Source organism: Anabrus simplex, chromosome 3, assembly GCF_040414725.1.
Source record: "Anabrus simplex isolate iqAnaSimp1 chromosome 3, ASM4041472v1, whole genome shotgun sequence".
NCBI lineage: Eukaryota > Metazoa > Arthropoda > Insecta > Orthoptera > Tettigoniidae > Anabrus > Anabrus simplex.
In genome coordinates, this window is record NC_090267.1 from 272,789,206 (window position 1) to 273,942,638 (window position 1,153,433).

The following is a 1,153,433-nucleotide window of genomic DNA, read 5'->3' on the forward strand; positions in this document are numbered from 1 at the left end:
TCAACTCATTGCCAATTGTTATATCTTTCAGCCAAGTCACGTCAAATGACGTATGTAAGTACATCGTAATCCCGGTTAAATTCATGCGCAAGTAGTTATTGGCACGTGCAGAAGCAATTGGAACCTCTGAGTCGCTATTAGTACGATAGTGTGGAAGTCGAGTATTTAGCTGACTGGGGAATTAATCGTGGGCCAAGATACCATCCTTGTGGAAAGTCGATCCTATGCCCTTCCATGTCAGACAACCCTATATTTATTGCTGCAGTTAAACTGTCCCTTAAATATCAAGTACATAAAAAAAGAAAGCCGCACCCAGAAGGAGACATAGAAATTAAACTCTGCACAGATAATGGGACCGGTGATGCGAATGACTGATTACAATATTAAATGAAATAAGCCATTTGTTCGGACAAAATTGTACATTTGAAAAGTACAACGTGACATGTTCTATGGGTGACAAGTTTGGGGACGTAGCGGACCAAGGAGGTGTGACAACAGTACGAAGGCAGAGAGTCCTGAGAAGACCGGACGGGACGGTGTGTGGGCGGGCATTACCTCGTTGAAACATCACGTTTTGAAGCCACCCCATGATGTCTCCGAATGTCCTGAAAGTACACTTAAAGACCAGGATCACCAGAGGAGTCCTGGAAGTATAGGAGATTGCCCACCATACTATCATGGGCACAGTTCTGGCGATGTGCCACTCAACAACGGAGACCGGAAGTGAGCCCTAATCATTGCGCCTCCATACTCTGGTACGGTCGCTAAAAAAACGACCTGTCGGCAGTCCTCAGCCATCCATGCCACCCGCTCGCGAGAAAAAAAAGAAAACGGCAACGTCGATATCGGGGTGTCAGTGGCAAATGGCGAATGAGAGTCCTGTTTGGCGAGGTGCCTAGAATTGATGCTGTTGAACACTGAGTTCTCTTAGTGATGCCGCTATATATTAGCTGGTGGACATCTACACCGCTGGTTGAAACTACAAGACCATCCTCTCGTCTGGGTCGCCAAGAACCTTCCCAGCGCGAATGTCCTTCCTCTTGTGCTCACTGTTCCCAGCATCGTGCCACAGCTCGGTCACAACGGCCCAGGTAGCGCTTGCCTTTCGTAGCACGTCCTGACCAAATAGGATAGAATAGAAGTCCTGACTTAAGGTAACCCGGACACCAACTCCACTCATTTACAGTATTTAACAATATCCCTAGTCGTTCATCCTTTTCTCATCATAGCTATAAGACATTTAGTACTTGATCTCAAATCAATTCCTTAAACAACATCACATGGTAATCGTATTAAAATCATATAAACTACAGGAATAAATTTTAATAAATCTCAAACTTCTTAATGACACATAAAATACGACATGACACTGATCTTGACTTAATTTGGACATGACGAAATACGTATCCGAAACCTCCAAAAGTTTTGCCAATACTCAAGTACATTTTATATTATTAATTTGACCCAGAAACTTTGGCACAAAACATGGAATATAACTAATCTTTACCCGATACCTACACGGATTCTATTGAAGACGAGTATCTTAGGATTGGTAATTTTGACATAGGACACTACGCAGGATAATTTCACTATTGACCACACGAAAAACATCCTAGTGCCACAAAGTACTCAATTATTTTACATAAGAACAAATAAACAACAAGCTATCGGCCTGAGACTTTGACCGTCATTTATACAGAACATAACGACTCAGAATACACTCATATAAAGAAGTTCATGTCACCAATCTTATTTTTCTGAATGATGGAATGCCATAACACATAGCTGGCCACCGAGCGCTCTACTAAGTGTTTACCACACCATATTGACGCAACAGATATACATTTCACACAGTATTCTTACTCATTTCTTAACGTAATTTTTCTTTCAACTTATATTCTACATACTGATTTCTTGTACTTACTAACTATGACATAAATCTTTACTTATATGATACACTTTTACTCAGACTCACATTTATATCATATTCAAAAACATTATAAAATGACGACTCTCAAAAGTGTACAGATAAGGGTTGTAATCTGAAGATTATTTTAGTTTACAGTTTCGAAATGAGTACTGAACCTTTTGATGTAAGAGTATTCTCGTTAATTGAAAACTCGGACGATATTCAGATATGTTGAATGCATTGGGGAGTAATGGGTTCGAACCCCACTGCCGACAGCCCTGAAGATGCTTTTTCGCGGCTTCCCATTTTCACACCAGGAAAACGCTGGGCCTGTACTTTAATTAAGGTCACGATCATTTCCTTCGCACAACTAGCCCTTTCCTATCCCATCGTTGCCATCGTCTGTGTCGGTGCGACGTAAAGCAGATTGTAAAAATAAACAAGCATGTAAATCGTCTGCGTAAATATTTGCAGTTTTCAATATTTGATGGAAAATTGTTAATATAGAGCGGTAAGGGAAGAGGAAAAATTATAGAACCCTAAACTGTTTCTGTCTCATTCTGCATCCATGGAGATTTCTCTCCTTGATGTAAATACACTGATTACGATTTGACAGACCATATTATATACACGTTATTACAATGAATGAAAAGCCAATTGTAAACAATATATTATTATTATTATTATTATTATTATTATTATTATTATTATTATTATTATTTTACATCGTTATGCCCTACTCAGGAGCACGGTTGAACTTGCTTAGCTGATGTGTTGGCCTTCTTTTCCGCCCTAAATCTCTTCATCCTCTCGCTGAGCTCCTTCCTTCGTTCTTCTGTCCAGGTTATAGTAGCCCTGGTGTTGGGTTTGTCTTCAAAGTGGTGATTGTCGATTTTGGTTCTGAATTTACATCTGTCCTGTACAATGTATTCTGAGATGTTGATTTCCTGGAGATCTGTTTCAATTTCACGAAGCCAGCTGTTCTATTTTTAATGAAAGGGCCAGGTTGAGAATTCTTTTAGTTAGCCTGTTAGTGTTCATTCTGGTAATGTGTCCATAAAATTTCAATCGTCTTTTCCGAAAAGTGTGAGAATTTTTTTCAGAATGACAATATATCTCGTGGGATGATTTTTTTCTCCATATTCCATCTATACAAACTGGGCCAAACATTTTCGTAAAATTTTCCTTTCTTGTTTCTCAATGTCTTTGGTTAAAGATCCGCCACCAATGATTAAGGTTTCTGAGGCATATAACGCTTCAGGTTTGATCAGTGTATTATAGTGTCCAAGTTTTGCATTCCGAGATATTGATTTCTTATTATACCTGTTCCAAGTGATCCTGTATGCTTTCTGTAATTTGGAAATTCTTTCTTTATTTGCTTCGTGGTTTATACCAGAGGGCTGGATAATTTCTCCCAAATATTTAAATTGGTTAACTTGAATAATTTTGCCGAATTTAGTTATCATAGGTTGTCCATCTAAGTATCGTGAGGCTCCTTCCATGTACTGAGTTTTCTCATACGTAATTTGAAGTCCCGCTTTGATGGCAGTTTCATGTAGTTTTTCAATGGAATGAATTGCTTCATGCCTATTATTGGAAAGGATTGCTATGGCATCAGCAAAGGCCAGACATTGCACGTGAATTCTGTCTGTACGTAGTCTTCCAAGGGTTATTCCTTTAGTTTCTTTTTCCCAGATCCTGATTACTTCCTCAAGTACCAAGTTAAATAGTAACGGCGATAAACCATCCCCTTGACGGACCCCGGTGTTAACAGGAAAAGGCTCAGATATTTCGCCTAGGAATTTAACTTTTGAAGTAGTGCCAGTTAATGTTTGTTTGATTAATTCTCTTGTTTTTTATCCACTTGAAATTCTTCTAGAGTATTGAAAAGTGTTTGACGGTCTATAGAGTCATATGCTTTTCTGAAATCTACAAAAGTAATGACTGTTTGTCTGGTTTTGCGCATTTGGAGGATAGTTTTGAGATTAAGGATTTGTTCTGTACAAGATCTTCCTTTTCGGAAACCTGCCTGGTATTCACCAATTAGATGGTCTGTTTGTTTCTCAAGTCTAGTGAGCAAGGCTTTGGAAATAATTTGTAAGCAACTGGAATCAAACTAATTCCTGTATAATTATTGATGTTCGTTTTATCCCCTTTCTTGTATAGTGGATGGATTAATGCACATTTCCAATATTCCGGGATTTCTTCAGTGATCCAGATGTTCTCAAGAATCGAGTGGATTTTTCGAGCTACGCTGTCACCTCCTATCTTCAGCATTTCGGCAATTATACCATCTTTTCTCGGGGCTTTGTTATTTTTGAGTCCATGGATTATTTCTTTGACTTCTTCCAGTGTTGGGGGTTCTGAATCTTGATTAGATAAGGGTTTTTCAAAGGTGAGTTGTTCTTTAGGGGATTCAAAGTTTAAAAGATCCTGGAAATAAACTGTTAGAAGTTTGCAGTTCTCTTGATTATTCGTTTCCAATGTCCCATCTCGGCGTTTGAAGCAAAGACCAGGTGCCTGATAGTTTGATAATTCGTCTCTGAAAGTTTTGTAGAAGTTTCGTGTATTGTTTTTTTGTGAAATCTTGTTCTTTTTCTGCCAATCTATAGTGATCGTATTTGCGTTTTTCAGACCTGATAATTTTTTATGTTTGTTTCTGTATTTTGGTGAATTCCTGCCAGGTTTGTTCAGTTTTATGAGAATTCCAATTCTGCCAGGCTTTAGTTCTAAAGTTTATGGCCTTGTCGCAGGTTGCATTCCACCACCTATGTTTGCGTTTCCTGGGTGGATATTATTATTATTATTATTATTATTATTATTATTATTATTATTATTATTATTATTATTATTATTATTATTATCATCATTATTATTATGACGCTCACTAATTGTATTCACTCCATTGCAATTAAAAGGTAATGCTTTACCGGGCAAGTTTGCCGTGCGGTTAGGGGCGCAGCTGTGAGCTTGCATCCGGGAGATAGTGGGTTCGAACCCCACTGTCGGCAGCCCTGCAGATAGTTTTCCGTGGTTTCCCATTTTCACACCAGGCAAATGCTGGGGTTGTACTTTAATTAAGGCCACGGCCGCTTCATTCCCATTCCTAGGCCTTTCCTATCCCATCGTCGCCATAAGACCTATCTGTGTCGGTGCGACGTAAAACAAATAACACTGGTTCATCATACTATTCCATTTATTTGATCCTTACTCTGACGCGCTGTTTTGAATGAGCAGTGTGCACACTTAGGGCAGAGGCTCACTTAGTAATAAGCCTATCAGTAGTTTGACCTGATCTAGAATTACAGTTTAGGCCTATTCCAAATTATAGCACCACAATTCACTAAATAGCTCAAAATTCGACCATCAAAAGAGCCGTTTCTTAAGAAAAGCTTCTTCATCTTCACTTTTATTAGATTCTACATTCATTTTATTCGAAATTAGCAGAGAGGAGGGGGTTTCTCTTCTGGCTTGCAGGAAAAAATTGCCTTCAAGTCAGATAGTTTTTGTCCGCCGCCAGTGTAGTGAACTGAGATTTTTTGACTCATCGGGTACTCCTAGGAAACAGATTAGTAAAAGGGCATAGTTTTTGCCCTGGGAGTCTCCACTATTCGACCAACCCCCGCCGAAAAAGACGAAGAGTGTTCACGGATCACGGCTGTCTGCGAATTGGCCATTCCAGCTCTGGAACTTTGGACGGTTAGATCGGGAGCGTAGTACTGTTGTTTAAAAGTGAGAAAATGTGTGGTTTTTCATTTGATCGAGTATTTCATTTAAAAGCATTGCTTTTAATCGCGCCATTCCTGCTGACGTCATTGTAATGACCTATGTTCATTTCACTTGAGAAAACTACTAAGACAGTCTTTCTGAGGATGTAAAAAGGCAGGTGGAGAGTCAGTATCGGCCATTGTAATGAAAACTCCCCTACCTGATTGTGACTGATGGTAGACAAGTGGGCCTACCATTACAATGAAAATTCCCTAACCCAGTCTTCATATGAGTAAATGCACTTGGTGACTTCCCAGTCACATTTCTAGGGTAACGTTAAGAGCTATGCAATTTAATACAACCTTGCTCACAACGTGTACACTACCTAACCTAGAATTCTGTATACAATGTAGAATTCCGTAGCGAAGCACGGGTACATCAGCTAGTCATTTCTATATTGTTCACACCTCAATCACTTTCATATCATCAAAACCAAGGGTGGAGCTGAGGCGGGTCAATTTCCTTGGTATTTTCTCAGTAACAAAGTAACAAATTTATCCTGCTCCGTACCGGAAGACCCCAGAAATGGATCTGGACTTACATATTAACAGAATCTATATAAATAAAGTCCTAAGGGTCGTGTATCTGTATTCTGTCCGGCTCCATGGCTAAATGGTTAGCGTGCTGGCCTTTGGTCACAAGGTCCCGGGTTCGATTCCCGGCAGGGTCGGGAATTTTAACCTTAACTGGTTAAATTCTCTGGCACGGGGGCTGGGTGTATGTGTCGTCTTCATCATCATTTGATCCTCATGCCGACACGCAGGCCGCCTGAGGGCGTCAAATCAGAAGACCTGCATCTGGCGAGCAAAGCCATACGCCATTTCATTTTTTCATCTGTATTCTGTTTTCAGCAACATTTCTTGATATTTATTCGTTTCTTACGTAATACTGAGCATCTAATGGGGTTCTACTTTCGACGTCTATCTGTCTGTCTATTTGTGTTCCTAAAACTGAGAAACAACTGAATACATGTCAACTACACTCCGTATTTGGAATCTACCAATTCAGGGTTGTGTTATCAGATTCATATTATGACTTCAAGTTCGTCGCATGGAGTAGGGGATAATAGGAAGATCAAGATGATTATTCATCATCATCATCATCATCATCATCATCAGCGTCCCACTCCAGTCGCCTGGGTGTAGTTAACACGCCTCCTCCACTCCTTTCTGTCTTCCCACCTTTCCTGCTCCATTACTTCCGCCACATCCAATCCAGCTTCTCTAATGTCCTTCCAAATCTGATCCATCCACCTTCTTCTCGGTCTTGCAACTGGTCTCTTTCCCTTAACTTCTCTTTCCAATTCCCTTCTTGCTACCCGTTCTTTTCCCATTCTTTTTACATGTCCGAATCATCTCAGTCTTGCTTTCTGTATGTTCTGTACTTATTACGATTATGATGATAATTATTCTATCTCCGTTAATATAAGTCTATCGCAACATTTTATGTAAGTTAGCAGAAGTAGTAGGCCTACTCGTAGGAATTTAAATTGTCGATCTTTATGCCATATAGTATTTATCGCACAGTGCATAATAACTGATATATTTACGAAAATTGCATTTTTAGTCAACCTACTGTGGAACATTCAGTGAATATCATTTTAAGGTGGGTTTAAAGGAAGAACAAAATAGTAATTTGTTTTCTCCGATAGAGCTGATAAGGAAGTGGAACATCATCAACGGGTTTCGTGACTCTTCAGTCGCACGTCACGTCGGCGGTCAGATAAACTACAGTGTGTGACTTGGAAGCAGGGAAAATTTCGCTCACTTTGGTAAAGGAACAGTGCGATAACATACATTCGGAAATCATCATCATTCTGTCCCGATCTGGTTAAGCTTTATCGTGCTTCATATTACTGACATATTTTTCCGGAGAAAAATATTAGTTTAACATGTTGTAATTAACGTGTGAATTGAGATACGGAACTTAGCAAATATTCGGGGTGGGGGATATTTCATTACAAATTGCCGATCTGTTTATGTAGAGACACATTTCTATCGTGTGACAAGGGACAGGCAGCTATGCACGTGGTTATGTGTGTCTACATCGCACAGTTGTGGTGCACTCTTAGCTAATTCTCGCTTTGTTTGCCATTCATTTCGCCTCATTACTGACTGCCTTGTGTTGATTTGTAGCCGGTCCTACGCACTTCTGCGTGCTCCACAAGGTCAGTACTAAAGCTTCTTCAACTTCTGACTCTCGAGAACCCGGAGTAGATATATCATCGAACATAATTAAGATGACTCCGTGGCTCAGGCGGCAGTGCGCCGGCATCTCACTGCTGGTAACGTGGTTCAAATCCCGGTCACTCCATGTGATATTTGTGCTGGACAAAGCGGAGGCGGGACAGGTTTTTCTCCGGGGACTCCGGTTTTCCCTGATATTTTTAATTCCGACAACACTATGCAATATCATTTAATTTCGTCTGCCATTCGTTAATCGTTGCCCCAGAGGAGTGGGACAGGCTTCGGTAGCCGGCACAATTCTATCCTCGCCGTTAGCTGTGGGCTTCATTCAATCCTGACCCGGTCGAATTACTGGAAACAGGCTGTGGATTTTCATCGTATTATTTAAATTATATCAACCGAAGGAAACTACCGCTTTTAAAGGAATACTGTATATTGCAGTTAAAAAGAAAACATGGCGCAACAGCTCCGAAGGGTCATGGCCTACCAAGCGACCGTTGCTCAGCCCGAAGACCTGCAGATTATGAAGTGTCGATTACAGATAAAAACGTGTATGAAATAAGTTTTGTGTAATGAGATCTTGCTCCATCATCATACTGCAACCGTCTCGTGTTGTCATTAACGAATGGCGCCTAATTTACAGAATATCCAACATAAGAATGAAACGAACGTCCATTCTATAGTATCCAACATAACAAAATATCCATGGACATAATACGGTTTCCTCCCGCCATTTCGTTTCATTTACTCTAGGAAAATACACAGTTATTAGTGCCGATATTTTGGTCCATTTTACGATCATTGTAACCATGAAAACAACCTATATACTGTACACAGTTGTTAAGATGGTGCGCCCATGACTTGAAAAATTTATCAACATTTATACTCAGATTCAGTGCCGGATTAAGGTGTTTGGGGGCCCTGGGCTATTTAAAAATGTGGGGCCCCTTCTTCGTAACATCACGTAAGACTAGCATACTGAAGTCGTTACAGAACTACTACCACTTAAATTGATGAATAGGGAAGTGTTGAAATAGATTACAATTTTTCTCTTTTTTCGTGTTAATATTTCATAATACCAAAACATATTTTACATTTGTCTCATCATCACTATCAAATCGACATACAAAAGAAGAACTTACGTTTTATGGCACCACTATGATATTTTTCTATCCATTTTACAAGAACATTACAGTTGTAACTTACGAATGGTTCAATAATTAGAGGTGAACTGGAAGTTCTCTTCCTGATGCAACGATATAGTACGTTATAGCATGCGCATTCCACCGTGCTTCCCCTGTCCCCTCCCGCTCACTTCCTAGACCTCTTCCCCCTTTCCCTCTCTGCCCGTACTCGCAAGCTGCCAGATTTAAATTCTCGTCAACAATAACCTTTACAATAACTAAAGTGCATAAGTAGCGAGGATTCATGTCTCCGGACGGTAATTGATTGTAGCAGTGATGAAATACTAACGCGGACAGCTGATAGGAAGGAAGGACGAGTGCGTGTTCGATATTTTGAGAGCGTAAATATTCATATACCTGCACGGAGGTGGAGCAGCAGGCCTTTTAATACAATTTTAGGTTCGGCCAAGGGCCGGGGCCCTTTGGCACGCGGGGCCCGGGGCTGCAGCCCCTTCAGCCCTCCCCCCTTAATCCGGCCCTGCTCAAATTCATTATATGATGTGGGACATGAATGACAAGCCCTGAGAATTATAATTCTCGATAATTATAGTAATTTCTTTTATGCATCGTGTATATCCTTGATCATGTGTAATAGTTACGAAATGACGCATCAAACAAATGCATTCAATAATATTTATATTTGTGGTACTATCTAGCGGAAGTATACTTACACTAAAGCTGCAGCTTTGTGAAGGGAGCAGGTATATCTAGGTGGGAATGAAGTTAAACATGGTAGCAAAAGATCTTAGAGGTCGACGCTAATTAGGTACTAATATCTAGAGGCCTCCATGAAGAAAAAGAAGATTAAGAAGATACACTATAATTCCAAACATGACAAATAATTTCTACGTACTTAAGTAAATACACCAGTGATATATATATACGTATATATATATATATCTAATGAAGTCAGTCACACCGATAGTATGAGTAACTAAAGCCAGTTTCTGATAACCCGTACGAAGAACGGGTACTTCAGCTAGACGGAAGATAATTTTATAGCTTTTACTTCCCACTTACTGCGTCTACGGTTTTCGGATAGTGAAGATGACAATCGGAATGAGAGGGAAAACGGGAAGGAACGATCACAGTTTAAGGGGGGTTGAAAGCCCTAATATCATCGAGTCCTAAGCTCTTACAACTTACCGAAAGTGATGATGATGATGATGATGATGATGATGATGCTTGTTGTTTTAAGACGCCTAACATCGAAGGTCATCGGCCCCGAAAGTAACATTACATTGACTGATTATTGTTGTCAGCTGAGATTGTCTCTGTCTTTTCTGGTGCCTCTCATGTCCGCTAGATGACACTCCTGCTGCTATTACAATAATTTACCCGACGACGAACGATACTACAACTATGTTTCTTTATATGTAAATGAGGATTAATAACGATATTTCAATATATTTTATTTTTAATATATATTTCTTCGTTAGAAAATACTTGCATCCGTATTAATAGGCGATTACGAGCCTAGTGATTAGTAGTCAACTTCGACTTGCGAGCATAAAAGATTGCAGTTGCATTGTATCAAACATTTTGATGTAACAGGGGATCAAGAACGACATTCCAACGGCATATTTTTCATTGTTAGTGCGTGTTTCTTTTATTTTAGTGCATATTTTTATGGATAAGGAGTTGCTCTTGGCTGTTACCAAATAGCTGCCGATAAACGATCGCATTTGCGCGATGGCGATGGAAACATCGTCCTATAAAATTTGTAACTTTTATGCTGAGTTAGAGGGTATCTTAGATACACTACCGCGTCATTCGGTCCGTGTAGTGGTAGGTGATTTTAATGCACGAATGTTGTCCTACCATCGGCCCAGAGGGCATGCATGAAATGGATGAGAATGATGTGAGAATGGTGAACTTCTCCTCTGCCAGAAGTAGCACATACTTCGCACGTAAAGTGATACGTACAATCACATGTATATCACCAGATGAGGGGATGAGGACTCAGACTGACCACGTTTTAGTGGATGGGAAGCATCGTAGTTGTGCTGAGCAAGGGGGCCTGGTTCTGACCACCTTCTGGTGATTCTAAGACTACCTCTGAAACTGTTCACTAAATGACGAAGGAAAAGTGAAAAGGTGACTCGCTATGGCATAAACAGGCTAACAAATGAACAAGTAAAACAGTGTTATGAAGACAAAGTCACTGATCGTCTTTCCAGAGACCATCGTTCAGAGTACAAGTGAGGAGCTGGGGCGACAGACGAAACCAGTCAAAAAGCCGTGGTTTGATGACGAATGTGAAGATACGTTGAAGAATAGAGTAGTATAATATAATAGAATCCCCTAGTTCCTGATCGCCAGTAACTGGGAGACAGTAATCATTTGTGGAAATCTAAATTATTTTGATACCTGCATGATTTTATTACAATTAATTTATCTATTACTACCTTAAATATTCCACTTACGCCTACTCACTATTTACACCCGATCTCTAAATTGTAGTTTCCAAGATGTTTATTTTTTAGTTTCGTCCTAGACGCTAACATTGTTACATAGTCTAGGATATGATTAATTTGTGTTAATGCAAGTATTTATTTGTGTCACGAGTCTTAGCTTACAACAGACATTATGATAGAACTGAATGGCTGTATGAATGAAAGACTGAATGAATGAATTTCCTGATTGCATTGTATTGAGTGTGATTGAATGATTGAACGCACTGAATGCTCTCAGCCCACATCTCCGAAACTCCAACACAACATGTGGTGAGAACATTCTATTTGGACGAATGCATGACTGACTGACTGACTGAATGAATAAATGTATGAATTGATTAATAGTTAATTAATGATGCTTGAGTGATGAATGAATTAACTAATTAATGCATTAATGAATGAACTAAATTCATTCATGTATGAAAAAAGTCTCTCTCCCAGTCATGAATAACAACCAACTGGAGAGAGAGCAAATAGAGTAATAAAGAGATTAGAATGACTAAAACATCCCTCTAAAGATAAAAGGATAGCATGCAGGAGGGAGAAGATCGACAGGCAGAATCATCAGAAGGAAGAAACGAAAACATGTCAAATAGATATTGACGGAAATCGATAAACTAAAGAAATCGTATCATTCCTTCTTCCGGGTTGACAAGTTTTGCGAGAGGCATGTACTGACTTACTGACAGCAGACTTTAATCCTAATGGTCAATTGGGTGGGTGAGTAGGGGGAGTGGTCCCTCCAGTGGAACGGGCAGATGTGTTTGGAAAGTATTTTGAAGAAGTACTCGATGGTGGAGACCCAATAGAAACAGCAAAATATAAGGTAATACAAGTAATGGAAGAGGAGATACCCGAACCAACAGTTAATGAGATAAGAATAGCCCTAGAGAGAGACTCTCAAAAGCAGCAAGGCTTTGAGTGCTAGTGGCATCAATGCGGAACCGTTTCTGTATGGAGGAAAGCAGTGGTAGAACCACTGAGACAATTTGCTCCAGAAATCTGGTCAACTGAGGATAGTGCAGGAGTTTGTCATCCCCATAAAATCTATTAGACTGATTGAAGCTTGCTACTCTGTCAAGTACGATTTGCGAATCAACGGTCGGTACCTTTCACCGTTAGAAACCGGTTGCGACAGGGCGATCTTCTGTCACCAATCCAGTTTAATATCGCGCTAGAGAAAGTGAGACGTGCCAGTATCCGTTGCAGGGAGATGGGGTTGATTTGAACCGAGACAATCCTAGCATTTGCAGATGATGTTGTGATTATACTCGAAGCAAGCAAGGTACAGTGGGACTTCTGATCAACGACGAGACAACAAAATAAGCATATATCTTAGTACTACATCGTCGAACTGATTTGAACGCCATCAATATCGATGACCATACTTCTGAAAGTGTCGAAATGTTCAAACACCTGGGCTCAATATTGTCGAATGAGATCGAGAAGGAAGTTCGACAGTATTGGATGTGAGTCGTGTTTATTATAGTCTAAAGCACCTATATACGTCATGTATAGTGTCCCAGGATAATAAGATACATCTATACATGACACCAGTATTACTATATGGTTGCGAGATATAGGCAAGTCATCAGACGCTTGAAGAGCGAATTTATGCATTTGAAAGGAAGATACAGTATATGGTTCGATCTACAACACAGAGACCGGAAGATGGGAAAAAATACACAAGGAAGAACTGTACCAGCGGTTTAAGAATGATCGCAAGAAAAAGATTGCAGTGGCTAGGACATGTTTTTATCCCAAATGGTACTCGCCCCAACATCAGCCAACTGGAAAATGTCCAAGATGTCGCCAAAAGACGAAATGAAAATATAGGGTACTGGAACATTGGAACAAGTCGAACCAACAGCCAACATTGAGGATGCGAGAGACAGAAGTAAATGAGCTAACAAAGTGTGACAAATACTTGTGATGTGAACTACCATATCTTGTCATGATTGAACTTGGATTTTGCTAGTTTTTGTACGTTTTGTCTTCTACCGTGGGCATAAGCGGCCTGTTTAAGTGCAATAAATTATGATAGTGATGATTGTGATGGCGATGAAGGTAATGATTTTGGAGGTAATCTACAGCCTAGTGATCAATTTTCTCATTGTATTTGAGGTAACACTGACCTATGCAAAACATAAGACGCCATCTTCCTGTCTGTAGGATCATTTAAAACTCAGTAGATCTGTAACTTTAGAATAGCTGGGGTTAACGGAGTGAAAAAAGTGCGTTGTCCTTTTCTAGTCACCGCGAGAATTTCTAAGAAGCAAAAGGGCAAGGGGCAGCATCTCAGATGTCACCAACAGTCTGATCAATCTTATCTAGTCTTGATATTAGAGCCGAATTAATTAGAACGGTATCAGGGGTCAAAAAAGGTTTATCGTCCTTTTTTGTGATAATCGCGAGGGTGGCAATTATTGTGTATTGGGAATATTTTTCATTTATCCTATTCCAAGAGCGTGAATAAACTGGAGAATAAAAATAAAGATTGTGGAGGTTATTGGTTCATTTTGGGGGTATCTTTGGTCAGCAGGCCGTGAACTTATGTGTGCAGAATCCGCCTGATGGACTGAATCATAGCCTACTAGATAACTAAAGGCCTTGACACGCTGCGAGTCAGGAAGGAAAAATTGCAACTCAGCTACTGTCCGCAAGGACCGCAGTCATGTTCTGCTCTCTTCGAATTCTTCTTAATGCGAGTACACGGAAAATACGCACATAAAGGATGTTCACCTATTAAACATGCAATACTTATTTAAGAATAAAGGGAAAACCTAATTTCAACACATTTTATAAGCCATGTATATCATCAGACTTCCGAAAATCCTGATCACTCGAATATAAAGAAAATGATGCGACTTGATGTTATAACGGTGAACTGAACGAATTGCAATACTTTACTCAATATGAGTCTATTTTATCCAGTGAGGTGAATGAGTTGAACACATTTTACTGAAGGCGTGCTTCATGTCATAGAGTACGAAGAAGTTCAGTTCAAGCAGTGAAAAAGAAATGTCAGAAGTGTGTTTACAGAGACGAGTAGAAACGAACCTCCTTTCCACTTCGACACATTTGTGAAATGAACAATGAAAGAAGAGACGTCAAGACTCAGGAAAACGGGTGATGAAGTGTGGGTGGGCGAGTGACAAACAGCAGTAGTTGTCACGTCTCTTTTACTACAAGAGTGGCTCCTTTCACACTACACGGTTTCGACCGTACGGCTCTTTGCCGTGGAGATGTTGCTTTCACACTACAACGGTATTTTTGCCGTACGGTTTTTTTTGTTTTTTTTTTTTTTTTTTTGCCGTGGAAAGCTCAGTGCATGTCTTGATGCTAGTTATACAAGAGAGTCATTTTAATAATAGGACGATTTCTTAATATTAGTAGTTTGTGGCTGAACATTAAACTGTGAAATTGTATCATAAGTATATATTTGTGAATCTGTATTACGTAATAATATACACTATATATATAATATACTGAAAATACACTTAAATTACCAAACACATTTTTTTCTTTGTCTTAAATTAGATCGAAATCTGGTTTCATTTCTAAGTAAACACGCCAGGCATTTCTTGGTCGCATTCCGATCTTTATAAATGCGGTAGCGTCGATTAGGGGGGCGAGGGGGTGCGGTTGCCCCCGTCCCACTTTGTGGAGAAAACATTACATTATTATTCCATTTTAGGTGGCTGAAACTAGGACTTATTTTAATTATTTAAAAAAGCAATTTGTACAAGCCCTGTTGTCTTATCAGATAAATCTTTATTTTATTTTCTTTAATTATTAATACAATAATTAGCGGGAATACGCACAAAATGTAGTTTGTCGCGGCTAACCGATTTGTATAACGCCATACCAAGTAGTGGATACTTTGCATGTCCTGTGAGGAAGAGTAGCAGGGGTATATTTTATTGCCAAGGTCATGGACACCGAGGTATGATTCACTCCCTTGCCACGCGCATTCGTCTATCTGGCAATCTCTTTAGTGTGTTAGTTTCGAAGTGTGTAGTCAAATACTAAACGAATTTGAATTGTATTATCACGCCGTACTTCTGTTTAATTTTAGTGCATATGTAAAATTGTTCCTTTGATGAAAGTTGTACTGTATGGTATTGAATCAATATCTTAAAAAAAAAAAAAAAAAAAAAAAAAAAAAAAAAAAAAAAAAAAACTATTACCGCACTTAAGTTGGTAGTCTGACAATCTTTACCTCTCTGTCGAAATTAGCCTACCACTTCTAGCTTTTTTTAAAAGTTTCGGTGTATATACCTACTCCCACCCCCACGCTATACACCAAAAACCCGGGTACGTTTTGTTGTTTGTACATTTCGCCCCCCTCCCCCAACACACACGTTCAATACCCAATCGCACTACTGTATAAATGTCTAGAGTTATGTCCCAGAAACCGTGTAGTGTGAAAGGAGCCTAAACCTTTCCTCAACAGCCGTACCGAGTAATTTAATTCCCATTCGTGCTGACCGTCTTAATTCGCGGAGGGTACCACCAAAAACACTGTGTGAATAGGCTCTTGGATTTTAGCATGATCTTCATAGAAGAAGGGAAGAATTCTAATAATATTACTGTCAAGTCAGGGAGACAGTAAAAGAACATATAATAGAATAAACACAAAAACAGGGCAGTGTGGGAAAAGAACCAATAGAAAGAAAAGAAACATGAAAAATACAAAAAACAAGAACAATATCCACATCTTCATACACTATTGTCTTCAAACAGATGAGCTCTCTCGACGAGGAGCTTGTTTCTGTTTCCCAGCTTCATCAAGATGGCAGGCATTGGCCTCTCACCGAGGGGCCATCTTGACATATCTTCAGGCTTGATGCGACAAGTGTAGCATAAGAACAACGCCGGGTAAACACAGGGAAAGAGACGAGACGTAAGATTAAAATGAATACAGATGATAAAAGGCTAGGAACAAGGGACATGTTCCTGTCTCTCTCTATAGGGTCGTCGGAAAAATGTGAATTGGGTACATGAGCGTTACAGCGTAGGTCATAGTGATAGGTAATTCGAAAAACAAATACGTCGATACCTCGCGCCCTTGTCATTTTATCACCTGCTGAAGTTAGCCAATCAGATCGCTTCCCGGGCGAATTCAGACGAGGCGGTGTTGCTAAATCTGCACTTGGCTTATGACCGAATTGAGAGAGCCAATAGAAGCAATAAACTGCCCCAGGGGAGGGACTTGAACAAGGACCTCCCTGCAGCACGCTACAGTAGGATTGGCTGAAACCCCCGGTGTGTTAGTGTTTGATGCTCATTTCTCGGCATGGGTCTCAAGCCCGACCAAGTCATCTGCAAATTTAGCAACACCGCCTCGTGAAGCCCCTTTAATTCTCCCGCGAAGCGATCTGATTGGCTAACTTCAGCAAACGGCGCCAGGTATCGACGTAAATTTTTCAAATTACTTACCAGTATGATCAACGCTCACATGCTCGTTTACGTTGTTTCCGACCACCCTCTATATGACTTGATTTTTCGGGTTTTTGTTCGTTTCTGTTACTTTGGATCGGATCCTTTCCTCCTTCTGTGTGTGCCCTGTGTTCCTAGTCTATTATCACCTGCACTTATCTTCATCTTATGTGTCTTCCACTTTCCTGTGTCTTTTCAGACTTTCTTCTTATCCCACACTTTCCACATCAAGACTGAAGAACCGTCAAGGTGGTCCTCAATGAGTACTGATGCCACTGAGCGAGTTAGCCGTGCGGTTAGGTGGTGGTGGTGATTATTGTTTTAAGAGGAAGTACAACTAGGCAACTATCCTCTATATAAAACTAATCAGAGAGAAAAAATGGAAGGGGCCCGACACTAAGAAAAATGAAGGTATCGGTCAAAGGAAGACAAGGGCCACGAAGGGCATGAAAATGAAAGACTCCCTAGCCCTCCATACGTAATACCGTCGGGGTCGGAAAAGAACAAGAGTTGACTAAGGGAGGTCGGATAGGATAGATGAAAGTGAGGAGCCTGGCACAAGTAAGTGGAAGCAATGCCAGGATTCAGCTGCGGGCCTCGTGGTCGCCAACCCACGCTCCAAAGTTCAGAGCCCCTGAGGCGCCTTTTAGTCGCCTCTTACGACAGGTAGGGTTACCGTGGGCGTTAATTCTACCGCCCCCACCCACAGCGGGACGTGCGGTTAGGATCGCGCAGCTGTGACGTGTGCTACTGACATATATGTATGTCATGTATTCCTCTCGTGTCCGTTATCTGGAAGAAGTAAGTATCCGTCCGGTCTCGAGAGGATATTACAGTACGTGCTGCACCAGGCTATATGATCGTCTTTCAAAGAGGAAAATTGTACTTACGAAAATCTCGCAACGTACGCTTCTGATCACAGTTAGTTTTTGAACTTCAGATCCTGTTAACTCGGGTCAAATGTCTCTCTTTGCAGCGAAATCAATCGCCACACCGTTTGAAGTGAAGATTAGCCATGAGCAAGTGGAACGACCCATTTAACTCTCGCCCCCCAAAACGCCAACAAGGAAAGTCCGTGTCAAAAGGATGGTATATTTTCGTGGTACGTGTTTATATGCTGTGCAAGAGAAGAAGCAGAGGTTGATTTATTTCTCTGTTACAGTGCCTTCCTTTGCTCGAGGATATATTTTGGTGTCTACAGCTGCTCGCCAATACTCAAATACTGTAGGTATTCCCGATGTAGACTGAATATTTGAAGTTATTTAAAGCTGTTTTTCTATAATATCTATAATTGAATTTCCTATAGCTATTATTAGCCTGGAGAAGTCTATTTGAGACAGACCCTCCGAAGAGAGTGGAAAGCGTCTGCCATTTATTGGAAACTGCGTGTTAGCCTACTGTGGTGGAAGGAAGTATCGTGTGCAATGTGTGAGTTGTAGGAATGTTGGAGACAGCACAAATACCCAATCCCCGAGCCAAGGGAATTGACCGCATACGATTAAAATCGTTTGACCCGTCCGGGAATCGGCCCCAGGGCTCGAACGCCAAGATGCTATCAGTCAACCACGGAGCCGGATGTTTTTATAATATTATATTAACTTTACAATAGAATTTTAAACAGTACTGCTACCTTAATACCAACTGCAGACCAATATTTTTATCATATGCTATAAGTTTCATTTTTCATCGGTACTGACACCAATTACGTATGATTTGATTTTAAGCGGTCCACTTATATTGAACTAAATGGGTACTGAATAGGTTCACTTATATGGAACTAAATAGGTATTGAATAGCGGTCCACTTATATTGAACTAAATAGGTACTGAATTGGTGGACCACTTAAAACCAAATCATACGCAATATTTTCATACTCGACAAAGACAAAGTCACCCCCGTACAGGCCATGAAGGCCCTTGGAAGAGTGAAAGGCAAAGGCTTCCAGCATTGTTAACCGTGGCACGTGATGGGGTAGAGTGGTTAGCTCTACGCCTGGCCGCCTTTGCCCCCAGGAATTAACCTGGTACTCATTTTTGGTGTAGGCTGAGTGAACCTCAGAGCCATATTCACCTCCTGAAGTGGAAATCTCATTTCTTAAATTTTACGACTTCCTGACGGGAATTCGAACCCACGTCCTTCCGGGCGAACCGAGCACGCCTTTACCGCCTCGGCCAGGCAGCCCCTATTTTCATCATCATCATCATCATCTGTTTACCCTCCAGGTTCGGCTTTTCCCTCGGACTCAGCGAGGGATCCCACCTCTACCGCCTCAAGGGCAGTGTCCTGGAGCTTCAGACTCTTGGTCGGGGGATACAACTGGGGAGTATGACCAGTACCTCGCCCAGGCGGCCTCACCTGCTATGGTGAACAGGGGCCTTGTAGGGGGATGGGAAGATTGGAAGGGATAGGCAAGGATGAGGGAAGGAAGCGGCCGTGGCCTTAAGTTAGGTACCATCCCGGCATTCGCCTGGAGGTGAAGTGGGAAACCACGGAAAACCACTTCGAGGATGGCTGAGGTGGGAATCGAACCCACCTCTACTCAGTTGACCTCCCGAGGCTGAGTGGACCCCGTTCCAGCCCCCGTACCACTTTTCAAATTTCGTGGCAGAGCCGGGAATCGAACCCGGACCTCCGGGGCTGGCAGCTAATCATGCTAACCACTACACCACAGAAGCGGCTCCCTATTTTCATACTCGGTAAAAACAAAATCACAGTTCGATAGTAAAATGTGAAAGAATTTTTCAGTCGATCGAACGCAGTCTATAATATAAGAGAAAAGTTACAATTCTTCTTCTTCTTTTGCTACCGCTTTTCCCCACACCTGTGGGTTCGCGGGTGTGAACTGCGTCGCACATGTGTATTTGGTCCTGTTTTACGGCCGATGCCCTTCCTGACGCCAACCCTATATGGAGTGTAGTGTGATGTAACAGAAAAGTAACAATAAAAGAGCGGTTATAAGCATTTTATTGAACACGAAATGGTACTCTCTGTCTGATTAATTCGAAATTGTGGGGTCAGAAAGGAACACAGCGTAAGTAAGTAGTCATAAGCATTTATTTATTTATTTATTTATTTATTTATTTATTTATTTATTTATTTATTTATTTATTTATTTATTTATTGCTATTATTTGACAAAAACTTGAATACGGCTGTTTTACAGTTTGCTGTATCAGGCCACTCCTTCAGAGCGCATTCTCGTACAGCTGTAATTGTTGTAGATACCATCGTGTTGATGTGCAATACAACCTGCAGTTTTGACGTTTTGTTGCAGTACTAGATCCCTCGGTAAAAGGCCATACGTCCCAAAAATGTGTATATCAGACTACCTTCAATGATTTCAAAACTCAAAATCTAGCGGGCGAGTTGGCCGTGCGGTTAGGAGCGCGGTAGCTGTGAGCTCGCATCTGGGAGATAGTGGGTTCGAACCCCACTGTCGGCAGCCCTGAAGATGGTTTTCCGTGGTTTCCCATTTTCACACCAGGCAAATGCTGGGGCTGTACCTTAATTAAGGCCACGGTCGCTTCCTTCCCATTCCTAGGCCTTTTCTGTCCCATCGTCGCCATAAGACCTATCTGTGTCGGTGCGACGTAATGCAAATAGAAAAGAAAATTAAAATCTATTCAAAATATAATAATTGACTTCAAAAGAACAATGTCCAACTAGTCTACTCAAATAGCTTTTAAGCTTTTTTTTCTTTTCGTTTTAGCGTATGGCTTTTAGTGGTGGGATTGTCCGAGGACAGTTTTGCCAGTTTTGTAGCTGCATCACCCCATGGGGGCGAGCTACATGTACCGCTGTGTCAAAGTGTTGTCTGTCGATGTGGTGTAATTGTAAGGGCTCCGGTGTAGGAGTAGCGTGCCTGCCTCTCGCCCGGAAGGTCCGGGTTCGATTCCCGGCCAAGTCAGCGATTTTTCTCTCGACCTGAGGGCTGGATCGAGGTCCACTCAGCCTATGTGATCAGAATTGAGGACTATCTGACGGTGAGATGGCGGCTCCGGTCTCGAAAGCCCAGAAAAACGGCCGAGAGGATGCATCGTGCAGACCACACGACCCCTCGTAATCTGCAGGCCAAGACCCTTTCAAGGGCGTTAAGTGCCGTGGGGTTTGGTTTGGTTAGGAATGAGAAGGAAGCGGTCGAGGCCTTGAGAAAAGTACCATCCCGGTATTTGCCTGGAATTGAAATGGGAATGAGGATGGCTGACGGGAGATTCGAACCCACCTGTCTCCCGAGCACAGAGCTAGCAGCCGTAACTGAGTTAACGTGTGCACGCATCCGCCACTTTGTGGGGAAATTAAATCTCAGCACGTGCGGTAAAATGAGTATAACTCGGGACCGCGAAGAGACCGCAGGCACGTTTCAGCTACACGAGTTCTATCTACATTCGTAAAAATATTGCGGTACAAGTTGAAAGAATGAGCCAGACAGAATCGAACAAGCCGAAGTCGTCCGAGGCTGGACGTAAGAGACCCTGTGTACAGTCGCTCAAAAAAAAGAATGAGCGCTTGATATTATATAAGTTTCCCCAAGGTATAGTTTTCTCTGAAACAATTGAGCTCTAGATGTAATCTTTCTTGTGGGTATCCACATGTTTTGTACCTACATGGGAGGTGAATTATATTTTAATAATAATTAAAATGGTCTGATTATAATATTAAATGAGCCCATTCTTTCTCTTTTCTTTTGAGTGACTATACAACGTAAGATAGCCGAGGTGGCCGAGTGCAACGAGCCGCAACCGAGTACGTCGAACTTTACTCCCGTCTCCCCTATGGAGACAGATAAACCCGAAAACACACATCAAGACACAATTGAGTCGCTGGAGATTGGAAATAGTGGCGATTTCACAACATTCGTAAGAGAAGAGTCCAGTCGATGGGAATAATAAAGTAAGAATTACACACTTCTCTAAACCTAAACTCCGCGTATTCCCTTGTACCTAACCCACCCAACATTAGCGTGGCCTGTTCTACGTCCAAAATATCTGCGGCTGCGATTACATGTATATGAGTTTTCTTTTCAAATAAACCGACATGAATTGGTTGGGATTTGAATCTATATGACTTGATAAAAAAACTACCGTAGTTGGTAGTTCAAGCACTGTTTAGTAATTTTCTCTCATCTGGTAATCATGTATTCATAATGAATGTCTCACTACATCATGGCAGTGATGTCGCTCTCTCTCTCTGTTTCATCTTGGATTCCAGCCACTAACTTGATCACTATACAATGCCAGACTTCGTTTCGCCCTGACATTTTGAGACAATCACTGTCACGAGCGAATGGCATTTGTAAAGGAAAGAATTAACCTTGCATTTGCTACAGGAAGAAGTGACGTATCCAGCGGCGGCCGGCCCATGAGGTCACAGGGTCACGTGCTCTCCCAACAAACATAAATATGTCAATTTTTACTCTTTAATATAATGTACATATTCACTTGTTTTAAGCTCATAAGGAAGGCGACTAGTACTTCTAAACTCCAAAATTTGGCTTCACGATAGAGCGTAAAGTCATATTACAGGGGTGGCCACTAACTTTAATTTTGAGAGCCGCAAGTTTACGAGAAAATTTAGGAGACAAAATTGGAAGCATGTTTAGAAAATTGTTTATAAAATGAAGATCTGTTTTTCGTTTAATAACAAATGAAGGAACTTATTTTCTATACTACACTATCTATACTATATTGTTCAGGTACACATCAAGGAACGAGATTTTACTTTTGAGAAGTGCTTTATCGAGTGATCATTTTTTCTGTTAGTTTTTTTGAAATCTGGCTGATAATTTGTAAGCCCAGTTTGCACAAGTTCACTTAAGTTCATCAGTTAGTTCAGAACGATATTTAGATTTAATGAATTTAAGCGTTGGGTTCAGTGATTCACACCCATATGTATTCCCAAAGATTGAGATAAGTCTCTTAGCACTTTCTTTTGTTAGTGGGTATTTTTCTTCTGGAGCATTCTTTTAAAGGACAATGGTAGAAGCGCCACTTCGTTTGAGTCCTTTTACTCCTTCGTCCTCTTGCTTCGTCCTCTTGCTCCAACTCTACAGCTGCTGTATCCTTTGTTATTTGTGATGAAACAGGACTGCCACCGCCCACAACATTAACAGCAAAAGGATTTTCCAGGAATGAAAATGAAGTTTTAAATCATCTCAAATAATTAAATAACGTCAAGCCGCACATCACTGCTACTGACTGCCGCCGGCCGCGAGATGTTGTTAGTTTCCATTAATTCTATAAATTAATTTTACTCTAAGCTTGGTGTCAAGAGCCGCACGAGACTGACTCAAGAGCCGCATGCGGCTCGCGAGCCTCGTTGTGGCCTTCCCGGTCATATTATATCAGCTGTGTGACCGAAGAGCAGACGTTTTCAGTACATGGTCTCCAAATGTTGCAGTTTGCTATTTTTCTTGGAGAAGAAGTAGGCTGTAACGAGGAAGCCTCGGTCACAAATATACAGTCACCGAGAATGGCAGCACGGTTCACTCACTTGTATTGTCGAACGTGCCATTGTTGAAAATAATATTTTAACCATACCAACTGAGAAAAAAAGGATATTCCTGAAAAATGTCATGGCAACTGAGGGATTGTAGTGGTGGTGGTGATTATTGATTTATAATAATATAATGTCATTTGTTTTACGTCCCACTAACTACTTTTACGGCTTTCAAAGACGCCGAGGTGCCGGAACTTTGTCCCGCAGGAGTTCTTTTACGTGCCGACACGAGGCTGGCGTATTTTAGCACCTTCGAATACCATCGGACTGAGCCAAAATTGAACCTGCCAAGGTGGGGTCAGAAGGCCAGCGCCTCAAACGTTTGAGCCACTTAGCCCGGCTATTATTGTTCTTAGAGGAAGTACAACTAGGTAACCGTCCTCTATTCACACTCATCAGACAGAAGGGGTCAGACACTTCGAAAAATGAAGGTATCGACCAAAGAAAGGCAAGGGCCACGAAGGGCGTAAAATTGAGACTTCCTAGGCCACGAATGCTCAAATGACGTCAGGGTCGGAAAGGAACAAGAGCTGACCAAGGGAGGTCGGATAGGATAAATGAAAATAAGGAGCCTGGCACAAGTAAGTGGAAGCAATGTCACGACTCAACCAAGGGCTCCGTGGTAGCCAACCTACGATCCCAAGTTAAGAGTCCCTGGGGTTTCTTTTAGTCGCGTCTTACAACACGCAGGGGACACCGTGGGTGTTATTCTACCACCCCCACCCACAGGGCGAGGTAGGAGAGGTGGTCGTATACACTTTCTAATCCCCAGATTGCGTGCCAAAAGCCTGGGCTCAGTTCCAAATCTCTCCGCAGTATTCATATGGAGTGAAGGCATATGCCCGCTGTTGATGGCGAGTCTTCCGTCAGATGGGGACGTTAAGCTTTGAACGGACTCATTGGTGTTACAAGCCTATAGAAGTAGATTGTGTATCGCCACCCGGTTTCACCCTCTCCTTAAGTCATCATCATTATCATCATTATCACCATCATCTCACAGCCAGGCGCTCAGTCGTCAACTAGAAAAGTAGGTCTGCACTAGGCCTTTCCAGAGGCCACACGACATCAGTCAGTCACATGTTGTATAATTCGTCCCATCCAATGGTCTTCCGCAATGTCTTTTTTTTTTTTTTTTTTTAAATCTTAGTCTTGAACATACATTTCTCCAATACACACTTTGCCAATAAACTTGCATAGTCGTGTTACGTTAGGAAAGTCAGGAAAGTGATAAGCACATTATAGGACAATTTATAGATAATGTTATCACTTAAATTCAAACCACACAAGTGCAAAGTGTACATTAACATTCGTATATTAACTAGTTTATACATCTCTGTGTAATGTGCTCTTTTAGTTGTAGTGAAATCCTTTTTGTAATTGTTCCATCTCTCAAGGTCAGTGCATTAGGCATTCTTTTCTTCGGTTTCCTGCCGTATCCTGACCGTAGGTTCTTACTTTTGCAAGGCCAGTGCACTTGACTGAGTGTTCAGTGAGTCGATTAGGACTAGTTTGACCCCATGTAGAACACCAAGCAACATTATAATTCTCGGAATTTTAATCCGTTTGCATAAAACTTTTCGGAGAACGATCGAGTTAGCTGTGTGGTTAGGAACGCGCAGCTGTGAGGTTGCATTCTGGAAATAGTGGGGTCGAACCCCACTGTCGGCAGCCCTGAAGATGGTTTTACGTGGTTTCACATTTTCACACGAGGCAAATGCTTAATCAAGGCCACGACTGCTTCCTTCCCACTCCTAGGCCTTTCCTATCCCATCATCGACATAAGACCCATCTGAATCGGTGCGACGTAAAGCCAATTGTAAAATAGCATTTCTTTTAAGTTTCGGATTCGCTGCTAGCGCCGCTGACATCATTAACTAAGTGACGTGATCTGACTGAAAACAGGAAGTCAAGTCGTACAGCTAGTGTTAAATCAAAATACTTTATCGTCTGCCGAGACTATAGACATTATAATCTCCTTTTGGTGTTTTTATAACGTCGACCTCATACACGTCTTCAGTGAAGATGGAAAAGGGAAAGTGATAGGACTGAACCGGTAGCGACCGTGACGTTCAACCCCGGCCTTTGTCTTATGCGAATATGAGAAACCATAGAAAACATGCTTCAAGACTGCCAGCGGTAGAGTTCGAACTCATCGTCTCCCGAATGTAAACGCACAACTACACAACCCGTACAGGGTAGCCAACTCGCTCATTATTATTATTATTATTATTATTATTATTATTATTATTATTATTATTATTATTATTATTATTATTATTATTATTATCATGTTTCAAATCTTTTTCCCCACAAGGACTATGGTTTAATCCAGGGGAGACCACTTCTCAAGAGTAGGATGTTATTGGTGATGATGATTTTTATGATTAAAAGACCGCCTGTGCTCTATTATGGCAAACTCTACATATGGTGTCGGAGTACGGTCAGTGAACCTCTGATGGCGCTAATGGCGATGGCATGCAAGTGGCCCCGGCTGAGCTTCAAACAATCCAGAAATTCCACAAGGAATTTGGGAATCATACTTCGAGCGCCGACCATGAGTCCATACACAGAAATGTCGTGTTTTTGTAGTACGGGACGGTTAGCTAGTAGACAGCTCCCTTTTCAGTATCAGCTTCATCTGGTTGACTGATGTGGGACTCAAAGCGTATTGTTGGATCTAAAATTAGCCCATGCTTGCTGACAGGTTGAAAGGTTATCATATCGGTTCTACCAAACCAAAATCTTCCCTTCTCTCCGAAGCTGTTGGCGAGCCTATGCCGGATAGAGTGATGGCGGTGGTTCCTTAATACTTCACCGTGGGGACAGGCAAGGTTTCGTGCTCTTTGTGTTAATGCCGCGAGAGGGTGTTGTCCTGGGACCTGCCCGGCGCGGAGCAAACAGAGCAGACGTCTCACAGGATAACCCTCTCTGATTCCTCATCCATTTGTTGGCCGGTGTATGTTCCAGAAAAATCCCGAAGTCTTTTCCTTTCTGCGACAATCCACGATAGGGTCTCTTTTCCCCGCAGAATCTACCGCATCTTGCCTACATTAGGATGGCTGTTATGTTTGGAAGTGTCACCCGTGTCTACAGCAAGGTCTCATAAGCACATGACAAGTTCTTCATCCAAGATTCTGGTGATATTATTTTAATTATTATTTGCAATTGTCAACTTATTGCTTATGTTGATATGCTGAAGTTTGGCTTCCCACGTGACCCGAAACATTTCGAGACTTCTATATTTCTTATAGGTATAAATTATGTGATACGGAACATCAATCAATCAATCAATCAATCAATCAATCAATCAATCAATCAATGATCGTTGATCTGCACTTAGAGCTGCCGCCCAGGTTGCATATTCCCTAACAGTTCCTCACCTAGTATGTTCTTAAATGATTTTAAGGAAGTCTGAAATGTATGAAACATCACCTTCGATAAATTATTCCAATCCATAATTCCTCTTCCTACAAACAAATATTTGCCCCAGTATGTCCTCTTGAATTCCAACGTTATCTCATATTATGATATTTTCTATTCTTTAAAGCTCCACTCGAACTTATTCGTCTACTAACGACACTGATAGCTCGGAACATACCGCTTAGTCGAGCACCTCGACTCCTTGCTCCCAAGTCTTCCCAGCCCACAGTTTGCAACAATTTCGTAACACTCCTCTTTTGTCGGAAATCACCCAGAACAAATCGTGCTTCTTTCCTTTGAATATCTTCCAATCCTGGTATCAAGTAGTCCTAGTGAGGGTCCCATACGCTAGAACCATACTCTAATTTAGGTTCTTACCAGCGACTTACACGCCCTCTCCTTTACATCCTTACTACAACCCCTAAATACCCTCATAACCGTATGAAAACATCTGTAACCCTTATTAACAATCTCATTTATGTGGCTACCCCAATGCAGACCTTTCCTTATATTAACACCTAGGTACATGAGTTACTGTCTTTCCATCAACACAGTAAATAAAACTCAGAGGACGTGTTCTCTGTGTGAAACTAACTTTTCACCCCGTTAACCATCATACCATTGTCCGCTGTCCAGCTCACAACACTGTCGAGATCTTTTTGTAGTCGCTCGCGATCCTGTAACGTATGTGTTACTCCAAACAGTACAACATCATCCGCAACAACAATATCAGTTCAAATCATTTATACGTACACGAAAACACAGAGGTCCAATAACACTGCTTTGCTGGACCCCACTCTTAATCATTACAGGATCAGATAACGCTTCACCTACTTTAATCCTCTGAGTTCTATTTTTGGTAAATGTATCCACCAATTCAGTCACCTTTTTGTCTATACCAATAGCTTTCATGTTTGTCAATAATCTTCCATAATCTACCCTATCAAAGGCCTTGCATAGGTCAATAGCGATACAGTCAGTTTGACCTCCTGAATCTAAAATATCCGTTGGAAGCTATAATATTTCCTTAGTGCTGCTCTTTTAATTTTTTATCAGCATCGGTCAAAAAGGTGTGAGTCATTTTCCTCAGAGGCGTGATTTCGAATGGATAAATAAGTGTAGGTGATACGTAACCTATCGATCTTGATAGCTGCAGTCGCGTAAGTGTGGCCAGTATGCAGTATTCGGTAGATAGTGGGTTAGAACCATACTGTCGGCATTCCTGAAGATGGTTTCCCGTGGTTTCCCATTTTCACAGCAGGGAAATGCTGGGGCTGTACCTTAATTAAGGCCACGGCCGCTTTCTTCCAACTCCTAGCCCTTTCCCATCCCATCGTCGCCATAAAACCTATCTATGTCGGTGCGACGTATATAACTACTCAAGACTGAAAATTGCTGACGAGATTAATGTGAATCTCAACCTTATTTCGTGTCATACTGAGCGCAGTAACGCTTCCGTTCGTTGAGATCGAGACTCCATTGCTGCAGTCCCATCAGAAATTTACTTTTGTGAGTGTAAGTCGTCAAAAGCTCTATCCTTAGACATCTTAACCACCTTCTTGTGTATTTTGGCTTTGGAGTAATTCATCGCCACTAGTTTTAAAGCCACTCCCACCCCCGCGCATTTAACTGAGGACCTCCTAGTATTATATTTTATCTCAAATTCCATATTTCCAATCTAACGGTACCTCAGCCATTCGGACCTGATTTTAGTTCCGGAGTTGTAATCCCGAATGTAAGCACATGATTTCGTTACACTAAGGTTCGAATGTGTATACCCTGATTTTATAGACGTTTTACGTCAAAGCGTGTATTACAGTGGATGGCGTTGGGATTTCTCTGTATATGTATGTATGCCTACCGCTTAGCCCAGTTTCTTTATATGGAAACAGGTTGGGGTGAAATAAATTGATATGGCATTTTCTTACGAGCGGATGACCTTCCTGACGGCCACCTCAGTTGAGGAACTATTGAAGATAAAATGAATGATGGTGAACGAAATTGAGGACCAAAGATGGAAAAGACTGAAACTGCCAGAAACATGTCTTCGAGTAAACACCAATAATTGAGTTCCCGAGCACAATGGCACTTTCACCCTTCTCTACCAAAGAAGATGAGGTATTAATCATTGCCTACGGTCTTTGAAGTACAAGTCTACTACATCTAATACATTTTATATAATTACATAACAATATTTAGCTTCTATAAATGTCATTTCTATAACTGAGTGGCTCAGAAATTAGAAAATACATGAGTGATAGCACGCTGACACAATGAACAGAACAGAAAAATTGCAGCGCGAGACGCTGGCACATTGGACTGTGGCTCTACCTTTTGAACTCCCTACCAACTAAACTAATGACCACCGGGCGAGTTGGCCGTGCGCGTAGAGGCGCGCGGCTGTGAGCTTGCATCCGGGAGATAGTAGGTTCGAATCCCACTATCGGCAGCCCTGAAAATGGTTTTCCGTGGTTTCCCATTTTCACACCAGGCAAATGCTGGGGCTGTACCTTAATTAAGGCCACGGCCGCTTCCTTCCAACTCCTAGGCATTTCCTATCCCATCGTCGCCATAAGACCTATCTGTGTCGGAGCGACGTAAAGCCCATAGCAAAAAAAAAAACTAATGACCTCAGACACATGCACAAGTTACCACCATATGTGGCATGGCTAATACATCCCCATACAACAACAGCAACAAAAAACTTTTCATATTTCGGCACTTTCACCATTTTCCATCTTTGTGGTCTCCAATTTGGTAAGGAGGTGGAAGGAATCGGATGTTGCCTATAAATAGGAACTGCCCCGGTAATTGCGTGGAAGTGAAAATGGGAAACCAGAGAAAAACCATTCTTAGGATAGCTGACGGCGGGATTCGAATCCTCGCGTCTCTCGAAATCAGATTGTAGCTTCAGAGCCGTAACGCGTTAACATGCGCGGCCACTCCGCTCGGTGGGGTTTCGCTCTATATGCATCCAGATAAAATGTAAAGTTACGGCAGTTGAGTGGTTACAGGCACACCAGGTTGTAACGCACGATGCCTTGACGACATACGAAGGCTGTACACTTTCTAACACAGGAAGGGGTAGGCTGAATCTTGCTGAGTCCCCAAGTACACGCACACCGAGCAGGTTGGATACGCGTCACGTATCCTTGAGCTTGCCTTCGGGAGATAGTGGGCTCGAACCCCACTGTCGGCAGCACTGAAGATTGTTTCCTCTTTTCACACCCGGAAAATACTGCACCTCCTACATATACGAAGTGGTAGTCCATGACTGCCTCCCTGACGACTTTGAGAAGTAGGAACGTGCTCGTCTGAGGCTGAGAGAAAATGTAGGCTATGTAGAACTCGGATTTATAAAAAGGGGGCCTATTGATGTGAAAACGTGGAGACTGTCCTTGTCGTTTTGTGTTTTCATGCTTGTCTTTCTCGTTTCTTTTTGTGTTCTCTTCTCGTACAGACCTATGTTGTCCTTATTTAAGTTCCTGTCTTTCTATGTGTGAGTTTATGTATTTGTTGCTTTCCTTTCGAGTTTAATTTACCTTACGTCGCACCGACACAGAGAGGTCTTGGAATAGGGAAGGGATGGGACTGGGAACAAAGCGGCCATGGCTTTAATAAAGATGCCTGGTGTGAAAATAGGAAACCACGGAAAACCATCTTCAGGGCTGCCGACAGCGGGGCTCGAACCCACTGTCTCCCGGATGCAAGCTCACAGCTGCGTTCCGCTAACCGCACGACGAACTCGCCCGGTTTCCTTTCCTTTAATTACGTGCTAGGTGGTTCTCTCAGCCCCAGCCCCCCGTCTCACCGCCGGTAGCCCTGTTTGTTGTTTGGGTCATCAGGCCATACACTGGGTTGATGCAGCTATCCATGCTACCCTGTCCTATTACATCTATTACATCCTACCATGCACTCTAGTCTGTTGGTCATATTCATACCTTGGTCTATCCCTGCCGTTTTACCGCCTACGCTTCTTGCAAAAACTAACTGAACAAGTCCTGTGTGTCCTAAGACGTGTCCTACCATTTTTATCTCCTCCGCTCAAATTTCACCAAATCGTCCTCTCACCAGTTCCATTCAGTATCTCTACATTCGTGATTCTATCTATCCATCACACCTTCAGCATTCTTCTTTAACACCACATTTCAAAAGCTTCTATTCTCTTTGTTAGTTAGTTATCACTCATGTTTCACTATCATATGCCACACAATGCCACGCTCCAGACGAAAGTCTTCAAAAACGTCTTTCTAATTCCTGTATCAATAGTCTAAGTGAGCAAATTTCTTTTCTTAACAAAGACCTTCCTTGATTGTGCTAGTCTGCATTTCATGTCTTCTTTGCTTCTGCCTTCATTAGTTATTCTTCTACGCAAGTAACAATATTCATCTACTTCCTCTAAGACGATTTCCTCATCTAATAATTCCTGCATCACCTGACTTGCACTCCGTTACTTTTACTTCGGATTTATTTATTTTCAGCTCGCATTCGTTCTCCAACACTGTGTCCATACCACTCACTAAATTCTCCAGAACTTCTGAAGACTTAGATAAAAGAACAATATCATGGCAAATCTCAGAGTACTTCTTTCCTCTCTTTGGATTGCGATTCCTTTTCCAAATTTCTCTTTGCGTCCTTTTACCGCCTGTTCCACACCGAACTGAAAAGCACAGGGGACAAACTGCAGCCTTGCCTCGCTCCTTTCTGGATTGCTGCTTCTTTTTCAGAGCCTTCGGTTCTTATCACTGCAGACTGATTTTTGTACAGATTGTAGATAATTCTTCTTTCTCGGTGTCTGATCTCGATCACCTTCAGAATCTCAAATAGCTTGGTCCAATCAGTATTATCGAATGCCTTTTCTAGATTTACGAATGCAGTATACGTGGGCTTGTCTAACTGAATTCGATCCTTTAAGATCAGACGTAAAGTCACGATTGCTTCACGTGTTCCTACATTTATTCTAAAGCCAAACTGATCTCCTCCCAGCTCATCTTCAACTTGTCTTTCCGTTCTTCTATGAATAATACGAAATAAAATTTTGCAAGAGTGAGATATTTAACTAAGGATGTGGTAGTTTTCACACTTGTCAGTACCTGATCTCTTGTGAATAGGTATAACAACATTTTCTCTAAAATCGGATGGCACTTCTCCTGTATCATACATCTTACGCACTAAATGGAATAACCTGCCCATGCTGGTTTCTCCTAAGGCGGTCAGTAATTCTGAGGGTATGTCATCAATTCCAGGTGCCTTGTTCCTGTTTAGGTCTCTCAAAGCTCTGTCCAATTCTGACCTCAAAATTGGGTCTCCCATCTCATCAGCATCAACAGTCTCTTCTTGTTCCAGTAGCCCTTAAGTTAGTTTATCATGGTTTGCCCGTTTTCACACCAAAGAAGTGCCAGAGCTGTATGTTAATTAATGCCACGACCGCTACTTTCCACTCCCATCCCACCACCATTATAAACGTCACCGATAACCTGCAAATATCAGTGCGACCTAAAATTGCTAAGGAAAAATTTCATGGTTCATTTCCTGGTTCTTGCTGATTACCTTTCTCTGCCAGATGTTGACGATGACGGCGAGAAAAGAAGCTCGGTGAATACATCGCATGCAGCTGTCCCTGCTGTAAACTTTAGCTTCCCTAAGGAAGGTTTCGGTGGAGAAAGACCTCTTGACAAGTCTCTAGGACAAGCCTCCACAAAGATAAGGAGTGTCAGGTTACCCTCTGGTGTCGTATAGTGTGCCACAGTGCCACGGCGTGGTCTGGTCACGAGGTCAAATATCGAAAAAAAGACGAGAGATAAGGAGAAAACTTAGATCGCTCCAATTGCTTCATCGCAGTGAAATTGTGTTATGTAAGGGAGAGAGAGTCCCTGTTGATAGAGCTGAGCCTACTCAAAACGTGGCAGATGACTATCATTTATATATTTACTTATGTATTAATTTATTTTATTAGCATAGGTATGGTCAAGGGACTGCCTAACCAAAGCGGTAAAGGCGTGCTGGGTTCACCAGGAAGAATGTGGGTTCGATTACAGATAAGGAAATTGATAAACGATATTTTCGTTTCTGGAGAAGCACATGGTCCTGAGGTTCACTCAGCCTACATAACAAATGAGTACCTAGTTAATACCTGGGAGTATGACTGGACATAGAGCTTTAAAAGTCTACCCTACCTAGTGCTGAGATCATGGAAGTCTTAAGCTGGGCCGAGTGGCTCAGACGGTTGAGGCGCTGGCCTTCTGACCCCAACTTGGCAGGTTTGATCTTGGCTCAGTCCAGTGGTATTTGAAGGTGCTTAAATACATCAGCCTCGTTTCGGTAGATTTACTGGCACGTAAAAGAACTCCTGCGGGACTAAATTCCTGCACCTCAGCGTCTCCGAAAACCGTGAAAGAGTAGTTAGTGGGACGTAAAGCAAATAGCATTATTATTATCATCATGGAAGTCTTTATCTTCCACTCTTGGTCTCTACGGATATGATCTTACTTGCTTGCTTTGCTATAGATATGACGAAGGTTGGGAATACCATTCCTTGCGCAGCCAGTTCAGGGTGTCACTCACAGACACGGCCGGTATAAGCATTTCATTGGGTGGGACTGACTGGTATGTAATTACACCTTCTGGCATGGTGAAGAAACCTAACAATTTCTCATTTCTCTAATATGTCTTTTCGTTGAACTCGGAGCTTTCTATTATAGCTAATCATGGGACAATGGAGTATTCTCACGGCTACAATTTACCAGCCCTGCAACGCGTTATTATTACTGCGTATACGCAAGGTGTCCCATGGCCGCAACAGTGCGGAAGATGCTGTGATAGGGGTGGTGCTGAGAAAAGGCATTTGGAGCACGACAGTTCGTCTGAGTGTTATGGAAGCTGTTTCTCATAGGGTCAATCGTGCTGCAGTAGTACTCTCTGGCCCATTGATGGAAGAAATAAACCAATAGCAAACTACCTCACTCCTCACCTTGCCTATTACGACTCATTTTCGCGCCGCATAACCTCTTGTAGTGATATTTGAGGATCCAACCAATCTCTGGACTTTTGCTATTTGCTTTACGTCGCACCGACACAGATAGGTCTTATAGCGACGATGGGACGGGGAAGGCCTAGGAATGAGAAGGAAGCGGCCGTGGCCTAAATTAAGGTACAGCCCCAGCATTTGCCTAGTATAAAAATGGGAAACCACGCAAAACCATCTTCAGGGCTCCCGGATGCGAGCTCACAACTGCGCGCTCCCAACCGTACGGCCAACTCACCCGGTAATCTCTGGACTGATGACCTAACAAACAGATGCAGGGTGTAGAATAAATGGAGTCCAATAATCACAGATCGTGATAAAGAGGATCATGACAATTGGAATGAAGATAGAAATCAACCCTCTAATATGTCTTCTCACTGAACATCCACGTCCAAAGTCAACCTGGAGAAAATAAGATAATATATAAGAGTTGCCAGAATGAAACAGACATTTGTTGGTTTCTGTAATGATTTCTTGTCCGGAATACAAGAACATACAGGAAGTAAAGAGTGATTTATGGGTGATATATCTGCTTCATATACATACTGTAGTCCCATTGTTGGTCCACTTGACCATGGTTGACAAAAATAGTGTGGCTCCATATACAGAAACTTGTGGGAAAAAAGGTAATTCCAGAAAGTTCAGAAATTGACTAAATACGTTATTCTTTTGTACAGCTAAGTGGATCTCTTATTGCAACATATACTTATTTATCAAAACCATAAATGTGTATGGTTAAAATGTAAACGAAAGTTGGAGCTGCTCACTTGTTACTCGGAAATGGGTTAGAATTTAACAAATTTTAACTGAGGAAACTATTATTCCACTACTACGAGTACAACAAGTTAAGAGTCAGAGAAAGAAATGATAACAGTTATTTATTTACACCCTAACGGGCAAGTTCTTCACTAACATTCATAATTTTCAATCTCTAAAGTGGAGTCACTTTAGTCTTCTAAAGAACTAAGGGCACTGTTAATTTGGTTGTTCTGTTTTGAAACTTGGAACGTTGTTTGCAGAAAAACAAGGTAGCTCCAGGATCAATATTCGTTTCGAACAAAATCAAACGGTGAGTCAGTTCCCACTGCACTGTAACGGAGCGACACCATTCTTGCACCAAAAAATCCACCAATTTTAATACGATATGAAGCCATTAATTCATGAATTTGACCAAAAAGTGTAGCCTCCCCGATTTTGCACCAGACATTTCAATTCTTCATGGACGTCTTAAACTCACCATTGCTTGGAAACCGGCTTCCCTCGATTAAACCTTCTTCTTTCATTTTTCGTCTTCTGACCAGACTGTCCACTGTGCCTGACCTGGTTGCGGCACATCCCTACTTGTTCATGATGGAATTCTCTGAACACTGTACAGCGTCATACACATCCTTCGTACGATACTACTGTACATGTAGTCTCACTAACATTATCTGCCACCATAACCTGAATAACTGGCAGTGAGAATTTCTGAACGAGTTCATGGCAACATTCTTCCTAGTCACGTTGCTTTAGAAACAGCACACCAAATCTTTCCACCGATATCAGATTTCTTCCTAGCATGCGCAATGTTGGCTTTCTTCGAATAGCGACGCTCATACTTTAAGTCCAGTTTAATTTGGGCCTTATAATTTTGCAACCATAATTTGTTAGTCGGGCCTCTCTGCGATCGATTGTTCTATTTGGTTGCAGTTCCATTTTTACTTCAGAATGCAGATGTGAATGAACGTAGCATTGCATCTTTCTTTCTTTCTTTCTTTCTTTCTTTCTTTCTTTCTTTCTTTCTTTCTTTCTTTCTTAGTCCGTTTACAGTCCAGGGTTGGTTTTCCCCCCGGACTCAGCTAGGGATCCAACCTCTACCGTCTGAAGGGCAGTGTCCTGGAGAGTGAGATATGTTGTCGGCGATACATCTGGGAAGAAGGACCAGTACCACGCCCAGTTGGCCTCACCTGCTATACTGAACAAGGGCCTTGTGGGGGGGGGGGGAGAGATTGAAAGGGATAATCAAAGAAGAGGAAATGAAGCAGCCGTGGCCTTACGTTGGGTACCAACCCGGCATTTGCCTGGAGAAGAAGTGGGAAACCACGGGAAACCACTTCGAGGATCGCTGAAGCGCAAATCGAATCCCTCCCCCACCCTCTCACTCATTTGACCTCCTGAGGCCGAGTGGACCCGGCTCTAGCTCTTGTACTACTTTTCAAATTTCATGACCGGGAATCGAACCCACGCTTCCGGGGTTGGCAGCTAATCGCACTAACCACCACACCACAGAGGCGGACAGCGGGAGTATTGCTACCGTGCAAACATCTTTAACAGGTCTTAATGTTTCATGATTACTAGACTCCAAGAACGCGCGTTCCGTAATGCAACCGCAAAGTAAGACGTCGTGTGGTCTGCTTTTGGGGCATCTAGGCCGCGACTTTGTCTGAGGGTTGGGTCTAGAATCTTACAGATTCAATTCGGCTTCAACCAGTCAACGAATATGATACGGTGGTTGTAGTTTGCCGAACAGGCGGACCTTGCCCTGAGAGTACCGTGGCTTGACAAATAACACCGCGCAGCCAACAAAATGCAGTGGTGAAATAACGCGTAACTAACAAGAACAGGTACGTACAGAATTGTGTTTTTCCTTCTACTTAAAGATCACCTTAGCTATTTCGCCGTAAGAGAACGGAAGGCGTGATTAGCTCAGTGGCTTATTTGCTAGGTTCCCACCGGAAGGCTGGAATTCGATCGCGGTCGATCGTGGGTTAAGATCTTCATCTAAAAATCACGTGGCTTCAGGAAGAGCAGTCGATGGATTTACCGGCACGTAAAAGAACTCCCGTAGGACCAACTTCCGGCATCTCGGCGTCTCAGAAACCGTAAAAGAAGTTAGTGGGACGTAAAGACATTATTATTATTATTATTATTATTATTATTATTATTATTATTATTATTATTATTATTATTATTATTATTTATCAGGAAGGGCATCCTGCCTCAAATTCCAGGAAAAAACTAAAATGAGCGATGGTGTCTGCAACGATCCCAGAAATAATTGGGATAAGCTGAAGAAAGTTTTGACTCAAGAGTATTGTATTTATTATTGATGATGATGCTTGTTGTTTAAAGGGGCTTAACATCGAAGGTCATCGGCCCGTATTTATTATTAATTATTAATACAACTTCCCCCATGAGGAGGCTGCCACGAGGACAAAGTATGTCGACTACACAGTATTTTGTCTTCTAGGTTACTGGTGAGTTTTCTAGTGTGCCAGATAGAAATAACCACCACAAGGCTCAGGAATAAATTTGCAATGAATTTGGGATATTGCATGATGTATGGTTCTTCAAATGTTATATAGATGATTGCGGAGTATGGTCACTGAACCTCGTATTGCGACGATAGCGATGTCGTGAAGTCGTGTCCGGTTGAGACCGAGAGAGTCCCATAACTTACATGACTTTTGAACCATTTGAACGGTTTTATGTTTACTTTACCATTTAGTGTAAAATTTGCATCTTGTCCTTAAGTGGTATTGGATCTTAAGCGGTGTGTCCTTAGATACTTACTGTTCTTAACTCATAACTGTATGATTAATGCTACAATCGGGGGATCTATGCTTGTTCTAAATGACAGAAATATTGCATATTTTGTATTCTTGCAATTTTTTTATTTTTTAAATATAATGTAATTTACGTCACAGCGACACTGATAGGCCTTATGGCGGCGATGGGATAGGAAAGGGCTAGGATTGGGACGGAAGGGACCGTGCCCTTAATATTAAGGTACAGCACTAGCATTTAGTTGGTGTGAAAATGGGAAACCACAGAAAACCATCTTCAGGGCTGCCGACAGTGGAGTTCGAACCCATTATGTCCCGAATGCAAGCTGATAGCTACGTGACCCCAAACGCACAGCCACTTACTCAACCAGAGTATTCTTATTGTGTAACATTAATTGATGACAGGTGTATAATAACTGAAAGAAAATTGCTTTCTTACTCATAATGGCAATTAAAGCGGAAAAAAGCACCATGCCTACGACGAAGTTATTGTTGTTGTCTTGTTGTTTGTGGTGGTGATGGTACGAATCTATGGCAAATAAGGGCCACGTTTGACACAGACAGAAAGGATCGACCACATACTCGGCCGGATATCTTTTGTCGTATACAATACTGCTTCACAAAAACATTTGACGGCTTGACGATATAGCCGAGCATCCCACATTTTCACATCTATGGTCTTCATGCTTGGTCATGCAGGACTCTAGCTGGTTCCTACCCACATTTTAATGATTGTCCTGATCTACTTTATCATAACCTGTTCTTTACCTACACCCAGTGTTACGTTGTTTCCGAGTCACAGACCTCTACAACAAACTCCAAATATCTGTGCTGGTGTTCGCCCCAGTACCGCTACACAGTCCCAATAACCCTTCACATCTGCTTCGTCAGAACAATTCAGCTGCACGCAGAGATATCCAGCGTATTGAATTTCCGAAAAACAGCCTCGTTTTACCGCAAAACTTCCTATTTTCGCTATCGCAAAATCGCACATACGCTTACCGCAAAATGTTAGAAATCACTACCGCAAATATAAAATGTACAACAGTGGCAGCACAGCACACTGCTTGCCCCGGTGAAACCCACTTGTCCTAGAGTGGGATGGACCGGATCCGATGTGCAATTCTTTTTACGTACTCCAGTAATGGTAATTCACCACGTTGATATTTTGTCCCAAAATTCAATAGCAACGCGATGATTTTTACGGTCACGTCTATTTAATTAACTTTTATAATCCACTGTGTTAAAGCACTTTGCAATTGCTTTAGAGCTTCCGTAAACTCGTGGATACAGTATCCAGTATTCGGGAGATAGTGGGTTTGAACCCACTGTCGGCAACCGACACGGGTTTGAGAACTTTCAAATACTACTTGATTGAGCCGGGATGGAACCCACTACCTTGGGCTCAGAAAGCCAGCGCTCTACCGTACCTCAGTTAAGGGCTGGCCGCTTCCTTCTCACTCCTAGTCCTTTCCTATCCCATGGTCGCCATAAGACCTATCTGTGTATGTGCGACGTAAAGCCAATTGTAAAAACATGTGGATAGAAGGATGGGGTTTGTAACATTGTTTTAAATGTCAATGAAACGACACCGCACCATTTTTAGTTCATCTGTTGGTATGCTGGCCCATAAATTAGGGAGAAATTTAGCGTCTTCACTTACATAGTTTTGAAGTAGAGAAAAACTTGATTGCGATCGGGACTAACACTTTGCAACTCTACGAACGGATCCCCGATTGTGCTTAGAGGTAGAAATATTTTGCGGTAATGAACTAGCATTTTTTTGCGGTAATGAAAATACTTTTTATGGAATTTCTTTTACGTTTTTGCGCATTTTCTATCCAGCCAAGCTATCGAGAAACCGAACTGGCCATCAGCTTTCCGCAAATACTGCTTCGCAATGCAAATTTGTGAAGGGTCAACATTTTGAAGAAGCCTGTGTTGCGGGTCGGTATTTTAACTAGCTGCAAGCGAAAAGTAATGATGATGTTAGCGGTTTTACGACCAACCAACTACAGCACTAATGTTGTTTTACAAGTTGCGCCGGGGTGACAGAATCTTGTTCCCCGGGATGTTTTTCGTACTAGTCAATCTACCGACACGAGTTGACGGGTTTGAGAACCTTCAAATACCACTGGCTTGAGCCGGGATCGAACCCACAAGCTTGGGCTCAGAAAGCCAGCGCTCTACCGTTCGAATCAGTTCGTCCAGCAAGTTTAAAAGAGTTTAGATTCAATTCTACTCGTGAATTATTAAAAGAACAAAAAAGTGAAAACTCCTTTTGTGTGTCAAAATCGATTTCCATTAAAGCAGCGAGATCCGTAGTACATTCACCTCTCTCCCTCCCGCCAAAGATGATACTCTAGGCTTGTAACCACAAGCTTTTATGGGGGCAATGGTTCCTAAAAGGTCTGATCTGATCTATGAGGAAATTAAAATTATTCTCGTAGCTAAGGAAATGATAATATTTTATATTGCATCAAAAAAATGTTTTATATCTCTACCTGTTATTGTGTCTTATCTCTATTTGTACCAAGAAGCAGAAGTGGTAATTTGAAAGGTACATTCAACTTTTCCGAGGTGAGGATGTCGACTTCTCTGGCGCAGTCCATAAAACATTCTGATCACACCAATATGTAAGTGTATTTATATATGACAGTTCCGTTACCTTGGTTTCCAGTTCATTAAAGAACTCTAACGAAAAAAATCCGACACGCCGTAAATTATTATTATTATTATTATTATTATTATTATTATTATTATTATTATTATTATTATTCGGTTTGCCCATTCAAAAACGCGCTGAAAATTGTTAGTTAGTTTGATAACTAGGTCTCGGAAGTTGATGACTTACTGAAAAATGACCTTAAATTTATGAAAATAGACCTAAAAATACTGAAAAATGGTCTATAAAACTGCCTTAAATTTATAAAAATACGGCATAAAAATGTAAAAATATTGACATAAATAAAAACTCTAGACATATCTTAATTCAGCATTGCAGTAAAGAACCATTGCTATCCAAAAATGTTTTGAACTTGAAGGTTGGCCGGTTGCCCTGAAGAACACTTCTGTACATTGAAAAAAAAGTTATTTTCACTTCAACTTGTCATGGATTCATAGTTGAAATAGGAAATATCTCCTGGCGAGAAGTCTTCCACAAGTACACCAAAGTCGAAATTTTCACTTTACAGATTTTTACGATTTTACACATTGTCTGCTAACCATCATTCCTTTGCAGCACATTTTTCATTTTCTCCCGAATGTCTTGACTAATTTTTCCTGCTCATTATTCCAAATGCTGTTGGACACTTTGTATCTTCTCGCGAACTGCGTGAATCCTCTCGCCTCTTCTTCTAGCCACGTTAGTGCTGTTGTCAGAATAGAAAAGTTACTATTCATGTATGCCAAATTTCTCTTCAAGTCAGAATAAACCAGCAAGTCCTTAAAAATTGCTATTGCTGGAGCACTTTTCCTGTCCAAAATGTAATCACTGATTTCACTACATCAAAAATTTTCAGAATAACAGGTACATGCAATGATCCAAGTCCCCAGCGCGTTTATACTGTATAGGCTCCGGCGGCAATGGTATGTCAGATGCACTTTCATGAAAAGTTATTGTACTAGAAGGAGATTTCAAAACCACTTTTCTTTCATATTTGACACGAGTTTGTCAAGTTTTAGAAATTTTGCACGTACTAGTTCACGCACCCTGTAAAGGGCGTGAGTGAGTCAGGCATAGTTACATGAACCATTTTGAAGTAAAATGATTTAATCGCTGTTCCCGCTTTCACAAATACGCCGCAGCATTAGTTAAAAAAAGTTAAACGCCATGTGGCCATAAACAAACCTGCTTTTATCAAACAGTTTGCACATGGATTGATGGTTCACCTTCTCGAGTCCTTCTGTTGTAAGAAGATGTATTTTAGGAGGTGTATCCACTTCCAGTGTACCTATAACGACATTTTCAATAGAACGTCCCACTTGATCATTCGTCTCATCTATAGAAATGAAGATATTTTTATTCTCCACACAGCTTCGAATTCTCTCAATAGTATTTTAGTATTTTTGTAACAGCCTTCCAAGTAACTCCTTTGAAGAACAGATCCATTTGGAATATTCTGTCCGGTATACTGTTGCAAAAACTTATGTAATGCTGGATTATTGATTTTGCAAGCGGTATATTAGCACTAACTAAAGCTGGACAAAGATCTGCATAAAATTATGACTTTTTGTAAGCCTTTACAGTACTTTGACTAAGAAGTGATTGCGATTTCTCCCTCTCATTGTTCGTATAGCGTGTCTATAGCGCCCGATATCTTGATACAGAGTAGACGCTTTTCTGCACTTACTATATCATCACACAACTTACAAAATTAGATACTTCCATCGGCGGAAAATACTGTATGTTGCCACCGAATTCAGATACCGTTTGACACCGATTATCCTTTACGCCGTTTGACATTAGGTATTTTATAGGTCTTCATTCGTCAGAAACAGAGTACCAACTGCCATTCACTACGCAATGTTACCAGAGTTAGATTGAAGCAATGGGAAATCCCGTAGTAGCTTGTGTAACTGGGTGTAGGTGAGAATGATTCAAGGAGGGGTATTAGGTCAGCTTAGGAATATAAGCTCGTTTTTCTGCAATGTTGGAAAAGTCCATTCTGACAGCTAAATGGGAAGAAATTGTACAAAAGAATTAATATTTCCTCAAAAATGACCGGTAGATAGTAAAATTCCGAAGAATTATTTCATATTCGCCATTCTATGTGATGCTTCAGAAAAAAAGGTGACATTTTATCGACTTCCGGGCCATATTGATAACATAACAGCTTGATGGATTTTGTCTCTTATCTATCTATCTATCTATCTATCTATCTATCTATCTATCTATCTATCTATCTATATAATAACGTGTCCTGACTGACCGACCGACCGACTGATTCATCATCGCCGAGCCAAAACTACTGGACATAAAAAATGAAATTTTGTGGATACATTTATATTACGGTATAGGTGCTCACTAAGGGAGGACTTTTTGATATTCTGTTGATAAGGGGGTGAAAAGGGGGGTAATTGTTTAAATGAGTATATCTCAAAAACATAACAGTTTACAGATACAAAAATTGGTATTTGGAATCACTTTAAAAATAAGGAAACACGTATTTTTTTGTTTTCAGAAAATCCACTTACGTGGTGTGGGGAGGGGGTGAAAGTAAGTGAAGGAGTTGATTTATTTTAATGAGGATACTTATATCTCAAAAACTGCAGATGTTAAAGACGTCGAAGTTGGTATTTGGAATCTCCTTTAAAAATAAAGAAACAAGTACCTTTCTGTTTGCGCAAAATCCACTTAAAGGGTCTGGGGTGAAAAAAAAGTGAAAAAGATTGAATTATTTTTGCGAGGATACCTATATCTCAAACTCTGAAGATGTTACAGAAGTGAAAATTGGTATTTGGAATCTCCATTAAAAATAAAGGAACACGTAGTTTTTTGGTTTTCGTAAAATCCACTTGAGAGGGGAGGGGTAAATAGAATTGAAAAAGGCGTTCAATTATTGTAATGAGGATAAGTATCTCAAAAACTGAAGATTTTACAGGCGTGAAAATTGGTATTATTTCGGAAAGTTCACTTTAGGGTGATACGGGGGGGGGGGGGGTGAAAAGAAGTGAAAAAGGGCAACCCAGGACGCACGGTTCATTTTCCTGCATGGTTTCTTGAAATCCACGCGGGTGAAGCCGCGGGTTACAGCTAATCTAATAAATTCGTTATGTTTTTTTTTCTTGCGTTCTCCTGACCATTTCTTGCAAATTTTCTTTTTAGGTCTCTGTAAATTTGTGCTTAGTTGCTAACGTTCCGAAGGCTTCGCTGTTTTTTACTCTTCTGTATGTTCATTCCTTGCAGGTCTTCCTTTATTTCTTCTAGCCAATTTACCTGTCAGTTTATCATATTAAATAATATTTTGGTGAGTTTGTTGTAGTCTTTTCTGTAGATAAGTCCATAGAATATCAAGTGTCGCTTGCATAGGATATTACTGAACCTATTGTTGTTCATCCTGTGGATATGTCCATAGAATTTCAAGCATCTCTTGCGTAGGCTATTGCTGAACCTGTCTCTTAGACCAGGGGTCTTCAAATGGCGGACTCCGGTCTGGATTCGCACCCTGACGCCCTTTTTCTCGGACCTGGACTCTTTTGTACTATGCCAAGGGAAAGAAAGCAAGGGAAAAAATTACATATAAATAGCAAATGTACGACTTACACGTTCCCTGGCCTAAATCAATATTTGCTCCACATGTGGTTGTGAATGTTTACTTTGTTCTTACATGGTGGATATGTTTTTGGGCTGGGGTATATCTGGAATTAAGTTAAGCGAAGACAATTTTGGGTGGACAGAAAACCGACGCCGTGGTAACCAGGCAACCGTCCAGCCCCGCAGTGTAGGGGGCAACGCGTCCGCCTGTCACTCGGCGGCCCCGGGTTCGATTCCAGGCCGGGTCAGTGGTTTTTAATTGTAAATAATTAATATCCCTGGCCTGGGGACTGGATGTTTGTGTCTTCCTCGTTCCTTTCCTCACATTCAACACTTTACACTTCCGCAATATCCAAATACACGCAGGTTCATAACATATGGTGCAAGTAGGGGCAAAAGATCTTCCTAGGTCGATGCCCCGAACAAATAGCATTAAAAAAGACAGGCAACCCGTGTTCATCATCTTCCTCACGTTATTACTGTATACAGTAGGTACAAATGGCGCAGTGTTTTAAACGAACTTCCACTGTCTTTGATTGGCCTTTCGTCTAGGTCACAGCACACGGAACGTCACCGAAGACAGCAGAATTTTTCTCATAAAACGTATCTTGCGAATATTTATACCGAGCTCGGTAGCTGCAGTTGCTTAAGTGCCGCCAGTATCCAGTATTGGGTAGATAGTGGGTTCGAACCCCACTGTCGGCAGCCCTTAAGATGGTTTCCCGTGGTTTCCCATTTTCACACCAGGCAAATGCTGGGCCTGTACCTTAATTAAGTTCACGGCCGCTTCCTTCACATTCGTAGGCCTTTCCTGTCCCATCGTCGCCATAAGACCTATCTGTGTCGGTGCGACGTACAGCAACTTGCTTACGAATATTTATGGCCATAAAATTGTGCTATCTTTTGACATGACATGGGAAAGTTCTGCGCTGGAGCACCTGCCATATTGTTGAACATAGATCATATTTCCTTCAATTTATCGCTCATTTTCCTGTGGATGGCGGGAAACGATGCATGTCGTAAGAGGCTGCTAAGAGGGGAACACCAAACAATCTGCTCACACTCTCTTGTCTTCTACGCCCAGAAACATCCATGATTCTATGCGTTTCGTGTAGCGGAGAAATGTACATATATCCTTCTTCTCTAGTCTGCGGCCTCTTCCGTGCCTCAGTTAATAGTGAGCTGCTGTTTGTTCCACACACGAATTCAAAAATAACGCGTTGTTTATACTTCGGTGTAACTTGCCAATTATTTCAGTGTACATTTTCGTCATGAGCGACCACAAGAGACGTAAACTGGTCTCTAAAAATCGCATCTCCAAACCTGAATGGAAACTGCAATTCTTCTTTATTTTGTCTGAAGGTACAGACGCAAAACGTGTTTAATGTGCAATCAAACAGTGGCTTTGTTTAAAAGAGGGAATTTAAAGCGGTATTTAACAGTAAACATTACGACCATCAATTTGCACTTGACACGATGCAAGAAACTGGAATGTTAAACAGTTTAAAGCTTACCCTGCGACTGGCTGCACGGTTCGGATCACGTAACTGTCAGCTTGCATTCGGGAGATAGTAGTTTGAACCCCACTGTCGGCAGCCCTGAAAATGGTTTTCCGTGGTTTCCCACTCGCAAATGCTGGGGCTGTACCTCAGTCAAAGCCATGAACGCTTCCTTCTTTTCCCATCGTCACCATAAGACCTATCTGTGTCGGTGCGACGTAAATCAAATTGTAAAAAAGAAGGGGGGGAGGAGGTTTAGTAGAGGTCGATCAGCAATCCATGAGACGAGTTACCACAGAACAAAAGAAGGCAACACATGCGTATGTAAAAGTATACTGGATTTTAGGTGGGGCAAAACATTAATTTGTCAGATCTTAAACGGTGGAGGAGCGTCTTGTTGAAATGGTAAGTTATTTCCAAGTGATGCGAAAGTGATTCGAGACGTGCTACTACATATATGTGTAGAGTAAAATAATTATCAAATTTTACATTGAAAAACTTCTTGACATGTACGCATATCATTCACCTATAAAGTTAAAGACAGTAACCAGAAGCGACAATTCATCAATTTCCTCGACGAACAATAATCATTCTAGCATTGAATGACATTTTATCACTGAAACAATCTTATTACTATTTTGCAGGGACTAGGATATTATGTACGTGAAGTGCATGATATACGACTCATTGGAGATGAGTCAGATCTCTTTACTCGAGACTTGAATAAGTACGAAAGAATGAATTTCCCCAAACTTCATTCGATATCTTGCAAAGAAGGTTTATTGAGAAAATTATCAGATTCTTATACCAACTGAAAGGAGAATTTGATCAACGATTCATGTAGTTCAACAAATAGGAATACATTCTTCATACTGCGAATGATAATCTTTTCCATCGATCATCGAGGAGAATGGTGTACCAAAGCAACTGAATTATGGAACTTTGAAAAGGCAGAACTGCAGATGGGTGCTACAGCTGCAGATGATAGAAGAAATGGCAGCGAACTTTGATGCGCCGTTTTAGTTCTCTCTTGATAGATATCTACACCTTAACTTGCACAAGTTTTCGAAATATGTGCTGACAATGTTTGGGTCGACGTGAAAGTATGATTTCCAGAATGAATTTTGTGCAGAACGGTTTCATGTTTAGAATAATTAACAAATAATTGAGGGACTGCTTAACTATTGTTGTAACATCAGACTTTGAAAATATTTCTAAAAATACGACATGCCACTTTGCTCACTGATGCGGTTGGTTGGGTGAGCTGTACATTTGAAATTTAAACATGAATAGAAGTACAGGGCTAAATGATACTAATATAGCCTACACCATATTTACTTTTTTCTCTAATTATTACACGGAATAATTAGTACCTGTCTTATCCAACCAAATATTTATACCCCAGAGTCCTCCCTTCCTTTTTATGGCAATATTGCCATCAATCCGACCCCAGGGAAAATAATTGAAGACCCCTATCCTAGACTGTAGAGCCAGTTATATTCTTAATCCAGAATCCATTTTCTCGTACCAGGTTGTATATTTTTCTAAGAAAGTATTATTATTATTATTATTATTATTATTATTATTATTATTATTATTATTATTGATGATTAATGAGCCTAGCATCTAGATAATTGGATTATTATTATTATTATTATTATTATTATTATTATTATTATTATTATTATTTCATGTATTCTCAGATGAGGAAGTCAGTCCTATCTGTCTTGATACATCATCTCGTACAGTAACAAGGATATTATAAACAACATCTATGTTCTGTTTAGAACGTTCCGTCTTTTCTCTTGGTGGGGATTCCACTATTTTCATTGATGATTTTCCTCCTCTTCTCGTGCTGTGTGTTGTTATGAGAGTCTCCTTCGGGCTCTTTAGTAATGTTATTAGTTAATCACGTAATTAGTGAACAGAAATTGTGCGTGTTTTTGAACAGCTGGGTACATCACAACTGACCTCCAGGATGACGTGAACTCACGTGTAGCGACCAAGCACATACGTACATAGCCTACATACATACATACATACATACATACATACATACATACATACATACATACATAGCCTACATACATACATACATACATACATACATACATACATACATACATACATACATACATACATACATACATACATCCATCATTATAGACTGTTATGCCGTTCAGCATTCAGTCTGCAAGCCTCTGTGAATTAACAATGCGCCTCCACAATTCTACTTGCTCCTACTTCCGTAGTCTCGCCAAATTCTACACTTCCTATCCTTAAATCATTAAAATCTGAGCCTATTCAAGGTCATTTTGTCTCCCTGTGCTTCTCTTGCCCTCCATATCCGAGTCCATTATTATTATTATTATTATTATTATTATTATTATTATTATTATTGGCAATCTATCTTCTTCAATTCGTGTCACACCTTGACCCCACCACCATACAGTAGTTGGTTTATACGCACAGTTTCATTCTTTGAGCCATTACCTCATCATTCCTAGTACCCTCCTTCCATTTCCTTACCTGTTTCTACCTGCAGTATTGTTGCTACTTTGATATCCGTTACTTCCAGCTTGTGAATAAGATACCCTGAGTCCACCCAGCTTTCACTCCCATACTGCAAGGTCGGTCTGAAAACAAACCGAAGTAAAGATACCTTAATCCGAGAGCCGACTTCTTTCTTAGTTGATCGCAACTGAAAGCTCACTGCATTAGCTTTGCTACAACCTTCATTCAATTTCACTTAATATGAGTTGCTACCAGCCTGGAGAAGAGAATTGGTGCTGCCCATGCAGCATTTGAACGACTATCACACCGGGTGTTCATGATCATGAATAAAGATCTGAGCGTGATGACGAAACTCATGGTGTACCACGCTGTTGTCGTCACAACATTGCTGTATGGTTGTGAAATTTGGACCCTTTTCCGACGCGACTTGAAAAATTTTGAGCGCTTCCATTCCATCCTTAGTATTAAAAGGGAAGACCATGTCACCAACATTGCTGTTCCTGAGAAAGCGCATGCCAAGAGCATAGAATCGTCCATCATTGACCATCAATCCACGTATGCTGTATTTAAATAAATAAATAAATAAATAAATAAATAAATAAATAAATAAATAAATAAATAAATAAATAAATTAATAATAATAATAATAATAATAATAATAATAATAATAATAATAATAATAATAATAATAATAATAATAATACTGAGCGAGCTGGTCATACGGTTGAGGACGCGGAGGTTGCATTCGAGAGATATTTCATATTGTTAATGCCAAGGATAAGTAACAAAATTCCTCTAGCCTATACCAAAAGACATAGTGCACTGTAAACACTAGGTCCTGCCAGCAAAGGCAATTCAATGGGACAATGGATTTAAAACTCCTGGGTTTATTTTTCCATTTCAGAAACGATAACTTTTGAAATACCTTATGAACGATATTTAACATACGTACCGCGCAGTTGTGAGCTGCATTTGGGAGATAGTGGATTCGAATCCCACCGTCGGCAGCCCTGAAGATGGTTTCCCGGGGTCCATTTTCACACGACGCAAATGCTGGGACTGTACCTTAATTTAGGCCACAGTCGCTACCTTCCCAGATCTAGCCCTTTTCCTTCCGTCCGTCGCTGAATACCTTCGATGTGTCAGTGCGGCGTTAAACAAGCAGCAAAAAAATCGCTTGATAAAATGCTTCACTTCTTAATTCGTTATATAATAGCTGAATGCAATACCTTCGACTTTTCTCGTAAAGGATATTGCATGCATTTTTAAATATTTAGGGTTAAATGCTACTTTTCCCAACAATAACTAGTCTTATTTATATTTGACTGTAGCACTTCGCAATCACTCATGTTTTCAACCTTAAGGCCATCACCACAGAGCAGGTAGTTGCTCGGATGTATATGTGATAGCAGACCATTAACAAACAGCAGGAAACACAATGGTCCCAAAAATGAACCCTGTGGAACTCCAGACATAGGATGGCAAGGACGAGAAATGAGAGTGGTGGTGGTGATTATTGTTTTAAGGGTAAGTGCAACAGGGCAACCATCCTCTATTAACACTAACCAGAGAGAAACATGTGAAGGGATCCGGCACTTCAAAAAATAAAGGTATCGGCCAAAGAAAGACAAAGGTCACGAAGGGCGTGAAAAATTAAGGACTCTCTAGGCCTCGACACCTAATACCGCTGGGGTCGAAAAGAACAAGAATTGATCAAGGGAGGTCCGATAGGATAGATGGATGTGAAGAGCCTGTCACAAGCAAGTAGAAGCAATGGCAGGACTCAGTTAAGGGTCCCGTGGTCGCTAATCCAAGCTCTCAAATTAAGAGTCGCTGAGGACCCATTTTTCCGCCTCCTACGATGTTATTCTGCCGTCTCGTATTTTACAGAACACCCCCTGTCACAAAGATAGCACTTAATCCATTCGAGCAAGTTTCCATGAATGCAGTATGGTGACAACTTAGTAGAACACAATACTGCACAGAGTCAAAAACTTTGGAAACGTCCGTGTACATGCATTAGCCTGCTTGGAATTGTCCAGTGCGCTAGATATGGAGTGGGAGTAAACAGCAAGACTGGTGGTTGTTGAGCATTGCAAAACCAAGTTGGTTAACAATAATAAACCAATGACTGCACTGTACAGTGCGTTGTACATGACCCTTTCCGCTGCTTTGAAAATGAGTGAAACAAGAACTACTGATATGTAATTCAGAAATAAAGACCTGCCACAATTCTTGAGCACAGGAATAGCAAATCCGTTCCTCCATTCGGATGGGAAATTGCTTGTACGAAGAGACCAGTTAATTGCCATTGCTACTTGAACTGTCACCTCCTGAGCACACTCACGTAACACAATACCTGAAATGTGGTCTGAACCACTGAGATAGGACCCAATTATCAGAAAGAGCAAGTGAATTTCCATTCAAAGTATGAAAACTCCAAACGAATCTACGTCCTCCATTGTCCGATAAGGATGCTGAACAGTGAAGTAAATTTAAGCCTAGTTTTTTTTTTGTTTTTTTTTTTTTGCCCTGGCCGAGCTGACTGGCTTAGACGGTTGAGGCGCTGGCCCTCTGACCTAAACTTAGTAGGTTCGATCCTGGCTCAGTCCGGCGGTATTTGAAGGTGCTCAGATACGTCAGCCTAGTGTCGGTAGATTTACTGGCACGTAAAATACGCCTACGGGACTAAATTCTGGCACCTCCGCGTCTCCGAAAACAGAAAAGTAGTTAGTGAGACGTAAAGCAAATAACATTTTTATTATTATTTTTCACACTATTTACAACTAACCGGGGCTAGAATTAGAAAGGAACCATCTCTGATGTTGAAGTGTGCTGGAAAATCTTTCGAATCAATTTTGGAATGTACGTAACTCCTTGACTGAATGATCAGCATACTGACTTCTGTTCAAACGCCGCAGGGTTCGATTCCCGGCCGGACTTGAGTCTGTGCATGGTTAATTCTTCCGGCTCGTAGATTGGGTGTTCATTTACATACACCAAACTACCAGCCAGCACATCCCTTTACACAGGGTTGGCGTCAGAAATGTCATCGAGCCATAAAAGTGGACCAAATGTTCAACTGCCGGCCCTAAAACTGTTAATTGCATAAAAGGTCAAGAAGAAGACGACGAATAAGACAAAGCAATGCGCGAGAGCTCGAATAAGAAACAACGTTTTGCCCTGTTGTCAATGCACTCCGTACCGAGAAAACGTCAAATATACTGGAAACAGGAAACTTACCATCTAAGTACAAAGGATTCCCGTTATGGAGTCTTGAGCAAGTTACTGTGAGAAAGCAATCAGTACACGGACCGCTTATAGAATATTTCAATATTGTCTAGCGTCAGAACAACACAGGCGCACCCGAACGCATAGAAATCTCATGTCAGAAGAGATCTGCTAGTATGTAGAGTTTTTTTTTCTAGTTGCTTTACGTCGCACCGACACAGATAGGTCTTATGGCGACGATGGGATAGGAAAGGGCTAGGGGTGGGAAGGAAGCGACCGTGGCCTTATGTAAGGTACAGCCCTAACATTTGCCTGGTGTGAAAATGAGAAACCACGGAAATCCATCTTCAGGGCTGCCGACAGTAGGGTTCGAACCCACTATCTCCCGGATGCAAGCTCACAGCTGCGCGCTCCTAACCGCACGGCAACTCGCCCGGTAGTATGTAGAGTAACTTACTGTCTAGAGGAACACTCGAACTCTTAGACTTCCCGTCCCAGTAGAGGAGGACGCCCCCTCATGGCAGAGAGCCTGCAATTAGGACTCAGTCCTCTGGTAATATGTAAGTAACTTACTGTCTAGAGGGGTACTCGAACTCTTAGACTTCCCGTCCCAGTAGAGGAGGACGCCCCCTCATGGCAGAGAGCCTGCAATTAGGACTCAGTCCTCTGGTAATATGTAAGTAACTTACTGTCTAGAGGGGTACTCGAACTCTTAGACTTCCCGTCCCAGTAGAGGAGGACGCCCCCTCATGGCAGAGAGCCTGCAATTAGGACTCAGTCCTCTGGTAATATGTAAGTAACTTACGGTCTAGAGGGGTACTCGAACTCTTAGACTTCCCGTCCCAGTAGAGGAGGACGCCCCCTCATAGCAGAGAGCCAGCAATTAGGACTCAGTCCTCTGGTAATATGTAAGTAACTTACGGTCTAGAGGGGTACTCGAACTCTTAGACTTCCCGTCCCAGTAGAGGAGGACGCCCCCTCATAGCAGAGAGCCAGCAATTAGGACTCAGTCCTCTGGTAATATGTAAGTAACTTACGGTCTAGAGGGGTACTCGAACTCTTAGACTTCCCGTCCCAGTAGAGGAGGACGCCCCCTCATAGCAGAGAGCCAGCAATTAGGACACAGTCCTCAAGTAAGGGGCACTCGCCGTCCCAGTAGAGGAGGATGGTGGGGCGGTCTAGTAGCGGAGAGTCTGCCGTTAACACTCAGTCCCCTGGTAGAGCCGGGCCGCTCCACACGCTCACATCACGCCGCTCGTTGAGCCGCGACACACACCACGAGTCTCGCTCGACCAACATCATACCTGCAGCAACCAGTGGTGTGTGCCTGCCGACGCAACTTGACGGTAAGTCGTCCGTTCATTGCAGCCCAGTTAACAGTCACGAGATCAGCTGTTGGCAGCAGACAACACACGACCATCAGTGCTTTTAGCTTAGACTTTTATTATTCACTCCGCTAACCCAAAGTTTTGCAATAAAGAAGAATGGTTGCCATTAACATAAATCAGGTGAGTTTCTTACCACTCTGAAATCATTTCTTCTTTTAAATTTTATACACTAGAATATTTTTTTGAAATCTTTAGATGTTGCATCTAGGTGATATCGTGGTTTTGTCAGGAGTGCAATGCTGAGAAAACTTTTTAAATAATTCCTGGATTGCTTACACATGACAATCATATAATATCCAGCACCCACGATAAGGAGCAGAGATACAAACACAGGTTCCTTTTTCCATGCGAACGACGTTGAAAGATCGGATAATGTTTTTCAAAATCAGGCGGCTTGTTGATAGATGTTTCAATGGAACAGATTATGTGAGGAATTTACTTTTGCATTAGTCCCTAACAATAAAGAGGGATTGCTGTTATTAGCTTAATTCAGATAAGTTTCTGGCCAGCAGTACATTTCTTCCTTTAAAGTTTAGATGTTTGAACATAATTTTTGGAACTGGAACTTACTTCTGAGAATGGCGTTATAGTGGTGCAATGCTGTCAAAAAGTTTTAAACAATTTGGGGCTTGCTCGTGCTTGAAAATTATACGATATTCAATGTCCATGCTAAGGATGAGAGAAACAATTACAGGTAGTTTCTTCACGCAGACAACAGTTGAAAGATCACATAGTGTACTACAAAGTTAACCGGCTTTTCGACAAAAATATCACAGAAAATTTCAGGATTTCAGACCTGAAAAAAGAAAGGCTCCCATCACACTGGGTTAACAGATGTCAGCAAAGGATGAATTAAACTGAACTGAATTGAATTTATTGATGATGATGATGATTTACATGCCGCTGGGGCTGAACAGCCCCTTTATGTAGCGTCTCCGTATAAAACAATACAGGATGCGGAGAATGTGTTGGAATTATCGTCCCTTTTTAACTGCAATGTAACCTGCTAAACAGAAAGAAAATGTCTAAAGTGTACGTGTCTTGAAGAAAGGGGATTTTGTCTCTACGCGATCAACATTTTAAGAGGAGCTAAAGAGTAACGGTTAAGGGTCGAGCGGTTTGAAGGGAATTTTTATGACCTAAGAGGTTCATCACATTCCAACAAAATAGCTTCACTGATCTCTAACTGTGAGTGAATAATATTCTTGTAGCTAATATTGAATAATGCTACCGGGTTATCAGGTCGAGTACAGTAGAGCGCCGGCTTTCTGAGCTGACGGGTTCGATTCCGGCTCAGCCCAGTGCCCAAATACGTCAGCCTTTTATCGCGTAAAATAACTTCGGGACAAAATTCGAGACACTTCCGAGTCTTCAGAAACAGTAAGAAAAGTGCTTACTCGGACATACGATCATTACCGTTATATGAATAATGCTAAACTTTAATTAAAAAAGTTTCCTAAAAGCTGACAATGAATTTGAACCTTTCAAGCTATTTTAACATTACATTAATTTCACTCAGCTGTCTTTCTTCTTCCAGTACTGACAATAACTAATCTAGATGGAGGCTAACTTCGATATCGTGTGACCTACCAAAATATTCTTTGTCATCTTCTACGTAAAGCGATTCTTAAACATAGTGTACTTACTAATCATCAGCAACATCGCTAGAATCTTGAGATGAGTGGTTGTACACCATCAGCCAAAACAGTTGTTTATATTTTGCTTGTACTGACTTTGAGACTTCGTAGTCATCAGTTTCCTGTTCTTACGGCGTGTGTGAATGTTGGCATATGATCTGTGTTTATGTGGTATTAGTGGTAAGCGTAAGTGTATCATTTAGAGAGGCGAGGGTGGACTAGAATTGAAGAGAAGTAGACTGTGGTCTTAGAAAGGAAGTTGTCAGCATTTCTTGAAGCTTAACATAAATTTTAAAGCTGGCCATTGCGATATTCGAACTCAATCATCTTAAAAAACCTATCGAAACGCATGTTGTTGGTCTCCAAAAGAAATACTGAACTGCTCCGGTTGACAACCTCATTGTTCTTGAAAGTATAATAAAAACAAAACATATATTTCAGGAAAATAATTAAATTCATTCCTAAACTGTTACTGCAGTTGTGGTCATTCCATACCAATCTCTAACGGTTTCCATATGAAGAAATGTAGAAACTTACTACGACTACTATTCTTGTAAATACACAATCTGTGCATTCCCTTCGGTTTATTCGCTATGCCATCTTCACAGATATTCGTAAACTGTTACTGCTGCTGCGTTCATTTTAAAGCCTTCGGTGAACTCTCCTTTGCATATGCAGGCTACGTATAGTGCTTGTCGGATAACGTGTTTTTATGGTGCAATTATTTGGGTCTAGCCTTAGGTCAAGTACCACACTACCTGATGTTATGTTTCACCTGTCATTTTCCCGTAGAGATTGTTGGAAAATTCCTGAGGAGAAATATACCATGATCAGGTGCTTAAAGTGACAGTGATTTGCTTCCGACCAATACATAGCCTATAATATTTTGAAATGGAAGTTACGCCCATGTAGTTCGGATTCGACAGGTCTAGCGGCTGTGTTCACGTTGTCAATACGTGGCAATGGTAACGATGAGTATTCCTTCACTGGAAAAGAAAAATGGGTTTTCACAAGATAAAATTCTATAGACCGGGCGAGTTGGCCGTGCGGTTAGGGGCGCACATCTGTGAGCTTGCATCGGGGAGATAGTACCTTAATTAAGGCCACGGCCACTTCCTTCCAACGCCTAGCCCTTTCCTATCCCATCGTCGCCATAAGACCTATATGTGTCGGTGCGACGTAAAGCCACTAGCAAACAAATCTATAGTCTTCATCTTCTTCTTCTTCCTGGCCTTATACCAATACTTGGGCGGTACGAGAATTGAATTAAGCCCGTTTTACGGCTGGACGTCTTTCCTGACGCCAAAGTTATGTGTAGGGATATCTTCACTTATGGCGTGTTCCTGTGGTGGTTTGTAGTGTGATATGTAGTACGTGAAAGTTGTGTATTGAGACAAACACAGACACACCCAGCTCCCGACCCAGAGAAATTAACAGAAGCGGCTAAAGTCTCAGCCCGGCTGAAAGTCAAACCTGCAGCCCTCTGAACCGAAGGCTTCAACGCTGAACTTTCACCCAAAGAGGCGGACACGATGATGATGATGATGATGATGATGATGATGCTAATTGGAATAAACTTTCAACTTATCAGGTCGTGTTGAATACATAATATAATACGTGCCGGAGAAATGTTTAGTATAGAATAGAAATAGCCCACCGGATAGCAGTGAGAACCGAGCCCACAACCTTCTACGACCTAATAAGCTGAAAGTTTATCATCATCATCATCATCATCACCTGTTTACCCTCCAGGTTCGGTTTTTCCCTCGGACACAGCGAGGGATCCCACCTCTACCGCCTCAAGGGCAGTGTCCTGGAGCTTCAGACTCTTGGTCGGGGGATACAACTGGGGAGTATGACCAGTACCTCGCCCAGGCGGCCTCACCTGCTATGCTGAACAGGGGCCTTGTGGAGGGATGGGAAGATTGGATGGGATAGACAAGGGAGAGGGAAGGAAGCGGCCGTGGCCTTAAGTTAGGTACCATCCCGACATTTGCCTGGAGGAGAAGTGGGAAACCACGGAAAACCACTTCCAGGATGGCTGAGGTGGGAATCGAACCCACCTCTACTCAGTTGACCTCCCGAGGCTGAGTGGACCCCGTTCCAGCCCTCGTACGACTTTTCAAATTTCGTGGCAGAGCTGGGAATCGAACCCGGGCCTCCGGGGGTGGCAGCTAATCACGCTAACCACTACACCACAGAGGCGGACAGAAAGTTTATTTCAAGTAAAATGCGGTGTCACCGTATTTAGGCGCCATGCCGGCCCCGCGAGCGCTGACGATCGCCCTTCGTCTAATCTGAAGAGTTATGTCGGTCAAGTCTTTGATCTTTTGGAGCCACGACATCGGTAGTGTACCAGCTCCTCGGTTGCCTTCTGTTTTGCATCTGACGCATTAGCCTGTACGTTCTACCCTTTAGAATATAGCTTGTATAAGCTACTCGTTTTGATTATGTTTGCCAGGTCTCATTAACTCTTCCTTATTCACTATAATACTGTTCCAAGAGTTCATCACCGGGCAAGTTAGCCGTGCGCTTAGGGGCGCGCAGCTGTGAACTTTCATCCGGGAGATAGTGGGTTCGAATCCCACTGTCGGCAGCCCTAAAGATGGTTTTCCATCTGGAGCTGTACCTTAATTAAGGACACGGCCGCTTCCTTCCCACTCCTAAGCTTTTCCTATCCCATCGTCGCCATAAAACCTCTCTGTATCGGCGCGACGTAAAGAAAAAATAGAGTTCATCGACTGGGGGCTAAAAGCGCTCAGGGGTTCTCTTTTGATACTCAGACACCACTTATATTCACCAAACTGAGACATAATTTTCGTTAATTGTTTTATTTTTGAATGAAATTGTTTTTGTGTATTCTTTGCCTTAGGCAGTCTCCGAATGGATGAAGATTTTGAAAATAAAAAAATAAAATAATAATAATAATAATAATAATAATAATAATAATGATGATGATAATAATAATAATAATCAAACTACAGCGAAAATTCGTGGTAGAACGAGTTCTTGGATCAAAGTAGTTTAGACAAGACTGTAATCTTCCGCATTTATTATTCATTCTTAACAAAAATCATCTTCTAAAAGTTGAAAAATCAGCTGGGACAAAATGCTGTCAGCAGCTCGACCGATGTCGGCGACTTGCTCCAATTGTATATTGTAGGCTACTTAAAGTCTGTAATCGAACATCTTGGAGCTTGGAAAGTGATGCAGCGAGTCATAGTTAGAATTTCCAAGACTAAAATGATGTCAGAAAGAATAAACATAGGCGGTAGAAAATACAAAATTGGAACAGGTGAGTTATTTCAAGAACTAGGATGTGTATTCTCCCAGGATGGTAGCATACTAGGTGAAATACAGTAGTTTCAAGGTTTAGCAGAACCAATTGAGTTGCGAATAACGGTAATCTGGTAGAAAGAATTGAATTATTGAACGAAATTATATTTATATTGGTCTATTATCAGATCGACTTTGCCATACGGGAGTGAAAGCTTATTCATAAGCTGAAAACAATGGACATGAAAGTAGATAGAAGGATCACTGGTAAAAACAGGTGGGAGGGCACTCGGAATGAGGATATAAAGCCAAAATTAGGAATAATAATAATAATAATAATAATAATAATAATAATAATAATAATAATAATAATAATAATAATGGCGCGTGACCTCCGGAGAGGCCTGGCGCAGGTCTTTCGAGTTGACGTCTGATAGGCGACCTGCACGTCAGTGAGAACTGGGCCCTACCGATGATTAATTCGAATGCTGAAGACGCCACACACATCGTCAAACCATAGCAATTGAGGGTTAAAATCTCCGACCCGGCCGGGAATCGGACTCCTGACCCTTTGGACCAAAGGCCAGCACGCTAACCAATTAGCCACGGAACCGGGCAAGTTGATAATGAATTCGATGGATAAGCAGTGCGTATAAATCGGCTTCGGTGGTGGGGTCAAGTGAGACGGATGGAGGAGAATAGGTTATCTAGGAGAGTAATGTAATCAACCATGGAGGGTAAAAGAAGTAGAAAAAGACTAAGACGATGGTGGTTACTCTGTTTCTATTTAAATATAAAAGGTGTAGAATTGAACGAGGCCACGGAGCTAACAGAGAAGAGAAGATTATTGAGACGTATAGTTAATTCACAGAGGCTTACAGACTGAATGCCAAAAGGCACAACAGTGTATAACGAAGACGTATTTATGATATAATAATAATAATAATAAATAATAATAATAATAATAATAATAATAATAATAATAACAACAACAACGTGTATAAGGTACGTTTTTCTTTCTTTCTTTCTTTCTTTCTTTCTTTCTTTCTTTCTTTCTTCCTTTCTTTCTTAATCCATTTACAGTCCAGGGTTGGTTTTTCCCTGGGACTCAGAGAGGGATCCAACCTCTACCGCCTCAAGGGTACTGTCCTGGAGTGTGAGACTTTGGGTCGGGAATACAACTGGGAAGGAGGACCAGTACCTCGCCGACGGAGAGGGGGGGACCTGCTGTGCTGAACAGGGGGCCTTGTGAGGGGATGGGAAGATTGTAAGTGACAGACAAGGAAGAGGGAAGGAAGCGGCCGTGGCCTTAAGTTAGGTACCATCCCGGTATTTGCCTGGAGGAGAAGTGGGAAACCGCGGAAAACCACTTCGAGTGTGGCTGAGGTGGGAATCGAACCCCCCTCTCCTCTAATCAATTGACCTCCCGAGAATGAGTGGACCCCATTCAAACCCTTGTACCACTTTTCAAATTTCGTGGCAGAGCTGGGAATCAAACCCGGGCCTCCGGGGGTGGCAGCTACTCACACTAATTACTACACCAGAGAGGCGGACGTGTGTAAGGCACACCAAGCGAAATTGGTGTATCCCCCTATTAACATGTTATTTCACGACCCAGTAAATCAATTAACTATTGTCCCTCACATTATAAAGTATGCCAGTATGTAAACTTAACCTTAGGATGAGAACAACCAAAGTAACTCTGTTACACAAGCCGTCAGTTTGCTGCCAGAAACGTCGATAGAATATGATCGGTTTGGCTTCTAATGTACTCACTACGGCTCATTTTGACTTGATGCGCGTCGTGATGAGGATGAAATGGTGATGAAGACGACACATACATCCCGCCCCCGTGCCAGCGGAATTAACCAATCTTGGTTACAATACCCGAGCCTGCTGGGAATCGAACCCAGGACTCCTGTGACCAAAGGCCAACACGCTAACTATTTAGCCATGGAGCCGGACTGAAAAATTAAAACCTACAACCTGGTTTCCAGTCAATGACTGGGTCAGAGATGAGGTGAATGAAGCTTGCGGCGAGGATATGAATTGTGCCGGCTGCCGAGGCCTGACGCACTTCTCTGGGGCAATGATTAATGACTGATAAATGAAATGAAATGATAGTGGAGAGTTTTTCTGGAATGAAAGATGATAGGGAAAACCGGAGTATCCGGAGGAAAACCTGTCCCGCCTCCGCTTTGTCCAGCACAAATCTCATACGGAGTGACCGGGATTTGAACCACGGTATCCAGCGGTGAGAGGCCGGCGCGCTGTCGCCTGAGCCACGGAGGCTCTATGGAGCCGGAATACGCCACGAAATTGTGCTAAGGGCTTTACGTCGCACCGACACAGATAGGTCTTATGGCGACGATGGGATAGGAAAGGCCTAGGAGTTGGAAGGAATCGGCCGTGGCCTTAATTAAGGTACAGCCCCAGCATTTGCCTGGTGTGAAAATGGGAAACCACGGAAAACCATTTTCAGGGCTGCCGATAGTGGGATTCGAACCTACTATCTCCCGGATGAAATGAAATTCAACTAAGGTTACTCGTATATACAAATTCGATACTTTTCGATCAATTGTGTAGGGTAGTTGGTAAGGAAGGAGGTCACTTCCTATGCTCAAAGCTGTGGATTGCAGTTCCAACACTGACATTCAACCGATACGTTAGTGTCACTTATATGTTAAAGAAACACTTTTCAGGGCAAAATACAGATACATAACAGTCTCCTAATCCCATAGTATTAAATTTAATTGGGCGTTTAACAGATTGAAAAAATGAGATGTCCACTTCTGGAGTAGCACATGGCCCTGAGGTTCACTCAGCCTAGACCAAAAATGAGTACCAGGCTAACCTAAAGATTTGTACCTGGTTAAGTGTAGGAAAGGACCAAGAGCCCAAGTTGGCCACTTCATAAAGCCACAAATAAATACATAAAAAATAACTTAAGCGTGATTAGCTGCCACCCCCGGAGGCCCGGGTTCGATTCCCGGCTCTGCCACGAAATTTGAAAAGTGGTATGAGGGCTGGAACGGGGTCCACTCAGCCTCGGGAGGTCAACTGAGTAGAGGTGGGTTCGATTCCCACCTCAGCCATCCTGGAAGTGGTTTACCGTGGTTTCCCACTTCTCCTCCAGGCGAATGCCGGGATGGTACCTAACATAAGGCCACGGCCGCTTCCTTCCCTCTTCCTTGTCTATCTCTTCCAATCTTCCCATCCCTTCACAAGGCCCCTGTTCAGCATAGCAGGTGAGGCCGCCTGGGTGAGGTACTGGTCATTCTCCCCAGTTGTATCCCCGACCAGGAGTCTGAAGCTCCAGGACACTGCCCTTGAGGCGGTAGAGGTGGGATCCCTCGCTGTGTCCGAGGGAAAAGCCGACCCTGGAGGGTAAACAGATGATGATGATGATGATGATGATGATGATGATGATGATGATGATGAAAAAATTACTTAAATAAATAAATAAATAAATTAATAAATAAATAAATAGTCTCCCTATGTGGTGTAGTGGATAGTGTGATTAGCTGTCACACCCGGAGAGCCGGATTCGGTTCCCGGCTCTGCCACTAAATTTGAAAAGTGGTATGAGTGCTAGAACGGGGTCCACTCAGCGTAAGGAGGTCAACTGAGTAGAGGTGGGTTCGATTCCCGCCTCAGCCATCCTCGAAGTGGTTTCCCGATGTTTCCCACTTCTCCTCCAGGCAAATGCCGGGATGATACCTAACTTAAGGCCACGGCCGCCTCCTTCCCTCTTCCTTGCTTGCCCCTTCCAATCTTCACATCCCTTCACAAGGCCCCTGTTCAGCATACCAGGTTAGGCCACCTGGACGAGGTACTTGTCCTCCTCCCCAGTCGTATCCCATGACCTAATCTCTCGCCCTCCAGGACACTGCCCTTGAGGCCGTAGAAGTGGGATCTCTCGCTGAGACCGAAGGAAAAGCCGACCCTGGAAGGTAAACAGATTAAGAAAGAAAGAAAGAAAGAAAGAAAGAAAGAAAGAAAGTTACGAGGGGGACGGGGTCCACTCAGCCTCGTGAGGTCAACTGAGTAGAGGGTGTTCGATTCCCACCTCTGCCATCCTGGAAGTGGTTTCCCGTGATTTCCCACTTCTCCAGCCAAATGCCAGGATGGTAGGTAACTTACGGCCACGGCCACTTTCTTCCCTCTTCCTTGTCTATCCCTTCCAATCTTACCATCCCCTCACAAGGCCCCTGTTCAGCATAGCAGATGAGACCGCCTGGGCGAGATACTGGTCCTCCTTCCCAGTAGTATCCCAGTAGTATCTCACGCTCCAGGACACTGCCCTTGAGGTGGTAGAGGTGGGGTCCCTCGATGAGTCCGAGTGAAAAACCAACCCTGGAGGGTAAGCAGATTAAGAAGAAGGAGAAGAAATAAATAAATAAATACTGTACATGCATACATACATTCAAGGGGGTAAAGGCTGCACTCAGTGCCGAGGTTACGAAGAATGGAAATGTTTTCCCTTCCGCTCCTACAAAGGCCTTCAAAGCTTGTACGGAGATTGCTTTGCTTTTCTTAAACACACTCCAGTAGAATTAGTAAAGCACGTCTTAGAGACTGAGTTTTACCAAATAAAACAATCATTCAATACCGTGTGAGCAGAACGCTAGAGGTTCGCTCAGTCTGGTGGTATTCAAACGTACTCAAACACGCCAGCATCGTGTCGGTACGTAAAAGGACTCGTACGAGACAAACAGTGTCTCCGAAACCGTAAAATACTTAGAGGAAACAGAAAGCCAGCGATCTGCCATGTACCAGGCAGGCACGTGCCATGCAGCTGTAAGCTTCCATTCGGGAGGTGAAGGGATCGATTCCCACTTTCGGCATTCATTCGTGATGATGGTTTTCCGTGGTTTTCAAATTTCACACCAATCAAATGCCGGGGCTGTACCTCAATTCGATATCACTTCTACCTTCCCAATTTTAATTGGTCATATCCCATTGTTACCGAAAACCTACAGTAAATGTGTTAGGGCGAGTTAATCGACTAGCACAAGTGAAGGCTGTTCGTATTACCATGAGTGTCTTCTTGAAAGAGCTGAACGCTTTGAAACGAGTTATTTCATGTCAGGATATTCCTAGAAAGTAAGCTTTATTTTTGAAGTCCTCGGATTAACCAGACAGTTAGGCCAGACAGGCTTGAACTTGCTATTAGGTCGCAAGGTTGCACAAGTGCTGACTAATTTCAAGGTGTACTACGTTTCATATTTCCCTCTACGTGCACTGCGGAAGTCCTCACACGCATACCTTATCACTTTATTTTCCTCTTTGTTCAGAAAACAAAAACAAATCATTTGTGTCGTGATTTGGTTCGCATGTGGCACTAATACCAGATGTTAAGATGAGAATGTTAAAGTCTAGTGTACCGATTTCAAAGTCCGCCTCTGTGGTTTTGTGGTTAGCGTGATAAGCTGCCACCCCCGGAGGCCCGGGTTCGATTCCGGGTCTGTCACGAAATTTTGAAAAGTGGTACGAGTGCTGGAACGGGATCCACTCAGCCTCGGGACGCCAACTGAGTAGAGGGTCTTCGATTCCTACCTCAGCCATCCTGGAAGTGGTTTTCCATGGTTTCTCACTTCTCCTCCAGGCAAATGATGGGATGGTACCTAACATCAGGCTACGGCCACTTCCTTCTCTCTTTCTTGTCTATCCCTTCCAATCTTCGCATCCTCCACACCCCTGTTCGCATAGCAGGTGAGGCCGCCTGGGCGAGGTACGGTCCTCCTCCCCAGTTTTAACCCCCAACCCAAAGTCTCACGCTCCAGGACACTGTACTTGAGGCGGTACAGGTGGGATCCCTCGCTGAGTCCGAAGGAATAACCCTGGAGGATAAACAGATAAAGAAAGATTCATTTCAAAATTAATAAAACTGCTTGATCATGCGCTGTAGCTCTCAACGTATCGACAACATTGCCCTTTCCTGACCTTGAAGTGGGAAGAGTTCCTCGTGAGGTTTATTGCTCCTAATACAGCTACAGTATGCCTATTTCAGGCGTGAAAAAATAATATTAGTTGCCTAAAATAGGCTTCAAAAATACCTAATGCCCAAAAGTTTAAAACAGGCTTGAAGAATTTTATGTTCAAATTACTTTTAGAGCACAAACGTCATTTGCTACAATTCATGCTATTGAAATGGAACACTATGATCTCAAAGTATATAGAAGCAAAGTTGAAATTATCTTCACTAAAAAGTTGTTTATTTGCAAATTTTTTAGTGTAAGTTCATTTAACCATGCGTCTATATTATATTTCGATAAGCATTATATTTGAATTACATATAAGCAGCTCAGAATAACTGCGATATGAGGAATTCCTTGTGAGGAACTGTGGCATAAATAATGTGCACACTGCAATATTTGCTACCTCCAGAATCGCTTGCAGTGGCAAAGAAGCAATCTTACAGTAGGACAGTTCTTGTTACCAGGACTGTGGTGTACTAGACCAGCAAATAGGAGGGGAGTTACAATAACGTAAGTAGGGGGTGTTATTTCAAAGTGGCGTCGCACGTCGCATATATTCCAACACAGGAGATTCGGCATCTGTTATATCTCCTTCGGTCAACATGTGGCATACTAATGTTATTTTCTCCGTTCTTCTTTTTTTTTTTTGGTATGTCTGTCCAGTTTTGTGCTGTTGGATTGCAATTTGCATTTTTGATTATCATATTCTCTACGTAAAAAATAGAGACGTTGGTGACAGAAATGAGATGTCGGATATGGGGAAGAAAATATTACCCTGTGTTATTGTTGTTTTTTCTTACTAGCGAACATGTCCGGCTCTATAGCTAAATGGTTAGCGTGCTGACCTTCGGTCGAAGGAGCCCTACCTTCGATAGGTTTTATGGCGACGATGGGTTAGGAAAGGCCTAGGAGTGGGAAGGAAGCCGCCATGGCCTTTATTAAGGAATAGCCCCAGCATTTGCTTGGTGTGAAAATGGAAAACCACGCAAAAACCATCTTCAGAGCTGCCGGCAGTGGAGTTCGAACCCACTATCTCCCGGATGTAAGCTCAAAGCTGCGCGACCCTAACCGCACACCATCTCGCCCGGTGGCTAGGTGTGTGTGCTATCCTCATCATTAGAATTCATCACAAGCAGGGCCCCATCTTCACAGTTGCACAGATCACCTGTAAGGCGTCAATTCGAAAGACCTGCAACGGGCCTCTCCGGCGGCCGTACGCCATTATTATTATTAATATTATTATTTCTACTAGCGAACAATATATAAATATTGCTGATGCATTACAGATAACATAATCTGACTAATTCCTTTTCTTGCTGCCCGCAAGATCTTACATCCACATTATTCGTCTCAGCTAGGGTAACGATTGGGACATGTCCGCTTTTAAAGGCGCTAAATAAGCACTTACGGCTGCTAAAAACCGAGATCTAGTGATAATATTATAATAGTAGCCACATTGCACCCTACTTTCGTTAGAAAAGGTATCATTCACAAATGCCTGCTATGGAACAAGAAACGAGTCCTGGCATTCAGACCGTACTGGGTGTTGCAGTTGCAACATATATTTGCTTACGAGCCCCAATAAACACTCTTAGAAACCACTACACTTTTGGTGAAGTGCTAGTTTTGGGGTAGAAACCGATGGGAGATTTGTAGGGTAGAGATACGCATATTCTTGACCTCTAGTGCGCGAGATGTGACCTGTGTCCGTGACCCTGCCTTAATCTTCAGAGGTAATCAGTAGGGATGGCGATTTTCAGCTTTTGAAATCAGAAATGTAGATTTTTGATTTGCAATACAGGGTCTCTAATATAAACTAAGACCGTCGAAGCGGCGTTTAAACTCTCCGATCCGTAAGCTGCAGTATGGGAGGAGTGCGAGCAGCCTGCACGTGTTCGATCTGGCAAGCATCCGTCGCCAGTCTGAAACTCAACTGTTAACATGGTGAGACATTTATCACTGCAACACAATAAGATTCTGGTTTCATCTTTATGGTCGTGTGAACAGTCATAACTCTCGCTATTGGTGTGCAGAAAATACTAATGGTGTTTATGATAGGAAGATTGTTTTTTTATTTTTTGTGAAAGTTTAGATTTTATAATTCCACCTTTACAATACTGTAATTGTCTTTATTACAAAGACTACATTAAATTACACTCGTGAGACATGTTTCGTCCTCTTATAGGACATCTTCAGTCACATATACAATACATAACATTAAAAATAAGGCAAGGACACATTAAAATAAGTAAATGCAAAGTCTTTGCATACTGTGACGCGGCGTGATAGCGTCTTGTCAATCTTCAATGTTAAAATGGTGCGGTGTGAACATGATATGAAGCATGAAGTCCAATTAAAATCATATGTAAAAACTGTTGTACAAAACAACTTGTCAATTATAAAACTTTATAATTTATAACTTTGCATTTACTTATTTTAATGTGTCCTTGCCTTATTTTTAATGTTATGTATTGTATATGTGACTGAAGATGTCCTATAAGAGGACGAAACATGTTTCACGAGTGTAATTTAATGTAGTCTTTGTAATAAAGACAATTACAGTATTGTAAAGGTGGAATTATAAAATCTAAACGTTCACAAGTTGATACTTTGACAATACGGGCTCTAATATGAAATTTATAACGTGCAAGGAAGATTGGTGTTTGGTGTGTTGTTAGTGCAAGACGAATAATTGTGCCTATTTTTTGGAGACAACAGTAAATGCAGAGAGGCACCAAGATGACATTTTGACACCGTTCTTCCATCACTTAAGGGAAGAAGATAAATTGAGTGGGTGGTTTTAACAAGATTCAGCCCCTGCTCATACATCAAGATTCCCTTCTTACAATCTCGGAAGTGTTTGCAGACAGAGTGATCAGTGCTGCTCTATTTCTCCCTCGTTATCCGGATCTAACAGTGTGTTATTTTTACTTTTTGGATAAACTGAAAGAAAAAGTGTATCAAACAAATTCCGCACATTGGAGGAACTGAAAGAAAACAATGCGAATGAAATCAGAAACATTACAGTGGCTGAACTCACTCGCGTCAACCAGAATGTGGTTACCAGACACAATGCCTGTATAATCCAGAAAGGACGACGCTACCAGCATCTTTTATAAGGTAAGATTTTATATAAGACTGTATACATGCTTAAAGCAGGGCGGCCGCGCGCAACATAAGCTCGGCTGAGGCAGCTGCCGTAGCCCAGAGTACAAACACCGTACGTTCGGTCTGAGTTTATATGAGAGACCCTGTATTAGTATTTTGTAGCATTTATAATTTATTGTTTTATAGCACTTTCAAGAAAAATGTAAGATTTGAGAATTCGTTTAAATACGAGGGCGAATGTAAAAGTAAGTTACACTTCCAAGTTATGGCCATTAATGAAACAACCTACACATAGCCAACACGGCCATGACAACATACAATGTAAGTTCACTTCACATAGTCCCCAAGAGACTGTAAATATTTATCGGAACGGTCAACCAACTTTTCGATTCCGGATGCGATCATGTGGTTCTGTAAGCTGGAAAAGGATCTCGGTGGACGACGATTCCGAAACAATGAAGATGTGAAAGCAGCTGTCCTGGTGGTTACACAGCACTGGAGGTGATTTCTACGCATCCGGAAACGAAAAGTTGGTTGACCGTTCCGATAAATACCCGTACAGTCTCTTGGGGACTATGTGGAAAAGTGAACTTACATTGTATGTTGTCCTAGCCGTGTTGCCTATGTGTAGGTGGTTTCATAAATGGCCATAACTTGGAAGTGTAATTTACTTTTTGATTCGCTCTCATAGATCGTTTACTTTGATAATATAAACGTGAAATTATAATCATGTTTGCATTGAGATAATATTAAAATAAAAATTCATTAAGTATAATAAAATGGTACATTATTTAAATTGATACAGGCGAAATATGCCATAACACAGGAAAAGAACAAATTTAGGTAGTGTGGGCTCCGGGGAGGCCTGGTGCAGATTAATCAATCAATAATCAGCATTTAGGCCTGCCGCCCAGAAGTTCCTTTCGGTGCCGTTCCCCACATTGGTGATTATCTTATCAAAATATTCCACAACGACAACGCCAGCCTTGCCAGGTCTGTACAACCCAAAAACTTGCCTATTTTCTTCAGGGATAAGAATTTCATGTTTCTCGTCCTTAAGTTTTTCGTACCTTACAAATGTTTCTTTCACAACATACATTGTCGTATGGGAAGTATTGTATTTTAAACGATGAATATGGGGAACGCCTTTTCGTAAAAAATCAGAAAATTAAGCACTAAGTTCAGCTAAATTGTCTACATCTCCTTGTCATTATGGCGTTTTATGGGCCCGACCGGCGTCTGTGATTATTCGGGGGACACGTAAGTATATCGTATGTAAACTTATTTTCCTACTATTAAAACTTTTCTATATTTTCTAAGCCTAGGCGTAGAATAAACTAATTTCGTTACGACTAGAGGGTGAAAGGAAGTAGGTAGTAGGAAGTAGTAGCGCTTGTTGTCATACTGGAACCGCGTGTCGGACAGTGGCAGGGTACAACAATGTCAGTATCATTTAATAGTATTCATAAGTTGTATTTTTTGCGTTGTAGACACAAATATTGAATAATAATAATAATAATAATAATAATAATAATAATAATAATAATAATAATTTATTAATATTATCGTCGTGGTCGAGTGTGTTGGCAACGCGGTTTGTATCGCGTAGCTTTCAGCTTTATTTAGAGAGAGAGCGTGTTCGAACCCTACTGTTGGTAACCTTAAATATAGTAAATATGGCAGCTGTTGGGGAGGTTACGGTCGCTCTCTTCCCAGTCCTAGCACTGCCCTATACCTTCGTCGCCATAAGACCTACCTAAGTCGGTGCAACATAAAATAAATAACAAATAAATAAATAAATAAATAAATAAATAAATAAATAAATAAATAAATAAATAAATAAATAAATAAATAAAATAATATTAATAATAATACTGTTTCAATTTGCTGTACGTTGACCGGCACAGATAGGTTTATGGCGACAATGGTATAAGAAAGGGTTAGGAGTGAAAAAGAATCGACCGTTGCTTTGATAAAGGTACAGCCCCAGCACTTGCCTGGTGTGAAAATGGGAAACCACGGAACACCATCTTCAGGGCTGCTGACAGTGGGGCTCGAACCCACTATCCTTCGAATGCAACCTGACATCTACGTGACCCAAAACCATTCGGACACTCGCTCGGTTGATTAATAATAATAATTTTTTTAATTCTTAATAATAATAATAATAATAATCGTCGTCGAGTGAGTTGACAATGCGGTTTGTATCGCGTAGCTTTCAGCTTTATTTAGAGAGAGAGCGGGTTCGAACCCTGCTGTTTGTAACCTTAAAGATATAGTTATTATTATTATTATTATTATTATTATTATTATTATTATTATTATTATTATTATTATTATTAGTTTTACGACCCACTAAGTTTAATTACGATCAGGGTAAGTGCTCAGGGAATAGAACGCTAGCTTTCTCAGCCCACGTTGGTGGGCTCACATTCCACTGGTACTGTATTACTAATGCACTCGCGTGAGTTATCCCTAAGTTTTTTTTATTGCAGGTGGTAGAGGACAACGAGGCGACCAGTGGGCACGTCAGTGTACCGAGTACAGTTATCGCAAGAGCCTCACATTACATATAAGACACAATTTTAGGGAAGAATTAGTGAGTGCTACAAAAATAGGGCTATGTCAGAATGGAATATCAGTTAATCATTCAGGGGCTAGGGATGTTAGAGCAAAAGAAACCCCTGTATCACCGAGGATTGATTGACTATCAACAGTCATAGAGATTTAGCGCTTTACTGTACCTGGTAACAGAACCGAATGACAAAGCACCGGATGTAAACAAGCAGTAGTTTCTGGCATGGCCGAGTGCAATCGTATTTTGAATATGTAGTACTGTATTTGAATATGTCCGCCTGTGTGCTGTAGTGGTTAGTGTGATTATCTGCCACGCCCCCGGAGCCCCGGGTTCGATTACAGGCTCTGGCACGAAATTTGAAAAGTTGTACGAGGGCTGGAACGGGGTCCAGTCAGCCTCGGGAAGTCAAATGAGTAGTAGAGGGAAAAGGAGGGGCGGGGGCACCGGTTCCTTTCCCATCCATCCTCGCAGTGGTTTTCCGTGGTTTCCCTATTCTCCCTCAGGAAAATGGCGGGATGGTACCTGACTTAAGGCCACGGCCGCTTCCGTCCCTCTTCCTTGTCTACCCCTTCCAATCTTCCCATCCCCCACAAGGCCCCTGTTCAGCTTAGCAGGTGAGGCCACTTGGGCGAGGAACTGGTCCTCCTCTCCAGTTTTATTCCCCCGATCCAAAGTCTCACGCTCGAGGACACTGTCCTTGAGGCGATAGTGGTGGGATCCCTCGCAGTGTCCGAGGGATAAACCAACCCTGGGCGATAAAAGGATTAAGAAAGAATATTTGAATGTGTGAGCCTCGTATCAGTTGATTTACCGGCAAGTAAAATAACTGTGGGCGTCTCCAAACATCGTAAAAGTATTTAGTGGGATGTAAAACTAAGAACATGATGATTATAAAGTCAACGACTATATGACTGGGTCAGTGAGGTCAAGGAAACTAGTATTACAAGTCTGTCTGTACCACTTATACCACACTCTCTGATTAGAGAATGTTTATGTCGAATTCCTCGAGGCTGGTGTTCCTAATTGCTTCGAGGATTACAAAGTGCGTCTTCTGGACCAAGCGGACAGATTGAGCTGTGCGTCAGTTGGGAGTGGAACTCCAAAGCTGGTCCTGACGTGCCTGCACTTTACCAGTCTCGTAGCCTTATTCGAAGTAGCAACAACTTCCTCGTTTACACTCATCAATGGAGCTACTTTTATCTGTGTTCTACAAATGAATTATAGCTGTGCTGTCGACCTCGTCCATTATGAATTTCCTGTTATCTTTTCCTCTCTCAAATGTGTGCCGTATCTGATAGAAATACAATGTTTAAATCTTGTTCCATAATATTATCAGTGTTCCAAGCTAAGGGTCGAGAATCTGCTTTCTCAGAACCGGCCATCGCTAAAAGACAAACTCGTGTACCTATTACATCATCTACCCAAGACCGGTGCTGGATATTATATATTTATTTACATAGATGCAACCAACTGTGGACTACGGTTACATACGCTACCTGTATCTCTTTCTTAGGCTTACACCGTTTGGTTTACATTGTAACCAAAAGTTTTTCAACCTTATCCTTCATTTCAGCTGTTCTTCCGTCGAGATATTCGGCGGGTTAGCAGGTTCTTACTCTGTATCATCCTCCATTCCCGCAACTTTCTTCTTAAAGATGGTCCTCTTCATTATGTTTTCTGCTCTTATATCATTTACCCGCATGTCTTTGTATACATCATTCAGCCAGCGTGGATGATATTTCCACTTTTACTGGAAAGTGCGCCAATCTCTCCGCTCTTATTCTTTTCAGATACATGAACGATGCTAGGTCTATGTGTAGTTTTAAATTACAAGATATTTCGGTTGGCAGCAGCGGTAACCCGCCGTGCTCTTGAGGCAACGAATGTCAAAAGCTTTTATTTTCATTAATCTGTTTAAAATGCTAGAAGACGTTTGGAAGCCAGATTTCTTTAACATCCAAGAGGTTGCTGACCAACTGACAAGCCGAATATCTCTAACGCATGTTTCATTGACTATGATGTTTACAATGTAGGCAGTGAAACGACCTTTATACCCGTGCTATTAATCTATAACTCGCACACACGTGTTGTCTGCCGATAACGTAGATATGAAACCTGCCTGTGTAAAAGTATTCTTATATTATCTTCTTATATTATCTCAGATATTCCTTTTTTTTTTTTTTTTTTTTGCACTTGCGCCTTTAAGATATCCATTTAACGGAGGTGTAGCATGTATGATAATGACAATCAGCATTTTGAAGACTAGACTGGCATCAGTCGGAAAGAAATCTAATGGGATATCAGATAGGGAATACGAACTGGAACTTGGAGTACTGTACTTACCATGACTGTGTGTTCTTCCAGAATGATAGTATACTTAAGTGGGGTCGAATCAAGGTGCAGTAAAGTTAATGCAGTGAGCTCGCAGTTGCGATCAGCGGTACTTCGCGAACAATCAATCACTGCTGATCTGTATTTAGGGCAGTCGCCCAGGTGGCAGATTCCCTATCTGTTGTTTTCCTAGCCTTTTCTTAAATGATCGCAACGAAATTGGAAAATTATTGAATATTTCCCTTGGTAAGTTATTCCAATCCCTAACTTCCCTTCCTATAAACGAATATTTGCCCCAGTTTGTCCGCTTGAATTTCAACTTTATCTTCATATTGTGATCTTTCCTACTTTTAAAGACACCACTCAAATTTATTCGTCTACTGATGTCCTCCCACGCCATCTCTCCACTGAAAGCTCGGAACATACCACTTAATCGAGCAGCTCGTCTCCTTTCTCCCAAGTCTTCCCAGCCCAAACTTTGCAACATTTTTGTAACGCTACTCTTTTGTCGGAAATCACCCAGAACAAATCGAGCTGCTTTTCTTTGGATTTTTTCCAGTTCTTGAATCGAGTAATCCTGGTGAGGGTCCCATACACTGGAACCATACGTTTCTTGTTAGATGCACACGCCATTTCACGATGCTGAAGATGTTAATCTACATTCTCGTTCGATCTCCTAATAAAGTAAAAGAAAGAAAGAAATGCTTGATGTCGCTAAAGGCATGCCACATATCGATCGTTCACGCAGTTAGCTGGTTCAAACCTTGGTGATACATTGCTCGACAGAAGAATGCTGTCCTTCGACCAGCTAGGAAACAATTCCGATGTTAATTAACCTCACTGCACTGCATATAAAGCGTGAAAACTTGAAGTTATTGTATTCTAATCAATGGCGCTTTTCCTGTCATCGGTCCAGCAGAATGCGGGGGGGGGGGGGATAGTGTAAGAAAATGGAAGGGTTTTCTTACACTAAATAGACCTAAGTGACATTAGCATGATTTCAAGAGAGAGTGAGAAAACTTTGGCATATTCCTATAATGTACATATTTACAGTATAAACCCATTGCGCCGGTGGCGCCGTCTAGGTGTAGCGTGCCTGCCTCTCACCATGAGGCCCCATGTTTGATTCCCTGCCAGGTTAGGGAATTTAACCTGGGCTGGTTCGAGGTCCACTCAGCCTACATGATTACAATTGAGGAGTTATCTGATGGTGAGGTAGTGTCTCCGGTCTCAAAAAACAAGAATAACGGCCGAGAGGATTCGTCGCGCTGACCACACGACACCTCGTAAACTGCAGGAATTCGGGCTGAGCAGCAGTCGCTTGGTAGGCTAAGGCCTAGGTTTTTAAATAATCCCTTGCTTGGGTATTGTTGTAGAAGAACTTTTGGAGCAAAACTTGTGAAGTACCTTGCTAATAAATAACTAATAAGAATGACTGACCTTAATTATTTTACGTTTAATGTATTCATGATACTGAACTTCAGAATTTTACACTCATAACTTATTATGTAATACGGAAACGTAAAATGTGTAACACTTGTGAGTACATAATATGCATTAAAATGCCCATATTTAGTATTATTGTAAGAGTTGGCTTACGTATTGATAATTTACTTGACAGGTTCGATCTTGGCTCAGACCGGATGTATTTGAAGGTGTTTAAATGTCAGCGTCGTGTCGGTAGATTTACTGGCACGTAAGAGAACTCCTGCGGGACTAAATTCCGGCACCTCAGCGTCTTCGAAAACCGTAAAAGTAGTTAATGGGACATAAAGCCAACATTATTATTATTATTATTATTATTATTATTATTATTATTATTATTATTATTATTATTATTATTATTATTATTATATTGTAATTCTATCAATGCAAATAATGCAAAAGTTAACCTGCATTAGCGTGGTCATCATCATCTGTCTGTACTGCTCTTCCTTCTATTGGAGTACAAATACCTCATGGTTCTTTCAGGCATTAGAAATAACGTGGTATAGGCCTAAGCCTTCGTTCTGTGTCTTTAACTCTTTTAACTGTCACTTCTTTGAGATTAGCATAAGACCATTCATATTGTGTAGATTGCGGAAAGTCAAGCATTTTATTCAGTGGAATAACTGTTACCGAGTATCGAACCGTATTTACTTTTCCACGATCTGACATCAGGATACATTACTTGATCATTCGTTCCCTTCATACGACTTTAAACGTAAGGGAGGTGAGTCAGAACCCCCCCCCCCCGCCCCCGCCCAAAGTCCTGGGTTCGAGTCCCAGATCGTCTTATGGTTTTAACCCTAGACTGAGAGCTGAAGGGTTGTTCATTCAGCCTTGCGAGGTTAACTGAGCATTTAGCGAAGGCTGTCCGACAGGAGATGCAACGAAAGCGGTCAAGAAAGCCAAACAACACCATCTGACTAGGCAGCAGTCGTCTTGGCACGCCGCCGATCTAAGTCGTTTAGTTGTTAAGACAGTTGAACCTTCTGAGTGTCTGGCTCCATGGCTAAATGGTTAGCGTGCTGGCTTTTGGTCACAGGGGTCCCGGGTTCGATTCCCGGCAGGGTCGGGAATTTTAACCATCATTGGTTAATTTCTCTGGCACGGGGGCTGGGTGTATGTGTAGTTTTCATCAACATTTCATCCTCATCACGACGCGCAGGTGGCCTACGAGAGTCAAATCGTAAGACCTGCACCTGGCGAGCCGAATATGTCCTCGGACACTCCCGACACTAAAAGCCATACGCCACTTAATTTCTGAGTTCAAGTCGGAAGGTTCCATCCCGGCTCAGTCGGATGGTAAATAAAGGTGCTCAAACACGTCAACCTCTTGTCAGTAGATTTACCGACACATGACAGTGGAACAAAATTCCGACACCTCAGCGTTTCTGAAAATAATAAGAGATATAAAAGAACATTCATTTTACAAATATTTATTTTAAAACAAAAATACAATGTTATAAAGTTAGACTTACAAACTGTGTACGCAGATAGATGCATATTTAATTTTCATTTGCTAATTTACGCTATCATGTCAAGTAGTTAGGATGTGTATTCTCCAAGGTGGCAGAATAGTAAGTGACAATGAACCAAGGTGCAGCAAACCTAATGCAGTGAGCTCGCAGTTACGATCAACAGTATTTTGTAAGAAAGCAGTCGGTTCCCGGAAGAAACTATCTTTAGACCGGTGTGTTTTCAAACCAACTTTGTTGTACGCGAGTGAAAGCTGGGTGCACTCAGGATATCGTATTTACAAGTTAGAACAAGGCATCTCAGGGTGCATGCACCGGTGCATTGCGCGGCGCAAGGTGCAAGAGACGACTTCGCTAGGTTGACCAGAGTGCAGACCCCCACTCCTCGATTTTGAGCAATTGCGCTATCTCTCTATTTCCCTACGACTGTCTCGCTATCTCTACCTGTCCTACCCTTCCTCACTTGCTCTGTAGCGTTCCACCACCCGAAGAGATTTGAGTAGAGCTTAGCCGAGTTGCCCCGACACAAAACGCTGGTCCGAACCGAGCCGAGTCGGACCGATTCACGGTTCAAAGGACCTCTGTGGTTCGGTTTGCACGCTTCAGATGTTGGGCGTTTGAGAGGCCCTGGGTTAGAAGTAACAGACATTAAAGTAGCGAGAATGATTTTTGTACAAACAGGTGGGCAAAATGGCAGGAGGGTACTCGGAATGAGGAGACAAAGGCTAACTTAGTAATGAACTCCTTGAATACAGCTCTACGCATAAAGTGGCTTCGGTGGTGTATTGTGTGAGGCGAATGCAGGAGGATAGGTTACCAAGGAGAGTAATGGACTTAGTAAGAGAAGCAGGAGAACAAGACGACGATGGTTGGGCTCAGTTTCTAATGATTTAAAGATAAGAAGTATGGAACTTAACAATACCAAAGAGCTTAGTTACAAGTAAAGGACCGTGGAGGCGTTTAGTAAATTCACAGAAACTTGCAAACTGGGCGTTGAAAGGCGTAACAGTCTATAATGAAGATGTAATTTACTCTAAATATATATTTGAGAAATTAAATTACCAGACTATAATTGCGTGTACCTACTTTCGGTCTGCTTTTTGAGTTCCCGACTGATTCCAATACATATTTGGCATTTACTACCAAGCTCTATTTACGCGGAACTAACCATTGCAGTTACTGACTCCGAATTTCACTCCACTTAGCCTTTATCTCCCAGTTAATTGGGGCGCCCACTTCACTCCAGAGTGCTTCAAAAATTGTTTACATAAGTGTTCGTCTCAAACGCGCTACTTACACTGATTTATGGCTAGTATTATCGGTCAACTGATAACGTTCCATAATGTGATTGTGAGTACATTTTATAAGCAAGCAATTAATTCAAGAATTAATTGGTTGTATAAGGCCTGACCATTTGATCATACCCGGGGCGCTATTTCGTACTCCAACAGTTCAATTAAGGTAGGTAACCAAGTCTACTTATGTTGAAATGTCAAGTTTCATGAAATTTCCCTCATTAATATTGGATGAGCTTTCCCGACGTTTTGTTGAATGACTATGAACTGTTGGGTAATCGAGGAAGGGATAAAACTGAGGAGGAGGCCGCTCGGTGCTGCAGTCTCTAGTCACCAGGAATTGCAGGCACATCTGAGAAGATCATCAGTTAGTTTAGTCACTAGCCGTGAGTATCTCATTCTCAATTCTTTTGAAGGTGGAATTATTAAGACAACTCCGAATGTTTTGTTAGATCAATTTCTCTGTTTTGTGTTTGCTGTATCGAACCACTATCGGAGGTTCCGCGTTGGGGTGGCCACATATCCCCATATTTAGATAATCTGTCGTATAATTTCCCGCTTTCCGGCTAAAGCAAAACTTTACCAGTATTTTGCCTCTTTAGGATGACAAACTTCATAAAAACTAACACTCAACAGTTTTAATTTGGCAGAACATAATTATGGCTACTTCGTTGGAATAATTGATTCCACGTCATAATTTTGTGGTTTCGGCACGAGGAATCGAACGGGTTTTCTCTATGATGATTCGTAAATGGTCAGCAAACAAGAACAGATGCTCTACCACGTCCCCACCGTCGGCTGTCCTGAGAATGGTTTTCCGTGGTGTTCCATTCTCCTGCACTAAGGCGAATGCCGGGACAGTTCGTAGTATAGGCCACGGCCGCCAACCCTCTCACCTTCTCCGCACATCTCCTTCACCGTAACAAATCCCCTGGCCTGAGAGACGTCGTCACCGTCTAGGAGGCCCGCCTCCCCCTTCAGGGGAGTAATGAAAACACTTTAGTTGTAGCAGTCGTTTAATAACACCAGAATTACAAAGGTATGTGCCGGCCTCCTCACCTTTGTCTTTCCTTACTCACACCCCTCCACCCGAAGAACTCTTGTTAGTTTACGATCCCGACGGTATTAGATTTGCAAGGCCTAGTGAGTCTTTCAATTTTAGTGTTAATAGAGGGTGGTTGTCCTGTTGTGCTTCTTCTTAAACAATTACCGCAACCATTCCATCATTGCATTCAAATTTGCTTTCGTCATGCACTTCAACATTTCTTCGGTGACTTTGAAGCTTTCACATCCCCCTCGATCTTTAACACTCTGTGAAGATAGCATCAAATCATTTACAGTCTCAAGTGTTGAGGGGCCCATAGCCGTACACTATTATTGCGCAAAATGGATTGTATAATATATTGTTAGCTGCCCACAGATGTACAGTATTATTGCACGATAATCGCGTTTGTGCAATAAATAGAATCGTGTGGAGATAATACTGATGGTCGTGCAATATATTGTACATGTTGAAAAGATCAGTAAATACTTAGTCAAGAGGTCGAGACCCCCTCCCAACTCCTTCAACTTAGCAAATCTCTATCCTTCTCTACCAATCCCATCAAATCCCCAAACCCCGCCAAATCTCCTGGCCAGAGAAAACGCGTAACCTTCTAGGTGGCCCGCCCCTTCCCTTCCCGGGAAGGGGAATGAAAACTTCCCCCTTGGTCCTTGGTCATAGACGTACAATATACGTGGCAATATATAGTCAGTACTTGCCGGTATTTTGTTTGGTGAACACTCTTTTCTGTATCACGAAGCCGCTTCACTTCCTTCCGGAAGTTTGTACGCAGAGAACTGATTAAAAAAAAAAAAAAAAAACTTCTTGCTTGTCGGCGTTCTGATATTTTTCGCGATATTTAACAATAAACACCTCGTTCTGTTCACCTTTTATAACGCGATCGCTGTACTCATTGCTCTCAACGTCCCATAGAGCCGGAAGGCTATGGTACACTTCTATAAACTCCAAAATAAACTTTTTCACCACCTGTTTGTCTGCCATCACGATACGTTCTCTCCCACTTGTTGATACCAACTGGCGGGAGGACGGGATATTGCACAATATTGCCAACACACGGCACAGTATTTTGCGATTTGCGCAATAATTTCAAACTTTCTTGATTTCCTACAATATATTCCACAACCCTTCAATATTAAATACACACTATCAATTATATTGCACAAATCCCGATATTGCGCAATAATATTGCACCTCTATGGGCCCCTTTGGTGATTACCAATTCCAAATTCGAAGATGCAAGGTCACAAGATATCCTGTTAACGGGAAAAGAAATGATATCCGATATGAAATCCGTAAGTTCTGCTCTTCAATGCCAAAAGGCAAGAAATAAAACTACTACTACTACTACTACTACTACTACTACTACTACTACTAATACTAATACTGGGGCCGATGACCTTCGATGTTAGGCCCCTTTAAACAACAAGCATCATCATCATCAATACTAATACTACTACAACACTGTGGTCCTTATTATTCACTTCGCTTTACTATTCTTACTATACCGTCGTCCGTTTCTGCCTTCGTTGTAACTAGGCCATCACCTATTGTTACATGCGATTCATAGTTACAATACATTGATTCAGAATATCACAGTCTATTTTTCGCACCAAATCAGATACCGACAAATTATCATTACTGTCATCGAAATCATCTTCAAATTCGCTGGCGTTTATTTCCTCAGTTGATAATATTACTGAATTACAGAAATCATAATCAAAATGAGGTTTAAAATGATGTTACATTTTGGGTAGACGCGTATATGTTCACCGTATTAAGCAAAGCTGAAAACACTTTCTTTATGAGGAATATGTTGGTACCACAAATTGCCTGACGCTATGTTCGTCCTATTAAGCAACGCCAGAAACACTTTCTTTATGAGGAATATGTTGATACCATAGATTACCTGACGCTATGCCCGTGCTATTAAGCAATGCTAAAAGCACTTTCTTTATGAGGAATATGTTGGTACCACAGATTACCTGACGCTATGTTCGTCATACTAAGCAAGTATAAAAATACTTTTGTTTATGAGGAATATGTTGGTACCACAGATTACCTGACGCTATGCTCGTCATATTACGCATGTCTAAAAATACTTTTGTTTATGAAGAATATGTTGGTAACATAGATTACCTGACGCTATGTTCGTCCTATTAAGCAACGCTAAAAACACTTCCTTTATGGGGAATATGTTGGTACCACAGATTACCTGACGCTATGTTCGTCCTATTAAGCAACGCTAAAAACACTTCCTTTATGGGGAATATGTTGGTACCACAGATTACCTGACGCTATGTTCGTCCTATTAAGCGACGCTAAAAGCACTTCCTTTATGAGGAAAATGTTGGTACCACAGATTACCTGACGCTAGGTTCGTCCTATTAAGCGACGCTAGAAACACTTCCTTTATGAGGAAAATGTTGGTACCACAGATTACCTGACGCTATGTTCGTCATATTAAGCAAGTATGAAAATTATTTTGTTTATGAGGAATATGTTGGTACCACAGATTACCTGACGCTATGCTCGTCATATTACGCATGTCTAAAAATACTTTTGTTTATGAGGTACATGTTGGTACCACAGATTACCTGACGCTATGTTCGTCATATTAAGCAAGTATAAAAATACTTTTGTTTATGAGGTACATGTTGGTACCACAGATTACCTGACGCTATGTTCGTCCTATTAAGCGACGCTAGAAACACTTCCTTTATGAGGAAAATGTTGGTACCACAGATTACCTGACGCTATGTTCGTCATATTAAGCAAGTATAAAAATTATTTTGTTTATGAGGAATATGTTGGTACCACAGATTACCTGACGCTATGCTCGTCATATTACGCATGTCTAAAAATACTTCTGTTTTTGAAGAATATGTTGATACCATAGATTACCTGACGCTATGTTCGTCCTATTAAGCAACGCTAAAAGCACTTTCTTTATGAGGAATATGTTGGTACCACAGATTACCTGACGCTATGTTCGTCCTATTAAGCAACGTTAAATCACTTTCTTTATGAGGAAAATGTTAGTACCACAGATTACCTGATGATATGTTCGTCCTATTAAGCGACGCTTTAAGCACTTTCTTTATGAGGAATATGTTGGTACCACAGATTACCTGACGCTATGTTCGTCCTACTAAACAAGGCTAAAAGCACTTTATGAGGAATATGTTGGTACCACAGATTACCTGACGCTATGTTCGTCCTATTAAGCAACGCTAGAAGCACTTCCTTTATGAGGAATATGTTGGAACCACAGATTACCTGACGCTATCACTATCACTATCAGCCATATTCAATCGTTTTTACGATGTGGCCTCTTTAAGTCCGAAGCAAGGTAGGTTTTCATGAGGTCTCTCCATCTGGGACGGTCTTGAGCGATGTTCTGCCAATTGATCCCAGTAATCTTCCGGATGTCTTTATCCCATCTGTCCGGTGGTCTTCCTCTTGGTCTGAGATGATCTTTCGGACACCACTCAAACACAAGCTTTGTCCACCTACCATCAGTTCTCCGAGCAACATGGCCTGCCCACTGCCATTTTAGGGTAAATACTCTTTCTAAAGTGTCACTGACCTTTGTGACTGACCTGATGTAATCTGCTCTCTTCCTGTCTTTCTTCGTCAAGCCTAGCATGAACCGTTCCATAGCTCTTTGGGTTGTTCTGAGTTTTTGCTTAACAAACTCGCTCAATGTCCAGGTTTCACAACCGTAAGTCAGTACGGGGAGAACACTCTGGTCAAAGACTATCTTCTTTAGGTGGGGTGGCATGTTGGATTTGAAGACTGAAGAATTTCTTCCGTAGGCTTGCCATCCTAGTTTGATACGTCGGAAGATTTCCGGTCTTAAGTCCCCTTTCATGTTTACAAGTTGCCCAAGATAGACAAATTCATTGACCTGTTGTAATGTGGTGTTTCCCACATGCAGCTTTCCTGCTGGGGCCCATTTGTTAAGCATTACTTTGGTTTTAGAAATGTTCATGGATAGTCCCACTTTTTGACAGGCTGAGACAAGATCTTGTATTAGAGTTTGTAGTTCATCGATGTCGTTGGCCAAAAGTGTAATGTCGTCTGCAAACCTTAAATTGTTCAGCCTTTTCCCATTGATTTTGATTCCTGTGCTTTGCCAGTTGATTTTTGACATGGCCATTTCTAATACGGCTGAGAACAGCTTGGGAGATATGGGGTCGCCTTGCTTAACACCTCTTTGAATGGGAAAATCCGTGGTTGGCACATTGATGTTCACGAAGGCTGAAGAGGTTTCGTAGATATGCTGGAGAACTCTTATGTAGGCAGCATCGACGCCGTGTTCAGCTAAGGCTTGCATAACAGCAGCGTGGCTCACCGAGTCAAAAGCCTTTTCAAAGTACACAAAGGCTAGACAGAGCGGCATTTGATATTCATTACTTCTGCTGATAACTTCACGAAGGGTGAGTATATGGTCGATTGTTCCAAAACCTCGGCGGAAACCTGCTTGTTCAATTGGTTGGGCAAAATCAAGCGTTGAACTGATTCTATTTGTCAGTACCTTGGTGAAAACCTTGTAAAGGACAGAAAGCAAGCTAATAGGACGATAGTTTCTGATGTCATGTATGTTCCCTTTTTTGTGCAGGAGAATTATCATTGCTCTGTTCCAAGATGGAGGGATGAATGCATTGTGTAGGCAAGACGTGAATATTTTTGCCAAGTGGCTTAAAGTTTCATCACCAGCAAGTTTGAGAACGCTAACTGAAAGGTTATCGCTACCTGCGACTGATTCTTTTTTCATACTGTTTATAGCATGTCTGATCTCAGATGGGAGAACTTCCGGGACTTGGGAAATGTTGGATAAGTCAGGCAAGGACAGGTTAACATCAGCCTTCTCGTACAACTTTCTATAAAAGTTCCTGATGAACTCAAGAAGTTCTTCCCTATCAGTAATTCGTCCGTTGTCCCCATCTAATGCAATTAATTGCTTCTTCCCGATCTGTAGCTTCCTTTTAGCAGACTTCAAACTTGTTTTTTCAGATAAGCAAGTTCTCAGAGTATCTTCGTTGAATTACTTTAAGTCGGCTTTAATTCTCTTTCTTATGGTTTTGCACAGCTCAGAGTACTGTATTTTGTCACAGTCAGACTGAATTTTCATTTCTCTCTTCCTCTTTAGCAGGTTCCTGGTATCGTCACTGAGTTTCTTATCACGAGTGTTATTCTTTTTCAACCCTCCAATTACTTCAGCGTATCCATTAGCATTTTTGCCAGATTTTCACCAGTTGTGTCATGTAGGATTTGTTGAAGGGCTTGATGGAATTTCTCTTTATTTTCTTCTAGATGTTTAAGATTTATTTGTTTCTTTTTCTCCCGCACTAGTTTAAGTCGATGTTCCCTAATGTTTAACTCGGCTCTAGCCCTTACTAGTCGGTGGTCACTACCAGTATTGAATCTGTTGAGGACTGATACATCTTTAATAATTTGAGGGATGTTACAGAGAACAAAATCGATCTCATTGGTGAATTCAAAATTGGGACTTCTCCATGTCCATTTACGCCCTGGGTGTTTCTTAAAGAATGTGTTCATTATACGCATGTTGGTGTACTCGGCAAACTGGACCAATCTCTCCCCTCTCTCATTTCTCTCGTCTATCCCATAGTTTCCAATAACAGTTTCACCAGTCTTACAGGTTCCAACCTTCGCATTGAAGTCACCCATTACTATTTGAAAGTGACAGTCACTCCCCTTCTCACAGGTTTCATGTAGACTCTCATAAAAGAATTCTAACTCCTCGTCTGAGTGGCTTGATGTGGGCGCATACGCTTGCACAATGTGCATTTCGTATCTCTTAGAGAGTTTTAGAACTAATCGCGCAATTCTACTTGAAGTACCTTCTAATACAGAGACCTTGTTTACGAGATGTCGATTGATTAGGAATCCTACTCCATTAAGCCCTCCTTCTGGTTCACCACAGTAATAGAATAAATTACCAGAATTCAAAAGGTAACACCCTTCTCCTTTACGGCGTACTTCAGATAGACCGATTACGCTCCAGTTGATCTTTCCAAGTTCATCTTCGAGCTCTTCTAATCTGTCATTGCTTAATAGAGAACGACAGTTGTACGTGCAGAGCTGGTAGGTTTGGATTTTTCCTGTGGTTGTTTCTCTTTCACGGGACATCAAAGTAGCACCCACCCGGAGATCCGATTGTGGGGCTATTTTACCTCCGGAATGTAGGAATTTCACCTTAATATCACTCATTGTCTTTTGACTTAAAGGATGTGAAGCATAATCACCACGCCTGCTTCATTGACGGATTGGTGATCCTCCCGCACTGATCGGCTCGCCGACCCAGCTTCCCGCTGGGATTGGTTACCCGAACCTTCCGCTGGGTTGCTCGGCTTAACGGGGACACCTCTTGTAGGTTACGTGCTTGGAGTTGGAGTGTGAGAGTACCTGACGCTATGTTCGTCCTATTAAGCAACGCTAAAAACACTCTCTTTATGAGGAATATGTTGGTACCACAAATTACCTGACGCTATGTTCATCCTATTAAGCAACGCTAAAAACACTTCCTTTATAGGGAATATGTTGGTACCACAGATTACCTGACGCTATCTTCGTCCTATTAAGCAACGCTAAAAACACTTCCTTTATGAGGAATATTTTGGTACCACAGATTACCTGACGCTATCTTCGTTCTATTAAGCAACGCTAAAAACACTTCCTTTATGAGGAATATGTTGGTACCACAGATTACCTGACGCTATCTTCGTCCTATTAAGCAACGCTAAAAACACTTCGTTTATGAGGAATATATTGGTACCACAGATTATCTGACGCTATGTTCGTCATATTAAGCAGGTCTAAAAATACTTTTGTTTATGAAGAATATATTGGTACCATAGATTACCTGACACTATTTTCGTCCTATTAAGCAACGCTAAAAGCACTTTCTTTACGAGGAATATGTTGGAACCATAGATTACCTGAACCTATGTTCTTCCTATTAAGCAACGCTAAAAACACTTTCTTTATGAGGAATATGTTGGTACCACAGTTTACCTGACGTTATAGACGAGGTGTCATTGAAACCGCTGTCGCTGCAACAAAGTTCTACTGTTCTTCAATTAAGATTCTTGCTTCAGCCACACAGCCTGTTTTTGTAAGAACTAATTACTCTACTACTGTGAATTTAAGTCTTCTAACATATTTGTCAAATACAAGATTTTCTAAGAAATATTTGTTATAACGGATGGTGCAGAGGGAGGGGCGGGGTGGCATGGGATTTTCAAAGATTACGAAGGGGGATGCCAGCAAAAAAAGAAAAGAAAAAAGAAAAAGGAAACCTTTCAGCTACAGGATAATTACTAACAGAACATGTTTAAATGATAAGCGTTTCTCCATTGTCGGCGCGCTATGTGCTCTTGATTACATTATATTATTTGGCCTGCACGTCAGGTTGATACCCCTGTGTTGAATGTTAATTTAGCCCACACGTAGGGTTACTAGACATCCTGCTTTTTGCAGGATACTCCATTATTTTGATCCTTTATCATGTCGCCCACGTAAGGTATCGAATATGTTAAAAATATTCTCTTCTTTTCATATTATCCTGCTAGAAGTCCTGCGGAATATAATTTAAGGTATCTCTTCCCTATTTTATATGCAATATAAAAGGAAGAATCAAAGTCGTGAATTACTTCTTATTTCTTCTATTCTCTTTCGTGAAGATGTAATATGAAATATGTTCTGTTTTGATGTCTACCAATTTGCAAGCCACAACAGAGAAGACAGTAAAAATTAAGCGTTCTGAGAGCTATCATGATTATGACGAAAATTAAAGGCGAAAGAGTTCTGGTTTCAACTTGAGTAATTGGTCCACTGATCATCAAAGAATAAACATGGCTGTATTGTTTCTCTATAGTGTCACTGAGGAATTATGAATATGTGTGAATATAGGCCTATACTTTTTATTTCATGACGAGATTACTTATACTACAAAATAAATCGAAGCGAAGTCATCTTCGTACAGGCCATGAAGGCCCTTGGAGGGGTAGAAAATAAGGGCTTCCACTATCTGTAACCTCGGCACTTAATGGTGGCTCTACCCCCGGCCGCCTTTGCTCCCAGAAATTAACCTGGTACTCATTTTTGGTATAGGCTGAGTGAACCTCAGGACCATATGCAACTTCGGAAGTGGAAACCTCGTTTCTTAAATTTTTCGACTTCCTGGCGGGGAATCGAACCCACGTCTTTCCAGGTGAACCGAGAACGCCTTTACCGCCTCGGCCAGACAGCCCCTTAGACTACATTATTTCTTATTAATATTTAGGTCTACTATTAATTTTATCACATACTGTATTCGTAAATTTCGTTGTGGTTATTACTTCACAAATATAGTTTAGATATTAGGATACATAACGATGACACAAATAACAAAAAACCTAAGTCCACATTTCCTTTGACCGCTTTGACTACTACTACCAGTCACCCTACCATACGGTAGATTGTCACCCCAGCGTTTAAGTGTTAATTTTGAGAAACATTAACTTATGAATATAAGAACATGAGCAGTCCAGTCCCTGCACTGTCTGTAACTGACCAATCTGAGCTGATAACCATTACGTCCTACACACCGTCCACCCAAACATTCAATTCGCCATGCAGTCATGTGTATCAATCATATGTAGGCCACGCCCCTTGTGTAACAACAGCCAACTAAAAATAACCGGAAATTCTGGTTACGAGGCCCAACGCGCACTCCCATGACTATTTCCTTGAGTCAAAGGCTTATTTTGGAATTGCACCGTAACTGTGGTCGCTAAAGAAATCGTAGGTAAGGTAACAGGCCGGCCTTCAACACACCAACTACACAACCAAACTGCCACGAAGACATCAATAATGTGTAGGAAGTCATTTTAAAAGATCATTATCTACATTCGTCTTAAATAACAGATATACACCTATATATAAATGGTCGACTTTTGCACAAATAAATAATTTTGAACAAATTACATGAAGCCTTTTAAGAAGCATTTCTTTGAAAATGGTTATACTTTTAAGTATCCACTCTACAAGCCTCCATGAATGAATACGCATCTCCACAATCATCTGTGTTTGCAATGCATCATTTACACGAAAACATTATAAACCGAGTTTCCTTACTGTGCGTGTGTTAGGTGAGGTTACCTGCGAGAATGAACAGAGTCAGTTATGGAAGGTGACACAAGTAGATGGAGACTAAAGAGACGATACTTCAAGAACCCAATTCCATGGCGCTCCAGGCCTCATGGCCTATCGCTCATCTTGAAGATTTGCAAATTACGAGGAGACTCTTAACTGTAATTGTTAGCTTGCATTTGGGAAATGGTGGGTTTGAACACCACCGCCGGCAGTCTTGAAGATCATTTTCTGCGGTTTCCCATTTTCACACCGGGTAAATGTTGAGGCTTTACCTTAATTAAAGCTAATAATAATATAGAAATAATAATAGTAATTGTTACGTGAATACCGTGGTTTGCAGAGGTGTAAGAAGGTGCCGGCGTGAATGGCTGGAGAGAGAAAAGATCAAAGCATAATTTAAAAACACTAAAATTTGAAATTTTATTTCTTACCTTTTTTTGACTTTTAAACTTTGGTAAATGATCTGAATAAACAACAACAAATAACAGTTAAACAGAATAACAACGATCTCGTCAGCTATGACTACAACAATGACTTAAAGTCAAAAATGGAGAAGATTCTTGATACAATAGTTTACAAAATAAGCTTGTAGATCCAAAGTTACACTATTCCACCCAATTATACTCTAAGAGATTGAGCTCCAAAATTCACAACATTCCAACCTCTCGAAAGCATAAGTTTCTAAGCCAAATTTCACATTAGATCATTTGAAAAACAGTTTTTACTGTATTTTCTGCTCACAGTTTGATCCATAATTATGAATAATTATAAATTAAACAGGGACAATAAGTGCCCATTCTAAATGGCCTTAGTGATCAAAAGAAAAGGTTTAAGAAATCGACCATAAACAAAATGCTACTAGGAGACGAAACACTTGCATTCTCTTTGAAATACACTTTAAAAAAAACCTAAAATCCTGTATGGGCGTACGGCCCGAAGTTACAGAGGCTAAGCCTATACTACAGAGGGTGATTAAAGGTAAGGGTTATTCTGCCCGAAGGCAGGTCCGAACCTCCGCAGAGTTGCTCCTGAGTCGGAGTTTACGTGCGGTAGGGTGGCCAGTTCCTTTTCGCTCCTCCATTCCCTTACTCCCACCAACAGCGCGTGGTAACCCATCCAACTCCTGACCACGCCGAATGTTGCTTAACTTCGGAGATCTCACGGGATCCGGTGTTTCAACACGGCTACGGCCGTTGGCAGAGGGTGATTAGATGGTGACAAATATTATGTTCCAAAACTAGAGTTAAAATTTAAAGTTTTAGGAAATCATAGTCACCCCAATACCAAATTGAATGGGAATTAAAAGGCTGAACACTCTTTGTTCCCTAAGTTACATATTTCCCAGCAGGGATTTGAAAAGAGTTAATTTAAATTAAAAGGTAATGTTAAACTTTGGAAATTTACATTAAGAAATAATTTTTGAAACCTTCCCCTCAAGTTAGCTTTCTGGGTCTATCACATATTTGAAAGATGTCTGCCATTACCTTGAGCTGGTGGGCCTTCCGACGACGTGCAAGGCTTTCCCCTGCCTCCACTAACTGTACGCACTCTAGACTGGAGCGAAGAAGAAGAAGATGACAACATGGCCCAAAAGCTCCCAGTTTTATAGCAGCGGGGAAAGTTCCAGAACTCTCTCGACCGATGGCCTGTACACACCCTCAATTTTGATTGGCTACTAATTTAACAAAGAAGGAAGTGACAGAAGTGCTAGTAACCTTAGCACACAAAAAATACCTACAAACACTGCAGTATTACAAACCTAGAAAATACAGAATTCCTTTGAAAATTAATTGTCCGTCCTTCCAGCAGAAGGGGCACATGAGTGGATAGTAGAGACACTTGAAGATTGAAGTTCCAAACTTCTTCCAATACACAGTTCAGCGCTTACATCACAGATGGCCTTCTAAAAGGCGCTCAGTTCAAATGCTATTGGTCTTACGTCCCACTAAGTATTATGACGGTTTTTGGAGAGGTCAAGGTACCGAAAAGTTTGTTTCGCAGAAGTTATACGTACAGATAAATATATCGACACGAGGCTGGCATATTTGAGCATCTTCAAATATCCCCGGACTGAGCTGGGATTATTATTATTATTATTATTATTATTATTATTATTATTATTATTATTATTCGACTAGAACGTCAGTCGGAGTAATGGTTGATTGGGCAGCGTCGATACCTTCTTTTCAGAGAGATCACAGCTTCGATTCCTGGCTGGGTCGGGAATTTTAATCACGTCTGGTTAATTCTATTGAGTGTTTGTATTTGTCCCAGCATACTCCTCTTCATAGCCTACACTCAGCACATTACACTACTAAGCGCCACAGAAAATCGCAATAATGAATACATCCCTCGACATAGGGTTGGCGTCAGGAAAGGCAATCGGTTATAAAATAAGGTCAAGTCCACTTGTGTGTCGAAGAGGAGCGTTATTAACGCAGTGGCTTAGTTACTGGGCTACCATCCAGGCATCCGAGGTTCGAATGCTGGTGGACAGCAGTGCGAATTTTTTCATAGGGAAAATATGTGGGGTAAGCTGAAGAAAGAAAGGGAGCACGCATGATACTTGAACATCAATCGACCTTCTTCTGCAATATTAAAATATCGTCAAAGAAGCTCAAAATGGTTTAGTCACGTGAGTGAAGAAAGGAGACGCGATGTGGTTCAACAACTTTTAAAGTACCGAGGATGTAAGAACTGGCGGCCCTCAGAGGCCAAGGTCGCTTTACTGCATACGAGCGAGAGTCGAATCTAGAGCAAGTGAGATGAAAGGAAACCGCACATCTCTGCTGCCTCTTAAATTAGTTTCACTTAAGAGCACTGCCATTCCATTCAGTTTGATTGCATAATATCAGGAAGCACAACTAGCTTCACGCCTCGTCAAGCTGAGACTAGACACGCTGAGACCACAACAACATTCTCACATACACTCTTCAGTCCTTCCCCATGGACATGTGCCACACAATAACTACGTCACATTGGCTCAGAATCCATTTGAGCTCGATGGTATTGTTCTGTCATTTCTGGGTGTATGGCTGGTTAACTACTCATCTGCTGGGCTTAAAGTTAAAGGATGAAATTCCAGTATTTAGAAGAGCTTAAATGCAATGCAAGCGTTATTGTGAGTGGGGTTTTTTTTGTCCAAATACTAGGCTATGGGTCCCAAAAATGTATAGGTCCACATCAGACTTCCTTCAATGATTTCAAAACTGTATAATCTAGCAAAAGTAGTCTTTAATAACTGGAAGTCTAAGGAGTCTGCATAGATTAATTTTAAGGTTAGATTGCGCAGTACCTAGCGGAACGCGCATCCGCCATTTTGTGGTGAAACCGGAGCATTGAGCGTGATAGTACGTACCACGAGGTATCGTTCGTCCCTTTTACACGATATCTGCAATAATATTTGAGAGAAAACTTGACCAAGCATGTCAAAAATCGTGAAATCGTTGACAATTTTAAGAACATTTCCAAAACGTGTCAGTATCTTAATCAGGTGCGTAGCTGGAAGGGGTGGGGGGGTACTGGGCGTTAGAACGCCATCCTCATGGAATGTTTACAACAAGAAAATAAACATTGAACATAAATAATAAACTAAATAAACATTCAGAGACATAATTGTAGATCTGCAATTCACTTATAATGACTTGTAATGACAAGTCATGCATGCACCTTCATTGTGTTCTACCATCAATTTGTAACTATAAACCCCCAACGGCCGATCCTGGCTACGCTACTGATCTTCATATAAAGAAGGTTCAGGTTATCGCAAGCGAAAACAAGTACAAACAATGAGTCCAAAACGTTCTAGTCTGGGCGAAAGAGATCCTATATAAAACGCAAGAAAGTCGATGCCGCCGAGCGCCACGGGCCAGAACCGAGTACGTTTACTGCCCCCATCAAACAGGTGCACCCGAAAATACTAAAGATGATGTCTTCGAGTCTACGGAGATGCCTCTTAAAATCGAAAATGGCTGAAATATAATAATAATAATAATAATAATAATAATAATAATAATAATAATAATAATAATAATATAATATTTGCCTGGTGTGAAAATGTGAAAAAGGAGCGAGTTCGCCGTGCGGCTAGGTCACGCAGCTCTGAGCTTGCATTCGGGAGATAGTGCGTTCGAATCCCACCGTCGGCAGCCCCGAAGATGGTTTCCATGGTTTCCAATGTTCACACCGGGCAAATGCTGGGGCTGTACCTTAATGAAGACCACGGCCGCTTCCTTCCCACTCCTAGCCCTTTCCTAACCCATCGTCGCCATAAGAACTATCTGTGCCGGAGCGTCGTAAAAGCAAATTGCAAATAATAATAATAATAATAATAATAATAATAATAATAATAATAATAATAATAATAATAATAATAATAATAATAACCTCGGATGTTGTTTTATTAATATTGCATAACTACGTGCAATGTGTTTATAATCATCACTACTAGTACTATTTTATTCTAATACTAGCAAATGTACCCGTGCTTCGCTACGGTATTCTACACTGTATACGGATATCCAAGTAAATTACTGTACATGCAGTGAATAAGATTTTCTTAAATTGTGTCTCTTAGCGTTATCCAGAAACAGCAGAGGGAGGTTCCCATACGTTGTTTCCATTGTAAAGTGCAAGTTGCGGAGTTGTGATGATAACTGCAGGCTCACTTGCCTAGTGCCATTCACAATCGAGTAGGGAAGTTTTCATTATAATGGCACGCCCCATTACCTACTGCTCTGTCACAATCGATTGGGGGATTTTTCGTTACAATGGCAAGCCCCCTTTCCTACTTCCAGACAGATTACAGTTGAAGAGATTTTATTAGAATGGCAGACACCTTCCCTACTGCCAGTCAAAACTGAGTTGTGCTGTTATCATTATAATGACAGGCGCCTCTTCTTAATGTAAGTCACACCGAGTTGGTGAGTTTCCATTATAATAGCAGGCCAGTATGCCTAATGCCAGTCAATTTGTATATAACGGCAGTCACAATTGCTTACTCCCAGACACAATCGTTTAGGGGAGTTTTGAACAAAATTGCATGCTCCCTTGACTTCTGGAAGTCAAATCGAGAATGGAATTATTCATTAAATGGTAGTCCCTCCTTACTAATGCCAGTTACACAGGAGTTGGAGAAGGATCCCGTTCCTACTGCCAGTCAAAGTCGATGTGGAGAGTAATGATTACAATAGCAGACGCCCTCCGGTTGAGAGTCACTATCGATTTGTAAAATATTAATTATAATGGCAGACACACCCTTTCTACATCGCTATAAATCGACTTCAATTAATATTTATATAGATCGACATACGAAGTATATGCATGTAGACAATATTGCAAAACCATCATTTACAGATTAACTGCTCATTACTTTTGGATACTTACGTGACAGCTACAAACATAGAATTTGGCTCACGTATCGATACTGGGTGTAGAATTAGACGATTCCATCTTTCGTATAAATAATTCAAACTATGAATTATACGTGTACAAAGTGAAAAATGTACGTACAATCGAGAAATAGAGACAAATCGAACATATAAGTAATAGAGATACGATTCATAGGACAAAAGTTGTAGATCATTCCTAATTGAACCCAGATTGTGCCATCCGTTTTGTGATACGACTTGCCGTTTAGCCACGAAACACCTCGAAACGAAGGTCTGCACCGACATTAAAATTTTCACAATATTTCGATATTTTTCTGGAGGTAAAATGTGAAATATTTAAATATCTTTGAAGCTTTCCGTCGGTTACAGGCTAAGACATATACTTTTGCCAAATTTCAATATTCTAACTCTTCTGGCAGATTGTGCCGCAATCTTACTTTGGGGGGAAGGAGGGGGTAAAAATGAGGAGTTTCAGGAAACTAAAGCTAACAAATATGCAGATGGTCATTGTTACACCTGGAACGGATAACTGTACGAAAATTTCGCCAAATTAGTCAGTGTACAGACACATGGTCGTTACGATTTATTTATATAGATAAGGAATCTACTCCACGTACAACACCTTCTGGGCTATGTCCTCTGGACTTAGCCTGCAAAACCGACCGTTCATGATATCTCCCTTATTAATCCTCCTACCGAAAATGTTTTAGAAATCGATTTCCATCTAGGATGGTCGATTTTCAGTCAGGTTGTTCTTCGTTGTATTGTGGGAGAGAAAAATCACTATTTCGGTTCCCTATAAACCCCCAGTCCATTTCGGGAAGCTGACATGGTATAGACCTAAACGTTTGGACAGGTGGATGCTAAATATGAGCTAATTATATCTTCCTTATTAATCCTTCTTCTTTTTCTTTATCAGTTTACCCTCCAGGGTCGGTTTTTCCCTCGGTCTCAGCGAGGGATCCCACCTCTACCGCCTCAAGGGCAGTGTCCTGGAACTTCAGACTCTGGGTCGGGGTACAACTGGGGAGGATGACCAGTACATCGCCCAGGCGGCCTCACCTGCTATGCTGAACAGGGCCTTGCGGGGGGATGGGAGGATTGGAAGGGATAGACAAGGAAGAGGGAAGGAAGCGGCCGTGGCCTTAAGTTATGTACCATCCCGGCATTTGCCTGGAGGAGAAGTGGGAAACCATGGAAAACCACTTCCAGGATGGCTGAGGTGGGAATCAAACCCACCTCTACTCAGTTGACCTCCCGAGGCAGAGTGAACCACGTTCCAGCCCTCGTACCACTTTTCAAATTTCGTGGCAGAGCCCGGAATCGAACCCGGGCCTCCGGGGGTGGCAGCTAATCAGACTGACCACTACACCACAGAGGCCGACCCTTATTAATCCTCGTATCGAAATGATGCACATGTGAATAAAAGGTTTAGAAATGGATTTCCATTAAGTTTGGTTGTATATATTTTGTGGGAGTGCAAAATCACGGTTTCGGTTTCGTATAAACCCCAAGTCAATTGAGGGATTTAGAAACAATATTGGCCCTATAACGTACCCAAGGACAGGTGGATTCTAAATATGAAGTTTAGTAGAAATGTATCCAGTCGTTTTCAAGTTATAACTCAGAAAAACAGACAAGCAAACAAACAAACATGTTACGGGGATTCCCGTGGGCCAGCAGAGGTGAAAATGGTGCCGGGGTGAATGGGTCTAACTACGATGTCAAGAAAGAATTTAAACTGAAATGGAAGGTTATATTTTCAAAAGCAACAAGTTAACAAATTCTCACTTAGTAAGATAACAATGACATAGCAATTTAAAAACAAGACTTAGAAAGGTCCAAGATTTCAGAATTTTCACGCTTTTGGGCTACGAGCCCCTAGTTTTACAATTTTTGAGTTCCTAGCTCAAAATTACAAAAGAGTACAAATTTATATCAGAGCAGAAATCCCTCAATACATGGAGCGCTGGCTCCCAACTCACAATATCAAGCCTTCAAAAGGCATTCAGCAATCTTACTTTGAAAAAGAGCTAACAGGCTCTCAGTTTTCACGCCTATTGAAGGCAACACCAGAAATATCTTACACCTTTTGGCCTTCCATGGCCCAGCTTACAAACTGATACAGGGGTATCTCGTACCCAACCTATAGGGCCTTCGTGTAAGAGAAATAACAGTTAAATAAATGGCCCGAACACAAAATGAACGGAGGCGTGTACTTGCACTCCTAAATATGCATTATTAAAACCTAAAGGGCACTAGGCCGATGAAACATGGGCTATTCCCAAACTATGGATGTGACTCGTATAAGAATAAATTAAGACTTTACGAAAAGGAAGAAAACCAGTTACAAAACGTAGTCACCTCAAACCAGTATGAAGGGGAGCTCGAGAGCGTACATCACTCTCTATCCCCGATTTACAGTTAAAGAATTTATGAAGAAATTACACAAGCTGGCAGAAATTACATTTTCAGAAAAGTAGGTTACATAGTTAAGGTTTCGGACCTCCCCCTCGGGTTAAACCGCAGAGCTAGCAAGAAATAAAGATAAAGAACTGCTGCCTAATGAAAGAGGCGCCTCCCGCCTCCTGCTTAACACACACACACACACACACACTTAGATGTTGATCAAATGGCCAAGAGACGTGAAAATCCGCAGTTTATAAACCCTCGGGGAAAGTTCGAGACCTTTCATGAATAAACTAGCCCCTCCCGCTCAATTTTATTGGAGAATTTAAAAGTTACACTCAAAATCGAAGAAGAAGAAGAAGAAGAAGAAGAAGAAGGTCATTGGTAGAAAATTAATTACAGAAATTCTTGATTGATTGGATTCAAAACTGGCGGAAAGAAAAGATCAATGTTGCCAACCCAAAAATGAATGAACATAATTTAGTAAAAAAAAAAAAAAAACAACTTATGAGTACAAAACTTATTTGAATCAAAGTTCATCCACTTCGCACCAGGGTTCATGATAGTTTTTTAGCACTGACCTCTGTTGAAGAAAGTCCAAACAAAACACGTAGAATTTCATACAGTACATGAAACTTCACAATAAGAAAATTACGTCAAATTACTGTTGTGACATCTTCTGAGTAAAGGTTTAAGTAGGTCTGGTTTCAAGTTCACTGTTTCTCCAGTACGCGAGTTCTATTAGGCGCAACATTTAAATGTGCGGCTTAGAGGTGTACCTCCCGGTACAAAACAAACAGACAGACAGACAAAAAAAAAAAATATACAGATGATCATTATTACACCTGAAACGGATAACTGAATGAATATTTCGCCAAAATAGTAAATGTACAGATACACGGTCGTTACGATTTTATGTATAGATATAATTATTATTAGTCTTAACAGTATTTAAAACACTCAAACAGATAAATGAAACATGTAATATGCAGGTTGATCGAAATGGACCAAACGATAAGAAACCACGTTTCCCTTTGCAAAAATCAAGTCTCTCGGTCATGGCCATCCATCAACGCTGACATAAGACATAGTCTGCGCGGTTGCTAGGTAACATTGTCTTACATGATTACTATACCGTCACACATTCTGCCGCACACGTTACGTGCATTTTCGGATGACCCCCGCCTCCAGCCATAAGACACATTTATGTCAAAATGGCAGGATGTGAAAGAGAATGTCGCAGGAAGTATTGTGCCCTACAATCCGGCTCCATGGCTAAATGGTTAGCGTGCTGGCCTTTGGTCATACGGGTCCTGGGTTCGATTCCAGGCAGGGTCGGGAATTTTAACCTTAATTGGTTAATTTCGCTGGCACGGGGGCTTGGTTTATGTGTAGTCTTCGCCATCATTTCATCCTCATCACGACGCGCAAGTCACCTACGGGAGTCAAATCAAAAGACCCGTATCTGGCGAGTCGAACTCGTCCTTGGACACACCCGGCACTAAAAGCCATACGCCATTTCATTTTTTCATGGGGCACGTATGGTTACGTAGAAAATGTTTATGCAGAAAAGGTGAGTTGTGGGGTTGTTCTGGTGTAAACACATATACATATCTATGTTTCTTATCAGGAGGCGTGGCTTAGCTGCTGGCTTCCCAGCTGGAAGGTGAACTTCGAATCCAGATTTTCATCTCAAAACTCACGTGGCGTCAGGAAGGGCAAGCGGTCTTAGAATCCCTGGCCAAAACTAACATGAGTCAGGGTAGCTCCAGCGACCCCAGAAATAACTGGGATAAGCTGAAGGAAGTAATACACAATAATGTAATTCGCTTTACGTCCCAGTAACTATTTTTACGGTTTACGGAGACGCCGCGGTGCCGTAATTTTGTTCCACAAAAAAGCCATAGCACTACAGCCCTTGAAGGGCCTTGGCCTACCAAGCGACCGCTGCTCAGCCCGAAGGCCTGCAAATTGCGAGGTGTCGTGTGGTCAGCATGACGAATCCTCTCGGCCGATATTCTTGGCTTTCGAGACGGGGGCCGCTATCTCACTCAGATATCTCCTCAGTTCTAATCACGAAGGCTCAGTGGACCTCGAACCAGCCCTCAGGTCCAGATAAAAATCCCTGACCTGGCCAGGAATCCAACCCGGGGCCTCCGGGTAAGAAACAGGCACGCTACCGGCGCTAATTTTGTTCCACAGGAGTTCTTTAATTTGCCGGTATATCTGCCGACACGGGGCGGGCATATTTGAGCACCTTCAAATACCAGCGGACTGAGCCATGATAAACCTGCCAATCTGGGCTGAGAACGCCAGCGCCTCAACCGTCTGAGCCACTCAGCCCGGCTAAGACAGTAGTAGTAGTAGTTATGTATATTGCTCATAACTTAACCTTCACATGCTCAATTTAACCGAGGTGAAAAATGTGGCGATAAAATATCGATTCCTAATTTAATTACGCTAATATCGATGCAATATTTTATACCTTGGGAAGTTCGCTCGGTCAGTTCTGACCACCCCGTGAAAATAGACTTTTTTTTCACACTCTGAAGTTATACTACACTTAAAGTTGGTTTGTGGTGGCTCTGGCCTACGCTCGTGCGCTATTCGGCTGTCCGTGTGTCGCTTTTCACCGAGTAGGTCTTATTCTACATTGAAATGTTTCCTTCTCCTTTGATTATGAATTTTTTCTCGGATATTCTTTCTTGGTATAATTTTCGCGTGTTTCTTGGTGGCTTTTAGAGAGTGTGCACCCCTTTTTTATCCTTCACGTTAGCCCCTCTTTACTTAAATGCTATAAATAACTGTACGTATCCTATTATCGAGATAATGTCTTTTAAACTTGTTCATTTACCGAGCGGATGGGGGGAGGATCCCATTTGGAAAGAAACCCCCTGAATTATATAACCGAACGGAGAAAATATCTTACCATAAATATCTGATTAACCATTTGGTGAAGGGCAGTCTTTTGCGGAAAAGGAAAACGTATTAACTTCTGTGATCTATTCCTAAAGAAGAGTCACAGACAGATAAACGTCTGAAGGGCACAAGACATAAATTTTGTGACTGGCCAGGTATCCTTGACAGCGAGCAACTGTTTTGACTGGAAGGCGGACAGATAAATGCAGAGAACTGACTGCCATTGTTAGTTCCAGAGGACAGGAAGGAATGTCTGCCTTCAGTTGAGAGACAAAGGTGGGAACCGCTGCGTGTTCTTCTTCTCCAATATTATGCACCATTCCTGTTCTGTAGAGACGCCAACCATCTTACGAACGTTCGTAAAGAACACAGTAAGCAGCCATCTTGAGAGACTTCAAACATTCATTGTCTTCCTAACAAGCTGTTGTTCCACTCAAACACAGTGCCGGTTTTGTAATAATAATACCCCCCACACACACACCTCTGCTGGAAAAATGGTGTTGCCAAATCATAGAAATATTCTTTGAAACGTCAGTTTGTGTTGAAATCGAGATGGTAGCGACTCGTGTGTTGCTGCAAGTGGCGTCGTTAAATTTGTCTCGTAGAAATATATCATTATAGCAACGACTGGTCATACTAACTTCGTGACAAGGTCAACTGAAATGTTGAAAATTGTGTTAATTTTGAAAAATGGATCAGAAGTTACCCTGCAGTTGAACGTGCCAGAGAGTAGCGGCAGAGCAAGGAAGTGGAGGTACGTACAGTCCAGTAGTTATACCGCTCCAGTAAAATAAATAATAATGTCGTGGGACCTCCAAAGAGGTCTGGTGTAGGTCTATCAAGTTGACGCGCTGTAGGCAACCTGCGCGTCTGTGAGGATAGGACCCTAAGTAAAATGAATTCTGATGATGAAGACAGCACAAACATCCAGCCTCCCAGCCAAAGGAATTAACCAATGGAAGTTAAAATCCACGACCCAACCGGGAATATAACCTGGGGCCCTTTAGATCAAAGGCTAGCACGCTAACCATTCAGCTATGGAGCCGGACACCACGCAAGTGAAACCTGTGGACTCGGAGTCGGCTGCAGGTGACGAAACACGTAACATCATCTAATTGGATCTACTTCATTTCCCTTAAAAAGACGTAGGCCTAACCTATGCCATAAACCTTGCGATCGTGCCTCTGACACAGCCCGTCAATTTTCTGGAGACGTCGAAATACCGGAATTTTGACCGAAAGGAGTTTTTGTTTTTCATTTTCAAATACCGACCTCAGCTGTACCACTCTGCCAGCGATATGACGGTAAAGGACGGCTTATATTACAACTATGTCTGTTAAGTCTTCAGGTCGGAGCCTGCTTGGATCCTCAAATAGTACCACCGAAGTGTATGCGGTTATAGCAAAAACCGGTGAGAGCGCCATTGTGAGGCGTACAAGGCATAATGAGTAGTGAGGTAGTTTGCTACTGATAAGCCAGAAAGTGCTGTTGCAGCACAGCATGCCCTATAAGTAGCACCTTTCATTAAACTCAGCCGCACTGACCACCTTCCGAATGACATTACTCAGTACCACCCATTCCTTTGCAGCTTTGATACTGTCACAGCCATGAATGAGACTGGGACTTCAGTGGAAGCTCTGACGCCTGCCAAGGCACAGATGCACCCATACTGCATAATATATGTTTAGGAGGAAGTCTTCGTTGACGAATAAAAGTATGCTAGGAATGTGTGTCAATGAATTTACTGAAATTTCAGGTAAATAAGTGTATTCGGTCTTATGAATCAGAAATTATCGTAAACACGTCCAGTCGGATAGAGGAAACTGTGAGGCATGTATTAAACGGTTAATTGGATCTTATGAAGAGTTGTCGAAATATAATGTACTCTATAGGAAATACATTTAGTTTTCCTCAGAAATTAATATAATGTTGAAATATGTCTTGGAAGAGTTCTTGAACATGCCAAGGATCCGACAACACAGAACTGCCCCATATAAGCAGCTTTAAGAGGTGTTGTGAAGTACTTTTTTTTTTTTTGCTAGGGGCTTTACGTCGCACCGACACAGATAGGTCTTATGGCGACGATGGGATAGGAAAGGCCTAGGAGTTGGAAGGAAGCGGCCGTGGCCTTAATTAAGGTACAGCCCCAGCATTTGCCTGGTGTGAAAATGGGAAACCACGGAAAACCATCTTCAGGGCTGCCGATAGTGGGATTTGTGAAGTACTATCTCGTCATCAAATCAAAATGATCCTAGATCGTTCTGGGCGCCTGGTCCATTCTTAATGAGCTTCTAGGAGATTCCTTATCGCGAGCTTCAACAATTCACCGGGATTATTGTTTTGCATGCTGATGGCGCCGTCCACATTGTCGCAACTGCGCCGTCAATTAGCCTTGATTTTCAAAACATTCTATTGAGAATGTGAAACACTAGAAGCTGCTGTCGTACTCAGCTTAAAAAAAAGAAAGTCCTATTCTAATTTCTTATATGTTGATGTAGGGTGTAACGGTCGCATACCTGGAGGCGGCGTATCCCCTAATTGTTCGCTATCGACAGTTCTGGAAAACAATCGTCTGAGTATACCTTTTACCAGGACAATCTGATTTGAGACCATCACTGATGATGCTTTTGCATTGAGAACGTATACTCCTTTTTGATATTTTAGTGTCTAATCCATCTCCAGTATAGTGTTGTTTCATCTTCCTCAGTTTCGATTTTTTTCTTTTCTATTAACTAAATATTCCGCATTAACCTCGACTGATTTAGTCCGTGGTCCCTGTACTCTTTTAGCGAATAACTACGTAAATGCATTTTACCGCGTAAGTAGAGATACAGCAGTCTAGCCACCTTATCGCACAGCTGTGAACACTGCATCGAGGATCAGATAATTTTACCTCTCTTAATAGCTGAGACTTGTTCGCTGTATTCTACGTTGCACACGGCATAAGCGAGCTTGCTGATTAAATAAAATAAGACTCAGCAACACTGATTTGAACTGTATGGAACAAATCTACTTTTTCATGTTGTAATTAAGAGCTGATATTGACATCATTGATATTTCATCATCATCATCATCTGTTTACCCTCCAGGTTCGGTTTTTCCCTCGGACTTAGCGAGAGATCCCACCTCTACCGCCTCAAGGGCAGTGTCCTGGAGCTTCAGACTCTTGGTCGGGGGATACAACTGGGGAGTATGACCAGTATCTCGCCCAGGCGGCCTCACCTGCTATGCTGAACAGGGGCCTTGTGGAGGGATGGGAAGATTGGAAGGGATAGGCAAGGAAGAGGGAAGGAAGCGGCCGTGGCCTTAAGTTAGGTACCATCCCGGCATTCGCCTGGAGGAGAAGTGGGAAACCACGGAAAACCACTTCCAGGATGGCTGAGGTGGGAATCGAACCCACCTCTACTCAGTTGACCTCCCGAGGCTGAGTGGACCCCGTTCCAGCCCTCGTACCACATTTCAAATTTTCGTGGCAGAGCCGGGAATCGAACCCGGGCCTCCGGGGGTGGCAGCTAATCACGCTAACCACTACACCACAGAGGCGGCATTGATATTTTCGATTAGTTATTTATTTATTTAGCGTATGATTTTAACAGATACAATAAGTTACATACGTCATGATTTTGGAAAGCAGGTTCAGGTTGTTTATGTAAATAACTGCCTCTGGAAACGCGTGAGCAAAATCACTGATGTCGCCACTGCACTTCTTTCTTGGACACTCGGTGATAATATGTTAGATGGTCTGCTTAGAGGCAGTTAGTTCGTCGCTGTCACTTGGATTAGAGCATCGTCGTAAAATCTGGTCTACTCTTAACAGGGCAGGGGCTGCTTAGCCAAGGCGGTAAAGGCGTGCTCGGTTCACCCGGAAGGACGTGGGTTCGAATCCCCGTCAGGAAGTCGTAAAGTTTAAGAAACGAGATTTCCACTTCCGGAAGTGCACATGGCCCTGAGGTTCACTCAGCCTACACCAAAAATGAATACCAGGTTAATTTCTGGGAGCAAAGGCAGCCGGGCGTAGAGCTAACCACTCTATCCCATCAAGTGCCTAGGTTATGAATAGGGGAAGTCTTTACTTTCCACCTCTCCAAGGGCCATCATGGCCTGTACGGAGATGACTTTGCTTTTTGCTTACCGTAACAGAATACGATCGGGCCATGGTAAATGCGCAGATTTCCTCTACAAATGGAAAATAATTTTGATTTTTATAATACTAACGTGTTTCGATCCTGCGACCAGGATCGTCTTGAGAGAAATAACAAACTATGTATTGGCAACTGTCACTCCACTGTACCAGACTCAAGATAGAGAGACCCTGTTAGAAATATAGTTTATTCCAGGGCCTTCAGAGTCAAGGAGAAAGATGTTAACGAGTTAACTATGGAGGGTAGCCATGGTCTACTCAGTATATAGCCGTCAAATTTGTTCAAATTATTCGGGTGTTTAGCAATTACTATCGCCTCACGAATGATTCTCGGTATAAAATGTTTCTCTTTATAAATGGCAGAAGTTACATCGAAAATAATTTTATGGACATTATGTACGGAGGTCGGGGATCTCACTAAAACCCACCGCTGTCGCTCTGCGAGGCTCAGGCTCAGGCTCCTGATAGTGGACGATGTGTTACATTGTTCCACTGTTGGGCCAGAGCCGAGGAGGGCGTAGATCTGTCCTGCAATGCTATTCGGATGAGGTGGTGCGACCAGACCCATCTCCTTCTGTGAACCATTCTGTACACACCCATTGCACTGCAGACACAGTTCGCCCCACACGAACAGCAATTTCCCGCATCACGTTCTATCACGCCAATAATGTGCCCTATTTCAAACTCACTCATTTGATGGTACGGTTCTCGCATACGTCTGCGAGGCGTCCTGCACGCCTGCTCAAGTCACACTGATCCATTAGCGACAACGAGAGCCGCAGGCACATTTTACCAGTCGGTGGTGGTGCGCCGAGATATCGATGTGACCTTGAACCTGAGGACCGACATGGTTCAAATGCTAACCATTTCTTCAGAACATACTAATGCACATGTCCTGTGAATATATATAACAATTTCGTGTGGCTATTTCTAGCCGAGTGCAGCCCTTGTAAGGCAGACCCTCCGATGAGGGTGGATGGCATCTGCCGTGTATAGATAACTGCGTGTTATTGTGGTGGAGGATAGCGTTATGTGTGGTGTGTGAGTTGCAGGGATGTTGGGGACAGCACAAACACCCAGCTCCCGGGCCATTGGAAGCAACCAATGAAGGTTAAAATCCCCGACCCGGCCGGGAATCGAACCCGGGACCCTCTGAACCCAAGGCCAGTACGCTGACCATTCAGCCAACGAGTCGGACTTCTGTGAATATGAACTTCCTATCTCTAGTCTTTCGAAGTGTTCTGGTTTTTATGAACATAACTGTATTAGAATAGTAAAGGTTGTGTGATTTCAAGATGTATCATTCTCCTTTCTCTTTCCGATGAATCCTGCTAAGGACCACGTGCCAATCTCAATTCATTCCTCATACTTTGTTGTTTTATTATTATTATTATTATTATTATTATTATTATTATTATTATTACTATTATTATTAATAATAATGTCAGATTTGAGTAATTTTCATTTTCTTGTTCCTAAACATCTCAGATTAGCCTAACTCCTAGTAAACGCCATTGAAATGAGCCGAAAGCAAACGAACCCAATGAGTCGCTGATCCTACAAACTACAGTCTTGTCCGGAGGGCAGGTTAGTTCCATACGTCTGCCTCGTTGTCATAAAATATTATGTGGTCTGAAAATATCCTAGGACAGAAATAAATATTGACGTATCATGTTGAGTAACGGGTAAGAGGATATCTTCCGAGTAACCGCAATATGCCTACCTGGCCTTTGTAAGGAACTTGGCGAGGCAGGGAAAGAGAAGACGGGTAATATTATCTCAGACTGAGGGATCGATGTAATGTGGGAAAACACAAATAGGTGCTGGAGCAGACATGAAGGAAGGGAATCCCTGCAAGTGCTGCACGTGATTAGGCAGTCCCTTTCACCGGTGCGAGTACGCACGTGGGTCTTGCACACTCGATTTGGGTAGTTATTCTGAATTGTCGACAGGGCGTGATTTATTTTTCTTAGCTCCGGAGGGCAGTTTGTTGTGGCAAAGTATACGTCTCACAATACTGGTTTCCTCACAATATAATCTGATATTTGCACGAGCTCTTTTTACTCCATTTTAAATCAGCCGCGTTTTTCTTCTTTCTGTTAGCGAATGATTCCTAATTTGAAGATGGTTTTCTGTGGTTTGCCATTTTCGCAACCAGGACTTAATCAAGGCCGCGGTCGCTTCCTTCGCAATTCTAGCCCTTTCCTCTCTCATAGTCACCATAAGACCTGTGTGTGTACTACGTAAACAACAACAAAATCTTTATTTAATCACATTATCACCAAGCATGATCGCTCGGCGGTAGACAGATCTGAAAATTGAATATTTGCAGATGACTACTTTTGTGGGAAACACGTCTTAATCATATTGAATATTGAATATTTGCAGATGACTACTTTTGTGGGAAACACGTCTTAATCATATAAAGCATTCAGTATATAAATTTTGGGAAAACATCCACTCGTTTTAATATAAAGCTTATCTTCGTCACAGATGAAAGGAAATTGACTGGCGTGTCTATGCAGAAAATTCCATGAATAACTCAAATATACTAATGTTCGTTGCTGCACTGTGGACTTACATTTGCTGATGAGCGGGAAGAGACACGCCATTTTCAACTGCGTTAAAGTTTGGAATTTGGTTTCAGTAAACAATAATTTGTGAAGAAAATTAAAGCTCATATGTTCTATAGGCCTATACTACAAAGATTGACTACTTTACAAATTGCTTATTCATAGAGTATATAAAGAGAAAAATGCACAGTACCCTAACTCAACGTAGTGAGTGCCGCTAATTAAACTACAGGACGATTTATTAGGCACCCTGCTGTAGGGTAGTCTGGATGACTACGCCGGTTGTTGCTGAACTTCGGTTATCTCAGGATATTTCAGCATAGCTACTCCTTCGCCTCAGTAGCACCGAGAGAACAGTGCTTCAAACAACTAGCACGGAATTGTTGTTTCCATTACATTTTTCCTTTTCTAATCATTCCAGAGTATCTAAAGGTACGTTTAGACGTAAACAACAAACAATTTGACACTTTTAGATTTTAATCCTAAAACATAATTTAAAATTTCCGGAATAACTTGTTAACAAACATCGACAGATACGTTTTCCTTAGCTTACGAAGTTTTGGTTGCAATTACCGATACTCCAACCTTATAAACACAAATTCTAATTTTTTCGGTACACTTCCATTTTTAATTCATATATTGTTTTTATCTTTGAATTGATATACAATGTCTAAGGTAGGTTCAATTCACTTGCTGTTCGCTTGTTAGGGCATCACAGGAAAACGACTAAGAAATGTATCGGAGTTCGATATTTAATTTCGGCGATAGCCGATTTGTACACTAGATTGTATGTTATTTCATTAGTATACAGCGGCGTTGTGACATTAAGGGGACCAAAACAGGAAATGTCCAATTTCTCCATTAATATTAGTTGCATCGACAAATTGTGCGTGATTAAATTAGCAGAAGATGACATTTCCGATCTTTTATGTATCATACAACCGTACGAGTTATGGTAACGGAGGTATTTACGACTTTGGGGTTTTATTGTGAAGTAAATCAACGGCCAGCATCGCCGACATCACTTGTCATCGTAATGAATTAAGTGGATGAATAAGGGGGAAAGGGATCATGAAAAGGTTGGGGGAATGAAAGACTCCCTAAGCCCTAATATCTCCAACACAAAATTAAATAGTGTGACGGCCAACAATGTTCGAAGCCTCTGGAACTAATCACCGAGAGTTGGCCACGTGTCGTGTAGCTGTTAGCTTGCATTCGGCTGATGGTGGCTTCGAATCCCACCACCGACAGCCCTGTGGCGTACACCCACAATAAAGTTATTTCTCGGTTACTGCGGAATTAGTTGTACTGCGGATTTAACAGAAACTCAAAAAATACTGTAAAAACAAAACAATTTTATTAATACCATAAAAATCGCATCATTCTAGTTCAGTAAACATACAAGAGATACTAAGGTAAGGTAAGGTAAGGGTGTATTCTGCCCGAAGGCAGGTCCGAACCTCCGCATACAAGAGATACTAAATAAATAAAAATATTCGGAATTTCCCATTGATGTGATAGGACATTCCGACTTCCCTTAATACGAAAATAAAAGTTGTGTGTTCAAGGGGTCCCATACAATAGCGAACGTACATATAAGAAAATTCATCCCTGCAACCATATAAGGGTTTCTTTTCTTTAAATTTAGCCCGTACGTACATTATTATTGAGTGTTTAGAACGGAAAATTAACTGTTTAAAGCGACTGGTTATGAATAGTTTAAAAAATGTTCCAATATTTCTAAAAAACACACTATCCCCCAAATTAAAGAAGAAACAGGCAATATCTTCACTTCTCTTGAAAACAATGATTTTCTCCAAGACAATAAACCCACCATGAGATTTACAGGAATATTTATTTAGAGATTTTAGAAAAATTCAAAATTTAGTTTTTGACGGTGTTGAATTTGTTGGTATTGGCCTATAACTCCTTCGCTTTTAATTAAATGTGACCATTTTGGTTCATCCTTAAGAATAGTGTAGCTACAACTAAAGAATGTTACAAGATTTTAAGTAATAAAATATGAAGTGAGAGAAGGAAAAAAAGGAAGAGGTTCGACAGTTCGAAGAATGAAGATATCGGTAAAAGAAAGACAAAGGACAGGAAGTGCGTGAAAATTAAAGACTCGCTAGGCCTCGCGAACATATTGTACGTTTACATGGAAACTGAAATCGACTTGAGCACACTTGCCGTACTAAATACAATACCCGTTTACAAGTAACGAGTACCGTTAGCAGCGTAAATAAATGATACAGAATCGCGGTAATGTCGATATCGATATTCTTTCATTGATGTAACCTCTCATGATGTGATCAATTGTGATGTCATGCTGCTTGAAACAGTCTAGCGAAATGACGTAGCCTAGTAAGTTGATTGTGGATGCATTCAAAGCATTTCTGTGAATGACAATATTCGTGATTCTCTTGCCTGTAAATATTCAATCGGCTACGGTTATGAATGAAAAAGGATTTTTCCCCCCGACAGAACAAGCATGGAGTGTGCGCACAGTCGTTTTCAATACGATTCGCGTTTACATGGAACTCAATTCGATACGATCCCAGATTTTACCACATCGGCCTTAACACTGAGTCCCATTTTCATGACGTTTTCAATATGGAAATACTCAAACCGATTTGAAGCCTGTATGTACACGCATTAATAATACCGATGAGGTCGGGAAAGTTGACCAGAAGAGGTCAGATGGGAAGAATGAGATGAAACTGAGGAGCATGGTAAGGAATACCAGATTCATTTAGAGAACCGTGGTCGCCAACTCAAATAGAGAAGCCCATGGTCCTCCTGTATGTCACCTCGTACGATGTATTCTACTACCCCTACCCGTATGGGAAAGTGTATCGGAGCCTCTTTATCAGCACCTGGATCATCAGCAGGCCATGAGTTCCACAAAATGTTTCACCACACGGGAAATGCAGTAGATGTTAGCGCTGACAACGCTCAGTCGTCTGAAGTTCGAGGCGCTCCTGATGAGCCTTTTGATGCTCGGCATTGGTGATTTTAGAAATTTGGAATTCTCACAAGCCACTCTACCGTCTGGAATGCGTTTTCCATAATTTTGAAACCATTTGGCGCGACATTTTACGAAGGAAAAACATTTTTCGCAATTCCTCGCACTACATGATTGGCTTTTGCTGTTTTCTTGTACAACTCACTGACACGAATCTAATGACACAACACACGAGTACTACCATGTCGATTCCAGAACTGCGCATGTTGTGTACAAATTATTTCAATCTTAAAGCGTAATTATTTTGTTTTACAATTTTATTTGCTTTACGTCGCACCGATACAAATAGGTCTTACGGCGACAATGGGATAGGAAAGGACTAGGAGTATCGGGCGAGTTGGCCGTGTGGTTAAGGGCGCGCAGCTGTGAGCTTGCATCCGAGAGATAGTGGGTTCGAACAACTGTCGGCAGCCCTGAAAATGGTTTTCCGTCGTTTCCCATTTCACACCAGGCTGTACTTTAATTAAGGGCACGGCCACTTCCTTCCCACTCCTAGACCTTTCATATCCCATCGTCGTCATAAGAACTATCTGTGTCGGTGTGACGTAAAGCAACTAGCAAATAAAAGAGGCGGTGTGAAAATGGGAAACCACGCAAAAACATCTTCAGGGCTGCCGACAGTAGGTTCGAACCCACTATCTCCCGAATGCATGCTAACAGCTACGTGACCCAAACCGCTCAGCCATTCGCTCGGTGTTCATGTTTTTGTAACACTCACTTATCCAACTACATTTCTGTCAAAACTACTGGGTACATTCCTGGCACAGAGATGAAGAAAGATCACATCTATCAGGCGAACCTAAAACTCGAAAAATGATTTGTGTGTGTTTATAAAGCCCCTTAACTCATAATCGCAGAAACATTGTATAGCTCAGTGATTTCATCAGAATCGGGATATCAACCGATGACCCTCACACGTGCCAGCAGTCTTGCGTCATACAGCCGTGTTCTACTACACGTGGATATTACAGCGCCAGTGTAATAGGACGAAGCTGTATTATGCAATGCACTTTGTAAGGATGATGGCTTTTCCCATCATTAACGAACGTTTAAATGTTGACCGTGGGTGGGCGAACACGATATAAAATTGCTCGTGTTCATCTCTCCCATTATCGACGTTAAGCACACGATGGTGATAAACAGGCACACAGCTACTGTAATTGCTGGCAGATAACCACTACTACCGCGAGAGCCTTGTATGGACTGCACTGGCTTCACACACAGATACGTTACTTTGTACAACATGCAGTGTCTCTTAGCCTTGAGAGAACAGCGCTTGAGATGAGAACCAGAGGACCTTATCTCGTAGCCTTGCGACCTGAACATGTTCCATCCTCAGTGACACAGTCGGTTAGGCGTTGTCTTTTTGTTATCAAGAAACCAGGTTCGATTATGGTCGAAGTCGGTGGCATTTGAGGGAGTTTTAATGCGACAACTCCTTGTCGTTGGCTTCCGGTACGTTAAATAATTCCAGCGGAACAAATTCCATTGGAATGAAGTCTCTTAGAATCCATCACAATTCAAGTAGCATTGAATATATTATTATTATTATTATTATTATTATTATTATTATTATTATTATTATTATTATTATTATTATTATTATTATTATTTCCGGGTCCATGGCTAAATGGTTAGCATGCTGGCCTTTCGCCCAAGAGGTCCCGGGTTCGATTCCTGGCCGGCTCGGGGATGTTTTCATTAGTTAATTCCTATGGCTCGGAGGGGCTGGGTGTTTGTATCACCTTCATCGTTAGAATTCATCATAGGCAGGGCTCCTTCCTCAAAGATGCGCAGGTTTCCTATACGGCGTCAACTCGAAAAACCTGCACATGCCTCTTCGGAGACAACAAATTACTAATTATTATTATTATTATTATTATTATTATTATTATTATTATTATTATTATTATTATTATTATTATTATTATTATTAAACTTTACCCAATTTATTGGGTTCGGCACTTGATAAGAATATGGCCCAGTTCTGCGGTCAGATGCCCTTCTTGACGCCAAATCTATGTTGAGGATGTGGTCACTATTCTTTGTTTCTGTGGTGATTGATAGTGTGGTGCGTCGTGTGTAGATGAAGGAAAGTGCATTAAAGCAAACAATAACACCCAGTTCTCAGCTAAGAGGAATTGATCATACGTAGTCAATATCTCCGACCATGACGCAACCCCGACCCGGGGCCCTCGGAACCAAAGAAGACGTAAAGTTATTATTTTTTTAAGACGTTTACGTCCATTGGAGACAACAATAAGCAACATTTACACATTTTAGAAGCTTTCTTTGCAGCCCAGTATCGTTGCATTGTCTCTGGCAGTCTCGCTCCTTTCTACTGTCCGCCCGCTCTTTGCTGTTCTTCTTCACGCAAACCCTTGAAGTTACTGATCTGATGTCGGTACTTGGTTCTGTCAACAATGTCCCTTCTTCTTCTTCTTCTTCTTCTTCTTCTTCTTCTTATTATTATTATTATTATTATTATTATTATTATTATTATTCGTACATACGTACATAGTCATTATAAGTAGACTGTTATGCCTTTCGTCATTCAGGCTGCACGCTTTTGTGAATTCACCATGTGCCTCCACAATCCTTTATTTGCAAGTAGCTCCGTGGCCCAATACCTCATATATTTAAATAATTAAGGACCGAGTCTAACCGTCGTCATATTGGTCTCCCTCTGCTCCTCTTTCCCTCCATGGCCGAGTCTATTATTCTCCTAGGTAACCTATACTCTACCATCCGTCTCACATGAACCTACCACCAGTTTATACATATAGCATCATCCATCGAGTTCATTCTTTACTTATCTGGCTCCATAGCTGAGGGTTCAGCGTCTTGGCCGTCCTCAGGGCCTTGGCTGCGATTGGCTGCCGGATCGAGGGATATGTTCTTAAGTGGTTAAATACTTTGGCTCAGGGATTGGGTATTTGTGCAGCCCAACATCCAACACTATGCAACTCATACACCACACTTAACACTATCCTCAACCATACTAAGAAACACTTTCCGACACACAGCAGACGCTGCCATACAAGAGCTGCACCAGGCAATCAATAGCCATACGAAATAATAATAATAATAATAATAATAATAATAATAATAATAATAATAATAATAATAATACCGAGTGAGTTCGCCGTGAGGTTAGGGGCGCGCAAGTGTGACCTTACATTCGGGAGATAGTGGGTTCGAACCCCACTGTCGGCAGCCTTGAAGATGTTTTTCCGTGGTTCCCCATTTTCACATCAGGCAAATACAGTACTGTTGATGTACCTTAATTAATGCAACGGCCGCTTCCTTCTCACTCCTGGCCCTTTCCTGTCCCATCGTTGCCGTAAGAACTATCTGTGTTGGTGCGACGAAAATCGATTGTAAAATAATAATAATAATAATAATAATAATAATAATAATAATAATAATAATAATAATAATAATAATAATAACCCTCAGCGTTTATCTCTTCATTTCCAACACACGCTAGCCAATGTTTGTACCAGGAATCGTTCTCGGTATTTTCACATTTGTTACTCCCAGGTTATAAATAAGATACCCTGAACCAACCCAACTTTCACTCTTGTACGAACAACTCGGTCTGAAAATAGGCCGACGTAAAGGTAATTTCGTCCGAGAACTCAATTATTTCTTACAGGATGCCGTTGATCGCAACTGCGAGCTTACTGCATTCGCTTTGCTGCACCTTATTCATCGTGGGAGAACACGCATCGGAAACACTTGAAATAATCCAACCGCACTGTATTTTCTACCTGATATTCGATCCTCCAATGTTCTTCTCAGCTGACATCACTTGAGTCGGATTACTAATTTCCATATTGTAATTAAATGGCGTATGGCTTTTAGTGCCGGGAGTGTCCGAGGACATGTCCGGCTCGCCAGGTGGAGGTCTTTTGATTTGACTCCCGTAGGCGACCTGCGCATCGTGATGAGGATAACATGATGATAAAGACGACACATACACCCACCCCCTGTGCCAGCGGAATTAATCGATGATGGTTGAAATTCCCGACTCTGCTGGGAATCGAACCAGGAATTCCTGTGACCAAAGGCCAGCACGCTAACCATTTATCCGTGGAGCGGGACGTTTCCATATTATACTCGCTAAAACCCTCTTTCCAGGCTCCAATATATTAGATTGCGGGTATGCAGGATAATTTGCCAATAACAACCAAGTAGTCGGCATAGGCCACGCTGCCTATTATATATCCACCCAGCTGAATTCCTCCCTGCTATTTTATACCAATCAGCTTGTGATGACGAGGGTAAAAATAATAATATATGTCTGTCCATCACTCCCGTTTATTGATATGGGGTCGAGGATGAGGTGAGATGAATTGATATGGCATGTTGTACGACCGGATGCCCTTCCTAACGCCAACCTCAGTGGTGGCGCTGATCAATATGAAATGCATGATAGTGAATTAAATTAGGAAAGGAGGTGGAAGGAATTGTTTGTGGGCTATGAATATGAACTGTTCCGGCATTTGCCTGGAAGTGAAAAAGGTCAAGAAACACAGAAAAACATTCTCAGGACAGTCGACGGTACGGTTCAAACCCACGCGTCTCCCGAATGCAGACGTTTTCTCCACTGCCATAGTGCGTTAACACGCGCGGCCACTCCACTAGGTGATGATGATGATGATGATAATAATAATAATAATAATAATAATAATAATAATAATAATAATAATAATAATAATAATAATAATAATAATCCATGACTTAATGGGCTTATTTACTTCCGGTCTCAAGAAACGCCGATGTGCCGGAATTTTGCCTTACAAGGGATTGCTATTTGTGTCAGAAAATATTTTGCTCTTTGAAACTACAAACAACTGGCCTCTGATCTTGTCCTGGAAGATGCAAATGGGAGTCGTCTTAGGCACAATTTACCAAATCTTGGGTGGCAAATCCATTTCCCCTACTGGTTGCCAGATTTTAAAAACGGCGTTATATGGCACAGGCTCCTTTATTTTTAATTGAGTATCGGGGTTTTCGGCACCATTCCTTCCAACCCTCGCATGCATAGATTTAGTGAACTTGTTCAGAACTTGGTTGGTCTCAGGTTTAAGTTCCCAGTAAGTATTTCCTCGACGCCCATGAGAAAAATTGAGGAGAATTTTCCGAATACCGCCTCTAATTTTAAATTTACTGTTAATTAGTAGTGGGAATTTAGAATATAAGACTGATCATCTATCCCATGCAGTTCTGACAATGATAACTGTCTAATATCCTCTGTTATTTTAGGGCACTCGGTAAAGTGTTTAACTGGAATTTGCTTTGGTCTTGGTTCCAAATTATTGGAGATACGTCCAATTGTCTCGAGTAAGTTATAAAAAGGGGAAATATTACTCAGCATAGTCCTGGTCAGCACCACGGATAAGCGCACGGCTGTGAGCTTGCATCCGGGAGATAGTGGGTTCGAATCCCACTGTCGGCAGCCTTGAAGATGGTTTTCCGTGGTTTCCCATTTTCACACCAGGCAAATGCTGGGACTGTACCTTAATTAAGGCCACGGCCGCTTCCTTCCAACTCCTAGGCCTTTCCTCTCCATTCGTCGCCGTAAGACCTATCTTGTCGTTGCGACGTAAAGCAACTAGCAAAAAAAAAAAAAAAAAAAAAAAAAAAAAGCACTATGGATACCACGGATACACATTCGGAGCAGTTTTCCAGTTTTACAAGAAATCCGATCCATAGGAACGTGAATTTTAATTTCAAATATCCCACAAGCATTGGCTGGTACGAGCTCTGTGAGAGCCAATGACCTTGTCACTAGGCCAGGCGAGTATGCCTACTTGGTGTGCTCAGGGCCAGCTGGCCTGAGCGGATCTCAGCTGTTCCACAGCCGCAGCTAACGCACGGGAAAACATGGTGAGAAGATCAGTGCTCGTATCTGCTGGGGAACAACGCGCGGAACTTAAAACAAGTAGGTACTTGTCAGTAGCAGTGTGCCACAAGCATCATGGCACAATAGGACAAGTGTGTACCGGCTGGCTTGTGGCAGAGAACAAACTGACCGGCACTCCGACAAGAGGAAGGAAAATGGACGGGGAAAATATGACTAGCACTGGACAAAGATGATGGACCTTTGCGTGCGCCCTGCCCCAAATCCTTGCGTTTGAGCAAGACTGCACTAGGCGAGCGCCGCACAGTGCGTAATTTCATGAATTTAGCCGGCCAAAAACCGTATCTCGCAAATGGACCGATTTACATAAAACTGCTATTATTGGAGATAATTAAGGGCGTGGCCAATCAAGCACAAATAACATATTACCACGTCAAGAAGAGAATTAGTAACTTTAGTCATTTTAATAATTTTTCGTCACAGCTTTAAGAAATGAGTTAATAATGGGATATATGTCGTTTATAATGTTTAAAAACGGATACAGGAATACATGCACTTACCAAATAATTCAGTCATTAAGTGCAGTTCCACTGTCATTATACAGGAGGTTCAGACACTAAATTGAGCACTTCTGGCAATACGAGTATAAGGGTCCGAGGATATAAGCAGCCTATGGAAAAGGTGTCCGACTCGTTGGCTGAATGGTCAGCGTACTGGCCTTTGGTTCAGAGGGTCTCGGGTTCGATTCCCGGCCGGGTCGGGGATTTTAACCTGGGTGTTTGTGCTGTCTCCAACATCCCTGCAACTCACACACCACACATAACACTATCCTCCACCACAATAACACGCAGTTACCTACACATGGCAGATGCCGCCCACCCTCATCGGAGGGTCTGCCGTACAAGGGCTGCATAGAAATAGCCACACGAAAGATACATGGAAAAGGTCAGTAATTGTGTCCTTTCTGGAGATTTTCCTGATGAATACTTCTCTGAAACGCCTATTATCTTTATTCCTGTTCTCCTGGGCTTCCTCGGAGAATTGTCCAATAGGTATAATACAGTGTCCAATGACCTCCTCTCCATAAACCAAAAGTTTGTGCAAACTTACAGGCATCAAATGCAATTTGTATTTTTGTAAGTGCAATTGTATAGTTTCCCTTGCGTAGCCTACATGCCAAATGCCACTTTATCAATGGCATACCCACACGAAAGAGTTTCTATGGTGACACGTAGATGGTTTGTTAAATTTAGATCTATTCCAGTAATATCCGTAGAAGTGGAAGCTTCTCAAAATAATCTTCTAGCGGTGTTTCCATCATTAGTATTGCCAGCACTTTGCTTCGATATATCATCCAACATACTATATAAAATAAATGCCTTCATCTAATATAATCACACTGTGCGCTAAAGAAATATTTAGTTCTGACGTCCTTACTGAGCCTTTACATAAAAAGAACACTGTAGTCTCGCCTCGCCAGAATATTATCCCCTAACGGAGAAGAGCCACTTTAGACCTTCGGTGAAATAAGATAACCAGACAGCCCGACCTTTCAATACTTAATTACTGTATCCAAAAGTATTATAAACACTACTCACAGAAAATGGGCACCAAAGCCAGGGGTGGAAAATATTAATTTTGGTCGGCTGGATGCTAGAAATTACCCACTGTGCGCCGTTGCCCTACTTCATTGCACACCTGTTATGTGTTTCCGACTATACTCCTTACACATGTGGTGTGCGGGGCAGCAATAAGCCAGGGGCCAAAAGACACGTTATGATTTGCCTTCCTTTATGTAGCTTCCTGTACATCTGTATCATACGTGAGACGTAATTTCATAATATATTTTCAGTTCTGCTTATTTCTGGTGGTATTATTTCTATTTACATGCTTAGGACAACTTGTTCAATAATCCAGTGAGAGTGAATACAATGATAAACGTTCATTGCTTTACAAAAGGTCTATGTCCGTTTTGTTCTATTAACTGCCGTCTCGAAGATCAGAGTTTGATTTCCGACCATGTCAGAGATCAGGAACTGACAATAACGAGATGTGGGATGGTACTTGGTTAAACATTACACATAGCTCAGCCCATTTGGAGATATACCTGAAAAGAGCTGCACCACCATCCTCCAGTAATGAAGACACGTAACTAAATTTTCAATAAGAAAACTGGAAGGAATTTGTGTGATTATAATTCCGAAAGTATACAGTAGAGCAGACTGTGAGGTCATTACCTAGGGAGAGAAATGGATCTTAATTCCACCAAATGTCTCCATGCCAAATACGTTCATCATATCAGCACACACAGAGCTAGTCGACGGCTCCATCTCCTTCCAAAACAAACACTGACGCACCCGATGATAACATCATTACAACAATGCATGCAATAATAATAATAATAATAATAATAATAATAATAATAATAATAATAATAATAATAATAATAATATTAATAATAATAATAATAATAATAATGCAGAGTTATTTCAGGTGGCTCTGGGTTCCGTGGTTCAAATCCCGGTCACCCATGTGAGAATTGTGCTGGACAAAGCGGAGGCGGGATAGGTTTTTCTCCGGGTACTCCGGTTTTCCCTGTCATATTTCATTCCAGCAACACTCCCCAATATCATTTCATTTCATGTGTCATTCGTTAATCATTGCCCCAGAGAAGTGCGACTGGCTTCGGCAGAGGGAAAGAAAGACAGACAAAGAATAATAACAAAAATAATGTTGTGCTTTTGTTGTTTCGGTCATCGCTCCATAGACTTACATGATGCAGCTCTCCGTGCCACCCCCTCCCGTGTTAACCTCCTCATTTCTACGTAACTACTACATCCTGCATCGGCTACAATCTCTCGTATTCATGAATTAATCTATTCTTATCGTCTACATTTCCCTAAAAAACCAGCTGAAGATGCCCTCGGTGTCTTAAGATGTGTTCTGCCATTCGCTCTCTTCTTCTGGTCAAATTTCACCAAACAATTCGCCTCTCTCGTCATTCGGCATTCGACCTATCCATTTCACTTTCAGCATTCTTCTGTAACACCACCTTTCAAAAGCTGATAGTCTGTTAATTTCTGAGCTAGATATTGCTACGTTTCACTTCCATGCATTGCCATGCTCCAAACGAAAATCTTCAAAAATATTTTTCTTATTCCTGCATCAACATGCGACCTTCCTTTCTTGTGCTAGTCTGCATTTGATGGCCTCCTTAATTCTTCCATTGTTAGTTACTCTATTACCCAAGTAACAATTTATATGATGCTTGTTGTTTACTAACATCTAAGGTCATCGGCCCAGTAACAATTTACATTCATCTTGTGCTACTTCTCGAAGTCTATGTTCATACCATTCAGAAATTCCTCTAGGTCTTCTGCAGACATTTAAAATAACAATGTCATCGGCAAGGTTATGTAGCGCATACGTATCTATGAAATTTCACTGTAATATTTGTCCCAAATGGAACATAATAATTCCTTTTACACAAATGAAGTGAAAAATCTGCAGTAAATTGAGAAATACCGTCGTTGCTAGAGAAATATGTAGGGAAATATGGATACGTACTTACGGGCTGTAGACAGAACTCCCTTATGTTGTATTCCGCTGCTCGTGCCGTCTTTTGTTTCTTTCTTGAGGTCCAGGGCTAGCACCGACAAATGGGAGGGCTATGTCTGTGAATTCGCATTATCTTTGTCCATATGACTAGCGCGGGCAGTTCAAACAGCAAAATAGCATGATCCCTGGACCAATAAATATATCACTTAATGAATGAGTTACGGCACAAAACGAATGAGCTACATGAAGAAAACGACACCTAATTAATTCAAACAACTTCAGTGAGCGAAAACCACTCGAAAGTGTTAGACAAACAAAACATATACAGAAGCGCTGCGACGTAGTAGAAAAAAAAATAGTTGTAAGGAAGTAAAGTATGTATCCATATCATTCTCTGCAAGTAAAATATTTCGTACTATTTCTTAATTTACCGCAGATTTTCGACTTTATTTGTGTAAAAGGAATTATTATGTTCCATTTGGGACAAATATTACAGTGACATTTCGTAGATACGTATGCGCTACGTAACCCATCGGCAAATATCATAGTTTTAACTTCCTCTAATTGGATTGAGATTCCCTTTCCAAATTCCTCTTTGATTTCCTTTACCACGTGTTCTATGTAAACAATTAAAAGGAGAGGGGACAGACAGTAGCCTTTCGTCACTCCTTTCTGGATTGCTACTTCTTTTTCCATAGCCCTCGATTCTTATCACTGCAGACTAATTTTTGTACAAATTGTAGACAATCCTTCTTTCTCGGTATCTCATCCCGATCACCTTCGGGCTTTCAAATAGACTGGTCCAAAAGCATTATCGGATGACTTTACTAGATCTACGTGAGCTTGTCCTTAATTCGGTCCTCTAAGTCCAGACATAAAGTCAGGATTGCTTCACATATTCCTACATTTTGTTCTGAAGCCAAATTATTGCTCTTCAACCTGTCTTTCCATTCTTCTGCAAGTAATGTGTGTTTTCCAAGCTTCAACTACAAAACTTTTTTTTTGAACTTGCTTTACGTCGCACCGATATAAATAGGTCTTATGGCAACGATAGGAGAGGAAAGGCCTAAGAGTGGGAAGGAAGTGGCCGTAGCCTTAATTAAGGGACACCCCCAGCATTTGCCTGGTGTGGAAATGAAAAACCATCTTCAGGGATGCCGACAGTGGGGTTCAAACCCACTATCTCCCGGATGCAAGCTCTCAGTAGCGCACCCTTAACCGCACGGCCAACTCACCCGGTAGAGCTACTAAACTAATGGTACGGTAGTTTTCATACTTGTCTGCACCCGCTTTCTTGGGTGTGACAATATTCTGTCTAAAATCGGATGCCACTTCTCTTGTGCCATACATCTTACTCAACATGCCGGATTCTCTGAAGACAGTATTCCTGAGGGTATGTCATCAATCCTACGTGCCTTCCTAATTAAGTCTCTCAAAGCTCCGTTGAATTCTAACGTCAAGCTTCGGTCTCCCATTTCATCAGCGTCAACAGCTATTTCATGATCTAGAACCTTGTCATCTACTTGATACAATTGTTGAATATGTTCCTGCCATCTTTCTGCCTTTTCATCTTTCCCTAGAAGTAGTTTCCCTTTCTCCTTTCTTACAACCATACATTCTTCACATCTCTTTCATCCATTCTTCCTATCATTCTTTAATCGCATGTATTCTTTTCGGACCTCCTCAGTTTTTTCATTCTTCTACTTTCACCGTTCGTCAGTCAGGTTTAGTATCGCCTGAAATATACATTGATTCCTACTTGATATTATCTTTCTTCCTAACTTTTCTTCAACAGCCCTATTGATCTCATTCTTTAGTACTGTCCACTCTACATCTATATTGTTTTAATTTAGTCTTTCTGAACCCTGTTCCTTGAAACAATCCCTCACTCTCTTTTCACTTAAGCTGTCTGGATCCCATCCACTGGCATGCCTTTCTTTCGTCACTTTCTTCAACTTCAGACGACATTTCATGACCTCCAAGTTCCGGTCACAATCCTCGTCTATTGTTGGCAAGGTCTGGCAACTCAACACATATTATCTGAATATCTGCCTAAACATAATGAAGTTTATTATTGATACCTTCTAGTGTCTCCAAATCTTGTCCACACATAAAGACGTCACTTGTAGTGTTTGAGAGAATTATTAGTAAGGACTAAATTATGATCGGTGGAAAATTCTTTCTGTTTCATTCCTTTGTCCCAGTACAAATTCTCCTACTGCATTACCTTTTCGTCCTTGGCCTACCACTATATTCCAGTCTACCTTTACAATTGGATTTTCATATCATTTTACTTATTGTACTAGCTCTTTTATCTCTTCATATGCGCTTCCGATTTTCACTGAACTTGTAGGCATATAGCCCTACACTATTGGGGTGGTCATTAGCTTGATGTCTATCTTGACCGCTGCCCTGTCTTCTTATTCATCATTAAATTAAACCGACTGTTGCATTCCCCTATTTGATTTTGTGTTGATAATTCTGTAATCGCCTGACCAAAAATCTTGTTCCTCCTGCCAACTATACCAAGCACATCTAACTTTAGTCTATCCCTTTTTCTTGTCAGATGCTCTAGCTTACCACAACGATTTAAACTTCTAACATTCCATGGTCCGACTGGCAGAATATCAGTTTTCATCTTCCTGATAATTGATTACCCCTACTCGTGTAGTCTCCCACCCGGAGATCCGAACGGGGGACGTTTTATACCTCCGGAATATTTTACCCGGATGGAATTCATCATCAGTAAATCATTCATTCATACAGAGAGAACTGCATCCTCGGGAGTTAGGTAAAGCTGTAGTTTCCCCTTGCCTTCAGCCGTGCTCCGGTATCAACTTAATTAAGCAAGGTTTAAATATTATTACAAGGCCACATCAGTCAATCACCCGGACTGCCGCTCTTGCAACTTCCGAAAGGCTGCTAGTCCTCTATCTATAAACGATGCATTAATCTGGTCGCATCTACAGCGTGGCTACGTGCTTCACTGGGACACACAAGCTTCCCCGCCGCGGCAAGGTCACGAGGCTCACAGGATTGAAATATAATAATAATAATAATAATAATAATAATAATAATAATAATAATAATAATAATAATAATAACGACAAGAAGAAAAAGAACCGTGTAGATAAGGCGCGCTACATTTGCGAGGCGGCGGGCTGGTTGTAACATGATCCTTCTGCTGATCTTAGATTCATAATGTCTAGACTATTCTTAAGAAGAGCTGTTAAGTGCACAGGGTCCTTGACCTCTCTGTTGGCGTACGGAGCCACGTGAGGTACACGTGTACTCGGAGCAGGCTGCGGAACCTCGCCGCTCAGCTGTCTCGTCGCCCCGCCGTCTGGCGGTGCGTGCTTAGTCGATATTTGGCTTTCTTCGTGTTGACGACGGGCGAGGCGGGACATAACGTAAGGGATCTCGTTGAATAAAGAGGGAATTCCCTGTGTTCGAGAACACCTCCAGATTTACAGGATATTAACGTTTGATCAACGAGTTCACATAGAAGCCAAATGTTCGCGTAAATCCTTTCTGAATGATCTCACCGCTTATAAGAAACAGCGTTTCGTCTGCAGAAGGAGAAGAAGAAGAAGAGTCGTTATTTACATTTCAAACTTGCTAGTACAAAGGAAAGGTCCTGACAGGGACGTAGCCCAGGTGCGGTTACTGCCCCCCCCCCTCCCCGCCCCTCTGGAAATTTTACAAAACGAAAAATAACATTCAGAGACATAATTTTAAAACTAACAGTTCTGTTGAATATACTTTCTAAGAAGCCTCAAAAATTGGATTTTATAGTGTAAACTGAACATAGCATTCGCTGTAAAACTGTTGCCCTTGGTTGTGTTGTTCTTGTTCTGTAGTTTACTGCAATCTGAATATCAATATCAGTGTCCTTGTAATGACAAGTCTTGCATGGGCGCACCACGCACGCACACATTGTGTTCTAGCATCATTTGGTACCTAAAATCCCTCCCCCAATCGGCCGATCCTGGCTACGCTACTGGGACCTGACCATCTCAGTTGCATCCAGCTTTACTATGCCTATTTCGAATTGCCTTGATGGTCGGTAGATGCAGAGTGGGTCTCGGCGCTCAAGTGCCCATGGCTGGTCCGTGGTCCAACAGTTCTGCACTCTGACCAGCGGAGGAGGGGTGGACATGGCTCTACCGTGGTTCTACGCCTCTGCATCCGGGAGACGGGACAGGGCTGGACCAACCGTCGGCTTCCTGAGAATGGTTTTCCGTGGTTTTCCATTCTCCTGCACTAAAGTGAATGCCGGGACAGTTCCTAGTATAGGCCACGGCATATCCTTCACCATAACAAATCTCCCGGCGTGAGAGACGGCGTCACCTGTAAGAGGCCCGCCACCCCTTCAGGGAAGGAAGGGAAAATGTTAGTGGTAGTAGTTGCCTTGATACCCTCCCTGAGTGGATCAGTGGCGGTGATCAGTTTCCAGATCGCGATTACGCGGGGTTGAAATACCGCATAGGAGGACGAAATGTTCATAGGCCAAAACAAATCCATTCAGCGTTCCATTTCGTACGACATCGGCATATAGCAAATCTATGATGGCGTATTTGGTATTTATCCCACAAAATTAATGGAAACTCAGCAATAGGTAGCCCATTTGTACAGAAAAAACAAAACGTTAAAACTGGCCCGTGGGCAACCTAATTAGAATAAATACAAATACAATAGCTGAGTCCTATTATTATTATTATTATTATTATTATTATTATTATTATTATTATTATTATTATTATTATTATTATTATTGCTAGTTGCTTTACGTCGCACCGACAAAGATAGGTCTTATGGCGACGACAGGATAGGAAAGGGCTAAGAGTTGGAAGGAAGCGGCCGTGGCATTAAGTAAGGTACAGCCTCAGCATTTGCCTGGTGTGAAAATGGGAAACCGCGGAAAACCATCTTCAGGTCAGCCGACAGTGGGATTCGAACCCACTATCTCCCGGATACAAGCTCACAGCTGGGCGCTCCTAACCGCACGGCCAACTCACCCTGTATTATTATTATTATTATTATTATTATTATTATTATTATTATTATTATTATTATTATTATTATTATTATTATTATTTAGCTTTCCAATAATCCTCTAACCGACGCTGGTGCGTATTGAGAATCTATAGAATACATCCACAGTATTCCCCAGGTCTCTCAATTTTGATGATGATAATGATGTTTATTGCTTAAAGGGGCATAATATTTAGGTCATCGGCCCATAATGGTACGAGGTGAAACAAAATTAAATGATTATTAAAATTTTAAAATTTATCCAGTGACTAGAATTTAAAACGAATGATAGTGAAAAATTGTATGAATTTAAAATAATCAGTGAATCTAATTCGAAATACCTTATTTCCTGATAAAATGATAGAAAAATAAATTACGATAGAATAAGGCATTACATTAATGTGCAATCATATATATAATTCAAATTATAAGTTAAAATAACACATTAAGAGACGCAAAACACAAACTAAAACAGAGTCAAAAGAATAAAACGTAGTTAGCTGTAAAATAATAACTAATAGAAAATAATACTTTTATGCACGATAAAACAGACCAATATGACGAGGCCTGCTGGCTGCTCGTCATCTCATTCTCAACTTTGGAACATGTATTAGCGACCAGGCATTGTTTTTACTTTCTCACTTGCAACTTTCCTATCCGACTTTAATTCTCTTCCGACCTCGACAGTGTTGAGGTTCCGGAGAATCTTTCACTTTCACCCTTTTGCCGATACCTTCGTTCTTATTCTCGTGATTAGAGTTAAGAGCGGATGATTACTTAGTTGGACTTCCCCTTAAAATAAAAATCTCCACTCCCACCAAATTATGACGAACCAAGTAAAAAGGAGACATGTTTTAGGCAACTACAGCTTTTAAGACACTTATTGTATGAGGCTCCTCGCCAAGGTATTCCAAGCACTTTCTGCGATGCAACAAAAACAACTGTGTGTATGCACGTATGCCTGATTTTAAATGTATCTTGCAGTAAATTAGTTATTTCTTGATAATTGTATTTGCTTGGGTATTTACCCATTTAGATTGTTTTTGTTATGTTCTATGTACGTTTGTTTGTGTGTTTTAATACTAGTATTTGGTTAACGTCCCACTAATTAATTTTACGGTTTTCGGAGTGTGTGTGTGTTTTATTTGTTAGCTCGTTCGCTTTCCGATTGTACGTATATGTTTGTTTTTTAGTTGGTTTATTTTTGTTTATGCGTATGTTTTTATTATATATATATTTTATTTTATTCCGACTCTGTACTATTCATTCTGCGTATACTTATGAGTTTTGTTTGCCAAATATTTGTTTTTGACTGTATGTATATTTATTTATTTGTTTATTTGTTTTGATTGTTCATTGTTTATTTTTTGATTGCATGTATATTTATACGTTTTGTTTGTTAGTTGTTTATTTATGTTTGATTGAGCGTGTACTTATTTGTGAGCTTTTAAGTTAATTTGTTTGTTCGTTTGTTTTTGTTAGTTCGTATATTTATGTGCGTTGTTTATTAGTTCGTATATTTTTATTGTACGTATATTCTTGCGTTATATTTGTTAGTTTATTTGGTTGTTGTTGTGCTCATATTTATGCGTGATGTTTGTTAGTTTGTTCATTTGTCAGTTTTTGTAATGTGTACAGTATATTTAAATGTTCTGTTTGTGTTATTTGTGAGACAATTTGTTTGTTTCGATCTTTGGTTGCTTGTTTGTTTATGTGTTTTCTGATTGCGTGTGTTTTGTGTGTTGTGTTTATGTTCTCGATTCTTTGTATTGAATTGCCGAATAGGAAGGGTAGTTTTGATTTAAAAAAACTATTTAAGCTCGGGGACGAGACCTAGCAACTGTTAAAACTCCGTCCCCTCTTCTTCCCTTGTCCTACTTAAACCACATACATTATCTCAGTCTTTAGGAACACTAATATATAATTATAACAACTTTCCATCAAGGTAAAAAAGATAACTTCCCGTCTAGAAAGAGTGTTTTATCACTGAGAAGGCTGTATTCGATAAACACCATTCCAGAGAATTCGTGGAGGAAGCATAGAAATGCCACCCCTCCTCACCCTACCTGCACTCAATCTTGCCGAGATGATGTAGGCACAGGCAAGATGTGCATCTGATTTTCATTGGACAGCTCGCTTGGTACAGTGACATTCTATCGAATATACTAATTAACTTCCGGTTGTAACATCATAAATGTGTGGTTCAAAAGCATCTTGGTATATAAACAATTAACTCACTTAAAGTGTATTGCAGCGGTCAGCCAAACCTAGCTAAAGTTTAGATCACTAAACACTTTCAGGTACGAACAACTTCATTCGTTTAAAGAACTTTTCGGTAAAATATTTTTAAAATAGGCACCGGAAAATAAAAACATGCAGACAAAAATACATTCGGCAATTGATATTGTTTTCCGTAGTACCCCAGTTTACAATGTTCACAATGTTGGGATGTTACCTAATATGAAGTCACGATGACTTTCTTTCCATTCCAGTTAATTACTGCTGTAAATGAGCTGCGCAATTTGGATCACGTAGCTACTTGCTTACACTCGGGAGATATTGAGTTCGAACCCCACTGACGGCACCGCTAAACACGGTTTTCCGTGGACTGAGCGAGTTTATTTGTTTATTTAGCTTATGGTAGAAGTTCAGCCGCGCACAAATTGAGTAACATGTGAAATCAACAAATAATTTACAAAATAAAATAAATATACAAATTCAGGGTAAATCATAATGTAGAAATCGAGAGAGATATGTACAATACAGAAATAAATAAAGAAAAAGTACAAACATACAAAAATGATGTAAAATATAAGTAATACATAAATTAACAAATGAAAAATGAAAACTAAACTAGGATGTCCAGAGGCGCGCAGCTGTGAGCTTGCATTCTGAAGATAGTGGGTTTGAACCCCACTGTCAGCAACCCTGAAGATGGTTTTCTGCGGTTTCCCATTTTCACACCAGGCAAATGCTGGAGCTATACCTTAATTAAGGTCACGGCCGCTTCCTTCCCACTCCTAGCCCATAGTCGCCATAACACCTTTCTGTGTCGGTACGACGTAAAGCCAATTGTACAAAAATGGATTTCCGTCGTTTGCTATTTTCACATCTCGAAAATACTAGAAGTGATATTTCACTAATTTAGCAGAAAAAAAGCTACTTACTTTGCTACTTTTAAGGTAGGTTGATTCGACAATTCCGACCATGGTAAACTATGGTCAGAGTCAATACGATCAGGAGTACGGCGGATGGCATAAGACTGAACCGTTGTATGATCACTTTAAGGCTATGGACGCTTATTTCCCAGTCCTAGCCCTGTCCCATCCCATCGTCGTCATGAAACCTGTCTGAGTCGGTGCGACGTGAAACTGATAGCAATTAGTAGCTACAGTACTCGCGAGTTTTGTTGAGCGCTGGTTTTAAGCAGGCGAGGAAGAAGAGTGCCGCTTCAGCGTTCATTTCAGCAGTACTGCCAATCAAACAGAGTGAAACGTATAGGGAAAATCTCCGTGTGAACAATATTTACGTGCATATTGAAGTTAATTCATAGAAATGAAGTGAAAAATGTATTTCCGACTCGCTAGGCGAATGGTCAGCGCACTGTCCTTCGGTCCCGGGTTCAAATCCTGGACGGCTCGACGATTATAATTGCTTATGATTTTTCTTGTGGCTCAGGTACTGGGTGTTTGTCCCAACATTCTCCTTTTCATATTCAGACTACACATCGCACTACCAACCACCACAGAAACACACCATAGTGATTACACCCCCCATATAGGGTTGGCGTCAGGAAGGGCATCCGGCCGTAGAATTGGACCAAATTCATGTGTGTTACGCAGTTCACACCCGCGACCGCACAGGTGTGGAAAACCCGTTAAGAAGAGAAAAGAAATAGAGAAAAGGCAAATTTAAAGAACAAGTGCTGTTGAGTAGATATTTATTTCTGCCTGTCTTGCATGGATTTTGCTTCCCCTAGAAATGTTTGCCCCGTGGTGTAGGGGTAGCGTGCCTGCCTCTTACCCGGAGGCCCCGGGTTCGATTCCAGGCCAGGTCAGGCATTTTTACCTGGACCTGAGGGCTGGTTCGAGGTCCACTCAGCCTACGTGATTAGAATTAAGGAGCTATATGACGGTGAGATAGCGGTCCCGGTCTAGAAAGCCAAGAATAACGGCCGAGGGGATTCGTCGTGCTGACCACACGACACCTCGTAATCTGCAGGCCTTCGGGCTGAGGAGCGGTCACTTGGTAGGCCAAGGTCCTTCAAGGGCTGTAGTACCATGGGGTTTGGTTTGGTTTTTGAAATATTTGCAGTAACGTCACAAACATGTACATAATACATCATAATACTGTGCTATAAATGTTATTTCTGATGAGAAATATGAATTCTTTAAAAATACTAGCAGATCAAGATATTACATGCCGTCGTTGCGACTAGATAAACCGCTATGCGATAAGAACTCTGACCAGAAGGGTTCTGTCATCTAAGGTTCAGTATTGCATGAACTATATCGACGAATTTTCTGATACGTGTACTGCGGGTTAGTATTTCTCGCCTCAACGTTGTCACACAACGGCGCAACGACCATATACAAAGTGAATTAATTATGGAGAACAATCTGCTACATGACAGCATGTTGAGTCCTACTGTATATAAGAAAATACAGTGTTTGTACGATCATGAATACTTCTCTCGGCATTAAACTTTTTCCCGTACAAGCGGAAACTCGCTGAGCAGGAGCTTCAAGTGGCGGTTCCACTTTTCAAAAGTCACAGCATTGCGTCACTTTGGCTATTACTTTTTGCCTTCGCTGTGCTCTTTACGAAGAGGAGGTGTTGTTTCAGCCGTAGTGATTATCTAATACACTTAATCACTTCCAGTAAACTACAGCAAACAAGCTATTAACACCAGCACACAACACACTAGCATGGAAAGCGTAAGACTGAAAGCATTTTATTTAGTAAAACCGCATGATTTCGGGGCAATCAAAAAGTATTTCACATTTCAATGTTGTTAGCTCTGCATGTGATGTTGACCAATTACTACCGAGTGAGCACTACGGAGCCGAGCGCTTAAGAAACCTTGCGCGGATGGTACACACTTAGGCTGTTAAAGCAATAGTCAAAGATCTTTCGTAAAATGTCCTTTGTAAAATATATGACAATGCAACGGGAGAATATTCGATAAAAGTTGCTTTTATACAGTTTATTTGATAAAAGATGTGTTCATTCTGCTATATTTTGTCAAACATAATCGACTAGTTTCAATAAAAAAAGAACCTGTCGAGTTGGCCGTGCGATTAGGGGCGCGCAGCTCTCAACTTGCATCCGGGGTTCGAACCCCACTGTCGGCAATCATGATTATGGTTTCCGTGGTTTTCCATTTTCACACCAAGCTAATGTTAGAACTGTGCCTTAATTAAGACTACGACCGCTTCCTTCCCAATCCTACGCCTTTCCCATCCCATCGTCGCTATAAGACCTGTCAGTGACACCAGACGGACTCTGGACCACCTCAACAACAAATTGTTTCACCTCCACCTGCAACTTGCCAGCACTTGTCTCTCAATGACTGGACCACGTTAGACAGCATTAGCAACACACAATCCCAGCGTACACTGGAACTAGCCACTGCCAAGCAAAACAAGAAATTCAAACGCCTCCTACAAAAACAGAAACCGAAACCACCTGTTCCACTGCAGAAGAATGTAATAGTTAACCTCGCAGACAAGCCACTCAGTGAACCTACTACCTCGGTCTTGAAAAAAGGACTCAGCTACGCAGTAGCTCCGAATAGTATACCGGTGGAAGAAATAATTAGCAAAGTTGAAATTGCAATCCGAGGTCTTTCTACCGAATCTGCAGAGGAGATCAGACAGGATATATGATGTCTACTGAGAACTGCAAAGCCGCCGCCATCCAATTTGACCAAAGAAGAAATTCATGCCCTAAAAACACTTCGTCAAGATACGAAAACAGTTATCCTACCCGCAGATAAAGGCAACGCTACGGTGATATTGACACGCACTGACTACACTCGGAAAATATAACAATTACTCACCGATTCTACATACGGAAAAAATAAAAAACCCTACCAACCGCATTAAGAACAAACTCCACATACTAGTAAAAAATTCCAGTATCTCAGCCGAAATACAGAAGAAGCTGATATCCTCGGACCCGATACCTCCTAAATTGTATGGCCTTTCTAAAATCCATAAATAAGGCATACCTCTGCGACCTATCATGAGCGCTATAGGATCTCCGACGCACGATATCGCTCGTTACCTAGCTGGATTTCTTAAGCCACATACAGGACACACTGAAACCTACGTGAAGGACTCTCGACATTTCATCCAGCTCCTTAAGGACCAATCAATTGAAAGTACGGACTTATTAGTAAGTTTTGACGTCACGTCACTTTTCACCAAGGTGCCGCTAACAGAAGTATTTCCGCTATTAGAACAGAAACTCCCAGAAGACCTGTCAACACTATCTAAAGAATGCCTTAACGCCACTTATTTCTATTCCAACGGGGAGTTCTACGAACAGACAGAAGGGGCCGCGACGGGGTCGCCACTCTCTCCAGTACTAGCAAACATGGATATGGAACACTTCGAACAAAAGCCTTAGCCACATGTATCCTGAAACCGAAATGTTTTCTCCGTTTTGTGGACGACACATTCGTAATCTGGCCTCACGGGAACAATAACCTATAGCTATTTCTCGACCATCTCAACTCTATACACGTAAATATTCAGTTCACCATGGAAATAGAAGTAGACGGAAAACTACCGTTCCTGGATGTCCTAGTAAAACGCGACTCCAATGGGACTCAGTCACGCAGTATACAGAAAACCCACTCACACAGACAGGTACCTACATGCCTCGTCTGATCATCACCCATCACAAAAACAGGCTGTCCTAACATCACTGGTGAACAGGGCCATAGCGATATCTGACGCAGAGCACACCGAGGAAGAGAAAGAACACCTCACGAGAACCCTCAGAAAAAATGGCTACTCGCTCAATAACATCCGACGAGTCCTTAAAAAATCAGAAGAGAACGAAGAAAAGGCCGCCGTAGGAGAAAACAATGGGAAAGAAGAACTGACCCGCCAGAAAACAGCGATACTGCCATGCATTAAAAATACTACAGACAGTATCGGTAAGATACTGGACAAATACGACATAAAAACTATCTATAAACCTCACCGGAAACTAGCCCGTTATCTACCACCAGTAAAAGACACAATAGAATTACAGGCCCCTGGAGTATATCACATTGAATGTAGCTGCGGAGCTTGTTATGTTGGTGAAACAAAACGTCTGATCTCCACCCGCCTAAAAGAACATATCCGTCACACCAAGAACCAAAACACAGATATTTCAGCGGTAGCCAAGCATTCCTACGAAACAAGGCACGGAATATCATTTGACAAGACCAAGATCCTAGCAGCTATCCCTTGGAATCTGGAAAGGAAAATCCGCGAGGCTATCGAAATCAAGAAACATCCGAACAACATAAATTTAGAAGAAGGATATAAAATCAATAATTCTTGGATGCCTATCATTCATAGTTTAAGACGTACAGACCACAACATAAACACACGCGCCGAAACCCCATTACATAACAGCGCGGGCAAGCCCCCACTACCTGGCTGTGACACATACCTTCCAGAATACGAGACAGCCAGGGCTTACGTCAGCCAGAAAGGCTAGGATATAAAAGGCCAAGGTCAGGGCCACTCTAGTAGTGTAAATTTCTGCCTGGGAGACTGATTACCTCGGGTCGAGTAGGGGTATTTCAGTCGCCTTGACAAAGAATACTGCAATGTATTCGAAACGTCGGCAAACTGTACGTGATATGCGTACAAGTACAACACGGTTCAACCCGGAAATTAAATCAAATAAGACCTGTCAGTGTTGGTGCGACGTAAAGCAGAATTGTAATATAAATTGGCGGTCGTACGTTTCAACAACCAAATGGTTTATTTCAGAGTATGAATTAAATTTAGTTGGAATTTAAGTATATTCAAAGAGAGAAAAACAAAATACTACAATAAATATTGTTACGTGTTCAGAATACTGTATGCTTGCACTCATCCCTGCCTATGATTGCTCAGTTAGTCGGTCAATCCTTGGTAGAACAGCAGCGCCTTTCGCCCTAACTTTCTATGGATTTATATTTATTATACTATTCGTTTTGATGAGTTCGCTCTATTGGTTTTATATTCCTAGCACTCACCTCTAAAATTCTACTTCTACTGGCGGCATGTAATGACTGTACTGAAGTGCTCGCTGCTCGCCCCGCTGTCGTCCACCCACTATCATCGATAAATAAACACCAGCGCATCATCACAATCGTATTTTGAATAAATCTTTATAAAATCATCCTCGGGTACTATTTTACAGACGAATCGGAGACGGTAAATTCTTTCCCCAGCCTGCCTCTTATAGGGACGCCCCGGATATGATTCCTGGCCAGGGAATGAATTTTTACTTCGATCTGGGTGCCTACATGAGAACAACTGACGGTGAGATAGTGGTCCTGGTCTAGAATTCCAAGAATAACGGCCGAGAGGCTTCGTTGCGCTGTTCACGCATCACCTCGTAATCTTCAAGCCTTCGGGATGAACAGCGGTCGCTTGGTAGGCCACGGCGTTTGTTACATGAGCTTCGGTTCCTCCTCACGTGACATTACGAAACGTGCTTCCCACTTACAACTACGCCTCTGTAACCACTTTTTCTACCCATTTGTAGGCTCAAGACTGTCAGAAATTTAGGCTTAGAGTGCGAATGTTTGGTTGAATGGTTAGCGTCGAAACCTCCAGTTCAGAGGGTCCTAGGTTAGATTCGTAGTGGGTCAGGGGTTTTAATCGCGTATGTTTAATTTCTCTGATTCGGGGACTGGGTGTTTGTTTGTTCCAATACTCTCTTCACACACACGCACTCACACAATACATTAGTCTACCAACCACCACAGAAGTATACAATAGTGAATACATCCCTCTACATAGGGTTGGCGTCAGGAAGGGCATCCGGTCGTAAAATAAAGGCACTTCCACATAAGCGACACAGTTCGCACTCGCGATCGCACCATGGTGTGGGAAAAGCGGGCAAGGAAGAATAAGAATTAATATAGGCCTATAAAAACTGTGTCGTAACATTTAAAATTAATAGGCTACGTTCGACCTGCATGCATTTAAAACAAACAGTCGTCATAAACTCAAGTCAGGTAAACTGCTCTTGTCGAAATGCAAGTACTTTGTTTTGTAAAAGCAATGCTGCCCGACTCTGTAGTGTTGTGGTTGGTGTGATTAGCTGCAACCCCCGGAGGACCAGGTTCGATTCCCGGCTCTGCCACGAAATTTGAAAAGTGGTACGAGGGCTGCAACGGGATCCACTCAGCCTCGGGAGTTCAACCTCTCCCATCTCAGCCATCCTCGAAGTGGTTTTCCGTGGTTTCCCACTTCTCCTCCAGGCAAATGCCGGGATGGTACCTAACTTAAGGCCACGGCCGCTTCCTTCCCTCTTCCTCATCCATCCCTTCCATTCTTCCCATCCCCTCACAAGGCCCCTGTTCAGCATAGAAGATGAGGCCACCTGGGCGAGGCATTTGTCCTCCTCTCCAGTTGTATCCTCCCGATCCAAAGTCTCACGCTAGAAAGAAAGAAAGAAAGAAAGAAAGAAAGAAAGAAAGAAGGAAAGAAAGAAAAGTAAATCCTTGCACAAAACAAACGAATCCCTTTTCCCCAAGCTTTTCTCTACGTTATGTCGCTCTGTATTTGTTTAAGAATGGCTGAAACGCTTGCTGTTATGATCTCTATGGAATGATACGTAGTTGTTGTGGTGTGTCTGACTGATGATGATTTTCTACCCAAATCACAGGGGGGAAGCTGGCGGCTTCTGATCTAGTCAGTGAATTATCTTATTCATGACGTCATTTCGGCGCGTGAACAAATAGTAGCGCGTGAGACTTACTCAGCGGCGGATTTGAAAATTCGACGTTCTAGGCAAATGGGAGTCAATTTCAGTACAACATCCCTAGTAAACATGAGGCAATTTACGTACTTAAAAGAAAGTTTCCTTGCAGGCAATTTACAACATCCAACTTGATAACGTTTTAATTGTTACGAGAAAGTGCAGTGTAACTATAAGGGAACTTAAATATTTACGCGATTTCTTTGGTGATTATTATTATTATTATTATTATTATTATTATTATTATTATTATTATTATTATTATTTCACGGGTCTGACATCTAGGTTATCGGCCTGTGAGTATTTCTTATAGCGATAAATGATAATACTTTCGATGCAAGGAACTTAAAATAGTCTTCCTCTTGTTCTTCTTCTTCTACAGCTTTCCCCATGTCTGTGAGGTCGCTGGTGCAAACTGTGTCGCACATGTGGATTTAGACTTATTTTACGGCCGGGTACCCTTGCTGACGCCAAATTTATATGGGGGGATGTAATCACTACTGAGTGTTTCTGTTGTGGTTGGTAGTGTATTGTGTTGTCTGAATTTGAAGAGGAAAGTGTTGGGACAAACACTCAGTCCTCTAGCCAGAAGAATTAATCAGACGCGATTAAAATCCCCGACCCGTCCGGGAATCGAACCTGGGACCCTTAGAACTGAAAGCCTCAACGGTGATCATTCAGCCAATGAGTCGGACAAGGAACTTAACACAGAATCTCAAATAATATATGTTACTTTCAATGTCCTCGTACTGCAGTTATTCAATAGTTTAGATTGACACCTTTCTTGTTACGTCTTCCAATGCATGGTTTAATCCATAGACAGTTACCTTACTGTTCCCCTTTCCTTTTCAGATATACTGTACACATTTAACTAGCAGTTAAACAAGCACAGAACTGTTTTTCTTCCATATTTACTGAACTATGATAAACTATTTTATGTAATCACTAATGTTATCAATATTTATGAAAGTTATAAAATAGGATCTCTGACAAGTCTCTTTGACAGTGTAGTCGAATACGAGCTTAAAGACAGTCTCAAACAACTTATATGAATCAATAACAGTAGTTTTAAAGTTTAAGCTGTACAGTGGGGGAGAAAAGTCGGGCATTATCCTTGAAGGTGACGTCATGAAGCCATACCCGTCACTCTAACGCAAACAAACAGGGGAAAGAGTATTACCTCGATAAATGTGTTTACAATAATAGGATGTAGTTTTCCTTCCTCATAATCTTTTTATGAGTACGAGAGCACTGTTAGCAGACTGTTACTCACAATTTACTGAATAAAAAAAAAAAAAAAAACAAGTCAGGAGTTTAACGTGACGAATTTCATCGTGATCATAGACGCGGATCTTTAGTTTTGCGTGGAATACGACTTCTCGCTTTCAAAATCCTTCATTCACTGCGATTCAAACCGTAGCCATCTTGGTGAAAAGCCAGCGACGATCAGTTGAATGTTTTGTGGTTTTTTTTTTTTTTTTTTTTTGCAAGTTGTTTTACGTCGCACCGACACAGACAGGTCTTACGGCGACGATGGGACAAGAAGGAGCTAGAGTGGTAAGGAAACGGCTTTGGCCTTAATTAAGGTACAGCCCCAGCATTTGCCTGGTGTGAAAATGGGAAACCACGGAAAACTATCTTCAGGTCTGCCGACAGTGGGGTTCGAACCCACTATCTCCCGAATAGTAGATACTGGCCGCAATTAAGCGACTGCTGCTGTCGAGCTTGGAATGCATGTTGCTTAGGTCATGTTAAGTTTTTTACGATGTCCTCATTGGTCCAGGCAAACGTCCAATTTTTGCAGTCTGTTGTCTAATACTAATTGAGAAATAATTCTATGAAGTTAGCTTACGCATGGAACTCACAAGGTAATTGTTTGCTTTGGACCAGACTGGATGCAATGAAACATTATTTTTTGCCTAGTGGTTTAACATTGCACTGACACATCGAAGGTTTTCGGCCACGCAAGGATGGGAAAGGGCTAGGACTGGGAAGGTAGCCGCCATGGGCTTAAATAAGGTCCAGCCCTAGTATTTGCCTGGTACGAAACCACGGAAACCTATCTTCAGGTAACAGCCATTATAGTGAGCGATCTTGTAAAGACAGGTATGTGACCCTTCGGACATTCGTTTAGACGTCTTATGCTCTAAACATCCATATCTGTATAGTTTGTGGATAGCTTTAATGGTTTATGCAGTATAAGCCGATATTGTCACTTGAGTACTTTCCTTCGAGTAGTTTCGCAGAAATCGTTACTCCTCGGTTTCTTTCCATCAAACTTCAATATTGTATACATGAAAACCTTACAATGGAAATCCTCTAGGCAAGAACGAAAACCGTGTAAAATCTCCTCAGCGTTTCTCGAGTTATAGAATGCTATCCCCATATCTAGAAAAGGATTTCTACTGTTAACAAACATAAAAGCTGTAACTGTGGTCGGACTTTTAGAGATAGATGAGAGGTTCCCGGGACATTTTTAGAACAGTTTTAGCTCTAACATTCTTACCCTTGCCGGGTTGAGTACCTCAGACGGTAGAATGCTGGCCTTCTGACCTTAACTTGGCAGGTTCGATCCTGGCTCAGTCCGGTGGTATTTGAAGGTGCTCAAATACGTCAGCCAGCCTCGTGTCGGTAGATTTACTGGCACGTAAAAGAACTCCTCTGGAACAAAATTCCAGCACATCAGCGTCTCCGAAAAACCATAAAAAATGTAATTAGTTGGACGTAAAGCAAATAACATTATTATTATTTCTCACCCACGCATTTTCTTGATCACCTTAACGGTTTAGGCAGCGGAATACGAGATATTGTACGAGTGCCATCACGTTCTTCGAGTCCTTTCTCATAAACTGTTTCTGATCGCCTTCTATGTTTAATTGCGGTACATGAAAACTTTCATCGGGAGTCCCTCTAAACAATAGCGACAACCGCCCAGCGGTTCTCGAGTTGTAATGGTTTAGGCAGCCTTAAGCCAAGCCTCACGAATGCTCTTTCCGTACCTAGAACTGATTTCTCAAAAACTACAAACTGGTATTGTGGGCGGCCTTTCAAGGATAAGTATATGATCCCAACAACTCTTTTGAAGAACTATTTATGCTTTCAATGTGTATGGATATACTTTGTTTAAGCACCGTAAGCCGATAAATTGTATTATGTGGCATCAATGTCTTCCAGTTATTCCTCAGAATCCGTTACTGCTCGATTTACTTTCATTACAGTTACATATTGAATAAATGAAAATCTTCTCTAATAGGCCCTCTAGACAACAGCGAAAAATGCATAAAAGTCTGTTTGGAGGTTCTCGAATTATGAAGTTCTATTGCCACTGTTATGATTGCTAAAAAAAAAAAAAAAAAAAAAAAAAAAAAAAAAAAAAAAGTGTTATTGTGGCCAAGTTTTTAAAGATATGTATGTGGTCACGTGGACATTCAGGCAGTACATTTTACGCTCTACAATTCGTACACATATCGTTTGTGGACATCTTCTACGGTTTAGGCAACGCAAGTCGATAATGTTGTCTCCTGATGTCATTTCCTTCGAGTTATTTCGCAGAAATTGTTACTTCTCGGTTTCTTTTCATCACGTTTCAATATTATACACGAAAATTTTCCTCTGGAAATCCTATGAGTAACAACGAAAACCGCATAAAATCCATCCTGTGGTTCTCCAGTTAGCTATAACCGGACACCAAAATATACATACAGACAAAGGTTGAGATTTATAGACCAAGTCTCCATAATAAGTTAGCTTCTTTTACAAACGATACAGAATTGTTAAAACCCTAATATTTGATGTATTCATATTCTGTATGTGTTAGTCAAAATACGTTTGTAGATCGTTAAATTATGTTCCTGTTGTCAATGTCTCATTTTCGGAACAAAATTTGTTGTGTCATTTTACAATAGAACTATATGTATATTTCCACAGTGCATACGTCATCATCATCAGCTAACTGTTCCGAGTTGCACTGCCGTTTTTCAGCCATTATTAGACGACCGCCTCTGTGACGTAACGGTTAGCATGATTAGCTGCCACAGCCCAGAGCCCGAGTTCGATTTCCAGCTCTACCACGAAATTTGAAAAGTGGTACGGGGACTGGAACGGGGGTCTACTCAGCTTCGGGGGAGGTCAGCTGAGTAGAGGTGGGTTCGATTCCCTTCTCAACCATCCTCGAAGTGGTTTTCCATTTCTCCTCCAGGCAAATGCCGCGCTGGTACCTAACTTAAGGCCACGGCCGCTTCCTTCCCTCTTCCCTGTCTATCACATCCAATCTTCCCATCCCCCACAAGGCCACTGTTCAGCATAGCGGGTGAGACCAGCTGGGCGAGGTACTGGTCCTCCTCCCCAGTTGTATCCTCCTACCCAATGTCTTCCACTCCAGGACACTGCTCTTGAGGTGGTAGAGGTGGGATCCCTCGCTGAGTCCGAGGGAAAAACCAACCCTGGACGGTAAACGGATTAAGAAAGACAGAACAAATAGTTATAACACTGATTATATGATAACATTGGTAACATTATTAATATCACTAAATTTAAGATATGTTAAATGGTCATTCACTCAAGTTTCATTGAAGTCTTTCCGTTCCATCCCAAACAGTTCCTTTGTCAGTGATTGTGTAATGCGGTGAGAAAACGTGATAATTACGAAACCATTAGTACACGGGGTAAAACGAAGTATCTTCTAACCTTGTGTTAATAATAATAATAATAATAATAATAATAATAATAATAATAATAATAATAATAATAATAATAATAATAATAATAATATCGCCTCAGCTACCATGTGCAGGCATGTTGATGTAATGCCATTTAAGCTGCCTACGTCTCAATTTCAGTGTTCTATTTTGCTCTACCAGATGGCAGAAAAGAATGGGGTCCTGTTGGGGAAATAGGCCTATTTATTTTCGGATACAATGTGTTACCAGTATTAGTGATGGCGGTGGGAAGAAACGTAAGAGGAATAGATGTAAGGCAGAAATCACAAAACTGGAATAGGCGGATCATTTCAAGTACTTACAATGTATGTTCTCCCAGGCTGGTAGTATAGTAAGTGAAAACGAATCAAGGTGTAACAAAGCTAATGCAGTGAGCTGCATGTGCGATCAGCGGTATTCCGTAAGAAAGAACTGAGCTCCCGGACCAAATTATATTTACATAGATCTATTTTAGACTGGTATTGCTGTACGGGTGTAAAAATTGGGTCAACTCAGGATATATTATTCATAAGTTGGAAGTAACAGTTATGAAGGTAGTGAGACTCATTTCTGGTACAACCAGGTGTGAAAAACTGCAAGTAGGCATTTGTAGTGAGGTGATAAAGGTGAAGTTAGGAATGAAGTCCATGGATGAACTATACGCATAAATCGGCTTCGGTGGTGGCGTCTTGTCAGGTGAATGGAAGAGGAGAATGATGGACTCGGTCATAGAGGGTAAGAGAAATACAGGGATAACAAGACGAGGAATATTAGACTCAGTTTTTAATGACTAAAACATAATCGTAAAAAGTGTGGAGGTAAACGAGGGCACAGAAGAAGTTAGTTAATTCACAGAGGCTTGAAGACTGTACGCTGAAACGTTTAAATCTACAGGCTGTCCTTGAAAAAGGTTCCACTATTTACAGAGGAAGCAGCACGCAACAAACGAAGGGGAAAAAAGTCCTATAAATATAGGTGGCAAACCCAATATCTTCGTAGTTATAGTTCGCTGCTACTGCTATTAATGATCTCGATGTTCCAATAATTTACAGAGGGTCGTATGCAACAGAAGACGGAAATACTTTCCTACCTAAACATGTCGTAATACTACTAGCGTGTTCATATCTCGCACTCCGAGCACTTTGTCTCGAAACCATTGCACCTAAACAACTGATACAGTATGTGCATTTGTACTGTATTAAGCAAGAACACACTATCAATGTACAGTATTCTGCTGCGTACTACAGACCGTATTGCTCTCGCACTCAGGCAGGTTAGTTACATCAGGTGTACGGCAGTGCTCAAATGGCGCATATTTTATTGTGACATTGCAGTGCTGTAATTCGTTTCCTTGCCTTTCTTTTGTGGCCTTACAGCACGTAATGGAGCCCTGTTATTCAACACGGGAAATGTTCGATATGATCTGTTACGGGCAAGCAAATGGAAGCAACCTTCGGGCACGTAATCTGTATGCTGACAAATATCCAACATGCCGCACACCATCTGTAAAGTTGTTTAGTACCTTGTTCCAGCACTTTTCGGAAATGGGATACCTTGCACCACGAACAAGCGATCGTGGCAGACCTCGAAAAGAAAATTAAATGGCGTATGGCTTTTAGTGCCGGGAGATCCCAGAGCGAGTTCGGCTCGCCAGGTGCACGTCTTTTGATTTGACACCCGTAGACGACTTGCGCGTAGTGATGAGGATGAAATGATGAAGACAACAAATACACCCGTCCCCTGTGCCAGGGAAATTAACCAATGATGGTTAAAATTCCCAACCCTTCCGGTAATGGAAGCAAATGTGAGCAAAGAATGGAAAGCACGCTAACAATTTAGCCATGGACCCGGACGCAGACCTCGAACAATTCGTACACCTGATATTGAGGAACGGGTATTAGAACATGTGTAGGGCAATCCTTGAATGAGTGTCCAAAGAACAGCTGAAGCTGAAGATAATGCTAAAAGTGTTGTCTGGACAGTCCTCCGCCAACACTTCCTCCGTCCGTACCATATGCAGCGCGTCCAAGCCCACCAGATTGCACTTCTGCGAGCGGTTTCTCTAAACAAGTGCCCATGATCTGCATTTCACGATGAAGGTTTTGTTTACAGACGAGATGAGATTCACGAGGGACGATATCGTAAGTTTTCATAATACCCACATATGGGCCGTATGCAGTGGAAGAGAGATAACATCGCACAAATTTAGCATCAACGTATGGGCAGTCAGTCACGGTGACAGACATATAGGTTCCTACGATCTTCACAACAGATTGAATGGTTCTACATATCGTACCTTGCTTCGGGACCAATCACCTGTGTGACAGGAGAATGTGCCGCTACAGGAACGGATGCAAATGTGGAACATACATGATGGGGCACCGGCTCATTATCATCGTAGGGTTCGGCGACACCCATCACGTGTCTTTCATGAGCGAAGGATTGGTAGGAGTCTTTTCGTTTCAGGGGCATGTAAAGAGCATGAGGTATGTGGGCCTATGATGTGGATACACTACGAAAACGCGTCTTCAGTGCCTGTGATGCAATCCGGCAACAGCCGGGGGTATTCCAAGAATGGGTGATTGCATTTGACGGAGGGTGGAAGGCTGCATTTCAATGGATAGCGGTCACATCAAGCGCGTGTTGTGAGAGTAGTTCAAAGACATGGTGATCAGTGATGGTAGTGGTAGTGGACCGTAACTCCCGAAGATAATGGGTTTGCGACCAACTTTTATAGGACCTCTTTTCCTTCGTTTGTTGAGTGCTGCCTCTTCTGTAAATATTGGAACCATTCTCAAGGACTTGTATGTATGCATGTATTTACATGGCGAGTCCTGTAGTAGTTATCGTTCTTCCTGCTTGCCGCATGTCAGTAAACGAGAACGCGTTCTTGTAGGCCCGTAGAAAACCCACCAACTTCCATCAATGGATAATCACACTGAAAAACAGACAGAAAAACAATAAAATTTACCCCATTACAGTGAAAATGAAAAAAAAAATCCACAGCCTGTTTCTAGTCTTTTGACCGGGTCAGGATTGGAATGAAGTCCCTATCTAGCGGCGAGGATAGGAATTCTGCCGGCTGCCGAAACCTGTCGCACTTCTCTGGAGCGATGATTAATGAATGATAAATGAAATGAAATGATATTGGAGAGTGTTGCTGGAATGAAAGATGACAGGAAAAGCCGGAGCACCCGGAGAAAAACCTGTCCCGCCTCCGCTTTGTCCAACACAAATCTCACACGGAGTGACCGGAATTTGAACCACGGAACCCAGCGGTGAGAGACCGGCGCGCTGCCGCCCGAGCTACGGAGGCTCCTGCCCCATTACAGCAAGAGTTGAAAATGATCTCCGTGAGTCTGCAGACAAACGTTGTAGCGTGTGATGATATTCCGCTTCACCCTCATTCGTGAATCTTCTAAAATATCTGTGCAAATTGCATTTAAAAATCTACAGCACACGAAAATAATCTGCTCAACACTTAATTCGAAGGCCATGAAACGAAATAAACCGGTTAATTACTGCTGTATAAGAAGCAATCACACTGCAAGGAAGCTTATCGAAGACTAGCTCAGAGCATGACGTCGCTGAGCGAGCTGTGTGGATCTTGCCGGGCTGAGTGGCTCGGACGGTTGAGGCGCTGGCCTTCTGGCCCCAACTTGGCAGGTTCTAGCCGGGTTCAGTCCGGTGATACTTGAAGGTGCTCAAATACGTCAGGCTCGTAAAAGAACTCTTGCGAGATTAAATTCCGGCACCTCGGCGTCTCAGAAAACCCTAAGAATGTAGTTAGTGGAACGTAAAGCAAATAACATTATCATGTTAAAAGGAGCAGGTGGCTATTGCAGCATCTACTCGTCGAGAGACGACACAGGGAATAACCGGCAACTCGATTGAGCCTCGCAATGTATGTATATATATCCGGCTCACTGGGTGAATGATTAGCGAACTGGCCTTCGGTCCAGAGGGCCCCGGGTTCGATTCCGGGCCGGGCTGGGAATTTTAACCGCATATAGTTAATTCCTACGGTTCGGGGACGGGGTGTTTGTTTGTCCCAACATATTTCCCTTTATATTCACACAATACATCACACTACTAACCACCACAAAAACACGCAATAGTGATGCCCTTCCTGACGCGAAATTCATGTGCAGGTATTTACTGTACTATTACATTTTTCTGAGTGGGTTGGTACTGCGATATCTCTTGTTCTTCTTCTTCTCCTTTCCAACTATTTAGGTCTGGTGTTATGTGTGGATTGAGCCCAATTTTTACGTCCGAATGCCCTTTTTTGACGCCAAGCCTATGCGGTAGGAATTTATTCACTCTTGCGTGTTTCTGTGGTGCTTAGTGGTGTGATATGTTGTGTGTAAATGAATTTCTGTATTAAGACGAACACAAATATCCAGACCCCGAATTAGAGGTAGTAACCAGACACGATTAAAATCCCCACGCATCCGGGATTCGAACCTGGGGATCTGGGAGCCAAATGCCACTACGCTGACCTTTCAGCCAAAGAACCGGACTGTAGGTACTGTGATATATTCTAAATAAATGAAGATGTGTCTTAAGACGATCACAACACCCAGTCTCCAAGCTACAAGAATTAACCAAACACGGATAACTGTCCGACCCAAGCGAGATTCGAAGTCCACTGTCAGCGGCCTTGCGGCTGTACCTTAGTTAATGCTACGGTCGTTTCTCTTCCAGTCCCAACCCTGTCTTATCGTGTCGACGCCGTAAACCTGTCTGAGTTGGTGCGATACTAAACCGATAAATAATAATAAGAAGAAGAAGAAGAAGAGGAAGAAGAAGAAGATGAATACTAAGGAAATCTTGGGCCCAATCCAGACGGAAAAGCGGTTGGAAACTTCCGAACAACAATGAAGTCTACAAAAACGTGGAGAAAATTCCCGAAACCATGAAAAAGAGAAGGTTATCATTTCTCGGACATTTGTACAGAATGGACAAAACCAGACTAACCAAAAGTTATTTGACTACCTGCGGAACAAGAAGAAAACGACGGCATGGATCAAGGAAGTTTGTAAATATCTAGAGAAGTCCAACATCCAGAAAGTTCAGTTGTTAGACAGGAAAACATTTCGGACCATAATTCAAAATTTGGTAGGGTTTTAAGTCGAAAAAACAAAATTAAATGGCGTATGGCTTTTAGTGCCAGGAGTGTCCGAGGACATGTTCGGTTCGCCAGGTGCAGGTATTATGATTTGACGCCCTTAGGCGACGTGATGAGGATGAAATGATGATGAAGACGATACATACAACCAGCGCTTGTGCCAGCGAAATTAACCAATGATGTTACACAATTACCGACCCTGCCGGGGATCGAATCCGGGACGCCTGTGACCAAAGGCCAGCACGTTAACCATTTCGCCATGAAGCCGGACTTCAAGTCGAAAGACTGCAAAGACGGGAAGAGCCTGAACGGATGGACAGAAGAAACAACATAGCGCCGATATGAAGGAGTACCGGAGGAAGAGGAAACTCCAGACAAAGAAAAAATGAAATTGTGGCGTGATCCTAAGGGGTCAATTCGCAAAATAATAATAATAATAATAATAATAATAATAATAATAATAATAATAATAATAATAATAATAATAATAATAATAATAATAATAATAATAATCGGACCATTTCAAGTCAGTGCCATTAAAATTACAGTGTTTTTTGCCGTAGAATACGTTAGCGTTTCGTCCTAGTACTGGGTCTCTTGGTCAAGAAGCGTGTGTCCCAAAAAATGTGTGTACCAGACTTCCTTCAATAATTTTAAAACCATAATAGCTAGCAAAACCACAATAACTGACTTGAAAAGAGGAAGAGCCAAATATTCTATTCAAATAGCTTTCAAGGTTGGATGCCGCAATAGTGACCGGCGCAAAGTCATTTGGTGAATCGGGAGCTACCGAGCTCGACAGCTGCAGTCGCTTAAGTGCGGCCAGTATCCAGTAATCGGGAGATAGTGGGTTCGAGTCCCACTGTCGGCAGCCATGAAGATGGTTTTCCGTGGTTTCCCATTTTCACACCAGGCAAATGCCGGGGCTGTACCATAATTAAGGCCACGGCCGCTTCCTTCCAACTCCTAGGCCTTTCCTATCCCATCGTCGCCATAAGACCTATCTGTGTCAGTGCGACGTAAAGAAAGAAAAAAAAACGGGAGCTGGAGCGTACGCCTGATAGGACGTACTGCAAGGTGTCGCTCGTTTCGTCTACGCGAGATCTATTGATACATTCAACAATATTGAGAGAAAACTTGACTAGGTCCATGCAGAATTGTGAAATAGTTGAGATTTTTGTGAACACTTCCCAAATGTCTCGAGATCTTAATTTAAGGAAGTTCCAAGGCTACCACGAATGAAAAAAAGTACAAACTAATGAGCCAAAGGGAAGTGAACAAGCCCAATATGACCAAAAGACAAGACGGCCGAGCGCCTTGAATCAAAACCGAGTAGGTCTTGACATTCTACTTCCATCTAGTCTATCGGGACATACGCCCGAAGACACCCAGAAGATGTTTTTTTTTTTTTTGCTATTCGCTTTACGTCGCACCGACACAGATATGTCTTATGACGACGATAGGATGGGAAAGGCCTAGGAAGTGGAAGGAAGCGGCCGTGGCCTTAATTGAGGTACAGCCCCGGCATTTGCCTGGTGTGAAAATGGGAAACCACGGAAAACCATCTTCAGGGCTGCCGACAGTGGGGCTCGAACCCACGATCTCCCGATTACTGGATACTGGCCCCCCAGAAGATGTAACGGAGACGACGGAGATTTAAAATAATGTGATTTCACAATATTCGCGAGAAACTAGCCCAGTCAGAAATTATTTTTATCTAGACTTTAACTCTGCGCGCAAACTTAACATCCCCCACACGACGTATTAATCTATGCCCACAGCCCCCCACCCTCCCCCCGCCGCACAAAATACTGTAAATATCAATCAGTCAAGGGGAGTGTTTTATTTTAAGCTGCCATTAAAAAGCTGATGTCGATAAGGGACATACCTGTGAATTAGTCGAGGAGTCACAGAAGTTACCGCCACTCCTCTGTCACTGTGTCAGTACATCACCTGTTCACTATCTCGGCACTGGATCTTGGCTTCGTCCAGACATGCATTTCATCTTTCCTAGGCAATTCGCTTATAACGTGATTGTAGAAGCTATGCACCGCCTTGGCTGAATGGTCAGAGTACTGGCCTTCGGTTCAGAGGACCCCGGGTTCGATTCCCGGTCGGGTCGGGGATTTTAACCTTAATTGGTTAATTCCAATGGCTCGGGGGCTGGGTGTGTGTGTGGCGTATTCAACATTAGAAATCATCCTAGGTAGGGCCCTCGTCTTCACAGACATGCAGGTCGCCTAATAGGCCGTCTGCTTGAAAAAGACCTGCACCAGGCCTCTCCGGAGGCCATACGTCATTATTTGAGGCGGCAGCTTGAAATAAAGAAACTATAACCGAATTCCTTCTCCAATCCCAACGTCCTCCGAATGTCACAAACTTCACTAATACCTGCACATAGTAGCTGAAGCAATAACATTATTATTATTATTATTATTATTATTATTATTATTATTATTATTATTATTATTATTATTATTATTATTAGCAAATTAGAATATCCAGCTATAATTTGGTATCCGTTTTATCAATTATTATTGTTATTATTATTATTATTATTATTATTATTATTATTATTATTAGCAAATTAGAATATCCAGCTATAATTTGGTATCCGTTTTATCAATTATTATTATTATTATTATTATTATTATTATTAGCAAATTAGAATATCCAGCTATAATTTGGTATCCGTTTTATCAAGACCAAATTCATTTCATTGATATCGTACAAAACGTTAATATTGTAAGACACATTCCATCTGTATGGCATTGCTGCTCAGTACTTACGGGATTTTTAAACAATATTTCATTAAAGAATAAAAGATCAATAATATTAATGCAAACCTTGAGAAGAGCTCTTACGGGGAGAGCTTCTCGCTCACTCTCATTCATTTTCATGCTCCACGGGTGGGATCACGCCAGCAAACATTTTCACGTCCCAAGGTCAAGAAATGTGCATCACATGAATTTCCCACTTGTAAAAAAATTGTTCAGTTTACAATTATTCAATCAGTGCTAACGTATTTATTCTTTAGTCTTGACACTTTCAAGACAGATCTAAAGATTTATGTTCGTAAATTGTTTTTAAAAGATATCTCATTTTGCTGGATATTCAGAAGTTCTTATACAGTAGGTCTTCTCTTCATATTTTCGTTTAGTTCCTTTCTTTCTTCGTTTTTAATTTTAGCTAATTTACATAGTTAATTGAACAAATTGTACTGTGTAGAAATTATATTTATGTTACCGTATGTTTATATTCTGTTTCTTTTATATTTACCTTTTGTCATGTATTGTAGCAGAAAAGGTACTTCAATAGTCATTTATGCCTATTTAGTTCCATCAATAAATAAATAAATAAATAAATAAATAAATAAATAAATAAATAAATAAATAAATAAATAAATAAATAAATAAATAAATAAATAGGTCCCCCTCTGTGGTGTAGGGGTTAGTGTGATTAACTGCCACCAACGGAGGCCCGGGTTCGATTCCTGGCTCTGCCACGAAATTTGAAAAGTTGGTACGAGGGCTGGAACGGGGTCATCCTCCCCAGTTGTATCCCTCGACCCAATGTCTGACGCTCCATGACACTGCCCTTGAGGCGACGGAGGTGGGATCCCTTGTTGCGTCCGAGGGAAAAACTAACCCTGGAGGGTAAGCAGATTAAAAAAGAAAGAAGAAATAAATAAATAAATAAACGTAAAAATAACAACAGTATGGCCTCAACTACCGTGTGCAACATTTTAATTTGATACCATTTCGGCTGTTTCCGTGTCACTTTTCAAGCCGTATTTTACTACCTCATATGGCAGAGAAACCAGACCTCTGTTGAACTTTCTACGGCTGAGTTCTAATAAATTTTGTCAGGTAAACACCAAATGTGTCACCAAAAATCCTTTACATGCTGTCGTTTTTATTATTATTATTATTATTATTATTATTATTATTATTATTATTATTATTATTATTATTGTTATTATTATTATTATTATTATTATTATTATTATTATTATTATTATTATTATTATTATTTCTGTTAATTTTATTAAATAATATTATTGTTTTGATTATAACTAGCCTAAATAAGAAATGAAGCTTTACCTGAATTTTGAGTGTATAGTAGATCGTGTTTGGAGAGTCTTCAGGTATTCTAGAGACGGCCTCCCACACAAGGCTAAGGGAGCCATTACTCAATTGTGACCACCCGGATAGCGTGTCCCGTTAATGCCATTGTGGCCGTCTTCATTGGGACACAATAGCTCGAGAGGACCACATGATCCCTGTCACATCTCCCAAAACTGCCTCCCCTGTACCTAGGTTTGTTAGACGCACGATTTCAGCCGGAACAGTATGTAACTGTCTCGATTTGTTCCGCGAACGGTGCAGATCAAAAACCGCACGCCAAATGTTCCCATTTTGAAAATGACTGCGTGATGACTTGTACTTTTTTAATCTAGAGGCAAACTGTTATCTATCGCATTGTTGCCGAAGGAAATTAACAGTTGAAGTCAAAGTTAACTACTTTGACGATAGCACAGAGATGAACTGATAATATAATAATGTAAAAATATAAAATAAAATAAAATGAAATGAAATAAAATAAAATAAAATAAAAATAAAATGAAATAAAATAAAATGAAATAAAATGAAATAAAATAAAAATAAAATGAAATAAAATAAAATAAAATATAAAATTGTGCACTATTTTACTTTTTGATGAATACTTCCATCAAATGCATTAACAGAGAGCTGTTGTCTTGTTTTTCTGTATTATGACTATTAAATGGAGAATTTGCCTTTGCTGGCGGGACCTAGTGTTTACAGTGCACTATGTCTTCTGGTATGGGCTAGAGTAATTTTGTTACTTTCATTGATCTGTCTTAGCTTTATCCTTGGCTTTGACAAAATGAAAGTGACTGAGGTATGAGTGATGCTAGTAATGCCATTCCTTCTGCAGCCAGTCCCTGCTATGAATGGTGTGAAAATATTGCTCATAGGGTCGGTTGGTGCATGCATTTCAGTGGGCTTGGCGGACTGATATGTAATAGCAACTTCTGGCTCGGTGAGGAAAGCAACGGGAAACTACCTCACTCCTCATTTCCCTAGTACGCCTCTTTAGTGATGCCTAGGCCATCTATGACAGCTGATGGCAGAGCTGTTGAGGATCCAACCAGCCTTCGGGCTGAGGACTAAACATACACATACACAAATGGAGAATGAGAAAAACAGATCTGCAGTTAATCTCAGTGGCGCCTTCTGGTCTCTTTAGATATGTAGAAACCGAGCTCAATAAGCTGCAGTCGCTTAAGTGCGGAGAGTATCCAGTATTCGGGAGATAGTAGGTTCGAACCCCACTGTCGGCAGCCCTGAAAATGGTTTCCGGTGGTTTCCCATTTTCACACCAGGCAAATGCCGGGGCTGTACCTTAATTACGGCCGCTTCCTTCCCACTCCTAGCCCTTTCCTGTCCCATCGTCGCCATAAGACCTATCTGTGTCGGTGCGACGTAAAGCAACTAGCAAAAGAAAAAAGAAAAAAAGAGATATGTAGAATGGAACGCTGGAGGGAATGAATACGTAGATCTAGTAGCTAGATCTATAATATATAACCTGAAATGAAATATACAGGGTGTAAATAAACATTTCATACATGCTAACCTGACAACTGAATGGACCGGCAGATCTGACCTTCTCCAGTGCACTTCAGTTTACATTTACACCTGTCTTTTGGACAATGCCTCCCCAAGACGGTGGACCGGGCGTTGAGGTACAGCATATTGGCCTACCCGGACTCCTGACCTTAATCCATTTGACTTATATCTGTGGGGACACATGGAAGGTGGTACGGTTACGTATCTAATGACCCGGAAAAACCTATCAATAACGTCTGTGCAGCTGTTAGACGAGAGTCAGGTATCTTCAAGTTGAGACTTCCCATGGCGGACTCTTGAAATATCTCGTGTGATGAGGCCATATCTAATGTACGTCCTATAACTCCGTAACTCAGTGACAAAGCATTGTAGAACATAATATGTTCGTATGGTCATTTTTGTATTGTTTTGATCCAAGGAATCACCCTCCGACGTTTGTTGCAAATGTTCGGACACACACACACACACACACACACACCTGACTTTCGTATTTTCCTTTCGCGTTCCTTTGTTCATGACGCTTACCCAGAACTGTTCCTAAAGTATTTAAATTCAGCGTCAGCCTCTGTGGTGTAGTGGTTAGTGTGATTAGCTTACACCCCCGGAGGCCCGGGTTCGATTCCCGGCTCTGCCACGAAATTTTTGAAAAGTGGTACGAGGACTGGAACGGGGTCCACTCAGCCTAGGGAGGTCAACTGTGTAGAGGTGGGTTCGATTCCCACCTCAGCCATCCTGGAAGTGGTTTTCCGTGGTTTCCCACTTCTCATCTAGGCAAATGCCAGGATGGTATCTAACTTAAGGCCACGGCCGATTCCTTCCTTGTCTATCCCCTCCAATCTCCCCATCCCCCACCAAGGCCCCTATTCAACATAGCAGGTGAGGCCGCCTGGGAGAGCTACTGGTCATCCTTCCCAGTTTTATCCCTCTACCCAATGTCTCGCGCTCCAGGACACTGCCCTTGAGGTGGTAGAGGTAATATCACTCGCTGAATCTGGAGGAAAAACCAACCCAGGAGGGTAAGCAGATTAAGAAAGAATTTAAATTCAGCACATCTTCATTGTTCCAATTTATATTAGTTATAAATAATAAACATTGCCAACTGTTATATCATACTTTTAGCAAAAGATCTTAGAGGTTGACGCTAATTAGGAACTAATATAGCATACGTACGTAATGCAGCATTAAGCTGACTGATGAATTTCCAGTTCAACACCTTTATTTTTAACAATCCACATAATATACTGCCAACCGAGCGAGTTCGCCATGCGTTCAGGTTCGCGTAGCTGTGATCATGCATTTGGGAGATAGTGAGTTCGAACCCCACTGTCGCCAGCCCTGAATATGGTTTTCTGTGTTTTACCATTTTCAAACCAGGCAAGTGACAAGCGAACACGTGGCTCAGTGGGTAGTGTTCAAGTCTTGTAAGGCGAATATCGCTGGTTCGGGTCCCGCTGCGTACATGGTTTTCCTTCCATTTTCTCGGTTTTCTTTTTGCTATTTGTTTTACGTCGCACCGACACAGATAGGTCTTATGGCGACGATGGGATAGGAAAGGTCTAGGAATGGGAAGGAAGAGGCTGTGACCTTAATTAAGGTACATTTGTCTGGTGTGAAAATGGGAAACCACGGAAAACCATCTTCAGGGCTGCCGACAGTGGAGTTGGAACCCACTATCTTCCGGATGCAAGCTCACAGCTGCGCGCCCCTAACCGCACGGCTTTGCCGATCTAATGATTCATTCTACATACATTCTAAAAGCAAAGTCAACTCCGTACAGGCCATGAAGGCCCTTGGAGGAGTGGAAGGTAAAGGCTTCCACCATTGTTAACCTCGGCACGTGATTGGGTAGAGTGGTTAGCTCTACGCCCGGCCGCCTTTGCCCCCGAGAATTAACCTGGTACTCGTTTTTGGTGAAGGCTGAGTGAACCTCAGGGCCCTACATATATTCTAGGTAAGAATAATACAATGTTAAGAAATTGAAGGTTTATTTTTTTGCTTTCATAAGGAAAATACAAATATGTTAACTTCCTAACTGATATTTTTAATTTTTGAGTCGATCTTTTGAACCGTTACAAATGAAACTAAGAAGGGCAAGTATGGAAAGGAAACCCTTGCACGAAGCTGGACTTGAACCAGTGATCCCTCAATGCCTAGACTCCTGCGCTACGCACTGAAATATGCGCTCGCTTGCCACTTCGTTAATGTTCAGTTGATATATCGCACTTGAAATTTATCAAAGCGATTTTCTTGAGAACGCTTGGATACGTAGCCAATTAGCTTTTGGGATGTTCATATTCTAGGGGACACCTTCATGTACTACAGTGTAAGTATGGAAAATAATCCGTAACCCATCTTCCTGAAGGCGCCATTGTCAGAAAATTTGCGCACATGAACAAGTAAGTCTGAAGTAGGTGGTCGCTGAGGGGCAAAAGATCTTTCTAAGTCGACGCCCCGAACAAATAACATTTTAAAAAAAGGTGGTCGCAACTCCTACATAATTGGGCATCATTAATAGTACCCCATTGAGTGTTAATGAACAAATGTAAGTCACTGAACGGTGTGATGAAGATCTTATTCCTTCCTTCTTTCTTCGCGAATAGGGAGAGCTACACTCAAACACTACGCAGGTACGGTATTCACTATTCTAGCACTCTGTAATCTGCTGAAAAATTAATTGTAAACGTGCATAAAACAACAGAAACCAAAGCTTCACTCAGCACAGTAACTTCTATCTTTACAGTGAATCTGTATTGACGGAAGATGGCGGGGCCGCAAGCTTCCGGCTTCACTAGAACCATTGCTACGAGATAGACCTCTGCCTGTCTATTTACTGTATGTTTGTTGGGATGGGCTCACTTTTAAGTACGCGTGACTTGGTTTCGTAATATGTGATGTGTTTATTTACTGATTTTAGCAGTGAACCCATGCCCATCCCTTCGTAAGGTTTAAATAAAGCGTTGTTTGATAGCAGTATCAGATACTTTCAATAGTGGTTCCCCTAACCTGTTAAAACCACCGTACAATTTTCCATTAATACATAACCTTGGTGTTAGGTCCTGCTCATACATCTCGCCGTGTCCTGCCCTCAAGCTCTCTACATCTCAGAGCTGCCCAAATAGCGCTTCCGGCGTAACTGCGCACCAGACAGTGCACTGGCGTGCAAGAGTTGCACGGGTCAGTCAACTCTCTCCCGCTGTATCTCTCCCCCTTGCTTACCTTACATTTGCTCTGCGCCTGCGATAGGGTACAACTAAGGCGAGTCTTGAAAAGAAACGGAGAGTCTTAGATCTTCAGACAGGAGTGGGAGCAGACTTCATTCACATAGCAGAAACGGTAAATGTCTTATGTAATTTTGACTTTTAAAATTTACAGAAACATTCCCTGAAGGGCCTTTATAATCGTCAGTATTGGGAAGTTATTCGACGTTTAAAAGGGGAGTTTTTTATGTGGTTTATTGACTTTGCAGAGCTCCTGAATTATTTGTTGAACATTTTTATGCATTATATGAGGACGTTTTGCATGCCTTGTAGTTGATGCTCGTAGCACTACAGTGTAATACCAGGCTGAAATATAGGTTGAACAATTCACCGACTTTGCAGGAGTTTTACAGCAAATTCCCTAAGCAAATGTAGCCGAAACTCCATAAGAAGGTGGCGAAAGTGCTCTTCATGTGCTGCTCTACTTACATCTGTGAAGTCTTCTCTTTAAAAAAAATATCCCATCAATCGAAGATCTTTCAGATACAGCAACCTCCACTAATGTGTGCGATTGACTTTTTTTTTTTTTTTTGCTATTTGCTTTACGTCGCACCGACACAGATAGGTCTTATGGCGACGATGGGATAGGAAAGGCCTAGGACTGGGAAGAGAGCGGCCATGGCCTTAATTAAGGTACAGCCCCAGCATTTGCTTGGTGTGAAAATGGGGAACCACGGAAAACAACTTCAGGACTGCCAACAGTGGGGTTCGAACCCACCATTTCCCGGATGTAAGCTCACAGCTGCGCGCCCCTAACCACACGGCCAACTCGCCCAGTGATTGGCGTTTTCGTGGCGTTTCCAGATATAGAAAGAATTGTAAACAGAAAACTTCGGCAACGCAACATCCTAGTGTATGCACCTATACGTAAGTAAACATCAAAAAGATCATTATTTCTAGACATGGTTCATACATAGTTCGATACCAGTTTTGTCGACATTCGATACCAATATATGTTTTTGTCTCGATATTCGATATTCGATACTCGATACTCCGATGATCTCATTCTTGAAATAAAATAGTAAAATACACATTTATAAATACAAGATTATTTATTAGGTATATTTATGTTAGCTTTTCAGTATCTGTATGATTGTAAATTCAATTAAATTATATTGCGGAATGTCATAATTAATAGTTAGTTCCGTATCTTTCCATAAACCAAATGATTAAAAGTATTCGACACTGTTTAAAAATATTAAAAAACGAACGATAAAACAGTAACTTAATAGTGCCATACGCTTTTGTTCAAAAATACAAGCGTTATCACTCTGTCGGGTCGAGCCTACTTCTTTTCCTCGCACATACGAGTCCTGCTGTGCTAAACAGTCTCTTAGAAAATACTGTTCCTGTTGGTACACAAAACTATTTCTCAGCTTTGAAAATTTTGTATTTTTTTTCCAATAATCGTAGACACGTGAAAGTGGGGGATAAGAGATCTTCTATCAGTTGTTTGGTGATTTCATCTCCAGAAGTGTTAACTGGCGGTGAATTTGTTGTACCATTTTCTTGCATAACTCTGCCGTACAAGTGTCACATACCAGGCAATTTTGCTGGTTCCGAAGAATTTGTCATCTGAAACTTAAATAATTAAAATTTGCTATACTATTTTTAGCAAATACCCTATTTAAGTGCAACCTATAATTTCGCCAAATATTTGAATATACAGTATAGTAAAATGGAGTTACAAGTTACGTCATTTGTTGTAGATTCAAGAACCTCCATTTAATAAGCAAGTTAGAGTTTGTATGTTCGCAACACTCACAAGGCTGCATTCCCTACTCGTCAAAACCGATTTCGCTCAAATTTATAGAACATGCAGAGCTTGGCTAGAAATGAAAGTACCCAAAGTGGGAACTCCAGATGGCCAAGCGTATAGAAAATAAAAATAATAATGTTGACGCGGTTCTCACACCGTATAAGCCACTTACGTTAGTGCGCACGCCGAGCAGTAGTTGGCGTAGCGGTAAGAGCTTGGACTAGTAAATCTATGGTCGTGGGTTCGACTCCGTGTGTGTAGAGTGCATCTTTTCAATTTTTATATATTTATTTTAATTTTATTTATCATCATCATCATCTGTTTACCCTCCAGGTTCGGTTTTTCCCTCGGACTTAGCGAGGGATCCCACCTCTACCGCCTCAAGGGCAGTGTCCTGGAGCTGCAGACTCTTGGTCGGGGATACAACTGGGGAGTATGACCAGTACCTCGTCCAGGCGGCCTCACCTGCCATGCTGAACAGGGGCCTTGTGGAGGGATGGGAAGATTGGAAGGGATAGGCAAGGAAGAGGGAAGGAAGCGGCCGTGGCCTTAAGTTAGGTACCATCCCGGCATTCGCCTGGAGGAGAAGTGGGAAACCACGGAAAACCACTTCGAGGATGGCTGAGGAGGGAATCGAACCCACCTCTACTCAGTTGACCTCCCGAGGCTGAGTGGACCCCGTTTCAGCCCTCATACCACTTTTCAAATTTCGTGGCAGAGCCGGGAATTGAACCCGGACCTCCGGGGGTGGCAGCTAATCACGCTAACCACTACACCACAGAGGCGGCTTAATTTTATTTATTTGTATGCAAAAGGCATATAGGACGTCTTTTTTTTAATGAGCGCACAATTGTAGAAAATTTGGAGTTGCGAACTTTCCCGGCGTGTTGAAACAGAAATTCTTCTTTCTTCTCCTTCATTGGCTATCTCCCCTCCTTGGGAAATGTGCCATAAACGTGAATAGTCGCTTCGCTGTAAGATTTGTTTTCACCTGACAAGTGAAGGTTGCTCCTGGCGGCTGTACACAAACAATAGATTATTGGCGCAGTTAGAAAAAAGTCTGACAATTAAATCCCAATTTTTTACCTTTTCTATGCCTTTTGCGTATAAATAAATAAATGAAATGAATTACTCACTTCTTTGGTTAATTGGAAAATTAATAATATAAAAGTTGACAGAAAAAAAAACAGTCTTCACACGAGGAGTTGAACCCACGCCCATCCAATTACTACTCCAAGCTCTTACCGCTACGCCACCAACTGCTCGGCGTGTGCGTTAACGTAAGTGGCTTATACGGTGCGAGAGCCGCGTCAACATTATTATTATTATTTTTATTTTCTATACGCTTAGCCATCTGGAGTTCCTACTTTGGGTACTTTCATTTCTAGCCAAGCCCTGCATGTTCTATAAATTTGAGCGAAATCGGTGGTGACGAGTAGGGAATGCCCCCTTGTCAGAGCACTCAAAATGCGAGAAACTCGTCCTTTAAAGCGGAGATCCAGCATTACTATCACAATCCCTCATCCATTTTGCGATGGCTTCTGAAGATGAGATATGACACTGTTCACAATTGGGATTGACTCAGACATTGTCACTGTAGAAGAACTTAGGGAGAGCGTTGCTTGATACAAAACTTGTCTTTTTTTGCTAGTTGTTTTACGTCGCACCGACACAGGAAGGTCTTATTGCGACGATGGGCCTAGGAATGGGAAGGAAGCGGCCGGGGCCTTAATTAAGGTACAGCCCCAGCATTTGCCTGGTGTGAAAATGGGAAACCATGGAAAACCATCTTCAGGGCTGCCGACAGTGGGGTTCGAACCTACTATCTCCCGAATACTGGATACTGGCCGCACAAAACGTTTAATGTATTGATCAATAAAGCAATATGTTCCCATTACAATAAGTTACTGTAAGATTTACTGGAAGAGTGAGATCTGCAGATGCGAATACAATGGCCCTCTTCTGTTCTTGAAGTATTTTTAGCATAATTCTATCGTGTAGGTTCATCTTGAATCAGGCGGTGTTGTGGTAGGGAGATGTTTTTCTGTGCAGCTTTTGTGGATTTTGAGAAAGGTTTGAAACTTTCTACTAATTTTCTACTTAACGCTAATTCCAATATTCTTTGAACTGAAAAGTCCTTCTTTCAGAACAAGTTGTAGTGTATGAGCTACACATGGCAAATGGGGAAATTTTCCCGAAGTCATTGCAATTAACTACATTACGAAGCCGTTGCCATAAATCACAGCTAGTATATCATCCATTAAACCCAACTTCTAAAGTCTTCTTCAAGAAATCTGCAATATTTCCACCTGTGTGTTTCACTTCTTTAAATGGTATTACTTCATGCTGAAGTTTGTAGTCCTGGTCTATAAAGCGAGCGGGGGATACTTAGGTAGTCGTTAGCTGCTCTTGATATCCACTAATCCGTCGTGAAGGTTATGGTATGCTATCTGCATTTCGGAGATCATCTTTTACTCTTGTTTCTATTTCTTGGTACAATTCTGGGAGGATGTCATTTGATACGTGCTTACGAATAGGCATAGTATATCTAGGCTCAAGGCGATGAATCAACTGTTTAAATCCGTTATCTTCTACAATGCTAAATGGCTGGTTGTCTTTGAACATCATGTAATTTTTTTTCCTGGTAATTACCTTCCATCTACCTTTGGATTTACCGTCTAGGGAAGGTGTGAGAGTAGCCTGGCTAGTATTTGAGTGCTGTGATGATGTTGATGACGATGTTAACGAGGACAGTGACTTCGAAATGGAATGAACGGCCACATTTCTTCACTTGTTTTACACTTTCACTGTTTCAAATCTTTTTTTGAGATGTTCATGTTCAGTAAAAACAATTTTGTTAATTCATTTGAGTCTATTTCTGGTCGTTATAGCATCAGGCTCGTTGTCTGAGTAGTGGAAATGGAAGGGTACAAAGTGACGCAATGAGCTCAGACTCGCTCATTGCACGACTCTTTAGACAACCACAAAGGAAGTTCTGCATCTCGATAGTGGAGAGATGATAAACATTTACCTCGACCTTGTAATTTGTAACGCATTGTTTTACGTTGATGATAGTCAATGAAGCCGAAAATAATTGTGTATAGAAGAAAGAAGTCTAAAGAAAATAAATTTGCTTATAGGAGTTCTAAAAGGGCAGTGTGCTAGCACAGGCGGCACTACCGGTTTAAGGGTCTGCCGCAATAAGCCGCGCTCATAAAGAATGGTACGTACACGCGTGGCATCCTTTCTTCTCCTTATATGGGCTTGACAGTGAGACGAATAATCCCACCATTTCAGGCATTCGAAAGCTATTAATATCCAAGTCTAGCCTGTTCATCTTGTCTTTGTTGTCTGTGAACAAGCTCTTTAAACTGATTTATGATCACCACTTAAAAATTCCTCGATAGTATCACTTGGCCAATCTTGGATGTAAATGAACCCGCAACACAGCGACCAAGGAGGAGCAGCGCCTTGGTAAAGGGGTCTGCCTGCAGAAAGTGCGTTCATTTCGCAGTCAGGCAGAGATCATATCAGCATGGAGTAGAGGTTGTAACAATAGAAAAGAGCGTTGCATTAATAAGAGAGTCTTTGACGTTGATTTTTAGTAAGGCAAAGACGTAGTTTTATTCCGCGTATGTTCAGATGAGGAACCGGTGGGTGGGAATTTAAAACGAAAAGTTAGGATCTCCGATGTTCAGTGAACGGGATAAGGCCTTGATGAACCATCGCTTGGGCCGTCAACTCTCGGAGCGAGGTGGCTCTGGTAATTATTATTTTAAAACTAAGTACAACTAGGCAACCGTCCTCCCCGGGGCGAGGTTCAGCAAGATATATATATATATATATATATTGTATATATCTTCATGATAGGATATAAAGGAACGAATATTTAAATATTGGTATTTTTATGAATAAAACGCTGTCTGTTGTATCGGTCTAATTTAATTCAGGATGACCCATTTACACACACACACACAATTATATTCAACTCTGAATGACCACATTCTACTAATTGCTGTCTATTTACAAAGTCCGTGTCCTCCTCACAGCAGGTGGTTCACCTTTTAGGTATTACCTGGACAGCGAATATCCTGATTGATAGTTCACCTTTCAATTTCACTTCGCTTCGCACGCTCAGACACTTTGCACAACAGCTGCACGCAGACAGGCTCGAACATAGGCCTGTTGACTGTCACAACACACGACTCCTGTTCCCCGGTTCGACTCCAGGTGAGTCCGGTAACTCATACAATCAACACAGCCAACTCAGTTAACTCGCAATTAATGAGGCTGCGCTACACAGTAAACTACTCAACACTGACAGCTGAACAGCGGGCACATAACAGCAACAGCTGAACAGTGCTAACTAACACTGCATACTCTTAACAACAACTGTTCAAACTCTGCTCATATCAGCTGTTACACACACTGACTCCACGTCGGTCTACAGTCCATGACAGTAGGCTACACACACAGTACTCCAACATGACGATACTCTGACACTGGTTCTGGTGGGACATCCACCATACCAATACTGCCGCCTACCTCCATCTTCTCACTACTACAGCTTTGTCCGTGACTGAGAGAGAAGAGTATTACATTCATTCATACTGCGGCTTTGTTCGCAGCTGGCCTCCTTTTATATCATTGGTGATGGAGTACTAGAATCTTTGGGGCCCAGTTAGAGGCGGAACATTCTTGTTTCGACTTCCAGAAGGTCTGCAGAAAAATCGGACGAAAACAATATGTCATCGGCCCGGCTAGGAGGTTACCGGCCTGACTTATCCATCCCTTCCAGGAAATACCGAAGGAGGCTGCGACAGGGCTGACACGTAACGGTATCATGGAACAGTAAATGGAATGAACATGAATCATCAGGGGAGCACAGCTGATACGCCTAAACACTCACAGCGATATACGAATACTCTGCCATGGTAAAAATGTGCAGTTTTTTTTGGATAAAAATAACAACTTTTATACAAACGGTTAAAAGTAAAATATTTTTTTAAAAAAATTGAAATGCATAGTGCTTTATTCTGTACAACTTAATGTTTACGACACAATAAAACATATTACGACCTAGTTATTCAAACAGCTCAAAGTCACGGCACTCGTCACTACTGCTCTGACTATCATGAGCAGTAATATACATTTCCATAAAATTTATTTTTAACTTCTACCTAAAGTCAGATTTGTTCCATGTATAGGCTATATTACTTTTTCCTTATTTTGTGTCATATCTAAAGCCATCTCTTTTCAGTTTCGAATCGGGTAACTTTTAATTGTAAGGTTCTTCAGGCTGCCGGAACTAATTTTGAAAAATAAATGTATAAACTACCTGAAAGAGGAAACATAGGTAACAGTATTACACCTGCAAAAGTTCAATTAAGTTGTTTATTTTTCTAGTAGAATACTGTTACCATATGTGTTTGTTTCTTTTTCAGATGTTTATAAATTTGTTACTCATATTTAGTTTCGGCGGACTGAAGAATCTGACAGTTAAAAAACAAATGTTAACATTGCTGATAACCTCAAATATAAAGTTAACATTTCTACTACTACTACTACTACTACTACTACTACTAATAATAATAATAATAATAATAATAATAATAATAATAATATTTTAGGCTATATTTTCATTACATTGTTGTAACAAGGACATCGTATTTTTAATAGGCCTCCACACCCAAAATTCGATAAGGGGTAACACTTACTGTGTAAGCAATCCATAGAAGAATAGTGTGAAGATGGTTTCCCGTGGTTTCCCATTTCCACACCAGGCCAATGCCTTAACAAAGGCCACGGTCGCTTCCTTCCCATTCCTAGCCCCTTCCTGTCCCACCGTCGCCATAAGACCTATCTATGTCGGTGCGACATAAAACAACTTTGACAACAAAAAATAGTGTGATGCAACAAGGCTAATAACAATAGATAATTATGGTTTTTATGTCCCACTAATTACTTACGTTAAGGCGATTAAAAATACTTTTAAAAAAAAGAAACTTTTCCCTTTGCGAACAGCTAATGATCATGAATAAGTCTTTCGATAAATTAAACTCAAATATTGATTGTAGCCGCAGCATCTTCGGCGTACGGTAACGACTAATGTGAAGCTGTCAGTGGAGAGATGGTTTGCTGGTCGGCCGTTACAAGAGCTCTAAAGTATCTCAGTGATAAAGTAGTTAATAGTTAAATTTGTGTGTGTGTGTTCAATTTAGGCCGGCCCCGTGGTATATGGGTAGCATGCCTACCTCTTGCCCGGAGGTCCCGGGATCGATTCCCGGCCAGGTCAGGCATTTTTACCTGGACCTGAGGGCCGGTTCGAGGTCCACTCAGCCTACGTGATTAGAATTGAGGAGCTATCTGACGGTGCGATAGTGGCCCCGGTCTAGAAAGCCAAGAATAACGGCCGAAAGGATTCGAGTGCTGACCACACGACACCTCGCAATTTGCAGGGCTTAGGGCTGAGCAACGGTCGCTTGGTAGGCCAAGGCCCTTCAAGGGCTGTAGTGCCATGGGGTTTGGTTTTGGTTTTTGTGTTCAATTTAGTTCTATAATGTTTAATGTTCCTGCTAATACGGCTACAAACGATGCAAATAAATCGTTCGTTATCAATATTTGAGTTTCATTTATTGAAAGCCCGACTCGTTGGCTAAATGGTAAGCGTACTGACCTTCGGTTCAGAGGGTCTCGGGTTCGATTCCCGGCCGGGTCGGGGATTTGAATCTTCATTGGTTAATTCCAATGGCCCGGGGGCCACACACCGCACATAACACTATCCTCCACCACAGTAACACGCAGTAACACATGGCAGATGACGCCCACCCTTATCGGAGGGTTTGCCTTGCAAGGGCTGTACTCGGCTAGAAATAGCCACACGAAATTATTATTATTTATTGAAAGACTTATTCATGTCCATTAGCTTTAATGTGTATTTGTAGTAATCGACACTAGTGATGTTTATTTAAATTTTACACTAAGTACTGTAGTTCCGTAGGTGTCCAGTAGATTATGTGTTGTAGGTTAAGTTTGACTCTGTTTCGATTGTGAGTTGGAAAAAGTAGGACATTCCGGTAATATTAGCTTTTTTAAATTTAAATTTTGGTAGACGTGTTGACAGACTACTTAAAAAAGACAGGACATTATAAGGAGTTGTAACTCCCAGAGCGTTTTACATTCGTACAGGCAATATATTAAGTATCTCCAAGAGAATTTCTTCGGTTCCACTTATCATAAAGGTGATAATTTCTTTAAATAATTAGATACCCTTATACATTTTGTAAGAAATTCAGCTGAATATTCTGTTGCATTGTTAGCTACCTACGTTCGAGAACAAAGGGTATAGTGTAGTCAAATCAGCCGATCCCTTTATTCCGATAACTTACCGCGTTTGAGGTAGTTCAAGCCACCGGCGTAATTTATACTTGCACCCTCGATCTTTCAGCATTTAAGAGCAATTTTAATTTCTGTTAGCTTGAAGGTATAAAACGAGAAGACTTCAGTTTTAAGTCCATTTCTGTTGTTTCAAGTGACCAATTGCAATTAGGATACTTCTAAACGCGGTTTAGAATCATTGTAGTGTAGTTATAGTATTAGAAATTATCGTGCTTCCTGTATCATTGCGTGATATTTGTCTAGTAGGGTGAAAATCTCTTTCTTCTCTTAGCGCGTAGGTAGAAAAAGAATAACGACCCGACTAAGCATCGAGCATTTAGTTTTAACGCCAGTTCTATCGTTTCATTTAACCTGTTATAATTAGGATACGCCTAAGTGCAGTTGAAAATGCTAGTGTACCGTAATGATTTTATTAGACAGTATCTTGCCTGCTATATTCGTGGGTTATTTTTGCCTTTAAGATTAAAATCGCTCTCCCGCCCAGGAATCGAATCCTTGGTCCATGGCTAAGACGCTGACCACTCCACTATAGAGTCGAACACTGTCGATTAAAGGTAACTAAAAACGGAGTCACGATGTACCAAACCCCATAAATGAAGGATCAACAATGTTTCCACCTAAACAATGGCAATTGTAATAGGCGTTCAATCATGGCAGAGAAATGATACAATGGATGCAGACTTTTTTATCAAATGTAAATTGGGAAGGTAATGCGAATGACAGGAAGCATGGCCATAAAAATGGCAAATAATTTAATCTGGGAAGGACAGCTGAATCAGAAAGTGATAGAACCAACTAGAGCGAAAAGTGTTCTGGACACGTGCTGGTAAAACCAGATGAGCTCTATAGAGAAACTGAAGTAAAAGATGGTATAAGTGATCATGAAGCTGTTTTAGTCGTAGTTAAATATTTGACAGAAAGAAAGGTTGTGAATGCAGGACTATTAGGCAGCACCGTATGGCTGATAAGACAGGCATAAGGGAGTTTTTAAAAATTAATTATGATCGGTGGAAAACGGTAAATAAAAATGTAAGCAGACTGTGAGATGGGTTAAAAGCAATTGTTGAGGAATGTGAAAAAAAGGTGTGTACCTTTAAAGGTGGTAAGGAAGAAAGACCCACTATATTATTACAGAGAAGTAAAAAGACTAAGAGGGAGGTGGAGGTTGGAAAGAAATAGAGTTAACAATGGTTGTGGAAGTAAGCGGAAATTGAAGGGACTTGCTAGGAAATTGATGTAGCGAAGAAGTCAGCTAAGGATAAGTTGATGGCAAGCATAATGGGCAGTCGCAAAAGTTTTAGTGAAATATACAAGGGTACTTTAAGGCAGAAACAGGTTCCAAGAAGGACCTTCCAAGAATTATTAATGGACAAGGGGAGTGTGTATGTGTGGATGCACAGTACAAAAGGCAGAAGTATTCAGTCAGCAGTAGGTGAATATTGTTTGTTACAAGGATAGTGTCCAGATAGAAGAAGTGACTAATACTATCGAAGTATTGAAATTTACCTACGATATCAAAAACATTTACACTAAGATACAAAGTTTAAAAACTAGAAAGCAGCTGGAATTGGTGATATTTCTGGGGATATTCTAACGACAATGGGTTGGGATATAGTACCATACCTGAAGTAGAAGTACTTATTTTATTACTGTTCGCATGAAGGAGCTATACCAAATGAATGGAGAGCTGCTATAGTAGCCCCTGTACATAAAAGAAAGGGTGCTAAACACAAAGCCGATAATTACAGGCCAGTCAGTTTAACATGTGTTGTTTGTAACCTTTGGGTAATCAGTCTTTCTGATTAATTAGACATAATTGGTTCCGTAGAAAGCAGCTCGGATTTAGGAAAGGTCATTCCACTGAGCTCAACTTGTAGGATTCCAACAAGATATAACAGACACCTTAGATACAGGAGGTTAAATAGACTGTATCGCGATTGACCTATCTAGCGCGCTTGATAGGGTAGATCATGGGGGACTACTGTCAAAAATGAGAGGTTTGAACTAGACAAAAGAGTGACTGGATGGGTGGCTATATTCATAGAAAATAAAAATCAGAGAATTAAAGTAGGCGAAGCATTGTCTGATCCTGTAATCAATAAGAGGGGAATTCCTCAAGGCAGTATTATTAAACCTTTATGTTTTCTTATCCAGTAGAAGTCCGATAGTCCGGCACGTTCGGGACCGGCCCGGTGCCGGATTACCGAAGATGCCGGTCTGTCGGGCGGTACCTCTTACTGCGATATAGGTTAAGGCGTACAGCGAGGAAAGCTGTAACACGGCGTTTTGCAGTAAAATGTTGATCAGCAGAATCTTTAGTTTAATAACACACTCCTCTTTTCAAACGTGTTGTTTCTTATTGCCATTCCATAATAATGCCGGAGTTCATCGATGTTTTTATCTGTAAGTCTTCCTTTAACATTTAGAGTCTTTCCATCTACAACTTCTCTTCTCCTTCTGTCCGCTTCTGTTCCCATCCGGTTTTGAACGTGGCCCATACATTCAATTTTTGAAATCTGTTTTTTTTAATCATATGGCTGGCTTTCCAGTACTCAGTATAGCACACAGCCTTCTAGGTTGAATATTTGCAGAGATACTGTAGAGATATTTAAGTAAGTCAATGCATAACAAATGGATTGTATCAGATACATTTCCACTGTCAACTTTGAAATAATAAAAAATACACTTCGATTGGTTTCGACAAATAATGCAACAAATTGTTCACGAGAGATCATTATTAAGAGATAATAACATTTTAAAAATATTGGAATGGTGCCGGACCATCGGGCATTCCGGACTCTTGGATACCGGACTATTGGAATTCTACTGCACAGGGTTATTCAGTTGCCCATATCAAATAACACGTGAACGGATAAAGATATTAGTATTCTGTTTTCACATTCAGTAATGGTACCAAGGGGCTCATAATCGGACTTTCAGTATTTTCATGGCGTCAATATTTTCTGAGATAGTGGTACGAACTTTGTTTTCTTAAATGGAACTACATTGTTGTCTGCACATAGCCTTAAACCTACGAACATTACAAATTCGGCATCGTGATTATTTTGAAAGTCGGAGAATTTCTTCTCGAGAAAAATTATGTATTCAAACGAGCTTCATTTGCCAGGTGGGTACTGCCCTGTTCGATTTCCCGCTACGTATGAAACATCGCTAGTTATTGACATATAGAGTTGCTCCGCCTTCTTCTAACAGATAGGTCTTCCCTCTACTGTACTCATAATTAACGCACTATGAAAAATGTATAATGATATGCATAATTAAGTTATACGTGGAAATGAAAAGGTTAGCACAGGATAGGTTTGGATGGGAAGCTGCATCGAACCAGTCTATGGACTGATGACTCAAATAAACAACACAACAGGGTATTTGTTTCATGCCTTCATCTCCTTCAACATCATCTCAAGCAACGGAGGATAGGTACATGTATGAATTCTGGCGGTAAGTACAGTATCTCCTGTGACACAGATACCCCCGTTTTAACTCAAATCTGAAGAACTTTGGCCCTCGCTGCTAACAGAAGTCCGCGTGGTAAAAATGTCGTTCAGTGACCCTTACATTACTGCATCTGTTGCCTTCATTCCTACAATAGCATAGTGTAAACCATCACACTGGTCTAGTGGTCTCAGAGATAGCATATTCGATTCTCGGCTCGGCTAAGGTTAAAACTGACTAGTTGAGGTAGTAAAGCCGTGTGCAATGCCGGGACTGAATCTTAATTAAGATCACGACTATCTCTTCCCAGTCACTTACCCTTTCCCATGTCACCGATGATAATAATAATAATAATAATAATAATAATAATAATAATAATAATAATAATAATAATAATAATAATAATAATAATAATAATAATAATAATAATAATAATAATAATAATTTCGTGTAGCTATCGCTAGCCTGGTGCAGCCTTTATAAGACAGGCGAGGGTGGGCGGCTTCTGCCACGTAGCCCACAGGAAACAGCGTATTTACATGCGGTAGAGGGTACTGATATGTGTGAGTTCCAGGAATGTTAGAAACAGTCCCCGAGCCAAGGCAGTTAACCGTTTAAGATTCAAATCGCTCGTACCGCCCAGGAATCGAACCTTTGGTCCTTGGATAAGACGCTGATCACTCATCCATGAAACGGGACACCCCATAAATGAGTGATCAACAATGTTTCCACTGCAATTGTTCGAGCACCTTTTAATATAGGCCTATGTGAAAATTTCGTAGCCGTGTTCCTTTGCTGAGTGGTCAGTGCACTGATATTCGGTTCAGAGGGTCCCGGGTTCGATTTCGAGCCGGGGATTATAACGTCTGATTAATTCCTCTAGCTCGGGGCTGTTCGTATTAATATAATTACATCTTCAAATACACACAACATATGACACTACAAGCCGTCACAGGAGTACATCCCTCCACGCATGGTTGGCATTCGAAAAACAGGGCTAAATCTATAAAAAGTGCCGATCCTGGGTGATTGGGAAAAAGACCAGAAAGAAGAGAAACATTTTCGAAACGTAATGTAACGTTCCTGTGGTGTGTATTCCATGTAAAACCGTAGATCCTGAGGCTTATCTTCACAGCATCAACCCACACGTTAAACTTTAAGCTTGGTCTGGCAAAATTGGAGCCTGGAACTCTACGGATTCGGCTTCCCAGTCCTTTCGTGAGGTATTACTGTACAGGTACGTTCGGCTGCGAAGGTGGATGAGTTAGTTCCCTCAAATTATTAACAATGTAGTTTGAATTTCCACTACTGGAGATAATTAATTCATGAACACTTGTCTTCAGAGGGAAATTATGCAATCTGTTCTGGCAGACAATAAAACGGTAAAAAACGAGCAATGAGCTAATGTGATGTCATAATTTGTCGCCAAGCTCGTAGCTCTCCTAACTGATGACATTTCCAGAGAAATAAATGAAAGGTCTCCAGCCCATGTGACAGTGTATTTAAAGCGTGGAATCTAAACGGCAGTGAGACTCTGGAACCTTTGTTGACACTACGTCTGGTCCACGTGGCTACCTGCCGAACGATCATACACTTCCTGCTTTCCTACAGGAGAGGTTGTGCTGCTCAGATCGTTTTCGTGTACTGTAAGGATCTATCACTGAGGAAAGCATTAGACCAAATGATATCCTACGAAATACGAACAACGAGTGCAAAGCCTAAGTAAATGAGACTTCTGCTTTCTATGCTCAAGTTTCTGGGATCGAATTGCAACGCAGTCGGTTGGAAATTTACTACAAGACATTCATGCCATTTATTTTCCTGGTTTCCAAATGAGAAGCCATGGAAAAAGCAATCTTCAGGGTTATCGATGGTGGGGTTCGAACCAACCATCTACCGAATGCAAGCTTAAAGCTCCCCGTACCGTGAAGCCCAACCGTTCGGTGACCTCGTCGACTCTAAAGTCCGCCTGGGAAGCTCTGAATAATAACGTAGAAAAAGAACCAAAAGGTAACAGTCACTTCTTAACATTAAACTTCAGCATTTTACGCCAATCAAATTTAGTGAAAATGTTATTTCCCAGTCTTGACACATCATTCTTTTATATACAGGGTGATCGGAAACAACGTGAGCATTAGAGCACTGGAGGGTTGGTCATCCTGATAAATAATTTGAAAGAGTGATTTGATATATCCCACACCGTTGTCATTTTATCAGCCAATCAGAGCACAGTGTTGCTGTATCTGCACGTGACTTAACACCGGCTTGAGAGCCATGCCGAGAAAAACACAGTGTACTTGCTATGGGGCGATCCTGTCAGCTCGGAGGTCGGTGTTCAAAGCCCTCCCCTTCGACTAGTGCTCGGACTTATATGCCTCGCATATAGCTAGTGTTTATTGCAGAACCCCCACCCCCACCTTTAATAAAAACACATCAGTTTAGTTTTCGAATGGGAAGTTCAAAATCACTGCTGATTGAAGTTTATATTCCATATAAAACAAATGACATCGTAATAAATAATAATAATAATAATAATAATAATAATAATAATAATAATAATAATAAATGTCCGACTCCTTGGCTGAATGATCAGCGTTGAAGCCTTCGGTTCAGAGGCTCGCGGGTTCGCTTCCCTGCCGGGTCGGGGATTTTAAACGCGTGTGATTAATTCTTCTGGCTCGAGGACTGGGTATTGTATTTGTCACAACACTCTCTTCATATAGTCCGGCTCCATGGCTAAATGGTTAGCGTGCAGGCCTTTGGTCACAGGGGTCCCGGGTTCGATTCCCGGCAGGGTCGAGAATTTTAACCATCACTGGTTAATTTCGCCGGTACGGGGACTGGGTATATGTGTCGTCTTCATCATCATTTCATCTTCATCGCCGCGCGCAGGTAGCCTACGAGAGTCAAATCAAAAGACCTGCACCTGGCGAGCCGAAAATGTCCTTGGACACTCCCGGCACTGAAAGCCATACGCCATTTCATTTTCTCTTCATATGAAGACAGCACACCACACTACCAAACATCACAGAAACACGCAAACTCCACATACGGTTATGCCTCTGTTGGCAGGATGTAGTGTTTACAGTGCACTATGGGCTAGAATAAATTTGTTACTTTCCTTGATCTGTCTCAGTCTCATCCTTGGCTTTGACAATATGAAAGTGACTGAGGTATGAGCGATTCTAGTAATACCGTTCCTTATGCAGCCAGTCCTTGTTATGAATGGTGTGAAAATATCGCTCATAGGCTCGGTTGGTGCATGCATTTCAGTGGGCTTGGCAGACTGATATGTAATAGCAACTTCTGGCTCAGTGAGGAAAGTAACGGGGAACTACCTCACCCCTCATTTCCCTAGCATGCCTCTTCACTGACAACTAGGCTATCTATGACAGCTGTTGGTAGAGCTGTAGAGGATCAGACGAGCCTTCGGGCTTAATACCCAACATACATACATACATACATACATACATACATACATACATGGGGTTGGCGTCAGGAAGGGTATCCGGGCGTAAAACAGGAACAAATCTGTATGTGCTACTCAAATCACACCCGCGACCTCACAGGTATGGGAAAAGCGGTAGAATAATAATAATAATAATAATAATAATAATAATAATAATAATAATAATAATAATAATAATAATAATATAATGTGTATGATCTCCGCAGTGGTCTTGAACAGAGGTCTTTCGAACTGGCGCCTTCAAGCAACCTGTGCATTTGTGAGGATAGGTCCCTAACAACCTATGATGAATTCGAATGTTGAGGGCGACACACATACACACATACAGTCCCTAAGCGAGAGGAATTAACCAATAAAGATTACAATACTCTACCTAGCCGGGAATCGAACTCGGGACCCCTTGTATCAAAGGCGAGGATGTTAACCATTTAGTCATGGAGCCCGACAAATGAAATTTCGTGTCTTCATCCCGAGGTGGTGCAGCTCTTTTCAGCCACGTCCCCAAACGGAAGTGAGCTGTATGTGTCATTGCAACCACATACCAGTTCTACTGTCAATATTACATTTCTGTCAGTACCGTCAATCGAACCCTAGCTCCCGAGAACGACAGCTAACCCTTACATTACGGAGGTGGACACCGCAACCAGTCATAGCTGAACTCTTTTCGTTTCAGTTCAGGATAATTTTAAGTAAGTCGATAAAAAAATATATGCAATGATGTGCACATTCAGGCACAACAGATAACCCGTGTTATCACAACTAACTCGTTAAGGATCACCAAAGTAAGTGGTTCCGTGATGAATAAGGAAGAAGAGGAGTTCCGAGCCCTGAATGTAGATTGGTGTCTTCGTTCCGAGGTTGTGCAGCTCTTTTTCAGACACACCCGTAATGGAAGTGAGCTACATGTGCCATTTTAACTACACACTGCCGATCTTTAATTTCTGACAGTAGCGGATATTTTTTTTTTTGCTAGGGGCTTTACGTCGCACCGACACAGATAGGTCTTATGGCGACGATGCAGTAGCGGATATCGAACCCAGGCCTCCGAAGATGGCACCTAATAGCGGTCACCGACACGCTTATGGAGGTGGACAATAACAACATGAAGGCTGCCTAGCCGAGATGGTAAACGTGTGTTAATGCTAGTTCACCCCAAAATAAACGGATTCGTTTCCTCATAAATTAGAGGTTTATTTTACATTATGGACCGTTTGTCAATAAAATAAGAACCACTGCCTATTATTGGTTAATTCCTCTTTTCTGCCGTTCTCCATACCTGTAGCTATTTTTCCACATAGTGTCATGCTTATTGAAACACCTGTCGTAGCATGGGACATATTTTTGTAGACCCTCGTCAGAGCTGCCTCCTGTGAGGATTCCCATTTCTGAATCGTCGCTTTCACTTCGTCGTCAGTGTGAAAATGCTTGTCACGGAGTAACTTCTTCTTTTTTTTTTTTTTTTTTTTTGCTATTTGCTTTACGTCGCACCGACACAGATAGGTCTTATGGCGACGACGGGATGGGAAATGCCTAGGAAGTGGAAGGATGCGGCCGTGGCCTTAATTAAGGTACAGCCCCGGCATTTGCCTGGTGTGAAAATGGGAAACCACGGAAAACCATCTTCAGGGCTGCCGACAGTGGGGCTCGAACCCACGATCTCCCGATTACTGGATACTGGCCGCACTTAAGCGACTGCAGCTATCGAGGTGATAGTCACTAAGTGTTGTTCGAATGCAAGCACTCACTCATTCAGTCGTTTGGCTGGCAGCAGTTCGACCACCCTTCTTCCAGCTCTGACCTTGCGCCTGTTATTAAAGCATACCCTAATTTATTACAGTTATCAAAATGTATCAATATCATAATAATGTTACTGGCTATATGCCGCAGTAACTATTTTATCGGTTTTCGGGGACGCCAAGGTGCCGGAATTTTATCCCATACGAGATTTTTACGTGTCAATAAATCTATCAGCAGGAGGCTGACATATCTGAGCAACTTCAAATACAGCTGCACTGAGCCGCAGTCAGACCTGCCGACTTGAACTCAAAATACCAGCGCCCTACTACTTGAACTATCATTATTATTATTATTATTATTATTATTATTATTATTATTATTATTATTATTATTATTATTATTATTATTATAACTTGTTTATTTGTGTAAATACATAATTCAGTTCGTAAAATTATTTCGATCAATATGCAAATAATCATGGCAAAATAAGTTCGTGGACCGACAGCCCTCCATGGAACTAACGAGTCCTACCTCACCAGGGCTGTCTTTTGGACAGTATTGTATGGTGGTGGTGGTGGTGGTAGTGCTATTGTTTTAAGAGGAAGTAAAACTGGGCAACCATCCTCCCTTAATAATAAACAGAAGTAAAAAATGGATGAGGCCCAGAAGAATAGGGCTATTGCCAAATGAAAAGGAAAGCCCAAGAGGGCATGAAAATGAAAGACTCCCTGCCGTCGGGGTTGGAAGGGAAGGGAAGAGCTGACCAACCAAGGTCGGAAAGGAAAGATAAAAATGAGGAGCTTGACACAAGTGAAAGCAATGCCACACTCAGCTAAGGACCTCGCGGTTGTCAATACACGCACCCATGTTAAGAGCCCATGGCATCCCCTTTTAATCGGCTCTTACAAAAGGCAGGGGATATTGTGGATTTATACTACCGCCCGCGCCTACATGGGGAACAGTAATGTAAGTCACGCAAAAAAAAAAAAAAGGCAAATGGCGTATGGCTTTTAGTGACGGGAATGTCCGAAGACAAGTTCGGCTCGCCAGGTGCAGGTCTTTTGATTTGACTCCCATAGGCGACCTGCGCGTCGTTATGAGGATGAAATGATGATGAAGACGACACATACACCCAGCCCGCGTGCCAGCGAAATTAACCAGTTATGGTTAAAATTCCCGACCCTGATGGGAATCGAACCCCGGATCCCTGTGACCAAAAGCCAGCACGCTAACTATTAATCATTGTGCCGGACTGTTAAACAGTGAATGGGCGCGATAGCCGAGTGGGGTTGCCACTGTTTTCTCGCCGAGGTGGCCGTATTTCGAATCTTGACCAATGAATATTGGTTTCGTGAAATGAAAAGCACGTCCATGTGGATTGGATTCCACGTAAAACTCTAGCTCCCGTGGTTTTGATCACGATATCAACAGCCACGTAAAACTATTATAAGCTAGACTGCACATTTTTAAGGTGGTGGTGGTGGTGGTGGTGGTGGTTATTGTTTCAGGTGGGCGTACAAATAGGCAACCGTCCCCTCTTTACACTAAACAGAGGAAAAACGGAAGAGATTTGTAAATTGAGGATATCAGCAAAAGAAAAGAGAGGCCCACAAAGGACTGAAAAATGAAAGGCTCCTTAGGTCTCGACAAAGCTAATGCCTTCGGGGTCGGAAGAGAAAGAGTTGATCAAGGGAAGTCAGACAGGAAAGGTGAAACCTAGGAGTCTGGCACAAATAAGTGGAAGCAATTCCTGAGTCAGCCAGAGGCTCCGTGGTCGCTATTCCACACTCCCTTGTTGAAAATCCTTGAAGGTTACCCCTTTTAGTCACCTCTTACGACAGGCAAGAGATCCAGTGGGTGTATTTTACCGCTCCCAATCACAAGTGGTTTCATTTCTTTTTTCCTCTTTTCTGCGTAAGGTCCACTAGAACTTGAAATGAGGTTTACTTTGACAAATTCAGAGGATATACAGTATATTGAAAGTCAAACTGAGCCAAAATAATGGAATTTTAGTTTCCTTATCTTCTTGTGCACGTGGTTATGCAAGACAATTAGTCTCCTTTTCTTTTTGAAATTTCTGGCTAATGACACTGTGTATTAAAACTGCCGTCTAGACTGTCATCAGAGTCGTACACTAATTCAGACCAAACTACGTCACAGTGGCTCGCGTTTTAAATAAGGCTATATTGTGACGGTGGCTCATGAATTGGTCATGCGGAAGAAGCATGAAAGCGTCCAGATGCTCGTCGGGTCAGCGCGGCGTGTCGGCCAGCAGTGTAAAAAAACAGCTGACCCTGAACTTATACATGTTTTCCTCATTTCAGATTAATAAGCTAGGATAAGAGAGCGTTACAACTATCGAATCTGAAGCACCAAGACATTTGAAATATCGAATATAAGGAAGTTCTTTTCGAAGAGGGACGAGTTCATATCCCTGTCGTGTTCTGCATATTTTAAAACAACGAAAATCCTACATGCACTTCACTTGTTTTTCTTCTTCTAACAATTTCCTTTACGTCTTACTGAGACAGATAGGTCTTACGGTGACGATGGGACAGGCAAGGGCTAGGACTGGAAAGGAATCGACCGTGGCCTTGATTAAGGTACAGCCCCAGCATTTGCCTGGTGCGAAAATGGGGAACCACGGAAAACTATCTTCAGGTCTGCCGACAGTGGGATTCGAACCCTCTATCTCACGGATGCGAGCTCACAACTGCACGCTCCTAACCGCATGGCCAACTCGCCCGGTACTGGAGAACACCTGACGCTACAGACGAGCCGGGCTGAGTGGCTCAGACTGTTAAGGCGCTGGCCTTCTGACCCCAACTCGGCAGGTTCGATCCTGACTCAGTCCGGTGTTATTTGAAAGTGCTCAAATACGTCACTCTCGTGTCGGTACATTTACTGGCACGTAAAAGAACTCCCGCGGGACAACATTCCGGCAGCTCGGCGTCTCCGAAAACCGTAAAAGTAGTTAGTGGGACGTAAAGCAAATATTATTATTATTAGGCCTATTATTATTGCTACAGACGAGGTGTCGTGGAAACCGATGACGCTATAACAGAGCTGTATTGCATACCTAAACGTAGAACATTTAAGTACCAAATCTGGATGTTGGTTGGCTGATGGTGGTCGCAAGGAGGAGCCAAACATGTGCCATGTTAACAGTTTGATAGGGATGTGGGTCCTCAATGGTTTGATACGTATTGAATGGGTAGTGTTTGGAAAAATTATAATAATGTCTATCATAAGTGGTATGTTCCGAGCTGTCAGTGGAGAGATGGCGTGGAGTGACATCAGCAGACGAATAAGTTTGAGTCTTTAAAAGTAGGAAAGATCATAATATGAAGATAAAGTTGGAATGCAAGAGGACAAATTGGGGCAAATATTCCTTTATAGGAAGGGGAGTTAGGGATTGGAATAATTTAACAAGGGAGATGTTCAGTAAATTTCCAATTTCTTTGCAATCATTTAAGAAAAGGCTGGGAAAACAACAGATAGGGAATCTGCCACCTGGGCGACTGCCCTAAATGCAGATCAGTAGTGATTGATTGATTGAGTGCACGTGCGTAACGTTGAACTGATCCCCTCTTGCAGTCTGAATTTAGAGAGGAAGTGAAACTCATAACACAATTCACTGCAAATAAGTTACAATCTAGTATTTTTTTTTTTTCCTCTGACAGAGAAGAGGGGAAAGGTGGGGTATCCTCGGCAGCTACCAGTCCGCCAATTAGCACCAGTGAAGAATTGTCAGTCTTATTTATACGTCTCTTCTCTGTAAAACAATTCGGAGACTCGCTGGTCTGTTCCACGTGTTCAAATTATGTAGGTCAGGGCCGCAGAGCAAAGCTTGTTGCCCCATTCACCACGTGTAATAGGCCGACAAGCAGTGTGGGCGAGTTTGCCACTTCTGAAATAATACAGTACTTATTTATTTATACCACCAAGAGCGTGTGTCCCAATTATAGGTGGCTTAAACAAGATAGAATTTAAGAGTACTTCATATCTTTATTTGAGTCCGGCTCCATGGCTAAATGGTTAGCGTGCTGGCCTTTGGTCACAGCGGTCCTGGGTTCGATTCCCGGCAGGGTCGGGAATTTTAACCATAATTGGTTAATTTCTCTGGCACGGGGGTTGGGTGGATGTGTCGTCTTCATCATCATTTCATCCTCATTACGACGTGCAGGTCGCCTACAGAGTCAAATCGAAAGACCTGCACCTGGCGAGCCGAACATATCCTCGGACACTCCCGACACTAAAAGCCATACGCCATTATTATTATTATTATTATTATTATTATTATTATTATTATTATTATTATTATTATTTGAAATACATTGATAAGGAATTGAAAGTATGAGAAGATACAAACTCCTGTCGGGCGAGTTGGCCGTGCGGTTAGGAGCGCGCAGCTGTGAGCTTGCATCCGGGAGATAGTGGGTTCGAACCCCACTGTCGTCAGCCCTGAAGATGGTTTTCCGTGGTTTCCCATTTTCACACCAGGGAAATGCTGGGGCTGTACCTTAATTAATGTCACGGCCGCTTCCTTCCCATTCTTAGGCCTTTCCTATCCCATCGTCGCCATAAGACCTATCTGTGTAGGTGCGACGTCAAGAAAAAGAAAACCTTCCTCTTCCACCGTGGTGCGAACTATACCGCACGTGTGAACTTCACGCTGTTTTACGGCCGAATGTCCTTCTAATGCCAACCCTATATGGAGGGATGGATTCAATGTTGTGTTTATGGGCTGATTCATAGGATGTGTTGTGTGTGTATACAAGGTGTAGAGTATTGGGACAAACACAAACACCCAGTCTCCGACCGAATTAGAAGGATTGCAAAATGCAAATTCTTGTCCTCGTCTCGAGGTGGCGCAGCTCCTTTCAGGCACAACCCCAACGTATGCATGTGTCATTTTAACCAGATACCAGCCCTGCTACTAATCTTAAATTTCTGGCAAAATTGCAAATTGAACTTGAGCCTCTAAGCATGTCAACTAATGGCGCTAACCGTTACACTATGCTGGCGGAGATAGAAGGAATTAACCACATACGATGAAAATCTTCGACTCGGCCGGAAATCGAACCCGGAACCTTCTGAATCGAAGGCCTCGATGCAGACCATTCAGCCAAGGACCCGGGTCATTTCTGGAATAATAATAATAATAATAATAATAATAATAATAATAATAATAATAATAATAATAATATAGTTTAGAAAATATTTTAAACCTGTTTGTAACTTTCTACCCTTTCAGTTTGTTCTTATGTTTTATTTCAATTTATTTTTCAACAAAGTAATTGTAATGAAACACAACCGTGTTAAGCTACTAACTGTGCCAGCTTTTTAATGTATTGTTCCATATGAGCATTAGCTCATGGTATCTTTAAAACAATAAAATAAAATAAATAAATAAATAAATAATGTTGTAAGAGTTTGCATAATGCACAGTTTAATACCAATGTACGTATCCTCTTCAAGCCACCTATAAATGGCGTCATGCTGTTGTTATGAATAAATAAATAATCATCAGTATTAATTAAAATATTGTTTAACATAGGGAACTGCCTAGCCGGGGGTTAAAGACGTGCTTACTTGGAAGGACGTAGGTTTGAATCTGTGTTAGGAAGTCCAAACATTTAGAAACAAGACTTCCAAATCTGGAGAAATGTACAGTATACAAGGTTAATTCCTGAACACAAAAGCGGCTTCACACAGAGCTAATTACTCCATCCCAAACAAGTGATGATTGGGGGGGGGAGAAGATTATTGCGTTAAGAGAAAGAACAAATGGGGTTTTCCTCAAATATGTAAAAACATCTACTGATACTGGAAATATGGGCAAATATGGAAAATAAAAGAGGTTTTAATCAGTCCATATATCCTAATTCGTAAGGACATGACAAAAGTTCAACTGTAGCTGATGAATAAACAAATATGTATTTACACAGAAATCCCAACCCTGCTTATCAATCACCCAGCATGGTGCAGCAACGTAAATGCCGTTATACTTTCATGAAGCGAAAAACCATCAGTGTTCTCCCTCTTACCAGTTCCCGCTGCTAAAGAGAAACTTCCTCCTGAAAACAATCTATCCTATGACCTGTACGTCGACATCAATCACCAATGACCACTGATCTGCTTGTCACCAAGGTGGCAAATTCCGTATCAGTTGTTTACCTAGTCTTTTCTTAAATTACAATTTATAGAAGTTGGAAGCTTATAAAAAAATCTTCCTTGGTAAATTATTTCAATCCATAATTCCTCTTCCGATAAACAAATATTTGTCCTAGTTTGTCCCCTTGAATTCCAGCTTTAACACCTTTAAAAACTCCATTCAAGCTCATTCGTCGTCTAATGGCATTCTACGCCATCTCTCCATTGATAGCACGGAATATACAACACGTCTCTTTATTCCCTAGCCTCCCCAGACCAAAGGTTGCAACATTTTCGTAGCATAACTCCTTTGTCGGAAATTGTGCAGAACAAATCGTGCTACTTTCCTTTGGATCTTTTCCAGTTTTCGAATCAAGTAATCCTGGCGAGGGTCCCATACACTGGAACCATACTCTAACTGGCGCCTTACCAATGACTTATACACCCTCTCCTGTATGTCTTGACTAGAATCCTTAAATATCCTCATAACCATAAGATATGTAGCCCTTATTTACAATCTCGTTAATGCAATTACCCAAATGAAGACCTTTCTTATGTTAACACATAGCTAGTTACCGTTATACTTTCACCCCATCAACACAGTAATTAAAACTGAGAAGACTTTTCCTTTTAGTGAAACTCACAACCTAACCATTCACCCCCTTCACCATTATACCCTTGTTTTCTGTCCGTCTCACAACTTTGTCGAGGTCTTCTTGCAGTCGCTCACAATCCTGTAACTTTCTTATAACATTCGCATCAAGCTTTATCTGTCATTCCATGTTTTTATTCATGTCATATATATGAAAACACAAAAGTCCAATACTACTAATATTACCTCGCGGAGCCCTTCTCCTACTCATGACAGGATAAGGTAATGCCTTACCTACTCTAATTCTTTGAAGTCTGTTTTCTAGAAATGTAGACACCCATTTGCTCTTTCATCTTGTCCAGTAACCCCCATTTTCGTCAGAAGTCTCCCTAAAAGCCTTGGATAGGTCAATAGCGATACAGTCCAACTGGCCTCCTGAATCTAAAATATATTCTATATCTTGCTGGAATTCTGCAAGTTGAACTTCACTGGAATAACATTTCCTAAACCGAAACAGCCTTCTATCAAAACCAGTTAGAAATTTCACAAACGTGTCTAATATAATCAGAACGAATACTTTCCCACAGATTTCATGCAGCACAAGTCAAGCTGATTGATCTGTAATTATCCGCTTTATGTTCGCACCTTCCCTTTTATACATGCGCTACTATAGCAACTCTGCACTCACTTGTTATAACTCCTTCAAGCAAACAGTAATCAGAGAATTACTTCAAATATGGTACTACCCTAGTTGTATATTCCAACCCATTGTCTTCAGAACATCCCCAGAAATCTCATCAATACCAGTTGCTTTTCTAGCTTTTAACATTTGCATCATTTCTGTATCTTTATTATCACAGGTGCATTTCATTACTTCTCTAGTATTGATCACTTCCTGAACCTGGCCGTTATCCTTATATCCGACTCTCTTTACATACTGCTGACTGAAAACTCTCACATCTACACTCTTCTTGTTCATAATGATTCCTGGAACCTGTTTCTGCTTTAAAGCACCTAAACATACCCGTCCATTTTTCACTACTTGCAAAACTCCCGATTATGCTTGCTATAATGTTATCCTTGGTTATTTTTGTTAAATTCAATTTCCTAATAAGTCCCTTCATTGTCTCATTACTCCCACAACCATATACACCTCTAGAGTATCTCTTCCTCACATGTACCTCCTTCTTAATTTTTTTTCTGTTATAATATAGCGGGTCTTCACCATTCCCTACCACCTTTAAAGGTTTTCACACCTGTTTTCTACACACTTCAACAATTGCTTTAAACCCATACATCAGAACAATAACAACACTATATAGCAGTGATAGCCAGTGTACACGTACTCCAGATAGGGCTGTCCAATAAATCACGCGTAAAAAAGTTTTTCAACATAATACGTAAATTACGCATAAAACGTGTAAAATAAGCTAGCTTCGTAAAAACTAGAGGAAAACATGAAAATTAAAACAAAATTTGTCTTTGTAATGGTGTTTTTTATATACAGTATCGTAGAAAACGGGATTTTTTAAACTTCCCCATGTATTGGAATATTACAAACTGCCGTATTCACACCCTAATTAGGCTATGCGCTTATGAAGCAGGGAGTTGCATGGCCACTTCCCTACTTGCCTAGACAGACGGATCCGAAACTTTCTGTCTCCGGGAGCTGTTGGTTTTACGTCACATCGACTCAGACAGGTCTTTCAGCGAATGGAATAGGACGGGGCTAGAGTCGGGAAGAAAGCGATTGTGGCCTTAATTAAGTTTCATTATCTACTCTGGAGTGGAAATGGAAAAACACGTGCTACCGACAGTAGGGGTTCAAAGTCACCCTCTCCCGAATGCAAGTTAACAGCTACAAGGCCGGAACCGCACAGCCAACTCGTACTGTTGTCAGGGTTGACAACGCAATTTACTTGTTAGGCTACGTTGTGTTTCGGATTAGATTATTACATGAAGAAATTATACATTTTCACTCTAGGAGAAAACTGGCAGAAACAGCGACTATATCTGAAACGACATGGGTCACGGTAAGAATGACAGGGAAACACTGATAAGAAGTAGCCTTACAGGTCAGCGACTGTCTCGTCGTTATCACCACTGTATCTAAAACTGTGACGGCCTATTTGCCGCATCCTCTCTGGTGTAGTTGGTGGTGATTATTGTTTACGTACAACTGGGCAACCTTTCTCTATTAACACTAATCAGAAGGAAAATAAAAGAGGTCGGACATTGCGAAGAATAAGGGCATCATCTAAAGAAATGAAAGAGACCGGGCGAGTTGACCGTGCGGTTAGGGGTGCATAGCTGTGAGCTTGCATTCGGGAGATGGTGGGTTCGAACCCCACTGTTGGCAGCCCTGAAGATGGTTTTCCATGGTTTCCCATTTTCACACCAGGCAAATGCTGGCGCAGTTCCTTATTTAAGGCCACGGCCGTTTTTTTCCCACTCCTAGTCCTTTCCTATCCCATCGTCGCCATAAGATCTCTGTGTAGGTGCGACGTAAAGCAAATTCTAAAATAAAAAAGAAAGATTTCCCTAAGCCTCGCAAACTTGGGGTTGGAAAAGAACAAGTGTTGGCGAAGAGAGGTTATATAGGAAAGATGAATGTGAGGAGTCTAGCACAAGTAAGAGGAAGCAATGCCAGACTAAGCTAGGGGTACCGTGCTCATCAGCCCACTCCTCTCACGTTCGCACTCCCACTTTTAGTCGTCTCTTACAACAGGCAGAAGATACCCCATTCCTGAACACAAGTGAGACACAAAGCGATATAAAATGAAAATGCTAACAAAGAATATTATCATTTTATCGAGCAAGTGTCTGGGCGGTTTGGGGTACATAGCTGTCAGCTTGCATTCGGGAGATAGTGGGTTCGAACCCCACTGTCGGCAGCCCTGACGATGGCTTTCCGTGGTTTCCCATGTTCACATCATGCAAATACTAGGGCTGTGCTTTAATTGATGCCACGGTAACTTCCTTCCCACTCCTATCCTTTTCCTATCCCATCGTCGCCACAAGACCTATCTGTGTCGATCCAACGTAAAGAAAATTGTAAAAATACATCCCCGGACGGAAAAAAATATCCAAACACCAGGAACGGGTTGTGCTATATTAAAGACCGTTGATAGGCGTGTTTATACATCTGAAAGATGACGTCGATTCAAATTTCCCACAAATCGCATTAGTGTGGCGCTAGTAGCGGTCCCATGACGTTGCACGTCAGGTTTGCTTTAAATACGGGCTGTACTGTGCGAGAGCGTTAGTTACCTGTGAGATTGGACGGAGTGACTGTGAGTGGGTCAAGAATGCCTTTACGACGACGAAGAGGCCACTATCAACAGCTCACTGCGCTTGAACGAGGCCATATAATAGGGCTACGTGAAGGTGGAGATTCCTTGCGCGCTATTGCAGAACGACTTGGCAGGAATGTCTCCACTGTGCAAACGTGGTGGCAGAAGTGGTCACGAGAAGGTACGCTCGCAAGAAGACCGGGTTCCAGATGTCCCCGTACAACCACTGAGAGGGAGGACCGCCGTATTCAGCGTATGGCTGTGGCGCAGCGGACTGCGTCTGCAGCAGCAATTCGAGCGGCAGTTGGCACCACAGTGACGCAACGAACTTAAAAATCGGTTACTTGAAGGACAGCTCCGAGCCAGACGCCCAGCGGCGTGCATGCCACTTACCCCAAACCACCAACGTTTGTGACTTCAGTGGTTTGGAGGATGGAGTGGAGGTCCGTTGTGTTTTCCGATTAAAGCCGGTTCTGCTTAGGTGCCAGTGATGGCCGTGAGTTGGTTAGAATGAGGCCAGGTGAGCACCTGCATTCCACCTGTCTGAGGCGTCGACACACTGGACCTACACCGGGAGTTCTGGTCTGGGAAGCAATTTCCTATGACAGCAGGAGCACTCTCGTGGTTAACCCATGCATCCTGACTGCAGATGTGTACGTCCGTCTGGTGATTCGACCTGTTGTGCTGCCATTCATGAACAGCATTCCCGGGGGTGTTTTCCAACAGGATAATGCACGCCTCTATGCCAGTGTTGTAACCCAGCGTGCTCTACAGTGTGTCGACAGGTTGCCTTGGCCTGCTCGATCGCCCGATCTGTCCCCAATCGAGCACGTATGGGACATCATTGGACGACAACTCCAGCATCATCGACAACCGACATTAACCGTCCCTGTATTGACCGACCAAGTGCAACAAGCATGGAACTCCATCCCATAAGCTGATATCCGGCACCTTTACGACACAATGCATGCACGTTTGCATGCCTGCATTCAACAGTCAGGCGATTACACCGGTTATTAATGGACTAGCATGGCGCATTTGCGATGGCTTTCCTCGCGTGGATATTAACCTGCAGTCTTGTACCTTTAATAAATTAAATATGTTACCTCGACAAATATACTGCCAAAATTTCCGTATTCTACATTCCTTGTTTCATGGTATTTGGATATTTTTTCCGCCAGTGTATATATAAAATTTTTATCAATCACAAAAAGCAAAACTTAAACAGACGAATCCAGGATGAGTTCTTTGCATACGTGATATGCACAAAGTTTTTCAGTAAAGGCTCTCTAAATTTTATGAGCGATTGGAAGTTATTTTAAAAATCAAACGCGCTGTATCAACTTTTCTCGTGTTCACTGCGCTTTCATACTAATATAATAAATGTGTTTGGATGTTTGTGGAACTATCTCGCCTGAACGAGTTGATACGCCTGGATTAAATATCACACACATTTAGAGTACCTGTGAATTGACATATAAACTGCTTACTATCACACTATCTCTTAAAGAGAGGTTGCGGCAAAGGGCAAAGTGAAGCAACTCATAGGTAGTGAATACGCTTCCTAAACGGTTAGTTCTATTGAAAACGGATCCTATCGACTGTACTTAGAAAATTCCCAGCAAAAAATTCATATGCATTTTCTTCCTAGCCTTAACATCTTTCTAGGAAAGAATGATTTGCTATCTTTTGACACATATCCTATCCAACGATAATCAAATTAACGGCAATATGTTAGTCTTACAAACAAAAGAATTATACGCACAGGATTTAGAATTCGATTTACTATAATTTAAAAAGGCTCACACTGTATATGTTTTCTTCAAAACTCTTAACGATTTGCCAGAAAATTGTGCCTCTTTTACGTGCTAAAATTGGGTTTTGAGCATACGGTTCAGGCCTTCAAGGACGACAGATAGTAGCTCTAACCGTTACGCCACAGATGCGGACAATAATGTACCGTAAAACAGGGGTTCTTCACCTGGGGTCCATGAGAGTCAAATATAAATTTAACGTTTATATCCAATACAATCTTAAATTGAAGAACAGAACGGTGTCTGCGGAAATTTATTTTTAGCAACCTATAATAATAATAAAATAATAATTGCAAAGCAACACAATTAAACGGTTAATAATGATGTCTGGTTTCATTGCAAATAATACATTTATTTGTAACCGTATGACCGCTATTTATAAATACGTGAAATGTAAATCTGCAGAGCCTAAGAGATTCTGATGTGGACTGAAAGATGCCTACCTTCGTATTGTAAAGCAAACTAAGAGTGCTCTGATTGCATTTACCTCACATACCTTTGTGAGATAGTATGTCTAGCACTTGTTTCTACTAAAACAAACAGTTTAAATCGATTGGAAGTCAAAGATGACACAAGTGTTGTCTTGCCCAAGATCATTCCATAGTTCCATCTCAATGTTTTCATTGAAATGAAATTTAAAGCTGAAACTCGTTTGTGTAATTCATTCTTGCATGATAAAGACTGAAGAACAATTTTGGTGAAGACTTTTTTTTTCGTTAGGGGCTTTACGTCGCACCGACACAGATAGGTCTTACGGCGACGATGGGATATGATAGGCCTAGGCGTTGGAAGGAATCGGCCGTGGCCTTAATTAAGGTACAGCCCCAGCATTTGCCTGGTGTGAAAATGGGAAACCACGGAAAACCATCTTCAGGGCTGCCGATAGTGGGGTTCGAACCTACTATCTCCCGAATACTGGATACTGGCCGCACTTAAGCGACTGCAGCTATCGAGCTCGGTGTGAAGACTTTTTATATTTATACTTTGTGTATATCATACACTGCATGAGGCAACCAATTTTCAATAAAACAAAGTTCTGTTTATATAGTTATGCTAACTTTTATAAGGAGAGTCCGTAAGTTTCAGCAGATTTTCAAAAGGGTACGTGACGCAAAAAAACAGTTTAAGAACTCCTTTTGAGGTTTCAGCCGCGAAAGTAGTACTTATGTTGGTTTAACGTGTTCTGAGGAAAAAGTAATAGAAGAAAACGACAATTAAATCAACAGAAAATAAAATTTGAGAATTAGAATGAAATATCTTTGAAAACGTGTACTGATTAATTAGTCCAAGGGTTGGCTGTATATTCAACGAGCCCCATTACGGATACTCAAGGCAATGTTATATCAAGTCAGGGAGAAGAAGTCTTGTTGAAATCGATGTGAATATAACAAAACTCTTTTTTATCTTCCCTTATTGCATTCCTCACTGCGTTCAAATCAATAAATTTCCTACCAATCTTAGCCATGTCTTCCCTCTACGTTACGTGAAGAGAGAAACGGAAAGCTGGTGCTGGATAAAATGACATCCCAGTGTTAATTTAAATTTGCAGCTCAAACTGCAGATGTATTTTCCTGTATAACAAGTGAATCAGCTACCCCTACCAATATCTTGTTCTGCAACCCAACAAACGTGTGAGATCATCGTGAAGTGGATATTTCTCTGTCGACAAACTTGACCATATCAGTCCTTGTTTGGTCCGTACTGACTCGTAATAATAATAATAATGTCCAACGGGTGATTGTTTAGTCCGCCGTCAGTATATTATTAATATTTGAATTATTTATACGTACATGCTTCAGGAGCTAGCATCTGTATGGTACTAATGCACTGTAAGCGATTTTCAACACAATTATCGTTCCCACCATGTGACTATAAACCGTTCGAAAACATGACTCGTTTCAATCATTCATCGTACGTCAGTCTGCCATGTCATGCCGAGTGACCGATATCGAAAAACGCGAAATTAACGTTTAAATTACGATACGGTGACGTGGAGAGCGTACGAAACAGCGAAATGGAGAAGTAAGACACTCTTAACACAAGTTAGTGTCACTCACATCTGTGGCGTAGCGCATCTGCTCAAACGCTAACCTACCAATTAACGGAACGTAATATTGATAGTTCGAATCCTACATTGTACAAAATAATTTATATCGATAAGAAGCTTCAATGTTTAATCACATGCCAGTGCGTGACACACGCAAGCAGTAAAACGCCTATATGATTGTCTTTGTGCGCTGGGCACGCTGCACTGATATACGGTCAGAATGAAGTCGTTTTAGCCATTCGCCATGCATTCCACGGATGAATACGTTGACATACTCCTTATCTACGGGTAAGCAAGAGGGATAAAGCTGCCGTTGATCCTTCGCGAAAGATTGCTTACAGATCCAACATGATACAGCTCGGACGACATCAGAGAGCTAAACAAGTCTGTCAACGATCCGGCTAGTGGCAAGACCATTGGGCTAGTGACAAGACTGGTGCAGCACCTTTACGCAAAAGTACGTTTTATTTACGCCAATGGGCATTAAGGCTTACCTTACACTAGAAGTGTCGCGTCCACAGCATTCTCCAAAGAATTCATCATAGCATTCATTTTCTTCAGAGCTGTTGTGGCTGGTAACGGTGTCCCAAAGTTTTCGTGTGCTGTGATAACGATATTGTACCAAGATGAATAACTTTTCCAGAGATCCATGTTGTATGTGTGTTTCTGGATGATACGTTTCCTAACTTTTCTCTTCTGCAAAGAAGAGATAGAGGTGTATATTTCGCTCTGGAATTCCTTAAGCATTGCAGAAAACACATGGAAAGATACATGTGAATCATGAAATTGTTTTTTAAAATGTCTATGGAAAGACTCAGCCCCATTTGTCGTTCGGGGATCGCTTGAAGGACAACTAGCCCATAACACCGGTGGAACTTTGGCGTCATCACTGACAGAATTTGCGAATACATACTCGACGAAAGTTTTAATTTGAGGATTATCAGGAATTATGCTGTGCAATTAAAAAACCCATCACTTACAGCAGCTGGAGGCAACTGCTGCAAACCAAAATAACATTTTAGATGTCCTAATTCTGAGCTTTTATTCATATATTCACGTTTCAGCCCGATGTTTGCGATTTTCTGGAGCCAGGCCTGTCCCAAATGAAAGCTGCAACATTTAAAACGCACGTTAGGAAACACATTTCTTAAATCAGTTAGAGCTGCTAATTCAAAGTCTAAAATTATACATTCAGAGTTAAAATTGTTTTTACATAACTGGCGAATACCGTTCTACATATTTTCATACGTTTGTTGTTAATATCTGGTCCGAACCTGATGTCATATCCATATACTTTCATTCACTGAAAATGTGAATACAAGAGGATATCTCACGTATGTTAAGAGACGGTAAAACTAAAAAAATCAAAGAACGTAACGAAAGTATCCCATGTAAAACAGGTACACCGCAGCGTTCGGCTTGTCTTACTGCAGCGCGGCACAATGTGTGTAGATTATAGCTCATGTAACAGTTTTAACACGGTCGCAATGTCCACTTCGTGTTTCACAGACGTTGCATTTACATATCAGATCATATAGAGAGCGCACTCGTGGTCATTATTATTATTATTATTATTATTATTATTATTATTATTATTATTATTATTATTATTATTATTATTATTATTATTATTATTTAATATCTTTGTGTGGGCCTTACATACAAATATATCCGTTTTACCGCCTTAACTGTGTTTACTCTGCGTAACGGTATGACAGATGTTTTCAGGACGTATATAAAATTACGGTTTGCATAAAACAATAATGATGGGGACAGTTGACTTTCCTGGCATGATTCTCTCAATAGACAAATCCAGAAATAATGGCCAAATTTAATCGGTCCTTTAAGTGATACAAAATATTAGGAATGTGCTTATAAACGATAAAACAAGTGTACTTATCCTCAAACCTCACTTCTAACACGCACTAAACATGAAATATAGAAGACTTACATGAAGTGTTACACAAAGGAGAAGCCATTTGTAATCGATACAAACAAAAGTGAGTCTGATACTTCATTTACAGACCTTAATGATACTTTCGATCCTTCCTAGATGGTGAATCGAGTAGCTGGGCATGTTGGAAACGTGATTTGTTGTTTTCTTGTTCAGTCGGTGTAATTTAATTAAAGTTGACGATAAATATTAGTTTCTTTGTAGAAGTGTCCGAGTGTATGTATATGAGTCAGTGGACACTTAGGATCTGTAATTATACAGTAGGCAGTAATGTGAGAATGTGATTGTTTTGATCGTGTAGTGAATAGGGTTTAAATCGAACTACGACAATGCCTCTCATATAACAATTCTTAAGTTTTCTAAGGAATAAAACATTATGAGAGAAGTGGATTAGTAATATACACTATGACTATTTCGAAGTCGATGACAAAACAATAGTGTGCATACATCATTTTGAGAATAAGATTAGGTTAGGAAAGACTGTTTTCTAATTCTGAATGGTGAAACTACTCGTATTCCTCGATAATAACTGATATGGCAATGTTCCCTCAGTGCCTATGAGATTCGAAGTGTCGAGTGATTTAGATGCAAGTGGAATCTGTACTTGCCTGCAGAAAAAATTGGCTGGATCTTGGAGTATAACAAAACCTGTAAGTGTGACGGATGGAGCAATCTGTGCACTGTTACACAGAAGAAATAGTGACTTGGAGGGATTAGCTGGGTTTGTTACACAGGGTTTTATAGTACCAGTACCTTCTGATTCATGCTGTGGTTATCTGTTATCAAGCAAATTACCCAAATCGAAGCTCGTCCATGTAGAGGGTGGTGGTGATTATTGCGTTAAGAAGTACAACTAGGCAACCATCCTCTAATTAACACTAATCAGAGAGAACAAATGGAAGGGATCCGACACTTCGAAAAATGAAGGTTTCGGCCAAAAAAGACAAGGGCCAGGAACGGAGTGAAAATGAAAGACTCCCTAGGCCTCGAATGTCGGAAAAGAACAAGAGTTGACGAAGGGAGGTCGGATAGGATAAATGTGAGGAGCCTGGCGCAAGTAAGTAGAAGCAATTCCAGGAATCAGCTAAGGGCCCCGTGGTCTCCAACCCACGCTCCCAAGTTCAGAGCCCATGGGGCCCCTTCTTTTAGTCGTCTCTTACGACAGGCAGGGGATATCGTGGGTGTTATTCTACTACCCCCCCCCACCCACAGGGGGAGAGCTTAAAGACATTAGTGTTTAGAGTCAATAGAGTTTTTGAACTCATGTTCTTCAATGGGTAATTATATCTTTAGTGTCTGAACGTTTCATTATTTAGTTTACCATCATTGTATGAGGTGATGCTATGCCATATGTCAAGATGTATTTTAAAAGTCTCCAGAAAGGAAACCTTAGCACCAGAAGGGAAGTTCATTGGGTTTGCATAATCATCACGGGTGTACTTCGTTTCATTGGGTGCTGAACATTAAAAATTGTCCACAACTTCGAAACTAAAGAAACAAGTTCTGTTTCATAGTTCTCATGAGAGTGAATAAATTGAGGAATTTCTCACCTTATTTTACTTTCAAAATTATGTTATAAATATTATTTTAACAGTTTTGTCGTGTATTTTCATCTATCTAGCGAAGTGAAATATAAGAGAAAACGTTATTTTGACTAAGTGAAGTTTCTGAATAATCAGCCTGGTGTTCTCTTTTGCTTTAAGGCTGTCCATCTGTTCTAGTAGAAGACATGTGATTCTAGTTGATTATATGTGATGGGTAGCTGTTCGCGAAGCGTTTTCATATGTGCAACAGTGATCTTCCCTATTATATTATACTTATCATGTTAAATCACCGCCGTTGGTATAATATGTAGGCCTACTTGATATGTTTGTGTTAGCCAATACCACCAGTCCGGCTACTTTGGACGCCATATTTTTTTAATATTACGATCTGAGTATTGGAGTCGGTCTTGCTATTGAATACAACAAAGGACTCGAAAACATAAAGATGTTCCTCCGCCTGCTATGTCCTTTGATGGGATTATTTTTTCCATGTTCACCATTTTCCGACACCAGCACCCATAATTTTACAACCAGCTACGATCTCTTTCTGGATCATATCACTAAAGCAGTTATTTTTTGATATTTTCCCAACTTTTGAGAGCGTATATACATATACAAATGTAATACAATTGATCATGAAAGTCTGGCATGACAGAACTTCATAAAAGCCACTCGAACCCAGTAAACAATCAGATGAGTAATCTAATGCAATACTGGAGGGATACAGCTGTAATAAATACTGTAAAAAAAGTTTAAAATAATCTGCATGAACATTTACTTGCACAAAAACACAGGGCTATGGCAGACAGTTCCTTTCCCCCCGCTCAATTATACACAGTACTTCGACTTTTCTTTATTTCGTCTTTTTATATCGTCTCTGTCTGCCGAGATAAACAAACTCTGCGCCGCTGTTTGCACGCGTGAGATGTTGGGAGTTTGAGAGGCCCTGGTATAGGTTATGAATTTATGATTTATGAGTAGGTCTACCTATGTTTTGATTTGTTTACATTTAAATTTATGCAATTTTACGATCATTACTTACCGGTACTTAACATTATAGTAATTCACTAAATAGTAAAAATAAATACAGTTCAAGCTGCAAGTACGAGTACCGTATATCGTACAAAGGATTGCGCTTGTGATTTAACAAAAGAGACTCAAACGTTGTTAACTCTAGTGACGGTTGCCATTCTTAATTATCTGGCAGTACCGTGAATCGAAAGCAGGCCTCCGAGGACGGCAGCTTAGTAGTGCTAACTGTTCCCGTACACTATAGTGGTGGGCAAAACAGCGTTTGTAGTGCACTATGTCTTTTGATATGGACTACCTCATGGGCATCGGGAAGTGGCGGGGAAGGCATTAAATGCTGAACGTAAAGCAATATAACTCTTCTGTTGGAAAGAGTGCTTGGTACTCACTATCGTCAGCAATAAGCGTTTCAGTTATGTGCGCCACACACTCCCCACCCCCTTCACTACTACGACCGATACCCATGGGGTGCCTTCACCTTCACCGTTCTATAAGTGACTGAGGTGTGACAGACCTCCGATACAGACAGTCCCGGTGATAAACGGTGTGAAACTATGGCTTGTAGGGCTCGTTGGAGTAAGCGTTTCGGTAGAATTTTGGGACTGAAATATAACGGGACTTCCAGACTCGGTAAGGAAAGCAACCGAAAAACAACTTTTTTCCTCACTTCCCTACTTCGCCTCTTCAGTGACGCCCGACTTTCTATGACAGCCGATGGTAGAACTGTACAGCGTCCAACCAACTTTCGGGCTGAGAATTCAGCGGGTGAGCGAACGAACAAACAAACAAGGAAACTAACATATCCTCTCTGGAGCGAATTGGCTATCCGATGTGCGTCCATGTACAGTAACTTGCGGTCATGAGATGGTGAGTTTGAACGGTATAATCAACAACCCTGAAGATTATGGTTTTCAATAGATTTCCATTTTCACACCAGGCAAATACCGGAGCCGTATCTTGATGTAGGGCAGTCTCTTAGTGCCGCAGACCTACAGGAGTGCGACAGGCATCGGCAGCCGGCACAATTCCTATCCTCGTCGCTAGATGGGGACTTCATTCATTCCATTCCTGACCCGCTCGAATACCAATACCTTCATTCTTCTTAGAGTCATATCTCTGATAAGAGAAGATGGTTGCCCAGTAGTAATTACTCGTAAGACGATCATCACTACCATCAACCAGCGAGGATGGTTGTTTGAATGGATCTAAAATCTAGATCATCGGCCCTAGATGAATGGCCAAGAAAAGCAAGTACGAGCACCGTATATCGTACAAAGGATTGCGCTTGTGATTTAACAAAATAGACTCAAGCGTTGTTAACTCTAGTGACGGTTGCTTTACAGTTTGAAGGATTTGAACATGATGCGGCCATCTTAATAGTAACTAAGGGAGGAAGAGTAAGTTCCAATCCTTGGAAGAAGGAAGGTATTAGCCTAAGAAAAGATAGGGGGATAAAATGTTTCTTAATCCTTCATCCTTACAAACGCACTGCTGTTAGAGCAGGAAGCCAATAAGACCAAAAAATAACAAACTGGAATGATTAATTATAGGAACTTGCCACATGCTAGGAGATGCTTGAACATCGCATTAACTCACATCGGTTTTCGGTGACGATGGAACAAGAAGAGGATAAGAATGTCAGGGACGGCCGTGGCTTTAATTAAAGTACAGCCCTAATATTCGCATAGCGTGAAAATGGGGAAACCACCAAGCGAAGCGGAATCAGTGTCAGACTCAGCTGGGGCTCCATGATTACACCCGTCTCGCAATGTCGGGATAGTTAACACTGCATTACAAGTCTGGATCAATCATAATTTCTTTCTGGTAAGCGTCGCAATTTCAGCTTCCTAAACGGAAACTACTCTACGAATACGAGCTGCTACCGAGAATTTGCTCATAGAAACATGAATACTTATGTTAACACCTAATTTTCACTGTCATCTTCAAAGGACTTATATACAGCAATTCCACCGAATTTCCCATTTTTACAAGCACACACGGCAGTTTTTCGGTTTCAGTTGTTCAGCAGCTGCTGCGATTTTGCTTGAATCTTTTCAATGATGTCAAAACGTCGTCCTTTCCACCGGAGTTCCATTTTAAAGAAGAGGCAGGAATCGCAGGGGGCCAGATGAAGCGATCAGGAGTGTGTTGAGCAGTGGCCATATTGTTGTTTTGTTTTTTTTTTCAGGAAGTCCATCACAATGAACGAGGTATGTGCAGAAGCATTGTCATGATGTAGTAACCCATTCCCGTTGTTTCACGCGTCAGGCCGTTTGCGCCTTGTATCTTCCCTTAGTCGTCTCAAAACGTCTCCTTCTTGACAGTTTGATGCGGTGGAACAAATTCCTTGCGCACAGTTCCTCGAATGTCCAGAAACGACGACAGAACTGCCAGCATGAACTTGATGTTGCTGCAAACCTGGCACGCTTTTTTCGGCCGCGGAGAGGAAGGAGACTGCCACTGAGAAGACTGCTGCTTTGTTTTATTGAGCTTGAAGCAAAATTTAATGCAGATTGTTTGCTCTTTGACATCAGCCACTTCGAAATATATAGAAGAACAAAGCACGGTATAAACAAAAGCACCGAAACTCGGAAACATGTGCACTCACGAGGACGCCAGTTGGCATAGTTGAAACATATACTAAGAGCCACCTAGCGTCAGAACGTGGTACTGATAGTTGTTAACGCAAGATATTCACAATTGAATTGCCCCTCGTATTTATGACAATGTCGGGGGTGATGATAATTGTTTTAAGAGGAAGTACAACGGGGCAACCATCTTCTCTTAATATTAATCACAGGAAAGAGTGGAACGTTGCTGAATGTTGTTGCCTTCTGTATATGTCAGGGCCTCTCAGGGTGCATGCGCCTGGTGCATGCACTGTGCACGGTGCAAAAGACGACTTCGCTTGGTTACCCAGAGTGCAGACCCCCACTCCTCGATTTGGAGCAATAGCGCTGCCTCTCTCTTTCCCCACGCCTGTCTCGTTCGCTCCCCCTGTCTCCCTCTTCCTCACTTGCTCCGTAGCGCTCCAAATCCGAGCCAAGTTGAGCCGAATAGCAGAGCAGCCCAGAGACGAAGCGTTGGTCCGAGCCGAGCCGAGTGAAACCGATGCATTGTGCACAGGAACTCTGCGCCGCTGTTTGCACGCGTGAGATTTTGGGCGTTTGAGAGGCCCTGGTATATGAATTTATGATTTATGAGTAGGTCTACCTATGTTTTGAGTTGTTTACATTTATATTTATGCAATTTTACGGATCATTACTTACCGGCAGTTCGGGCTGCAGATCCTCTCAAGAAACCTCGTTATATTACTACAGATAATGTGCTCCTTCTCCGGGTACTCCGATTTTCCCTGTTATCTTTCATTCCAGCAACACTCTCCAATCTCATTTCATTTGTCAGTCATTTAATCATTGCCCCAGAGGAGTGCGACAAGCTTCGGTAACCGGTACAATTCCTATCCTCGCCGCTAGATGGGGCTTCATTCATTCCATTCCTGACCCGGTCAAATGACTGGAAATAGGTTGTGGATTTTCATTTTCCTTCCAACCGTGCTTTTACCCAGGGGCTTAGAGCAATTTTCAGCCGATCACTTTTTGTGTCAGCAAAAGTGTACACCAAAGTTATTTTTATTTATTTAGCGTCGGGAGTGTCCGATCACATATGCGGCTCGCCTGGTGCAGGCCTTTCTGATTGACACCCAATGGCAACCTGCGCGCCTGGGTGTGAGACGGATGATGATTATAATGAGGCAGGGAGAGGGTGAAACCCGGTATCGGCACATAGCCTCCATCCGACGGACGAAACACCATCACCAGCGCCATATGATCTCATTCCATATGAACACTGTGGAGAGGGGTGGAATTGAGCCCTGGCTTTTGGTACGCAATCTAGTGATTAGAGGCCAACAATCTGAGGGCGAACCAGCTAAACAAGGTGTCTGACCATCTTGACATCTGAACGATCGCGGCAGACTTTTTATTTGGTAGTGAAAGTCATCTATTACAATTTGTTGCTGTACAGATATGAGTTATATGCCTTGTACGATTGTTTTCGTATAAGCCTGGTAAGACACCTCATGGCGCAACAATGTCTTAACTCTCATCACAGCTCCTAAATGATGTAAAATCGAATCGAGCTATACTAATCAACCAGTTCAGTAGCATCAAATTTGCTTAGTATTGCATTAAGCCTGCGAATTCCAACTGGGATCCCGGGACACCATGCTAGAGGTTCCGCGAAAATCCATAACATATTTTAAGAACAATCATAACTCAACCGTCATGTTTCTGTAGCGGACGTTGCACACGAACCTTCATGTTGATTCAGCAGTTGTTTGCCTGTCAAAGTTGCGCCCAAGAATAAAATTATTGTGCTCCAAGAGAAGCCGAAATATCACATTGAACTGTCAGTGTCAACAACATTAGGCATTAAAAGAACTGTTCACGTTTTACCTGAGAGTGAATCTTTAAAAAGTGCTTTGTAAAGACAGTATTAATGCAATTCCTTTGAATGCTTTTGTATAAAGATAGCAATAGGCACTGCTTTTGTAAGTTGTAGGATTAAATCAGATGTCTTTTTGTGATGAGCATTAAATATATATTCGAAAATTTTATTGAACATACACGAATTGCAAGTTGGCTCGACTACTATACCAGACGTCATCACGAAGTTGCTCTAGGGAGCCGGTGTTACTTGCTCCTCTCGGAACGGATGTTGGTCACGTGACAAGAGAGCAGTGCACAGGCGGGTTGCATACCGTGAGTGCTGTACAGTACTTCCCGCTCGGAAATGTTACCATTTGAATAACAGCTTTTATAATAATAATAATAATAATAATAATAATAATAATAATAATAATAATAATAATAATAATAATAATAATAATAATAATAATAATAATAATAATTTGCAGCATGAATCATATGAGACGAAGGTGACACAGATTACGGAGTATAACAGGACAAGAAAATTATTAATTGACAAAGGAAATATACAGCAGTGTGCAATATTTCCTGAACGAATCCATTTTCACGATTAACTGAAGCTTTGGGACACGTACATTTACCGAAACAAAATACAATTTATGTGATTAGTACATATCCTTTGCACTCTCATTAACATACATTTCAACATTTTTACGGCATTAATGACTATGACAACAAATTAAACACACGAACTGAAACATATCAGAGGTATACTCTTCCTTCACGGTACCTTTGGGCTCGTTTAGATAGTAGTGTGTCAATGTTTGGTAATATCGTTTGCGTACTGGCAAGTTGCAAAACACATTTCAAGTTTTCATCGGTGAGCCTACTTCTGTGTCTAGATTTACAAATCTTCATTAATGAGATGAAATGGCGTATGGCTTTTAGTGCCGGGAGTGTTCGAGGGCATATTCGATTAATGAAAACAAATGTTCACATAAATAAGTTGATCCGAATATACTTACAATATGAGCATTAAATGTGTACACTCTATGAAATCTCTCCCGTGGAAAACGAACATAAAATTTAGTCAAACTATTTGTGTTTGCAAACCTATCTTTCATTTGAGTATCGCACTGTAAGTCAATCAGTTCTAGCTGCAGTTATGGTCTAACAGTTTGCACATCCACTGAGAAGGGAATACCGAACACCCGCAGATCCTTTTCTAACGCCTGAATGTCGTGAAACCTACTCTCATTGTGACATTAAAACCTCTTTATATTCTTCTAATGTATTTTTTAAATTGATTCCATATTTTATTACATATTACACATTTTTCTGTGTTATTTTCTTGAATTATTAAATACTCTTCTTCCCAAGAAAGTTTGAAACTTGTTGGCGTCGATGGCCTACGCTGTGCTGAAAGCTCTTCCATAGTAAATGCAACATTAACCGACTAGAGTTGAACGTCGTGTGGTGTGAGGATAAAGACGGAAACATACTAGTTTCACCTATCACGAGTTCACGCGTATCGTGTCGCAATCTAACCTGTCCGGAAAGATGTGCTATACCTTTGCGCCACTGAACTGCAGTACGTACTACGTCATGCACTTCCCCTACTTGCTCGCTAAGCTGCTCTCTTTCCTCGAGAGCGCGGAGCAAACTGGCTCCGAAGGCATTTCGCTCTCGATTGACGATGCCTGTACTATACAACACTATTTTAAATATTTTTTCCTCTAGGTTAAACTGTGTGCCAGATAACCACGGTTTCCCGAAGGTATGGGAAACACTACGGTACGGTGGGTGCTAGTTGTTGAGGAAACGTTGGAGAAAATGCTTCTCCTAATATTCGTGTATTCAGAAACCGAGCTAATCTTGCGTAATGTCGTATTATTTATATTTTTAAACTGTAGTTGTCTACTTTTAACGCATGCGTTGTAGATACAATCGCATGTAGAGAGGAAGTTGGGTATAATACTTGCTTTCGAATAGTTTCTGTTAACATAATAGTTGTTTCATGTACTCTCTTCCTTGTTTATTTACATCCACCGTCCCTGGTTATAACCCTATAAATAGACTCTACCATCCTGAATGTTTCATAAGTAACACAGCGACCTTTCTTCGTATTGGCATTTCCTTCTTGTAGTGCATTACCGAGGATTGTCTGACCTACACCACCTCGCAAAGAGTGCAGTGAACAATAGCAATCAGCGAAATGATACAGGGTCATCTAAAGTAAGAACTGCAGTACAAAACGAGGGCTTGCTAGCTTTTCCGGAATAACGGCAGTTCAGATGTCTTATATGAGCGTTACCCAGGAGGAAAGATTTCTGGTTTTTAGAAGGTTCACAATATGCAATCGCATTTTGAACGAAAAATATATATTGTTTATCTAGCCCGAGTATTTCTTTTAAATAAAATAGTTTCAATGTTAGAGTATGAAGTTCGTGGACTTTATTTCCAAAATGAGGCAAAAAGATACCGATATTTCGGCCCTGGTGGCTATAGCATATTATACTGAAGATACAGGCCTTCGGTTTCACAAGAAGAAAGCGAAGACTGAGGATACCAAACTACATAAGATGTAGGGAATATGAATGACGGAAATGAAAGTGAAAGAGACCCAATTTCTTGGTTTCCTGGTACTGTCGGGCTCGGAAGTGAGCAAGAGTTCAACATATATGCTTAAATCGAAAATAATGTCACTTCACTACTACCAATGGACCTTTCAATGACTAAATGTATATATTTCACTGAGCAAAATGTATGTATTCGTGCAATTTTTCTAACTAGGCGTATTTGTATAAGAAATTCCAATCATAACGTAGTTTTAGTCCTTTAGGACCTTAGTTTGCCAAGAAAACTGCTACCTAGCCAGATAATAGAGTGCCATGTGGTCAGCTTAAAATACTCAGCCGTACTGCTTCACTTTTGTGACCGGGTCCACTGCCCCTCACATTACCAATTCCTCAGTCCAGAATTAAAATACCTGACTGACAGAGAATTGGACCCGAGGCCTCCGGATAAGAGACTGCTCCGACGCTACCCCTATATTACGGAGCTAGCTAGCTTTAATATTTAATAAAACACGATTAACTGAATGACTAGATATTTGCGTTTTAGTCTTCTTCTCCATATTTCAAAAGAAAATATAATAATGATGCAATAGTGAAATTAAAACACCTGTAATGCTTTTCTGTACAAATTCAGGTGGTTTCACTTCCGAGACATCATGGCCAAAGACCTACTAATATGTAGCTTATTTCGTGTTTGTAAATATTTTTTATTGATATTTTGGTTTTTGTATGCAAATTTGTACATGATCGGTACTGCACTGGGATTGAAAAGGAAGCTGCGTCACTTTAATGACATTCTTCTGGTATTAAAGTGGGGGAAACTACATTAAGCCACTTCCAGTATGGCTGAGAGTGACTTGATACCACTCCTGTTCTCACCTGATAAAGTAATAATAATAATGTTATTTGTTTTACGTCCCACTAACTACTCTTTTACGGTTTTCGGAGACGCCGAGGTGCCGGAATTTAGTCCCGCAGGAGTTCTTTTACGTGCCAGTAAATCTACCGACACGAGGCTGACGTATTTGAGCACCTTCAAATACCACCGGACTGAGCCAGGACCTGATAAAGTAACTTGGCTATTCAGTCAGTCACCATCACCATCATCTTGAACCAGCTCCAATTTCCTGGGTACAGTGAATGAGTGCTCTCCAGCAGGGGCGTATGCAGAAATTATTTTCAGACGGAATTTTAAATATTAAATTTTGAAGACTTCTGTAAAATAATGTTGGGTGCATATTATGAAATTGGAAACACTAAATTAAAATTTTCAAAATAACACAATTACTTAATTAAGACACATCACATCGGCAACAACTACTGTCTTTCCACAGAAACTAACATCACTAGTTTACTTCACAAGGCGTAACTGTCTGGTGTCTGACTCTCTCCGTCTGAAGTTCTGAATTAGTCAAATCACAAGTATTTTACCAGTTCGTGTCATCCATTGTTCACAAAGCCCTGTGCTGTTGGTCATTCAGCTTCTGGCTTAACTGTACCGTTTCTCCATAAGTCCACACTTCCTCTCACTCAACTCTGGCAGTAAAGGTAAGGGCAAAACCCCTTCTCTTAAAACCAAAAGACAGCACAGAGGTGTTATAATACCCTTTTCATCTTTTGCTAATGACATATGGGAATTACTTGTGAACTGTGATATATTAACAACTGCAGAATTTAACACAGACTAAACATGAAATGCCAGATCAAGCTCACTGTAATATTTATTAATGGAAGCATCAGCACATTTTTTTAATACGTAGTTCAATTTAAAAGCAAAACAATGAGCCACCTAAAATCTTCATTTACATGGTTGCCACAATTAATCACAAGTTCTAAACTTAAAAATTTGGGGGGGGGTATTTATCCCCCCAATCCCCCCTTCTGTGTATGTTCTTGCTCCCCGGTTATTTCTCTCCATGTAGGTTTCTTCTTCCATAACCTGCTGCAAATCCAGACCTCACACATTTAGATCATATCTAATCTGATTGATCCATCTCTTTCTGGTCTTCTCAAAGAAGCCTTTCTCGTGGACAGTCAAGAATTCTTCTGAGGACGCAGAGCACAGTTTTCTGCGATATGTTAAGAATTTCACCTTATTTTCTTGACACGGCACAAGCCCAAAAGCCTATACAATATCATGTCTATAAGTACGCGCCGTGAAAGCATTAATGGTAACACACTCTAGCTGTTCTTTGTGGGTCTATTCTTTTGATATGACCAAACCATTTCAGTCTGGCTTTGACATAGACATAGAGGTTGTTTCACTTGGACAAGATGACGTGTGTCATCGTATCTTATTTTATCCCTCCTTGTTTTCTGAAATATAGTTCTTAAGAACTTCCTTTCCACTATGTACTTATACACTGCTGATATTTCTGTTGGTTTACTGCAGGTTTCTAGACTGTATGTGGTTGCTGGTACAGAGAAGCTTATGTACAGTATTAATTTTGATCTTGGTGGAACTTGCTTATCCCAAAGAAGTTTTCTCATAAGATGGCAAAACTGTGCTCCTTTCTGTACTCTACTAGTGATTTCTGACGATGTTCGGCTATCTGTTGTTACTGCACTGCCAATATAGCAAAAGTGATGTACTTGTTCCAACTTTGATCTATCCAGATTGCTGTTAGTACAGATGTTCTGTTGACTAACAGGCAACACTACCATTTTGAAATTGCTTATCTTGAATATACTGTAGCAGTCCAGTCATTCAGCTTCTGATGTATTTTGGCCTCATTATCACCCCATATCACATCATCTGCAAAGCCAAGAGCGTTAAACTGAGTTGTTGTAGAGTTTGTTATCTCTTTTCATTATTCAATCCATTACAGTGATGAATAAAAGTAGCAATAATGCACTACGTTATTGTACAACCTGCCTAGTCTCAAACCACTCCAAATATCCATCATCTATTTGGACACAACTCTGGCAATATTCATACTGCATTTCGACTTTTTTAAAGCTCATGGTATAGATCTATTCTCAAGGCATTCACAGATTGTTGTGTCTCTGTACACTGTCATAAGCCTTCTCAATATCTAGGAAAACTAAGATAACATGCTTTTCTTTCTCCCAGTGCTTCTCCATGATCATCCCTACAAAAAATATTAGGTCTGTTGTTGCCTTATTCCTTCTAACACCATACTGCTTCTCTTCAAGCTGCGGTTCATTGATGGTTCTTAATCTCTGTTCTATGATTTGTTCCATTAATTTGAGTCCATGAGAATGAGATAGAAGGGTGATGCCCCTGTAACTGCTGGGTTTCCATTTGTTTCCTTTCTTAAATAGAGGAATGATGAATTCTTTAGTCAAGTCTTTGGGTACTTTTTCTTCTTTTCAAATGGTGTTTAAGGCTCTAAACAACTGTCACAAACCTTGCACTCCTGCAGCCTTGATCATGTCGGCACTTACCTCATCTATGCCTGTTGTCTTGGTTTTACTCATGCTCTTTAGGGCATTTTCCACTTCCATCCATGTTAGAAGGGGCTCCACAATTTGAATAATTTATTTTGCCATGGTCTTCTGTTGTTTGATATTTACATTTTCACCATTACATAATATTTCAAAATACTGTCCCATCTCATCTCATTGTCATTCCAAGTGATGTTTCCATCTTCTTTCACCAGGGCCTTTATTCCTTCATAGTGGTTTTTCTTACTTCTCACCACTTGATATAACAGTTTATTGTTGTTCTTGCTGCCTTCTTCTAGTTTCTGTGTGAATTCAGTCCAGGTTTTCTCTTTCCCATTGGAAATGATTCTTTTCACTGAAACAGAACCCTACCCAGATCATACCAATCAAAAATATCACAGTCAAAATCACAAAGTACATATAAGAATTAGCAGATGCAGTAGAAGGAATCAGATCCCAACCAGGGCAGACATATGAAACAGTCTGAATTTGAACCTGCTTGTCCTATACAAATAAAATCTGTCTAGGTAAAGGCGATCTACAGAAATGAAAGAGGGTACAGCAAAACATGTTTATTAAAAACTAAAACAGTACAATAAAATAAAAACGGGCAGGCCTCAAATAAAACAGATGAAAATGATGCTGGAATACTCACAGACATGCAGTTGCTTTACTTACAAATGGTGGGCTCACATATGTGCATGTAACATGATGTATTTGACACCCACAGAAAACAATATTAATGTCAAATATAGGTCTATAGAAGCCACCAATGATCCAACTCTCTTTAATTTATATTTTGAATCACAAAGCCTGACCAATTCAGACCTTACCGAGGAAATAAAAATATTATACCATGAACTGCCTTCACATCAGCTCATGAAGTGGACCCCAGAAAGAAGACTCAAACAATATAAGCAGTATGGGATCCCTGGAAGAATATTCAAACATGAAGAAAGGGAAACATGACATAAAATTAGGCCCAAATGCGGATAGAAAAATGTGCGCTCTGCGCAGATCAAAAACCAAAAGGGAGGCCATGTGAAAATAAAAGAAAGCTAAACAAAAGAAAATTTCCATGGTGCCTTGCATAAATAACTAACCAGAATTAATGAAATATGGAGCCAAGGAAAACATCAAAGACAAAGATAAGAATATGAATAAAATAATATAAGGAGCAGTATCAAAATACACACTCCTCCATGGAATGTGCAATGCCATATGGTTTAACATTCACACAAACTCTACTCTCCACCAGAGCCATCAATCATAAATGAAAGGAACCTGAAAGCGACCCACAAAGGAGTCAAAACATTTCCACCAGAGCCATCAATCATAAATGAAAGGAACCTGAAAGCGACCCACAAAGGAGTCGAAACATTTTCACAAATCCAAAGGATACAATATTGTGATCGGCCCAAATGTCAGTACTCACAACCAATGTCTTCTCGAGAGACATTGTCATAATAAAACCCACACCACAGATTCCACTATAACATACCACACAACTAATATAATAATCTCCTGGATATAGCCTCAAAGAGATTGCCTGGATGAACTTAATCAAGGCACACAACTGGGAGATATATTAGGTTGGGGCCATAAACCACACTCGTAGACAAATCCCAGGTGTAGAGAACGAAGTAAGGTAACAACCAAGGCTCCTAAATAACAAGAAACATACACCCACACACACAATAAACATAAACCTTATGTCAGCCATAATGTGGAGGGAAAAACGAGCTACACAAAACACATCATAAAGCAACAGGCAAGGAAAAATTAGGTAAATGCACAAAGCATTTCTAGCATGCCATCAAAGTATTAATCTGAATGCAAATGAAAAGAAGCTAAGTTACTTTAAAGAGCTCTGATTAAAACATGCTGGACAACCATGAAACTACACACACAAAGCTCAAAATAATATTTTAAAAATATCAGGAAACTGGTAGGTCTCTACTTACAAAACCAAAGAGATAAGAACAAAGCAAATGGGCCATAGTAAGTGAGATTCTTCCAATACTCAACACTTGAAACAACTAAAGGTTTGATGATATCATAAAAATGTTTCACTACCCATTAAAGCTACCATGTTCCCCTCTCAGCCTAGGACAGAGTTCCCAAAGAATACACAAACAGAGGAGAGAAAGGAATAGAAAATATTAACTGCAAGGTTGGAACCTTGCTGCCCTCTGGTGATGGAAATGTCACATACATAGATGATGATGGTTGTTGTTTAAAGGAAACAAACATCTAGGTCATCTGCATGACATACATAGAAGAAAATACAGAATAGGTTACCTAAGGTGGACTTCAATCATACGCCCGATTAATTCGAGGCCAACAACATTCAAAACACTTACCGAGACAGAGAAGACTGGCTCATCACTTTACCCTTCGGGTCTTTGTACAGTTGACTGAGTTGTTCTATCTTTTCTCCATTCCTTGCCATGCCTTTCTGACATTCCCTATCTCTAAGTTTCCTCATTTCATTCATTTCATTGCTGTTCAGACAGTTTCATTCCATCATGGGATTTCTTTCTCTCTTACTCTGCAACTTGTTTTGCCACAATATTGACTACAGTGTCCACCAGGGTTTTCTTAAATCCAAGCCATTCTTATTCGCTTACTCCTACTTCACATTTGGGCAGTTGGTATATAATTTTCATCTGGTATTCTGACCTATCTGGTTTTTCAAATTCCCAAATTGTTATCCTAGGTTTATGCCTGGTATTAATCTTCTTAACCATGATGCTTCCTAAGGTGGCTACTAGTAACCTGCGGTCACTACCTTGACTTTTCCTGGCAACACTTTCACATCTCTAATAAATGTTTCATCCACTATGTCTGCAATAACATAGTCAATAAGAGATTTCTGCTCTCCATTCCAGCTGTACCTTGCAATCTTGTGGTTCAGCTGATTTTTGAACCAGGCGTTATTGATTACTATGTTGTTTTGCATGCAAGAGTCAAGGAGACATTCACCCTCATGGTTCCCATTCCCATATCCATGAGCACTGATCACTGCCTCATATCCTGTCCTTACAGTTCCCACATGAGAATTTAGGTCTTTCATAACAAGTATTATCTTGTTCGATGTGGTCCTCTAATTCTTGAAGAAAGTCATCTTATTCTTCTTGACTACAACAAGTCTATGGAGCATAAACCTGAACAATGGTCAGGGTGTTTTGCTTAATAATTCATTCATTAACATATTCACTATCAGCCATAGCATCGATGTTATTGTTGATTAAGAATGCCACACCATACCTTGTTTCCTTCTTATTTCCATCCCTGTAGAGTTTGTAACCTTTCCACAGCAATTTATTTCCTTCCCTTTCCACTTTGTTTTGTTTAGTCCAAGGATCTCAGTCTTTCTTCTTTCCATGATATCTACAAGCTCCTCACATTTACCAGTCAGTGTTACAGTATTTAATGTTGCTATTTTGAATTTGGTTTTCCACCTGGGAGTTTTCTTCTCTGAATAATTCCATTTCACTTCAGGCTTATCACCGCCATCCTTAGCCGAATTATACATAGAAAGATGTCTATGTCTTGGTTTTTGTTTACATTCAAGGCTCATTTTACTGTTGAAAGCAATTTGACAATAACCTTTGATGGTTCCCTATCCAATGTTCAAGGCAGCAGCATTGTGATACATATATGTATCATTTCCTACATACAGGTTTCATTAAAACCTGCTTCCAGAAAACTCCTCCGCCCACAGCTGTTGGTTCTCTCTCAGTTTGTCTGGTTTGGTACTGGCCGCCAGACCCTTGGCCAGACAGTCACAGGTAGTGCGGTCTACTGTCACATAGGTAGCAGGATGATCCTGACCATTATGATTAATGATTATTATTCCTCTAAAAAAATATCTTGGCTCCATCAGATAATGAGGAGTTTCTCCAGCATGTCGTCACCAATCTCATCGACAGGAAGTAGAGGGAGGTGAAATTACAGTGACCAAAGAGCAGTTTTCCAAGCCCAGAATTCACAACAAATCCAACATAACATGTTTATGAAATACTAAACAAGAATTCATGAACACACATGCAAGTAACATCTAGCCATGATATAAAATTTGAATGATAATTTAAAGAAAAACTACAGGGATATTAAATAACAAAAATATAATTCACATCATAAAGCGCTGGGCTGAGTGACTCAGACAGATGAGGCATTGGCCTTCTGACCCCAACATGGCAGGTTTGATCCTGGCTCAGTCCGGTGGTATTTAAGGTGCTCAAATAGTCAGCCTCATGTCGGTAGATTTACTGGCACGTAAAAGAACTCCTGTGGGATTAAATTCTGGCACCTCAACACACCCGAAAACTGTAAAAATAATTAGTGGGGCATGAAAACAAATGGCATTATTATTATTTTGAATAAGCTGTTTATGTTGGTCATTAACTGATTTTACCTTCAATGAGCATAGAACTCCTTTGACTACTTGGGATCCAAGTCCAGTTATATTGATCTCATGTTGGCCTTGGTAACAATATTACATCAAAATGGTGAAATTCATCTCAAGGTGTCACATGCTGAGATAGAGGGCCCTGTATCTATGTTCAAAATCTAATCCCAGTGGTTTAAAATATATCATGATATGAAGGTCTATGATGATAAAAGTACAACCAGTTTTCAAAAATGAAATATCTGAGGAAAAATATTATTTCTTATTTAACCAGTTTAAATGAGCTTTTCCTAGCTGTAACTAACTGAAAGTACTGTAGCATGATACAACAGTATCTTAAAAATAGGTTTTACAAGTAATCAAAAATATTCTGGAACAATCAGAAATCAAAAAATTCTTCATTCATTTAAGGCTTTAGCCTATTCTTACAGTTTGAATATCTTTCCTTTACAATGCTGTTACCTATTATCCACATTCATTTCAATAGTAAATTTACTCTGTTATGAAAAATCAAACCTCCCCAAAAACAATCCATCCACATTTTTAGGAAAAAGATTGAATTTATAATGCATAGCAACAATAAATCAAGAAGAAGTAAAAGGTTTTTAAAGTTTGTTATGAGGAAATACCTTACAATTCCTTTTATTGTCTTTTTACAGATGTGGAGCATCTGCTTGCGACTACTGGTTCTCACCGCCGTGTGCCTGTGCACTCTCACACAAGCTCAGTCAGATCTCTTCCAAATCAACAAAAGAAATAGTGGCAAGTACTGTGGAAGGAACTTGTCCAATGCCTTGCAAGCTCTCTGTAATGGAGTCTACAACACCATGTTCAAGAAGTCCGATAAAGGTGAGGAAATATTGTTTCTTTCGGGTTATTAAATCGGGGGGAAAGTGAGAGAATTAAGGAAGTTTTGCACAGTACTATGAGTACTGTATTTGGAAATATAGAAATGCAATGATAAATTGTATAATATAGACTAAACATGTTAAATCAAAACAATAAATTCTCATGTTAAAAAAGATTGTTATATATGGATGATGAAATACAAAATAATGTTTTATAATATTACTTATTACAATGTTCAAAAAAGTTATACATATGATGACTTCACACAGTAGTCTATATGCCACAGAATCTGAAACATGTTTACAGTATGAACTGCAGGCCGATGTCTGAGACACATAGCGCCACTAAACCTAGATCAGGTTCACTATTTGTTTGATAGGAGGCATTTGTCCTGCCATTTGGTTTAACATAATCATTTATAAGGTCGGTGGTATATAGACAACACGTGTATGACTGAACGAAACATGGCAAGAGTACCCATTTCTGCTACTGGCCGCATTTGAATTGCGACGCTGCTGCAAGACGGATGGCAAGAAGTGGATGTTGCCACTCATGTTGGAGTAAGTCACAGTGATAGAGAGTTTGGAAAAAATTCAGGAAGACACAAACAGTTTCTGATCGACAATGGACAGCACACCCATGCAAAACAAGTCAAAGAGAGGATCAGCATTTGTTACTTTCAACATGTTGTAGGCCCACTGCAACTGCCATCGTGTTCTGCTAGGATCTTCTGAGGGCCAACGGAGTGAACGTGTCAGATCAGACAGAGAAAAATTGGTTGTATGTTGGAGAACTGTGACAAAAGCTCCCCTTAAATCATACAACAGGACAGGTCATGTGATGTGGGCAACAACTCATAGCCTATGACATCAGGAACAGTTGAAGCATTTGATCTTTTCTGATGAGGTTACCATAAGCTTGCACTCTGCTTGCGGCAGAGTCTGGAGAAAATCCGATGAGAAATGGACAAACTGTAGTTACAGGATTTGCTGCCACTGTGGGCGAGGGATCTACACTAGTGGATGATAATATTCGTGCCCATCGAATAAGAGTGGATCATCAGTTCCTCGAGACACACGGTTACAGTGAATAGTGTGGCCGGCATGTTCTGCGGACATGAACTTTGTTGAGCATCCATGGCGTGAATGGAAGGCAGCACTTGCCTACCATACTAATCCTGCTGTTAACATTCAGTAACCCACTGATTTTTACAAGTTGCTTTATGTGCACCAACACAGAAAGTCTCATGGCGACGAAGGAATAGGAAAGGGCTAGGAGTGGGAATGAAGTGGCCGTGGTCTTAATTAACGTACAACCCCAACATTCGCATGGTGTGAAAATGGGAAACCACGGAAAACCATCTTCAGGGCTGCCGGCAGAGGGGTTCGAACCCACTATCTCCCGGATGCAAGCTCAACAGCCGCATGTTCCTAACCGTACAGCCGACTCGCCCAGTGTAACTCACTGAAGCTGCTATCTAAGAGTGGGATAATCTGCCCTGAAACAAGTTGGATTCTTTGGTTCTGAGTATGCCTTGTATTGTTCAAACATGTCTCAGGCCCTAAAGTGGCTACACATGGTACAGATAATTTTGTGTTCTGAATCCCACACTACTAACTTTGTGCTTTTATTGTGTTTCCATTGCTTTTACATAGCTGACTACATGTACTTTCTCTTTGTATATACACTTCATAATGTATAATGTATATACATCATGCACATAACAAAATCCAAAGTACACCAAACTAGAATATGCAAAACATTTTTTAGCACTGTATACCAATTTTCCAATTAAACCTATAAAATTTAGGAACATAAGAAGAATTGTTCAGTAATACTTTTTATATTGTTCCCAGATTCTGAAATGGACGATGGATACTGGATACCAGCACCACCAGTGCCTGAAGAACCCCTCTTCCCATTCAGTTCGCGTGTGAACTCGGCACAACTAGTTTCTGGTTCCTTTAGGCGGCAGACAAGAGGAGTTTATGACGAGTGCTGTCGGAAAAGTTGTACCCTTAAAGAACTTAGTAGCTACTGTGGTGCAAATTAAATATGAACAATTCAACATCGTCATCAACACTGTCTTTTCTGCCAAACGGACTGAACAACATTCATCTTTTCATGTTCCTGCTTACCAAACAACCATGTCTGATGCATTTCACAATCATTATTTACAAATAAAAAAAGTGTAAAACATAAGACCATGTTTTGTTACTTGAGTATGTTAATTGTGTTTCTATCCTCAAAGTGGAAGCTGTTAATGACACAGAAGATTACATCCATCTTGATATTATCTCATGATAGTGAGAGTAAGATTGTGGGGAAGCTTATTATGAAGGTCAACTTGTCAAATATAACGTAGGAATTTGATACTGAGCAAAAAATGTCAAAATAATCTTAGAAAAGCGATTGGTACCTAATCTTGATCTGCAGTCGTTTACCTAGTCTTTTCTAATATGATTCTGAAGAAGTTGGGAATTTACTGAACATCTCCTTTGGTAAATTATTTCAATCCATAATTCCTCTCACTATAAAATAATATTTACTCCAAAATGTCCTCTTTAATTCTAACTTTTATCTTCATACCATAATCTTTCTAACTTTTAAAAACTCCCTTCAAACTTATTCATTAACTAATACCATACTGCACAATCTCTCCACTGACAGCTCAGAATATACCACTTAGTTGAGAAACTCATCTCCTTACTCCCAAGTCTCCCCTGCCCAAAGTTTGTGTAACAATGTACTTTTGTTGTACATCACCCAGAACAAATCATGCTGCTTTCCTTTGCATCTTTTCCAGTTCTCGAATGAAGTAATCATGGTAAGGGTTCCATACACTGCACCCATACTCTGATTGTGGTCTTACCAGAGGCTTATATGCCCTCTTCTTTACATCCTTACTACAACCCCTAAATACCATCATGAAGAGATTTGTAACCTTTATTTACAACCATGTTAATGTTATTACCCTGATGAAAATCTTTCCTACCGAGCTCGATAGCTGCAGTCGCTTAAGTGCGGCCATTATCCAGTAATCGGGAGATAGTGGGTTCGAACCCCACTGTCGGCAGCCCTGAAGATGGTTTTCCGTGGTTTCCCATTTTCACACCAGGCAAATGCTGGGGCTGTACCTTAATTAAGGCCACGGCCGCTTCCTTCCCATTCCTAGGCCTTTCCCATCCCATCGTCGCCATAAGACCTATTTGTGTCGGTGCGACGTAAAGCAAAGTAAAAAAGAAGAAGAAGAAAATTTTTCCTTATATTAACACCTAGGTAGGTAGTTCACCCAGAAGGTTGTAGGTTCGATTCCCCATCAGGAAGTTGAAAAATTTAAGAAACAACTTCTAGAGGTGCATATGGCCCTGAGGTTCACTCAGCCTACACCAAAAATGAGTACCAGGTTAATTCCTTTGGGGGAGGGGGGGTGATGACCTTAGATGTTAGGCCCTTTAAACAACAAGCATCATCATCAATTGCTGGGGCAAAGGTGGCCAGGCGCAGAGCTAACCATCCTACCATGCCCAAGTGACGAGGTTACGGATGGTGGAAGCCTTTACTTTTCACCCATCCAAGGGCCTTCGTGGCCTGTACGGAGATGACTTTGCTTTGCATTTTATTAATAGTGACTCCCATCAACCTCATCAAACTAACTTTTCTGATGGTTTACCATTAAACCAATGTCTGCTGTCCATCTCACAACATTGTTGAGGTCCTTTTGCAGTTGCTCATAATCCTGTCATTTATTTATTGCTATATACAGTATAAAATAATCTTTCCAAAATCCTTAACTGTGATTCCAGTTCTTTACACATATCTGTAAGTAATGGGAACAAACAAGTGAAACACAACAGGACTAGGACAATCTCTACATCTTCATACAATGCTGTCTTCAAAAAAATTGGTTCTCCTCATCAAAGTCAGTTCTTCTCCATTCATTTCCTAACTGCAATTGTTGAGGAGAACCCTTATATTTGAAGTTTGAAGTTCTACAACTATTTTTAACTTGTGCAAGAATAGTTATATTGTGTGCAATGTACTCTTGTATGAATAGATTTATCAAAGAAAGTACGGTTTCATTTCACATATCAATCAATCAATCAATCAATCAATCAATCAATCAATCAATCAAAATCAATCAATCAATCAATCAACCAACCAACCAACCAACCAACCAACCAACCAACCAACCAACCAACCAACCAACCAACCAACCAACCAATCAATCAATCAATCAATCAATCAATCAATCAATCAATCAATCAATCAATCAATCAATATGATATTAGTCCAAGAAACTAGGTCACTCTTAATGTTTCGTGCACTGAGAATCATTTGATTCATTTTGCAAAGCGGAAATATTACTGTCAGAAATTAACTGCACCTGTATGCTATTTCCAGCATAAGCAGCATTCAATTCTTCACACTGTCTGGGTGTTTGAGATCACAATGCAAGATTTCTCATCACATGTATATTAATGCCTTTTCTGGTACGAGTCTTCTCACAGAGTTTACTTAAGTGTGAAATAACTGTACTGCAGTGTGTCCCATTTCTTTATAACCATCTGTTTTCTGCCATTATCATGGTGGGCAAGCGAGCCTTCTAGTTCAGAACTCAAATGCTGCCTAATATCTACAGGATGGTATGGGCTTGGTGTTTTGTGTACATGACCATAAGGGAAGCAATTCATGGCTATTCAGAAACCAAACACTTCAAAATGAGTGATAATAAAAATATCCATCAAAGAAGATTCCTTACATTTGCATCATCTGGTTTATTCGAAGAAGTGGGAAGATCTATTTTTGTTGGTTAAGCTTGTTCCAGATGAACATCAGGCATATTCTATTGTATAAAAAGGAATTTTAGCACTTTAGTATTTTTTATGGGGGACAAAATGACCTAAAAGAGGCAAAGTTCATAAGGAGAAAGAAAAATTAAATTCGGGAAATGGAAACAGACTCTCAAATTATTTTGTAAACCTCAAAAACAAAGATGAATCTAATAGAATTGACTCATGTGAGCTAAGCCTGGTGTATCATGCACTGAAATACATCTTAAGCTACTTAAACTACTGTGTTAATAAAATAATGTCAAGTATTTTTGAAGATTCAGTGATCGCTTCTAAACTTGTGTGTGGACGCACTGAAGCTGAAGTGCTAGTGAAGAACGTACTTGCACTAAGAAGCGTAAGTAATTTCTTTAGATGTTCTAAAATGTCCTTAAACAAAATGCTAAATTTTTATTTACCAAAGGATGCATCAAATAGGAATAACCTCAAAATGTTTCTTCTGTGTATTAGTTACTTTGCTCCTCTGAAGGGAGTGCAAAATTAACTTCTGGACTTCATCAAAAATGCCAAAGAAACCACTGTTATCATAAACGACAAGGTGATGCAGAGTTTGTGAAACATTGTTTTATTTGTGTAGAGTTAACTAAGAATTAAGAGCTAGGAGTGGGAAGGAAGTGACCATGGCCTTAATTATGGTACAGTCCCAGCATTTGCCTCACATGAAAACGTTGGTAAACGTAATTCCAACTTTCACCATCCAAATAAAAGTAGGCCTACAAGAAAATATTGTTTCTAACTGATCACAAGATATTCTTGTTACGAGAGACTGGTTCAAGAAAGAAGAAAGTTTAGGACTTGGGTACACAGCATAAAGGATCTTCCAGAAAGAGTGAGAAGATGGCATGGCAAAGAGTGGTCCGAACTGCAAAAAACTGCATTCTCCATCAAGACCAAAGAGACTAAAAATCCAGAAAGGCTGACAAGTGTTAACCATAAGCTTAGTCCTAAGAGACCGAAACAATGTAAAAAAAATACTTTGCTAATGGTAATATACAAAAGTGGCTAAGAAACAGTAAATGTTGCTCATGGGATTTGAGTTCAGCCTGGAATTTAGTTTGTTAAGCACTACTTGTGAAAAAATCTCATAAATACCCCTACATTATAAAAAAAAAGGTAAAAAGAAAAGAAGGAAGCAAAAGAAACATAAAACGAGATAAGAAAAAAGAAAATCCAACAAATTATGATATAAATCAGTACATGAAAAAAAATCACTTATGAAGATTGTATAAATGACTCTTTTATTTAAAAAATAAGCAGTTAAATATCAACTTTGTTCATAACTCTTCCCATTCCTTTAACTAAGCCATGAAATGCACAGTTAGTTCTATGACAATTAGTGGAGAGGATATGATTAATCTTGAGTGGATTTTTTTTCCCTAGGAGTTATGAGCAATTAACGAAAGAGTGGAGGTGTTCAACAAGGGAGTTCTCTTTCCCCATTGCTCTTAATTACACTCATAGACACTATTATAATGGAACTCAAAGTAATAAATGAAGATCTCAAGGCACTTATTTTTGCTGATGATGGCCTTCACTTGAACCTCAGTGTTATAACCTCAGGGTTATAGAGATGTATATTCAGGGAAACGGGGTGAACTAGGGAGCAGTGATAAGAGTACAGGGATCTGGAAGTCAAATAGGGATGACATAAAAATGTTAGTGATGAACTGTAGAAGTACTGCAAAGAAAGGAATATAATTAATTTAATAGCTATATACTTGCCAGATATTGTAATAGGAGTTGAATCATGACTGAGAAATGATTTAATGAATGCAGAAATTTTCTCACAGAACTGGAGTGTTTGTCAGTGAGATAGGATAGCAATGGTAGGAGGAGTAGTATTCATTCTGGTGAAAGAAGAATTTGTACGCTACAAAAAAGTTATAGATGACAAACATGAAATTCTAGGTGTAAGGCTCATCTTGTAAGATAATAGGCAGCTTGATGTTAGACCTGGAAAGGATGGTGCAGACACTGATTCAGAATTATTTGATAAGATAATCAGCTATGTGGGAAACAATATAGAAAGGAACATGATTGTAGCAGGTGATCTCAACTTACAAAATGTCAATTAAAAAGGTAATGCGAACGACAGAAAACATGACCAACAAATGTCAAATAGGTTAATCTGGAAAGGACAGCTGAATCAGAACGTGATGGAACCAACTACAGGGAAGAATATTCTGGACGTGATGTTGGTAAAGCCAGATGAGCTCCATAGAGAAACTGAACTAATAGATGGTATTGGTGATCACAAAGCTATTTTTGTCGTAGTAAAAATAAATGTGATAGAAAGGAAGGCAGTACCATATGGCTGATAAGACAGGTATGAGGGGATTTTTAGAAAGTAATTATAATAGGTGGAAAATGGTAAATATAAATGTAGTAAACAGACTGAGGGATGGGTTTAAACAATTATTAAAGATTGTGAAAACTGGCATGTGGTACCTTTAAAGGTGGTAAGGAATGGTAAAGACCTAATATATTAAAACAGAGAAGTAAAGAGACTAAGAAGGAAGTACAGGCTGGAAAGAGAGTTAGAAATTGTTGTGGAAGTATTGAGAAATTGAAGAAACTTACTAGGAAATTGAATCTAGTGAAAGAATTCAGCTAAGGATAACATGATGGCATGCATAATTGGCAGTCATACAAATTTTAGTGAAAAATATAAGGGTATTTATAGTTACTTTAAGAGAGAAACAGCTTCCAGGAAGGACATTCCAGGAACATTAATGAACAAGGGAAGTGTATGTGAAGATCTAGAGAAGGCAGAAATATTCAGTCAGCAGTATGTAAAGACTGTTGGCTAAAAGGATAACATCCAGATAGAGAAGGTGACTAATACTAATGATGTATTGAAATTTACTCATGATAACTAAAATATATAAAATAAGATACAAAAGTTGAAAACTAGAAAAGCAGCTGGAATTGATAAGATTTCTGGGGATATACTAAAGACAATGGGTTGGGATATAGTACCATATCTGAAGTACTTATTCAATTATTGTTTGCATGTAGGAGCTATATCATATGGATGGAGAGTTGCTATAGTAGCCTATGTGTTCAGTACAAAGGAAAGAGTGATGAACATAAAGCCAAAAATTACAGGCCAGTCAGTTTGAAATGTGTGATGTAAGATTTGGTAAAGCATTATTCCTGATTATATTAGACATGTTTGCAAAATTAATAACTGGTTCAACAGAAGACAGTTCGGGTTTAGCAAAGGTTATTCCACTTAAGCTCAACTTGCAGGATTCCAGCAAGATATAGCAGATAGATTCAGGAGATCAAAGTAAGCAGTGAACTCTTAAACCATTTTATAGTAATTAACACCTACTTCTGATTAAGAAATTGATACACAAGGTACAATAATAACATATTGATTGAACAATCGAAGTCTTTTGACAGAGTAGATCATGGGAGACTACTGGCAAAATTTAGTGCAATAGGACTAGACAGAAGAGCGAGTGAATGGGTACGGTACCTATAATTCTATAAAATAGAACTCAAAGGGTATTAGAGTAGGTGAGGCATTATCTGATCCTCTAATCATTAAGAGGGGAATTCCTTAAAGCAGTATTATTGGACCTTTATATTTTCTTACATATATAAATGATATGAGTAAAGAACTGGATGATGTTATACTGTTACAAACTGTGAAAAGACCTCAAGAATGTTTTGAGATGGACAGCAGGCAATGGTGTATGATATATGGAGTTAAAGGTCAGGTTTCACCAATAGGAAAAGTCTCTCAGCTTTAATTACTGCATCGATGGATGGAAAGTTCCTTATGGGAATCACTGAAAGTTCGTAGGTGTTAATATAAAGAAGGATCTTCACTGGGATAATCATATAAGCAGGACTGTAAACAAACGGTACAGATATCTTCACATGGTTATAAGGGTATTTAGGGGTGTAGTAAGGTTGTAAAGGAGAGAGCTAAATCTCTAATAAGACCCCAACTTGAGAATGGTTCCACTGTATCAGACCCTCACCAGGATTACTTGATTCGAGAAATGGAAAAAATCCAAAGAAAAGCAGTGTGATTTTTTCTGGGTGATTACAACAATGTTGCAAAGTTCGGGCTGGGAAGACTTGGGAGAAAGTAGACGAGGTGCTCAGCTAAGTGATATGTTCTGAGCAGTCAGCGGAGAGATGGCTTGGAATGACATTAGCAGACAAATAAGTTTGAGTGGAGATTTTAAAAGTAGGAAAGTTTATAATAACGTTATTGATTTTTACGTTCCACTAACTACTTTTTGACCATTTTTGGAGACGCCGAGGTGCCGGAATTTTGTCCTGCAGGAGTTCTTTTACGTGCCAATAAATCTACCGTCATAAGGCTAATGTATTTAAGCACCTTCAAATACCATCGGACAAAGCCAAGATTGAACCTGCCAAGTTGGGGTCAGAAGGCTAGCGCTTCAACCATCTGAGCCACTCACCCCGGCAAAGTAGGAAAGATCACAATATGAAGATAAAGTTGGAATTCTAGAGGACAAATTGAAGCAAATATTTGTTTATAGAAAGAGGAGTTAGGGATTGGAATAATTTAAAAAGGAAGATATTCCATAAATTTCCACATTCCTTGAAATTATTGAAACAACAGATAGGGAATCTGCCACCTAGGCGTCTGCCCTAAATGCAGATCATTGGTGATTGACTGATGTTGCCATTTGGGGAGAAAATGAGAGGGATGTTCAGAGGAAACTGGATCTTTGGAACACCAGGTTTACAGAATATAAGTGAACTGTCATGATGATGATGATGATGCTGGTTATTTAAAGGGGTCTAACATCTAGGTCATCATCCCCTAATGGTACGAAATGAGACAAAATGTAATTTACAAAGGATTTTTTTATATAAACAAAATGTAATGACAATTTAAAAGTCCAAAATCATCCACTGACCAGAATTGAAAACGTGATGATGAAGAATGAATGGATGAATATGAATTTAAAACAATCAGCGGATCCGACCCAAAAACTATCATAAAGAATAGTATTACTGACCAAGAGACTGCTTCTAGAGCACAATCCTGAATCGAGGATACTTGTTGTCTAAAGGGGTCCAAAATCGAGGTCAATGGCCCCTCATATTGGTACTCATCGCTAGTAAAGTAGAACCATGGTATTTGTCATGTCGTGGTACTAATCCAAAGTAGCATAGACTCACGGTGTTCCACACATTATGGTACTACCTACAAGTATTGTACTTCGTACAGGTAATGCAGACCTATGGTGTTTCTCACATAATGGCACCACTCATAGGCAACGCGAACCCACGGTGTTTCTCATCTAGGTGTACTAATCACGGACACCGGTATTCCCGTGGTGTTCCTCCTATAGTGCGTACTAATCATAGGCAACGCAGACCCATGGTCTCGCTGATATAGTGGTACTAATCACAAGCAACGCTGAGACCATGGTGTTTCTCACAATGGTACTAATCACAGGTACTGGAAAACCCATACAGACTCACCTTCTGTTGCAACTAATCACAAACCTTGGTAGCCATGGCCATTCGAGGCTGTTGCACCACGAGGTTTGGTATTTATATGTGATAACCCCTGGCCCAACAAACTAACATAACTTATTTCTAGTTAATAGATCAAATTTATCTCACCAATAGCAAATTACCAATAACCTCAAGGAGAACTAGTTCTACTATTGCTTGGGTACACAAGAATCTGTGTACGTGATTAAAAACAAACATTTTAGCATAAGAATCAACATTAACCAGCAAATGTTGTAGATAGTTGGTATGCAGTGATACTGTGAATACAGGCCTAAGATTGAAACCTCTTTGTCTAGATCATAGTGTACTTTCTACCTCTATGGACTCAATCAAAGTTATTGTTTGTGTTATCAGGTGATAATGATATCTATGACTTTGAAAGTTCAATCAAATTTTTGAGAACATTCACATGAAAATTTGCCAAACTTCATATAATAACATATCTTCATCACAGACTGGTAGGCCTTGCAGCATTCAATCTGCGAGTCTCTGTGAATTAACTAAACACCTCCATAATCCCCTATTTATAACTAGCCCTGTGGTCTCGGTTAGTTTCACACCTCTTATCACCTAATCATTAAAAACTATGGTACGTCTAACCATCAACACCTTGGTCTCCCTCTACTCTCTCGCCTTCCTTGATCAAGTCCATGATTCTCCTAGGCAAACTATCCTCCTCCATTTGCCACACACCACCACCTCTAAAGCTGATTTATGAGGGCAGCTTCATTCGTCTACTCAATCTGGATCCTACTACCTGTTTGTATCAATTATTGTTGCTACTTCCATCCAAAATCTACCCTGTTTTCACTCCTATACAGCAAAGTCAGTCAGAAAAATACAGTGTAAAGATAATTTCAACCCAAGAACTTACTTCTTTTTGACAGCAACTGTGATCTCAGTGCATTAGCTTTACTGCACTTGATTAAATTTCACTAAGTATACTACCATCCTAACAGAATACAAATACTTGAAATGAATCACCTGTTCCAGTTTTGTATTCCTGACCTGACATTCAGTCTCATTATGTTTCTTCCCTAGCAACATCACATTAACCTGGTTAGATGGAAGAGAAGGCCTGAAGGCCTTAATCTTGCCAGGTAAAATAAAACATTACTAAACTAAACTAAACCTTGGAAATGCTAATTTCATATGATACTCACTGCCCCTCTTTTCAGCACAGCCTTCCATTAAGAACAAGTCATCAGCATAGGCCATCTGCTTATTACATTTCCCCCAACTGAATCCCTCCCTGCCATTATATCTTTTAGTAAGTGATCCATGTATAATGAACAAAAAAGTGAAAAATATTTGCCTCATCTTCTCCTGTAACTACTTTGAACCAAGAACTCATCCTAGCATTAATTCTTGCTGCAGCCCATTTGTCAACAAAAATGCCTTTGATTAAAATAATAAGTGAGACTAAATAATGATGATACTTTTTGTTTAAAGGGGCCTAACATCTAGGTCATCGGCCCCTAATGGTACAAAATGAGACGAAATGTAATGACAATTTAAAAGCCCAAAATCATCCACTGACCAGAATTGAAAATGTGATGACAAAGAATACATGGATGAATATGAATTTAAAACAATCAGTGGATCTGATCCGCAATGCCTCACATTCCCAGAAACTATTGTAAAACAATAGTATTACTGACCAAGGGACTGCCTCTAAAGCACAATCCTGAAACGATGATGCGTGTTGTCTAAAGGGGTCTAAAATCAAGGTCATCGTCCCCTCATAATGGTACTTGTTGCTAGTTTAGTAGAATCATGGTATTTGTTATGTTGCGATACTAATCAAAAGTAGCGTAAACTCGTGGTATTCCACACATTATGGTACTACTCACAGGTAAAGTAATATGCACATGTAACGCTGACCTATGGTGTTTCTCACATTGCGGTGCCACTTACAGGCAATGCAAACCTATGATATTCCTCACATAGCGGGTACTAATCACAGGCAACGTTGGCGTGGTATTTCTCACTTAATGGTACAAATCACAGGCAATGTAAGCCTGTGATGTTCTGCATATAGTGGTACTAATCACAGGTACTAGAAAGCCACAGTGAACCACTCTCTGCTGCTACTAATCACAAACCTATTGTATACCTAATATAGTGATACTACTCGCAAGCACAGGCAACCCATGGTGTTCCCCACATGATGGTACTAATTTCAAGTAGTCTCATTGTTTTAATTCGATCATCCCTTGGTCGCCCCTTTTAGCTGCCTCTTACGACAGGCAGAGGCTACCATGGGTGCATTCTTCGTCTGGAGCCCCCCCCCACCCACAGAGGGATGTGTGTTTGGTCTACAAGAGCTATTTTATTTTGCTCAAGTCCACCAACAAGCCGGTGGGGACCCCCCTATCCACCACCTGGGACACGCCATGTGGGAGTATCACCTCACCCCCTCAATTATACTGATTTGCGTTGTATATTTCTATATACACGTACTTAACTTCCCGCAACCAAGACAAATACTGGACCTTCAGGATATTCTCCATTCTACTTTGGCGTTCGAGACCGCAGTGCATGACCTTGAATGTGCCGCGATGATCACCGGGAGCTGGCAGTTTGCTTCTACAAATCTATTCGTCTGCGACTTCAAATTATTTATGATCTTCATATATTATTTGATAGTGTTGTGTCTTTGTGCCTGACAGAGTGTGGAAACTGACCCTTTTGACTGTTCTCCAATATTCATAAACATTGTGAATCTTCGCCTATCATTGCGTGTGCCATACTACCATTCTTAATATTACGTACTGTTTCATCTTATACCGATCCAGAGTTTAATTAATCTTTTTCTTTTTCTTTTTCATATGCATTGTTTTACATGTTTTTACGGCTGACGATGACCTGGACTAGGGTCGAAACCGGTCCCATTTATTTTTACTATTAAATAAAATGTAATCACTACATTTCTTTCCTATGTATTGAATAGGTTGAACCTCTTTCAATTATTTAATTTTTAGCGTAGTAGGCTCGTGGAAACTAAATAACGGACAAGAACAAAAATCAGCCTTGGAGTTTATGATACAAACTATCAAAAATTACTGTTAAAAAAGCCATTTCAACTCACATTGTTGTGTATGGCACCTGGAGAAAGAACATACACGAATATATCCTTCTGGTTCTGGTGCATATACAACAACTCTCTGATAAGACTAACAATGCAGTTTATAGAATGAATTTAGGACAGTGATTTACTAATGAAAAGTCTGGTACTACTTCACTTCAGTGCTGAGTGATGACCAGTACATCCTGAATCCCCTAAATTAGTCAGTCACATGCATAAGATTTAGTTTTACATGACTGTTGATATCATGATCATAGCCATGGGACTTTCAGTTTTACATGAAATTTGAACCACAGGAAGGTGTGAGAGTAATGACATCACGTAAGGACTCACCATATCAAGTGATTACTTGAAAAGGAGTTGCATGGGTATATAGGAATCTTTGTTATATAAATGATTAAGACGGGAAATGGTGGACAAGGCTTCGGCAACTATATCCTTGACTGCATACAAGCATACAATCTCATTGTCGCCAACACCTATTACAATATAAGAAACAGCCAACTCATCTAATCACATACAGTATTATCGTGGTGAATGAACATCTCAATCACTATTGCTTCTGTGGTGAAACACTCAAGTTTGTGATTAATGCTACAGCAATTCCATCCAACAGCATTTTTCCTCAACACTGCTAGCTGGTTCTAGACCTCATTCAGAAGAAGAGGCACTGCAGAACTGGCACCGAACAAGTTAAATGGTGGAAGCTGCCTGAACACAAAAGCTGTTAAAGGCCCTTGGGACACTTACCTAACCAAACTAGAGAGATCATCCAGACCAGTATTGTTGACCATGGTCAAGGCACCACAGCTGAAACTGTGGGGTAAACCAAGTTTGTGGGGGCAATTTATTAATGAACAAGTCTGGTGGTGAAATCAGTTTGTGCAGATCGTAATCAAAGCAAGGAAGCTGTCCTTCAAGACCTGACAGACCTCAGACCTAAGTACCGATCACCATCAATATAATAACCTCCAGTCTATAGGAAAATGAGCAGTTGGAGTAACAAAGGCCCATCACTATGAGCAACAGTTTCCTCACCCACCAGTTCAAGGTATGGAATATCTCCTAGAACAAGTTACACTGATCACTAGAGAAGAGGCCCAACAGGCAATCAACAAAATGTAGCCTAGAATGAAAAGGTGACTAATCCTGATGGCATATCAGTGGCAATGTGAGAGATACTTGGCCAGTGTGGCACCAAACTTTCGATATCTTTGTTCTGAGGTAATCTTTGGAAAGGTAAAGGGTATGTAAGCAAGTGTGCTAATTGCAGACCAATCAACCTGCACTGTCATAGCAGAAAAATCTTTGAGCGCATTCTTTTCAGCTGCCTCCAAGACATTAGCTTTGAGCAGACCACTTGGTGTTATTCAATAGGAGTAGGCTATGTGCCGATACCAGGTTTCACCCTCTCCCTGCCTCATTATCATCATCATTCCACGTCCAATCACAAATGTCCAGACGTCCAACAGCAAAAATTAACATTAAAATGTAGTGTCTAATTTTTACCCGATCTAGAAAGCCACAAATAATGGCTGGTCACCCATTTATGTCAAATAGAAAGACCTGCACCAGGCGAGCTGGACATGTCCTCAGACACTCCTGGCACTAAAAGCAATAAGTATTAATTTACATGAAATGAGGTAAAATGGGTCCACCTATTCAATACATAATATTATTGACAAATATAACCATATAGTACGTAGAAATCAGTTATATTCTCATTAAGACATTAATTAATGGTATTAGTTTCAACTATACTTGAGTAATCCTCAGCTATTACATAGTGAAAATTGGCACAATTAAAAACATTAAAACATACAAGACATAAATATAACACTTTAAAAAATGAGTGTGTGATGAAAAATATCTTGAAGATTGACACCAATGTCCATCAGTCGCCGTATGATGTACAGAAGAAAATGTTTGTTAAATTGAAACTGTGTTGTTCATGCTGTAGGTTACTCACTATCTTCTCTAGCTTCATTCGTACGAGCAGTTTCTGAAATCACTGAACCAGTGAGAAAAACTACAATATTTGAAAGAGATGTTTCATCATCATCATTCCTTACATCATCATCATCTCATGTCACATCATTAACAATCACTTTTCCAGCCAAAAGGTTCAATTGCTTTCCTCAGCAAGCGGGTCCACTGCTGTTTGGTTCCCCAGCACAGGCTTGTTTCAAATGTTCCACAAGAGAATCAGTCCAGGTTCTCTCAAGACTGATGGAATCAGGATCTGCCGAATATGGGACTTGTGAAAACCCCTTTTGCCAACAGAAAGGATGAATCCCAGATTTACTAAACCCAAAGATGATATCTGATGCCACATTTAGACCTGGTTTCTCACGTTTTCTTAAGCAGTCCTAGAAATTCAGACTTAAGGAGAACACCTTTGTTTGTTCTCTTCCAGTCATCCAAGACGTCCTTCCATGTCTTTTTCAACAGTCTCAAAAAATGCTACATCAAGCGGCTGACAAATGTGGGTAGAATTTGCCAGTATGAGTACAAACCAAATGTTGTAAGTCTTGCAGAAGCTTATCAGATGTAAGGAAATGTGGCTGGATAAGTTATGTCCGATCATAATTTTAGGACCTACCAATTTCTTTACAAAGAGTATCAACATTCCTGTAAATCAAGCCTCATACATATCCGTATTGAACCACCCATTAGAATTTTGATTATATCCAGTCCCATTAAGTCCTCCCTCCATTATCATATATATGTTTACTTTTGTAAATCATGTAGGATGAAAGTATTATCCACATCAGCTGTTGCAGCTACCATGACACCAATGCTTGATTCTAAGATGGCCCATAAGTTTTTGAACGAAAAATTAGGGAAATAAACTAATCTTATATTGATTTATTTTGTTAGTTGCGTTATGTCGACCGACACAGATAGATCTTATGGCGACGATGGGATAGGAAAGGCCTAGGAGTTGGAAGGAAGCGGCCGTGGCCTTAATTAAGGTACAGCCCCAGCATTTGCCTGCTGTGAAAATGGGAAATCACGGAAAACCATCTTCAGGGCTGCCAACAGTGGGATTCGAACCCACTATCCCCCGGATGCAAGCTCAACAGCCGTGTGCCCCTGACCGCACGGCCAACTTGCCCGGTAATTTTATAATCAGATATTTTAGAATATTATCAGTCATGTTGATAAAGGCCCTATGCTGACTTCTTTTTTTTCTGTCGGTTTTCTCAAACCCTGGTGGGGTAATGGGTGCAAGTTGTCGCACGTGAAGGCTTGGCCCAATTTTACAGCCGAATGCCCTTCATAACCCCAACCCCGTGCAGAGAGATATATTCTATTATTACGCATTTCTGGTATGGTTGTCAATGTAGTAACCAAGCTAGAGAAATTAACCAGATGACTAAAATTGCTGGCCTGGGTTCAAGCATGGGATTCTTTGAATCTCAGGTCTCTATGCTCTGTGCTAATGCTTGACTCCACTGGGTGAGGTGAGATTTGTCCAGACCAGGATGGAAAGTTTATAGTTTTACATGACTTTTATTATTACCATTAGCCATGGCAGGATTTTATTTCAAAAGTCCCTATGTAAATTTAATTATCTATCTATATAAATAAAATCGTAACTACCGTGTGTCTGTACATTGACTATTTTGGCAAAAATTTCTGTACAGTTATCCGTTTCAGGTGTAATAATGACTAACTGAATATTTTTTAGCTTTGGTGTCTGTATATAACTTGAAAACTACTGGATATATTTCTACCAAAATTCATATTTGGAATCCACCTGACCTTGGGTAGGTTTTAGGGCCAATATTGTTTCTAAATCAATGAATTCACTGGGGGTTTATACGAAACTGAAACCGTGATTTTGCACTTCCACAAAATATACAAAACCAAACTTAATGGAAATTTACCTGCCTTAATGGAAATCAATTTCTAAACCTTTTTTCTCATATGCATCATTTCAATACGAGAATAAATAAGGAAGATAAAATTAACGGACCATTTTTCAGTACAAATCCCATCAGACTTAATTCGAGAATGGGTGCGTGTAAAGCCTATTTCTTATAACTTGAAAACTACTGGAGATATGTCAACCAAACTTCATACTTAGCATCCACCTGTCCAAAGGTAGGTTCTGAGGTCCATACCATTTCAAATTCATGGAATGGACTGGGGGTTTATTGAGAAGTGATTTTACTCTCCCGCAACATATACAAGACTAACCTGACTGGAAATTGACCAACCTTGATGTGTTTATGGATATGTGCAGTTTTTCAATAGGAGGATTGATAATGGAGATATCATGAACGGTTGGTTTTGCAGGCTATGTACGGTGGACATAGCCCAAAAGGTGTTGTACGTAGAGCAGATTTCTTATATATATATAAATAAAATTGTAAGGACCGTATGTCTGTACATTGACTATTTTGGCAAAAGTTTCGTACAGTTACCCGTTTCAAGTGTAATAATTACCATCTGCATATTTGTTAGCTTTAGTTTCCTGAAAGTCCTCATTTTTAACCCCTCCCTCAAAGCAGGATTAGGTACAGTCTTCCAGACAAGCTAGAAAATTGAAATTTGGCAAAATTATATGTCAGCCTGTAATCGATGGAAAGCTTCCAAGATCTTTAAATATTTCATTTTTTACCCCCAAAAAATTTTGGAATATTAAGGCAATTTTAATGTCTGTGCAAACCTTCGTTTCGAGGTATTTCGCGGCTAAATTGTAAGTTGTATCACAAAACGGATGGCACAATCTCAGTTCCATTTTGAGTAATGTACAACTTTGGTCCTATGACATTTTGTCGTATCTCTCTCCCTTATATGTTAGATTTGGCTGTATTTCTGGAGTGTTCGTAAATTTGGTGATTTTTACACATATATTTCATTGAGACACTTATGGGAAGGATAGAGTTAACAAGTTTGGTGCAGACATTGACAAAATCAAAGGCCATATGTGGACCAAATTTCATGATTCCAGCTTATACATAAGTAAGCAAAAATAATATAAAGCGTTAAAAATGTACCCAAATTTCACCCTACTTAAATTTTCAAACTCATTTTAACCCATAAATATGGGAGATACGAGAAAATGTTTTAAAATCAAACATGTAGAAGAAAAAACGGTGCGTCTCATGGTGCAAACCGTTTGTTGATGTCATGTACAGTTTAGGAGTAGTGAATCTCAAAGTGGAGGTCTGCATTCTTAAACGTGCTCAAGGTTATCTGTCATCTATATACATAAAAGCAAGTCCGTCTGGAGCGATCTATATAAAAGTTTTAAAAAAATATATAAAAAAAAAATAGGCATGAATTAATGAGGCACTTCCAAAAATCTCAGAAATTTGAAACTTGGTACCAGAAAAGCTGATGATCCCAGGATCCCTAGAAAAATTGAAAATTCTCAAAATTCCCTGAAGGGGGGCATGCTGGGGGCTTCAAATTTTGGGCTCAGCTTAAGAACGCAGTCATATAATTTATCCAAAGTGATAACCTATAAGTTTTGTGGGCTCAAAAATGTTCAGAAATTTCCTCATTTTTATCCCCCTTCCCCCCAAATCAAGATGGCGGCACAATCTGCCAGACGAGCTAGAAAATTGAAATTTGGCAAAATTATACCTTTTATCTTGATTGATAAATTTCATACCTTTTATACCTTTTAGCCTGTAACCGACAGAAAAATTCCAAGATGTTCAAATTTTTCATCTTTTACCCCTGAAAAATATAGAAATACGGACGCAATTTTAATGACTGTGCAGATGTTCTTCTTGAGGCATTTGTTGGCTAAACGGTAAGTCGTATCACGAAACAGATGGCACAATCTCCGTTCAATTTGGAGTGATCTACAACTCTGGTCTTATGACGTTTCGTCATATCTCTATTCCTTATATGTTAGCTTTGTCTCTTTTCCTCGATTATACATACATTTTGCTCTTTGTATACGTATAATTCATAACTCGAATCACTTATACAAAATATAGAATCATCTAATTCTGCACGGACATCGGCCCACCCAGTATCCATATGTGAACCAAATTCTATGTTTATAGCTGTCATATTAGTACCTGAGAGCAATGCACTGTGAGAAAACCCTACTCAAATTTCACCCTATTCAACGTTTGTAACTCAATTTTATCCATAAATAGATGAGACAGGAGAAAATATCTTAAGACCAGCCATTTAGACTGCTAAATGAGACATCTTATGGTACAATCCATTTGTCGATATGATGTATCATTTAGCAGCGGTTAATCTGTAAATGAAGATTTGCAATATTGTAAACGTGCATATACTTCGTATGTCGATCTATATACTGTATATTCATTTAAGTCGATTTGTAGCAATGTGAAAATGGTGTTTGCCATTATAATTAATATTTTACATAGATAGCGACTCTCAGCAGTGACTGCCATTGTAATCCTTACTCTCCACATCGACTTTGACTGGCAGTAGGAATGCGATCCTTCTTCAACTCCTTCGTTACTAGCGTTAGTAAGGAGAGACTACCAATGTAATTAATAATTCCCTTCTCGATTTGACTTGGCAGAAGTCAAGGGAGCATGCAATTTTGTTCAAAACTCCCCTAAATGATTGTGTTTGGGAGTAGGCATGTGTGCCCGCCAATATAAACAAATTTACCCATCTAAAATGTGACTGACATTAGGCATAGTGGCCTTGCTATTATAATGCAAACTCACCAACTCGGTGTGACTGTAATTATCATTAAGAAAAGGGGTTGTCATTATAATAATAACAGCAAAACTAAATTTTGACTGGCAGTAGGGATGGTGCCTGTTATTATAATAACAACTCCTCAACTTTAATCTGTCTGGAAGTAGGAAAGGGCGCCTGCCATTGTAACGAAAACTCCCCAAAATCGACAGTAGCCGCGCATTAGATAATGGGGCCTCCCATTATAATGAAAATTTACCTACTCGATTGTGAATGATAGTAGGCAAGTGAGCCTGCCGTTATCATCACAACTCCGCAACTTGCACTTTACACTGGAAACAACGTATGGGAACCTCCCACTGCTGTTTCTGGATAACGCTAAGAGACATGCAATTTTTAAAATCTTATTAACTGCATGTACAGTAATTTACTTGATATCTGTATACAATTTAGAATACCGTGGCGAAGCACGGGTACATTTGCTAGTTAATGTAAAAAACCAGTGAGATGGAACAGGTATACATAGAAAGGATAAGGTACTTAAGTATTGGAAAGGAACAAATGTCGAATCAAGTAATATCTCTCCATACGTGACTTGATTAGACACTTGTTTGTTCCTTTCCAATACCTGTACCACAGAATACGGAAAGAGGAAGCGAGTGCTCTCGCATACTTAATAGGCAGTGGCAGCAGACTGCACTAGTGTAGCTATGGCTGCACCGCACTGCACACGTTATACAATAAGAGAGTGCGGCAATACATAAAATGTACATGAAAGAAAAACTGTAAGACCTCCTTTGAAGTATTTCCTTTCATGTGCCATATGTGTACATTCCAGGAATATTTGAATCAAGGAAACTGGTTAACACACTAATTTAGCAGCTTTATGTTATCCTCTGAAAAGATTTGAACAACAGTAATTCTAAAATGACTTGCAAAGTATTAAGATATAGTTGAAACTATTATGCATTTCACATTATCTAAGACATATTCAAAATGTTTTAACCTGCCCACAAAAGCATTAGTTATCTGAAACTGAAGAAGAAGCAGCACTTACTGTAATGAAGCACTAATTTTCCCATGGGGTCATATCTGTGATCTGCTAGTCACTTTACATCGCACCGACACAGATAGGTCTTATGCCGATGACAGGATAGGAAAGGTTAGGAGCTGGAAAGAAGCGACCGAGGCCTTAATTAAGGTACAGCCCCAGCATTTGCCTGGTGTGAAAATGGGAAACCACAGAATACCAACTTCAGGGCTGCCGACAGTCAGATTCGAACCCACTATCTCAGGGTTGCAAGCTCACAGCAGCGAGCGCCTAACCGCACAGCCAACTCGCCCGATTATCTGTGATCACTACTGCATTCAACACTAGAGTCTATGCGGTTCAAACGTGCAAAAAAGTATGTTCCCCCATAAATTTTGTCCCGCTCACAATTTTTCTGAGATGACCTCTTCTAAATAGCAACCTAAACACACATGGCGAAGGATATGTCAAATATTGGACGTCTTTCTTCGAGCCATAATCTTTAATGAGGATAAATTATGTCATTTCATGTTATTGTTTTTATGTCCCACTAACTACTTTTTACGGTTTTCAGAGATGCCGAAATTTCGTCCTGCAGGAGTTCTTTTATGTGCCAGTAAATCAATCAGCATGGGGCTGAAGTATTTGAACACCTTCAAATACCACTGGACTGAGCTAGGATCGAACTTGCCAACTTAGGCTCAGACAGTCAGCGCCTTAACCGTCTGAGCAACTCAGCCCAGCTAAATATTGTCAGTGGAGGCTCAGGTGGCTGTTCAGTACAAAGGGTGTGAGCACAATCTAAGCAGGTGACATATTTGTCACTTTTTCCTACCTATGCAGCCCGCTAACAGAACACTAAATACTTTTTGTGTGTGTGTGTGTGTGTGTGTGTGTGTGTGTGTGTGAGAGAGAGAGAGAGGTTTCCCACCTAAGTAAGAGTTATTTCATTTTCCCAGTCTGATTATTACTTTTTCTGTACTTTAGGCCTGTGCGGAATCTTCATATAATAATACATACCTTTAGGATTGGTGTTACAATTCTTGAACATTGTGTTCACAATTATTTTTTGTTTCTTGCTAAGGAACTTAAAACTATCTTCAGCTTCACTTGACACATTGACGTACTTTCAATCTGCTTCAATTAAGCTAATTTACTTTTGGTTCTAATTAAATTCCTACCAAGGTTTTTAACTTGTCTTCTCAAACTTAGAATAATTCTAAAAGCATAAACGTCACCATTAGCCACCTTAGATGTACAGAGCAAAACTGAAATCAGGTTTTATTTTCACATTTTCGTCGCTATTAAGTATTTTACAGTTAAAGGACAAATAGAATTCATCTAAGCTATTGCTGTTAATATTGTCACTGCCAACATGTATTTCGAATAACTCTGTTGCCAATGGAGGTTTCTGAATCTTCAGGGAATTTCTTAAATAAGACGGCAAGATTGAAAAAATGTATCGGCAGCTCCTGGCTTTAAGCTCCCACCTTATTCTTGGAATTTCAACTTTTCTCCATTAACAATAGACGAGTCTACCTTTATAATGAGATCTTCTGAAAAGTGACACTCGCAAATCTTAGATACGCGTAAGCAGCATGTCTTTTCTTGAGATTTTTCCAGTCCACTTACAGAAATGCTTCTCATTTTCAGGTGGTTTACCTTTACTTCATCTGTTACCAGATCGCCATTCCGGCACAAAGCATGACTGCATTTTCACACTCATTATATTCCCAAATATAGTTTTTCTTTTTTGCTTTTTCTGTTTTTTACAATTTGCTTTACGTTGCACTGACACAGATAGATCTTTTGGTGACAATTCGATAGGAAAGGCCTAGGAGTAGGAAGGAAGTGGCATTGGCCTTAATTCAGGTTACAGCCCCAGTATTTGCCTGGTGTGAAATTTGGAAACTACAGAAAACCATCTTCAGGGCCACCGACAGTGGGGTTCAAACTCACTATCTCCCAGATGCAAGCTCACAGCTATGCAGCACTAAACACATGGCCAACTCGCCCGGTCCAAATACAGGGTCCACCAGAAAAATGTATACACTCTTTATGGAACAGAAACTATTTATTGTGTATTTTCTTTACATTTAAATTTTGATTACACATGTAGTACTTCTTCAGTTAAACATATGGTTACATGAGATGTTTAAAATGTTCACCCATGGCTGCCAGACACACAGCAGAATGACGAGCGGTCACTGCAACTACGTCCGTCAGTGTTTGAATATGGATCTCTGCACATGCCGCTGTAATCTCCTGGCGAAGGACCTCCAGCGTGCGTGTTTTACGTCGATAGACTTGATTTTTCACAGTTCCCCAAAAGTAAAAGTCCATAGGGGTAAGATCTGGTGACCGTGGGGGGAACTCAATGGGCCCTCGTCATCCAATCCAATGTCCCAAAAGATTGTTATCCAGGAAAGCTCGTACTGCTACATGGTAGTGTGGTGGCGCCCCATCCTGTTGGTAGAAGACTTCATCATTGGCTCCATAAAGCGCACGTACAGCTGGTAAAATTAATGTGCATAAAATTTCCAAGTATACTGCTCCAGTGACAGTACCATCAAAGAAAAAGGGTCCTAGTAAGCCCCTCGACGACAGTCCACACCAGACATTAACCCCTGGTAAACTGACTGCCTTGTGCACATGAACATGCAGATTTTCCAGAGCCCAACAGACACAGTTATATCGATTCACTGTTCAATTAAGTTTAAACTAGGCTTCATCAGACCACACTAACTTCGTCAGAAATTGTTCATCTTGAGTTACCATTTGTTGATACCATTTGCAAAATTGCGTTCGACGATCGGGATCGTCCTCATTAAGCGCATGCAGTAATTGTAGGATGTAAACTTTCCACTCAGCTGTTTTCAAAATTCGTCGTACACTTGTACTGCTAATCCCCACTTCCCGTGCACATTGCGTAGCAGACTTCTGTGGAGAATTAGCAAAATTTTCCAACACGTGAGCCGGCGAAGCAGGACTGGTAGCTGTGCGCGCTCTTCCCGATCTTCCTTTGTGAATATCACTAATCGTTCCATGCATCTCAAACTTCCCAGTAATGCGTTTAATTATTAGGTGTGTTGGAGGTTCTGTTTCAAACTCCCTCCTCCACTGACGTTGCACTTCAACGGCATTATCAAACCTGATAAACCATTTCAGAATGTACTTTCATTGCTCGAACATCAAGCGTGCTCCAGCCGTTTTGTTTTCCCACTATAGTGATGCAAGTTGAGCGAAAGACCATACTACAACATTTAAAAACAATGAAAATGAAATAGTGTATGGCTTTTAGTGCCGGGATTCATTCGAGGACTTCGGCTCACCAGGTGCAGGTCTTTCGATTTGACTCCCGTAGGCGATCTGCGCGTCGGGATGAGGATGAAACGATGAAGACGACACATACACCCAGTCCCTGTGTCAGGCAAATTAACCAATTATAGTTAAAATTCCCGACTATGCCGGGAATCAAACCTGGGACCCCTGTGGCCAAAGGCCAGCATGCTGACCATTTAGCCATGGAGCCGGACATTTAGAAACAATTATAACAGTTGACAATGTCCATATCCTGATATCATCTAACAAAGAGTGTATACATTTTTCTGGAGGATTCTGTATAGCTAATATACTCAAAAATCACTCCCGTGACACCAAGTAAAAATGTGCACACCCAGTATAAACAATGCTAAAGCGATCATTGCGCTGCAATGGTAACTCTCTGCATTGTAGGCACTAGTTTCTCCAATGCAATGGAAAACGAGTTGAAGTCCTCTCACTTGCTATTTCCTTTCGCTGTGCCTGTACTATCCCACTGAGATCTTTTTCTCCTTTTGTGTTTGTCCTGTGTTCCTAATCATTTACCACTTGTACTCGAGTGTTTTTCCTTTTCCTGCATTTAACCAGCTTTCTTCTTATCCTACGCTACCTGCATCAAGACTAAAGATCTGTCAATATGGTGCCTGAATGAATGTTGATGCTCGCCCTCCTGATGAAGCTAGGGAGCAGAAATGAGCTTGTTGGAGGGCTGAGAAGAGATAGATGTAGAATAATAATACTAATAATGTTATTGGTTTTTACGTCCCATTAACTACTTTTACGATTTATGGAGACTTCAAGGTGCCAGAATGTTATCCCACAGGAGTTCTTTTACATGCCAGTAAATCTACCAACCCAAGGCTGACGTATTTGAGCACCTTCAAATACCTTTCCTTTTTTTTTTTTTTTTTTTTGCTTTACGTCGCACCGACACAGATATGTCCTTCAAATACCACCGGATTCCCCGTGGGTAGGGGCGGTAGAATTAACACCCACGGTACCCCCTGCCTGTCATAAGAGGCAACTAAAAGGGGCCCCAGGGGAACTTAACTTTGGAGCGTGGGTTGGCAACCATAGGGCCCTTAGCCGAGTCCCAGCATTGCTTCCACTTACTTGTACCAGGCTCTTCACTTTTATCTATCCTATCCGACCTCTCTTGGTCTACTCTTGTTCTTTTCCGACACCAACGTTATTAGGTTTGCGAGGGCTAGGGAGTCTTTCATTTTCACGCCTTTTGTGGCCCTTGTCTTCCTTTGGTCGATACCTTCATTTTTTGAAGTCTTGATCCCTTCCATTTTTTCCCTCTGATTAGTGTTATATAGAGGATGGTTGCCTAGCTGTACTTCCTCTTAAAACAATAATCACCACCACCACCACTACCACCGGATTGAGTCGGGATTGAACCTGCCAGGTTGGGCTCAGAAGGCTAGCGCTCTATCGTCTGAGCTACTCAGCCCGGCATGGATGTAAAAGAAATGGGATTGATGAGGGGAGAGCCTTTCTATTCAAAGATGGCAGTGTTTGAAGATGTGGAGATTGTCCACATCTTTTTTTATGTTTTCATGTTTGTCCCTGTTTCATCTTTCTGTTGCTCCCTCTTTACACACTGACCTGCCGTTACGTCCGTCCTATTACGTGTTCCTTTTCTTGTTCCTGTCACTATGTATGACTTGATAGAAAGGATACTGTACAAGAATGTAGACCAAAGTATTGACTGTAGAGATGCTTGTTGTTTGAATGGGTCTAACATCTAGGTCACTGGCCCAGCTGAACACCTCTCTCCCATTTTATACTTTTCTGTAAATGATCCATATAGGCTAAACCATGAACAATAAAAGAGAAAGATCACAGCCTTGTCCAAACCCTGTAATTACAATGAATGACGAACTCACTGTAACCTGATCATCAGCATAAATGCCTTTGATTGCCTGTAATACCATATTTACTCGTGTATTAGACCCCCTGGCTGTTTGAGATGAAGAAAATGAAAAAAATAAATCTTGCATACAAGATCCCCCAACGTAATTCGTCAGAGAAGAATGATTCCGCTTCGAAGCGGGTACTAGTCTTATTACACCTCTGATGACATCGCACAAATTTGTGAATAGTTTCGTTCGCACAACACACATAATGAAACCACATGTCGAAGTCATGCAGTACGTCTGTGTTTCGTAGTTAAGAAATGTCCACCTCCGTAGTGCAGACCTAGTGCAGCTCTGATGACGTCGCACAAATAGGTGAATAGTTTCGTGCCTGACCTGAGCATTGCAAGCATGCATCAGTCATGCTATATGTCTGTGTTTTGTAGTTAATAATGTCCAGCAGTGTAATGGTTAGCACAATTAGCTGCCATTCTTGGGAGTGAGTTCGATTCCCGGTACCGTACTGCCAGAGATTTACGAACTGCAGGAAGGTTGATATGCTGTAAAAATGGGAGACATAACTCCCCTCCACTGGCGGTTTGTCTAAAACGAGCTGCACCACCTTGGGATGAGAAAATGAATTTACTTTAGTTGAGAAATAGTCACGGTTGTTGCTATTAATATAGCAGGCGAGATCATTAACAAAGTGATCGTTTGATAGCCATAAGTTGGGACATTATAGGTTTTTTTGGAGAGAAGTAAGTTTAAAACATGATAAAAACTATCCAATTATAACGATTGTTTTACTCGCCAACGTACCTAACAAATGATAATTATTATTATTTTACGTCTCCACTTATTTTAAACAATTCTCGGAGATGCCAAACAAAACACACTAGGATATGTGTAAATGAAATTAAACATTATGATAATAAAATGCATTACCGCCACACCTGTAGATATCCATAAATGCAGCAAACTTTCCTGTTATTTATTTTTATTCTTTCCATCATGGAACTTCTGGCACTATCCAGGTGATAGCATACCTAACCTAAAAATGAGGTCTCACTTATCTTATTTACAGAAGTAGCCTGAAGAAACATGGTATCCAATCCATTCAGGATGAAAATCGGTACAGGATCCTATGCAGAGAGATACAGCGAGCGTAATTGTAGGAATGATAAATCACAGTTCATCCACAGTGTTTGCGAGGAAATAGAACAAAACCAGAACCAAAATCAAACAAAGGATCTCTTCAACAAAATCAATAGCATTACTCGTCAATTTAAACCACACACATGGGTTATAGAAGACGAGAATGTACGCCTAATTGGAGATAGAAAAGAAGTGCTAGAGAGGTGGAAATAATACTATGAAAAACCGTACTCTGGAAGAAATGATGATGTAGCAGCCCAGCAACCAGGAGGGCCTTCTAAATTGGAACCTTCCATTCTACACAGAGAAATCAAGACTGCCATTAACCATTTGAAAAGAAAGAAATCCCCTGGACTGGATGGTATTTCTGGAGAGATGCTTAAAGAAATGGGTGAAGAAGGCTTGCATGTGATGCACTCATTGTGTAATAGGATATGGATGACGAGAGAATGGCCAAAAGATTGGACAAACTATCTTAATCCCCTTGCACAAAAAAGGGTCAGTCAGGAAGTGTTCCAACTATCGTACAATTGCTCTGATATCTCATGCAAGTAAGATTTTATTGTACATCATAAACCAGCACCTCAAGTCTTACATAATGCCTCACATATCCATTGAGCAAGCAGGATTTGTTGCAGGAAAAGGAACATGGGAACAGATTTTTAATATGAGGCAAATAATTGAAAAATCTTGTGAGTTCTGTGTTCCTGTGCTAATATACTTCCTTGACTACAAGAAAGCATTTGATTGTCTTGTCTGGAATAAACTTTGGCAGGTTTTTGGTGAATTTGGCATTCCACAACATCTAATATCATTACTGAAAAGTCTGTATGGGAACAACATTGCAACTGTAAAGGTAGATGGCGACATCTCAGAATTTTTCAGTATTTCGCAAGGTGTCTGACGGCTGCATATTATCACTTATTCTATATAACATTAATGCTGAATATGTGATGAAGAAAGCCCTCAATGACTGGACTGGAGGCATATCAATTGGTGGACGAAAAATCAGTAAACTGCGCTTCGCTGATGATACCACTCTCCTTGCCAGCAGTAGAGATGAACTTGCAGAATTACTAGCAAGAGTAAAAGATGCAAGTTTAGAATATGGGCTAGAGATCAACCTGAGCAAGTCCAAACTAATGGTAATTGACAGAGCGGCACAGATCCAGCTGACAGGTCGATTAAGGGAACTGGAAATGGTAAATGACTTTATATACCTTGTGTCGACCATCTATGATACTGGAAGTTCTGACAAAGAGATTAGGAGATGTATCACCTTAGGGCGCGTTGCCATAAGCAAACTCACAAAAATATGGCAGACCAGAGCAATAACAAATGGTACAAGGATTAGACTAGTTGATTCTCTTGTGTACTCTGTCTTCCTTTATGGTTCCGAGACCTGGACCCTCAAGGCAAGAGATAAGTACCATATCAACGCCTTTCAGATGTGGTGTTTGAGAAGGATTCTCCGTGTACCTTGGACGGAAAGAAGAACTAATGCATCTATTATTCAAGAACTGAATATCTCCGAACGTCTCTCTTCTCGTGTCATAAGAAGAATCGTCCAATTCTTCGGACATATTGTAAGAAGGGATAGTGAAAATTTGGAGAAGTGTATCATGGAAGGCAAAGTTGTCGGCAGAAGACCACGAGGAAGGATATCGAGCAGGTGGATTGATCAAGTTCTGCGTACCACTGGTCTGACTCTTCAGCAGACTTTAAGAGAAGCTGAACATCATCAAAGTTGGCACCGCTTAATCAAGAATATTGTGTGAAGTCAAATGGGGTCATGACGCTCAGCAATGAGTTACACGACTTATGATGATGTAAATCCTAATTTGATAAATGCAGAGAACAAGCACGAAATATACTTAAAAATAAGGATCTGGCTTTCAAGCAGCCGCAGTTATCAAAAGAATGCTTCCAGTCACTATGTATTACATTCGGAAGCACAACCCGTAACATAAGCAAGTTATCAGCTGGTGGTTTGGTACGCTTTCTACAGCACGGCTTTATTCGGAAGGAGTGGCTTCTGCTACACACATGCCAACTGGAAATATCAGAGACCATCTCCAGAAACAATTTGGGAATAGATTCACACAGTTTACACTCCATAGTCGGACACAAAACTATTTTTAAAAGGTTCAGAACGACAGGACCTCGAATGATCTTGTTTGCAGTGCATGGCTGACGAGATGGATGGCAGAGCAGATGACGTCACTTGGAATGACAACACGCCGGTAGCAGGGAAGTTGGTGGCATGAGACGATAATTCAAATGAAAGCAGTGATCAGGTTTACTGCGCAGTAGGCCTACTGCTCAACTGACAGAGACAAATGGCTGGCCAGTAAGTTCTTTTGTATCAATCTATATATATAAAGTAACTTGTCCTGACTGACTGATTTATCATCGCCGAGCCAAAACTACTGGACATAAAGAAATGAAATTTTGTGGATACATTCATATTACAATGTAGGTGCTCGCTAAGAGAGGATTTTTGGATACTCCGACGCCAAGGGGGTGAATTTTTAAACTAAGCGTATCCCTATCTCGAAAAGTGAACGGTTTAAAGACAAGAACATTGGTATTTGGAATCTCCTTTAAAAATGAAGAAACACGTATTATTTTGTTTTCGCAAAATCGCATTCCGGAGGATGAAAAACGGGGGAAAAGAGGTTGAACACCTATTATGAGGAGACTTTATATCTCAAAAAATGGAAGATGTTGCAGACATGAAAATTTGCATTTAGAAACTCCTTTGAAAATAAAGAAATACTTATTTTTGTGTTTTTGGATAATGCGATGAATAGGGGGTGAACAGGAGTGACAAACGGGGTGAATTTTTAAAAAGACTACGTATGCAAATTATCTCAGACACATAACATATTACAGGTTTAAAAAATGGTATTTGGAATTTCCTGTAAAAGTAGACACAAAATATCTTTTTTCTCGGAAAATCCACTTACGGGGAACTTTTTAAAATTAGCATATCTACAGTATATCTCAAAAACGTAACATGCTGCAGACGTGAAAATTAGTATTTGGAATCTCCCTTAAAAATAAGGAAACACGTATTTTTGGTTTTCGGAAAAGCCCTTAAAGTTGGGGGGGGGGGGGGGGAGGGTTAAAGAACTGAAAAATTAGTTGAATTATTTGTATGATAATGCATGTATATATACCAAAAAATCGAAATATGTTACAAACATGAAAATTGGTATTTGGAATCTCCTTTAAAAATAAAGAAACACACATTTGGGATGGAATCAACTTGGTAGGGGGAAATGAAAACTGAGATGAATTCCTTTTATGAGGATACATACATCTCAAAAACTGAAGATATTACAGTCATGATAATTCGTATTTGGAAGCTCTTTTAAAGAGACGGGTACTGCTTGTTTTTGGAAAATTCACTTAGGTAGGGAGTGTGAACGGAAGTGAAAATAATTAAATTCATTTTCTACTGAAACTTATATCTCAAAACTGCAGACATGGAAATTGGTATTTGGAATCTCCTCTAAAAATAAAGAAACATGCATTTTTTGGGTGGGTGAAACAAACTTAACAGGCGGTGATGGAGTGAAAAAGGAGTTGAATTCTTTTCATGTGGATAATTATATCTCAAAAACTGAAGATGTTACAGACATGAAAATTTGTATTATCAAATTTTCATCCAAAGTAAAGAAACAAGTAATATTTTGTCTTTGGAAAATCCACTTAAGGGTGTGAATTAATTGAGAAATTAGTTGAATTCTTAGTATGAGGATACTTACAGTATACCTCAAAACCTAATGATGTTACAGACGTAAAAATTAGTATTTGGAATCTCCTTTAAAAATAAAGTAACATGCATTTCTTGGAGGGGGAATCAATTGGGAGTGGGGATCGTGAAAAAGGAGTTTAATTCCTTTTTATGAGGATACATATATCTAAAAACTGAAGATGTTACAGTCGTGATAATTGGCATTTGGAAGCTTCTTTATAAATAATGAAATAAGTACTTTTGATTTTCGGAAAATTCAGTTAAGGGTAGAGTGTGAATGAAAGTAAAAATGTAATTCATTTTATGGAGAAACTTATATCTCAAAAACTTAATGTTACACACGTGAAAATTTTTATTTGGAATCTCCTTTAAAAATAAAGACACATTTCTTGGAGGGAGGAATCAAATTAACGGGCTGGGGTGAAAAATTATTTGAATTATTTTTATGAGGATACTTATATATCAAAACTGAAGATATTAGAGGCATGAACATTTGTATTTGGAATCTTCTTTCCAAGTAAAGAAACATGTGTTCTTTTGTCTTTGGAAAATCCACTTAAGGTGGGTGAATGAATTGAAAAATTAGTTGAATTCTTTGTATGAAGGTGCTTATATCTCAAAAACTAAAGATGTTAAAGACGTGAAATTTTGTATTTGGAATCTCCTTTGAAAATAAAGATACACACATTTTTGGAGGGGGTGAGGGGAGGAATGAATTCAACTTAACGGGATGGGGTGAAAATTGAGTTGAATTACTTTGATGAGGATACTTATATCTAAAAAAACGGATGTTACAGACGTGAAAATTAGTATTTTGACTATCCTTTAAAAAGAAAGGAGCATACATTTGGTTTTTTTTTTCGTAAGGGGTGTGGATTTGAAAATACGTAAATAAGGAGCTGAAATATGTTTATGAGGATAGTTTATCTTTTGTATTTTTTGTTTTCGGAAAGTCCATTTAAGGGTGGAAAGAAGTGAAAAAGAAGTTGAATTATTTTTATGAGGATGCTTATATCTCAAAAACTGAAGATGTTACAGACATGAAAACTGGTATTTGGAATCTCCTTTAAAAATAATGAAACACATATGCTTTTGTTTTCCGAAAATCCAATTAAGGGGCTGAAGAGAACTGGAAAAGTGGGTGAATTTTTAAAATGAGTACTAGTATATCTACATTATATGTCTAAAAATTAACATGTTAGAGACAAGAAACTTGGCATTTGGAAAGTCCTTTAAAAATACAGGAACAGATACTGTTTTGCTTTTGGAGAAAAACAGGGGATTAAACGAAGTGAAAAGTAGTTGAATTATTTTTGAGGGCACTTATATATTAAAAACTGAAGATGTTACAGACGTGAAAATTGGTATTTGGAATCTCCTTTAAAGGAACGTGTATTTTTGTTTTTGGAAAATACACTTAGATCGGGGTGGGGATAGGACTGATCTTTTTATGGGGTTACTTATGTATATCTCAAAAACTGAAGATGTAGATGTGGGAATAAGTATTTGGAATCTCCTATAAAAATAAAGAAACATGCATTTACTTTTTCGACTTCAGAGAAGACTGTTCCTCACATGTACAGTTCTCTGTTGCATGGACGTCTTAGCCCCAAAAGGTAATACCACAAACAAGGTTTACAACTGGGGTAAATCAAACTGAATTTTTGGGTGAGTTTTTATACTTTAGGAATTTTCATATAATGTCTTAGTATAAGGCCGAGGAACAATTACTTTGATCAAAATATGAAATCCACACGAGCGAAGCCGAGGGTAATTGCTAGTATTGCATAATATGGTAATAGGATATCCGTATCCCTTTTCTCTATGGGGTCGAGTATGAAGTGAGGTGAATCTTCGTAGCCCTTCCTGGCATCAACCTCATCAGAGGAATTAATGAGATGTAACAAATGAAGTGATATGAGTAAATAAAACAGACTATGTTTACTTTATATCCAGGCCTAAAAGTCTTATTCACCATTTATTGTTTTTTTACATTTAGAAATACTACCTTCCAACGAAAATAGCCAGTATAACTCATATGCATTCATAACTTTGTTAAAGAATAGTGTAGAATGTTTACATGTACAGTACAATTTAGCCTATAGCTCTTTATAGCCTAGAAGTCATGTGTTCACTGCACAAAATTTGAGGTTATCGCATATTGGACTCCCTTTTACTATTTTTTTTACTGTAAAAGTGGGGAAAAAAGGAGTCTAATGCGCGAGTAAATATGGTAATTACTTACCCCTAATCCTTCAGTATGGACAACATATTTTCCATTGGTGCTCTATCATATGACTTCTTCTAGATCTTCAAAACGTAAGTATAACTGTCTATCAAAGAAATACCTTCATGTTTATTGTAATCCTTCCTTTTCCCTTACTTATGGATAGGTGTAATTACTGCCTTTGTCTAACTGGTGGCTTTACGACATACCGACACAGATAGGTCTTATGGCGACGATGGGATAGGAAAGGCCTAGGAGTTGGAAGTAAGTGGCTGTGGCCTTAATTAAGGTACAGCCCCAACATTTGCCTGGTGTGAAAATGAGAAACCACGGAAAACCATCTTCAGGGCTGCCGACAGTGGGATTCCAACCCACTATCTCCTGGATGCAAGCTCACAGCCGCACGCCCCTAACCGTATGGCCAACTCGCCCGGTACTGCCTTTGTTAAATGGGAATGTACCTTACTCAAAGTCTATGTTAATCCTAATATCATGTGAAGCTATTTCATCCTGCCTTGTCAACTGTATTTCACCATAAACTCCAAGCTTCATAAAGTTTAGCCTGATATAATACAACCAAGGATTAATATACTGTATTTTACAATTAGTTTCACTTTTTGTGAGTCTGAAAGAACCACACAGATGTAAATTAAGTCATATATAGAAAGATGGGAACACTTAATAACCACAATATTGGGTCAGTATGGGAAGGGGGAGCATAGAAAGGGGCAGTGTTAACACAATGACGTTATTCGGTTTATCCTATTATGTGTTCCTTTTTTTTTTACCGAGCAGAGTGGCTGCAAGTTTTAACGTGCTACAGCTATGGAGCCAAGTTCTGCATTCGAGAGACGCGTGAATTCGAAGCCCACTGTCGACTGTCCTGAGAATGGTTTTCTGTGTTGTCCTATTTTCACTTCCAGGTAAATGCAGGCAGTTCCTCAACTGAAGTTGGAGTCACGAAGACCATACAGTTGTAAAATCATGCCAAATAAATTCGTATCACTTCATCCTCGACCCCATATCAAGAAACGGGACTGAAGGGTAGACAAAACAAATATGTTCTTATTTTTCTATGTAAAGGGATGATTAAAAAGTTTCTGTTCAACGGCCCTACAGTTCTGAATCGGGATGGCAATCAGTCAAAATCCCCATGAGCACTGAGGCACTCATCCCACTGATGCACTAGACTGAAGATCCCTGTGTGGTAAACAACTGTGTCTTGCTGCATGAAGAAGTCCATAACTGCCTGTTGCGCATCCTTGTCGACCCTTTGCAGCCTTTTTTGAGGGGACCAAAGGTTATGTGTCGGTCCACGCAAAGTGCGTCATCCACCGCCCGCTTGCTGTTGTCTGTAATGGATGAGGCTGGCCTCGCAGATCGACTGGCGTCTAGTGTCGAAAAGCAATTCACATGGAAACTGGTGCACCATTTCACCTTCAGCAGCGTCCTATTCGGACACATTTAGCAATAACGTCACCACAGTTCACGTGGCCGCATTTAACACGCGCACCTCGGCACAACACTACTGCCACACTAATCCCTTTGCCACCACGTCCGTGCTTATATACCCACATCGGAGTCGCACTACATTGCATATCCGCTGCAGCAACGCCCTAAAACGGAAACTTTTTGACCACGCCTTATGTGATTAATCCATTTGTCACTCGTTTGTTCCTTTCAATTATTTATGAAGCTACTAAAACTACATAAAGACTACAAAGAATCACACAGAAAATATTCCAAATAAGTTTGATGAACCAGTTAACACAATATTTTAGATTGGATCATTATTACACAAAGCTAGTCTCCAAATCTAACCACAGCACACACAAATATGGCAATCTTATTATGGTATATATTTACCCAGTTATTCACAAAGACTCAGCTACTTGAAAATCAAACCATTCTAACACTTTGTTTTGCCCCATTTCACATGGATATACCGAACTGTCATATAGGCCTAGTTATGGATCTGAAATATCCAACTAATTTTCTCCCCAAATCTGAACAGTTCTATTACAGCAACTTTGATGTACTTATCCCATATATACTAATAAATATATCACCGGGCGAGTTGGCCGTGCGGTCGGGATGGGCGCGGCTGTGAGCTTGCATCAGGAGATAGTGGGTTCGAGCCCCAGTGTCGGCAGCCCTGAAGATGGTTTTCCATGGTTTCCCATTTTCACACCAGGCAAATGCTGGGGCTGTACTGTAATTAAGGCCACGGCCACTTCCTTCCCATTTCTAGGCCTTTCCTATACCATCATTGCCATAAGACCTATCTCTGTCGGTGCGACGTAAAGCCAATTCTAAAAAAGAAAGAAAATATATATATATCACAAACCCTCCTCACATAGAAAGGAAAGAAATGCTTCAAAAGACACAGAAATACAATTTGTATACCAACATATATTTCTCACACAATTTCAACAAAACCTGTACAAAGTGTACTGAAAGAGACGATATTCATGTCAAGTACAGATCTTTATATGTTATATAAAGGATCGTTTTTCAGAATGCATCTTCTTTTAACTATAACTACTTTCCCAGCATATTCACAGTAAACTACAGTACAGTGTTCACCAAATGTTAAAAGAATGATGATTACAACAATACAAAACAAATTACATTCCACTCTTCTGAAGAAGTTGTGCAAATCTTGTTGTTATAAGGAGGGACACATCAATGAAGCGCTCTACACAATTTGTTAAACAAGTTTCAGTCCGGCTGTCTAACTTGCTTCCAGGCTTATCAACACATTTATCCCAGCAGAAGTCATTGAACTCGTGAATCTGGAAATCAAAAAGAGAAATCACATTAAAACACAAATTAGCTGACAGAGAACTCAAACATGAAATATTAAACTAAAGAACCTTTGATATTTCTTAATTTTTCAAAAAATACAAACATAAATTATACTGTAAAAATAATAACAATGCTCTCTGTTTTACAACCTTCTGACTACTTTTAGTTTTTGAGGATGCTCAGATGCCAGAATTTTGTTCTGCGGGAGTTCTTTTAGATGCCAGTAAATCTACAGACATGAGACTGGTACATCTGAGCACCTTCAAATACCACCAGACTGAGCTCAACTTTGACTCAGAAACACAGTGCTCTACAATCCGAGCCACTCAGCCCGGCACTGCAAAATGCTATTTCTAATATTTTGATTTATTGCTTTTCTTCCATTAATACTAGATTTCTTCTACTTCAATATTTTTAAAACATCTTTTCACACAATTAACTCTACGTTTCTTGTTTCCTTTTACAGATTCCACTATTATATGCCTTTTCAACTAGAATATCAACAAACTCACAATTTTGCAACATTTGAGCATTGCTTCAAATTTGAGATGGTCATAGAGATCCAATTTAAAACTGTTCTTCAACTTCTATTCTACAACTTCATATCCTCAATGTGTTCTACAACTTCACCATATGCCTCTGACTTTCGTCTTTTATCTTCAAGATTATGATTAACTTCGGATCTTTCGACCAACCTTCGACTTTTATTCTCTCTTCTTTATTTTGAATATATACGATTTTTCGCCATCGTCTAATTGTAACCGCCAGACAGTCAACTTTATTTTTATAGCAATCTTACTACTTGTTGAATAACAGTCTGTTGTTTTATCCATTGTACTTACTATAGCAGCCTCCTAATATTAATTTTGTTAATACTTCCACCATTGTAACTCATCACATTGTATATTTTTAAACCAACATTATTATTTTTAATGATATTTTACTTCAAATCTCTTCAAGATTTTTAAACTTCATTTCATTATTACATGTTAATTAGACATTTATTTTCAATCTAAGGTTAAGACAATGGCTGATGATGCCTTCATACAAGGCCAAACATGTACCACTATTAGTTAACAAATCTATGTAAATCATCCAAGACTAGACTTTGTATTGATTAGGTGGTCTATTTAATAAATAACTTACTGTTATTATTCCAATCACATCAATACGGACCAAAAATGATATTTATTACATGTAATGTCAATGCCAACCAGGCAATAGTAAAACCTAACAAGTATTTGAACCTGAGAATTAAAATAGGCAAGATTTCTAGAGATATCAAGTTTCTTAAAGATTGCTTGAAATTAGAGTTGGTACCTAAATTTCTCAAATCTATGCAAAGAAAAAGTCATCCCTATTCAAAATCTAATGCCACTCAGAAGAAAGTAAACAGCATATGATTGAAAAACGAAATTAAACTATTATACAAGAAGAAATCTCTACTAAATTTATAATTATATAGGGCTCATTTACCCATCTCTCAAAAATTACCCCCACTTGAATGGAGTTCATTTTTAAGATACACTGACCTTAGACTATCTTACATATTAGATAAACAGAAAACCCTAAACCATAAATTACTTTCGTAATCTATAATCTTCATTTCCGTATTGACGAATTACACAATTAAAAATAGGAAAGAATTTCCACCGATCAATACTTGTTTTTTTTATTGCTTATACTAAGCTACAGGACCGGTTTCGACCCCATATACAAGGTCATCTTCAGCTGAACCATGATTACATATTTATATGATGAAGCTTTGATTAAATTGCATTGTCAAAGGAATGTCATATGATGATGTGCATTAGTCACATACAAATGGGGCATGTCTTATCGCGAATTGGCATATATGTCAGTATGTACAATATTGCAACTGTATGTCTAAATTATTATGTTGAGGTCCTAAAATTAGTGTATAAAACATATCTTCACTTAAACTAACTTATATATATATGTACAGGATAAAATACAATATATAAAATTAAAAAAAACATTTCGTGCACATGAACATTCGTATCTTGCTTGTTGGTCAATTCATCAACTCTCGTATTTAAGTGACTAATGCACATCATCATATGACATTCCTTTGACAATGCAATTTAATCAAAGCTTCATCATATAAATATGTAATCATGGTTCAGCTGAAGATGACCTTGTATATGGGGTCGAAACCGGTCCTGTAGCTTAATATAAACAATAAAAAAACAAGTATTGATTGGTGGAAATAAATTATTTTGTTTACAAGAAAACAAATGTAAAACACCTGACCAAAATACAAACAACAAAGTGTCCCCTTCCCACCTATCTAATACAGCCTTCTCTAACCAAGAATTAAATCTATTAGATAAAGGCAACAAACATAATTGTCCTAATCACAAAAAAGCAGAAGACATTATCACCACAATCGCTGAAACCGAAACTAATATTGATAAACTAATCCCGATTGATAAACAAAATGACGTACGTTATGAAGTAAAAAAGAAACTCCCAACTTTGATTAATGAGATAACATCTAATAATAACCACAACGTCTCGAAACAAATTCTAAACCTGAAATCCAAAATCCATAATAACAACGTAGTAATTACAAAAGCAGATAAGGGCAACACCATAGTAATAATGAACAAACAAGTTTACATTAATAAAACTGAAACTTTTTTTTTCAGACAATACCTATACCTTAATTAACAAAGATCCAACAAACAAAATACAGCGTAACTTAAAGAACCTTCTTAAAAATTCTGATTTCATTTTAAATGATCACGATTATCAGAAATTAACTGTAATGAACCCAAAATTACCTACAGTCAGATTACTGCCCAAAATTCATAAAAAGGATGTCCCCATTCGGCCTATAATTAATAGTATAAATAGTCCTACATATAAAACTTCTCAATTCCTACACAATTTCCTGAAAAAACATTTCAAATGTCACAACTCCAACCCCATAAAGAACTTGATCGAACTTTGCAATTCCCTAAATAAATTCAATCTGCAACCAAATCACGTTTTATGTTCTTTTGACATCACCAACATGTATACTAATATCCCTATCAAAAACCCTATTAACATCATAAAAAACAATCTGTTGAAACATAGCACATTGAGTAAAATTGAAATTGATGAATGGTTAAAATTACTTAATTTTGTTTCAGACAACAACTACTTTACCTTTAATAAGAAAATTTATAACCAGGAAGGTCTAGCGATGAGAGACCCGTTGTCTGGAATACTAGCCGATATGTACTTAGATACTCTCGAGCATAGTATGATTATTAATAACATTAACGGATTCTGTCTTTGGCATCACTATGTTTACATTATTGATAAACAAATCAACAACAGCGATAACATACTATCATTTCTCAACAACTTAGATAATAATATTAAATTCACTAAAGAAGATGAATTCAATAGCTCTCTGAACTTCTTAGACATCAAAATCACACGAGTATCGAACAAATTTGATTTCCAAATATACAGAAAACCCACCTTTTCTCCAACAACCATAAAAAATGATTCTTTACGTCCCAACTCACAGTTTAATATATAGAGCATTAAAGATCCCTATGTCCTCTATTAATTTAAAGAAGGAATTACTATTCATTAAGGAAATAGCTAAATTCAATGGATTTAACACAGATATGATTGATAAAATCATTAATAAAACCAAACTGAAACTAGCTACAAATTTAACTCCATTGAAACCCGTCAAACCAAAATATGCTAAATTCACGTTCACTAACCATAGTATTTATCCGATAACCAATCCATTAATGAAGCATGGAGTAAAAATAGCCTACACAACAAAAAACACTAATCGTAATTTATTCTTTAATCACAACTCTATTAACATCACAGACAATAGTTGCTCTGGATCAGGAATATACAGATTGAAATGCTCTACATGTAATTTTTCTTCTGTTGGCCAAACTGGCCGCAGCTTCACCAGATACACCGAGCATTACAATGCTCAAAGACACAATAAATTATCCGCAATGGCCAACCACATGAGGGACACAGGGCATAAATTCACCACAATAGAACAAGACCTCCATATCTTCAAAAGTCGATAAAAGTAAACTTATGACAGAATGTGAAAATTTATTCATTTTCCTCGACCAGCATTTTAATAAGGATAAGAACCTAAATGACATTATTGATAAAAAAAAATCCCCTTGTATGACCAGATTCTTATTCTATTACGAGAATCAACACCCCTCACCAATATATTCTTTAAAATCTCAACCTCACATCAATTAGCGTTCCACCTCCTCTACAGCTAATACACTCCCCTCCCTTCCCCTCACCGCTAGTACCTCTAATTCAAATGAAACCAATAAACCCATAGCCACACTCACTGTAACATCGCTCCCTCCAATGGCCTTACACCGATACAACATGCACAGTAATACACTCGCCTCCTTCCCACCCACTAATAGCAGCCCCCCTCCAAGTACTACAAACAAGCCAATAGTTACGTCACTGCAAACAGATCCCCCTCCAACACAAACCTTCAGCTATAACACACGTAGTAAGAAGTCTACTGTTGCAAATACTTCTAACTCATAACGTTACAAGTTATCTTCGTCATCGTCAAATGTAAGTGTACACGATTCTACTTCAATATTTTTAAAACATCTTTTCACACAATTAACTCTACGTTTCTTGTTTCCTTTTACAGATTCCACTATTATGTGCCTTTTCAACTAGAATATCAACAAACTCACAATTTTGCAACATTTGAGCATTGCTTCAAATTTGAGATGGTCCATAGAGATCCAATTTAAAATTGTTCTTCAACTTCTATTCTACAACTTCATATCCTCAATGTGTTCTACAACTTCACCATATGCCTCTGACTTTCGTCTTTTATCTTCAAGATTATGATTAACTTCGGATCTCTCGACCAACCTTCGACTTTTATTCTCTCTTCTTTATTTTGAATATATACGATTTTTCGCTATCGTCTAATTGTAACTGCCAGACAGTCAATTTTATTTTTATAGCAATCTTACTACTAATATACTAATATTAATTTTGTTAATACTTCCACCATTGTAACTCATCACACTGTATATTTTTAAACCAACATTATTATTTTTAATGATATTTTACTTCAAATCTCCAAGATTTTTAAAATTCATTTCATTATTACATGTTAATTAGACGCTTATTTTCAATCTAAGGTAAGACAATGGCTGATGATGCCTTCATACAAGGCGAAACATGTACCACTATTAGTTAACAAATCTGTGTAAATCATCCAAGACTAGACGTTGTATTGATTAGGTGGTCTATTTAATAAATAACTTACTGTTGTTATTCCAATCAAATATCATCAATACAGACCAAAAATAATATTTATTACATGTAACATACCACTTAGTCGAGCAGCTCTTCTTCTTTCTCTCAATTCTCCCCAGCCCAAACTTTGCAACATTTTTGTAACACTACTCTTTTGTCGGAAATCACCCAGAACAAAATCGAGCTGCTTTTCTTTGGATTTTTTCCAGCTCTTGAATCAGGTAACCTGGTGAGGGTCCCATACACTGGAACCATATTCTAGTTGGGGTCTTACCAGAGACTTATATGACCTCTCCTTTACATCCTTACTACAATCACTAAACACCCTCATAACCATGTGCAGAGATCTGTAGCCTACCCTTTATTTACAATCCCATTTATCCAATTACCCAAATGAAGATCTTTCCTTATATTAACACCTAGATACTTACAATGATCCCCAAAAGGAACTTTCACCCCATTAATGCAGTAATTAAAACTGAGAGGACTTTTCCTATTTGTGAAACTCACAACCTGACTTTTAACCTTGTTTATCAACATACCACTGCCTGTTGTCCATCTCACATTTTTGTGGTCACGTTGCAGTTGCTCACAATCTTGTAACTTATTTATTACTCTATAGGGAATAACATCATCCGCATAAAGCCTTATCTCTGATTCCACTCCTTTACTCATATCATTTTAAATATAAGATAACATAAAGGTCCAATAATACTGCCTTGAGGAATTCCCCTCTTAATTATTACAGGGTCAGCAGATAAAGCTTCACCTACTCTAATTCTCTGAGATCTATTTTCTAGAAATATAGCAACCCATTCAGTCACTCTTTTGTGTAGTCCAATTGCACTCATTTTTGCCAGTAGTCTCCCATGATCCACCCTATCAAATGCTTTAGACAGGACATTCGCGATACAGTGCATTTGACCTCTTGAATCCAAGATATCTGCTATATCTTGCTGGAATCCTATAAGTTGAGCTTCAGTGGATTAACCTTTCCTAAAACCAAATTGCCTTCTATCGAACCAGTTATTAATTTCACAAACATATCTAATATAATCAGAAAGAATGCCTTCCCAAAGCTTACATACAATGCATGTCAAACTTACTGGCCTGTAATTTTCAGCTTTATGTCTATCACCCTTTCCTTTATACACAGGGGCTACTATAGCAACTCTTCATTCATCTGGTATAGCTCCTCCGACCAAACAATAATCAAATAAGTACTTCAGATATGGTACTATATCCCAACCCTTTGTCTTTAGTATATCCCCAGAAATCTGATCAATTCCAGCCGCTTTTCTAATTTTCAACTTTTGTATCTTATTGTAAATGTCATTGTTATCATATGTAAATTTTAATACTTCTTTAGCCTTAGTCTCCTCCTCTATCTGGACATTATCCTTGTAACCAACAATCTTTACATACTGCTGACTGAATACTTCCGCCTTTTGAAGATCCTCACATACACACTCCCCTTGTTCATTAATTATTCCTGGAATATCCTTCTTGGAACCTGTTTCTGCCTTAAAATACCTATACATACCCTTCCATTTTTCACTAAAATTTGTACGAGTGCCAATTATGCTTGCCATCATGTTATCCTTAGCTGCCTTCTTTGCTAGATTCAATTTTCTAGTAAGTTCCTTCAATTTCTCCTTACTTCTGTGGGGCATAAAACCAATGACAATTATTTTATCATCATTTTCATTAGCAGTTCGAATCACCTGAGTTAATTTTACGGACACCGGTCATGAAAGAGAAACAAAATCATCTTCCGCTGCTTTCCCCACAACCTGGTTGGGTCATGGGTGCAAACAGTCACAGATGAGTTTTATGGCTGGATGCCGTCTCTAATGCAAACTCTACAAGGAGAGTATTTCTGAGGTGGTTGGTAGTGTGATGTCTTGTACGCATATGAAGAGGAGGGTATTGGGACCAGCACAAAAACTTAAGTCCTGAATCAGAGGGATTAACCAGACACAATCAAAATCACACAGAGCCAGGAATCAAACCTGGGACACTCCAAATCGAAAGCCTCAATTCTGACCAAATACCCTTTATATTTCTGACCATCTATTTAGAGAAATTTTCCCATGTCTATACTTAACAAAAAAATTTTGGTTTTTACTTGAGAACATCTTAAAAGGATATAACAATATTTCTTTGGAAATTGTTTAACATTGCACTAATACAAATTGGTTTAGTTGGGGAAGGAAAGGACTGAGAAGGTGGCAGCTATAGCCTTAACTAAGGTACACTCCAGGCATTAGTGAAAACATGAAACCATGCTAAACCACTTTTATAGTCACCAACGATGGAGTTCAAACCTGTACCATGCACATATTAATAACTACGAGTAAAGCCATACGCATATCCTCTCTAACTGTCATTTGTCGTAACTACCGTATGGAATGTCAAAATTTTGCAAGGAAAGAGGAAACGTGTTAGTAAATCAACTGACATGGGTCCTTCGCAAAGCAAGCAACCCTGAGCAACTAATCAACTGCAATCAGCCACTGGCACCAGTAAACTGAAAGGATCACAATCACAGGAACAACAGCCAGATAGTATTACATCAGGCTGGACCGTTATTATATTTGTTTTGTCAAAAGTCTGGTACTATCTACCATTTAACACACTCCAACAAATGAACTATGAGGATTAGACACATAAAACATTAAAAACTGGAAGCTGAGAACGAAGACAGGATAAAAGATAAAGAAAAAAACATGATGGCAAGCTGGTACAGGCAGGGGAGTAACAGAAAGGAGATTTATTGGTACATACATCTTCATTAGGCCTATAGACTGTGATGCCTCTTGGCATTCAGTCTGCAAGCCTTCCTGAGTAAACTACGAAGGCTGTAAATAAAGTAGTGGCAATATTGATAGAACACAATATTAATGAACTAAGAAATAAAATTCCATTACATTCCTTCCATGCAGTCACCCGCAAAGTCTTTGCCAAATGTCGGGAAGCTGTGAGAGACTGTTGGCAGGGCATTCTCTGTTGATGACAGCGACAAGGCGCCCTACTGTGTGGAGTAGAGATGCCACGACAGGAAATTGGCGGCCTCGGAGGGGTACCTTCAACTTTGAAAACAGGTCGAAGTCACAAGGACTCCTGTCTTGTGAATACGGAGGGTGTTCCAAGACCTCCCAATGCCACCTTTGCAATAAGAGCTTGACGTTGTTTGCGACATGACAATGTGTATAATAATATAAGAGAATTTATTGAACTCCAACCTATTCAATACATTACAGGATGTTAACATTTTTAGTTAAACATCGTTAAAATGGAGACATGTTTCCTGTAATGTATTGAATAGGTTGGAGTTCAATAAATTCTCTTATATTATTATTGAGATTCTTTCAATACGGAAAATAAAAATGATTTTCATTACTTGTAATGGCAATGTGTGTCGTCATGCAACACGATAGAGCGATCATCTCGCAATAAAAGTGGAAGTTTGCGCTGCATAGCCGGACGCAGGTGTCGCTCCAGAAATCCCCAATAGTAGTCATTGCTGACGGTTTGTCCCTCAGGCACAGCATAAGTAAGAATAACACCCTTGCAGTCATATGCCACAATTTCTGTGGATGTGGCGAACCTGGGTGACACCATTCATTAGATTGATGCTTTAATTGAGGCTCATAGGCTCGTGTCAACATCTCATCAATGGCGACAATACGCTGCAGAAACGAGTCTCCCTTGTTGCGGTACTTGTCCAGATGGATGCCAGCCAGTGCATACCGGTGCCATTTCTGTACATCAGTGAATTGATGTAGAACCCAACGAGACGCAATTTTCCTCATATTTAAGACATTCGTCAGTACGTGCCACACCATTTGATGACCGAGACCAACCTCTACTGATAATTCCCGAACAGTCCATCGATGGTCTACAGAAACGAGACCAATCACAATGTCAATCTCATCTTGATGATGATCATTTCTGTTTAAAGAGGCCTAACATCTTGGTCATCGGCCCCTAATGGTACGAGGTGTAACAAAATGCAAATTAAAACTTCAAAACTGACTAGAATCTAAAACGAATGGTAATGAGAAAATGATCGTGAAACAAAAACAATCAGTGGATCTAACTCACAATGTATTAATCATTGGGATGATGCTTATTTTCTAAAGGGGTCCAAAATCCAGGTCATTGGCCCCTCACAATGGTACTAATCACTAGTAAATCAGAACTATGGTGTTCCTCCTCCAGTGGTACTAATCACAGGTAACGTAGACTCATAGTGTTTCTCGCATGGTGGTACTAATTACAGGTAATGTAGACCCATGGTATGTCACACACAATAACACCACTCGCAGTTAACACAAAGCCGAACCAATGGTGTTTCACACATAAGGGCACAACCCACAAGCAACGCAGACCCATGGTGCTCCTCGTACAGTGGGACTAATCATGGGCGCCGGTATTCCCGTGGTGTTCCTCACTTGGTGGAACCAATCACAGGCCACGTATACTCATGGCGTCGCAAGTAACGTCGACCCATGGTGTTTCGCACGTTATGGTACTAATCACAATTATTCCCATGGTTCTAATTTCATCACCCCTTGGTCGCCCCTTTTAGTTGCCTTTTTACAACAGGCAGGGGATACCGTGAGTGTAGAGAGTTAGAAAGTAAAGAAGAAAGAAGTAATCCGATGCTTCAAAAAAGAAGTACCGGACAAAGAAAGACGAGGGCCACGAAAAGCGTGAAATTGAAAGACTTCCTAGGCCTTGAATGCTCTAATACCGTCGGGGTCAGAAAATGAAGAAGAGTTGACCAAGGGAGGTCGGACAGGATAGATGAAAGTGAGGTGGTGGTGATTGTTTTAATAGGAAGTACAACTAGGCAACCATCCTCTATATAACACTAATCAGAAAGAGAAAAAAAATGGAAGGGGTCCGACACTTCGAAAAATGAAGATATCAGCCAAAGGAAGACAAGGGCCACAAAGGGCGTGAAAATGAAAGACTCCCTAGCCCTCGCAAACCTAATAGCGTTGGGGTCGGAAAAGAACAAGAGTTGACCAAGGGTGGTCGGATAGGATAGATGAAAGTGAGGAGCCTGGCACAAGTAAGTGGAAGCACTGCCAGGACTCAGCTAAGGGCCCCATGGTCGCCAACCCATGCTTCAAAGTTCAGAGCCCCTGGGGCCGAAAGTGAGGAGCCTGGCACAAGTAAGTGGAAGCAATGCCAGGACTCAGCTAAGGGGCCTGTGGTCACCAACCTACACTCCCAAACTGGAGAGCCCCTGGGGCCCCTTTTAGTCGCTTCTTACGACAGGCAGGGGATACCATGGGTTTATTCCCCATCTACGTCCCCCACCCACAGGGGATCAATCTGATCTTCAGGAATGGATGGCCGATCTGTGCAGTGCAAATCTGTAGTCTCATTCCGACCTGCACAAAACGCCTTGACCCATAGTGCAACCGTCCTATAAGGTAAGTTAATGCATTCTCGCCACAGGCTTCACTTAATCCTCGATAACATTCCGATGCATTTTTGCCATGGTCAAACTTGATTTTAGTCCACGAACGCTGATCATCTTTTGAAAACGCTTTAGAGCGGTGAAATGTTCTCTTCAACGCCACACTGCTAAAACACTCCCAACTGGATGGCCGTTAAATGCACATTACACATCAACTACAGCGCCAACTGACCGCTTCCATCTCTTATTTGCGCATGCCCTACCTCCTGCGAGTATCCGGACTACGCTGCCAGTACCGGTATAGTCCGCACACTTTATGTTGGTGCATTTGTGTACGGGGGTGAGGAGTAAGGAGGGAGGTGTCCCGGTATCGATACTGCTGCCAACAGAAGGAAAATGAAATCTGAATTGAATCGAGAATATGATCGATCGATACGAAGTTTCTAAACCGTTATCATCTTAAGCCAACAACTATGTCACATACACATTATATAACATTATAAAACATTTCTCGATGCGAATCTTGTTCCTAGCATGAATTCTATACTTTGGATTTGTTGTGTAAACAACAACAGTACTAGTACGTAAAGTGTACGCCAGATGTCGCACAACGATGCTTAAGCGATTCATAGTTTGTGTTTCAAAGGTTGCCAGTACGAATCTCGAAGATCGCCGAGGTCGACCGATTCAGCACTAGGGTGTAAATGCACCAACATAAAGTGTGCGGATAATACTTTATTTACAGCCCTCGTATGTGCCTCCACAATGCACGTTCTTGATGTAGGAGAAGTAGAATAAGGTATAAAACAGATTAGTGCAGGAAAATTGGAGAGGCTTAAAGCTTAATACAAGCGTTGAAAGACATTATTAAGAGCAACAGAACAAACAAGTGTACGAATACGATATATCAAAAATATAAAAGGATGGAAAACATACACATAAGTTAGTACACACGAAGAAAAACACAATGACAGGTTGGTGAGGCAGCGAAAACAACAGAACAGGCATGTAGAAAGGAAAACAGTCGGCTAACAAGGTAAAAGGGGTAGAAGGTTAGGTGAATGAAATGTTTCTCTTCCTATAACATTTGGGCATTCAATGAATATGATAATCTTTTAAAATATAAACCTCTGTAATCATATCTACAAATATAACTGTGTTAAAACAATAGCCTACTGTAATTCCCAGTACACACTTTATCAATGAATGTTCTACTCTAATGACACTACACTTGATTCATTAATTCGACCATTTAGCATCCTACATTAATTCGAATCGCCAGTAGATTGATGCTTGGAAAAATTATACTTAAAAATCAGAGCACTTTTCATCACCTGAGCATTTAACTGGGCTTTCTGCTTTTCTATCAGCAGAAATTCTTGGAGTTCACTGTCTCCATCTTTACCGGATGTTGAGGAGGAGAAAGACGAATCATCTGATGAAAAAGACATTTTCTGCACAGTTCTCGTAAATACCCAACCCTAACCCTCAACAAAAATTCAACTTGCGTTGCAAAGCAGACTAACAGAAGACGGTAACAATTCTAGGAACTTGCATTCAACCACGTGCACAACGCCAATTCTTATTGGTGAGCTCCTTTGCAATCTGCCATTGTAATAATTCAATATCACGGCGATAGATGGCAGGAAACTAGAGTACCATGTGCAAGATGTGCAAGATTCGACCTATCGATATTTCATGTAAAGCGATAGTGATATATCAAGTAGTTCCAATTTCAGTCACTAGGAATTGCTTTGACAGCCAGAAGATACAAGCTGTGCAAGTGTACTTGGGGAACCAAAACAAACCTTTTCAAGGTCGGGAAGAGGCCAGCTGATTCGAAGCCCAGCTGCAGCAACATTGCATTCTGAGCGCTACGGATAGTGGTAGAGTTGCGGATTCTGGTGTTAAAGGACTGGAAATGACATCTCCAACTCAAGTGGTGAGTACATTACTCTCTTCTTTGTTTTAAAAAGACCATTACACTCGGTGTTATCTGTTGTCAGCTACGTTGCCTCCAGTTCGCAAGCACGATGCAAATAAAGCATTTTTTTTTTCGAAACAAAGGTGAATAATGACATTATTATGACGTAATTGTATTTTAGCAAGTGTTGTGAATTTTTTTTAAATAATTAACTGCTGTCACTTAGTTTTAATTTCAGAGACAGTTACCTTTATTAACTTTTATGAAATTTAAGTTATACCCTCTGCTTTATTTCGAATAGCCGGTACAGCAGGTGCATATTTTACGAATATTAATTAAGGCCTTCCTAATTTGAATTTCCAGGAACGCACTGGCAATCCAGTTATTCTGTCGCACAAAATATACAGCATAATCTTTCTAATCTGACCAAAAATTATTTAAAGGAAGTTACCGGATTATCAGAGTGATTTGTTGTGTTACGGTAATTAAACCGATGTTCAAGGTAGGCTTTAATTTTGTACCTAGTGTTCGTCATCGTCTGTCGTTCTTGAGGTCGTTGATTGTTAGTGATAAAGTGCGTTGGTAACGATTCGTAATCTCCTAGTGCATTGCCGGTACCTGATGAGCTGATTAAGAACGTCTGGGAACAACCTCATCCTCGGGTTATTGGCTCTCGCTACCGGTCATAACACAACGACCTGTCACGGAGGAACAACATCGCGTGAAAAGAGATGCTCTAGTGCAACTTGCGGTACGCTCCGCAGTCGTTGCACGGCAGTTTGAGAAGTCGACAATCTAGCGCAAGTTCGAAGGTGACACTGTAGTTTGGAATATTGTCCGCTCCTGGAGCTTCGTTTCTCCTACCATAGCGCTCCAGACGTGATGTGAATCAGCAGATGGCTAAACGCAATTCTGAATTCGATAACTTTAGGTCTACTCAAATTCATCACTTCGAAAAGATATCTTTTGTTGATCCCTTCCCTTTGAGATGTTAGGGACATCATCTGGCATCAAACCTGAGTACTTAACGTGTGTACAACTGCCCCCCCCCCCCCCGTCTCCTAACTTACGTTACCATTATGTTCGAAGAAGTGCATGTTTTTACTTCGATCGAGGTGTGGTGATTGGTGCTGGGGAACCTAAAAAAAGAGGATGGGTGTCCAGTTGTTCTTCCTCTTAAAACAATAATCCCACCTCCCAACTCTAAAAATAGTGCCTATCCCAGCGTTGCCTCGAACCACGTAGTTTTGGTTCTCTGTCATGCCGGGGCGTAGCCAAGGTGGTGTGTGTGTGTTAGAATCCCCCCCCCCCGCCCCTATATAGAAATTTTACAAAAATAAAATAAACATAAAGTGACAATAAACAAACTAAATTAACATCCAGAGACATAATTTTAGAGCAACAGATGTGTTGAATATATATTTTAAGAAGCCTTGAAAGCTGGATTTTAGATTGTAAACTGAACATACCATTCGCTTTAAAACTGTTGACCTTGATTGTATTGTTCTTGCCTGTATCTTAATGTAACATTTGTATACTCTAGTCTGAATATCAGCATATTCACTTACATCAGTGTCCTTATAATGGCAAGTCTTGCATGCGTGCACCATACGCACACAAACACCTTCATTGTGTTCTATCATAATTTTGTAACTATAACCCCGCCCTCCGCAATCGGCCGTTGCTAGCACTTCTTAATAATTATCGAAACGCGCTCTCTAGTTCTCCTTGGTTAGTGGTCCCGAAACGTTTTCGACTCGTGAACCTCTGAATTGAGCGAACCCCTTATTAATATACATAATATTTAACGACCTCAAATTAATCTGAAAGTTACTGTAGTTACGGTAAATAGGAGAAACCATAGGATTTCTCCCCAAAACATTTAACGCTTAAATATATTGAAACTCTGTAGGTTCAAATAATCATATATTTAAAATAAAATTGAAATTACATAGGAAAGTTAGTTTTCCTACTTTCAAAGTCGCATTATTAGATAAATAAGTCTGCTCGTCATGACTGACAGAGGATCTACTCCTTCCGCAGCTTGTGACGCATCTCTGTATGCGCAAGTTAGTCATGCTAACAGCCTGAGAAAGGACCTCCTTGTCATTACATCTAAATGTATCCTTCATTTCAAGAACTGAAAACAGTATGTCCGATGCACATTGTGTCATAGTTGCAACAGTTCGATATTTCAGGCGTAACTTGTAATAATAATAATAATAATAATAATAATAATAATAATACTGTAACAATAAACATTTTAAAAACTCAAAATCTGCTGTTAGGGAAAATTTACGCGCAACTTATGCAAAATTTCGCGAACTAAAGTTTGGAAAACGATGTCCTACGTGATTCATCGCAATGGTCCTTTCCGAAGGCAGGTTCTAACAAGTTGACAAATTGTAAACGAATTGTTTGAGAGAATTGATCATCCTCATTGACTACCGATCTGCATGCCCAGGTGACAAATTCCCTATCAGTTGTTTACCTAGCCTTTTCTTAAATTATTTCAAATAACCTGGAAATGTATCGAACATCTCCGTTGGTAAATTATTCCCATCCCTAATTACTCTGCATACGAATTTGCCGCAGTTTCGATCGAATTCTGACTTTATCTTCATATTACGATCGTTCTTACTTTTAGAAACTCCATTCACGTTTATCCGTCTGCTAATGTCATTCCGCGCCATCTCTCCGCTGACAGCTCGGAACATACCACATAGTCGAGCAGCTCGTCTCCTTACTCCCAAATCATTCCAGCCCAAAGTTTGTAACATTTTAATAACACCAATCTTTTATCAGAAATCACCCAGAGCAAATCGTGCTGCTTTCCTATGGACCTTTCCCAGTTCTCCAATCAAATAATCCTGGTGAGGGTTCAATACACTGGAACCATACTCTAATTGGGGTCTTACAGTGACCATTGACGCCCTCTCCTTTACATCCTTTCTGTCTGTGTGTTGGGTCATCAGCTCAGAGGCTGATTGGATCCTCAAATAGCACCACCAAAGGTTTGTGATTATAGGGAAACAGCAAAAACCAATGGCAGATCCAAAATGAAGCGTACTAGGCAAGATGAGGAGTGAGGTAGTTTGCCATTGCTTTCCTCACTGGTCCAGAAAGTGCTATTGCAGCACGATTGTTCCTATGAGCAACACCTTCCATAACACTCAGATTCACCATTCGTGCTCCGAATGTCATTTACTCAGCACCATCCTCAAACGTGCTTAATATAATGAGTACTTTCCCATGACTTATATGCTTTATATGTTTATCACCCTTTTCTTTGTACACTGGGGCTACTATAGCAGCCCTCCATCCATTTGGTATCTCCTTCAGACATGACACTCTCTTAATCCATTCCGTTTACAATATTCCCAGAAATCTTACCAGTTCCAGCCTGTAACATGATGACATTTTAGCTAACCCTCCTCTGACTTGTTTGACTATCGCTAATTGGTAATGGATTAGGTTAGTTAAGTCCGGTCCTCGTACCCTCCACCTCACGCATAATTTTTCTTTTTTTTAATCCGCAATGTAATTCCCCTATGACTACCACGTGACTACTTTCAGTTTCTTAATCATAACTTATATTGTTTTATTATATATTTAAATATATTTTTATTACGATTATTTGAACTCATCGCTATTAACATAGTTCATATACATAAACTACAGAATAAATAAAAATAAAATTAACAAAACCAGTTCTAAATGATATAAAACACAACTCTAAAATAAAACTTTCTGAAATGACTAATGTATAATACATTTTTTGGCAGTTTTTTTTTTGCTAGGGGCTTTACGTCGCACCGACACAGATAGGTCTTATGGCGACGATGGGATAGGAAAGGCCTAGGAGTAGGAAGGAAGCGGCCGTGGCCTTAATTAAGGTACAGCCCCAGCATTTGCCTGGTGTGAAAATGGGAAACCACGGAAAACCATCTTCAGGGCTGCCGATAGTGGGATTCGAACCTACTATCTCCCGGATGCAAGCTCACAGCCGCGCGCCTCTACGCGCACGGCCAACTCGCCCGGTTTTTGGCAGTTTTATCAGCAGGCGCCAAGTCTCTCGTACCGCCAGTATCGAAAAAAAAAATCTGATCATCGCATCGGTGCGAAATACGTTGGCATGGCCAGTCTACCGGGTGACCTTGCCCATAAAAAGGGACAAGCAGGGCCCGATTTCAAGTAGTTAGCGCCCTGGGCAAACAATATTCAGCAGCCCTCCCCCCCCCCCCCGTCCCTCTCTGCTTGTTTTCCTGTTCCTCTAAAAAAAATAACTGTTTACAAATTAAATATTACAATTTTCAAGATTATAAGTTTTAAAACAGCACATTATGCAAATACAATTAATTCTCATAATTAAACTTATCAAGCCAAATAAAGGTAACAGCCAAATAAGAATCGGGCTGTTTTTATTTTTATTTAAAAAGCCGTTGGTTCAGTTTGATAGTTTGTATGTAAGTAAATCATTTTAGAAATAAGACACATTTCCTTCATAAAATTTAAATAAATAGATTAAATTCAGGTTTCAAAGTTAGAATAGTTTAAAGTGTTTGATATAGGCTAATAAAATATTTGGAATAATTTGTGGAATGTAAAATTAATTTGAGTGTAATGAATTTAAGACGTAATTACGCAGGCCATAATTACTCGATCCGCCGGCCCTCAAAAACTGGCGCCCTGGGCAAATGTCCAGTCCGCCCATTTGTAAATCGGGGCCTGGGGACAAGCGTGTTCATGATGGAGTGGGTAGCGTTGTCAGATTCACGTGTCAGTCGCGATGTTCCTTGTAATTTCTTCACATGTTCACATATCTTCATCGATACAAAACTTCCATTGTCAAGCTTAATTCACCCGTTGTAAACCTTGTATTTGTTGTTCATGTTTTAAGATTTTGCCACCGAGCTCGATAGCTGCAGTCGCTTAAGTGCGGCCAGTATCCAGTATTCGGGAGATAGTGGGTTCGAACCCCACTGTCGGCAGCCCTGAAAATGGTTTTCCGTGATTTCCCATTTTCACACCAGGTAAATGTTGGGGCTGTGCCTTAATTAAGGCCACGGCCGCTTTCTTCCCATTCCTAGCCCTTTCCTGTCCCATCGCCGCCGTAAGACCTATCTGTGTCGGTGCGACGTAAAGCCAATAGCAAAAAAAAAAAAAAAAAAAAAAAAAGATTTTGCCACCTATAAAACCTGCCGCCCAGGGCGATGGCACAGTGAGCCAGCTCTGCGGTATGAAGTTAGTAAGTGCTGAAAATGTCTTAGTTGTTGAACTTTGTTATATTATTAGTACCTACAGCCAATATTCGTCGAATTCTCTACCAGGCATTTAGAAGGCCAAATATACTTAATGTAAAGAAAATATTGTGTAAAATATATAGGCCTACTTCAGAAGTTACTATGGGTCACCTTAATAATCGGACAACACAGATAATGGAATGTTTCCTGACATAATGCGTTCGCAAACAAATGTATATACAACAAACACACGTCCAACAATTAATGAGTATATACCCAACGTATCACAACAAAATTAAATGTTAGGGGAATTGGTGAAGTGTTCTGATAGTGATAGAAAAGGAAATCATGAGATACTACACATCATTTTATTATTCTGACACGTCGTCGTCACTCCATTTGCACGTGCCTACGTTACCCAATTGCGTCAAGGGAGAAACGTAGGATACGTTTCCCTGAACTTCACTGCAGAAACACGTTTGAACAGCGCCAACTGGTTATTTTCCACGATGCAAAGTGGCGTAGTTGCAGAGATATTGCGCAAATGTTGTGTATGAGTAAGAATACTGCCAATGACATTGTACGGCGATTTAAAGAAGAGGACAGGATTGCGTCTATACCGCAAAACGGGTCAACTGAAAAAGCTAACTGATCGTGGAGAGAGACTTCTTAAGAAAAAAAAGGGAACGATCCTAAACTGAATGTGCCACAACTTGCACGGGAATTAGAAGAGGAAGCTGGTAAATCAGTGCACCCTGAAACTGTGCGCATGGCTCTTCGAAAGGCCAGATTTAACGGTAGGATGTCGAGAAAAAAGCCATTTATCAGTGAAGTGAACCGAAGGAAAAGACTGAAGTTTGCCTTGCAATATGTACACAAGGACACAGAATGGTGGAAACTTGTGTTATTTTGTGATGAGAGAAAATCTAATATTAAGGGATCGGATGGGAGGAGAATGGCTTGGTGCAAACCAAATGACGAATTAAAACTGAAACATTTGGAACCAACTGTCAAACATGGATGCGGGAATGCAATGGTATGGGCGTGCTTTTCGTCTGCTAGAGTAGGTGAAATGTCATTTAATGAACATGCAATGGACCATAAACAGCATCTTGCCCTCCTGAAGCAGAATTTACACCAAAGTGAAACAAATGTTGGGATAAGGGGCATTTTTCATTTCTCCCATGATAATGATCCCAAGCATAAAGCGTGGAATGGCCGAATGTGTCTGTTGTTGAACTGCCTAAAGGTGCTTGAATCTCCATCCCAGATCCTGGATCTCAACCCCATTGAAAATTTATGGAATGAACTTGACAAGAGAGTGAAGACTTCCAGAATAACGTCAAAGAAGGAACTGTAACGGAAACTGATACAAGAATGGGCTAATATTAACCCCAAGGACACGGAAAAGTTAGTTTGTTCTACGCCACAACGACTGAAAGCTGTGGCAATGCCACCACGTACTAGATTGATTTGAGTTCCATGTTACGCTACAGTTTCGGTCATTATGATCCTTGTGTCCGAATATTAAAGTGGATTTGTTATGTGATAAATTGACGACTTATTTTTTTATCTACATGTCAGTTTTGTTCTGAGACACTTGCATTATTATGTAATCATACTGGAAACATTGGGGTTTTGTATTGTCGAGCTTTCTTTTCTGTATATATATATAAAAATATAAATATAATGCTCAGATTGTCACATGTCTTACGGTGTCCGAATATTAAGGTGACTCACTGTATATAAAATTCATCTTCAATGTACTGTGCTTATGACAGAATAAACAAGGAACTCTTGCTCACTTCTGACCTGCCGAACATCAGACGTAGAATTGTTCAGATTGTACAGAACAGGAGGGATGAGAGCAGCTAGCTGAGAAGATGTGTGGGTGTTCGTTTCTATTTTGGTGTTGAGGAGGATATTCTTGATGAACTAACGAGTTATCTTGGTATTGTTTACACTTTGAGCGGATCCTTCCATTTTCCTGCCTTCTGTGGTTCTCTTCAGCCAACATATTCATTTTCTCCAGACCGAGACCTCTTCTTGTTTGCGAAGGGCGGTTCACGTTCTTGTTGTTTGGCCACATAAAACAACAGTAGCTACTTTCTAACGCCACTCAGTCGTTGCCTATGGGTCACGAGCTAATAGGCGTTCTGTGTCTGCAGGAAACTTCTCTGGGAAGCATCATGTAGGTATGACATTAAAAGCAGTATGTGAAAGATGTCAATTGCTGCTGTATGAGAAGTGGTAAAAGGATTAGTTATCTGGCGGGAAACACTCTTCTGCTTCTTTCTTATTCCAGGTGCGCAGGATCGTTTCCAGTAAACACGTTGCAGGCACGGTGTCATTGTGACGTCACAATAGCATCGATCGGCCTTGAGTATCGATAGCACTAGGAAATATATTTACTATAATTATGTTGGGATTGTTTACACATTGAGCGGATCCTTTTTAGCCTACTTTCAGAAACAAGTAGCCTTGGTTGGCGACCACGGGGCCCTTAGCCGAGTCCTAGCATTGCATTCCCTTACTTTACCAGGCTCTTCACTTTCTTCTGTTCTATCCGATCTCCCTTTGTCAACTCTTGTTCTTTTCCAACAGCATTAGGTTTCCGAGGCCTGGGATGTCATTTCCACGCCCTTCATGCCCTTGTCTTTCCTTGACCGATACCTTCATTTTTAATATTATCAGACCCCCATCAGATCTCTGATTAGCGGTAATCGAGTAGTTGCCAAGTTGTACTTCCTCTTAAAACAATAATCACCACCACCGCCACTGTATACGTTCTGGTGCCATTTGAGCTTGCCATAACTGGTGTATTATACCAACCCATTGTTGCTCAGTCGTCCTTTGGGTCTCTTACCATCGACTTTGTAGCCCATCTGTGCTAGTGTACTGCTTTTGCTTGTAGAGCATATCCAACCATCGTAGTCGACTTCCATGTATTTCCTCTGAATCACCGCAACGTCAAATCGTTTTCTTCTGTATACCTTGGAAACTTGATCCAATCAAGTGCCGTCAGCTGACCATTTCAGGATCTTTGTTTCTCTGACACTTAGTTGACGTTCTACCCGTTTCGTAGTTGATATAAATATAGCGTCTGTTTTTCTTAAATTGTTGTAACACATGATTCTCGCGAAGCAGAATTTATGAGATGAATGTGAGATCACAGGACCGTAACAGTCTGCCATTACTTCTGTTTACAAGTGTTTTATTCTTCCTCTCGATCTTCTAAAAGCAGAAGCAGGCCCGTAGTTTTACGCGATTGTTGATAACGCCATCATAGCCACGTGGCTTTGTAGTGAACGTGGAATCCGAACCACAGGATCGTTGCATTGTTTTAAAAATCCCACATGCATTGGCTGGAATTCAAGTCTCGGCCGCCTTAGTGAGACATACCGTCGGTGACTGTGCCACTCGGCTGTCGCGTGGACTTACGCGGTCCGTATTAAAAGTGTTCGTTCTCTTACTTTTGTAGTCCATATCAACATTCTTAATTCGTAGACTTGTACGGCCAGTCCACACTGGAAGAAGCATTAGACAATAACGGTACTAAGATTACTTAATGCTCCTTCTGGCGTGGACTCCGTCAACTAACTTACAGTGTCAGACCTTTCACCCATATTATGTGGTATTAGCCCATCAATGACAAGGACTAAATTCATCAAATCAAGGTGACTGCTCACCTAATTTCACTCCCTCCCCAAATCCAACCACCGAAACCGGCACTCAAACCACTCCCTCCAAAAATTCAACAAAAACCAAAAATAAGGAAATCAAACCAAAACAATCAAAATTCGTCACGAGGCCATAGAAGCCATACTTACCACCATAGAATCAGAAATCCAAACTGACCCACCCATACTACTACCTATCCCATCTGAACTATCTTCGAAATCAGCCCCAAATCTGGCCACACAGGACTCAAGCACACAGACTAGGAGCAGGCGTAAAAACCCTGCCCCAAGTCACGAACACGCCCAACACAAAAAGCCAACACAGAGAATCGAACCCGTACCGTACCACGTTTCACCCTTGTCACACAGTGTGTCCATTGCCTCAAACTATATCATTCTGCAGCTAACTGCTGAGAATCTACCCGCTGCAACAGATGCGGTGGTTCTTACCACCACTCTGTTTGTAAGGTACCTCGGGATCAGGCGAAGTGTGCCAACTGCCAAGGCAGCCATGCAGCTTCGTTCCCTGGCTTCCCATGTTTAAAACAGGTAATAAAGAAACACTACAGACAATAACGCTCCTTAACCACACGAATACACCCCCGCCTTCTCTCCTAAACCTTAAAAATCACGGCCCCCTCGAACCCGATCCCCCCCCCCACCCACACCCATCCTCCAATTCAAGATCGATACAATGTGCTACAATTACTATTGCTGAATTTCCTCACGACCCCGCATAGACCAACCCCAACACCAATCACCACCATATACTGATATAAGACCGAAGCAAACCCTTCTCCCCCCCACCCTTTTTTCATAATACAACTACAATTACCCGCCAAGCTTACATAAAAAGTCCTCATTTCCTCTAAAAATCTAAGCCTTCTAAAGCACTGGAACCAACTAAAACCAAGGCAGGCGCATCGCTATAAGCCGAACGAAATGCTGCAAACGTTAAAAACCCAACATCTCCAATAAATTTTATTCACGAATAAATTAGCGCAAAATATACGGCATAAGTCCGCCTCAGTGGTGTAGTGGTTAGTGTGATTAGCTGCCACCCCCGGAGGCGTGGGTTCGATTCCCGGCTCTTCACGAAAATTGAAAAGTGGTACGAGGGCTGGAACGGCGTCTACTCAGCCTCGGGAGGTCAAATGAGTAGAGGTGGATTCGATTCCCACCTCAGCCATCCTGGAAGTGGTTTTCCGTGGTTTACCACTTCTCCTCCAGGCAAATGCCGAGATGGTACCTAACTTAAGGCCATGGCCGCTTCCTTTCCTCTTCCTTGTCTATCCCTTCCAATCTTCCCATCCCTCGCAAGGCCTCTGTTCAGCATAGCAGGTGAGGCCGCCTGGGCGAGGTACTGGTCATTCTCCCCAGTTGTATCCCCCGATCCAAAGTCTGAAACTCCAGGACACTGCCCCTGAGGCGGTAGAGGTGAGATCCCTCGCTGAGTCCGAGGGAAAAACCGACCCGGGGGGGGGGGGGGTAAGCAGATTAAGAAAAATATACGGCATATGTCATTGCATTCTCAAAAACATACCCGGGGTGGTTGTTGCACGGATGGCCAACCACCCGTGTCCAACCATATGCTGTATTTCAGTGTAATTCAACGTGTCGTCCGGCCCCGCGGTGCAGGGGGCAACGCGTCTGCCTGTCACCCGGCGGCCCTGGTTCGATTCCCGGCCGGGTCAGGGTTTTTTAATTGTAATTAATATCCCTTGCCTGGGGACTGGGTGTTTGTGATGTCCTTAATCTTCCTTTCCTCACACACAACATTCTACACTACCGCCATTCCAATTACACGCAGGTTCATACAATATGGCGCCAGCAGGGGCAAAAGATCCACATGGGTCGACGCCCCGAACAAATAGCATTTTCAGAAAGAAAAAGAAAAATCAACGTGTCAGCTATCACAGAGTACCGCTTCCTCCTGGTCAACACACACACATACCACACAACGTCACAGTACAAAAATACACATAATGTTTTAAACAATTTAATGAATAACTTAAACGATTTAAAATTATAACCTGAATACACTCATAACAGACCGACAGAGGAGCGCAGTATCGGTACATCTATCTCCGGAGATAGGTGGCTCATACGGATCACCAGGGCATTAGCGCTGTCTGCACCGCAATACGTTTCTCAAATTGTAATTAGGTAGCAAGTTTAACCTCGAAACAGCCACTCGGCGTTCCTTCTTCCAGAAATCGTTTTGGAGTATTTGAATGTATGTGAAATTAGTTGAGAAACTAACATTGCAAGTTTGAAGCAGTCAAATTGTTCTTGTACATCCAATATACTGACAGTTTCGCGCATAATTAGTGTGACTAACGACTTTTAAAACCAGAACTTTTCTAGCCATTGGGTAAGTTAAATTGTTAGATTCGAATCTCATTAGTTATTCGTTACTTTTGACTGCACTTGGCCCCATTGTGTGAGAGTCGCCCATGGCTTCCCTTTCTGGTTATTCCTTTATCTGAATGCACAGTAGTATCATGAGACACACACTTCCTGTGTTGGTGCTGTGATACGTTCAGTGAGAAAATAATCCCGACGACAAAGGATTTTGAAACTGCATTTGTTTTCTTATCTTAGGATAACGGTCTTCATTGTATGACACTCTCCGAAGATAAGCATCATCTGACCGCATTTGACAGAAAATGATAAAGCAAGAAGGCTCTTCAATCGAAACCGTACGCCAATGACCTGCAAACAGTTCCTAGTTTCCATAATCCTCAATTGAATGCTGGGATGCAATTTAACATATGCTGAGTGGCTCAAATGGTAGAACGCTGGCTTCCTGAGCCCAAGTTAGCTGGTCCAATCCCGGGTCAGTCCGGTGGTATTTGGAGGTGCACTAATGTGGCGGCCTCTGTCGGTAGTTTTACTGGTATGTAAAACAACTCCTGCAGGACATTTCTGGCGCCTTGTTGTCTCCACCGAAAAAGAAAACGAGTGATAAATGGGGCTATGACCGTTTCCTCCCTAATCTTTGCGCCAGTTAATTAGAAATTCACTCACTGGCAAGACTTCTAATGCTGCTTCTGATGCCGTATTCCCACAGAAGGTTGGCAACTATCGTGGATTATTTTGTCCTGTTTTGAGTTCCCCTGCCTACGTATCGCGGATTTTTTATTAATACTAATGGCGTTAGGCGTCGGAAGACCATGCGGGCAGTATTTACAGAGTGAGCATACATATATACAACATACGGTACATTTCGTGGTTGAAAAACAACATATAAATTAATAATAAAGTCTGATACATATTGGCAAATTACAGCCTATAATTTTGGAGTTAGGTTTGATAACAGAATGGCAACTGAAGTTGGCAGTGGGGTATTTAACTTCACCAAAGAAAAGTACAGATGGTTTCTGTTGTTGTGCGTACTTCTTACATGACACTATGATGTGTCGGCTATTTCTCCAGGGTCTTCTGGGTAGTGAGGGTTGTTGAAGACCTTGATCCTGTGTAGACGACACGTTAGTATGCATGCCCCAGACGCATTCTTATTAAAGGTGTCTGCAAGTTAGTTTCAATTTCTTGAACCATATTTGCGTCGGTATGGTAGGCTAAATATTACCATAGTGCTTTCCTCTTGTAAGCTGTGGCATTTTCCAGGTACTCACACCATTCCCTGTAGACCTGTTTGATTATGGGCAGGATATCACAATATGGTAACTGTTTGTAAAGGCGGAGTTCACAAGTTGTGGCTTCTTTCGCTAGCTGGTCTACTATCTCGTTCATCGTTATACCATCGTGGCCCTTAATCCACAGGAGATGCACTTCTTGAGCTGCTTTCTGGGTGGTATAGATTAAGTTCAATATGTCTAATATATACTGATGTGTAGACAGGTCCCAACGATAATTTTGTAGCTTTTGAAGGGCACATTGTGAGTCAGAAAGTATTAGAATTTTGCGTAAGTGACGCATTCCATAGCTAATGGCTGAGTGGATAGCTAAAATTTCTGCAGTAACAATAGACGTCTCTTGAGGTAAAGACCACTTTCCTGACACCTGAGATGCAACACAGAAGAATGCATAACCCACGCCTGTTGTGGACTAGGATCGTTGGATCCGTCAGTATAAATATGAAAAAAAAATTGGGCCATGTGGGATTCATTATCGTGGATGTTGAATCACTGTCGCCCAGGCTAATCTTCTCCGTCTATCACTAAATTTTTACCATAATAATATGATTCGTTAAGATACCTCAAAATCGCCTCAAAATATTTCTTGTCGCGCTTATCGTTCATGCGAAAAAATCATGCCTCTACACATAAGTTACGTGGAGTTACCGGCATAGCTGTTCAAGATCCCCTTCCCCAAAGATCAACAAAACCGCCTTTCTTATAGCCACGGCTATTTCCTTCTTTAACATTTTAGCTCCCTTTCCTAAAGCACATATTTTCTAGTAAATGTGAGACGAACGAGTGATCATCTTCTCCGTTTGAACTCTTGATCTAGAAACTTTCAACTATTTTGCTCGTGAAGACTGTAAAGAAACGATTCCTTACTTCAGATCCATTATACCTTGTTTCTGCCCCTTTTTCGTTTCACACTTGCCGGGTTGGCCGTGCGGTTCAGAGTGCGCAGCTGTGAGCTTGCATCCGGGAGATACTGAGTTCCAACCCCACTGTCGGCAGCCCTGAAGATGGTTTTCCGTGGTTTCCCATTTTCACACCAGGCAAATTCTGGGGCTGTACCTTAATTAAGGCCACAGCCGCTTCCTCCCTACTCCTAGGCCTTTCCTATCCCACTTTCGCCTTAAGACCTATCTATGTCGGTGTGACATAAAACAAATAGCAACATTTTGATTTACAATTTGTTTTACGTCGCACCGACATAGGTCCTAGGGCGAAAGTGGGATAGGAAAGGCCTAGGAGTGGGGAGGAAGCGGCTGTGGCCTTAATTAAGGTACAACCCCAGCATTTGACTGGTGTGAAAATGGGAAAATCATCTTCAGGACTGCCAACACTAGGGTTCGAACCTACTACCTCCCAAATGCAAGCTGATAGTTACGTGACCAAACCTCGCAGCCACTTGATCGGTTTTTCTGTATTTTTCATTGCACATAACATTTAGCTTTTCACCGATACTGGGGTAGGAAAGGGCTCGGACTGGGTAAAAAGCGGCCTGAATTTAACTAAAGCCTAGGATTCGCCTGGTGTGAAAACAGGTGTCAGCGTGAAACCGTCTTTAGGACAATCGGTAGTGTTCATGTCCTGAATGCAAGCTACATAACTTAATTAATTAATTAATTAATTAATTAATTAATTAATTAATGTAGAATTAATGTATTAATTAATGAATTAATGAATTAATGCAGAACTTTACGATGCCGTAGTTATTTAGCGCGGTAAATCCTACTAACATAAAAATATACCACCATATATCTTTATCAATGCATGTATACCTTTGCTGGCGGGACGTAGTGTTTACAGTGCGCTATGTCTTCTCTTATAGGCTAGAGCAATTTGTTACTTTCATTGATCTGTCTCAGTCTTATTCTTGGCTTTGACAATATGAAAGTGACTGAGGTATGAGCGATGCTAGTAATGCCATTCTTTACGCATCCAGTCCCTGCTATGGTAGGTAAGGGTTAGTCTGCCCGAAGGCAGGTCCGAACCACCGCAGAGGTGTTCCTGAGCCGGAGTTTACGTGCGGTAGGGTGGCCAGTTCCTTTCCGCTCCTCCATTCCCTTACCCCCCACCAACAACGCGTGGCAACCCATCCAACTCCTGACCACGCCCAATGTTGCTTAACTTCGGAGATCTCACGGATCCGGTGTTTCGACACGGCTACGGCCGTTGGCTCCCTGGTATGAATGGTGTGAAAATGTTGCTCATAGGGTCAGTTGATGCATGCATTTCAGTGGGCTTGGCAGACTGATATGTAATAGCGACTTCTGTTTCGGTGAGGAAAGCAACGGGAAACTACCGCACTCCTAATTTCCCTAGTGCGCCTCTTCAATGATGCCTACGCCATCTACGACAGCTGATGGCAGACCTGTTGAGGATCCAACCAGCATTCGGGCTGAGGACTGATCATTCAAAACGTTTACTTCGATACTTACCCGCCGTGTCAGTGTATTTATCGACTACTACTTGAATGATACCGAGTATTTCATGGATGGTGTGAGCTGTTTGAATGGTAGGCCACGAACTGAGCTCAGTACGCTGATTTTAATATTATTTAAATAACCAGCAATTCAACATGATAACAGGTTTTTCTCCGGGTACTCCGGTTTTCCTTATCATCTTTCATTCCAGCAAGACTCTCCAAGATCACTTCATTTCACCTGTCAGTCATTAATCATTGCCCTAGAGGGGTACGACTGGCTTCGGCAGCCGGCACAATTCCTATCCTCGCCGCGAGATGGGGGCTTCATTCATTCCATTCCTGGCCTGATCAAATGACTGGAAACAGGCTGTGGATTATCATTATCAGGAGAAAAAATGGTGCACATTACATGAGTGGGAGTGTTTCACATATTCGTTTCGAAACATCTCAACTCATTCTTGTATGCATGTCTATCCCGTAGTCTCGTTTTCCTGATACGGCGTCGGGGATGAGGTGAGATGAATTATATGGCATGTTTATATATTCCTGATAATATCCTCAATCGAGGAGCTAATGAAGATGAATGGTGAACGAAATGGTGTAAGGAGCTGAAAGGAATCGACTGTAGACTATGAATAGGAACTGTCTCCATATTTGCCTGGAAGTGAAAATGGGAAACCACAGAAAACCATTCTTAGGACAACCGACGGTAGAGTTCGAACCCACTCGCCTACCGATTGCAGAGCTCCATAGTCGTAGTGCGTAAACACGCACGGCCAGTCCACTCCGCTCAATTCATTCTTGTATACTACGCGTTATTTAAATGTGTATTAAGATGAACCCATTATGCTCAGTTCAGAGCAACGACGCCATCGATGAAAAATTCGATGTTATTCAAGAACCAGTCGATGGGTGTAGCCAGCATGACGCAGTGTTGCTATCTGGCAAGTATCTAAGCGACTTTTACATGCACTGAAAAGGATTTCTGATGGTACAGTATGTTCTTGGTTGGTAGAAGCTGTGTGCCGTAAATAACTACAGTAGCACCAAGTTCTACTTGTCACATTGTTTTGAAGAACGTAAACATACGAAATTCGACGTGCAGTATTATTAGTAGTAGTATATTAGATCATTCTGGCAATTCCTGACTGTCTTGACGTTGTCATCTCGCCATCGCCCATTTACCTTTGAAGATCCCCAGTTGTTAGTGTTCCAAGTAATTTTACGGCTTGCATACAAAGGAACCTTCCCTCTCTCTTTCTCATTTTAACTGCGTTTATTAGACACACAACTTCTATAATAGTGCCATCAAAATTGACGTTACTTTAGGCTAATAAGGCATGGATAATTACACAGAGATGAAAGAATACGAGGCTTCTAAATGAAATAACCTTTGATTGAACTCTTTGGTACAGAAATAGTGCTGGGTACAGCTTCCAGGAATTATAAATTCAACTCATGTTCCAAAGAGAACTGCTTGAGACTTACTTGGGGGGGCTTTACAGAGTTGGAAAATGAACGCGTAAATGCTGCATTTCATGTTAAGGCAGACAGGTGGGATTAAGGGAGGTCTAAAAATGTAGGACCGGGTGAGTTGACCGTGCGGTTATGGCCACGCATCTGTGAGCTTGCATCCGGGAGATAGTGGGATCGAACCCCACTGTCGGCAGCCCTGAAAATGGTTTTCCGTGGCTTCCCATTTTTACACCAGGCAAATGCTGGTGCTGTACCTTAATTAAGGTTACGGCCGCTTCCTTCCCACTCCTAGGTCTTTCCTATCCCATCGTCGCCATAAGACCTATCTGTGACGGAGCGACGTAAAGCAAATAGTAAATAGAAGAAAAGTAGGAAAGGGATTCACCGTGTATTTAGCGTTAATTTGTTATCCGACAAAGAGAAGGCTGTAGCTGATGAAGGTGCATCTCTTTTTTAGGGTATATTTTACCTGCATCGGCAGATCAGTTGCAAAGTGTCCGACTCATGACTCCAAGTTCGCGGGTTCCTTCCTGGTACAATTAGTCGATTTTTAAAGGATGGCCAAAATCTTGACAATGGCGTCGTTGATATATTTTGTTTTCCACAGGGAACCTGGTAGGTGTGCTAGTTACCAACTGATCAGCTCAAATTGGCACACTGGAGCGAAACGCTGGCAACCAAAAATGAGCTAGCTGGAAAATTTATAATATCCAGTAACGGATCAATTATATTGGAATTATAAATAATGGCGTCGTTGTTGGAATGTTAAAGATCTCTCTCTGGTGGTGCACTTAGAGTGACCCATCTATATATTTAAAAAATTGATGAAAACTAAAGTCAGTCAGTCCGGTCATTCTATCCGGTCGATTTCCTTCATTTTTTTTTTTACTGAAAGGTATTCATGCCCAGATTTGTCATCAGGTACTATAAATCTCTCAACGTCCGCCTTCCTCAAATTATTTGCTTTTTCAATTTTTTATCTCTTTGAATCAATCCTTTATTTTGCTCTAATTGAGGTACGGAGTACGTTTCGACCTAAGAGCAATCAGTAGATCAAGCTCATTCATTTCAGCTCTTAACTATTCAAATTGGTTGATTCTGAGGAAAGTTATGTGTGCACATTCAATTTGACGTCTCATTTCTTCAACATTTTTTCTCATTGAAGCAATATCTTTCGTTCTAATTGAGGTACGCGGTTCGTTTTGGTCTAGAAACACTCAGTGGATCAAGCGCTTTCTTTTGAGGTAATAACTACTTAAATTGGTAGATTGTGAGAAAAGTAATTAAGTACATTTTTCTCCATGACGATTTTAGAAGGACTCTAACAGTTCGGCGCATACGTAGTGTTCGTCCAAGGAACGTTAATTCAATTTCAAGTGTTTTGTTGACATAATATTACATTTTATTACCATAGCAGATCATGTGCTTTATTTCATGAACTCGAAACTTTGCAAATAGGCTACATACTTTGTACATTGCGGGCGGAGCCAGCGGGAAATCGCTAGTAAACTTGAAATTAACTCAGCCATAGAAATCGTCCTCTAAAATTCCGCTTTCGTTGCTAGACAGCGGCAAAATCGGTTTGTCGAAATTGGTAAGCAAGCCGCTTTGACGTCCGTCACTGCTTGAGGTCTGTAATTCGGTAGCTGAGAACATAGATGATGATGATTATTATTATTATTATTATTATTATTATTATTATTATTATTATTATTATTATTATTGGCGTTACGCCCCAGTAACTACTTTTACGGTTTTTGGAGACGCCGAGTGTCGGAATTTAGTCCCGTAGGAGTTCTTTTTCGTGCCAGTAAATCTACCGACACGGGGTTGACGTATTTGAACACCTTCAAATACCACTGGATTGAGCCAGCTTGGGCTCAGAAAGCTCAACCCGGCGCTCCAGTATTTAATAGGACTAACCGTTCAGGCAGCTTTTTCACTTTTAAAGGTCCCAGGCGTACGTTTTTCTCCGACTTGCTTCACATTTCTTTTCGCTAAATCGCTCACTGACGAAATAGTTAATAACCTGTGTGTTAACCAAAGGTATCAAATTCGCAAATTAACGAGTTTAAAATGTTTAAACAGAATCTCTCCTTGGCCTTGCCTTCACTCACGCACGGGAATAGTGTGTTTATGTTTTTGTTTTGTCATTGTTATAATTTATTTATGTTCCTTGCCAATCAAAGGCATATAAATTAAAATACGACTCACACGCGGCGCTAGTGTACGGTCCTCAAACTGAAGCGCAGTCAGTTGTATAATTATGGATTGTACTTGGTTACTGCGAAACATAATGAAAAGAGAACGAGAGCGTGGGTGAGTGCCGTGGATCATATGCACAGTTCAAAAAATTAGCGGAACGTGTTTTCTAACGTCTGGTATGTGAACGTTAATTTAGTAGATACAGCATACCTTGAGACTTTAGCTGCTCAAGGTATGTCAAATCGAAGTTATACTCCATCTGTAGGCGTAGCCATTCATTAAACTGTCAGGTGATCCCTCAAAAGCAAAGTGAATAGCGGTGCGTCCGTGTGTCGTTGTGAGGTACACAGACTACTGCGGTAATTTGAGCACGTTGTACGTAAACCAGCACATCCCATGAGACATATTAACGAGGTTCAATTCACAAGGGTCATCACTTTGATTCAGGAAGGATGGACTTTTTCGTCGTGTTGCTGTGCATCTCAATGTCTGTCCTTCAGTTATTCAACGCTTGTGGAATCGCTACAATGAGACAGGCCAGTTCACAAGGAGGGTTGGACAAGGTCGTGGACGCATAACAATGCGCAGGATGACCGATGTCTGACCTTCTGTGCGTTGCGATGTCGTTCAGCAATTGCCAGAGAACTGCAACAAGACCTCAAGAGGGTCACTATAGTTACGGTGTCTGCCCAGACAGCAAGGAACAGGTTAAGAGAAGTGTCCTTACGACCCAGACGTCATGTTTGAGTGCCCCGATTAATGCACCAACATCGCGCAGCTCGCCTTCTGTTTGACCGTACCCACTTCAACTGGCAACTTCTCTAATGGAAACCTGTGTTGTTTACAGACGAGTCCGGATTTCCTCTTACACAGCGTGATGGACGTCAACGTGTATGGAGACGCCGTGCCATGGTGAGCAGTACATGCCAAATGTTGTCCGGGAAGGCGACCGATTCGGACAAGATTCTGTGGTGGTGTGGGGTGGCATATTGATGGCCGTACGGATCTTGTCGTCGTTCGTGGTAATCTCACCGCTGCGAGGTACATCGAGCACATACTGCTACAGCATGTGTTTGTTGCTGTATACGGTGTTGGCCCTGAGATCGTACTCATGCACGACAATGCCAGGGCTCATGTAGCTATGTTCTTTCATTTGCTATTTGCTTTACGTCACACCGACATAGATAGGTCTTATGGCGACGATGGGATAGGAGGAAAGGGCTAGGTGTGGGAAGGAAGCAGCCGTGGCGCTTATTACCAGAGCTGTCTTGCGAGAACTGGACATTCAAGAGATGGAATGGGCAGCACTGAGTCCCGCCCTTAATCCCATCGAGCATGTGTGAGATAGGCTTGACAGAAGTGTTCGTGGGCGTCCTGTTCCCACCATAGACTCTACAGGACCTCGAACAGGCTCTCATTGAAGAATGGGACCTGATATCACAACGTGACCTCCGTCGACTTATACAGAGCATGCCACTTAGGTGCCAAGCTGTGATAAATGCTCGTGGAGGACATACACCATACTGAAGCTCTCCAACTGTGATAAAAATCCACCCTGGAGGACTTTGCTTTCGCCCCTATTTGGACATTTCCGTTTGTGTTCTGAAAATGAACGCGAAACCATCGATGTTCTTTTGTATGCTTCAACGGTAAAGAATAAAGGTTTAGTTGGTAATATACCAGACGTTCAGTAAGACTAACCGTTTAGACAGCGTCTTCAATTGTACGGGTCCCAAGCGTACGTTTTCCTCTGACTTGTTTCACATTTTATTTCGCTACATTGCCCACCTAAAAAAGAGTGTGACAGTAAGTAGTCGATGCGATGTGTTAACCAAAGGTATCAGCTATAGGCTTGCCAAATTTGAACTCAACAAGTAGTTTTTACGTGAATAAACACAGATTGACAAATATACAAACTTTGAGATATATTGCTGTTGCCAATTTTGCCTTTAATCACGGGTGTGAGGTATTGTTTTGTGGAGCATGGCATACGTTCAAAAACATGTTCCCCTAATTTTTTGAACTGTGTATTAATGTGTGTAACTGTTCTCGAATTAAACGGAATATTCGAATTGAGCAGTTTATGGCTTATTTTATTCGTTCAACGTAAGGACATCACACTCCAACCCTTAAAAGTATATGTCAATGCACAGAAAAACATTATTTTCTTGGAAACTAGTAGTTACGAAGAAAATTCTTATAAACTTTTCCTGGCTCTTTTCCGTGGTTTAATAGGACTAACCGTTCAGACAGCTTATTCACTTTTAAGTCAATCCAATCAATCAATCAATCAATCAATCAATCAATACTGATCTGCATTTAGGGCAGTCGCCCAGGTGGCAGATTCCCTATTTGTTGTTTTCCTAGCCTTTTCCTAAATATTTCAAAGAAATTGGAAATTTATTGAACATTATTGGTAAGTTATTCCAATCCCTAACTCCCCTTCCTATAAATGAATATTTGCCCCAGTTTGTCCTCTTGTCCTTTTAAGGATCCCAGGCGCACGTTTTCCTCTGACTCTCTTCATATTTCCTCTCGTTACATGGGCCGCTCAAGAGATAGTGTGATAGTAAAACACAGAAAAGTATCTTTTTCTGAATTACTGTTACAATTACGAAGGAAATGTTTACAAACTTTTTTCTAGGAAATTGAATTATAAGTACACTGGATGACTCCGTTATTTAATAGGACAAATCGTTTAAGCAGTGTATTCACTTTCAAGGGTCGCAGGCATAATTTTTCTATGACTTGATTCACATTTTATTACCCTTCATGGTCCCATTAAGATACACTGCAATACTAAGTAGCCTATAGTTTAATAAAAGGTTCCAGTTGTATGCTTTCCAAATTTGAGCACGGTCCGACAAGTAGATTTTACGTGAAAGAAACCAAGATAAAGAGATCAAGGATAAAGCATGCGCGGAAACGCAGCAGAGAATTTTTTTCTCAAAATCTAATACGAATAAAATTCATATCAACGTTTTTTCTGGGAAATCGAATTTCAAGTACTTTTGGAGCACTCCATTGTTCAGCAACGCCAATTGTTGATAACCTAATTTATATCATTCATCATCCATACAATATGGAGGATTTATAGAGATCCACTTCATTACTCCGTATGAACCCGTATAAAGTCGGAAACAACAAGGGAACTGTACAGCGAACGTCACACTGAAAATGGTACACTATAATCATCATTTGATTACTACGTGCCTGAGTTGTTTGGAAATTTCGCTCTGTACACGACGGCTAATATTTCTATCCAAGTAACTCCCCGTAGAGCATCATCGAACGTGAACAAGGTCAGACTTTTATAACGCTTAGAAAACTGGTAATCTTCCATCACCAAAAGGGAAAATATGTGTGTGACATCAGCAAAATAGTGAATTGCGGTCAATCTAGGTGTCCAAAATACTGTTAATCACAGAACGGCGTTTAAACGGAATATATCATTCCAGCCAATATCATCACTCATCAGTAACAAGTGTAACATTTTCACTGTGAACTACTGTGTGGATGTCAACAAGCGGGCAGCAACGCAGCTCATATATATATATATATATATATATATATATATATTTTTATGCTATGAGCTTTACGTCGCACCGACACAGATAGGTCTTATGGGATAGGAAAGGCCTAGGAATTGGAAGGAAGCGGCCGTGCCCTTAATTAAGGTACAGCCTGGTGTGAAAATGGAAAACACGGAAAACCATCTTCAGGGCTGCAAGCTCACAGCCGCGCGCCCCTAACCGCACGGCCAATTCGCCCGGTCAGCTCATATTCAACTGAAGTGCGCAAAGACTGCAAACTCCTGTTGGTTGCACTTCATGTAAGATTGCATAAAGTTAAGAAGCGAGTTGCGAAAACTAAAAAAATAAATTCATACAATTACAGGTAGACCCCCAGTGTTCCGTAAACGCAGTCTGTCTCCTGCTTTGAAGAGGAAAGCGTAGTTACTTCCAAAATATCTTTAATGAGGGAAAATTTGGTCAAATTTAATAAATGTGTTTCCTGAAAACCGGTATGTTAATAATTACATTATTAAGATCATTTTGTAGCCTATAGCATTATGTTTACAACTGTAAAGAAATTCGTGTTATACCTATAATGATTTGTTCATAACATTTCTGTGAAATGTTCTCCTGAAATGAGTATCTCCAACCACTTAATTTTTCTAAAATATCGCTTCAAAACTTTAAAATATACTAAGTTTTTTACTTAATGTTAATAATGTTATATCTATAATAATTTGTTCATAATATTTCTGTAAAATGTTCTCTTGAAATGAGTATCTCCAACCACTTTATCTTTCTAAAATATCACTTCAAAACTTTAAAATATACAAAGATTTTTGCTGTTCGATATCACAAGGAATGCCCCGTACACTTCTTTGGCTGAAATCTGATTGTGAGAAATTTCAGTGAACTCCTTGCACACAAGGGTATAAAACCAGTTTGGAAAATGCCGTCTTCGTGTTTCACACCATGTCGTCCCAAAACTCACGAATTCCAGGAAGAGGATTAGTAAGAACAGGTTTCTCTACCTGGGCCAGTCTCAAAACTCACGAGCAGAGCCAGTTCTTCTTTGAATGGATAAATGTCCACCCTATTACTGATGGGATAATGGAATACTTTTAATAATCGAATAACTTCCATCCGATTATTTAAATAATCGAATGAGTTTCAAATATCATTCAGTTATATCGCACAGAATAATCGGATGCGACATGAGTAATTATTTTCGGTTTAAGTGTGTCAGATAGACAATCTATTGAAATAAGCGAATAGATGAACTCTTACGAAAAATAGAAATGCGCCTCTTTTTCAAATTAATCTCCAAGTGTTGAAGCTAAATGAGTGAATTAACTTTCTTGATCTTTAATATCTCTAAATAAAACTCCTTATTCCAGTAAATGGCGCCTTCTGGCTGCAAAATGGAACTAAGCCCCAGTACTACCAATTGACAGTTTCTTTTAACTAGCAGCGGATAATATACCTACTTTAATTTTACGTCGTCCGGCTGCATGCATAAATTGTTAGCATGTTGGCATTTGGTCCAAGAGGTCCCGGGTTCGATTTCCGGTCGGGTCGGAGATTTTACCTTTCATTAGTTAAGTCATATGGCTCGGGGACTGGGTGTTCGTGCCGTCTTCAGCATTAGACTTCATCTTAAGTCGCGTCTCATCCTTACACACGTGCAGGTCACCTATACGGCGTCAGCTCTAAAGATCTGCACCAGACCTCCCCGGAGGCCACACGTCATTATTATAAACTTATATGAAAGGTAAAAAAATGCATTATATTAGCTTTAAGACAACAGCAAAATATTTTAATAATAATAATAATAATAATAATAATAATAATAATAATAATAATAATAATAATAATAATAATAACACACCTCGGTCTCTTTCATTCACTAGCCATTATTTTTCCCCTGTGGGTCGGTGTGGCAGAATGACATCCACAGTATCCCCTGCCTGTCGTAAGGAAAGCGAGAGTCACCGGGCACCTCATCTCTCATGCGGTCATCGCAAGCACCTGCTGTGCGGAGTCGTGAATTTCGAGACTCATTAGAATGTTTACTTTAGCTACCAGTTTGTAGTCGTGAGTTTTGATACTATTTGTAACTAATTTTAGCCTGTGAGTTTTGAAACTCGTGAGTTTTGAGACGTAACCTTTCACACGGTACGGTCAAGTTCCGATTTGGCCATCTTTGCCTGTGAACTAATACTGAGCTCATATCCGTCTGGATATGCGGCCACAGGTTCGGGAAACACATTGATTCAAAATGATATGACCTAGTCGGAGTTAAACCAATCAGTTGAGGAGTAGATGGCTCAATTGAACCTTCCTGGCCCCGTGAATTGCTCGAGCTACGGCGGGACTGCATCAACACTTCATTCTACCAGGCGATCATTGTTTACCTCCCCTTAAAGTGTGGTCGAATAAACAACGTTGCTCTCTTATAAAAGGATGATATTTGGAAACTGGTTTCATTCCTCAAATAATAACCAACTAAGGTCCATTTCTTTTCAAATACTGTAAGTTTGTACTTTCTGTTCTTACGTTCATCTTGGAGCGGAGATTCGTATCTTCTCTCTGTCTCAGAAAGCTTAAATGTATACTTCAGGGTGTCTAAAGAATCAAAAAAGGTGTTGATAGAGAATAGGATCTTGCGACTGAACAAAAACACAACCTATTCACGTCCGTATAATGCTGCTGACTTTCCAAAGAATGGGGAGCTCGGATGGTGGGCGTGAATAATACATACAACCAGCTATCGAATAGACTGTTTACAATACCAGTATGGGTTTGGGGACTCGGTTCTGGAGGTTGCACGCAGTCTTATGTAGACTTACGTAGAGCGTCTCTATAGTAACGCACAACAACCAGGTCAATACAGTAACTACTAAAGACTAACGCTATAGTTGCTAGAGTTCCTGGGTGACTCTGACGTCGACTGCGTAATTTGTAGGTGTTTCATCCTTGTTGGAGAGTTACAGGTGGTTGCGGAAAGTAATATTTTTGCATATGTTGGTTTAGAGCCGTTACTAGATACGAGAAGATTCTCGTCGATAACTCCGCAACTCTCCCTTGCCAGCTCGAAGACGAGCGTATAGTGGAAACCTAAGGGCCTTCGTGGCTTGCTTGGAGACGGCTTTGCCTTATTTTTCGCCTAAATGACAGACATGGTAAATCACGAGATGCTGACAGCTTGAGGGCGTGGATTGGCGACTTTAGGACCTCCACAGAATTTGGCAACGTTTCTACTTACTTTCCTATCTGACTTCCATTGGTCATATACGTTCTTCCATGCACGACGGTGTTAGCTTTTCTAAGCCTGTCTGTCTGTTAAGTCATCAGCCCCGAGGCTGGTTGAGTCCTCAGATAGCGCCACCGAAGGTTACGAAATTATAAGGAAATTGCAAAAGCCGATGGCAGTACCATAATGAGGCGTACATTTCACAACATCTAGATTCGTCTTCACCAGTCGTGCTCTGAATGTCTTTTCCTTAGCACTGCCCATAAATGAGATTGATTCTTTAGTAAAAGCTTTGGCATTTGTCAAAAGGCATAAGCAAACATACTGCACGGATCAAGAAATAGACTCAGGCGGCTTTCTAGGTCTATGGGTACTCATTTCTCTCGCCGATATCCTCATTCTCTGAAAGAGCACCCCTCTTCCACATTTTGCTGTGTTTAGTGTTAGGAAAGCAATATTATTTCGTTTTATTTACCACCTTAAAACACAATAATGAGCTCTACTTCATGACTGGTTAACACTGCACTTCATTAAGGTGAAGTTTCTGCGCATTACACTGACTACGCTATCTCATCAATTGAGTGACGTAAAACTACTTGTTATCGGCGTGTGCCCCTGCCAGCTCATAAAATGACCGTCAATTTCTTTACTGCTGGTATATGTCCGTTTCAAATAACGCGAGCTCACAATAAGAGTCAAATTAGTTGGTAGTTATTCTCTAAGGACCATTGCGACGAGATGATCTGACCTGGCGTGGATGAAATATGCCCCCTAACTTGGACTGTTGTGATATCTGAATTTCATTATACAACCATACGATTTGAAAAAAATGAAATGGCGTATGGCTTTTAGTGCCGGGAATGTCCGAGGACAAGTTCGGCTCGCCAGATGCAGGTCTTTCGATTTGACTCCCGTAGGCGACCTGCGCGTCGTGATGAGGATGAAATGATGATGAAGACGACACATAGGCCTACACCAAGCCCCGTGCCAGCGAAATTATTCAATTGTGGTTAAAATTCCCGACCCTGCCGGGAATCGAACCCGGAACCCCTGTGACCAAAGGCCAGCGCGCTAACCATTTAGCCATGGAGCCGGACATACGATTTGAAATAGATTCTGAACGGTCAAAAGAAGTTGACCGTGAGAAAAAGAAGATATATGAACCAACACGTAGCTATCAGCTTGCATTCGGGTGATAGTGGGTTCGAACCCCATTGTCGGCAGCCTTAAAGATGGTTTTCCGTGGTTTCCCATTTTTTTTGCTAGTTGCTTTACGTCGCACCGACACAGATATGTCATGCGGCGACGATGGGACAGGAAAGGGCTAGGAGTGGGAAGGAAGCGTCCGTGGCCTTAATTAAGGTACAGCCCCAGCATTTGCTTGGTGTGAAAATGGGAAACCACAGAAAACCATCTTCGGGGCTGCCGACAGTGGAGTTCGAACCCACTATCTCCCGAATACTGGACACTGGAAGCGACTGCAGCTATCGAGCTCGGTGGTTTCTGTTTTCACACCAGACAAATACTGGCGCTGTATCTTAATTAAGGGCACGGCTGCTTCCTTCCCACTTCTAGCCCTTTTCTACCCTATTGTCGCCATAAGATCTAAAGCGACGTAAAGCAAATTGTAAATAATAATAATAATAATAATAATAATTGGGACGGCAGGTACGGGCTAGGAAAAGCGGCGGCCCGAAGGGGCTGGATGAAGGTCGCATTAAGCGAAAGATACCAACAGCAATTAACAACGATATCTCGCCAAGCTTCTTTAATTACAAGTTCGGAAACTTTAACTGCTTTAAAAACATCAAGTAACAACAATTTACAATTAAGAGGATAATACCCGTATATACATTCAGAATTATTACAAAACACTAATGAGGGAGCCAGCCCTCTCTACCAGGTACAAGTTCACATGCATACGTGAAGGGTTTCGCTTTGCAACTTTCCGAACATAATATGAAAGACCTTCTAATATTACAATAAGGTTGAGAATAAATTAAGCATGGCCTTCCGAATTCTTAACCAACGCAACGCCCGAAGGCACATAGAGAATCCGTAGTGGATTACAATAACGTAGAAAAGCAACACCTACTTAACCCCACAATGGAATGTTTCGGCCATGAAAATACTTTCTTTAAACTGAATCAAACACATCAACTAGAAATCTTAAATAAAGATCGAATCCAAAGCACAAAGTTCCTATCATTACACAGTGACAAGCCTCATTTTTACCTCAGGCACCTTAAATTTCGACATCTTAAGGGGACAGTACAATAGCAAGATCCCTCTTTCTCTCTTACCTCCGCGCTAGCGTGCCGGGTTCGAGGGGCTAGAAGGCAAGCCCAGGAGATAACAGACTGCTCAGAGTGCCAACAGCCGAATCGCCCGGCCGGCCGAGGAGAACGACCGCGAGCCGAGCAGCGGTCACGTGGACCGAAACTCCCCTCTAGAAGAGAAGGGAGTTGCAGAGGGGCGCGAAGCAAGAGAGATAGAGAGAGAGCTCGGAAGGGAGGGAGGACTCTTCAGGGCGAGAATACTTCTACATTTCCCTGAAGACATGCGGAACGGGCAAAAATACATTTATTCCATAAGAGGGGCAAGGATAGGAAATAAAATACATGTAAATACATCAAATTACACAATACATAGTACAGCTTGCAAGCACATACACTGTAAAAACACTGGAGAAAGATAGTCAGGGAGGGGGATCACAGTTTACACGGTTCAATAATAATAATAATAATAATAATAATAGAGAAGGGATTTGAATGCAGTAATAAGTTGGATTTCAATTTTTGGAAAACTGAAATTGCAGGAACTTTAGTATTTATGCAAATCTTCCTGCTAAACTTAGTTGTAGGCCAAAGTACCTTCAGAAACAAATAAATAATATATACGCAGTTATTGGTTTTACGACCCACTAACGACTTTTAAGGAATGTGAAGACGTTGAGGTGCCGGAATTTCGCCATACAGGATTTCGTTTATGTGCCAGTAAATCTAACGACCCTAGGCTGGCATATTTGAGCACTTTCAAATACCACCGAATTGAGCCGGGATCGAACCCGCCAAGGCCAGTGCTTGTACCATTTGAACCCGGCTATTAGTGGACTACTACTACTACTACTACCACCACCACTACTACTACTACTACTACTACTATATTTTTGAAATTTAATTTTGAGGGGAGAAATCTTTGATAATCCCATCTGACTGATTAGAACTTGTAGAAATCATCCTTTCCAGTGTTAATTTGTTAACAGTGAGTGTGTGAGCAAACTTTGCAGTCAAGGGAACATTATTTATAATGTTAAGAAACTAATGGTTAAAATATTGTAAGAGCCGAATTAAGAACGGTTAAAACATAAGGGGTGAAGTAAGAACGGTTAAGACATAAGAGCTGAAATAAAAACGGTTAAGAAATAAGAACGGTTCAGATGAAGAGCAGGAATGGTTAAGACATTATGAGCTGAATAAGAACGGTTAAGACGGAGCAGAAATAAGAATGGTTAAGCCCTGAGAAGTAAAATAAGGACGGTTAAGAAATATGAACAGTTAAGACAGAACCGAAATAAGAACGGTTAAGTCTTCAGAGGTAAATAAGAACGGTTTAGTCATAAGATGTGAAATAAGAACAATAAAGACAGAGCTGAAATAAGAACGGTTAAGTCTTGAGAGGTAAAATAAGAACGGTTAAGCCATAAGAGTTGAAATAAGAACGGTTAAGACGCGAGAGGTAAAATAAGAACGGTTAAGCCATAAGAGTTGAAATAAGAACGGTTAAGACGCGAGAGGTGATATAAAAGCGTTGTCTGTTTACTTGTATTGTCACTGATGGGTTATTAATATATCACTGTCAGCGCTGATAAACATAGCAAGAAAAGAAATAAGTTCCTTAACAGTCAACATTTTGAGTAAATTTAGAAACCCTATTTCTGGACAGATGGATTTACTGAATATGCGAAGGCAGTCAGCGCAGGAGAGAATCATATTAACGTGTTGAAAGTTGAATTAGCTGTCAATGACTAAACGATACAACAACGCTCTTTTCCAGCTACGTCAAAAACTACAATTTCAGAAGCTGAAGAATAGCTTAAGTGTATGTCTACCTGATACAGGGTCGGAGGTGAGGTATGATGACATTATATGGTATGTTGTTAACACTGATGTTTTCACGGCCCGTACTTGTACACATGATATAGGCTATTGGGCTTATGCCGTGTCAAGAAAACAAGGAGAAACTCTTAACGTTTAGCAGAGAACATTGCTCCACGTCTTCAGAAGAAAATATCCAGTTCCCGAGGAAGGTTGATAGAGAACAGTAAGGTTAGTCCAGAGGTGCTCACGCTGGGCATTCCCTCCCGCGGGCGAGCAGACAGCCGATGAGCGTATGCTATTCAACCACAGTATTGCGGTTACGTCACAGGCCGTGAAGGTTGGGCGAAGTTCTCTTGATCACTGCGGCCATAACCGAGTGTGAAATAGATGCAGAAAATAATGAAAGAAAGACGGTAGAAATCCAAGTTGTAAGGAATAAATTATGTACTGTATGCTCAATGCGTCCGACTCGTTGGCTGAATGGTCAGCGTATTGGCCTTCGGTTCAGAGGACCCCGGGTTCGATTCCTGGACGGGTCGGGGATTTTAATTGCTTCTGATTAATTCTTCTGGCTCGGGGACTGGGTGTATATGTCCGTCCCAACACTCTTCTCATCATATTCAGACAACACACCAGACTACCAACCGCCACAGAAACACGCAATAGTGATTACATCCCTCCATATACGGTTGGCGTCAGGAAGGGCATCCGGCCGTAAAACAGGGCCAAATCTACATGTGCTACGCAGTTCGCACCCGCGACCCCACAGGTGTGGGACAAGCGGCAGGAAAAGAAGACTGTATGCTCAATGCAGTTTACGTGTTTTGACCGGCTGCAAAATGATTTAGGCCTACAAACTCAAATATTGTTGTAATGTACGTAATAAATTAACATTTTTCACTATTACATTTTAAGAGGTGCTTTTAGAAACATTTCTAATGTAGTACGGAGTTAAGGTGGATAAGCTGTTGCTTGTGGTTGCTTCGGTTTAAATTATCTGACAAACTCACCAACAATCCAATCATGCTAGGTTACTTTTTTGAAGGCTTACTGTATATCTAACTGGTAGATGCAGTTACATTGTTGTACTTTAATCCTAGACAGTGAATATCTTTGACCTCACTCGTAATGAAACTCCCTCGGCGCCTCGTAAGTTTTAAATACTATTTTCAGTAATTCATTGAGCAGGGAAATTCACATAACACTACAAAATGTACAAAATTAAGCTGTAAATTTGTTGAATTATGCAAATGTATTACGAACGAATAACAGGAATTTTACTTTTAAAATGTGAAAACTGTCATTCCCATCAAAGGAATTGTAAATAGTAGCTTGTGCGGTTAAACACTGGACCTTTGTAAATTGTAACCCAAAAATTATAATGTGTTAGTGTTCTTTGAATGTATTAATATAAGAAAACTAGCAAATGTACTCGTGGTTCACTACGGTATTCTACATTGTATACGGATATCGAAGTACATTACTGCACAAGAAGAGAATAAGAATTTTTAAATTGCATGTCTCTTGGCGTAAATCCGAGTAAAAGCATAGGGCGGACCGCAGACGTTGTTTCCAATGTAAAGTGCGAGTTTCGGAGTTGTGATGATAACGACAGGTCCACTTGTCTACCGCAATTCACTATGCGTAATGCCAGTCACATTTTGATGGGTAAATGTTTTTATAATCGGGGGCACCCTTGCAAGGGGGCACCTATCTATACCTAATGATAAAGAGAATCAGGTAAAAGAGTCTTGAGAAAAATGCACGCTCCCTTGCCTTCTGCTAGTCAAATCGAGAAGGGAATTATTCATTACAATGGTACACAGGCGTTGGAGGAGGACGCCATTCCTACTGCCAGTTAAAGTCGGTGTGAGGAGTACTGATTATAACAGCAGACGCTCTCCTGCTGACAGTCACTATTGATTTGTAAAGTATTAATTGCAATGTCTGACACACCCCTTCTAGATCGCTACAAATCGACTTAAAAGAATAAAAATGTAGATCGACATACGGAAGTATATGCATGTTCACCTTCATTTACAGAATAACTGCTGCTAAACGGTGCATCATATCCAAAAACGGATTGTACGAAAAGACGCCTCTGGCCTCATTTAGCGATCTAAATGGCTGGACCTATGATATTTCCTCGTATCTCACCTATTTAAAGGTAAAATTGTTTTAGAAACGTTGAATAGGGTGAAATTTGTGTAAGGTTTTCACCCCAGTGAATTACTTTTCAGATACTTATGCGACAGGTTCAAACATAGAATTTGGCTCACATATGGCTACTGGGTGGGCCAATATTCATGTAGAATTTGATGATCCCAAGTGAATCAAACCATCCATTATACGTGTACAAAGTGCAAAATTTACGTAAATCCAGAAATAAAGCCAAATTTAACGTATAAGGAATAGAGATACGACAAAAAGTCATAGGACCAAAGTTGTAGATAACTCCAAATTGAACGGAGATTGTGTCATCCGGTTTTTGATACGACTTACCGTTTAGCCGTGAGATCTCCGAAGTTAAGCAACATTGTACGTGGTCAGGAGTTGGATGCGTTGCCACGCGCTGTTGGTGGGGGGTAAAGGAATGGAGGAGCGGAAAGGAACTGGTCACCCTACCGCACGTAAACTCCGGCTCAGGAACACCTCTGCGGAGGTTCGGACCTGCCTTCGGGCAGAATAACCCTTACCTTACCTTACCGTTTGCCACCAAATACCTCGAAACGAAGGTCTACACCGTCATTAAAATTGCCTCCATATTTCGATTTTTTTTTTGGGGGGGGGGGAATAAAATGTTTAAACATATCGTAAATTTTCCATCGGTTACAGGCAAAAAGCTATAATTTTGCCAAATTTCTATTTTCTAACTCGTATGGGAGATTGTGTTGCCATCTTGATATGGAGGAGGGGGTTAAAAATTAGGACTTTCAGGAAACTTTTAAGCCCATGAAACCTATAGGCTATCGTTTTGGATAAATATCACCGACTGTGTTCTTATGCAGATTTGAATCTCCCAGCAAATCCCTCTCAGTGAATTTTGAGAATTTTAGGTTTTTCTAGGGATCCTGAAGTCATCAGCTTGTCTGGTACCAAGTTTTAAGATTCTAAGATGCCTAGAATGGTCTCATTAACTCACGTCTGCTTTCAGTTTATGCCTAATTTATATATATATATATATATATATAGTACAGTATATCTAGATCGCGCCAAACTGACTACAATTTATTAATATGTGTTATATTTCACCCGCTTCCCTACTGGTTCTAGGGGCGTCTTACTCCCACAGTATGCTTTCCAGGTAGTAGGTCATACTTGAAAGTCATACTGGAACATACACATGTCCATTATCTCGGTCATTTTTGACTATTTATTTTTTCACCCTTCCTCACCCCCTATGCCAAAGGGGGCTGAAGTTGGACTTTAAACATCCGGAATGGTACTATTCATCTCAGCGTCCAGGAAAACTATGGATTCGGCAGTATATTCGATTATTATTATATCTCACTCCCCCCTTCCCGTCCCTAAAGGAGGCTAAACTTTGAGTTTTAAAAAATCGTGAGTGTTACTATTCATCTTAGCGATCCCGAAAACTATGGATTCGACACTATTTTCGATTATTTTTATATCTCAATCCCCCCTCGCCCCCACCACAAAGGGGCGTGAACTTGGGCATTAATAAATTCTGGAGTGTTGCTATTCATTTCAGGGAGCCCAAAAAGTATGGATTCGACACTACGTTCGATCTCACCCCTTCGCCCTACCCCGCCCCTAAGCGTTCTTGGGGTGTCCTACACCCACGTGGTTTGTCTCCTGATACTAAAAATCCGAAGTGTACAATCCACCTCGGCGACCCCGAAAACGATGTATTCGACACTGTTTTCGATTAATTTTATGTATCACTCCCCCCTCGCCCCCCACCCCAAAGTAAGGTTAACTTGGACTTATAAAATATCCGGAGTCTCACTATTCATCTCAGCGACCATGACAACTATGGATTCGACACTATTTTCGATTATTTTTATATATTACTCCCCCATCGACCCCCATCCCAAAGGGGGCTGAACTTGGACATTAAAAAAATCCGGAGTATCACTATTCATTTCAGCGAGCCCGAAAAGTATAGATCCGACACTACTTTCGATGATTTTAATATCCCCCCCCTCGCCCCCCCCCCGCCCTAAGGATTCCTGGACTGTCTTACCCCCACGTGGTTTGTTTCCTGATACTAAAAATCCGGAGTGTACAATTCACCTCGGCGACCCCGAAAACTATGTATTCGATAATTTACGTTTAATTTTATATATCACTCCACCCTTGCCCCCACCCCAAAGGGGGCTGAACTTGGACTTTAACAATATCCGGAGTGTCATTATTCATCTCAGCGACTCGGAAAAGTATGGATTCGACACTATTTTCGTTAATTTGTATATCTGACCCCTCTCGCCCCTAAGGGTTCCTGGGCTGTCTTACCCCCACATGGTTTGTCTCCTGATACTAAAAATCCGGAGTGTACAATTCACCTCGGCGACCCCGAAAACTATGTATTCGACACTGTTTTCGATTAATTTTATGTATCACTTCCCCCTTGCCCCCACCCCAAAGGGGGCTGAACTTGGACTTTAACAATATCCGGAGTGTCACTATTCATCTCAGCGACTCGGAAAAGTATGGATTCGACACTATTTTCGTTAATTTGTATATCTGACCCCCCTCGTCCCCCCGCCCCTAAGGGTTCCTAGGCTGTCTTACCCCCACGTGGTTTGTCTCCTGATACTAAAAATCCGGAGTGTACAATTCACTTCGGTGACCCCGAAAACTATGTATTCGACACTATTTTCGTTTAATTTTATATATCACTCCCCCCTCGCCCCCGCCCCAAAGGGGGCTTAACATGGACTTTAAAAGATCCGGAGTGTCACTATTCATCTCAGCGACCCCGAAAAGTATGGATTCGACACTATTTTCGTTAATTTGTATATCTGACCCCTCTCCCCCCTAAGGGTTCCTGGGCTGTCTTACCCCCACATGGTTTGTCTCCTGATACTAAAAATCCGGAGTGTACAATTCACCTCGGCGACCCCGAAAACTATGTATTCGATAATTTTCGTTTAATTTTATATATCACACCACCCTTTCCCCCACCCCAAAGGGGGCTGAACTTGGAATTTAAAAATATCCGGAGTGTCACTATTCATCTCAGCGACTCGGAAAAGTATGGATTCGACACTATTTTCGTTAATTTGTATATCTGACCCCCCTCGTCTCCTCGCCCCTAAGGGTTCCTAGGCTGTCTTACCCCCACGTGGTTTGTCTCCTGATACTAAAAATCCGGAGTGTACAATTCACCTCGGTGACCCCGAAAACTATGTATTCGACACTATTTTCGTTTAATTTTATATATCACTCCCCCCTCGCCGCCCACCCAAAAGGGAGCTGAACTTTGACTTTTAAAAAATCGGGAGTGTCATTATTCATGTCAGCGATCCTGAAAACTGAATTCGACGCATTTTTTGATTGTTTTTATACATTGTCCCCCTCCCAGACCCTCCACCCCTAAGGGAGCTACAGATGGCTTACCTCCACAGTGCTCGTCTCCAGATAGTAAGTCATAAGTGTACCAAGTTTGGTTGAAATTGCTCCAGTGATTTAGGAGGAGATGTGCCATTTACATACACACATACATCCATTTATATATATAGATAGAACTGACTGTTTATATCGAGCGCAGTATAAATTAAACCAGAATATCTGGAAAAGGTCGTTTTTTCTGCGATTATAGTGCTTTTTTAAAAATACTGTGCCCCTGTCAACATTTTTCTGAGTAGTGGAGGAAAGCTTCATAGTCACAATCGAACGTCACTGCTCCCTTCCTGCAAAGAGTATTCGCTCTCTCGCTTCACTGTGACGTCTGCTTGCTACGTAAGCTGCCCGCAAATACGTCAGGCCTGCCCGGCCGCACTGGTCTAGCCTCAGCGGGCGTCCAGCTAGCATCTCTGGGTTAGTCATTCCGCGTTACGGGGTACCATTGAATATCGCTGTGACGTCACCATGGAACATCGCTGGTAGCCGCTGACGGCAGATTATATTAGCGCGCGTGTAATGTTTCACATTTTAATAACCTACCGAAGTGATATTTTAGAATTTTCGAACGTCATCTGAAGTATTCTATAGAAGCAGATATTCTGTACAAGATAAAATATAACATCGTAGCGCTACAATATAATAGGTGCTTAGAAGTGTGCGATATTTTAGGTTTAAATGAACATATTCGGGACAAATAACACTATATGCTATAGATCACAAACATTGTTAATTTGTTCAACACTTCATAGTGAAAACTTTGAGCATGGCTGAGGAGGGAATCGAACCCCCCTGTACTCAGTTGACCTCCCGAGGCTGAGCGGACCCCATGCCAGCCCTCGTACCACTTTTCAAATTTCTTGGCAGGAATCGAACCCGGTCCTCCGGCGCTGCCAGCTAATCACGCTAACCACTACACAACAGAGGCGCAAAAAATTATAAAATATGGCCTAAAATTAACAAAATATGACCCAAAAATTGACTACATATGGCCCATTGTAAATTAAAAATCACAACTGCCTTTTGTTATACTATCATTATTATTGTGTGCCGTGAAATCCCTTCTTAGAGAGATATTACGCTGTTCGTCGTGTTATGAATAAAAAAATTATGTTTGCGGGAGGGACGTATAAAATAATGTTATAATTATGACGCCTGGTAAACTACTTAGCGACGGGGGTTTTATCTTTTCCTACGCACTGCTGTAAACGCACAGCTTCAGCTGACGCCACACCGCCCAAATATGACCTGATGTCAAAATAAGTCCAAAAGATGCATGTAAATGACAAATACAAATCACGTCTTTGTTACGAAATTCACCAGATCTGCATTAAAAACCAGTTAGACATGCAAATAAAGGCAGGGAACGAAATACGGCTTTTCATAAATATCCAATCCCTAGAGCATGGTTTACTATTTTGATTCATATAGAAATACAAAATCCATACGACAAGGCAACTTCACCGTGCGATGTTACCCGGTTCGAATCCTGGCGTATACTACCACCTATCTTAATCCGTGTTCTAAATACTTCGTAAATGTAGTGACTCCCAGTATCACATACCTCACAATTCTTCATAATATTTAGACGTTCATAACTCCTACAGTAGCTGGCCCCATCTTATGGGATCGCGGGTGAGAACTGTCTCGCACAGGTGTATTTGACCCTTCTTGACGCCAGTCCCATGTGGAGCGATGTAATCACCATTAGGCATTTCTGTGCTGGTTAGTAGTGTACCGTCTCAATATGAAGAGGAGAGTGTTGGAAAAACAAACAACCAGAAGAATTAAATCGCACACGACTAAAATCCGCGACCCGGCCGGCAATCGAACCCGGGACTCTCTGAACCGAAGGGTTCAACGCTGACCATTCAACCAAGGAGTCAGACTATTGGGTACCTCACAATAACCATGTTAATTGACAGATTTCTTTCCACTCAAATACACGGTAAAGATGATCAAAGATGACTCAGGCCCAAAAGAAAACAACATTATACTAAATCGGGGTTGTCGTTGAGAGATAGGAGAACACGCCTTGTTTGGAATTTTAAAGCAGCAGTGCTGTACAAAGAGAATAAGTGGTGCTGTAGACTACGCGGCTAGAATGGTGCATTCTCTCTGCTTCAAGTTCCTTTCAAATAACTCGACGGAGCTAATTAGTGGCTGTAGGCTAACGGTGAAAGGAAGTACAACACAATAATCTTACGGTGGTTTTCATGCGACAGATAGACCGTGCACTCATGAACTCATATACCGTACAGTGTGAGTTCTATTATTGGAAGAAGTACTGCCTTTGTACCCTGTTGCCAACTCTCTGTCTCCATCGCCCATTCAAATAATACATTGAAAAATTTAAGATAACTTTTTCTTCTTCTGCTTCTTCTTCTTAAACTGCTTACCCTCCAGGGTTGGTTTTTCCCTCGGACTCAGCCTCAAGGGCAATGTACCGGAGCGTGAGACATTAGGTCTGAGGATACAACTGGGGAGAATGACCAGTACCTCGTCCAGGTGGCCTGCTATGCCGAACAGAGGCCTTGTGGGGGGATGGGAAGATTGGAAGGGATAGACAAGGAAGAGGGAAGGAAGCGGCCGTCGCCTTAAGTTAGGTACCATCCCGGCATTTGCCTGGAGAAGAAGTGGGAAACCACATCCAGGATGGCAGAGGTGAGAATCGAACCCACCTTTACCCATTTGACCTCCCGAGGCTGAGTGGACCCCGTTCCAGCCCTCATACCACTTTTCAAATTTTCGTGGCAGAGCCGGGAATCGAACCCGGGCCTCCGGGGGTGGTAGCTAATCACTAACCACTGCACCACAGAGGCGGACAAGACCACTTTCGAATACCTTAAAAAGTCCCCTGTAACCGAAACGCCTGCTCTAGAAACTGAGTCCTTGAGCACTGAATCAAATATACAGTCGCCGGATTTTGCCCAGGTACTGTAGCAGTTACGAATGTCTAAATATTTGGAAACTACTCCTAAATATTTCCACTCGTAGAGAATTGTATTTTGTGTTAGTCGTTGCCACGATTTTTTTTGGTCAGATGTGGAATTTCGAAACTCCGCAATAATGCTGTACCGTTATTTCTACGTGCTTTTATATATTTCAGCGCTTATGTGAAATAACAGTGGACGCCACTGAGCGAGCACTCGGAGCCGGCTTTCTCTCCTCTCTCTAAAGATAGCGTAAGAGAAATTCTGTATCATTGAACTTTCCCTCATGGTTAAACAATTGTTAACAGTGCACGAGAACAACCAGAAAGCAGTAAGTTTGTTGTGAGTACTTTAGAGGGAGAAAAGAATGTTTTAAAGTGAGTTCGGCTCCTTAGTTGAGCGTTTAGCGTCTTTGCGCTCATTCCTTGGGGTCTCTAGTTCGATCCTGGCTGATCTACGGACTGTAATCTTAAACGGTTAATTTCTGTTGGTTGGGTGTTCGAGCTGTCCCCAAATTCCTACAACTCACACATTACACAACGGTACCCTCCTCCGCTGTAACTTGCAGCTTCCCAAACACGGTAGATCCCACTCACCATCGTCCGAGGGTCTGCATTACAGGGATTATTATTATTATTATTATTATTATTATTATTATTATTATTATTATTATTATTATTATTATTATTATTATTATTATTATTATTATTATTATTATTATTGGGTGAATGGGTCTAGTATCAAGAAGTGAATTACAATTCTAAAAAGGTTATATTTTTATTTTAGAACTTCAAACTTAACAATCTTTCACTGAGTGAGCACACTAATATATCAGGTACAATGACAAATTAGAAACAAGACAAGAAAGATACAAATTTTAGTGATTTTTACAAATCCTGGGCTGCAAGCCCTTCGCTTCACAATTTCTGAGCTCCCAGCTCAAATTTACAAAGAGCACAGATTTATTCAAGGGCAGAATTCCCCTAATCCATGGAGCACTTGCTCCCGAAATACAATTTTTAGCCTTCTAGAGGCACTCTTTACAACTACAAAATTTGAAAAAGAACTAACAGTCTCTTGGTTCCATACTGCCTACTCAAGGCAACAATCTCGGATCTCTCAAACCACCATTTACAAATGGAACTTATTTTTACAGGGGTATTAAATACCTAACCTACTGGGCCTTCGTGGAATAAGAATAACAGTTTAAATTAATAGCCCGAACACAAAATGAATGGAGGCGTATACTTGCACTCCTAGATATGAACACTAAAAATCCCACGGGGCTCTAGGCCGATGAAACAGGGGCTATTCCCAAACTACTGAGGTGACTCGTATAGAAATTACATTAAGAGATTACAGTAAGAAAATCAGTTAGAGAAAAACGTAGTCACCCCAAACCGAGATCAAGGGGAGCTCGAGAGGGTACTTCACTCTCTATCCCCGGTTTACAGTTAAAGATTTTATGAAGGTTTTTACATTAACCGGAAGAAAGTTACATTTTAGAAAAACTTGTTACATAAATAAAGAGTCGGACCTTTCCCTCGGGGTTAAACTGCGGAGGTAGCAAGAACGAATAAAGTTATGTGGCCATTACCTTGTAGGTGTTCTAGCTGCCAACGAAAGAGACCGCCCACCTCCTGCTTAACACACACACTCAGATAGACGTCGATCACTTGGCCAAGAAACGTGAAAAGCCGCAGTTTATAAACCCTCAGGGAAGGTTCGAGATCATCCAACACTAAACTAGCCACACCCTCTCAATTTTATTGGTAGATTTCAGAAGTAACACTCAGAATCGAAGAAGAATCCTGTGATAGGTGGAAAATTAATTACAGAAATTAGTGATTGGCTAGATTCAAAATTGGCGGAAAGGAAAAGGAAATATTGCCAACCCAAAAATAAATGAACATCAATCAGTTACAGAAACTTAGAAATACAAAACTTCTTTAAATTATAAGTTCCTTCACTTCGCACGAGTGCATGGTCATAGTTTTTTTTTTTTTTTTTTTTTGGTAGTGTCATCTGTGGAGAAATGTCCAAACTTCTTGATGTATAGCAAACAAAACTAGGAGAAATTCAGTCAGTTTAGGAAACTTCACAATAACAAAATTACTCAATCTTTTAGTGGTGACATCTTCTGATTAAAGTTCCAAGTTGGTGTAGTTTCAGTTTCACTGTTTTACCAATAGAGGAGTTCATTTAGGCGCTAGTTTTGAATGCGCGGCGTTGAGGTGTAGTCCTTCCTCCCGGTAAAATAATAATAATAATAATAATAATAATATTTTTTTGAAAAGTCAACTACCAGGACCAAGAAATGCAACAGTCTTATAGAGGGATAACACAGCTGTGAAGAGTGAGTAACTCATGTATTAGGAACGCAGTAAGAAAGTCAAGGCTACAACTACACGTTAAGATTGTACCGTCGGCAGCTGCAGAGTGGGTATCGGCCCATAAGTGGCAACGGATGGTCTGTGGTCCGACAGCTGTGCACTCTGACCGGCCAACCGAGCAGAGTAGGGGTGGCCACGGCTCTACTGTGGCTCCACGCCTCTACATTCGGGAGACGGGCCAGGACTTGACCTCATGGCTGGCCCCAACCATCGGCTGTCCTGAGAATGGTTTTCCGTGGTTTTCTATTGTCCTGCACTTAAGGTGAACGCCGGGACAGTTCCTAGTATAGGCCACGGCCACCAACCCCCTCACCTTCTCCGAGCATCTCCTTCACTATAACTAATCTCCTGGCCTGAGAGACGGCGTCACCGTGTAAGTGGCCCGCCTACCCCTTCAGGGAGGAATGAAAACATTTAGTAGTTGTAGTGGTAATAGTAGATTGTACCATTGTCTTGATTTCTCGGCGAGATCGCCAGATATATTTACTTATTTATTTATTTAATTAATTATTATTCATATATAGGGGGCGTGATTATCGTAGTGGCTTAGCTTGTGGCTTTCCACATCGGCGGATGAAGTTCGAATGCGGGTCGGTCGACCATTAGAATTTTCACTCTCGACCAAAACCAAAATAAGCCTACTTAGCTCCAGCGTCCTCAAAAATAGATATAGGATAAGCTGAAGAAGTTTAAAAAATAAAGTAAATTAAAAAGATGTTGTGAAAGTAATTAAATGAATAATTAATCAGCTGCTATGTATTATATAAGTATAATTGTTGTAATTTTATATGGCATTGTTAAACTTATGACTTGTATTGTAAGTTTGTATTTATTTGGCACCAAGCATCCCTGCTCCATGTCCGTAGCCGAATACTTTAAAACACAATCCGGGACCAAACTGGAAAACCGGACCTCAGTAGCTTGCCCAGGCCCAGGCAGCCTTCAACGGTTATATTGATTCTGGATTCCCTAACTCTAGTCCCAGCAAAATGGTGAAAACTCTACAATCCACGTCAGTTACTGAAAATTGGGTACTACTGCAAAATAGAGTAACAGGCTCCTCACAAGTACAAGGATTCGCGTTGATGACTGACTGTGTTCCCTGTCCCTGAAAATGGATGTACGAAACCAGCAACTTTTTTTATAGAAATGTTACATTAAATTGTGCGATAATTTGACCTTAGTAGTGTCGTCAGCAATTGGATTTCTGTTCCCGAAGTACCAGGTTCGATCCTGCTGAGGACATATGTTTTTAGACACGACAATTTCATGTCACTGGTTTCCGGAAAGCTTAAGAACTCAGAAAACATCCTGCCTGACACTCCAACGTCTGGTTAAGTCTGGTACCAGCTAGAATGTTAAACAAGTAACAAAATTATTTTTATGTTATATGATAGCATACATATTATTGATTTACGAGAAAGTGCAACTGGGCAACCATCCACTCTTAATACTAATCAGGAAGGGAAAAGGAACAGGTCCAGTCCTTCCGGGAATAAGGGCAAAAGAAAGGAAAAGCATGAAGGGCATGGAAATTCAATACTGCCTAGACCTCACAAACCTACTACTTTCAGAGTCTGAAAATATAACATTTTATAGGGTAATCATGCTTCGTAATGCTTATACCCAAACCCCGTGGCACGACAGATGTGATGGGCCATGGCCTACCGAGTAACCGATGTTCACCCCGAAGGCTTCGCGTGGTCAGCGCGACGAATCCTCTCGGCCGTTATTCTTGGCTCTTTAGGAGCGGTGATAAGAGTGCGTAGAGCTGAAATTCAAGTAAAGCTGACATTAAGTTGTTAGTGTTGAACTGTAGAAGTATTGCAACGGACGGGATATAATTACTGTAAGTAACGTTATAGATGTATATATACCAAATATTGTTATTGGATTTGAATCAGGGCTGACGGTGAGAAGTGATACTATGCGTACGGAATTGTTCCCGCGGAACGGGACTGTTTATCGAGGAGACACTATAGGATCGTTAGGTGGGGGGTATTCATACTCGTGAAGGAAGAAGTTGTAAACTACGATAAAATTAAGGTTTAAAAACATGAAATTCTAGGAGAAAGGCTAACCTATATAAATAATAGATAACTTGTTTTTTGGGGTGTACAGATCTGGAAAGGATAACGCTGGCACTGATGCGGAATTATTTGATAAGATAATCGGCTATGTGGGGAACGGCACAGAAAAGAACGCGATTGTAGGGAGTGATCTCAATTTACCGAATGTTAATTAGGAAGGTAATGAAAATGTTCGGAAGTATGTAGAAAAAAAAATAAGTTAACCTGGGAAGGACAACTTAATCGGGAAGTGGTGGTTTAACGTCGGACTAACGCATCGAAGGTTTTTCGGTGATGCAGCGATGGGAAAGAGCTAGGACTGGGAAGGTAACAGCTGTGTTCTTAATTAAGATACTGACCCAGCATACCTGGTGTGAAAATGGGAAACCATGGAAAACCTTTAAGTCTGCCGATGGTAGAATTCGAACCCACCATCTCCCAAATGTTAGCTCACAGCTTCGCGACCTTAAGGAAGAATATTCTGGACGTGGTGCTGGTAATTCCAGATGAGCTCTATAGAGAAGCTGAAGTGATAGGTGCTATAACTGATCACGAAGCTGTTTTCGCCGCAGTTAAAAATAAATGCGATCGAAAAGAAGGTTGTAAAATTAGGCATATTAGGCAGTACCACATGGTTGATAAGCTAGACATGAGGGAGTTTAATATTTGTAAGTATGATCTATGTAAAATGGTAAACAAAAATCTTAACAGCGTATGGGAAAGGTTTAAAGCGGTTGATGAGGAATGTAAAAACAGGTATGTACCTTTCTAGGTGGCAAGGAATATTAAAGATCCGTTATATTATAACAGAGAAATAATAAAGACGGTAAGATAGAGGTACAGGTTGGAAAGAAATAGTTAGGAATGGTTGTGGAAGTAAGAAAAATTGAAGGAATTTACTAGGAAATTGAATCTAGCGAAGAAGCCACTTAAGGATAACATAATGGCAAGCATAATTGGCAGTTATGACTTTTAGAGAAAAAAATGGAAGGGCATGTATAGGTACTTTAAGGCAGATACGTTCCAAGAAGTACATTCCTGAAATCATTAATGAACAAGGGGAGTGCATATGTAAAGTATGTAAAGATTGTTGGAAATAAGGATAATGCCCAGGTGGAGCAGGTGACTAATACTAATACTAAGGAATCGACCCCGGGATTCTCAGAATGAAAGGCCTCGAGGCTGACCATTCAGTCATATATTTAGTGGTAATAATCATTCTGACGTAAAATCAACAGTAGTTTTTAAATGAATTGCTGGGCGACTCAGAGCACTTAGCTGAGTGATGGATGACGTAGAATGACCTTAGGTCACTGTGTAAATGTACCAACAATTCTGTTTTTAAAGCCATATAAACACTTTACACAGAAAATAAGATTTTGACAACACGAACAGAACTTCGCGCTCTACCAATTTATTTTACTATAAATATATGAATAGATCTACATATTAGGGTTCTAATACTTCTATATCGTTTGCGATGGAAGCTAAATTATTAACTGTTATGAAATCTTAATCATCTACTGTACATATAACCGTGCATTCTATCAATATAGTATTTTATTACCGTAGTAGGTCCGAATTCTTGGTTGACTAGTCAGCGGAGTTGCCTTTGGTTCAGAGAGTTCCGGATTCGATTCCTAGCGGGGTCGGAGATTTTAAACTTGAATGGTTAATTCCCTTGTCTCGGGAACTGGGTGTTTATGCTGCCCACAATATCCCTGCAACTCATGCACCACACACACCACTATGCTCCAAACAATAACACGCTGTGTCCCATGCGCAACCAGATGCCGTACTTGGGCTGCACCATGCTAACAATAGCCACACGAAGTAATAGTAATAATAATAATAATAATAATAATAATAATAATAATAATAATAATAATAATCATGTTATTGAGTTTACGCCTCACTTACTACTTTTCCGGTTTCAGAGACGCCGACGTGCCGGAAGTTTGTCTTATTTTACGTGCCAGTAAATCTACCGACACGAAGCTGGCGTAATTGAGCACCTTAAAATACCACCGGACTGAGCCAGGATCGAACCTGCCAATTTGGGGTCAGAGGGTCATCGCCTCAACCGTCTGAGCCCGGTTTAATTGATTATCCTACCAAGTTGAATTTTACTTCGATGTGTTCGACGCACTGCGTTCCGCTTAAAACCCCAGCAACGAATTACTAATTTTTAAGGACGTAACTATTATTTTGCGACAGAATGACTTGTCATTAAGTTTGCGATGTCTTAATTGATCATCTTAACAAATTGCATTGCAGTTCCCTTGCAAGTGAGATAGAGTGGTTAGCTCTATATCTGACTGGTATTTTCCTCCCAGGAATTAAGCTGGTACTCATGTATGGCGTAAGTTCAGCGAACTTCCCTAGAAATGGAAATCTCATCTCTAACTTTTCTGCCTTTCTGAAGAGGTAATTGAACCAACGTTCTTCTGCTGAACGGACCACATGGCCAAAATATATTCTACTCCAATTTCGGTCATACTCTATAAAGACATTCAGTGGTGAAATATTTGAGTAAATCGGAGTTCAAGGTGTTGTCAAGTCGCTGAGATGGTTTTAAATTGAAGCATAGCATCAGGTAGACCGAAGTGTGTGATGGAACAAAGGATATTTATGAATTTGGTTTTAGAATTTAATCGTATACTAATTTGGTGACCAGTTACATTGTGTTACGGGGGGTTGCCCTTCCTAAAACCACAACTATGTGGAGGGACGTGGTGGTTGGTAATATAGTGTCCTGTGTTTATATGAAGGGAAGTGTGTTGGGACAAATGACATTTATACATTATATTATAAGATGTTTTGAGACGTACTCCTGACCCAAAAAGATTTTCGTTATGATAATAGATGGCTGTGATGAAAAGCAGAGAAGGGGAGAAGTGAAGAAAGAAACATAATTATAGGAAGATTAGTGAAATTTTATATATAGGACATTCCACGTCATATCGGTAAAAAATGCAGAAAATGAAGTCTGTTTTTATTATATTTCTAAAATTCTAAAACATACCTGTAGAAAAGCGTCGAAATCAAAATTACCGGTACGTAAAAAGTGTTATTTTAATAGCGATCACAGAAAACGTCGTGAAAGTTATAATTAATATTATTTTCCTTACTTTCCGATGTCATGTTTCAGTTATCCTTAGAGCTAGAAAAAATTGGTTTTATTTTCACACGTATAATATAGGATTTCTGATGTGTTAACCACGTGGGGCTCACATTATTACTGAGATGTTCGTTAAAATTTTATTTTTATTCCAAACTGTTTACTGAAATGTATAAAATGACAGGGAGGGGTTCGTTTAGGAGGAAGTGTGGTAAGGAGTTTGGCCTACGCCGGTGACTTGATCTTAATGGCAGACTGGTTGAAAAACCGGCAAACTGATGTCTTGGAGCGTGAAAGCAGGTGCAGCGAGAAGTAGTATTTTTTTAGACTAAAGTGATGACAGTAGGGAAGAAAACTAAGAGGACTGAATGCTATGTAGGGAATACAAACTGAAACAGGCTGATCATTTCAAGTGTCTGTTCGTCCAGGATGGTAGTATACTAAGTGAAGTTGAATTAAGGTGCAACGAAGCTAATGCGGCGACCTCGCAGTTGTGATCAACAGTTGTAAGAAATAAGTCAGCTCTCTGGCGAAACTATCTTTATATCGGTCTGTTTTCGGACCGACTTTGCTGTACGGCAGTGAAATTTGGGTGGACTCAGAATATCTTATTCATAAGTTGAGAGTAATTTGGAGCACATACATGAAATTATCGAGAATTATTACTGTTAGAAATAGGTGGGAACAGTGGCAGGGCGCTACTCAGAATGAGGCGATAAGGCTAAGTTAGAAATAAACTCGATAGATAAAGTTGTACGTAAAATTCAGCTTCGGTGGTAGTGTCATATGAGGCGAATGGGCAAGTTACCTAGGGGAATACTGTACTAGGCCATCGAGGGTAAGAGAAGTACAGGGAGACCAAGGTGACGATGGTTGACCTCAGTTCCTGACGATTTATTGATACGAGGTGTGGACCTAAAGAGGCTACAGTAGTTGCAAATAGAAGATTGCGGAGATGCCAACTTAATTCACGGAGACTTGCAGACTGAACATTCAAAGGCATAACAGTCTATAATAATAATAATAATAATAATAATAATAATAATAATAATAATAATAATAATAATAATAATAATAATAATAATAATAATAATAATGTTATTGGTTTTGCATCCCACTCACTGGTTTTACGGTTTTCAGAGACACCGAAGTGCCAAACTTGTGTCCCGTGGGAGTTGTTTAACGTGCCGGTTAATCTACTGACATGGTACTGACGTAGTCTATACTGCAGTGTGTGCGTATGTATGTATGTATGTATGTATGTATGTATGTATGTATGTATGTATGTATGTATGTATGTATAGTATGTATGTATGTATGTATGGGGAAAATATCTGTATCAGCAATGCTTTAAGTTTCGACAGTTCAATAAATCTGCGTTATCAAATTTATGGAGCCATGACTAATATACGTCCGCCTCTGTGGTGTAGTGGTTAGTGTGATTACCTGCCACCCCCGGAGGTCCGGGTTCGATTCCCAGCTCTGCCACGAAATTTGAAAAGTGGTACGAGGGCTGGAACGGGGTCAACTCAGCATCGGGAGGTCAGCTGAGTAGAGGTTGGTTCGATTCCCACCTCAGCCATCCTGGAAGTTGTTTTCCGTGGTTTCTCACTTCTCCTCCAGGCAAATGCCGGGGCAATGCCGGCCATTTCCTTCCCTCTTCCTTGTCTACCCCTTCCAATTTTCCCATTCCCCCGCAAGGCCCTGTTCAGCATAGCAGATGAGGCCGCCTGGGCGAGGTACTAGTCATCCTCCCCAGTTGTATCCCCGACCCAGAGCCTGAAGCTCCAGGACACTGTCCTTGAGGCGGTAGCGGTGGGATCCCTCGTTGAGTCCGAGGGAGAAAACGACCCTGGAGGGTAAACAGATGAAGAATAAGACTAATATACGAATAAAAATATAATAAATAATTGCTACTGAGAGAAAGCGCTAGCCGTAGGTCTGATAGCCGCTTACTCATGTTAAAGGGTTTGGATTCTTTCGAAAGCTGCAGCGTTATTATACAACAGTGATTACTATGGTGAAATGAGCTCCACAAGTACGTAGGTACAGTGCTCAATAAGTGGAGAGCATTGCAGCGTGCGTTCAACTGAAGTGCACAGATATTGGTTATAATTCGTGTACGGTTGCATGAAGTTAAGGCACCAGTTTCGAAAATTGAATAAATAGATCCACTTTCATACAATTATATGCAGACCTCCAAATTTCTGTAAACGCAGTCCGTCTCCTTCTTTGAAGAGGAAACATTAGTGACTTCCAAAACATTTCTTAAATGTGGAGAACTACATCACATTTAATAAATAAGTTTCCAGAACACGTTAATAAATAAATACATCCTTAAGACGGTTATTATGGTATTTTATGTATTGTTATATTTATAAATGAGGATTCTATCTTTCATAGTTTGTTAATATTTTTGTGAAACTGACCGTCGGAAAAGTACCCTGTATTCAAGATTTAATATATTGACGACTGTTGGACAGAAGAAGGTGATTTTATGTAAAAATGAATATTTCCAACCACTTTATTTTTCTACGATATTACTTCTTTTTAAAAATCTTGTTTGTTTTTTGTTTTTGTACAATTCCACATGTGGAATGCGATGAGCTTGAGGATGACAAAGTGGGGAGTGGTAGAAGCAAGATAACAACAGCGAGAACTGCAAGCTTGACCTCTTTCCTAAAAAATTAAGACACCAAGTGTTCACAGTTTCCTTGTATTTATTACGAAGTGGGTTGGGAGCCAAGTGGCTGAACCGGTGTATCAGCGATTCGGTATTTTATAACATTTTCTTCTACAATGAACATGAACTTTCATAGCCTCTTTCCAGCCATTCGACCGTCAGGAATGGTATGAATAAGTCCCCATCTAACGGCGAGGATAACAATTGTTTCGGCTGCCGAAGCCTGTCGGCACTCCTGTGGGGCAATGATGGATGACTGACAGATGAAATGAAATGATATTGTAGCTGGAATGAAATATGATAGGGAAATCGGAGTACCCGGGAAAAAGCCTGTCCCGCCTTCGCTTTGTCTAGCACAAATCTTACACGGAGTGACCGGGATTTGAAGCACGGAACCGAGCGTTGAGAGGCCGGCGCGCTGCCACCTGAGCCACGGAAGCTCTCTTTTATTATAATTTAGAAATACTCTATGCAGTATTCATTACAACATTCAGTGCGAATACTGTTCTCTTTGTAACGCAGCTAGTTGAAGTTTCCACAAAGGAGCTTGGGTGCTGTCACTAGCTCCAACACGATAGCCCATGCTGCACGATTCATTAATTTACTTATCTTAGCACGCAATTGATTCTTTTAACTGCCTCCCTCTTTCTCCTTACAGCACGTGATACAGTACACTTCGGTCACTCAGTCAGCTGGAGCAACGCACTTAAACTAAAAGGAAACGAAAAGATCCCTTTAGAGCTATTTCGTATAGAGTAGACCCCTGATTAAATATCCGTTACTAGCGAACTGCACCATGAAAAGAATCCAGTAATACAAGGAGCGAAGGACACTTTCTTGAACTTAAGACGTGTGGAACAGTATGTTCTTGTGGTTAGCTTATGCTGTACGTACAAGCAGCTGACTATAGAGGAAGTGTGGTAACTGGAATATCTCAGTATTTTTGTGAGGGAGGTTAATATCCCTGAGCGTAAAGGGGAGGACCACAGGCTTGCCACCCGCAGTTGAATGAATGTCTCTGACGCGCATAGATCCTTTCACAACGATTGTGGTGTTCCTTGACATTTTGAGATGTTTGCAGGTAAGTTTCAAATTCTTATCACGTATCTCATATTTATTGTTGATGCTTAATTTATGTATTATATTTTAGATCTCCAGAAGCATGACTTTTGGGTTTCTTTCTCAATTTTTACTGTAACCTATATCTAACTATAATGGTAATTTAATAAATTAAATATAGTGATGTCCGCCTCTGTGGTGTAGTGGTTAGCGTGATTAGCTGCCACCCCCGGAGGCCCGGTTTCGATTCCCGGCTCTGCCACGAAATTTGAAAAGTGGTACGAGGGCTGGAACGGGGTCCACTCAGCCTCGGGAGGTCAACTGAGTAGAGGTGGGTTCGATTCCCACCTCAGCCATCCTGGAAGTGGTTTTCCGTGGTTTCCCACTTCTCCTCCAGGCGAATGCCGGGATGGTACCTAACTTAAGGCCACGGCCGCTTCCTTCCCTCTTCCTTCCCTATCCCTTCCAATCTTCCCATCCCTCCACAAGGCCCCTGTTCAGCATAGCAGGTGAGGCCGCCTGGGCGAGGTACTGGTCATACTCCCCAGTTGTATCCCCCGACCAAGAGTCTGAAGCTCCAGGACGCTGCCCTTGAGGTGGTAGAGGTGGGATCCCTCGCTAAGTCCGAGGGAAAACCGAACCTGGAGGGTAAACAGATGATGATGATGATGAAATATAGTGATTCTCCTTAAGAAGTATACCACGGTATTCCACTTTAGGATCACTAAATCATGGTATTCAACCTGCTCAAATTTTGCATTCCTATTCCACCTGTTAGAGAGATATACGTATGGCTTTTAGCGCCGGGAGTGTCCGAGGACAAGTTCGGCTCGCCAGATGCAGGTCTTTTGATTTGACTCCCGTAGGCGACCTGCGCGTCTTGATGGGGATGAAATGATGATGAAGACGACACATACACCCAGTCCCCGTGCCAGCGAAATTAACCAATTATGGTTAAAATTCCCGACCCTGCCCGGAATCGAACCCGGGACCCCTGTGACCAAAGGCCAGCACGCTAACCATTTAGCCATATTCCACCTGTTAACAAACCATATCAAAGTACAGAAATTGCAGAATAACTGAAACACCGTTTCCCTTTAAGTTTCAGTTTTTCTTAATTTTACCTTCAACTCTGAAATTTGGAATTTTGAATTTGATTCACAACAATATTGATATGGATAGAACTTTTCTTAAATTGCCCTAATACTCACTTTCGTTTTCTCTGTCGGTGCAGCGTGGTTTTAATAATAATAATGTTATTTGCTGTACGTCCCACTAACTACTTTTTCGGTCTTCGGAGACGCCGAGGTGCCGGAATTTAGTCCCTCAGGAGTTCTTTTTACGTGCCAGTAAATCTACTGACACGAGGCTGTCGTATTTGAGCACCTTCAAATACCACCGGACAGAGCCAGGATCGAACCTGCCAAGTTGGGGTTAGAAGGCCAGCGCCTTAACCGTCTGAGCCACTCAGCCCGGCCAGCGTGATTTTAAAGACGATACAAGTTACTTTCAAAGTTGGTTGACAAAGACTACTTAAAGGCACAGAGTGTGTATATCACTGTAATAGGTTTGGCAATAACGGGAATTTACGCTCTATATCACAATATATATAGCGAAAGTGAATTCCTGCCACTTGAAGGAATAGTATACCCATGGTTGAAAAAAAAAATGTCCGCCTCTGTGGTGTAGTGGTTAGTGTGATTAGCTGCCCCCCCCCCTGGAGGTCCGGGTTCGATTCCCGGCTCTGCCACGAAATTTGAAAAGTGGTATGAGGGCTGGAACGGGATCCACTCAGCCTCGGGAGGTCAACTGAGTAGAGGTGGGTTCGATTCCCACCTCAGCCATCCTGGAAGTGGTTTTCCGTGGTTTCCCACTTATCCTCCAGGCAAATGCCGGGATGGTACCTAACTTAAGGCCACGGCCGCTTCCTGCCCTCTTCCTTGTCTATCCCTTCCAAACTTCCCATCCCCCGCAAGGCCCCTGTTCAGCATAGCAGGTGAGGCCGCCTGGGCGAGGTACTGGCCATTCTCCCCAGTTGTATCTCCCGACCCGATGTCGGAAGCTCCAGGACACTGCCCTTGAGGCGGTAGAGGTGGGATCCCTCGCTAAGTCCGAGGGAAAAGCCAACCCTGGACGATAAACAGATTAAGATAGATTAAGAAAAAAGAGAATACAGTATCTTGTTAATCAATGAATGAATCAATGAATCAATCAATCAGTCAAACACTGATCTGCATTTAGGACTCAAGTAACTAGCCCCCATGAAATCTCTCCAGATTCCAAAATTGCTAAAAGGAGGACATCTCGGAAAGGACGACAATGAGGTAAAATGACTGTGTTGACTAAATCCCTATTTGAAAGAGAAGTAGAAACAACCAAGGGGAAAATAACGAATGACAGCAAATGAGTATCGTAAGAATATAATTGATGATCTTAAACTATATTATAACTATTTATCACTAAAACGTATCAAAAATCGGTGTTCCACATTAGGAACACTTTTCTGGAAAGAACGATTTTGAATTTTCTCACATTTGCATTTCTTCGAGACTATACATTGTTGTTAGTTGTTGTTACTTCTACAAAGTGAAATATATAACAAATACATTCAAAATATAAAGTTATATTTGGCACACTTCTACAATTTTCTTAAATAGTGTATTACTGCTGGCCGTGCGGTTAGGAGCGCGCGGCTGTGAGCTTGCACCCGGGAGATAGTGGGTTCGAACCCCACTGTTGGCAGAACTGAAGATGGTTTTCCGTGGTTTCCCATTTTTACACCAGGCAAATGTTGGGGCTGTACCTTAATTAAGGCCACGGCCGCTTCCTTTCCAATCCTAGGCCTTTCCTATCCCTTCGTCGCCATAAGACCTATCTGTGTCGGTGCGACGTAAAGCCATTTCCAAAAAAAAAAGTATTACTGCTGTCATAGAATGACTTCCAATCTCATTTCCTTCATTAGGAATCATTTCAAAGAGGGTAAAAATAGGTTTCATTTCCTCTTTTTTTTTTTTTTTTGACAGACCCTTCAAGACACTGAATACTTTTCGGTTTCCGTACAAATGTATCATTTATATCGCTATTACAGCACTAGTTTAAAGATTGGAACTGCACGTTAATGAAGTTTCATTTGCACAAATTCTCACACTGTTAATGTTTTAACAAACTCAAGTACAGGAAGAGAAGACTGACGGACTGCATGCAAGAATTGTCGGTTGCTGACACGGAAACAATGAAACGCCATTGATTCACAGAAAAGAACACCTGCAGTAGTGCAACGTTAAGAGCACTCGCAGACAAGAGTAGGAGCGGAACGGTCAAGCTGAAAGACGCTTTTTTTTTTTTTTTGCTAGTGCCTTTACGTCGCACCGACACAGATAGGTCTCATGGCGACGGAAGGAGAGGAAAGGCCTAGGAGCTGGATAGAAGCGGCCGTGGCCTTAATTAAGGTACAGCTCCAGCATTTACCTGGTGTGAAAATGGGAAACCACGGAAAACCATCTTCAGGGCTGCTGACTGTGGGATTCGAACCCACTATCTCCCGGATGCAAGCTCAAAGCCACGTGCCCCTAATCGCACAGCCAATTCACCCGATAGTTGAAAGACGGATATACAGGGAAAAGCTGCATCGTCCACACATTGGAGGCATCCTCGATATGCTTTTTCACCGTGTGCTATAGATCCTACTTCTCCTCCAGGCAAATGGTACCTTACTTAAGGACACGGTCGCTTCCTTGTCTATCCCTTCCAATCTTCCCGGGGGCGGATGACCTTCGATATTAGGCTTCTTTAAAAAACAAGCAGCAACCAATCTTACCATTAAACCACAAGGCCTCTATTCCTCATAGCAGGTGAGGCCACCTGGGCGAGGTGCTGGTCCTCCTTCTCAGTTGTATCCCGGACCCAAAGGTTTTTTTTTGCGTCGCACCGACACAGATAGGTCTTATGGCGACGATGACCCAAAGTTTCACGCTCCAGGACACTGCCCTTGAGGCGGTAGAGGTATGATCCCTCGCTGAGTCCGAGGGAAAAATCAACCCTGGATGGTAAACAGATTAAGAAAGAAAGAAAGAAAGAAAGAAGCTACAGCGCCTACATACCCCAGCATAATACAGAAGTACATTCCTAATTTCTAGTAATGGGGCGCCTAGATCTCACAAGGGTTTGGGCTGTACCTGACAGATTTCAATGAGACTTCGGTGAATGATCAGATAATATATCCTAAACTTAATGTTGTAAACTTTATATTCTGCAATGGGGTAAAAAAAAAATTGTAAGTTCCATTGATTTATCTTTGTCAGTCTTTTCTTTAAAGTTGCTTTACGTCGCACAGGTCTTATAGCGACGATGGGATAGGAACGGGTGAGGAGTGGGGAGGAAGCAGCCGTGGCCTTACTTAAAGGTACAGCCCCAGCATTTTCCCGTGTGAAAATGGGAAACTACGGAAAACCATTTTCAGGACTGCCGACATCTCTCGAATGCAAACCTTCAGCTGCGCGCCCCTAACCGCACGGCAAACTTGCTCGGTGCCACTGTTTTAAAGATGACCAACTGATGGAGGTGCACGACCAGGGAAGAGCTGACTTCACAACTAAGAAAGGACTCGAGGACTCCAGCACCTTGAGGAAAATAGTCCATCACGTGCTAACTAAGTGCTAACTGTTGCCATGCCTGTAATTCATTCACAGCCGTAATTCCTCAGAACACAAACAAGTATTGTTGTAGGATACTGGAGTGTGTGGTCATGTCGTGTGTACATCGCACGGTAGCTGCGCACAGTTGACAACTTCGAGATAAGCGTTGTCGGTATTACGAAGTAATGACGTAAATGCACAATAATGGCGCATACGTTCAGTGGAAAACCTACTTCTTGTCCTACAGGAAATTACATGATAGTAGCTGCTGTCGCCTTCGTTGATATGTCAGCTTTTCTATAGTAGCAGCAGTAATGTCACCTAGTGGAGATGAATGGCATAATATAAGTCAGAGCGCACCTCAGTTAACAATTATCATTATTGAATGGTGTTGTTGATCACTTTTTGGGGCTTAGGTTGTAGCTGTTCATGACATTTTGTCTTCTTTCGGCTCCGCGATATTAGAGCACCCTTGGTCCAGTGAGTTATTCATCTTCTGAGATAATTGAAAATTTGTTGAAATCATTAACAAGGCAATTATTACCGTAATTATAACTCGTACGGTGAGAACAAGTGAAACACAAAAGATCTGAAATTTCATTTTCACGGCCTTTTTCTGTACACTATTTCGAAACAGTTAATATTAACGGAGAAATGTGGCATTTCCCGTTTTAGTCTTCTTTGTATTGCTACACCTTTGTGTACTAATCCATAATATATAGCTGTAGCCGCGTGTTCTTGTACTTAAGTAACGAGTCTTGACAAATTAATCCATTTTACTATGAAGAAACAAGCAAACAACCAACCAGTAGTTAGTTGGGTCCGCGTCTGTGGTGTAGTGGTTAGTGTGATTACCTGCCACCCCCGGAGGCCCGGGTTCGCTTTCCGGCTCTGTCACGGAATTTGAAAAGTGGTAAGAGGGCTGGAACAGGGTCCATTCAGCCTCGGGAGGGGGTTCGATTCCCACCTCGGCCATCCTGGAAGTGGGTTTTCCGTGGTTTCCAACTTCTCCTCCAGGCAAATGCCGCGATGGTACCTGACTTAAGGTCACGGCCGCTTCCTTCCATCTTCCTTGTCTGTCCCTCCCAATCTCCCATCCCCCCGCAAGGCCCCTATTCAGCATAGCAGGTGAGGCCGTCTGGGCGAGGTACTGGTCATCTTCCCCAGTTGTATCCAACCCAGAGCCTGAAGCTCCAGGACACTGCCCTTGAGGCGGAAGAGGTGGGATCCCTCGCTGAGTCCGGGGGAAAAATCGACCCTGGAGGGTAAACAGGTAAAGAAGAAGTTAGTTGGACGTAAAACCATTATTATTATTATTATTATTATTATTATTATTATTATTATTATTATTATTATTATTATTATTATGGTTCATGTTTGTGGATTACTGTAGTCACGTCCTAGTTCGTGAACCATGGGCAACGGCTGAGTGGCCTAGTAAGTGGTCCTGAGAGTCGGGATACCAGTTGCTATGGAATGGGAGTGGGCATCTCGGACATATTCTGAGCCGTGGCCCTCCTTGTGCTCAGGCGGCTAGGACTATACAATTCACCGGTGGTCCATAACCCGTTAGAGGAGAAATCCTCACTTGGACTATGTGCAAGTAGGGTAGCATCCTGCTTCATGAATTTACCGAGCTCAGAACACTTTAAGCAAGCCTCGGACCTATGGGAGTATCGGAGTCCCACTCCCATTTGACAGGCGAGGGACTCCTTGGAAACAACTTGGCGAACGAAATGGAATTCGATGGGGAGCTATCAATATTAATGGGGCTTATGGAAGAAATACAGTAGAACTGGCTGAGTCAGCAAAGTGGATGCATTTGGATGTGCTAGGAGTAAGTGATATTCGGGTAAGGGGAGATAACGAAGAAGAGATAGGCGATTATAAAGTGTACTTGACGGGTGTTAGAAAGGAAAGGGCAGAGTCTGGGGTAGGGCTCTTTATCAGGAATAGCATTGCACGGAACATAGTTTCTGTTAGGCACGTAAATGAGCGAATGATGTGGGTAGATTTGTCAGTTGCAGGAATTAGGACTAGAATTGTGTCCGTGTATTCACCATGTGAGGGTGCAGATGAGGATGAAGTTGACAAGTTTTATGAAGCATTGAGTGACATCGTGATCAGGGTCAACAGCAAGGATAGAATAGTGCTAATGGGAGATTTCAATGCGAGAGTTGGGAATAGAACTGAAGGATATGAAAGGGTGATTGGTAAATGTGGGGAAGATATGGAAGCTAATGGGGAATGGGAAGCGTTTGCTGGACTTCTGTGCTAGTATGGGTTTAGCTGTTACGAATACATTCTTCAAGCATAAGGCTATTCACCGCTACACATGGGAGGCTAGGGGTACCAGATCCATAATTGACTATATCTTAACAGACTTCGAATTCAGGAAAACTGTTAGGAATGTACGAGTTTTCCGCGGATTTTTCGATGATACAGACCACTATCTGATCTGTAGTGAACTAAGTATCTCTAGGCCTAGGGCAGAGAAAGTGAAATCTGTCTGCAAACGAATAAGGGTAGAAAATCTCCAGGACGAGGAAATTAGACAGAAGTACATGGATATGATTAGTGAGAAGTTTCAAACAGTAGACAGTAAGCAGGTTCAGGATATAGAAAGTGAATGGGTGGCATACAGGGATGCTGTAGTAGAAACAGCAAGGGAATGCCTAGGAACAACTGTGTGTAAAGATGGGAAAAGGCGAACATCTTGGTGGAATTATGAAGTGAGAGCAGCTTGTAAACGTAAAAAGAAGGCTTATCAGAAATGGCTCCCCAACAAGGGCCGAGGCAGATAGGGATTTGTACGTAGATGAAAGAAACAGAGCGAAACAAATAGCTGTTGAATCCAAAAAGAAGTCATGGGAAGATTTTGGTAACAACCTGGAAAGGCTAGGTCAAGCAGCAGGGAAACCTTTCTGGACAGTAATAAAGAATCTTAGGAAGGGAGGGGAAAAGGAAATGAACAGTGTTTTGAGTAATTCAGGTGAACTCATAATAGATCCCAGGGAATCACTGGAGAGGTGGAGGGAATATTTTGAACATCCTCTCAATGTAAAAGGAGATCATCCTTGTGGTGTTGCGAACAGCCAAGCTTATGAGGAGGAGGAAAATGATGTTGGTGAAATTATGCTAGAGGAAGTGGAAAGGATGGTCAATAAACTCCATTGTCATAAAGCAGCAGGAATAGATGAAATTAGACCTGAAATGGTGAAGTATAGTGGGAAGGCAGCGATGAAATGGCTCCATAGAGTAGTAAAATTAGCATGGAGTGTTGGTAAGGTACCTTCAGATTGGACAAAAGCAGTAATTTCACCTATCTATAAGCAAGGGAACAGAAAGGATTGCAACAACTATCGAGGTATCTCATTGATTAGTATACCAGGCAAAGTATTCACTGGCATCTTGGAAGGGAGGGTGCGATCAGTCGTTGAGAGGAAGTTGGATGAAACCCAGTGTGGTTTCAGACCACAGAGAGGTTTTCAGGATCAGATTTTCAGTATGCGCCAGGTAATTGAAAAATGCTACGAGAGGAATAGGCAGTTGTGTTTATGTTTCGTAGATCTAGAGAAAGCATACGACAGGGTACCGAGGGAGAAGATGTTCGCTATACTGGGGGACTATGGAATTAAAGGTAGATTATTAAAATCAATCAAAGGTATTTATGTTGACAATTGGACTTCAGTGAGAATTGATGGTTGAATGAGTTCTTGGTTCAGGGTACTTACAGGGGTTATACAAGGCTGTAATCTTTCACCTTTGCTGTTCGTAGTTTACATGGATCATCTGCTGAAAGGTATAAAATGGCAGGGAGGAATTCAGTTAGGTGGAAATGTAATAAGCAGTCTGGCCTATGCTGACGACTTGGTCTTAATGGCAGATTGTGCCGGAAGCCTGCAGTGTAATATCTTGGAACTTGAAAATAGGTGCAATGAGTATGGTATGAAAATTAGCCTCTCGAAGCCTAAATTGATGTCAGTAGGTAAGAAATTCAACAGAATTGAATGTCAGATTGGTGATACAAAGCTAGAACAGGTCGATAATTTCAAGTATTTAGGTTGTGTGTTCTCCCAGGATGGTAATATAGTAAGTGAGATTGAATCAAGGTGTCGTAAAGCTAATGCAGTGAGCTCGCAGTTGCGATCAACAGTATTCTGTAAGAAGGAAGTCAGCTCCCAGACGAAACTATCGTTACATCGGTCTGTTTTCAGACCAACTTTGCTTTACGGGAGCGAAAGCTGGGTGGACTCGGGATATCTTAATCATAAGTTAGAAGTAACAGACATGAAAGTAGCAAGAATGATTGCTGGTACAAACAGGTGGCAACAATGGCAGGAGGGTACTCGGAATGAGTAGATAAAGGCTAATTTAGGAATGAAAGGAATGAACTCGATGGATGAAGCTGTACGCATAAACAGGCTTCGGTGGTGGGGTCATGTGAGGCGAATGGAGGAGGATATGTTACCTAGGAGAATAATGGACTCTGCTATGGAGGGTAAGAGAAGTAGAGGTAGACCAAGACGACGATGGTTAGACTCAGTTTCTAACGATTTAATGATAAGAGGTATAGAACTAAATGAGGCCACAACACTAGCTGAAAATCGAGGATTGTGGCGGCGTTTAGTAAATTCACAGAGGCTTGCAGACTGAACGCTGAAAGGCATAACAGTCTATAATGATAATGTATTATTATTATTATTATTATTATTATTATTATTATTATTATTATTATTATTATTATTATTATTATTATTAGCAGTTTCCCGCTGGCTCCGCCCGCAATGTACAAAGTATGCTGTTGTTCGTTGCTATCCTCACGGATGTATTTGCAAAGTTTCGAGTTAATGAAATAAAGCACATGATCTTCTGTGGTAATAGAATGTAATATTATGTCAACAAAACACTTGAAAATACTTCACACAAAGAAATTGAATTAAACGTTCCTTGGAACAACACTACGCGCCGAACTGTTAAAAAGTCCTTCAAAGATCTTCGTCATGGAGACAAATGAACTCAACTTTTCTCCGAATCTACCAATTTAAGTAGTTATTATCTCAAAAGAAAGCGCTTGATCCACTGAGTATTTTTGGACCAAAACTAATTGCGTACCTCAGTTAGAACGAAATATATTATTGCTTCAATGAGAAAAAATGTTGAAGAAATGAGACGTCAAATTGAATGTGCATTGATAACTTTCCTCAGAATCAACCAATTTGAATAGTTAAGAGCTGAAATGAAAGAGCTTGATCTACTGAGTGTTCTGAGGTGAAAGCGAACTCCGTACCTCAATTAGAACAAAATATATGATTGCTTCAAAGAGACAAAATATTGAAAAATCAAATAATTAGAGGAAGGCGGAGGTTAAGTGATTTATAGTACCTGATGACAAATCTGTGCATGAATACCTTTAAGTTAAAAAAAATGAAGGACATCGACCGGATAGAATGGCCGGACTGACTGACTTTAGTTTTCATAATTTTTTAAAATATAGGTGAGGTAAGGTAGGTTGTTCTGCCCGAAGGCAGGTCCGAACCTCCGCAGAGGTGCTCCTGAGCCGGAGTTTACGTGCGGTAGGGTGGCCAGTTCCTTTCCGCTCATCCATTCCCTTACCCCCCACCAACAGCGCGTGGCAACCCATCCAACTCCTGACCACGTCCAATGTTGCTTAACTTCGGATATCTCACGGGATCCGGTGTTTCAACACGGCTACGGCCGTTGGCTTTCAAATATAAATTATTATTATTATTATTATTATTATTATCAAATAAAGACAAAAGTAGAACTGAAACTATTTTTGATTTTTGTCCAACTAATCCGAGATTAAAACGCGAAGTATGAGGCAAGAATTTGAAGTGTACAGATCTAAGTATTACTTTGTTTACCTACTACAGATGATGTTACGAAAGTCTGCTTGGCTGAATGGTCGGCGTAGCGAACTTTGGTTCAGAGGGCCCCGGGTTCGAATCCCAGCCTGGTCTGAGATTTTTAGCTTTGTTTGGTTAATTCCTCTAGGTTGGATAATGGGTGTTTGTGTTCGTCCTAATACACATCTTCATATACACACGCACTAGTAAATACATCCCTCCACATAGGGAAAGGCATCCGGCCGTAAAACTGGGTTAAATCCATACAAACTACCAACCCCAGGTAATTGTAAAATGTCCATGGAAAGGAAGAAGACTGCAGATGAGATCAAACTTGAGTAAATTAAACACTTATGTTGCGGTTGCAAACATGCCGCATGATACGAGAACAAGGTGTTAACTAGATACTGTATGTCCTTAGCTTATCCATTTTTAAAGTTATTCTATTAAAATTCAGATCTCTCAACTTACGCACTCTCAAATGTCAGCCGACTGCATCGAGTTTCGATCCCACAAATTTTAGCATATAAGGCAAGTTTGTGATTGAGATTGGATGAAGAAACCAGAACTGAGTTGCTCGAACTGTTGGTCTCAGTAAGCAATGGCAGGTGTTCCTAGTGATTTCTATCCCTACTCTCGCATTTCTTTCTAAGCCATTTCGAAAAAAATGCAATGGTGTAGTTTGTGTCGGGACACGGCCGCAAGTATTTTTTTAACGTGAACACGTTGTGTGAATGGGGAAAGTAACAATAAAGATAGTTTCAATCAACTGTGCATCATTTTAGTATCACAATAGGACTATTGTTCCGCTTGTAATATACGGTTCCTACGAACTTAAATCGATTAACGCACGTCTTCGCTACGCACTCTCAAAATAGACTGGCTGCCCGGAGCCGGCTGGTACATCATAAATCAGAGCGATCTATACATTAACATAGCTAAGGTATTAAATGATCAGAGAGTTGACAAGAAGACTTTTACAGTAATCAGATTCGAGACATCCGAAAAACAACCCAATGAGGTACATGAGGAAATGAAAACAAACTATGAACCAACCATCCCATTCTATTAGGAAGAATACCGGCTAGATGATATCGAAGTCGTAGGACTAATGGTTGGCGCTAGAGGAACCATTCCTCTCTAGTTCTGCAAATCATTTAACCTCAATCACCGGGCGAGTTGGCCGTGCGCGTAGAGGCGCGCGGCTGTGAGCTTGCATCCGGGAGATAGTAGGTTCGAATCCCACTATCGGCAGCCCTGAAAATGGTTTTCCGTGGTTTCCCATTTTCACACCAGGCAAATGCTGGGGCTGTACCTTAATTAAGGCCACGGCCGCTTCCTTCCAACTCCTAGGCCTTTCCCATCCCATCGTCGCCATAAGACCTATCTGTGTCGGTGCGACGTAAAGCCCCTAGCAAAAAAAAAATAACCTCAATCAGGCATTAATAAAAGAAACTGCAGTGACTGCCTTGAAATATTCCGTAAAAATCCTGAAGAACCATATCTCCCAAACTTTTTAATGCAAGAAAATAGAGTATGTTAAATGTACAAACCAACTCACAATATTACTTTTAATATCCATATTGTCTTTTTGTATACTTTTTTCTCAGGGGCAATCCGTAGTTGGGGAAAGTCAAAATAATTAAAAAAGAATGTTATACATGTCTACTTTCATGGTGACATCCATGGCCTACTGATACTGTTAACACAAAACATGGCGTTACCGGTGGATACGCATGTACGGTAGCCGCTCACCAACTGGGCCGAGCTATGGTAACCCACATTGCTTGGACAGGTAAACAAAGCCGTTGATTTCCGACAGGTTCGGTAGTTTACCGCGATTCAACGTCTGCTTGCATGGAACACACAGCTGGACATGTTTCAGCGTACCCAGGTCGTTGGGGAAGAGTGAACACAAAAGTTCGACGTGCTTGTAGATCGCCTTTGTCACAAGCACTCCAGCCCGAACTCGTTATTGTTATATCGCGTGTTACTCGCTTCCCACAACTCGCGCTCTGATGACGACAACAACGATGTCTATATCCAACGGGGAATACCAGCACTCGTACGAGCGGCATCTTCCCTTAACGTTTCTCATTCTCCCAGTGGACTTTGTTCCCTTGGACACTAGTGATACCTTTAAAGAATCGCCACGAGCTGTCCTTTCTTCTGATTGTCATTTTCTGCAATTTCACGTGTATACATTCGCTATATGCTTCAACATTGCCAAATTATTGCTCTAATTATTGTAATTTCGTCTCTTGTTATTACAGCGTAACAGTGCTATAAATCGTGAAACGTGTTTCTTTCTTTCTTTCTTTCTTTCTTTCTTTCTTTCTTTCTTTCTTAATCCGTTTACCGTCCAGGGTTGGTTTTTCCCTCGGCCAAAGCGCCTCAAGGGCAGTGCAACTTGAGTGTGAGACTTTGGGTCAGGGGTGATACAACTGGGAGGAGGACCAGTACCTCGCCCAGGTGGCCTCACCTGCTATGCTGAACAGGGGCCTTGTGTGGGGGATGGGAATATCGGAAGGGATAGACAAGGAAGCGGACATGACTTTCAGTTAGGTACTATCGCGGCATTTGCCTCGAGAAGAAGAGTGAATGGATCCCGTTCAGCCTCGTACCACTTTTCAAATTTCGTGGCAGAGCCGGGAATCCAACCCGGGCCTCCGTGTGTGGCAGCTAATCACACTAACCACTACATCGCAGAAGCGGACAGTTTGCTTTGTACTACGCAAAATGATTTTAATTTTACTTAAATTGGTTACACATGCGTTCGCTACGACATCTCAGCGTAGACTGGCCGTCCGGAACAGAACGCTCAAAAAACGTGCGTAGATTCTCGTCATAAACTTTTCTTAGTGGCAGACGCGTAAACTACGTATGTGCATACGCAAGTCGATTCCACTTCGCGTGGTTAATAATTTATAACGTTTTGAAATCTTCCCCATTTTCATCTCGCTAAACTTTTCATACACGCATCCTGATTTGTAAGACGCATTCGCGGAAAGAATAGAAATAAATAAGTTCTGTTATGGTATTTTGCAATGGTACTGCTGAACGATGATAAAAATATCCCAGAAGCCTAGAATGAAAAGAAAAACAGGTCAAAAAAATTTAAGTGCCAGGCTGAGTGGCTCAGACGGTTGGGGCACTGCCCTTCTGACCCCAGCTTGGCAGGTTCGATCCTGGCTCAATCCGTTGGTGTGTGAAGGCGTTCAAGTACGTCAACCTCGTGTTGGTAGATTTACTGGCTCGTAAAAGAAATCCTGAGGACTAAATTCAGGTACCTCGGCGTCTCCGAAAATCGTAAAATTAGTTAGTAGGACGTAAAGAGGATACCATTATTATTATTATTATTATTATTATTATTATTATTATTATTAAAGTTTAAGCCATCTCTAGAAAAATCACAATTATGGAAAACTGAACATTTTTCGATATACATAAAATTGACTTTATTTACGTCCCCCTCTTCGTTAACACAACATAGCTAAAGTTGATGATCCAAATGATGCCAGCAACTAAGCATGTCTTGTTGAAGTTCCAACTTTCTGCTTGTATGTAATGTTACACAATCTGCAGTTAGAATCAGTACAGACTTTTCGAATCCCATAATTTTTAAACGAAAAAACCACACTCACACAATTAGAAGTTTTTTTTCAATTTGCTTTACGCCGCACCGACACAGATAGGTGTTATGACGACGAGGGGATAGGAAAGCTCTAGGAGTAAGAAGGAAGCGGCCGCGGCCTTAATTACAGAACAGCCCCAGCATTTTCCTGGTGTGAAGATGGGAGACCACGGAAAACCATATTCAGGGCTGCCGATGGTGGAGTTCGAACTCACTATCTCCCGAATGCAAGCTCACAGCTGGGCGGCCGTAATGTCGTATTAATGGTATTAGTCGTAAACTGCGAATTCCACATAATGTTAGAATTAGTCTCTCCCTCTGTTCCCTCTGTGGATCAGTGGTGGAGTCTTGGCCTCTAGATTCCGAGAAAGCAGGTTCAAACCCGACAGAGATGGTCGGATTTTTGAAGGGCAAGAAAAAGTTCACTGGATAGTCCAAATCGTACAATGTCAGCGTGCGAATGATCTCTGGTGACATAGTTGGTATAGTTCTGCTATACATCGTCAACAGAGATCCGTTTTATAGAACGGAACATCGAAATTGACGCTCAGGCACCCTAATTGGCGTCAGATTTAAATGCCTGCATACAATAGCTGAGACCATACGGTTATTATTATTATTATTATTATTATTATTATTATTATTATTATTATTATTATTATAGCTGCCTCTGTGGATCCGTGGTAGAGTGTCGGCCTCCGAATCCCAAGATAGCGGGTTCAAACCCGGCAGAGGTAGTCGGATTTTTGAAGGGCGGAAAAAAGTCCATTCGACACTCCATGTCGTACGATGTCGGCATGTAAAAGATCTCTGGTGATACATTTGGTATTTACCCGACAAAATTAATTAAATCTCAGCCATAGATGCCCAAGAGTGATCCGGTTTACTCTGTCTGCCATCTAGTGGGGGCCTAGAGTAAAACGGAACGTCGAAATTGACGAGCAGACAGCCAGATGGCGTCAAATCGAAATGTCTGTACACGGTAGTTGAGGCCATACAATTATTATTATTATTATTATTATTATTATTATTATTATTATTATTATTATTATTATTATTTTACACCATTGTTTTATTTTAAAATATGATTTTGTTGATTGCTATTCTAATGGGCCTAACTTTGAAGTTGGCATTGACACTGGTTTTAAGAGAGGCCATATTTTGTACTGAAAACGAGGTTCCTTTAACATGCTAGTTATCAACCGACTGCATCGGGATTCAATCCCACGACATTGAACATAGGGGGTGAATTTCTGACCAGCAGCGATCCAACCGGCCGAGCCGATGACGTACACTCAACCGTACAAAAATTCACCGTCGCAGAAGATGACCTCCTTTCAAAATCCTCTTGTTTCAAATGGGATGAACATACTGTTCCAAATATCATCTCTTCGGCTACCGACTATTTGTAGTTTACGAATATCGTTGCGTTTTGAGAATGTATAAAATTAAATCTTTTTTGCCGGCCAATTATTGTGCAGTTGAGTGTAGATACTGTATTATGAATTGTAAGCAATAGTTAGATTTAAACTAGCTAATAAATGGTTTCGATTCCGGCTCAGTTCGATGGTATTTGAAGGTGCTCAAATACACCAGCTTCGTGCTGGTATTTACTGACACGTAAAAGAATCCCTAGGGACAACATTTCTGGCACTTTGGCCTCTCTCAAAACCGTAAAAGTAGTCATGGGACCCTAAATAGTCCCATTATTATTATTATTATTATTATTATTATTATTATTATTATTATTATTATTATTATATTGCTGCATGGTCTTGGGTGGTTCTAGGGGCCCTGTGTTTGATTCTCTGGCGGGTCGAGGGATTTTAATCTTAAATCGCTTTATTCCTTTGCCTTGGGGACTGGGCGTTCGTGCTGTTGGCAACATTTCTGCAAATTCTATAGGCTACCGCACAACATACTACCCTCCACCCCGCCAAGACGCGGTTTCCCCATACACGGCAGGCGGCACCTACCCTTGTCGGAGGCTTTGCCTTACAACGGTTTTTATTATTATTATTATTATTATTATTATTATTATTATTATTATTATTATTATTATTATTATTATTATTATTATTATTATTATTATTATTATTACTGTATTTATTTATTTATTAGTCTTTTACCCTCAGAATTGGTTTTTCCTTCGGGCTTTGCGAGGGATCCCACCTCTACCGCTTCAAGGGCAGTGCGCTGGAGCGTGAGACCTTGCGTCTTGGGATACAACTGGGAAGGAGGACAAGTACCTCGCCCAGGCAGCCTCACCTGCTATGCTGAACAGGGGCCTTGTAGGGGGGTGGGAGGATTAGAAGGGATAGACAAGGAAGAGGGAAGGAAGCGGCCGTCGCCTTAAGTTAGGTACCATCCCGGCATTTGCCTGGGGGAGAAGTGGGAAACCACGGGAAGACACTTCGAGGATGACTGAGGTGGGAATCGAATCCCCCTCTACTCAGTTGACCTCCCGAAGCTGAGTGGAACCCTTTCCAGCCCTCGTACCACTTTTCAAATTTCATGGCAGAGCCGGGAATCGAACCCGGGCCTCCGGGGGGGGGAGGGTGGCAACTAATCCCGCTAACCACTACATCACAGAGGCGGACAAAGATGAAATTTCTTATAATTTACAAATAAACATTTAGATCTATGTTGAAAATGTCAAGGCTAAGGAATAAATCCCGTTCGAATTTGTGGAACTTAATTTGGAAACCAGTGGTCACACTACTGCGCAACGATGTTTTTAACCCCTTATAAACTGCAACAGCAGTAAGAAGAACAGCCATTCTGTTCCTGGAGACACCTCCTTCCATAAATCAATGGGGAATAAATACGATACACAACGTATACATAAAATGACGTGGTTGGCAACCTTGAAATTATTAGCCAACATCCTTACTCTACTCTCCATCAGTACATACAATGCAAGGAGACCTGATTACTCCTGATGGGTGGCTGAAGTGAACTGTGTATTCTGAAGTTTCGAATAATAAAAATAATATTGAGAGAGTGGCTGTGCGGTTTGGTAGCTGTCAGCTTGCATCCGGGAGATAGTGGGTTCGAACTCCACTGTCGGCAGCCCTGAAGATGGTTTCCTATTTTCATGCCCGGCAAGTGCTGGGTCTGTATCTTAATGTTTTCTTTCTTTCTTTCTTTCTTTCTTTCTTTCTTTCTTTCTTTCTTTCTTTCTTAATCTGTTTACCCACCAGGGATGGTTTTTCCCTCGGACTCAGCGAGGGATCCCACCTCTACCGCCTCAAAGGTAGTGTCCTGGAGCGTGAAACTTTGGGTCAGGGGATATAGCTAGGGAGGAGGGCGGCCTCACCTGCTATGCTGACCTTGTGTGGAAATGGGAAGATTGGAAGGGATAGACAAGGAATTGGGAAGGAAGCGGCCGTGACCTTCAGTTAGGCACCATCCCGGAATTTGCCTGGAAGAGAACTGGGAAACCACGGAAAATCACTTCGAGGATGACTGAGGAGGGAATCCATCCCCCTCTATTAAGTTGATATCGTGAGACTGAGTGGATCCCGTTCCAGCACTTTTGCCACTTTTCAAATTTAGTTGCAGAGCCGGGAATCGAACCCGAGACTTCGGGTGTGGCAGCTAATCACAGTAACCACTACACCGCAGAGGCGGACGTAATAATAATAATAATAATAATAATAATAATAATAATAATAATAATAATAATAATAATAATAATAATAATATCGCGAGGTCGCAGCGGCTTGAATGCAAGTTTTAAGGCCAATTGGCGACTTGCGTGCTGGGGCAGTTAAAACTGGAACACCCAGTGTGTCCAGTGGAGTTCTCTAACGCCAAGGTCTGCTGTAGATTTTCCCATCTTTAAAAACCTTCACTTCGATTGCGATCGAACCCGCAGTCTTAAGTAGAATACTAAAACACTCGATCGCTAGTGTTCAATTAGAGTGCATTTATTATTATATTTAGCATTTATCATACATTACGTCCGCTTCGAACGTAGCACAGCCCTGACCTTGGCAGAGATAAGAACAGCTGTGAGGAAGTATGTGTCAGCGAGTGTGAGCGCGTGTATATACAGACAACGAACAACAAATCATCCAGTCATACTCTAGCAACTTCAAGCGAGCGGAGCGTAAGGAGGTTGTTTAGCGGGCTAGTATAAGGAACAGGCACAATACGCCAGAAAAGCGTTACAAAGGATTTTGCTCCTCCTAGTAGATCATGGTCGAATCGGCCACCTCCGTACTGTTACAGTAAACGTTATTAGCTGCTGTCCCTGGAGCACCGAGTCCGATTCCCGGTACTGCCGGAGATTTAAGACTGGCAAGAGGGCTGTATGTCGTTAAAAAGTACGTGTGCTTGCAATGATCTCTATCTCGAGATTGTAAATGGCAGAATCAAGTATCAATTTACTTAGATTCGATGCACAATTCAACACAGTTAGGAAGAATAATTATACTATTTCTTAGTAAAGGAGCCATATTGTACCTTACATACTCAGTCCGTAAAAACATTGCACTTACCGGGCGAGTTGGCCGTGCGGTTAGGAGCGCATGGCTGTGAGCTTGCATCCGGGAGATAGTGGGTTCGAATCCCACTGTCGGCAGCCCTGAAGATGGTTTTCTGTGGTTTACCATTTTCACACCAGGAAAATGCTGAGGATGTATTTTAATTATGGCCACGGCCGCTTCCTTCCAACTCCTAGACCTTTCCTATCCCATCGTCGCCATAATACCTGTCTGTGTCGCTGCGACGTAAAACCACTAGCAAAGAAACATTACATTTAGAGAGAGACGACAAAAGCGCATCATTCTTACCCATGTGGATATTTCGGGGACTGGAATAAGCATATTTGGATCATAACTTATAACCTGGCTATCCGCACTAGTATCGTTCGGAACCGAGCTCGATAGCTGCAGTCGCTTAAATGCGGCCAGTATCCAGTATTCGGGAGATAGTAGGTTCGAACCCCACTGTCGGCAGCCCTGAAAATGGTTTTCCGTGGTTTCCCATTTTCACACCAGGCAAATGCTGGGGCTGTACCTTAATTAAGGCCACGGCCGCTTCCTTCCCACTCCTAGCCCTTTCCTGTCCCATCGTCGCCGTAATACCTATCTGTGTCGGTGCGACGTAAAACAACTAGCAAAAAAAAGTATCGTTCGGGAACAATTTTGAATTTATGATGATGAGCCTTATACAATTTCCTTGCAGACCACATTCGTTGCCTTTTCTCCTGATGGTAAGCTGTACGATTGCCCTTTCGGCTACATCGAATTCCGCACAGCAGTCGCAGGTTTTCTCTCTCTCTCTCTCTCTCTCTCTCTCCGCGTAACGAATGCAAAATCTTCACGTTTCTAGAGAAAAGTTTTGTCGCTTACACGGACTGGTTGCCAAACTCTTCACTACGTACCTGCGTGAAAAGCTGTTATCTAGAATGATGTTGTAGAAAAGACTGATCCGCTCTTCCTTGTCAGATGTCTGAGATTAACCACTGAGCAGAACCTATCTCCAAACACTGGAAAACTCGTCCAACAAAAAAAGACGCCAGACGCCTCAAATACGCTCCGAATAAATGTGACAAATGCGTCATTAGTCACAGCTGGTTAGCTAACCACATTCTACTCCACGTCAGCGATGCTCGAGATGAATGACTCCTACTCCAAGAGTCACCGACCACTTTTTCCTGTTCCCGCGGATAATTTTTAACCCTGAATTTTGTGTTTTACTTAAATGAAAACGCAGCGTTCTCATGTTTATAATTTATTCCGGATCCTGTTCTTTCTTAATCTGTTTTAGTTCCTTTAAGTTACTTCATGTTTCCAAAATTTTCCTGGTCTTTAGGCTTGACACCATGCATATTTTAACTGGTCTTTTTCCCGTGTTTCTCCTTATTTTGAAAGCACTATGAGTGTCACTCACTACAGTCGACTTTCACTTTCCCCCTGATAATGGAAGACTTTTTCTAGCACATTATTACATGTCTCCTTATCCGAATAAATGAATAAATTTCTCCTCCTATCTTACCTCTCTCATGCCAGTTCCCTTAATTCAAGCTGCGTTACCCTTTCTGCTAAATTCACAACTATATTCTTAATTTAATCCAACTCGGGCTTATTTTGAAACAAGCTCTAGTTAATGTCACTTAGTTCTTCTTTTAAGTCAGTCTTCAAATTCTTCAATTCCTTATTCTGGTCCACCAGAACTCTCCTAGTTTTATACACTTGACATACTTCCTTCATGACCTTTTCAGCTTCTCGATATCCTCCCAAGACAGTCCAGGACGCGGGTTTAACACATTACGACCAATCACTAACAGCACCATCACCAGGACTGATGTTACACCACTTGCATTATATTACAGGGACTTCTGGCCTTTACTTTCAACCTGCACTGTTATCACCTCCCTATAACACATCCTTATTGCTCAATTGAAACTATTTTTAAAATTTAAACGCACTAGTACACGTACTCTCGGCACACACTCAGCACATCACATCTTTTCACCTCGCTGTTTGGATTGCAGCTGAATGGCAAATCTCTATTCTATATAATTAATGGATGTATGTGTACATTAATTGAACGTGAGTTGGCAGTTTTGTTCTACATGAGCTACAAGGTAACTCATTAAATGATTTTTTTTTTTTTTTTTTTTTTTTTTTACGGAATCCAGTCAGCCAGTAATTAATTCCTCATCCCTGTTCCAAACAGTTAATATGCTCGACATAGAATTTTGTTCTGTGATCATAATGGCTCGAATGAGAAGTCATCTTGGTACATTGAAGTCTCGCTAATTCATTGGTTAGTGAAGCTTGCAATTGACTCATCTTACTCTGGCACTATGTTAATTATGTAATTAGCATGCTGTTGACTTTCTGATGGCTGCATATCAATGAAGGAGCGATATTACTACGCTAATCTTTACCATAGTTTCCTTACGAACAAAACCCCACAGAAAGACTCCCTCTGTTGATGAATGGTAGAGTGCTGGCTACCAAATCCCAAGATCGTGGGTTTAAAACCCGCAGAGAGAGTGGAATTTTTTTATGGGTGACTTATGATCTTATGATGCGAGCACTTAAATATGTTGAAATGTTTAACACAGCATAATTAATTGCAATATTATGTTAATGTTTTATAATGTTTAAGATTTCATCGCTTCAGTTGATAACACCTCACGGAAAATAACGCACTGCGTTTGTTGTTTAGAGTTTTTCTCGAACACCGTGAATACCAGGTCTAAATGACTGTCAGAGTATTCTTCGAACTTAAGCGTGTTTTTCTCCACTGCATGCTGGATAAGTAAATCTAGATCTTCACCATTCTGTCCCTTTAGCGAACCCAGTTTTAACCATCCATACATATTTAAATTCAAATCATAGGCCAGAGGCCGGTCGGACACTCAGGCAGCACCACCAATGTTTGTGAGGTTTTGAGGAAACCGCAAAAGGCAACGGCGAAGCCATAATGAGGCGTACTAGGCAAGACAAGGAGTGAGGTAGTTTGCCATTGCATTCCTCACTGAACCAGACACGACTGACTCTTAAGTAGCCCCTTTCACAACATCCAGACATGTTCTGAATGTCATTTCTTAGCGATGTCCGTACCTTAGTAGCTTCCATACTGTCACAGTCATAAGACTGAGACACCGGTGAAGGCCACATTTTACTCTGGCCTGTACAGATATAAAAATACTGCATCCATCAAGAATTAACCACAGACAGCCACATTTACGCTAACTTGGAAAATGCTGAACACCGACCTGTACATGAATTTAACTACGGTACGCAACAATACCATGCCTTTGCTGGCAGGACCTAGTGTTTACAGTGCACTCTGTCTTCTGGTATAGGCTAGAGCAATTTTGTTACTTTCATAGATCTATCTTTGTCTTATCGTTGGCTTTGACAATATGAAAGTGACTGGGGTATGAGCGATGCTAGTAATGCCAATCCTTATGCAGCCAGTCCCTGCTATGAATGGTGTGAAAATGTTGCTCATAGGGTCGGTTGGTGTATGCATTTCAGTGGGCTTGGCAGACTGATATGTAATAGCTACTCTGGCTCGGTGAGGAAAGCAACGGGAAACTACCTTACTCATCATTTCCTTAGTACGCCTCTTCAGTGATGCCTAGGCCATCTATGACAGCTGATGGCAGAGCTGTTGAGGATCCCACCAGCGGAATCGCTGACGCACTGAACATACATACATACATTACATACATACATACATTACATACATACATACATACATACATACATACATACATACATACATACGTAACAATACAAATTACCACGAAACAAGGAACATGAAAACTGGCTTCCAAACAATTTTCTTTTATTGCTAAAACAGAAAGTGAGGGTTAGTTGGGGCTTGAAGTAAATACATGTCAGTCCTTCGAAAGGGATTCAGAGCGTTACTGTTCTCAACTAGCGGCTATCTAACGGTACTTGCTCATTCCTGGTATAATCTGAAGTAAAATTTATGAACATGTTTGAAAGACAGGGAATATGATCACTTAAATCATTACAACTTGTGAATTACTGATCTAGGTGATTCATGGGCATTTATAGGTTCACGAATCACAAAAGGTTCTTGCCTTTGCGCAAACTGGAAGGAGTCGATTGTTCATTTTTCTTTACTCTTTCGTTTCGTAAACCTGAATAACAGTTACTGGCGGGCAGCGGCGCAGTTCCATTTGAAAATGGTTGACTTCTTTTGTAAATGCTATGCACACTAGCCTACAAACGTAAGACAGGATTTGCAGCTGTTATGTTACTTGCACATCTCCATCACAGTAAAGTTGGTGTAGATATATTTAAGCATTTTTCAGTTGCTAATCACAAGAAATTAAGATTATTTACAGTTAAAATTTATGCAGTGTTTCCTTATATTTATTTGTGTAACTATTTTTACAGATGCCAAATCAAAATACAGATCCCTTTACGGACGAACATTTGGTGGCCCAGATGAAAAGAACTTTAACTGAAATAAACGCATATTTTAGTGAAATTATACCAAACGTAAAATAGGTGTAATCAGAGGTAAAATTTTGTTACTTATTTTGTAACTTATGGACCGTGAAGGCATCGATCTCAATAAATTATTGTCGGGCTGAGTAGCTCAGACGGTTGAGGCGCTGGCCTTCTGACCACAACTTGGCAGGATTTATCCTGGCTCAGTCCTGTGGTATTTGAAGGTGCTCAAATACGTCATTATTATTATTATTATTATTATTATTATTATTATTATTATTATTATTTGCTATTTGCTTTACGTCGCGCCAACACAGATAGGTCTTATGGCGACGATGGGATAGGAAAGGCCTAGGAATTGGAAGAAAGCGGCCGTGGCCTTAATTAAGGTGCACCCCGGCATTTGCCTGGTGTGAAAATGGGAAACCACGGAAAACTATCTTCAGGGCTGCCAACAGTGGGGATCGAACCCACTATCTCCCGATTACTGGATACTGGCCGCACTTAAGCGACTGCAGCTATCGAGCTCGGTGTTGGTAGATTTACTGGGACGTAAAAGAACTCCTGCGGGAGTAAATTCCGGCACCTAGGTGTCTCCGGAAACCGTCAAATGTAGTTAGTGGCAAGTAAAAACAACATTAATTAATTGATTAATTAAATTATTGTTTTTTACTGTAATATTAAGTATATATAAATTGTAATAAGTATTTGTCTAATATTCAGGAGTCGCCACTGGACTCATCTTCTGTTTGTGTCTCAGTCTATCGGTTCATTCCAAACTACGTGGTGTCACTAGCATATCAAGTGGTTCAGAGTTTGTCCATACGTGATCGAGGTTCTCTACCATTTGGTAGAATACAGCGCAACATCGAAATTGACATACAGGTGACCTTAAGGACGTCAAGTCAAAATGTCTGCTACTTGGCATCATCATCAGCACCCTAAAATCTAACAACAGTGACAGACTTCTCGGAAGAAACGAACATGAAAAAATACATCAGGATATTTCCTTGAAATTCGTGTGAATACTGTTCAAGCAACATCTCATATGACAGTCTGCCATTAAACCAGAGACGTAGCAGACTTTGACGTTATTCCCTCACTGTTTGTTGTTGCAGCTGTCATGGGCCCTGGTCGTAAACTGTGGTGTTCTGGCTGCTGACTAATTTTAATATGAAGTCACCGTGTCCATTAATGACCGATCCAGAAAGGGCGGTCTTCGATGCATCAGAGTAGTGGTGTACGCATTTTAACATTGGTTATTTAAAATGCAATTTACCGGTATTATTATTATTATTATTATTATTATTATTATTATTATTATTATTATTATTATTATTATTATTATTATTATTATTATTATTATTATTATTACCGAGATACCCGTGGAGCAGAAAGAGGTTAAAGAAGGTGCCGGGGTGAATGGGTCTATCTACAGTATCAAGAAGTGAATTAAAATTGTAAAAGGTTATATTTTTCTTTTAGAGCTTCAAACCTAAACAATATTTCTCTGAGTGAACACAATAATATATCAGGTACAATGACAAACTAGAAACAAGACAAGAAAGATACAAATTTTAGTGATTTTTACAAATCCTGGGCTTCAAGCCCCTCGCTTCACAATTTCTGAGCTCCCAGCTCAAATTTACAAAGAGCACAAATGTATTCAAGGGTAGAAATCCCCTAATTCATGGAGCACTTGCTCCCGAAATACAATTTCTAGCCTTCTACAGGCGCTCTTTACAATTCCAAATTTGAAAAAGAGCTAATAGGCTCTCGGTTCCCTACTGCCTACTCAAGGCAACAGTACATCAATCTCGGATCTCTCAAACCACCATTTACAAATGGAACTTATTTTTACAGGGGTATTAAATACCAACCCTACTGGCCCTTCGTGGAATAAGAATAACAGGTTAAATTAATGGCCCGAACACAAAATGAATAGAGGCGTATACTTGCACTCCTAGATATGAACACTAAAAAAACCTAAGGGGTTCTAGGCCAATGAAACAGGGGCTATTCCCAAACTACTGAGGTGACTCGTATCGAAATTACATTAACACATTAAAGTAGGAGTAACAGTTAGAGAAAAATGTAGTCACCCCAAACCAAGATGAACGGGAGCTCGAGAGGGTACATTACTCTCTATCCCCGGTTTACAGTTAAAGATTTTATAAAGGTTTTTACATTAGCCGGAAGAAAGTTACATTTTAGAAAAGCTTGTTACATAACTAAAGAGTCGGACCTTTCCCTCGGGTTAAACTGCGGAGGTAGCAAGAAAGAATAAATTTGTGTGGCCATTACCGTGTAGATGTTCTAGCTGCCGACGAAAGAGGCCGTCCGCCACCTGCTTAATCGAACAAGAAGCCTGTGATAGGTTGAAAATTAATTACAGAAATTTTTCATTGGCTAGATTCAAAACTGGCGGAAAGGAAAAGGAAATATTGCCAACCCAAAAATAAATGAACATCAGTCAGTAAAAGAAAACCTAGAAATACAAAACTTCTTTAAATAAGTTCTGTCTCTTTGCACCAGGGTGCATGATCATACTTCTTTTGGTAGTGTCATCTGTGGAGAAATGTCGAAACCTCTTTGTGTATAGCAAACAAAACTAGGGGAAATTCAGTCAATTTAGGAAACTTCACAATAACAAAATTACTCAATCTTTTAGTGGTGACATCTTCTGATTAAAGGTTCAAGTTGATGTAGTTTCAGTTTCACTGTTTTACCAATAGAGGAGTTCATTTAGGCACTAGTTTTGAATGCGCGGCGTTGAGGTGTACCTTTTGGTACACTTATTATTATTATTATTATTATTATTATTATTATTATTATTATTATTATTATTATCTCCGGTCGCATATGAGAAACTAACATTTCGATTCATATTTTTAAAAATTATATATTTGGACTAGGTGGCTGACACGGTAGAAGCACCGGCTTTCTGAGTCCAAGTTGGCAGGTTCTATCCTTGATCCATCACATACCGCCCTTTCTTAGCTCGCTCATTAATGGGAACAATGACATATTAAAATTAGTCAGTAGCCGGACACCGGGCCCCAACACAACTGCATCAGTAAACGAAATTAAGATACTCCAATATGTGAGCCTCGTGTCAGTAGATTTACCGGCATGTAAAAGAGCTGTGCGGAAGAAAATTCCGGTACTTCTCCGAAAACCGTAAAATTAGTTAGTGCAACTTAAACCAATTTATTATTATTATTATTATTATTATTATTATTATTATTATTATTATTATTATTATTATTATTTTATATTTCAGTTAAAACAAGAGAAGATCAAATATTGCGTACCCCACTGGATCAAAATAGAAAGGTTATCATTTCAAGACCTTCATATCACTCGTACCATTGATATCAGAAACAGAAAACAGGCATTGATCAAGAGGTTTCTTGTTATTGTGATTTCTAATTTGGAAGATACGGGCATATTTTAATAATATCGACGTGGTCGGAAGGGTAGAGTACCAAGGGAGGTAGGATAGGAAAGATGAAATTGAGGTACCTTACACAAATATGTAGAATAAGAATAATTAAATTGGATTCAGGACCTTGCAGGTATGACTTGAAGCGACCATCGCGTAGCGTGCGGAGTACCTGTCTGTATTTCGTTGTGTGTTCTATTGTCAACAACGTACAGGGTCTCCCATATAAACCAAGACCGCCCAAGCGCCGTTTTTACTCCCTGATACGTAACCTGCAGTATTTTTTTTTTTTTTTTTGCTAGTTGCTTTACGTCGCACCGACACAGATAGGTCTTATGGCGACGATGGGACAGGGAAGGGCTAGGAGTGGGAAGGAAGCATTCGTGGCCTTAATTAAGGTACAGCCCCAGCATTTGCCTGGTGTGAAAATGGGAAACCACGGAAAACCATTTTCAGGGCTGCCGACAGTGGGGTTCGAACCTACTATCTCCCGAATACTGGATACTGGCCGCACTTAAGCGACTGCAGCTATCGAGCTCGGTACCTGCAGTATTGGAGGTGCGCGCATAATTCTTGACCTTGTAAGCAGCGTGCACGTCTTCGACCTCGCAAGCATCAGTCGCCAATCTGAATCTTTGCTGTTAACATGGTGAGACAATTATCGTTGCAATACCGTATTTTCGTATGTACAAGTTATTTTAAGTACGAGTCGGTTCGACGGGTACGCGATGCAGTTGTAAATAAATCTGAAACTACTTTCTCAATGTTCAATAAAAACATGCGCGCACAATAACAGAGGAAAAGCTAGGTTACACTGGTGCGAGTGTTGAACGGTCGCCGAATAAATCGCTCCCACAAAATTAGCACAACCCACGTTTCTTCTCTATTATGTGTAACGATTCAAATACCGTTACAAGATAATATGTATATTATTATTAATGGTTCATGTTTGTGGGTTACTGTAGTCACGTCCTAGTTCGTGAACCATGGGCAACGGCTGAGTGGCCTAGTAAGTGGTCCTGAGAGTCGGGATACCAGTTGCTATGGAATGGGAGTGGGCATCTCGGACATATTCTGAGTCGTGGCCCTCCTTGTGCTCAGGCGGCTAGGACTATACAATTCACCGGTGGTCCATAACCCGTTAGAGGAGAGATCCTCACTTGGACTATGTGCAAGTAGGGTAGCATCCTGCTTCATGAATTTACCGAACTCATAACATTTTAAGCAAGCCTCGGACCTATGGGAGTAATGGAGTCCCACTCCCATTTGACAGGCGAGGGACTCCTTGGAAACAACTTGGCGAACGAAATGGAATTCGATGGGGAGCTATCAATATTAATGGGGCTTATGGAAGAAAGAAAGTAGAACTGGCTGAGTCAGCAAAGAGGATGCATCTGGATGTGCTAGGAGTAAGTGATATTCGGGCAAGGGGAGATAACGAGGAAGAGATAGGAGATTATAAAGTGTACTTGACGGGTGTTAGAAAGGGAAGGGCAGAGTCTGGGGTAGGGCTCTTTATCAGGAATACCATTGCACGCAACATAGTTTCTGTTAGGCACGTAAATGAGCGAATGATGTGGGTAGATTTGTCAGTTGGAGGAATTAGGACTAGAATTGTGTCCGTGTATTCACCATGTGAGGGTGCAGATGAGGATGAAGTTGCCAAGTTTTATGAAGCATTGAGTGACATCGTAGTCATGGTCAACAGCAAGGATAGAATAGTGCTAATGGGCGATTTCAATGCGAGAGTTGGGAATAGAACTGAAGGATATGAAAGGGTGATTGGTAAATGTGGGGAAGATATGGAAGCTAATGGGAATGGGAAGCGTTTGCTGGACTTCTGTGCTAGTATGGGTTTAGCTGTTACGAATACATTCTTCAAGCATAAGGCTATTCACCGCTACACATGGGAGGCTAGGGGTACCAGATCCATAATAGGCTATATCTTAACAGACTTCGAATTCAGGAAATCTGTTAGGAATGTACGAGTTTTCCGGGGATTTTTCGATGATACAGACCACTATCTGATCTGTAGTGAACTAAGTATCACTAGGTCTAAGGTAGAGAAAGTGAAATCTGTCTGCAAACGAATAAGGGTAGAAAATCTCCAGGACGAGGAAATTAGACGGAAGTAAATGGATTTGATTAGTGAGAAGTTTCGAACAGTAGACAGTAAGCAGGTTCAGGATATACACTGACTGACAGAGCAAATGCAACACCAAGAAAGAGTGGTTCGAAAGGGATGAAAGTTGGGGAAAAAACAGAGACGGCACGGACGAATAATTGATGTTTATTTCAAACCGATATGCAGGTTACACAATGCGCACGGCATCGACTCAGTAGGATGTAGGACCACCGCGAGCGGCGATGCACGCAGAAACACGTCGAGGTACAGAGTCAATGAGAGTGCGGATGGTGTCCTGAGGGATGGTTCTCCATTCTCTGTCAACCATTTGCCACAGTTGGTCGTCCGTACGAGGCTGGGGCAGAGTTTGCAAACGGCGTCCAATGAGATCCCACACGTGTTCGTTGGTGAGAGATCCGGAGAGTACGCTGGCCACGGAAGCATCTGTACACCTCGTAGAGCCTGTTGGGAGATGCGAGCAGTGTGTGAGCGGGCATTATCCTGCTGAAACAGAGTATTGGACAGCCCCTGAAGGTATGGGAGTGCCACCGGCCGCAGCACATGCTGCACGTAGCGGTGGGCATTTAACGTGCCTTGAATACGCACTAGAGGTGACGTGGAATCATACGCAATAGCGCTCCAAACCATGATGCCGCGATGTCTAGCGGTAGGGCGCTCCACGGTTACTGCCGGATTTGACCTTTCTCCACGCCGACGCCACACTCGTCTGCGGTGACTATCACTGACAGAACAGAAGCGTGACTCATCGGAGAACACGACGTTCCGCCAGTCCCTCATCCAAGTCGCTCTAGCCCGGCACCATGCCAGGCGTGCACGTCTATGCTGTGGAGTCAATGGTAGTCTTCTGAGCGGACGCCGGGAGTGCAGGCCTCCTTCAACCAATCGACGGGAAATTGTTCTGGTCGGTATTGGAACAGCCAGGGTGTCTTGCACATGCTGAAGAATGGCGGTTGACGTGGCGTGCGGGGCTGCCACCGCTTGGCGGCGGATGCGCCGATCCTCGCGTGCTGACGTCACTCGGGCTGCGCCTGGACCCCTCGCACGTGCCACATGTCCCTGCGCCAACCATCTTCGCCACAGGCGCTGCACCGTGGACACATCCCTATGGGTATCGGCTGCGATTTGACGAAGCGACCAACCTGCCCTTCTCAGCCCGATCACCATACCCCTCGTAAAGTCGTCTGTCTGCTGGAAATGCCTCCGTTGACGGCGGCCTGGCATTCTTAGCTATACACGTGTCCTGTGGCACACGACAACACGTTCTACAATGACTGTCGGCTGAGAAAGCACGGTACGAAGTGGGCCATTCGCCAACGCCGTGTCCCATTTATCGTTCGCTACGTGCGCAGCACAGCGGCGCATTTCACATCATGAGCATACCTCAGTGACGTCAGTCTACCCTGCAATTGGCATAAAGTTCTGACCACTCCTTCTTGGTGTTGCATTTGCTCTGTCAGTCAGTGTAGAAAGTGAATGGGTGGCATACAGGGATGCTGTAGTAGAAACAGCCAGGGAATGCCTTGGAACAACTGTGTGTAAAGATGGGAAAAGGCGAACATCTTGGTGGAATGATGAAATGAGAGCAGCTTGTAAACGTAAAAAGAAGGCTTATAAGAAATGGCTCCAAACAAGGGCCGAGGCAGATAGGGAGTTGTATGTAGATGAAAAAAAACAGAGCGAAACAAATAATTGTTGAATCCAAAAAGAAGTCATGGGAAGATTTTGGTAACAACCTGGAAAGGCTAGGTCAAGCAGCAGGGAAACCTTTCAGGACAGTAATAAAGAATCTTAGGAAGGGAGGGAAAAAGGAAATGAACAGTGTTTTGAGTAATTCAGGTGAACTCAGAATAGATCCCAGGGAATCACTGGAGAGGTGGAGGGAATATTTTGAACATCTTCTCAATATAAAAGGAAATCATCCTGGTAGTGTTGTGAACAGTGAAGCTCAAGGGGAGGAGGAAAATGATGTTGGTGAAATTATGCTTGAGGAAGTGGAAAGGATGGTAAATAAACTCCATTGGCATAAGGCAGCAGGAATAGATGAAATTAGACCTGAAATGGTGAAGTATAGTGGGAAGGCAGGGATGGAATTGCTTCATAGAGTAGTAAAATTTGCGTGGAGTGTTGGTAAGGTACCTTCAGATTGGGCAAAAGCAGTAATTGCACCTATCTATAAGCAAGGGAACAGGAAGGATTGCAACAACTATCGAGGTATCTCACTGATTAGTATACCAGGCAAAGTATTCACTGGCATCTTGGATTGGAGGGTGCGATCAGTCGTTGAAAGGAAGTTGGATGAAAACCAGTGTGGTTTCAGACCACAGAGAGGCTGTCAGGATCAGATTTTCAGTATGCGCCAGGTAATTGAAAAATGCTACGAGAGGAATAGGCAGTTGTGTTTATGTTTCGTAGATCTAGAGAAAGCATATGACAGGGTACCGAGGGAGAAGATGTTCGCCATATTGGGGGACTATGGAATTAAAGGCAGATTATTAAAATCAATCAAAGGCATTTATGTTGACAATTGGGCTTCAGTGAGAATTGATGGCAGAATGAGTTCTTGGTTCAGGGTACTTACAGGGGTTAGATAAGGCTGTAATCTTTCACCTTTGCTGTTTGTAGTTTACATGGATCATCTTCTGAAAGGTATAAAATGGCAGGGAGGGATTCAATTAGGTGGAAATGTAGTAAGCAGTCTGGCCTATGCTGACGACTTGGTCTTAATGGCAGATTGTGCCGAAAGCCTACAGTCTAATATCGTGGAACTTGAAAATAGGTGCAATGAGTATGGTATGAAAATTAGCCTCTCGAAGACTAAATTGATGTCAGTAGGTAAGAAATTCAACAGAATTGTATGTCAGATTGGTGATACAAAGCTAGAACAGGTCGATAATTTCAAGTATTTAGGTTGTGTGTTCTCCCAGGATGGTAATATAGTAAGTGAGATTGAATCAAGGTGCCGTAAAGCTAATGCAGTGAGCTCGCAGCTGCGATCGACTGTATTCTGTAAGAAGGAAGTCAGCTCCCAAACGAAACTATCTTTACATCGGTCTGTTTTCAGACTAACTTTGCTTTACGGGAGCGAAAGTTGGGTGGACTCAGGATATCTTATTCATAAGTTAGAAGTAACAGACATGAAAGTAGCAAGAATGATTGCTGGTACAAACAGGTGGGAACAATGGCAGGAGGGTACTCGGAATGAGGAGATAAAGGCTAATTTAGGAATGAACTAGATGTATGAAGCTGTACGCATAAACCGGCTTCGGTGGTGGGGTCATGTGAGGCGAATGGAGGAGGATAGGTTACCTAGGAGAATAATGGACTCTGCTATGGAGGGTAAGAGAAGTAGAGGTAGACCAAGACGACGATGGTTAGACTCGGTTTCTAACGATTTAAAGATAAAAGGTATAGAACTAAATGAGGCCACAACACAAGTTGCAAATCGTCGATTGTGGCGACGTTTAGTAAATTCACAGAGGCTTGCAGACTGAACGCTGAAAGGCATAACAGTCTATAATGATAATGTATGTATGTATGTATGTATGTATGTATGTATGTATGTATGTATGTATGTATGTATGTATGTATGTATGTATGTATGTATGTATGTATGTATGTATGTATGTATGTATTATTATTATTATTATTATTATTATTATGTCCGTATTATTATTTTATTTGTGAGATTACTATTATTTTGTTATAATTCTTATTCAATTCAATGTTACAATGCTTGTCGCTTGCAGGATTGTACTTAGATGTACGCATATATACGTGTGTGTAAAATAACACTCAATGCATGTACAGTGAGGATTGTTATATATCAGATGTTGGATATGACGTTGTTATATTTTGCACTACTGGCGATTCTGCCAAGTCATTGCTACGTCATGGCTACGTCATCGTGAGCTTTTAGAAATTCGCTCAGAGACTCAGCCGCCCCAGGGGATTTCACCATTACATGCAACAGTTTGAGGCGTTGTGGGTGTATGTCATTGTTATTTCTGGAGATTGCGTAGCTGTGTCAACCAACGTCTATAAAAGATGGGTGCATATTGTAGCGTCAGTCATTATTTAAACGGAAGCAGTACAGTGAAGAAGTCTACTAGATGAAGAGGCCTCAGTCGGATGGAGAAGACTCAGTGAGCCATTAATCATTGGCCATCGAGAGAGTGGAGCCAAAGGTTGGTCCGTCACTTAGTTGAAGACACGGACGCAAGGGCTTACCATGGAGTCAGAGAGGGATAACACCTACTATGAGGTAATATCATATTGACTTACAAAGAAGTCAGATGATATGGAGAAGAAGCGGTCACAAGGATGTATCATTAAGTTAAGCGTGTCACATCTACAGTAAACACCAGATCAAAGGATTACGTCGTAATTACACTCAAAGTGTTGAAGGTACAGTCAAGTGAATCAGTGAGGGAAATATTTCGTATACTGTAAATTGTTAAATGTCCGGTCAAGAAGAATTCAAATTCATGCCTAGTTTCTTTCAGTTGCAATGTCATAATTTCATATTCTCATCTGTTTTATCGCAACAAGCCTCACTATTTTTTAATATATTATTTAAAGAATGTATTTTATTCTATCAAACGAATTCATAGTTTTATTTCAATGACAGTAAGATATCTTAACCTCAAAATTAATGAGGAAACCGATCGCCAATCTCCTTTTCCCAGAACTTATATGGTATGTTGTCAAAAGTAAGCTTATTACCCCACACCCTAGAGATAGTCAAGATTATCATTCTATTATTGCTGCACTGAGTAGCAGCTGGCGCCCTTCAAGTAATGTATGTGTAAGTAAGCAGGTCACAAGTAAGTGTGAGTACAAGGTCCCACGAGTGTGTATTTTATTTAATGAATGTTAATTTTCATAATTTCCATTTTAAATGCAGATATTTCATATTTTTCAAGTTAAATGCAGTTTTATAATATTTGCAAAAGTTAGTAAGACAGTTAGGAAAGTCTCATGTGGTACATGAAACTGAGAACACCCTTTTCACTCAAATATTAAATTCGTCGCAGAGTCAGGAATCATCCGTTCATTAACCGATGTCTGAGGAGCATCCTGGTGATTTGGTGGCAAAATATCATCTTCAGCAGTGGGAAGGACAATTCGGAAGTCTGTATAACTGAAAAAAACAATGAGACAATGGCGATGTTTGTGACGTAAGTTGCGGCGACCAGACGAGCATATGGCAAAGGAGGAACTTATTTGAAAGTCATGAAGAAAGAGAAGGAACGGCAGGCCCGGGATGGCGGCGGGCAGTAGAAGCGGAAGGTGATCAACAGGGAAAGAGCCGATATGAAATTAAAGTCCTAGTTCTCCGTAAAGCAGGGGTTCTCAACCGTAGGCACAATGCACATATAATACTAAGTATGCGAGCACCAACACTCACTAGGTCAATAAGGTAAGTTCACCGGACAAAAAATTAACCACCGGGCGAGTTGGCCGTGCGCGTAGAGGCGCGCGGCTGTGAGCTTGCATCCGGGAGATAGTAGGTTCGAATCCCACTATCGGCAGCCCTGAAGATGGTTTTCCGTGGTTTCCCATTTTCACACCAGGCAAATGCTGGGGCTGTACCTTAATTAAGGCCACGGCCAATTCCTTCCAACTCCTAGGCCTTTCCTATCCCATCGTCGCCATAAGACCTATCTGTGTCGGTGCGACGTAAAGCCCCTAGCAAAAAAATAAAAAATAAAAAAAATAGCCACCCTAGTGCGCACGCACAGATGGATCGTTAAGCCTGTACAGATGGCGCAGCGAACGAGTTCCGTGCTGAACCGCATGCGCAGTGTCTCTACGCGAGCATAAGGCAGTAGTGATCAGTGAGACATTGATGTTTCAAACGGACAATGTACGTCAATATGGGTAGATGTAAGGATGTAACAGAGTGTTAAAAGGGGCAATCGTGTTTGGCCGTGGCCATGGCCACACGGTGCGTGGAGTTGCTGGATTTGTTGGTGTTTCGCAGCGGACTGTTCACCGTGTCTACAAGTAGTGGTGTACTACGAAATATGACGTCAGAATTATGGTCGGAAGAAGATCCTGATTGAGAGGGACTAGAGACGAGTTTCACGGCTTGTGAATCAAAATCGCTTCCAAACCCGGCAGGAATTGCTGCCGTCAGTGAATGAAGGTCCATCCCAACCCGCTACCGAGAGAATATTGCGACGGGAACTGCATACAGTGAACATTTTGAGTCGATCACCTCGCAAGAGCCCATTGCTCACACAAGCAAATAAATCTGCGCGTCTTCAATGGGTCAGAAATCATCGACGTGGACAGTAGCTGGCAGGCGAAACGTAGTGTGGTGTGACAAATCACGTTTTTGCCTGTATTCCAATGACATGCGTCGTTGAGTGTACCGAAGGCCATCTGGATGTGTGCAAAGTCAAGTTCAAGCGGGAGGTGGGTCTGTTATGCTTCGGGGGGGGGGGGGTTCCTATCATGTATTGGGCCCGCTCCCTGAGTTGACCACTAGCATGAACCAGCCTGTTTATTGAAACATTCCGGTTGAACAGGTGTTGACTTTCAGTCAACATCTGCATGATGAGTACGGTATGCTATTGATACCCCGATTTTTAAAGATGACAACAGCAAAGTTCATCGGGCTGGACGCATGTATGACTGGTTTTATGAACACTCCCCCACCCTATTAAATCTCGATTGGCCTGCACAATCACTTGACTTGAACCCCATTGAAAATCTGTGGTACATGTTGGAACAGCGGGTAAAATGTCGACATAAGGATCCCCGCAATTTGGTGGGATTGCGCGATCAGATCCTCAGCGAGTGGGTAAACCTGGATGCAGCGCACCTGCACAACCTTATTGACTCACTTTCTAACCGAACCCAGGCTGTTATCAAGTCCAGAGTCGGAGTTATACTGTATTATATGATACTTGTAATTATTTCTCCAGTGTAACTATTTTTTGTCCGGTGAGCTTACCTGTTCCTCAAAATTTATTTATTTATTTATTTATTTATTTATTTATTTATTTATTTATTTATTTATTTATTTATTTATTGCCTCCGTGGCTCAGGCAATAGCGCGTCTGCCTCTCGCCGCTGGGTTCCATAGTTCAAATCCCGGTCACTCCATGTGATATTTGTGCTGGACAAAGCGGAGGCGGGGCAGATTTTTCTCCAGGTATTCCTGTTTTCTCTGTCATCTTTCATTCCAGTAACACTCTCCAATAGCATTTAATTTGTCACTCATTAATCATTGCCCCGCTGGAGTGCGACAGGCTTCGGCAGCCGCCACAGTTTCTATACTCGCCGCTAGATGGGGCTTAATTCGCTCCATTCCTGACCCGGTTGAAACAGGAAACAGTCTGTGGATTTTGATGTATTTATTTATTTACAGTATGCTTTTAGCGCCAGGAATGCCCGAGGACATGGTGGCCTCTCCTTTTACAGGTATTTCTGTTTGACACACATGGGCGACCTGCACGTTTGGGTGTTCTTTGGTGTGGTATTGATGATATAGGGACATATACGAAGGGGTCTGGTCAGTGCTTAACGTCGCCAACCGACGGACGAATCACCAAGAACGTCATATGTCTTTACACCATGTGAACACTGTGGAGAGGTTTGGATTGAATTCCGGATTTTGGTACGCAATCTAGTGATTAAAAATTATATACCACCACATTTCTTACCCTGTAGGCAAACATTTTAATAGAGATTTCTTTTTTTTCCACTGACGACACTTGAACCGGCATATCGAAATTGTAGCTATATGTAAACGGTCCTGCAAATGTTAATCAGTTACACGTGATTGTATTTTGTTCTAGTGTTATTTCATAAGTGAGATTTCTTGCATAGGAAAGTCGTCCTCAACATAGCCAAATATTTGAGAGAAACACTCCGCATTATTTGGAACCTCCTGGTATATTCTGCTTGCCTAAATGGCTATGAGTTTTCCTTTTCGAACAAACATTCCAGTGCTAATGAAAACTGAATGTCTATCAATTCAAGTTTCACACAAACACCCACATTGTTCTCTCGAATAGTCTTGATTCCACACTGAAATGAAATAGCTTTTAGTGCCGGAAAATCCCAGGCCGGGTTCGGCTCGCCAAGTGCAGTTCTTTTGATTTGACGGCCGTAGGCGACCTGCGCATCTTGATGAGGATTAAATGATGAAGACAACACATACACCCAGCCCCCTTACCAGGGAAATTAACCAATGATGGTTAAAATTCCCGACCCTGCCGAGAATCGAACCCGGGGTCCCTGTGACCAAAGACCAGCACGCTAACCATGTAGCCATGGAGCCGGACTGATTCCACACTGAATTGTAAGGAGTCATATACCATGTTAACACTTTACAATTAACGTGTGGTCTGTGTGACCGGGGTAGAAAAATAAACTACAGTAGTCCTATTCCTCTTAGGGTTTGCTAACTTTTAATACCTTCCTATTTCAATAAGGTCTGTCTCCCGTGTTCAACGTATTGCCGTTAGTATCGATATGGCCGTAATAATAAGCAGTTGCATTTTATAGCCGTCTGCGTGACCGCGTGTCCATAGTTCGTAGCAGCAGATAGAGCACGGCAGAGAATGACTGGTTCTGTAGCACCTATATCAGATGATGATAATAATAATAATAATAATAATATATTTTCATTTACGGCCATTAAAGACCACATTAGGTAACAGTTACATGTTTCTGGAAGCATCTTCACAGCCCAAAACTTTAGCATCCTTTCTCTAACAGCTTGTCTTCTTTCTTCCGTCCACCCATGGTTAAGTTTTGGTTCGTCATGGAATTCCTGGAATTTTTCGATCACTGATCTAAACATTGTTCGGTTTGAGATGTCTAATAATAATAATAATAATAATAATAATAATAATAATAATAATAATAATAATAATAATAATAATAATAATAATAATAATAATAATAATAATAATAATGCGAATGTTGATATGTTGATTGAAAAGCCACAATTATATTATTCTGTGGACACAAATGAAACAAACAATGAATGACTTTAATTATTATTCAAGTTAGTATGGTAAAAGACAGCTATTTCTTTCAAAGTCTGCAATTTGGACACGTCTGTTTGCAAGCATAACATTTGTATTAAATGTCAATGAATGAAAAAATGATAATGTGGTTTTTTGATAGTTTAAAGACCGAGCGATACCGACCCCATGGTTTAGATGTACCCTAGCGTGCGTGTCTCTCAATCCGAGACCCCGTGGGCTCGATTCCCAGTCAGTTCAGGGATTTTTGCCCGAATCTGAGCGCTGATTCGGGGTCCACTCAGCCTACGTGATTACATTTGAGGAGCTATTTGATGGTGAGATAACGGTCCCGGTCTAGAAACCTAATAACGGCCGAGAGTATTCGTCGTACTGGCTATGCACTACCTCATAATCTGCAGGTCTTTTGGTTGGCGAACGCCCATGAGGGCTATTGCAGAACGGCGTTTGGTTTGTTTAAAGACAGAACGAATTGGCTTTGACACCTCTTGTTAATATTTTATCCTCCAAAATAACATTAAGTGATCATTGAGACTTCGCGCCCGTGTTACAATTACAGAATACATGACCATTGTTAAGGGTTTATTTTCCCTCAAATTAAGAAAAGGATCTCAGGAGCATTGGAGCTCGTAAGCACTTTTCTACTCGCATGACGAGGGCACGAAATGTCCATTTAAAAGTACCAGGTTGATCCGCACTCCGACCGGCCAACCGAGCAGAGGAGGGATGACTCTACTCCTCTTCATTCGGGAGACGGGCCAGGGCTGAACCTCACGGCTGGCTCCAACCGTCGGCTGTCCTGAGAATAGTTTTCCGTGGTTTTCCATTCTCCTGCACTGCGGCGAATGCCGGGACAGTTCCTAGTATAGACCACAGCCGGCAACCCCCTCACCTTCTTCCAGCATCTCCTTCACCGCAGCATCTCCCGGCCTCAGAGACGGCGTTACCGTCTAAGAGGCCCTCCTCCCCCTTCAGGAGAAAATTAAAACGTTTTATTAGTAGTATTCCTGTCGTCAGGAGGTAGGTTAAAGGAAATAAGCAAGTCAAAAGCTGGGAATAAAAAAACCCTGGCCAGCTTGATGGGAGGCTACCGTTCTTTCTTCTAGATCAGTGTTTCTGTAATGGTGGTACCGTGGTACGAGTATCCTTGAGGAACACAATCAGCCGTGGAGAATAATCAGCAGTGTCAGAAAAGTCAAAAATATACTGATAAAATAGAACTTTTAAACGATTCTTCTTTAAACTCTAATTTTAAAACATTTTTATTTCCTTGTGGATAGATATCAGCGAGGAATACGGATGGCTCAAGTGAGAAGGCATTCAAGTATAAGCCTATTTTGACGTTTACTAATAATGAACTATTGGAGAGAGCTTTTTCCTTCTTACACCTTGATTAAAAACAAGTGCCACAACAGAGTTAATGCAGCTCTGCATTTTAGACTGTACCTCGCATATTTTGATCCTGATTTCAAGAAACGGAGTGGATCAATACAAGCTCAACGATCTCATTAATAATGTGTCCGGTTGCTCATGATCTGTGCAACACTTATTACAGATTTTCAGATAACACAAATAAATATCAGTATTACATTAAAAGTTTGTTGAGTACGTAATAGCCTAATCAACATTTAATTAGAAACCATTCCCATTTCTGTGTTATGAATATTGTAAAATTAAAATTGTAAATTATACTTCAGTATCGAAATTTTCCATTCTAAATTCATTACTTCATTTGTACCATCTTATAGTAAGGAAAATAATGAAATAATTATCAGTATTTAAATAAGAAACAAGCTAGTCCAACTGTTTTAAAAACCAGAGGTAAAATGTACAGAAATCGGTTTAAAAATGAGTGCACAAATGTGAAAACGTTGGGAAATACTGCCGGACGACGGTGGATGTTTAGGATGGGATCATCTGATATGATTTACTGCTCTACAGTGTATGTATGGGGCAAGACGTCAATCGCCGCAGAGGACACTGGCTTGTGCAGTGTGATATTCCCAGCAGCGCGGGATGAGACTGGGAGCCCCGGGGGCTTGCAGCAGGATCGTTAATGAAATATCCGCACGACGCGACGCGTACCGTATGCATGGGACGAGGACGCCTGCAACAGGCAGCCACGACTGTTGGCTAGCTTCCTATCTGCCAGCCGGCTATCGCTGGGTCAGCAGAAAACTTCTCTTCCGCAACCAAGTCACTAACCTATCACCTAACTAGGTCATCTTTTATCATGAAAACTTTGGCTCATTCATGTATTTATGACCAGACTCAGGAATTGAGATATCTTTACATTTAATAAACTTAACTCTAGACGTAGTATGTGGACCTCTTTCGAAGTAAACAACTATATTTATGGGTTTTCTTGGTACAAATTGTTCGGGAAGAAACAGGAATGACATATACGTGACACAGGATCACCTAATCACGAGGTTTACTTTTACTATCCAAGGAACGAATTTTAATTTAATTTTTAAAAAGTCCGTTTGGGCCGCCTGAGCACCGTGTTATTATCGATGTTTGCCGCTTCTGGTGTTCTTGGTCCTTGATCTTTTCTGTTGGCCCAGTAATCGTTAATTATTTTATATTATTTTTATTTCTCACAGAGTCGTGATGAGCCGCTATTGGGATATACATTTTATTCGCTGGCGAGAGCTAGAGTTTACAGTGCATTATGTCCTCTGGTAAGGACTAGATCAAGTTTGTTGCTTTCACGGATCAGTCTCAGAGTCATCCTCGGCTTTGACGATATGAAAGTGACTGAGATGCTAGTAATGTTGTTCGTTATGCAGCCAGTCCCTGTTATGAATGGTGTGAAGGTGTCGGTCATAGGGTCGGTTAGTGTGCATATTTCAGTGGACTCGGTAGACTGATATGCAATAGCAGCTTATGACTTCGTGAAAGAAACTACCTAATTCCTCATTTCTCTAGTATTCCTATTCAGTGATGCCTAGGCCATCTATGACAGCTGATGGTAGAGCTGTTGAGGATCCAACCAGCCTTCGAACTAAATACACAACATACATACATACTGAGCGAGTTGGCCGTGCGGTTAGTGTGGCGGAGCTGTGAACTTGCATTCCGGAGATAGTGGGTTAGAATCCCCCCTCCGGTATCCCTGAAGATGGTTTTCCATGGTTTCCGATTTTCACACCAGGTAAATGCTATGGCTGTACCTTAATTAAGGCCATGGCCGCCACCTTCCCAGTCCTATCCCTTTCCCATCCCTCCGTCACCGTAAACCTTCATTGTGTCAGTGCAACGTTAAAGAGGTAGGGAAAACGTACATACAATGTCGAATTTTATATGTTAACATTCTTCAAAAACATGTGAAAAATAAAACTTTACGATATTGAAGCTACAGTACATACCACATTCAACTTCTACAAACATTGAAACATACTATCAGAAATGTTACCGGCGAGTTGGCCGTGCGGTTAGGGGTGCGCTGCTATGAGCTTTCATCCGGGAGATAGTGGGTTCGAATCCCACTGTCGGCAGTCCTGAAGATGTTTTCCGTGGTTTCCCATTTTCACACCAGGCAAATGCTGGGGGCTGTATCTTAATTAAGGCCACGGCCGCTTCCTTCCAACTCCTAGGTCTTTTATTCCCATCGTCGCCATAAAACCTATCTGTGTCGATGCGACGTAAAGCGACTAGCAAAATGTATGTATCTCGATCGTGGTTTTCAAGAGAAGTAAAGCACGGAATTGCGCTCGGGTATGAGTGGGAGGGTGAAGTGAACTTTCCGGAGGTAATGACTGTTTATTAACCACAACTAGATCATGGCGAGAGCTGCCTTCCGGTACTCGTACTGTGTAATTGAGTCTCCGAGCGCTTCCAACTAATCACATTACTCGCCCATTAACATGAACGTAGCTTTCTGCTGTTTTATGACATACTCAGTTGCCTTCACTGAAACTGAATTGTCCTTCAGGATGTTCTGAGTTCATTTCAAGGATCTTTATACCTCTTGTTATCGATATAAATAAAATTATAATTTTGTTTATACGTTTCAAATTTTTAGCCTCATTCGTTTTTACCTCTTGATGAAAATCGTTCAGATGTTCCACGAATTTATTGAAAATGTGCCCCTAAACATCAATGTTCACTGTTTTGTCAAAGAAAATGCGGTGAACACTTCTGATGATCGATACCGCACCAGCCATTTTACAAGGTAGAGGATTTTTGGAGATAATACCCGGATTTCCTGCAGCTTAATATCTGGCTCTGTGTGTGTTGATGTAAACTGAGAAGTGGAACCACACTCTTTCGAAATTTATTTTACGGCAAAAATGTGTAAGAACAGCCTGCAACCAATGACAATAACGTTCCTTCAATCACTGCACTGTATACACCCTGTATGCTCGTAAGCCTGATTTCTTTGCTGCTCCCTGACATGTGACTGGCTTAATCGGAGCAACGATTTCTTCGGTGAGTTAACTAAATGTCACCGAGCGAGTTGGCCGACTATCGGCAGCCCTGAAGATGGTTTTCCGCTTTTTCACACCAGGCAAATGCTGGGGCTGTACCTTAATTGAGGTCAAGACTGCCTCCTTCCCACTCCTAGTCCTTTCCTATCCCATCGTCGCCATAAGACCTATCTGTGTCGGTGTGACGTAAAGCAAATTGTAACTGACTAAATGTCCTCGAACATCATCAACACAAACTTGATTCGTTGCAGGTTTGCTTCTTCAGCTCTCGCTGAAGAGAGAACCAGTTATCTCCAGCTTTCTTACAATCGATACAATTGCTGGATTGGTTGTAACATCCTGCACTCCACTCCTCTTAATAATACCAATAATAATAATAATAATGCTATTGGCTTTACGTACAACTAACTACTTTTTTACGGTTTTCGGAGACGCCGAAATGCCAGAATTTAGTCCCGCAGGAGTTATTTTACGTGCGAGTAAATCTACCGACACGAGGATGACGTATTTGAGCACCTTCAAATACCATCGGACTGAGACAGGGTCGAACCTGCCAAGTTGGGGTCAGAGGACCAGCGCCTCAACCGTCTGAGCCACTCAGCCCGAACCACTCCTCTTTGAAATGCTCGTTGTGTTTGGATCTGTTGTTTTTTTTCTTCTGATGCATTTTCAGCACAAAAGCACTCTGCTGAAGAGAATACACCATGCTCGTGCAAAAACGGAACTAATCACTATCTAAGTTAACTTATGCAATAGCAGTCAACAGTGGATGACAGAGGTTCCCAGAGTCACTGAAATCACAATATTCAGTCCAAGTTTCTACTAACTTCCAAGGGAAATTGTAACTCCGTTTATATCATAGATGGGCAATGAGAGAGCCCTGCTCCTTGAGCTAACGGCATGAGCGCGGGAAGAACTTATTTACAACAATACAAGTTGCTTTACGTCGCACCGACACATATAGGTCTTATGGCGACGATGGGACAGGAAGGGGCTAGGAGTGGGAAGGAAACGGCCGTGGCCTTAGTTAGGGCACATACCCAGCATTTGCCTGGTGTGAAAATGGGAAACCACGGTAAACCATCTTCATGACTGCCGACAGTGGGGGGTTAGAACCCACTATCTCCGGAATACTGGATACTGGCCGCACTTAAGCGACTGCAGCTATCGAGCTCGGTAGCTAACTTCTAAAGGTGGCCATAAAGCAGCGGGATTTCCTCATGGTTCGGTCTGAACAGTCCAGAGTCCTGCAGTGAGGCCCACCGCGCAGCACTCGCAAACCCGTGGACTCCGGCAGCCTAGCCCGTGCAGTACACATCATCTTTCGTCTGTTGGTAAGTGTCGTAACTACTTTGCTGTAGTCCAGTGAGCATCCTGACGTCGAATACTGTCACGGTGGTTCATTGCCATTTGAAAAAGTGATCAGCCAGGTGGACTGAGCAGTGTCTCATCAGGTTTCACCTCGGGACTTCACCTCTTTTCCTCGGTTCACAGTTAAACTCAATTTTTTCTCGGGCCTAGGTGTAATACCGCACTTCGAGGGATGTTTCCTCATTTACTTTGGCTCGATCCCCTCACTTCGAGGATTCCATATCTTCTTGGTGCCTAGGTTCGAGGGTAGAATTCCCATTTTTTCTTGGGTTGACCCCCTCACTTCGAAGTCCCCAGTTCCACTTTCAAGCACTTCTCCTCATTTGAGAACCGTTCTAGCTCCCCTCCGTCAGTCAGCGTCTTTGTTCAGTATGTACCCATACTGGCCACATTACCCGATCACCTCGATCTCCACCACCACCACCGCCACTACCACCACCACTACTTCTACTACCACTACAATCACCTCACAAGCTGTGGCTGACACAGCATCTGTTGATTATCACACAGCTGTGATATACGAACCCTTCACATTATGCTCCATATCTCACAGAGGTACCAGCTCCCCAATGTGACGACTCTCTGGCGCAGTACAAACGCACCCCGTCACAGCTTCCCCCACGAAGCAGCCCGCTTACATTTTACCTCGCCCTGGATTCTTCGGCGGTATCAGCCCCGGCCATCTCACCAAATGAAGATCACCCTATGGCAGATAAGCATCCTCCCGCCACTCCAGTCTCCTCTGCTGCGTCTGAACTCCCGACATCGGGAACAGGTCGCCCTGTCTCAAACCCCCGTACTCTTCAGCTAACTCCAGAAAGCACTCATCCCTACCTCCTCTTAACCCCCACAGCAGAGTTCCATTCACCGTCCAAGATCCTCGCCACAATACTAGGTTACAATATGAGGAGGGGTGAGGTGGCTAACACCCGTCCAACATCCAGTGGTATGATAATTAACGTCAACGGAGAGGGAGCTGCCCAGAAGTTAACTGAATCGATAGGCTCAGCACAGCTGGGCTCTAGTACACCATCCCAACCCCTCTCACAGCCGAGACTTCGAATCCCACCACCAACACCACCACTACCGAGGCGCAACTTATTCAGCTGTGTGATCCGGGGAGTAGACCCAGCTATTTCAGAAGAAACCGTCCTCAAGGAACTCAGCGAGGAAGGAATTCCCTCGAGGAAGGCTTTCCACATAAAGAACAGCACTGGACTGGCCAGGATACTCCTTCCCACTTGCGAGGACCTCGACTGAGTTCTCGCGAGTGGGGTTGCAACTCATCACCACCACCACAAGTTGGGAGCCTCTCGTGCACCTGCACCACAGCCTATTTGCTGTGAGCGCTGCTCATCTTACAACAGACATACCACATCACACTGCAGTTCTGAACATCTTCTATGCGGTCACTGCACCCAGCGCCACCACACCTCTCAATGCCCTGACGTATCCCTGCATCCCAGGTGCAGTACCTGCGGAAAACAACACGCCACTTACTCGAGGCGTTGCAAAGCCCGCCCTACCCCTCCCAGAGACTGACCAGAGCTCGTAGTGCCTATGCGCGCCATTGACAAACGCACCACCCCAACATGCTCATTGTTTTCTCCACCGACCACCGAGGACATGATTTGATTCATTACAGTTACCATGCATGACATCCATCCATTTCAACGCCCCCTGTTACTCGCTCAATTGCAGGTAGCAGCCAACCAAACCTTGAATCTGCATTTTCGGACATCGCATTCAGGACTGAATACACCTTACTTTCACTTTCACACCGCTTGAAACTCTGGTATAAACATAATTATTCCCTCCTCCTCTCCAGACCCTTGCCCCATCTGTCATCAGTTATGCTCTATACTTCTCCCAGCTCCTGTTCTATATACAACATCTTTCGAGCCATTCATACGTATATCTTTTCTAAATAAAGTGGGTAATCTGGGTGGGTAGGAGGGGTATATTCATCATCTTTTCGGTTATCAGCATAGGGGACTTGGATTGATGGGTGGGAAGAAGAAGAAGAAGAAGAAAAGTGAATAACATTTTCACTCATTTCTACTTCTCACCACCAACCGCCCATCGTGTCTCCTGAATCACCACATAATAAATTATAATAAAAAAAAGAATGCTCGTCAATCTTTGATACTCCCGACTTCCAATCGCTTACCCCATATTCTTACCATACCCCAAACTATTCAGTACCACCACAACATAAATATAAATTAATTAAATAATAAAGAAATAAAATCAATTACGCGTTTGATTAACCTGATAAAGTACAACAATACTTACCAAGAGGCCGAATACCCCTTCCTATCCCCTTATTTTCCAAATCCTTTACCCACCTCCTTAATCCTGTACTTATCCCCAATCTGCCCCAATCTCCGGGTGAGAGAGAGAGGGCGTTACCCTCTAGGTGGCCCGCTCCTCCCCTTCAGGGAGGGGAATGAAAGCATTTAGATACATCCCTTGCAGTGTCGTCCTATTCTGTCGCGGCCGCTTACTAGCCCACAGCACTGGTCCCACTCAGCTCACCGCAGTCCACTGCACTGGGCGTGCTGAGTAGTCTACCTTGACTACTTCCTCGCAAAACCGCATTTGCCGTTTACAACAAGTTCGTTTCACACTTCTATTCGGATAATTCGCTATACGAATTCCCGTACGCTAATGACAAAGTAAGCTAATCGCAGTTTGAAATAAAACGATAAAGATCGCTCCTGCGTTGAAATAATAATGACAACATTTAAAAGAACACAAACAGAAACTTCATAAGAAACTAATATTCGTCTTCAATTGGCATCAAGTTAACGAAAAATGAATCTAAATAACACGAAGCATATTCTAGGTGGTGGTGGTGGTGATTATTGTTTTAACAGGAGGTACAGCTGAGCAACCATTCTCTATGAACGCTAATCAGAGAGAAAGAAATGGAAGATTTCCGACACTTCATGAGAAACTAATATTCGTCACAGCATGTGTGATTTGAAATGCGGACTGCTGGCTAAGGGTGCATGGCGTTATAACCTAACGTGTGTCCATTCGTTGTCCCGTGTCTCTACGGTGTAGGGTTTGTGGTGAAATGAATCTTTAGAGATAGATTTTTAATAACCGGATGACCTTCCTGACGTCTACCTCATCAGGGAAGATAATAAGATGAAATGAATGACATGATACATGACGGAAGGAAGGAAGAGGGTAAAAGCCGGTAGTGGCACATAGCTTTTTCCTTTGGAATAGTATCGAGAGGTCTGCTCAAGGCTTTACGTCTCCATCCGACGGACAAATAACCATCCAGAGCGTTATATGCCCTCACTCCATATGAACACCCTACGGAGAGGATTGGAATTTAATCAAGGCTTTCTTGGGCACACAATCTAGTAATTAGAAATTGTATACCACCACCTACCTTACCCTGCCAGGCTGAATGGCTCAGAGGGTTGAGACGTTGGCCTTCCGTCACAAACTTTGCAGCTTCACGTCACCTCATACACGACACCGTAGTAGAGAAACGGGACAAGGGTTCGACCTGTCAAGATCGATTTTTATAACCCCATGCCCTTCCTGGCGTCAACCACGTCCGGTAAGATAATAAATATGAAATAAATTACAAGATATGCTGCCTCTGTGGATCCGTGGTAGAGTGTCGGCTTCCGGATCCCAAGATAGCTGGTTCAAACCCGGCAGAGGTAGTCGGATTTTTGAAGGGCGGAAAAAAGTCCATTCGACACTCCATGTCGTACGATGTCGGCATGTAAAAGATCTCTGGTGATACATTTGGTATTTACCCGACAAAATTAATTAAATCTCAGCCATAGACGCCCAAGAGAGATCCGGTTTACTCTGTCTGCCATCTAGCGGACCTAGAGTAAAACGGAACGTCGAAATTGACGAGCAGACAGCCAGATGGCGTCAAATCAAAATGTCTGCACACGGTAGCTGAGGCCATAGATTATTATTATTATTTATTAATTACAAGATATATGATAGTAGGAAGGGAGAGGAACATCCATGGGCGCCCGATCGATTCGGCTCCTCCAAAGGGGTCTGTGACCTTTCCGACTCGTCTCCTCCAAGGCGGACCCGTCCAATTCGGGTCCTCCGAAGTAGCCCGTGAGGTTAGCGTTGCCCTCATACGTAAGGGTATGACGTCATAACCTCACCTAGCGGTCAAAACGCTCCAGGTTGGCCAGTGGGGTTAGCATTGCCCTCGTACGTATGCGTATGACGTCATAACCTTACCTAGGGGCGTCAAAAGCACCATTCCCTGACCAATTAGGTCCCTCCAATGGAGTCTGTGAGATTAGGCTTGCTCTCGTACGCAAGTTATTCCGCGTTCAATGGTCTAGAACATACATAGCCTTACTGCTCAACTAGGGGTCAATGACATCGTTCTCGTACCTGCGTGGCCTTACTACTCAACTCGGGGTCAATAACCTCGTGGGGAAAATGATGACTCAGCACCCATTATTTTAGAACATATCTACTGATATCGAATGCATTGTTTGGAAATGGCACGAAATTCAAAGCGATACATTGTAATAAATGAACATTTTTCTTACTGCATTGACTGTGCAAATAGGTGGTCAATATGGATATAGATCCCTACAGAGTAGACAGGAATATGGTATGTGTAAATTTCATTTTTGTCAGTACTGTTAACCTTTCTTATAGCTAACTGATGTTAATGTTGATTAATAATCTCGTTTAGAATTTAATTTTACCACTCATTCATTAATATATTTCTGTCTTTTTTCAGGTGAGTATTTTCTGGGGAGGAGCACATTCTGTTTGGTTAGTGAGTACTTTCAATATCATTGTTTGATTTCACACACTATCTACAGAACTCACTGCTGATTATAAGGATGTTGCGAAATGGTTACGATATGTGGCTTTATATCATACATATTTGTTGCACATGAAATGTCACGTTTCAGAACGAAGTGATTTTCATATTAAACAATACCACTCCGGTGTGTTAGGGGTACAATTAATAATCAATACGTGTGTGCATGGATTAATTTGAGTTCTAGTTTGCGATTTGGTCGAGTAGATACAACGTGAAAATGCTCAAACACGCGTACTTTTTCTTTACAAGTTTAAACTTGGTCTCGAAATGGAGGCAGGCAGTTATATAGAATACAGAGTATTTGGAGCTGAAACAGTAATGAATGATACAGAATAGGGCCGCCCAAACTATGGCCCAGGAGCCACATCCGACATACCAAGGCTTTTTCTGTGGCTCTTCTGAACTGAATTTACTTTACTATCATACATTTTGGAGTTCGTAGTGATTAGAGAAAACAATTTCAATGTCAACTGAAATGATAGAATGCACCGTACTCATCTTTGCTTAGTAATACCAGGTTCAATTAATTCAAATGTTTGTTCATGTCAACTAGAGATGATGGGCAGGACAGTCAGTTGAGGTCACATAACAGTTCACACGCGTGACCTTTCTCATCTATAAATTTGCCGATTTCTTCTCTCAGAGTAAAACATATATCTAATGCTTGATCACGACTTAGCTACGCTAATTCTGTAAGGTAAATTACGTCACCAGACATCAGCAACTTATTAAGTACTAACTACCAGTTCCGCAATTCTCATTAGGCGAATAATTTTACATACGCTTTTGCATAAATGGTTAACACACCAGATCAATTCATATAAAATAGTTAGCTAAAACCTCTTTTTTCATCTTGATATTCGATAAAATATTACTTTTTATGTAATATTATTTTTAAAGAATATAATGTGGCCCGTGACCAGTCGCTCAAGTTGATTACTGGCCTTGCATTTAAATATGTTTGGGTGGCCCTGAATTACATAGTGTTGGTTCCAAACATTCTAACCCATCAATATAACCCTCTGACACTAGATTCCATCCACTGAACTCTTTAGTACATAGCATTGAAACTGGATGTAGATTGTTCTACAGTTACCCTTCACCTGGAAGCTCAGTACTGCTGGCGGAACTAACCAGTTTACCCCACTTAAGTGTCGGGGTTGCAGATAGGAAAATCCTGTAATTTTTTCTCCTCCAGGGTCCTTAATAACCTGTACGGAGATAGCTTTGCTTTGTTGCACCAGATTTGTGGAGTACATTTAGAACATCCCAACTATGTATTGTACCCGGATGAGATGGACCATAGGTATCATGATTTGATAAATTCAGGAATATAAGAACACTGAAATACACACTCTCAGTCTTGTGTGGACGGAAAGATTTCAACATTGTCAGGCGTGATCGTGACAATCTGGCACCAAGATTTAAGCCTCTAATAACGGGTGATGTATTTCCATGTCGAAAGTTAAGAGGATTAAATCGAGCACTCATAACAACAGTGCTGATTGCTACAAGGAAGTGAGGGAGCGTTTATTTCTGAACAAGGCTGCAACCCATGCGTCACCAATACGGAGAAATGTCGCAATAAAGTTTCCCGTGCCTCCAGGCATATTGTTGTCAAGTTGTCAAGGGGAGATGTTTAAACTAACCGCTGCAGTTTCAGCCAGTGATAAAATTTCTAAAGGGCTCACAGATGCACCAACATGACAGAATACAATATGAACTCCAGCTATCTTCCCAGATAATAATAAAAATATTCCAACCACCGAATTGAACAGATGGTATTTTTTAGATACCATCCCCATGTTGATTAATTGTAAGTTTGATGAATTAAAATATTGAATTCTAGTAATAGACCCACGCTGTACCGCTATTGGTCAAAAGATTACACTCGCATGGACGCCGACTAAGCGCGCGAAAAATGGAAGACAGATATCGAGTAATATCTTCGTGATCTCCGAACGATATGAGATCAGAATACGACACGTGAACGTTTACCCCTAGTTTATTAGGTGGGATAAATTAGAAGATACAAATCAACGTGCAAGTGCCGATTTAGGATAACCAACCCCATTCCCTCGGGAGTGACCGCGAATGACCCGCGCGGGAAACCACATCGTCCATAAATACTAGGTAGTGGAACCTCACTAGAACAGTTTGTTTGCAACAGTTGTTTACGACAGTTTGTTTGCAAGAGTTGTTTACGACAGTTTTGCTTGCAACAGTTGTTTGAAATAGCTTGATACTCTGACACGTTGACACTGCAAGTCAGTACCGCGGGACGCATTCTAAGTCAGTTAGAGCTGAAAGTACGTGAGTCGTTATGAAAGCGAAGACGAACAGTGAGATTATTCATAGTACCCACTATTAATAATCAGTATAACTGTATGTTGAAGTTAGTACATTTATAAAGGTTTCGTGTGATTGAAAATAAGTGATCAACGGAAATCAGATAGTACTTTATGAAGGCAGTGTGCGGAGCCTGAATTAATAAGTTTCAAGATAGACGCTGAAACAATTATCCGGAGCAGGGAACTGTAGGAGCGTGGCGAGCACTAGGCGGCCTAGGAATATGTCAGGAAGTGCCGGTTGACCATCGCGATACGCGCCGGGTCGAATAAAAAACGACACATCGTTGTAAAGTGTCATGGATTGTGGTTCGGGTACAAGTGAAGAAAATAATTTTGAAAGTGTAAATGGGTCTTTAGGGACCAATATGTGTTTTGTTGTATAAATAATTGTAAATTCATAATTAAGGTGTTAATAATGGGTAATCGCCCAGGAGTGCTTTTTATGTTATGTTATAAAGTGCGGCAAGATGCACGAGTAAACAAATATGGGGCCATGAGGCTTCTAAACCGCCACGAGACAATGGAATTCTACACAGGAATGAGTACACAAAATTGATATATTTAGGGATGTTATCGCGATAAGACGGGGATAATTGTAAATTAATCGTGGTTACTTAACGTAACGCATGGATCGCTTCCCGAATCCATGATTTTATTTAAGATAGACGGATGAACTAATTTACATTAACGTAATGATGGGTTAGACTAATTAATTGATTATTTGTTTGTTGTATATAATGTAAATATGGGTTATATCTTTCAATTAATGCATGCTGTTTGTGAATACCTTGAATGAAGTTCATTTCAAGTGTCAGGCTTTTCTTTAATGCTAACCCAGTTTATTTTGATTTCTCAATCACTGCGGTGATTATTTGTACCTTAGTTAGGGATATTTGTTACCAGACATCCAGATATATGAAAGTGCCAGGGTGTGTAATTATGTGTTTGCGTACGGAAGGTCATGAAAAAGTAATAATAATGCTTTGTGAGTTTTCAAGTTAAAGTGAAATAATATGCTTTGTGAGTTCGCTGGTGAAAATAATAATCAATGTGGAGATAACATGTGGCGTAGAAAATTTTAATTCGGGCAGTAAATTGGATTTTAATATAAATTGTTGATTTAACGTTTTTGGACTCTATAACAATCATAAATATTTGTTTACAAGCGATAGAGGCACTAGTATATGATGGTCACGCTATGTTAAAGGCCCAGAGTGGTTTGAGCCCATTTTTGATGTTGGAATTCGTGCAGGACAAAAATCTGGCATGAGGTGAAAATTGAGCCGTGCTGATCTTGATGAAGAATTAGATTAATCTTGAGGCCTAAGGCGATTTAATATGCCAATTCCGGTGTTATGAGTGGCAGAATCCACGCACCGAGGATTAATTAGTGAAATAAATGTTTGAAGAGTTGCAGTGGAATAAATGGACTTCAAATAAAAAGGAAGGAATAATTTAGCAATCGCAGGCATTGGATGTATTTTTCCCAAATGAGAGTTGCCATGAGATTTGAGATTTGTCTTGGGAGGACATGGTGTTCCTATGTTTTAACGGCATATCGAATATGAAGGTTGCGGTTCCGAATACCGTGGTGTCCCGACCGATGAAAATCGGATCTTGGTGGTTCATATTGGGATTTAACATATGTAACTAAATTCTAAAGATAATATATAAAATTTTCAATTGAATAATAGTAATAATCCAAGTAAATCTTGTCTTAAGTGATTGCTTAGTGCCAAACTAGACCAAAATTGTAAAAGCTAATGCATTGACCATAAATATAGTTAACGGCAGTGTAACATGTGAAATTAAGTTATCATAGTAACAATAATAATAATAATAATAATAATAATAATAATAATAATAATAATAATAATAATTTGAAGAGGAATAATAGGAAGAATTTATTAGATTATTTCTGCGAATAATAATAATAATGGTGAAATAAAATTAAAATATTAAATCAATTATGAATAAGTGATACGATAATGATAATCTCCACTGATGAAAATAATAATAATAATAATAATAATAATAATAATAATAATAATAATAATAATAATAATAATAATAATAATAATTTATTATAAAACTGATCATTAATTTATGCGGATTAATTACGAGGAAATACGACCCTTCGTTTGAAACGTCGGCGAAGGTTAGGATGATAAATGATAATAATCAAATATATGATGATAATTGAAATAAATGATAATAATAAAGTAATTGATGGTAATCACTATATATGATAATCAGATAAATAATGATAATGATAATTATATAATAATCATAGGAAGATATGATAGGGGCAGTCGTCATGTGTCGGATTGGTCGGAACCAAATTTTGGTACTGCACATGGGAGATAGTTGGCAGTATGTGGGAAATAACTCACGACGGCACATGTCTTCATGGTGCGAGCATAATAATAACCTTTCCGTACGTTGTTGTATGGACAAATGTAAATATTGAGATAACCTTTGAGAGTTGGCGAGCTACCTCTGGTATGTTTGTAAATCTGGTTATATAGGCTAGAGTTTGTCCGTACAATTAGTTCCCGTTTTAGATACGATAACATTTCCACAGTGGGAATCCGGCATACTAGAATGTAAATACCCGGTAGTGACTCATATCCAACGGAACGTGGAGATGACGGTAAATAGTTTACTCTCATGCCCACGTCTCCGAAAGAAGATTTCCAGCGGTGAAATGTCCACTCATACGAATGTGGATTCGATCTTCAGTGACCAATGGGGCGAATTCACCAAATATTATTCACACTACCAGCGTAGTGATGTGAACCCAAATTTATGTATTCTTTTCAGGATGGAATTTTCTAATTGTAATAATTGTCAACACTGGCAGTTTGCGAATTAAGTTAATAAATTGCTCCTTATTGCAAATTCAATAGGAAACAATTTTCATATCTTTTTATTGTAGTTAGTCCAGTAAGCCCATGGAATTTAAGTTGTCACTTCCCAGTCCTATTTTGGAGTCCTATAATTAGTTTCTATGAATGAGTCGTCCCCCTACCTTAATTTGCATGCCCCGTCCATCCCTGTGTTTATTTGTGCGCCTATATTTTTTATTGATTAAATTTTTGACATCTATTACGAACTGATAACCCCTGAGATTAATGCTAGTCTGGGACTCAGAAGGTGAGCGGGAGCAGTATAACTAGAAAAAAAAATTATTAGCATGTTATTATCGCAACTATTACTACTACTTCTGGGCCGATGACCTAATTGTTAGGCCCATTCAAACAACAAGCATCTCTACTACTACCACCACCTCTTGCAATATCCGGTTGTTGATGTTTCGTTGTGGAAGGGTAACTCTGTGTCGTAACCGTCTTACATCTTCGCACTTAACATTTCCCACATAGCCAGCGGCATGAATTAAGTGAAGTTGTTGACCGGAGGTGGCTCTCAACCAGAACATCTCTTCCGTATTTATCAGTGAATGTGGGTACCTTGGCAGAGGACCTTATTGACTGCACAGAGAAGCGATGACTTGCAGTTTGTAACAACTCTCGCGATCGTCCGCTAACTTTTACCTCAGTTAGTCGTTATTCTTCAAGATAGCGGGGGAAAGAGCTAGCTGTCGCATTAAAAAACCCTTAAAAGCCACCAACCTAGACACGTACCGAACTGTGATCTTTGGGAACAGGAACCCAGTAACTAACCAACTGCACCACATACGCCGGCTCAAACGGTTTCGTTCTAAGAGGATATCCTTCGGAATTAGGCGATCAGCGTTCTTATTCCACAGAAAAAGTGTTACAGCTTATTTCATGTAAGAATAAGCTGCACGAATTGCATGCACGGGTCAGATAATGCTTCATTGCTTCCAGAGCTCAAATATATTTACAGGTAATAATAATAATACTGGCGTATGGCCTCCAGAGAGGCCTGGTGTAGGTTCTTTTAGTAGGCGGCCTATTAGGCTATCTGCATGTCTGTGAGGTTGGGGCTCTACCTAAGATGATTTCCAGTATTGAAGAAAGCACAAACACCCATCTCCCGAGCCAGACGAATGAACCAATTAACGGTAAAATCCCCGAGCCGGTGGGAATCGAACCCGGGACCTCCTTGGCCAAAAACCAGCGCGCTAACCATTTATCCATGGAGCCGAACATCCTTACCGGTGAGGAATATTCACAGGAAACAATAATAATAATAATAATAATAATAATAATAATAATAATAATAATAATAATAATCGATGCTACGATCACCTCAAACGAATCGACGGAAGTAGGTTGACCATTTCTGTGATTCAAAACCCAAACCACGATGCTTTAGTTCAGAAACACCAAAGAAGACCTACAGATGCTACAATTCAGACCCGAAAACGCCTTTAACAGATATCTCTTCCGGAAAAAGATAGTGGCAAACGGGCTAAACCAAGATGAACAACCGAAAAGAAGACAAGGTGTCCTTTGGACAGAGGAAAGCAAGCAGGCTCACTCGCAAAGAATGAGAGAATTCTGCGCTCAAAACCAAAGCGTGCCAAATGCAACAAGACTTAACATGGTCCTCGGTGGTATCATCGTATAAATAATAATAATAATAATAATAATAATAATAATAATAATAATAATAATAATAATAATCTAATAACACGTGATGTAATAGAAGCAAGTGCTGGGAATCATGCTAGAATTTACCTGAACGCGGATGATATGGTAAGTATGTCACCACATCGTGATGAATTTCGAAAAGCAATCGTCAATCTGACAAAATGATCCAAAGAAACAATTTAGAAATTAATGAACAGAAGATAGTAGTCATGGTTTTTAGAAGAGTGGGAGGACGACCATCAACAGATACTCAGTTACTAAGGATCACCTTTAAGAATTGTAAATACGTACAAATATCTCGGAATGACTTTCCAGACAACTAGGACTACATTTACAGCTCACATAAAATAAAGGACTCTGGCAGTAACAATGCCAATAAACGGCAAAGAACACCTTATTCAACTGTCGATCAAAACAGCCTTGAAAATTTTCCGTCCCAAAGTTACACCAATCGTACCGAGCTCGATAGCTGCAGTCGCTTAAGTGCGGCCAGTATCCAGTAATCGGGAGATAGTGGGTTCGAGCCCCACTGTCGGCAGTCCTGAAGATGGCTTTCCGTGGTTTCCCATTTTCACATCAGGCAAATGTCGGAGATGTACCTTAATTAAGGCCACGGCCGCTTCCTTCCAATTCCTAGGCCTATCCTATCCCATCGTCGCCATAAGACGTATCTGTGTCGGTGCGACGTAAAGCAAATAGCAAAAAAAAAAAAAAAAAAAAACCCACCAATTGTGACCTACGGCATTGAAATCATATGGACCTTCCTGAAAAAGAAAGATCTAAAAGAAATGAAAAGGTTGAAATCCATTTACCTTAAATGAGCACTATGCGTATCTAAGCACACACCTTCAAGACATGTATTAGAACTGACCCGAGAACTATCCTTCATTGAGGACCTATGACTCTACAATCTACAAAGGAATATCAAGAGCTATTACGTGAATTAGAATAAAACTGAAATTTGGAGTGAGTTTTATATGACGGACGCAATGACAACAGACAATTGGTGCCAAAGTTCTTCGACCTGAGGCAGCGGACCATGGTGTCCACCATAAGGCATGTGTTGTACTTAGGTTCCACGAACCAGACTAAGTTTGTTGGTGTGAAAAGTTTTGTGGTCGTTACCATGCCCTGGAGTGCCCGAAGAGACCGTGTTTACTGACAAAACTTTGTAGCGAATAAGTTTATATTCTTGCTAATTGTGCGCTTTTCTATTTAATAAATAATAATAATAATAATAATAATAATAATAATAAATGAAGAAAACCCATTCACACAACATACACACAATAACACACAACTCAGTTTTATGTTGCCAGGAAAAACTTTCTGCAGGCAGAGTTGAATTTATGAGAGGGAGTAAGGTGCCGAATGTCCATTGGGAGTGTATTCCATAGTCTCGATGCGGTAACTAAAAAGGAATGATTGTAGGAATTCGTTCGACTTAGTGGAATTTCAAGTAGGGAACCAGAACGGGTACTAATTTCATGGAATGAGGAAAGGAAACGTAAATTAGAAGAGAGGTAAGTAGGAGTGTTCGTCGAGAGCACTTGGTAAACAAGTGTCATTAGGTGAAAATTCCTTCGTTCATTTATGCGTAGCCATTCCAATGTTTTGAAATATGGTGTAACATGAGCGTCATGTCGCAGTTGGAAGACATATCGTATGCATGAGTTTTGTGCTCGCTGAAGTCTCAAAGTTTGTTCAGCATTTAGATTGACTAGTACCGTATCACAGTAGTTATGATCGCCATATATATTTTACGAGAATAGCAGGAGAGGTATCAACCATATATGGTTCGAGATTTCTCTCCTAATCCTTTTAGATCCAAGGGTACAAAGTTGATACAAAAAATGACGTTTTGCTACAGGAGCGATATGGTAGCGGCAGAGTATTCGGTATTATTCTGCTTCATAATTTTTCATACGAGAGTTGAGAATGTTAAATCCCTAAATAAAAAAAATAAAAAAAAGTAAATGCCTTTTATTTCTCATGCTGGCAAATTACATAGGAAAGTTGTCAAAAATGTATATTTTAAACACTAATTTGCGACCTACATATTTATATTACGTGAGTCATGAACATAAATTTATCTTCATTTCTTGCATTTATAATAGGTTTATTTTAACTAAAAGGTGTGTACCCAGGTTTACTTTACATCGTGAAATTTTCTTAATCAGTCTACATTGACCGAGCGAGGTGGCCTTGCGGTTAGGGACGTGCGGCCGTGAGCTTGCGTTCGGGAGATAGTGGGTTCGAACCCCATTGTTGCAGTCCTGAATATGGTTTTCCGTGGTTTCCCATTTTTACACCAGGAACATGATAATCCATAATGGACCGAGCTCGATAACTGCAGTCGCTTAATCGCGGCCAGTATCCAGTATTCGGATGATAGTGGTTTCGAACCCCACTTTCGGCAACCCTGAAGATGGCTTTCCGTGGCTTCCCATTACCACACCAGGCAAATGCTAGAGCTATACCTTAATTAAAGCCACGGCCGCTTCCTTCCCATTCCTAGCCCTTCCCTGTCCCATCGTCGCGATAAAACCTATTTGCGTCGGTGCGACGTAAAGCAACTTGTAAAAAAAATCCATGATGGAGGGAAGACGAAAAGATGAAACCCACTCATTTGATTTCAAAAGCTGTATACGAGGTTTCTTCAGACGTACCGAAATGTATTTAAGGATTTGCGCAGCAAGTTACTTAGTATTTCCACACGCACAAAAGAGGTACCTTTCCTATTTAGGATTACACTGCAGGACACCCGAAAATAGCACTTCTCTGGAATTGTTGCAGGTGGTCTAATCACCTGGGAGTAAAGGTGGCAGGAGGCGTGTCAAGTGCAGGTTTGTGCCGTTTACTCATCAGGAGAAGTCCACGCGATAGAGGGTGAAGCACGTGGCAGTTGATGGACGGTAGCCAAATATCTGTTGCCAACAGCTGGTGCATGCTATTTCAACGCCTTTCTTCACGACTGTTTCTTTTTCTTCTTTTACTATGTGCCATATCTAACCCCTGGATGCTGATGACCTGATTACATTCCCTAGCTCTGAACAGACAACGAACCTAACCCAGAGATATTCCTCTCAGATCAAGTTAACGTATCACTGAACAGTCGCCATGAGTGGATATGCATTACTGAGGTTATTTCACCGTTCCGGTACGTGTGAGAAGCTCTGACAGCATTACTTTCAGTAAATGTATTGCAGATGTGATAATAATAATTTGACTGCACTCGCAAACGCTTACTGTATTTCAGCTCATGGAGGCACATTTCAGTAAGGTTCTTCTCTTCCAGATAACAAGGAACGTTCATACCTTCGCACTTTGTAAATTATGGCGCATAACGCATGTGCTACCTGCTACACCAGGGGTGTCAAAGCTTGCCCGCCGTAAGTAGAGTGCCCGTGCTAGAAATACCTGTGCACCCGGGCGACTTGTCGACTTGTACTTCCCCACGTTGTTGGCTTAGGGTTGTGCACGTCTATCAGTGATAGGCTCCAGTTCCCTGCAAGTAATGGTTGAAAGATTCAGGTGCATACTGTAGGTTGTGGCATAAGGATTGACACAGTAACTTGTTACCGAGCTCGATAGCTGTAGTCGCTTAAGTACGGCCAGTATCTAGTATTCGTGAGAGAGTGGGTTCGAACCCCACTGTTGGCAGCCCTGAAGATGGTTTTCCGTGGTTTCCCATTTTAACACCACAGGCTGTACCTTAATTAAGGCCACGGCCGCTTCCTTCCCTCTCCTAGCCCTGTCCTGTCCCATCGTCTCCATAAGACCTATATGTGTCGGTGCGACTTGTAAAAGAAAACTAATTTGTTAGTGTGTGCTAGTATACTTCTGTATCAATATGGTGTCTTAAAGAGATGCTACTTTTGTCATAGCCTATTTTCTTTTTGTTAAGTTTATACAAGAAATGAAGTTTTGCTACAGGAGCGATATGGTAGTGGCATAGTATTCTGTATTATTCTGCTTAATAATTGTTCATAGGAGAATTGAGAATATTAAGTCCCTAAAAAAGTAAATGGCCTTTATTTTGTACTTCAGTGCTTACAGCAACCTTTAATTATTTATTTTATTTTCCTGGTACACGAAGAAAAAATGAAATGGCGTATGGCTTTTAGTGCCGGGAGTGTCCGAGAACATGTTCGGTTCGCCAGGCCCGTAGGCGACCTGCGCGTCGTGATGAGGATGAAATGATGATGACGACGACATATACACCCAGTCCCCGTGCCAGAGAAATTAACCAATGGTGGTTAAAATTCCCGACCCTGCCGGGAATCGAACCCGGGACCACTGTGACCAAAGGCCAGCACGCTAACAATTTAGCCATGGAGCGGACACCTGGCACACGATGATTACAAAACATGTTGTTCGGCACATTTTATAGAAATGCAGTGCTGAACATATTTAATTACGTACGTACTTAAATGAAAGAATATATGCATGTTTTGTAGGGTTGGGCACTATGTCCCTGTTTCGGCACAAGGTGCCGGTGCATAGTTATGTTCCGCTGTTCCAGAACACCGAGTGTCAATTGTTCCGAAACATTCTCAACGAGCCGGAGACACTGACTCGCTGTCCCATCACAAGCGCCACTATGCACTGCCCTTCGCCTACTAGCTGAACTGTGCAGCGGGCGCACGAGGCGCGGGACTGTAACTGCGCAGTGTAGAGAGAACTTCGGGAAGCAACATTACATGCTCCGCACCAGTGGGAACTGGGAGTGTGCCTGTACGGAACGTGCTGTGTGGTGTGTGCCTGCGTGTAGTTATGGCCATGATCCAGCATAAAGCTGCAGGGAACGTGAACGAACAGTCGGAACACTGAAATTCGCGCCCAATAATCACGTTAAAGGCTGCTTTTAGGTTAAGATTTTTCCGGTCAATATAAAATACACATAACACGGTTACAGTGGCAGTGCAGGTGTTTAAAAGTAACCAATTCAAGAATATTTTCACCAGTTGAATGTATTGGCCTGTATTGTGAGTAATTAGTGAGTAATTAATATCTCGAAAATTTCCCTCAACACTTTCTCGGGGATTGACGTTAAACATTAATTTGGACATTAAGGAAACTTTTAAGCCCAAGAAAAATATGGGTCGTCGCTTTGGAATTAAAAGTATAACTGGATGAATACATTGTTGTACTTTCGTGCTGTTAGGCCGGGCGCACATTGAGAAGCAGTTGGCCGCAGAGCAGGGAAGAGCAGAGCAGAACAGCGCGAAGCTTACGAAATTGCGAAGTGGACGTGAGCGCACATTGCCACGCAGGGTCTCGTCGGTTTTCAGAAATAACATGTTTTCTTTAGACTCTGTGATACTGGGGCATCCAGTATAAAGAGGCTCTTTTTTTTCTTTTTCTTCAAGCATTCGCTTTTTCTCATTTTGTTAGTCATCTTCACAATTTCCCTAGTGCTGATGGCAACGCGGTTATTCAGCTTAAGACAATCGCAATAAAAACAACCACCTTCGCCAGTTTACAAGACTGAACAATATTTCTATGTTACCGATGTTCGGCGTTCATATGGACTAAGCAAAGAATTTAATTCATGATTATTTTTTATATTTTTTACGTCGCACCGACATAGATAGGTCTTATGGCAACGATGAAATAGGAAAGGGCTAGGAATGGGAAGGAAGCGACCGAAGCCTTAATTAAGGTACAGCCCCCCAGCATTAGCCTGGTGTGAAAATGGGAAACCACGGAAAACTATCTTCACGGTTGCCGACAGTGGGGTTCGAACCCCCTATCTCCTGAATGCAAGCTCATAGCAAGGCGATCCTAACCGCACGACCAACTTGCATGGTAAATTCATTAATAGGATCACAGTGGGGGAGAAGGAAAAATATGTATTTACAAATGTACTGCTAGATTTTCATCTAGTTGTCACAAGACACAAGATACTAAAATCAATCAACATTGACAATCTGTTGTGAACGCGTTTGCATTTATATTTGACAAGACATGATAAATGATTTTCCGTATTTATCTCTTCACATAAATGTGATGATGGATGACGGCGACGGAGTCGGCGATGATGCTCTCCATAATCAGCATTAGATCTTTGTCTTAAATTCTATATGTTGCGAGAACTTGGGTCACGGATTGTTTCATAGATATATGAGGATTACATTCTTTTGTTTGCTGTTTGTTTAACGTCGCACTAACATATCGAAGGTTTTCGGCGACGGAAGAAGGGTGGAAGATTGGGAAGGTAGCGGGCGTGGCCTTAATTAAGGTACAGCCCCAGCATTTGCCTAGTGTGAAAATAGGAAACCACGGAAAACCATCTTCAGGGCTGCCGACAGTGGGGTTCGAACCCATTATCTCCCGAATGCAAGCTCACAGAGGCGCGACCCTAACCGCACGGCCACTTGCTCGGTGGATTACATTTTAGGCCTTTCTCTAAACTACCTTGTTACGCAGCGTGAATAAAATGATTTATATCCTAGACTGTAGTGCCTTATTCCCGAATTTACATACCGATTTTCATTAAATTCTGTTCAGCCATTTTCTCACGAACATACATACATACATACATATATACGTACATACTGCATTGCAGACCACATGATTCACATAGTACCTACAAAACATGGTGAGACTGAATGGCTGTGGTAATATTCTCCTCCATTTCTTAACTAACTGCGTGACACGTGCGCAGGAAACTGTATTTCGAAGACTGCGGGTGGTAGGCGGAAGTAGGTGCAGAACCGGCCTGCTCTGCTCTGTCCTGCCCTGTCTGTCAACTTGCGATGGTGCAATGATTTGCGTGGATTACAAAAATCTGCTCTGCGCTGCACTGCTTTAGCTGCTTCTTCTGCGTCCCAATGTGCGCCTTATGCTCTTTGCACTTCGAATTCCTTCCCTCTCAACTTCCATTTACTTTCTTCAATATCTCGAAAATTTCCCTCAACACTTTCTCGGGGATTGACGTTAAAAATTAATTTGGACTTTAAGGAAACTTTTAAGCCCAAGAAAAATACGGGTCTTCGCTTTGGAATTAAAGATATAACTGGATGAAAAAATGTTGACACTCCAACATAGGGCGGCACACAGCCGGTATCGACAGGCAGACAGCCAAGGCCAACTAATCTATCTAGTGCGGCCTTGGCACAGCACGTTCGGTTCAGGCACATTCCAGCTGAAGCGGAGCATGTCCTGTTGCCTTTCGAAGTTCTCTCTAGGACGCAGTTACAGCCCTGTGTCCTGTGTCCCGTGTCTCGGCACTCTGTACCGAAACACTCCGCCTCAAGTTCCTAATGTTGCGGAACAAGTGAATGTTCCGGTCTGCCCAACCCTAATGTTTTGCACGGGGTACCGTAGTTATGAAAGTGTAATGGATACCCCTCAGTCGTGGGCTAGCGCTCACAACAGTTGTTTCTCGTGCACTCAGAGTTGTCAGTCAGCTCGTGACCTTGACATGTCTGTGCTACACGGTGTGTTGACACCCCGAGGGACTATTTCGAAGGACGCTAGAATACAAATGTACTGTATGGCCCTCTTTCCGAAACTTGTCCTCAACGCTAGAAATTCAAAATTCAAGAGAAAATAATTTTGACTATGCTTTAATGAAAGTTTGTTAATCATCGGACTTTGTGAACAGCTACCACGTACCGCCCGCGCAATGATGCAAATACTTGGCAGAATTCCCGACTCCAGAAACAACAGTGAAGTAAATAAAGGATGCATCGTTATTACATCTCAAGTCATTTTATGGTGCACAAACTGAACCAAAAAGTGCACTACAAACAGCTGCCGTACTTCGAAATAGTCCCCCAGTGTGTCAACACACCGTTTCCAACAACGGGGAAGGCTTTAAATACCATTGGCAATGTTGGTTGCGTCAGTGTGCACCCCCTGTTGCAGATATGGCATTACGATGGTCACCCTGTCTGCAAAGCGCATACCACACAACGGCTTATTCAGTTTCAAATCGAAAACAAAGTAACATGGACTGAGATATGGTGAATAGGGTTGGTGCTCTTAGACTTCGCAACCTACTACTATACAAGGGAACTCCCTGTGGGTGGGGGCGGTAGAATATATCCTTGCACGTTGTGAAGGGCGACTAAAAAGGGATCTAGGGGTGGCCATGGGTCCCCAATCTGAGTCTGGCACAGCTTCCCGTTGCTAGTGTCAGGCTCCTCCGACCTTCTTTGCCTACTCCGACGGTATTAGGTTTGTTAGGGCGACGAAGTCTTCCATTCTAACGCCCTTCGTGACCCTTCCCTTTCTTTTGCTGATACCTCCATTCTTCAAAGTGTCGGACATCTTCTATTTTCTTTCTGATTAGTGTTAATAGAACCGAGAGAGTTGACCGTGCGGTTAGGAGGATTACATTCCAGAGATGGTGGGTTCGTATCCCACCATCTGCAGTTCTGAAGATGGTTTTCCGTGGTTTCCCATTTTCACACGAGGCTGGGGCCGTACCGTCATTAAGGCCACGGCCACAACCTTCCCAGTCCTAGCCCTTTCCCATCCTTTCATCACCGAGAAACTCCAGTGTGTTGACCGGCTCCATGGCTAAATGGTTAGCGTGCTAGCCTTTGGTCACAGGGATCCCGGGTTCGATTCCCGGCAGCGTCTGGAATTTTAAAACCATCAATGGTTAATTTCTCTGGCAAGTGGGCTGGGTTTATGTGTCGTCTTCATCATCATTTCATCCTCATCACGACGCGCAGGTCGCCTACGGGAGTCAAATCAAAAGACCTCCACCTGGCGAGCCGAACATGTCCTCGGACACTCCTGGCACTAAAAGCCATAGGTCATTTCATTTTTCCAATGTGTTAGTGCAACGTTTAACCACTAGCAAAAAAAAAAAAAGTGTTAATAGAGGATGGTTGCCCACCACCACCACCACCACCCTGACGGGAGCTGCAATGCTGGCTGTAGAGAGTATGGTGATATGCAGGAGTGCCGGACGCTTGTGCTGGGCTTTGCCAGTCCTCAGTTGTTACGTATCCACGTAGAAGGCCGCGACGTTCGATACAGCAACCCCCCATCATCCGCAGCACAGCCTCTTTTAGCTCCGCACGACACGGACGGGCTTTATTGTGACCGAGAACTGCAATTTTCAGGTGTGAATCCTGTTACGCTTTACTTACATCTATCTTGGAGCACGACCGGACGTACACTGACCGTATCGACTGGTTATACCTACTAGAGACCTGCATGATAGAGTATGACAACCTATTAATTGAAGTACTCTGACGCCCGGATATGACGGCAAATTGCCGAACATTCCTGTGAAGCAGTAGGTATGAAAAATACCCGGCCGAGTCTGTTTATAATCGGTTCTTGCTATGGTTTCCCTTGTTTGCCCTATCACTGTCGCCACCACCACAAACAATAAAAACAGCAATTTAGCCATATAGCTGTTTTAATTGCCACCATGAGTGAGAAAATGTTTTTGTTTCAGTTATTACTAGAGAGCGGATTCTAATACACTTAAAACGGCAAAATATGCATGCATCAGTGCCTTAAAAACAGGAATATATGCACTATTTCATACTTTGCAAAATATTTGTTTTTCCTGTATGTATAAAGTTGGTTCTCCAACTGTTGACCTAGAAGACTTGTATCTCCTTTTTCTTTTTTTTTTTTTTGCTAGGGGCTTTACGTCGCACCGACACAGATAGGTCTTATGGCGACGATGGGATAGGAAAGGCCTAGGAGTTGGAAGGAAGCGGCCGTGGCCTTAATTAAGGTACAGCCCCAGCATTTGCCTGGTGTGAAAATGGGAAACCACGGAAAACCATCTTCAGGGCTGCCGATAGTGGGATTCGAACCTACTATCTCCCGGATGCAAGCTCACAGCCACGCGCCTCTGCGCGCACGGCCAACTCGCCCGGTCCTTTTTCTTTTGGCATGATTTATAGTGGTCGCTGGTCCTGATACAACGAAGAAATGAAAGTATAGGTTGTTAATCCACATAGCGGCGGCTCCGAAGAGCTCGCAATGTACTGAACAGGTTTGCCAACGTCGGCGGATTATCCACAGATACTGACTAACACGTAGTTTCAGGTTATCTCTGTTTTAATTCTTCTTATATATAAGTAAGAATATATTTGTTTGGGGCTGGCAGTTTCCTGCCAAGCATCGAGGAAGGGTCGCTTCTCTCTACTGCTTCAGGTGTCGTAAAACATTACTTTTCCATGATAACAACATCTGAACCGAATGCCAAAAAGCCACCGAAAAAATCTATTCAATCAATCAATAAATCAATCAGTCACTACTGGTCTGCATTTAGGGCAGTCGGAGAGGGGGTAGATTCCCTATCTGTTCTCTTCCTAGCCTTTTCTTAAATGATTGCAAAGAATTTGGGAATTTATTGAACATCTCCCTTGGTGAATTGTTCCAATGCTTAACTCACCTTCCTAAAATCGAATATTTGCAAATCTGTCCTCTTAAATTCCAGCTTTATCTTCATATTGTGATCTTTTCTACTTTTAAAGACACCACTCACACTTATTCGTCTACTAATGTCATTCCACGCCATCTCTCCACTGACAGCTCGGAATATACCACTTAGTCGAGCAGCTCTTTTCCTTTCTCCCAAGTCTTCCCAGCCCAAGCTTTGCAACATTTTGTAACGCTACTCCTTTGTCGGAAATCACCCAGAACAAAACGAGCTTCTATTCTATGGACTTTTTCAGTTCTTGAATCAAATAATCCTGGTGAGGGTCCCAAACACTGGAACCATACTCTAGTTGTGGTCTTACCAGAGACATATATGCCCTCTCCTTTACATTTACTACAACCCCTTGTTGCACTACAAGCTCTTGTTAATATTGTCGACTGTCAGCAACAATGCATTGTAAACGTTTTCGGCGGTGAATGGAATTGTTTGCATATTCTTTGGATTGTTGTACCGATATGAACGTCAATATATATGTCATTTTATCATCATCATCATCATTATCATCATCTGTTTACCCTCCAGGTTCGGTTTTTCCCTCGGACTCAGCGAGGGATCCCACCTCTACCGCCTCAAGGGCAGTGTCCTGGAGCTTCAGACTCTTGGTCAGGGGATACAACTGGGGAGTATGACCAGTACCTCGCCCAGGCGGCCCCACCTGCTATGCTGAACAGGGGCCTTGTGGAGGGATGGGAAGATTGGAAGGGATAGGCAAGGAAGAGGGAAGGAAGCGGCCGTGGCCTTAAGTTAGGTACCATCCCGGCATTCGCCTGGAGGAGAAGTGGGAAACCACGGAAAACCACTTCCAGGATGGCTGAGGTGGGAATCGAACCCACCTCTACTCAGTTGACCTCCCGAGGCTGAGTGGACCCCGTTCCAGCCCTCGTACCACTTTTCAAATTTCGTGGCAGAGCCGGGAATCGAACCCGGGCCTCCGGGGATGGCAGCTAATCACGCTAACCACTACACCACAGAGGCGATGTCATTTTATACAAAACAATAATAATAAAACTGCAGTTGTGCATTTATATGTTCGTATTCCGTATATGTGTATTTATATGCACCATTAGACTTAGCTATTCTGTTTCAAATGGTATGAATCGTCTTTACTTCTTGTGGGCATATTATATCTTGAAACAAATAAAACCGAGCTCGATAGCTGCAGTCGCTTAAGTGCGGCCAGTATCCAGTAATCGGGAGATAGTGGGTTCTAGCCCCACTGTCGGCAGCCCTGAAGATGGTTTTCCGTGGTTTCCCATTTTCACACCAGGCAAATGCCGGGGCTGTACCTTAATTAAGGCCACGGCCGCTTCCTTCCACTTCCTAGGCCATTCCTATCCCATCGTCGCCAAAAGACCTATCTGTGTCGGTGCGACGTAAAACAAGTAGAAAAAAAAGGAAAGAAAGAAATAAAACATACAAATATACCAAAATCCGCCCTCTAGTCATTAGTTAATATAATTACGTCCGAAAACATAAAACAATAAGAAGACTGTGAGGATACAAAATGTGCAATATCATTTAGAACAAGAATAGATTCCCCTGCGTAAAGCGCGAAACTTACAGATATGAGTTACGAATTGCAAATAACCTATAAACACAATCTATCGCTTAAGAATCAGTACCACGTAAGGATAAAACGCACATTTTACACCGGGAAAGAAAATTGGCATATAACACTCTAAGGATGGCCCATCTTAGAAATTCGTCTATTATCGAATAGCTCCGCTAATCTTTAAGTAAGAGAAAAATGAATTTGTCCGTGTTAGTTACCGTCGCATTTGGCTATATTCTGCGCCTGGTGTTATTTCCTTTTTTTAAGCTAGTGGTTTAACGTCGCATTTATCGAGGGAAGTTTTTCGGTGACGCAAAGGTGATGAAGGGCTAAGATTGGGAAGGAAGCGGCCGTGACCTTAATTAAGATACAGCGGCAGCATTTACCTGGTGTGAAAATGAGAAACCACGGAAAACTATCTTCAAGGCTGCCGACGGTGGATTCGGACCCACTATATCCCGAATGCATGCTCACAGCTACGTGATCCTAACCGCACGGCCAACTCGCCCGGTTGAGTTGTTTTTCAAGCTACGATGTTCGTAGGCGCAAAATCGGTCAGCTACGAACTGTTCGGCCGAGTACAACCGTCGCATCATATTCGCTGACCCGTCGAAGTCGACCGACTCTAAACCAGTTTCTGTAGGTCTCCAGTACGTACCGACCTTTTCCCACAAACGCGATCTGCTAGTGGTGGTGTGCCACTGGCCTTGCTGTGGTCCCACATGTTCCGACGATATAACACCGTTGTTACGACCTACGAAAGGATCTTCATATATGGTGTGAAGCGCACTGACTTTGTGATACCCAGTCCTGCTCTGAGGAAGGCTCGAACAGCCAAGCCCCAAGAGAGTTGCAGGGTCAAATGCTAAAACAACAGATCTATAATGAGCGGTTCTAGACACACAGTAATTAACAGTTAACACGCACAGTTAAGGTGGTCGGTATCCTACGATCTCTGATCTATATAACGTCACTTTTCATAGTACCTACCCATGTTCATTTGGTTATCTATATAAAGGAGATTAATTACTAATTTACAGCTCCACAAGAAATCCCTTTGATCAATGCTTCACGGAATTCCTTCCCTTGACCTTCTAATTGCAAGTTTTGTTGCTCTCCTTGATACCGTTATAGTTTGTTTCCTTTACTTTGATCTCTATAAACTTATATTTCTTCTTCACCTTTAAAAAAATATCATATCTACTGTAAGTAATATTAATCTCTGGCATTGTGTTGCTAAAGCAAAACTTTTATCCTTGAATGAGTGACAGTTGCATAATGGATCTTCTTAACGGTTTCTTCCTTTGTGAAATGCATTGAATTCTTTTCCGTAGGCACGTTTTGTCTTTTCTGGCAAAAATGTAAATACTGTTCCTTTTGCTTCTTAGAATATTGTATGTTGTTTTAAGGGGGAGAACAACTAGACAAACCTCGTCTCTTAATACTAATCAGTAAGGGTCGGATGTTAAGGAAAAGTCGCATTCCTTTCCTGAGCTCATCTCACACGAAATCTGAAAAACAAGGGTAAATGATGGGTCCTTGACCCCATTTAAAACAATTTTATGTTGCGTATAAATGCATATTTCGGCCATATTTTGCTTATTTTAATGATATAAGGTCATATTTGTTCAAATTTCGATCAGTTTTGTTTAAATTTAGGCATCGCTTTTAACAAGGTGCATGCTACATGCGTGGAGTTTCAAACACACGATTTCCAAATACTGTAGAATAGGCTATGTTTTTCTTTATTTTCCCTAAACGGAGTGGTAGCAGGTTTACACGACATGATTCCGAGAAAGAGATGCTGTACGAGCGTACGTCGACACATACCAAAATGCATGCTAATACATTGCTTTTGGGTTCAATTTTTTTTAATTTTTTTAATAGAAAACAGGGCGAGAACTCCGGTTCGGGGCTGAACTGAATGTATGTATACATTTTTAAAGTACCTACTGCAGCTCTGTCGGTTTTCGCACGATTAAATGTGTCTGCTGTATTATTGCTAACCACATTTTGATACGTTGAATGTCAATAATAATCCAATACTTGCTACACATCCGCTAAAAATTTAAGTCATATTTGACACTTTTAGGTCATATTCAGGGCATATTTGCTTGCACATTTTGTACTTCTTTAGGTCATAAACTTCCGAACGCTACTAATCAGAGGGAAAATGGAAGAGGTCTGACACTTCGAACAGTGAAGATATCGGCAACAGAAAGGGAAGGGCCGCGAGGAACAGGACAATAAACGACCCCCTAGGCCTCGCAAACCTAATACCGTCGAGGTCGGAAGAGAACAAGAGTACCGGGCGAGATGGCCGTGCGGTTAGGGGCGCGCAGTTGTGATTTTGCATCCGGCAGATAGTGGATTCGAACCCCACTATCGGCAGCCCTCAAGATGGTTTTCCTCGGTTTCCATTTTCATACCAGGCAAATGCTGGGCCTGTATCTTAATTAAGGCCACGGCCGCTTCCTTCCCACTGTTAGGTCTTTCCTATCTCTTCGTCGCCATAAGGTTTATCTGTGTCGGTGCGACGTAAAACAAATACCAAAAGGCATGACTAAGGACTGTATGAGCTTTGTTTTCATTTTTCCAGGTAAAAATTTCCCCAACCTCTTCAAAAGATGTAAACAGCTGTGCACCTGTTTACAAATAATTAATAACTGTTCATTCCATGATAGACTTTCATCAATAAGGATACCCAAATCTTTTACTGTTTTACTGAAAAGTATGCCGGTACCACAGATAATAATACTAGGCAGACATTGACATTGTTGTCCTATGATGTACTACATTAATAGCCTGCGACTTAAGGGTTTATTTTTAATCCATTAAGGGCTTACTTTTAGTTCATTCTTTTCTACCCTTTCACCAAGAGACACGAGTTCGGAATTTAGTATAGGCCTACATATGGTTTCCTCAAAGTCCTCCTTTTTCACGTGAAAGTAAATTTGCAGGTCATCTGCATAAATGTGGTATCGAGACTTATTGAAGGCTGATAAAATGTCCTTCATAAAAACAGTAAACAATAAAGGTCCCAAAAGTGACCCCTGGGGTACGCCTGCCGTAAGCTTACTTCAGGAGGACGACTTGCCAGACACAACTGTTCTCTGATGCCTTTCAATTAAAAAGGAATTCATCCAATGTAGAATGTGCTCAGAGAACTTTAGGCTACGAAGCTGGGCTACCAGTATATCGTGACTAACACAGTCAAATGCATTATTAAAGTAAAGGAGAGTCAAAATTCTTAATTTCTTGCAATCCACAGAATGTCTTATATATTTTTTTAACTTTGAGCAACGCAGTACATGTGCTATGATCCTTTCTAAATCCTGACTGGTATTGATCCAGTAGTTTATTATCCAGTAGATATTCCTGAATCTGGGTATGCATGATATATTCAGTCCTTTATAAAGAGCGGGAAGGATATTAAGAGGTCTGTAGTCACTGCAAAGAATGAGAGATGGTATTTTAGGGTTCGGAATAACTCGAGCTAATTTCCACTTAGAGGGAAAGGTACCAGATGATAACGAAAAATTAAAGATATGTGTTATTACCGGTAAGATTTATTTCAGGATTAAATGTAGCATGTGTGTGCTTATGCCATCTTCTCCCTTACATCTTGTATTATATTTACTCCATGCTGCCCTCGCGTCACTTAAACGAACTGGAGTAAAGTTGAACTGTGGATTTAAGAGAGAGGAAATTCTGTATGTAGGAATTGTTTTGCCCTTAACAATCGGATCGATATGTACGGGAGAGCTGGTGAAATTCTGATTTATATAGTCAAGTGACATCCTGTTTTTCTTCACCTATACGCGTATCTAATGATTTCATATGCATCCGTTGTCTAGATATATTATGTTCGTTTAAAAAATGCTCTTACATGTGACGTTTTTTGCGTTTCTTATTGTCTGTGAAGTTTTAATTCTCATGATTCTATATGTTTCAAACGTCTCTTCAGTGTTATGTCTTAAAAATGGAAGAAAATCTCCACATTCCCCCGCACTCAGCACTCAATATTTCAGCGATCTTTTGTAATCCGCCTGCCAACTCTCTTCAACACTATTAGTAGGAGACAAGAGCTTGATATAGCATCAAATAAAAGTATATTTCAGATGGGTTTAAATCATTTCTTAAGAATAAAGTGATGTGAAGTAATACCGAGGTCTTGACTCACGACGACTTTGCTATGAACATGGCATTGGTTTTCGAATTGGAGAGATGTTATTAGTAGACTGTGGACCTGATATTGTATAGTTGGGGATAAAATATGACGGCCTCAGTTCCTAGAAGCGAGCTGGAAGCCAGTAACCAATCACACCCTACACCCTGCTGAGTTAAGGAGTTCTAAGTGATCCTTGTTTGTTTTGGAGAGGCTGCCAAACCACTTTCTTCCTTACTCTCTGTAGTATTTACCCTTTCTTCGTGTAGAGCGCAGTAGCCGATTTCGCAACTCTGGCTGCAGTAGAGATAGTAAATCCTAAAAGTCGCTAATAGACACCGAGCTGCCGCTGGAAAGTAGTGGTGTGAGGCGAAGTCGTCATGATTTGTCTCCAACTATATCTTTTGTTATGTTTGTTATATTCTATTATGAAAGTTTATATTTGTTAATTAGTCTGTTGAAAGCACAAGTGAAATGGGCTCAGTATAGCTGTGAATAATCGTGAATAATAAATAAATAAATAAATAAATAAATAAATAAATAAATAAAAAAAAATGAACAAATAAATATTCTTGCTGATCAGTTTTATTTGTTAACACAGACTGTGCGATCGATTTGGTTACGCGGTTGCGGGATCGAATCCTAGTGCAGTCGGTTGGCATTTAAGAATGCTTACATTCAAGATGCCCGTGTCCCACTAAATCCGATACCCTTGAGTCTTTTAAAACTGATAGCAGTTCGAGGGAAGTTACGCAGATAGCATTATTGTGCGTCTTATTGGGTAAATGGTCAGCGTTGAGGCCTTCGGTTCAAAGGGTCCCGGGTTCGATTTCCGGCCGTGTCGGAGATTTTAATTGCGTCTGATTAATTCTTCTGGCTCGAGGACTGGGTGTTTGTGTTTGTCCCAACACTTCCCTCTTCATATTCAGACAACGCGCTACCAACCACCACAGAAACATGCAATAGTGATTATATCCCACAACATAGAGTTAGTGTCAGGAAGGGCAATCGCCCGTAAAACAGGACCATATCCATATGTGCTACACACCCGCGACCCCAGAGATGTGTGAAAAGTGGAAGAAATTATTATTATTATTATTATTATTATTATTATTATTATTATTATTATTATTATTATTATTATTATTATTATTATTGAGAAAGGGGTCATGCTTCATTGTGTGGCACGTGACTTATGAACAGAGGTAGATGAAATGCTTGCTAAGTGTGCGTGTGGCGAGTTATAGGCTGGCACCGAGGCGACACGGATGTCGTGCCTATGAACAGTGGACCCAGGAGTGTATAAAAGCATGCCAACAACAATAGTTGTGTAATTTTAACATGTAACCTGCAGCATCAGCAACGAGGTGAACGATCTATGTTGATCCCTATGGTCCATAACGAAATTATAATATAGATCAATATTCCGTTAGTAAAATAACACAAACCTGTAACGCATACAAACCTTTAAGACTGTTGGCTTGCCAAGGCAACTTCTGTCTAGATAAATGGCTTTCAGTGTTGCGTGGTTTCAAAACACACTCTAATCCTATTTTTAAACAATGCCGAAGTCTCAAATGGTGAATTAAATTCTGAATTTTAAAAAATGGAGATGATCGTACTTTGTTGATCAGAAATGTGTTCCCTTATCATTATCTTTTTCTTATGAACTTGCTTTACGTCGCACCGACACAGGTAGATCTTATGGCGATAATGGAATAGGAAAGGGCATAGGAGTGGGAAGGAAGCGGTCGTGGCCTTAATTAAAGTACAGCCCCAGTATTTGCTTGGTGTGAAAGTGAGAAACCACAGAAAAACATCTTCAGGGCTGCCGACAGTGGGGTTCAAACCCACTATCTCCCAAATGCAAGCTCACAGCTGCGCGAACCCGAATCGCATGGCCAACTCAGTCAGTCAGTTATAATCACGGTATTTGTAATTCATCGACTGTCACCTTATCAGCAGGTTGAGCCGTAACAGAAAGGAACACACTGTACGACAAACGCAATAACAACCAATTTAGCCGATTTCAAAATTGACCAGAATTCGAACCGCGACCGCCTTAGTGAGAAGCCAGTGACTATGACACTATACTATAACGCACTTGGGATGGTAACGGCAGGACCTTAATTATAGTACAGCCCTGGCATTTGCTTGTTGTAAAAATGAGAACCTGTCTTAAGGGCTTCCGATGGTGGGATTCCAACCCACCATCTCCATAATGTAAGCCTGTTGCCCGTACTGTGTAGCCAATTCGTTCGGTGGCAGTAATGAAACAAGGTATCTTATCATAGTTGATTGTTGTTGTGCCTTCAGAGAGCGGTCGTAATTCACGTTCAGTGAGAAGAATCTTTGATGTTTTTATTTATTCCACTCTGCTTTCACGCCCTGTTACGTTCATCCTCATATCAGCCCGCCTAGTGGCCACGATCATTAAGTCTATATGATCTCATACCGTGGTTTCCCGTTTCGAGTCACATTAGTCGGAAAAAAGCCACTATTAGAATGCTGGCCGGAAGACTAGGAGAGGTTGTGGTATACAACTTCTAATCACTATGTTGCGTGCCAATTCCAAACCTTCTGCAGTGTTCATACGGAGTTAGGGCGTATGGCGTTGTTGATGGTGATTCTTCCGTCGGATGGAGACGTTTAGTCTTGAGTAAACCCCTTGGTGCTGTTCGACAATAGTGGGCTATGTGTCATCACCGGGTTTCACCCTTTCCCTTCGTGCTATCATATACCACGACCACGTCAGGTATTTCATCCCATTAACCCTATAATGCTGGTGAAGACATGAAGGGCAACCAGTCGTAAAAAATCGCTACGAAGATTTATCTGACTTCATACATGACCCCGTAGAGAAACGGGGCAACATTCATCCCCATATCCTTGAAGCCGTACAGAAGTTGGCGTACACTGATCTCTTTCCTTAAATATGTCTAGCCTTAACGCACATAGCAAAGCAATATAAACCTGTAGTTAAATTCTCCCCAGGGATTGTCCAGATTAGTCATGCACTAACCCAGGGATTGTCCAGATTAGTCATGCACTAACCGGTCAAGGAAGCTCAAATCGCCAACCCCTACTGTGTTGTAGACAACCTGCAGAACGATTGCGTAATGCAGATTGCATACCTGGTCAGCAAAAAGAATCATTCGCGTCGTTGGAGTTCAGGCCTATAAAATAAAACAAAATATGCTGGTGTATTTCAGTACTAATTCCATATATAATATATGCATAACCTACTTTGGAAGTCGAAACATGGATTTACTCCTAGTGTCGCTCAGTTTTATGGGGCGCCTGCTGATATCCTACGCAGCTCACATGCTTGCAAAGTTCGAATGCTCCACTGGATTTGTGAGTTCGGCCACTGCCTTCGTGATATACAGGCCATACTGTAGCTCTGATGACGTCACGCTTTGGGTGGGACTCGGAGGCGATACGCATCCGCTCCGCTTGAATAATACACTCGTTTAAATTACTTAAGAAACTGTTAACACCTTATAAAACCAAAAACGAATCATAAATATGTGTTAGTTCTGACATACAATGCATATCATTCCCCATAACGTTCTATTTCTCGCGTATATCCGTTCGTTTCCGTGAGTACAGGCTAACACTTTGGGACATATTCTTACAGTTTCTATCCATTTTCTAGTCAACTGAAGCATTCACATCATACACACTGATAGAAAACAAACAACCAATTACCAATACAATATACTACAAATGTAAATTATTTCTGTACCACCAATTCATTACCAACAAGAAAGATTACAAGTAAGCTAACCTCCAAGAACAACAAAACATTTACTATCACTGTCACGAAATTGAGTTATTGTTTAAAAATGTAGATTTTTAAACAGAAAATAATGCCTATACAATTATTTTCGTATTCAATTTTTATGGAATAACCATGATTCATTGCCTAAGATATGAAATTTGATAGGAAAAATGTTAACAGTGTTATTTCAGAATATATTTCTACCTAAAATGGTAAAATGCATAGATTCGACTTGAATTTTCAGATACATCGAACTCAAATAAACTCTAAGACTGATTACATAAAAATATATCTAATGTTACCCATGTTTTTGACATAATAAGAAATTTTAACTCACCATCTGGACGAGACTCTCTTATTTGCCTCAGGATTTAGTATTCAGGAAATTGGTTGATACAACTGTGTGGTGATTAACTATTAATTTCTCCCTAGGATTAACCTTCTTCCATAAACTAACTCTTTGTTCATCAGAAGGAAACACAAATACTGGAGTGTAAACTCCTCCTTTAATTTTGGCTTTGCAGCTAGGCACACAGCAACTCTTAGCATGGTGATTTCTCTCACTTATAACGTTAATTCAATTATATACACATCGTGGTTGATAAAGCGTTGAATGCATTAACTCAATTCATTTTACACTATGGATAACATTAGACAAATAAACTACAAAATTAAAACACCGCACCGCAGAGCGATATTCTTAACCTATAGCCTCACATGAATACACGCTCACACTAAGTTTTCTTCACTAATTGAGGACTTTTCACGTAATAACGCAGTCGATAACGACTCAGACTGATATATATCTGATTAAACATGCGTCCAACGTTAAAAATTTCAATAAAACAGCGAAGAATTCACATGTAACTCAAGTAACTCACGTGCTGAACTTCCCCACTAACGATCAGCTGATTGCTTTCCCGCGCTTGCTACAGTATGGCCTGTACTTACGAAGGTTGCGGCTCGGCGTACACCGATCATACGGCCTGTGTTGCAGATTTCTAGTCCGGGTAATCATTTCTGAACCCAGTGCAATGTGCCTCTCCAGAAGTGGAAAATCTCGTTGCTAAATTTTTTGACTCCCTGACCACGAATCGAACCCATCTTTCCGGTTTTAGCGACCACGTCTCTACCAGCTCGGCTAGACAGATCCTAGCTCACTACTAATAAGGTGGAACATCGTTCATCTATACTAATGATAAGTTGACCGGGAGAGTTGGCCGTACGATTAGGAGCGCGCAGCTGTGACTTCGCATCGGGAGACAGTGGGTTCGAATCCCACTGTCGGCAGCCGTGAAGATGGTTTTCCGTGGTTTCCCATTTTCACACCAGGCAAATGCTGGGGCTGTACCTTAATGAAGGCCACGGCCGCTTCCTTCCCATTCCTAGGCCTTTCCCGTCCCATCGTCGCCATAAGACCTATCTGTGTCGGTGCGACGTACAGCAAAATAGCAAAAAAAAAATGATAAGTTGACCAGATTAACTAAATTCTGGTTGAATGAACTCAAGAAAACAGTAGGAAGTGCATTAAAACTCCTGTTGCAGCAACAGAACACGTTTATTATGGTATATTTAAAGTAAATAGGCCTAAACATTTTCTTTCGCTGCGTTATAACAAACGATAATAGAATTTCACCTAAAAAGATTCTTTTGTTGCTATTTGCTTTACGTCGCATCGACACAGATAGGTCGTATGGCGACGATGGGATAGGAAAGGCCTAGGAGTGGGAACGAAGTGGCCGAGGCTTTAATTAAGGTACATCCCAGCATTTGCCTGCTGTGAAAATGGGAAACCATGGAAAACCATCTTTAGAGCTGCCGACAGTGGGGTTAGAACCCACTATCTCCCGGATTCAAGCTCACAGCCGTGCGCCCCTAAGTGCACGGCCAACTCGCCCGGTAAGTCACGATATCAAGACCCACGCAAAACTACTGAACATAAAAAGCAAATACATCAATGAATACGCAGTGAGGCTGGTCGGCCAGAAATAGATATGTTTTACTAACTCATAGTATAGTTCGTAATTATCTTTATGGCCTTTTCCCGTGGATTTGGCCCACTTTTACCTACAGATACTCCTGTCTTATGCCAGCTTTATGGCGTAGATTGATGTGTTCACGCTGTGTATTATTTTGGTGATTGATAGTGTGACGTGTTCGGCTCCAGGGCTAAATGGTTAGCGTGCTGGCCTTTGGTCCAGATGGTCCCGGGTTCTATTCCAGGCAGGGCCGGGAATTTTAACCTTCACTGGTTAATTCCAGTGTCTCGGAAACTGGGTGTGTGTGGCGTCTTAAGCATTAGAATTCGTCATATCCTCATAGATGCGTAGGTCGCCTATATGGCGTCACCTGCGCCAGGCCTCCCCGGAGGCCACACGCCATTATCATTACGTTTAGTGTAATGTGTTGTGTATGTAATGAAGAGGCGCGCATTACGACACACATGCTGGCCTCAAGCATCCTGTGCACAACCCTTTATGTGCTTCAGTAGTCATGTCAGTCCGACTGTATGAATGTGCTAGAGTTAAATACTGATAAAAGAATCCTATATAGTATTCGATAGCTTTTGTACAAAGTAGCGAAATAGCTATGATGTGCTTAATTTTTGGAATGGAGAGGTTTATCGGACATTAATAATAATTAATAATTTCATGTGGCTATTTCTAGCCGAGTGCAGCCCTTGTAAGACAGACCCTCCGATGAGGGTGGGCGGCATCTGCCAGGCAGAGGTAACTGCGTGTAATTGTGGTAGAGGATAGTGTTATGTGTTGTGTGTGATTCGCAGGGATGTTGCAGACAGCACAAACACCCAGCCCCCGGGCCATTGAAATTAACCAATGAAGGTTAAATTCCCCGATCCGGCCGGGAATCGAAAATGGGACCCTCTGAACCGAAGGCCAGTACGCTGACCATTCAGCCAACGAGTCGGACTATCAGACATTTATAGTTGCTTTTTACTTAATTCATCCCGAGTCAGGGAAGACGCAGGACCATGAAAGAACAAATTATATAACCTGTGAAATCGCGAAGTGTCTGCCTCTGTGGTGTAGTGGTTAGTGTGATTGGCTGCCACCCCGCGGAGGCCCGGGTTCGATTCCAGGCTCTGCCACGAAATTTGAAAAAGTGGTACGGGGTCCACTCAGCCTCGGGAGGTCAACTGAGTAGAGGTGGGTTGGATTCCCACCTCAGCCATCCTCGAAGTGGTTTTCCATAGTTTCCCACTTCTCCTGCAGGCACATGCCTAGATGGTACCTAACTTAACGCCACGGCCACTTCCTTCCCTCTTCCTTGTCTATCCCTTCCAATCTTCCCATCCCCCACCAATGCCCCTGTTCAGCATAGCAGGTGAGGCTGCATGGGCGAGGTACTGATCATCCTCCCCAGTTGTATCCCCGACTCAATGTCCCACGTTCCAGGACACTGCCCTTGAGGTGGTAGAAGTGGGATCCCTCACTGAGTCCGAGGGAAAAACCAATTCTGGTGGGTAAGCAGATTAAGAAAGAAAAAAATCGCGAAGTGCGAAGTTTGTCTACAATATTAGTGAGAAAATACTTAATAATATTGGCACAAATGTCGTACTCTATGTTTTTTAAACCTTTGTATCCACTCTTCTGCCACCTTATCCACACGTTACTGGGGTCTTGGGTATAAAATGTGTCGCTTATATAAACTTGGCTGTACTTTGAGGCCGGTTGCCCTTAATGATACTAACCCTGTGTGGAGGTATTCACTAGTGCACGTTTCTGTGGTGGTTGGTTGTGTGTTGTGTTGTGTGTGAACTGACACTAACACACACAACCAGTACCCGTGCTCGGGGAATTAAACCAGACGCCATTAAGATCCTTCAATCGGCTGGGAATCGAACTCAGGACGGACTAAATTAAATCACATTAGACAGATAATAAATAATTAAAGTTCTAACACTGCACTTAATCTTGCCGGTCGGATAGTTCAGTGTCACCGGGAATGGTGAGTACGTCCATCAATTAACAAAACAAGCAACGACATCTGGACAAGCACTCAAATCCCCTCTTAAACTTCTAGCGCTTCACGGCCCGGATTAAGCGGAGAGCTCACGATCAATATTATCAAAAGAGGCTGCTGTCATCAACACGCCGAGGTCTTCATTACGTCGGTAACGTGACCTCGAGGTTAACGAGTCAGCTACTGTACCTGATGGTCTGGAGTTTGTAAAAACTAAATGAAGAATCAGAAGAAGAATAAGAATAAGATCCCTGCACGACTAAATAATTTTACAGTTTTGCTTTACGTCGCACCGACACAGATAGGTCTTATGGTGACGATGGGATAGGGAAAGCCTAGGAGTGGGAAGGACGCGGCTGTGGCGTTAATTAAGGTACAGCTCCAGAATTTGTCTGTTGTGAAAATGAGAAACCACGGGAAACTATTTTCAAGGCTGCCAACAGTGGGGTTCGAACCCACTATCTCCCGAATGCGAGCGGATAGCTGCGTGACCCAAACCGCACAGCCACTTGCTCGGTATGACTAAATAAAATAACACATATACTGTACGTTAATGATTGTATAACCCTAACTTTAATAGTACCGTAAATTACCTTTCTAGTATATATTATGGCATTTATTATTGGCTGAGAATGAAGCTGCGAGAAGTGGGCGAAGTATTACAGATAGCATATCAACACCAAATGAAACATCAGAACCAAGGATACTGGGTGGATGGGGTACAGAACATTTTGGAAACGATAGGAATGGGATATTACTGGAAAAGTGACTGTATAGAGAAGGTGAGAATATGTAAAAAAAAAAAAAAAAGTAGTTCTAAGAATTAAGGATATTGAAAAGCATTTTGTTTTTTGTTTTTGCTATTTGCTTTACGTCGCACCAACACAGGTAGGTCTTATGGCGACGAAGGGACAGGAAAGGTCTAGGAATGGGAAGGAAGTAGCCGTGGCCTTAATTAAGGTACAGCCCCAGCATTTGCCTGGTGTGAAAATGGGAACCACGGAAAACCATCTTCAGGGCTGCCGACAGTGAGGTTCGAACCCACTATCTCCCGGATGCGAGCTCACAGCTGCGCGGCCCTAACCGCACGGCCAACTCGCCCGGTAAGCAATGTATTGATGCACAATGTAGAAGTAAGAGGTCATTAGAAGAATTTTGTAATATAAGTGGGAGAATGAGGATAAATGTAGAGATTATAACAAAAGGGAATGAGGGGTATAATATGGTGGTTAATGGGGATACATAAAAATAAAGCATACAGGCAAAACAGAGATGAAAATAAATGTTTACTATGTTCTGAAGAAATGGGATGGGCACACCTTATAAAAGATGGTTCAATGACAAAGCAAATACGAGAGAAATTTATAGATGAGGAGGATGTAAGGAAAATTGAGAACGAAAATCAGTTGTATACAATTGTAAAGTTATTGAACAGAGAATGGACGCACCCGGGGAGAATCGCAAAATTATTTAACATTATTAGGGGAATGTGGAGTAGGAAACTAAGGGAAGGAAAGGACGTGATACAGGTCAGTCAGGACCTAAGGTAACCTAGACAATATAACTCCGTTGAAGTCTAGAGCCATTAGGTACGTAGGCTTAAGGTATAGTATGGAACTACCTTATTACAGTAGTTCTATTAGTCTGTCGTATTGACGAATACTAATTTTCACTGTTTCCCTTTACTTAATAGCCCATAAAAGCAATATTGAGATTCTTTGAGGTTTTGTTTATAATCTTAAAAGATATCAATATCCATAGAAGTTTCGGTTTTTCTTTCAAAATGCCATCTATCAACGTAACTCCAACATTCAGTTTACATTATTCTTTCTCTGTTCAACCTCTGACCATCTGTTCTATATTAATATTTATCAAATTTGCCAGTTATTAACACAATTCTCAATAGTTATCTCAAGTTACTCCTTCTAATTTTGTATACGGTACTGCATGTATCACAAATTATGAAACGGTTACAATAAACAATACGCTCTCCCTAATCTATGGTTTTCGAGATTAAGGGAGACGGGTATCTTTGACTTGACATATGGTATTTACTGTGGGGGGGGGGGGGGATTTCACGGGTTTTGGAAGCTTGAAGTCATACACTTAGAGAAAAGATTGAGAAACGTCAAGGTGGATCATATAACGCGGAAAATTATGGGATCATTTGCAGATGAGAATTGCCCTAGGCAGAAGAACATTGGGGAGGCCTTTGATTGATGATGATGATGATGATGAATAGTGCAGGATTGGGTTCTAAAATTGCTGCTGCTGTATTCCCGCCAGTCTTCGTCCATTTATGTTTGCTTTAGCTCCAGCTATCTTCTCTTTGTTAAATGGAATTTGTTCTTCATTGCCGTTCTCGCTGCTAAACTCGAGCAGGTCAGCTGACTTCCTGGCGATGAGCCATACCCACCAGCATGGCATGCGTAATCTTTATTTACAATTAATAGCCCAAGCTGCCTTCTGTGAAACTCATTACACTATTTCTGGTACAATATGTTTTGGCAGCCTTATATCTTACGCCAGGTTCAATATTTCAAAGAAGAGCTTTCTATTTCTGAATCTATATCTAGCCATACACAACTGTCTTCCTGATCTGATATTATCCAGGCGCCAGATCAGATGATGAGTACTGCTCAGCGTCTCCTCTCAGGGCCTCACATCTGGTGGGAGGAGATTGGTGGCAATAACATCCAGAACTGGATGCGGGAACATTCTGATTTCTTTTTACCTGCATTTCTTTTTACCTGCATTTCTTTTTAATTGTTCATCCTGGCCTCTAGTTTTTTGTCACTCTGACCGCGTCAGGTTTGCAAGACAGAAAAAGCCGTACATAGACCTACCTTTTTATTTGAGCTAGGTCTTCTGAACTCAAGTGGGTGGGTGTGAATCCGGTGCTGTTTATTGAGAAACGCTGAACACAGGTGATAGGGAGTGGAATTTGTACGAGGAAATACAATCAAAGGTTGAAAGTAAACAAAATGCTGTGTGCGTTGCGCGCTGTGTTTATTACTGAACGCGGCAACGCTGTAGCCGATTTCACCACCCCGTCTGCTCTTAAACGCACGGTCCAGCGTACACACAACTTCCCATCAATATTACTCTTCATAAATTCAGAATCACACTGTGCGGTTACATTGGTTGTAATATCTGAAACCACGGCTGAGTGCTTCAAAACAACCCCAAGTTTCCTTTTGTACGTTTTCCTAGGCTGAGAAAATGTTGCTTTAGACAAATGATAAGAAGTAACTTGTAACAAGTATTGCACTACGAATACATGTAGCTATAACATATAAATGTCATTACCATCAGACAAGTAATTTTCCATGCATATATTTTTAAGTGAGCGGTTCCTAGAGAAGAAGCCAAAAACCCAGAAAATATTACAACCACAAATAAAAAATAATTAATGAACTTCAAAAACAATTTGTCTTATACACTCTACTACAGAACTAAAGAAGGAAAATAGTGGGATAACTCATTTTGCAATAGGCGTATCGGTTCGTTAGTAATTAAAGCCTAAACTCGAGTGTCCATAATAAAAAATCCCAAAGTATCTGTGTTTGTGCGACATAAAGGCAATTGTAAAAAATAATATCTGGCTCGGGGACTGAGTGTTTGTGTTTGTCGCAATACATATCTCTTCATCCTTTAGGAAATGGTAACATACGGTGAGAGTGCATTAAATACTGTAGCATGAAATGTACACTTACTTGCTGTCTTTCATTGAAGAGTATAGCTTTTCAATATACTGCATGCATAAGAAGGAAAACAAACTATAATTTTAAATTCTAGCTTACGATATAACCTACTACCTGAGATATGAGCAAGAAGAAGCTGTAGACAGGCTGGACATACTCTTGGGTGACGCGCCGAGTTATTTTCCTTGCATACATACTATAACCTTCCAATGTATGTCAGGATGAGATTGGTGAACACATTGGAAGTTTATGTCGAGAAATAAAGTCAATGAAATCTTATGTCCGGTTATCACACCTCCAGATGAATTAGAAGGCAGTCGATTTGTCTAATTACGTGAACGGCATCGCCGAATTGAAGATATCAGCAGATTGATAACCAGCTCTAAACCCCGTGGTATCTTGGAAATATTGGTAGATAGTTAATATTGTGAAACATAGGGCAGGATTATATGAATAATACGTATTCTTCAAGTAAAGTTTTTAGAAATGCATGAACGGCAGTATATCTGTGACAGATTGTTACTGAGGGCCATGAAATACGTAAATAATAAGTTTATATGAGAGGGCCATACCTTGTACATCTAGTCTCGCACGATCCGACGATCGAGATGAAGAAAGGAAACTGTCGATTACTAACCTAAATACGAGGCGGCAATTATTAAATAAGTTCCTTTACTAGTACAGCTGATTTGTACGAGATCGTCTTACATTATGTGTCAAATGTTTCCAATTGTCAGAAACATATGGGAGCTAGAAGCTGAGAAGAATTCTGAAAAGCAAACCGTCTGCAATTATTATGTTGTAGTAGAATCTGTTTTGTCTCTGAAGAAGTTGATACACTCTCAATCTGCATCTCATAAAGATCGGAAGCAAGAATTCATAGGGAAAAGATTGTATTGAAAGGAGTTACTAAAGAGATATTGGCATATTATAAACATACAATATTGTAAAACAAGATATCTTGTTATTGAATGAAAAGGCAAGTGTATCGCTTGAACTGTTAAAATTGTATTAAGGTGTATGACCTTGTTCTAATTGATATCTCTAAGTTTCAGGTAATATGGAAATGTCATCAGATAATTATTCAGATGCTGTGTGTGCACGTATCAACATGAACAACTAAAATAGAGGGACCTCAAAGGATCTGATCTGAAATGTGATGGACAATACTTGATAATGTTATTGAGTGAGAGCTGAACTCGGAAGGTGACACCGTCGTGGAGCAACAACCCAGGATGAGTACTTGAATATCTTATACATATTCCGCCACGTAATTGCTTATTGTAGTTGTAGAGTAGTATTTATTTTGTTGTCAATTTCGACATGAACAATTTTAACTTGAAAGCGACCGTTATTTGTTGGACATTGCGTTGTAATATTTATGATCGTTACGTCTAGTGTGGTGAGCCAGACTACGTTGTGATAATATGCGATAGTTGTGTAAGATTTCTTTAATGTTTGCTAGCAAGGTTTTACGAAAGTTTCTTCGACATGGATGTTATTGGTACCGTAATGGTGTTATGATAATGAACGTTAATTTTAACCTGTAGCTCAGAATACCTTGGAGGAGCTCGGTATTTTGCGATGTGCGAGTCTGTGGTCTTCAAAACGTTATGTGCTTGTGTGGAAATACAGTGTTTGATTATAGAAGTGTGATACTATTGTGGTGATATGGAATTAATGCGGCAACGTATTTAGTAATTTTACGTAATTGCCTGAATAGATTGTTCTTTAGTATTGTGAATTCGCTGTGCATGACGAGTTGTGCGATATAATAAGGTGTTAGTTACGGAAGGATCTTTGAAAATATTTACGTGGATAGAGAGATGTGATGATTATAGTCGTGTCATTGGGATTGCGAATTTTATGATGATGTTATGTGAAGGTCCTGATGATGGTATTGACGGTTGGAATTATGTTGGTCATGCGTGAATTTTGATGTTGTCGTGATGAATAATTTATTTAGGTACGAGGCCGTATTTTAGAATAATATTATAGGATGTTGCACTCACGAACACTAGTAGTTGGTCGTCATATTTATCCTATTTAAATACAAGATTGACCAGAGCGCACGATTTTAAAGGGATGTTTAGGATCTTCGCAAGATAATCGGTAACGTAAAGATATTAAGGTCATGTCGTAAAGGAAATATGATCTTCTATGGTAAGTAAGCCATTTCTTTGCTAGTTGGATTTTGTAGATCATTTGAGTTGACGCCTAGTGCTAATGTAGTATTCCAGGTCAAACGTCGCAGTGGTATCCAGAGGCGAAGAATCAACGTAGTTAGACAAGGTTATCGTAGACGTTGCAATGTCACTTGATATTTTTTATCTAGGTGCAGTCACCGACGAATGTACGGGAGGATCGAGTCTGTCTTGTAAAGCATGATTTTGATGGATGTTATATTACGTTACGATCCTTTGTTTTTCAAGCATTTCTATTGCATTTATGGTGATTTTATGATGTTAGAATAACGGTAATTTTCAAGTTGCTAGATAGACAGATACTGACATATAGTGCGATGATTTTTAAAGGAGAAATGACGGAATATTATAAGATGTTTGGGTAGGAAATAACATTCTGAAGTGGACGATTCTATAATTCCCAGTGATTTATTTTTGAAAAATGCGAGATTGATGACTGATCTTTCTATGTAAGCCTTCAGCAGAGGGACACTTTGTCTCTTTTAGTTTCGAATGACGATGTTGTATTTATTTGTAACAAGAGCCTGAAGTTAGGTGTTTATTTTTCAAGTTAACAGAATATTTTCCTTCCTATTTTCATTTGTGTTGCCGATAATTTGTTCTTAATGTAATTGATACAGTTAAAGTTATTTTTAAGTCATTAAACGGGAGATCCTTCCATAAAATAAAACATTTTTACGGAGTTATCATTTAAAGTAGCGTAGGAACATTAGGATAGTTATTTAACTTAGGATAAGATTAAAGGTTGGTCAATGTATCTCGTCGAATATGCCAATATCTTCGATCTCTTAATACTCTATTGCGGAACATTCACGTAATTTAGGCAGAAATGATGGTTACAGTCTACATTAAAAAGCCACGATGATAACAGTCCACTTATTTAACCTGTGTCCCAACTCGTCGAACTTGCACGTCCCTTGAGTGGAGCCTTCATGGATCTCCGACTGCATTGCTTCGCCGCGGCTGAACCCAACACTGAGATATAGAATTAAAATTTACAGCATGGTCACAGGGACTGCTGTCAGGGCACATATAGGTTATTATAATTTTACTTGACACCCAACTGTGGGGCCAGAGTTGAATTATTTTATTACCGAACGACTAGAGTCGAATTACTTATCGCGTGGCAGTGGACTTAAAGAAAGGAAAACTCGAAAAGACATTGGTGGTCAGAGAACATTGAATCTACAACGTTGTTGGTGAAGAATGTTTGAAATATTTATTTAATCATATATTTTATGAATAATACTGGAAGGATTTGACCGTTAATTAATTAGTGCTACGATTTTATTTAGTTTCATTTTATGACATTATGGAAGGATTTTCCGTAAAGTTTCAGCTCTTGTTAATCGGGATAATGAATCATTTAACTCGGATAGAGCGATAGGTTGTTCCGTGTCACTTATTATTGGATGTCCGTCATATTTCGGGTCAGATCCGGAGAGACCCATACGTTCATTTATTGAATCTAATTCGTGAGGTGCTAGACAGGTATAGGTGTTGTGGAAACACTAGATAAAGACTGTAGAGAGATATTGAGAGTGATATATTCTTGTTAAGGAACGATATAGGAAATTACGATGGCGTCTCTTGCTCAAGTAAAACTATTACTGGAGGAGCTCGCTGGAAAAATGAATAAAATGCAGGAATCGCAAGAAAGTACAGAAAAGAGAATTCAAGAAGCACAAGAAAATACAGAAAAGAAAATTCAGGAGGCACAAGAAAATACTGAGAAAAGGATTCAAGAAGTACGAGAATCGCAAGAGAACACTGAGAAAAAGATTCAGGAGGCACAAGAAAATACCGAGAGGAAAATACAGGAATCACAAAGGACTACTAGAGCAGAAATTCACGAATCACACGAAAAAATGCAAGGAACTTTTGACAGAATCACCGATATGGTGCAAGAAAACATGAAGGTGATGCAAGAAGAGATTGTATCGTTAGGATCGAAAGTCGCTGAAGTACAAGGAGAAGTATTAAATTTAAAAGAAGAAGTGAATGCGGCGATGATTGAGAATAAGAGGAATTTTCAAGAAAAATTCGAAGAATTGAAGGATGATTTTAAGTCAAGCATCCAAGAGTTGCGAGTTCAAGTCGACTATGACCTTAAAGAGCTCAAAGAAGAGGTAGATGTGATGCAGGAGAAGATAAAAGAGACTGATAATGGTTGGGATGAAAAACTCAAGAAGGTATCGGATGAAGTCATTATCACCAATGAGAATATTCGGAAAGAGATAACCCAAGCAAGAGAGCAGATCAATGACAGGTTCAATTTGATAACGGAAGAAACTGAAGAGAATAAAGCTTTGATGAACCAGCAAATAAAAGGATTAAAAGACGACTTAAATGCTATTCAAAAGGACGTACAGAACCTGAGGATTGAAAACGAAACAAATAGGAATTTGGTATCATCGTTGAACGACCGACAGACGATAATTGAGGATGGAAGGAAGACTGAAGTAAACAGTCAATTTGAGATACCGCAGCTTTGCGTTGATATTAATGACAACGGGACAGTTCATACAGGAAGTGGAACCCAGATTGTTAACATTATACGCACTTATGAAGATAGGCCTAAGAAATTCAACGGAAATATAGGATCCAGTATGACTCCTCGTGGTTTTCTAAGAGAGATTGAGGAATACTTTAGGGAGACAAAGGTATCTACAGAGCGCCAGTTAAAGACAGTGGAGAAACACTTAGAGGGTGCACCACTCATTTGGTTTAAAGCTTTTCGCTACGTTTTTGAAGATTATGCAGGCTTTAAACAAGCTTTCTTGGATAAATTCTGGGGAATCGACGTACAGCAAGGAATCAGACTCGATCTATACTCGAAGAAATATTCTTTAACAGGACCGAGTAGGTTTGCCGAATACTTCACGATGCAATTTCATCGACTGAAGGAGCTTGATTCTCCACCTACAGAAACAGAAATGGTACGAGCAATAATCAAACAGTTCCCTGCGGATATACAGAGATTATTGACGGCGGCAAACATTCAATCAGCCGTGCAAGCAGAGTCGATACTTCGGCAAATTGACAGCACGACAACACATACTAATAGCCGCATAGTAAGACACGTCGATCCGACGGTAAACGTGGTAACACCAGCAGGAGATGAAGGTGTAGAAAGAAACCAGGGATACAATAGTCATGGTCAAGGAGATAGACCTAGGACGAATGAAGGCTACAGAAGAGTGGAACATAGGGATGAGAAGAGTGACAAGGCGCGCCATAAGTGGACACCGTCTCGAAACGAAGAGCGGAGATATCCTAGGTATTACAGAAATACAAGGTGGAGTCGGAACAGAGATAAATGGCCATACCGCAGAAATAGGTATCGAGAAAATTCAAGACAATCAGATATTCGACAGGACGAGGAGATAAACAAGGAAAGAGAAAGGTACCTTGGCGAATTAAGAAAGCAGCAGGAATGCAAACAATGGGAACGAGCGATATTGAATCAAGATATGAACGCTGATTGCGTGGGCGCGACTAGTCTGTTGTATCAGCAAGAACAAAGAAAAGAAAGCGCTGATAAAACGTTAAATCCCGCAGCCACACCATTTGACAAGAATAATCAAGGCAATGACGGGGTGAAAAAAAAAACTTCGTTTTGGAATCAGTAACAAATAATAGAATTAGTAAGTTAAATCCAAATTATAGGCAGCACGAATGGGTCATAGCAGGAATCGAATCGTGGGAATTTGAACCCGAGGAACTGTTGCACGAAGACGGTCTACCTAAAGGAGTGAAATTAAAGAGAGGACTGCCCGTTATTTACGTCACAATATTGGGTATTCGAGTATTGTCATTATTGGATACTGGAGCAAGTATAAGTATCATCTCCAAACTACTATTCTCAGAGTTGCAAGACAAAGCACACTTGCCTGTAATTCCGATTGCCAACATGAAAATCAAGGGCATAATTCCAGACAAGGTCACGAAATGCAAGATACAAACTTATTTGCCAATAGAGATTGGAGGAAATTTAATGGAACATCCATTGGTAGTCATGGACAAAATCCAATATAACTTAATTATTGGATCAGATTTTATCAGGGAAAACAACATAGTAATTGATTTAAAGAAAGAAGAAATAAGGATCAGATGTGACGGTGAAAGAGGACAGGACATTACAGCTAGAATAGAAAACAAGGAAACGAGTGAGCTACAGAAAACCATGAACATTTCAATAAATGAAGCTGCCCATGTTGCCGAGAAGATAATGGAAAGATACGACACAGAAGATGCTATATGTGGACAGACAATCGACAGTGGAATAGGAGGAAATCCTGAACAGCAAGGGATAATTGAGAATCTGCTGAAAAGGTATAACAATGCTTTTAAGAGCCAGCCTGGAGCAATAAAGAACTTTGAGTACAAGTTATTAGTGAAAGATTGGAGGCCGTTTAAGATTAAACCGTACCCTATACCAGATAAATTCATGCCCTAGGCTAGGAAGGTAATACAGGAGATGATGGATAATGGTATAATATCTAAAGCACATACACCATTCGTTAGCCCTCTGGTAGTGGTAAGAAAAAGCAATGGATCGATTCGCGTGTGCATCGATGCGAGACAGGTCAACTCCAAATTAATTCCAGAGTATGATAAAGCCCCAGTAATAAAGGAGATAATAAGAGGATTTCGGAACAAGAGATTTTTCACGATATTAGATTTGACTTCCTCATACTTCCACATAGTTTTGGAGAGTAAATCCAAGCTATTTACTGGTTTCATGTTTGATAATCAAACGTATATCTTTGAAAGACTCCCATTCGGCATTTCTAACTCTGCGGCTGCATTGGTACGAGCTTTAGACAGGAACTTGAAACCGGAAGTAAAAGAATTTATAACCATTTATGTTGATGACATCGTACTGGCGACAGCAACTTTCGAGGAGCATGTAGTCAAGTTGAAACAGCTGCTAAGAAATTTAGATGAGGCTGGATTCAAAATCAATCGATCCAAGTCAAAGTTCTGCCAATCTGAAATCTTGTTTGTTGGACATGTAATTGATGGAACTGGAATAAGACCAAACCCAGTTAAGATACAGGCCATATGTAACTTTCCGAAGCCCAGAAGGATTAAGCATATCCGACAATTCTTGGGAATGACAAGATTTTTCGCTAGCCACTGTCCAAGGTATACAGAGATATTAGCTCCCCTGCAAGATTTATTGAAGACCAATAATCGTTGGCGGTGGAATGAGAGTCATGATCGAGCTTTTGTTAACGCGAAGGAATTACTAGCTAACAGTATAAAGCTCGGATATCCGGACTTCGATCGTGAGTTTATCATTCAATCTGATGCCTCAGCAGTTGGAGTTGGAGCTGTATTGTATCAGGAGAGTAATGGGGAGAATAATATCAACTATTTGGCCTTCGTTAGCAGGAAATTAAGAAACCATGAGCTTAAATATACGACCACTGAGCTTGAGATGTTGGCCATTGTTTACGCATTACAACAGTGGAGGAAAATAGTGTATGGGTATCCGGTAGTTATTAGGACGGACCATAAAGCACTAACGTTTGTGTTAAAAACCACATTGTCCAGCGAGAGAGTATCACGATGGGCACTTTATGCGCAGCAATTTAATTTAAGAATTGAGTTCTGCCCAGGTAAAAGTAATGTGTTGGCAGACAGTCTAAGCCGAAATCCAACAGAAGAGCCTCTGGAGGTCAATGTTATTGAAATAACTCAAGAGGATGAAGAATGCTTGGAAAGCTTAAAACGATTGCCGGAGCTGCAACTTGAGGATTCATCTCTGAAAGAGATTATTGAATGTTGTCTAAGAAGGTCAGCTAATAATGGACCCGAAGATCAAATAGATGATTATGTGCTGACGAATAACATCTTGTATAAGTACATAGACAAAGATCGGAAGAAATTAAGAGTGGTGGTGCCACGCAAACTAAGATGTAAACTCATATGGTACATCCATAGAATGATTGGTCATGGTGGTCTAGATAAATTAGCAGCTACAATAGGAGAGACTTTCACATGGACTGGGTTCCGGAGAACCATAGGGAGAATAGTAAAAACCTGTGATATATGCCAGAGGGTGAAACACAACTCCGTATTATTATATCAACCACCGATAGCTGTAATACCAGACCGACCTAGGGAAGTATATGCCATGGATTTGTATGGGAGTTTACCCGTAGGTAAACGTGGAAACCGTTTTGTATTGGTAGTCCTCGATGTGATGTCAAAATTTGTATCACTTCAGCCCATTAGGAAGGCCAACTCTAAGTCCATAATTAGGAGTTTAGAAAGAGTAACGATACCAAAGATGGGTAAACCAAAATGCATAATAACGGACCATGGAACACAGTTTACGTCAAACGAATTTGCGGAAGCTTTAAGGAAAATGAACATTCAACATCGGTTCAGTTCCATAAGGCACCCTGAATCCAATGCAGCTGAAAGGGTCATGAAGGAAATTGCGAAGTATTGTAGGATTTTCTGCCATGAACGTCATTGGACATGGACTTCTTGTTTACCGACAATAGCCGATTGCATAAATTTTACTTGGCACGAGTCTATCGGCAATATTCCAAGCGTTCTTCACATGAACGAGCAGCCAAGACGTCCCTGGAACGAGATCATTGCTAGACCAGTCGAAGAAAGTCCTAGCGTCGAAGAGAACATAAAGCAAGCTCAGGCATGTATGAAAAGGCAGGCCGAAAAACGTCTCAAGAAGTTAAGACATAAAAGATTTCGAGAACCTTTGGAGGTTGGAACCTATGTTCTTGTAAGAAAACCAGCCGTGTCTTGTCCTACGGAAAAATTCTATTCCAAGTTTGCACATTTGTACATCGGGCCGTTCAAAGTTATTGAAGCACTGGGAAATAACGCATATAAAATACAGAGTTTGGAGTCCAACAATATTGCTATTTTCAATGCTTCAAGTCTTAAACAGTACAGTTTCCCGATCGTTGAAGAGGAGGAAGTCAATATCATCGTGGAAGACGAAAGAAACGGAGATGCTTGGGATGTTTATTCGCTGACCGACGGATCAGATGACGTATGATGAAGTCCAGACAGGATATGGTATAACAGTATCTCAAGACCAGAGTTATTTTCGTTCATTTCAGACGTGATAAAAGAAGATTTCATTGAAGAAGAGAATTATGATAAGATCTGGCATGAATATGAAATTTCTCCTTTCATACGAAATTTCATTTTTGAGTAGAGGAGGAATATAACCTTCCAATGTATGTCAGGATGAGATTGGTGAACACATTGGAAGTTTATGTCGAGAAATAAAGTCAATGAAATCTTATGTCCGGTTATCACACCTCCAGATGAATTAGAAGGCAGTCGATTTGTCTAATTACGTGAACGGCATCGCCGAATTGAAGATATCAGCAGATTGATAACCAGCTCTAAACCCCGTGGTATCTTGGAAATATTGGTAGATAGTTAATATTGTGAAACATAGGGCAGGATTATATGAATAATACGTATTCTTCAAGTAAAGTTTTTAGAAATGCATGAACGGCAGTATATCTGTGACAGATTGTTACTGAGGGCCATGAAATACGTAAATAATAAGTTTATATGAGAGGGCCATACCTTGTACATCTAGTCTCGCACGATCCGACGATCGAGATGAAGAAAGGAAACTGTCGATTACTAACCTAAATACGAGGCGGCAATTATTAAATAAGTTCCTTTACTAGTACAGCTGATTTGTACGAGATCGTCTTACATTATGTGTCAAATGTTTCCAATTGTCAGAAACATATGGGAGCTAGAAGCTGAGAAGAATTCTGAAAAGCAAACCGTCTGCAATTATTATGTTGTAGTAGAATCTGTTTTGTCTCTGAAGAAGTTGATACACTCTCAATCTGCATCTCATAAAGATCGGAAGCAAGAATTCATAGGGAAAAGATTGTATTGAAAGGAGTTACTAAAGAGATATTGGCATATTATAAACATACAATATTGTAAAACAAGATATCTTGTTATTGAATGAAAAGGCAAGTGTATCGCTTGAACTGTTAAAATTGTATTAAGGTGTATGACCTTGTTCTAATTGATATCTCTAAGTTTCAGGTAATATGGAAATGTCATCAGATAATTATTCAGATGCTGTGTGTGCACGTATCAACATGAACAACTAAAATAGAGGGACCTCAAAGGATCTGATCTGAAATGTGATGGACAATACTTGATAATGTTATTGAGTGAGAGCTGAACTCGGAAGGTGACACCGTCGTGGAGCAACAACCCAGGATGAGTACTTGAATATCTTATACATATTCCGCCACGTAATTGCTTATTGTAGTTGTAGAGTAGTATTTATTTTGTTGTCAATTTCGACATGAACAATTTTAACTTGAAAGCGACCGTTATTTGTTGGACATTGCGTTGTAATATTTATGATCGTTACGTCTAGTGTGGTGAGCCAGACTACGTTGTGATAATATGCGATAGTTGTGTAAGATTTCTTTAATGTTTGCTAGCAAGGTTTTACGAAAGTTTCTTCGACATGGATGTTATTGGTACCGTAATGGTGTTATGATAATGAACGTTAATTTTAACCTGTAGCTCAGAATACCTTGGAGGAGCTCGGTATTTTGCGATGTGCGAGTCTGTGGTCTTCAAAACGTTATGTGCTTGTGTGGAAATACAGTGTTTGATTATAGAAGTGTGATACTATTGTGGTGATATGGAATTAATGCGGCAACGTATTTAGTAATTTTACGTAATTGCCTGAATAGATTGTTCTTTAGTATTGTGAATTCGCTGTGCATGACGAGTTGTGCGATATAATAAGGTGTTAGTTACGGAAGGATCTTTGAAAATATTTACGTGGATAGAGAGATGTGATGATTATAGTCGTGTCATTGGGATTGCGAATTTTATGATGATGTTATGTGAAGGTCCTGATGATGGTATTGACGGTTGGAATTATGTTGGTCATGCGTGAATTTTGATGTTGTCGTGATGAATAATTTATTTAGGTACGAGGCCGTATTTTAGAATAATATTATAGGATGTTGCACTCACGAACACTAGTAGTTGGTCGTCATATTTATCCTATTTAAATACAAGATTGACCAGAGCGCACGATTTTAAAGGGATGTTTAGGATCTTCGCAAGATAATCGGTAACGTAAAGATATTAAGGTCATGTCGTAAAGGAAATATGATCTTCTATGGTAAGTAAGCCATTTCTTTGCTAGTTGGATTTTGTAGATCATTTGAGTTGACGCCTAGTGCTAATGTAGTATTCCAGGTCAAACGTCGCAGTGGTATCCAGAGGCGAAGAATCAACGTAGTTAGACAAGGTTATCGTAGACGTTGCAATGTCACTTGATATTTTTTATCTAGGTGCAGTCACCGACGAATGTACGGGAGGATCGAGTCTGTCTTGTAAAGCATGATTTTGATGGATGTTATATTACGTTACGATCCTTTGTTTTTCAAGCATTTCTATTGCATTTATGGTGATTTTATGATGTTAGAATAACGGTAATTTTCAAGTTGCTAGATAGACAGATACTGACATATAGTGCGATGATTTTTAAAGGAGAAATGACGGAATATTATAAGATGTTTGGGTAGGAAATAACATTCTGAAGTGGACGATTCTATAATTCCCAGTGATTTATTTTTGAAAAATGCGAGATTGATGACTGATCTTTCTATGTAAGCCTTCAGCAGAGGGACACTTTGTCTCTTTTAGTTTCGAATGACGATGTTGTATTTATTTGTAACAAGAGCCTGAAGTTAGGTGTTTATTTTTCAAGTTAACAGAATATTTTCCTTCCTATTTTCATTTGTGTTGCCGATAATTTGTTCTTAATGTAATTGATACAGTTAAAGTTATTTTTAAGTCATTAAACGGGAGATCCTTCCATAAAATAAAACATTTTTACGGAGTTATCATTTAAAGTAGCGTAGGAACATTAGGATAGTTATTTAACTTAGGATAAGATTAAAGGTTGGTCAATGTATCTCGTCGAATATGCCAATATCTTCGATCTCTTAATACTCTATTGCGGAACATTCACGTAATTTAGGCAGAAATGATGGTTACAGTCTACATTAAAAAGCCACGATGATAACAGTCCACTTATTTAACCTGTGTCCCAACTCGTCGAACTTGCACGTCCCTTGAGTGGAGCCTTCATGGATCTCCGACTGCATTGCTTCGCCGCGGCTGAACCCAACACTGAGATATAGAATTAAAATTTACAGCATGGTCACAGGGACTGCTGTCAGGGCACAATACAGATACAGAAAATTTGCACTTACTTCATGATTTGTCCGTATTCAGTCAGTGTCGGTAAGACTGCTCGAGACATCAAATCTGGGACATATTCAGGGATGTAAGGAAAGCAAGATGCTCTGCTAATGCTCTTTCATGGTAAAAACAAAAGAAGAAAAGCACAGACCGACAGACAGAGAGAAAGAGAGTGAGTCTCCCGAAGAATTTCTCTATCCCCACAAATGGGAGAAGAAGAAGAGACACTTATAACGAGATTATTATTATTATTATTATTTTTAAATTGTACCCGGGACTTGTACGTGTGTGTATGTTCAGTCCTCAGCCCGAAGGCTGGTTGGATCCTCAACATCTCCACCATCAGCTGTCGTAGATATCGTAGGCATCGCTGAAGAGGCGTACTAGGGAAATGAGGAGTGATGTGGCTTCCCGTTGCTTTACTCACCAAGCCAGAGTTGCTATTACATATCAGTCTGCCAAGCCCACTGAAATGCATGCATCAACCGACCCTATGAGCAACATTTTCACACCATTCATAGCAGGAACTGGCTGCAGAAGGAATGGCATTACTAGCATCGCTCATACCCCAGTCACTTTCATATTGTCAAAGCCACGGATAAGACTGAGACAGATCAATGAAAGTAACAAAATTGCTATTTCCTATACCAGAAGACAGCGCACTGTAAACACTAGGTCCCGCCAGCAAAGGCATAAGTCAGCCTTCAGACATTCAACTGCATTATACCGTTCTTCATGTAGTCGGATGGTGAAGCAGATAAGAGGGAACATTTTGAAGAAAGAACATACATTTTGTTTTCCTTAATTGTATTATCTTCACTAGTTCCTAAACGTGTCCATATCACTCTGGGTGAGAAGTTTCATCTTTAAACTGTGCTCCATTGACGCTGTGGAGCAAGAGGTTCCTTTGTGCACAGTTGAATGATCTTAATACAGCACTTAAACTGACCCGGAAATGAAACACCTCGACAAGTGCACACTCTTCTGTTGTCAAAAATAAAGCTTTTTGCATGTGCTCAATGCAATGGTTTTCTTCCAAGCAATAACCATGAAAAATTAATAAAAGATAATTCTATATTTATTACATTATTTTGTTGTTTGCCACGTAATCGCTCATTCTTCTCCGTAGAAAGTCCAGCCCTTAGGCTCAGAGGGGTCTCGATCTGGCCGAAGTTTTTAATCGCATATCATTGATTCCTCTAGCCCATGGAATTAGTTTATGTTTATCTTAATACAAGTATTTTCACACACACACAAACCACAGAAATACTCAATATTGAATACACATAGAACTATCGTCAAGTAGGGCATCCGACCGTCAAACTGGGCCAAATCCACATGCAGTACGAACCTAAGTAATTCAGCAGAGGACAGGAAAAAGAATAATTGGGGGACGCATACGAAGAATACACTCACGGTATCCCCTGCCTGTCGTAAGAGGCGACTGAAAGGGGCGACCAAGGGATGATCAAATTAGAACCATGAGACTACTTGTAATTAGTACCATCACGCAGGGAACACGAAGGGTCGCTTTTACTTGCGCGTAGTACCACTATGTTAGGTACAAAATAGGTTTGTGATTAGTAACGACAGTGTATGCTCAGGATGCATTTTAACAGTACCTGTGATTCGTATCACTATATGAGCGACACCATGGTTTTGCCTTGCCTATGTTTAGTACCCACTATGTGAGGAACACCACGGGATAGTGCGGGTCCCTGTGGTTAGTCCACTTATGTGAGGAAAGCCATACATTTGCGTTGCCTGTAAATAGTGCCGCAGTGTGTGAAACACCATAGGTCTGTGTTACATGTGCGAATTTCCTTACCTGTGAGTAATACCATAATGTGTGGAATACCACGAGTCTACGCTACTTTTGATTAGTACCGCAACATGACAAATAGCATGGTTCTATTTCCCTAGCGAAGTACCATTTTGAGGGACCGATGACCTGGATTTTGGACCCGTTTCGACTACAAGTATCATCGATTTAGTATAGTGCTTTAGAAGCAGTCCCTTGGTCAGTAATACTATTATTTAACGCTAGTTTCTGGGAATGTGGGGCATTGCGGGTCGAATCCACTGGTTGTTTTAAATTCATATCCATCCGTTCATTCTTCGTCCTCACGTTTTCGAATCTGGTCAGTGGAGGATTATGGATTTTTAAATTGTCATATCATTTCGCCTTATTTCGTACCATTAGGGGCGGATGACCTAGATGTTAGGCCCCTTCAAAATACAATCATCATCATCATCATTATTTTCCCAACAAACAAGGCTTCTTTCTTGGGGAACGTGGAATACCGAGTTCCCAACCTTTACATACTCTTAGTCGATATTGCATGCTAAGGTGATAATGAAATTGCGTCTTAGACTTTCCTTCAGTTATTTTCCGGTGTTACTCAATGTTTATTGCAAGAACAAAGTCTCTGGTAGACAACTTCCTCAAATACATTATACAAAACAAACAATAACCACACTGAGGTAGTTTATACAGGGATGAGTAGATTTACTGAACGTCGAACTTCTTGTTATTCTCCTTCCACTGCTTTTGCCGCATCCTGGTGGGTTTGAACTGTGTTTCCAAACGAATTTGGTCCTGTTTTCCAGCCGGAATACTAACCCAGTGTGGAGGTATGTAGCGTATTCGCGTATTTTGTATATGAGGAGTGTATTGGGACACTCTTCTATAGTCTTGTATACCCGCTATAGCTCTATTGATTGCAGTCTGGAAATGATGGGTTCGAGTCGTACCGTCGGCAGCCCTGAAGATGTTTTCCGTGGTTTCCCATTTTACACCAGGCACATACTGGGGCTGTACCTTAACTAAGGCTGAATACGAGAATTTGTGTCATGTTAAAGTAATCCGCAGGACATCCATTTTCTACAGTGGAGCTTCTTATGGACATTTTTCTTTTCTGTGAGCCTCTAACAGATCATTCAGCTTGCAGTCAAGTCAGATTCCGGCAGAATATGCTGCAAGTCTACTCACGGAACGAGGAAAACATCTCCGCGCTCAGGTTGTGCTTCCCTCCATCCCCAATTGTCTTCTGTCACTTGTCGCTTCACTGACTACAGAGAGAAGCATACGCCACATCCATTGTCACAATACAAGGTATAAGGAAAGTAGCTTCTAGTGAAGTTCGAATTCGGCGTGTCATTTAAACAGGGCAAGCAGGCACGTCAGTCAAATGAGCCAGTTTTTTTAACAAGTTCCACGGTCCACTGTTGGTTATCGTCGCATAATCTATTGTAAAGATTTAAAGAATTCTTATTCTTGTAATTGAGCTTAGCTCCACGTTAAAATACCATTGAGCCGATTTGATAATCCCGGGGGACGGACCCGCACTTTGTTTACTGGTAGCAGCTATGACGATCCACAGGAACACGAGGTGAGACGGATTGGCAAACCTCATTGTGTAGATGTATCTGCAAATGAGCGCAATTCATTGGAACCAAAGTGAGATAACGTTTATGCGGTCGTTAGTTTATATTACCTTCGTGTAAATAGAATACAGGTTGAATGTAGTTTTTTGTTCGTTTATAAATGATGATGTTCAGAACATGCGACATGCTGCTACTTTAACACAAACGATGTTGGTAATATTTGTCATTCACTTTAAAGCGAAACCGTTATACGCTTTTTCCCTTTATGGTGAATGCCATAATATTGTTATTAACCATGAAATAGGTTTCCTGAAATATAGTGAAAGACCGCATGAAGTCCTTTACTCGCTACATCCGCGACGTTTGAAGGAAACTTTTCCCAACGTGCTCCCTTCTCGAGGCCAGATCCCGACATCAAACGGACTGCTCTTATGGACTTGAGGACACTACTGTGGTCTCAGATTGGGCCATTTCAATGTGTCTGCACTCTCAGCTCGGAAAGTACACTTTGGAGACTGCACTAAGTACGACGCATAGCACGTGAAGGTCTTCTAAATTTATATCGCGCCCCCGTAAACAACTACCGCCAAGGTGTCTGGAGTTTCCTTCTGTTTACACTCCCGGAATCGGAGCATCATAATAACTACAGATTCGCTATGACGGATAGTAAAAGGAAGGGACCGATAATTATGAGAAGGTTTAAGAAATTGAATGGTGGTCTTACCATCTTCGACCTAATATCATATTAGATACATTGGATCATTCCATTCATTCCAAGAAGTATAAAGTGACAAGCGTATTGTGCCATTGATATCTTGTATGAATGCTGATATTGTCACAACAATGAATACATGAAGAGGTATAACTCGTAAATAAATCTACACTTTATTGGATGTAACCTTAGCCATTTTATCGCAAGAAAGCAGTTTGCAAATAATCATAAGCACGTAGGTATTTTCAAATTCTATGCTCAAATACTGGATCTTGAGACGGTGCAATGGAGGATCATTAAAAATAAATAATTCGTGCTGAACTTGGCCACGATACAGAATTACTGTATCTAAAGTTAATCTTTAAAAGTTGACAAAGTTTCATAGAAATAGAAAAAGAGAACAATCCAATAAACGGGGAGTTAATGCAATAGCGTTTTATGTAGAGTAGGTAATCTTTTCAATATAATTTCCTGTATTATTGTGTCTAGATATGATTGATTGTTAATATCAGATTTCTCCCCATGACTAAAGAGGGTAAATGAGTTACTATGGAAAATTTCAGAGAATGCTCCTCGTAGGATTTGTCGATTGCCTGGTATACACTGCAATTTCCATATCTCATCATTGGCGCATGTAGCGGTTGTCTCCCGAGTGCATAAGTGTCGTCTGCTATGGGCTGTTAAATGGATGAGGGGACAAAGTTCCAGAACCACAAGCCGTGCCGCAATGCTCCAACACGAGTATAATTAGGGACAAAACATGACGGCTTCAGTTCCTGGAAGCAAACTGGAAGCCAGTAGTCAATCACACCTTGCACCCTGCTGAGTTAACGAGTTCTAAGTGATCCTTGTTTGGTGTGGAGAGGTTGTCAAACCACTTCCTTCCACACTCTCTTCAGTCTTTACTTTCTTCGTGCCGAGTGCAGTAGACGATTTGGCAACCGCGGGTACAGTAGACGTAGTAAATCCTATAAGCCGCTTATAGACACGGGGCTCCGGCTGGAGAGTAGTGATTAAAGTTAGGTCGTCATGTTTAGTTCCCAAGTACAACACATGAAGATCCGAAGTTCAACTGTATGTCTGACGGGTGCAAAGACATTTAATCTAAGATAGACTCACACGCGGCACTAGTGTACTGTCCTGAGACTGAAGCATAATCATTTTGGTAAATATGTCAGTGGACTATCAGCTGTTTCCAATTGTTAAGCATGTTTCTATTCTTCGAAAATGTTCAAAAACAGCGTAAACGTTCAAGGAAAATCTACAAATTTTCTTCATTTGGTAATAACATTGATATATAAATTCTATGGTCTAGTAGACTGTTATCCTGTTCTTGTTCAGAGTGAAGATAAAATACCACCAACCATGCCTGTCTAACTCTATCTTATTTTAAATGCCTACGGTCGGGTGCTCTGGAAAAAAAAATCACCGAGGTGATGTGGCTTCGTGGGATGACTACGTTGGAGATTTAGCGCGGTAATTCTCTCTCCCCGGGTTGGACAGGCACAGCCCAAGCGGGACACGTCATGATAAGTTGAAAGGGGAAGGGAGAGGTCTATACAAAGTGAGGTTGGACGCAGTCCAGTATATAAGAATCAATAGTCAGTGAATATCGCCGTTGTTCCATTGTTGATACATGATAGCCAAGTGCTATTTATATTTCGTCACATATCTTGTTGTAGGAGACCATGTGCATTCTTGATGACATTTCTACAGCAGGCTTTTCTAGGTAGACAATCTGTTACGTATAGATAGCAGTAAGTACGTGGTCAAGGGCCATTGTGTTTGATAACCTATGGCACGATTTGAAAGCATAGAAAAGCAGCGTGTGTTAGCTCAAGTAAACGTATATAACCAAGTGATAAAATCAGTGAATATACAGTAGAAATATACAGAATTAAGTGAATGAATTAAACATGTGCCTATGTTGAAATTCTGAAACTTGTGTTTATAAACGAAACAAATCACGGGCACTCTATATACTGTATGTATTGTAAATTGTCGATCTCTCTATAAATCGTAGTTCATTTCTCACTCTATTTACCCCATGCTTTTATTACAGGACCATCTTTTTAAATATAGGGAGAATATTTCAGTATGTATTAATGTTTATTGGGTGTATTTATATTTTATATTTACTGTGTGTCGATGAAGTACTCATGCACGGATTTTTGTTATATTTCTTATATTAGAATATACACGATTATTTTTTAATTAATGCGGAAAAGTTATTGGAGAACCTAGGTACAATTCCCACCCGTTTAATCGTTTTCAGTGGATTAGGTAAGACCCGCAGTGGATGTCCTAGTAAACAGCTTCATGTACGCACCCTCGGAGAGAAGAAAATATTATCACGCTCCATCTAAATTCGAGGGATTCATTTTGGTGAACTGTGACGCTCAAATTTCGGACATTTCAGTTTATTTATTTATTTATTTATTTATTTTCCGCAGCTTCCCATGTTCACACCAGGCAAATTAATTAATTAATTCATTCATTCATTAAGGCTACGGCCGCTTCCTTCACACTCCTAGCCCTTTCCTATCTCGTCATCGCCATAAGACCTATATGTGTCGGTGCGACGTAAAGCCCCTAGCAAAAAAAAACTTACCCAGAGCCCTCGGATTCCATTTCCAGCCAGGTCAGGAATTTTTACTTGGATCTGAGGGCTGGTTCGATATCTATTCAGTCTACGAACGAACAACTGAGGAGCTATCTGACGGTGAGATAGCGACCCCGGTATAGAAAGCCAAAGATAACAGCCGAAATGATTAACAGCCGAAATGATTTGTCGCACTGAACATGCATCACCTCGTAAACAGCAGGCCTTCCGGCTGACCAACGGTCGCTTAGAAGACCAAAAACCATCACGGCTTTAGCACCATGAGGATTTTGTTTGTTTAGTGTATACGGTGGTTCACTTCATCATCCTTTCTGCCTGAAGTTATTACCGTTCCATATATTCAAACCTAGGCAGTCAAAAAGTCATTAATACCTAACTTTTCACCGTTGTTATTATCAGTAGCAGAGATCAAAAACCTGTAATGTTTGTGGAAGCTGGCAATCGAGCTCGCACAAAAGTCCTTCCAATAAACTGTAATTAAGAAAGGACAAGAGCTAATCGAACCAGAGACGCTCACACCAATTACATCAATGGAAGAGCAGCAGTCTTTTTGGAGGTCAGAGTGCACTTTACTATAGTCAATCAGTTAACCTCTTTTGTTGAGTCTGGTCTTGTGCGCTGTGCTGCGATCAAGTCCATATCGGTATATCCACACGCAGCTGCAATCCGATCTACATGTTTGTTTCTGTTAACGACAAAATCATGTGTCCGCCATTGTGACTTCCGTTACGCAGTAATAAAACCTGAAGCGTACAGGCCACGAGTAAGCTGTACAAAATCGGGCAATTTAAGAAGTGTTAATACAAACGAACAAATAATAACTTATTTTTTATTATTTTTTCTAATGTCTTCGTTGAAGTGCTCTCAACCGATTTTCATAGGATTGTCTGAGAAATTCCTGTGGCTATTGTCTAAATATGTCGTGAGTTATCTGAAACTTCGACCATCTCACAAAATACAATAATATGTGTTCAACGTCCTTCAGATGTGGCACTATCAAAGGAACTTAGTTATGTTAGTATAGATTAAAGGAGTCGGACTGATTTTGTCTTTTTATGATTACATAAAAAAACTTGCGATGAATGAGGTGTGCTTGAATGACGAGCATTCTAATGTTTCCCTGTCATCAGACTCCACGACTATGCCACAACCTGCCAAAGTAATGAAGTTCTTTTCGTGGGCTGGCGTTCATGGTGCTCCTATTCCAACAGATGAGCTGGAAATATATTTAAGGCAAACTTGTGGAATGGAAGAAGATAGATATAGCGCCCTATTGGAGAACAAATGGACAAAACTATGCAAAATTTCACCAGATCGCTAAGAAAGTAATACACTGACAGAGCAAATGCAACACCAAGAAGGAGTGGTCAGAACTTTATGCCAATTGCAGGGTAGACTGACGTCACTGAGGTATGCTTATGATGTGAAATGCGCCGCTGTGCTGCGCACGTAGCGAACGATAAATGGGACACGGCGTTGGCGAATGGCCCACTTCGTACCGTGATTTCTCAGCCGACAGTCATTGTAGAACGTGTTGTCGTGTGCCACAGGACACGTGTATAGCTAAGAATGCCAGGCCGCCGTCAACGGAGGCATTTCCAGCAGACAGACGACTTTACGAGGGGTATGGTGATCGGGCTGAGAAGGGCAGGTTGGTCGCTTCGTCAAATCGCAGCCGATACCCATAGGGATGTGTCCACGGTGCAGCGCCTGTGGCGAAGATGGTTGGCGCAGGGACATGTGGCACGTGCGAGGGGTCCAGGCGCAGCCCGAGTGACGTCAGCACGCGAGGATCGGCGCATCCGCCGCCAAGCGGTGGCAGCCCCGCACGCCACGTCAACCGCCATTCTTCAGCATGTGCAAGACACCCTGGCTGTTCCAATATCGACCAGAACAATTTCCGGTCGATTGGTTGAAGGAGGCCTGCACTCCCGGCGTCCGCTCAGAAGACTACCATTGACTCCACAGCATAGACGTGCACGCCTGGCATGGTGCCGGGCTAGAGCGACTTGGATGAGGGAATGGCGGAACGTCGTGTTCTCCGATGAGTCACGCTTCTGTTCTGTCAGTGATAGTGACCGCAGACGAGTGTGGCGTCGGCGTGGAGAAAGGTCAAATCCGGCAGTAACTGTGGAGCGCCCTACCGCTAGACAACGCGGCATCATGGTTTGGGGCGCTATTGCGTATGATTCCACGTCACCTCTAGTGCGTATTCAAGGCACGTTAAATGTCCACCGCTACGTGCAGCACGTGCAGCATGTGCTGCGGCCGGTGGCACTCCCGTACCTTCAGGGGCTGCCCAATGCTCTGTTTCAGCAGGATAATGCCCGCCCACACACTGCTCGCATCTCCCAACAGGCTCTACGAGGTGTACAGATGCTTCCGTGGCCAGCGTACTCTCCGGATCTCTCACCAATCAAACATGTGTGGGATCGCACTGGATGCCGTTTGCAAACTCTGCCCCAGCCTCGTACGGACGACCAACTGTGGCAAATGGTTGACAGAGAATGGAGAACCATCCCTCAGGACACCATCCGCACTCTTATTGACTCTGTACCTCGACGTGTTTCTGCGTGCATCGCCGCTCGCGGTGGTCCTTCATCCTACTGAGTCGATGCCGTGCGCATTGTGTAACCTGCATATCGGTTTGAAATAAACATCAATTATTCGTCCGTGCCGTCTCTGTTTTTTCCCCAACTGTCATCCCTTTCGAACCACTCCTTCTTGGTGTTGCATTTGCTCTGTCAGTCAGTGTATGTATGCAAACATCACGTTCAGCTCCAGAGAGAAATTTCAGTTCAGCGGGCTTCATTCTCAACGCACGACGGTCTCTTCTACAACCACACAATGCTGATGTTCTTCTTTTCATTCACAGTAATTCCATTCCAACACATTAACAATGACCAATAAACTACGCACACTAAGTAAAAGCTATGTTCAGGTTTGTTTTTGTTGTTGGCATATTGCACGTCATTTCTGTTTGTATTTTATTTTGAGGTAAACGGGAATGAAGTCCTATTAATATGCTTCGTGTTATTTAGATTCATTTTCAGTTAACATGATGTCAATTGTAAACGAATATTAGTTTATATAAAGTTTCTGTTTGTTTCCAATTATTATTATTATTATTATTATTATTATTACAGTGCAGGAGAAATCTCTACCATTTAATTTCAAAATTCGATAAGCCTACTTTAAAATATGTTATTAGCGTACGGGAATTCGTAGAGTGAATGATCCCAATAGTAGTGTGCCGTGAACATTTCGTTGTGCACGACGCACATGGTATTGTGGAGAAGTACTCAAGGTTATTCTACTGAGCCCGCCCAGTACGGTGGATTGCGGTGGGCTGTATGAGACCAGTGCTGTGGGCCAGTACGCGGCCGCGTCAGAGGAGAACGGCACTGCACGGGCTGGGCTGCCGGAGCCCGTGGGTTTGAAGTGCTGCGCTGTGGGCCTGGATGCAGGACTCTGCTAAACGCTTCTTGTCTCACAATACGACAGCAAGCAACCGTATTTCCACAATACAACAGCAAGCAACCATTGTGCCTACCCTCCGTGAAGACTCATAAAAAAAGGGCAAGAAAACAATAAACCTCCGCGAAGGGTAACACTCATTCGAACCACAAAAGAGAAAGTATGTTTCAACTGTTACTTCAAAATAACGGAAATTTTACGTATTTGTGTAAAAGATCTATGTTAAAGAATATAACCTTTTTCAATGTGGGTAGGTTTTAACAGACAATGATTCGCTAACTGAAAAATATGAGTTTATAAAAATGTGACTCTAGGTAATTTTCCAAGGCCATATGCGTAAGCAGGACACACAAATTACCTAAAAATTGTTATTCTTGTCCTTGTTATGAACACCTTGTTGAGTAGTGTAATTGGAGTATCTCAGAATTTTTTTAAAAAACTTGTTAGCAGCAGATATTGGTCGCAAATAATAATAATAATAATAATAATAATAATAATAATAATAATAATAATAATAATAATAATAATAATAATAATAATAATAATAATAATAATAAGTTATTATGAACCAATTCTAGTAGCCGTGTAACGTTCCAGACGTCACAGTGTAATTATGTTAATTTTATTATGTGTAATTAATTCAGGAATTTAACGTCATGATATTCATCTTGGTATGTAATTTTATTATAATTCATGTTTGATCATTTGCTCACTATCATTTCATTACTTTGTAACTACGACTTGTAAACGAGGGCTGAATATCCTAATATTAACTTAGATTCTTGCGATATTCGTTTAAATTTAACATGCAGTAGATTTTCCTCTATCTTGACACATCACCGAGGAAGAAGGAAGGACAAATTTAGACATCAAATTCTGGGAAAAGCGAGCACGTGTTCAAGCGTTGTAACGACAGCTACTGTATTTCGACCAGAATAATTCAAACTGATCACCGCCTATATTTTCAAAGGAGCGTCATGTTGCCATGGATACTGAGTGAAAGGGCTAATAGAAGAACAGTTGATATCATGGTTGGGACCCATCAACTTTAACATCTGGAGTGGGGAGAGACGTGTCAACTGATTGGACCACGTGTAGCGACCTGTAATTAGAGCTAGAAAAGGTTATAAAAGGGCGTGTTGGAGCTCTTGGCATCATTCTTCAGCTTCTTCTATCTTGTATTTCGCTTGAGGTCTGATAACTTGTCTTATGGTTGTTGTACCATAGTGGACTAGTGTGATAGTTTATCACTTCTACATTCATTACTTCGTTACCACGACGTGGTACTTAGGAATTTCTGAATGATGGGTGTATAGCCACTCTCATCAGGAAGTACGAACAGCTCTGTATTAGACCAGTTTATACCAGTCTAAGACAATAGGTAGCATTAAACTAGATAGAAATGAAACTTCAGTGCACATTTTCAGTAAAGTTGGAAGGATTGTTAATTGAGTATCCTCTCTACATAACCCAAGGAGGTTTTTCTAACTATGATTTAGGGCTCATCTCCAATATATGGGATAGAGCATAACAGGGAGTGATAGTTTCAAAGCCATCATCCAATTAGTGGTTGATGCAATTTGCAAGGCAGGAATGGTACTTAGCTGCAGATGAAGATATCTCAAAGACGACCGGTGATGTTCCAGCTACAAGGATGGAAGCTTTCCAAGGACCAGCAGAACAAGACTACATGGTGAGCAAGCGAGTTAAAAATACTGCAAGTTTTCGCGAAGTAGAGTCATTCAATTTTTTGTTAAATTCATTTCCTATTTTAAATTCAGTTCTCGTCAAACCGTCGTCATTTATATTCAATATAATAAATAGTATTTTCCTAGTTCACTTTAATCAATCTGCCTTAATTAGCCTTTTGATTTCTAATTCTCCTGCTTAACGATTAGTGCACTATCACCCCATCCCTGTGATGAGAGTCCGTCCAAGCTTTATTATAAATTTTTGTCTTTAAGTCATCAACTTAAAGATTGGCGCCCTTAGCTTGCATAGATGCATTTCTCGATCAATTATTGTTCTCCAAAGAGGGGAAGTCACATAAATGCCGCTCCAACGTGAGGCGAGAAAATCATTAAGTACGGAGCAGTTAATGACAGTAACGATATCAGAATTCGTATAATGGGTAAAATTTGGATATCCACGTTGCATTGGGAGTGTTTGATTGTGGGGAGGGTCATGGCTGATCAGACGAAAGAGGAGAGGATGTTGCGCAGTGGACGGGCGATAAAAGGCAATAACGTATTGAGTTCAGAGGAAGAGTTGTGTAGTCTGGTAGAGGAAATTGAAGATAGAAGTGTAAGTAGTATGGAGAGTGAAGGCAAGCAGAAAGAAGTCAGTATGGAGTCAGATGATAGTAGGATGGGGGCGAAGCGGAAGTAAACACTAACAATGAAAGTAATAATAATGATCAGTTAATGGGAATGATGCTAATAATGTTAGAGGAATTAAAGCAAACTAAATGTGAACTTAAAGAACAGTTAGAGCAAACTAAAGCTGAATTAAGCAGGGAGATGAGGGAAAATAAGGAGGAAGCGAATCGGAGAATGGACGAACACAGTAGGCAGTTACGCGATCTGGTGGTAAAAAATGAACATTTTAATAAGCGATTAGAGGAACAGAAAAGTGAATGTGAACGGCAAGGAAAAGAGGTAGAAGACAAGTTTGCGGAGCAGAGAAGTAAATTCCTGGAATTAATGGGGAAGGAAAGCAACTCTAGTAGGGAGGAAGTAATGAGGCAGGTCACTAGTATTGATAAGAGAGTTGAGACTCAAAAAGGGGAAATACGGGTATTTAAAGACAACGTCCAACAAGAAATTGACACAGTAAAGCTTAGAATAGAAGATGAGACCCGGGCAAGTGAAGAAAGGTTTGCGATAGCTGAAGAGAATAAGATTGAAATTAGGACACTGAAAGAGAAGCAGGCTAATTTGGAGAGCGAAATTGATAGGAGAGACAAAGATGTAGAATGTCGGATGGAGAAAGCAGAAAATCAGTTAAAACAGGTGGCAAAGGATAAACAGGTTTTCACGAGAAAGCAATGTCTAGGAAATAGCTACATTAGGGAAATTGAACTACCTAAATTTAATGGGAAACAAACGAACCCGCTAGATTTCCTTAAGATGATAGAAAAACGGTTTGAAAAGCGTCTAGAGGAAGGGTCTATGGACTGGGAAGACGTTATGGAAAATATTGACCATGCTTTTGTAGGAGAAACTCGGTCTTGGTTCATGGTATATAGGCAAACGATGACGAACCTGAAAGAATTCAGAAATAAGTTTAGAGAGAAATTCTGGAATGAAGCGATACAAGCTCGGGAGAGAGAAAGGGTGGTATTTGGGAGGTACAAACAGCATGAGGGAGTCACCATGACTGAATACTTCCTGGCCCATGTCATGATTTGTCAGAACTTAGATGGTATAACCGAGGGGTCTGATGTAGTTAGACTACTTTTGAGACATTTTCCGGACAGGGTGAGAGAAGCGGCCTGCATGCAAAGAGTTGGTACTATTCGGGAGATGGAGAACCTACTAGGCAGTTTTGATGCTTTAGGTAACCTTAGGAGTAGAACGGAGAATATTCAGAGCTTTAGTCATCACAACGGAATGAGAGATAACGGAAGAACACAGAATCACGAAGCTCGCAATCAGTTGAGACCTCAGCATAACAGTAGGAGTGGAGCACCTGAATATAGGACAGGAAATTCCCAACGGGGGCCAGAGCAATGTACTAATGAGTCCAACGTCAATACACAAAGGGAACCTTTAAACTAAGTAGAGGCTGTAATCCTAGGTCAGAATTCCAGCCTAGTACGAAGGTAGCGAAGTGTCTTGTCATGAAAGTGTTACCATATGACCTAGATGTTAGAGACGATTTGTTGTATGAACCCGAGCAGAATAATGGAGATTCAAGTAATGAAGTAGTCAATCCTGTTGTTAAATTGAAAGTTTGGGGGGCGTGGGTTAAAGTTTTTATTGATTCTAGTAGCCAAATATCGTGTATTAGTTCTCAGTGGTATGAGTCATTAGTGAAACAGGGTATTCAGTTGGAGGAAATGCCTGTTAAGTCTACTTTCATCATTACGGCTGTTGGTAAGAGGTCTAAGCAAATTTGAAAACAAGTAGCTGTTCCGATCTGTATTAATAATTTTATTAGCGTTCAGATATGTTTGGTAATTCCGCATTTGATATTTGATCTTATCTTGGGATCTGATTGGTTAACGTTAAAATTGGCTCAGTTAAATTACAATGATGCAGTGCTAAATTTGAGGTGGAATAATGAGGATATCAAGGTCAAGTTTGAAGAGGAAATTCAGAGGAAAACGGAAGTTAGTACAGTGTGGAGAATGAGAGAGGTTTCTAAAGTTAATGAAGAGGCTAGTGAGGGCCTGAAGTTGTGCCAGTTGTGGATTAATGAGGATAAAATATGTGGCTTGAAAGAAGCCGTAGGTAGAAATCAGTTAAATGAAGTCCAGAAGGACAAGTTATTTGAAGTGTTATGTGAACACATGGAGATTTTCTCTGAGAAACCTGGTGTTACCCATCTGTACGAGCATTCTTTTTCTGTGCTGGATAAGAGTCCATTCAGCGGACCGCGGTATCCGATACCACACAAATATGCCATAGCCGTAGAGGATCAAATTCAAGCTATGTTAGCAGACGATGTGATTGAATTATCAAACAGTCAATACGTTAATCCCTTAATTGTCGTGCCTAAGTCTGATGGATCAATACGTTTGTGTATTGATGGCAGGGAAATGAACAGACGTATTGGTGCTGATCAGTTGAGATCACAAACCATTGAAAAGTTGATACAGAGTTTTCAGGGTAAGAGTTGGTTTTCTACGTTAGATCTTAGGAGTAGTTTATGGCAAATACCGTTGAGATCAGAAGACAGGCCTCTTACTGCTTTCAGCTATAAGCATAGTTTGTATCAATTTAGGCGAGTTCCTTTTGGGACCCGTACGAGCTCGGCAGCTCTAATTCGCGCACTAAGTATTGCCTTGGGAGATGATACCGGAGATTATGCTACGATTTATATCGATGACTTGGTTATAGCATCTAGTACCTTTGAAGAGCACTTGGACCACTTGGAGAGGGTTTTTCTAAATTAGAGTATGCTGGTTTTACTCTGAAACTTGACAAGTGTGTTTTCAGTAGACGAGAGGTGACTTTTTTGGGGCACCGTGTATCGGCAATGGGAGTGACGCCTGAGAGCACAAGAATTGAAAAAATATTGAATACTACGACACCTAGAAATATTAAGGAGCTCAGATCGTATATTGGTGTATGTAATTTTTTCAGACGATTTGTAGTGAGATTTGGTAACTTACTAGAGCCATTTAGAGAACTATTGAAAGCTGGCAGTAAGTGGGAATGGACACAAGGTCATGATAGAGCTTTCCTAAAATTAAAAGAAGGATTCAGGCAGGCGGTGGTTTTGAGATACCCCATGCCCGATAGGAAGTATGTGTTGCTGACGGACGCATCTCACTGTGGTATCGCTGGTGCACTATGTCAAGTAGATGATGATGGTAATTTAGGGATTGTGTCTTTAGCTTCCAGAGGTTTAAGTGCTGCTGAAAAGCGTTATTCTATAACGGAACTTGAATTCCTAGCTATCGTATACTCTCTAAGTAAATTTAGGATGTATGTTTTAGGTACCGAATTTGAAATTAGGACGGATCATCATGCTCTTTCTTTTGTATCCAAGTGTAAATTATCATCTAACAGAGTTAGTAGATGGATACTCGCCCTACAAGAGTATGATTTTAAGGTAACTCACATTAAGGGAAAGAATAATGTCCTTGCTGATTTATTGTCACGTGATCCGAAGTTGTGCGAAGAAGGTAGCCTTCTAGAGCCACGTGAGGGCATTATTATATGTACATGTCTGTCTAAGGAAAATGAAACTGCTCTAGATAGACTACGTAACCTATTGGTTGAACAGTCGGTAGACGAGGAATGTCGGGAACCTTTGTCTGTACTTCAGGAAGGAGAACAGCTCACTGTGTCGCATGGTAGGCACACGTACAAACTGGTTAACGGGTTTCTAGCCAGGAAATGTGGCGAGGATCTCTGGGGGATTTGTGTACCCAAAGCGCTACGTGTGGAATTGATTTGGTTTATCCACAAGGAATTAGGACATTATGGAGCTAATAAAGTTCTGTATGAGATCCGACAGAATTTTATATGGGACAAGATGGGAAGAGATATAAGAAAAATTCTTTCCACTTGCGATCTGTGTCAGCGTAGCAAAGTTCCTAACCGCTATTTAGCAGGACCTCGTCAGGCAGTAATCTCAGAAAGACCTGGTGACTTGGTGTGTACTGATCTGTTTGGACCTGTGGTAAAGGGACAGTTCGGCTTCCAATATATTTTAGTCATTATTGATGCCTTCTCGAAGTTGGTCAGATTATACGGTATGAGAAAAGCCACTGGAAAATCTTGTAGTCGTATTATCCAAGAGAAGTATATCCCTGAATTAGGTACTCCTCTTAGAATCTTATCAGACAGTGGACCGCAGTTTATTTCGAGAAAATGGAAGTCCATAATTAGAGAGCTAGGTATTACACAGGTTCATTCATCCATTAGGTACCCTCAGGGCAATATGTGTGAGCGCGTTATGAAAGAGTTATCTCGCATGTTTAGATGCTTAGTGTTCGATAAGCATACAGCCTGGGTGGCTCATTTATCCCGTATAGAGACATGGATCAATGCAGTTCAACATGAAAGCACTAGATTGACGCCGTCACAAGTTCATTTTGGTCGTAAGCCCCAGAATGAACTAGTTAGAGTGTTAGGTTTGCCTGAGGAACCACCTCGTAATGCTGAATTTTACGTCCGACTGGCACGGGAGAACCTGATTAAATCTGGTGATAAACGTAAAAGGCAGCAGAAACGTAAGGTACTTGATAACTTTGAGGTAGGTGATCTGGTTTTGGTGAGAGTTCCCATGTTGTCAAACAGTGAGGATAAGGTAACAAAGAAATTTTTTCTTTTATACCAAGGTCCTTATAAAGCACATAGAAAACTAGGACCCTGTGCTTACAAGTTAGCGGATGGCGAGAGCGTAATGAATAGTTCATATAACATTAGTAGTTTACGGAGATACCTGTCGTGTGAGGTGGCTGAACCGGATTGTGAGAGATAGGTCAGTAACACGGGGAAGTTGCTACCTGTTATGTCAAACTACGAGCGGAATGAGTTTACCTCTCAATTGTGGTGGTATTTCCTAGTTGTGTTTGTAAAGAAGGGAGGTGTTTGTGTGTAGCGGTAGATTTACGCTCGTTCATTGACGATAGATCGTCTGTTTTCTGTATGTGAGGCCATGAAATTTTATATCTTATCTGTTTTCTGAGATGTTACCGAAGGCTAATTAAAGCTGACAACGGCAAATAATTAATTTTCCCGTATGTGCATTTCTAACTTGCAATAATTTTACCGTGAGCTTAAATCGCGTGTGTATTCGTGTGAAGTGTATTGCATCCTGCTTCAAGATACGGTTGAAACATTCGAGAGAGTGATTAAGGTGTAAAATGGTTGTATCATTTGTTTTACATGGTTTTAATGTAAAAGATTGGAAGAGAACGTGTTACTGCTATCCCAGAATTTGATGTCTAAATTTGTCCTTCCTTCTTCCTCGGTGATGTGGCAAGATAGAGGAAAATCTACTGCAAGTTAAATTTAAACGAATGTCGCAAGAATCTAAGTTAATATTAGGATATTCAGCCCTCGTTTACAAGTCGTAGTTACAAAGTAATGAAATGATAGTGAAAGATGGAGAGTAAAAGGACTAATAGACACTCGGGAGAGTTCGTAATCTGAATTGTATATATATTATGTTATATTCTCAAAGATAATCTTGTTTTAAAAAATGGAAAGTTGCTCATGTTGGGCATAATTTAGTATCTAAACCTCAAGATGAACTGAAATAACAGACATTCGCAATGGTAAGCAGTCTAAGAGTGATATGGAGACAGTGAGATATAATTAATTGTATGAAAATAATGTCGCTCGTAACGGGCAGGTAATAGAGGTATTTCAAGTCAATGTGGGAGTAAGTGTGTGAGTTCTCAACTCATGTGATATTTGTTAAGAACTCATGGGGGCGTATGTTACGTTCCAGACGTCACAGTGTAATTATGTTAATTTTATTATGTGTAATTAATTCAGGAATTTAACGTCATGATATTTATCTTGGTATGTAATTTTATTATAATTCATGTTTGATCATTTGCTCACTATCATTTCATTACTTTGTAACTACGACTTGTAAACGAGGGCTGAATATCCTAATATTAACTTAGATTCTTGCGACATTCGTTTAAATTTAACTTGCAGTAGATTTTCCTCTATCTTGCCACATCACCGAGGAAGAAGGAAGGACAAATTTAGACATCAAATTCTGGGAAAAGCGAGCACGTGTTCAAGCGTTGTAACGACAGCTACTGTATTTCGACCAGAATAATTCAAACTGATCACCGCCTATATTTTCAAAGGAGCGTCATGTTGCCATGGATACTGAGAGAAAGGGCTAATAGAAGAACAGTTGATATCATGGTTGGGACCCATCAACTTTAATATCTGGAGTGGGGAGAGACGTGTCAACTGATTGGACCACGTGTAGCGACCTGTAATTAGAGCTAGAAAATGTTATAAAAGGGCGTGTTGGAGCTCTTGGCATCATTCTTCAGCTTCTTCTATCTTGTATTTCGCTTGAGGTCTGATAACTTGTCTTATGGTTGTTGTACCATAGTGGACTAGTGTGATAGTTTATCACTTCTACATTCATTACTTCGTTACCACGACGTGGTACTTAGGAATTTCTGAATGATGGGTGTATAGCCACTCTCATCAGGAAGTACGAACAGCTCTGTATTAGACCAGTTTATACCAGTCTAAGACAATAGGTAGCATTAAACTAGATAGAAATGAAACTTCAGTGCACATTTTCAGTAAAGTTGGAAGGATTGTTAATTGAGTATCCTCTCTACATAACCCAAGGAGGTTTTTCTAACTATGATTTAGGGCTCATCTCCAATATATGGGATAGAGCATAGCAGGGAGTGGTAGTTTCAAAGCCATCATCCAATTAGTGGTTGATGCAATTTGCAAGGCAGGAATGGTACTTAGCTGCAGATGAAGATATCTCAAAGACGACCGGTGATGTTCCAGCTACAAGGATGGAAGCTTTCCAAGGACCAGCAGAACAAGACTACATGGTGAGCAAGCGAGTTAAAAATATTGCAAGTTTTCGCGAAGTAGAGTCATTCAATTTTTTGTTAAATTCATTTCCTCTTTTAAATTCAGTTCTCGTCAGACCGTCGTCATTTATATTCAATATAATAAGTAGTATTTTCCTAGTTCACTTTAATCAATCTGCCTTAATTAGCCTTTTGATTTCTAATTCTCCTGCTTAATGATTAGTGCACTATCACCCCATCCCTGTGATGAGAGTCCGTCCAAGCTTTATTATTAATTTTTGTCTTTAAGTCATCAACTTAAAGATTGGCGCCCTTAGCTTGCATAGTTGCATTTCTCGATCAATTATTGTTCTCCAAAGAGGGGAAGTCACAGCCGTAACGTCAACATACTCCATTGGCAATGTTGTAGGAATGGATTTCTATTCATGACCCTGATTTTCACAAGAAAGAATGCTTCAACATTCTTACGTGAAGTGTAGGGAAACGCATTTTAAGCTTGCACGTGCGTCCTGTGTGAGTAAGCGCTTCGGTTGTGACGCTGTTTGCGTCAAGGCAGCAAGTTTACTCGTGAATTAATCCGGGAGTGGAGGGCAAAAGCGGGTTCCTTGACTTCACGCACTATGTATGTATTCAAGGAGAGTATGAGAAAATGAAGCCAAAAGGTTTTGGGAGCAATGCATGTATTTGTGAGTCGGAGCTGTTAGCCGCTGTTAGCTAATGCACGGTATGAGCATTAATAATATGCTCTCTTGTGGGGCCTGTTTACATTTCCCCTACTTCCTCACCCCAAGTACTCTGTTGTGACGTATGTAGGTACATTAGAGTGTTGACCTCATGGCTGGTCATTTCATGAATGCACAAAGACAACGAATATGTCCAAGTCGAAGAGACGATGTAATTTCCATTTATTTATCCATAAGTTATAGCATGATGGGGAACGCAATTAGAAAGCCAAATTGTATATCATTTTCCCCACCCTTGTGTTCATTAGAAGACTTAACGAATGCTAAGCGTATGTTTTTAAGAACATTTTCAGAGCATCCCAGAGTAGGTTTTTGGGTATATTATCAGTTGAGGTAGTTTTCTGATCCTCTGTCAGCCAGCGCTTTTGAAGCTCCTTATAGTTAACCATTGAAACTAATAGGTGTTCAAAAAAGTGCTCCCAATAACAAAATCTGGTGAAATGGACACGGAACTGTAAGATTTATTATCTAATGAACACTTTCCTATGTAACGCGATTTCGCAGTGAATATTGCGGCTATTTTTGCCTCTACTTACATCTGCGAACACCTTTCTTTTGAAATTGAACCAGGTTAAACAATGTGCGTATTTACTTGTAACAGATGTCTATTTTACATACAGTATACGTACGAATAGCATTATTCCAACAATCTATATTAGGAAGCTTGTCCACAGTAAACAATGTGAGCGATTTGCAGCGCGTGACTATGAATGCCTCATTGCCACAAATACAATACTCCATTGTAATACTGAAACCTCTCCGTACGGACACTCTCAAGATACGGACACTCCTCGGATATGGACACGATTTTATACATACATCATTAGGGCCCGGATGATTATGACCTAAAAATGTATTAAAATATGAAAATAAATACGACTTAAACATTTTTTTAGTCAGATTGTCGAAATCTTCAAAATATTGCCCCTGTTTAAATTGACAGTACTATCTGCGCACTTTTCAGCGATAGATTTACACCCTAGTGCTGAAGCGGTCGACCTCGGCAATCTTCGAGATTCGTACGGGCAATCTTTGAAACACAAACTATGAATCGCTTATGCATGGCTGTGCGACGTCTGGCGTACACTTTACGTACTAGTACTGTTGTTATTTACACAGCAAAGCGAAGCTATAGAATTTACTCTAGGAATAAGATTCGCATCGAGAAATGTGTGTGTGACACAGTTGTTGGCTTAAAATAACAAAGATTTAGAAAATTCATATCGATCGATCATGTTATCGATTCATTCCAGATTTCATTTCCATTCAGTTGGCAGCACTAATGGAACCGGAAGCGCTCCCTCCTTACTCCTCAAACCCGTACACAAATCTATCGCTAAAAAGTGCGCAGATAGTATATTCAAAATATACGTTTAAAATCTATATCATTCAATAATAATAAACAAGTAATAATATTATTTGTATTATATTTTGATTTATTTATTTACTCATTCTAGAGGTAACTCTCGACTCTGCACACAATGAAATAAATGCCACGTTTTGATGCGCAATCAGAAAGAATTACCATAGCAAATTACATAAATTTTAAACTTTTCATTCAAATAGGAACGAAGATCTATTTTCACGCAACATTGACTTGTAACGGGAAAAATAGCGCTCAACATCGCAGGCTCTTATTGGGCCATATTTGAAATGCGTCTAATCATTAGAGTTCAATTGAGGCTCACCATTCTGCCGCTTTATACGCATTTGTCTCTTTCTATACCGCTCACTCTCCTGATTCACATAAATATGTATTTCTAAGAGACATAATGTTAGAAATTACATACAACAATTAGGAGATGTGAAAAATCTGTATTTAAGACGACTGAAAGCAGATATGTGAAAATGAAATAAAAAGATAAAAATATGACAAACACGAAATTCACGGGGAAATGTGACCATAATATGAAAAAATAACCGAAAAATGACAAACGTTAAAAGACACAAAATATGTCCTTATATGACCCGTGAAAACTGCATATTTTTAGTCACTGTAGATAAAATCATGCTTAACTTGTATTTTCCATGAAAAATATAAAATATGACATGTCATAAGTATCATCCTTATAGACCGTTATGCCTTTCACCGTTCAGTCTGCAAGCCTCTGTGAATGTACTAAATGTCAGCACAATACTCTATTTTCAACGATGGCCTCATTTAGTTCTATAACTCTTATCTTTAAATCGTTAGAAACCGACTCTAACCATTGTCGTCTTGGTCTCCCTCTACTTCTCTTCCTCTCTATAACAGAGTCCATTATTCTCCTAGGTAACCTATCCTCCTCCATTCGCCTCACATGACACCACCACCGAAGCCGGTTTATGCGCACTGCTTCATCCATCGAGTTCATTCCTAAATGAGCCTTTATATCCTCATTAAGAGTACCCTCCTTCCATTGTTTCTACCTGTTTGTACTAGCAATAATTCTCCCTACATTCATGTCTTTTACTTCTACCTTATGAATAAGATATCCTAAGTCCATCCAGCTTCCGTTCCCGTAAAGCAAGATTGGTCTGAAAAAAGAACGATGTAAAGATAGTTTCGTCCGGGATCTGACTTTCTTCTTACAGAATACTGTTGATCGCAACTGTGAGTTCACTGCGTTAGCTTTACTGCACCTTGATTCAATCTCGCTATATTACCATCCTTGGAGAACACACATCCTAAATACTTGAAATTATCTACGTGTTCCAGCTTTCTATCACCAATCTGACATTCAGTTCTGCTGAATTTCTTACCTACTGACATCAATTTAGTCTTCGAAACGCTAATTTTCATACCATACTCATTGCATCTATTTTCAAGTTCCAAGATATTAGACTCCAGGCTTTCGGCACAGTCTGCCATTAAGACCAAGTCGTCAGCATAGGCCAGACTGCTTACTGCATTTCCACGTAACTTAATCCCTCCCTGCCATTTTATACCTTTCAGCAGATGATCCATGTAAACTACGAACATCAAAGGTGAAATATTACAACCTTGTCTAACTCCTGTAAGTACCCTGAACCGAGAACTCATTCTACCATCAATTCTCACTGCAGCCCAATTATCAAATAAATGCCTTTGATAGAAATAATTTACCCTTGATCACATAGTCCCCCAGTATGGTGAACATCTTTTCCCTCGGTAGCCTGTCATAAGCTTTCTCTAGGTCAACGAAACATAAACACAACTGCCTATTCCTCTCGTAGCATTTTTCAATTACCTGGCGCATACTGAAAATCTGATCCTGACAGCCCCTCTGTGATCTGAAACCACACTGGTTTTCATCCAACTTCCTCTCAACCACTGATCGCACCTTCCCTTCCAAGATGCCAGTGAATACTTTGCCTGGTATGCTAATCAGTGAGATACCTCGATAGTTGTTGCAATCTTTCCTGTTCCCTTGCTTATAGATAGGTGCAATTACTGCTTTGTCCGATCTGAAGGTACCTTACCAACACTCCATGCTAATCTTACTTTCTATGAAGCTATTTCATCCCTGTCTTCCCGCTATAATTCACCATTTCGGTCTAAATCAATCTATTCCTCCTGCTTTATTACAATGGAGTTTGTTTACAATCCTTTCCACTTCCTCTAGCGTAATTTCACCATCATTTTCCTCCTCCCCATGAGCTCGGTTATTCGCAACACCACCATGAAGATTTCCTTTTACGTTGAGAAGATTTTCAAAATAGTCCTTCCATCTGTCCAGTGATTCGTTGTGGTGACGATGATGCTTGTTGTTTAAAGAGGCCTAACATCTAAGGCCATCGGCCCACCCAGTGATTCCCTGGGATTTGTTATGAGTTCACCTGAATTACCCAAAACAATGTTCATTTCCCTTTTCCCTCCCTTCCTAAGATTCTTTATTACTGTCCAGAAAGGTTTCCCTGCTGATTGATCTAGCATTTCTAGGTTATTACCAAAATCTTCCCACGACTTCTTTTTGGATTCAACAATTATTTGTTTCGCTCTGTTTCTTTCATCTGTGTACAATACGCTGTCTGCATCAACCCTTGTTTGGAGCCATTTCTGATATGCCTTCCTTTTGCGTTTACAAGCTGCTCTCACTTCATCATTCCACCAAGATGTTCGCTTTTTCCCATCTTTACACACAGTTTTTCCTAGGCATTCCCTTGCTGTTGCTACTACAGCATCCCTGTATGCCACTCCTTCTCTTTCTATATCCTGAACCTACTTACTGTCCACTGGTCGGAACTTCTCACTAATTGTATCCATGTACTTCTGTCTAACCTCTTCCTCCTGGAGATTTTCTATCCATATTCGTTTGCAGACAGATTTCGCTTTCTCTATCTTCTGCCTAGAGATACTTTCACTACAGATCAGATAGTGGTCGGTTTCACCGAAAAATCCCCGAAAAAGCCGTACATTCCTAACAGATTTCCGGAATTCGAAGTTGGTTGATATAGTTGATTAAGGATCTGGTACACCTAGCCTCCCATGTGAAGCGGTGAATAGCCTTATGCTTGAAGAATGTATTCGTAACTGCTAAACCCATACCAGCACAGAAGTCCAGCAAGCGCTCCTCATTACGATTAGTTTCCATATCTTCTCCACATTTACCGGTCTCTCTTTCGTATCCTTCGGTTCTATTTCCAGCTTTCGCATTGAAATCGCCCATTAGCACTATCCTATCCTTGATGTTGACCGTGATTACGATGTCACTCAATGCTTCATATAACTTGTCAATTTCATCCTCCTCTGCACTCTCACATGGTGAATACACTGAGACAGTTCTCGTCCTAATTCCTCAACTGCCAAATCTACCCACATCATTCGCTCGTTCACGTGCCTAATAGAAACTATGTTGCATGCAATAGTATTCCTGATGAACAGCCCTACCCCAGACTCTGTCCTTCCCTTTTTAACACCCGCCAAGTACACTTTATATTCTCCTATATCTTCCTCGTTATCTCCCCCTTATCCGAATATCACTTACTCCTAGCACATCCAGGTGCATCTTCTTTGCTGACTCAGCCAGTTCTGCTATCTTTTTTCTATAAGCCCCATTAATATTGATAGCTCTCCATCCAATTCCATTTCGTTCGCCAAGTTGTTTCCATGGAGTCCCTCGCCTGTCAAATGGGAGTGGGAATCTGTTACTCCCAATAGGTCCGAGGCTTGCTTAAATGTTCTGAGCTCGGTAAGTTCATGAAGCAGGATGCTACCCTACTTACACATAGTCCAAGTGAGGATCTCTCCTCTAACAGGTAAAGGAACACGGTTTATTGTATAGCCCTAGCCGCCTGAGCACAAGTAAGGCCATGACTCAGAATATGTCCTAGATGCCCACTCCCATTCCGTAGCAACTGGTATCCCCACTCTAAGGCAGGGACCACTTACTAGGCCACTCAGCCGTTGCCCGTGGTTCACGATCTAGGACGTGACTACAGTAACCCACACCATGAACCATGTTCGAACGTAAATATTTGTTTTTAAATATAAAAACAACTCTCGTGTACGCACACTCTCACATACAGGCCTGGGCAGCTGTTTGAGAGTCCTAATGCTAGCTTAATATCTTGACTACGGAAAAAAACTGGGGTTTCGAGGGTAAACACACTGAACTGTGTGTTTCAACAATTGAATAATTAGTTTGGAGGACTGTACAGCAACATATTGTTTTGACAAGAAGGGAATAAGTGTTCCGCAGTAACAATGTACCTGCAAGCCCAGACACTTAGCTCTCCAATACCTACTATTAGTAGCGGGAACCAGGCGAATGTTCATAAAATATTGCCAAACTGATGGGTCCGAAATCCAGTTATTTTTATACTACGGCTTTTCCCACAATGGTTGAATTGTGGGTACAGACATGTGGATCTGGTTCGGTTTTACGGCTGGATGCCCTTCGTGATCCCAACCCTATGCGGAAGGATATATTCACTTTTGCGTGTTTCTGTGCTGGGACACACACAAACACCCAGTCCCGAAGTCGAAGAAATTAACCATACACAGTTAAAATCCCCTGCCCGGCCGGGAATCGAACCCATGGCCCTGTGAACCGAAGGCAAGGGCGCTGACCATTCAATCAAGAAACCGGACGTGTCCGAAGTCCACTTACCACAATGAATTCGACACAGACTGTAACATTGTTTTGTCTCCCCTGTCATGGTATCTAACAGTAAAGTTTTGACAGTCGGCGAAAAAGATGAAATTATTGAATGTCCAGAAAGTCAACTAAGGTGTATGCAGTGTTCGTGTGCGTCTAGATTAACTCTGCACAGGAAAGCTATTTGTTTTACGTCGCACCGACACAGATAAGCCTTATGGCGACGATGGGATAGGAAAGGCCTAGGAATAGTAAGGTGGCCGTGGCCTTAATTAATGTACAGCCTGGTGTGAAAATGAGAAACCACAGAAAACCATCTTCAGGATTCGAACCCACCATCTTCCGAATGCAAGCTCACAGCCACGCAACCCTAACCGCAAGGCCATCTTACTTGGTATTTGAGCATTTGAGCATTCTGATACGGGAGGTGAATGTGTCAGTACATTTATCGTCACGTTGAAGAACCTATGAACAGCAGAAATAGCGATTCAGGGATGTTTCCTCGGCTTGCACAATTGAACTATACCAGGGCAACAGCTACGGGGCATCAGTGGGCAATACTTGCCGTGCGGGCCACACCGCGAGTGTTAGCGCAAGCCGAATGCACGGAGGAAACACAGAACACGCTCCTTTCGTAGATCGTCAACCGCCAGGAGGCGGTGCAGTCGAATAACTGTCTCCTTCCTGTGCATGTCGTAATGTTTCCAAGACATACATTTGCAACACTAGCTGGGATATAAAACGTAATAATAATAATAATAATAATAATAATAATAATAATAATAATAATAATAATTGTATTTGCCATACGTCCCACTAACTACTTGTACTGTTTTCGGAAACACCGAGTTGCCGGAATTTTGTCCCGCAGGAGTTCTTTTATGTGCTAGTAAATCTACCGACAAGAGGCTGACGTATTTGAGCACCTTCAAAAACCACCGGACTGAGCCACGGCGTCAGAAGACCAGCGCCTCAACCGTCTGAGTCAACCAGCCCGGCAATAACTTAAATGTTTTGCATGAGGCTCTGCACAAGGATTAGTTTTTAAGGTGAACGTCTGACATGGAAGAACGGATCTGACTTATACATAATTTCATTCTAAAAACAGTTGGACTGAGCTCGATAACCGCAGTCGCTTAAGTGCGGCCAGAATCCAGTATTTGGGAGGCTGTGGGTTTGAACCCCATTGTCGGCAGCCCTAAAGATGGTTTTCCGTGGTTTTCCATTTTCACATCAGGCAATGCTTTGGCTGTACCTTAATTAAGGCCATGGTCGCTTCCTTCCCACTCCTAGCCCTTTCTTCTTTCCCATCGTCGCCATAAAACCTATCTGTGTCGGTGCGATGTGACGCAAATTGTAAAATAAACATTGTGCACATAAGTAGGCCTACGTAAAACCGAGCAAACTGAAAATGTTGGCAGCTTGTATTTGTAAGTAAGGAAACCTTCCTCTAGAAAAATTTTGGTAGAGTCGAGAAGCTTTCATTCCACCCCTGAGGGGGGAGGCGGGCCACCTAGTAGGGAACACCTACACTCTGGTATCGGTAGATATTTTTCTCGGATTTGCTGTTCACTTTGTAGAGTTGCAGTTGGCGAAGAGGGTGGGGCTGCGACTGCTGTAAGGCAATGGTTACTTGTTTAAACGGGCCTCGGCCCTCTAAGGCAATGGCGTAGCCGTAGAAGGAAACGTACAGTGGGTACTGAGAGAAGAAAATGACCGCGAGTTCGCGAGGGCTGTATTGCCCAGTATCAGCCAGTTATGCAGGCGTGATGTAAATTCTATAGCAGTTGGAGGACCGCAAAATACATAAGTTTTCGATTTCTTGTGGATGCAGTTTATGGTGATATTTCCCAATTCATTGTAGTTCATACTCATATACAGGGTGAATCAGCTAAAATTTCCCTCTCAAATACGTCGTAAATTATTTTAAAAATACCGAAAATACCGAAAATCTATATCTGCCGAGATAATGGTACATAATTCAGTGGTCGAATAGGGCAGATGAAAGTGAGGAGGCTGACACACGTAAGTGTAAGCATTGTCACACTCAACTAGAAGCTCCGTGATCGCCAGTACACTTTCTCAAGATAAGAGCCCATGGGGTTCGCCTTTCAGTCGCCTCTTACGATGTACTGTACCGCTCTCCACCTGCAGGGAGACTTGCACCCTATGTTTCGAATGAGAACGAGAGTTGACCACGGAAGGCCGGTTAGGAAAGACATAAATCGAGGAGCCTGGGACGGACAAGTTTGTGAAAACAATGCAAGGGACCGTGAGATCGCAACCTTCTGAACTCCCAAGCCGCCGGTGGTGATAGTTGTGATGGGTTAGCACCTGTCATCCCAACATTAGCTGCCTTTGTGGATCAGCGGTAGAGTGTCGGCCTCCGGATCCCAAGATAGCGGGTTCAAACCCGGCAGAGGTAGTCGGATTTTTGAAGGGCGGAAAAAAGTCCATTCGACACTCCATGCCGTACGATGTCGGCTTGTAAAAGATCTCTGGTGACACATTTGGTGTTTACCCGACAAAATTCATTAAATCTCAGCCATAGACGCCCAAGAGAGTTTCGGTTTACTCGATCTGCCATCTAGTGGGGCCCTAGAGTGAAACGGAACGTCGAAATTGACGAGCAGACAACCAGATGGCGTCAAATTGAAATGTCTGCACACGGTAGCTAAGGCCATACGATTATTATTATTATTATTATTATTATTATTATTATTATTATTATTATTATTATTATTATTATTATCCCAACATTCAGTATTACAAAAAAATCCTTTCTTGTCGTCTTCTTTCTGTGTCATGTCAGATCCCCCTGACGTTGGCGATCACTACGGCGAGGGCGTTGCGATCTGCTGCCCGTCGGAATAGCCCTTCATTGCTAGAAATTCCGGTACAGTCTTTCTTTGATGTTTGTTATCCACGATGTTCTCCCTTTTCCAACATCTCTTCGTCCCTCAGTCTTGCCTTTTAATAGCCTCTGTGAGATCCAGTGACGGTCATTTCTTAGTATGTTACCGAAGTAAGAGATCTTTCTGTATTTGATTGTAGTCATGAGTTCTCCGTTAGCTTTTTCAGTTCTTAATAGAGTGAAAATGTCAAAGTCACTTCAGAAACTGTGTTAGGTCGTGTTAATGTAACACTTGTCATGATATATCAGTGGGAGTAAATCTCCAAGACTGAGTCAGTCCAGTTAAGCCGACACGCAAAGCAGCTCAGCAGGTCAGCGATTGTGCTCTCTCCTTAAAAAAGCCTCCATATAATTGCATTCTATATAAATCTACGGTATAAGGTAATTTATCAAGAACGAGATGCTATGACACGTAGTTCAAATTTGTAAGTAAGGAGTTTTAATTGTGCCGAAGACTTGGTGTTAATGCTGGAAGCCTCCAATCTGATATACTGCAACTTAAAAAGAGGTGCAGGAAGCATGATATGAAAATTAGCATTTCCAAGGCTAAAGTTATGTCAGACGGAAAGAAACCTGACAGGTCGGAAAAACAAAACTGAAACAGATGGATAAATTCAAGTGTTTAAGATGTATATTCTCCTAGGATTGAAGTACAGTAAGTGAAATAGAATCAAGAATCAGCAGAGCTGATGCAGACAGCACGCAGTTGCTGCTGGAATATCCTTACGTCGATCTGTTTTCATACAATTTTTCTGCACGGGAGTGCGAGGTTCGGGTGGACCCTGAACATCTCTCACAAGTTGAAATTAACTGACATGAAAGTAGCGAGAATTACTGATGGTACAAACGGGTGGGAATAATGGTAGGAGGGTACTCGGAATGAGGAAATAAACGCTAAGTTAGGAATGAAAATCGAGGAATGAAGTTGTACGCATGAACTAGCTTCGGTGGCGGGGTAATGTGAGGTAAATGGAGGAAGATAGGTTACCAGTACTTAGGAGAATAATAGACTCAGTCATGGAGGGCAAGAGAAGCAGATGGAGGCCAAGACGAAGGTGGCAGGATTCAAAGTATAATTATAAGAGGTTTGAAACTAAATGAGGTCACAGAGTCAGTTGCTAACAGAGGATTGTGGAAGTGCATAGAGGCTTGTAGACCGAACGCTGAAAGGTATAGCAGTCTATAATAGTGATGTATGCATGTTTATATTTACAACGAAAGTTATGAAAATGTGGCCGAAACCACAACTCGTATGAACAACAACAGAACAACAGATCTTCAATGCCAAGCCAGAAGGAACTAGGAGAATTGGAAGACCTAAGCTGAGGAGTAGGAGGAACGTGTGGGTTGAGACATAAGGACCCTGGGAGGTCGAAATTAGAGGAGCCTGACTGTAAGCGCATAGTGGCCTGTAGACCGAACGCTGAAAGGTATAGCAGTCTATAATGATGATGTATGCATGTTTATATTTACAACGAAAGTGATGAAAATGTGCTCGAAACCACAACTCGTATGAACAACAACAGATATGTGGCGAAAACCTTTGAAAAATCCAGGTCCCAAAGAAGCTGTCGATCTATGATGATGATGATAATGATGATGGCGACGACGATTGAAACTAGAATGCGAGTCCTCCCGTCCTCAGTGTTAAGGAGTTTGATACACTAGCGTTCGCACCGTATATTTCAGAAAATATTCAAAATCTCTGCAACTATGTGAGGAATTTTCTTGAAATTTGGCCCATATGTGAATTATTATTGAGAGTTTCGTACAGTGTGAAAAGGAATAAATTTGTTTTATATGGTTAATTATTAACGTCCTTTTCGAAATGAGTCCCTATACTTTCCATAATTCACAATATCCCCCAAAGTAAAGCAAAAACTCCATTTTTTTACAATTATTTTCTTTACGTCGCACCGACACTAAATAGGTCTTGTGACGACGATGAGATAGGAAAGGGCTAGTAGTGAAAAGAAAGCGACCGTGGCCTTAAAATTAAGGCACATTTGCTAGTGTGAAAATGGTAAACTACGGAAAAACTCCTTCAGGATGCCGATAGTGGGGTTCGAACCTACTATATCCTGAATGCAAGCTAATAGCTACATGACCAAAACCGCGCAACCACTTGTTCGGCGGAAATATTTTCAGTCCCCTTTAAAGCAAAGGTTATTACCAGAGGATGATCTAACGAGATTAGCATATACATTTAAATAGGCTAGACTCGAGAATAATCAAATTTCAATTTTTGAAGGTATAAACTTTTTGGTTGTTTTCGCCTATAATCCCTTCAATTTTTAATGAAATTCGAATAATTAGGTTAAGTCTAAAAACTATCTATATCCGAAGAATTCTGATTTTTTAATAATGAAATATGAGATGAATAAATGGCTTGATTCTATGTTTTCATTGACCAAGTGAGAAAATATAATGTGCGACGCAAACTATTCTGACTGGAGCTCTTCAATAACTGAAAACATCCATCAAAACTGGTATTGGGAATTTTTTTTGCACGAAAACTGGTACAGAGACGAGAAAGATGTAACATATCAGATGAACCCGAAGATAAAAGTGAAGATTTTTTTAGATATTCACGAGGAACGCACTTCAGTTCTTATTTGTCAAAATTCTATATGCTCTGCTAGAGTTCTCTGGTTCGATACTTGAGGGTGAACATCCATGTTATGCTTAGGTATTGACCGCTATTTTCTGCGGCAAGTTTTAATATTTTGTTGTTTCCCAACATCCGATTTGCAGTTAATTTTGTTACTGTTGAAAGGAAAATTAATTTTAATCTGTGATCGTCCAGGGAAAGAAAAGGAAGTTTATTCCAGCAGTTTGGTCGTTCCCATTCACCAGTTTTGAAAATTATTTTCCCGACTAATTATGGCCCTGAGGTTCACTCAGCCTACACCAAAAATGAGTACCAGGTTAATTCCTGGGGGCAAAGGCGGCCGGGCGTACAGCTAAACACTTTACCCCATCACGTGCCGAGGTTAAGGATAGTGGAAGCCTTTACCTTCCACTCCTCCAAGGGCCTTCATGGCCTGTACAGAGGTGACTTTGCTTTGCTATTTTCCTGACTAATACTTGATTGTGCTCCATCTAAAGTTCATTCCATTTCACTCAACTCACTGAAAATATTGAAACCATGTGCATTTTACGTTCTTCATTTTCGCATTGGGAAAGACAATGCCTATAACAAACTCGGTGACAAGAAAATCCTCGCTAATATTCCGTTCAAAGTGTATTTTCCACGAAAAGAGGAAATCGTTCGAAATGTTGATCTTAGTAGCTGTGTGCCCCCTAACTGGTTTTATTGTTTTCGCAGCCACCGAGATGTCAGAATTTTCATCCCCCGGCAAATCTGGCCGATGTACAAATCTTCAGTTGGGATTTTAAACCATTTTCATTAAAGAATCGTAATTTGTAACGTGATGAAAATTATTCATTTTCACTCACCTAAACCTTTCCTGAAAATTGATACCGTACCAGGCACAGCAAACTGAGCCATAGGTGGCATAGACCACAGCTGTTTGCAGTGACTATCATGCTGGGCGCAACGCTATCGTAGTGGTCAGCATTATTGACAAGCCTGGTGTATACTGTCTTCATCTACTATTGAAGCAGATCCTAATTTGAGATAGTGATTAAGCACTCTCATAACCATCGGACTGCGCTGAGACGAAACCCACGAAATTGAGCTAGAAAGGTAGCACTCTTCCTTCCGAGCCACTCACCTGGGTAAAAGTCACAAGAAACCTCGTAAAGAAACTCTAGGAATTCCATTCCTTTCTACTTCCTGTCGAGAAGAGAAACGCCAAAGCACATTGTTATGAAACTGATGATGATGCTATTTGCTTTACGTCGCACCGACGCAGATAGGTCTTATGGCGCAGAAAGGCCTAGGAATTGGAAGGAAGCGGCCGTGGCCTTTATTAAGGTACAGTCCCGGCATTTGCCTGGTGTGAAAATGGGAAACCACGGAAAACCATCTTCAGGGCTGCCGACAGTGGGGCTCGAACCCACTATCTCCCGATTACTGGATACTGGCCGCACTTAAGCGACTGCAGCTATCGAGCTCGGTGTTATGAAACTGTCTCCCGCATAGGGGTTGTAGGGTGGCGGGCGTGCGCAAATTCCGGGTCGAAACACATTTCTTTTCTTTGGACTCGTCATAACTAGGCAACTAGCGAGAGATGACAGAACACGAACACACCCAATAAGGTTGTGAAGGGAAATGTGTGGAGTAAAACTAAATGAAGTATGCATTGTCGTTCACTCATCACTTGTTTAGAGTTCAACAGAACGTCTCTTTCTAGTGACACTCGTGCAGATTCGCACAACTGGACTGCCTAGGGCAGTAGCTGCGGGAAGCAGTGGGCTACACCGCACGAGTTAGCGCATGCTAAGTGAATGGAGGAAATACTGGACACGGCCTTCTCGCTATAGATTACCAACCACCAGGACGCAGTTAGTCGTTCAGTATTAAGAAGTGATTAAAATGTTTCAAACTCAGCTTATGATCAAAATGAAAGGTAGTGTCGTAATAAAGAATAAAGTCAATCTAATAGAAGAGAATTGAAGCAAATTTCCTCCTTAAAATACGGGATGAATACATGAATGACTTTTTACTCCATCTAGAGTTTTCTAATTTTTCGTTAAAAATATTTAACCAAATTAAAAAAAAACAGATTTCTCTCCGAAGAGATTAAACTAAGTAGATAAAGACATAATGATAATAACATGAAAATTAAATTATTATTATTATTAATAATAATAATAATAATAATAATAATAATAATAATAATAATAATGTTAACCACAGTAGATTTTGCAATAAATCTACCAGTCTGAAGTATGGGAAAGGGACAGGGAACTTGTTATAAACTGATAGTATTGTTTAGCGGAACGTTGCTGAAAGTCACGAGGCTTACATCTTCCCCTACTCCAGAATTTGCATGCACTGGCCATTAGTTTGCTCCGCAAATTAGGTATGAAAATTAACGACCAATGTAATCTACAAACCGCGGAAAATATAAGCTTTTGGAATTTAACCACCAACCCGAAAGATGTTACCTCGACAAGAATGGTTGAAGCTGCAAAGAAAACCACGCCTGAACTCTATTTCTGAACTACGGACCTTATCGTCCATCCCAGGTTCTTATTTGAATGAGGAAAATGCATGTTAAGGTGATATTTTCACTGGTAATTTGTTGTTCAGCGGAACGCTGCTAAAAGTCACGACAGAGCCCCAGGGAAGACAAAAGGTTAAATGCATGATTAACAAGCTGACATGAAACCACCAAGGGAGTGTGTTTGATTATGCGCTACGTGACACCAGCTCGCTCAGTCATGTACAGCAGGGATGCACACAAATTGAGCTGTCACTGTTCGCTCGCAGTTGCCTTATCAGCAAAACCTACATTGCCAAAGCCTCTGTGATGGGCAAGTGTAGTGCTTGTACAAGAAAAAAAGTAACTGGGCTGAATTAGAGCTACCTGAGAAATATTACCAGTTACACTTTGAACAAATAATCGATAAAATTACAATTACTTCAGAGAATACCAGTCTTAAGGAAATCGCGGACTTTTTTTCTTGAATGGGACTGGAATGATACAAACTTTTGCAAGAAAAGAAATTACTTCATTTTGTGTGGGTTTTCTTTTAGAATACCGACATCAAGTGACTCTAATGATTAGGTGAGACTGAACATGATACTGTGCATTGGAACTTTCGAAATTATATTTTCCCATCATTTTTACTTTACTTTGTGACTTTCAGAGTTTCAAATAATTTGCCATTTACTTTACAAAATAATTGCTTCTTAAAATTCTCATTACTAAGCCACGAACTCATTGGGGGGGGGGGGGGGGAAGTTTGCATTGGCTAAAAAAATACGCTAGAAGGGCACTTGAAAGAATATCTTTGTATAATTTTAAGAACATCCCCAGTAGTGATAATATAGTAGGATAAGTCGGACGTCTTTGGAATTACTGTAGAGGTAAGAAAATACCTCATCCAGCATTGGTGGGGCTGGTACTGCTCTAGTAAAACCGAAAACGATTTCCTCATCATCACTTTTTTTTTTCAGTTCTGCTTCCATGCGATGTATATTGAATAACGATTGCAATTTTATTTCATGAAGTAAACTACGAGTAAAAATTACAATTTGTATAAAGAAATAATTGTGTATGTTGGGTATTCAGCCCGAAGGCTAGTTTGATCCTCTGCAACTCCGCCAACAGCTGTCATAAATAGCCTAGGCGTCACTGAAGAGGCGTACTAGGGAAATGAGAAGTGAGGTAGTTTCCCGTTGCTTTCCTCACTGAGCCAGATGGTGCTATTGCATATCAGTCCGCCAAGCCCACTGAGATGCATGCACCAACCGACACTACGAGCGATATTTTCACACCATTCATAACAGGGACTGGCTGCATAAGCAATGGTGTTATTAGCATCGCTCATACCTCGGTCACTTTCATATTGTCGAAGCCAAGGATGAGACTGAGACAGGTCAATGAAAGTAACAAATTTGATATACCCCATACCAGAAGACATGGTGTACTGTAAACACTACATCTTGCCAGCAGGCAAATATTACTTTAAAAAGTTTTCAATACAAGTAATTCTATTTATTTTACTCAATTTCTTCCCAACTGTGGTACTTGAGAATAAAAACATTGCAAAAGCTATGACATTTGTACATTTACGTTTCTTTACATGATATTGCCGTTGTTGGCTAGACCTAGTGGTTACAGTACACTATGTCTTCTGGTGTGGGCTAGAACAGATTTCTTACTTTCATTGTCCTGTCTCGGTCTCATCTTTGGCTTTGGCAATATGAAAGTGACTGAGGCATGAACGATGCTATTAACTCCATTCCCAACGCAGCCAGTCCCTGTTATGAATGGTGTGAAAATGTCGCTCATAGGGTCGGTTGGTGCGGCCATTTCAGTGAGCTTGGCAGACTGATATGTAATAGTAACTTCTGGTGCAGTGAGGAAAACTACATCACTCTTCATTTCCCTAGTACGCCTCTTCAGTAACGCCTGGGCCACCTATGGTGGCTGATGGTAAAGCTGTTGAGGTTCAGACCACCCTCCGGGCTGAGCATTCGACACACACATGATATTAGGTGCTCAATTTTACATGTATTGCAACGTCTAACTTAAAAAGGAAAAGAGGTATGACAAATATCATTTCGTGGAAGATGGGCGGTTATATTTACATTTTTTTTTACTATTTGCATTACGTTGCACCGACACAGATACGTCTTATGGCGACGATGGGATAGGAAAGGGGTAGGAGTGGGAATGAAGCGGCCGTGGCCTTAATTAAGATACAGCCCCAGCATTTGCCTGGTGTGAAAATGGGAAACCACGGAAAACCATCTTCAGGGCTGTCGACAGTGGGGTTCTAACCCTCTATCACCCGGATGCAAGCTCACACCTGCGCGCCCCTAGCCACACAGCCAGCTCGCCAGGTATATTTACATCTTATCAGGTGACGTCCCAGTTGTCTCATTCTGCAGAAATAGTGGTACTTGACATTTGCATGTTTACTTCACGTGGTGGACTGAGCATCGCGATATTTAGAGTTCATTACGGAGCTTATGGCGATGTTCGCAAAAACTGCCGCTTGACGTCCATCGTATCCATTTATACTGTACGTCTGATAAACAATCGCATGACGACACGGTCATATGGCGAAAAGTGGCAATAACTCGGTCGGTGAGGCGGAGCTGGATCGCTTGATGGGCTGCGTATTAATGAGGGCAGTGTACCAGTACTCGATGCAACCCACTAGAGTGAGTGTGAGCTCATTCCATCAGAGTATAGCCTACCTTGCCACTTCTACTACTCAGTTTGGTCAGAGAAGCAGCCTACTGCTTGAACGGAGAGAGACACTTATAAATGAACTAGTATAGACAGACTCGAACCAGAATGATTATTGCTGATCAGTCAAAATGGACGATACTCGAACAGTCAACCTCAGCTGGAAGCTCGATAACAGGCTTGGTGCATCTGTCCACTGAGTTGTTCAGTCTCTGAGTAGGCAATCAAATTGCGATTTAAAGATGAGCTATGTGATGTTGATACCTAAGTAGACGCAACCCGCTTTCCCAGTGTGTAGACTTACTGTGAGCAGCTCCGTTGTGGCAGGACTCGGGGGTCGAGAAGGAAAAACGTAACATTAGCACGGGACCCGTATACATAACTATAGCAGCAGTAATAACAAGTATAAAATTTCGCACTTCTGTATGTTGTAAACGTTTTTTTTTTTTTTTTTTTTTTTTTTTTTTTTTTTTACGTCGCACCGACACAGATACGGTAGGTCTTATGGCGACGATTGGATAGGAGAGACCTAGGATTGGGAAGGAAGCAGCCGTGGCATTAATTCAGGTACAGCCCCAGCATTTGCCTGGTGTGAAAATGGGAAACCACGGAAAGCCATCTTCAGGGCTGCCGACAGTGGGGTTCGTATCCACTATGTCCCGGATGCAAGCTCACAGTTGCGCGACCCTAACCGCACGGCCAACTCGCCCGGTATGTTGTAAACTAATGGGGATTTTAACTCGTTTAAACGGCAGAGTATTTCTTTAACAAAGGCGTTTTAAGGAAGAGAAAAAGTCTAGATCTATTTAAAAATGTCGTTGAGTTCCATTAAAAAACACAAAATATCCAAGTAGCTCCACATAGAAACACTTCACCCATTTACATGTCTGCACAATCCATTTCATGCTAACTTTATATTCAACGAGACGAAACATGATTCGCCAGGTATTAACATTAATGTTATTATAAGTCCCTGAGTCCGTGTGCCATTGAAAGTTTTGCCAGTGTTCCTGCCTTATTCGCCAATAGATGTGGAGTGTCAGCTTGTTGAATCCTAAACACACAAGCACTTGATCCATTTTGTTGTACACGAGGTGATGATGACTGCACGCTACGAAGATGATCAACAATCTGGAAGAAATGTCGAGGCTGTCGATTGACGTACCCTCAATTTTCTTGAAAGTCCCTCAGCTGCTATATCATTACGCCGCCTTACCAACCAGTTTGAGAGGAATTTGATCGTAGGCATTGGCAGGTGGTATTTTATGATGCGAACTTATTCCTTTCAGTAAAATACTTTGCCTCTTTCTAACACTCGTACACCATACAGTATAAATATCCGGCATAAGCCGTAAAATTGTAAGTTAATTCACTATAGTAGCAATCCCAACGATAGTGTCACCAGCCCTTAGCTGCTGTCGGAATACTACTACTATTAAAACGTTTTAATTTCTCCCCTGAAGGGGGAGGCGGGCTTCTTAGACGGCAACGCCGTCTCTCAGGCGAGGAGATTTGTTACGGTGAAGGAAATGCACGGAGGAGAGGGGGTTGGTGGCCGTGGCCTATATGTCGAAGTAGGTTGGAGTCTCTCCTTTAAACACGTAGCCCGCACATCTCTGAGGAGTGGCGTAATCTCCAGCTACTCACGAAGGCGATCGTAGATTGAACCCCAGCCAAAGCGTATGGCATTTTTCATAGTAAAATGTCACCTCCTTGTGGTTCGGGTTGCACGTGAAAAAAACCTCACTGTCCCATGGCAATGATCAAGATTACTCTGATGTACGATAGTAAACCAGCTTATATTTCTGCGTAGTTGCTTCTTGTGCCCACATGGAGGAGTGTGGATTTTCATTTCAATAGCTCCACTACGCCATTGGTCAGGATTCGAACCGCGGTCGCCTCTGAGAGAACACAGTGATAGTGTCACTCAGATACCACTGTTATTCTGTACACCGTAAAAAACGTAGTTATATCAAAGATACAAGGCAATAATAAAGTTACAGAATGTTGTTTATTGTATCACAGAGACACAACCGGAAATGTAAACTTTTACAAATGCAAACGTTATCTAACGCAAATAAACTAATAATGAAAAGGTTTTTTTTTTGTTTGAAGGTTGCCCCTTCTCCACTCTGCCGTAGTACTGTGCATGGCCTCCTCTGGTCTCTAACACGCGTGCTTGCAATCACACCATTGACGTCATCTTGAGAAAGAAGGTCCCATTCCATCTCGGTGAATCTAATGAGAATATACCTATAACTGAGAGAATTAGAGTAGGTGAATCGTCATCTGATCCCGTAATGATTAAGAGGGGGGTCCCGCATGGCAGTATTACTGGACCTTTAGGTTTTCTTATGTATGTAAACTATACGAGTAAAGAACAGAAATCACAGATAAGGATATTTGCAGATGATGTTATACTGTATGGAGTAGTAAATGCGTTGTAGGATTGTGAGCGACTGAAGGTGGACTTATACAATGTTGTGAGATAGACAGCAGACAATGGTATGATTGTAAATGAGATGAAATGTCAAGTTGTAAATTTCACCAAGAGGAAGAGTCCTCTCAATTTTAATTATTGCGTTTATATGGTGATAGCACCTCATGGGAAACATTGTAAGTACCTAGGTGTCAATATAAGGAATGATCTTCATTGGAGAAATCATATTAACGAGGTTGTTAAGAAATGTTACAGATCTCTTCGCATGGATTTGAGAGTATTTAGGGGTTGTAGTAAGGATGTAAAGGAGAGGGTGTATAAATCTCTGGTAAGACCAGAGTTAGAACATGGCTTGAAAGTATGGGTCCCTCACCAGGACTACTTGATACGAGAAATTAAACAAATTGAAAGGAAAGCAGCACGATTTGTTGCAAACTTTGTGCTGGGAAGACTTGGGAGTAAGGAGAAGAGATGGTATGTTTCGAGCTGTCAGTGGAGAGATGGCGTAGAATGACAGAAGTAGAGTAATAAGCTTAAGCGGAGTTTTTAAAAGTAGGAAATATCTTCGTATGGAGATAAAGTTGGAATTCAAGAGAACAAATTGGGCAAAAAAGAGGAGTAAGGGATTGAAATAAATTATCAAGGGAAATGTTGGATAAATTTCCAAGTTCTTTGAAAATGTTTTTAAAAATCTGATAGGAAATCTACCACCTGGGTGACAGCTCTAACTGCAGACTATTGATTGATTGATGAGGTCTGGGAGTGTCTGTGGAGATTTTGGACGAACAGAAACAGCCGTTTTCAACCTTTCCCATGCATGCTTAAAGCAGTTCATGGCCGTTTAATTAGCCTGCTAATTGATATGGTTGATACCCGTCTCTCTCACTGATGCACCTCGATGACGGCGAGCATTCAGCAACATGTTCATCTGTAAAGGGCCGTAGGAATGTTCGAAGAATTTCACCGGTATGCTGCTGGGCAGTTAACATCCCTGGAATGCCATGCATAATCCCAGCCAAAAATATTACACCACCTCCTCCAGATGCAAGCCTCTTGAACATGCTGTTACTTTCCACCACATCCTTTACGTCTCCACACACTTTGTTGTCATGTATCTGGCCGAAGTGATATTCGTGTTTCATCTGTCCGCCTCCGTAGCGTAACGGTAAGTGTTTGTTGCTGCCGTCCTCGGGGGCTCGGGTTCGATTCCCGGATACCAGTAATTTAAGAATGGCAGGTGGAGTTGTATGTGGTTAAAATGGTACTTGCAGCTCACCTCCATTGGAGGTGTGCCTGAAAACAGCTGCACCACCTCAGGCGAGGACACAAGTTTACTGTCTGCAAACCTGACATTACGTCATTCATCCAACCTCCAATAAAGATGTTGGATAGCCCATCTTCTCAACACTATGACGATTCTATAGCTGAACACGTCGAGTCGGTCGAAATGACTAATTTGGCACTAAGCAGCCGACTGCATACTGCTTGTGCAGATACACGAATCCCAGTTGCCCGCAAGAAATCATCTCGTAATTTTTGTAGAGTTTACGCGGACATACCGATCTTCAGGGTACCTTTTCCACGTTTTTGACATTGCACTTTGGGCAACCCTATGATCCGTGATACCGCTGCTTATGCATGTCCACCTTGAATCAATGCCACAATTCTGACTGGCTCAAAGAGTGAAATATGCTTTGCACATAAGACGTAAACCCCAGCTGAAGCTTGCACTCCACACTATCGCCAGTCTTCACCTGAAATTGCGTAGTTCACTTTTCATTGCACGTTTGCCACTTTTACTTTTGAAGATTCTATAACCTTCTAATTCGAAGGCACGTTCATCTGTAAACGTCGTTTCCTAAACAGCCATGATAAGCACTTGATGTTGGGAGAGTGTGTCAGTGAGGTGTTTAAGTTTACCGTCTTTCAAAAGGGAGTTCACGTTAAAGATAACAAAGAAGTTTCGATGATTGTGTTTCATCTTCCGTGGAGTCGCCGATACCTCCAAGCATGTCGGTGCAGCCTCCCCAGAATCCGAAGGCCTGTAAGTGGTGGACTGGTTACCACTTGGGATAGAATCTTCTGATGAAATTTCCTTCATTCTTTGAAAAAGTGTAGATTGAGGCAGTGATATTTCAAACTGACTAAGATACTGCCAAGGTTATGAGCCTTGGAGAGAGCTTGATGTTCAGCTCAGGCTGGCATATCCTCCATGCCTCACGCTTCGGTTTTCCTGCCTGTCCTCGGGTGGCTGGTTGCTGCAGTGGCTTCCCACTGGGCGATGGGTGCGCTGCGTCCCTACGCCAAACAATCTATTATTATTGTTATTATTATTCACATTTCACTCGCTGTGATTAGGAAACGGACTGTTGTCAAGTTTTCCCGACCTCTACTGCTGTGATGGTAAGGTTCTTGTCATGTGGCAGTTGTTTAAAATGAACAACCTTCTGCATTTGTGAGGTCCAGATCCTGCTTGTGTTGTTGCAGCTTATTCCGCACACGTCCTATGGCGGAGATAACTAAAGGCCAGGTTCATTTCCCACAGTTTTCGAACTTCTGCTACGAGGTCAGTGTACTTTTGAACCTTCTCGACGTAGGCCTGGTGGATATTGTGACCTGGAGGCGACCGTCACATTTAGAAGATATCAATTCCAATATAGCTTGAAACTTTCATTTTCGAGCACATCACGTGCTCTCTACTCATAATATGGTATTTTCTCATATATAATTCCCAACTTAACTCCCAGTTCTTGGTGTATAATTTTCGCTATCTCATCATGCTAATGAGTAAATTATTTCCCTGTCATGGCCTTACATCCACCCACAATATGCTTCACCGTCTCAGCTGTTATTGAAAATGAAAATCCACAGCCTGTTTCCAGTCATTCGACCGGGCTAGGGATAAAATGAATGAAGCCCCATCTAGCGGCGAGGATAGGAATTGTGCCGGCTGCCGAAGTCTTTTGCACTCCTCTGGGGCAATGATTAATGACTGACAGATGAAATGAAATGATATTGGAGAGTATTGCTGGAGGAATGATGGCAGGGAAAACTGGAGTACCTGTCCCGCCTCCACTTTGTCCAGCACAAATCTCACATGGAGTGACAGGGATTTTAACCACGGAACCCAGCGGTAAGAGGCCGGCACGCTGCCCTTTGAGTCACGGAGGCCCTTCAGCTATTATTATTATTATTATTATTATTATTATTATTATTATTATTATTATTACGTATTGTTTCGGCCACTTAGAAACACGGTTAACATTTGCTAGCCTTTCTGGATTTCTAATACTTTCCATTTTGGTGGAAAATGCAGTTCTTCGCTCGTCAGACCACTTTGCATCAATTCCTCTTCGTACTCTTTCCGAAAGATCAATCAATCAATCAATCAATCAATCAATCAATCAATCAATCAATCAATCAATTCAGCATTGATCTGCATTTAGGGCTGTCGCCCGGGTAGAAAACTCCCTATCAGTTCTTTACCTACCTGGCGAGTTGGCCATGCGGTTAGGGGCGCTCAGCTGTGAGCTTGCATCCGGGAGATAGTGGGTTCGAATCCCACTGTCGGCAGCCCTGAAGATGTTTTCCCATGGTTTCCCATTTTCACACCAGACAAAATGCTGGGGTTGTACCTTAATTAAGTCCATGGCCGCTTCCTTCCAACTCCTTTCCTCTCCCACCGTCGCCAGAAGACCTATCTCTGTCGGTGCGATGTAAAGCCATTAGCAAAATTAGTTCTTTACATAGTCTATTCCTAAAATTATTTCAAAGAAGTTGGAAATTTATCAAACATCTCCCGTAATACATTATTTTCACTCCATAATCTCATTTAAATCCCCAGTCACCTTCAAGTCAGTATCCCTCCTACTCTGTATACCACTGATAATAACTTCCGCTCCCTAAAACTTCTTCTTCGCTGTATTAACCAGATCCTACACATCCCCAGCTATTTTAGTACCTATTCCTACTTGCCGTACATTGTTGGTACCAACGTGAAAAAGTACCCTCCACCTTACCACCTTGCCTTTTACTTTCGTCAACATCTGCCTTAACCTAATTCCTAGACAACACTCTACCCTGGTTCCCTTACCTCCACACACATTCCCCACATGTCTTACAATGGAGTTCCCTATGATCAGAGCCTTAACCCCTCCAACTGCGTTAAATACCATTCCCTCCTGGCCCCTCTTATCTTCCCTGATGGCTGCAGAACCTATTTCCTCCTCCCTTATCTCACACTCATGAATCTGTTCTACCTCCTACTTCCTATCTTGTACTCTACGTTTCCCTTCCTTATCTTTCCCTGTCCTCTTACCCCCTTCCCCCGCTCTGTAACACTTCCTTGCTCCTCCTCTTCTCCCTGCTGTCCTATCTGCAATAACTCGTATCGATTCCTTGCCAATAACTCTCCTGATGTCTCTACAGTAGTAGTAATAGTCTTGACACGCAGTTTCCTTCCCCTTAAAACATTAGCCAACTTGTATTCCACAACTTCCCTTCTTTCCCCTACCTCTTGTATATCTATCACATCCTGTACATTGTTGGAGAGAGACCTACATACGTCCTTGTCCTCCGATAGAATCCTAATTATTTCCCTCAAACTCTCTAACTCTTCCCTCATACTCCTTAATGCTTGCTCACATCAGCAGTTCCTGCATCCATTCTTTAATATCCTTTACGGAAATGCAAATTTTTAAAAACTCTGCAAATTTGAATAAACGTATTTTGTGAAAAAAAATGAAATAAAAGCAGTATACTACACAATGATTACACGACAGTTACCCAGGTACTGAACTTTCTTCCTTTTTGTAACCACTGTCTTAGAATCTCAGGTCAGTTCACTGCAGTTCCTCGTGGAGCAGAACATGAGAAGATAAAGAATAAGTATAAAATATAAAAACTATTATTACTGACAAATGAACAATAATTTTGTTCTATTTGTTTTACGTCGCACTGACGCAGATAGGTCTTATGGCCACAATGGGATAGGAAAGGCCTATGAATGGGAAGGAAGTGGCCGTGGCCTTAATTAAGGTACAGCCCCAGCATTTGCTTAGTGTGAAAATGGGAAACCATGGAAAACCATCTTCAGGGCTGCCGACAGTGAGATTCGAACCCACTATCTCCCGGATGGAGTTCACAGCTGCGCGCCCCTAACCGCACGGCCAACTCGCCTAGTAGCAATATTTTCACGTAGAATTTCGTTACTAGTCTGCCGAAACTTTCCAATACTCAGTACTTCCTTCTCCATGAGTTATTATTGTTCTACACAAATTTCAGCTATGAATATTCTCCTTGAGGGGGGAAGTGTAGAGTAAACAGTCTACAAACGATGTTAAAAGTAAAAGTTTTAGAGATCACGTGGAAGGGACTTTGTCTCGACATCTCCCTCCTGACTACGCCTCTGGTTAAATGGGATTCACCTTGGATCCATCACAGTAAGTGCAGAGTACAGAATTGACACGAGATGTTCCGCGGACTGGTTGTACAATGCAGCTCCCAGTGCTCTAATCTGAAGCAATTTGTTTACTCCAGTGCAGTGATTTACTCTGCATTAAGAACTTTAATTGTCCCAACAATGGATTGGACTTGGGAGTTTGTGGTCGGTTACATCATCCCATCCGCTAGTTTAGTAGCGAACAGTAACACTTTAAAGCCATAGGAAAATCAACCGAATGATTACACATAGTTCACAAAGACTTGTGAAATAAAAACTGTGAATAAACTATTCGAGTTCTCCGCCTATTAAAAGAGCTAGAAATACGTTTATAGATTAAAGTTCAAGGTTTGAGTTCCTTAAAGCCCTGGATATAACGGGAGATATGAATACTTACAGCACGCTAACGTGAGGAGCAGATCTGGGACCATAATATGAGCTATAAACATTCTGTATTACCTTTAGACAGGGAAGTTTCTAAATTTAAGTAATAGTTATATAATAGTATATCGACTGAGCCTGCCACTTGTCTTCTTGTTGTCGTTCTTTTTTCACTGTAGGAATGCTTAGAAATCAGCAATGCATTTAGAGGCCTGCATTAACTGATTTAGATTTGGTTCGACTTCGACCAGCCAATCAGCAATTTTGCTCTAATTGTCTTTAGGTTCGCTCTGTGGCATTGTGTGCTCTCCAGCCACTAGATGGCACCGTTGTCTACGTCTGTGGTAGGGTCCAGCGTTCCCAGATCGGTACAGCTTGTGCCATTCTCTTTGGCTTGTGCTGTTGCGACGTAAAGATGGCCCCGCCACTCTCTGTTTGCACCAAGGAAGAAGAGCGTTCCGTAATCCGGTTTTCGTGGTCTCAGGATGTACTAGGAGCAGAAATTCATAGACTTTCAGCACAACACGGGGACAATATTTTGCCACAGCGAAGTGTATACCAGTGGATTGAACAGTTCAAAAGGGGTTGTACGTGCGTGAAGGATGAGGAAGGATCCGGGCGTCCATCTGCAGCCGTAACTGATGCAAATATCGAACTAGTGCGTGATATGATCCTGAATAACATACGAGTCACTGTTCTATGAATTTACGCTCCTGGTACACCCTCAGACCACAAAAAAATGGTCGAACTTCGTTCATGCTTCTTCTTCTTCTTCTTCTGCTTCTTACTCCGTTTACCCTCCACCCTCGGACTCAGCGAGGGATACCACCTCTACCACCTCAAGGGCAGTGTCCTGGAGCGTGAGGAACTTTTTTTCTAGTGGTTCAATATCTCTCTAACTCATCGAAGGCTTTCGGCGATGGAATGATGGGAAAGGGCTAGAATTAAGAACGCAGCGACAGTGGCCTTAATTTTCAGCCCCAGCATTTACCTGGTGCGAAAATGGGAAACCACGGAAAACCATTTTCAGGGCTGCCGACGGTGGGATTCGAACCCACATCTCCCGAATGCAAGCTCACAGCTACGCGATCCTAACCGCATCCTATCCCATCGTCACCGTAAATACTATGTGTGTCGGTGCGACGCTAAGCAAAATTATATTTAAAAAATAAATAAATAAAAACATACCCTTAAATGCAGCTGTCATCCGATCCACATGTCTGTTCTCTGTATATTGATGGATATCTGTACCGAATTTCTACCTCATTTTACAAAAAGTGGGACATGAGGAAGTTTTTAAAAGAAAAGAAGTATAACTAAATACAGTTTTAAGAAATCAACAGCTTTATGCAAACCACCTCAATTAGGATTGTCCTTAGCCATACGTGGATCCTTCTGTCAGTATTTATTGCGACGACTTATTCATTCACAGAGCATCCTTGTTTACTTCTAAACTGAACTAACACACTATAACTCTACTTCACGAAGTTCATTAAATCCCAACTCTCCATCCAGGATTTAAATTCTTGGGCGAGTTAGAAATAAGTACTCAGGGTGTCCAGGTAAGAGACAGACACGCTTCCTCTACACCACAAGATTACCAAATTAAACGATATAGTTGGTGTCCTATGAGGTTAACAAAGTCAGATCTGTTAAAATTCAGTATCTATAATACATTATTCTTCTTGTTCTTCTTCTTAATCCGTTTACTCTCCATTGTTGGCTTTCCCTCGGACTCAGTGAGGGATCCCAACTCTACCGCCTCAAGGGCGGTGTCCTGAGCGTGAGACTTTTGTATCGTAGGGATACAACTGAGGAAGAGGAGCAGTATCTCTCCCAGGTGGGCTCACCTGCTGTGCTGAACAGGGGCCTTATGGGGAGATGGGAAGATCGGAAGGTATAGACAAGGAAGAGGGAAGGAAGAGGCCGTGGCCTTAAGTTAGGTACCAACCCTGCAGGAGAAGTGGGAAACTACAGAAAACCACTTCGAGGACGGCTGAGGTGGGAATCGAACACCCCTCTACTCAGTTGACCTCCCTAGGCTGAGTGGCCCCCGTTCCAACCCTCGTACCACTTTTCAAATTTCGTAGCAGAGCCGGAAATCGAACCCAGGTCTCCGGGGGTGGCAGTTAATCGAACTAACCACTACACCACAGAGGCAGACATGGATTCAACTATTACTTGTTTCTGTGGTGGTTGGCAATGCATTGCGTTGTATGTGAATGTATGTTAAGAAAAACACAAATATCCAGTCTGAATAATTAACCAGCCGCGGCCAGGAATCGGACTTGGGACCTCCTGAACCGAAAAGCGCAACGCTGACCATTCAACCAAGGAGCCTGACATTCATGATATGTTACTGTAATACTGCAATTGAAAAGTAAGCGTCAGATTGAATGCTTCTCCTTTCTCTGTTGTCAATAACTGGGTCCGTCACTCTTGTGAGAGTTTCTGCCGCCTAGAGGCATTCCGTTCTGACCAACAAATTGTAATGTTTTATTTTGGCTTGAGTCGAGATGGAATTGGATTAATAGGTTCTATGATATAGTGTAAAAGCGATCCCCAACCTCCTCGCCCGTTCTTTTAGCTCCTCGTTTTGTTTCCATTTGGAATGTAACTATTATTATTATTATTATTATTATTATTATTATTATTATTATTCATACACTTCTCCACAGGAAATATGGGTAGTAACGGGGCACGTGATGCACCAAGTGCCTTACAATAATTGAAGTATTTACACATTATAACACAAATATTGATGTACAGGTATATAAAAAACTGTAGATCACGGGATCTTCATTTTTGCGAGAGGAACGATCGCACAATGTCGCATGTTGAGGAGGACAGAATGTTGCATCATTTTGTAGATGTTCGGTGGAAGACTCTTCTGAAGTGTGTGTGGAATGAGGCCGTGGAATGACAGAATCACAGGGACTATCCGTACCAGTTTCATCTTCCAGATCCTCTTGATCTCTTCTGCAAGTTCTTTGTACTTGTAGATTTTTATGGTACTTCCTGTCAATGTTGGTGTCATTGGGGATAGCCCTAAAATATTGTTGGCATATTTTTTCACGAATTACAAAAGATAACTATAACAAATTCAAATAATAAATCACTACTTCTAAGGTTGGTTTGAAAGAAAGAAGGTTCTCTGTTGAAAGTTGAGTTCCTAGTCTGTCCTTAGGGAAGTGACAAAAGTTAATGTTTTTACTTTTCACTCTCTGCAAGTTCCAGGCTCGTATGACTAACGCTTGCATGTCCGGGAGAGGTAAACACGGCAGTGGAAATTCGATCACTCGTTTCTGTCAAGTTAAGTGGCTTGCGGTGCACTATCAGATAGCGGATAGTAAAACCTGTGGCAAACTGACATCAAATGCATCACTTGACCAGTCTGTTAGCCGTGAAGATATAAAGCGCTGCGAATACAAAGGAAGAACTCAAGAAACTCATGTTTTAAGTAAGAAACTTTTGAGTCAAAAACGGACTTACAAAATATTATATATTTTTTCACATAAAAATGTTTAGTCAGTAACGATACAACTGAATAATTTTCTATTTTATTTGTTCTACTTTTTAAAACATATTTTCAAGGACTGAATATAATCCGGTGAACACGTAACGAAGTCACAGCATATGTTTCCTCCAAGCAAATCTTCTCCCATTACGGTACATAAACTCAAATGATGTCATATATCCGTAGTCAGTCATGTCGTTGTCACTATTGCCATTCTCCTCTCCTGATGTTCATTCGAAAATGCACAAATGTTCGCGTAAACAGAGAGATCTGTTGAATTCGTCGTTCGTACTCGCAGCAGCATCGCTAAACAACCTTTGCTCGGTTTCCTTTTGTGCTCGTTATCAAAAAGAAAGAAGTGTGACTTCAATCAAGTTAACAGACGATACTATTTTCCATTGATCGCAACTTACAAAATATAGCAGTAAAATGAATACTCCCATGTTGAGTTCGACATTAATCTCCACAGTAGCTCGTATCTACTTTCGTAATTCAATTCAGTTCATTAAGATGTTTTTCAGTTGTGAAAGAACTGGGATATAAAGTTGAATTTTCATGAACAAAACGAAAGTTTCGTAGCTTCTCTTCATATTTTTATATCGATCCGTGGAAGATGAACCTGGACCTATTAACAAAAATGTCATTTACACAACAGTACAGAAATCAAGTGACTTAAAATCTTGTCTCATGTTAGCACTTAAAGAGTAGTAGAGATACACACTCTGCAATATATTCAACAGAATGTTAAGTATTATTTTGTCAAATGTAGTTTATTCGGCTCCCATCAGCTTATGTTATAATTTCGTAGATGACTACAGAACATCATCATCATCATCATCTGTTTACCCTCCAGGTTCGGTTTTTCCCTCGGACTTAGCGAGGGATCCCACCTCTACCGCCTCAAGGCCAGTGTCCTGGAGCTTCAGACTCTTGGTCGGGGGATACAACTGGGGAGTATGACCAGTACCTCGCCCAGGCGGCCTCACCTGCTATGCTGAACAGGGGCCTTGTGGAGGGATGGGAAGATTGGAAGGGATAGGCAAGAAAGAGGGAAGGAAGCGGCCGTGGCCTTAAGTTAGGTACCATCCCGGCATTCGCCTGGAGGAGAAGTGGGAAACCACGGAAAACCACTTCCAGGATGGCTGAGGTGGGAATCGAACCCACCTCTACTCAGTTGACCTCCCGAGGCTGAGTGGACCCCGTTCCAGCCCTCGTACCACTTTTCAAATTTCGTGGCAGAGCCGGGAATCGAACCCGGACCTCCGGGGGTGGCAGCTAATCACGCTAACCACTACACCACAGAGGCGGCCGACTACAGAACATGTTAAGATTAAATCCTCAATTGATTGATGCTATTTCGCCCGGTTGTTTGTCGCGTTGTATTATTACTGGCCTTTGCAGTAACTTAGCGCGTATTCATAATGCCTTTCCTTATTTAGCTCTCGCAGCTATGTGATTAGTCAAGAAAAACGCGAATATAATTCATCAGGATTTTTCAGAAATAAGTTTATAATTCAGATGAAGTTCGTTGTTTACACACGTAGAAAATATACACTTCAAGAATGAAAGAACATGAAAAGAAAACTACATCCACTGACTGTCTATCGGCAAGTGGGAATAAATATTAGTAATGTCCACAAGGTTATCGAAAGTTCCAGTTATCAGATATGGCTGTTTAACGACAGTCTCACAGTGCAGGACGGGAAAACAAGTTCATAGTTCATGCTCACCGACGAAGCGGACTCAGAGGCAATGGAAACCAAACACACGCACCTCAGAAAGGTTGAAATCTTACTCATCATACTTAGACCGGTGAAGAAAGAGGTTTAGCTTGTAAATGACATCACCCCATAGCCATAAAGTAAATAAAAGTTCTCATTTGCCAAATTTTAAAATAAAAATGTCAGTCATACCTCGGATCCAAGTGCATGATACCGGAGCAGGAAGGAGAATTATGTACACAGCTCCATAAGAAAAGAAAACACTTCTCGTTCCATAATCTACACCATCTCAGTTCGATGTGAGCGAATCCGCGGTTATATGCGAACGTGTGGAGGGAGAGAGATGAGGAGAGGAGGGACCAGCACTTTCTGGAAGAATTTTAAATATTACGAGAACATGCGCCAGTTGAAACAACTGTGCAGCGTGACGTAATCAGGGTATCAGCTGACTAGCAGAGCAGTTAGTATGCGATGCACGGCCGACATGAGTACATGAGAATATGAAGGTTATCTGCTTGCGGCGTATTTCCATTTCTCGTAGATATCGGCGATGAGGTGAGTCCATTACAAGGTTCAGCATGTGTTCTGTTGCCTAGTAGGCACTGGGTCTTCCCTGGGCACTGATAACTTGTTTCATGCGTGATGGCACCGACGCATATAAGGCGCGAATGGCCATCCATGCTGAATTTACCTGGTTCCGTCATTCATCTTTGGTGGTTGGTACTGTGCCACAGCGCCGCACCCGTCGTTTCACCATATCCCACACATTTTAGATTGGCGACAAGTCCGGTGATAGGGCGGGCCAAGGCAACAGTCTGACATCCTGTAACAACAAGAAGGCACGTGTTCGTGCAACAACATGTGGTCGCGCATTGTCCTGCTGAAATATGGCGTCTGAATCGTGTAGAAAGGGTATGGCTACGGGTCGCAGGATGTCATTCACGTAGGTCAAACTGGTCACAGTGCCCTGGACATGCACCAACTGTGACTTGTGGTTGTACCCAATAGCACCCCACACCTTAAGGCCTTGAGTTGGTGCTGTACGTCTTGTACGAATGCAGTCAATGTAATGCCTCTCCTCCTTGTCTGCTTTTTTTTTTTTTTTTTTTGCTAGGGGCTTTACGTCGCACCGACACAGATAGGTCTTATGGCGACGATGGGGTAGGGAAGGCCTAGGAGTTTGAAGGAAGCGGCCGTGGCCTTAATTAAGGTACAGCCCCAGCATTTGCCTGGTGTGAAAATGGGAAACCACGGAAAACCATCTTCAAGGCTGCCGATAGTGGGATTCGAACCTACTATCTCCCGGATGCAAGCTCACAGCCGCGCGCCTCATGTTTAAGCACATTAGTCAAAGGTAGGCGGAGAAGTGGACGACGCGCCGGTAACCCAGACCGTAATAAACGGCGACGGACTGTCACTCCTGATATTGTACGATGTGTTATACTGTTCCACCGTTGCGCCAGAGCCGAGGAGGACGCAGATCTGTCCTGCATTGCCATTCGGATGAAGTGCCGATCTTCCCGAGGGGGGGGGGAGTGTCTGGGTGATGCAATCAGACCCATATTGTCGTGTTCTACGGCCTTGTGTGAACCATTCTGAACACACCCGTTGCACTGCCGACACACTTCGTCGCACGCGAGCAGCAATTCCCCGGATGGATGCACCACTCTAATAATGCGCCCTATTTCAAACTCACTCATTTGACGGTACGGTTCTCGCATACGTCTGCGAGGTATCCTGCACGTCTGCTCAGGTCACACTGATCCATTACCTTCGCTTTATAGCGATAACGAGAGCCACAGGCACAATTTACCAGTCGGTGGTGGTGCGCCGAGATATCGATGTGGACTTTTAACCTCAGGGGTGACATGTTTCAAATGTTAACCATTTCTTCAGAACATACTAATGCACATGTCCTGTGAATATGAACTTCCTATCTCTAGTCTTTCGAGGTGTTCTGATTTTTTATGAACATAAGTGTATTATTAACTAAAATATTATCTAGAAAACAGTATTTGATATTGATAGCCGTATAAACATACTGTACAGTTATTGAGAAATATAAATTGAGTAGACGCTCTGCGATCATGATAAGTTGTGCCTAGTCTCACAATATATTCTGATAATTAATCAAGACTTCCTTCTTGCATTTAGCAGCACGGATGAATTTGAGTGTGAAAATTATCGGATTTCCGACTGTGATTTGTATAAATAAAATTATAATAGTTTGTGTACTTTAAATTATAAAAATGGATAGCCCAGTATCTCCCAATCCCACCTTAAAATGTTCTTAATCAAAAAAGGCCTAGAATAAAAATGTCCTCATTGTTAAATATTGAGATTAACTGAAATTTCTGTGATACAAAATGTCCATATTCCATGGTTTGTGATAATGTCCAACATAGAAGAAATGTAGAAAAAATGTAAAACATTAAATAAACTTTAACGTATTTATGTTTGTGCAAAGCTTCATGTGGATCATCTTCTTTAAGGTTACTGCGTAATTTCATATGATATGAGATGGCTCTTAGATAACGTGGGATGTCCTTTTCATCTTTGTAATTCTACTTTCTGGTGATATCAAAAATCGTACTTTGATATCGAGATATCTTTGATTCATCATCATCATCATCATCATCATCTGTTTACCCTCCAGGTTCGGCTTTTCCCTCGGACTCAGCGAGGGATCCCACCTTTACCGCCTCAAGGGCAGTGTCCTGGAGCTTCAGACTCTTGGTCGGGGATACAACTGGGGAGAATGACCAGTACCTCGCCCAGGCGGCCGCACCTGCTATGCTGAACAGGGGCCTTGTGGAGGGATGGGAAGATTGGAAGGGATAGGCAAGGAAGAGGAAAGGAAGCGGCCGTGGCCTTAAGTAAGGTACCATCCCGGCATTCGCCTGGAGGAGAAGTGGGAAACCACGGAAAACCACTTCCAGGATGGCTGAGGTGGGAATCGAACCCACCTCTACTCAGTTGACCTCCCGAGGCTGAGTGTACCCCGTTCCAGCCCTCGTACCACTTTTCAAATTTCGTGGCAGAGCCGGGAATCGAACCCGGACCTCCGGGGGTGGCAGCTAAACACACTAACCACTACACCACAGAGGCGGACATCTTTGATTCACAGGCTGCTTAATTTTGACATGACCGACCAAAGCTTTGGTAACGATAAGGTTTGGTCTGATCATTTTTCTTTGTTGGATGCTTTTATATATTGGGCCTTTTTTGTGTGTGCAACCTTTCTGTATGTAGGACAATATTGTATGGTGGAGGACTTAGTAGTGGGACTTTCCATTTATAGGACCAATTGAACACAGCACCTTGAAAGATGAACTTTTAGTATACGAACACTTTTGTTAGGACCTATTGTCAGTGTGGTCATCTTATCTTGGAAGCGCTTGCTGCTAAAAGGAACGGTAGTTTCTTGGGTTAATGGATTACGCTACACCAGAGCCTCACCGCGCCTAGCAGTGCCTGCGACAAACGCTTCCAGCGAACATGAGTTCAACACTGCTAAGAGCAGGAAGAAATGGTCTTCCAGCCCGTAGTATAGGGGTAGAGTGCCTGCCTCTTACCCTAGAATCCGGGGTTCGATTCCTGATCGGTCTGGACTGGGGGCTGGAACGGGATTCACTCGGCCTCATGAGACCAGTTGAGGAGCTCTCTGACTCAAGAGGCAGCGGACTCGGTCAAGAAAGCCAAGTAATAGGGTAAGGATGTCATCACGCTTGACACGTAGCACTCCAATATATTCAGACCTTCTGGCTGGGTAGCAATCAGCTAGGCAAGGCGAGACTCTAAAATGAAATGGCGTATGGCTTTTAGTGCCGGGAGTGTCCGAGGACAAGTTCGGCTCGCCAGATGCAGGTCTTTTGATTTGACCCGCGCGTATGGATGAAATGATGAAGACGACACATACACACAGCCCTCATGCCAGCGGAATTAACCAATTATGATTAAAATTTCCGATACTGCCGAACCCGAGACCCCGGTGACCAAGGCCAGCACGCTAACCATTTAGCCGGACAGTTGAGGCTCTAATGAGATGTCACGCCATGATAGGAATGCTCTAACACCGGTCATAGTGGACTCAGATTCCATAATCGAAGACGCGCTGATGAAAACCCACAAATCTATCAGCAAGGAATATTAATGAACTGATGTCGAGTAATTCCATACCTGAATGAATGTAAACATCATAGTATTCAACCGTAAGATCATTTTATAATTTTTTAAAATTTGCGTTCTCTTATTTTATACAGATTTACTTTATATCGCTCGATTAAAGGACCTTTTTTACGATTTGCTTTACTTCACACCGACACAGATAGGTTTTCGCCGATGAGGGGTTAGGAAAGAACTGGGAATGGGAGGGAAGCGGCCGTGGCCATAATTAAGGTACAGCCCCAGCATTTGCCTGGTGTGAAAATGGGAAACCACAATCAACTATCTTCAGGGCAGCCGACAGTGGGGTTCGAACCCACTATCTCCCGAATGCAAGCTCACGGCTGCGCGGCCCTAGCCGCACAGCCAACTCGCTCGGTAATTAAAGGACAGAATACATATTTGTTTCAGAGTAGGGTAGGCACATCAATTATTTGAAGCTGTTTTGTATGTTCATGTATTGCTTTCCAATAACTCCTGGATTTCTGTGAAACGAATGTTGTCTGTTGTATTCGTGTACAAGGGTAGAGTTAGCTTTCATTCCCGGAAATTATAAAACATGTAACTGCGAAGAATATTCTCCAAAGTCGTTCGCTTACGTCGAAAAATCATGAAACTTCAGACGTAAATTTGAACTATATTTGAATTGAATGTAACGAAACTGATACAAAAGGTAGATGTAATATCAAAGTTAAGTGTACTTATGAAGTCTATGGTCGCAGAATTAACCAAGGTAAGTTTATTTACAAGGTAAATTTCAGCATTACTGCATCCAGAGGCACATCCATAATGGCAGTGGGTTGGTTGTAGATACCCGTCTTAAAGCATTACGTTGATTAAAAATATATTACTTTCTTTCTTAATCTGTTTACCCTCTAAGGATGGTTTTTTTCCTCGGACTCACGAAGGGATCCGACCTCTACCGTCTCAAGGGTAGTGTCCTGGAGCGTGCGTCTTTGGGTTGGGGATACAACTGGAGAGGAGCATCAGTACGTCGCCAAGGCGACCTCACCTGCTATGCTTAACAGGGGCCTTGTGGGGGGGGGGGGGATGGGAAGATGGGAAGGGATAGATAAGGAAGAGAGAAGGAAGCGGCCGTGGCCGTAAGTTAGGTACCATCGCGGCATTTGACTGGAAGAGAAGTGGGAAACCACGTAAAACCACTTCGAGGATGGCTGAGGTGGGAATCGAACCTACCTCTACTCAGTTGACCTCCCAAGGCTGAGTGGACCTCGTTCCAGCCCTCGTACTACTTTTCAAATTTCGTGGCAGAGCCCGAACCTCCGAGGGTGGCAGCTAATCACGCTAACCACTACACCACAGAGGCGGATTGACAGAAAATATACCGTAAGGAATGATATGACCTATTACGTTAATTAGGTGTGTTTTCTGCCCGGGTCGCACCGGGCTGGGCCACATGCATATTACTCGTAGGCATACTTTCGGATCGGACCGGACAGTAATCGGGTAAGCATTTGCAGGTCGACTCTGGCATGTATGTATGTATGTATGTATGTATGTATGTATGTATGTATGTATGTATGTATGTATGTATGTATGTATGGCCGGGCTGAGTGGCTCATACGGTTAAGGCGCTGGCCTTCTAACCCCAACTTGGCAGGTTCGATCCTGGCTCAGTCCGGTGGTATTTGAAGGTGCTCAAATACGACAGCCTCGTGTCGGTAGATTTACTGGCACGTAAAAGATATCCTGCGGGACTAAATTCCAGCACCTCGGCGTCTCCGAAGACCGTAAAAGTAGTTAGTGGGACGTAAAACAAATAACATTATTATTATTATTATTATTATTATTATACACGACTTTACTACGCCTGGCTAAACTCTAGTCGATAGACGACTCAGAACTCTTCACGAGGGTCGTTGTGGTTACGAACGGGTTTAAGTCAGCTGAGCGATTTCGATTTATCGTCGCTTACATCATAATTCATATTCTTTGCAGGTAGATTGGATTGAACGACATGAGGTCAAGGCACATACTATTGTTCTACAAATGACAACAAGGGGTTACTTTTGTTTGGAAAGCCTCAGATTATTTGGTTGAAAAAATGAGCATTGTAACAACAATAACAACAAAGTTTTTTACATTTGTTTTACGTCACACCGACACAGATAGGTCTTATGGCGACGGTGAGATAAGAAAGGCCTAGGAGTGGGAAGAATGCGACCGTGGCCTTAATTAAGGTGCAGCCCCAGCATTCGCCGGTGTGAATATGGGAAACCACGGAAAATCATCTTCAGGGCTTCCGACAGTGGGGATCGAACCCATTATCTCCCGGATGCAAGCTCACAGCTGCGCGCCCCTAACCGCATGGCCAACTCGCCCAGTACAACAAAGTTTCTACGGTATCTAGAGTTATTTGGTTCTTCCCCCATTGAACCAAAGGGTTTACGTAATTCAGTACTGCGTGATTGATTGGTTCACATGCCTCGTCAACAATAGGCGCATTCTCTTGACTACACAACAATCATATTTCGTCTCAACAATAGTATCTAACATTCCACACCTGTCTACAGTATGTTTATATATATCAGCATTGCCCCAGGAAGATTCAAAAATACCAACAAAAAAAATCTGCTCTAAAATATTCATTAATTGACAAAAAATCATAGCCTGGAGAATATTTACGTTAACATTAGTTCATAACCTCACATATTGCAGAATTTTCCTTATATTATTTATTATAATTCACATTTTAACATGTTGTGCGTCCATGGTATTGAAAGAGGATAATTCTTACTTTCCTTGACAATACGGTTTCCTCTATGCAAAAAAAATCACAACTTCCTCCTCACGAAAGAAACTAAATAATGAACGCTCTAGCTTTAATGTGAGGGGAGACACGTGCTGCAAGAACAATAAACACTGACGAAAATAACACAGTGCACCAAACTAAACCAAGGTTGCTGCCGCCATCAGGAATCTGTACAGTGAAATATGGGATGAAAAACACATGCAATAAGCATGCAAAATAACATCAATAATACTGAGAAAGAAAACATAGGTACGTGAAACAATGAGGTCAAGTAAAGTCTCTAAAAACCTCTGCAAGCAAGTTCACTGCTACACGCTTCGAGCCGCTTACCCAGCTCAATCATTGGTGTTTCTAGTTCTTCATAAGGATCATCCAAAAAATCAATCAATCAGTCAATCAACATTGGTCTGCATTTAGGACAGTCGTCCACGGGACAGATTCCCTATCAGTTGTTTACCTAGCCTTTTCTTAAATGATTGCAAAGAATTTGAAAATATATTGAACATCTCCCTTGGGATTTTTTCCCCAATTCGTTCTCTTGAATTTCAGCTTTATCTTCATATTGTGATCTTTCCTATTTTTAAAGACACCACTCAAACTTATTCGTGTACTAATGCTATCTTTCCACTTACAGCTCGGAACATACCACTTGAGCAGCTAGTCTCCTTTCTCTCAAGTCTTCACCAGCCCAAACTTTGGAACATTTTCTTAACGCTACTCTTTTGTCGAAAACCACAAATAACAAATCGAGCTGCCTTTCTTTGGATTTTTTTCCTATTCTCGAATCAAGTAACCTTGGTGAGGGTCCCATAAATCCTTACCATACTCTAGTTGGGGTCTTATCAGAGACTTTCATGCCCTCTCCTTTACATCTTTACTACAACCCCTAAATATCCTCATAATCATATGCAGAGTTCTTTGCCCTTTATTTACAATCCCATTTGTGTGGATCAGTGGTAGAGTGTCGGCCTCCGGATCCCAAGATAGCGGGTTCAAACCCGGCAGAGGTAGTCGGATTTTTGAAGGGCGGAATAAAAGTCCATTCGACACTCCACGTCGTACGATGTAGGCATGTAAAAGATCTCTGGTGACATGTTTGGTGTTTACCCGACAAAATTCATTAAATCTTAGCCATAGACGCCCAAGAGAGTTTCGGTTTACTCGGTCTGCCATCTAGTGGGCCTAGAGTAAAACGGAACGTCGAAATTGACGAGCAGACAGCCAGATGGCGTCAAATTGAAGTGTGTTATTATTTTTTATTATTATTATTATTATTATTATTATTCCAGTGAAGATCTTTCCTTATATTAACACCTAGGTACTTAGAGTGATCCCCATAAGGAGCCTTCACCCCATCAGCGCAGTAATTAAAACTGAGAGGACTTTCCCTATTAGTGAAACTCACAACCTGACTGTTAACCCTGTTTATCATCATACCACTGCCTGCTGTCCATCTCACAACATTGTCAAGGTCTTTTTACAGTTATTCACAATTTCGTAACTTATTTATTGCTCTATACAGAATAACATTATCCGCAAAAACCCTCATCTCTTATTCTAGTTCTTTATTCATTCATTTGTCAAGTAAGGTCTCCAAATATGCAATATTTCTGGACTTTACGTTGGACGACATCCCTTTATTATCCTCAGGTAGTGATTGAAACCTGAAATAAGAAATTCTAAGGCTATATAGATGACCCCTGTCATTATTAATCTCACATCACATGGGTATGTTCTCAACTTAGGAAGATCTTAAATGCTTGCCTCCACATTTACACGTGCTGAACCTAAGTAGCCTACTCTTCCGTGAATAATTAATCGTCTCATTTCTTTTATAGCAATTTCTTATCGTCACGATGTATGTATGTATGTGTTCAGTTCTCAGCCCGAAGGCTGGTTGGATCCTCAGCACTTGTATTCGAGGCCTTCACATTAGTAAAAAAACATGTTACATCGGCTGACAGTATTCCATTGATATATATTAATTTGAGCGTCCTATTTTCTGATTAACACTTGAAAAAAGATAAAGAAGACAAAACATAGGGAGTATTGGAAGTGGCTAAATCTTCGCCAAATACTCAACAAATAATTCTCTTTTCTATAGTTTATTTCGCAGGCAGTGGTTGGCGTTTTTTAAATGATCTTTGTTCGTGGCGTCGAACCCTGTGGATCTTTTACCACTACTTGCACCATACGATATGAACCTGTGTGTAATAGGAATTGCGGAAGTGTAGAGTGTTGAATTTGAGGAATGGAACATTAAGTACGACACAAACACCCAGTCCCCAGGCCAGGGATATTAATCATTTACAAATAAAAACCCCTGACCCGGCCGGGAATCGAACCCGTTGCCCCCTACACCGTGCGGCTGGGCGGTAGTTGGCGTTACTCTTGCCGAAGCGAGCGTTACAACACATTTGTAACACAGCACTATCATCGTGCACGCGAGGGAAACCTGGTCATATGGCAAGCAATAGTGCTTGGTACACGAACAACTGTTGAAATTCTTTCGGCTTTTCTCAACCAACATGCCACATTATAAGCGCTGTTTTGTGCCGGGATGTGAGGAATACGCTGACGATTTAATAAGTACAGCGCTTTTCAGGTTTTCAAGTGACTCTGCTAGGCAAATGAGTATTTTTTCCGTTTACGTTGCAATGTCACAAATAGGTCTTATGGCGACGATAGGATAGGAAAGGGAAAAGAGTGGAAAGGAAGCGACCGTGGCCTACTAAAGGTACATCCCCAGCATATGCCTGGCGTTGAAATGGGAAACCATGGAAAACCATCAAGGCTGCTGACAGTGGGGTTCGAAACCACTATCTCCTGAATGCAAGCTGATAGGTACATGACCCAAACCGCGCAGCCACATGCTCGGTGTAAGTGAGTTTTAATAATAATAATAATAATTATTATTATTATTATGTTATTTGCTTTACGTCCCACTAACTACTTTTACGGTCTTCGGAGACGCCGAGGTGCCGGAATTTAGTCCCGCAGGAGTTCTTTTACGTGCCAGTAAATCTACCGACACGAGGCTGTCGTATTCGAGCACCTTCAAATACCACCGGACTGAGCCAGGATCGAACCTGCCAAGTTGGGGTTAGAAGGCCAGCGCCTTAACCGTCTGAGCCACTCAGCCCTGCTAAGTGAGTTTTATTGTGGAAACAGTTGAGTAAGGATGTTGAAGTCTCAGGGAGCTATTTCGTACATGCGAGTAGTAATTGAACACCAGGTGCCAGTGGTTTGCCGTTAGTCACTGGTCAAGGGAAGATCTGTCATTATCAAGTTTCAGTACAGAAATGACGCACTTCCTAGGCTTTCTTCTCTAGTTACACACGATACTCAAAATGCCATATAACATTCTCAAATATGAAGGTCTTAGCGAGTGTTGTCTCCTTAAATGGCATATGTTCCGATATTTGACAACTAGTTTGAGGTTAGATGAAAATGAAAGCTTACAACCTATTTTCCAGTCACTGACCGGGTCAGGGATGGAATGAATGAAGCCCCCATCTAGAGGCGAGGATAGGAATTGTGCCGACTGCCGAAGCCTGTCGCACTCCTCTGGGGCAATGATGACTGACAGATGAAATGAAATGATAGTGGAGAGTGTCGCTGGAATGAGTTCGACTCGTTGGCTGAATGCTCAGAGTACTAGCCTTCGGTTCAGAGGGTCCCGGGTTCGATTCCCGGCCGGGTCGGGGATTTTAATCGCTTTTGATTAATTCTTCTGGCTCGGGGACTGGGGGGGGTATGTGTCCGTATCAACACTCTCCTCATCATATTCCGACAACATACCACACTACCAACCACCACAGAAACACGCAGTAGTGATTGCATTCCACCATGTAGGGTTGGCGTCAGGAACGGCATCCGGTCGTAAAACAGAGCCAAATCCACATGTGCGACACAGTTCGCACCCGCGAACTCACAGGTGTGGGGAAAAAAGCGGTAGCAAAAGAAGACGAAGTGTTGCTGGAATGAAAGGTAGAGGGAAAACCGGAGTACCCGGACAAAAACCTGTCCCGCCTCCGCTTTGTCCAGCACAAATCTCAAATGGAGTGACCGGAATTTGAACCACGGAACCCAGTGGTAAGAGGCCGACGCACTGCCGCTTGAGCCACGAAGGCTTTTTTGAGGTTAGATACTAAAATGTTTTCAATTTAGGACTATCTTTTCATTGAAGCTATTTGTTTAATAATTTACGACACTTTCTAGTTGACACAATGCAAACATTTGCTTTCAGTGATATTTTATGGGATGTGAATGGTCTACCTGATGCCTATGTAACAAGAATTTCTTTAGTTTCGGGTTTAAATTTCTGAGATTATGAACTGAAGTTAGAATCATACGCGTTCTTAATATGAAGAAATAGTAATATTATGATTATAAACTTCTCTCACATTGAACGAGTGGTTGCCAATGTGTGTGTGTGTGTGTGTGTGTTTTTGTAGGCTACGTATTACGTACCTCTTTCCTGTTGTTTTGAATAAATATGTGCGTACAAGTTCAAAATATAAAGTATGTACATTGTGCTGTTTTTTTCTTTTCCATTTCCATTCAGCAAAGTCGTGAGAAATGTAGAACGAGAGACTGAGCTTGTATAAGATCGTGAATTTAGGTACGTATAGGTGATTTAGGCTCCTATATGAATGTATAAACATTTTCTTAATACGAGTAATTGAAGTAAAACGAGAACGCTAAAACAACGAGAAAGCCTCTTATCATCGAAGCAGTATCAACATACAAATAATTAAAATATACTTTTCAAGTAAAAGACACGGGGTAGCCTGTGATGCTGCTTTACTATCGAAATGGATAGAACTTAAGAAATGAAGAATGTAACAATGTAACAACTGTCATTCTCGAATTTATCACGAGTTACTATTGTGGTGTTTATTTCCTTATGTTGGCAGCGAGTCTGTGGAGTCTCCATGAACTGTTTTCTCAGCCATCCCTTTTATATAGGAATGACGGATCTATTCCTACCCAAAAATACCAAAATAGCAGTCATCTAAAACAATTTCAATCGTTGAGTCAACAACTCACTGTGATATCCCACACAGCACAATAATAATCCCCAATCGCAATCAATGAGCACACTTCACGTAATACAAAATATAACGATCTATCTATTTCGTGTGGCTATTTCTAGCCGAGTGCAGCCCTTGCAAGGCAGACCCTCCGATGAGGGTGGTCGGCATCTGCCATGTGTAGGTAACTGCGTGTTATTGTGGTGGAGGATAGTGTTATGTGTGGGGTGTGAGTTGCAGGGATGTTGGGGACAGCACAAACACCCAGCCCCCGGGCCATTGGAATTAACCAATGAAGGTTAAAATCCCCGACCCGGCCGGGAATCGAACCCGGGACCCTCTGAACCGAAGGCCAGTACGCTGACCATTCAGCCAACGAGTCGGACAATATAACGATAATAACACTGTATGTATGTATGTATGTATGTATGTATGTATGTATGTATGTTGGGTATTCAGTCCGAAGGCTCGTCTGATCCTCTGCAGCTCCGTCAATAGCTGTCATAAATAGCCTAGGCGTCACTGAAGAGGCGTACTAGGGAAATGAGGAGTGAGGTAGTTCCCGTTTCTTTCCTCACCGAGCCAGCCGTTGCTATTACATATAAGTCTGCCAAGCCCACTGAAATGCATGCACCAACTGACCCTACGAGCGATATTTTCACACCATTCATAACAGGGACTGGCTGCGTAAGCAATGGTATTACTAGCATCACTCATACCTCAGTCACTTTCATATTGTCAAAGCCAAGGATGAGACTGAGACAGGTCAATGAAAGTAACAAATTTGATATAGCCCATACCAGAAGACATAGTGCACTGTAAACACTACATCTCGCCAGCAAAGTCATATAATAACACTAAGATTTATTAGTATGGTACATTTGCCTATCTGTTAATAATTTAATTAGATTGTTATTGGGCTTATCTTGCCTCAGATAGTTAACAAATTTTAAGGAAATAAATCGCCAGAAGAATTCCTATCCTCTCACGTCACAATGAAAACATGACCTTGTAAAGATCTTCAGCTACGCCGCAATTTCGCCATTATCAAATATCATTGCTGAAAATGCAACCACGATGTTAATGTACTAATCCGTTTACATTTGGGGATAATAAATTATTATATTTCATAATTTTAAAATCAGCGAACCGTTCTAAATGAACTGTGTTGAATACACCTTTCAACATCTAGCTGTCACGTTGAAATAAAATTCCTGAGCAACCACAGTCGAGAGCAAGCATCAATATTGCTATTCCTAGTTAGCGTTCTACTCTACCGAAAAGTACACTAAGCAAAATTAAATGTACAATTACAAGAGGTTTTGAAGATTATACCAGGGGAGTTCGCTAGGCCTGACTTTTTCTGTTGTTAGGCATCCCAACGAACTTTAGTGGTATGATGATCGATTCTCCCTTGTCGTACGCCAAGCTACAGTCACCTTTAAACCATTTACTGCGTCATCACAGCAAGACTTTTGCAAAAACATGTATGCGACAGGTATTTACACAGTGCATCGAACTGTCATACGGTTTTCAATCGAATATGAAAAAGCTAAAAGCTATGTCATACTGATAGAAAACGTGCGCGAGTTTGTGAAGCGGGAAGTAGTTTTACACTAAGTATGGTTTCTGATATGTTCGAGGCAATAGTCACAGACGTGCTGACTCGTTTACGTTGGTAGGTGGGTTCGAGTCTCATCATCATCATCATCATCTGTTTACCCTCCAGGTTCGGTTTTTCCCTCGGACTTAGCGAGGGATCCTACCTCTACCGCCTCAAGGGCAGTGTCCTGGAGCTTCAGACTCTTGGTCGGGGGATACAACTGGGGAGTATGACCAGTACCTCGCCCAGGCGGCCTCACCTGCTATGCTGAACAGGGGCCTTGTGGAGGGATGGGAAGAATGGAAGGGATAGGCAAGGAAGAGGGAAGGAAGCGGCCGTGGCCGTAAGTTAGGTACCATCCCGGCATTCGCCTGGAGGAGAAGTGGGAAACCACGGAAAACCACTTCCAGGATGGCTGAGGTGGGAATCGAACCCACCTCTACTCAGTTGACCTCCCGAGGCTGAGTGGACCCCGTTCCAGCCCTCGTACCACTTTTCAAATTTCGTGGCAGAGCCGGGAATCGAACCCGGGCCTCCGGGGGTGGCAGCTAATCACGCTAACCACTACACCACAGAGGCGGACGGGTTCGAGTCTCACGAGATTTAATTATTTACGGTATATTCACATTTTAAATTTTGAGGATCAAATACAAGGCCATTTGTGCCACATTCGACCAATAGAATGCAGCGTGCATGTTCAATGTGTGCTGGCCTGACACTTGGTGTAGCCTAGCAGTGCTGGTCATTTCTTCGCTATGCATTCAACAGATGAGTATGTTGACATGTTCCTCATCTACGGTGAAGCGAGACAGAACGCACAGCAAGCACAGCGCCTGCAACAGTAATAAATAACCCACGACATGTGGGTATTCTAATACATTGGATTTGTGGACAACTCTCGAAGTAGAAAATGCGAATAAAATTATCAGGCTCAAGTAAGATTCGAACCCACCTACTAACCGCAGTTGTGTTAGAAGCACCCCACTTTACCTATGCCACCACAGCGACCACAGCTAACAGTTCACGGGAAAATGTACTAAATGGACAACTACTTCCGCTTTACAAATGCACGCACGTTTTCTATCAGTATGCCATCGCTTTTAGCATTCACTTCGTTCCTTACTGAAAGCTTATAATTCGCACGTACTTTTTACATAACCGCATGGCAGTTGATGCATTGTGAAAATACCTGTCGCATACATGTTTTTGCAAAGATGATTGTGCAGTAAGTGGTTAAAGGCGACTGTTGCTTGGTGTACAGCAATGGAGAATGGACCATTATACCACCAGTGATGTTCGTTGGGATGCCTAACAGAAAACGCCAGGCGCAGCGGGCTCTACCGATATCTATATCAGTAAATACTCATATTTATATCCCATGATGTGGTTGATAGGTTGCCATGAATATTTGTTCACAGATAGTCTAGACGTCACTGAAGAGGCGTATTGGGGAAATAAGGGATAAAGTAGTTTCCCGTTGCATTCCTCACTGAGCCAGCCACTGCTATTATAGGCTATATCGGTCTGCCATGCCCATTGAAATGAACGCATGAACGGACCCCATGACCGACAGTTTTACACCATTCATCATAGGGACTGGTTGCATAAGGAATGACATTATTAGCATCGCTAATACCTCAGTTACTGTCATATTGTCAAAGATGATACAGATATAGATCAATGAAGGAAATACATTGGTTTTAGCGTATACCAGTAGTCCTAGTGCATTTTAACGTTGTGACTTCCAAGAAATGGATTTGGGCAAGAATGGACTCCAGAGTGATAGATACTTTTTGCCCTGAATGGTTCCAATATCTGAAATCTACTGTCGCGAGTCTCTTATATTTAAAAGCCGTAGTAATTTTCAACTTCCTTCATCGGAATTCAATACTATCTCCCTGAACTCAAGACAATAACGCAAACCTAATTATGCTGTTTAGCCGACCTTACAGCCAGTAAATTGCCGCGATGTTTTCACTTTCCAATTCGCATAAAAACTGACTTACACATTCCTGTGGTAATGAGATCGAAGTAGCGTATGGGAGATGTTGGAAATAGCAGTAAAAAGTGATAAGAATGTTATGCCTGCCACAGGTACAACGCTTTTCGCCACGGTACCAACCTTAATAATGAAGTTGAATCTCTCTGTGAAAATGTCAGCAGCATGCAAGGGGAGGAGACAGCTCACATGTGGGCGTTAAGCTTGGTTTACGCATAGTAATATTTGAGTTGAAGGTGCATGGTTCTAGAACATTACGATAGCAAAGTCAGAGATTCACTAAGGCACTTTCACGAGTGTATCCCACTTAATACTACTCATTCTAAAAACATGCTGTTCAAAGAGTTTAAAAACCAAGTAGGGCCTACCTAATAATTCACAAAAGGAGGCAAAGTTTCTGTTTGTACCATTAATTGTTTACATTTATTGTTTTTTTCCGGCCCTGTCGTCTAGGGTTATCAAACCTGTCTCTTACTCGGAGGTTCCGGGTTCGAATCCCGGCCAGGTGAGGGCATTTTACCTGGACCTGAGGGCTGGTCTGAGGTCTGCTGAACCTACATGAGAGCAGCTAAGACAGTGAGAGAGCCATCACGGCCTGCAAAGGCGAGAAAAAGAAAGCCGAGAGGATTCGTCAATTTGACCACGCATAACCTCGTAATCTGCAGGTCTTCGGGATGAGCATCGATCGCTTGGTACGTTAAGGTTCATTGGGGCTGAAGTGCCATGGGGATGTGCTATTCATACCTACACTAGGCATACACCTGAATGGAAAGGCTATTTCAAACCCTGGTGAACTCTGAATCTTGACACTGGCTACCCTCTCTCTCTCTCTCTCTCTCTCTCTCTCTCTCTCTCTCTCTCTCTCTCTTTCTTTCTTTCTTTCTTTTTTTCTTTCATTCCTTCTTATTTTCTAGAAAAAGCAGAGAAGTAGTTAAATTTGGTTATAAATTAAACAAAGGGAATATCTTTTCCTATCGCTTAAGCAGTTAAGCAACACCAGGTCTGCACATTGTAAATAAGAGGTAAAAAAGCGTCCAATAGTTCAAATATCTAAATTCACTGTCGACAGCAAAGGGATTGAGCGGATATAAGCCGAAAACCGTTGCTACTACGTCCCTATACGATCAAGAAACCTCTAAATCCAACTTTATAAGATACTGATTTTCTTCCTGTTCTTTTGTATTGGTTGTCAGACGTCGAATGTTCGGGAATATGAGGGAAGGCAGTCTAGCTTAACCCAGCAAAGAGATCAGACGCGTCGTGCGGTGTGTGCCGGTTGTGTGGAGTGTTGAAAGAGTGGGGAAGCGGTCGAGTCAAGTGGAGTGTGTGGAGGAAGCTCGGAAGATGATCTGCATTGAACAGTACAGGGTTACTATCGGAAGATGGCAGGGAATAATGAGGAAAAGAACGAATAATAAAAAAGAATGTAACGTAGAGATGGCAATGAAGGAGAAGGTGCTTCTTGCGGCGATGGTGGTTACTGTGCTGCTGGTCATATGGAGGAATGGAGGTAAAGCCGGGGCCACAGAGTAGTAGCAACATGAGCTGGAAAGACATTGAAATTATAAGGAAGGTGGTAAAGGAGGTAGTGGAGGAGTTATGCCCGTTTGAGCAGCTAAAGAAATTGCTACAGGAGCAAGTCCAGGAGCACGAAAAGACGAAACACTGGATCCAGGAATACACGAGAAATACTAAGACAAAGATGGAGGGCAGCGAGAGAGAACTGGTGTCACTAAAGGAAATAATGAAAAATATGGAAGAGCAGGTGGTAAATTTGAAGAAAGAAATAGCAGTCTTCAACAAGGACCGCAAGAAGAAATCCATATTTATTTATGGGGTGGAGGAAGACAAGACGGAAACGAAAGTAGACATTACCTACAAAGTGGTGGATGCCATTCAACAGAAATTGAAAATCAACTTCAGTGAGGTCGACATAGACAATGTGGAGAGGGTAGGCAAGGTGAGAGGGCGCAGACCCTGTCGCTACTATCTTCATTGATGGCAGATATAGTGATAAGGAATGCTGGGAATCTATGGAATGAGAAAATTGGGATTAAGAGGGATTTGGGAAGAGAGAAGAAAATGAATTTCAGAATTCTGAAGAAGCATTTCGTGAGGGCAAAGCTGCAGGGGTTGAGAGCATATATTAGAGGCCATACACTGGTAGTGAGCCACGGAAATTGGTCCCGAAATTGGACAGTGACGAATCTGAAAGCATTGGAACGGAGCTTGGAGCAGGAAGAAATCAGCAGGAGAGAGAAGGATGCGCATACTATCTTCAAAGCGATCGTAGGAGCCAGAGGAGCAGCAAATGAGATGATGAGGGAGACCAGGACAATAGTTAAGGAGCTGAGGACAGAGGACAGGGTGAGAGAAGAAAGGAAGATACAGGGAGTGAATGTGGAGGGGGAAGCACAGGATGTGGCAAGTGCCCATAAACGAAGTGAAAATACTGCTTTGAGGGATGAAGCAGAGGCAAGAGGTGCCCTTGACTAAAGGGAGAAGCTTGGTCCTCAAGGAGATGTGGGGTAAGAAGAGTAAACTGGACGAAGGTGTAGTGACAAGAAGTAAAAAAAACAAGCAGCAGTAGTAAGTAAATTGTTTAAGCACATGAGAATAGTGGTGTGTGTGTGTGTGTGTTATTTTCAGCTGAGATAAGAGTGATTAAGTAGTTAAATTGGTAGGTGGTAAAGTGTGTACCGATATATTAATTGCTGTCACTATTTGAAACGTGTATGTACGAGTGGTTCGCCTGTTTTCGAGGAGACCGGGAAAGTGTTTCTGACAACCCCCGTAGCGGAAGACCGGCGATCGCCGTCAGTGACGAAATTGGTGTCAAATGTATCGAAAATGTAATAGAGTGATCAGAGTTCTGTGTTGGAATGAGAGGAGAAGTAGTGAATTTAGATGGTATTGGAAGGCTGTAATTAAGATGAGGTGGGTATTTGGTTAGTAAGGAAGGAATAGAGTGATTGTAAAAAATGGTTAGGTGATAAGGGTAAAAGTTAATGGTAAAATGTGATGGCATAATTTATTATAGTGTGATGGTAAAATGTAGTGGCATAATTTAATATGTCGAGAGGCTTATGTGACTATAGTTGAGATATTTTGGTTGATGAATACAGGTGGTTCCAGGATTATTGTGATTCATTTACCCGATAGAATGTTTGGTGAGTTTGTAAATAATCACGAGGTTTCGTGATTAAGTTATTGTGTGGAGAGGGCTGGTACATGATCTTATGGACTAAGTCAATTGTTAGTGAACAAGGTAGTAGAGTGGCTGCAATAATTGTGAGGAGTTAAGGCTGGCGGATGAAAAGGGAGATAGTGATGTATGGTTGGTAATGTATAGAATGACAAGTGAGATGGTGTAATTTATTGTGGAGAGTGGTTTGAAATTTTTAAAGAGAATAAGTATGGTTGATATTGCACCCGCCTATCGAGCGGTCAGTGCCAAGTTCTCCCGGTAACTCAATTTCTTCTCAGGGTATTCCATCTATCGCTCATAAAAACTGTGATTTTATATGGTTAGTTTTTTTACGTGGTTTCGCAAGAGACCCGGTCTGTTGAGATGCACATCATGGGAATACCTATACGCTCAAGTAAGGACCTGTGGCCGATAACCTCAAAAAGAATCTCTTTTTTTCTTGTCAAACTCATCAATTACTTATATCTACAAAACTTATTAGCTAACTTACAAACTAGTCGTTACCCAAAAGGAATTCAAAACACAGGCACTTTCTAAAAGAAAAATATAAGAAAATTTATTGAATAAATCATGTTCAATGTAAGTTAATGTGAATTCTGGGTAGTATTATCTTAATAATATTTAAGCATAAAGGATTAGAGTCAGCGCTGGCTCAAATAAAAGTAAAATAATTAAGCTTTAAATTATTTACATTCTTTCTCATTTAATGTTCCAGTTCATATTAGTTATTTACTTTTATATTCGTAGCCATGTTCCGAAATGTAATTGATTTTCTCCAATTATTATATTCAAGAGATCACTGAGCAATCACGGTCTCCATATAAATACTCGTTGTGAATACTGTCACGCTAATTATATAAATTATTCTCACCACATTTAAGTCATCTCACTGTGATAAAAATGGATGGTTTGCTAAATTGAAACGTAATAAAAATTAAATGGGATAAAGTCAGATTGCGAATGTAAATCTGATCATATCTTTACGTATGTATTTCCCAAACAAACTCTTGCGTGAGTGTGAAATCGTAAAACTGCTCTCCAAATTTTCCATTCATAAATCTGAACTCTGATTATTTGGTCACTTATCTTGAATACGCATAAATAACAACTTACGGGCTAAGACAATACCTCCCTAGAGCCTACGACATATGGCTCCGAACTAACCATTATCCTATTCTTTATATTTAAAACACTTCAATTGAAATCATATCTGCGTGAAAAGAATTGAACATCTACACTGACTGACAGAGCAAATGCAACACCAAGAAGGAGTGGTTCGAAAGGGACGAAAGTTGGGAAAAAACAGAGACGGCACGGACGAATAATTGATGTTTATTTCAAACCGATATGCAGGTTACACAATGCGCACGGCATCGACTCAGTAGGATGTAGGACCACCGCGAGCGGCGATGCACGCAGAAACACGTCGAGGTACAGAGTCAATAAGAGTGCGGATGGTGTCCTGAGGGATGGTTCTCCATTCTCTGTCAACCATTTGCCACAGTTGGTCGTCCGTACGAGGCTGGGGCAGAGTTTGCAAACGGCGTCCAATGAGATCCCACACGTGTTCGATTGGTGAGAGATCCGGAGAGTACGCTGGCCACGGAAGCATCTGTACACATCGTAGAGCCTGTTGGGAGATGCGAGCAGTGTGTGGGCTGGCATTATCCTGCTGAAACAGAGCATTGGGCAGCCCCTGAAGGTACGGGAGTGCCACCGGCCGCAGCACATGCTGCACGTAGCGGTGGGCATTTAACGTGCCTTGAATACGCACTAGAGGTGACGTGGAATCATACGCAATAGCGCCCCAAACCATGATGCCGCGTTGTCTAGCGGTAGGGCGCTCCACAGTTACTGCCGGATTTGACCTTTCTCCACGCCGACGCCACACTCGTCTGCGGTGACTATCACTGACAGAACAGAAGCGTAACTCATCGGAGAACACGACGTTCCGCCATTCCCTCATCCAAGTCGCTCTAGCCCGGCACCATGCCAGGCGTGCACGTCTATGCTGTGGAGTCAATGGTAGCCTTCTGAGCGGACGCCGGGAGTGCAGGCCTCCTTCAACCAATCGACGGGAAATTGTTCTGGTCGATATTGGAACAGCCAGGGTGTCTTGCACATGCTGAAGAATGGCGGTTGACGTGGCGTGCGGGGCTGCCACCGCTTGGTGGCGGATGCGCCGATCCTCGCGTGCTGACGTCACTCGGGCTGCGCCTGGACCCCTCGCACGTGCCACATGTCCCTGCGCCAACCATCTTCGCCACAGGCGCTGCACCGTGGACACATCCCTATGGGTATCGGCTGCGATTTGACGAAGCGACCAACCTGCCCTTCTCAGCCCGATCACCATACCCCTCGTAAAGTCGTCTGTCTGCTGGAAATGCCTTCGTTGACGGCGGCCTGGCATTCTTAGCTATACACGTGTCCTGTGGCACACGACAACACGTTCTACAATGACTGTCGGCTGAGAAATCACGGTACGAAGTGGGCCATTCGCCAACGCCGTGTCCCATTTATCGTTCGCTACGTGCGCAGCACAGCGGCGCATTTCACATCACGAGCATACCTCAGTGACGTCAGTCTACCCTGCAATTGGCATAAAGTTCTGACCACTCCTTCTTGGTGTTGCATTTGCTCTGTCAGTCAGTGTATCTAACTGTTCAAGTAGTTTCCGATCCACACACTCCTCCACCAACGGCTCAATGTGCTTTAGCTAACTGCTCTTACTCAATATCTCTTATGTGTACGAGCTACTCAACTCATATGGACAGTACAGAATGAAATTAATACGTATTATATTGAAGCATCACCGCACCAAAGAATATCACATGTATACTTAGTCATGAGCCTAGTAAACCGTATATTAAAGAACTCTCTTATACTCGGTACATGCCATTTACCAATGTCAGATAAAAAAAAAACTGTCACGATTCACAATTCTACCATAATGCATGTCAATCTTACCTTAAAATGGTCATCTGCGCGATATTCACATTTTGACATATTCTTTCCATTTGACACAGAAACTCACCTCATGTAAATCTAACACAACGTTTCCTCGGCGAATAGCAATTCTTTCTCTTACCGCAGAACATAAACAAACATCTATATTTCAATTATTCCTTAATATGCTCCAAGAAATAACCACATTTCAACACCATTCAAATATACATTATCATACCACCGGCATACATATTGCCGTACGCATATAGCCGAATACACCCAAAATTATATGCCAAACATTTTAGAATTGCCTTGTAATAAACGCATCTTAATAACCTTTTATCTTAAAAACAGCAGTTTGAGTTCAATGCCCTCTTTCTATGAAGAAAGGAATACGTAACTTAACTATATTCATCTGTGTCGCGCAGGTAAATTCGTGACGTAATCTTTGTACAGGTAAACGAGATTAATCGAAATTTCACTAGTTATATAGACTCATTGCTATTAGGTCTTCACAAGTAACACTTCTTTCATTTACTCATGCTAGTTTCTACTGTATGTATGCAAGTGCGGTAGCCTGTATATGATATAATAGAATTCTAATTCTACACTGCCATCTTATCTTATAGCCTTAAATATCTCACACTTCACTTTATTTTTCACACACGTTCTTAATTAATTCATAAATATCACCAATTATTCAGCACATGCCGAAGCTAGATTGAGGGTGTAGATTGCAAGAAACTACACTACTAAAAAAATGTATGGACTTAGCTCGTCAGATGCTACGTTTGGTCTGGTTGTCGCTCCATTCCTTGGTTGTGGTTAGACCCTCTGTTAGAATCTGGATCTCTGGTTGGATAACGTCTTCCTGGTCATCAGCTGGTCACATGGCTCGCCGTCCAATCCTCATCAGCCGGTCCTCTGGCTCGCCGATGCTCATCCTCATCATCCTGTCCTCTGGCTGGCCGGTCCAATCATCATCAGCTGGTCCTCTGGCTCTCCGGTGCATATCCCCAGTTCAGTCCATCATGTATATTTAGCAAACAGTCATCATTCCAAACCTGCAGACAGCGTAGAAAATTCCTTTTGCGGAGCAATCAGTCATGATATATTCCATAGTTCTACTGCTATTCTAAACGACGTTTTCTTCGGTTGGAATAAGTTCTCCGTATATAGATATTAAGTTTATAACCACAGGGGTAACTTTCTTCTCATACGAAATTGTCGGTTCTGCAATATGGTGAGTCCTTATTCTTCAATCACAGAAGTGGTTGCTCACCGGACCCAAGTCAGACGTATCTCACCACAAATTATTTATTTCTATGATATCTCGTCTCTTTATAACATACGTAGGTGAATTATTATATCGGATGTTATCGCCGATTGTAAACAGTCAATATCTTCTTCAGGAGTTTAGGATAATCTTCAGATGTAAAGCTTTGCTTGTATTTGCGTCTTACTTCTGCAGTTGAAATTTTTAGAGTATATTTTTAAACAATCATTCCGCTGCTATATTTTTTCAAAACAATTCAAAATGAGCCTCTACTGTCCTGCAGTGTCTTCCAAATCAGTCCGTTCCGTGACGTGCATGGTCTCCTATATGCCGTATTAATAAGAAGTTCATTGCCTTAATAGATCGCATGGGCCATACCTTCCTACGCCGCCATTTTGTAAATGGTCTACGAGATGCGAACGGGCACAATATTGAGGACGAAATGAATATGTGGTGAAAGAATATGACCAGGTGGTAAAGGTTGAGAAGGTGGTTAACTGTGACTCAGTGATACGATGGTATGTTGGATAAGTCTGTGCTTGTTGTTTTAAGGGGCCTAACATCGAAGGTCATCGGCCCCGAATGAGTCTGTAAATAATAGTGAAGTATCATGACTATGTGATTATGATTAGTATATGGTATGTAAATTACGAGAAGTGGTTGATGGATATAATGGTATTGGAGGAAGGAAGTTAATTGGGTGAAAATAGTATCGTGTGAAGGCTGCCACGAGTGATTATGTGCATGGAATGCTAAGTGCGATGGTTTAATTTAATGAGGAGGTGAGCCTGAAATTTGAATGAAACAAAGTTTGGTTGAGATTGAGGACGTAATTGATATGTGGTGGAAGAATAAGACTAGGTGGTATAATCTGAGGTGGAGGATGATTGTGAATCAGCGATACAATGGTAGGTTTGGTGAGCTTGTAAAGAACAGCGAGGTATCATGATTATGTTCGGTTGGTAAATCAAAATACTTGGTGCTGTAGCTAGATAATGGAGTTTAACAGTGGACCTAGTAATGAAACGTAAGGGGAATAATTGCACAGCCGCACGACAGTGGATGTAACGCGAAAGGTGGGTTTGCAACGTAAGTGGAGCAACAGAGAAGTCAGTGTTCAGGGTTGATTGTGCTGAGTTGCTAACCCAGCCGGATGCGATATGCAGTTTGTTTAAATCACAGATGCCGTCTGCTGACATTATTGTACTATACACAGTAAATATATTATTATTTTAGTTTCTTATTATCATACTGCCATACTGCCTTCCGCCATGGCCAATAAGGGTTGATCTTGGGCCATACAACAGTGTTTATTTTGCCGCATTGTCATTTTATTATTATTATTATTATTATTATTATTATTATTATTATTATTATTATTATTATTATTATTTCTGGTTTTGTTCATATTTCTGCCTATCTGTTGGCATTCTTTTCCTTTTCTTTTTGTGAGCTGGTTAGGTCAGACTTGTTGTTTTTTCTCTCCATTAATGGATGATATACATATAATGTAGATCTGGAGGAAAATATAAATAAAGTATAAAAGTATATGAGGGAAGGATACTCCGAAGTGCATGTGCTCTTTCAAATACTCAAATACTCAGACGCTGGGAAATGCAGAACTAGACCACACTGAACTTCAGGAAATTATATCAAGATGCCAACCACAAAGAGGTTATGAAAGCCACACAACTCGGCCCACGTTTCTAGAATAGACAACGGCCAGTGGTCGAAAGTCATTCTAAACTTCAGCCTAATGGAAGGAGACACCCTGACCATCCAGGAAATACAACCTGTGACAATAAAGTTCGGTGAATGAAGTCAGAACGGTCGATCCGGTAACACTGGCAACACACAACGCTGCACCTGCGTAGCAGCAGGTCTGGACCACCTGCTCCCAACGTTGGTCAGTTGAGCATTGTGTGTGTGCCACGTAAGACCTGTTTGACACAGTGCGTGTTTAGTGCGTTGGTTCTGAACTTCGAACAGGAACATGAACGACCAAATGATCAATGTACAGTTTGGTTTCAAGCTTGGCAAGACACCGAAAGAAACGCATGCGATGCTGGTACGTGTCTATGAAGATCAAGCACTGTCCTTGAAGTGTGTGTACGAGTGGTTCGCCTGTTTACGAGGAGACCGGGAAAGTGTTTCTGACAACCCCCGTAGCGGAAGACCGGCGACCGCCGTCAGTGACGAAATAAGTGAGAAGGTGAGGATATTAATCACGAACGATCGGCGATTAACTGTGCGCATGATAGCGGATGAACTGCAGATTAACCTTGAATCCGTGCGACAAATCGTTACCCAGAAGTTAGGGAAGAGGAAAACGTGTTCTCGTCTTGTGCCACATCACTCGACTGACGATCAGAAGCAGGCAGGTTTAGAGGCTTCACAGGATTTTGTCGAAACGGCGGAAGCGACACCAAATTTCTTGAACTGTATCGTCACTGAGGATGAAACCTGGTGTCTCAGGTAAGACCCTGAAATGAAACGGCAAAGCATGAAATGGAGTTCTCCGGGATCCCCTCGTCGGAAGAAGGTCAGCGCCTATTCCCACGACTCAAACTCGCTTTGAAAGGAAAGAGATTTGACGATATTCCTGACATCAAACGAAACGTGACGAGGCTTTTGAACACCATCCCAAAGCAATCCTTCTTGCAAAGTTTCCAGGACATGTATCGCCGATCTCAGCAGCGCATAGTTATGGGAGGAGACTATTTCGAAGGACAGTAAGGTCACTGTTGTGCATAGTTCATCTATGTTGATAGTACAGGACTATTCACCGAACTCTATTATCACAGTTTGTAGATGACTACGACAGTACAAATCAGTATTCGAAAGTTATGCTTTACCGTAGACTCAAGATACATAGCGTAAAAGTTGTCTTTATCGAGGAGTATTTGTGAGTAATCGTGCAGTCCTTTAAGGCTTCTTCGTGTGATAGGCTAATAATGATGATATATAAAAGAAAATAATGTTTGAAAAATTCAAAGAACGTTCTTCACACACATTATTATTATTATTATTATTATTATTATTATTATTATTATTATTATTATTATTATTATTATTATTATTTGCCGAAAATCTGATACCGTATGTGTTGACGGTCGGAATTACGTCACGCAAGAGATCCATAGCTTTGGCATATACAGTAGAGACAATACGCGACAATTCCGGATTTAGCCTTCTTAAAATGGAAGACAGTTAGCAAGTGGCGCTCCTAGTGGCGTGACCTGAAAATTAGCACTAAATTCACATATCAGTGGAAATGCACATACGGGAATGGATAAATAAATTACGTCTAGAAAGAAAGTGTTACTAAGATATTAACTTCAAAGTTGCTAAAGCAATTCTGGATAAATAAATGAAAAACTGATTTAACAGGTTATTATTTAAAGACTGAAATTAGACACATAACCAAGATGTGAAATGGACTGCTGTGAAAGGGCTTGATCTTTCATTTATGCATTACTTTTTTAGCTTTAGTACTCCTACCTGAACTTTCACTGCTAGATTTGTCTTTTTTTCTCATTTAAAAGCATTGTATCATCACATTAAGACACTTGTCAATAAAAATATCGACACATTCCTTACACACATGATTCAATGAATTTATATTTAAGAGCTGGACAATTTTCCTTTTAACTTGAAGCCTACTAACAAAAAAAATGAAATGGCGTATGGCCTTTAGTGCCGGGATATCCCAGGACGGGTTCGGCTCGCCAGGTGCAGGTCTTTTGATCTGACGCCCATAGGGGACCTGCGCGTCGTGATGAGGATGAAATGATGATGAAGACAACACATACACCCAGACCCGTGCTAGATAAATTAACCAATGATGGTTACAATTCCCGACCTTGCTGGGAATCGAACCCGGGACCCCTGTGACCAAAGGCCAGCACGCTAACCATTTAGCCGTGGAGCCGGACACTGACAGAAAGAAAATCTGTAAATTTACCATGGAAAACATTCAAAATTTCCCTATAAGCAATACTTGTCATTACATTAGGGTAAAGCAAATTTGCATCATTATATTGTTTCAACAAAACAGGTAGCGTACATTTCTTAAATCACCCATATTTCCTTCAGTGCTTGACAACGCATTACGGCATTCCAAATAGGGTAACTTGGAACACAACCAGCCACACACATATTCATATGCTTTTTCTTGAATTAAATCAAAACCCACAAATCACACCTTCAACAACACAGCGGTATTGAAGGTTAAGTGCTGCACTATACAATAAAATAAGATTATATTTTAAACCAGTTAAAATATGGATCGCGCAGGTCAGAAATGTTGGAAGTACTATTCAAATCTCTTTGTAACTGGAAGAATATCTATGCGAACACAATATTTACATTTTCTTGTCACGAGGGAAAAGGAAGAAAGACCGCGAATCCTTCTGCACTTCATAGTCATTGCAGCCAAACACAACATATATCATTCCACTCATATTGAGAGGAGATATAAAGGAACGACACACGCTACTATTTACTTATGTCAACTTAATGCAAACGCATAAATAACGCCAAAACTTCACAAGCAAATGCACGTGCTCTTATGACAGAATCAGTAACTCCCAGGTCACTCCGCTAGACAGAGCTCTAATCGCTGTCCCTCGATATCTCGCAGAGTGTCGCGTATTGTCTCTATTGTATTTGGCTTTGGCGATATGAAAGTGACTGAGGTATGAGTGATGCTAGTAATGCCATTCCTTACGCAGCCAGTCCCTGTGATGAACGGTGTGAAAATGTCGTTCATACGGTCATCTGGTGCACATCAACTTCAGAAGGCTCGGCAGACTGATTTGTAATAGCAACTTCTGGGTCATTGAGGAAAACAACGGAGAACTGTTGGGGAGTGGCCTTCGGGATGAATACTCAACATACAACATATAATAATAATAATAATAATAATAATAATAATAATAATAATAATAATAATAATAATAATGATAATAGAGAGGAGAGTCCTCAGGAAGATCCTAGGCCCGGTAAAGGAAGATGTGGAATTCCGAAGGCGACATAACTCTGAGCTCTACGAAAATATTGAGAGGCTTTCTGACTGTGCAAGGAAAAGAAGGGTAGCTGTTCTCCTTCTGGCAAAACAAGAAGGTTCTTACCACTTGGTTGACAAGCCGAGAAGGATATTAAAGAACTGGGAATAACATATCTCCAAAACAGACTGTCTGTGTGTGAGACGCACCCTGAAGGAAGTTCGTAGATTTCAGGAAAAACCCCGAAGGAAAGGTACCTCCTGGACAAAAGAGGGAAAGTAGTTACGCCAGCAGAAGATGCGACAATACTATACTGAGAGTCAACTCAAGACCTTAGCGGTCCCTTTGATGTTAGTCAGACTTCTGGTCGGTGAAAAGGCTTCCGCAGCGCCAAATAGTTCCGTAGGTTTGTTACTTGTTCCTGAAGTCAGGAGATTCCTTCCGTTTGGTTAGATATTCTGGTGAACTGACTTGACGAATTAAAAATTTTTGCCCTGTATAAATATGGAAAAGATATCACATGTTGTATGTTATTCGGGTTCGTTACCAACTCTTATATTTCATACGTAGATGGCTATGAATATTTACTGTTCTCAGTGGTGCATGTATCAAAATAATAATTATTTAATATGAGATTGATATCTTATTGCACCGTGTACTTGGTAAGCTTTGTTCGAGTTCATTCCATTGCTGATAAGTTCGCATAATATTTGCGACGTTGAAAATGGATACAAGAAAACTGTTGGCAATACTGGCCGCAACAGCGTGTTCGTGTTCAGTATTCATAATGGCTGCCAGCTGTGAGCAAGACGTGTGTGATGCTGTGGCGCTTGGGTACCCTGTGAAATACTTTAAAGCTAACAAAAGTGGAGAAAAATTATGTAGGAAATCTAAACACATTGTTTTAAACGTTTACAGTAGCCTACGAGATTAGAATCCGATGTGGACTGTGGAAGACGTGGTGAAAAAGACCGCGCAGCTGACCGGCGTTTCTGTGTACAGTCCTTACGCCGCTCGCGTAGAATTTAAACTCCACGGAAAATCCAAGTCTCCAGCGAAAGGTCGAAAGGGAATTCTTATGTTTTCTTGTGGTTCTATATCGTACGCTCTCCTGTGGCTGTATGTCGTGATCCTTTTTGATGACATGTTTCTGTAAAGTCGCTGAACATTTAGTTTTAAGAAAGTGTCTCATTATGTAAACAAGCAGTCAAGGTGATAAGGAAAATGTCATTCAACTAAGCTGTATGCTCGTTCGGTTGTTCGTCAGTAGGCCTAAGTGTCAGCTCAGTTCGAACTATGCACTCGCCGTAAATAAAACGGGAAGGGCCTTAACACGGTATAGGAATAGGATCCTTGGCGTATTCGATGATAATAATAATAATAATAATAATAATAATAATAATAATAATAATAATAATAATAATAATAATAATAATAATTTGTACTTTACTTTATATTCGTAATCGCTCTTTAACTGCAGAAATGTTGTCATGAGGGGATCATGAGTTCCTTTTGACCTTCCGAATGACGAGACTACAATATTAACAACATTCCTGGAAACATTGTATTTTGCAATCCCACTCACAGGTGGGTTTTTCAGCTTGTTGAACTGCCACTGACAGTCGTAGCACGAGAGCGCAATCGTACACTTATGTTGTAAGTCCCCATGTCCCTCACACAAATTGCTTTATGAAATAAAAATAAACCTTGCTTCTCTTGCCTCGGTATTCGTCAGTAATCTGTATGTATATATTGGTCAATAAAGGAATAAATACGTATGGTACGTAATCAAAGTACAGGTATGTGAAAGGAAGTGATTTCTTTGATGCTTCACTATTTGAGAATGAAGTACTTGTCAGATAGACGCTCGACGTCAATAATAAGCTGGTCCTGGCGGAGATGGAGAACGGAGACGGGAAGAGGGAACAGGGGACGTGCTCACATGCGGAAGGATACTTTTCCTAAGCTCTTGACTTGACTTTCAGTATAGGCAAAGTCCAACAGTTGAACAGGCGTGGTCCAAAGTAGGCCCGTTCGAAATAATAATAATAATAATAATAATAATAATAATAATAATAATAATAATAATAATCATCATCATCATCATAATAATAATAATAATAATAATGTCCGACTCCTTGTCTGAATGGTTAGTGTTTAGGCCTTCGGTTCGGTGGGATTCCGGGTTCGATTCCCGGCCGGGTAAGGGATTTTAATCGCGTATCCTGAATTATTCTGGCTCGGGGTCTGGGTATTTGTGTTTGTCCTAATACTCTCCTCTTCATATTCACACAACGCACCACACTACCATCTACCACTGGAACACGCAATGGTGATTACATCCCTCCACGTAGGGTTGGCGTTAGGAACGGCATCCGGCCGTTAAACCGGGTCAGATTAGAAAGTGCGACACGGTTCACACCTGCAACTCCACGGGTTTGGGAAAACTGAATAATAATAATAATAAGACAGTAGGGCCAACGTAGAAAGAGCCACTAAACTCCATAAGGTGTACAGCCTAACGTGGAATTACTACAACAAGAGAGCCATATCGCGTAATGAAAATGAAATGGCGTATGGGTTTTGGTGCCGGGAGATCCCAGGACAGGTTCGGCTCGCCAGGTGTAGGTCTTTTGATTTGACTCCCATAGGCGACCTGCACGTCGTGATGAGGATGAAATGATGATGAAGACAACACATACACCCTGCCCCCGTGCCAGGGAAATTAACCAATGATGGTTAAACTTCCCGACCCTGCCGGAAATCGAACCCAGGTCCCCTGTGACCAAAGGCCAGCATGCTAACCATTTAGCCATGGAGCCGGACATATTGCATTATGCAAAATTACGACATTACAAGGCAGTTGTTTTGCCGAAAGCTTAATATGCCACAGAAACCATGTCCCTTGGAGGTCACTCTAAAATGATAGACATTGAAAAGCAAGAAAGGAAAATTCTCAGGAAAATCTATGGTCCCACGAGAGAAAATGGAATGTGGACAAAGAGGAGAACAGCGGACCTCTACTCATTAACAGACAGGTTCACTGATGCTGTACGCAAGAGACGTTTGAAATCCTATGGCCATATCTATAGAATGGATGCCGACAGGCTCACCAAAGGATTATTTAAATAAATCAACTCAAAGAAGGTCAAAATAAACTGGATAGAAGAAACTAAGTCGGACCTCCAAGAAATAAATATCACGGACGACATCATGGAAGATCGTGGTGCCTTTAGTACAGTAGTAGCCAAGCACACAAATTTGTGAGGAGGAACCTGAAGATAAAACTGGTGTGAAGTGGCCCACAGAACGCACATTGCGTTCATGAAGAGATTTTGGGAGGAAAAGAAGGCGAAAACTATCAGGCCAATGAACAAGTTTAAACGTGCTCTTTGAATGGACATAATGAAGAAAGAAAGAAAGAAACAAACAAACAAACAAACAAACAAACAAAGAAAAAATAATAATAAACCCCCTAATAATCTTCCACCACCTTTCTCATACTCTGGTGGCGTCGCGGGTACGAATTGCTTCCCTGTTTTACGGCCGGATGCTCTTCCTGACTTGAATCCTATGTGGAGCGATGCATTCACCATTGCGTGTTTCCTTCGTTGTTGGTACTAAGGTGTGTTGTGTGTACTGTTTGTGAAGACATGTATATTAGAACGATTAAAAACACCCAGTCCCCGTCCAGAGAAATTAACCAGACCCGGCCGTGAATTGAACCCGAAACCCTTTGTACCGAAGACCTCTAAGATTGCCGTTCAGTCAAGGATCTGGACAATACTACTACTGCTAATAATAATAATAATAATAATAATAATAATAATAATAATAATAATAATAATAATAATAATAATAATAATAACAATATAACATGACCTGACTACTTACCAGAAAGTAGTTTGAGAATACGTCCCTCTCACTAAGAGAGATGGATTAGTGTACTGAGATAGTTTAGCGGAATGAACATCTCGTGAGTGCACCAAGGTTCCTGTACATGCCGACATGAACCTCATGGAGCATATAAAATATGCGACCATGCATCACTGAAAGGCGACGAGTTACGTAGTACTAAAGGTGCTGAAGTGGTGTGCATTATCAAACTGAGAAACGAACCACGTTTGTTGTGAAGCAATAGGAATAGCAGAGAGGTTGTAATTGCATATCTCATGGCCACATTTATATTAAATCTCATGGGCTCTTAATTGGTAAGGCTATACAAATCTAGAACGGATATCGCTTAAGTTTCTGGAGCTAAATTCGATGTCTTAAAGAAAAAAGTTAAAGGGCCTTGGCCTACCAAGCGACTGCTCCCCAGCCCGAAGGCTTGTAGATTACGAGGTGACGCGTGGTCAGTGCGATGAATCCTGTCGGCGCGTTATTCTTGATTTTCTTGACCGGGGCCGCTATCTCACCATCAATAGCTCCCCAGTTGCATACATAAGCTGAGTGGACCTCAAAGCACCCCTGAAATCTAGTTAAAAATCAATGACCCGACCGGGTACGAACTAGGTTTTTCTTTTGTCCAGCCCTTGTCCCGTTTCTCTACGGGGTCGGGTATAAGGTGAGGTGAAATCTTTCGTGGCGGGTTTTTATTACCGGATGCCCTTCCTGACGTCAACCTCATCAGAGGAGTTAATAAGTTGAAATGAATTACGTGACATTTGATAGGAAGACAGAGCGTGAAGCCCGCAGCCAGCACATAACCTGGTCCTGTCAAAGAGCACCAAGGGGTCTCCTCAAGGCTTAACGTCGCCTTCCGACGGACGAATCACCATCAACAGCGTCATATGCCCCAATGCATATTAGCACAACGGAGAGGTTTAGAATTTAATCCAGGCTTTTGGCACGCTATCTAGTGATTAGAAATTGTATACCACCACCTCCCCTACCCTGCCGACCAACATTTTAATGGTGAAATATTTTTCGACCAACGGGACTCGAACCGGCTAACCACGGTGTCAGACCGTTTAAACTTCAACGCCTTAACGATCATGGCCACCAGGTGGGCTAATTTGAGCCTGGTGAAGGAGACAATATTGTAGATATTCTGGGATATCCTTGAGATTCCTCTACTTCAGCTATCGCCGGGATATTCTTCTTGATATCGGCATTAGAACCCAGGAATGTGACTGACAGTCAATTTCCAGTAACATACATTAACAGTGAAACTACCAGTGAAGCCCTCCCCGAAGCCAGATAGACTTCAACTTCCTATATTGACATGCGTTTGATTTTAAAATCATTCGATGTATTAATGTCAAGTTTTACTATTATCAAGGAGCTCTTTGTTACGAAAAAACTATATAGAGTGCGTAGCCATCACTAATTCCAAATCCGGATCTATGGCTAAATGGTTAGCGTGCTGGCCCTTGGTCACAGGGGTCCCGGGTTCGATTCCCGGCAGGGTGGGGAATTTGAACCATCATTGGTTAATTTCGCTGACACGGGGGCTGGGTGTATGTGTCGTCTTCATCATCATTTCATCACTTCATGACTACCAAAAGACCTGCACCTGGCGAGCCGAACTTGTCCTCCGACACTCCCGGCACTAAAAGCCATACGCCATTTCATTTCGCTAATGCCAAGTCCTTGCAGCATGTGATGATACTTTACAGACTGTGGTAAAGTAACTTTACAATAACACGTTTGAAATAACAGGCCACCACAATGTTTCAGTCCAATATCAGTTATAACGACTGGACGACCTATGATATCTTATTTCCTGTGAGTCCTAACTATGGCATGATCAGTACTCAATATATTAGTCAGAACTATAAAGGTTATGAGAATTTTTATTGCGGTACTGCGAACGGGACATTTTCTACACTTACACCTACCATTTTTATATTATAGTCAGCAGCAAAACGATCAACCTTAAATTTAGAAACTGTATTTGACAATAATGACGTAATATTTATCAAAATAAATACATTTATTCATCTCAATAATCTAATTAAGGTAAAATATCGCAATATGTTTGTATGGTTTAGGAAGTACCATCGTTTTACTGAAAGCGCGGGAATGGTATAAATATCGCATGGGGAGAAAGGTCACAGAGACAGGCGGTCTAAAGGGACGTGGAGAAACGTCGCACTGACCTAAATCAGGAGGAAATCAAGTAATATATTCAACAAGGAAATATTATAGGCTTAAGGCGTAACGCCTGTCACCATGAATTCAAAATTCAAAGTTGAAAAGATTTTCATCTCATATTTTCGATTTGGAGCATATTTACTGTACTACTGTCACGTGAAACTATGCGTATTATTATTATTATTATTATTATTATTATTATTTTTTGCTATTTTGCTTAACGTCGCACCGACACAGATATGTCTTATGGCGACGATGGGATAGGAAAGGTCTAGGAAGTGGAAGGAAGCGGCCGTGGCCTTAATTAAGGTACAGCCCCGGCATTTGCCTGGTGTGAAAATGGGAAACCACGGAAAACCATCTTCAGGGCTGCCGACAGTGGGGCTCGAACCCACTATCTCCCGATTACTGGATACTGGCCGCAATTAAGCGACTGCAGCTATCGAGCTCGGTCGTATTATTATTATCATCATCATAAGTATTATAAAAACATAACAGATTATAGTTTGACTTAATAGGTCTGTGTCCGGCCCTAATAATCACTTTCTGGAAGTTAAGTCTAATAGGGTTAATCGTGTGGTTTTGCATCCTAAGCTTAGTCGATCCTCTGCAACTAGCATTCAAAACTTTACGAGTTTTACTTCTCATGGATACCCTTTTGCCATTGTTCACCTCAATATCTACTCCCTTATTTCTTTCAAGTTACGAATGAGATATTCTGAACCCACCCAGCGTTCACCTCCGTACAATAGAATCAGTATGGCTATAGATGAAAGAGCGTCTCCCTCTTTGAAATAACTTCTTTCTTGGATACGAGCTGAGAGCTTACCGTGTTAGTTGTGTGCTACGTTTCTATTCTATTCAGTCCACAACACTCTGTTTTGTATGCTGTTGACCAGAGGAAATGAACTTTTTTTCACAACTCTAACCGTGGCTTGACAACTATGGCTACAAATTAACTCTAAATTAGATACTTCCTAAGGCGTGTACATAGGGCCTTTCAAGTATTCTGGCCACTACGGGACAGGATTGTGGCAAGCATGGCAGGTCATGGTAAACTGCTGCTATAACAGTGGCGTATTTTGCCCTAGTCCAGTGCTGTACGCAAGAACGTCTCTACAGCACAAACGGAATAAAATTTTTCTAGAAATTAAACCACCTATTCAGTCGCACTTTTGTTTGGTCCTGTAGCCCTAATTTTTGTCAGTAGCTTCCTGTGACGTAACCCATCAAAAGCCTTCGATAGATGATACAGTCCATTTGACCTCCTGATCTAAAATATCTCCTATATCTTGCTGGATTCCTACAAGTTGAGCCTCCGTTGAATAACCTTTCCTAAACCCGAATCAGAAATAATCTAACTTAGATGCAACATATTTCAAGATAACTGGCTGAAATTATCCGCTTTATGTTTATCACCCTTTCCTTCGTACACCGGGGCTACTAAAGCAACTCTCCATTGATTTGGTATAGCTCCTTCCTTGTTGTTATAGTTGTTGTTTTTGTTAGTGTGGGTGGTACGATTGTACTCCAGACAAAGGAATTATCTGAAGGAACAGACCTCGCACAAACAGAAAGGACCGAACATAAGCAGACTCGCCCGAATTTTTCGCGCTCGGTTGTAGTATACAACACTGGCCTACAGGAACGTTTGGTGGTTTGTCGATATCACCAGGCGTCAGACTATCTCATTTAACTTCCAGTCTTCATACGCGGACATGCAGGATCTCGGACCAACCCTTAGATCCAGGTAAAATCCCTGACCTGACCTAGAATCGAACTCGGATCCTCTAGGTAAGAGACAGACTCGCTACCCTTAGGCCAAAGTAGAATTGTACCACCTCTAGTATGTTTTGTTCATATACATCCCTGGACCTCTTACTACAGACCACCTCATGCTGAAATATGTCGGTGCATAAGCTCCAGCTGGTATATTGTTCGTGGGAAAACATACCCCACCACCACGTGCATAAGACCAAGGTGTTTAATCCAGGCGGCAGAGCAATATTTAATTACAAGACAACTATTTAGATTTGAACAGATAGATTTCAATAAAATTTAGATCAGTGATCAATTAACATGTCCTAAATGCAATGGAAATAATGGTTTTGTCGTAAAACTAAGGCTACTGTTGTAATTAATTGCTCGGAAGTAGCTAGTTGTCTCGGAGCAGTTAGATGATGATGACGTAGAATGAACTTGCGTTTGTCCTTTAGAAATATATCGATAGGTCTATTATAAACATGCATAAAACACTTATACCATAAATATGATTTTGACAACACGAACAGGCCTACTTAGTAACAAGTACAATGTAAGAATAAATGAAAATATTACGGTTTTAATATTTCTTTATCGTTTATAAGGCCGGATAAATTATTATGTAATTAGTATGAAATCTTGATCATCTATATATAAACGTGTATCATATTAATGCAATTTCTTTATTTTCTCAAACGAGTTAACTGTTGGATTCCTGTTTGAAATCACTTATTTTGCCATGGTGTAGACAGCCTATATAACAACGGCAGGCGATCAGCGAGGTTTTAGTGTTTCTAGCAGTCGGTGCCTCCAATATACCACGTTCCATTTAAAACTGTAATAACAGATTACTCTTCTTAGTATGTACATTTTAATTTACGTCAACATGGCTGTTGATTATCCTACCAAGTATCATTATAATGGGTCTGGTCAAACCGAAACATATCTCCTAACATCAGTTTTACGTAGAACTAGATAACCAAAACCCCCATTTCGCTGCATCCCTGATGGGGCTTGGACTGCGAAGTTACTGCTGCTCATCCTGAAGGCCTGCAGATTACGAGGTTACGCATGGTCAGCGTAACGAATTCTCTCTGCCGTAATTCTTGGACCGCTATTTCACTGTCAGATAGCTCGTCATTTGTTCGCACGTAATCTGAATTGACATCGGACCAACCCTTAGATCCAGGTAAAAATCCCTGACCTGACCTAGAATCGAACTCGGAGCCTCTGGGTAAGAGACAGACTCGCTACCCTTAGACCAAAGTAGAATTGTATCACCTCTAGTATTTTTGTTCATATACATCCCTGGATCCACTAACATTATAGAATTCCTGATCAGAACGTTCTGATGATATTTGCAGGAATTTAAATTATACTTCTCACGAAAATCAGTGTCAGTGTATCAGGCCGATCGTTATTCTTCTGTTTTTAAGACGAGGGCCATCTGAAATATAAGTCAACAATCAATCAATCAATCAATCAATCAATCAATCAATCAATCAATCAATCAATCAATCAATACTGATCTGCATTTAGGGCAGTCGCCCAGGTGACAGATTCCCTATCTGTTGCTTTCCTAGCCTTTTCCTAAATGATTTCAAAGAAACTGGAAATTTATTGAACATCCTTGGTAATTTGTATGCCACACATTGCAATTGTAGCAGGATTTTGTTTATATTTATGTATCGATTTGTTTCATTGTGCACTATGATGTTGGTGTTGCCCTATTTTACGACTGGTTGCCCTTCTGACGCCAACCCTATTCAGCGGGATATATCTGCACTTCCGTTTTTCTGTAGTGGTTGGTAGCGTGGTGTTTTGTGTGAATATGAAGAACAGTAGTTTGGGACAAACACAAGCACCCAGTCCACGAGTGAAAGTAATTGAAACAGGAGTGGCTAAAATCCTCAACCTGGCCGGGAATCGAACTCAGGACCTTCTGAATCGAAGGCCATGACGTTGACGTTACAACTAAGGAACCGGAAAGCCCGTTGCGACTTGTATTCATAATAAATACTCCTAAGAATTGCAATATTTGTGAACCAATATAATTTAATGTACCTGAATGCCACATAAATTAGTTAAATTTTCGGATGACGGTACGTGGACATATATCATGCACAATTGATTCACGGAGTTAAATATAAAATCTTGGTTGTCGATGCTGGAGAGCGTTCTGGTTTGTGCCATCACCGGTCCAAGATAGACATGGGAGGCCCCTCCTCACGCAAGGCTCATTGCGTTGAGATTTGAACCTCCGAGCTGGAAATAGTTCCATCGATCGTATTCCGCCCACAGCTCCACCTGGCGACAGGTACAGCCTCTCCCCTCTACTGTCACCCGCCTGTTGCTCCACAAGTACAAGGAGATGTTTACCTGTCCGTTGGTGTATAAAAATAGTATTTATACGATATATCGTCGCTCAAAAATAAGTGCATGGTATTTTATGTTCTGCACATTTATATTTTCGAAAAAACAAACCGCATGGCGCAACAGCCCCAAAGGGCCATGGCCTATCAAGCGACCGCTGCTCAGCCTGAGAGTCTGTAGATTACTAGGTGACGTGTGGTCAGCACGACTAATCCTCTCGGCCGTTATTCTTGGCTTCCTAGATCGGGGTCACAATCTCACCGTCCGATAGTTCCTCAATTGTAATCACGTAGGCTGAGTCGACCTCGAACCAGCCCTCAGATTCAGGTAAAAATCATTTACCTGGTCGGAAAATGAACCCGAGGCCTCCGGATAAAAGCACGGACGCTACCCCTATACTACGGGGCCAGCGTTAAATAATTTTTCAGATTTAATTTTAGTTATTATCTAAATATAATTCACCTACCATGTAGTTAAAAAGCCTGTGGATACCCTATATATACATTATACCTATATATTCCATTATTTCTAATAAAAGTATACCTGCGAGAAGCATTACAGGATACCATACGTTCATCGCTTTCCTTGAGCGCCTGTACAGTACTCTACTGTTATCGAAGGTGTTCAAAATAACTTTTAACGTTTTAACATGTTATTCAAATATGCTCAACCAACATGATTTGAATAGCTTACTACAGACGAACCTGTAAAGATTTGATTTACCCGTTTAAAGTAATGAAAATTGATTATTCAAATATGTTGCAGTTGATCTTTCTATACACCATAGAAACTCAGTCGACCTAGAAATATTTTCTTTATTTCAAAGGCTAAATCTGAAAGAAAAAATACCTCCCCAATTACTGGTATTGTGTGAGAGTAATCCATCCACACACGCCCACTATCGGCAGCCCTGAAGATGGTTTTCCGTGCTTTCCCATTTTCACACCAGGCAAATGGTGGGACTGTACCTTAATTAAGGCCACGGCCGCTTCCTTCCAACTCCTAGGCCTTTCCTATCCGATCGTCGCCATTAGACTTGCCTGTCTTTAAATTAGATGAAATGTCGTTTATGTACAAAATAAAGAGCAAAGGGCCTGAAATACTGCTCTGCGGCGTGCCTGCCTTCCTGGTTGGCCAGTGAGAGGTTTTACCAAGGGTGATAATCCGTTGCGCGCTATTTTCGAGGTACGATGGAAATAAATTAATAGTTCGTTGATCGAAGTGGCAAGATTTCATCTTGTTTAATAGAGCCTGGATGTTTATAGTGCCAAATGCGCTACTGAAATAGGGGAGAGTAAGTATTGTCACCAGTCTTTTTTTTTACATCGCACTGACACAGATATGTCTTATGGCGACGATGGAATAGGAGAGGCCTAGGAAGTGGAAGGAAGCGGCCGTGGCCGTAATTAAGGTACAGCCTCAGCATTTGCCTGGTGTGAAAATGGGAAACCACGGAAAACCATCTTCAGGGCTGCCGACAGTGGGGCTCGAACCCACTATCTCCCGATTACTGGATACTGGCCGCACTTAAGCGACTGCAGCTATCGAGCTCGGTCACCAGTCTTTGGTCCATTGCGTGTCGTATGTCCTTAGTCACTTTGAGCAGGGTTGTTGTGCAGTGTCCCTTCCTGGAGCCAGATTGCAATGGGTCTAGGAGAGAATGGTCGTTTAAGTATTCCAACACCAGACGCTCGAGTGCTTTGGTAATTGCAGGTAAAATAGAAATTAATCTGTAGTCCGATGGCTGGGAGGGGTCGGGTTTCTTGGGCACAGGGATAACGTTGGCTAGTTTCCATAGTGAAGGAAAGGTTCCGTTTTTAAGACAGTAGTCAAAAATGTTGGTAATGATTCGTAAAACAGCACCTTAATATTGTGTAAGAAAGTTATAGGGATATCATCCACTCCTCTGGCTTTTGATTTGTTAGAATATAATACTCTTTTAACTTTATTAGCAGTAACGGGGTAAAATGTGAAATGTTGTTGGTCATGTAAAGAGTTCATTACGGAGTTGGGTACTAAGTTTGGGGAATTCAGTACATTAGGAGGTGTTCTTTCCTCAGTAAAAAATTCGTTTAACTTATCGAGTGGTATATCTGGCACATGAGGTTTCAGCCTATACCCGCACCAGTATCCCGGTAAAGAGGACAAGAGAAAGATAACACGGGGAACGCGAGGAAACGAGAACACTAAATAACACGAGGTCCGGCAATCGCGACAGGGAAAGGCCACAACATATAAGCCTCGAACTGGAGATCAGTCCCTTTATAATAGTAATGAAACCGAAGGACTAGCGCTACTATATATCAAATGCAAATTAGCACACAAAATCTCAAGTTTATTGAAAAGTAAATTGAGGAGAGAAATTAATAAATGAACAATGCGAAGAAAGACATTGAAAGGAAAATGTTAAAAGGAAATACATTCATAGGGAGCATAAACATCCAAGTTCGACAGCGCTGGGCCAACCTTGAAGAGGGAGGATGTTGTTACGCAAGATCATCCACTTTTATCACCAAGGAAAGATACAAGTTCGTCCACTCATTACGGGCGGACGTCTAATTTCTATCATGTAAACATGTTTCAGAATTAAATGTTTAAACCTTTCCTCAGCCAGGCTTCTCACCGAATTACAAACGGTAATAGAGCTCAAACCAAAAATTCAATTCCATAATACTCTATTCCTTCTTCTTTTTTTTAATATATCTCCCAAAACGCCCACACGGTCGATGTTCATTTACTTATATTTTTTTCTCTTAGTTAATTATACCTTTCATTAGACGACCCATCAGAATGGAATAAAAACATGCGTCAAAACGGACGAGGGAAGGCCGAGCAAATTAGTTATAAACCTCCATGGCTGGAACCCACGAGCTTGCGCACACCGTAAGTCAAGTATCGCAAAAGAAAAGAAAAAGGAAACGGGGAATGAGAAATAAATGATGGCCATAGGGAATCAAAAATAAGTCAAATACAGGCCCGGTCAGGTACGAGCATAAATGAAAGGGCAATACAGAGACATCACATGAATTAATAAGGGCAAAATTATACATAATATATTGCGGCTTCTGCTTCGTCCAATCCATGCACATAACCCTCACGCACGCACAACCAACCACCCGAACATAATAGTAAATATGTGGCGCGAGGCCATCGGTCCGTCAAAGAGTAATTTCACTTACAACGGTTTCCCCTCCGAGCAGGGTCACCAAATTAGACTGCCTCGATATAAAAGACTCCAGTATCCCATAGGAACGAGAAGCATCGAACAAAAGGTTCATGCGATAGGCGAACTAAGACACAGTAGGTGTACAAGGTCACAATTCGTACAGATCCAATATAACAGGTTCTGACACGAATGACAAACACTCATGAAATCGAAGGATAAATGTAGAGAGGCACATAAATACGAAGCACTGGGTCCGTACACCAGATAGGCAGATAATACGCCCGACACATCTACACACACACAACCGTGCGCTCAAGGTCTGAACAGTACGCGCCAAAGGGTAAAGTAAAAATGCACGTAGCCCCTACCTGAGAAATAAAAATAACAATATAATGGTCAGATAAAGATAATCACGGTTTAAAATTGCTAAAATCCTTCTAATAGGTCAAAAAAAGAGTCTCGTTTAGTGTTGTTGTTCCTCATCGCGATCTCAAAAAAAAAAAATTTAAAAAATGGAGTAACCATCATTACCCAATTTCGACAGGAAGCAAGGCCTGGAAATTAAAGATGGCGTAGCACTGCCATCTAACGACAAAACTAGGAAATATTGAGTTTTGTAGAGTGACTGAATTAAGCATAAGACAGATATACAGGTTCGAGTACGGACCAGAACACGAGTAATGAAGAACAAGCCATGAAAAATGGCGCAGGTTGTTGTTGAGGTTTCCTTATGCCTAAAGAACGGAGCATGTTCCAAGCACTGCTAGAATTCATATTTGCAGTCATGTTTCGCAAGTAAGTAAATTTACGTTTTCCAACGAGCTGTTTAACTCGATTTCTAAGGACCCGATAATTTTCTAAGTCACTTTGGTCATGAGTTTGTTTAAAGCGTCGATAAAGTGCATCGCAATGAGCCATCATGTTTTTAATTTCATTATTTAGCTGAGGACAAGATGGGAGAGTAACTTTTATCTGTCGTTTAGGGGCGTGTTTATCATACATAGTGATTACAAGAGAGTTAAGCTTGTCTACTTTCGCGTCTATATCGTCCAATAGGAGTTTGTCATTCCAGGGTAGATTATAAGCGCCTGTCTTAACTCGTCCATATCAGTGCCTTTTGTGTTTCTGGAAATACACTGAAGAAAATGGAAATTGCAACACCATGAAGGCATTGGTCGTTTGTGTTGATTTTCAAGATATGTAAACGATCAAAGTTTCAGACCCATTGGATTGTTGCTACAGGTCTCCCCACGTGATTGGTCGCGGAGGAATCAACTCCAGTATACGGACTCTGTTGTAGCGTAGTTGACTTGAGGTCTGTGCAGTGAAGTGTTCCCCGACAAACATGCCTCGGCGACAAAGAAGAGCACGCTATCAACAACTGTCGCCGTTTGAGAGGGCTCGGATAATTGGACTGTGTGAGGCTGGATTATCGCTAAGGACTGTCGCTGCACGTGTTGGCCGACAGGCATCTACGGTACAACGTGTATGGCAGCAGTGGTCAAATGAAGGTACCCACACTCGTAGACCTGGCACAGGCCCAGCGCGACAGACAACTGTGAGAGAGGATCGCCGCATCATTCGGATGGCCCGGATGGAACGCCATGCAACAGCAGCGCAAATTCGAGCAGCTGTGGCACCCCACGTTACACAACAAACAGTTGGTAATCGCCTGCGTGCAGTTGGCTTACGAGCTCGTGTCCCTGCAGAAGGTGTTCCATTGACCCCACAACAGCGGCGTGTAAGGCTGGCCTGGTGTCGAGAAAGATCGACGTGGGTCGACGAATGGCATAGGGTCGTCTTTAGTGATGAATCGCGCTTCTGTCTTGCCCGCGGTGATCGCCGGAATCGTGTGCTCCGACGTACCGGGGAGAGGGGCCGCCAAGATCTTATTGTCGAGAGGCACACAGGGCCATCACCAAGCATTATGGTCTGGGGAGCTATTGGCTTTAATGTGAAATCACAATTAGTGCTTGTTGAGGGCACTGTGACTGCTCGACTGTACGTTGATAGGGTACTCAATCCAGTGGTTGTCCCTATGATGGCGAACATTGCTAATGGGATGTTTCAGCAGGACAATGCCCGGGTTCACACTGCACGCATCTCCAGAGAAGCTCTCCACGACATCACAACCTTAGAATGGCCCCGGACCTCAGTCCTATTGAGCATGTGTGGGACATGATGGGTCGACAACTGGCCAACCGTCCTCAGCCACCCACAACTCTGGAACAACTGACCCGTGCAGTGCAGCAAGCATGGGCCACAATTCCTCAGGAAGCGATCCAGGGCCTTATTGACTCTATGCCTCGACGAATTCATCAATGTATTGCAGCTCGTGGGGGTCACATCCTGTATTGATTGTTGCCCAAACTTGCTGTCAGAGGGACCTGAAAGTGTAATCATCGAAGCACAACCGAACACTCGTCCTGCATGTTCAATTGCAGCAATGTAGCACCACTCCTTCTGGGTGTTGCAGTTTCCATTTTCTTCAGTGTAACATAGGTTTATATTTTGGCATTCGGAGGGAGTAAGATAGCTAGATAAGGTCATGAGTGGAGATGGCTGGACTGGAATCTGGCCATGAGTTATAACTTGTTTGGGTTATTTGTCACAATGTGGTCTATGAGCGTGTGTGTTTCGTAGTTATCGTGATTAATAGGCTCTAAACGGAGGATGGTCAGAAGAAAACATGTTAATAAATTGTTTAGTTTCGTATGTTTAAGTAAGTAAGTTAAAGTCTCCTATGACAATAATATGCTCGTAACTAGGCAGTTGGTCAAATAAGCGAAATTCGAATTTAGTCATATTTTGTTATTTTGACACAATATTGTGTTACAAGTTCAAATTATATACTGTATATAGAAAGAATATAGACACAAAATTTGAAATACTCCAATGTAAATTTTGTAAATCATACTCCTCAATAATATCCTACGTGAAATGTCCTGTTTTAATATTTATATTTTAAAATATATATTAGCTTATGTTATTGGTTAAAAATAGGATGTTGTATTAAAGTAATGTTATTATGTTGTTTGTGACCTCTATTGTGTGTCACTGAGAGGTAATTTAAAGAATACGTTTGTTAAGTTTATTATATCGTCGCTCCTATACAAAAACCGCGAATGTGACAATACTCTTCCTATCCATTATTTCCCTGAAGTCTGGCCACGCCTCCCAGCAACATATTCATGTGCAGTCCATCAGAACAAATGTCGTTGAGTTCATTTTCCTATGCTAACATGTAAAGGAAAATGAATTTTAATGTACCGTACTGTCTTCATGACCTTTTCTCCCAAGTTGCTTTACGTCGCATCGACACTGATAGGTCTTATGGCGACGATGGGATAGGAAAGGGCTAAGAGTAGGAAGGAAGCGGCCGAGGCCTTAATTAAGGTACAGCCCCAGCATTTGCCTGGTGTGAAAATGGGAAACCACGGAAAACCTTCTAGAGGGCTGCCGACAGTGGGGTTCGAACCCACTATCTCCCGGATGCAAGGTCACAATTGCGCGCCCCTAACCGCACGGCCAACTCGCCTGGTCATGACATATTTACCCGCTCCTAGAGTATGATGTATTTAAGGTTCATTTTCCTTTACACACGCGCAAAGGAAAATGAACTCAACGAAACTTTTTCTGACGGACTGTATATCGCGGTTTTGACATAGGAGTGACGATATAGCCTATATGTAAACAATGTCGCGAACATTGTAATTGGAACTTATGACCTGTTTTGTTCACAGTATACAGAATATACAGCATATCGGTAATCCTGAAGATGGTTTTCTGTGACTTCCCATTTTCTCACCTTAAGGCCATGGCTGTTTCCTTCCCGTACCAATCCCTTTCATACCCCATCATTGCCGAAAAACTATCTGAGTTACGGTGACGATAAACCGCTAGCTATTATTAATAATAATAATAATAATAATAATAATAATAATAATAATAATAATAATAATAATAATAATCATCATCATCATCATCATCATTGGTGGCGGATCTTTAACCAAAGACATTGAGAAACAAGAAAGGAAAATTTTACGATAATTTTTTGGCCCAGTTTGTACAGATGGAATATGGAGAAAAAATCATCCCAGGAAATATGTCATTCTGAAAAAAAATCTCACACTTTTCGGAAAAGACGACTGAAATTTTATGGACATATTGTCACAATGAACACCAACAGGCTAACTAAAAGAACTGAAATTGAAACAGATCTCCAGGAAATCAACATCTCAGAAGACATTGTACAGGACAGATGTAAATTCAGAACCAAAATCAACGATCACCACTTTGAAGACAAACCCAACACCAGAGCTACTATAGCTTGGAGAGAAGAACGAATGAAGAAGCTCAGCGAGAGGATGAAGAGATTTTGGGAGGAAAAGGAGGATAACGCATCAGCTAAGCAAGTTCTACCGTGCTCCTGAGTAGGGCATAACAATGTAAAATAATTATAATTATAATAATAATATAATAATAAAATTGTGAGAGGAATCTTGGGATCAAAGTACAGAAATGGAATCCATCAAAAGAGATCCGACAAGGAAGTCTACAACAAAATAGAGAAAATTACCGATACAATCAGAAAAAGACGGGCACGATTTTACGGTCATCTGAAAAGAATGGACGGAAGAAAGTTAACTAAAGAAATATTTCACTTTTTTGATTCAAACCCCAAAACCACAATTGCCTGGTTTAGAAATACCAAAGAAGACCTGCAAATGCTACATATCTCAGCTGAAGACGCCCTTAACAGAGATCTCTTCCGCAAGAAAATATTGACGAACGGTATAAGAACTTATAATTCAAAGAAGTTTTGTATTCATAAGTTTTCTTTTCTGATTGATGTTCATTTGTTTTTGGGTTGGCAATATTTCCTTTTTATTTCCGCCAGTTTTGAATCTATCCAATCCCTAATTTCTGTAATTAATTTTCTACCAATCAGTCTTCTTCTTCGATTTTGAGTTAACTTTTAAAGTGGCCAATAAAAGTGAGAGGGTGTGGCTAGTTTAATCTTGAATGGTCTCGAACTTACCCCGAGGGCTTATAAACTGCGGATTTTCACGTCTCTGGGCCAATTGATCGTCATCTTACTGGCCTCTTCTTCAGCTTCTAGAACGTCTACAAGGTAATGGCCACATAACATCTTCATTTCTTGCTAGCTCCGCAGTTTAACCCGAAGGAAAGGTCCGAATCATTAACTATGTAATCTACTTTTCTAAAAATGTAACTCTCTGCCGGCTAATGTAAAAACTTCATAAAACCTTTAACTGTAAATCGGGGATAGAGAGGGAAGTACCCTCTCGAGCTCCCCTTCATTTTGGTCTGAGGTGCCACGTTTTTGTAATCTTTCGTTTCTGCAATGTATTAAAGTTATTTCCATGCGAGCAACCTCAGTTATTTGGGGATAGCCCCTGTTTCATCGGCCTAGTGCCCTTTATGTTTTAAGAGTTCATATCTAGGAGTGCAAGTATACGCCTCCATTCATTTTGTTGTTCGGGCCATTTATTTAACTGTTATTTCAGTAGGTTGGATATTAAATGCCCCTGTATAATCATTTTCCTATAGTAAGTTGTGCCTTCAGAGGCCAGAATTTGTAAGTTGATGTTACCTTGAGTAGGCTTGGAAAACTGAGATCCGGTTAGCTCTTTTGCAAGGTTTTTGTAAGATTAATGATGCCTCTTGAAGGCTAGATGTTGTAATTTTTGGAGCAAGTGCTCTTTGAATTAGGGGATTTCTGCCCTTGTACAATTTGTGCTCTTTTGTAAATTTGAACTAGGAGCTCAGGAAAAGTAAAGTGAGGGCTTGAAGCCCACGATCTGTTTATATCACCAATCTTGTCTTTCCTAGACTTATTTAATGATTGCTATTTGTACCTGTAAAATTGTTAAATTTTGTGTTTTATAAATATAACCTTCAGTTTACGTTTTAAATTCAATTCTAGACATTGTAGTTAGACCCATTCACCCCGCCACCTTCTTTCACCTCTGCGTTCCACAAAAATCCCCGGAACAACAACAATAATAATAATAATAATAATAATAATAATAATAATAATAATAATAATAATAATAATAATAATAATAATAATATTAATAATAATAATTGTACCGGGTGGTACACCTCCATGCCGCTAATTTAAAAGTTGCGCCAGTTGAAACTCCTCTGCTGGAGGAAGTCTGAACTTTATTGACGGTATTAATTTTCAAGTTTCTCAGAAGATGTCACTACCTGGAAATTTTAGAGTTTTTGAACTGTGTCATTTTCGACGTATTTTGTTTTGCTTGTAGTAAGAAGTGTGAACTTTCTCTTCTAGAGGACACTACTGAAGATCAACAATAGTGCACCCTAGTGCGGAGTGAAAGAACTGTTTTTTTTTTTTTTTTGGAGAAATTCTTATTTCAAAAGTTTGTTTCTTGTTAAATTTCTTTCTGTTACTGTTTAAGTTGGCTGTATACCCCTCTCCTTCCCCTTGTTTTGTACTTAACCAATCCCGAATTTCTTTTATTAATTTCTGACCAATCCGAGGTATCTTCCCCCAACTTGAATATGTTGCTGTATCCTACCCAATAAAGAGTTTGTGGGAGGGTGTTTTCATTCCCCTAACGCCTCGAACCTTCCGCGAGAGGATATAAACTGCTGATTTTAGGGTCTCCGGGCCACTTCTGTTCCATCTTTCAGTGTGTAAAGTACATAGCAGGGGGCGGGAAGCGCCTCTTTCTTCGGCGACAGTCAACAACCAGGTAATGGCCGATTAATTACTTCTTTTCTTGCTTGCTCAGCAGTTTAACTCTCGGGGCGGGTCCGAAGTTTTTCCATTATGTAACCTTCCCTAAAATGTAAAGGAACTTGTATCTATTCCATCTTTTAAACTGCATATCGGGATAGAGAGTGCTTAACCCTCTCGAGTTCCCAATCATATTGTTTTGAGGTGAACTTATTTTTCTCAACCTATTCTTAGTTAACATAAAATAAATTGTTCTTTTCTAAAGTCACCTCTGTAGTATGGGATTAGCCCTTGCATTAATGGCCTAGAGCCAGATTAGGTTTTTAAAAACAAAGTGTATTAGGAGTGCAGATCGCCTCCTCTCAAATTGTTATTTTGGAGGTCTTTTCATTTAATAGACCTCAGTAGGTTGGGTATTTTACCCCTGTGTCTATGTCCAGTGAGGACAACTTGAAGGTGGAGTTTGGTGTGGCCTTTGAGAGGCTTAGAGTTGAGAGCGAGTGGCTCTTTTTTCGAAAATTGAGTGTTGTATGCCTCGTGGAGGCTTTTCAGTGTAATTTGGAGCAAATGTTCCTGAACATGAATGGGGTTTTCTGCCCCTCTGGTAAAACTTATTTTGAAGTAAGGTTGGGCTGATTGCCCACGAATTGTGAAGCAAGGGCGCTGAGCCCAAATCTAGTAAATATTGTACATACATTTTGTTGACTTGCTACTCTGTACCTGCAATGCTTGTTATTTCGTCATTTTAAAAAGAAAATATAACCTTGTTAAATTTTACATTAACTTTGATTCCGTAGTTTGAGACCCGTTCACGCCCGCACCTTCTTTCACCTCTACCTACCACTAAAACTCGGTAACAATAATAATAATAATAATAATAATAATAATCGTCATCATAGTCAAGCTTCTAGTTTTTCGTGCAATTCAAACTGCGAGGACGCGACTTTTTGTTTCAAAAATCGCGCATGCATTCACCGAGATTTACACCGTTGCGGGTTTGGTGAGAAGGCAGTGTTGATTCTTCCTCTTTCCTATTCTTTCTCTCAATTATCTGTGGTCAGCACTAATGTGCATTAAGTCCATTTTTACGGCCGAATGCATTTCCTGATGCCAAGCCTGTGTGGAGAAATGTACTCACTATGACGTGTTTCTGAGGAGCTGGAAAAATTAACAACGGCGCCTGGAGCCCTGTGAACCACAAACCACTACGCTGACCATTCAGCCAAGGAGCCGCACTGAGAAGCGGATGATTTATTTATTTATTTATTTATTTATTTATTTATTTATTTATTTATTTATTTATTTATTTATTTATTTATTTATTTATTTATTTATTTATTTATTTATTGTTTTAAAGATCTCATGATCTAATGCTCGTATTGGGACAATACATTAAAGAGCTGGCATAGTTACAATATTAAATACAAACTGAATTATTAATAATACAGAGTTGATAAAAATTTATAATAATTCAAATCTAAAATACAACATTTTTCAAGGATACAATTGTGGGCTTTAAAGTTTTTATAAACAGAAACATGTAACTCGAAATAAAATCTGATAAGACTAATCAGACTAAATCCAAGAACATTAAATTTTGTCCATGAATGTTTCTTAATATTTGTTTTTAATTTACTGAAATTCTGGCAAGCTTTTATCGAGTCTGGAATGGAATTAAATCAAAATGCTATTATAGACCTGTACAATACACTATTAGTTCCACACTTCTCTGTATTCATTCTAGGGACATATAAGTTTCCAGATGGCCGTGTTGCATGATCATGAATAGACGAATTAATGATGAATTTGAGTTTTATTTTTTCCCCGAGACAAACTATGTTTAATTTAGAAGGCAAGTGTTACCAAAGAGTATGCGATAGATAACCGGAGGAATGCCTGTTGATGAGTATATTATTTGTCTGTGCATTAAGAATGGAAAACTTGTTGATGATGCTTGTAGAATTGAAAACTATAAAGGTCTCTGAGAGCTTTATTTTGAAAAATTTGTAGTTCTGCTATTTGAAGCTGGGTGCAGCAACACCATATATATTTCTGATACTACCGCATTGGCTTTCAGAACACTGACAAATTCCATTTATCTTTGTTAACATTCACAAACTTGTGTGATGAGCTGACACATAGATCAGCAAGTGACAACGTTGTTTGTATCCCACAACTCTGTCGTAATGGCCACAATGAGGAACGGAAGAATAGATAGCAAACTCTTTATTCCTTAACGACGTGCGTGAACGACAAACAAGGACAGGTCTTGTGAAACTCTATCTGCTCCCACCGTATGTTTACAAAATCTGACCACCGGGTTCACAGGAACAAGTTTTATAATCCTATAATGCTCTACGTGACATATTCGCCAGTGAACGCATTAGAATAGAAATTAATTACTTTGTAGTCAGAATTATGTAGCCTATATTCATCTGTGAAATATGAGATATGTAAATGCTAAGATTACGTATTCGTTGACATAGGAACAGGGCCACGGCCTGTGTCAGACAACTGAAACAACAGTCACTGAGGTACACAAGAGAGGACACCTGCCAATCATATAATTACATCATAGCCTCCACGTACAGTGTGTTTGACACGTTATGGCTCCAAATATAACGGTCAAGCGCCGTACTTCCATAAGCCTTGTTTTAGGGGTTGCGGGTGATTACGAAATGCCGCCCTTCACATCAGTTAGTTTGGGCTCCTGCTTGTTCATCTCAGAAAATTCCGTGACCATTGTCGTCGGGAGGCCTGAAAGCTTCCCTTGTAAGTATCTAGGATAACAATGGATGAACATTCAGTATTCGTTGGCATAGGTAGAGACCCCTGTCCTGCAGTAGACAGCTTAGGATACTTGCCAGACATGGACTGATCATATTGCCTTATTATGAAAGAGAGTTTTTTCTGCTGTTGGAATATTCCATAAACTCAAAGGAATTCTACCTGTCGTACATTTTAGGGGTATTTATTTAGCGTTTGTTCACACCACCTAACTTATGTTACCATGATCTAGTTTCATAAAAGCAAAGGTGATTATCGAGCTATAGAAGTGCTGCAAAATAGAGCGATAATTTATGCATTTCATCCACGAACAGCAACAAAAACTCGCTTATGAACTGACGCGTATTTTACCACTTGCAGCAGATGCGAAATCTTCTACTTCTATCTATATATTGAAAATATTAAATAATCTCTTATAAAAATCTCAAAGTAATAGTCTTGATCCTACAACTCGCTACTCATATGTCACCGTACAAATTGATCAAGCAATCTTCTATTCCAGAAGATACAGCGAAGACTATCCTTCCAACGGATGTTATTCCTCCAAGAATGTATGGGTTTCCTAAAATACATAAGGAATGTGTTCCTCTTAGGTCTATTGTTAGTGCGATTGGTTCCCCTACATATACCCTTTCTAAATAATTGGACTACTTCAACCGCTTCTGGGTAACACCCTTTCCTATATTAAGGATTCCACACACTTCATTGAGAAGTTAAAAGCTAAATCACTTCATCCGGGTGGTAACTTAGTGAGTCTCGACGTGGTGTCTCTGCTTACGAGAGTACCTATTGATGGTGTTGCCGTGGGAAGTCCTATCTCTCATGATGTGGCTAACTTCTTCATGGAAACCTTCAAAGGGAAAGCTTGTCGTCGGCACCTTGCAAACAGCGGCGATACGTGGATGATACGTTCGTTGTTTGGACGGAAGGTGAGGACAGTCTTGCTCATTTCCTGGATCACCTTAATCGCCAGCGCCCTTCCATTGGATTCACCATGGAAATGGAATCTGACGGTAAAATGCCATTAAACGTAAGGAACTTCATCTTATTTGCCCGTATTGAACTGAGATCACAATTGCATTAAAAATCTTGTAGGTTCCACCTTTTTCAATACAAAATACAATGTTATTAGATGGTTTTTACAACATATATTTTATTGCAGAACTAGTTTCGGCGCTCATTTAGACACCATCCTCAACTGCATAATAAGTAAAGAAAAACATGGCGATATAACAATGTACAACAACATATTGATATAATTAACTCCTTAATATCTATTTTATGTTAAGTTTAAAAACTCTAATTTACAACAAGATAACCATTGTGAGTCAAAAATATAAAACTCGTCACCCAGAGATGCATTTTTCGGCATTGTTTATTATTTTTAAACTCAATAGTACAGTTTCCCTATCTCCTATTCAACACCACAGTTAGTGTAACACATATACCAGTGACGCCTTGTTTTCTTTTACATAACAGACGGCAAAACAGCCCTACATCCTAAGGTACTTCTTCCACCCCGTCAACATCGACGCATACCAACCACCGTGGACCCTCCCCATCCACTTACCACAGGCTTCAGGTGTACCTCTGGCGTCTACCTCAAAGCGATTACAGACCTAAGGTCTTGCAAGTATGCTTGCACTTTGCAATACGAACTCGTGGCCAGTAGGCAGTAATGATCGAACTTTGAATATTAAAGGTTTGGAATAACATTCACTAACAATCTTTTATATATTCCATTGTGGTAAACCACATCACGTACGAATGTTTTTCGCCACCAAACGCAAACGAAAAATACACAATTCAAAAAAATTAGGGGAACATGTTTTTGAACGTATGCCATGCTCCACAAAACAGTACCTCACACTCAACTATATTACCAACTAAACCGTTATTCTTTACCGTTGATGTATACAAAAGAACATCGATGGATTCGCGTTCATTTTCAGAACACAAACGGAAATGTCCGATTAGGGGCGAAAACAAATTGATAACAGTCCTCCAGGGTGGATTTTTATCACAGTTCGAGAGCTTCATTATGATGTATGTACTCCACGAGCTTTTATCACAGCTTGGCACCTACGTGGCATGCTCCGTATAAGTCGACGGAGGTCATGTTGCGGTATCAGGTCCCACTCTTCAATGAGAGCCTGTTCGTGATCTTGGAGAGTCTGTGGTAGTACAGGCCACCCACGAACACTTCTGTCAAGCCTATTCTACACATGCTCGATGGGATTAAGGTCGGGACTCACTGCTGGCCATTCCATCTCTTGAATGTCCAGTTGTCGTAAGACAGCTCTGGTGATGTGCGCTACATGAGCCATGGCATTGTCGTGCATGAGTACGAATTCAGGGCCAACACCGTATGCAGTAACCAACACATGCTGTGTCAGTATCTGCTAGATGTACTCAGCAGCGGCAAGATTACTACGGACGACGAAAAGATCCGTACGGCCATCAATACTGCTACCACCCCCACAGTGTCACAGAACTTTGTCCGAATCGGTAGCCTTCCTGGACAACATTTGGCATGTACTGCTCACCACGGCGTCTCCATACACGCTGACGTCCATCGCGCTATGTCAGGGGAAATCTGGACTCGTCTGTGAACAACACAGGTCTCTATTGGCGAAGTTGCCAGTTGACGTGGGTACGGGCAAACAGAAGGCGAGCTGCGCGATGTTGCTGCGTTAAACGGGGCACTCGAACAGGACGTCTGTGTCGTAAGGACACATCTCTTAACCTGTTTCTTACTGTCTGGTCAGACACCGTGACTCCAGTGACCCTCCTGAGGTCTTGTTGCAGTTCTCTGGCAGTTGCTGAACGACGCCGCAATGCACAGATGGTCAGATATCGGTCATCCTGTGGGGTTGACATGCGTCCACGACCTTGTCCAACCCTCCTTGTGAACTGGCCTGTCTCATTGTAGCGATTCCAGAAGCTGTGAATAACTGACGGAGAGACATTGAGATCCACAGCATAACAACGAAAAGTCCATCCTTCCTGGATCAAAGTGATGGCCCTTGCGACTTGAACCTCGTTAAGATGTCTCATGGGATGTGCTGGTTGACGTACAACGTCCTCATATGACCGCAGTAGTCTGTGTACCTCACAAAGACACACGGACGCACCGCTATTCACTTTGTTTTAAGGGATCACCTGACAGTTTAATGCATGGATACGCCTACAGATGGAGTGTAACTTCGATTTGACATACCCTGAGTAGCTAAGGTCTCAAGGTATGCTATACCAAATTAACGTTAACATACCAGACGTTACAAAACATGTTCTCCTACTTTTTGAACTGTGTAGTTAATGCATGAGAGGGTTAAACGGAATCCGAACCACAAAGACAAGACATTTCGTTTTCTCAGAAAAGTACCTTTTTTCATGAGGTATTGGAACCCCGGCTGCGTTGGAGAAATGCAAGCGACAATGTCTTGAAGTTACCACGGCTGTATTTGTCTACAGAGTGAAAAAAAATATTGACACATTGTTATTGTTACTTCACACGAGAGGCGTGAGTATCGTGGCCGACAGATCTCTGTATTGAGAGTACAGCATTGTTGTTTTATCCTTGTTCTTGTATCCTGTGCACTTGAGAAGATTGCACAATATTGTTGTTAGTTCTCCACATTCACGCGAAGTGCAGGATGTCCCATTTCCGCAAGATGTCCTTTGATCTCGCGACACTCATCAAAATCTATTTAAAGCTTTCCTCGTAGCTGAGATTTCTTGATCATCTAGGAGTAGTTTCTCTTCAAATCCCACGGACAGTTATAATATCTACATTTCCATAGTTTCCACACTTCTTCCAATGTGCCTAAAGTATGATGAGGAGTGAAGAAACCCAATTCCAAGACTTTGGCCGCTGAAATGTCATGCAACTGTTTCTAAAGCACTTTCCACGCCAATCGCTTCGAATGTGCAGTGGAGCTAAGGCGACAAAGGAATTCAGTGCTTTCCTATTTTGAATCGGCCATTCTGTCTGGTGGTGGTGGTGGTAGTGATTACTGTTTTAAGAGGAAATACAACTAATCACTGATTACCGAGCTCGATAGCTGCAGTCGCTTAAGTGCGGCCAGTATCCAGTACTCGGGAGATAGTAGGTTCGAACCCCACTGTCGGCAGCCCTGAAAATGGTTTTCCGTGGTTTCCCATTTTCATACCAGACAAATGCTGTGGCTGTACCTTAATTAAGGCCACGGCCGCTTCCTTCCCACTCCTAGCCCTTCCCTGTCCCATCGTTACCACAAGACCTATCTCTGTCGGTGCGACGTAAAGTAAGTAGCAAAAGAAAAGCACTGATTGACACGAGAGAAAATGTTGATAGAGTTCTGACCTTTCGATTTATTTATTTATTTATTTATTTATTTATTTATTTATTTATTTATTTATTTATTTATTTATTTATTTATTTATTTATTTATTTATTTATTTAATATATTTTTGTACAATTTGCTTTACGTCGCACCGACGCAGATAGGTCTTATGGCGACGATGGGATAGGAAAATGCCAGGTGTGTGGAAAGGAGTCGATCGTGGCCTTGATTAAGGTACAGCCCATCATTTGCCTGGTGCGAAAATGGGAAACCACGGAGAAGCATCTTCAGGGCTGCCGACAGTGGGGTTCGAACCCACTATCTCCCGAATGCAAGCTGACAGCTACGTGACTCAAACCGTGCAGCCACTCACTTGATTCTTCGAGAAATGAACGCATCAGCAAAGGAAAGAGAAGGACCATGAATGGCGGGAAATGAGGACAAGCCTAACAGACTGCCATCGAGGTCGGCCCAAGGAAGGTCGAATAGGAAGGATGAAAGAGGGGAATTTAGCCTGTTTCACTCCATTCATGAGGGCCGGACTGAGTTCATTCGATCCCGGCCCCGGTGGTATTTGAAGGGATTGAAATATTCCACTCTCGTGTCAGTTTACTGGTACGTGAAAGAACTCTTGCAGATCGAAAATCTGCCACCTTAGTAATTCCTAAATAACTTCAATCTTTATCGTTTTCATAACAAATATAACTGTCTGGGGTTGACTATTTCGTTTGTAATGGCTTAAATATCAGTTTCTCCCGTTTTTCATTTTCCATATAATGGGTCCCTATATCTCAAACTATTTTGGTGATATTATTCAGGTGTTTACAGAAGTTTTGGAAAAACTAAGAGAAGAAATTGAAAATCATAGAAAACACTGACTGACTTACTTCTTTAGATACAATTATATAACTTTTTTTCATACACGTTACTTGTAGAACAATTCAAATTTAATTTTACTTGAGAGTACAAACTTATTATTATTATTATTATTATTATTATTATTATTATTATTATTATTATTATTATTATTATTATTATTATTATTATTATTATTATGATTATTATTATTATTACTATTACTGACATTTTCCCGTGGGGTCAGCACTTTGTATGGATATATCCAGTTTTACGGCAGGATGCCTTTTCAGATGCCAGTCCTATGTGGATGAATGTTTTGTGTGTTTCTGTGGTGGTTTGCAGCCCGATGTAGGCTGTTATACGTAAATGAAAAAGACGAACACAAAAATTCATCCCCCGAACTAGATGAATTAACCAGACGAGGTGAAAATCCTAGGCTCGGCCGGGAATCGACCCGTGACCATTCACGCAAGGAGTAAGACCATTTTAAATTTTATTTAAACTATAAATTTTACAAAATTAATAAACAACTGTTAAACGTAACTCTAATAAGTTCAAATTATTTCTAGCTGAAACTATTTCGTAGTTATAGGGAGATGAACTTCACAATTTTAAGGGAAGACCCTATTGAGACAAAACTGGAAGAAATGTTGTCCTCGAAACTTCAAGGCACATGGTGTTTCTGTTTTTCTGTATGTGTGGGTAATGCGGGGAAGTGTAAATCATGCCTGCACGTCCTTTAACAATACACGCCCACTCCAGCTTCGATTTTTTTCAAAAGTAACTTTTCCTAGACTTCAAAATGTTCCGGACAAACCAGTCAGCCCGATTAGCTTCAAACTTGCACATGCATTGTCAGTGTGTCGTTATTAATTGATATGATTTGTGAAATGATTGAAAACTTTCAGAAATACCGTGAGCCAGTGCTTAAAAAATCAACTGCTGAACAAAAATATTGTTAATATATAAAGTTTTAGTAATAACAATCTCAGAGGTTGATACTATTTTGCTCTTAACTAAATTTTTTTCGCTTCCAAGATGCTACAGCTCCAGATATTGTATGAAGGAAACTTCACGGTGTTCTTACTGACCTATTGGTCATATCTGTTAAGTCATCTTCTCTTCACTCTGATTCTACTTCACTTTTCCAGACTCAAAGACACAAAAAGGAAATTCCAGAAAGCCAATGAGGAATAGGTATTGGAACAAAAACCTCTCCAGGGCTATGATTCCAATTGGAATCATTTTCATGATTTTAGTGAGTTTGCTAAGTAAATCTTCCATATTCCGCAATGATTAGATTTGGAATCACTGTTTTTCCTTATCCTGAAAGTGTGTGGAGTTTTACTCAGAAACCTTATTCATTCGTTTTTGAAGGAGATTATATTGTAAAGACATTTCCACTTGAGGATGGATTTCCTAAGCATTTAGAAATGATTTCATATTCATATCTTCTTATTGAAAGATTAATGAAAGCGAACATGACCCACTTGAAGAGGAATTTACAACTTACCAATATGATACTTTTCCTTTAAAAATTATAGAATGATCTTGAACAGATGTAAACTGGGGAAAATTTACTGATCATGGAAATGAAAGTGGACAAGTAAAATATGAAGCATTAAGGAATGTTGTGTTTGCAGAACTAAGTTTGCCTCACAGCAACGCTTCTACATAAAAAGTGTCGTGAGAAAAGTCAGGCTTCATTTATGCCTACATCAATCACATCAACACCGGAATTACTTCTGATCAGAAGATCAAAAAAACTTCACAAGAAGAAGTATGCTTTAAGAGGATATTTTCACAAAATCGGCTCTTCAATTCAAAATATGTCACAAGAGATATTTATTATCACAAAAGAACTGACAGGTAACTTGTAGTTACATACAATGTGCTTTAAATCTGAATTGTGGAAGGGCACACTATATGATTACTGATAACCCATCTGAAAGGTTAAAACCTCTGAAAACATAATGGACCTCTTTCGACCATTCTAAGCTTACCAACCAAGTTTCAAACCAGAAAACTAAAAATTGGCCCACGTGGGACATTTTGAAAGAAAATACCACTTTTTATCGAAAAAGCTATAATTTCGAAATCAATCACTCAGAATTAACCAACTTTACATTAAAACTATATTATCTGTCACGCCAAATTTGGTATAGACATGAACTCGGCTAAAATTATCAAATTCATAAAATTCAGTAAAACCATCACCCGGTAACATCGGTGAGATAGGTCATTTGGGAAAGAAGATAAATCAAATCACAGGAATATATGTAAAAGAATCACAGTTCAAGGAAGAAGAAGGCTTGTTACGCTGTTTATGCCCGGAGGAGGCAACTTACGTTACTCCCAGTATCAGTCTTCTGGCTTATTCTCGCTGAGGAAACAGGCGCACTTCAAAGGAATCTGCGCTCAAGAGAGACGTGACACATTTCCATTTGCTAGCTACAATATTGTAAACAGGCTGACAGCACCCTCACGCTATTATTAAAGGAGCCATGTTGTTGTTCAGTGCTCAGCATGGAGATAGAACTGCAAATCTCAGTGAACTGCGTTAATTTGAATTTTCTTGGAATTAAATGAAATATAGAGTGTATTATATGAGGCATGGTCAGCTGAAACTCACATGGAGCCATATAAATACACACCAATACATGAAATATTAAAGCAAACACAAATAGGAATGTCAATCTTAAACATAACCATATTGTTTAAAGAAGCCCTTGTAGGTGACTATGAATTAATTCTTTATGGAATAATATAAACTGTTACAAATCACAAGTGTTATTAAGTTATTTATTTCATAACAAATGGAACCCGGAGCCCTAAGCACCGAAGGCCGCGACGCTGAGCCAGTAAAAAACAGCAATGTTCAAGAAACAAAATGTAGAACCGTCGCATAGTGTCGGCAAAGAAGTATCGTGGTTGCTGGTTGAACAATTCCAGCACGACAGCCTTGAGTTCATCATCGTTATGGAAGAGCTTGTCCTTTAGATTTGTTATTATTTGTTTTATGTCACGCCGGCACAGACAGGTTTTATGGTGTCGATGAGATAGGAGAGGGCTGGGACTGGGAAGGAAGTGGCCTTGGCCTTAATTAAGATACGGTCCCAGCATTTGCCTGGTATGGAGATTGGGAAACCACGGAAAACCGTATTTTCAGGGCTGCTGACAGTGGAGATCGAAACCACTCTCTCTCGAATGCAAGCTGATGTCTACAGGACCCAAAGCCCACAGCCAAATCGCTTGATCCTTCAGAAATTTCTTGAGATGACCGAACAGATATGGAATCAACTGGTTTGGGCTGTAGAGTGGAATGAATTGCCTACGTCAAGAAGTCGATACATTTACAGGTGACATTTTTCACTTCTGGAGCGGCACATTATCCTCAGGTTTACTACGGAAAAGAGGCAGCCGGGCATGGAGCTAACCATATGTGACAACTAGTGGAAGTCTCTGCCTTCCGAGTTGTCGTTTACTGTACACCTCTTGCACGATCCTCCCAGCATGTGTACAGCATACCGGGAGACTTCCTCCTAATGGCTTGATCCTGTTTTGATGGGTTCTAGATCTCCGACTTACCTCTCGCTGTCCACACAACCAAACGACGCTCCCCAAATCCTGCTGGTAAGGCGTTCACCGTCACGTACCGCAGCTTATTGATACACGCGCTGCGGAGCGAACAAATAGGACATAGGCGGAATTGATTTGTTTCCGCCTAGTGTTTGAATTTTAACAGCATTCCGCGAATAGAGTTTATCTCAAGAAAAAAGTATTTTAGACAAATTTCGCTAAGATTTCATTTATTAATCAGGGACGATCAGTACAGAAATCAAACCGTACTGCCCGAGCGAGTTGGTCGTGCGGCTAGGTTGACGTAGCTGTGATCCTGCATTCGGGAGATAGTGAGTTCGAAACCCACCGTCAGCAGTCCTGAAGATGATTTTCCGTGGTTTCCCATTTTCACACCAGGCAAATGCTGCCGTTGTACCTTAGACCTTTCCCATCCTTGCGTCACCAAAATCCTTCAATATCTTAGTGTGACGGTAAGCCACTAGGAAAGAAAAAACAAAAATCCAAGAAAACATACTGACAAAAATCGAGGGACATGAAGGTTTTCAGCTATCCAGAAACTCGCAGGAAATTTTCTGAAAGGAACTATAGTTCGAGGAGTGTAAATTAAATCAAACTAATAGTTTTCATTCATGATATGAGTCTGCGAAAGATGTGGAGAAGTTCTGTAATTGTTTTGAAGAAGGAGAACAAGATGGGAATATGTAATTATAAAACAAAACTTATGAAATGTAAACGAATGAAGTAAATTTGAAACGGTAAATAGCAGATTATCACGTTCAGATTTCACTTCCCATGCGAGTCACACATGTGGTACTTTTCCTCCCTAATTTGTTGTATGAAAGTCTCTGGACGTGGAGAAAGAACTGTGAGAACTTATTACCTTGTGTTTGGTTGATTTACTTCAGCTGTCTCCACAACAGAAGGGCATTGCCTAACTGAAACGCTGAGGTCAATTCTTATACTAGATGTTAATTTTCATCACATTAAGAATTTATTCCAAGCTTATTTTCGGTTATTTTGCCATTCGATTTAATTTCCTACCTCATAAATTATGAAATATCTTCGTTAGTTTGATTTTTTATATATTATTTTTCTCATTAATGTTTCGTTTACAAACAATTTGTGATTGTGCTCCAGATAAGGAAGAAAACTAGTGTCGCGTGGCTTTCGTTCGTATCACATTACTAGGATATGAAAATCCGTTTCTACTTCTTTGATGAGCTGTAATAGTCACACGCCTGTCACATTTCACACTTTTGAATGAAGAGCGATTGGTTTAGCGATTTTTTAAAAAGAAATTCTCTATCTCATTGTGGATTTTATGACGTTTCTTGCAAAGTCAGCTCTTTCAGCACTTAATACATTATTGATAGATGTTTTAGAGTTAGCTCTGTCGCGTGATGTTAGCGCCACTGTCTCTTAACCGGTGGTTCTGGGTTAGATTCTCGGCTAGTTCACGGATGTTAATTCTCGATCGAGGGCTAGAACAGGGCTCTCTCATCCTCGGGAAACCAAATGTGGAGCTGTTTGATACGAAAGGCAGCAGCGTAGCAATAGGCTGAGGATTTTGTCTCGCTGATCACGTAACACTCTAGAATCTGCAGACCAATTGCAGATATTGTCGTAGTATACTAAGAATGCGTAGATAAATTATATTTTCAGTTCAAGAGAATAGTGAAGGAAAACAGAAATTGCAGTGAGCAGAAACTACTAGAAGACCCAAACCAAACCCCATGGCACTACAGCCCTTGAAGGGCCTTGGCCTGCCAAGCGACCGCTGCTCAATCCGAAGGCCTGCAGATTACGAGGTGTCGTGTGGTCAGCACGACGAATCCTCTCGGCCGTTATTCTTGGCTTCCTAGACCGGGACCGCTATCTCACCGTCAGATAGCTCCTCAATTCTAATCACGTAGGCTGAGTGGACCTCGAACCAGCCCTCAGGTCCAGGTAAAAATCCCTGACCTGGCCAGGAATCGAACCCGGTGCCTCCGGGTAAGAGGCAGGCACGCTACCCCTACACCACGGGGCCGGCAACTACTAGAAGAAGTACATGAATATTTCTACTTAGGTATTTAAAATACTAGTGATGGCAGAATAAGGTGAATATAAATCGTAGGTAGACTAGTAGGTGGTGCCACCGAGATTCGAACTTCGGTGGATCTTGGGTTTGAATTTTCATCTCAAAATTCCGTGGCAACAGGAAGGATATCCCGCCTTATCCGACTTTACTCACACCTTTCACTTGTCCCAGGTATCAACCAAATGATTAAGCTCGGCTGTTGTTAACGTTATCGGTATGTGGTCTTCTGGAAAAAACCTATTCTCCATTATTATTATTATTATTATTATTATTATTATTATTATTATTATTATTATTATTATTATTATTATTATTATTATATAAGACTTACCGCCGAGCGCTGGTGGTAATCGTCTACCCAACTGCGCCATGCAGTCGATATAGACTAGACTGTGATGTGCACATCCCTCGCTACTATTCGTCGTTAATAATAAAGACGCATCCGTCTCAAGCTGCCCTAGAGAAATGGATGCCTCTGATTTCCATACAACATTTACTGTAACAGAAATGGTGTCAACTCACTGGAATACATTATCATTAGTATGACCCGAGCAAGCTGTCACAGGCACTGCCTTCCCTCACCCTGGTCACTTGTTTACCTCACTAAATCAGGAATTATTACCGCTGAATAATTCTTGGCGCTTTTGATGCGCATATTCTGGAAATGCAGAGACCGGATGTGACGCCGCCGTCTCTGTCAGAGCACAGAGACAAAGCTCTCCCGTAATCTTATCATCAATGTTGCCTTTCGTTCCTCACGCCTTCTATCATGTTTCCCATATTCCACCCTTCGTATTTTTAGAAAATCTTACGCATCTTTTGCTTTTCGTTTTTAATGTTTCTGTTTCGGTTTGTTCCTCGCAAACCATCTCCATAAATTAGCTTCCCTACAATTAAAGTGGTTCTGATTATCATGTGTTATTGGCTTTACGTCGCACCGACTCAGACAGGTCTTACAGCGACAATGGGATACAACAAGGAAGTGGCATGGCCCTAGTAAGAGAATGGGAAACACAGGAAAACGTCTTCAAGGCTGGAAGCCAACTCGTTCGGTGATTACTGTTTTAAGAGGAACCAATCAGAGGAAAAAATAGAAATTTTAATTTTCTGAAGAATGAGCTTGCCAGCGAAAGTACCGGAAGAGCCACGAAGGACGTGAAAATTAGACTTCCTGCGCCTCGCAAATCCAATACCTTTGGGGTCGGAAGAGCACAGAGTTGGTCAGTTTGGACTTTGTGCACATTACTGTGGCTAACTCGGAACAACGGGAGTTCAGTTCCCCTCAAGGAAGTCGACCTCGATTTCAGGAGTGCTACATGGCCCTAAGGCTCGCTCATTTTACATCAAAATAGAGAACCACATTAATTCCTGGGAGCAAATGAAACCGGCCATAGACCTAACCACCCTGTCTCATTTTAGTGCCGTGTCTTTACCTTCCACAACGTCCGGCTCCATAGCTAAATGGTTAGCGTGCTGGCCTTCGGTCACAGCGGCCCCGGGTTTGATTCCCGGCAGGTTCGGTAATTTTAACCATCATTGATTAATTTCTCTGCCATGGGGGCTGGGTGTATGTGTCGTCTTCATCATTATTTCATCCTCATCATGACACGCAGGTCGCCTACCGGTGTCAAATCAAAAGACCGGCACCTGGCGAGCCGAACTTGTCCTCGGACACTCCGGCACTAAAAGCCATACGCCATTCCATTTCATATCTTTTACCTTCCACAACAAAGGTTACAATGGCCTGAACAGAAATGGCTTTGCTTTTATGTACTTCGTATGACTTTATTTCACCATGGAAGAAATCATGGTCAATCGCCTCAAGTTAATCGGGAAGTAAGTGACCATGGCTGGAAAAATACATTATTATCCTGGCATTTATCTGGAGTGGAAGTGGGAAATTATGGACATGTGCATTCCTGATGCTCTCCTCACATGTATGCATGTACTATGTATGTATGTACAGAGTGCGCAAGGTATTTCAGTCCATTAATTGTGCATGCGATCTTATGTGCCAATTAAATACTGTACTTTCATATTTTGCGAGCAAGCATGTCAGATTAGAAGCTAAAGGAGGATATGAAATGCACGCTGTGACTAAAGAAACAGATTGAATTCACGCCAGTATTGCAATATATGCAAATCACAGCGATGATGAGATTGTACGGAGTTTGAAAGTCGCCAGGTCATTTGTGCATAAGTTTCTTTATTTTCTTTATTTTTTGGCTTTAGGTTCCAAGGAACCATACAGCCAGCGAACCTCAATCATAACACTTGATAGTTATAACAAAATTCAAAAACACTGAAACACGTGCACACACGCACGCCTTTGGAGAAACAACTGTGATCTACTCATCAAATTAAAGTCTTCTATAAAACATAGTTCTCGCAACATCCGGGCAAAATTAAGTGAAAATTACATCCGTATACAGTTGCACACTATGGCAGTAAGTGGCATAACACCTGTAAATTAGACTGTCTTAGTCACTGGAATTATCAACCTGAAGGTAGACACTGAATGTTAAGTGGGAACTGGAATCCCAACACACCCAAACTGTTAAAGAACGATCGCCGTTCTTCTCGACAGAGGTCACATGCAAAGAAAAGTGCACAAAGTTCGGAAGGAGTTGGGAGCGCCGGCGGCAATGTATCGCATGTAGCAGAGTGAACCAATCAAAAGGAAAAAAATAACAGGTAGGCTGTATCGACAAGAGAGCCGCAGTTCTTATGCGTGAATACATCTTTCGCTGGATTCATCTCATACGTCTTCTAGAAGTGTTTTCTCGCAAACTTCTACTCACGAAATCCGATGATCTCTGGAATTTTACTTCAAAGTCTATCGTGTCGTGTTGACTAGCTTGGAATAATGTACATCGATATATTCGTCCACATTCATTGGCTCTGTACAGGAACGCTGAAAGCACTCGTGTCGTAGTCGACTCACAGCTCCGCCTGAAGTTTCTTTCGCTCTCTGTACCTTCTAATTTTCTCAGCATTGATCAATTCGGACTTGGTCTCTTCGTCTCAACGCATTCTGTCGTTAACAATTCGTCACTTTTACCCACCCGCAATTCCATTTGCGTTGCAACTTTGTGAATGTTCTCTCTTCATTCAAATTCATTCGAGAATTTGTCCAATTTAACTTGTGTTTAATGCTCGGCCAGTAGATAGATAGATAGATAGATAAAGCCTTTATTTTCTGTGGCAAAGTATTGTATCCTGCTTCGTTACAAATCGTTTGACTCCACTGCGAACGTTCTGTCATTTTGCATTCTCGTGTTACACTGCCTCAGCATACAATAGATCCATACAATGATAAGATGGAAGGCATATATTCCAGTTAAATGTAACTTGAAACCTTTTCAGTCTGAGGAACACACAAGTTAAATATAAGTATTACACTATAATCAACCTGTAAAAAATACACACTTTTTACAGGTTGATTATAGTCTTATATTTTTACTGGATATGTGTGTTTGACTGCCTCAACTGTCAATTCATTCTTCCCATGTATCGCTAGATGACGGCACCCACTCAAAGCCACGGTCACTTTGGATAAATTGATATTTCAGTTGTCAATCGTCGTATATTTAATTGGATAATGTCCTTTTTCTTTTTCTTCTTCTGCTTATTCTACCACTTTCCCCACATCTTTGTGGTCGCGGGTGCGAACCGTGTCGCACATGTGGATTTGAAAATGTTTTACGACCGGATGCCCTTCCTGACGCCAACCCTATATGAAGGGTTGTAATCACTGTGCGTATTTCTGTGTTGTGTTCGGTGGTGCAGTGTGTTTTCTGTTGTCTGTATATGAAAAGGAAAATGATGGGACAAACACAAACACTCAGTCCCCAGGCCAGAATAATTAATTAGGCGCGATTAAGATCCCCGACCCGGCCGAGAATCGAACCCGGCACCCTCTGAACCAAAGGCCTTAACCATTCAGCTTGAGCATTCAGCGAATGAATCAGACTATTGGAATATGTTCTATAATTTATAAATGATAGGCGTAACAAAACTCACCTTAGGAAGAGCCTATCAACTTTCTACGATGGCACCCTAGTACTGGACGTCAAAAACATTCACAGCTTTCGGACTGTGTGAAGACACCACAGTTCGCACATTATGTGTAGAATATTGTTGATGATAACCCCAGAACGTCCATGAAGGTCATCTCCAGAGATCCCCAGATGTCCGAGGGCATATCCGCACTTTGGTGCATGGGAACATCCCATGTAAGTCGTACATTATGAGAAAAGGGGAATTCGTATCAGCGCATATACAAGAACAAGGGCTGCTCCGAGCAAAGCATTATTATAGACGTAGTGTCCTCTTTAAAGACCTTTGGTAACCGCAACTGGCAATGTTAGCGGAGTTTCACCTCACCGCACCAGTAGGCTGTATTCACTCATCTCATTCCCAGTAGTAGCACCGGTACTCTACGTGCAGTGAGTTCAGCCACTAGACAGTTTCACCTCACCGCACCAGTAGGCTGTATTCACTCATCTCATTCCCAGTAGTAGCACCGGTACTCTACGTGCAGTGAGTTCAGCTACTAGACAGTTTCACCTCACCGCACCAGTAGGCTGTATTCACTCATCTCATTCCCAGTAGTAGCACCGGTACTCTACGTGCAGTGAGTTCAGCCACTAGACAGTTTCACCTCACCGCACCAGTAGGCTGTATTCACTCATCTCATTCCCAGTAGTAGCACCGGTACTCTACGTGCAGTGAGTTCAGCTACTAGACAGTTTCACCTCACCGCACCAGTAGGCTGTATTCACTCATCTCATTCCCAGTAGTAGCACCGGTACTCTACGTGCAGTGAGTTCAGCTACTAGACAGTTTCACCTCACCGCACCAGTAGGCTGTATTCACTCATCTCATTCCCAGTAGTAGCACCGGTACTCTACGTGCAGTGAGTTCAGCCACTAGACAGTTTCACCTCACCGCACCAGTAGGCTGTATTCACTCATCTCATTCCCAGTAGTAGCACCGGTACTCTACGTGCAGTGAGTTCAGCTACTAGACAGTTTCACCTCACCGCACCAGTAGGCTGTATTCACTCATCTCATTCCCAGTAGTAGCACCGGTACTCTACGTGCAGTGAGTTCAGCCACTAGACAGTTTCACCTCACCGCACCAGTAGGCTGTATTCACTCATCTCATTCCCAGTAGTAGCACCGGTACTCTACGTGCAGTGAGTTCAGCTTTGCAAGACTTCAGCCACTAGACAGTTTTTTTTCCTTTACAGTTTGCTTTACTTCGTACCGACACAGATAGGTCTTATGGTGACGATGGGATAGGGAAGGCCTAGGAGCGGGAAGGAAGCGGCCGTGGCCGTAATTAAGGTATAGCCCCAGCATTTGCGTGGTGTGAAAATGGGAAACCACGGAAAACCATCGTCAGGGTTGCCGATAGTGGGGTTCGAACCCGCTATCTCCCGGATGCAAACTCACAGCTGCGCGCCCCTAACCGCACGGCCAACTCGCCCGTTAGGAAGGAAGTGACCGTGGCCTTAATTAAGGTACAGTAGCAGCATTTGCCTGGTGTGAAAGTGGAAAACCTTCATCGCCGCCGAAAATGGGGTACGAACACCTTATCTCTCCATTGCAACCTGAGAGCTACGGAGCCCAAACCGCGCGGCGAATCTCTCGGTCCACTAGATTTTACGATTGATCCTATCCATACCATTGTAATCCAAATCCCACATTTCAAATTTGAAGTAAGAAGAAGAAATATGACCCCTTCATGAAATATTAGTGGGTGCAAATTGTTGTGAGAATGTGTTTAGCTTACAGATTCCGATTCATGGGGAATACAGTGAAAGAATATTGTTCACCTTCATGAACCGTTTTGTTGCTCCGCCCGTGCTTGGGATTACTCGTGTTCAGCTTCAGCTTCGTTTATTGTCATTGTAGGTGACAGTACTTCCGAGGGGAAATTAGCTCATATGAAGTGGGCAAGTAATACATGTGCTTATGTTACATTTCATTCTTTTTAACACTGTGTTGAAATGCATCCTGCGTTTCTATCTATTATAAACAAGGGGAACTCTGGGAACGAAAAAAGAAAGCGAACGTGTTGTCTTAGACAATGAGAACGAAGAGCCAATTGCCTCCCGTTTAGATTCCTGATTAAAAATCGCATGACCAGGCAAATGTACAAGTAAAAGTGACAAAAACGCGTTCTTCGGAACTCGGTAGGTGATGCGGACCTGGATCGCTCGACTTGCCGCTCGCTAGTGCGGTACTTAAAACATTCGGAAGAGTGCTCTGCATACCATGTTCATGATTGTGCCTATACTAGTTTTATCATGGTTTGGTGGACCAGCAGAGGTGAAAGAAGGTGCCGGGATGAATGGGTCTAATTACAAAGTCAAAGTTAATTTAAAATTTTACCAAAGGTTATATTTTCAGAAGAAACAACAAAATTATAACAACTTTTCACTTGGTGAAGTAACAATTTGGAAACCAGACTTAGAAAGATCCAAGATTTCAGAATTTTAACACTCTTGGGGTACAAGCCCAAGTATTATAATTTTGACCTCCTAGCTCAACTTTTACAGGCAAGCACAAATTGTTCAAAGGGCAGAAAGCCCCTAATCCCTGGAGCACTTGCCCCCAACTTCAAATATCAAGCCTCTCAGAGGCACAGTTACCACATTTAGAAAAGAGCTGACACGCTCTGAGCTTTTCAAGCCTATTTAAGGCAATACCAAAAACTTACAATTATTTGCCATCCAGGCACAACTTACAAAAAAGACACTGGGGTATCTTGTACCCAACCTACTGGGCCTTAGCAGAAAAGGACAGGTTAAGTAAATGCCCCGAAACACCAAATTGAATGGAGGCGTGTACTTGCACTCCTAAATATGCATTCTTAAAACCTAAAAGGCACTAGGCCGATGAAACAGGGGCTATTCCCAAACTATGGGGGTGACTCGTATAAGAATATTTTAATACATTACGGAAAGGAAGAAAACCAGTTACAAAACGTAGTCACCTCAAAACAATATGAAGGGGAGCTCGAGAAGGTAAATCACTCTCTATCCCCGAATTACAGTTACAGATTTTATGAAATGTTCACATTAGCCGGCACAATTTACATTTTAGAGAAGTTGGTTACATATTAAAGTTTCGGACCTATCCCTCGGGTTAAACTGCGGAGCTAGCAAGAAATAAAGATGTTAAACGGCCATTACCTTGCTGAAGAACTGCTGCCTGCTGGAAGAGGCACCTCCCGCCTTCTGCTTCACATACACAGACTTAGATGTTGATCAAATGGCCAAGAGACGTGAAAATTCGCAGTTTATAAACCCTCGGGGAAGGTTCGAGACCTTTCATGAATAATCAAGCCACACCCTCTCAATTTTATTGGACCATACAAAATTTACACTCAAAGTCGAAGAAGAAATCAAGGATTGGTCGGAAATTAATTACAAAAATTAGCGATTGGCTGGATTCAAAACTGGCGGAAAGAAATTGCCAACCCACAAATGAATGAACGAAATTTAGTAGAAAAAACTTATGAATATAAAATGTCTTCAAAAAAGTTCTTTCACTTCGCACCAAGGAGCATGATCATAGTTTTTGTAGTGACATCTGTTGTAGAAAGTCCAAACTTATTGATAAATGGTAACCAAAACACGTTAAAATTCACACAGTCCTGGAGACTTCACAATCACAAAATTAAGGTAGTGACATCTTCTGAGTAAAAGTTTAAGGAGGTCTAGTTCCAAGTTCACTGTTCCTCCAGTAGAAGAGGTTTTATTGGCGCAAGATTTAAATGTGCGGCGTAGAGGTGTACCTACCGGTACACTAATAACTAATGTGTTCGTACAAGAAAGTTTAGAAAGTTTTAGTTATGTTGTCCCTTTTTGTTAGTCTTCCTGTTGGTCGTGAGTTCAGTTTCACCATCCCTTTCATTTTAACATGTTTTCTTTTCTTTCAGGTGAGTACGCTCCCTTCTACTTGTGCGCGCGTACCTGTATGGGTGAGTACGGTAAAGCATGCACTAGTCATACCGGGAGTTTTACAAGATATTACTGCCATCGGCTGAATCATTTCTGCAAACATTTTGGGCACAGTATATCTTCTACTGTGAACCCAGGTCCAGGTTATACGTGGAAACGATCCCACAGGGTCGCACTACAACAAGAAATAGACAGACTAAACGTAAGGTCCCATCATAACGTTCGACCTAAATAACAGGATAGGAAAGTATCAACCTACGAACAGGTTCATAAACCACATACTACAGTGGTATCTGAGTGTAACTTTAGACAGGTCCTTAAGCTATCGACGCCATCTTGAGAAGTTGGTTGCTAAGCTAAAAGCCGTATCAACTTACTGGATAGACTAGCTCAGTGGTATTCAAAGTGTGGTACGCCAACCACTAGGATTACGCGGGTTCGTCTCAAGTGGCACGCAACTTTACCGTAGCTCCTACCTATTTTCGGTCCATAAAAGAGTTAAGCCAACTCATTTTCAATACAACCTTATTTTGATTCAGTGCTTCTGTCTACCACTGTACAGAGTTCCCTTTCTGAACTATTCATTCTAAAATATGTGTCAGTTTGTACCTGTCTTAAGTTCTTCACAAACTTGTAAATTTCAGGATGTGAAGACTCACATGAACATGATCCATCCCTATGCAGGAATTTGCGTATTCTTAAGTCAGCCGTTTTTTTCCTCCGTCCGTACTTGGGATTACTCTTGTTCCATTTTGTATGATATGTAGCCAAACACTGCCCCTTATTCTGATGCCTAGAAAAGCACTGTGGACGATGTCCCTGGATTAAGGGTTAAAAACTTCATTTTGTTCCGTATTGAACTTACATTACAATGTTAAAATTTGAATAAAGGTTCCACCTATTCAATACAAAATATAAGTAGATGTTAGTTTACACCATGTTATTTATTTGTGGTACCGGTTTCGGCACGTAAGAGTGTCATCTTCAGAGTAAAATTGCAAAATGAGCGAGTAACATATTATGTTACAGTTGACAAAGTGCATACATTTTGTAATTTTAGGCTGAAGATGACACTCTTACGTGTCGAAACCGGTACCATAAATAAATAAACATGGTGTAAACTACCATCTACATATATTTTGTATTGAATAGGTACAATCTTTATTCAAATTTTAACATTGATGTCCCTGGATATAAAACATACCTGGCCATAAAACAGGAGAAGAGGACTCCATTGGTCGAACAATTGGGCTAGCATTCAGCACTGAAAATGGCAGGCCATTGTTCACCGCTCAGTTTTGTGCTTCTTCAGTGAAGTTTACTTCGAAGAAGTTACAAGGTTTCATTTTTCCAGCGACGATATATATACAGTACATTATTGTTGTTATTGGGGAACAGGATGGTGTAGCTGCTTGCCTGTCATCATAGCTACCGTGGTTTGATTCCCGGTGTTGCTGGGGTGGGATTTTCAGTTGAAAATATTGTGGTGTCAGGAAGGGCATGCAACCTTAAAGCCCCGGCCTCACTCCCTGGAGGGCCCTGCCCAAGCGGGCTAAGCTGCGGATGGTGGTGGTGGTGGTGGTGATGATGATGATGAGACATTCAGCAACAATCACTTGTTATTTCTGGTATAATCGCAATATACTCGTACTTCGGAGGTACGAAGGTAAAACCGCTGGATTTTGGGGGTACGCCATCCAAAATGTTTGAAGACCACTGGACTAGCTGGTACTTCATGGGGTGCAGATCCGTGTACACTACGAACAACTGCTCTAGCAGTAGTATATTCACCAGCTGAATATTGCTCCTTTGTACGGCTCAATAGCTTCCACACTAATCTGGTTTATGTCCAACTGCACCACACAATCGGAATTATATCTGATACATTGCGCTCCACTCCTATTCAATGGTTACCGTTACTGAGCAACATTCATCCTCAGTCGGCAAAGCCCCCTTGTTAGACTGTGGACCAGGATTCTGAAGAACATTTACCTCTCAATACATCAGGATAATGCCATAACGAGACTGAAATCACGGAAATATGCCTGGAAGACGGCAAAGGAATTTTAGTCAATTCACATTTTAAACCTGACGAAACATGGAAACATGAATGGTCTCAATCACATCCTCACGGCATTCTCTAAATCAGAGATCCTATTACAAAGCTGCCTCGGTTCAACCTTCCCCGCTCCACCTGGACCACTCTTAACTGGATACGTTGCGAGTCGGAAGAAGTGCTTCTCCTGTGCATCAGTGGGGCTGCAAGGACTTTCCAGCTTGTTACGGTGGTCCTAAAGTGCAAACCATCTTGCACATTTTGAAAGACTGCCCTCTGCGAGTTTACACTGGTCCCATCGAGGACATACATCATGTGACCCCTGAGACACCCTCTTGATTGGAAGAGTAGGACATTCATCTGTATGAGACTGAAAGCCCTCCACATTAATATCTTTAACGTGGAATTTGTATATATATGCTAAGGTTTATATAGAGTCGATTGTACATCTATTTTATTGTGTCAAGAACGAGTACATAGAGTCGATTGTCAACTGTATCATCATACGCTAAATAAATAAATAAATAAATAAATAAATAAATAAATAAATAAATAAATAAATAAATAAATAAAGCATAACAAACCGCTTATGAATGTAAACAAAACTAAGGTTGTAAAGTAGAAGAGGGGTGGAAATAACAGCATGTTAATCCTCTCGACATCTAGAATTGGACTCGTCAGATGGATTGGCGCACTTTTCCACGATGCTGCCTATTAGTTGCCGTGAAACTCTTAATTAACTGATATTCACGAAACACATTCAAGAAAAGACTACAGCTCTTAAATAAATCTTTGGAATCAAGAATCTGCATACATTTTCCATTGGCACAGCATTGCAGCTATTTTTCCTGAAAATAATATCAATAGAAATACCACTAAGTAATATTCGGGAATATATAATGAGGATCACAAACTTAAGAGTGTTGGAGAACCTAAACACTACATTTCTAAAATGAACTCCGTGTTTATCGAAATTCCCACCATTTCGCCTTTTGTGTCATTTGGTGAAAACCGCCACATCATCAGGAGATCTGATGACTACGTAGGCCTAAAACCTTATGATAACGCGAGGTGACACGGCCGTGTTACGGGAAAGAGAGATCAGAAACAGCAGAAATAGAACCGAACTTCTTTGAAACTCTAGGTATAAAGCCGGATGGATGGAAGGAGTCAAATTATTCTCTGTACGTTTACATAAGTGCATGCAGCGAAAGAGGTTATCGTGGGCCAAGTGAGGAATGAAAATGTATGCTGTGCGAGCAGAAACGTGGGAACTACTATATTAGTACCGCTCAGGTGGGAGAAACTCACTGTCACATTAAGCCAGGGTCAATAAATTACAAGTTCGTTGTATTCTAATGAACATTGCGTTCAATAAAGTCACATCACTATTCGAGTTCGGGAAAGCACAGTCTTTTTGGTTTCGTGTAGTGCACGGCAGTATTAGCTGCTAATGAAAACCTTTACCCACGGCGGAACAATGGAACGTTTACCTTTGCGTGGTGCAAAGTAGCATTAACCTCTGAATAGGTAGATGATCACAAAGTGGTCCTCATTACAGCTACTGCTAACGGTCCCCATGAACAGTGAACGAAGAGCGTTGATAACAAGACTTTACTTGCTCCAACTAAATCAAAACCAAAATCCTTGGATGTCGTAAACCCTTCCGGACGATCAATCTTGAAGAACATATCGTCGTTTCCGGGACAAAACCTCCTATGTGATAATATTTTTGGAGATATACTGACCCGCAGCACATACATTATGAAGAGCGAGAATGCCTTGACAATATTCACACAATATTGCACCTTAGATGACAGAACCTTACCGGCCAAAGTTCTAAGCTAAAATATTTCACATAGGAGATTTTGTCCCGGCAGCGACGATATACTGCATTATCATGAACATGATCGTCCACAATAGTTCACCAGACCAAAAGAAGATCACTTTTAACATAGATAAAATGAATACGTCATTAACTCCGATGTAATACTACGACGCCATCCCAGAGAGTGAACCAACACTTGTTCATGCGAGTTTCGTTAAGCCTATTATTTATAAACCACATAACCTATTCCAGCAAAATAAATTATAATCAACAAATGAAAGATCATATTATCCAATGTGGCGTCCAGTTTGGGTGATTCACTAGCGATACACGGGAGGGAGGGATTAGTTTAGGCACGAATTGGCGGGTCCCGCAACACCCGAGAATGCGACGCGGTATGAAGTTTATAGCTGTGTCAAACGATCCATAAAAAACCAGGATATAATTCAATTGAGCAATAATCAGCAGTCCAGAAGATAAATTGGAAGAAAATTGCGAGTGAATTTGAATGAAGAAATAAAATTCACAATGTCGAGGCACATGCAGCGCAAATGTGATTGGGGACAATAAGCAATTGATAGCAAACTGTAGAGCGCATCATGACCAAGAGTACAAGCTCAAACGTATGCTGAAAGGTGTAGAAGGTACAGAACCCCGGCGGAGCGAGTTGACTAGCACGCAACCAGAGTGTCTTTGCAGGAGCCAATGCATATGGACGAGTATATCGATGTATTCCGACTTTGAAGAACAATTCCAAATATCGTCCGATTTAGAGAGACATTGAAAATTCTTGAGAGAACACTTCCAGAGGATGTTTGAGATGAATCCGTTAACATCCCTTCCCGAGAAACGTATTCACATATATGACTTGGCGGCAGTCTATCCGATACATCTTTATCAATTACGTGACTCGCTCTTCATTCGCGATTCATGGTGTAAATTAATTGTCTACTTTGCTCAATTCTTGTGGCCTCCAACGATGACTACTTTTTAAAATGCAACTCTTTTTCTTATTTTATCGTTCTTCTGTGATCAAAGCTTTTCTTCAACATACGAACGCATATGAGCGTTGTGTTACGTTTTCAACGGTATTAACAGCTCTGTGAGAGCCCGAGTTCGAAGTGGGGTCGCATCCTTCTTGATGGTTACAGAGTTACACCCAATAGCAGACCTTCTTTAGATTGAGGAACGCAACAAGAGTAGAAATAAAGAACGGAAATTCCCCTACCACATTTTTTCCTGGAATTTTCTTAGTTACGTGGGGTCGGCACTTTGTATGCATTCAGCCCAGATTTACGGCCAGATGCCTTTCCTGACGCCAATTCTTGCGGAGGGAAGTATTCACTGTTGCGTGTTTCTGTGCTGGTTTGTGGAGTGGTATATTGTGGTTAAATTAAGATGTATATTGAGATAAAAAACACAGAGTCCCCGAAACAGAGGAATTAACTATACACAGTAAAAATACCCAACCCGGCCGGGAATCGAACGTAGGTCCTTCCGACCCAAAGGTCAGTGTACTGAGCATTCAGCCAAGTAGCCGGACTCAACCTACATTTTAATTTAATTAGTTACTATTCAAGGCGCTAAAAATGTGTTGTTCTTTTCTTGATGAAAATGAAAACCTACAACCTGTTTTCCAGTCATTGACCGGGTCAGGGATGGAATGAATGAGGCAGATATAGGCTATTAGTACGATGGGGTCGCCACTCCCAAAGTGATTTATTAATGACTGATAGATGCTATGAAATGAGAATGGAGTGTGTTGCTGGAATGAAATATGACAGGGAAAACCGGAGTACCCGGAGAAAAACCTGTCTCGCCTCCGCCTTGTCCAGCACAAATCTCACATGGAGTGACCGGCATTTGAACCGCGGTATCCAGCGGTGAGAGCCCGACGCGCTGCCATCTGAGCCACGGAGGCTTCTTCTTTTCTTGATATGTAGCCTATATACACTGACTTAGCAAATGTCATGGGATAGTCACCTAATAGCGTGTGGAGCCTCCTCTGGCCCTGCGAACTGCAGTGAGACGCCGTGGAAGTGAGTCAGTCCCTGGTAGTCCTCTGAACGTAGCTGACACCGAATCGTTTGCAGAGCGGCCGCCAATGCTGGTCTGTTCGTGTGTGCAGGATCCATGGCACGGAGCCTGCGTTCCAGGACATCCCAGATATGCTCGATAGGGTTCATTTCGGGGCTCCTGGGTGGCCATGGCAGTCGTTGGACCTCCGCTCTATGTTCCTGGAACTATTCCCGGGCGACGTGGGAGCGATGTGGCGGCGCGTTATCACCTTGAAACACCGCAAAACCGTCTGGGCGCTGAAAGGCCAACAATGGGTGAAGATGGTATCTGAGCAGCTCAACATACCGCGTACCATTCAAAGTCTCTTCCAGAACAACTAGGGGGCCCATTCCAGGAAAATGCACCCCAGACCATAACAGAGACACCAGCGCCCTGGACCACACCTTCGAGGCAGGCGAGATCCATCGCTTCATGTGGTCTGCGCCATACACGGTGCCTCCCATCGGCATGGTGCAGTTGAAATCGTGATTCGTCCGACCATATCACGTTACGCCATTGTTCCAATGTCCATCCCTGGTGACTGGCGACAAATGCGCGTCGTTGTGCCCGATGACGTTGGGTTAACAGTGGCACCCGCGTGCGGCGCCGGCTCCCATACCCCCATAGAACCCATGTTTCTACGGATTGTCCACTGGGAGACGTGTCTAGCACGGCCTGTGTTGAATTGAGCCGTGATTTGTTGCACAGTTGCCCGTCTGTCACTATTGACAATCCGTCTCAGATGTCGCCGGTCACGGTCATCGAGGGTGGCTGGACGGTCGGTCGTTCGTCTGTTGTGGACGGTGACACCCGCATTCAACCATTCACGATACACCCTGGACACGGTTGATGGTGTGAAGCCGAATTCCCGCACCACTTCCGAAATCGCACTTCCATCCGTCGGGCACCGACCACTATACCCCGTTCAAACGGTGTCAGCTCACAACGACGTTCCATGTTACACCTCTCACATGCACAGCCACTGCTCACAAGGTCTCCTATACAACGGCCGCTGGCACAGGGGGCGTGTTGTACGCAGACAACACACCTGCGCATCAGTGCTCCGCTATCCCATGACATTTGCTCAATCAGTGTATATTTTATCATTCCTGAACTGCTTATTAAAATAATTGCTATAAAAAGGTAAATTCGTGTCCTCGTATTCCTCGAGGTGGTGCAGCTCTTTCAGTCACACTCAAATGGAAGTGGGCTGCATGTGTCCTTTTAACAGCCCTCATGCCAGTCTTCTGGTAATACCGGGAATCAAACGCGGGCCTCCGAGGACGGCAGCTTTATAATAATGCTAACCATTACGCTACCGAATTGGACATAGTTATTACAATAATTACCACCGATTATCAGGTAAGAAGTCTGCACATTTTAATAGAAAAAAATTGTAGAGACTTAGTTTACAAAACATTTTCAAAAATGTTAAGGCCTACTTTGATTCACTTGCTTGTCAACTGCGAATGTCGCCTTCTAGCGTTGGACGATGTCGCACGTTGTTCACAGCAATGCATTTCCTATCTCAGCTAACAGTGTTGTTTTAGAGGCCAGAGTAATTCGATTCTTTTTTTCGCCGTCTCGGTCCTTTCTCTTATTTAATCCATTCCCTCATTGTTCGTTGGCATAAAAACCGATAGTCCCCTAAATGTAGGCCACCAATCCCTCATGAAAAGGGAAGGCTTTGGATGGCAAATCATTAGCGTATGGCCAAGCGTACCGACGCGGGCGGTAATATTTATGAACTTCATTTTAAATCGAGTAACTCTGTTAATTTCGATGCAAAATGAAATGGTAAAAACTCCATTGATTTCAATGTAACGTGTCGATATCTAACCAGGTCTCAGAGAACAGTGTGAACTTGATTCCACGGAATCAAGTTACAATGGAAAGTGAGAATGCCTACACTTCAACTTGGAACGCTAGTACCGGAGCCTCGAAGTGGTACATCACTACAACTGAAGTACGTATGCAAGTACGGAAATAAAATTGAAAGATCTCAGTAAAGCAACAATTAGAAACCATAAAATCTCGTAGTCATAGCGCATGTGAAGGATATTAAAGAGGTTAGTTCAAATGGCTTTGCATTCTACACAGCGAGCAGAAGGCGTGGAAGTACCAAATGCAACCGCCGGTGTTAGCATAAAGAAATAATTTTAAAAATCCGGGCGAGGTATCAGTGGCCCGCGAAGGAATCCGCTGAACTCAACGTTCGCTTCCCTCTAGCTGAAGAGCGGAGTTCTCAAGGTTAAACATATCATTTCCTAGCTCCTAGTTCTTATAATGGGATAAAACCAAGAAAAGTATATGAAAATTCTGGATGTCTATACCTTAATATTGGCAAGTTTTATGAAAAATGGATTAACAGTTTTTCAATTTTAACAGAATATCAGACAAAACTTTAAAAAATGATAGATATCATTTTCACATAATGTATGTTATCAAAAATCTCAAACTCGAGAATAATAGAACGTACATGCACTACATTCTTATTACATTAGTGAGACTATTTAGCTCGCTCCAGTGACTAATCCGGTATAGGGATACCTATCAAAAATTTCAATCAACAGCTGTCTATCGCCACAATGTCATCGCTTTCATTTTATCGCACCTGCATGCACTTCTTTTTATGTCAATTCATCAGAATGGGGCATTGAAACATGATCAGTAACGCAGTCCGACTCGTTGGATGAATGGTCAGCGTAATGGCCTTCGATTCAGAGGGTCCCAGCTTCGATTTCCGGCCGGGTCGGAGATTTTAACCTTCATTGGTTAATTCCAGTAGCTCAGGGGCTGGGTGTTTGTGCTGTCCCCAACATCCCTGCAACTCACACACCACACATAACACTATTCCCTCCACCACAATAACACGCAGTTACCTACACATAGCAGATGCCGCTCACCCTCATCGGAGAGTCTGCCTGACAAGGGCTGCACTCGGCTAGAAGTGGCCACACAAAGTATTAGTAACGCAAACCGTACAATCAACAGGATGTAACTATGATTTATTCATATAAAGCCGCCAGTCAGCTTCGTGATAGACTGCAGCCCAAAGAGTTTAAACAAAATACTAAAACAGTACATTTCCATTATGAAAGTTTTGTTCTCTTTGTAGGTCACGAATCACTTCGTATTTGATTTGTTTTATATGTATGCCCTTTTACTATCATTACTGATCTAATTTGGTAGTTATTCGCTAATCATTCAAAATAAATACAACTTGAGCTCCAAATTGCCTCTGGATAATTTTTGGAGCTCTTGTTATATTACTACAGATAAGACGCGTTTGTTAGGGGCTGTTCAGATTTAAAAGGACGGCTCTCAAGTGATAACAGAAGAGTTTTCTCGGGGCGTCTAATCATTTATTTCTAGAAACAATCAGCGACTATAGACTTCCGGTTTGCCATTGATGTGTGCCGTTGTGACTTACGACCAGTGTCACATAAGACGTTTGCTCATGACACTAATAGAAGTAGAATTTTGCACTGAAAGTATTATTACAACGTGTCTAAAAGCCTTTCGATTGCCGGGTGTCTTGTATAGTGGGTTCAGCGCTCGTAAACTGCACATCACAACAAACACTTTTGTATATCTCAGTCGTGGGAGTATGTATACGATGAGAGTCCCCTGCAGAGAGCACGTTTCTCCAAGCTTTCCCGGTCGTTACATCATAACTCCGTAATCAAATTAAGATTAGGAGCAAAGCTGACCTCATTATTTATTCGACTGTGATCCTGAGCTTCCTGCTGGGATAAAGTCGAAAGTGGAGATGGAAGAAGTTCCCAGACAATGGAGCACTAGATGAAAATCATCAAAAGTCCGGAGTCCCACGATATTCTTGAGTAGAGATGGAAGAGGGTTCATAATTGGAGCTATCGATCAATAAGAATAAGTTCTATACTCCTTTCTCCACACTCTAGTGGGCTCGCGAGGGCTGTTGCCTACGTAAATCTCTCACTGTTTGTCGGCTGAATACCATTCCTGACGCCAGTCCGATAGGAAGAAAATCATTTACTATGTCGTGCCTCTGTGATGGTTGGTAAAGTAATGGGTTGTCTGAACTGCTTATGAAGAGGTGTGTATTGAATACCCAGTTCCCAAGTAGGAAGAATTAACCAGACGGGGCTTAAATCCTCGACCCGACCTGGAATCAAACCCGAAATTCTCTAAACGCAAGACCTCGCCGCTGGCCACATGAAGGAATGGAAGAAAATTTTCGAGTGACCAAGTTGATGGAAGTTACACGGATATTGGTGGTGTAGTTACCTGAGGTGAAATGCGGAGGATATGCTCGAGCGATGACTCCACAGGAAGGCAAGAGAAGCATGGAGAGAGGATGGACAAGTTCGGTTTATAATAATCTCAGGGTAAGAAGTGTAGTAATAAATGAAGCCACAGTCATAGTTTGCAGTGGAGGGTTATGAAGTTGCTAAATTCATTCAGTCAGCACTAAGTGGGATACAGTGGACAGCTCTACACTCGGCCGTCCTTGTCCCCAGGACTTAACCCAGCACTCATTTTGGTGGAGGCTGAGTGAACTTCTGGGCTATATGCCTCATCAAAAGGGGAAATCTCGTTCCCAAATGTTTCGATTCTGTGACGGGGAATCGAATCTACGTTCTTGTGGGTGAACGCTTTTACTTCTTCGACTAAGCAGCATGTATGTTCGTATGTATGTATGTATGTATGTATGTATGTATGTATGTATGTATGTATGTATGAATGTATGAATGTATGTACTCTTGAGAGAGGAGAATGTATGCTGTGCTGAGTGACTCAGGCGGTAGGGCCCAGTTGGCAGGTTCGATCCTAATTCATTCCGGCACTCAAATATGCCAGCCTTGTGTCGGTAGGTAGCACGTTAAAGAACTCCTGCGGGACAATATTTTCGGCTCCTCGGCGTCTCCAAAAAGCGTAAAAGTAGTTAAAACTAATAACATGAGTATTTATATTTGAGGAAAATATTGACATGTGTCAATACCTTTATAAATCAAGGATAATTTTCGGTCAAAGTCTCCATCAAAATCGTATTCAATCAACTGTATTGCGCAGTCCATCAGACTTCTGCGCCTGCTGCTACGGAATCAAAACCCGGGATAGTCATTCGGTATTTAGCAGTGTATAGCAGCATGAGATGGGTGACCGTACGGTACCCTTCAGGCCAACATTCGAATAATTTCCAGTTTATTACGATCTTTTCTAGGTGAAATGATACTAAAAGTTATATCGATCACGATACAGGAAATTTTCTTTCCATTGATATGTAGTATAGGATTCTCCAAAACAAATTATTTTTGTACGATCACAAGATAGGCCGCAGTATTGTCTACCAACATGCTTGTTTAAATAATCACAGCCGCATAACACGAGGATTAGACGTTCAAACCTACGTCAACAGGTTGACGCCACCTACGCCCAAATAAACTCGGTAGATTCTGCCTACGCCAATGCTCTTATCACGCACACCACTGGCGTTACTAACTTCTACATGTTTATGAGCTGCGCAGTTTTAATTACTCTCCTTGAAAAAACCTTAGAATAATGCGTGAATTACTGGACATGAATCACAGTTTGTTTATATTAGATGGCCTCTGGAGGTACTGTGGACAGCAATTTGGTTAGCAGAACACTCATCTGCATCTGTGAAGAAAATACTTAAAGGTGGGTATTATAACATGCTGTCCATATCCATCTCTGGTGAGATATAGTGTACTGTGTCTCCTTGTCCGTTACTTTCATTAATTTTCCTCAGTCTCATCCTTGGCTATGATGGTATGAAGGAGATTGAGATAGGAGTATTACTAATCACACCTCGATGCCTGGTTAGATCCTCCATAGATCTACCATCAGTGGCCATAGGCAGCCTAGCCGTTACTGAAGAGACATAGTAGGAAAATAGTAGTGAGGTAATTTCCCTCCGCTTTCCTCACCGATACAAAAGGTGCTGTTACATATCAGCATGCCATGACCAAAGAAATGCATACACCAGCTGACTTTATGAGCAACACTTTCACATCCCTCACTACAGGGACCGGCTGCATAAACACTCTTCAGTACCAACTACAGTATGTGAGGATTCAACCCCTTGAATTTAACTATAGAATGTAAGTAACTAATACCTGAGATAGACAGGTAGATTATTATCACTGCTATTATTATTATTATTATTATTATTATTAGTATTATTACTAAGCCGCGCTAGCAGTGTAGCGGAGCGAGCCTGTCTCTTACCCTGAGCCCCCCCCAGTTTAATTCCCGGCAAGTTCAGGTACTTTTATATGGATATGACGGCTGGTTCACTCAGCCTACGTAAGAACAGTTGAGAAGCTCTCTGACGGTGAGACAATGACCCCAGCCTAGAAAACCCGGAATAATGGCCGACAGGATTTGTCGCCCTGACCACGCGTTACCTCGAAATCTGCAGGCCTTCAGGATGAGCAGCTTTCACTTGACAGGCCAAGGCCGTTCAAGGCTGTAAGCCATGTGGTTGTTTATTATTATTATTATTATTATTATTATTATTATTATTATTATTATTATTATTATTATTATTATTATTATTATTATTATTATTATTATTGTACAGGGAGGTACACCTCAACGCCGCGCATTCAAAGCTAGCGCCTAAATGAACTCCTCTATTGGCGAAACAGTGAAACTGAATCTACACCAACTTGAAACTTTAATCAGAAGATGTCACCACCTAAATATTGAATGATTTTGTTATTGTGCAGTTTCCCAACCTGAGTGAATTTCTACTTGTTTTGTTTGACATTCATCAAGAAGTTTGGACATTCTACCACAGATGACACCACTAAAAACTATGATCATGCACCCTGGTGCGAAGTGAAAGAACCTATAATTTAAAGAAGTTTTGTATTTCTTGGTTTTTTTAACTAATTGATGTTCATTTAATTTTGGGTTGGCAATATTTACTTTTTTCTTTCCGCCAGTTTTGAATCCAACCAATCACTAATTTCTGTAATTAATTTTCCACCTATCACAGGCTTCTTCTCCGATTATGAGTGCTACTTTTGAAACCTATCAATAAAATTCAGAGGGTATGTCTTGATTAATCGTGAATGATCTCGAACCTTCCCTGAGGGTTTATAAACTGCGGCTTTTCTCGTTTCTTGACCAATTGATCAACGTCCATCTGAGTGTGTGTACTCTTAGCAGGAGGCGGGCGGCCTCTTTCGTCGGCAGCTAGTACATCTACAAGATAATGGCCACATAACATCTTTCTTTCTTGCTAACTCCGCAGTTTAACCCGAGGGAAAGGTCCGAATCGTTAGCTATATAACTTACTTTTCTAAAAATGTAACCTTCTGCAGGCTAATGTTAAAACTTCATAAAATATTTAACTTTAAATCGGGGATATAGAGTGAAGTACCCTCTCGAGCTCCCTTTCATCTTGGTTTGAAATCCCTACGTGTTTGTAACCTTTCGTTTCTGCTATGTATTAAAGTTATTTCCATCTGTGCTAGCTCAGTGGTTTGGGATTAGCCCCTGTTTCATCGGTCTAGTGGCCTATAGGTTTTAATTTTCTTTGGAGCACAGTAGTCGCCTCCATTCAAATTGTACTCGGGCCGCTTATTTAACCTGTTCTTTTTCACAAAGGCCCTATAGGTTGGGTACTAGATACCTCTGTGTAACAATATTTCTATTTTTAAATAGTGCCTTGTTAGGCCAGAGATTGTCAGATTTACATGCAATGTTGCCTTGAGTAGGCTTGAGAAACTGAGAGCCTGTTAGCTCTTTTGCAAGTTTTGTAATCGTAAAGAGTGGCTCTGGAATGCTTGGTATTTAGATTGTGGAGAGCAAGTGTTCTTGAATTAGGGGATTTCTTCCCCTGGATTATTTTGTGCTCTTTTGTAAATTTGAGCTAGGAGCTCAGGAAATGTAAAGCGAGGGCTTGAAGCCCAGGATCTGTTAAGATCACTAATCTTGTCTGTTCCTAGACCTGTTTTAAGATGTTTCATTGTTCTGAAAAATTGTTAAGTTTGAAGTTCTGAAAATATAACGTTCAGTTTAAGTTTTAATTAATTTTGATATTGTAGTTAGACCCATTCACCCCAACACCTTCTTTCACCTCTGCTTTCCACGGATACTCCGGAACGATTATTATTATTATTATTATTATTATTATTATTATTATTATTATTATTATTATTATTATTATTATTATTATTATTATTCATGCACTTCTCCACAGGAAATATGGGTAGTAACGGGGCACGCGATGCACCAAGTGCCTTACAATAATTGAAGTATTTACATATTATAACACAAATATTGATGTACATGTATCTACAAAACTAGATCACGGGATCTTCGTTCTTGCGAGAGGAACGATCGCACAATGTTGTATGTTGACAGGAGGACAGAATGTTGCATAATTTTATAGATGTTCGGTGGAAGACCCAATTCTCGCAGACTCTTCTGAAGTGTGTGTGCAATGAGGCCGTGGAATGACAGAATCAGAGGGACTATCCGTACCAGTTTCATCTTCCAGATCCTCTTGATCTGCAAGTTCTTTGTACTTGTAGATGAAATGAAATGTCGTATGGCTTTTAGTGCCGGGATATCCCAGGACGGGTTTGGCTCGCCAGGTGCGGGTCTTTCTATTTGACTCCCGCAGGCGACCTGCGCGTCGTCATGAGGCTGAAATGATGATGAAGATAACACATACACCCAACCCCCGTGCCGTAGCAATTAACCAATTAAGGTTAAAATCCCCGACCCGGCCAGGAATCGAACCCGGACCCTTTGAACCGAAGGCCAGTACGCTGACCGTTCAGGAGTCGGACTACTGTACTTGTAGATGTTTTCATGGTACTTCCTGTCAGTGTTGGTGTAATTGGGGATAGCGAGTCAATAATGAAAGTTGTCCCAGTTTTCTTGTTTACCAGTATGATGTCTGGTCTGTTATGGTTGACTGTTTTGTCTGTCACTACAGCAGTGTCCCAATAAAGCTTAATCGACTCGTTCTCCAGGAGTGGTGTTGGATGGTACTTGTAATAAGGGATACGCTCCTGAGTTAATTGGTATTCCTGAGCAAGTGCCTGGTGTATAATTCCCGTGACATGATTGTGTCTTCTCGTGTATTCTACGGGGGCATGTACTGGGCAGCCTGCCGTGATATGGTGGATGGTCTCGATATGAACGGATCATCGTCTGTATTTGTCAGAGAGTTCGCTGGTGTCTTTGATGATGTACTTTTTTGTAACTGTTTGTAGCTATTACTTGGTTTTGTATAGCAACTGCAAATCCCTCTGTCTCCCCAAATAAGTGCCCACATTGAAACCACATGCACGACGCATTCTTGTCTATGCTCTGTTGGTTTAGATTGCTTAGTATCTTCCGTGGAGGATCTTATCTCCCCAGGTACTTTCTTTCTCTTGCAGGGATACTTGGTGATTTGTATGAGGGTCAGAGGCATTGTATGGATGCAGAACAGTGTATTATTATTATTATTATTATTATTATTATTATTATTATTATTATTATTATTTCCTTCTCTGTGGTGTAGTGGTCAGAATGATTAGCTGCCATCCCCCCCGGAGGCCCGGGTTCGATTCCCGGCTCTGTCACGAAATTTGGAAAGTGGTACGAGGGCTGGAACGGGGTCCACTCGGCCTCGGGAGGTCAACTAAGTAGAGGTGGGTTCGACTCCCACCTCAGCCATCCCCGAAGTAGTTTTCTGTGGTTTCTCACTTCTTCTCAAGGGAAATGCCGGGATGGTGCCTAACGTAAGGTCACGACCGCTTCCTTCCCTCTTCCTTGTCTATCCCTTCCCATCTTCATATCCCCCCTACAAGGCCCCTATTCAGCATACCAGGTGAGTCCTCCTGGGCGAGGTACTGGTCCTCCTGCCCAGTTCCATCCCCCGATCCAGTCTCACGCTCCAGGACACTGCCCTTGAGGCGGTAGAGGTGGGATCTCTCGCTGAGCCCGAGAGAAAAACCGACGCTGGAGGGTAAGCAAAAAAAGAAAGAATTATTATTATTATTATTATTATTATTATTATTATTATTATTATTATTATTATTATTATTATTATTATTATTATTAAATCACTTTGGAAGTGGCGACCCCATCGTACTAATAGCCTCTATATGATTCATTCATTACATCCCTTACCTGGTCAATGACTGGAAAACAGGTTATAGGTTTTCTGTTTTCATTATTATTATTATTATTATTATTATTATTATTATTATTATTGCAGTAAGTTCCAGTCCAACCTCTGAAAAATTATTAATATACTTACTACGACAAGCATCACACTGCCAGATTTTTACGGTTACTACATTGCCTGAATCTTTTTAAAGAATCAGCAGCAACTATCAACTGTCAATCTTATCATGAGACTTGTCACAAATACGTATATATTTTTAAATTGGTAGATCTTCAGAATGTTAAGGCAGAGCAAGAGATTGCCACATAACTTCCAGATAATAGTGCTATCGGACGCATTCGCGCAGGTGTCATCTGTCGCGTGACTCACGGTGTCTATTTGCATTTTAAAATTTCTACTTGAGCTATATGGGCTCAAAACCTGAGCTCCTAGTGTCAGTTCGCTGCGACCAGTGGCCGCGGAGCGTCAGCAGGACCGAGTGAAGTGTGTAGCTCTTGGCTATCCGCGGGAACTTAATAGAGCTCAGCACGCCACCAGTAGCGATGGAGCAAGAGCGACAGACGCTGCTTGAGTTTGTAAGTCATATTAACCTTATTGATACATTAACAGCGAACTTCAGTAACTCAGTGCCTGACATTCTAAGAAAAGAAAACACTTTTGAGCAATTCCGTTAGACATGAAGTGTAATAATAATAACAACATCACATCTTTATTATAGACTGCTCTGTCTTTAAGCGTTCAGTCTGCAAGCATCTGTGAATTTACTAATCGCCGCCACAATCCTCTATATGTTGCTAATGCTGCGGCCCCGTTTAGTCCTATACCTCTTATCTGTAAATGGTTAGTCTAACCATCGTCGTCTTGGTCTCCCTCTACTCCCCTTCTCCACTATTCTCCTAGGTTACCTATCCTGCTCTATTCGCTTCACACGACCCCACCACCGAAGCCGGTTTAATTCCTAACTTAGCTTTTATCACCTCATTCCGATACCCTCCTGTCATTGTTCCCACCTGTTTATACCAGCAATCATTCTCGCTACTTTCATGACTGTTACTTCTAACTTACGAAGAAGACACCATGAGTCCACCCACCTTTGACTCCCGTAAAACAATGTTGGCCTGAAAACAGACCGATGTAAAGATAGTTTCGTCCGGGAGTTGACTTCCTTCTTACAGAACACTGTTGATTACAACTGCAAACTCACTGCATTAGCTTTGCTGCACCTTGATTCAATCTCATCTACCATGCTGGGAGAACACACATCCAAAGTATTTGAAATTATCTACCTGTTACGGCTTTGGATTCCCAATCTGACATTCAGTTGTCTAGGATTTCTTACCTACTGACAACAATTTAGTCTTAGAAAGACACATTCTTATACCATACTCATTCCACCTATTTTCAAATTCCAAGATATTAGACTGCAGGCTTTCGCCACAGTCTGCATTAGGACTAAGCCGTCAGCATAGACGAGACTGCTTCCTACATTTTTACCTCACAGGATCCCTATCTACCACTTAATACCTTTGAGCCAGTAGTGTAGCCAGTACAAGTGAATTATGTCGATATTCAGATTGCAATATCTTACACTACAAAATCGTTATTAAAATACAGAAGAAGAACAATGTGATCGAGGTCAACAGTTTTACAGCGAATGGTTGATTCAAGAGATCTGTTGGTTTTACAACTATGTCTCTGTGAATATTCTAAAGAGCTAACCCACTGACTTGACTTTCACTTGTTTATTGTCTTCTTCTTAATCTGTTTACGCTCCAGGGTCGGTTTTTTCCTCGGACTCAGCGAGGGGTCTCACCTCCGTGTTGTCTCAAAACTCACGAGTCTCAAAACTCACGAATTTCTGTAAGAGGATTAGTAAGAACAAGTCTTTTACCTGAGCCAATCTCAAAGGTTGTGTCCCATTTGCGATCACTCCCATTACAATGGAAAACAAGATTGTGAAGAAAGACCAGTCTGTGTCCCGTTTGCGACCACTGTAAAAATTATCAGCAGCCTAGCAGGGCTTTCCAACGTCCATGCAGCAGGGGGACTGCTAATTAGGGCGTACCCGCACAAACTCTCTCTTGAAGGTTTGTTGAGGAGATATATTATTCTATAATTTTTAACATACTGTAATTATTCCAGCTGTAGATACCCATCGTTGATGTAGCTTTTGTTGTTATGTTGTTATCTGCGTGCTTACTTAGGACATACAGGTCACTGAGACAAAGAAAGGCAAACCTTGTGCTTTATATAATGGATACTCTTACAGAAATTTACGGAAAAGTCAGAGGTGTTTGGTGACATGGGTATTTTATGGCTGGCTTTACGTCGCACCGACACAGATAGGTCTTATGGCGACAATGGGATAGGAAAGGGGTAGTAGTGGGAAGGAAGCGGCCGTGGCCTTAATTAAGGTACAGCCCCAGCATTTGTTTGTTGTGAAAATAGGAAACCACGGAAAACCATCTTCAGGGCTACCGATAATGGGATTCGAACCAACTATTTCCCGAAAGCAATCTCATCTTTTCGCGCTATCATTATAAAATTATAATATCTTCAACTTATTTTATTCTAAACATTTTCTTAACATTCAGTTCTGGAATCTTGTACAACTAATCCGAGCGTACAGACAAAAGTTATATATTTTTTTTATATAGGTGAAAGTAGGCTGATTGGCCGCGCGTTTTAACGTGCGACGGCTATGGAGCCAAGCTCTGCATTCGGGAAACGCGTGGATTCGAACCCCACCGTTGGTTGTTCTCAGAATGGTTTTCTGTAGTTTAATATTTTCACTTCCAGGTACAGTTCCTATCCATAGGTCAGAGCTGAGTCCTCCCATCCCTTACCCATTTCACCATAACACATTTCATCTTCATTAGCTCCTCAACTGAGGTTGGTGCCAGGAAGGGCATCCGGCCGTAGAAACATCCCGTATAAATTAATCTCATCTTATCCCAACCCGGTATCAAGAAACAAGACTAAGGGGTAGACAGACATACATACATATGATAGTAGGCTAATTATATTTTGAGCAGCTGTTTACTTAACGTGTCAGTATGAATGTTTGAACAGTTTGAGCATTTAATAGTGTCCCCTATTGTATAAGAAAGTGTAAGTTAACTGTTAAGTTTGAGATGAGCTACAATTGCTTCAAAAAGGGTAGGACTATCGAAGAAGCAAAGTGTTACAGCAAAATCCTTTTGTTTTGAAATTGGAAAGTGTAAAATTCAACAGTTTTAATACGCCCATTTTTGTCCTACTTCTTAAAACTCATTTAACCGCCTTTACACCACAACTATCTGGTAACTCTAAATAAAAGGTTCATTTGAGTCCTGTTTATTTTCTGTCAGTCCCGATATTAACGCATCAGTCTCAAACGGTACATAGGGAGTTTCAAAATACGATTCGTATGCGCCCGATCTCACCACTCGGCCTGCTGTTCATCGCACGGTCCGGCGTGCATAAAACCCCCCTTCAATATTATCCTTCATGAATTCGGTACCATACTGTATGGTTACAGTGGTTGTAGTATCTGATAACCATTACTGAGTGTTTCAAAACGAGCCCAAGTTTCCTGCTGTACGTTTATCCTGGGCTGAGAAAGAATTGCTTTAGAAAAATGATAACAACTTTCTTCGGGGTGGTTGAAAAAAATTAACTTCAGTATTACATGTGGTTATAGCATATAAAAATGTCATTACCAACGAAACAAGTATTTTTCCCTGTATATAATTCTAAGTGAGCGCTTCCTAGAGAAGAAGCCAAAAACCCGGACAATATTTACGACAACCGCAAATAAAAAATGTTTAATGAACTTCAAAAACAATGTGTCTTATATACCCTAATGCATAATTAAACAAGGACAATATTGGTATAATTCACATTGCAATAGACCTATCGGTTCGTTTATAATTAAAGCCTAATCTCGAGTGTCCATAATAAAAATTCCGACAGTAGTTCGTAGTTTCGCCAGTTACTTGGGGGATGTCTCCCTGTACCAGTTCTTCAGTAGGAAATTCCCTCACAGCAACCTGACTGTATGTCACTGATAAGAGCGATCGCAAATGGGACGACACCATCTCAAAACTCACTAGCAGGGCCAGTTCTTCTTTCAATGGATAAATGTCCACCCTATTAGTGATGGGATAATGGAATACTTTTAATAATCAAATAACTTCCATCCGATTATTTAAATAATCGAATGAATAATCAAATCAAATAATCGAATGAGTTTCAAATATCATTCAGTTATATCGCGCAGAATAATCGGATGCGTCATGAATATTTTTATTTTTGGTTTAAATGTGTCTGGTAGATAACCGATTGAAGTAAGCGAATAGATGAACGCTTACGACGAATAGAAACACGCCTTTTTCCAAATGAATCTCCAAATGTTTAAACTAAATGAGTGAATTAACTGTCTTGATCTCTAATATCTCTAAATAAAATTCCTTATTCAAGTAAATGCCGCCTTCTGGCCGCATAATGGAACTAAGCCCCAGTACTGTCAACTGACAGTTTCTTTTAACTAGCAGCGGGTAATATACTGTACCTACTTTAAATGGTTAGCATGCTGGCTTTTGGTCCAGGGGGTCCCGGGGGTCCCGGGTTCGGTTTCCGGTCGGGTGGGAGATTTTAACTTTCATTAGTTAATTCCTGTGGCTCGGGGACTGAGCGTTCGTGCCGTCTTCAGCATTAGACTCCATCCTCACAGACGTGCAGGTCGCCTGTACGGCGTCAACTTTAAAGACCTGCACCAGACTTCTCCGAAGGCCACACGTCATTATAAATTACAAATTTACGTGAAAAGGAAAAAATGTAACTTTAAGACAAATGCAAAATATTTTTAAAATAATGATTATAATACACTTCAGCCTCTTTCATTCACTGACCATTATTTTTCCCCTGTGGGTTGGGGTGGCAGAATAACATTCACAGTATCCCCTGCCTGTCGTAATAAGCGACTAAAAATGGGCCCCGAGGGCTCTTAAATGATTTCAGAAAAGGCTAGATAAACAACTGATAGGCAATCTTCTACCTGGGTGACTGCCCTGAGTCGGTGGAGAGACATGGGTTGAAGGGAAGCGTGAGTCGCCGCGCACCTCATCCCTCCTGCAGTTATCGCAAGCACCTGCTGTCCGTATTCGTGAATTTTGAGACTCATTAGAATGTTTACTTTAGCTACCAGTTTGTAGTCGTGATTTTGATACTATTTGTTACTAATTATAGCCCGTGAGTTTTGAGACTCGTGAGTTTTGAGACGTAACTCTCACCTCTACCGCCTCAAGGGCAGTGTCCTGGAGCTTCAGACTCTGGGTCGGGGGATACAACTAGGGAGGATGATCAGTACCTCGCCCAGGTGGCCTCACCTGCTATGCTGAACAGGGGCCTTGCGGGAGATGGGAAGATTGGAAGGGATAGACAAGGAAGAGGGAAGGAAGCGGCCGTGGCCTTAAGTTAGGTACCATCCCGGAAAACCACTTCGAGGATGGCTGAGGTGGGAATCGAACCCAACTCTACTCATTTGACCTCCCGAGGCTGAGTGGACCACATTCCAGCCCTCGTACCACTTTTCAACTTTCGTGGCAGAACCGGGAATCGAACCCGGGCCTCCGGGGGTGGCAGCTAATCACACTAACGACTACACCACAGAGGCGGAATTGTTTATTGTCCTTTTCTGTTTATTTCCTTTTGTAAAAAATTCCAATAACCCCTCGCCCTTGACTACACCCCTGCTCTCAACAGATGATCCATGTAAACTACGAACAACAAAGATGTAAGATTACAACCTTGTCTAACCCCTGTAAGTACCTTGAACCAATAATAATAATAATAATAATAATAATAATAATAATAATAATAATAATAATAATAATAATAATAATAATAATAATATTGTTCTTATTCTTGGCATTCCTCTTACTTATGTGAGGTTAGTTTTACGGCCGAGTTCCTTTCCTGACGCACAACCTCTATGGAGGGATGTGTTACTACTGCGTGTTTCTGTGCTGGTTTGTAGTGTCATATGTTGTGTGTAAATGAAGTTAAGTATTAAAACGAACGCAAACACCCAGCCCCGAGCTAGTGGAATTAACCAGACGCGCTTAAAATCCTCGATCCGATGGCGAATCGAACCTGCGGCCCTCTGAACCGAAGGCAAGTACGCTGACCATTCGGCCAAGAAGCCGAATAATAATAATAATAATAATAATAATAATAATAATAATAATAATAATAATAATAATAATCATATACTATCGGTTTTACGACGCATTCTTCAGGTGTCGTCTCCTCGCAAAAAATTGGCAAATATCATCGAGTAAGTTTTTCTGTTTAGTATTTCCCGTATCAGCGTTTTCGTATCGTGGGGGCGAACCACTGCCGGAGATTCCACGTCTCTGATCAGTTCCATGTTTCTTTTCTCTCTTGCCTTCTATGGTTTGTTCCATCAGGCTGTATTAGACATTGCGAAAGATGTGGCCGAAATAAATTGCCTTTCTGAATTTTGGGAGAGTTAAGACTTGATGTGATTTCCCGGCACGAGGGAGTACCACATCCCATCGGATGTTCAACATTCTGCGATACATCTACATTTCATTAACGAAGCCTGTAAAGCAGCTCTGGTAACACATGGCCATCAGCCGTCATAGCGGTGCTAGGGAAATGAAGAGTGAGGAAGTTTCCCGTTGCCTTCTTCACTGAGCCAGAAGTTGCTATTACATCTCAGTCTGCCAAGCTCGCTGAAATGCCTGCACCAACAGGCCCTATGAGTGATATTTTCACAACATTCTTAGCAGGGACTGGCTGCATGCGGAATGGCATTACTAGCATCACTTATACCTCGGTTATTTTCATGTTGTCAAAGCCAAGGATGAGACTGAGGCAGGTGAATGAAAGTAACAAATTTGTTCTAGCCCGTACCAGAAGACATCGTGCACTATTGGAGGTAACGTTTACACTTAAGATGACCGGGCGAGTTGGCCGTGCGCGTAGAGGCGCGCGGCTGTGAGCTTGCATCCGGGAGATAGTAGGTTCGAATCCCACTATCGGCAGCCCTGAAAATGGTTTTCCGTGGTTTCCCATTTTCACACCAGGCAAATGCTGGGGCTGTACCTTAATGAAGGCCACGCCCGCTTCCTTCCAACTCCTAGGCCTTTCCTATCCTATCGTCGCCATAAGACCTATCTGTGTCGGTGCGACGTAAAAGCCCATAGCAAAAAAAAAAACACTTAAGATGTTTAAATTTCAAAAACACACTTCTTGCAATGCCGATTCTGGTCTTCATTTCTACGTCTGAGTAACGTCGTCTAAAATTTTGATCTGAAACGCCGGTGTCTTCGGTCTGGGAAAGCGTCCTTTAAGCACATTTAGGTCTCAACGGAATTCAATACCCGAAAATTGTGCATAGATGCGTACCGCATGTTGAATGTCTTGAGTAATGTGTTTGTTTTTCTCTGTTCTTATTTGTACTGAGATGTGATAGGAAGGTATTCAACCTTGAAAAAATATTCCCATCCCAGCCACAAACAACAGTAACATCAGTACTATATGAAGAATCATCGTTTTGCCTAAACTTCTACCGTTCGAACTGTCACTGCTTACTAATACGACACTTTTCTGCCGCTTTTCCCATCGCATTTGGGTTATATGAACGAATCATATCCATCGGATTTCATCATTATTTTTGTTGTAAATTGAGGATAATTGCTTTCACGTAAGTCAACAGTTAAATTAGCGGAGGATTAATACATTCCATTTTGATTATAAAAATATACATACGTATGTACGTGATTATTTCGCTATAGACACTACTTTCTTTTGTGCATTGTGTACCGTTTTGTGTTTCCTCTCTTGAGATGCAGGGCTAGCACCGACGAATGGGAGTGCTATGTCTGAATTCTCGATATATTTGTCCATCATGACTAGCGCGGGCAGTTCAAACCGAAAAATAGAGGTGAAAAGTGTCGAGGATTTAATAACATTCTTTAGCCAGGACATCGAGCGTATTTTATGAAGATTTTAAGACCTAAGATTAATTCATGTATTTCACCCCTGGACCAGTAATAATAATATTAATTAATGAATGAATTATGAGCACAAGTCAACATATCGACAAGGATCGGAAAACTTCAATAAATAAATAATAATCAAGCAAAGCAAGAACTTCAGTTGCGCAACGACGTTCACGAATAAGACATATTAAATCTCAGTGACGTAGTAAATTCCAGTAGGTATGCCTAGTGTACACGGTAATGTACGTATGTATACATTTCTGTTTTAATAACCACGAACCTGCTACGCTGGCGTAGCAGGGGGAGAGATGATACTCCCACGTGGCGCGTCCCAGGTGGCGGATAGGGGGGTCCAAACCGGCTTGCCGGCGGACTTGAGGGAAATAAAATACCTCTCGCGGACCAAACACCCTACCCCCTGCGGGTGGGGGACGCACATGTAGAATACACCCGCGGTATCCCCTGCCTGTCGTAAGAGGCGACTAAAAGGGGCGACCAAGGGCTGACTGAATTAGAACCATGAAACTAATTTTGAATCGTACCATCACGCGGGGAACACCATAGGTTGCCTGTACTTGCGAGTAGTACCACTAAATTCGGTACGAAATAGGTTTGTGATTAGTAGCAGTAAAAGCCTGGCCTGGTGGATTCCAGTACCCGTGCGTCGTACCCATGTGTGCAACACCGCGGGTCTGGGCGTAGCCTGTGAGTTGTACCGCTATATGAGCAGCACCGTGGGTCTGCGCTGCCTGTGATTAGTACCCACTATGTGAGGAACACCACGAGAATACCGGCGCCCGTGTTTAGTACACCTAGGTGGGGAACCTTCTCGGTTTGCGTTGGCTCTGAGTTGGGTCATTGTGTGAGACACACCATAGGTCTGCGTTATTTGTACGTATTACAATACTTGTGAGTAGTACCATCTTTTGTGGAACACCGTGAGTCTTCGCTACTTCTGATTAATACCCCAACATGACACATACCATGGTTCTATTTTACTCGCGACATGTACCATTCTGTGGGGCCTTAGACGTGGATTTTGCACCCCCTTTAGACACCAAGCATCATTGTGCTTTGTAAGTGGCTCCTTGGTCGGTAATAATGTTATTTTCGATCTGTATTGAGTCGGATCCACTGATTTTTGTTTGTTTGTTTTGTGTTTTGTTGAGTTCCTGTCCATCCATTCATTCTTCATGCCATATTTTATTTTTATTTTGGTCAGTGGATGCCTTTGCAATTTTTGTTCTTTCATTTCGTACCATTAGGGGCCGATGACCTTCGATGTTAGGCCCCTTAAAACAACAAGCATCATCATCATCACTGTTTTAATAATGGTATTCATTAATCCTCCGCTAATTTGACTCTTGATTTACCCTGAAACAATTATTACATTCAGTTAAAGACAGCAATAATGGTACAATTCGATGGATAACCTCGCTCTTGTCGTGACACTAACCCTGTTAGGAGGGATGTTTTCAACTATTACGTGTTTCCATTTAAAGTTCCCCGGATTCGATTCCCGACCATATGTATTGAGACAAACACGAACACTTAGGCCTCGAGCCAGAGGAAATAACCAGACGCGGATCGTCCGGGGATGGAACCCGGGGCCCTCTGAACCGAAGGTGGTGATGCTGACCATTCAACCAAAGATCCAGAATACATCTCCTTTTTCTCACACCATAATGGGCTCACTTGTTTTAATTTATCGCACCTGTGGACTTGACGCAGTTTTTACAGCCGAATATACTTTCTGACGCCAATCCTACGTGGAGGGATGTTGTGTTATTTTATGGTAGTTGGTATGTAGTGTGTTGTTTCTGGATGAAGAGCTGTGTGGGGGGAAGTAAATTTGAAGTTTCGTGACCATGCATGTACTCACACAAATGTCTGACTCAAAAGATTGGAACAGTGTAGAGAAAAAGACGAAAATGATGGTAACACACGTCAATATTTTCCTCAAATATACTCATGTTATTAGTTTTAACTACTTTTACGCATTTTGGAGACGCCGAGGAGCCGAAAATATTGTCTTGCAGGAGTTCTTTAACGTGCCACCTACCAACATAAGGCTGGCATATTTTAGTGCCGGAATGAATTAGGATCGAACCTGTCAGCTGGACCCTACCGTCTGAGTCACTCAGCACAGCATACATTCTCCTCTCTCAAGAGTACATACACACACACACACACACACACACACACACACACACACACACACACACACACACACACACACATACATACATACATACATACATACATAACATACATACTATAACCTTCCAATGGTTGCTAGATCGGAATTAAAGAGAACATTGGAAGTTTATGGTAATATAAAGTTAATAAAATCATACGAAAGTATACGTCCAGTCGTCATACGTCCAGATGTCGTACGTCCAGGTCCATCAATAAATAAAATGTCCGACTCGTTGGCTGAACGGTCAGCGTACTGGCTTTCGGTTCAGAGGGTCCCGGGTTCGATTCCCGGCCGGGTCGGGGATTTTAACCTTAATTGGTTAATTCCAATAGCACGGGGGCTGGGTGTATGTTTTGTCTTCATCAGTGGTAGAGTGTCGGCCTCCGGATCCCAAGATAGCGGGTTCAAACCCGGCAGAGGCAGTCGGATTTTTGATGGGCGGAATAAAGTCAATTCGACACTTCATGTCGTACGATGTCGGCATGTAAAAGATCTCTGGTGACACATTTGGTGTTTACCCGACAAAATTCATTAAATCTCAGCCATAGACGCCCAAGAGAGTTTCGGTTTACTCGGTCTGCCATCTACTGGGCCTAGAGTAAAACGGAACGTCGAAATTGACGAGCAGACAGCCAGATGGCGTCAAATTGAAATGTCTGCACACGGTAGCTGAGGCCATACGATTATTATTATTATTATTATTATTATTATTATTATTATTATTATGATCATAATTTCATCATCATAATTTCATCATCATCATCATCACGATGCGCAGGTCACCTACGGGAGTCAAATAGAAAGACCTGCACCTGGCGAGCCGAACCCGTCCTGGGATATCCCGGCACTAAAAGCCATACGACATTTCAATAAATGAAATAACTCGCTCAGTTGAATAAATACCATTTAACGAATTGAAGGCACGGGCGGATTCATAAGTTTCTTTCGTTAACATCATCGGAGGAATTAACGAGATGAAATGAATGACGGGATTTATGATAGTAGGAAGGGAGAGGGTGAAATTCCATGCCGGCACATACTCCTGACGGTCTGCTCAGAGCTTTACGTCGTCATCTGACGAAAGAAACACCATCAACAGTGTCATATGTCCTCACTCCGTATGACCACTGTGGAGAGATTTAGAATTTTATCCAGGCTTTTGGCACGCTATGTAGTGATTAGAAATTGTATACCACCACCTGTCCTATCCTGCCGGCCAACATTCTGACGGTGAAATGTTTTCGACCAACGGGACTCGAACCGGTTAACCACGGTGTCAGACCAGAGAGACTTCACGCCTTAACGATCATGGCCACCAGGCGGGTGAAAGACAAAAATTATTATAGTCGGTAATAATCTTCCTTTTAGTATCTTGTTCAGTTTTGATTGCCTTTTTTTATTTACTTTTTATTTTTTCTAACATATAGTATTCCTGTACATTGATATGTACTCCGTATTGCATTTCTTGCAAATTGTGTTGGTCGGTCGATCGGTCGGTTGGTTTCGGCTCTAATAGGTAGCCTACATGTCTTATTGCCAATTAATGAATGCTTTCTCCTTAGTTTCTGGTGATCTGGAACTCGGTGAGGGGAGTATTCTATTAAGACAAACGTACGCATCCACTCCTCGACCCAGAGGAATTAACCAAATGGAGTTAAACTCCATGATCTGGCCGGGAATCGAGCTCGGGACCCTCTGAGCCGAAGTTCGTGTGGCTGACCTTTGCGCCAAAGAGTGAACCCAGACAGTACTCCGTATGCTTTCTGACATATAAAATAGTGCTCATCTGACCCACGACCGAAAGGCAGGTACGTACAGATACAGACTAATTAATACACGGAGGTTTATCTACCATGTGCAAATAATAGGATACACTTCTGTTCTTTTAGAAAGAGTTTAAATTATAGCATTCACGACAAACTGCCACTTGTCATTTTTCTAACGTAACAAAACTACACAAGTTTATGAGACACTATGTCAAGTCCGCCAAATTACTGCAAAAAAAAATTACTTGGGTTGTTTAAAAAATTCGAAAATTTAAAAATAGATACAGAAAAGTATCAAAATCAAGAACATTTAAGACATATTTTCCTACTCTATTAGCTCTCACAGGAAAAAAATCATTAAAACTAACAGGATCTCTCTAGCTTGAGTCTGGTTACAGTGGAGTGACAGTTGCCAATGTATTATTTATTATTGCCCTGAAGACGATCGTGGTCGCAGGATCGAAGCGCGTCGGCAGATTATAAACATTACGTGACCTAATATCTCCAAATTACCGAGCTCGATAGCTGCAGTCGCTTAAGTGCGGCCAGTATCCAGTAATCGGGAGATAGTGGGTTCGAGCCCCACTGTCGGCAGCCCTGAAGATGGTTTTCCGTGGTTTCCCATTTTCACACCAGGCAAATGTCTGGGCTGTACCTTAATTAAAGCCACGGCCGCTTCCTTCCACTTCCTAGGCCTTTCCTATCCCATCGTCGTGTCGGTGCGACGTAAAACAAATAGAAAAAAAATCTCCAAATTAAGTATCATTATGTCTTTTAGTGGTCGTGAAATCTACGTATTAAGGTATAGAACAGTATATTTTTCGTAACTCCCGAGGTCCATACTTCAGTTATCCTTGGAGACTGAAAATTGCACGAGGTTTTATTTTCACGAAATATAGCCTATAATATAGGCTTTTTAATGAAATGAAAATTGTGTGGAATTTGCACATTATTATTGATAAAAATCATGACTATAATTATCTTTAATTCTATCATGGAAAATATCTGAGTACAGCAATGGCTTAAGTTTCGGTAGTTCAATAAATTTGCCTTGGCATAGTTATAGGGTCGTGAATTATATACTAATAAAACATTGACATTGAGATAATTGTACATTAATTGTATTTTGTCGTTTGAAAGGTTTCGATTCTCCCGGAAGCAACAGTTTTTATTATAATACAGCGATAATTATGGTGAGATTGAACTCCCACAAGAAGCACGTATCCACTCACCAAGCGAACAGCAACGCAACGCGTGTTGAAATGAAGTGCGCAGGGATTTGCAATATCCTGTCGGTTACAGTTCATATAGGGTGGCAGCGAGTTTCGAAAACCGAACGAATTTTACAAATTGTTTAGCGTCGCACCGACACAGATAGGTCCTAAGGCGACGTTGGGACAGGACAGGGCTAGGAGTAGGAAAGAAGCGGCCGTGGTCTTAATTAAGGTTCAGCCGCAGCATTAGCCTGGAAAACCATCTTCAGGGCTGCCGACAGCGGGGCTCGAATTCACACATGCGCACCCCCACCCGCACGGCCAAAGCGCTCTGTGCGAATAAATAACTTCACTTTCTTAAAATTGGGCCTGTACGGAGATACCTTGTTTTATAAACGGAATCCGTCTCCTGTTTTAAAGAGAAAGCCGCAGACTTCTTCTTCTTCCTGGCCTTTTCCCAGTTAGGTTCTGCTTGGCACTGTGAATGGATTTGGCACAGTCGTATGGCTGAAGCCTTTCCTGAGGTCAACCCTGGGTGGGAGGAAGTATTCACTACTGCATATTTTTGTGGTGGTCTGTAGTGTGATGCTTTATACTACGCTAGCCATTCAGCTAAGGAGCCAGACCAAAGAGGAAAACCGCAGTGATGTTTCAAAATATTCGTTTAATGTGGGGAAGAAAGTCAAATTTAATATGTTGCCAGAACATCTTAATAAATAACTGAATTCTTAAGTCAGTTATTATTTATCTTTACCACTTTAAAGACATTAATTTAAGAGTTTCTTCATCATTTTACTGTAAAATGCTGACTATCGGAAAAATATACCATATTCAATATTTAATATAATAAAGACTTGAACAGCGGAAGCTGATATTGAGAAGAACAGTTCATTTTTCTAAGATATTACTTCAAAATTAAAAACTCACTTTTTACTGTACGATTTCACATGGCATGTCCCATATGCAAGTGTGTACTGGACAAATGTGGATTAAAGAACAAGATAAGAAATATTTTATTACGAACGACCACAACAAAGTGTGCTCAACAGTCTGAAAGAGACTTATAAATAAGGTGGGCTGATGACGACTGACATTTGGAACTAAAGAAAATAACTTCTCAGGGTGACAGTCTCCGCTCACTCAACAGTATAGCCTACAAGCACGTACAAGAACATCTCTAGGGGAAGAAATAGCGTACTGATAAAAAAAGACCCAAGAAGAGTGTGGAAGTGTAGTATTACACTGATAAGGTGACAGTTGTCTGGCTCCGGCCAAGGCTGATCGATTTTTGAAAGGCAGAACATCCGTAAGTCGCCGTGTCAAAGAAGCCTTGTGCCCACTTTCGATTTTGTAACCAGTTTGGATAGTATTTTCGATTTTCTTTCTAGAACCGTTGATTATAGCACTATAGAAATGGAAGTACCGATTCTACACATCTCGACTCTTAACAAACCCAAGTACCATTTCCCGTTATAATTCTGTTTAAATTTGTGATAGAAGTACCGTCATAGCTTCGAACCGATTCTATCCCTTTAACCTCGACACCTTGTGGGATAGAGTGCCTAGCCCTTTGTGTCTGGGAAAGAAACGTCGTTGTGGGCTGAATGGCCACGAGGACCATGTACTGTACTTCCCCTGAAATCTGTTTCCAGGTTTCTCAGTTTTCAGGTGAGAAATAGAACGCATGACCTTCCATATGAACCGAGTTATAGTTTCAGATAGATAGCCTCATATATTTCTCTCTCCTCTTTTGTTCCATTCCATACAAATTTCTTCCACGCCGGTGGTTTACTGTAATAGAAATGGTCCAACACTTGCTTTACCCTCTATCACAGGAAACAGTTTGCGGGAGCCCATAATCCACTATCTTATACAACATTAATATGTTCGTGTAGGAAGTTCAGCGCATGAATTTCCGTTTCACCTGTCGCATTTATCTCCGATAGAATTACAGGTGCTGTAGCAGACATTCTCGTGGCGTTTCTGTCCTCACAGGACTCGACACGCTGAAGAAGAGAGGGCGTGATGTTGATCACATCTTCATTGCCGACTGCTAATAGAATTTGTAGTCCAGACATATACTGTATATCCGGTACTGTTCTTTGCTGTATGTAAAATTAGCTTGTATGGTTCAAGTTTTCAAATAGAATAAAATTAATATTATATTTTACAGGCCCATAACTTACATGTTATGTGTGCGCTGCGACATCACGACTCAGCTGAGGTTTAGAACTGCTTCGACTTGGACTATGTTTACCACTTGTATCTTCCCTGTCCAAGTTCCATGGCCAGCTCATTCCATTCCATCCTCAGAAGAACAGGCGTGTAGTAAAGGAGTCTTTCATTTTTCCCACCATTCATGATCCATCATTCTCCGTTGAGGCTGATAACATTGATGTAAATCTTTTACGCTGAATTTCAATGGATACTAATGTTTGGTCTATTGCTGATAATTCCTCTCCTATCTCTTGTAATAAATAACATAATTATGGTTTTGTATAATGTAGAATGAAGGATTTTTATGAAATGCGACTTAAAATGCTTCTTGGCATTTACCGAGCGAGTTGGCTGCGTGTTTCGCGTCACATACCTGTGAGCTTGCATTCGAAAGATGGTAGGTTCGAATCCCACCATTGGCTGCCCTGAAGATGGTTTTCCTTGATTTCCAATTTTCACACCAGACAAATGCTGGGAATGTACCTTAATTAAGCCCACGACCGCTACATTCCCAATCCTAGCCCTTCCCCATTCGTGCGTCGCGAAAAGTATTCGCATTGTTATTGCGACGTTAATCACGACAATGAAATAGAAAGATCATCATCATCATCATCATCATCATCATCTGTTTACCCTCCAGGTTGGGTTTTTCCCTCGGACTCAGCGAGGGATCCCACCTCTACCGCCTCAAGGGCAGTGTCCTGGAGCTTCAGACTCTTGGTTGGGGGATACAGCTGGGGAGTATGACCAGTACCTCGCCCAGGCGGCCTCACCTGCTATGCTGAACAGGGGCCTTGTGGAGGGATGGGAAGATTGGAAGGGATAGGCAAGGAAGAGGGAAGGAAGCGGCCGTGGCCTTAAGGTACCATCCCGGCATTCGCCTGGAGGAGAAGTGGGAAACCACGGAAAACCACTTCCAGGATGGCTGAGGTGGGAATCGAACCCAAATCTACTCAGTTGACCTCCCGAGGCTGAGTGGACCCCGTTCGTTCCAGCCCTCGTACCACTTTTCAAATTTCGTGGCAGAGCCGGGAATCGAACCCAGGCCTCCGGAGGTGGCAGCTAATCACGCTAACCACTACACCACAGAGGCGGACGAAATAGAAAGATAATGTTCATCATTTTCTTTTGCCGTTACATTCATTCTTCTTCGAAGGGTCAGACCTCTTCTGACTTGAGGTGTTTTTTTTTCTATTTGCTTTTACGGCGCACCGAGACAGATAGGTCTTATGGCGATGATGGGATAGGAAAGGGCTAGGACTGGGAAGGAAACGGCCGCTGCCTTAATTAAGGTACATCCCCAGCATTTGCCCGGTGTGAAAATGGGAAACCACGGAAAACCATTTTCAGGGCTGCCGACAGTGGGGTTCGAACCCACTATCTCCCGGATGCAAGCTCATAGCTGCACGCCCCTAACCGCACGGCCAACTCGCCCTGTGGCTTGAGTAAAGAGAGGATGGTCATTTAATTTTACTTTTCCAATGATCACCAAAATCGATCTCAAGATTTAATAATAATAATGTTATTTGCTTTACGCCCCACTAACTACTTTTTACGGTTTTTGGAGACGCCGAGGTGCCGGAATTTAGTCCCGCAGGAGTTCTTTTACGTGCCAGTAAATCTACCGACACGAGGCTGACGTATTTGAGCACCTTCAAATACCACCGGACTGAGCCAGGATCGAACCTGCCACGTTGGGTCAGCAGGCCAGCGCCTCACTCAACCGTCTGAGCCACTCAGCCCGGCGATCTCAAGATTTGTAAATATGAGCGTTCATTGATTGCAGCGGAAATATATGCACTTGAGAGTTCAGGTTTCCTTAGAAACAACGATGCTCTGTTATTCAGAATACGACAGTAAGTCGGAATCCTATAGTGAACGGCACTTAAAGATTATCAGATGGCACGTGATAAGTGAGACATGCGAGTCCATTATGCATGAAAAATAATGTAATTATCACAGAGAACAATGGTACGCTGTTTAAAGTCCGGTAACTGGACGTGGTCGAAAGACCTTGTTATTGCTTTGGCCCAGAGCTTTGAAATAGTCTATTGACATCACTACTGAATAATCAGTACAAATTTCTCAACGGGTCAAGGACTTGTAGTAGAATTATCGTCAATCATTACGGAATTCCTGACTGCCTGCATGGCAGAACTATTAGTTGTTGATGATGATGATGATGATGATGCTTGTTGTTTAAAGGGGCCTAACATCGAAGGTCATCGACCCCAGAACGATTAGTGCTCCGATCTTCGTGCTGTGGGTTTCTCGATTAGACTACCGATTGTGTCGTAGTATTTTTAACCAAATGTGTCAATTGTACAAAGCTGCAGCCTTTCAGCGTTACTGTTACAGTTTACACGAATCATTTACTGAAAGGTATGAAGTGGCAGAAAGGGGGTTCCGTTGGGTACAAATTTAGTATGCTAACGACTTGCTCTTAATGAGAGGCTGTGCTAAAAGCTTTCTCAATTCATTTGGGGTCAGTACTGTATGGGTTTTTGGCTCAGTTTTATGGACGGATGGTCTTCCTAACGCTTACTGTATGTGGAGAGATGTACTCACTATTACGTATCTGCATGGCGTATATGAAGGGGTGTATATTAAGACGAACACAAACACCCTGTCCATAAGTTATAGGATTTAATTACACGCGGTTAAAACTCCAGCCGAATCGCGAATCGAACCAGAGACCTCCTGCACGGCTACACTGATTGTTCAACTACTGAAATAATCAACTATCATTAAGAAAATAAAACCAGTGTAGACCTATACAGTTTTTTAGGTAAACATAAAATAAAAAATATTCTGTCCTCAGTTATCGTGTGAATGCATTTTATATTTATACCGATTATGCAGTCTTCGTGTCAATTTCGCCGTTCCATTTCACTCTACTAGATGGTATGGGAAAGAAGTGATCGCCGACTGCATGATTGATCCCATCGTGGCATTCTCCGGAAGTTGAAATAGAGAAACCACAGAAAGTCACTTCTAGAAAGGCAGATTCTACCTCAAATAGTTGCCCTTATGAGGTTTGAAGACCTCAGACCAGCAATAGAATAGGAGAAATGTGAAAGGTTGCAGCTTTGTACAATTGACACATTTGGTTAAAAATACTACGACACTATTGATTGTTATTTTACAGTTTGAGTAAATGTAATAATTTTATTGTCCACTTAAACTTTTGACATTTAATTAATTTTACGATTAGAATAAATTAGTAAAAATTTAATCTGGTCCGTTCTCATTTAGTAGCGATAATACCCGTAGTATTTAATTCCCTTAGAAGAATAATACGGAACCGATCGCACCCCAAGCAGATGAGAGTCTCCGAGAGGTAAGTATATTTTATTACAGAGCGCCGTGGCAAAACCAAAGAGCAGATTACCGCCGCTTCGACGTTTCCAAGGGTACAACATAACGGAACTTAAGATACATTTTAATACTAAGTAAACTCGTGTCCTCATCCCGAGGTGGTGCAGCTCTTTTCAGGCACACCCCCATTGGAGGTGAGCTGCGTGTACCATTTGAACCACATACCAGCCCTCCTGCCAGTCTTAAATTTCTGGCAGTACCGGGAATCGAACCCGGGCCCCCGAGGACGGCAGCTAATAACACTAACCGTTACGCTACGGAGGCGGACATTTTAATACTGAAAATAAATTATTACAACTTAACATCTGCCTGAGAGTTCGTAATTTTCTGAACATTTCATAAATATGAATGAGTTTGGTAAAATTAACTTCATCATCATCATCATCTGTTTACCCTCCAGGGTCGGCTTTTCCCTCGGACACAGCGAGGGATCCCACCTCTACCGCCTCAAGGGCAGTGTCCTGGAGATTCAGACTCTTGGTCGGGGATACAACTGGGGAGAATGACCAGTACCTCGCCCAGGCGGCCTCACCTGCTATGCTGAACAGGGGCCTTGTGGAGGGATGGGAAGATTGGAAGGGATAGGCAAGGAAGAGGGAAGGAAGCGGCCGTGGCCTTATGTTAGGTACCATCCCGGCATTCGCCTGGAGGAGAAGTGGGAAACCACGGAAAACCACTTCCAGGATGGCTGAGGTGGGAATCGAACCCACCTCTACTCAGTTGGCCTCCCGAGGCTGAGTGGACCCCGTTCCAGCCCTCATACCACTTTTCAAATTTCGTGGCAGAGCCGGGAATCGAACCCGGGCCTCCGGGGGTGGCAGCTAATCACGCTAACCACTACACCACAGAGGCGGACTAAAATTAACTTACACAACAATATTTGATACATTTATTTTTCAATCTTGACTCTTCTTAGCTGCACTTCATCTCTTTTCACTGTGTAATCGAGAGGCAGTTACAGTGAATATCTCACTGCACTTTACTGTTCAGTGCTGAGGACTTGAAGAGTGTTTGCTGTAAACCAATTGTTCCGGTCATCCACTTGAATCATGTGAACCATGGAACAATGGGAACATTAGAATTTAAAATTATCATGAGGGTGTGTAATTTATGACTGATTTCTTGTCATATTTTTTAAGTTACGGTAGAAGCTAATTTGTATTTCCTTATTTCAGAGTTTCAGCTCTCAAGATTTTTATTTATAATCTGGCTCCTTTTCAAGAGTTTTTTCATCTTAGAAGAATAACTTTCATTACTGTTTAAAATATACTCGGCCTTGTGGTAGCTGTTTAGTACAATTTTGTTTACAGAACATATGTCGTCACTGTTCAAGTGTATTTACGTATCTAAACCAAGTCGTGGGGCCCAGTAGCGGCGAATAGGGCGGGCGTGGGGCGGGGGAAGTCCCCCTCCCCACACACACACACTTTGTGGGAAAACATTACATTTGTATTCCATTTTATCTGGATGAAATGAGGAATTATTAAACAAAATAGCAATTTATGCAAGCCTTGTTGTCTTAGTAGCTAATTCTTTCCTTTATTTTCTTTAATTATTAACAAAAATTAGCGGAAATACGCACAAAATGTCGTTCATCGCGGGTAACGGACTTGTATAGCACCACTGCAAGTAGTGGAGACTTTGCATATGCTGTGGAGAAGGATAGCAGAGGGATACTCTTTGACAAGTTCATGGACACATAGGTATGATTCACCCGCTTGCCGCGCGCATTCGTCAGTCTGGCAGTCTCTTTAGTGACTGTTATTGTGTAGTCAAATACTAAATGATTTGTAATTATATAATCAGGTCATGCTTCCGTTTAATTGTAATACATGTGTAACACTGTTCCTTTGGTGAAAGTTTTGTTGTGTAGTATTGAATCAAAATCTCAAAAGACTATTATTACCGTTGGTAAAATATCAAACGTTACCTCTCTGTCCAAATTCGCTCAGAGAGCATTAACAAACACCACTTTGTAGCTCTATTTTTTTCAGTTTTGATGTTTATACCGCCCCTTCCCCCTCCTCGCTATATCCCACAATCGCGGGTACTTTTTGCTATCTGTACATCCCCCCCCCCCCTCCACTTCTAATTCCCAGTCGCCGCTATTGTTGTGGCCCATGCAGCGCAGTAAGAGCCTCGGTCTCTCAAGATGACTCTTGCCCAGGTTGATGGCCTGCAGATACTGGAATGTCACATCCTCTGCGTGACGACATCCTCAGCCTTATTGCTTGGTTTTCTTGATCAGCTCCGCTGTCTCTCATATGAAAGAGCTACTCATTGATCACATGAGGGTGGGCGAAACCCGCTCCAGCTCTGAGTCCAGGATTAAAGTTTGCTTTTTTTATTTCACGGGCTGATAAATATCTGGGTTATAGTTTTACCCCAGTCTTTGGTGATCCAAGCATTTTGTCACTAATTACTTCTTGATAAAGATTTTTACTATTGACAAGTCCTGTGGCCCAGTAGCGGCGATTAGGGCGGGGGAAGGAGGGTGGGGGAATTGCCTCCCCCAACTTTGTGGAGAAAACATTACATTTGTATTCCATTTTATCTGGCTGAAACTAGAAAATGTTAAACAAAATAGCAATTTGTACAAGCCTTGTTGTCTTAGTAGGTAATTCTTTCCTTTATTTTCTTTGATTTTTAACAAAATTTAGCGGAAATACGCATAAAATGTTGTTCATTGCGGGTAACCGACTTGTACAGCACCACTGAAAATTTGATAATTTGCAAAAATCATCTGTGTCTTATAAGAGGCTCACTTATGAAATATTAGCTGGAAGGTTCCGAAGTCGAACCTGGAATATGTCGCGTGAAAGCAGTGAGTTAGCAGCAGTTGGACATAGCTGAATAGTTCCAGATACTCGAGTGTGCGCTTGTCCACTGCATGCAGGGTGAAAACTCGCAGCTAATTTTTGGTAACTGAGCTTTCTGTAGGACATACAGTAGAAGACTTTAGCAAGGTTTCTGTATGAGTTCATTAATAGCTCTCGTGTGAGATTGTTATTCACATTGTTCTGCTTTGTCATACGCACATTTACACACAGGTAGTATTGTTTTCTAGTTGGAGTTCATTACGTTGAAGAAAGGAAGACTACGGATTCTTCACGAAGGATAACCAAGATAAAGTCAAATTATCGATTTATGCGTATCAGTGTTTCGTCTTGCTGGCCCTAAAAGAGGGAAAAAGAACTGTCGAGGATCTATCGAAATAAGTCATTTTCATTCTGGCTTCGCCATCCACAGGGGGCGTAACACTGAATATAGAAGAAATTTTCGGGGTTTGTAGGCCGCGGTCCAATTGGTTTCCTACCTTCCAGTGTTTCACCGAAGACTGTGATCCTTTTTTTGTTTTGTTTTTGCTAGTGGCTTTACGTCGCACCGACAAAAGATAGGTGTTATGGCGACGATGGGATAGGAAAGGCCTAGGAGTGGGAAGGAAGCGACCGTGGCCTTAATTAAGGTACAGCCCCAGCATGTGCGTGGTGTGAAAATGGGAAACCACGATAAACCATCTTCAGGGCTGCCCACAGTGGGATTCGAACCTACTGTCTCCCTGATGCAAGCTCACAGCCGCGCGCCTCTAACCGCATGGCCAACTCAGTTCTTTTGCGGTCCATTGTCTTCGAAGCCGTTGAAACGTAGTGAGCTAGGAACGCATTTGGAGCACAGCCTACAAACCCGGAACATTTATTCTATATTCCACATAATTTTGGATTCTCAACAGCATTGTAGTACGCCAAATGTGTCTTTATCAGGAAAAGGTCTTGACACTTCTTCTTCTTCTTCTTCTTCTTTTCCTTGTTTATGTTTCGTAGATGTCGATCGACTGTGGGAGGTTTAGCGCCGATAATCATCTTCTCCCTCTCACGTTTGCCTTCTATGACAAGTGTTACCAGACGCTATCTGTCATTTCGCACGAGGCATACGTGAAGTGCACTCTGCTAATGTTTTTACCAGAGAAAAGGGGATTCGAAGCGTACCACGAAACCGAGAAATACAGGGTTGGGGCATTAGTCACGGCAACCATTTTGTTTACACGAATGCATGATGTACCATACAAATGGAAATATACCGATGGAAGTGGCGAGTGTAAGGTGTTGTGGAATGTATGGATAATGTCGAGTAGGTTTACTAGGTGAAACTGTCAGCAATGAAATCCTCGTGGATTATCGGAGACTACAGTAACCTTTATGGTAAACACCCGAAATAGTCTCCAAGATTGTCCACAACACGTTGCCAACGATGCGGGGGACGTCGGGTACCGGTTGCCTCACCATGTGTGAATTTTTCAGTGTCTTGTTTCACAGGTTTAGCAATGTTCTCTCGCATCTCAAACCGTCTCCCACACAATGGTTGTTTCACTTTGGGGATGAGGTCGAATTCGCATGGAGACATGTCCGGTCAGTATAACAGGTGTTCCAGTACTTCTTACCTCCAGCGCTGAAATTGCCTCCGCACAGCTTCTGCTGCATGCGGCCTGGCGTTGTCACGGAGAAAGATGGCATTGTTTCGGCTTGTAACTCAAGTAGTGTCCCCTCTTCTGTCCATGTTCATTCTCTGCACCTGATACATCAGTCCGGACCGTTGCGTTTTGCTCCTCGTTTCACGTCCGTGCTGAAATGCTGAAGCTATTTTGCAACGGTTCGGTACGGAGGACTTTATTCCCCACAGCTTCCACAAGCTCTCTGTGGCACTGAGACCTCAGCAAACGGCCAGTTTCATGTGCGCGCGCTGTTCTTCCCTAATCTCATCAATTCTGCACGGAGCCTGACTCACTACTGCGTCCCATCATCTGTCGTGGTACCCATATACACAGGTCTGCTCACTCTTCCAGAATTCTTTGTGACAGCGGCCATTTTGAGTCTACTCTCTACTTTCCGTCGTCCGCGTATTATCGAATGCAATGAGATTAAAGTTATAATGGGTTATTGTGTCGCTCCAAATTGTAAAAAAAAAAAAAAAAAGTCACTCATCTAAAGGGACTAGATTATATAGATTCCCGAGAGATAAGAATAGGAGGCAAAATGAGTGCCGATAAGTGGCAGCCAACAGAACACTCACAGCTGTGTGAGGCTAGCATAACTGTTGCTAGACAAAGAAAGGAAGTGGTAATCAGCAAGTTTATCATATTTGCTTTTTTATTTTTCTCTATCAAACTTCTTTTTTACACAGACCATATCTTGGTTATAATCTTTTCCTGCATCTTCATTTTAAGCAATGCCAATTCGAAGTAGATGGAAGGAAGATGCTAAAATAGAATGCCATCCCTACGCTTTTCGACGTTCCTTATCCCGTGAAATCTTTCTCGTGTATCAGGAAGGCCTCGAAGGAAAGAGGGCTGCCTTCAGTAGGAAATGGAACTGGTAAAATAAATGGCATCATTATGTTAATTGAACAATATTGTAATTATTGCTCATAAAATAAAATAGCTTAATCATAAATCTTAATCATAAGACGCTTTGATTTTGTCACTTTGTATCGGATTAATTTTGCAAGGTGATAGGCCCATTAGTCTAAAATAAACATACCGTACACAATTGCAGGTGTAATTAAACATTTTTTTCATTATATAACATGTATTTCACTCTCTTATAATAGTGAACTCGTGTCCCCATCCCGTTTTCCAGGCAAATCCCCAGTGGAGGTGACAACATAACAGTCCTCCTGCCATTCTTACATTTCTGGCAGTACCGGGAATCGTATCCGGACCCCGAGGACGGAATCTAATAACACTAACCATTACGCTGCGTAGGCGGACACGCTATTATAATGTATCGCAGTCCTATAATATTGACATGTTTTCCTGTTACTAGGAATGTAGCCTGCTGTAATATTTGTTGTCGTTGTAGGCCTTAACGTATATGTAATTATTTAATTTTAACTGTCCACACTTCTTTGATCATTATATCATTATATCATTATATTACTTTATTTATGCATAGGAGCCCTAAATTAGGCTACTGGCTGAAATTGTAAAAAGTTAATCTAAAGGGACTAGATTATTTAGTTTCCCGAGAGATAAGGGTAGGAGGCAAAATGAGTGCAGAATTGCCGACTTTATAAGTGGCAGCCAACAGAACATTCACAGCAGTTTTCTAATATTTGCATGTTTACCAGTTATTATGAATATAGCCTAAATTTCTGGCTGTAATATTGATTTTAATAATGTTGTTTTAGGCTACCAAACGGGTTGTCAACTGAGGTAATTTCCTATCAGCAGTTTACGGCCAGATTCCATACCCTTTTTATTTCGGCTCCTCCCGCGTACCCATATGTTATTTATTTTTAACCGTCCACACTTTACTACTTTGTCCACGTTCAGATTCCCTAAATTATGTCTACTATCTCAAAAAATATTAGGGCCTATGATAATTTTGCCATATAGTATGGTTTTAATTCAACTGTTCACAATTTATGAAACCCAAGTTCTTATAGATGGCAAAATATCTTACCATTATGTCACAATTCGCAGGTTATAGAAAAGCTCCGCCTCTGTGGTGTAGTGTTTAGTGTGATTAGCTGCCACCTCCGGAGGCCTGGGTTCGATTCCCGGCTCTGCCACGAAATTTGAAAAGTGTTACGAGGGCTGGAGCGGGGTCCACTCAGCCTCGGGAGGTCAACTGAGTAGAGGTGGGTTCAATTTCCACCTCAGCCATCCTGGAAGTGGTTTTCCATGATTTCCCACTTCTCCTCCAGGCAAATGGTACCTAACTTAAGGCCACGGCCGCTTCCTTCCCACTTCCTTGTCTATCCCTCCCAAACTTCCCATCCCCCCACAAGGCCCCTGTTTAGCATAGCCTGGGCGAGGTACTGATCATTCTCCCCAGTTGTATCCCCCGACCCAGAATCTGAAGCTCCAGGACAGTGCCCATGAGGCGGTAGAGGTGGGATTCCTCGCTGAGTCCGAGGGAAAAACCGACCCAGGAGGGTAAACAGATTACGATACAATACGATACGATACGATAGAAAAGCTATTAAATGCATGTAGTCCGAGGCAAATAAAACACATTTTAACAGCTTTTGTGTTCTTAAATACATTTTTAAAATCCGAAACTCGACTACATGCAACAAGGACATGCTGTAGGGAACGCCCAAATTGAGTCACACAATGGCGGCTCCATAAGTAACATTCGTGCCTTTACCTGTGTATATAGACCTTGGTGGTACCTGTCGAACTCTCTGCCACCTCGTGCTGTGCCCATGTGCTATTAGTGTCATGCTTTCCCGGACATATTATCACGGTATGGCAGCACCGTGTAAATATGAGGAAAAAATAGTTGCTATGACTTACACCCCAAACCTCGTATAAACTTCGAAGCGCACCATCTATAGTCAGGTATCTTTCAACGTCAGTGGACAAATGCTTCGTAGAATGTTTCATTCAGTTCATGTGATGTACGTACTGTGCCTATTGTGTGTGGTGTGTTAGCAATCTGCCAAGGACATTGGCATGGATTACGTAACGGAGACACGGCAAAGAAATACAAGCATTATAATTATATAAACTCATGATTAGACTACCTTGAAAGACCAGAAATAGGAAGTTCATATTCACAGGACATATTCATTACTACGTTCTGCAGAAACGATTAGCATTTCAGTCGCCTAGGTTGCCTAGTAGGCACTCGGTCCTCCATGGTCACTGATAACTTGTTCCATGCCTGATAGATCGACGCGTATAAAGCGCGCACGGCGTCCTGGGGTATAGACATCCATGCTGCATTCACCTCGTTCCACAGTTCATCTTTGGTTGTTGGCACTGGGTCACAACGCCTCACCCGTCGTTTCACCGTACCCCACATATTACCGATTGGCGACAAGTCCGGTAATCGGGCGGGCCAGGGCAACAGTCTAACATCATGTGACAACGTGTTCGTGTAGCAATATGTGGTCGCACATTGTCCTGCTGAAATATGACGGCTGGGGTCGTGCAGAAAGGGTATGGCTACGGATCGCAGGATGTCATTCACGTAGGTCAAACTTGTCACAGTGCCCTGAAAAAGCACCAGCTGTGATTTTTGGTTGTACCCAATAGCATCCCACACCATAAGGCCTTGAGTTGGCGCTGTATGTCTTGTGCAAATGCAATCAGTGTGATGCTTTTCCCCCTGTCTGCGGCGAACCAAAATAAGGCCATCATTTTCAAACAAACAGAACGTGGATTCGTCTGAAAACACTATCTGCTGCATTTCGTGTCCCCAGTGACGTTGGTCCATACACCATTGCAGTCTAGATGTTTATGCACATTAGTCAAAGGCAGGCGGAGAAGTGGACGACGTACCGGTAACTCAGAACGTAGCGACGGACTGTCACTCCTGATAGTGTACGATGTATTACACTGTGCCACTGTTGCGCCAGAGCCGAGGATGACGCAGATCTGTCCTGCAATACCATTCGGATGGGGTGCCGATCTTCTCGGGGGTTGGTCTGGGTGGTGCGACTAGACCCATCTCGTCGTGTTCTACGGCCTCCTGTGAACCATTCTGTACTTACCCGTTGCACTGACAGCACACTTCGTCTCACACGAGAAGCAATTTCCCGGATGGATGCATCACGTTCTCTCATGCCAATAATGCCGATGCACCCTATTTCAAACACACTCATTTGACGATACGGCTCTCGCATACGTCTGCAAGGCGTCCTGCTCGTCTGTTCAAGTCACACCGATCCATTACCTTCGGTTTATAGCGACAAAGAGGGCCGCAGGCACAATTTACCAGTCGGTAGTGGTGCGCGAGATATCGATGTGGACTCTGAACCTGAGGGGCGACATGGTTCAAATGCTAATCATTTCTTCAGAACATACTAGTTCTGCGAATATGAACTTCCTATCTCTAGTCTTACAAGGTGTTCTGTTTTTCATGTACATGAGTGTATATAAGGTTAGGTGAGTTTAGTTTAGGTAAACACACATGTTAGTGTGCGCGATTCACGGTCTCACCTACTGCGTACGTTAGTGCGCTTAAAAGATTCTCGTTTGAATTGAAAAGGAGCGAATCTGTTCATTTCGGAAGACGTGACCGAAATGAGAAGCATATTTCCAAAATGTACCAAATCCAAAAGTGAAGTTTTTCAGGAAGAAGAAAAAATCTCTCGGAGTTTAAAATGTCAACGGACAATTCGTTGTAGAACTTTTATTAAGTTCAGATATAATAATGGTATTACTTTACAACGTATTTCTCTTGAAATATCTGCTGTTTAAGAAATATTCAAGAAAAAATGTGCATTTGGTACTTTTGGAACTGAAACTCTAAATACTTCTATCTGTAAGCCATAAATTTCACTGCAGCCATGAGAAAACGGACTGTTTTAAATTATACAATGATTAGAATTCAATTCTTTACACTGAAGACGCAGACTACTTAAATCATCGAACAAAACAATGTAAATTAAACAAAGTGTCCTGTTGCTGCTGGTCGCGTGCTCCTCATTGGCTACGTGGATACGAAATGTTTTGGCCAAGTCTCCTCGTGGGATTTCGTATTTACTGGCATCAAACGTGATTTTCAACGCCTCTTTTTGACATGGGCTTGGGCTAGTTTGACGATTTATTTTCCTTTCATATTATGGAGCTTCATACCAACGAATGTCCATCATCATTATCACATTTCGAATTTTTCAGATTTGGTACGTTTTGGAAATAAGCTTATCAAATAGACTGCTTTCCTGAGTTTCGAGGGGGTCAAGATTTCATTTTTGCCGGCACGACGGAGTACCTTCTCGTCATTAACGTGATCTACCTGTGAGATCCTGAACATTCTCCGATACTCCCACATTTTACAATCTGTTCATTTACGAAGCATTTAGCGTCCATCCTTCGACACCGTAGAGAAGCAGCGATAACTAGGGCGCGGATTTTGATGTGATATCAAGTGTAAAATATGTACATAAAATGTAGTAAATATCAGTGAAATGTGTAATTAAATATTTAATATTCACAAAATATATAATCAGTTTATCATATTCACGAAATATTTAGTAGTATCAATGCATTAAATTTACAAAATTCTTCATATATAAAGTATACACAATCTTCGTATATGACCCACGGTTATGACACGAGACAATAAAATTGTTTTAAACACTTTCATATTTTACGATAAAGTTATCTTTGTTGCTCTAGATTATTTTCATATTCTGCACTTTTCTAATTTTTACATTAAGTATAGTTGCTTATTAAATAATCAAATTAAAGGCATTTTCAAAATACTTCAAATATTTAAAAATAGTGTTAAGCACTGTAAATCGCGAAGTATATTATAGAAGGTTTTATTGTAGCTATTTTCCTTTTGCCCTCATAAAAAACCAAAACCCCATGGCCCAACAACCCATGGTCTACGAAGCGACCGTTGCTCAGCTCAAAGGCCTGCAGATTACGAGGGTTCGTATAGTCAGCACGACGGATCCTCTCGGCCGTTATTCTTCGCTTTCTAGACCGCGTCTTGCCCTCATGCCCTCCTGATAATGAAAAGAATCAAATGTGACTAAATAAAATTAATATAGAATGTGTCTTTAATCCCCCCATTAAGTAACACAATGAGTGATACGCACTAAGTCACAGAGTACTTCTCCATGTTTTGGTGCTGATACAATAAAGTTATCTTGTAGGCTGAGAAGGGCCGTTCAGCATCGCAGGTGGTCACCGATGCATATTTTGAAAGATAAAAACTTGCTGATCGAAATATCTTCCGGGGACTCTTCTTGTTCTCCATAAATGATCTTGCAAACAGATGGAAAACTTAATGAATGTCGTTCCAAAACCGCATTGAGTTCGTTAGAAACACTGACGCCGATTTGTCCTGCATGGTACTACTCAGTTTAAATTTAGCATTCTCCATAATTGTCATGGAATTTTTAAGTTTTGTAATGCTCTGTACAGTCCAAGTAAAATTGCTCTGAATATGTGCAATATTGCTGACTACACACTGTTCACTGAATGCATTGTGAGAATCGCGTACGAATACTACCGTACCGACTCGAGAGGAAATGAATCTACGAGTGACTTAACAGCTTCAAAATGTTCATTGTAAAACTAACAGCTTGTTATCAAGTGCCCCATCGTGTTAAGATAGGCTCAAGTGGCGAGGGAACGTGCGTAGATGTCCTTTATAATATTGAACTCTCATTGTGGATTTCACAAATACATTTTTTGTTGGCGCAAATTAATTATTTACGATCGTAAAATTACTTCAAACTTCTTGAGCGACACGTTGTAATTTCTGTGATACACGTATGAAATAAACAGTTTTTGGGTAAAAAATCATGCAAGGTTTTAGCGGCTCTCAACATATAGGCCGCAGCATCAGAAGAAGTACCTAGCGAATTGGTCGTGCGGTTAGCGTCGTGCAGCTCAGCCTGATTATAAATGGTGGCAAGCATAGGGAAGTGCAGACCATAAGAAATTCAAATGAAGTTTAGTGATCGTCAGTCAACAATTTTTGAGCCGTTCACTAGTTGATACATGGAATGTTGATATTATTTTAAAGTGGCTTTAAGTAACTTTCAACCCATCGTTCACAAATCATGCAATTTTATTGTTGCATGCTTTATTTGCTCCAGGATTAGTATCGAACAGATTATGTGTGACTTGGAGAGACGTTTGGATCCAGCTTCCCAACAGTAAGTTTGGCAATACATAGACCTACACCTTCCCAAGCCGTCTACCGTTTCTTTCTTTTATAGAGCCTCCGTGGTTCAGGCGGCAGCGCACCGGCTTCTCACCGCTGGGTTCCGTGGTTCAAATCTCGGTCACTCCGCGTGAGATTTGTGCTTGACGAAACGGAGGTGGGACAGGTTTTTCTCCGGGTACTCCGGTTTTCCCTGTCATCTTTCATTGCAACAACACTGTCCAATATAATTTAATTTCATTAATAATTTCCCCAGAGGAGTGCGATAGGCTTCGGCAGCCGGCACAATTCCCATCCTTGCCGCTAGAAGTGGGCTTCATTCCTTTCATCCCTGACCCGGTCAAATAACTGGGAACAGGTTGTGAATTATCATTTCATTATTTGCTTTACGTCGCACCGACACAGATAGATCTTACGGTGACGATGGGATAGGAAAGACCTGGAAATGGGAAGGAAGCGGCCGTGGCCTTAATTAAGGTACAACCGGGTGTGAAAATGGAAAACCACGGAAAACCATCTTCAGGGCTGCCGACAGTGGGATTCAAACCCACTATCTCCCGGATGCAAGCTCACAGCTGCGCGCGCCCCTAACCACACGGTCAACTCGCCCGGTGTCCGTCGTTTCATCTACTGCGATCCAGATATAGGAGTTTTGAATATTACTTCGAATATATGCCAGTATATACTGGTAGCACTCGTTCAGATATTCTTTCGAAGCGTAGACTCGTCTGCAATTGGCCTATTGCAATACTTTTCAAGAAATGAACGATATTCCGGCACCTGAAGTTCGTTCCAAAGTAGTGTTTGCAGGTCTCATTGCCCGGCACATACATTTTAAAAATCTCACTTTTTGAACCTGACTGGCCCATTTGAGCCGCCTCCATAGCGTAACGGTTAGTGTTATTAGCTGCCGTCCTCGGAGGCCCGGGTTCGATTCCCGGTACTGCCAGAAATTTAATACTTCTGAACTAAATGTAACCAACTGTAATCTTTAAAAGTTCAAAATAAATTATTTAGTTTTAAAAAATTGAGTTAAGATTAACTGCTTAGAAGACACACGATGTTTATTGTTCGTGCGCAATGCACTGCGTTAATGTTGGTCAAGTTGTGATTTCATGGAACTCCAATGTACAGTGGTCGTGTTACACACTTGGCACATTGCCACTTTCCCGTCCTTCATCAAATATTCCTCAGTACTCGACCACGATCTTAGTTTTGACGCAAGACTGGATGTATTTGGAGCCATTTTAAACAAGTGCACTTCGCATAAGTTAACAGGCTAAACAGAACACCACTCGTCAGCCATCACAACCCCAGATTCCGAGAAAAGATTAGAGATAGAGGTGAGACACTCGGACATACTGTATTTCACAGGCAAAGGATTGGAAATCGCCATTTTAAAGGAACTATTCTCTTAAACCAACTTTAGCAATTGAAATATCGTCTATATGGAAGGAAATTCGACAATGATTTTACTAGAGTCTGAAAAATAAAACTTAGATACTGTATGTAGGATGCTAAATGGTTTATTTTGTCACCTATTCAATACATATAAATTTTACATTTAGGAATTTATTATTAATTCCGCTTGAGACATATTTCGCCCTTCATTGAGGGCATCATCAGTCAAATTACCTCCTCAAGGCAGAAATCAGGTACCTGATTAGTATTTAACATGCACAAATTAATACACATTACAATGGGAAAATTAAGTACGAGAAACTCTTGTACAATGGTGATGGTTAAACAATATAAGTTTAAAGAATAAGAAGTCGGCACCAATGCTTAAAACTGCTGGGTAATTATAGCAGAGTTCAGCAGTGGTGCTCTGAAGAATAATTGATGCTCACCAAGCTGCTCTCTTGTAAATATGTATATAAACTGTGAATTCTCAACTGTTCAATGGGATAATGTAAATTTACTGTATAGTTACCAACCATTGGCAGTAATTTTTGTTAAAAAACATTGACGCTGAGCACTATACCCTTTCCTCCCGACTGTTATACTGTAAATAATTTTATAAACTTTATAATTTCCTATGAGTGCATCAATTATTCTTCAGAGCACCACTGCTGAACTCTGCTATAATTACCCAGCAATTTTAAGCATTGGTGCCGACTTCTTATTCTTTAAACTTATATTGTTTAACCATCACCATTGTACAAGAGTTTCTCGTACTTAATTTTCCCATTGTAATGTGTATTAATTTGTGCATGTTAAATACTAATCAGGTACCTGATTTTTGCCTTGAGGAGGTAATTTGACTGATGATGCCCTCAATGAAGGGCGAAACTTGTCTCAAGCGGAATTAATAATAAATTCCTAAATGTAAAATTGAGATGTATTGAATAGGTGACAAAATAAACCATTTAGCATCCTACATTCAGTATCTTCAATACGGACAACAATGATTTTTATCACTTAGATACTGTATGTACAAAAATGTTACATTCTTCACATAATATGTAAAATATGTGTTATTTCTAAGAATATGTAAAAATGTGTAAAATGAATCCCAAGAATAAACATATCAGAACTGCAATTCGCCGACATTTTCAGTTGTCTACAGTAAAGGAATGAAATATGTAATTACATAAGATTCCGGCCCTAGCGATAACATATAACACTTCAAAAGACGCTGAGTTGCGAATCGAAGATCAAGGTTACACAAAATGTTTCAGTTTCAAGGACATACATTGCAATGCTGATTCTGGTTTTAATTTCTACATGTGGATCCAATTCTTGTGTTCGTCAGCATGCTAGATACTTGAAATGTGGCACTCTTTCAAAGTATTTCTGTCCGTAGTGATGCTGATTACGATGAATTTTGACGCTGGGATCTTCATGACTTCAGTGCAGCGTAAATAAGCCGGGTGCTGCGAGCACGGCTTTATCAGGCTTGGGTGTAGAAAGCAGGGTTTAGGTGCGGAGGGTCGACACACTACTCCCCAGTTTCCCCCTTTATTACTGCGAACCGCAGTCGCTTAAGTGCGGTCAGTATCCAGTATTCGGGAGATAGTAGGTTCGAACCCCACTGTCGGCAGCCCTGAAGATGGTTTTCCGTGGTTTCCCATTTTCACACCAGGCAAATGCTGGGGCTGTAACTTAATTAAGGCCACGGCCGCTTCCTTCCCACTCCTAGCCCTTCCCTGTCCCATCGTCGCCATAAGACCTAACTGTGTCGGCGCGACGTAAAGCAACTAGCAAAAAAAAAAATATATTACTGCGAACTGCCATTATTACTTATATATGATTCATAGAACTGAAGTCTCGACGTTCGCTTTATTCTCAATTAAATGCAAAAGTTTATTCTCTTGTTTTTCCTTTTATGTTTGTTCGGGCAAAAATATCCACTCTTTTACTGATGAGATTTAATATTTCTTATAAACAAATGTTATGGATTAATATAATTTTCTAAATGAAACGTATAAATGTTAGGCATCTTTTAAAAGTACCTACTTATTTTTTTAACTTAGTTGTTATTAAAAATAAATATAAATTCTGTGAAATGCATTCGGCAGTGAATATCTCGTGAACAGTTACCACGGAAAGTTGTAAAAATAATACGATGAAGAAATGCAATAAGAAAACAAGACATATTTAAATATATTTATATTCAATTAAAAACGAAACACATGTTTTGCTATGTTCTTTTCCTACCGCTTTTCTCACATCCGTGGGGTCGCGGGTGCGAACTGCGTCTCACATGTGGACTTGGCCCTGCTTTACGGCCGGATGCCCTTCCTGACGCCAACCCTATATTGCGCGTTTCTTTGGTGATTGGTGGTGTAGTGGAGTTGGGCCTGTTTTACGGCCGGATGCCCTTCCTAACGCCAACCCTATATTGCGTGTTTCTGTGGTGGTTGGTGGTGTAGTGTGTTGTGTGAATATGAAGAGAAGAGTGCTGGGACGGACCCAAAGACCCAGTCCCCGAGCCAGAAGAATTAATCAGAAGCGATTAAAATCCCGACCCGGCCGGGAATCGAACTCGGGACCGAAGGCCAGTACGCTGACCATTCAGCCAACGAGTCGGACAAACACATGCTCTGCTAAAATCCTGCGTAAATCACTTTTAAATAATGTTTGTTACGGTATGATATGCCTTAAAGCAAGGAAACGTACACAAAGCTACGCCACAGTCCCCTTGTTTGGCTTCTCGCCTTCTTCCGTGTTTCACTGTGACAGGAATGTCTCTAAGAATTCGAAAAGTAAAAGTGAACTTATTTGCCTCCTTGTGGCTTGTTTAGTAACTAGGTGCATAAAACGTTTGCTGTTTATTTTCTGCATACTGCTCGAATATTTTCGGAGCTAAGTTTTTGTAAAAAATAAAATCCCGAAATACCTCAAGTTTTGAGTTAAGATGTTAAAGTACTAAGAAATGGGGGGAAAGAGAGCTAAATAGTCACCGCAGAACAACTTTTTTTTAAGTCGTTGTGTTGACATGTAATCGCCGCCACAAGTTCACAATGATATGATTATGAAGTTGAAGCTAAACTATGGTTGTTTATAGGAGTTTTGTTATTGAAAGACTGATGAATGATATCATCTGGCGTTTCATTAATGTGTCCTACTGAAGGACATACGAGACACAAGAAGAAAGAGAAATGTACAGGATATAAAGAGTGAATCAAGTATAGAGTGCTTTACGTACACGGAACTTCACTTGTTATTGCTAGGAAACTTCTGTCAACCAGTCGGAGAGAATGCACTTTTATTACTCTTGCGTAAAAACGTCGTCGGTATAATCTATATATTAAAAAAATTGAATAAACTAAAGTCAGTCAGTCCGGCCATTCTATCCGGTCGATTTCCTTCATTTTTTAACTGAAAGGTATTCATGCACAGATTTGTCATCAGGCACTAAACTTTCGCCTTCCTCAAATTATTTGATTTTTCAATTTTTTGTCTCTTTGAAGCTATCATATTTTTGGCTCTAATTGACGTACGGAGTTCGCTTTGACCTAAAAACACTCAGTGGATCAAGATCTTTCATTCCAGCTCTTAACTATTCAAATTGGTTGATTTTGTGGAAAGTTATGAGTGCACATTCAATTTGACGTCCCATTTCTTCAACATTTTTTTCTCATTGAAGCAATTAAATCTTTCGTTCTAATTGAGGTACGCAGTTCGTTTTGGTCTAAAAACACTCAGTGGACCGAGCGCTTTCTTTTGAGGTAATAACTACTTAAATTGCTAAATTCTGAGATAAGTTATGAGTACATTTGTCTCCATGACGAAGATCTTTCAAGGACTTTTCAACAATTCAGCGCGTAGTGTTGTTCCAAGGAACGTTTAATTCAATTTCTTTGTGTGATGTATTTTCAAGTGTTTTGTTGACATGATATTCTGCAGCAGATCATGTGCTTTATTTCATTAAGTCGGAACTTTGCAAATACATCCGTGAGGAGGGTAACGAACACCACCATACTTTGCACATTGCGGGCGGAGCCAGCGGAAGACTGCTAATCTATATATTACATTTTTTTATGAAAACTAAAGTCGGTCAGTCCGGCCATTCTATACGATCGATTTCCTTCATTCTTTTTTAACTGAAAGCTACTCATGCACAGATTTGTCATCATGTACCATAAATCACTTAATGTCTGCCTTCCTCAAATTATTTGATTTTCCATTTTTTTTGTCTCTTTGAAGCAATAATATCTTTAGTTTTAATTGAGGTACGAAGTTCGTTTTGGCCGAAGAACACTCAGTGGATCAAGGTCTTTCATTTCAGCTCTTAACTATTCGAATTGGTTTATTCTGAGGAAAGTTATGAGTGCACATTCAATTTGACGTCTTATTTCTTCAATTTTTTTCTCATTGAAGCAATCATATCTTTCGTTCTAATTGACGTACGCAGTTCGTTTTGGTCTAAAAACACTCAGTAGATCAAGCGCTTTATTTGAGGTAATAACTACTTAAATATGTCGTTTCTGAGAAAAGTTATGAGTACATTTGTGTCCATGACGAAGATCTTTGAAGGACGTTTTAACAGTTCGGCGCGTAGTGTTGTTCCAAGGAACGTTTAATTCAATTTCTTTGTGTGATGTATTTTCAGGTGTTTTGTTGACATAATATTACATTCTGTTACCACAGCAGATTATGTGCTTTATTTCATTAACTCGAATCTTTGCAAATACATCCGTGAGGATAGCAACGAACAACAGCATACTTTGTACATTGCGGGTGGAGCCAGCGGGAAACTGCTAGTTTAAATAATATCACCATCGTATTAATTTAGAGACCATTAGAAAGTTGTCATAAGATATAGCCAAATGATCTCATTTCACACTTAACGAATCTTCCAGCACTGTCCCCTGCTTTCCTACTCCTGAAATCGTAGCGGCCTGCTCTATCTCACGTTTAACGCTGACAGGTAGTCATAGATGTACAAATGTATCTATTTGTGAAGTCGCTATACGATTACATAAATAAATCTCTTCTTACTATGTAAAAACCGTAAAGGCGCCTGGAGGAGTGGAAGTTACAGGCTTCCACTATCCGTAACCTCAGACCTAAATGCGATATAGCTCTACACTCGGCAGGAATTAAGGTACTAGTAAGTGTGTGAACCACAGGGTCGTCGAAGTCTCGTTTCTTCTCTTCGTGGCATCGATCCCACGTCCTTCAGGGTGAACCGAGCACGGCTTTATTGCCTATCTTATTATGTTGTAGTTCATTATATGACTTGTTATTCTTGTGTTCATAAATCTCACTCCAGCTCTCAGGTAGCAGTGATGTTGTACATCCCATCTTGTAATTGCGTTCTCTTTCACTGATACACAACTTGACACCTGCTAGCCAGTGGACGCGACGGTCCCTGGTCGATACTGACCTACTGAACCTCAATGCAACATAAGGAGTCTGTGGGGAAATCTTTCATTTACTTCAGTATACTTTTAACTGTAAACGGTCATACGTCGTCAAGTTTTCTTCTAATATACTATTCTTCTAGATTTATTTGCCTTTCACAATAAGAATAATCCCTTTCTTCCGGATTAATTTTGCTTTTAATATTATTTTTTCTTTCTTCCTTAATCCGTTTACCCTCCAGGGTTGGTTTTTCCCTAGGACTCAGCTAGAGATCCCACCTCTACCGCCTCAAGGGCAATGTCCTGGAGCGTGACACTTTGGATCGGGAATGATAAAACTGGGAAGTAGGACCAGTACATCGTCCAGGCGACCTTCTCACCTGCTATGCTGAACAGGAGCCTTATTGGGGGATGGAATATCGAAAGGGATAGACAAGGAAGATGGAAGGAAGCGGCCGTGGCCTTAAGTTAGGTACCATTCCTGCATTTGCCTGGAGAAGAAGTGGGTAACCACGGAAAACCACATCGAAGATGGCTGAGGTTGGAATCAAATCCCCTCCACTCAGTTGACCTCCTGAGGCTGAGTGGGACCAGTTCCAACCCTCGTACCACTTTTCAAATGTCGTAGCAGAACTGGGAGTCGAACCCGGGCCTCCGGGGGTTGCAGCTAATCACACTACCACTACACCACAGAGGTGGACAATATTAATGTTAATATCTTTAAACATACGGCTCCTTGGCTGAATGGTCAGTATTATGGCCTTCGGTTCAGTGAGTTTCGGACTCGAGTCCCGTCCGGGTCGGGGATTTTAGTCGCGTCTGGTTAATTCCTCTGGCTCAAGTACTTTGTCCCAACACACACCTCTTCGTATACATACAACACGCCACACTAGCTATCACAACAGAAAAACGCAATAATAATAATAATAATAATAATAATAATAATAATAATAATAATAATAATAATAATAATAATAATAATAATAATAATAATAATAAAGACGTATGGATTCCGAAAAGGCTTTCTATTTCATGCCTGTGGGCGAACTGTGCATTTGTGAGGATAGATCCCTACCTAGCACGATGTCTAATATTGAAGACAGCACAGACACCCATTCCCCGAGCCGGAGGAATTAGCGAGTGAAGGTTAACATCTCTGACCCAGCCACCAATCTATCCACAGGCTAGCATGCTAGCCATTTAGCTACGGAACTGAACATAAACTGGTATCCTCTTATCCTCGAGGTGCCACAGCTCATTTCATGCACAACCCCAGTTGTACCTGCATGTACCTACGTATAACCACATACCAGCCAATGCGACTGGTACGAGAATCGAACCCAGACCTCGAAGGACGGCAGCTGATAACGCTAAATACTACGAAGGCGGACACACGTAAGGGAAGGGCATTCGGCCTTAAAACACGGCCGAGTCAGCATGTGTGGCAGTTTGTACCCGAGTCCCACTAGGATGAGTAAAAAGTGGTGGAAGACTAATTATATATATATATATATATATTTTTGTCTACCTCTGTTCCGTTTCTTGCTACGGGGTCGGGTACGAGGTGAGATGATTTTATATTGCATGTTTTACGGCCGAATGCCCTTCCTGACACCGACGTCACTTGGGGAGCTAATGGAGATGAAGGTAATGAATCGGTTGTGGTCTATGAATTGGAAGTGCCCCGAAATTTTCCTGAAAGTAAAAATGGAAAACCACAGAAAACCTTTCCCAGGACAGCGAACAGTGGGGTTCAAACTCACGCGTCTCCCGAATGAGAGCTTGGAACTACAATGAGTTAGGAGATGCGGTTTGCAACAAAATTTTCTAAATCATTTGAATAGTGCTGGAAAAAGTCCTTAATTTCTTGTTTTTGGAGTTATTTTATTTTAGGTATAAAATGTGCTCCGTGCGTATTCTTAGACCGTCATTATTGAAATATGACTACCGTATAAATATGCCATTCTTCCAGGTGGACGTCAACCAGCCATCAGTTTTAAGAATAGTTTACGGTTTTAGGAACTTACGAATGCTTAACACGAACAGAATTCTTACAAATCTATAGCATGATATTTTTGTTAATAAAATATGGGACTATTGTACCCAGCCTGCCTCTACCACCAACGTTATTGTGCCACAGCGCGTTAGCCTGATCTCGCAATACTGCACTAGGAACTGAATGCAGGAAAATTATTATTATTATTATTATTATTATTATTATTATTATTATTATTAGTAGTAGTAGTAGTAGTAGTAGTAGTAGTAGTAGTAGTAGTAGTAGTATTAGCCTTTTTCCCGCTTAATTGCAGGGTCTGATGATCTGCACTTCTTTTGCCACTTGATGCGGTCTTGTGCATCTTCACGGGAGGCTTTCGCCAGATGTGTATTCTCCCACAGAGTGTCGAGCCAGCGCTTCTCCGGTCGCCCTCGTGGTCTTAGGACTAAAATGTAATGCCCTTCTCGCAGCTGAAGAGCCGTTTCTGTGTAGAATGTGACCAGACCATTGCAAACGATTCTCTCGCATTTTCTCAAGGACTGGGGCCACACCAAATGCCATCTGAACATCCTCATGTCTGATGTGGTCTAGTCTAGTGAGTCCCATTGGCCAGCGAATCATCTTCATCTCCATGACATGCAGCTGTTGTTTATGTCTCCTTGTGACTGGTCAACACTCGGTTCCATATAGTGCCACTGGTCTAATGATGGTTCTATAGATTTTGGATTTCGGATACATTGGCACCCTCCGATCAAAAAGGACTCCTGTGACTTGGCGCCACTTCATTCAGGCAGCGTTGATTCTGCTTCGAACATCTGGGAGCATCTCACCATCCGATTGGATAAGTGATTCTAGACTTTAAATTGAGATGTTTTGAGAATATCAACGCCGCCGATCTTAATTAACGCATCACTTTGTACCCCACACTCCAGGTACTCAGTCTTTCCGGCGCTAAGTAGCAGGCCGTATCTGTCCAAGGATTTTTTTCCGACGTTGGACTAGTTGTTGCAAATCGTGACGAGATTCACAGCCGACCATAACATTATCAGCATAGAGTAGAGTCGAAGGGTGTGGTGTTAATACTTCTGTGCTGATGGTGTCGAGACAAATGACGAACAAAATTGAAATGGCGTATGGCTTTCAGTGCCGGGAGTGGCCGAGGACAAGTTCGGCTCGCCAGATGCAGGTCTTTTGATTTGACCTGCGCGTCGTGATGAGGATGGAATGATGATGAAGAGGACACATACACCCAGGCCCCGTGCCAGCGAAATTAACCAATGATGGTTAAAATTCCCGACCCTGCCGGGAATCGAACCCGTGATCTCTGTGACCAAAGGCCAGCACACTAACCATTTAGCCATGGAACCGGACAGAGATGAACAGAAGCGCAGATAGAGCCGATCCCTGATGAACGCCAACTTAAATGCGAAATAGTGCAGACGTTCCAGCAGCACATCGGACAGAGCTGGTGGCATTCCGATACAGAAGCTGGATCCACCGAAATATACTTCTGGTACACCAGGAAGTCTGAGTGCATGCCAAATAAGATAACAAGGCGTCCTTTACGAGATCCAAGAAAGCGATGTGGAGTGATTTCTTCTTGTCATTGTGACGTTCTATCAAAAGACGTGTTGCATGTATAGCGTTCCCGTTCCTTTCACAAAGCCACATTGGTTTGGGACAATGCGAACTATGTCACGAAGGCGTGCGTCTAGGACACGCTCGAAGATCATTGTATGACAAAACAGACAAATTGGTCGATGGTTGGAGAAGCCTCTGATCTCTCCTTTTCCTTTCCAGATGGGAATCGCAACACTGGTAAGCCGACGACCTTGTTGAATAGGTCTGCCAGGAGCGTAGCTACTTGTGGTCCAGGCATCTTCCCACCTCTGATGGAATGTCATCCGGTCCAGTTGCCTTTCCATTTCATTTTCTTAATGGCGACCTCTACTTCAGCAACCGTGATGGGTGGAGCTGCACCATACACAGAATTTACTGTTGGTATTGGTGGATGTAGGAATTCTTCATTGGAGATTTTTCGAAATGTTTATTCCATCGGTCAAGAATCTCAGTTGGACCTTGTAGTAGTTTCTGGAAAATTGTTCAGGAAAACTCCTATTTCTTTTAAGACAACGAAATGTATTTTACTTTGGACGTCGCGCTAGCCTGGAAACTATCAAGGCTGCGTCTTTCCAACAATTTTCAGCGAAGCACGTATAACTAAATGGTTAACGCAAAGGACTCTTGTTCGAAGTTCCCTGGTTCGATACTAAGTTGGTGATCATCATTTTGTCGAACCGTAGATAAGTTACTTTTGCTGAGATGCGCTCTTTATATGTCAATACATATCACACACATGTAGCAAACAATAATGTTACCATCATAAGATTATAATAAAATCCCACAAAAAGAAAGGCTACAGCATGTTCAAGTTTTCCTTAGATTGGATTCAGGTTCGGTAACTTCCACAAGGAATGACTTGGAAAAACATGTAAGAGCTGAAATATCTGTTAAAGAGGTAAGAATATCAACCCAAGCCATTTTCCACTTCGTAATAAAATACACATTCATGAACATTCGCCACGAATGAAGGAAGGTGCTTGTTGTAAAATGACCCAAAGGATTTCAGAGAAATAACTGAAGAATACATTACTAGCCTACGTACAGTAAAAAGATACATGACTCCTGTTGAAGCAGGCCAGCTTGACATTGGCAATGGATGGGTGGTTCTGCATAATCCATTATTATTAAAGAAATTCAACGCCTATACCAACACAGACCCTTAAAAAGAACTGTCAAATACCTCTACGAATATGTCTATAGGGGCATAACTCCACATCCGTTAAGCTGGAAAATGAAAAGCATGATGAACACCAGTTAACTAACGGTTTCTTTCACTGGACAGGTTGGCCGTGCGGTTAGGGGTGCGCGGCTGTGAGCTTGCATCCGGGCAGTCCTGAAGATGGTTTTCCGTGGTTTCCCATTTCACACCAGGCAAATACTGGGGCTGTGCCTTAATTAAGGCCACGGCCATTTCCTTACAACTCCTAGGCCTTTCCTATCCCATCGTCGCCATAAGACCTATCTGTGTCGGTGCGACTTAAAACCACGAGCAAAGAAAATGTTTATTTCAGAATACATGATTCTAACTGTTCAAACTTAAAATGATGAACAGGTGCGAATATATGTGTACTGAATTATTGATGATGATGATTGTTGTTAAAAAGGGTATATACCATCGGTCCTGTACCGAAATACTGCGTGTACGATAAAACAAAATGAAAATGGTGACGACGCTGAGAAGACGGAGTACTCGGGAGAATACCAGAAGCTAGTATGCAGGATAGGGAATGATACCTTCTGTGAATGTTACTAACGAGGGAGAAGGAAGCCAAAAAACTATGAATGGAGTGTTATCCCTTTCTGGAAGCACGTAAACAACGCTGCTTTCTATTAAGGAGATAAAATTTGTCATGATACTTCATTATTTTGGAGTAACTCACACACGTATGCTACGTTACTTGCAAAGGTTATTTGCAATAAACTTTGGTTTCGGAAAACCAGAAAACGTTCCCGAACTTCTGGACCAAAATAGTGGTGCAACATCTGAATATTTTTATACACAGATATTCTGAATGAAGTGGTCCTGTGCAGAAATCCATGAATTGAGTGAGCCTTACGGATCACAGCTCAAGAAACTTCATTTACCAGATGTACAAACTTGCACTCCACCCCTGTTATAACTGTACAATAGCCAGAAACTTAATAAAGAATCACTAAGCGTCGAGGCTTTCTGTTCAGAGAGTATCAGGTTCCATTCCCAGCAGGCTCGGGGATTTTAACCGCGTTAGGGTAATTCCTCTGGCTCAGGGGCTGGGTATTTGTGTTTGTCTCAATATACACTACACTGCCAACCAACGCAGAAACATGCATAGTGCATACAGAAGAAAGGTCATACGATCATAAAACAGGGCCAGTCCACATGTGTAACACAGTTAGCAGCATAGACTCTCCGAGGGTGTGGAAATTGTAGTATAAGAATTATATTTATAACTTCTAGAACTTCAACAGGGACAGAAATATTAAGATGATTTAACACATTGCATTCCTTACAATATTGCTCTGGCAGGAGGAAGTCTTGCATTTCTTTCCTTCTTTCTTTTTTCTTTCTTTCTTTCTTTCTTTCTTTCATTGGTGGCAATCCATGACATTCTCTCCGACCTTCGTTTTGTGGTTTTCTCAGTTCTTCTAATCGCCTTGTGTAGAACATCCTTAGATAAACGCCTATAGGCAGCCCGCAATACGAACCTCGAGATTTGCAGTGCAAGGTCCCAAGGTCGTTACCTGCAAGTATTAAACCCACGTAGCAGCATAGAAATGCCTTCAGTACAGGCGACACGTCCGTCCTTCACCTTCAGTACTGCACCGCGCCCGGGAAACAGTCCTTTATTTTTTGTTAGGGGCTTTACGTCGCACCGACACAGACAGGTCTTATGACGACGATGGGATAGGAAAGGCCTAGGACTTGGAAGGAATCGGCCGTGGCCTTAATTAAGGTACAGCCCCAGCATTTGCCTAGTGTAAAAATGGGAAACCACGGAAAACCATCTTCAGGGCTGCCGATAGAGGGATTCGAACCTACTATCTCCCGGATGCAAGCTCACAGCCGCACGCTTCTACGCGCACGGCCATCTCGCCCGGTGGGAAACAGTCTTTCCCCTGCTTCATGGTTCTGTCAACTAGTAACTGTTGTTGTTCAGTTACTGAAATTGTATTCTAGATCATTTTACTCATGTTGTCACGAAATTTAAACTTTATTATGATCATCCTTAGGCAGAACAAGTATTCCCGGAATTACTGTATAGCCTAAAAAAATGAGTCCAATTTTGAAATGTTTCAGATGTAACAATTTTGGCTTATTATTTTGAAACTTTCGTTCGTAGGAGAAAAGGAAGTACATTTTAGTAAAATTTCTAGTTTTAGTGCAATCCTTACATATTTACAACATTTTAATATTTATAAATCCATTATTTCATATTTCTGAAAATACCAGCTGTTATAAAAATTAAGAAAGCTATATGACTGCTTATGAAGCCGGACCCACGGTCTAGGGGTCACATGTTAGCGGGAAGTCCCGAGTTCCTTTCGCGGTCAAGCGAGGGATTATTATTTTTTTCTTTGCTTTACGTCGCACCGACACAGATATGTCTTACGGCGACGATGGAATAGGAAATGCCTAGGAATTGGAAGGAAGCGGTCGTGGCCTTAATTAAGGTACAGCCCCGGCATTTACCTGGTGTGAAAATGGGAAACCACGGAAAATTATCTTCACGCCTGCCGACAGTGGGGCTCGAACCCACTATCTCCCGATTACTGGATACTGGCCGCACTTAAGCGACTGCAGCCATCGAGCTCGATGAGAGATTTTTACATTGATTTGAGAGCTGGTTCGAGATCTATTCAACCTACGTGAAAATAATAGAGGAGTTATCTGACGATGAAGTAGAATTCCCGGTCTAGAAAGCCAAGAATAACGGCAAAGAGGATTCATCCTACTGACAACGCGTCACGTCGTAACGGTAGGTTACTAGGCTAAGGACCACCAGAGCTGTTGCGTCATGGGGTTTGGACTTATATGACTGGACAAATGTATAAGATATGACGGAAATCAGATTAAAACTGTTGTGCAGGAATCATTTTACTCTCGAAAAAGTTATTATCGTGTAACATTAATGCTTTCTACAAGTATACGGTCAAACATATCCAAGAGTGAATATTTGAGGAAATTCTGGGGCGAAGAATGGCGAAAAATTATGGAAAACGCATTCGAGAGCGTCAAAAAGAAAGGCCTTTCAGGAGCGTGCGTTAACGCTAATTTGTGATTCAAAATGAAGATTAAAGAGGTTAGGTGCCAATATCTAACAGGGAACATTCACTTCCTTCACTTTTTCTGCGTGTTAACCTTTTACTCAGATTATAAACACAATAGTATGATAATATGGAAAATGTTTAAAACCAAAAGTGCGATTTGAAAGTCGCCACAGGACCTTCAAAAATGGTCGCACATGAAAAGAGTCGAGAGGGGGCTGTGTCTGAATCATAGCCTCAGGTTTTACGTACAGTATGTACTGTGTGGTTGATATCGTTCTAATTAGAATGGGTTTGAAGTTGCTCCACAACTGAGACAGTAAGTGCGCTCTGCTGGGACTCGCCTGATGGCGCTCGGCTGCTTTATCTGCGAAACGCTCCCGGTAAGCCTCTTGGCGAAATAAAATGGTTGGCATTTTTTCACCGCAGGGGCAGTCAATTTCCTAGCTAGGGCGCCAGGTGCGCCAAACTCACCTCATGGCGCTCGGCCGCCTTGAATTTGAGACGCTCCTGAAAAGCACTTTCTTTTGACGCACTCGAACGCGATTTCCTAAATTATGATGTCCGTACAGTGCACACTACACATGGACAACAGTGCCATCTGACCTCTCCCATACCCGATCTCCTGCGAGTGTCTGGACTACATTGCCACTACCGGTACTTTACTTACAGCCCTCGTATACATACCTCCTCTTGAGTTAAGTTCGTGGAGTAAGTCATTGTCAGGATATCGCCAAGGCTCTATGGTCTGACACCGTGGTTAGTGGAAAAAGATTTCACCACCAGAATGTTGGCCTGCAGGATGAGAAGAGGTGATGTTACACAGTTTCTAATCACTAGATTGTGTGCCAAGAACTTCTGTTCAACCCCAAACCTCTCCGAAGTGTTCATACGGAGTAAGGACAAATGACACTGTTGATTGTGATTCATCCGTCGGATGGAGACGTTAAACCTTGGTGTTATTCGACAGGAGTAGGCTATGTAGGCCTACCGACTCCGAATTTCACCATTTCCCTACCTAATCATCATCACGATCTCCACACAATGACGCACAGGTTGCTCATGGGAGTCAAGTAGAAAGACCTGCACCGGGCCTCTCCGGAGGTCACACAACATCATCACCATCATCTTCTTCCAAGAACAACTATTTGTGAATGCTTCCTAATTCTCACTCATTTTCACTGGACGAGACGTCCTTTTTCGAGCTCGATCCTGTTCATTTGTAGACTAACAGTAAACAGAAGTACCTAAAGGTGAGAATATTCCACTACATTAGCTCTGGAATGATGTGGATCATTGAATAACAAAAGCAAGGAATCGCGCTCGGTTGAAACGGACAAGTTGGAGAATTATTTCGTCTAGAGTTTAAACCATCCAAAATCAATTTACAACAGTGGTCGCTACACAAGGCGAATGATGTTTCAAGATACTGGAGACCTGGAGGTCACTCATATGAAATTGTCTCTAAGTTGTAGTTGAACGTTTTACATACCCGGTCGAAAATACAGCACGTGATTCCTCAACGGTTAAGCACTCTGTAATATTTTTACACGTTCCTTAAAAATAACCCGCAGACATTGTACGTTCAGTGTGTCGTGGCATCTGCTTATTAGCCCTCTCTGTGGCTGTTGACACAGTGCTCCACTCCTCCACCTCCCTCGTTTCAGCCAAGCACCTAGAACACAAGACCAGGCTCCTACATCATTATAACGGGGCTACTGACTGCAGTAACCTTCAGGGTCTTGCGTCATCAACTTGCATCCGAGACAATTATATGGGGCATGTTATTCTTTCTGTCCTTTGATTGTTGTGAAGGATGGTCGCGTGGAGAAACGGAGTCTTCATATACATTACTCGTTTCCGTCATAACAAAATCAAAATCGAAAATCGTGAATATCTCTTAAGGTAAAAGTATATCAGATATATATCATTTTGTGCTTACAAATTTTAGATAGAAGTATTTTTTTCCAAAAGATATTTTGAACTGTGTGAAATGTGTAATGACGATGAATACCTTCGTTATTATTTGTACAACGTTTGTTATGAACAGCTTTTCGATACAGCTAACTTTAACGAAGGAATTTGGCATTCTCTGTTTTGGCCCCTCAATATTGCTACGCCACTGTATGTATACTCTCAAATAATTGATAGTCTAGTGCACTGCACAGCCCGACCATCCCGCAACTAAAATGCCGTGTTTCGACAGTTTTCCCGTGATGTCGTTACATGCCGAGAGACAAAAATGGAACTGACCTTGTTTTCTACTTTTGCATACCTAATCTGAGATAAAAACGACGTATGAGGCAAAATGTGAAGTGTACAGACAAAATTCTAATTTTTTTATTGAGTTATACAAGTGGATTTTGTAATCATTCGTCTCCATCAAGGTCAGCCGCGCATGGAAGCTCAGATGGTAGAGCGCTGCTTTATGAGCTCATCTTGAAGGGGTTCCATCCTGATTGAGACCGGTGGTATTTGAAGGTGCTCAAATATGCAGCCGAATAGAGTAGGCTTCATTTTAACAGAGGCAGCTCTACATTCGGAAGGCGGACGGTAGGTTCTCACCATCGGCTGTCCTGAGAATTGTTTTCCGTGGTTTTCCATTCTCCCGCACTAAGGCAAATGCCAGCACAGTTCCTTCGTAGGTCACGGCCACACACACCTTACCGTCTCCACAAATCACACCACCACCATAAAATACGCCAGCTTCGTGTCGGTAGATTTACTGGTACGTAAAGAACTCCCGGGGGACAAAATTCTGGCATCTTGACATCTCCGAAAATCGTAGAAGTATATCGTATATTATGAATAAAGTCCTCAGAAGGTGTGCGTCTGTACTTGTAAGTACTAGTTTCAAGAATAATTGAATGGATTTTGATACATTTTTATAGGTATAGGTGTATTTGTCCATAAAGAAAGAGAGCCGAACTATGGCGATTTTAATTAAATAAGTCAAAGCAAACCGGCCATTCGAGCGCTTTATTGTTTTGTGATGTTTAAGCCCCCAAGTATATGCGGAGGAGTTGTTTGGAATTAAGAGCTCCCACAAAATATCTTGACGTTATATACTTATCTGTAAAAGGTAGTCTTTAAAAGCGATTTGATGTTAGTCTGCACTTTAAAATCAACCTTAAAATTAGGAACCATATTTTGAGATTAATCACGTAATCTTCTCAGAATAAATTGTTTGTTCACCTCACGAATCTCGTAAACATAATAATACCCTGTACAGTACATAATTTTAATGAAAGGTTTAGTAGTTATCGTCGCGTTAGTGAAAGCACAGGAATGGTTAAAATACCGCATGGGGAGAAAAGGGAGAGCTGACAGGCAGGCGGCCTGAAGAGTTTTAGAAGAACGTCCACTGAGCTACGTACACCACATCAGGAGAAACAAAACTAACGTCGTCTATGAGGAAATCTTAGTCTTTTCAACATAAATTCAAAATTGTTCCGGTGCGAAACCGGGGGAAGTTGCTAGTTAACACATAAATTATTGTACCGAGTAGAAATCTCTCCAGGATCATTAGGGCAACAACAGCGATCTCTAGATGAGAAACACGATGTGTCTGTCAATCAATGTTTTCCTCTTAAACGAACGTGAAACGTCAAAGTCACTAAGCTATAAATAAACAAATTCAAATCTTGGTGGTCCACTGCTTGTTAAGCAAGCTAGCTCGTGATCATAGTCATGAGCCCTAGTTTACATTGTAGGCCTGTATGAGCCACAGGATTTGACTATTCACTTAAAAAATCCCACATGCATTGACCAGGATTCGAACCTCACCAAGTAAGAATCCAACTGACCTCAAAACTCGGCTGTCACGCCCTTTGCTACTTGTTATTTCGAACTCACTGCGCTAGCATGCTACATGTTGATTCAATTTCTATCCATTACTATCCTATCATCCTGCTTTCAGGAGATGGTGAGTTCATAACCCACTGTCGACAGCTCTGAAGATAACTTTCCATGTTTTTTCGACACCACAGGAAAATATACTGGGAATGTACGTTAATTAATGCCACAGCCACCACCTTCTGAATCTTAGCCCTTTCCCATCCCAGTGTCGCTAAAAAGCTGTATGTGATAGTGCGCCCTTAAATAATAACGTTATTGGTTTAACGTCCCACTAACTATTTTAAACAGGGGCAGGGACGTAAAAAATGAAAACCGTAAAAAATAGTTAGTGAGACGGAAAAGTAATATCATCATCATCATTATTATTATTATTATTATTATTATTATTATTATTATTATTATTAACTATTTTAACAGCTCTCGGAGACGCTGAGATGCCGAAATTTTGTCGCACAGGAGCTCTTTTACGTGCCAGTAACCCTAACTGTGCTAGGATCGAGGGGTGAGAAGGCCAGCGCCTCAATCTTCTCAGCCACGCAACTCGGCTGCGCCTCTTAAACTTCTAGCAAATTAACGCAGCGTAAGAAAACCAGAGAGACCTATCAAGTAGCACTACGTTGGAATCTGCAAGAATATGAGAACGAAATGGATAAAAAAATCATTGACAAGGTCTTTGGAAAAATGAACTGCGGATTTTAGCACCATATACGTATGCCTTTGCTGGCAGGACGTAGTGTTTACAGTGCACTTAGTCTTCTGGTATGGGCTAGAGCAATATTGTTACTTTCATTGATCTGTCTCAGCTTTATCCTTGGCTTTGACAAGATGAAAGTGACTGAGGTATGAGTGATGCTAGTAATGCCATTCCTTATGCAGCCAGTCCCTGCTATGAATGGTGTGAAAATGTTGCTCATAGGGTCAGTTGGTGCATGCATTTCAGTGGGCTTGGCAGACTGATATGTAATACCAACTTCTGGCTCGGTGAGGAAAGCAACGAGAAAGTACCTCACTCCTCATTTCCCTAGTACGCATCTTCAGTGATGCCTAGGCCATTCATGACAGCTGATGGCGGAGCTGTTGAGGATCCAGACAGCCTTCGGGCTGAGGACTAAACATACATACATACATACGTACACGACCCACCACACTACCAACCAGCATAGAAACACGCAATAATGATTACATCCCTCCACATAACGTTGGCGTCAGCAAGGGCATCCAGTCGTAAAACAGGGCCAAATTCACTCATGTAACACATTTCACACCTGCAACCTCACCACTGTGTTGTAAAAATCAATAGAAGTGAAGAAAAATAGGATAATTAATATTAACTATTTTGACAGTTGTCGGAGACGCCGAGATGCCGGAATTGTTATTAGTGTTAAGTATTATAGTTTCGAAGCAGTCTTTATAGGAATGTTGTTTTGTCCTGTCCTTGTTCTTCTGAACAGACCAACAGCGGTTCAGGAAATCCAAGCTGCTTTCCGGTTGGTTTAAATGCCTTTATTCGGACCATAGGCTATATGACTGAATATACGGTTTCGTCAGCTCATAGCTCAAGAAGCCAAGCCACAAATTAAACCCCCATTATGGTAGATTTAGAATATGAATGACCACGATAGTGATCGAGAGCGTTATACTTTATTCTTGAAACTTATATTCCATCGCAAGGAGGATATGGCGTGTCCGTTGTGCTGTTACGGCTCTGAAGGCTGCCGTGGCTAAATCTCATTCGAATAATCAATGCAATGTATCTTCTCTGGGAGCTCCATTTGGAGAACCAAGGCCACTACAGTGTATTTTTGTAAGAGCGAGTATCGATGTCCTATTAAGTACTCTGGAATTTTCCCATCTTCTAGATCTCTGGCTGTACGCCCTCTGAAATACAAAACATGAAGATGTGGAGTGTTCAGCGTTGCTCCAGTTTGTAAACGCTTCCGGTGATAATGTGCTTGATGAATATGATACCTGAGTGAAATTAATAGATGAACCGTATTACATAAGTTCAGTTAGCTTCTTTCTAAAATTTACCAAGAAGTATCCCTGTTTTCTGCAACATAATAGACACAGATTATATGGAAAGGACATGCATGGAATCTGGGAAAACTGCAGTACCTAAGCATTAGTGTTGTGGCATAATTATTTATGGTACATCCAAATTGGTTATTAATTCAGCGTAGGAAATAATAAATAAAAATAAAATGTTGGAGTAAAAGAGTTTCGTGTTAGTCTTAATAATAATAATAATAATAATAATAATAATAATAATAATAATAATAATAATAATAACTGCCAGGTAATCAGCGCAAAGGCTGGTTGCACCTTAAAATGGTACCACCAAAGGTTATGTGGTTATAGCGAAACCACAAAAACCGATGGCAGCGCCAAAATGAGACACACTAGGCTGGATGAGGAGCGAGGTGGTTTGTCATTGCTTTCTTCTCTGAGCTGTAAAGTGCCGTTGCAGCACAACCAGCCCTATGAGTAGCACCTTTTACAACAAACACACTGGTCGTGCTCCGTCTGTCATTACTCAGCACCACCCTCACCCCAGCAGCTTCCATATTGTCACAGCCATGGATGAACCTGTGACTTCGGTGGAAGCTACACTTTGCAAGACGGAGATGCAAAAGTACTGCATCCATCAAAGAATGGCAACAGGCGTAATAAACAGAGCACCACTAATCAACCTCCCTCCGGCAATGAAAGAGTCTCCTTGATTCTTCCGAACCCGTTTCAGGAGTTATTCCTCCTTATTTCGTAAGTTACTTCCGAGGAACATGATTTTTGAGGCACCAAGCCAGATGGAAAATTACGTCCCAGATGACTGTGTCGCGTCCATTTACCTCTCCTCCTACATCCTAGCCGGCTGAGAGACTCTTAAAGCGTTGGCTTTTTATGATCCCAAGTTGGCTGGCTCGATCCTGGCTTAGTCCGCCGGTATTTGAAGGTGTTCAGATACCTACCTCAGCGTTGTGTCGGTAGATTATTTTATGACATGTAATGGAACTTCTGTGAGATAAAATCCTGGCGCCTCGACGTTTCTGAAAACAGTAAGTTGATGGGACGTTAAACCAAGATTATTATTATTATTATTATTATTATTATTTATATTACACCCTAATACCATAACCAAGAAACGTCGGGCAGAAATTCAGTTGTAATATAGGAGATCTTCGTATAATAAGACTTTTGCGTAGGGGTGATATTACCCTTCACTGGTCCAAAGAAACAATACAGATAAAGCAGTATGAAAAGTCAACTTCCATCTGAGTGTTGGAACATGTTTTATGAAAGGTATGTGCGGAATTAGGGTGTATTTTACACAGTTCTCTAGAGAGTCGACAAATAATGTAGCTGGCAGTGCAGTCACGCCACGATATAAACCACTTGTTGGTTGAATTTCAGATGTCACGCACCTACTTCGTGTTGGAGTACAGCAATAATGCATTAATACTGAAACGAACACAACCGACTGTTTCGTTATTGTCACAGAGGTACCTTCATGTTTCAGCCAGTCTACTACTAGGGGCAGATTGTGATTCGGTAAGTCTCTGAACTGAATACAGGCGCAACCTCAACACATTACTCCATGAAACATACCTCTAACACTTCCACCGCCACAGGGCTGTATGGCGAGTCTAGCCACGTGAAGATTAACCTCGTGCATCACATTCAGTCTCATGATTTGTCAATATTTTTGATAGAATTTATAAACAAAGTGGTAATTTTTTTCATCTCTTTATTCATCTTCCGGCCCCGCGTTCTACGGGTAGCGTGCCTGCCTCCCACTTGGAGGCCCCGGGTTGATTCCCAGCGAGGCCAAGAATTTTTACCTGGATTTAATGGCTAGGTCCACTCAACCTAAATGATTACAATCGAAGTCCGACTCGTTGGCTGAACGGTCAGCGTACTGGCTTTGGGTTCAGAGGGTCCCGGGTTCGATTCCCGGCTGGGTCGGGGATTTTAACCTTAATTGGTTAATTCCAATGGCACGGGGGCTGGGTGTATGTGTTGTCTTCATCATCATTTCATCCTCATCACGACGTGCAGGTCGTCTACGGGCCTCAAATAGAAAGACCTGCACCTGGCGAGCCAAACCCGTCCTGGGATATCCCGGCACTAAATGCCATACGACATTTCATTTTCATTACAATCGAAGGGCCATCTGACGTTGAGATAGCGCTCCCAGCCTAGAAAGCCAAGAATAACGGCAGAGAGAATTCGTCTCGCTGACCATGCGTCTCCTTGTACATTTCCAGGCCTTCAGCCAGAGCAGCGGTCGCTTGATAGGCCACGGTTCATCAGGGCGACGCCGAACATCCCTTCTCTGGTCAAGTATGTTTCAGAATTAATTTTAAAAATGAAAACCACAGCCTGTTTTCACTCATTTGAGCGGGTCAGGAATGGAATTAATGAGGACCCCATTCAGCAGCAAGGATAGGGATTGAGCCTGCCGCACTCCTCTGGGGCAATGACTAATGACTAACAGATGAAATTAAATGATATTGGGAAGTGTTTCTGGAATGAGAGATAACAGGGAAAACCGGAGTAACAGGAGAAAAACCTATCCCGCCTCCGCTTTGTCCAGCACAAATCTCACAGGGAGTGATCGGGATTTGAACCAGTGAACCCAGCGGTGAGAGGCCGGCACGCTGCCGCCTGAGCTACGGAGACTCTCAGAATTAATTATTGATAGGTCAAATTTGACGGCGTAGTTGTTTGATGCAGCGTTATTGCTCTCGTGCAAAGCGGCTAGTATTGCAGGAGGCTCGTCGCTGTGACGTCATGACCGTGACGTCCTCCTACTCGTGGAGTGCAGATGAACTCGTGACTGCTTGCCTTCTGAAGGTTGCGACGTCAGCTGACAGCAGTGTAAACAGCTGGATGTTGTGTTACGTACAAGATGATTCACATAGCCTGTTATCTAGGACAAAACTACTAACGTTAACCTAGTTATAAGCACCTCAAAAACAAAATACATTATATTTCATAAACCAACACAAATTAGCAATACCTGTAATGTAGTAAAAATTGGCAATGAGCCCATTGAAAGAGTAAAGCAGATTTCATATTTAGGCCTGGCTTTAGACAATAACTTAAGTTGGAATGAGCATATCTTAAATGTAAGGAAAAAAATTATTAGTGTAATGGGAGTACTAAAAAGATGGAAAGACTATGGAATAAACAACCAACACTTAAGAAACATATATACCTCCCTCATACATTCACACCTTATGTACATGAATATAATATGGGGAAATTGTACACAGGAAGCTATAAAGGGACTAGAAGTACTCCAAAAGAGAGCTTTAAAAATTATGTATGGATATGATTTTCTAAAGCCATCTGTGGAAGTTTTTCAGGAAACAAACGTATTACCAGTACAATGCCAGATTAAATATTCTCAAGCTTTATTTATGTTCAGGTATAAAAATAATATGATTTCTGTTAATACAGAACTACGATACAGTAAGGACATTCACACCCATAACACAAGATCAGCAAACCAGTTTTACAAAGATTCCACTAACACTACAAAATATGGTGTTAAAGCATTTCTTATTCAGCAAGCACAGCCTTTAACAATCTACCTCCCAAATTAAAACAAATCAATAAGTTGTACAGATTTAAGAAAGAAGTACGCAGGTACTTCCTTGAACAGTATGTTGGAGAATAAATCGATAACCACTGTGTACCTATTTTTCCACCTAAGTTTAGTTTGTTTTTAATATCTTCTTTTTTTTCATGCAAAATAATGATATTATGATGTAAATTATTAATTGTAAATATTCCTTGTTATATATGTAGGCCTATGCCTTATCTGTTAAATGAAACTTAAAGCTGCCAAGCTGTGATTGTAAAGGGCAGTCCCTCCTTGAGCCACTAGCTCACTGGGACATTCTATACCCAATAAATAAATAAATAAAAAGGAGAATAGGATAACAATCTCGCCGGGCTGAGTGGCTCGGACGGTCAAGGCGCTGGCCTTCTAACCCCAACTTGGCAGGTTCGATCCTGGCTCAGTCCGGTGGTATTTGAACGTGCTCAAATACGACAGCCCCGTGTCGGTAGATTTACTGGCACGTAAAAGAGCTGTGTTGACGGCTACATTTCCAACTGCAGAGCAGTACAGGTTGCCAACGACGCTGGCCACTACGAGAGGGTTGCGGCAAGCGTGTTAATCATGGCAAATAGCTGCTGGTGACCTACTCTGTCGTGTATAAACAGAACATTATATCATTGGGGTACTAATAAAGGTCAATTCAGATTGTAGGTAACCCTAAAAAAAAAACATGTTCCTTCACATTTAAGTACAGTAATTTACATTTCACGTATCGGAATAACGGCAGTGGCGGCACGTTCTAAATGTTCAGTGGTTCAGAGAACCCCCTAGAGGGAATGAAGTTTTAGTAAATTGGCTTATCAAGAGCCTACTCCTTTAATTAGCTCTGTATATTCGCACGCGTAACGATACTTTTGACATCAACACTCGGTTCCTCTAAGAGGATCGTTTTCAGGACTGCAGGCACGGGGCGGTGGGACGTAACGATGGTGCACATGGCAAGGAGCTATGAGGAGCAGGAATCGCTGGCAACTAAACCAGCAATACACACGAGTTACATCGAGCAGTCCCGAAATTAGCCAAAGCACTGTCAGAGCGCGCGGTTAAAATTTGCCGTATGTAGTAGGTTTTCAAGGATGAAATTCTAAGGACACCTAGTAAGAATGGATGATAAACGGCTGACCAAAAGGATCTTCAAATACATCATGGGGTTAAAGGCCACCTCAAAGTGGGTAGAAGAGGTCAAGAAGGATTCGGAAGAAGTTGGTAGCACACTGCAGATGATTCACAATAGCAGAGAGTTCAGAAGAAGGCTCGACAGTCTAAAATCATTTGAAGAGAGACCACTAAAACGGAGGCCAGAACGAATAATTTCCAAAGAGAAGAGAAAGATAAGAAGCGAAAGAATGAAGAGTTTTTGGGAAGCAAAGAGAAGAAAGGCAAAAAAGCCTTAAGTTATGTGCGGTCCTTAGATGACAAAATTCGTAAAAGAAGTAGGTTTTGAAGGGATTTTTACTTCACGATTTTGCAATTCCTATGTAATTAACCGCAATGAGCTACAATATTTTGCTTACTACGATTTGCATAGCATAAATAGGCGTACGTAACCTAAAATTATGTAATTAATGAACAGTTTCATTATTAATACACGTTTTATGAAATATAAACACCAAATTACGTCAAGACATAAATAACAGTAGTCTGCCAAACACGTTCTTGAAGCAGTTATTCCTACGCAAGCAATGTCTACAATTTCATTGAAAATTGGATCAGCTTTGGATCAGCTTAAAGTAATTGCAGCGCATATTCTCTCTTTCGTTCTTCAACGTTTTGGCAACTTCTTTGAGCTGAAGCCGAATTTCCTTCAAAGGAAAGTCGAGTTGCCAATCAAGCAATGTCACTATATTAGTTCTATGTAAACATCAAGTAACAATACATCTGAACACGTTATTTTCCACAGCATTGAACCCCCAGACGTTTTATCCACGCGCCGCCACTGAATAACGGAGACATTTCCGTACAGTAACTTAGATTTCACTTATTGGAATAACGGAAAAACTATGATCATGAAAATCCTTATTGCTTAAATGATTTCCCCTTCAAATCCTTATTAATAAATAATAGGTAATTTCCATATTCTTGCGACAAGAGAGAGATGAGAGGGGGGGGACTTAGGTACGTATAAAGATGCATTCAATTGAAATTACATTGACTGTTTAGCTCATAGATGCAGTGACCAATCCAGTATAAGAATATCAGGAACTTCAACAGCTTTCATTTCGCGACAAAGTTATCGATTTCCTATTAACACTTTCGAATTTTCGCACCTACCACCACTTTTTTATATATACAGTACATTCACATCAGAATAGCGCACTTAAACATTTTTATAATCTTCTATAACGTAAATGTGCTTGTTCGTTATACAAATGTACACGCCTCCACTGATCAGCATCAAAATGTACACAAATGCACATACATAATGGGACAAAGTATGTGTCAAAACGCAGAAAAGCATATTTTTTCCTGGAAAACTTTTAGAGTTAAAAATAAATTGTATATAAAATTCTTTGCAAGATATCGAATTCCAGGTATACTTTGTATTGTGCCCTAAAAGGCATTTGGACGGGTCGTGCAGGTAGTTATGTTGTCAAATTCAACTCCATGCCTTAAGAAGATACAAAACAACAACATAAAATAGACAAGATATCGAAGTTGTCGTAGGACTGAACACAGCTCATTTTAAGCCCCTCACTGCGAGAAACTCCTAGTCCTTGAAGGACTCCGAAGACAATATTTTAAGGCCTTAAATTCAACCGTTTCCGATATATTTCCAAAAACTCCCCTCTGTTGGAAACTGATCAAGGAATGGCCAGCCGTAACCATGGCAACGCCAGTTCAAGATGTCCCGTTCTCTCTAACTCTCTAAAAGATGGCGGTGGTGGTGATTATTGTTTTAACATATTGACGACCTGCCCTGGAGATCTCCGTAGTACTACGGCCAGCGGTTGTTGACGGGCCCCGAAAATCTCCGTTTTTACGCACAGGCATCGTTTGTAGCTTATTATGCTATCCGTTGGCTACAATTTTAAATACTATGGAGTAGAGGGATCGTAGATTGTAGTGTCAATATACTTTTTTAATTGTACGGTCTTTGTAGCCATGGAAACTTTATATATGCACGGGTGTTCTTACGCGCCGAGAATCATAGTATAAGATGGCGCACTCATGGCAACGTGCGCTATGTGACGACAACGTATTTCAACATTTATATGCAGATTCATTGTCTGATGTGCCACATGGGTGATGATCCCTGAGAATTTATGTAGTTTCTCACCTGACATTAGGTGACAGTCGATAGTAGGCGAGGGGCTACGAGAGTTATCGCTTTAATGCACCTTGTATTTCCTTGATTATTGATGACATTTTGGGTGACATTAGGAGTTCCAAACGGTGCAGTCATGCAATACAAATTATCGCTGCATTTTCTTTCTTTAAACCTTGATATGTTTAACAAAATAATGTCGGATATGTAGAGCTACTCCATGGAGCTCCAGTGCGGATCTCAACATAGCGCGGTTTATTCACTTGCCGACGGCTACCAATATTTGTAATTAATTCTGTACAGAATGGTTATAATAGGTACTTAGTGACAGTGAATTGAATATTTCTAATGATTAACGGCTAGTAATAAACGGGGAGTAGCCGTAAAGAGAAATCCTCGCATGCTTGAAAACAATGAGTACACGAATTTCACAAATACGACATTCCTACTACATTGTACTTAGAAAGACTATTAAATGGAGCTACAAACGGTACTGCTTTGAAAGGTATCAAACCGCACAGACTACTACGCAATCTAGTGAGCACATGTTCCAAGTTTTGAGGTCAATATCTTGAATAGTTACAGTAGTTTGAGTGCAGCAGTGTAATTTCTTTCTTGGAGGCTTGAACTGTCTGGTTTACATGGGGTAACAGCCTCCGTTCGAGGCCCGTCATCAGTGTGTTAAGAGAAAGTTCAGTTAGTAACCATCCTCTATAAAACACTACTCAGAGAGAAAGAACGGAGGGGATCCGACACTTCGAAAAATGAAGATGTCGACCGAAGATCGGCAAGGGGCACGAAGGGTGTGACAATGAAAGACTCCCTAGGCTTGGAGTGCTCTAATACCGTCAGGATCGGAAAATAACAAGAGTCGACCAAGGGAGGTCGGATAGGATAGATGAAAGTGAGGAGCCTGGCACAAGTAAGTGGAAGCAATGAGAGGACTCAGCTAAGGGCCCCGTGGTCGCCAACCCACGCTCCAAAGTTCAGATACCCCGGAGCCTCTTTTATTCGCCTCTTACCCACAGGCGGTTAACTCTAAGACGCAGTGTTCATAAAATGTCGGGGGTAGCTTCAACAGCTCCTTACTTTGTGGTGCCATCTCTCGACGTCATAAAAAAGCGCTTATTTAAGTCTTTAAGGCCTGCTCTTATTGTTTACTTTAGAGCTGGATTTTTGCTCTATGATATACTGCAATCTAGTAAATCATGCTTTGGGAAATTAACCTCAATTCGATGAATGAGTATGAAATGCCGCGGATTACTTGCTTGAACAGTATGTACCGTAATTTTGCATTACTTTCCGTTTCTTAATTCTAAAACGATGCCTTTATTACGCATTTTCTTGAATCTGTTTACCCAACCTGTAGAGACGCCATATTACTCCTACATTGCTGCAATTCGGAAGTCAACTCTGGTGTAAGTGGTATTTAACGCAGTAAAGTTTCCGGGGAAGCGCAGCGCATTGAATGGCTGGGATAATGTGATGACATAGCAGCCGGTTGATCGGAAAATTCTGAGCAGATTCGCGAGACCAAAACGCTCCCCCATTTGGCACAGACTACAGGAGCTGGTCACTTAATGATACCCTATTTGTGTTGTTACTCAGCGTTAGAATTCGTAATTGAAACCCGTAAGTGCATTTCACTCTAGCGAATAGATGAAAACCCTGTTGTTCTCATTATACGGGACAGCGGTAGTGGTTACCTGTCCTCATCACCGCACATGTAAGAAGGGTGATTCTTCTATTTCGCCTCACCTCCATGCGAGTGAGCTAAAGTTCCATAGAAAAATACTTGTGTGATTTCTTAAACACTTGCTAAAGCGACTCTGTTCATTGAAAACACATATTGTCGCATCTATTATTGATCGTTATTAAGTTTTATTGTGTTTAAGTTTCTGTAGTTCATTTTCAGAAGTTCTTAGAAGCTTTTATAACGTTGGTCCATGCGTTTTACTTACAGTTCTTCTGATTCCGCGTCGAACACGTGAGCGCCCTCGACCGCATTCTCGAAATACTCCTTTAACATGTAAAAAAGTGCAATTTTCTGACAAATTTTCAGATTTATGAAGAGAACACACATGAGTATTTTTATAGATGTTTTCTCCTTTTGTTTATTGTTGCGTTATCATGAGATAAAGCATATTGTGTCAAAACGCAGAAAAGCATGTTTTTTTCTGGAAAACGATTAGAGTTTAAAAAAATTCTATGTAAAATTCTTGGTAGGATCTGAATTCCAGGTATACTTGGTATTGTGCCCTAAAAGGAATTAGGGATATAGGTGAGCTTGGAAATCTCGGGGTCGATACGGGTCAGTATGGAACAATGAGTAATGTGGGATGGCTAGACTTACAAAGAGAATGTTATAGTTGAATGAGAAAAAACTTCCAAGAATATACTCTCATGTTTATAAAAAAAAACAGAACACCTTGAAAGACTAGAGATAGGAAGTTCATATTCACAGAACATGTTCATTAGTATGTTCTGCAGAAACGATTAGCAATTCAGTCACCTAGGTTCAGCATGTGTCCTGTTGTCTAGAAGGCACTAGGTCCTCCATGGGCACTGATAACTTGTTCCATGCTTGATGGCATCGACGCGTATAAGGCGCGAATGGTGTCCTGGAGTATAGCCATCCATGCTGCAATCACCTGATTTCACAGTCCATCTTTGGTTGTTAGCATTGGGTCACAGCGTCGCACCCGTCGTTTCACCGTATCCCATACATTTTCGATTGGCGACAAGTCCGGGGATCGGGCGGGCCAGGGCAACAGTCTGACATCCTGTGACAACAATAAGGCATGTGTTCGTGCAGCAACATGTGGTCGCGAATTGTACTGCTGAAATATGATGTCTGGGATGTCGCGCAGAAAGGGTATGGCTATGAGTCGCAGGATGTCATTCACGTAGGTCCTGGACACACCAACTGTGATTTGTAGTTGTACCCAGTAGCATCCCACATCATAAGGCCTTGAGTTGGCGCTGTATGTCTTGTGCGAATGCAGTCACTGTGATGCCTCTCCCCCTGTCTGCGGCGAACCAAAATGCGGCCATCATTTTCAAACAAACAGAACGTGGGTTCGTCCGAAAATACTATCTGCTGCCATTCCTGTCCCCAGTGACGTCGTTCTATACACCATTGCAGTCTAGCATGTTTATGCACATTAGTCAGAGATAGACGGAGAAGTGGACGACGCACCGGTAACCCAGACTGTAATAAACGACGACCGACTGTCACTCCTGATAGTGTACGATGTGTTACACTGTTCCGCTGTTGCGCCAGAGCCGAGGAGGGCGCAGATCCGTCCTGCAATGCCATTCGGTTGAGGTGTCGACCTTCTCGGGGAGGGGGTTCTGCGTGGTGCGACCAGACCCATCTCGTCGTATTCTACGGCCTTCTGTGAACCATTCTGTACACACTTCGTCCCACACGAGCAGCAGTTTCCTGGATGGATGCATCACGTTCTCTCATGACAGTAATGCACCCTCTTTCAAACTTACTCATTTGACGATACGGTTCTCGCATATGTCTGTGAGGCATCCTGCACGTCTGCTCAGGTCACACTGATCCATTACCTTCGGTTTATAGCGACAACGAGAGCCGCAGGCACATTTTACCAGTCGGTGGTGGTGCGCCGAGATATCGATGTGGACCTTGAACCTGAGAGCCGACATGGTTCAAATGCTAATCATTTCTTCAGAACATACTAATGCACATGTCCTGTGAATATGAACTTCCTATTTCTAGTCTTTCAAGGTGTTCTGGTTTTAATTAACATTAGTGTATGTATATTACAAAAGACAAAATTTGGAAAATAACATTACATCAAAAATCCAGCGTGATACCAAATATAGCATATCAGCCTGTCGTAAGTGTACTGACAAATTCAGGCAAACATCCATCAAAAATAAAAATAAGAGATTTGAAACAGAATGATATCTCTTTCGCATTGTGTTTTCCCTCTTTTGGCAAGTTACACTACTGATAAACCAAAATTGTGCTATGGCATAATCATCAATAATTAAGAATTTACCTTGACCTTATATTTCATTTGAACAACAGAACATAAGCTTTATTATTAGCTGTGGCTTTATTTCCTTTTCCATTATAATTCAACTATTAAATCCTTCACTTTATTAACACTCATAGTCACTTGAATGTAATTTATTGTTTGATTTAAATAACTTCAAACCATATATTTTAGTACTCCATAGCCATTTTATGAAAATTAGGTCAAAGATACTTAAAACACAGATATCACACTCATCCAGGTAATTCATAAATATGTAAATGTTAATTAACAACTCCAAAATAAGCCTGCATTAATGTACATGTTCTGTTACCAAAGTACAATCATTGAGAGCTGTGCATAATATTTTTTTGAAAATCTGAATCTTAACTTCACACTCATGTTAAAGGTTGAAACATAATTTGGTTATCGCTTCAACTCGAAAATATAAATCTGATCAACATCTCCATTTGAATCCAAAATACTCATACAAAAAGCTCATCCCTGTCAACATGTAAACAAATGTTCTGCTGGAATTGTGCCAATTTATTACGACGTGATTTCACTCAAGGGAAAACATTAAGTAGGATAAAAAGTATCGCATTAGATCTTCTGCCCCCGCCATGTGGTCATGGCGGTCTCCACGACTCGTACCTCGTTGCTGTCCCTTTCGGAAATCCTTTACGACATGTGTGTTACTCTTCAGCTCTCCTCCAAGCTTCCATCTTGGGACTGAAGAAGGTTGCTGGTTGATTGGTCGCCATCGAACTCCTATGCATGCCTAATCCGGGTGAAAAGGGATGTGGACGTCTTTGTGAAGTTTTGCTTGTCATAATATGATGCCTTATCCCTGACGAACTCGTGTCACGATGAAATGAACTTACAGATTTGCACTTTTGCGAAACGATCACTTGTTCGATATCTTTATTTTTTTTGCCAGTTGTTTTACGTCGCACCGACACAGATAGGTCTTACGGCGACGATGGGAGAGGAAAGGGCTAGGAGTGGGAAGGAAGCAGCCGTGGCCTTAATTAAGGTACATCCCAAGCATTTGCCTGGTGTGAAAATGGGAAACCACTGAAAACCATTTTCAGGGCTGCAGACAGTGGGGTTCGAACCTACTATCTCCCGAATACTGGATACTGGCCGCACTTAAGCGACTGCAGCTATCGAGCTCGGTTGTTCGATATCTAACACCATGAGTAACTTAAGGTGATTGTAACTTTGTACGTTAATACAAGATAACCTCTTCGTTGAAAAAATCTGCTTTCCTCTTTGCATTATTAACTATTCGTGTTTAAACACACTCAAGTTCAACATGAACCACATAAAAGAGAATGTAGCTTGACTATATGTCAAGGATTGACGTGCACATGTCACACTTTGTAGAATGAATACACATAAAAGAAAATGTAGCTTGACCATACGTCAAGGATTGACGTACACATGTCACAGTTCTTAAAACACAAGAACATTGTTTTGTTAACAAAATCACTGGTTATTTACACTAATTTTGTGTTACTTCTCTGCGTTTGGCAGTTCATTTCAAAGTAACATTTTTTTTCTAGTTGCTTTACGTAGCACCGACATAGATAGGTCTTATGGCGACGATAGAATAGGAAAGGCCTAGGAATGGGAAGGAAGCGGCCGTGGCCTTAATTAAGGTACAGCTTTTGCATTTTCCTGGTGTGAAAATGGAAATTTCAAAGTAACTCACCTTAATGTTCCAAATGTGCGTGCTCTTCTACTGGCATACTTCAAGATTACTGTTCAATTTTACAATTTAACAAATACACTATAGCGCTTCCATGCTCGCATTAGAGTGGGTTAGTGTTCAAAATCCAAGCGCCCAATTCGACGTGGTAGAAACTATTGTCTCGAACAAAGTAAAGTTCATGAACACATCTAACTTCATGACGACAACGTTCTCAAGATTTCGAACAACTGACAACGTAGAAACACTTCGCTGTTGTAAAGACTGTGTTCCAGAATGTAAAAGTTCTTCACTGCATCCGTTTTATTCCCCTCCATGTTGTCCAAAGACGTCGGGCGGAAAGATGTATCACTTCCCAGTATTACCATGTGGTCCAAACAGTAGCGGCGATTGGGAAAAAAATTGCGGGGGCAAAGGATTTACAGACAACAAACAGTATTCGGGTTTGCGGGATATAGCGGAGGATGGGGGAGAGGTGTATATTCATCAAAACTTGAAAAAAAAAAGGCCAGAAAATGGTAAGTTTATATGCTCTGTCAGCGAATTTCGACAGAGAGGTAAAGATTGACAGTTTACCAACTTAAATGCGGTAATAATAGTTTTTTGAGATTTTGATTCAATACTATACAATACAACTTTCGCCAAAGGAATAATATTACACATTTATTAAATTAAAAAGAAATACGACGTGATTATGCAATTAAAACCATTTAGTGTTTGACTATACACTAACAACATGACAGACAATAAAGAGACCGCCAGAATGACGAATGCACGCGGCAAAGTGGTGAATCGTACCTCAGTGTCTATGACCTTAGAAAAAAAATATTGCCCTGGTACCCTTCCTTACAGCACAGGCAAAGTCTTCACTATTTGCTGAGGCGCTACACAAATCGGTTAGCCGGGACGAAGGACATTTTGTGCGTATTTCCGCTAATAATTTTGGTAATGATTAAAGAAAATAAAGAAAAAAATTAGCTGATAAGACAACAGTACTTATACTAATGGCTTTTGTTAATAACTCTTAGTTTCAGCCGGCTAAAATGTAATAAAAATGTAATATTTGCTCCAAGAAGTTGATGATGATTGTTTAAAGGGGCCTAACATCTAAGGTCATCGCCTCTCTCCAGAAAGTAGGGGGGCAACTGCCCCCCCCCCCTCGCCCCTCCTAATCGCCGCTACTGGGTCCAAAGAACACATCGTGAAGACGACACACACGCGCCCGGGAAACATCGGGATGAATTCATACATGTGACCATTTCGGGTACAGTATGCTCCATTTGTGTAGTGGAAACCATTAGATAGTGTATTCACTTGGGTCTTAGGCGTACATTTTTCTCTGTCATGCTTTACGTTTTATTTCGCTGCATAGCCCCCTTAGTAGATAGCATGATAGTAACGTGTTTACCGAAGGTACGAGCTAGAATTGGCCATATTTGAACTCAGTTGGTGGCCTCGAGTCATTCCTCTTCTATTGATAGGGATCTGAGCTACAAGTCGGACGCTACAAAATACTCAATTCGAATGCCCCACTGTGGGCGAATAGCGCGCACTCTATAGTGTTGCTGGTCGTAGTGTCGGATGTGTGAAATAATTTACTATCTATGGATATGTTTAAATGTATTTATTTATTTATTTATTTATTTATTTATTTATTTATTTATTTATTTATTTATTTATTTATTTATATTTAAATTAGATAGGAGTTCAGCCGTAAGAGAAGAAAGCCGTGAGCCCCGAAATCTCACAACATGGGGATATCGGAGTGCACATAAATATATCTGCCATGAAAGGAACAAATCCAAGTAAACCACTTAGTAAATGGAGACTAGACCACAGCTGTGGTATCCCATGCCTGTCGTAAGAAAGGGAAATCCAGGGAGAAGTGTAGAATAGCAATCACGGGGCTCCTAGTTGAATCTCGCTTGGCTTCCACTTAATTGTGCCATATCCTCGCTTTCATTTTGCCTTTCTGACCTCCCTTGATCAACACAGGATCTCTTCCGACCCTGGAAGTATTAAGTTTGCGAGACTTAGGGAGGATTTATTATTCATTATTTTGCTGATACCTTCATTTTTCGGGGGTAGGACCTTTTCCTTTTATGATTAGTGTTACGAGGGGATGGTTAGCCAATTGTACTTCCTCGACACCACAAATCAATATATATATATATATATATATCGGCTACCATAAGCACACCGGATACGGGAAGACAGCTAGACTTGACGAAGTTAGGTCGAGTAGAGAAAAAGTTCGAATGCGTCTAATGCAAGTAAATAGAGGTAATGGCATATTCAGCAAGGACCCTATGGTCACTCACCAGGAGCACATGGCTTCATAGACGTATTTATAGTGCGGTTAGGGGTGCGCAGCTGTGAGCTCGCATCCTGGAGATAGTAGGTTCGAACCACACTGTCGGCAGCCCTGAAGATGGTTTTCCGTGGTTTCACATTTTTCCACCAGGCAAATGCTGGAGCTGTAGCTTAATTAAGGCCACGGCCGCTTCCTTATCGCTCCTAGGCCTTTCTTATCCCATCATCGCCGTAAGGCTTATCTGTATCGGTGCGACGTAAAGCAGATTATAAGAAAAAAAGACATATGTATCAATCGCAGAGACCGCAACTCTATATGGCATTGATCGCATTTACTTGTGTCACGCTCCTAATTTTCGTATTTCCCTCTTGTTTTAACTACTGTTATTTTCCCACCCTGACTTATTATGATTGTAGGACGTAGGAAGTCTTTCATCTCCTGCACTCCACTGTTCTTCTCTTGGCTTATATCCTCGTACTTCGTAGAAGTCGAACTCTTGCTACCTCTGATTGAGATTATCAGCTCCTTGTAAATTGCTTTCCATTTGAGAATAATCACCACCACCCCATTGTCTCTACACACGTTGAAGTATTTAGTTGGTATGTACTGAGGATGTATCCCGTTTTCATCGTGCATTATAAAATGCAATCACTATTCGTTGTTTAGTTGTTCCCGATACACGCGTCTGAGTGCTATCTATCTACCTATCAATAGCATTTTCGTTTGTAAATGGAGGCCATGTCGCGAGAGGACGGAGCGAATCACATCTATCAAAGCATTAAACGGTTGTCCGCCGGCGCGATTGGATAATGTGTGCCTGATGCATATCTTCCTCTTGTATGTGGGTAGATCCGATCCTGTTCGATCCTGTTGGAAGCTCGTAACATTCTGATGGAAGGAAACGACCATTGCAATATATCCACATAGAAAAGTATAAAACCGGGCGAGTTGGCCGTGCGGTCAGGGGCGCGCAGCTGTGAGCTTGCATCCGGGAGATAGTGGGTTGGAACCCCACTGTCGACAGCCCTGAAGGTGATTTTCCGTGGTTTCCCATTTTCACACCAGGCAAATGCTGGAACTGTACCTTAATTAAGGCCACGGTCACTTCCTTCCTATTCCTAGGCCTTTCCTATCCCATCGTCGCCATAGGACCTATCTGTGCCGGTGCGACGTAAAGCAAATAGCAAAAAAAAAAGTGGAAACCTTAATAAGATGGTCTCGTTCAGTCGAAAGTGTACACTATCACAAATTAGAAAGTATGTTATAATCTCAGAACGGTATGTATTATTATTATTATTATTATTATTATTATTATTATTATTATTATTATTATTATTATTATATTTTCGCCCGCCTAGTGGCCTTGATCGTTAAGCTGTTCAAGTCTAAATGGTCTGACACCGTAGTTAGCCGCTTCGAGTCCCGCTGGTCGAAAACATTTTCACCATTAGAATCTTGGCCGGCAGGGTAGGGGAGGAGGGTGTATACAATTCCTAATGCCTAGATTGCGTGCTTAAAGCTTGGATTAAATTCCAAGCCTCTCCGCAGTGCTCATATGGAGTGAGGGCATATGATGCCGTTGATGGTTCGTGCGTTTGATGGAGACGTTAAACCTTGACTAGACCCCTTGGTGCTATTCGACAGGGGTAGGCTATGTGCCGGCACCGGGTTTCACCATCTCTCTTCCTACTACCATATAACATGTCATTCGTTTCATCTCATTGACTGCTCTGATGAGGTTGACGTCAGAAGTCCCTCGCCTGTCAAATGGGAGTGGGACTCCGTTTTACTCCCATAGGTCCGAGGCTTGGTTAAAATGTTCTGAGCTCGGTAAATTCATGAAGCAGGATGCTCCCCTACTTCCACCTAGTCCAAGTGAGGATCTCTCCTCTAACGGGTTAGGGACTATCGGTATATTGTATAGTCCTAGCCACCTGAGCACAAGGAGGGCCATGACTCAGAATATGTCCGAGATACCTACTCCTATTCCGTAGCAACTGGTATCCCGACTCTCAGGACCACTTACTAGGCCACTCAGCCGTTGCCCATGTTTCACGAACTAGGACGCGACTACAGTAACCCACACCATGAACTGTTAAAATAATCAAAATATTGTGATGATTTAAAGGTGATTAAATGAAACAGAGCACAAGCAAGCCCTAGATTTTTAACGATTTTACACTTAAGGTCTGTCAGACCCCGGTGTACCATGGCAAAGAGGTGTACCAGGTGTACCAAGTGAGGGTTAAAAGCAAAATTGTACTTTTACGCGACTGTTGATATCGTAATCATAGCTATGGGTCTTCTAGTTTACGTACAACTCATACCACAGGGACTTGACATTTTATTATTAAAATATGACATGCATTATTCAGGATTCTAACCACGGCCACCTTGATGAGAAAACAGAGACTGTGTTATTCCGCTGTTGGGCCCACCACTTCTCTTCTTCTTATGAGTTTAGTGGGCATTGTTTCTCACATAGTTTAAGCGACGGAACTACTAGAGATGAGTCGAGTATAACGTCGTTACACCTAGAAAGACCGCTCTAAGGTTCACTATTACATGAATTTTATCAACGAATTTTCGTTCTAAGTGATACATGTGCTGCGGGTCAGTATTTCTCCCCTCAGCGATATTTCGAGGTGCAACGACGGTAAGTTACAGGCATTTCCAGTGTTGAAGGGTTTGCCTACTTCTTAGGCGCTACCGTTATTGCTCCTTTAAGCACCTGATTGAATTATTCTTTTAGCATGCAGACTTTCAGATATAAAGTCTCGTTATAGCACGTTATAGACGACTTCTACTACTACTAATACTACTACTACTACTACTACTACTACTATATTTATTTCCCTTTATTTTTCTTTCTTCCTTCAGTAAAACTTCGGTGATTACTGATTACACACTAGAAGAATACTGCTTAGTAAGTAAGAATTGTGTGACTAATTGACAGCTGTTCAGTAAAACTGCCTTCTCTAGTTTCTGATAGATTTAGTTGGTGTACCTGTGGCTGTTTTCGCATGACTCCAGTCGCTGAGATTATAATTGCAACTGCAGTAACTGTTTGCTCTTTCCAGAGACGTTTGCTTCAACCAGGTCTACATATTTTTCTTGTACCTATTTTTTTCATATTATACGAGTTTGATACAGCAGTGTTAATAATTCACGTGTTCTTATGCAGATGTGTGTCAATAAGGTCAGGTTTATTAACAACTATTGTCCTGTTACTGATGACAGAGGAATTTCAGTAATGTTTCGTAACTTTGATTTTCAGTTATTACTTGTAGTTTGAGTATGTATTACACAGTCCTTCTTCTTCTTCTTCTTCTTCTTCTTCTTCTTCTTGCTAGCCTTTTCTCAATTTTGATTTTGACACTATATGTGGATGTGAGCCAGTTTTACGGCCGAATGCCCTTCTTGGCGCCTACTCTATGTGGAGGAATGAATTCACTATTGCATGTTTATGTGGTGATTGGTAGAGTGATGCACTGTATGCAAATAAAGATGTGGGCATGAAGACGAAGACAAACATGCAGTACCCGAACCATAGAAGTCAATCACTGCTAGAATCCTCACTCTGATCGGGAACGGATTCCGGGGCCTTCTAAACTGAAGATCGCTACGCTGACCAGTCAGTCAAAGAGCCCAGCTCACTGCTTACTAACTACGGTTTTAGAAGACGCCGAGGTACTGGAATCTTGACCCGCAGGAGTTCATTTACGTGGCGTATTTGAGCACCTGTACAGTTTACCAGACTGAGCGGTGTCGAACACACCACCATGAACTCAGGAGGCCAGCGCTCTGTCGTCTGAGGTACTCAGCCCGGTTTCTGTGCAAGTATTGGACTAATGCTTTGTTTTGTCGGTTCTATAACTTATTTACTAACCTAATAATAATTAATTCTGAAGGGAAAGGAACTAGTTTAAAGTAAGAGGATAATAAGGAGGTTGGGGAATGGGAAACTGTGACAGCTCATTAGCGGTGACTGAGAAGCTGAAACGATGTATCAGAAATGGGAATATTTTTACTGTAGTTCACACTGCCTGGTATGTGCCGAGAAATTGTAACAGAAATTGTAATTGACCTGTCTAAAGCATTTGATAGGGTAGATCATGGGAGACTACTGGCAAAAATGAGTGCAATTGGACTAGACAAAAGAGTGACTGAATGGGTTGCTATATTTCTAGAAAATAGATCTCAGAGAATTAGGGTAGGTAAAGCTTTATCTGACCCTTTAATAATTAAGAGGGGAATTCCTCAAGGCAGTATTATCGGACCTTTATGCTTTCTTATATATATGAATGATATGAGTAAAGGAGTGGAATCGGAGGTAAGGCTTTTTGCGGATGATGTTATTCTCTATAGAGTGATAAATAAGTTACAAGATTGTGAGCAACTGCAACGTGACCTCGAAAATGTTGTGAGATGGACAGCAGGCAATGGTATGTTGATAAACGGGGTTAAAAGTCAGGTTGTGAGTTTCACAAATAGGAAAAGTCCTCTCAGTTTTAATTACTGCGTTGATGGGGTGAAAGTTCCTTTTGGGGATCATTGTAAGTATCTAGGTGTTAATATAAGGAAAGATCTTCATTGGGGTAATCACATAAATGGGATTGTAAATAAAGGGTACAGATCTCTGCACATGGTTATGAGGGTGTTTAGGGGCTGTAGTAAGGATGTAAAGGAGAGTGCATATAAGTCTCTGGTAAGACCCCAACTAGAGTATGGCTCCAGTGTATGGGACCCTCACCAGGATTGCCTGATTCAAGAACTGGAAAAAGTCCAAAGAAAAGCAGCTCGATTTGTTCTGGGTGATTTCCGACAAAAGAGTTGCGTTACAAGAATGTTGCAATGTTTGGGTTGGGAAGAATTGAGAGAAAGAAGAGCTGCTCGACTAAGTGGTATGTTCCGAGCTGTCTGCGGAGAGATGGCGTGGAATGACATTAGTAGACGAATAAGTTTGAATGGCGTTTATAAAAGTAGGAAAGATCACAATATGAAGATAAAGTTGGAATTCAAGAGGGCAAACTGGGTCAAATATTCATTTATAGGAAGGGGAGTTAGGGATTGGAATAACTTACCAAGGGAGATGTTCAATAAATTTCCAATTTCTTTGAAATCATTTAGGAAAAGGCTAGGAAAGCAACAGATAGGGAATCTGCCACCTAGGCGACTGCCCTAAATGCAGATCAGTATTGATTGATTGATTGATCAACCTTAGCACGCAAGGATGCGAAACTTGTTTTGAAATACGATTTGAAAATGAAAAACAATGGAACACCGTCTTTAGGGCTTCGACGGTGGAGTTCTAACCTATCATCTACTGAATGCAAGCTTACAGATTAGTGGCCTGCAAGATCCAAGTAGTTCCCTACCTAATGTAATTTTCTTTGCGGTATCCTCCGCCAAGTAAGGGATGTTGAGACGGGGGAGCTCTGCAGAGAATGTAGAGAGATCAATTTACTCAGCAGACATTTTATTCACTTGACAGCGTATTACCGGTTTCCAGCCTCTACCGCCACCTGCTAGCAGTTTCTTAGTGACACCGCGCTGATTCTTTAGAACAAAACAGCAATTATCAGCCTCGGATCTTCCATAATCTCTCAGATGACCATTGCGGAACATAATAACGTTCTTTTTTTAACGTCCCTTCAACGACAGTAGGTTATAATAAATGTCAGAATGTCAGAATTTTGCCTACAACCAGTCGCACTGTGACGCCTGTTACTACAACGAATTTGCCTTTTATTCCTAATGGCTGTCCTTTTAAGAATGTCTCATTCTATTCCTTAGGCACACGGCTATATTGTATGGAGTGCCTTCGGTACTAGGCGAGGGCACGTCGTATACTGTGTTAGTTGCAATCTCATAACGCAGGTGTTACCGTGTGTTCATACATACTTTTATTTCTGAATGTTTTATTTATGTGCTATTTCGTTTTGTTAGATTGTTCTTTAGGAAACAAACTAGGCTATATTTTGTCTTAAATGGCATTTACTTTTCTTGTTTTTCGGAAATCAATAAAAGTTTAAGTGCACGAAAATTGTGTTTTGCTCATGAACCAAAATCAAGATAAGTATAATATTCATACATTAAGCCTAAGTACGTTTTCGACTGCAAACTAGATACAGATTCGTTCATTAAAATTGATCTAGAAAGTAATTTTATATGCTTACAGAATACTTCTGTTATTTTGTTGATTTGCTTTTCAAGGATGAGATGCATTATCTGTTCTTATATGTTAATTGTATTTTAAAAGAACATTAACAGTATAGCCATTAAAATACGATAACAATACAATAAAACACAATAAAAATAAAGTAAAAGAAAATAAAAATCACAAATATTACGGATTTAAGGAAAGATGATTGCATATCATGTTCGATTCCACGTAAGAAAGTGAGTAACCGCGTGGCTTGCCGATGCTTTAATGATCGCAGGCTAACGTGGTGGATGATCTACTGTGATGATTAGAGCCTGGATTTAATGTTAAGTTGAATGAAACAAGTAGCAAGTACCGTCTAACGTGCACAAGAGATCAGAAATGAGCTGTGTATAAACATTATTGATATGATAACATGTGGCTTACTAGCTGATTTACCATGCTTTTCTACACTTTATACAGAATTCTAGGTTAGGTAGTGCACACGTTGTGAGTAAGATTGTATTAAATTGCATAGCTCTTAACGTTACCCCAGAAGCGCGATGGGGAAGTCACCATACGTCTTTTCTCATGTGAATATTGGGTTAGGGAATTTTCATTGTAATGTTAGGCCTTCTTGCCTACAACCAGTTACGATCAAGTTGGGGAGCTTTCATTATAATGGCAGACACTCACTCTCTGCCTGGTCGATGTAATGTTATTGTTGATCAATTGCATGAGCTTTCAGTAATGTAGGCCTTCGCATTTAGTTTTCTCCGGACTCTGAAATACCACTCTTATCATAGTCGGCACGGTTAAACTAAATAAAACATGAATGATCGTAAATCGGATTCTCTATAAATTATGTTATGTAGTACTTTTCGATAGGACCAATATAGGTATTTAAAAATTAAATTTTAGGCCTTCTCCTGAACTACCTTTTCATTCAGCGTGAATAAAATAATTTACAGCCCACATTGTAGTGGCTCATTCCCCGACTTCACATACCGATTTTCATTAAATTATCTTCAGCCATTTGCTCGTGATGCGCGTACATACAGACAGAAATTGCGGAAAATTAAAAAGTGCATTTCCTTGTTACTGTGGACACGTCCGATACAGAAGTAACATTCGTTTTAAATTCTGAGCACTGTACAAGCAAAACTATTATTTTATGTATATATATGTAGATTAGAACTCCTTATTCTTTATGCAACTCTCCTTACGTAACCATAGAGCGAGCTAAACGACATTTGCTATTCGTCACAAGACAGGCCCAGTCGCCCTGCATGATCAAGGATGAATACGGTCAAAATAATGAAATATTGTAGTCTGACGCCCGGTTGTATCGGCAAACCACCAAACGTTTCTGTGAAGCAGTGTTGTATACTAAACCAAGTATGAAAGATCCGGCCGAATCTGTGTTCAGTCCTTCCTGTCTGTCCAACATGTCGCATCGGGCGATTCCTTCGTTCGCTGTAGAATGCACCACCACCACCACCACCACCACCACCATACGGTGTGATTTCTTTTTCTATTTTAATTCTTATTAGTCTTCCTCTTCTTCTTAATCTGTTTACCCTCCAGGGTTGGCTTTTCCCTCGGACTCAGCGAGGGATTCCACCTCTACCGCCTCAAGGGCAGTGTCCTGGAGTGTGAGACTTTAGGTAGGGGTATTTCAGACCCAGAATCTTAGCGATACAAAGTATGCGATGTTTCCTAGCAACCGTGCAGGCTGTGATGTGAAGTATTGACCTATGACCATTTTAATTTTAATTTCGTGTGGCTATTTCTAGCCGAGTGCAGCCCTTGTAAGGCAGACCCTCCGATGAGGGTGGGCGTCATCTGCCATGTGTAGGTAACTGCGTGTTATTGTGGTGGAGGATAGTGTTATGTGTGGTGTGTGTGAGTTGCAGGGATGTTGGGGATAGCACAAACACCCAGCCCCCAGTCCACTGGAATTAACCAATGAAGGTTAAAATACTCGACCCTGCCGGGAATCAAACCCGGGACCCTCTGAACCGAAGGCCAGTACGCTGACCATTCAGCCAACGAGTCGGACACCTATGACCATGACTGAGAGACATATAGAAGGCTCGTTTACCACTTTTACCTACAATTGTCAACTCCAATTTCCGTACAGATATCTCTAGAAAACGATTCGTAAGAACCAAATAGATCAAACGTTTTCATTTATTGAAAGACATATTTATATTCATTTGATTTTTCCCGAAGTGAAATGTGACAGCAATTTTATATGTACGTATATGTCCATGTTCGTTACGCGATATTCTGTTAGCTACACAGTGTTATCTCTTACTTAGAAGTAAGGTCAGTCTGTTATGAAATGTTTGGTCGAGTACAACCGTTGCAATATATTCGCTGACCAGTTGTAGTCGAACTGAGTCTAAACCAGTTTGCAGGCCTCTAGTTCCCGGTCTGAGTAGCTCAGATGGTAGATCGCTGGCCCTCTGAGCCCAGCTTGGCAGGTTCGATCCTGAATCAGTCCGGTGCTCAAATACTTCAGGCTCGTGTCTTTAGATTTACTGGCACGTAAAAGAACTCCTGCGAGATAAAATTCTGGGCACATCGGCGTCTCCGAAAACCGAAAGGTAGTTACTGGGACGTAAAAACAATAATATTATTATTTTAAAAACGTTCAGAACAATAGAGATTCAAACCACGCTACAATGAAGAAATGAAACCTGGAAGTATATACTAAATAATTATTTCCACTGCAATGTTAATGTAACATAAATATGGCAATATACAGTTAAAATCTATTCATTCCTTACTCTCTTATTTTTGAAAACTTCAAATTAAGTATTCTTAATAAAATACGTAAAACAATATCACAAACCGTGGTTAAGGATTCAAATTATGAATGAGGTATGTATTCTTTGCCTGGAGATTCAAAAGCATTACTTATTTCGTTAGCTGTGTAATTGATTGTAATATTTCACTACCGTAATATGGGCTTGCTATAGTTTGGCTGTGAATGAAACAAGTCTCTTTACTTGTTCTTCAAAAAGATGGGTAGACCACGTGGCCCACTTACTCCTTGATGGTCGCCAATCTTCTGTGAGGAAACGGCACCAGAAGAAGAAGAAAAAGAAGATATAAAATGTACATTTGGTTCATTGTGGCTGTAAACCCCGAATATAAGTTTGCATTATAACCTAATAGTAAATAAAAATCCAGGTTTCAATTAAAAACGTCTTGATTTTAGCTTTCTTAAACGCCAGTAGATTGCGACAGGACTCGATCTCACGACCTTAAGTGCAGGAAGCGAAGGGAGCAACCGTCTAACTGCTTCCCGGCTGATCGTGATAGAAATGGGAACTTTTTGAGAACGAAAGGCGTAGCCTTGATACATCAGAAAGCCCTCCTTCTCTTTATGTGGCAATTCATACTGAACTATTTCAGTTTTAGCCAGCGGTGCGAGATTCGAGTCTCTCTTTTTTTCTGATCGATGTAAGTTACCGGTAGAGTAGAGTAGAAAAGCTGTACTACAGATCGTACAGCTGTAAGCCCCACTGTCGACAGCCTTACTATAGCCTCATCGTCACGAGTAGAAAAGCTGTAATACAGGTCGTATAGCTGTAAGCCCCACTGTCGACAGCCTTAATATAGCCTCATCGTCACGACTAGAAAAGCTGTAATACAGGTCGTATAGCTGAAAGCCCCACTGTCGACAGCCTTAATATAGCCTCATCGTCACGACTAGAAAAGCTGTAATACAGGTCGTATAGCTGTAAGCCCCACTGTCGACAGCCTTACTATAGCCTCATCGTCACGACTAGAAAAGCTGTAATACAGGTCGTATAGCTGAAAGCCCCACTGTCGACAGCCTTACTATAGCCTCGTCGTCACGAGTAGAAAAGCTGTAATACAGGTCGTATAGCTGTAAGCCCCACTGTCGACAGCCTTACTATAGCCTCATCGTCACGACTAGAAAAGCTGTACTACAGGTCGTATAGCTGTAAGCCCCACTGTCGACAGCCTTACTATAGCCTCATCGTCACGAGTAGAAAAGCTGTAATACAGGTCGTATAGCTGTAAGCCCCACTGTCGACAGCCTTACTATAGCCTCGTCGTCACGAGTAGAAAAGCTGTACTACAGGTCGTACAGCCGTAAGCCCCACTTCGACAGCCTTACTATAGCCTCGTCGTAACGAGTAGAAAAGCTGTACTACAGGTCGTATAGCCGTAAGCCCCGCTGTCGACAGCCTTACTATAGCCTCATCGTCACGAGTAGAAAAGCTGTAATACAGGTCGTATAGCTGTAAGCCCCACTGTCGACAGCCTTACTATAGCCTCATCGTCACGCTAGAAAAGCTGTAATACAGGTCGTATAGCTGTAAGCCCCACTGTCGATAGCCTTACTATAGCCTCATTGTCACGAGCAGAAAAGGTGTAATACAGGTCGTATAGCTGTAAGCCCCGCTGTCGACAGCCTTACTATAGCCTCATCGTCACGAGTAAATAAACTGTACTACAGGTCGTACAGCTGTAAGCCCCGCTGTCGACAGCCTTACTATAGCCTCATTGTCACGAGTAGAAAAGCTGTACTACAGGTCGTATAGCTGTAAGCCCCGCTGTCGACAGCCTTACTATAGCCTCATTGTCACGAGTAGAAAAGCTGTAATACAGGTCGTATAGCTGTAAGCCCCGCTGTCGACAGCCTTACTATAGCCTCATTGTCACGAGTAGAAAAGCTGTAATGCAGGTCGTATAGCTGTAAGCCCCACTGTCGACAGCCTTACTATAGCCTCATTGTCACGAGTAGAAAAGCTGTAATGCAGGTCGTATAGCTGTTAGCCCCACTTCGACAGCCTTACTATAGCCTCATTGTCACGAGTAGAAAAGCTGTACTACAGGTCGTATAGCTGTAAGCCCCACTGTCGACAGCCTTACTATAGCCTCATCGTCACGACTAGAAAAGCTGTACTACAGGTCGTATAGCTGTAAGCCCCACTGTCGACAGCCTTACTATAGCCTCATCGTCACGAGTAGAAAAACTGTACTACAGGTCGTATAGCTGTAACCCCCGCTGTCGACAGCCTTACTATAGCCTCATTGTCACGAGTAGAAAAGCTGTAATACAGGTCGTATAGCTGTAAGCCCCGCTGTTGACAGCCTTACTATAGCCTCATTGTCACGAGTAGAAAAGCTGTAATACAGGTCGTATAGCTGTAAGCCCCGCTGTCGACAGCCTTACTATAGCCTCATTGTCACGACTAGAAAAGCTGTAATACAGGTCGTATAGCTGTAAGCCCCACTGTCGACAGCCTTACTATAGCCTCATCGTCACGACTAGAAACGCTGTACTACAGGTCGTATAGCTGTAAGCCCCACTGTCGACAGCCTTACTATAGCCTCATCGTCACGACTAGAAAAGCTGTACTACAGGTCGTATAGCTGTAAGCCCCGCTGTCGACAGCCTTACTATAGCCTCATTGTCACGAGTAGAAAAGCTGTACTACAGGTCGTATAGCTGTAAGCCCCACTGTCGACAGCCTTACTATAGCCTCATCGTCACGACTAGAAAAGCTGTACTACAGGTTGTATAGCTGTAAGCCCCACTGTCGACAGCCTTACTATAGCCTCATCGTCACGAGTAGAAAAACTGTACTACAGGTCGTATAGCTGTAAGCCCCGCTGTCGACAGCCTTACTATAGCCTCATCGTCACGACTAGAAACGCTGTACTACAGGTCGTACAGCTGTAAGCCCCGCTGTCGACAGCCTTACTATAGCCTCATCGTCACGAGTAGAAAAGCTGTAATACAGGTCGTATAGCTGTAAGCCCCACTTCGACAGCTTTACTATAGCCTCATTGTCACGAGTAGAAAAGCTGTAGTACAGGTCGTATAGCTGTAAGCCCCGCTTTCGACAGCCTTACTATAGCCTCATTGTCACGAGTAGAAAAGCTGTGATACAGGTCGTATAGCCGTAAGCCCCACTTCGACAGCTTTACTATAGCCTCATTGTCACGAGTAGAAAAGCTGTAATACAGGTCGTATAGCTGTAAGCCCCACTTCGACAGCTTTACTATAGCCTCATTGTCACGAATAGAAAAGCTGTAATACAGGTCGTATAGCTGTAAGCCCCACTTCGACAGCTTTACTATAGCCTCATTGTCACGAGTAGAAAAGCTGTTATGCAGGTCGTATAGCTGTAAGCCCCACTGTCGACAGCCTTACTATAGCCTCTTTGTCACGAGCAGAAAAGCTGTACTACAGGTCGTATAGCTGTAAGCCCCGCTGTCGACAGCCTTACTATAGCCTCATCGTCACGAGTAGAAAAGCTGTACTACAGGTCGTATAGCTGTAAGCCCTACTGTCGACAGCCTTACTATAGCCTCATTGTCACGAGCAGAAAAGCTGTACTACAGGTCGTATAGCTGTAAGCCCCACTTCGACAGCCTTACTATAGCCTCATCGTCATGAGTAGACTAGACTAGCTGGAAAATCTGGACCGAGCTGTATTCCGTCTCTTGAGAACAACTGAGGAGGATATTCGCCCATCTTTGAAGTAGTTTCCGTTGTTTCTCACTTCATGTTCAGGGGAATGTTGGGATGTAAAATAACATACAGGCCCGACCATAGAATGTCGGAGTGGAAAATCGACACAAGTTAGTGAAATAATTGCTAGACTCTGTCAGAGGATCCGTGGCAGACATCCCATATTCCCAAGTTGACATCCCTTGGTGTTACCCCTTTTGGTCGTCTTGTACGAGAGGCAGGATATACCGTGGATGTACCATGTACCGTTCGCCCACCCACAGGTGGTCAGATGAATGTTTGGATTCGACTTAAATTTCAAGCCATAGATTCCTACCAAGAACTCAAGAAACACGAGAAATCTATTCTAATCCTTGGTAACAGTGAAATGAGCTCCCAGGTTTTCTCAAATTTCAGTTCCAAGGAAATACTAGGACCCTTTCCCAGCGCCATTTAATTATGAATGAGCTTCTTTAATGCTACAGAAATCTACTGATTTGGGATTCCCTCATTTATCCAGTCGTAAATATCAACTTACAATGGCAAAGAAAGCAATTTCACAACTTCCTTCCTTCCTTCCTTCCTTCCTTCCTTCCTTCCTTCCTTCCTTCCTTCCTTCCTTCCTTCCTTCTCGAAAGATCACTCTCACTCCATCTCAATGAAGACGTGGCTTCTTAAAACGCTCATCTTTCTCATTCTGCTTTACGGAGCTGAAACATGAACTGTCAGCACAATTGACAAAAATAAAATATACCAATTCAAAATGTGGTTTTAGAGACGAATGTTACGAATTTTGTGGACAGAACATAGATCTACCAGATGTATGCATAAGTCTTTTCCGGTTTCTCTAAGAAATGGCGCCAGCGAACAGTACGCAGCGTATGAAGTTGACACATACGTCAGTTAGTTCGTCTGACATTAACCTACCATCACACACAAGTTGACTCCGCCAAACACTAGCGTCTGTGTTGTATCATTCAGTGATCATGTCGACGTTTGTGCCAGAAAAAGAATATTTGCGGCACACATTGCTTTGATTATTTAATTTAAAAGAGGCTGTAGGAAGTCATCGTTTGCTGGTAGAAACATATGGTGAACACGCTCCATCGATTAGAACATGTGAGACATGGTTTCTACTATTTAAACGTGGAGATTTCAGTGTGAAAGACAGTGCGCTCTGGTAGACCACAAAAGTGCGACGACGAGCAATTGCAGGCGTTACTGGATAATGATCCAACTCAAACTCAACACTATCGCCAACAAATGATTAATTTAAATCACGCATTGGTCGAAAGACGACCGGGGTGAACGAGAAGACATGGCAAAGTGATTTTGTTACACAACAATGCGCCGTCTCACACAGCAAAACCAGTAAAAGACACCCTGAAATCCCTTGGATGGAACATCCTACCGCACCCGCCGTACTGCCCCGACCTGGCGTCATCTGACTATCACTTCCTCGCATCAATGAGGCACGCGCTCGCAGAACAGCACTTGAGCAATTTCGAGGAAGTTGAAAAATGGCTCGACGAATGGTTTGCCGCAAAAGACAAGCAGTTTTCCTGGCATGGTATTCATAACTTACCTGAAAGATGGGCGAACTGTGTAGAAGCCGATGGCCAATGTTTTGAATAAACAAAGAAATGAATTTTCCTTGAAAATTACGTATTTTCTTTACCACAAAAACCGGCGAAAACTTATGCATACGCCTGGTAATGTTGTGACGTACCCACTTGGCCCACAGATGTATGACAAAATTATAACGTGGCGGGTCCCTTTAATATTAAAATAAATAAATGATATGTCATTGTTTCTCCATAAACAGTATCCCAAGGGCGCCAGTCTTCAAGCTTATGGCTTGAAAACAAAAGTAGATAATTAATAATAATAATAATAATAATAATAATAATAATAATAATAATAATAATAATAATAATAATACGTAATGAGACTCAAAAAACTCCCAGGGGTGAGGTGAACGGAACACAAATCATTAAGTACACTAACTTGGAATTTAAGGATCGTTAATAATCATTTCATAAAATACAAATTAGAACAGCTATTTATTAAGATGAAAAACGTGACATAACATCGTTTTAACGACATCTGAACTTACGGAAGCAAAAGAAAAATTCAATGAAATTAATTTTTAAAATGAACTGTTGCGCGAAGACTTGCAGTAACTTATGCCATAAGCTCACCATATGTAGACTCTGTTGTCTTGAAGCTGATGATATGTGGATCTCGTACCGGCTGCCTTCTCTGTTGTTGGATTCCAGTCCTACTTCTACATTTCCTGTCCTTAACACTTCCTACTATACTCCTTACATAAAGTCGTAATGAGTCCTAATTTTAAGTGCAAAACCACCATGGGTTATGTTCATGGAGAGAATACATTCGTATTCTTCCGTATTACGGAACAGTAGCGTAGCTAAATTCATAATAAGAGCTCTCCTGCCCTATACTAGTCAAAGCCGGTCTCCCGTTGACTACCTCTCGTCATTGAGATAACAAGTCCCAATGAGAGTAACTTTTGAGTAGAATATACTCAGATGCGAAGTGAACTAAGTTAAAATCTTCTCCGATGTGTAGACGTAGAATCGTAGCAAGAGTATGAATAAGAATATAAATGAGAAAGTCCGAATGTCCTCTCCAGCCCTTGTCGGTGGTATTTATCGGTTCAAAAGTCTCCTTCCATCAGCCATATCACATGGTCCAGTAAGATTCGAGGTCTCATCCCTTCTCCCTTGTATTGCTGTGAATCAATCACGTTGCTTCATTACGTTCATTCACATAGGCTGAACTTTCCCGCTGAAATAAAGCGTCTCGAAGCGGAGTTTGAAAAGTGGGTGTTAATAATGTATCAACTGTCTCTTCATGAGGTGGAGAGGGTAATATCTCTCGTAACCTCGATGACGTACTTTTCCTGGAACTGGGCTGAAATTAGCCTGCTGACTCTGGTCACCTCACAACGGCTATTGGAAAATTTACTGCAAGTTATAAATATGCGTGATGTTGAAATACTTTACCCAATAATTTGTTCGTTCAGAATACGTTATAGCCGCGATACAAAGAAATGAAATGATGATTGAAATAGATGATAAAAACCCTATATATATATATATATATATATATATATATATATATATATATATATATATATATATATATATTCATTTAAAAATGACCTATCAGTGATTAAATATATACATCTTATCAATTAAATATATAGTTCAATAATTAAAAATATACAGTGATGTCCCAAACATCACAATGTGTCTATTTTACAGCAACTTTCAGTCGAGAAGTCTCTATCCAGCATGTGTCTTTAGTTCTTTAGTAAAATTGTCCGTAGAAGAGGAGAAAATGTAGAAAACCTTACGATCTTCGGCCAGATTCCTGAAAGAAGACTTCGGGGAAGGGCTGCGGAGTGATGCGATCAAGAGTGTTCACTGACCGTGCAGTCAGTTCTGCTTACAGGAAAGCACATGAAAGAACAGCATAGAAGGCTTTCGCGAAGAGTGTTGAGGAGTATCGCAACGCCTGAGAGAAAAATGCCTACTTATTTTGCTAGGATTGCATATAATACACTTGTTTAAAACTGTCTTATGTGAACTAATGTTTTAGGAATAGATACTTTCGATAAATTTGATCAGTTATGTACGTTAACTGTTCATAAAAGCCGATATTTACCTTCGATTTTGGTAGACATTGTCCATTTTATCTGAGACTTTCACGGAGTTCTTGACTGCACAGGTGAACTTCATAAAGGCATATACTGTACATATAGTACGCGAAACTTTTAGCGATACTTCGGCTCCCTAGTGCTGAATCGGTAGACCTCGGTTACCTTCGAGATTCGTATTGGCAACCTTTGACACACAAACTATGAATCTATTATGCATCGCCATGAGACATCTGGCGTACACTTTCCGTTGTTGTGATTGTGGAAGTGATATTTCTGAGAATTCATGCTAGGAACAAGATTCGCATCCATAAATGTTATATAATGTTATATAATGTGTGTGTGTGTGTGTGACAGCTGTTGGCTTAAGATAAAAGGTTTAGGAAATTCATATCGATCGATCATACTATCGATTCAATTCAGATTTCATTTCCATTCAGTTGGCAGTATTACCGGAACCGGGGTAGCTCCCTCCTTCCTCCTCAGCCCCGTAAAACGAAGAATCACTACAAGTTTCGCGGACTGTGGTATTATTGGTACGATCTTCATAATGCTTACTTATTCCACAATCCGTCACCATTTCTTTAAGAGGGCGAGTCGTACGAACGATACCATCATTACCGCCTTCTCTCCTCAATATGTCATTACCTCCCAACAATGTATTCGTCCCATAGATGAATTTCATCAAACTCTTCGTTCGGAAGAAGCCTATATTCAGCCGATAACAACACAGCGTTTTGCGCTTATAGTGTAATCTTGTTTGGCGAGAAAACTTGGTATCGAATACATTTATAAAAAGTTCATTATGGATCTCTGAAAACAATTAATGCACAATATTACCTCGGGTTCCAAGTACACTTTGTTCTAAAAATGTAATTATCTCCGTGAAATTACTTTTAAAATCCCAAGCTAAGTGAGTAGAGAGAACGCATTGCCGAGTCTGTTTATAAGTCATAACGTGCTTTTTTTAAATTGTTCAGAATAATAAATTATTTTCTCTTGTTGTATGTCTGACTCCATGGCTATATCTTCGACCCGTGAGATTCTGGTTTCGAGTTATGTAATTTTAATCGAGACTTGTTCACTCCTGTGGCTCGGGGCTACCCTTAGCATTCCTACAACTCAGATACTTACTCCACTGCATGTTCAGCCCGAAAGTTGGTTGAATCCATAAATAGCACAAATATGCGGTCACAGGGAAACCGTAGAAACCGATGACGGAGCCACAATGAGTCGCACAATGCATGATGAGTGAGCTAGTTCGCCATTGCCTTCCTCACCGACCCAGGAAGTGCCATTGTAGTATGACCAGCCCTATAAATATTATATTTCATAACATCCATATGCACTAGTCGGGATCTGAATGTCGCTACTCCACACCGCGCTCACTGTTACAGCCGTAAATAAATTGTTCAAAACCCAAAAACCCATGTGTTCAGCCAGATGGGTTCTACCTACCCACACGTCAATGGAGAATATTTAATCGAATCAGGACTGGTCAAGGCAGATGCGATGCTACACTTACCTCACCGAGCTTCGATGTGGCGAGCAGCTACAGAAAGTTGAAGTTATGTTTGAGTGCCCACTTCGAGGTTTCCAGGGTATTTTGACTGATCTCCATCTCACATCTACTGAACCCGCCCAGTGTATTTTGGTCTGTAACTAATATTACGATCGTCTGATTTCACTATATCTTGCTTCTGTTATCTACATAATATATATAAGTTTATGCCTTTACCACATTATACACTAAATAAACAGCCATAAATAAGGCAGACTTCTGTGGAAGACACATTTTGCTCTGGTCTATGGTATGTGATAGATGCAAAGATCAAATTTAGCAACAGACAATACTCCACTATAATGACACTCAATTTACTTCCCACGGCAGTGGCTGCCCGTCCTCGCCGGAGAGATGCCCTCGTCTATAACAGCTAATTATTATTATTATTATTATTATTATTATTATTATTATTATTATTATTATTATTATTATTATCATCATCATCATCTGTTTACCCTCCAGGTTCGGCTTTTCCCTCGGACTCAGCAAGGGATCCCACCTCTACCGCCTCGAGGGCAGTGTCCTGGAGCTTCAGACTCTTAGTCGGGGGATACAACTGGGGAGAATGACCAGTACCTCGCCCAGGCGGCTTCACCTGCTATGCTGAACAGGGGCCTTGTGGAGGGATGGGAAGATTGGAAGGGATAGGCAAGGAAGAGGGAAGGAAGCGGCCGTGGCCTGAAGTTAGGTACCATCCCGGCATTCGCCTGGAGGAGAAGTGGGAAACCACGGAAAACCACTTCCAGGATGGCTGAGTTGGGAATCGAACCCACCTCTACTCAGTTGACCTCCCGAGGCTGAGTGGACCCCGTTCCAGCCCTCGTACCACTTTTCAAATTTCGTGGCAGAGCCGGGAATCGAACCCGGGCCTCCGGGGGTGGCAGCCAATCACGCTAACCACTACACCACAGAGGCGGACATTATTATTATTATTATTATTATTATTATTATTATTATTATTATTATTATTATTATTATTATTATTATTATGGAATCCCTGATATATTTTCATGTAATAAAGATATGAAGTTCCATTGTTCTGCTATCATTTTTTCAATTCATGCGAATAAATGCAATATAACGTAACATAACATCTGCAAATGATACGCTGTAAAAATACGTTGAAGGTAACCACATCGGCACAGTATTTTCCTCAGGTAAATTATGCTTTACTGTGCGTTTCTCTTCTTTTTAAGAATATATCCACCGGGAGAGTTGGTCGTGCGGTTAGGGCGCGCAGGGGTGAGCTTACATCCATGAGATAGTGGATTCAAATCCTACTGTCGGCAGCCCTGAAGATGGTTTTCCGTGGTTTTCCCATTTTTTTGCTAGTTGCTTTACGTCGCACCGACACAGATAGGTCTTATGGCGACGATGGGACAAGGAAGGGCTAGGAGTGGAAAGGGAGCGGCCGTGGCCTTAATTAAGGTACAGCCCCAGAATTTGCCTGGTGTGAAAATGGGAAACCACGGAAAACCATTTTCAGGGCTGCCGACAGTGGGGTTCGAACCGACTATCTCCCGAATACTGGATACTGGCCGCACTTAAGCGACTGCAGCTATCGAGCTCGGTAGGTTTCCCATTTTCACACCAGGCAAATTCTGGGGCTATACCTTAATTAAGCCTACGGCTGCTTCCTTCCCACTCCTATCCCTTTCCTATTCCATCATTGCCATAAGACCTATCTGTCTTATCGGCGCGACGTTAAGCCAATAGCAAAACAAAATATATGTTCGCATTTTATGTGTGGAACAATAAATGTATGTCTTGAATTATTAACTCACCACATGCTACTTAGCGAATCCCTTAACTTAGCAAGATATAACAGATTTTTTGTCTACAGTATATGTTGCTGGGGCACGTCAAAATTCAAGAATGAGTAAGCACCATCGGGGCTCAGAACTATAACGTCATTCACAGGCTGGCAATTTCTTCACAGTTAAAAGATTGTACCTTCGTCAGATAAGCGAAATCACTAGTTACTTTTCAGAGTATTCCAGTGAGTCTTCTACTCAGAGACTCAAAACTTGTGAGACGTACCGACACAAATCAACGCTGAACAGGCCTCTCTCTTTCACATTTCCTATCAAACTACGCGACAAACAGGTACCCAGTAGAGTTCAGATGTCTCTGTCAACAGGAAGGAACATCGAAATTGACACGCCTACATGGCGTCAAATCGAAGTACGTGCACACGATAACTGAAACTTCCACATTCCTCACATGTTAGTGGGGTCGCGGGTACTAGGTATGTCGCACATGTCATGGCTCTGTTTTACAGCCGGGTAGCGGGTGTCCCACCTGACGCCAACCCTATGTGGATGGATGGATGGATGGATTCATTATAGCGTGTTTTGTGGTTGTTGGTAGTGGGGTGTGCTGTGTCCCCGACCCTGAGGCATTAAACAGTCGCAGCTAAAATCTCCGAAACGGTAGGAGCGACCCTAGACCCTCTGAACCGAAGGCCTCGACGCTGACCATTTCGGCCAAGGGGCTGACAGCTGGGACTATCCGATGATTATTATTATTCTTAGTAGTAGTAGTAGTAGTAGTAGAACATACATCTTCGTTACAGATTATTATGCCTTTTAGCTTTCAATCTGCAAGTCTCTGTGAATCACCGCCACAATCCTATATTTGTAACCAGCTCTGTAGCCTCGTTTAGTTCCATATCTCTTATCTTAAAATCATTAGAAACCGAGTCTAACCATCGTCGTCTTGGTCTCCCTCTACCCCTCTTACCGTCCACAACAAGCTGCCTCTGTGGATCAGTGGTAGAGTGTCGGCCTCCGGATCCCAAGATAGCGGGTTCAAACCCGGCAGAGGTAGTCGGATTTTTGAAGGGCGGAAAAACGTCCATTCGACACTCCATGTCATACGATGTCGGCATGTAAAAGATCTCTGGTGACACATTTGGTGTTTACCAGACAAAATTCATTAAATCTCAGCTATAGACGCCCAAGAGAGTTTCGGTTTACTCGGTCTGCCATCTAGTGGGCCTAGAGTAAAATGGAACGTCGAAATTGACGAGCAGACAGCCAGATGGCGTCAAATTGAAATGTCTGCACACGGTAGCTGAGACCATACGATTATTTATTTATTTACCGTCCATAACAGATTCTAGTATTTTCCTATGTAACCTATTGTTGAAAAAGCACGATGTTTCGGAAAGTAATAAGGTCAGCGCGGTTTATATTAGAATGGCACTATTTATTACATACGTAAATCACATATGGATGCAGTGTAAACAATAGACATGGAGATTACAATCGTGACGTGTCAGAATGGAGAAAAGAAACCGTAGTGTGTAGGTGGCGCTACTTGATGGTGGCTCAGCCAGAGTCATATGAATATATATAAATATTCTCAACACCTATCCTATGCCATTCGTCTCACATGACCCCACCACTGAAGCCAGTTTATGCATACAGCTTCACCATAGTGTTCATTCTTAACTTAGCCTTTATGTCCTCATTTTGAGTACCCTCCTGCCATTGTTCCCATCTGTTTATACCAGCAATCATTCTCGCTCCTTTCATGTCTGTTACTTCTAGCTTATGAATAAGATATCCTGAGTCCACTCAGCTTTCACTCCCAGAAAGCAAATTTCGTCTGAAAACAGACGATAGTTTGATCCGGGAGCTGACTTCCTTCTTACGGAATAGGCCTACTGTTCATAGCAACTGCGAGCTCACTGCATTAGCTTTACTACACCTTGAATCAATTTTACTTACTATATTACCATCCGGGGAGAAAACACATCCTTGAAATGATCTACATGTTCCAGCTTTGTGTTCTCAATCTGACATTCAGTTCTCTTGGATTTCTCATTTACTGGCATCAATTTAGTCTTCGAAAGGCTGATGTTCATACCATACACAGTACTCCTATTTTTCGACACAATCTGCCATTAAGACCAGGTCGTCGGCATAAGCCCAGACTGCTTACTACACTTTCACCTAACTGAATCCCTCTCTACCTCTTACACCTTTCAGCAGATGATCCATGTAAACCATGAACAATAAAGGTGAAAGATTACGGCCTTGTCTAATCCTTGTAAGTACCTTGAACCAAGAACTCATTCTACTGTCAATTCTCACAGCAGCCCGATTGTCAGCATAATTGCCTTTGATTGATTTTAATAATCTACCACCGAGTTCGATAGTTGCAGTCGCTTAAGTGCGGCCAGTATCCAGTATTCGGGAGATAGTGCGTTCGAACCTCACTGTTGGCAGCACTGCTGTGGTTACCCATTTTCACACGAGGCAAATGCTGGGGCTGTGCCTTAATTAAAGCCACGGCCAATTCCTTTTCACTCCCAGCCCTTTCCTGTCATAAGACTTATCTGTGTCGTGCGACTTAAAACAACTTGTAAAAGAAAGAATCTACCCTTAATCTCATCGTCCCCCAGTAAGGCGAACGTCTTTTCTCTCGGTGCTTCAGCATATGCTTTATCTAGATCTACGAAACATAGACATAACTGTCTATTCCTCTTGTTGCATTTTGCAATTACCTGCCGCATACTGAAAATCTGGTCCTGACAGCCCCTCTGTAGCCTGAAACCACACTGGTTTCCTCTCAACCACTGATCGCTCCTTCCCTTCCAAGAAGCCAGTGAACACTTTGCCTGGTATACTGATTAATGAGGTTAATAATATAATAATTTATTATTATTATTTATAAAATAACCGTGCATATGAATGCGGTAAATGATCCAATTTCTTCGTATAATAAAAGCAAGTAACAAGCAATCACTAAGAGCAAGAGCCACGATATTTTCCCCTTAAAAATCATTATCATTGTTCTCATATAAATAGTTTCGTTGACATGCGCAAGACCAATTTAGAATTTTTATTCGAGTATGGATTCCTTCACGCTACTGCTCCATCGATTGAATCCACGAATAACTTGGACCATTCTCACATCTCCTGCCCAGCGCTGTCTCCCTTACACGGACCTGTTGACCTGGACATTTTACCACGTATAGGCAGGTAAAGTAAGAATGTACCATCCGCTCTCCCAACCCTGTCTATAGAACTTTATATTATTTCCGTCAAAATATGCAAAATAATGTATGGTGAGCATATAAATGGCACAACGTGACAAGATTTTCATAATAATAATAACAATAATAATAATAATAATAATAATACAGTAATAATATGATTTTGTATCCCACTGAATACTTTGACTGTTTTCAGAAAAGCGATGTCGGAATTCTGCGTAAATCTATCAGCATGTGGTTGGCGTACTTTAACACATTCAAGTACCACCGGACTGAGCCAGGTTTGAACCCGCCAACTTGGGCTCAGAAAGCCGTCTGAGCCATTCAGCTCGGCAATATGATTCTGTTGTTAAGGAGTTCACGAAAGGGAACACTGAATACTTCGTATTAATAGGCATATTTACCGGGCGAGTTGGCTGTGAGCTTGCATCCGGGAGATAGTAGGTTCGAATCCCACTATCGGCAGCCCTGAAAATGGTTTTTCGTGGTTTACCATTTTCACACCAGGCAAATGCTGGGGCTGTACCTTAATTAAGGCCACGGCCGCTTCCTTCCAACTCCTTGTCCTTTCCTATCCCATCGTCGCCATAAGACCTATCTGTGTCGGTGCGACGTAAAGCCTCTAGCAAAAAAAAAAAAAAAAAAAGGCATATTTCTTTCAAGTCATCAGTCCAAACACCGGTTGGATCCTCAAATAGCAACACCAAAGTTTATGAAGTTATAAGGAAACAGCAGAAAAAGATGGTGGCGCCATAATGAAGCGTACTAAGCAGGGTGAGAAGTGAGGTAGTTTGCCATTGTCTTCCTTACTGGCCCAGAAAGTGCTATTGTAGCACGACCTACAGTATGAGTAACTTAGTACCTTTCATAACATCCAGCCGCAATAGTCGAGCTCCGAATATCATTACTCACCACCACCCATAACTCAGCAGCTTCCGAATTGTCATGACCATAAATTAGACTCTGACTTTGGTGGAAGCTACATTTTGCTCTAACTTGTGCCAAAAGGCAGATATAAAAGTATTACATCAATCAAGTCAAGCACATTATTAGGCAAGTCTACTGAAATAACTGCGATAAGATTGCGTCTGTGACGTGATTGTTTACGAAGAAATGACTAACTGGAAGAACAGACTCGTTAGAACACTGGTGGTGGTGGTGGTGGTGATTATTGTTTAAAGCAAGCAAACTTGCTGTTTTACGATGCTTTTAATAGAGGATGTTTCGCGTAAGGAGTGAGGGATATAAGTGGTAATTTCTAGTGTAAATAATAGTTTATTTACATACTTTATATGAAGTAGAAACTCCCCAGTCCGGCTCCTTGACTCAGTGGCCAACGTCGAAGCATTTCAATGAGAGGGTCCCAAGTTCGATTCCCGGCTGTGTCGGAGATTTTAGCTGCGTCCGGATAATTACTCTGACTTGGGAACTGGATATTTGTACCAATACACTCCTCTTCATATATATATACATACAACCCACCACACTAACAACCACCATAGAAACACGCAGTAATCGATAAATCCCTCCACATAGGGTTCGCGTCAGGAAGAAGCCCTGAAGATGGTTTTCCGTGGTTTGCCATTATCACACCAGACAAATGCTGGGGCTGTACCTTAATTAAGGCCACAGTCCCTTCCTTCCAACTCCTAGCCCTTGCCTATCCCATCGTCGCCATAAGACCTATCTGTGTCGGTGCGACGTAAAGCAAGTAGCAAAAAAAAAAAAAAAAAAAAAAATCGTGTGACTATTACCAACCTGGTGCAGCCCTTGTTGGGCAGAGCCTCCTTTGAGGGTGGGCGGGTATCGTAAACTGCTTGTTGGTGTAGTGAAGGGTAGTATTGTGCGTGGTGTGTGAGTTGCAGGAATGGTAGGGATAGCACAAATATTCTGTCTCCGATCCAGGGGAAATTATCGCTCACGATCAGAATCCGAGGAGCCGGCCGGGAGTCGAACACGAGACCCTGAGGCCCGCAGTCTCCGATCCATCGGTGACAGAGATGAACGTCGTTTGACGTGTAAACTCGTCATCTGTATATAATATAAATGTATTTTCCCTTGTTGAGAGAGAAATTGGAAGCGGAGTTAGGAAGAAAATGGTGGCATTGTCTAACGTTCTCCGACCGAATTCACCACTCTCAAATGTAATATGCCCTCTTCCATCAGTGCTTAACCTCATCATCGAGCGAGTTGGCCTTGTTGTCAGAAACCCTAGTATCGTCTTGGCACTGGTACAATATTAAGCGTTGTCGATTTTGTTTTGAATCGCCTTGAATTCTTTTTTTATTTGCTTTACGTCGCACCGACACAGATAGGTCTTATGGCGACTATGGGATAGGAAAGGGCTAGGAGTGGTAAGGAAGCGGCCGTGGCCTTAATTAAGGTACAGCCCCAGCATTTGCCTGGTATGAAAATGGGAACCACGGAAAACCATCTTCAGGGCTGCCGACAGTGGGGTTCGAACCCACGATCTCCCGAATACTGGATACTGGCCGCACTTAAGCGACTGCAGCTTTCGAGCTTGGTCGCCTTGTATTCAGTGTCTAATAATAAAGCAACAAGCTTTCTAATGGTGAAATAATAACTGAAATCGACTGAGTGATTCCCGAGATTACACTCTCTTAATAATATTAGTATAGATTACAATGGCGTGACGTTCGAATTTCATGAGTGTTACCGGTTCGAAACTGGTACAGTATCCCGCGAAGCACTTCGCCGTAATGCGCTTCTCGGCGCCACAAGTTCTTCTCCCATGCAGTCTGCTGAGAGCATAAGGTTCAGTTTCGTCAGGTGTTCACGTGTTTAGTGCTCAGTGTGTTGTTCCTTTACCATTTTTATTATGTGAGCATGTTTATATATATAATACCTTCATAAAGTACAGGAAATCTTGTGCGAAAACACGCGGTGGCCGCATTACGGCAAATTGCTTGGCGGGAGACAGGCTCGCAGCGCAGGCGACCGGGCGAGTGGGAATCCCCCGAATTGATAAAATAACGTCCCTGTACTACTAATAACGTTTTTCGGAGAGAAAAATACTTTTATCCAAATACAATATACAATGTATAGAATTATACGAATCATAATAGAATTATAAGAATAGTAATACTAAATGTCTGTATTTGTCATTTTGGAATATGTAACCACAATACATGCACAGCCACGGTGATTCTGTATACAATGATATATTAAAATGTCTTTTGAATCCTCCATGTGATTTAGTCTTCAATTCTTTTAGTTCAGGTGCTGGTCTGCCATTCGAAATAACATTACTTTTCTCCCTAAATGTAGGGGCTACTGTAGATGGTCCTAAGGAATAATTTAAAGGGTTCGCTATAACACAGTCACAATCATAGGGGAATATTCCACCAGTTATCCGACTCCATGACTAGATGGTACAGGGGACCCCGGGTTCGATTCTCGGCCAGGTCGGGGAATTTAACCTTCATTGGTTAATTCCGATGGTTCGGGGACCGTGTGGGTATGTCTGTGTCGTCTTTATACGGCGTTAACTCGAAAGACCTGCACCAGGCCACGTCGGAGGCCACAGCTATTATTATTTCACCAGTCAAGCTATGCTTTGAGAATGTAGGGGAAGGAAGAAAAACACTATTTGCCTTTGTGTCTCACCGGCAAATAATGCAGGACGCCAAGCGCTACATGGTTCACCAGTGCACTGAAGGTCACTGACACCCATCCTGGGAGAGATTGTCGTTGAAATGCCACTGGCAACATGTGGCGTAAACTGGAATCATCGAACAGGCTTTGTGTGCGCGCTGTGTATTAATTTTATTCAGTTCGTTGGCACTAGATGGTAATCATGTGCCGGCCCCGTGGTGTAGGGGTAGCGTGCTTGCCTCTTTCCCGAGGCCCCGGGTTCGATTCCCGGCCAGGTCAGGGATTTTTACCTGGATTTGAGGGCTGGTTCGAGGTCCACTCAGTCTACGTGATTGGAATTGAGGATCTATCTGACGATGAGACAGCGGCCCCGGTCTAGAAAGCCCAGAATAACGGCCGAGAGGATTCGTCGTGCTGACCACACGACACTTCGTAGTCTGCAGGCCTTCGGTCTGAGCAGCGGTCGCTTGGTAGGCCAAGGCTCTTCAAGGTTGTAGTGCCATGGGGTTAGTGGGGTTAGATGGTAATCATATCTTTTCTGCCATGTGTTACGGGAATCTGGTGGATTTAGATTGAAAATCCTCAGCCTGTTTCCAGTCATTCGACCGGGTCAGTAATGGAATGTTGGTAGAAAATGCAAATTATGTAATAAGGAATATACCTCGTTTCTCTTTTTCTGTATGTTGCTGGCAGCAACACCACCACGCTCCTGTTAGATTATATTAAGTTATTATTGGAATACATGTGGTGATTATCTCCTGAAACATAATTGATAATACTTCCATCATCATTTAAAGCGTTACTCTGTGGAGTAATTACTACGGCTCGTTTTCTGACCTGCTGGCAGCCCAGGCCATTGAAAATATAAAAGCTGTGCGCTATAGAGCTCATCTCATTCCATTCAGGTCATTCCACGTGACCCCATCCAGCTAACATCCTCCCGCTCCAGCTTCATGTGATACGTTGCTAAGCATTGCGAATTTATCTCACCATTCATCGATATCAGAATCCAAGTGCTGCAGAAAGACGTCCTGGATGCCGATACAAAGACATAGAAATTAGCTTCATAGGGTATAGCTCTGGGATAGAAAAATGTAGAATCTATAACTGTTCATGCTCAGATAAATTTCATAAAAGAACTAGATAATAGAAGTTCAGTAGTTCCTGCCGAGCTGAAAATGTAACACCCTTAAGAGATGTGGGTTTTCCGAAGAATGCTACGGATCTCGTGGAATGACTATGTCTCCAATTCTGTCGCGTGAGAAAAGAACGAATGTTGTGTGTGTACACTCAAGAAAAAGAAAGACTGACTACCTTGGGCATATTAAAAGGAAAGATAAATAAAACCTTCTAAAATTGTTCATACAGAACAAAACTGATCATCCTTAGGGTCGAAAAAACCCGCTCTTGGCTGAGAACTTTAGGGAGTGGACAGGACTAGATTCAAGTAGACTGGTGAAGACAACCGAACATCGTGCAGACTTCGCACTGATCGTGGCCAACGTCCAGTAATGGAGAGGGCACTACAAGAAGAAATATGTTCTGGCTTAGAATAGCTCACTGAAAATCTACGTATGCTTATGTTTTGTAGAGTTTTCTCTGTCAGAGTACCAAGAGAAAAGATGCTGAGGCATTATGGAATCAGGGGTATTTTATTACAGGTAATCAAATATATTTTATGTTCACAATATGAACACAGTGAGTATTTATGATAGAATGAGTTCTTGGTTAAATATTTACAGGGGTTAGACAGCATACGATAAAAATGTCATGATGATCCGTATTCATAAGTAGTAAATTTCATTGTGGTCCGTATTGACGAATGATCACTAACAAAGAAGGTGAAAGAAAGGTCCACCTGGTATTGAATAGGTGGACCTTCCTTTACCCTTCTTTATTAATGATCCGTAATGACAGTCGTTACATTTGGTAAGTAAAATTGGCCCACCTAATGCTAAGGCTAATGACATAACTATATTTTCTCAATAATTAATTACATTATCATCACAGTAAGCAGACCCGGTCAACAGCTGGAAACTGCAGATGATGATGATGATGATGATGATCATCATCACAGTGTTAGCCCACGGGTTACTCGGACCATCTTCAGTCATACATATTTAAACAATTACGCCAATTTAGAGAAGGTTGTAATCTTTCACCTGTATTGTTCATGGTTTACATGGCTCTTTTACTGAAAGGCATTCAGTTAGGTAGAAATGTAGTAAGCAGTTTGGCCTCTGCTGACGATTTGGTCTTATCGGCAGACTGTGCTGAAGACCTGCAAACTAATATCTTGAAGCTTGAGAGGAGCAGCGAGTTTGATGTGAAAAATATCCATTTTAAGACTAAAGTGGTGTTATTTGGGAAGGAACGTAAGATGACTGAATGTTAGGTAGGAAATACAACAGGTGGATCATTTCAGATGTTTAGAATGTGTATTCTCCCAGGATGATAGTAAGAGTATAGGAAGTGAAACTGAATCAATGTGTAACAAAGCTAATGCCGTGAGCTGGCATTTGCGATCAACGGTATCCTGTCGGAAAGAAGTGAACACACATCGATCTGTACATCGATCTGTTTAATTAGGATGTGACTCCATGTATGGAGCTGTGCGTACAAACTGGCTTCGGTTGTGGGGTCATGTGAGACGAATGAAGGAAACTGGATTAAAGGAGAATAATGAACTCAGGCATGAAGGGTTAGTGGTGATGGTGATGATTATTTTAAGAGGAAGTACAACTAGGCAATCATCCTCTATTAACACTAATCAGAGAGGAAAAATGGAAGGGATCCGACACTTCGAAAAATTAAGGTATCGGCCAAAGAAAGACAGTGGCCACGAAGGGCGTGAAAATGAACGACTCCCTAGACCTCGACGCCTCATACCTTTGGGGTCAGAAAAGAACAAGAGTTGACCAAGGGAGGTCGTATGGGAAAGATGAAAGTGAGGAATCTGTCACAAGTAAGTGGAAGCAATGTCAGAACTCAGCTGAGGGTCCCGTGGTTGACAACCCTCGATCCCAAGTTCAGAGCCCCTGGGGCCCCTTTAGTCTTCTCTTACGACAGGAAGGGGATACCGTGGGTATTATTCTACCGCCACCACTCACAGGGGGAAGATGAAGGTTTAGAGAAGCGACGGAAACCAAGGTGACGAAGTTTAAAACCGGTTTTTAATCGTTTAAAGGTAAAAGTTGTGGAACTAAAGGAAGTCTCAAAGAGAGCTGCATCTGGAGACTTGTGGAGGCGCGTAGTTAATTCACATAGACTCGCAGACTAAATACTCGAAGGCATAACAGTCTATAAAGAAGATTTATGTATTTAAGTGTGTATGTATGTAGGTATGTATCTTCTTCCTGGGCGTTTTCCAATTTTGGTGGGACGGAACTCTGTGTGGACTTGGCCCAGTTTAACGCCTGATGTCTTTCCTGACGCCAACCCTATATGGAGGGATGCCATCATTATTGCTTGTTTCAGTGGTGGTTTGTAGTGTGTAGGCGAAGATGTGTATTGAGACGAACACAAACACCTAGTCCCTACAACAGAAGAATAAGCCATTTGCAGTTAAAACCTCCATCCGCACCGGGTGCCATTTTGATGCCACGAGTTAACGAGTCTTTCGCGTCTATTCGCTTAGTTCTCTGCACATTATAACATTATCCGGTCCCTTAACAGGGCCTCCTGAATCATGATCATGAGAGGGTTCCATTTCTTGCACCACGGACGACTTGATGCGTCGCTCTAGCTAGCTCCTTACCGGCCTTGACACGCACTGTAATCGGAGTAGTTTCAGAGCTCGACACGTAGCGCTGGTGACCTGAGTTTATGCGGTGGAAATGCATACTCCTCTATGGAAAATATATTGACTTTGATTGCCGATTTATCGTAATTTATAGGTATGGAGAATGTTACATAGATTAAAATGATTATTCCTAAAGGTTTACTTTCGTTTATATTTGTCAAAATAATGTCATGAAATGAAACAGCGGGGAGATGGAGTAGTCCAGCTGATGTTCTGATATTGACTATGATTGCCGATTTATCTTAATTTAGGGAAAGAAGGAGCATGTTACATTGACTAATACTGTTAAAATAATTAATCCTAAAGGCCACTTTCGTTGTTATTTTCCAAAATAACGTCGTAAAATAAAACTGCGGAGAGATGGAGTGGAGTATTCCAACTGACGATCCTTAACTGTGAGGAATAATAGTAATCACTTTTATTATCCATAGCATTTCGATACATGGCAGAACTTTACACAACACTTTTGTCTTCCGATGTTAATCTTGAGATTAATAGTCATTGTTCAATTAGAGTTTTAAAATGCTTAAAGTGCTGCTGTCAGGAAGGAGGTTGGACAAAACATGTCTTTTTTTTCTATATTCGGTGTATGGATAACACAAATATTTTGACTCAAACATGTTTAAATTTTAATTACAATATATAACGTTTCAGATTAAATTTCATTCAAACCTTGCACTAGAATTTTAAATACCGGGTGAGTTGGCCGTGTGGATAGGGGCGCGCAGCTGTGAGCTTGTATCGGGAGATAGTGGGTTCGAATCCCACTGTCGGCAGCCCTGAAGATGGTTTTCCGTGGTTTCCCATTTTCACACCATTATGTACCTTAACTAAGGCCACAGCCGATTCCTTCCCACTCCTAACCCTTTCCTATCCCACTGTCGCCATAAGACCTATCTGTGTCGGTGCAACGTAAAACAAATAGCAAAAAAAAAAAAAAGAGAAGCATTTTAAATACAAATTCATTGAGAAAAAAGTATTTTGAATAAATACATTGTAAACTGGTCACTGCACAGGTAACACTCCATGCGTTGGCCCTTACTGTCATAATAGTAATGGTTCCTGCTTGTCAGTGTTTATATGTTAAAATTCAGATTATCTTGGATAAAAATGTGTTGTGTTACTGTCATGTGGCAAATATGACTCCGCCTAAAGGATTATTCAATGAAAGAAAATTTAGGGGTAATAAATACCCGATTAACGTGATTAGTTGCCACTCCCGGAGGCCCGGGTTCGATTCCCGGCTCTGCCACGAAATTTGAAAAGTGGTACGAGGGCTGGAACGGGGTTCACTCAGCCTCGGGAGGTCAACTGAGTAGAGAAGGTTTCGATTCCCACCTCAGCTATCCTCGAAGTGGTTTTCCATAGTTTCCCACTTCTCCTCCAGGCAAAAGCAGGAATGGTACCTAATTTAAGGCCACGGCCGCTTCCTTCCCTCTTCCTTGTCTATCCCTTCCAATCTTCCCATCCCTAACACAAGGCCTCTGCTCAGCATAGCAGTTGCGGCCGCCTGGGCGAGGTACTGGTCATCCTTCCCAGTTGTATCCCCCGACCCGAAGTCTCACACTCCAGGACACTGCACTTGAGGTGGTAGAGGTGGGATCCCTCGCTGAGTCCGAGGGAAAAACCAACCCTGGAGGGGCAAATAGATTAAGAAATAAAGAAAGAAAGAAAGAAAGAAAGAAAGAAAGAAAGAAAGAAAGTAAGATAGAAAGAAGATAAATACCCTAAATATAAACGAAAAACGAAGGTGAAAGTGCTAACTGCTTTGAGCCACTCCGTAGTTTTGTCCCGGTCTACAGAGAAAATTCGTGAAATGATTGTCTTCCTTTGCTCTTTTTTTTCCTATTCGAAGTACAAAATATATATTCGAATATTTCCAAACACAGTTAAAGAAAAGCAAATCACTACACATTAAAAAAAACGAATTAGCGTATAAATTAAAATTCTTGTTTAGGACGAAGTTACAGCTAGAAATTATTTTGAGCCACTCATTACATTTGTTCTTGTTTGCAGAAAATGTCTGTTCGAAGTACAAAACCCGCATAATAATATCAGATATTCCACAATTTGTAAACATAATTTTACAAATCAAATCATTACTTACTTACTTACTTACTTACTTACTTACTTACTTACTTACTTACTTACTTATCCGGCGCTACAGCCCTGTGTGAGCCTTGGCCTCTTCTACGATAGTCCGCCATCTACTTCGATCCTGAGCGGCTGGTCTCCATGGGCGGATGTTCATTGCCCTCAAGTCAGCTTCAACTTCATCACTCCACCTATTACGGGGCCTTCCTTGTCGCCGTCTTTTGTCTACTCGGGATTTAACTACTTTTCTTGGCATTCGATCTTCCTCCATTCTTTCCACATGGCCAAGCCATCGCAGTCTCTGTGCCTTAATAAATCTAACTATATCCTCCTGGTCTAATATGTTTTGTATTTCAGCATTCGTCCTTATCCTCCAACCATTCTGGTCTTGAATTGGGCCATATATTCGTCTAATAATCTTTCTTTCAAATATCTTTAATTTATTTGCGTCATCAACTAAAAGGTTCCAGGCTTCTGAGCCATATGTCACTACATGTCTAATAAGGGTCTTATATATTTTGAATTTTGTAAGTTTAGACAATAGACGAGATTTAAATAATGTAAGATTAGCATAATAGGCCCTGTTTCCAGCTATTATTCTACGATGTATCTCCTCACTTATTCTATTATTATTTGTCAACATGGTTCCCAAATACTCAAAACTTCGTACATTCTCAAAATTATGGCCGTTTATTGTCAGATTATTTTGACTTCTTCTGCCCTCTATAACAGTCACATGCATATACTTAGATTTACTGTCATTCACCTCCAATCCCATCCATTTTCCTGCTTCCTCCATTTCAAGAAACATTTCATTCAAATATCTATCATTCCTGGCCATTAACACTACATCATCTGCATATGCACAAATTTGTTTAGATTTATTTACAATATTTCCTGTATCCATTATTTTTTCAAGGACTTGGTTAATTGCCAGATTAAACAAAGTAGCTGAGAGTGCATCACCTTGTCTGACTCCTGTATTAAGAGCAAACTCATTTCCAATTCTTCCATCCACCATCACCTTTGCCCTTACTTCTCAAATCAAATCATTACACTCCACAATAAAAAATAAACTGATTAACGCATAACTATCAGCTCTCAATATCAAGCCAACAGACACCTCATTGCGAACACATTGACATTTACGACAGCAAAACATTATAAATAAAACTGGAAATGTGGTAATTTGCGGTATACAGCTTCCTGTCAATGACTTAGGAGGCCAGCGCTCCAGCTGCATTATGGTGAAACTTTCCAATTAGAGCTTTATGCTGGGCTTCACAAGCGATTGTTAAGGCCCGTATAAGGAGCGCGGCGAGGGATCCAGTCGACCGTGCTTGCTTATTTTTCCGGACACTACTTTCCAAGAACGCTGTCACTGTCAACTGGAATATAAGTGTCACAATCAACACTGTCACAATCAACACTGATCTGCATTTAGGGCAGTCGCCTAGGTGGCAGATTCCCTACCTGTTGTTTACCTAGACTTTTCTTAAATAATTGCAAAGAATTTGGAAATTTATTGAACATCTCCCTTGGTTAATTATTCCAATCCCTAACTCCCTTTTCTATAAACAAATATTTCCCCCAATTTGTCCTCTTGTATTCCTACTTAATCCTCATATTGTGATCTTTCCTACTTTTAAAAACACAGCTCAAACGTATTCGTCTACTAATGTCATTCCACGTCATCTCTCCACTGACAGCTTGGAACAGGGTTATGTTCTCATCTTTTGCAGCTCTAAATGGCTATAATTAGGCGAGTTCCCTTATTATTATTATTATTATTATTATTATTATTATTATTATTATTATTATTATTATTATTATTCTGTAATACATCCTGGAAGAGCGATACTGTTGAAGCAGCAAGAAATTCATAGGTGCTGATAGTGTGAGACAGTCCATTTGTAAGCACATTGGCTCCATTCCCTATCAGGAAGCCGAAGAGTTTATTAATCGAACGAGTAGATTACATGGTACGGGTCATATAGTTGTAAGCTTGTATTCAGAAGATGATAGGTTCGATTCTTACCAGCGGCAGCTCTGAAGATGGTTTTCCATGGTTCCCTCTTTTCACACTGAGCAAATGCCGATGTTGTATCAGTGTTAATGTGACGTTAAACTTCAAGTTTGAAAAAGGAAAAATAGAAGCGTGGGTACGAGAGAGGCACACGGCCATACGTTTCGCCCTGTCTACAACAGAAATGCGGACCGGCTTCCTTTCTGGCGGCAGAGATTAAATCTTATGTCATAAGTCTTGAGAAATTGCAAAGCCAATTAGACATGGCTCGTCGTTGGAATCTTAAAAAGACACTGACCCACTGTAAAATCTGGAGATTCCTTGGTATCCGGGAATAAGTTTAGTCGAGCTTTCTTAACTCATTTAGACAGTTTCCATCGTAAAGGACACAGCATTAAAAAAAAAATTGTAATGCTTTAACTGACAAGGGAAGCTTTCTGACCTTTCGATGACATCGTCACGAAATATTCTAACAGTAAGATGAACATGCAAAGTAACTAGTGTGAAGTACAGCATTTTTCAATCGCCTGTAACGCTTACGTCAAGTGTTACGAAAGCAGGGCGCGCAACTCCAATAACATGTTTGCAGTTATATCGTGCCAAACACACGGTACTTGAGGGCCAGGATGGCAGTAAGGGTCACTGCGCCTGGCAGGTACCCTGCCTTGTATTCATCAGTGATTGGGGTGTTGTCGTAGCAGTCTGATTTTGGACATGGGCCTGTTCATTTGCTAAGGAATACTTTATGTGGAATACGTGTATACTATTGTATGTTTAGATAAATGACTCGTAGCCCTCAAGCTGTGATACAGATATTGGTGAGTGAGGCGATGCAGAATTAACAAGTGGACAACCCGCCTCCAACAGTGCTTCAATATACATACACATACATTACATTACATTACATTACATACATACATGCATGCATACATACATACATACATACATACATGCATGCATGCATGCATGCATGCATACATACATACATACATACATACATACATACATACATACATACATACCGCAGCCCCAGTGGTAAGATGTCAACAGCTTTCGTAAAGTACCGGTACCGGAACTAAATAGAACATCGCTTCTGTTACTGGAATGATGCTCTGGTTAAAATCCGATATACGTGTCTCGACCAAAGCCTTCGGGCACAAGAATGTAAATTTGCCACATAAAATCCATACTAGCTAAAACCATAAAGTACTGTCAGTCTCTTGGCGTATATTTCTGTCACCAATATGAACTATTCGCGCGACGCATGGAAAAGTACATGCGTCATTATGCGGAGAATTCCGTCACCTTGTATGACAGGATCTTTCAAATGACATGATTTTATATACTTATCAGTCGAGTGCATCTTAATACCAGCCTATGCGTCGCTAAGCGTGGAAGGCGTCTGGATACGTGTCACAAGACACGCCACTTTTGCTCTATAATGTATTTGACATCAGTTTTTCTGTTCTTGACAAGTGAAGTTGTTTGCAGCACTGCCTTCTCACACGACGTTATCATTATGTAGAATGAGGTATGTATATGACACTTGAAAATTCAAGATGTTATACGTAATCTCAGCATTTACATTTCTCGTATTTTAGAGATACAGCGTTACGATTAGTGTTGGCTACTGAATGCATGATTCGAAGCAGTGTATCGATTCATTCAAGTGTCGGAGTGAATCGATTCACAGGAAAGGCGAGCTCACGGCACACGATTCAGCTTACTCCCAGCGGACAGTGCTGAGTGGCGCGCTCACTGGACGTTGACGGGGAGCCGAGCTTCCGCTGCAGCGAGACAGTGTATCATGGCACATCGAAAGAATCGTGAACGAGCGCGGCTCAGTGAGACACATGATACACACGGCTCCTTATCGGCTCACTGGACACGCGGAGAGCCGAGCTTCCGCTGCAGCGAGGCATACAATGAATCATGGCACATCGAAAGAATCGTGAACGAGCGCGGCTCAGTGAGACACATGATACACACAGCTCCTTATCGGCTCACTGGACAAGCGGAGAGCCGAGCTTCCGCTGCAGCGAGACATACAGTGAGCCATGCTAGACTGAAAGAATCGTATGCTATAATGGACTCTCGAGCTCAGCTCATTTGAAAATAATACCCATTTGCATTCACTGTCCTCTTCTTACAGGGAGGTTTAAATAATAGATGCATTTATTTGCAGTGTTAAAAAGGTAGTCACAACATAATTCTGAAGTAGCTAGTAAGTAGGTAGGCTATTAGGTTATACTATTTATTAGTTTAATGCATCTTAGTATTGTAACTTAGTTGACATTTGACAGTTAAACTCGACTCTAGCCTGCCCTATGACTGTGAGTCATGCTCATGAGTCATGATCACTCAAAAGTACCTGTTTTATATTGGGAAGAACGGCTCAGTATTCTCTCAGTTCATATGTCACATCGTTGCACAAGACTTCAATCATATGTGGACAGACGCAATAACAGTATGTTGAATCAGAAAATCAGCGGGCTACTGTACATCTCGGGTAGCCTATACAAAATATGACGATTTCAAAAAATCCTCAGCTGATAGAAAAATACTTTTTAAAAAAAGACTGAGCGAGTTGTCGTGCGGTTAATATCGCGTGGCTATCTTAGAAGTGAATTCGGGGGATGGTGGGTTCGAATCCCACCGTCGGCAGCCGTTAAGATGGTTTTTCCGTAGTTTCCCCATTTTCACACCAGGAAATGCTGGGACTGTACCTTAATTCAGGCCATGGCTGCTACCTCCTAATCCTAACCTTTCCCACCCTGCGTCGCCGGAAACCTTCGATGTATTAGAGTAACTAGCATTTTTTCTAAGAAAGGAGTTCATAGTATGAAGACCAGATGGCACCTGCGAGCACTGAATGCTGTTGCTGCTGTCTTACCAGCACATACCACACAGATGCAGTAGGAGCGGTGACCAATGGGCCGTGAATCGGATCACTGTATCGATTCAGTAACGTGAACGGAATCAAATGAATCGATTCAGTAAAATGAATCGAATGTCCCATCACTAGTTACGATTGCAGACATTACAGTCGCGTGCCTTAATTTCGTAAGCCTTATCTTAGAGGATGCGGATAATTGCGAAATGCTACACTTCGCTCCAGTTACTATGTGTCTATTCCTTGTTCAGTTTAAAAGGTTTCGTGTGGGAGGTCCGAAAGATGCCAGTAATGAAAACAGCTTGTAAATGTTCAAAGAGTTATTTATTCCTAATTTTTGTGACATAGTGCCAAATATTAGGACTTGCTAACCAGAGGATTAAATTAACTTTAGTTTCCAAGCCTGGTTGAACATTTGCCAGGTGACGTAGTCCCGAACTTTTCGAATTCATAAGTAAATAAAACTATTAGATGTTGTAGAACAGTTACTTACCTTGGATAGCGTTGACATTTTATACAGCATGTACTCAGTATATTATTAGAAATGAACAACGACACCTTACAGTGTAGAGTATACATTAGTATGTCTATGGTGATGGTGATTATTATTTTAAGAGGAATTACAAGATAACCGTCCTCTATTAACACTAATCAGAGGAAGAAATGGAAGAGATCCGATGGTTTTGACGGAAGACAGGGTAGGACCAAGAAGGGCGTGAAAGTGAAAGACTTCCTGGGCCTCACCAACCTAATACCGGTGGGGTCAGAAGAGAACAAGAGTTGACGAAGAGAGGTCGGACAGGAATGTTGCATTATGAGACTGGCATTTGTAATGCCAGACTCAGCTAGGGACTCAATGGGCGTCAGCCCACACTCTCAAGTTGAGGTCCCCTGGGGTTATCCTTTTTAGTCGCAGGAGATACCGTAGGGTGCATTCTACCTCTCCCACCCATAAGGGGATAGTATGTCTATGATAAAGAAATGTATGTCCGAAATGTCAGTAAAATGCATCTAGAAAAATATATATAAAAAGTAATAGAGCCCTTTCAGAAGGCAAAATTATATAAACCCTTTTTCAACAGGAAACAGTTAAGGTCTGAACAGTTTAATGCGAGTGTTGCCATTTTTTCTTTTCAATTCTGTAACCGTAAGCTTATGCCTCAGTTAACTTAGCCATACTGATCTGTGTGTTACAGTTGAAGAGTGTGGGCCCGAAGCTGGTGCCCTTCTTCAAGACCGTGGCAATCTACTTTGTGCTGTTCATACCTGTGGAACGGCCGAGCTTATTCGCCATGTGCATCAAGTGCTTGCCCATAATCAGCCTCATCGTGTTCGTCTTGCTGCACGGCATGAGCCTAGGAGACGAGTAAGTATCTCTTCCGACGGCTGAAGTACCTCAGCTTGTTGAAATTTATGTGCGGTTGATATTTTTGGTCATTACCTACACGGCATTATAGGATCAGGTGAAGTAATTCCGACCACGGGGATTTGCGTCTATCTCATTTTTCACCCTTGGAATATATATTGTAAGGGTGAAAAGGGAAGTGGATAGATATACCCTGTGGACAAAATTACCCCAATTGACCCTACTGTATTAGAGGTGATAACCAAACCATATGCACAAGTCGCTTGTGCAACACATGTTAAAAATTATTATTATTATTATTATTATTATTATTATTATTATTATTATTATTATTATTATTATTATTATTATTATTATATTGTTCGTTGGGGCCATCTAGGATCACGTTAATTCTAGTTGCATTTGGCAGTTTTTTTCGCTTTCTTTTGAACCCAGAATTCCCTCATTCTCTGTGCGTACCTTGTCTTCTTTCCGGTTGCTTGTCTCGGTTTAGCCCATTCGTCAGTAACTTTTTGCGGAAGAGATCTCTATTGAAGACGTCTTCGGGTTTTATATGCAGGATTTGGAGGTCTTCTTTGGCGTTCATAAACCAGGGTATTGTGGTTTAGGGTTTGGAGTCAAAAAAGTTAAAGATCTGTTTAGTCAGCCTGTTTCCGTCCATTCGTTTGAGATGACCGTAATATCGTGCCCGTCTCTTAGTTATTGTTTCTGTAATTTTCTCTATTTTACTGTACCCTTCTTTGTTGGATTTTTAAAATAATGGGTGCCATTCTTGTAATTGGATCCCATGATACTTCTGATGATTTTGCGCCCTTTTTCATCTAGTTCTTCGAGGAGTCCTTTATTAGCATTTAAGGATAGGATTACGGCTGCAGACATAACTACTGGCTTCAGAACAGTTTCATAATGATGTAGTTTAGTGTTTTGGGACAGGCATTTTTTGTTGCAGATTGAGTGCGACGTTTGATAGACTATTTCAAGTTTGTGTACACGTTCCTTCAGTGCTTCTTTGTCCATTCCATTTTTCATTATGATCTCACCCAGATACTTATTATTATTATTATTATTATTATTATTATTATTATTATTATTATTATTATTATTATTATTATTATTATTATTATTATTATTATTATTTCTACCCGTTACTCCCTTTTCCAGAAACGGGGTCGGGGAGAAGCGAGATGAAATTAAACGACATGGTTTTGTGACCGAATGCCCTTCCTGACGCCAACCTCTTTTGAGGAACTAATGAAGATGAAATAAATAATACTGAATGAAATTGGCTAAGAAAGTGGAAGGAATTGGCTATGGCCTATGAATAGCAACTGTCCTGGCATTTGTCTGGAAGTGAAAATGGGAAACCACAGAAAACCACTCTCAGCAGCCGATGGTGGGGTTCATAATCATGCTCCGAAGGCACCTGGGCGAAACTGCAGACTGTATTGGCGATGTAGTTGCTTCCGTTGAAACTCCATGAGCTCGCTTTCTCTCAGATGAGTCTCTGTGGACCGGGCGAGTTGGCCGTGCGGTTAGGGGCACGCGGCTGTGAGCTTGCATCCAAGAGATAGTGGGTTCGAATCCCACTGTCGGCAGCCCTGAGGATGGTTTTCCGTGGTTTCCCATTTTCACACCAGACAAATGCTGGGGCTGTATCTTAATGAAGACCACGGCCGCTTCCTTCCAACTCCTAGGCCTTTCCTATCCCATCGTCGCCATAAGACCTATTTGTGTCGGTGGGACGTAAAGCCACTAGCAAAAAAAGAAATTCTCTTTGGGATCGGCCGCCTCAACCAGGACGTTCTCTAGCAGACATCACAGTATATTGATTTGTATATTAAATTTTGTGCCTTTTCTGGCGGGACCTAGTGTTTACAGTGCACTATGTCTTCTGGTATGGGCTAGAGCAATTTTGTTACTTTCGTTGATCTGTCTCAGCTTTATCCTTGGTTTTGACAAAATGAAAGTGACTGAGGTATGAGTGATACTAGAAATGCTATTCCTTATGCAGCCAGTCCCTGCTATGCATGGTGTGAAAATATTTCTCATAGGGTCGGTTGGTGCATGCATTTCAGTGGGCTTGGCAGACTGATATGTAATAGCAACTTCTGGCTCGGTGAGGAAAGCAACGGGAAACTCCCTCACTCCTCATTTCCCTAGTACGCCTCTTCAGTGATGCCTAGGCCATCTATGACAGCTGATGGCGGAGCTGTTGAGGATCCAACCAGCCTTCGGGCTGAGGACTAAACATACACATGTACAAAGCTTCAAGCTAAAGCCCATAGTATTTTCACGCTATTCACAATACGCTAACAAGTCACTGATTAAAACTAGTGCGAACTGGCGATCGCCAGTGAAATGTTGGAGTGCAGCATAAAGAAAGATACTATAATTGCAAGAAAAACTCGTTTTAGCTTCAGATATTCTTGTTTCATTTAAACTGCGCTCGGTATTAACAAACATGGTTTTATTTTCCTATATTTACACATTCAAAGAAAACTGTGTTATTGTTACAATGTATAGTCACTCGAAAAGAAAATGTGCACATTTTTATTCTAACATCCTCTACAACAGCGTCGTGTGAATGAGCATGTTTCACTTTATAGTGGCGTTCTACGTTATACCTTTCCTACATAATAGACTAAACTCATAGATACATTTTGCACGGTCCTCTGCTAGCACAAAGGAAAACAAAAATACTGTTCTTCACACTGGCTCTCTGCAGTGAGATTCGGCAAGGCCCTTTCTTTTTCATTAGTTTCTGCCACCATTTCACTCAGGTATTGCCGCAATGATCGAGTCTCACTGCCAGGCCTCCGCCTGGCATTGGCCATCACAGTTTGTAACGTAACGGCAATGTTAATGTCGCTTAATAACATACGCTTATCGCCTGCCCGCCCGCTTACAATGCTGTGTGTCCAGCGTGAGCGCCTCTGCTCTATACCAGACGTCATCATGCAGTTGCTCTAGGGAGCCGGTGTTACTTGCTCCGCTCTGGACGGCTGTCAGTCACGTGACAAGAGAGCAGCGGACAGGCGGGTTGCATACCGTGGCGGTACTGCACTTGCCGCTCGGAAATGTTACCGCATGAACAACAGCAATGAAATACGTACCGGTACAAAAAGAAATCATCTCTGAAGAATTATCGAACATTATAATATAAATAGAGTTGAGTAGGGTAATATGACATGTAGGTACATCCTCAAGTTTTTCTAGTAACACTATGCTTTCCCAGCCTTCATATTTATCATACTTGTTGGAATGGCATAAGGAACAACGGCGCTCCAGATTAAATTTTTTAATGTGATTCAATATTTTATTACATATTAAACATGTTGTGTGTTATTTTATTGAAGTATCGAATACTCTTCTTCCCAAGAAGGTTTGAAACTTGCTGGCGTCGATGACCTACGCTGAGCTGAACTCTCTTCCATAGTAAATGCAACATTTACCGACTAGACTTGAACGTCGTATGGTGTGAGGATAAAGCCCGGAACACACTACTGTCACCTCACGTATCACGCGTATCGTGTCGCAATCTTACCTGTCCAGAAAGATGTGCTATACCTTTGCGCCACTGACCTTCAGTGTGTACTACGTCATGCACTTCCCCTACTTGCTCGCTAAGCTGCTCTCGTTCCTCAAGAGCGGGGAGCAAACTGGCTCCCAAGGCATTTCGCTCTCGATTGACGATGCCTGCTCTAGAATACAGTCTGGATACAAGAGTGGTGAGGTTATGATAATTGCTTTAAGGGAAACTACAACAAGATGATCATCAAAAGGTCCCAGGTTCGATTCACGGCTGGGTTGGGAATTATAATCGAGGCTGATTAATTCTTCAGGATCGGGGACTGGATACATTTGTCTGTCCTAACACTCTTCTCTTCGTATTCAGATAACCCCTCTCCATAGGATTGGCGCCAGGAAGGGCATCCGGTCGTAAAACAGGACCAAATCCACGTGCTACACTACAGATGTGGGAAAAGTGGCAGAACACATCAAGATGATCATCGCCTGTAGTAAGAAGAAATATCTGACCCATCTAAGAATGAAGGCACCGACAAAAAGAAGGGAGCAGCTAGGAAGGGTGTGAAATGAAAAACTTCCTGGGTCTCGAAAGAATGGAAATTGATTATAGAAGAGGCCTGGTACAAATGAGTGGAATGGAGTTGAACAGAAAAGAAAAATCTCTTTAAATTGCTGCTTAACCCACGCGGTCGGCGAGTACACTGTCCTTTGTACCTCCAGTCTCGACACAAGCGAGTTCCGCTCACACACCCGATCCGATGGAAACTTCACTGAGTGACACAGAATACACTGAATCTCGCTTGCATAGTGGATTACATCCAACGTAACGTAGAAATAACTAGAGAGGGAAGAGTAGAAAATCGTATAGGTGCATTTTGAGGTATGAATGATATGATTTACAAAGTGTAAATCAAGTAGTAGCGAGGATTTCTTTTCCGGAAGAATAAACACTTTGTCAAAAGGAATCAAGGGATATAGTAACATCTTTTTAGGCGACTACGTCACTGATTTCCAAATTTATAAATAAACCACAGCCATCTCTCTAATATCACCCACGACTGCAACGCAATAAGCTCCAATAACCGTAAAAAAATTGTGTTAGTGGAATATGAAACCCATAACAACATTTTTAAAAATGCAGTATTCACAGAAACGTGGGGCCTGCAGATTAAGCACTGGCAGTCTTGTCAGCTCTATAGAAAGGGCAGGTGGTTGCACTTACGCCTATACACACAATCTGGTTATTGATTGCGATGTATCGATGTACATTCGACAAATGTATTAGCATTTAACAAGTACGACGGCAAAATTGTAACAAAGGATGTTCTCCAACGTTAGACTAAGCCGAAGAAAAGATATGTAAATTGAAGTGACAGTTAATTGACAGCGAAATCGTACAAATGTAAATTATTGACAACATTAAACCATTAGAAGGCTATATCTGTGCAAAGGCTTTGTGTCTATAAGAAAGCTAAAATATGTAAGCATAAAACACAATAATAATAATAATAATAATAATAATAATAATAATAATAATAATAATAATAATAATAATAATAATAATGACTTACTGACTTAATTCCTATTACTCCTGAGTGGAGCATAGGGCACATAAAAGAGCTCTCCAACTGATTCTATTTGCTGCCACATCCCAAAAGTTGTCATCGAGATATCCGTCCGGTTTTCTTTTGTATGTGTTTCTGTAATACTTGATTCTCGGGTGTGCAAGTTATTAGCCCACAGCACCCAGAGGCCAGTGGAGGGGCTGCCTCCTATAGCATCTAGGCGTGCTGATTTTCTGTCAGGGTTTCTTCCCTTAGCCTTTGGAAAACCAACTCCCTATACTAAAAAGCAGTAGCAACGCCAGAGCCCCGTTAGCCGCAATTTTCAGGGTTCCTGTAAGGCCTTCACAGCTACCATAGCGGTGCCGGGGCACATGAGGTCCCCGCTGTACTTCACCCTTACAGGCATTCCCCTACTTCTAACGTTTCCCATCTCCCACGACGTGGACGAGGGGTTGGACTTATGGAAGATAATAATAATAATAATAATAATAATAATAATAATAATAATAATAATAATAATAATAATAATTGTTCCGGGGATATCGTGAAACGCAGAGGTGTAGGAAGGGGCGGACATGAATGGGTGGATAGAGAAAAGATCAAATTTTAATTTATAATTCTAAAATTTGAAATTTTATTTCTTTCCTAGGTATTTTTTTCTTTTAGATCTCAAAATGTGTTAAACAATAACACATAATAATTGGAAATACATAGGGAGGAGCTCTACAGCTCCAGAAACAATAATTATTTGAAATCAGGTACAGTAAGAGTTGAGATAGATAGCTCAAATGTTACACCATTCCCAAGAGCACAATTGCTCCAAATAATTACAAGAAAGAAGACGGGGATCCAAAATTTACAACATTAGAACGAGAGTCTTTGCTCCACACAATTACTCTCGAGGAGATTACACTCCAAACTTTACAAGATCCAAGCCTCTCAACGGCACAATTTAACTTTTACATTAGGTAAACATTAACCAATTTCCACTGTCTTATTCCCTCGACAGTCTCATAGTCTAAGGTCGTTAGATTTGTTGAAAAGTTACATGTAAAAATTACATTAAAATAGGATTTTAAAACCTTCCCCTCGATTTAGCTTTCTGAGACTATCTGCATTAAATTGGAAATAGAATAAGAATAGTTAACAGGGGAAATAAGTGCCCATTCTACCTGGCCTTAATAAAAAGAAAAGGTTAAAGTTATTGGCCAAAAATCAAAATGTTAGGAGGCGAACACTTGCACTCCTTCGAAATTCACAGGAACATAATTAAAAACCCTATGTGGGTTTATGGCCCGACTTATAGAGGCTAAGCCTAGGTGACTAGATGGAGAGAAAATTTAAATTACCAAAGGAAGAGGTAAATGTTAAAGTTTACGAAATCATAGTCACCTCAAAACCAAGTTGAAGGGGAATAAAAGAGAGTTCCCACTTTTTATTCCCTAAGTTAGACTAAGGTCGTTAGATTTGTTGAAAAGTTACATGTAAAAATTACATTAAAATAGGATTTTAAAACCTTCCCCTCGATTTAGCTTTCTGAGACTATTACATGGTTAAAAGATGTCTGCCATTACCTGGTGGACTTTCCGGAGATGGACGAGGCAAGCCCTGCCCTGCCTCCTCTACGAACACACTCTACTGCGATCAAAAGACAACATGGCCCAAAATGTCCCAGCTTTTGTAGCGGAGAGGAAGGTTCCAGAATTCTTTGGGACGAAGCCCTGGACACACCCACAATTTCTAGAAGTTCTGATAACCTTAGAACACTAAAAACAATCTATATACAATTCATTTTCACCAAGTAATGACTACAAAATTTCTCTTCAAAACTAATTGTCCATCCTCTCGCCAGAGGTAGCACATAAGTTGACAGTAGAGACATCTGACGATAAACATTCAAATTTCTTCCACTAGAAGTTTCACAGTTCGTATTAGAGATGGCCTTCTAAATGGCGCTCGTTTTAAATGTACGGAGTTGATGTACCTCCTGTACAACAACAACAACAATAATAATAATAATAATAATAATAATAATAATAATAATAATAATAATAATAATAATAATAATAATAATACCTCACATATATCAATGCATATCTTCTCTCTAAATGAAATTATAATTTTGTCTGTACACTTCAAATTTTCACGTCAGAGTTCGTTTTAATCTCGGATTAGATATGCTAAAGTAGAAAGTAGGTTCAGTTCAATTTTTGTTACTAAGCTGCTTGTTTGTTTCGAAATCACGGGAAAATGACATTACAGAATTTCTCGAAACCCTGTATTTAAAATTCACGAATAGCTAAGGTGTACATAGGCTATTTATTATTTGCTTAATATACAGTTGTAGAGCAATATTAAGGGTACCAAAACGGGGAATGTCTCCGTTAATATTATCTGCATCGAAACACTGTACGAAGGTTAATAAAAGGTGTGCAAAATATAATTACTATTTTTTCGTATTTATTTTATGTTTGTCGTATTCAATATTCACTATTATTACATTCTTCCTAAACGTCGAAATATCTTCGGATATCAAATTTCGAATTATGTATATCTGATACATTTTACTGTATGAGCTATAATAATGGAGATATTCATGAATATAGTATTACGAAGTCCGGCGACGACCATCGCTGACTTGGACATATTGTTCAGTCGTCACGGTAACGAAATGGAGATGGTGGTGATAGTTATCGGGATTAATTTTATAAGTTGTACAACTGCGTAGTCACTGACCACTACTCATCATGAAGATGAAGATTAGTATTATCGAAATGAGAAGAAAAACATGAAGGAACGATCCTTCTAAAAAAGAGAAAAGAGATATATCTAAACGTCGGGGAAGGAGAGGAGGGTGGGGATTGAAAGCTTAGGTCTCGAATAATCGAATATCGACGAACTGAAAGAAAACAAAATGTGGTGACTTACAGTGTCCTAAGCCCCTAACAATTTATCAACAATAAAATTTCATTGACCGACGATTGTTGTGAGTTGAGATGTGCTCTGTCTCTTCTGCTGCTACATAACTCCGTTATGTGAAATTACTACTGCAATTACGAAAAGTAACCTTTCCAGGTGGTAATAGTAATTGGCATGACCCTTAAATGCACAGCATTGCATATGCGCAATGGATAATTTACTCGCTTATTATATCTGCCTTGCTATTTTACAATAGTGTGAATTTACTTCTACCTTACAGACGAACTCGCCAAGTGTCACCAGTGTATTAAAAATCTTTTATTTTATTATTTTTCTTGCTAATCAGCTGGAGTAAAGTGTAAAGGAAGTGGTGTTTATCTCAGACAATTCGTGAGCAAGAACATTCCTAAGACTGAAGTGCGGCAGAAGAGCAGTAATCGTACAGCTTTACATATCCGGTACGCAAAACATTCAAAATTCTTAACATTTTTATTGATCCAAATAAATAAAAAGCACTTATTTTGACAAATATGTTTTTAATACATTTCTGACAATGAAGGCCATCATATTTGAAAGAAATAATAAATCGCGTATTTGCTCATCATATGCCGAGCTCAAAGGCTAATTAATTATGCTTAGCCTTGAGGAATGGATGCAGTAAAATGCCATACCTGTTCTGTTTACTACTGTAGCGAAAGTTCGTCTAGATAAGAACAGGCTGATAAGGTTATTATACCAAAGCACTGTTTCCTTGTCGTGTGTCGATCATTACAACAGAGAGATTATTACAGGATTGAAACACCGTCTCCATGATGACACAACACGACAGCCTCATTAACTCAAGAGCTGTCGATATAATCTTTATTTTCCAAAACATGTTACTCAACCCAGAGATCAATGTTTGCACGTCTTGAGTTCGACGTTTGATAGCCTTATTGAATGGTGCAACCAAGAGGCACTGACACACCCCATCGCTTTCATACCTAAGGCAGGTTCTCGAAGATCAGTAAATTAATAGCGAATCAGTATTACTGACAGTACGCAACAGTACTATAGTAACCCTACACATCCAGTATTGTTGTCAGTAGTTTAGTTCAGTATTAAAGTGTTCCTTTTTCATTGTGCAGGATTTAAAGCGAATTCAGATCAGTCAACAGCATGTCTAGCTGCAGTTATAGCACAGTCTCAAAAGAACGTGATAAACATAAAAGATGGGTTAAAAATTGGTTCAAAGATGAGAAAAGTATATCGTACATGTTTTAATCTGTTGGCCGAAATACGACTTTTTGCAAGAAAGGAATGCTGTGTTGCCGAATGAGTGCGGACTACTTCGATAACGTGCTTGGCGTTGTGAGGCCCTTTGTATGAAGGCACAAATACAAACATATAGGCATGAATGCGGTAATTGCCAACCAATACGTTTATTATGTCAGACGATGAAGATTTTTGAACGTATTCTTGATCGTCGCCTACACAAATTTCTACAAACCAATGCAGCTTTGTCAAAGAGGTCAGTACAACTGATGTTATTCATACAGCCCGACTCCTGGGCCCTGTTTCATAAACATCTTTCACTAATATTATTAGTAAGAAACCAATAATATTAACTAATAATATTAGTATTATGTTTCATAAAATTATTAGCTAATAATATTAGTAATCGGGAGATCGTGGGTTCGAGTCCCACTGCCGGCAGCCCTGAAGATGGTTTTCCATGGTTTCCCATTTTCACACCAGGCAAATGCCGGGGCTGTACCTTAATTAAGGCCACGGCCGCTTCCTTCCACTTCCTAGGCCTTTCCCGTCCCATCGTCGCCATAAGACATATCTGTGTCGGTGCGACGTAAAGCAAATAGCAAAAATAATAATAATAATAATAATAATATTAGTTATTAGTTTATGAGTCGAAATTATTAGTAGCTGTTTCTAATAATATTAGTAAATTGTTTCATAGACAACATGACTAATAAAAGTTACTCATATTATTAGGATTATTTCCATGAGTGTATTTTGACTCATAATAGTGAAACCAAAGTGAGCGGTATTTTAATATTTTGGCATAAAATCATGAAGATCACTGAAATGGTCGACTCTGATTCAAATAGTGATAAGGAGCGAGTGTAGTTATTCACCGTTCAATAAATGTTATGTCAAAAACAGCCTGTACTGGAATATAACAAACATATGAATACAATGGGAGATTTAGGTTAGATTACAGAACTACTGAGTATTTGCTTGATAGGATTGGTAATAGAACGTTCCACTGCAAGGAATGAAGCATAACCTTAAAATAGCAGCTTCGCATTGCACTCCACCGGTTGGTAGTGATACACAGTATCATTGTGTTTCTCTAGTGCAGTTCTGCTCGGACACTCCAGGCATCCTTTAAAATCTTGGCTTATATCACAAATAAACCAAGATGATGCTGGTGATGATTATTGTTTTAAGGGGAAGTAGGCACCAACTAGGCAACCATCATCTATAATAACACTAATCAGAAAAATGGAAACGATCCGACATTTTGAAAAATGAAGGTATCGGCTAAAGAAAGAGAAGGGCCACGATGGGCGTGAAAATGAAAGACTCTCTCGGCCTCGTAACCTAATACTGTCAGGGTCGGAAAAGAACAAGAGTTGAACAAGGGAGGTTAGAAGGGTAGATGAAAATGAGCCTGGCAGAAGTAAGTTAAAGCGATGGCAGGACTCATCTCAGTGCCTCATGTTCGCCAACACACGCTCCCAAGTTGAGAGCCCTGGGACCCCTTTTAGTCGCCTCTTACGACAGGCAGCGGATACCATGGCTGTTATCCTGCCGCCCCCACCAATAGGGTGTAGTAAACAAAGATTTTGCTAGTCCATCTCAGATATTTTTAAGAGCACATGAAATAAAAAAGTAAAAGGAACAAGGAGGGTTATAGTATGCAAAAGGCTGCGAATAGTTAACTCTTTAACTCAATCGCTTTCTGCAAAGTAACTTTCTTCTCTCACATTATTTTCACTTCTTTTATCCATTTTCACACGTATCTAATTCATAACAACGAAAATATCAAGTGAGCCTTTTGAACATGTGGATTAATAGTCGGTTGTAGTCAAGCATTAGCCTACTGCTAGGAACAAACCCAAACCAAGAACATATGCAACAGACCGATCCTAACCTCCATTTGTATCAGCTGACTAATGAACTAATATTATTAGTGAAGATATTTTATTAGTCATGTGTAAATCTTTATGAAACAGAATTTGGTTAACTAATAATTATTTTAATGAGTTCTAATATTATTAGCTAATATTATTAGTTAGTTTTATGAAATAGGGCCCTGGTGGACAAACCTAGAGATAAAAACACGAGCTATAGTACGGCCCAGGGGGATGAAACTCTAATAGGGCTTTTGGTTCCAATCTGTACCTAGCTTCAGGTAGTTTCAGTCTCTTTTTCTAGATGGCGCTGGAGGTCATTCATAACGTGTAAATAGTTATATACACGTTCTGTAGATGGCACGCAAGTAAGCATGAAATGAGCGTTGTTAATAATTAAAGGCAGTTTGTCTCGAAGTGAAGTATTTAAAGTATTTCAAGTCTAACCTCAAGCATTGTGGAGATAATATTGCTGAATTGCATCTAATTCGACTTTACTCAATCGATTAACCTTGTTCGAACTTATGTAGATTTTAATCGATAGTTCCCATGATGCTACAGTATTTGCGTTGTTTGAATTCCAAGTGCTCATGTGCTTGTGATGTAAATCTTAGTTCCTTGTGCTTGTTTATTTGAAATATATCTTCGCCAGTCCTCCTGAAAGGTATTAATACAGCCCGGGGGCCACTACATTTTTAATGTTATAAGTGAGTGGAAATTAATGCAATCTTACTTGGAGAGCGTCTGAGAGGAGAGATGTGTTTATTGCGATGTCCAGGAACCCACCAACCCGCCCCAAGAAGTACATTTACTTTTATAACCTAATTAAGATTATAACAGGCCATATTCATTTCTCAAGTAGCTACTTGTATTCCTATTGGCCAATGTAAAGTGGCACATGATCTCCTTCCCGTGAAAGAAGTTAATCATAATGCGTCACCAACCGCAGCACAATAAAAGCGCAAGTGGCCGCGCTCAAGAAACTAGAAGCCTAGGGCCGCTTCGCGGCTTCTAACCGTCCAGACCAATGGTCTTGTCCACGGCAAGAATTCTAACTATCCAGACCAATGGTCTTGTCCACGGCAAGAATCCTAACTATCCAGACCAATGGTCTTGTCCGCGGCAAGAATCCTAACCGTCCAGACCAATCGTCTTTCCTCACGAAACTAGGGGCCTAACGCCGCTTCTAACCGTCCAGACCAATGGTCTTGTCCACGGCAAGAATCCTAACCGTCCAGACCAATCGTCTTTCCTCACGAAACTAGGGGCCTAACGCCGCTTCGCGGCTTCTAACCGTCCAGACCAATGGTCTTGTCCACGGCAAGAATCCTAACTATCCAGACCAATGGTCTTGTCCACGGCAAGAATCCTAACCGTCCAGACCAATCGTCTTCCGTTCAGAGGCAAGAATCTAATAATCACCACCACCAGCTAGCGAAACAAGCATAGTTCCTAAGTATAGAGGTTGGCAGAACGAGCACTGCTAGAAAACATCCTTTCCGAGTAGGCCGCGAGCGAGGAAACAAACGACAGTCGCTACGCGTGAGTGGCCCCCGGGCTGGACTAATGATTCCTGAAATCCTGTATTTCCTGTTTGAGTACACACCAGGGGCTGAACGCTGAATGGTTCTATTAATGTAGTTCTATATATTTCCTGTCTCAGTGATTTAATTCTGTTATTTTTATTTTCATGTGGTACGTGGATATTGATGTGATACCCCATTGTCTTGCATATGATGTGCTCTGTTGTCTTGCTTTCGAAGGGATTTGTTATTTATTATAATATCAGCTTTGTGTTAATGTGTCAAACATTAATTTGAAGTTAAAGCTGCTTTGAGGTGTGTGGTTATGTTCTCAGTAACATAGTATGCCATACGAACTAGGGGTATCAGATCATTATTTACAACGTAGTAAGTACTGGAAATAAAAATATATGAATTACAATGTATTGGGCTTGGGCATGGAAATAGTAGAACTGAATTATTATCGCCGTTTGGTGGCGGGGGGGGGGGCGGCGAGGGGCTGGAAAAGGAGGGGGGAGGAGCCGTAAGCATACCCGGATGTGCGTCACTGCGCCGGATGTTAATTCTCCGCGCTATCTGTTGATAGCACCGCCGTCTCAATCTCTATATACTGCCTGCTCTGTGCCGCGAGAATTGCATTTACAGCGACATTGCAGATGGCAGCACTTACCGCACCCAGAGCACATGTTGGTTAAATGAGAGTTGGTCCGTAACATCAATATAAAAAGAAAACTAATCCTTACCATGTTACTAATTGAGAAGATAATGCCCATACGGAATCTAATATTTCACATTTGAGATTGGCTTAAGATACAGAAACGTAAAATATATAAAATCTTACTAGTTACAGTAGATATATTAGGATCATCCCACTGCAGCATGGTACATACAAATTTCAGAATTTTCTCGACACGAGTAACAAAGCATCTTTTCAGTCCTTTCTTTACTGTTATTTACCAGCAGCGGAGGCAAAAAAAAAAAGTATTATATCACTATTTCGCTGACCCGTGGTTCATGACCAGTCTTCAGGATGGTTTTATAGCACATAATGCAGAGCGTGATTTCGTCATGTCATTAAATCCACCACCTAATCTCACTGAACTAAATAGGGCTTCTATTGCGTCTCCAGAAAATCATCCAGTGAGTTAATAAAATAACCGATTTAGTAACAGATAAGACACACATTCCACTATAGATGTCACAGTTAGCGAGACTGCATCTGCCGTCTCATTAGTCAGACACTTCAGTTTTTCACGTTTTGATTCCAACTGAATTATTTTAACATACTCGATGAAATCATCATTCAACCATTGTAAGTAGTTTATCTGCTGGTGAATAGAAATGCACACAATCTGGATTGTTCTGCCGAAAGGCATTACAATAATAATTTCTGAACTAAAAAGGATACATCGGATACTTCTAAGCCTTTAACGAGGAAGTAGGCGGCAGGACTAGAGAACTTAAAAGTCGGATTACAAGAAAACACAACAGTTTATTCGGTGGAGCAGGAATTTTACATTATCTGTGTCGCATATACCTTCAACATTGACCACGCAAACGAACTTGTCACTGGTTCGGTCGTAGAGGAGCCGTACCAAATTAGCCATTTAATCGGCGATCACTGTTACACTCCTCTATGTTGGTCTGAGTGTTTTACATTAGATCTTTCCTTCACTAATTGGGAAATCCCGACAAATACTATCAACATTTTCCATTTAGGCTACCTGTCCAGAGTACTTTGTGACAGAGCTGACACTAGACCAGGAGTCCTGCCATATACATAACCGTTTGGGCATATTCCCCACCCCACACATTACCGCGTTATTTTGTTCTGACTGGCCGGATTTTGTCTTGCGAATATTATGGATTTAATTTTTTTAAACGGTCGTTTTTCCTTTATATCTGGCTGATCCCTTTACTTTATTCAGGCGATCAATTTCTGGGTTGTCTTCGAATTGCCTCTGTAGTCTTTAACCTCATTATGGTTAGTCATCAGCTGTTATCGCAGTCTCAGAATTCTTGATCGGAGCCTCTAATGTCAGATTTTCTGATCACTGCTGTCATTCTTACTCGCTGGAATATTGACTTGTATTGACACATCGTTGTTCAAATGAATTTCGTACTCGTCATCCAATGTATTTCCTGCTGTTGAAGAGCTTGTTTCATCGCAGATTTCTTCCGAAGAAATATCTTGTCGCTGTCTGATCTTTCGTGGAGCAATTTTTCTGGTTTAAAGGTAATGGGTATAATTCGAAGACCGACTAGGCACGCTCTATGGCTTCAATATATTTTATTTTAGTTTTATCTTTTATCTCCATCTCTAAAATTTAGGCTACAAACGCAAGAATAATAGGATGGAATCCATTGATACCCTTGGTTGATCCTTGCCTTGATATAGCGTTAAGCCATTCCCAAATTTATTTATTAGGGGGATAACAGGAATCCTCACACCTGAAAAATTTGGATTTCCTGCTTTGATATACAGAGAGGAACACAACAATTAATCATTTTACAACCAGAGACACACACACAAATGCTCGATGTAAACGCATTGGAACACAATAACTTGGGTACGGAGATAAGTTGGGTGCGTTAGCTGGCGCCCCTAGCGGAGGTTCGTGACACTAAGAGCTCACGCTGAGAAGCATGTTAACCGCATAACATAGAGCAGGCAGTATAGAGGATTGAGACGGCGGTGGTTGATAGTAATACTAAGGTATTGCACCAGAATCACGGCCGACTGGATACCTCGCTGCGCGCCTTATACCAGCCTTGACAATCGCTTGTGAAGCCCAGCATAAAGTTGTAATTGGAAAGTTTCACCATAATGCCGCTGGAGCGCTGGCCTACTACCCACTGACAGGAAGCAGTATACCGCAAATTGCCGCATTTCCAGTTTTATTTTTTGGTTTTGCTGTCGTAAATGTTGGCATTGTGTTCGCAAATGAGGTGCTTTTTGGCTTGATAATGAAACCTGATAGTTATGCGCTAGTGAGTTTATTTTTTATTGTATAGTGTGGTGATTATATTTTTTAAATTATGTTTACAAATCTTGGAATTTGAGACATTCTTGTGCACCTTTTCGTACTTCGAGCAGAAATTTTATGGAAACAAGAACAAAGTGATTTCTCGCTGTAACTTCGTCCTGAACAAGGATTTTAATTTATGTGCTAATTCGTTTTTTAATGGTGTGTTGATTTGCTTTTCTTTAACTGTGTTAGGAAATATTCGAATATATATTTCTGTGGGCCTTTTTTGTATTCCGAACATGAAAAAAAGCAAAGGGACACTATCATTTCACGAATTCTCTATAGACCAGGACAAAACTACGGAGTGGCTAAAAGCAGGTAACACTCTCGTCTTAGTTTTCCGTTTCTATGTCGGGTATTTACCTTCGTTCTTTCTTTCTCTTTTCTTACTCTGTTTACCCCTCCAGCGTTGGCTTTTCTCTCGGACTCAGTGAGAGATCTCACCTCTACCACCTCAAGGGTAGATTCCTGGAGCGTGACTTCGTACTGTACCACTTTTGAAGAATCGAAACCGGGCCGTGAGTGGCCGCTAATCACGCTAATCAAGTATTTTTACCCATGAATTTTCTTTCATAGAAAAATCCTTTAGGCGATGTCGTATTTGCCAAATGACAGCAATACAACACATTTTTGTTCAAGATAATCTGAACTTTAACATTTAAACATTGACAAGTAAGAATCACTGCTGCTATGACGGTAAGGCCAGCGTATGAAGTGTTGTTACCTGAGCAATGGGGCCGATGACCTAGATGTTAGGCCCCTTTAGACAACAAGCATCATCATCATTTTATTTACTCAAAATACTTTTCTCTCACTGAATTTTTATTTAAAATTCTTCTTCTTCTTTCGCTATTTGTTTTACGTCGCACCGACCCAGATAGGTCTTATGACGCCGGTGGAATAGGAAAGGGCTAGCAGTGTGAAGGAATCAGCCGTGGCCTTAATGGAGGTACAGCCTGATGTGAAAATGGGAAACCACGGAAAACCATCTCCAGAGCTGCCGACAGTGGGGTTCGAACCTACTATCTCCCAGATGCAAGCTCACAGCTCACAGCTCTACGCCGCGCGGCTAACTTGTTCCACCCTACTGCATTTCAAGTAAAATTTATTTTCTGAATTTAGCATGGCCAGCTTGCCCGGTATTTAATATTCTAGTGAAAGGTATGAATGAAATGTAATCTAAAACGATATATATTGAAATTAACATTTAAACATATTTGAGTCAAAATATTTACGTTCTGCATACAACGAATATGGAAAAAGTAAGACTCTTATGTTTTGTCCAGCCCCCTTCCTGAGAGCAGCGCTTGAAGAATTTTAAAACTCTAATTGAACAATGACTCTTAATCTCAATATTAACATCAGAAGACAAAAGCATTGTGGTAAGTTCTGCTATGTATCTAAATGCCATGATAATAAAAACGATTACTATTATTCCTCACAATTAATTAACGTCAGTTGGACTACTCCATCCTCCGCAGTTTCATTTCACGACGTTGTTTTGGCACATATAAATGAAAGTAGCCTTTAGGATTAATCATTTTAACAATATTAGTCAATGTAACATACTATTTTATTCCCCAAATTAAGATACATCGGCAGTCAGACTCAATATCAGAACGTCGGCTGGACTAAGTCATCTCCCCCCAGTTTCATTTCACATCATTTTGGCAAATATCAACGAAAGTAACCTTTAAGATTAATCATTTTAACAGTATTAACCCATGTAATATTCTCCATAGCTCTAAATTACGATAAATCGGCAACCAAAGTCAATATATTTTCCATAAAGAAGTATGCATTTCTACCGCTAATAGGTCGGCCGCCAGCGCCACGTGTCGAGTTGTGTAACTACTCCAATTACAGTGCGTGGACCCGATTGTCAAGGCCGGTAAGGAGCTAGCTAGAGCGACGCATCAAGTCGGCCGTGCCAGAATGCACACTGTGACGCTATCTCGGAAAAGAGACTAAAACTACTAGAGCCAAGTGGCTTGGAACCAAAATTTATCATTGAGTTTTATTTCTGATGGTAAGCATGATCCTTGGTCATACGAATTTTAGTGAAAAATGGAAGGGTATGTATAGGTATTTTAAGGCAGAAACAGGTTCCAAGAAGGACATTCCAGGAATAATTAATGAACAAGGGGAGTGTGTATGTGAGGATCTTCAAAAGGCCGAAGTATTCAGTCAGCAGTATGTAAAGATTGTTGGTTACAAGGATAATGTCGAGATAGAGGAGGAGACTAAGGCCAAAGAAGTAATAAAATTTACATATGATAACAATGACATTTACAATAAGATACAAAAGTTAAAAACTAGAAAAGCGACTGGAATAGATCAGATTTCTGGGGATATACTAAAGACAATGGGTTGGGATATAGTACCATATCTGAAGTACTTATTTGATTATTTGGTCGGAGGAGCTATACCAGATGAATGGAGAGTTGCTATAGTTGCCCCTGTGTATAAAGGAAAGGGTGATAGACACAAAGCTGAAAATTACAGGCCAGTAAGTTTGACATGCATTGTATGTAAGCTTTGGGAAGGCATTCTTTCTGATTATATTAGACATGTTTGTGAAATTAAAAACTGGTTCGATAGAAGGCAATTCGGTTTTAGGAAAGGTTATTCCACTGAAGCTCAACTTGTAGGATTACAGCAAGATATAGCAGATATCTTGGATTCTGGAGGTCAAATGGACTGTATCGCGATTGACCTGTCTAAAGCATTTGATAGGGTGGATCATGGGAGACTACTGGCAAAAAATGAGTGCAATTGGACTAGACAAAAGAGTGACTGAATGGGTTGCTATATTTCTAGAAAGATCTCAGAGAATTAGAGTAGGTGAAGCTTTATCTGACCCTGTAATAATTAAGAGGGGAATTCCTCAAGGGACTATTATCGGACCTTTATGTTTTCTTATATATATAAATGATATGAGTAAAGGAGTGGAATCGGAGGTAAGGCTTTTTGCGGATGATGTTATTCTCTATAGAGTGATAAATAAGTTACAAGATTGTGAGCAACTGCAACGTGACCTCGAAAATGTTGTGAGATGGACAGCAGGCAATGGTATGTTGATAAACGGGGTTAAAAGTCAGGTTGTGAGTTTTACAAGTAGGAAAAGTCCTCTCAGTTTTAATTACTGCGTTGATGGGGTGAAAGTTCCTTTTGGGGATCATTGTAAGTATCTAGGTGTTAATATAAGGAAAGATCTTCATTGGGGTAATCACATAAATGAGATTGTAAATAAAGGGTACAGATCTCTGCACATGGTTATGAGGGTGTTTAGGGGTTGTAGTAAGGATGTAAAGGAGAGGACATATAAGTCTCTGGTAGGACCCCAACTAGAGTATGGTTCCAGTGTATGGGACCCTCACCAGGATTACCTGATTCAAGAACTGGAAAAAATCCAAAGAAAAGCAGCTCGATTTGTTCTGGGCGATTTCCGACAAAAGAGTAGCGTTACAAAAAATTTGCAATGTTTGGGTTGGGAAGAATTGAGAGAAAGAAGAAGAGCTGCTCGACTAAGTGATATGTTCCGGGCTGTCGGCGGAGAGATGGCGTGGAATGACATTAGTAGACGAATAAGTTTGAATGGCGTTTATAAAAGTAGGAAAGATCACAATATGAAGATAAAGTTGGAATTCAAGAGGACAAACTGGGGCAAATATTCATTTATAGGAAGGGGAGTTAGGGATTGGAATAACTTACCAAGAGAGATGTTCAATAAATTTCCAATTTCTTTGAAATCATTTAGGAAAAGGCTAGGAAAACAACAAATAGGGAATCTGCCACCTGGGCGACTGCCCTAAATGCAGATCAGTATTGATTGATTGATTGATTGATTGATTGATTGATTGATTGATTGATTGATTGATTGATTGATTGATTGATTGATTGATTGATTGATTGGTAGGGCCCACGAGAGTTGAAGTCTGACGTTTAGCGCCACCGGCAAGGAAAAGTTGACTAACGCTGCTCGAAAATGGGCTGTTGCTATGGCAACAATAACAGAGATGCCACATTTAAGGACGCTATGGCCTCGTGGGTTGGCTTGCTCTCAGTCGCTTTTGTGATATTATTCGAAGTAGTACTGTTTTAGCTGCGTTAGTTGTTGCTGGTTTATGTAATTATTGACATGTTTGTTTCCTGAATATTATTTTCGTTGTTATTTTTTGTTGTAAGTTAATCAGTGGCTAGTTATACAGTTCTATTCTCTATTTAATATGTACATTTGTTGGGGTTATTGTCAGCTTAGTGAATGTGAAATCTCGTATTTATCAGCAATGACGTGTTCTGTCATAAATGCCGGAATTATTAACACGAGTTTAGGAACGGGTCAAAATTTGTTGAATTGCATTAGGCCAACATAATTGATTAAATATTCAGCCTGTATGAAAGAGTGATATGCCGCATATTGAGGTAACTACGACAACGCAGCTTACTTCGTAGTTACCGCTTTCGCCGCTCAAATGTCAGACTTCAACTCTCGTGGGCCCTACTAGAGAGGCGAAAGCGCTGCCTAGGTGAAGCTAATAGAACGAACGTCCGCCATGTTTCCTGTGGTCACACAAGTAAGGGAGCATGACTCTTGAATGGAGAATGTAGAAAATACGCATTTTAGAGTCACTTGGGCTGAATTAAAGACCGTTAGCCGAAAGCTTTAAAGCATTAAAAATCATAGACTGCGAATACCGCCACTTTATCACATTGCGGTACGAGGCCAACATCACGATCAGCTGATTGTAGGGTAGTTCGAAATCGTTGGACTTTAACATACGAATAAGCCTCGAAATCGGAACAAGAGCGTTACCCTGCTTGGTTGTTGTGGTTAAGCGTAAATTACAATAAAAACCGTGGACATAAGTATTTATGACAGAAATCCTTAAAATGAAAGGGACCTACAATAGTTTACAACCTCATTCTGATCATACTTTAAAAAGTATTGCTTCCCCATGAGTACTGTCTTTATTTATTTATTTATTTATTTATTTATTTATTTATTTATTTATTTATTTATTTATTTATTTATTTATTTATTTATTTATTTACCCTCCAGGGTTGTTTTTTTTTCCTCGGACTCAGCGAGGGATCCCACTTCTACAGTGCCCTGGAGCGTGAGACTTTGGGTCGGGGGATACAACTGAGGGGACGACCACTAACTCGCCCAGGCGGCCTCACCTGCTATGCTGGACAGGAGTCTTGTGGGGGGATGGGAAGATTGGAAGGGACAGACAAGAAAGAGGCAAGGAAGCGGCCGTGGACTTAAGTTAGGTACCATCCCGGCATGTGCGTGGAGGAAAATTGGTAAACCACGGAAAACCATTTCGAGGACGGCTGAGGTGGGAGTCGAACCCACCTCTACACAGTTGACCTCCCGAAGCTGAGTGGAGCCCGTTCCAGCCTTCGTACCACTTTTCAAATTTCGTGGCAGAGCCGGGAATCGAACCCAGGCCTCCGAGGGTGGCAGCTATACTCACGCTAATCACTACACCACAGAGGCGGTCCATGAATACTGTACCACTATAATTGTTTTATGTAATTATTTATTACAATATAGAGGGCATATAATTTTTTCCGATTACCATATCATACTGGGGTTACTAACTGAAAGCTAACCTTGAAAGTTGTCCATTATGAAGTGTAGCCTAGTTTTAAATACCAATGCAACTGACATCTACAATAAAGGCTGCATAAATTTTACAAATAGCAGTACAATGCTGTATTTACCATGCTTGGTGTACGTTTGACCGAAATAGGTGACTATTCGTGGTTACGTTTCGTTGGCGGTAGGCGCTCCATTTTCTTTGTTTGTAAATGTCAAGGAAAATTGAATAGGGTTAGAACGGCATTTGTCAGTAACCGCCGCTGGTCATTTGTTTCATACATGTATTTATCTTCGACTGTATTTGTTGGAATACCATTTATATCTTTTCGTCCTCACAACCCATTGTTCTGTCAGTCCCTTGTTCTTTAAAGGAAATCTGAAATATAATCCGATAAATAATTAACGTGGCTATCAGTACTTCCGCTGTGTAAGCATTAAAATGGATTTAATTACAAACAGAAATTACAAAAAGTGATCTCGGCTATCATTCAGTAATACTTATTTAAAATGCGATACCGGTATATCCTTGGTTTAATTACTCCGATTGGTACAACCGTACACTGAGCAACGGCTGGCATTCTTGAAAGCGTGAGTTTATCTTTTCACTTCTTCAAAACTTACTAAAACTTACGAAATTAAATTGCCATGCACAATTTCCCTGTCATCTCAACACATGTTCTCGCGCTTTGTTTTGACAACTGTTAACATGGCTGCCCTTTATTAACTTGCTTCCGCAGGGAGCGCTGATGTCGGGCATGCAGCCCCTCTATGTTATTCTAGGTCGTTGGCTTTCACATTTAGTTTTCTTCCGACACTCAGCCAATGTAAAAGAGTCGTCCTTTCTTCTTTCATGGCTTCCTTTTTGTCTTATTCTTTAAGCGATTATTCCTCCACGATTTTTTTTGTCCTTTTGATAGCCATCTTCATATTTTCACGCGGCTTTTCGCCTTAAGACAATCATGACAGAAATCACCACCATCTCCAATTAACACCATTGAACAATATTTCCATGTTAAGGTTGTTACGTGTTGATATGGACTAAGCAACAACAATCTAAATTCATGAATTAAATGTTAGGCCTTCCCCTAAACTACCATTTCACACATTTATAGCCTAGACTGCAATGCCTCATTCCCGAATTTACATACTGATTTTCATTCAATTATATCGAATCATTTTCTCGTAGCTCGGCGTTGATATGGACTATGCAACAAAAGTGTAAATCATGAATATCTCGGTTATCGTAACTGGTACGGCGTAACTGGACATAAATGATAGAAATTGTATTTTGTATAATTTTGGTTATGTAATATTTATTGCAGCCAATGGCCATACAAAATAATAATGTATATAACATATAATCGCACAGAATTACAAATATTTTCATTTGAGATTCAGATTCGAAGCTCTGAAATAGAAACACGCAGATATTTTACAGTACTTGATGTGCAAAACTGTCAAAATTTCATGTCTCTCCCTACACCACAATACATGATATCTGTTGCACCAATCTCCACATAATTTGCATCTGCAGTCTGTAACTGGTAAGCGGTACCTCGCTGTGCTGGAGATTTGGTGGTGAAACCTATGCACTGCAAATTTGGACATCAAATGTCTTAGCCTTCTGTATCATCGCATCATTTGCAAAGAAATCATCCCACATTTCTATTCTTTTATTGATAATTTCTTTCATAATCTCATTATAGCTGGGGATAGCTGGGAGTAGGAAATTTGACCTCAACTCCTCAACATAAAATTGTTCTCTCGCCAGGACCTACCGTATACCAGACAAGACGGTGTGAACTTGGACTCGCATAGTACATATTTGAGGAAAGTTGCCTTTTCTTTCACAAGTTCTTTCAGATGCGTTTTTCTGAGGTGCTGCCAAGTATTTTTTAGCCCCGAAAAGCTGCATCGCAGTTTTTAGAGATAATTTCCTCGGTTGATTTATATCGTTCATACTTCTGATGACGGCTATGAGTCTGTCTTTGATGTGCAGTGAGAATTTATTTCCACTTGGTTGTAGAATCACACCTAAATATTTTATGTGCGTCACAGTGGATAGGGGTTTGTTCTTGTATGTAAATATTGGTTGTTTCCTCTCCTTCTGAAAGTAATGGATACAGTCTTTTCTCCATTTATTTGCAACACATTTCTGTTTGCCCACTCCACTCGCTGATTAAAAGATGTCTGGAGACCTTCTGATGAGGCTGGAGTTATCACTATATCATCAGCGTACATATGCAAAGGTGGACAAAAAAAGCGGATCACTTTGTGAAAACAAAATGTTAATTGTTAAACACCAATTATGAGAGGGTTGTTCCATTAATTACATTAATTATTACATTAAGGCGGTTTCTGATTTGTATTCTGCAATTCTGGAGAAGAATATGATGTTTAGAGATCAAAAATAAAGGAGTCGATTTTCACTCCTAAGTGTCAGGCTCTCAATTATCTTGCATCGACTGGCAATAAAACCTTTCAAGTTTTACGATACTGAGGCGGAAGCTATAGCTGGATTATCAGTGTGTAACACAATATCTGTCACAAAGGAAGATTTTCCTTCAGTTTCTCTTTCATATTTGACAGCTTAACCCTTTACTGCGTACTGTTGCCGTCAGACAACATATAACTTTTTACCGGTAAAAATGGATACAGATTGTGGACAGCGAGGTAGTTTTACGACACACCTTCACCTCTACAGTCAATTAAACACATACGCCAGTGATGAATTTTTTTTTAACTCATAACATATGACAAAACAGCCCTACAACCAAAGGTACTCTTTCCACCCCGTCAACATCCACGCGTACCAACCACCGTTTATTTTACGTGGGCCCTCCCGATCACATTACCACAGGCTTCAAGAGTACCTCTGGCTCCACCTCGAAGACATTACCGACCTATGGTCGTGCAAGTATACTTGCGCCTTGCATACGTACCCATGGTCAATAGGCAGTAATGTTCGGTCTTTGAATGTTAAAAGCTTAGCATAAAATCGTGAAAAATCGTATATATACCCCATTATGGCAATCCACATCACATACGAGTGTTAAGCTACAGTATTAGCCCCAGTTAAGAATTGCTGGAAGATCTAAAACACTGAACGTAAGTTGAACACTAAAGCTTGAAATTGTCTTCACCAAACGAAAAAGGAAAAATAATTCATGCAGTAAAGGGTTAAGATGCCTCTTAGCCCAGACAACGTTGCAAGAGCAGTGGCGTTGGTGGATGATGGACGCAGCATTCGTTATCAATCAATCAATCATTGCTGATCTGCATTTAGGGCAGTCGCCCAGGTGGCGTAATCCCTATCTGTTGTTTCCCTAGCCTTTTCTTAACTGATCTCAAAGGAATTGGAAATTTATTGAACATCTCCCTTGGTAAGTTATTCCAATCCCTAACTCCCCTTCCTATAAACGAATATTTGCCCCAATTTGTCCTCTTGAATTCCAACTTTATCTTCATATTGTGATCTTTCCTACTTTTAAAGACACCACTCAAACTTATTCTTCTACTAATGTCATGCCACGCTATCTCTCCACTGACAGCTAGGAACATACCTCTTAGTCGAGCAGCTTGTCTCCTTTCTCGCAAGTCTTTCCAGCACAAACTTTGCAAATTTTTTGTAACGCTACTCTTTTGTCGGAAATCACCAAGAACAAATCGAGCTGCTTTTCTTTGGATTTTTCCAGTACTTGTTTCAAGTAATCTGATGAGGGTCCCATACACTGGAACCACACTCTAGTTGGGGTCTTACCAGAGACTTATATGCCCTCTCCTTTACATCCTTACTACAACCCCTAAATACCCTCATAACCATGTGCAGAGATCGTACCCTTTATTTACAATCATATTTATGTGATTACCCCAATGAAGATCTTTCCTTATATTAATACCTAGGTATTTACAATGATCCGTAAAGGGAACTTTCGCCCCATCAACGCAGTAATTAAAACTGAGAGGACTTTTCCTATTTCTGAAACTCATAACCTGACTTTTAACCCCGTTTATCATCATACCATTGCCTACTGTCCATCTCACAACATCATGGTATCGAGGTCATTTTGCAGTTGCTTGCAATCTTGTAATTTTTTTATTACCGTATAAAGAATAGCATCATCTGCAAAAAAAAACTTATCTCTGATTCCACTTCTTTACTGATATCATTTGTATATAAGAAAACATAAAGGTCCAGTAATACTGCCTTGAAGAATTCCCCTCTTAATTATTACAGGGTCAGATAAAGCTTCGCCTACACTAATTCTCCGAGATCTATTTCTAGAAATATAGCCACCAATTCAGTCACTCTTTTGTCTAGTCCATTTGCACTCGTTTTATCTAGTAGTCTCCCATGATCCACCCTATCAAATGCCTTAGAGAGGTCAATCGCGATACAATCCATTTGATCTCCTGAATCAAAAATATCTGCTATATCTTGCTGGAATCCTACAAGTGGAATAACCTCTCCTAAACCCGACCTGCGGCTAATGCCATCGGTACATCATACTGGAAGCGTCGAGACGATTTCGTGAACTCGGTACCTACCACAGACAACCTGGATCAGGCCGTCAGAGGTCTAAATCTGCTAGGGACGATAGGTTTCTGGTCGTCCAAGTCTTGAGAGAACGCCAAACTATCGCCGTCAAAGCCAGTAAACGACTCGAGGAAGTAAGAAATGTCACTGTGACTGCGCGGACTGTCAGACGAAGTCTACAAGAAGCCAATTTGACCTCAAGAAGACCTACATCCCGTATGCTACCTTAGTTGGTGAAAATTTCATCCTGATGCACGATAATAGACATCCACATGCTGCTCGCTGCGTGACGGAATATCTAGTACGCGACGTCAGGTTACGAACCCTCGACTAGCCAGCTCGCAGTACTGTATACCTCAGTCCCATAGAACCCCTGTGAGATGTGCTTGGCCGAAATGTCCGGCATCGCAACTTTGACACCCTCAACGAAATGCGGGCAATACTACTGGAAGAGGGGGCGCTCATCCCCCAGGAAACGATCCAGGACCTTCTAGCTAGCATGCCGCGAACGATTGAGGCCATAATCTTCGCCAGGTGTGGTAACACCCGGTACTAAGGCAAATTAACTGTAGAGTGTCATCAAGATAACTTTCATTGGTACGTTCATAAGTTTGCTCAGTGTAATGTCATCTTAATTTAAGGTAATGACATTTTCATAAATTACAGCATCTAAGAACTTTTTGGATAAACTAAAAAGAAGAACTTCGATAATCAGTATGAAGTATGCAGAACACTGGTTAACTTCACTGTATAATAATAGTATTGTTGAAATGAAGAAAAAGCAAGGCTTAAAATAAAAAAAATAAAAAATAAATACATCTATATAAATAAAATCACAGCGACCGTGTGTCTGTACACTGACTATTTTGGCGAAATTTCCATACAGTTATCCGTTCCAGCTGTAAAAATGGCCATCTGCATATTTTTTAGTTTTGGTGTCTGTCTGTTTGTTTATAACTTGACAATTACGGAATATATTTCTACCAAACTTTATATTTAGAATCCACCTGTCCTTGGGTAGGTTTTAGGGCCAATATTATTTCTAAATCCCTGAACAGACTGGGGGTTTATACGAAACCGAAACTGTGATTTTGCACTCCCACAAAATATACACAACCAAACTTAATGGAAAACTGCCTGCCTTAATGGAAATCAATTTCTAAACCATTTTTCTCATGTGCATCATTTCGATACGAGGATTAATAAGGGAGACATCATTAACGGACCGTTTTTCGGTACAAGTCCTACCGGACTTAACTGAAGAGCGGGTGAGTGTAAAGCGTAAGTATTTCTTATAACTTGAAAAGTACTGAAGAATTTCAACCTGCCCCAGTGGGGACACGTTTTTAAGCCCCTCTCCACCACCTTTTTGGCCTGGCTAAAATGCCATTGAAATTAGTACGCTATCACTTTAGAATTTTATTCCAACTCGGTTTTAATTTTATTTCCTGTGCGACTTATGTCGCTGACTGTAATTGGATCTTCTCCATCCCCGGAGTTATATTCCATCGATATCTTTTAGTCTGGTGTTGGGCCAGGTGTGGGGCGAGTTTCTTCCGAGGCTCGCTGACTTTCCTCCCAGCCGTGCTTCGCGTTGCTTGTTGGCGGAGTCTTAGTCGATTATACCCGCCATTAACGTTGGGTCGCTTGACGAAGATGCACGAAGGCGTGTTTGGTGTCTTCTCTGGGGCTGGAGTTTAGCCCAAACCATGGATGTGGGTTAAATTCCCATTGAAAAGGGTGTCTTCTCACCCTTACATCTTCTGATCTTCTGTAATCGTCCTCCTAATTTGGATTTTATTTGCATCCTTCTGATAACAAACGCCGTGAGTATTGTATCCGGAAGCTAACGCGTTCCCATCAGTCTGGTGGAAAATGTAAGTTCCTTACCATTCACTTTGGAAGTGACCTTCAACATCTGGACTGTTGACTTCGGAAATCATTTTATTACGGATTTTGGTGCAAGCTATTTCTCTCAAGTTTCTACTTCAGCATTTCTCGGCATTTTCTTTAGTCTGTTTTACTTATCACCGTTCTCGGGTTTCATTTGTTATGTTGTGTTTGTTTCATACTACTTGTACTGAACTTTAAAAAATTATTTCTACCTTGGTAAATATCATATTATATTTATTATTATCGTTAATTTGGTAAGAAATTAAATGTATCCTATCTACCGTTTCAAAGGATTAAGCCTGTTTTGGTTTTAGGCCTATGTGTGTTTTCACCAAGAAGTTCTTTTCTCATGGTTAAATTTTCCTTTTTTAATTTTGATTTTGAGGCCTGTGCCTTTTGATAACGACCTGGGTTTGGTATTATGTGGATTGGTCGTTTCTGGCATTCCTAGGTTGTTTACGTTGCCATGACAATATCATTGTACTGGTGATTATTATTCTGCGGTTGTTTCCTGTGTTTTCTTGGGGTTGATTTGTGCCTTTGTGATTATGCCCCATGCTACCGTGGAATTTCGGTTATTTTGGCTCAATACTTTGCTATTTAATCTTCCTCCTTTCTCGGGGTTGGTAATTCTGTCCTTGCGACAGTTTTGTTTTCATTTTACGTTGACGTATGTATTTTGCGTCGGACTCTCTTGGGGAAACTCACCGGAGTACACCGTAGTAATTTTAAAAAGGTTGAAAATTGTTCATTTTAAGTGACCAAAGTATGCTAGTCTGTTGCACCTCTACGATCGTCATGTTATCAGAAACGTAGTATTGGTTTATTTTATTTGTATCTTTTAAGTGAGCGGCTCACAACTAGTTGATATTTGATCCTTCTGTTTGTTTTTTAAAGATCGTTAAATCATTTAAAGTCTATTTTTGTTACGAGGACGATGTTATAGATTTACCATTTAATTTTATGAATTAAAATTTTCTCATTTTTCTTAAAGTAAAGGTGTTCTTTCTTTCACTCACTTTATGTGTTCTGATGTCCAGTACAGTGGTTGGTTTTAAATATCCACGGTTTGTCGTGACACCTCTCCACTAGTTAAGGTAAGTTCTTGTTTATTTGTTGTTTGGTGTGGAGTGAATTGTGTCTATTTGTGCTTCCACTTGTTACTGATGAACTGGGGCAGTAGTGTAACTGCTAGTTCGTAGTTTGGACTGCTGTTACGGTAGTAGTTGTGGTGTTTGACTACGTAACGGATCAGTTCGTGGTAGCAGAACGTGGTTTCGATCCACGGACCTTACTGCACAGCCGGTACCGTCCTTTGAGCTGGTACGTGTACAAGACAAGGTAAATGCATACATAAAGATGAAATTAATCACTGGGCACATACCGTACCCCACACAAAATAATTACCAAAGTAAAGAAAACTTACCTTTAGATAACCAGAAGTTCTCGTGGATCCTTAGGATTAAACTGGTACAGTATTAACCGGTACAACTAATTGAAAGAAAGACCAACCAGATATGGAGTTTAAAAGGATTTAATTTTAAAATATTGAAGAGTGTTTAACAACTGGGGAAAAATAATGCAATTAAATTAGGCTCAATGAGCTGCAATGTGATGAAGTTAATCAATTAATAAATCAAACTTAGATAACTAGGGAAAAGAAGAAATTAACGGTTAACTCACAAATTCAAAGACGGCCGTCATTTAAATAAAATGAAAAGAAAACAATCTAGTATCTTAAGTAGGCCTACGGCAGGAGTTAAGTTACCTATCTGCAGTCTCAATGAGTTTCCACCAAAATTCGCAATTACTTTTAAAGTTTCAGAAAACACTTGACCAGATTCAATTTTATTGCCATGAGCTTTCACAAGCGTCACGATTTTAAACGGTTTCAATAATGAACCCGAAATAGGCCCAAAAAAAACACAACAGAAAATCGGACGAAAATAAAGAGATTCCCCGAAAGGGTACTTAAAACCTTGATCAAGAAACCAAGTACACCCGAAAAATAGCGCAGAATACCGAAGTCATGCTCCAAAGGAAAAATCCACCCTCAACATTAAGTCAATCAATCAACAATCATTTTTAAAAAATTAGTAAACATCGCCATGGTTACGGTGCAGGCAAAATTTTCGAGGCACCAGTCCCAAGGGTCCCACAATAATGGAACACGAGAAGAACAAAAGAGACTCAAGGGTAATGAATTATCAGAAATAAAAGAGAAAGAAAGCATGACACCAAAATAAATCAACAAAGGACCGAAAACTAGAAATAGACGCTTGTGGGAACTCTTTCAGGCATTACACACATGAATTATACATTTCTTTAGAGCGGAACAAAACCACCCCGTAACTCCCGAGGACATTAAATATAAAATAACAGTTGCCAAAATTTTGGGAGCAAGCTTTTAGAAAATTACAAAAGAGAAACCCATGTTTCAGTAGGAGAATTACCAATACTGAAATGTTCTTTCTTTTTTTAAATGATTACATTAATTTCAAGAATCAGACTATTTCCAAAGTGCCGCTTAAAGTTCGGAAAATATTCGGAGAGGAAGATTTACATGAAGTCACAGACCCATTGATGATGAAGACTTGATGCATGAAAATGTAACTTACAGTTCCAATGTAGCTTCCATGTTCGAAAGACGCGTTGTTTACATACTCACAAATTTATTCGCCGTAGTCGTACTTAATTCACTAGTAGCAAGGTATAACTAATTCTAAATATAAATGAAGTTCTTGAGGATGAACAACATCCTCGCACATCAATGGTTTTATCCGTAATCCATGGTTACACAGATTGCTCGCGTAGAGCCACAATGAAGTTTGCTTCTGATCGCCATGATAGTTGTTTCCAACAGACAACGGGCCACTAGAAGCCAGAGAGAGAGGTCCATTACGTAACAATTCTCGCTAGCTCTGATTGGCCAGCGACATAGGCACGGCTAAGAGTCGCTCTCGCTTGCGCCGAAGGCAGACACTAGTTTAGCGCTGTTTGGCACAGAATACGCGAAACACAAACAGACACTTCTTGAATAAAAATAGAACAGAGAGTTTTAGGCAAGTCGAAGTAATTAGTTAGGAGTATGGCCTCCAGTAACTTAGAAGTAGTCGTAGAAAACAGGTTTGAAAGATGAGCATGATGCGACACAAATTTCTACAGCGATAGCCAGTCCAAAACATAAATGGGGAAGGCTAAAAACGTTACCTCGGTAACACAACCAAACGTCATATTTGGCATCCACCTGTCCAAGGGTGAGTTTTTAGGTCCATATCATTTCAAATTCCCGGAATGGACTGGGGGTTTATAGGGAGCCGAAACAGTTATTTTACTCTCCCACAATATATACAAGACCAACCTGACTGGAAATCGACTAACCTCGATGGAAATCCATTTCTAAAACTTTCTTTTTCATGTGCATTTTTTCGACCGGAGGATTAATAAGGGAAATATCATGAACGGTCGGTTTTGCAGGCTAAGTCCAGAGGACATAGCCCACAAGGTGTTGTACGTGGAGCAGCTTCCTTATCTATCCATATAAATAAAATCGTAACGACCGTGTGTCTGAGCATTGACTATTTTGGCGAAATTTTGGTACAGCTATCCCTTTAAGGGGTAATAATGACTATCTGCATATTTTTAGCTATAGTTTCCTCAAAGTCCTAAATTTTACCGCCCTCGCCCAAAATCAAGATTGCGGTACAATCTGCCAGACGATCCAGAAAATTGAAATTAGGTAAAAGTATACGTTTTAGCCTGTAACCGACGGAAAACTTCTGAGATCTTTAAATTTTTCACTTTTTATCCCCGAAGAATATCGAAATATGGAGGCAATTTTAATGACGGTACATACCTTCGTTTCGAGGTATTTCGCGGCTAAACGTTAAGTCGTATCACAAAACGGATGGTACAATCTCAGTTCAATTTGGAGTGATTACAACATTGGTCCTATGACTTTTTGTCGTCTCTCTCTCCCTTATACGTTAGATTAGGCTGTATTCCTCGACTGTTCGTAAATTTAGTGCTTTTTACACAGTTTGACACACTTATAGGAAAGATAGTCATCGAATTTGGCATGCACATTGACACGACCTATGGCTATATGCGAGCCAAATTTCATGATTGTAGCTTCCACATAAGTATGTGAAAAATAATGTAACATGTTAAAAATGTTCCCACATTTCACCCTATTCAAACATCGTAACTCAATCGAACCCATAAATATGGAAGATACAAGAAAATATTTTAAGACCAAACATGTTGAGCGATATAAGGGGCGTCTGATTGTGCAGACCGTTTGTTGATATGATGTGCCGTTTAGGAGCAGTAAATCTCGAAATGTAGGTCTGCACTTTCAAACGTTCCCATGTTTATCTATCATCTTCTATATACACAAAACCATAACGACCGTGTGTCTGTACATTGACTATTTTGGTGAAATTTCCGTACAGTTATCCGTTTCAGGTGTAATAATGACTGTACCAGTAATTACCCTGGTACCGTTTTGAAAGAAGGAGCGGGCCTTGGGAGCTGGACGTAACAGCACAAGTAGTTTAGAAAGCCAAAGATTTATTACATTTAAAAGGACTAATTCGCATTACTTCGTTAACAAACTACTGTAAACGACAAAATGAACACAATAAAATCAATAACTTACGTGGTAATCTAATAGGAAAAGGGTTTCCCTTTTATTTTTTTAAACCGTTATCCTCACAACACATAGTAGAGGGTACAAGCCCTCGCAAAATTAAACCTCGCCAAATTACAAAATTCAAGAAGAGGAGAGTTCCCTGTTATTCACAATACCGGGCTAGTACCAGGTAATTCTGGGAACATGACAATAACATTTAGGATATCCTGAGAAATTAATACAAATTGTAAAAACAAAGCCTTTAGGCACTTAGTTATATGACTTTACACACACAGCCCTGTATGCCCTCAAAACAAGTTCACTTTCAACCACCTCGATCCTCGCTTCATCCGCTACCCACACCGGAAATCTTACAATCTTACCCCCATGCCTGAGAGTGCTTAGTTCGAGCCTGAAGCGGGACCAGCCCGTAATGTGCGGCGTAGGAGCTCAAGACCAGAATGACAACGAACTCTCCAAGCAATCCCCCGGCCTAGACAAGGCCAGGGTCACGCGCAAAACGACTCGACTCTAATTGGCGGACCAAGAGAGGCGGGGTGCATAACCCTAGGACATGGAACCAAGAGGGACACTTGCCAACTTCGGGAGGATAAGTACTCCAGAGCGGGAACGAATTCTCTTTTACTCTGGAGTCATCACGAGGGAGAAGGGTGATAATAACTTTATTATACGTAAGGTTAAATAGATCAAGAGTAAAATGTACAATTACACGAATACAGATTAAAAGGAAAAACGGACACCCACAGCTTGCAAGTATAATAACACAAAGGCCAGGCCATCTAAAACGAAAAGGGTGCGGGGGGGGGGGGGAGAAGTTCACACGGTACAATGATCTTCTGCATATCTTTTTAGCTTTGGTGTCTGTATATAACTTGAAAACTGCGGGATATATTTCTACCAAACTTCATATTTAGAATCCACCTGTCCTTGGCTAGGTTTTAGGGCCAATATTATTTCTAAATCCCTGGGGGTTTATACGAAACCGGAACCGTGATTTTGCACCCCACAAAATATACACAACCAAACTTAATGGAAATCTACCTGCTTAATGGAAATCAATTTCTTAACCTTTTCTCTCATGTGCAGCATTTCGAAATGAGGATTAATAAGGGAGATATCATTAACACACCGTTTTTCGGTACAAGTTCCACCGGACTTAAGAGCGGGTGCGTATAAAGCGTAGGTATTTCTTATAACTTGAAAACTACTGAAGAATTTCAACCAAACGTCATATTTGACATCCACCTGTCCAAAGGCGAGTTTTTAGGTCTATACCATGTCAAATTCCCGGAATGGACTGGGGGTTTATAGGGAACCAAAACAGCGATTTTACTCTCCCACAATATATACAAGACCAGCCTGACTGGAAATCGACGAACCTTGATGGAACCCCCTTTCTAAAACCTTTCTCATTTCGATAGGAGGATTAATACGGGATATATCATTAACGGACGGTTTTTCATTACAAGTCCCGCCGGCCTTAACTCAAAAGCAGGTGCGTATTGAGCGTATTTCTTATAACTTGAAAACTACTGGAGATATGTCACCCAAACTTCATATTTAGCGTCCACCTGTCGAAAGGTAGGTTTTTAAGTCCATACATTTCAAATTTCCGGAATGGACTGGGGGTTTATTAGAAAACCGAAATAGTGATTTTACTCTCCCACAATATATACAAAACCAACCTGACTGGAAATCGACCATCCTTGATGGAAAACCATTTCTAAAACTTTTTTCTCATGTGCATTTTTTCGATAGGAGGATTAATAAGGGAGATATCATGAACGGTCGGTTTTGCAGGCTAAGTCCAGCGGGCATAGTCCAAAAGATGTACACTGACTGACAGAGCAAATGCAACACCAAGAAGGAGTGGTCAGAACTTTATGCCAATTGCAGGGTAGACTGACGTCACTGAGGTATGCTCATGATGTGAAATGCGCCGCTGTGCTGCGCACGTAGCGAACGATAAATGGGACACGGCGTTGGCGAATGGACCACTTCGTACCGTGATTTCTCAGCCGACAGTCATTGTAGAACGTGTTGTCGTGTGCCACAGGACACGTGTATAGCTAAGAATGCCAGGCCGCCGTCAACGGAGGCATTTCCAGCAGACAGACGACTTTACGAGGGGTATGGTGATCGGGCTGAGAAGGACAGGTTGGTCGCTTCGTCAAATCGCAGCCGATACCCATAGGGATGCGTCCACGGTGCAGCGCCTGTGGCGAAGATGGTTGGCGCAGGGACATGTGGCACGTGCGAAGGGTCCAGGCGCAGCCCGAGTGACGTCAACACGCGAGGATCGGCGCATCCGCCGCCAAGCGGTGGCAGCCCCGCACGCCACGTCAACCGCCATTCTTCAGCATGTGCAAGATACCCTGGCTGTTCCAATATCGACCAGAACAATTTCCCGTCGATTGGTTGAAGGAGGCCTGCACTCCCGGCGTCCGCTCAGAAGACTACCATTGACTCCACAGCATAGACGTGCACGCCTGGCATGGTGCCGGGCTAGAGCGACTTGGATGAGGGAATGGCGGAACGTCGTGTTCTCCGATGAGTCACGCTTCTGTTCTGTCAGTGATAGTCACCGCAGACGAGTGTGGCGTCGGCGTGGAGAAAGGTCAAATCCGGCAGTAACTGTGGAGCGCCCTACCGCTAGACAACGCGGCATCATGGTTTGGGGCGCTATTGCGTATGATTCCACGTCACCTCTAGTGCGTATTCAAGGCACGTTAAATGCCCACCGCTACGTGCAGCATGTGCTGCGGCCGGTGGCACTCCCGTACCTTCAGGGGCTGCCCAATGCTCTGTTTCAGCAGGATAATGCCCGCCCACACACTGCTCGTATCTCCCAACAGGCTCTACGAGGTGTACAGATGCTTCCGTGGCCAGCGTACTCTCCGGATCTCTCACCAATCGAACACGTGTGGGATCTCATTGGACGCCGTTTGCAAACTCTGCCCCAGCCTCGTACGGACGACCAACTGTGGCAAATGGTTGACAGAGAATGGAGAACCATCCCTCAGGACACCATCCGCACTCTTATTGACTCTGTACCTCGACATGTTTCTGCGTGCATCGCCGCTCGCGGTGGTCCTACATCCTACTGAGTCGATGCCGTGCGCATTGTGTAACCTGCATATCGGTTTGAAATAAACATAAATTATTCGTCCGTGCCGTCTCTGTTTTTTCCCTAACTTTCATCCCTTTCGAACCACTCCTTCTTGGTGTTGTATTTGCTCTGTCAGTCAGTGTACGTAGAGCAGATTCCTTATCTATATAAATAAAATCGTAACGACCGTGTGTCTGTAAATTGATTATTTTGGCAAAATGTTCATACACTTATCCTTTTCAGGTGTAATAATGACCATCTGCATATTTGTTAGCTTTAGTTTCCTGAAAGTCCTCATTTTTAACCCCACCTCCATCCCCTTTCCCCAAATCAAGATTGCGTCACAATCTGCCAGACGAGCTAGAAAATTGAAATTTGATAAAATTATATGTCTTTGCCTGTAATCGACGGAAAGTTTCCAAGATCTTTAAATATTTTACTTTTTACCCCCCAAAAGTAACAAAATAGTGAGGCAATTTTAATGTCAGTGCAGACCTTCGTTTCGAGGTATTTCGCGGCTAAACGGTAAGTCGTATCACAAAACGGATGGCATAGTCTCAGTTCAATTTGGAGTGATCTACAACTTTGGTCCTATGACGTTTCGTCGTATCTCTATGCCTTATATGTTAGATTTGTCTCTATTCCTCGATTATACCTACATTTTGCTCTTTTTACACGTATAATTCGTAGTTCGAATCACTTATATGAAAGATAGAATCATCTAACTCTACACGAACATTGGCCCACCCAGTATCCATTCATGAGTCACATTTTATTTTTGTAACTGTCCTATTAGTACCCAAAAGAAAATCTTACCCAAATTTCACCCTATTCAATGTTTCTAACTCAAATTTACCCATAAATAGATGAGACAGGAGAAAATATGACCAGCCATTTAGACTGCTAAATGAGGTGTCTTATGGTACATAAACTTACCATTTATGTTGATATGATGTATCGTTTAGCAGCATTTAATCTGTAAATGAAGGTTTGCAATATTGTAAACATGCATATACTTCATATGTCAATGTATTATATTCATTGAAGTCAATTTGTTGCAATGTAGAAAGGGTCTGTTTGTCATTATAATTAATATTTTATATCGATAGTGACTCTTAGCTGGAGGGCATCTGCTGCTATTGTGATCATTACTCTCCACATCGACCTTGACTGGCAGTAGGAATGGGATCCTTCTCCAACTCCTTTGTATCTAGCATTAGTAACGAGGGACTACCATTGTAGTTAATAATTCCCTTCTCAATTTGGCTGGTACAAGTCAAGGGAGCATGCAATTTTGTTGAAAACTCTCCTAACCGATTGTGTTTGGGAGTAGGCAAGTGTGCCCACCATTATAAACAAATTTGCCCTTCTAAAATATGACTGGCATTAGGCATGTGGCCTTGCAATAATAATGGAAACTCACCAACTCGGTATGACAGTCATTAAGGAAAGGGGCCTGTCATTATAATGATAACAGCACAACTCAATTTTGACTGGCAGTAGGGAAGGTGCCTGCTATTATAATAAAAGCTTCTCAACTGTAATCTGCCTGGAAGTAGGAAAGGGCACCTGCCATTGTAACAAAAACTCCTCAAATTGATTATGACCACGCAGTAGGTAATGGGCCTCCCATTATAATGAAAACTTACCTACTTGATTGTGAATAGCAGTAGGCAAATGAGTCTGCCGTTATCATCACAACTCCGCAACTCGCACTTTACATTGGAAACTATGTAGGGGAACCTCCCTGTGCTATTTCTGGATAACGCTAAGAGACGTGCAATTTAAAAAGATCTTATTCACTGCATGTATAGTAATTTACTTCGATATCTGTATACAGTATAGAATGCCATAGCGAAGCACGGGTGCATTTTCTAATAAATAAATAAATAAATGTTTTGCTCTTAAAGTATTCTCATTTTTTGTCCACCATTGTAAATCTTGACCCTTTCTGAGATCAAAAGCGTGATGTCTGCTGTGGCTATTATGTTTAAAAGGGGACTAAGGAGCTCTCCCTGCAGTACTTCTGCCATTTGCCTTATGAGTCCTAATCTTGATATTCCGTCATCTATCTTGATGTAATTTTCATTTAGAATGCTCCTTATAGGATTGCATAGGTGTTCATGATATCCTATAATATGCTCTAATTTTTCTGTGATTTTATTCCTGTTGATGGCATCAAAGGCTTTGGAGAAATCTACAAAAATTGCATGCAGTTTTCCTTTTGGTCTTGAGAGCACCTCCTCTATATTTTGTTGCTTGTAGTGTTCCTTTTACCTTCTGGAATCCAAAGTGTTCTTAAGGAAGGTGAGCATCAACCAACTCTGTGAGTCTATTCGTTAATAAGCGCATGAGGATCTTGAGTAGAGAGCATTCAAGGGCTGTTCCCCTGTAGTTATTGGGGTTTTCCACATCACCTTTTGCTGTATAATTTTTACTGTCAATCTCCTTCAGTTCTTAGGAATGTCCCCTTGCCTTAGACATTCGTTGAAAAGAGTTGTGATTGCCAGTATAACCTCTTCCTTGGAGAATAGTTTTTCCGAATCTAGAGAGGTGATAGTTTTATCCGTTGCTACTGATGGGTATTTGTCTTTTATCTGCAATACAGACATAAGGTGATGTTCCCAAACATCCATTGAGAAGTGTCTGGGGAATCTTGGATTTACATGTGTTAGTGCTTTATGAGGATTCCACTCAGCTTCCGCGACTAGTTTCCTTTCTTCCTCCTCCTGGAAAGCTTTCTTGGCATTCCTCACTGCCTCTTCGTAGATTCTTCTTTTCCCAATGTACTGCTGTTGGTTCTCGTCTGATGGTGCTCTGATTGTTAAGTGTAGACTTTGTAGTGCTTTTTCTGGCTGTGTAACATACCCTGTTGAACCATGGTTTTGCTTTTTCCTTATAAATATGTATTGTGTTTGTGGTATCCTTCACTATTTGTTCCAGGAATGACGTTACCTTGTTTATATTTCCAGTCTGGAGCACTGACATCATTTCCCTCTTATTTTAAGCCTTTAGTCAATTTCTGTCTATTTTTCTTGATATCCATGTTGTTATTGTATTGCTTTGTATTGAAGGTAAAGGATGTCTCGATCGGCAAGTGCTTCCTGATAACATCCCTTGTTGCTCATTGAGAAATTGGCCTGATGTTTCTCATGTTTGTGAATACAAGATCTGTGAAGCTAGATCCGTTATGACTTATAAAGGTTTTCATGTGCTTATCATTTATTAATTATTATTATTACTTTGTAAGTAATTCAAAACTGTTTGTGACTTCTGGTTTGTAGAATCAATGTGGCAGTTCAGATTTTCCGCTAGTAGTACTGTGTCATCAGTCACGATTAAGTGCAAACAAGATCCTGTCTCGTTGATAATTCCTTTGACTGTATAATCTGGGTGGAGATAAATGTACATGCTAAAGTGCATTGTGCTATTTGTACTAGCAACATATTCTTTATTTAAGGGGATAAATAGGCCTTAAGTAAGCATGAGATGTCTCCTTTAGGTCTTCTGAATGGACCTTACTCTGCAAAAGAATGTATTGCACAGAAACCATTTATATTCCAGTCTGAGGTTAGAAAAGTTTCAGTTAGAATTGCCACGTCAAAAGAGATCGTCAAATTATCTGTATCTAGTGTAAGTGTATTTTTGAGGCCTTCTGTGTTCCATAAGAACATCTTTAAATGGTTAGTGAAGTAGTTTTTACCATGTTGCTTAGTAGTTCTGGAGGTCAACTTCCTGTGGTTCCGTCCTAGTTCTCCGAAACACATACATCTGATTAAAATATCTTTCAGCCAGAAATTCTCTTCCTGTGTCATATCATAATATTCAAATTGTATTCCTATCTTACAGGCTTTATTTCTTCATTTCAATTGAAGTTGTTCACATTCAATCTCTCTGTCTATTCCATTTTCCTGCAGAAAGTTAATGACAGTGTCCTTTGTTGCAGGTTCATGAAGTCTACTCATGTAGAGCCATGGTTTGCGTTCTGCAGCCTTTAACCCCTCATTTTCCTCCTGTCTTTTGCCAAACATTATTTTTATCTCCTACAAGTCTGAGTATTCCATTCTTCTGGTTCAACTCGTTCTTTATTTTCCTGTGTATTGTCTGTATTTTGGACCTTCATGTCACAAGGTTCTGAATTGCCTTGTGTTGGTGTAGGGTTGATCTAATTTTCTTCTTTGACTTGGCTGTCAGATAACTGATTGTCTGCAAGGAGTATGTAATATTTTACTGTTAGGACCAATAATAACATAGATACTTGAGAATTAAATGTTAGGTTTCCCCTAAACTACCATTTCACCCACAGACAGAGAGACAGACAGACAGACATGACAGAAAATTAAAAAATTGCATTTCCTCTGTATTGTGGACATGATCAATACAGAAATAGCTACCATTACTTTTTAATTCTGAGCAATGAACAGGCAAAACTCTTATTATATATATAGTATTCTACACATGATGGTTTTCATAAAAACTGTTTAATCCGTTTTTACACTGAAGCCTAATCCAATGAAATATTCCAGGTATGCTTTCTCTCGGCGAATTCTGACAGGGCTACTCTTCTCCTGCTTGGGAGATGCTCTGTTGGTGTGGCCTCACTACTTCATTCATGGAATGTCAGCATTCGGAGTAGCCCAGCTGATGTACACCGCTGCATTCGGCTTCAAGCCACTGAATGCTGCTCTTGGAGTTGTGCTATATATTTTGTGCGCAACTGGTAAGTATCGTCTGCACTAGGAAGACAACTCATTAGATTCTTTGAAGAATATCAGCCAGATATTCTATTTATTTATTCATATTCCAAATTATATGTGTTGTAGAGAATCCTGAGTTATTTATTTTCATTTGTTAATAAATTCCTTTCCTTGAAAACTCGCAGCATAAAAAATTTGGTAACTGAAAGTAAAAACAGTTCTTTCCCATTCTGTGTGTGTTCCTCCACTTCTTTCTTTATAAATAATGAATGAGAAAGAACTAAACATGATATCTGTAAAGGAGATAGTGAAACACTCCATTCTCTACAATTACGAGCTACCGGGATGTGCAACGAATGGCTTGCAGTGTATATTTCTCTATATGTATGTTTGGATCCAAAATCATCTTCTGATAATAGTAGAATAATAATAGGTCTTCCTAGTAAGTTAAATTACTCATTGACGTTACCAGGAAAACATGATAAGGAACAAAAAAAAAAAAAAAAAAAAGAAACTGAAGCAGAGATAAAGTAGGAATTCCTGTACCACATTTTCTGCTCAAAACATGAGATAACTGATGATGCTGTCACTTGGGGGTTGCTCCGTGTGCAGTGTACTCGCCACGTAAGTCACCGAGACTTTTGTCATTTTTGTGTCGCTCCCTTTGGCCTTATGTAGATTGCAGACTTACAATATAGCCCTAATGTGGAGATTGGTGGCATTTGAGGGTGTTTAAATGTGACAGTTCCCTGTCATTGGCTTCCCACATGTCTAAGAACTCTGTGGGACAAAATTCTGACATCTCACATTAATTGAAGGCATGTTAAACAAATGACATTTTCTGATACTATGTTTATTATGATTTGTAATGTTATTGCAGCTGTGGCGGTGCTGATGCCTGGACTGAGTGGTATCCTGATCCCTGGTGTGCCCCTCTACTCAGTGCTTCTCATCACTATGGCATGGAGAGCTACAGCGAGAGTCCAGTTCTTTGAGGTAATCATTCGCTATTGTATTTAATTGCCATGTCACATTTTGTCTTGGATTGTGTGAATAGGTGTATTTATACCATGAAAGTTAAGTCAGAAGGGTGCTAGTATATCACATTTTCTAATTTCAAACCAAAGAACTGCTGATAAATTTCACATCATACTGACCAGTTTAATAGTAAAATCAAATCTCAAATTTCTACACTTCATGTTAACAAAAATAGATATTTGAAAAGGCTTTTACCTCCATTATTATAATGTTGCCATTGCTATCAAGCATCAGAGTTTCATGAAATCTGTTTGTGTTTCTTCTTCCTATTAAGGCATTAGAATCTGTTTTCCAACTTTGATTCATTTGTTCCACACCCTACGACTTATTCTATGCACTAATTCATATGTCCTTGTCCTTTATCAGTCATCTTAAAATCTGTCCAGCTCCTTCCCTTTGAATCAATGTTGTCCCCTGTGAAAGATTAGTTGAATGAGGGATTTGGCCAGGCGATTGGGAGAGGAGTCGGGGTGGTGAGGGTGCCCCCTTATTGCTCCCTGGCCAGCATATCCTAGATGATTGGGAGGTATGGGCTAGGATTTCTTCCTCATTCTTCTAGATATGGATTTTCATCAATACCATACGTGGTATTCACATCAGTCCTTCCGTCAGCTGTTTCGTTCTTTGGGGCACTTGAATCATTCTTTCACTGAGAAGACTCACTACTTGAATTTCCATTTTCATACTCTTCGAATAAAAAAATCACTTTCATCTACATCCGTAGAGTCCAAAATTGTAGCAATTTGTCGCTCACTGACTCTCTTCTTACTAATCATGTTGCAAAATGGCTGTATAATTCGCAAAAAGCCAGTCTTAAAACTTGTGACGCATGCTTGAGAGAACATGATAGCCTCTCACAGCTTGTAGAAAGTTAGCGGGGAGATTATGCAATTCTATTCAAGGATTCCCCTATCAGCCAGACCTATAAGTGTCGTTTATTGCCATCTGTTGGGTTTTTTTTTATAACCACATCCGCCGGTGATGCTGGATCTCTGACCATTTAATTTATTACATTCTGCTCATGGGCAACCTGTTATGGGATTTAATATATTATATTCCACCCTCTAAGAGTTAATGATAAAAATACTGAATGATGGTAAAGCATCGTGAAAATTCTGCATCACAGAAACTTCATGTACAGAGAGTATGATGGCTAAAGGACTAGAAGTAGTATTGCCATAACAGCGGTAAATAACACCATGTGATAGTCGAGCATGCTGAAAGTTAGAGAGTGAAACCGGTGCTCATTAGTCGGAGGTTCAAATCTGATGTAGGACGAATATTTTTATTTTGCTGTTAATGTTCATGTGAGTCGCATCATTGAAGACAAATCTTAATCATGATCAGTTCTCATATTGCAGGTACTCAGCTTTATTTGTTTTTAAGTAGCTCTTAAAAGAGCTATTTGCAGTAAAGTAAGCTATTACTGACAGATGTGCAATGGACTTGTGTATGGCCATTCGATTAATGAAGCAAATGTTCAAAATATTGCAGGTACTCACCTATATTTGTTTTTAAGTAGCTCTTAAAAGAGCTATTTGCAGTAAAGTAAGCTATTACCGACAGAGGTGCAATGGGCTTGTGTATGGTCATTCGATTAATAAAGAAAATGTTCAAAATGACCACCTTCTTCATTTATGCAAGTCTGAGCACGGTGGAGGAGAGACATTCTTGCTTGCTGCAACATATGTGGTTGAACCTGCCTGCAGGCTTCAGTGATGAGCCACCGTAAATGATTCGGGCTCTCGGGTTCCTGTTCACAGTCTCTTTCCTTTAAATAACCCCAGAGGAAAAAGTCTATTGGAGTAAAGTGAGGAGATCTAACCAACAATGTGACAGGACCCCCTTGCCCAATCCAAGTGTCCTATGCAAGTGGTTCCATACTGCCAACGACCAGTGTGGAAGATCTCCACCCTTCTGGAACCACATCCTTAACCATGTCATAAGGGGCACATCCTCCAATAAGAACAGGAGGTGTTTCACGAAAAAACTGTAGATGGCGTTCTCCCGTGATGTTTCCTTCGAAGAAATATGGTCCAATCATCTTGTCACCTGTTATTCCGCGCCAAATGTTGATGCCCCATTATACCTGAAATTGATCTCTCCTTATCTGGTGAGGATTTTTAAAGCTCCAGTAATCGAAGTTGTGATGATTAACAGTTCCATTGTTGTGAAATCTGGATTCGTCATTAAAGAGAATGTCCGTTAATAAATCTGCATCAGCTTCAACTCTTTGCAATATACATTGCAAAAATTTTATTTGTTTTTGAAAGTCATCTCCGTGAAGTTCCTGGTGTAGTTGTTGATGGTAGGGGTGGAATTTATAGTGGTACAATATGCACAGTACAGATACATGACTGATATTCAGTTTATTTCCAGTGACCCGTGAGCTTGTATGCAGGTTGCACGCAATTGGATTTTGAACAGCTTCTTCATTATTTCCAGACAGGGGGTAATGTACAAAACGACCCCATTGAATGCAACCCCCTTTCAACACGTCGAAATGTATCTGCAGTTGGCAGCCTTCATCCAGGAAATCATTCTTGATAGAAGCATCTGGCTTCCCATGAATTCTGCCTTGCTTCCCCATAAAGTAGTACCATTACATAATGTTTGCTTTTCCGCTAACTGTACAGTACCGGTAGGTGTTCGCACTTTGCTGCAAACATTACAATGTGCTGTTAGTCATTCTTTGAGTCAAACGTGCACAGTTGGTTGGTTGAATGGATGTGTCACAATGCTGACAATAAGTGCAGTGCACTTCATTTGTTGTAGCCGTTTGGCATATGAAAGTCGCATGTTATTATTCCTTTCTTTGTAAAAGTGAAAAATGAATTTTGAGCCAAATATAATTGAAAAGCTCATAACTAGATTCGAACTCTGAATCCTTGGAAAAGATCACATGGTGGCTGTGATTAGTACCATGTAGCCACTCCATGTGACAAAAAGTAGGTCTTGTAACTCTGTACTAATGAAATAATCTAGGCTACCTCTTTGAAACTGATCTTGTATGTTACAAGTTCTGAACTCAAATGTGCAGACAGGTTTACCTTGCAGCAAACACCACAGTGTGCTAAAGAATCATGTCTCCCTTAAACCCAGATAGTTACAGCCATTCCCTACGCATAGAGTATGTACCTATTACTTGGCTGAATGAGTCCAGCATAATGTTGTGGGTGGTATTCACAGTGCATTTGTCTCTAGTCGGTGTCTACGTGGCAATATTTATTATGTCTATTTATTATAACTTCCTTAGAAGAATATCTGAGACTTCAGAAAAGTCAAGTCTTCATAAAGGATGCCTAGGTAAGTACAAAATAAAAATTTAAAAAGGCATGGCTCAAGAAGGGTTTGAACCCTCACTGCTCCAAGTAGCTTATCCAGGTACATCTACCATGCAGCTACTTCCAGTGTGAAAGTTCAATCCTTATAACTCTGTATTCCAAGAAGTTTAACATACTTTAATTCATTCTCTTGATATTTTTTAGGTCAAAAATTAGTTTTTGAATTTACCCTTCATTCAGGAGAAATCCATTTATTTCAAACCATGATTTAGCTTCCTCTAATCTGTGTTCAGACAACAATAATTCATCAAGATTTTTATATGAGCTCAGAAAAGTAGAGTCTTCTCCATGTAGGACAGTATTTGTTTGTACATTCTCATTCTCATCTAAGTCACTTACCATGACCAGAAAGAGAAAGAGACCAAGGATAGACTGCTGAGGCACCTCATATATCACCTCAGATTCTGTAGAAGACACCCCATTTACCTCCACATACCTGATTCGACCAGATATGTATGATCTAACAATTTTAAGTTAATTTCCAGTAATGACACCGTATGCTAATTTTTCAAGTAGAATATCATGCAGGGAAATTGTAACATAATTTCCTTCCTCAAATTACTCATTATATAACTAATAACATCATCCAGTGCATTTATTATTGATTTCCTTGGTTTAAAATCATACTGAGATTTTGAGAAAAGTTTATGAGACACAAAGTATTCATAAATTTGTACTAGCATCACATCATCAAATATTTTAGAGAGAATCGGAACAACAGAGACTAAATGATAGCTGCTACATTCTGACATATCACCGGTTTTATACACTGGAACTATCGTAGAAATTTTTAGTTGCTCTGGAAAGTAACCAGTTTGAAAATATTAATGTATGATCTTTGTCAGAGGAATAGATATAGAACTAATGAGCGATTTTAAAATGTTTGTAAAACCATAGTGGTCCTTGCTGTTTGAAGGTTTCATATTATTAACAATTTTTTCCACTTCTTCACAGTTAACCATTCTCCATTTAAAATGTAAGTTATATGTGGTCAGTTTGAAATTTAAGCTTCCCAGCCTTCCAGTATATATATGTTTAAGGAAAAAAAAAAGGAGCAAACAAGTGACAAATTAAGTCATATAATAAGACAGGATCATGAATAGGAACACATAATAGGATAAACATGTACATGGTGTATCTAAATTATACCGACAAAAAAATCAGCGATGTTCTTCGTATTATATAAAGAATGATGACGCAATCAGACTAGCAGAGAAAATTTTTCTTTTATAGAAAATGCGGTTACTTTGTTACTTCCGTGCACACGGTTCAGATTGACAAACTTGCCGCATTTGCTGTGCCAGAGCGCAAATCGCTGTCCACTGCTGTGCTTCAGAGAACAGAGAGTATGTGGGGTGTATGACAGATATCCCTGATATTTTTTTGTCAGTATAATTTAGATACACCCTGTATATTTTCCTTCCTGCTCTTTGAAACAAGTTCTATTTCACTACTACTGGTACTTCAGTTACTATTTTTGACATAAAGTATAAATTCTAATGGCACAAGAGGAAAAGAGGAAAGGCAGGGGACAGATGATAAGAAATGAACCTCTAGCAATAGTGGACAGTTTTACATACCTTGTCATCATGATATCACATGATAAAAGTCTGAAAAGAAAAAGAAATTTAAGAATTGAGCAAATGCACCAGTGAGTTAAGAGACATTATGTCCGTAGGTCATCAGCCCGAATGCTAGTTGGATCCTCAAATAACACCACAAAAACCAATGGTAGGCTTATTGACATCATAGTGAGGCATGCTAGGCAGGATGAGGAGTGCTTTTCTTACTGAGTCAGAGAGTGCAGCATGACCAGCCCTATGAGTAGCACCTTTCATAACATCCAGATGCACTAGTCATGCTTTGAATGCCATTACCCATACCTCAGTAGCTTCCATATTGACTGGGACTTAGGTGGATGCTCTCTGGCCTGTGCCAGGAGACAGATGGGAAAAACACTGCCAACAGGTAAGCGAAGTAAATTCATGTCCTTATCCTGGGGTGGTGAAGCTCTTTTCAGGCATACCCCCAATGGAGGTGAGCTGCATGTCCCATTTTAACCACATACCAGCCCTCCTGCCAGTCATAAATTTCTGGCAGTACTGGGAATCGAACCCAGCCTTCTGAAGACAGCAGCTAATAGCACTAACCATTACACTACAAAGGTGGACACTGCAACAGGTGGAGAAAGATAATATGTAACAAAAAAATACCAGACATAAAAAAGAAAAGCCTCTATTCATCTTGTTTTGTACCAATTTTGATTCATGATTCATCAGCATGGACCCAGCTCGAGAGAAACAAGAGCAGGATTGAAACAGGAGAAATGTTCCTCAGGATCATACAAGGAAAGACCAGATGAGATAGAATATGAAATAAGGAGATACAGAAAAGAGTAGTTGTTTGTACAGTCAGCCTCCAATATTCCGTCACCCTCAGTTATTGCCCACGATGGGCAATGAACAGATATTCCTGATGAAAGTAGCATAGTAACTACCTCAATATAATCCATCCCCGCCTATTGCCATTTGCCATTGGTAGCACAGGTACAGAGTGCCATACAGTGTTAACAGTGTACTCAATATATCACCAGCTGGTGATTTAAAATCATTGGCAGGGACCCAGAGAATTTATCTTCAAATGGGAACATGGCTTTGAGGAATGTGAACAGGCTGGATGCTACTAACCCTCATTAATAGCTTATTATCTCGAGTGACATAACCCAAGGGATTTACTGTACCTGCTCTGGATGAATGATAATGGCATGCAATAGGAATTTCCTTATGGCTTAACACTATGGACTGTTTTTGAGAATAGCTTTGGAACCCTGGACAATGCAATTTGAGAGTAAAGAGCTTGGCAGTGTCCCACCTTGTTCTGTTATGAACTTCAGTCCTGTCTGTATATCTCTATGCTTCAATGAAATCATTTTTCAGATGTGAATAAATGTACAGTACTTTAATTTGCTTATGATAACTATATAAAATTTTCATGTAACATTCATGATATTGTATGAATACAAAATACCTAGATAAATTAAATGTTAAATTAATACTATTCCAGAAAATCCTCGTACAGTGTATCACTAAGTAGCATAAGTCATTCAAATTAATATTTTAAAACGTGACCTCGATTTAACGCCACGCTTTCTTCTGGGACAACTCCACTCAGAACAAACTATGGTAATATAACGAGGGATAACTGTAAATTTCACAAAAGAACTGACAGCAAAACTAAGGTGGTTTGGATACATGATGAAAATCCCAAACAAGAGTATTCCAAAGAGAGCCTTAATGAACACTAGAAAGAGAGCTAGAAGATGACCTCAAATGAGAAGGCCACGGTGAGCTCGATATGACAAAATATGTGTAGCCAAGTGTTCATGCAGTGGTTGCATATTTGTGTTGTTTTGGGGGTGGATATCATCTGGTGGGATTGGAGTGCTTCATTGGATAGAACACATCTCACATCAGACCAATGAACATTCTGCAGAATATTATGGTTCCGAGTGTAAGAGATTGCTATCCAGATGAGGTAATACAGTTTGTGCAAGACAGCTCCCCAATCCATGTGGGCAGTTGTTTTCAGGGCTAGTTTCTGAGCAGCACTCCTTTGAACTGCTCAGTTGGGTCCCTTGAGCTTCAGACTTGAACCCCAATGAACATGTGTGGGCAAAGTGGAAGCACCATATAAAGAAACATTGGCCGCACCCTCCCTCATATTTACATGATGCTTTGTGGAGCATTAAGTTGGATGCATGGGAGATCACCGTTGACAAGGAATACTTGTTGAGTCAATGTCACGTCAGCTCTGACAAGTTACTCGAGCTGATGGATACTGAGCGCAGTATTAAGTCATGCCTAAAACAGTCCTTTTCAAGACAAACATAATTAAAAACACATTGCCAAATTTTGCAATGAATAGAAATACACCTGTATTTGGTTAATGCAACACTAACAGTTTTTAAAAATGTAATGAGTAGAGTAGGACTTGAAACATGGTTCTCACCTTGATAGGCATGTGTGCTTCCTCAGAACTAACATGAACATCCTTAATATTGTAAAGTTATTCCCCGCTGTGCATGGCTCCTAGCATTTTTATACATTTATAATAGTCCTTCGAGGCGGCAGTGCTAATAAACTACATACTCATTGCAAGCATTCAGAGTGGAAATGCAAAGACTAGCATGGTGCAGTTACACAATAGAGTAACAGAGTTCAGTGAAAAAAAAAAAAAAATTGCTGATACCAGTTATCGAACCCCAGATCTCCTGGTTGACAACCAAGGACCTTTCCCCTGTACTAACCCTGATGTGCCATGAAGTGCTTCACATTGAGTTTCACCTGCCAGGCGTGTCCCTCACTTCACATATTTATTTAACCATTATTGCAGTCAGATCCTTTTGAAATTTTCCCTTATTTATTTCTCTTCTAACTTCCATCCCTTTATTTTTTCCCCTTTTTTCTATTAACTTTGTTATTTTATCAAGTCTTAAGTTGGCTACCACCACTTTATGATCTCCTGCATAATATGCTCTTGGCATTGCTGTCACATCTTCCAGTTGTCTGCGTTTCTCCTTCTCCACCAGAATAAGATCAATCATTGTCTTTGTCTTTCTATCTCCTCAACCATATCTAGTTTTTTTTTGTGAGTTCTTTTTTCTAAACCATGTATTGCCAGCAGTTAATCCATTCCTTCTACAAAAATCTATTACCAAATCTCCTTCTTCATCTTGGTTTCCATAACTATAGGGGCCAATTATCTCTTCTTTTCCCTGTCTGTCTGTTCCAACATGTGCATTCATGTCTCCCATTATTCTAACCTCTTTGTTTTCAATACAACTTTCCAGGGTACTTTTAGAAACTATTCATATTTATTTAACCATTATTGCAGTCAGATCCTCTTGACATGTTTCCCTTATTTATTTCTCTTTTAACTTCCATCCCTTTATTTTTCTTTTCCTTTTTTCTATTAACTTCGTTATTTTATCAAGTCTTAGGTTGGCTGCCACCACTATATGATCTGCATTCCCTGAACCTATATAAAATCCTTGTTTCCACTCTCAAGTCCAAGTCTAACTTTAATTATCCTTTCACCTATCTGGTCAATTTTGTCCACATATTGCGCTAGGTCTTCTCTTAATATAACACCAACACCATCTTTCCTCCCCTCCAATATATTCTATACCCTTTCTTCCATTTTTTCTACCTTTCCCTTTCCACTTTGTCCCACTCATTCCCATCATCACTATGTCTTTCTTCTCCATGTACTCTATCAGTTCTTCTACCTTGCCATTCAAAGTTATGACATTGATGATACCGATTCTGGTGATGTCTGGTAGCCCACTTCTCACAATTCCCCCAGAGCACCGAGAACTGCACGTCAATTCAGGGGAATGCCCTAGCATTTTCCGAGGCCTTGATTTACTTACACTCATTTTATAGGCTGTTTTTACGATGGGTTCACCACTCCCAAAGGCATTTTATTACCTTCTGCCAGGTTCAAATTAGGCCGCCCCTAACATGGAGTCAGGTGTCTTTTGTAGCCACTCCTCTGGAGTACAGACGCTACAGGTTTGCTCCTTCCTCCATCTCCACTGTACCGAAGTCCGTCTTCTCTACCGTAGATGCCGTTGAGGTCTTCACCCATAACTCAGGGCAAGGGCCCTCCATATTTATGACCCCTGGAGAGAAGGTGTCCCAGTATTTTAAAAACCCCAGGAATTGGGCTACCTGTTGGTTCGCAGAATGTATTGGGTATTTCAACCAGCCCTACATACTGTAGGGACCCCCATCCACTACCTGGGGATGTGCTCTGTAGGGGTCAGGTTCCCCTGGTTACTTTTCGGAAGTTAACCCCACCCACAAAGGCAGAGGTTACTTGCAGTGTGAAAATCTATTATATTTACATGAATTTACATGTTCCAAGTACATTGTGTCAAAGTTTCTAGCTGTTTGGCCGATGTAGGTGAACAGACAGCTACTACATTAAAGAATATAAACACCTGATCTATAGAATTTATTATTATTTAATAAGTTTGTGTTGTGTAGAATTGATGCATTATTATTGTCTGTTTTATTGTTGATACTTACCGAGCTCGATAGCTGCAGTCGCTTAATTGCGGCCAGTATCCAGTATTCGGGAGATAGTAGGTTCGAACCCCACTATCGGCAGCCCTGAAAATGGTTTTCCGTGGTTTCCCATTTTCACACCAGGCAAATGCTGGGGCTGTACCTTAATTAAGCCCACGGCCGCTTCCTTCCCACTCCTAGCCATTTCCTGTCCCATCGTCGCCATAAGACCTATCTGTGTCGGTGCGACGTAAAGCAACTAGCAAAAAAAAAAATTGTTGATACTTAATATTGTTGTTTATACCAATTGTTATAGGCTGTATCTGATAAATAAATAAATAAATAAATAAATAAATAAATAAATAAATAAAATAAATAAAATATATTTTTATATCATGTTTTTTGAAAATGTTAGAAATCTGCTGTATCTTGGATTATTAAAAGTGACAGTGGAAAATATGGTTTTGTTAGTTTTTCTTCTTTAGTGAAGGTAGTGGAAAGTCAATGTCTGACTTTATTTATTATTCCTTCAATGAAATGTTTATTATATCCATTGGTCTTGGCCATGTTTCTAATTCTAGAATAAATTTGATATATGGATCAAGTGTGTTTAAGTTTGAATCAGAAACTGAACATTAAATCAATTTTTCTAGACTTAACAATCTCAAAACACCATAATTCCCTTTGCTACAAAATTTATAGAAAACCTACACAAACCATAAACACCATTCATCAAGACTCCTTATATCCACAAGTCCACAAACGTGCTGCATACTACAGCATGGTTCATCATGCATTCAATATCCCAATGTTAAAGAAAGATCTTATACATGAATTAAATACCAACAGAAACATGGCCAAGGCCAATGGATATAATAAACATTTCATTGAAGGAATAATAAATAAAGTCAGACATCGACTTTCCACTACCCTCACAAAAGAAGAAAAAACTAGCAAAACGTTATTTTCTACTTTCACAGTTAATAATCCACTGGTACACCAGATTTCTAACATTTTCAAAAAACATTATATACAAATATCTTTTAAAACAGACAATAATAATGCATCAATTCTACACAAAACAAACTTAATAATAATCATAATAATAAATTATATAGATCATGTGTTTATAAGCTTAAATGTACAGTAGTAGCTGTCCGTCTACTTATATCAGCCAAACAAGTAGAAACTTTGACACGAGGTACTTAGAATATGTAAAATCATGTAAATATAATAGGTTTTCAGCTATGGAAAAATATATGGACTCAAACCATAAATTCACAAATATTGATCAAGATCTAAAATAAAAATCTTAAAAATGGTTAATAAGGGCTCTCTGCTCAATGTCTTTGAAATTTGTTTCATCCACCTGGATCAATTCTTTAATACCAATTTCAACCTTAATGAGATACCAGAAAAACCAAACCCTTTATTTGATCTATTAATTCCTATTTTCAGTGATGAGTGTTTTAACATCCAAATCTTTACTTGACTTGCACTGAATTTCAACAACACACGCTTGCTTCTTAAATTTTATCTGTAATTCATGTCTTGCCTTAACTTGATTTTGACTGATGATGGTCTCTAGCAAGACCGAAACTAGTTTTATGAAATGTATGTAACTTTTTTAAGGTTACAATAAATAGTATTGAATAGGTGGAAACATTTAGCTTTTGTTTTACCTTATATTAATCTTCAATACGGAATAATATGAAATTTATTACCTACTGGACATAAAGAAATTAAATTTTGAGGATACATTTATATCAGTGTAGGTGCTCAGTAAGAGAGGATTTTTGGATATTCTGTTGCTAAGGGGGTGAAAAGGGAGGTGGATTGTTTAAATGAGAATATCTATTTCTCAAAAACTTTAAAGTTTACATTAATAAAAATTCGTATTTGGAATCTCCTTTAAAAATAAAGAAACATGTATAAGGGGGTTGTAAAAAGGTGAAAAAGGGTTTAAATACCTTTTATGAGCATACTTTTATCTCAAAAACTGAAGATATTACAGACATGAAAATTGGTACTTGGAATCTCCTTTAAAAATAAAGAAACACATGTTTTTTTGTTTTTGGAAAATTCAATTAATTGGGGGTGAACAGGAGTGACAAAGGAAGTGAATTTTAAAATGACCGTATCTATAGTACTCTGGTCTAGAAAGCCAAGAATAACGGCCGAGATAATTTGTCATGCTGACCACATGACACCTCTTAACCTGCAGACCTTTGGGCTGAGCAGTGGTCGCTTGAAAGGCCAAGGTCCTTCAGGACTGTAGTGCCATGGGGTTAGTTTTTTATATCTACAGTACAGTATATCTCAGAAACATAACATGTTACAGACGTGAAAATTGGTATTTGGAATCTCCTGTGGAAATAAAGAAACAGATAATTTGTTTTTGGAAAATTCACTTAAGGGAACTTAAAAACGGGGTGAATGTTTAAAATGAGCATGTATATAGTATATCTCAAAAACATAACACATGAAAATTGGTATTTTTAATCTTTTAAAAATCCAGAAACATGTAATTATTTTTTCAGAAGAAAACACTCAAAAAGGGGGAGGGTAAAAAGGACTGAAAAGGGTGTTGAATTACTTTTATTAGGATACTGATATCTTAAAAACTAAAGATGTTACAGACATAAAAAGTGGTATTTGGAGTCTCCTTTACAAATAAAGAAATATATATATTTTTTGTTTCTGGAAAGTCCACTGAAGTGGGGAGGGGTTGAAAAGAAGTGAAGAAGAAGTTGAATTATTTTTATGAGGATACTTATATCTCAAAAACTGAAGATGTTACAGATGTGAAAACTGGTATTTGGAATCTTCTTTAAAAATAAAGAAACACAAATTTTTTGTTTTTGAAAAACCACTTAAGGGGCTGGAAAGAATTGAGAAAGCAGATGAATTTTTAAATTGAGTACTGATATATCTACAGTATATGTCAAAAACTTAACATGTTACAGACCAAAAACTTGGTATTTGGAAAGTCCTTTAAAAATACAGGAACACATATTTTGTTCAGAAAAGACAGTTAGCGAGGGTGACAAAGAAGTGAAAAAAATAGTTGAATTATTTTTTATGAGGATACTTATATCTCAAAAAATGAAGATGTCACAGACATGGAAATAGATATTTGGAATCTCCTTTAAAAATAAAGATTTTTTTTTTCACCTTGAGTGAAGACTATTTCTCACTTGTACAGTTATAGCTCAAAAACTGAAGATGTTACAGATGTGAAAACTGGTATTTGAAATCTTCTTTAAAAATACAGGAACACAATTTTTTTGTTCTTGAAAATCCACTTAAGGGGCTGAAAAGAATTGAAAAAGTGGGTGAACCACAAACGTGGTTTACAAGGATTTTCTGGGGTAAATGAAACTCAATTTTTAGGTGAATTTTTATACTTTAAGGACTTCCAGATAATGTCTTAGTATGGTATCGAGTTACGATCACTTTTCTCCAATTACGAAATCCATGCAAGCGAAGCCGCAGGTAACTGCTAGTAACACAATAAAACATTAAAATAATTTCAATTGAGAGACTAAATTCAAAAATTCAAAGTGTTCTAGCGGGTCAAGCTCACAATCAAGGGACTGAGCCATATCAGTGTTTCTATAGCATGGTGATGGAACATTACGGCAAGATCATCGAAATCTCTTTCATTAGTTCTCTGCCTAAGCCAAACTGTTGGCAGAAGTAGATGAAAAGTTTAGGAATGGTCCACCTAGCTCCAACCATGAGTCTACTTACTCAAATATCAGCTAACCGGTACTTCTTGTAATGTAGTCTCGTGGCATTGCGCTCCTATCTTTCAATATATCATTTGATTTGTCACTTGCTTCTTCCTTCCCATTACTTATATCGTCCTGCTGAATTCCTTTTCTCCTGTGTTTATCTTATAACGTGTTCCTATTTTTTTTTTCTATATTTTACGTGATTTGTCTCTTGAGTGTTCCTTTCCATTATTTTTATTAAATGTAAGTTCTTATCTGATGAGAGTAGATTTTAAAAGCCATAGTGGGGCCCAAATGAAGTTTCCATGACTATCAGGACAGGAGCAACAGAGATGGAAGTACGAAATCTCTCCAGTATGCAGCACAAGCACACAGCGTGCAGGTATACTATGGAGAATTGTATAACCTGGGTTCAGCAACAGCAGGGAAATGACAAAGATACTAAATGACAGGTCAGGGGAGTCACAGTGTCATGTGAATGGTGAAGGAACATGATAGCTATTTTCTCCCCATCAGTAGTGCTATTGGACGAAATCCATTCTATCCATCTGTGAGATTAAATTTCTTTACAAATTCATAATATTTGATTTTCTTTAAGAAAAAATCAATCAATCAATCAATCAATCAATCAATCAATCAATCAATCAATCAATCAATCAATCAATCAATCAATCAATCAATCAATCAATCAATCACAAATTACAGTTGAACCTGACTTATACGTATATCAAGGGGAAGAGAAAAAATTACTTGTAACTCAGAATTACTTAGAAATCAGACTTATGCAATACAAAGCATATTTACTGAAAAACCAATGGAATAGACCTACATGTGTAAATCCTTGCAAATAATAAATACATTAAGACAGAAAATATCATTTTGAACTTGGCCCAGTCTTAAAGAAATCAGATAGATTAGCTTGTTTCACTTTTCTTGCATTAAGAGTATAAACCTCCTTTAGCAAACTTAGTAATGAATTCAAAGCATTTTCACTACAACTTTTCGCAATAATGTAACGCCTACACACTTCACTAAGTTCAGGTGTCAAGATTTAAGTCGTTATCTCCATCTCCAATGTGACTATCGCTTGTAGCTGATCCATCACCGCGGCGTTGTTGGCATACATCAGCAATAATCTCTTCATCCGGTAGTTCTCCACATACAGCCAAACTGTCATCGAAATGCACAAAAGTATCAAATTCTACACCCTCCGGTAGCGTTAGCTCATTGCCAGACAAAACTTCGTCCCCATAATCATCATTAGAGGCAGCCTCTTCTATTAAGACACCAGCTTTGCGGAAACAGTTGCTGATTGTGGAGGATGACACCTGCTTCCAGGCAGCCGAAATAAAGTCCATGGCTTGTAGTAAATTAATAGAGAGAGGTTCATTTCCTGCATCACTCAGTGTTATTAAATGCTGAACCAGCATTTTTCTATAATGCACTTTGAATTTGTTTTGCTAGGGGCTTTATGTCGCACCCACACAGATAGGTCTTATGGCGACGATGGGATAGGATAGGCCTAGGAGATGGAAGGAAGCGGCCATGGCCTTAATTAAGGTACAGCCCCAGCATTTGCCTGGTGTGAAAATGGGAAACCACGGAAAACCATATTCAGGGCTGCCGAGAGTGGGATTCGAACCTACTATCTCTCGAATTCAACCTCACAGCCGCGCGCCTCTGGTACTTTGAAATTTGCAGTGATGCCCAAAACAAACGGTTGAAGAACACTGGTACAGTTAGGAGGGAAAAAATTCACTCGGACATTCTCCAGAACGATTCGAGGTGGATGTGCTGCACATCGATCCATAAGAAGGATCTTCTTCTGTTTCTTTTTCATGTTAATGTCCAGTTTTTTCAACCACTGTTCCATTGGATTCATATTCCTAAGGTTTTGTTTTCGCACCCTTAAAATACCTCGGATTCTTTGATTCTGCTATCACAAGTGGAGGAAGTTTGTCAGATCCATCTGCATTGGTGGCGAGAAGTACTGTTACACGAATTTTACTTTTCTTCCCTCGATGGCATGAGTCACCTTTTTCAGCTAATGTTTTATTAGGAAGGAGATTGTAGAATAGGCCGGTCTCATCACAATTGCAGACGTTTGGAGGCTGATAATCGCTTACGGTACCTGGCAGAACCTCTTCTTTCGAGTGTTGCACCGGGACGTCGTCCACAGATTTTCAGTCACCGCAAATTGTTCTCCCTGTGTTTCCATGACGATCTTTAAATCCTTGCAGCCATCCTGATGAAGCCTTGAAAGCAGCAGTGATACTCATCATTTTAGCTAAATCTATCACCTTTGCGTTCAGCATGTCTCCACTAATTGGTAGAGCTGTAGCCCGCTTTTGCTGGAACCATGTGAACATTGTTTTTTTCCAAATCTACGTACTTTCCTTCTTGCTGACGGCTGCACTTTGCTGATTTTGAACCCACTTTTAAGAACTCGTCCAAAATAGCGTTTCTTTTACTGATGACTGTACATAGCATGGTATAAGCAATCCCTAAGTCTGAAGCGATTTCAGTTTTTGTTTTGTGTGGATTAGCGTCCACTTCTCGTATAACTTTTCCTGTTTCTGTTCTCCATGGCTTATCAAAAGCAACTGAATGATAAAAGTAGGCCTACTGTTCAACAGTAAACACCAGATACTGGCATCGTGGACATTTTACTTCTCGCTTGTTCCCACGAAAGAAATTCTCATATTCAAACAAATTTACTGTATTTTCTTTTGTTTCCGCACCGAAACCGCCCACTTTGTTTATAATGTATCTGAATCTTTGGCGGCGTGTCAAAAATGACGAAGGTAGAGGAGGAGCGAAGCGGACTCGCCTTTGTTAAGGTGCCAGTAAGTAAGGATCAACAGTGTCACTCGGCGAAACTCTGTGTTCTGTTTCAGCACCGAAACCCGATCGCTCTACTTCTGCCTACGCCGACAAAGATGAAACTTAGTAAATACAGTAGTTTATTTTTTAAAAGGACATTCTCATTACAATTACGCAAAGCTCAGTTATATTTCACTGGCACTTAATACGTATAACAGCGAATTACGTATAAACGGATTACGTATAAATAAGGTTTAATTAACATGCTTTTAAATTATATTTTGCCGGGACCTAAAGGAAATTACATACAAATACGAATTACGTAGAACAGAGTTACGTATAAAGAAGGTTCAACTGTATATGCTTTTAGGGCTGTCACTAATTTAATCAACACCTTATCACAGCTGCTTGGTTATAATAGTGAGAGAAGTTTTTGTCTTTTTTTCAAATATAATAGAGGGCGGCAGGGCTTGTTTGGCCAGTGAATACCGAAGAGTTGTAAATCCAACCCTGCCAGTGGGATTTGAACAATCTTCTATGTTGCTTAGTTTTTCATCAATCGATATTATCTGTTAGATAAATTCTTCCTCTCCCTTTTCACAGAAAGCAACAGTCACATTCAAGCAGTGTAATTTACACTTTGTCTATACTGATCATGTTTATGTTTCAGGATCTGTGGACCTGGACAAAGTTGTGCTCATGTGCTGGAGGTATCCTTTTTGCAGTCTCTGATGCTCTAATTGGATTTCACCACTTTCATCAGCCTATCCCTCACTCTCAGGTATGTCTCACCTGTCATAGGGGGAGTTGAGGGGATTGTGCCCTCACAATCAATAAATATCTTGTAGTTTTAAAGAAATTGTCCAAAAGGCATGTTGCACAAACTGAACAAAATAAGCCAACATGAAATTATAATCATTGTGTAATACTATGCAAATTATCATTTCATTCATAGATTTCCTGGCATTGATCTTCCAAATAAGAATACGGTACATAATAAAGTGAAGAACTTCCACACCACCAAGTCCGTTCCTACATACATACATACATACATACATACATACATACATACATACATACATACATACATCTTCATTATAGATTGTTATGCCTTTCAGCATTCAGTCTGCAAGCCTCTGTGAATTTACTAACTGCTGCCACAATCCTCTGTTTGTAACTAGTTCTATGGCCTCATTTAGTTCCGTACCTCTTATCTTCAAATCATTAGAAACTGAGTTTAACCATTGCCATCTTGGTCTACCTCTACTTCTCTTATCCTCCATAACAGAGTTCACTAGGTAGCCTATCCTCCTCCATTCTCCTCACATGACCCCACCACTGAAGCCAATTTATGCGTAGAGTTTCATTCACTGAGTTCATTCATAACTCATCCTTTATCTCATCATTCCATGTACCCTCCTGCCATTGCTCCCACCTGTTTGTACCAGTAATCATTCTCACTACTCTCATGTCTGTTACTTCTAACTTGTGAATAAGATATCCTGAGTCCACCCAGCTTTCACTCCCGTAAAGCAAAGTTGGTCTAACAGACCGACGTAAAGGTAGTTTTGTCCGGGAACTGACTTTCTTCTTACAAATTACCATTGATCGCAACTGCAAGCTCACTGCATTAGCTTTGCTGTACCTTGATTCGGTCTCACTTACTATACTACCATCCTGGAAGAATACACATCCTAAATAATTGAAATGATCTAGCTGTTCCAGCTTTGTATTACCAATCTGACATTCAATTTTCTTAGGTTTCTTATTTACTGTTATCACTTTAATTTTGAAAAGGCTGATTTTCATATCATAGGTTTCTTTAATGCACCTATTTTCAAGTTCCAAGATATAAACTGCAGGCTTTCAGCACAGTCTGCCTTTAAAACCAAGTCGTGAGCATAGGCCAAACTGTTTACTGTGTTGTCACTTAACTGAATCCCTCCCTGCCACTTAATACATTTCTGTAGATTATCCATGTATACTATGAACAACCTAGGTGGAGATTACAACCTTGACTTAATCCTATAAGAACCTTGAACCAAGAACTCATTCTACTATCAATTCTCACTGCAGCCCAATTGTCAACATAAATGCCTTTGATTGATTTTAATGAACTACCCTTGATCCTATAGTTCCCCAGTATGACAAACATCTTTTCCCTCGGTCCTCTGTCATATGCCTTCTCTAGATCTATGAAACATAAACATAACATAACCTGGCGCATACTAAAAATTTGATCCTGACAGCCCCTCTATGGTCTGAAACCACACTGGTTTTCATCCAACTTACTCTCAACTACTGATTGCACCCTTCCTTCCAAAATGCCAGTGAACACCTTGCCTGGTATATGTGGTGTTTGGGTTATGTTGGACATAGTAATATTTTATGTCTAACAATAATACGTGTGTCCTAAGTGATAGAATAATGTCAACAAGGGCAAAAATGAATAATGTTGTCCATAATACTTTGGGTATTAAATGGTATTATCGACCGATATCTGAGTAACTTAGTGCCTGAGCAACAGGGTTTCACATGACTGGAGGGAATATGACAAACCGCAGGCAGACATGTATCGAATACCGAATCCTCAATCTTGTTAGTTACCAACAAAAGGAAACTAAAACACTAGGAATAACAAATTTAGTAAGCAGAGTCAGTGGAGCATTGCCAGACGAACCAAGAGGGTTGTCCGTGGTGAGTACAGAATGCAAAAAAAAAAAAAAAAAAAAAAAAAAAAAAAAAAAAAAAAAAAAAAAAAAAAAAAAAAAAAAAAAGGGGAACATCAGGCAAAACTTTCAAAAAAAGTAAATCAATTTGAGAAAATTATATTTTACCATAGATTTCCAACAAGAACACGCGATGTACAATAAGTGAGATTTTAAAATGCAATTTACTCAAGTTTGGAATAGGAAAACCAAACACTATTAAATGAGATCAGATAGAACTTGACTAGATATTTGCAAGTGACACCAATGAGTCTCACCAAACCTATAATCCATAATCCATACACTATCACAATCTTTAACAAGTAAATCACAAAGCTTAAGAAAAAGGAGTGATAACACAACTTATGAGACTGAATTAAAGCCACACTTCAAAGTTTTTACCAAACCCACCAGGGGTAAAAAAAGAAAAGGGAATTTAATTAACTTATAAATAGTAGATAGGAATTGAGACCGTGAAAAAAAGGAAGATCCGGGGGAAAACAGACAGACAGAGGAGGGAGGGAGAAGGATGGATTTTAGGCTGCTTTAATCATATAAAGTTAACTGTGAGCGGATACACTGCGCTGCCAAGCAAAGAGTTCTTGATGCGATAACACTTCTAACATTTGTCCATGATAAGTTGTCCATAATACTTTGGGTATTAAATGGTATTATCGACCGAATTAATTAAATTAAATAGGAATTAAATGAATTAAATAAATTAAAAGTGGAGACATTGGTCTGCAAGATTTAGTTGCAATCAAGGCCTGAAGAGCATGCTGTAGTGAATCATCAAGTCTTTAAGTCTTTAAGAGAAAGCACCAAAGATGTTGAAAATAAAAATTTTTGCTCACCCAGATGTATGACGAATTTTAAAGTAGCATTACAAAATGATTGATTAAAATATCGCAGTGGACCAGCCGCTTGCGATTATAGCTGCTCTCTCTACTCGTAAATATTCACACTCAATGTCCGATCAGAGGCTGGAGCATGCTTATATAGTCGCAGAAGGGTGAGTCCAGAAGTTACTAGAATGGAGATTACGTAATCGTGACATAGCAGCGGAGAAGCAGGAGCGGAGGGGAGCAGCACAGTCAGTGATGAGCAGGGCGAGCATGTAGGTGATGAAAGTGTAGCACCAGTAGAGCGGTGAGGTTGGCAGATGGTAAGAAAAATATAAAGTCCTTTAATGTTGTAGAGAGTCCATAACATATACTGATTAATGAGATACCTCCATGCTAATCTTATTATTCTATGAAGCCATTTCATCCCTGCCTTCCCACTATATTTCACCATGTCAGGTCTAATTTAATCTATTCCTGCTGCTTTATGACAGTGGAGTTTATTTACCATCCTTTCCACTTCCTCAAGCGTAATTTCACCAACGTGACTGTCCTCCTCCCCATGAGTTTAGTTGTTTGTGACATCACCAGAAAGATTTCCTTTTACATTGAGATTTTCAAAATATTCCTTCCACCTATCCAGTAATTCCCTGGGATCTATTATGAATTCACCAGACCCATTCTTAACAAAAGGAAAAGCAGGGGACTAGAGATCTAGAGATTATATAGAAAAGTTTGAACTATGTAATGTATTCCTTTGAAGTTTTTGGCAAGTGGTTACCCTCCATTTCTTTCCTTAATTTGTACAACAATAATACATGTATTTCTTCAAATATATGTTAAAATGTATTTTGTAATGGAAGGAATGATATAGGACAGGAAAGGAAGAAGAAGAAAAGACATATCACAGGGGTGTAGGAGCAGAGACTAACAGATAAAAATGAGGAGTGGAGGAGACAAATTACTGCCAACCAATCTTCGGGTTGAGAATTAAGACTACTTATTACTATTTTATTCCAACACATAATTATGCAAAAAATTTGCACAATTAGATTTAAAAATGTGTAATATATGTAGGTCGAGTCATAAGTCATGGCAACTATTTTTTTTTCTCGCGAACAAGAGACAACGCGGAAAATCTAAGATATGCATTTGGACATGTACGGTATGTACTTGCGTATGATGCCACTAGATGGTGTATGTAAACAACAGTGTAGGTCTAAGCTTGCCCCCAAGTTCAGTGTGTGAGTGAGAGCATCACAAAATGGAAGTCAACAAGCAGGAGCAACGATCGTATATTAAAATAGCAGTTCTCCGCGGCAGAAATGCACACCAATGCCATGCAGAGCTGCAGGAAGCATTAGGTGGACAACGGTTTGCTAACAAAGAGGACATCGTAATAGCATTTCGGAGAGAGGTGTCACACGTTAGCGATACACATGCAGCATATGGTATTCAACGCCTGCCCCACCGCTGGCAACGCACAGTGGAAACCTTGGGTGATTATTTCAAACCAGTTGAGACCTGTCCTTTGTTCATAATCTTGTGTATTTGCTGTCTATACCATAATAAAACAATGTTTACCAATGGCCTGTGTTCTGTCACTTTCCTACGAAAATCTCCTGAAGTCAGAATTTGTCTTCAGGCACTGTACATAATTACATGCCCTATATTTCGAAATGCATATCTTAGATTTTCCATGTTGTCTCCTGTTCGTGTGAAAAAAAAATAGTTGCCATGACTTATGACTCGATCCTCATATAAATAAGCTAGGCTTATTTTTCACACTCTGAAGGTATATTTAAAAATGGTTTTTGTTGATTATAACAACAACAGAGTACACACACATTCTATATGGCTATTGATAATGCTGTCCTTGTGTTGCATTTGATCATGTAGGTCCTTCAAAAAATAGTAGTCTATGTTGAATAATTATGCCACATCTACCACTATGTCAGTTAATTTCACTGCCTTGTTAATTCTTTTTCACTCTATTTTTTTATTATTGATTCTACTTCTAACTTGCACCTAAGTATTGACTAGGATACATATTTGCAGGCTCTCATCATGGTGACTTACTATGCTGCACAACTTGGAATTGCTCTGAGTGTGGTAGACTCTAAAGCCAGTTACAACAAAGCACAGGCTGATGCAGCCTCTGCCCATGCTAGCACCAAAGTTCGACATGCAATTCCTCTCAATACTCCACATTGATAGCAGGTGAGTAGATAACCAAAAAATCTCTGCTGTAATCAAAAACTAAGTCTATGTGGAAGTTAGCCCTTAGCAGTCAAATAAATTTAACTGGTTACATAACTGTACTTCTATATATTTTATTGAAAAATTATAAGTAAACTGCTATCTATTCTTAAGGCTATATCTGGAGAGGATATAGAGCAAGTAGAGAACTTCAGTATTTGGGAAGTATGATCAGTGAAGATATGCTTTGTACAGTTGAAATTAAGAAAAGTATTGCAATGATGAAGGAAGGTTTCAATAGTAAGAGAAAATTACTGTGCATACCATTGAATAAAAACTTGAGAGAGAGACCTGCGAAGTTGTGTCTCAAGCATTGCACTATATGGTGCAGGGTGCAGAGACTTGGACATTAAGGAAAGTGGTGGTGGTGGTGGTGGTGGTGGTTTTAAGAGGAAGTACAAGTAGGCAATCATCCTCTAATAATACTAATCAGAGGGAAAAAATTGAAGGGTCCGACACCTCGAAAAATGAAGATTGGCTACAAAGGCCTTCACTAAGAAGCACACTTCCCATAAACTCAACAATAAAATGTTTCCACATCCTAAGTTTACTTAATAGACTTTTAATTGAAGACGCTGACTATTGTCTGTACTCTCTCAAACCCTCGAACCCTCTCAAAATCATATTCGTGCACATCCAATTAATTAAATTTAAACAATTCATACTTCAACCAATTACCTTGAAATGATGCTACTTTTCTATTGGGCTTCACACACGCATCTCTTTCGACTTCTTCAAAATTTTAACAGCTGATATTTGCACCAATCATCTTAATTGACGCTACTTGTAGCCTCTCGCCAGACCTCCGGAAAGGTAACCATTGATCCTAGACATTGTTTTACTGGGTTTCTCCTGGTCCTGAAATGCAACTCTGCTGAGGTCACCTAAGAATTGGCCAACGGACACCACTCCTTTCTCAGAGACAAAGCCTTGTTGCTCTATCTTCCTGGCGCCATGCATTACTGCTTGTATTTCAACATATTCCACCAAGAGGAATGAAATTACAAAGACTGTCAGTAAATATATTAATGATATTTCACTTAAATTTGTCTATTAATTTACATGAGCATAAAATAAGGGCTCTCTACAAAACAAAACATGCATGTGCACATGACACAGTCAGTCGCTGGCAGTACAAATGTAATACCTCTGCATGCTCACCATTCTAAAGGGATCAGCAGGGAAACTCTTCAATAAATATTTTGGAACAAATTCTCCAAGTTCAAACTTTAAATCTGCACAGCAGTCAAACAATGTTAAGAGGAGTTTCCTTTGGTAGGATAATAACAACAATAAACAAAAAAATTAACAAGACACTAATATTAAGTACAAATAAACAACTTCCAAGACAAGATTTTAATTAAAGAAATTTGAAATGGTATTGTATCACACCATTTTTCATAAACTTAAATACCATTAGCGAAAAGACATACCGGTACTATGCAAGAACTGTGCAGTTAAAAGCAGTACAAAGAAATTAGTGTTTTATATATGCAGTATTTCAAACTTTAAAAATAATTTTAGTGCTTATTTGTTATGTATTTTAGAATACGTATCTTTTATAAGCTGAAGATGGCCCCAGTGAGGGATAAAAAATGTACCTTTAATATAAATTAGTTGAAAAATGTATTTCTTTTAAAGATAGTACAGTATCTGGTATTGAAAAAGGCGGACTCTTCTCAAATATTGGCTTGAATATTACATCAATATGGATGTTCGAATATGAATTTCATTACATGCATCTTTCAATTACAGCACACTCTCGAGTTCAACACTTAATGTATGATTTTCGTTTGGGGTCATAAGCAATGCAGCTAGCCCATAACCAGTTGGAGTTGCAGGTAACCTGAACATTAATGCTGCAAAAGCTTTTCCTATTGACATATTCATCCCCATGTAAAGTGGGTTTTAGGATTGGAATGTGGGTACAGTCAGTAGCTCGTATAGCCAAAGGGAAGTCATACCTTCCTTGCTATTGGTCATTCTCTTTTTATAGCTTTTCAGTGGATAAAGGGAATCCAATCCAGACATTCGATTTTCAGATAACAGCCAACATAACATTTGAAACTGTCAGGATACCATTGACTGGTGAACTACCATATCTTACCCTGTGCCACTTTGAAGACCAGGAATACTCTCATCTTCTAATTATTCACAATTACAAAGAATAAGTACCATCCACCTAATCAATACTTTATTATGTCTTGTTACTATGCAGTACCGGTTTCGACCTTCACAGAGGTCATCCTCAGCTGGTCTTGAGATCTAAAGTTAACTTAACATATAATTTAAAAACATTACTAAATCTAATGAAGAATGTCACATGATATGAGTGATATTTTTAAAATATACAATAATATTATGTGTCCTCTGGTTTAAAAAAGCGTCGATATTTTATGACATGTATATGTTACTTAAAATTCTGTTGTACTGTTTGTGAGTAACAGATAATTTGTTAAAATACAATTTCTACACTTAAAATGTTTATAGCATTCTTGAGGTACACTTCGGAGTTTAATTCATGTTGGTAAATCGTTGCATATGTTCGTGGGTATGTTTGTACCAAGCATTCTAGAATATTCCAAGATATGGATGTGATAAAAACTAGTAACACATAGTACATTAAAATATGATATTCTATAACATAAAATGTTCACAGTATTCTATCAGTACACTTTGGAGTTATATTAATGTTGGTAAAACATTGTATATGTTCACAGGTATGTTTGTACCAAGCATTCTAGAATGTTCAGTGATGTGAATTGTTTATCTTGTGCGTTCATACAGTCGAGATTGTTGGATGATTTACATCGAAATATTGTGGTGAGTCATTAGTTTCCTTGGTACTAATCTCGTTATAAGATATTGAATAGGTGCAGTTGTGGAGTGTGGAGATGCTACTAATCTGCGAGAACAGAGAAGAAAATGAAGTATAAGAATTTTGTCAATAGAATGTTTACTGAGCATGTGGAATAAGTGCTTACTTACATAGTACTGTAGCAGTGAAAGACAAGAGACAAAAGAAATAACAGAAAAAAAAAAAAAAAATAGAAAGGAGGAACCCAATATCGAGAATTCATTAAGATGTGTTTTTGCTTGTAACGTCTTATTTTTGTACGTACAGTAGAGTAAATAAATGCATTAAATACTAATTAGTGACCAGGAGTTATAAGCAGTAACATTGATGACCTCCGACGTGATAAAAATAACGGCAAGTTTTCGAAGTGTAGTGAAGTGAAACATAAAAAAGCCACCAATTAAACAACAGCACACTGTTATGTGAGTAGAAGTTTTCAGTCGCATTTATTTCATCATCCTGTGATGAATATCCATCTTAGGCCGTAGACTGCGTTGTAAATTGTGTATTCAGAAACATATACAATAGGAACTAACCCTGAAATGGCAACCCAGGAAAACCAAGATATTCCAACCGTAGGCTGCGAAGCTAACAAGATTAGCGTAAAAATTCCTCCGTTTTGGTCTGAGAAGCCTGAAATTTCATTTTTCCAAGTAGAAGCCCAGTTCAACATTAATAGAATCACATCTGAAGAAACCGAATTTAATTACACAATTGCCCAACTCGAACCAAAATATGTCGAGAATATTTGGGATATAATAACAGGATCAGGAACTGCTAAATATACGGCCACCAAATCACAACTCCCAGATATTTTTAAAGAGAGTGAAGATGTGAAAATCAAAAGATTGTTTACTGGTGTAGAGTTAGGAGATTACAAACCCAGTCAGCTTATTAGAAAAATGCACGAAAGGATGTGACTGATAAGGTTATTAGAACCCTTTGGTTAGATAAGTTTCCAGATTCAATAAAAAATATTCTAGTTGTGAGCGAAGAGTGCCTGGGGCATGTCGCAGTGATGGCTGATAAGATGTTGGGGATGAACCCCCTTAATGATGTATTTAAGGTTGATACCCAAGACCCAAAAGGTACTATTATTAATGAGCTAGTTACTAAGATTGCTCATTTGGAACAACAAATCGCTACGATGTCCATAGGACAACACAGCAGTCGAAATTGTAGTCCTCGCCGGCGAAGCTCTAGTCGTAACCGCAGCCGAAATAGAAGAAGATACGATCCAAAAGGCAAGTACTGCTATTATCACTTACGATTTGGTCAACACGTCAACAGTGCATTCCAGAGAAATGTAAACAGCCTTGCTCATGGAAGTCGTCAGAAAACTCCAACGGGCAGTAGAATTAGCGGCTAGTTCACCTGCTGAGAACCAAGATAGAAGCCGCAAACACTGGTTATTCGTAACAGATAATAAAACAGGCCTGCGGTTTCTTGTTGACAGTGGGGCAGATGTGTCAATAATTCCACCAAGGAACTGTGATCGAATCGATGATGCGTTTAAACTAATTCCACCAAGGAACTGTGATCGAATCGATGATTCGTTTAAACTTTATGCTGCCAACGGGACTGTAATTCCAACATATGGTATCAAAACCCTAACTTTGGATTTAGATTTATGCAGACAATTTCAGTGGCCATTTGTAATTGCTAAGGTCAACAAGGGTATATTAGGAGCAGATTTTTAAAACGAATTTCATTTATGTGTCGATATTTGTCACAAACAATTAAAAGATGGCTTAACCAAACTTAAAAGCAAGGGTGAGGTTATGTCCATTTCGGAAAATGAAGCTGTAAGTACAGTGAACAAAAGTATGCAATTTGCCGACTTGTTCAGGTCCTATCCTGAAATAACATCGCCAAATTTGGTACCAGAAAAAATTCCACATAATATTAAACATTATATCAATACCCAAGGACCTCCAGTTTATTCTAGAGCAAGACCATTAGCACCTTCTTGGTTACAGCAAGCGAAACAAGAATTTCAGTTTATGCTGGACCATAGAATCATCAGGCCATCACAGGCAGAATGGGCTAGTCCTCTTCACTTGGTAAACAAGAAGGATGGATCTCTTTGTCCATGTGGAGACTATAGGAGACTGAATGAACGAACAGTTCCCAACAGGTATCCTATTCCGAGACTTGAAGACTTTCATCACATCTTGGATGGTGCAACAATTTTTTCCAAAATTGATTTATTCAGGGTGTATTTTCAGATCCCAATAGCAGAAGAAGACAAGCACAAAACTGCCATTATCACACCATTCAGACTTTTTGAATGTCCATTTTGTTTTGGACTTAGGAATGCCCCATCAACATTCATGCGGTTCATCCATGGTGTGTTGAATGGGTTAAATTTTGTATTCCCGTACCTAGATGATATATTGATTGCCTCCAAATCAGTTGCAGAACACAAGCATCACCTACAACTAGTTTTAGAACGGTTGTCAAAGTATGGCCTCCGTATCAACATGACTAAATCTGTAATAGCTGCAAAAGAACTTGGATTTCTAGGGTATCTGATTACGCCAAATGGTTTGAGACCACTTCCTGAGAAGGTGCAAGCAATCAAGGATTATAAGTTACCTGAGACCGTGCGAGACTTACGCACATTCCTCGGTTTGATCAACTTTTATCATCGTTATCTGCCAAATGCAGCAGAAACTCAAGCTATTCTCCACGAATATTTGAAAGGAGCTAAGAAGAACGACAGCAGAAAAATTGACTGGACCGACGAAGCCAAGAAGCAGTTTGAGAAATGTAAAGAAGACCTGATTAATGCTACATTTCTGACATTTCCAGTTCCAGATCTGCCTATAGCCCTTTTCACAGATGCTTCTGATCAGGCTGTTGGAGCAGCATTACAGCAGTTTGAAGACGCTGGTTGGAAACCCATAGCTTTCTACTCCAAAAAGCTTAGCAGTGCGCAGAAGAATTACTGTGCATATGATAAAGAATTGCTTGCAATATACCTGGCCGTGAAACAATTCAGACACCTCACTGAAGGTAGAGAATTTACCATTTTTATGGATCACAAACCAATCACCTACGCATTCCAACAAAAGAATGAGATGGCATCCCCTCGGCAACTATGGCACCTGCAGTACATTTAAAGATAAAAATTTCATTGTTCCGTATTGAAAAGTATCACAGTTAAAATTGAAATAATAAATAAAGTGGTTCAACCTATTCAATACCAAAGAATAAGAAATGCAGTGATTACATTCTTATTTAATAATAAGTAGAAGTGGTACCGGTTTCGACCCTAATCCAGGTCATCATCACCCGATTAAAACATGAAAAACAATGCATAGGAAAAAGAAAATAAAAGATCAAGTTCACTCCGGATCAGTAGAAGAGGCGATATAAAAAAATTGATGGGGGTAGACACTGTAAAATTCAGAAGAAGTAAAATGTAAGTCACTTAAAAGAAACAGTGTGTAATTTTCTGAGCGGCAGTATGGCACACGCAGTGTTAGGCAAAGTCTTATAATGTTTATGAAAAGCGGAGAACGGTTAAATGAGCTAGCTTTTATACACTGTTAGGCACAAAGTCATAACACAATCGAACACATATGAAGATGTGCTGAAGCTGAAGATGAGTAGATCAATTGAAGTAACTTGCCAGCTCCCGGTGATCAGCGCGATATATTTTTTTCTCTTCATAATTGTTTTTTCACGTCAACTGTTCCAAAAATTCTACAGGATCACAATTACTTATTCAATTATATTGAATTTTATTACATGTATCTATGTATACCTACATTCCCGCAACCGAAGCAAATACTGGATCTTTAAGCTATTCTTCATTTTACGTTGGCGTTTGAAACCACATTGCCTGATGTTGAATATATCGCGCTGATCACCGGGAGCTGGCAAGTTACTTCAATTGATCTACTCATCTTCAGCTTCAGCACATCTTCATATGTGTTCGATTGTGTTATGACTTTGTGCCTAACAGTGTATACAAGCTAGCTCATTTAACCGTTCTCCGCTTTTCATAAACATTATAAGACTTTGCCTAACACCGCGTGTGCCATACTGCCGCTCAGAAAATTATGCACTGTTTCTTTTAAGTGACTTACATTTTACTTCTTCTGAATTTTACAGTGTCTACCCCCATCATTTTTTATATCGCCTCTTCTACTGATCCGGAGTGAACTTGATCTTTTATTTTATTTTTCCTATGCATTGTTTTTCATGTTTTAATCGGCTGATGATGACCTGGACTAGGGTCGAAACCGGTACCACTTCTACTTATTATTAAATAAGAATGTAATCACTGCATTTCTTATTCTTTGGTATTGAATAGGTTGAACCACTTTATTTATTATTTCAATTTTTATCTGCAGTACATCTCATAGTTTACAACTGACATACGTCATGTCAGTGGCAGAGATAATGTGGTAGCCGATACTCTGTCAAGACTTGATGAAATTTCAGTAATTGATTATGAAGTCATAGCAAAGCATCAAGAAAATGATGAAGAGCTGAAGCAGTTACGACAAGACAATACATCACTGAAATTCAAACAGTGTCAGTTAGGTTCTCAGTACATGTTGTGGTGTGATGTCTCTACTAATAACATTCACCCTTTTGTTCCAAATTTATTTCGCACAAAAAATTTCAAACAAATTTACGATATGGCACATCCTGGTGTGAAAGCAACTGTCAAAAACGTTGTTGCCAAGTTTATATAGCAAGGAATAAGAAATGATGTACGTAAATGGGCTCAATCTTGCATTAGTTGTCAACAAAACAAAGTGACAAGGCACACTAAGTCTCCAGTTGGAAATTTCGAGCAACCAGATGATAGATTCAAAGTTGTTCATGTAGATATAATTGGACCCTTTCCACCATCAGAGGGAAACATTTACTGCCTTACTTGCATTGATCGATTCAGCAGTTGGATGGAAATCATTCCAACGGCCAATATCACCACCCAGTCAGTAGCAAGTTCTTTCTACAACAATTGGATAAGTAGATTTGGAGTTCCAGATGTAATTGTTACGGACCAAGGGAAACAATTTGATTCGGAATTATTTAGAAACTTAGCAAAGCTGTGCAGAGTGAAGGTGCAACATACCACTTCTTACCATCCCCAAGCAAAAGGAAAAATAGAACGGCTACATCGTACTCTCAAAGCAGCAATCAGAGCGCACAAGAACCCTAGATGGACTCAGAGCCTACCGACACTTCTACTTGGTCTACGAGCAGCCATTCAAGAAGACTCCAACTACTCACTTGCAGAAATGATGTATGGAACCACCATCAGACTTCCTGGAGTGTTTTTCAAACACTCAGTGCAGTTACAGTGCAATCCGGATACCTTTGTGACCCAACTCTGGGATCACATAAAGCATCTTAAGCCCGCTAAACCTAGAACAGTGACATCCAGATCTACATTTATTCACAAAGACCTCTCTTGTAGTTCACATGTGTTCTTGAGGACAGGCAATGTTAAAAAAATCCCTCGAGCCACCTTATGAAGGACCATTCCGAGTGGTGGTAGTAATAATAATAATAATAATAATAATAATAATAATAATAATTGTACCGGGCGGTACACCTCCACGCCGCTAATTTAAAAGTTGCGCCTGTTGAAACTCCTCTGCTGGAAGAAGTCTGAACTTTATTGACGCTATTAATTCTCTACTTTCTCAGAAGATGTCACCACGTGGAAAATTTTGAGTTTTTGAACTGTGTCATTTTTGATGTGTTTTTGTTTTGCTTGAAGTAAGAAGTGTGAACTTTCTCTTCTAGAGGACACTACTGAAGTTCAACAATAGTGCACCCTAGTGCGGAGTCAAAGAACTATTTTGTTGGAGAAATTTTTATTTCAAATGTTCGTTCTTTGCTAAATTTCTTTCAGTCATTGGTTAAGTTGGCAATATTAACCCCCTCTTTTTCCCCTTGTTTTAGATTTATCCAATCCCGAATTTCTTTGAGTTTTTTCTCGACCAATCCGATGTATCTTCCCCCTACTTGGATATGTTTCTGTACCCTAGCCAATAAAGAATTTGCGGGAGGGTGTTTTCATTCCCCTAACGCCTAGAAACTTCCGCGAGAGTATTTAAACTGCTGATTTTAGGGTCTCCGGGCCACTTCTGTTCCATCTTTCAGTGTATTAAGTACATAGCAGGAGGCGGGAAGCGCCTCTTTCTTCGGCAGCGGTCAACAATAAGGTAATGGCCGATTAATAAATTCTTTCTTTGCTAGCTCAGCAGTTTAACTCTCGGGGCGGGTTCTAAGCTTTCCACCATGTAACCGTTTCCTAAAATGTAACGATCTTTCTTCTATTCTCTTTTAAGCTACATTCTGGGATAGAGAGTGCTAACCCTCTCGAGCTCCCTCTCTTATTGTTTTGAGGTGAACTTATTTTTCTCAACCTATTCTTCGTTAACGTAAAACAAATTGTTCTCTTCTTAAGTCACCTCTTTAGTATGGGATTAGCCCTTGTATTAACGGCCTAGTGCCAAGTAGGTCTTAATCAAAGTGTATTAGGAGTGCAAGTTTATATTGGTCCTCTCAAATTGTTATTTTAGAGGTCATTTAATTAACCTGCTTTTCATTTAATAGACCTCAGTAGATTGGGTATTTTACCCCTGTGTTTATGTCCGTTGAGGACAACTTGAAGGTGGAGTTTGGTGTGGCCTGGGAGAGGCTTAAATTTTGAGAGCTAGTGGCTCTTTTGAAAATTGAGTGTTGTATGCCTCGTGGAGGCTTTTCTGTGTAATTTGGAGCAAGGGCTCCTAGGTATGAATGGGGTTTTCTGCCCCTCTGTTAAAACTCGTGTTTGGGGTAAAACTGAGCTGATTGCCCAAGCAGTGTAAAATCAGGGCGCGAAGCCCAATTCCTGTAAATATTGTAACTAACCTTTTTGACTTGCTACTTTGTACCTGCCATGCTTGTTATTTCTTTGTTTTTGAAAAGAAAATATAACCTTGTTAAATTTTACATTAACTTTGATTCCGTAGTTTTAGACCCGTTCACGCCCGCACCTTCTTTCACCTCTACCTACCACTAAAACACGGTAACAAGTGGTAGCAGAGCGTGGTTGAATGGGTCTCAATTTAGCCCCTTTTGACGGCTAAACATTGTTTTGTTCCGAACTCTAACTATTTTTTCAGTTGCTGGAATTTTTTGAGTGTTTCAAAATTGTTCTGTCACCATGCCCGGCCCTCGCGATGTTCTCCATCTTAACTATTTGCGCAAGGAGGAGTTGATCTATGAATTGACTATTAGAAATGTACAATCTGGAGGCACGGTTGCAGTAGACACAAACAAGCTTAGAGAGTCCCTAGATTTGCCCATTTCCATCCACAATTTGGGAGAGAAAGAAATTGACGACTCTCTTTCCACGATCACGGAGAATATTACTGGGCTAGCTTCTGTAGTTAGTTTTTTTGATGAAAATGATCCTTCTCCTAATCAAATTAAGCGTGTGCAAGCTAGGCTGTTTCATTTTTCCAATAGAGTTAACGATCTGTTGTCTCTAAAGTTGAATGACGTTCAGAAGAAGGAAGCTAGTACGCTGCTTGAAAATATGTCTGAATTATCGAGCAAGGTCACTCAATTGTTAACAGGGGAGGTTCCTCCCAAAAGCGATCTACCCACCACAGTGAATGTAGGTAGCGAGGAAGAGCCTCATAAGGGAGAAGTTAATAGGAAAACCATCGCCGCTCAAACTATCTCTGCCCCATTGGACAACGAATCTGAACGCCGTGCATCGTTGAGTAACATCCGTTCTGAATTAACTTCCTTGCCATTGAAACCTTTACCTACTATGTCACCCGGGTTTAGCAGCTTGCCTCATCCATTGGCAATGTTGCTCAGAGGAATCTCTAAGTTTTCTGTTAATACCACCAGTGATGTAATTTCATTTTTAAGATTTCTGGTTGAATTTCAGGATCATGCACTTGTGTTTTCTCTTTCTCCATGTCAAATTTTGCAAATTATCTATCCGTATGCTATTGGTATTCTCTCAGATAAAATCGTAAGAGCCATTGCCGAGCAATCATCTATTGAGGATTTCCATGCCCATTTGCTAGCTAACTTCATCCCGGCTAGGGCCAGGTCTTCCCTTATTCAGAAGTACTATTACCGTGTACAACGCTTGGACGAAAACTTGGCTGATTTCATACAGAACATTAAGTTTTATACTAGGGTGTTTGCTCTGCACTTCCCTGAGGACCAGATTGTACAAGCCATTGTAGAAGGCATTTCACCATCTTATAGGTCATATTTGTGTTTCGCGGCATGCCCGCAGACTTTCTCTGAACTTGAAGCGTTGGCCGTCTCAGCGGAAGGAGTTAGGTACGCCGATTCTTTGCGTGTGGCAAAAGAACCCCCTCCTTCGTTTAGTAATACTCGGCCCCCACCTCGCCGACCAGTCACACCCCGTAAATGTTATGCTTGCGGGTCGCCTGACCATCTTCGCAATAAATGTCCATTGGTCAAAACTAGTAGGGCAAATAATGGAGCTGGTTCAGCACCAGGCTGTTTTAAATGTGGGGCTTTCTCACACATCGCCAAGAATTGCCCAAACTCGAATAGCACCCCCTCCTGCTCAACTTCTGGTGCAAATTCTACCTATGCCAATAATAAAAAGTGACTAGTGGCTTCGGCTGAGTCGACTAATCCATCTTCCCGAGACTCAGCCCCTGGTAAACAGGTTGTAAATTCAGGGAACGAGCAATTTTCAAATTTATCTTTTGAAGGTCCCAAAGAGTGTCTTAGGATTGCGGCGGATTCCCCCGCACCGGTTCCTTTTCTTAAGATTGAGTTAAATAACGAGCCTATTACAGCTCTCTTAGATTCAGGTAGTGTTTGTTCTATTATTTCGGCTGATTGGTATTCAAAATTGAAATCTGTTTGTAAGCTTCCTAACTATTGTTTGTCGGCGATCCAATACGTTTCGGCTAATTCCTCTCCATTAGAAATTCTCGGTTCCTTATATGTCAAAATTCGTATTTTTAAATTCACATGGAAAGTTAAATTGTTTGTGGCCAAGCACTTGTCTTGCCCCATTATATTGGGAGCGGACTTTATTTCTCACACTGGTCTTGTGCTCGATCTTCAGAGTAGGTCTTGCACTTTCAAATTTGCCTCTAATTGTAATATCCCTCTATTAAAGTGTAATTCTGCATCATGTTCTTCTATTTCGCCTACCCAGGATGAGATGTTGTTAGACCTTAGACATCTACCTGAGGAGCAGGCTGATAGTATTCGCAAATTGTGTCAGTCGTTTCCCGAGGTGTTCTCTGATACTCTTGGTGTTACTGACCTGATCGAATACAAAATTGAGGTCACGGATTCGATTCCTGTCCGTTTTCCACCTTATAGGCTATCTCCACCTAAAATGAAGGCTCTAAAAGAAATCATCGATCAGATGTTGAAGGACGGTATTATTAGGCCCTCTAAGTCAGCGTATTCTTCGCCTATTTTTTTAGTCCCGAAACCCCAAGGAGGCTTCAGGCCTGTCATTGATTACAGGGCTCTCAATCGGAAGGTGGTGTTACAATCTGTGCCCCTTCCCGACCTTCATTCTTGTTTTTCATGGTTTCGTAAGGCCAAGTTCTTTACTATCTTGGACTTGAATCAGGCCTATAATCAAATTCCCCTTGCCGAAGAGTCTAAACATCTTACAGCGTTTGCCACGGACTGGAATTTATACGAATACAACCGCGTGCCTTTCGGGCTCCCCACCGGAGCAGCTGTACTCACTAGGCTACTAGATAGGGTCTTCTCCGACATCAAATTTGAGTACTTATATCACTACTTGGACGATGTCGTCGTATTTTCAGAGACTTTTGAAGAACATCTAGATCATCTGCGAGAAGTTCTCGATCGCCTTCGTAAGGCTGGGTTAACTGTTAAGTTGTCCAAGGTTGCCTTTGCTAAACCCTCTATGTCATTCCTAGGGCATATTGTGTCACCTGATGGTGTAGCAGTCGATCATTCTAGAACACAGGCCATCCGTGATTTTAAACCTCCCAAGGACATTAAAGGTATCGCCAGGTTCATTGGTATGGTGAATTTCTTCAGGAAGTTTATTCCTAACTTCGCTAATAGAGCGGCGCCCTTAAACCTTCTTCGTAGGAAAGGCACCAAATTCGAGTGAGGACCTTCTCAACAAGCCGCTTTTGAAGACCTTAAATTAGCTCTTTGTAATGCCCCTGTACTTGCTATGCCTGATTTCTCGAAGAAATTCATCGTCCAAACCGACGCGTCATCGTCAGCAGTAGCGGCAGTCCTTCTTCAAGAGACTGAACTAGGGAGGCGACCCATCGCCTATGCATCTAGGACTTTGTCGGCTCAAGAAGCCAAGTATTCCATCTATGAGCTCGAAGGTTTAGCAGTCTTATTCGCCTTAGAGAAGTTCCGACTCTATCTGGAACATGTTAAATTCGACCTGGAGACAGATAATCAAGCCTTAAGCTGGGTCTTAGGTAGGCCGCGTCGTACTGGTCGTATAGCCCGCTGGGCCATCCGTATTTCTGCCTTCCAGTTTGATGTTAGACATATCAGAGGTACCGAAAATGTTGTTGCTGATGGACTCAGCCGTATGTTTTCTAACGACGTCGAGACCCATGATCCGGTCGACAGTTCCTCACCTTCCGAGTCCATACTATCTGAGGTTAATGCCATCCTAACGGATGCTCCCATGCTCTTTAGGGATATCGAGAAATATCAACGTGAAGATCCGACGCTGGCTCCGATAATGGAAACCCTTTCTTCTGGGGAACATGTTGTCCCTTATGTTCTGAGGAATGATGTTCTATGTTGCCCTTCGAGGCATGATAAGATGATGAAAGTTGTTGTTCCAGCGGTTCTTGTACCTATGATCTTCAAGTATTATCATGAGACCCCATTAGGAGGGCATCTGGGAATATTTAAAACTCGTGAAAAGATTCGTGAAATGTTCATCTGGAAAGGTATGGACGGTGAAATCCGTGAACTTGTAAAAGCTTGTAAATCTTGTTTGCTCAGTAAACCCACCATGTCCACCAAGGTAGGCCTTTTGTCTTCGAATCAAGCATCGCGCCCCATGGAACGTCTGTATATTGATTATGTAGGACCCTTCCCCCAGTCGAAGGGAAATGCCAACAAATTCATCTTTGTATGCGTAGATGGTTTTACCAGATTTTCCTGGTTATTTCCGACTAAGCTGGCTACCGCTCAGTCCACCATTACTTGCCTAAATTCTATTTTTGCTTCTTTTGGTCCGTGCCAATATATTGTGTCTGATAATGCTAAGGCGTTCACATCAAATCTTTTTCGTAAATTCTGTTTTGACTTATCCATCTCTCATGTAACTACTTCGGCTTATTACCCTCAACCATCTCTGGCTGAACGGGTTAATCGTAATCTCAGGTCCGCACTTATTGCCTATCATCATGAAGATCATTCTAGGTGGGACACGTCCCTGCATTGGTTAGCTTTTGCTTTGAATTCGGCGGTTCATGAATCTCATAAATTCACTCCAGCTTCTTTGATGTTCAAGTTTGTTCCCAACTCGCCGCTCTCTAACCTCTGGTCTCTGAGTGACATTCTACCCGAGACAATAGATCCGGATAATATTAAAGATCTTTGGAAGAAGGCTAAAGCCAATCTTAAGGTATCTCATGAAAAGGTTAGGGAAAGGTATGATCGTGGACGGAGACCCACCACTTTGAATGTAGGTGACCAGGTGATGGTCAAGAATTTTGTTCCCGCGGGCAAGCTTGCCCCCAGATTTCATGGGCCATGCATCATTCTCGATTTTCTTACGCCGGTTACATTGTTAGTAAGCAATCCAGCCACCGAGAGGATATTTAGGGTTCACCTGTCCCAGGTGAAACCGGTGTAAATTTTGTGTCAACTTGCTTCATATAATTTGATAGGAATATGAAGGTTATATTTTTTTTTTGAGTTCCACTCTTAAGGCTTTCTGCCCCTTCTATAAGATTTTGTTCTATATGTAAGCATTTGTGTGAAACCTCCCCCAATTTGTTAAACTGCCATCCTGTCCTTGCCACGGCCATTACCACGCTCCCGTCTCCTGCTCCACTACACACAGTGGCTGGCTTAGAGTAAATGCTATGGACATCTGCACGCCGCTGACCCCTCAACCTCTTCACCAAGCCTGTGCCCTCAAAAAGATGATGGTCCAACACAATTCTGCCGCCTAGCTTTAATGTTTCAGTGCCCCCGCAGCCGCGCGGCGCCGTGCAGCAACTGGGGCAGAGGACGGGCCCCCTCTTCTCCAGCGAGGACGTCAGGTGCACGGCGAGCCGGAGCTCTCCTCCCGGCCAAGGCTGATGCGTGGCGCACGACCTGCTACTTGCCCGCAGCCTGTATATGTTCACCGCGGGCGCGGCGTGTTTCAACACCTCTGCTCCCCTCATATTGCGGGCGAGCGGTATCTCAGGGTACTTGAGGGGTCCGAGCGGCCTCCTTTGGACGCAAGCTGCAACGGCCGGTCTGGCCATCCAACTTCATTAACATCAACCACATGAACAGTTACTATAAGCAATGACTACACTTGGGAATTCAACAGCAATCTTTGGTGGACATTGCAAAATTTTTCATCACTTTTAAGTATTAAAAGTTTATCTTCAGAATTCTACTTCTACAAACTTAAAGACTATACTTCACCTGCAACAACAAAATTTTGAAACCAAATCAAACCAAACTAAGAAAATCTTATAAATTTTTTTTGGCAATTAATCTCCATATCTACATCAAATCTTGGACCTTGTTTTCAAACCATTTCATGTGTCACCCCGGGAGGAACTTTTGGGGGGGGAGGTCTGTACCGGGCGGTACACCTCCACGCCGCTAATTTAAAAGTTGCGCCTGTTGAAACTCCTCTGCTGGAAGAAGTCTGAACTTTATTGACGCTATTAATTCTCTACTTTCTCAGAAGATGTCACCACGTGGAAAATTTTGAGTTTTTGAACTGTGTCATTTTTGATGTGTTTTTGTTTTGCTTGAAGTAAGAAGTGTGAACTTTCTCTTCTAGAGGACACTACTGAAGTTCAACAATAGTGCACCCTAGTGCAGAGTCAAAGAACTATTTTGTTGGAGAAATTTTTATTTCAAATGTTCGTTCTTTGCTAAATTTCTTTCAGCCATTGGTTAAGTTGGCAATATTAACCCCCTCTTTTTCCCCTTGTTTTAGATTTATCCAATCCCGAATTTCTTTGAGTTTTTTCTCGACCAATCCGATGTATCTTCCCCCTACTTGGATATGTTTCTGTACCCTAGCCAATAAAGAATTTGCGGGAGGGTGTTTTCATTCCCCTAACGCCTAGAAACTTCCGCGAGAGTATTTAAACTGCTGATTTTAGGGTCTCCGGGCCACTTCTGTTCCATCTTTCAGTGTATTACGTACATAGCAGGAGGCGGGAAGCGCCTCTTTCTTCGGCAGCGGTCAACAATAAGGTAATGGCCGATTAATAAATTCTTTCTTTGCTAGCTCAGCAGTTTAACTCTCGGGGCGGGTTCTAAGCTTTCCACCATGTAACCGTTTCCTAAAATGTAACGATCTTTCTTCTATTCTCTTTTAAGCTACATTCTGGGATAGAGAGTGCTAACCCTCTCGAGCTCCCTCTCTTATTGTTTTGAGGTGAACTTATTTTTCTCAACCTATTCTTCGTTAACGTAAAACAAATTGTTCTCTTCTTAAGTCACCTTTTTAGTATGGGATTAGCCCTTGTATTAACGGCCTAGTGCCAAGTAGGTCTTAATCAAAGTGTATTAGGAGTGCAAGTTCGCCTCCTCTCAAATTGTTATTTTAGAGGTCATTTAATTAACCTGCTTTTCATTTAATAGACCTCAGTAGATTGGGTATTTTACCCCTGTGTTTATGTCCGTTGAGGACAACTTGAAGGTGGAGTTTGGTGTGGCCTGGGAGAGGCTTAAATTTTGAGAGCTAGTGGCTCTTTTGAAAATTGAGTGTTGTATGCCTCGTGGAGGCTTTTCTGTGTAATTTGGAGCAAGGGCTCCTAGGTATGAATGGGGTTTTCTGCCCCTCTGTTAAAACTCGTGTTTGGGGTAAAACTGAGCTGATTGCCCAAGCAGTGTAAAATCAGGGCGCGAAGCCCAATTCCTGTAAATATTGTAACTAACCTTTTTGACTTGCTACTTTGTACCTGCCATGCTTGTTATTTCTTTGTTTTTGAAAAGAAAATATAACCTTGTTAAATTTTACATTAACTTTGATTCCGTAGTTTTAGACCCGTTCACGCCCGCACCTTCTTTCACCTCTACCTACCACTAAAACACGGTAATAATAATAATAATAATAATAATAATAATAATAATAATAATAATAATAATAATAATAATAATAATAATAATCATCATCATCATCATCATATGAGCTCAGCTACCATGTGCAGACATTTCAATTTGACGCCATCTGGCTGTCTGCTCGTCAATTTCGATGTTCCATTTTACTCTAGGCCCCCACTAGATGGCAGACTGAGTAAACCAAAACTCTCTTGGGCGTCTATGGCTGAGATTTAATGAATTTTGTCAGGTAAACACTAAATGTGTCACCAGAGATCTTTTACATGCCAACATCATACAACATGGAGTGTCGAATGGACTTTTTTCCGCCCTTCAAAAATCCGACTACCTCTGCCGGGTTTGAACCCACTATCTTGGGATCCGGAGGCCGACAATCTACCGCTGATCCACAGAGGCAGCTATTAAAGAGGCAGGACAAATATTTCACCATCAGTATCAAGGGCAAAGATGTTAACGTTTCCATTGATAGACTCAAACCTGCTTACATACTAGCGGATGAAGAAACAGAACGAGATACAGTGAGGAATCCTAACCTACCTCCTATAGCACCTCCTGTTTCTGAAAAATACCATGCTAACCAGAAACAGGAAAATACCTTCCAGAACAGTGAACGAGTCAAGGCTACACGTAGTGGTAGAGTGATAAGATTTCCTAACAGATATCAGGACAGAATTCAGTTCATGACTTCTTAGGTTAGGTTAGCCTTTGTCATGTATAGTTCATAAAAGTTTCATCCTCTGGTAACGTAACTTAGTTACTGGCAGGAGAGTGATGTAGCAGATTTTAGAAGGCAGTGAAAGACAAGAGACAAAGGAAATTTTAAAAAAATAAAAAAGAAAGGAGGAACCCGATATCGAGAATTCATTAAGATGTGTTTTTACTTCTAAAGTCTTATTTTTGTACATACAGTAGAGTAAATAAATGCATTAAATACTGATTAGTGACCAGGAGTTATAAGCAGTAACAGTACTGTTGACTGGTTGATGCGTACAGTTAGGGAGCTCGTTGTGCACTAGGGCTGGTACTTGCGGTTACGGAGAGGAGAAGTGGAGGGGCATGAGGGGTATTGATTGGGGAAGGTAAGGTAGAGGTGACGGAGAGGGGAAGTGGAGAGGCAATAGGTGTAATGATTGGGGAAGGTGAGGTAGAGCTGGGTGTGTCTTCGGGAGGTTCCTTGATATGTATTAGATTCTGTAGCAAATACTTGGGTAGCAAATAACCTCACTCCTTGTGGGTGGGATTAACTTCCAATAAGTAACCAGGGGAACCTGATCCCTACAGAGCGCGTCCCCAGGTGGCGGATAGGGGGTCCCTACAGTATGTAGGGCTGGTTTGAAATAACCAATACAACCCGCGGACCAACAGGTAGCCAAATTCCTGGGGACTTTAGAATACTGGGACACCCTTTCTCCAGGGGTCATAAATATGGTGGGCCCTTGCCCTGGGTTAAGGGTGAAGACCTCAATGGGATCTACAGTGGAGAAGATGGACTTCGGTATGGTGGAGATGGCGGAAGAGGCAACCCACCCTTCTGGGGGTGTACAGATGGAACCTACTGCCTTGTAGGATGAGGAAGGCATCCTCAAAGGCTAAGAGAGTAAACCCTGAAAGAAAATCCTCTTATGCATTAGGCCTAGCAAGTCAGCAGGAGAGTATTGAGTACAGTCGCTTTCAATAAGAAAACGAGCCAATAGATTTAGTAATGTTTTAAAATTATATGTTAAGTTAACTTTAGATCTCAGGTGACCAGCTGAGGATGACCTCTGTGAAGCCATCAACAAATTAATTTTTTTTTAAACCCCACCTAATCGATACTTTATTTTTGCCTTGGGCAAAATTAAAAATACATTAGCACACACAGAACATGTTTCGACCACTTAGTGGTCATCTTCAGCTGTATAAAGATAGCTTAGATGAAAACATTTAGACAGTAAGCACATTAAACCTTAAAACTATGCCCCATGGGATCCTAAAAACTATTGCTGTAGGTGCTCTAAAAGAAGCGCGGGGGGAGGGAGTTGGGGGGTAAGGTGATATATGTGGATGATACTTAAATCACAATTCGGATCTACAATGGTGTTTAAAAAAAATTAATTTGTTGATTGTACTCATCGATACGGTCATGAAGTGGACGGGCTTGCAATACCTCTGTGAAGGTCGAAACCGGTACTGCATAGTAACAAGACATAATAAAGTATTGATTAGTTGGATGGTACCCATTCTTTGTAATTGTGAATACCAAGTATCAATACGCACATGAAACTGATAGATTATAATTCTCATTATTTGTTAAGCACCACTGCTATTTTCAAAATCATCACCTAGGAAATGTTCAGTTAGCCACTTGACACTTTTCTTGCTAATCAGTCACTACTAATCTGCATTTAGGGCAGTCGCCCAGGTGGCAAATTTCCTATCTGTTGTTTTCCTAGCCTTTTCTTAAATGATTTCAAAGAAATTGGAAATTTATTGAACATCTCCCTTGGTAAGTTATACCAATACTCAACTCCCCTTCCTATAAACAAATATTTGCCCCAATTTGTCCTCTTGAATTCCAACTTTATCTTCATATTGTGATCTTTCCTACTTTTAAAGACACCACTCAAACTTATTTGTCTACTAATGTCATTCCATGCCATCTCTCCACTGACAGCTCGGAATATACCACTTAGTACAATTAACAAACTTCTTCATGTGACCCATGTTGATACAGTTAAAGTTATGAAACAGTGTTAGGTTTATGGTCCACCCATTTAAAACACATCACTTTACAAGTGAAAATCATTTAATATAAATATCATCTTAAACACATTTTAGGACATGTTACATCTCTGTTTGAGACTTCTTCAGCCATAAAATCACGTGGTAGATTACAAAACTCATTGTTTAGAAATTGAAAAAAAAAAAAAAAAGAACTATTGGAGATACACTAAAAATGTAATATATACATTATTTACACAAAATTGTTCTCACTTCTTGCAAAAACTTTTGTTATCTTCAATGTTAAAAACAGAAATATAATTTGAAATATGTCATGCTAGCCATAATGACTCATACTGAATACAATGTTCATTGTTGATGTCTAGTAAATTAAAACGGAAGTTCCTTATGAACTTTTAAGAAAACAATGAAGAAAAATGATACCAAACCAAACCCCATGGCACTACAGCCCTTGAAGGGCCTTGGCCTACCAAGCGACCGCTGCTCAGCCCGAAGGCCTGCAGATTACGAGGTGTCGTGTGGTCAGCACGACGAATCCTCTCGGTCGTTATTCTTGGCTTTCTAGACTGGGGCCGCTATCTCACCGTCAGGTAGCTCCTCAATTCTAATCACGTAGGCTGAGTGGACCTCGAACCAGCCCTCAGGTCCAGGTAAAAATCCCTGACCTGGCCGGGAATCGAACCCGGAGCCTCCGGGTGAGAGGCAGGCACGCTACCCCTACACCACGGGGCCGGCGAAAAATTATACACATTATGTAATAAAGTAGTTTAACACTTCTTGCAAACAATCTTTAATCAATGTTAAACTTGGACGTTACTAGAAAATGTTACACGCAGTGTATCTGCTAGTTTCAGTGTGTTGACTGAGGGGGATTGAAATTCTGGCCACAGAACAGGATCAAATCCACATCAGAACATCTAAAACTTTAACTTGTATGGAAATTTATTCAATATTAAGCTATTCTGGGAGAAGAAATCAGAAGCCTTTTTGAGATAGTCTGTCATAAGGCAAAGATCAGTGCTGCATGACCACCATATTCATGGCTAATATCTTATGAATATTCCTCTTAAAAAAAAGACAAGGTCTGGAAAGAAAGAGATATAAAAATGAATGGGTTTAAAACCTTTGGAAATTTAAGAAAAGAGATTCCGCCATGAATGCGTGATGTAAAAGCTTATCAAATTTGGTGAGACTTCCTATAGTTGGTTCACAACTGAGCCTTGCTGTGACTTGCTTCTTGGCACGCTACTGCACGTGTTATAATTGTTTTCTTTTGCCCAGCGGAACTTGGCTAGGGGCCTAGAGGGGAGGGGAGAAAAGTGCTATTATTGGGGGCCTATAGTTGGAGCGGGAGGGTGGAATGTTTGTTTTAGAGGAGGTGACTTCAAATTATTAATTTTTCTTGATGATAAAAGCGATGGTATCTGTTTATATAAAAGATTTTTGTTCTCTTGTACGTCATTCAAATTTTTGTTTGCATTAATGCTCTGGTCCAGACCTATATAAATGAAGGGTATGGGGAAAGACAATGGTAACCCTCAAGGGACAGTATGTATACGCCCCTAAAGACTGGGTGGACATCTTGAAGAAGTGTGGCCAAAAGAGACCGTTTTGTGTCCATGTTATGAAATCAGAAGATTTTGTATGCTGCAGTGACATGTGATGTTTGTTTAGTCAGAAGAAGGGCACAAGTTGTTACTCCGAGATAGTGTATGTCTCGTCCTCACTGCAGACGAGCCAGGAATCATGTTGGTATCAAATACATTTAATAGTGAAGATAGCCAGAAAGTAAACCTAAACAAACGAGGTCGTCCTTCAACCTTACAAAATACCAGTCTTCGAAAGTATTCCGGGTCACTTCCAATTATGCAAAGAAGAAACAAGACCTCATTTCTACACTGAATGGATACCTCCTATTTACTATAACTTCTACATGGCCTTAAAAAATACGAAGACATCTACAATTGAGGATGTGTAGATGCCTCTGGAGATGAGATGTGACAACATTCAGCAGTCTTGTGCTAGTTTCAGGAAAACAGTGGTATGCCACAAAATAAGTTGCCACTGCAAAGAAAATATAATCATTTGTGCATTATTAATTCAACGTTTATATTTTTTTATATTGATTTGTATGCTTCAGTCTTTGAACAGTTGCATTACTAATAAAATGTCAATAACTTTTGTATGAAATATTTTGTTTAACCTTTCCAATTGAATATCTCCATTCATAGCCAATGTGGGTTACCATTATATTTCCCCATACCCTTCAAATATTTTTATAATTGCTCATCAGGTTCCCTTTGCTCACTTTTTTAAAATGGTCAAGTCTTTATTTATGTCAGTATATTGGTGACCAGTATCTCCCATACGGACACTCATTGCAGAATACTTCTTGTGTCTGTTTGCATTGACTTGTTTGAGATATCTAGTTTGAAAACTCCTACCTGTTTGCCCCACGTATGTGACAAAGCATTGATCGCATTTAAATTTATAGATTCCTGAATCTAAGGAATCACCTTATTGTAATTTACACTATTATGGTTATAAAACATATGATCATGATTGTTCTTAGTTGAAAATGAGACTTGAAAGTTGTGTTTCTTAAATAATTTTGTGATTTAAAAATCCCTGAGTTTGTAAACGTAAAATTTGCGTATTTTGAACACTTGCGATTCTCTGGTGTTAATCTTATGTTGTTCTTTCTTTTTACTTTACTTATAATTTTATTAATGGTATTAACACTGTACCCATTCATAATGGTTATCTTCTGTATGTATCATAATTCTTTTTCTCTTTTTGTACAAGATAAAGGTAAATTGAAGGCTTGATAAACCATACGGAAATAAGCAGCCCTCTTATGACTCCCAGGGTGTAAAGAATCATTTTTAATGGTCACTGGAGTAAACGTATCCTTTCTTCCACGATCATATTTATTCTATACAGAATAACATCATCTGCAAAGAGCCTTATCTCTGATTCCACTACTTTACTCATATCATTTATATTTATAAGAAAACATTAATAATACTGCCTTGAGTAATTCCCCTCTTAATTATATACAGGGTCAGATAAAGATTCACCTACTCTAATTCTCTGAGATCTATTTTCTAGAAATATAGCAACCCATTCAGTCATTCTTTTGTCTAGTCCAATTTCACTCATTTTTTCCAGTAGTCTCCCATGATCCACCCTATCAAATGCTTTACACAGGTCAATCGCAATATGGTCCATTTGACCTCCTGAATCCAAGATATCTGAGAGAGAGATAGATTTATTAAAGAAATAAATCGTCCGTCCTCCAATTAGGGTGACCATTTGGATCTGGAATACAGTTTCAATTTCAATGGAGTTTAAAAATATCAAGAAATGAAGATTTAATCGTTGAAGCTGTTATCTTCTTTTTTCCCGGGGTTAGTGGGGGAGAAATGTTAATCACGTTCTCAGGTACATATGGAAGTGAATGATTTGCAGAGCGTCCCTCAGTATCTGTATTACTGTTTTTTCTAACTCGCAGAATGGAACTTTCAAGTTTTGTAGGAAGTTCGATGTCTGACTAGGGAGGGCGCCTCTTGCTCCGAATAGCAGGCCTCTGACAATCCACCGATCGATAGGTATCCTACAAGTTGAGCTTCAGTGGATAACATTTCCTAAACCAGAACTGCCTTCTATCAAACCAGTTATTAATTTTGTAAACATGTCTAATATAATCAGAAAGAATGCATTCCCAAAGCTTACATGCAATGCATGTCAAACTTACTGGCCTGTAATTTTCAGCTTAATGTCTATCACCCTTTCCTTTATACACAGGGGCTGCTATAGCAACTCTTCATTCAATTGGTATATCTCCTTCATGCAAATAATAATCAAATAAGTACTTCAGATATGGTACTATATCCCAACCCAGAAATCTTATCAATTCCAGCCGCTTTTCTAGTTTTCAACTTTTGTATCTTATTGTAAATGTCATTCTTATCATATGTACATTTTAATACTTCTGTAGTATTAGTCACCTCCTCTATCTGGACATTATCCTTGTAACCAATGATCTTTACATACTGCTGACTGAATACTCCTGCCTTTTGAAGATCCTCACATTATACACTCCCCTTTTTCATTAATGATTTCTGGAATGTCCTTTTTGGAACCTGTTTCTGCCTTAAAATACTTACCCTTCCCTAAAATTTGTATGAGTGCCAATTATGCTTGCCAACATGTTATCCTTAGCTGACTTCTTTGCTACATTCAAATTTCCAGTAAGTTCCTTAAATTTCTCCTTACTTCCACAGCCATTTCTAACACTGTTGCTTTCCAATCTGCACCTCCTTCTTAGTCTCTTTATTCCTCTGTTATAATAAAGTGGGTCCTTACCATTCCTTATAATTATAACCTTTAAAGGTACAAACCTGTTTTCACATTCCTCAACAATTGCTTTAAACCCATCCTAGGGAGTCTGTTTAAATTTTTATTTATCGTTTTCCACAGATCATGGTTCCTTTTTAAAAACTCCCTCATGCCTGCTCTATCAGCCATATGGTACTGCCTAATAGTCCTACTTTTAAGACCTTCCTTTCTATCACATTTTTAACTAAGACAAAAACAGCTTTGTGATACTAATACCATCTATTACTTTGGTTTCTTTATAGAGCTGATCTGGTTTTTACCAGCACCATGTCCAGTATATTCTTCCCTCTAGTTGGTTCCATCACTTTCTGAATCAGCTGTCCTTCCCATATTAACTTATCTGCCACTTGTTGGTCACGCTTCCTGTCATTCGCATTATCTTCCCAACTGACATTTGGGAAATTGAGATCTCTTGCTAGAATCACATTCCTTTCCATGTCATTTCCCACATAGTTGATTATTTTATCAAATAATTCTGAATCAGCGTCAGTGCTACCCTTTCCCCGTCTGTACACTCCAAAGTCATAGAGTTGCCTATTATCTTTAGAAATGAGCTTTACACCTAGAATTTCATGTTTGTCATCTAACTTTTCATAGCTTATAAATTCTTCTTTCAGCAGAATGAATACTCCCCCTCCCACCATTCCTATCCTATTTCTACGATACACACTGCAGTTCCGTAAGAAAATTTCTGCATCCATTATATCATTTCACAGCCAAGATTCAACTCCTATTACAATATCTGGTAAGTTATATCTATTAAATTACTTAATTCTATTCCTTTCTTTACAATACTTCTACAGTTCAACACTAACATTTTTATGTCATTGCTACTTGACTTCCAGATCCCTGTACCACCCTGTTTCCCTGAGTGTACCTCCCTATAACCCTTCTAAAAAAATTTCCTGAGCACCTACTCCTTTTGCAGAGCATCGGCTTATTTTTATTCTTATGAAATTGGAAGAAAATGCTATGATTGTGAGCAAGTTGGAAGTAGAAATGCTCCCTGGTTTTATGCATACCATTTGGAGCATCTGCTCCAAAAACTTGAGCAAAAGGCAGGTGCTCAACTCTATTAATACCAACCTTTATTTTTAAGACAAGAAAGGCAAGGGTCACGAAAGATAAGAAAATTAAATGACACACCAGGCATCATAAACATAATACCATGAGGATCGGAAGAGAAGGAGTGGTGATGGTGATTATTGTTTCAAGAGGAAGTACAACTGGGCAACCATCCTCTACTAACATGAATCAGAGGTACTTAAAATATGGAAGGAGTCCGACACTTCAAAAAATGAAAGTATTGACCAAAGAAAGACAAGAGCCACGAAGGGCGTGTAAATGAAAGACTTCCTATTCTCTAATACCGTCAGGGTCGGAAAAGACCAAGAGTTGAGTAAGCAAGTAAGTGAGTGAGTAAGTAAGTGGAAACAATGCCAGGAGTCAGCTAAGTGCCCCGCGGTCGCCAACCCATGATTCCAAGTTGCCCCTTACATCTGGTGGGGGATACCGTGAATATATTCTACCACCCCCACCCACAGGAGGATGTCTGAAGAAGTATGGTGGTATCAAGATATTGCTATTCAGAGTGTATGTTCAGTCCATCAGCGCTAACGCTGGTGGGATCCTCAACAGCTCTGCCATCAGCTGTCATAGATGGCCTAGGCATCACTGAAGAGGTGTACTAGGGAAATGAGGAGTGAGGTAGTTTCCTGTTGCTTTCCTCACCGAGCCAGAGTTGTTGTTATTACATATCAGTCTGCCAAGGCCACTGAAATGCATGCACCAACCGACCCCATGAGCAACGTTTTCACACCATTCATAGCAGGGACTGGCTGCATAAGGAATGGCATTACTAGCATCGCTCATACCTCAAGTCACTTTCATATTGTCAAAGCCAAGGATAAGACCGAGACAAATCTATGAACGTAACAAAATTGCTTTAGCCTATACCAGAAGACATAGTGCACTGTAACCACTAGGTCCTGCCAGCAAAGGCATACCATTCAGAGTATGAGTATTAAATCACTTCTCTGTTTTTATAACTAAGTATACTGTGCAAAAGTTTCAATAATCTATTGCACAAATGGGTGAGTTTAAATTTTCTATTCGATTAGCAGTTCAGAAATAGCATGCAGTCACATATCATGATGTTTATATAATCTTCATATTATCGTATTATCTGAACATTCTTTTCAATGGGATGGTTGGATGGTAGCAGACATGACAAAAAAGGCTGACATAGGGTTTGAGGTAGTGCTTAACAAGTACATTTCCTGTTTAGGTAAAGAATGAGGAAAATCAGAGGAATGTGGAGAGAAGACGAGATCAGCTCTAGAAAATGTTAGTGGGGAGAACAATTATTAGAGAAGTGACATCAGAATTCCTCTGAACAAAAATTAACGTTTGCTGATAGACTTGAAAATCTGAATTCAGGAAAATTCCATCAGTGTGAAGATGACAGTGTATGAAGGTACGGATATTGTGCTTGTCCCTTTGTGTTTCTATTTTTGTCCTTGTCTCCTCTATTGTTGCTTCATCATAACACACTGATCTGTCATTGTATTTACCTATTATGTATTCCTATTTATCTTCCCATCTTTTTGTACATGACTTGATTTGTCACTTGTTAGTATTATTGACTCATTAGGCTCCTCTTCTCCCTTTTGGTCACCTCTTATGACAGGCAGGGGATACCATGGGTGTATATCACCTCCTCCCAAAAGTAAATGTAGAAGAACTGGGGTTGATTAGGAGAACCCTTCCATGTGAGGATGGCATTGTATGGCAATATGGAGATTATCCTTGTCCTTTTGTGTTTTCATATTTGTCCTTGCCCCCTCTTCCCTCACTGGTCTATCATTATGTTTGGTAGAGATAATTATTGTTTTAAAGAGAAGTACAACTAAGCAAAGTTTCCCCCACCATATACACTAATCAGAGAAAAAATCTGGAAGATCTGCAGTTCTTCAAAGTATGAGTGTATCTATTAAAGAAAAGAAAAGACCAAAAGACATGGGCCTCGCAAACCTAACACTGTTGGATCTGTCATGTATACCATAGCATGTTCCTATATATGACTTGATTTGTCAGTTATTTGTTCTGTACAGGTATGAGTTGGTAATATTCCCTTGGCAGAACAATGTCTTTTAGTAAAAGTGTATATTATTTAGTTTCTCCTAGAAAAAAGGAGATAATAAAAAAGAAGAGTTGTTGAATCTTGATTTGTCAAAATCTTTTCCTGGTGAAAATAGTTTTGGTGGAAATAAATTACAGTAATGAGACTGAATACATGATACTTCCTTTCCATAACTTAACATTAAAACAGGAGAGTGAAAGACATTTCCAATGAACACCTTCACTTTCAGAGGACTCTTCTTCTCTGACTGATGATGAAGAAAGCAAGGTTGTAGTTTTTTCTTCATAGCTGTAGATATTGTGATCATAGCCATGGATTGGCTGTGAAACAAAACCTAAAAATAACATACACTCGATTGCCATTAATGACCGGATGCCAGTATGGGCTTAACTGTGACTGTTAAGGTGTCAATATGATGCAGGTCCGCCCTTCACTGCTGTCACAGCCTCTACTCTTCTAGGAAGACTTTCTACTGAGTTTCAGTAGAAGCCTTCCATTCCTCCTGCAACATGGCAAACAGTTTTATAGCATTTTTTTGGGGTGGTCTTGTCTGGCTGTCAACTGCTGCCCTTACTTATCCCAGAGATGCCCAATTGGGTTTAGATTAGAGCTTTGGGCTAGCCATTTGATTTTATTCACTCCCATTTTGACAAACCACTCAGTTATGGCTTTCACTTAGTGAATGAATGTACTGTCATGTTGAAAATGAAAAGGACTCATTCCAAATTCTTGCCACAGAGTGGGTAGCATAGAATTGACCAGTATTCCCTTTTAGGCTTTGGCATTCATGGTTTGAGAAATTAAAACTAATGGACCAAGACCAAAACATAAAAAAGAGGTCCATACCATAATGTCTTCTCTGCCAAATTTCTCAGTAGGAACAATGCACTCCAGTGAGTAATGCTCACCTGGCATTTGCCAAGCCCATACACGTCCATCGCACTCACACAACGCGTAGTGTGATTCATCATTCCACATGATACTCTTCCACTGTTGTAGAGTCGACAGGCAACATATTTCGCAATTGGCAGTGTGCATTCAGTTCATTCATTCTAGTTTTCATTCCCCTCCCTGAAGGTAACGCCTTCACTCTGGCCAGGAGTTTCGGCAGGTTGGAGAAGGAGTGATGGTATGGGGAGGAGGGTAATTTGATGTATGACATTAGGAGGTGTGTGCGGATAGTACTTAATTATCGGGGATGTGTCCAAGGATTAAATATAATGGAAAAGGAAGGTGGGTAAAGGAAGTAAGAACATGAAGGAGATGGGGGTGGGGGTTTGCCTCTTGGGTGAAAGATTTTAGACTTAATTTTATTTCTTGCAGTAACAATAGCTATGATAGGGATTGATTGTATACATAGATTGTAATATTATGAACACTTTTTTTTTTTAAATGATAAATGCAAATTTATACAAACACAGATCTACATATAGTCTACACTAATACAAAAACAGATATGGGGTTTGGAAATATCCTCGGTAGTATTGCACTCCGGTGAATTATGCAGGTCTCGTTCCGTAATCTTGAGGAGAATGTCCACTCTCATAGGCGCTATTTGCCGATAGTGTTGCACTGTCTCACATTGTGAAGAGGTGAAGTCTGTGAGGGAGGTTGGTCAAACTGCATTATACTTGGGTTTCTAAACGATGAAAGTGGAAATGTGTGTTTAATCCTGTGTGAATGGCCTGAAAATGAAGATTGAATGCCTGATTGGCTGCTGCTTTGAGATGGGATAATATTAAGGGGCGATGGTATGGAAAGATGTTCATCAAGGATAGTGTTAAAAACCGGATGAGGTCTTCTATGGTTGGTGCTGGGTAGATGGAGTCTGACAAAAGAGTGGGGTTATTTAGTGAGCGGATAGGAGCTGTAAGATCTGGGCGGTTTGCAGGGGGAGCTGGGCAGGCTTTGCACTGTCTTGAATAAGTTGTGTGAGCAAGTCCAGAGGTGTGGCACTGCGGAGGTTCTCGTTTGTTGGGGCAAGTAGGTGTAGATGGGACTGATTGCAGTGGCCACAGTTCGGTCTATTGGCGCGACATTGAGTTTAGTGATAATTATATTGTAAGTATCGCCCGCATCTTATGGCTACAGGAGGAGGAGTGTGTGAGGGTTCCACCAGATGATGTTGACGAAAAATGTAGACACCATGTTCCAGCAATCTGTCCAAATCATTGGTGGATGGTAAAAGGAGGCGAATCATGTAGGTCGGTCTAGTGGCGGTTTTAATTCGGATGGCTTTCCGTACTACAATACCGTCATTTTGAAGTTCTTTGACTATAGCATCTTCCGTGATGGCTGGGTCCACTCCCTTGATCACGCAGCTAAAGAGGTAGTTGCGAGGTGATGGTGAAGTACTGACAGGCTGGGGGACTTGTTGAAATGGTGCAGACGAACCAAATTGAGCGGGGCTGATGGTGTTGCAGATCTTATTTGCAGCTTCTTCACTGTTCACTTTGATGATGATTCCTTGTCCCATTGGGCGGATGTCAGCAATGTCGTCCTTCTGTATACTGAAGTGAAGGAGAGTAGAAAGGATTTTCTGGGCTGAGCGGAATTCTGGCGCGGGACTGGAAAGGAGTAATAAATGGGTCCCTTGGGGACGGGGTTGGAGCGTACGAGTTGAAATGATAGGACGTTTGGTTGGTAGGAGAGGGAGGTAATTGACATTGGGAATAGCGTTGGGAGAGACTGAGTTTTCGACGGTGTCGAAGTCTGGTTGAGAGGGAGCAGAGATGCTGGGAGGTGGATTTTCTATTGCGACGCGGTGAGGAGCAGGCTCACTTCCATGTGCGGCGCAAGGTGCTGTACCGCTTGTACTGAATGTTGTGGGCGTACTGTGGAGCAGGTTGTACTATCAGGTGATGAGGGTAATTTGGACGATGCATAAACGTAGACATCAGTGCTGTGTGATGGACTACTGCTGCAACTTTGGCGGCTGATTGGCTTTGCTGAGTGGCAGTGGTGATGGTAGAGGTGGTTGGAGTGACTGTAGCAGTGGTGATAGGTGTGTACTGGTAGTACGGATACATCTCTTCCTAGAGAAATGAACGCTGGACTTCCTGGAGACTTGACTTCAGTAGAACGAAGAGTATATAGGAGTGGTTGAGGAGGATTTTGGCCTGGATCAGAAGAATGAAGAGCTGTACTGCGCTAGTAGAGGAATATGCAAGTCCAGGGGTGAAACCCCACAAAACCACTCAGTCCACCTGTCCAATACACTTTTTTAAGCGTAGATAAGACGTCGTACTGGATTATGGTGTACGGGCTCGTCAGACTTGACACGTACTCTGTGATTTGTGAATACACCACCAGGAGTGCAGTGTCGACGAAGGATGCATTCAGTTTAGTGGTCCTAGGGTTTAAGTGCCACAGCTTGCCCATTGAATTCAAGTGCAAACACCTCCTACAAATGACACAAGCCAGTTGGACTTCACCACACGTGGAATTTGGCTACCCTGGACAAGGGGGACATTTTATAATTCCCTGGTGATTCCATTTCACTACTCACTGTCGAATATGTTATCTGGAACTTGCCAGAAATCTCAGGGATGGAAAGACTCAATCAGTGGACACCAATAACCTCCCCTCTTTCTTTGAGCTCTTGCAGAACATCCATTTCAACCGCTGTAGCTAGTAAATATTTCTACCTTATACAGGCCCACAACATGCTTGAGTGATATGGGATCAGTCTACTTTCCTTCCAGGTGGTGTCCAGTCATTAACGGCAATACAGCTTATCTTCTACAATCTTTATTGACAGTGAATTCACACAGAGAGGAACGTAAGCGGTGGAAACATTTCACTGTTGAACTACAACTTTATTTTACAATGGAAATGAAATTCCTTTTTGTTTACAGGTTGCTGTGGACTCTGTCGAGCAGCATGATGATATCTTGCTCAGGGAGTGTTGGGCACGGCCCACAGATACCCACACTCAACAATTCCATTCAAGCATATCGAGTAGTTACTGTGCCAGGTGGAATAACATGTCTTATTGTTGTTATTACTATTGTTATTGTTTTTGTATACAATAATTATTTATATTATTTACTCTAAATGAGTAATTGACTTTTATATTGAAACAAGATTTTTAATGATGAATGTATTTTAATTGTATCAAGTGATGTAAGTGTTAGTTTTATATAGCTGGCTTTTAATCTAGATGTCTTCTTTCTTTTAAAACTCTTGTTATACTTTGTACTGGAGAATGAACTATAGTGCATGTATTCATTTGATGATGAAGTTTTATTGCTGTAAAAGTTGCACTACTTGCAGTCTTCCTACTACATTTAACTATAAATGTTTGTAAAAATAATGGACAGTTGTAAGAAATATTAAGATGTAGTAACACTATTCATCTATTACCTCATATGTTTTCTAATGTTTAATATAGAAGTAAGTTAACAGAGAATTCATGATGCCAGCAGAATAGAACACCTACTTGAGTATTCTAGCACATTCCATTGGTATTATTCCTTGTAAGATAAATTCTGGATAATTATTAGCTTGTCTTATATAATTTACCATCTCAAGTTGCCAATAGAAAACTGAAGTTAAATATGAACATATGCTCATTGCTTTTGTAGAAGGGCTATTACAGCATTTCTATAAAGAAAAGTACCATCATATTAAGAATGATTTTAATTTGCCATACCGGTGTTAGCCATTATCAAAGAATTTCAATTTCATATGCTGATACTGTGTTCAGAGTAGAAAGAATTTTGCATGTAACAATTTATGATTACACAAGAATTTCTTCGAGTTACTGATACATTGTAGTGTTGCAGCAAATACAAAATTAATAATTTTTTACAGTATTTCCATATTTGAGTTGGCAACAAAGTACAAAAATTGAACTGCTATCTTGGAGGGAATATTCTGCTGTTTATATTTTAAAATCATTGAGTCTGTAGTACCATACTGTAAACAATTTGGTAAGAACAATGGGCACTGGGGGTCCTTAATTAAATTTTTATATCATCAGTCAAATATATCAGTGACATTTTGCATTGTATTCTGTAGTCATTTCTATCATTGCAACAACAGCTGATTAGTATTTCTAAGACCTAAGCTTTTATTTATTTTCATAATAACCATTAGAATTAAAAATACAGTTGTTTATTTAGTCAAAGAACTCAGAAAGCAAATAGTGGACCTATCAGAGATATGGATGAAAATCCACAGCCTGTTTCCAATCATTCGACCGGGTCAGGAATGGAATGAATGAAGCCCCCATCTAGCGGCAAGGATAGGAATTGTGCCGTCTCCCAAAGCCTGTCGCACTCCTTTGGGGCAATGATTAATGAATGACAGATGAAATGAAATGATATTGGAAAGTGTTGCTGGTATGAAAGATGACAGGGAAAACTGGAGTACCCGGAGAAAAGCCTATCCTGCCTCTGTTTTGTCCAGCACAAATCTCACATGGAGTGACTGGGGTTTGAACCACGGTGCCCAGCAGTGAGAGGCCGGTGTGTTGTCACCTGAGCCACGGAGGCTACTGTCAGAGATAGATTCTTTTTTTTTTGTGATTCAAAATGGTTGGCTTTATCAGTGATAATTCTTACTTTGAAACTGTAATATTGTAAATATGACTGCATTTTACATGTGTCATATCTTTTCCTGCCTATTTATTATGTTCACGCTTATTACATACTCGGTTGTTCAGAAGTAAATGGCTGTATTCATGCATCACACTACTATTGAGTTTCTGAATTGAAAACATATTCCTGTTTAATTCAAAAATACTCTGTCTGCAGCAACACAACTGTGCATTCAGTATGGTCCTAAAGAGATGTGGCTCCTGCAAGGCACTGAAATCCTTGAAATCACTTCCTGCACCATACTTGGTCTGTCTCGTGGTCGGTGTAGTGATCTTCAGTTCAGAGGGTCCTAGGTTCCATTCCCGGCCAGGCTGGGAATTTTAACTGTGTATGGTTAATTTCTCTGGTTCAGGAACTGCCTTGTGTTCATCTCGATACACATATCGTCCCTACTCTGGCAAACTAGCGAATCTGCAAATTGTCAAAAGGTTAGAGGAGCTGAAAGAAGTTGTGATTACTCATGTCAAATCAATTTTTATATTTAATGATTGGTTTCATGTGTTAGGCATAAAGAACGAGTTGCAGATGTGAGATTTTGTCAGAGAGTAGACAATATTTAACCAATAAAATCTACACCAAAACTTCAGAAGTACAGATTCCCTAGTTTGTCACTTTCGCTAGTTTGCCAGAGTGGGGACGATATCATCTACACATAACACACTGCACTACCAACCTCCACTGAAACATTAATGGAAACATTATGGTACTTCACTTCACATAAGATTGGCATCAGGAAGGGTATCTGGCCTTAAAACTGGTCCAGATTCACATGAAGTGTTTACCCAAGAAATAAGGCCAGGAAGAGGATAACAATTTCCTGTGCCATCGTTATTGCTGTCTTTCAGGAAGTGATTTACATGTATAAACATGTGGCAGTTTGTTGAGGCTGTTGGAAGAGAGGAGGTCAGGTCACTCAGCTTTGTTTTTTATTTTTATCACACAGGTTTTTATATTATCTACTAAGCTAATAAGACTTCCTGTTGACTAAAGGCTGCTGTTTTTAATGTTTTTTGTTTTTCCCCACAAATGTTGGTGTATTTCACCATTTCAATTCAGTTGACAGTAGTAATGGTTTCACTATCCTTGATGATGATGCTTGTTGTTTAAAGGGGCCTAACATCGAAGGTTATCAGCCCGGTTTCACTATAAAGGAGGAACTTGTAGTTAGGCTGAGCGGCTTGGATGGTACGAGTTGTGGTTTTCTAAGCCTAATTTGCTGGGTTCAATATTGTCTGAAGGTGCTCAAATTCATCAGCCTCATCTCAGTATTTTTACAGGCACATATAAAAGAACTTCCACAGGACAAAATTATGGCAACTTGGCATCTACAAAAACCATAATAAGGTAGTTAGTGGGACATAAAATAAAAACACTTTTAATAGAAAAACTCAATATTATCCATTGCACCAAAAATAAAACCTTGTATGGCATCAACTTCAGTTTGGGAAAGCTTTTGGGGGTTCTATCAAGTTCAACCATTGCCCACTTTACTAGCAATTATTGTACAGAACTCATTTTTCATCGCGTCATGATACGATTAAGTAAAGAGTTTATTCTGGTGATGAACCAACAGATTAAAGCAGATGACCACCTGCTTATGTTTATGATGCTCTTTCACATTGTGCAGTACTAGTTGTCTGTCTGTTTCACTCTCCCTATTTACTGTAGATGGTTGAAAATAATTGAGTGTTGAACTATTGGGCAGGTTCCCTGGTGATGGTGCATGGATTTGCCTCCAAGCATGGCTTTAAAGCATCATTATCCATCCCTGACATGCATCTTTTGCCTGCCTAATGTTGGAGATTCTGGTCCATTGCACAATAATTTTCAATCATTGACGCAATATCGATTGTGAATTTGAGTCTACATGCATTCACCTCTCCACATTATGATGTGTTTCTGCCTCTGTATGTCAAAGTTTGAATTCATAGGGCAAAATACTCATAAATTACACTGTCCTAACATGATGCACCCAGCACTGTAACACCTGCAGCTACTTTCTGTAGGATGTAAAGGCTATCTCTTGCAGTGGCCTTCGTAATTCCATTAGTCCTATACAATAGGAGACAGGGAGATTGAATATGGACATTGTGCATTCTGGCCATTTGTTTCTGAACAACCTGGTATTTTTTATACATAAACATGTATCTGCAAAATATTATGAAATAAAATTTCATTTGTATTGCTAGTTATGGTCTTCTAAGAAATATCTTGATTCATATATGTTATAGTAGAAGCCATTCCTTTTCAGTTATGACTCAGTTAATTTAGATTCTTTAGTCTGTCAAAACTAATTTATGAATAAATAAAATTTAGAAAATAACTGAAAAAGAAACAACTTAATTAAATTACTTTGCATTCAGGAGACAGTGAGTTCGAACCCCACTGTCGGCAACCCTGAAGACGGTTTTCTGCGGTAAATTGGAAAAACAAAAATAATAAAATTAGAATGACATGTTTTTTCTTGAAAGAACACCAACAGACTAGTGTGGTCCATTTACGAGAGTGAGGAGAGAAAAATCACATAGGGGAATACTTTACTAATATAAGTGGTAACATTCAAACAATTATTGTAAGAGTGGTTAACATCAATGATTTTACACTTCTCATTAACATTTATTAATTCATAAGTTAATTTTTTAAAAGTGTGTGACTTGATAGAATCTGATGATGTTCCTTCAAGAGTGGAACATGTCATGCTAATTTAATTAAGTTGTTACTTTTTCAGGTATAATCTTTTATTATATGTTTTCTTTTTCTAAACTTTACGTATTAATAAATGAGTTTTTTTTACAACTTGCTTTACGTAGCACTGACACAGATAGGTCTTATGGCGGTGATGGGCTAGAAAAGACCTAGGAATGGGAAGGAAGCGGCTGTGGCCTTAATTATGGTACAGTCCCAGCATTTGCCTGGTGTGAAGATGGGAAACCATGGGAAACCATCTTCAGGGCTGCTGACAGTGGGGTTCGAACCCACTATCTCCCGGATGCAAGCTCACAGCTGTGTGACCCTAACCGCACGGCCAACTCGCCTGGTTATAAATTAGTTTTAACAGATCAAAGAAACTAACAGTTATATAAAAAATATATTAAACATTGACTGAGATGAACATTACATGTACTGTTTAATGGAAGTCCTGAATAATGTACTTTTCTTTGCACAAAGACTGCATTACTAGTACATGACCTTATGTATTTTGTCATATTATTGAATATTGCCACATTCTAAACCAGAATTCCAATAATGAATATTCTATTTTTTTATTATTTTTTTTTTTTTGTATAGGTCTAGATTTATTTGTAATCTTCATATTACTCTTTCTGATTATACATGTTTTTAAAAGAGAACAAACAAATGCAAAAATAATTAATCTCTCACTGTTTCTTACAAAATGCTTACTGAAACATATTATTTTAATTTATGATGTTAGAAGTTTACAACAGGAGGCTGTAATATTCACATCTGTGTGAAATTCTTCACACAACACAATGCATTGAACAGGTGGGATAACATGTCAAAATAGTAGCCACTTGATTGGACACTTCTGAGTAGCCTCTCAAAACCAAAATGCTTCCCAGTTTGACACAGATTATAATTAGATATGATTAAGACAAAGGTGTGGTATGTAGGCATATATTCAAATGGTAAATTTTATTCATATTCAGATCTTCTGAGAGTATAAAATACCACTGAATAGAAATCTCTAAGAGAAAATATCAATTAGCTATGGTTTAATAATAAATATATCAGTATTTACAGTATATATTTTAATACATATGACGATGACTAGTCTGAGCCAAAAGAATCCACTTAACTGCAACATTTTAAATACTCAAATGTTCCCTAATACACATGAGACATAAAACTATCTACTTCACCTAGATTGTATGTAGCTCCCTAGGAATAAAAACAACAAAGCAAAAATCTTCTGCAAACATTTTTTTTGCCTGATTTCTGTGCATGTAAAGGAGAGGATTTGTGAAAATCCATACTCAGCTGTGCCTGACAAACATCGGGTTATGTTCCTACCACAATTCATGTTCTTTTCCACATGTAGACATCAACTTCTCCACATCTGAAAGTTGCAGGGTAGACAGCTGTTATGAAAGTGCCCTATTACCATGAAATGGTGCCATCACATAGTGGTTCGGGAAAAACTACTACTACTACTACTACTACTACTACTACTACTACTACTACTACTACTACTACCACCAAAAGATGAATTAAAAGTTTTAAAATTGAAGTTATATTTCTTTTCTCCCTTTTTTTTTCAACAGCAAACAATTAACAGACAAGTTGGTCAGCAACGGAACAAGATTTCAGGTACAGTAGTTTACATACAAGGTGAGAGAAATTGGAAAATCAACAAAATTCGTCAATTACTCATCTGAGCTTACCAAAGTTTTTTGAGCACCATTGCTCCCACTTTATTTTAGAGAGTTTTAGTTACACTGCTACAAAAGAAAGAGCATCGATGCTCTATGAATATCTAGGAGACTGTGCTCCTACCCTTATACAATTACAATATGAGCATCTTTCCCCACTGAGAATTTACCATTTCCAGGCCTCTAGAGGCACAATCTACATTTAATAGTTCAAACAGATTTCACCGTCCTCAACTCTCAACAGTTTAACCACTTAACATTAAGAATTACTACAGGAGTATTGAATACTCACTCTACTGGGCCGTGTTGGGAAAGAAAAATACAGGTTAAAGTTACTGGCCCAAAAATCAAAATTGCTGCAGAGGCAGACAATTGCACTCATTGAAATTTGCACACAAGATAAAACCCTATTTGGGCTCCTGGCCCGAAGTTCCAGGGGCTAATCCCATTCTATTGAGGTGACTAGATGGAGAAAATTTAAGTTACAAGGCTACAGACAGGAAAACGGTTACAAAAACATAGTTACCTCAAATACAAGTTGAATTTCAGGTAAGTGCTTTTAGGCTGGTTTTGAAATTTACAGTTATATTCTTAAGGACAGGAAACCTTACCCTCGGGTTAGCTTTCACCTAGTTAGTACATGGTTGCCATTACCTTATTGCACTGGACTGCTCGATGAAGGACGAAATGCCCCCGCCTCCACTATCAGCACAAACTGAGTACACTCGGCGATCAAGAAGACAAGGTGGCTCGAAAAATTGCCAGCTTTTATACCCGAGAGGAAGGTTCGAGAGAGATCTGGACTAATGCCCGACACACCCCCAGTTTTTTTATTGCAAATTAAATATGTACAAGAAAACCCTGATTGGTTGAAAATTAAATACCCAAAATTTCTGATTGGTTACTTTTAATGTTGGCAGAAAGAGATCAAAGTGTTGACAACTGTGATACAAAAAAAAAAGAGAGAGGAAATCCAGTCAGTTTAGGAAACCTTAAAATAACACATTACTCTATCACTTTAGTAGTGACATCTGTTGACCATGTCCCAACTTCTTGCACTAGTTGTTTCTGGTTTTAGGAGTAAGATGTCAGTTCACAAGGTGCTTGATTTGAATGCACGGGGCGGGTGTACCCTCGCAGTACACCCTCCCCTCCCTCCCCCAAAGGTCTCTCCTCACAGTTAAACTTGGAATTTACTTGTTAGAGAAAAAAAAACTAAGTTGTGACAGACATTTCCTTGAGGAAGTTCATTGTTAAGAAATTACGTTGAAAACAAGTCTTGAAGTCTTCTTGTAGTCGTAGAAATCTGGGATACACAGTTCAAGTTTGACGGCAAGATCGGCCTTGCCGCCGATACCAGGGTGGCGTCCTTCAGACCCCCCATTACCATGAGAGAGGTAGTCATGTTGATGGTCGCCGCAGACCAGATGTAGAGGTAGCCTACTGCTCCAAGAGGGGTAGGCGGTTGGGTTACCGTACCTCAGCCCTCGCCAGAAAAGATGATGCTCCAGCATGCCGTTATGAAGGAGACTGGGCTAGAGCAGAGTGGGCCCTTACCCCACACCAGCATCGATCGCCAGATGTTGGGATACAGCCACAGATGACAGAGGGGGCACTGAAACAGTAATTTAGTTGGCGACAGAGATTGTTTTGTGGAGAGTAAGAGTTGTGCATTTCTACGTTTCGGATAAGGCGGGCTGCATAGAGGACGAGTGTGTGATAGCAGGCTTGGTGTTGGAGGCGGGGCATAAGGTAATGGCAGAATGGAACATGAGCCTTATTAGAGGGGAAGATTTTTACATCGATAGAACAATGAGAGGAGAAACACTAGATCTATTAGTGGGGCAGAAGGCCTCCATACATAACATAGTTCTTTACCTACTGAAATTTTTTAAATTCAAGACTGTAAAAAAAAAAAAAAAGAGATATAACCTTTTCTAACTGCCATGATTTAGTGGCCTATGTAGCAAATTAAGAAATTTATACGGGTTTAATTTGAGAGATACACACTAAATATTCTCTCAGTGGCTGGGTTGCTGACCAGAAGAGTGACAGGAGTTAACAAGTCCAAAATATTACATGGCTCATGAAATCTGGGGGCAAGCTTGCCTGCAGGGACAAAATTCTTAACCATAACTTGATCTCCAACCTTTAAATTGGTGGGCCTCCGTCCATGATCTCCCTCTAACCTTTTCATGAGAAGCTTTAAGGATTACTTCTCACCTTCTTCCATAGGTCTCTGATATTATCAGGATCTACTGTCTCAGGTAATACGTCATTGAGTGACCAAAGATTAGACAGCAGCATGTTGGGAACAAATTTAAACACGAGAGGCAGGGGTGAACTTGTGTGACTCATGAACAGCCAAATTTAAAGCAAAAGATAACCAATGCAACAAAGTATTCCACCTGGAATGATCTTCATGATGAAAAAGCGATCAACGCCGATTGAAGATTACGATTGACCCGCTCAGCCAGAGATGGTTGAGGGTAATAAGCAGAAGTTGTTACACGAGAAATGGATAGGTCAAAACAGAATGTTTGGAATAAGTTAGATGTGAAAGCCGTAGCATTATCAGAAACAATTGACAGGGACCAAAAGAAGCAAAGATAGTATTAAGACAAGAAATTGTAGATTGAGCGGTGGCCAGCTTAGTCGGAAACAACCATGAAAATCTAGTGAAGCCATCTGCGCATACAAGAATGAATTCATTCCCATTCTCCTTTGATTGGGGGAAGGATCCGACGTAGTCTATATATAAAAGTTCCGTGGGGCAAGATGCCTGGTGCGATGACAATAGCCCTAGCTTAGTAGACAAGGTGGGCTTACTAAGCAAACAAGATTTAAAAGCTTTAACCATTTCTCAGATTTTGCTGTCCATACTCTTCCAAATAAACATCTCTCTGCTTTTTCTCCTTGTTTGATAAGGTGGATCATGGGAGACAACAGGCAAAAATGACTGCAATAGAAGTTGACAAAAGAGTAACTGAATGGGTGGCTATATTTCTAGAAAACAGATCTCTGAGAATTAGAGTTGCTGAAACTTTATCTGACCCTGTAATAATTAAGAGGGGAATTCCTCAAGGCAGTATTATTGGGCCTTTATGTTTTCTTATATATATATATAAATGATATGAGTAAAGAAGTGGAATCAGAGATAAGGCTTTTTGCGGATGATGTTTTTCTGTATAGAGCAATACATAAGTTACAAGATTGTGAGCAACTGCAAAATGACCTCAATGACGTTGCGAGATGGACAGTACGCAATGGCATGATGATAAACGGGGTTAATAGCCAGGTTGTAAGTTTCACAAATAGGAAAATTCCTCTCAGTTTTAATTACTGTGTTGATCGGGGTAAAAGTCCCTTATGGGAATGATTGTAAGTACCTAGGTGCTTATATATAACAAAAGATCTTCTTTTTTTTTTTTGCTATGGGCTTTACGTCGCACCGACACAGATAAGTCTTATGGCGACGATGGGATAGGAAAGGCATAGGAGTTGGAAGGAAGCGGCCGTGGCCTTAATTAAGGTACAGCCCCAGCATTTGCCTGGTGTGAAAATGGGAAACCACGGAAAACCATTTTCAGGGCTGCCGATAGTGGGATTCGAACCTACTATCTCCCGGATGCAAGCTCACAGCCGCGCGCCTCTACGCACACGGCCAACTCGCCCGGTCAAAAGATCTTCATTGGGGTAATCACATAAATGGGATTGTAAATAAAGGGTACAGATCTCTGCACATGGTCATGAGGGTGTTTAGGGGTTGTAGTAAGGATGTAAAGGAGAGGGCATATAAGTCTCTGGTAAGACCCCAACTAGAGTATGGTTTCAGTGTATGGGACCCTCACCAGGATTACTTGATTCGAGAACTGGAAAAAATCCAAAGTAAAGCAGTTCAATTTGTTCTGGGTAATTTCCGACAAAAGAGTAGCGTTACAGAAATGTTGCAAATTTTGGGCTGGGAAGACTAGGGAGAAAGGAGACCAGCTGCTCGACTAAGCGGTATGTCCGTTAATGAACATTATAAATTTTCCAGCTAACTCATTCCTGGTTGCCAGCGTTTCACCCCAGTGCGCTAAGTTGGGCTTATCAGTTGGTAAATAGCACACCCACCAAGACACATGGCTAGTGCACACCGTGGAGGCCACTATGGAAACCTACATCATAAGTAGTATGTTCCGAGCTGTCAGTGGAGAGATGACGTGGATAGACGTTACTAGACGAATAAGTTTGAGTGGTGTCCTTAAAAGTAGGAAAGATCACAATATGAAGATAAAGTTGGAATTCAAGAGGACAAATAGGGGCAAATATTCGTTTATAGAAAGGGAAATGTTCAATAAATGATCAATTTATTTGCAATCATTTAAGAAAAGGCTAGGAAAACAACAGATAGGGAATCTGCCACCTGGGTACACTGCCCTAAATGCAGATCAGTAGTGATTGATTGATATTATAGAGTGGTGAAGGAAAAATAAATTTTTCATGGCACAAAACCTGTGTATTATATTATTATTTGCCATTTAGTGTGCTAGCCTCACCTAGATTGACAGGTTATTAAAATTAGCAGTACATGTCTATCTTTCAGAAAGGTAAAGGCAATAATACCTCCTTAATTGCTTTCTTCTGAAAACCCAACCCAACCCAACCCAACCCAACCCAACCCAACCAAATCAATCAATCCTGATCTTCATTTAGGGCAGTTGCCCAGGTGGCAGATTCCCTATCTGTTGCTTTCCTAGCCTTTTCTAAATGATTGCAAAGAAATTGGAAATTTATTGAACATCTTCCTTGGTAAGTTATTCCAATCTCTAACTCCCCTTCCTATAAATGAATATTTGCCCCAGTTTGTCCTCTTGAATTCCAACTTTATCTTCATATTGTGATCTTTCCTACTTTTATAAACGCCACTCAAACTTATTCGTCTACTAATGACATTCCACGCCATCTCTCTGCTGACAGCTCGGAACATACCACTTAGTTGAGCAGCTCTCCTTCTTTCTCTCAATTCTTCCCAGCCCAAACTTTACAACATTTTTGTAACGCTACTCTTTTGTCGGAAATCACCCAGAAAAAAATCGAGCTGCTTTTCTTTGGATTTTTTCCAGTTCTTGAATCAGGTAATCCTGGTGGGCTATTGTAGTGTATTTGTGGACCGTTACAAAACACAGTCAGGAAGCATAATGGGTGGGGTGGGGAAGGTACTGGAAGGGACTGCAATTAAGGAATTTCTAGGTAATATGCGAATGGATGGAGATCAATTGCTAGAAAGACACATTTCAAAAAGAGACAACTTAAAACCTCGGTTTGTGTATGGTTGTTATTCAGAAGACAGTATATATTTACAGAACATTCAGTGTTTGTGAACTTCAGTTACAAATATGGCTTCTGGACCAATGTGAGGAAAACTTGGTGAAAGTTTTGGATTTAAATTAAATGACTGTGGTAAGGTGACAGAGAGAAAAATAGTGTTTTGTATGAAATGCAGAAAATTGTTTAGTTGTACTGAAAGTAAAGTACAAGTAGTCTTCAATATCATCTCAAACATATTCATCCCTTCCAAAGTGTATTTGCATCTATACATCTCTGACCCTGGTGAATAAGCTGATAAGTCACATTAGCAAAAACAAGATATCTACACCAATTTTTTCTCCTATAGATTCTCCACATTTGTGTATAAACAGGTAAGCACTGACCCTTCTCACTTTCACATACACATAATGTGTATAAGCACATATCTATATTTTGAGATATCTGATTATGTGTTTAACTGTACAAGTTCATTTTATAAATTATCAGCTTATTCACTGGAGGCAGAGCAATGTCACTAACAGTTCATCTTCTCAGTCAACTCTGGAGCACCTAATAGTAAAGCCTGTGCCCTCTAATACCTTACCCCATGGCACTACAGCCCTTCGAGGGCCTTGGCCTACCAAGCGACCGCTGGTCAGCCTGAAGGCCTGCAGATTACGAGGTGTTGTGTTGTCAGCACGACGAATCATCTCGGCCGTTATTCTTGGCTTTCTAGACAGAGGCCGCTATCTCACCGTCTGATAGCTCCTCAATTCTAATCACGTAGGCTGAGTGGACCTCGAACCAGCCCTCAGATCCAGGTAAAAATCCCTGACCTGGCCAGGAATCGAACCCGGGGCCTCTGCGTAAGAGGTAGGCAGACTACCCCTACACCACGGGGCCAGCTGTGCCCTCTAACAAGGAAACTGAAATTATGAATACACTAGAGAAGTGGATTGTGCAGGATAGTGGAATGGTCAACATTGTCTCCGATCATAGTCTTGAAGAGGTTTTATGGGAAGCTCTCAATTCCTACACTTACCATATTCCCACTAAACACACGGTAACATTTTTTTGTCTACCATATCTAACTGTAACTACTTGGGGGTTACAGCTAACTGGATTGCTTCAAATTGGATATTTGTAATTTAACAATGCAAGTTAAATATATTAAAGAAAACTACAATGCCGTTCTAGGAGTTCAAAGAGTAACATACAACAATTTTCTGTGTGCAGCCCACATTCTACAAATAAATTTCAGTAAAGCTATTGTGGATGCTACTACTGAAACATTACTTTCAAAATGCAGGAAAAGAGAGGGCCATTTTAACACAGCCCTTATCTAGAAAATCAGCTTGATAAAAAAATTAAGGAACAAGGCTTTACGCATATAAATTGAAACAAAACATAGGTACTTGATGAAATAGTATGTATATCACCTTCAAGAGCCTTTTGAAATCTAAAAGGGGTATTAAAGACATTCTATCGACTCACTCTTATAATATTAGACCTCTAACAACAATTGAATGGGAGATGCTAGAAAAAATGATTGTGTCTTAAGCCATGTTTAGAAATATCAGAACTCCCTGATGGTAGCAAATATGTGACAGGTAGTGTTGCATTGTCCATAGTAACACACTTGAAATTATCTTTACGTTGCTCCGATGTCGATCCTGGGTACATAGCTAGAATAAAGGAATCTTGTGGAAGATTTAATGGCTTGGATAAATGGTTGGTGTAATCTGAAGGCAAACCAGGAAGTTACTGTCTCGATCCCAGATTCAGATATCTTAGATGCATTGGAAAAAAGGACCGGGAATCCGTGTGAAAAAGAATTTCGGAGAAAGACATTGATGAAGAAGTACAAGTTCCAGTGAAACCCTGCAGCAAAAAGAGGAAACTGAACTTTGAAACAGACAAAGGTGAACAGAATTTTGGTCATACCATTTCAGTTTTGAGTTTGGCACTATCTGTGATGGAGAGTCGTTGGCGGAACTAGAAGATGACTTTGCAGACCCTCCGCAATGGTTGAAAATACATTCAGTCCAGCTTCCGCATCTCGAGAATATTGTGCTTTGCATTCCAACTACTTGAGTTTCCTATGAGAGAGTGGTTAGTGATGTTGGAAAATAAGAGAAGGGCAGGTCTTAGTTCTGAACCTGACAACGTATTGAAACCTCTGAAGTCCAGGAGCAGAGAGATGTGACTGTAAGAAACGGTCACCTTATCAGTTTCAAATGTTTGTATCATTAAATTATCAATATTGAAATAATGGTTCAAGGTGTGGGTTACTGCAGTCACATCCTAGTTTATGAACTGTGGGCAATGGCTGAGGGGCCTAGTAAGTGGTCCTGAGAGTCAGGAAACCAGTTGCTATGGAATGGGAGTGGGCATCTTGGACATATTCCAGTCATGGCCCTCTTGTACTCATGCGGCTAGGACTATACAACCACCGGAGGTCCTTACCCATTAGAGGAGAGATCCTCACTTGGACTATGTCTAAGTAATGGTAGCATCCTGCTTCACAGAATTTTCACCGAGCACGCTCAGAATGTATTAAGCAAGCCTCGGACCCATGAGAGTAATGGAGTCCCACTACTATTTGACAGGCCATGGATTCTTGGGAACAACTCTGCGAATGAAATGGAATTTGATGGGGAACTGTGTGTGTGTGTTTTGAGTCATCAGTCCATAGACTGGTTTGATGCAGCTCTCCATGCCACCCTATCATGTGCTAACCTTTTCATTTCTACGTAACTATTGCATCCTACATCTGCTCTAATCTGCTTGTCATATTCATACCTTGGTCCACCCCTACCATTCTTACCACCTACATTTCCTTCAAAAACCAACTGAACAAGTCCTGGGTGTCTCAAGATGTGTCCTATCATTCTATCTCTTCCTCTCGTCAAATTTTGCCAAATCGATCTCCTCTCACCAATTCGATTCAGTATCTCTTCATTCGTGATTCGATCTATCCATCTCACCTTCAGCATTCTTCTGTAACACCACATTTCAAAAGCTTTCGTTCTCTTTCTTTCTGAGCTAGTTATCGTCCATGTTTCACTTACATACAATGCCACGCTCCACACGAAAGTCTTCAAAAACATCTTTCTAATTCCGATATCAATGTTTGAAGTGAGCAAATTTCTTTTCTTAAGAAAGCTCTTCCTTGCTTGTGCTAGTCTGCATTTTATGTCCTCCTTACTTCTGCCATCGTTAGTTATTTTTCTACCCAAGTAACAATATTTTTTTTTTTTTTTGCTAGGGGCTTTACGTCGCACCGACACAGATAGGTCTTGTGGCGACGATGGGATGGGAAAGGCCTAGGAGTTGGAAGGAAGCGGCCGTGGCCTTAATTAAGGTACAGCCCCAGCATTTGCCTGGTGTGAAAATGGGAAACCACGGAAAACCATCTTCAGGGCTGCCAATAGTGGGATTCGAACCTACTATCTCCCGGATGCAAGCTCACAGCCGCACGCCTCTACGCGCATGGCCAACTCGCCCGGTAGTAACAATATTCATCTACTTCCTTTAAGACTTCATTTCCTAATCTAATATTTCCCGCATCACCTGCCTTCGTTCGACTGCACTCCATTACTTTTGTTTTGGACTTATTTATTTTCATCTTGTACTCCTTACCCAAGACTTCATCCATACCATTCAGCAACTTCTCGAGACCTTCTGCAGTCTCAGATAAAATAACAATATCATCAGCAAATCTCAAGGTTTTGATTTCCTCTCCTTGGACTGTGATTCCCTTTCCAAATTTCTCCTTGATTTCCTTTACTGCCTGTTCTATGTAAACATTGAAAAGGAGAGGGGACAAACTGCATCCTTGCCTAACTCCTTTCTGGATTGCTGCTTCTTTTTCAAAGCCCTCAATTCTTATCACTGCAGACTGATTTTTATACAGATTGTAGACGATTCTTCGTTCTCAGTATATGATCCCTATCATCTTCAGAATCATAAATAGCTTGGTCCAATCAATATTATCATTATCGAATGCCTTTTCTAGATCTACGAATGCCATGTACGTGGGCTTGTCCTTCTTGATTCGATCCTCTAAGATCAGACGTAAAGTCAGGATTGCTTCACGTGTTCCTACATTTCTTCTGAAGCCAAACTGATCTTCTCCCAATTCAGCTTCAACTTGTTTTTCCGTTCTTCTGTAAATAATATGTGTTAAAATTTTGCAGGCATGAGATACTAAACTAATGGTGCGGTAGTTTTCACACCTGTCAGCACCGGCTTTCTTAGGAATAGGTATAACAACATTCTGCCGAAAATCGGACTGGACTTCTCCTGTCTCATACATCTTGCACACTAAATGAAATAACCTTGCCATGCTGGTTTCTCCTAAGGCAGTCAGTAATTCAGAGGGAATGTCATCAATTCCAGGTGCCTTGTTCCTATTTAGGTCACCCAAAGCTCTGTCAAACTCTGACCTTAAAAATGGGTCTCCCATTTCATCAGCATCAACAGCCTCTTCATGTTCCAGAACCAAATTATCTACATCTTTACCTTGATACAACTGTTGGATATGTTCCTGCCATCTTTCTGCTTTGTCTTCTTTCCCTAGAAGTGGCTTTCCATATGAGCTCTTAATATTCATACACCTAGATTTCCTTTCTCCAAAGGTTTCCTGATTTTCCTGTATGCAGCATCTACCTTTCCCAGGACCATACAGCCTTCGACATCCTTGCATTTCTCCTTCAGCCATTCTTCCTTAGCTATCTTGCACTTTCTATCCACTTAATTCTTTAATCGCCTGTATTCTTTTCTGCCCTCTTCATTTCTAGCATTCTTGTATTTTCGTCGTTCATCAATCAGGTATAGTATCTCCTGAGTTATCCACTGATTCTTAGTTGATCTTTTCTTCCTTCCTAACATTTCTTCAGCAGCCCTACTGACTTCATTTTTCATGACTCTCCACTCTTCTTCTATAGTGTTTCCTTCAGCCTTTTCATTTAGTCCTTGTGCAACATGTTCCTTGAAACAATCCCCACACTCTTTTCTTTCAACTTGTCTAGATCCCATCTTTTTGCATTCTTTCCTTTCTTCAATTTCTTCAACTTCAGATGGCATTTCATGACCAACAAGTTGTGGTCAGAGTCCACGTCCGCTCCGGGGAAAGTTTTGCAATCCAACACCTGGTTTCTGAATCTCTGCCTAATCATAATGAAGTCTATTTGATACCTTCCAGTGTCTCCAGGTCTCATCCACGTATACAGCCGTCGTTTGTGGTGTTTGAACCAAGTATTGGCAAGGACTAAATTATGATCAGTGCAGAATTCAACCAGCTGACTTCCTCTTTCGTTCCTTTGTCCCAATCCAAATTCTCCTACTGTACTACCTTCTCTTCCTTGGCCTACCACTGCATTCCAGTCTCCCATCACAATTAGATTCTAGTCACCTTTTACATATTGTATCAAATCTTCTATCTCCTCATATAATTCTTTTGATTTCTTCATGATCCGCTGAACTAGTAGGCATATAGACCTGCACTATTGTGGTGGGCATTGGTTTGGTGTCTATCTTGACGACAATAATTCTTTCACTCTGCTGGTCGTAGTAGCTTACCCGCTGTCCTATTTTCTTATTCATTATTAAACCAATTCCTGCATTTCACCTGTTTGATTTTGTGTTGATAATTCGGTAGTCACCTGACCAAAAATCTTGTTCTTCCTGCCAACGTACTTCACTTATACCAACTACATCTAACTTTAGCCTATCCATCTCCCTTTTCAGATTCTCTAACCTACCACAACGATTCAAACTTCTAACATTCCATGCTTCGACTTGCAGAATGTCAGTATCCATCTTCCTGATGATCGCCCCCTCTCGTGTGGTCTCCACCCGGAGATCCGAATGGGGGCTAGTTTACCTCCGGAATATTTTACCCGGGAGGAAGCCATCATCAGTACATCTTTCATACAGAGAGAGCTGCATGTCCTCGGGAGGCAGTTACAGCTGTAGTTTCCCGTTGCTTTCAGCCGTGTAGCAGTATCAACACAGCTAAGCCATGTTGAGTATTATTACAAGGCCGTATCAGTCAATCATCTAGACTGCCGCCCTTGCAACTACTGAAAGGCTGCGACCCCCCTTTCGATGAACCATTCGTTAGTCTGGTCTCTCAACAGATACCCATCCGAAAAGGTTGCACCTGCGGCTTGGCTATCTGCATCATTGGGACACGCAAGCCTCCCCACCGCAGCAAGGTCACATGGTTCGCAGAGGAGGGATGGGGAGCTATCAATATTAATGGGGCTTATGGAAGAAAGAAAGTAGAAGTGGCTTCAGCAAAGAGGATGTGCCAGGATGTGCTAAGAGGAAATGATATTCAGGAATGGGGAGATAACCGGTAAGAGATAGGAGATTATAAAGTGTACTTGACGGGTGATAAAAAGGGCAGGGCAGAGTGTGAGGTAGGACTGTTTATCCGGAATACTATTGCACGCAACATAGTTTCTGTTAGGCTCATAAATGAGCAAATGATGTGGATAGATATGGCAACTGGAGGAATTAGGACGAGTATTGTCTCACCATACGAGGGTGCAAATGAGAATGAAATTGACCAGTTTTATGAAGCATCATAGTCAGGGTCAAAAGCACGGATAGGATAGTGCTAATGGGCAATTTCAATGCAACAGTTGGAAAGAGAACTGAAGGATACGAAAGGGTTATTGGTAAATGTGGGGAAGATATGGAAGCTAATACAAATGGGAAGCATTTACTAAGACTTCTGTGCTAGTATGGGTTTAGCAGTTACGAATACATTCTTCAAGGATAAGGCTATTCACCACTCCTCATGGGAGGGTAGGGGCACCAGATCCATAATAGACTATTCCTCAGTCGACTTCAAATTCAGGAAATCTGTTAGGAATGTGCAGGCTTCAGAGGATTTTTCGATGACACAGACCACTATCTGATCTGTAGTGAACTAAGTATCTCTAGGCCTAAGATAAAGTGAAATCTGTCTACAGACGAATAAGGGTAGAAAATCTCCAGGACGAGGAAATTAGACAGAAGCACATTAGTGAAAAGTTGTAAACAGTGGACCGTAAGCAGGTTCAGGATATAAAAAGAGAATGGGTGGCATACAGTGATGATGTAGTAGAAACAGCAAGGAAATGCCTAGAAAGAACTGTGTGCCAAGATGGAAAAAAGCGAACATCATGGTGGAACGATAAAGTGAGAGCAGCTTGTAAACGTAAAAAAGAAGGTGTATCAGAAATGGCTCCAAACAAGGATATTTTGTTGATAAGATATAAGTTTACCCTTGGCTTGCATTTACACCCTTCCACCTATCATTCTTCCACTCATCTTCTCAAGAACGGGGGTTAATTGCATAAATCCTGTACAGTGGTAGGAAGTATATGTTCCAGCTAGCTACTCAGGGTAAAAATATATCAATTTAGTCCTCAAACTATATTAATGTGATCGCAGGTTCCGTTGAAGAGTAAAGATATCCACATATTAATGATTCAACCCCCCAAAACCAAGCAATTATCCATGACATCGCTCATATCATATCATATCATAAATTATTACTATTAGCACTTATGCTACCTTATGACTACATATTATTACCTATTCTCAGAAAGAAAATGCAGAAATTATCCGAAATCTAATTTATTAGCATGCTAATATGATATCAAATAAAATATAAGTCGAATTGAGGGCTGTAGAGAAAAGAAAATGCAGTTACATTACATATTTAACTTGAATGTATAAATTATTTCCATGATAATAGTTGAAACTGGGTAAATTATAACCTTTCATTCACAACTTGTCGTTATTACTTTGTTGAATCATCTCAGTTCATCATTTTACAAATATTTCATGGGGCAAATGAGGATTGATTCTTTATTTCAGGAGGGAGTGTTTCTCCATATTTGGTTTGTTTGGATTTTTGTATGAACTTTTTTGAGACACGAGATAAACAATAAGTTTCCTAAGTAAGGTTTCAAAATGTCATCACACTTTAAATAACTATGTCTATACTAATACCAAGTACTGTATATTATTATCATATTCATTCGTACATACCAGTCGAAATCCAATATTTTATCAATAAGTGCCATTAATAGAATACCAATAAGTTCAAACTATGAAAATCGTGCTGTGCGATTACATATTTATGAACTACTGCAATTAAAATAAACTCTCATATCATTTACCACTGTGCCAATATTATGTTATAATTCAACTGACCAATCTATATTCACATTGTGAAACGTTTCCTCTGTAAGGCGATGTTCCTTCATATCCCTATATCTATTCCATAAAGTATGAGATCCAGTTAACCTAGCATTATTTCTCATGATGTACTACCAATCGACCATTAATCACCTGGACTGTACCTCTATATTCATATGAGCATGACCTAACCTCGCTGCTTGAGGTATTATTTACTATACAATAACCGTAACTAACGCATAAATCCGTAGCAACATCTTCCTACCATTGCTTACACAAGGAACAATTAATATTTCCCAATACTATTATTACTTCATAATTCTCATTTATCTCTTCTTCCAGACTCATCTGCATATATAAATTCTCATCTCATTTCTTCTAAACAACTTCTTCATTACGGTTTACTAGTCCATCGATGACATATTCTTCTTATTAACGGCGAATTCCCAATATTTAATCTATTTCTTCTTATAATAGAGTCATAACGGCCATGTCTGCCGATCTGGTCTTTGGAATATCCAGGTTTTACTCCGTAATTCACAGACTCTCTTCTTAACCTCGCCTAGTTCAATGCTAAACGATCTTACCGAGTAGATTGGTACATAAACATCGATATTCATATTCCGTATGTGTTTACAATAACCCTAAATCATCTTACAAGCACGGTATAACTATTACTCAAATTGGCACATGCTTGCGGTTAACTTCTTAAAATCTAGCACTGATATTCACTTACTGGCACATATAATTTATTTGTAGGCAATTCTGCACTCCTACTATTATATTTCAACAACTACAAATAACTTTGAACTGGTAATTTAGAAACTTATTACTTATCTCGTCTTGACTGGTCAGCTGCTGGCTCCCATTCACTTCTTATGACATCTCTAAGCAATCAGCCTTGGTCCTCGTTTATGTCACAGCTGGGCATCGGTCTTGGCAGTCTGGCTTGAGCTAAAGCATCTCAGGTAGTCTTCCTCCCCCAGTTTAAGCGTGCTTCATCATGACTCCGGTGTTCATGCAATAAGAAGACAACATTAATCGAGCAGAATACATATCAAGATCTTCCATTTTAAGCTTTCTAGGACGTATGAATACCTATTGGTATTTCTTAATACTCAAATATAGTAGTATAAATATCTATATATTTCCAAATAGGCTTTTTCTCGTCAAATATATCGCCTACTGAATGTTGATTAGAGCTTCTGAATAATATCTCTGCAGTTTTTTTGACGGTATCTGCCCACTTATTATGATGCGACTGGCCCTTTCTTTCCAATCTTTTACTGGTCCGTAGTTTTTCTTTTCTTCAATATTTTTAAACGAAGTGAATACTTTTTCCTCTCGTCTTGAATTATTTTCGCAGATGTAAATAACCAACTCCTTCGTTCGAATGTATATTACCTTAAGGCTTCCTCTTACGTGTTGATAATATTCTTCTTAGCTCGCAGTGAAAATTGCTATCTTTTTTAATGCGGTCTTCTCTTACAAAGCAGTTAAGAATAGAATGAATTCAATTATTTTTATAAGGACCATAGTTGTTCTATCTAAGAAACTCTTTTCTTTCTCGCCGGACTTTTTAAATCTCTGCCTTCTAATTACGATCAACATGCCACATGGATACACTTCATATATATTTATGCCGCCTGAAGCTGCTCCGCGCCATTTTATCCGCTGCATCTCCATGTTAATGACCATCTCAACTGTAACGTAATGGTACACATTCATGTCCCAGGTTTAATGGATACTGTTTGCCTTTCTCTTTCACTATCTCCGTTGAACCTACATCAATCATTTCTTGTTTTGTGATTGGTCGTATTCACCTGGACACGACTGTTTACGTCATCAGCAACTTCACTTTCAATTGGTGGTGAGAATATATCCCTCCACGCTTTTCTACTTTCTCATTGACTATTTTTAGTAATTCATTTGTGCCTTTGTTGTATTATTTACTATCATAATTATTGATATTCTTTCTGGACTCCTCTTTCTTCTATTACTTTGTTTTTGTTTGTGTAAGGTTTCCATGTTCTGTGCAGTAATTGTTTTCCGTTAGTCTTTCAGCACTATATTTCGCTGCATCTAGAAACTTCCGCAGCACTACAAAGCCCGTCTTGCCCAGGCTTTACGCTCACTCTCCAGGTCGTACTGGAATCGCTGCCAGTACTCTACGGCAGCTCTTATGCTGCACCTTTATCTTTGCAAGATACTTGGCCTCACGCATTGGCAATAGCGGCTTCTCGCCAACATATAATTGAGAGAAAAGAATTGAGAGAAAGAAGAAGAGCTGCTCGACTAAGTGGTATGTTCCGAGCTGTCAGAGGAGAGATGGCGTGGAATGACATTAGTAGACAAATAGGTTTGAATGGCGTCTATAAAAGTAGGAAAGATCACAATATGAAGATAAAGTTGGAATTCAAGAGGACAAACTGAGGCAAATATTCATTTATAGGAAGGGGAGTTAGGGATTGGAATAACTTACCAAGGGAGATGTTCAATAAATTTCCAATTTCTTTGAAATCATTTCGGATAAGGCTAGGAAAGCAACAGATAGGGAATCTGCCACCTGGGCAACTGCCCTAAATGCAGATCAGTATTGATTGATTAACATGTCTTTCACGACCTACACTCTGCTCGAGGTCAATCACCTCGCCTTTCGCTCATGTGTTGAGCGCTACAGCATGACTCATCAATCAACGTAGCTGCACTCATTGTTGGCTTGGCTGACCTTTGTAATTTTACTTCAGATATGAAATGATTGCCAGCCTGGACTTTGGTTTTCTTCGTTGCGAGATATGCGCTAATCTACTGAGATTTTATTGGCTATTTTAACCAGTTGTGTCTAATCCTTGGAAAGGACACATTTCCTTTATATGTCGGCTGGTTCATCTATGAAAGTTATTAATTGCAGCTCACTACCAACCAATGAAGCTGCTGGACTAAGATCTTTTACAATCTTCTTTGAACTTTTAACTCCCTGGAGGAGAACTGAGTGCTGCAAGATTCAACTTAAGATTTTCTGATCCAAATTGTAATTTTACTGTGTAAACTTTTGCTATCAAAACTTCGTACATTCAACTTTGTAATTCTCTTGATAACTTTAATATTTATCTACTTATTCGTGTTATTTAGCTTTAATTATCGGTCTGGTTTCGACCAGCCTTCAGATTAATGTAACCATTCAGATATTCTGAATTTTCCAGGTGTCGTAAGACAGCAGTCTTACTTATATTAACTTTTTTATGTGCACAGCTGGTGGCTATTTTTTACTCACGGCCATGCGCTCAACATAACAAGCGTAAATTCAATCATTAATTGTTTTCAAAGTCACTCTAGTCTTTATTGTCATCTTTACATTACTAATATAATAAAATTTGTAACTGCTGATCCCTTAGAACCTGCATTTCTCTCTTTCCCCGTAAAACATAAGAATCCTTACTTCCTAAGTTTTCTCCAGATGCAATGAGTATGGTATGAATATTAGCCTTTCTAAGACTAAACTGATGTCAGTAGGTGAGAAATCCAAGAGAATTGAATGTTAGATTGGGCATACAAAGCTGGAACAGGTAGATAATTTCAAGTATTTAGCATGTGTGTTCTCCCAGGATGATAGTATAGTGAGACTGAATCAATGTGCAGTAAAGCTAATGCAGTGAGCTCACAGTTGTGATCAACAGTATTCTCTAAGAAGGAAGTCAGCTTCCAGACGAAACTATCTTTACGTTGGTCTGTTTTCAGACCAACTTGGCTTTACAGGAGTGAAAGATTGGTGGATATCTTATTCATAAGTTAGAAGTAACAGACATGAAAGTAACGAGAATGATTACTGGTACAAACATGTGGGAACAATAGCAGGAGGGTACTCAGAAAGAGGAGATAAAGGCTAAATTAGGAATGAACTTGATGGATGAAGCTGTACACTTAAACCAGCTTTGATAGTGGGGTTGTGTGAGGCAAATGGAGGAGGATATATTTCCTAGAAGAATAATGGACTATGTATACATAGGGTAAGAGAAATAAATGGAGACCAAGACGATGACATAAAGATAAAAGGTATAGAAGTAAACGAGGCCAAAGAACTAGTTAAAAATAGAGGATTGTGACGGTGGTTAGTAAATTCAGAGGCTTGCAGACTGAAGAAAGAAAATAATTCTCACAACATTGCGTTATGTTCAGGCACTGAAAAGAAGTATTCTGGAATCTTTAGAAATTCACAAGATTTGTCTATAAACTCTGAACTTTTATAAAAATCAACTAAATTTTTATGACAAGTCAAAGTTGGAAACAAATTCCTATAGCTTTCTAAATATTTGTTTTAAATCTTTTAAGCACATTGAACTGTGATAAAATACTTGCACCACAAATACACAATCATACAGGAAATTAATTAAAACTTGTATTTACAGAAACTATTGTACTCTTATACACAGCTGTCAACCACGTGAACAGACAAGAAAAGCCAAAATGAGATTGAAACAATGGCCCATGCCACCATGTGGTGTGTTCAAGAAAGAAAAATCTCCCATATACTTTCAGATATCTCACATTTTTATGAGTGCGGAACAAATATAAACAGGAATTATTTTTTAAAAATTTATTGCACCAACAAAAAAATACACACAGAGATATCACTTTTCTACATAGTGTTCGATACACATTTTCTCCATTGGATTGGTAAGTTTTTGATGCTGATAGAAAGAAGAGGGATATGTGCGGAGTCAGTTGCGTATGAACTCTTCTACACTTGCAGCATCAAACCGCTGTCCACCTAGGTCTTGTTTGAGTGGCCCAAACGAATGGCAGTCACAGGGCAATAAATCTGGACTGTATGGAATGTGTTCTAGATGTGTCCGGTGAATTTCTTCCAGTTTTTCCCGCATTAAAGAGGCAGTATGTGGCTTTGCAATGACATGGAGAAGAATGGTGTTTTGGATTGGTTGCCGCATCGCTTGTTGCAATAAGCAGCTTTTGCTTCATCTAAAAGGCGAGTCATAGGTTGCATTAATTGTCCTTTGTTTGTGAAAAAAATACACCAGCAAAACACCCGCGGAGTCCCAGAAAACGATTGCCAGCACCTTTCCAGCAGATGGGTGTTTTGGCCCTGGTTGGACCTGCTTCGTCTCTTCGCCGCCACTCCATGCTTGCTTGCTTTGACTCTGAGGTGTAATGATGCACCCGAGTTTCATCACAAGTCACAATACGATGCAAGAAATCCTTTCCTTTCTCCTCGTAGCGACGCAGGAGTCTCTGACAAACTGGCGTAATATTTTTTTGTTCCTGGTTGAGGAGACAAGGAACCCACCTGGCAGACAAATTTCTGAAATCGAATTGGTCTTGGATGATAGTTTGAACACTTCCGTAACTTATTCCTATGCCTAAAAAATTCGCAAATTTTTATTCACCTATCTTCACCAATAATGTCATGAATGGCAATAATGTTTGATCTCTGCAGTGATGCTTGTCTGCGGTCTCATTTCATGAGGTTCACAGTTTCTCTTCCTGCCACAAATTTTTTAGCTCACTCATACACTCGAGTCTATGAAAGTGAAGATGTACAATATTATAGGGAAGGATCCACCTTTCAATACTCCGTAGTAAAAAGTAGTTACAACCTGTTTATTGGGACCGGTTTCAACACATTTCAAGTGTCATCATCAGCCAATTAGCGAAGATCTTAAAACAACTAATATATTGAACACAGGCAAAATATTAACATTGTATCATATTGTAGCAATTCAGTTAATGTTCAAAACACAATAATCACAGTCAAGAGAGTAAACAGAACATTAACTGAATTGCTACAATATGATACAATGTTAATATTTTGCCTGTGTTCAATATATTAGTTGTTTTAAGATCTTCGCTAATTGGCTGATGATGACACTTGAAATGTGTTGAAACCGGTCCCAATAAACAGGTTGTAACTACTTTTTACTACGGAGTATTGAAAGGTGGATCCTTCCCTATAATATTGTACATCTTCTTATTTCTATATTCAATACGGAACAATCATGAAGTTTTTAACTTTCTATGAAAGTGTTTCTTCCCCAAACTGTGCACGGAACAATCTCAAAATTTCCGAAGGTTTGGTGCCCTCTTTTGCGAGAAATTTGATCATGATGCACTTTACAACAGATGCGTGCACCTCTTGCTTACTCATGGTGTACTGAAGCAGCCCAGCTCTCCACCATCGTTCGCATGTGCAAACCCCTTCTCCACACACCCCCACCAACATCCTGGCAAAGTCCTGCCTCAGAATTATTACCAACAGCAGCAGTACATTCAAATTCCCGTTTATATTTGATCTGCCTTTGTATTTTCGACAATCAAGGAAATGCATTTATCCATGGAACGGCCATGTTATGAGCGTGTTTTAGAAATAAAAAGAGATTGTGGGGAAGATAATAAAAAAATTACTTATGTACATATACCCATTAGTCCCGTTTTCCTGATGCAGGGTTGAGGAGGATTAAGAAAACAGATAATACTTGAAAATATAAGACATCTGCTCACTTTAATCATGGATAGACAAGGTATCACTGAAGGGGCATATGGAACAAATTAACATCCTGTTGGTTTCCTTGTTGAGTCAGACAGTGCTCTTGCATATCAGTTCATCAAATCTACTGATATGCACACACTGAGCTGATGATCTTAGGCAACCCTACAAGCAACTCCTTCACATCATTCATCATCACATGGACTGATAGAAAAAGGAAAGGTTTTATCATCACTCATACCTCTGCCACTTTCGTACAGTCAACTTGATGAATAACAAAGTTTTACCAGCATAAGTGACTTAACTGTTAACAGCAACTGCAAAGAGTGACACTTGGTAACAACCCCTGAGAGACTCCATTTCCAAGGATGTATTATTGTTATTGTGAACATGTTTTACCTATTTGAACACTGAGTAGTGGTGAAGTGGTGATGATTGTCTTAAGTACAATTGGGCAACCATCCTCTCTGAAGACTAATCAGAAGTGAAAATGAACAAGGTTTGATCCTTAGAAAAACGAGGAACAGGAAAACGAAGGGGAAGGGCCACAAAGGGCATGAAAATGAAGGACTCCCTAAGCCTCGCAAAACCAATTTGGAAGAGATCGAGAGTTGTCAAAGGTGGTGATGATTATGATGCTTGTAGTTTAAAGGGGCCTAACATCGAGGTCATCGGCCCCTAATGGTACGAAATGAAATGGCAACAAAAATTTCAAAATCATCCACTGAACAAAATAAGAAAATGTCATGAAGAATGAATGGATGGACATAAACCCAGAAATAAACAATAAACTAACAAACAAAAAACAGTGGATCTGAAGCAAAAAAGATCATAAATAATAGTATTACTGACCAAGGGACTACTTATAAAGCATAATCCTGAATCGAGGATGCTTGATGTCTAAAGGGGTCCAAAATCCATGTCTAAGGTCCTACAGAATGGTACATGTCGCGAGTAAAGTAGAATCATGGTATTTGTCATGTTGGGGTACTAATCAAAAGTAGCAAAGACTCATGGTGTTCCACACAAGACAGTACTACTCACAAGTATTGTACTTCGTACAGGTAACACAGACCTATGGTGTTTCTCACACAATGGTGCCACTCATAGCCAATGCAAACCGATGAGGTTCCTCACCTAGGTGTACTAGTCACGGGTGCTGGTATTCCAGTGATGTTCCTCACATAGTGGGTACTAATCACAGGCAACACAGACCCACGGTGTCGCTCATATAGTGGTACAACTCACAGGCAACGCCCAGACCCGCTGTGTTGCTCACATGGGTACGACGCACGGGTACTGGAAACCCACAGACCAGGCCACAAACCACAAACCTATTTCGTACCTAATATAGTGGTACTACTCGCAAGTACAGGCAACCCATGGTGTTCCCCGCGTGATGGTACGAATCAAAAGTAGTTTCATGGTTCTAATTCAATCCCTTGGTCGCTCCTTTTAGTCGCCTCTCACGACAGGCAGGGGGTACCGTGGGTGTATTATTCGTCTGTGTCCCCCACCCACAGTGGGTAAAGAGAGAGAGAAAAGAAGAAGAAGAAAGAAGGGATCCGTCACTTCGAAAAATGAAGTAACGGACGAAGGAAGGCAAGGGCCACAAAGGGTGTGAAAATGAAAGACTCCCTAGGCCTCGAATGCTCTAATACCGTCAGGGTTGGAAAAGAACAAGAGTTGACCAAGGGAGGTCGGACAGGATAGACGTGAGGAGCCTGGCACAAGTAAGTGGAAGCAATGCCAAGACTCAGCTAAGGGCCCCGTGGTCGCCAATCCACACTTCCAAGTTGAGAGCCTCTTGTAGTCGCCTCTTACGACAGCCAGGGGATACCGCGGGTGTATTCTACATGTACGTCCCCCACCCGCAGGGGGTATTGTCAAAGGGAGGTTGTACATGAAATATTACAGTGAGAAGACTGTTACAGGCATCTGAAAGCAATGCCAGACTCAGCTAATGGATCTGTAGTCACCAACCTATGGTCCCAAGTTCAAAGTCGCTTGGGGCACCCCTTTCAGCTGTCTCTTACAACAGGGAAGGGTTACCATGGGTGTATTCTACTGCCCTCACCCACAGGGGGAGAGGGAGAGGAAGTTTGCAAATTCTGACAATCTTCTTCAGAATTTCTATTGATACAGGAGAGGATGCTGCACATCATGTGGTATCATAAGGCTCCTCCATATCAGTGAATAGAGCAACTGCTTGGATTCTGCTTATGGAAGAAGTGTGCTGGATAGCACAATAGCACATTCCAGTCTGGTTACTGATTCACAATTTTTTGGAAGAGCTTAAATAGTACATTTGTGAACTTGTACCAGTCCATCAAGTCTACTTAGACGCATACATCAGTAAACCCTATGAGCAACTCCTTCACATTGTTCATCGCATGGACTGACAGAATAAGGAATAAGCATACTTAGGTTCTTTGTTAGGCTTAAAACAATAATCCCCACCACCACTCCTTCATGTTAACGAGCTAAAAGCCCACCCTACAACTACTTTACACAATTTAAAAAGACAGCAAATTCTCTTCACTTTCAAGTAGCTAAAACTTATATATTCTGGCTCCTACCCCAGAGCAACAAATGATGGATCATAACTCCTGGAACTAGAATACCTGTTAAGTATGCAGATAAATAGTTGGGAACAGAGGGTGGATAAATGACAACACCCAATGGGAATGTTTGTAATCCAAAAATGTGATCTATTTTACAGCAGTTCACATCTAACATGATAGGATATATGCAACATCATTTAAACACATTCTATTCTCATATTTTAATTTTCATCACTCCTGCTTCTAATGTAACTGAAGACTGCACATAAGGTAAAATAAGGCCAATTTTCTTGTTTTGGTGGAGTCTGAACAGAAGTCCATTTCAACACAGTAAGAATAATAGAAAAAATGGCTAGTCATCTGTATACCCCATCCAAATAGAGGAACAAGCACACAGCCGCATAAAAAGTCAATGCTAGAGAATGTCCTGTGTGCAATGCTAAACTGAGCTCTTTCCAGTGTATTTCATGCACTTAAATCCAGTTCTATAAACTTTTCCAACTTCCTCTGGGCCATATGTAACTGAACCCCTTCATTATGTATTAAAAGTTACTCACAAATAAGGAAGGATTGGGGAGCTGATTCATCAAAAATTGTCATAGTTATCAAGAGGCTGTTTTGAAAAGGAATGTGACATACAAATGGTCATAACTAGGGTTCAGATTTTTTATGATGTCCTATTTTTATCCCCACTTAATTTTCCAAGTTAAGCATATTTCCAACATTTGGGAACACGAAAAACCAGAATAGGTCATATAAATGCATATTTAACTGTATTTTAGTGCTGAGTCATATTTTGGCCACATGATCAAATTAGAGCATACTTTTAGTCATATTTATGTAGTATTTAACATTTCAACATATATTGTTCTAAATAACATTTCATAATGTTTGTGCAACTATCTGAAGGGAAGTTTGTTTGTCAACCTTCACTTCGTGATAGCAGGATTTACCAGGAATGTGCTGTCACAGCTTGCGAGTGAATGGTTCTGTAAATTTACCTAAAACATCATCAGACCATTTGAGATGCCAAAGTATGATTCATTGTGTGTGAGGAAGAAACAAATAGCTACTTCTCTTTCTCTTTCCTGATAGACAATGTTCAGTTTTCTTTTTCTGCAGAATGATAGAAAAGAATTTGAACCACAAACTATCTAAGCCCATCCACAGTATCCTTCTGTATCTATTAATGAGTAGACAAGTGCAGTTTCAAGATGCCTAATAGTAAAGTGCTCTGAGAGTGTGAGGTTGCAAAGTTTTATTAAACATTTTGGTGAAAAGTATTTTTGTACTGATGGATATATTTTATTTTGCAAACTGTGTGAGGCGAAAATTACAGCTGAGAAATCTATTACAATGCAACAACATTGCAAAACTGCTAAACATAAAAGCTATGTAAACAGACAATTAGCAGCCGAATACAAGCAGCGATTGCTGTTGGAGAAATCATTCAGCAACTCGCGTACATCGGGCAGTGCATCTTCTTCGTTTTGTAATGATCCTTGTGAAATAATGGTTTCATCAAACATTCCTGTATATAAAGTACAGGTACCTAGTTTCCTAAGTTCTTAGAGAAGTACACGATTCATTCCATTCCCTCTGAGTCGATGTTAAGAAAGAACTATCTGACTTCCCGTTACGATGACAATGAACAAAATAAGAAAAAGTGTCGATAGTAACAAAATATGGGTATCGACAGAGGAAATCACGGATGTAGATGGTAGATGTGTGGCAAATGTTATTGTAGGCATCCTTAAACATGACCAGCATGGAGAAACATTTCTGTTGACGTGTGAAGTGTTGCATAAGGTGAACAACTCCTCCATCGGTGTTGTTTTTGACACTGCAATGAATTTGTTATGGTCGGGTAAAGTAAGAGAGAATGTGCTCATCTTCGTAACGAACACTGCTCCGTACAGGGTGAAAGCAGCGAAAGGTTTTCAAATTCTGTATTAAAAAAATGGTGCATGTGACGTGTCTTGAGCATGCCCAACGTGGAGTGGCTGAAGAGGTCCAAGGGATCTACCCTGAGGTGGATAAATTCATTGCTAACACCAAGAAGATTTTTGTTAAGGCTCCGCTTCAAGTTCAGAAGTTTAAACTACCCTTACCCCCTCAGCCTGTTCAAACACGTTGGGGGACTTTCAAAATAGGGGCTGGTGAAATTATATAAATGAAACATATACCCTGTTTTAAGTTTATTTGAGAACTTCTAACAATTTTTTTTTTCATTTAAATAGTATTTTGCAAATTTTAAAATATAAATGTACATTTATTTTATAAATATTCACATGTGCTCCAACTAAAATTGCAAGAAAGCTTGTAAAATGTTAACAAGCCAAGGAAAGAGAATTTTGAATACCAGACTAAACAAGGTGCAATACAGTGTTATTAAGAGATCTTATAACCATAAGATAAACAAACAATACATATTCCTGCATTATCTTCGTTAAAAAATATACATCAGATATTTCTTTTGTCACTCCACATTATATAATTTTAGTACATAACTCTTTACAGCTCTTGATTTATCTATACAATTCAATCAACAAAGTCCACATGTTATGCACATCATCATACACAGCGTTTAAATGCAACAACAGAAGTCTCAGACCTCTGTAACGGCAGATTTGAAAGAGGGTGATAATTTATATATATTATATTACACTTCATTTCATAAATATATCACATCTGTGAAAACTCAGTATATTCATCAAAGGAGGGAGGATATAGAATTAATATCCTCTGAGAAATGTATCTTTGGATTTGATTCCTATTCCTTCCATGCAGAGATGACAATAAACAACACTGTTTTCCTTCCAATTTCTTAATACATCACACCATATAGATTGCTTTAATCCTCTTTTCATTGACTTCAATTCTCCACTAAGGTACCATTTCAATGGTGGGCTACACAAGTAATTTGCAACCAATTCTCCTGGGAATAGATCTGCACTTTCACCCTTATACATCTTGAAACTTCCCATCAAATGACTCAACAACCTACTGAAACAGTTTTCCAACTCTAACACTGCTGAGCTCTACTAATGAGTGATATACAATAGAATATATACTTTAGATGCAGATCTAGATTATTCCACAGAAAATTTTTCATTGTTGGAGTTGAATGTGATTCTGTTATGCACTGACCATCCCAGATATATGAGTCAATGTACCTATCCACAGGGTGGAAAATTCTGGTTTGAGTCATGCAACCAGCAACCTATGTTTTGTTTTCTTTCACTCTTTTATGAACATCACTGTGTGTGTGTGTGTGTGTGTGTGTGTGTGTGTGTGTGTGTGTGTGTGTGTGTGTGTGTGTGTGTGCGCGCGCGCGAACACGCGCGCAAAGAAAGTAAGTTGTATCAACTACAAGAACACACTACAATGCAAAAATATTACAACCCAAAAATAAAGTTTACCCCTTCAGTTTCTAAAATAATTTTTTGGCAAAGAACAAGATTGTACACAATTTTAAAATGGAACATCATATTTTTTTTTAAATCACTCCAATAGGATATAAAATGACTTTAAAAATATTTTACTTCTGTTGTGAACCACAATGATTGTGGATTATTATCCAGTGAAGAACATACAAAATTATTTCAACTTATTTCTTCAAATAGTTTATGAACAGTTCTTCCAACAGAAAAATACACCAGAAATTAACAAGCCACAACAGAGTATTAATATTTCACATTAAATGACTTCTTCATAACTTTTACAATATATCTATAAGAAATAAAACCACCAAAACTTGTTTATTATATAATTTCAAAGTCAAACATGAATGAATACAAATGATTAATACATTGATAACTTAATGTAAGACAGAGACTGCTTCCAAAATTGTGATTGCACTGTGCTATAACACAATTACCAATGCAGTGATAATAAATTATCTTTCAGTCCAACAGAAATGAATGAATGACAGTATATTACAATCTTTTTAAATACCACACTGCTGTATGTTGTGTACTGGGGAGGATTTAAAAAAAAAAAACCCAAGAAGAGAGATATCAATATACACCGAGGCGCACAAAAAATGCAACACCCAATAAATGATGTGTAATTATTCTGTAATTATCTATTTAATCAAGGTTAAGCACTTCAACCAATTTTTTAAGATGGGGTATGTTATTGGCGTTGTTTTGTGAGCAAACTATGAAGTGTTGATTGTTTTTTGCACTAGCCTCAATTGTTTTTTCCCGTGCAACCTGATATGTTTGTAGGATCTTTCTGTGACTGTCTTAATCAGCTTTCTAGAGTAAACATGCCGTTAAGCCCTGAACAAGCTGCGAAAGCTGTTGCTTTGGTAGAAGATGGTCGCAGCACGCATTACGTTGCAGAAGTGTTGAGGAGTACACGTTGCATGCTTTCCGGAACCATACAAAGGTACAGGGAAACTATTAGCTTTGCAAGGAGACCAGGATCAGGCCCAAGAAGAGCAGCATCGGAGAGAGAAGACCGCTTCTTACAACTTCAAGTTCTCTGCAACCATCACACCACTGCCGTTGAAGCAAGAAATCGACTCCAAGTTTGAGGGGTCAATGTTAGTGAGAGAACCATTCAAAGAAGACTGGAAGAAGCCAATTTTAAGTCCAAAAGACCTCCTACAGGCCCGGAAGTCACCAGAGAGCATCGCAAAGCTTGAATACGTTTCGCAAGGGAACGTCTTGGCTTGACAGTACAACAATGGGATCAAGTGTTGTTCACCGATGAGTCACGATTTGGCCTCCGACCACCTGACGGAAAAGAGAGAGTCTGGAGAAGGCCAGGGGAAAGGTATTCCCATGCACATTCTCATTCAGGACGCCTTTTCAGGGTGGTTCTGTGATGGTATGGGCAGGAATCAATACAGTTGCAAGGACAGATTTGGTCTTCGTGGAGAATGGGAGCCTTACCGCACATCAGTATGTGGAGGAAATCCTTCTGGAACATATTGTGCCTTTTGCTCCATTTATTGGTGATGATTTTACACTAATGCACGCCCACATGTTGCGAGATATGTGCACGAGTTCTTGGATGAAACAGGGATTCGTGCTATGGCTTGGCCTGCTCGAAGCCCTGATTTGAATCCTATTGAGCACGTTTGGGACCAGCTGGGGAGAAGAGCAAATCAGCACTATCCAGAGACCCTACAGGACCTACGGGATGCCTTCCTGGAAGAATGGGAAATGATTCCTCAACAGGACATTACTGCATTAATGCTTGAAAGGTTGAATGCCATCACGGTTTTGAATATATGAACAGAAGTCTCCCAAAATAGTCTCCGAGGTCTGTGAACTAAAAGTGTGAAGTGTATAACATCACAACAGAAGTGCATAACTTTCATGAGCTTACTCAATATTTCCTTGAAATGTGCATCTCTGGCTTAATTTGTTCAATTTGTTTGTAATCGTCTTTTCCTTTCATTGTTAGATGGAACCATACGACAATATTCTATCATAAGATAGTGGATTAGTGTCATAAAATTAAAATAAATTTCAGTTTTGAAACAAATTGAAGTGTTACGTTTTTTGAGCCACCCAGTGTATATTATATACATCAGTGTGAAAGTTATGAAGAGTAATAGATTTACTGACCACATACTAGCTTATTATCTGAGAAGGCAAAGAAATTCTTGCATAAGCAGGCGGTATTTCATTGGTGTAAATGCTTTTATAAAAAGAGCCCCATGACACTAATATTTTTAGAATGACATTAAAACTTCTTATAGTGTTTGAAACACACTCCATCACTGTTTTAGTTACAATTTTAGAGTAAAATATATAATATTCATTTTTACATAAAAACTCATTCTAAGAAGAAAAGATCTCTGAAACATCATATGACAAAAAAATGAGAAGGGATCCAATTCAGAACTCATCCTATAACAATTTGTTCTTCCTCACTTCATTTGTAATTGATTACTTATTGTCCCTGACAAAATATATAATACATTTCAATGCTTATAAGCACAAGTAACAATGAAGACATGAAAAGAATGACAAATGAAGGAAAGAGCACTAAAAGAAATATATATACATAGCCAAACCAAACCAAACCCCATGGCACTACAGCCCTAGAAGCGCCTTGGCCTACCAAGCGACCGCTGCTCAGCCTGAAGGCCTGCAGATTATGAGGTGTCGTGTGGTCAGCACGACAAATCCTCTTGGTGGTTATTCTTGGCTTTCTAGACCGGGGCCGCTATCTCATAGTCAGATAGCTCCTCAATTCTAATCACGTAGTCTGAGTGGACCTCGAACCAGCCCTCAGGTCCAGGTAAAAATCCCTGACCTGGCCGGGAATCGAACCTGGGGCCTCCGGATAAGAGGCAGGCACGTTACCCCTACACCACGGGGCCGGCAATATATACAGAGACTAAAAATTAATTCTTGAAAATGATCTCTATGAGGAAAAATGAAGTTCATTTAATGATGAACAAGAAAATACTCCAACCTTAAGCAATATTATGTACTTTACAAATATAAAACAGTTCATCAGTACCTCAACAGCTGAATAATTTTTTTACCAGTACATTCTGTATTAAAATCTCTAGAAATCCAAGGCAGATTTCTACTGGACAAAGCAGAGGTGAAAATGAAAAAAGTAATTTTCTAGGATCAGATTGATCCTTCCATTCAAGCAATAATCATCATCACCACACCCAGAAGGAATGTGACAGACCTTACCAGCCAGCACATTTGTACCTTTGTGGTAGCTGTTTTAGTGGCTCAGTGGCCAAATGTCCAACTCAAGATCCCAAGTTTGTGAGTTCGATCCCAGGTGAGCAGACAATTTTTGAAGGATGATCAAAAATCTGGGCACTCCAAGTCATTTGTTGTTGGCATGTTAAAGATTTCAGGAGACATACTTAGTATTATCCAAAAAAATTAAATTAACTCAGCCATAGTATACGTTCCAGTAGAAATCCACCTTTGCTGCTGGACTAAAGAAAATCCGCACCACAGTAGCTGAGGCCTAATAATAATAATAATAATAATAATAATAATAATAATAATAATAATAATAATAATAACAGCAACAACAACAACAACAACGGGTGAGTTGGCCGTGCAGTTGGAAGCGTGCAGCTGTTAACTCGCATCCAGGAGATAGTGTGTTCGAACCCCACTGTTGGAAGCCCCGAAGATGGTTTTCTGTGGTTTCCCACTTTTACACCAGGCAAATGCTAGGGCTGTACCTTAAGGCCACAGCCGTTTCCTTCCCATTCCTACGCCTTTCCTGTCTCATCGTCACCATAAGACCTATCTGTGTCAGTGCAACGTAAAGCCAATAGCAAAAAAAAAAATATATATATATATTATACACACAGCAACAAATGTCTAGCAGTGAGAGTTCGGGAAATGGTACATGAGGTACCCCACCAGGAAAGGATAGAAAAATCAAGGCTGCAGTGGTGTGGACATGTTGAGAGAATGGGAGAAGAGAGGATACCAAGAAAGATGTTAGAAATGGAGCTGAAGGGAAGGAGACCTAGAGGAAGACCGAGGGACGGATGGCTGAAAGATATATAAAGAGCATCGAGGCAAGAGGAGGGAACTGGACGATAGTGACAGAAGAGAAGTGGTGGATGGACAGAAAACAATGGAGAGGCTTATGTTCTAAGCAGACCCAGCCTGTGGTTGGAAACTGTTCCAGATGACGACGACGACGGCTACTACCACGCAATTTCATCCATAATGTTCGAAAATTATTTTGGACATCCTCGTCGTATAAGAGGGACGCATTAAGTTTCCAGTATTTATACCCATATAAGGTGGTCGTGCTGTTGTTAACTAACAGAAGATTAGAGCATGGTGGTCACTGAGTGACACTGGTAAAACTTCAGAACTGTGTAGCCTGTTTATCATCTCTCGTGATAAATATGCCCTATTGAGCCTGGAAGCTGACCCAGCTTGGTAGAATGTAAATTGTATGCCTGTTCCATGTTTAAGTTCTCAAACGTCATGTAAGCGTAATAATCCCTCAACAAGATTTTTAAGGCTGTGACAGTTATCGAAATATCTAGTTTGATACCTCTGATTTAATACACAGTTAAAATCTTCGGCCAGAACTATGTTATTAACAAAACCCTGAACAAAATATCTGATGTTATCTTCTAATAGTCATTCTCTTTCAAGACGCTCTTGGAAACCTGATGGAATGTAAATATTAACCCATTTGCAAAATATGATGAGCTGTGGCTGCGCGTGGTGTTTTGGTGCATGAATCAATTGACGAGCTCAGCTCACAATGACGCAGTGCCTTGCTTATCTTTGTATATTAGATTTCCTTTGCAATATCACTTCTAACAATATATACTGTAGCGAACTTGAGCCATGTACTGTTGATGAACAACGCTGTCTGTATTTCTGTGTGACATTGGAATTGTTGAATAACAGTTCATTTTCATCAGTATTCAGTATTCATTATGCAGTAGAAGCGTTTTTGCGGTAATGTTGACGAAAGATTGAAAGCACTTGTAGACATTGTTTTACATGGTGATTATGGCAATAATGACATTTTGTAAAATGAATCTGAGTTCGAGGATAGTGATAGCAGCAGTGAAAGTTACTGAAGTGTGCAGAATATTGAAGCAAGTGAGAGTGAATGTGCCACGGCAGGTTCTTCCAAACGCGCGCGGCTGGTGACACAAAAGAACCGTAGTGATTGGGCTCAAACTGCAACATGGTTGTTGATGTATCCAGTTACAAAGACAAAATGAGGCTCCTCACAACACAACAACACTGGTAGAGTGAATAGGTACCAAACAACCCCATATTTAAACAACATTCACTGTGGTCACCCCATGGTTAGGTGACTACACACTAACAAAGGAGCAAAGTGAGACCATCTCCCACACACTACAAATAGGTACACAGGTACTCTGAGGGAGTACCAAACACACTCACCAACATATTATAACTTAAGTCTAACAGTATATATTAAAGTTTCAAAATTTAATTTTGAAATAGCTTCAAATAGCTTGCTGTGCCCTGCCTGGACAGAGTGTCTTTCAAAATGTACGCGTGATCCTGCAGAGAAAAAGATAAAATACTGCTCCACATGAAACCTTGTGTCATAATGAACACCAACAGTATGGAAAAGGAATACTCCCTGCACCAGGTACAGAAACCTACCCCTCAGGGAAGGCAGATGGATAATAATCTGTGGGAAAAGTACAGATTAATTTTATAAAACATATGGACTAAGTATTTGGAAGTTTGCTTATTCTGCAAGAAATAAGAGTTGAAGTTGACTACATATATTTTTCTGCACAACGTTGATTGAAAGCAAAATGCCCCATAGTTGAGAAAAAATTAGTGCTCTCAAACGAAAGTACGATAATTCTTCAGAATACTTGGAAGTATGTTTTAGTTAATTTTGTCCAATCTCAAATGAGCTTATGGAGCTCCATTCTACTTATTGTAACCAAAGGACTACCATATATTTCTCTCAGTAATAAAGTACTATTTCAAACAGATTTTCAAGCTTGACGCCACAAATTACCAAGAGAAATTGAGACTTGAAATCCTGAAACAAACATTTATTTGTCCTTATTTTACGTCGCAATGACCCTGACAGGTCTTCTGACAGACAAAGAGATACAAAAGGGCTAGGAATGGGAAGGAAGTGACCGTGGCCTTAATAATTAAGGTACACCTTTGGTATTTGCCTGGAGTGAAAATGGGAAACCATGGAAAACAATCTCCAGGGCTGCCAACAGTGGGGTTTGAACCCAGTATCTCCTGTATGTAAGCCAACAGCTAAGCGACTCTAACCATGTAGCCAACTCACTTACTTGAACCAAACATGGACAGGGACAGTGAATATGAAGGTAGCGATGAAGTTTTATTGACTATAGAAAATATGAGTCATAATTTATGTATTAAATAATAATGTTTAATGGAGGAATATGGAGAAAAAAATCATCCCAGGAAATATGTTATAATTCTGAAAAAATACCTCACACTTTTCAGAAAAGACGATTGAAATTTTATGGACACATTATCAGAATGAACAGTAACAGACTAACTAAAAGAATTCTCAACCTGGCCCTTTCATCTAAAACCAAGAACAGCTGGCTTCATGAAATTGAAACAGATCTCCAGGAAATCAACATGTCAGAAGACATTGTACAGGACAGATGTAAATTCAGAACCAAAATCGACAATTACCAGTTTAAAGACAAAACCAACACCAGAGCCACTATAACTCTGACAGAAGAACGAAGAAAGCAGCTCAGTGAGAGGATGAGAAGATTTTGGGAGGAAAAGAAGGCCAACACATCAGCTAAGCTGGTTCAATCGAGATCCTAAGTAGGGCATAACGATGTAAAAAAAAAGTTTGATGGCTCATCAATCATCACAGAATTTAAGAAACACAGGCACCGCACGAGTTCCTTAATAGCATAAGAAGTCAATATGGAGTTGTTGCATATACACCCTAAAATACCACCAACCTCAGCCCACAGATACTTGTATATACAAGATGGTCTGAAACAACGTGAACTGGGTATATGAGCATTAGAGGGTTAGTCAAGGTGGTAAATATATTTCAAATGAATAATTAGATAACTCGCACCACTGTCATTTCATCAGCTGCAGAATTTAGTAAATCAGATGGCTTTGCAGGCAAATTAAAATGGGTTTTGGGCGGCAGTGTTGCTAAACCTGCATGTGACTCGAGAACAGCTTGAGAGCCATGCCGAGAGATCAGCATCATATACCAACACATCGTTGGTTTCAGCCAGTGTCACCGTAGTGTACTGGCTTTGATGCAAACCAGTTTGCTAGGAGGTCTGTATTCAATCCCCTCCCCTGGCAACGTTTTATTCTTTGACTGGTGCTCTCGTGTTGGTCTTAAGCCATGTACAGACTTAGCAACACTGCCTCACAAAGCCCATCTAAATTCGCCCGTGAAGTGATCTGAATGGCTATCTTCAGCAGTTGATAAAAATGAGTACGACGAGAGATATTGAATTATTCCTTCCAAATTATTTATCAGCACGATCAACCCTCTAACACTCATATACCTGGTTCATGTTGTTTCTGACCACCCTGTATTGTTCTTTCTGTGTTGCAACACTTCTAAAATGAAGTACTGTATATTAGATACTAAAAACATTTCAGTAAGTAATATTGTATAATATCTTCCTGATAGTTATGTTTATTTTTTATGTTATAGTACAATATAAACTTATGTTAATTTATTTTATCATAAGCCATTGAGTCTCAAATTTACCTTGTCTGGAGAAAAATCAATATTATTCAAAAGCATGAGAAAGAAGTGAAAACCATTAAGATTTCAAAAGTTATAACGGATTCTATTACATTGATTTCTTTTAAAAGTGGCTTCTAAATTTAAAACTCTTCTTAAGATCTTGGAATTAGTGACTTCTGTTTGAACAATATACAGGATGGTCAGAAACAATGTGAATCAGGCACATAAGCATTAGAGCGTTGGTCGATATACCGCGCCGTCATCATTTTATCAGCTGCTGAAGAAGTTAGCCTATCAGATCGTTTCGCGGGCGATTTCAGATGGGCTTTGGGAGGCAGTCTTCATAAATCTGCACTTGGCTTACGACCAGCTAGAGAGTGCCAATAGAAGAAATAAACTTCTCCAGGGGAGGGACTTGAACAAGTACATCCCTGCTGATAGGCTCGGCCCATAGCAAGCACGCTACGGTGTGTTAGTGTCTGATGCTCATTTCTCTGCATGGCTCTCAAGCCTAACGTGCAGCTTTAGCAACATTGCCTCGTAAAGCCCAGTGAATTTGCCCGCAAAGCAATCCGAATGGCTAACTTCGGCAACTGATAAAATGAGAATGGCGCCTAATATCAACGTAATTTTTCAAATTACTTATCAGTATGACCAACCTGTATACTCTACAATGAGCTCCTGAAATACCAAGATTTATTATTTGAAAATCTGTGGCTTGGTTCTAAAAGGGCCAATGTCAAAAAACCTGTTTTTGAGCTATGAGCATTTGAAGTTTTGCTTATAGTTTTCCAATTATTTTTTTCAACAACTAACTTTATACTTTCTTTGTGGAAGTCACCTTATTAAACGCTAATTTTTTTCTATCGTATTCTTTAAAAATTTCCAGGTCTCTAATCTTTATTGGTAATCTAACATTGTTGGCAAGGGCTTATTTAATTAAACGTTAACTGTTCGTTTAGTACTTAACAGAGACATTGGCCCTTTTAACATGTTGCAAGCCAGGATAAAATGCATTTGTATCAGTTAATATCTCAATTTCGATTTTTAAAAAAATGACATTGGCCCTTTTAGAACCAAGCCACAGAAATATATTCGATAGCAACCAACCCTGCTTGAGTATATCTGTCATATTAGGGCAATACCCTAGCTACACATCATGATAACATAATCAGCAAGCAAGGCCCTTCCTTTTGCAACCAAGCTCTTCCTATTAATCTTGACAAGCTCATCTCCTACATCAGACAACAAGCATATCTTACAATTTTTTTTCTGTCAAATGTCTGTTACAGGGAAGGGAAGGGAAGGGAAGGGAAGGGAAGGGAAGGGAAGGGAAGGGAAGGGAAGGGAAGGGAAGGGAAGGGAATTATAAGAGTTGAGTAGGACAAACACATCCTTCATACACTGAATATTCATCTGACTAACCACCTCTTTGCATTACTACCAAGCTAAACACTCTTGTGGCCGATGACCTTCGATGTTAGGCCCCTTAAAACAACAAGCAAGCAAACACTCTTGTTACTTCCCATGATCACTTCTCATTTAAGTCATTTATCAGTAACAGCTTTAATGAAAGAATGATAATAATGTCAGCTGAAGCAGTGGCCAACAGTCATCACTATAACTGAATATGAACTCTTACCTTACTACTAATCAATACTGCACTATGCATGCCAAAAGAATACTCACAATTGCTAAGGAAATATACTTTTCAGTAGGTGATGATGAACAGCATCAAACACATCCCTGAAGACAGTCACCTGAACCACCTATTAAAACTAAACATGTCGGGCATAGATTTAGACTACTACCAATTGGCAAATCTTTAATATTACAAATGCATTCAAACAAAGATCTTTAAAATGTAAATATTTTGTGTATACAATCTTGAATGACATAAAATTTTGAAGAGAAGGTAGGTACTTAACTAGATAATCTACCCCTAATTACACATGAAATTCAAAAGTTGCAAACTTAACAAATGTACTACATTTGGTAAAATTAAAAATAAAGGCATTTTAAGTTTGATATATTTCATTACGACTGTACATGTCTTACACAGGCATTGTTTCTTGGTAGGCTGATGTTATGAAAATAACATTCTTCTTGCTAGCTGAACAATAGCTTACTTTACGAAAGCTGCATACAATCCTTCAGCAGTGCACGTAGTCTTCCTTTCTCTCACTGGTGCAACGTATCTCCGCATGTTTCAAAGGGCAGAGGGATTTCTCTCTCTCTCTCTCTTCCCCCCCTCTCCTCTTTCTCTATAAGACAGTTCAACTGCAAGTTGATTGCAAAAGAGTGATACAGCAGACACTTCCTTTCCTCTTCTGAACTCAAAATGTTAACCTTCCAGGCTAATTATTTATCTAAAGACTAGAGCATTCCACTCACTCACTTGACAGGCAACGCGGGTGAGTGCGGAGACCACTGTCAAACGCACGCCTTCCTGTTTGAGGATGCTGAACAGGGACAGGGATCACTTGTAGGGCAGCTGCAATGGCCATTACTCTCCCCTTGAGTTGTGGTTGGTGTGATGGCCAAAAGATGACCACTCTCCATCTCGCTGACCTCCTGTACACGATTGTTGAAGCTTGCTACACTATTCCGCTGTCGACAAAGGTATGGTGTGTCTCCTGGAGATGGAGTATCACGACCCTGCCAAAAGAAACATCCAAAATTAGTTTTATCGGTACAGGATAAAACCCCTATTAACATAAGTTTTTTTAACAACAGTAGTATAAGCACTACTACTACAAGAACAATAAAATCAAAGAACTCAAATCTAAGTTTTCAGAAGAAATTAGTGCCAAAGATTTAGTCTCACACAGCAGTTCTGTTACTCAAATAGTATTCTCAGGTCTGTTTTAGTCTCAATTCTCATTAAAATGTAATTTTATTACTTAAATTTCAGTTTCACTGTTATTATCCATTTCTTGCTGCACTTAGTAATACTATTCATTGACATTTTGCTGCTATTTGCACTCTTATTTACTTAACACTTGAATACAAGTATTTTGGTTCTCTGAGAAAATTCTACCTTTACAATACTACACTGACTGGCAAAATTAATTGATCACTTGAATTTTCACAGGAAAAAACATGTTAAATTGTGAAATATTATTTCATTATTTACGATGATTATATGCATGAAAAATTTACCTAAGTAATGTTATCCGTCTGTTATTGTTACCCTTAATTACTTAGATAAATTTTTCATTACCACCTGCAGCGAGTAGCGAGCATTTGGGCGGAGGTATGAGGGGGGACAACTTGAATGGCATAAGACAGGTTTCATAGTGACTAATCAATTCTAACCTGCAAATTACAAGTAGTTTGCATGTTTACAGAGTTTTACTGATTTATTTCTCCACACACAGTTTGAACGTTCATTTCAACATTTTTCTTTCTGTTTTTAATTATACCTAACACTAGCTGATGTACTTGTGCTTCGCTACGGGATTCTCAGAAAGACTGTCTTTATGGTTTTCCAAACTGAAGTCAACTTAGGCCATTAAAAAAAGTCAGTAGGAATGTAGCGATTAAAAGCAATGTTATCATGTAAAATACTTGTTCAAATGAAAAACCGCACATCTCACTTTTAACAAACAGTACTACGGTGCCGATCTAACAGTCCAAAGTTCCGGTGCTGGAATGACCAGACCGCAGACAACGGTGAACACTCCTCTGCCATTATTCTGTTAAATATGCACACTGCTCATTCCAATCAATGCCACAGAGTAGGGATTGAATAGCTCGAAAGCTATGATAAAAGTAAACTCGTGTCCTCATACCGAGGTGGTGCAGCTCTTTTTAGGCACACCCTCAATGGAGGTGAGCTGCATGTTCCATTTCAACCACATACCAGCCCTCCTGCCATTCTTAAATTTCTGGTAGTACCGGGAATCGAACTCGGACCCCCGAGGATGGCAGTTAATAGTGCTAACCGTTACACTACGGAGGCGGACAATGTTATGAATAACCAGTATGTTATGTCCCAGTGGTATCAGAAAATTTATGAACCAGAGGAACGGCTTGCTAAAGAAGAAAGTTATCTATTACAACTCCCCAGCTACTTCCCGCCAATATTCAGGCAGGCTCTTATACTCTGTACGACCGGGCGAGTTGGCCGTGTGGTTTAGAGGCGCGCAGCTGTGAGCTTGCAACTGGGAGGTAGTGGGTTTGAACCCCACTGTTGACAGCCCCGAAGGTGGTTTTCCATGGTCTCCCATTTTTACACCAGGCAAATGCTGTACCGTAATTAAGGCCAGGGCTGCTTCCTTCCCACTCCAAGCACTTTCCTATCCCATCGTCACCGTAAGTCATATCTGTGCCGGTGCAACGTAAAGCAAATTTAAAAAAAAATACTCGGTATACAGCAGTAATCCCATCTATCGGAGATCAGTGGCAACAGAGACACAAAGCACATAACAACAAACAATGGTCAACATAATGTTATTATTGATCAATGTTATGAGCTTTCTGTATTGTAGACCTTCACACTTAGTTTTCTTTCGACTCTGTAATATTAGAGCGTCTTACAAAATTAATTATAGCGGAGACTGCAGTTCCTTATTAACTGACTTTTATTAAATTCTGTTAACCCATTTTCTCATGACTCGGCGCTGATATGGACTTAGCAAAAAAAATCCAAGTTCATGAATATCTGTTATCATAGCCGGTACGGTAAAAATGTATAAGACATAAATGATCTGAAATTTAATACTATATAACTTTAGTTATGTAGTATTTGTCGATAGGACCACTATTAACACTAATATTTGAGAATTAAATTTTAGGCCTTCCCCTAAACTTACCATTTCATTCAGAGTGAATAAAATTATTTATTATAATAATTATTTAATAATTTTGTGTGGCTATTTCTAGCCGAGTGCAGCCCTTGTAAGGCAGACCCTCCGATGAGGGTTGGCGGCATCTGCCATATGTAGGTAACTGCACGTTATTGTGGTGGAGGATAGTGTTATTTGTGGTGTGCGAGTTGCAGGGATGTTGGAGACAGCACAAACGCCCAGCCCCCGGGCCATTGGAATTAACTAATTAAGGTTAAAACCCTTGACCCGGCCGGGAATTGAACCTGGGACCCTCTGAACCGAAGGCCTCAACACGGACCATTCAGCCAATGAGTCGGACAGAATAATGCCTAATATAGTAGTACAATAGTACAATAGATTTTGACACTTATGCTGTAACTACTTGACAAAATTTCACATTTCTCTTATATAGGCCTACTGATAATGTATACCAGGATGCAGGTGAAAGTGTGCCAATTATAGGGGTATCACACTTCTCTCCCATGGTCTGAAAATAACAGAATTTTTAAAACTGAAACCAGACTGTGAATAGTGACAAAACCTGTCCTGGAAGAAGAGCATGGATTCAGAGGCAATAGAAGAATAACAGACCTGATGTTCACACTAAGGATGTTAATGGTACAGCACTGGGAGAGAGTGAAAGACCTAACTGTAGTATTCTTGGACCTAGAAAAGGCATACAATAGGGTGCTTAGACCAGCCATATAGAAATGCTTCAGAGAACTGGAGGTGCCTGAATATCTCATAGGCAACATCCAGATGCTGTATTGTAACAACTGTGTGCATGTTGGGAATGGCCATTCAGAATGGTTTGATACCATACAGGGTGTCCAAAAGGGAGCGTACTCTCATCACTGCTATTCATTACCATCATGGACAGATTCTGAAAAGAGAACGAAACAGAGAACTACAGTTAACAGTGATGCTTTCATGGCCCATACTTGTAGATATGATATAAGCTTTTGAGCTTCTGCCATGTCAAGGAAACAAGGTAAAATTCTCTACATTTCGCAGAGAACTTTGCTCCAAGCACACATTGGTATTTGTTGATGATGTAGCCATCTGGGGAGAGACAGAGGTAGAGGTACAAAGTAGGCTGGATGAATGGGTAGTAGCCAAGTTCAAACAGTATCAGATGGAAGTTAGCACAACAAAAACAATTGCTCTGGAAATGAGGAGGAAAGCTTGAAGGTGAAAACATTCAATGTGTACAGGTAATCAAATACCTAGGCAGCATGATTTCCAACAGAGGTAATGCAGAAAAAAGAAACTGCAAACAGACTGGCTAGCAGTTCCAACTTCCACAACCTCGTAAGACATGTACTTTGAGAAAGCAAGGTGCCCATGAGAGCCAAGATGACTCTGTATAAGTCATACTTTGTGCCCATTCTCACATACAGTCGAGAAACATGTACACTGAAAGAGCGAGAAGTTAGTAAACTGCAGGCATGTGACATGAAGTTTCTACGAACTACCCTCCAAAAAAACATGCAAAGATCACATAAGAAACGATGAAATGAGAATGGAATTGGACGTGGACTCTATACAAGAGAAGCTAAGGACTTCCAGAATAACAAGGTATGGACATCTAAAGCGAATGCTTGGCACAAGAATACCAGGTGCATGCCTGGAAAGAACGGTTGAAGGGAGAAGGCCAGTGGAAAGACCTAGGAAAAGATGGCTACACCAAATGAGAGATGATGTGGAGAGAAGAGAAGGGAATTGCGAGTCAGTGGTGAGAGAGAAGACATTTCTGGACACATAATGGCAAAGACTTTTTCAACACTACCTTACCTGGCATGCTGGAGGGGTTCTATGTATGATGATGTATATCTCACAGCCAAGGAAACTGTCTGGAAGAAATTAGTCAGTAATGACAGGGCTGTAATTTACCTGCTTACATTTTGTTTTTGAACGTTATGGAGTAAAAAACTTCTTAGCAAAATATTTCCACACATGTTGTAAGCAGAGCCATATTCAGGCATGGGCCTTATGGGCCCAGCACCAGGGTGAAAAATTTATCGGGCGGCAAAAATGAAAAATTACACAAGTAGTAATTTTTAATACCACCTATTCAATACAATTGTATTGTGATTAGCTATTTTCAATATGGAATAATGACGAGAATAATGGTTTGTAAAAATGAAAAGGTCTAATAGTTCGAAAATGACTTTTTTTTGCTAGTGGCTTTACATTGCACCAACACAGATAGGTCTTATGGCAACGATGGGATAGGAAAGGCCTAGGAGTTGGAAGGAAGCGGCTGTGATCTTAATTGAAGTACAGCCCCAGCATTTGCCTGGTGTCCCAATTCAGGGCTGCCGACGGTGGGATTCGAATCCACTATCTCCCAGATGCAAGCTCACAGCCGCGCGCCTCTAACCTCACGGCCAATTCACCTGGTAAAATGACTTTTTAGAATGCACGCACTTTTATGGTATTCGAAAGCAAAAGCTCCAAACATGAATAACAGCATTTTCCTTCCACTTATAAGAAAGCTGTCTGAAATAATTTTATAAATACCACCACAATGTTGAAACACAGCCTCCTCAGTTCTGTATATGGGTATCGAGATGACTTTGGGTTGCAAATCAGTTAAGCGGGCAGTGAATCAATGCCACCTAGAGATAACCGCGTGGTGTTGAGTGAATTGAGAAGGACGCTAATTTCCCATAATACCAAGAAATTTGTGAAAGTGAAAGCCATTTTTGTTCATTTTGTGGGAGTGTTAATAAGTGTTTTTTTGTGTTGCGTACACGATATGGATGATCAAAAACGATTACGATAAGTGGCGTAAATTATCGCAGATTACCAGAAGAGAAGACCAGCAAAGACTACTATGCTAAAAGTGGAACAAAACAGAATCAGGGCATTTTCCGTAATTCTAGGCGGATGTATCCAGACAATTAGCGATTTCTGACAATATTACTGTGTTAAAGAAAACTTTTAAATGGAGATATTATGAAACGTGAATACCTGGTTTATTCCTGCAGCCACTGATCTGTGTTTTTGCTTCTTGTACACATTTGGAAGGACATCCCAATTTGCAACAACTGGCTTCAATAATTGGAAGGACGGAAATCAGCAGTTAACAGAACATGAGAATTTCCACTCTCAGCGTGATTACATGTTAATGTTTAAAAAGACGGGTTAGCAAATTGTGCAGAGTTGACAGCCATCTGGTCTCTCAGTTGAAATATTATTATTGTTCTTATTATTATTTAATGGTATTATTCTTTGATATCTGATGATGATCGTTGTTTAAAGGGGCCTAACATCGAGGTCATGGGCCCCTAATGGTATAAAATGAAATGACAACAAAAAATTCAAAATCATCCACTGACCAAAAAGAAAAAAAAATTGTCATGAAGAAGGAATGGATGCACACGAACCAAAAAACAAAAGCAACAACAACAAAATGAGCAAACTAAAGAAAGAGTGGATCCAACTCAAAAAAAGATCATCGATAATTTATTACTGACCAAGGGACCACTCATGAAGCACAGTCCTGAATCGAGGATGCTTGATGTCTAAAGGGGTCCAAAATCCAGGTCTAAGGCCCCTCAGAATGGTACATGTCGCGAGTAAAGTAGAACCATGGTATTTGTCATGTTGGGGTACTAATCAAAAGTAGCGAAGACTAACGGTGTTCCACACAAGTTGGTACTACTCACAAGTATTGTACTTCGTATAGGTAAAGCAAACCTATGGTGTTTCTCAGACAATGGCGCCACTCACAGCCAACGCAAACCAATGAGGTTCCTCACATAGTGGGTACTAATCACAGGCAACGCAGACCCACGGTGTCGCTCGTATAGTGGTACAACTCAAAGGCAACGCCCACACCCGCGGTGTTGCTCACATGGGTACGACGCGCGGGTACTAGAAACCCCCAGGCCAAGCTCATGACTGCTACTAATCACAAACCAATTTCGTACCGAATATAGTGGTACAACTCGCAAGTACAGGCAACCCATGGTGTTCCCCGCGTGATGGTACGAATCAAAAGTAGTTTCACTGTTCTAATTCAATCATCCCTTGGTCGCCTCTTTAGTCGCCTCTCACGACAGACAGCCAGGGGATACCGTGGGTGTATTCTACATGTGCGTCCCCCACCCGTAGGGGGTTCTTTGATATTTTACTTTGGAAGTATTCTACTGCATTAATTTATTCATTATATAAGAACAATAGTAACTGCAATTTTGTCCTACTAAGTTTAAGGAAGAGTGGCAACGCAAAATTATTTGGGCCCAAAGGCGTGTAGTAGTTAAATTCGGCCCTGCTTGCAAGTACGAAGAATACAACAGTCCTGCATCCAGTGTCGCATTTCAGCTTATCTTTGCCTCCAAAGTATCCCAAGAGTGTAGCTGTATGAGGCCAGCAATATTTTGTAAATTGTGTATTGTTAAAACAAACAAGAAAATAAATATTCTTGATCTCGAGTTCTTCAGAGACAACTGCTAGTATTATATCCAACAACTGTAATTTTTAATATACTGAATATAAGGAAGCAAGCGTTGTTAATAATAATAATAATAATAATAATAATAATAATAATAATAATAATAATAATAATAATAATAATAATAATAATAATAATAATAATAATAATGGCACAGAGTGAAGGCGGAGAAGGCTAAAAAAAACTGCAAAGACTGTCAAATGTGGTCCATAAATGGCTGGAACAAAAATTAAGAGGAGGAGTTGCACACAATGAGCAGAGACACGCCCAGATATTAAATTCTGCCTTCAATTTCACATAACTTTGTCAGAATTGTAATGTTTTTCTTTTTGCTAGTTGCTTTACGTCACACCAACACAGATAGGTCTTATGGCGATGGTGGGATAGGAAAGGACTAGGAGTGGAAAGGAAGCGGCCTTGGCCTTAATTAAGCTACAGCCCCAGCATTTGCCTGGTGTGAAAATGGGAAACAACGGAAAACCATCTTCAGGATTGTCATATTATGCTTGCATGTCATCACATGATATCTGCTGCATGGTTGTTTGCAGAGTTTGCACACACATAATTTATCAGGCTGCTGGTAGATGTCTTCTGCATATATGATGGTGAAAGCAGTGTCCTGCAAAGCATGTCATGATATGCCTTGGTTCATAATTCACTTTTGTCCATCATTCTCTATTGATCAACACGTTCATAGAGTGAATTTCCTGCCAAACTTCTTCCCTCTTTTTCTTGTAACTCCTGACGTAGGTTCTGGTATATTTCTGATAACTTGGCATGCACAATATATACAGTTGAACCTCCATTAACTGAAATACCATTTAACCGAAATGATCGGGGGAAAAAATTGGTTAAATTACAACAACTAATTAAAGAAACATCATCTGTTACATTATTCTGTATGTAAGTTGTGTTTCAGGCAAATGAAATCCTTTTGTATGAAATAGAAAGCGAGTAAGGAAAGGAAGTCCCAAACAACCGAACCGTGCAACTCAAAAACATTAAAAAAAAAGACAACCTAATCGTCACAAAAGCAGATATAGGGAACACAGCACTTATAATGAAGAAAGACGAGTACATAGAAAGAAGAGAATTCATAAACAACAACGGAACTGAAGAGACACGACCCAACAAATAAATTTCAAAACGAAATAAAACAGGTGATCAAGAAAACATACTTCATTCTCACAAACCAAGAAGAAAGTCTACAATCAAAAATCCCAAACTTCCCACAATAAGAGCTCTCCCCAAAATACACAAAAACTCATGTCACATTAGATCAACAGTAAAATTCAAAGATGCACCAAGTTACAATTTAAGCAAACAACTCATTCACATTCTAAAAGAAAAAAAATCTCACTTAAAGAAGATAAGTTGATTGAAAACAGTGTAGAACTAATCAAAGAACTAAATAAACTTAAAATAATGGAGAGCGTATGAATGATACCCTTTGACATCACCAACATGTACAACAATGTACCAACAGATGAACCCATTAAAATTATAGAAAACCATCCGGAAAAAATTCACTACAAGAAACAAAAGAAATAATTAACCTTCTTAGAACACCATTAATCCAAAATTGCTTTACATTCAATAACACAATCTATTGTCAAAAAGAAGAGTTAGCATTGGGTTCAACATTATCATGTATTATAGCTAACATTTTTCTAAATAACTTTCAAAACATTTTCTTAACTGACCAGCATTCTAAAGGAATCTTACACTGGAGCAGATTTGTAGATGACGTATGATGCATATACGATAATGAAGTCACAAATGCGCAACAATTATTAAACACACTAAATTCTTTACACAAGTCAATCAGGTTCACAAAGAAACCAGACACCAACAAGAACATACACTTTTTAAACATCACAATCAGTAGGAATAATGATAACCTGTCAAAGTATACAGAAAGCCCTCTCAGACATCACACACTATTGACAACATATCGAATCACCCTTACACACAAAGTAGTAACTGCATACAATAATACAAAGAGCTATTTCTATACCAATGAGCACAACGGATATCAAAGGAGAGATACAAATAATTAAACAAATCGCGAAAAACAACCACCCTCTGGGCATGGTAAAGAAATTATTAAATAAACAAAAAAAACCTCCCAAAAAAAATACAGGCAAGGGATGAATCCATTGTTCTCAACTACGTAAACAAGAACACATACAAAATAGCTAACATTTTCAAAAAACAATGTCTAAAAGTAACCTTTAGGATGAACAACACACTACAAAAACACATCAGCAAAATAATGCAACCTGAACGAAAAAGACCTGTTCTCCAAGTCAGGAATCTATGAACTAAAGTGTCAGGAACAGGAACCTAACTGCAATGCCACATATATAGGCCAAACAAGACGCAATTTCTACACAAGGTACAAAAACATTATAAGATACAATTGACATTCAGACTTCGGAGAGCACATTTATGACAATTCACACCATTTCACAGACATCAACACAGATCTAAAACCTTGCACATCGAAAATAATAGTAATCTTTCAATATAGAAGCAGCAATCAAAATTTACTTCACAAAAAAACCCTAAATGAATATACGATTTTTAAAAAACTTCTCCTCTATTATCCTACTTAATTAATATCTGGACAACATTCACACTTTTTACAATAGCACTTAATGAAACCCACAGAAGGTAATCTCTGACTTATGGGTCTGGAATGTAGGTTAAGATATTCGTATCTGTAGTAAGTTCTCTGAATTTATGCACCGCCCTCGCCACTAGAGACGATCTTTAAATAGATCATCATTTATCACTAAAAGTAACATCTTACTACAAGAGACTCTCTAAAGAAAAAGTTTAAAATTTTAAAAAGTTCCACAAAAGCCATTCACATAAACCTTATCAGTCGAGCCTATGTAAGCGGAACGAATGGTCGTGCTGTGTGGAGTGTGCCGGGCGAGCGGAGCAAGAGTGGGGAGCCGATGGGGCGAGTAAAGTGTGACAAGGAAGATGATCAGCGTAAAACAATATAGGGCCGCCATAGGTAGATGGCAGGGAACAATGAAGAAGAATACGACCAGAAACAACGAAGTGAGTGTGGAACTGGGATTGAAGGGTGAGATGTTATTGGCGATAATGGTGGTCTCAGTGCTCTTGGTGATTGGAGGGGTTGAAGTGAATCCAGGCCCTAAGAGCAGTGGTAATATGAATTGGGAGGACACAGAGGTGATAAAGAAAGTGGTAAAGGAGGTAGTTGAGGAACTCTGCCCATTTGAGCAGTTAAAGCAGATGATTCAAGAGCAAGTCAAGGAACACGAGAAGACGAGCCTGTGGATCCAAGAAAACTCGAACAAAGTTAAAGGAAGAGTGGAAAAAAGTGAGAGAGAAATAGTACTGCTAAGGGAGAAAATAAAAAATATGGAAGAGGAAGTAATGTATTTGAAGAAAGAAGTAGCAGCCCTCAATCTAGAACGGAGGAAGAAAACCATATTTATGTACGGTCTACAAGAAGGCAAGAGAGAAGGAAAAGTGGACATTATCTATAAGGTGGTAGATGTCATACAAAAAATAATGAAAATTAACTTTAGTGAGGTAGATATAGACAACATTGAGAGGGTAGGCAAGATGAGGAGGCGCAGACCTATAAAGGTGATGGTGCTATTATCACTAATGGCGGACATAGTAATCAGAAACGCCGGAAACTTGCAGAAGGAAAAAAATATGGATTAGGCCAAAACTTCAGTCTTTGGAACAGTATTTAAAACAGGTTGAAACGAGTGCCAGAGAAGACAGACATTATGAAAAGGCAAGTCCAGGAACGAGTGAGTTGAGCGATATTAATGTGAAATTGAGTCCGGAGGAAAGAAAGAGAAGGCAACAAAGTTTCGACGAGTTTTGGTCTGACAGTGACAAAAGGAAAATGTGGGCCAGAGAATTAGGTAGAGAAATAAGAGGAGAGTCCGGTGGGGAGGGCTGTTTAAGACCAAGTGGGAGTGAATGTATTGTGCAGAGTGAGAAAGTTAATAAGAGTGAGGAAGTCAATAAAAATAAGGTTCTACATAAAGAGAGAAGTAGGAGGTTAAAAGATTTATGGGGGAAGATAGATAAAAGAGAAGAAGGTATAGTAACTAGGAGTCAAAAACTAAGTAAAGCTAGTAAGTAATTTAGGGCTAGTGTTTTGTTTGGATTGCTGTTCTTATTTATTTATTTATTTATTATGGCTTCTTTCATGTGGCGAAGTTAGGGCACCCGGCCCTCTCTTACACTTAACCACAATACAATAAATAATATTAAGGTTGCCTATTACTAATTACACTACTTATACTATTTCCTAAATTAAGCTTAAGTTACACATCCACACAATATGCAGCTTATTAGCTCGTTACTTCAGTCTTTTCTATCTCACACAGACACTTGCACATACACTTACAATGTACACACTTATCAACTACCCTTACGTTTATATTATATAAAACTAACAGAAACAACTTTTAATTTTACAATTACCAATCACACGCACACAATACACACCAATACACACTTCAATCGGTATCTCTCAACAGGAAGTCTCGGCAAGATATTTTAAATTTGAGGAAGGAGTCAATGCCCCTGACACTTACTGGCAGGGAATTCCAAAGCCTGGATCCGGTTACAATGAAAGATTTATTATACACAGAAGAGTGGTGAAGAGGAATAGCTAAAGTGGAGCCCGAGCGAGTGTTACGATTATGGAAGGAAGAGAGGAAGTGAAGTTTAGATGAAATATACCGGGGGGAGTTACTATGCAGGAGTTTGTGTATTAAGACAAGTATATGATATTCACGTCTCTTATCAGGTTTTAACCAGTGCAGTGCTTGATAATAAGGAGTAATATGCGCATCATATCTTAGGTTAAAAATGAATCTAAGGCAACAATTCATAATACGCTGCAGTTTCCTAGTTTGTTCTTTAGTAGCGTCTACCAAGATAACATCACAGTAGTCAAGGATAGGAAGAATTAGGGTCTGTGTTAATCTTTGCCGCATGTTTAGTGGTATAATATCTTTGTTTAATTTCAGTGGGTGTAGAGTAGCAAACACCTTATGACTTATGTTTTTGATATGTTCTGTCCAATTTAGAGTTTCAGTCATAGTCACCCCAAGATTTCTCACTGTTTTACTATACGGAATTGTGCTATTATTTATTTGTAAAGGAGGAATGATCGAATCATTGATCTTGTGTAGGAGCTTCTGGGAACCGACAATGATAGCTTGCGATTTTGATGGATTTATGAGAAGTCTGTTTGCGAGAGCATATTCACTGAGTCTTTTCATGTCATCATTTATGCATTTTACTGCGTTTGGTAATTCGCTTAAGCTGCAATGGTAGTAAATTTGGAGATCATCAGCATATAGGTGATAATTACACGTTTTTAGAGAAGATGAAATGTCATTGATATACAATGTAAAAAGCAACGGTCCTAAAATACTACCTTGTGGCGTGCCAACTTTCCTTGTACGCCATTCTGAATTTCTTTCGCGAGTTATCACCCGCTGCCTCCGATCTTTCAAATATGACGTAAAAAACTTCAGTACTAAAGGGTCAAACAAGTAATATTCCATTTTCTTAATTAGTAGCTGTAAGTCTATTGTATCAAAAGCACCACTGAAATCCAGTAGCGTTAGTACTGTAAGTTGTCGTTGTTCCATAGCTAGTCTGATGTCTTCTGTCACTTTAAGGAGAGCCGTGGCAGTGCTGTACCCTTTCTTAAAGCCCGATTGTAATGGGTCAAGGAGAGAATAGTTATTTAAATATTTCAATACTTGCTCGTACACCAGTCTTTCCAAAGCCTTAGAAAGAGCTGGAAGAATAGAAACTGGGCGATAGTCAGAGGTCAGTTTAGGATCGTTTATCTTGGGCACTGGGATGACATTAGCTTGTTTCCAGAGTGCAGGGAAAGTTCCATTTCTGAGACAGTAATTGAATATATGTGTGATAATCGGGAGGATAGCGCCTATTATATTATGTATGAAATGTATCGGGATGTCATCTACTCCTACTGCTTTAGATTTAATAGAGTACAGTACTTTTTTAATTTGGTTGCTAGTGACCTCTTGGAATGAAAATTGAGGACGGTTAAGTGGAGTGATGTATATAGAATGGTAAGACGGTTTTTGATGGTTTGTTATGATGGGTGATAGGATGAGTGTGATGGTGGTACGTGTTGGTATAGAAAGTATAGTGAATTAATGGAATAAGTTGTAATTGGTATGTAGTAATGTAATTTGGAATTGATCTGGAGTATTAAGTCTAAATGAAAGATTGTGAAGTTGAGTGTTGGTATAATAGGTATAGTCAATTAATGGAGTAAGTTGTAATTGGTATGTAGTAAGGTAATTTGGAATATATTTGGAGTGTGAAGTGTGAAGTGGTGGTATGATTTGGCAAGTTGATGTATTCGTGTCTGTATAGTGAATCTGGAGTGTAAATGAATACTTTTGGACTTGGACAGAGTTTTTGGTAGGTAATGAAGTATGTGTTTGTATAGGGAAGTTAAATGTAAAATGTGTTTGGAGTATGTGGAGTTGGAGGCAGGTGTCTGTATAGTGAATTTGATGGTGATGGTGGTAGGTATTGGTATAATAGGTATAGTGAAATAATGGAGTAAGTTGTAAGTGGTATATAGTAAGATAATTTAGAGCTGATTGGGAATGTTAAGTGTAAGTGAATGATTGCAGAGTTGGATGGAGTTTTTGGTAGGTAATGAAGTGTGTTTATTTATTGCTGAAATGTGGAGATGGAGAATTGGTGGTATATGTAATGGCAGAATTCAAGTGTTGAGAGGGATGAGAATTGAGAAGTGGTGTTGGTTTGTTAATTTTGGTTTGGTGGACGTGATGGCAAATTTCATGTGGAGTATGGCTTGGTATTTAAATTGATTAAGCATGGTTGAATATGATGAGCAGGAACAGATAAGTAGTACAAGGATAAAGTTGCAACGTGAGCAGAATACGTAATGGCAGAATGTAAGTAGAGCGAAGACATTATGATGAGGTATTCATACCCAGCTGGTGATGTAACGTAAGTCTGGACTCAGCAACCCAGAGTGGGTCAACAAAAAAAGGTAAGAGGAATGGAATGTTCAAGGGTTTGCGTGTCTAGTCAAGAGGGGCATGAAGGTCTTTGACATTCTTAATACTTATTTTATTTCAACTTTATTATGTCTTTTAATTATATTTTATTTAAACTGCATATTCTGAAAAGACAATATAAATATTCAGGGGAGATGTTGGACGTGGCATGAAAGGACCGAGGATGACTGCCGTGGTGACCCTCACTTTGGGGGTTACGTTTCCGGTGTATCCGAGGAATTTCATGGCATGTCCATGGAGTATGTTTGATTCTTCTTCTTCTTCCTCCTATTATTATTTTGTTTGTTCATTTCTGTTTATTGCGTGTATTATTTTTCTTTTCTTTCTTCTGTACAATATGTGGAGTTTGAAAGAGTGGATTTTGGCATAGGCTGGACATTGTTATTTTTCTCATTTAACAGATCAAATGTACTGTACTGTACTGTACTGTACTGTAGATCTAGAGAAAAATAATAAAGTATCATATCTATATAAACCTTATATTACATACCAGAAAATTAAAGGAAACCTTACCCAATCCACTAAAAAAGATGATGATAATAAAAACTACGAATATAGTACCACGAAAGCCGTTCACGTACATGTAAATTACATAACGGAAAATGAAAGGAAAACCAAACAATCTGTTAAAAAGCTCATTAGACTATCCCCTAATAATAATTAAAAAATCGTAACCACACAGGCGTACAATACCCGATTTTACATTCAGAAACGTTTGTAAATGACAATCTCCGAATTTTAGGTTAGGAAATTTTTGTAAAGTAATTTGTAATATAAAGTAGTGAATATCATGCAAGTTTGTTAAATTAAGAAGTAAGAACATAATAATGTAAGAAGAATTTGTAGTTAGGCAATATTGCATATATGCATCCTTATATTTCGTATAAATTTCTGTTTGGGCAATGCTCTGTACACATGGCCTAACAGTGAAGATTGTGCAACATGGGAAACAGCAACTATATCGGGAAAGGCAGTTGAAAAGTTGGTTGAAAGTGTTGTAACAAGTGGCTTAGAAACCCAAGATACAACCAAGAAGTATAGGTTGAAGATGGTTATTCATAAATGTGGATGAACGCAAGAGTTTTCTTATTTGCGTATCGGCCGTTCGGTAACCAATCCGAAAGCTCCGATTTTGAACGAGATTGCATTGACCAAGTGATCCTTGAAGATGTTTCAGTTGTAGCGTTGACTTCTGGCAGATGCTACGCCATGTGAAGCGTTCCTATATTTACGTGCATGCGCATGCGACGTGTTGTCTATTCAATACTGTATGAACCCATTATAAGCTTTTATCCGCTATACATTGAGTTGAATAGTGATGAAGAACCTTGATTGTGGATTCATCAATGTACCATTACAGAGCAAACTTCGAAGGTATTACGGAGTCATTATGGGTGTATTACGTGGTTCTGACAAGTCATGCCTGGTGTGTATTCTGTGGAAGACTTTACATAATGTTCATTTGTCAGCCATTCTCTGGTTTAGTCCTCTCTCAGATAATGCACAGTGTGCGAGGTGGTTTATATGTGTAATCTGAAGGTAATGTGTTGTGCACAGAACCGATTAAGGCTAGATGAAACTGTAGGCCAAGTATTCATTCTGTAAATAATACAACATGGTTGTCATTATTTATTAATTCCACAGTAGCCATTTTATATTGTGAAGGTGTATGGGTTAATTACCAGCATAGAGTGAGGTCACTGGCTTGTTTGTTTGTACAGTTATAACACACAGTAAATTGATTCCACAGTGAGGGTGCTATTTTGTTCATGTAAATAAGGTTAAGAATGGACAGTCATCTTACCACTCTGAAGCATGGCCTTCAGAACTATGTATGTTTGTAGATTATAGATTTTTCTGGATGTTTATTTTTGTAAGCAGCAAAGTAAGTCTGTCTCTTCATATGATAATTGTTTTATTTTATTTTGGGAGTAAATTCTAGTGGTGAAACTTAGCTCTAGAGTCAATTATTCCTGTAAATCTTTAGCAGGTGACACCTGTTGTTATTTATATTTTATTCAAGTTAAAATTACCTATTTCGAGTTTTAATTTTGCCAAGTGGTTTGATACTTGCTTTACGTCGCACGGACACAGATAGGTCTTATGGCAATGATGGGACAGGAAAGGTCTAGGAGTGGGAAGGAAGTGGCCATGGCCTTAATTAAGGTACAGCCCCAGCATTTGCCTGGTGTGAAAATGGGAAACCACGGAAATCATTTTCAGGGCTGCCGACAGTGGGGTTCGAACCTACTATCTCCTGAATACTGGATACTGGCCGCACTTAAGCGACTGCAGCTATCGAGCTCGGTCCAAGTGGTTTGTAACCACTTAAAAAAAAAACAAAAAAACAAGCAATACTCCTTACAAGAGGTGTTTTATCTCCTTTATCTCCAGCTTTATACAATCTTCCAACAGATCATTTTATGGAAAACCTCAATGAGGAGCCTATGCAACAGAATAAGGATTTCCCTCTAACACCCAATGTTTAAGCCAATAACAGTCTTAAGCTTCACGGATGATACTGTCATCAGAAAAGATGAACAATCTGCTCTCAAATCTGCATGAATGGCAGGTCAAGATTCAATGAGATTGGTTTGAAAATAAATCTGACCATGTCAGTACAGATCAATAAACTCATCAGTGAAGATATCTTCACTTGCTGTACAAATACCTCTCTGGGAGAGTAAATCAAATATTTGAGAATTAATTTTGAGAATATTATCACATTCAATCCTCAAGCTTCAATAATTGATCTGATGAAGTTAGAATCTCTGTCACCCTAACCTCTTTTGCAAACTAATTAAAAAATATATATATTCTCAATAGTTCAATTTGTCCATCTCATACCAGTTCCAAACAATTCCCTCCAAATAAAAACTGCAAAATACCCTTAAGAATCAGATAAAATTATCAGATGCACATTGAAAGAAATCTTACAAGTTCTTGCTGGACATCATGCAATAAAATCATAGTAAATTAAAGGGACTAAGACTATTCCGTTCATGTTGGGAATCAGTCTTCAAAACAATAATGTCCTTAGAATACTCTTTAACTCCAGAGATCATTACATACTAAATACAAGGAAACAATGGCAAATGACAGGCAATGTAGTGGCCATGCAAGGTATTCCTGGCAGGACCATGAGCAATAACTATTGTTAGTGTTGCCAAGAGTTAGAAACTCTTGCTCTCGTCACTGGTTATTGCTCTCATGGTGTAGCTCTACAAAATACAAGACGTCATAAAATACGATCTACCATTGCTCCAGTATTTACAACTTTACAGTATTCAAGGAGGTTCATGGTTCAGGCAAAACCTTTTGAAATGGCATGATAGCCTTCATAGACCATCAAAAGGGCTTTATAACACATCCAACAATCAGATGTGAAACAACTGAAACCCAACCTAATGAGGTTCATGAAGAAAATTAAACAAATCTCATTCTATCAACAAGAGTACCAGATGGATGATATCAAAGTCACTGGATTAACAGTTGGTGCTAGAGGAACCATTCCTCTCTCTCATCAAGTTCTACAAATCATTTAACCTCGATCAGGCATTAATAAGAGAAGTTGTACTGACTACCTTGAAATATTTAATCCAAATCCTGAAGAACCATATCTCCCAAATGTTTTAATGAAGGCACATGTCTAATATAGTAATCAATCATTATGTAATCAACTTCTCACAATTATCTTTAAATTTTCTGTTGTTTTTCTGTGTACTTTCTCCTCAGGGGTAATCTCCAATTGGGGAAAGTCAAAATAAATAAATTTACAAAATCTTATCAGACATGTGTATTTGTGTGTAAACAATTTATCTTATAGCCGGATTTACTAAGTGTGCTTTAGTTTGTGCAAAACATTGTTTGGGCTAAAGGATGTGAAATGAGGTACTAACCCAACATTTTCAAGGACTGAGGGTGGACGGTATAAGGAACCTCATGCAAACTGCAGTTCAGACAGTCAATATCAAGTCTGTGTCATAAGATCCAACCATTCAACTTGCTTCACAGTAATACTGTGGTGAATTTATTAGTACACTCATCTATAAGGGAAATACACAAGTCATGACTGCACTAACAGACAACGTCAATCATATCATTATTTGAATGTCTGCAGGCTAAAAGGTTGGAATATGTAATACTTGAACAAATCATCATCCAGCATTACAATCTTTCTATCTTAAAATATTACTTGAGGGTTCTCACTTGAAGGTGTAGATAAGGAACTAATCAATCAACACATCCCAAAGAAAAAAAATTAAAATCTTTTGTTTTGAATAATGTCTAAACACATCAATCATATTCACATCAATGGGTGTAATGAAATTTAAAGGCCTGTCATGTAAAAATCCTGCATAAAAACAGGCATATTTGAAAAAACACTTGCACAAAAAAAGAAAATTGGAAAAGACAAAAATCAACTCTTTCAACGGAACATTTAACGAAGATAATGCAAGACTTAAAAAATAATACAAAAAGAAATCACATTAGTCCAATATTTCCCACGGTATACATCTTCAGTAGAAGCAACATTGTTCAGAATTATAATAATGGCATGTTTGAATTTGTCATTGCTAAAAGGCTCTTATTGCACAGTTTTGTAAAAATTAGATAACCATGGATTCAACACCTATACACAACCACACACAAACTGTGCTAGATGAATTTTTCTCTAGTGTACATGAACAGCTATAGTAGCGTACTTAAGTTTTCTTCCCTTGCTAAAATGGCCTAAATCCGGGACAGAGGGCGTTTTAAAACTGAACTTGTCTTTAAGCATTGTTTTCATCTGGTGATAGAAATCTAAACAAACCGACTCCATTGTATGTGGATTGTGCTCTGAAAATATTTTATTAATGCTTTAAATGTAAATTCTCATTAGTACACTAATTTACTTTTGAGCCGGGCTGAGTAGCTTGGACGGTAGAGTGTGGGCCTTCTGAGCCCAACTTGGCAAGTTCGATCCTGGTTCTGTCCGGTGGTATTTGAAGGTGCTTAAATACGGCAGACTAGTGTTAGTAGATTTACTGGCATGCAAAAGAACTCCTGTGGGACAAAATTACAGCACCTCGGCATCTCCAAAAATCATAAAAGTAGTTAATAGGATGTAAAAACCAGTAGCATTATTATTAATAATGTATTTATCCCTAATTGAGACGATGGACACTGAATGTGTTGAAACAAGAGACAGAAGTAGTGATATGGAGAGTTGGAACATGCATGCATACATCATCTTTATTGACTGTTATGCCTTTCAGCATTCAGCCTGCAAGCCTCTGTGAATTTACTACCTGCCATCACAATCCTCTATTTGTAACTAGTTCTGTGGCCTCATTTAGTTCTATACCTCTTATGTTCAAATTGTTGGAAACCGAATCTAACCATCGTAGCTTTGGTCTCCCCCTACTTCTCTTACCCTCCATAACAGAAGCCATTATTCTACTAGGTATTCTATCCTCATTCATTCCCCTCATGTGACCCCACCACCGAAGTCTGCTTATGCATACAGATTCATCCATCGAGTTCATTCATAATTTATCCTTTATCTCCTCATTCCAAGTAACCTCCTGCCATTGTTCCCACCTGTTTGTACCAGCAATCATTCTCACTACTTTCAAGTTTGTTACTTCTAACTAGAGGCATGATTTTTTCGCATTAACGATAAACGCGACAAAAAATATTTTGAAGCGATTTTGAGATATCTTTACGAATCATATGTTTCTGGTTAAGATAATATTATATTGTGTTCGCGAATTAAAGCGATAAGGCCATTTTAAAGCGAAATTCAGTTATTTCGCGAATAGCACGATATTACAGCAAAATCTATAGTGAATAACAAACTTGACATTTTGTTCCAATATTATGTATGAAAAGAAAAAGAAGAGAGAACAAAGATTTATCAACAGGAAAGAAATATGTTATAATTAATGTTCTGGAAAATCTCTTTAAGACACGGCATCAAAGAAAAGGGGTTGGCACCAGGCTTCTTGCCGAACGAAATGTTTGAAATGTTGTTCTTGTGGTGGGTGGTAATCCCACCCCAGCCTGTCTCCTCACGGCACTGTCCAATCCTGGAACCCCTAATGACGTCTACAAGCAGCACAATTGACTGGTGTATTTCAGCTTTGTGGTCAGGTAAAATTAAGAAAGTGATCACAACAGTAGCGAAGATGGGTCGCTCGACAAGTGTTAAGGTGCACAGCAGAGGTAAACAGTTTGCAAGTGAAGGTTTATACGTTTCGGAAAGCAATATTTTAATGTGTAAATTTTGTAATGTTCGTATCGAGTGGGAGAAAAAAGATACTGTCTCAAAACATTGTTTTTAAAATATGGAACATTCAGAATGTACATTTAGCACTCCAACAGTAAAACGGCAGGCAACAATAGAACTCTCATTGGATATGCAAAAGAAAGCTAAGAGTGAAAAAACAACGATGCTACTCAAAGCCAACATCCCGCTGGAGAAGGTAGATGACCCTGCAGTCCGGAAATGGCTTCAAAAGTATGTATCAGGTATGTACAGTCTATCAATTAAACCTCCACAGTCAACGATCAGTGATAGTAATGAAACCTTTAATGATTAATGTTAGAATTTCATTAAAGTGAAATAAAAGCAATACGGCAATATCTATTTCGTGAAATAACGCGAAAATTAGTATCCTTCTCGCGAAATCGTTCAAAAATTAATGCGAAAAAATCATGCCTCTACTTCTAACTTATGAATAAGATATCCTCAGTCCACCCACCTTTCAATCCCAAGCAAAGTTGATCCAAAACAGACTGATGGAAAGATAAGTTTTGTCTGGGAGCTGTACCTTCTTACAGAATACTGTTGATCGCAACTGCGAGCTAACTGTATTACCTTTACTGCACTGTGATTCAATTTCACTTACTATACTACCATCCTGGGAGAAAACATCCTAAATACTTGAAATTATCTATCTGTTCCATCTTTGTATCCCCCAACCTGACATTCAATTCTCTTGGATTTCTTACTTACTGACATCAATTTAGTCTTGGAAAGGCTAATTTTTGTACCATACTCATTATCAAATGCCAAGGTGTTAGGTTGCAGGCTTTCAGCACAACCTGCCATAAGACCAAGTTGTTGACATAGGACAAACTGCTTAGATTTTCACCTAACTGAATACCTCCCTGTCATTTTTTCCTCTTTTTTATTTATTTTTTGCTAGTTGATTTTATGTCACAGATAGGTCTTATGGCGTTGATGGGAGAGGAAAGGTCCGGGAATGGGAAGGAAGCGGCCGTGGCCTTATTTAAGCTACAGCCCCAGCATTTGCCTAGTGTGAAAATGGGAAACCACAGAAAACCATCTTCAGGGCTGTCGACAGTGGGATTCTAACCCACTATCTCCCGGATGCAAGCTCACAACCACGCGCTCCTAACCGCAAGGCCAACTCGCCTGGTCCCTGCCACTTAATACCTTTCAGCAGATGAGGCATGTAAACTATGAACAACAAAGGTGAAACATTATACAGTCTTGTCTAAACTCTGCAAGTACCTTGAACCAAGAACTCATTCTACCATCAATTCTCATTGCAGCCCAATTTAATAATCTATCCTTAATTCCATAACCCCCCCTTGCATCGAAGTGAACATATCTTCCCTTGGTACTCTGTCATATGACTTTTCTAGACCTACGAAACATAAATATAACTGTCTATTTCCTCTTGTAGCATTTTTCAACTACCTGGTGCATACTGAAGGTCTGATCCTGACAGCCCTTCTGTGGTCTGAAACTACACTGGTTTTCATCTAACTGACTCTCAACCACTGATCGCACCCTTCCTTCTAAAATCCCATTGAACACCTTTGCCTGGTATACAGTACTGTTCACTGAGATACCTGGATAGTTGTTGCAATCCTTCTTGTGCCCTTGCATATAGATAGGTAAAAGTACTGCTTTTGTCCCATCAGAAGGTACCCCATTAACAATCCATACTAATCTTTTAACTCTATGAAGCAATTTCATACCTCCTTCCCCCTATATTTCATCATCTCAGGTCTAATTTAATCTATTTCTGCTGCTTTATGACAAACTCAACCTCTCCAACTCCTCCCTCACACTCCTCAATGCCTGGCCACACCCACAATTCCTACACTTGCACTCCTTAGCCATTCTTTACAGAAAAATGCAAAGAAAGGAAAAATAAGATCAAATATTCTGTTCAAAGTAAGTATTAAAATTTACCTATGACAACAATGACATTTACAGTAAGATAAAAAAGTTGAAAAGTAGAAAAGCAGCTGGAATTGATAAGGTTTCGGGGTATACACTAAAGACAATGGGTTGGGATATAGTACCATAACTGAAGTACTTATTTTATTATTGTCTGCATGAAGGAGCTATACCATATGAATGGAGAGTTGCTATAGTAGCCCCTGTGTATATAGGAAAGGGTGATAGATATAAAGCTGAAAATTAAAGGCCAGTCACTTTGACATGCATTGCTTGTAAACTTTAGGAAAGCATTCTTTCTGATTATATTAGACATGTTTGCAAAATTAATAACTGGTTTGATAGAAGGCAGTTTAGGTTTAGGAAAGGTTATTCCACTGAAGCTTAACTTGTAGGATTCCAGCAAGATATAGCAGATACCCTGGATTCAGGAGGTCAATTGGACGGTATCGTGATTGACCTATCTAAGGCATTTGATAGGGAAGATCATGGGAGACTACTGGCAAAAATGAGTGCTACTGGACTTGACAAAAGAGTGACTAGAAAATAGAACTCAAGAGAACTAGAGTAGGCAAAGCTTTATCTGTCCCTGTAATAATTGGGAAATCCTCAAGGCAGTATTATTGGACATTTATGTTTTCTTATATATACCAATGAAATGAAATGGCATATGGTTTTTGGTGCCGGGAGTGTTCGAGGACAAGTTTGGCTCGCCAAACGCAGGTCTATTGATATCGAACCGAAGATCTGTGTTTTACATAAAAATCAGAATTCAACCTTAGCTTTTGTGTATTGTCATACCACTTTTGTTTATTGATGTCTTTGGTTCGATATCTGACCCCCAAGCAATATGTATGTTCAAACTTCCTACAAAGAGGATCCACTTCAGTGTCGGACAAGTATTGTTTTTAGAATTAATATGACACAAAATTCTTCTCTTTTTAGACAAACATTTTAAATTATACAACACATGCTAAAATCACTTTGTATATGTTATGTTTCAACATCCTTATTTTAAAACAATTATTCCACAGTGTCATTACTTTTAAGAAATCATATTTCTATTTTTTTAAGTGATAATATCCTCTGACCAATGCTTGTTTTAAGATTTGATAAGGCTGATGATGCCCAATAAAAGAAGGGCAAAACATGTCCCTTTAAATTTAGTAATTTCATGTTATTTAACCACATAACCATGGAACTAATTGTATTGAATAGGTGGGGTAATAAAAATACTCCTTATGTAAACTTAGTGGGATAAGTGGTATGTTCCGAGCTGTCAGTGGAGAGATGGCGTGGAATGACATTAGTAGACAAATAAGTTTGAGTGGTATCTTTAAAAGTAGGAAAGATCACAATATGAAGATAAAGTTGGAATTCAAAAGGACAAATTGGGGAAAATATTCATTTATAGGAAGGGGAGTTAGTTATTGGAATAACTTACCAAGGGAGATGTTCAATAAATTTCCAATTTCTTTGTAATCATTTAAGATAAGGCTAGGAAAACAACAGATAGGGAATCTGCCACCTGGGCGACTGCCCTAAATACAAATCAGTAGTAATTGATTGATTGATGGAGTTTATTTACCATACTTTCCACTACCACAAGCAAAATGTCACCAACATCATTGTCCTCCTTCCCATGACATTTGTTGTTCGAAACGTCACCAGGAAAATTTATTTTTACATTGAAAATATTTTCAAAATATTCCTTCCATCTATCGAGTTATTCTCTGGGATCTATTCTGAGTTCACCTGATTTACCTAAAACAATATTCATTTCATTTTTCCCTCCCTTTCTAAGATTCTTTCTTCCTGTCCAGAAAGGTTTCCCTGATGCTTGACCTAGCTTTTCCAGGATATTACCAAAATATTCTCAAGGCGGCTTCTTAAATTCAATAACTATTAGTTTTGCTCTGTTTCTTTTATCTATGTAGAGTCCCTGTTTGCATCAGTCCTTGTTTAGAGCCATATGCCTTCTTTTCATGTTTACAAGCTGCTCTTACTTCATCATTCCACCAAGATGTTCGATTTTACCCATCTGTCCCTAGACATACCCTTCCTGTTTCTACTTCAGCATCAGCACCCACCCATGTCCACTGCTTGGAACTTTTCACTTTTCATTAATCATATCCATGTCGTCCGGAATGAGAAAGGAGGGGAGGGTTGGTTGATCTGACACCCAGCTGTAAAACTGCTAACGCCGATTTTTGGGTGGCCATAAATAACCTGACTCCCTAAAGGGGTCAACGGCTTTGGGTTGATGAGCTCCCTTGGGCAGGGTGATGGTCCCCTCAGTGGAAGGAATGACACTGGAATCCATCACTTGAAGACCCAACAGCAAACAAGTGGAGGAGGAACCTCACACTTCAGTTCTCAGCGATTGTGGAGGCAGATGAGGTCATGCCAGACGGACTGGCTTGCGAAGGCGCTACTCACGAGTTGGTAGTGGTTAGGGCACTCTCTTGCCCTTCGGGTGGTAAACTTCCCCTAAAGATGAATGAACCACATGTGGTCAATGGCACAGAAAGTCCTCAATGGCAGACCAGTCGTTCAGACAGGGTGTCGTCACTCGACTGGGATGGCGCATGAAGGCTGCAAAGATTAGAAATCCTTCAATCGTCTTGCATCTGCTTACCACTGAACATATTTCCTAGTCATCAAGTAAGGTGAGTTTGTCGATATGCAGCAACACTCTCACTCTAAAAGAATTCACACACAGCAGTCATCCAACAATATATGACTTCTTCCAAAAGTCCTGCGGCGATCAAGAAGTTGCGAAGGGGGCAGGATTGTGATGTCTGGAAGCCTCTAGTGATAACTTGGCACGTAGGCAGTAGATGTGTGATAAGTCGTATTGATTAGGGCTGCGGCTGTAGAGAAATTTGGTTGCTGCATCTACGTCTGAGCAGTTCTAATTAGGGTCCACTCTGCTCACCTCAAATAGGGAAGGGGCTAGAAAAGGTACCCTAAACATAGTCAGCCACTAATATTACCGACTGAAAAGCCACATCCGATTGTATCACCTTTATGTGATCGAACAAATAAATTATATTTTGCAACATGGAATGTAAGAACACTCAATGATGACCCCACAACTGAGAGACCCAAAAGGATGAACAGCTATAGTGGGTAGAGACTTAAAAAGATATAACATCGACATAACACTCCAGGAAACCCATCTTGCTGATAAAGGTCAGCTGAATGAATAAGGTGTAGGTTACGGCTTCTTTTGGAAGGGGTAAGCTACCATTGAGCACCAATTATACGGAGTAGGTTCTTCTAATCAAGAATAATCTTCTCAAAGAATTGTCAGAACTTCCCAATGGACATAATGAATGCCTTATGACATTAAGACTTTGGTTAAACGACAACAAACATGCCACGGTGATCAGCGCATATGCTCCCACATTGGATTCTGAAGATGACATCAAAGAATCATTTTATTCAGAACTGGATGGCTTCCTGTCAAACATTAATCAACAAGACAAAATAATCTTAGTAGGTGAATTTAATGCAAGAGCGGGCAAGGACAACATTGTATGGAATGATGTCATTGGCACGGATGGAATTGGCAGTGAAAACTCTAATGGTATTCGACTCCTCTCAAAACACGCTGAACATGATTTAACAATTACTAACACCATTTTTTGCCAAAAGAATCACTTCAAAACTTCATGGCAGCATCCTATATCGAAGCACTGGCATCTCATTGATTATATAATTGTCTGCAAGAAAGATCTTCATGACATTTTTATCACCAAAGCAATGACAGGAGCAGAACACTGTTGGGCAGATCACCGACTTATCAGATCAGTTATGAATTTGTCACTATCCCCTCAGAGGAGAAAACAATGGAAGAGCTGCAAACACGCTTTTGATAGTGTGAAATTTGGGATTTCAATATATACCTCACAATATAGAGAACTGCTTCATCAGACACTGTCGAAGGAGTATCATCAAGATGTAACACAACACTGGGAGAGCCTGAAGACCAATATTCGGGATGCTTGCAAAGAAACGATAGGTTATAAAATCAAGAAACATCAAGATTGGTTTGATGAAAATGATGAAGAGATTGAAGCATTGATATCAGAGAAGAGAGAAGCTTTTCAAGCGTGGCGAAAGGACATGAACTGACTCGCAAAGAAAGAAGCCTTTTGTCTTGCCAAAGCAAATGTCCAAAGAAAAACCCCTGTGCTCAAGAATGCATGGTGGACAGCCAAAGCAAAAGAGCTGCAATATCTAGCAGACAAAGATTCGCAACAATTCTTTCAAAGCCAAGAAAGCAGTTTATGGTTCCACCACCTTTGGTACAAATCCACTCTGGTCCAGTGATAGGAGTACACTTCTAAAAGATCAGTTCTCCATTATGAATATGTGGAAAGAGCATTTTGAAGGTCTCCTGAATCAGGAATCAGTTGTTGATAAACAGATGTACGACTCAACAAAACAAGCACCCATCAAAGAAGAACATCACTCTCCACCAACACTGGATGAAATTAAGTGTGCTGTTAATCAAGCAAGCTGACACAAGGCCCCGGTCTTGATGATATACCTGTGGAAGCTAACATAGAAGGTGGTGAGGAACTCAAAACACTTACATGAACTGATTGTCAAAATTTGAAACACTGAAGAAATGCCTCTCGATTTCAGAGATAGTCTTATATTTCCAATATTTAAGAAAGGCGATCGAGCAGACTGTAATAACTATCGGGGAGTATCATTACTGTCTTCCTTGGGAAAGCTTATTGCTTGAATTTTGGCAAATCGTATACTACCCTTAGTGGAGGAAATACTACCAGAGAGTTCTGTAAACCGTGATGCTTTGTGGAAGATTTTAGGATTGTATAGTTTTCCACAGAAATTTACTTCCATCTTGAAACTGTTTTACGCTGATATGACAGCAGCTGTTATCGGTACCAAATCTGTTGGAGATCCATTTCATACCAATACCGGTGTTAAGCAAGGCTGTGTGATTGCCCCCACTTTGTTCTCATTATATACACCCACTGTTATCCAGCTAGTTAAGGACATTCTTCCTCCAGGAATACAGATAAATTATAGACTGTATGGGAAACTGTTTAATTTGAGCTATCTAAGGGTGAAGACTTGTACACTTTCTACAGTAGTAGTCGAGTTACAGTATGCTGATGATAATGCAGTTGTAAGTCAGTCTGAAGAAGAACTAGTGTTAATCCTGAATGCCTTTTCAACTGCATACAGATTGGTCTCAAACTGAATACCAGTAAGACACAGATTCTCTATCAAGCAGCCCCTGGAGAAAGACAAAGAGATCAAGGTCTCCATCAATGGAGTGAGCCTTCAAGTAGTAAACTCCTTCACTTAACTTGGCAGCATCCTCTCATCAAGCACAAATACAGATTCGCTGGAGCATCCTTTGCCAAACTACAGTCCCGAGTATTTGACAATCATTATGTCAATGATGCAACAAAGATCCTCGTATACAATTCAGTTGTAGTTCCCAGCTTACTATATGGATCTGAATCCTGGACATACTACAGGCGGCATATTAAAAAGTTGGAACAGTTATCAACAGCGATGTTTAAGGAGAATTTTGTATATAACCTGGCAAGATAAACGCACAAATGTCAGTGTATTTGAAGACGCACAGACCACCAGTACAGAAGCCATGGTTTTAAGATGTCAGCTATAATGGACAGACCATGTAATATGCATGCCCGACAATCACATTCCCAAGAAAGTGTTTTACTCTGAGTTAACAGTGAGAAAATGTTGTTTGGGAGGTCAGAGGAAGCAATTTAAGGATGTAATTAAAGCTAACATGAAGATGTGCCACATTGATGTCAACAACTGGGAGACCGTAGCCCTCAACAGTTCATCCTGGAGATCTTTACTTCATCGCGGCACACTACTTTTCGAAGAAAACCGTAGGTGAATAGCGAACAATAAGAGGCAACAAAGGAAGGAAAAAGAACGAAAAAGGAGAACAATGGCTGCTCCACATGGGACTATCTGCCATCTCTGCGGAAAATTCTGTGCCTCCAATATTGGGCTGTTCAGTCACCTATGGACTCACGGATGAAGAGGAATTCTGATTGGAAGACTAACCTACTCGTTTTCAAGTGTTTGCTATTGTCTTGTATTACTTCTGTGTAATTTTGTCATCCTGGAGATTTTTCTTATTCATCTACAGACAGATTTCACTTTCTCAATTCCAGGCCTAGAAATATTTAGTTCACTACAGATCAGTGGTCTGTATCATCAAAAATCCCCTGGAAAAACCCACACATTCCTAACAAATTTCCTGAATTTAAAAACTGCAAAGATATAGTCTATTATGGATCTGGTGCCCCTACCCTTCCATGTGTAACGGTGAATACCCTTATGCTTGAAAAATGCATTCATAACTGCTAATCCCATACTAGCACAGAAGTCCATCAAATGCTTCCCATTCATATTGGTTTCTATATATCTTCCACACCCGATCACCTTTCTGTATCCTTCAGTTCTGTTTTCAACTCTCACATTGAAATCGCTCATTAACATTATCCTATCCTTGCTGTTGACCCTGACTACGATGTCAATGCTTCATAAAATTTGTCAGCTTCATCCTCATTTGCCCCCTCACATGGTGAATACACCGAGACAATTCCGGTCCTAATACCTCCAACTGCCGAATCTACCGACATCATTTGTTCATTTGCATACCTAACAGAAACTATGTTGTGTTGTATTCCCGATGAACAGCCCTACCCAACACTCTGCCCTTCCATTTTTAACACCTGTCAAGTATATTTTATAATCTCCTATCTCTTCCGCCTTATCTTCCCTTACCCAAATAACATCAACTCCTAACTCATCCAGACTTTCTTCCATAATCCCCATTAATACTGATAGCTCCTCATAAAATTTAATTTTGTTTCCAAGTCATCCCTCATCTGTCAAATGGGAGTGGGACTGCGATACTCCCATAGGCCCGAGGCTTGCTTAAAACATTCTGAGTGTGCTAGGTGAAAAATTCTGTGAAGCAGGATGCTACTCTGACTTATACATGGTCCATAGTCCAAATGAGGATCTCTCCTCTAATGGGTTAGGGAACACAGTAGATTTTGCAGTCCTAGCCGCCTGAGCACAAGGAACGCCATTACTCAGTTTATGTCCAAGATGCCCACTCCAATTCCACAGCAACTGGTAACCAGGATTTCAGGACCACTTACTAGGCTACTCGGGCGTTGCCAACAGTTCACAAACTAGGGCGTGACTACAGTAACCCACACCACGAACCACAGAGAGTTGGAAAAGAAATATAATAAAGAAATCTGAAGTTTAGGACTGATCATGTGTCATACTCTGGAAAATAGATTGCAAACTGATAAAGTGGTGAAAAACTGCCCTGCGGTAGAGATTTTGATTTAATTAAGAGGGCCACTCCTGAGAGAGAGAGAGAGAGAGAGAGAGAGAATTTATATGCCCACAGAATATGTAGAACTTTTGCTAACTGCACCCAACAAAGTAAGTTTATAGTTCATGTGGTAGACACACAAAACGTTCTTTGAATTCAACCACTGGTAATTGTCGTTGGCTGTAATTTGATCCGAGTATATATAACTTCTTCCTGCATACATTGAGCAGTTCAATTCAGTTTATGGATGTGTTTGCGATGACTAAACAGACCAATCCTGGCATAAAGCATACGCCCACACAAATCACACTGGATGGATACAGGAGGGTGGGGTTGTAATTGATGGAGTTTTCTTGCTTGTCGCTTGGCCTCTTGATGTCTGCGGCATTCTCTTTCAAACAAGCTGACAGCGGTTTGATGTAGTGTTCCGTCACAGTGGACGGTCCACAAGCATATTCTTCCCATGTTTGTATATTTATAGCAGCTGTCTTCAAGATGTGTTTCAGCTGGTCCTTCCAACGCTTAAGAGGAGGGTCCATGAGCTTTACTGACAGAGCAAAATTCACCATAAAGAATTTGGCGGGGAAGCCTGGTATCACCCATGCGGTAAACAGGGGGCTAACCATCTCAGTTGATGAACGATGATTGTTGCCTCAATGCTATTTAGCTGCACTTTGTCGAGAACTGCTGTGTTGGTCACATAGTCCTCCCACTTAATATTCAAGATGTATCTCATTTTCTGTTGGTGGAAGGGTTCAACTTTTTTGTTATCATGGCAATAGAGTGTCCAAGTTTCACAGCTATACAGCAGCATGGAAATGACAACAGCTTTATACACCATGAGTTTGATATGCAGTTTTAGGTCGTTATTCATGAAGACTCGGTGCATTAACCGTCCAAATCTTTCGCAGGTACACCACTTAGACAAGATGTTTCCAAGATACTGAAAGTGATCAACATGTTCCAGTGCTGTGTCTAAGATTGAGATACTGAACTCAGGAAGAGTTAATCCTGGGGCAGGTTGTGCAAGTACCTTCGTTTTTTTTTCTTTTTTCTTTCTCTCTCTCTTTTTTTTTTTTTTTTTTTTTTTTTTTTTTTTGCATAAATGGCAAGACCAAAGTGGTCACATGCAGTTTTAAAGCAGTTGACTGACTGTTGTAGTTCTGCAGGTGATAGAGCAGGAGATGCGGTGTCATCGGCACACTGCAGTTCTGTTACCCGGATAACCAGAGTACGTCTTTGTGAGCAAAGTCTTGTCAGATTGAAAAGGCCTCCATCAAAATAAAATTTAATCTCCATGCCTAAATTGTTTGCAGATGATTCATGCAGCACAGAAGCCATGTACAATGCAAAGAGTGTAGGAGCAAGCATACAGCCTTGTTCCAATCCATGATTGATTGGGAACGAATCTGATACCGAGTTACCATGAAGAACCTGTCCAGACATGCCATCATAAAGAGCTTGAACCAATTCCACACAATGTTCAGGACATCCAAAATGTCTCAATACTTTCCACATAACAGATCTTGTTACTGAATCAAAGGCCTTTTCCACATCACAGAAAACTAAATACAAAGGCTGCTGTTGCTCTCAGCATTTTTCCTAGAGTTGTCTAGCACAGATCATATCCGTTGTGTCTCTGGAGGTTCGGAAACCACATTGAGACTCAGGCATAACCCTCTCCGAGATAACTTGGAGCCAGTTTAATAGAATTCTTGCGAGAATTTTACCTGCAATTGACAAAAGCGATATACCACGGTAGTTCCCAAATACACTACAATCGCCTTTCTTGAAGATAGTGATGATGGTAGCACTCTTCAAGTCATCAGGCACTTCTCGAGTTTCCCATATCAAGAGGATAAGTGTGAAAAGTCTAGTCTTCAAGGGTATACCCTCCATTTTGTATCAGTTCCAGAGGGATGTAATCAGGTCCAGGAGCCTTTCTTGGTTTTAATTGATTGAGTGCTTTGGTGAAGTCTCTGCATGTGGGTGGAACTGCCATCCATGGTTGTTGGGACTGCTGAGAGACATTATGAAGAAAATCCTCAGTGACATTGGAGGCACAATTTAGAAGCACAGAGAAATGTTCCTTCCAATGCTCTAAAATTTCTCCATTTTCAGTTAAAATTATGGAGTTGTCATTAGTGTTCACTGACGCCGATGAAGATCAAATTGGACCAAATATCTCCTTTATGCCAGCATAGAAGTTTTGCAAGTCATGGGCATCAGATAGTCTTTGCAATTCTTCAGCTTTTTGTTGCCACCAGTTATTCTTGATTTCCCTAATTTGTGCCTGACATTTTCCTTTTTTAAGTTCCAAGAAATGTGATTTCTTCACATTGGAAGACGGCTCTTGAAGATAGGATAGATGGGCTTTCCGTTTGGCATTGATCAGACATTTAATTTCTTCATTATTTTCATCAAACCAGTCTTGTCTTTTTTTTCCCTCACAAAACCAATTGTTTCCTCAACTGACTCAGTGATGACCTTCTGGAGTGTGGCCTACTCCTGATTTGTACTATCATTGCTGACTGGATGACTAGCCAGTTTGAGATTGCATTTCTGTCATCTGTAGCAATGGATTCATTTTGAAGTTTAGAAGTATCAAATTTCTTTCTGGGCAGGTTGTGGATGGATCTTTTCAGTTTGTGACAGATTGAGATTCTCAACCGGCAAAAAAGGAGCTCATGATCTGTCCAGTAGTGTTGGCTACTGAATGCATGATTCGAAGCAGTGTATAGATTCATTCAAGTGTCCGAGTGAATCGATTCACAGGAACCGCGGGCTCACGGCACACGATTCTGCTTACTCCCAGCGGACAGTGCTGAGTGGCGCACTCAAGGCTCACTAGCAGGACACTGGACATTGGCGGGGAGCCGAGCTTCCGCTGCAGCGAGACAGTGAATCATGGCACACTGAAAGAATCCTGTGCAAGCAAGGCTTAGTGAGACACAAGATACACACGCCTCCTTATCGGCACAATGGACATTGGCTGAGAGCTGAGCTTCCGTTGGAGCAAGCCATGGCACACTGAAAGAATCGTATGCAGCCACAGATCAGTGAGACAACACACACATGGTTCATTACCGGTACACTGGACATTTTTTACAATTTAGGAATATATTATTGATTCCACTTGAGACATGTTTCGCCCTTCATTGAGGGCATCATCAGTCAAATTATTTCCTCAAGGCAAAAATCAGGTACCTGGTTAGTAGTTGACATGCACAAATTAATACATATTATTAATACACATTACAAAAATTAAGTATGAAAAACAGTTGTACAATAGTGATGGTTGAACATATAGGTTTATAGAATAAGAAGTCAGCACCAATGCATAAAATTAAAATAATACAGTTCGGCAGTGGTGCTCTGGAGAACAGTTGACGCAATCATAGGAAAATATAAAGTCTTTAAAATATTCACATTATAACAATCAAGGGAGAAAGGGTGTAGTGCTCGGCGTCAATGTTTGTAACCAAAAATTAATGTCAATGATTGGTAACTATACAGTATTTACATTGTCCAATTGAACAGTTGAGAATAAGGTTTTTAAAAATATTTACATTATAACAATCAGGGGAGAAAGGGTGTAGTACTCGGCATCTATGTTTGTAACCAAAAATTAATGTCAATGGTTGGTAACTATACAGTATTTACATTGTCCAATTGAACAGTTGAGAATTTTACAATTTATATACATATTTACACAAAAGCAGCTTGGTGAGCAAGGATATAAAAAAATCTAGTACCAAGTGCATCCTGTTGTTTTAAAGGTTGGAAGAAGAATGTAGCATTGACATTTCAGAATATGCAACGTTTAGCATCCTACATTCAGTATCTTCAATACGGATAACAATGATTTTTATCACTTGCAACACTGGACATTGGCGGGGAGCCAAACTTCCTCTGAAGCAATACATACAGAGCCATGGTACACTAAAAGAATTGTATGCTATAATGGACTTTCGAGCTCAGCTCATTTGAAAATAATACCCACTTGCACTCACTGTCCTCTTTTTACAGGGAGGTTTAAATAATAGATGGATTTACTTGCAGTGTTAAAAACGTTATCAAAACATAATTCTAAAGTAGCTAGTAAGTAGGTAGGCTATTAGGTTATACTATTTATTAGTTTAACGCATCTTAGTATTATAACTTACATGACATATAACAATTAAATAAACTAGACTCTAGCCTGCCCTATGACTATGAGTCATGCTCATGACCACTCAAAAGTACCTGTTTTATATTGGGAAGAATGGTTCAGTACTCTCTCAGTTCGTATGTCACATCGTTGCACAAGACTTCAATCATATGTGGACAGTAAGCGAGCCGACTGACGCAATAACTTAATGAACAGTATATTGATTCAGAAAACCAGTGGGCTACTGTACATCTCAGGTAGCCTATACAAAATATGAAGATTTTAAAAAAATCCTCTGCTGATAGAAAATTTCAAAAATGACTGAGCGAGTTGGACGTGCGGTTAGTATTGCGTAGCACTCATTCCAGCAGCTTGTTCTACAAAAAGCGCAAGGTTCATTGGGTTCTGACTGAATTGAGACTACCTTTAAGGAACAGCAATTGTTCATGCTACATAGAACGAGTCCATCTTTCTCAATTCGTCAAGTCTATACTGGTCATATTGGACAATTCCCTCTGCTCCTTTGTGGAACTCGCTTTTCGAACCTTCCAGAAACATAAGAACTTACATAAGATTTCACTTGAATTTAAGTGTGCAACACAAGTTCAACCGTCAACCTAAGACTTTGTCATCAAGTGATTTTACACGACATCACAATGCTTTTATTCATCTGTTAATTTTAACATATTCTGGTCATATTTATTGTAACACATGTATAAGGTTTTCACTTTTGTATGTCATTCCATCACCATCCCACCCCCTTGTTCATCCACATCACTTCATTTTTAGAATGTGTCTTTTGCTTGTAATTTTGGCTAGGCTGATGATGGTCCAAAAAACGGACCGAAACTAGTACCTGTTATTATTATATTGTAATGTTTTGTTAAACGTTAAATGATTTTCAGTATTGAGAAGGTGGAACAATAAAATTTTGTACTCATTTTTAAGTTGCGTAGCTATGTGCCTGAATTCGGGGGATGGTGGGTTCGAATCCCACTGTCGGCAGCCGTTAAGATGGTTTACCATAGTTTCCCCATTTTCACACCAGGAAATGCAGGGACTGTACCTTAATTAAGGCCATGGCTGCTACCTTCCTAATCCCAGACCTTTCCCATCCTGTGTCGCCGGAAACCTTCGATGTATTAGAGTGACTAGCATTTTTTTCTAAGAAAGGAGTTCATAGTATGAAGACCAGATGGCAGCAGCAAGCACTGAATGCTATTGCTGCTGTCTTATCAGTACATACTACACAGATGCAGTAGTAGCGGTGACTATAATGTGCCATGAATCGGATCACTGTATCGATTCTGTAAAATGAATCGAATGTCCCATCACTACTGTCCAGCAGTCATCGACGTTTCTTGCGGTCCTTGTAACAAGGACATCTTTTTATTATCACATTGCCTGGTGATGATATAGTCAAGAATGTGCCAGTGCTTTGAGTGAGGATGCATCCAAGTGGTCTTGTGGCGATTAGGCAGGCTGAACTGAGTATTAGTAATAAAGAGTTCATGTTCAGCACATAAACCAAGGCATTGGCAAGACTATTGGCATTACAGCTGCCACGTCCATGTTTTCCCATCACATTGCCCCATAAATAGTGACCTTTACCAACTCTGGCGTTGAAATCTTGGTGGTACTTTTGGTCATGGTAGTGCTCAGCAGGTTGTAGAATTGGTCTTTAGCTTCTACATCAGCATCCAAGGTGGGAGCATATGCGGAGATGAGTGTCATAGATTTGGCTCCAGGGAGTGGGATTCAAAGAGTCATAATTCTTTTGCTGACAGCCGTTGGAGTTAGTTGATAATCATTCACCAATGTGGTCTTACAGTGAATCCAACATGAATGCAGTGTTCTCCCTCATCTTTTCCCTTCCCGAAGATTGTGTAGCCTGAGCTGAACTCTGTAAGTTTACCTTCACTGAACAGTCTAGTTTCGCTTAAGGCAGCAATATCAATGTTCATTCGTCCAAGCTCATGGGTGACAAGCGCTGTTCTTCTCTCAGGTCTGTTATTGTATTTCAAATCAATTAGGGTTCGAACATTCCAGGTTCCTATAGTCAAAGTTTTGGTAATCTTTGTTTTTCAATCGCATAAGGGGTGACCCGCTGTGGCCTACCAGCCAGAGTGTGGCTACCGATGTTTAGCCCACATTTTCTAGGGCCTTCCCCATCCAGGGTGGGCAGCGGTGATCCTAAATAGGCCTGCCCAAACACACACGCAGGACCGAATTTCTGAATAGTCACGGGGTCTCAGAAAGACGACCATCACAGATCTGCTGCCAACGTGCAGGTCTGAACTAGAGGCTTCCAGTTTCATCCGAAAACCCGCCTCCACCATCCTTATCCCATCACCGTTGGACTTGAGTTGAAGGGTGTGACAGCAGGAGAAAGTGCCACAAGCAGCATTTTCTTTAAGGTGGATCACATCTTGGAAGGAAGTGACTGGCACAGACTCAAAATAACATTAAGTTGCGCCTTCACAGCCAGTCTGTCTGGCATGACCGCCTCCGCGTCCACGACTGCCGAGAACCACAAAAAAAAAAAAAAAAAAAGGTTTCTCCGTCCGTTTTGCCGTTGGGCCAAAAACACAGAGATGGATGGCAAGAAAAGTGGGTCGTCATACCACTTTCAGAAATTTGCAGTACCTGTGAGGGTGGTGGAAATCATGGTGGTTACTGTCTTACAAGAAATTTCAACTAGACAACCACCTCTGTTCCCTGCAAAGGGGTAATTTCATTTTTTTAACAGAACTGATATGATAGGTTTCTGTCCTATAAGGAAATGGTTCTAAGACATGCAGTTTGATTCAAGGGCAAAGATGAACAAGCAGAAACATACTAGGGCATATATAAAACTATGAATCCTAAGTCTTATGTTGTGGGATCTTGTTCAGCTCCTTGGCTGAATAGTGAACATCATAGCCTTAGCCTATACTGAGGGGACCATCAACCCCCCCCAAAGGGGCTCATTCGCCCAAACCTGTTGGCCACTTTGGGGGTTGAGTTATTTACTGCCACTCGACACTCGTCATTAGCAGTTTTTATAGCTGGTTGGCAAGCCAGCTAACCCCCCTCTTTTCCCATTCCGGACTTGGGACCAGACAATGGTGGAATTACCATTGGTAACACACATTTTACAAAAGAGGGGTCTTTCTGTAGAATCTCTTGGCAGACAAGTTTCTTGTATGTCAAATTTCTCAGTCACCCCTGTAAGCTATTCTGAAATTTTTAACAAAGCCAAACTTCCTGATGTAAACACATCAGAGTTCATTGCTGTATATAATAGTCATAAAAGTCCAACTAGTACTGAATGTATAGCTCTTCCTCAACACCCAGCATATGATGAAAAATTGTCAATTACCGAGAAAAACTGCATGATATAATGAAAATCTTAAGTTATATTCTATGAACAGTTACCTTTTTATGAAGAGACTTTAAATTCTCTAGTAGTGAATAATACAGAATAAAGTGGACATTTATTTATTTATTTATTTATTTATTTATTTATTTATTTATTTATTTATTTATTCGTGTCAGCAGCACATGTCACACATAGGAAGGTCACTGCAGTGTTATTTTCTGTGAAGACATTTCAAATTTTGAAATAAAACATTTTTTTAAAGTTTGTTCAAAATATCCCATATAATGCTAAAAAATACTAGTGTTTTTCTTTGAACCTAGTATTACTTGTAGGTCATTGTTCAATAAAGGTTTTCTCCAAATGTTGCAAAAATATTCCATAAAATAATGTAAATAATTTTGTATTTTCATTACAATGTAGAACAATTTGTAGTTCGTTGCTAAAAGGCCCTCGATTTCAGAAGTTCAATTAACAATATTGCAGAAAGCAATGCTGACAAAGTGAAAATAGCGCTTCATTAAAGCAATTATACATATTTATATCTAAACGAATATTCATAATATTCACTGCATTATGTCAATTACCATTTGATAAAAACAGTTTTTTGTGTGTTTCTCAAAACTAACTTCTTTTTGGGACAAAGGCCTTTGAGCAAAGACTGATTCATTCATTATCCTCACTTTCAGGTCATCCACAAAAAGCAAAACATAATTATGCTTTTTTTTTTTTAACAGCGCACAGCTGTTCAACTTCAAAGTTTAGTATTCTATCAGAGTACAGACCATCTACAGACGGAATAGGTATTCTCAAATTCTTCCAAAGTTATCCTTGATGTAATTTTATACGATCTCCATTTCAACTCCAAACACAAGCAGTAGTGTTATCTATCTCGAAGACAATACATAAAAATAGGTATACAGGTTAACATGCATAACGTATATACACTGCAGGCATGTGTGGTTAACGACCGTGTGTGATTTTGCACAAAACTTATAAAATTCATAACTTTTGACAGATTTTTGTTTATGTCTGAGCAAACAATTTATTGCTGACTGTACTGCTATACTTATTCTGGGGATCCTTGGCAGATACCTCAGCAATGAACACTTGCATTTACAAAAATAATTCTCTGTCAATCAAAATAGCTGGCATGTGACTGAAGATCAATATGCCTTTTGTGAAACTATACTCCTAGAGACTACCTACCTCTTCACAATTTGCTTGGCACTGAAAATGAAATGTGTGATTAACCTTAAATCCATACAGTCCATAATAAAATGATGCTTTCAAATTTCAATGCACAAATTGGTGATTATTTCTAATGAGTTATCCTTCAGTAATGGTTCAACTGGAAGGAAGGAAGGAAGGAACTAGAAGAGTAACAGTCACTGACTCTTCACCAAGGTGGCTAAGGTTCAAATTCCTGCAATGCATGTGACAAATTTTAAATGAAAAGTCACATCCCTGTGGATCAGATTCCACATAAAACTGGAGATCCTGTGGCTATCATCATGAAAACAGTCGCAGAAAACTAGAAGGTTATTTTAAATTCTTTACCTGATCTTTGAATACTTGCCTCCCCCTCCCCCAATCTCTCTCTCTCTCTCTCTCTCTGAGTCTAACTTCAACCTACCTCACTGTTTATACTGTAGAGGCTGATAACCTAGATAATTTATCTGGAAAACCTCTGACAAGCTAGATAATTTACCTGAAAAACCATCACCACCAAGTTATGTTTTCTTGTTTTTTAAAGAGATGGATGGCAAGAAAAGTGGGTTGTCATACCACTTTCAGAAATTTGCAGTACCTGTGAGGGTGGTGGAAATCATGGTGGTTACTGTCTTACAAGAAATTTCAACTAGACAACCACCTCTGTTCCCTGCAAAGGGGTAATTTCATTTTTTTAACAGAACTGATATGATAGGTTTCTGTCCTATAAGGAAATGGTTCTAAGACATGCAGTTTGATTCAAGGGCAAAGATGAACAAGCAGAAACATACTAGGGCATATATAAAACTATGAATCCTAAGTCTTATGTTGTGGGATCTTGTTCAGCTCCTTGGCTGAATAGTGAACATCATAGCCTTAGTTTTAGAGGGTCCCAAGTTCGACTCTCAGCCACAGGAGATTATAATCATGTTTGGTTAAATCTTCTATCTAGGGGACTGGGTGTTTGTGTTTGTCGCAAATACACACACCACAGTACCAACCACCCTAAAAACACACAGTAGTGACATCCTTCCACACAGGATTGGCATCTGGAGGGGCATCCAGGGCCATTGCCACATATGCAACAGTTTGCACCTGTGACCCACCAAGGTGTAAAAAAAAAAAAAAAAAAAAAAACAGAGGAAGATAAGTTGTGGAACAAACAGCTTCACATGGAATCCAAAACACTTTAACATGATCTTACGTTTTTTAAACCTGTCTCGCATTAACCAAGATTTCTGTCTTTCTTTCTGGCCTTTTACCAAATTATTTTCTGGTAGCAGCACAATTGTGGATTAAGCTCAGTTTTACAGCCAGATGCCATTCTTGATGCCAACCCTACGTGGAGGGATGTATTTACTACCAAGTGTTTCTGTGGTGGTTAGTAGTGCAATGTGCTGTATGTGAATCAAAATGAGTACTGCAACTAACACAAACATATAGAACTTAGTTGAATGCAACTAAAATCCCAAGCCCAGCTGGGATTCGAACCTTATAAACCAATAGCCACTATGTTGACCTTTCAGCCATGGAAATGGACACCATCACGACGCTAGCATACTTTTAGATTTATCTTACATGTACAGTACTCTATACATCACTACTAATTAAGAATACAGCATTTTACAAAAAAGCATTTAATAATACACCAGATTAAATTAATACAGAAAAATACAAGGATACAATTTTTCAATTAAAAAGACAGCTAAAATTTACAAAAAGGATTTCTAAAATAAGGGACAGAATGTTCATAGAGAGCATTTTATTACAGAACATTCCTCTTTTGGTATAAAGAATGACATCCACATTCAAATGGATAGCTCCACTACACTTGAATCCTTCAGTTTTAGAGTCCCACAACAAGATCTTCCATTCCAAAAGAACAGAATAAGCGAAAACACTTAGCTCTCTGATTTCTTGATCGCACCCTGGTCAATGGTAGGAGCTGAAGATCACAGAACTGATCGGCAATATAAAGGTATGAATGATAAGAGTGGTTGGACATAACATCATTACAATAATAATGAATCTAAAATAGAGATATTATTTTAAAAAGCCATAACTCACTAGTTAGACCTCACTATGATACATACTGAAGATATAAATGATTAAAGATAATGAACAGCAACTTGCAATGGTAGAATCACATAATGCCAATTCAGAAAAGGATAAATATATTATCCTTCAAAATTAAAGCATAGAAAGAAACTAACCAGCCAACCTCTTTGGCCCAAATATTAACAATGCCATTATTATTATTATTATTATTATTATTATTATTATTAGTATTTTTCATAGTGAGTTTGGCCTCTGGATCGAAGTTTGTGGGGCAAAATCTCTTAATACATTTATCAAGGATTATTTAACAATCAGATCATGTGGAGTGAAAAATCTGACAATGTGTTAAAATTTCAGGATAATGAAGTTCCACTGGATGTTATGTATTGCTTATGATTTTAGAAAACTTTGACCGGGCGAGTTGGCAATGCGGTTAGGAGCGCTGTGAGTTTGCATCCGGGAGATGGTGGATTCGAATCCCACTGTCGGCAACCCTGAAGATGGTTTTCCGTGGTTTCCCATTTTCACACTAGGCAAATGCTGGGGCTGTACCTTAATTAAGGCCATGGCCGCTTCCTTCCAAATCCTAGGCCTATCCTATCCCATCGTCGCCATAAGACCTGTGTCGATGCGACGTAAAGTCACTAGCAAAAATAAGCATTTCATCTGTAGACAGAAGACAAACTGAACGAGCATGGATATCCTGAGTCTGGCATTACTATTGAAGATGGATGCTTGCTCGTTTGTGGAAGTTTCGAAGTCCTTGCTGCAGCACTGTGATTTTATCTGCATGCATAGTCATTCCCACTTCCTGCACCTCATCTAACCCTGCTGCCTAGAACAAATGGGGAAATGGGGTGAATGTAAAGCTAGCCAGTGAACTTCAGCCAATGGCTACTAGTGCACTTTATATTGAAATAAACAGTTTTGCAAGGGACACTGTATAAGCTATCTGCTGCATTTGTTAGTTTATTACTAATTTCAGGATGTAAAAATGGATGCCGGGCAGCTGTTGGAATACGCGTTATTAACTGTTCATTGAGAAATATCTTCTCCCGAAGTGTTCAGGAGAAAAATAAATAGTCTGAGTAAGACATTAAATTGTGCTTAGATAAGCCTGAAGTTTTCATACTAATAAAGAGTAGGTATTAAGTGTTCCTGCAGCACCTCACCTGCAAAATGCTTATTTCTGGCGCTAAGGTACATAAATACATATGGCAGGTCAACTCAAGGATAAGAAAAACTCATTGTTAGCTCTTTTTTCTATCAAGAAAATGCTGCTTGAGAAAATTAAGTTGCAACCAACATTTTAGGATGATGATATTAACTACTTCATTAAAAAGAACCATAGGGCAGAATTTGCATTCAAGTACATCAACAAGACTTCGACGACTATCAGCATTAGGAGGTTCAAGAAGGAGAATATAATTTGTAGGATTAAAAGTACATTAGGTTCTAAATATATAATTTTTATGGTTAGGTATTATTATTATTATTATTTATTATTATTATAATATTATTATTATTATTCTATTCACTTCCTTAGTGATAACAACGACATGCCTGACTTTCAACATCACCACTTTCCCCTGCTCTTAGGGTCCATACCCTGTTTTATGCTTAATTATTTTCTTGTGATCAACTAATGAGATAGTAGGATAAATACCGTATTCACGCGAATAATACCCGCATATTTAAAAAAAATTAAGGCACGAAATTGGGGTGTGGGTTTTATTAGAGTCAATGTTGGCATTTTTTCTTTTTTTTTTCTTTTCAAATCAGCATTCCTAAAGTTAGGGTGCAAGGATTATACACATAAACACACTAAATGAGTAAATCCTAAGTTATTCATAACCTATGGAATACATTTTTATTAATAGACTGAATCCTTTCAAAACCAGTCTTGCCTGTATAGTGATAACAACGGCATGCCTGACTTTCAACATCACCACTTTCCCCTGCTCTTAGGGTCCATACCCTGTTTTATGCTTAATTATTTTCTTGTGATCAACTAATGAGATAGTAGGATAAATACCGTATTCACGCGAATAATACCCGCATATTTAAAAAAAATTAAGGCACGAAATTGGGGTGTGGGTTTTATTAGAGTCAATGTTGGCATTTTTTCTTTTTTTTTCTTTTCAAATCAGCATTCCTAAAGTTAGGGTGCGAGGATTATACACATAAACACACTAAATGAGTAAATCCTAAGTTATTCATAACCTATGGAATACATTTTTATTAATAGACTGAATCCTTTCAAAACCAGTCTTGCCTGTATAGGTAATAATAATTTGTGTGGTTATTTCTAGCTGGGTGCAGCCCTTGTAAGGCAGACCCTCCGATGAGGGTAGGCGACATCTGCCATGCATAGGTAACAGCGTGTTATTGTGGTAGAAAATAGTGTTGTGTGTGGTGTGTGTGTTACAGGGATGTTGGGGACAGCACAAACACCCAGCCCCCGAGCCACTGGAATTAACCAATGAAAGTTAAAATCTCTGACCTGGCCGGTAATCGAACCCGGGACCCTCTGAACCAAAGGCCAGTACGCTGACCATTCAGCCAACGAGGTGACAATGAATAATAAATGTTGTTGAAACATATTTATCTGACGAAAACACTGTTAAGACCAACACATCAGATACTATCCTCATTAAAACATAAAAAGAAAAGGAATAAGTTTAACACTCAGTTTTCACACAAGCAGAAAATTCTTGCATAACCAAATGTTACTCAACTGGAAAACAATGTGTGGAAAACAACAATTAAATAACTTTGCTACCGGGAAATACTGTATAGATGACCCATTGCAGGGCTCTGTTACGGACTTAATGTGTGCAGTCAAGTCATATTTCAGTGGTAATTCCTGTTATAAGGGGTAAATATAACTATTTTATCAGCCTCTAAGTCGTGTTTCTTACTTCAATGTATATTATACCTCATGTTTTATACTTCTAAAGAATATTAATTTTTCCGAAGTATACACAAACCTGTAATTATCCCAGTATATTTCCATTAATTTTCAACAATAACCGAAAGTTGGTGATAGAGCAAAACGGTGGGGTCATCAGCCTTCCATCAAATCACTCAAAATATCTTTTGTACAGTTGGGATAAACTCTTGTAACAATACGATAATATTTAATATTACATCTTACTATAATTCCGAACACGAAAATCGAGCAAAACTTAACAAAAGAAGTAGTCATAATATACATTTGTCCAATATCTACTTTGCCAATAATCCTGCATAGTTCTATTCTGTAAAGAGTGACAAAGAAAGTGACAACCAATATATACATCAATTTGTAGCATACGTTATCAATCATTTTAACTCATTAAAAGTATACAGAAGGTAATTAAGTTTATATTCAACTAACTGCATAACGCTACTGCCACTTGGTGAGTGACCGTTGAAACTACAGGTCAGCTTTCATGAGCAGAATTGTGTATGACCTTGTAGATGTGCGAGTGCCATTTGTTCATACCGTGAAATAGCACCGAAAATCAACCATTATTCGGAAGAGTATGTTATGGTCCTCTTCCACGCTCGCTTTTCGTACACATGTATAGTGAAAATGCACCTGGAAGGGACAAAATAGAAGACAGTCATCACAATAGATGAATGGATGAAGCATACATCCATCTTGTTGGTAGGAGTCACATTAGGGAGATTACATACCATAACATACATACCAAGGGGTGCAGCAACTTTGTTCAACACCGCCAGGACAGTTTTGCCTTATAAGCTTATGATTGTCACAGGATTTAGTTATGCGGGTAAGTTGTTGATATGCAAGATTGAAAAAATGTGAAAGTGAATGCAAGAATCCAGGAATCCATTATGACACCTATCTATCGGACATATCACAAATGTGTGCAGCAGATGCACATGGACAAGGTCTCGAGTTAAACCACCACGGCATCTCTTCATTTTTATCAGAAAATGGGACAGGAATTAGGAATTTGTGCAAATCTGTTTTCAAGACATTCCAGTGAAGAGCCCTGATGTCAACTGATAGATTTCTCCGCATTTGGACTGTTTAAAATAAGTCTTCAAAACATCACCGCCTGTGCACCCCGGATGGTCTATGTAAAGCTTGCAGTGACAAATGGGACAGATTTCTCATGCCTGTGTTCAGCCCAAGTTTGCTTCAAAAGAAACTTCGATGTCTGGCAATAGTCAACGGTGCTGGGGGTCTAACAGAACATGACTGATGGCGGTGGAGTGGAGTGATATGTCGTAAGGCGAGTCACCCTTGAAAATCGGTTAGATATAAAGTGAATGGCTTTCTGTAGAAGTACATCACTTTACTGTCAAAGCGTAGATACACTTCTGTGTAAGTCAACAAATTTATGATAATGTCCTCTTTCCTTCTGGTTGTACTTGTACTCAGGGACCTTGAAATATCTAGCAAATAACATTTTAGGGTCAAGACATGAATATTTACGCTCTATGTTCATATACTGCCACTTCTCGGGTTTTGTTCTCACACATACATACTATTCTTTCAGCATCCAGTTTGAAGTCTCTGTGAACGAATGAAGTACCCCCGCAAAGATTGGTTCACAGCTAGAATTGTGGCCTTAAATCCTTAACTAGCCTATTCTCACTCATAAATCAAATGACAAGATCAGCAGTAGTCCAGTCATCAACTACCATGAGATCGAGTGTTTCCAGCAGGATAAGTTTTCATCCAAGGTCACAGAGATCCATGCATTCAGTGAGCAATTGGGACATGGTAACCTGGCTTCACAAGAACACACAGAGTCATCCTCCTCAGGAGGTGAAGATATGCAGATCTTCTGTGACTTATTCTCAACCTGTATTAAACTATGGCCTCTCCCTGTGAAAACCAGAAAAAACTGCCACACCTCAGCTGTCTTTTTAATTGTCCTCAGCCTGTAGGGAGTTTGGAAAGCTTGATTCGCATGACGCCAGAATGGTTCGACATAGTTCAGAACAAATATCCCACCAGGTACATTCAAAGTTTTAGGTGGGAGTGGTACCACTTCTTTTTCAGTCTGATCTGCTGATTTGTTTCTGCTATTCTCATGTGGCTAGCAAGCCACATGAAGGTGATTCTGGTGCCACATCTCACCACCTCATAATCTGCTGGACCTGCAGATGATGAAAGAAATGGGAATTTACAGACCAAAATGAGCAAAGAAACTTTGTATACATGAAAAAGTGGCCTTGTTTATGTGTTAGTGCAAAGTGTAGAGCTTCTATGATAGTTGTGAAAAGCTCGGTTATATATATGCTGGGGATATTAAGTACGAAGATCATGGTGCTAATATTAACAAATGATCGAGAGTCCAATATTCTCTCCAACCTTAGAACATCAGTTGCACATCCAAATACTGGTGAATAAAGCTCGGAAAATATCTTCAGTAGACAGAAACATCCATATTCATCTTTGGTTTATAGTGAATACTACTCACTATAGTCTGGAATTATATATAATAATATCCTAAAAATAAGTAAAAATAAATCTCAAAATATGCACTAAATGTGTAATATTAAAACTTCACAGAGAGTGAAAAAGTGTTGCTATTAGTTCAAAAATAGTTTAAGAAGATTCAATTCTCCCAAACTAAAATTTCGATATGTCCCAATAGTTTTTTTTTGGGTACAATTCTTAAGTCAATCAAGGCATGAAATAAACGAACCATAAAATATTCTTCCATGTTTTCAGAAGAAAAAACTTGGTAGACAATCTGAGTGTATATTCATAAACAATGTAAACAATCTCTGAGATCACAGGAGCATACAGTATTTCAACACATGGATGTGGCTGAGTGCAATGTCTTCTAGAGGATTCCTGATATCTCCACCAAGGATGTGACTAACAGCACATAAACAGACATTACGTGGATTTCTTTGATGGACTGCTTTGAATTTTTTCATGCATCGTTACCAATAGTTCCACATATAGCAATGAGTTCACTTTTTGTATCACAGATTATATCAATCAATTCAATGAGCAAGTTTCCAACTTGTTTATGCTTTAAGAAATCCAGCCAAAGTTGCAGTCAATACATTGCCACTTCACATGCAATTTTAGAACTATTCTGAACGACCTATTGTGCATCCTCACTGATGCAGCTTTCAAGATGTTCATTACAAAAAACAAACTGGCTTTATCAGAGTTAATATGGGTTCTGGAGCAAGTGATGCATGTCGTAGTTGCTCCTGGTAAGCTTCTATATGTAAGGGAGGCTTACCCAACTCTTTTTTGATGCAGACAAGTTGACTGACTTGGAAGTGATTTTGTACCTTTTTCGCAATTTGCTGGAAAGCATGGGTCACGAAGATGAAATGGACAAGGTGAGAACATAAGTGCAGTTGCAGCCTTCAACATATATGGTGCGGCATCAGTGAATATTACAAGAACTTTTCCTCTTGTACACCTCCTGGCCATAACACTGAGTACAACAGTAACAAAAGGGCAAATTTTCGCAATACATTTTGTAACCCTGATGGAAATGATATACCGTTTCGAGACAAACTCAGTTTTTCTATGACCAAGTTTGCAATATATATATGGACTCAAGACATCTGTAGTTTCAACCACAGCAATCCAGATTTGAGAAAAGCCTATCTCTACTCTAACGGACTCCACGGCTTGTTCATAGAATACATTGTGATATCTCCAGTGGAGTGGACATTCGTAAGGCAGATGATGAAAACAGTACTTCTGGAGAAAACCATGGTATTGTTCCATGGGATGTTTGCTGCAATCATGGCTTCACACAAGTCCTTATAAAATTCCTTTTGAGAAGAATCTTTATGCACCTGCATTGATCTAGTTTGCATAACAGATTTTTTTTTTTAAAGCACTTTGTATGTTGTTCCATTTGAGATTTTGTTGAACAGTTTAAATTCTTGTCACACACATGACACACCACCACTTCCATGTCAATGGTAAAAGTTTTGTCCAAAGTAATATATATATACATACACATATACAAGTGTAGTTTTGCATCTACACAACTTGCTACTGGAGTCATCCCAATAGAAATTCACAAATATTTTGACACAAGCTCATGTGACATACTAACTACAAGAACTGAACTCCTGTCAGAATATGAGCGTGGGTGGATATGAGTTCACTGTAGTAATGAAGCAGTCATATGAATCTTAGAATAAAAGATAAAAACTCAGTATAACAAAATTTACCCGAAAATACCCACGACACCTAAACACTCGCACCCTTATGGTTTCTCCGGAAATAGCAGCCAACAACAGATGACTATAATAAAAGCCGAGCTGTCTTCGGTCAGCATAGTGAGAGAAGTTGTATGCAGTATGCAGCAAGACTAATCTATCAATAAGGTTATATGGAACAAACTGGATTAGAATGGAAATACCAGGTTATACCTGAGAGATGGGATCACATTTTGAATGGTGAAATATATATCCTATTATATGCCAACTACTTTGAGTTTAAAATTGTAGAAATATTTCTTTAAATAATTATTTCTACAAAGTGTCTAATTAAACAGCATTAGGAATTAATGTAAATTTTATGCAAAAAATTTGTGATTTTCTTAAAAACATGTAGTATTGTGTGAAATACATAAAAAAGAAAATATGCAGTGTTAAAATTAAATAACTATGATAACCTCAGTAGCCTAATTTGCCAATATTTTGAGTTTCCACACGAATACAAATTAAGGAGAAAATATAATTACATAAAAATGCAGACTGTATGAATTATACAGCGAGTTTCTCTCATCAGTTGGCCGGCAGCGTGCCTAGCTTATTTGCGACTGCACGGGAATGTCTGTACTTCGCAGTTTAGAACATGTAGTAAGTGTTGATCTGTTGCTCCAACTGCTATGGAGTTGTGAAATCTGGGTTCACATGGTGCGAGTGGATTAGCATGATCCGTGTGCATCTCCTGGCCAGCTACTCGCATGTAATGGGTGTTCGCACGATGTTGTACTCGAGTTTGATTTAAGATGGCAGACCTCGTAAGGGAAAGGATATCAGCTGTTGCTAATGTTAATTGTCGAGTTAGTGAATAGTGTTGGAAAATAAAAAATAAAGAAAAAGGAAATGTGGGCGCAAGAGTGGATTCTACGACATAGTGCATTCGGTGCATCGACAATTTTTTTTAGGTGAAGTTCTAGAGGAGGATGAAAGCACATTTAAAAATCACTTACAACTCACTGCTATCCAGTTCGATCAACTTCTACAGATGATTAAAGTACAAATACAGAAACGCAACACAAATATGAGAGCGGCTTCACCTGCCCGTCTGAAACTCCAGGTTACACTACAGCACTTGGCGACTTGTGACTGCCTCAGATCTTTGGAATCTTTATATTGAGTTCCGAAGACTACAATATCCACGTTTTTGCTGGCTATGTTGGATGCGATCTATGATGCACTGAAGGAGTACATTATAGTGTGTTTGCATGCAACATTTATTAAGTGTCAAAGAATATAATATTTATTAAACATTCACTCAGACCGGCAATACCGAATGGTTTACAATGTATTATATTATTTGACCCTTAAATAAATAAATAAATAAATAAATAAATAAATAAATAAATAAATAAATAAATAAACAAACAAACAAACAAACAAACAAACAAACAAACAAACATCAACAGGAGGCAGATAAGCTGGGCACGCCTACCGGCCAACCAATAAGAGAAACTCACTGTTTATACAATTGCAGAACTTGCCATGAGAGAACCTCATTATGGGTCTCAATATGAGAATCACTTATAGCCATATCTAGCACACAATAAAAGCCATCAATGCGGATACCAAACGGGCATGTCCCTCACAGCTGGTTTTTGTACCCCTGTTGGTAGGCAGGCAAGTCTGGAAATCACAGGTTGCCCAGCCAACTCCACTATGGTGTACACTAAACAAAAGGTTCAGCACAGAAGGCCTTGCTAAACTGTAAGTTACACTCCCATAGTCTAATTGGAAAAGAATCAGAACTATGTAAAAATATAGCAGCAATGCAAAATCAGCCCCCATGGAAAAGTTGCAAGAAACTTAAAACTAAGCTCCTTTACACAGGCAGTGTTTTTCAGTCAAATGATATAGGGCTCCCACATGTCTCTTCTCAAAATAGAGTTCCAGAAACTTACATATATTTACCTCTGGTAGTAGAGTATTTTGCAAGTGAAGCTTTGTCAGGGAGAACGAACATGAAGTTGACAATCCACCTCTTACCTTCAAATCATTAAAAACCATATCTAAATTTTGACGAGCAAGTCTGTAATGTCCATATGATAATGGGGACAAAGGAAGAAATTATATGAATAAATTTAGTTTTCTCATTTCAGTAAGAAAATATTCAAACAGCGCTGTTTCATATAATTTCAGAAACACTGTAATAATTCCCCAGAAATAAAAAAATTCCATGCTTTAATATTTGCAATATGTACAACAGAAGTCTCTGTGAAGACCTTTTCCTATTTGCAAAATATATGGAATGACTAGTAAAAACACATTTGTTAACAGTGGAGGGTTAACAGCCATCTATATGAAGTAAGAAGGTTTCCACCTGGTTTGGAGAAAGACGAGAACATCAGGGTCATTCGTTCATTAAAATAGTATAGCAGTATGTTTTTTCATACCACCATATTCTGTGGACAACTACAGAAGATTAAGCCCAGCGATTCCAATAAGATGATTTTGCACAATTTCTAATGGGGAAGCAAAAACACCAATGAATCTTTCAGCCACTTTTACATTTTTCTTCCACAATGTTGATAATGATACTGCCCAATCTAATTCCAGTTTGTTTACCTAGTTGTTTTCAAAGTGAAATTAAGACAAGAGATAAAAATAATATAAATATGAATCAAGTGCGCCACTAAATATAGTGTTGGAGGAATATATCATTAACTTATAAACATGAAAATATAATTTATAATACCAATATGGTACTTAGCATACCCACCAAGATGCCCTATGGGAAACAACATCTATATCAAAATATAATTTATCAAAAATTTTACAACTGTCTTTTCACTTGACCTAAGAATTGGCTCTAAATTCACCCCTAGATTGTCCAAGAAGTTCTGTACATCTTCACCTGGAGTATGTGGGAGAATTTGAAAAACATTCATACGGTTTAAAACAAGAAAATATAACCACAGTAATATTTGGCAGCATAAAGCCTAGCGTCTCTTCAGTCACCCGCAGAGAGTTGCACTAGATTGTCCGAGATAATTTACTGGTCACTGATCCATCCTACTTCCATCTGTTCTCTTCCCTACAGAATTCTCTGAAGGAAATATCATTTGACAATTTCAACATTGGTGCAAAAACACTTTGATGACTTTTCCTGCATGTCAGCCCAGTTCTATGCGGACAGATGTTTTAATTTACAGAAAGATAGATGAATATTACAGAAAAAGCAGAGGCTAAACTGATTTGAAAAGATATTTTTTCTCACAAAAACAAACGAAAATGCCCAAAACCTTCTAGACAATACCATACATTAGTTTGCAAGAGACTGTTCTCATTTGTTTATCAAGTTTTTTAACTAGATACCTAGGACATGTAAATGCCGCTAAACATAATAAATGTTCAGCTATGAGTAATTATATGCAAGAAAAAAGGCACCATTTTACAACTATAGAAAGAGATTTAAAAATAATCAGAAAGATTGGAGAAGATAAACTGATGAATACTTCCACGTATAAAATTTCAAAGTTCTTGCACCAATTTTTAAAGAAACACTATAAATTTAACAATGATTCTATGATCAGTAATTCAATTGAATTTTGTGAAAAATTAAATAATTTCAGTCTACAATCACATCATAGGATGTGTTCTTATGATATAACCAACATGTATCCTAGCATACCTATTAAAGAAACCATTGAAATCATCAAATCCAATCTGACCAAACATAGCAAATTAAGTATATGCAAAATAGAAGAATTTATAAGTTTATTAAAATTCATTTTAAACAATAATTATTTCACATTTAACAGTAAAATTTACCAACAGATGTGTTAGGGGATGGGAGATACCACATCAGGAATATTAGCCGATATTTATATGGATCACTTGGAGCATAGCAACATAAACATAAAAAGACTGTTTTTATGGTTGAGATACGTAGACGATACCTTTGTTATAATAGTGAACATAATGACAATGATAAAATTCTAAACTTCGTAAATAGTCTCGACCAGAGTAAAATTTAACTAAGGAGGAAGAAAATAATCATTCAATAAACTTTTTGGACATTAAAGTAACACAAACAGAAAATAAATTTGACTTTCAAATTTATAGAAAAAGAATCTCTACACCCTAAATCACATAAACAAACTGCTTTTTTTAAAGTCTGGTTTACAGAGCTTTTAAAATGCCTCTCACAGAAAATAACTTAAAGAACTTAAAATCATAAAAGACTTAGCATCTGTTAACGGTTATAAAACAGAAATTGTCGATAAAATAATTAAGAGTAAAATTGAAATTAGCCACTAACCTCACTCTGATCAAAACAACAAAACCCAAGTTTGCAACATTTACATTCACTAATCCAGCTACACATCAAATCACTAATCCTATTTAAAAAATATAAATTAATATTGCATTTAAAACTCAAAACACAAATCAAAATATTTTTTTCAACCATAACATAGTAGCCACGTAATAACCAATATGTTCAGGAATCTATAAACTTATTTGCTCAGAGAGCAGAAGTTTTATAACTAGATACCTAGAACATATAAATGCCGCTAAACATAATAAATACAGTGGAACCTTGGATTGCGAGCATAATTCGTTCCGGCAACATGCTTGTAATACCAATATAATGGTCCGTTATTGGACATTATAAATTTTCCAGCTAACTCATTCTTGGTTGCCTGCGTTTCGCCCTCGTGTGCTAAGTTAGGCTCGTCAGTTGGGACTTAGCACACCACCCAAGACGCAAGGCTAGTGCATACCGTGGAGGCCACTGCATAGGCTATTTGAAGCCACCAGCAGTGCCAATGCACTATGAGAGTTATGTCTCATTTTCTAAAAATAGATGCCTGCCTGGCCATCAAATGATGTAGATGTTGATTCCCATAGGGAACCTAAAATATTTGTCCTGAATGAGTAAATTTATAATACCAATATAATGGTCCGTTATTGGACATTATAAATTTTCCAGCTAACTCATTCTTGGTTGCCTGCGTTTCGCCCTCGTGTGCTAAGTTAGGCTCGTCAGTTGGGACTTAGCACACCACCCAAGACGCAAGGCTAGTGCATACCGTGGAGGCCACTGCATAGGCTATTTGAAGCCACCAGCAGTGCCAATGCACTATGAGAGTTATGTCTCATTTTCTAAAAATAGATGCCTGCCTGGCCATCAAATGATGTAGATGTTGATTCCCATAGGGAATATTGGTATTATAAATTTACTCATTCAGGACAAATATTTTAGGTTCCCTATGGGAATCAACATCTACATCATTTGATGGCCAGGCAGGCATCTATTTTTAGAAAATGAGACATAACTCTCATAGTGCATTGGCACTGCTGGTGGCTTCAAATAGCCTATGCAGTGGCCTCCACGGTATGCACTAGCCTTGCGTCTTGGGTGGTGTGCTAAGTCCCAACTGACGAGCCTAACTTAGCACACGAGGGCGAAACGCAGGCAACCAAGAATGAGTTAGCTGGAAAATTTATAATGTCCAATAATGGACCATTATATTGGTATTATAAATTTACTCATTCAGGACAAATATTTTAGGTTCCCTATGGGAATCAACATCTACATCATTTGATGGCCAGGCAGGCATCTATTTTTAGAAAATGAGACATAACTCTCATAGTGCATTGGCACTGCTGGTGGCTTCAAATAGCCTATGCAGTGGCCTCCACGGTATGCACTAGCCTTGCGTCTTGGGTGGTGTGCTAATTCCCAACTGACGAGCCCAACTTAGCATACGAGGGAGAAACGCAGGCAACCAAGAATGAGTTAGCTGGAAAATTTATAATGTCCAATAACGGACCATTATATTGGTATTATAAATTTACTCATTCAGGACAAATATTTTAGGTTCCCTATGGGAATCAACATCTACATCATTTGATGGCCAGGCAGGCATCTATTTTTAGAAAATGAGACATAACTCTCATAGTGCATTGGCACTGCTGGTGGCTTCAAATAGCCTATGCAGTGGCCTCCACGGTATGCACTAGCCTTGCGTCTTGGGTGGTGTGCTAAGTCCCAACTGACGAGCCTAACTTAGCACACGAGGGCGAAACGCAGGCAACCAAGAATGAGTTAGCTGGAAAATTTATAATGTCCAATAACGGACCATTATATTGGTATTATAAATTTACTCATTCAGGACAAATATTTTAGGTTCCCTATGGGAATCAACATCTACATCAACATGCTTGTAATCCAAAGCGCTCGTATATCAAAGCAAGTTTTCCCATAAGAAACAATTGAAACGCAGATGATTCGTCCACAACACAAAAATATGTATTCGCATACCATTTATGAAACGAAATATAACTTAAAACAAATTAAACTGCACTTTTCCTTACAATAGAATCAATGTTGGTGTGAGGTAGGCGAGAGATGACACGAGAAGAGTTACTGTGTAGCACGAATTTTACTAACGGAATCACTGCTATCTCTTGGCTCACTGAATTGTTTTTTTTTTTTTGTGCAACTAACGAGGAACATGTCCAATGACTGTTGCTTTTGCCTCTTTTTGAGGATTTCATCAAAATGTGACATTGCATTGTCATTGACCTCATTCATCGCTCGTACTGCTACAGCCTTATTCTGGTGATGTTTTTCTACAAAATATTACACCGTTTCCCACATTTTGCACTTCTTCCGAATCTCAGTTGAAGTGAGAGATTCCATTGACTTTTCCTCCACCTCTTCCCCGTGCGAGATATCCTCCTCCTGTTGTTCGCGATGCAGGTCCATCAGTTCATTGGTAGATAGTTCCTGACTGTGTTCTTCCAACAGCTCACAAATGTCCATGTCATTTCACCTCCAACCCCATAGTCTTCCCTAAGGACACAATTTAATTGACAATCGGCAGCTCATTTTCACCAACAATTCCCTCAAAGTCACGTCCAAGAACACAGTCAGGCCACAGCTTTCCACAGGCGGAAGTGAGAGTTCTCTTGGTGACTCCATCCCAGGCTTTATCGATGATCTTCAGGCAGTTCACGATGGGGAAATGCTTTCTCCAAAACTCTTGGATGGTAAGGTTTGTTCCTTCAGTCACTTCGAAGCATCGCTTTGGTGTATAACTTCTTGAAGTTCGAAATTACTTGCTGATTCATAGGCTGGAGTGGTGGAGTAGTGTTGGGAGGAAGGAACTTAAACTTAACGAACTTGAATTCCTCCAGTAAGTCGTCCTCATGGCCTCAAGGCCTGGAGGATGAGCAGGAGCATTGCCCATAACCAGCAAGACTTTGAGCGGCAGATTATTTTCTGAAAGGTATTTCTTCACTACAGGACCAAAGACCTCGTTCACTTATTCAACAAACGAACAGGGGAGGGGAAAATTAGGCACACGTGACGCTCGTATTGCGGAACCTCACTCGCTTATCAAGTTACAGTTTAATTTAAATTTTTGCTCGTCTTGCAAAACTCTCGTAGACCAAGTTACTCGCATTCCGAGGTTTCACTGTATTCAGCTATGAGTAATCATATGCAAGAAAAAGGGCACCATTTTACAACTATAGAAAGAGATTTAAAAGTAATCAGAAAGATTGAAAAAAGGAAAACTGATGATGAACTGGAGAATATACATATCCACCTAGACAAACACTTCAACAAAGATAAAAACTTGAATGATGAAATCAAAGTTAAAAACCCTTTAATTGAACAATTACCCAATTTAATACAAAAATTTAAACTTGATAGACAAAAATTCTCAAATATTTTTATTCCTGATAATATTAACAGTCAATCTAAGAGATCAAACACCCCCTCCTGGATATTCCCCTCCACGAACCACTCCATTCGTTATGACGCCGCCCACTGCTACTTCCCCTCCCCATTTCCTGCGATTACGTACCCACACATACTACACAAGGAATGCTAGTAGAACGACAGGCAGTCGTCAAACAGCCAAGAACACTAGCAGAAACGTAGGCAGGAGTCGAAGGGGTAAGTGTTGATCCTTTAATGTTAGGTCTCGACATTCACATCATATATAATATATCCTTACGAAATTTTCCCTTGTTACAGATATGTCAACAAGCTCAATACTAGTTGGGAGAATACCACAATACAACTATCAACATAAAGCTTGAGAGTCCCCATCAGACCTAGCCCCTGCTCACTCACACAAGATATTCAAATCTTGAATAAGATAAAAAAAATGTTGGAATTCAACAAGTTCCAACAAATGTTAATTTCAAAGAGTACATCATCACCATTTATAATAAATCATGCCACATTAGAGTTGTAGATATTATGATGACGAACACAATAACAATTGCGCCTGATCTCATAATTTGTTTTGAGAGTGTAATACAGTTCATTTCTCAACTTTATATGATGTGACAATGTTTCTTCAAAATTTTAATAAAACGTTTTAAGTTCAAACAACAAACTTTTAAGAAAATAAATAGTTTTAATAGATTGTGAACAATAGTCACACTTAGACCAACTAATTGATGCCACATACGTGAATATTGCAGTAGTTTTAATTTCAATGTTAATAATTGTTATATCCTATATCACAGCCACACGACGTAATATATAAGATAATTATATTTAATAAGGTTTCTCAAAAATTGTATTATTTAAGTTTGCTAATGACAAATCACGTATACAAATTCAAGTTCAATGTTCCTAATTAACCTTGTGATGACAATATGGTTGAAGATGCTCTAAAAATTTTGTATGCTAGTGAAGTATTGAATAGGTGGAAAACAATGTATTATTATTCTCCTTTCAATACATTAGTTTCACGCTCTCTATGTATCTGTTTGGTCATAATTTGGTCTTAACCTTCCTACTTAGGGTTGTTATAATTTTGATTTATTTGTATTATAACTTTGTTCTTAAATGTAATGTCAAACACTGTTATAAGCCATAAGAGTGATGTAGTGGGTCTTTCTACAAGCCACACATTTAAAATAATACTAGCAAGTAGAGCAATTGAACATTCATAAATATCCTATCGGTTCCTCTGGGATTGAAGCCCCAAACTCACAGTCCAGAGACCAAGACTTAAATAGAAAACTACAATCCAGAGATCAAAACTTATTAGGAAACTACACTATGTCACACAATGCTTTCCTTGTAAATATGAAATAATCACTACAGAAGTACTCATTAGCATAATTATAATATTTAAGAGGCAAGACTGGTTGGTAATGACTATGACAATAACTAGTTCAATGTTTTGTTCTAGACTGTCCAGTACAAGAAAATCTAATTCGCAACCTACCAATACGAATGCTATTAGATCAGCAACTACTGCTAAATCCATCAGAGATACATTTTGTTTTCTCACAACCAACCAGTCATTTTCCCCTATCAACAGTAATGATCTAAAGTTATATATAAACAAAAGCAAAGCTATTATTGTTCTGTCTTCAGAAGAATAATTAATGGTAACAGAAGTTTCCATATAAAAATTATATTCAGGGAAGCCATAAGCAGCAAATCTAATGAAGATCTGCCAGTTCTTATTAATGACCAGTGAATTCTTACTGATTAATATGACAAAATATGAATATTCTTTCCTCATTTTCCTGGTTGTAATAATTGGTCTTTGCGTTATGATCACAGGCAGATGCTCATTCTCTGCTACAGTTTAAGGCCCTTGTGTAGAGTTCATGACATTTTAGAGATAAGTGAGCTGCCAATCAGTTTCAAAATTTGCTGGTTGTGTGAAAGGGGAAACTTGACTGAAACACAAAGAAATTATTTCTGTCTTAAAGGACTCTAAGGGAGAGAGCATTTAACTACTTTGTGCATTCCAAATGCAGAGCAGCATTCTTCTCCATATATTTTTCCATTTCTTGGGATTTTTAATGACACTTAGAACATATAAAATAATTTACGCTTAGTGTTTTCAATACAATGATGAGAAAAATAAAAACATCAGATTTTACAAAGAGAGGGTTTAATTTCTACTACTTTCTTCAATTTTGGCCCATGGAAAGTGTTATCCTTATGATAGTCATTTAACTGACAACTAATGAGATATCTAGAGCAATTTTCACTGGGAGTTTGCAGTAAATTATTCACAGGGATAAAAATCTTGCTAAATTCATCCTTGTTTCTATCAAAATTTAACGATGTTTAAGGGCAGTTTATTTTCTTTAATTCAAATGTTATGGTTATTATTGTATTGCATTTCTGTACCATCTATGGCATGAATCAGAGCTTCGAGTCTTTGAGGCATACTCCTAACTAGTGCTGCAATGTTGTCTTCAGGAATGAGCTCCCATTCTTCTTGAAGGACTTCCTGCAGCTCCTAAAGAGTCTCTGGACTATGACTACACACTTTTCTTGCCAAAATGTCCCACAGATGCTCAAATGGTTTGAGATCCAGACTGCGTGTAGGCCATTGAATCAGTTGGATCCCTACTTTATCGAGGTACTGATGGATACATCTTGTCACATAAGGGCATTACAATGTCCTGCAATAGCAGAAAATCTTCACCAATGTATGGTGCAAAAGGAGAAACATGTTCTTCTAGGGTTTCTTCAATGTAGCGATGGGCCATAAGTGGCCCACCACTGAGTGAGCTCGCCGTGTGGTTGCAGGCGCACAGATATGAGCCTGCATTCGGAAAATAGTGGGTTCGAATCCCACTGTCAGCAGCCCTGAAGATGGTTTTCTGAAGTTTCCCATTTTCACTCCAGGCAAGATGCGTCAACATCAATAAAGTCACTTACATTTTGTGAGAGATCATTGGGACTGAGTTGGTGAACAGTGGGGAACAGTTCTCTTCATGAGGTTTAGGTTGAAAAGAAAGGGTGCAGAGGGAATGTGAAGAAAGGTATTCTCCATGCAGCTTTTCTTCACGGATAGCTTTCAGTGGTGGCTCTGTAACGGTTTGGGCAGCCATCTCCTTGGCTGTCTGAAAAGAGTTTTTCATTGTGGAAGGTGAGTCACTATCTTTTTTACGTTGCACCAACACAGATAGGTCTTATGGCAATAATGGGATAGGAAAGGCCTAGGAGTGGGAAGGAATCAGCCGTGGCCTTGAGGTACAGCCCCAGCATTTGCCTGGTGTGAAAATGGGAAACCACGGAAAACCATCTTCAGGGCTGCCGACAGTGGAGTTCAGACCTACTCTCTCCCGGATGCAAGCTCACAGCTGCATGCCCCTAACCGCACACCTAACTCACCTGGTATTTGGCAATCTTTGAGGACATTTTCTAAGATTCAGTACATAATAAAAATGTTTCATGGGACAGCATGAGAAATGTTAAGATGTATATTATATCTCAGTTTCTCATTTTATTTTTTGGTTGGTGTACGAAAATAAGATCCTTTCCCAATTCGGCAAGAAATGGAAACAAATAAGGATATAACAGTTTTCTTCCATTGCAATGAGAGAACATTTATTTGCAAGTATTAAGTATTGTAAATAAAATTGTACTTGCAGGCTAAAAACGTTGGAAATGGGAACCCATAACATTAAATGACAAAAGATATAAAACACGGTGTTACCGTATATGAGAGTATTCATTTTTAAGTGAGGGCCATTGTAAAGCCATTAGTAATAAATAATTCTATGATTGGTTATGATGCATCTCTAATGAGGGTAGTTCTAGAGCCTGTTCTGTAAGAACCAACCAAATATCTACCAAAAAATAACCACAAGCCTTTAAAATCATATTTCCAAACATTAGGATTTTTTCTGTCAATATGATACATGAAGACAGTGTAGTGGATGAACCACTGGGAAATGGCACCCTACGGACTTCATCATACAAACCATCTCAACTATCCCAATTCCAATATATGTACTATGGCCAAAACATCCATTTCATGAGTATTATTAAACACTCTTTAATTTAAAGAGAGCCACCAAATGAGACATGAATAAGCAAATGAACATGTACCAAGGTCAATATGAGCAAACACAATTCAATTACAATAACCAAGATGCAAAGTCATCAGAGTGGTAACTGAATCGTGTAAGCCAATCTGCAAGATGGGCATAGACTTGGTACACACAAAATATTTCATGCATTTTTCTCAACAAAATTATAATGGTCCAGAGGTAGCAAGCCTGCCTCTTACCTGGAGGCTGCAGGTTTGATTCCTGGTCAGGTCAGAAATGTTTAATTGGATCAGAGGGCTGGTTCGAGGTTCATTCAGCCTACGTGTGAACGACTAATGGCATCTGATGGTGAGATAGCAGCCCGATCTAGAAAGCCAATGATAACACCCTAGAGGATTAGTCATGCTGACCACGTGCCACTTTATCACCTGCAAGCCTTGAGACTGAGTAGCAGTCACTTTGTAGGCCAACGCCTGTCAGGGCTGTAGTGCCATGGGGTTGGTTTGTTCAAATGATAGTAGTAAATAAGACAAATAAATTCCTTTACCGCAGAGACAGAAAGAATTAAGAGGAACGAAACCTTCAATCATATCTTCATGTGCCATCCTTGATTCAATTATTGAAAATTTCCAACAGAGGAACTTTTTAGCATTTTTACGATATTTAACAAGAAGCACTAATGGAACATTTTTACATGATGCAACGCGGCTAAGAATTTTAGAGCCTGATTTTAATTTCATCATATTTTACGTGTTGTGCACATAGTTCATCCCAGAGGCTTTTAACACCTTTTGAAATCATTTGTGTATGTTTATACATTTGTTTTAATGTGTTTGTGCCGGCCCCGTGGTGTAGGGGTAACGTGCCTGCCTCTTACCCGGAGGCCCCGGGTTCGATTCCCGGCCAGGTCAGGGATTTTTACCTGGACCTGAGGGCTGGTTCGAGGTCCACTCAGCCTACGTGATTAGAATTGAGGAGCTATCTGACGGTGAGATGGCGGCCCCGGTCTAGAAAGCCAAGAATAACGGCCAAGAGGATTCGTCGTGCTGACCACACGACACCTCGTAATCTGCAGGCCTTCGGGCTGAGCAGCGGTCGCTTGGTCGGCCAAGGCCCTTCAAGGGCTGTAGTGCCATGGGGTTTGGTTTGGTTTGGTTTTTAATGTGTTTGTACAGTTTTGCATTAAGGCTGATAATGGCCAGCCAAGGCTGAAACTAGTTCCTAGATTAAAAATGTAATGTAAACATCGCATAATACAGTACTGAAAAGGTGGACCATTACGACATAAGTTTTGTATTATTTTGACACAATTCAATACGGATCAAAACCATGAAGTTTATATCCTCTGATGAAACCTTCTAACCTGCGTTTAGTAAGCTTGAAGTTGCTAGCTTAAGTACTCATATGGCTATGCATACTGGACAGGCCCAGATCACATCTCTTGAGAACACAGTAATTGAGAAATAAAGAATCACTACAAATTATTAAGCAGAATATTTATCACATTGTTTCTAGCAGATAGAACAGTCAACCATCAAATCAGTCAGAAGTGTTAATCTAAAAAGGTTGTTACAATTTGTTCAACAGTATCCAATACTGAGGGAACAGCAGACCATTACTTAAGGGAATTTATCTCTCCATCATGAACAGATGTTTTCCACTCAAAAGGTACAATTATAAACCTTTCCCTTCTTAGAACTACATTAAAAGCCGAATAAATCTAAGAAACATGACACCTTATTTTCCTCTACATCAAGAATGCACCAGGGAATATATGCCACCTACAGCTTTGAAAAATGCAAGAAAAATGCCCATTTCTGAAAAATTAGCATATCTAATGGTGAAAACTGAAACAAAATTATATTCTATCTACTGATCATATCTTGAACGAAATAACCAACATCTTGAATGAATTTCCCAACAATCAAGTTGCAAATCACAGCGATCAGCTTACAATACTTGGTTTTGTGAAAACTGTTATAACAAAAGATTAATCACTAACTCCAGACAGGTCCGGCTCCGCGGTGTAGGGGGCAATGCGCCCGTCTGTCACCCGGCGGCCCCGGGTTCGATTCCCGGCCGGGTCAGGGGTTTTTAATTGTAAATTATTAATATCCCTGGCCTGGGGACTGGGTGTTTGCGTTGTCCTTACTGTTCCTTTCCTCACATTCAACACTTTCCACTTCTGCCATTTCCAAATACATGCAGGTTCATAACATATGGTGCAAAGTAGGGGCAAAAGATCTTCTTACGTCGAACGCCCCGAATAAATAGCATTAAAAAAAAAAAAAAAAAAAAAAAAAAAAAAAACACAGACAGGATAAATAACTGCCAGCAAGGTCTGGAAATGATTAAATCGGTGGCAATCAACATTTTCAAAAGTAAACAGAGGTATCACTGTACTCTGTATACGATGACAGTGTATGTTATCTTGAAGTTAACTTCTCTGAGTTATCTGCTAATAGTTCACAATGACCTTAAAAACAAACTCAACTCAACATGCTAACAACCTGATCAGAAGTAATTTATTTACCATAATGCTTACAAGAATCACACTGAGTTAATCATTCTATAATTAAGCTATATTTCAAACCTTTTCTCTGAACAGAATAGTCATTAAATTTCTTGAAGGCCTTGACTGGATAGTGAAAAGTACCCTAAAAGAAATATTCCCACATATACACTTGATGCAATGACCTACACCCGTAGCTATAGGGCAGGGGTTCTCTCAAACTTGTTCTTGTTTGTGGCACACTGTTTTACCATGTAGAATATTGCAGTACATCCAACCTGCTTTAGCAGAATTTCATATGTTAAGGAGTAGTCATGATAGATCACGAACCCTAGCAGAAAGTACATAAACCACTGGAACGCTCCTAAAGCATGCCCATCACTCATGCCTTATTTATACTACTTCAGTTTTGAAGAATGCACTGGTATTGACCAGTATTAACAAATGGAAGAGATTTCTTTCTGTAGATTAAGAATTACAGATGTGTTTGCTGTACTTACATGTTTACAGCTCCCGCATTTTCAGAGCTCTGTCTGACTCCTACTGCTTGTCGTCTGGGTAACAACTGTGTAAAAGTAAACAACACAACATTTCTGATCGAGCTGTAACAATAATGTAATTACTGATGTTCTTTAATCTTTGCTTGCCTTTTCAGACAGTATTGAGCACCATTTGTTCCCAAGACGATGATCTTCATGTCCACATTCAATGTGTCTTCATGCTTTGACTACAAAACGGTGACGGGCCACGTTAGCATCTGTGTTTGAAACTGCAGGCAAGGCACGGCCATAATCATTGAAGGCGTTCCTCTCGCTTTTTTTCTACAACTGGTACAATGTCCATTTGTTGCAGAATCAAGTTGTTGGCAACATGGTCAATTAGGGAGAAGCCTCCTGCCTAGCGATGTATTCACATCTTGATTGAATGCTGTTGGTGTTCAGTGATTTTATCCACACAGCTGGCATTCACCTTCATACAGCGCTACTGGTCAGACTGCTGTTAAGTATGACTTGAGGTAGCAGGGCATTCTTTTGTCAGAAAGTACACTTGTGATTTCCCTTAGATTTAAAAATAACATTACTTAATATTTAATACACATGCCTGATGTTCTGAGTTCATATTTGCCCAATGCATTATTTTTTTTGCAGCACATCCTTTGAAAACCACTGCAACTGGGTAAACAAAGACCCTGGGAAATATAGAGCAACATGGGAAATCATCTTATAGCAGATAAGCACTATAAGGATTCTCAAGTACACAGGAGACCAGTACATTTTGAACACATGGAGTATCAATGAGGAATGTGATAAACAGCTACAACTAAATAAAATATAACCCTTCCAATAAAATAAAATAAAATTCTTCAGACATAACTCCACTGATGCTAGAAAACTGAGAACAACCCTAACAGACAGTAAATATGAAACCTGGTGTTATTCAGAACATAAAAGAGGAAATTTAATTCTCTATAAGGCATTCACATCACTAATAAGGTCTGCAGCCATAAAGGTTTGTCCAGTTTTGAAAGAAATGTTTTGGAAGGATCTTCAATACTCCATCAATAACCCCCTGTGGGTCGGGGCAGCAGAATAACACCCACGGTATCCCCTGCCTGTCGTAAGAGGCGACTAAAAGGGGCTCCAGGGGCTCTGGAATTTGGAGCGTGGATTGGTGACCACGGGGCCCTCAGCTGCTTCCACGTACTTGTGCCAGGCTCCTAACTTTCATCTATCCTATCTGACCTCCCTTGGTCAACTCTTGTTCTTTTCAGACTCCGACGCTATTAGGTTTGCGAGGGTTAGGGAGTCTTTCATTTTCACACCCTTCGTGGCCCTTGTCTTCCTTTGGCCGATATCTTCATTTTTCACAGTATCGGATCCCTTCCATTTTTCCCTCTGATTAGTGTTATATAGAGGATGGTTGCCTAGTTGTACTTCCTCTTAAAACAATAATCACCACCACCACCACCACCACCACCACCACCACCACCACCACCACCACTCCAACAATACTAGCTCCCCTAGACATGATTCACAAAGACAGCCATTGCTGATCCAGCCTTTGGTTTCTCTTCTGAAGGGGACATCTGTAACGTCTAGCATCAATTGCTTCCCTTAACCAAGTCAGTGAGATGGGATGTTTTCACCATTTATGAGGTGGTTTCTGCTCAGTTAACCCAGTAACATTCTCAACAAATGCAATCATGGCTTTCAAGAATGATTCACATAGGGCCTACATACTAGAACAAAAAATCAAGTTTGAATCAAATGCTGAGCAACCATAGAAAGTTGGTGATGATAAAAATCTAATGTGAACCAGTGGTACTGCCCTATAAAGAAAAATATCACCTAAATGAGATAAGAGTGGTTCAATCTACTCGCTGGAATTCATGAAACTATAACATTCCTCTTGGTTCACATCTTTAGAAGGCTCATGGCCAGTTTCTGGAATGGCAGTTATCTGTAGATGGGTAGTTATCAGTGACTTAACACGGTGATACGTTTAAAACGAGTTTCCGAACAACAGTTATCGGCTTCTTCACAGTTATCTCCGCAACGACTGGTAAGTGCAGCTAGTGCTGTAGTTACCTCTATGTTAGAGCCGATTCCAACATATACCGATATGAGGCGCCACTCCATACCGTTTCGTACAAGGTCTTATATTAGTTTTGTAAACATAAGCAAGTGATAATGAACTGGTTATAGTATATTTACAGTCATTCATTGTAGTTTTAACGTGCTTGGGTGTGCTGGAGTCGACAATATTTTGGTCAGTACGTTTACTTTCACGTTATCACTATCTTTAGTCACTGATTCCACTTGTATGGTGTCATCTGTCCCAGCTGTTTAGAGGTTACATACAATCTCCTCGAAGCATGACGCCTCTACTGTAGATGTACAGGGTGTGGCAGAAATACCTGACGAACGTAAATAACTTGGCAACGCAACAAGCCATTTAAAGATTTATTGCACAGTTGGAAAGAGTAGTTTCTGCCATTTGCGTCACATACACATACACACTAGGTTTTGAAAATAATGTCATCCAAATGCCGACCGTCCTGTTCGATGCACCTCTGAAGCCTTTCCCTGAAGTTCCGCATGACTCGCTTGAGCATGTCTTGTGGTATTGCCTCGATTTCTTCACGGATGGCAGCTTTCAGATCATGTAGTGTTCGCAGCTTATGTCTGAAGACGCGATCCTTCAAATATCCCCAGAGAAAGAAATCGCACGGGGCGAGGTCAGGGGAACGGGCTGGCCATGGAGCGTCACCCCGTAAGGAGATGAGACGTCCTGGAAACATTTCTCTGAGGAGACCCACCGACGCCCTGGCCGTGTGTGCAGTGGCACTATCTTGTTGGAACCACACAGCAGGATTCCCTAAGTCGGTGAGTGTCGGCTCAAACTGTTCACCCTTCACAGAAAAGTGTTCCTGCTCGGAACTTTCTCATGTTGACCTAAGCCAAAGTGTCTGCGAAACAAATGCTGTGTAGTGATAACAGAGTCAGTATTTTTGAAATAAGTCTCAACCACGAAACCTCGGTGTTCACCACTCCACGCCATGCTAGCAACTGGCTGGCTGACTGACTAGCCCGGACGAGACGATGCACGTGTTCTCCAAGGCCAAGACCACGCGCACCACGACAACACATGTTTGGAAGCTGTGGCCAATACGACCTTTCGTTTGCTATGTGACATAAATGGCAAACCCTGCTCTTTTAAATTGCGCAACAAAATTGTGAATGGCTTGTTGCGTTGCTGAGTTATTTACGTCTTAAATTCGTCAGGTATTTCTGCCGCACCCTGTATCTTTCAATACGGGAAATGAATCGTCAAATAAAATAGAACTTGAATCAAAGAGATTTTCATCAGGCTCAAATTGATCTTTCAGTGTAGCTATAATGTTAAGATCCCTTTTGTCAGGCTTTCAATCATTAGTCCCACCAACAGTTAGTGAAAACCTAATCTGAAATTATGGAATATTTACCATTAATATTTACATTTGTACTAAATATTAAATATCTTGGGTACCGGTATGCATTTAATATAAGCCTGCTGAATAATAAATATTGATTTTTCATTGCTTTTTCTTAAACGTTATTATATCCTTTAACCGGTGATGTGAGGTCTCATAGACTCCCAATAAACATAAAACATCTGGACTTATTTAATTAAAAATCTTGCAGGGAGCTGTAGTTTATGTTACCTTCTTATCTATGTCAACACACTTCACACCCTGAGTCAGGATTAGCTCCCTACATTCGATTGAAATCTCAAGTGGACTTCATGTCTGCAGTTATGAGAGTATTTTTGTCATTGCATGTTGCATGGTCAGTGTAAGTAAAACATCTAAAATTACTAGTCTTTGCAGTTATTAAGAACTACAAATTCTCAGTTCGAGGGAGTACATTAGGGAACTACTAATGAAAAATTTAGTGATATAGCTATTTTCTTTTGGCTATTGGCGATCGCAGTTTGTAATGCTTTCATGTTGTTCAAGTTGTGCCATAAAAGCCCAAGGAAAAAAAAAAAGGGAAAAAAAAGGGAAAAAGAGAAAATAATGGAATTGGAATTCTTAAATGGTTTGGCATCTTATCAGGTCAAATTACATGTCAAAGAAGAATGATAAATGAGCAAGTTCTCAAGAGATACAAGCAGGAATAAGCAACATTTTGCCACGTAAGACTCGGCGCTGAGAACGGAAGAAAAACTGAAGAAACGGCAATCTTGCCGTACATGTCCAGCATCCTTGAAGAAATATGCGTGTTTTAAGTAGGAGTTTTTGGTTTGTTTGCAATCTACTGAAAAAATCTGCAATAGCAGCAGCAAGAACAAATGGATATCACATCATCAGTGCCGTAATGATAGGTTCCGAAGTGTGCTGCAAGTTTTCATCTATATATTTAAAAAAATTGATGAAAACTAAAGTCAGTCAGTACAGCCATTCCATCCGGTCGATTTCCTTCAATTTTTTTAAAACTGAAAGGTATTCATGCACAGATTTGTCATCAGGCACTATAAATCACTTAACTTTCACCTTCCTCAAATTATTTGATTTTTTCAATTTTTTGTCTCTTTGAAGCTATCATATCTGTGGCTCTAATTAAGGTACGGAGTTCGTTTTGACCTAAGAACACTCAGTGGATCAAGATCTTTCATTTCAGCTCTTAACTATTCAAATGGGTTGATTCTGAGGAAAGTTATGAGTGCACATTCAATTTGACGTCCCATTTCTTCAACATTTTTTTTCTCATTGAAGCAATTAAATCTTCCGTTCTAATTGAGGTATGCAGTTTGTTTTGGTCTAAAAACACTCAGTGGATCAAGCGCTTTCTTTTAAGGTAATAACTACTTAAATTGGTACATTCTGAGAAAAGTTATGAGTACATTTGTCTCCATGACGAAGATCTTTGAAGGACTTTTTCACAGTTCGGCGCATAGTGTTGTTCCAAGGGACGTTTAATTCAATTTCTTTGTGTGATGTATTTTCAAGTGATTTGCTGACATAATGTTACATTCTATCACCACAGCAGAGCATGTTCTTTATTTCATTAACTCGAAACTTTGTAAATACGTTCGTGAGGATAGTAACGAACAACACCATAATTTGTACATTGCGGGCAGAGTCAGCGGGAAACTGCTAGTTTATGTGATTATTTTCGTTTACGCTTGTGTTCTGGATCAGTGAAAAGTGATCTGTTTGGTAATTGATGCGTATTTTTCTAATTTTGCTGATGACAAGATCAAGGTGAAATTTAAGACGATGTCTGCGTATTGTGAATAAGAAAGAAGGGGAAATATATCTTTGCATTTTTAGATCGTACATATATTCATATTATGAAAGATTATTACATGTTCAAACAGATTGATTGAGATGACTGTTCATATTTGCCAACCATTTTTCATTGTAGAAAACTTCTGCTAGTACAAGAAACTAGATATTACCAAAATAATCCTAAAAACATTTGCGTGGAGACATCTATTGGAGAATGAGAGATATTCTAAACATGATGGTAACTGTACTGTTTATTACCAGGGCTCAATAAATCTGAATTTAAGTTTCCGGAAACTCATTAAAGTTAACAGCGCAATTAAAGTTACAAGTGCATTTAGGTAACTCACAGGTAACTGTGGTGTACCAGAAACTGGCCATCAGGTGACACCATGACTGCTCTAGAGGGTTCAGTTAGCACACTGTGTTTCAATCTGTATCTAAACCGATGACCGTGGTAGCTCTCATATCTACAGAATAGTAGCTAAAAGACAGAGTGATGAAAAGATACCTCCTTACAAAATACCATTATTCACAACTGCAAGGAATTCACTGCTTTAGTTTTGCTACATAATGATTGAATTTATCATTCTTATACTACTACTACTACTACTACTACTACTAAACCTCTTTTACCAAGATCCCAAAAACAGTGTGCAATCAGCTGCTGGCTGGAAAAACTGCCTCGATGAGTTTGGCCTGTGGCTGAATTAAAAAAAAAAAAAAAAAAGAAGAAGGGAGTAACTTACCACAGACTTGAATGAAAGCGATGCCATTAACATCAACAGTATCAACTTACCAAAAACTAAGACCTTTTAAATACCCTGGCTTGATAACTGCTGAGGACAGGACCTTTCAGTCAGAAATAACAAACCACAAAGGCAATGCTTGGCTTATATGGTGAACTGTGACTGGTGTCCTCTGGGATAGGAAATTTCCAGACCGGTTGTACTATACTACTGATATGAAGAAGATTGATATGTATGTGTTGTACGATCGAGAAGAAGAGAATTGTTGTTTATGTTTTGGATGTAATGGCGACTGTCAATAAAGATATTGTCTATTTCAATTAAATCGCTATTTAGTCAGTACATTGGTGCAGTCGGTAAAATCCGTTGGTTAAATCCGTAAACCAAACCTTGTCTATTGTCAGGAGTACCCTTCGTTTAAATTATTGACTCGAGATCTACTTGCGATGTTATTGACCAAGAAATTTAAAAGGAAGCAAGTAACCAATAAAGTAAAGTTACTTAACAGTTCAAAAAGACTTTTCACTTATGGTAGAACCGATCCATTGGATATTTTAAGAGAGTTTGAGGCAGACATAACGCATTCCAGTAGAAAAATTAGTACAACTGTTGTAGTTATTTTGGGATGTTCCTTGGCTACGAAGCTAGGAATATTACAAATTACTGAGCAGGATAATCAGATGGTGGTTTCTGACACATCGAAGGTGGGCAAAATAAAGAATTTTCAGCTTAAATTACCAACTGACCCGAAAGTCCCACCAGTTATTCAACCTCTGCGGAGGGTGCCATTGGCATTGAAACAAAAAGTAGAACAACGTATCCTCGAGCTGGAGCAAAATGACGAAAAGGTTAAAGGACCATCAAGATGGGTTTCCACTCTTGTACCAATTCCAAAAGGTGACAGCGTTAGATTGTGTGTCAGTATGTGAATGGCAAATAAAGCTGTACTAAAGGCTAGCCATCCCTTATCAACCATGGAAGACTTACACCCTGAAATTAGTGAAAGCAAATACTTTTCAGAGTTGGATGTTAGGTCAGCTTTTCACCATGTGGAGTTGCATCCAGACTCACAGGAGATTACTACATTTACCACATTTAGCTTATATAGGTTCAAGCGGCTAATGTTTGGTTTACCGAGCTCGATAGATGCAGTCGCTTAAGTGCGGCCAGTATCCAGTAATCGGGAGATAGTGGGTTCGAGCCCTGAAGATGGTTTTCCGTGGTTTCCCATTTTCACACCAGGCAAATGCCAGGGCTGTACATTAATTAAGGCCACAGCCACTTCCTTCCACTTCCTAGGCCTTTCCCATCCCATCATTGCCATAAGACATATCTGTCACGGTGCGACGTAAAGCAAAAAAAAAAAAAAAAAGTTTGTTTTGAATCAGGCAGCTCCCGAGTTCCAAAAGATAGTGGAGCAGCTGATAAGGAACAAGATTCCTATAGGAGTTTATGTATTTACTGATATTCTGGTGTATGGGGAAACTAAAGAAATATATGATTCAAGATTTTAAAAAGGTTCTGGAAGTTTTTCACGAGCGCGGTATTGAACTGAATGAGGAAAAGTGTGAATATGGTAAAACTTCAATTAAGTTCTGGGGTCACAATATCAGCAAATGGCAGTAGGCCTACTGACGTCAGAGTGGCAGCTCTGAAGAATTGCAGAAGACCGCAAAATGTGTCTTAAGCTGAGAGGTTTACTAGGCCTACTGAACCACGTAAGTAGATTTATTACTAACATATCAACCACGACAGAACCACTGTGACAGCTTACACAAAAATCTGCACAGTTTGTATGGAAACAAGTACACCAAGAGGTTTTTAATAAAATAAAATACTTACATTTAGCTCAGTTTTAGGATATTTCAACCCCAAGGACGAAACGGTAGTGATGGCAGACGCTGGCCCAAAAGGACTTGGTGCGGTGTTGAAACAACGAAACAACGAAGGGATCCTGCACATAATTTGCTACATTAGTCGCAGCCTGTCGGACATCGAACAAAGGTACTTTCAGACGGAGAAAGAAGCACTTGGGATTGTCTGGGCGTGTGAGCGTCTAAGGATTTTCCTGACAGGTAAGCAGCTTTGCCTGTACACGGACCATAAACCACTAGAGGTAATTTTTGGACCTAGATCAAAATCCTTTGCGAGAACTGAATGTTGGCTTCTGAGACTCCAATCTTTTGACTTCCAAGTTAAGTACGTAAAGGGGAAAAATAACATGGCAGATCCTTTATCACGGCTGAGTGAGAATTCAATCGGTGAAGCCAAGAAGGACAATTATCTGATGCACATGGCTACGTATTTGGCACCAGTTGCATTATCTTTGGAGGAAATAGATAAAGTTTCAAAAATTGATCCCACTCAAAAAAAAGGTCCAGTCACATTTACAAACAAGGTGTTGGGATCGTAACGCTGTTGACGTCCTTCCATTTCAGACAATTATGTTGCAATTATGCGTAGGGTCCTTAGTTTGGCACACGAGGGTCATCCGGGAATTTTGGAAATGAAAAACAGACTCAGATCTAAAGTATGGTGGCCCGGAATGGATAAAGCAGTGGAACGGACAGTGAGAATGTCTGGTTTGTCAGATTACCAGGAAACCCGAGAAGCCCGAAAAAAATATCTCCGACAATAATTCCTAAAAAGCCTTGGGAACGAATAGCTGCTGATATTTTGGGTCCTTTTCCTAATGGGATACAACTATTGATCGTGATAGATTATTTTAGTCGTTTTATGGAAATGACAAAACTAAGTAGTACTGACTTTAAAAGCATAATAAAGGCCCTAAATAATATATTTGCAGAATACAGGGATCCTAAGGTTCTCTCAACAGATAACGACATGAACTTCGTCAGTGCAGAGACGGAAAATTACCTGCAACAGTGCGGAATTCATCATCACAGAGTTACCCCATTACAACCACAAGCAAATGGCACAGTGGAAAGACTGAACCTAGGGATAACTCAACGACTACAGATTGCCAATGCGATGAAATTAGATTGGGAGTTAGAACTAAACAAGTAGCTACTGATGTACCGGAACCATGAGCACCAGACTTCAGGGGTTAGTCTGGCGGAGTTATTTTTTAACAGAAAATTGAGGGATAAAATTCCCGGTCTGGCCCAAACAAAACAGAATAAAACATTACAAGAGATGGTGGAACGAGACTTTATTCAAAAATTTAAAAAGGGAGAATACGCGGACATTAGACGTGAGGCCTGAGAAAATAAATTATCAGAAGGCAACAAGGTTTTGATGTGTAACCCCAAAGTACAAATTTTCAACCACATTTGGACCCACACCTTTAAAAGTCGTCAAGAAGAATGGCAACACTGTGACAGAGACTTCGGATGGTAGACACACAACTTGCAACTCTACCTTCTTCCAGCCTTTTCATGAGCTGCCCTCTGAGGATGAGTCACATAGTGTGGAAGAGCAACCAGAGGAACTGCAAGAAGAAAATCAACCAGAGAAGAAAGACAAAGGGAGCAAAGAATCGAGACCGAGACGAAGTCAAGGGAAAAGGAAACCCCCGGGATTTTGGTCAGACTACAATTTAAAATTTTAAAAAGGAGTAATGTACTGTACTATCGATATAAAGGAGATCGATGTGTATGTTGTACGATCGAGAAGAAGAGAACTGTTGTTTATGTTTTGGATGCAATGGCGACTGTCAATAAAAAAGATTGTTTATTTCGTTTAAATCGCTATTTATTCAGTACACCGGTTTAAGTCAAAAACTATACTGCTCTGCCATCTGGCCAGTTTCTCTCTATAGTGCTGAATGTTGGTCGTTACCAAGGAAGTGGAACAATGATTTGATGTGATGGAAACAAGGATGCTACGATGGACATCTGGTCAGAAACTCCTGCATGCCTCTCTTCTCTTAGGTATATGGTATTGCCTAATAGCCCTACTTTTACAATCTGCCTTTCTATCACATTTATTTTTAACTATGACAAAAATAGCTTTGTGATCATATATACCAATCTTTAAAAACTCCTGCATACCTCTTATGAACCATATGGTATTGCCAAATAGTACTACTTTCTTTCATATTTATTTTTAACTGTGACAAAAACAGCTTTGTGATCACTTATACAAGCTATCACTTCAGTTTCTCTATAGAGCTCATCTAGTTTTATCAGCACCTTTTCCCCACTAGTTGATTCTGTCACTTTGTGATTTAGCTGTCCTTCCTAAATTAACTTATTTTTTAAAATCATGCTTTCTGTCAAAGAACAACTTCTAATCCCCTATGTCTTTCGCCTTATCTTCCCTCATTTGCATGTCACTCATCACAACGAGTACTTGTTCAGTGGATCTAGATGTTGATTCCCATAGTGAATCTGAAATATTTGTCCTGAATGAGCAAATTTATAATACCAATATAAATGGTCCGTTATTGGACATTATAAATTTTCCAGCTAGCTCATTCTTGGTTGCCAGCGTTTCGCCCTCGTGTGCTAGGGTGGGCTCATCAGTTGGTACCTAGCACACCTACCAATACGCTGGCTAGTGCATACCGTGGAGGCCACTGCGTAGGCTAACTGGAGCCACCGGCAGTGCCAATGCACTAAGAGACTTTGTCTCATCACTTAAAATTGATGCCTGCTTGGCCATCAGATGTAAATGTCTATGTAAATGTAAATGTTATCAATTTCTAGTTATGACATGTTTCAAATTACTGTTAATGACGTAAAGCTTCCATTGTGTGTAGAATTATTTAGTTCTTTTTCTGGATTGAACAGTGTTGTTGTTTTCTGTACATTCCTTACAGTTTGCCGATGTTTCGAATACAATGCAGTAATCTTTGTCAAGGCGACTGAAATACCCCTATTCGATCCGAGGTAATCAGTCTCCTAGGCAGCAATCACACTACAAGAGTGGAATATAATTTGACAAGACCAAGATCCTAGCAGCTATCCCTTGGAATCTGGAAAGGAAAATCCGTGAGGCTATCAAAATCAATAAACACCCAAACAATATGAATTCAGGAGGAGGATATAAAATCAGCAATTCTTGGATGCCTATCACACATAGATTAAGACACACAGACCTCAACATAAACATGCAGGACGAACCTCTAACAGCGTGGGAAAGTCCCATTACCTGGCTGTGACACATACTTTCCAGAATTCTCACGAGACAGCCAGGGGCTTACATCAGCCAGAAAGGGTAGGATATATAAAGCCAAGGTCAGGAACCACTCTCGTAGTGTGATCGCTGCCTGGGAGACTGATTAACTGCAATGTATTTGAAATGTTGGCAAACTATCGAACGAACAGAAAACAACATGGTTCAACCCGGAAAAAGAAATTAATAATACTATTAATTACCGTAGTTTTATTTTTAATCTCTCAATGTATACAGTATATAACATTTTAAAATTTCAGTTTCTCATATTATGTTGATAAAGGCCACCGTAACTATATATTATGTTGAGCAACAACAGCAAAAGCTGTAGGTTAGCGATTTATGAAATTTACTGAACGAAATGAGTGATCAAGTTAACAAATGAAAAAGGTTCCACCTGATCGATACTTTCCTTTTCTTTATCATTTAGCCTTCGGCTAAATTTTTTGTCATTAGAACTTACAGTACATGTTTCGATTGCTTAGCAATCATCATCAGCTGTTTTACATAATGCTTAGGTGAAAAAATAGCATAAAACAATTCCATAATTAAGATTAAAAAATATTTCATTTGTTAACGTGATTACAATATCAATACGGAATGAAGTGGATAGTATGTAATAATGAAATGAGTGATAGCGCGGAGACTCATGTTAGTGCCTTTAGTGAGAATGAAAGTTTACCTGCTAATTCAAGTGACTCAAGCAGTGAAAGAGACAATGATGGTAATTAATTTCGTGTGGCTATTTCTAGCCGAGTGCAGCCCTAGTAAGGCAGACCCTCCGAAGAAGGTGGGCGGCATCGGCCATGTGTAGGTAACTGCGAGTTATTGTGGTGGAGTATAGTGTTATGTGTGGTGTGAGAGTTGCAGGGATGTTGGGGACAGCACAAACACCCAGCCCCCGAGCCACTGGAATTAACTGCCCGGGAATAGAACCCAGGATCCTCTGAACCGAAGGCCAGTACACTGACCATTCAGACTATGAGTCGGACACAGTGATGGTGATTGTAGATCTAATAATAATGGAAGAGCTGATTTGGTTCCCGGGTAACAAGTAATCAATTGGAACGTGTATGAAGTTCACGATGCTTATTTGCTGCGGCTCATTTTCAGTGCAAAGAGTGGTGTAAAGTTACGTCAAAACTTATTTAACCTCAGTGTTACTAGAAAAACTGATCATCATATAAAATCTATAGAAAGCCCAGACCAACCATTAACCCTCAAAGTGCTATCGTCTCGCGATTCAGATCCCGGCTGAAATGCTATTGTCTCACAGTGAGACGATCCATAAAACTGATATATAACAACTCCTAAAATCGGCAAAACAATCGATTTTACTAATATTATCACTGTGAAATTAAATTCTTTAACTGATAAGCAGTGTAAGTTGGTCTTTGTTGGGTAAATAAAGCAGTAAGCAGCGATCTTGTCAGCTGTGAACTGGTCTTTGTTTACGTCCGCTCAAAATGCGCTGTTGCTTCGCGCATTTGAAGGTTACTGTTTGCTAGCTGATTTGTGATTATTGTGTGGCTGATTTACTCTATTTTAATTGGTTTATTTTATTTAGTGATTATTATAATATAAACATGAGTGAACTAAGTGGTTCAAGTGCAATTAGAGAAGGTTGGGAGTGATGAAAGTGAAGACGACATGAGTAATGTAGAAGATTTTCCTGATGATTTATCATTAGACGACTTTTCTTCTGAAAGTGGGGAAGAATATGAACCTAATTTAGATACCCCTGATTATAGTGATGCGTCAAGTACTGATGTAAACAATTCAAATGCGCTAACCCTACCAGGCACTCCACAACAGACTCTCTCCCAGTCTGATAATGACTCTCAACCAGCTCCTAATCAACCCAGTAGGTCTAATAATGACAAAGGACATTGGGTGAGGGTTTATCCTCCTGAACCAGCATTTGATGTAACTAATCATTTCCAAGTAAGAATTGCTGGAATAACAAACTTGCCTGACAGAAATAGTTCACCAGTAGTGTACTTCTACTTATTTTTGACAGATCTTGTGTGGTCCCTACTAGTTAGGGAAACAAATGTTTATGCCCAAGAGTAAATAAATAAAAGAATAACAGCAGGTACCCTAAGTCCCTACAGTAGGCTTCGAAGATGGTTTGATGTCACAAAAAAGGAGACGAAGAAGTTTATCGCAGTTATAATCAATATGGGCCTTACAAGAAAAACTATAAATATTATTGGACATCTGCTAAATCACAGAGAATCCCCTTTTTTGAAGAGAATATGTCCCTAAATAGATTTCAAGCACTTCGGACAAATTTCCACATCAGCCCACTAAAAGCAACACCCAAAGACCAGCCTGGTTATGACCCCTGGTATAAAGTCAGACCCTTTTACAATACGATGAATGAAGCCTTAAAGAAATTTTTTGTACCCTTTCAAAACATCTCCATAGATGAATCTATGATTGGTATGAAGAACCGGTGTGCATTCATACAGTATTTACCCAACAAGAGACACGCTTGGTTCGGTATAAAAAAGTTTGAGTTGTGTGATAGCCAGTCGAGTTATGTTTTACACTCTGAGCTATACAGCGGCAAAGATTTTTTACGGGATGGGGGTAGACGAAGCTTTTACTCAAAAGGTGGTCTTGCATTTACTAAATATATGTCAACTCCTGAATAAGTATTACCACTTGTACACTGATCATTGGTACACTAAACTTCCCTTGGCAGAAAAACTTTACAGCAATCTAATATAACTGGCACAGTGAACAAAAATTCTAAAGACCTGTCTAAAAAATGTAATTGGAAGTAAATTGGGACCAAAAGAAACAGTTTATTTTAGGAAACAAAAAGTGTTACTTGTGGGATATAAACAGAAGAAAACAAGAAAACCGGTGTACCTCATTTCAACAGCCTTTCCTGCAGATGACCGAGTTATCCATAACCGCGAAAGTGGTACTGAAGCAATAAAACCCGCCCTAATAAATGAATATAACTTGCATATGGGGGCTGTGGATGTAAAACATAAATCTGTGTACCATCTTACCTGCACCAGATCTAGTAGGAAATACTGGAGAAAGATTTTTGAGAATTTCTTGGATATGGCACTATTGAACGCTTACATATTGCATAAATTCAACACAACAAATCCAGAAAGCAGATACAGCTTTACTGTGAGTGTTGTAGAAGCTCTAGCATATGGTGAGCAAGACAAAGACAACCTGCAGCCTGAACCAACTCCAGGACCAGCTGGAGACATGAAACACAAACAAAACTACCTTCTCTACAATGAGGGTATGTGTTGTTTGTTCTTCTCCACAAATGACCAAAAGAAGCCGCTATTGGTGCCCAGGGTGCAATTCAGGAGTACATCCTAACTGCTACAACCAACTGAAACACCTTTGGACAGCAACCAAAGGGGAGAAAAGGAAAGCAACCAGCGAAGAAGCTGATTCCGATTAGGTACGCTAGTAATTCATATAGATGTATACAAATTTATTACAAAAAAATCAAAAAAGGGCATTACTTATTCTTTTTCTTTTACTTTTCAGGATATCTCAAAGCAGACTGGTGGCTTGTAAAAAAGTTTTTGATCTTATGATTAAGAAAAGGATGACTTTCTACTTACGAGGTGTGGCAATTAAATAACGAGACTGATGTGAAAAATGTGATTTATTGCAAACAAAGTTACAATACACTTTGATCCGCTTCAACAGTCTCCCCTCCCCTATCTATACACTGTTGCATACGAGCCTTCCACTGTTCGAAGCAATGCTGTAGGTCATCCTTTGTCACCCTGCGCAACAACTCTGCCGTTTTTACTTTTATGTCTTCCACAGACTGAAAATGTGTTCCCTTCAATACACTTTTCACTTTTGGGAAGAGATAAAAGTCACATGGAGCAAGATCAGGAAAATACGGAGGATGTTCTAGCACAGGAATGCACTTATCAGCTAAAAACTGCTTCACAGACAGGGCGTTGTGGTCTGGTGCGTTGTCTTGGTGAAGAATCCATGAGCCGTTCTTCCATGCATCTGGCCTTTTTTTCCTTACTCTTTCCCTAAACTTGATTAGGACTTCTTTATCATCGGTCTTTCTGCACAATTTTATTGACTTTCTGGATGTTTCCTTCACTTCTGACAATCACAGGTCGTCCGGGACGTTCATCTTCAACCCCTTCCTGACCTGCAGAAAACCGTTTGTGCCACTCAAACACTCATGCACGTGACATAGCATTGTCACCAAACACCTCCTTTAACATTTGAAAACATTCCGTGGGTGATTTCTTTAATTTCACAAGGAATTTCAGGTTAATACGCGGCTCGAGTGTTATGTCCACCACGATTGCGGCACGACTACACAACAGCGTCCGCTACAACCAAGTCTCAAAAGCAAACTAAAGCAGGTAGAACGACGAAACGAAGTGTGCTTGCTCAGGAAGGATCAAGGCCAACTACATTCCAATGACAACCTCCCATCATGCGACCACGGAGTAGGAGGGGCGCAGTCTCATTATTTAATTGCCGCACCTCATATGTATATATGTGGTTGAAGAACTGTGACAAGTGATATGGTTAGACCTTTTTACCTGTGACATTTTTATTATTCATTGAAGTTTATATTATTATATATCATTGTACTTGTAATGAAATTTGGCACATTATGTATATCTTGGAATTTAATTTTAGGTAATGTTGCGCTTGTGACCAACCTCAAAAATTAGAATTTCTTTTGATTTTTTTTTTAAATGTGACTAATCATTCATTATACTTTTACTGGATATTTGTAAGTGAAACGTCCTACTATCGTCCTATTCTCTAATTCTTCCTGAACAAATTGATATATAATATGCTATATGTAGTTACAAATTTGTATTTACTATAATTTTTTTTTTTAATGTATCTGCACGCTGCCTTAAGAATGCTTAGCACATAAGAGTGAAACGATCAGCACTTGGAGGGTTAATGTACCAGTAATCAAACAAAATTCTCTTCATCCTGGTGCCATCAGAAGGCTACATTCTACAGCCTAATTAACCGTGCATTTAATGTCCTTTGATCTGAAAATTATCTAAAAATAATAGACACTATCTATACCATAGCAAGTCATAATGGCTATAATGGAAGCTACACAGATAAATTAAAAATAAACCAAGACTAATCTAAAAACAGAACCAAAGAATAAGAAGAATTTTGCAATTTTCTCCTTCAATAATAAAAACATATATCATGCAGAGGTGCCAAACTTTGAAGTGGATTATCAGTATTCACCTTCTGCCCCCAAGAAAAATTTCGAGTCAAGTCCAAAGCATGCTCCTCCCTTCTCAATAATGACACCCCTTTTGCCCTTCCCTCTAGCAATCTATTTGAAAGTATATCACATTACACAATAACATTTGCACACAACCTGTTAGTTCTGTGATAAAACATTGCTTGTAGCTTGTTTCTCACGCAGCAGCTGCTTTTCAGTGTAGTTTTTCTCGAAGCATCCTTCCCACTGTGATGACATTTTCGTCTTCTGGACCATAAGCGATTCCAGTGCAGATGTGCTTAATGTAGGCCTCACTTGTTTCTCAATCTTTCTGTCAACTGTCAGGTACACTTAACACAGCAAATACAACATTACTGAAGGATTTATATAGTGGAGAAGAGCAACGCCTGAGCTCCTACTGTACGCATAATGCAAATAGCCAGAATTTTTATAATCATAACTCAATTATCCAAAAAACGCAATACATTTCTCAACTATGGAATATACAAATTGAGATCCTCAAAATGCGAAACAACCTACTTCGGCCAAACAGGGAGCTTATGGGTAGCAAAAGGAAGTCACGATCGAATAAGTATCGTTGCCAACTCACAAGCATTGGAACGAACTATTTACGAGAAATGTTCAATCCTTTGAGCCTTTTTCCTTTTCTCTTTTTTTCCATAGTAAATTATTTTTCCTGATAATTTCACCTTTTATTATTTATAAGCTTCATTTCCGTATTGATTGGTATCACTGTACAAAAATAATACGAGTCACCACCTTATCAATACACTAATTTATTTACTTCCAAACTGGTAAATAACCTAAATGACCTGGTAAATAACCTAAATGACCTTATTTACCAGTTTGGAAGTAAATAAATTAGTGTACTGATGAGGTGGTGACTCATTATTTTTGTACAATTTCACCTTTTCCATAATAATTTCCCCTTTGACCATAATTCCCTAATCGTGAGGTGAAATCCGTAATAATTACGGAAAATCCGTAATAGTTGGCACCTCTGTATCACGTTACTAATATAATTAAGAAATATACAGTAATTTCCACGTAACCTACTGTACGCATAATGCAAATAGCCAGAATTTTTATAATCATAACTCAATTATCCAAAAAACGCAATACATTTCTCAACTATGGAATATACAAATTGAGATCCTCAAAATGCGAAACAACCTACTTCGGCCAAACAGGGAGAAATTATTTTATTAGATACCAAGAACAAATAAACGCGGAAATACATAATAGATTTTCTCCTATGGCCACCCATATGAAAGAATTTCAGCACTCTTTTACAAGTATTAATGAAGATTTAATCATATTGCACTTAGCGAATAAAGGAACTCTAGTGAACATACAACTGGATCAAAGAACATACCCCAATTACAATATAAATGAAATTACAGAAAATACAAATACGGTATTTGATGAAATTTACAAACTATTACCAAAAATATACTTAAAACAGAGATGTAAGAAAGACTTCATCAATTCCTTTCACTCTCCTCCTTTCCCCGCCCAACCACATCAACAACACTCCTCCAGCCTACACGTCACTCCGCCCTTCCCTAATAGCCATTATCACAAGTGCTGCACACGGGACATGTATATTACCTTTCAGAAGGATACAGCAGGGAGATGAGTAACACTGTTCAAACTTATCCGTGATAGACCTTACTTTTATCCACACAATACTTATATGTACTATTCTTTTATTTTTGGACTCAACACACTGGAACTTTTAACAAATTAAAACACATTCCATAAAAACGCAATTGCCATCTGACGGAGTTTCCCCTTCAACATTTTACTCATTTTAAAGAACATTTTAAACACCATAGTTAATTCCTAAACTCGAATTGCTACAAAAATCATTTTAACGTTATCCGACTGGATTATACCTTCTTATATTGTAATAATTAAATTCATAATTGTATGTATGTGTTCATATAGACTGTAAGCTTGGTGCTCAAGACCCAATTAAACCTGACTGCATTATTTTTTAAAAAACCAAATATGTGTTGTCCTTGTAACCTTATACTAGCTTTCAAGGAGCTGAGGATGTCTCTATAAGAGATGAAATATGTATTCCCACTAATATACACCAGGCTGAGTGGCTCAGATGGTTGAGGCGCTGGCCTTCTGACCCCAACTTGGCAGGTTCGATTCTGACTCAGTCCGGTGGTATGTAAAGGTGCTCAAATACGTCAGCCTCGTGTCGGTAAATTTACTAGCACGTAAAAGAACTCCTGCAGGACAAAATTCCGGCACCTTGGCATCTTCGAAAAACAAAAAAGTAGTTACTGGGACGTAAAGCCAATAACATTAATTACTAATATACGTAGGCAAGTCAGTCAGTAACTGCAATTTTGCTCTAATTGTCTTTAGGTTGGCTCTAAGGCGTTGTGTTCACCAGCCGCTAGATGGCACCGTTGTCTACGTCTGTGGTAGGTTCCAGCATTATCAGATCAGTACAGCTTGCACTGATGCGACGTAAAAATGGCTCTCTGTTTGCACCAAGGAAGAACAGCGTTCCACAATCCATTTTTTGTTGTCTGAGAGTGTATCAGGAGCGGAAATTCATAGAAAACTTTCAGCACAATACGGGGACAATGTCTTGCCACAGTGAAGTGTTTACCAGTGGATTGAACAGTTCAAAAGGGATCGCATGAGTGTGAAGGATGAGGAAAGATCCGGGCATCCATCTGCAGCAGTAACTGATGTCAATATTGAACAAGTGCATGATATGATCCTGTTGATGGCGTAGCAAACCATATGTACATTAGTCATGGTTCTGCATACAAAATCATGCATAACAGGCTTAACTTCCACAAAGTCCGTTCCAAATGGGTTCCAAAACAACTCTATGAAGAGCAGAAGCACAATCATGTGAGAATCTGTCAGCACCTACTGGACCATCGTGCTAATGAAGGTGAAATGTTTCTGAAACGGATCATCACTGGAGATGAAACGTCCTCTGAGCCCACTCCTCCAAGGGCATTCAATGCTAGTTTGGAGATGACTTTGCTCTCTTTTTTTTCTGCAGAAGGTAATGACATGGAGTTCTTCCACTTAAGTAGCCTCAAATGCCACCGATCTCAGCCACGACCAAACCACTATCTTAAGAATAGAACTAATAGATTACATCAAAGAGTTCAGTGTGGATAAAATGGAACAGGTAGGGTTTTTTTTTAAAGAAAAAGGAAGAAATCGGGAAAAGTTACGAGAACAGAGATGGCAATTACGAAAGTCCAATTGTTGGTCGGACAGTCTGATTTTCAAAGAGTTTATCGAACAAGAGACAATTTCCAGAAACTGAAAAACAGTTATATCATCAATATTCTACAAATGAGATAAGGTATATACGTTAGAACTGCTCATGAACCATGCTCAGTCATATAACGGAAAGGATACAAGAGGGAACAATAAATTAGATAAATGGTGGCAACCCAAATACAAGAAAAAAATAAAACGGATTCAAGAGTGGAAGATCAACAGTGATGTTCACACAACAAAGCAAAATACACCAGTTGCAAACATTATGCATATGATAAGATTACTTCAGTCAAGACAACAATTTAATTTCTCAGATATAACTTTCTAATTGAACAAAGATTACATGATAGGTTCATCCAACATTACATGCAGAAGAGGATGAACAAATGAGGAGATGTTGAAAAACCAGAAGAAATATTTTTAATGAAATCTGCAACATCTATCCGCATTTACAGAGTCAAGAAAAGCATGTACTGGTTGACTGCAACAGTTACTCACAAAGGAAAATGTGTAGAACTATCAAACACACACCACATAATTTTAACAAAATAAAATTAAGACCAATTTTCATTTACGTGATGAATGTATAAGAAAAGAAAATTAGGCAGCAGGTAGGGACCTCTTTAGAGGCAGTCTTATTTCGGGGAGAAGCAAACCTACTTATGAATGACCAGGACACACGGACCCAATGTGTACTACCTGGTAAGGACCCGGTTCATGGTAACAAGTGAAAACCTCAATGGCATCAAAGGCGGAGAAGGTGGCCTTTGGTACGGTACAGGTGGTGGATGTGGCAATCCAACAGTAGTAGCATCTATCCTCCAGTGGAGTGGCTACAGAAGCCATCTGTTCTCCATGTAGGGAGCAGCCTGAAGAAACGCTTGCAGTAGTTCCAAAATTCCTTTAAGAGTGGCGACCCCAACATAATAATGGCATGTACTTATGATGGTATAACAAAATAATCCTCGACAAGAGAGGAAGGGGGAGAAGTAACAAATGCCCCAACCCACAAGGAGCTAATAAGGAGAAATGATGATGATGATGATGATGATGATGATGATGATGATGACGACGGTGGTGATGATGCTGACAGGAGGAAAAATGTCCATGTATTGTTTGTTTGTTTGTTTGTTTGTCCAACCCTTGCCCCGTTTCTCTATGGGGGGTCAGGTATGAGATGAGATGAATCTCTCATGGCAGGTTTTTATGACCGGATGCCCTTCCTGACGTCAACCTCATCAGAGGAGTTAATGAGATGAAATGAATGACGTGATATATGATAGTAAGGAGAGGGTGAAACCCGGTGCTGGCACATAGCCACAAGGCTAGCCAAAACTAGCCGCTACGCCGAAGCCTGCTCTACTCTGTGTTAAAATTAAACATTACTAGGGTACCCGTGTGAGAAATCTTGCATGTTCATAAAGTATGTGGTGGAGTAGCCCCCTGGTGAACTACTGGTGACCTAAGGACTTAGACAGTCTTACTTACCACTAAACGTAATCTTTGATTTTTTTAAACATTTATGGTATCCACTTGAACGGAAGTAAATGCAGGTGTATTATTATTATTTCTTTAAATGCTAGTTGTTTGGGGCGTCGACCTACAAAGATCTTTTGCCCCTACTTGCACCATATGTGAGGAACCTGCGTGTATTTTGTAAATGGTGGAAGTGTAAAGTGTTGAATGTGAGGAAAGGAATGTTAAGGACGACATAAACACCCAGTCCCCAGGCCAGGGATATTAATCATTTACAATTAAAAACCCTGGCCTGGCCGGGAATCGAACCCGGGGCTGCCGAGTGACAGGCGGACACGTTGCCCCCTACACCACGGGGCCGGACAGTGTATTATTATACTGATGTATATTCCGGAAGTAATTTTTTGTTTTACTATAATTCTTTTCTTTACTGATGATTACAGCATATTATAATGACATAAAACAGGCTTCCCAGCAGCCAAAATGTGGACAGCAATAATGGTGCGTATTTTCCTACAGCAACAGTATTTGCAAATCGCACACTTCGTATAATTTTTTAAAACTCATTTTTTAAAGAAATTATAGATAATTATAGATATTTATGAAATGAGAATACAATTCGTCACTGCTAATATCTATTCTCTTTCTTTTGAATGTTCATTTGTCACGATCGGTTACTTGTGAGCGCCGCAAAAGGGATCTATACTACTGAAATAATATATATTATGTCCGAACTTATATGGAGGTTACCATGTGATTCCCTAGTGAGCAGCTGCCTGATTTTCTTTGTGCTGTGGTTTTCATGATCTCAACACTTTAAGAATATGGACAGTGCAATCGCTTTGGAATATATATTCACCAAACATTCTTTGAACTGAATCCTTAGAACAATTTCTTCAGTGTTAATTTCCGTAATGGAGCACTAAATGGGAACTCTCTTCTTTGTGTCCTGCAAACTAACAGGTTTCTCTATGCTATGTCAAACAGTGTTGTTGGGCACCGATTATTGTTTCAAGTGCGAATTTTCCCTTTAGTTCTACCTTGCAGATTGTGTCGATTTCAAATGCTTTAAAATTAATTACTGCAACTATAAAGATTTCTAGCACGAACTTAGGTGGGTTTTTTTTTTGTGATATTAGGGACTGGGTGCCCATTCTTCTTGAAAAAAGTCTTACTCTCCCCCCTCCCTCCCCCAACTTACTAACTGTGGGAGAATCATCTCCCGTTTGTATCCAAATTGTTAGTCTATGATTGTTTCTTATGACTTTGTATTATGTAAGCTATTATTTGGTGTGCGCTATATCAAGTGTTTCTATTTATTTTTTTTTATTTTTTTATTTTTTTCCTTGCTTTCTATTTGTCTAGGGTTATCAGCGCCAGTCATTAGTTTTTAAGATCTTGTTAAATACTGGGTTGTGTTTTCTGTTTTCACTCAAAATGTGCTGCTCGAAAAAAAAAAAGGAAATGAAAAAGTGAAACTTCAGGATAGCGATTAATATATCTTTCACTCCCCTATAGCACATAACCTTTTTCCTCCATTCAAAGTGCTGTCCCTACTATCGTTCACTTGGCAGAGTGATAATGTGGGTAAAGAAATTGTTTGTCCTATAGTTATTTGATTCCTTTGCATCTCTTAGGATTAAGCCTTCTACTGTGCATTCTAAATCTCTGTGATGAGAAAATTCTAATCTATTCTACCTATTTAGACTTTAGACTCATCTCATTCTGGATAAGCAGTGCTAGGATTATAGCTCTGTTTGAACACCGAGGTCCTGTTATCTTATTGGTAGATATTTACACTTCGCTGTGAATTTAGGTACGTACAAGCTTATGCAGTCCCACCTCATCCCTATTCCCGTCTTTCCATTTACCTTCTTTCATGACTCAAGCCATCATAATATTTCATTACCACTTTCTTTCACTAGCGCCATTATTACAGATAGCTCCCCATCAAATTCCATTTCACTCACAAGTTGTTTTCAAGAAGTCCCTGACCTGCCAAGTGAAAGTGGGACTCTGCCATTGCCATAGATCCAAAGCATGCTGGAAACATTTTGTGCATGCTTGGTAAATTTTCTGTAAAGTAGGATGCTACCCTACTTACATGTAGTCTCAGTGAGAATCTCTAGTGGATTGTATAGTCCTAGCTGCCTGAGCACAAGCAGGGCCATGAGTGACTCAGAATGTGTCATCCAAGATGCCAACTCCTATTCAACAGTAACTAGTACCCCAACGCTCAGAACCACTTACTAGACCACTAAAGTGTTGCCCATGGTTTACAAACTAGGGCCTGATTACAGTTACCCACACCATGAACCATTCAATAATCCTTTGCATACTTTGCATGAATGGTTTACAAGTTACCGTTGTTTTAATGAAAGCAAAGGAAAGGTTCAAATATCACATAGGGAGAAAGGACCAAGCTCATAGGTGGGCAGCTGGAAGGGTCTTAGTAAAATGCCTATTGAACTGCATACAGAGATCAAGTGGAAAACAACTAATGTCTACAAGTAAATCTTTAAGTCCTATCACCATAAATTCAACACTGATCCTGTGCAAACGCTGGGAGGGTCGGTAATATTACCAAAAGTGAACATACAATATTGCATTATCATTAAATCATTTTAGGCCTGGAAAGGCAAGTCTCATCAAATCCTAGAGAACCACCAAGGGTAAACTGCAAGCATCAGCTGTGATCATTAGTGACTGAGGAAATAGGTCCTGCCAGCATTTCAGACTGTGTAGTTTCATTTTATCTGCAGTCAAATGTCATGAACCACGCACTGGACCTTACTGAAGATAGACCAAATAATATACTGTCCATGCAAAGTAGAAAGCATCTGTACCTATCATGGCTCCTACCTGAATGAGTTGCTGCTCCTGACCACTATTTTTTCGTATTCCTTTTACACTGACCTGCTACTGCCTGGTTTGTAGCCTTCAATCTAGCAAGCAAATATAAACAGATGACATTATCAACATCAGAGCAATTATATCAGTCAAAATTCCTTGAGTTATCATCTCATGCTTCGAGGATTAGAGAAAAGTACAGGGAATGTATCTGAACTAAGAACCAGCTGCTCCATATTTTTCCTATCAGTGACAACAGCTGTCTGCTGAGTTCAATGCATGGGAGGTGTGCGCAATTCTGTCTTGGCCTTGTATACAAGACAAGCTTGTTTGTGAGCAAGTCTAGACTGAATGATACATTCATGAGTGGTGTACTGTTCTGCTTGGAGTATTAAATCATGAGGTGTGTTATGACACAGTTATGTTCACAACTGCACGTGTGTTTATTTACAATTTATAATGTGTTAACTCAGTCAGCCCTTCAAGTGCAAACACGATTTCAAGAAAGATTCCTGGGTATGAAGTTCCAGATCATCCTGCAATCATTTCAAGATTTATAACAGATTTCAGATTACAAGAAGTGATCAGCCTAAGAAACTAAATGGACAGCCATCGGTTGGAAAATCCTTCCCAACAAAAAAAACCAACTGGGTATCTTTCACAAAAAGTAGGACATTTCTTATGGCTCTGTACAAAAGGCTACTACATTATTTTAAAGTTAAAACTGTATCTACCGAGCTCGATAGCTGCAGTCGCTTAAGTGCGGCCAGTATCCAGTAATCGGGATATAGTGGGTTCGAACCCCACTGTCGGCAGCCCTGAAGATGGTTTTCCGTGGTTTCCCATTTTCACACCAAGCAAATGCTGGGGCTGTACCTTAATTAAGGTCACGGCCACTTCCTTCCCATTCCTAGGCCTTTCCTATCCCCATCATTGCCATAAGACCTATCTGTGTCGGTGCGACGTAAAGCAAATAGCAAAAAACTGTATTTGAGGCACATGCTCTTCAACCAACCAGGCAATCCTGTATGAAGGCGCATATTTTGTCTGTGGATTCTGAATAATGTATACAACAGTGAAATAGACTCAAATGTAATATTTTTCTCAGACAAGGCCTGGTTCCAACTCCATGGTTATGTGGGTATGCAAATAACTTATCTCTGGAGTAGTTTAAAAGCTGTGTATGCAAGACAAATCCATGCACCTTAGAAGTGAAATAATATATCAGCCAGGAAATTGACAACATTACAAAACATGTACAATGGCAAGTGAAATATAGTTTCTTAAAAGGTGCCAAAAAAAGTGTGGTTGAGGGTAGGCAGTTTCAGCATTATCTTTGATATGTTTGTAAGAAACAAACTTCTTACCAGAGTTCATGATGCTGTTGCATTGGTTGCATTACTGCCATTGAACTTTACCAACATATGGCAACAAACATAGCGCTCACCAACAGGAAAAAACACTGCGCGGGTGGTTCTTAGTTCATATGCTCCCACTGTATAACATTCGTTTTTCTATGATGACCAACAATTACATAGTAGGGCCAAAAGTTTCAAGCCCGACAAATACAGAACATGCCCATGGTGAAATATCCGAGAGAAATTTTAAACATAAGGCACAATAGATTCACACACGCATCACCAATAGTTGAAATCCGTTCAACTTTGAAACATAGTAAAAACTAAGAGTAGGGCTCTATACACTGTTATTAAATTCTTGACATAATTCAAGTGGTTTCCTCCAAATTCAGTAAAACCCTCATCAGGAGACATGTATGGTCATGGTTAACCTTTGGAGGGGTTTACTTATGTGAACATTTCCCGGTGTTTCTGTACAAATATTTCCTATAAATCGAATATTGTGAGAATACTTTACAATAAGGATTAAAAAGTCAGCGCACATAAATAACGTCTTAAATAAAACATGAAAAGTAGATCAACAAGATAGCTGGAATTATTAGTCCAAATCCATCTCTTTAAAATCACTATGAGGATTCTTCACACAGAACGTTCAAGTTGAGAAGTGAAGAATCAACCAAACATTCTGTATGAAACAAATGAAATTTTGTATGCAAATAAAGAAAATAAGTACCTTTCAAAAAAATAATTATACTAATAAAGAATACTTTACCATTTTAAAATGTTGCTGATGATGCCACATCCTGTAAAATAATGGCTGAAAATTTTGTTTATTCATTGTAAAATATTACTCTCAAAATACTGCATGTCGTATGTCTGAACAATTTAAAAAATTGAGTTAATTTTAGGTTTATTGGTATTATGCGTTGCTTACGAAAAACAGAGCGGGGGAGGCGGGGCGACAACTGTGAGAAAACAGATTTCAACTGGCGACCTCACATTTTAAAGCGAACAATTTGAACACAACATACTAATTCTTATACGATTGCCCATTTTTCTACATTATTTTCTTCAAGCAGTTCCTAGATCATCTGCTAGGTAGCATGGCAGCTGACATAGTTCCAAGACTCATCGCTACATACTGTGTGGTAGCTGGTATCACTGCTATCAGTGTCACAGTGGGAGAATTGCCAGGTTCAAGAAGTACCACGTTAGGAGTCTTAAGACAGTAGTGTGAAGTTACTGCGAGCTGTTGTTTCAAGCTTTATTTTTAAGAACTTATGGAGTTACCTTCACTATATAAAATTTAATATACCTACTGTATTTACCCAAATAATCCCCACATATATTTTTTGAAATCTGGCGGCGAAAAGTTGGGGTGAGGGTATTTGCATCAAGGTTGGTACAGGGCTCCTGACATACAGAAATCTGGAAGTTGGTAACTTTCCACACGCTCTGTTGGCAACTCAGTACACGCAAAAACTGAGAAGTGTGCTGCATACATATCGCATCACCTGCGCAGCATCAGTTTAGTATTAGCACGAGTTTAGGATGACTTGCGAGAAAGTCTGATCAGAACAAAAGTTGCGGTACGGTATGCGATTGGAGGGAAAGTAAAGCTCGTCTTGAACAGACGAACAATAACGGCTGGGCATTTTGCGGACATACAGCAAAATTTCCAGAAATATGACACAGTTTATGTGAATATGTGACTGAAGAAAGAGAGTTTGGATGTGTGGCCATGAGTGAAATGTTTTTCCATTACAGATTTGGATTTTGTTGACTGTTTCCACTACTGAGTTTCCACTACACACGTAACACTTGGCATTGTTTCCTATCAAAATATGTTCTCGTACTTCTGTTGCCCTGTAGACTTTTCCAGCGTGTGACTCAATGAAAATACTCTGTTTCTCAAGTTTTATTTTTGTGATTTCATTCCTCATTTTTTTAGTGTGACATACTGTATTTTTAGACTAAGAGGTTCTCAGCCTTGCTACTACCTCACACTGTATTAACTTCATCATGTTGCACATGATTTTATACATTCTTTCTCACTGTGTTTTTTAATAACATTCTTTTAACATTAAGCATATGATTTTTAACATTTTCACTGCAGATGGCTCAAAAATGAGCCACAACATGTTTGATTAGAATTATTCCATCTAAAGATATATATGTATTGAATAGGAGGACTCAATAAATCCTTTCCTTTGTAAAGTGAAAACCGTCAATACGGAATGATTTTAATATCTTGTAATGGAAATGCCATCCAGGCAGGCATGAAAGCTAAACTTTATTGCAACTTAAAATTAAAGGTTGCTAAATTAGGGAAAGATAAGTTTTCTGAGAAAATGTTTGATCAATAATTTAACCCCCAAATTTCTAAAATTCACTAAAAACACTTATAGGAATACAGCAAAGACTTGTGCAACTCAACTTTAAACCGATAATATTTGGATAAAAGACAAAAACAAATTCATTTATAAAAAGAAGTTTCTGTTGAGCTACCAACTATATGAAACTCATTTAGAAGTTTATAACCTTCTTTTTTCACACCAGGCAAATGCTGGGGCTGTACCTTAATTAACCAATCAACGTGGAGTGCCGTACAGTGCACGCAGACTCCCCAATGCTCTCTGTCGTGGAGTGACGTATATTGCACGCGCGTAGCAGCTTCTGATTTGTGCTTCTATCTAGAGAACATTTCTTGCACTATTACAAATGTAGTAAGATATACCTGCAGACGAAGCATCAATCTTTCATTTGATATGTATATCTATTGAGTTTTTATCGATTACATATGTTATATCGCATCTGAAAAACCAACAAGTTCTGTTGTTGACATCATGGCAGCTAAACATTTTCTTGTGATCGCGAATTCGAAAATTAACGATGTTTTACCGAATGATGATACAGAAAGTTTAGTTTCGTTAAGCAAAGACTAAGATATAGAATTTGAGAGCGAAAGTTGTGATCGTGACATTGATGTTACTTTTGATATATGGGAAAATATCGGCCATAATGTAATTGATGGTGGGTTTGTGTGAGAAGACATGGATATTTATAGAGGGCAAAGGGAAATATTTACGGCGAATTATAGGTCTCAGAATGCTGCAAAGAACTGCTTATATCCTCTGTGAAAATTTTCAGTTGTTCTCTACTGTCGAGTTCGTAAAGATGATAGAATAGGCAGATATTTATGCTCAACATCGCATGCAAACACACGGTATGTTATTTCCGTTACGATCGAGGGTAAATGAATGTGTACTGGTTACTGTGGAGGATATGTATGTAGTTTTTGCATTATGTATGTTAATGAGCATAGTACAGAAACCTGTATTGAGATCTTATTTCTCAAAAAATCTGGTAAGATTCTTCTACTTCATTGACCTTGGATAATTCCAGTAAATTATGCTGTTTGTGTGTTTTATGCAGTAATAACAAACTGAACATTTTGTTAAAATAGTATGGTACTTAGAGCACTGACTATTCCTTTATCTCGCAAAAACTACAAAAAAGAAATAAACACCATTCACAAACATTGCAGAATACAACGGCTACAGTAGAACCTTTGTCAACAGAATCATAAATAAGCGTTTAGAACCTCCCATACTAATTTTCAATTCACACACTATCAGTAATAATAATAATAATAATAATAATAATAACAACAACACAACAGGTGCACGATGACTTGGCAGAAACAGGTATCAAGGAGGAGGATATAAAAGAAAGGACATCATTTAGGAAGAAGGTTGCGGAAATGAGGGATGCGTCTGAAGAGCGAGAAAGAAGAAGTCAAAGCTTCAAGAATCTTTGGCGAGAGTGTAAAGAGAAGGATATCAGCCTGCGTGACAGAAGGAAGATTGTGTAAACGTGGCCCACAGGTAGCGGTATCGATAAATAATAATAACAATAATAGATATTTGAACTCCAGAGTTTATAAATTAGAATGTCAATCCTGTAATTCCAGCTATATTGGTCAAACAGGCCACAACTTCGTAACAAGGTACGCTGAACATCGCAATGCTCTCAAATATAATTCAGCTATGAGTGAGCAACATAAAGAATCTGGTCACGAATACACTACAACTGATCAAGATCTTAAGATCCTCCATTGCGAACAAGAGGGTACCTTGCTCAACATTCTTGAGAATATCCATATCGATACTGATCAATTTAAAAACCCTCTTACAATTTAAACAAGATCAATGAAAAAAAGAACATTCTACTCAAAACGTTCATTCCATTTGGTTGTCAATAATTCCATAATAAAAACGAACCCCGCTTCCAGCTCTCCAACTCAACACCACCCCTCCAACCCTCTCTCCCCACCGGCTTAGTGCCTCCCTCACTCATTCCTTTCATATCTTCCGCTCTCCACGCAAACAGAGCTGAGCCAGCTACAAGCACGATCAGTGGAAGCGGAACCTCTAATCTGAGACGGTCAGGCCGTCTGAGAGGGCAATTATTATTTAATAAGTCAGTCTAAAGTTTTCTTTTTGTTTATCTTTCAGCTATTAGCCCAAGCTTCTCGCATGTACTCATTCATTTTTTCCATTACAGATTTAGATTTTACTGCCGGTTTCCACTACTGAGTCACACATGCAACACTTGGCACCGTTTCCTCTCAAAATATGTTCTCATACTTCTGTTGCCCTCTAGATTTTTCGAGCATGTGACTCAATGAAGATAGACTTTCTCAAATTTTATTTTTGTGATTTTGTCCTAGTTTTTTAGCGTGACATACTGTACTTTCAGACTAAGAGGTTCTCAGCCTTGCTACTGCCTGACATTGTATTAATTTCATTATGTTGCACATGTTTTTATACATTCTTCCTCATCTTGTTTTTTAATAACATTCTTTTAACATTAAGCATATGATTTTTAACATTTTCAATGAAGATGGCTCAAAAATGAGCCGAAACATGTTTGATTAGAATTACTCCATCTAAAGATGGATATATATATGTATTGAATAGGACGACTCAATAATCCTTTCATTTGTAAAGGTAAAATGTGTTGGTTGAAAGCTAAATTACGGGGTGTACAAGCAGTCATGTATGTCTAGTGTGAACAAAATGACTTTCGTTTAAATAAGAAAACAAACATTGCACATCGTCTCCCAGCCAATTATGAAGAAAAGATAGTCAATTTTCACATATTTGTTATCGCTTTGCATCAGAAAAATTTGTATGTACTCTTGTAAATCGGTAATGGAGAACAGATGCCAGTATATATTGAAATGCCACTGAAGTGTAGGCTATTAATAAAGCTACAGCTTTTCCCACACCCCTGCAGGGTCACAGGTGCAAACTATGTCGCACATGTGGATCTGGCCATTTTATGGCTAACCCTATGCGAAGGGCTGTATTGACTGCTGCATGTTTCTCTGGTGATTGCTTTTGGGGTGTGTTGTATTTTGTGACAAATGTTGGGACAGCCGTGTGCAGTAAACATTCTCAAGAACTGTTTAAAAAAAATTTGTATAAAGTTTTATTTGTTTCAAATTCATGTTCATTGAAAAATCTTAATATAGAGGGGAATCGGGTAATATGGAATAGTCGGGCAATAAGGAATACCACAATATTTTGCCTGTAAGGTACTGCTCTCATGTGGAAACTCGTCGAATTACGGTAAATGTTCTTATGATGCTTTGTATTCAGTTTCGACATGCTCGTGAGTGAGGTTAGTGCGTGGAGCAAGAATATTTGTTTTTCATATTTGAAAAGCTTTTGCAGGTAATTCTTTTAAAGCTTGTATTAATTACCAAAAGTGAGTTTAGTCCTGGGAAATCCAATGTTACATATTGTACAAGAGTTGCTTATATTGCTACACCAGTGAAACTTCCTTGTTGTGCAAAGTTTAGGGCATGACGAATCCTTTAATTCAAACATGGTGTGTCGGGATATATGGAATACTGTTTTAGTTTCAAAGTAAAATGACGTTTAAAATTAATTAAAATTAATTGCATTAATTCTGGTATATTATAACATTTAATTACCTATAGATCTCAGTTTCTGCATCTGTGACTTTTGTCACTGAATGAACAAGTGACTGTAAAAAGAAAACACTGAATAATTCGTATACAGATTATCATTTAAGTTAATTACCAATTTTATACTTTCGATTTTTAAAATTTCTGTACGTCCACCTGTAAGAACGTTCCTTAAATATAACTGAATGAATTTATTGAAGTTGTATTTTAATTTACATATTATTTACCCTACTATTCCATATTAGCCGACTATTCTGTATTACCCACCAAGTGCAACTTTTTGAAAGAAATAATTTTGACGTGAAGACATTAACAATTTACAATTTAAAATATAGAGAATCTTGGCTAATTATTTGAATTTTCAAACCATATTTATTTATATTTCATAACTGATTTTGGTAAGAAGTTATACTGCCAAAAGTAAATGGTATTCCATATTATACAACTCTCCTCTATTGTTTTTACTATTTTATCTTTTTAGTCCAGTCAAGATGTACATCCGTGCTTGCAAAAGGTCCGGTCGTTCTGAATTTTTTATATGTTGTTAGGACCTAAACCAATATTAAAAAACTAGATTTGCAATTCCCAAAGTGCTGTGTGAGCGGACTTTTTTCAGGTTTTCCTCAATATATCAGTGAAGGAAGGATTTGAGCGGTATTATCACTCTATATACTTTCAAAGTATACTGAATTTGATACAATTTGAGACCAAGGCGAACTCTATACAGCCATTGGTTCCCAAGATACAGTTCTTCGAAAAGGGGCAATTTTTTCCAAGAAAGTGAATTTTTTTGAAATGATCACTTATTTTGTGAACTATCTTCTAAAATATGCATCCCATGTCAAATATTATATGAAATGAAACTGTAATAAATTTAATTAGCTTTCAGTTGAGACCAGACTGGTACCTACAGGCCCAGCGGTTCTCTCAAAAATGGCAGATAACAAAAAACATCATAAGTGGATTTTGGGGGGAAATGCAAATAAACTGTTCTCATGTCTTTTTATGGTTTTATTTATCAAACAGTTAAATTTCTTATTGTTAAAAATTGTTTGATGAAAAAATAAAAAAATAATACAGTATACCTTTCGGTAATTACATCATCATCAAACATTGTTTTATATTCCTTCATACTAAAATGCTTGTACAAACATCATTGTACCCACTATAAGGACAAATTACATTTACACATTAAAGAAAACTAATAAAAATCATGTTTTGGTTGCCAAATCATGCCTTTCGTTTTATCTTAGATGGCCCCGGTTTGGGCTCGCACGAAAATGGTGTCTCGATGACTGTGATGGACGTTTGGAGAGGCGCCCAGTCTGTTGTCGGGTCATCTTCATCGCCCGAGCATTTCAGCTCCACATCTGGGACGTTAATGCACAATTTGCCACCGTATGACTGGCAGAGGACTGAGCAGTGTAGCCCAGCCTTTCTGCTCCCCGAGCATCCTTTCTTGCATTTACATGAATTTTTCACAGAAGGCAGGAGGTGCGGGATCCATGGTGTAGGGGATAGGGGTGAGTCCCTGAGAAGACAGCTTCCTCAATCAGTGGGATTCAAGTTGACTCCCCACCACTTCTCCACTTGGAGGTAGCACGTTGCTGCATGATCTTCTGTCGGTGGCAAACGGGCGAGGTTTAGTCTCGATGAAGTGACAAACGTCTTATACCTCAGGAAATCCAAAGTATCCCTCGCGATGTCACCCTCATGTAGAGCCACAAAGCACTTGATGCCTGCTTCTCTCATGGCTTGTGGGGTGGAGTCTGGCCGAAGGAAGACCTCCACTTACTCAGCAAGTGGTTCGCTCTTGCTCAGGAGTGTGGTGATTTTGGTCTTTCCTTGGCCAAACGGTGCTGAGGAGGTATCACACCCAGTAAATGCGTGGGTGAATAGCATCGTCCCTGGTGATAGCTGAGAGTCCTGGTGATTGTAGGAGGTCGTAGAGTAGCGACAGCAACCAGCTTCGCCCTTTGTGCTCTGCTGAAGGTAGACATTTTTCTCTTCAGCGCCTAAACCATTGCGAAGAACGAGCAGGCCGACGTATTCTCCAATGATGACGACCCGATCGGCTACTGCTCATTTTGAAAGCGCTGTCATGACGATTCTCGATCCGCATTTTCTTGCAACAGCCACTTATATTCCCTCCTTCTGAAAGGCGTCACAAAGAAGAGTTATTAGGCATCTCTTGTTGTTCTCATTGCCCAATACATGCTCTTGAGCCATTAGAATTACTATGGATTCATCGAACGTCAATTCGTAGCTGGAATGAGCTGCGTAGCGCGGAGTCGTTCCGCTATTTTGGTGTGGTTTTTTTTGGTAGCATCTTCAGGGTAGCCGTCAGAAACGATGGAGACGTTCTTCCCAAAGTGGTTACGGACGTAGATGGTATAACGCGCCAAATGTGATCGAACTGTGCTCTTCCACTGCCACACAACCTTGTGCAAGAGGTAGCCACCATCCAAAACGACGTGAGTGCTGGCATCTATCGGCGTGTGTCTGGAAAGAGGAGTGAAGGCACAGAGTACAGAGTGGATTTTGTGCCCTTGCGTATCCCTTGCTCATTGAACATAGACATCGGGAACGGGGCCAACTCATACTTGAAGTCATCCTTTAAATCCTCAGGACAAGTCAGTAAATCACTACTGATAGAAAGCAAACTGTCACTTTTGGGAAATGGGGGGTGGAGAGCAAACCAGTTTTTGAGTTTTTCCACATCACGTTATCTCGGACGATTCTAGAATGTCTCATGTCTACATGCTGCTCTCCAGTAGGATATGATATGCTGCAAAAACTTTCAAGTTCTTCATATATGTTCAACATAAACACCATTCCTGTTGTCCACCTTGCTAGCACACTGTCGGAGATTCCTCTTCCTTGGGCAACCCACTGTAGGTCTTCATGGATCGCATCAGCTTCTGTTCAATTGTTAGGTCTGACCACAACCCAGACCAAAACTTGTCAGACCGGCGAATGGTGAATGATCCTTCTGTGAACATGTCGTATTCACTTTTATCCATCAGATCTTGTAGAGCCACCATACCCTGAAGGTAGAGGTGCGCGCCCTTATCGTACAAAAAATATCTAGCTGCGTGGACAAAAGGGAGCATCTTGTGGACAGTGTACAAATGAAGGTTCCAATAACAAATGATAAAACCATAAAAAGACATGAGAACAGTTTATTTGCATTTCCCCCCAAAACCCACTTATGACTGTTTTTTGTTATCTGCCATTTTTGAGAGAACCGCTGGGCCTATAGGTATCACTCTGGTCTCCACTGAAAGCTAATTAAATTTACTACAACTTCGTTTCATATAACAGTTGTCATGGGATGCATATTTTAGAAGATACTAGCTGATGTACCCGTGCTTCGCTACGGGATTCTAAGAAAGACTGTCTTCGTGGTTTTCTTAACTACAGTTAGTTGACTTAGGCCATTACAAAAAAATCAGTAGGAATTTAGGGATTAAAAGCAATGTTATCATCATATAAAATACTCGCTCAAATGAAAAATCACACATTTTCTCACTTTTAACAAACAGTACTACGATGCCGATCTAAGAGTCGCAAGTTTCAGTGCTGGTATGACCAGGCCGCAGACAGCCGTGAAAACTCCTCTGCCATTGTTCCGTTAAATATACACACTGCTCATTCCAATCAGTGACTTAGGGTAGGGATTGAATAACTCGAATGCTATGATGAACCAGTTTGTTACGTACCAGTAGTATCAGAAAATGTATGAACCATAGGAATGCCATGCTTAAGAAGAAAGTTATCTAACTCCCCAGCTACTTCCAGCCAATATTCAGGCAGACTGTTATACTCGGTACGACCGGGCGAGTTGGCCGTGCGGTTAGGAGCGTGCAGCTGTGACTTTGCATTCAGGAGGTAGTGGGTTCGAAAACCACTGTCGACAGCCCTGAAGATGGTTCTCTGTGGCCTCCCATTTTCACACCAGGCAAATGCTTTGGCTGTACTGTACTTAACGCCAGGGCCACTTCCTTTCCACTCCTAGCCCCTTCCTATCCCATCGTCGTCATAATACCTATGTGTGTCGGTGCGACGTGAAAGAAATAAAAAGTACTTGGTATACAGCAGTAATCCCATCTATTGGGCATGACTGGCAACAGAAGATACAAAACACATCACAACAAACAATGGTCAATGTAATGTTGTTGTTGTTCAATGTTATGAGCTTTCTATTGTGGGCCTTCACATTTAGATTTTCTTTGACTCTGTGATATCAAGGCGTCTTACGAAATTACTTATAGCATAGAGTGTAGTTCCTTATTCCACGAATTTATGTAACGATTTTCATTAAATACTGTCTGTCCATTTTCTCGTGACTTGGCGCTGATATGGACTTAGCAACAAAAATTCAGACTCATGAATATCTTTGTTATCTGTCGACAGCCGGTATGGTAAACATGTATAAAACATAAATGATCGGAAATTTAATACTATATAACTTTAGTAATGTAGTATTGGTCGATAGGACCACTAGTAACACAAATATTTGAGAATTAAATTCTAGGCCTTCCCCTAAACTACCATTCCACTCAGCATGAATAAAATTATTTATAGCCTAGATTGTAGCGACTTATTTCCCGATTGTGCATACCGATTTTCATTAAGATAGGACCTCGAATAACATAAAAATTTGAGAATTTAAGTTTAGGCATTCCCTTAAACTACCATTTCTTTTAGCGTAAAATATACTATATATCACCTAGCGACTTATTTTCCGTATTTTCATACCGATTTTCATTACGATTAGAATTAAGAATTAAATTTTAGGCCTTCCCTTAAACAACCGTTTCTCTTGGCGTGGATAAGTTTATTTATGACCTAGATTGTAGCGACTTATTTCGCGACTTTACATACTGATTTTCATTAAATTATCTTCAATCATTTTCTCATGATGCGTGTACAGAAAGACAGACAGACAGACAGAAATTACGGAAAATTTAAAAGTGCATTTCCTTACTACAATGGACATGGCTGGTACGGAAATACCATCCTTTTTAAATTCTGAGCAATGTACAGACAAAACTCTTATTTTATATATATAGATTTCACAAAATAAGTGACCATTTTGAAAAAAAAAAACTTTTTGGAAAAAATTGCCTATTTTCGAAGAACTGTATCTTGGGAACCAACGGCTGTATAGAGCTCGCCCTGGTCTCGAATTGTAGCAAATTTAGTTTACTTTAAAATTATACAGAGTGACTATACCGGTCAAAACCTTCCTTTACTGAGATATTGAGCAAACCCTGGAAAAAGTCTGAAAATTCCATGGTATTTTTGGGTACACCGCTGCTCCCACAGCACTTTGGAAATTGCAAATCTGGTTTTTTAATATTGGTTTAGGTCCTAAGAACATATACAAAATCCAGAACGACCGGACCTTTTGCAAGCTAGACCCCCTTTTCATGTTTAACTTGACTGGACTATTTGGGACTGGCGAAGAAAATTATTATTTGGAACAAACATTACAAGAATTATGTTCAAAGAAACTGTGATATTTAAAATTTCATGTAGTTGTGATTGTACCAATTGTTTATTGTAACTAGCATTTGTAGACTTAAATGTATTAACTTTTGAGGCAGGGGGTAGCTACACGTGCCGTTGTTAGAAGGACGGTTCTAGTTGTTTCCGATTTCATCAGATAGAGCGATCTCAAAAAGCATTTCCATTGGTAGGAATAAGAGTAATTTTAATTGGTAGGAATAACTATATTTCTTATTGGTGACCGTGGGTGTCGGGCAAAATATTTCTGCGTGCTGATTGGTCCCTGTGATTTTCAGTTGCTTGTACCTCCGCGTGTGCGGAGCCCGTTTGAGTGTCTTTAACATCTGACCGACCTAGCAAGCGGACGCGCTCTGCGTCCGTCTCGTCTAGGGACTTCTGCCTCAGGTTGAGCACTATTCATTTTTGTGTTTCGGCTTTTCATGTGTTTTATGTTTCGGCTTTTAATATGTTTTATGTAACTTCAGTTAAAATGTAAATTATAATTAGTGCGACAGAGTTTACCTTTGATATTCCACATTCGCCAATTTAAATATCAAATTTGTTTTCGGAGGCAATTCCCTTTGCTTGTTCAGAGTATTATGTCTAAATCTAAATTTAACTTTTTCTTGTTTAACAATATTGTCAGTCTCATGTGAAATTTTGTTTTCCTTTGAGTTTGCTTCACATAGTTCTGCATCAGCTTCTGTGTTCAGGTTATTCCGTTACCACAATTTTATTTTATTTAAAGATTATTTGTATGGAACTAGAGTTCACTGGCACTTCGGTGTTTTTAATTTTCACTAACCATGTTGCTTTGTTTTCTTGATATTTTATGTTGTAACTATTTTCATCTTAATGTAGTAAAGATTTTAAGGGTGATCGTCGGTTTCCTCCTTTTCCCCCCACAACGGATACGATTCCACGGACCTCAATAGCGTTTCCATGCCACTTCCACATCCTTTCCGTAGTTGTCGTTTAGGTCGACCTGTAAGTTAATTTACGTAACCTCGAGTATGTGTTTAAATTTCATATATTATAAGATCCATTATTGTCACGCGTTTTTTAAAATGTTTGTGTGATCTGTCCAGAGGTGACATTGGTAGCAGACCATGTGTTGTGGAAGAAAGGGAGGTCGACGACGATTGTCCTGTGCTAATCTCTATAATTCTACTTAAATTCTAATTTTGGAGATTTTCTCTCTACCTTTCATTATTTTAAGCTGTTTTGGTCACGTGGCTGTTGCTGTACCTTTGAAAGTTATAAATTAATTAATGTCTTTTTCTTTTAAAGGTTGTAATTCTTGTGTGTGCATTCCTAATCTCTGTTCATTTGTGTGGGGGGTTTTTTTCCTGATGTTTGCTCGAGTTCAATATTCATATCCCGAGGGAGCTGCCTATTATCTCTGTATTAGGCGCCTGAATCTATTTGGCATTCTTTCCATGATATGGAAGCTGTGTTTTCCTGTTTTCATCCTGTAATTGCCCAAAATGTTGGAGGAAATGGTAAGTCACTGTCTATAAAATTCTTTTAGTTTCATTGTCTATTTTCATTAAGTTTTGTTTATGGTAAGCCTTCTGCTAACCACGTGTTTTTCCTTTTAAGCTATATCATTACACTGCATGCGCCGTGTTTCAGTTTAAGCCTTTGGTGATAAATTTCAATGTGTGTTCGTTAACTTAAATTTCTTGATCCGTGTGTTTCGATCGTAATATCTGTGTGATTACCTGTTGCTTTTAGGCTATGTCATTAATTTATGCTAAGTGTAAAGGCGCAATTAAATACTGTACTGTAGTTTGTTTCAGCCAGTGACAACATCGTTAGTCCATATGTAAGAATCAGGACATTTATTCGCATTAGAAATGTAAATAGAAAGCTGAAAGTCCAAGGGATGCAAAAATATGCTGTAAAAAAGAATCAGGTTTGGCCTGTATCATCTGCAGTAAAATTGACGTAATTTTGGAGATTCCTTCCACAGATATAAGTGCATGTACTCTTTTCCTTTATGTTCTGTTATGAGATATATACACTGTATAACTGCAAATTTAATCTGCGTCTAATTTAATCACGTAAATTGTGTATTGTTATGACAGATGAAGCTAACGCCGCGTATCATCATTCGTATATAGCGCACTTGGGTTCTCAGAAAAACGCCATCCACCTCGCAACCAATGGTTACCAATTCCCCTGAATTTCGCTGTGTGGACCTATCTGAGTATTACTAATTGCACAACAAAACTTCCAAATTGTGTACTGTATATTTTAGGCCTCTTCTCAGAAAAAAAAAATCAATGCAACAGTTCCTTCCTGACAATGAGTTAGCAAATTTAATCTGCGTCTAATTTAATCACGTAAATTGTGTATTGTTATGACAGATGAAGCTAACGCCGCGTATCATCATTCGTATATAGCGCACTTGGGTTCTCAGAAAAACGCCATCCACCTCGCAACCAATGGTTACCAATTCCCCTGAATTTCGCTGTGTGGACCTATCTGAGTATTACTAATTGCACAACAAAACTTCCAAATTGTGTACTGTATATTTTAGGCCTCTTCTCAGAAAAAAAAAATCAATGCAACAGTTCCTTCCTGACAATGAGTTAAAATATGCAGAGATTTTCATTTTGCTGTAATGCAATTGTAATAAGAATATATTGTTCAGTGACTCCTGAAGAGAATAATTTTGAAAGAATGTGTAACTTCAAAATTCAACAACTTTTTTACTCCATTGAATAAGCAGAACAATAAATGGATAACCAAGAGTTATAGAACTACCCATATCCCTTCCAGACTGAGCAAAATGTGCAAGCTTTTCCTTCTGCAGTTAGACTTCTTCAGTTAGTGGGTATGAAGAAAGACCAACTTCATAACACGCATACAAATGCATTAGGGAAAAAAAAAAAATGGCTGTACAAGTAGTTATACAACATACTGTACTTTCCACCTTTTTCAGATACCAGTAGGCATATAATTAAAAAGTGAAGATATATATTGCTATAAACCATTGTGTCCCTCACTTGTCCCTGTTTTATGCTAATGAGATGACATGAAACATATACTTATTCCTGAGAAGAAAGGAAATACAAAGATTGAACAAAAGTGAGTCAGAAGCAACCACAATAGAAATTCACAACTGTCAACTGGAGATTGAAGAAACATTTCACACAAAAGTCATATACAGCACAATACCATATTTATTAGTAGGGGGCGGATTTCTATGACAAGTCATATTTTTTCCCTTAACATTATATCTTATAGTCTTGTATTTTCAACACGTTTCCAAGCATGATAATCAAAATTAAACAAGTTTTATTGGGCATATAAATGCATATTTAGGCTTTCTTAAGTTTTATGGCATTTTTTGAACAAAATATCATCATAACGGCACATTTTGGTAATTTTCATTTCAATTTCGTTTTATAAAAATCAGAATAAGCTCTAGAAATTATTTTTCAGGATAGACTGGAATGTACTACTAAAGAACCATTCTAAAGTAGTGTATGGAATGTTTCTAACAGGTAGGAGCTATTGTCTGCTAGCTGGTTCAATGCCTGGAAACCGGGCTATTGTTTACACGGAAGCAGAGGTAATTCTGCAGTTATTTGTCATTGTTCTTATCTCTCTCCTTCGCCCTTCCCTCTTCCACCTTCAACACACTGAATGACCTTGGTCATTAGGATGCTTCAGTCATTCCATTCCTTTCAATATGCCTAAAACGAAAGTCAATTAGTGGGAAGTTGTGAAGTTTAGTTCGCGAGTTCAGTGAAAACATTCAGTACGGATGGAGCGATATTATTCTGTAAATTGTGTGAGGTAAAAGTTACTGCCGAAAAACGCTTCTCTGTGCAACAACACGGTAATACTGTAAAACATAAGAATTGTGTAACTAGATATTCTGCAATCGAAAATAGGCAACGTCTGCTATTCGAAACCCCGACATCAAGTTCACAGTGTTCACAATTTTCACAAGATCTCTGAAAGATGATGGTTTCGTCTAATAGTCCTTTAAAGAAACTTAACAGCCAAAGCTTCAGACAGTTTCTTGAAAAATATACAAAGCACCCTGTTTCCCAACGAATCTTCTCTCAGGAAGGACTATCTGATCCCTTGTTATGAAGAGCTGTTGGATATAATAAGGTGTGGCGTGGGAGACAGTTAAGATATGGGTTTCAATAGACAAGACCACAGATGTGGATGGAAGATATGTAGCAAATGTCATCGTTGGCACGCTGAAGGAAGACCTGCCTGGAGATACGTTCCTCCTGATATGTGAAGTGCTCGAGAAGACAAACCATTCCACCATTACAGTTCTCTTCGACAATTCAATGAATCTGTTATGGCCAAACGGGGCAAAGAGAGAGCACATTTTTCTATTTGTAACTGACGCTGCTCCGTATATGGTGAAGGCAGTCAATGGACTTAAAATGCTATACCCGAAAATGATACATGTGACATGTCTTGCACATGCCTTGCATAGGGCAGTTGAAGAAGTTAAAAGTAGCTACCCTGAAGTTGATAAATTAATATCGAACTGTAAGAAAGTGTTTGTCAAAGTTCCACTTCGCGTTCAGAAATTTCAAGGAGAAGCACCTTCCCTACCCCTACCTCCCAAGCCAGTTATAACGCGATGGGGGACTTGGCTTGATGCCGCAGTGTACTATTGCAAAAACTTAGATGTCGTGGAAAAGATCGTGAAGTCTTTTGATTCTGCAAAATCGGCCTCCATAAAAACCACTCAAGATTTATTTTCAAGCACTACATTAAAAGCGGACCTGGCTTACATAAAGTCCAATTTTAATTATTTATCTGGAGCAATCATGCAACTGGAAGTTTCAGGTGCAGAACTAAGCGATGCACTGGATGTTGTCAAGTGCATTGAACAGGAATTAAAGCATGCGAAAGGAACAATAGCATGTAGGGTGTGTAAAAAATTAGAAAATGTACTGGAAAAAATAGCGGACTTTTGTACCTGCGTGGAATAAGTGACATTCTTTGTGGAAACCCTTCATCTGCAGATTTCCAGGAATTTTCTCCAAGTGATTTAACTCTATTCAAGTACGCTCCCGTTACATCATGTGATGTCGAAAGAAGTTTTTCTCGCTACAAGACGATACTCAGCGACCACAGGAGGGGATTCTCATTCAACAATCTTAAGATGCATGTGGTCATAAATTGCAACAATTCTGATAATGGAGACTAGATCAGGTATGAAAGTTTCATTCAAATAACATATGTATTGTGTATAAATTAAACTGATTGAATACTGAACAGTGAAAGTAACTGTAGTGTTTATGTCTTCCACAGAGTCCGTCGTTGCCTAGGAGTATGCAGTGTAACCTTAACGAGTTCATGAAATATTCATCATTTTAGTTGATTTTGGGTTAAAGATTTCGAAGAATTAAAACTTTTTAAACTCTAAATTAATTGCAGCCTGTGGCAATCGTAATAAAAGTGTTTCTATGTAACATAGATGCTATTCATTAAGTCATATTTTGAATTTTATAGGTCATATTTTTATGTTGTTTAGGTCATAAAGGCATACTTATTACATACATTTTTAGGTCATAGAAATCTGCCCCCTATTTATTAGTGTATTCATGTTGTTATGAAGGTGTGTATTGTACAGTTCAGACCACTTCTCAGTGAAAACAATGTAATAGCTCATTTCTGGCAGTCAACTAAAATATGCAAATATTTTCATTTTGCTGTAATGGAATCACTATCAGAACTGTCACTGTGAGCATTGGTATGCTCTCCTCATCGCAACTACATGTCAGAGCTGGAAAATCAATGTTAAACACGTTGGCTGCTGCCTGATGGCATGCAAGTCATTGTAAATGATACGGTTTACGTTATTATCAATCAATCCAATCAATCAACAATCTGCATTTAGAGTGGTCACCCAGGTGGCAGATTCCCTATCAATCGTTAAACTAACGTTTTCTTAAAAGTTTTCAAAGAACTTGGAAATTTATCAAACATTTCCCTTGAGAAATTATTCCAACCCCTTACTCCTCATCCCACAAATTAATATTTGCCGCAATTTGTCCTCTTGTTTCCAACTTTATCTTCATATTACGATATTTCCTACTTTTAAAAGCTTCGTTCAACCTTATTCATCTACTAATGCCATTCCACACCATCTCTCTACCGACAGCTTGGACCATACCACTTAATTGAACATGTTGTCCTCTTACTCCAAGTCTCCTCAGCCCAAAGTTTGCAACATTTTCATAACACTCACTACTCCTTTGTTGGAATCACCCAGAACAAATCGTGCTGCTTTCCATTGGATCTTTTTCAATTCTTGTATCAAGTAGCCCTGGTGTGAGTCCCATACACTGGAACCATACTCTAATTGCGGTCTTACCAGAAACTTAAATGCCCTTTCCTTTACATACTTATTACAACCCCTAAATACCCTCCTAACCATGTGAAGAGATCTGTAGCTTCTTTTAACAACCTTGTTAATGTGATTACCCCAATGAAGATCTTTCCTTATATTAACATGTAGGTACTTACAGTAATCCCTATGACGTATATTATCACCCCATCAACACAGTAATTAAAGCTAAGAGGACCTTTCCTCTTTGTGAAACAACCCGACTTTTCATCCCGTTCACCATCATACCATTTTCCGCTTATCTCACAGCACTGTCTAAGTCTTTTTGTAGTCCTCATTTATTGTCCTCAATTACCTGCAAATTCTGTAATATGGCTATAACCTTGCTTTAGGCTTTACCGCTAGTGCTATACATGATGGGAATGACCACAATAACAATCAAGAAACAGTTACTGAAGGATATTCTTGGTGTACACAATTATATAACAATATAACATTATTTGTTACAATGCAATGTAAATAGGCTGTATTAATATCACACACATCAATGACGCACAAGTGGATCGACCGGTACCTAGGATATTATATCATTCTTCAGTGCTGATGATGCACATTTTCGTCATTGATGATTTTTCATGTGATGTGTAAAAAATTTACTTGTAATGTGTAATCTACTATCTGTAACTAATAGAAAGAAACGAAAAACATATCAGCTCGTGGGGCAATTTATAGGTTTAATTAAGGCAGCAGTGAGAGTGTTTAGCTATTAATTGATATATGCATGCAGCTACTCTAACCTTTGTTTGCCTTCACACAGCTATACTAAGCACATCAGTTAAAATGAGCAACGCCCGATTTGTAATCTTTCCTGTGTAGCAGGCCTACTCTGTGGTGCATATTTAAAAACCATTATTTTGGGGACTTAAATGAGACTTTTTAAACTTTCTGACATCTTGAAAATGTTTATTAATAAAAACTATACCTCTTCTGAACATACATAGGAGAGATTTGGTTTACACAGTTTAGATAAAATTTCATTGTCCACCTTGTCTCAGTCTTTTCTGCTTCCTTATCAGCTAGTTTGCAGGTATACAATATATTTTTACAACAGTTGGTTGTTTTTGTGAATATATGGCTTATTTCACCTTTGTAGGGCTAAGCCTTTTACTTGCTCTTTATGTGTCAAACTTCTGTAAATGACTGAATGCCAGATTTTAACTCTCTTGAGGTCTATTACTGTCTTAAAGTGTTTTCTTAATCCAGTGTGATTTTTCCTCGTCAGACAAAATACTTTCTTTTCTCTTTAGTTTACTTCCTTCCCAGTCTCTCTGCAGCATCTGCATAATTAATCATCCTCTTTCCTGTCAGGTGGGTCAGTTTCTCTCCATTCTGTGGGGAAAAGTGGCATCTGTCTTGGCCAGGAGGTGAACAAAAGAGTTGATTTGTCTTCTCTTGAAGATCAATGTAGTGAGTGAAAGTAACGTAAGTATCAGAAGTCAGGTTCTCTTGATTAATTTTGAAAAGTTAATATTCAGGTCATGAATGTTATTCCTTCCTAGGGCTAAAATTGCAAGCCTTGCAAGTTACTTAAACTCTTTCACAAAATTTGAAATTGTGAACCCAGTTTGGTTTACCTCTTGTAATTTATTGTGAACAGAGGTCAAAGGTACCTCAAAACTAGTCTATAACAAACCAAGGCTGAGAACTGGTTACAAGCAGCAGAAATGATCTTTTAAGTATTACAGAAAAAGAGGAGAGAGAGACAGAATAATTAAGATACATAAAAAAGTTTAAAGAAAGAAGAGTTGATTGTTAAAATCACGAAGAAAAGAAGATTTTTTTCTATTTGCTTCACGTCGCACAGACACAGATAGGTCTTATGGCGACGATGGGACAGGAACGGCCTAGGAATGGGAAGGAAGCGGCCGTGGCCTAATTAAGGTATAGCCCCAGGAAGAAGAAGAAGAGGAAGAAGAAGACTACGATTAAAATACATTCAAGGTCTTTTCAATCGTGAAATTGGAAGAGTTTCACCCCAGTGTAGCAGTGGGCTCATCAGTTGGATTTTTGATTAGAAGAAGGTTATTAGATTTACAATCCACTAAATACTCTCAAGGTCTTTGGAGACACAGAGGTGCTAGAATTTTGTTCCACAGAGTTGTTTTACGTGCCAGTAAATCTACAGAGACAAGGCTAGCACATCTCAGCACCTTCCGATACCACTGGTCTGAGTCAGGATCGAACCTGCCAACTCAAGCTCGTAAGGCCATGGATTCTACTGTCGGGCAGTTATTCAGTCCGGCAGAAAATGACTGATGTTCTGGATATACAAATAAACTATTAAGGGAGAGCGGGGTTGAGGAACACCCAAATTAAAAGAGATGGACCTGGTTAAGATCAGCATAAAGCAAGAGGATAAGAACTAGAACATGTGATGGATGAAGAGTGATGGAGATAAGAATAAATGAAGAGGATCTCTAAGATTCATGTTTAGGTTCCACTTTACCTAACAGTCTCCTGAATTCTAGAACTCCTTGCACTGACATGCAATCAGAATTTGCCTGACATATTTTATTTTAAGAGATCTGAGAGTATACAAATGACAAAACTGGAAAAAAAAAAAAAAGCAAGGAACTGCAACAATATACAATAGAATGCTGAAGTAGTTAAACTTTAAAATATTTTAAAACACAAGTCTAAACAAATTTGTCAATGCAACAGATATTAGATAAATAATTTCATAAACTTCAAAAATATTATCCTTTTATAAAGCATAGTTCATGCTTCTAGTTGTGATTTTGTGAATAAGTGCAGTAATCTACTTTGTGGCATTTAAATTTAAATCAAAACAGGTCCAGTTTATAAGCCTAAACCCCATAGCCTCTGTGCGATAATGAGAGAAATGCATCGCTGCACTGCGAGTGGCGAACATTGTGAGTTAACGTGTATCATCGTGTGAATGTCTGTAGTAGTCTCATCGCGTGTTTCCATGGCCAATTAAAATAACAGTGGGATTTCAGAGTGTTTTATGTGACATCAATCGGCCAAATTCTTCCTAACTTGCTTAAAGTGGTCATGTATTAAATTTTCAAGAAAAAGAGTTTGCAGGAAATACCTAGCTACAGAGTAGTAACTGCTAATGTGATAAGAGACATCGGGTCATTAGATGAAACTTATCAACCCTGTGAATGGTCTTGACCTCGCATCTCATACACAGGGAAAGAGAAATTCAAAGGGGAAGAGATTAGAAATTTTATCCAACAAAAAGGGCAGAGGCTTGATTTTGGACAAATTGAAATTTCTGATTTTGAAAATTTTACACGAGGAGAAAAATCAGAATCACTTCTCTGTGGTGTAACAGTTAGCGCTATTAGCTGCAATCCTAGGGGGCCCAGGTTATTCCCGACGCTGCCAGAAATTTCAGGCTGGCATGGTCAAAATGGTACATGCAACAGTAAAGAGGTGCACACCACCGAATTTATGTACGATTAGCCTAAGCATTTGTAGAAATGTAAATGTGTACCGTAGGTGTATTTCTGTAATTAAAATTTACTGCCTTTTAAAATCCATTTCGTGAGGTTGTGACGGTATACTAAAAAATTTCACACTTTGTTCTATATTACAGTTTGGTATAATAATGATGATGACGACGATGACAATTATTATTATTATTATTATTATTATTATTCTGACTACCATTAAGACGATGGTGTAATAAAATACAATGTATGTCTACTATTATGATGTATGTGCTTTAAAAGTGACCTACTGCAGCTTACCTTGCAAATATAACATTGCTATTGTAATGTGTAATATTGTTAACCTATTTATAAAATGGTTAAAATAAGTTTGGTAAAGAGGTGCTTTGTATTAATTAAAATAATTAAATCTCTAACTATTTCTTACCATTTACTGCTAACATCCGCAGTCTTTTCAATACAATTTCCTGAGGTCGTGAAGAAAAGCTCTATGTTAAGTATCTATTAATGGAGCCAAAAATAAGCACATAGTTCAGCTGGAACGTTATGATATTAAAACAATAATAATCTGAAGATTGCAGTATAATAGGATTGAATAAATGCATGTAAACATCGCACATACTCCAGCTTCGTATGGTCAACTGTTGATGAATGAGTCTCTAAGTAGCTCTCCTAATATCCACCCACAGCAGCACATTACTATTTGCACGGAGCCTATACTTAACACAACAAATTCAAAATAAACTGAAAAAGTAACATTTTCTGCAAATACAAAGAGTTATATAAATATATTCAGTCATAAAATCTTCCTTGTTCCATTCACCATATTTATAAGTCACTGTGTATACAAGCAACAAAGGATATCTGTACGTTGTAACATACTGTAACTATTCGTAACTATATGCTTCAATCACATCCTTAGGTGTATCCATATATGATCACTTATACCTTGCTAGTGCAATAGCTGTGTTAGCCATCCATCAGGACAACAGAGAAAATATTCCTTATTTGTTTGTTTATTTGTTTGCTTGTTTGATGTCACCTAATGACCATCTTCAAACCCATCAAATTGTCCTGACAATGTTATGGTTTGATGGATTAATTACAATCAAGATCACTACCTATGCTCATACTTCTTGAACTATGACAATCAAAAACTGTAAAAATAAAATGAATGCTTTCAAAGCCTCTACAAAAACTAAACAAATCTTAAATGAGAAACTACTTAAAGACATTTAGCTGCCTTGATAGCAAAGGAATGAAATTGATACATTTGTACAACCCACCTTCAAATTCCAACTACCATACATAAAAGTGTTGCAAGCCAACATATTCAAAACTGAATTATGAAACTGAAGCTCGTATTTTCATTCAATATTTCAGATTTAACAGGCATTTCATATTTCAATAAATGCTGAGTAAAATAACTGATAAAAGTTATTAAAATAAAGATTCATATTTTAACGAGTGCCGAGCAGAAATAACTGATGAAATATATTTCATCACACGGAAGTGCAAAATGGACAAGTTTGCGACAAAACACAGTGGGCAATCTATTTTCAGTAAATTTTAAATAAAACATTAAAAAAGAGCTTGTACAATGACAAGAAAGTAGTAGTAAAACTCAAGGTATTATGCCAAAGAAAGAATGAACACACCATTTCATTTACAATTGTACAGATGGTTGACAGTCGCGATACACAACCGAACAACTTATGAACATACACGGCTTGACAAAAAAAAAATTGAAACACCCACAAGGGGAGGAGGAAATGAAATGAAACTTGAGAGGGTATGAGTTGTTATTTCAGTGATTAAAAAATCGAGTCAAATTTACAAAGAACTTGGCAGTACGAGCCCACTTAATAGTATGATGCTGCACCCCCTCAGGCCTGGATGCATGGAGTGATTCAGTTGGGAAGGGTGTCAAAGTAGTCCTATCCTCTCCTGAGGCAGGCTAGCCCACAACTGTTGTAACCAGTCCTTAATATCCTAGATACTGGCACTGGAACAAAGTTGATGTCTGAGCTGGTCCCACGTGTTCTATCGGGGATGGATCTGGGGATCTTGCTGGCCAAGGGGGTACCTCAACATCATGCGAACAGTTCATAGGGACAAGTGGCGTGTGTAGACGAGCATTGTCCTCTTGACAAATGGCACCATGATACGGTCCCATGAGAGATATAAGGTCGCAGGATGTCCGTGTAGTACTGTCGTGCTATCGGACTTCCCTCAATCCTTATCGACCGTGACCTGAAATCATACCCAATGGCTCTCCACACCATGACACCAGGAGTAACACCACATGCCTCTCCAAAACATTGGAAGAATGGAATCTCTCCCCAGATTGCTACCATACTCGTAGACAATGGCAGTGCAGAACCATGATTCACATTGCTGAACGCAATGCAACGCAATTCATCAGTAATCCATGTTTTCCGGTCATGGCACTACTCCAAATGCAGCCATTTGTATTGTGGTATTAACAGCAGCCTATGCATGGAATGGCAATTCCTTAGTCCGGCTGCTGTTAGTCTCCAAACAATGGTGCAGGATGACACAGAATGTTGCAGGGAGTTCATTATTCATTCACTGATGGTAGGCGCAGGTGTGAAGGGGTTGCAATGTGCCTGGTGTACAATATGGCAATTCTCCCTTGTGATAGTCGGACGTGGTCGACTGGAACCTTAACGATGAGTGTGCCTGCCCTCACGTTCCCAAGCAGCCCAACATCGGGCCATTGTCACATCTGAACTCCCCACAAATCTGGATATTGAACCCACAATGAGGCCCCTTTTAAACTCTGTCAGGTGCTGATAACGCTGTCTCACAAGAGTATGCAGCATCTCAGTGTCCTTCACAGTGATCACTCAACATTTGACGCTGTTCACGCCCCTTATATACCGTACGAGACCCTGCAACAACACTAAACCCAAACAACACTAATGCTCCCTGGTGGCTGTTCTAATCATCACAGAGAATTGCAGCTCTAATCATTTACACTCACATCCGACCATTTCTGAGTGTATTTTACAAGATTTGGGGCAAAACCAGAAAATACCACATTTGTTTGATATATGTAATAGTGCTTGTGCCTTAAGTTATGCATTCATGGTTAGTTCAGGGATATGAAGCGAGCTGATCATCACTAGGTAAGCCAATTCTCTTGATTTTGAGTAATGGCACAAAATTTCTGGATATGTTATGAAGGAAAATAAATCTCCACCATTGTCCTGTCCCAAGTCCGGATTGAGAAAGGAGGAGGGTTTACTGGTCTGGCATCCACCTGTAAAACTGCCAACGCCGAGTGTTGGGGAGAAATAACCTGACTCCCTAAGGGGAACAACGGCTTCAGGCGAATGAGCCCCGTTAGGTGATGGTCCCCACAGTGGAGGAAATGCCACTGGAATCCATTATGCAGAGTCTGTTCTCCAGGTTTGAGACAGATGCACAAGGAGTCTGTACTCCAGAGGTAGCAGCCTCATTATCACCTCACTGGATCACATCCAGAGTTGTAATTTGGGACCTAGTCTCACACAGGTGACACCTTGACACGTCTTTTCAGAAATACTCCACTGGCTGAACCAAGAGTTCAGAGAAGGCAGCATTCGGATACGGTGGGCTGCCACTTAAAAGATACCGTGAAGTCGGAGGCATGGAAATACCCTAGTACCACATACACGAACGAGACAAAGTCAATCATCAAACCAAAGCAGATAACCTACTTCTCTACACACAATATAAACTCACTCATGCAAACCGGTAAAATAGAACTGAACACTGACATAATGGACCAACACAAAATTCTTATCATGGGATTACAAGAAATTAGAAACACTAACCAGGATGCCTTGGAATCTCAAGGGTACAGACTTTATAAAGGTATACCCAGGAAGAGAGTGATGAAGAATGTCCCACAATTTGGAGCAGGATTTTTGGTCAGCCTTAAAATAATAAACTCAGTTCAAGAATTCAAATCACAGTCTCTACGACTCTTCAAGGCATCTAATAAAATCTATACTATAATAAATGCCCATGCTCCCAATAATGATAAAAACACTCCTCAAAATCCATGAGGAAACAGAAGAATTTTGGGACCTATTGGACCAGACCATAGATAACAAACCCAAACACCACGTAGAATTATTAATAGGCAACTTCAACACTCAACTAGGCAGAGAAAGAAAATACTGTGACATCATTAGAAAATAGTCAGCACACAAGAAAACTAATAAAAATGGAGAGTGACTAGTTGACCTGTGCAGAAACCACAATTTAATCTGAAAATATACATGTTTTAAGAGAAAACCCAAAAACTCAAAACATGCAAACACCCTGACTACACTACAGGAGAATGGACACTGGAACACATCTGCATAGACAAATACCACCACAAAGAGATCTATAACGTCAAAGTCCTCCAAGGAATAGACACAGGTTCAGATCACTACGTAGTTAAAATAAAAATTAAGCTCACTCCCAAGAGTAGACTACAAAACCCCTAAAACTAAAAGAAAAATAGATCCTACCCAGCTAATCAACAATGAAAATTACCAAAAAGCAACTGAAAAAATAAAAATCACACAAACTTTAAGACTTAGTACACAACCTTAAACAAACTGCAGAAGACCTGGCTCCAAATAAACCACATAAAAAACACCAATGGTGGAACAGTGAATGTGATGAAACAGTGGAGAAAAGACATCAGGCATGGCTATTACATCAGTCCCAAAAATCAGAAATATCCTATCAAAATCTAGTAAAAAAGAGAAAAACTACCCAAATCTTAAGAAGAATAAAAAGACAGCATCATAAAGACACACTGCAATTAATTGAAGAAGAATTCAATAAAACTCAATCAAGGGACTACTACAAAAACCTTCAGAGAGCAGCTCCTAAAACATGAACCCCCAACCCTACTGATGAAGGATGAAAATGGTAAGCTGGCTCATAACAATAAAGACAATACAGAAATTCTGGCTAAATATTTCAACAAGCTTGTAAATTGTGAGGAACCTACAGAACTCCTTCATTTGGACACCAACACACCAATAAAAACACCACCAGAAAACATCAATACCCCCACAATAAAGGAAGTCTACCAAGCGCCAGGAGATCAGACCTTTGCGGAAATCTGGAAATATGCAGGAAGATCAACAAAAGTTGCCCTCCATCAACAACTTGTCTTTATCTGGATTAAAGAAGAACTGCCAGAACACTGGACAACAGCCCTCATTCACTCACTGCACAAAAAAGGAGACAAATCCGACCCTAATAACTACAGGGGAATCTCACTCCTAGACACTACATACAAAATATTTTCAATAATCATCCTTAATAGGATAAGTTTACAACTTGTGAAAGAACTAGGAGAATATCAAGGAGGTTTCAGACCCTGGAGGAACTGTCCTGATCAAATCATGAGTCTTAAGTTGACAAGGGACTATAACAGGAGAAGAAACAGAGATATGCTGATAACATTTGTAGATTTCAAGAAAGCTTACGATTGCATCCATAGAGAATCCCTGTTTAAAATTTTAAGAACCCTGGACTACGCTCTAAATTAATAAACATGATAAAATTGACTCTCACTAACACCAAATCAAAAGTGAAGTTTAGGGGTGAAACATAGGAGTCATTTGAAATAAAAACTGGACTACGGCAAGGAGATGGGCTCTCACCACTTTTATTTAACTGTGCTCTAGAAATGGTAATGAGGGAATGGTTTACGAAATATCCCCCAAAAATGAACATTGGCTGAAAAATCAAGAACAAATTGCTTGGGTTTTGCCGACAACTTAGCATTACTAGCAGTGGACATAAAAGAAGCAAAAACCCAGGTATCAGAACTTCAAAACATTGCAAATACAAATGGCCTCAAAATTTCATTTCAAACAACAGAAATTATGCCCCAAAAACCAACAGAACTAAAAGAAGTTACCATAAATGGTAATAAAATCAAAATAGTAATTCAATTTAAATGTTTTGGAGAAGTAAAAACACACAACCTAAATGAAAAAATCTCCATCCTAACAAGAACAAATAGATTAGCTATGCACAAAACTTAATTTCTACAAAAAGAAATATTTATCAATAAATGCAAAAATAAAACAGTACAACACAGTTATAAAACTAGAAGCTACATATGCATCAGAAACACTTTTTCATCAGAATAAACAATCAAAGACTGACAGATTTCAGAAAATTGAAAGGAGGATTGGAAGAACCTGCATCAACAAAAAATACCAGAAAGATGGACAATGGCAGTTAATACCTAACAAAGTTGTGTACAAAGAGCTAGAACCCATTACAGATACTATGCCTAAGAGGAGACTGGGATTCTTTGGACATATATTGAGGATGCAGGATTCGAGACTTCTGAAACAACTAGTACAACACAATCTTGTCTCAAAAAATACCACAACAGGATGTAAATGGATCGGAGAAGTAAGAGAGGATCTGAAGGAAATAGGCCTTACAACAGAAGATACCACAAATAAGATAAAATTGAATACAAAACTCAAGAATATAAACCTCCGCTTTACACTTACACGAAACAAACCAACAACACGCGTATTTTCAAATGAGGAAAGAGCACGAAGATCGGAGCGTCTGAAGAAGTACTGGGAGGACCGCAAAGCCCGTACAATCCCTTCAAAGAGACCTGAACGATGGACTGACTAAAGTGATCTTATGCAGTCATTTAAGAAGAAGAAGAAGAAGAAGAAGAAGAAGAAGAAGAAGAAGAAGAAGAAGAAGAAGAAGAAGAAGAAGAAGAGGGAAAATAAGCTTTCTAACATAGATAAGCTGTGGTGGAAGGAATAAATATCTTTATAACTTCTGGAATTAGATCCTGCATTTCAGTACTTTAAATCTTTAACTGTAAATTGTACATCAGCTAATTTTCACAGGATGTGTGGGACAGACAAATCACAGTGCATGGCTTTAGTCAAACTTGTTATTCTTGACTGGACCAAGACCCCCTACAATATCTCAGACCTTAACCGACCTATCAAAACTGCACATAATGGTGGCAGTTGGAGTGCTGGTATGTGTTTCTTTTGATTTGTGGAAGTCGTGTTGTTACCAAATATTTACAGAAATATGAATATTATTGATCTAAAATTATACCTATTAATCACTTTTAAAATGCTACAGAGAATCTTTCAGTATCATAAGAATTTGTTTGTTCATTAAAAAAAAAAAATAATATGTATTCGAACAATTCCAGCGGTGATAAATAAGGTTATTGTCCTCATGTTCTTCTCAGAAATTGTCTTCTTTATATTTTCACTTACCTGTGTAGTATGTTTATAGTTTAATCTGCTGTGTGGCTCTGGATGTAAGTCCAATTATAGAGGCAGAGCAAAAGCTTCAGTGTTCATATTTCCAAATGACCTAGTATTAAGGTAAGTTGGTTAGGTACATTCGTAGGCAAAACTTTGATCCAAGTGATACCAGTGTTGTGTGCATTAATCACTTGATATCAAACTTATTGTTTTGGCTAGTTGCTTTACGTTGCCCCGACACAGATAGGTCTTATGGTGACGATGGGACAGGAAAGGGCTAGCAGTGAGAAGGAAGCGGCCGTGGCCTTAATTAGGTAGAGCCCCAGCATTTGCCTGGTGTGAAAATGGGAAATCACGGAAAACCATCTTCAGGGCTGCCGACAGTGGGGTTCGAACCTACTATCTCCCAAATACTGAATACTGGCCGCACTTAAACGACTGCAGCTATCGAGCTCGGTAAAACTTATTGTTAGGGAAGATACAGCATTATACCCACAATAGGTAGTGATACAGTAGGGTGCCACGCAAACTTCTGAAGTTACCTAATGATACCTATCCTAGCATATTCCCCATCAGCCAACGTACCTAACTACAAAATTAAATCAGTTCCAGAAAGATAAGAAAAATCATGACTCAGATTTACGACTGAAATGTGAATCTTTTTAAAAGGGTACAAGAATGATGTAATTGAATCATTTTTAGTGTTTTATAACGCAGGTACATACAAGAAATCTAACCTCATTTCTCATGAGTTGAAATGAGGATTACCTTCTTCTATACATATAAAATAAGAGTTTTGTCTGTACATTGTTCATAATTTGAAAAGAATGGTATTTCTGTATCAGTCATGTCCACAGTAACAAAGAAATGCACTTTTTACTTTTCTGTCATTTCTGTCTGTAGGTACGTACATGCATCACAAGAAAACAGCTGAAGAGAATTGAATAAAAATCGGTATGTAAAGTCGGGGGATGAGCCACTATAATCTAAGCTGTAAATCATTTTATTCACACTGAGTGAAATGGTAGTTTAGGGGAAGGCCTAAAATTTAATTCTCAAATATTTATAATTTTAGTGGTCCTATCGATAAATACTACACAACTAAAGTTATATAGAATTAAATTTCTGATCATTTATGAATTATACCTTTTTACCGTACTGACTATGATAACAAACACATTCATGAATTTGTATTTTTGTTGCTAAGTCCATATCAACACTGAGCCACGAGAAAATGGGTAAACAGAATTTAATGAAAATCGGTTTATAAAGTCAGGGAATAAGAAACTACAGTCTAAGCTATAAACATTTTTATTCACCCTGGATGAAATTGTAGTTTAGGGGAAGGCTCCCAAAATTTAATTTTTAAATACCTATGTTAATGGTCCTATCGAAGAGTACTACATAACAAAAGTTAGAGAGAATACAATTTCCTATCATTTATGTTTTATTCAGTTTTACCATGCTGACTACAATAAGAGTGGTATTTCAGAGTTGGAAGAAAATTAAATGTGAAGGCCTACAATAGCGAAAACGTATAAGATTGAGCATCAACAACATTATATTGACCACTGTTTGTTGAGATGTTCTTTGTCTCTTATGCTGCCACTCAACTCCGATAGATGGGATTACTGCTGTGTACCGAGTATAACAGCCTGACTGAATATTGGCAGGAAATAGCTGGGGAGTTAGAAAACGTTTCTTTTTTAGCATGTCATTCCTCTGGTTTTTACATTTTCTGATACTGCTAGTATGTAATACACTGGTTCATCATAGTATTCCAGCTATTCGATCACTACTCTGACATGTTGTTTTGAATGAGCAGTGTGCACACTTAGGCAGAGGCTCACTTAGTAGTAGTAGTAGTAGTAGTAGTAGTAGTAGTAGTATGACCTGGTCTAGAATTACAATTGAGGCCTATTCCAAATTATAGGACCATAATTTACTAAATAACTCAAAATTCAACCCTGAACAGGGTTTCTCCTCTGGCTTGGAGGAAAAGTTTGCCTCCAAGTCAGATAGATTTTTCTGCTGCCAGTGTAGTAAACCGAGATTTTCTGACTCATCGGGTACTCCTATGAAACAGCTGGGATCTCCACTATTCGCCCCTATCCTGCTGCCGAAAAAAAGACACAGAGTGTTCACGGATTATGGCTGCCTGCGGCTTGGTCACTCCAGCTCTGGAACTTTGGACTGCTAGATCGGCAGCAAACTACTGTTCGTGAAAAAAAATGTATGGTTTTTTCATATGATCAAGTATTTCATATGAAAGAATTGCTTTTATTCGCGCCATTCCTACTGACATCATTGTAATGACCTATGCAGAGATGCCAACTTTCAAGAAAGGCAATTCGTAATGCAGCCGTTCGGGCACGGGGAAAGGGGGGGGGGGGTGACCGTAGAATTGTTTTCTCGAGATCTTACTAACTTACATATCATTGAAAAATCAATGAACAACATACAATTCAACCAGATATTCAAAGACTGGCATACAAAGTGTGTATGATTCTTACCTGCTAAAGTAACAGGTGGTCTGCTGTTTGGTAAATGTACACTGGTGACATGCTTTTCCTCTTGATATCATGTGCATCCTCTGCACTAACAGAGCACTTAACAGTTCGGTGTTCATATTAGCACGAAAGTCAGTCTTGTTCTTCCTCACCATCAAAATGAAAATCCACAGCCTGTTTCCAGTCATTCGACAGGGTCAGGGATGGAATGAATGAAGCCCCCCATCTAGCGGCGAGGATAGGAGTTGTGCCGGCTGCCAAAGCCTGTCGCACTCCTCTGGGGCAATGATTAATGAATCACAGATGGAATGAAATGATATTGGAGAGTGTAGCTGGAATGAAATATGGTAGGGAAAACCCAAGTACCCGGAGAAAAACCTGTCCCGCCTCCGCTTTGTCCAGCACAAATCTCATATAGAATCACCGGGATTTGTACCACGGAACCCAGCGGTGAGAGGCCGGCGCGCTGCCGTCTGAGCCACGGAGGCTCTGTTCTTCCTCACCATGCGTAACTGAGAAATTGCAGCTACACACACTACAAAACACGTGTCAATGAGATTTTAACGAACTCAGTAAACAGGGCCATTCTTTCGAGTATTCCTCCCTAAATTTTTGATCTATTTTTGGTTTATTACTAGCGTCACTAATCACGGTAACGTCACCGCACGTATTTTCCTGCACAAGAAATCGCTTTCGCATTTTGTAACACACGATTACCATATATCCTAGAAGAGCAATATATGTGAATTTGGAAACCAAATTGCAATAAATACTTCAACAGTCACACACACAGTATCCACAATGAAACAGAGTTTGTCACCACTTTGCCGCCAAAACGAAGACAAAAGAACTCGCATACTTGCATGGAAGTCTGGTCATGTGACGGACAAATTTTTCCGGTACTGGAAGCACACACTGTGTTGGGCACGTGAAAACTCGAAATAGTCTTAACACTTTCAACACTACCATATTTTAACATGGATCCTGGCTGTGAACTGGGTCTTTTTGCTAATTTTTAATGCGTTATTATGGAACAGCGAAACATATTACATGCCTGCTTTTTGTACCATATGAAGGTGTCAACCGTCCAAAATGAAGATGTTAATCAACAAGTGAATATCTGAAGTAATTTAATTATACTAGTCTTATGAAAAACATGAAAAAATACTACAGAATTTTTGTTTTCACACTGACGTTATACCAATAAGTTTGCTCAAACAATAAAAAATAATCATTTAATGCGACTACTTAGGCCACAAATAAACACAAATGCAATGGAATAAAATATTTACCTATTTAGGAATAGTTTGTTTTGGTATGGTAGTCCTGAAAACATTGGACTATACACAGTCCTACTTTGCACTCCTTGCACCACCATCTACTCTCTTTTCTGATGCGCTTACCACTTTCCTTCTTGCCTCTGTCTGAGCATAGCTTGCAATAACGAGTAGCTTTCACACATATGCAAAATTGTTGCAAAAAACCAATCAATTTTGTGAAGTTTTACTGCAGACCACCGGTGCCACATGGAATTTTCCTTCAGTTTGCCCTGACGTTTCATTGCTGCAATTGTCGTACCTGCATCTCTGTTAGTTTCTGTTTTCATATTTTTGATCAAATCGTCACTAAAATTACTGAGACAGTCCATTTCGTCACTCCCCGCGCAAAACTGAGTAGAACCAGATGCCGACTGGAAGACAGGTAGCTGTAGTTGGTCACCTGTTTCTGACCATTCATCATCAGTTTCAGATGATCTAGCAGATGTTCCCAGCACAGGTGAATCATCAGCCTGCGTCTCTTCGTCTGAACGAAAAAGATAAACCCAAATTTCTGTAGGCGAAGTATTTCTATCGTTTGTATTCGGAGTAAAATAATACAGCTGAACACTTACGTTCCAAAGTGACGTAATAAATACAAATCTTACCTGAACTATCGCTTGATACGTTATCCGGTTCGTAAGCAGGGTCGTAATCACTTTCATCCATCTCTGAACCCGCTTCTCCCGATAAAATATCACAATCATTGAGCCGGCGTGAAGACATGTTTACACCGAGTAACACAGCTGACAGCGTGACAGATTTGGCGCGCACAGCAAAGAGGCGCGCAGCACACGGCACACCGAGTGCTTCGGTAGAGGTCACGGCAAGGAGAAATACCCTGTTTATCGTTTCATTTCGAAATTCCCGAATACTGCTGCATTCTAGTGGTCACTAGATGAACTATTACCTCCAACCAAGGGACGGGTACCGTACGTGATACGTGCAGCTGGATATAAACACACGAGAAAAATCACGCCCGTATCATATACGGGCGCCGTCCCGAAGCAGGAAAGCAGCGCGCCCGTATCCCGTACGGGCATAGTGCTGAAAGTGTTAAACGAGGGACAGGAAAGGGATATAAATTTTTACTGAGAAACGTGGAAATAATATTCTGAAAATTCAAGCTGTAATGGCATTTCTTGTGTATTCTTTTGAACACTTCACACACTTAGATTTAAAAATCAACAAAAAAATCATAATTTGTGGTGTGATTCGTAAAGGTTAATTGTGATGGGTAATTCGTAATTCTTATGATTGAATCGTAATAGTTGGCATCTCTGCCTATGTTCATTTCAGTTGGGAAAACCACTAAGACAGTCTTTCTGAGGATGTAAAAAGACAGGAGGAGAGTAAGTGTCTGTCATTATAATGAAAACTCCCCAGCCTGATTGTGACTGATGGTAGGCAAGCGGGCCTACTATTACAATGAAAATTCCCTAACCTAGTCTTCATATGAGAAAAGACGTTTGGCGACTTCCCCGTCGCGTTCTTAGGGTAACGTTAAGAGTTATGTTGTACCTACTCAACATTTCAAGTGGATTGTGGAGTTGAAATTTTGTTCAAGAAATGCATTTTGTCATTGCCGGGACAAAACCTCCTATGTGATAATATTTTTGGAGATATACTGACCCGCAGCACATACATTATGAAGAGCGAGAATGCCTTGACAGCATTCATACAATATTGCACCTTAGATAACAGAACCTTACCGGCGAAAGTTCTAAGCTAAAATATATCACATAGGAGGTTTTTTCTTGGCAGCGACGATTTGTTTGCATGTTTTACGAAATGGGCTGTGGTTAATGATGTTACATGGTATTTCATGTAAGATTAATAATGTTATCCGTTGACTTCTTTTTATCTTATTTGCTGTCAAGAGTTTCATACGTAAAATACGCTTGTGTGTGTGTTTCAACCAGATGTTGATAAAATAATTCTCCCTTTGTTATTTTCCCAATGAAATTACAATTAGAATTATGTGATAATGTTGCTTTTGGTGCATAATTATTCATATTTTGAGTTAATGGCTTATATTTCATGCCGTTTGACTTGTGATGTTTTCTTTAGGTGACTCAGAATAACCATACATAATCTTGCCTGGACAGGGTAAGTTGATCTATGTTGTGGAGTTAACAGACTAAGAATATCAACATATTGTGACTTGGAAGTGCAAAGGCCATAGTTCAAATCAACATGAGGAAGGTCATCATTAGGCTTTGCATTTTTTTTTTTAAGGAGAGTTTGTGAGCTGATCTTTTTGTGTAGTATTTCCTTGATTTATTTCTGTAAAATTTTGGGAAGCCTGCATAGAAAAGTGTATTTTATCTCTCCAGAAGTCTTTGGCAATGTTATGATAGAATACCAACCTACACAATGAAAGGTTAGCTTAGAAACAGTGCTTCTATTTTTCCTGAAGAGCACTGCACACTACCTGATTTGTGCTACTCTCTGCAATCTGTCTTTTTAACTACCTCAGAACTTACTGTGTAAGAAAAAGAGATTTTTGAGCTATTGACTGATACACAGATCGACCTTAAGATACTTCCCTGGGGATTCCTAGTTATATTTCACTTCCTGGTCTCATCTCTCTGCTGGCCAAGTGTGATATGCCCCATCTGTCTTGAATCTACATGAAAAAGATATATTCAGGACATTTTAGCAGAATTTAGTGATTTTGAAATATCGGATAGCGATTTGAGAGATGAGGATGATATCGTTATGGCAGGAATTATTGCAAACATAAATTATGGAGATTTTATACGTGTGATGTGGGACTCTGCTAGGAGGACTGCTTTGAGATAAATCATACTAAGCTGATTTACCAAGTTTACGTGAAAACTGTCCTTTCACCTACAGAATAATAATCTGTATGTATTCATGATATGTATTTTGGGTTTATGCCGTGAAAACTCATGCCGTTCTTCATCAGAACAGAAAAAATAAAACACAACGCATCACAAGTTGCTAAGAGAAAGCAAAGAACTTAAAATGGTGCCCTAAGATGTACTGTAATAGGAACATCATTTTAGCCCCATGCTAGGAACAACGAATTGCAACAGTAAAGCATCATTTTCTGATGATTCTGATAATAGGTAAAGATGATTCACTGCGGTTGTAGCCTGTATCGCGGTTGAAATTATCTGGGTGTTTACATATTTCAACCACCTCCCTGATGATTTTGGGGCAATATTGTTTTATACGGGCAAGAACATCCACTCCTTGGAACATGACATCATGACCAAGTGTTAAGTCATGAACAGCAACAGCAGATTTATCACGCTGGTTGAGTCTGATACACCTGTTATGTTCCTTAATGCAAATACATATCATTCTTGAAGTCTGCCCTGAAAGTCTAAATGATAATAATCTGTAGGTTTTGAAGTAAACTTCCTCAAAACTTGAAAAATAATCTGCTGGATAGGTTGTACATTATGGTACTTTATCTTTACAGCTGCATTTTAAACTGATGGATCTCCTCTATCCTGGGCAGCAGCAGCAGCAGCAGCAGCAAGTTAAACCTCTTACGTCAGCGAGGGGTTAATGCAACTATTGCTTAATAAAATGTTCTCTCATTATTTCCCTCAATGAAACTCAAGAATCTCAGAAAAAGAACAAATCACTTGTCTCTTTAAGAAAGATCAGAACTCACCAAAGAAACACACGGAATATATGGAGAGGGAGACGACGCATTTTCGTTGTTTTTCTTGAAACTTACGAGCAACTGAACAGATTCTATAAAATTTAAATCAGTTGCAAAACACAAAATTCAAGAACTCTTGAAATACAATTCCACTCCCATCACAATGCTTACACTGACTTTTCATTCCTTCGATTTTCAATGTCATCGTACAAGGCAGCTATTGGTATCGTTGTCCACTGGCAATAAGGCTCCTACTTCAGGTAACAGACAGTGACTAGTGACCATTAGCTAATTTTATGAATTTTTAATTCTATTACTTTAGGGGGAACTCAAAGAGTGAGGGTAACAGGTAAAGAAAGGGAAGAGTCAAGGTTGGTAATTTAAGGCACTCCTAGACCAAACGTAAAATACTCTAGGAGTCAGAAGAAAATGTGTATTGGTCAAGTGAAGTCAGACAGCAACGCTGAAAGAAAAAAGCCTGACTCAAGTGGAAGTTACACCAGACTGAGCAGGGCATCCCAGGATTGGCACATCATGCAAGTGTAATTCCCAAGGTGGCCAATATTAGTAATCAAGTAAGACAATTATGATTAAGATTCCGTTACAAAACAGCACAGTAAGCACAAGGAGTGAACAAAATACAGCATTAGTGCTATTATGCTTGCAGTTCTTATATGTCCAAACAAGATTCAGCCAAACTTTAAGCCTTATTTTACCTTATGGTTTGGCACTTAGTATTGCGGCATCTCACAGAGATGTTGATTTTAAAGATAGGTCTTGGGGACAACTGCTACCATATTAATTTTTGCTCCTAACAAATACTGTAGATCCAACATACAAGAGAACACTAATCCCCATATCAACGTATTTGAATATTTTTACTTTTAATGTAATGAGAACTAAATTGATGTCAAAGCTTCCCGTTTATGAGATTAAATGCATCCATTGTGATAGTCTAAATAAAGTCTATCTATGTGGAGAGAAAAATTGAATGAATAATCAACAGTGTATGTAAAACATAGTTCTGCATAACAATATCTAAAAAGGTGAAAGAATGACAAAGAATAAATAGAAACAAGACTTTGGATGACAAGAGACATACCACAAGATATAAAACAAAATGAAAATTTAACAAGTATGCACTTACGCAAATGGTTCCAGAAATACAAAGTTCTCCAGTACTACAAAATATATAAGGTAAAACTTATTACTGGAAATTTTCACATACCAGGGAAAAATCTCCATTCAAAGCCCAATAATGATCCTCATTATAAGCATCCAATCTCAAATTGCAACAGAATTTTCCAAGAAATTCCCTGTAAAATTCTAGTTAAAGCAGAAGTTCTCTCAATATTTTATGAACATCTTAAGCATGACCAAACTGTCCAATGATGAAAAAAGCTAACTTGTAGTTTTACACAACTGTTGATATTGTGATCATAGCCACAGGACCTCCAGGTACGTGACTTTTCATTTAAAAAATCTAACATGCATTGGTCAGGAGATACGAACCATGGCAGCCTTGATGAGAAGCCAGTGACTATGTCACTCACCTATGATGTCCTCATTCAAATGATGGGCAGGGGGGTAAAAGAAAAGTTATAAACACTCCAGGTAGAAAATGGAATGAAGGTTAATAACTACATAAGGGCCTGAAGTTGGCAAAGGATGCAGACTCACATGTTTGGAAGGTCCACAGCATGTGGAGAGTGTGCATGGCTTGTCTGTTTTAGGGCAGTCCAGGACACAATCCTCGGATGGAGCTGGCTGCACGGTATCTTCAGGAAACTGAAACAACAGTTAAAATAATTGTCACATTATAACTGTAGTAGATAGAAAGCTATAAAGGAGAATAGGAACACACTTGTTTGTTCTTGTCTCTCCCCACCTACACTAGCCCCTCATATTTTCTTGTGTGTGTGTTCCCATCCTTCGACAATTTGCGTTTGTTCACTTATTTGTGGGGCCAATGACCTAGATGTTAGACCCTTTTAACCAACAATCACCACCACCACCACCACCACCACCACCACCACCACCACCACCACCACCACCTGTCCCTTTTCTGTTACTCATCATAATTAGCTCCATCCAGGCAGAAACAGAGATAAGGAACAAGCAGCAGAGCTCAGTCTGTCAAAGCAGTGATACAAGTGTGGTGTAAAAAACACCCATGGCTCAACAGTCTGAAAGTGAAAGACACAGCAAATGGTGCACAATTAGGACGAGCATAGGGAAGGCTGATCATTTTATACAGAGAAAAGGACTAGGTCCATGAAGCCAATCTACATTAGCTCAGTGTCTACTGCATTTTTACATTGGTGCAAAGAAATGGAATTTCACTCTTTTGTCTTCAAAATGAGAAGAGAAACAGACTTTCTTTTATCTCAAATTAAAAATGCAGCAAACCAGGTGATTTAATGTTATTTTATGGGATCAACATCCTAGAGCTTCACTTTGCAAATAAGTCATGTTTGTTCTCCTCGTGGCCATGAAACATCCAGTTTCAATACAGTTTCAGTCATAATACCAGGCAGGCTTACTTCAGTCTTACCGCCGCTAGATATCTTCTCCATTGACAACTGGGAATGCATGGTATCTTGTTATTTCAATCTGACAAAAACGGCACTATTAACAGATCTGCCACAGAACAAGTGTGCTCTCAGTTCTTCAAGCATGGGTACTAATTCCAGAAAAAGGGTTTTTAACCCTTTGCGGTCCAATTGATTTCGCACCTGCATCCTACACAGGTCCAATTTAACATTAGGCAAGTATAGGAAGGAAATACTCGCATAAGTAAAAAGCCGAATTTTTAAAATATAAATATGAACTGCAAATTTATTCATTATCAGCACATTATCAGCGATATTTTTTCAGAGTATGGTACTTCTGGAAGCATTTGTTCGGGTATAGTCCTGGGTTCACTGGGCATGTCTCACTCCTTTCGCTTTCCTGTCGGAACACACGGCACAGTCCTTGGTTGTTTTGTCCTCACGAGAATCTATGATGTGTAGCTTCCCGTTCAGTAGAAATCCATCACAGCTGCTCCGTCGGCCATGTTTATGGGCATTTTTGTTCCTAACGTCCCCAACAAGCCCCTTGATAACTTGGTACCTGAAAGTCTTGTGATTCACCTCGGGCTTATATTCTGTATTTTGTTGCAAATTATATAGATGAAAACTGTTCACCAAAGCTACCTCCAGCATCCAGAAGTACTATTTCCTCCCCCACTTCAGGCTTTTCACTACAAAACCGTAAAATGAGCAGTAGTGATCAGCACAATCGACCCCACCCCCTACATTACCGCTTTCACCACTATCTTCCACCTCAATTTCCACCTGTTCCTCACTCGAAATACCATTCTCAGATTCGGGAATACTAATGTCGCTATCAGAATCTGTCGAAAAATCATCGTCAATATTGCCACTGTCACATAACTGTTCGTAAATATCGTCAGGCTCCATGCCACAACTTGTGGACGCCATGTTGATAACGAAAGTAAACACAGCAGTGAGAGTGATGAACTATCTCCAAAGAAAACACAATTCAGCTTAAAGAAATTAACAGCTGATGGCAGTAGGTAACAGACAAATGCCAAGGCTGTATACTGCGTAAAGCTCGGCGCCATTTCTGCTCCAACATACGAAATATATAACCTTGAAATTGTGTCGGACTAAGTCCGACATAGGACGGGAACTGAAAATTAACGATGTCAGAGCGAGTCCGACGCTAGACCCCAAAGGGTAAAGAAGACTGGGATAGTTAATGCATTGGAGGGCTCGGAGGAAGACGTCGTGTGGGATACTACAATGGATGTAAACAGTGATCTATCTACTGGTAAGGTTTCCAGGGTTCCCAGCCAGAAAGTCAAACTAATTTCCCTAACATTTCCCAGACCAAAATATTGTACTTCCCTGACACAAATTTGGCATTTGTGCAATTTCTAACAGCTTCCTCCACCCCCATTAGTTGACCAACACACACCTGTACACAATATTTATTACTCATATAGGAAACACATTTTGAACAGTAAAGTACATACAATTTAATAATGAAAGAATTACTATTAAAATTACTAATGAACACACAATGTTGGTAATAATGCAAAAAAAAAAAAAAAAAAAAGCAGCAGAACAAAAAAATTACACACAATTTTTTCTAGTTTCAAGTAAGCATATTTTATTATTATTATTATTATTATTATTATTATTATTATCTGAAGTACGTTGGCGAGTAAAACAATCCTTGATTGGATTGTTTTTACACGTTTTATACCTACTTCTCTAAAAAAAAAATTTAAAAAAAAAACACCTATATTGGCCCGAGTTACAAGATATTAGCATCACTTAGTTATGATCTCGCCTGTTATATGAATGGCAACAACAGTGAATATTTCTTATCTGAAGTAAACTCGTTTCCTCATTCCGATGTGGTGCAGCTCTTTTTAGACAGGCCCCCAGTGGAAGGGAGTTACATGTACCATTTTACTGCATATCAACCTTCCTGACACTCATAAATCTCTGGCGATACGGTACTGGGAATCGAATTCAAGCTCCCAAGAATGGCAACTAATTATGCTAACCACTACGCTGGCAGACATTCTTAACTACAAAACACAGATGTACCACATGACTTCGACATGTTTTCATTGCATGGGTCGTACAGACAAAACTATTCACAAATTTGTGTGGTATCAGAGCTGCAGTAAGGCTTGTACCCGCTTCAAAGTGGAATCGTCGTTCTTCTCTGATGAATTGCGTGGGGGGAGGGGTGTCTTCTATGTGAGATTGATTATTTCTTCATCTCAAAAAGCCAGGGGGAGGGGGGGTCTATTACACGAGTAAATATGGATATTAGACATGTTTGCCAAATTACAAACTGGTTTGATAGAATGCAGTTTGGGTTTAGGAAATGATATTCCAGTGAGGCTCAACTAATAGGATTCCAGCTATAGTAGATATTTGATTCAGAAGTCAAATGGACTGTATCACAATTGACCTTTCTAATGCTTTTGATAGGGTACACCATGGGGAGACTATTGACGAAAACAAGGTCTATTGGATTAGACAAAAGAGTGATTGAATGGGTGGCTATATTTCTAGAAAATAGAACTCAGAGAATTAGAGAAGCTGAATCATTATTTGATCTTGCAATGATCAAGAGGAGGTCCCTACGGGACAGTATTACTGAACCTTCAATTTTTCTAATACAGATAAATGATGAGGAGGTAAAGTAGTAGTTGGAAGCAGTTCACGAATATTTTGAATTCTAAGGGCCGGTTTCATCAATGTGGGTTAAACCTTAACCCCGAGTTACACAGTTTTAACTCTGAGTTTGACTGTTCATTCCGTTTCATCAAGGAGGGTTATTTTTAACTCTAGGTTAAGACCGGAGTTAAGTTAACCCCTCCTTTCACCTGGGTTAAACTATTTATTCGAGGTTAAAAGCATAATGGCCACCGTAAATTATGCATTTGATGCAGAGTTGCTTTATTTAGATTTGTTAAACGGTGTTCCTAACAGAAATATATATAATAAGAAGGAAAGACTTTGAAAATCTATCTGAGGAACAATTTCTGAAGAGATAGACTTAAAAAACCGTCGTCAGTAAATTTGTCGATGAAGTTCGCGAGAGGTTAGAATACACAGCTGATCGAAACAAACTTGGGCTTGCGAACTAAACTAGAAACTACATTGACCGTAATAGTAGCAACAGCGGTAGTACACAATATTACTGTGGAGACCCGAGATGAACTTCCCCAACAGGACTTGACTCTGCATCAGTATCTCACAGGAAGGAGAAGGAATAGGAATGTTGGAACTGAGAATGACATCATTCTTCACATTAATAACGACAGCACTACAGTGGCATATAGGAATGCAATTGCACAACACCACTTCAATAATACAACACCTATGAACATTATACTGTGTATTGCGTAGTGATTATACAGAAATGCACTTTGAAATTAAACTGTATATTCACTTTCGTGTGTGTTATTGCTGTGAACACCAAAACACAACTCTTGGCACAGAGAAGCTAAAATTTGTATAAAACTGTTTTAGTTGTTTCGTAGATCGCACTGTAACGTGCGCAATATTATTAAATTCCCCTGTTATTCTTTCCCATCTACCACGGACCTGAGGAAGAAAATGAAATACCGCGCAAGAAATGAACAAAAGAACCACGCAAGAAGTGTGTTCATGATTTCTGATTTTTAGTCACTGCCTCCTTGATTATTAGGTTCAGCTGTTTCCTGCGAGGGTTAACGCGGTGTTAGTTAACCCTCTGCCGAAATAGCTTGGTGAAACGCGTGACTTGTAAGAATGAGTTAAAATATTAACCCTAAGTTAATAAACCCAGGGTTAGAGTATATTTAACCCACGTTGATGAAACCGGGCCTAATCGGTGACTTTAAGAACACTTTCTTCATGTTGGAGATAAGAAGATTCAAGAGACAAGAAGATACTTGCTTCTAACAGTTTCAGCAATAAGATGAGAACCATGAGCAAGGCACATCAGGTGAACTAATTTAGAGTAATGAACTTTTAGTCCAGCTCCTGCTTTAGCAATATATGGAGCAGTATATGGAGAAATAACAATACATTTTCACACCAAACTCCTTCTGGCCACAAGAAAGCTAACGTCTCATGAAAAATTTTGCAACAGTGGAATAATTTACTCGGTCAAGTATTTGTGTATTAAGAAGAAATGGTCTTCTGCCTGATTTTATAGCACCAACTACACCACTACACATGCATTGTCTTGCTGAATCTGTAGTTTCATCTGTATAAATCTATATTTTTTCATGCTTCACTTTATCCCAAATATTAAAAATTGCATCTTGAACACACTCCGACACCTAGTTTTTGCACAACGCTGATCGAGAGGTTTTTGTGGATGGCATTTTGTAACTTAACTACAGCACTGATCACACTCACCTTGTTAAACCGAAGTATGGATACCCTACTAACATACTGCAGGCTGCAGCAGGGTGACCTAACAGCTTACTTAGAACTCGAAGATTCACCCAGCACATGACAACATGCCGATACCTGATTGGATTGTTTAATCACAGGAAAAACTTGGCATGGTGCAGAATCCCAAGCTTCTCTCCTAATTTTAACTATGCAGTAAAATTTCACAAGATCCCAGGGCTTCCCCGTTTTACACACATATTGAAATCTTGTTTTTCTTTTACACATTCGACATCAGTGCTAACTGATAAATGATGGCTGGGAGTGAAATATACTCTTCTCAAATGTCAAGGGATAAAATATGGAATTTTAATCAATTAAAAATCACAAAATAAGCAAGCAAAACAGTTTTCCTGTGAAATAAGCATTTACTAACACTATCAAACATAATTAAAAATGCTTACAAGGTATGTCTTAAAATCATATCTTTCCGCTTACATTTGGAATTGTAGGAAAGAATATGCACTTTGCATAGAAGTCCAGCCTCTAGTGATAAATCTAAAACAGAGTATATCGAACTTACTTCAATGAACTCTGGTTGTATTGTTGTAGAGTGGATGCCTTCATTATGGAAGAACTCCTTAACTTTCTCAGCTATCTTCATGTACTCCGAAAGATTTCTGCACCTAAAAAAATTATTTAAACATTTGCTATAAATGTGATTGTTTACACCATCTTCAAACATAACAAATTGAAGATAATTTACCTGGATAATAGATTTTCCTAGATAATAGATTTATAGTGTACGTGTTGCCAGGAGTAAATGATAACTGCACTTATTCAACTTTAGGTAGTGAAAGTATGCATTACTTCATGAAAAGCTTTAGCATAATAAATAACTACAAGCCACGTGTCTAAGAAGATGGGAATTGTATATATTAATACCACAAACTAATAATTTGTGTAAAGTCCACGGATTTAGTACATTCATTTTGAAATCCTCTGCAAATAATTTATAATTCCAAATTCCAAAGTTCGTAACAGTAAATGAGTATGTAATGTTTCAATAATAAGATTATAGTCACTATTTATGTTTAACATTTGTCCTACCAGGAGATATTAATGCTGATTTGGAAAATTGACGAGACCAATGTGTCCAAATTATGTTTAATATTATTTGAGTTTAATTCTATGCTTTTGAAATAAATTTTCTTTAAAACCATATGTCAGTCTATTTCCATGTTTTTGTAACGATTTTACTTATTTGGGTAAGGTTATGTACTCCAAGCTCATCTTTTTAAGTGGAATAGTGGCACACAACATGTCTGAAAAACCTATGGTAAAACAGTAATTCTGCTTATCCCTTCCATCAGGTATTATTAATACAAACACTCCATATCTTGAGGAGTCTCATGTAACTATTGCCAAATGGATACACAAGGCAAAGGTAAAATATCTGGTGCCAAAACATGGCAGGGTTGAAATAATACTGGATATTGCAGTGTTATGTCTAGAGAGTACCATTATTTTCTCTTTGAGCGACTAGAGACATGCAGTATTAACAATTTGTTTTCTACAGTTTGAGTGACAATGTGCAACTAATTTAAGCACCAGTAAGCCTCACAACTTTGATTTGTTTCTTTGATAGTGAAAGCTAGACCCTGAATTATTTAAATGTTCATTTATGATAGAACTTGTTAGACCTTCCTGTTGAATTCAGTTTCATGGAGATGTAGAATTGCTAGTGGTTGATTCATTGGGATTGTATGGCATCCACTTCCTTTATCAACGATAATGGATATTGCGGATTTGAGAGAGATATTAGCTGACTATGGACGCCAGATGGAGGGTGAAACATGGCAACAAATAGCGAGTGTTGAACAGATGAACGGTAATCAGCAAGTGTTAAACCAAATAAACAATATTCAGGATGAACTCCAATGCAGTATTATAGAAAGAAGCCTGGACTGGGACACAGTGTTGGAGGAGGAGTGGTGGAAATACCAAAAAGTGGAAAGGAACCATATTTGCCCCTACCCGGCTACAGCTGGATAATAAAGGGAAATGATAATGATTATTATTATTATTATTATTATTATTATTATTATTATTATTATTATTATTATTATGAGGGAACTAAAACTTACACCCAGCACAAGAATTCTAGGGTGAATTAACAGCAAATTCACACAATAGATCCTTGAGGGAAGAAAGGCAAGTCTGTACCAATTAAGAGGGATGACTCTTGGAATTCCTGGACGAGGAACGTCAATGGAATTACTGGTCAAGTAATCGCAAGTATTATAACCCTCAGAGTCCCAACAAACCAAACTTTTCAAGGAATAGAAAAGGCAGGAAGGATCGATATCAAAGCCCACATCCAAGGAAGAAGCCTTATTCTGAGTTCAGGAATAATTGGAGGAGAAATTCAGTTACCGAGAGGCCCAATTTTCAAGGAACTCTGCAGAAGCATCATGAAAAGACTACCAAGTATCTGGACAAGCTTTGCCAAGCAGGCATGGTCACAAGTCTAGGAGGCACAAGTACTATATCTATTGCAGCTTGAAGCGCAAGTTCATTGCTTGTAATCTCAACACGACTTGGAAGCCATGCGAAGGTGCCAGCATCGCACAGCCTGGCTATAGAAGTTTGTGAATCTGCTGCACCAACCCAACAGGCCTTATGGAAAACGTGCATCAATAGACTGCAGAGAACTTAATGAGTCAGTACATAAGAGAAAGTGGCCTCTTTTGTTACACAGCACAAACTGCAGAGCTTCTAAGATAGCAAAAAGCTCCACAGTATACACGCTACAGACACAGGAAGTGAGATTCTGGTGCTGATATAATCGGAGACAAACGATCATCCAACATTCTCCCCTATCTTAAAACCGTCCATGAACACAAGTCGTGCATCCGGATACTACAAGTGATGAATTGTGTTTATTAAATAAACATAATACATTCATAGCTGAATATCAAATAATGACCAAAACATGTATTATAAAGATTATTATATAGATGTAATTACAATTTGTTAAATAATGAACGGTGGAAAATATACGCTATTCCATTTAAAGGAATACTGGTAATTATTGCATAAAATGAATTTCATTATAAACCCTGTATTGTCATACGTATACTTAAAAGGTATGGTCGAATGTTCCTCCTTTACAATACTAAACAAAATAATTTATTTTACTATATAAATAACATTTAAAAAATAACAGAACATGTTTCATCTATCTTGTAGACATCATCAGCTGAAAAATTTTATTGAACCATCTCATGTGTTCAATTTTCACTTTTAACGGTATTCAAATGTTGTGCTCAGAACATTCTAGCATATTCTTCAACATTTTAAATGATGCATTTGGCAGTCTGAATTATTTTTAATGTGTTTTTGTCCTTGTCCTTTGTGCTTAATCTTTAAACTTTTCGGCTGATGATGTCTACAAGATAGATGAAACATGTTCCGTTATTTTTAAAATGTTATTTAAATATTAAATTTTTTAAAAATTTAGTATTGTAAAGGTGGAACATTTGACCATACCTTTTAAGTATACTGGTAATTATTTTATCCAGATAATGGTGAACAAAGTCCTGGAAATATCTCCGATGAATAGTCATCCGTGTTCACCTTAGGTCCACAGAGTAGATCTAGACAAATATCCAGTTGCGGAACTAGCCATAGAGGTTCATTGCCAGGGGTCCACCCAAATCACAACACAAGCTATAAATTCAAATCCTGATCGGTCGCGTCGCATTCAGTCTGTTTTTGTACCTGTGATGGTATTGGGTATTAAAGAAGCATTGATAGCCTGGATGTTGCAGAATTTCATGAATTTTAACAGGTTATGTGAGAAGTATCGCTGCAGTCTTTTTTGTAAAGGTGGAGATCACGATTCAGTCAGTTGGCTGGGAATTGGGTTAGTACAGACAGCTCCGGTTGCCAGCCGAACTCCACTATGGTGAATGCGGTCTAAAAAGTTTGACGCAGATCTTGACGCTGAACCATAGGCCACACTGCCATAGTCTATATGGGAAATAGCCATAGCTATGTAAAAACATAGGAGCACCTGTAACTCTCTTCATGTAGACAACCTTCAACTGATGGCTGCCACGTTAGTCTGTTATTAAAATGGAGACCCAAAAACCTGCAGGGGTCTACCAAGCAGAGCTGTGGTTCGGGATGCACAACTCTGTATCGACAGAAGTGTACACCTGAGGTTTTCGCCACTGAAAATCGCAAACCATATTGTAGGGCTCATCTGACGAGTCCATTAACAGCCCCAATAAACAAAGCAAGTACATAGCATGCACATGCATACATGTGGAAGTGCAATTTTATTTTAAAAGGACAACAACCTGAGCATAATCCTATTTACTTAATTCCAGCTATACCCAAGGTACAATTCGCACTCCGCTAAGCTGCTCCACTGCAGTGTGTTGCAGCCCTCTGCGCCACGATCTTCTACCGCTAGTGGCTTAGTTACTAATTTTCAATTGTTGCCAATTGACTCACCCCAGCATTGATTTCTTTACAGCATATATGCAGCACAAAGCAAGGCATAAGGGGTCAGACTTTGTTCAGCTGCATGTATATGTACATTTATCACCACATCTTGCCATACCAAAGCAGTTGATGTAGCACTCAACGAAACCTGCCGCATTATTACTGGATGTTTGAGACCTACACCTTTGGAAAAAGTGTATTGCAGGGATAGCACCTCCCGATATTCGCCGTGAAGTGGCAGCCAAGAAAGAAAAGAGAAAGGTGTTGACATCGGAAGCCCACCCTTTGTTTGGATATGAGCCACCACGCCAGCGTCTTAAGTCTAGGAAAAGCTTCTTGAGAGTAACCGAAACACTTGCAGGAACAGTGCAGCAAGCAAGAATTCAAGAATGGCGCGTCAGAAGTCAACATACGAGGATCAGTCAATGGATGACCCCAAAAGAGGAACTCCCTCCTGGCCATGTCACAGATTGGGTGAATTGGAGAGCACTGAACAGACTGCGCTCTGGTGTTACGCGGTGCAGGGTAAACCAGAAGAAATGGGGTTTCGAAGTGGACAGTACCTTGTGTGTATGTGGAGAAGAGCAGACCACAGCCCATTTGCTGCAATACAGTTCATGCCCATTCAGCTGCACAACAGAAGACCTGGTTAAAGCAAAGCCAAATGCACTTGGTGTTGCAAGGTTTTGGGCTCACATAGTTTAATGTGGCTCTTCGCCATTGGAGTATTTATATTATGTTTTATGTTTTTCCTTATCTTTAATTTTAAACTTATGTATGCTTCTGACACGATATAAATAAATAAATAAATAAATATCACCACATGTTTGTTTACAGCATAAATGCCAAGAAAAGCAAGGCGGGGGGGGGGGGGAATTCAGGCTTGAGAGAGAGAGAGAGAGCGGTTTGGTTACAACATATGGGGTGAGACTTTGCTCAGGAGTTTTTATTACACAGTGCTTGGTAATGACATCTATCACTCTGGGAGTGATGACATATTCCATGAAATTCAGTCAATGGCACTAGTATTTGCCATGGGAGGTTATGAAAAATGTTGAACAATTTACTATATTACATTATAAAAGTAAATAAGGGGCAGTCTGGTGCATCTCCAGCATTTGAACCGAAAGTTTCACTCTTTTACAAGTAATAAGAGATGAGATTTACATCATTTACATTTTTCAATAAAGTCGTTATGCTGCTGGGCCCTTACCCAAGTTTTGCTGTACTCAAAATCTTGGACCACATGATGTTCAGAGCATGGGTACTATATTTTTATATACACATTCTGTCCTGATCATGAATTCATGGGCGATAATCAGAAAGCATCTCCCAGTAAAAGTAGTTTCCCAAATACAGAAGATCGCCGAGTAGGAACCGAATGCGGTACAAAGATGGACCCCGAGAGCATTGAACATTGCGACTTTCAACCAGACATTTGATCATGAATGGGTGATAAGTCATATAGGGGCTGGTCAAATCGATAGTGCATTATGCATACTACAAGAGTGTCTTCTAACTAATGAAGTTAAGCCACCCTGTAACATGAAATGCAAACCTTGGGTTGATAGAGAATGCTATATAGCAAGAAATAAGGTTCTCCATGTGCTACATACTTTCAGGAAGTCACCACACTAAAAAAAATGAATTTGCACAAAGGATGGAACAGCGACTAATTGAAGAAGCAGAAAATAAACCTTATAGAATACTTAACATCAAGAACACCACAATGACAGCTCACATCCCTATGGAAACCTAGGAGGCTCATTATTCTGAACTGCTAAGAAAAACGAAACTCGCCCAACATGATTCAGCAAGAAATTGACCTAAAACTGTGACATAATTGGACATAACAGAATCAGAAGTATGGTCAGCTGTACAGAAAAGCAAATCCCGCAAAGCTGCCGGTCCAGATAATATTACAAATAAACTAATCAAGGAGGCCCTCCCGTACACCGTCAGCATGTGGATAACACTATGTAACAAATGTACAGAACTCTGAATGATCCCTCTGGAGAAGATCAATGGTAAAGGTGTTATGTAAAGGTAAAGGACCTCAGAGCTCTCCTGACTCGTACAGAGGGTTTGTGCTAAAATATGCAGCCTTTAAGATGCTATCCAATCTAATTGGGAACAGGATCTTTGACCGGTTGATGGAAATCATGCCAATGGAACAATATGGGGTCATACCAGGGAGATTTACAACATAAGCAGTGCACCGTGTACTCGAGTATATTGGAGATTCAATAAGGAAACCAAAAGGGCATGCTTTCGCTGTAATCATCTACTATCAACTACACAAAGGTGTTTCATGGAGTAAACCATAACATTCTCATAGAGAAGCTCGGAGCAGCTTTAGGACTTGAATATCATTATTGCCTGCAGTTAATAATCAACGTCATGGAAGGGAATGTAATAAACATCAGTGATGGTCTTCTTCAGTCAAAAGACGACATACAAACAAATGGCATGCTACAAGGTGACCCCCTGAGCCCATGATGTTTAATATGATCGCATATGACGTAGTACAAAAAGCAGTACCTGGAGATGAGAATATGTACTTATATGCAGATGATATGGTTATACTGAGCAACAGCAAGAGCGCATTACAGGAAGCTCTTAACAGACTAGTGGAATGGTCTCAAAAGAATGATATGCACATAAACCAGAGTAAGACAAAGGTCATGAAGTTCCAGAAAGGACGGATCTATTGTTTAAACTACATCTGATGAAAAGGAATACCTATTCATGTTACACCGAGCTCGATAGCTGCAGTCGCTTAAGTGCGGCCAGTATCCAGTATTCGGGAGATAGTAGGTTCGAACCCCACTGTCGGCAGCCCTGAAAATGGTTTTCCGGGGTTTCCCATTTTCACACCAGGCAAATGCTGGGGCTGTACCTTAATTAAGGCCATGGCCGCTTCCTTCCCACTCCTAGCCCTTCCCTGTCCCATCGTCACCATTGTTCACTATACCATCTGTTCAACTACACACAAACACTTCCTCTTCCCATTATGCCAAAGGTGAAACCTTGTATTGACAGTGAATTTCTCTATTTTTAAAATCGTAATTACACATTGTGTTCAATATTAAATATTACTAGCAGTTTCCTGCTGGCTCCACCTGCAATGTACAAAGTATGGTGTTGTTCGTTACTATTCTCACGGATGTATTTGCAAAGTTTCGAGTTAACGAAATAAAGCATATGATCTGCTGTGGTAACAGAATGTAATATTATGTCAACAAAACACTTGAAAATACATAAAACATCATGGAACAACACTACGCGCCAAACTGTTAAAAAGCCTTTCAAAGATCTTCGTCATGGAGACAAATGTACTCATAACTTTTCTCAGAATCTACCAATTTAAGTAGTTATTACCTCAAAAGAAAGCACTTGATCCACGAGCGTTTTTAGACCAAAACGAACTGCATACCTCAATTAGAACGAAAAATACAATTGCATCGATGAGAAAAAATACTGAAGAAATGAGACGCCAAATTGAATGTGCACTCATATCTTTCCTCAGAATCAATCAATTTGAACAGTTAAGAGCTGAAATGAGGAGCTGAAATGAAAGAGCTTGATCCACTGAGTGTTTTTAGACCAAAACGAACTGTGTACCTCAATTAGAACGAAAAATACAATTGCATCGATGAGAAAAAATATTGAAGAAATGAGACGTCAAACTGAATGTGCACTCATATCTTTCCTCAGAATCAATCAATTTGAACAGGTAAGAGCTGAAATGAGGAGCTGTAATGAAAGAGCTTGATCCACTGAGTGTTCTTAGGCCAAAACGAGGAGGAGGAGGAGGAGGAGGAGGAGGAGGTTCTGACCCCTCACAAAAACATGTAAAGAAATGGTGAGGAAAAGAACCTGTGGTAACCAGCTGAAGTCTCTTTAGATTGCCACATGCAACTCCTATACTGCAAAGTCTGTGAGGAGATTCTACCGGTAAAACCAATTTGTTATGTAATGTTTTGCCTATAAACAGGCCAACAATATGTTCTTTCTACAGGACACCAGGACACATCCATGTCATCTTCTGGGTTCTGAAAGGCAAGCTAAGTACACTTTTGTATCCAAAGTAATTAAATGAAAGTAAGATGCCTCGAAGTAAGATTGGAATATACACTAATGCCAAAGCACAACTTCTATCTATGTGAAAGGACTAAGCTGAACACACAGAATGAAGTCAAATAAACATCACATTTTCAAATCAAATCACATTTTCATATAATGCCACCTACACATAAAATCTGTCAATGAAATAGTACATAAAAGCTTTGCATAATCACTATTCCTTCACAATATCACACAGTAAATACCTTATATGAGCAGATGCTATAATCCTATCTCCTGCTAGTTGCCAGACATGAAACTCGTGAACTGCCAAGACACCATCCACTTTGTCGAGAAGCCGCCGTTGGATAGCATCTACTTGAATGTGTGTGGGCACTGTCTGCAGTAAAATTAGAGCAGATTCTTGCAGCAGAGGCCACACAGACCGAAGGATCAATAATACTAGAAGCAAGCTAAGAGCTGGGTCAATGTAGAGCCTATACTTCCAATCAGTGAAATATACCACCTGCAAAAAGAAACATTCCAAGTATTACAGCAGACCATCTAATATTCCATCACTTGCAGGTTCAGGACATTGTTGTTACACTAAAATAGGTCACAAAATCCAAGTACAAACAAAAAACTTTATTATAGCACACAAAGGAATATAACATACCAGTAGTTTTACAGTAACTAAAACAAAACTTCACACAATAAAAGTAAGTTACATACTTAAAAATGTTTTTTTCATGTGTTAATGAAATTAACACACACACAAAAAAAAAAGTATACAGTTTCGTATGCCTACAGGCCATTACATCAACCAAACCAAACCCCATGGCACAACAGCCCTAAAGGGCCTTGGCCTACCAAGCAACCGCTGCTCAGCCCAAAGGCCTGCTGATTACGAGGTGTCGTGTGGTCAGCACGATGAAATCCTCACGGCCGTTGTTTTTGACTCACTAGACCGGGGCCGCCATCTCACATCAGATAACTCACCAATTATAATCACGTAGGCTGAGGGGACCTCGAACCAGCCCTCAGATCCAGGTAAAAATCCATGACCTAGCCAGGAATTGAACCCGGAGGCCTCCGGGTAAGAGGCAGGCACGCTACCCCTATACTGCATTACCATTACATGAAGTTTGATAAAATATTGAAACAAAGTACAGTATCTAAAATAATTGCTTTATAGAAATGAGTTCACTTGAAAAGTCTGTAACACTCTTTTGTTTCAAATTAGACATTGATTTTGTGGATGCATCGACCTAATTCTTTACCCACAGCATTCACATGGGTGTTCCCGCTGGATGCTGTTCAATGAATTTCAGCACAACCTCAAACGTCTCCTTGGCAGCAGAATGACTCACCTTTTTGTTTTCTCATAAGTTGGGAGAAGATCAAGTTTGGTTGGCTTCAGAAGAAATGTAGGAACATGTGAAGCAACCCTGACTTTACATCTTATCTTAGAGGATAGAATTAAGGACAAGCTCATGCATATAGCATTCGTAGATCTAGAAAAAGCATTCAGTAATACTGATTGGACCGAGCTATTTGAGATTCTGAAGGTGAACGGAATCAAATACTGAGAAAGAAGGATTATCTACAATATGTACAAAAATCGGCCTGCAGTGGTAAGAATTGAGGGCTATGAAAAAGAAGCAGCAATCCAGAAAAGAGTAAAGCAAGGCTGCAGTGTGCCCCTCTCCTTTTTAGTGTTTATACCGAAAGAGATATTGTACAAGATGTACTATACCCCTATATTAACGTATGCATCCGAGACTTGGACTTTGACAGCAAGAAATGAGAGTAAAATTCAGGCCAGTGAGATGAAGTTCTTGATGAGTATGATAAGGAAGACAAGGAGGCAGAATAAGAAATGTTAAGGTCAGAAAAGAGATAGATAGGAGTAGAAAAACTGAATGATAGGATGGAGAAGAATAAATTGAGATGGTCTGGACATGTTATAAGGATGGAGGAGGGAATATACCAAAACAAGTATTAGAGGCTAAGATAGAAGGAAAGAGGGCAAGAGGGAGGCCCAGAGCAAGATGGATAGACTCCGTCAAGAAGAGTATAAGAAAAAGACGACTAGACTGGAATAAAATTACTTAAGAGGCGTGGTGGAAGGAGAGGCAATGGTGGAGAAGTGCCATCAACACGGCTGGCAGGAGCTGGACAAGAGGAAATGAAAATGATGATAATTATGATGATGAGGAGGAGGAGCAGGAGGAGGAAGAGGAGGAGGAGGAGATGGTCTGTACTGACCAAGCTCGTATGAATACTATGGATAATAGTTGGGTCCGCCCTGTCAATATATTCTCAAATTTCTAAGTTTATACAATTATTTTGACTCGTACATGTTTCAGCAGACACCACTCCCTTCATCAGTGACTTCTACATATCACAAAACAAAACTTCCCATAAACTAGTATCTAACAACTTACACTTATACTGAAAACACAGGGGTCAAAAATTACCGGGCGCCCAGTCACCATGGCGCCTGAAACTTTTAATCTAGCGCCTGAATTTTCAAATTCGGTTTTGAAAATTTATTTTCCGAAATCTGGAGTTCCCTTACATGTACGTCCCCACCACTCAGTAAAGTAACAAGTCGTAACTTATGGTGTTTCGCTTATTTACTGTAGCTTATATATTCTATCTGCAATAAACATTTTCACTGCTTCTGTCAGTCTTGGAATTCTGTAATTGGTGATTCATACCTTGGAGCTTGACGTTTCAGTTCTGCGCGAGAGTTGCCTAGCGGTCATGAGACATTATTGTAACCCGTCAAACAAATAGCCTTTCATGTGCACATATAACAAATCGAGTTCCAATACAGATGATCAGTTACTGGTAGCCGAGTACAAGATCAGACCAGAGTTATGGAGAAATGTAGAGAACTACTACGTTAAATAATTCCACAAACACCACATTACTGCCTTCCTTCCTGTGACTAGCCAACTTCCGTCTAGTGACTGACACTCAGGAGCAGTCATCGGCTATATTCATTGTTACTCGGCTCAGAGCGGAATGCATCATGTCGTCGCAAGTTCCACTCACTTTTGATTCTTTAAGAATGTAGGAATGAAATGATTAATTAAGCTCGTGTATTATTGAATTATAAGAGAGTCATGAATAACTTTGTGTGCTCAGTATGTTCTACCGGCACATCCTTTAATTATAGAAAAGACTAACTTTTTTTTCTTGTAGTGTATGCTTTCCTGAAGATCCCGTGCAAAAATATGCTTTCTCTCGATCTGTAGCTTGCGGTAGTCAGATGAACTTTCTTAAAACGAGGACGTGATTTTCTTTTGCTGAGAATTTTGGAGAGAAATTATTAATTAAGCTAGTGTATTATTTAATTCTAAAGTAGTCGTGAGTAACTTGGTGTGCTCAATATGTGTTATACACGCTTTATTTCTAGAAAATTGAATCGTCATTTTAAGATGAAACATTCGAGTGAAGTAGTGATATTTACATGTGACTTCTACATCTACAATATTATATGGACTTCCATCAGAACAATATGATAATGTGAATTTTTGTAAGCAGATGTATGCTTTTTATAACAATATTACCCACTCATTTTCTTTTTAGGATGTTAGAAATAATGCATGTGTATGAACTAGCATTAAAACGGATTATAAACTGGGTATGCAGTAGCATTGTGAGCATTTAATTATATCACTGAGCCTATAATTCTATTCACAATACACCACAATACACTGAGCTTGAGGAAAGTGAAAATCCTTAGTTTTGAAAGGCTCAAGCAGAGGGAGGGTGTGTATAAATATCCTGCCACGACGATGATGCACAAACTTAGCCGATAACGGCTCCTGAATGTCAGGCGCTAGAATTAAAGTTACCAGCCGTTCCTAAACTATTGCCGCCAAAGCAGTGCTGATAAATTCCTGTGGAATTCATTCTTTGCATTTAAAACATACGGACTGATGTGTTTATCAATTCTTGTACTTTCACTGAACATTATTTATACTTTTAATTTAATTACAGCATCTTTGTATTCAACTGTTTGCACTTTAGAAATACGGTTGTTTTCATTCCTGTGCGGTGGTGAAAAATTTGCAACGTTGCATCAGATATCGAAGCCTGCGAACTCGGAAGCCACTTAACGCTGGTGATTTATTGTAGTCTATTATGTGTTTTACGTTTGTATTAAACTTGAGAAAATTAGCAAAATGAAACTAACAAAGCTGCACAAATTGACTGATGCAAGTAAAAACCAGTGTTCTCTTTCAGATTTCTTCGTAAGTAGACCCGTAAATGTAACACAAAGTGATACAGAAGCGAGGGAATGTGAGAAAACACTTGATGGAAGTGCCAATTGTAGTGTTCAGGACGACAATAACCAGTGTTTTTTTTTTTTTTGCTTTACGTCGCACCAACACAGATAGGCCCTATGACGACGATGGGACAGGAAAGGCCTAGGAATGGGAAGGATGTGGCCATGGCCTTAATTAAGGTACAGCCCAAGCACTTGCCTGGTGTGAAAATGGAAAACCACGGAAAACCATCTTCGGGGCTGCCGACAATGGGGTTCGAACCCACTATCTCCCGGACGCGAACACTCAGCTGCGCGCCCCTAACCGCATGGCCAACTCGCCCGGTAGTGTGAAATTTTTGGTGTTCAAGACAATGATAAGTCAAACATTAAAAATATGTCGAAATTTCAATTGTCAGGCAAACTGAAATTTCAGCAATCGTGGTTTGAATTACTGCCGTGGCTGCGCTATGAAGAAGGAATTGCGAAGTGTGAATTGTGCAGTAAATTTCCTAGTATTGCTGACCAAAATTCTAAAGTTGTATCCGGACTTTCAGGACCATTTAAACTGGAAACTTTTAAAAAACATGAAAAATCCGATCCTCACTCGAAGTGTCAAGAGGCTGAAAGTTTCAAGAAAAATTCCGAATGTGCACCTTTAGCTAAGTGCGTAAAGAAAATGGTTGCTAATATATTACAGCGTATGAATGCATTGTTCACGGCACCTTATCATATTGCTAAAAACAGACCCTACACTCATTCTGAAGGTTTGGTTGCATTGTTAAACAAGTTGAATGTTTCAGATTCAGAGAAGTATGTGAATGATAAACAATGCAGAGAATTTATTTCATACACTGTCTCAGATCTTTGTGAAGATTTGATATGTGAAATTAAGGAAAGTTCATGTCAGTATCTTACTCGATGGATCAACAGATAAATCTGATGATGAGGAGCTCATACTTCACATTTGTTTTTTGAAAAGAAAATAAGGTGAAGGAGACATTTCTTTCTATATTGTCATTGGAGGATGCAACAAGTGATGGCTGTATGGAAGCTCTAGAAACAGAATTGCTTCAATTAGGGCTCAGAGAATTCTTCACAGGTACAAAACTAATAGGTATAGGAACTGATGGAGCGCCGTGTATGATTGGTGTTCATAATAGTTTGGTAACAAAAAATCTGAAAAAATTGAGAACTTGGTAAACGTTCATTGTGCTACACACCAACTCACCGTTCTTCACTCACTGAAAAATGTGAAACTTAAAATCAATGATGAAACTGATTCTACACTCAGGAAATGATTTAAGTTTTATCGACATTCGCCAAAACGACTTCACGAACTGAAGAAAATTTTGGAATTGCTGGAATGTGAAATATCTGAATTGCAGTACTTACACCAACTTAGATGGTAGCAAGCAAATTAAATGCTTTGCATGCAGTTGATAAAAGTATGGGAATGCCTAGTTGTGCATTTAGAGAATATTTCTGAAAGGAAAGGTGAAGAAGGAATCACGGCTAAAGGTCTTCTAAAGAAGATCAAGGACTTCAAATTTGTCATCACAATTCTCTTTTTGTATGATTATCTGAGTATATTCAAAAGACTTTCACTTGTTCTGATTTTAAGTCAGATAAGTGTGCATGTAAATAATGCAATTAATTCACTGCAGCAACTTCAGAACATCAAGGGCCCAATGGAAGAAAAGTTTGTTTCTGCTACAACACTTTCAAGAGTTTTCAGTGGAATACAGTTATCAGGTGTGTTGGATAAGAATTTCACGAACGACAGGGAACATATTTTGGCAAGTGGGTTTAACTTTCTGAAAGACACATTTCTTCAAACTGAGGATATTCAAAGTGCCACTGGTGTTTTTGACATATTCCTGGCCATCAGCAAAACAATTTGAAAATTATGGCAACAGTGAAATAAAGCTTCTTGCCACCCATTTTTCAAAAGACCTACAAATTGAGAACAACACAGAAGACATACTGAGTGAGTGGTACGAGTTCAAAGTAGTCGGGAAAGGTCTTCCACTGAATGATCTACCTGAAAAATTGCGGACTATGAAAGGACGATTTCTGATTTTAGGTAAGCTCCTCAGTATAGTGGCAAAAATTCTTGTATCGACCTCATCATGTGAGCGAGGGTTCAGCACAATGAATATTATTAAACACAAACTGCAAACCAAGCTTGCTGTGAAGAACTTAAGTGATCTCATGATGATATCTTTGAATGGACCATCTATAAAGGACTTTGATACAAAACAAATGTATTGATCGTTGGTATTTTGGTGGGAAATCAAACAGGCACATGTAGCGTAATTTCAAAAGACTTGGGACTATTTGGGTTAGTATTTCTTAAAATATATGTTTCTATTCCATTCTTATATGAATTGATAGACTAGACTATTTAAGGACACATTTCAAAAACAATACATAGCTTTATCCTAATCCAGACGTGCCAACTTTCAAAAGTGAAAAATCAGGAGAAACTTTGCAGCGAATCGCGACGTATTACAACACATCACTGATGGCAGAACATGTACAAATTCATTTTAATTCAATACATTAACAATTCTATTTGCCCATATATATTTTTTTCATCATTTACACGTGAATACAAAATACTGGACATACCTGAACTGTAGGAACATGTGACTTCTCATCCTTCAACATGGTAATCACATTACGACTAATTGTTGTTCGACACACCAGTAGCTGACTTAGCCCTCGTCAGAAACTCGGAACTAAATTTTTGCTCAAAGCACTTGCCTTGCTGAACTGATTTCAAGGTTAAAAGTTTCTCCAAAGTTTGTTCAGACAGCAAGGATCTGAACAGTGTTTTTGTCTTTGTGACTCTGCTAAAAATGCTTTCACATTCTGCATTGCTATGTGCAATTGATAAAATAGCAAGCATCACCTTAGAGAGTCTGTCATATTTAAGTACACCATCAGCTGATTTCATCTGACCTACCAATGCCCATTGAACATCAGTTCTTCCTTCCTTTCTTCGAGCTGAAAGTTACAGAACTAGGAGTGCAGAATATCAGTTTCTTATCCAAATGTTCCGTTCCACTAGTCAAAATGCTCGGACACTTGTTAATGAAAAATCCAAGGCTAGAAAAAGATGCCTTACTTATAGCAGAAATATTTGCAACTTCTGCATTAATTAAAACATCTTTGAATGGAAATTTGTGTACCATGTAGTCACACGATGAAGAGAAGCACTTTCTAACAGACAAAGAATATGCACTTTTCCTCAGACTTCAAGGTGTTCACTAAAACAAACACAGAGTTCCCTATCATCAGATCACAATCATCCTTTTGATTTGCTGGAGTATGATAATCTACATCAAGGAGAGAGGAGGATCTTTCAATAACGTCTGGTTTCACAAACCTTGCCATCACATTCTTCAATAGTTCCTCCAAAACTGACCTCAATAAGTGGATGTGCGGCATACTTGACTGAAGAGCTATGTTTGGATTCTCAAAGATATCCATAAAACTTGAGAGAAAAAGGCAAAAAGATTTATGTAAAATTGATGAAAGGAACATGAAAAGTCATTTTTTTTTTTTAAAAGTGAAACTGATAACTGCGTTTTCCTTTTAACTCAGGAGTGAGGTGAAATGTTACGACAATCCTTAACGTTTTCAGACAAACAAGACACATCTGCACTTAAACTGTGCTTAGGAATTTTGTAAGTCTTCAAAGTTCCCATCTGAGAATCCTTACTCACAATTTCGCTCCTGAATAATGTAACGAAAGGGTCCCACTGAAGCAAAATCCTATCTAAACACTTTCTTAGTGATAACCATCGAGTAGGCACATGCTTCAGAATTTTCCTGATCTCTGTATTGTGTAAAGTCTGAAATTCTCTGAACTTTTTTCCTCTTTGCACTCCTTTCCAGATAATAAAATGTATCAATTATACTTTCATCTACATTTACGGGCAAGCACGCCGCACCCTTCTCGGCAGCAAGATTAATTAGGCAACAAGAGCAGCCTACGATGAATATGTCACTATTTTCCCGCTTCAAACATCTTGCCACATCATTCTTTAATCCTACCATTACTGGAGCATTATCAGCACCAAGAGCTAGGCAGTTTTTTAATGGAATGCAGAATTCCCGAAAAGTTGAGAGCAAAAGATTGGCAATGTTAGCTCCAGTAGCATCCCCTTCTAAATTAGGCACAGAGAGTAGACAACTCTGAATTTCATTGAGTTCAGGCCTAAAAAATGTTACAACAATGGGATATATCTTCAAGTCGCTTTTATTGCTACCATCAGTAGCAAAAGAAAATGCATTCACCTGCAAATGTGATACAATTTTCGCCCTTTCTTCCATGTACATTTCTGTAATGATAGCCGCAATTTTCGTTCTAGCACACCCATATCGTTTAGCGTCTTCCAAATCAGGAAACATTTTGCGAAACAAAGGTCCAGCACGATCGGCACAATTTACAGGCAGGTTATGTTCTACTATAAATGACGTAAATAACGCCTCGGCATTCGTCACACGATTTACATCTTGGTTTTTACATGAAAAGTTCAGTTTCTGGTTTCTTTCTACACACTGGACACTCACCTTATGTTTTTTCGTTTGCATATGCTTGAGTATATCGCATTTTCCGCCATGTGCAACTGAAAAATCACACCTACATATAGTACAGAATGTGAATGTTGGTCCCTTTCTGGATTCACTCAAACAAGGAAACTCTTCCCTATAAGCACTTTTAAACACTCCATCATATTTCTTTTTTGACATTTTGGCCAAAACAAATATTAAGGCACAACACGAGCACTTCTACGGGTAAAACAACTATGTTGTGCTACTTCTGAGGTTAGGTTACTCCAAAGAGAATGTTACTCGCTTGAATCATTTGCAAAGAGAATGACTGTATTATAGACCAAAGAGCAGCACATGACTGGCCACCGTGCCCCGCACTGCCATCTGGTATCATTATTAGAACTACTATCGACCAGCCATACTCAGCCATATATCGACAGAACGAGGAAATACGCAGGAGTTTAAAATAATACGAAAATTACGGATATTGCTCTGAAAATCGGGAGATCAGACCCGGCAATCGGGAGATCTGAGGAACGATGAAAAATCTGGAGTCTCCTACTCAAATCCGGAGACTTGGCACGTCTGCTAATCTAACCTGTGGTTTTTATGTTTATTTGCAAAATATTGTGCTGGCTCCTGATAAAAAGGGGCTGGCTACTGAATTATTTCCATCTTTTTCTACCCCTGCGAAAACATATTTATAATCATAAACTTATTTTAACACACACACACACTAAAACATTTTCTTGATACTGTTTGTTGTTCTTAATGTGGTAGAAAACCTAAAAAAAAACATTAAAAAGTCATCTGGTTTTTCTTGGATAAACTCAGAAGAAGTTAAAATCTTGGTCTTGTTGGTTTTAAAAATATTTTTATAATAATGTTATTAGATTTATGTTCCGCTAACTACTCTTTTACAGTTTTCGGAGAAGCCAAGGTGCCGGAATTTAGTCGTGCAGGAGTTATTTTACGTGCCAGTAAATCTACCGACACGAGGCTGACGTATTTGAGCCCCTTCAAATACCACCGGACTGAGCCAGGATCAAACCTGCCAAGTTGGGGTCAGAAGGCCAGTGCCTCAACTGTCTGAGCAACTCAGCCCAGCAAAATTTATTTTTTAAATTTAATGATCTTATCCTCCATTGAAGTGTTACTATTCATAAGATCTATTAACAACAATTGCCTTTGGTAGTATTGCAAGCTTTATCCAGGTCGAAGAACAGTCATCAAATGCTAAAAGGGATCTTGAATGGCACTCTCTGGTCTAACACCAGGTGATCGGTGGTAGACCAATGAGAGCAAAAACACTGGTAGTTAGTCAAGAGACTTCTCTCTTCTAAAGCACATGCAAGTTGTTGGTTTACCATCCTTTCAAAAAGCTTTTAGAGACCATTTATTAGGAAAATTGACCTATAGCTGTCCACAAACTTTGTATCTTTACCTTGTTTGGGATTTACTATTACAGCACCTTCAAGCCACTAAGATGGAAACTCTCCCCCAGTCCATATTCTACTGAACAGAATGAAGATATCTGTGAGACATCGGTCGCTTAAAAGTCTGAGATTTGTATTATAGATTCTGTCCAGCTCAGGAGCGATGTCCGTACAACGCAAGTGCACTCCGTAATTCCCTCTCCTTGAAAGGTACATGATAGGAATACGAATCACCAGAGGCACAAGAGAGCTGGTGAGCCTCCTACTCACACTTTATCGGCAGAAAAGAGGGTCATATCTTCCATAGGTACACATATCTGCAAAACGTGACATGATGTGATCTGCAATGATGGAAGAAATTGTAACTACATCTCTATTAATGGAGATTTCGAGTAGCCTGCGACTTAAAATCTCTAACGATACACAGCAGAGTTTTGTCCATACTTGTGGTGATGGAGTATATGTCTTAGAAGGAAGAGACATACTTTTTCCAAATTGCTTTATTACTCTTGTCTGGCTTCATGACTAAATGGTTGGCACGCCAGGTTTGATTCCTGGTCGGGTCGGGAATTTTAACTTTCATTAGTTAATTTCTGAAGGGATGGGTGTTTGTGATGTCTTCAGCATTAAGTTTCATCTTGAAGTATGAGTGTTAAACGTCGTGCCAGGTGGAGGATAGGCAAGCCCGCCGAATTCACCGACATACTCAGCATTACAAGTTGTCCATTTCAAGACCGTATCGATGTTTAATCAAGAATGCCGGCATTAATAAAGTATCGATTAGGTGGTTATTTATACTTACTTCTTGATAGTCAGCATTGACGTAGCCGCCTTGAGCTGGTTTCACGCAGCAAGGCATGACCATATATGGTATTCCGACCCATGCATAAAGTCTATTTGGAGTTAAGGTATTGTTATTTTTGCACCGCCAACATAGAGGCCACTATAACAGATGCAAATTACCAAATTCTCAAACAAATCCACGATGTACTTTAGGAGTTACTGAGGTGGATAATATCAACGTTTTGAGATGCTTCGTCGGCTCCAAGTATAAAAGTAGGGCGATCTTACAGACACACAGGCCGCCTATTCGGCATCGACTCAAAAGACCTGTGCCAGGCCTCTGTGGAGGCCACACATCATTTATTTATTACTCTTTTGAATAAAAAAGAAAACAGGCCTTCGCTTGAAGGTGCTTAAAAGGCAATATAACTGGCCATGTAATTGCCACTGTAACAAGTGAACTAACACACGGCTACACAAGGTGACAACCAGGTGTGAGAATGTGTCGTGCACTACAAAAGTGCGTAGGCTTCCCTGTGTTGAACACAGGAGGACTGAAGAGGTTAATTATTTGCTCAATAAACCACCCCTTAGCACAGGAAGATGGTAAGTCCCAGAGGGTGTTATGAGCATTCAGATCTCCCATAAAGAGAGAAGCAGACAACTGAGTGACCGAATCTTGTAGCTCGTGTAAAGATCTAATTTGGTAGAAAATACATGTTGCACACCACTAACATTACTGCCAATGGAGTGCGAACTACAACTGCATCCAGCAGAGTATGTAGCAGCACTTCTTCATTGAAGATGTCAGAATGGACCAGGTTACAGATCTCCCCAGCTGCCTTGCCATACACAGCTACTCGGTCCTTAGAATAAAGGTGGCACTCTCTCATATTGCAAGAACTGCAATATCACCATTGTGTGGATTAAAAGGCTAATGAATTACGGCAATTTTGTCCAGTTATTTGCCGATTTCTGCCGTTATTGTCAGCACCATCAACATTCAATATTGGCTCGCCTGCACATCATCCTCAACAGGGGGAGATATGGGGGTTGAGCAATCCACTGATGGGTTTGCTGAACGTTAATGATGGATCTTCTTCCTGGAAAGGGCAGATTCCTCAGAAAGGGATCAAGCAAAAGGGCATTGGGGCCTCTCTGTTTTCCCCGTCGTTTACGCATTCTCTGCAATGTAAGCTGGCAGTTTGTTTGCAGGCTTCTTTGGGGATGTGGTGATCCCTGATTAGGCCAACTTTGTAGGTGACCACTGAAGCTTCATCTTGTCCTCTTTTCTGTCCTGACCGGGTGAGTTGGCCGTGCAGTTAGGAGCGCACAGCTGTAAGCTCGCATCCGGAAGATAGTGGGTTCGAACCCCACTGTCAGCAGCGCTGAAGATGGTTTTCCGTGGTTTCCCATTTTCACACCAGGCAAATGCTGGGGCTGTACCTTAACGAAGGCCACGGCCGCTTCCTTCCCATTCCTAGGCCTTTCCTGTCCCATCGTCGCCATAAGACCTGTCTGTGCAACGTAAATCAACTAGCAAACAATTTTCTGTTCTGGGCTTCGGTAGGAGGGCTGGAACTAGTTGATAAGTCTTTCACCCCACCCTTGTGGGAGAAGACTTCCCAGACAAATGTGCCTGAAGAGACCTTCCCAGATGTTGACAATGGTACACCTACTGGTTTCCCAGGAGGAGGTACTGGTACCTCCTTGGGACCTTTTCCTCAATCCATTTTGTTGGTGGCTAGTTATGTTTATCAATGATTGCTGGGTACTGGTAACATGTACAAAACTCTCTGGTGAGATCTGTACATTTGCAACCTCAGCAAAGGACACTGAACTCCAGCAAGCATGGATTTTAATTTTCTCTGGGCATGTGGATGAGAGAGTTCATACAGAGTTTTATCTCATGGATCATCATCTCCTCCTCCCTGAATGAGAGACAGTTATTGGATACTAGAGCAAGCACACCTGTGCAGGTGAAGATTTTTGTTTTAAGAGCAAGTACAACTAGGTAAACATCCTCTCTGAAAAAATTAAATGAAAAAGAAAATTAAAATAAAATACAGTAATTTATTAAACAAAGAAATTTCAAAATGAATTACAAAACAAAACAAAAATCACTGCATTAAGCCAAAAAATTCACAAACGAATCAAAAGGGAACATAAGTTTCCAGAGTAACACCACACTTGGAATTTATATACCCTTGATTAATCCACTCTCATACATGAAGCGAATGACAAGATCAGCAGTAGTCACGTCATTGGCTAGTATGAGTTTGGGTGTCTCCTGCAGGCAGAGGTTTCATTTTGGGCCAGAGAGATCAGCACTCACTCTGGAGATGTGGGGCATGGTGAAGTAAGTCGGCACCATAAGAACTCACCAGGAGGGGAGGGGTCGTCTTCCCTCTTTAGGAGGTAAGAATGCAGAAATCTTCCATGATCTATCCCCAGCCTACGCAAAAATATGACCGGAAAGAGGACCGCCACACAGCAGTTGTCTTAACTACTCTCACCTTTTCCAATACATATAAATTTTACAATTTAGGAATTTATTATTGATTCCACTTGAGACATGTTTCGCCCTTCATTGAGGGCATCATCAGTCAAATTTTCTCCTCAAGGCAAAAATCAGGTACCTGGTTAGTAGTTGACATGCACAAATTAATACATATTATTAACACACATTACAAAAATTACGTATGAGAAACAGTTGTACAATAGTGATGGTTGAACATATAGGTTTATAGAATAAGCAGCCAGCACCATTGCTTAAAATTAAAATAGTAGAGTTCGGCAGTGGTGCTCTGGAGAACAGTTGACGCGATCATAGGAAAATATAAAGTTTTAAAAATATTTACATTATAACACCGCATGTGCGTATTACCGACTGAGCTTCCTTCATAGTGAACCAATATTCATCAACAATTACCTCTCGGCGACACATCAGATAACTTCCACTTCATACAATAAAACTTTCAACAACACGCCAGAACCCAGCGCACATCGGCACGAAAATGGCGTGCCACTACGGCTCCTCTTCGCAATCAGAATGAGAAGATGCCTCATCCCAGCTACAACGCTCTGACTCTGCAGTTACCGTATACATTCTAATCTCTCCACCGCAGTTCACAACACAAGCAACTCTATTCTATTTCACCAGACCAGCAACAAAAAAAAAACTTCATCCCGAGGTCCATCATACTTTTTCCACGGAATAATATCAATTTAGTCTCACCGGCATCTCACGCCGATGTCTTCACATAACATTCGAAGCTACAGAAGTCAACTAAAAGAATAAGCGAAAGTTTCAACCCGCAACATATTCCTAATAGCAATTACCTACAAATAACTGTCATCATTGTTGTCATTCAAACGCACTGAATACCCATGAGTCTCCATCCACACTGACCAGTCTCAGCACCGATCTCTGTGCTGCAACCAGACAACTTTCAGCTTGAGTCCTATAAAACCTCATTTGGCTATGAACATTTCCCTACCCCCGGTGATTTTAACTAAAACCACTCTACATATTCTGAAATGTCAATGCTACATTCTTCTTCCAACCTTTAAAACAACAGGACGCACTTGGTACTAGATTTTTTTTTATATCCTTGCTCACCAAGCTGCTTTTGTGTATATATGTATATAAATTGTAAAATTCTCAACTGTTCACTTGGACAATGTAAATCTGTATAGTTACCAACCATTGACATTAACTTTTGGTTACAAACATCGACGCCGAGCACTACACCCTTTCTCCCCTGATTGTTATATTGTAAATATTTTTAAAAACCTTATTCTCAACTGTTCAATTGGACAATGTAAATACTGTATAGTTACCAACCATTGACAATTTTTGGTTACAAACATTGACGCCGAGCACTACACCCTTTCTCCCTTGATTGTTAAAATGTAAATATTTTTAAAACTTTATATTTTCCTATGATCGCGTCAACTGTTCTCCAGAGCACCACTGCTGAACTCTACTACTTTAATTTTAAGCATTGGTGCTGACTGCTTATTCTATAAACCTATATGTTCAACCATCACTATTGTACAACTGTTTCTCATACGTAATTTTTGTAATGTGTATTAATAATATGTATTAATTTGTGCATGTCAACTACTAACCAGGTACCTGATTTTTGCCTTGAGGAGAAAATTTGACTGATGATGCCCTCAATGAAGGGCGAAACATGTCTCAAGTGGAATCAATAATAAATTCCTAAATTGTAAAATTTATATGTATTGAATAGGTGACAAAACAAACCTTTTAGCATCCTACATTCAGTATCTTCAATACGGATAACAATTATTTTTTATCACTTACTCTCACCTTGTCGGGAATTCGGTTAGCTAGCCACTCCGATTCCCAGGACACTAAGATGATCCGACATAGCTGAGAATAAATATCCATAGCTGGTACATTCATAGGTCTAGGGGGTAAAAGTACTGCTTACTTTGCAGCTTCATCCACAAGTTCTTTTTCTGCAATCCCATCATGGCTTGGAAGCCATGCGAAAGTGATTCTGGTACTAACATCACACAATCTGGCTAGGAGGTTATGAATCTTCTGTACCAGTGGGTGTTACAGGAAACAGGTGTCAATAGACTGCAGAGAACTTAACGATACGGTACACACGAGAAAGTGGTTTCATCACCGTGTGCAAACTCCAGAGCTTCTAAGATAGAAAAAATCTCCACAGTATACAAGCTACAAACACTAGGAAGCGAGATCTTCATGTTTACATTACCCAAGATGAAAGAGCAACCTACATTTTCTTCAATCCTAGAACGATCCGTAAGGACATGTCTCACGACTGGAGACTGGTGAACGAAGTCCTAGAAATACCTCCGATGAACAGAGGCATCCATGTTCACCTTGAGGCTGTGGAAAACTAGCCATATATCCAGTTGTGGAACTAACGATTGAGATGCCTAACAGAAGACCGCTCGACACAACCACTAATAGCCAAATCTAACTCGTGACACAAGCTAGCAAATCTATTATGGTTAAGTTTATCAACAAGCTATCGATTCGAAACCCAATCGACCGTGTGGCATTCAGATGGTTTTGATACCTCTGGTGGTATTGGGTACTAAAGATGCATTGATAATTTGGATGTAGTGGCATTTTACAAATTTTGGCAGTGTACATCAGGAGTAACTGCTGCCTCCTTATTCGTAAAGGTGGAACTCCTGCTTCACCGAGTAGGCTGGGAATGGGGCTAGTACGGAAAGCTCCCACTGCCAGCCTATCTCCACTATGGTGAACACTGTCTAAAAGGTTCAGCGTAGATCTTGATGCTGAACCATAAGCCGCACAACCATAGTTCATTTGGGAGAGGACAGTTGCCATGTAGAAACATAGCAGCACCGTACGGTCAGCCCCGCATGAGGTGACGCTAAGAAATTTAAGCATGTTAAGTCTCTTCAGGCAGGCAACCTTTAGCTGACAGATGTGGGGTTGCCACGTTAGTCTCTTATTGAAATAGAGACCTAGGAACCTGCAGGTGTCTACCAAAGATGGTGGTGTGCACTCAACACCAGCATGCTCACATTTTCCATGCATCCCACAGGTTGTCAAACCTTGACAACAGAAAGATGTGTGGCCAAATTTATGACAGTTATAACACCTCATTGGAGCAGGAACGTACAAGTGAACAGTTAAACAGTATACTGTGACATTTATACAGTTGGGAAGTGATTGGAAGTCGAAGGTCAGGATGGAAGAGTCCATATTGAGCAGGTTATCACCGACAGACCTCTTCAAACTCCTCACATCAGAAACACCTTGAAGTGTAAGGTTTCTTATCATGTCATCACGCAAAACCTTAACCAAATCCCAGTGGAAGAAAACTTCTTTGCATGTGTCTACGTCCACTGTTAACAATGTTATTGTGAAGTGGAAACATCAAGGAAGCATTGAACCAAATCATTCCTCTGGTAGGCTTAAGAAATTAACTGATAAGAACCGCTGAACTCTAAAATGTACTATACAAACCAATAGTTAGACACCTTTGCCAACTATTGCCGAGTACATCTGTTAATGGTTAGGGACAGAGGTCCGTGACAGAACGACCCATCGAGAGATGGTAGGAAGCTACTGACCTCACGAAAAAATGTGCGATATCGCTTACAGTGATGCAAATAACGCCGACTTAGGTCTGTGGAGCAGTGAAAGAAGGTTTTATGTAGTAATGAGTTACAGCATATGCTGTGGCACTTAGGTGGACTTGTGTGGTGGACTTGGTGGAAGCTGGGCAAACAGTAATCATCTGTGTGTGTTGTGGCAACAGTAAAATTCGGTAGAGGTGGTACGATGGCACAATGAACACAGGTGTTTAGGAAAACATTTTAGACAATAGCATGATTCCCACATTGTGGCAACAGTTTGGAATCAAGAACTTTTCTGATAAAACTCCAGTCCACAAAGCAAGAACCATTGCATCGTAGTTCCAAGAAAATCAGGTGGATGTGCAGGAACTGACTGCTCAAAGTCCCGACTTGAACCCTACCGAACAGCCTTGAGATTAATTTGAGCATTGATTGTATGCATCAGAATTTCGTGGAGACTTCTATGAAGATAAAATGCTATAATAATAGCAAAAGGAGATCCTACACGTGATCAGTTACATAGCTGGCATCTCTGAAATGAATAACAGGTGTTCAGAAAATTTTAACCACACAGTACAGTTTAGGGCCCATTAGAAAGTTAACAGCTTCATCCCAGAAGAATTCAAAGAGCTACTTCTTTCAAGCCTATAAAAGTGAAAAAGACATTAGGCTCAGTCTACTACCATGAATAATAATTTGTTGTGCACAACTAATGACAAGTACTCATAAGAAACATCAAAAACCCAGAAAAGTATTTGCGTTAGACACCAAAAGCAATAGGAAGTATTATCATGAACAGTATGTTTACTTAAAATTCAACTTGATAAAATTTTGAGAGGATATATTTTATCTGAATGCAACTTTTTTTTTTACAAGCATGGAAGGTCATCTTGTGCCAGAAAACCACAACTATTCCTCAAATTGCTGCTGTTGAACAGATAGGAAAATGAGATGCAAAGTGGAGATAAAACATGGATGGTTAATTTGAATTAACTGATTAATTAATTAACTAAAAGAAAGAAAGAAAGAAACAAACAAACAAACAAACAACACTTAGAAAGTACATAACACCTTTATAACCTCATTCCACTAATCACACTTTATACAAATGTCAACTCAGTAAGAAGCCAACAATGAACCAAAGCGTTCCAATAGCAGGAAAGATATCTTACTTGTCTACCATGTTAAATCCACAAACAAATTTACCCTTTTTTTTAACCTGGCACAGGGCACAAGGTTACTAGGAATGGAAGCGGGCATGTGGTGAGATTTTCCTTCACCCATGAAATAAATGAAGAAAAATCATTTTTATAGTTTGAGGCTTAACTGATTAATTCTTGCTATTTGTTTTACGTCGCACCGACACAGATAGCTCTTATGGTGACGATGGGATAGGAAAGGCCTAGGAATGGGAAGGAAGCGGCCGTGGCCTTAATTAAGGTACAGCCCCAGCATTTGCCTGGTGTGAAAAAGGGAAACCACGGAAAACCATCTTCAGGGCTGCCGACAGTGGGGTTTGAACCCACTATCTCCTGGATGCAAGCTCATAGCTGCACGCTCCTAACCGCACGGCCAACTCGCCCAGTATCTGATTAATTAAAGCTTTCTGTATTAATTTTCATAAGAATGATTATAGCTTTATAATATTTAGATTACAAATTTAGGGTATTCTATCTTGTCAGTATCACAAACATCTCTTTCATATGTGACTCTTTCATGCATCTCTGCCAATTTGAAATTGGTATAATTCACAAATTATTTTACAGTTCCTTCAGAAAAAAAATGAAACCCATGCTTCCATTACCGAATTTACATTTCATGCTTGTCCTCTGGCACCTGGTAGATGTCTGATCAGATTTCCATGCCTAGTTTTGTGTGTCAGGTTTTTGCAATGTACAATGTGCATATGGGTCTATTTCATACCACTTGGTCAGAATTTGCAACAACAGGTTCATTTAAATTTCCAAAAACTCATTTTTGCACTTTTTTTTTTTTTTTCAATTTGTTCAACATGACCATTGCAACTGTCAATTATATCACCTTCCTTTCAGTCCATCTCCTTTCCCACTTCATCTATCCATTGTAATAACACTTTCTGTGCATCCTCATTACCCATGGCTCAATATATTCACATATAGTCAATATATTTACAGTATTCAACAATGCTAGAAATACTAATGTAACAAAGCGCAAGGTGAGGGAAAATCTCACTAACTGTGAAGAATACAACAATGCATTGCAAACGAAAAAACAAACCTTCACAAAAAAGCAACAGTTGCAGACTGATGCAGAAAATAATGAACTTTGAATACTTAGAAGGACAGACATGTATGCAAAACCACTGCACAGTGGGACAGGATAGAATCAAGAAATGGCTGATTCCCTCACCACGCGCTTGGTGCCAGGTTAATAGAAATCTCAAAATGACTGATTTGAATACTTAACCAGAATTAAATAATAAAAGTTACTCACTGAGGCTGATGCAATGACTATCACTGAGCCAAGAGCATCAGCTAGCACATGCAAGAATACTCCTCGCATGTTCATCTGAGATGCAGTATCTGCTCTGGCATCTCGGGAGTCCTTCTTCTGAGCGGTTATAGCTGGCGGAGGTCCAGGTTTACGGAAAGTCTGATCATTTTCGTTGTCATCTGTAGAAACCAACTGGGAGAGTCGCGTATGACTGTGAGTGATCCCTCTATGTGAATGTCCATGTGAACTCCCATGTTCTGAAAGAAACAAGAAAAATAAATCGTGAAACTTTAAGTTATATACCGTATATCAGAAATAAATAAGACAAAACTAGGGAAAGTGGCTATCAAGAAAGGTGTATACTAATTGTGTGAAGGTAGTACATAGTTCTGGAAAAAATAGACAAAGAAAGTTATGAAATTTCTTGTTGGTGACCACAGATTCCAAAAATCTCCAGTAGATCATTAAGCTAAGAAGAAAATGTGTCTCTACATATACAAATCTGTATAAACTGTACAAAAACTCTTGTAGAACCCTTCAAAAATTGATTCAGAAGTGTGCCATACCCTGGCCATCTCTGTTTCTATCTGGTTCGCTTTTCGGACAAACTGCTTGCCGCCCCCTGTTACTTATGTGTACTCAATGACATGGTTATTATGGCCGACTTCAATTGTACACGCAAACTTAGCCCAAGGAGATCACAGCTGTGATTTTACGACGCTTGTTCCTGATCTTGTCTATTTAGCTTCTCCATGATTCTTCTTCTAAGCCTTTATCTTGGTGAAGGGTTATGGCGAGCGACACAATGCTTCTCGACGCTTATTTTTACAAGTGCTATTTCAATCGTTTTCAGACATGAATGCTATTAACCTTGGAGATATCCAACATGCTTTATTGCACATATATGAATGGCCAGATTAAGGTAATGTAACTTCTATATTTTTGTGTTTGTGTTTATCACCACGTGGCATTGTGGTTGGCCACCATTTCTTTATACTCTTTATTTTGTGGCCCGTCTTTGTTCTTTCTGTTGTTGCCCATGTAACGTTATTTATATCAGCTATGTTTTTTTGTCACAACTCGGAACAATTTGCTCTCTGATGTCCCTGCTATGCGGTTGTGTATCGGAAGGGCCAGTGCATAGAAGATTTGTGCTGCTTTGGCATTTGAGTTGTATATGAGATATGTATTGATGATGTGAATTGGGCCTCCGATCTTGTGTGGGTTTGGCATCGCATATCCACGAGAGATATTATTTATGAACCATGCTTCTACATTTTCGCAGTCCTTTTGACCATTGTTATCTGTTATACGTCCCCTGTTCCTTGGACCCCTTTTAACCTATTGCGTGAGTGTTCGAATGTGAGATATGCAGGATGCATATCATATTGCCTAGTTGTGTCGTTTGTTCTTACCTTTGCATTCTCTTGGGCCCTTGCATTTTTTTTGGTGTGTGTATGTTACCTTAGCATCCCCTTGTTTATCCCTGATCCCGGGCGCCATGCTTGCGTGTGCCTCCCTTTCTTTGATCTTTGTTTTGGCCATATTTTATCTTTGTCTTTTTTTAGTTCATTGGAAACCATTGTTGTGTGTGGTTTTTCATTTAATGGCTGTGTTGCGATCTGTAAACACTCGTCCTGTTGATACGGATATCAAATGATTTATTGCTTTGGTCCAAGGTCTGCATTATGGAATTAACCTATCTTGTTCCTAAGGTGACAATTTCTTTTCTTATGTTCTGAATATTTGTATTTTATGAATGGTTGAACCTGTTGGCCGGATCGTATTATTGAGTAGGTACGATGCTATGATGATTATGAATAGGTTATTATGCCTATATATTGTTTCCATCAGGGCCTGGATTTTTTTTTTTTCTTATTTTATTTCTTCCTGATTTGTGTGTGGTCATTTATTATTTTGATGTAATATTTATTTAATAAACTGTTTGTTTTCTACTCGGCATTATTACTGTAGGAGTAGGAGGGATAACCTTTTAAACTTTACCCTTTTGATTTAATAGGCTCGAGTTCAATTCATGACTGTCTTTGGACATTTTTGACCCAGTCCGCGCGAACATGATAGGTATTTATTTATGGCCCCATTACCTCCGATTGATTTGAGCTTCCACTGATTTTTATTTTGTTTGTTTTAATTTTTCATTATCTTTCTGCCTGTGTATGTGTTGCGTTTTACAGTTATTTATTCCTCGGTGCTTATCATGCTCAACCCTGCCGTGGGCATGCGAGAAGAATAACATGGGGCTGGTTTAACACAAACTACAAACCATATTCATCATCATCTGATCGGGAGGCGCAAATGGTTAGCAGAGCATGGGTTGGTCGAAATGTTTCATCAAAAGAATTATTTTTGGTGAAGCAGAGCTGAACTTGTTTAAACCCCATGATTTTACCTTGTGTTGTTATTGTTCACCATTTTCATTGATCCATATCATCCTGCTGCCGACATCATTTGCCCCATATGTGTAATTCAATCTTGAGTAGAACTCAGCACTTTCATTCTCAATTATTTTTGTGTTTGCCTTGATATATCCCCCTGTATTATGCTGTTTATACTATCTGTGAACCATGGCTAATGAAACACATAGGAATACCTGTGGTGATGGTGAAATGATGCCCGATAACCCTCCCAGAATTAATTAAGAGTAGTGAAGTTGCTAATGATAATGCTTCCCTTCAGTCTAGCACTAGTCGCAGCGATGCTGAAATTGGATTTAGAAATGGCCGTAATGAACTTCTCTCTGTTACGAATATCAACATGATGGACCGCATTTCTCATTCAGTCAAGGGTGCTTCACCCCATGTTACTCCTGCTCTGGACATTATTCGCAAATGGAATTTGAAATTCTCTGGCGAAGGAAAAGGGGCTTCGGTCATTGAGTTCTTAGAATGAGTAGATGATATAGCAGGGTATACCTCTATGTCTTTATATCAAAATTTTTCCATCATTCCTGGAATGGTAGAAGGTTCTACCAGCATATGGTTCACATTATGCAAATGCGGGATTCGATGCTGGGCTGATTTTGCTAAAGAACTTAAGATTCAATTTGGGTTGTCTGATATAGACTTAATCCTCAACCAAGAAATACTCAGAAGAACGCAAGGTCGGGAAGAGCCCATTGATGAATATGCTACAGGTATTCTAACCCTGTTCAATCACCTCGATGTTAATGTCCATGAGTCCCAGATCTTCGACACATTTTAACAAAATCTAGCTCCTCTATATAAATTATTCATTATGAGGTCTGAAGTAAACTGCATTGATGACATAATTAATCTGGGTCGTGCATTTGAGTCAACTCTGCATCTAAACATTTTATACCAACCTCGTCCTCCACCTGCCGATTGTTCTTTTCTTGATACTGCTTGCCGTACTATGCCAAAAACTGTCTCCCTAGGTTACCTACTCGTCTTCGGTATCCTAACAGGCTTATTGACCATTATGAATCACCTCAACCCTCTGACCGTACCACCAATGCCCTTTTGAGTCAGGATGTCCCTCGCCATAAGGTGTCAAATTCCATAAAATGTTGGAATTGTGAAAAGGATGGCCATGTTTCTAAGAACTGTAAGTCAAAGTCTTCCTTGAAATGTAGTCAATGTGATTTAATAGGTGTCTATCGCAACTGTCCGCGGTATAATACCAATCAGGGAACCTAGCTTTGGACCAGCGTAATGGCCCACTGTTGGTACCTAATAACTATTCTAATCATAAGATTTGGGGACTTCCTTCATCTTCACCCTAGGCCAAGGTTTTTGTGGTTCACACATGATGTATGCCTTCTTGGACACCGGACCTTGCAGTTCTTTTGTCATTCAATCTCCGGTGAAAGGGATGGTTTTGAAATATCTTCACAATAGTGATTGCCCCAAAAGTTATGCGTCTGCTAACGGTCGTCGTGTATTTCCTGTGGAGCGTGTGAAAATTCACAACCTCTCTTGGGATTGGAACTTCACCGTTGTCCCAGATTTACCGGTTTCTTTAATCTTAGGCACAGATTTCTTGTTAGTCACTGGATTATCCATCAATTTCATCACTCGCTTCTTTGCCTTTCGCTTTAGACCTACTGAAAGTTTCCCCTTTGAAAACCCTTTTTGAAATGGGCGGCTATGTGCCGTATCAAACTGTAGCCCTCATAATGTTCAAAGTGACCTGTCTAAATCTCAAGCTTCCATATTGAACAGTCTCCTAGAAGAATTCCCTCATGTCCTCTCTGCAAAACTAGGATGGGCTAGAATTTTCTTATCGCAATGAACTGAAAGATGACACACCTGTTAGACTATCTCCCTTCAGTTGTTCTCCTCCCAAGCTTGCCGCTATGAGGAAGTGTGATATAGATGTCGATTCCCATAGGGAACCTGAAATATTTGCCCTGAATGAGTAAATTTATAATACCAATATAAATGGTCCATTATTGGACATTATAAATTTTCCAGCTAACTCATTCCTGGTTGCCAGCGTTTCGCCCCCGTGTGCTAAGTTGGGCTCATGAGTTCGTACTTAGCACACCCACCAAGACGCATGGCTAGTGCATACCATGGAGGCCACTGCGTAGGCTACTTCGAGCCACCGGCAGTGCCAATGCACTATGAGAGACTTTGTCAGATTACCAAAAATTGATGCCTGCTTGGCCATCAGATGATATAGATATTGATTCTGTTGACTGGATTTTACTATTTACCTTGTTACGCAGGGTACATGTTTCGAATCCATATGTGAGAAATGGTATAAGTCGGTATAAAACATGGTCAATTTTGCTTTCTGGGGTATTTTATCACCCCAGAGTAGATTTCTCACTTGAAAATAAAATTGAAGCTTTCTGAGTCCTATTAAGTATTCCTTGGTTTACTGTGTTATCTTTTGAAATTATATTTTCAAGGTATTAGAAGTTGGAAATAGACTGCAATAGAGTTCCCTCCAGGAAAATGTTTGAATCTGTGCCTTTCTTGTTGATAGTCATTTACTGATGTTTAGTCCATATTCTTTAAACTTGCTATTCCAAAGATTTAGTTTCTCCTGTACTTCTGCTTCATTTTCTCCCCAGATCAAAAAACATCATCTGCAAATATTAGAGTGTTAGGTTCTTCGCAATGGTCTCTGATGGACTTTATGATCCGATCCATAATGGTGACAAGGCACTTCCCTGCTGGACTCCTCTTTTGGTTTCAAACCAATCTGATCTTCCAATCCCTACTTGGACACAGTTTATAAGCACTTTTGATAGAGCATCTTTACTTTATTGATTTATTATTTTTTTATTTTTTTTTTTTTGCTAGTTGCTTTACGTCGCACCGACACAGATAGGTCTTATGGCGACGATGGGACAGGGAAGCGCTAGGAGTGGGAAGGAAGCGGCCGTGGCCTTAATTAAGGTACAGCCTCAGCATTTGCCTGGTGTGAAAATGGGAAACCACGGAAAACCATTTTCAGGGCTGCCGACAGTGGGGTTCGAACCTACTATCTCCCGAATACTGGATACTGGCCACACTTAAGCGACTGCAGCTATTGAGCTCGGTCCTGTACCTTCTAGGCATTCCCAGATTATCTCTCTGGGTACACTGTTGTAGGCCTTCTCGAAGTCCATAAAAACAGTCACTAAGTTCTTACCATATTTCCAGTGCTTCTCTGTTAGCATTCTGACGGCAAATATCAGGCCTGAAGTTCTTCAGTTCTTCCTGAACCTGTGTTGCTCCTCCTCCATTAATGGTTCGGCTATATTCCTGATTCTTCTTTCAATTATCTTCTCCAGAAGTTTGAGTGAGAAAGTAGAGTGATACCCATGTAATTTCCTCATTTCTTCCTGTCTCCCTTTTTTTTATATAGGGGGATAATGATACCTTTCATCCAGTCCTCCGGTATCCTGTTTTCTTTCCAGATAACAGAGTGTACTCTATACAACCACAGTATGCCTTGTGCTCCAGCTGCCTGTACCATGTCAGCAGTGAGGTCATCAAACCCAGGGGACTTACAATTTCTCATGTTCTTCATCTGAGACTCCACTTCTAGCCATGTTAGCTGGTGCAATCTTCAGTGATATCATTTTGAAGACTTTCTCCATTTAATAAAGTATTGAAGTAGATCTTCATTTCTTCTCTGATGCCTTGATCTGTCTTCACCAGGTTCCCGTCATCTGTTTCCAGTGCAAGGATATTGCCATCCTCATTTCTTCTGTTCTTAACTCTTTCACACGGGTTGCGTAGTAAAGCGTTCTGGAGTAGCACATTGTCTCCCGCAGGTTGCGTAGTAAAGCGTACTCGACTTTCAAACCGACTTCCTCTGCCATCTGCCTGCTAAACGTATAACTTTTTGAAAACAGTCAATTCCCTACGCTTCCTAGATACAGCTGGCATGCACGGAATCCTAAAAAAGTGTTCTTTTATACATTTTCTTAGATAGAACAGGCAGTTGACTGAAAGTAAACACACTGCAGCAACATGGCTGCTCATAACCAGTCAAGTACGGAGGATATTTATTACAAATTAGATCAATATATTGACAAATGCAATGGTAGTGAGTTTGAAGTTGTTGGTATGATAATAATAATGGTATGGGAAGCAGTTGGGACATGGTATGAATCTGAGGGAAATCAAAATACGGCACAAGACAGGAAATGTTCATTCACGCACAGTCCCCCTTTAAAATATTAGGCCTACTTGTACAAAACGTAATTATCAGATTTAATTCTCCAGTTAATTCTGTTTCGGACTATGAGCCTCTACTTAATTACTTAATATTCCAACTAATGTCAATTTATCTTCGAATCCCATTCAGTGAAATATTGCTTGTAATTTGTATGTTTGAGATGAAGTATGATTTGCTATCTAAATATCTTCATCAGACTGACCCCAAAAACGAAATAAATTGGGAGATTCAGGGTGAATTCCTGTGTTCTCTGCATTACCAAGAAAATAAGAGCCCCATCAAGTCCAGCAATTCAGACCGACTTCAAGAACAAGCAATTTAACATTATGCACCATAATGGATGCTTCTTGATGTATCATTCTGAACGGGGGAGGTTCCTGCATGTAATTAGGTGATCTCATTGTATCATTTTAGAATAACTATAGTGTATTTTCCATTGTTACAAAATTTGACAGCGATATCTTAAGTGGTTTTTGCAGAATAAATTATTTAGTGAAGGAACTCCACAACTATACCTGACAAACAAATTATTATTCTAGGTTTCACCAGACAGTGAGTCAAAGATAGTCCACGGGAAAGGGTTAACTACTTTATAAAGCAACCTCCTATTACTTTCACAGTCTTCTGTTAGCCTGGTAGTGAACTCGTCCCAGCAATTTTCCTTGTCTTCTTTAATCAGTCGTTTCACAAATAGTTTCTTGTTCCGGTACTCCTGTGCCAAATACTGAAGTTCATCTTCTTGGTGGACCAATTTCTGTTTTTCATTATCTAGCCTCTTCTTTGCTGCATTTCTTTCTTTCACAGAAGTTTTCACCCTCTCATTCCACCAGGACGCAGGGTTTCTCTCTGCATACTGCACTTATCTTTCCACATAGTGATTCACCTTCTGAAACCAGGGTGTTCTTGAATGACAGCCACTCTTTCTTCATTTTTTGGTAAATTAGCTGATATCTTTCTTTGGTATTTTTCTTTCTTCCCATTTTCTCCTAGCAACTAGGACTTTGGCATTTTTAATCCCCCTTTCGGTGAGGGCGGTAGAATAACACCAATGGTATCTCCTGCCTGTCGTAAGAGGCGACTAAAAGGGGCCCCAGGGACTCTTGAACATGGAAGCGTGGACTGGCAACCATGGAGCTTGACATTCTGCAGATGGACGTTCCCAATGTGCACAACCAAAAGCCAGTGGTCGCCATCGAGACTTTCACTTGGAATAACCTTAACATCAGTGATGAACTGGCTAGCACATCTATCAGTTATTATATAGTCTATCACTGTCCTCTGCTTCTCATCCCAACTAGTACAACTAGGCACCTGCCTTCTATGTAACACTAATCAGAAAGAAAAAATGGAAGGGATCCGACACTTCGAAAAATGAAGTTATCGGCCACAGAAATACAAGGGCCCTTCTCGGTAGTGACACTTCCTTTGCCCTTCCTGACAGCAATCTAATCTAATTTAAAGTATGTATATCATATTACACAATAAAATGTGCATATTACCAGTTAGTTCGGTGATAAAACATTCTTTATAGCCTAGCTTGTTTTGCACCCATCAGCTACTTTTCAGTGTATGTTCTCTTGAAGCATCCTTCCCCCCCCTGTGATGGCATTTTTGTCTCCTGAGCCATTAAGCAATTTCAACGTAACTGTGCTTAATGTAGCCCTGAATTGCCTGATATTTTCCATCAACACTGAAAACACTTCCTGTGGGAGACTTGCTGTAAGGTAACAAATACAAAAATTATGCAAGTTTTTACAATGGAGAAGAGTAATTAATTTCACAACGCTCACAGGTAGCAAAAGTCTGATGATGCTTGTAGTAACGGGGCCTAACATCCAGTAACTATTGAATAAGGATCATTGCCAACTCACAAGCAGTGAAATGAGGAGGGTTAAAGCAGTAATGCTCAAAAGGATTAGACATTTATACTCCTTTCCTTTTTTCTTTCGTAGATTTTTTATGATGATGTTAGTTCTCCGTAATAATTTCACCTCTGACTGTAATCGTGAGGTGAAATCCGTAATAATTACGGACAAATCGTAATAGTTGGCACCTCTGAAGTGAGGAGCCTCGCACAATAAGTGGAAGAAATGCCAGGACTAAGCTAAGGGCCCCACGGTTGCCAGCTCACACTCCCAAGTTCAGAGCCCCTGGGGCCCCTTTTAGTCACCTCTTATGACAGGCAGAAGATACCGTGGATGTTATTCTACCGCCCCCACCCAAATAGGGATCAAGTTGGCGCGAGCTAACATGTGAATTAGCTGCAATGGCAACGAGAACAGCAACCTCAGCAGAGAGTTCTACGATGATTGTGTTGCAGCGGGTTAAAACTGCTCATTTCAAAAAAATTCATAACAAGACAGGAAAACACTGGACGGTGGGGACCTGTCAGGGTATCTCTCTATGTGGAGTTGCTCTCCATGACTAGCATTATGCCTACCTTCAACAGAATTTAAGACAAGTGAGCAAACCAAGCTAGTGATAATGGTAATAATACAAGATAGAAGGGGAGAGAGAGATTTTTTCAGTACAACTCAGGTGAATGTACTACACCAAACTGTAAAATAACATGAATACATTCATATGCCAACTTAAATTATCCATAGAGGAGCAGAATTTCTACCTTCTCTTTGGTGGAGTACATTTCTGTTACGGCATGTATCACCTTGCAGTGTACTGTACTGAACGTGGATGAATGACTCAGCAGACGTCACACCACATTATCCTTTGTTTCCTCTAAGCTCAACCACAGTGAAATAAGGTACGTAACTCTGGGTACCTGTAAATACAAAGTGTGGTGGCCTTTAGTCCAAGAGGCCCCAGGTTCAATTCCCAGCCAAGTCAAGGATTTTTAACCTTCATTGGTTAATTCTTCCGATTCGGGTACAAGATATTTGTGCCATCTTCAACATTACAATTCATCTTAGGTAGGGGCACCCTCAATCAGTAGTCGTAACATTGATTTATGTGTCTTTTAGGCATGCTATTACAGTATTTCCAGCTGCAGACACAGCGTTAAAATTATTCCTGTTTGTTGTGTGTGTTTATTGTTAGTGTTACAGGAGTCCTCCTCACACTGTTGACAAGTTTCCTTTATTTCTTAGTAGCCTTCTGTCCGATTAAAGATTAGTTTTATTATTTTAAATGGATATGAGAGTGTTATTTATTTCATAAAGAGGAATTATATTGCCAAAAATCCCAAGCAGCACCAACTAGCAACAGAAATGAGCTCCACAATATATTCATACTATTACAACAATTTAATGCTTGATTTATAAATTCATGAAGACATTTGAATGATTGTTTATTTAAAATTTTTAGATATTTGTTTATATACAAGTTGTGGAATTCTAAGTATGACACTGTTGTTCAGAGTCCATTGTCAAGATAGGTTAGCATCGAGTCATTGAAAAATCTCATCAATCCGACATAAAATTGTATCACCTTTGTTACTGATGTTTATTGTATTCAATTTCCACCCACATTCTTTATTATTTTAACTTTACTTTTATTAATATTTTTATAACGCTTATCCACACATACACTATGAGTTATCATTAGAGTAGTTGTAAATGTATATAGTATGTATTTATCCTTACGCCTGATATTTCATAACATGAGATAATGAATTTTATAAATATCCTACGCATTTGAAGAACCCCAATTTTGAATTATAGAAGAGATAGATTCACTGTTTGACTTGGAATAATATATTTATGACATCCAATGTGAAGAAAGCAGCCCATCGTCCAACCAGATACCTTCGCTGACAAGGTGCATACTATTAGACAGGTATAAAACACACACGGACGCACGCTGAGAAGTTGAGAACTATACTAATTGTTAGCCATACAGCATGGCAATTTTAGTACTTTAATATAATGCTATTGCATCACTTGTATATGTGATGCAGAGGTCACATTCTTATTCTTATTTTGATTTTTAAACTTCCATGTTTTTGTAATGCTCAACGGTAGAGTACAGTTCCAAAACTAAGTCAAAATACCATGCATTCTTCAAAATCACTCGTATTTGCTGAAAATACAGTTTACCTCGTAATATCAGCTTGAAGCATTAATTTTCAATAACAAAACTGGCCTTCACGGAGTGCAATTAGGACTACATGTAAAGATAAGTTAAAAAATAATAGTGCAAAAATCCCACATTTTATTGCAATAATTGAGGTTGCAATATGTTCATACCTCTACCAGAGCCCAGGTTATAATACACATATTCATAGGTTTAAGATTTGCTAAGTTTTTTTTGCCAGTGGCTTTACGTCGCACCGACACAGACAGGTCTTATGGCGATGATGGGATAGGAAAGGCCTAGGAATTGGAAGTGGCTGTGGCCTTAATTAAGGTACAGCCCCAGCATTTGCCTGGTGTGAAACCACGGAAAACTATCTTCAGGGCTGTCGACAGTGGAATTCGAACCCACTATCTTCGGGATGCAAGCTCACAGCCACGCGCCTCTAACCACATGGCCAACTCGCCCGGTGGATTTGCTAAGTGGTCTGTATTTTGTAGCAGGGTAAAATGGTTAACAGTATCTGAAATTCTAGAAGAGTTCGAAGTAGCCAATGCTTCAGACATCCCAGGCTCTGAATTCTATATTTCTGTAAGAATGCCAGTGGTTGAAGGAGGGGAAAGAAACACAGATTCTGATAATGAAGACTGAGCAGATCCTGACAGATTAAAGTGTGCCTATCTTCAAGTTCGAGCTGACGCAGGTACTGGTAAAAGACAGCTCCATCAGGGAAGACACTTTCAAATTCAGTGAACCTACTGTTTCAGTGTCAGAATGTGGAGAAGCTAACTGCAGCAACTTGAACATAAATTGTAGTAATGAAGCAGCTAAATTATACTCTTTCTGATGGAAAATAGTGAATATGAAATTCCTTGTGGCCTCTCCATTTATCTTTGAATATGAAATTCCTTGTGGCCTCTCCATTTATCTTTCGTCCTGATTAAAGTTAATTTACAGCTTGTTGGCACCCTGTAGATTACTTTGATGCTTTATTCTGGTAGTTTGATTTATGCATGAATAATACCTGCTGTCATTTTTTGATGGATACAGTACTTTTGCATCCATCTCTTGGCACAGGCCAGAGTAAAGTGTAGCTTCCACCCAAGTCCCAGTCAACATCCATGGCTGTGACAATATGGAAGTTGCTGGGGTATGGGTAGTGCTGAGTAATGACATTCAGAGCATGACTAGTGCATCTGAGTGTTATGAAAGGTGCTGCTCATAGGGTCAGTCATGCTGCAATAGTACTTTCTGACCCAGTGAGGAAAGCAATGGCAAACTACCTCGCTCCTCATCTTGCCTAGTAAGCCTCATTTTGGTGCTGCCATGGGTTTTTGGGGTTTCCTTATAACCGCATGACCTTTGATGGTGCTATTTGAGGATCCAACCAGCCTCTGGGCTGATGACTTAACAGACACAATACCTGGATTCTTAGCTGCAACTACAGAATTTTGCTAGATGGCCTTGAATGCTACTGCAAAGGTACCTAGGCAATTCCGTATAAATAAGGAACAGCTCCAAGTGGAGGAGACCGACTTGTAGTGGAAGTTCCGAATGAGTGCTAGAGGATAGAACACCATAGAAATTTCCTATTAAAAATCAACAACCCCGATGCTGATGCAAAATTCCTGGTAATAAAATGCTAAAAGCCTGTGCTGCATGTAATGTTCCTCTTCCTGACACTAGTTTTGCAACTTATGAGAAAATCTGAACTCTAGTGTTGGTGAAGAGTGATCTAGTTATATTTTTTGTGAACAAAATATATTTCTTATGAAAGGTAACAACAACCATTATTGAAATGAAAATGGCCATTTTATAGCCACGTACAAGGAACATTTGTAAAAACATTGTTCACTGGAAAAAAAATTCGTGCTATTGTCACAACCTCATTTCCAAGCAAGTGCTTAGTGGGTCGTTACCAACCAACCAACCAACCAACCAACCAACCAACCAACCAACCAACCAACCAACTAGCCAATGTGTTTACGTATGACTAAAATGGATTAAATAATTTCAGTTGATATTTACGTGAGTGGCAGTCCATATTGAACATCTTCATGTGCAAATCTCCAGTCTTTGAAGTAAAAAGTAATTTGGGATTAACATCAATTAAAAAAGGAAACTCGCCATAAGACCTATCTGTGTCGGTGCGACGTAAAGCCCCTAGCAAAAAAATAAATAAATAAAGGAAACATTCAACCACATTTTCTGATGGAAATTTTTCAAGACTCAAAAGGAAAGGACTGAACTTACCATGGAATAGGAAGAGGCCTATTACATTCACAAGTAGACCAAGAACACCTACGATGACTATCAGCCGAGGTTCATGAATATCTTCCACCTCTATAAATCTAGAAAAATTACAGAAGTACATTAATAAAATATAAAGCTAAATTTCTCTTACATTAAATATTAGTAAAGTTACCTTCACTACTTTTTAAATTAGCCAACTTCCAAACTCATCAGCAAACAAGGTATTTCTTTGGATTTTGGAGTTTGTTACTGCACTGTATGTACATGAGAATACAAATCATTCAAGATAATTGAACCACTGGTTACAGAGACCAGTCATTTACTAGGACTAAACATAAAGGAATTGATTTAAATATGCACAGAAATGTTTTGGTTAATATGACTTTTCTCTTCACTGTTTAATGTTTCACTAATTCAGGTACATTTTCAGCAATGCCGGAATAGCCAAGGCCTAGGTAGCAGTTGAGGTCCTTAGGTACAATCCCGGTATTCCTGCTTTGAATATAAGAGTAAACAGAAAATTATCTTCAAGACAGATAATGGTGGGGTTATGATGTTATGATAATGGAATCCACTTAGGATCAAAAATCACCTGTACATTATCAAAAATTATTGAACAATCACACAGGTTTGTTTTAGTTCATATTTACATAAGTAACAATCCATAATGGACATCTCTATACCAGCTAGTTCTTTAATGTACAGTAGAACAATTTGATTGATTCAAAGAATGCTACGGATCACATGACTGTGTTATGCTGTGTAGACATCTGGATTTGACTACAGACAAAAATTTTTGGTGACTGGAAAAGCATAAAGAATCTTAGACTGGATTCTGCCAACACATTACAAATTTAATAGCAATGCTTCATCCTATCATCTTCCAAGAATGGCTAAAGAACTGGAACAATGAACTACAATGGGATGGCACAATAACCGTACTGTTTCTAGACAATAATACTAGAGGTGTAACAAATATGATACAGGCCCGTCTGAAGGAAAGAAAATTTGTATGAGTTTGTTTTAATCAAATTTTAGATGTTTTGCAAGAAAGAAATCAGGCTTTTATCACCAGTCCTTTGTTGTCCATTGCTACAGCACAAATTCCGAGGGTGCTTGAGCACCCTTGAAATTTTTTGGGGGGTTTGCCCAGCACCCCCTACAAACAGGAATAACAACAACAACAACAACAACAATAGAAGAAGAAAAAGAAAGGAAAAACGAGGGGGAATCTTAATTTTTCATATTTCGTAACCCTAACAATACCAAGGTATTTTTGTCCTGTGTATTACCAATGGGGGTCTGAGAAGCCCACAAAGAAATTTTCATTTGTTTACTTAATTCTCAATCACAAGTGAGGTATATGGATATTTTATTAACTAGATCTGATTAATCCAAATCTTCATCAATTACCCTTTTGAGTGAACTTCCACAAATTCATTTCTTGAGCATGACTTTCTTAGCGACTATAAGTACAGTACTGCTACGAACAACAGTGTTATATAAGATAATCAAAGGGCAATAATGAGAATCTATTATGGAGTCACCCTTTTTTGAAATACGGTGTTTAAAACAGAAGACAAGAACACCATCTTGGCAATTTTTTTTTTTTTTACAACTTGCTTTACATCGCACCGACACAGATAGGTCTTATGGTGACGATGGGACAGGAAAGGGCTAGAAGTAGGAAGGAAGTGGCCATGGCCTTATTTAAGGTACAGCCCTCACATTTGCCTGGTGCAAAAATGGGAAACCACGGAAAACCATCAACAATGGGGCTCGAACCCACTTATCTCCCGAATACTGGATATTGGCCACAAATAAGCGACTGCAGCTATTGAGCTTGGTTATAAATAAATAAATGAATGAATGAATGAATAAATAAATAAATAAATAAATATTACTAAAATTAAGTTCAGAGGAGAACTTTCTGAACCATTCTTGGTAACAACCGGTTTTAGACAAGGTGACGGATTGTCACCTCTTCTTTTTAACCGTGCACTAGAGTACATTACGAGAGATTGGGACAAGAACTCGAAAAATATAAAAATTGGAACCCAGAAGGATAACATACATTTGGACTGTCTAGGATTTGCTGATGATCTAGCTCTTCTAACCAACGATATTCAGGAAACAAAACAACAAATAAAATCTTTACAGAAAATAGCTCAAAATATTGGTTTGAAAATTTCATTTGAAAAAACAGAAATTATGCTAACTCAACTTCTGCTTGCAAACAAAATTAAGCTGGGAGACCAAGAAATAAAAATTGTAGAAAAATTGAAATATTTAGGTGAAGTAATCACATATAACCTGAACGAGACATCAGCGTGGCAAAATAGAATAGATAAACTGGTTACAGCACAGCATGTTAGCAACAATACGTGTAATAAAAAGTATCTCTCAATAGCAACAAAACTGAAACACTACAAAACAGTCACCCAGCCACAAATTACATATGTAAGAGAAACATTATTCAAAACAACAAACACAGATGCAATTGATAGAGTACTCTAGTTAGAAAGGGGAATAGCGAGGGCCTGTTTAAATAAAAATTATCAAGTAAACGGAGTCTGGAGACTAGCTTCCAATGAGACAGTTTATAAAGAAATAGAACCTGTGATTAGCACAATGAAAAAGAAACGAATATCATTCTTAGGCCATCTAATACTGTCACCAGAAAATAGAATCAGTAGAAAAATAATAGAAAAATTATGGAAGAGTAAGAGTAAGAATAATATTAGATGGATCACAGAACTTTAAGAAGACATGAGAGAGTTGCATATTACAATAGAAGATTTAAAATACAAAACCAATACACTCAAAATATTGAAAGATAAATGCACTACACTACAGACAAAAATCAACAAGCAGAGAATAGGAAGAGTGATTCCAGAAGCAGAGAGAAAATTACATTCAAAAAGGATGAAACAGTATTGGGCTGACAAAAAGAAGAAAAACCTCCATAAACCAAAGTAGCCCTATGTTGGCTAAAAAATTAAAATAAAATAAAATAAAATAAATAAACAATGTTTCTACCTTTTGCTTTCACATTTTTAAAAATTTTAATGCACTAACATTTGATTCTAAAGAAACTGGACACTTCAGAGTTATTTCTGGGATGTAAAGGCACTGGCGGATGGATGGCACATTCGATGCTGAGCAGGCTGAGTTCACAGAGTCTGTCATGAGTCATAACATTTCGTATGTTGTTCTTTATAAGTTTCAATTTTGAAAACGATCATTTTACGCAAGAAACAGTAACGGGAATAATTACATCTAAAATTTGATATTTTGGTACCAATTTTCACTATCTGGCGCAGATATTTGTGAGAGAGCGTGCCCCTCGTGTTACAAGAGACAGCTGTCAAACTCAACAAAACAACAATAATTTGCAGGCAGAAGTAACCATCGACCCATTCTACAGACACATCATGATGTCAACTTTCCCGCATAGAGTGCCATTAGAGTAACTTTATTCATTTAGGTTTTTTATTTTGTTTTTGTTTTTCCTGGGGTAATCTGCGCGCCCCTTAAGCCCCGGGCTTGCTTGCAAAATGTTACGCCACTGAATACTACAACACCCAAACTGAAGACTGTCTCTGACTTTAGAAAAGAACTACATATCCGTGACCATAAAACAAATTTTATGCATCCAGAAAACATGTACGAGGGCAAGTCAGTAAGTATCTGCAATTTTTCTCTAATTGTCTTTAGGTTGGCTCTATGGCATTGTGTGCTCACCAGCCACTAGATGGCACCTTTGTCTACGTCTGTGGTAGGTTTCAGCCTTATCAGATCAGTACAGCTTGCACTGTTGCGATGTAAAAGTGGCCGCGCCGCTCTCTGTTTGCACCAAGGTAGAACAGCAGAACAATGCCTAATGTGCATATGGTTTGCCACGTCATCAACAGTCATTCGTCTGTTATTCAGGACCATATCAAGCACCAATATTGGTATCAGTTACGGTTACAGATGGACGCCCGGATCTTGCCTCATCCTTCAAGCTCGTGCGACCCCTTTCGAACTGTTCAACCTACAGGTAAACACTTCGCTGTGACAAAACATTGTCCCTGTATTGTGCTGAAAGTCTTCTATGAATTTCTGTTTCTGGTACACCCTCAGACCACAAAAAACGGATTACAGAACGCTGTTCTTCCTTGGTGCAAACAGAGAGTGGTGCAGCCATCTTTACGTCACAAGAGTGCAAGCTATACTGATCTGATAACACTGAAACCTACCACAGACGAAGACAATGCCATCTAGTAGCTGGTGAGCACACAATGCCATAGAGCCAACCTGACGACAATTAGAGCAAAATTGCAGATACTTATTGACTTGCCTACATAGAAAGGGGTATAATTTATAGCGATCTTTATCAACTTAACCACCTCTGGAATCAATTCACCGACGCATTTATTTGAGGGAAAGATCAGCACTATGTCTTCTATACTTCCGATGATACATTCTTTAGATGCATTACATCTAATGTCATTTCTTTGAGAAATTTTCTTTAACGGTCAGACCGTTTTTGAAAAGATGTTGAAATATTTTTACAGTATAGAAAACAGATCATCGAAACTGTTGATCACAATATCTAAAACTTCGAAATAAATTTTCTTGTAATATTCACGGGGCTGACAAAAGCAGAAGGTTCAGTGTCTTCATCAAGTCCTCAAGGAGAATCGGCTCTTCAACATCAGATTTTTCGACAACTTCACGCAAGAGTTCTGAACTGCATCGAAATGTTCATAATTTTGAGATAAAATTTGCTCAAGAAGTGCAGTAACAAATATAAAGTGAAAATACAGCAATTTTAATCTGCGATCACTCATGCATCGGCAATTCATGTGATCACTCGCATTGTTAGGTGAAGCCCAACATCTGTATTTCCCTTATAAAATCATGGATTTCATATGTTTCTTTTTGCTTTTATTCTATTTTAATGTATTTATTGCATACTGAGAATTTTAACTTCTTTTTTTGCTAGTTGCTTTACGTCGCACAGACAAAGATAGGTCTTATGGCGACGATGGGATAGGAAAGGGCTAGGAGAGGGAAGGAAGCAGCCATGGCCTTATTGTACAGCCTGGTGTGAAAATGGGAAACCACAGATAACCATCTTCAGGGCTGCTGACAGTGGGGTTCGAACCCACTATCTCCCGGATGAGAGCTCTCAGCTGCGTGCTCCTAACCGCACAGCCAACTCGGCAGGTTTTAACTTTTTTATTGAATATGACATAAGTTAAAATTAAACATTACATTTATTTCAAAAGAAATAGGACCAACTGATAAAAATAGCCTATAAACATGTCAACTTACTTACTAAATCACAAACACAATTTTGAATATTAATGAAGTCTATATTGGTTTATGGTCTAAAAGTTGAATTACTTTATCCTATGGTATCGATATTCTTTTCAGCATCTTCACACAAGCAACACATAATTATTCCCCACAAAACTCATGTGATAAATGTAAATTTCATTTAACACGAATCGTAGTTGTTCCCAAATGAACAATACCAGATAATGAAATAACATGAAAATAAAAGCAGACTAAGTCTTTATCAACATTTTGTTGAATCACTGCCTAGGACCTAGGAAAGGTTTTCATTCCCCTCCTCAGAGGGGAGGGCCGGACCACCTAGAAGGTAACACCTTCTCTCTGGCCAGGAGATTTGGCGGGTTTGGAGGATTGATGGAGTTGGAAGAGGGGAAGACGGTGATGTGTTAAGTGGGGGTGTGATGGAGGATTGGCCTCTCGGCTAAGGGAAATGCTGTTCCACAGTGCTTTATTAAACATAGACACATACAGGGATTTATGGATACATACAAGGATACATGTGCGTTTACAACCAGGTTGCATAGGGTGGCGTGATGAAGTGAGGGGTTTCGCTAGGTTGAGGGAGAAGGTTGAGTGCTTGGATGTGGTACAGGGATGAGAAGTTTACCAGGGAGGCAAGTAGGAGGCTTAAGAGGTTAGGTGGAGGAGGGGGTGGTGGGAAGTTTCTAGGTGGGGGTGGTGGATAGTTGCTGGGTGGAGATGGTGGAAATGGGAAGTGAGGACTTGGAGGTTGAAGAGGGGGTGCAGGCCGGGGACGTGTGCGGTGGCGGGGTGAGTTATGTCGGTTGGGAGTTTGGGGAGGGGAGCGGGACGGTTCTATCCGGTGGTGACGGCCGTGAAGATATACCCCTTGGGTGAGCAAGCGCTGGACGTCTTCTGGCGTAAGTAGGTGGAGGCGTACTAGGTACGTTGGTCCATCATCGTTGCGAATGCTAATGACCCTCTGCACCAGGATTCCTGCTTGTTGGAGCCCTTGGAGGATTGCTGCCGTTGGTATGCTGGGTTCCACGCCGCAGGCAACACAGCTGTATATGTTGTTCTGGCTGGGCTGTGGTGGTGGTGTTGGCGGTCGTGCATTGTCTGATGTTGGTAGTCGTACACTGTCTGCTTGAGTGACAGTCCCTTCGTTTGGCGGCATTGTTGATTCATCCCGCTGGCCCTGGGCGGGGGTATGTCATCAGGGGAGAGAGGTGGATTGTAACTGTAGTGGTGGAAGTAGCATGAGTGGAGGTGGTAGCAGTGGTGGTGGCGGTAGTCGGGGTGGTGGTCAGGGAGGTGCGAGGAGAGGGCGACTGCTGTTGATGTGATGTGCATGTAGTGGAGGCGGCATGTGTGTTCATTAGCTGGGCGAATATTTTCGCTGGGGTATCTCCTATTTGATGCAGCTGTCTTCGAATATATACACCATTATCCAGAACGTTGTAAAAGTCCTCCAGCAATGGGTAATACAAGAGTTCATTCCTTGTAGGTGTGCCGTCTTCGTACAGTCTGCTGGCACAGAAGGTGCCGGTCGGTCGGAGTTCCTCGAGCATATCTTCTTCCGGCAGCGCTGGGTCGACATCATGGGCAATACAGGTGTACATTATAGGGGAGGCCGACTTCCTCTTGGTGTCAGGCCTATTTGCTTTGTTGCCTCGGCTGGGTGCGAAATTAAAGGTGTTGGCGCCACCTGGCCGAAAAAAAAATTAGAGGGTGTTTCTAGGGGTACACAGTCCAGTTTCGGAGTTTGGAGAGGGGATCTCCTTGAATCACTCTCATTGTTTATTCGTCTGAATCTGGTTGTACAGCGCACGTCTGGCATATGTGAGTGGTTTAATCAGTATGTTCATTGCAGATATGCCTATTGCAGCCACTGCACTTACGCAGTGTGAATCGGTTCTTCCTTAATGGACAGAAAGCACACTTTGTTTTATCTGCATGGTTTTGTTCTGGAGGACGAGCCACAAGTCCTGTTAGTTGCCTTATTTTTTGGCGCAGTGCTGTAGGCAGCATTTCAATAGAAGATCGATGTATCATGTGAGGCTTTACCCGTTCCTTGGCTAGATCAGTCAAGAATTTTCTTCTTAGCATCATTACATTTGTGTTTACTTTGTAGACTATTATCTGGGCATTTATTGCTCCAACATTCAGTAACCCATAAAAAATAGTAAATGGCCATCGATTACTAACTCAGGTGACACTGTACTCGCTTTTCATCCTATCAAATCATAGACTCCTCTTTCAGTCATGTTGTAGAAAGTTATTACCGACTTATTGTCGTCTCCTGATTCCTCATCAATTTGACACGCATTAGAAATGAAATGGCGTATGGCTTTCAGTGCCGGGAGTGTCCGAGGACAAGTTCGGCTCGCCAGGTGCAGGTCTTTTGATCTGACTCCCGTAGGCGACCTGCACGCCATGATGAGAACGGAAAGATGATGAAGACGACACATACACCCCGCCCCCGTGCCAGAGAAATATTAACCAATGATGGTTAAAATTCCCGACCCTGCCGGGAATCGAACCCGGGACCCCTGTGGCCAAAGCCCAGCACGCTAACCATTTAGCCATGGAGCTGGACTTGACATGCATTGCGTGTAAGCTTTGGGAAGGCATTCTTTCTGATTATATTAGACATGTTTGCGAAATTAATAACTGGTTCGAAAGAAGGCAGTTCGGTTTTAGGAAAGGTTATTCCACTGAAGCTCAACTTGTACGATTCCAGCAAGATATAGGAGGTATCTTGGAGTCAGGAGGTCAAATGGACTGTATCATGATTGATCTTTCTAAAGCATTTGATAGGGTGGATCATGGGAGACTACTGGAAAAAATGAGTACAACCGGACTATACAAAAGAGTGACTGAATGGGTCGCTATATTTCTAGAAAATAGATCTCAGAGAATTAGAGTAGGCAAAGCTTTATCTGACTCTGTAATAATTAAGAGGGAAATTCCTCAGGGCAGTATTCTTGGACCTTTAAGTTTTCTTATATATATAAATGATATGCGTAAAGAAGTGGAATCAGAGGTAAGGCTTTTTGCAGATGATGTTATTCTGTATAGAGTAATAAATAAGTTGCAAGATTGTGAGCAACTGCAACGTGACCTCGATAATGTTGTGAGATGGACAGCAGGCAATGGTATGTTGATAAACGAGGTTAAAAGTCAGGTTGTGAGTTTCACAAATAGGAAAAGTCTTCTCAGTTTTAATTACTGCGTTGATGGGGTGAAAGTTCCTTTTGGGGATCATTGTAAGTATCTAGGTCAGGGCCTCTTAAACGCCCAAACTCTCATGCATGGAAATCGAGGCGCAAGAGCTCCGTGCACTGTGCATCGGTCTGACTCGGCTTAACTTGGCTTGACTCGGATGGTGTAGTGTGCTGAGAGGGACGAAGCGTTCGGTGATAGACGACTTGTTTATCAGTGAAATAGATAAGCGCAAGACAACATAATAATGGAGCAACCTGTTTCAAAGAAAGTCTTCCATTTCAATCGAACTGGGAACTTTCGTATTTTTCTGTCAGTTGTGACGATAAAGCTAAATGCTTAATCTGTGGACAATAATTATGTGATAAATTAATCAAAAAGATCTATTTTCCAATACAAAGGCTTTGCTCAAATTCTACAAGAATTTGTCGAAGAAAGATTTTCCTAAGCTGCATCGAGAAGCAGCTAAGATTATTTCTGTTTGGTTCCACATGCATATGTGAAAGGTATTTTTTCCTGTTTTGACTTGTACGAAAACTAGATTGCGTGCGAGTAGAACTATTTCTGATTCTAATTTAAAGAAGGCTCTCAGAATTGCTGTCAGCCGGTCTCTTGTTCCAGGCATAACTGGTATCATTGCAAAGGTAAATGAAAAGAAGAGCTACAGAAGATAAATTGTCTGCTCAAACCAAATTGAAAGAAGAGTGTTTTAACACCGGTAACAGTGTCCCATACAACAGTGTCACCGCTCACCACACAAACATTTTGCAGTGAGGTGAGAATCAGCGAGGAAGGTGGAGAAGGCGAAGACAGGCCGAACGGGTGAGACAGTGTAGGGGAAGCGGAGTAGGGGTTTGCACTCTGGTCAACCTAGTGAAGTCGTCTGCTGCACCTTGCGCCGTGCAGTGCACGGCCGCATGCACTCTGAGAGGCCCTGATCTAGGTTTTAATATAAGGAAAGATCTTCATTGGGGTAATCACATAAATGGGATTGTAAATAAAGGCTACAGATCTCGGCACATGGTTATGAGGGTGTTTAGGGGTTGTAGAAAGGATGTACAGGAGGGCATATAAGTCTCTGGTAAGACCCCAACTAGAGTATGGTTCCAGTGTATGGAACCCACACCAGGATTACCCGATTCAAGAACTGGGGGGGGAAAGCAGGTCGATTTGTTCTGGGTGATTTACGACAAAAGAGTAGCGTTACAAAAATGTTGCAAAGTTTGGGCTGGGAAGAATTGGGAGAAAGAAGACGAGCTGCTCGACTAAGTGGTACGTTAAGAAGTTTTTACAATAATAAAAACCACCTTTCCAATCCTTTATATTTAGGATAAAACCATTAACAGATGAGATTTACAACTTGCAAATTAAGTGGTATGTTCCAAGCTGTCAGCGGAGAGATGGCGTGGAATGACATTAGTAGGCAAATAAGTTTGAGTGGCATCTTTAAAAGTAGGAAAGATCACATGAAGATAAAATTGGAATTCAAGAGGACAAATTGGGGCAAATATTCATTTATAGGAAGGGGAGTTAGGGATTGGAATAACTTACCAAGGAAGATGTTCAATAAGTTTCCAATTTCTTTGAAATCATTTAAGGAAAGGCTAGGAAAACAACAGGTAGGGAATCTGCCACCTGGACGACTGCTCTAAATGCAGATCAGTATTGACTGATTGAATTTCGTCATCTGCATCCATTGTTGAGAAAGTAATACATTCTTCTTCAACTTCTTCCTTGGCACATATGATACTAAAGTACACTTGTTAGGATCCTTTCCAAATACCACAGCTACTACACAAATACATCATGGCGTGCTCAAAGGATCGAATGAGGCATTTTCAAATGGAGACTGATTCAAAGCTAAGGACAAACGAATTGTAGCAAAATTTGTAAAGATGTTAGATTGAACCTCATAGCACGAGTGATCGCAGGTTAAGAAATCTTCAGCTTTAGCATCGCGATTAGGTTTTTAAAGCTTGATTTCCTCAAAGAACGATATTAACTCTTCGTAATTCTGTAAAATTATTTTCAACAAACCTATTCTACAACACCACCTCGTAGAGCAAATAGGCTTGAGCTACAGGGTGACTGGCACTACCATGTTGGGCATCTTGTAGAGAATAAAACATTCCAAGACACCGGGGACCCACACACAGAAGTGATAATTTCACTGGCGTTTACACCACGGTCTCAACTTGCACTGCCTCTTGGGTCACAAGATTCAAAGAACATGCCAAACAGTGAACATGCATAACTCAAAGCTTAATTTCTCCCAGTTTTGCTAGACAGCCAGATGGCGTCAAATTAAAATATCTGCACACGGTAGCTGAGGCCATATGATTATTATTATTATTATTATTATTATTATTATTATTATTATTATTATTATTATTATTATTATTATTATTCACAGTTTTGCTAAACCCTGAAAAGATGCCTGCCATAGATTCAGTTTTTAGAAACAAAAACAAAATTATTAATTTGAAAATGCTCTCCACTGACAAATTGAAAACAAATCAAAACTTCCTGGTATTGACATGTGTGTCGAGTTTCATCCAAAGGTATCGACTAGTACTGGGAGTCTTTTTTTTTTTTTTTTTTTTTTTGCTAAGGGCTTTACGTCGCACCGACACAGGTAGGTCTTATGGCGACGATGGGATAGGAAAGGCCTAGGAGTTGGAAGGAAGCGGCCGTGGCCTTAATTAAGGTACAGCCCCAGCATTTGCCTGGTGTGAAAATGGGAAACCACGGAAAACCATCTTCAGGGCTGCCGATAGTGGGACTCGAACCTACTATCTCCCGGGAGTCTTTTAGAAACTTCAAATTCTGTAAGACTGCGTTAGCCATAACAGAACCTAGTTTAATTACGTCGTGCAAAAGCCATTTATACTTTGTATGTTGAAGCCAAGAGGAAAAATCAGATTTATCATTAGCAGCTAACAATCGACGATAGTTAGAATTTTCATCTGTTGGATAATGCAGTGAAGATAAAATTTTTAAGAGGGCTACTCAAGCCACTTGAAAGGATCAATGATGAACATTTGGATGAATCAGATCTAATTAATAAAATATGCATCTACCTCATTTGTGATTGAGAATAAAGTGAACAAATGAAGCCTTTGAACTATGAGGTAACGTAGTGAATAGAACAATCTTAACAGAACTACTCTTGCACGTCATTTCTCTGTCAAAGAGAGACCCCCACCACCAGCTGGTAATTCTAAGGATCAACTAAAATTACGTTACATTTATTGTGGTGTTCTTCTCTTCTGTTTTAAACACCATATTTCAACAAAGGGTGACTTCATAATAGATTCTCATTATTGTTCCCTTGATATCTTATATAACACTGTTGTTACTAGTGGTACTGTGTTTATGGTCAGTAAGAAAGTCATGCTGAAGAAATGAGTTTGTGGAAGTTCACTAGATAGGGTAATTGATGAATCAAATCTCATTCATAAACTGTCTATATACCTCACTTGTGATATCGAATAACATAAACAAATGAAAATTCCTTTATGGGCTTCTCAGACTCCCATTGGTAATATACAGGACAAAAATACATTGGTATTGCTAGGGTTACAAAATATGATGAAAACTTAAGATTCCCTCTTTTTTTTTCTCTATTATTATTATTACAGTAGAACTCTGTTTATCCAAATTAAAGGGCGGAGCCACTTCGGTTGACGCGTTTTTTCGGATGACACATGGTAAACATTTTCGGAAGTTAAATGTCGAAATAAAAATGCATAAACTCTGTTAAGCAAAGGTGCATACTGTATATTAACATTAAAATGTTTCATTTTATACAATGAGTGAAATTAAGTAGTGTTTTTCTTATGAATTTTCTTGGTGCAGCTCTGTCGTGCAGCGATGTCGCGCCACCATTTAATCAACAATACATCAGATGGTGTAGATTCATTGCTTTGTTCAACAATGCGCAAAGCAATCTGAAATAATGGAACTTTTTTTCTTACGAATGAACTGAATACTGTATTATTACAGTACTGTAATTACAGTGTGTGGTGCTGTATTTTAATAAAAATTGGAAATCAATCTTACCTCCAGTGCATTAAATCCTCCGCCGTACCTCGATTCTCAGAACTGGTATTGTCAAGGTCGGAGTTGTCTGGATAATCTCCATGATGAATAATACAGTAATAAAAGTAATTCCTGCTTGTTCAAGAAAAAATGTATCATGGAACGAACTAGGGGTTAAGAAGCTGTTTTGTTTTATGCTACCCATGCATTCTGACATAAGTCATAATATAAAAATAGGGTTTGCCTTGTAGCTCACAGCACACACAGCAAGAGAATTACTAATATTTATGGCTAAGAACGAAAGGGTAAAAACAAAATTTTAAAATACAATTTTGCCAGAGCATTTTGGTTAAGCAAAGTTGGGTTTTTTTTTGTTTTTTTTTGCTAGTTGCTTCACGTCGCACCGACACAGATAGGTCTTATGGTGACGATGGGACAGGGAAGGGCTAGGAGTTGGAAGAAAGCGGCCTTGGCCTTAAGGTACAGCCCCAGCATTTGCCTGGTGTGAAAATGGGAAACTACGGAAAACCATGTTCAGGGCTGCCGACAGTGGGGTTCGAACCTACTATCTCCCGAATACTGGATACTGGCCGCACTTGGCGACTGCAGCTATCGAGCTCGGTAAGCAAAGTTCAGTTAAGCAGGGTTCTACAGTATAGTATGATCATCATCTCTTCATTTTTCTTCTCCCTGTTCGTAGAGGGTGATGGGCAACCCCCAAAAAATTTTCAAGGGTGCTCAAGCAGCGTAGCACCCCCGGAATTTGTGCTGTAGCAATGGACTACAAAGGACTGATGATAAAAAAAGCCTGATTTCTCTCATGCAAAACGTGTAAAATTTGATTAAAACAAACACATACAAATCACCCATCTCTTATCACACCAAAATCCAATGTGTCATATATTGCAATGAAAAGGCCTTAACCCTCGAACCGGTAGCTGACGATAGATCAGCAGGTGTGCGCCTATCTCAACTGCTGCTGACAATAGATCGTCAGGTCTACTGTACCAGTAAATACAGCCAGAAGTAGTTGTGCACATTTCCGTTAGATGGCAGCATTCATCAGGCATGTTTTCTCCTAGCAATGTGGAATGTTTCGGTGTTAAATACATTTATGTGCGATATCTTTGAAACAAACGAAGGTCGCAATTCGTACAGCTTTGAAACACGTGTTGATTTTTTTGTGACTTGCTCTCATTGTTTACTGTGTGTTACGCACACACAATGGCTACATTTTTGGATTTAAATTATGAAGATATTGTAATAGAATTAAACGCATCTGTAAATTCAAGTCCTACTGAAGCAGAATGGATAAGTGTTGTGCCCCCTGTGGTAGGTTATGAACACCCACCAGTTAGAGCTCTATCAACTACCGTACTTTTTATTGAATAATTCCTAAAGTATCACTTAAAATTAGCATGCCTATTGTCAGAATTAATTTCTCTACAAAATGTACATTTTAAAAAGTTTCAGAAAAACTGATTAGTCATTTATACAATGTGTAAGTAAAAAATATTTTTGATTTTTTTGAGGGGGCATTTAAACGGGCAGAAAATTTAAAAAAGTACACATTAACCACTTTTCAAATAGTCCAGTTCATGCTGAATGTTTCAGTGTATTATGTGTGCATATTCTGTGAATAATAGTCTACATCTGTCAGAATGACATACATCAGGTACTGCAAAAGTGTGGTGCACACCCACCAGTTAGAGCTATTTCAACTATTGCTTCGAGGGTTAAGTACTGCCTGGTGTAACTCCAGAAAACATTTTTATCTGTTTAGCATCAAAATGCATTGAGTGGCCTGTTCTTATGGGAATGAAGTAATCATCACAGAGAAATTCGAATTACCTTTTACAAGCTTCAACAGTAATGGAGAAACAGAGAGCAACAAGGAACACGGCATTCACCAGAGCACCCAGTACTTCAGCTCGGGCCCAGCCAAATGTATTTTTGGACCACTTCTTCGGAGACATCTAAAGAAGAGGAAACGGTCCCAATTAAATTTCACAAAGCACATGAATTACAACAATTACAGCAGTTAGTTTTTAAAATATTCTTTTTGAAACAGTAACAAAAATATGTCTCATATCACTGTCAAAGAAAAAGAAAGAAAGAAAGAAAGAAAGAAAGAAAGAAAGAAAGAAAGAAAGAAAGATGAAAAAGATAACCAACTTATTATGTTTCATAATACTGTACCATCACAGTTTTTGTAATAATCTATGTGGTTCCTTTGTTGCATGCAGAAGAAACTAAAACACAAGGCTTATGGAGATATAAGCAAACAATTTTGATGATTTGCAGAAATGGGCATACACAAGTTGTAGTAATGCTGAACATGATATGTTAGCCTGCATTTCTCTAACAGAATCTGAAGTAGTTTATATAGCAGTAAAATGACACCAAAACTCCAACAGTAGTGGGAAGGGTCTAAAATGGCTCTTTTTGATGCACACTTCGGCTAACATCTGTGGCCTTAACCAAGGTACAGCCTTGCCATTTGCCAGGACTAAAAACTGAGAAATCACAGACAACCATCTTCAGAGATGCCGACAGAGGGGTTCGAATCACAGGTAAGTAGAATACACGATAGGTAGGCCGTTCATGGATGCACAGCCGGTGGCGCCATCTGAAATGAACTTCGCTATGATGTCACTGCAAGGACTTACGGATGAACCCATGAGTTACCGCATGCTTTACACTGTTTACCAACATTGAGGTCTTTAAGGCATTTGTTTCAGTTCCTTGATCATATCTGTGTTCCGTTCTGAAGTTAGTGATCGTTATGCCATTCTACTTATAAGTCGTAAACAGTTTAATTTTTACTAAAAAGCACAAGTATATGGTAGTCATATCATTGCTGAGAAAAGTGCAAGAAAAAAATAACTGGGCTGAATTACAGTTATCTGAGAAATATTTTATTCCCAATTACAAATTAAATTTTCAACAAGTATTCTGTAAAATTACCCTCACTTCAGAACATCAGTCTTACAGAAATCAGAGATGCTTGTTTTCGCATGGGGCATGATACCAAAGTTTGCAAGGGAAAATATATTTCTTCATTAATTTTCTTCTTTTTTTTTTTTCTTTTTTTTTTTTTTTTAATGAGTACAGAGAGACTCAAGTCGCTATCATTACTACATATGATACCTAGGAAATTTCAAAAATAATCTGTCATTTATTTTATAAAATAGTTGGATATTTAAGGTTACATCGCCAAGCCTTGACCACTAACGGCTAAGAAGTACACCTTTGCATTTGCTGAAAGAACACTACAGAGGCACTTGAAGGAAAACCTGTGTTTAATTTTAAAAACATCCCCAGCAGGATAAGTCTGATGTCTTTGGAAATACTGGAAATGTAAGATAATACCTCGTCCAGCATTGGTGAAGCTATTGGTTCTGCTGTAAAAGAACTGAAAAAGTTATCTTCATCATTACTTAATTTCTTCTAATTAGCCCAAATGGTGGCCATGACCATTAAGGCATCAAGTCTATATGGTCTGACACCGTAATTAGCCACTTTGAATCCTGTTGGTGCAAGATTCTAGCATTAGAATGTTGGCCAGCAAGGTAGGAGGCATGGCAGTATACAATTTATAATTATTAGACTGCATGCCAAAAGCCTGGATTCAATCATAAACCTAAGGTGTGAGGACACATTTCACTGTTGTAGGTATTTTGTCTGATGGATATGGATGTTATAGCCCTGAGCACACCCCTCGGTGTTATTCAAAAGTAGTAGGCTATGTGCCGACACCAGCTTGCATTTTCTCCCCGCCCCACCCAGCCCATCATCATCATCATCATCATCATCTCACACCGAGACATGCAGGTAATACATACATACATACATACATACATACATACATACATACATACATACATACATACATACATACATCTATAAATTATCTTTGTTTCTACTTCGATGCGATTTATATTGATTGCTATAATGTAGCGAATACAATTTCAATTTTCCAATTTGCTTTATAATTAAATTGAAATAACAAATAACGTAGTTCAACCTATTCAGTACAAATAAATAAGAAATGTAGTGCTACATTTGTATTTAATTATAAGCGGAAGCGGTACTGGTTTCAACCGCAATCTGGATCCTCATCAGCCAAATAAAATGCAAAAACAATGCATAGGTAAATAAGAAATTAAAGAATGAGTCTTTCACAAAAACAGTTGAAGAGGCAAAATAAGATAATGGGGATTGGCACTATGCAATTTTAAATCGTAAAATCTAGAAGTAGGAGGTCAGTCACTTAAGGCACGATCTTTTGAATAGTAGCACAACACGCGTGTGAAAAATTAGTCCGTGAAATATCTATGATGTTAGATATCAACTTTGGTTAGAAAAATGGGATGCTATCTACCATAATAATAATAATGCTACTTGCTTTACGTCCCACTAACAACTTTTACGGTTTTCGGAGATGCCGAGGTGCCAAAATTTTGTCCCGCAGGAGTTCTTTTATGTGCCAGTAAATCTACTGACACGAGGCTGACATATTTGAGCACCTTCAAATATCACCGGACTGAGCCAGGATCGAACCTGCCAAGTTGGGGTCAGAAGGACAGCGCCTCAACCGTCTGAGCCACTCAGCCCGGCGATGCTATCTATCGAGAACATTGTAGTGTAGATGAAATGTGTGAAGAATTTGTCAACAAATTACTCTATTATTTTAATGAAACATGTCCATATAAGTCTGATGTTTCTATGCGTAAGAGTTTGAAAAGAAAGAAGTGGTAGACATTAGAGTTATCTCAGCTAATGAATCAAGTCTAATGCTTGGAAACATGACCTTAGTAAATCCCGGAAATAGAAATTTCTTTATTCAAACTACGAACCTATACCATAAAGAAATCAGGCTTGCTAGAATTAAATACAATGAAGCATACCTTTTAAATTGTAGTAATAAGTGTAAGGCTGCTAAGACAGTGATAAAAACTGAAAGCGGTTTAAAAAAACAAAAACCAAGAACTCCCAAACCTTTCTCGTGATGAATTTAATGACCACTTTTTAAACTACGTCCCAGTAAATGTCAACAAAAATGTTATTGGGCTCAACGCATATAACTTACATTCATATTCACTTCACTATGACTCTAGGGCAAAATTCAAGTTTGAATTAATCTCACCTTATGATATAAATTTTTTGTTGTTGTTGCAAGTTGCTTAACGTCGCACCGACACAGATAGGTCTTATGGCGACGATGGGACAGGAATGGGATAGGAATGAGAAGGAAGCGGTCGTGGCTTTAATTAAGGTACAGCCCCCCAGCATCTGCCTGGTGTGAAAATGGGAAACCACGGAAAACCATCTTCAGGGCTGTCGACAGTGGGGTTCGAATCCACTATCTCCCGAATAATGGATACTGGCCGCACTTAAGTGACTGCAACTATCGAGCTTGGTATATGACAAGTAACGTCATAAAAGATATTTCAAAACTCAAAAAGTGAAGACTATTTTGGTCTCTCAATTCATGTTATAAAGAATGTTATTGATGTTATTGCTGTACCGTTTGCTTTTATAACAAACTAGCTGTTGTACCCATGCTTCACTACGGAGTTCTACATTGTATATGGAATTCTAGGTTAGGTAGTGTACACTTTGTGAGTAAGGCTGTATTAAATTGCATAGCTCATAACGTTACCCTAGAAATGTGACGGGGAAGTCACCAAACATCGTTTTTATGCGAGGACTGTTTTAGGGAATTTTCACTGCAATGGTAGGCCCTCTTGCCTACCATCAGCCAAAGTCAAGTTGGGGAATATATATTATAATGGCAGACTCGCACTCTCCACCTACCGTTACACATCCTCAGAAAAACCGAGTGGTTTCCCCAACTGAAATCAACATAGGTCATTACAGTGACGCCAGTCGGAATTTCACGATTAAAAGCAATGCTATCATATGAAATGCTGGCACTCCATCAAATGAAAAACCACACATTATCTCACTTTTAACGAACAGTAGTACGCTGCCGATTTAACAGTCCAAAGTTCCAGAGCTGGAATATCCAGGCTGCAGACATCTGTGAGCCATGAACACACTTTTATTTTCGGTGAGGAGAGGGAGACAAAGAGTGGAGAATCGCAAGGCAAAATCTCTGCCCTTTTACTCATCTGTTTCCTAGGAGTACCCGATGAGTTGGAAAATCTCAACTCATGACACAGGTGGGGTAAAATCTATCTGACTTGGAGGCAAATTTTTCCTCCAAGCCAGAGGAGAAACCCCTGCTTGGATGCTAATTTGGAATCAAATGAATGTAATTAATAACAGTGAAGAGGAAGAAGCTTTTCTTGAGAAACGGCTCTTTTCAGAGTTGAATTTTGAGTTATTTAGTGAAATGTGGTGCTGTAATTTGGAATAGGCCAAAACTGTAATTCTAGACCAGGTCTTAAGTGAGCCAATGCCATTATTTTGTTAATATTGTGCACACTGATCAATCCAATCAGCACATCAGAGTAGGGATCGAATAGCTGGAATACTATGATGAACCAATATGTTATGTACCAGCAGTATCAGAAAATGTATGAACCAGAGGAATGATATGCTAAAGAAGAAAGTTATCTAACACCCCTGCTATTTCCTGCCAATATTCATGCAGGCTGTTATACTCTGTACGCAGCACTAATCCCATTTATTGGAAATGAGTGACAGCATAAGAGACAAAGCACAGCTGACTTGATGTGTCACTCTAGCTAGGGGAGTGCAGCGAGGGATCCAGTCGGCCGCGGACAAAGAACATCGCAACAGACAATGGTCAATGTAATGTTATCGTTGATCGATTTTATGAGCTTTCGATATTGTAGGCCTTCACATTTAGATTTCTTCCGACTCTGAAATACCACTCTTATCATAGTCCATGCAGCAAAACTGAATAAAACATAAATGATTGAAAATTGTATTCTCCATTACTTTTGTTACGTAGTACTTTTCAATAGGACCAGTAACATAGGTTTTTAAAAATTAAATTTTATGTGCCTTCCCCTAAACTACCATTTTACCTAGGGTGAATAACAGTGTTTAAAGCTTCGGCTGTAGTTTCTTATTCCCCGATTCTATATACCAATTTTCATTAAATTCTGTTAAACCATTTTCTCGTGGCACAGTGTTGATATGGACTTAGCAACAAAAGTACAAATTCATGAATATCTCTGTTGTCATAGCCAGTACGGTAAAAATGTATAAGACATAAATGATCGGAAATTTAATTCTATACAACTTTATTTATGTAGTATTTATCGATAAGACCACTAATAACATAAATATTTGACAATTAAATTTTAGGCGTTCCCATAAACTACCATTTCTCTCAGTGTGAATAAAATGATTTATAGCCTAGATTGTAGTGGCTCATTCCGCAAGTTTGCATACCGACTTTCATTAAATTCTCTTCAGCCATTTTCTCGTGAAGCATGTACATACTGAACCCATGACCTTTGTGCCCTAAGAATTTTAAGTATGAAAAGTTACTACATTTCTGAACATTTCTCGATATCACGGGAGTGACACGTGGCAAGGAGGTAGCTACTTTCCATCCCACGCTCTGGGATACGTGACGTCATCCGCATGTGTCGTACGTGGAAGGATACAGAAGGAAGTTTGAGACTGCTAAGCCATTTTGGTGGGTTATTTCAGAAGAGAGCGTGTGTATAGTGTCCCCACGCGAAGTCGACAGAAAAGTAGTGCCTATCAAATGAGGTCATTTAACCAGTTAAATTAATAAATATAAATTTTAAATGTCCAGGATCACTACTGCTAGCGAGTTAACAAATACATGGTTGCATCCAAAACTCTTTTTAATACGGTTCATTTAAGTCAGAAAGATTACGCAAATTTCTTGGTGGCAAAGGGAAAATGCCTGGAGAGACGGGGTAATGGCTATAAATATAGAAGGGACACCATGATGAAACCCCCTGTATTGTGTTATTGAATCTTAAGCGAGAGAGGTAGACTGTTCTGTAAATCAAGCGACAAACAGATTTTGGCCGATGTGGCTGGGGTCTTGAATCCAAAATGGATTTTGTTTGAGCAAAGGTAGTCTTATAAAAAGGAGGTCAAGATATTGCAGAAGAAGTATAAAACTGTAAAATATTTTTGTGTTGTAAAAGTAATTCGTGTGCGGGCAGCAACTACCATCAGTCAAGTGTGATCAACGGAAACACGTGTAAAGGGTATTTCTTTTTTTTAAATGTGAATTAGTTCCAGGAAAATAAACAGATATTATGACGTACAGCCAGAAATGTAAAATGGCTAGATAAAGCGACAGAAGGTCACTGGTGATCCTAAGGATGGAATCCGGCGTCGATTTAAGGTAGGTGCCTTGCCATCATACCAGCTACTATATCTTGGTTTGTGATGTCAAACTGATGTGCATTTGAAACGGGTTTTTATGACGCAGTTGGTCACCCCTATGTTTTTTTGGCGAATGTCAAAATATGATGAAAGGTCATTTGTTTTATTTTCTGCTTGGATAAATTTAAAATATTGTGAGTGCCGTGTGACATGTAAAAGTTTATTAGTGAGGGCTTCGAAGTGATATCACGTCCAGAGTAGATCGTCAATTTCCGTGAATTTATTGCCTATACTTTTGTGATGTTAATTGAGATAATTTTATCTGACGTAAAAATTTTCTGTTTGAAATTTGATGTACCGGAAATAATGTAAGAAATCCATGGTTACCCATTTTCAATCGAGTGGAAGTGCGCTGTCGGGTTGAGAATTAGAGTGGTGAATTTTGTCACACAGTGAAATGTTATTCTATGTCCATTTAAACTGTGTCTGACTGCCAATAAAAAAAAATTTAGTAGAAATTTGACAGTCATTTTGTGAAATCCAGTTTTGGAAATATGAGATCATTATGCGAAGTGTTCATTATTAATGTATTTGTATGTATTATGTGTCATGGATTCCAAGTATTTTTACTCCAGTCTTGTTTGTCGGTCAGTGCCGTCCAATGGAGATGAGAGTTCAGAGTTGTCGTATGAGTTGAGATGGGATATGTGAATCAGGTGATTGGAAGCCTATAAATGTTACGGGATATGTATAAGCCCAAGGAAGATTTTATGTAATGTTTGGGATGGAAAGTAGAACTAGAGAATCCATGCCGGTATTAATTTGTGATGTGTACAATTAGTGTAGGGCATTTTGAAGTATAATCTATGTGCATTTTGTTGGTTAGAAATATCGTATTTGTTTAATTATGTCGGCAAAGTTAAAGGTTTCATTCTGAGAGGCCAGTCAGGCAGGACGAACAGATTTCTCATATCACAGCAGGGCGAGGGTCACGTCTCGATGCCGTCAGCTGATAGGAGTTCGCAGCTCGGGTAACGGGATTTGAGTGTATTAGAATTGAGATCACATTTCCTGGCAGTGGATATCAATAATTACGAAATCTAGTTGAAATTTTCATCCAGGAATAACGTGTATGTTATACTAGATACTGTAAATTTGTTTAATTGAGATTGTAATGCACATTTGAGACCACGAACTTAGAGTATAATGAGTAAGGTTAGCCAATTTCAGGGTTGTCCAAAGTATAGAGTGATGGTAATGATGATTGTTTTGTTTGTGAGGGGCGCACAAAGCTTCACGGAAATTTTACGACAAGATATGACATCGTAATCGGTTTACCTTGTACGGCGAGTTACTTATGGTTTTGCACTTAATTATCAGGGTTACCCAAGTAGTAATAATGGTTAGTATTAAATTAAATTAAAGTGTGATGTCACAAAACAAGATAAATACTGGAAATAAGTGATGTAAATGTTTTCCAGCTACCGACGATAGACATCCAACAGGATTAAAATGAATTACGTCAAGACTTGTGTAGGGACATGTGAAAGAAACCATTTGTCCGCGGAGATAGAATTTGTTGTTCATTAAGATTTCATTAAATCGTTTAAATTTATTTAATTATTAAATTCAGTGGAAACGTATTTTGAAATAACTTTAAATCAAGCGAATAACCTGGAGATGCATTCTGGAAATCTTAGTTTGTTTTCTGGGGAATATGTAAATGTTAACGTAACGATTAAGGGGACATATCCGAAGGTAATGGATTTTACTGCCACAAAGTATTGTAAGCATTGTTGTTGTTGCATTATTGAACTTTGATTGACTGAGCAGTAAATGTGCTGGGGTTAGTAAAGTGGAAACTTTGGTCATCAACCGATGTAACTTAATTGTGTTTAGCCTTCAGCTTAGAAACTTGGATGGTCATGGTTTCACCAACCTCAGTGACTTAGAGTAGGGCCATATGCCAATGTAGAATCATTTTCCTTGTGGTCATCATCCACAATGACTTTAAATTAACTTAGAATTTTAGATGTCGGACCATGACATAGTCGCAGGTCACATCGATTCAATTAAGGGTCCATGCCGTATAACCACTGTGTGGCACACACCGATTGGACTGCTTTAATTATACCCAGAGTCCAGAGTTCGTGTTACGAGGACTGGACCATAAAGAATCACTATGATGGTACATGTAGTCTCACATGCAAGCCGAATCTAGGGATTTTCAGACTTTCCTTTCTTTAATTAATAATTGAGACAATGGTTTCTAGTAAGGATGCCCATCAGGCAGTTATGTCAAAGGCTAACACCAGTGTTCTGACCTTCTGTGCAAAATGATTGTGGTGTCCAGTGGACACGATTGGATTCTAATCATGCCGATGATACAATGATTAACTCTTCAGAGATTACTTGAATAAATAGGAATATTTTTTAAACAGACCTTTCATTTGAGTAGATAGATTAGAATTACTGAACCCTACCTTTACCTCAGCAAGTGACGAAGAACCTGATACGACCCAAGAGACAGATCTCATGAACTTTTGCTGATAGGTAAGGAAGGTAGGTATCCTTCAGTGTGAACCAAAGGGTTCAATACATACAGACAGACAGAAATTACGGAAAAGTAAAAAGTGCATTTCCTTGTTACTGTGGAAACAACCGATACAGAAATACAATTCTTTTTAAATTCTGAGCAATGTACAGACAAAACACTTATATACCTAGGTATATAAATAGCCGGCCCCGCGGTGTAGGGGTAGCGTGCCTGCCTCTAACCCGGCCGCGCCGGATTTGATTCCTGGCCAGGTCAGGGATTTTTACCTGCATCTGAGGGCTGGTTCAAGGTCCACTCAGCCTACACGATTACAATTGAGGCGCTATCTGACGGTGAGATAGCGGCCCGGTCTAGAAAGCTAAGAATAACGGCCGAGGGGATCCGTCGTGCTGACCACACGACACCTCGTAATCTGTAAGCCTTCGGGCTGAGCAACGGTTGCTTGGTAGGTCATGGCCCTTCGGGGCACCATGGGGGGTGGGGGAAGGTATATAGATAATGTGCTTAAGTTAGGTATATTTCCAAAGATGTTCAAAATATCAAATACTATTCCCCTGTTTGAAAATAAGTAAAAGATGACGCATCTGGATATAGACCAGTTACACTCGTTTCTATTTTGGGTAAAGTAAATGAGGCAGTTGTGAAAAACCAGAAGTATTTATACTCCGATAAAAATATTTTTTCAGTTCCTCACAATTTGGTTTTATGTCAGGCAAGTCTATTATTCTAGCAGTAGAGAACCTAGTAAATGAAATATTAGTTGCTTTTGAAAAAAAGAAAATAGTATGTAGTATATAGTATTCCACCTGATATTATAATTAATAAACAAATTATATTGTCTGGATGGTGCAGAACTCAAAGAAACGAAGGTTGGAATCCCTCATGGTTCGATCTGAGGTCCACTCTTGTTTGTGATATTTATTAATGATTTACCATATTATATGGGCAATAACACTATTCTTTTCGCAGATGATACACCTTTTTTTTTGGAATTGACTCTCATTTAAAATCTGCGCAGTCAATTGTAGATGATATGTTAAACAGGTCCGACGTGTTGTTTCAGGCCAATAGTTTAACAGTAAATGAAGAAAAAGTGGAACATATTGAATTTAGCCTTAAAAATTCCACTGTTGAATATAAATTTGTGAGACTTTTAGGAGTATATTTAGACAGTAGGCTAAAATTTGTTGGAAAGCACATGTAAATAATTTAACTATTAAGATATGTGGAGTTCTTTTTCTCCTACATAAATTAAAAGCATGTGTCAGTCATCATATGATTGTTACAGCATACTTTGCCTTTTTCCATTCCCATCTTCAGTATGGCATTAGACTTTGGGGCAACAGTCCTGGTGCTAATTTTTTTTTTTTTTTTTATGCCAAAAGAAAGCAATTAGAATTTAAATGAAATTAAATAAGAGATAGCTGTGTAAATGAATTTTGCAAATTACATACAATGACTGTACCTAGCCTGTATATACAGTAGTAATCTGTTATATGTCAAAGAAAATTTGCAATATTAATAACAACGTTTGGAAATACATGAATGTAATACCAGAAGTCGCTCCAGGTTAGATTTACCTTCATTTAGATTAAGCAAATGTATAAATAGCCACTCATATTTGCAATTTAAGTTTTTTAATAAACTTGCAAATATTCTTGTGGAAGCATCAATAAGTAAATTTAAAACTACTCTTAAAACATGGATAACATCAAAGGTTTCTTATGATATAAATGATTTCTTTAATTCAGATTTTCCCATCCATTTTGTATTCAGCCCGAAGGCTGGTTTGATTGGTCATCTTAAAATAAAGTGATTACGTGAAATGATTATTTTGTACATGTGAATTTAATGGCTAAGTCTATTGTAACTATGCTACTTAATGCCTAATAAAAAATCTTGAATCTAGTGCCAATGCTTGAACTTTTTATCATGCTGTGTCGAACGATTCAGTTTGGGACCGATGAGATACAACTGAGTTTATTAGCCTCAGAGGAGTTAAGTTCATATCCGCCCCTAACATGGGGATCAGAAGCTGCCGCTAAGCTGCCCACTATGGGTTCAGACACTCAGAGTTAAGTTTGGTATCTGCCTCTAATATGATTCAGTACCTTTTACTCCATTAATCCCGAGCACTGGGCTGCCTCCTCCGCCACTTATGCTGTACCAAAGTCCACCCTTTCCATCACAGCTGCGTTGAGATCTTCACTGTAATCCCGGCAAGGGACCCTTTCCAGGTGTTACACACCGGATCAGTGTACTCTGGGACTCACACAGGCAGTGGCGCCAATCCCAGTGTATGGCTGTCTCCGAAGAGAGACCCCTACCTGCTACCTTATAATATATAGATTTTGTAAAATGTAATGAATAGAAGTAAAACTTGCTAAAAAAAAAAAAGTATCCACTATGTGTAATTCAATTACTTTTACTCAATTACCATCGTTGATCAACATAACTCACAGTAACTGTCATTTTAACCTTTAAGAACATTGGCAAGCATATATTGCAGGTTATATTTCATACATTTCCTGAAATAATGGAAATTGAAAGTGATGGGTTGCAAGACATAAATGGAAAGAAAACAAAAATGTAGATAGTGTATGTTCCATACATTTCCTTCCTGAATTTTAGGAAGGAGATCTAAAGAATGAACTTGTATGGTTGTTTAAAAAAGAAGCTGAAATTGGGTGCCATTTCTTCTCTACAGATACCTAACTGGCAAGGAGAAAAAGAACGTACAGAGCAGGTGAATAAACAGAGTTCTCACCAGAAATTTCCGTCGGCCAGGTGGCAGGAATGAGTAGCCAGGCAGAGAACACTACATAAAAAATTACTATGATAAAATTTCAATTTATTCCCTTTAGGGCATAATTAATAATACCAGACAGGTAAACATTAACTGAAAAATTGAACTATTTTAGTGTTATTACCACAAACAAGACATAACCGAGTATACTGAACTTCTAGTGTTCTACTGCTTGTTCATAATCATGTAACACTGGAGCTTATCACTCGGTTGCTGTAGAGTGCTGTCGGGTTTGCAACGTCATGCGGAATCGAGTGCTCGCATGTGATTCCACGCTAATCCAGACACTGCTTGCACACAACAGTATGTGATGGTCAAACTAAACTTTTAAACTCTGATGTAATTGATGCAATTATGCAGACAATAATGAAGAATTATCCTTTTAAACAGTTTTACAGTATTTACATTTTAATTTGGAACACCCAATGACTCAAATATGTGTTAATATTATGAAACTAGCACATATCTTGGTTATGTTACCCAAATGATCTGTAAAAAAGTCCTAGGGAGGAGAGGGAGAAGAATAAGGATACAAAATATATACATAGTTTCCAAAAGTGTTAAATTTGATTGATGAATTTACTCTAAGAATTTTAAAACTTTTCATAAACAGATTATATATTTCCTACTGCAGCCTAAAAATGAACATGAGCAGAGGAACAGAAAGAAATTCTCAAAAAGTTTGCAGCCAATAAAGAAACCAAAATTGTATGAAACTATCGCCTCTGAATCAAGTCTTGAGTCAAAAGAGCAAGAAACTGAGAAGCTAAGGCAGGAATTTTATAAAGTTAATAAAAAATATGAAGCAGAAATCATGGTCCTAAAGAAACATAATGCAACGCTGTTGAAAAGTAATGCACCTTTAAAGAACAGCCATGATACTTTTCAGAGGCTCCTTGGTCTGAGGTAAGCAGTATCTAATTTTAAAAAACCTTCACAAATGTTTTTAAAACATGAGTGTAATCCAAAAGTACAGAGGTAGCCGAATTATTATACTCAAGGTGCTTTTTTCTATTTATTTGTGTTTTCCTGTACTTGGCGCCTATATTGGGTGTTTTCTTTGTTCTGAAAATTAAAACCTAAAATTGCACGTGCAGCGCCAAAGACCACACTTCAATCTACATTATTACAGCCCATGTCACGCAGTGTTACATCACCCCGTGATCATCAAAACCTATTTGAAAACAGTGCACTGCTTAACACTCACCCTCAATCGCATCATAAAGCTGCAGCCCCGAAAGTTCAGCGGACCTTCTTCACCGTAACTTCCGTGATTTGCTTGAAGATTTAAAATAATTTTTGACACGCTCAACAACATTACGCTTAAGAAATCGTCGCAAACGTTTTCATAAACATTTCACAAATAGTAAACTGACTAATACAGAGTGGAAATTACAAAGGAGAGCTATAAGGAAGGCTGAAAGAGTACGCAAAGTGTAGCACTGGTTCTGTTCGACAGCTAAGCAGGCGGGCAGGCGCGGGGAGAAGAGAAACGTGCGGTGGCGAACCAGAAGAAGGGGCAGAGGGGAGGAGGAGCAGAGGTGTGGCACAAGGCAGTGTGCCGGCTAAGCATTGGCCAGCAGGTATTCATCGCTGTTTGCATGGAACTTGAAATGTCGCAACTTTCAAGCCCCTTAGTTAACGCCCTAATGAATGTTGGCACCCAAAATTGATGCTGATATCATTTTTACGTGCACCTCAATGTGTTTTTCAAGTTTCATCGCGATCGGTGACTTAACCATTGCCGACGTTCCCTTGTCAGAGGGACATTGCAAGGAGACGTAATATCTCTCAAAAAACTGTGAGCAATATTTAAAAAAAGTCTGATGAAGGGGAAGTGTTCAAAGAAAACAGAGTTAGAAAATGTGGGCACAAGAAGATACTTTCACCCCTGGCTTTAAGGAAATTGAAGAATATGTGTCCTGACAACAGGAACTTGACTAGCAAAGACCTGAGCATGAAAATGCATGAATTGGGAGTTGTGATTTCACCCCAAAGAGTGCAGAGATCCTTGGTGAGTGTCGGTCTTGAAGCTTGTAGGCCTCGCAAGAAGGCAAAGATAACACCATCAGTGGCTCAGAACTGCCTTCAGTAGGCCAGAGCACTTCAGCATTGGAGTTTTGCAGACTGGAAGATGGTATCATTGTCTTTTATTATGGAACTATTTTATTATGGATTTACTTCAGTCCACTTCAGTACATTCTTGATTACATAATACATTGTGTTGCATCAACATTTCAATGAGATCTCAATTTCTTTTACTCAGTTCTGCAGACAGAATTTCTACATCTGCCTCATCAAAAGCAGCAAATATTGTTGGTTCGTCTTTCAGATAGTATTCAGTGATGAGTCCACCTTCTGTGTGTCAAAGGTATCCAGTCAGTATGTACGAAGAAGGCCCGATGAAGAATTTAAACCACAATGTGTGCATCAAACCGTAAAGCATCCAACTTCTACCATGGTTTGGGGCATGACGTCTGTGCATGGTACAGGGTCTCTTTACTTTGTAGAAGGCACCATGAGGCAGAAACAGTATTTATCAATGCTCCAAAATCAACTACTGCCTCAGGCTCCTCAGTAGTTTAGATACATGGAGTTCATCTTCATGCATGATGGGGCACCATATCAAAAAGCAAGGACTGTGTCCAAGTTCTTCTAGGTAATGAAGTCAATGTGCTCCTATGGCCAGGTAATTCTCCAGATATGAACCCAATAGAAAACCTATGGGCAATTGTGAAGGAAAAACTGAAACAGAAAAATGTTACAACCAAAGAACAACTGAAACGTGACTTTGTCGAAATGTGGGATAATTATATTAATGTATGTGGAAAGCATGCCTGAAAGGGTGGAAATGGTGATTAAGAACGAAGGGATGCATACGAGGTTCTAAAACACTTAATGATCAAATGCAGTGTGTGATAAGCGTAGGTAAAGTAAAATATGTAAAGAATATGGCCACCTCTGTACAAAAGGTATTGTCAACTTGTTTCATGCCAGGGCAAATTTCGAGCTTTGTGAACAGTCATGGCCAAGAAAATGGGAAGAGGAGGGTACTGCAGCAAGAAAGCTTTTAAACAAGAAAGTGTAGTATCCCTTTACCATTTTTCTCAATGCTGCAGAAATGGACGAAAAAATATAAGTGCAGTCCAGGGCGTTGGAAGAAGATATGTATCTCCTTCTACCGGCAAAATCACTTAGTTTTACACTGCTAGAAAAAGTAGCAGTTGCATCGACAAAATCAACCCTGATGGATGAAAGTGTACTGTGATACAAATATTCCGGACTTACTTTCCATATCCCCAGCACTTCATTCTAAAACTACCTTCTTCCACTCTTGTTCTTCACATACTGGCCGCCATCTTGGTCAATCGCCTGACTCTCCTGCTCCCCTAATGTCAATTCTACTTCTCGTAATTTCCAGAACGAATTTACATTCGTATAAATACATGCCATCAGCCTAACCCAGCAGGTTGAACAAGATCCCATTCCCTGCTGGATGTGGGAGCACATTTTCTTAGACAGAGCTGGTTCTCTGCTCCATCTACGCAACTATTTTCCAGGTGAGACATAGAGAGCAATTAATGTGATATACTGTATCTTCTCTTATTATTCTATTCGTCGGCTGCTAATAATAATAATAATAATAATAATAATAATAATAATAATAATAATATTTGCTTTATGTCCCACTAACTACTTTAATGGTTTTCGGAATTTAGTCCCACAGGAGTTCTTTTACGTGCCAGTAAATCTACCGACTCGAGGCTGGTGTATTTGAGTACCTTCAAATACCACCGGACTGAGCCAGGATCGAACCTGCCAAGCTGGGGTCAGAAGGCCAGCGCCTCAAATGTCTGAGCCTCTCAACCCGCGTCGGTTGCTGACGGAGTTGGGGGAATCACTAACTTACAGGCCACTATTTTTCACTCTGTGTCAACAGGCTACAGACTTTTTGAACTACTCTAGGGCTCACATTGTAATTCAGTGCATTCGAACTGTTCTAAGCTTTAATGCATTATGCAAAATTTTCTGGTCTTGTCTCTCGGTTTCCTAACTACTTCTTTTCCCCAGCCTAACCCATACATGTTGAAAAAATAAATGTTTGTATCATTCACAGTATCAATCATCAATCAAATCAATCAATACTGATCTGCATTTAGGGCAGTCGCCCAGGTGGCAGATTCCCTATCTGTTGCTTTCCTAGCCTTTTCCTAAATGATTTCAAAGAAATCCTTAAGATATTTTGTATAAGAATTTAACAAATTTAGCTTCTACTTCATTATTTGTCTAGCAATTTTTAGTGAATCTGATTGTTGATCATGTTATATCAGCTTATTTTCTTGCCTAAATCTATACAGCACTTATTTATTGTCCAAGTATATTACCCTGGCACATTAGTGTTTGTAAAAATTTCTGGCACAGATGTATGTACGTGTATGGGCCTAGCTCAACTGCTTTTTTACTAAAGCTGTTTGCATCACCCATTTTTTTTGTAATGTAATCACCTAAGCATCTTGGGCTAACATTATTGTGTAACTTATCTTAAACTCGCATTGGAAATTATTCCTGCAATTGTTAGTCGTTATCCCCTGCCGGTCGGAAATGTACACAGTATTCTTCTCCTTGGTTCGAATGGGCCTAGTTTGGACCACGCTTTTTCAACTGTTGGGCTTTGATCTTTGCCCAATATTGGCGCATTTTCTGCTGGTGCAACTCCTTTCTTTCATCTGCCCAAGGGGTACCTTTATTCCAGGCTTTTTCCTGAAATCCAGACACATCCTTCAGGATATGTCATACAGACCGTCTATCTTGAAGATCTGATATTCCCAGTTCTTTAATGTCATTCTCAGTTTCTGTCAGCCAAGTGGTAAAGATCTTTTTGTTCTGCTAGAAGATGAACAGGCGATTGGTCAGTCTTTTGGAAGGCAGTCTTACTATATGGCCGTAGAAGGTTATTTTTCTTTTCCTAGCACAATCAGAGAACCTCTCTGTGTGTTCGTAGAGCTCAGAATTGTGCCGCCTATGAAATTCTTCATCTTCCTTTACCGGACCTAAGATTTTCCTGAGAATTCTCTCTCTGTTTTCCAGTTTCTCCATCAGACCTCTTCGGTTCAATGAAAGACATTCCATGGCATACAGAACTTCTCGGTGTATGGCTGACGTATAGTGCTTCGGTTTCAGATTGCGTGATAGGCATTTTTTGTTGTAAGTGTTCTCTGTCAGTCGATAGGCTAGTTTCAACTTGTTGACTCTCATGGATAATGATGCTCTTTTTGATAAGCTGGATTCAATCCATTCGCAGAGATACTTAAATTTATCAGTCCTCTTGATTTTTCCCCATTCTAGCAGTATCTCTCAGCTAGCTTCTTTGATGTTGGTGAAGAACTCTGTTTTCTCCAAAGACACTTGAGGACCCACTTTGGCTGTCTCTCTTCTGAGGCAATTGATCTGTATTATTGCTGCATCCAGTGAATCGGCAAACAGTGCCATGTCGTCAGCAAAGGCCAGGCAATCTACAACCAGCCCTTCCTTCTTATGACCCATGTATATCCCACTCTGGATACCCAAGTTGGTCAGTTCTTTGCACCATTCTCTCACAACCTCTTCAAGGACACTGTTGGAGAGAAGTGGGGAAAGTCCATCCCCTTGTCTCACCCCTGTTTTCATCTCGAAGCTTTCCGCAACCATGCCTCTAAATGTAACCTAAGAATGGGTGTTAGACAAGGTTTCTAGAATAAGTCTGCAGGTTTTGTTGTCTAATCCCAGTTCCTGGAGAATTTTATTAAGTGTTTGTCTATCAACGGAGTAGTAGGCCTTCCAAAAATCAACAAAGGTGACAACCACCTTGCGGTTTCTCATTTTGAAGTATGCAAGTACAGTGTTAAAATCGAGGATCTGTTTAGCACAGGATCGGATCTTCCTGAAGCCTCCTTGATATTCTCCAAGTTGACTGTCCAGTTGACTTTCTGCCCTTATTAGCAACGTCTTGGAAAATATCTTGTATGTTACCGGGATGCGAGAAATTCCATGGTAGTTGCTGAAGCCAGTAAAGTCTCCTTTCTTATGAAGGGGATGGATCAAAGCTGAGGTCCGATCGGGGGTAATTTCTCTGTTTCCCAGATGTTCTGTCTCATCTCGGCAAGCTTGCCCACGGCATTGCTTCCAGCACATTTCCAGAGTTCTGCAACAATGGAGTCCTCTCCAGCTGCTTCATTATTCTTAAGAAGTTGAAAGATTTCACAAACTTTTTTCTGTGAAGGAGACAGCAAGTCCGGGTTTGGTATGGTTTGTTAGTAATCAAAATCTTCGCATGGTGTATCACAATTAAGCAAGTTATTAAAACACTGGGCTAAGAGGCGGCAGTTGTCCTTGTCGTTAAAAGCCAGGTTGCCCTGTAAGTCTCTGAAGTGAAGACTTGGTGGAGTGTATTTCCCAAGTGTCTGCTTGAAACTTTCGTAGTAGTCCCTGGACTTATTTTTAACCCGTGAGAGGTCGCAATGGAGTTTTTGTCCGGGCTCTAAATAATTATGAATATGTATTGTCATAGGATTTTGCTTATAGGTTGCTCTTCTCAATACCTTTCGTTAAAACTGTTCGTTAGTAGTGGGGGAAGTTTTAGCCTGATAGCAATCACGTCAAAGTGAGCGTGCTTTTCGTGAACACCTGGAGCATTCGTCCATGTGCAACCCCTCGCGTTTCTCAGTAAGTCAAGAGTTTTCATTCGTGTGCGACCTTTTATGTTACGGAAATTATGCAAACATCTAATCTCAGTGTGTAAATATTTCAGTAGTGTAGTGCTTTCTGACATTCTGCGTTGACATGGAAGAAAGCGTAAGAATTCGGAGACTGTTGGACAATGTAGGACATGAGAAGTGACAAGAACTGCTAAATGCAAATAGGGAAGGTTCATTTCGAAGACAGTTATTTGTTGAAGAGACGGAAGAGACGGCAACTGATGGAATAAATGATGTAGATGATGATGCCGATGTGGTGGAAAAGATTTCTGTTTGGAAATTTCTGTTAATGAATTACAGAACAAGGTGAAATAACCGAGGAAGTAAATGCAATCGACCAACCCGTGTACAAGATACTGGAAGAGATGGGACAACACACTGAAACGTTCACGCACCGCCTAAAAATGTTAGGAATCTTGCTCGCAATAAAATACGAACCTATTTGCCTCAAGTGCAGAGATAAGTCGTTGAAGCATGCACTCCAATAGATCTGCGGGAACTGTTTTTCAGTGACGATATGGTGAGTGACACAACAAAATTTACAAACATATGGATAGAGAAAAATTGAAGTAAATACTCGCAGGACAGAGATGCTGTGAACAAAGATACTGCAGTAATTCAAGCCATCATTGGTCTTTGGTATAAGTATGTAAGGAATTTTGAAAGCTTCCCCATCTGAATTTAGAAGATCCTTGGGCACCAGATGACACTGGTGTGGAATTCTTTCAAAACTGTACGACTTGCAAGCGCTTCAAGTTGTTACTGCGAGCTCTTAGATTTGACAATATAAATAACAGAGTGGAACAAAAAGAGCTCGCCAATTTGAGAAGTTTTCACGAAATTTGTGGAAAACTCATGGTGTAATTATATAATTAGTTACGTCACATATTTTAACAGTAGGCAATTATTGTGTTTTAATTACGTCTTACTACTTCTGTAAAATATACAAAGCTTTATAAAAATTCTATTGCCGTAAGAATAAATTTTAACAATCCTATGTTTATTTTTTTAAACGTACGAAACAAATCGTTTGACGCACACGAATGATGCCTATCAGTATTTTTTAATGTTACTGTAATATTCCAGCTATGAAGAAATATCAATTATGACCAAATTATATCATAAGTGAAGCTCTATTTGTCTTTATTATGAACACGGAGGAAAACTCCATGAGCGACCTGTGGCGTTTGAACATTCTACGCGCCCTCTCACGGGTTAATGAAGCTCTCTTTGATTTGGATTAGATGGTTGTGTGTGAAGGCCCATTTTTGTTCCTCAGATTACCTTGGTTGTAAATTTCCTTTGTTCCAGAAAGTTCTCCCAACTGCCCTTGGACTTTTTAGAATTCCATTTCATCCAAGCTGCCTGTCTTTGAACAACTGTGTTGTCACAGTCTTTCGTCCACCACGGATCTTTCCTACTTCTAGTACGAGGGGCAAGCTCACTGGCTGTCTTGATAAGAGCTTCTTTCAGTTGATCCCAATTGTTAAGATCTGCACTGTTCAGTCTTCGCCTGGCTTCTTGATTATTTTTAAGTCGCTGTATATTGAATCTGACCCTCTTGGAGGTTCTGTATAATCTAGTGTTTCTAGGCTGAAGTCTCGATTTGATCTTTGAGAGATAGTGGCCTGAGTCCAGATTGGCACTTCTTAAAACCTTCATGGTTTGTATTTCCTTTTGGGATTTTCTTGAGATGGCCACATGATCTGTCTGGACTTCACTCAAGTTGGTGTTAGGAGAGATCCGAGTCTGTTTTCTTGGCAGAAGTTTACAGGCTGTAGATTTCACGACCAATCCGAAAGTCCCGCACAGTTCTATCAATCGTTCTCCAGTATGATTGGTTTGTTCATGCGCCGGAAAGTTGCCCACTATGTTCCTGTATTTTCTCTCTCTTCCCATTTGAGCACTGAAATCGCCAAGCAGTATGATGGTATGTCTCTCTGGAATTTCAGAGCATTATCTTCTAGGTCCTCTCAGAATTTGTCAGTTCTGTCCGGGTTGCGCCTGTTGTCTTCACTGACTGGGGCGCGTGCATTGACTAAAGTGTACCCCTTGTTAGTACATTTGAGAGAGAGAATGGATACATGACTGCTTGGGAAGGTATCTTGTGGCTGATTAAGATCCTGTACCTAAGTGAGGTACATTCTTCATTACCTGCTGACCCACTTTTCCTTTTAGGTTTCTGTATCTTTGTGACTCGAAGGCATGTTCATCAGTGATTCTGGTTTCCTGTACTGCTGTCAGTACTATGTTATGCTGTGTTAGTGAGTCGGACAGATGTTTCCGTTTACCCACTTTGAGCAGTGAATTAGCATTAAATGTTGCGAAGAAACTTTGCCATCTTGATCTGAGTTTACGTCCAAGGATTTCAGGATGATCCGACTGATCTCTAAAGCATGTTGGTGCAGACTCCCCAGAATCCGAGGGTCCGCTAATGTCGCCATGGGCAATGGTGGATTGGTTACCACCTGGGTAGTGCATTTAGCAAAATTTTCCTCCATGCTCAGTAGAAGATCATTCTTCATGGGGCAGTAACGAATCACTGTCCAAGGTACTACCCAAGTTGTTAGCTTGAGGGACTTATTATTCGGGGTTGTCACCCCTACACAGGTGGCCTTCGCTGTGGCTAAGGAGCCCTGTCTACCCCGCCCTTGCCAGGGGCTAACCTTCGGGCCAGAGGGACATAATTAATCAGCCTTAGTTGGGAAGGGCTGCCTCTTCTGCCAGTTCCACCGTACCGATGATCAACATCTCTGCCTTCACTGTCGTTGAAGTTTGCACAGACAGTATTGTGGCAGTATGTAGAAAAAAGGGTGCTAGATATTAGGGTACGAATGAATGCAGATGAAAGTAATACAAAACCATTACGCCCATTTAATGGCACCCAGTAGTATAAACTCTATATCCTAGGCAACACCGGTGAAAGCATGTAGAGTGCCCGTCTTCTTTATGATTTCCACGGCATTGATAGTAAGTATAAAAAGATGGCTGACACTTAAAACAGAAAACAAATACATCGAGTGCCTCTCTATGTAATGTTACCTATGGACTGAATTGTAGGTAAAACAAGACGGCTGAAACTTAGGGCACAAAATATATACAATATTGTGACAAAAATCAGCATTAAACAATCTCATATCCACTAAACAACACTAACACACACTCCATACGCGTTATTATGTCACAAACACTGCCAGGAAATCAAAAATGGATCATTGTTCTTTTTTACAGATGGAGATTTGCTGCACCAAAACTACACATATCTACCACCATCTTTCATTATTATTATTATTTATTGAAGTAAAAGTAACTGATATTATTGAAACTATCACTTCCTTTAACTACATTTCTCGTTGCCACTATAATAACTGGTTTCATATTATTATTATTATTATTATTATTATTATTATTCCCCTCTTTAACCTGTTCTCAATTATTGAATTCTGAATTGCCCAACGATCTGTATCAAATGTCTTTAGATTCAACTTACTATGTTCTTATTGGACCCCTCAGCAACGTCCAAATGGTGATGTTTTTAAATTGGAAACAACCAGTGTTTTATGAGTTCAATGTTGAAGGAACTGTGAATAACTCAATACCATTGTGAACAAAATCAAAGGAACTGGTATTAAAATTGTTGTTGTGGCTCATGATATGGGAGGTAAAAATGCAAAAGTATGGAATGAACTGAATGTAAGCACATATCCTACTTTACTAATCCAGCCAATTACAGCATAAAAATCTGGGTCTTCTTGTGGCACATTTATCAAAATTACTAAGAACATGTTTTACAGATGATGATGATACACTTTATATGAAAGAAATAGTACCGGAAGGTACACCCGCCCTGTTTATTCCAATGAAGTGCCTTGAAGAATGCCATTTTAAATCTAAAACTTACAACCACTGCGGTCTCAATCCTCTTATACTGCCTGCTCTATGCCACAAGTTTACACAGGAAGGCGCGACTACCAGTATTTCTCCAAGTCGCCATAAGAGTGCAGCAGTAGACGCACAATCTTCGCTGTCAGTGTGGGTGTAGCACTATGTTATTGGTGCATGAATGTGTGTGAAAACCTGAGTTATTTCGTACAATGAGTAAACGTGTCTGGTAACTTCCGTTCGTACAAGAGATATTTTGTATAGAACTGTGAAATGAATTAATCATGTTATGCTTATAGATATTTGAAAAGTGACTTTAAGGTGTTGGTACTTGTTTCTTTCAGTTTGTGCAAGGTATATTTTTCGTAGAACTGAAACTTCAGATTCTTTCCCCGAAATATTCAACTGTTGTGAACCATTTTGCCAACCTCGGCAAGGTGGTTTGCAGCCAGAAAATATACAACTCCATGAAATACCGCCTAGAAGGGAATTAAGGGAAAAGCGGCTGTCGGCTTTATCTAGGCAAAGCCATAATAAAGGAAGTAACTGGATATCCTCAGTTTACCTTCGCATCTGTACCTTTACACCTTATTTCAGAAGGTGATGGAGCCTTCACGGTTCAGGCGGCAGCGCACCAGCCTCTCACCGCTGGGTTCTATGGTTCAAATCCCGGTCACTCCATGTGAGATTTTTGCTGGACAAAGCGGAAGCGGGACAGGTTTTTGTCCAGATACTCCGGTTTTCCCCGTCATATTTCATTCCAGCAACACTCTCAAATATAATTTAATTTCATCTGTCATTCATTAATCATTGCCCCGAAGGAGTGCGACAGGCTTCGGCAGCCGGCACAATTCCTATCCTCGCTGCTAGATGGGGGCTTCATTCATTCCATTCCTGACCCATTCAAATGACTGGAAACAGGCTGCGAATTTTTCAGAAGGTGATTAAAGCCGTGGAGGATAGTGGATTCCTTGTGATAAGAATTGTGACAGACAGTCACAAAACAAATGTCTTCATGTTTAGACATTTTGGACAACCTCAGATATCCAGACGATAATATTCCAATCAAACTAGAAACAGGAAATCAAATCCTAATTTGCGGGTACTAGGTTCGTGTGTTTGAAGAGAGGATGGAGTGTGACATTTGTGTCAGCAACATCTCACTGCCTAGAGTTTCGACACCACTAAATGGAACTGATTATGCATCAGGACAGAGGAGGAGTTCGATACCCATAACCTTCGTTTGTTGCTCTGGTGAAGCATCTGCAGGAGTTCGTTTCAGCCGCTTTGCCCTATTGTCGAAGTCCTTCAAACGTACATGCGTAATACGAGGACTTGCGACGTCTTCCCTTTCAGAATACCGGGTGAGTTGGCCGTGCGGTTAGGAGCGCACAGCTGTGAGCTTGCTTCCTTGAGATAGTGGGTTCGAACCCCACTGTCGGTAGCCCTGAAGATTGGTTTTCCGTGGTTTCCCATTTTCACACCAGGCAAATGCTACGGCTGTGCGTTAATTACGGCCCCGGCCGCTTCCTTCCCATTCCTAGGCCTGTCCTATCCCATCATCGCCATAGACCTATCTGTGTCGGTGCGACGTAAAACAAATAGAAAAACCTTTCAGAATATGTTTTGTTACAGTGTGAGGGCAAAGAACATCAGCAAACTGCTAGTGATAGTATCCTAACCAAGTTCGTAAGACCTCCATTATGGTATTTGATATTGCGTTGGCAAGAACACAAAAAGTACTGTACCACTCCAAGCCTTCGCCCAGGAAAATCATTAAATTGTGCATGAAGAGGCCAACTGAGACTTCATAAAGGTAATATTGCCAATATTTAATATTACTGACGTAATTTACGAGCTTTAGTGAACATATGACCATACTGCATAATGTTTTGTAGGCTGCCGTCATTAGAATAAGTTTAGAACATTGTGCGTCTATGTCTGCCATCAAGCAGAGAAATTTTGTCGCAGCGTAGTCGCAAAAAGGCTCGCATAAAGCAGGCAGTATAGGAGGATCGAGACGGCGGTGCTTACAACTAATACAAGAAGTTTGGACATTTCCCTACAGATGTCTCTACTATAAACTTATGTTATGTCTCTGGTGTGAAGATTGACTGTTAAAATTGTAAAGTAATTTGGTATTTTAAGGTTTGCTAAACTGAATTGATTATCCTTTGTTTTAGGTGTGTTCAAGTTCACAACACTTCTACCTCTTCCCGCCAACTTAAGATGTTGGCCAATAGAAAATTTTGTGTATTTATTTTTCATCCAATCGAACAGTGCCTGGTATTTATTTAATTAGCCAATCAAAACTGGGGGCATGTAGGGCCTTAGCCCAGAGTTTTCTGGAACCTTCCTCTTGGGTATAGAAGCTGGAATATTTTTGGACTAGACTGCCTTATTGATCGTTTCAGTCAACAGAGTGTGTATTAATAAAGGAGGCGGGGGCGCCTCGTCCATCGTCGAGAAGTCCATCAGCTCAAGGTAATGGCAGTCCTTGTTTAACTAAGTGATAGTTTTTGAAAGCTAGCTTGAGGGAAAGGTTTCCAATCTTTAATAATGTAACTTTAAATTTCTAAAATATAAATTTCAAACTTCTAATGTAAATTTCAAACAAACCAAAGGAACTTAAGTCAGGGAATAGAGAGTGAGCTACACTCTCATGTTCCATATCTACTTGATTTTGAGGTAACTATGATTTTATAACCTTTTTCAGTTTGTAATCTTTGTAACTTAAATATTTTCTCCATCTAGTCACTTCCGTAGTATAGGCATAGCCCCTGTAACTTTGGGCCATAAGCCCAAATAGGATTTTAAACTTTTCATTTCAATTTTCAAGGAGCGCAAGTGTCCGCCTCCTCACAATTTTGATTTTTGGGCCAGTAACTTAACCTGCTGTTTTTCACAAAGGCCTGGTGGAATGGGTACTCAATACCCCTGCTGAGCTCTATTTCATTCCTTTTATGCAAAGATGTTATACTGTTGAACACATAAGACAGTGAATACTGCTTGAATTTGTAAAATGCAGGTTGTGCCTTTGATAGGCCTGGACGTTTCTAAAAATAGGTTCCTAAGTGTAAATTTTATAGAGCATAGATGCACTTTCTATTAATGTAGAGATGTTAATGTAAATATTGAATGGTGCCTTTTGAAGGCTGGAATGGTGTAATGTTTGGAGAGTAGTCTCCTACATAATTTTTCTGGAGCAAAGGGGCTCTTATCAATTATTGTATTAGCGGTACTTCTATATCTCATTATTGTATCTAAAATCTTGTTTTCACTTAGTGAATTGTTTGTTAAAATTTAACATCTGAAAAGAAACCAAAAGTAGCAGAGAATGAAATATAGCTCTAATTTTAAAGTTTTAAATTAATCTTCTGATTGTCTTATATCAACCCATTCATGACTGCACCTTCTTTCATCTCTGTCCACCACAGAATCACGGTAACAGAAATAATTTCTGAAATTTTCAAATGCCAGAAGGGAGAACTGTTAACAGCTTATTACCTTACGGAATACCATTTAAATATAGCAGGATGACACTGGCAAAACGTAAGACTACAATTACAACTTGCTTTACGTCACACCGACACAGATAGCTCTTCTGGCGAACGTGAGATGAGAAAGGACTAGGAGTGAGAAGGAAGCGGCTGTGGCCTTAATTAAGGTACAGCTCCAGCATTTGCCTGGTATGAAAGTGGGAAACCACAGAAAACCATCTTCAGTGCTGCCGACAGCGGAGATCGAACCCACTGCCTCCCGAATGCATGCTCACAGCTGCGCAACCTAACTGCACGGCCACTTGCTCGGTAAATGTAACACTAGCAGCCCAACTGTTTTCTCGTCACATTGCAAAAGCATTGTTGTATGTTCACAAGAAGTAATGCAAATCCTCATTCAATGAACTTGTAAACTACGTATTTGTTGTTCTTAAGTCAAGATTCCGGAGAGATGACAAAACACTCCAAAGAAGTGGGTTTGGTTAATACCACTGTAGTGTTCCGTTCCATTGACCTGATTGCTAATGCACAAAGTCAAGGTGCTTACAATTACCGCAAATGAAATAAAATTAAATGGTATGCATTAAAAGTTTTTTTTTTAAAGTCAGAGAAATATGAAGTTATACAATACAGATACAATCCAAATCATAGTGGCCCTGAAGGAGACAAATGTATCATTAAAATTATTAGTGCCAACACTGAGAACAAGAAAGAATTGAATTTAAGACTGACAAGAAAAATCAGCAAATGCATTTTCAAGGAAAGAAGAGCTATTTTTAAAGTTAAGTGTTGAAATATCTGGAATAAATAGAAATAAGAGCGACAACGTGTGCCTATATATATAATAGATGTATAATTTATCTTCTTTTTTGACCGCATAGAATCACTTTAGTCAGTCCATCGTTCAGGTCTCTTTGAAGGGATTGTACGGACTTTGCGGTCCTCCCAGTATTTCTACAGACACTCTGATCTTCGTGCCCTTTCCTCGGTTGAAAATATGCATGTTGTTGGTTTGTTTCGTGTAAGGGTAAAGTGGAGGTTTGTATTCTTGAGTTTTGTATTCAATTTTATCTTATTTGTGGTATCTTCTGTTGTAAGACCTATTTCCTTCAGATCCTCTCTTACTTCTCTGATCCATTTACATCCTGTTGTGGTATATTTTGAGACGAGATTGTGTTGTACTAATTGTTTCAAAAGTCTTGAAGTCCAAAGAATCCCAGTCTCCTCTTACGCACAGTATCTGTAATGGGTTCTAGCTCTTTGTACACAACTTTGTTAGGTATTATGTGCCACCGTTCACCTTTCTGGTATTTTTTGTTGATGCAGGTTCTTCCAAACCTCCTTTCAATTTTCTGAAGTCTGTCAGTCCGATTGTTTATTCAGGTGAAAAAGTGTTTCTGATGCATATGTAGCTTCCAGTTTTATAACTGTGTTGTACTGTCTTATTTTTGCATTTATTGATAAACATTTCTTTTTGTAGACATCCCATGTTAATTTTTGTGCTTTAGCTAATCTATTTGTTCTTGTTTGGATTGAGATTTTTTCATTTAGGTTATGTGGTATTACTTCTCCAAGATATTTAAATTGAGTTACTATTTTGATTTTATTACCATTTATGGTAACTTCTTTAAGTTGTATTGGTTTTTGGGGCATAATTTGTTTTTTCAAATGATAATTTGAGGCTTTTTTTGCAATGTTTTGAAGTTCTGATATCTGGGTTTTTGCTTCTTTTATGTCCACTGCTGGTAATGTTTAATCTGCGGCGAAACCCAGGCAATTTGTTTTGATTTTTCAGCCAATTTTCATTTTTGGGGGACATTTCCTAAACCATTCCCTCATTACCATTTCTAGAGCACAATTAAATAATAGTGGTGAGAGCCTATCTCCTTGCCGTAGTCCAGTTTTTATTTCAAATGACTCACGTTTCACCCCTAAACTTCACTTTTGATTTGGTGTTAGTGAGAATTTTATCATGTTTATTAATTTGGGGTATAGTCCAAGGAGTCTTCAAATTTTAAACAGAGATTCTCTATGGATGAAATCGTAAGCTTTCTTGAAATCTACAACTGTTATCACCGTATCTCTGTTTCTTCTCCTGTTATAGTCCATTATAAACTTAAGACTCGTGATCTGATCAGGACAGCTCCTCCAGGGTCTGAAACCTTGATATTCTGCTAGTTCTTTCTCAAGTTGTAAACTTATCTATTAAGGATGATTATTGAATATATTTTGTATGTTATGTCTAGGAGTGAGATTCCCCTGCAGTTATTAGGGTCGGTTTTGTCTCCTTTTTTGTGCAGTGAGTGGATGAGGGCTGCTGTCCAGTGTTCTGGCAGTTCTTCTTTAATCCAGATAGAGACAAGTTGTTGATGGAGGGCAACTATTGCTGATCTTCCTGCATATTTCCAGATTTCCACAAAGGTCTGATCTTCTCCTGGCACTCTGTAGTTTTTTAATTTATTCAGTGCTTGGTAGACTTCCTTTATTGTGAGGGGATTGATGTTTTCTGGTGGTGTTTTTATTGGTGTGTTGGTGTCCAAATGAAGGAGTTCTGTAGGTTCCTCACAATTTACAAGCTTGTTGAAATACTTAGCCAGAATTTCTGCATTATCTTTACTGTTATGAGCCAGCTTTCCATTTTTATCCTTCATCAGTAGGGTCGGGGGTTCATATTTTTGGAGCTGTTTTCTGAAGGTTTTGTAGTAGTCCCTTGATTGAGTTTTATTGAATTCTTCTTCAATTAATTGCAGTGTGTCTGTATGATGCTGTCTTTTTATTCTTCTTAAGATTTGGGTAGTTTTCTTTTCTCTGTTTTCCTAGATTTTGATAGGATATTTCTGATTTTTGAGACTGATGTAATAGCCATGCCTGATGTCTTTTCTCCACTGTTTCATCACATTCACTGTTCCACCATTGGTGTCTTACGTGGTTTAGTTGGAGCCAGGTCTTCTGCAATTTAAGGTTGTGTACTGTCTTCAAGTTTATCTGTGATTTTTATTTTTTCAGTTGCTTTTTGGTATTTTTCACTGTTGATTAGCTGGGTAAGATCTATCTTTCTTTTAGTTTTAGGGGCTTGCTTTTGTAGTCTCCTCTCAGAAATGAGCTTAATTTTTATTTTAACTATGTAGTGATCTGAACCTGTGTCTATTCCTCCGAGGCCTTTGACGTTATAGATCTCTTTGTGGTGGTGTTGTCCTGTAACGGTTCAAATCCCGTTACAAGATAATATGTATATTATTATTATTATTATTATTATTATTATTATTATTATTATTATTATTATTATTATTATGTCCGTATTATTATTTTATCTGTGAGATTACTATTATTTTGTTATAATTCTTGTTCAATTCAATTTGCAATGCTTGTCACCTGCAGGATTGTACTTAGATGTATGCATATATACGTGTGTGGAAAATAACACTCAATACATGTACAGTGAGAATTGTTATATATCAGATGTTGGATATGACATTGTTATATTTTGCACTACTGGCGATTCTGCCAAGTCATCGCCACGTCATGGTTACGTCATCGTATTTAGTTTGCACTGAGCTCACTTTCTTTGAGAAACCCAGCGAGCCGGCGGCGGTTTCACAACTATATGTAATATTTGCCGTGTTGTGGGAGTATGTCATTGTTATTTCTGGAGATTACGTAGCTGTGTCAACCAACGTCTATAAAAGGTGGATGCATACTGTAGCGTCAGTCATTAGTTAAACGGAAGCTGAACAGTGAAGTAGTCTACTAGATGAAGAGGCCTCAGTCGGTCAGTCAACGAGTGTGAACGAGAGATGAAGAAGACTCAGTGAGCCATTAATCATTGGTCATTGAGAGAGTGAGGCCAAAAGTTAGTTGGTCACTTAGTTGAAGACACGGACGCAAGGCTTACCATGGAGTCAGAGAGGACAACCCTGGACCTGCCAAGAGGTAATACCATATTGACTTACAAAGAAGTCAGATGATATGGAGAAAAAGCAGTCACAAGGATGTATCACCAAGTTAGGCGTGACACATCTACAGTAAACACCAGATCAAAGGAATATGTCGTAATTACACTCAAAGTGTTGAAGGTACAGTCAAGTGAATCAGTGAGGGAAATATTTCATATAAATTGTTAAATGTCCGGTCAAGAAGAATTTAAATTCATGCCTAGTTTCTTTCAGTTGCAATGTCATAATTTCATATTCTCATCTGTTTTATCGCAACAAGACTCACTATTTTTGGATATATTATTTAAAGAATATATATTGTTCTATCAAATGAATTCATAGTTTTATTTCATTGACAGTAAAATATCTTAACCTCAAAATTAATGGGGAAACCGAACACCAATCTCCTTTTCCCAGAACTTATATGGTATGTTGTCAAAAGTAAGCTTATTACCCCACACCCTAGAGATAGTCAAGAGTCTCATTCTATTACTGCTGCACTGAGTGGCAGCTGGCGCCCTTCAAATAACGTATGTGTAAGTAAGCAGGTAACAAGTAAGTGTGAGTACAAGGTCCGACGAGTGTGTATTTTATTTAATGAATATTAATTTTCATAATTTCCATTTTAAATGCAGATATTTCATATTTTTCAAGTTAAATTCAGTTTTATAATATTTGTAAAATTAGTCAGCGACTTAGGAAAGTTTCAGTCCATGCAGATGTGATCCAGTTGCCATTCTCCTTTAGTGTAGTCAGGATGTTTCCATGTTATAGTTTTTGAAGTTTTCTCTTAAAAAGTGTAGATTTTGAAATTAAATTACGGTTTTTACACAGGTCAACTAGTCACTCACCACTTTATTTGTTTTCTTGTGTGCTGGCCATTTTCCGATGATGTCACGGTATTTCTTTCCCTGCTTACTCTAGTATTGAAGTTGCCTATTTTACATGTGTTTGGGGATGTTATCTAGGGTCTGTTTCCTCATAGTCTTCGGAAGAGTTGTTTTGATCATTAGTGGGAGCATGGGTATTTGTTATAATATAGATTTTATTAGATGCCTTTAAGGTTAGCGTTGAGAGTCGTGGAGACTGTGATTTGAATTCTTGAACTCAGTTTATTATTTTAAGGCTGACCAAAAATGCTGTTCTAAATTGTGGGACATTCTTCATCACTCTCTTCCCGGGTATACCTTTATAAAGTCTGTACCCTTGAGATTCCAAGGCATCCTGGTTAGTGTTTCTAATTTCTTGTAATCCCATGATAAGAATTTTGTGTTGGTCCATTATGTCGGTAATCAATTTTAGTTTACCGGTTTGCAGGAGTGAGTTTATATTGTGTAGAGAAGTAGATTATCTGCTTTGGTTTGATTCTTGACTTTGTCTCATTCGTGTATGTGGTACTGGGGTATTTCTGTGCCTCCGACTTCACGGTATCTTTCAAGTGGCAGCCCACCGTATCCGAATGCTGCCTTCTCAGAACTCTTGGTTCAGTCGGGAGAGTATTCCTTAAAAAACTTTCCATGGTTGACTGTCAAGGTGTCACCTGTGTGAGACTAGGTTCCGAATTACAACTCTGAATGTGATCCACTGAGGTGATAATGAGGCCACTCCTCTGGAGTACAAACGCCTTCTGCAGCTGCCCCTAACCTGGAGAACAGACACTGCATAATGGATTCCAGTGGCATTTCCTCCACTGTGGGGACCCTCACCCCACCTAAAGGGGCTCATTCGCCCAAAGCCATTGGCCCCCTTAAGGAGTCAGGTTATTTCCCGCCGCCCAACACTCGGCATTGGCAGTTTTACAGCTGGGTGCCAGACCAGCAAACCGTCCTCCTTTCTCATTCCGGACTTGGGACCGGATAATATAAAAACCAAAAATATATCGTCAGAATATGAAAGAGAGAGAAATTGAATTCACAAAAAAGGGGGAAAGAAGGCATTGAACAGGCATAACTTGCAAGAAAAGGGTTTCTTTAAGAATCGTATCTTAAGAAAATGTGTTCATATAACAAATACTATTGAAGTAAACTACATTTTGGTAGTCTGTATTATAATTTAAGCACAGACATTTATCTAAGCAGATATATTTAACACTACTGGGATACAAGAAGGCTGTGCATTTGGGGAGATGTCTTCATTAACTTTTTTCTTTGAATTTATATTCTTTAAACGCGCAAGAGACCGACAGGATGGACCTGCAAGATGAAAATGGGGAAGACGTCCGGAGGAAACTAGTCGACTTAAACGGCAGATGAGAGCTCAATTCCCAGAGGAGAGATTCCCAATGACCGATCCCAGAACATCAAGGAGGACCAGTGCAGCTGATGGTGTAGCAGAACCAACCCGAATCCCGGCAGGCTATCAATATCAAATCTTTTCTTGCGAGTGATCGAAACAGTGTGACATGTTTATGGAGGATATAGGTAGTCTTCATTATAAACAAAGTTTATATCTATACAGGGAAGTGACCAATGAATATTATGGTACAATCCCTACAATATCAGTCAATTATAATAAATCATGCCATTAACCGAACAAAATATGTTGAGAATAGAGTGTAATACATATTCATATGAAATGTAGGACATCAGGTTTGTAAAGATAGATCATTTTGTGCCATTGATAAGTCAGATGAGGTTAGATATGGATGTATGTACATAGAAGACGTATTGGCAGAAAATAGAGATAGGTTTTGATCCGGAGATTGATTTAGTGAAAGGTGAGATGAATTATGCATCAATGTGAATTAAATAAGATAAATATTTAAATGTGTTGTGGTAGATACACGAGGTGAAATATGTGAAAGGAAGTACGAGATGACAGAATATTGAGATATGAAGAATAGAATTGATGAATAATGATAATGCTGCAAAGATATAAGAGGAAGGAATTAAGTATTAATAAATAAAGGATAAGTTAAGTGATGCAGACCCGGATCAATGATAGGTATTGAGGCAGTAATGATGTTATTGCAGCGAATAATCCATATAGACCTATGATTTTCACTGAAATGATGATTTCAATTATAGCTTCCTCCTCTTGGGTTGTATGAGGTTATTATAGCAAACGTAGCAAGCAATTATTGGCATGGATAATCACTAATATCTTCTTAATAATATCATATGGCTGATAATAATTTAGAGTTTTCATACATGGTATTCCCTATACTCAGGATTGATTGAATTTCATGAATCTATATACTAGATTTACAATTCAATTGAGAAGCTACCATTATTTAGAACTAGCTGATGTACCCATGCTTCGCTACGGAATTCTACATTGTATACAGAATTCTAGGTTAGGTAGTGTACACCTTGTGAGCAACATTGTGTTATATTGCATAGTCCTTAACATTACCCTAGAAACGTGACGGGGAAGTCACCAAACGTCTTTTATCATGTGAAGACTGGGTTAGGGAATTTTAATTGTAATGGTAGGCAACAGTTTGGGGAGTTTTCATTATACTGACAGACACTCACTCTCCACCTGATATTTTACATCCTCAGAAAGACTATCTTAGTGGCTTTCCCAAGTGAAATGAGCATAGGCCATTACAATGACGTCAGAAGGAATGGCACAATTAAAAGCAATATGAAATACTCGATCAAATGAAAAACCATGCATTTTCTCACTTTTAACGAACAGTACTGCGCTGCCGATCGAACGGTCCAGAGTTCCAGAGCTGGAATGACCAAGCCGCAGACAGCCGTGATCCGTGAACACGCTTCGTCTTTTTTCGGCGGGGGGGGTGTTGAATAGTGGAGAGTCCCAGGGCAAATCTATGCCCTTTTTATTATCTGTTTCCTAGGAGTACCCGATAAGTCGGAAAATTTCATTTCACTACACTGGCGGCGGAAAAATCTATCTGACTTGGAGGCAAATTTTCAATATTGTAGGCCTTCACATTTAGTTTTATTCCGACTTGTATTGTTTCCTAGAAGTCTGCTCCATGGTGTAGTTTGGGAAGACGAAGAGCCTCCTGCCCACCCATAAAAGTATCATTATATCAATAAATTCACTTCTGGGCAGTGGCAGCTCATGGATTCACGTGATGGGGGAGGCTAGGCATAATAAAATCAAATACACATACCATACGTATTAGTTACATCAAATTAGAGTTAAAGTGCATGCTAATAACTTCGGTCCTCAGTTGGTTCAAAGGAAAATTTGAATGTTGCCAGTGATGCTTTCACAGCCCCTAGTTATAGACATGATATATGCTTTTGGGCTTACGCCGTGTCAAGAAAATAAGGTGAAATTCTTTACGTTTCGCAGAGAACTTTATTCTGCGTCATCAGAAGAAAATCCTGACTGTCCATGAGAAAGGCTTCTCAGACAATGAGCTTTGAATTTAGTTGTTATAATAGAAGTGGAAATGGTACGTTCATTTGTCACCAGGTGGCTCCCCAGACACGGTACAGCGCTAGCGTTCGAAGCGGAAGCTGACGGAACCATCAGAATCAGTCTAAGAGGGTCACATAACAGGTGTACACAACATGACATTGACAGGGGTATGACATTGACAAAAGCCCGGAATTAAACATCTGGCAATTGGGAACATACGAATTTGGAAAACACTGAAATGAAATAACAATAGTGAAGGGACAGGGAAGGGAACTACCTACGTAAATCCTTAATGGCTGGCAACCAGGTATTACTTAATTGATAGCCAGGGCCTTAATGGCTGGCAACCAGGTATTAATTGACAGCCAGTGTCCCTATTGAAATTATTACGATTTGTACGTATTTCCACAGCTTCCCGTATAATCCTGGATGGAGAGATTGGCCGCATTTATTATTCTGACACCAGAGACACTAACAGCATGCTTGTAGGCATGCCCTATATACATACCATGCTACCATCATATCGTGAGTTATTCTCCACACTCCGAGCACGCTAAATGTTCCTGGGTCAGGGTGGCAACAGCTCATCAGTGTACATATACAAGACCGAAATTGCCTTGATACATGAAGAACAAAAATACAAATTATACAAATACTCGTTACACTACCACATTTGAAATATGACACAGAGCAGATAAAAATTGTACTCTCTTACATGAAATAAAGTGTACCTCACCTTAACAGATAAGAATGCAACCACTAATGCAGCAACATCACTTAACATGTGGAAACTATCAGCTACCAGAGCCATTGAATTGGTGATGTAGCCCACAACAATCTCCACAAGGAAGAAGAATGCAGTAAGCCAGAACATCGAGATGAGTCGACATTTCTTTCCAGTGTAACGCCCCATTTTTCAGCTCCTGAAAAATTGAGCAAAGTACTCTCAAATTACAGAACAGCCATATTAAATTTCAAGACCAATATACCAGTTACATGTAAATCTTGCTTTGCTAATAAATTCTTACCATTCATGCCAATTATCCACTTCAAAATTTTTCAGTTCTTACGAGCAAAAGAGAAAAATATATACCTCACCATGTTCACAGAGAAATAAAATAAATTGTGTGCAAAAATTAACGATGAAACAAACATAGCATCACATAGAAACAATATGAATTTGAGAAAATCATACTATAGGAATCTTGTAACATATTACAGAAACTAGCTGCTGTACCTGCTGCTGATGGCCCAGTCTTTGATCAACTGCAGCAGATAACCACTACTAACAAGTCAGGTAATGTGATATTATTAGTTCCAGCAGCTCCTTCTCAGGTCTAAACCCCAATGGGTGGGAGGCAGTAGAATACATCCAAGATGATGATGATGATGATGATGATGATGAATGGAAAGCGACTGACAAAACAAATCTTTCACATACTTGACAATAGACCTAAAGTTTCTGACAAGTGCTTCCAGGAGGTCAGGAAGAATGTCAACAAGCCTGGACTAAGACTAGAGGACATCTCAAATAGAGCATTGTACCCATTACAAATCAAGATCTTCAAGGGCTTCCATGAAGAACAAATGCAGGACAGTGGTTAGACAATGGAGAGACGGCAGCGATTCTGGGCTGCATAAAAGACTTCCATAAATGTGTAACAGTTATTTAATGTGGTCTTTAATGGTCTTAAACGAAAGAAAATAATAATAATAATAATAATAATAATAATAATAATAATAATAATTAGGGGTGGGATTTATAGGCACTAAAAACAGTTAAAACAGGCAGACATATAGGAACTAAAAATAGGTCAAATACAGTAGGCACCGCTGCGTAAAACAGGTAATCAAATAGGCATGAAAAAGTTTTATAATTTAATGTACACTCACCGACTATGGAAGGAATTTACAACTAGCAACTTTTCTATATTTTCAGGTAACAATCGTGTTCTAATATCATGAAGAATGTTTATATAAATATGGTCTCTCAACATCACATGAAGTGATGGGACACAACTTCAATGAAGTCTGTTCATCTGGCTTCATCTGGCTTCATCTTGCTTCACCTACATCACCTTGTAGCACATTGGCTACATTTGCTACCTCTTTCTACTCTGAATTTCATTGCAGGACCCTATTTCCCTGACTGCGGCTACCTTCCCCTAAATTCTTCTACAATCCTAACAGACTACAAAAGAGTCATGCCACTCTTCTCCAACTCTGTCCCACTAACTACTTTTACACTTTTCGGAGATGACGAGGTACCGGAATTCCGGCCGGTGGGAGTTCTTCCGGCAGCTTGCTAAAATTTGCCTCCTGGAACGCCAGATGTGATTGAACCGATGGGCATGACAGAGCTTTCTGGAGCATTGATGCATGTAGTATGATTTTGTCTGTGTACTTCTTTTTTAAATCTTTAAGTGCTAGATGCCCCAGTATTTGCAGTGGGATAATGTCTCCCACAATTGCAGTGGTCTTCCACCATTATAATACACAGATCCGAAGTAAATTATTGCTGGTCGCTGTTCAGAGGGTGTTGTACAAATGCTGCATTGATACAGTCTTCTGCACTCAGTTCAGAGCAATCTCTGTAGTTTTGCACTAATCTACATTATGTGGAGAGGTATCTGAAAATGAACAACATTAACTTAAGTGACAATGTTCCTATATCTTAACTTTCTATTTCTATTGTTGGACTAATTGGCATTAACGCTTAGCATGCATCATGCAACTGTCTCATACACAAGGCCGAGTGGCTCAGGCGGTTAAGGTACTGGTTTTCTGAGCCCAAGTTGGCAGGTTAGATCCTAATTCAGTCCGGTGGTATTTGAAGGTGCTCAAATACGTCAGCCCTGTATCGGTAGATTTACCGGCATGTCTCCGAAAACCACAAAAGTAGTTAGTGGGACGTAAAACCAATAACATTAATTACTATCTAATACAAAAAAACAAAAAAACAATTAGAGACGATAATGTTTCCAGTAGTATTAAGCTATGAAGTGGGAGTAAGAAAATAAATTTGTAATTTAAATGGAAATTTATTCTTAAGGATTTTTAAGTTATAATTTGGCAGTACCATATACAGTTCTCTGATGATGATGATGATGATGATGATTCTTGTTTAAAGGGGTCTAATGATACGAAATGAGACAAAATGTAATGACAATTTAGAAGTCCAAAATGATCCACTGGCCAGAATTCAAAACACGAAGACGAAGAACGAATGGATGGATATGAATTTAAAACAATCAGTGGATCCGACCTGTAATGCCCCACATTTCCAGAAACTAGCGTTAAACAATAATATTACTGACCGAGGGACTGTTTCTAAATCACAATTGTGATCCTTGTAATTTGAAGGATTCCAAAATCCAGGTCATAGGCCCCTCATAATGGTACTTATCGCTAGGAAAGTAGAACCATGATATTTGTCATGTTGTGGTACTAATCACAAGTAGCGTAGACTCACGGTATTCCACACATTATGGTACTCCTCACAGGTAATGTAATCCGCACATGTAACACAGACCTATGGTGTTTCCCACATTCCGGCGCCATTTACAGGCAACGCAAACCTATGGTGTTCGTCACATATGTGTACTAATCACAGGGACTCGTGCTATCCCGTGGTGTTCCTCACATAGTGGGTACTAATCATAGGCAAGGCAGACCCATGGTGTCGCTCACAGAGTGGTACTAATCACGGGTACTGTAAAACTCACCCTGATTCACACATTGTCGCTACTATTCACAAATCTATTGTGTACCGAACAGTGGCACTACACTCAAGTAAAAGCACACGGGGGCGAAACGCTGGCAACCAGGAATGAGTTAGCTGGAAAATTTATAATGTCCAATAACGGACCATTTATATCGGTATTATAAATTTACTCATTCAGGACAAATATTTCAGGTTCCCTATGGGAATCGACATCTATATCATCTGATGGCCAAGCAGGCATCAATTTTTGGTAATGAGACAAAGTCTCTCATAGTGCACTGGCACTGCCGGTGGCTACAAGTAGCCTACGCAGTGGCCTCCATGGTATGCACTAGCCATGTGTCTTGATGGGTGTGCTAGGTACCAACTGATGAGCGCTAGCAAACAGGGGCAAAACGCTGGCAATCAAGAATGAGTTAGCTGGAAAATTTATAATGTCCAACAACGAACCATTTATACTGGTATCAAGTGGCAAGTTCTGAGCTGTCAGCGGAGAGATGGCGTGGAATGACATTGATAGACGAATAAGTTTGAGTGGTGTCTTTAAAAGTAGGAAAGATTACAATATGAAGATAAAGTTAGAATTCAAGAGGACAAATTGGGGTAAATATTCGTTTATAGGAAGGGGAGTTAGGGATTGGAATAACTTACCAAGGGTTGGTTCAATAAATTTTTAATTTCTTTGAAATCATTTAAGAAAAGGCTAGGAAACAACCTGCCACCTGGGCGACTGCCCTAAATGCAGATCAGTATTGATTGATTGATTGATCGATCCCCACTGCAAAAAAATAAAAATATTTAGAAACATACCAGTATGCAGTTTTCAAGAGGCTCTCCACTGAGGTTTCCACATTAAAAACACACGCAAACAACCCCAACACATATACACATTCCTAATTAAAAAACTATATAATAAAACTGTACACCTGCAATGGCAAAATATTCACCAACTCAATCACTTGGTGTGAGCCCGCAAAAACAGATCTTCCCAAAGTTACTACAATGAATGAAACAAATCCAGCAACGCCATAATGCAAAATTACGTATGTTTTTATAGTGACATTTATAAACTAGACATTTTTAATTAATGAAAATAACAGTATCATGTCCTCATTTTGACAACATAAGAAGTACAATTTTTATAGTTTGATTTACATATGTGGCTATGGAATAGGCATGTTGGGAGTATTCTATCCTCTTTGGTATTAAAAGACCTGGCAGGAACAACTCTACAGTATTTTGTTTTCCTGTTTGCTTTGGGCGATAACCTCTTAAATGCTACTGCTGAGTCAAGAGGGTGCCACCTGCCACGTTCTCATTTTGGTCCTAATGCAAGTGTGACTAGTGCTGCGTCTCTGTGGTCGAACGAAGAATCGCTGTGCAGTGATGTCTTGGTGGTTGTTTCCACAGTCTATCGGAAAAGTTGGGCATGCATGCGCAAAAGGCAAAATTCCTGCTTTCTGGCAAAAAGCTTAGAAATTCTTGCCGAGCTGTGATCGCACAGCCCAGCACAGTCACCCGGCGTAGAGAACATGACTAGCTACCTGGTTGTGACGGGAGTTGAATAATTTCCTATTCTTTGGCTGCCGTCTTTTTTTCAATGCACTGTACAGTATATGATTGCAGATAATATTTTTAAAGTAATTTATTTTTCAAATAGGCAATGTGCAGCACTTCAGCACATAAGGTATGGCTGTCCGTGCTTTAGGACGTAACGCTTTTTACACACCTACAACCTGATTTTGGCGAATCAACACAGAATACATGTCAAATCATCGGTTATATTTGAGATTGCAATTAGTGTGGACTTGCATTCCTTCACAAGGCGTAGCTGAGAACTCAATTTCAGCCATATGTGGAGGTAACGTACATTACCCACCTACCCACCTGCCAATTACTTTGACCAAAAAGGCTAGAATATAATGCACTGCAAAAAACCTCATCTTTATTTATTCTTTTAGAATTTGTTTTATATCGCACCGACACATAAAAGCTGTCAGAAGGTATTAAATAGGTAATTATATTCCAAACAGGCGCAAACACCTTAAATAGGCATTTAGCACAATAAAACCAATGGATTATAGCCTAAAACGGACTTATACCTTAAAAGTCTACATTTCTGTACACAGGAATAAAATTAAAATAAAATAAAATAAAATAAAATGGATAATAATTTGTCTGGCAATGAAAAAGAATTATTTGTAATAAACAATTTTAATTAATTAAGTCAGATGAGGAAGTAACACATATGGATTTACATTTGAAGCAAATTTAGAGCAAGCTCATGACATTAATTCTCCTCTGTTTTGGTTTTCTCCACTTCACTTCATGGACTTCCTTCTTTTTTTTCTTCTTCTTTTTCCCCCCTTCTTTTAACTATTAGTTTAATATTGCACTAACACATTGAAGATTTTCACCCACGCAAGGAAAAGAAAGAGTTAGGATTGGGAAGGAAGTGGCCGCGATCTTAATTAAGGTACAGCCCCAGCAGTTGCCTCTTGTGAAAATGGGAAACCAAGGAAAACCATCTCGAGGGTTGCTGACAGATTCGAATCAACCATCTCCCAAATACAAGCTCACACCTATGCGAACCTAACCACATGACCAACTCGCTCAAACTTCTCTTCTCATCCTCAGAAGCGTGCATTACCTCAATTTGAAGAAACATCTCTCATTCTCCCAGGAGGTTCTGTACGGTATCTGGATAGTGCTGAAGGATATTTCTCTCTAACATGTCTCATAGTTGCTCAACAGAATTCAGCTTGAGGCTTCTAGCAGGCCAAACCATAACATGAATCTCCACTTCATCCAGAATAGGGAACATGCGTAATTTTCAAAAATATTTTATTTGAAAAGTACACCAATGAAATAGTTCGGAAACATATTACATTGTAATAAGTTGCTTTGTTTTTATCATTTAAAAATATTAAAAGTCTCCTTCCGCAAAGCGAGTAAAACGTCCTGCGACGGAGGCGGCGGGCTATGACATCACCGTCCAGTACCTCATGAAGCTCTACCAGCCATTATACATCAGCTGTTACTAAAAGCCGAATGTTTGTGATCGTGAATAACTTCAACATGACAGAATAAAGGTTCAAAAAAGCACAGTCAGACAATGTACCATGTGTGGATGCCATCATGGCAGCATCATTCTAGAAAAACAGTGACAGTTTCTGGCTGTAGAAATTTGCGGATCAAAAGCAAATTGGTAAGTGGCATCTTTTATATACATGCAATGTACTGGAACTCATAGTATTAGAATAACAAGGAACATAAATAGAAATTACTTAAATCACCTTAATTTATTTCTAGATTGGTTCCCATGTTAGGAAATACATTAAATTTTCGGACTTTCACCATTACTAAAGTAACAAGTCGGACTTCAGCACTAACAAAAATTACTACAGCATTATAGTTCTATAATGTATCATTCATGAAAAAATATAAATTGAATAAATATCTTTAGTCCATCCGTTTAGTCTTCACAGGTTGAGCATATCAAGCAAGAACAGTGTCTTGATGACATTTTTATAACTCAATATAGAAATGTCTTTGGGGTGCTGTGCTTTTTACCCTGTGGTTTATTGGTTTGAGACGTATAATCTAAAACTTAGGCTAAATTTAGACAATATTTTAAACACCAACATCATTATTATTTGTTGTAGTGATGTATATTCACTCCAGCATGTGCAATTATGTTATTATTTCATTAATATTATTTTAATTATTAATAATGAGCACAGTTATAAGATTGAGATCACCCCAACTGGCAAGTATCGGGTTTGCAGAGAAAAACATTTGTGTTTTTTTTTCTTCTAAATTCACGTTTTTTCATTATGTACACGCTTAGGTCTACTTTCTGTTATCGAGTATTTAGTTGTAGCCAAAATTTGTTTACAAATGTAAAATATTTAATGAATAAATAAATAAATAAATACATGCCTACATACATACATACATACATACATACATACATACATACATACATACATAATGTACCGGGAAATAGTTGTTGGGCAAGAGCATGGGAAGGATCTCCGGTTGTGTACGGTTGCTAATGGAGCAGGTACAGAGATGGACGATTTCGCAGAGCGAATAACAGATGGTAATAAAATTTTGACAATATTTTATTAATGATTTCAAGAAAATAATCCTGCTTATCATTCATTAAAAATTAGATCTTCCATTGATCACTTCAAAATGAAATTAAATGAATTGTATACGCTGTTACGATTGAACAAAATAGTCTGTCCTACACATCCACTTGATGTTTAAATGATCAAAATGAATACCAGCTTTCAATAATTTCAGCACACCCTACAGTTCATCTAAGATTTCACACATACTGTAGATTCAAATTCAAAAATAAAAACTTTGATCATAAATCTTCATTCAATCACTTTGTCAATTGACCAAGATCTTTAGAATTCAAAGGAAATTAAATCAACTGCTTTGGTGTAAGCCTAAAATCTGTTTAAAATCATTAAACATAATATCAAATTGCACTTGCTTTCTGAATCCTACAGACCAGATAAATAAATTAAACGTAATTTTTAAGTTATACTTGTTTTGGAGATAAACCCAAGGTTCATTTAAATATGACCTAAAGTCTTGTTATTACCTGCGCACTCTTTAGCGATAGAATTACACCCTAGTGCTGAATCGGTCGACTTCGGTTATCTTCGAGATTCGTATTGGCAACCATTGAAACACAAACTAAGAATCGCTTATCATCACTGTGCGACATCTGGCGTACACTTTACGTACTCGTACTGTTGTTGTTTACACAGCAAAGCCAAACTATAGAATTCGTGCTAGGAACTCGTTTCGCATCGGGAAATGTTGTATAGTATTATATATTGTGTGTGTGACACAGTTGTTGGCGTAAGATAAAGGTTTAGAAAATTCATATCGATCGATCATATTATCGATTCAATTCAGATTTAATTTCCATTCAGTTGGGAGTATTACCGGAACCGTCAGTGCTCCCTACTTACTCCTCAACCGAGTACAAAAATCTATCACTAAAAAGTGCGCGTACAATAAATGACTTCCTACAATTTCTACAAGTAGTAGGATTGGAATTCACACGGTCAAAAATGTTGTTAGACCAGGCACTTTTCACTTAATATGCGTAGCACTGTTGAATATTGAGAATGACTGAATGCCTAATGAATAAGTCAGTTAATGTTTAAATGTAATTACTCACTCAAAACAAAATGTCAAATACATTTATAACACGTGGGTTCTGTTTATAAGAGTAGTTTGAGTACGGCTCCGCAGATTGATGACCGGAACTTCTGCAGCGAACAGCCTGGAGTCGAACTTAGCACCAGCAGTGAACCACGTTCTATCCCACGAAGTTACCACGTCTTAATCCCACGAAGATACCACGAATAATCCCTCGAAGTCGCTTGTCCTACGCTGGATACGATGTTCAAAGTAGTGTGAGATTACGATACTTCGCCAAGATTTCCGGCGTTTTAAAATGAAATGCAGAAACAAGGGAAAGTCCAGCTGGCAGTATACTGCACGACGTAGCACTGTCAATTCTTAATGAGTTGCATTCCACACAGAGGTAAGTTTAAATGCACAGTTTGTTTTATGCGCACAATTTTTAGCGATAGATTATTGTACTGGGTTGAGGAGTAAGGAGGGAGCACTGTCGGTTCCGGTAATACTGCCAACGGAATGGAAATGAAATCGGAATTGATTCGATAATATGATCGATCGATATGAACTTTCTAAACCTTTATTATCTTAAGCCAACAACTGTGTCACACACACACATTGTATAACCTTTTATAACATTTCTCGATGCGAATCTTGTTCCCCGCATGAATTCTATAGTTTGGCTTTGCTGTGTAAACAACAACAGTACGAGTACGTAAAGTGTACGCCAGATGTCGCACAGCGATGCATAAGCGATTCCTAGTTTGTGTTTCAAAGGTTGCCAATACGAATCTCGAAAACAACCGAGGTTGACTGATTCAGCAGCAGGATGTCCAGCTATCACTAAAAGGTGCGCGTACTATACTTGCACTTTTATAATATGGCAGTGAATATGTGACTTGAAATGGCACAGTCTATGTCACAGTTCGAACTACACGTCAAGTTTCTTTGGTAATAAAATGATATCACTTCTGAAGTCGAAAGCACAGTCTTTCGCTACACAGCTGGTATGACATGAAATTAGACATTAGCACAGTTCATAATATCCAGAAATTATGTCGTAAATTCAGCATTAGAGCGAGTGTCACAGTGCATTAAATTCACTAGTAAATGCAATTAACACAACTTCTACAACAGTCTCTAGAATTCTGGCAATTACTGCCTAAGTGGATTTTATTTGTGAGTTTTCATGATAAGGGTTCGTATTACCTAATATCACCATAAAATGTCCTTAATACTCAGTCCTTTTCTCACGATACTGGTCGAATGTTCAAGTAAATACGTGAAAATTGACTACACAGTCCTATCAATCACTGAATATTCGATTGGAATAATACTTAAAATAGTTCACAATCGTAATTATAGACGAGAAACATGTCTCAGAACTCATGAAATTGTCACTAGTTGAAAGTTTAATTTATCACGCACATTTTCGCAATATGCTTTTTACCGTACGTGATCGCAACAGAGTTCAATTCTACGTCGAACTAACAAAGTCCATAAGGCTGTCAACTTGGGCAAATTTAACACTTGTACTCAAAGTTCTACTTAAATACAGAGTTAATATCACGAGATTACTATTTATTCAAGAAATTCGTAAGTCTTATACAACGAAACTCAATTTTATAACACTTTATAATATTACACACGTTCACGACGCGGTTAAGTTTTCCACATATTACGATCTCGAACAATGAAATTCAAAGTCTTACAATACAACTTACTCGTATCTCGCGCAACGCGACGAAGCAGCATGACCTTCAGTCATGATTGAGTTGCACATTTCAACTGCTATCCTTAGACCACATTCTCAGAGGTCCCGGGGGACCAGTGAGGGATTATAGCCCGTCGACCTTGTCGGGCCTTGAATGTTATTTCTGAAGTCGAAGTATTAGTAACATAACGGGTATGGATGAAGTGTGGATTCTTGTGGAGGATCGAGCTGGCCAGAATAACCATGTTGAATACACCGGTTCTCTGCTATCCTTCTCACGTCGTTGATCCATATATACCCCACTGGAGGCGAGTACACTGTGTCAAACGACAGATTAGTGGTTACGTAGGATAAACTTCTACTTGTCATATCTTCTAAACGAATGGATGGATTGATCTCAAATTTTTATTATTGTGCATTTGAAGTATGGGCTTCACGTTGGTGTATGTCTCATTTTTATGTGTTAAGCCGTTTGGAAGTTAGAAAATAATTTCTGGACTTTACCATAGGGGAGGTGAAAAACATGTGGCGCCGACGTCACCTGACCTTGTTCCCCTCTCTCGCTGTCTCCCTCGCACTTGCACGGAGCAGTAGAGACTAGAACATTCCTTCGTGTAGCTGTTTCCGATCAATCACTCAATCGATCACTACTGATCTGCATTTAGGGCAGTCGCCTAGGTGGCAGATTCCCTATCTGTTGTTTTGGAAAGTTGGAAATTTATTGAACACCCCCCCCCCCCTTAGTAAGTTATTCCTATCCCTAACTCCCCTACCTATAAACTAATATTTGCCCCAATTTGTCCTCTTGAATTCCAGCTTGCTTGTGTAATGAACGCCACAAAGAAAATGTAAAAGCTTAAGAAACTGAGTTGAAAAGGGTACACATTCCAAAATCCTTACTCTTCAGGAGGAAGGAAAAACTGTCAACAATATTTCCTAATCCGCCTCCCAACAATATTAATAGGAGACAAGAGCTTGATATAGCATCAAATGAAAGCATATTCCAGTGGGGTGTAAATTGTCTCTTAAGATAAATTGATGTGAAGGGATTATACCGCCATCTTGACCCACGACAACTTGGCTATGAACATGGACAATCGCATGGTTTTCGATTTAGACAGTTATTAGTAGGCTGTGAACCTGATTTTGTTATATTTAGTTATGTTTGTTATATTTTATTATGAAAGTTTACATTTGTTAATTAGTCTGTTGACAGTGCAAGTGAAATTTGCTGGATGTAGCTGTATCTTGTGCTTCATGAATCTTTCATCTAGTCCTCTACATTTCAGTTAATAAGGTAACACAGTCCTCATCACATCAATATATTTTTAAAAAATTACACCTCAGGATGCTCATTTAACACTGTGTACAGTTATTGGAACACCAAGTTTAAAGAATATAAGTTAAATGTGAGCAAGAGCCAAACAGTGGTAATGAAAGTTAACAGGACAAATACACTTTATACTCTCACCCTTAAGGGAGTGAAGATTGAATGTGTGAATACCTTGAAATATCTGGGAAGTACAATACCAAATTACAGAAGTGCCAAGAACGAAGTGTTGAACAGAGTGCAAAAAGGATCCAACTTCTTCCATCAAGTATGGAACATAGCATGGGACAAGGGAGTTACTCAGAGAACACATACCATGTGTTACAACTCAGCCGTTCTTTAATGATTAAAGATTTAAAACAATAATGCGCGAGGGCTTATGCATTCCTGGCACAATACATATTTCATTACAGGCTGTTATACCTTTCAGCGTTCAGTCTGCAAGCCTTTGTGAATTTACTAATCGCCGCCACATTGTAACTACAGTAGTTCTGTGGCCTCGCTTAGTTTCTCGTTAGAAACTGAGTCAAACCATCCTCGTCTTGGTTTTCCTCTGCTCCTCTTACCATCCATCTAAATAAATGCATAAATAAACAATCCAAACCCCCCGGCGCAACAACACCAAAGGGCGACCGCTGCTCAGCCTGAAGTCCTATGGAGTATGAGGTGACGTCTGGTCAGCACGACGAATCCTCTCGGCCGTTATTCTTGGCTTTCTAGACCAGGGCCGCTATCTCACCGAATGATAGCTCCTCAATTGCAATCACGTAGGCTGACTGCACCTCGAAACAGCCCTCAGATCCAGGTAAGAGTTCCTGACTTGGCCGGGAATCGAACCTGGGGTCTACGGGTAAGTGGCAGGCACGCTGTCCCTACACCACGGGGCCGGTAAAAGTAAATAAATAAATAAATAAATAAATAAATAAATAAATAAATAAATAACGGACACATGCCAAGATATACAAATTGGTATAATTATAGAAGAATCAATTTGGTTCATAAACACTGGTTTATTAATTCGATTTGGATCAACCAAAACTTGGGTTAGGTTTGGAGAATACTTTAATAATCAGCATTTAACTTGTGCGCCGTTTATTACTTTCATATTCCAAGATGTAACAAACGTTTAATTTAAGCGTCATAGATTCAAATGTAAAGTTTTACCACTAGAATAGCAGACAGGGAAATGATTAAAAGTTTAAGTAAATTCAACTTCCATTAAAACGATCTCCACAGCAATAAACTGTAGACTTTTCCGACATATCACCGGCATTTCTCCGGCTCACCAAAATCCATTTCTTCCTAGTCTTACGGTGCTTTGGCACATTTACTTTTTTTTTTTTTCAGTGGTATGCGATGTATTAGTGCACATCGGAACTATACACCATTTATAACTTTTCTGCCTCACTGCCTGCGCAAGATTTATTTTAAATCCAAAAAATAACACTGAAATGATTACACAATGTATAGAAATTGAATTGAAGTTAACTTTACAAGATACTAACATAAAGGAGAAATACGTGAACTGTATCCTGTTTCTCCAAGCACCATACGTGTTATTTCGTCTGCTAATATAATCAACCTGGACGATGATGTCAGACCAATGAGATCGCGTACTTCCGTCACGTGACATGTTTCGTACTTCAATTTGTATTTTTATCATCTTTAAGAGTTATTACTTCTATATTCTGACCTCATTTTTGAATTTTCCATGAAATTATGAATCAGATTAGCACATTAAAACCCTGGACCATGCATGTTCCTTATTATTGCACAAATCTTCTGGAGTGAAACACAAGGAAAAGCCTTTTGCCAATTACTTTCTGTGAGGCTCCTGTTTTGCATAGCCCTGATTTGACAAAATACTTAATTTCACAGTGCGACGCTAGTGGCATTGCCTTCTCAGCTGTTCGGAATCAGAGAATGAGTGACGACAGTCGGGCTCCAATGGCTTATTTCAGAAACTTGCTCCACGGGGCTGAACTTCGGCATTCCGTCTACGAGAAGGAATGACTGGCTGTCGTTTTAGGGGTTGAAAAATTCCACTCGTACTTGGAACATAGGCATTTCTTTGTTCATACTGATAACCAGGCGCTGTCTTGGGTATCTGCCGAAGTAAAGAAGCTTGGAAGAAAGGGCTAAATGGATTTTGCGCTTGTCGGCTACAAATTTACCACTGTGCATATACGGGGGAAGGAAAGTGTTGTCCCTGGTTGTTTGTCTAGAATATTCGATGGAGTTGAGTCATCTGCCAACAACCCGGATTAAAATTCTTGCTCTAATGGAACCCTCAATATTAGTCAAAATTACACCTGGAGTTTTACTGACACCTCAAAATACCAAAAGAAAGCGTGCGCAGATTTGGTCAAAGGGATCACCGAGGGGTGATCAGATTAAACGGGCTGTGGTTGGTTCACGCAACACCTCGGAGTAGAGCTGTAAAAAACCCACCTCGTTATCTCAGACCCATGGTCGTGAACTACTTCCATGATTCTTATTTAGGTGCTCATCTTGGGGTCAATATAAAACTCTGCACAATATTTTGTGTGATTTCTTCTGGCTAAATGTGAAAAGGGACACAGAGTATATGAGGAGCTGCGATACCTGCCAAAGGTGTAAACCAACTCATGTCGCTCATGCTGATGTCGCTATCTTTCCATGGGAGAGGCTGTTCTTTGATTGTTTGGCCCTTTGGTGCGGTCTAAACGTAACCACATCAGAATCCTGTCTGTCGTCGATGCCTTTCCTAAATTCGTGTGGCTGTTCCCAGTCAGAAATATAAATTCCCGCGTTGCGAATGACATGCTGTCCCAGCATATTTTTGGAGATTTTGGCCTCCCAAATTCCTAATTTCGGAGTATGCTTTCACCTTTACGTGTGCCGAATTTTGTCAGTTGTATTTTTTCCTGGGGCGTAACCCAGGTTTCTCTGAACTCTCATCACCCCTCAGGCCCCTCATGTCGAGAGGTTCCATAGAAACCTACAGTTTGTCTAAGTGCTTGTCACAGCGCCGTCACAGCGCCGACCAGCGGTGGTGGGATACTAACCTCTCTTATTTCTATTTAGCCTTCAACGGTGCCATCCACGAGTCGAGTGGACATACACTAGCGGAGCTGATTCTTGGAAAGGAGCGTTACCGACCCTCTTGAAGTAAACTGGAAAAGTGATTATATTTCGCAGCCATCTAGGGAAGCAAGATGTGAAAGAAAAGTGGAAGGAAGTGGTTGAACATCTATAAAATAAAATAAAAATAAAAAATAAAAAACACCGAGGACAAGTGGCAAGGAAGTTCAATAAGCGGTGAAGACCTATGAAGACCAGTACCATTCAAGGTCGGGGGACCTTGTTGTAGCCAGCTCAGCCATTAACCACGCCAGCACGAAACTCTGGCAACAATGGCCCGGTCCCAAATGGATACTGGAATTCTTAGGTCCGGTAAGAGGTTGAAGGACGTGGGTAACGAGAAATTATCTAAGGCTCATATTTTTCTATTAAATTTTGTTCAACTCAGAGAGGTGTAATTTCACAAATGTCCTAACATTTCCAATTTGTATCTGTAGCCCATTCTATCTTGTAACTTGTTCAAGATTCGATTTGGCTCGACATAAGGGTTCCTTCTGTTTCAGAAATTCAAATTAGTTACGGAATGAATGGGCTACTTGTAAACATCAAGAATATGTTTTACACAAATCCTCGCTAGAGAGAGCAAAGACGCGGACATGATTACTTGCCACTGTTGGAATTGGAGAAAGCTTTGGCATGATGAAGTCTGACGATGAAATTTTATGAGGTTAGACATTATACTCGAATAATGATGTTAATCGTGAAATCTTGTAAATAATGCACCAACTCACTGGGTTAAGATAGCTGCAAGTTCTTATAGTGTTAAGAGATGCGCACGCATCGCCAGTTTTCTTCCTATTTGAAGATCACCGAGAAGCTTATTATTTTTTAAGGTCGTGGGAAAATTGAGCCAATTTTCTTTCTCAGCATATGTTTTGAGCGTTCTGGCCATATTGTTAATGTCCGCGTTAGCTTATTCTGTGTACGTCACATCATGGCCAACAGATGTTGACTGAGTCATCATTGGTTGAATGGTCAGCGTCGAGGTCAGTTCAGAGGGTCCCGGGTTCGATTCCCGGCAGAGTCGGGGATTTTAATCGCCTCTGATTATTTTGGTCCGGGGACTGGGTGTTTGTGTTTGTCCCAACACTTTCCTCTTCATATTCACACAACACACTACACTACCAACCACCACAGAAACACACAATAGTGATTACATCCCTCGACACGGAGTTGGCGTCAGGAAGGGCATCCGGTCGTAAAACAGGGCCAAATCCACATGTGCGACACACATCGCACCCGCGACCCTACAGATGTACGGAAAATCGGTAGGAAAAGAAAAACAAGAAGTTGTTGATTGAGTCATCAGCCCATAGACTAGTTTGATGCAGCCCTCCATGCCACCCTATCCTGTGTTAACCTTTACATTTCTACATAACTGCTGCATCCTACATCCGCTCTAATCTGCTTGTCATATTCATACCTTGGTCCACCCCTACCGTTCTTACCCGCTACACTTCCCTCAAAAACCAACTCCACAAGTCCTGGGCGTCTTAAAATGTGTCCTATCATTCTCTCTTCTCGTCAAATTTAGCCACAACGATCTCCTCTCACCAATTCGACTCAGTATATCTTCATTCGTGACTAGATCTATCCATCTCACCTTCAGCATTCTTCTGTAACACCACATTTCAAAACCTTCTATTCTCTTTCTTTCTGAGCGAGTTATCGTCCATCTTTCACTTCCATACAATGCCACGCTCCAAACGAAAGTCTTCAAAAACATTTTTCTAATTCCTATATCAGTATTCGAAGTGTCCGGCTCCGTAGCGTAACGGTTAGTGTTATTAGCTGCCGTCCTCGGGGCCCGGGTTCGATTCCCGGTACTGCCAGAAATTTAAGAATGGCAGGAGGGCTGGTATGTGGTTGAAATGCTACATGTAGCTCACCTCCATTGGGGGGTGTGCGAGAAAAAAGCTGCACCACCTCGGGATGAGGACACGAGTTTACATTCGAAGTGAGCAAATTTCTTCTTTTTTTAAGAAAGGCCTTCCTTGCTTATGCTAGCCTGCATTTTACGTCCTCCTTACTTCTGCCATCGTTAGTTACTTTACTACTCAAGTAACAATATTTATCCACTTCCTAAAAGACTTCATTTCCTAATCTAATATTTCCTGCATCACCTGACTTCGTATGACTGCACCCCATTATATTTGTTTTGAACTTATTTAACCGTCTGCAGTCTCAGATAAAATAAAAATATCATCGGCAAATCTCAGGGTTTTGATTTCCTCTCCTTGGATTGTGATTCCCTTTCCAAATTCTTGATTTCCTTTACTGCCTGTTCTATGTACACATTGAAAAGGAGGGGGACAAACTGCAGCCTTGCCTCACCCCTTTCATGATAGCTGCTCCTTTTGCATAGCCCTCGATTCTTATCACAGCATCACAGCAGACTGATTTTTACATTGTAGATAATTCTTCTCTTTTTTACAAGTTCTTTTACGTCGCAACGACAACACCGTTAGACGAGGGGACAGGAAAGGGCTAGGCGTGGGAAGAAAGCGCCCATGACCTTCATTAAGGTACAACCACAGCATTTGCCTGGTGTGAAAATGAGAAACTACAGAAAACCATCTTCAGGGCTGCCGACAGAGGGATTCGAACCCACTATCTCCCGATAATTCTTATCTCTCAGTACCTGATCCCGATCACATTTAGAATCTCAAATAGCTTGGTCCAATCAACATTATCAAATGCATTTTCTAGATCTACGAACGCCACGTATGTGGACTTGCCCTTCTTAATTCGATCCTCAAGATCAGACGTAAAGTCAGGATTGCTTCACGTGTTCCTACATTTCTTCTGAAGCCAAATTAATCTTCTCCCAACTCAGTTTCAACTTGTCTTTCCATTCTTCTGTAAATAATACGTGTTAGAATTTTGCAGGCGTGAGATTCTAAACTAATTGTGCGATAGTTTTCACACTTGTCAACACCAGCTCATGGGAATAGGTATAACATGCTGCCGAAAATCGGATGACACTTATCCTGTCTCATACATCTTGCACACTAAATGGAATAACCTCGCCATGCTGATTTCTCTTAAAGCAGTAATTCAGACGGAATGCCATCAATTCCAGGTGCTTTGCTCCTATTTAGGTCTCTCAAAGCTCTGTCGAGTTCTGACCTCAAAATTGGGTCTCCCATGTCATCAGCATCAACAGCCTCCTCTTGATACCGAACCATACCACCTACATCCTTACCTTGATACAACTGTTGGATATGTTTCTGCCATCTTTCTGCCTTGTCTTCTTTCCCTAGAAGTAATTTTCCATCTGAGCTCTTAATATTCATACACCTAAATTTTCCTTTCCCCAAAGGTTTCCTTGATTTTCCTGTATGCAGCATCTACCTTTCCTCGCACCATACAACTTTCAACATCCTTGCACTTCTCCTTCAGCCATTCTTTCTTAGCTGCCCTGCACTTCCTATCCACTTAATTCTTTAATCACCTGTATTCTTTTCTGCCCTCTGCATTTCTTGCATTCTTGTATTTTCGTCGTTCATCGATCAGGTCTACTATCTCTTGAGTTATCCATTGATTCTTAGTTGATCTTTCCTTCCTTCCTAACATCTCTTCAGCAGCCTTACTGACCTCAATCTTCATGACTGTCCATTCTTCTTCTACTGTGTTTCGTTCAGCCTTTCCTTTTAGTCCTTGTGCAACATGTTCCTTGAAAGAATCCTTCACACTCATTTCTTACAACTTATATAGATCCCATCTCGCTGGATTCCTTCCCTTCTTCAATTTCTTCAACTTCAGATTGCATTTCATGACCAACAAGTGTCTCCATGTCTCGTCCATGTGTATAGCCGTCGTCTGTTGTGTTTGAACTAAGAATTAGCAATGACTAAATTGTGACTGGTGCAGAATTCAACCAGCCGACTTCCTCTTTCGTTCCCTTGTCCCAATCCGAATTCTCCCACGGCATTATCTTCTCTTCCTTGGCCTACCACTGCATTCCAGTCTCCCATCACAATTAGATTCTCGCCACTTTTTACATATTTTATTAAATCTTCTATCTCTTCATATAGTCTTTCGATTTCCTCATCATCTGCTGAATTAGTAGGCATATAATAGACCTGCACTATTGTAATGGGCATTGGTTTGGTGTTTATCTTGACAACAATAATCCTTTCAATATGCTGGTCGTAGTAGCTTTCCCGCTCCCCTATTTTCTTATTCATTACTAGCTGATGTACCCGTGCTTCGCTACGGAATTCTACCTTGTACAAAGAATTCTAGCTTAGGTAGTGTACACGTTGTGAGCAAGACTGTATTAAATTGCATAGCTCTTAACGTTACCCTAGTAACGCGATGGGGAAGTCACCAAACGTCTTTTCTTATGTGAAGGCTGGATTAGGGAATCTTCATTGTACTGGTAGGCCCTCTTGCCTAGCATCAGTCACAATCAAGTTGGGGAGTTTCCATTATAATGGCACACACTCACTCTCCACCTGCCTTTTTACATCCTCAGAAAGGCTGTCTTAGTGGTTTACCCAACTGAAGTCAACAGAGATCAGTACAATGACGTCAGTAGGAATGTCGCGATTAAAAGCAATGCTATCATATGAAATACTCGATCAAATTAAACACCCACACATTTTCCCACTTTTAACGAACGGTACTACGCTGCCGATATAACGGTAAAAAGCTCCAGAGCTGGAATGACCAGGCCGCAGACAGCAGTGAGCCGTGAACACTCTTTAATTTCGGGCGGCAGGAAGAGGGATGATGGCGGGGGGAGGGGCGAATAGCTAGTGGCTTTACGTCGCACCGACACAGACAGGTCTTATGGCGACGATGGGATAGGAAAGGCCTAGGAGTTGGAAGGAAGCGGCCGCTGCCTTAATTAAGACACAGTCCCAGCATTTGCCTGGTGTGAAAATGAAAAACACGGAAAACCATCTTCAGGGCTGCCAACAGTGGGATTCGAACCCACTATCTCCCGGATGCAAGCTCAGAGCCGCGCGCCCCTAACCGCGCGGCCAACTCGCCCGGTGGGAGCATATAGTGTAGAGTCCCAGGGTAAAAACTATGCCCTGTCACTCATCTGATTAATAGGAGTACCCGATGAGCCGGAAAATCTCAATTCACTACAATGGCAGCGGAAAAATCTATCTGAGCAGAAGGCAAATTTTTCCTCCAAGCCAGAAGAGAAACCCCCTCTTCACTGCTAATTTGGTATAAAATGAATGTAGAATTTAATTAAAGTGAAGAGGAAGAAACTTTCCTTAAGAAACGGCTCTTCTCAGGGTTAAATTTTGAGTTATTCAGTGAATTGTGGTGCTATAATTTGGAACAGGCCTAAATTGTAATTCTAGACCAAGTCATACTACTACTGCTGCTGCTACTAAGTGAGCCTCTGCCTTAAGTGTGCACACGGCTCATTCAGAACAGCGCGTCAGAGTAGGGATCGAATAGCTGGAATACTATGATGAACCAATGTGTTACGGACCAGCAGTATCAGGAAATGTATGAAGTAAATAAGTTTTCTAACTCTCCAGCTATTTCCCGCCAGTATTCAGTCAGGCTGTTATACTCTGTACGCAGCAGTAATCCCATCTATCGGAGTTGAATGGTGCATGAGAGACAAAGAACATCACAACAAACAATGGTCAATGTAATGTTATTGTTGATCAATGCTATGCGCTTTCCATATTGTAGGCCTTCATATTTAGTTTTCTTCCGACTCTGGCATACTACTCTTATCAAAGTCGGTACGGTAAAACTCAATAAAACATAAATGATCCGAAATTGTATTCTCTATTACTTTTGTTATGTAGAACTTTTCGATAGGACCAAAAACATAGGTTTTAAAAAAATAAATTTTAGGCCTCTTCCCCTAAACTACAATTTCATCTATATAAATAAGAGTTTTTGTCTGTACATTGCTCAGAATTTGAAAAGAATTGTATTTCTGTACCGGTCATGTCCATAGTATCAAGGAAATGCACTTTTCACTTTTCCATAATTTCTGTCTGTCTGTCTGTCTGTCTATCTGTCTGTCTGTCTGTCTGTATGTTGTGATAGTACATATATCACACACCCGAATTATATGTAGAAGTTATAGATATTATTGTCAGTATTCGATTTATTATTATTATTATTATTATTATTATTATTATTATTATTATTATTATTATTATTATCAGTATTTCATTTGTATATTTTGCCATTTATATTGGTAAGCTGGAAGATATCCACATATGTAGGTGTGAGTAATTTGTTTTGCACGAGTGGGAAAACATTGCTTTAATAACTCTGGTAATTTGAATGAGTCATATGGCTACCCCAGTGTTTGTTGTGATGTACTTGTGTCGGGAAATTCATGAGTCATGTATATATCCCAGCCTGATGAGATGAGCTTGTTGCTGTATTAGGAAAGTTCGTTGACTCATCCGAGGCAAACCCCAGAGTTTGTTATTGTCTTGGGAGGAAGAAGTAGTTCAGGGCTTGGTCTTGACTAGAGATCACTCATGATTGGTGGGCAAGCACCAATCCAGACGTATCATCTGAGAGGAGGGGGATGTTGATGTCTATAAAGGTTGATCATACGGCGGCAACCAAAAACTTTGTAAGGGTGATTGTAGAGGTGATTGTAAAGGAACGAGAAGGAAGATAACTACAACTACAACTGACGCACTGTACGGGAAGGAAGTGGTGCTGATACACGGTACTGGAGTGACACGGCTGCAATGGACTGGACTTCAAACGTTCGTGGAGCGTAGTCTTGTTATGTTCGTGGAAAGTGGATGATTGTGGAGAGTGCTTGCGCATTAAGTATTGTAGCACTTGTGGCGGCCTAGCATTATATGTTGGTGAAAGCTATCTCAGACTTTCCATAAATTTATGTTGAGGATCGACAGACGTGTGTATATATCTTTACAACAAGTGTTAAAATATGTGAACACAGTAGTACAAGGTACAGTATCTGTGTGATGTGATAACTGCCGATTATGAGAATCGGTAAGTCGAATTGATATAGAGACAGTGAAGGGTATTTATCTTCATACATGTACATTGTTCATCGGACTATCTACAAATGGTAGCTTAGTTCTCGCTTTCGTTTTCCCACTGTTTTCATTATTATTATTGTTGTTGTAAATATGGAGTCTTCCAGCAATATTTTATGTGTGTATTATATGTATAATGTTGTATGTTGATGAGGTGCTCATGCACGGAATTTGTTAAGAATATAGGTAGCTATTTTAGAATCAGTGTTATTGATGAACCTAGGTGCAGTTCCTACCTAATTAGTCGTTTTCAGGAGGTTAGGTAAGGCCTGCAGCAGATGTACCAGTACGCAGCATTATGTACACGCCCTGGGATATACAGTTTATCATGCTCTTATCTAAATTCGAGGGATCCATTCTGGTGAACTCTGGCGCCCATACTACGGACATTTCGGTTAATTATGCTTATTAATTTTATTCAGTTTTTGAGTAATTTTATTTATATATTTTTATTCATGATTTTATTTATTATTATCATCAAAAAGTTTCAATGTACAAGCATCACAGAAAACGGCTGAAGAGAATTTAATGAAAATCGGTATGTGAAGTCGAGGGATGCGCCACTACAATCTAAGCTATAAATAATTTTACTCACGCTGAGTGAAATGGTAGTTTAGGGGAAGGCCTCAAATTTAATTCTCAAATATTTATATTATTAGTGGTCCTATCGATAAATACTACATAACTAAAGTTATATAGAATTACATTTCCGATCATTTGTCATACATTGTTACCGTACCGGCTTGTATTTTTGTTGCCAAGTCCATATAGTAGCAGATATTATTTTACTCTTTCCTCATCTCTGCTTGGAGATTCCTTGGGGTTTCTGTTTGGACCTGTTTTTACGTCACGTTTCCCTTTCTTCATGTTTGAATGTTTTGCGGACACTGCGTCATATTTTTTCTTTTGTCTTTTTTTCTTTGCGTGTGTGTCTTCTTTCTGGGGTCTGCTTTACGACCTGATGTGAAGGCAGTTCACGTGATCAAATTTTCATTCTTTCGATAAATGGTGAGTTGATCAGCCTTCGTGATGCTTTGTTGGTTTGAAGCGAGTTGGAATGTTGCTGTTTTCTAATGAATTTGGATGAGCGTCACGTGTGTGGACGTAAAGACTTGATGCATTACATGGCCGTGTGAAAGCCCACCACCTTATGTAAGCAACTGTTTGTAAATAAACCTGTATTTTTTTCTCCCTCGGTTTACAGGATGCGGCCTCACCATTATTTTATCGTGTCTCTTGATTTTCACTGCCCTATTGGTTTGTTTTAATAAATTATATTTTCGGTACATCCTCGTAATTTAGTACCTTGATCTGCTCTAGACAGATTATCTAGGATAACCGCGTTCAAATTCGGACTGTGTCTTATGTCTGCTCTGGTTGAAATCCATCGGCCTACTCTAGAACTCCAGTTCCTTCTACTGTTTTCACTATCTCTGGTTTGTTTGATTTGGTTTTGTTACTGCTTATGATTACTGACCGGTGAGCGCTGGTGGAGGGTTCAAGTTCACCGGAAAAGGCATCCTGAGTGAGAATACGCTAATGTTGCTGTTCTAGGTCCTGATCCTGGTCTCCCTGAATAGCTCCCAGCTTCCCTGTACCTTTCGCCATGCCTTCTCCACACCCTTTCCTTTCTATATCTTGAGGTGAATGCACACAAACTTGCAATTCATCAGTGAAAACACTTGCTCCCATTGTCGTACTCTCCAACTGTAATGTTCCCTTGCGAAACACAGTTGAGCTGCGCAATGCTATCTGGCGACTTCTGAGCCTTTAGCGGTCTCCTGGATTAAGATCAGCTTCTTCCAGTCTTCTCCGGACAGTTCTCTCACTAATACCTGACCTCTTGAACTTCGTGGATTCGATTTTGTGCTTAAACGGTGGTGGTGTGACAGTTGCGAAGAACATGAAGAAGTAAGATGATCATCTCTTGCCGATGTTGCTCTTTTCGGGCCTGATCCTGGTCACCTTGAATAGCCTCCAGTTTCCCCTATACCGGTTCCTTCTTATGGTTCCGGAAATTGTGCAAGTAGTAGTCCTCAACAGTTCTGCAACGTAATGCATGCTGCGACCATCTTCCACCAAAGAAACAGCTTTTGCAGCTTTACTCCAGAAAAACTATGATAATGGCAGAAATACCTTACAAACACATTTGAATGAAAGGTGTACAACACAACATTACAACAATAAGTGCTTGAAGAGTGGAGTGAAACATATATAAACCTTATGAATACCCAAAACAAACATATTTATTAGTAGGTATAGTGTCAGTGACGTGTGTTGTGATAGACTTTAAAACAGAAGACAAATTTTAAAGATGATCACACACAAGAATTTAAATCAAGTTGCTACGAGAGAGAGAGAGAGAGAGAGAGATATGAGTAGCTGCAGTAGAGGCAATGTTTGCTTTCCATACAGTAAAACATCACCATTCATACAATTCCACAATATACAAGCAAATTGTTTCCAGGAAAGTAGAGCTGAAAAATTAAAATTCTGGCATAGTTACAGAATTCTTTCGTAGTCTTCTAGCAGATTATGGAAAATTACATTCATCTGGGGAAGATGATACAAATACCAATTTCAGAGGTTTGGCAAGAAGAGGGGACAGGTGGTGGTGGGGGTGAGATCTTTAAGAAGTTGTAGAACTAAGTAACTATCCTCTTCGAACAAATTCAATGGAAACAGAGCAATTCAATTTTGTATTCGAGTGAATGTTAAAGTGAAGTAAAATACAAAAACAAAAATGTATTTCTTACGCCGAAATGGACACAATTCAAAAGGTAATGCAAGTTCCCTGAACAAAAGAACACGGTATGTCCAACCATTGTCGGCATCAGGTAAGAAGCAAGATGAATCTCCATAGCGAGTTATTAGGACTGAATGTCCTTCCCGGCGCCAAACTCAGGAGAGTTAATGAAATTAATGTTGCGAGAAGGGGCGAGGGTGAAAACCAGTGCTGTTAAATAGCACCAAGGGGTCTGGTAATGATTTAACGTCTCCAACCAACAGATTAATCAACATCAACAGTGGCATATGCCCTCTCTCCATATGAATGCTGCGGAAAGGTCGGGAATTGAATTCAGCCTTTTGGCACACAATCTAGTGCAGGGGTACAGAAATCCCGGGGGCCAGAGCCGCGGCGACTGTATTTTTCCTACCTGCGCCTAAGTTTCGTCTCCCCACCCCCGAAATTTTTCTTTCATTTTTTCATTCTTTCTTTTTTTCTCCTACCCTACAATCTGCAACAACAAAACCCGTGACATATGAAGTCATGTGACAGAACAAGCTTAAAACCACCCCACGATCTTAAAAATAAATAACTGCGAAACCAAAGAGATATTTTTCTCTGCAAAGGACCATCGATATGTACCCGTGAACGAGAGACTTACAACAAACTATAGTGGATAGTCGACGTGCATAACACAAGTGGTCCTTATTTGTTACAGCAGCAGAGCCTTTAACCCGGCAACGAGCGCGTGGTGAGTTGGAACAGGAGCGGGCGCGTGGTGAGATTTTCTGTCACCCATGAAATGAATGAAGAAAATCATCTTTACAATACACATTTAGATTTAATTGTTGATTTAAAGCTTTATTTATTTATTTATTTATTTTCATAATAATTATTGTATTTTACAATATTTTAGTAGAAATGGATATTCTACCTTGCTTAACAATGCCAGAAATACAAACGTAACAAGGTGCAAGGTGAGAGAAAATCTCACTGAACTGCAAGGATTACAACAATCCACCGCAAACGAAAACAACGAACCTTCACCAACAAGCAACAGTTGCAAACTTACGCGATAAACAATGAACTTGGAATATCTAGAAGGAGAGAGCCGTGCGCAAAACCATTGCGCAGTGGGATATTACGAAATCAAGGTGTGAGAGATTCGCTCACCACGCGCCCGTTGCCGGGTTAATGGAAAAATTGGGAACTAATTACTTCATAGCCACATATAGTCAAAAGTGCAATGAATCTGTGGTACTGTGTTACATGTTATTGGTTTTAAGCATATTCTTTGCTATTATTCAAGTTTTACTAAATGCAGATGAGAAAAAGTAATACTTAGCTCAATGCTCAATGGGATTCTGCTGGCTCCTAAACTTTCTGGACAGGCTCCTCAATTCAGAGAATATTTCTGAACCCCTGATCTAGTTATCAGAAATTGTATACCACCACACCTCTCCTACCCTGCCGGCCAACATTCTGATGGGGGAAAAATCTTCCATCAACGGAACTAGAAACAACCAAACACAGCGTCATGCCGTAACGACCAAGGCCATCGTGCGAGCTCAATAATAATATCGCCTCAACTACTATATGCAGGCATTTCAATTTGATGAAATCTAGACTGTCTGGCGGCATTTTCGATGTTCCATTTTACTCTGAGTAACAGATGGGAATGGTGGGATGGGGAGTATTCATTCTGGTGAAAGAAGAATTTGTAAGCTACGAAAAAGTTAAAGATGAGAAACATGAAATTCTAGGTGTAAGGCTCATTTCTAAAGATAATATGCAACTTGAAGTCTTTTGAGTGTACAGACCGGGAAAGGGTAGCGCTGACACGGATTCAGATTTATTTGATAAGATAATCAGTATGTGGGGAAACGACATGGAAAGGAATGTGATTGTAGCAGGGGATCTGAATATACCAAATGTCAGTTGGGAAGGAAATGCGAACGACAGGAACCATAACCAACAAATGGCAAATATGCTAATATGGGAAGGACAGCTGATTCAGAAAGTGATAGAACCAACTGGAGGGGAAAATAGCCTGGACGTGATGCTGGTAAAACCAGATAATAATAATAATAATAATAATAATAATAATAATAATAATAATAATAATAATAATAATAATAATAATAATAATAATAATCGTATGGCCTCAGCTACCGTGTGCAGACATTTCAATTTGACGCCATCTGGCTGTCTGCTCGTCAATTTCGACGTCCCGTTTTACTCTAGGCCCCCACTAGATGGCAGGCCGAGTAAACCGAAACTCTCTTGGGCGTCTATGGCTGAGATTTAATTAATTTTGTCGGGTAAACACCAAATGTGTCACCAGAGATCTTTTACATGCCGACATCGTACGACATGGAGTGTCGAATGGACTTTTTTCCGCCCTTCAAAAATCCGACTACCTCTGCCGGGTTTGAACCCGCTATCTTGGGATCCGGAGGCCGACACTCTACCGCTGATCCACAGAGGCAGCTTGTAAAACCAGATGAGCTCTATAGAGAAACCGAAGTAATAGATGGCATTAGTGATCATGAAGCTGTTTTTGTCGTAGTTAAAAATAAATGTGTTAGAAAGGAAGGTCTTAAAAGTAGGACTATTAGGCAGTACCATATGGCTGATAAAGCAGGCATGATGCAGTTTTTAAAAGTAACTATGATCTGTGGAAAACGGTAAATAAAAATGTAAACAGTCTCTGGGATGGGTTTAAAGCAATTGTTGAGGAATGTGAAAACAGGTTTGTACCTTCACAGGTGCTAAGAAATGTTAAAGACCCACCTTATTATAATAAAGAAACAAAGAGACTAAGAAGGAGGTGCAGACTGGAAAGAAATAGAGTTAGAAATGGCTGTGGAAGTAAGGAGAAATTGAAGGAACTTACTAGGAAATTGAATCTAGCAAAGAAAGCAGCTAAGATTAACATGATGGCAAGCATAATTGGCAGTCATACAAATTTTAGTGATAAATGGAAGGGTATGTATAGGTATTTCAAGGCAGAAACAGGTTCCAAGAAGGACATTCCAGGAATAATTAATGAACAAGGGGAGTGTGTATGTGAGGATCTTCAAAAGGCAGAAGTATTTAGTCAGAAGTATGCAAAGATTGTTGGTTACAAGGATAATGTCCAGATAGAGGAGAAGACTAATGCTAAAGACGTATTAAAATTTACGTATGATAACAATGACATTTACAATAAGATACAAAAGTTGAAAACTAGAAAAGCGGCTGGAATTGATAAGATTTCTGGGGATATACTAAAGACAATGGTTTAGGATATAGTACCATATCTGAAGTACTTATTTGATTATTGTTTGCTTGAAGGAGCTATACCAAATGAATGGCGAGTTGCTATAGTAGCCCCTGTGTATAAAGGAAAGGGTGATAGACATAAAGCTGAAAACTACAGGCCAGTAAGTTTGACATGCGTTGCATGTAAGTTTTGGGAAGGCACTCTTTCTGATTATATTAGACATGTTTGTGAAATTAATAACTGGTTCGATAGAAGGCAGTTCGGTTTTAGGAAAGGTTATTCCACTGAAGCTCAACTTGTACGATTCCAGCAGGATATAGCAGATATCTTGGATTCAGGAGGTCAAATGGACTGTATTGCGATTGACCTGTCTAAAGCATTTGATTAGGGTGGATCATGGGATACTACTGGAAAAAATGAGTGCAATTGGACTTGACAAAAGAGTGACTGAATGGGTTGCTACATTTCTAGAAAATAGATCTCAGAGAATTAGAGTAGGCGAAGCTTTATCTGACCCTGTAATAATTAAGAGGGGAATTCCTCAGGGCAGTATTCTTGGACCTTTATGTTTTCTTATATATATAAATGATATGCGTAAAGACCTCCTCTGCGAACCATGTGACCTTGCCGCGGTGGGGAGGCTTGCGTGTCCCAATGATGCAGATAGCCGAGCCGCAGGTGCAACCATATCGGATGGGTATCTGTTGAGAGACCAGACTAACGAATGGTTCATCGAAAGGGGGGTAGCAGCCTTTCGGTAGTTGCAAGGGCGGCAGTCTAGATGATTGACTGGTACGGCCTTGTAATAATACTCAACATGGCTTAGCTGTGTTGATACTGCTACACGGCTGAAAGCAACGGGAAACTACAGCCGTAACTACCTCCCGAGGACATACAGCTCTCTCTGTATGAAGGATGTACTGATGATGGCTTCCTCCCGGGTAAAATATTCCGGAGGTAAACTAGTCCCCCATTCGGACCTCCGGGTGGGGACTACACGAGAGGGGGCGATCATCAGGAAGATGGATACTGACATTCTGCGAGTCGGAGCGTGGAATGTTAGAAGTTTAGAAATGAAAAGGATAGCACAGGATAGGGTGGCATGGAGGGCTGCATCAAACCAGTCTATGGACTGATGACTCAAACAACACATGCGTAAAGAAGTGGAATCAGAGGTAAGGCTTTTTGCAGATGATGTTATTCTGTATAGAGTAATAAATAAGTTACAAGAATGTGAGCAACTGCAACGTGACCTCGATACTGTTGTGAGATGGACAGCAGGCAACGGTACGTTGATAAACGAGGTTAAAAGTCAGGTTGTGAGTTTCACAAATAGGAAAAGTCCTCTCAGTTTTAATTACTGCGTTGATGGGGTGAAAGTTCCTTTTGGAGGTGGTAATATAAGGAAAGATCTTCAATGGGGTAATCACATAAATGGCATATTAAGTCTCTGGTAAAACCCCAACTAGAGTATGGTTCCAGTGTATGGAACCCTCACCAGGATTATCCGATTCATGAACCGGAAAAAAAAAATCCAAAGAAAAGCAGCTCGATTTGTTCTGGGTGACTTGCGACAAAAGAGTAGCGTTACAAAAATGTTGCAAAATTGGGGCTGGGAAGTATTGGGAGAAAGAAGACGAGCTGCTGGACTAAGTGGTATGTTCCGAGCTGTCAGCGGAGAGATGGCGTGGAATGTCATTAGTAGACGAATAAGTTTGAGTGGCGTCTTTAAAAGTAGAAAAGATCACAATATGAAGATAAAGTTGGAATTCAAGAGGACAAATTGGGGCAAATATTCATTTATAGGAAGGGGAGTTAGGGATTGGAATAACTTACCAAGGGAGATGTTCAATAAATTTCCAATTTCTTTGAAAACATTTAAGAAAAGGCTAGGAAAACAACAGATAGGGAATATGCCACCTGGGCGACTGCCCTAAATGCAGATCAGTATTGACTGATTGATAGAACACCTGGAGTTCATATGCGCTTGAATAATCCACTCTAGCACATAAAGCCGTATTCTCGTCATCAGCTAGTATGAGTCGATTGTTTCCTGCAGGCTTAGGATTTGTCTTAATCCAGAGTCCACTCTGTGAGACTGTGGGCCACAGTGAATTGAGAACCAATGAACACACTGGATAAGAGTATACAGATCTTCCATGACGTATCCTCAATCTATACAAAACTACAGCTTCTACCCGTGAAGCTGGTGGGATTTCAGCAGGACATATCAGATCAATTGGTTACAGGAGGCCAGTTAGATTGCATAGCCATAGATCTTTCCAAAGCATTTATAGAGTGGAACATGGAATATTATTAAAGAAATTGGAGGGAATAGGATTGGACGTAAGGGTTACATGTTGGATAAAAACATTTCTAAATTCAAGGGTTCAGAAAATCAAAGTAGGAATTAACGTATCGCAGGAAGAGAAAGTTTGAAAGGGAATTGCACAGGGTAGTATAATCGGTCCGTTACTTTTCTTAATATACGTAAATGATTTAGGGAACAATATAACATCAAAAATAAGATTGTATGCAGATGACATAATTGTTTATAGGGAAATAAATACCATTGAGGATTGTTCAGAATTACAAAGGGACCTTGAGAGTATCCAACAATGGGTTGAAGAGAATAACATGAAGGTTAATGGAGGCAAATCAACTGTTACAATATTTACTAACAGGAGTTTTAAAACTGAATTTGAATATACTTTGGATGGGGTAGTTATCGCAAAAGATGGCAAGTGAAAATACTTAGGTGTAAGATTTGAAAGTAATTTGCACTGGAAGGGTCATGTGGATGACATTGCTGGGAAAGCATACAGATCGTTACATGTCATAATGAGGCTACTTAAAGGATGCAACAAAGAATTAAAAGAGAAAAGTTACTTAAGTATGGTTCGTCCATTATTGGAGTATGCAAACAGTGTTTGGGATCCTCACCAAGAACACCTAATAAAAGAAATAGTGTGCAGAGGAAAGCAGCAAGATTTGTAACAGGGGATTTCAGGAGAAAGAGTACTGTATCAGAAATGTTAAAGGAACTAGGGTGGGAAACTTTAAGTAAGAGAAGGGAGAAAACTAGACTTATAGGATTATATAGAGCATATACAGGAGAAGCATGGGGAGATATCCGTGAGAGGCTTCAGTTGGAAAATAATTATATCAGCAGGACTGACCACAAATACAAAATTAGAAGGAATTTTAGCCGAAGCGATTGGGGTAAATTTTCATTCATCGGGAAGGGTGTGAAGGAGTGGAACAGTTTACCAGGGGTAGTGTTTGATCCTTTTCCAAAATCTGTACAGATATTCAAAAAGAGAATACACAGCAACAGAGAAAATAAATGAAATGTTAGAGGGCATTCGACCAGTGCAGGTTAATGTAAATAAAAAATGTGTGTGGATAAATTAATTCCATCCCTTGGTCTAAGGAGTTTGGACAGTCAAAGTAGGGGACTGCCTGTAGGGGTGAAGTACAGTGGGGACTTCGAGGGCCCTGGGACCGCTACGGTAGCTGTGAAGGCCCTTCAGGAGCTCTGAAAAGTGGTGGTAAAAGGGGCTCTGGTTAAGACGCAGCAGGTCGTTATGCTACTTAGGTTCCAGAATGGGTAAAGAAAAGAAAAAGTAAATAAATGCAATGTAAATTTTAATCTTATATCAGTTGTACAGTATTATTTGAAGTAATTCCACATACTGTATATCAGCTGACTATATTTGTAAGTAGTACAGGAGATATTATAAGTAGAATTTTGTAAACAATGTAAATTTATTAAGGATGAGCTGTGTGTTTAATAGAAAAAATTGTTAGCGTAAATTATATAATATTGTATTATAGGAAAATTGTATTCTCTTGTTAATTTAATATTTAGTGTTTGACAATAATGTATTTTAGTGTACCATTTGCCACCGAGGTACACACCTCATTTGCAAATAAAGAGATTTTGATTTGATTTGATTTGATTTTGAAGGCCGAAAAGAGGACCGCCACATGGCAGTTGTCTTCTTAACTGCTCTCAGTTTGTTGGATAGCTAACTAGCCACTCCTATTCCCCAGGTGTGAAGATGGTTCGACATAGCAGGTACGTTTGTGGGTCTAGGTGGTAAAAGTACTGCTTCTTTTGCAGCTTCATCCGCCAGTTCAGTACCCTTCTTCCGAAGTGGGTTTGCAAGTCATGTGAAGGTGATTCGGGTGCCGGCATCACACAACCTGACTAGAAGGTCATTAATATGCTGCACCAGTGGGAGTTGTGGGAAACATGTACCAATGTACTGCAGAGAACTTAACGAGTCGGCACCCATAAGAAAATGGACTCATTCATGCCCCAGTCTAAACCGCAGAACTTCTGATGTGGCGAAGAACTCTGCAGTATGTAATGCTACAGACAGTAGGAAGCGAGATCTGTTGTCGACATCATCAGAAACAAACAAGCACTGAACATTCTCACCTATCATAAAACCATCCGTGAAGACAAGCTTCGAGTCCAGATACTGGTGAACAAAGTCGGGAAATACATCTGATGAACAGAAGCACCCGTGTTCAGCGTATGTCCTTGGAGTAGATCCAGTCATGGAACTGGCCACAGAGGTACCTCACCAGGGGTACGCTCAAGCCACATCCACCTCACCACACAAGCTATCAATTCTCAAATCCCAGCCGGTTGAGTAGCATTCGGACAGTTTTCATACCCCTGCTGGTAGTGAATATTAAAAAGGCACTGATAACTCGGATGTTGTGACATTTCACAAGTTTTTGGCAGCGTAAGTGAAGAGTATCTGCTGCTTTATTTATTTATTTATTTATTGCATATAGGTTGAACTCTCGATTCGGAGAGTAGGCTATGAGTCGCGCTACTACCGAAAACTCCAGCTGCCAGCCTAACTCCACTATGGTGTATACTACCTAAAAGGTTCAGCGCAGTTCATGATGCTGAACCATACTACGCACTCCAATATTCAATGCGGGAAAGAACCATAACCGTGTAGAAACGTAGCAGCAACATATGGTCAGCCCACTCCCCAAAGAAGTAAGGTTGCCACATCAGTCTCTTATCGAAATGGATTCCCAGAAACCTTCAGGCGTCTACCACTGGCAGGACAGTTTTGCAAGAAGAGCTCTGCGTCAGGATGCACAGGCCGACATTGACAGAAGTATACATTTAAGTTTCTCGCCACTGAAAATCAAAAACAGTGTTGTAGGAACCACCTATCAACTCAGTTAATAGCGTGCTGTAGCTGTCTCTCAGCAAACACCATTCTTCCTGAGCTGAAATGTACAGCTAAATCTAAACACAGTAATAGAACTACTGCGGACCGAGCAGCGACATTAAGATCTCGATAAACTTTGGCAGATTCCCCGGAACCCCCACTGGCGTATGGTCAGTCATCTATTAAGGCCATTCTCGATATTCACTACATGGCCTGCGTAAATTGCATTGAATTTTACAACATTTATGAACCAGAGAAATGGCATGCTAAAGAAGAAATCTAATTCCCCAACTACTTCCCGCCAATGCTCAGGCAGGCTGTTATATTCGATACGCAGCAGTAATCCCTACTATCGGAGATGAGTGGCAGCAAAAGAGCGAGAGCATATCACAACAATGGTCAGTGTAATGTTATTGCTGATCAATTTTATGAGCTTTCAATATTGTAGGCCTTCACATTTAGTTTTCTTCCGACTCTGTGATATTAGGGTATCTAATGTAAAGGGAGTCCTCCTTTCTTTCATGACTCTCTTTTGTCTTATTGTTCAAGCGGCTGTTCCTTTACGATTTTTTCTCATCTTTATAATCATCTTCACTATTTTCCTTGTCGATATGGACCAATTACGATGCGATTTTACACCTCAAGACAATCATGACAAAAACCAACGCCAGTTATCATGATTGAACAATATTTCTACGTCAGCAATGCTCGGCGTTGATATGGACTAATAACTGTAAGCAACAAAAGTCTAAATTCACGAATTCCCTTATCACAGCCGTACCCCTGTGGGTGGAGGCGGTGGAATACCACTCACAGTATCCCCTACCTGTCGTAAGAGGTGACTAAAAGGGGTCCCACGGGGCTCTGAACTTAGAAGCGTGGGTTGGCGACCACGGAGTCCTTAGCTGAGTCCTGGCATTAATTCTACTTGTGTCAGGCTCCTCACGTTCATCTATCCTATCCGACCTCCCTTGGTCAATTCATGTTGTTTTCTGACCCCGACAGTATTACATTGTGAAGGCCTGGGGAGCCTTTCATTTCCATGCCCTTCCTGGCCCTTGTCTTTCTGAGGCCGATACCTTAATTGTCAAAGTGTCTGATCCCTTCCATTTTTTCTCTCTGATTAGTGATACATAGGGGATGACTGCCTAGTTGCACTTCCTCTTAAAGTCGGTATGGTAAAAATGAATAAGATCGGAAATTGTATTCTATATAACTTTTGTTATGTAGTACTTTTCGATAAGACCAATAACCTAAGTACTTAAACATTACATTTTAGGCGCCTTCACCTAAACTACCGTATCAAATAGGGCGAATAAAAGTATTCATAGCCTAGACTGTAGTTACTTATTCCCCAGCTTTACATACCAATTTTCATTAAATTCTCTGTACCCATTTTCTCGTGGCTCGGCGCTGATAAGACCTAGCAACAAAAATTCAAATTCATGAATACTGTATCTGTGTTATCACAGCTGGTAAGGTAAAAATGTAAAAGACAAAAACGATCGGAAATTTAATTCTCTGTAACTTTCGTTATACACTATTTATCGATAGGACCACTAATACATATCTCACAGAGTTACATTTTTGGCTCTCCCCTAAACTACCATTTCATTCAGCGTGAATAAAAATTTTTTATAGCCTACACTGTAGTAGCTCATTCCCGACTTTACATACCGATTTTCATTAAATTACATTCAGCCATTTTCTCGTTATGTGCGTACATACATAAGAGACAGACAGACAGACGTGACGGAAAATTAAAAAGTGCATTATATTCTTACACTGGACATGACCGATACAGATAGACCGTTCTTTTCAAAATCTGAGCAATGTACAGACAAAACCTTTATTTTATATACCGGGTGGTCCACCGGCCCCTTGCGGTCAAGTTTTATGCATCCCTTCACATTTACTACAATTCTGAAATACATCGGTCCCCCTCCCTAAACCGGAGTAATATAACGAGATGTGTGTTTACAGGCTAGAAGACAGCAGGAATCGTGAGCGCCACTATTATTTAATTATAGGTACCTCGAATGAACCCGTAAAACGAGTACAGATACGCAGAACACGTGGATGCACAGACCGGGAGCACGGTACTGTATAGGCTGGGAAGTGGGCGCCGTGTGTCAAGTGTCGCAGTAGCTCACACGGCAAGCGGACGGGGAGGTATGGAATAGTGGACAGTGCTCGAGGTAGGAAGTTCGAATCCCAAATAAGATTTTTTTTTAAACAGCCAGTTGCCTGAGATGTGTTAAGGTTGCATACTTGATAGCTTCCAAGGACTGACTTGTTTATTTGACCTTGTAAAAGACCGTGTATATAGTTGCATAGGGTATGGTGCTGGGTTGGACGAGGATGTGGAGATGATGGTCTGTGGCCAGTATAGGTTGGGAAGTGGGCGCCGTAGGGGAAGTGTCGCAGAAGCTCACATGGCTAACACGCGGTAGGATGTGTGATAGCTGACAGTGCTCGAGGGTTAGAAGGTTCAAAGTCCCACGCAAGTAGTTTTTTTAAGCCAGTTGCCTGGGGTGTGGTCAGGTTGTATACTTAATACCGGTATTTTTCACAGACTGATTTGTTTATTTGATCCTGTAAAGCACCGTTGGTATGGAGCTGTGTTGATAGAAGCTAGCAAACATGTGACAGGATTTCAGTTATCCACGTCGTTTAACGCACCACCTGCTCGAACGTACGACCACCGTGGTACATACAGAGCTGCGCGCAATGTTGTAAGGACCGCCTGGTCCGTTGCAACATCTCTGGCGAAACGGATCGGCATATCGGCACGCCTCGGTGATGAGCTGCCTAAGGTGACAAGGACTGGCCAGCTCCTGTGCATACCCCAGTTGTTTTACATGGCCCCACAGAAAAAAATCGGCTGATCTGGCGGGCCAGGGGATAGGTCCTCCCCTTCCTATACATTTAAAGGATACGACACATGGAGATGATTCCGGACGACCACCACCACGTGCGATGGAGCTCCGTCATGTTGAAGCCACATCCTGCAGCGGTCAAGGAGTGACATGTTCCAAAACGGTGGTAGTTCATCTTGGAGAAGCCGCAGATAGCGTTGGCTGGTCAGATGGCCCTCAAAGAAATGGGGACCGATTCGATGATCACCCATGATTCCACACCGTACATTCACGCCCCAATGTACCTGAAAAGCTGTCTGTGGCACCCAATGGGGATTATCCACACTCCAGTAATGCATATTATGGCAATTAATGGTTCCATTGTTGTGGAATCGCACTTCGTCCGTAAATAAAAAGAGTCGCTAAAAAGGAGGAACAGTGTCCACATGCTGTAGGATCCATTGACAGAACGGCACCCGGGCATCGAAATCGTGACTACGGAGCTCCTGGTGTAGGTGCAGGCGGAACGGGTGAAATCGGTGGATATGCAATATCAGCATAACAGACGCTCGGCTGATGTTCGTCTCCTGTGCAATGGCCCGTGTGCGAGTATGAGGGTTACGCCGGATAGCGTCAAACACAACCTCTTCATTGTCAGCAGACGTCACGGGATGATCTCGAACAGGCTTTGTCCTTCCCAGAGATGAAGTACCCCGCAGGCGTCTTTCCACACTCCGAAGTGTCATGCCCGTCGGTTGTCGTCTATCCGGATAGCGTTCTTGGTAAAGGCGCTGTGCCTGGTATGCATTCTGTCTAGCTTCTCCGTAGATAAGTAACATATTCACATACTCGTCGCTGGAATACATCTCGAGGCAGTGAATAAACTTTGTGTTGTGAATTGTTTCGAAGGAGAAGAGTTCGCGCAGCTACACATCTACCTGCCATCGCATGTTGTTATCATTCCAATGGGGTATACTTTGCCCTACCTGTGGTCTACGAAGCTTGGAACGTGTACGACGTAGCTAACTGACCACAGACCATCTCCTCATCCTCATTCAACTCAGCACCATTCCCAAAGCAACGATACATACGGTCTTTTACAGGGTCAAATAAACAAATCAGTCCTTGGAAGCTATGAAGTATGCAACCTTACCACATCCCAGGCAACTGGCTGTTAAAAAAATTCTTACGTGGGATTCGAACCTCCTACCTCGAGCACTGTCCACTATCACGTATCTCCCCGCCCACTTGCCATGTGAGCTACTGCGACATTCGACCTACGGCGCCCACTTCCCAGCCTATACAGTACCGTGCTCCCGGTCTGTGCGGCCACCTCCTGTTTTAAAGTACGTGTTCTGCGTATCTGCTTGTTTTACGGGTTCATTCGAGGTACCCATAATGAATTAATAGTGGCGCTCACGATTCCTGCTGTCTTCTAGCCCATAAACACACATCTCGTTATATTACCCCGGTTTAGGGAGAAGGACCGATGTCTTTCCGAATTGTAGTAAATGTTAAGGGATGCATAAAACTAAATCGCAAGGGGCTGGTGGACCACCCGGTATATAGATATCCAATAATAGCAACATGTTTACATGGAAAATAACAACGGACGAAGAAGATGGCAACTGAAATGAAGTGGATCAGCTTTTTTCCTGCCAAATAATCGAATACATCACCTCGTAGGAAAGGAAGAACGCCTGTAGTTTAAAATGATGTGATCATAGCCATACATTTCCTGAGGTTAGCGGTTTATTTAATGTTACTGTAAACGTTTACATGATCTGTTCTTGGTGTCCATGCTCAGAATGAGTTGGTCTTATTCTATTAACAGCATGTTAAAAGAAATGACCTTCGTGCTTATAATGTGACTATTTCACCTTCATTTCAACAACTGACTTTTATACACCGGTATCTAATGAGAACATCGTAGCAATTTTTAAAAAAATACATCCAATATTTCAACACAAAACCCGTTAGAAAATACTGTATATTCCATTCTTTCCAACGAAAAGAATAGCTGTAACTATGTCTTAGCTTCAATTGTATTGCCATCCTTCCAAGATAAAGACAAAGACAAGACAAAGTTTAAAATACTGTGATTAAGTCATATGTTTACTTAACATTATCAGTAATCCACTTCAGCTTACGGTTCTATTCTACAGAAACTAGGTCTGTTGATTTATCTGAATCATGAACGTGAGAAGTTCTAACATCAGTTATTCAAACAGGAAATTCAAATACGACTCCAAGTGGAACAAATAAAATATTAAGGTTCAGCGTTCCTTTAATGTTCACTCTCAATATCAGGTAGTAAATTGTAAACACATTTTACGAAAGACTGTGAAAAAAAATTCCACACGCAACCACCGCAGCAATCAGAGCATCTCTTGTGCATAGGGCTGTCATATACGGTGTAGAAGGGAAACAGGGACAATTTTTCTGGACTGGTGTTAAATACAGTTGGGAGGGATAAATAAATACAGCCTAGGGGTAGTGAGTCCGCCTCTTACTCGGAGGCCCCGGGCTCGTTTACCGACCAGGATCTGAGGGTGGTGGTGATGGTGGTGGTGGTGGTGATGGTGGTGGTGGTGGTGGTGGTGGTGGTGGTGGTGGTGGTGGTGGTGTTTACTGTTTTAAGAGGAAGTACAAATAGGCAACCATCCTATATTAACACTAGTTAGAAAAAAATGGAAAAGGTCCTACATTTCAAAAAAAAAGAATGTACCGGCAAAAGAAAATGTAGGGCCACGAAGACGATGAAAATGAAAAACTCACTAGGCCTCGAAAACGTAATACCGTCGGGATCGGAAAAGAACACGGTTTGACCAAGGAAGATCGGATACGACAGATGAAAGCGAGGAGCCCAACATAAGCAAGTGGAAGCAATGCCAGACTCAACTAGGGGAACCGAGGTCTCCAATTCACACTCCCAAACTGAGAGCCACTGGTCCCCTTTTAGTCACCTCATACAACAAGCACTGGATACCGTGGGTGTTATTCTAGCGCCTTATAGTAAGAGAACATGTTTCGCAGGTATGGCTGTTACTATCCTCTCTGGTGACAGATAAATAAGACCTCGCGGGAACACGAACACGGGTTATGCAGGTTAGCGGGTAACAAGAGGCAATACGCATATAAATAGGTACTTACCATGTAGCAGCCACCTTCCTTCTGGCGGTCATCAAGTCTCTATGGTCCGACACCGTGGTTAGTCGGTTCGAGTTCCATTGCAGGAAAAAAATATCAGAATGTTTGCCGGCAGGGTAGGAGAGATGGTAGTATAAAATGTCTAATCATTAGATTGCGTGCCAAAAGCATGGACTCAATTCCAAACCTCTCCGTAATGTACACATGGAATGAGAGCAGGTGGTGGTGGTGGTGATTATTGTTTTAAAAGGAAATACAACTAGGCAACCATCCTCTATATAACACTAACCAGAGAGGAAAAAATGGAAGGGATCCCACAGTTCGAAAAATTAAGGTATCGAGCAAAGAAAGGCAAAGGCCACGAAGGGCGTGAAAATTAAAGACTCCCTACGCCTCGAGTGCTCTAATACTGTCGGGGTCGGACAAGAACATATGCCGTTGCTGATGGTGATTCGTCCGTCGGATGGTGTCGTTAAGCCTTCAACAGAGCGATTGGTGTTATTCAACAGGAGTAAGCTATGTGCCGACACCGGGTTTCATCCTTTCCTTACCTCATCATCATCATCCCAGATGCGCAGGACGCCAAGGGTGTCAAATAGAAAGACCTGCACAAGGCGAGCCAACCCTGTCCTCGGACACTACCGGCATTAAAAGCCACGCGTTAAATCTTTAGTGTCAGGGAGTAAACGTCATGTTATACCGGGTCCTCACAGTACAAGTTATATGATTTTCAGCAGTTAGCAGAAGGAAATGATTATTTAAAAAATAATACAATTTTCTGAAATATGTTGATGCAAGCCTATTCATTTCAAACCTTCTACAATTAACCCATATGCAGTGTTGCCAACTCATATTTTCAACATCCGCTAAATACTACTAAAAATCCGCTAAAATTCCGCCAAGAAATCCGATCTCAAATAATGAGCAGCAGTAATAATAATAATAATAATAATAATAATAATAATAATTGTACCGGGCGGTACACCTCCACGCCGCTAATTCAAACTTTGCGCCTGTTGAAACTCCTCTGCTGGATGAAGTCTGAACTTTATCTACTGTATTAATTTTCAAGTTTCTCAGAAGATGTCACTACTTGGAAATTTTGAAGTTTCTGAACTGGGTCGTTTTCGACGTATTTTTGTTTTACCTGTAGTAAGAAGTGTGAACTTTCTCTTCTAGAGGACACTACTGAAGAACTACAATAGTGCACCCTAGTGCGAAGTGAAAGAACTGTTTTTTGGAGAAATTTTTATTTCAAAAGTTTGTTTCTTGTTAAATTTCTTTCTGTTATTGTTTAAGTTGGCTGTGTAACCCTTTCTTTCCCCTTGTTTTGAATTTAGCCAATCCCGAATTTCTTTAATTAATTTATAACCAATCAGGTGTATCTTCCCCAAAGGGGATATATTGCTTAACCCTAGCCAATAAAGTTTTGTGGGAGGGTGTTCTCATTCCTCAAACGCCTCGAACTTTCCGCGAGAGTATTTAAACTGCTGATTTTTGGGTCTCTGCGCCACTTCAGTACCATCTTTCAGTGTGTAAAGTACATAGCAGGGGGCGGGAAGCGCCTCTTTCTTCGGGCAGCAGTTCAACAACAAGGTAATGGCCGTTTAATAACTTCTTTTCTTGCTAGCTCAGCAGTTTAACTCTCGGGGCAGGTCCGAAGCCTTTCACCATGTAACTTTCCTCTAAAATGTAGACACTTAGTTTCAATTCTATCTTTTTAAACTAAAAATTTGGGATAGAGAGTGCTTAACCCTCTCGAGCTCCCACTCATATTGTTTTGAGGTGAACTTATTTTTCACCACCAATTCTTCCGTAACGTAATGTAAATTGTTTCTTTCTAAAGTCACCTCTTTAGTATGGGATTAGCCCTTGCATTAACGGCCTAGTGCCAAATAGGTTTCAAACAAATGTATTAGGAGTGCAGATCGCCTCCTCTCAAATTGGTATTTTAGAGGCCATGTAATTACCCTTTTCTCTCTTAATACGCCTCAGTAGGTTGGGTATTTTACCCCTGTTTTCGTGTCCGTGGAGGACAACTTGAAAGTGGAGTTTGGGGTGGCCTTTGATAGGCTTAAGGTTTGAGAGCGAGTGGCTCTTTCTTGAAAATTGAGTGTTGTATGCCTCGAGGAGGCTTTACTGTGTAATTTTGGAGCACGTGCTCCTGGGCATGAATGGGGTTTTCTGCCCCTCTGTTAAAACTTGTTTTGGGGTAAAGTTGGGCTAATTGCCCAAGAATTGTGAGTTCGGGGCTCGAAGCCCAAATCCTGTAAATACTGTAATTGTAATTTGTTACCTTGCTACTCTGTACCTGCCATTATTGTTATATCTTGATTTTGCTAAGAAAATATAACCTTGTTAAATTTTATCTTAACTTTAATTTCGTATTTTGAGGCCCGTTCACCCCCGCACCTTCTTTCACCTCTGCTAATCCACCAAACCACGGTAATAATAATAATAATAATAATAATAATAATAATAATAATAATAATAATAATAATAATAATAATAATTGTACCGGGCGGTACACCTCCACGCCGCTAATTTAAAAATTGCGCCAGGTGAAACTCCTCTGCTGGAGGAAGTCTGAACTTTATCTACGCTGTTAATTCTTTACCTTCTCAGAAGATGTCACCACGTGGAAAATTTTGAGTTTTTGAACTGTGTCATTTTTGATGTGTTTTTGTTTCGCTTGAAGTAAGAAGTGTGAACTTTCTCTTCTAGAGGACACTACTGAAGATCTACAATAGTGCAACCTAGTGTGGAGTCAAAGAACTATTTTTTTGGAGAAAATTTAATTTCAAGAGTTTGTTCTTTGTTAAATTTCTTTCTGTCATTGTTTAAGTTGGCAATATTTACCCCTTTCTTCCCCTTGTTATGAAGGTATCCAATCCCGAATTTCTTCTATTAATTTCTGACCAATCTGGTGTATCTTCCCCCAACTTGAATCTGTTGCGGGGTCCTACCCAATAAAGAGTTTGTGGGAGGGTGTTTTCTTTCCCCTAACGCCTAGAACCTTCCGCGAGAGGATATAAACTGCTGATTTTCGGGTCTCCGGGCCACTTCTGTTCCATCTTTCAGTGTGTTAAGTACATAGCAGGGGGCGGGAAGCGCCTCTTTCTTCGGCAGCGGTCAACAACAAGGTAATGGCCGATTAATAAATTCTTTCTTTGCTAGCTCAGCAGTTTAACTTTCGGGGCGGGTTCTAGGCCTTCCACCATGTAACTTTCCTTTAAAATGTAAAAACTACTGGTATCTATTCTATCTTTCAAACGACATATCGGGATAGAGAGTGCTTAACCCTCTCGAGCTCCCACTCACATCGTCTTGAGGTGAACTATTTTTTTCTCAACCAATTCTTCCGTAATGTAATGTAAATTGTTATTAAGTCACCTCTGTAGTATGGGATTAGCCCTTGTATTAATGGCCTAGTGCCAAGTAGGTCTTAAGCAAAGTGTATTAGGAGTGCAAATTCGCCTCCTCTCAAATTGTATTTTAGAGGTCATGTATTAACCTTCTTGTCATTTAACAGACCTCAGTAGGTTGGGTATTTTACCCCTGTGTATACGTCCTTAGAGGACAGCTTAAAAGTGGAGTTCGGAGTGGCCTATGATAGGCTTGTATTTTAAGGGGAAGTTGCCCTTTATTGAAAATTGTGTCTCTGCCTCAAGGAGGCTTTTGGGTGTAATTGGAAGCAAATGTTTCTGGCATGTTTGGGGGTTTTCGGCCCCTTTGTTGTATGGTGTTCATTGTAAGGTTGGGCTCATTGCTCAAGAATTATGTTTCTGACTTTTGAAGCCCCAAATGGGGTACCTATGTAAATGTATTTTTCAATCGTGTTTCGGCTACTAAGTACCTGTTCTATTTGTTGTTACCTAATTTTGAAAAGAAAATATAACCTTGTTAAATTTTAAAATTAATTCACTTTAGTAGCTTGAGACCTATTCACCACCCAGCACCTTCTTTCATGCATAACTACCACCAAAACACGGTAACAAGTGGTAGCAGAGCGTGGTTGAATGGGTCTCAATTTAGCCCCTTTTGACGGCTACACATTGTTTTGATCCGAACTCTAACCATTTTCTCAGTTGCTGGAATTTTTTGACTTTTTCAAAATTGTTCTGTCATCATGCCAGGCCCTCGCGATGTTCTCCATCTTAATTATTTGCGCAAAGAGGAGTTGATCTATGAATTAAATATCAGAAATGTGCAATCTGGAGGCACGGTTGCAGTAGACACTAACAAGCTTAGAGAGTCCCTTGATTTGCCCATTTCCATCCCCAATTTGGGAGAGAAAGAAATTGACGATTCTCTTTCCACGATCACGGAGAATGTTACTGGGCTAGCTTCTGTAGTTAGTTTTTTGATGAAAATGATCCGTCTCCGAATCAAATTAAGCGTGTGCAAGGCAGGCTATATCATTTTTCGAATAGGGTTAACGATCTGTTGTCTCTAAAACTGAATGACGTTCAGAGGAAGGAAGCTAGTACGCTCCTGGAAAATATTTCCGAATTATCTAGTAAGGTCACTCAATTGTTAACTGGGGAAGTTCCTCCCAAATCTGATCAGCCCACCATAGTGAATGTAGGTAGCGAGGAAGAACCTGCTAAGGGAGAAGTAAATAGGAAAACCATCGCTGCTCAAACTATCTCTGCCCCATTGGACAACGAGTCTGAACGCCGTGCATCGCTGAGTAACATCCGTTCTGAATTAACTTCTTTGCCATTGAAACCTTTACCTACTATGTCACCCGGGTTTAGTAGCTTGCCTCATCCATTGGCAATGTTGCTCAGAGGTATATCTAAGTTTTCCGTTAATACCACCAGTGACGTAATTTCATTTTTAAGATTTCTAGTGGAATTTCAGGATCATGCCCTGGTTTTTTCTCTTTCTCCATGTCAAATCTTGCAAATTATCTATCCGTATGCTATTGGTATTCTCTCTGACAAAATAGTTAGAGCCATTGCCGAGCAATCATCTATTGAGGATTTCCATGCCCATTTGCTAGCTAACTTCATCCCGGCTAGGGCCAGGTCCTCCCTTATTCAGAAGTACTATTATCGTGTACAGCGCTTGGATGAAAACTTGGCTGATTTCATACAGGACATTAAGTTTTATACTAGGGTGTTTGCCCTTCATTTTCCTGAAGATCAGATTGTACAGGCTATTGTAGAGGGAATTTCACCTCCCTATAGGTCGTATTTGTGTTTCGCGGCGTGCCCGCAAACCTTTTCTGAACATGAAGCATTGGCCGTCTCAGCGGAAGGAGTTAGATACGCCGATTCTTTGCGTGTCGCGAAAGAAACCCCGCCTTCCTTTAGTAACACTCGGCCTCCACCTCGCCGACCAGTCAATCCCCGTAAATGTTATGCTTGCGGGTCGCCTGACCATCTGCGCAACAAGTGTCCGCTGATCAAGTCAAGTGGGACAAGGAATGGAGCCGGGTCATCACAAGGCTGTTTTAAATGTGGGGCTTTCTCACATATTGCCAAGAATTGTCCCAACTCAAATAGCACCCCCTCCTGCTCAACTTCTGGTGCAAATTCCACCTATGCCAATAATAAAAAGTGACTACTGGCTTCGGCTGAGTCGACTAATCCATCTTCCCGAGACTCAGCCCCTAGTAAACAGGTTGTAAATGTAGAGAACGATCAGCCTTCAAATTCATCTTTTGAATGCCCTAAAGAATGTCTTAGGATTGCGGCGGATACCCCCGCACCTGTTCCTTTTCTTAAGATTGAGTTAAATAACGAGCCTATAACAGCTCTCTTAGATTCAGGCAGTGTTTGTTCGATTATTTCGGCTGAATGGTATTCTAAATTGAAATCGGTTTGTAAACTTCCTGACTATGTCTCTTCTCCTGTTCAATACGTTTCGGCTAATTCATCTCCATTAGAAATTCTAGGTTCCTTACTGGTCAAGATTCGTATTTTTAAGTTTACATGGAAAATTAAATTGTTTGTGGCCAAGCAATTGTCTTGCCCCATTATATTGGGAGCTGACTTTATTTCTCACACTGGTCTTGTGCTCGATCTCCAGTCTAGGTCGTGCACATTCAAATTTGCTTCTAGTTGTAAAATACCACTATTAAAGTGTAATTCTGTGTCATGTTCTTCTATTTCGCCTACCCAGGATGAGATGTTGTTAGACCTTAGACATCTACCTGAGGAGCAGGCTGATAGTATTCGCAAACTGTGTCAGTCGTTTCCCGAGGTGTTCTCTGATACTCTTGGTGTTACTGACCTTATTGAATACAAAATTGAGGTCACGGATTCGATTCCTGTCCGTTTTCCACCTTATAGGCTATCTCCACCTAAAATGAAGGCTCTGAAAGAAATTATCGATCAGATGTTGAAGGATGGTATTATTAGGCCCTCTAAGTCGGCGTATTCATCGCCTATTTTTCTAGTCCCGAAACCCCAAGGAGGCTTCAGGCCTGTCATTGATTACAGGGCTCTCAATCGGAAGGTGGTGTTGCAATCTGTGCCCCTTCCTGACCTTCATTCTTGTTTTTCATGGTTTCGTAAGGCCAAGTTCTTCACCATCTTGGACTTAAATCAGGCCTATAATCAAATTCCCCTTGCCGAAGAGTCTAAACACCTTACAGCGTTTGCCACGGACTGGAATTTATATGAATACAACCGCGTGCCTTTCGGGCTCCCTACGGGAGCAGCTGTGCTCACTAGGCTACTAGATAGGGTCTTCTCCGACATCAAATTCGAGTACTTATATCACTATTTAGATGATGTCGTCGTATTTTCAGAGACTTTTGAAGAACATCTAGATCATCTGCGAGAAGTTCTCGATCGCCTTCGTAAGGCTGGGTTAAGTGTTAAGTTGTCCAAGGTTGCCTTTGCTAAGCCCTCTATGTCATTCCTAGGGCATATTGTGTCACCCGATGGTGTAGCAGTCGATCATTCTAGAACACAGGCCATCCGTGATTTTAAACCTCCCAAGGACATTAAAGGTATCGCCAGGTTCATTGGTATGGTGAATTTCTTCAGAAAGTTCATTCCTAACTTTGCTAATAGAGCGGCGCCATTGAATCTTCTTCGTAGGAAAGGCATCAAATTCGAGTGGGGACTTTCTCAACAAGCCGCTTTTGAAGATCTGAAATTAGCTCTCTGTAATGCCCCTGTCCTTGCTATGCCTGATTTCTCAAAGAAATTCATCGTCCAAACGGACGCGTCATCGTCAGCTGTAGCTGCAGTCCTTCTTCAAGAGACTGAACTAGGGAGGCGACCAATCGCCTATGCATCTAGGACTCTATCGGCTCAAGAAGCCAAGTATTCCATCTATGAGCTCGAAGGGTTGGCAGTCTTATTTGCCTTAGAAAAGTTCCGTCTCTATCTGGAACATGTCAAATTCGACCTGGAGACAGATAATCAAGCCTTAAGCTGGGTCTTAGGTAGGCCGCGTCGTACTGGTCGTATAGCCCGCTGGGCTATTCGCATTTCCGCCTTCCAGTTTGATGTTAGACATATCAGAGGTACCGAAAATGTTGTTGCTGATGGACTCAGCCGTATGTTTCATAACGACGTCGAGACCCACGAACCGGTCGACAGTTCATCACCTTCCGAGTCCATACTATCTGGTGTTAATGCCATCTTAACAGATGCTCCCATGCTTTTTAGGGATATTGAGAAATACCAACGTGAAGATCCGACGCTGGCTCCGATAATAGAAACCCTTTCTTCTGGGGAACATGCTGTCCCTTATTTTCTGAGGAATGGTGTTCTATGTTGCCCTTCGAGGCATGATAAGTTGATGAAAGTTGTTGTTCCAGCGGTTCTTGTACCTATGATCTTCAAGTATTATCATGAGACCCCATTAGGAGGGCATCTTGGAATCTTTAAAACCCGTGAAAAGATTCGTGAAATGTTCATCTGGAAAGGTATGGACGGCGAAATTCGTGAACTTGTAAAAGCTTGTAAATCTTGTTTGCTCAGTAAACCGACCATGTCCACCAAGGTAGGCCTCTTGTCTTCTCAGCAAGCGTCGCGCCCCATGGAACGCCTGTATATTGATTATGTAGGACCCTTCCCCCAGTCAAAGGGGAATGCCAACAGGTTCATCTTTGTATGCGTAGATGGTTTTACAAGATTTTCGTGGTTATTTCCGACTAAGCTGGCTACCGCTCAGTCTACAATTACTTGCTTAAATTCTATTTTTGCTTCTTTTGGTCCGTGCCAATATATTGTATCTGATAATGCTAAGGCTTTTACATCTAATTTATTTCGTAAATTCTGTTTTGACTTATCCATCTCTCATGTAACTACTTCTGCTTATTACCCTCAACCATCTCTGGCTGAACGGGTTAATCGTAATCTCAGGTCCGCACTGATTGCCTATCATCATGATGATCATTCCAGGTGGGACACGTCCCTGCATTGGTTAGCTTTTGCTTCGAATTCAGCGGTTCATGAATCACATAAATTCACTCCAGCTTCTTTGATGTTCAAGTTTGTTCCCAACTCGCCGCTCTCTAACCTCTGGTCTCTGAGTGACATTCTGCCCGAGACAATAGATCCGGACAACATTAAAGATCTTTGGAAGAAGGCTAAAGCTAATCTTAAAGTATCTCATGAAAAGGTTAGGGAAAGGTATGATCGTGGACGGAGACCCACTCCTTTAAAGGTAGGTGACCAGGTGATGGTCAAGAATTTTGTTCCCGCGGGCAAGCTTGCCCCCAGATTTCATGGGCCTTGTATAATTCTCGATTTTCTTACGCCAGTTACGTTGTTAGTAAGCAATCCAGCCACCGAGAGGATATTTAGGGTTCACCTGTCACAGGTGAAACCAGTGTAAATTTTGTGTCAACTTGCTTCATATAATTTGAAAGGAATATGAAGGTTATATATATTTTTTTTTGAGTTCAACTTTTAAGGCTTTCTGCCCCTTCTATAATATTTTGTCTTATATGTAAGCCTCTTGTAAAACCTTCCCCGATCCGTTAAACTGCCATTCTGTCCTTGCCTCGGCCATTACCACGCTCCCGTCTCCTGCTTCAATACACACTGTGGCTTGATTTGAGTAAATGCCATGGATATCTGCACGCCGCTGACCCCTCAACCTCCTCACCAAGGCTGTACCCTCAAAGAAGATGATAGTCCAACACAATTCTGCCGCCAAGCTTTAATGTTTCAGTGCCCCCGCAGCCGCGCGGCGCCGTGCAGCAACTGGAGCAGAGGACGAGCCCCCTCGGCCCCAGCGAGGACGAAGTGTGCACGGCGAGCCGGAGCTCTCCTCCCGGCCAAGGCTGATGTGCGGCGCACGACCTGCTACTTGCCCGCAGCCTGTATATGTTCACCGCGGGCGCGGCGTGCTTCAACACCTCTGCTCCCCTCATAGTGCGGGCGAGCGGTATCTCAGGGTACTTGAGGGGTCCGAGCGGCCTCCTTTGGACGCAAGCCGCAACGGCCGGTCTGGCCATCCCACTTCATCACCATCTACTACATGAACAGTTACTATAAGTAATGACTACACTTGGGAATTCAACTGCAATATTTGGTGGACTTTGAAAAATTTTTTTTCCTTCACTTTCAAGTATAAAAAGTTATCTTCAGAAATTCAACTTCTACAAATATAAAGACTTTACTTCATCTGCAACAACAAAATTTTGAAACTAAATCAAACCAAATTAAGAAATCTTATAAAGGCTTCTGCAATCAATCTTCATATTCACAGCATAACTTGGACCTTGTTTCAAACAGATTTCATGTGTCACCCCTGGAGGAACTTTTGGGGGGGGAGGTCTGTACCGGGCGGTACACCTCCACGCCGCTAATTTAAAAATTGCGCCAGGTGAAACTCCTCTGCTGGAGGAAGTCTGAACTTTATCTACGCTGTTAATTCTTTACCTTCTCAGAAGATGTCACCACGTGGAAAATTTTGAGTTTTTGAACGGTGTCATTTTTGATGTGTTTTTGTTTCGCTTGAAGTAAGAAGTGTGAACTTTCTCTTCTAGAGGACACTACTGAAGATCTACAATAGTGCAACCTAGTGTGGAGTCAAAGAACTATTTTTTTGGAGAAAATTTAATTTCAAGAGTTTGTTCTTTGTTAAATTTCTTTCTGTCATTGTTTAAGTTGGCAATATTTACCCCTTTCTTCCCCTTGTTATGAAGGTATCCAATCCCGAATTTCTTCTATTAATTTCTGACCAATCTGGTGTATCTTCCCCCAACTTGAATCTGTTGCGGGGTCCTACCCAATAAAGAGTTTGTGGGAGGGTGTTTTCTTTCCCCTAACGCCTAGAACCTTCCGCGAGAGGATATAAACTGCTGATTTTCGGGTCTCCGGGCCACTTCTGTTCCATCTTTCAGTGTGTTAAGTACATAGCAGGGGGCGGGAAGCGCCTCTTTCTTCGGCAGCGGTCAACAACAAGGTAATGGCCGATTAATAAATTCTTTCTTTGCTAGCTCAGCAGTTTAACTTTCGGGGCGGGTTCTAGGCCTTCCACCATGTAACTTTCCTTTAAAATGTAAAAACTACTGGTATCTATTCTATCTTTCAAACGACATATCGGGATAGAGAGTGCTTAACCCTCTCGAGCTCCCACTCACATCGTCTTGAGGTGAACTATTTTTTTCTCAACCAATTCTTCCGTAATGTAATGTAAATTGTTATTAAGTCACCTCTGTAGTATGGGATTAGCCCTTGTATTAATGGCCTAGTGCCAAGTAGGTCTTAAGCAAAGTGTATTAGGAGTGCAAATTCGCCTCCTCTCAAATTGTATTTTAGAGGTCATGTATTAACCTTCTTGTCATTTAACAGACCTCAGTAGGTTGGGTATTTTACCCCTGTGTATACGTCCTTAGAGGACAGCTTAAAAGTGGAGTTCGGAGTGGCCTATGATAGGCTTGTATTTTAAGGGGAAGTTGCCCTTTATTGAAAATTGTGTCTCTGCCTCAAGGAGGCTTTTGGGTGTAATTGGAAGCAAATGTTTCTGGCATGTTTGGGGGTTTTCGGCCCCTTTGTTGTATGGTGTTCATTGTAAGGTTGGGCTCATTGCTCAAGAATTATGTTTCTGACTTTTGAAGCCCCAAATGGGGTACCTATGTAAATGTATTTTTCAATCGTGTTTCGGCTACTAAGTACCTGTTCTATTTGTTGTTACCTAATTTTGAAAAGAAAATATAACCTTGTTAAATTTTAAAATTAATTTCACTTTAGTAGCTTGAGACCTATTCACCACCCAGCACCTTCTTTCATGCATAACTACCACCAAAACACGGTAACAATAATAATAATAATAATAATAATAATAATAATAATAATAATAATAATAATAATAATAATAATAATAATAATAATAATAATGTTTGCACCCATCTGATCTGCGAGTTTCACTGGGATTAACCCCTGCCTGAGAACCGGCGAGCTAAAACTTGTAGGCGTTTTACTGCCGGGTGCAAACTAGGTGAATCCCCTACCTTATGGTCCACACACAGAGAACAGGCCAGTTCATTAAACGGTCTTCCTTCCTAGCATAAATATAAATGCTACTCTCTCACAGTTACATTATCTGTCGTCATTCGTCAACTAAGCGATAAGTAACCTTTCCCCACGCATTACAAATTTATGATACCATGAACTCATATCAAATCCATATAACATGTTTTCCTCATGTGACTGTTAGCTCCTGACAAGAAATATGGAATAGCTCGGAGACAGACTGGAGTACAAAATTTTAAAAAACGTAAAATAGATAAAACACTAAATTCCGCTATAATAAATCTAGAATTCCACCAAAAAATCCGCTGTCCGCTAAATGATATATTTCTCCGCCGACAATCTTCTAATTTCGCCAAATTTAGCGGAAAATCCGCTAAGTTGGCAACAATGCCCATATGCGCTCTATCAGCTGGGCTAAATATCCGTCAGCGGACTTGTCATGCCGCGTGGCACTGTCTCGTGTAACCTGTCCGAGTGCTATTAGCTGCAGGCGAAATCATTTGTAATTGCAACTATAAGCTAGATACCTAGATTGAATGTTTTCTGGGATTCTTGCTCTGTCTGTTATTTGGTTTCCGAGGTGAATTGATAAAACTATTGATTGGTCGATCGATGTTTTGTTGTCGTGAAGATGGCTTCAAGGAAACGCGTATGAGCGGAAAAAGCTCAATAATAACGAGATTCAAAGGGTGCGAGATGTTTTAGGTTCTGATTTCAGTAGGGATAGTGAGGGGGAAGTTCCTTGTGACCCTATGCGAGTATTATCGCATGATTTATCCGATACTGGAAGTGATAGTGAAAGCTATATTAGCGAAGTGGGTGAACAGCATGTTGAGTGGAACTGGATACATGAACATAACATTCCAGTTACTCATACCTTATCAGGAACAAGTGGAATGTGCCCTACGAGTGAAATTTGTGAAAATTAATTTTCGGGCAGCACTTCGATGAGAGATGACACCAACAGGTATGCCAGTACTGACCTAGACTTTTTACCGACGAACTTGCATGAAAAATATGCGTATCTCTCTCTTTACGTTCTAATGGGATTGGTACAGAAGCCTACAATTCACAGTTACTGGTGCAAAGACGTAAGTGTTGACACGTTGTATTTTAGAACTAAGATGCCTCGTGCTAGGTTCCTCGAACTACGTAAATATTTAGATTTGGACAACAATGAACCTCTCGATAAATCTGGCCCGCTTAGAGAGTTACATTCTGTAATGGAATGATTGAATCCATTGCAAGATGGTCAAGAGGCATTCCGTCACCCGTGGAGACCTACCTTCCAGACTGACCGGCCGTCATTTCCCAGTCAAAGTTGAGCCTACTGGTGCGAAGGGTTCCAAAACAACAAAGATGTGTTGTGCATGCCTGAAATACAAGAAGGGAAAGGAGAGTACATGGCAGTACGATCCGTTCAAAGTTCAACTTTAGTCTGAACATTTCCAGCCATACTACACAATGAAGAACTTCTAAGGTAAGATTGTGGAAAATTTAACATTTTATACGACTTGCTTCATGTTTTAATTCTACTTATTGTTCAGTTAGTGTATTGGGATTAATTGTGTGGCATTTCTGAATAGTATAAAACAGGTCTCGTGATAACATTTGTAGATCACCCACAGTACTATTTTAACTGAAAGCATGCAACACCAAGGCTGCATACTTGAAAGATGGCGGACTCATAGCAATGTCAGTGTACATGGCGGCTGGGTACATATGGGTTAGTACTGTCTCTATTTTTAAAACTTCAAACTTATGTCCTGCAACACAGCTACTTTCGACTTATACTCTTTATCTCTGACACGAAATAAATAAAATACGCTACCTCCCCGTGTAGTCATTCTAGTTTTTATTCCATTGGTAAGTGATAGGAGGGCTGTAAATAAATAGTGATAATTTGATAGAACGCAATGTTTAATGAACTCGCAAGACGTTAATTGTTGACAGCGACGGAGCGCCATACTGTGGGGTACAGACAAACACTTTAACACACCAATACCGGACAGCTCTATCTCAACAGCATTGAGTGGAGTGCGAACAGTGACGGTGGTGACATCTAGCGTGTTGGTGTGAACTGCATACTTGTCTATGCTAGAGTTGAGTGGAATGCATATACCCTCATTGGCAATATTTATGTTAAAATAATTGAACAATAATAATAATTAGGAATGAAATTTTAAAATATGAAATGCCTCCTTCTTAAACCTCCAAACGAGCATTATGTTAGCCGTGCCTTTCGTTATGTCTTAAAAATTAAAAGCAGAATTTGTTTGAGGATCCACCCAGCCACTGGGAGGAATATTTAACAACTACTCTTTCCTCTTCTAGCCTTTTTCCAATTATCTGGCGCAGCACTTTGTATGGACTTAGTCTAGTTTTGCGGCCGGATGCCTTTCCTAACACCAATCATATGTGGAGGGATAGAGAGTCACTACAGAGTGTTTCTGTGGTTGTTTTTCGTGTAATGTGTTGTATATATTTGAAGATGCGTATGAATACGAACACAAACCTGCAGCCCCGATCTACAGGAATTAGAGACGCGATTAAAATCTCCGACTCAGCCGGGAATCATACCAGGGCTCGCTGAGCCGAAGGCCAGTACGCTGACCATTCCGTAGTGGAAGTACAATATTGGTCAACCATCCTCTATTATCACTAATCAGAAGGGAAATGGAAGAGGCCCAACACTCCGAAGAATAAAAATATCACAGACACACACACACACACACACGAAAAAAAGGGCCACGAAGCGCTAACCATTCGGCCAAAACGCCAGAGGGGGCAGATAACTTAACAACATCCATGATTTATTAACATTTCGGGAAAGAGAAGCTGCAATTAAGGAACAGAAGTTTTGGTCCATTATTTTGACTTCTACTTCTTCGGTACGGCCGATCTTCCCAAACTCTACATGGCAACTCACCTCACGCTGGTATCTCGCTTCTGCTGTACTTAGAATTTTCCGTTTCACCTCTGAAGCCAGAAATATGTAATCTGTATAGCCTATATAAAATGCATATTTGGGGTTACGTGAGTGAACTACGATGTTCTGATGATGATAATGCTTGTTGTTTAAAGGGGCCTCACATCGAGGTCATCGGCCCCTAATGGTACGAAATGAAATGACAAACAAAAAGGTCACAATCATCCACTGAACAAAAAAAAAAATGTCATGAAGAATGAATGGATGGACATGAACCAAAAAAAAAAAAACAGTGGATCCGACTCAAAAAAGATCATAAATAATTGTATTACTGACCAAGGGACCACTTATAAAGCACAATCCTGAATCGAGGATGCCTGATATCTAAAGAGGTCCAAAATCCAAGTCAAAGGCCCCTCAGAATGGTACTTATCGCTAATAAAGTAGAACCATGGTATTTGTCATGTTGGGGTACTAATCAAAAGTAGCGAAGACTCACGGTGTTCCACACATGATGGTACTACTCACAAGTATTGTACGTCGTACAGGTAACGCGCAGACCTACGGTGTTTCTCACACAGTGGCGCCACTCATAGCCAACGCAAACCGACGAGGTTCCTCAGCTAGGTGTACTAATCTCGGGCGCCGATATTCCCGTGGTGTTCCTCACATACTGGGTACTAATCACAGGCAACGCAGACCCACGGTGTCGCTCATATAGTGGTACAACTCAAAGGCAACGCCCAGACCCGCGGTGTTGCTCACATGGGTACGACTCACGGGTACTGGAAACCCACAGGTGAACCAACTCACTGCTTATACTAATCACAAACCTATTTCGTACCTAATACAGTGGTACTACTCGCAAGTAAAGGCTAATCAAAAGTAGTGTCATGGTTCTAAGACAATCATCCCTTGGTCGCCCCTTTTAGTCGCCTCTCGCGACAGGCAGGGGATACCGTGGGTGCATTTTCCTTCTGCGTCCCCCACCCACAGAGGTAGAGCGAGAGAGAAAAAATAATACAAAGGAAGGGATCCGTCACTTCGAAAAATTAAGTAACGGACGAAGAAAGGCAAGGGCCACGAAGGGCGTGAAGATGAAAGACTCCCTAGGCCTCGAATGCTCTAATACCGTCGGGGTCGGAAAAGAACAAGAGTTGACCAAGGGAGGTCGGACAGGATAGACGAAAGTGAGGAGCCTGGCACAAGTAAGTGGAAGCAATGCCAAGACTCAGCTAAGGACCCCGTGGTCGCCAATCCACACTCCCAAGTTGAGAGCCCTTAGGCCCCTGTCAGTCGCCTCTTACGACAGGCAGGGGATACCGCGGGTGTATTCTACATGTGCGTCCCCCACCCGCAGGGGGTAGTGTGTTTGGTCGGCGAGAGGTATTTTATTTCCCTCAAGTCCGCCGGCAAGCCGGTTAGGACCCCCCTGTCCGCCACCTGGGACGCGCCACGTGGGAGTATCACCTCTCCCCCTGCTTCGCCAGCGCAGTAGGTTCGTGGACTATGATGTTCTTGACAAGGAAGAAGTGTCAAAAATTTCTAAAGTCTCTTACAAAAATTTATTCATGAAGAATTACCATACACACGTATTAAATTAGGCGGACTGGTGCTCAAGCCTATGCCAATAATTCACTGAAATAATTTTCTTATGACGGGCTGAGTGGCTCAGACGGTTGAGACGCTGGCCTTCTGACCCCAACTTGGAAGGTTCGATCCTGGCTCAGTCAGATGGTATTTGAAGGCGCTCAAATACGTCAGCCTCGTGTAGGTAGATTTACTGGCAAGTAAAAGAACTCCTGCGGAACTAAATTCTGGCATCTCGGCGTCTCCGAAAACTGTAAAAGTAGTTATTGGGACGTAAAGAAAATTATTATTATTATTTTCTTACAGTAAAAGAAACTGACTGGATTCGGAACTCATCGCCCTCAATTTCAAGACTACCGCGATAACCATTATGCCACAGGCCCCCAAGTTTTCTATTTTGAAATTTATGGTACTGTTTAACAATGTGGGCCCTGAAGTTTGAGTGTACGTAAGTTCCATATTTGTTGATATTATTGGTTTTACTCTAATGAAATGTTAGTGGGACATAATTGGTTGATTTTTTATTATAAGGGGTATAGAATGCAACATCAACACAGACGCGAGGTCATTACCTTTTTTTTTTTTAATACTTGCGGTCCTTATCAGTACCCATGCCAATATCTTGCTGGATAATTTGATCAGCGCATAACACTTTTCTTGGAATATAACTGCAGTGTAAGATTACTTAGTGACAAACACTGATACATTATAAACACGCCAGAGCGCCAAGAATCATATAGATGGCCATATGATTGTTATTGAAGAGTAAGTCACATCAAGCCATGTAGGTAGCAGCACTATCGATGTTAAAGTATTTGGTACAGATGCCACGTCAGGAAATCGGCGGCCTCGGAGGGGTTCCTTCAACTTCGGAAACAGGTCGAAGTCACAAAGATGCATGACTGGTGAGTACAGTGGGTGTTCTAAGACCCCCCCCGATACCATCATTGCAATAAGAGCTTGACATTGTTTGGACGTTTGCGCCGCATAGCCAGACGCAGTCGTTGCTCCAGAAATCGGCGATAGTAGATACACTAGAGGTAGCATTGGCGCCACAGTCTATGAGAGAATCGCTGTAGCCAGCGGAGCATGTTGAAATCGCAGCTGTTTGACAAAGAGCTCACTCCGCTATACTCACCAATGTAAATAAGGGACTTTTAAAACTGTGTGGATATAGATATGGTTTAAATTTCTGCAAACATTCTCAGATATTACAGTATACTTGCGATGCTTCTCTCCAGTAAAAAAGAAAACCCTAAAAGCATAAATACAAAGAGAAATGCGTGATAAAAGAGGACGGTGTTCAGGTGCAGTTAAGTAGCACAAAATCAATATACTGTTCATATTAAGTCTTCTAACAACACAGGTTTAGAAGGAGGGACGTATATTTCGCTATCTTTCGTGTAAATGACCAGTACTTTGGTACAGTTCTGCCCAACGACGAAAATGTCCTCTCTCATACGAAGCGGATGAAAGAGTTTTTAGGCCTAAAAGCGTTGAGGAGATTTTGGGATAAAGTAGACAAAATATTTGTTATCGCTGGTTTAGATGCTGGCTTTCTAAACCCAAGTTGGCATGTTCGAGCCTGGCTCAGCCCGATGATACTTGAAGATGCTCAAATGTGTCAGCCTCTTGTAGATAAATTTACCGGCACATGAAAGAACTCCCGTGGGAAAAAAATCTGACACCTCAGCGTCTCCGAAAACCGTGTAAGTAAGTAGTGGGACGTAAAGCCATTATTATTATTATTATTATTATTATTATTATTATTATTATTATTATTATTATTACTATCGATATTTTCTAAACGCGATTACAAGTGGAAATATGACACTCAGTTGTGGTTTCAGCCTATTATGGAGTTTCTATTTAGCTTTTCCTGAAATGTATTAATTGCTTTAAGATTTTAACTTATAACATGATTTCCGTTAATGGAGAGGGAGAGTGGTAAATTATATGATTGAAGAGAACTGAAGAGGTACTTATAATAACTTACTATTTGTTTTACATCGCACCGACACAGATAGGCCTTATGGTGACGATGGGATAGGAAAAGACTAGGAGTGGGAAGGAAGCGCCCGTGCGCTTAATTAAGGTACATCCTCGGCATTTACCTGGTGTGAAAATGGGAAACCACGGAAATCCATCTTCAGGGCTGCCGACAGTGGGGTTTGAACCCACTATTTCCCGAAAGCAAGCTTACAGTTGCGTGGCCCTAACCGCACGGAAATCTCGCTTGGTCAATAATTTATTATGCTTATATCTCTGTATGACATTTCAGGGAATACTATTGACAAAAGTAAAGGACTCAGATATTCACACGGTGCAGGACATCTAGTCTCTAAATTTTAAAATCGGGTAAGGTATAAATGGGGATTGCTACACGTATTGTGCGAAGGGAAAGCAACAAACTGTACCGGTACCGGTATATAGAGAAAATTATATTCAATAGCTTTTAATGCTATAAATACACACAGAAAGTGAAAAACGAAGCACAATTCCAAGCTACCATGCACATCTTTTCTTATTTGTACCAATTTGCTTAAAGACGCACCGACACACATATATCTTACGGCAACTATGGGACAGGAAAGGGCTAGGAGTGGGAAGGAAACGACTGTGGCCTTAATTAGGTTCCAGCCCCAGCATTTTCCTCGTGTAAAAATTGAAAACCATCTTCAGGGCTCCCGACAGTGGTGTTCAAACCCACTATCTTCTGAATGCAAGCTGACAGCTATGTGACCTGAAGCCTACAGCCACTCTCTCGGTATCATGCACATGATTTTTCTGGATATTCGCTTTCAGTGAAAGGAAAATGTCATCCCTTATATTTCCTAATACATTAATTTCAGTCTTCAAGGAAAGATACAAAGAATCTCATTCACGCCGACAGGGGAATCACTCGCGAAGTCAGCCCAAGTAGGCCAATTCATGACAATAAGTGTCACGCAAAGTATTATTTTATACCCACGGAAATGAATTTCAAGGAAACGTACCTGTGAAATGATACGCCACTGCCCTTTATAAACCTCTCTATGCAGCCATAAGCTGCACAGGAGACTAGCATTTTCCTTCAGAGAAGTATATACTGTAATTTAGCGGGAAGCTCCAGTATTGACAGTGCCAAACAATCCACCTTTTGCCAAACAGCGCGCTCGTTCAACTTCGCACGCGACTGCAGCGCCAATGCTACCTCTAGTGTATTATTTACTAACTCTATGGTCTTACCCGACATGCATTCTAAAGGAATATTTTTCACTCTATGCAGTTACTTCAGTTTTCAATTACTATATTCTGTAACTGCCTTCGTTAAAATACAGTGCATGTAAAACATGGAAGTAAATAACTCATCTGATTCTTACATGAAGCAGACGAGCTGTCACACAAAGAAAATCGCAAACACGGACGCACCCTCTAACCTTGAAGAGATACGAACTCACACTGCTGGTTATTCAGCCGGCAAAAGGAAGGCTCCAAGACACAAGAAAGTTCTCCCATTTTGTAGAGTTTTCCAGAAAGTTAATGTGTCCAGTCATAGCCGCCTCCGGTCCTACACTACTCTTCTCTGCTAAGTCACTAAGAAACCCTAGATATCATAATGCCGATAATCTGCAGGTTTACAAACAATCTGACTCATGTAACATCTCGGAAACTACACCTATTCAATTCTCAGTTCTGAACTGCTATTGCCTTGTAACTGGACTATACAAAATGGACACAGTATCAACCTTGAAACCCCCCCCCCCCCCAGGTCATTATAACAGGCCAGAGAAAAAACTGTAACTTATGTTTAAGTGGGAACCTACTTGACATCGTGTTACATGACACGAAAGTTGCATTTGGAGTTATGTTTGATGAAGGCTCTCGTGGGCAGAGCATGTAAAATATACCTGTTCAAGAATGTATAGATCCCTCTATCCGTTACAAAAATCCAAGAAATGTCTACCATTAGCAACAAAATCAACCTAATCAAAATTCGAATAACGCCCTTATTTGACTACTGTGATAATTCACAGTTAATCAGTACACTGCAGAAAGCTCAAAATTCCTTCATTCATCTTCATTATTAGTGGTCCGGCTCCATGGCTGGCCTTTGGTCATAGGGGTATCGGGTTCGATTCCCGGCAACGTCGGGAATTTTAACCATAATTGGTTAATTTCGCTGGCATGGGGGCTGTGTATGTGTCGTCTTCACCATCACTTCATCCTCATTACGACGCGCAAGTCGCCTATTGACGAAATAAGCTTTGCATTACAACGACCTAAGTTTGGAATAACACACTGTAATACAAATAAAAACCCTGCATGTGGCGAGCCGAACTTGTCCTCGGACACTCCCGGCACTAAAAGCCATACGCCATTTCATCTTCAGTATGAAACCGCGTCAACATATCACTCCATATATTAACAAACTGTCAGTACTGGACCTACAAACTTCACGTCCAGTATCAGCTACACAACATTCCGAGTACTTCGGCACCTAGTATCCAGGTTTAGAGACCCACCAACTCAACACCCGCTCCCACAACAGGAACATCCTGACAATCCGCGCGCACACCACCAGACGGTATTCCCACTCCTTCATAGGAGGTGCTGCGTTGATTTGGAACTCCACACCAGACGAGTTACGGACGGACCCTGACGTCGGACTCGTCATTCACAAACTGGTATAAAATATATTTTCTTTCCACTTAATGTTGACTATTATTACAGTTAAATTGTGCTTACAACTATTATTGTCATCAGATTCGTAATATCTTTATCCTTTATGTTACAAGACAATTCCTAAAATGTTTCCTAGTTAACCATATCAGTTTCACGTAGTTGTCAGCCTTAAATACGCCACACAAAATAAGGTAAATACAAAACTAACCATGTACAGCAAACAAATACCCCGGGTGCACGAACGCTCCTTGCTTTCCTCTGGAAGTACTGTAGCTCCCTCTGTGGATCAGCAGTAGCGGCGATTGGAAAGTGGGGGGGGGGGGGGCACAAAAATGTATGGAAAACCAAAAGACCCGGATCCAAGGGATATAGCGGGTGTGTGTGGGGGGGGGGGGAGTGTAAACATCAAAAATGAAAAAAAAATGCTATAAAATGGTTTTTGATACTCTCTGAGCGAATTTCGATAGAAACGTAAAGGTTGACAGTTTACCAACTTAAGTGCGGTAATAATCGCACTATACAATAAAACTTTCACCAAAGTAACAATAGTTACGCATGTATTACAAGTAAACAGAAGTACGGCGTGATTATACAATTTAAAAGTAATTAATTGACTACACACTATCAAGGTAACAGACACACTGAGTGAGACTGCCGGACTGACGAATGCGTGCAACAAGCTGGTGACCTTGGCAAAAATATAGCCCTGCTACCCTTCGTCGCAGAATACTACTACTAAAATGTTTTCATTCCTCCCCTGAAGGGGGAAGAGGGCCTCTTAGACGGTAACGCCGTGCCTCAGGCCGGGAGATTTATTACGGTGAAGGAGATGCTCGAAGGAGGTGAGGGGTTTGGCGGCCGTGGCCTATATTAGGAACTGTCCCGGCATTCGTCTTAGTTCAGGAGAATGGAAAACCACGGAAAACCACTCTCAGGACAGCCGACGGTTGGGGCCAGCCGTGAGGTCCAGCCCTGTCCCGTCTCCCGACTGCAGAGGCGGTAGAGCCGTGGCCACCCCTCCTCCGCTCGGTTGGCCGGTCAGAGTGCAGAGCTGTTGGACCATGGACCAGCCGTGGTCACTTATGGGCAGAGACCCACTCTGCATCTACCGACCTCGCAGAACATGCTACACATTGCTCCGCGGGTCTCCGCTATTTGCGGTTAGCCGCGACGAACGATATTTTGCATTTTGTGCGTGTTTCCGGTAAGTATTTTCCTTAACAATTCAATAATTAAAGCAATGAATTAGCTGAAAAGACAACAGGGTTATACATTTTTTTAATAATTCCCAGTTTCAGGCGGCTAAAATGGAATTAAAATGTTTTTTCACCACAAAGTGGGGGGGGGGGACTGCCCTCCCCCCTAATCGCCGCTACTGTGGATCAGTGATAGTATGTCAGCCTGCGAATTTTTAGATCGTAGGTTCAAACGCAGAAGATACAGTCAGCTTTTTTGAAGGTCGGAAGAAAGTTCATTCGACACTATGTCGTACAATATCGGTATGTAAAAGTTCTTGTAACATCCGACAAAATATATTTCAACTCAGCCATAGATCACCCAGAGATCTGGTTTACTCCGCCATATTGCATAGTACAAGGGAATACTCCTTCGACTTTATCTTTCCAAAGCATGGTAATGATTCGTTACCGTTCAATTCATTCGGAGATAAATTGTTTGGCATGATTACGTACCTCGGTCACTTCACTACTCTCCAGTACCGGAGCTAAGAAACTCCCCCCCACCCCCCTCCGCCCTGCAATTGAACACGGGCCCGTTTCCTGATGAGGAAAGTTAGGCCTACAAGTTTATTTTGTAGTACAAGGTTGTATATTATTACAATGAACAGCAACGATAATAATAATAATAATAATAATAATAATAATAATAATAATAACAATAATAATAATTAGTTACAAAATTCAGTTTTCAAATCCGAAGGAATTAAAATACACTTACAGTATGTGGTTCGAAAACACACACACACACAAGTAATGCATATCCAACTATAGTAACCAAAACACGCGTCCGGCCTCGCGGTGTAGGGGGAAACGCGTCCGCCTGTCACTCAGCGGCCCCAGGTTCGATTTCCGGCCGCAGGGATTTTTAATTGTAATGATTAATATCCCTGGCCTGGGGACTGCGTATCTGTGTCGTCCTTAACGTTCCTTTCCTCGCATTCTACACTCTACACTTCCACAATTACACTTACACGCAGGTTCCTATCATATGGCGAGAGTAGTGGCAAAAGATCTGCAGAGGTCGACAAAACGAACAAAAAGATCATTTAAAAAAACCAAAACACGCTGACCGTCACAATATTAAGAAATAACCTCGTTCTTATGACCAAATAATTTACTACTATTTACAACTCAGCCGTCCATCGTAGGCCTACTTAGCCTACACTGTCCAGTGTCAAACACGCTCGAAACTTCAGTATTTAGAGTTTAGATAAGGAGAATGTCTTTGTTATCGCATGTTCGCTGACTACTGGATTTCTCAGAACTGGCTAATTACTTCAAAAGTCGTGTTGATTGTTGTAAGTGGCAGGAAACGATGGTTAGTACAGGAAGAGGTTCGAAAACCGACATTCTTTCAGAAATAACTGCCGTACTCATACGAAAGAAGCTCTGCATTACAACGGCCTAAGTTTGGAATAACACTCTGTAATACAAATAATACTGTGTTGTGTGCTGTAGCTTAATCAATACGAAAAATCACTCTTCAGGTACTGAACTAAGAAAGTCATAGGCCCCTCACAAGCCTTGAGCCCCTGCGGGGTCCTTATCGCCGCCACTGCTACTCTCGATATGTTTTCGCAACAAAACACACGGCTTGCTCTCTGTCGACACGCACAAGTTCTTTGGCAAAGCGAAGTTAACGCAATCCGCGCTTATGGGTTTGCGCGAGCTATCTTCTTGCCGTCCACACGCATGTGTTTCGCAACACAAACTGGTTTGCACACGTGAGCGCGGTAAAACGTGTACGTGTAGCCGTCCCTTAATGTACTTATCCGAATTTGAAAAATGATTAATTGGCACATTTAACACCGTTCTTGTATTGATTCTAGAATCGGGATCTTTATACATTTCTGGCGGGACACTTTTCTCGACATGCAAAATCGGAACAATCCCGATTTTTCGAGATGTGCGGCAACCGTAGTGGGAACTCGAGTATTCCCAGGGAAGATAAGTAATTATTGTGCTATGGAGGCTGGATTGAGTTCCACTGGGTCCATCTACCCATCATCACTGTCAAAATGGTCCGCTACGACGAATAACGAATTCAATAACAAAAAAATGTCTGGGAAAAGATACTCGAACACGTATCGGACGAAAAGCCCATGAACAATCTCACAACTCAACATACTATAAAAGTCCGACTCCACGGCTAAGTGGTCAGAATCTTGGCCTTCCGTCCTCGGGTTCGATTCCTGGCCGGGACGAGGGATGTTAAACGGTTAATTCCTTTGGCTCGGGGACTGAGTGTGTTGTCCTCAACGTTCTCGCAAATGACCTGCACACAATAATATCCTCCTCTACACAAACACGCAATGTCCTATAGGCCTACATAACAGGAACCGTCCACCCTCTTCGGAGGGCCTGCATTAGATTAGCAGACGTTCTGACAACAGTCACTTCGATAGCGAAACATACTGTTTGTTCGTGAAATTCATAAACATGATGAACTTGTCAAATGCGAGTTTCAACAACAGATAATTCACCATTCATTTCGTCAATAAATAGAAAATGTAAATTTTAACACAGACGTTTTTTATCTCTCTCCGGAGAACCTTCCTCTAAAGCAAGAAGCGGACAGGTCGACAGAGTTATCAACAGTCGGCTAGCGCATGCGTGCATGCCGCCGTGGCCATTGTTAGTTTATCTTCAGTGTAATGTAACATAAAAACTTTCCAGTCTGTCAAACAGACAAAAACAAACATACCTGTAAAGAAATACACACTATTATACAAAGAAGTCGCTGCTGGCCTTCTGAGAGATACCGTAAACGTTAAGGTATTGCCCTGTTGACCGAGTTCTCCACACCACCCTATCTTGGCCCAATTTCTTCATTACCATGTAACTATTTACATCCTTCCTAAACTGTTATCTGTTTGGCATACTGATCACTTTAGTCTCCCTCGGCCATTTATATACGTCTTCCTCTAAAAAATATAGTATGTATGTATGTAGCCTATGTATGACTACCCCCTTCGTTCCGTTTCTTGATACGGGGTCGGGGATGAGAGATAAGTGTTTGTGTCATGTTTTCACGGCCGAAAGCCCTTCATGACGCCAACCTGTTGAGTAACTAACCTCCAAACGCAGTGCAATACATAAATTCAAACATTTCCGTTGTAAACTAATGTTACAAATCATTACTAAAATGATTTTAAAAACTTGTGTAGTAGTAGTAGTAGTAGTAGTAGTAGTAGTAGTAGCGCACGTAAGACGTTTGCGACGAACCACTTTTAGTTAGCCCAGTATTGAAATTAAACCGGTGTCGTATTTCCTCCTACACTCCCTAATTAAATCCTCTCCATCCATCAACTGTCCAGCTTCTCTTCAGTGCGTACCAGCATCTTATACAGTAAGCAAGCTCGGAGTAGCGATGTTCTGTAGCAGGAATGCCACATTACTTACGTTTTTCAGCACCTTATACAGTAAGCAAGCTCGGAGTAGCGATGTTCTGTAGCAGGAATGCCACATCACTTACGTTTTTAAGTTCCAACGAGGGACCGAGATGGATTGCTAACATTTTACTTCTGACGATTAGGGAGCCGACTTAGAAATTCCCGTTGAATAGAGTTCGTTCAACCTCGTGAGGTCAAATGAAGAGCTAACCAATACGAGAGGCAGCGAATCTGGTCCCAAAAAAGGCAAGGTAAAACAGTAGGTTAACTTTAAAAGAATTTTCCTACGGTCAGTGTTTATAAAGCGGGTATTTTAGACACAGTTCGTCAGCTGCGAACAGAAAGAAGCTTGTGAAGATGCATATTTCATTCACAGAAGAGAGTACATTGTGTACTGTATGAAGGGAAGGTATCGACAATGTCTTCTAATGTGTTACGGACAATTCATTTGCCCGGCGTGTAAGTGGAAAATCACGGAAAACTAGGGCTCGAACCCATTTCCCAAATGCAAGCTTACTGTATAGATCGGACAGAAGATACATTTTTTGAGGGCCATTATCACAGAAATCATCATTCTTGTAATTGAAGAAAAAGAAGAGAAAAATATGATTCCGCTTCTCCCTTAAAAAGAACGTATGTATCAAGCAAAGAAAGGAAAATGCATTGCAAAGTAGGAAAATTACTCCCAAGGCTTCACATTAAATACCGCCGGAGTCGGAAGTTCCTCGCAGGTACACTTTTCTCAGAAACAACGGAACCTATATATAATGTTTGTTGGGGTATCTGCAGTGTTTGCATTTATATGGGAGGTGAATTGTATTTTTTACAATTTTTACAATAATTAAAGTTAAGTCTAATAAAATATTAAATGTGAACAACATACCATCCTCCTTTTGAGCTACTGTACATCTCACAAGTTAGTCTCCGAGAGGTACTTTTTGCATTCAAAATATCATCTAAAGGAGTATATTACAGAATTTCCTTCTATATCTAGAAGTACAGAACATTGTTGGTGACGAATGATGAATGAATATAAGCTACATTATACTGCTAGCCGTTGAACGTCACGCACGCACAGCTGTTTTCCGCGACGCTGAGAGGAAAGACCGTGACCTTACTAAACATTACCGACTCAGCATTAGTGTGTTGTGACAATGGGAAATCTTCAAGGCTACCGTCAGTAGGGCTCGAACCCATCATCTCCCGAATACAAGTTACACCTACACGACTCATACCGTGTAGCCAACTCGCTTGGTACCAAGGGATATAATTTACTGAACGAATTCACTTCAAAAATGATAGATACAGAGGATTTTTTAACATTAAAACATTTTGACATTTAAAAAAGTCCTCGTCGATAGTGTATCTTCCATCTAACAAGAACTGTAGAAATAAAAACTTTGTAGAAAGCAGATGTCAAAGAAGTCAAGGAAATGTTTTCATTCCCCTGGCCGTGTGGTTAGGGGCGCGCAGCTGTGAGCTTGCATTCGGGAAGTAATGGGTTCGAACCCCATAGTCTGCAGCCTTGATAATGGTTTTCTGTGGTTTCCCATTTTTCATACCAGCAAATGCTGGGGCCGTACCTTTACGAAGGCTACGACCACTTCCTTCCCACTCCTATCCCCATCGTCGTCATAAGACCTATCTGTGTCGGTGAACGTATAGCCAACTAAAAGGAAAAATAATAAAACAGATCATTTAATGAAGAAAGCAGTGTATAAGTTACTTGAGAACCTCAACTGGGCCAGACTTATTTTCTAGTTCTGCTTTTGTGCTGTTGATCCTAACTCAAGTCGATGGCACATAATGGTAGTTCACCGTCATGGTAAAGAAATCTTAGGGTACAATAATGCGATGCGCTTATATCCCATATGATCGCCGGTAGTTGATAAAAGGATATTATATGCATAATATTTGTTTTACGCCCCACTAACGACATGTACGTTTTTCGCAGACACCGAAGAGCTGAAATTGTGTTCCTAAGCTCCTTTCGGTGGTAAATACACCTCAATGTGGCTGGCGTATTTGAACACTTTCAAATGCCATTGGACTGAGCCAGGATCGAACCAGTCACCTTGAACTCAGAAAGCCAGCCCTCCATCAAAATGAAGATAGGCCTTTCAGTTCCCCTGACTGCTAAAGACTTTTAGAAACACCGGGGTATCGAAATTATATTCCTCGCGAGTTTCCACAATGGTAACCTTATACATAATCTGGCCTCTTCAAACAATCACTAATATAATAATGAAAACCTACAACCTGTTTTCCAGTCATTGACCGGGTCAGGGATGGAATGAATGAAGCAGATATAGGCTATTAGTACGATGGGGTCGCCAACTAATATAATAATAATAATAATAATAATAATAATAATAATAATAATAATAATAATAATAATAATAATAATAATAATAATATGTTTCGATCTTCAGTGTTTCCTTCAACGTGCCTGTAAATGTTACATAAACGTAGTCATAAAATACCATTTTTCATGCACACACGACACACACCCCCACCCAATTCAAAAAGAATCGGAACTTACGTTTTGTTGTTCTGTCAATCTCCCAAATTCACAATCAACTATACGCGCACACGCATATCTCACACTCAACACAATAGCTCGCTGCTCTCACTACTCGCCAAGGGAATAAACTGAAATTCAACCATGAATCACACGGCACCACTACTCTGCGAACCTTGCTTGCACACGGCTCAAAGACTTCCCTCTCACAGATATAAAGATGCTTGGCAGCTGCACCACGTGGATCTGGCCTTATGAACACGCGCCTCGCTGAACTGAAGTCAAAAGCGCACAAAATAACGATTTTATATCACTGCCTGCCTGGCACCGAGTTCCAGATGCGTGGACGTAAAACGACCAAGACTCAATTTCAATGCCGCGGTGTTCAAAACCTTTAAAGTGTAGAGAGGGGAGAGGAAAGCTTTACCAAGAATCAACCGTAAAGAACGGAGAAGTGAGGCAATGAGTAATCCCAACCTGCACACGCCACACAGGTAGAAGCTAACCTTCATGAGAAACCAAATGACGCGATCGCTCGTCATGCCATGACTGTTCCGAGGCACATACTAATGGATTTCTGAAGGCGTATTTCTCACTGCTAATCCATGAATGACTGAATTGTGCACATTCAGCGAAGGAGAATCCTACATTGAAACGTGCGCCAATATATTTTTCACCGTTGCATGTTGGGTATTCAGCCCGAAGGCTGGTTTGATCCTCCACAGCTTTACCAACAGCTGTCATAGATAGCCTAGGTGTCACTGAAGAGGCATACTAGGGAAATGAGGAGTGAGGTAGTTTCCCGTTGCTTTCCTCACTGAGCCAGAAGGTGCTATTGCATATCAGTCTGCCAAGCCCACTCAAATGCATGCACCAACCGGCACTATGAGCGATATTTTCACACCATTCATACCAGGGACTGGCTACATAAGGGATGGTATTACTAGCATCGCCATACCTCGGTCACTTTCATGTTGTCAAAGCCAAGGATTAGACTGAGACAGATCAATGAAAGTAACATATTTCTCTAGCCCATACCAGAAGACACAGTGCACTGTAAACACTACATCTCGCCAGCAAAAAAACAATCCAATTCCTTGGATCCTCGCTACGAAGGAATACTGACTGTGCAGACTTGCGAACTACACCCAGATTTAATATTACATTTGAAGCTAATTATGCGGCGCCCATGCCGCTTCCGGCCCGAGACGTAATTCAGTTATAGTCTGTATTTTTTTATTTATTATACAGAGTCCTTACGTATGTATGGTTCTCAATCTGAAGGTTAGCTGGATCCTCAACAGCTCCACGCATCAGCTGTCACGGGTGGCCTAAGCGTCACTGAAGAGGCATTCTAGGGAAATGTGGAGCGAGGTAGTTTCCCATTGCTTTTTTCACTAAACAGAAGCTGCTATTACATTTCAGTCTGCCAAGCCCACTGAAATGCACGAATCAACCGACTCCATGTGCGACACTTTTACACTGTTCATATCAGGGACTAGCTGCGTATGGAATGGTATTTCTAACATTGATCATATCTCGGTCATTTTCATATTGTCAAAGCCAATGATGAGTCCAAGACAGGTCAACGAAGGTTAGAGAGAGAGAGAGAGAGAGAGAGAGAGAGAGAGAGAGAGAGAGAGAGAGAGAGGAGGGAGTTCTAGTCCATACCAGAAGACACTGGTTCACCGTAAGTATGTATATATAAGAGAGAGAGAGGGGGGGGGGGAAGGGAGAGATACCCCCGTGGGTGGGAGACGCAGACGAAGAATCACCCACGGTATAACCTGGCTGTCGTAAGAGGCGACTAAAAGGGTAACACCCCCTGCGGGTGGGGGACGCAGATGTAGAATACACCCCCGGTAACCCCTGCCTGTAGTAAGAGGCGACTAAAAGGGGCGACATCGCGCGGACATGGATTGCGGTTTGGTATCATGTGTTGGCCCCCTTGTGGATGGGAGGGGCTGAATACATTCATAGGTAATCCCTGCCTGTCGTAGAAGGCGACTAAAAGGGTTATGTGGTCATCGGGCCCCTCTATCTTTTTTTAGGTTTTGTTGAAGACCGATTCAAAATTCTTGATGTGCGTGCTGCTCGGAGATGGGCCTCTTACGTGTGCGATTACGTTCGAAAGCCCGCCGGTGACCCCGGGAAGCCTTCGGGTGAAAGTGCAGTAGTATCCGCTTGACAACACAGGTCCCCGCACAGCCGAATACCAGGACATATAATTATTGTTTTTTTTTTAATGTTTTTCTCTATATTTATTACTCTGTACACGCTATTGCGGGTGATTGGAGGGAGTCCTAGTGCTCATTGCCTCAATCATTCCGTATTAGGCACCGGACAATACCTGCTACGACCAAGTGGACATTACCTTGGCTGCTTGGTTCGGCTACATAGGCCCCTGATCGGAGTCGGTGGCATTTCGGGGAGGATGATTTCGGGTATGGCTTCGAAACGTCTTCAGCCTGCCCAAGGTGGTCCCCCACCGGGAACAAGCACAGCGTGAAGGAATGGGATCCAGCTTCCCTAGCTTTCTGGTTGCTACCGGAACAGATGGGAGTGACTTCAAGCTGGTAAAGTCTATTTTGTTTACTAGGCACACAGAAGGTGTCTAATGCGAACTGGAAGACCTGGAAAAAAACGCGCAACGGTAGTTTGTTGCTAAAGACGCGAACTGCCGTGCAAGCTGATCGGCTGCTCAAGTGCGACCACTTTGGCGATATTCCCGTCAAAGTGGAGGAGCACAACACCTTGAATTTGATTCGTGGAGTTATCTTCCACCGCGATATCATCTTGAACACTGACGATGAGTTGATGGAAGACATGAAGCACCGTGGCGTGACACACGTCCGGAGCATTACGCGCAAAGTCAACGGCGAAGACGTTGCCACCGGTGCGTTCATTGTCTCTCTCAAGTTGTAAATGTTACCAGGAAAAGGTAACAACCTATCGCTGCGATGTGAGGCCGTACATCCCGCCTCCCATGCGCTGCAATCAATGCAACAGGATCGGGCATATGCTATCTCGTTGCTCGAATCCGTCTATATGTGGTACCGGTACATGTTGCAGAGCAACTCACGGCGCGGAAGAGTGCACAATCCCTTACAGGTGCACTAAATGCCCTGGTCTTCATTCACCCCGAGATCGGAACTATCCGGTATATCTCGGTGAGAAGATCCAGGAGATCAAGACCCTGGATGGTCTTGCCTACCAGGAAGCGCGCCGTAAGTTCAATTCTACGAATGCACCCGCTAATACGCTAGACTACACGAAGATAGCACAGTCTTCCAGGTTCGTCGTTTACATCTTATAAACCTATTACGATCGCTGCGCCCAACGCGGCTGTTGCTCCTGAATGCAAAGCCGCAAAGAGTAAAAGCTCGAAGGGGGCACCACACCACATTCGATTACACACGAGCCTGTGCCGGCTGGGATTCCTAAGCTGGCGCAGCAGGAGGAAAGCCAAGTCTGCCCCCACAAAGAGGTCGGCGAAAGCCGTTCCCCCGCCGGCGGAGGCGGCATCGTCGACCACGGCTGCGAAAATATCTCCCAGTCCGTCTAAACAAGAAAAGAAGGCGGAGAAGCGGAGCACCTTTGCCATGCGCTCCCGCACTTCGTCTGCGAAGGGGAAATCATGCCCTCCATCTGGAGGGTATGAATAAGCGCCAGCAGGTACGCCTCCTCATAAACCTGCCGCTCCCCTCGCAGGACGAAATCCCGTCCCCAAAATAAGTCGAAGTTCTGGGCGTCAGTCCCCTCGTCCGTTGACGATGGGATGGACGTTGAGCTTTCCTCTTCATCTACGGATGAGATGTTGACGTTAGTGATTAGTTTTTAAGTTCCCTTTAGTCCACAGTATGGCATTGTTACAGTGGAATTGTAACGGTTATGATAGGCATCCTGCTGAGCTGCGCTAGTTAATTAGGGAGTATTCGGGGAGTATAGTCTGCATTCAGAAATTAATCTCAGACCAGAACATCATACGGTCTTGAGACATTTTCGACTATACTCGACAGAACCATATTATGCCAACCGGACTTCCGGTGGCGTTGGCATATTATTTCGTTCTGATCCCTATAGCGAAGAAGCCACTAGGAACCGCGCTGAAGGCTGTAGCATTTCGCGTTCCGCTATCTGTCATAGCAATAGTGTGCAATGTTTATTTTCCACCAGGTCAGCCTCTTAATATAGATGATGTAACTGATCTTAAGTTTCCACCTCCCTTCCTCTTATTGGGTGATTTTAACGCCCATCACCCCTATATGGGGCTCTGAAACGCTTTGCCCCAGGGGAAGGGAGTTGGAAACATCAGTAAGAGAGCTGGATTTATGTAATTTGAATACAGGCGAACCAACTCATTTCAGTATACGTTACGGCACATACTCTCACATAGACGTCTGTCTATGCAGCCGAACGCTGGTTCCCCTGTTTCGGTGGAATACACCCAATGATCTCTGTGACAAGTGACCATTTTTCCATTGTTCTTACATTGTTCAAACAGAAATCCGTAGGGGCCCTTCCTCAATCGATTCTTAAACATGCTGACTGGCCAAAGTTCATATCACTAGCTTTCTTTAAAACGACATGACCAGGCGGAGCGTAGACGGCGATATCAATTACATAACAAGTTATTCTTGCTGCTGCTGAGAAGTATATTCCATCGCTTTCAGGAACTCCTCACCGAAAACTCGTTCCTTGGCAGAAGGAAGAAATTTCAGTAGCTAACAAAGAACACTGTCGCGCTCATAAACGCTATCATAGGCAGCCTACTGTGGTCTATTTGGTAACATTTAAAAAACTCCGTGCTAAAGTGCGAGTTCTTATTCAACAGAAGAAAGCTTCGTGGGAGATATGTGTCGTCTATGACGTCACATACTCCGTCATCTCAAGTGTGGACTAAACTTCGACGTATTTCGGGTATCCAAGGATCATCTTCAGTACCAGGAATTTCCATTGCAGGCAGTACCCTCACCGAACCGCTCTGGATTGCTAACCATCTAACCAGTCATTTCGAGGGATGTGTCTGGCTCCGGGTTCCTCGCTCTGAAGCGGGAGGCAGAACGTCATCACCTCAGTTTTGTCACTCAAGCTCCAATGGACTATAACGTGCCCTTTACGGTGTGGGAACTCCGCAGCGCTTTGGCGCTTTACAAGGACACGTCTCCCGGACCAGACAATGTCCATAACCAGATGTTGAAACACCTTAGTGAGGAGAGTCTGTTATATCTCCGTATGTTCAACCGAATCTGGATAGAGGGTGAGTTTCCGTTTCAGTGGCGAGAAAGCATAGTAATTCCTGTCCTCAAGCCTGACAAAAATCCTAAGTATGCAGGAAGTTACAGACCTATTTGTCTTACTAACTGTATGCATAAGCTATTTGGGAGGTGGTAAATAGCCGACTTGTGGGGTGTCTGGAGAAAAAGGCCTTTTGTCTTAGTACAAATGTGGTTTTCGAGCCGCTCGCTAGACCACTTGGTATGCCTGGAGAGTTCTATCCAGGATGCATTTCTCCGAAAACAACATTTGGTGGCTGTTTACTTTGACTTAGAAGAGGCATATTGACACCACATGGCTATCTGGTAACCCTTCAGTCCTGCATCAACGGAGATTCCAAGGTAACTTGCCGGTATTTATTGCGAATTTTTTGTCCCTTCGTCTATTCCGTGTCCGAGTAGTGAGGGCATACTCGCAATACCACGTTCCGTAAAACTGAGTCCGACAGGGATCGGTTCTTAGTGTCACTCTGTTCGCGATTGCCATAAAGGATATTGTCGCTACTGCTGGTTCAGCAGTAATACCGTCGCTATATGAGGACGATTTTGCTCTGCATTATAGCTCGCACAATATGGCAGTCGCAGAGCGACAATTACACCAAGCTATTCGGAGAGTGGAACAGTGGACGTTAGAACATGGCTTTCGGTATTCATCCGCAAAACCTCTGTTGTACACTTTTGCCGGAAGCGCACTCTTCACTCGGATCCTGAGTTTTTCTTAGGGACTGTCGCTCTTCCTGTAGTTACACTTATCGATTTCTTGGGCTCCTTTTCGATAGCAAATTATCGTGGGAGCCACATGTGCGGCAGTTAGAAGTGCAATGTACTAAGAAGTTGAATATTTTGAAGTTTGCTGGAGGCATTACTTAGCGGGGGGAGGGAGACAGACCGCACGGTGCTCCTACGATTCTATAGGGCACATATGTTATCAAAGACTACGACAGTGCAGCATATGGATCAGCAAGGCAAAGCATCCTTGCGAAACTGAATAGCATCCACCACAGCGGGGTTAGGTTGGCGACGGGAACTTTTCGTACAAGCCCCATTGCTAGCCTGTTCGCTGAATCTGGTGTGCAGCCTTTACATCTGAGGCGCCAGCAAATGCTTCTGTCATGCTGCAAATCTGCGACAGATGCCACTTCATCCAAGCTATCCTTGCGTATTTAACAATGGAAACCATCGGCTGCACGCTGCTTATACTCGAGCAACGCGGTCGGTTGGAATACGCTTGGATAGCAGTCACAGATAGATTGATGTACCTTCGGTTCCCTGTTTTGTCAAACAACCAAGTAGGGTACCTCCGTGGATAATACGACGACCTGAAATAATCCTGGATCTGCACACTGGCCCAAAGGAAAACACGGACCCCTCCATTTATCGGAGGTTCCTCCTGTCCGATGTTGGCCGATATCCAGATTCAGACGTCGTTTATACGGATAGTTCGAGGACAGAAACGAAAGTGAGGTGTGCGTTCGTTGTCGATGATGGGTTTCTTCATGCTCTTCCGGAAACCTGTAGTGTGTACACAGCAGAGCTCTATGCTATCTGTCAAGCTCTGCGGTAGGCGCTGTCCGATGGGTGCCGACACTTTCTGCTGTGTACCGACTCCTTGAACTCGCTACAGTCTATTGATACATGTTTTCCTCAGCAGCCTCTGGCGCAGCGGATCCAGGACCTGCTGGCCGGGTGTTCGAATGCCCGCGCCACAATCACTTTTATGTGGCTCCCAAGCCACATGGGTGTAGAGGGAAACGAGTTAGCTGATAAGGCTGCCAAGAAGCCTGTCACATTGCCCCCGTTGCCTTACAAGGTTCCAGCAAGTGATATTCGCTCTCAGCTGAGACATTTTGTTATGTCCCAACGGGAGATGGAGTGGCAGGCCACGCCACTTCCCAATAATCTGAGAGCGATAAAAGGAAAAATAAGGTATGGAGGACTTCCCTTCGGGCTTCTCGGAGAGAAGCAGTGGTAGTATGTCGTCTTCGGATCGGCCACGGTATATTAACGCACTCCTATTTAGTGAAAGGAGAACCCCCTCCGGTGTGTACTTGCGGCGATCATCTTACCGTGGTACACAGCCTTACGGAGTGCTATGGACCTGGTCGGTCTGCGTCGTAGTCTAAAACTCCCGAGTAGCATTTCCCTCATTCCGCGAGATGACGAGCAGTCAGCAGACCTCGTCATCCGTTTTATGTGGATAGTGTGTTGTTTTATCGTATATAAACGTAGTGTTTCGTATTAGTCTTTATATTATTGTTTACTGCGTTCTATTAAATTGACTCTGTTTTTGTTTGTGTTTGTATATTTTAATGTTGTTTTTTAAAATAGTAGTTTGCATGATATATTATTGCATTTTAAGGCAATGCCTTATTCTACCATAATCCATAATCTATCATTTTACCGAAAATAAGGCATTGCGAATTTCATCCACTGATTGTTTTTAACTCACAATCATTGTTCATTATCATGTTTTAAATTCTAGTCAGTGGATACTTTAAAATTTTAATTATCATATCATGTCGTCCATCTCGAACCATTAGGGGTCGATGACCTTAGATGTTAGGCTCCTCTAAACAACAAGCATCATCATCATCAGAGAGAGAGGGAGAGAATGTCCTCACTGATTGTCAATCAATGTCTAGGCAAACTTCTGGAAATACAGAAATGAAATTCTGGGGATGCATTTCTACTACAGTGTAGGCAACCACTAAGGAAGAGTTTTAAAAAAATCCTATCTCTAAGGCCATTTATTTATTTATTTATTTATTTATTTATTGTAGGATGAATGTAAGTACGTACATTTATATAGTTTCAGGATAAATGTGCGTAGTTACAAGTCCGTACAATACAACTCGATGTCTAGTTTTTGACCCAATCAACTGTTTCGTCCGATGTGCGGTGAAAGTCCATTAGTTTCCTTTTGAAAGCTCGAATTGGGCAGTCAGCAACAATGTGGTGGATTGACTGAGAAGGGGCACCACAATCACAATTTGCAGAGCTAGTCCAACCCCATTTGCACAATAGATAACCACATCTACCTTGTCCAGTTCTTATCCGACCGATGATTCTCCACTGTCGCCTTGGAAGATCAAATCCTTGTACACGTTTAGAAGAGTTCTCAGCTAGACGTATGTTGACTACTGAAGACTGATCCCACTGGGCTTTCCATAAACTGTTAACATGAAAAGAGGTTCTTTCAAGATCTGTTGCTGTACGCCAGGGTGGTTTCCTTGATTTCAGTCGTTGATGTGATGTTCGGTGTTTGTAATATCTTGATGGATGGGTATTTGGGAGTTCTGCTGAATGTTTTTCCGAACCTTTAGGAGAGCTGATTGTCTTAGTCCTAGGGCTGGAAGTGAAATGCTGCTGAGAACAGGAAGTCATAGCGTGTTCGTGCTCCGAATGCATCCCGTGATTATGCGCATTGCTTGATTGAGTTGTACATTCATTTTCTTAGTATGAACACTACATCCAGGAGGGGCAGTAGTATTCAGCAACAGAAAATGACAAGTCTAATGCTGTTGATCTTAGAACATGAGTATTGGCTCCCTATGATGTACCAGCAAGTTTCTGAAGAATATTATTTCTAGTTTTAACTTTAGCAGCTACGTTTGAGAGATGTTGCTTGAAAACATATACAGTAGAGACAATACGCGACACTTCCGAATTTAGCCTTGTTAAAATGGGAGACAATTCGCAAATGGCGCTCCTAGTGGCGTGATCTGGAAATTCGCGCTAAACTCAAACATCAATGGAAATACCTATACGGAAGTGGATAAATAAAATACGTCTAGAAAGAAAGTGCTATTAAGATATTAACTTCAAAGTTGCTAAATCAATTCTGGATAAATGAATGAATTTTTTAACAGGTTATTACTTAAAGACTGAAATTAGACATATAATCAAGATGTGAAATGGACTGCTGTGAAAGGGCTTGATCTTTCATTTATGCATTACGTTTTTAGCTTTAACATTCCTGCCTGAACTTCCACGGCTAGATTTGTCTTTTTCCTATTTAAAAAAATATTGTATCATCACATTAAGACACTTGTGAATAAAAATATCAGCACATTCCTTACACACATGATTCGATGAATTAACATTTAAGAGCTGGACAACTTTCCTATTAACTTGAAGCCTACTAACAGACATAAAATCTATAAATTTAGCCTCAAAAACATTCAGAAATTTCCTATAAGCAATACTTGCATTACATCAGGGTAAAGCAAACTTGCATCATCATATTGTTTCAACAAAATATGCACATTTCTTAAGTTACCAATATTTTCTTTCTGTGCTTGACAACGCATTACGGCATTCCAAATGGGGTAACTTGGAACACAACCAGCCACACACGTATGCATATGCATTTTCCTGAATTAAAGCAAAACCCACAGATCACACCTACAACATGTCGGTATTGAAGGCTAACTGCTGTACTATACAATAAAATAAGCTTATTATATTTTAAGCCATTTAAAATATGGATCGCGCAGGTCAGAAATTTAGGAAGTACTATACAAATCTCTTTGTAACTGGAAGAATATATATGCAAACACAATATTTACTTACATTTTCTTGTCACGAGGGAAACGGAAGAAAGACAACGAATCCTTCTGCACTTCATAGTTATTGCGCCAAACACAGCATCTTTCTACGAATATTGAGAGGAGAGATAAAGAAATAACACACGCTACTATTTACTTATGTCAACTTAATGCAAAGGCATAAATAATGCCCAAAAAACTTTCTCCGGATCAGTAATTCCAGATACCTAACTAGACAGAGCTCTAATCGCTGTCCCTTGATATCTAGCAGACTGTCGCGTATTGTCTCTACTGTATTTGTTGAAAGTCAAAGCCATTTCTTGAAGTATACATCCAAGACTTCCAGATCAGTGGCTAAAGTAGTTTCAGCGTCATAAAAGTTGGAGCACTGAGTCACCAAGCAAATGTCATCAGCATAAATGAATTTTCTTGAAGATTGTCTGGGAAGTCGTATATATACAGACAAAAGAAGGGGAGCCAGGACTGATCCTTAAACCATCGTTTAATTTAAACACTCTACTTCTGTCATTATCAGCGTAGATCTGGAAGTACCTATTACTAAGCATGTTGCCAAGTAAGGCTGTAAGTTTACGACATGGGATAACACTCAAAATTTTTAGGAGGAGTCCCCGCCAGACAGCACCATAGGCAGCTGATAGATCCAAAAATGCAGCCATGCTTACCGATTTCCTCTCATATCCATTTTCGATATACGTGGTGAGAGACAATACTTGATTACTGCAAGTTCTTCCAGGTCTAAATCATGCTTGCTCTATAGGGATGTAGCTGTTGATTATTTCATCAATTCTATTGTAGATCAGTCGCTCAAGGAGTTTATATATGACGCTTAGAAGCGTTATTGGACGGTAGCTTTGCACTTTAGATGGATCTTTATTTGGTTTCAGGATGGCTATTGTTATTGTTTTTGTTTGAAACGGGGATACAACTCTGAAAACCAAAATATTCATTACTCCGCAACCGTTCACCGAAAAGATGAAATTGCACTCAATGACTGTTCCTTTGTGTACTAGGTGCTAAATAACACAAGCTTCGAAAAACTTTCAGCCATTAAAGAGTTAAATGAGGGTTAATGCCCGAAAACGAAAGTATTAATTTCTCTGAAACCGTTTGACATATAAGGTTGAAACTGCGCATGATGGTTCATCCTACATATGAGTAAGAATTGATCTTAAAGCAATACCCTCGTAAGGGGTTTTAACCGGGAGGGTGAGGCCTGGAAACATTCGTATCTCTGAAACCGTTTAACATAGACAGTGAAATTTCACATGATGGTTGCCCCTATATGCCTTTAGATTTGAAATAAGAAGTGGTCTTAACAATACACCGCTAAGGGGCTTCATTGTGGGGTAAGGTCTGATGACAAAAATATTTCTCTTAAACCGCTTGGCATGCAGAGGATGTTATTTCGAATGTTGGTTACTCCTATTCTTCTGAGATTTTAAAATCACAATTGGCCTTAAAATAATAAACCGCTAAGGGGTTTTGACTGCGGGGTGAGATAAGACGACAAAGATATTCATTTTTCTGAAACCGTTTGGCATACGAGGTTGAAATTTCACATGGTGCTCTTGTATGTCTTAGATTTTAAACAGGAAGTAGTATCAAAACAATACACCCTTAAAGGGTTTTGACCGGATTAGTGATGCCTGATAAAACTTTTACTTTCTTTGAAACCGTTTGACATACTAGGTTAAAATTTCACACGATAGTCGCTTCTATATGTCCTAAATTTTAAATAAGAGCGGTTTTAAAACAATACATCTCTAAGTGGTATTGTTCAGGGGGGCGAGGCCTGATGATAAAAGTATTCATTTCACTGACACCGTTTCAAACTTCACATGATGGTTGCTCCTCTATGTATTAGAATTTAAATAAGAAGTGGTATTAAACTAATACACCCCTAGGGGTTTTTGAGTGGTGGAGTTGGGGATGAGGTTTGATGACAAAAATATCCATGTCCCTGAAACTTACGAAATTAAAATTTTAAATTTTAAACAAGAAGTGTTCCTAAACACTAAGGGGTTTCGATTCGGGGTGAAGACTGATGAAAAAAATATCCATCCCTCCAAACCGTCTGAAAGTTGTAATTGTATAAGAAGGTTGATTTTTCTATATCGTGTCAAATATGGTGTAAAACAAAATATTTTGGGTAAAGGATTGTGATAATGCAGAAGTTGTAAAATTAACCAAGACTTCACAGCAGCCAAGATATTGGACCGTATTCCCAACACTTCATCATTGCCAACAAAATCTGATTGTAAAGCTAAGGTATTTAGCTGAAATATTTAACTTAATACACGATTGGAGAAAACATTTTTGAGACTATGCCATTAATGGTAACCTACTTACGTATTCTTGCCCATATTGAATCTCTATATTTTGAAAGATTTAAATCTCTCTTAATTACTAATCAAATGTCCACCAACTTAATGCCACACACAGTAAATATTATTTCATCTCGACTGTTCACTAGTCTACAAAAAAGTTGTCTCTATCATGGACAAAAGTAGTCAATTCCAACCCATTTGAGGTTTGTAATGCAGACGGGAACTCTACCCTACATGTTATGCGTTGCCTAGGCCACAGAGTTTAAACTGTTTATTTATACCTTCTGCCCTTACTTAGTCAGCCATCTTTAGGGCGGCGTCTATGTTGCTTCACGTCCGTAGGTTTTAACCTTAAAGTGCCCTACACGTGTCCCCCGGGTGGTGTTAAGAAAGCAACACAACTGGCTGTCAGACAATCGTTCCAGATCTCCTGCAAATAAGAAGATGACCCAACACTATATCAAAAGCCCTTTGTAGGGCCAAAATTGTAGAAAACTTGGACCAAATATTAAAATATGTGAACTAAATATTGAGGGCATTAGTAGAACCAAATGTCAAATCTTACAAAAGATGTTGGCAAAGCATAATAGCAACGTGGTTGCCTTACAGGAAACTCATGCAGATAGTGAAGATCAACTTTGTTCTAGGAGGAAAATACCAGGATATGACACCATTGGCGCAACATACCATCATGCCTATGGAGTAACCACATACGTCCGGAATGATATAGAAAATGCCCATCTGCTATCAACATCCACGAATGACAATATTCGCTCAGTGACAATCAAAATTGGGGAACTAATCATATGTAATATCTACAAACCACCAAGCTCCCCTTGGCCAATCCACGTTCTTCAGACGTACCAACATCCTGCAGTCTTTGTAGGGAACTGAAACAGTCACCACACGCAATGGCGATATAGATCATCTGATACCAATGGTGAGGCCTTAGTAAATTGGACAGATGAAAATACCCATCTTATTTTTGATGCCAAAGACCGTAGTTCCTTCCGGTCAGGACAGTGGAAACAGGAATACGACCCAGACTTATGCTTTGCCACAGCTGATGATAAACATCACCTAGTCAGCACTACCCGCAACATTCTACCAGATTTCCCTCATACCCAACCCCGTCCATCATCTATAGTAGAAATTGGTACAAATATCCCATTGATAACCTCAATCCCACGACCCAGACGGAATCTACAAAAAGCTAATTGGAACGCCTTCTCTGAAAACCTTGATAAATGTCTAGGCTAGATCCCACCATCTGTTGATGATAATAATAACAACATGTTTGTTGGAGCCGTTATCAGTACAGCAAAAAAGCATAAACCCAGAGGACATCGTAAAGAATATATTCCAGGCTGGGACAAGAAATGCGAAGAGCTCTATAACGATTTTCAAAGTAGTAGTGACAGATAAATAGCAGATGAACTGATACATAACCTGAATGCTGCACGCCGGCATAAGTGGATAGAAACTACTCAGAATATCGATTTCAAAGTATCCAGCCGAAAAGCATGGTCTTTGTTACGAAAATTAGGAGGAGCTAGTCGTATCGTACGAGAAGATAATCTCGTAACACCCAACAACATTGCTTCACACATTGTTAAAACTTCTAAAGGAATAAATCATCGTGCGACTACAACCAATATAAAACAGGAACTCAAAAAACTAAAAGCTACAGCTGGCCCTATAACAGAATATTCACACATCACCCCCGAAGATGTTGCAGCAGTAATAAAGGATATACAACATGGTAAAGCTCCTGGCTTTGATGGAATACTCCCCGAGTTTCTCATCAAATCTGGAAAATATATGAGGACATAGCTAGCAAAATTATTCACCTCGATGCTAAGAACAAGAAATATACCGCAAGAGCTTAAACGTGCCAAGATAATTGCTCTCCTTAAACCAGGAAAGCGTGCAGATCTTATGCAAAGCTACCGTCCCATTGCATTGCTTAGTGTGATATATAAACTCTTGGAACGAGTATCGATTAATAGGACCGGCCAAACAATACTTTCGGCAATCTCTGTAGAGCAATCCGGCTTTCGTCCCAACCGAAGTTGCGCAGATCAAGTTTTGGCACTCACGTCACATATTGAAGCAGGTTTTCAGAAGAAGATGAAAACATCTGTGGTTTTCATTGATTTATCAGCAGCCTATGATACCGTGTGGCGGCAAGGCCTACTCTACAAGCTCATTAAGATCATTCCATGCCAGTAAGTTACAAAGCTTATTGATAACATGATTGGAAACAGAGGATTTCAGGTCATTATGGGAAACAAAATCAGTAGCCAGAAATTCCTCCAAATTGGGCTCTCCCAAGGTTCTGTTCTAGCCCCACTGCTCTTCATCCTTTACATTGCTGATATGCTAGAAACTGTCAGCAAAAAAATTGAATATGCTGATGATTGGGCCATTGCAACTAGGCACACTCACTTTGAATCCATGGAAGAAACTGTAACATGCGATTTGTTTGTACTTGCAGGGTATTTTCGTAAATGGAGGCTTCGGCCTAATGCATCAAAACCAGAGGCGACTTCTTTCCATCTCAACAACAGACAATCCAATGGGACTCTGCAAGTCTACTTTAATGGTACACCACTTACCCACAATAAGGAACCAACATACCTGGGAGTCACGCTAGACAGGACCCTTTCATTTCAATCACATCTCACAAAAACTGCTGCGAAACTGAGAAGAAGAAGAAGCATCATACAAAAGCTCTGTGGAACCACATAGGATTCATCCGCCACAACTCTGCGGACGTCTGCGTGGAGCTTGGTATACTATGCGGCGGAGTACTGTGCACCAGTATGGTTGAACAGCGCCCATACGAACACAGTTGATGTCCAACTTAATAGTACTATGCGCATTATTACAGGAACAATCAGGTCTACTACCACCATCTGGCTGCCTGTCCTAAGTAACATACCACCCCTTAACCTGCGAAGGAAAGTAGCTTTGATCAAAGAATACAACAAGATCCTAGCGAACCCTGGACTACCGGTACACTGACATCTCGGACCTCAGAATCAAACGACTCCGTTCGAGACATCCAACTCTTGCAACTGACATCAATCACATCGGGTTCAACATCACCGATACCTAGAGGGGAGAATGGATGCAAAGTGCTCCAGCTACATGCCAGGCAATGCCATCCATCAGTAAGACAGTTCCAGAGTTTGATCAACCTCGCAAGGTCAATGCTCAACCGCCTCAGGGCGGGACATGGAAGATGTGGGGATTCACTTTTTAAATGGCGAATGCTGTCCTCACGGGTATGCGATTGTGGTGCACCGCCACAAACTATTGAACATATCAGAAAGGAATGCAGCATCAGAGCATATGGAGGGCCATATGAAGACTTCTTTTTAGCAACCACAAAATGTATTGAGTACATACAAGGTCTAGATGTTTGTAGTTTAGTTCATTGATTATTGTTGTTCATTTGTAATAATGTATTTGTAAGCCATACGCTAAATAAATAAATCGGTGGTATCTCTCATGACATTCCAGCAATAGTCTGCAAGCATAGATGAGTTCCACTTGCCCTGATATCTTCTTTCCCATGCTGAAATGTCTTGATGGAAGCGCTTCCCGTGCTCGTCACTCACAGCGCTTGGAAAGAAGTAAAGATGTAAGTCCAAAAAATGAATTTAAGCGACATAATACAACCTAGCTCTTGGTATGTCCTCAGAAGTTCATTAACAGCTAAACTGTAATTTTCAGTTCTTCGATTTCCCACGCTGCTTTCTCTTTCTCTTCAATGCCCCTATTAAATGTTCCATCCGTCAACTGCTCTCGAATTTGCGGACCACCGAAGATTCCTCTTTGATCTTTGGATCACTGAGATGTGGGAATTTTGTCTTTATATACTTGAAAGCTTCTCCTTCTCGATTCATCGCTTTCACTAAATTCTTCATAAGTCCGAGCTTTATGTGTAAAGCTTGCAATAAGATTTTTATCACGGGAAACTAAGGGAGTGTACTGTATATTCTTTTTCTCAGGTTCCATCATATTCCTTTCAGGCCAGTTTCTTTGTACGTAGTGTTATTTACTGTCGCGACTATCCCACTCGCAAAGGAAGCAGCAATACTTTGAATAACCTAACTGCATTCCGGGTATGATAGCAATAACCTTCAGATCGACAAATATCTGCCATTGATAGTCTTCATAATTTATTTTCTTAATAAACCAATGGTTACATTTTCATACCTCTCCTTCATATGTACGGCGTGACCTACAGGAACAGATGGTAGTGCGTTTCCGTTGTGTAGCAAAACAGCTTTCAAGCTTAACTTAGAAGAGTCAATGAAAAGTCTCCAGTGTTTGGGATTATGCTCCAATCTCAAAGATGCCATCAGACCGCTTACGTCATTACAGGGCACAATGTTGTTTTCCATTTCAAAGAATGGCGTTAAGTCTCTTTCTCGGTGTCTATATACACACACTTTCACATTTTTCTCCAGGAGATTCCATTGCTGAAGATTGGAGGCAAGAAGTTCGGCCTTGCTTAATGTAACTCCAGATCACGAATTAAATAATTAAGTTCTTGGTTAACTTTGTGTGGCCTATTGGGCGAGATCGATTCTGGTGTATAATCTGGGTCTTACTGTAGAGATTCGTGCTGCTGTTCGTATTCTCCCTCCATGTCTTCATCAGGATCTAGGACATAATGTTCCGGAGGGACAGGAACAGGCAGGCCTTCTCCATGTGGTACCGGTCATGTAGCCGATGTCAAAGTTGGGTATGTGATGGTCCGTTTTTCTTTCCTTGGCATTCCATGGTTAACAGGAGGCACCGTACAGAAATAACAATCACTGACATGATTTGTAGTTTCTCGCCATGTCATGGGAACTGCGAATGGCGCTGATTTCACCGTTTTCTTTAACCAACAAAGGAGGTTTACTGCACATGAAATACAGCAAATATTTGTGCCCAGGTTCATCTCATCTATTTTACAGTCAAAGTACTGGTAATATGCTGTCTTTATTAATGGAGTCAATGTATGTTTCTGAGAAGCAGAAGTCACTTCACCGTACATATAGCACAAGTTATTCACAATGTTAACAGATTTACGTAGCATCTTGAAGTAGAATTAACCTGAAATATAAACAAAATAAAGCTGGTTAAGAAAATTTAGATTATGAATACGTGTTTTTCACCCAAGAAGATAAATAAAAGGTTTGTATTAGATTTCTTATTTACCTGTGAAAATTAAACTTTAAACACAGAAAATTACTGAGAATTAAGAGCACATAGGTTCTATGAGCACAGTAATGGACATTTATATAAACAAAATGGCTTGTCCAGAAACAAAACATCATATGGCATACCCAGTCTCGAAAACCTTCATTTGTAAAAAAAAAAAAAATTACTAACATCGCAAAATTTCCCTTTATCACAAAATTAATTCCTGTTTATCAAGAAAATGAGAACTAAGTAAACATTTTAAACATCATATTCGTTTATGTCACATCGAACTCGGACAGATTTTCAGTGTAAACCAGTGTTATTAGAGTAATTGGTGCTACCCTCTATACACTAAAAATTCCGTCTTAGATTTTAAATAAGAAGTGGTCTTAAAACTATATATATATATTTATTCCTAAAGGGTTTCGACTGGTAGGGAGGGGAGGTGGGGCTTGACGAAAAAAAATACTTATTTCTCTGAAAGAGCTTGACTTACGATGGGAATTAAGATCCTGAAACAGAAATACAGTATTCATTCTTCCGAAACTGTTTAACGAACGATGATAAAATTCCAAATGGCGGTATATTTTAAATCCCAGGTGTGAAATAGAAAATATTTTAAAATATTCCCACGAAACGTTTCATCCTTCCAAAACCGTTTGACATACGAAGTTGTATAAGAAATCAAGTAAGTGATATTACATCAGTTTTGGGACTAGTCTCAGCTACTCAGGGGCCATCTTCAGCCAAATAAAAATTAAGCAGATTATGTGATAACTAAAACATAAGAGACAAACGCAATGCTGCAGGAATAATTATAACATTAAATTACACATAATAACAAAATTTATGGTTGTGATCATCTTGTCATGATAGGATGTCTTTAAATTCACTTAGGACCTCAGGCAAAGAAGTAAACCTGGAAATGATAGCCAGAATCAGGAATGAATAAACATACAGAAAATAAATTAAAAGGGAGAAAAATTATTTATGAGATTTACCTCTAATGTCTGATGTAGAACAAGCACTGGCTTGCTGGAGGAAGCAGGCAGGCCAGGTAACAAAGGAGTGGGTAGGGAACAAGCTCTGACTTGTTGTAGGAAGTAGGCGATGTAAACAAAGGAGTAGATGGGGAGAGGAGGGAAGGGGAAGGGGAAGGAGGGGTGTCTAAGGTGGGGCTGAAGGATGTGGAAAGAAAGACTGATGCTGAGAGGGGAATTTAAAGAGATTATAAAAGAAAGAATTATTTTTATCTGGGACATGATTACCTTTTTCTTTGTCATCTGCCAAACGTCGCACCGACACAGATAAGTCTTATGGCAACGATGGGATAGGAAAGGCCTAGGAATTGGAAGGAAGCGGCCGTGGCCTTAATTAAGGTACAGCCCAAGCATTTGCTTGGTGTGAAAATGGGAAACCACGGACAACCATCTTCAGGGCTGCCGACAGTGGGATTCGAACCCACTATCTCCCGGATGCAAGCTCACAGCAGCGCGCCTCTAACGCACGGCCAACTCGCCCGGTGACATGATTACTAAAGGTCAAATAAAAGGTTTGATTTCTCTGAAATTTCATTTAGATTGCAGTTAGGATTGAAAAACTGTTGCAGATGGATAAAACAATTTTCCGTAATATTGAGCAGGGGGCCTTTTTGTATAACTTTGACAATGTTCATGTCTTGGTTGATATTAGTGAAGTTATGGTATCACCCATGTGCTGTCCCATGGCCGAAATTCTGTTACATTCCAGGGCGTTAACATTCTCTAAGTATCTTGTATGGAAGCTCTTACCTGTTTGACCGACATAAGACGCGTTACAATTATGATAATTACTTGGTGAAGTTACTGCTATGATTAATAGAATTTGTATTGTGTAAAATAATCTGTCTCTCTGTTAGACGTTTTGAAGGCTTTTTTGACATCATGCTTTTTAAATATGTTTGTGATTTGGTAGACTTGTTTATTATTAAAAGTTAAAGTAGATAAAAAATTGTTGTGAGGTTTTTTGTTTGTTAAGGTGGTTGAAGGCTGGTGTTTATGTTTATTGATGACTAGCTGATGTACCCGTGCTTCGCTACGGGATTCTCAGAAAGACTGACTTTGTGGTTTTCCTAACTGAAATCAACCATAGGTCATTACAAAAACGTAAGTAGGAATGTAGCGATTAAAAGCAATGCTATCATATAAAATACTCGATCAAATGGAAAGCCGCACGTTTTATCACTTTTAACGAACAGTGTTGCGGTTAGATTATGGTGCCAATCTAATAGTCCAAAGTTCCAGAGCTGGATGACCAGACCGCAGATTGCCATGAACACTCATCTGTCATTATTCCGCTAAATATGCACACTGTTCATTCCAATCAGTGCCTCAGAGTAGGGGTTGAGTAGCCCGAATGCTATGATGATCCAGTGTGTTACGTACCAGTAGTATCAGAAAATTTATAAAACAGGGGAATGGCATGCTAAAGAAGAAAGTTATCTAACTCCCCAGCTACTTCCCATCAATATTCAGGCAGGATGTTACACTCTGTACGACGGGGCGAGTTGACCGTGTGGTTAGCGGTGCGCAGCTGTGAGCTTGCATCCGAGAGATAGTGGATTCGAACCCCATTGTCGACAGCGCTGAAGATGATATTCCGTGGTTTCCCACTTTCACACCAATCAAATGCTGGGCCTGTACCTTAATTAAGGCCTAAGGCACTCCTAGCCCTTTCCTATCCCATCGTCGCCATAAAACCTATCTATGTCGGTGCGACGTAAATCAAATAAAAAATACTCTGTACGCAGCAGTAGTCCTATCTACCGGAGATGAGAGGCAACAGAAGACACAAAGCACATCACGACAAACAATGGTCAATGTAATGTTATTGTTGATCAATGTTAGGAGCTTTCTATATTGTAGGCCTTCACATTTAGTTTTCTTTCGACTCTGTGATTTGTAAAATATTTTATACCGTAAACTGTAGTTTCTTATTCTCCGACTTATATAGCGATTTTCATTAAATACTGTTTACCCATTTTCTCGTTACTCGGCGCTGATATGGACTTAGTAACAAAAATCCAAATTCATGAATATGTTTGTGATCATAGCCAGTACGGTAACATGTATAAGACATGAATAATAGGAAATTTAATACTATATAACCTTAGTTACGTAGCATTCATCGATTACATCTCTAATAAGAAATATTTGAGAATTACATTTTAGGCCTTCCCCTAAACTACCATTTCAATCAGCGTGAATAAAATAATTTACAGCCTAGATTATAGCGACTTATTTCCTGACTTTGCATACCGATTTTCATCAAGATAGGACTACCAATAACAACAATATTTGAGAATTAAATTTTAGGCCTTCCCCTAAACTACCATTTTTCTCAGGCTGAATACAATCATTGATAGCCTAGATTGTAGCAACTTATTCCCCAACTTTGCATACCCATTTTCTTTAAAATACGACCGCTAATAACATAAATAGTTGAGAATTCAATTTTAGGCCTTCCCCTAAACTACCATTTCACTCAGCGTGAGTAAAATGATTTATAGCCTAAATTGTAGAGGCTCATCCCCCGACTTCACATACCGATTTTCATTAGACCACTAATAACATAAATAGTTGAGAATTTAATTTTAGGCCTTCCCCTAAACTACCATTTCACTCAGCGTGAGTAAAATGATCTATAGCCTAGATTGTAGAGGCTCATCCCCTGACTTCACATACCGATTTTCATTAAATTCTCTTCAACCGTTTTCTCGTGATGCGTGTACATACATACAGACAGACAGACAGAAATTACGAAAAAGTAAAAAGTGCATTTTCTTGTTACTATGGACATGACCGATACAGAAATACCATTATTTTCCAATTCTGAGCAATGTACAGACAAAACTCTTATTTTATATATATAGATTTTCACTATAAAGGAGCTGTTGTAGCCATTAAATTTAGCTTGCTGCGAATGGTGTTTAATTCGTTTTTAAGTTTTTTTAGAGCGCGGGATACTAAAAGCGCGGTGTACCATACTATGGTATGCTGCACATTTATAGGTATGTGGGTATGGAATCTTGATGATTGTGTTGGCGGTTTGCGTTGGTTTTCTAAAAATCTTCTAGCTCAATGAACCAGGATGTCTGATGATCGTTAGATCTAAATAATTGAGTTTTTTATCATTCTCTGATTCTAGTGTAAACTTGATATATGGGTCAATGTGATTAAGGTTAGATAGAGTGGTGGTGGCGTCAGCTGCACTTTCGTTCATGATCACAAGAATGTCATCCACATATGTTGCCCAAAAATATTATTATTATTATTATTATTATTATTATTATTATTATTATTATTATTATTGGTGTGTTCTAAATGACCCATGGGACAGCACATGGGTGATACTAACCATAAGTTCACTAATATCAACCAAGACATGAAAATTCTCGAAGTTGTACAAAAAGGCCCCCTGCTCAATATTACGGAAAATTGTTTTATCCATCTGGAACAGTTTTTCAATCTTAACTTCAATCTAAATGAAATTTCAGAGAATCAAACATTTTATTTGACCTTTAGTAATCATGTCTCAGATTTTAAAAATTATTTTATAATCTCTTTAAATTCTCCTCTCAGCAGCAGCCTTTCTTTCCATATCCTTCAGCCCCACCTTAGACATCCCTTCTCCCCTTCCCCTTCTTACCCTCCCCCTCTTCCTCTCCCTATCTACTTCTTTGTTTACATTGACTGCTTCCTCCAGCAAGCCAGTGCTTGTTCTACATTAGACATTAGAGGTGAATCTCATAAATAAGTTTCTCCTTTTTAATTTCTTTTCTGTATGTTTATTCATTCCTAATTCTGGCTATCATTTCCAGATTTACTTCTTTGCCTGAGGTCCTAAGTGAACTTAAAGACATCATATCATGACAAGATCACAACCATAAATGTTATTATATGTAATTTAATGTTATAATTATTCCTGCAACATCGTCTCTGTCTCTTATACATATGTTTTAGTTATCACATAATCTGTTTAATTTTTATTTGGCCTAAGATGGCCACCAAGTGGCTGAAACTAGTCCCAAGACTGATGTAACATCAGTATATCACTTACTTGATATGCTGTATCGAAAACATCATTTCTTATAATTGCACTTCAATACGGAACAAAACTGAAATTTATAGTTTATAAATAGCTTATACATACGAAGTTGTAATTTTACAAGAATGTTGTTCTTTTATGTCCTAAACGTCAAATATCATATACTTCAAAATATGTCTTCCCTAATGGGTATAGATCGGACTGAATTTAAAAGTCACTATATTCATTCTTTCGAAACCTTTCACATACAAACTTAAAATTTTACATGGAGGTTGGTCTTCTATGTCTTAGATGTTAACTAAGAAATATGTTTAATACACTCTACACCTCCAAAGCTGTTCGACGTACATGTCAAAATTTCACTAGTTGGTTGCTTCTGCGTTGCTGATGTTAAATAAGGTAGGATTTTAAAACATTCGAATTCTATGGAATTCTAATTAGTTTTAGATCCAAAAATAACCATTTCTCCAAAACCGTTTGACGTACTGTAACGGCTCCAATCCCGTTACAAGATGATATCTGTATTATTATTATTGTGTATGTGTTATTATTATTATTGTTCAATTCAATTCTGTAATGATTATCGCTTGCTTGATGGTAGTCAATTTGTTACGTAAATATGTTTGTAGATTAACATTAAAGACATGTAAAGCAGGAGTTGCTGCATAATAACAGATACAGATACATTGTGTGAAATAACTATTGACATTGCAACCTCGTGCAATACTGCTAGCGTAACTGTCGAGTCATCGCTCTGTCACTGTGTGCATTTAGCGATGAGCTCATTTTTAGGATATACCTACAGCTTTTTCACAACAACCGGCAACATTTGTAGTTGGGTGGGAGTAAGACCATAGTTATTTTTGAAGATTACGTAGGTGTGTCAGCTAATGTCTTTATATACTAGGATCAGTGTTTTATAGCGTCAGTCATATGGATGGAGAGACTTGCCAAGGAGTGTTGTAGTGAGAGGGTAGTGAGGAGTCATATGGATGGAGAGGCCTTAGTCGGTCAACTAGTTGGAAGCAGATGGATGAAGGAGTTGAACGGAGAGACTTGCCATGAAGTCAGTCAGATACAGAGCCTGTTCGTGAACTAGTGAGGGATAAATTTCTTGTACAATTTTTAAATGTCCGGTCAAGAGGAATTCGAATTTAATGCCTACTTTCTTTCAGTTGTAATGTCATAATTTCATATTCTCATATGTTTTATCGCAGCAAGTCTTACTATTTTCTGACATAATTTAAACAACAAATTTTGTTCTATCTCAAACTAATTTATCGTTTTATTTCAATGGTAGAATTAGATAACCTCAAATTTAATGGGGAAACAAAACGACAATCTCCTTTTCCTAGAACCTATATGTTATGCTGTCTAAGTAAGCTTATTACTTCACACCCTTAGACATTCAAGACTCTCTTTCTCTTATTGCTGCATTGAGTTGTAGCTGGCGCCCATCAAATATTGTATGTGTAAGTAATCAGGTAAGAACTAAGTGTGAGTACATAGTCCGAAGATTGAGTACTTTATTTTACGAATATGTTAATATTTTTTCATTCTAATTCAATTTTATATTTTATGTGAGTAAGTGAGGAGTAAGTCGCAGTACGAAATGAGGGTGTATTTTACAGGCTTAGCCAAAATTTAAAACTTTCAACGATAACGTTCCGTTTAAAACCGTAGCAAAGCATTGGTACCATGCTAGTCTCGTCAATAAAGGCAGAAGAACTCTGTATACTCTCCAATAACCTGTAGCCTTGAATACAGATACAGTGTAAATATAAATATCCGCCTCCGTAGAACTATTAGCTGCCGTCCTCGGAGGCTCGGATTCGATTCCCGGTACTCCAAGAAATGTAAGAAAGGCAGGAGGGCTGGTATGTGGTTAAAATGGTTCAGGCAGCTCACCTCCATTCGTGGTGTGTCTGAAAAGAGCTGCACCACCTCGGGATGACGACACGAGTTTACTTACCCGCTACAATAACGTTCCTTTCTGTGTCGTTCCCCACATAGCTGATTATCTTATCAAATAACTGCGCATCAGCGTCAGCCTTTCCAGGTATGTATACCCCAAAATCACAGTTGTCCATTATCTTTAGAGGAGGCCTTGCTTGTAAAATTTCATGTTTCTCATCCTGCAGCCGATGGAGGCTGAAATTGAACTTAGCGACATCCAGAGTGTCACAATTTATCTCAATGACCCCGAAAAGTATGGACTGGACACTAATATTGGTCGCTTGCGATCATTTTTTGCCTGTCACTCCCTCCCAACCCCAATCGTAGGGGTGTTAGGGGTGTCTTACCCCCACAGTATTTTGCTGCAGATACATAGTAAGTCATGTGTGTACCAAGTTTCGTTGAAAACTATGCTGGAACACACACACGTACATACATAATCTCGGTCATTTCGGACATTTTCTTTACCACCCCCTCTCACTACCCACGCCAATGATGGCTGAACTTGGACTTAAACGTCATCCGGCGTGTCGCTATTCATCTCAGCGATCCCGAAAACTGTGGATACAACACTAATATACGTCGTTTTCGATATTGTGACAAGTCACGCGCTCCACCCCTCGGGGTGCTAGGCGTGTCTTGCTCCTACGGTATCTCTTAGATAAGTCATAATTATGTGAACCAAGTTTGGTTGAAATTGCAGGTTTACCTATAGTCGCCGTCATTTTTAATCGTTTAGCTTCGCCGATATCTTGACTGTATGCAACCCTTTAAGTACAGTATGTATTGCGGACTAGGGTAAGCCATCACCTGCAATTATTGGAGTGATCATTTTAGGCTGATGACACACGGAGCGGTTTTTGCCGAGTCGGCGCATGTTTCTATTGTATCAGTTGAGATGTAACAGACACAGCGGTGCTTGCCGACAGACGGCAGATTTGCCGACTCGGCCTGTCGTTTGCTGGCGGTACAGCGAGCGTTTTTAAGACTTTGGGCGCGCTCTAGCGCCATAGATTGAATACATACAATCAGCTAAACTTACGCGGCACCACAAGTAAGTATCAATTCATGCATTATTAGGTTACTCCTCGTTATGTCAGTTATGGCGCGGTACGTCAGCCATGATTTTTCTCCATTGTGATCTGAAAATCGTAGTTTGTCTTGCCTCATCTAACGTCACGCTCGCTCGTGTATTTTGTCACAGTCGGTAAGAACCGCCCTGGATATCAGTCACAGGCAGCGGTAGACTCTGCCAAAACCGCTCCGTGTGTCGTCAGCCTTAATGATTACTCAAAGCTGACTGAACTTGGAGCCCTGTCAATGCCTGATGATTCACCGGCAGGTAATTCCAGAGGGAATAAAACAAAAATGAAGCAAATCCGTCCAGTGGAACGAACGGATGGGAAAAAAGTTGTCTTAGGAACCTTTTTTAAACATATATTGTTCTTACGTCCCACTAACTACTTTTTGACGGTTTTCGGAGACGCCGAGGTACTCTGGAATTTTGTCCCGAAGGAGTTCATTTACGTGCCAGTAAATCTACCGACACGAGGCTGGAGCACTTCCAAATACCACCGGAGTGAGACAGGATCCAACCTGCCAAGTTAGGGTCAGAAGGCCAGCGCCTCAACCGTCTGCGCCACTCAGCCTGACCAGATAATTTTGATGGTCTTTCAAACCAGAATTAAATTACTGTAACTTGCAAATGAACAGGTACTAAATGTGAAATTAAACTTACCACCGAATGCGTACAGTTGCAAAAATTCCTGTTAGGCCGGAGAAGAAAACCAGTTGTAACGAGCACTTATCTATTTGATTTTGTACGGCTGGCTGTTGCTCCGCACATCGCCTGACTCACTCAACATGCTGCTACATACTGAATTAGAGGTGGGGACGGAGCGAGTAGAACTGGAGAGTAACTCGGTTCTTCAGGTTTTCGTGACGTCACAGCGGAGCACCGCTTCAACTCGAATACTCCGTATAGCGCTGCGGGTGCTTCAGTAAACCTTCCAGCCAGGCTAGACTCGCAACACCACTGTGCTGTTGTTCAGACTCCAGACTGAGACGTCTGTTCTATTTGTGTTTCCTTATACTACATATGTCTTTGTTTAAAGTTGTTGCGCTATATTTTCTACCGATATTTGTAATAAGAAAGAAGCAATAATGCCATGACAGTCCTCCCAAGCATGGCAGTATTTTACTAACAGTCCAGGTAGAAAATCCGCTACTTCTAAAATTTGCAATCAAATCTGTTGTACAGGTGGAGGAACGTCAAATTTATGGAATCACATAAAACGGGGTATCGTAAGAACATGGTACAAATAAAGTTGCACATCGTGACAGTAATTCCATTCCTACGTATGGATGAGACAGTGCAGGAAAAAAAAAAAAGTTGCATAGGAGTTTGGCTACTTTTGTATGCGAAGACAAGAAGTCATTGAGAGTTGTATAGAGCCAGACCTGTAGCTTAGATCCTTTCCAACAGAGGAAAAAAAAAAAACACGAGGCCACCATAGCTCAATTGGTAGAGCTACCAACGCGAACTCGGGAGGTTGTGGGTTCCGATCCCACTGGTGTCCGGTTGGCCATTTTTTTCTGTACTTAACATCTCTTCGACACGCACTAGATGTATGCAACACGACCTAATAGGTTGAAAGTCGATTTCGATTACAATGCGGTCGTGAAATTTCAGTATTCATTGACCCTTAAGTGAACTTGCTCTTGCTTACCTTAGCGTACCTGCTACATCTGTGCCCGCATTGCAGGTGTTTTGCATGTGCTGGACAAATTCGTTCAGACCGACGGTCGTAGCTTTCGGCAAAACGAGCTGAAACTCTGATATTTCTGAATGGAAATTCCTCCTATATAACACCTGTTCCATACAATACAGAACACTAACGGTACTTCCCATACTGCCTGTGTACAACGTATTGTGTCTTGATTTTAATGCTTGTCACAAGATGAAGAATTGAGTTCATTTGTATACTTTACTTATTTCCATTACTGATGTTATCTTAACAGATTTTTCATTTAACTCTTTACCACATAGTTATAAATGAAATGTTTGACATTATATGAGTTCAGGCACATTTCAAAGCACTAGATTTCGTTTCGTCAATTATCACATTATGGAATACGGTACGTTTATCCATATGCATTTATATTTTTTGTATTTATTTATTCATTTGTATGTTTATTTCTTTATTTATGTCTATTTGATATGCCTCATATTAAGCACAGGGTTGTAATTACACTGTTTGTTACGTTAACTGTTAAATTTATATTACATTATAAAAAATTGTGCAAATAACCTATAAAAGATAGTACGGAGCATTGTACCACTGATAATAATTGATAATCTTCTTTATGAATGTAAACTGTAGCTTAGAAGGTCAATATAAATTTTAAATTTACCGCTATAAAGCTGTACTCGGTTCTGTACTCGGTTTAACCGAGTAATGACGTCACAGTACTTGCTCCGAACCGAACCGCTCCGTCCCCACCACTATACTGAATTGTTATTTGCTATTGCCAGCGGCTTACGTCACGCGCCACGTCACTGTGTGTGTTGTTTCTCGAAGCTTATTGTGCTTCAAAGAACCTTCCTTCGCCATATAAATTCTTTACCCCGACCGCTCGGTCTTCCCATGTACAAGGCCTTAATTGGGCCAAAAATAACGTACGCAGCCCCCGCATGGGGCCACACTGCTATGACGAACCTGGATAAGCTGGAACTAATACAAAATAAATGCATTCAAGCACCAATACGCCATCTACGCGAAATTCGAAAGTCAGCTCGATAAGGCACCACATACAAAAAAAAAAAAAAAGCCACTCCGAATGTACACGAAGTCAAGGGGTAAAAAGATCAACCCACTAGTCAGTGGAATAGGAAGCTACGACGTCGATCTGTACACAAAATAGCCCACTCCGAAACACATTCTGTTCAGCCACAGGGTTAAGAGGCCGGAGGTCCCACTCCCCGTCCCCCTAAACTGACACCCACTCACCACATAATATTTCGCACACATCTCACACTGCTTATACTTGTACATGTCTATTTACTGTATGTATGTATGTTACACCTCTAACCACCACAGGGATGCAAGCTAGGAAGGATCGAGAAAATAAATTTAAATGACGAAGGCAAAACAGCCATATGACAAGAGACGACTCAATCCACCTCCGCCCCCGCTCCCTCCCCGTCAGTAAGAAAGGAGTGGACAGGAAGCCCACCACCAGAAGCTACATACTAACCATACGATTATACTATTATTTCATTACTATGCCGTTGTTTTTCAGCTATATATTTCCAGTTATTGTTTTAGTTATATAGAACATCCAGGACACGAGAGCGGAAGAGCAGCCCGCACGCTATTACGATCGAGATGTATATAAATGTACATATGTATAACTAGCTTAGAACTGTTACAGATTACAGTGACAAGTGTGTGCCAAAAACACCGCAACAACGGGACGTCACCAGGCGAAACGATGAAGCCCCTTACCTTACGTAAGGCTTGGCTCCATTTCACTTCTCCTTAAAGGAGACTTGGCACCAGGGACCACCGGCTGCTGGACCAAGGGACTAACCTGTGGCCCAAAGCACAGACGCTAGTGGACCCGAGCCGCACCCGGCAGTGACAAGAAGGATAATTGACAAATGCAAGGAAAATGGTTATGATTGCATGACACATATTCCTAACTAACACAACCTCTGGACCACTCCAGCCCACATCATTGCATATACTATCCAAATATATCAGGTTTTACATCCAGGCTCTGTCTTTCTCCGCCTATGTGGTTTTCCCTGACCCTTAATACCACGCCTCAACACCATCTTACCAATACAAACCTTGCCTGGCAACGCGTCAAACGTGCAAACAGAAAGGTACTCCTGTAATACCTTTCCCACTCCTCCCTGCTATCTCTTTTCTCCTTAGAAATTAATAGCATGTCGGAGGCAATGTAGATTAGTGTAGATTGCCACGCGGGGTGAGCGGGCTTCGGGGCGGCCCCGAAAAAAAAAAACTCGGTCTTCAGACGGCCAGCTTACAGTCAGAGCGAGAGGATGTACGAGATTCCCGCTGACTCACTCTTCTCGCCAGGCTATCTTTACTTTCCAAGTACTAGTCAGGCAACTGTATAGTACGCGAACCCATTCTTGATCCCAAGTTCCCATTCACCACTAGGGAGCTCAGGTATCAAGAAAAGGTTCGCGTACTATACTTGTTGGTACATTTCTGAAAGAGCTTTGTCTAGACTGAAGCACTTCTCAGTGCTCATAATATATATTATATTCTCTTTCAGGAGATTTATTTCAGGAGGAAGAGGATGACTACGGCGAACAACGAAACGGAGTGGGGCGCCTACAGGGACGGGTATAACCTCCCCTGATGGCTTCGAGTTCCGGGAGACCAGAGCGACCCCGGAGAACCAGGCTCTCGTCGTGTAATATAAGGGAGGGGTGCCCCACACTCATAGAAAGGGACATAATCCTTTACATGATGCGCAACCCCTCTACCGGGGTACACAAAGGTATCCCTACCCCTTCTCGGTCCATCGAGAGCTTTCTCCCGGGAGGCCTGAACGTCCGGCACCACAGCGAGGAGCATCTGGAAAGCTTGGCGAAGGAGCTTCCCGTCCGACTATCAGAGAGGGACGGCGCACCAGGGGTAAACGCCGGTGCCCTCAAGACGGAGACCAGCTCAGCTGCCACCCAGACGGCCAGGAAGGACAGATGGACGAGGAATAAGGCGGTCTCCATGCCGGAGGGCAGCGACGCCACCACGGAGGTGGAGCACGCCGCCCCCTGGCGCCGTGACTGCGCGACCCAGGCCGAGCGGCTCCGCTCTGTGAAGTGGACGCAGACGGCTCCCCCAAGGGCTACCTCTGCCAGGTGGACGCAGACCAAGGCCCACCAGGAAGGGCCTACTACCAAGGCGCAATCCAGGAAGGCGCTCCTGAGGGCGGAAGGCAGCACAGCAGTGGAGGAGGACGCCACCTGGCGTTCAGAAGCCGCCACCCAGGCCCGGCCTGCCAGCGAGTCTGTCATGTTGCAGACATCGACGTGCGTCCCACAGGACAGGGAACGCAATCTGGTGTCGGCAACGACCAATGCCGCCGCCAGCCAGGAGGAGGGAGAAGCCGGCTCTGCTACGGGGTCACCAGGCCGAGAGGAGGGCCACCAGGACAAGGCTTCTTCCCCAGCCAGGAAGCAGGCGCCGCCCCCACACCAGGAAGACGACGCCGGCCCACCAGGAGAGGGCCACCCAACCGCAGCCCAGGACAGCAGTCGACCGAGGAGCTAATCATGAGAGGACCTCATCGGGTAGCGGCAGTCAGGTGAGACCGAAACTTCCCCCTCGGCAGCTCGTCCAGTGTTTCCGCTACCTGAGGTGGGGCCACCGTCAGGACAGGTGTGGGCTCTTAGTGAGGTGCAACCGTTGTGGGGGTGATCACCACTATACGGCCTGCGCAGCACTCAACTGCGCCTTTCATCGCAGTTGCCCTGTTTACCGTGCCATGGCGCGGGCAGAAGGGAAGGAGGCCCGGCATTATGTTCCACCCCCATCTAGGAGGCCCCCGCCTTGGCGGCTTGGCCTCATTCTCCGGCATCGGAGACTGGGTACGAAGGACCCGAAGGAGGCGGAGCGGTGCGGGGTCCTAGTGGCTATCAACGCATGGCTCCGCAACCGGCAAGGCCCGCGCTAGTCACGGCAGTGCCCAGATGGACTGATCCCTTGATGACTGGACTAGCGAGAAAATTGATCATGGCTGGTGCATGATACCTTTTCTCTACTAACACCTGGACCTATCCCGAAATCACATCCTTGCATGTGCTATCAAAATTTGTCAGGTTTTATATGTAGGCTCTTTCTTTTTTTCGCCTATGTGGTTTTCCCTGACCCTTAACATCACGCCTCAACACCACCTTACCAACACAAACCTTGCCTGGTAACGCGTCCTACGTGCAAACAGAAAGGTACTCCTGTAGTAACTTTCCCACTCCTCCCTGCTATCTCTTTTCTCCTCAGAAATGAATAGCTTGTCGGAGGCAATATAGATTAGCGTCCATTGCCACGCGGGAGAGCGAAGAAAAAAAAGAGAGCTCGGTCTTCAGTCCAGCACTGACACAGAGTGAGGTGGAGGGTTGTCTTACCTGCTCCCAGTTTCATCACCGGAAAATTCTGCTACTGCTTCAACAATACTGGGTGAGCAACAGAGCGTTGTGATTCTGTCATTTTGCCCCGCGGACTTCATTATGGCGGCATAGTTCTACACGCACGATGTTCCTTTTCTTTTACGAAAATGCGCAGCACTCAAAGTGGAGCCGGTGTGCGCCAACTGCTCCTTTCATCGCAGTTGCCCTGTTTACAAGTACTTAACTTTAGTACTTATTTTGACTGTTTTAAAAACTAAGAAAATGTATCTCCGGATGAGGCTGGAGTTATGAAAAATGGGCCTGCACTTCAATTTAAACGAACCATTCAGCAAGATAAAATATTTATTTCACGAAATAATATGAAAATGAAATAATTTGATTAAGCTGAAATGGACAGAAACACATGAAGAGGGAATGCCAGTTCTCTGAGTGACGTAACACTTGAAATTTGTGCGCGTTTGATAATTCACTCGCATAAAGCGAATGACGAGATCAGGCCTCAGCTTGGTCTCACATTGCTTCTTCTTACTTTGACCAGGTTCTTGCGTCATTTCATTTGATCAATTCTTGTTTTCTTTCGACTCCCATAGTATCGGGTTTCTAAGGCACTTTTTTGAATAGTTGGAACTGTTCCTCTTTCGCTTATAGGACACAATTTACTTATTTAACACGTACAATCAACTCACCATCCCTCTTCAACAATTAACGTTATGGAGAGCTGTTGATTCTGTAACTTTGCACCTGAAAACAACCACCACCTTCAAATAAAGGTACTATTTTCGCTGAAACTGCCCGCCTCAGCGGTTGGTAGTAACTGCCAGCAGTAACAACTGGCAGTAACTACTAAGGTATCCCGTTCCTAACCATAACATTTAGTTTTCAACTATGCAGATAAACAATGAGCACACGAATGAGGAAATTAACGAGAGAGTCAAATACTGAAAGGAGGATTTACACTGCTATTGACAATAGTAGATATGGAAGTTTTATCTACTGAGCGCTTGCACTTCTACAATCATTAAGTACAATACAGTGACATTTACACACACATATCAAGAGGCTAACAGCTACTGCAAACACGAGTACTATGGCACTGCACCGTTTCACTGATCACAAACGACATTCAAGAAAACAAATAAGCAATGCACGGATGTTATCTCTTTGTGACACACACGGTCTGAAAAGTCAAAGTGAGAGGAAGCAGTGTCAAATCTCCCAAGGCATGAGGACGTATTTAATAATGTGAACAACCTACAAATGGTGTTATCACTTTAGAGTTATATTTTAAATATTTTATATTCTTTATAAAACTGAGTTGTTTAAATGAACAATATAATGTTTTGGAATTCATCACTAATAACGTAAGACGTAGGGGGAAAATCCTATAGGTACATTGTTAAGTGGTTAGAGGTGGTGCTGCGGTCTCCGCCGGACAGCCCTTATACCAGTCTAATCTATATATATAAAATAAGAGTTTTGTCTGTACACTGCTCAGAATTTGAAAATAATGGTATTTCTGTATCGGTCATGTCCATAGTAACAAGAAAATGCACTTTTTGCATATCCGTAATTTATGTCCGTCCGTCCGTCCGTCTGTCTGTCTGTCTGTCTGTCTGTCTGTCCGTCTGTCTGTATGTACACGCATCACGAGAAAACGGCTGGAGAGAATTTAAAGAAAATCGGTATGTGAAGTCGAAGGATGAGCCTCTACAATCTAGGCTATAAATCATTTTACTCACGCTGAGTGAAATGGTAGTTTAGGGGAAGGACTAAAATTGAATTCTCAACTATTTATGTTATTAGTGGTCTAATGAAAATCGGTATGTGAAGTCGGGGGATGAACCCCTACAATCTAGGCTATAAATCATTTTACTCACGCTGAGTGAAATGGTAGTTTAGGGGAAGGCCTAAAATTGAATTCTCAACTATTTATGTTATTAGTGGTCGTATTTTGAAGAAAATGGGTATGCAAAGTTGGGAAATAAGTTGCTACAATCTAGGCTATCAATAATTGTATTCACGCTGAGAGAAATGGTAGTTTAGGGGAAGGCCTAAAATGCAATTCTCAAATATTTCTTATTAGAGGTGTAATCGATGAATGCTACATAACTAAGGTTATATAGAATTAAATTTCCTATTATTCATGTCTTATACATTATTACCGTACTGGCTATGATCACAAAGATATTCATGAATTTGGATTTTTGTTACTAAGTTCATATCAGCGCCGAGTAACGAGAAAATGGGTAAACAGTATTTAATGAAAATCGGTATGTAAAGTCGGAGAATAAGAAACTACAGTTTACGGTATAAAATATTTTACAAATCACAGAGTCGAAAGAAAACTAAATGTGAAGGCCTACAATATAGAAAGCTCATAACATTGATCAACAATACCATTACATTGACCATTGTCTGTCGTGATGTGCTTTGTGTCTTCTGTTGCCCCTCATCTCCGGTAGATAGGATTACTGTTGCGTACAGAGTATTTTTATTTGATTTACGTCGCACCGACATAGATAGGTTTTATGGCGACGATGGGCTAGGAAAGGGCTAGGAGGCCTTAGGCCTTAATTAAGGTACAGGCCCAGCATTTGACTGGTGTGAAAGTGGGGAAACCACAGAATACCATCTTCAGCACTGCCGACAATGGGGTTCGAATCCACTATCTCTCGGATGCAAGCTCACAGCTGCGCACCGCTAACCACACGGTCAACTCGCCCAGTCGTACAGAGTATAACAGCCTGCCTGAATATTGATGGGAAGTAGCTGGGGAGTTAGATAACTTTCTTCTTTAGCATGCCATTCCCCTGGTTTATAAATTTTATGATACTACTGGTACGTAACACACTGGATCATCATAGCATTCGGGCTATTCAATCCCTACTCTGAGGCACTGATTGGAATGAACAGTGTGCATATTTAGCAGAATAATGGCAGATGAGTGTTCATGGCAATCTGCAGCCTGGTCATCTCAGCTCTGGAACTTCGGACTATTAGATTGGCACCGCAATCTAACCGCAGCACGGTTCGTTAAAAGTGTTAAAACGTTCGGCTTTCCATTTGATCGAGTATTTTATATGATAGCATTGCTTTTAATCGCTACATTCATACTTACGTTTTTGTAATGACCTATGTTGATTTCAGTTAGGAAAACCACAAAGTCAGTCTTTCTGACAATCCCGTAGCGAAGCACGGGTACATCAGCTAGTCTTATATATATAAAGCCACAAGGCTGACTCACTGACTCACTGACTGACATTAATGTTTGCCCACTTCGAAGTGAGCTAGGAACTTGAAATTCTACAGTCTGATAGCTATTGGGGTGCAACCGAAGGAAAAATTCAAAAAAGTTCAAATCTTATATATATAGCCCCCCTTCCGCCCAATCAAATTATCGGACTAAAATTTAGTGTTAGACCCTTCCAGATGAGCTAGGAACTTGAAATTCGGCAGTCGGATAGCTATTAGGCTGCAACCCAAGGCAAAATTCCAAAGAGTTCAAATTTCTTATATTTAGCCCCCCACCGAATCAAAATATCGGACTCAAATTTCGGGTTAGACCCTTCCGTTCCAGATAAGCTGGAAACTTGGAATTCGGCAGTCTGATAGCTATTAGGCTGGAACCCAAGGAAAAATTCAAAAACGTTGACATTTTTCATATTTAGCCCCCCTTACGCCCCATCAACGTGTCGTAGTAAATTTTCGTGTTAGACCCTTCCAGATGAGCTAGGAACTTGAAATTCGGCAATCTGATAGCTATTAGGCTGTAACCCAAGGCATAATTCCAAAAAGTTCAAATTTTTCGTATTTAGCCCCCATCGAATCAAAATATCGGACTCAAATTTCGGGTTAGACCCTTCCGTTCCAGATAAGCTGGAAACTTGGAATTCGGCAGTCTGATAGCTATTAGGCTGGAACCCAAGGAAAAATTCAAAAACGTTGACATTTTTCATATTTAGCCCCCCCTTCCGCCCCATCAAATTATCGTAGTAAAATTTCGTGATAGACCCTTCTAGATGAGCTTGGAATTTGAAATTCGGAAATCTGATAGTTATTAGGCTGTAACCCAAGGTAAAATTCCAAAAAGTTCAAATTTTTCGTATTTAGCCCCCCCCCTCGAATCAAAATATCGGACTCAAATTTCGGGTTAGACCCTTCCATTCCAGATGAGCTAGATAAAATGAAGAAATATACAACTTTGGTCCTATGACTTTTTGTCGTATCTCGACCCCTTTTACCTCAGATTGAGCTTCCTTTCTCCAGTTTTGGAATATTTTGTTCAATTTCCATAAATTAATTTACTGATTCACACACTCATAAGACAGATAGATGCACTAAATTCAGTACGCTCTTTGGCACGGTTATTGGGCATATGCAGACTGATATTCATTATTCTAGCTGCCTTGAATGTATAGGAAAATGTAAGGAATATACGGAAACACTAATCAAATTTTAGCCTAATTTAATGTTCCTAAGCAATTTATGGTGAATCGCTTAGAGATACGGCAAAACCTCAAATAAGTAAAATTCTAGGTCGTTTCATTGACGACTTGCCTGCCAAGTTTAAAGACTGTAGCTGTCTGCGAAGTTGGAAAAATTGTTTTTCAACTGGTGTTAAGCGGACGAAATTTGCTATGGATCGAAACGTTCACCTCTTTCTATGGTATAAATATGCGAGACACGAGAAAATGCTTGATACATTAATGTAGGCAACTAAAAGGGAGGTCTGACGGCGCAATCCGTACCTCGATACGACTTGTCGTTTGTCCGCAATTAATTTTCAAATGAAAGCCTGCACTATTTACCATGCACATTGCCTGGCTCTATCTTATATATATATAAAGCCACAAGGCTAACTGTCTCACTGACTTACATTAATGTTTGCCCACTTCGAAGTGAGCTAGGAACATGAAATTCGGCAATGTGATAGCTATTAGGCTGCAACCCAAGAAAATTCCAGAAAGTTGAAATTTTTCATATTTAGCCCCCCTTCCGCGCAATCAAAATATCGGACTGAAATTTCGTGTTAGACACTTCCAGACGAGCTAGGAACATGAAATTCGGCAATCTCATAGCTATTAGACTGTAACCCAAGGCAAAATTCCAAAATGTTCAAAATTTTGTATTTAGCCCCCTCAATCGAATCAAAATATCGTACTCAAATTTCGTGTTAGACCCTTTCGTTTCAGGTAAGCTAGCAACTTAGAATTTCGCAATGTGATAGTTATTAGCGTGTAACCTACGGGAAAATTCCAAAAAGTTTAAATTTTTCATTTTTGCCCTCTCCCCCCAAACAAGATTGCGGACACCGTGATGCAGTGCCGTACAAAATTGATATTTGGCAAAGTTCTAGCTCCTAGCCTGTAACCGACGTAGAAATTGCAAAAAGTTGAAATATTTAATATTTTATCCACTAAAAATTTCCAAATAATAAGCCAAATTAAATGACGGTGCAGGCTTTCGTTTCAAGCTCTCTTCTGGCTAAACGGTAATTGTTATCAATAAACGGACTGCACTTTCGTACCCTAAAATGAAGAGATCTACAACTTTTGTCCTATGACTTTTTGTCGTATCTCGACTCCTTCTACCTTAGATTGAGCTTCATTTTCCCAGTTTTGGTCATTTTTGTTAAATTTCCATAAATTATTTTACTGATTCACACACTCATATGATGGGTAGATGAACGAAATTCCGCACGCTCCTACCACCAAATGGACAAGACGTTCGGATCCGATCATGAAGAGATCTACAACTTCTGATCCGGGAATTTTAGTCGTATCTTGCTCCTTATGCCTTAGATAGAGCTGCATTTTTCAGATTTAACGTAAAATTTTTACATTTTGCGCAATTAATTTTACTGTGTTACACACTCATAAGACCGATAGATTCATGAAATTTAACAGGCTCACTGGAACATTCGTGGGTCACACGTGAGCAAAATACATTATTCTAGCACCCTGTAAAAATGGAAAAACGAAAGTAAAACGGAAACACTGTACTCCTAATCCAAGGTTCTAAACCAATCTACGGTGAAAACGTTGCAGATACGACAAAACATCAAATAACGGAAATATAGAGCGTTTCAACCACGATAAACCTACCAAGTTTCAAGACTACACCTCCCCGTTACATTAGGAAAATCATTCCTTATCTTGTGAGAATCGTACGTAATTTTCACCACGTCGAAACGTTTAACGCTATCTTTTCTATAAAACGTGAATGTACGGTACGAGAAAATATTAGAGGACCAAACATGTACGCGAATATATGGGCAGTCTGGTGGCGCAATCCACGAAGTACCGGTTCGTCACAGTAATTTTCCATGTGACCACTTGTAATGTAGAGGAATGGGGGGTTTGGGGGCGCAGCCCCCAACGAGCGAAAGCGAGTCTATATATATAATTGGATGTTGGTATATTTGAGATTATAGACTTGAAAACTACTTGACCGATTTCGCTGAAAATTTCACAGTTTGTTCTTATTACTTCTGAGAGGGTTTATGAAGTGCTTTGAATGAAATGTGATAGGTAGTTTTATTGAAAATCTACATCCTTGCTTTCCAGTTTTTGACCGGGTCAGAGATGTAATGCATGAACCATATATAGGCTATTAGTACAATGGGGTCGCCACTCGCATTGTGAAATTAATGACTGAAGATGCTATGCTGGAATAAAAGATGACAGGGAAAACCGGAGTACCCGGATAAAAACCTGTCCCGCCTCCGCTTTGTCCAGCTCAAATCTCACACGGAGTGAGCGGGATTTGAACCAGGTATCCAGCGACGAGAGGCCGACGCGCTGCCGTTTAAGCCACGGAGGCTCTCAGGTAGTTTTATTCAAAATCCACAGCCTGTTTCCAGTCATTCGACCGGGCCAGGAATGGTATGAATGAAGCGGCGAGGATAGGAATTGTGCCGGCTGCCGAAGCCTGCCGCATCTTCTGAGGCAATGATTAATGAATAGCAAATGATATGAAATGATGTTGGAGAGTGTTGCTGGAATGAATGATGACAGGGAAAACCGGAGTACCGGGAGGGAAACCTGTCCCGCCTCCGGAATATTCGGGATTTGAACCACGGAACCCAACGGTGAGAGGCCGGCGCGCAGCCGCCTGAGCCACGGAGGCTCTAGTATACTATATATTAGATTGTGCCTTATGCCTTATAACCGAATCGAATGAGCTTTAAATATCATTCAGTTCAATCGCATAGAATAATCGGATGCATCATGAAGACATTTTTCGGTTTAAGTGTGTCGGATGGATATAAACGATTAAAATAAGCGAATAGATGAACTCACGTAAAATAGAAATACGCCGTTTTTTCAAATGAATCTCAAGAATGTTGAAATGGGTGAATTAACTGTCGTAATTTTTAATATCTGTAATGCAATCTACTTAAAAGATCCGCCCTTATGTTGGACACTAATTGTATTATAAATAAAATTTAAAATTCCATTGATCAAAATATTAATTTTTTGTACCATAATTCAGTAAATATCACTTGGCGACTTCCAATTAAATAAAATTCAAAATGAGTGACTGTTTATGCTGGACGATAATTATAACTATTTTTTTAATATTCATATATTTCTGTCGAGATGTCGCATGACAGTTGAGTTTACTGAACACGCGCAGAGCGCATGCGCTGGGTTATTGATTTTCCGTGAGTGGATCAGAGACCTTGACAATGTCATATATTTTCAAAGCTTTGATAGAAGGTTATCATAACATAGCTTTATTTCAAATACAAATGGTTTATTGTACAGTTGGTGAAGTGAATTTGCGGGAATTTGCCGCGTGGTTGTGGAATATTGGAAGTAGAAGGTGCATTGATGTTAATATGTGTGTCCGACATGTTTGATTTTGGAAACACGTGCGATCCTGGGTCAAACAGTTGTATCATAATGAAAATCTGAACTCTCCTGATTGGTGGAGAACCTCTATCACAATGAAACTCGAACTATGATGAGCCTCATTAAGATTCAGTTTTCTGGCATATAATATTTATATTTCGGCATCGTCGAGAATAAATAAATAAATAAATAAATAAATAAATAAATACATAAATAAATAAATAATAATAATAATAATAATAATAATAATAATAATAATAATAATAATAATAATAATAATAATAATAATAATTGTACCGGGGGTACACATTCTCCGTCCAGTTAAACTGCGCGTCTTCTATAAGGCCATCTATGTAACTGAACTTGAACTTATGTTATGCAAGATACTTGGGTTTGCAACTGTTAGATGTCTCTACCATCGGCCTGGCGGGATCAACGATAATTCTTAAGGGAAAGTTGATTTTTACTATTGGCTAACCTTAGTTTTTTAAGATTGTTTTGTTCATGTATCAAAGTTCTCAACACTTTAGCTGCTTGCTTCTTCAATAGCTATCAACCAATCACAAATTTGTAAATATTTTCGCAAGCCAATTAAAATTGGGGGTGTGTACAGAAAGCCAAGCCTACCTGTAAAGATTTCTGGAAACCTCCCCTCGAGATACTATAAAAGCTGGGCGCTTTAGGGCCGTATTGTGACCTTCGTCGCACCAGTTTGTGTGCGTGTACTAAGGGGGCAGGGGTCGCTGGCATTCGGAAGGCCCAGCAAGCAAGGTAATGGCAGTTTGTGTGCGGCGTGTACTAAGGGGGCAGAAATTCATATGGGAAGGTTTCAAACTTCTTTTATTCATGTAAAGTTCTAATTTCATGTTTTAAATGCAGTTTTTCGCCAAGTCTGAGGACTCTGTTCAAATCCCTGCTGGGAAACATGTAAACTAAGGGAACAAAGAGTGATTACCCTCTGTTGATTCCCATGGGGTGACTAAAATTTTCTGAACCTCTAAATTCTTAACACTTTTAGTATTTCTCCTTTAGTCACCCTCTGTAGAATAGGCTTAGCCTCTGTAACTTCGGGCCATAAGCCCACTTAGGGTTTTAAGAGTTTTCTAGAAGGAGTGCAGGTTTTTCACCTCCTTGCGTTTTGTTTTTGGCCGATCATAATCAACCTTTCCTTTTTCATATTAAGGCCAGTAGTTGGGCAATCACGCTATAGTTTCATCAAACAATAGATTGTGGTGTGAAGATTCGTTTGGAACACGTGAATTATAGAACTGTTGAGCAGACGATGAGCTCAAACCAGGGCCAAGTGACTGTATGAGAATTGTCCGGTTAACCTTGTGATGTAAGAATGTATGCCTCTGAGAGGCTGGGCTGAATTTACTTTTGGAGCTCAGGCTCCTAGGCTATATAAGTGAGTGGAGCAAACAAACTCTTATAAGAGTTTGTTCAGAGCTATAACGCTCATTCCTTGTATGTTATCATGTTGATAATTCTCTCAAGTTTTGGTACCTGATATTCGGACATCGAGTCCACTGTTGTGGGAGCTAACGAACGCATTTAGATTTTCTTGATTGTTACTTGTTCCAAATTTTCTATCTATCAAATTTTAAGAAAAAAGTAAGAAAAGAAATAAAATTCGAAAATTTAGTATATTAACTTACGCTCTGGTCAATTCCTTGTCCGCCCATTCACCCCAGCATCTCCTTACACCTCTGTGATCCACGATAATCGCGTAATAATAATAATAATAATAATAATAATAATAATAATAATAATAATTTGCCGAAAATACAGGTAAATGGGCGCCAGGTCACCATAGGATCCCTCAATTTAGAATATTGTTTCGAATAAAATTCCGTCTGTTTCATTACTCTAATTTGCTTCGGGATGACCCAATAAAAGCACACACACATATACACACAATTCTAATAAGCTATGAATGGTCACACTTATTAATTGTAAGTCTATCTCTATTCCTTAGGGAAAACCAGGCGGTCCGGCCCGCTGCTATACCTGGGGATGCTCAATCCTTATTTTCACTTCCCCAAGTCCAGCCACCTCATACAACAGCTGTGTGTAGACGGCTGGATTGGAACACAGGGCTACGGGCCACTCGGCACACGATGACTGTTAGTTGGTTCGACTCCACAGACAGTCCAGTAATTCACAGAGTCACGCGCAGTGAACAACTAAACAGTTTAATAGTATTTAACAACAGGTCGATACTCACAACAGCGAATGTTAACACAGGTCCATTTACCCTCACACTCACGATAGCGGCTTCCCTCGTTGACTCTCGGCGACCCTGTCCACAAAAATGCACGCGCACACACACAAACACACACACACACACACACAGTCTTCCGTTCCGCACGTCGTCTGCAGTCCAGCTACTCGCTTGACATTTCGACACACCAACAGCAGCTCCTCGTTCAGATCTCGGTGGGACACTAGCGACAGCCAACACCTCTGTCGCCCTGAGCCCAATCACCGAACCCCAGCACAATGAATCTCACACTGACTCCACCACGGAGTCCAATACTCCCTCCGAGTCCAGCACCAACGCCTAGAAATGTAGCCACCTATTCAGGCGCTCTTTTGTCTAGTCCAATAGCCCTCATATTCGTCAGTAATATCCCATCATCTACCCCATCAAAAGCCTTGGATAGGTCAATAGCGTTACAGTCCATTTGACCTTCTGAACTTGAAATATCAGCTATATCTTGCTGGAATCTTACAAGTTGAGCTTCACTGGAATAACCTTTCCTAAATCCGAACTGCATTCTATCAAACCAGTTAGTAATTTTGTAAACGTGTCGAATATAAGAAATAATGCTTTCCCAGAGCTTATAAACAACACATATCAAGCTGGCTGGCCTCTAATTATCCGCTTTATGTTTGTCACCCTTTCTATTGTATACTGGGACTATTATTGCAACTCTCCATTAGTGTTGGCTACTGAATGCATGATTCGAAGCAGTGTATCGATTCATTCAAGTGTCCGAGTGAATCGATTCACAGGAAAGGCGAGCTCACGGCTCACGATTCAGCTTACTCCCAGCGGACAGTGCTGAGTGGCGCACTCACTGGATGTTGACGGGGAGCCGAGCTTCCGCTGCAGCGAGACAGTGTATCATGGCACATCGAAAGAATCGTGAACGAGCCGGCTCAGTGAGACACAAGATACACACGGCTCCTTCGGCTCACTGGACACGCGGAGAGCCGAGCTTCCGCTGCAGCGAGGCATACAGTGAATCATGGCACATCGAAAGAATCGTGAACGAGGGCGGCTCAGTGAGACGCATGATACACACGGCTCCTTCGGCTCAATGGACACGCGGAGAGCCGAGCTTCCGCTGCAGCGAGACATACAATGAGACATGCTAGACTGAAAGAATCGTATGCTATAATGGACTCTCGAGCTCAGCTCATTTGAAAATAATACCCATTTGCATTCACTGTCCTCTTCTTACAGGGAGGTTTAAATAATAGATGGATTTATTTGCAGTGTTAAAAAGGTAGTCACAACATAATTCTGAAGTAGCTAGTAAGTAGGTAGGCTATTAGGTTATACTATTTATTAGTTTAATGAATCTTAGTATTATAACTTAATTGACTTTTGACAATTAAACTCGACTCTAGCCTGCCCTATGACTATGAGTCATGCTCATGACCACTCAAAAGTACCTGTTTTATATTGGGAAGAACGGCTCAGTATTTTCTCAGTTCATATGTCACATCGTTGCACAAGACTTCAATCATATGTGGACAGACGCAATAACAGTATGTTGAATCAGAAAACCAGCGGGCTACTGTACATCTCGAGTAGCCTATACAAAATATGACGATTTAAAAAAATCCTCAGCTGATAGAAAAATACTTTTTAAAAAAGACTGAGCGAGTTGTCGTGCGGTTAATATCGCGTGGCTATGCGTTTGCATTCGGGGGGTGGTGGGTTCGAATCCCACCGTCGGCAGCCGTTAAGATGGTTTTTCCGTAGTTTCCCCATTTTCACACCAGGAAATGCTGGCTCTGTACCTTAATTCAGGCCATGGCTGCTACCTTCATAATCCTAACCTTTCCCACCCTGCGTTGCCGGAAACCTTCGATGTATTAGAGTAACTAGCATTTTTTCTAAGAAAGGAGTTCATAGTATGAAGACCAGATGGCAGCTGCGAGCACTGAATGCTGTTGCTGCTGTCTTACCAGCACATACTACACTGATGCAGTAGGAGCGGTGACCAATGAGCCGTGAATCGGATCACTGTATCGATTCAGTAACGTGAACGGAATCAAATGAATCGATTCAGTAAAATGAATCGAATGTCCCATCACTACTCTCCATTTCGTGTCGCTCCTCCGAGTCCAGCACCATGTCAATAAATGTCAATATGGTAATATATCCTAGGGCTGGACAAATCAGAAACAATCTAAGTTAGGAGCCAGTGAAATTTCTTAGGCGCCAGACATTTAAAAAAATGATTTGCTTACCTCTATAATATTAACCAGTTTGATCTCTCACTTCATCTGAATCACTCTTAAATTACATTTAATGGACTCAAAACCGGCGAGTTGGCAGCGCAGTGAGCTTGCATTCAGGAGATCGTTGGTTCGAATCCCACCGCCGGCAGGCCTGAAGATGGTTTTCCGATGTTTCCTACGTTCACACCAGGAAAATGCTGAGACTGTACCTTAAGACCATGACCACTACTTTCACATCCTTACGTCGCCGAAAACTTTCGATATGTTAGTGCGACGTTAAACCACTAGCAATATACAGTCAATGATCAGTTCAAATGTACTAAGCCCTGAGCAGTGCTTGCTACATAGCAGTGCAGTACAAAAAAAAAACCGCAGAAAATCTGGCCAAAAGACCAACCAAAGCCGAAGGTGTAGCTTGTCGATGTAATGTCTACGAGCGATTAAGATACAGCCTATATCTCACGCTCATATCGATTCAAGTCAACGTTCAGCTGCAGCAGAAGCTTCTAAACGCTTCTAAACGTTATACTCCGTCTTTAGATAAGCTAGAGAGACGACAGAAACAACAACAACAACAATAAAAAGAAACGAAACACCTTAGGAACAAATCTTACTGTCGAGTTTTTAAAAATGCCACCGAGTTAACTGTTTATGCGTTGCTATTTCAAGAGCGGAAATAAATTCCGAAAATATTGTTTTTCTTCTGACTGAAATATAGCAGTTACCATTTGAAAATTTTAGGCGCCTGCACATGTATTTTCATCGCCATGGCCGCCTGAGATTAGTTCAGCCCTGCTGTATCCCAACCCACAGCGTGTAATATATCCACAGAAATCTCATCAATCCCAGCTCCCTTTCTAGCTTTCAACGTTTGTATCGTTTTATAAATGTCTTTATTATCATAGGTAAATTTCAGTATTTCGCCAGTATTATTTGTCGCTTCCTCTATCAGGACATTATCTTTACATATTGCTGACTGAATACTTCTGCCTTCTGTAAGCCCTTGCATATACACTTCCCTCGTTCATTAATGATTCCAGGAATGTCCTTCCTGGAACCTGTTTCTGCCTGAAAGTATATATACATACCCTTCCATTGCTCCCGCGGCGAAAGTTAGGCGAAAGCTTTTGGACAGAAAGAAAAGGAGGAAGGCGAAGTCAAACTGACCAATTAGCAATCCCGCGAATCAGTATCGCTGACTGCTGGAGAGGGGAAATAATGTAAACTGTTGTAAGTTTATAGTCTAGAGTATACTTTGTATGTGATGTCTTTATCTAAAGTGACCAGACGTCCCACCCCCCTGTGGGTGGGGGCAGTAGAATAACACCCACGGTATCCCCTGCCTGTCGTAAGAGGCGACTAAAAGGGGCCCCAGGGGCTCTGAACTTTGGAGCGTGGGTTGGCGACCACGGGGCCCTTAGCCGAGTCCTGGCATTGCTTCCACTTACTTGTGCCAGGCTTCTCACTTTCATCTATCCTATCCGACCTCTCTTGGTCAACTCTTGTTCTTTTCCGACCCCGACGCTATTAGGTTTGCGAGGGCTAGGGAGTCTTTCATTTTCACGCCCTTCGCGGCCCTTGTCTTCCTTTGGCCGATATCTTCATTTTTCGAAGTGTCGGATCCCTTCCATTTTTCTCCTCTGATTAGTGTTATATAGAGGATGGTTGCCTAGTTGTACTTCCTCTTAAAACAATAATCACCACCACCACCAGACGTCCCATTTTGATCGGGACAGTACCGTTTCTCAACATGTTGTACCGGTGCCCCGGTAGATTTTGTTGGGACGCCTCTTTGTCCCATTTTGTTAGAAAACGAAATTTTATTTTAGTCTCTATAATATTTTATATTATAGATACTGAAATTCGTTTATGGCAAGGTAACTACACTAGCGACAATAAGTATTTTGATAAGCATACTTTGATGAGACAATGCAAATGAAAACCTACAACCTGTTTTCCAGTCGTGACCGGGTCAGGGATGGAATGAATGAAGTCCCCATCTTGCGGCGAGGATAGGAATTGTGTCGGCTGCCGAGGTCTGTCGAACTCCTCTGGGGCAATGATTAATGACTGAAGATGAAATGAAATGATAATGCGAGAGTGTTAATGGAATTAAAGATGACAGGGAAAACCGGAGTAGGTTGTCCCGCCTCCGCTTTGTCCAGTACAAATCTCACATGGAGTGACCGGGATTTGAATCACGGAACCCAGCGGTGAGAGGCCGACGCGCTACCGCCTGAGCCACGGAGGCTTTTTGATGAGACAATACAGTATATAAATTTATGTAATTCATTCGGTGAAAGTTGTTGCATTTGTTACGAAACTAAATTAACAGCATCATATGCTCTAGTACAAACAAAAATTGTACTTTAGACATTACGATGTATTTATTGCAAAACACTAGATAAAAAGTACTTTGACAAATACATTAGCGTATTTGTAACATAAAACATAAAATCTACCTTTCTAGGTGGTTTAGAGCTCGTTAGTATCTGATTACATAGCCTTTTGACTTAATGACTGTGGCACAGCGTGAGAGCATGGAATGGACTAGTGAGGTCAAACGGCTCTGGTGTTTTCTTCCATTCTTCGCTCAAACACTGTAGGATTCAGTTCTTTACCTCAGTCTTCGGTCCACTTCTTCCCACAAATGCTCAATCGGATTTAAATCTGAGCTCTGGCTCGGCCACTCAAGCACTCTAATATTACTCTTCTTGATGCTTTCACGGTCCATACTTGAAGACATAATAAAGGCATTTGGGCGTATGCCGTGTCAAGAAAATAAGGTGAAATTCTTTATGTTTCGCAGAGAACTTCGCTTGCGTCTTCAAAAGAAAAATCTCGACTGTTCACGAGGAAGACTTCTCCAAGAATGAGGTTTGAATTTAGACGTTAATAACAGAAGCGGAAGTGGTACGTTCATTCGTCACCAGATAGGTCACCGTAAGCGGTACAGCGCTAGCAATCGAAGCGGAAGCTGACGGAACCCTAAGAATCAGTCTGAGAGGGAGTTACAGAACATAACAGGTGTTCACACATATGAAAGTATGACACTGACACAAGCCTGGAATGAAACATCTGGTGATGAGGAACGTACGAATTTGGAAAACACCGAAGCGAAATAACAATAGTGAAGGGACAGTGAAGGGACAGGGAAGGGGACTACCTACGTAAATCCTTCATAACCGGCAACCACGCATTACTTAATTGATAGTCAGTTTCCCTGTTGAAATTGTTACGATTTCTACGTATTTCCACAGTTTCCCGTATAATCTAGGATCTGTAGTGTCTAGTGTGGGTAAGAGCTCGAGCATCTTGGAACACACCATGACCCGACGATAGGGCGCGCTCAGCTATTGCTGATTTGTCTGGCTGGTGGACAAGAATATTTCGTTCATGTTCCTTGATACGAGTACCAATGGAACGGCATGTTAGGCCAATGTATACCTTGCCGCAAGTACAGGGAATTTCGTATACCCCAGGATGTAAAAGCGGAGACAATTTGTCCTTGGTTTTACCTAGACTGTGAGCAACTTTAGCGATGGTGCCAAACACGGTTTCTATATTGTGTTTGCGGAGGACCTTGGCAATTTGATCTGTGGTGTTGTAAATGTAAGGCAGGTATGCAGTTCCCTTCACTTCTTCCTTCTGTGAGCTTTCCTTGGTCGTTTCTCTGGTATGCAGGGCTCTATGAATCTGCACATCACTGTAACAAATACCCCTGAACGTAACTGAGTGTATCAATATCCACCTGGCTATTTGATGGCTCACAAATTCGTATCGCCCTCTTGGTGAGTATCGTGAGAATGCCTTGTTTTTGTACTGGATGTTGGTGAGAATCTGCATGAAGATAGCGATTTGTTTGGATAGGCTTACGATGGACGGTATGTCCTAAGGAGCCGTCCGGTTTGTTTCTTACTAGAGCATCCAAGAAGGGAAGGCATCCGTTCGACTCCATCTCCATAGTAAATTTAATTTAAGGATGTTGCCGATTTAGGTGGTTTAGAAATAGATGAAGTTTCTCAGGTCCTTCTGTCCAGACCACAAATGTTTCATCAACATACCTCCACCAAATTATAGGTTTGACGGGCCCTGAAGCAATAGCCTTCTCCTGAAAATGCTCCATATAGAAATGGCACTACAGGCGAAAGTAGACTTCCCATAGCAACCTCGTCCGTCTGTTCGTAAAAATTCGCACCCCACAACAAATAGCTGGAAGTCATGCAGTGGTAAAATAGCTTAGTAATGTCCTCGGGTGGTGGTGGTGGTGATTATTGTTTTATGAGGAAGTACAACTAGGCAAACATCCTCTATATAACACTAATCAGAGAAAAAAAAGGAAGGGATGCGACACTTCGAAAAATGAAGGTATCGGCCAAAGAAAGGCAAGGGCAACGAAGGGGGTGAAAATGGAATTCCCTAGCCCTCGCAAACCTAATAGCGTCAGGGTCGGAAAAGAACAAGACTTGACCAAGGAAGGTCGGATAGGATAGGTGAAAGTGAGGAGCCTAGTACAAGTAAGTGGAATCAATGCCAGGACTCAGCTAAGGGCCCCGTGATTGCCAACCCAGGTTCCAAAGTTCAGAGCCCCTAGGGCCCCATTTAGTCGCCTCTTACGACAGGCAGGAGATACCGTGGGTGTTATTCTACCGCCCCACCCACAGGGGGAAATGTCCTCAGGGAACAGATGTTCAATGAGAGACACGACCAAGTCAGTCAGCACTTTAGTGAACAAGGACTCCACATCGAAACTCATCAAAAGTGCATTAGGTTGAAGGGTTGTGGTTGACAACTTGTTGACGAAATACAGAGGGGTCCCTAACGTATGATTTAGTACGCCCTACGTGTGGCTGAAGCAATTTGCTTAGGTATTTAGCCAGAGCATACGTAGGAGAACCTATCGCACTAACAATAGGTCAGAGGGGAACATCATTTTTATGGATCTTAGAAAGAACATATAATCTATGTGGCACTGCTTCCCCCGCAGACAGATTTTTAGCCTCCTCTTTTGGAATTGAGTATTGCCTTAAGAGCTTCACAGTGGCATTGGACACACGAGTGACAGGGTCACGTGAGCTCAGTCTGTAAACAGGCTCTGACAATATAGCCGAGATTTTAATCTTATACTAGTCATTGCCCATAACCACCGTCGCATTACTCTTATCAGCTGAGAGAATGGTCAGTTCAGAATCATCTCTAAGTTCCTTCGGAGCTTTCCTCTCACCTCTTGTTAAAATTGGGCGCGGGTACAACAGCAGACCTTATGAGTCTCACACATTTGTCTTAATTCCTCACCCTCATCCGTGGGTAGTTTGTGGATGGCACCCTCTCCGAATGAGATTTTTGACTCGAAGCGTGATTTTCCTGGGTCTACCCGCTCTCTGTTTTGTCCGTGGTCCCTGTTGACAGCTGCATTTTCCAACATATGTTTACTATTTTTGTCTGGACAGACACAAAACGTTTGTCACCTGTGCCTGTGATTTGCCCTGCTGTAGGGCATTTGTTACGGCATTCTTTAGGTCTGTTGTGTATTCCTTTATCACTGACATGCTGGTAACTGTCTGAATAACAAAACAAAACCCAATATAAATCAACTGTACGGGTCGACAAGTAGCGTCAAAATACTTTCTGGCTGACCAAACTACGATTTTTCTTCTTCAGTACTCACCAGTTGTGCCTAGCTCCGATCCGGGTGCTCACGCGTCTTCATCTGACTGAGGAGTGTACACCGGCTACGAGGTTAACGAGTTGCGTGATCAAGGAGTGCTCTAGGGGTTGAACGTGCTTGTCAAAATACTCATTGTTGCTACTGTATTTTTATGTCCATAACAATTAACCTAGCTAAGAGTAAAGAGGGAATATAGGAGGCAATGACAATATTCGTTACGAGCAACAATCAATATGGCAACGCCGCTACCCTGTCTGCATGTGTTTACCTAGTTTGAAGCAAGACCAACTACAATACAGGATGAAGCGAAATTCGCGCACTCGGGCATCGCAGCGCAACTCCTCACATGCAGCAATAAAAAAAATGTCTCTCACAAAAGTTCACCCTGCGAGTATATCCGGCAGAAAAAGGACATTGAAGAGTGGCAATCTGGCAACACTGTAACCACATTTATGGTAACTACCTCTGTGCACACATGTTAGCCGTGCTGTACAGTTGGTGCAGTGGATAGAGTTTTGGGTTAGCATGCAGGAGGTCGAGGGCTCGATCCTGGGTTGAGGTACATTTTTTTTATTTGCTAATTTCCATCGGACATTACATACTGTAATACAGTAAGACACCGTATCTTAGGTCACATGTATCCTGCATTTACAACATTTTGTAACTCTGAACACAACAAATACGTGGTTAGACAAATAAGATATAGACAGTTGAAACAAATGACCTGTCAGAGGACAGAATAACTACACAAACAATATCACTAAAGATGACAGCACAGTACAATAACAAAACATCTACTTGCCATTTACATGTAATTGTTATGGGCGCTCAGATGTAGCACATTAGCAATAATACGGTCCATATTAATGACCGCATGACCTTCACAACAGAATACGTTGTCCTCAGAACACCACGTACAAATCGCAACCGAGTTTGGACATTATCCTACTGGTAACGTAAGGCCCTAACGAAATGTAATGGACCTGAACGAGGCAAGAATAATAGTTGGTACTAATCTATGGGACCATTGGAGGAGGGGAAAAAGAAAACAGGTTTTGCATCTAGTAGATGAGTGGTGCGAATAAATTCACGGCCACGACGTGGAAAGGGCGTCTTTCAAAGCTGACCAATGAAAACGATTGTTCGTCCATTTCTAGGATCGTAGTATGCAAGTGCAAATGGTTTCTAGAGAAACCCGCTGCAATCGCTGTTGACGATTAAGATGCCAGATACCACACCACCTGGACTACATTTACGAAATAAAAAACGTACGCCTCAACCCCGGATCGACCATTCGGCCTCCTGCATGCTAACTCAAAACTCTATCCACTGCACCAACTGTACAGCACGACTAATATGTGCTGACAGAGGTAGCTACCCTTCATGTGGTTACAGTGTTGCCAGATTGCCACTCTTCAACGTCCCTTTTCTGCCAGATATACTCGCAGGACGAAAGTTTGTGAGAGACATTTTTTTATTGCTGGCATGTGAGGATGTGCGCTGCGATGCTCGAGTGCGCGAATTTCGCTTGACCTGTATATCAGACATTAATGCAGCTATCGATACTGGCTAAACTAGCGCCGCGATCAGTTTGATCAAATGTAAACATGAGCATGTGCGAAGCATCAGTTTAGTTCTTTCTGTTGGTTTGGTTTGACTAGGAAACGTTAGTGTGGTGATGTATTTAATGAAATTTGGTTTAAAATTTATTGTGATATATTAGGACGTGTCGATCGTATTGTGTGCCTGGATGCAATTCATATTACAGCAGATGCACTCATATTCAGATCAAGTGTACTTAATGCATCGTGATGATTTCGTAGTTAAATAATTTATTAGGGTAAATTTGTCAATAGAGAGGATGTTTACCGTGTACTTGAGCTATTTTTTTTTTTTTCCGGATATGGCCAAAACTCTGTGTTGGTGCTTATCCTAGTACATCTCTCAATTACTATACTTTTTAGGTTTTAAGTGAGATTATAAAAAAGTGGTAAAGCTATTTATTTTATCTGTGAATGAAGATTATATTCTCTTTGTTAAATTAGAGGACAAGGTATCTTTCATATTGTCAAAGCCATGGATGAGACTGAGCCATGTCAGTGAAAGTAAGAAATTTATTCTAGCCCATATCAGAAGACACAGTGAACTGTAAACACTACATCTCACCAGCAAAGGCGAACTAGAAGAAATACCAGCACAATTTTCGTTTATTATAAATGGCAACGTGTATTGGAAAAATTCCTCTTACGAATCTTATTTTCAGTTATTTGGGACTATCATTCTATTTGAGTTTAGAGAAACAGCCTCAGTTTTGACGAAGTGCAATTTACCGAACTGCAATATTTCACGATGACCATTAACATCATCGCAAGTTGGAATGAAGCTGATTTCAAGCCCAAGTAGCCGTACGTATGATCGATTATCACATTAGAAATGGTAAGGCAGAACGTTTTAAAGAGACAAGCAGTATACTTCATAACATTCCTGTAGTTTCTCACGTTCTATATTTCGAAAGTATTTCATCTTCCGGTTGGAGTATGTTTTCTAAAGGAAGAGAGTTATACTGTCGAATATCTTTGCTATTCTTCCCTACCAATACTGTAGAATGTTATCAAGGTCACAACAAAGCCTTTAACAGAAGACATGCTGCTTTTTCTAAACATATCATCGACACAAAATCTCGCACGTCTATCTAGTCATAAAATAATGCTCCAAGATGGCTCATCATCAAGTAGTAAAGCGAGAATAGGACAGTAATAATGAGAAATGAAGACGTCCGAACATTCATTCGAAGAGACGACGGCGGTAGGGGACAGGCATCGTGGGGTTTTAAAATATTTTCCATGCCATTTGTTTTACGTCATACCAACTCAGAGAGGTCGTACGGCGACGATTGTATAGGACAGGGCTAGGACTGGAAAAGAAGAGTCGATGGCCTTAATGTACATCTGCCTCGTGTGAAAATGGGAAGCCACGGAAAAGAATCTGCAGGGCTGCTGAAAGGGGTACGAACCCGCTATCTTCTGGATGAAAACTAATAGATACACGCTTCGAACCGCGCTCGGTAGACATCGCAGTTATTAGCGTCTAGTGATGGGCGTAATACTGATGAGTGACGATTTCAAACATCAAAGCAAATGAAATAAAATTCCCTTAATTCTCAAAGAATGAGGACCTCGTGACAAACAAGCAAAGGACCAAGAGCGGATGATTAGAGAAGTTTTCTCCTGAAGTCAAGAGGATGGTTGTCTAGTTGTACTTCCTCTTTACAATAATAATCACCACCACCACCATCATGAAGTCAAAGTAAAAGGAGAAAACGAATTCAGCTCAGCTAAGGAAACACGAGTGGTCATTTCTTAAACGCTGAAGGTCTGGTTCTTCTGTCTTCACCCGGTGTGTATCAAAGCAGATTAGGTAAACCACACTGCCTCGGCAGTCGCAAAGGCTTAGGCAGAAAATAACCTGGATGCATACAAAGCTTCACACCAAAATGAAAATAAAGCGAAGAAGAAGAGTACTGATTTATCGTAAACCCAAGATTCCTACATTTAGTTACCAATAAGGTATGCTGTCCTATACTAACGATAAAACTACGGTTGCTAAGATGGCTCTCCAATGAAATACTTACCTTCGAGCATACAGTTTCCCGTGGGAATTGGGCAGTCATATGATCATTTCCCTTCCAAAGCAATTCTGCGATTCGTCGAAGGCGAGCATCTGGCCACAATCAAGGTCAGCACGCGCTTTCCTACGACAAGAGGAAAATTGCTATGAAAAGTCTATCATACCTAGAACACCACACTTCAAGATATACTGACCTAACATTTCTATGGAAAGTATTATTTTGTTAAGAGATAGTTGCCTAGTTCTACTTCCCTTAATACAATAACCACGACTATCATCATCAAAGCATTTGCTTCTCCTCACATAAATACAGAAGCAATATTTCAACACCATAACGCTATGCGTCATCAATTGCTGCAACATCTACCAGACCATGGCCCATTTACAAGTCAAGACCTCCAAAATCTGTGAAATTTACTTAACACCGGATTCCTACTATGCTAGCTGAGCTAAGTTGAAGAATCTCTTAGATGGCACTGAACAGAAAGTAAAATCTGCGGGATATCAAATCCCGATAACCGAAGGGCTACCCACCCAGAAACTCTGATCTTGTTGTGCAACAGGCAAAACATCATCTTAACGTGCAGTTGAGACCACTTATTAACAAGAAGCAGAGACAGGAACCAACCACTCCAGGTTTAGAAGAAAAACAAAACATGAAAAACCAAAAGGAAATGGATCTATACATATTTATTTTCAAAGTTGTTTAACGTCCCACTCACACAGATAGGTCTTACGGCGACGATGGGACAGGGAAGGACTAGGAGTGGGAAGGAAGCGGCCGTGGCCTTAATTAAGGTACAGCCCCAGCATTTGCCTGGTGTGAAAATGAGAAACCACGGAAAACCATCTTTAGGGCTGCCGACAGTGGGGTTCGAACCCACTATCTCCCGAATACTGGATACTCGCCGCACTTAACGACTGCAGCTATCGAGATCGGTAATAGATAAAATGGTGATTAACACTTCAGTCGAATACGCGTAATATTTGAGATTTAGGTCATTGAATCAGATAAGCGTGGGGTATATTTGAAAATGCCTGAAAAGTTTTCTGTAATAACACATGAATACTAACAAGCTAAAAGCTTGCCAAATAAGTTCACGATGTTTCTGGGAACATTTTTTTTTTAATGGCTTCTTTTAAGCGACCGAACAAAAACTTCTTTTGACCTATTATATTATGCAACTAGCAGTTACCTGCACTTCGCTCGCGTGGATTTCGTAATTTGATAAAAGTAATCGTTCCTCGGTACTGTACTAAGACATTATCTAAAAATTCCTTAAGTATAAAATCTCACCGAAAAATTGAGTTTCATTTACCCTGGAGACTCTGTGTAAACCACAGTGGTAGTATTGCTGTTTGGGGCTAAGATGATTATGCGACATAGAACTCTCAAGTCGAAAACAAACAAAAATCACACGTTTCTTTATTTTTAAACGAGATTCCAAATACCTATTTCCACGTCTGTAACGTCTTCAGTTTTTGAGATATAAGTATCCCCATGAAAGGAATTCAATGCCTTTATCAGTCCTTCCCCCCCCCCCCCAGCCGCACCTAAGTGTATGTTCCTTTATTTTTAAAGGATATTCCAAATAGCAATTTTCACTTCCGTAACATCCTTCGTTTTTGAGATGTAAGTATCCTCATACAAAGAATTCAACTCATTTTTCAGTTCATTTAACCCCCCCCCCCCCCATTCAAGTGCTTTTTCCGAAAACAAAAAAATTCGTTCTGTTATTTCAAGAGATTGAAAATACCGATTTTCACGTCTGCAACACGTTAAGTGTTTGAGATATACTGTAGATAAGCTCGTTTTAAACATTCACCCCCTTTTACACTTCCCCTTAAGTGGATCTTCAGAAAATAAATTCTGCGTGTTCCCTTACTTTTACAGGAGAATCCAAAAACCAATTTCCACGCTTGTAACATCTTCAGTATTTGGTATATAAGTACCTCATAAAAGGAATTCAACACTTTCTTCACTTCTTTCCACCCACCCCATCTCCTTAAGTGGACTTTCCGAAAACAAAAAATACGTGTTTCTTTATTTTTAAAGAAGATTACAAATTCAAATTTTCATTTCTGTAACATCTTCAGTTTTTGAGATATAAGTATCCTTCTCCCCTTGAGTGTCTTTTCCGAAAAAAAAAATTACGTGTTACTGTATTTTTAAAAGGAATTAAAAATGTAAATTTTCACGTCTGTAATATATTAAGTTTTTGAGATATACTGTACATATGCTCATTTTAAAAATTAACCCCCTTTTAACACTTCCCCTTAACTGGATTTTCAGAAAACAAAATATCTGTGTCCCTTACATTTACATCAGGTTCCAAATACCAATAATTTTCACGTCTGTAACATGTTACGTTTTTTAGATATACTGAAGATATTCTCGTTTTAAAAATTTACCCCATTTGTCACTCCTGCCCCCTCCCCCTCGTACATTTTCCAAAAAATAAAATACATGTTTCTTTATTTTTAAAGGAGATTCCAGATACAAAATTTTACGTCTTTAAACTGTTAATTTTTTTAGATATGGATACAATCATCTTAAAATTAACTCCCCTTTTCACCCCGTTAGAAACGGAATATCTAAAAATCCTCCCTTAGTGAGCTCCTAAATTGCAATATGAATGTATCTCAAAAATGTCATTCCTTTATGTCTAGTAGTTTTAGCTCGGCGATCATTAATCAGTCAGTCAGTCAGTCAGTCAGTCAGGACATGTTATTTTATATAAATTATATATATTCGGTGGTGCCGGAAAATGGGGGGAAGATGTTATTAACGCTGTAACTTCACATTTGGCTTTCTACTCGGACGGCTGAGGTCGAATTCCCGTGGATTCAAGGTTGGAATTCTCGCTAGAAAATCACAAGATGTCAATAAGGGGTCTCTCACCCCAGCCCAAAACCTAAAATGAAACAAGGTGGTTTTGAGCCTCCTCAACAATAAGCAGTAGACAGTTTGATGATTATGATGATGAAGATGGTGATGATGATTGTTTTTTAAAAAGGTCGAACATCTAAGGTAATCGGCCCGTAATGGTACGAAATGGTCGACATGAGATGATAATTAAAATATTAACATATATCCACTGACTAGAGTTTAAAATAAATGGTGATGAAAATGATTATGAGATTAAAACAATCAGTGGACCTAATTCGCAGTACCTTATGTTCTAATAAAAGTATAGAAAAAAGAGGTGATAATGGAAGGCATTGCCTGGATATATATATATATATTTCACGTCAGAAATGAAAATAGAGCCAAAGGGATAAAAGCGCAGTTAGCACAAACACACTAAGACAAAGTACATTATTAAACGCGATAAAAAAAAAGACCACTATCCCTCATAAAACGGATAACGAGGTCTGCTGACTGCTCGTCATGGCGCAGGATGAAGGAGATCGTACTCGGGAGTTTTAGGCTACGGCGCAGACCGACCAGGTCCACGCACTCCCTAAGGATGTGTACCACGGTAAAATGATCGCCGCAAGTACACACAGGAGGGGGTTCTCCTTTCAATAGACGGGAGTGCGTCAGGATACCGTAGCCGATCCGAGGACGACATAATACCACTGCTCCTCTCCGAGAAGCCCGAAAGGAAGGCCTCCATACCTTCGTTGTACCTTTTATCGCTCTCAGCTTATTTGGAAGAGGTGTGGCCTGCCACTCTATCTCCCAATGGGACATAACAAGATGTCTCAGTTGAGAGCGAATATCACTTGCTGGAACCTTATAAGGCAACGGGGGCAGTGTTACTGCCTCGTTGGCAGCCTTATCTGCTAAATCGTTTCCCTCTACACCCATGTGGCTTGGGAGCCACAGAAACGTGATTCTGGTGCCAGTGTCCGAACACCCGGCCAGCAGGTTCTGGATCCGCTGCACCAGAGGGTGCCGAGGGAAACAGGTATCAATAGACTGCAGCGAGCTCAAGGAGTCAGTACACAGAAGAAAGAGTCGGCGCTCATCGGACAGTGCGTACCGCAGAGCTTCACAAATGGCATACAGCTCCGCTGTGTACACACTACAAGTTTCTGGGAGAGCAAAAAGAAACCTATCACTGTCGCCAACGAGCGCACAGGCCACTTTCGTGTCTGTTCTCGTGTAAACGACGAGTGAACTCGGATACCGGTCAACAACGGACAGGAAGAGCCTTCGATAAATCGAAGGGTCCGTGTTGTCCTTCGGGCCAGTGTGCAGATCCAGGACTATTTCAAGTCGTCGTACTACCCACGGAGGTACACCACTTGGTTGTCTGACAAGGCAAGGAACCGAAGGTACGTGAACAATCTGTGACTGCTATCCAAGCGTATTCCAACGGACCGCGTAGCTCGAGGACAAGAAGCGTACAGCCAACGATTTCCATTGTTGATTACGCAAGGATAGCTCGGGTGAAGTGACATCTGTCGCAAATTTGCAGCATACGACAGAAGCATTTGCTGGCGCCTCAGGTGTAAAGGCGGCACACCAGACTCAGCGAGCAGGCTAGCAATGGGGCTTGTACGAAAAGCTCCCGTCGCCAACCTAACCCCGCTGTGGTGGATGCTGTTCAGCTTCGCCAGGACGCTTGGCATTGCTGAGCCATATGTTCCACTGCCGTAGTCTAGCCGGGATAAAATATGTGCCCTATAGAAACGTAGGAGCACCGTGCGGTCAGCACCCCAATTAGTGCCGCTAAGAAACTTCAAGACATTCAGCTTCTTAATGCATTGCACTTTTAACTGCCGCACGTGTGGCTCCCACGATAATCTGCTATCGAAAAGGAGCCCAAGAAATTGGTGTCAGCAACGGGAAGAACATTTCCTAAATAAAGCTCAGGTTGTGGGTGAAGAGTACGGAGCCGACAAAAGTGGACAACAGAGGACTTTGCGGTGGAAAACCGAAAGCCATGTTCTTTTTTTTTTTGCTAGGGGCTTTACGTCGCACCGACACAGATAGGTCTTATGGCGACGAAGGGATAGGAAAGGCCTAGGAGTTGGAAGGAAGCGGCCGTGGCCTTAACGTACAGCCCCAGCATTTGCCTGGTGTGAAAATGGGAAACCACGGAAAACCATCTTCAGGGCTGCCGATAGTGGGATTCGAACCTACTATCTCCCGGATGCAAGCTCACAGCCACGCGCCTCTACGCGCACGGCCAACTCGCCCGGTAAAAAGCCATGTTCTAAGGCCCACTGTTCCACTCTCCTAATAACTTGTTGTAATTGTCGCCCTGCGACTGCCATATTAAGCGAGCTATAGTGGAGAGCAAGATCATCCACATATAGCGACGGTGTTACTGCTGAACCAGCAGCAGCGACAATACCGTTTATGGCAATCACAAAAGAAGGACCAATCCCTGTGGGACTTAATTTTCTTGAACGTGGTATTGCGAATATGCCCTTCCAACTCTGACACGGAATAGACGGAGGGACAAAAAATTCGCAATTGACGTCCGAAACGGGAGAGGAGCTTACGGTCAGCTGTTTCCAATATGGCGGCGAGATAGTGACGGGAAGTAAACACGACAGTGATCGGGTGTGCGTCTGTAGGATTTATTAAGTGTTCAAAAGACATGCCAAAGCGTTAGCCAGGTGACGGGGGAGTTACCTGTCTTGTACACTGTAATCTTGGGGAAGAAATAAAATAATAATTCTACTAAGTAAATGTTGTAAAGCAAATAAATCCTAGGCTATATACAGGCTTGTGTTGGCACAGCCCACATCCTATCTTAATATTCTTCCATTTTTACCATCAGCACAAAAGTTAGAACTTAGAACCGACAATAATAAGTATAAAAATTATAACTACCTACAGAATATGCAGAGCAAAGCTTGAAAATTATAATTTAAGAGTACTATAACCTCTACAGTCACAGATGTGTGGGGTTGAAGAATACTTGGTTTGTCCAATTCTACCAAATAATTAGGTTATGGCTTCTAATTTATGATGACCGGACGAGTTGGCCGTGCGGTTAGGAGCGTGCAGCTGTGAGCTCGCATCCGGGAGATAGTGGGTTCGAACCCCACTGTCGGCAGCCCTGAAGATGGTTTTCCGTGGTTTCCCAAATGCTGGGGCTGTACCTTAATTAAGGTCACGGCCGCTTCCTTCCCATTCCTAGACCTTTCCTGTCCCATCGTCGCCATAAGACCTATCTTTGTTGGTGTGACGTAAAACAAATAGCAAAAAAAGCTCATTTATGATGGCAAAATACTACATATTTTCTTTCATTGATATAAGTTTTTTATAGGCAATTTAAATGCAGTGCTTAATTACTACCAGTTAAAGATATTACTCACATGTAGATAGTTAATTTACTGCCGGCTGTTACACATATGAAGAAGTTTACAATGAGCGGATTACATTCTATGTGCGGCACAGAAGTATTAGGCTACAAGTTTATCAGTATTTTTGATGTAGCTAAATCTTTGTGAACACAAATTAGAGACAATAACTATCAATGAGTACAATAAACAGTACCGGTACCTACGCTGTGGAAAGAAGTCGTCTTCACGAGAATGCAGACTGCACACTGTCATGTATCGCGTAACGCGTTTTCCAATTGACAGCGCGGAAGCCCATCTTTCTCTCTGAACTTTTTGTACAGGAAAGTAGTGACCAGATTTCGCATCCGTTTTATACGATTTGCAACCGTATACAGAGCAGTACCTCCTCAAATTTGACCATTTTCTTTCTGTTTCCATCACGACGTCAATGCTTCGCCATGTAAATAAACCTCACCAGTCACTATGTTGCAGCTTCAACATTCTACCGCGTGGCTGCGCCATCCAACTTTTCTGACGTCAATAAATACCGGCAAGTTACCTTGGAATCTCCACTGATGCAGGACTGAAAGAATACCATATCGCCATGTGGCGTCATAGGCCTCTCCTAAGTCAAAGAAAACAGCCACTAAATGATGTTTGCGGAGAAATGCATCCTGGATAGAACTGTCCAGGCGTACCAGGCGGTCAGTGGTCGAGCGAGCGGCTCGAAAACCACATTGGTACTCGGACAAAAGCCCGCGTACCCCCAGACACCAAACAAGTAAGCGATTTATCATCCTCTCAAATAGCTTACACAAGCAGTTAGTGAGAAAAATACGTCTACAGCTTCCTGCATACTTGGAATTTTTGTCAGACTTGAGGACAGGAATGACTATGCCATCTCGCCAGTGAGACGGAAACTCACCCTCTATCCAGATTCGGGTTGAACACTCGAAGAAGATATAATAGACTATCCTCATTAAGGTGTTTCAACATCTGGTTATGGACACTGTCTGGTCCGGGGAACGTGTCCTTGCAAAGCGCCAAGGCGCTACGGAGTTCCCACTCCGTAAAGGGCACATTATAGTCCTCTGAAGCGTGAGTGGCAAAACTGAGGTGATGCTGTTCTGCCTCCCGCTTCAGAGCGAGGAAACCACGATGGTAATTCTCGGAGCCAGACACATCCGCGAAATGGCTGGCTAGATGGTTAGCAATGAGGGTGGTTCAGTGACGATACTGCCTGCAATAGAAATTCCCGGTACAGAAGATGAACCTTGGATAACCGAATACGTCGAAGTTTAGTCCACACTTGAGATGATGGAGTATGTGACGTCATAGACGAAACATATCTCTCCCACGAAGCTTTCTTACTTTAACGAATTCTTACTTTAGCGAATAAGAACTCGCACCTTAGCGCGGAGTTTTTTTAAATGTTACCGAGTTGGCCACAGTAGGATCGTTTATGAGTGCGACGGCGTTCTTTGATAGCTGCTTCAATTTCTTCGTTCCACCAAGGAACGAGTTTTCCGCGAGGAGTCCCTGAAAAGGAGGGAATGGACTGCTCAGCAGCAGCAAGGGTAACTTGTGTTATATAAGTTATATCGCCGTCTACAGTCCGCCTGGTCTCGTCGTTAAAGATGACGAGTGATCTGAACTTTGGCCAATCAGCATGTTTAACAATCCATCGAGGAGGGGCCTCGACGGATTTCTGTTTCAATAAAGTAAGAATAATGGGAAAATTGTCACTGTCACAGAGAGCATCGCGTGTATTCCACCGAAACAACGGAACCAACGCTCGACTCCATAGACTTATGTCTATGCGAGAGTATGTGCCGTAACGTACACTGAAATGTATTGGTTCCCCTGTGTTCAAAATACATAAATCCAGCTGTATTACTAATGTTTCCAACTCCCTTCCCCTGGGGAAAGGCGTTTCCGAGCCCCATATGGGGCGATGAGCGTTAACCTCGCTGATCTATAAGATCGATGACATAATTTATGTTAACAGGCTGGCCTGGTGGAAAATAAACGTTACACACTGTTGTTATGACAGGCAGTGGTATCCGCACCGCAACTGCTTCCAATGCGGTTTTTAGAGGAACCTCTTCGTTATAGGTATCAGAACGAACTAAAATACCCACACCACCGGACGCCCGGTGAGCATAATATCGTTCTGTCGAGTATAGTCTGAAATTTCTCAAGACCGTATGATGACCTGGTCTGAAGTTTGTCTCCTGAATACTGAGAGTTTCCTAACTGTCTGACTAATTTTACAAACATTATATAAATCTGCATTTAACTTGTAAAATCTGAATATCTGCATTTAAAATGGAAAATCTGAAAATTAATATTCATTATATAAAATACACACACTCGTCGAACCTTGTACTCAATACTTACTTGTTACCTGCTTACTTACACATACGTTATTTGAAGGGCGCCAGCTGTCACTCAGTACAGCAATAATAGAATGAGACTCTTGACCATCTCTAGGGTGTGGGGTAATAAGCTTACTTTTGACAACATACCATATAAGTTCTGGGAAAAGGAGATTGGCGTTCGGTTTCCCCATTAATTTTGAGGTTAAGATATTTTACTTTCAATGAAATGAAACTATGAATTCGTTTGATAGAACAATATATATTCTTTAAATAATATATCAAAAAAATAGTGAGTCTTGTTGCGATAAAACAGATGAGAATATGAAATTATGACATTGCAACTGAAAGAAACTAGGCATGAATTTGAATTCTTCTTGACCGGACATTTAACAATTTATACGAAATATTTCCCTCACTGATTCACTTGACTGTACCTTTAACACTTTGAGTGTAATTACGACGTAATCCATTGCTCTGGTGTTTACTGTAGATGTGTCACGCCTAACGTGGTGATACATCCTTGAGACTGCTTCTTCTCCATATCATCTGACTTCTTTGTAAGTCAATATGGTATGACCTCTTGGCAGGTCCAGGGTTGCCCTCTCTGACTCCTTGGTAAGCCTTGCGTCCGCGTCTTCCACTAAGTGACGGACCAACCATTTGGTCTCACTCTCTCAATGACCAATATTGGCTCACTGAGTCTTCACCATCTCTCGTTCACACTGGTTGACTGACCACCTAAGGCCTCTTGATCTAGTAGACTACTTCACTGTACTGCATCCGTATAAGTAATGACTGACGCTACAATATGCATCCACCTTATATAGACGTTGGTTGACACAACTACGTAATCTCCAGAAATAACAATGACATACTCCCACCTACGCGGCAAATATTACATACAGTGGTAAAATAGCCCCGCGGCGACTAACTCCGTGCGCGCATTGCTAAATAAATACGATGACGTAGCCATGGCGCGGCGATGACTTGGCAGAATCGCCACTAATCTTGCACAATGTCCCAACGTCACACTCAATCTCTGATATATACAACAATTCTCACTGTACAGGTATTGAGTGTTATCCTACACATACGTATATATGTATACATCTAAGTACAATCTTGCAAGCAACAGGCAATTGCAAAATCGAATTGAATAAAACGGATAATTACAATAATAGTAACAATATCACAGATAACATAATAATAATAATACTGACATAATAATAATAATAATAATAATAATAATAATAATAATAATAATAATAATAATAATAATAATAATAATAATAAAATACAGATAAAATAATAAAAATACAGATATCATCTTGTAACGGGATTTGAACCGTTACAATACAGACTATACTCGCCGCGAACTGACTAATGAGCTGACGCAGCTCAGCAAGATGCCTGTCATAACCGTTACAATTCCACTGTAACAGTGCCACAGTGTGGACTATAAAAAGAGTGGTAGGTTGTGAGCGACAAGAGCTGGTGAACCTAAATACTAACAACATCTACATCCATGTAGATGTTGGTGAGAGCTCGACGTCCATCCCGTCATCGACAGACAGCGGGATTGACGCCCAGAACTTCGACGCTTTCCGGGGGCGGGAAGTTCCCCTACGAGGGGAGCGCGCAGGTTTTGGAGCAGGAGTACCTGCTGGCGCAGACTCATACCCTCCAGATGGAGGACATGATTTCCCTTTCGCAGAAGTGCGGGAGCGCTCGTTAGGGGCGTTCTTCTTCGCCGTCTTCTTTTCGAGTTTAGATGGGCTGGGAATGATTTCCCGGCCCTGATCGACGATGCCGCCTCCGCCGGCTGGGGCACGGCTTTCGCCGACCTCTTAGGTGGGGGGGGGGGGGAGGCTGCTGTGGCGGCTCAGAACTGCCAGCTGGCGCAGACTTCTGATTGGTCGAAGGTGGGGTGGTTCCCCCCTTCAAGGTTTTACTCTTTGCGACTTTGCTCTGAGGAGCAACAGTCGCCTTGGGCCCAGTAATCTACACGGGTAACGATGTCGTGAAAGACGAACTTGGGAGACTCTGAGCTATCATGCTGTAGTCGAGTGTACGGGCACGTGTATTCGTGGAATTAAACTTACGGCGCGCTTCCTGGTAGGAAAGACCATCTAGGGTCTTGATCTCCTGGATCTTCTTCTCACTCAGATATGTCGGACAGTTCCGATCCCGAGGAGAATGAAGGACTAGAGCAGTTAGTGAACTTGTACGGAGTTGTGAACTCCTCCGCGCCGTGAGGAACTCTTCCCCACATGTACCACACACAGACTGATTCGAACGAGATGCCATATGTCCGAATATCTGGCATTGATAGCATTGCATAGGATGCGGAATGTACAGTCTCACATCGCAACGATGACTTGTTACCTTGACTTTTTCTGGTAACACTGACAACTTGAAAGAGACAATGAAGGCACCAGTGGCAACATCTTCACCGTTGACCTTGCGCGTAATGCGCCGGACGTGTGTCACGCCACGGTTCTTCATGTCTTCCATCACCTCTTCGTCAGTGTTCAAAATAAGGTCGCGGTGAAAGATGACTCCGCGAACCAGGTTTTTTTTTTTTTTTTTTTTTTTGCAAGTTGCTTTACGTCGCACCGACATATAGGTCTTATGGCGACTATGGGACAGTAAAGGGCTAGGAGTGGGAAGGAAGCGTCCGTGGCCTTAATTCCCAGAATTTGCCTGGTGTGAAAATGGAAAACCACGGGGAAAACCATCTTCAGGGCTGCCGACAGTGGGATTCGAAGGACGCTGAAATATACCTAGGTATATATATGTTTCTTGTGTGCAGACAAAATGAGAGTTCCATCCAATAAAACAAAGAAAAGGAAAATGAAAATGGGCAAAATGAACAAAAGATAGTCCGAAAGAAGACTACAGATTGGTAAGGATAACAAATCAAATAGGAAAGACTCTGTATGTGATTTTTAATATAGGCTACAAGAACAAATACAGTGAAGCGAATGAAATCGTGACACGTAAGGTAACAAGGGTTTAGTTATACGGGGAAGATTCACGGCATATAGCTGAGGCTAGCTCGTAAATCTTTTCTACGAGTGAATAAGGAAGCTATTACTTTTTTTTTCAATGTTTTAATTTTATTTCGTGTAGTTTATCAGTTATGCCCAGATTCTTCTCTAGTAGGCTCCAGTGTTCATTAATGATCCTCGGAATGCCCTTCATGGAAGCAACTTCTAAAGTACCTATTCACATTCTTCCATTTTTCTCTTAAAATTCATATGACTGGCAATTATGTTTGCCATCGTGTACTTTTTTCCCCACCCTAGTGGTTTAATGTCGCACTAACACATCGAAGGTTTTCGGCGACGCAAGGATGGGAAAGGGCCAGGACTGGGAAGGCAGCGTCCGTGCCCTTTATTAAGGTACAGCCCCAGACTTGCCTGGTGTGAAAATGGAATATCAAGAAAAACCATGTAAGAGCTGCCGACGATGTGATTGGAACTCACCATTTCTCGATTCCAAGCTCACAGCTACGTGACCTTACGGCACGGCCAATTCGCTCGGTCATATTATTTGCTGACTTGTTTGTTTAATTCAATTTCTTAGCTTCCTTCAATCTCTTCTTACTTTCATATCCATTCCAAAGTGTGACTTTCTAACGTGTACCTCTTTCTTAATATCGTCATTTCCCTGTTATAATAAAGTATGTCTTTTCCATCCTTCACCAAGTTTTAAAAGTACATACCTATTTTCATATTCCTCAACAACTGCTTTAAATCTATTCTACAGACTATATAAATTTTTATTTATTATTTTCCACGGATCATAATTACTTTTTTTTTAAACTACCTCATGCCTGTTTTATCAACCATATGGTCCTAATCTTACAACTTCCCTATCGATCGCATTTATTTTTAACTACGACGAAAAACTGCTTATCACTTATACAATCTGTTATTTCAGTTTCTCTATAGAGCTCATGTGGTTTTACCACCACCACGTTCAGAATATTTTCCCTCTAGTTGGATCCATCACTTTCTGATTCACCTGTCTTTCCCAAATTAACTTACTTGCCATTTGTTGGTCATGCTTCCCGACGTTCGCATTACCTTCCCAACTGATATTCGGTAAACTGAGTTCACCCACTACCCGAGACTTCCGTAGCGTAACGGTTGGCACTACTAGCTGCCGTCCTCGGAGGTCCGGATTCGATTCCCGGTACTGCCAGAAATTTAAGAATGGCAGGAGGGCTGGTTTGTGGTTAAAATGGTACATGCAACTCACCTCCATATGGAGTGTGTCTGAAAAGAGCTGCACCACCTCTGAGTGAAGACACGAGTTTATCTACCCGATACCATAACATCCCTTTCTGTGTCGTTCCCGACATAGCTGATTATCTGTACACCCCTTGCTCGTAGAATTTCATGTATCTCATTCTTCATTTTTTCGTATCTTACGAATTCCTCTTTCACTAGTATGAATACTCCCCCTCCTACCGTTCCCATCCTGTCTCTACGATAAACACTCCAGTTCCGTGAGAAAATGTACGCATCCATACCAACACTCTTCAGCCATGATTCAATTCCTATTACAATATCTGGTAAATATATAACATCTGTTAAATTGCGGAATTATATTCCTTTCTTTATAACACTTCTACAGTTTAGCACCAATACGTTTATGTCTTCCTTACGCGACTTCCAGATCCCTGTACTCTTTATCACCGCTCCCTAGTCCAGCCTGTTTCCTTGAATATACCTCCCTATAATTATTATAAACAAACACCCTAACACGTATACGTACCATTGCGGTTCACATTAAGGCCATCAGATCATAGATCCCTATCTCCTACCTACCCATTGGGATCTACAAATCTCACTCCCAACATCCCACGGACCCTCTCTATCTCATTTAAATCGCCGATCACCTTCCAGTCAATATCCCAATGATAATTTCCGCTCTCCTGCACTGTCAAAAGCAGATCCCATACATCGCCAACTATGTTAGTACTTAATCCTGCTTGTCTTACGTTGTTGGTACCAACGTGAAAAGTTACCACCTTTTCCTTACCCTCCTCAGCCTTAACCTAAATCCTGCTGCAGGGCTGTACTTAGGAAACAAAATCAGGAAGTTACATATAAAAGACAAGAAACTACAAATGAAATTAGCTGCACAAGTGCTGAACAGCAAACGTCAGAGTAAGCAGCATTTTGTATCTAGACTGTCCCCGATCCCCATTAACTCAAATTTAAAATATTCTACTCTACGGCAAAAAATTACTTTTAAAACGTTAGAAATAATATAAGAGCTGTATAATCCTAAGTACATGAAATGGCTCCTAAAATTCAGCAATGGAGAATGAAGCCAAAATTATATTATTGAGATTTCACAAAACTAGATTTCAAAATATACCATACGATATTTATTTTGATCCTCTTTGCATCCAAGGGAGAAATAATATTTTCGAAAGTAGAAATTGTATGCCCAACAAACGAACAAGTTAACTTCAACAACCACCAGGTTCTGAACATTTTGAAAGGCGACAAAATAAGTAAATTAGCACTGGTTACGTAGAATGTGATGATGTTAATGAAGTAGTATATCAACTTGATGAATTTCTTAACTCTTCATCCTTCAGCAGTGTTCTCCCTAGAACCTTTTTATTGCGCGCACCGCCCTGCTGTTTTTACAGACCGCCCGGCCAACATAACCTAGATAAGGGCTTTTTTTTTCTTTAGAAGAGATCAAGATCTACAAAAAACATTATGAATAACAAATCTGGTAAACAGTTTCGCCCCAGTCTCAAATATTGTTGTTCTAAATATACAGGTGTTCCCAAACATGAACTAATCGGTCGATGTGAGTGAGAGTGCACGCGCAGGCGTGAATAGTGTGCCCCCAAAACAACATAATTCCCTATTGAACATATGCCGTACGGCCAATCGTTTATGAACTACGTCTGTTTAAGTTATTAGCTGGAATGGGGGGATAGTTCGTATTTAGGACTAAGTTAGGAGTCAGGCATGCCGATACTTCCGTCGAAGTGTGGAACGAAGTTTTCATCGGACACGTGCCATACCTGGAGTGTTCGAACGTGCCTGAAATCAATGAGGTGGCGTGTCCAGGTGTGCATTTAGGTGCATGGTGGACATTTTGAGCACTTCTTGTATTAAAATGCAGTATCCCTGCTGGTACACCAACATGGCGACAACTACTCGATATGGACTGTGCCAAGAAAGGCTATTACCATAATTCGTAAACGATTGACCGTAGGGCATTGTCCATAGGGACCTTTTATCTTGTTCTGGGGCCTACTATCCTCCCCCACCCCCACCCCAGATTACCTTCCAGATGTTTGGAAACACCATGTATATCCCGAATTTTATAATAAGTTTATAATAGTCATAATGCAACCTTAAGGGTGGATGGTGAATGCTCAGAATTTTTCAATGTGACAAATGGAGTCCGACACGGTTGCATATTGTCACCCCAACTCTACAATATCTACGCAGAGTATGTAATGAGGAGAGCACTGGATGACTGGGATAATGGAATTTCCATCGGTGGTAGGAAAATCAACAATTTACGCTTCGCTGATGATACTACACTCATTGCAGGAAGTGGACAAGGACTTTATGAATTGCTCTGTAGAGTGACAATCATTAGTTCGGATTTTGGTCTAGAAAACTAATGGTTATCAACCGACAAAGTCAAATCCCAATCCAAATAACAGGATGCCTGAAAGATCTGGAGTTGGTGAATGATTGTGTATATCTGGGCTCCATAATCAGTAACACGGGAAATTGTGATAAAGAAATAAAACGACGGATTGTCCTAGGTCGTGCCGCACTGGTTAAACTCACAAAGATCTGGCAAAACCGGGCATTATCCAAAACAGTGAAAATAAGATTGGTGGAATCACTGGAGTTCTCTGTTTTCCTGTACGGTTGTGAGACCTGGACTGTGAAGGCTAGTGACAAGAACCTAATAGATGCCTTTGAGATGTGGTGTTGGCGGAGAATGCTCCGTATACCATGGACAGAAAGAAGAATAAATGCCTCCATTACAGAAAAACTGAGCATCACAAAACGTTTATCTTCCCGCGTTAGTGAAAGTTACCTCCAGTTCCTGAGATAATTTAGAAAAGACCATTCTGCAAGGCAAAATTGAAGGCACCAGACCAAAAGGCAGAACAACAAGTAGATGGTTAGACCAAGCAAAGATCACCGGTCTACCTCTTCACAATATCTTAAGAAGAGCTGAAGACCGCTCAGGATGGAAAGATCTCGGTAAGGATGCAGTTACTAATGAAGTGAAGAAATGAGGTCACGACGCTCAGCAATGAGTAAACCGATTGATGATGATGATGAATAATCCGTGGCTGAGGATCTCTGTCTTGTACCTTATTGGCCATTAAAACCAAATTTTTATATTGTATATACACCTATTAAGCTCAATTTGAGCCATTTTTCAACAATAAATACACAATTATTTCATTTCACCGTACATCTGTTAATCACAGTATAGGTCGAAGAAGTTATCTTTTAGCTACCTCAACAAACTTGCGTTAACGACGCAGACTAGTTAAGCGAAGTTAAATGGTTTGCTTTCGAGTCACGATAACTACCGACGGCTGATTAGAGTTTGGGTTCCCAGAATTTATTCTCAATTTACTTTAGGTAAAGTACGGTGCCTTACTGAACTTTCATGTCATGCTTCCAAATCCTGGAGCTACTACCTCTTCAGAACTGACGTTTCAAATGGGATACATTGGATCATTCCATCCTTTTGAAGAAATATGTAGCATCAATTGTTTTGGGCGATACAGATGCCGAACCTTTATCGTCATATGATTCCTTGCATCCTTACATATAGAAAATACGTTTTTAAAAATTAATAAAAATGATTAAATAACGCGCTAAAAGAGGTATATCTCTCAAATAAATTTGCAGTTCATCCTCTGTAACTTGTCAATCTATCACAACAATGACTCTCTTGCGAATGATCAGAGGTATACTGGAATTTTATTTTTATTTTGGAGCTTGAGATAGTTTGGCACTACAATAATGAAATCGCGCTGAGCTTGACCAAAGTACAAAATAAAGCTAAAATCGGAGTAAAAGCTTACAAGGATTCATATGAATTAAAAATGAGGGCAACACAATGAACGGGATATGAACGAACCCACTAGCTTCTTGCTTGGCTTTCCTTCTTAATATTTAACATTGTATCTGAGTGTATCTGATCCAATACTATTTATCATTAACATTTTAATATAAATGTTGCAGGACCTGCAGAAGTATCTTAATTATGTTTTTATGCCGCACCGACTTACACAGATCGTATGGCGACGATGGAATAGAACAAGTCCATGTTATTTAACTATGTATTTAATTTGAAAAAAAAAAACATATTGGTATGACTATAAATACTAATATAAAAACAATTCGTAAAATAAAATATTTAGTTTGGACGATATGAGACTCCCCCAGAAAAGCACGATATATCTTAACCCTCTTGTGCATGAAAGCCTCATATGAGGTCTGAAATTAATTGATATTTGAATTGTCATGCTAAGTCTCCATGACAACAGATGTTTTCTGTTACGTTTCCATTGCTCCACACAGACCTCAGATAAGGTAATTTTATATTTTCATGAGCGTGGGACAGATTGCAGCACCGCACGGACCCAAAACTTGCACTTCTGCTGTGATATTCTTTGAAGTTATGTTGTTAATGCATCTGTGAATGTTCAGTGACCTGTGTTGCTCGGCAGATACCAACTAGGGGGCAAAATTATTTTTAGAAATGGAAAGCATGTGAAATCATGAATACATAACATTATAACAACTATCTTTATTGTAGATCATGTTATCTGTGCTTGAATGTGAGACCTCATACGAAGCCTATCTGTGTTGAAGGGTGCAAGATGGCTTCTAACCTTACATTTTATCCCTGCGCTCCTTTGTGGAGCATATCTTGCTAATATTGACTTGTTAACCTAAAATTCTCTTGATTATATAATAATTCATACTGCAACACTTGTTATTTTGTTTATATCTAAGTAGACATGGACGGAGATCCTGGTCTGTCACGTTCTTCCAGCTCAGTAAACCCTGGTCATGATTAACTGGAGGAACAGCGTAAGAAACAAAAGGTAGTAATGGCCTTATTGGTACCAAATATATATTTAAAATGTGTTTAAGATTAAAAGTAGCCTACTTTTGTAATATCTATAATAGCATAAATGAAACCCGGCCCAGATGCTTATAAGTTATAATACTGATTTACTGCTGAGACTGATAGCTCCATTTTATACTATTTTTTAGAATGCAGGCTTGAGGGATGTGCTATCAACACGTAAGATCCACAACATGCGATACACGTAAAGCTCAGAAGATGATATTTTGGATCAGAAGATGACTCTGGGTCCCATCTGAGAATGTGGAGCCACAGGCATCAGACAGTGAAGTTGATTCACCCAATAGTGTAAATGATTCTCAGGAGCTATCTCCACAACCACCATCACTTGCGACCGATACAATAAATGGTCTTCAGATAAATCCACGGCCACTTCTGTGGTTTGGTGAGAAAGAAAATGGTCTTGTGGGCAACATTCCTCAATTTCAGGGTACATATACATCAAATATTGAAGCGCAGGATGCCTATAGATTATTTTTTATCCATATTCCCTGAAGAGTTCATACAGGAAAGAGTTGATGCTAGTAATTTGTATGCCACCCAGAAGGGTAGAGAGAAAATTTTAGACTTACAGTCCCAGAGTTGAAAGCGTATTTCGGTATCAACCATGGGCGCCCGCAAGGGGGGGAGGCAAGGGGGGGGGCGCTTGCCCCCACCCTGGAATTCTAAAATGGTTGATGTTCAATTGTTTAATATCATACCAGATTATTTCATAAACTGAACTTACTGACAGTCATCTAGGAACTGTTATAAGCAGAAATTTCTGTAAACAATTTAATGTTGCTGACGTTATATTGGTTTTTATATTCAAGAAAATTATTAATGTGCCCCCCTCCCCCTGGAAAAGATCCTGCGAGCGCTCATGGTATCAACTATATGATTACCTATTTACGATATGCAAGACTAAGACAGTACTGGAGTCGGACACATGGTACAATACTTTTCACCATTGCTGTCAACATGCTGGAATAAGCAACAAGAAGACTGTGTTACATCATTCAGGGGAAGAATCAAGGAAGATACGACTCCCATAAGACCTCGTGCGCATGGATGTTGCTGCGCTCTGGCGGCAAGTTGCTCGAATAGTTCATGTGACTTGCTCTCGTCAGGGAAGTGAAGCAACGCAATTATCAGGCTGAGTTTGTTGAGATACGAAATCAAGTTCGAGATGGAAGAAAGTTCTACAAAGAGTGGAACAAATTGTTCTGTGGTTGGATGTAACTATTCCTATAGACTAGAAATTGTCCGCCTAGAACGAAGTTCTTCGTATTCCTAAAGAATAAGTAACACATTTGGTAACTCGTTTAGACAAAATTGTTCATTTCATAGGTGTCTTAGTGAACTTCTGTCCTCCGATCATTAAAGCAGATGACTAGTATCTTTTAGGTATGGCCTAAACTTAAACATGATTATATAATTACTAAATTGTGCATGATTAGGCTACATCAATTTAGTTCACTGTTTTTAATTTTATTTTTTTTACTTCGAACTCGAGTAGAAATTATATCATGTTTGATATATCTGAATAGTGGTAAAATCTATGCATGAGTATGGTAACAATGTAACACTTTATATAACGCTTGAAAATTAGCGGAAGGTAATGTTTGAAATAAAACCTCCGTGCCGTGAGAATAATATTTGAAAAGAATTCTTCATTTCTGGAGACACCCACTTTCACACTTTTCTTTGGAGAATATACAAAAAATTCACAGGAGTTGTGGTTCACAATATACAATGATGCCTGTACCTGGGTGTAATATACGTGAGTTTCCTTTAACTTGATATCAGCATCAATGTCAATATACAAATATGGAACATTACACATGTTCTCATCAATCAAGGGCTTTACTATCCCATCCGGGCTACTAGGGTTGCTCTTCTTTTATTAACAAACCCAGCTGTGACATGCAACATTGGGACGATAAACAGAACTCCTGAAGTGCCCTCTGCTCATTATCTCTACCGTATTGCACTGCAAGACTGTTTATGTCCTTAGAAATAAGGAGCTGAGTTGCCAGTTAATTAAAACCACCACTCTGCAGTCATGATCTTGTGTACACTCTGGCTGACAGATATGTGTAATTTTCTTTGATCGAACCACGCAGGATTTTTAGACTGAGCCCTAGTCTCAATCGCAATAGCACACGTCTACGATTTTGTGACTTTTACGTTGTCATAATAAACATTCAGGACGTCACTTGGCAACGTGCACTCATAATAACTGTTTGGCACTTTTGATATCTTGCCACTTGGCAAGTAATTTATTCCACAGCATGTAAACAGTTTATTGACGTTTTGAAGGTCGAATTCCTGAAGACACTGAAGTAAAAGTCTTGTTTCGCTCTGTTCTACAGCATCATCAACAATGGAATTGGAGATAATTAAGGATTCACGTTCACACGCGGCCTTCAAAATTCTTGTAAAAGCACAGTCTATAATTTTAATTTTCTCATATAGTTCAGTTTCGCTGAATGTTTCAAATCCCTCACTTTCCAAAACGCTACACGCTGGCCGCTTACTTAATCTGTCCTGGAACATTTCTCCTAAATGTTCACCTTTAGAATATTCCACGGCAACATTCTTAGGTTTTTCCCATTATTGCAGAAAGGAAATCTTGGAAGAATCTCTTTCTGTATTAATATAAATGCAAAGCGCAGCAATGTGCTTACAGGATTTGGAAAGTCCTGCTTTGTATTCACACTCGGCTGACTGAACATTCCTGCTGCAGTCGATCTGTTAAATATTAAAACAAGACCAGCATTAATTAATGAAAAAATAATTTATAACCGCGATGGACACGGAAAATATGTACTGTATCATAAAGTTATGTTTGAAATTAATAGTCTATTTATACATGTGATTTATGGTGCAAAAAGAATAAGGCGTTTGATTAATGCTTGTTTCTCTCAAACAGAAGCTGGATATTTCTTCTCCCAATTGTTCTTTCACCTGGAATATGTGATTACTGAAATAAGCCTATGACTTATCCCAACGAATATTCTGAAAGCTCACACAAATCTCTATGGACGACGAATTTCAGCTTTAAATAGCTTCCTTCACTGTCACACTTGATTCTCCCGCACAAGCCACTACCACTGCCTTCGTGATCTCCAGGCCGTACTGTAGCTCTGATGACGTCAAGCTTTGGGTGGGACTTGGAGGCGATACGCATCCGCTCCGCTTGAATTACACACTCGTTTAAATTATTTAAGAAAATATTAATAACACCTTATAAAACCAAAAACTATTCTTAAATATTTGTTAGTTCTGACATACAATGCATATCCTTCCCCGTAACGTTCTATTTCTCGCGTATATCCGTTCGTTTCCGTCAGTACAGGCTAACACTTTGGGACATATTCTTGCGTTTCTATCCATTTTCTAGTCAACTGGAACATTCACATCATACACACTGATAGAAAACAAGCAACCAATTACCAATATAATATGATACAAATGTAAATTATTTCTGTACCACCAATTCAGTACCTACAAGAAAGGTTACGAGTAAGCTAACCTCAAACAATAAAAAACATTTACTGTCACTGTTATGAAATTCAGTTACTGTTTCAGAAAAGTAGTATTTTAAACAGCAAATAATATCTATGCAATTATTTTCATATTCAATTTTCATGGAATAACCCTGTTCCATTGCTTATGACATGAAAATTGATAGGAAAAATCTCAGCAGAGTTATTTCACAATACATTTCTACCTAAAATGGTAAAATGCATAAATTGTACTTAAATATACAGGTACACCGATTTCAAATAATCCGTAAGTCTGATTACATAAAAATATATGTAATGTTACCCATGTTCTTGATATAATGAGAAATTTTAATTCACCATCTGGATGAGACACTATTATTTCCCTCAGAATTTAGTCTTCAGAAAATTGGTTGATGCACACAACTGTTTTGGTGATTAACTATTAATTTTTCCCTAAGAATAGCCTTCTTCCATAACCTAACTCTTTCTTCACCAGAAGAAAACACAAATACTGGAGTGTACTCTCCTCGTTTATAATTTGCTTTGCAGCCAGGCACACATCAACTCTTAGCATGGTGATTTCTCTCACTGATAACCTTAATTCAATTATACACACATCGAGGTTTATAATAAAACCCTGAATGCACTAACTCAATTCATTTTACACTAGGGATATAACATTACACAAATAAACTACAAAATTAAAGCACGGCAGAGCGATATTCTTAACCTATAGCCTCACATGATTACACGCCCACACTACGTTTTCTTCACTAATTGAGGACTTTTCACTTAATAATACAGTCGACAACGCCACAGTCTGATTTATATTGGAGTAAACACGCAGCCAACGTTAAAAATGTCAATAAAACAGCGAAGAATTCACATGTAATTCAACTAACTCACGTGCTAAACTCCCCCCCCCCTAACGATCAGCTGATTGCTTTCCCGCGCTTGCTACAGTATGGCCTGTACTTCACGAAGGCAGTGCCACTACACACACTCGTCACATGAATGTTCAACGCGAGTTGCCGCTAGGAGCGCCAGCAGGTAAAATATCGCCATTCGCACGAGGTCTACAGTATGTAGATTCCTCAGATATAAAGATTCACCTGTGCAGTACAAATTGATTTGGAATGACAATTATTTTGCTGTGCTATTTATGTATTATTATTACTATTTACTAGAATATGGATGTATTATTATTTATATTTGAGTAAATGATGGCTAAACCATGTTTTCTAGATACCAGTTGCAATGCATCTATTTATACTGCTAGTAATCAAAAAGATGTCATTGGTACACTTAAACCTCATATGAGGCCTCCTATTATTCGACAGTTGTAACAGTCAATTTGTTGAAATTTGTGTTAGACTGTATTTCCTGTCTAGAAACACGAGAATTAATTTTTTAAAAATGTTATTACAAAATTCGTGCATGAGAGGATTAACAGTGGCAGTATACATTATAATAAAGAAATCTCTGTTAATTTCCATCAACAATTTAAAGAATATTTTGAGGACAGTTTAAACCAGTTAGAAGGTACAAATTATTTCGTTTATTTATTTATTTATTTGATAACTTAAAAATAAAACTATAAACTGTATCTGAACACACCAGGATTGGTAGGTTAGAAGTATGAAAAAAGTAGCAGGATGTTATAAAAGCAACAACCTGTTAAGTTGACAATGAACAAATGACAAGTACCATGCCTCCTCTTGATAATAATCATCTAGCCACAGTATCACCAAAACATGTCAGTGTACACAATTCAAAAAATTAGATCTAGAAATTATTTTAAACCTTGGGTTAAAGCACTGTCCTCGACACTGGGCTTTAATGGGTTAAATGGGAAGCCACGGAAAACCATCTTCAGGGTTGGAGACAATAGGGTTCGAACCCACTATCTCCCAAATGAAAGTTCACAGAGCTACGTGACCCGGAACCGCGTAGGTAACATCCTCGAAGAGATTAGGAAATACGTTAAATGTTGGCTGTAAGAAAGGATCTGTGGATAAAATATGCCCTGGAATGATAATCAAGTGTTCCAGTGCTTAAACAGAAGTAACAAGTATACGTACTCTTGGAATACAAAGGTGATATGTTGGAGAATGGTAAAAGCTGTGATGACTTAAAACAGGATATTTCCCTGCTTCATCAGGTGGCAGTTTAGAGGTCATCAGAGCTCCAAGGAAGACATGATGTCATGTATATCAAAGCTTGCAAGCATGTTTCCACAGAAATGACTAATCTGTAAATATGTCCATGAAAGTCCATAGAACACAACTTGTGATGATGTGTTATAGAAAAATAGTGAAGGTGAGATGGGTAGATTGAATCACGAATGAAGAGATACTGAATCGACTGAATCGAACTAGAGAAAGGAGAACTATTTGGCGAAATCTGGCCAGGAAAAAAGAATGATAAGACACATTTTAGGACACCCAGGACTAGTTTTGTTAGTTTGGGGGGAGGAGGAGGAAATGTAAGTGGTGTTTTTTTTGTTTTTTTGTTTTTTGGCTTTACGTCGCACCGACACAGATAGGTCTTATGGCGACGACGGGACAGGGAAGGGCTAGGAGTGGGAAGGAAGCGGCCGTGGCCTTAATTAAGGTACAGCCCCAGCATTTGCCTGGTGTGAAAATGAGAAACCACGGAAAACAATCTTCAGGGCTGCCGACAGTGGGGTTCGAACCCACTATCTCCCGAATACGGGATACTGGCCGCACTTAGTAAGTGGTAGGAGCGGTAGGGGTAGGGGTAGACCAAGGCATCAATATTAAAGTAGATGTACGATGTAGTTGTTACCGAGAAATGAAAAGGTTAGCACAGGATAGAATGGCATGGAATGCTGCATCAAACCAGTTTACAGACTGACGATCCAAACAAAAACATTCGAATGAATGTTCTGGTCCTTGCATACAAAGTCATTATTTCATCATGAATGCTAGTAAACTTTGATTCTATAGTTAAATTATATGTTTTAACCATGTTATCACATTTCGAAGAGGACCGGGCGAGTTGGCCGTGCGGTTAGGGGCGTGAGTCTGTGAGCTTGCATCCGGGAGATAGTGGGTTCGAATCCCACTGTCGGCAGCCCTGAAGATGGTTTTCCGTGGTTTCCCATTTTCACACCAGGCAAATGCTGGGGCTGTACCTTAATTAAGGCCACGGCCGCTTCCTTCCAACCCCTAGGCCTTTCCTATCCCATCGTTGCCATAAGACCTATCTGTGTCGGTGCGACGTAAAGTCACAAGTATTTCGAAGAGGCGTGTCCAAGAAGGTCGCCAACAAACAAAAAAATATCTAAAATTGTTTTACTATGTTTACCCAACCTACAGTCAGAGTTGTAAGACCCGCTCGCTCGGTAGTAAATATTTGTGTGTCACGATACAAGTTGGTGAATGTTACAGTCTGTGAATGTTACGCTTTCTTAGATAGGCTTTCTCAGAGACGGCTTTTAGTGTTAATGCACTGGCAATATACTGGAAACTCCATCTTACTCTCCTGTTTCCAAATAATAAGCAGCGAATTTGCCCTGGAGTGAAACATTTCAACAGTATATTTTCAATTTCTTTATTCTTCGCGATCATGATCTGGGTTTTGTGACAAATATATTCTTTTGTTAGATAATAGTTTCCTTGCAGCTTTCCTCAACACATCTTTTCAAGGAAATGTCTTCATAGGATTTTTGTTTTTCATTCTCCTGATTCCGTCATCCTAATGCTTTATATCTCCTAGCGCAGTGGTTCGGAATGTGGGTAGGTGGGAGAGTAATCTAGGGAGGCACGTGATGATGATGATGATGATGATGATGATTGTTGTTTAAAGGGGCCTAACATCTAGGTCATCGGCCCCTAATGGTACGAAATAAGACGAAATGTAATGACGATTTAAAAGTCCAAAATCATCCACTGACCAGAATTCAAAACATGATGACGAAGAATGAATGGATGGATATGAATTTAAAACACAGTGGATCCGACCCGTAATGCCCCACATTTCCAGAAACAAGCGTTAAACAATAGTATTACTAACCATCCTGAATCGATGATGCGTGTAGTCTAAAGGGGTCCAAAACCCAGGTCATCGGCCCCTCATAATGATACTTACCGCTAGGAAAGTAGAACCATGGTATTTTTCATGTTGCAGTACTAATCAAAAGTAGCGTAGACTCGCGGTATTCCACACATTATGGTACTACTCACAGATAATGTAATGCGCACATATAACACAGACCTATGGTTTTTCTCACATTGCGGCGCCATTTACAGGCAACGCAAACCTATGGTGTTCCTTACATAGGTGTACTAATCACAGGGACTCGTACTATCCCGTGATGTTCCTCACATGGTGAGTACTAATCATAGGCAAGGCAGACCCATGGTGTCGCTCATAATCACAGGTACACCAAAACTCACCCTGATTCACACACTGCCGCTCCTAATCACAAACCTATTATGTACCTAACATAGTGGTACTACGCGCAAGTAAAAGCGACCCATGGTGTTCCCCGCGTGGTGGTACTAATTACAAGTAGTCTCATAGTTCTAAATCGATCATTCCTTGGTCGCCCCTTTTAGTCGCCTCTTACGACAGGCAGGGGATACCGCGGGTGTATTCTTCGCCTGAGTCCCCCACCTACAGGAGGATGTGTGTTTGGTCCACGAGAGCTATTTTATTTTGCTCAAGTTCGCCGGCAAGCCGGTTAGGACCCCCATATCCGCCACCTGGGACGCGCCACGTGGGAGTATCACCTCTCCCACTGCTACGCCAACGTAGTAGGTCCGTGGAGGGAGGCACGACTCATTCCGAAGTTCATACGGCGATGCAAACTTCACCTCATTTTTAACAATTACTGCTATCCTCAGATTCTCAGTACAGTAAGCCAGGCAAGAGGCTGTCCACTTCTACTCAAACTAATTGGACCCAGCAGGCACGATTTCGGAGATAGACGCTGTCACACATCCTCGTCTACAGCAATTACCCCAGCGTCCTCCATGGCTAAATGGTTAGCGTGCTGGCCTTTGGTCACAGGGGCCCCGGGATCGATTCCCGACAGGGTCGGGAATTTTAACCATCATTGGTTAATTTCGCAGGCACGAGGGCTTGGGTGTATGTGTCGTCTTCATCATAATTTCCTCCTCATCACGATGCGCAGGTCGCCTACGGACGTCAAATCAAAAGACCTGCACCTGGCGAGCCGAACATGTCCTCAGACACTCCGGGCACTAAAAGTCATATGCCATTTCATTTCATTTACCAGTGGCGCTAACTTCTACCCATTGTAGCTTAATGACAATAAACCACTTCACAAATGCTATCGCCACTATCTCGTTATGCTACGTTGTCAGTCAGTGCAAAGACTAAGGCCCTCCCCACACGGGTCGATTGTTTTGCAAACGCGAGTTTGAAACCGATTACGCAACCAACCGTTTGGTGACCCTTCACGTGAAGGAGAGTGGGTAGCCGCACACGGGTCGACGAGAACGGAACCAGTTTGAAATCAGTTTACAACTGGTCACATGCGATCGTGCTTGCAGGGTCGTGAAACGGTTTCAGCTGCACGGTTGCAATGGAGAATTGTTGAAGACATATTATTAAAGTGTTGTTATAGGTTATATTCTTGACAACGGGGCGCGTTGGCCGTGCGGTTAGGGGCGCGCAGCTGTGAGCTTGCATCCGGGAGAACGGCAGCCCAGGCGATAGTTTTCCGTGGTTTCCCATGTTCACACCATAAAAATGCTGGGGCTGCATCTTAGTTAAGGCCACGGCTGCTTCCTTCTCACTCTTAGGCCTTTCCTATCCCATCGTCGCCATAAGACCTATCTGTGTCGGTACGACGTAAAGCCAATTGTAATTAATTTAATTATATTCTTGACGTTTTGAAGTGTTGTTTGTCAATATTCGAAATGATTGAGCAAACGTGGAATATAAACTTAGTTGAAAAGGTGGAAAAGCGTGAAGTGATATTTAATTATGATCTCCCTAGGTATTCCAGGAAAGACATTACTATGAAACTATCGACTAATCCAGATTCAGTCGCGTTCGTGTGCGGACGGAAAACATCAATCGATTGCAAACCGGCTGCAGAACAGTTTCATATGCAACCGGTTTCAAACTCCCATTGCTAAACAGTCGACCCGTGTGCGGAGGGCCTAAGATTGAACAGTACACTCTGCTGTGCAAATGGATTTCTACGCGTTCTGAAAAGGAATAGTTAACCATTCTTAGCGGTAAATGTATCGTCACAATCATGGACAAGTAGCTTATTTTGAGTGGTAAAAAGTAATCCCGTGAAAGAGTTTTGTCGAGTGCCTGTTCCCCCACGAAAATACCGAATAAAGAACAGGATGCAAATTTAGTTTACGCTCCCATTTTATATCTGCTTGAGCGCTCGTCTATAAGGTTAATTAATCGACAACAACTGATGTGCGCTAATATCAAGACACTCCATGTAAAACTTTCGACCCCACAAGCAACAAATGAAAGTAAATATCAAATTCGTAGAAAAGCTTGCTACAGTTCGAAAGAAAGCACTAAGAACATAAAGAGGCATCTTACTTAATTGCAAAATCTATGACGCCGCACATTATTGCTGAGAAAGATTTTCGCGATCATGCATGGACAAAAGAATGGCGAGAGTCTGAAGGCGATACAGTTGGCAAAAGACATTAATAATATCTTCCAGTTACAATAGGTTAATATTAAAATTTCAGAACCGTATTTAAGTAATAATACAGAATCATTTTCCACGGTGTAACTGAAATTTCATGTGCTTGAAGTTCTATTTAGAGTGAAAGTGGAGTTTCTGGATATTTTTTTTTTCGACGAATGTTTTCTTAATTTTATGATCAGACATAACCGTGCACTTTTTTAAGTTGCATTAAATATATTGGATATCAGTTTATTGTTACCATTTATTAATTTAAAAAATAAGCAGCATCATTTGCTGTTACAGGCCACTGATTTTTTATTATTGTTATCAGAAATTATCGTGCGATGTAATGAGTAGTACGAGGAGGAAGGAAGGAAGGAAGGAAGGAAGGAAGGAAGGAAGGAAGGAAGGGAGGAAGGAAGGAAGGAAGGAAGGAAGGAAGGACACGTGGGATGGGGAAAGGGGGGAGGGGAGTGAAGATCCGCTGACCAGGTGCTTCACGTCACAATTTGCATTCTTCATTTAGCTAGTTTGTCACGTTTTACTCTAACTTGTACCAGCTGCATAAGGTTGTGTGGAGCAAATTAACAGAAGCCACATTTAAATTGGTGTGCTAGAATTACGTACGTTATGTTCAAAGACACTTTTGGAGCAATGTCATAGTGGTTTTTGATGGATATCCTGTTGGCGTAAGTTAACATAGCACCAAAAATAAACAGAACGATATCGACGGTCTTTGCTGCACTCATCAACAAAGTTTGTTTTCCGAAACAACGTCAGTTACTACGATTTCACTAGGAAAATTTTTCTCCAACGATACGAGCACGAAAAACTTCATTACAATGCTGAGGACTGAAATGGAAACCAAGGGAATTCAGGTGAAACAGGCAACAGAAGATGTCTATGTCATGATAGAGGAAACTGCTATATCAAAAGCTGTAACTTTCATAGTGTCACCACAAGAGGAGAAGACATCGATCTTTTGCTTTTGCTGACAGCATTAGCTTCTTCTAAAAACAACATTTATTTCCGTAAGTGTGGGAGGGGTAACACCCGTAGTATTTTGTATTCATCCCGTTCCTGCAAAGTCAGCACTCAGAATATTCTCTTCGTTCACGCAGTGAGTGTGTGTGACACCTCTTCAGCACCCTTTGGCATTGGGAAGAAGGTACCGCAGGTTTATGAGAATAACCCTTGGCTCTCAGAAATAGTTAGTGTTTTCAAAGACACTGGGGCAAAACCACACCACACAGGGTCCTCGAGGCCGAAAACTCAGATTCTAATCCACAGAGTACCCACAAACAACATAACAAAATATCATTAAGTTCGGAATACTTTCCAGGCACCCCCTTCATTTACCTGCCGCTCGGACTACAATAATGACAGACCGCATCAAACTCCAACGATCAAAACCGCGTACAATAGACATTAAAACGTTGTTTATTAAGTGGAATGTGTAAAACAATAACTATACCCCATTAGTTAACAGGTAGTATGTAAATTATAAATGTAAAGGAAAGATGAATTGTTGCGGGTTTTATTTTCTTTTTCTTGTCAGTGTAGCCATGTTTGCCACTAGAAAGGCAGCCACTACCCCGGATACTAACCTAGTGTACACCTGCCTTTAGGCCGGGAAACACAGTTCAGTTGAGTTCATGACAGTCCAGTATCATCCATGAGTGTTAGATCACCCCAAGGTAAACCTTTTTTTTTTTTTTTTTTTTTTTTTTTTTTGCTAGTTGCTTTACGTCGCACCGACACAGATAGGCCTTATGGCGACGATGGGACAGGGAAAGGCTAGGAGTGGGAAAGAAGCGGCCGTGGCCTTAATTAAGGTACAGCCCCAGCATTTGCCTGGTGTGAAAATGGGAAACCACGGAAAACCATTTTCAGGGCTGCCGACAGTGGGGTTCGAACCTACTATCTCCCGAATACTGGATACTGGCCGCACTTAAGCGACTGCAGCTATCGAGCTCGGTCCAAGGTAAACCAGCTTAAAGTGTGTTGAAAGCGACCATGACCTTGAATTAAATCACTCAACTACTTGGGCTTCCTTAATCCTCAGTAGTAAATGTCTCATGTGAAGGTACCTTGGGAGATCCTTGTTATTACAGTGAAATCAATCAATCAATAACCACTGATCTTCATTTAGGGCTGTCGCCCACGTGGCAAATTCTTTATCAGTTGTTTGCCTAGTCCTTTCTTAAGTGATTCCAAATAAGTTGAAAATGAATCAAACATGTACCTTGATGAATTATTCCAGTCCTTAATTCATCCTCCTATAAACGAGTATTTGCCCCAATTTGTCCTCTTGAATTCCAACTTAATTTTCATGTCACGGTCTTTCCTACATTAATAACAATCATTCAATCAATTTCCACCAATCTAAATTTAGGGCTGTCACCTATCAGTTGTTTACCTACTCTTTTCTTAAACGATACAGAAAATGCCTAGATCCAAAGAGTTTCCTCATGATTAGTACACACTCCTTACACGGCTGCTCAGTAAGAGCATGACATGCTCAAATCATGCAATGGCCCGTTTTATCGACGAGGCACGGAACACCAGATATCACGACGCAACTCGAATGTGACCGGCTCAAATGGCCGGAAGACACGCACAATGCATAGAACTAACGGCACAAAGGAATGGAAGACTCGCCTGACAATGTATATCATCCTCCGTTACACCACTAACGGAATAATTCCTAAACGGGGGTTCATTATCCCACCGGCAGAACAAGAAGTGCAGCACCGAGCTTATAATACTAAACTCAATAACTTAATAAATTCGGGGAGCGTGATAGCCGAATGGCATAGCCACTGGATTACCACAAAACGGCCGCTGATCCAAACCCACCGGTACATTATGGGAATTAGGAAATGAAAATTCACGTCTTTGTGGTTTGGGCTCCCCGTAAAACAGAATATCCCGTGGCTAAAACGACGGCATTAACAGCCATGTAAACATACAAGCTTGCTTGATTTTTTCCTAATAACATAATACCGAGCAAGTTATCTACGCAGCAACCGGTAGCTTGCATTCAGGAGATGGTGGTCTCGAACCCCACCGTCGGTAGTCCTGTTGGCATTTTTTCCAACGGTTTCCTATTTGCATATCAGGCAAATATTGGGATGTACTTTAATCAAGGTCACGGCCGCTACTTTTTCCAATCCTAGCCCATTCCTATCGTTACCTTTGTGCTAGGACAAACGTTAAAACAGCACAAAAAAGAAAAAATAATAATTCAGCTTTACTTGGCCCTTCACTTCCCTTCGTATGGTGGTAAAATTTGCGTAACATAACCTTCCTTAAAGTTATCCCGGGATTCGAAAGTCAGTTGGCTGGAAGAAAAGCCAGCAGCTAAACTACTATGCTTATCACGCTCCTAGATTATTATTATTATTATTATTATTATTATTATTATTATTATTATTATTATTATTATTATTATATTCTCCATAGGCAACACCTTAAACGCCTGAGGGCAGTGAAATCGTATGGAAATATGCTGAACTGTCTGAAAAGTACTTGATTTTCTAGTTTATTGACAGATGTCACTACTTTTTGTTTTGGAGTGCCACCTAGCGGCTTGGTATGTGTACTACTTAGTAGAGTATTGTAACTGTTTAGGGGTTGGCACAAGAAAGCTTACGTCGTCTGTTTCTAAGTTGGCGCTACTGGTACTTCGAATTAAGCCAGCCAATCAACGCTCAGCCCCCCCCCCCCTATAAATAGGGGTAATTATGGACCTTATGTATCTTGATCAATGCAGCGAAAAGTGAGGTTCTCCTCGTAAGAGGCTACAAGCGAGCTGGGGCAGCACTAGGCGACAAGACTTTTCTCTTTCATGTGAACTTAACACTACTTGCGTGTGGCGACGGCAAGATACCAGTCCCCTCTAACATATGACGAATACGTTTGAGTCACGTGTACGTTTATTTTAATGTAGGCTATCTTAACATTCTATTAATTTTGGAACAAGTAGGTTTCAAGGCTGCCTTCGGACGGAGTGTAACCACCCAAGTGGTTGTCATGTTACGTCTTAAGGATGTACGAGTGTGGACCCTCGTTTTCCCTGTTCACTTTGCTTTTTCGTGACAAAGCTTTGCATTTCTAAATTCTTATCTTGCATTTCGGTCTTTACATTCCTTTTCTGACTTGGTCACCAACGAGGTATGGCTTATCCTCTATGTAATTGGGCCTTCTGCCCCCATTAGGTTTTATGGTAAGTCATGTCACGGGATTGCTTGAGTGGGTTCAACATCCCATTATATTTTGTTTTCGGCCTTTAACCTTTATTGTCATTTTCGTGTAGTATGAGCTTCTGCTCCTGCTTTTCTGGATCCTTTGGATCCCAAACTTTGCGTTGTTGATTCCCCTCGAAGTAAGGACAGCGAGTGTCATATTGGGTAAAAGCGGATAAACGTTAAAGTGTAAAGGTACTTAGATAAAAACTCTAGGTCCGTAAGGTCATTGTAAAACCAAGGTGAAGGTGCGATATCCCTCCGAAGGAAAACATTTATTATTGGAAGCTCAAGCTGCTTCATTGTATAACATACCAAAGATTTCCTCTCTCTCGCCAAAGAAGTTTGAAGACTAGCAAGTCTTGTGAATGGGAAATTCTTCTTCCCTGTCATTTATTGAGCTCTGGAGCATTTGCTAAGCAGTCGTAGCTTCCTACGGTTGAGTTGCGTAACAAAAGAAACAAGAAATAACTTTTGTTTCCTTGGATCACTGCTACTCGACTAGACCAAGGTCATTTAGCTACTGTACATGTCGATATCCTAGACTCTTTATGATAATAACATTAACGCCCTAATGTTTGTAATTCAACTAATTTAATATTGATACAGTAATATTTTGTTGTTTACCATGATGTACGAGATCAAAATTCCTTTTAACCGAAAAAGTCAGTTATAGGGTTTTGGTGTACTATAATATATCCTAGCTTAGCACCTTACACATTCCAGCGGTCAGGTGGTGGTGATTATTGTTTTAAGATGAAGTACAACTAGGCAACCATCCTCTATACAACACTAATCAGAGAGGAAAATTGGAAGGGATCCCACAATTCGAAAAATGAAGGTATCGGCCAAAGAAAGACAAGGGCTACGAGCGTGAAAATGAAAGACTCTCTAGGCCTCGGTACCTAATAGCGTCGGGGTCGGAAAAGAACAAGAGTTGGCCAAGGGAGGTCAGATAGGATAGATGAAAGTGAGGAGCCTGGCACAAGTAAGTGGAAGCAATGCCAGGAATCAGCTAAGGGCCCCGTGGTCGCCAACCCACGCTCCCAAGTTGAGAGCCCCTGGGGCCCCTTTTAGTCGCCTCTTACGACAGGCAGGGGATGCCGTGGGTGTTATTCTACCGCCCCCACCCACAGCGGGGTTCCAGCGGTCAATGCTGTTTATAAGCAGGGGTAATACGCTAGGCGACCTTACTCTAGTACTAGTGACGTGACCTTGAGACGACTTCCTGGAGCTGACATCTGGAATCAGCCTTCTGTGAGTATTTATTGCAATCCTTTACTTATCTTGGTTTAGCGGTGTATCTTAGCAAGTACCGGTACATAGCAACTAGACGGGAGGTGGAGTAGTTGTTGATGCTATTATTATTATTATTATTATTATTATTATTATTATTATTATTATTATTATTATTATTATTATTATTATGTCCGACTCGTTGGCTGAACGGTCAGCGTACTGACCTTCGGTTCAGAGGGTCCCGGGTTCGATTCCCGGCTGGGTCGGGGATTTTAACCTTAACTGGTTAATTCCAATGGCACGGGGGCTGGGTGTATGTGCTGTCTTCATCATCATTTCATCCTCATCACGACGCGCAGGTCACCTACGGGTGTCGAATAGAAAGACCTGCACCTGGCGAGCCGAACTTGTCTTCGGACACTCCCGGCACTAAAAGCCATACGCCATTTCATTTCATTATTATTATTATTATTATTATTATTATTATTATTATTATTAACAATTCGCTTCATGTTCTCTCTAATTAACGACAGTTCTTTAAAGTCGTTGTTGTTGATGTATTAGGAGCTTTGCGACATCGTGGCCATGTAGTCTCGTGCACTTGGTGTGTGTAGAATGTCTGATAACCTGTGTCACTGCGATGTCTAGTAGTGCGTGTATTTGTAATAGAGGCTGGGATTGGGAGAGGTGGCCGTGCTCTTGCCTAAGAGTAGAAACCGAACCGTTGGACCTATCACTTTATAACTTATGCTATAGTGTTCTAGATAGCGAGATCAGATTGGACATTTAAGCCCCAAATTTGACGAATCGAACCGTTGTTTCTAGCACTTTATGACATATGCCATTGCAAGAACAGATGAAGTTACGAAAGTTGTTCCAAAACACATTACTCCACCACCCCCACGCACAGAGAGAAAATACAAGCCAAGGTGATTCAATCACTACACCACGGGCTGGCGTAAGAAAGGGCAGCCGGTGAGGAGGTGTAGGTGTCCATCGACGCACGAGGCTTGACTCATCAGAAATATATCAACATATTGCCCATATGAACCAAGCCACGGCCGCTTCATTCCCTCTTCCTTGACTATCACTTCTAATCTTGCCACCCACCCTGTATAAGGTATATAAGATAGGTTATACGCTTTTTTGTGTTAGTTTACTGTTAACCGTCCAGCTGTTCACATCATGGTAAGACCTCTCGTCCTAAAGCTACTATAGGCTACTTTTCTAATCTACAAAGCTTTGTATTACATTATATAAGCCTTAAGTAGAGAGTAACAGGTGTCTAGTATATTTAGTTTGTTTCTTCCTAAAGAAGAATCTGTTAGCAGGAGATAAAGTCCATCGTGGAACAACCCACTTCTAGCTATATTTGCAAAGAGTGTGGAAAAAATTTCTCCGAGGCTAACACAAGAGACGTCATGAGATATCTTGTACGACAATTTTTCAATACAAACATTGTAGAAGAGAGTTCATGAACGCTTACAGCGCTGAACGTCACGAAGCCGCGAGTAATGTAGCTTCATCGAGAAGCAAATTTAAAAAGCTCAACCGTATCCAAGCAAAGACTGATTTATTTTTAAAAAGTACACCTCTGCAAGGGATTTTTAGTTCTCCCATGTTGTCTAGGCCTGCTACAAGTTCTGTCACTAAGCACACATTTCAAGGTAAAGAGAAGCAAGATGATAATGACTATACTGTATATATAAAACTAGCTGATGTACCCGTGCTTCGCTACGGAGTTCTACAATGTATACAGAATTCTAGGTTAGGTAGTGTACACACTGTGAGCAAGACTGTATTAAATTGCATAGCGCTTAACGTTACCCTAGAAACGCGATTGGGAAATCACCAACAAACGTCTTTTCTCATATAAAGACTGGGTTAGGGAATTTTCAATGTAATGGTAGGCCCGCTTCCCTATCATCAGTCACAATCATGTTGGGGAATTTCATTATAATGGCAGACACTCACTCTCCACCTGCCTGTTTACACCCTCAGAAAGACTGTCTTAGTGGTTTTCCCAACTGAAATTAACATAGGTCAATACAATGATGTCAGTACAAATGGCGCGAGTAAAAGCAATGCTTTCATATGAAATACTCGATCAAATTAAAAACCACACATTTTCTTTTAACGAACACTACTACGCTGCCACTCTAACAGTCCAAAGTTCCAGAGCTGGAATGACCAGACCGCAGACGGCCGTGTACGTGAACACTCTTCGTCTTTTCTCTGCGGGGTGAACGAATATTGGAAAGTCCCAAGGCAAAAACTATGCCCTTTTACTAATCTGTTTCCTAGGAGTATCCGATGAGTCGAAAATTTTCAATTCACTACACTGGCGGTGGAAAAATCTATCAACTTGGAGCAAATTTTTCCTCCAAGCCAAAGGAGAAATAAATGTAGAATTTAATAAAAGTGAAGAGGAAGAAGCTTAAGAAACGGCTCTTTTCAGGGTTGAATTTTGAGTTATTTAGGCAATTGTGGTGCTATAATTTGGAATAGGCCTAAATTGTAATTCTAGACCAGGTCATACTACTACTAGTGAGCCTCTGCCTGAAGTGTGCACACTGCTCATTCAAAACAGCGCGTCAGAGTAGGGATCGAATAGATGGAATACTATGATGAACCAGTGTGTTATGCACCTGCAGTATCAGAAAATGTATGAACCAGAGGAATAGAATGCTAAAGAAAGATTTCTAACTCCCCAGCTATTTACCGCCAATATTCAGTCAGGCTATTATACTCGGTACGCAGCAGTAATCCCATCTACCGGAGTAAGCGGCAACATGAGACAAAGAACATCACAACAAACAATGGTCAATGTAATGTTATTGTTGATCAATGTTATGAGCTTTCGATATTGTAGGCCTTCACATTTAGTTTTCTTAGACTCTGAACTACTTCCTAGTAGTCGGTAAGGTAAAAGTGAATAAAACATAAATGATTGGAAATTGTATTCTCTATAACTTGTGTTACATAGTACTTTTCGATAGGACCAATATCATAGGTATTTAAAAATTAAATTTTAGGCGCCTTCCCCTAAACTACAATTTAATCCAGGGTGAATAAAATGGTTTATGATTTAGACTAGTTTCTTATTCCCCGATTTTCATTAAAAACTATTAACCCATTTTCTCGTGGCTCGGCACTGATATGGACTTAGCAACAAAAATACAAATTCACGAATATCTCTGTTATCACAGCCGGTACGTTAAAAATATATGACATAAATGATCGGAAATTTAATTCTATATAACTTTAGTTATGTAATATTTATTGATAGGACCACTAATAATATAAATTTTTGAGAATTACATTTTAGGCCTTCCCCTAAACTACCATTTCACTAAGCGTGAATAAAATGATTTATAGCCTAGATTGTAGTGGCTCATCCCCCGATTTTCATTAAATTCTCTTCAGCCGTTTTCTCGTGATGCGTGTACAGACAGACAGACAGACAGACAGACAGACAGACAGACAGACAGAAATTACGAAAAAGTAAAAATGCATTTCCTTATTAACACGACCAATACAGAAATACCCTTCTTTTTAAATTTTGAGCAGTGTACAGACAAAACCCCTATTGTATATATTATTATTATATTATTATTATTATTATTATTATTATTATTAACTTACCCACTTTCAGCTGATGTTACTATGCCCCTTAAAACAACAACGCCACTAAGATTACGGACTACAATGATATTTCAATCAAAACAAGGAAGTATTTCGAAGTTCAACGTTCAGTTGAAAGTCTACACTTGACGTAAGACAACAAAATAAGGTGATAGGGATAACAAGTGTTTAACCTTTCTTTACTCATTCGAAGTAAGTGACTACCAGACCAGAGTTTGGAGTAATAATGGAAATCATATGTTACCAGAGTTCGGAGTAACAGTTATTTTATAAAACTGTTTCCACTGAAACAGTTGCACAAAGACAACCATTACACGACACAGGTGATGGATTATCTCAAACATATCCACCAGGAAAAAAAAAAAAAAAAAAGGAAAATTGTTATGACTAAACAAATATGTAACAGGTTTTCCGAAGCGAAAGATTTTTCGTTGTCCATTCGCTGTCAGCTTCAGTGGATCCAGGAGGGAATCTCACTACCAGTCAATAATCTGTGGCGGTGGTAAAGGTGATACAATTAAAGGAGAACTACAAATAATCGTCCCTTCTGAACTGTTAATCATAGGTGAAAGAGGAAGATGTCTAACTCGTGGAAGAGTGATTAGAAAAGGCACGGCAAGGGCCGAAAGAGCGTGAATGTAACGAGCTCCCTAGATCTTACAAAACTGATACTGACGGGGTTCAGAAGATAGTAAAACTTGACTTCAAGAGCGTGGATAGGATAAATAAGAGTGAAAAAACTATGGAAGTAACGCCAGATTCAGCTACAGGGCCCGTAGTCACCATCTCAAATTGAGAGACCCAGGCAGCAACAACAGGGCGGCTAAGACTCACGGTTGGCGGAGCCGAACGATGGCTAGATCGTCCGACATTCGAGCTTATTGACGATCTATAAGAAACAGTGCATGAAAGCATCAAACCCTAATGGCATGTCAGAATGTCAATGCTCAAAATATCACAATCACCTATAAATGGGTCGAGAACTTCACGAGTACGATATGACCGACGAATTCAGAGATGTGTTGAATCACTTGCACGATCCAGCACGTATAGAAAGTAATTTGAGGTCCAACATCCACCCAGACAGGCCTATCACTGCGGAGAAAATATAGCCATTCACGGCATTGGTGTTTTCCCCAAGGCCTAAGTGGTGGGTGACCTGCGTCCTATTACAAAGCAAGAAACCATTTAGGAACACACCACCAGACTACCAAGACCTCAATCTAATCTATACAATAATAATAATAATAATAATAATAATAATAATAATAATGCGGTATGCCCTCTGGCGAGACCTAGTGCAGATTTTTCGAGTTGACGCCCAAGAGACAGCCACCACGTCTATGAGGATGGGAACCTACCAAAGGTACATTCTAATTATGAACACGGCACAAACACCCCGCTCCCGAGCCAGATAAATTAATAAGTTAAAACCCCGGACCCAGCAGGTAATCGAACCTGGGACTATGGGATCAATGTTCACAATGCTAACCATTTAGCCGTGGAGCCGGGAAAAATAAACTCGTGTTCTCATCTCGAGATGGTGCAACTGGAGCGGTTGTGGTGGCGGTTGTTTCAGAGGAAGTTAAACCAGGTACTCATCCTCTCTGAATAAATTAAGAGGAAAAGAAATTTTAAATAAAATAAAATAAAATCATTTATTCAACGAAGGAATATCAAAATGAATTACAAAATAAAACTTTTTAAAAATATTATATTAAGCCGAAAACTGTCACAACCGAAACAAAAGGGAACGTAAATTCCCTGAGTTACAGAACACTTGAAATTTACATATCATCGATCAATCCACTCTCACACATAAAGCGAATGACGAGATCAGCAGTAGTTGTGTCATCGACTAGTATGAGTTCGAGTGCCTCCTGTAAGACGAGGTTCCGTCTTACTACTGATCCGGATATGGAGAAGGAAGGTAATGATTAAATACGGCCAGTGACCTGTGAGACAGTAATAATGGAACGAGAAGGGTGATAATCTCTAATTCCGTTATTTACGCAAATTATGAAAAATCTACAGCACCTATGATAATGCGATTAGTTACTAACTCAAGAAATGTTTTAAAAAATGTTAAAAACTGTAATTTATAGCCTAGATTTTAAGAATTAAAAACTACAAGCATTAATATACTATAACGTTTTTAAATACAATAAATGTCGTTGGCAATAATGACACATGGATGCGTCCTTCGTCCGTTCGATATGGCTGTAGTTTCTTGTTCAAACATGAATGTATTAAACAGTGAATCTAACAAAGTACTGTACTGTAGTTCAAGAGTGAATGTTAAATAAAGTAAAAACTGTTGTTTATGTGATTCTCCTTGCTGGCAGCGATTTCTACGTAATAAGAGTAATGCACTACATAATGAGTGGGGCTGGAGAAAGACCAGCAAGACGGTCACGTGTTTCGAAATGCAACAGACCGAAAACATTTTTAGAACAGATATGTTGTAAATAACTGTAAAGGTCGAACAGACAATTTGAAGTTCAGACAAATTTATTCCAATTGCTTTCTTTGTACTTAAAACAATATTGAGAAATATGGTTGATTGATGCTTGTTGTTTAGAGGGGGCTAACATCTAGGTCATCGGCCCCTAATGGTACGAAATGAGACGAAATGAATATGAATTTAAAACGATCAGTAGATCCGACCCGCAATGCCTCACCTGACCAGAAACAATATTACGAACCAAGGGAGTGTTTCCAAAGCACAATCCTGAATCGATGATGCTTGTTGTCTAAAGGAGTTCAATATCTATGTCAACGGTCCCTCATAACGGCACTTATCGCTAGTAAAGGAGAACCATGGTATTTCTCAGGTTGCGGTACTAATCAAAGGTAGCGTAAACTCACGGTGTTCCAAACATTATGGTACTACTCACAAGTATTGTACGTCGTACAGGTAACGCAGATCTCTGGTGTTTCTCACATAATGGCGAATCTCATAGGCAACGCAAACCCATAGTGTTCCTCACCTAGGTGTACTAATC

General features: G+C 40.5%; 4 protein-coding genes across 11 annotated transcripts in view; 2 read left to right on the plus strand and 2 right to left on the minus strand.

Annotated features, from left to right (window-relative positions):
- The first annotated feature begins 52,076 nt into the window (after positions 1-52,076).
- Positions 52,077-203,469, plus strand: LOC136866242 (LIRP). 2 transcript variants are annotated; one of them, XM_067143036.2, is made up of 3 exons: positions 52,077-52,274; positions 201,078-201,267; positions 203,124-203,469. In XM_067143036.2, exons 2-3 carry the CDS (start codon positions 201,078-201,080, stop codon positions 203,318-203,320), a joined length of 387 nt encoding a protein of 128 aa, XP_066999137.1. In that variant the 5' UTR covers positions 52,077-52,274; the 3' UTR covers positions 203,321-203,469. The 2 variants fall into 2 exon arrangements, with proteins under 2 accessions (XP_066999137.1, XP_066999136.1); XM_067143035.2 differs by lacking the exon at positions 52,077-52,274 and adding an exon at positions 52,281-52,436.
- Positions 203,470-237,129: 33,660 nt separating this feature from the next.
- Positions 237,130-249,874, minus strand: Tim8 (translocase of inner membrane 8). Its single transcript, XM_067144350.2, has 2 exons — positions 249,630-249,874; positions 237,130-237,532 (listed from the first exon to the last, which is right to left on the minus strand). The coding sequence occupies exons 1-2, from the start codon at positions 249,744-249,746 to the stop codon at positions 237,365-237,367; spliced, it is 285 nt and encodes a 94-aa protein (XP_067000451.1). The 5' UTR covers positions 249,747-249,874; the 3' UTR covers positions 237,130-237,364.
- A 207-nt stretch (positions 249,875-250,081) lies between these two features.
- Positions 250,082-734,095, plus strand: LOC136866243 (lysoplasmalogenase TMEM86A). 2 transcript variants are annotated; one of them, XM_067143038.2, is made up of 7 exons: positions 250,082-250,237; positions 635,683-635,852; positions 675,881-676,074; positions 676,932-677,047; positions 693,735-693,845; positions 698,673-698,834; positions 730,162-734,095. In XM_067143038.2, the coding sequence occupies exons 1-6, from the start codon at positions 250,217-250,219 to the stop codon at positions 698,826-698,828; spliced, it is 768 nt and encodes a 255-aa protein (XP_066999139.2). In that variant the 5' UTR covers positions 250,082-250,216; the 3' UTR covers positions 698,829-698,834; positions 730,162-734,095. The 2 variants fall into 2 exon arrangements, with proteins under 2 accessions (XP_066999139.2, XP_066999138.2); XM_067143037.2 differs by lacking the exon at positions 250,082-250,237 and adding an exon at positions 531,643-531,844.
- A 37,776-nt stretch (positions 734,096-771,871) lies between these two features.
- ZnT63C (zinc transporter 63C) overlaps positions 771,872-1,153,433 on the minus strand; it is a 482,994-nt gene continuing 101,432 nt past the window's right edge. For 2 of the 6 annotated variants that reach the window (XM_068226668.1, XM_067144351.2), the window contains 9 exons: positions 1,113,340-1,113,459; positions 993,779-993,965; positions 958,829-958,953; positions 944,405-944,502; positions 931,463-931,719; positions 912,070-912,329; positions 903,807-903,909; positions 897,987-898,094; positions 771,872-772,721 (listed from right to left, as the gene is read on the minus strand). In XM_068226668.1, the coding sequence (XP_068082769.1) occupies positions 772,497-772,721; positions 897,987-898,094; positions 903,807-903,909; positions 912,070-912,329; positions 931,463-931,719; positions 944,405-944,502; positions 958,829-958,953; positions 993,779-993,955 (1,353 nt within the window). In that variant the 5' untranslated portion in view covers positions 993,956-993,965; positions 1,113,340-1,113,459 and the 3' untranslated portion in view covers positions 771,872-772,496. Of the gene's footprint in view, positions 772,722-812,435; positions 812,743-858,871; positions 858,955-897,986; positions 898,095-903,806; positions 903,910-912,069; positions 912,330-931,462; positions 931,720-944,404; positions 944,503-958,828; positions 958,954-993,778; positions 993,966-1,060,144; positions 1,060,389-1,113,339; positions 1,113,460-1,153,433 lie in introns of those variants that run through there. The other 4 variants (XM_067144354.2, XM_067144355.2, XM_067144353.2 and 1 more) reach the window with 4 other exon arrangements.

Bases quoted from the DNA above. Each gene is read 5' to 3' on its own strand.
- LOC136866242 (XM_067143035.2), top strand. From the start codon at position 52,413: ATGGTTGCCATTAACATAAATCAG. The intron at 52,437-201,077 runs GTGAGTTTCTTA...GTCTTTTTACAG, and splicing joins TTGCCATTAACATAAATCAG to ATGTGGAGCATCTGCTTGCG. The intron at 201,268-203,123 runs GTGAGGAAATAT...TATTGTTCCCAG, and splicing joins GTTCAAGAAGTCCGATAAAG to ATTCTGAAATGGACGATGGA.
- Tim8 (XM_067144350.2), bottom strand. From the start codon at position 249,746: ATGTCTTTTTCATCAGATGATTCGTCTTTCTCCTCCTCAACATCCGGT. The intron at 237,533-249,629 runs GTGATGAAAAGT...TTTGATTTCCAG, and splicing joins AAGCCCAGTTAAATGCTCAG to ATTCACGAGTTCAATGACTT.
- LOC136866243 (XM_067143037.2), top strand. From the start codon at position 531,812: ATGGAGCAAGAGCGACAGACGCTGCTTGAGTTT. The intron at 531,845-635,682 runs GTAAGTCATATT...TGTGTGTTACAG, and splicing joins GACAGACGCTGCTTGAGTTT to TTGAAGAGTGTGGGCCCGAA. The intron at 677,048-693,734 runs GTAATCATTCGC...TTTATGTTTCAG, and splicing joins CGAGAGTCCAGTTCTTTGAG to GATCTGTGGACCTGGACAAA.